The following is a 1,153,433-nucleotide window of genomic DNA, read 5'->3' on the forward strand; positions in this document are numbered from 1 at the left end:
GTGATATTAGTTATAAAGTGTCTAGGTGTAGAAGAACTTTACAATTTGTTGTCTCCTGCGAACTCCAGCAGCCATGTTTTGTTATTCCCCCTCCACCTGTGCTGCACCATTGTCATCCTCCTCCTCATTGAGGACACCTAACAGTTCATCCCAGGGGAAATTTGTTTGTATACATATGTTATGCAAGATTGCACATTTTTCATACCAGGGGTGGTGCATACAATATGTTTCTTCTTGTCAGGGCCAGGCACCTATACCTTGACTTCAGGAGCCCAAATGTCCTCTCCACCACATTTCGTGTCCTTCTGTGCCCTTCATTGTATGCCCACTCTTCCACAGGTGTTGGGTTGCCAAAAGGAATCATCACCCATGGCTGGATGCCATAACCTTAGTCGGTTGCAAAGGAATAAGAGAACATGTGTCTGTCACGTATATTAGTGGTTTTGTATGTGCCATGGCAGATGTTATTTTTAGGTGGAGTGGTGACTCAAACTTGCATCTGGTATTGTGTGTGTGCCTTGAGTGGTGAATGGCGTTTGCCATTTTACAGCTCGGCGAGGATGGCACTGTGTCAATCCTATGCTTAAAGAATTTGCTGTATAAATGGCAAAGATTTTGACCCTATCTAGCTCGGTGTGGATAGCACTGTGATAATCTTATGCTTAAAAACTTTGCTAGATAAACAGACATTTGAGGTGAGCAAACCTAGAGTGTCTATGTTATATGTATATGCATATGTATATGTACATGTATATGAAGGCAGGCACCTAAGGGATTCTTGGGGACTGGAGGGGGAGAGGGTGTTTGGGTTTAGGCTTGGGGGTTGCTTTGGCCGGTTAGATCTTTTTGGGAGGGGCGGGCTTCTTTTGGTGGGGGAAGGGGCATACGTGCTGGCAGAGGGGTAGGGGAGGCCTTGGAGGTGGAAGGGATGGCTTTGGTGAGAGTCACTGAACATTTAGGGGTGTCTCAGGAAGGAGAACAGTAGGGAAAAGGTCAAGTTCACATAAGAAAAGCTTCTTAGACACATGGGACGGCCATCAGAAGGGGGTTTGGATGTGGAGAGAGAGGGAGTGGTTGTTTGACGTTTAGGTGTGGATGTCTTGGGTGCGTGTTTGTGGGAGGTATGCTAGTGGGTTGTGGGTGTCTGTTTGGTGGGTGAGTGAGGGCATTTATGTGTCTTGGGCTGAGGGTCAGTGGAGGTGCTGGGGGATGCTGTGGTGGGTGGCTGTCTGTTGAGGTGGTGACTGCAGGTATGGTGGAGGTGCTGCATATAGGCGTGTCAATGGTTGTAGTGTCTGCAGGTGTGGTGACTTGGATGTTGAGGTGGATGCATGCCTGTCTGTTTGTGGGCTTTGACTGGGTAGGGAAAGGGGTATTCGGACTGGGAAGAGGAAGGTGGAGGGGGGACGGTAGACAAGGGGTGACTGGCAGCCGTCAGTGTGGAGACCAGAGCCTGGAAAAGATCTCTGTAGGCCAGTCAGTGAACCGTGAATGCCCTCCAGGAACTCATTACTCTGTTGGATTTGAGTTGACAGTCCCTGGATGGCATTCACGATGGTCAACTAACCCACAGAGATTCACCTCAGGAGGCCAATTGCACCTTAACGAGGGCAGCAGGGCTAACATGAGCTGGGGCAGAGGTGCCAGTGGCAAAGGAGACAACCGCACTCTTGCATGGGAGGGGAGTTACAGGGAGGGTAGTGATGGAATGGGGGGTGGTAGACAGAGATGGTATCAGATGGGTCCGCCACCACTAGAGAGTGGCCACTGGAGGAGGAGTCAGAAGAAGATATAGTGGATCCAGACTCTGCCGTGGCACTCCCATCACCCTCTGGGACACTGGGTCGCTCGGTGTTGGTGTTCTCGTGACTGGAGGTCCCGTGGCCAGTAGCTTCCCCACTCTCCTTCGCCTGCCGGTGCTGATGCTGAAAAACAGAAAGTCAGGTATGTTCATCACATTTACAAGATAACACTTCCATCATACAGTAAACATAAGTCTCCTTACATCCCGTTCAACAACATACCAGTAAAGTGCCAACATCATCTCACAATAAAATATGATGTATGTCTCTCAATATAAACAATGTTAGACACTAGCAAACCTAGCTAACTGACACCTATGATACCATGAATCAAGTTGACCAATCACACTGAACATACCATGACAAGGTGATTTTGCCACATGATACAGGTTTCTTATCCACAACAACTTAGGCAAGCACCAATCAAGCGATAGTTTAGGAATGTGGAATTGCTTACCATTAATCAAAAACAAATAGACAACACACACAAATATTTTACTCTGATGTCATGTACCAACCTATGACACATGTTGTAAAACAAAGGCAAGTAAGCCTGGTGTAGACAAGCCATACCTTCTTCATTTCACATACAGTAGTTTCAACCATCCACTATGGACAACTGCAAACCTGTAACAACTCAAATTGCCATACATTTTAATTTTTGGTTAATTAGTTAGAACACCTGACACACACATATCCACCAACAGTGATGTGCCAAGGATTGAAATTACAATGTGGACCAAGTCATCCAGGTCATTGGTCTTCTGAAAACAAACTATATCATTCAAGTAAGGGCCAAGTGAGCTCACACCTATGTCCCACACACAAACGCAAGATGTCACAAAGACTACCTTACAAATGGACTACTACACTGTCTAGAAAAATGACAATCAGACTGTTATAACTAGGTAATATTATTGTACCAGAACTTTGTGATGGAATGTGGTGGGCCTAAGAATGTGGGGTGGATTCTAGTGACGGGGCATTCTGGTATTGGAGACCAAAGGAAGAGGAAGGCATTTGTGTTTATCCTGAATAAAACTACATGTATCTTATTACCTTACCACTGGTGGATTTTAGTTCTTACAGTGGCGACGAGAGTTTGGAAATACTTCAGCTTGACAAACAGTATCTCTAATGCGAACCTTAACGCGTCTGTGAAGTTTTTTTTCTGCATCTGTGTTGTGCGACGGAAACCGAAGACGCCTGGCTCTTAACGTCTTAATTCTACAGCCAGTTACGGACGGACTGTGTGTGGTGACTATAATTTTTATTTGCGTTCTGTTTGGATCACTTTACCGAAACTGGGTAATTCCGATATCTAGTTTCGCTTAGCCGTTGGCACACAGCGACATTCAAAACACGCCGTGCGCACACCATTGTTTACCGCGTGGCAGCATTCGATCACAACGGCAGTGTGGTGCACCGAGGAAACACGTGCTGTGGTGTTCTCCTCGTGCTGCTGGTTCTTATGCGAACCTCTTGGGAAACACGCACTGCAGTGTTCTTCTCGTGCTGATGATTCTTCTGCGAACCTCTTGAGATGTGCTGGCCGCGTGTCGTGTTTGGTATAAATCAAGAGAGTGGCTTACCTTGTTTTGATTGTTCCTAGCAGGTAGAGATTGCTGGTCTTCCGGTCCTCTGCTTGCAGTCATAATGGAAAGAGGACTGTAGGCACTGCAATAAAAGTCGAAGAAATTCTCACACATAGGAATAGTAGTGGGCAACTTGTGTTTGATTTTAATTTAAATACAAATATATTAAAAAAAATACAGAAATAAAACTTTCCAGCACTACTCTATATTTTCAAGATCCAATTTGAACCACCGGCTACATTTTTGCAAACAAAGGGTGATCCACCTATGCCTTGGACCAGATGGAAGGAAGAATTCTTGACCTATATGAAAGCGATGGATGATGAAAACATGTCCCAAGAAAGGGAAAAAAAATATTTTGCTACATTGTTTAGGCTCGGAGGAACAAATGGTGTTCAGAACTCTACCACCTATTGCTATCCAAGGACAAGGCGATGGAGATTTGGATGTGTTTAAAGAAGCATTGATGAGATTGGAAAATAGATTCAAGCCTACACCAAGCATTGCATTGAATAGATTCAAGTTTTACACTAGAATACAGCATCCTGAAGAAACTTTTGATGATTTTTTGATGGCTCTGAGTGGTTTATCTGTACATTGTAATTTTGGAGAAATGACTGATGAAATGATCAGAGATCAAATTATTGTGCATGTGAAAAGTAGGAAAATTCAGGAACATTTGTGGGTTATGGGAGATCCTAGCTACAAGATGTTATTGCAACTGCTAAAGCCCTAGAGCAGTCAGAAAAATGGATGAAAACAATACAAGAGTCTGATAAGGCTGGTAATATGGAATTGGATTTTGTGGGTGCTGTGAGAGGGAATCCTAATAGTAATGTAGGTGCCAGTAACAGTGTTGTAGGGAGAAAAGAAAGGTACGACAAGTTGGATAAATGTCCTTGTTTTCGGTGTGGTAGTTTGAATCTCTTAGCGTCATCATCTCAGTGCCCTGCTATTGGAAAGGAGTGTAAGAAATGTGGTGGAGTGGGGCATTTTGCTAGAGTATGCAGAGATTTAAAAAAAAATAGTAACATGTAGAGAGGAAAAATGGCGTGTGTGAATATTAGGAAATGTGAAGAGGATGGACAGAAGGGTGATGTGAGAGGTGATGAACAAAGTGGCATGGTGTTGTCACTGAAAAGTGGTGATGGCGAAAATGGGAATGTGTCCAAACGACCTATGTGTGAGGTGCTAGTTCCAGGAAGAAAGTTAGAATTTATGGCAGATTCGGGGTCGCCGTGGACAATTGTTGTGCAGGATTATTTTGAACGAACGTTTGAGGGAATTTGGGACATTACTGATTTAAATTAACCTGCATTGTGGCTGAGAGTTTTGAAGGTACAACTATTGATGTTATGGGGTTTGTTGAGACAGAAATTTTGTTTAAGGAAAGGAGAGCTAATATTAAGTTGTATGTGGCGGCAAAAGGTGTGAATGTTTTAGGTTGGAAGGATCGAGGTAAATTGAGCATAATTTTGAACCCCAGGAGCAGGGAACCTGTTTTAGCAGTAGGAAGTTGGATAAACAAGGAGTGGATTATTTCCAAATTTCCACAAGTCTTCACCAATAAGTTAGGTAAATTGGAGAATTACAGCCATAAGATAAAGGTTAAGGCTAATGATAAACCTGTTGTGCAAAAACTCCGGAATGTGCCCATCAGTGTTAGAGAAGAATTAAAACACATTTTGACAGAGATGATAGAAGACAATGTTATAGAACAAATTGAATCCTCTGAATGGGTATCTCCAATTGTGTTGGCCAGTAAACCTGACAAATCTTTGAGGTTATGCGCGGATTGGAGGGTGGTGAATGCGGACATTACTGTGAATTGTCACCCACTGCCTAAAATCAACGAGGTGATTAGTCTGCTAGAGGGGGTGAAAGTTTTCACCACCTTGGACTTAAGATCAGCGTATTATTAAATAGAGTTGACAGAGGACTCAAGACATCTTACTGCTTTTATCACCCCACAGGGCTTGTTCCAATTCAAGAGGATGCCTTTTGGTTTAGCCTCTAAGGCATCAGTTTTTCAAAGAGCAATGTTTCACTTGTTCAATGACATGGATAGATATGTCAAATGCTTTCAAGATGACATCTTAATATTTTCCAGGGATCAAAAAGATCACAAAGAACAGGTGGTAAACGTTTGTACTGTTTTGAGGGAAAATGGGTTGACTCTAAAGGAAAAAAAGTGTACGTTTTTTGCCGAACCTTTTGAATATTTGGGTCATACCATATCTGGTGATGGTGTAGTTCCAAAACAGTCTTTGGCGGATGCTATTGTAAATGCTCCTGCTCCTGATAAAAACGGGAGAAACTACTGTCATTTACTGGATTATGTGAGTACTATAGTAAGTTTATCGAAAACTTTGCCACAAAAATGGAGCCTTTGAGGGAACTCACACGGAAAGGAGTCCAGTACAGGTGGTCGGAGAGGCAAAGTGAAGCCTTTGAGAGAATTAAAAGGGAAATTGTGTGGGCTCCAACTTTGAGACCCTTCAGTGTGGGGGCGCAATGTGTGGTGACGGTGGATGCGAGGATGTATGGAATTGGAGGCGTGTTATCTCAAAGATGTGGTAAGGACAGGTGGAATTTCTCTTTTGCCTCATTGTTTTTGTTTAATTGGAAATTTAGTTTTAATGTTGTATAGAAATTGTTTTGTATACTCTGTTCTTCTTTTATTTGTTTTTGTTGTTTACATTATGTATTACCTGTACATTTGTGACTTATGCAATTTTATTTTTTGTTTTTCTCTCATTTTATTTTGTGCTGTTTTAGGAAGGGAAATGTGTTATAACTAGGTAATATTATTGTACCAGAATGTTGTGATGGAATGTGGTGGGCCTAAGAATGTGGGGTGGATTCTGGTGACAGGGCATTCTGGTATTGGAGACCGAAGGAAGAGGAAGGCATTTGTGGTTATCCTGAATAAAACTACATGTATCTTATTACCTTACCACTGGTGGATTGGAGTTCTTACACAGACCTACCTAATCATGCGATTTGTACATCAATAGGCTATCTGACCATCACTACACACACATCAGACATGGAAAGCCTTATATCGGTCTGTGTAGGGTTGACAGAGCCAAAGCACATGTATTGCTAACGTGACAGGTACACCTACCGTAATGCAGGCTTAGATACACTTACAATACAACTCACATGTGTATGTGAACTATCAAATCTGCACCACGTAGGTGTCATTGCCAATATTAGGTTCCCGAACAGCCAGGACTCATTTGCCACATCCTTCATAGCAACAGCAAGTAGACATAACTATTTCCGATGTTCATTCATTACTGAACCTTTCAAATGGCTCATGATGTTGATACATATCTTTCAGGAATGTAAATGTAAATAGGCTGCCATTCACTATGAGTCATGCCTAGTACAGTATGCCCAAGGACAAAGCTGTGTGGCACTTTCCACTAATGGAAGATTAGCAAGGTAGTAACATTCCTAGCCTCTGATACCAATACATGTGTGCCCATCCAACATGCAGGTTGTCTACTCTGATGGGACTTCACAAATGTCTATGTAGATCTCTCATTTACCAAGGGGGATTACCTTGTAACAGGTGTGAAGATGTTAATCTTGTATGTCGTGTGACATGTCAGATGGACATTACAGCCTCACATGCTGCTGTCATGTATCAGAAAGCATTAGAAAACTAGAGATGTTTTAAAAATGTCTGACTCTATGTTGCACATAGACAGGAATCTTAAGACATTGTAGAGTACAGAAATGAAGGTCCTACATACCTTACCACCGTGACATTAGGAGGATTGACCTGTTGTTAGGTATGTACAATCACCAGTGTAGAAAATGCAGTATAATGTTACACATATGAAACAGTCATATGTGCCAAATAATATGCTATTGTACTGAGGGGACATCATAGTTGAGTAACATGCCTACAAATACATTGGTATGTGCACACTTGAATGCTATAGATGGCTAAAGTACATCAATGTGTACACAGGGGATCTGTGACAATTTGCACTAACACTCTGTTCCCTCACTCAAGGTCTATACTAATTCCCTTGTGACTTCTGTGCTGCCTTCAAATACCCATCCAACTCAGGGTAGCCCACTGCCAAAATGTGAGCCATTAGGGGTGTCAAGGTCTGACTGGCACCCCATCTTCATTGGGAGGACATCCCCAGCTGGACCTCTAGGGTCTTCCGGGCCCAGCGTTTCAGGTCCTCCCACCTCTTCCAACAATAGATGCTCCACTGGCTGTGGACCCCCAGGGTCCGCACCTGCTTGGAAATGGCATGCCAAATCCCCCTCTTCTGATGGGTGCTGACCTGCATGGATGACATAGAAAAATAAAGAATGTCATGTCTACATGTACCATACTAGAACAGGCAGAGTTACTAACTAGTTAGTACAACAAGCCAAATACAGACTGTCTTGTACATCCCCTCCACTGATAGATGGGCATATGCAAGCAGGCCATATGTGAGGTGGACACAGGCAGACAGCATGAATCTCCAGCATCAGCTTTCATGTTATCACATATAACCAGACTGCAAACACACATGCAAATATGGTATTTCAGAGGAGTCTGGTATACCAGCTCCACTAACATTGTGCAACAGTCACAAGGTGGGTCAGGGAACATACATCAGACACTCTCCGCAATGTCTCAGGACTCAATAACTGCCACCAAACATAAGTACATGACCAGGAACTCATCTCATTCTATCACAACTTTGGCATCCTACAGACTTTAAGGACACATCAGAAACATTGCCAATCAGCCTTTGCTTGCTATAACTAAGTATATTTGTGCTAATGACCTATTTGTACACATGGTGCACTTACCTTCTCCTTTGGTGCACCTTAGAGCTGTTCATACAGGGGCAGTACCTCCTCCATCAGCTTCTCAAGCTCCTCGGTGAGAAGGCAGGTGCCTTATTACCTGTAGGATGTGGCGTGATTGCTCACAGTGGCAGGACACAGCAGCTCAAGTCGTTTAGGTCTTGCTGGCAGCAGTGTCAGAAGTCAAGTGAGATGAAGTATGAAATGGCAGTCACATCCGCCACATAAGAGACTGTCAACACCGGCGGACATCTCCATTGGCCCAAAACCGCCAAAGGCAACAATGTATTCCAATGGCAATGCCCATTGCGGTAGTATCCGCCCACCTCCATGATGACGTCCGCTGGTGGATGTAGGTAATTTCCTAATGTCCAGTACAGTAGGTCAGGCAGCTGCCATTTTAATATCCTTAGATGGTCTGAAAAGTTTATTTAAAGATGTGTCACAAGGTCAGAAACTTTCAACGCCAAAGTTTTCTGTGATGGCTTTGAGCAACCATGTATAAAAATCCAAATTCATAGGCTTGCTGTATAATTGATGATATATGAGTAATGTATCACTAGTGGCATAGTCTGCACCCTCATGGCAATTGAATAGATGGTAGTTGTGCATATTATATGTAAAAGATGGTAAGCATGTCATTATCACAGAGATTTTCAGTGACGTGTATCCATTTCCAGGTCATAATTGAGGTATGAGGATGACATTGCAGTGATAACCCATTATTTCCCTAAGTATGTCCTGTGTACCATGGATAAACGTTTGGATGTGGCATGTCCAAGCATAATGTGTGAAATATATATTTTCACCCTTACAGTGGACACAATGACTGATAGACATACCTTCTTATATTCCTTCATCTAGTTGCCCTGGAATGAGAAGGGTCAGACAACCTCCAGTGTACCATCCACTAGCAGACCTGCAGACTATGGAGGATCAACATGTCATCCAGATCTACTGCCTGGATAGGCAGACAGTCATGGATCTCTGTCGTCAGTTGGAGCCAGATCTGATGCCTGCCATTCGTCATCCCAATAGAATTCCACTCATTGTGCAAGTCATGTCAGTGCTGCACTTCCGGGCCACAGGATCGTTTCAAAATACTGTGGCCCTAACTGCAGGGATGTCACAGCCTATGTTCAGTTTGGTCTTGAAGGATGTCCTCTCAGCACTGTTGAAACACCTGGACAGCTACATCCGATTTCCACAGCGTGAAGATTTGGCCCATGTGAAGGCTGATTTCTATTTGTTGGCACACATCCCATATGTGGTGGGAGCCATTGATGATACCCATGTAGCAGTGGTTCCCCCAAATGGCAATGAACAGGTGAATCAGAACAGGAAGAACTTCAACTCCATTAACGTCTAAGTAGTCTGTTTGGCAGACCTCTACATTTCCCAAGTATGTGCATAATTTCCAGGTTCAGTTCATGATGCCTTCATCTTGCGGAACAGCAATTTCCCACTGCTGATGACATGACATGGGTGGTTGGTAAGTCATATATGTGATGTGTGTCAGTATCTTATGTCTGCTGGCAAATGTCCAAGATTAATGTTTGCAGACATGTAGCAATCCCTTAAAGTGGATTCTGGCTACCCGACCCATACATAGTTGTTGACATGAGTGAGGTCCCCAACCACGCCAGGGGAAGTTTGTTCAGTGATGCCCACGGAAGGACAAGGCGTGTCATGGAACGGACATTTGGGCTCCTAAAGGCTACATTTCATTGCATTGATAAGTCTGGTGGAGCCCTTGTCTACTCACCCGCCAAAGTGTGTCAAATCATTGTTGTCTGCTGCATGCTCCACAACCTCTCCCTGAGATGTCAGCTCCCCTATTTACCAGATGAGGGGGATCCAGCTGTTCCAGCGGGTGAAGACATGGAAATGCCAAGTGAGGATGACTGTGATGAGGATGAAGATGGATACATCTGGGCAGATCACATAAATCAGTACTTCAACTGACTTTAGGTATGTGTTGTTCTGTAACAAAAATTAGACTTAGTGATTTATTGGGGGCTTAGAGATGTTTGTTGCTTAGCAGGAAATTTCTCAGGTGTGCATGCAAAATTATACATAGAGTTGTGACTATTGTGATCTTCTTTGTTCATGTTTGTTAACATGCAAAATCAGTGTTACTTTTGTATTTAGGACATGTCTTTATAGGTCTTCATTACCATTACCTGCCTATACCTTTTGTATTACATGTTTATTTTGCATATTTCTTCACAAGGCTATCCTCATGTGGTCAATTCTGAATTGTGTCACAGGCAGGTAGAATTTACAGGTCTGACATGTAAAGCGAACATGGATCGATCCAGATACTAAATGCAATCTTATTGGTTGTGTCTGAATTCCATGCCCAGACTGTCAGGACAGTGGGATGGTAGTGTTCTGTGCCACACAATATACCTGAGTACCATGTTATCTGGGTCCAATGGTGTCATGTGTGTGATCTTGTGTCTCTGACATGTCATCCTGTACCTTCTCATTGGTTTGATGATCATAATATTTGACTGGTATATAGCTGTCACTGTTTTTCCTCATTGCAGGCCACTGTACAAGTGTGTCAGGACTGACACAGGAGAGTAGCATTCCTACAGGTACCTGACTATGGTAAGTGGAACGTTCCACAACTGGGGACAGTTGTACTGACCTCTGTATTATGGGGTATGGTAATTTGGGAGGTATGGTATGGGTACGTGGTAAGGCTTTAAAGGATGACACATACAACCAATCTGTTTTCCTACTTAGACAGACAAAGACTGAAATGTCCCTAACTTAATTAGGCTGTTGCTTGCTTGTAATTCACACCTATGCTGAAGCATTGAATTGTGAAGCTGCACTGCACTGTGTGATCTTTGGCATGTTGTCAACCTATGTATAGGAAGGTGCAATAAATGGGAGTAGGAGTGTGTACATTTGTATCACTATATATTACTCTAACCCAGATTCTACAGCACATGTGAGATGGGACTTAACAGAATTGGTACATATGTGAATATCATCTGTAAGCAACACATTTCAGAGTTAACTGTTCAATATAGCTGAAAGATAATTCAAAACATGAGATGTGGTTTAGTTGTGTTTATTTACAAATGCACAAGTAAAAGTATAGGATTTGGATCAATTCATACATTGCAAACAGTGACGGGTTTAGTTATGGTGGATGAAATCATCAGGTAGCTGCTACAACATTTGGAGTCTTAAGTCCAGTGTCTTTGTATCACTGGAAAATGAAGACTGGTTGTAAAACGGTCAACAAGGTGTATCTGTGACACACAAGGGGAACCAATGAGTAGTGGATCACTTCCTGGCAGTGGCAGAAGTCTTGGCATCTGCACCTCCTTGATGTTATGGTGGACATCCACATTTGCAGGAGGTTTTTCAGCTACAGAGGCTAGGGTGTCTAATGCATGTACTTCCCCTTGCAGAGCCTCCATTCCACTGGCTGCCACAAGCGTGGAAGGGGCTGATGTTAAATGACCAATGGAAGGTGTCCGCTGTTGTGGACATAACGTACTCAGGGTGGTATTATTGTCTCTTAGCATTCCTGTAAGGGAAGCCATGTTGGCATTGTGAGCCTCCCACTTTTGCATGACTTCCTGGTTGTTGTCCCTCTGCAGATGTTTTATCTCCGCCATCATGGCAAGTATCTGACCCATCACATCTTGGGACTGTTGGTAGGCTCCTAAGACTTGGCAGATGGTGTCCTTGCCAATTGTATCACTAGGATCCTCAATCCACTGACCCCCACCATCCCTCCCACGCACCCGAACCCCATTTGCACAGTTTTCCCACTCTCACTGGTGCCAGGTCCTTCATTGTCAGGGTGTTCTAGTGGTGACTCCGGTACCTGTACTGGGGGGCACATGATGGTTGTAGCTGTCCTTGGAACACAGGTTTGGGGGGGCGAATGGTTGTTTGGGATGTAGATGCAACAGCGCTGGGAGGAGTTGGTTTAGGCAGGGTGAGACTGACATTTGTATACTGCCCAGATGTCCCAGATGGCGCAGAGTCGTCCCCAAGATCCTCATATCCAGGGGTGTTCTCATCACTGAGGGCTTCATCCAGGGTGGGAGTGGCTGTCTCATGTGTCCTCCCCACGGTCACAATGGGAGGTGCCCTGTTGAAGAAGTGGGACAGACAGTTACAGATTGTAATTCAACATGTGACAAGTAGGTGCTTTGAGCCATATACAGAGAGGCTTTGCTTGATCCCCTTACATGACAGCGACACCTGCTTTAAAATCTGTAGTACAGCTAACTGGGATACAGAACTTTCCTATACCATACACTTTGTGACAAGATATCAGATTAACTTGGCAGTTAGATGTCTGATGGTAGACTCATATCTTGTCTGCCGTGTAGCTTTATACTGTTCATGTTACCTCCCAGTTAGCAGTAGTTCAATATTGAGTAACCAGCCAGCTGCAGAATGTAAAGTAGAAACTGACCTGTCCATCAGCTTAGGGGTGACCATTCTACCTGGCAATATATCTCAAGTTACACCTAGTACAGTGCACTGCAGATATGTGTATTCTCCCAGGTGAGTATATTTCAATGGGAGAGGGGAGGTAAAAGGGCCATTTTATCAGAGTACAAAGCTGTCACTCTGTTTTTTATGTATTGTACTTGCAGGTGCTCATTGCATGGCCGTCATTGCCCTTAACTGTACAATTGTGGATCATTCAGGTGGGTCTAGTTGATTGTGTAGTTGATATGCAAGGCCAAGTTGATTATGGTACACTGTTCTGGTTTTCTTAATGTTAGAACAGTGCCTGATGAGAGTTGTAGTGTTGTCAGTCCCTGTACTACCCACGCCATTCACAGACACTGTGCCCCCAGGTGAGCTTACTTGACATCTTAAATGTCAAAGATGTTCTGTGAGCATGCAAGACAATACTTTAAGATGACATTTTCAGTGTTGTGACTTACCCAACTCCACTTGCCCAGGTATTTATTTCAAGCCCTCAGGATGCAGGATGTAAAAGACCTTCTCTTTCCATGATTTGAACAGTGGGGAAGGACATGGGGGCCCACCACCAGTATTGAGGGCCGCCAGCTTGTGCCTTGCGGCCATTGAACAAACCTTCCCCTTGAGGTCGTTCCACCAGTTCCTGATGTCCTCCCTTGCGCAGAGATAGCTGCCTACATAATTTACCCTGTCGACTATTCTTTGCTCCATTTCCATTTTCCTGGTGGTGGAGGTTTGTTTGGACTTGGGCTCCAAATAGGTGTGGCTCTACTCTGTTGATTAATATCCACCATGACCCTCAACTCATCGTCTGTGAAGCCGGATGTTTTTGTGAGGACATGGTAGTGTTGGACAACACAAAAATGTTTTTAAAAAACTGGTGATGAGGTGTGGGCGCTGTGTTTTGAGTGAGTGACGGGTTGTGTCTGATGTGTAGAGAACAAATTGTGTGATGTGTATGATGTGCAGGTCTGGGATGAGTGGTATTGTAAATGTGGAGGGATACCTATTCTATGGTTCTGTATTTTTAAATGGTGCTCTGTCTTCTGTGTGAGGTGTTCTTGTTGCAAAGGATTGCGGTGTGTAAAGGGGTGTGTAATTCAAACTATCCAATGTGGTGTAGTGTATTAATGTACTGACCGTCGACCGTCACAGTTTGCCCTGCCATTGGTTTTCCACCATGGGAGAACCGCTATTGTGATTTGTGAGTCGTCATAGGTTCAAACGACCTTGGAGGGCTGGCAGAGCTGGTAGTGGAACTGCCTCTTTCCCGCCCTCCTGAGTCCTGGGGGTGTTAGGATTTTGCCTGGGTTTTGGTGGTCCTGGCTGTGTGACTTGTAATACGGCAGTCTGTATGACCGCCAACATGGTGGTATTTTGATGGCCGCCACCACCACGGTCCTGCCAAAAGACTGCCAAACTCATAATGAGTTCATGAGGCCCTTAATGCCATTAATAAATGAATTAGCAGAGAACACCAAATATAGGGCCATATGTACGAAAGCTTTTTCCCATAGACACAGAATGGGTAAAATCCTTTGGTACATCTGGCCCATAGATCATAGAGGTTTGTAAAATGACTTACCACTTCCATTAGAGAGGAAAACAATACTGTGCCTCTGCATGCACCAGTGAGTGGTCCAGTATTCTGAAGCAATATAGAGGTCGTCAGACCACAGCATGCTGTCCAGAAATTGAGAATATTCTCATGTGAGGTAACAGATAAGGAAGTCTTTGGATGTTAAGAAATGTGGAAAGAAAGCGACATATACAAACCAAGGAAGGTGGGGGATGTCAGCTGTTGACAATCTAAGCAAGGGTAGAAGCCTTACAGCAAATGAAATGTTGACAGACTACTTTTTGCTAGTACTTATTCTCTTTATGGAAAAGCAGAAATAATGTGAGTGTTCTGTCTTTGCTGGGCCTGACATGGAAGTGAGTGTTTCTTGAGTCTTGAATGTGTGGGTGTGTGGATCTGCCCCAGCCAACAAGAGTTGACGTTCCGAATTCTCCAGCCTCCCTTCAGAACATGATAGTTTACCATCTTTTGCTGAACCCATTTTTCTTTATTTATTTTCTCCTGAAAGAAAACCTGACAAACGAAGCCATGAAGCACTGTGGGCCTCTGTGCTGAAATTTGAAATAACTAATTTTTAGCATTTAAGTAACACATCTGATATTAAGTAAGCCAGTTTGATTGGCACAAGCAACACTTACTACTTATGTTTAAAATATTTAGGGGCTTATTTACAATCCCTTTGGTGCAGGGCAGCAAAGCAAATGTCTTTGCTGCGCTGCCCTGCGCCACAGTGAAAGGGCAGAAATGTGCGTATCTACAAGACACAGTGCATTTCTGTCCTCTCCACCTGCCCCGGTGCACATCGGGCAACCATGGTGCAAGGATGCCTGTATCACAGACAGGATTGTTTCTGTGCTGGAAGAGACACCTTCCTGTACAAAAATAATCCATGGAGGCTTTTTCCTCTTTCTATGTGTGCTGCAGAGTAAAGCACACATAGAAGGAGGAAAATACTAGGAGACATAAAGATTTGATGCGGTTCCAGGTTTACAGATTCATGTAAATATGGAAAACCATCAAAACCCATGGGTGTTGCGTAGGAAAAACCCAATGCAATGGCTGCAACTGCCATGGGACCCTTCACTGATGCACTGCACGGCAACACATTGACGTGTGCCTTACAGTGCCTTAAACCACATCTACAAGGCCATGAAAATACACACAAAGTGGCTTTGTGTGGCCTTGTTGATATGGGCCTTCACTGTGCGCCGCCATTGCATCACAAAAGTGACGCACCGGCTTCGAACATGAGCTGAAAGTGCCATTTTCTACCATGCAGTTTCACAGTTTGTAAGTTTCTAAGTATACGCGTGACTGGAAAGTACAAAAAGAACCATGCTTGCAACATGTTACCAATTAAGGAAAATACAATTATTTATGAAGTGATTTTTAATGGACAGATCTCAAATTTATATGTTCAAAGGTTGATAGTTTGATTCCTACATTACTACTGGTTCAAAACATGTTTTTTGAGATCTGTAGCCACTCCTGACTTCCTGTATATCTTATGTTCAGCCAGAACAGGTGTGAAATGACCACAGACCTAAAGCTTCTCTCGTGGTATTAGCCCTCTTGAATCTCAGCCCTCTTTTTGTGGTCCTCCTATCAGCCAGTACAGACGGCCTCTTATGAACAAAAATAAGTGACAGGTTTTCTACACAATATGTTATAGGAGACACTTGAGAGCTTAAGCTGCAAAGGACACTGCTCACAAGGAGGCATCTTGCCTTTTCTGCACTCATCTACAAATCAAATGGAGCTACTCTAGTTGGCACCTTTGAAGTAAGGTGTTCACAAAGACAAAGAAGTTCCTCACTCCGTGGGTGAGACAAAATCAGTGTGCTTCACTTTGATCATGAAAGGGCAGGCAGCTGCAGAGGTGGGGTGGCACTTATCTACAACACTCTCACACTCATTGCTCTCTCAAACAACCTGCTCCCTCATGATAGCTTGAATGTAGCTAGCATTTTACCATGTAATTAGAACCTACCCATAGGAGGCACACTGTTGCACCACCTCTCATGCCAAATCAGACATGGTTCTCTCACACCACTTGTATGTCCGCACAACCAATACAGTGAAACATTATAGCATTCATTGGCACTGCTGTCATTTTCACACATTTACCAAACCGTAAAACAAAATGACCCCTTTTTCAGAGCATCAACACATTGTCAGGTTAAAAAAAAAGTGAGTGCAACTTCAACACTATCAAAAACCTCAAACACATTGTGACTGGTATTGCACACTCTCGCACCGTAGCACACTTTTACCCCCAAAGCCTAGATCTGAACTCCAACCTTGGTAAGGGTGTTTCCTCTACTAGGGTGTTGGGGTGTTGCTCCACTATATATGTTTCTCCCTCTATCTCTCGTAGTGCCCCTTATGGCCCATTTATGAAATGTAACTAAATTTAAAAAAAATGTAACCCAGGCATCTCTTTTCTTTCAGCAGCGGGCCAGATTGCAGCAAAATTAGCATGTTATGAGGTAGTGCAATGGTTTGTCGGCACACACTCACAAAGTGTGCATGTCAGTTTGGCCGGTGGCATTTTGGTGACCTGCCCAGCATGTGCACTAGAGGCCTTTCACCCTGCACAATTAGTGAGCCATCGGGATCGCAGCTGCAGGCACCTGGACTCCTAATGAGTGCTGAGCTCCCCAAACCAAACCAATCCTGGCACTGAGCTTATTTTGAATTGGTAACATTACAACAACTCAGCAGTATCTGGATTGGCTCTGGACACGCAGTTAGGTCTCTTATCTAGTGGTCCTATAAATGACTAAGCGTGGAGTTAGGGAGATTCAGGTTCATGAAACAATGGCCAGTCACTGCATGGCTTTACTATGAAGCCATGCATTGATTAGCCATTCCTTGCTCTCTTCCTACTTTTTTGTGAAATTAGTTTTTGGTAATTGGGTTGATGGTCAGGCATTGTGGGGCTAGCCCGATCTGCTTTTTGACCATATGCACTGCTGCAGGGGGAGTTGCGTTGCGGTCCTCATCAGTGTGTTATGGACGAGCAGGAAAGACAGTGTTTTACCAGCTTCAGGTACTTCTGGGTAACTGCCAGAACTGGCGGACCAGCAGCTATTGGCAAGCTTTTTCTTGCCAGTTCAGGCAGATACAGTTAGGGCATGGCCTGAAGTCGTTTTCTATCTTTATGAAACTATACTGATGTGGTGTGATTTTACTATTGGTGTATGTGTGTGTGTGTATACAACCGGTTTCATTGATCATACTGCGATGAGGTATTATTGGGAATCTTTTGGAACTGGTTTCTAGTTGGATTTCTCTTCCTATTTAAGGGGCAGTTTGTTCTTGGACAGTATATGTGACAATGGTGGGGAAGAGAGCATAGAAGATAAGGCATTTCCTGTCTTCTTTGGATAAGAATGAGCCAATTCCAGCTGGAAAATCAGATCTGGGGATTCTGTTGACCCTCCTGCCTTGATCTCAGCAGCAGATGTCCAGGCTATGATTCAGGTGGCAGTGGCCAGGGCACTGGATGAATGGGCTAAGACCACGCCCAAAGGCAAGGATAATACCAGGGGAATTGATTTTCTCCCTCTGGGGATTGTTTGGCTTCAGAGACTGACCTCCTATCCACGTCCATAGGGAAATGTGCGCTTCGAGAGGCAGTACAGCTATTCTTCAGCACACTCAGGAGAAGTGAGCTATTCCTAGCCTTGGTGTCAGAAAGACTAGAGTTTGTTAAAGCCAGGGAGGGGAGTATTACCCCACCACTATTTTGCTAACCCTCCCTGTGTTCTCTCCAATAGTGGTGGTCAAAAAGAAAAACAAGCAACTAAGACTCAGTTTGCACTTGAGATTTTTCAACAAAAACATTTTGGAAGATTGTTTTTCCCTTCCCAAAATTCAGAAGATGGTAGTGCAGTTGAGGAATGCAAAAATGTTTTCTACCATAGAGGTGCATGCAGGGTATTGTTGAAATGATTTATGTAGAGCATCTAGACATTTGACCACATTCAGCACACCATTCAGTGCCTATAGATTTTTATGAGGAAAAAGGAGAGGTGGTTCTAAAGTTGGCTCTGCCTCTGAGTGGTCAAAGTCTCCAAACATGCCATTATGGTTGAACATGGTAAATGCTGGAGAAAAAGTAGTGCAGAATTAGTTAAACGACCAGCAGATAATAAATATGTAGAAGATCTTTTGCGCACAGAAGTTCAGGATGATGGGACAAGTTGGTGGTTGGAGGAAGAAGGTATGAGTGATGGGAAGGAGTGTGTGCAGATAAACAATTTAGGCTGTAATTCAGGTGGGGAAGGTATAGCTGTTGATGGCTTGCACAGTGGCATTTTCACAAACGTAGGTGGTGGGTCTTCTGGAGAGTCAACCATTAGCAATTCTATCCACTGGTTCTGAGCTAACCGCTGATGACAACAGGAAATTCTGCAGGAGAAATACTATGTTACCTAAATATTTAAGAGACTGCGTGTTATATTAATGTGGGTTATTAAAATGTTTTAATTATCCTGTGAGATAACCAGTGGCTATATGATATGTTTCAAGCTTTGTTACCTATTGCATTGTTAATAACGTTTTAGATTATTCTCTGTTTTCTGATAACAAATCCTGTGTCTCTTTTTATTTTGTTCACCACATTACTTCTCCTTTTGGTTTGTTAAAGACAAATGATGTTATGTTTTGAAATTGAATGTTGTAATAGAACACACATGGCATTCTGGTGTCGCGTTCGGGACATAGCAGTTATGGGATGGGATGACAAGAAGGTTGTGTGCTTTCTTCTTCTCTGTAATAATAAATCCTACAGATCACCAATTGTGTTGTGAATTTGAATATGTATCTCATTATAGTAAGTTTGTATGTTTTTGTCAATGTCTGACTGACATCATGGACTGTAGTGTTCAGCTCAGCTCAAGGCAGAGAGCCCCCAAATACAAAGATGATATGCATAATCATCGTCGGGAAGGCAAGGAAAGCAACTGTCAGTGAGGTGTTGAGCATCTATTCAAAAATTAGCTGGGACTTGCTACAACAACAGTGTGTGCTAAATATCATAGTTTTCAAAACTCTGCGACATACAAACGTGATCAGATAGACTGAATGCCATTTTTGTGGTAAGTGAAACTAGATAGTTAATAACTACTGTAGTTTGTGAGAATGTTAATTTTTTGTGATAATGTGGTTAACTAACTATGGTGGATCGCTTTGACTATGACATGATCCCTGGACTCTGACCCTGAAACTTTCCTGAGTCTCACTCTGAGACCGTGTTTTAACTAAAAGTAAACTGGACCTATTACATTTTTTTGTGCGGGAATGTGATAATATGCTTAAGTGAACTATGATGAAGTGTGTGACATGATCCCTGAAGCTTTCCTGAGTCTGTGTTTAAAAATCAAATGTACACGGTAACCTGACCTATTAACTGCTGCGCCCCACAATTTAGAAAATGGTGTCACTTGGGCTTTCCCAAACACAGAAACACTGCCACCTCACGAAGAGATTAACTTGTTGTTGATAGATACATAGATGTTGTTCCTGAGCCTTGGTATATAGTTGAAACAGGCATGGAGCCTTGTTTCTTTCATTTGCATGCTTCTTAGACTGCTGATGGTGTCCTGGCTGAAGGATTTCAAAAGACACTGGAGATGGTGAGCCTATCCAGAGGATAGGAGGATTGCTGCTTGTCATGGCAGATTTGTTGGCCTACTACTTCATCACAACCAGCTGCATCATTTGCCATGTTTGTAAATAATACAGTTGGTTTTGATGATGCTGTGGGCCAGCAAGGGGGCCTCCTGGAGTTCAATGAGGATGGGGGTGCTATGATATTATTTTTTCATTCCCTGAACCACATGGGAAACCTCTTGGAGGGTGACCTTTAAGGTTTATGTCTTGCTGTCTGCTATCTCATTGCGTCCAGTCTGACAAATCACAATAGCTTATATTTTCTTTGTAGATTTTATATGTAAAGTTGTTTAAATGAAGAAATCAGGGAGCTACTAAGCACTGTTTTCTCAAAGTCCATTATAAAGTTCTCTAGTTACAGAATGGAGCCGCAATGTCAGTATCATTAAATGTCTTTATTGATGTCAAAACAAGATTGTAAGAAGGAAATGTGGGAGAGGTGCAGTGCAGAGAGTAGACAGTAAGCAACTGTGTGTGTAGGTAAGACAATTAAAAACCGTGCTTGTTGCACTGTAAAATTTGCATACTACAGTAGCTAAATAATTAAATTCTATAAAATGTGGAATATTTTTCACGTGTTTAAGTATTACATGTCTACTCTTTAACAGTTGCTTTATAAACCATCTTACTTCATCAAATTCACTTTAAAATGCACAATTTTCCCACTCTTTTTTCAAAGTTTACTTGGGGGGAGAACTTCCCGAGCCCACCATAGGTAAGTCAGTCGAATTGCTTGTTTTGTTCTCCTGCAACGCAACACTCATTCACAACTTTACACCCCACCACTTTAAAAAATCACCAGCTGCTACAGACCTTTAGCACCCTCTCACATGTTGACACTCTTTCAGAAACCAAGCACACATTCAAAACTCACCATTCCCCTACAACATTGCACAGCACAGTTTCCATAGCAACACACTCACTGAAACTCCAGCATTTTCTTACCAAAGCACTTAGGGCCAGATTTGCTAACATTTTGCATTGTGGCACAGCCATGACTCAAAATGCTATTAAATATGTACAAAAACATACAAGGGGTGATTTGAACCACCTTCCTCGGCTTTGTAAAGAAACATTTCACTCTGGGAGGTGGTTCATGAATGGAGCATAGGCATACCCCTGCAACAACCCACTGACTTCACCTGATTCCAGCGCTCAAAAGGTTTTTAAGGCTAGGATTGTGTGAAATCTATAGGCCTCCCATAGATCCAACTGACGAAGAGAAAAAACAAATTTTCTCCTCATTATTTTCTCTTTCACTGTCCCTTCCAACACAAAACCAATTCGCGATGTAACACAGCAACCCTTGCACCACGTTGAAGGATGCCTGCATTCGCGCTAGGCTGCCTGAAGTGCACCAGCGCCAAGAGAGAGCAGAAGTGTGCCATATCTTAGTAGGGATGGCACATTTTTACCCTCTCCCTTTCACTCAATGCATTGCAGCAAACTGCCTTGCTGCACTGTGTTGCATGAGAGGTAAGTAGATCTAGTCCGTTAGGTAATACCTCTTTTTGCATGATCACTCCAAAGTTTTGGACGGATGGGGCAGGTTTTCCAACTCTGACAGTGCACTGAGGCCTGCTAACCAGACCTTTGTGTCAGTGTTCTAACCCGCAACACAATATATGTTGAATTGGCCACCCCAAATAAGCATATGATGAATTATTATTTTTCCATAGTATATGGTACCAATGGTACCCAGGGGAGGCTGCAGCACTGATTGTGCCACCCTGTGTGTGACAAAGTACAAGATGGCTCCCAGCCTGCCTCTGCAGCCTGGAAGAGTGGTTTTAAACTTCTAGTTTGACTTAGCCATTTAAACCAATGGCAAGGCCCCCCTACTTCCTATAACAATATATGTAAGTCTCCCTAAAGAAGGCCAATGGAGCCATAAGTCAGGGAGCTGTATATTATTAAGTAGACATACACTTTTAAAATGTTCTAGCAGCAAAACCTCCACATTGTTGTTTTTGCTGTGGAAAAATTAGTAGGCTCAATGGCTAACACAGAGTTTCCAGGTAACCTCACAGTTCAGCCAGCTTCTTAGTCAGACTACTAAAGTGAGTACTTCAAGGTATCAAAATGATCATGGCATTAAACATGACTTGATGCCCAAGTAAAATTTTTAGAAAGTTGACAATCTGTTGCCCAGTTTCTCCAGTGGCCTTGGACAATTGCTGTCCACACAAGCCCTCTGCCATCCTGTGGAGTTGTGTGAATGACTCCCAGTCACAGGAACAATAGAAGCCTGCTACAAGGAGAGGTGTTACCTCTCCCTTGCAGGAAGTCACTAAGGGTGTTAACCCAAAAGACGATCGTCAAGGGTTAAGGCACTTTTGGTGGGCAAATGGCAATCACTGTCCTAAAGGGTTGCCCCTTTGTTCAGGCAGCCAGGCTGACAGAAGGAACAGAGAGGATGGACCAGTGCTCAAACTAGTTTTCATGTGGGCATGTAGCCCACAGGTAGCTACAACTCTAGAGTGGGCTACCAAGCTCCAAACATTCAAGGAAGGCTTCTGACTTATTGGGGTTGGGCAGAGTAGTGTAATCTGGGATTGTTAGATGCCACACATAGCAGGAAGTTGTCACATTGCTGAAGGAATCCTGGAAGTCTATTGGTTAGTGACTGCATCATTCCCACAGGGCCATTTCTGGGCATCAATATGACACCCTTGGCACTCTGAACCTCACATCACAATGGAGCTAAAGAAATGACTGAAGAAGAATGGCCCTGCTGACCTCTGGACTTGGTGAGAGAGGTTGCACTGACTGCTGGAATGCACCTGCCACACTCTAGACTACCCAAGTGAGGACTGTGCTAGTGGCACCTGGCTCATGGAAAAGTCACTCCGGAAACACAGACCAAAGAAGTGGCTCCAAGGGTCTGTTGGCTAAACCACTGGAACCAGCACCAGGGACATCAAAGCTGAAGAAGCCCATTCCAGCAAGTCAGTAGCCAGTTTCTTCAAATCATCACTGATCACAGCTGGGTGACCCAAGACAACGATTCTCAACAGCCACAAGTTGCCCATGAGTCTTCTCAACCTAGGAGTGTTATCTGAGCCCAGATTGGTCACTATAAAGGGACACTAGCCTTTATCAAAGGATACTGCTGGACTGGCTGTATATGGAGATCGGTAGCCTGCCACAGTTGGCATACTACCAGCTTAAAGAGGACTTTGAGAGACACCGACCCCTGTGACCAAGGTCACCCCACCTTACCTGTGGTCAAAGGAATAGCCACAAGGATGCCTCTGTTGATTGCAGAGCACCCAAAGCATCTTTTAGCATTCTCTGCATACTGCATCCACAGCATCAGAAACACTCCATTAAAGTCCATGGCAGTCTTGATGTTAAGTGTGCAACTTGATTTGAGACTGCTTTGGTGACCAGGTAACTTTCTAAAAACTTCTTAGTGGCCCCTGTGACCTTCTCCCTGTCACATTTGGTCAGCCCATTTGGGCTTGAGTAGCTGAACGCAGCTTTTCAAAATGTTTCAAAAGGTCTGCATTTTACTGTTACCAATGTCTGTTTGGTCTTTGGAGCAAAATGCTGAAATGTAAGTTTTTCTCCAAAATCTATATTTCTGGAACCATCCAGTGGATCTTGCCCATGCCTAAAAATTCATAAAAATATGATCTATTTGTATAAATTGATTTTGGATTTCATTTGTGTTGTGTGATTTCTTATTTCATTGTTTAGTGCTTCTAAATGCTTTATAGACGTTCCGTTGTTAAATCCTTGTAGCTCAAAGCCTCAGATAACCATGGCTGAGTTAAAAGTTTCACCAACGAGCCTGACTAAACCCAAAATAGTTTTTGCAAGTGTATTGCACTGTAAGGTTGCACAAACATACTATAAGATACACCACAATCATACTATGAGCCTTAGTAACTACCTACATTTGTGTAACAGCTGGATAACTAAGAAACATCTCCACCACTCGTGATCTCCCAATCTCTCAAACTTCTATACTGGAGAAGCACACAAATCCAAAACATTATATACTTTCAAGCACTAGCACATCCTTTCCAGTTCCACACCACATTAAACTATCACCTTAGTGGCATGTCCCGTTAAGCAAGTTGTGGCAGCGGCCTTAAATACCCACCTCATGGTGACACCAGATTCCAAGAAATGGTTTAAAAAATTGTGTTTTAATTAGGAAAAAGAAGGTGTTTGTTGGACCTGGAATGCTTGGCATGGTTTCCGTGCAGCTTTTTGCCTTCAATCCTCCTGTTTTTGCTGACTTCATTTTTACTGGTCTTATGACACTGCAAACTTTAACAGTGCTGAAGTGCCAGTAATTGATCCTTCAAACCTGATATTATTGGCTTACACCCAGTTGACACATGTAATTTTACTTATAAGCTCCTAGTAAAGTGGTATTACCTATACCAAGTGTCTGTAAATTAAATACTACTGGTGAGCCTGAAAACTCATTGTGCCACTCGCTCAAGTAATCATTTTAAACATCTCTCAAGTCTGCCATTTCAGCCTGGATGGGAAGTTTTAAACTGCCATTTTGACCATTCAAAAATGTATTTTGCCAGGCCTAAACCTTCCTTTTTAATACATATAAGACACCCTTAAGGTAAGCCTCAAAGAACCCATAGGGCAGGGTGCAGTGGATTTAAAACTTTGGACATGTAGTTTTAACTGTTGCATGTCCTGGTAGTGAAAAGTCCTTACATTCCTTGTTCCTGCACTGCAAGGCCTACCGCTACCCTGGGATAACACTGTGTTTCCTTATTACATTTAATAAGTGATAACTCTTCATTGGGAGGAGGTGGGAGTCTTGGTTTTGGTCTCTAAATAATTGTAATTTAAAACCCTCTTTAATGGAAAAGTAGAATTTTAAGCCACAGTTCAGAAAATGCCACTTTTAGAAAGTCTATCTCACCCATTTGCTGCCTGCAGCATGTATTCTGGGTAACATGACTAGGCACAGCAGGCAGTTGGTCTTTGTGTATTGCTCACAGACAGTGAGACAAAGGGGGAATATGTGTTGGCAGGATGGGCCATATCTGATTTGATAGGGGGCAGAGCTGTCACCTACCATACTTGACTTCACTAGGACTCTGCCTCAGCACACTCACAACGGGGTTCACACTAGTTTTTTGTGCCCCCTCAGAAGAGCTGAGGTCAGGGTGGGAAGTCATGAAATTGCAGACAACTCTATAGTCGGAGGGCGATAGAAGCTACTCCAACTTTAAAGTGGACACAAGGTATAAGTAGTGGACCATGAGGCCCAACTCTTTGAATCACTTCTGGACCTCTGGATATTACCAGGACTCTTCTGCTGCTGTGAGCTTCCTACTGAATACAGCCTGTCTCTGTGGACCTAGAACTCCAGGAAATCTCCAAAGGTCAGTTGTCTGGCCTCCTTTTCGAGGAAAAAGGACATAACAGGCTTCTTTGATGTTGACTCATTTCCATACATCTCGACACAGTGTGACAAAACCCATCATCAACTCTGGCACAGCATGATGCAGCTCACCTTCAATGTTGATGTTTCTCAGCACAAGTCCTCAGACTCACTGTCAGCTTCCATGATGTCAATGCAAACCAATGCCGAAACCAGCCCTGCCTGATACATTTTGCCCCCTTTGCCGACACATCTCAGTCTACGTCTCCACAAGCCCCAAGGGCTTCCTTGCATCACCACTGTTCCTCTACGGTCATCTCAATGCTGGACCTTATATCACAGCTCCTTGTTGACAGTTCCGGCAAGCCAGCCAGAGCCTCTTAATGCAAGGACTTTACACCTCAAAGACCAGGCCACACGGTACTTCTGTCAGCAGACTGAACTCAGTCCTGAATCCTGACTGTGCTCCATCGAGGTTGGCCTAAACTTATAACACGGACCAGGTACCGCAGATGGCGCTTTTTGCTTTTTAGCACTTCATTTTCACAAGACCTTTAAATTTGCATTCTTTTTAGTCTAATAATTGTGTTTTTGTTATTTTATTTTCAAAAAATTTAATCTATTTTACTTTAATTTTGTAAATTGGTGTGTGCTTTTTCTTGTGTTGTGTTTTCACTTTATTACAGTTTGTGGTGCATAAACACTTTACACGTTGACTCTAAATTCAGTCTGACTGCTTTTGTCCCAAGCTACCAGAGTGTTGAGCACAGGCTAATTCGGGGTTTGCTTGTGCTTCGCTCTGGCAAGGATTGTGATTGCTGCTTAAGTAGGGTTTCACTCCCCTCAACCAGTAGCCCAATTTCTTACAGTGTTCCAATGGCAAAATGCTACTTTGCCTGAGAGTTAACATCTAGTGCACAGTCCCTGTCTCTTGCTACCACTTTTTCTCTCTCCGATCTCCCTTTACCCAGAATTCCCTTTTACTTTATCATTCTCAAACCTCCCTCCAACTTACATCCTCAGACCCTCAGCACGCTCATATACTATCATGAGACAGTCCCTGTGAAAGACAGTTCTATCAAACTTGCTAATGGACTTATGGTCAATGCTTGTTCCCAGTGAATAATGAATGTCCTGTGCCATAGAAGGTAGCATCAGGGCCTGCTTTAGCTCTGGTGGCGCCCAGTGCGACAATCATTTTTGGTGCCACCCGCCCCCATGACCTCCTCCTCAGATTCACAGAAAATTCCGTCTGCTAAACTCCTGACAGGGTGGCTGCCGCCTATGCAGTGACCTCCTCCCTGGAGTTATTAAGGGTTTCCCACTAGGTTGGCGGGCAGAAACCTAAGTTTCTGCCCGCTGGCCTAGCGGGAAACAGGCTACAGGATCGTCCCCTGCTCATAATCAAGCCAGTGGCAATGCTGTAGCCAGCAGGGTGCACCGGCACCCTCGCAATGTTCACTGTCTGCAAAGCTGGCCGGGGGGGCCCAGCACTGCCCATACCAAGTCTGTGGGCAGTGCAGGGGCCCCCTGTAGCGCCCTGCACCTGTTCTCCACCAGCCTTTTTATGGCTGTGTTACCACCATGAAAAGGCTGGTGAAGGACAAGGTTGTAAAACCCAGGGCAGTGCTACTTGCAGCACTGTCCTGGCGGATTAGGATCTCCACCACCACCAGACCGACGGTATCCAAGATCCTGGAGAAGCTGGTGGTTCCCTGGCGGTCGGACTGCCAGGGTTGTTACGACCACAACACTCGTAATCGGCCTAACGTATTTTATGCAGTTTCCATGCAGCTCTTTGGTGATAGTTCATTACAATCACTGTTCTGTATTAGGGTTGCATCTTATGAACTGTGGTAACAAAAGATTCTGTATGACAAAAGCAGTAATCCACTCAGCTATCCACATTAAATACAGATTTTTGTTGTGCACGTTCTTTGCAGCAGGCATAATAACCTTCTGCACTCCTTTATGGCGAGTCAAAACTGCCACTAGACAAATCTGATCTATCTTTAGCAGGAACATTAATCACCAGAGTTATCTTGACATTTTTGTTGCTGCCTGAAAGCTGGATGCACAAGAAACTTTGCAGCACCTCTTTTTAAATCATGAGCTCCAGTAAAAGGTTTATAGACCTGAAGGGCAGGGGCTGTTCCTCCTTGAGAGCAGAGGAACATTGCCCCGCTGGAAAAATGCTTCATAGCAGCTGAAAAATAAAATGGTAATAAAGTTTATTTATTACCATTTTATTTTTCAGCAACCCTTCCTGAACTGAGTGTCAGGACAGGGTGGGGCAATTGCTGCTGAGTGGCAGCAGGTAGCTGTGCACTATGTTTAAAGTGTGCATGTCTCTTTAGCCTGCCATCTTGATTTGGCCAGCCTGTCATGCACACTTCAAAGACAGCTGGGTTAGAGAAAGCTAGGTTAGAGAAAGCAAAGGTCTCCAGTGCTCTTGTGAGTGCTGAGAGAGGCCAAAACTTCCAATCCTGACACTTCTCTCATGCTGTTTAACAGCATGAGAGCAGCACCAGAATTGGTTAGTGCAGTTTCCTGGGTCCGGAGCTTCGAAGACAGAAGACACCGCAAGAGGACGTTGTGGCAAGTAGATAAGGTAAGTGCCCTTTTTAAAATTATGCTATTGACGCCCGCCACTTTATATATATGGCAGCAGTCACTGCTAAAAGGAGATATCACGAGAGCCAGGTGCCAGGCACAGTGCATCTAGACCCTTTGTAAACTGTCCTATAATGCAACTTGCGGACAGCTTCTGCAATAACCAACACTAACTGTCACAATTCAAAGTGCGTCACAGCGCATCATCTTTCCGTCTCCGGGCCATTTCAACAATGGCGCACTGGGCAGCTGGCGTGGTCTGCAAAAAGTACTAGATTCTGCCTACTCTAAACGCCAATACACAGAAGAGTGAAAGCCAAACCAGACCTGACCTATATTCCTCCCAGAGGTTTTCGCAGTCGCCCACTTGGAAAGCCAAACCTATACAATACAACAAACACAATCCTTAGTACTATGATACCAGCAAATGTGTTTGTTCACCATACGGTACAATTTGTAATTATTATCCCGTTTGGGTTACTCGATAAATATTATAATATATATCTGATATCAGATTGCTATGACTAGTGTGTATTTCCTACGAGTTACAAAACGGCTGTATACGTTTGCTGTGAAACCAAGCATATGAGGTGATACATAAAAACAGAAATGTAAAAGGAATGTATTCTGAAGAACTGAATTCAAATAAGAACCTCAAATTCGTGTGGCTGCCGTGCCATGCACTCAAGAAGGTTGTTTGATTTTGTCAGCTCACGTCTTTACCTAAGTGCTATTTTGACATGAATGTGTGTACTTACTATAAATATTTATGAACTCGAGACACATTTTAATAGCGGCATTAACAAACCGACAGGATGGCACAATCTGCGTTATCATCCTAAAAGTATGGCTGAGAGCACGCAGAGAAACTCAACAGGCAGAAATTCTTAGCTAGATCCCCTGCTATGAAGTTAAGTGCTTGCTCTCATTTCAAAGACATAAATGATGTGTAAATGGAACATTTAACATGCCAAAGTAATGTACCTGCTCAGCATTATGTGTGTGCTTCCAATAAAGCCGCCATTCAAGTCTGTGTTTAGTTATGCCCCTCTGCTCTTGTGATTAGCTCTAATTGTGTAATAGGCCATGGTTTGTCCCTGACCATGAAGAAAAGACAGACATTAATGCATTGTTGGCTCACAAAACGGAGGTCGTCCTGTAATGAGGTGTAAAAGCTTCATAGAATAGATATGTTGCTGCATGGTCCTCAATGAAAGGAAATACGGCCAAAAGAGTTTTTCAAATGGAGAAAAATTATTCATCAAAAGTACTCATTGTACTTATACTGAATATATGTTCTCAGAGAATAAGCATGGCAGATAGCAGCGAGCTGAACACATTTTCCAATAGAGATAGTGCGCTCGAGCTACTTCAGGTGCCCTGTCATCCACTGGAGGGGCTCAAGTCCGTCCTCGCCACCAAATGCCAGTATATTCACAGACTCTAGCCTGAAGTCAGCGACTTCCTTTTTGAAGGTCGATACCTACACCATTCCTTAGAAAGCAGTCAGGGCTGGACTGGCCATATGGTAGGCAGGAAACCCCATGCAAGGCTGAGGACCAGGAGACTGAAACCAACACTGAATTTACTGGTAAATAAGTATTTAATTTCCCCCCTAAATATTCCAGAAGATGGTCTGACTCATTTGCTGCTCTCAATTGGAACAATATGGTCCTGGTATGAACACATTTTCCAGAAAGCTACTAAATCCTAGTCTGTCACTGAAAGGTGTGCTTGTTGGCATAACTAAAGACATACCCTATACATTGATTACATATCTGTACACTTCTGAAAGAAGACACCATAGATCCAACTCATTAAAATACAAATCCATTACCTCTCATCATATTCCTTGACCCAGCCCTCACGTTGTATGAGACCAAGGCAATTTCCGAAGTCAATGTGGCCTTAGTTGTCTAACTAGCGGACATCACTTAAAAACATTTGTCCAGTATAACAAGGTGTTAGAAACAACACAGTCACTGTTTGTGTCTGTTTTTGCAACAAATGCTGTGGAAATCTGACCTTAACAGTTTTTCTCTTTTCCCTCCTCAACCTCTATGAACTTCTTGATTTTTGTCTCGAATGCTGCTAACTTGTTTGTTTTGCCTTCTGTTTGAAGGGTCAGTTTTTGTTGAACTATTTCAGATGAGGAGCTCAGTTTGTAAGACTGATCCCATTCTGATAACCAGGCCTAGAATTTACAAGAAATAAAACACTCTAAAGAAAAGTGACTAAACCGGAAACCATTAGTACTCATGCTTCCATACTTTCCCAGCTTTGCCCTTGCTGAGTTTCTTTGTGTAGGATAATAGAGGGCATAATTTCAATATCCTATTTTTGTTGGGACAATCATCGTAGCTTTTGAAAAGATATACCTTTTCTCATGACATGGCCATATATAAGCACATATTTCAAGTTTTAGCTCTCCTAAATACACATCTCCTTAACTTAAATGTGTATTGCAAGTTGATAACATGAGCCAATATTTGTGCAGGTGAACAGTAAAAGTCTATGGGGTTTTTTAACAAAAGCCTTTATTAACACAGGAAGTTGTTCTACAGGAGTACCCTTTTAAAAAAATCTTACATTTAATGTGAATCTGACCTAAATAAAATCCAACTCCCAACTTAGTAAAAGTAATAGAGGGCACAGTGTTTCTCATTTTCATTTGTATTAATTGTTTATGACTATTCCTGTACATTCTCAGTTGATTTCCATTCTCAATATTTTTTTGTGGGAAATTCACAAAGGCATGTCAGAGTCCAAAAAAGAGTAATGTAAGACTTCTGTGATACATATTAAAAAATGCCCTTGGCAAAAGGCCCTCATATTGTGGCTTGTCTCCGAATAGGTTTGTGTGATGTAGCAAAGTGGGATCTGTCCATTTAAGTCACCTATTTGTTTACTGTGTGACTACCTTGTTTTAGATTTTCTCTGTGATTGAGTTTCACTAACTGAGTCTCACTCACAGTAAATTCTCTGTCAAGCTCGGCCCATTATCTGCACACAGGAAGCCTGTCACACAAGGGACCCTTCAGGTGCTGGCGCTAGACTGGGGTAGGCCTTAAAATATGAGTGAAAAATTATAGTGTAGATTGCAAATTTTTACTGAAATACTGTGTGCCTACTGCAGTATCCCTTCTACCACTGCAGTTTCACCATACTTAGGCTTGGAGTTATCAGTCATGTATCAATTTTATGTACCTTATTTATTTTATATACACAAGTGCAGATCCACTGTCCCCTTTCTGTACTCCTTATAGCACTTTAACAATGAATCAGTTCCTCTAGCTCAGTCAAACTAAGATTTCAGGTCTTTGTCCCCCCTACTGAGCCAAGTTTATTACTCTGCTGGCTAGCAGGAGGATCAAATACCTCACCACACAATACAGCCATTAACTGTGCTTGGTCCCGTTCCTGGGAAAGGAAGGGGTGGGGAGGAAATCTGCATGTGCTAATTAACTATTTTTACTGGTCTTGGCAAACCCAAGCTCACAAAGAAACAAAGGCCTATTGAGCTAAACAGAGAAGGTAGTCCCTTTTTAAGTTTTGTTAAGAACCAGACAACTATCTTAGTTGTGGGTGGAGCTGAGGCTTCCAGGGAAGCTCTTCCCATAGATAGCTTTGAGTTGGCATCTTTAACGGAGAAGGTGATCCCCTTTTAAGTTTTTTTAGCAAAGAACCATACAACTATGTCAGTTGTGGGCATGGCTGAGGCTTCCAGGGAAGCTTTTCCCATAGATAGCTTTGAGTTGGCATCTTTAAGTGTCCAATAATGATGTGCAGAATGATTGGAGCAGGGATAGTATGATGATCTGACACCCTTTGTTTGGGTAGGAGAGCTCACCTTCTAGAACATTACATCCCTACTTAAAAACTCCTGCAAAAGAAAGAGGCTTGAGAGGACACTGGACTAACCTTCACAATGGCAAAAAATTTACAACTAGATCAAAATGTCATCTGACCCCTTTGAGAAGATAGATTGAAAGACTTTAACGCCAACAGGCACCCAGCACTAGGAAGACTCTCCAGTCTCAATGGTGCTGGACCCCTAGTGTTTCCTAAGGAACAGGAGAAAGAATGGACCTGCTGAGGGATCCTGGAGGGTTTCCCTAGAGCGTTGTGGACTGGCTCTTGACTCACACATTTGCCCTGCAAGTAGCCGTGAGGCTGTGGGACTTGAGGAAGGTGGCATGGAGTGTGGTTTGCTTGTTGCCTTTGAAGGGGCTGTGGAAGGCACCCTCTCAATCAGAAACAGGAATCGGGAGCCCAGGGAAAGGACAGATCTGATAAGGGAGCACAACATCAGCTCTCCAATGTATACCCTTAGAGGCCAGAAGGCCTGAAGGAAATGCTCCTAGGAGCTACACTTGCTCCCCTTGAGCAAAACAAGATCAAGATCAGTGAAATCAGTGCCATAGTGCCGGAGCAATAGGTTTGGAAAGGTCAGTCCGTTAGGAACACTGAGCGAGGAATGGAGCAAGCTTGGCTCTGCGGCAATTTCCAAGGATTCCACTGTGACTTGGGAAATTCTCATTGATTTCTTTTTTATTGGGACAGGACGTACATGAGGATCCCTCCCCAGTGCATACCTTGCCTTTGGGGACTTCATCTCCTGGAGCTAACACAGCACCATCTCCTTGGGACAGAAGAAAAAACCGTGCACCAAGCCAGCACTCACCTCAGCACCTCTCTGCTACTTCTCTCATATCTTACCAGGGAGGGCCAACTCCCTGAGGTGAGTGCTGGGTGGGTGCACCTCCCAGCTCCCCATGTCTGGGGTTAGTGGAAGGCCCTATTACACAGTAGCCCCCTCCGTACAGATTGTGGGATGGGGAGAGTGCAGGATGTCCACATCAGCACACAACAACTGTGACTGCAGCTGTTGTTGGCAGGCTATGGCCTCCCCGCACGCCCCTAGATGATGCAGAGTTGCAAGGATCCCCATCAGGGGAGCAGGAGTATCCAATGTGTTAGAAATTAGAGCACAGCATAAGTCTCTCTATTCACAAAAAAAGAAAAAGGACCTCAAATAACACAACAAAGCTGATAATTAATTGTGCATTACTGACCACTTTGCTTGCCACATAAGACTCATGGTAAGACCCAAAAATGTGCATAATGATCTTTATTGTTCCCCAGTGAGAGAAGGGGTATCAACAACAGTCTTGTAGTGAAATTGAGTGGATGTCAGAAATGCAGCAGTGCTCAAGAAGAAGTAGACACCTCAGTGTCCAAGGGGTTGCATTTTTGCCCCTGGGAGAGACTTTTTTATAACTTGAAAGAAATCTTTGAGGTTGTGCTTTTTGTGTAGAGTTCTAGTAGTAAATCTATGGTGCCATCAATGTAGTGTAGCATGGCTAAAGTGAAAGAAAGGCTTTCACGCCCATTGAATTTTCTTTGGAATGCTTTGTTAATAAATAAAGTATTAGCAATGCAGTGGTACATGCTTTAATACTTTAATCCAGGTCATGAAAACTGTTTTATTGACAAGCAATATTTTAACAGTGAATCGTTACATGTTTTAATGATGGATGTCAACATAATTTGAATTGCTTTTTTGACAACCTCTAGGCTAACAGTTAACAGTTGACCCCTAGGTGAACAGTGGGTCAAGACAAGTCTAAATGAATGTAGTTGTAAGACAGTATCAACCCTATTAATTTCACTGATGACATTTTAGTTTATTATTGTTTCATATTTCTATTCTCATAAATGTGGTGACACCCTGCCAAACTGAGTAGGCCTGATAATGACATCCCTTGTTTTGTATCTAGTAGAGGCGGCTACTGTGGTCATAAGGTCAGGTATTTTATAGGGTACAGTAATGGTGTAACATGTTATAAAGATGTCACCAGAGGTAATCCCATTTGCCTGAATGTACACATTTGTTTATTAATACGTAGTATCTAGTAATGTATGTATATAAAGTACTTTTCCTTTTATAAGAAAAAGCACTGAATGGACAATGGTTCATTAAGTGGTGTCATTGCATACAGGCGGGGGAACTAGCCCACATCCCATCCCTGAGTGGCAAAGCCACCTGTCATGCGATCATCACAGGATCCTCAGGGTCAGCCAGATGATGGCTGCCAACTGATCTTCACTCCAGAATATCAGTCCAGGGGAAGGCATGATATTCATAATCATGGCAACATCTTAAGACTTCATAGAGCAGTTCCATCTCTTAATATGATCATTATTGAAGATATTAAATCTATCAAATTTCTTCTGAAAAGGCAGGGTAATGCACAAGAGCCCACTCTGGTGACCTGGGCATCTGAGCAATTAGCTAAGAGAATCCTACAGGAAAAAGAGTGTTTCCTTAAGTGGTAAACAAGAATTATCAGGATTCATCCAGAAATATATCAAGCCCCATTGGTGCCTCAAAAAAGACTTTTCCCTGAAAACAAACTTGCATGATGAAAACCAAGTATACTCAATCCTCAAAAGCTCAACAGGAAAACCAAGTCCATCATTACCTGTCGTGCAGTCTCAGTGAAGGAAACATTAATAGCTATTTCAACCCAGGGTGGTTAACAGAAGCTTAACACGGTGGCCAGAGAGCCTGACAAATCAACCTGCAGCCCTTCACTTACAACCAACCTCTTCTAGCCACCTAAAAGAGTCTTTGAAATTATGCTCATGGAATAAAAACGGCATGAACACTAACATTTGTAACAACTTTTTGCACACCTTCAGTAGGGATTTTGACTGTGTTATACTACACGAAAAAGGGACAACACAACCATTGGTATATGATGGATTTGTTGGCTCTTTCAGTCCAGCTGAAAAAATAATGAAATCTAGGCATCCATGGGGGAGCCTAGCAACTTTCGTAGTGGCAGGTCTTAAGATAGAAAGTGAACGGTGGCATTAGAGGATAAGTACATCCTGGTGGTAAAGTTAAGGTAATGGCTTGAAGCCACCATGAGCTCTCCTTTATAAATTAATATCTACATCCATCCCAGACACAAGTGCTAGGAAGTCAATGTCTATCAATCTAGTAAATGTGCTACTGGAGATATCGCAAGATGATACCCCTTGTGAAATCATTTTATCTGGTGATTTTAATATGAACTAACTTTGGCCATTTTCTAGTGATGAAAACCTGCTTTATCAAGATTTATTATTGGCCATCCCTAATCAGCTTATTGACCTGGATGGTAACGGTCCAAGAAACTTAAGGGCAGTGGCTCTACTAAATTACCTAGAAGTCCTGGGTCATTGAGTTGTGAACAGAAGATTGAAACAGGAATCCCAGCCTGCAAGGACTTATCAAGCAGCTGGCTCATATTAAAACATTGATTTGACAGTAGTAACCTTAAATCTATTTCAATTAATGTCTGACTTTCAGATTTAAAAAAAAAACAAAAGCGACCATGGGCAACAAATTATTGAGTTTAAAGCCCACTGCACTTTGCATCAAAAGGTGAATGCCTTTCCAGGGGAGATGGTTGCTGTAGGAAGCTGGCCTGGTGTGTGGTGAGCACCAATGGTGTTATCACCTTATACCAGGTCCCGGTATCCCCTATTAGTGAGGAGTAGACAGTGTCTAGGAAGCCAGGGCTCTCCAGAGGTAGCTGTGGATGAGCAGCCAAGACTAATCTAGGAGACATGCAAAGCTTTTGAAATACTACTAGAGCCACACAGCACTTACATACACGAAAGAACCACACAGTGTTACAAATATAAATGTACTTTATTATGGCAACACAATTACTAAAATACTATATAGACAATCCTCCACTATTATATACACATTAGAAGTCTAGAAGTAGCATAGAAAGCAATAGCAAACAGTAAAATAATAGAACATAATGGAGACACTAGGGGGAGACCAAACCATATACTAAGTAAGTGGAATGCGAAAGACGGTCCGCCGCCTAAGGAAGTGGAATCTGTAGAAGGGAGCTAGATGTACTAGGACCCCCAAAAGCTAAGCACCAGGCTGCCCCTTAGCGACAGGAGAGAAGAGGTAAGTACCTGTTTTTTCACCAAACCCACAGGTAAACTTTGGAAAAGGACTGTGCAAGACCCAAGCAAGACTAAAAGAAACCAAAGGTGGATCCTGACAGATGAATACCTGCAAAAGAAGGGGGCCAAGTCAAGTTCGAGTTGGAGTGTCCAGTTAGGGCAGGAGCCACTACCCACCCTTCTGGAGATGCAGGACCAGGTCTACGGTGAAGACAAGGAGTCAGCTATGCAGCCCTGGAGCAGGAGAAGAGTTCCAGAAGTGATGCAGATGATGCCCCATGAAGGAGAGTTGCAGTCAGTCAGTGGTGTTGGAAAACCACCAACAAGCCTTGGCAAAGGCAAAAGTCACAGATGAAGAGTTGAGAAGCTGCCCGGGACCGTCATGGTCGATGGGGACGTAACCCAAGGAGGGGAGTCCCAGGAGACCCTCAGCAGTGAGGATAGTCAGAAGGCGAGGATGCAGCCCCAACAGGCAACTCACAGGCAGCTGGGCACTGGAGTCACAGTGAGGGCCACATCGCTGGAGTAGCAAGCAGGAGACTGCGCTTTGCAGGTGATAAGGGCTGGAGGCCGGGGCTACATGGGGCCTGAAGATCCCTAGGAAGAACAGCCTTGGTAGCTGCAAGAGTCGCAGCAGTTAGACCTGACAGCCTGCGAGTGGTCATCTCCCAACTTTTTGCCTGCCTCCCTCCACTTTTCTGACACTGATTTTGCTGGTTGTAGTACTCTGTGCACTATACCACTGCTAACCGGTGCTAAATTGCATATGCTCTCTTCCTTAAACATGGTAACATTGGTTCATCCCCAACTGGCATATTTGATTTACTTATAAGTCCCTAGTAAAGTGCACTACATGTGCCCAGGGCCTGTATTTTAAATGCTATTTGTGGACCTGCAGCACTGATTGTGTCATCTACATAAGTAGCTCCTTAACCGTGTCTCAGGCCTGCCACTGCAAGGCCTGTATGTGCAGTTTCACTGCCACTTCGACTTGGCATTTAAAAGTACTTGCCAAGCCTTAAACTCCCCTTATTCTACATGTACATCACCCCTAAGGTAGGCGCCAGGTAACCCATAGGGCAGGGTGCTATGTGGGTAAAAGGCAGGACATGTACATATGTGTTTCATATGTCCTGGTAGTAGAAAACTCCTAAGTTAGTTTTCGTCTTCCAGCGTGTCAAGGATTTTCCTCGCATCGTCCCTTGGTGTCAAAATATCCCCGCACTGCAGTGAGGAACCAAGACTGCATGCCGAAAAATGATGCAAAACACTTGCAGCGTGGAAAGAAATAATGCATCATCTGTGCCACATTGGAAAATTCTACGCAACACCCTACTTTTCCACACATCTCCTCCTCTGCGTCATTATCTTTGATGCATGCCAAAGAGACAAGTGTTTATTATTAAGGATTAAGGTGGTCATTACAACCCTGGCGGTCGGTGTTAAAGCGGCGGTAAGACCGCCAACAGGCCAGCAGTAAAAACCACCAACAAAGACAGCCACTTTAACGCTCCGACCGCCACGGCGGTAAAAACAACAGCGTTGCGGCAACGCCAACAGACAGGCGGAGGACAAAGTAACGCCCACAGTATCACAACCTACCAATCAGCCACCTTTTCCAGGGTGGATTCACCACGGATAAAAACACGGCAGAAACAGGACTTCAAAGGGAAAACGCCCACCTCTACACACCCCACGAGGAACGAGGACGCCATGGACTTGGAACTCCACATACTCCCTGCGATTGTCTTCCTGCTCCTCTACCAGAAGCACGAATGACGGCGGCGAAGACCACGGTGAGTACTGCACCTACGACACAAGGGAGGGGGGAGGGAAAAAACAGGGAAACACACACGCAACACGCAACACCCCCACCCCCACCCACTACAACACACACACTAATACAGCATGATACATCCCAGTTACACCCCTCAAACCCCCCAGAAGAATGCAAAGACAATGGAAAATGAGAGTAACCTTTGTAATACATTAAAAGCAAGTAGGCAAAAATATATATATATATACACCATGTACAAAATATATACCAAGCATAGTAGTCCAGGTAGTGCTCCAATTAAGTCCGTGGAACACTGGGCCCACACGGTATGGGCGAGGCCCACACAAGATCCCAGAACAAGACGGAGAGAACACTGCAGGGGCATCAGATAGCAATAAAACAGGCACCTCAGGGGAGGGAAAGGGGGGGCACCTCAGCTGGTTGAGTGCACAACGCCAAATCCATGAGAGGGCCACATGCCCACCGTTCAATCCTGGGGAGTGCAAAGCCACAGTCTCTCAAGTCTCTACAGTGGGTAGGTTGCCCACTGTTCAATCCTGGGGAGTGCAAGCCACAGTCTCTCAAGTCTCTACAGTGGGTTGGTTGGCCACTGTTCAATCCTGGGGAGTGCAAAGCCACAGTCTCTCAAGTCTCTACAGTGGGTGGGTTGCCCACTGTTCAATCCTGGGGAGTGCAAAGCCACAGTCTCTCAAGTGGATGTCAGTCTCCACTGGTTCTGGAGGCGGCATGGTGCCCAGAGTGCTTCATCCTGCTAAGGACAGAGGTAGCTGATGACAGTCTCCACTGGTTCTGGAGGGGGCATGGTGCCCAGAGTGCTTTATCCTGCTAAGGACAGAGGTAGTGGATGACAGTCTCCACTGGTTCTGGAGGGGGCTTTGTCCCCAGAGTGCTTCATTCTGCCGGTGACGGACTCAGTAGCGTCAGTGCCCTTGGCGCTCATGGGCCAGTGTTGCTTGAGATGCCGGTGACCTGCTCAGCTGTGCTTGAGACGGCGGTGCCCTGTTCAGCGGTGCTTGAGACGGCGGTGCCCTGTTCAGCGGTGCTTGAGACGGCGGTGCCCTGCTCAGCGGTGTTTGAGACGGCGGTGCCCTGTTCAGCGGTGCTTGGAGCAGCGGTCTCCTTTGCAGTGACTCAGCTTCTGGCAGTCCTTCATGGACCAGTGGGGCTTGTGCTGGCAGTCCTCTCTGGCCCAGCGGGGCATTTGCTGGCGGTCCTTCATGGCCCAGCAGGGCTTTTGCTGGTGGTCCTCTCTGTCCCAGCGGGGCTTTTGCTGGTGGTCCTTCATGGCCCAGCGGGGCTTTTTCTGGCGGTGGCCTCCTGGGCAGCTGGGCTGGTGCTGTCCTCCTGGGCAGCGGGGATGATGGCAGTGGCCTCCTGGGCAGCGGGGATGATGGTGGTGGCCTCCTGGTCAGCGGGGATGATAGCGGTGGCCTCCTGGGCAGCGGGGATGATGGTGGTCTTCTCCGCCGTGCTGCTCTTCCAAGACTTGCTGACTTTCTTGTGGCCCTTCAACACCTTGGAAGGTGTCGCAGCTGACTACACACTCCCACCTGTACCCCTGGGAGCAGCTTTGGTGGCTGGAGTCTTCCCCCTCTCCCGCCGGGCACTGGCCAACTTCTGATGCTTCACAGGTGGGGGACTGTCTGTGCTGTGGCTCCGTGCCACTCTGGCTGCCCTGGTGGCCGGTGCACTCCAGATTCCGGTGACTACAGGCACCACTGGTCCCGAAGATGTTGTGGCTGAGGTGCTAGTTCGGGCCCTTCGAGACGGACGGGGTGGGGGAGGTGTGGGAAAGAGGTCAAAGTTGGACAGGAAAAGCTTTGTGGAGACACTGGGACGGGCAGCTGGAGGGGGGTTGGGAGTGGAGGAAGAGGTTGTGGTTGTAGGAGGTATCCGTTTGGTGACTATGGGTGAAGGTGCATGCACTGGAGGCTGTCGTGAGGTGGATGGCTGTTGGGTGGGTGTGTGCCTGCATTTGTGTATCTTAGGAGGGGGCGTCACAGACATACTGGGAGAGGACACAGGGGACGTGTGAATGGTAGTGGGGGTGGTGAGTGAACGTGAGCGGGGTGTGGTGGTGGGTGTGCTGGTGATGGTAGTAGTGGCTGTAGAGGTAGTGCATGCAGGTGTGAGTGTAGACGAGACTGGGAGGGAGGAGGGAGACAAGGAGGAGGGGAACACAGTGGAGGCAGTGGATGTTGGTGTGTCTGCATGTGTCTGATGCTTGCGTGAGTGCCTGTGGGATGTGTGGTGCTTATGTTTGCCTGAGCTTCCCTTGTGTGTTGACGTGTGTGCATGCTGGTCTGTAGGTGTGCTTGGGATAGGCTGGGGTACAGGGGATTGGGTCTGGGTGGAGGAAGTTGGAGGGGGGAGGCTAGACACAGGAACAATGGCTGCCATCAGTGCTGAGGCCAGAGTCTGAAAAGCTCGTTGAAGGGCCGCCTGACCAGAATGAATGCCCTCCAGGAATGCATTGGTTTGTTGCAACTGCCTTTCTACACCCTGGATGGCATTCAAAATGGTAGACTTCCCAACAGTGAGGGACCTGAGGAGGTCAATGGCCTCCTCACTGAGGGCCTCAGGGGTGACTGGGGCAGGGCCTGAGGTGCCTGGGGCGAAGGTGATGCCCACCCTCCCGGATGAGTGGGCACGGGGCGAAGGCTGAGGGGTTGCTGGGAGGGCGGTGCTGGAAGGGGGGGTGGCGGCTGCACCTGTAAATGGGGGGGCACAGATGTTGCCGCCATCACAAGGGAGCTCCCATCAGAGGACGAGTCCGTGTCACTGGTCTCAGCTCCTGTCCCCGCTGTGGAGCTCCCCTCGCCCACCGTCCCACTGGTGAAGTCCAGTTCCGTCGTGTGGCCCTCCATGGCCATGTGGGATGCAGCCCCCTCGTACTCTGGTGCCACTGCTCCTCCGCCTGATGATGCCAATGCACACAACAACAGGGAGACCACAAAAAGGTGGGGACGGCAGAAGAAAGACATGTTGAGTGCATGCATTACTGCTATAGTTGGTGGACAAGACAGACACAGAAGCCCCCTGCACTACGCCGCGCTCTTAGGCTCCACTGTTCAATTCCTGAGAAATGGCCTACTAGGCTATGGACGACATCTGCACACATGGATGACACACGGGAATGACTAGGTGTACTTCGCACTCTACAGAGGTGCGGTGGGGTGCCACATGGCCTGCCTTACGGAGGGACCTTGCCTACGAAACTCACCCTGGACTAGGGAAACCCACAGCCCACCTCCCCCACCCAGACCCCTCCACTGCGCACAAAATCAGCAGAATGCGAGTGTACTCACCCCCTTGTGGCTGCTGTGATGCCCTCAAGCGCCCATCCAACTCCGGGTACGCCACTGCCAGGATCCTGAACATCAGGGGGGTCATGGTGCGATGGGCACCCCTCCCACGTTGGGAGGCCATCCCCAGCTGAGCCTCCGCCGTCTTCTTGGTCCAGCGGCGAACGTACTCCCATCTTTTCCGGCAGTGGGTGCTCCGTCTGTGATAGACCCCCAGGGTCCGGACGTCGTTGGCACGTCAAATATGTTTTTTCTGGGGGGCGCTGACCTACATGAATTGTACAGGGGGAAGAGAAAGTTATTACCAACTGCACCGTCAAAGTGATTGGCCCCCAGCCCTACCCTTGGCATGTGGCACATGCACTCACCATCGTTTCATGCACGCTGCATTTTCCCCCCTTCCTTCTTACATCCACCCCTCTCCACACAGGCATAGCCCATACAGCATGCTCCCAGTGTACTTACCGGTTTGTCTGGAGGACCGTAGAGTAGCGTGTACTGGGGGAGGACCCCATCCACGAGTTTCTCCAACTCCTTCGATGTGAAGGCAGGGGCCCTTTCCCCAGACACTCCGGCCATTGTCTCTTCCAGACCGAGGTCACAGCAGCACTTGCAGTGTAGGTCCTCTCCTGTCGAAGATCAGGTATCAAGTGATTGAACAGATAGAAAATGGCGGTCATGTCCACGGCGGTGCGTACCGTCACCACCGGCGTACATCGTCATTGGCTCCTGGGACCCATAGGATCCAATGTTAACCAATGCAGCATTGCGCCGGTGGTCTTCGACCGCCTACCGCAATGGTGTACAACGCCAGCGCAGTTACCTCCATCCCATTGTCCCACTTTACAGGTCAGACAGCTGCCATTTCAGGGGCCCACATGACTACATTTTCAACTGCGTCACACATACCTAGGCCTAGACTCAACACACATATAGGCCACTTTTTTGATTATGAATGGTGTTCTGTGTAAGCTGTGGATACGTACGTCTGAGTTGTTTGACTCTGTGCTCGCTGTTGTCCTTCATAGGCACCGTCCACTGGGACATGTGAGGAGATTGCGGCATCATCCGGTGTACCGACCATTGGTGGACCTGTTGACAATGGAGGAAAGACATGTGATAATCACATACAGGCTTGACCGTGCCACAATCCAGGAACTGTGTACCCAGTTGGAGCCAGACCTGATGTCAGCTATCCGCCATCCCACAGGAATCCCCCCTCAAGTGCTGGTGCTGTCAGTGCTCCATTTCCTTGCAAGTGGGTCATTTCAAACAACAGTGGCCATAGCATCAGGGATGTCCCAGCCTATGTTTTCCCACGTGTTGTCCAGAGTGTTGTCTGCCCTACTGAAACACATGCGGAGCTACATCGTTTTCCCTTAGGTGGAGGATTTGCCTACAGTGAAAGGTGATTTCTATGCCCTGGGACATATCCCCAACATCATAGGTGCCATTGATGGGACCCATGTGGCTTTGGTCCCCCCCACAGGAGTGAACAGGTGTACAGAAACCGGAAGAGTTATCATTCTATGAATGTACAGATGGTGTGTTTAAAAGACCAGTACATCTCCCATATGAATGCCATGTTCCCTGGCTCTGTGCATGAAGCCTACATCCTGCGGAGTAGCAGCATCACTTATGTGATGGGTCAAGTCCAGAGGCACAGTGTGTGGCTATTAGGTGAGCACCTGGAAGCTAGTCAGTGGGAATGGTTGTGTGGGTCTGCGGATATCCCTCCAGGTTTGTGTGTGTCTAACAGTTGTCCCTCACCATTTGCAGGTGACTCTGGTTACCCCAACCTGTCATGGCTAATGACACCAGTGAGGAATCCCAGGACCAGGGCAGAGGAACGCTACAATGAGGCCCATGGGCGAACTAGGAGGGTGATCGAGCGGACCTTCGGCCTCCTGAAGGCCAGGTTCTGGTGCCTCCATATGACAGGTGGATCCCTATTCTACTCACCAAAGAAGGTGTGCCAGATCATCGTGGCCTGCTGTATGCTTCACAACTTGGCTTTGGGACGACAGGTGCCTTTTCTGCAGGAGGATGGTCCAGATGGCAGTGTTGCTGCAGCTGTGGAGCCTGTGGATAGTGAAGACGAGGAAGCAGAGGAAGAAGACATGGACAACAGGGACTCAGTGATCCAGCAATATTTCCAGTGAAACACAGGTAAGAATACAGAGCTGCCTACTACATGTACTTACACACTACTGCCTCTCTACTGCCTGTCATTTTCACCCAGTGTATGGTCACTGAGTTGTCACTTTCCCTTATGATTTCACAGATCTGGGTCCCACAGTTTGTCATCTGCTTTGATTCCTCATGGACTAGAGCTGTGTGACATATGTATGTTGACATTACAAATGAAAGAGCTTTTTGCAACAGTTATTGCTAATACAGTATTCCGAAATCACAGACAGACTCCAGCTTGTTTTGTGCTTTGAGGGTGTTTATTTAAGTGCTCAATATTGGAGTGGATTGTAAACTGGTGAGGGGTGATGGTGGATGAATGTCCATGGCAGAGTCCAGTCTATTAGTCTCACAGGTACATTGCCCAAATGGGCATAGGAAGTGGAGCTGGGGCAGTTTAAGGATGGGCAGGGTGACAAAGTGGGACAGTATGATGACAATCAGGGTGGTCTCATTTCTTGGCGGGGATCTTGGCATCGTTCTCTGTCTTGTTCCTGGATCTCAGGGACCGTTTGCGAGGTGGTTCTCCATCTGCAGGGGGTGGGGTGCTGGTGTGGTGGTCCTGTGGCGGTGCCTCCTGTCCACTAGCGCCGGCGGAGGTGGTGGGCAGTTCATTATCCATGCTAGTATCAGGGGCCCCTTGTTGTGCCACAGTGTCCCTCCTGGTGTTGAGTACTTCCTTCAGCACCCCTACGATGGTGCCCAGGGTGGAATTGATGGTTCTGAATTCCTCCCTGAAGCCCATATACTGTTCTTCCTGCAGGCGCTGGGTCTCCTGAAACTTGGCCAGTACTGTTGCCATCGTCTCCTGGGAGTGGTGGTAGGCTCCCATGATGGAGGAGAGGGCCTCGTGGAGAGTGGGTTCCCTGGGCCTGTCCGCCCCCTGTCGCACAGCAGCCCTCCCAGCTCCCCTGTGTTCGTGGGCCTCCGTCCCCTGGACCGTGTGCCCACTGCCACTGCCCCCAGGTCCCTGTTGTTGTTGTGGTGGTAGGTTAGCCTCTGTTCCCTGTAGTGGTGGACACACTGCTAATTGACGTGTCCTGGGGACGGAGGTATGGGCCCGCTGGGTGGGTGCTGTGCTGGTGTTTCCAGAGGGGGGTAGCTCTGTGGTGGCCTGTGACTGGGTGTGGGGAACCGAATGTCCAGAGGTCCCCGATGGGCCGGGCTGGTCATCTAGATCCAGTTGGAGAGAGTTGCTGTCATCACTGTGGGCCTCTTCTGTTGGTGGTGGGGACATGTGTGGGCCCTCCTGTCCGGTGGCGTTGGGTAGGGGTCCTGCAGGGGTATAAAAGGATGTTTATTACATCTGTGTGTGCTATGGTGTGCAATGGGTGGTTACCCGTGTACCCCAGTGCTTGCATTCCTGTGTGGACCTTGTGTGATGATGGTTTAGTGGGGTGTATGGGTATGTGCAGTGGGCATGCTTTAGTGATGTGTGTCCATGCATTGTTGTTGCATGCAGGGCTTGGTGTTGGGATGGGTGGGTTGTGATATTGGGACATTTGTGAGGAGTTGGAGTGATGGGGGTGAGGGTGAGGTTGGGGGTATGTGCTGGCCTGCAGGTAGGGTGGGGGATGTAATAGTTAAGATTTGACTTACCAGAGTCCATTCCTCCAGTTACTCCTGCGAGGCCCTCAGGATACGGAATCGCCAAGACCTGCTATGTTGTTAGTTTTGGGGGAGGAGGTAAGGGTCCGCCGCCAGTCCTCTGAACCACCAAGTGGTGTCTTGAGACCACGGAACGCACCTTCCCCCGTAGGACGTTCCACCTCTTCCTGATGTCCTCCCAATTTCTTAGGTGCTGTCCCAATGCGTTGACCCTGTCCACTATTCTTCACCATAGCTCCATCTTCCTTGCAATTGAGGTGTGCTGCACCTGTGATCAGAATAGCTGTGGTTCTACCCGGACGATTTCCTCCACCATGACCCTGAGCTCCTCCTCTGAGAACCTGGGGTGTCTTTGCCTTGCCATGGGGTGGTGTAGGTGATGTGTGGGGTGGTGTGTGGGGTGATAAGTGTGCTGATATGTAGTGGTGTGTAGTGTGAGGTGCGTGGAGGTTATGTGGGTGATGGTGTTGTGTGCCTGTGGATGCTAGTATTGTTGATGGTGGTGTCTCTCTCTGGCCTTCGTTCGTGAAATTTGGTCGTAGGGGTTTGTGGGTGATGTGGGTGTGTGCTTTATATCGTAATGGGTGTGTGGGAGTGGTGTGTGTATGTGTATCAGGTGTGTGTATTTGGAATTGTCCAATGGGGCTGTGTTTTGAAGATGCCTGTGTATTTTGAGAGCGGCGGTGTGTACCGCCAGTGGAATACTGCGGTTGAAAGACCGCTGCGTGGATTCGTGTGTCGTGATAGTGTGGGCGTATTTCTGTTGGCGTGATGGTGGAGGTTTTGTTTTTGCCAGTTCATCATTGACCTTTGGTGTGGCAGACTTGTGTGGGTGTCTAAATTTAGGCGGATTCCGTACTGTGGGTCATAATAGCTGTGGCGGTTTTCCGCGGCGGTGTTTTGGTGGTTTTCTGCACGGCGGTAAGCGGCTTTTACCACCAATGTTGTAATGAGGGCCTAAGACTTTTAAGTCTTTTAAAAGTGATGTTTCAACTCCTGCTTATTGCATCTTTGTCATTTTGACCTTATTTTCCACTGTGTTACTGTATGATTTATTGCACAAATACTTTACGCATTGCCTTAAAAGTGAAGTCTGACTGCTCAGTGCCAACCTACCAGAGGGTGGGCACAAGATAATTTGGATTGTGTGTGACTTATTCTGACTTGGATTGGGATCCCTACTTGGACAAGGGTGTATACCTCTGCAAACTAGAGACCCCATTTTTAACAGTGGCACACAGGGGTACTGTCCTGCGAAGAGAGGCAAGGGCTTACCATCTCCCAAGTTGGACAGCTGGGAGAGAGGACCAAGGGGACCCCTCCAGACCACCACCTGTGTTGCTGGATCCAGACAGTTTTGCTGGAGAGAAGATCCATTCAGCCGGATGCCGTTGCAGTTGGTGCCTGCAGATGCAGGTGAGTGACTTCTTTACTCCAAGGGAGATTCCTTCTAGCTTCTTGTGCAGGCTGAAGACAAGTTGCACTCAGAGGATGCCCAGCCAGGGAAATGTTGCAGTTGCTTGAAGGAGCGGGAGAAGCAATGCTGTAAAACACAGTCGTCCCTGGAGTTGCAGATTGTTGGTTCCTGGAGGGTCCAGTTGCACTCCCGATGGTGAGAAGATTAAGTAAACAATGCAGAGGAGTCCTGCTGGAATCTTGCACATCGAATTTGAAGACCCACCCTGGAGGGAGACCCTAAATATCCCAGGAAAGGGGATTGGTCACCTAGCAGGATGACCACCTATCAGGAGGGAGTTGTGACATCACCTGTCTGACCTGTCTACTCAGATGAGCCCAGGTGTCTCTGCCTACTTTGGATTCAAGATTGCAGAATCAAGTGGCCACCTGGAGGAGCTCTGGGCACCATCCCTGGGGTAGTGATGGACGGGAGAGTGGTTACTTCCCTTTCCACTGTCCAGTTTTGTGCCAGAGCCAGGACCGGGAATCCCTGGACTGGTGCTAACCGGTTTATGCAAGGAGGGCACCAAATGTGCCCTTCAAAGCACACCAGTGAGTTGGGGAGGCGACCCCACCCAAGCCATGTAACACCTATTTCCAAAGGGAGAGGGTGTTGCCTCCCTCTTCCAAAGGAAATCCTTTGTTCTGCCTTCCTCTGCTTGAGCTGGTCAAGCAGCAGGAGGTAACCTGTCTGTGGGGCGCAGCACCACGGACTGGTCGGAAAACCCAAGAAGGCTGGTAAGAGCAATGGTGGGGGTCCTCTAAGGAGCCCCCAGAGTGCACGGAATCATACAACGAATACTGGCAACAGTATTGTGGTATGATTCCAACATGTTTGCTACCAAACATGCCCAGGGTTGGAGTTACCATTTGGAGCTACATACAGGTGTCCAGTATTTGTGTAAAATGGCTTCACTGCACTTACGAAGTCCAGGAAAATGGATCTGGAGTTTGCAGGACACCCCTGCTCAGGCAGGGTGCCCTCACACACAGGTACTTGCACCCTGCCCTTTGGGCTAGGAGGGCCTGCTATAGGGGTGACTTACAGTGACCTGGTGCAGTGACCTGTGGTAAAAGGTCACCTTTTCATGCAGGCTGCAATGGAAGGCCTGCAGACACATTTTGCATGGGCTTCCATGAGTGGCACAATACATGCTGCAGCCCATGGGTAACCCCTAGTGTTCCAATGCGCTGGGTTCCTAGGTACCATATACAAGAGACTTACATGGGGGCACCTGTGGGGTGTGCTAAGTCCTAAGCAACCAAATTTAGAGGGGGAGAGCACAGTCACTGGTGTCCTGGTTAGCAGGATCCTAGTAAACACAGTCAAAACACACTGACAGCAGACAAAACATATGGATAACCATGCCAACAAGAGGCTACTTTCCTATATAACCCCCACAAATGAAGGACAATAAGACTAACCTTGTCCAAATGAGTCCTTATTGTCTAAGTGGAAATATCTGGAGAGTTCCTCTGCATTGGAGTTGTTACTCCCAGTATTATTTTCCACTTTATGACCCCTACCCTGTGGGGAGGTGGGCCACCCTATCAGTTTGGTTATTTGTCCTGTGACGTGCCTAAACTGCCTAAACTGTAGGTCCTCTAGTTCCTCAGTTGGAGGTTGTGGACTTAAGGGTAATAGAACAGGGCAGGATGGCTGTCCCTGGGGCTCTACAGTAGGACAGAATTGCTGTCCCTAGTTTTCTGCATTGGAAAAGAGTTGATGCCCCCAAGCTTCCATGGAAGGACAGGCTGGCTGTTTTAAGTTTTCTAAGATAGGGCAGGGCTGTGTTCTTGTTTAGGTTCCTTCCAGAGGGATTCTTTCATCCGTATGAGCTCAGTTGCTATAGCTTTGGGCTCCTGTGGCACTAGTTCCACTCTGGGAGTGGTTTCCTTCCTCGGAGGAGTGGGATCCTCAGGGGCAGTTTGGACAGGAGGTAACTCTGTATCCTGACTGTCTCTGTTGTTGGGACTATCCTGGGCCATTATTCCTAGTTCCAGGGCTCCTTGCTCTCCTTGTTCTTTAGCCTGTGTTGAGTTTAAGGCAAGGAGGTGTTTAGGGTTGCCCAGCATAGCTACATGGGCTTGAAACTCTATTTCAGCCCAAGCAGAGGTCTCCAGGTCATTCCCTAGGAGGCACTCCACAGGTAAGTTAGAAGATGCTACCACCATTTAGGGCCAGTAACCCCGCCCCAGCTAAAATCTACTATAGCTATTGGGAGGCACTGAGTGTAGTTATTCACATCAGTGACTTGGTACCTGCAACCAAGTAGATGTTGTTCAGGTGACACCAGTTTTCAGTTACTTTGGGCACTCTGGCATCTGTGTACCTGTAGGCCTCAGCCTCAACACCATTTATCAAGGGGTGCTGCTTGTACTTATCCATATTAAGGGGACAAGAAGCTTGGGTGGCAAGGCCACTGCCAGCCTTAGAGACAAAAATGTCTCAGGGGTTTCTTTATCTACCCCAGGTCCCACTACAGTCCAAAAGGTGAACCCAACTACACTTTTGGCCTGACTATTGCTACCACTGTTGTTGCTACTGCTAGGCGTACTAGGGGTAAATAGTGGTAGTAGTGGTAGCAGGCTTGGTGCTATTTTTAGGGCAAGTGCTGTCACCTGCTCTGCGGCCTGGTTGCCTACAAATGTAGCACAAAGGTTTCATGTTGGAAGAGGAAGAGGACTTAGATCCACCCCCAGAGGAGTTTTGTGGGCCTGAGGCTGATTATTTCTGTTTGTCTTTGTCTGCACCCTTGTTCTGATACTTACCTGCTTCCTTCTTTTGTGGTCACCCCCAGTATGAATTTTCCTACTCACCCTGATCCGGACGCACTTGTCTGCCTTCTTTCCCAATTCTTGGGGAGAGGTCATATCAGAGTCCATCAGAAACTGCTGCAGCTGATCAGATATACAGTTATTTAAAATGTGCTCTCTTAGAATTAGGCTACACTAGCCCTGATAGTAACTTACTTTGTTCTCATGCAACCAGCCTTCCAGAGCCTTCACAGAACAGTCTACAAAATCTACCCAATCTTGGGAGGACTCTTTCTTGGTCTCTCTGAACTTATACTAATCCTATACTTTATCCTATACAGGACAAGACCAAACCCTTCTAACAGTGCTGCCTTTAATTGTTTGCATCTTTTCTGACAGTGAGGAGTCTATCTCTTCCTTTGTCAGGGAAGACAAGCCACGAAATTGCTTCCCACTGCCTTTGGGGGACCCTCTGTACCTTCAGGTCCCCTCCAAAGCATTGAACCATTTATAGATATCATCTCCCGCCTTGTAAGGTGGGCCAATCCTGTTCACATTTCTAGAGTCTTTAGAGTCCTCCCTCACCCTTGTGTCCCTGAAACTGAAATTGCTGCTACCATGGGGTACTAACCCCAAACCCTACCTTTCTGTCTCCATTACCAGAGCCTCCCTTATTTAGGGCAAGCTGTTGCTACTGCTGCCTCAGCTTAGCCTCCTCCAATTTCAGTTGTTTCAATTCCCTGTCTAGGGAATCCTCTCCTGAATTGGAACAGTGGGTCCCCTCAGATACTGAGGTTAAATGCGAGTTAGCAGAGGAGGGCCTATCCCTCTTGCTGGGGAACCTCTGAATCAAGTCGCTACAACTAAAGGTGGCTCTACCAGTGTGACCCCCCCTTCTCACTACTTACTAGGCTTCTGGCAGTGTATGCCCGATCTTTCCTATCTAAGATTCTAAGATTGGTGGACAGGACTCTGCTTCCCCTTCCTCCTCCTGGCTATTAGCAGTATCATGATCAGCCTGGAGGAGCAAGCCCAGAAGCAGAATCTTGTTGGGATTCCTCCCAATCTTCAGCTTTCTAGAGGCACACATCTCCCTTAACTATTGAAATGTTAGACTCTCATACTGAGAGTCCAGGGCCTGAGAGGCCTTAGAGGTGAGCTCTACTGAAGACATAGGCCCTCATTACAACCCTGGCGATAAATCCCACTTACCGCTGTGCTGACGACCATCAAGATACCGTGGCCGCGGCGGAAAACTGCTACAGGTATTACGACCCACATCTCGTAATCTGGCACAATACAGACACCCACACAAGTGTGACACCTCAAAGGTCAGTGATAAACTGGCAATAGCAAAACCTACACCGTCACACCAACAGGAATAAACCCAGAGTATCACGACCCACAAATCAACGCGCGGTCATTCAAGCGTGGTAATCCATTGGCGGTACAAACCGTCGCACTCAAAAAACACACACATTTACAAAACACAACATTGGACAATTAAAAATACACACACCTGATACGCGTACACACACCCACACACTCACACCACTATAAAACACCCACCCACATTACCCACAACCACTTACAACGACATTTTTGGAAGAAGTAGAGAAAGAGAGAATAGCAAACACAACACCAACATCCACAGGCACACAACACCAACACTCATACAAAATCCACGCACCTCAAAGAACACACACTAACACAACACATCACACAGAACAACAAACATTACCTCACACATCACCCACACCACATTATGACACCTCAAAGACACCACAGGTGTTCTGAGGAGGAGCTCAGGGTCATGGTGGCGGAAATCATCCGGGTAGAGCCACAGCTATTCGGATTACAGGTGCAACAGACGTCCATTGCAAGGAAGATGGAGCTATGGCGGATAATTGTCGACAGGGTCAACGCAGTGGGACAGCATCCAAGAACACATGATGACATCAGGAAGAGGTGGAACGACCTACAGGGGAATGTACGTTCCGTTGGTTGCAAGACACCAGGTAGCCGTACAGAGGACTGGTGGTGGATCCCCACCTCCTCCCCCACAACTAACAACATGGGGGGAGCAAGTCTTGGCGATCATGCATCCTGAGGGCCTCACAGGAATAGCAGGAGGACTGGACTCTGGTAAGTCAAATCTATACTACTATATCCCCCCACACTACCTGCATGCCATAACAAACTCCAACCCCTACCCTCACACTCATCACTCCAACACCCCGCAGATATCCCACTATCACAACCCACACATCCCAAAACCAAGCACCGCATGTAACACCAATGCATGGATACCCGTCACCAAAGCATGTCCAGTAGAGAGACTCACCCAGGCCCCAAAATCACCAATCACAAAAGGGCCAAGCTGATAATGCAAGCACAGGAGTAGAGGGTAACTCACCCATTGCACAAGATGGCACACGCAGATACAATAACTATGCATTTACACCCCAACAGGACCCTTACCCAACATCACTGGACAGGAGGTGCCAGCCATATCCAGTCCCCCCTCAGAAGAGGGCCACTGTGACGACAGCAGCTCTGCATGCCTGGATCAAGATGACCAGCCCGGCCCATCAGGGACTTCTGGACAGTTGTTTCCCCTGCCACAGTCACAAACCACCACTGAACATCCCCCCTCAGGAAACACCACCACAGCACCCACCCAGCGGGCCCATGCCACTGTCCCCAGAACACTTCAATCAGCAGTGTGTCCAACACTACAGGGACCCCAGGCAACCCCACTAACCTAAGACAGTCAGGGACCTGGGGTCAGTGGCATTGGGCACATGGTTCAGGGGACAGAGGCCCAGGATAACATGGAAGCTGGGAGGACTGCTATGCGACAGGGGGAGAACAGGCCCTGGGAACCCATTCTCCATGAGGCACGCTCCAACATCATGGGAGTATACCACCATTCCAAGGAGACCATGGGCACTGTACAGTCCAAGTTTCAGGAGACCCAGTGGCTGCAGGAGGAACAGTACCTAGGGATCAGGGAGGACTTGAAATCCATTAACACCACCCTGGTCACCATTGCAGGGGTGCTGGCAGACATAGCCAACACCATGAGGGACACAGTGGCACACCAACGAGCCCCTGACACTAGCCTGAACGATGAACAGCCCTCCACATCCGCCGGCGCTATTGGACAGGAGGTCCCACCACAGGAACAACAGGCCACCAGCACCCCACCCCCTGCAGAAGGAGAACCACTCTGCAAATGGTCCCTAGGATCCAGGCACAAGACAGAGAACATTGCCAAGACCCCCACCAGGGAATAAGACTCTCCTGATTGTCATCCTTCTGTCCCACTATGTCACCCTGACAAACTTGAACTGCCATTACTCCACTTCCTATGCCCCCTTGGACAATGCACATGTGATACCAATAGAGTGGACTCCACCATGGACATTCCTCCACCATCACCCCAGCCCACTGCACATACCCGTCCACTGAATAGCAGTTAAATAAACACCCTTGAATCACAAAACGATCTGGAGTCAGTCTGTACTTTCACAAGTGTGCTATTACAACCTCTCTGACAAATAGCAATTTCAATGTTCATTTTCACATACCAATGTTCGACAGTTGTTGCTCAGCAGTAAACATAGCAGAAGGCAGAAAGTGGTACCCAGATCTGTGAAATGGAAAGCCAAAATGAACTGTCAGGGTCCATACACAGAGGTAAAAAGGCAGATTCATGCAATGTCCTACAGTAGTATGATATGAGAGGAGCAGTGCCAGTCTCTTACCTGTGTCTCACTGGAAGTATTGCATGATGAACTTGTTTCGGCTGTCTATATCTTCTTCTTCTGCCTCCTCTTCCTCACTGTCCACAGGCTCCACAGCTGCCACAAGACCAACATCAGGCCCATCCTCCTGCAGAAAAGGCACCTGGCGTCACAAAGCCAGATTGTGCAACATGCAGCATGCCACAATTATCTGGCACACCTTCTTCGGTGAGTAGTATAGAGAGCCACCTGTCAGATGGAGGCCCTGTCCACCTTGAGCTGCCATTGCTCCCCTTCCCATGCCCCATTGGACAATGCACCTGTGATACAAAGAGACTGGACTCTAACTGGACATTCCTCCACCATCACCCCAGCCCATTGCTCATCCCCCCCAACCTCTTAGCACTTAAATAAACACCCATGGAACAAATACAATTCTGGAGTCTGTCAATTGATTGAAATATGGATTAGTACAACATTCTGAAAATAATGCAAATCTTATGTACAGTAATTTATACATTGGTATGACCTGTAGTGGGAAGCAGTAAACATAGCAGGTGCCAGAGTGGGGCACAGAGATCTGAAAATAGGGATGCCAAGGGGTACAGTGAGTGGGCATAGACATAAGGAAATCTTGCTGCCATGTACCATTTTCAACAGAAAACTGAAAAGAAAAGTGAAGTAACAGTGTCTTACCTGTGTGTCACTGGAAGTACTGCTCTATGATATTACTTCTGTTGTCCACATCTTCTTCCTCTGCCTCCTCTTCCTCACTGTCCACAGGCTCCACCGCTGCCACAAGACCATCTCCAGGCTCACCCTCCTGCAGAAAAGGCACTTGGCGTCTCAATGCTAGGTTGTGCAACATGCAACGATGAACTGGCACACCTTCTTGGGTGAGTAGCACAGGGATCCACCTGTCAGATGGAGGCACCGGAACCTGGCCCTCAGGAGGCCGAAGGTTCTCTCAATAATCCTCCTAGTTCACCTATGTGCCTCATTGTAGCGTTCCTCTGCTCTTGTCCTGGGATTCCTCACTGGGGTCAGTAGCCATGACAGGTTTGGGTAACTAGAGTCACCTGCAAATATTGAGGGGCAACTGTTAGACACACACCAACCCTTAGGGACTCTCCCTTACCCAGACACCTATTCAAACTGTGTTGGGACCTTGGGTTCACTTATTAGCTACACACGGTGCCTCTGGAGTTCGCCCATCACATAAGGGATGCTGCTATTCCTCAAAATGTAAGCGTCATGCACTGAGCCAGGACACTTGGCATTCACATGGGAGATGTACTGGTCTGCCAAACACACCATCTGCACATTCATGGAATGGTAGCTTTTGCAGTTTCTGTACACCTGTTCATTCCTGCGGGGTGGGACAAATGCGACATTTGTACCATCAATGGCACCAATGATGTTGGGGATATGTCCCAGGGCATAGAAGTCACCTTTCACTGTGGGCAAATCCTCCACCTCAGGGAAAACAATGTAGCTGCGCATGTCTTTCAGCAGGGCAGACAACACTCTGGACAACGCGTTAGGGAACATTGGCTGTGACATCCCTGATGCCATGGCCACTGTTGTTTGAAAGGACCCACTTGCAAGGAAATGGAGTACTGACAGGACCTGCACTAGAGGGGGGATTCCTGTGGGCTGACGGATAGCTGACATCAGGTCTGGCTCCAACTGGGCATACAGTTCCTGGATTGTGGCACGATCAAGTCTGTAGGTGATAATGATGTCTCTGTCTTCCATTGTAGACAGGTCCACCAGGGGTCTGTATACCGGAGAATGATGCCATCTCATCATCTGCCTCAGCGGATGTGCCCTATGGAGGAGAAGGGTGAGCAGAGGGTCATACACCACATAGCATGCACAAGAGTGTTTTGAACAATTGTGATGTAATCGGTGTGTGGCACTGTCCGTCCGTATTCCTGCCCAAAAGTGCTGTGATGCAGTTAGTTGCCCTGCCATGTGGCCCTCTGAAATGGCGGCTGCCTGACCTGTAAGGAGGGACAAGGGAAATGAGGTAACTGCGCTGGCGTTGTGCAGCGTCGCGGTACGCCGGTGGTGACGGTATGCACGGCCATGGACGTTACCACCATTTTCTATCTGTTCACTCACTTGATATGTGACCTTCAACAGGAGAGGACCTACACTGCAAGTGCTGCTGTGACCTCAGTCTGGAAGCGACAATGGCTACAGTGTCTGGGGAAAGGGCCCCTGCCTTCACCGCAGAGGAGTTGGACAACATGGTGGCTGGGGTCTTCCCCCAGTATACGCCACTCTACGGTCCTCTAGATAAACAGGTGAGTACACAGTGAGCATGATGGATGGGACATGAATGTATGGAGTGCGGAGGATGGAAGATACAGGGTGGGCTGAGGCCAGCATGTGATGATGGTCAGTGTATGTGTTTCTGGACCAGGGTGGGAAGTTGTGGCTAATGAGTAAGAAGAACCGGACGGGGAGTAAAATCCATTATTGCTCCACTTTTCCTCTAGGTCAGCGCCCACCAGAAGAAGGGTATTTAGCATGCCATTGCCAAGGAAGTGCGGACCCTGGGGGTCTACCATAGACGGACCACCCACTGCCGCAAAAGATGGGAGGACCTGCACCGCTGGAGCAAGAAGAAGGCGGAGGCCCAGCTGGGGATGGCATCCCAATGTGGAAGGGGTGCCCATCGCACCATGACCCCCCTGATGTACCGGATCCTGGCGGTGGCATATCCTGAGTTGGATAGGCACTTGAGGGTATCACAGCAGCCACAAGGGGTTAAGTACAGTCTCATTCAGCTGACTCTGCGTGCTGTATGAGGTGTCTGGGTGGGGAAAGTGGGCTGTGGGTTCCCCTAGGCCACTGCAAACTTGCTAGGGTAGGTCCCTTGTTAGGCAGGGTCTGTGGCACTCCAACCCCAAAAGTGGTAGTGGCCATCTACACCTAGTCAGGCTCCTGTGAGTTCCAGGTGTGCATCAAATGGGCTTAGGCACAGTCCCCCATTGGCATGTGATTTTCCCAAGTACAGTTAGTGCATGGCCTAGTGCATAGGGCTGCTCCCTGTGTGTTGTGTCCGCCAACTGTGGTGTTGTTGCTGGCATTGACCATGCGTCTCCTCTGTCTTTCCCCCCCTTTTTGTTTTGTCACCCTGTCCTTGTGTGCATTAGCATCATCTGGCAGAGGAGCATTGGCACCGGAGCAGGAGGGAGCTGCAACCCACATGGCGCAGGAGAGTGAATGTATGGAGTCTGAAGGCACCAGTGGGACGGAGGGCGAGGGGAGCTCCACGACAGGGACAGGAGGAGATACCAGCGACAGCGACCCCTCCTCTGATGGGAGCTCCCTTACGGTGGCGGGCACCTCTGTGCCCACCGCAACAACAGGTACAGCCGCCACTCCACTTACCAGCACCGCCCTCCCAGCAGCCCCTCAGCATGTTTCCTGTGTCTGCTTCCCCAGGAGGGTGGGCATCTCCTTCACCCCAGGCACCTCCGGCCCTGCCCCAGTCAGCCCTACTGCCCTCAGTGAGGAGGCTATTGACCTCCTGAAATCCCTCACTGTTGGGAAGTCAACCATTTTGAATGCCAGCCAGGGTGTCAAAAGGCATTTGCAGCAAACAAATGCATACCTGGAGGGCATTCATTCTGGCGTGGCAGCCCAACAGAGAGCATTTCAGGCTCTGGCCTCAGCACGGATTGCAGCCATTTTCCCTGTGTCCAGCCTCCCCCCTCCAACTTAGGCTACCCAGACCCAATCCCCTCTACCTCAGCCTATCCCAAGCGCACCATCAGACCAGCATGCACACTCATCAACACACAAAAGTGGCTCAGGCAAACATAAGCACCACACATCCCACAGGCACTCACACAAACACCATACCCATGCAGACACACCAACATTCACTGCCTCCACTGTGTCCCCCTCCTCGTCCTCCACCTCCCTCCCAGTCTCGTCTCCACTCACACCTGCATGCACAACATCGTCAGCCACTACCTCCATCACCAGCACGCCCATCACCACCCACGTTCAATCACCATTACCATTCACATGTCCTCTGTGTCCTCTCCCAGTGTGTCTGTGAGCACTCCTCTTAAAGTACACAAACGCAGGTACACACCCACTCAACAGCCATCCACCTCACAACAGCCTCCAGCCCATGCACCCTCACCCAAACTCAGCAGACGTACACCTCCTACAACCACTACCTCTTCCTCCACTCCCAAACCCCCTCCATCTTCCCGTCCCAGTGTGTCTAAAAAACTTTTCCTAGCTTCCTTCCTTCCCCTAGGGCCAGGATGTCCAGATCCCAGCCCAGCACCTGAGCCACAAAATTCTCGAGCACTGTGGTCCCTGCAAGTCCAGTAACATCGCGGGCGGCACTCATCAGGGCTGCCAGTGTGCCACCTAGTTAGGCCAAGGATCACCCTAATCCACCACCTGCCAAGGTGAAGAAGGGGCCCACATGCCATAGGGAAAAACCGCACCAACCACCCAGCAAGGCCTCCTCCAAGACACAAGAAGACAGTCCCAAGGTCCCAGCAGCGACTTCCAAGGTGGAGAAGGGAGACAAGGCCAAAGGAAAGTCAGCTCAGGGCACGGAGCCTCCAAGTGAGGAACTGGTGTCACTCCTTCTGCAAGACAGAACAGCAACCTGTACGGCTGTGGTCACCTTTGCAACCACCGCTACCTGCACCACCACCTGCACCGCCACCTGCACCACCACCTGCATGTCTGCTGCCTTTGCTACAGTCCCCAGCATCATCCCCAGTGGGCAGCCATCCGAGGCTGCAGGAGACGTTCTGCTGTCTCCCTCCACAGGTGCTGACACGTGCACCACCGGCAGCATCTCCGCCGCAGACACCGCCGCAGCCACCGCCACCTTCCCCACGACGTGCCCAGCCAGTGCCACCACAGCTGACATCAGCATTATCCCCAGTGGGCAGTCATCCGAAGCTGCAGGAGACGTCCTGGATTCTGCACACACTACAAGAGGCACCACCACCAGCACTGGCAGTACCAGCAGTTGGAAGGCTAAGTCGCCGCAGGTGGAGTCTGTCTCTGCCTCCATAGAGTATAATGCTACCTGTTCCCAGAAAATCTCGTGGCTCAGACACCCAGGTGAGGGAATGGGAACCCCCACAACCCAGGTGCAGTACTCTAGGCACCAAGCCCCCTCCCCCCCAGAACCAGTGGAGAACTGCATCCACTACCCCAGTCCTTGGCAGGATGAAGCACTCTGGGCACAAAGCCCCCTCCAGAACCAGTGGAGAACAGCACCCACTACCCCAGTCCCTGGCAGGATGAAGCTCTCTGGGCACCAAGCCCCCTCCAGAACTAGTGGAGAACAGCATCCACTACCCCCAGTCCTTGGCAAGATGAAGCACTCTGGGCACAAAGCCCCCTCCAGAACCAGTGGAGAACAATCAATCAATCAATCAATCAATATATTTATAGAGCGCACTACATACCCGTTAGGGTTTCAAGGTGCTGAGGGGGGGGGTACGCTGCTACTGGTCGAAGAGCCAGGTGATGAGGAGTCTTCTGAAGGTGAGTAGGTCCTGGGTCCGTCGCAGGTTGGTTGGGAGAGTGTTCCATGTCTTGGCGGCGAGATAGGAGAAGGATCTGCAGCTGGATGTCTTTCGGCGGATGCGGGGGACGGTGGCGAGTGCGAGGTCTGCGGAGCGGAGCTGTCAGGTGGGGGTGTAGAAGCTGAGTCTGCTGTTGAGGTAAGCAGGTCCAGTGTTGTGGAGTGCTTTGTGTGCGTGGGTGAGGAGCTTGAATGTGATCCTATTGTCAACGGGGAGCCAGTGGAGGTCTCTCAGATGGGGTGTGATGTGGTTGCGGCGTGGTACGTTGAGGATTAGTCGGGCAGAGGCATTTTGGATGCATTGGAGGCACTGCAGGTGTTTTGTCGGGATGCCTGTGTAGAGTGCATTGCCATAGCCTGTTGCTAACGAGGACCTGTGTCACTGTTTTTCTTGTGTCTGTTGGAATCCACTTGTAGATCCTGCGGAGCATGCGGAGCGTGTTGTAGCAGGAGGAGGAGACTGCGTTGACCTGTTTAGACATGGAGAGGGAGGAGTCGAGGATGAAGCCCAGATTGCGTGCGTGGTCGGTCGGTGCCAGTGGGGTTCCTAGAGATGTTGGCCACCAGGAGTCGTCCCAGGCGGAGGGGTTGGGTCCGAGGATGAGGACCTCCGTCTTGTCCGAGTTCAGTTTCAGGCGGCTGTTTCTCATCCATTCGGCAACGGCCTGCATTCCCTCGTGGAGGTTGGACTTGGCGGTGTGTGGGTCCTTGGTGAGGGAGAGGATGAGCTGGGTGTCGTCGGCGTAGGAGATGATGTTGAGGTTGTATTGGCGGGCTACTTGAGCGAGGGGTGCCATACAGATGTTGAATAAAGTTGAGCTGAGGGATGAGCCATGGGGTACGCCGCAGATGAGTTTGCTGGCTTCGGAGCGGAAGGGAGGGAGGCAGACTCTCTGGGTTCTGTTGGAAAGGAAGGATGTAGTCCACTTGAGGGCCTTTTCTTGTATTCCGGCTTCGAAGAGGCGGGTTCTCAGAGTGTGATGGCATACCGTGTCGAAGGCGGCTGATAGGTCCAGGAGAATGAGGGCTGATGTTTCACTGTTGTCCATTTGGCGTCTGATGTCGTCTGTGGCGGCGAGGAGTGCGGTCTCGGGGCTGTGGTTTTGTCAGAAGCCGGACTGGGAGGGGTCTAGGATGTTGTTGATTTCGAGGTGGCAAGTCAGTTGTGCGTTGACGATTTTCTCGATGACCTTCGCAGGGAACGGGAGCAGGGAGATGGGTCAGAAGTTCTTAAGGTCCTGGGGGTCTGCTTTGGGCTTCTTTAGGAGGGCGTTGATTTCGGCGTGTTTCCAGCTTTCTGAGAATGTTGCTGTTTCGAAGGAGATGTTGATGACCTTCCGTAGTTGGGGAGCGATGGTTGCGTCTGCTTTGTTGTACACGTGGTGGGGGCATAGGTCTGACAGTGATCCGGAGTGGATGGAGTTCATGATCTTGTGTGTCTCAGTGTCGCCGACGTTGGCCCAAGAGGTTAGGCGTGGAGTTAGCGGGGGTGGTGTCTGGCATGGTGGGGGGGCTGTGCTGTTGAAGCTGTTGTGGATGTTGGTGATCTTTTGGTGGAAGAACGTGGCCATGGAGTCGCAGAGCTCTTGTGAGGGTGAAATGTAGTTGATGTTGGCGCTGGGGTTGGAGAGTTCTTTCCCGATGCTTAAGAGATCCTTGCTGTCTTGTGCATTGTTATCTAGGCGGTCTTTGAAGGAGGATCTTTTGGCTAGTCTGATTAGTTGGTGGTGTTTGCGGGTGACGTCTTTGTGGGACGTGAGGCTGTCAGGTGTGTGTTCGGTGAGCCATTTGTTCTTGAGTTTCTGGCAGTTGCACTACCACTACCTCAGTCCTTGGCAGGATGAAGCACTCTGGGCACAAAGCCCCCTCCAGAACCACTGGAGAACACATCCACTGAAAAGACTGTGGCCTTGCACTCCCCAGGACCATTCAGTGAGCAAACAACCCACTTGAGAGATTGTGGCTTCCTCAGGAACAAGCAGTGGGCAAAGCACCCACTTGAGAGACTTGAGAGATTGTGGCTTTGCACTTCTTAGGACAAAGCAGTGGGCAAAGCACCCACTTGAGAGACTTGAGAGACTTGAGAGACTGTGGCTTTGCACTCCCCAGGACCAAGCAGTGGGCAAAGCACCCACTTGAGAGACTTGAGAGACTGTGGCCTTGCACTCCCTAGGACTAAGCCGTGGGCATGGAGCCCCCTCCTGGAGCAGTGGCGTTGTCACATCATCTGGCTGAGGTGCCCCCCTCCCCTTTCCCCTGAGGTGCCTGTTTTTGTACGACCTGAAGCCCCAGCAGTGTTCTCTGTTTTGAGGCAGGTGTCATGTGTGGGCTTCACCCATGCTTATTGGGACCACTGGCATGTAATGGAACAGTATCCGGACTTGTGTACTTGCTGTAAATATTTATGTATACTGATCTTTTAAAGTTATGTTGGCCTATCTGGATTTTCGATGATTACACTTGTTACAATCATTTCATCTGGTCCTTGCGTTCTTCCAGGTGGTTACGGGTAGTTAATGTAATGTTGCTGCATGTGTTTATGTGTGTGTTGTTGGAGGTGGGGGTGTTGCGTGTGTGTGTCACTCTCTTTTTCCTCCCCCCCTCCCCTGTGTGCTAGGTGCAGTACTCACTGTGGTCGTCGCTGCCGTCTTTGATGTTCCTGGTAGAAGAGGACGTAAACCAACATTAGTAACACCTGTAACTCGGGCTCCATGGCGTCCTGGTTCCTCGTTGGGTGTCAAGAGGTAAGTGGTTTCCGTTCCAAGTACGGTTTCTGACGTGCTTCTGATGGCGTTGGTACCGCCCCGGAAAAGCTGGTGGATTGGTGCCTTGTAATAGTGTGGGCAGTACATTGTCTTCCACGTGTCTGTTGGCGGTGACCGCCGTGGTGTTTGTTGCTACCGCCGTGGCGTTCGGAATGTTAAGGTGGTTGTCTGTGTTGGTGGTTTACGCCATGGTCGTGATTCCATTTTTTTTACCACCGGCCTGTTGGCGGTATTACCGCCACTTTATCATCGACCGCCAGGGTTGTAATGAGGGCCATAATGTCTAGCTACAGTGGTGTAGGAGTCCCTAACAACGCCAGACCCCTAGCTTACCCAAACTCAGGAGACTGGAACCCTAATACTATGTGAAAAGTGCACCAACAGCTAGTAATGGTCTTTCCTGTTGAAAGTACCTAGTGACAGAGTGGTAAAACAATTGCAAGTATCTTATTCCACCGCTGCCACCAATGTAGGAAGCTCACCTGGTGTGTGGTGAACACCTATGGTGTTATCACCTTATACCAGGTCCAAGTATCCCCTATTGATGAGGTGTAGACTGTGTCTAGGAAGCCAGGGCTCTCTAGAGGTACCTGTGTATGAACAGCCAAGACTTATCTAGGAGACATGCAAAGATTTTGCAACACCACTACAATCACACAGCACTTACACACATGAAAGAACCACACAGTGTTACAAAAATAAAGGTACTTTATTATGGTAACACAATTACTAAAATACTGTATAGGCAATACTCCCTTAGGAGGTGAGTGAACACATTATTATTTACACATTAGAAGTCATGGATAAACAGATAGCAATAGCAAACAGTAAAATAGAAAATAATGGAGACCCTTAGAGGAGACCAAACCATATACTAAGTGAGTGGAATGTGAAAGGCGGTCACCCACCCAAGGAAGTGGTATCTGTAGAGGGGAGCATCAGGAACTAGGAACCCCAAAGGGTAAGTACCAGGATGCCCCCCAGTGACCAGGAGAGAAGAGTTAATTTTCCCCAAACCCACAGGTAAACTTTGGAAAAGGACAGTGCAAGACCCAAGCAAGACTAGAAGAAACCAAAGGTAGATCCTGACAGAAGAGGACCAAGTTGGAGTGTCCGTTTAGGGCAGGAGCCCGAAACACAGTGATCCCGGTGAGCACAGTCAAACCACCCAGACAGCTGGCAAAAAGTGGGGTTACCCATGCCAATAGGAGCTACTTTACGGTAACAACACATTTGAGGAAGGGGCATTGGTTGGCAAGTACTATAGGCTTGATTGAGGCCACTACTTCAACTCTTCTAAAGGATTGCTTCTCAGCTGACCCCCTCTACCCTAAAGTGCAGTGGGGACTCTTTACAAGGAAGCTACTGATGGTTTATTCATCTGAAGTCGCAAAAAGATGTGCCAGCCCAGACACCAGTTGCAAGCTTTACATAAGATTAAAACATCGCCATTTCACTGCATTTTAAGGTGGTACCATGATAGAATTTTGTGAATAGCTCGGAGGCCAGGGAACCCCAAGCATCAATTCAAACTGGAGTCCATGAATAAAGCTATTCGGAAAATACTCTGGGATGACAGAACAGCAGCAAAACAAAAATTCAAGAGGTTTTTGGAGAATGATCAACAACTTGAATAGGGCTCCAAGGGCAGTCATGACGTCAACTTGAACAGAAGCAGGCTGGGCCACTTAATTAACAGAACACTTCAACCAACCTTTGGTGGCAACAGCATCTTTTCATCAAAAAACAGGTGGGACAATGTCGCTTGTGCAGACTAACTCAGATGAGCATATGCTCAACTTTTCTGCGGATCAAATATGTAAAGCTATTAAAGCAAATAGACAAAACGGTGCGCCAGGACGAAATAAAATACTACAAGCTTTGTACAAGGTTAATCTGTTTTTTTGGGGGCAGGTATTCTATCTGTAGTTTTAAATATTGTAGTCCAAATGGAAGTCATCCCAGACTCATGCAGGGGTTCTATAATAACACCCATGTCTAAGGAGGGAGACTGGTATTGACTGGAAAATTACGGCCTCTTTACAGTACAAGACACTGAGACAAAACTCTTTGCAGGGCTTTTCATATCAGAACTGTCACTTTGGGCTGCAGAAAAACAATTTTTCTCTCTAAATCAGTCGGGCTTGGTTCAGCGACAAATATAGTAGCACTCTCAGTAATTACTGATAAGTATAAGTTAAATAAGTGTTCAATTTATTTGTGCTTTGTAGACTTCAAGTCAGAGTTCAACTGTGTACAGCGTCATCTTCTCTGGCAAAAATTGGCTTCTGTGGGCATTCTCAACTGCTTCTTGAAAGCAATTCAGCTGCTGTACTCAGATATCTGGGTAAATGTGGAAATAGTCAATGGCTCTTTTATTTCTAGGAAAGTTGAATCCACCCAGAGTTTAAAGCAAGGAAGTGTTCTTTGCCACAGGCGTGGGATGAAGTAAATGCTCATTCTCCCAATATAGATGCCAATCATATCTCAAATGTTTTATACGTTGATGATATTGTTAATGCGTCCTTTTATGTTAATTTATTACAATTTAGGACTCGTTTTAGGCCAATGAATCTTGTGACCCAGTGGAGAGACACCGTAGGACGAGATAACTGATCAATATGTCAAGCAATATATCAATAATGTCATCAATGTTTAACACCACAATGCACTTTACTTTGGATAAAGACATTAATCAATTTGTCGATGCAATCATGACCTTTCAGCCATGAATAACCACACCTTTAATAGAATTTTATGAATTTTATTCCCTATTGGTTACAATCTACAAGCAAAAGAGTTAATCTCAATACCAAGAAGCATAATAGCATAGTCACGATATGGTAACTGTGATAAGATTTCATTAATGGAAGAATCACAAACATCAGAACATAGCACGGCGTAAACGCAGATCAGAATACAGCAAATGTCATATACGTGTCAGTTCAGCATAGCGTAATGTCAGTCATTTGTCTATTTGCGTCAGTCGAAGTGAACTCCTGTCCTAACCACTGATTAGCATTAGCATGTTGGGCTTCATGCAAAAGAATTTAGAACACCAATTTGGAAAACATCTAGCTATGGTCTCTATCAAAATGAGCAGTTGGTACCTAGAAAGGAAAAGCAAACAGACAAATTACAGATTGCATTGTCATAATTACCCTCCAAAGATTAGGTCAGCACACAGGATCAGTCTTCGTCTTCAGGACATCAGTCAAAACACCATCAGTCTAAACTCGACTAAGGGACAGGGGACACTTCCCTCATAAGGAGGAGAAGTGTAAAAAGGGGCAGTCTATGGGTGAGGATGGTTTTAATAAGTCTCAAAGTCACCGAACAGAGTGACAGAGTTTCTGGATAAAATCGATAGCATTCCCTACCTAGTTCTAGCGACCCTTCTGCGACATGGGTTTTTATCCCTTTTTTTTGTAATACCTTCCCCCAAAATTCTATTGGACATTTACTATATCCCACTATCTTTAACCTATCAAATTAAGCATTAGGTAATTCTAATTGTCACCCCACATTTATTCATAATATTTTAATTGGTCTTCATAATTGACGTCTTCGGAGGTGGCACCTTCAGGGTTACTTCATACCTTGGCACGTCTTCTCGGGTCAGCAGTTCCATTGTCCATGGTTTAAACGTCCTTGTACATTACATTAATCTACATTTGTTTCAATTTTGTATACAAAACTTGAACTAAGGCAAATATGCGGTTGGGAACGGAATTACAAAGATACATTCATCTTCCAAGTTGAAGAAAAAGAACATTTGCAGGGTCATGGCCCTTTGCGAGTCAGCACACTGAAAAACAGAAAAATGCTTTTAATATGAGAGCTAGGCAGCTAAAACCCACAGCTAACGCTAACTTAAGGCCTATAAGATTTTCAATATACTGTAAATGCAATATCGTAAATGTTAATATAAACTTGATTAACCATAGCATGAACAATTTTACTGATTAGTATTAGTTCGCGTTTATATTTGTGGCCACACATCGTGGTCATAATTCAAGTGCACGTTTAAGCAAAATCACTATTATTGTCGTTTTCTATGCAGCATAGTTAAGCATTGATATAAGCATTTCATTTTAGTATATGTATTATTTAAACTACGCTCACTCAATATGATTCTTTTAAGTCAAACAAAAATAGGTTTTCATCGTCTTATTGATAAAATATCACACTATTCGGCATTCAATGGCATGGTAATTAATGAGAAGAAAACTAAAGTCATGGAAGTGACCAACGTGATACAGAAAAAACATAAATGGTACCGACAAGGCCATCAATTGGAACAGGTCAAAACCTATAGGTATCTGAACTGCTATTTGATGATAAGGGCTCCTTCCAACAGCATCAACATGTCCTACAGAGGAAAGGTCACACGATACTCCTAACATTTCATACATTACAGAGATCACTAGGGGGTCCAAGCTCTCTACCTTTGCTAAAAATAATATCAGCAACATTTTTACAGAGTACACCCTATGGAAGTGAGACACTGCATGGTAGTGACCCGGTAAGTTTAAATGTGATTCTCTCGAGGATATTTAGAACTCTTTTCCATCTCCCCTGCAATGCCTCGCTTGCCCAGATAAGGCTATAATTAGACCTAGTAGATCAAATTATTGCACGGGAAGAAGCTTATATCAAATTGTGGAAACGAATAAAATTGAACACATCGAATCAACTGTGGCAAGCTCTCTGGCAAGAAATTCAAATGAATAGAAACGCCCCATCACAGCAGTACTTGGATGCGGTGATTGATGACGTGGCTGTTTGTCCATTACAGGAGATGTCACTGCCCTGAGAGCCTTCTAAAAAATTTGTTTTTAAACTATTAATAGCCTGATGAAAGAAATGTCATGGTTAAATGATATAGCGGTCCTCATATGCGGATCACATGCCTGGATGAACATACACGAATATAACATTCTTAAACTGTTGATTTATCTAGAGACTAGTTGGTCTCAGTGTTTAAGGGTTAGTTTCACTAGATTCGGGTTTGGTCTCCTTCCTGGGCTTATTCATGAGGTGCCTTGGGCCTGGGATACAAAAACTACTTGCTGGAGATTGTGCAAAATGGGGAGGAAGACATTATTCATCTGGCCTGTCTATGTCCAGCTCTATTAACAGAGAGGAAGGAGCTGCTAAAAATACCCTTTAATCAGAGGGGAATCCGGCCATGCAGACAAGCCATGATGACAGGTTTTAAGTCATCAGACACTTTTTTGAACTGTAATTTCAAAAAATGTGTATAACTAGTGGGAAAAAATGGCAATCTATGAGAATAACTCGGTTTACCTAAGCTACTAGTAATTCATTTGTGGTATGAAAGCGGTCATGATTATCATCAAACATCACAGTTCAGCTTGTGCATTGTCATAAGTTATTTTATAATTATAGTACCACTTTATTTATTTTAACAAACTAGTTGCTTTTAATTTTAGCTAAGCACTTTTATAGAAAATTAGGACTTAATCTTTGAAGGTTCCTGTTGCTGTCTGCTAATTTGATGCTTGACTGCATTGGTTTTGGTGTTCTAAATCCTGAAAATATGCCATATTGCAGGAACAGTGATATTGTAAGATTTTATTGAATCATACAATAAAGTATTTACTTAATTACCTACATCCCTGATTAGACCAGCGACTATTCTGCTTTGCTATCCTGTGCTACAATGAAGTACTTGGTTCTTACAGGAAAGGGAATATTGCAAACTATTGTTAAGGGCTATCATTCTTTTCACCAAATCATACAATTTCTTTGTGTACTTTCTGAAGTGACCTTTAATATGCCCAAAATATTTTGGACCAAAAACACAGCACACACGTTTTGGATGAACCAGGGAATTTTAACATTCTATACTTTTCAGTATTCAACAGTTCAGTGCTAAAGAAATCCACCAGCCAGCCCACAGAACTCATGCAAAAACATAAAAAGACTTCCACAGTTATGAGTATTATGAGTCACGTTGTAATCCTGGCTCAAGAGCAAACAGAACTTTGCACCAGAATCAACATTACAAATCATTTGGGTAACAATTGTAACTATAGCAATTTTATCAGCCAATGCGAGAAGCAATGTACCCCACCTAACTGGGTTTAAAGTTTATCCATAACTGGGCCACAATTAGTCAAGTTCACTACATCTCAAGGTATCTGAACTTTAATCCCTCAAAATATACCATGGTCTGTGCACCATTTGAATGCATACTCTATCTTAAATGGCTTGAATATACCTGTTCGAGGAAAGTCCTTACTTAGCATGAGTCTCTTAACTTAGGATGCGAGCCACTATGCAAATGGATGTAAAATGGAGTGCCTCCAAGGCACCCACATATGTCTGAGATGGAAAAGACATGTACTGCCAACTTCGATATACGTTGCAGAACATATTTTCACCCAAGACACTTATTTAACATCAATGTATGAATTCACATGACTGTGGTGCAGAGCTTTTTAGGTCTGACTAATCCATATGTCACAAGACTCAAGGCAAAATCTCAGATGGAGTCACATGACAGCCTTACTTCCTTTGTATCAAAGCTAAGAGCCTGGCCATAGTAATCAAGTGAGGACAAAACTATCAAGATAAGATAAAGTTGTGTTTAAGTTCAATTACGGGTTTAAGTATAAAGATGTAAGTCATCATGAGTAAAGCAAAACCATCAAATGTACACAAATCATGCATCCCTCCCAAGATGCAGACAGCAATTTCTAGGTTACTTATAGGAAGAGTAGAGGACAAAGAGCACGTTCAGTCACCATTGCATAGGGGCTTCATTGTGAACAAGTGTGGCAAAGCCAATTGTTGTGGCCTTTCACATAGCTACAATATCTCAAGCAATTACTAGACATCCTTTTTGCATCAGAAGACATACTGCAAAGTCTTTAACACACTGCAGCCCTTCAAAAATGTAATAGATGTCCCTCTTAAGTCAGAAGCAGCAGCTTCCAAGTTTGCCACAAAGCTGCAATAACCTGCATTGCTACTAAGGGGCCAATGAACTTACATTTTATGCAATGCAGGGCAGCAAGCAAATGTTACTAAGGTGTGTTCTGTGAAAGGGAAACAGCAGAATTGTGCCTTATTTACTAAGATATAGGATATTTCTGTTGTCTCCTAGGACTGGTGCAGTGTGTGCAGTCTGGCACCAGGGCAGGCTTCCTTACACCGTGGTGCAAGAGTATCTGCGATGCAGGCAGGAATGTTTTTGTGAAGGAAAGGACGGGTTCTTGCACAAAAACCATCATTGGAGGCATTTTCCTCTTCTGATGTTGCCTGCTTCAGGGATGCTTAGCTTTTTGACACATTCCGAGCTAGCTTTAATAAATCTGTGAATGACTAAAATCCAGGGGCAGGTGCATAGAACCCCCATGCTCCACCCATAGAATGACTTCCCAATGCAAGAAAACACATATGTGGTATGTTACTTTCTATTTACTAAACCACGCAAAGTGTCTTAGCATGGCTTAGTAAATACCAAAAATGATTTTGCATCAGAGCTGTGCCACAAAAGTACACAATCCTGATGCAGAATCTTAGTAAATCTGACCCTAAATGTCCTCCATGAATAAGATGCAACTGCTTCAAATGTCCTTCACAAAGTTGAGGGGAGGTAGCTTCAATATAAAAATGTTCAAATTAATTTATTCTACTCTAATAAGTTGGACTTAATTTCAACAGGACAAATAAGAATGCCAATGCTAGTATATGCAGGTAAATCAACATGGCAATTTACATTAAATGTGTTGATTATTAGGAAACACTTGTAAAGTAAATGTAGCGACTAGCAAGCACTGGTTAAGTCAAGTGCTTTTTAGCATACTGTGAGGAAACTGTTTTTTTCAGTGCTATATTTATGTCCCTCTGGAAGAAGGCTTGTAGCCGAAGCGCATCGACATCCTTTGGTGGAGAGGCACTGTTTTCTTGCTTAATAAATTCAGAGGACTTATACTGTGGTGTCCTGTCGGTATGGAACAAGTGAAGCTCAGAAAGTCATAAAAGACTGTGAGTGTGCGGCACACAATCGGCATGGGTATATATATATATATATTTATATATATGCACATACACCTATATATATATATATATATATATATATATATATATATATATATATATATATATATCCATGCCGATTGTGTGCGTATGTGTGTATATATATATTATATATATATATATATATAGGTGTGTATATATATATATATATAGTTGTGTATATATATATATATATATATGTATGTATATATATATATATATATATATATAAATATATGTACATACACCTATATATATGTATATATACCCATGCCGATTGTGTATGTATATGTGTGTGTGTGTATATATATATATATTTTTATATCAAGAATTAGCAGTGCACTCCATCGAGGGAAAAAGAAAGTTTCTCGTTTTTATTTCTCTTCTCCCTCGAGAGAGTCCGAGAAAGAAAAGTAAACGGGTGCCTTTGGAAGACAGAGCCTGGCATTTGACCTCAGTCTTTGAATGCACAGCAAATCTAATGAGAAACTACGATTACCAGAATGCAATGTAATTAGTAATGAAGTGCCACTATAAATAGGATTCGCCATAGTAACAACATGTGAACTTGAAGAAGACCAGACGGTCGAAACGCGTTGTTCTTTTTGTTTTCAAGTCTTTAAAGGAGAAATAAAAACGAGAAACTTTCTTTTTCCCTCGATGGAGTGCACTGCTAATTCTTGATATAAAATTAACTCACATGGGATCGGCTCGCCCACAGCGGTAGCACCGGTATTGTGAGAGCGCGGTGCCTTTGAATTGGAGTCGCTTTGATTTCGTATATATATATATATATATATATATATATAGGTGTGTGTATATATATATATATAGTTGTGTATATATATATGTGTGTATATATATATATATATATATATATACACACACACACATACACCTATATATATATATATATATATATACACACACACAACTATATATATACACACCTATATATATATATATACATATATATATATATTATATATACATATATATATAAATATATATATACACACACATACGTACACACACACACACATATATATATTTATATATGTATGTATATATATTAAATCATTGAGTCTTTACTAGAGATATTTCTCACATTTAAAACGAAATCTTTAATTCTTACCCAGACCTATAATTTCTCGAGAGCTATCAGATATCACTCGAGTCAGCTGCAAAAGCATTGAAACTCTTTCATGAAACTGCAGTTCCACTAGTAGTTACTAGATGTCCCTCACAAGTCAAATGCAAAAGTATTTATGTTCTTTCAGGAAGCTGCAGTTCCACTAGTCATTATTCAGTATCTCTATCAAGTCAAATGCAAAAGCTTTGCCATTTTTCCATGAAGCTGTAGTTCCACTAGTGGTTACTAGGTTTCCCTCACAAGCCAAATACAGAAGCACTAAAAGTTTTACAAAAGCATTTACATTCTTATACAAAGCTGCACTTCCACTGTCATTTCTAGTTGTCCCTCACACATCAAGTGCAAAAGCATTGAAATTCTTTCATGAAGCTGCAGTTTCACTAGTCATTACTAGGTGTCCCTCACAAGTCAAATGCAAAAATACTGAAGGGCAGTTTAGAAGCCCCTTGTGCCACCTTAGCACCACCAAAGTGTCTTTTTTTATGCTAAGGTTGCGCTAAAGTGGCATTTTCCCCATGACATATTTACAAAGGGGTGCAAAGCATGCATTGCACCACTTAGTCAACGCTTGTGCCACATTATGCCTGTGCCAGGTGTAATATATGAAAGGGGGCATTCCCCTGTTAGGTGGGGTCTGAAAAAATGGCACAAGGAATTCTAAGAGATTTCCCTGCGCCATTTTTATGGGCTCTTTTAATGCCTGCTGAGTAGGCATTAAAAGGGGGCTTCTATTATTTAATACGGCACACACATGATGAAGGTACGGGGCTCAAAGGGGTGCAAGGAAAGTGGTGCAGCACCACTTTTCTTGAATCTGCCCCTGAATTTTTTCCTGAAGCTGCAGTCCCACTAGTTGACGTTAGAAGTCTCTCAAGTAGAATACAAATACATTGATAGTTTATCCTGGAGGTGTAGTTCTAAAAGTGGTGTCCCTCACAAGTAGTCAAATGCAGAACTGTTGACATTCTTACATCATGCTGCAATTATACAAGATGTTGCTAGGTGTCTCTCAAAAGTCAACTGCAAAAGCATTGACTTTTTATGATGCTGCAATTTTACTTGTTGTTAATAGAGGTCCAGTTCAAGTCAGAGACTATTGCTTCAAATACCTGAGTCAAGCTGAAGGGGTGTGGCTTTATTATATAAATGTACACATGCACTTTTCCTGTTTCAATAATTTGTGCTTATTTTCCAAAGGATTGATTATTCACTAAAGCTGGCTCATAATAAAGAGTCAGAATTGCAGAGTTCATTACATTTCTTGATTTTTTTTTAAGTCTGTGATCACATCATGCTATTTATAGGAACTTAATTACTAGTAAGTGGAAGGATGTACCAATAATTTATTGTGGCTGTTTATGTTTTGGTGGGTGTAAAGCTCCAATAAGGGAGATGCAGTTCCACAAATGTTTATTGAAGGGTTCTCTTAAGTCAGATGCAAGTGGTTGAAATATCAGTCACAAACCTGTGGGGGGGGGTTGGATTCAGCCTATAAATATGCATTTACATGTTAGCTACTCTAATGAGTTGTGCTTATTAGGATGAATAAATATATCGAAGCTTGTTTATAGTGAGACATGAGCATTGCAATTTATAATAAATGTCTTGAGATGAAAGCCTTCTCTACATAGTGGCTATCAGTCATTGGTAAGTGCAAGTCTCTGACAATTTCGATTTTTAGGGAACTATTGTTAGGTGGATTTGTACATGGGCAAGGACGACATGCAGTCATTTAAAGTGAAAGCATCCAATGGCTAGAGTGGCTGGTCTGTTGAACTCTACTTTCTGCTGGAGTGGTAGAGTGGTATAACTTGAGTGATATGTCAGAAACCAATGTTGAAAGAGTGTTGATGGGGAGCGCCTATATGCATATTTATTTTTTGTATGACATTTTGGGGAAAATATGAGGCTGACAAGACAGCTAAAACTGTCTTTAGGCCAGGCCCAAAAATAAACTCATCAGAAGTACCTAAGCTAATACAGAACATTACAGTAATGATGTGGTGCATGTTTGCCTATCACAAAATAGTGCATCCAGCCCACTTAGTTTTTCATGACCAACGTTCTTTTTTGACAGTGATACACGCTGGCAAGGATTGTAATCAACTAGACGGGTGAATTTTTTTTCTTTCTACTCTACCTCATGCCTTTATTAATGGATTACATATCAGCGGCAAAGCATTTCATGATCTCTGCTGGTCTGGTTAGGAACAGAGCCTGGCTATCACAGTGATGACTGTAAGAAAAAATAAATTAGTAGTACAAAAAAACATACTGACACCTTATCTATGTCTGAGGAGAAGGAGACAATCTACAGACTCGAATTGCAAAGCTCTTCTAGGAGGAGATTGTTGTGGCACTGAGGTTGGACCAGGTTCATTGTCCGGTAGGCAGGCGAATCATCATTCACTGTCTCTGGGATTCTACTTGAATAGCTAGGATTGGAGGAAATAACGCACACATGTGCTCTTTTCCTCGTTTGCAAGCTACCAATGGAGACTCATCCATTATGTGGCCGAGAAATGGTAGCTACCTCACCCAAGCCGCAGAGCTCAATTAAAAAATAACCAGGAATGTTAAAAATGTCTTAGAAAGCATGGTGGGGTGGATGAAGCCTGCAGAGGACCATGCAGCAAACAGAATTCTGGCACCCTCATCTCCCCACAACCGTCAACTACCAAGTCCCAGAATTCTCTGTGCTTGCTGAATCATCTCTCCAAGGTGAGTGACTGACAGCAGGTATCACAAGGTGAGCAAGAATTGCAGATTCTACTTCTAAGCCCATCCTAGCAAGAATGCTTATTTGCCATCTGAGCTGTAAGCAGCTCAGAATATCGTCCTCTGTTACAAGGAAAGCTTACTATATTTAATTAGGCATTCTCATCTCTTACCACTGAACAAACACATAGCATTATGAGCATACCCATCTGAAAATATGCTTAGTGGAATCGCCAAGCAATTTTCTATTAAATTAAGTGAAAATGGTCCATTTCCATAGCACATTATTCAACTATAATACTGACGAGTAATATATGTCTTGAGCTAGACTACCAATAGCACTCTTGAAAAATTGTCTTGTATTTAGCCAAATGGTACTGTTCATTTAAGTTTACGATACTACACACTGAAAACCAACTTGTTCTGAGCTTAAAGAGGCATGTCAGGTTGCAGCATGTGACATGCAAGAACATTTTAGATATGATCTGTCTCTAAGCCAACCAGCATTTGCAGTAAACAAAAGAATGCACAAGAGAAGCGCGATTACCATGAATACGAACAGTGTTGAAGTTGAGAAAAAGTGCTATCATATATTTTCAGCTTTCATATATATGGCTTTCAAATATTTTCAGCGCTGTAGCATATCACGTCAATTTCCTATTAGGGTACCTTGATTTACTTTGATGTTTAAAAACATTGTTAATGAAATTCTATTATAGTTTCTCAACCATTGATACATTTTCCACGACCCAACGTTTGGGTTTATTAAGAGTTTAATGGATGTGGAGTACCCGCCAACTTTTGGTCCCATTTGCCCTATTTCAACTGAATACAAATGTACACAACTAAGAACAGTGGATGGGGTGTGCTCTCCAACCACTAATTTCTAAATAGCCCCCTTTTTTTTGTAGAGGTTTTTTTTTTTTTTTTTTTTTTTTTAGTATGGGCAAATATGATTTTATATATATATATTTAGGATAGTGATGGGCTACTACCAGAAACGTCTTTGCTTTGAATTTGCAAGAACGAATTTGCTTAACATAGGAATGGGGCACAGCTGCAAAATACGTTTGCCATAAAATTGAAGAAAAAACGTACACTTCGGTAGTTATTTACCTCACTAATGGGCATATTTAAGAGCCTCTAGCACCTCTTTCTGCTACATTAGCATAACTTTTTAATGTTAATGTGGCTCAATGAGGCCAATATCCCCCCCAAGAATAAAAAAAAAAAATTATGCGAGGGGAACATGGTGGCCGCGTGAGTCCCGCGGTCGGGAGCTCACCTGTTTCCGGTCGGCGTGCCAGGATCGATTTGCCAGCACTGTGCCTGAACGCGGTGAGGCTCTGCTGCTGATGAGCCTCTTCCAAGGTCTCAGCCCTCTGCGAGTTGCAGGGCAGGGCGTGGAGGCGAATTGCTGCTCCGAGAAGCTGAGGTTCAGCGTCTCGAGCGTTAAGCCCTGGACAGAAGCTTCTTGTGTCCTTCACTGGGGGAGACGCTGCCTCCCCCTCTGCTGCCTTCAGGGGCCACGCACTGCAGCTTTTCTTTGTGTCTCTCGGGAGGAGGTGGGGAAGGAACCCCAGGCCCACAGTAGGCTGTATTAGGCCATTACGGTAGGAGACAAGATTTTTATGACACCAGTGAAAATGAGGACCCGGGCAACCTGTAGAAGCCCCCCACTGGCGCAGAAACAGCTGCAACATTTCACAGGAGAGGGTAGAGATGCCCCCCCAGAGGTGGTTACTGGGAATTTCACGGCACCGGGTAAGGGGGGAACCTCCAATAAGAGAGGACAAGGGAAGGGGGATAGAAAAATTAATAAAGGAAGTTTTTCGGCACCCCGCAGTCTGATACCAAATTAATAAAGAGGCATAGTAATAAAGCAGGTAACCTCAGTAAAGTTTCTCGCGCCCAAACTCATTTAACAGAAGAGGCCAGGTTAGCATCCCCCTTACGCCTTTTTAAAGAAGATTTACGCAGAGCCCGGAGATGCAGTCCCCACAGATTTCTGAGAACTTTCTCCTCTCCCCAGCCTCTTCCCTCGGAAATGGGAGGCAGGGTAGTGGAATGGAGGCTGCGGAAACTCAACCCGTTGAGTATGGTGGGGTGCAGGGTCCTATATTGATGAAGGCGCCAGAGCCAGGTCCATCCACTCATGCTTCTGCAGTGCAGAACCTTTTGATTTCCCTGTCAGAAGAGATTAGGGGTAAATTTGCGGTTTCTGAATATAACCAAGCAAAAATTAGAGAATCTTGTGCTGCATTGGAAAGTAAACTTAATGTGCTGGCACAGAGGATGAGTAAGCTGGAGATGGCAGTCTCAGAGCAGGAGGCACGAATACTGTCTCATTCCGAAGACATCTCCCAGTTGATACGTAATGACAAGGTGATTCAGGAGAAGCTGGAATCTTTGGAGAATAATTTACGGAGGAACAATATTAGGCTACTGAATGTCCCTGAAGGGTTGGAAGGGAATGACATCAAGGGTTATTTAATAATGTTGCTTAAGAAATGTTTTCCTTCTATTAAACAGTCAAAGTTGGAAGAAGACATTCAGAAAATTCACTGTGACCCGTTTAGAAGGAAGCCCGACAGGAAGACCCCTAAGAAAATCTTGGTTAATTTTGGTACTTACTCTGTAAAAGAGAAAATTCTATCTGAAGCCCTTAAGGTGGGTAGTCTTTCAATGGGCGATTGGTCCTTCCGGATACGTTCAGATCTCTCCAAAGCAACTCTAGATAGGCAGTGGGAACTGGGGAAACATATGCAGGACCTCAGGTCTTTTGGTGCTACGGTTCAGATGAGGTTCCCGACATTTTTAAAGATTATGTGGATTAATACCATGTACAATATCAGGGATCCTGGTGAAGTTTAGGCGTTAATCGAAAAGATGAAAATTTCACGTTGATGTTTTTTTCTTTTTTTTTCTAGAAGTGCCGACCGGAAATTGAGCTAATATGGGTGGTAATAGTTACCCCGTCAAAAGGCAAGGCAGGGTTCCCATGGGTAGTGGTGGGATGGGGTTTATTTGGAATATAGATTGGTGGGCTTTTTTCACTAGGGGGGATTACTGGGAGGGAAATGGGAAAATATGTACATGTTTAAAAATGTCCTCAGTAGTGTGGTTTGCGGTCGAGTAAGGTGTTTTGATCATTTGCCTAGCTCCTGGTCTTTTTTTGATAATTTTGTTTCTTGGGTAATGGCTAGTCAAAAGAGGGTTTTGATGAAATTCTTATCTTGGAATGTTAATGGTCTACGGTTCCCAGGGAGGAGGAGGAGCATTTTTTGAGTTCTTAAAAGGGATAGAAGAGGAGGTAATTATTTTACAGGAAACCCATTTGCTAGAGTCAGAATGGAATAAGTACCTTAAACACTTGAATTGGGTGGGTTTATCTCGTGTACTAATCAATCATGTGCTGTGAAGGGGTGGCAATTCTCATAAAGAAGCAGGTTAGCATGAAGGTGGCAACTGTCAAAAGGGACCCCAGGGGTAGGTGGTTGATTGTGCAGGTAGGATTGTATGGAGTCTGGTTTACGATTGCTGGATATTACGGGCCTAATGTGGACAACTCATCACCTTTTCAAGATCTTTTTAGCAATTTATTGGTTGCCAAGCACCTGATTGTAGTAGGAGGGGATTTCAATGTTTTATTGGACCCAACGTTAGATAAATCCACATCAAGACCAACGGTGAATTCTCCCAAAACTCGGTTGTGGATAAAACAAGGCATGTTAGATCTCGGTTTGATAGACATTTGGCATCAGAAGGGTGGGGAAGGTCTTAGGTTCACAATCAATAACAAAAAGTTTGGTCATCGTTCTAGGATTGATTTTTTTCTAATACAGCATATTTTAAGGGACATGGTGAGATCCGTTAGCCATGCTCTGCTACATCGTTCAGATCATTCAGCAGTAAAAATGCATGTTTCCCTTAATATTCAACCGTCTACTCCTACGTGGACAGCTAACCGTGCTCTCCTTTTGGACAAACTGATTGTGGATGGTTTGAGGAGGGATGCTAAAGAATTTTTCAAATTTAATTATGGATCTACCACAATGCAGATATTGTGGGGTGCTCAGAAAGCATTTATTAGAGGCAGGCTTGTGGGTTTGGCCACCTATAGACACAGGGAGGAAAAAAATCAGTTAAAGCAACTTGAGTTTCAGGTGGCCTCCCTGCAGGAGGCTGTTTCAAATACCTTTTTCGGTGAGGAGAGCAAGTTGGGTGACTTGAATGCTCAGTTAGAATTGGCTAGAACTGAGCTGGGGCTATTTCTTGAGAGGGCAAATAGAAAGTCGTGGGACTGCAGTAGGTTTGCTCACTACAAATATGGGGAAGGGTGTGGGAAGCTTTTAGCTTGAAAAAACAAATCAGATCGTGCCAAGAAATTTATCTCTTCAATTAGATCAGAGATTACCGGATCTTTATCCACAGATGAAACTGAGATAGAGCTTTTGTAGGCTTTTTGCAGAACCTTTACACTGAAGATTTGTGTTTTCTGAAACATTGGCAACAGCTTATTTGGAAGGCCTTCATCTCCCCGGTTAACAGAGATGGATCAGAAACAACTGGCTAGGGAGATAGATTTAGGGGGGGTGAAGGCAGCAATTCAGAACCTAAAGAAAGGGAAGGCCCCAGGGCCAAACGGTCTACCCAACAAGTTATATGCCAATCTTTGCGAGGAGCTAGTGCCAATTGTGACAATATTTTTAATCTCCTCCTACAGAAGGGGGCTGATATGCCTAAATCTTGGGATGAGGCTGGTATTAGCCTCCTTCTAAAACCAGGGAAAGATCCGGCCTTCTGTAGTTCGTAGAGGCCGATATCACTGCTAAATTCAGATTATAAACTTTATACCTATATTCTGTCCAAAAGGCTTCAGGACTTGGTTAGAAACTTGATTCATGTGGATCAGAAGGGGTTTATTAGAGGAAGACAACTCCACGAGTTAACTCACGATTTACTGGGTACTGTAGATTTGGCGATCTTAGAAAAAGTTCCCTTAATGGTTCTTACCTTTGAAGCGGCCAAAGCTTTTGACTGGGTGAATTGGTGTTTTTTACAATGCATTATGGAGGGCTTTAAGTTGGGTTCAAAATTTATTGGGGCAATTCAGGCTATTTATAAAGACCCGACCGCTTGCATTTTGATTAATGATAGAATTTCCTCAAGATTTAAGATTGAGAGAGGGACGCGTCAGGGCTGCCCGCTATCCCCCCTTCTTTTCGATTTATATATTGAGCCTTTAGCTGCAACAATTAGGGCAGACAGTGAGATTCCTCCTTTTAAATGTCTGGGTTGGGAAAAGAAGGTCACCCTATACGCCGATGATCTTATGATTTATACTGGTGATTTGACACATGTTTTCCCCAGAATTTTACAATATTTAAGGGACTTTGGAGGGGTGTCGGGCTACTCTGTTAACCCGGAGAAAACCGAAATCATGTGCTGGAATACTATCTATAATTGCCCTCTGGTCAAGCAACAGATTAGATACCTGGGGATTCAAGTTACTCCTTGCCTCAATGAATTAGCTAGGATTTAGTTTGCCAAGCTTTGTATGGAGACCCGTAATCTTCTTAAAACTTGGTCTGGGCTTCCTTAGTCTTTTATAGGAAGAGTTAATGTTCTTAAGATGATTATTCTACCTAAGTTCACTTTTTTGTTCAATGCTATCCCCCTGGAATTTAAGAAGTGTTGGTTTAAAAAGATGCAAGCAGATTTAACTTTGTTTGTATGATCTTCTAGGGGGATCAGGATTGCCTGGCAAAAACTGTTTAGCCCCAAGGGAAAAGGTGGGGTTGCAGCTCCAGATTTCTCTAAGTACTACCTGGCTTTCCATTTAAAGCATGTGCGGATTTGTTACGTGATAGCTCCGAATACACGTCCTTTTGGGGTGCAATGACTCAAGAGCTTTTAGAGGCTTGCAGGTTCTTTTTGTATACGTTTGGTCATCTTAAATTCTTTAAAAAGATTTGTCTCAAGATTCTTAAGTATGCTGCTAGAGTGTGGTGGTTGTCTCGGCAAGTATTAGGTATTCACTATTATAGTCCTCTGGCCCCGGTTTGGGATTCTCCTGGTAACCCTGAGCTTCTTTCAGATAAACTGGCTCTTCCATTAAAGTGCGTGACAAGGTGGGGACAAATTTTGGAGGATTCCAAGCTGGTGTCCTGGGCAATGCTTGAGGAGTTAACAGATAATAAGCTCTCAAAGTTCAAATATTTTCAGTTAATGAGTTGGGTGGCCTCCCTCCAAGAGAAGGGGGGTGCGATGAACTCTTGGGAAGAGAAATTATCTTCGGCTCTGGTTCATAAAGAAACTTCCGTCTGGTATCAGGCGCTACTTGGTTCTTCGGAGTCAATGTCTTCCCTTCCTGAGAAGAAATGGGGATTGGTTTTGCCAGCCTTAGATGTGGTTCATACTTGGGAATCTTCATGTTCTATGCTCTGGTTGGTAACTAGATCAGCCGCCTTGAAAAATAATCATTTGTTAACATTGCATAGGGTCTATTGGTCACCCCAGAAGTTACCAGCTTAGAAAGTCAGAAAGAAAGTGTCCTCGCTGTGGCGAGTCTGATGCAAATGACATACATATGTTTTGGAGCTGCCCCAATCTTTGCTTCTTTTGGACTTCGGTTAAAAATGTTCTCAAACAGATTATTAGTTCAGAGGTGGAAGTGACCCCTTCTTTAGTGTTTTTTGGGGTATCCCCTGGCTCTAGTCGGGACTTGAAGCTTTCCAGGCCTTATAAGTATATGATGTTTTTATTGATGTTGTCGGCCAGAAGACAAATATGTTTAAAGTGAATTAGGCCGACACCTACGAACGTATTTGATTAGTTGTCATCTATAAATAATTTTTTCTGTCTAGAGCGTATTGGCCCGATGGGTAACAGAAATGAATGGTGGGCCATCTGGGAAAATTTTCAGCAAGATGGTAATATTCTCGGTACATAGTCCAATGATTACTACCCCCCTCTCCCTCCCCTGCCCTCACCCCCCCCGACTTGTTGGGAGGTTAATTTTTTCACAGTTTTTCCTGGTCATTTTTGATGCATGGCGGGATTGGCATGGCCAAGTGCATAAATCCTGACCGGGAGAGGTGAAAAGCTGTGCCTGCTTAGGTTCGAACCGTTCGAATTGGATCACCCCTGCCTGGCACAGGTTGATGACCCTCGTGTGGAGAGGTGGGTTTTCTTATGAGGACAAAAAAAATAAAAAAGAGTAAAAAATGATTTTAAATACACCGCACACATGGTGGCGTTAGGGGGGCGCTAAGAGACGCAAGAAAACTGGTGCTGCACTTTGTGCAGTGCTACTTTTCTTGAAAATGCCACTTTGTATGTGTTGCTGATTTACTTAAATATAACAACCATTATTAGATATGAGACATCCTGAAGGGGATACTTATAGCACCGTTCACTAACTTTTACTATCCTTTTTTTAAATTTCAGTTCACATTTGAAGACGCACATTTCATTGATAACACTTTCACAACATTCTTCCAGTTGGACATGCGCTGTGCACTACTTTCTATCCCTGTGAACAGCGGTATCCTAGCTGAAGATCTCTGCAACGCATTTGTACATTGCCATGCTTCCCAATTTTGGCCAAGGTTAATATTATGCTTATAAGTATGAGCTGTGATCAATGACACCACTGCAATATACTACGCACTCCCATGTTTTGGGGAGCTGATATAGTAATTAAATGAAATGTTCTGTTTTGGGGGCAACTCTGCAATGGTATAATGAAGTATGCTTTTGGAGCACTGTATATAATGTTCTAATATTCTTCACGTTTTTAGGTGAGTTTACACTGCATATTTTCTCACACACAAAAGTTACACTGCTCAACTGACCTCTCTATCATGCTTACGAGCAGTGGCGGAAGGAAAGTTGAGAGGACCCCACTTCAGAAGTACATGGAAGCCCACACCCCCTCTTCTCGGTCCACCACCTACCGCTTTTGTTAAGGGGGCCCCCTCTCAGTACGGGGGCTGAGGGGGACTTATTTTACTCCACTGCCTATAACAGGTTTATATGAAGCAGCTACAGGTCCAGCCTGCCTGTATAGCTAGAGAACAGATAACAGCAGAACAGCACAGACAAAGCACAATCAAATCACTAAAGGCTGAAAACATTATCACCTTTGAATTTTACTATGAGTACTATGGAGTAAGGAGAGAGGTTGTGTGTTAATAAATGTATGACTGGACTGACTTGTTGCTACTTATTCCACATGCATCTGCAGACATTATTTTCGTCTTTCAAGACTAAAATTAATGTTGGCTCGATCAGTCCCGTGGCCAGCTACACTCAGTATGAATTCAAAGAAAATATTGAATCTTTGAAGATACTGAGACTGGTATTATTTTCATTGGGTAAATGAGAACGTGTTGTGTTTTACATTTTAAGAGAACACGGTTGTTTAAAAGGAATACAAAGTTAAGCGACAATATTAGAAGAAACACACACTCAATTTTGCCATCCATTCAGGACAGTTCGGAGGTGACTGGGTGAACTCTCCGACGCCAAACATGTTTGCGCACATTTTTCTTTTTATATCTGCCAGGCGGAACTCAGAGACATAAATGAAGGTTGTTTTTTCCATAACCCTATGGCAAAAAGGGAAAAATATGTTCTGATAAGGAATTTCTGAAAAAGTGATTATAAATATATACATGTGTGATATTACCTGACAGAAGAACCATAGTGGACAAAAATATCCCTTTGCAAGGACCTTTGTTCCAATTGTAGACAACTTATTATCAGGCAGTACAAATTCACTCATTGATTGACCCAGTGCCTGCCGCCCTTACAACTTTTGGCTGGATGAAAGTACGTGTGCTTGACACACTTAAATTGGAAATCCATGTATGAGAAGACACCATCTAGTTCCTGCTGTTGAAGAACTGGTCAATTTGTGTTATTTTATGTCATACTTACTTATATAGCACTGATATGGCCTTGCAGCACCATTTGGTTCTCTACCACGTCACCCAAGTTTTGGGCAGCCCATTGCAGACTAGAGTACGTTTGTGAACTGCAGTAATTAGTACACAATGAAAAGGCATTTTGGTGAGAAGCATGTTTTTAAGACTGGGTGGGTGTAGCAGAAAGTCTGGCAAGGTACTTGACTACTATTTAGACTAAGCATTGGATAGTGGTTTTAGATATGCGTGTGAATTAATTGGCAGTATTCTATGGTGTATGGTATGGTGTTGGGTGGATACATTGTGTTCTGCTTAAATGTTACTGTTGTGCACTGCTATGTGTCAATGATCTGGGTGAATTCTGTTCTAGGTACACGGATATGCACTCTCCTAAGTGTCAGGAAATAACATGCCATAGCCTGTATGCTGACGTTGTTTGTCCTGCAGGCGTGATGTAGATCTATTACTTTGTAACTCACTTGTTACAAAATGTTACAGTGCAATGTACACGTGACATGGGGGAAGGGGATGGTGGAGACTAAGAGAAGATGACTTTTGTGCTGGTTAGTCGGTGCCTGTTGTGTTGGTAAGCAGGATGTGCTCTATGGGTTTTGCTGTGAACATAATACAAGCAAAGGGGAAACATTTAAAGCTACACTAAACTAGCACACGCTCATCATGGAAACATCTATAATCCCCTATTTATGTATGCATTATGTCATGCATTGAGAATAAACTTGAGACTGGGGAAGTTCTAAAAACACTTAGAATCAAAAGAAATCTCCGTAGCACCTAAACAACTGACAACCTTCACAGCACCAAGTGGGTTTTTTAATGGTGCACCACAAGGCCAGATCGCATTGCTGTAACACTAGGTAAGATGTGCAATTGGGGCACAAGTTCATAATTCAGGCTTCAAGAATAGAAGTACAAAATGCCCACAGATCATTTATAGTGAATTTCAGTTTAACTAATTAACTATTCATAATTGGGTATTGATCTTTCAGCATGTACCTAAGAAAGTAGCTTGGATCGTGGTATAAGAAGAGCAAAGGGTGGAAGCTGAACTCCGAATTTCTGTGCAGCATCCAGAATGACGATCTTGGGCTTTCTTCTCACAGCTGAATGATCAACATGCGCTTTTGGAAATGGGCGAAATACAACTTTTTTACTAGCCTTTTTCGTTACGGTGGTGAGTCTTTTAGAGGATGTCTGTATCTCTCATTCCAAGATGTTACAGAGTTTCTTTCTGTGATGGAAGCCAACAGTATGTTCATCCTTTAGCAGAGACTGTACAACCTCATGGACTAGCCTTAGTGTCCTATGCAGATGACACTCCAGTTATCATGGTTACCCCAGATAATAGTAGCGCTGCCTCCCGGCTAACTGCATGTCTTAATTAAATAACTGGATGTCAAGTTTTTATCTCAAACCTAATGGAGGTAAACAGAGGGCATAATGTTTGGAAAGGAAAACCTAGGTGGCTGGCATTTAGGATGTCTAACACAACTCCGAGAGCCTCCAAAGCAATCAAAGGCTTAGGGTTCTGGATAGATGTAAAGTTATGTTTTGAAACTCAATCTAAAAACCTGACAGGCTCTTGATTTGGGATCCTTAGATCTCTCAAGAAGTTTCTGCACATGCTACCAAGTATCACAAGGAGAATCATGGTTCAGGCAAAGGTTACTTCCCACCTGGACTACAGTAGCTCTCTATTTGGGCGCCCTAAATATGTGAAAAAGGGTTTGCAAATAATCCAGAATACAGCAGCAAGAACTGCCCTCAAAATTCTTAAACACCAATCCATGAGTCAAGCTCTGAAAGTTCGACACTGGATGTCGGTGTTAAAAAGGATCTCTTTCAGGGCTATGTGCATTGCCTACCGGGCCTTCCAAGGGACAGGTCTGATAATCATTCAAATCTTCCCATCCACCTATGTTCGAGGGAGATCTCCCAGGTCAAACTCCAAGGGTCAAATGGTAGTACAGACGGTTAAAATGGTGAGAGCTGGGGGTCGGTCTGTCGCATTTCTGGTCCCCAGCTATGGAACTCCCTCCCTGCAGTGATTCGGAAACAGCAGTTGGAGCCTTTTTTGGGAAAACTCCTCAAAACATATGTTTTTGATCTATGAGTCCAGCCAGGGTCCACCTGACATCATGAGATGGGGTGCTCTCCTAGCACTTTGAGGCCCTGTTAGGGTAGCCATGCTCTATGGAAATCAGTTTGAATTTAATTTATTTGGGTTGATGTCAGTTCCTGTTTTAAGCATATTAACAAAGCCAAATCAGAAGATGTGTCACAAAGCATTTAATTGTCGGATGTTTTATAACGATCTTGCCATTTTTATAATTTTTTTATTGGTTTCTTAGTATGAACAAAGAGCAAAACAGTTGCCAGTGTGCCAGACCCACCTTTGTAATAGGTTGTTAATAAAGAAGAAGAGATTCATGTCTACCCAAAACAATTCAGTCAGTTACCCCTTGCTACAGTACTTTAGGTTAGTTTGTAAACTGATTTTTCAGAAGCAGCGAAGCAGTCCCTGCCATGGAATCAGTCTTAGAGGGAAGTAGCTGCTCATTCATCCAGTGTCAGGCAATGTCTTCTTTAGCCACCAGTAAGCCTGTAGCCACAAGATTCCATGCCCTGAGGCGACCATCCCACCATTCCCTGATGCAGGTGAGACCCTGCTTGGGGTCCTGCTCTAGATTATTGCTAAAATGTTTGCTGAGGTATTTTTGTATCTGGGGCAAATAGTGGACAGGCCCAGTTCATTTAGAAATATGCCTTGCGTACTGATTGGTATCCTGTTGCTGTATGCAGTTTAAATCCACCTGGTCCACTTGGAAATGTAGGCATTGTGGGCACTTCCACCTGCCCATGCTCCAAAGTTTAGTTGGATGAAAGTATGTTGCATGGAAATATTTGAATTTTATAAGCCAGAGTAGGTCAGAAATAACTAGGTATCTTGAGGCTACCTTAGGTTTAGACCATTTCTCATCATTGAGGACACGTATTTTCTCTTGCCATTTAGGCCTCAGGATCCTTAGTGGATCTTTGGTGTTAACCACTTGTGATTATAGTGGTGCTGTATGGCTTTTATCCAAAGTTGTTCCATACTGATTTTAAGCTCCAGAGGGTTGAACTCAGGGACCACCGAAAGCAGGTTATTGCGTTGTTGGATGGTGTAATGAATCTGCATGGATAGGCAAAATTGGGATCTGTTTAAGGCAAAGTCTGCAGTCAGTGGCTCATATGAATCCCCAATCTATGAAATTCCTATTATGTGCCACTGCGTAAATTTCTTAAGGGCAGACAGATAGAAGCCAAGTACACCCCCAGACGGGTTCTCACAGGTGGATGGTCTTGAACCTCTTATTGTACCTCAGCACCTGTTGCCAACAGATGAGGGGAACTAAAGTCAATTTGGGTAGTCCATGGGAATGGAAGAGCCATACAGGAGGGCCTGTAGATTCCAGATCTCAAGGACATTGCTCTCCAGCATGCAAGCTGAGTTATGAGGGTTGCTAAAAATCTAGACATTGATGAGGATGAGCTGGGAGGCGCTGTAATAAGAAAGCAGATGTCCAATGTGCCCAACCCTCATCATATGGTGCTTTTATACATTTGTTAAGAAAACCCCGTTACTGAGCACCCACACACAGGAATCTTCCAAGGAGAGAGTTTAAGTCCATGAATAAGGTGGTAGGGTATTGGTAGTTCTGAAGTGTGTAAAAGAAACAAGGGAGTGCAATCATTTAAAACATTTCCCCCCGCTCACTATGGATATTGGCAAAGTCCCTCATGCTCAAATTAGTATTGGTTTTCTCAAAAGAGGGGTGATGTTGAGGAGCTTAAACTGCTCGAGGTCCCTATTCACAGATAGTTGAAGGCTGTTGAAGCACTGCCCGAGCCAAAAGGTTGAGTTGCATTCACCAGTCGGGACACAGAGTGACTCAGACCAGTTGATTCAGAGACCATAAGCATCACCATAAGTTGCAGGATGTCCATCAGTCTCGGAGTTGAACATTAGAATTTCGGTACATAAAGGAGTAAGTCATCAACAAATAGTGATACTCGATCCTCAATGCAAGACCACCCTGTCACGATTTGCTCCATGCGCTGTCATACCCCTCACCAAGGGGCTGAATGATGGGGCTTTCTAATGCTCTAATGGACTTCCAGACCTTCCCCTGCATGGATATCCTCACTTCCAGCCATTTGGACCCTATTTGGAAATTGCCATCCATTCCCAATATGTGCCGAGTTTTGTGGATGCCACTCTGGTCATGCTTGGAATTCAGGTACCTATAATCCCCTGCTACTTGCTCTTCACCACCCATGCAGGCCAAGGATGGGTTGAGGAATTCATCACACCAGTGGCTGGCTGCTGCTAGCCAGCTCACACCTGATACTTGTGATTACTGAGAGCCTTTTTAAGCCTCATCTCCCTTTAGTCCAGCGTTGGTTCCGGTGAGACCCCCCTTGTTTCTTGAGTTTCTGAGCCACAGTTATTCCTTGTTTCTCTTCCAGAGCCTTAGTTATTCCTCCCTTGTTTCCTGAGCTTTTTGCTATTCCTATTTCCTGAGTTCAAGGGCCATAGTTATTCCTTGTTCCTGAGTTGTAGCTTTCCTTGTTCCTGAACTAACTCTCTCTGCATTGCTACCTTGACTCCTGAGTGTTTACAAATCCTTGTAACTGAACTAGCACTTCCTGCAGTGTTACATGACTCATGAACCTCACCTGTTCCTTGTTCTTTGAGCTAGCACTGCCTGCAGTGATACCTTGTTTCCTTTATTCCTGAACCAGCACTTCCCTCTCCTTCTGTATTTACCTTTTCTCCGTCCTTGACTTCCTCCCATTTCCTTGTTCCATTTCCTAATTTGCTTGCTTCCTACTGTCTTGCTTCCAGCTTCCTTGCATGTTTGTTACTTGCTTTCTGCTAAGTGTACCCTTCGTTTTTCCTTCTTTCCTGCTTGCTAGCTTCTTGTCTATCATAGCTGTGAATTTAGTTCTACACCCTAGCTGTTACCACCTTGTGTCTTCCTGTTTGATCACCAGGATCCGTGGGCTCAGCTGACAACCTAGGTGGTGTTTCTTGTCCACTTTGAGTATTGCCTTTAAACAGCTTTTATACATTACCATTGGTGTCAGCTCCACACTCACTGCCCTTGCATGAATATCCAATACATGGGTATTAGCAGTCAGAATCTGTAACAGCAATTGTGGGTGAGGAACTTACTGAGCTTCAGTCCTACCATGTGGAGCTCCCAAGTGCTTTATCCCACATCCCCTTTATTGTTAATGTTGTTATGGATATACATGTCATGCACATTCATGCTGGGGTGTTAGTTAGTCTGAATGTCGCATTGCCTCTTGAATGCCTGTACTTTCTGAGCCTTATCTCTCTTATTCCCTTGAATAGAGCTTCTCTTTGGATCCCCTCTCTCCTCTGACTCTGTGTGATCTTGGGCAACTCTGTACCCAATATTCTGCTTACTTTGTCTTTTCCTGCCACCAGTTCTAGCCATCACCCTCAGCAGTTCCCAACAGAATGACCAACAGACATTTCCAGGATCACTTGTGAAGTTGCTTACATTCAGTTAGTTAGCTTTTTTTCTCTGTTTGAATTGTTGTCTGTTGTTGGAAATTGGGTCTTTGGTTGACAGTCAGGTTAGCCCTGTTCAAGCAAGGACCCTCACTCTAGTCAGGGTAAAAGAGAATCACCCTCAGCTAACTCCTGCTTACCCCCTTGGTAGCTTGGCAGAGCAGTAGGCTTAACTTCAGAGTGCTAGGTGTAAAATATTTGTACCAACACACACAGTAACTTAATGAAAACACTAAAAAATGACACAACACAGGTTTAGAAAAATAGGAAATATTTGTCTAAACAAAACAAGACCAAAACGACAAAAATCCACAATACACAATTCAAGTTATCAATAAAAATGCAAAAAGAGTCTTTAAGTAGTTTTAAACACACATTAGCGCTGCTAACGTGAAGTTGTACCTGGCGTGCGCCAAAAATAACCCCGCACGGGTGGGTGTGCGTCAAAAATAACTCTGCATGGCGATACATGAGTCAGAAATCCAGCCGCACGATGATCCGAAATCCCAGAAGCGCAGGTTGTGATCTCCCAGCCTCCGTCAGCGAAGCTGTGCGTCATTTCTCCTGCTCTGTGCGTCGATTCTTCGGTTGCATTTCCTGCGAGCATCTTTTTCTCAGCTGTGGAGCCGGCAGCGCATCGTTTTTTCAGCCGCAGATCGGAGTTGCGTCAATCTTTTCCCCGCACAACGCTCTGTGTGTGGATTTCCTTGTCTTAGACTGCCAGCTTCTCCTTTCAAGGTCCCAGGAACTGGATGGGCACTACAGGGCAGAGTAAGAGTCTCTCCAGAGACTCCAGGTGCTGTCCCTGAGACTTCAAACAAGAGGAGGCAAGCTCTAGATCAAGCCCTTGGAGATTTCTTCTCAAGATGGAAGGCACACAAAGTCCAGTCTTTGCCCTCTTACTCTGGCAGAAGCAGCAACTGCAGGATAGCTCCACAAAGCACAGTCACAGGCAGGGCAGCTATTCAGCTCTTCTCCAGGCAGAGTTTCCTCTTGGTTCCAGAAGTGTTTCTAAAGTCTGTGGTTTTGGGTGCCCTTCTTATACCCAATTTCTCCTTTGAAGTAGGCCTACTTCAAAGAAAAGTCTCTTTTGGATGTGAAATCCTGCCTTGCCCAGGCCAGGCCCCAGACACTCACCAGGGGGTTGGAGACTGCCTTGTGGGAGGGCAGGCACAGCCCTTTCAGGTGTGAGTGACCACTCCTCCCCTCCCTCCTAGCACAGATGGCTCATCAGGATATGCAGACTACACCCCAGCTCCTTTTGTGTCACTGTCTAGTGTGAGGTGCAACCAGCCCAACTGTCAAACTGACCCAGACAGGGAATCCACAAACAGACAGAGTCACAGAAATGGTATAAGCAAGAAAATGCTCACTTTCTAAAAATGGCATTTTCAAACACACAATCTTAAAATCAACTTTACTTAAAGATGTATTTTTAAATTGTGAGCTCAGAGACCCCAAACGTCACATGTCCATCCACTCCCAAAGGGAATCTACACTTTAATCAGATTTAAAGGTAGCTCCCATGTTAACCTATAAGGGGGACAGGCATTGCAACAGTGAAAAACGAATTTAGCAATATTTCACTGTCAAGGCATATAAAACACATTACTATATGTCCTACCTTAACCATCCACACACTGCACCCTGCCCTTGGGACTACCTAGGGCCTACCTTACGGGTGTCTTACATGTAAGAAAAGGGAAGGTTTTGGCCTGGCAAGTGGGTACACTTGCCAAGTCGAATTTACAGTTAAAACTGCACATAAAGACACTGCAGTGGCAGGTCTGAGACATGATTACAGAGCTACTCATGTGGGTGGCACAACTAGTGCTGCAGGCCCACTAGTAGCATTTGATTTACAGGCCCTGGCACCTCTAGTGCACTTTACTAGGGACATACTAGTAAATGAAATATTCCAATCATGGATAACCCAATTACATTCAATTTTACATAGAGAGCATATGCACTTTAGCACTGGTTAGCAGTGGTAAAGTGCTCAGGGTTCAAAAGCCAACAGCAACAGGTCAGAAAAAATAGGAGGCAGGGGGCAAAAAGATTGGGGATGACTCTGCATAAGCAAAAAAGTCCAACATCTGTGAAATTGTTTTGATTGTGTGTCACAATGCGAGGTCTAAGAAAGAAAACCACCAGTGCTTCATTTATGCTTGTGTAGGGCAGTTCCCCAGTGCCTGACAATGAAAGGCATTTAGGCCCTCATTACGACCCTGGTGGTTAGTTATAAAGTGGCAATAATACCGCCAACAGGCTGGTGGTAAGTACCGCCAAATTATGACCATGGCAGTGATAACTGTCATAGACAGCCAATGTACCACACCAACCGCCCGGGCAACAACACTCAGCACGGCGGTAGCCGTCAACAGCCAGGCGGATGACAAAGGACCACCCACCGGATCATGACACACGAATCCGCCACCTTTTCTGGGCAGTACCAACGCTATCAAAAGCCTAGCAGAAACAGAACTCAGAAATGAAAGAACTCACCATCGGAGACATTGGGAAGAACAACACCACCATGCAACACGAACTGCAAGTCTTCCCGATGATCTTCTACGTTATGCTCCACCTAGAACACAACGCCGAAGAAGACGACAACGGTGAGTACAGCCGCCTAGCACACAAGGGAGGGAGGGAGAAAAACAAGAGTGACACACACACACACACACACACAACTCACACCATTCACACACCATACACACAACCAGCTGCAGATGTAAACCAATGGCATATGATACACAGCAGAATAACACAAGGACCAGAGTACGGATGTGCAGAAAATTTATTAGCATAGCAAAACCCACCACACAAACCAAATATATATATATATATATATATATATATATATATATATATATATATATATATATATATATATATTTTTTAATCTTTTTTTTAATTGTTTCAACCAATAAGAAAGTACAATTGTTTTCGAAGATATACGTAACTACACAGTTATTTTTTTTTGTTGCTCTGATTCTAATTGCAATTGCATATCTTTTACATTCTTGGCTGTCTAATTGCCATTTATACATTCAACCAAAATTATTTAGAAACATTGTGAACATGAAAGAGATGTAATAGAAAGAAGGATAAAGATATGAGGCTAGAAAGAGAGAGGAGGGGACGCGATCGAAGGAGTCGCTCGGGGGGGGGACCCCCCCTCCGCAAGAGTGTAGCGCCAAGGGTGGACGTAGCACACCGATTGCTCACTAAGTGAATTCGGGCGCAGAGCACGCGTAGGTGACGTGCCGGCCATGAAGGAGAAAAGGGAGGGCGCGAAGGGGGGAATCATCAAGGGGGAGAAGAAAAGGAAGCTTTGGCTGATCTCCAGCGTACTGTACGGGTTATTTCCCACCTTAGGTTTGATTTAAGTTGAACTAGTGTAACTGCATGTTGTTGTTCACTGCATCCCACTTCCTTTATATCACTGTTGATTCTACTATTCACTACTACGTTCAATCATTGCCGCGTATACTGGTATAGATTATCGGTGTCAACTTCTACATGTGTGTTCCTTTAAGCTGTTTACTATTGCTTGTTGGACCTATGTACTCAAGGGGGTCGCTTGTCATCTTAACTTTCCAGAGTGGTCACAAAAGACCTCCAGGTTTCTACGCCCTTGACTTGGTCCCCTCTGTCCTGGAGTGACTGCAGTGTGTGTGCTTCTGCTTTTGCCAAGCGTAGCAGCTCTGCTTGCCACTGATGAATGCTGGGAGCATTTGGTGCCTTCCAATGCATTGCTATCAGACTCCTAAATAGCACAAGCATCAGGTCTATGCATCTGTGTGTCTGCTTCTGCCCTTTGGGTCTACCTCTGATTCCTAATAGGCATAGCTCCAGTTTAGGGGACAAGGGAGTATCCATCCGTTCAGCTAACAAAGTTATTATATCATTCCATCAATTCATGATTGGGGAGCATTCCCATGTCATGTGGATAAAGGTGGCTTCAGCGACTCCGCATCTGGGGCACTTCTGCGGCGTCTGGGGAAACATGCATGCGAGTCGGTATGGTGTTAAATATGTTTGGTGTAAATAATTGAACTGTGTGTATCGAAGCCAGGGATTGCGTGACACCGCATAAGTCAATGTCATAGCTTGTGGCCAGATGTAGCAAAGGGTTTTACCCATTCTGTGTCTATGGGGAAATGTGTTCGTACATATGGCCCTTGGTTCCATGCGTGCTGTGATATTGATGTAGCAAGGACCTGGTCCCATCTGTTTTTAGCTTGTTCTTGCCCGTGTTCGGTGCATGCAGTCAGGATTCTATATAGTCCTGACACGTTTATTGGGTTATCTGAGTTATCTAGTAATTCATGCAGGATAGGGGCTGTTTTGGGTTTATCGTTTCCACTTTGCCATGCGGATCGCACTAATTGTCGCAGTGCGGCAAATGCTATAAAGCCCCCCTGTCCCAGGTTATGGGCACTTGGCAATGCCTCATATGTTAGGATATGACTGTCGCCTAATATGCCACCTACTGTTTGTATGCCTTTCTCAGGCCATGTTGTCAGGCCTAGCTTTGTTGCTATCCTTTCAATTTTTGGGATGGCCAACAGTGGAATCTTGGGGGAGTACAGTTCGTTCTTATTCCCCGTGTTGGACCTGGCTTTTTGACAGGGACATCCCCAAACTTTTTGCCTCCTTCCTCCTATTTTTCCTGACCTGTTGTTGTTGGCTTTTGACCTCTGGGCACTTTACCACTGCTAACCAGTGCTAAAGTGCATATGCTCTCTGTGTAAATTGTACTACTGATTGTTTTATCCATGATTGACTATTTAATTTACTTGTAAGTCCCTGGTAGAGTGCACTACATGTGCCTAGGGCAGGTAGATTAAATGCTACTAGTGGGCCTGCAGCACTGGTTGTGCCACCCACCTCAGTAGCCCCTTAACTTTGTCTCAGGTCTGCATTGCAAGGCCTGTGTGTGCAGTTTCACTGCCACTTCGACTTGGCATTTAAAGGTACTTGCCAAGCCTAGAACTCCCCTTTTTCTATACATAAGTCACCCCTAATGTGTGCCCTAGGTAACCCCTAGAGCAGGGTGCTGTGTGGGTAAAAGGCAGAACATTGGGGCTGCTCTCATACATTGTTGAAGTGGCAGCTGCTGATCTGAAAGGAGCAGGAAGGTCATATTTAGTATGGCCAGAATGGTAATATAAAATCCTGCTAACTGGTGAAGTCGGATTTACTATTACTATTCTAGAAATGCCACTTTTAGAAAGTGAGCATTTCTTTGCACTAAAATCTTGTTGTGCCCTTCAATCCACGTCTGGCTAGGTTTAGTTGTCAGCTCCTTGTGCATTCACTCAGACACACCCCAAACACAGGGTACTCAGCTTCACTTGCATACATCTGCATTTTGAATGGGTCTTCCTGGGCTGGGAGGGTGGAGGGCCTGCCCTCACACAAAGGACTGCCACACCCCCTACTGGGACTCTGGCAGACAGGATTGAGCTGAAAGGGGGCTTGGTGCATTTCTTAGAGACTCTTTGAAGTCACCCCCACTTCAAAGGCACAACTTAGTATAAAACAGGGCCTCTGCCCTACCTCATCAGACACTTGCTGGAGAAGAAACCTGAACCAGAAACTACATCCTGCCAAGAAGAACTGCCTGGCTGCTCAAAGGACTCACCTGTCTGCTTTCTACCAAGGACTGCTGCTTTGCTGTTGCCCTGCTGCCTTGCTGAACTCTTGTCTGGCTGTGAAAGTGCTCTCCAAGGGCTTGGATAGAGCTTGCCTCCTGTTCCTTGAAGTCTCAGGACCAAAAAGACTTCTCTCTTCCTCTTGGACGCTTCGTGCGCCGAACTTTTCGACGCACAGCTTGTTCCGCGGCAAGAAAAACGCCGCACACCGACTCTGATCAATGCGACGCCTTCAGGATGACCGAAACTTTGACGCACGGCCTCGCAAGGACAACGCCGCCCGACTTCCCGGGAGAAATCGACGCGACGCCTGCCGTGAGATCAAAACTTTGACGCACGGCCTCGCAAGGACAACGCCGCCCGACTCCGCAGGAGAAATCGACGCGACGCCTGCCGTGAGATCAAAACTTTGACGCACGGCCTCGCAAGGACAACGCCGCCCGACTCCGCAGGAGAAATCGACGCGACGCCTGCCGTGAGATCGAAACTTCAACGCGCAGCCCCGCAGAACGACGCGCAGCCGGAAAACAAGCAGGAAAATCCACGCACAGACCCGGGACATCTGGTAATCTCCGCGACCCACAGAAAGAGACTGTCCACGCGCCGGAAAACGACACCCGACTTCCCCGCGTGGAAAATAACGACGCAAGTCCATGTGTGCTGGGAGAAATCGACGCACACACCCTTTTTCCACGCACCTCTTCCTTTGTGGCCCTCTTAGGAGATTTTCCACCAGAAACCAGGTACATTGTGTTTGAAAGAGACTCTGTTTACTTTCTAAAGACTTAAGACACTTTATATTACTTTTCAGTGATATCTTTACAAATTAATATTGCAACTTTGATCGTTTTGACCTGACGATACACAGATAAATATTATATATTTTTCTAAACACTGTGTGGTGTATTTTTGTGGTGTTATGCTATGGTGTTGTATGATTTATTGCACAAATGCTTTACACATTGCCTTCTAAGTTAAGCCTGACTGCTCGTGCCAAGCTACCGGAGGGTGAGCACAGGCTGATTTTGGATTGTGTATGACTTACCCTGACTAGAGTGAGGGTTCTTGCTTGGAAAGAGGGCAACCTGATGCCAACCAAAAACCCAATTTCTAACATTGGTGATCAGCGGTGAGGATAGGACTTGTGTTTGTGCAGTGACATACAGTAGCTAAGTATTTCACAACCTACCCACAGTTGAAGGTCAACTTGATTTTTCATCTTTTTTTGGCTTTTGGTTCTCTGATGTCCTCCTGGATATACTATTGATATTTTGGACTTTGGATTTTGGTTTTTGCTAGTAAGATCTTATCAGAATGGGATTGCTTACCTACTCATTCTTTGTTCGTACTGACCACCTCACTAAGGCTGACCTAAGGAAGCTTTGCAGACAATGGGGCCTTCCTGTAGCAAGGAGATCTACTAAAGCGGAGATGCTACATGCCTACATAGTCTGGGGGGAGGAAACATGGGCAGAGAGAGAGGCAGCAAGAAACCAAATGACTAAGTACCCCTCAGATGAGGAGGAGGACTACACACATGAGGAGGAAGACTACTCAGATGAGGAGGAAGACTACTCAGAGTTGGACAGTGACCCAGAAATAGATGAATGGCTCCGAGGTCAAAGGCGACAGGAGCAACAATTAGAGGAGTATCTTGCAGAGGTTGAGGCAAAAAGACTCTTAGCCCTGGAAGAAGAAAAGATTGCAGCTCAAGAGCTGAGCTGTAAAGAGCTGAAACTGGAGGCCGGAAGGGCTGAGTCCAGTTTAGATGGTGGCAGCAAAAATCTTGCATCTAGTACTGCTGAAGAAGGGCACAAGCCCAGAGATGTGGTGCCCAACTTAAAGAAGGGAGTTGACACACCCCAGGCGGTTCAAGGGTATGAGGTAGTTCCCGTTATGCACAGGGTCCCTGAGAAGGATTGGGGAACTGGCACAGGGAGTCATATTCCTACTGGGGGGAGGGACACTTTACTGACTCTAGCAGAGAGTGACAGAGAAAAGGGTTCCCCCCTGGAGGACGTCCTGGATATAGAGTGTAGAAACATCCCAGAAGAGTATGGGTTGAGTGTCAGGGACAGACAGATACTGTCTCACCAGTCTCAGGAGGGTGAAGTATCAATCAATCAATCACATTTATAAAGCGCGCTACTCACCCATAAGGGTCTCAAGGCGCTGGGGGGGAGGGGGTCAGTGCTCGAAGAGCCAGGTCTTGAGCTGCCTTCTGAAGGGGAGGTGTTCGGGTATGGCGCGAAGGTGACTGGGCAGGGAGTTCCAGGTCTTCGCTGCCAGAAAAGAGAAGGATTTTCCTCCGGCGGTGGTTTTGCGGATGCGGGGAACGGCTGCCAAGGCCTGACCGGTGGAGCGCAGAGTGCGCGGAGGAGTGTAGAAGGAGACGCGGGAGTTGATGAGTTTGGGTCCGAGGTTGTAGAGGGCTTTGTGTGCGTGGGTGAGGAGTCTGAAGGTGATCCTCTTGTTGACCGGGAGCCAATGGAGTTTTCTCAGGTGTCCGGAGATGTGGTGGTGGCGAGGTATGTCCAGGATGAGTCGTGCTGCGGCGTTCTGGATCCGTTGAAGTTTCCTCTGCAGCTTGGTGGTGATGCCGGCGTACAGAGTGTTCCCGTAGTCCAGGCGGCTGGTGACGAGGACGTGGCTGACGGTCTTCCTGGTGTCGATGGGGATCCAGCGGAAGATCTTGCGGAGCATGCGGAGGGTGTTGAAGCACGCTGAGGTCACCGAGTTGACCTGTCTGGTCATCGAGAGGGAGGAGTCCAGGATGAAGCCGAGGTTGCGTGCGTGGTTGGTCGGTTGGGGAGTGCTGCCTAGGGCGGGGGGCCACCAGGAGTCGTCCCATGCGGAGGGGGTAGGGCCGAGGATGAGGACCTCCGTTTTATCTGTGTTCAGTTTCAGTCGGCTGTCTGTCATCCAGGTCGCTACTTCCTTCATGCCGTCGTGCAGTCTGGTCCTTGCTGATGTGGGGTTGTTGGTGAGGGATAAGATGAGCTGGGTGTCGTCGGCGTAGGATATGATGTCGAGTCCGTGTTTGCGTGCGATGTTTGCCAGGGGGGTCATGTAGACGTTGAATAGGGTGGGGCTGAGGGAGGATCCTTGGGGTACGCCGCAGATGATCTCCGTGGCTGCGGATCTGAAGGGGGGGAGGCGGACTCTCTGGGTCCTTCCGGAGAGGAAGGAGATGACCCATTCCAGGGCCTTGCCTCTGATGCCGGCGCTGCAGAGGCGGTCTATCAGGGTGCGGTGGCAGACCGTGTCGAAGGCTGCAGAGAGATCCAGGAGAATGAGGGCTTTTCCAAGGTTGAGTTACTGGGTGGTTGGGTGAAGGGTACTGTGGTTAATACATGTGAAGGGCAGAGTGATGTAAATGCTGGAGAGCTGGAGAGCATATGTCTGGTCCTTATTTTCCAGAGCTACGCCAACACCAGGTGGAGTGTGAGTTCTCTGACCCCAGGGAACTTACAATGGAGGCAGACTTCTGGGTGAGTACCAGAGAGTCTGAAGAGGCATTTGGGGGTGCTCCTGAAGGGAGTGGTCTAGGTGGTTCCCAACCGAGTGTGGTGGGAAAGGATTGTAGTGTCTCAGGTAGGTCCCAGGTCCTAGAGGGTTCCATGAGGGAACACCAGGAAGGAAGCCTAGCCTGTACCGTAGGGCCACCTTTTGAGGGAAGCCCCGCAGTGTCAGAAGAACTTGGGGGGGTGACTGTAGCCAGCATCCCAACAGTTCTGGTGTCTGGCAGTACTCCTCCTAGTGAGGGGGTGCAGAAGTCCAGACATAGGGTTGAGAAGGGGTTGCAGACCCCAGTGGAGGACCTTGAGAGTCAGGGGACAGCTCTGAGAGCAGAGCCCCCCAGGAATGACCCAGGTGAAACCGTTTCTGGTTTGGGGGAAACCCAGACTCTGCCGGATGGGCAGAGGTCGGGAGACCTGCGCCAACCAGACTCTTGTGTGGCCCTTGGGGACGGTGTGTCCCTGGTGGGGGGTGAGAGTGCTCCCCAGGAAGTCCTGGCATGCCAGGCAAAGATTCAACCTCAGGGTGATGACTCTGGGTTGGATACCCAGGTTCAGAGGTTAAACTCTGACCTGGTGGGAGGTAGATGTGCCCCCCAGAAAGTCCTGGCGTGCCAGGCAATTGTCCAACCTCAGGGTGTTGACCCTGGGTTGGATGACCAGGTTCAGAGGTTAACCTCTGACCTGGTGGGGGGTAGGTGTGCCCCCCAGAAAGTCCTGGCGTGCCAGGCAATTGCCCAACCTCAGGGTGGTGACCCTGGGTTGGGGAACCAGGCTCAGAGGGTAAACTCTGACCTGGTGGGAGGTAGGTGTGCCTCCCTGGAAGTCCTGGCCTGCCAGGCAATGGTTCAACTTCAGGGTGGTGACTCTGGGTTGGCTAACCGGGTTCAGAGGTTAAACTCTGACCTGGTGGGGGGTAGGTGTGTCCCCCAGAAACTCCTGGCGTGCCAGGCAATTGTTCAACCTCAGGGTGGTGACCCTGGGTTGGAGAACCAGGTTCAGAGGTTAACCTCTGACCTGGGGGGAGGTAGGCGTGCCTCCCAGAAAGTCCTGGTGTGCCAGGCAGTTGGCCAACCTCAGGGTGGTGACTCTGGGTTGGATACCCAGGTTCAGAGGTTAAACTCTGACCTGGTGGGAGGTAGGTGTGCCTCCCAAGAAGTCCTGCTGTACCAGGCAATTGTCCAACCTCAGGGTGTTGACTTTGGGTTGGATGACCAGGTCCAGAGGTTAAACTCTGACCTGGTGGGGGGTAGGTGGGCCCCCCAGAAAGTCCTGGCGTGCCAGGCAATTGCCCAACCTCAGGGTGGTGACCCTGAGTTGGGGAACCAGGCTCAGAGGTTAAACTCTGACCTGGTGGGAGGTAGGTGTGCCTCCTAGAAAGTCCTGGTGAGCCAGGCAATTGTTCAACTTCAGGGTGGTGACTCTGAGTTGAATGGCCCAGTTCAGAGGTTAAACTCTGACCTGGTGGAGGGTCAGTGTGCCCTTCAGGAAGTCCTGGCGTGCCAGGCAATTGTTCAACTTCAGGGTGGTGACTCTGAGTTGAATGGTCAGGTGCAGAGGTCACGCTCTGACCTGGTGGGGGGTAGGTGTGCCTCCCAGAAAGTCCTGGTTTGCCAGGCAGTGATCCAGTCTGAGGGTACAGACCCTGGGCTGGAAGACCAGGTTCAGGGTGTCCCCCCGGACCTGGAGGGAGGGGCTACTGATAACAGTGCCCCTACCATGTTGTCTTCTGAGGAGGCCACTCCTAGTTGGAGGGTGCTGGACCCCAGAAGGGAGGGCAGGGGGAGGGAAGCCTCACCCCGGGCCCTAGTCCAACCTGAAGGTACCGGCCCCAGGTTGGAGGGCCAGTTGCAGGTTAACAGCCCTGCACTGGTGGAGGAATGGTACAGGGCGACTTCTGTAAGCACCCTGACCATGTTGGACTCTGGGGGTACCGCTCCAGGAGGGAGGGTACAGAGCCCCAGAGGGGAGGACCAGGTTCAGGCTGTCATCCCTGACCTGGTGGAAGGGAGAGTGGTTAAAGGGTGCCCAGCACCTGGGGCTACCGCCCCCCACTCTCCACAGCCACAGTGGTTGGAGAGCTTTGAGAGGCCTGGGGCCTGGCTCTCATCCCTGGCAGCTGTCAGTAATCACTGTGGCTTGCTGTCCGGGTGGACAGAGTCATCCCTGGGGAGGGGACAAGTGTCACACCCCGGGGGTAGAGTGGGCAACACCACTGTGTTGGTCATGGTGGTACTATCCTGCTCCTGGGATACATCTGTGAGCAAAGTAAAGTTAGGTGCTGCACAGATGGGATCCGCAGGTAAGGAGAAAGGTTCCCCATGGGTTGGCTTTGTGGGCCCTGAGAGTATGGACAGAGTGATCCAATTGGAGTCAGGAAGGCGAAGAACTGGAGCATGCCCCTGCTGTTGTGGGCCTGGGTCCTTGTTCTGTCGCCTCAAACAGGGAAGTACATCAGGATAGTGATCGTTCTCCCCTGGCTTTAGGCTGGCAGGGGGTCATGTTGGACCTGGCTTTTTGACAGGGACATCCCCAAACTTTTTGCCTCCTTCCTCCTATTTTTCCTGACCTGTTGTTGTTGGCTTTTGACCTCTGGGCACTTTACCACTGCTAACCAGTGCTAAAGTGCATATGCTCTCTGTGTAAATTGAACTACTGATTGTTTTTATCCATGATTGACTATTTAATTTACTTGTAAGTCCCTGGTAGAGTGCACTACATGTGCCTAGGGCAGGTAGATTAAATGCTACTAGTGGGCCTGCAGCACTGGTTGTGCCACCCACCTCAGTAGCCCCTTAACCTTGTCTCAGGCCTGCCATTGCAAGGCCTGTGTGTGCAGTTTCACTGCCACTTCGACTTGGCATTTAAAGGTACTTGCCAAGCCTAGAACTCCCCTTTTTCTATACATAAGTCACCCCTAATGTGTGCCCTAGGTAACCCCTAGAGCAGGGTGCTGTGTGGGTAAAAGGCAGGACATGTACTTGTGTGGTTATATGTCCTGGTAGTGTGAAACTCCTAAATTCGTTTTTACACTACTGTGAGGCCTGCTCCCTTCATAGGCTAACATTGGGGCTGCTCTCATACATTGTTGAAGTGGCAGCTGCTGATCTGAAAGGAGCAGGAAGGTCATATTTAGTATGGCCAGAATGGTAATATAAAATCCTGCTAACTGGTGAAGTCGGATTTAATATTACTATTCTAGAAATGCCACTTTTAGAAAGTGAGCATTTCTTTGCACTAAAATCTTGTTGTGCCCTTCAATCCACGTCTGGCTAGGTTTAGTTGTCAGCTCCTTGTGCATTCACTCAGACACACCCCAAACACAGGGTACTCAGCCTCACTTGCATACATCGGCATTTTGAATGGGTCTTCCTGGGCTGGGAGGGTGGAGGGCCTGCCCTCACACAAAGGACTGCCACACCCCCTACTGGGACTCCGGCAGACAGGATTGAGCTGAAAGGGGGCATGGTGCATTTCTTAGAGACTCTTTGAAGTCACCCCCACTTCAAAGGCACAACTTAGTATAAAACAGGGCCTCTGCCCTACCTCATCAGACACTTGCTGGAGAAGAAACCTGAACCAGAAACTACATCCTGCCAAGAAGAACTGCCTGGCTGCTCAAAGGACTCACCTGTCTGCTTTCTACCAAGGACTGCTGCCTTGCTGTTGCCCTGCTGCCTTGCTGAACTCTTGTCTGGCTGTGAAAGTGCTCTCCAAGGGCTTGGATAGAGCTTGCCTCCTGTTCCTTGAAGTCTCAGGACCAAAAAGACTTCTCTCTTCCTCTTGGACGCTCCGTGCGCCGAACTTTTCGACGCACAGATTGTTCCGCGGCAAGAAAAACGCCGCACACCGACGCTGATCAACGCGACGCCTTCGGGACGACCGAAACTTTGACGCGCAGCCCCGCAGAACGACGCGCAGCCGGAAAACAAGCAGGAAAATCCACGCACAGACCCGGGACATCTGGTAATCCCCGCGACCCACAGAAAGAGACTGTCCGCGCGCCGGAAAACGACGCCCGACTTCCCCGCGTGGAAAATAACGACGCAAGTCCGTGTGTGCTGGGGAGAAATCGACGCACACACCCTTTTTCCACGCACCTCTTCCTTTGTGGCCCTCTGAGGAGATTTTCCACTAGAAACCAGGTACTTTGGTGGTGATTCTAACCCTGGCGGTCGGTGTTAAAGCGGCGGCCAACCCGCCAACAGGCTGGCGGTCAAAAAAATGGAATTCTGACCCTGGCGGGAACCGCCAACACAGACAGCCACTTTAACACTCCGACCTCCACGGCGGTACAAACAAACAGCGCGGCGGTCACCGCCAACAGGCAGGCGGCAGACAATGTACCACCCACACTATCACAACTCACCAATCCGCCACCTTTTCTGGGGCGGGAGCACCGCCGATAAAAACACGGCGGAAACAGACTACGGACGGGAAAACGCACACCACTACGCACTCCAGGAGGAAGGAGGACAGCATGGAACCCGAATTAAACATCCTACCTGCTCTCGTCTACCTTCTCATCTACCACGAGTACGAAGTCCGGCGCAGACGACAACGGTGAGTACTGCACCTACGACACACGGGAGGGGGAGGACGAAAGGTTACGGCCACACACATATGCGACCCCCCCCACCCCCAACTATGTACACACCAATGCAGAGCAACAAGTCACAGTGACACCACCCAAACACCCCTGAAAAATGCTATGACATAATCAAATTTGGAATAAATATTTATGTACAAAAAAGCTCCTGAAAATTATCGTACAACCATGAAAGATATTTACAAGAAAACAAATGATATACACATCAGTGTATAACTGAAGTAACAAGTCCTGCACATCCTACAAATTCATCAAGTCCGTGGGCCAAAGTTCTGAGAAACAAGGGCAAAGCCCACACAGGAGACCTGAGTCCTATGGAGAGAACACTGCAGGGGCATCAGATGTAAAAACTACATGCACCTCAGGGGGAAGGGAAGGGGGGGGCACCACAGCCACATGAGTCCACGACGCCAGATCTACGAGGAGCCACCATGCCCATACACACCACTGTACCATCCTGGGGAGTGCAAAGCCACAGTCTCTCAATGTCTCTACAGTGGGTGGGCTGCCCACTGTACCATCCTGGGGAGTGCAAAGCCACAGTCTCTCAATGTCTCTACAGTGGGTGGGCTGCCCACTGTACCATCCTGGGGAGTGCAAAGCCACAGTCTCTCAATGTCTCTACAGTGGGTGGGCTGCCCACTGTACCATCCTGGGGAGTGCAAAGCCACAGTCCATCAGGTGGATGACAGTCTCCACTGGTCAAGGAGGAGGCATGGTGGGCACAGTGAACCATAAACAGTGCTTGAGACGGCGGTGCCCAGCGGAGCGGTGCATGAGAAGAAGGGCCCAGCGGAGCGGTGATTGAGAAGAAGGGCCCAGCGGAGCGGTGCATGAGAAGAAGGGCCCAGCGGAGCGGTGCTTGAGACGGCGGTGCCCAGCGGAGCGGTGCTTGAGAAGAATGGCCCAGCGGAGCGGTGCTTGAGACGGCGGTGCCCAGCGGAGCGGTGCTTGAGAAGAAGGGCCCAGCGGAGCGGTGCTTGAGACGGCGGTGCCCAGCGGAGCGGTACTTGAGAAGAAGGGCCCAGCGGAGCGGTGCATGAGAAGAAGGGCCCAGCGGAGCGGTGCATGAGAAGAAGGGCCCAGCGGAGCGGTGCTTGAGAAGAAGGGCCCAGCGGAGCGGTGCTTGAGAAGAAGGGCCCAGCGGAGCGGTGCTTGAGACGGCGGTGCCCAGCGGAGCGGTGCTTGAGAAGAATGGCCCAGCGGAGCGGTGCTTGAGAAGAAGGGCCCAGCGGAGCGGTGCTTGAGACGGCGGTGCCCAGCGGAGCGGTGCTTGAGAAGAATGTCCCAGCGGAGCGGTGCTTGAGAAGAAGGGCCCAGCGGAGCGGTGCTTGAGACGGCGGTGCCCAGCGGAGCGGTGCTTGAGAAGAAGGGCCCAGCGGAGCGGTGCTTGAGACGGCGGTGCCCAGCGGAGCGGTGCTTGAGAAGAATGGCCCAGCGGAGCGGTGCTTGAGAAGAAGGGCTCAGCGGAGCGGTGCTTGAGAAGAAGGGCCCAGCGGAGCGGTGCTTGAGACGGCGGTGCCCAGCGGAGCGGTGCTTGAGAAGAATGGCCCAGCTGAGCGGTGCTTGAGAAGAAGGGCCCAGCGGAGCGGTGCTTGAGAAGAAGGGCCCAGCGGAGCGGTGCTTGAGAAGAAGGGCCCAGCGGAGCGGTGCATGAGAAGAAGGGCCCAGCGGAGCGGTGCTTGAGAAGAAGGGCCCAGCGGAGCGGTGCATGAGAAGAAGGGCCCAGCGGAGCGGTGCTTGAGATGGCGGTGCCCAGCGGAGCGGTGCTTGAGAAGAATGGCCCAGCGGAGCGGTGCTTGAGACGGCGGTGCCCAGCGGAGCGGTGCTTGAGAAGGAGGGCCCAGCGGAGCGGTGCATGAGAAGAAGGGCCCAGCGGAGCGGTGCATGAGAAGAAGGGCCCAGCGGAGCGGTGCTTGAGAAGAAGGGTCCAGCGGAGCGGTGCTTGAGAAGAAGGGCCCAGCGGAGCGGTGCTTGAGACGGCGGTGCCCAGCGGAGCGGTGCTTGAGAAGAATGGCCCAGCGGAGCGGTGCTTGAGAAGAAGGGCCCAGCGGAGCGGTGCTTGAGACGGCGGTGCCCAGCGGAGCGGTGCTTGAGAAGAATGGCCCAGCGGAGCGGTGCTTGAGAAGAAGGGCCCAGCGGAGCGGTGCTTGAGACGGCGGTGCCCAGCGGAGCAGTACTTGAGAAGAAGGGCCCAGCGGAGCGGTGCTTGAGACGGCGGTGCCCAGCGGAGCGGTGCTTGAGAAGAATGTCCCAGCGGAGCGGTGCTTGAGACGGCGGGGCCCTGTTCAGCGGTGCCTATCTTCACAGCGGGGCCCTGTTCAGCGGTGCTCTTCTGCACGGCGGGCCCTGTTCAGCGGTGCTCTTCTACACGGCGGGCCCTCTTCAGCGGTGCCTATCTTCACGGCGGGGCCCTGTTCAGCGGTGCTCTTCTGCACGGCGGGCCCTCTTCAGCGGTGCCTATTTCACGGCGGGGCCCTGTTCAGCGGTGCTCTTCTGCCCCGCGGGCCCTGTTCAGCGGTGCTCTTCTGCACGGCGGGCCCTGTTCAGCGGTGCCTATCTTCACGCCGGGGCCCTGTTCAGCGGTGTTCTTCTGCACGGCGGGCCCTCTTCAGCGGTGCTCATCCAGCAGGTCAAGGGAGCCAGACCTGTGCTGCACTCCCTGCTCAGTCGCCCTCGGACCGTGACGTTTCTGGACCCTTCGGGGATGGACTCCTGGCCTCTTTAGTGTCCTCCTTCCCAGCTGGGATGTGACATGTGGGGTCCACCTTCTCCGCGCTCCTGCTGCCCTTCCGCTCCTTTGATGGGGCTCTCGGGCCCTTGCCTCCCCTAGATGGTGTGGCTGGTGAAGTGGCCGCACATTGCTCCTTGGGGGCAGCCCTGTCACTCCTCGCACGGTGGCCCTTGTTTTTGCGGGTCCTCTTGCCGGGGGGGGGGGCTGGACGTGTCCTTGCTGCTGATCGATGTGTCACTGCTGGCAAAGGGTGGACTCCAGAACCCATGCACAACAGTGACACTCGAAGCTGGGCTGGTGGTGGCTGCGGTGCTCTTGGGACTCTTTGCAGATGGAGGGGGGAGCTCATCGGAGGGAAAGAGGTTAAGATTAGCCAGGAAAAGCTTTTTAGGTCCAAGGTAAAGGGTAGGAGAAGTGGTGATGGGAGTGGAGGAGGAGGATGTGGTTGTAGGAGAGTCAGGTGTGCTGTCATTGGGTGAAGGTGCTGGTGCTGTAGGCTGACGTGAGGTGGATGGCTGTTGGGTGGGTGGCTGCCTGCGTTTGTGTGTCTTGGAAGAGGGGGTGACAGACACAGTGGGAGAGGACACAGGTGTTGACTGCACGAGTGTGGACTGTACTGGAGGGTGAGGTGGTGATGGAAGCACTGGCTGATATTGGGGTGCATGCAGGTGTGAGTGTAGACGTCACAGGGAGGGAGAAGGGAGACGAGGAGGAGGGGGACACAGAGGTGGTTGTGACTGCTGGAATGTCTGCATCTGTGTGTTGCTTGGGTGAGTGTTTGTGGGATCTGTGGTGCTTGTGTCTGGATGAGCTGCTCTTGGGTGTTGAGGTGTGTGCAGGCTGGTCTGATGGTGTGGATGGGATAGGCTGAGGAACAGGAGACAGAGACAGGCTGGAGGCAGTCAGAAGAGGGAGGCTGGAAACAGGGACAATGGCTGCCATCAGTGCTGAGGCCAGAGGAGTGAACGCTCGTTGATGGGCAGCCTGACCCAAATGAATGCCCTCCAGGTACGCATTGCTCTGTTGCACCTCCCTTTGCACACCCTGGATGGCATTCAAAAGGGTAGTCTGCCCAACAATGAGCGTCCTCACCAGGTCAATGAGCTCTGCACTGAGGGCAGCAGGGGCAACAGGGGCAGGAGCTGAGGTGCCTGGGGCGAAGGAGACGCGCGCCTTCCTGGGCGAGCGGGCACGGAGCGTAGGCTGAGGGGCTGCTGGGAGGGCGGGGCTGGTGCGCTGGGTGGCGGCTGTACCTGTAGAGGCGGGGGGCCCGGATGTTGCCGCCACCACTAGGGAGCACCCATCCGAGGACGTGTCTGAGTCGCTGGTCTCACCACCGGTCCCCGTTGTGGTGCTCCCCTCGCCCTCCGGATCACTGGTGCCCTCGGTATCTGTTCCTGGGCCCACCGGGGCCTTGTGTCCTGCAGCTCCCTCGTGCTCCGATGCCAAATCTCCTCCGCCTGATGATGCTAATGCACACGTGCACAAGAAGATGAAGAGAAAGGGTGGGGGGAGAAAAAAGAAGACCAGGTTGAGTGCATGCAATGTCAACACCGTTGGCGGAGAGGACAGACACAGGAGCCTCATGCACTAAGCCGCGCATTCGGGGTACACTACTCAGTACTACTGACTAGGACAAGAGGCCAAGAGACGTCAAACGCGCACATGGGTGATGCTGGACCATCAATGGCTGTACTTGTCACCCTACAGAGGTGGGGGCTGGGGGCACAGGGCCATGCCTAAGGAAGAGGACTACACTACAGAAAGCGCCCTGGCCTAATGTCACCCACAGCCCTCCTCCCCCACCCAGACGCCTCCACTGCGCAGAAAGATAGGAGAATGTGCTGATACTCACCCCCTTGTGTCTGCTGTGATGTCTTAAAGCGCCCATCCAATTCAGGGTAGGTCACCGCCAGGATCCGGGACATCAGGGGGGTCATGGTGCGACTGGCACCCCTCCTAGGTTGGGAGGCCATCCCCAGCAGTGTTTCTGCGGTCTTCCTTGTTCTGCGGCGGATGTCCTCCCACCTCTTGCGGCAGTGGGTGCCCCGTCTGTTGTGGACCCCCAAGTTCCGGACTTCCTTGGCGATGGCACGCCAAATCTCGATCTTCTGATGGGCGCTGACCTATTTGACATGTACAGGGTGGAAAGGAGGAAATCATCAATGACCTGCATGTTAGATGTGATTGGCCCCCCCCACCAACTTTGCCATATGGCACATGCTCTCATCTGCCCATGTGCACCCGGTGTATTCACTTGTTGGTCTGGAGGACCGTAGAGTAGCGCATACTGGGGGAGGACCCCATCCACGAGCTTCTCCAACTCTTCAGACGTGAAGGCAGGGGCCCTTTCCCCAGTCGCAGCAGCCATTGTCACTTCCAGACCGAGGTCACAGCAGCACTTGCAGTATAGGTCCTCTCCTGTGGATGATCAGGTCTCGAGTGATCAATCAGCTAGGAAATGGCGGTCACGCCCGCAGCGGTGCGTACCGCGGCGGTGCGTACCGCGACCGCTGGCGCACATCGTCATTGGCTCCTGAAACCCATAGGGTTCAATGGTAACCAATGCGGCTTTGCGCCGCGGTCTTCGACCGCCTACCGCCATGGTGTGCCCCGCCAGCGCATTGACCTCACATCCCATTGTCCCACTTCACAGGTCAGGCAGCCGCCATTTCAAGGGCCTACATGGCTTAATTTTGACTGCGACACACAGGCCTAGGCCTTGCATTGCCACACATACACGCCTTTCAACCCATTGCCATTCTTTAACTGTGCAAGCTGTCTGTACATACCTGTGGTTTGCCTGACTCTGTGCTCCATGTTGTCCTTCCTAGGCACCGTCCGCTGGGACTTGCGATGAGAAGGAGGAATCCTCGCGTGTACCGACCGCTGGTGGACCTGTCGACAATGGAAGAACGCCATATAATACTTCGATACAGACTTGACCGTGCCACTATCCATGAACTGTGTGCCCAGCTGGAGCCAGCCCTGATGTCCCCCATCCGCCAACCCACAGGGATTCCTCTGGTGCAGGTTTTGTCAGTCCTCCATTTTTTGGCACGTGGGTCATTCCAGACAACAGTGGCCATGTCATCTGGAATGTCTCAGCCTATGTTTTCAAAGATTTTGAGCAGAGTGTTGTCTGCCCTGATGAAACTCATGCGGAGCTACATCATTTTCCCAGAGGAGGGTGACTTGCCTACAGTGAAGGGTGATTTCTATGCCCTTGGACATATCCCCAACATCATTGGTGCCATTGATGGGACCCATGTGGCTTTGGTATCCCCAAAAGACGATGAGCAGGTGTACAGAAACAGGAAAAATTATCATTCGATGAATGTGCAGGTGGTCTGTTTGGCTGACCAGTACATCTCCCATGTAAATGCCAAGTTCCCAGGGTCAGTGCATGACGCGTATGTTATGCGAAATAGCAGCATCCCCTATGTGATGGAGCAGCTAAGGAGACAACGTGTGTGGCTAATTGATGACTCTGGTTACCCCAACCTGCCTTGGCTACTGACCCCAGTGAGGAATCCCCGGACCAGGGCAGAGGAACGGTACAATGAGGTCCATGGGCGAACTAGGAGGATCATCGAAAGGACCTTTGGCCTCCTGAAGGCCAGGTTTAGGTGCCTGCATATGACAGGGGGATCCCTGATGTACTCATCAAAGAAGGTGTGCCATATCATCGTGGCCTGCTGTATGCTTCACAATCTGGCATTGCGACATCAGGTTCCTTTCCTGCAGGAGGATGGTGCAGATGGTGGTGTTGAAGCAGCTGTGGAGCCTGCGGAGAGTGAAGAGGAGGAAGACTCAGAGGACGACACAGACAACAGGGACAGAGTAATAGAACAGTATTTTCAGTAGCACACAGGTAATAATCACCCATGCCATTTTACATTTCCTGAAAGCCTCCTGCATCTCAACTTTGTCGATTTCCCCCCAGAACTATAAACATGATGTTTGATTTTCCCTTCCCTTTTCTGTGCTGTATGAGCCACTGCGTGACCTCGGCTTGGTTGGCCCATGGACTAATGCTAAGTTACCTCGGTATGTGTAATTCACAATGTTAAAAATACGTAATTGATATGTAATGTGTCATACAGTTGTAAATAAGACAGGCTGAGTCCTGATTGATTTCAGTGCAATGAGTGATTTATTATTTGTGCATAGATATTGGTACATGATAGTGAAACAGTGATGGGTGGGGGTGGAGTAATGTCCATGGCAGAGTCCAGTTCTCAGTCTGACAGGTGCATTGTCCATATGCCTGTGGCAGGATGGAGCAGGGGCAGTTCAAGGTTTGACAGGGTGGCAATGTTGAACAGTGGGAGGACTTCAGGGGGTATGTGATGCTGGCGGGGGTCTTGACATCCTACTCGGTTTTTTTGATCTCAGGCTCCTTTTGCGGGGTGGTTGTTGTTCAGCAGGAGGTGGGGTTCTGGTGGGATGTCGTTGTGGTGGGGCCTCCTGTCCACTAGCGCCGGCGGAGGTGGTAGGCTGTTCCTGTTCCTGGCTAGTGACAGGGGCCCTATGTGATGCCACATGGTCCCGAAACTTGTCCTCTATACGGTTCAGGGCCTGGACTATGCTCCCCATAGCGGTTGAGATGTTGGTGAGTTGGTCGCTGAACCCCATGTAGCGTTGCTCCTGCTGTGCCTGGATCTCCTGGAACCTGGCCAGTACCGTCGCCATCGTCTCTTGTGAGTGGTGGTAGGCTGCCATGATGGTGGTGAGGGCCTCTTGGAGAGTGGGTTCCCTGGGCCTCTCCTCCCCCCCCTGTCGCACAGCAGCCCTCCGAGTTGCCCTGTTTCCCTGGGCCTCTGTCCCCTGGACGGTGTGGCCACTCCCACTGCCCCCAGGTCCCTGTTGTTGTTGGGTTGGTGGGTTACCCTGGGTGCCCTGTAGTGGTAGACACACCGCTGCTTGACCTGTCCTAGAGACAGAGGCATGGGCCCGCTGGGTGGGAGCTGTGCTGTTGTTCCCAGAGGGGGTTGGGTCTGCAGTGGCCTGTGTCTGGGTGAGGGGAACCGACTGCCCTGAGGTCCCCGATGGTCCGGGCTGGTCATCAGGGTCCAGGTCGACAGAGCTGCTGTCATCACTAGGGGCCTGTTCCGGGGGTGGGATGGACATTTCTGGTCCCTCCTGACCGGTGTGTTGTCGTTCGGGTCCTGCATGGGGTAAGAGGGTATGGTTATTGTTTCTGTGTGTGCATTAGCTTGCGTTTTATGGGTGACCTTGTCCCCCAGTGCTGGCATTCCCTTGGGGGAGGATGGGTATGTGCAGTGGTCATGCTTAGGTGATGGGTGTCCATAGTTTGTGGTGGCATGCAGGGGTTGGTGTTGGGTGGGTTGTGCTGGAGCGACATTCTCAGGGAGGATGTGTGCTGGGGGGTTGGGGGTGAGGGTGGGGGTTAGCATGCTGGGGGGGGGTGAAGTGGTTGGGCTTGTACTTACCAGAGTCCATTCCTCCGTGTACTCCAGCGAGGCCATCAGGATGCAGGATGTTTAGTACCTCTTGCTCCCATGCTGTGAATTCGGGTGGAGTGGGTGGAGGTCCCCCGCCAGTCTTCTGCACTGCGATGTTGTGTCGCGAGACCATCGATCGCACCTTCCCCCGTAGGTCGTTCCATCGTTTGCGGATGTCGTCCCTATTTCTGGGATGCTGTCCCACCGCGTTGACCCTGTCCACGATCCGCTGCCAGAGCTCCGCCTTCCTAGCTATCGTGGTGTGCTGCACCTGTGTGCCGAAGAGCTGGGGTTCAACTCTTATAATTTCCTCCACCATGACCCTGAGTTCTTGGTCCGAAAAGCGTGGGTGCCTTTGTGGTGCCATGGGGTGGTGTGTATGATGTGTGTGTTGGTGTGTGGTGCTTTGTGCTTCTATGTGGTGTGTGTGATGTTGTGGTGTGCCTCTGTGTGTCTGGCTCTCTATTCTCTGATGTGTCTCTCTCTCCTTCGTCTCTGGTTTTTGTTGGTAGGGGTTTGTGGGTGATGTGGGTGTGTGTTTTATATGGTATTGGATGTGTGGGAGTGGTGTGTGTATGTGTTTCAGGTGTGTGCCTTTCAAATTGTCCAATGTGGTAGGGGTTTGTAAAGGTGTGTGTATTTTGACCGCGGCGGTGTGTACCGCCAATGGAATACCGCGGTTGAATGACCGCCGTGTGGATATGCGGGTCATAATGGGATGGGCATATTTCTGTTGGCGTGGCGGAGGAGGTTTGGTCTTCTCCAGTTTACCGCTGGCCGCTGATGTGGCGGACTGCAGTGGAGGGCGGATTTTTGGAGGTTTTGCAGTTGTGGGTCAGAATGTCCGTGGCGGCTGACCGCGGCCGCGGCGGTATTGTGGCGGCCTTCTGACCGGCGGTAAGCGGCTTTTACCGCCGAGGTCAGAATGACCCCCTTTGTGTTTGAAAGAGACTCTGTTTACTTTCTAAAGACTTAAGACACTTTGGGGGTGATTCAGACCTTGGCGGACAGGGGAGGCCGTCCGCCAAGGTTCCGCCGCCAAATGACCGCACCGCGGTCAAAAGACCGCGGCGGCCATTCAAACCTTTCCGCTGGGCCGGCGGGCGCTCTCCAAAAGAGCGCCCGCCGGCCCAGCAGAAATGCCCCTGCAACGAGGATGCCGGGTCAGAATTGAGCCGGCGTAGTTGCAGGGGTGCGACGGGTGCAGTTGCACCCGTCGCGTATTTCAGTGTCTGCAAAGCAGACACTGAAATACTTTGCAGGGCCCTCTTACGGGGGCCCCTGCAGTGCCCATGCCATTGGCATGGGCACTGCAGGGGCCCCGCGGCACCCCCTACCGCCATCCTGTTCATGGCGTGTTTCCCGCCATGAACAGGATGGCGGTAGGGGGTGTCTGAATCCCCATGGCGGCGGAGCGCGCTCCGCCGCCATGGAGGATTCAATGGGGCAGCGGTAAACCGGCGGTAGACCGCCGGTTTACCCTTTCTGACCGCGGCTGAACCGCCGCGGTCAGAATGCCCTCGGGAGCACCGCCAGCCTGTTGGCGGTGCTCCCGTGGTCGGTGACCCTGGCGGTCACCGGCCGCCAGGGTCAGAATGACCCCCTTTATATCACTTTTCAGTGATATCTTTACAAATTCATATTGCAACTTTGATCGTTTTGACCTGAAGATACACAGATAAATATTATATATTTTTCTAAACACTGTGTGGTGTATTTCTGTGGTGTTATGCTATGGTGTTGTATGATTTATTGCACAAATGTTTTACACATTGCCTTCTAAGTTAAGCCTGACTGCTCGTGCCAAGCTACCGGAGGGTGAGCACAGGCTGATTTTGGATTGTGTGTGACTTACCCTGACTAGAGTGAGGGTTCTTGCTTGGACAGAGGGCAACCTGATGCCAACCAAAAACCCCATTTCTAACACCCCGGTAATGCGAATCGGTTCCAAACCCAGCGGGCAGTACTAGTAGAATGTTTTGTGTGTGTCGCGGGCCATCATGGGCCAGCAGACAGTGTAGTATGTTAGTATGACCTAAATCAGTGTGCACCATCTGTTCCTCTTCACTAGTAGGGTTACAAAGCCATTTAACCACCCATTGCAATTGAGCGGATGCGTAATACAGTTCAAATCGTGGTGCACCCAGCCCTCCCTGAGTGAGTGGTTGATGTATTTTCGTAAGAGCGACACGTCGGCAACCATTGCTCCATACCAAATCTATCAGTATACTGGTCAGGATCTTGAAAAAGGAGGTAGGAAGCACCAATGGAAGCCCCATAAAGAAGTACAATAGACGCGGTAATACAATCATCTTCGCTATAGCCACTCTTCCCATGGGAGAGAGTGGAAGCGAACACCAGAAAGGCAGAGAGCCCCTAAATGATCTAATCGCCTGTCTGAGGTTGCCCTCTTTGAGGTCTTGGGGATCATGGTATACGTTTATCCCTACATTTTTTAAAGTGGTGTAACACCATTTCAGGTCCCCTGGCATGGGGATCAAACGGTGTATCTCTTGGAACTGCTCACATTGGGAATAGGCAGGATTTTTACCAAATCACTTTTAATCCGGACACTGTCCTGAACTGATCCAACAGCAGGAGCAGGTCAGGGAGGGAATCAGTGTGATTTCGTAGGAAAATTAGTGCATCACCCGCGTACAATGACACAATGTGGTGTGCGCGCCCATCCAAAATGCCCCATTCTGGAGCAAGTGCACGTAGCCGGGCAGCTAATGGTTCAATAGCAAGAGGAGACAGTAATGGGGATAATGGGCAGCCTTGTCTGGTGCCTCTTTCAATAGTAAACTTCTCGGATAGGGTGTCGCCTGTCTTGACCCTTGCTGTCGGCTTAGAATATAAGACCCTGACCCAACTAATATATGTCTTGCCGAATCCCATTTGGTTAAGTGTCTCCATCAAGAAGGGCCATCCTAGCGTATCAAACGCTTTTTCAATATCCAGTGATACTGCAACGTGCTTGTATTCGCCATCTGGGGTGTTTGCCATCAAGCGCAGGAGGTTACGTATGTTGATGAAAGTGTTGCAACCAGGTATATATCCGGACTCGTCCTGGTGCACTAGGTCTGCCAGCAAAGGAAGCAGGCGGTTTGCTAATATTTTGCCGAGCAATTTGCAATCTGAGTTCAGCAATTATAACAGTCGATATGAGCGAACATCCAGTGGATCGCGGCCTGGCTTAGGTAAAACCGCTATCATCGCCTCACCCTGGGATTCTGGCAATTGCTCTTGCTCTAGGGCCTCAGCTAACATTTCTAAGTATGGCCGTAGTGTCAAAAAAGTGCTGTAGTACTCTATAGGAATGCCATCACTACTTGGTGCTTTGCCATGCGCCAATTGCTACAAGGCATGTTGTATCTCTGCTAGGTCTATCGGGTTCTCCAGATCTCCCAGCTGTGTGGCAGTTAGGCAATTTAATTGTGTCTCCCTGAAGAACTCGTTTAACTGTTCTGATGGGGGGAGGCTGAGCCTTGTATAACATGCTATAATATGCTCTAAAAGCATAGTTTATTTCCGCTTGGGTGTTTATTATTATCCCTGTGTCGAGGCGGATGGCCCCTATAGGGGTATTCCGTCGTTAATTTTTTAGTAGCCATGCTAGAAGTCTCCCTCGTCTATCCCCCTCTGCATGTGTGCGAGCCATTGAATGGCAGTAATCGTATTTCCCAAGGCGATGATCTGGCGATGATCTGATTCGTTCCACTGTACTCGTAGTCTAGCAAGCTCCACGACTGCTATTGTGCCTTCTGCCAGTTTGCGTATGTCTTGTTCATACTTGCGGAGCTCTTGAGTCAGTGTTTGTCGTACACCCTCTGCCACAGATATACATGTGCCTCTTATTACCACCTTGTGTGCATCCCATTCATTAGCCCTAGAACTCGTTGTCCTGTTATTTAGTGTGAAATAAGAAGTAATGTGGGTGGCGAGTTCTTTTCTGAATGGGGGATCGTGCATTAAGCTAGGTTGGAGGCGCCATGTTGGGATGCAAGCGCGTGGTCTGCCCCATTTAATGTGCGCTGTGAGTGGACAGTGATCTGAGATTACCCTTGCGGTGTATGCAGCACCTGTGAACCTGTGCATCAAGTCTTGCGAGCTGAGTATTAAATCTATACGGGTATGTAGAAGGTGCACGGGGAGTGGTAAGAATACTCCCTTTCTAGTGGATGTAGGTGCCTCCATATGTCTATAAGGCGGCGTTCTGTTATCCAGGATTGCAATATTTGTGAGTTTTTCCTTACTGGGGCAGCTACTAACGGGGGGTGTGATCTATCCATATCTACCTGTGGAACATAGTTCATGTCCCCTCCCCAGATATTAGGTATAGTTAGGACATTAGAGAGGCCTGGGATAGTATTCTGTAGGAATTCGCCCTGTTTAACATTTGGGGCATATAGCCCATTGATCGCCAGTGGTTCCCCGTCAAGCGAGCCTTCCAGTTGAATAAACCTGCCTTCTTTGTCCGTTATGGTGCACGTCACTGTGTAGGGGACCCCTGGTGCTATCCAAATCAAGACTCCCCTTGCAAAAGTCGATGTCCCAGAGCCGTACACCAGTCCTGGCCATTTCCTTTCTATTGGTTTGATATCTTCTGGGGTGATATGCGTTTCTTGCAGTATTGCTATGTGTATGTGATGGTGTTTTAAATATGCGTATATCCTATTTCGCTTAGTCATACCCAACTTGCCCTTCACATTCCAAGTTCAACATCTCTTCCCCTCCAGTCCTGCACGAGGAACCGGATTTCAGGCCCCCCCTCCACCACCCAAGCCCACCCCCATCGCGCGCTCCCACACACCCCTTTGTCTCACCTCGATCGTTTGTGTAGGATGATAGTGACCAAAGAAGAGCGGAGTGAGCTCCTCCGGTGGAAAGAAGAGGAAAGAAGATCCTCTTAAGATAATAAAAGGGACGTACTGGGCAAGGCCCAACTTTAAACGCTGTGGCACAACTGGTGCCTAAACTAGTGTCTATATTTGTCTGTTCCATTCGGGTACCGTTCAGGTGGCAGGGGGCGTAGGATAGTGGTAGTCGGGCACACACGTGTGACCCACCTCCATGCTGCTTTTACCCTGTGCTGCCATAAATGAAGTTGCGTTAGCCATCGCTATTGTTTCTGTAGTTTCCAGAGTCAGTGTTGAGCCGGTCCACGCCGGGCATATTTGTCCGTTTCTGTGGCCAGGAGGGGTTGCTCACGGTAGTTTGTTCATGGTTTGGTCATGTTCTTATGTGGGCACTTGAGTTTTTTGTTTTTTGTTTATTATTTTTGAATCCTTAACTAGTGTCACGGTCTCAGAGCGTTGTTAGGGGGACCTCATATGTCATCTGCCATACGCGGGGTGAGGTCAGGGCCACCCATCAATGGAGAGAGGGAGGAGCTGGATCCGCTGCGTAGTGAGCTGTTGTCGTTGAGGTCTGCTTCGCTTCTGGTGTCTGATTGCGAGTGTACGAATGTGCTGGCTTCTTTTAAGTTGAGGCTTGCGCCTGGTTGACTGCCATCTGTGATTTTGTTGGACATGCTGATGTGCTTTTCTTTTTCTTTCTGCGGGAGCTGGGTGTAAACCATTCTTCCTGCGCTGTATCTTCTTTGGATGAGTTAACTAGGCCCTTGGCATGTATCCATGTCCATGCGTCTTCTGGAGTTGGGAACATAAGAGTCTTTTCGTTGATTATTATTCAGAGGCGTGCTGGGAACATAAGTGAGTAAGTGATGTTGTTTTCGTGAAGCAACTGCTTGATTTTGACGTACGATGCTCTCTTGCGCTGCACTTACATCGTGTAATCTGGGTAGGCCGCGACATTGGAGTTCTCCAAACTGATTGTTCCTGAAGTTCTGAAGTGTTTCAGGACTTGATCCCTGTCTCTATAATTTAAGAAGCGTGCTATAAGTGGTCGGGGTGGGGCACCAGGACGCGGGGGTCTACCGGGTATTCTGTGTGCTCTTTCAATCACTGGTACTATGGTGGTATCTTCTATTTTCATTGTCTTTCAGCCAGACCTCTAAGAACTCCTCGGCTGTGGTTGACTCTGTTTTTCCCAGAATACCCAGGAATCTGATGTTATTTTGTCTACAGCCGCCCTCAGCGTCTTCGGCCCTGCGCTTCAATTGTGTCATTTCGGTTTCAAGTTGTTGAATCTTGGTTATCATACTTGCAACCTCTGTCTGGATGATTTCCAGTGCCTGTTCTGTGTTAACGACCCTCTCCGTTAGTTCGTGGTGGTCCGCACGGAGTAATGTGACCTCCATGACTGCGGCATCGATTTTTCCTTCGAGTGAGGTCTTACCGCTTGCATGAGTTTATCAAATTGTAGAGAGTGTGTGCGCAGCGTTTCGCTCACTTGAAGAAGTGTTGTGATCTGTGTGTCAGGGTTACTCGTGGTGGGCGGAATTCCACCTTCCATGTGGGTTACCGCTTTGGGCTGTTTTGGTTTAACCAATGTGTCCTTTGACGTTGATTACTATTAAGCTATCCACTGGTTAAGCGTTTTGCCGGAGTTATCTAAAGTACTAGCGCACGTTGGAGGGCACGAGTTTACTGCTACTGACTAAACCCTCAAGTGTGGGCGCTTGGGGTTCCCTTGCGTGCTTCCTTAGCTGAGCCCCTTCCGCTGGCTCCAAGAATCCAATTAAATGTTTCCCAGTGTGTGGCCAGGCAATGGATCTGCTGTTGATACCTTTCATCTGTTGTAACGAAGGAGTAAAATCTTGAGTCACCGGTGGGGGGGAAGGAGGCCGTTTTTACAATTATCTTAGGGGTTCCAGTAGTTCGGTGTCACAGATTATTCCATTTACATGGACCCAGACGTCGTGGATTAATGTATTACATACCTTCAGTTTGTGATTCCAGTGTGTGGTCTTAGAGTGGGCTTCTTGATGTTGAGTTCGCCTGTGTAAAGAATCTGGGCAATGCACAGGTCAACTCTTAATCGTAGAAGGAGTTTCAGTAGGGCATCACTCGTTCTTCCGCACTGTCTTGTGCATGCAAACAGGATAAGTCTGCCTTCTTATGGGTTGTCTATGCAGTTCTTTCATACTATTCAATAGTGGAATGCCGAGGGGACTGGAGCAGCACTTACTGCTTCTTTTTTTTCCCCTTCCTTTAATGAGATCCACTTTTGTTGCTTGTTGTTTTTTGTTGTATTATTTTTTTCTTTTTTTTCTTTTTTTTTACCTCTTTTCTTCCTTTTTTCACTTAGGTTTATTTTTAAGGTTACGCTCGCAGCTCCTGGTGCTGTTGTCACTGCCTACCCATTCTCACATGGGATCTCAGGGGCCTCATTCCATTTTCCAAAGGCTGCGTTTCCGCCCCTCAGGCCTGACGCGATCACGGTGTTTACTCGGGCCTTGAGCAATTCCACCGCGTCGCAGTCTTGCTTGTTGTGGCACTGGGGCCTTGCGCGGCCAACAGGCAAAAAAGTCTTTAAGGCCCATGCCTTATATTCCTCCGGGCTCCACTCACACCCCTCCGGCCTGATGCGGTAGCAGCGTTCATCTGAGCCAACAAGCAATGTCCCCGCGCCACAGTCTCACTTGATGCGGCGCCCGGGCCCCGCCTGCCTGACAGGCACAGAAGCCTTTAAGGCCAACGCTCGGCGGCGACCCCAGTGCTCACCTCGTCCCAGATGTGTGGTTTCTGGCCGGTGGGGGCCAGGGCCGCCCAGGCTTAGGAGGCCGAGCCGTTCTGCCTGAGCCGCGCTCGACTCGGTCTCGGGCTGCACGCTTCACTGCTTATCCGGTCGCCAAAGCCCCCCCTGCCATAGTAGCGGGCTCCACTCGCCAACGTCTTGTCAGCAGGGCCGCGCAGGGGACAGGATATTTGCTGATGGTGGTGGCCCGTGAGCGGAGCGCTTTACTCAAGCATCCACTCCGCCATCTTGGTCACGCTCACACAAACCAAATATAAACAAATGTTCACAAAGGGCTAATGCCCAGTCCAAAGTCATAAGGGCACACAAGGCCACAGGGCACAATCCAAGGCCCAACTTCTATCCTGACATCATCCAAAGAGAACAGTGCAGGGGCATCAGTTTTCAGGTGGGCAGGCACCTCAGGGAGGTGGGGGGTCACCTCAGCCGAATACAGGAACTACCCAGCTGGTTCTGATGGGGCTCCGTGACCATTTATCTTTGCTGGGAAGTGCATGGCCACAGTCTCTCGGGTGGGAAACATGCCCACTGGTTCTGGAGGGGGCTGCATGCCCATATGTCTTTGGTGGGGAGTGCAAGGTCAGTCTCTGAGCTGGGGAACATGCCCACTGGTTCTGGAGAGGGCTCCATGCCCATTTGTCTTTGCTGGGGCGTGCAAGATCACAGTCTCTGAGCTGGGGAAAATGTCCACTGGTTCTGGAGGGGGCCCCTTGTGCAGCAGTCCCTGGAGGGTGGCCTACATGTCCTCTGCTGGTGGTGATAGCTGCACTGCCTCAGCTGGTGGTGAGTGTTGCTCTATGGCAACAGGTGAGGGTCCCTTCTGGCCTGCCTCTGATGGCGGTGATAGATGCACTATGTCAGCTGGTGGTAAGTGCTGCTTTGTGGCAACAGGTGATGGTGCCTCCTGGCCTGCCTCTGTTGTGGGTGATAGCTGCACTGCCTCAGCTGGTGGTGAGGGCTGCTCTGTAGCAACAGGTGATGGTGCCTCCTTGCCTGCCTCTGCTGGTGGTGAGGGCTCCGTGATCACAGGTGGTGGGGGTGGTGGTAGTGGTTTCACCCTCCCAGCCTTTGATATGGTTGAGGGCTTCATACCTTCTATGGCAGGAGGTGCGGGCACCTTCCCCTTCCTGGCTGTAGGTGTTGTGGGCTCCTTCCCCTTCCTGGCTGTAGGTGTTGTGGGTGCCATCCCCTTCCTGGCTGTAGGTGTTGTGGGCTCCTTTCCCTTCCTGGCTGTAGGTGTTGTGGGCTCCTTCCCCTTCTTAGCTGTAGGTGTTATGGGCTCCTTCCCCTTTCTGGGTGTTGGAATGGAATCCCTCACAGTCCTGCCTCCACGACTAGGAGGTGCCTCCACTGTTCCTGTAGACTTATTGGCTGAGGTGCTGGGCTGGCTGGTTGGCACCCTGGTTCTAGGGGCAGGCCAGGGTGGGGGAGGAAAGAGGTCAAGTTGGGCAAGAAAAAGCTTCTTAGGGACATTGGGGCAGGAGGAGGGAGAAGGAATGGGGGTGGAGGGTGAGGGAGGGGTTGTTGGAAGTGTACGTCTGCTGGACTTGGGTGCAGGTGCATGGGCAGTGTGCATGTGTGAGGTGGATGGCTGTTGGGTGTCTGAGTGCTTGCGTTTGTGTCCTTTAGGAGAGGGAGGGACAGACACAGTGGGAGAGGACACAGGGGACAAGTGGATGGATGTTGGTGAGGTGTCTGCTAGTAAGGTGTGTGTGTTGCTTGGTGTGGTGATGCTCGTGGTGGATGTAGAGCCAGTGAATGCAGGTGTGAGTGTGGAGTGCGGTCGTGACTGGGAGGGAGGTGCAGGAGGAGGAAGATGGAGAAACAATGAAGGTAGTGTATGTGGTTCTGTCTGCAACTGAATGTTGTTTGCGTGAGCACTTGTGGGATGAAGTGTGGTGCTGGGTAGGGTTGAGGAGAATGGGACTGGGAAATGGTAGTTGGAGGGGGGGCAGTAGAAACAGGGACAATGGCTGCCATCAGAGAGGAGGCCAGAGCCTGAATCGATCTCTGTTGGGCCAACAATCCACTGTGAATGCTGTCCAGGAATGCATTGCATTGCTGCATCTGGGATGCCAGCCCCTGGATGGTATCCACAATGGTGGATTGCCCTACAGAGATGGATCTGAGGAGGTCTATAGGCTCCTCAATCAGGGCAGCAGGGCTCACTGGGGCAGAGCCTGAGGTGCCTTGGGCGGAGGAGATGCCCACCCTTCTGGGTGAGCAGGCACGGGCAACTGACTCAGTGGCTACTTGGAGGGCAGTGCTGGTACAGGGTGGTTGCTGTACCTGCAGCTGGGGTGGTCACAGAGGTGTCCGCCACCACCAGGGAGCTTCCATCAGAGGAGGTATCTGAGTCTGTGTTGTCTCCTCCAGTCTCCACCGTGGTGCTCCCCTCACCCTCCATCCCACTGATTCCGTCAGCATCGGTGGACTCTGCCTCCTGTGTCCTGTGGGATGCAGCTCCCTCTGTCGTAGGTGCCCCTGCTCCTCCACCAGATGATGCTAATGCATACAAGGACAGGATGATAAAACAAGAAAGAGGGGGGTCAAAGGATACACTGGGTCAGTGACTGCACCAACACCACTATTGGCATGCACATCACTGTCACACACAGGGAACAGGCTTAAGCACTATGCATTGCACTACCAGTGATATGTCTAGTCACTAAGGCAAGCTGAGGACCACAAACATCCAACTGCAGCACTCCTCGAACCCACAATGCCCTGGCTGAAATGGACTGCTAACAAGCTAGGTTACCTGTATTTGGCATGCACCCATTACCCTTCAGTTGACCCAAACTGCAATGTCTGGCCCGGCCATAGGAGCACCCACTAACACACATCCACTACCCGGATACCACCCCACCAGCCAAAATATGTGTTGATACCCACTGTCCTCACCCCCTTGTGGCTGCTGCGATTCCCTCAAGAGCCCATCCAACTCCGGGTAGGCCACCGCCAGTATGCGGGCCATCAGGGAGGCCATCCCCAGCTTAGGCCTCCCTGCTCTTCCGTGCCTAGCGTCCCAGGTCCTCCCACCGTTTCCGACAGTGGGTGCTCCGCCTGCCAAAGACCCCAAGGGTCCGCACATCCTTGGTGATGGCACGCCATATTCCTTTCTTTTAATGGGAGCTGACTTGCAGAGGCAATACAGACAGGAGAAAACCTTTAGACAAACAGTCCAGCCTGTCACACAAATATCCCACCATATCCATTTCCATCACCATTGGCACACACATATAGCCCAACACACAACATGTACACTGCCACTAGACATTCCCTCCACCCCCCCACACACCCCTTACATGATGCTAGCACACATATTTCTATGCATCCTTCCCACATGCATCATCCCCAAAGTGTACTCACCTGTTGGTCTGGAGGCCCATACAGCTGTCCGTACTGGGGTAGGACCCAATCTACCCGTCGCTCCAACTCCTCCGAAGTGAAGGCTGGGGCCCTTACCCCGGTCATATGGGTCAAGGTAGGTTCCAGACACCGGTCACAGCAGCAAATGCAGTGTAGGTGTTCTCCTGTTGAAGGTCAGGAAACAAGTGCGGAATCAGACAGAAAATGGCGGTCACTTCCACGGCGGTGTACACCGGCACCGCCGGCGTAGAGTCCCATTGGCCACTGTACTCCATAGAGCTCCATATTATCCAATGAGGAATTGCAGGGTGGTGCAAGACCACGTTCCGCCAAAACGCCCAAGGTGGGCAGAATTACCTCCCTTCCACCTGTCCCTGCATACAGGACAGGCGGTCACCATTTCAGGGAGGGAAACAGGCCTATCGACAATTACTGCATCATAGATTAGATTGGCACATACTTCGCCATTTACACTGTCCCAGTACATAAGTGCACCATGTGGACTGTAGTTGTGGTCTTGATGTTCCAATTGTGGTACCCTACTCACTGTTGTGTCCCTTAGATACCTACCACTGCGGATGAATAGGAGGTGGAGACATAACCCAGTGTACAGACCTCTGGTGGACTTGGCTACACTGGAGGGCAGGCACATAATACCCACCTATAGACTGGACAGGGCCACAATCACAGAGCTGTGTGCCCAGTTGGAGCCTGACCTGATATCAGCTATCCATCATCCCAATGGGATCCCCCCGTCTTGTGCAAGTTCTATCAGTGCTCCATTTCCTGGCAAATGGATCTTTGCAAGTGACAATGGGCTTGGCAGCAGGAATGTCACAGCCAATGTTTTCTATTGTGCTGGCAAGAGTTTTGTCTGCCCTGGTAAAACACATGTGCAGCTTCTTAGTTTTCCCCCAGGTGGAAGATTTGGCCACTGTGAAGGCCGGATTCTATGCAATGGGACATATCCCCACTATTATTGGTGCGATTGACGGGACACATATTGCGTTTGTCCCCCTCCCACCAGAATGAACAGGTGTTCAGGAATTGTAAGAGTTTCCACTCAATGAATGTACAGATGGTGTGGCTAGCGGAACAGTACATCTACTACATCAATGCTAAGCATCCTGGGGCGGTGCATTATGCTGTTGTTCTGAGGAATGGCAGCATCCCAAATGTGAAGGGCCAACTACAGAGGCACCGGGTGTGGCTAATAGGTGAGCCCATGGTTCCCACCCAGTATATGTTGGGGTATGGTGTTGGCCATAAGGGTTAGTGCTTGGCTAACAGGTATCGCTCGATATTTGTAGGTGACTCTGGTTACCCCAACCTCTCATGGCTGCTGACCCCTGTGAGGAATCCCAGGACAAGGGCAGAGGAACGTTACAATGAGGCACATGGGCGAACAAGAAGAATAAAAGAGAGGACATTCAGCCTCCTGAAGGCCAGGTTTCTTTGCCTTCATCTAACAGGTACTGCTCACCCAAGAAGGTGTGCCAGATCATCGTGGCATGCTGCATGTTGCATAACCTTGCCTTGAGACGCCAGGTGCCTTTTCTGCAGGAGGATGAGGCTGGAGATGGGCAGAGATGGGCGTGTGGCAGTAGTGGACCTTGTGGACAGTGAAGATGAGGAGGCAGAGGATGAGGATGAGGGCAACAGAACAGCCATTATACGACAGTACTTCCATTGACACACAGGTAAGACACTGTAACTTCACTTTGCATTGACAGTTTTGTATTTGACATTGTACATGGCAGGAACATTAACATTCTCCCAATTCTATGGCCCCTTACTGTACCCTTTGGCATCTCTATTTTCAGATATCCGTGCCCCACTGTGGCACCTGGTGTATTTATTCCTGTACAGTTGTATTGCAGTGTTTAAAGCTTGTTAAACAAATACTTTGTTCAATCATTTGACAGACTCCATACTTGTATTTTTTAAATGGTGTTTATTTCACTGCTAAGAAGTAGAGGGGGTAGTCTATTGGTATCACAGGTGCATTGTCCAAGGGGGCATAGTTAGTGGAGCAATGGCAGTTTAAGGTGGACAGGGTAACAGAGTGGGATACCAGGGTGACAATCAGGAGAGTCTTATTTCCTGGCAGGGGTCTTGGCAATGTTTTCTGGCTTCTGCCTGGAGCGCAGGGATCTGCTGCGTGGTGGTTCTCCTTCTGCAGGGGAAGGGGTGCTGGTGGCCCGTTAGTCCTGTGGCGGGGCCTCCTGTCTACTAGTGGCAGCGGAGGTGGAGGGATGTTTATCGGTTTGGCCTGTGTCAGGGGCCCGCTGGTATGCCACTGACTCCCTCATGGTGTTGGCCATGTCTGCCAGCATCCCTGCAATAGTAACCAGGGTGGTGTGGATGTCCTTCAGGTCCTCCCTGATCCCCAGGTACTGTCCCTCCTGCAGCTGCTGAGTCTCCTGCAACATGTCCAGTATTTGGCCCATTGTCTCCTGGAAATCCCAGGATGTTGGTGAGTGCTTCCTGGTGAGTTAGTTCCCTGGGCCTGTCCTCCCCCTGTCGCACAGCAGTCCTCCCAGCTTCCCTGTTGTCCTGTGCTTCTGTCCCCTGAATTGTGTGCCCACTGCCACTGGTCCCTGATGGTCCTGTGTTTGTGGGGTTGCCTGGGGTCCCTGCAGTGGTGGACACACTGCTGATTGATGTTTCTTGGGGACAGAGGTATGGACCCGCTGGGTGGGTACTGTGGAGGTGTTTCCTGAGGGGGGAGGCTCTGTAGTGGTGTGGGACTTTGCCTGGGTAACCAACCAGATGGGCCAGGTTGGTCATCCATATCCAGGCATCCAGACCTGCTGTCATCACTGTGGTCCTCTTCTCTGGGGGGACTGGATGGTACTGGCACCTCCTCTCCAGTGACGTTATGTGGGGGACCTGTGGGGATGTAAATGCAGTGTTATTGTTTCTGCGTTTTAAATCTTCTGCGTGGGTGTGTTGCCCTATATGGCTGTGATTGCCCTGTCAGCTTTGCCTTGTGTGAGTAGTGATTTTGTGGGCTAGGTGATTCTCTCTAAGGTGCATGCTTTAGTGATGGGTGTTCATGCAGGGCTGAGAGTGATGTCCATGCATTGGTGTTGCATGCAGGGCTTGGTATTGGGATGGGTGGGTTGTGATGGTGGGGCTTATATGAGGTGGTTAGGTGACGGGGTGAGGGTAGGGGCGGGGATAGGTGATGGCATGCAGGTAGTGGGGGTTGATAGTAATGGAGATTCGACTTACCAGAGTCCAGTCCTCCTGCTACTCCTGCCAGGCCATTAGGATGCAGTATTGCCAAGACTTGCTCCTCCCATGTTGTTAGTTGTGGGGAAGTCCTCTGCACAGCTATCTGGTGTCTTGCAACCAGGGAACGCACCTTCCCCCGTAGGTCGTCCCACCTCTTCCTGATGTCATCCCTTGTTCTTGGGTGCTGTCCCACGGCGATGTCCCTGTCCACGATTCTTCGCCATAGCTCCATCTTCCTAGCAATGGATGTCTGCTGCACCTGTGATCCAAATAGCTGTGGCTCTACCCGGATGGTTTCCTCCACCATGACCCTTAGCTCCTCTTCAGAGAACCTGGGGTGTCTTTGTGGTGCCATGGGTGTAGTGTGTGTGAGGGTGTGTGGGGTGATGTGTTGGGGTGTGTGCTGAAAGGTGCGTGGATGGTGTATGGGTGATGGTGTTCTGTGGCTCTGGATCCGTGGATGCTCTTGGTGTCTCTCTCAGTCTCTTGTCAATTTATTTGAGTCGTAAAGGGTTGTGGGTAGTATGTGTGTGTGTTTTATAGTGTTGTGGGTGTGTGGGTGTGGTGTGTGTATGTGTGTCAGGTGTGTGTAGTTTGAATTGTCCAATGTAGTGTTGTTTTGTTAGTGTGTCTATTTTGAGTGCAGCGATATGTACTGCCAATGGTTTTCCATGGTTGATTGTCCGCCACAGTGATTCGTGGGTCATAATGCTGTGGGCATAGTTCTGTTAGGGTAACGGTGTGGGTTTTGCTACCGCCAGTTTATCACTGACCTTTGGGCTGGCGGACTTGTGTGTGTGGCTGTATAATGATGGATTGCTATGTGTGTGTCATATTATGGGTAGGGGTAAACCGCCGTGGTGGTGGAATGTTTTAGGCAATCGGCATGGCGGTAAGCAAGACTTCCTGCTAATGTCATAAGGAGGGCCATAATCCCTTATGTGACAATATTGTTCGACTCAGACTATGCTCTTAATCTAACTGCTGCGATGGAAAGCAACCTCACTGAGAAGGAACAAAATCCTGACTCTTAGTTTGATCACTCACTTTCAAGCACAGCACATATTAAAAAGTCAGGAAATGATAGAACTCTATGCTCTAATGTATCTCTATCTCCTTGCAACGCAGAAGAAAATGAAAGGATCTCCCATAACCAAGTAGTCTCTGACTTATTTCCTCTGACACAGAGATGTGAACTACCAAATGGTAAAGGGAGTCTGGTGATCAGAGACTCTAAGATCAGCACTGTTCTATTAATCTACTAATAATTAACTACTATCATTCCCAGAGCTTAAAGTCTGTCAGCCTTGCGCCCTTTTCACCTTCAGCTTGTCTTCTTGCAGGTTTCCAGAGTCCTCAAGCGGCCTGCTTCCTTCAGAGCCAAAGTCCTCAGCCGGCCTGCCACTCTTCAGAACCAGATTCCTCAGCAGGCCTGCCGCCTTCAGAGTCAGGGTCCTCAGCTGGCCTGCCGCCTTAAGAACCAGAGTCCTGAGCCAGTCTGCTGTCTTCAGAGCCAGAGTCCTCAGCTGGCCTGCCACCTTCAGAGCCAGAATCCTCAGCCGGCCTGCTGCCTTCAGAGCTAGAGTCCTCAGCAGGCCTGCCGCGTTCAGTCAGAGTCCTCAGCTGAATATACGTCGGAACAACAAATGCTGGAACCATGCATGCCTAAACAACACGGTTGGAACAATGACCGCGTTGTTACCACTAACACCTTTACCACGAATGCCTTAACAACGATTTTTCTTTGTAAAGGCATTCCTGTGAAAGGCATGCGTGGAATGACATTCATGGTTCCAGCATGTGACCCCCTTCACTCCCCCTAAAACTACCATGACCCCCCACCCCTGCTTCTAAAACCTAAAACTACCCTGACCCCTACCCCCACCCTTAAAACTACCCCAACTGTACCCAGCCCCACTTACCTGACAGTATCCTCTCCAATCCTGAGTCTGTTTTCCTCTGCCTTAACAACGCATGTTCTTTGTTCAGACATGCATGTTTAAGACAGAGGAAAACAGGGTCGTTGTTCAGGAAAGCATTGTTCCGCTTTCGTGGACAACGCCATTCGTTGTTCAGCCGTAGTTGTTTAGGCTGCTTCCCTCCTCAGCCAGCCTGCTGCCTTTAGAGCCAGAGCTCTAGCTTGCCTGTTTTCTGATCCTGTGTTTCCAGTCTGACAGTCTTCAGAGGTGTCAACACATATACTTTTAGAGGCTGAGGGGCAGAGCTTCCTGGCAATGGAGCGCAGCTGGCAAAATATCTGCACTGTATTGCACAAGAAGAAGAGAGCAGGAGAGCACTGCATCTGCAAAGATATGGCTCTTTCCTCCCCTTTCCCCAGCACTGGTGCTGATTTCAGCTGCTGTGCACCACACACACACCTTTGCATCATAGTGCAAGGGTGTGTGCAAAAGTCTAGCATAGATTTTGTACTGGAAGGGTATCCCACATTAGGCTGTCAAAGACTTTCTTGATATCAACAGCCAGAACAGCAGCCATTTCCTTATCATTTGTGGATGCCTTGAGGAGCACCAGCAAATGCCTCATGTTAACAGCAGTGTTCAATGTTTTTTCTGCCAAAACCTAGCTCCTGAAAGTCGGAATTATAGTGCCTTTAGCGCATTAGGCTTGCAGCTGCAGTTTTGTCATTTGTCTCAGGGTTATTTTCAGCCCGTGTAAAATCAATGTCCCCCTCACGCAGGGATGGCAGCCAAAATGTTTCTTTTGCAAAAATGCTTTTGGTGGCCAGGTCCATACAAACAGACCAAGCAATATGTACTTTGTTGTGACATTTGCTAATAATGGAAAGGATCCACCATTAAACGCCCACCACAGACATCCCTCACAATCAAAAACAGATCACTACAATGTGTGTACCTAGACCACTGTGGCCCCTTTGGGTATGGTCACAATTGTTGGCTGATGCTCAAATTGTTATTACAGATTGTATATCCCAGATCTAGATGGTTGTGGAGTGGTGGTTGCACACACACAGATCAACGTGACTGGACGTGTTGCTGTTTTACAGGAGCTACAGCAATTTCAAGATGACAATTCATCTGCCTGTACTGCCACCTTAGGAATAAGTGATTTTGCCAACAACATCCACTGACTGGATTCCTAAAGTTGGGGATCTGGTTTGTGAAAAGATTGCTGTAAAGGAGTGTGGCCCATTTTACAGAGCACCGGTTCCAGTCCTGGGAATACACAGTACCAGAACTGTCATTCTTTCACTGCTGCCTGGTTGCAAAGAGAACAAATTTGTCTCCATTGACAATGTCAAAATACACCATGGAACTGATACTGCAAAGTAGACCAAGAGGTCCCTTGGGTAGTATCCGCTCCCCTCTCACTACCCAACAGGACATACCTCTACAAGCAGCAAACACTGTTTCTGCAACCACTAATGTGTACAACAATGCTACAACTGCCTCCTCGAGCATGGGGAGGGTGGAGAATGAGCTTTTGATGATTCAAGTTACAACTTCACCGACAAGACATGTCCACGATATGGAACTATACTACTCTGAATCAACACAGACAGAAGACATTGGGGGTCATTTTGACCTCGGCGGTCTTTTTTCAAGACCGCAGAGGGACCGCCGTGCGGAAGACCGCCAGTGCTGTAGGTTTGCTGCTCGGCCTATTATGACCGTTGGCAGCTCTCCGTCCTTTTACGGACGGAGAGCCGCCAACAGCCATACTGGCGGGCGGCGGGGAAGTGGTGGTTGCTCCACCTCCACCGCCACGCCAACAGAACCCCGCCCAGCGAATCACGTCCTGTGATTCGGCGTGGCGGTGTTCTGTTGGCGGTGTGGTGTCGGCGGAGCAGCCCCCATGGCTCCCGTCCCCTCCCGGAGAATCATCGGACCAGGTAAGTCGATCGTCCGTGAGGGGAGGGGGGTGTTGTGTGTTGTGTGCGTGCGTGGGGGTGTGCGTGTGTGTATGTAGAGGGAGTGTGTGAGTGCGTGTATGCTTGCAGGGGTGTTGTGTGTATGGGAATGAGTGTGTGTATGTTTGAATGTGGATGTGCGTGTCTGACTGTGTGCGTGGATGTTTGCATGTATGTCGGTGTGTGTGTGTATGTGTGTTGGTGGTGCCTGCATGCGTGTGTGTATGAGTGTTGTTATGTTGGGGGTCGGGGTGGGGAGGGGGGTCCTGCCACCTTTGGGGGGTGGCAGGGGTAGTGGAGGGGTAGGGGAGGGAGTCGGGGAGGGGGCGGGGGGTAGGGGAGACCCCTATCAGTGCCAGGGAAGGAATTCCCTGGCACTGATAGTGCTTACCGCCATGGATTTCATGGCGGTTTCAAACCGCATGAAATCCATGGCGGTAAGCAGGGTCAAAATGTTGGAGGCAGTATATTGACGGCTGCCGGGCTAGAGACCCTGGTCTCCAGCCCGGCAGTGGTCTCCACCCTGGCGGGCGGAACGGAGAACCGGCGGATGACCGTGGCAGTAACCGCCATGGTCATAATACAAAAAAAAAGACCGCCAGCCTGTTGGTGGTCTTACCGCCGCTTCTCCACCTTCCGCCAGGGTCATAATGACCCCCATTGTCTATTATGAACCTTCACAACAAGTGGATTCATCCACTGCCTCTGTACCAACTCCTGTGTTTGCAAAGACTGCTTCTGGCTTTTTCATTAACATTGATGACTTTCCTTCTGACTAATCTGCTTCTGCAACAGAAACTGCATCAAAGACACAAAAGATGTGCAAATGGCTTAAAATAACTACTTGGTTTATGTGTGGTATTACCTGTGGATACTGTTGACATTGCTTGCCTTTCTGCTATGGGTGGGTTTCGTCATTGTTTTCTTTCTTTTGAGAATTGGACATTATCTTCCTGAACACTCTGCCGTTGAGCCGGTGGATGAGGATTTAACACCTTACTTATCTTCCCATGAAGTTCGAAGAGACTTGTCCTTTGTGAACATTTCAGCAGTTCCAGTGCCTGATGGGATTGTTTGGGATAAAGTGTCCTTTGACATATATGGACCTACTGAGGCCATTCAAATTCAACATCTGTTTCATCTATCAATGACTGACATTATCACACCAGGTGTCATTTCCAACGACTGGGATACTAAAACAGTTGATTCAATGCGTGCTGAGCTAGACTACTATACTGTTTTTGAAAGTGAGGATGTGTACATGAACACAGCAAATTATGGGGAAATGTTCTGTTACAACCGTTGGGGACATTACTTTCTGTGCTAAGCTAGTATACCCAGATCAGTTTTTAATTACACACCATGTGAACATTGTCCAACTCCACCGGTGGGGAGCTCCAAACCATGGGGGTCATTACAACCCTGGCGGACGGTGTTAAAGCTGAGGTAATACCGCAAACAGGCTGGCGGTAAAAAAAGGGAATTATGACCGTGGCGGAAACCGCCAACATAGACAGCCACTTTAACACTCCGACCACCACGGCGGTACAGACAAGCAGAGCGGCGGTCACTGCCAACAGACAGGCGGGAGACAAAGTACCGCCCACAGTATTACAACAGGCCAATCAGCCACCTTTTCCGGGGCGGATTCACTGTGGATAAAAACACGGCGGAAACAGCTTTTGCAATGGGAAAACGCTCACCTTAACACACTACACGAGGAAGGAGGGCACCATGGAGCCGGAACTCCAAATACTCCCTGCGCTTGTCTTCCTGCTTCTCTACGAACATCAGCAACGGCGGCGCCGAAGACAACGGTGAGTACTGCACCTACGACATAGGGGAGGGGGAGGCAAAAGTCAGGGACACACACACGCAACACCCCCACCCCCACCCCGACCCTCACCCACTACAACACACACACCAATGCATTTCCAAACATCATAGTAACAACCCCGAACCCCCCCGGAAGAATGCAAAGACAAAAGGAAATCAGTACAACCATTGTAATCTATCAAATTAGAGTATACTCAAATATACATACATATATACACATTCCAAATATATACATCACGATTAGTAGTGCAGGTATGCACAATTCAATGTCTGTGAACCACTGGGCCCAAAATGCATGGGCGAGGCCCACACACGATACCTGTCCAGAAATGGCGAGAACACTGCTGGGGCATCAGATAGAAATACAACAGGCACCTCATGGGGAAGGGAAGGGGGGGGCACCTCAGCCGGATGACAGCACCGTGCCAGATCCATGATGGGGCTCCATGTCCATTGATGTATCCTGGGGAGTGCAAAGCCACAGTCTCTCAAGTCTCTACAGTGGGTGGTTTGCCCACTGTACCATCCTGGGGAGTGCAAAGCCAAAGTCTCTCAAGTCTTTCCAGTGGGTGGTTTGCCCACTGCTTTATCCTGGGGAGTGCAAAGCCACAGTCTCTCAAGTCTCTCCAGTGGGTGGTTTGCCCACTGCTTTATCCTGGGGAGTGCAAAGCCACAGTCTCTCAAGTCTCTACAGTGGGTGGTTTGCCCACTGTACCATCCTGGGGAGTGCAAAGCCGACTGGTTCTGGAGGGGGACTGGTGCCCAGAGTGCGTCACTCACCCCGTGACGGTCCCAGTTCCGTCACTGTCCCAGCCGCACATGGGCTAACAATGCTTGAGTTGGCGGTGCTTGCCCTGTTCAGCGGTGCTTGCCATGGCGGTCTTTGCCCTGTTCAGCGGTCTTTGCCCTGTTCAGCAGTGCTTGCCCTGTTCAGCGGTGCTTGCCAAGGCGGTCTTTGCCCTGTTCAGCGGTCTTTGCTCGGTTCAGCGGTGCTTGCCATGGCGGTCTTTGCCCTGTTCAGCGGTGCTTGCCCTGTTCAACGGTGCTTGCCATGGCGGTCTTTGCCCTGTTCAGCAGTGCTTGCCCTGTTCAGCGGGGCTTGACTTTGCTGTCTCTGACCCGTGCAGCGGTGTGTGGAATGGCGGTCCCTCAGTGCCCAGCGGGGCTGTGGCTGCCGGGGCCCTCCTGGGCACTGACTCTGGTGGTGGTCTCCAGACCAGTGACGATAGAGCTGCCCTCCAGGGCACTGACTCTGGCGGTGGTCTCTGGACCAGTGACAATAGCGCTGCCCTCCAGGGCATCGACTCTGGCGGTGGTCTCCAGACCTGTGACGATGGGGCTGGCGGTGGAGTCATGGTCAGCAGGGAGGATGGCGGCCTTCTCCGCCGTGCTGCTCTTCCCAGACTTTGGAGACTTCTTCTGCTCCTTCCCCACCTTGGGAGGAGTCACAGCTGACTCGACACTCCCCCCGGGACCCTTGTGAGCGGCTTTGCCGGCAGGAGTCTTTCCCCTCTCCCGTCGGGCACTGTCCAACTTCTGGTGCTTTACAGGGGGTGGACTGGCAGTGCTTTGGCTCCGTGTCACACTGGCTGCCCTGGTGCCCGGTGCACTCCACATAACTCTAACAGGCACAACTGGTACCAGACTTTTTTTGGCTGAGGTGCTAGTACGGGACCTATGAATTGGAGGGGGGGTGATGGGACAGAGGTCAAGGTTGCTCAGGAAAAGTTTCTGACGAACACTGGGACGAGTAGCTGGAGGGGGTCTGGGAGTGGAGGAAGAGGAGGTGGTTGTAGGAGGTGTAGCTTTAGATGATTTGGGTGCAGGTGCATGTTCTGGAGGCTGTCGTGAGGTGGATGTATGTTGGGTGTGTGTGTGCCCGCGTTTGTGTACTTTGGGAGGGGGCGTCACAGACACTGTGGGAGAGGACACAGGGGACGTGTAAATGGTAGTGGGGGTGGTGAGTGCAGGTGAGCGGGGTGTGGTGCTGGATGTTCTGGTGCAAGTCCTAGTGGCTGTAGTGGTAGGGCATGCAGGTGAGAGTGTAGACAACACTGGGAGGGAGGAGGGAGACGACGAGGAGGGGGGCACAGTGGAGGCAGTGGATGTTGCTGTGTCTGTATGTGGGTGATGGTTGTGTGAGTGCATGTGGGATGTGTGGTGCCTATGTTTGCCTGAGCTGCCCTTGTGTGTTGAGGTGTGTGCAGGCTGGTCTGATGGTGTGCTTGGGATAGGCTGGGTACAGGGGATTCGGTCTGGGTGGAGGAAGTTGGAGGGGGGAGGCTAGACACAGGGACAATGGCTGCCATCAGTGCTGAGGCCAGAGATTGCAGGGTTCGATGATGGGCAGCCTGACCAGAATGAATGCCCTCCAGGAATGCATTTGTGTGTTGTAACTCCCATTCTACACCCTGGATGGCATTCACAATGGTAGACTGCCCAACAGTGAGTGACCTGAGAAGGTCAATGGCCTCCTCACTGATGGCAGCAGGGGTGACAGGGGCAGGGGCTGAGGTGCCTAGGGCGAAGTTGATGCCCACCCTCCTGGATGAGCGGGCACGGAGCGAAGGCTGAGGGGCTGCTGGGTGGGCGGTGCTGGTAGGGGGGGTGGCGGCTGTACCTGTAGAAGTGGAGGGCACAGATGGTGCAGCCACCACAAGGGAGCTCCCATCGGAGGACGAGTCCGTGTCGCTGGTGGCAGATCCTGTGACCGACGTGAAGCTCCCCTCGCCCTCCGTCCCACTGGTGTATTCTGAGTCTGTGGTGTGGCCCTCCATGGCCATGTGGGATGCAGCCCCCTCGTGCTCCGGTGCCACTGTACCTCCGCCTGATGATGGTGATGCACAAAAGAACAGGGAGAGCACAAAAAGGGGTGGGGAAACAGAAGAAAGACAGGTTGAGTGCATGGCTTACAGCTACAGTTGGCGGACAATACAGAAACAGCAGCCCCCCGCACTGTGCCGTGCTCTTGGCCTCTACAGATGCAGTTCCTGCGATATGGCCTACATGGCTATGAATGTCATCTGCCCACATAGATGATACAGGGGCATGTATACCTGTACTTGGCACTCTGCAGAGGTGGGGTGGAGTGGCACATAGCCTGCATTCCAGAGGGGCCTAGCCTACGGAACTCGCCCTGGCCAAGGGAAACCCACAGCCCTCCTCCCCTACCCAGACCCCTCCACTGTGCGCAAAGTCAGCAGAATGAGAGTGTACTCACCCCCTTGCGTCTGCTGTGATGCCCTCATGCGCCCATCCAACTCAGGGTAGGCCACCGCCAGGATCCGGAACATCAGGTGGGTCATGGTGCGACGGGCACCCCTCCCACGTTGGGAGGCCATCCCCAACTGAGCCTCCGCCGTCTTCTTGCTCCAGCGGCGAATGTCCTCCCATCTTTTACGGCAGTGGGTGCTCCGTCTGTGGTGGACCCCCAGGGTTCGGATGTCCTTGGCGATGGCACGCCAAATATCCTTCTCCTGGTGGGCGCTGACCTACATGACATGTACAGGGGAAGAAGAGAAGTCATTAGCAACTGCACCGTCAAAGTGAGTGGCCCACATCCCTGCCCTTGCCATGTGGCACATGCAATCTTACTCCTTCATGCTCGCAGAACTCTGCCCCCTTCCTACTTACATCCAGCCCTTCCCACCCAGGCATAGCCCATACAACTTGCACCCTATGTACTCACCTGTTGGTCTGGAGGACAGTAGAGTAGCGTGTACTGGGGGAGGACCCCGTCCACGAGCTTTTCCAACTCCTGTGCAGTGAAGGCAGGGGCCCTTTCCCCAGACGCACGTGCCATTGTCTCTTCCAGACCGAGGTCACAGCAGAACTTGCAGTGTAGGTCCTCTCCTGTCGAAGATCAGGTATCGAGTGATTGAACAGATAGAAAATGGCAGTCACGTCCGCAGTGGTCACGTCCGCGGCGGTGCGTATCATCACCGCCTGCGCACTTCGTCATTGGCTCCTGGGACCCACAGGGTCCAATGTTAACCGATGCAACATTGCGCCGCGGTCTACGACCGACTACCGTGACTGTGTACAACGCCAGCGCAGTTTCCTCACATCCCATTGTCCCACTTTACAGGTCAGGCAGCTGCCATTTCAGGGGCCCACATGGCTTCATTTACAACTGTGTCACACATACCTAGGTCTGGACTCAACACACATACGGGAAGAATGTTGTATTTTGTGTCGTGTTCTGGGTAGCTGTGGGTACATACCTCTGAATTGGTTGACTCTGTGGCCCTGTTGTCCTTCCTAGGCACCGTCAGCTGGGACATGTGAGGAGATGGCGGAATCCTCTCAAACAACAGTGGCCATGGCATCAGGGATGTCCCAGCCTATGTTTTCCAACGTGTTGTCCAGAGTGTTGTCTGCCCTGCTGAAACACGTGAGGAGCTACATCGTTTTCCCTCAGATGGAGGATTTGGCTACAGTTAAAGGTGATTTGTATGCCCTGGGACATATCCCTAACATCATAGGTGCCATTGATGGGACCCATGTGGCTTTGATCCCCCCCCACAGGAGTGAACAGGTGTACAGGAACCGGAAGAGTTATAATTCGATGAATGTACAGATGGTATGTTTGGCAGACCAGTACATCTTGCAGGTAAATGCTATGTTCCCTTGCTCAGTGCATGACGCCTACATCCTGTGGAATAGCAGCATCCCTTATGTGATGAGTCAACTCCAGAGGCACCGTGTGTGGCTATTAGGGGACTCTGGTTACCCCAACCTGTCATGGCTATTGACCCCAGTGAGGAATCCCAGGATCAGGGCAGAGGAACGCTACAATGAGGCCCATGGGCGGACTAGGAGGGTGATCGAACGCACATTCGGCCTCCTGAAGGCCAGATTCAGGTGCCTCCATATGACAGGTGGTTCCCTATTCTACTCACCAAGGAAGCTGTGCCAGATCATCATCGCCTGCTCGATGCTTCACAATCTTGCTTTGCAACGCCAGGTGCCTTTTCTGCAGGAGGATGGTCCAGATGACGGTGTTGTGGCAGCCGTGAAAGCCTGTGGACAGTGATGAGGAGGAAGCTGAGGAAGAAGACATTGACAACAGGGACTCTGTCATACAGCAATATTTCCAGTGACACACAGGAGAGAACAATTTGTTTACTGTTACATTTACTTTCACACTTCTAACTCTATCCTGTCTGTCAATTTGAAGTAGTATTTGCTAACTGAGTTGTACATTTCCATTACGGTTTCACAGGTGTGGTTACCAACGTGTGTCATCTGCTTGCATCCTTCATGGGCTTGTGATGTGTAACATAGGTATGTTGACATTACATTTTGGAACGGATTTTGTCATTGTCATAGATAATACACATTTTCAAAATCACAGACTGACTCCAGATTGTTTTGTGGTTCAAGGGTGTTTATTGAAGTGCTAATTATTGGAGGGGGTGGCAAAATGGTGATGGGTGATGGTGGAGGAATGTCCATGGCAGAGTCCAGTCTATTAGTCTCACAGGTGCACTGCCTATATGGGCATAGGAAGTGGAGCTGGGGCAGTTCCAATATGGACAGGGTAACAAAGTGGGACAGTGGGATGACAATCAGGGTGGTTTCATTTCCTGGCGGGGGTCTTGCCATCTTGCTCTGTCCTGTTCCTGGATCTCAGGGACCGCTTGCGGGGTGGTTCTCCATCTGCAGGGGGTGGGGTGCTGGTGTGGTGGTCCTGTGGCGGGGCGTCCTGCCCACTAGCGCGGGCGGAGGTGGTGGGCAGTTCATCGTCCAGGCTAGTGTAAGGGGCCTCTTGGAATGCCACGGTGTCCCTCATGGTCTTCTGTATGTCCTTCAGCACCCCTACGATGGTGCCCAGGGCAGAGCTGATGGTTCTGAGCTCCTCCCTGAACCCCAAATACTGTTCCTCCTGCAGGCCCTGGGTCTCCTGAAACTTCGCCAGGACCGTTGCCATTGTCTCCTGGAAGTGGTGGTATGATCCCATGATGGAGGATAGGGCCTCGTGGAGAGTGGGATCCCTTGGCCTGTCCGCCCCCTGTCGCACAGCAGCCCTCCCAGTTCCCCTGTGTTCCTGTGCCTCCGTTCCCTGGACCGTGTGCCCACTACCACTGCCCCCAGGTCCCTGTTGTTGTTGGGGTGGTGGCTTATCCTGGGTTCCCTGTAGTGGTGGACACACAGCTGATTGACGTGTCCTGGGTACGGAGGTATGGGCCTGCTGGGTGGGTGCTGTGCTGGTGTTACCAGAGGGTGGAAGGTCAGTGTTGGGCTGTGCCTGTGCGAGGGGAACCGACTGTCCCGAGGCCCACGATGGTCCGGGCTGGTCATCTGGATCCAGTTGGCCAGAGCTGCTGTCATCACTGTGGGCCTCTTCTGTGGGTGGGGTAGAGATGTCTGGACCCTCCTGTCTGGTGACGTTACGTAGTGGTCCTGCAGGGGTATAAACGCATGGTTATTGCATCTGTGTGTGTCATGGTGTGCAATGGGTGGGTGAGCGTGTACCCCAGTGCAAGCATTCCTGTGTGGGGGCTTGTGTGATGATGGTTGGGGGGTGTTATGGGTATGTGCAGTGGGCATTCTTTAGTGATGGGTGTCCATGCTTAGTTGTGTCATGCAGGGCTTGGTGTTGTGATGGGTGGTTTGTGTTATTAGTACATTAGTGAGGAGTTGGAGTGATAGGGGAGGGGGTGAGGGTGGGGGTGTGTGATAGCATGCGGGAGGGTGGGGGATATGATAGTTAAGATTTGACTTACCAGTGTCCATTCATCCACCGACTCCTCCGAGACCCTCTGGATGCATGATGGTGAAGACCTGCTCCTCCCATGTTATTAGTTGTGTTGGAGGAGGTGGGGGTCCGCCGCCAGTCCGCTGAATCGCGATGTTGTGTCTGGAGACCATGGAACGCACCTTCCCCCGTAGGTCGTTCCACCTCTTCCTGATGTCCTCCCGATTTCTTGGGTGCTGTCCCACTGCGTTGACCCTGTCGACGATTCTTCGCCATAGCTCCATCTTCCTTGCAATTGAGGTGTGCTGCACCTGTGATCCAAATAGCTGTGGCTCTACCCCTACAATTTCCTCCACCATAACCCTGAGCTCCTCCTCCGAAAACCTGGGGTGTCTTTGGCGTACCATGGGGTGGTGTAGGTGATGTGTGGGGTGGTGTATGTGGTGATGAGTGTGGTGATGTGTAGTGGTGTGGGGTGTTTTGTGCGTGGATATTGTGTGGGTGATGGTGTTGTGTGCCTCTGTGTGGTGGGGTTGTCTATTGCTGTGCTCTCTCTCTGTCACCTTCGTCTCTAATTTCGAGTCGTAGGGGTTTGTGGGTGATGTGGGTGTGTGTTTTATATTGATTTGGGTGTGTGGGAGTGGTGTTTGTATGTGTATCAGGTGTGTATATTTTGAATTGTCCAATGTGGCGGTGTTTTGGAGATGTGTCTGTATTTTGAGCGCAGCGGTGTGTACCGCCAATGGAATACCGCGGTTGAAAGACCGCCGCGTGGATTCGTGGGTTGTAATAGCATGGGCGTGTTTCTGTTGGCGTGACAGTGGAGGATTTGTTTTCGCCAGTTTATCACTGACCTGTGGTGTGGCGGACTTGTGTGGGTGTCTGAATTTCGGCGGATTGCGAGATGTGGGTCATAATAGCTGTGGCGGAATTCCGCGGCCGCGGCTGTGTATTGGCGGTCTTCTGCACGGCGGTAAGCGGCTTTTACCGTCAATGTTGTAATGACCCCCCAAATGTGGACATTTTTGCATATTTACTGGGCATGACACTAGAAATGCTGAGTCATATTATTTTAAATTACCACCTTTCCAGAAAGAGAAAAATATTGCTTACCAACTCAAAATGGATCTACTCAGACCCCTTTGTTTTGCCACTCGCTGTTGAGGGCTATGAGTTTTGGAAGAACAATATTGATGTGAAAAGTGTATGAAGAACTAAAAATTGGCAGATACAGGGTAGGGAAGCTTTGTTTAGAGCATGCTTTATTCCTTCACAAATGATCTTTTTTAAATGAAACAGTTCAACAAACATCATGCTTGGGGTTAGCAAAAATAAAAGAAATTATTTCGCCAGGATCCCCACAGCATCTAAATTTCACTACTGGCAAACTCTTTTAAATGTTACTGAAGATCAACTAACAGCTTAGGTTCAGAATGGTACCTTTAATTCCTCACTTTCAAGTCCCGGTGCCAGGCATGTTTTGTAAATTCCTCAGAGAGTTTCAGTGCAAGCCGGCTAGACACTTCGCTATGTCTTGGGGAACACTTGGTTATCTTCACGACATACAGTGTGCGTAAACTGTGCCACCAATGGTTTGGTTCCTTCACCTTAGCAGCTTTAAAACAACATCTTGGTCTCTTTTCTGAGGAAATAGACTTACAAGATTAGGACCTAGGAAACCACACTCAAAACTTTTCTTGTATGCTGTATATAATGAGCTTTGGCAGCTTTCTCAGATGGGAGCTGCTGCATGTTTAAGGCAGATAGGTAAGGAAAATGTGGAAGAGGCTTTAGCTGTTGTTAATAATGGCATGAACACCCTGTCCAACAGAAAATATACCTGAAATAATATTATGTTATCTGCGATTGACATCATTCAGAATAACGTCCTTTTTACAACATGGGCAGAGTCAACTGTGTTCAATTATGCAGTTAGGTTGGACATTACAACTTTTTTAAAATGGTTACATGCCCAGGAAACACAACAGCAGCGAAGGATTTGATGCTTTTAATGTATCCAGGTAACAACAGACAATGGCTAAGGAAGAAAGTAGCTATATGATGCTTAACAGTGAAAAAGTTAGAAACGTTGCCTTCTACTGCAACAGAAATTTAGCAGTATGTTTGATACATGGAGGTAGAAAGCCTGGAATTTCTTATGTCAATTCGGTTTCTCAAACTGTAACTTGTTGCTGCCCTGGTTTATTCTCCCTCCCCTACACAAGAGATAAAAGTAGCCGAATTACTACCAGAATCACATTGCTACTTTTAATGTGAATTTTGACAAGCTGAACAGACTAGAGGCATTATTGTTTCAAAAACATGTGACCCTGACATTGGTCATGTATTTTATCATAAATTGCAGTCCTTTCAATAAATGTACTGAAAATTGTCCTGCATCTCCTTTCTTGCTTGTGTGTGTGTAAGGGACTTATTGCTAACGAGAGAAAAGGGTAAACCATGTTCCATCATGATTTTTCCCTGGAAAAACCTCAGAGTCCATGCGCTAGGCTGCCAGAAATCACCTTTACGATTTGTGTTTTGGTGAGGTGCTGACAAGAAAGCCGTAAGGGTTGGGCCGACAGCTGCCAACTGGTGTAGGAGTGACTCAGTCACCTGCAATCAGAGGTGTTGCTGCCCCATACCCCAGCAGTCTAATAGAGATACGAAAGTCCTTACGACAGTGTAAGTCATGTAAAGGGGAGAAGGAGTATTCACGATTCTGACGGTTCCTACATCGCCAGGAATCCAAAAGATTCCAGTTCTCTTGCCATTCTGTAAATGTGCGGGCAATGCAATAGGTAGGGAAGTCACTTAGTGGGGGTTGGGAGTGATCAAGAGTGGGGTCAGCAGCACAATTGGAATCTCACCCAACTATGGCAGCACTAATTAAGAATGGGGACAGTCGTGCAGACACGCTGGTCAGGAATCATCTGCGCTGGAGTGCAAACCCCTCCTTGTCTGTTGAGTGCGTCTCTTGAAGATGAGCAGTATGGACACCCCACTTAGCTAAGTATGAAAATACCTTACATCTTTTAGACATAGAGGGGGTCATTCTAACTCTGGCGGGCGGCGGAGGCCGCCCGCCAGAGTTCCCCCCTCCAGAATACCGCACCGCGGTCAGAAGACCGCTGCGGTTATTCTGTGTTTCCCGCTGGGCTGGCGGGCGACCGCCAGAAGGCCGCCCGCCAGCCCAGCGGGAAACCCCCTTCCCACGAGGAAGCTGGCTCCGAATGGAGCCGGCGGAGTGGGAAGGTGTGACGGGTGCAGTTGCACCCGTCGCGAATTTCATTGTCTGCTAAGCAGACACTGAAATTCTTTGTGGGGCCCTCTTACGGGGGCCCCACGACACCCCATACCGCCATCCTGTTCCTGGCGGGCGAACCGCCAGGAACAGGATGGCGGTATGGTGGGGTGTCTGAATCCCCATGGCGGCGCAGCAAGCTGCGCCGCCATGGAGGATTCATGAGGGCAGCAGAAAACCGGCGGGAGACCGCCGGTTTTCCTGTTCTGACCGCGGCCAAACCGCCGCGGTCAGAATGCCCTGCGGGGCACCGCCAGCCTGTTGGCGGTGCTCCCGCCGACCCTGGGCCGCCGGGGTCAGAATCACCCCCAGAATGTATCCCTTCATACATTCCAGGATACTAACGTATAAGCTGCAGTGTTTGCCATGACACCAATGTGTACAGATAAGCTCGATGCTCATCGTGCAGTGGGAGCCATTCCAGCCTAGGAACCACAACTATTTGTTGAGATAAGGGTGGTAAAGTTAATTTCCAACTGAGGGAATCCCGTAATGTGTAGAACACAAATTTAAAAAAGAACAATTCCCAGCGCCACTTCACCAGGACGAGAAGGAGAATCTCTCCAATCCAAACTAATAATCTAATCTAAACACACTGAATACGCTCTGGGAAGTGCAAAACAGCAAACAACCAAGGCTCAGTCGCCCAGGCCTTAATCCTACAAAGGAAGTTAAGATAATTACCACATAATTGGAAAGATCAAAGCATTACATTACACACATAGTGAAAGATAACTAGATATGTAGTGCTAACCCACCCCATCATCAGAGTTTGAAGTAAGACCTCAGTGCTCTATATCAATTTGTCAGCGGTCCTGGAAGTTACTTCTGGTGGTATGACGCTGGGTGTCTCTCATATGGATGAGTCGCAATCAGAACCCAATCCCCTTTCGTCAGGTTCTTGGAGCAGGAAGGACTGCCCAGAGCCAGACCCACTCAAGGATGCCACCCCCTCCATGCCTCTCTGTCATTCTTGTCATGTTGCCATGACCGATGAAGCTGCTGGTTTGTTCAAGGTGTTGTGCCAATGAGAGCAAGGCCTGTGCTTCTCTGGCCTCGGTCAGGGTTCTCTGCTAGGAATGACCCAAGGCTGCTGGTCTATCCAGGACCAGATGTCTTGCAGCAAGTGGAAGAATTTAGTACCATCAGCAGTATCCACTCACAGGTGAGCGGGGAATTGTATCAAGAATGGGATCCCCATCTCCTACAGCTTTTGTTTGCTTCTACAAGCATTGCCTGTTGAATAATCATCACTTTACTGTTCTCTACAGTAAGAGTTCCTCTCTGCTAGGCCTGTTTCAGGTTTTGGTCTCTGTTTTTATAATAGAGTAAACGCACCTCTATTGGTCATGGAGGGGCCTCCGGGAGTATTGATCTAGAGGGCATGCTGTAGGTACATTCCATCGCAAAAAAACTGGAAAGTTCTTTTGGAGTCACTGCAGTGTGAAGCCATCTCTTCAAATTTGTCGTCATGTCAGCTCCCTCGATCTTTTCTGGAAGCCCAACAATGCGGATATTATTTTTGCACACTCTGTTTCCTGTATCTTCTCCTCTGGCTTCCAGGAGTTTCAGTCATGATTCCAAGGTAGTGAGTTGCCCATTTACTGTGTGCAGTGCAGGGGACACGTCAGCAAGGTCCCTTTCAATGGCTGTCACACGTTCAGCAAGGTGCCTATGGTCTTCTCGCAAGAGACCCAAATCTGTACCAAATGTGTCTATTTTAGTTTAAAGTGCCTCTCTCAAGGCAGTGTTGTCTTGTAAAATGTCCTGTAGTGTAGGGATCCCAGCAGGGTTCCTGGGGCTAATGCAATCATCTCCCCCAGTAAGAGTTCCATTCATGATCTGGTCCCTCTAACGAGTGTTGTTACCCATAGCGGTCAAAGATTGTGGTATTCCGGGTACTTGACTGGGGCCCCACAGCCCATGGGGGGTAGGGGCACCCCTGATGTCAAGGGAGTTCAGAGAAATACCCCAAGGGTAGAAAGGTTCTTGTACTTATCTGATGGGCTACCTGCAAGTGTCTTTGGCAATCAATATAGTTATAAGATATTGGGGGAACTATGCAGTGTACTCCTCAGGGGCCCGGTTGTTTCCCCACAGGACCAAGGTGCCAATTCCAGTAGAGTTAAGCCCAGGTAGTGAAGCGTGGTCTCCTATGGACCCCAGGCAGAACCCCTCCTATCCCTTTGTCTATGGAGCTCATACATTCTTTATAGGATGGTTTGCAGTTTGTCGCACTGCAAGAGTTCCAGTAGTAGGTTTCCAACTCTTAGCAGGGCAGAGGTCTGAGGTAGTTACTGTGTAGTTAGATTTCAGGAAGTTGTCGCCAGCCCTCAGTGTTAAACTTAGTGCACAAGCTGGTGGTATGACCCTGTGGTATTTAGAGGTGTCTGGATGCTTGAAGCCCTTGGCTCGAGGGGGAGTAAAGGGGCGATGATGACGGGCCTCCCCCATGTCACCAGCCACGGCCCAATGCTCGCCAACTCAGACTGCAGTGATCAGGGCCCTACGGGTGTGGGGAGGAGAGCTGTCTCATTCTCTTCTGCCCACTACCCATTTGTCATGGTCCACGGACAGTATTGATCCCAGGGGCAGGAGTAGTGGGCACCCTACCACCTATTACAGCCCGTGGGCCTACCACTTCTGTTATGGGGGACCCCCTAGATGTAGTCAGCAGGGTGAGCAGACCATCCTCCACCTGCTATGTGTTTTCAGGTGCCTCAATCCCTGGCAGAGCCCCCTGAGTCACAGCAACTATGTTGGGTCTCCGCAGCGGTCACCCCACTTCTGACTGTGGTCCAAGGCCCTCCTCCACTAGGAGCTGTCTTAGGTCTGCCATTCTCAGGAGGAAAGGCTAGGATAGGCCCTGCACCAGTAGGTCCCCTACAATTGCAGGGTCCTCGGAGAGCAGTACGTGTCAGGCTAGTGAAGAGGTCAGGCCCCTGAATGTCTTGCCAGAGTTTCTCTTGTTGGCAGGGCCTGCCTTGCGTGCTGCATGTGCCTCACCTCATAGAGCCCAATGGGCCCTGGCATTCATCTGCACAGTTTTTTCCCTCCAGTCAACCCACAGCTGTTCGATGGTGTGTGGACCCCCAGAGAAAACAGCGGGGAAGGTGAACAACACAGGGGAGGCAGACTGTCAGATCCTACCTAAATGATCACTGCGAACCAGGGGATAGATTTGTCATTCAAAACAGTCTGGGGAGCACACCATCCAGAGGACCGTCCAGTGGCATGGTTGCAGCTGTCATGTTGGGTGAGTTACCGACCCAGGCCTGTTCACATCTCAGTCTCGGATCGTGGTGTGGGGGCCCAATCATACCCATGTGGGGCACCCCTGATTTAGGGGAGGTCGGGGCATTTATGGCCATGCTGTGGGGGGCTACGTTTTCAGCTAGGATTGGGTCTGATGGGGCCTGGCACTCCACAGTGTTCGGAGATGCCTCTTACTCCATGCACTGTTGGCCGTGCCTCCCTACATTGCCTTCATTATTGATTATTAATGTTGCTATAGTTATATTTGTCTTGCATCCTGGTGTTTTAGTAAGGCTTTGTCTTTTGAATGCCTATTCTTTCTGAGCCTTATCTAGTATTCCCTTGAATAGGGCTTCTATTTTGGATCCACACTCTCCTCTCAATCTCTGTGTGATCATGGGCAACTCTGAACCCAGGATTCTGCCTACTTTGTCTTCCCTGTCACCAGTCCTAGTCTACACCCTGACAGTTCCCAACACATCTTTTGAATCCCCTCACCTGAGCATCATGGTTGACCCACTTTAGAAATGTCTCGACTACCAGAGAGAAAATAAGTGTGGAGCAGGGACATTCTTGGGGTGAGCCACACCATATCAGAAATGGAGCTGACAGCACCCTGTAATCCCTTACTTAGGCCCAGGGATCTATATATAGGATCAGTCCTTATCTAAGGAACAATGATCTGTAGTTCATTTATTGTAGGATCTGGAATGTGAATGGCAGTGCATTGAGTTGAATGCCTTCTCAAAATTGATAAGAATTAAAATTGCAGTCCTGGACAACTGATTTGCTTTGGCTAGCAGCAAATGTAAACAGTGGATGTAATGACAGATGCCACGGCCCAGCATAAAGCTGATTTGGATGCACAAACTTTCATTCACACAACCCTAAGCATCCTATTGGCCAGAATTTATGTGAGGATTTTGTTTTCCATTTTGATCACTGAAAATGGTTGGTAGGAGGAAAACTCACTTAGGTGCCTGCCAGGCTTGGGAATTACCACTATTGCAGCACCACACAAGGTATGCAGCAATACCCCAGACTAACATGCCTCTTCAAAAACATCAATAAATGTTGGGAGACCAGTGAGTATTTAAAAAAAAACTCTGTAGAGAACCCATTGGCGCCAGAAGTCTTCCCTGTGGGCATGGAGGAGATTACCTCTTGAATCTAATCAATTGAGATTGGGGCATCATTTTCATCTCTATGTACAGGGTCCAAAGCATGTGTGACCAAGCAAGCCACTATCAGGTGGGATTCCTCCTGCTGTAGAGGGTTGTAAGGCACATAGAGCTGGCCATAATAGGTTACAAAGGAGTCAGCAAACCATTTCGCCATCAATGCAGCAGATGTGAGCACTTATTCTAGCTTTGAGCTCATGGGCTGACAGCAGAAACAGCAGTTTTGCGACCTAGCCCATAAATCCAATGTTAGGAGATGATCCATTGTTGGCAGTCAGGTTACCCCCTGTCCAAGCAAGGACCCTTACTCTAGTCAGGGTAAAAGAGAATCACCCTCAGCTAACCCCTGCTTACTCCCTTGGTAGCTTGGCACAAGCAGTAGGCTTAACTTCAGAGTGCTAGGTGTAAGGTATTCATACCAACACAAACAGTAACTCAATGAAAACACTACAAAATGACACAACACAGGTTTAGAAAAATAGATAATATTTATCTAAACAAAACAAGACCAAAATGACAAAAATCCACAATACACAAGTCAAGTTATCAATTAAAAACCAAAAAGAGCCTTCATGTAATTTTAAACACAACACTAACGCTATTAGCATGAAAATGTTCCTTGGGTGCGCCAAAAATAACCCCGCACGGGCGAGTGTGGATCAAAAAGGGCTTGCGATGCATCGATATAACTCACAAGCGAGACCTTGCCTCGTTTCCCCTTTAGTTGGGTTGGCGTGCGCCATTTCTTCTCTCTGCAGGAAAGCGATGCATCCATCCGATCAGCACTTTCGGGTCCAGACAGGCCTTGCGTCGTTTTTACATAACAAGATATGTTTGCGTCAGAAATCCAGCTGTACGATGATCTGAAAACCATGCAGCGCGGGTTGCGATCTCACAGGTCTCTGTCAGCTATGTTACGCGTCATTTCTCCAGCCAGGGGCGTCAATCTTCTGGTCGCGTTGCAGGCAAGCATCGATTTTCAGCCGCAAAGCCTGTGGCACTTTGATTTTTCAGCTGCAGATCGGAGTCGCGTCGATCTTTTCCCCACATGACGGTCGGTGTGTGGAATTCTCACTCTTGGGCTGCGAGCTTCTCCTTTCAGGGTCCCAGGAACTGGATTGGTACCACTTGGCAGAGTAGGAGTCTCAGCGGAGGCTCCAGGTGCTGGCAGAGAGAAGTCTTTGCTGTCCCTGAGACTTCAAACAGCAGGAGGCAAGCTCTAAATCAAGCCCTTGGAGAGTTCTTCTCAAGAAGGAAAGCAACACAAAGTCCAGTCTTTGTCTTCTAGCACTGGCAGATGCAGCAACTGAAGGATAGCTCCACAAAGTACAGTCACGAGCAGGGCAGCTCTTCTTCCTCAGCTCTTCAGCTCTTCTCCAGGCAGAGGTTCCTCTTGGTTTCCAGAAGTATTTTAAAGTCTGAGGTTTCGGGTGCCCTTTTTATACCCATTTTGCCCTTTTACGTAGGCCTACTTCAAAGAAAAGGGTCTCTTGTTTGTTAAATCCTGCCTTGCCCAGGCCAGACCCCAGACACACACCAGCTGGTTGGAGACTGCATTGTGGGAGGGCAGGCACAGCCCTTTCAGGTGTGAGTGACCACTCCTCCCCTCCCTCCTATCACAGATGGCTCATCAGGAAATGCAGACTACACCCCAGCTCCCTTTGTGTCACTGTCTAGTGAGAGGTGCAACCAGCCCAACTGTCAAACTGACCCAGACAGAGAATCCACAAACAGGCAGGGTCACAGAAATGGTTTAAGCAAGAAAAATGCTCACTTTTTAAAAGTGGCATTTTCAAACACACAATCTTAAAAACAACTTTACTAAAAGATGTATTTTTAAATTGTGAGCTCGGAGACCCCATACTCTACATGTCTATCCGCTCCCAAAAGGAATCTACACTTTAATCATATTTAAAGGAACCCCTAATGTTAACCTATGAGAGGGACAGGCCTTGCAACAGTGAAAAACTAATTTAGCGGAATTTCACTGTCAGGACATATAAAGCACATTACTATTTGTCCTACCTTAACCATACGTTGCACCCTGCCCTTGGGGCTACCTAGGGCCTACCTTAGGGGTGTCTTATATGTAAGAAAGGGAGGGTTTAGGCCTGGCAAGTGGGTACACTTGCCAAGTCGAATTTACAGTTAAAAACTGCACACACAGACACTTCAGTGGCAGGTCTGGACATGATTACATAGCTACTTAGGTGGGTGGCACAGCCAGTGCTGCAGGTGCACTAGTAACATTTGATTTACATGCCCTGGGAACCTCTACTGCACTGTACTAGGGACTTACTAGTAAATCAAATATGCCAATCATGGATGAACCAATTAAATACACATTTTGTATAGGAACACTTGCACTTTAGCACTGGTTAGCACTGATTAGCAGTGGTAAAGTGCCCTGAGTAATAAAAACAGTAAAAACAGAGTCCAGCATACATCAACAACCTGGGAAACAGATGCAAAAAGTTAAGGGAGACCATGCCAAGGATGAAAAGTCTAACACGTGTCCCCCAGCTGAAAGTGGGGAGCAATTACCCAACCTCATGGGAGTTCTCATCACTAACGCGGAAGAATCTGGAGAGACCATCAGCATTGGAGTGTTCTGTACCAGGGCGGTGTTCCACAGTAAAGTCCATCCCCTGTAGGGAAATGGACCACCTCAACAGTTTTGGATTCTCACTCCTCATCTGCATTAACCATCTGAGGGGCCTATGGCCTGTCTGAACCTGGAAGTGAGTCCCAAACAAGTAGAGCTTTAGCTTCTTCAGTGCCCAGACCACAGCAAACGCTTCATGTTCTAAGGCACTCCACCTATGTTCCCTGGGAAGTAACCTCCTGCTAATGAAGGCTACGGGTTGATCTAGGCCCCCTTCATTAAGCTGTGAGAGTACTGCTCCAATACCATGCTCTGAGGCATCTGTTTGCACAACAAACTCCTTGGAGTAATCAGGTGCCTTCAGCACGGGTGCTGTGCACATGGCAGCCTTCAGGGCATCAAAAGTGGTCTGGCAAGCCTCTGTCCAGATCACGTTTTTGAGTTGCTTCTTAGAAGTCAACTCAGTCAAGGGGGTAACAATGGTACCATATCCCTTGACAAACCTCCTGTAGTAGCTAGTGAGACCTAAAATGGCTCTCACCTCAGTCTGGGTTTTGGGAGGCTCCCAAGCCAGAATGGTGTCAATATTTGGCTGTAAGGGTGCCACCTGGCCACTCCCTACCTGGTGTCTCAAGTACACCACAGAATCCTGCCCTATTTGGCACCTGCTTGCCTTCATAGTGCTTGCCTTCATAGCCATCTGCAGGGCCTCTAACACTCTCCAGAAGTGTTGCAGATGTTCCGCCCATGTGGAACTAAACAAACCAATGTCATGCAGGTAGGCGGCACTGAACTCATCCAGCCCAGCCAACATCTGGTTGACCAACTTCTGAAAGGTGGCAGGGGCACTCTTCATCCCAAATGGCATCACTTTAAATTGAAAGTGTTCATCTGCTGATCTCTCCTTGGCCCCCTCAGTTAAGGCAATCTGCCAGTACCCAAACGTTAAGTTAAACGTACTGAGGTACTGGGCAGCTCCCAACCAGTCAATGAGCTCTTCAGCTAGGGGGATGAGGTATGCGTCAGTCTTGCTTACCGCTTTGAGTCCCCAGAGGTCCACACAGAACTGAGTTCTGGAGTGGCACCAGGTGCTGCAGCCTTTGGGACCAATACCACTGGGCTGGCCCAATTACTGCTGGAATGCTCAATAACCCCTAGACTTAAGATCTTGGATACTTCATCTTTAATGCAAGCCCTGACCCTGTCAGTCACCCTGTAAACTTTCTGTTTAATGGGTGTACTGTCCCCAGTGCCCACATCATGTGTGCACAAATGTGTAACTCCTGGGATCGAGGAAAACAGTGAGGCGAACTGTCCCAACACGTGGCGACAGCCACTCTGCTGCTCTTCAGTCAGGGAGGGGGAGAGGATCACTCCCTCCACTGACCCATCTTTTTCTCCTGCAGACAGTAGGTCACGAAGAGACCCACTCTCCTCCTCCACCCTATCATCTGTTGCAAGGACAGTTCAGTCCGCTCAAAGTGTGGCTTGAGGTGGTTGACATTCAGGACCCTTAAAGGATTCCTTGGAGATTGCAAGTCCACCAGGTAGGTGGCTTCACTCTTGTGCTCCACCACCTCAAATGGCCCAGTCCACTTATCCTGGAGCACCCTAGGCTCCACTGGTGCCATCACCCACACTTTCTGACCAGGTTGAAACTCGACCAGAGTGGCATTCCGGTCATACCACCATTTCATATCCTCCTGGCTTGCTTCCAGGTTCTCCTGTGCGAGACTCCTGAAGCGGGCAGTCTGGTTTCTCAAAGCCAGTATGTAGCTATATACATCATGGGGGGGGGATGTACTAGGAGCTTTTTCCAAAGCCTTCTTCACCAGACTCAAAGGTCCCCTCCCAGGGTGGCCATAGATGAGCTCAAAAGGACTAAATCCAAGTTCCTTTTGAGGCACATCCCTGTGAGCGAACAGAAGGCATGGCAGGACAACATCCCACTTCCACCTCAAGGGCTCTGACAGACCCATGATCATGCCTTTCAAGGTGCGGTTGAATCTCTCAACCAGACCATTACTTTGGCACAGAGACTTCATATGCGTGGATATGAAGTTGGTACCCCTATCAGATACCACTTCCTTGGGAACCCCATGCGGGTAAAAACCCCCTCAAAGCATGACCCACCAGAGGAATGGCTTCTGGGTACTGGGTTGCATGGTCCACCAAGACCAGGATGAACCTGTTGCCCATAGCTGTCTTGGGATCCAGAGGCTCCGCAATGTCAATACCTACCCTCTCAAAGGGAGTACTAACAACAGGTAAAGGTGAAAGGCAAAAAGTTTAGGGAGACCACGCCAAGGATGAAAAGTCTAACACCCATGAAAATTTGTCTGTGCTCAAAAATCATTAGTGCAGCTCCAGCTTAGCCACAGGCATCCTCCTGAGAGTCTAATAGCCTCAGCTGGGATGCTCTTTCTCCAGGACTGAGACTTTAGTCTTCAATCTTTAAAACCTCAAGCTCACAACTTCCATCTCACTTTTTCCCTGGGACTTAGCCTGTCTAAGCATGAGTGGCTTAAGCACCTCGCAGGTTATAGCCGCTGGCTTTACCAAGCCCATATTTACTTCAAAATATGCAACAATCTCCTTTCCTACTGTGGTCACAAGGCTGTCATCTGTCAGCAACCAGATACTAAGGCGGCACTCACCCTGCAGCCTCATAGACCTTGTGGGAGCAACCTCACTTGTTGAAACCCAGCCATGCTTGAAGCAGACATGACAAATATTCTGTACATAAGAAAGAGGAGTGAGTGCCGCTTGCTATTTTTGTCCCTGATGTTTGCTTTAAGCAAGATGAAGTGTTTCCCTTTTGGAATTTTCCTTTAGCATTTGTTTTTCCTCCAAACTGTGACCCTCTAAATGTGACACTGGACACCTTTTACATACATTACATTATGCTGTGCAAGTTGGCACTGTGGCTACTGAGAGGAGTCAGTCTTTCCTAACACAATCTAGAAGAGCATCTGAGAGATCTTCTCAGGTTCCAATCCTTGAAAAAGATGTGTTTTGGAAAGAGGACAATCCTTCAACTAAGTTAGCAAGACTCTTGTCTCAGTTCATCTAGCATCTGACAGTGAAAGTGCAGCCAAGAGAAGTATGCAAGCCAAGGATGAATGAGGTCATTTGGCAACCATCTTTAGTTGAAGAAGGGAGCACTGGAAACATCTGGTCTTTGGTGACATATCAGGGAGGTCTGGAAAAATGATGATTCATTTCAATATTAAAGGGAAAAATTTGGACAGCTAGATTTTTTTATCTTTAATAAAAGACACATAAATTGAAGAGGACATTATCAATAAAGTTAAGATAGTCTTTCTCGAAGGAAGTACACAAATGAGTGAATTCAGATGCAGTTTTGAAGATTTCATTGTGATGACTTGGAACACAAAATATTAGTATAGGCATTTGAAGGCATGTTGCTAGTGTGTCATGAATAGAGCATATGCAGAGCATGACACACAGACATTGTACGATCAACATGTTACATCTCACTCATTCACAAATCTTTCAAAACTTGCACTTCTGTGGTTTGTGCTGTTTGGCATTAAAAGTGCTGAAAAAATGGTGCAAGGAAATTTCTTAGATTTCCTAGTGCAATTTTATTTGGCTCAACTAATGGGGGAACGCCCCCTTTGCAACATTCTGGGCGCAAAGGGTTACAAAGTGGCGCAAAGCATGCATTGCGCCACTTTGTAAATATGGTGCTGTGATTTTTAATCTCGCTGGGCCACATTTACGTAAAAACATTAACGTAAATGTGGAGCAAGGAGGCGCAAGGAGGCGCTAGGGACACTCAAATATGCCCCTCAATCTTCTCACTTGACCAGCTCAAAGAAATGTGCTCATTGATTGACACTTTCCTTTTTTGGCTGCCATATTTTATTTTTGACAACTAGGCTCATTTTTCAGTGTTCCTGTATTATGTGTCTTTTACTTAAATAACTATCAATCTGTGGGGCTTATTATTAGTAGTATTAGTGGTAGTAGCAGTAATAGTAATAGGGATATCATCATTATTATAAGTAGTAGTAGCAGTGATAGAGTAATAATGATAATGATAATGATACTAATAATAATTATCATTGCCGTTGTCGTTATTATTATTATTATTGTTATTATTATTATTATTATAAATATTATTATTAATATTATTATTATTATTGACATATTTCCCCGTTACTTTCTGTAATGTCATGTTTGTTGGTGATTACTATACTACATTTGCTGCCGACAGTTCAATGGCGTCAATTTGAAATGTGACACCACTTCATGTGATGTCGTCACCGGCCCGGGGGCTGGCAGGAATATTGTAACATGGCTTCCGACTTAAACTGATAGGTCACGCCCTGACATACTTGTTATTACGTTCTACCTCCGAAAACACAGCACATGCCTTTGAATTTCATCATGTCATTCTCATTATCTGCAGGTGAAGCTCGCAGGAAGAAATGTAACCGCACTGTGTCCTAGTACGATTTAAAATTAGTAACAAAGTTAGTCAGTAAAGCGAGAAGAACAATAGCAATTATCAAAGGGGGTCAAAACTGCAGTTTGAAAAGGGCATGAAGTGTTAGTGTGGGCAGGAACAGTGACAATTTATATGTGCCTAATAGCTTCTATCTGCCAACAAATTCTATGCTCCTTTGAAGCATACAAATGTTGGAGGTTTTCACTTTTCACAGAAGTTGTTTCCACTCTACCATGAGCCAAAAATGTACATTAGTGCTAATGATATCACATTAAAAGCATAGATAAACATCTAACTGTGGCAGCACTGGTCAAAATGCCAAGTGGAAGAATACAAATGTCACTGCCTGCAAAAGTAAATATAAATGTTACTGAACACAATTTAGGAAACAGATCACTACATAATAATAATTTAGCTAGTTACAAATTGTTGGCACAAACTTGCCAGCTTTTTAATATCCCCATAAATATGTGTTGTTAAAAATCCTAAAGATGCTCTCAGAGAAACTGCAATACAATAAATAACCCTTTTGATGCTGGAGCACAGCCAAGAACCCAGCAAATGACGCTTCCCATACCTATGCCAGTCAAGTACCGAGGGCTTTGAATCCAGAGATAAAACCTTAGATAAAATTAGTTTTATTTAGTTTCAGATCTGTAAAGGAAGGACCAGATTAAAGGGCATAGGCATACATCTCCGTGAGGTGTGTAGTGAGTGAGCAATCCACCTGACATTAACCCGTTAGCTGCTGGGCTTTCCCCCACCCCAGTGCTGACCCCTTTTTTGGCTATTTGGGGTAGTTCGCCCTTAAGCCCCTATAAATTACTGTCCACATAAGCTATCCATGCCTAATTTGGGTCCTTTTTCCAACATTCTAGGGATTGTAAAGCTACCCAGTAGAAGTTAGTGGACTTCCCTTGGGAATACCAAGAAATTACCCAAAATACAGCTAAAATGTTTGTGTTTTATTCTGGAAAATGGGAAAAAAGTGCAGCAGAAGAAATCATCTGTTTTTATTCCTGCAAATGGCATCAAGAAAGGGTTTGCAGTGATAAAATCACCATCTTCCCAACTTTCAGGAACAGACAGACTTGATTCAGAAAACACATTTTTCAACACAGTTTTGGCATTTTACTGGGCCATACCCCAATTGTACTATTTTTGTGCTTTCAGCCTCCTTCCAGTAAGTGACAGAAATGGGTCTGAAACCAATGGTGGATCCTGGACAGCTAAACATTTCTGAAAAGTAGACAAAATTCTGTATTCAGCAAGGAGTCATTTGTGAGGATCCTTCAAGATATTCCTACAGAAACTAACAGTTGAAATAAACAAATATTGAAATTGAGTTGAAAAAAACCAGCCATTTCTGTCTACGGTTTCTTCCAGAACTGTTTCCAGTACTTTTTAAAAGCAATATACTGTTATGTCTGTTGGGCCTTTCTGGTTGTGGGGATATATTGGTCTTGTAGGTTCCCAAGGTAACCAAAGCCAATAAACCTGCTGCACATTGTAATGTTTTTTCATCGTATATTGGGTACACAGCAATTCATTTGGTAAAATATAAAGAGTGAAAAATAGGTATCAAGGAAACCCAAGTATTTCCAAAACGGGCACAAGGTAACTAGTTTAGAAGCAGTAGTTATTTGCACATCCCTGAATTCGGGCTCCCCAGACTAGCATGTGAATTATTGGGCATTTCTCAAAATGACTTCTTTCTTACACACTGTCTTCCAATTGGAAGGCAAAAATGTAGAGAAAGACAATTGGCAATAACACGCGTTCTTCTATTCTGTGTTCCCCCAAGTCTCCTGATAAAAATTGTACCTCACTTGAGTGAATAGGCCTAGTGCCTTCAGCTGGAAATGCCCCAAAATGCAACATTGACATATCACATTTTTCCATTGAAAACTGACATGTTTTTTGTAAAGTGCCTAGGTGTGGATTTTGGGCTGTAGCTCAGCCGGTACCAAGGCAAACCTAGCAAACCTGTACATTTCTTTAAAGTACACACCTAGAGGAATCCAGAATGGGGTCACTTGTGAGGCTCTTACTGGGTTCTGTCACCCAGAATCCTTTGCAAACCTGAAAATCTGGCAAAAAAACTTTTTTTCTCATATTTCAGTGTGGCAAAGTTCAGGGATCTGAGGGGAGCCACGATATTCCATTCTCCCAGCATTCCCCAAAGTCTCACAATAAAAGTGTTACCTCACTTGTGTGGTTAGGCCTAGTGCCTGCAACAGGTAATGCCCCAAAACACAACGTGGACACATCACATGTTTTCCAATGAAATCAGAAGTGTTTTATGCAAAGTGCCTAGCTGTGGATTTTGACCTCCAGCTCAGCCGGCACCCAAGGAAATCTACCTAACCTGCACATTTTTAGAAAGTAGACACCTAGGGGAATCCAGGATGGGATAACTTGTGGAGCTCTCACAAGGTTCTGTCACCCAGAATACTTTGCAAACCTGAAAACCTCAAAATTGGTCTAAAAATGCACATTTTCCTCACATTTCTGTGCTGCAAAGTTCTGGAATATGAGGGGAGCCACATACTTCCTTTTACCCAGCATTTCCATAAGTCTCCTGATAAAAATGATACCTTACTTGTGTGGGTAGGCCTAGTGCCCATGATAGGAATTGCCCAAAACCTACTGTGGCGATAATGATGACTGAGGTGTTTGTACTAATTAGTGCTGGGTTGTGAAACCATTTAGGGAAACCTACCAAACCCAGACATTTCTAAAACATAGACACACAGCGGAGACCATGGAGGTGTGGCTTGCTTGAATTCCCCAAATATTTGTTTACCTAGAATACCGTGCAAAGGTGAAACGTTTAATAAAAACTGTATTTTTCCTTGAATTTCTGTGAAGTAAACTACCAGAATTTGCATGGATCGACAAACATCTTACCACCTAGCATTCCCCAACTTGTCCCGATAAAAACGCTACCCTACTGGTGTGCCTGGCCCATGTGCCCGTGACAGGAATGGATCACTCAAGGGTCAATGGTAGTCCTTGCGTGAGGGCTACTGTTGACTCGGGAGTGATCCATTCCTGACGTGGGCACTAGGCACAGGCACACAAGTGGGGTTGTATTTTTATCAGGACAAGTGAGGAAACACTGGGTGGTAGGAATTTTGTGGATCCCTGCACATTTCTGTAGTATACCTGATGGAAAAGCAAGGAAAAATAGTGGTTTTAATCAATGTTTCACCTTTGCAGGGTATTCTGGGGAAGAAAACTTTGTAGAATCCACACACGCCACAGCTACATGGACTGCCCCAGGTATCTAGTCTTCAGAAATGTCTCATTTTAGTAGGTTTAGCTATATGGCCGCCAAGCCCATGACTAAAGACACAGGCGATCCTCTTACAAAACAAGGCTGTTTTGTGATAGTTAATTCTGATGTCTCCACAATACATTTTGGGCATTTCCCTGTTGAGATCACTTGTCCACCCACACAAGTTTGGCAATGTTTGTTTCTGGAGACATGGGGGAACGCTGAGTAGTAGAACATTTGTGGCTGTCTGCAGATTCCAGGACTTTCCCTCATAGAAATGCACAGATAATGGCCCTCATTTTAACCTCAGCAGTCTTTTTGCAAGACCGCTGAGGTATCGCTGTGCTGAAGACTGCCAGTGCAGGCGGTTTTCCGCACAGCGTATTATGACTGCTGGCAGCCCTCCATCCTTTTTCAGACAGAGAGCTGCCAGCAGCCATACTGGCGGTCGGCGGGGAAGTGGAGGCTGCTCCACCTCCACTGCGACGTCATAAGAACACCGCCCACCGAATCACGTTCCATGATTCGGTGTGGCGGTGTTCTGGTGACGGGAAGCTGGTGGCGGAGCAGCCCCCATGGATCCCGTTCCCTCCCGGAGGATCACCGGACCAGGTAATGTGATTGTCCGTTAGGGGAGGGGGGTGTTGTGTGTTGTGTGCGTGCATGGGGGTGTGCGTGTGAGTGTGTAGAGGGGGTGTGTGAGTGCGTGTATGCATGTGGGGTGTGTGGAAAATATGTGCATGTCTATTTGTATGTCTGTGTGTATGTCTGTTGGAATGTCTGTATGTGTGCTGGTATGTGAGGTTGTAATGCATGTGTGCATGTAGGGGGGTGTGTCAATGTTGGAGGGGTGGGCAGGGGGTCCTGCCAACCTTTGGAGGTGGTAGGGGGTTCGGGCGTGAGGGGAGGACTCCTTGGTGGGGGAAGGGGGTGGGAGAGACCCCTATCAGTGCCATGGATTTTGTGGTGGTACAGAACCCCACGAAATCCATGGTGGTATGCGGGGTCGTGATACCGCCGGCGGTGTAGTGACAGCTGCTGGTCTGGAGACCAAAGACTCCAGCCCAGCGGATGTTACCACCCTGGCGGTCAGAGTGGAGAAGTGGCGGTTTAGCATGGCGGTCACCGCCATGCTTGTAATGCCATTTTCTTTTCCGCCGGCCTTTGGCGGTATTACTGCCATTTCTCCACCGACCGCCAGGGTTGTAATGAGGGCCAATGTGTTTTTAAGCAAAATTTGTGATGTCAAGGGGATTCTGAGTGAAGGAAAACTGATGAGAGCCACTCTTGAACTCCCCTGGCACCAGTATGCTAAAGTTAATCCACCACTCACATTGGTAGGTTTTAGCACCTCTGGAAAATATGGTTTCAAAGCATGAACACTTATCAAAGTATCTGAATATTGAAACCAAGCCTTCTGAAGGTGAGACATAAAGCCACTTCACTGCACCAACTGCTTTATGATATATTCACACGCCATTCACCCACAACACAAAAGACTTTCATACCATTGGCCACGGTCTCAATCCAACCAATCACTGCACTCACATCAACTTACTGCTGCCAGACAAGGGCCCATCACATTCATATGCCATAAGGACAGAATAAGGTTGACTGCATTTTACCACCTGTCAATTAACCGCCTCCTTCTTCCTGAACATTACTGAAGGCACGCGTAATGAACCTTTACTAGTGACTACCATGACAGCCACCTGATGCTCAGAAAGACATGTTTTTCATGCACTTTTAGTGCGCTCACTGTGCTAAATCCAACTCCTTCCAGTTTGAGGATGCAAGCAGGGGGTGTCTGAAAAATGCCATGGAACTGAAGGAGCATATCTACCACTGAAACTAAAGCAGGCATGATGGGGAATTTTCGTGAAGTTTCCTAAAGAGAACCTCATAAACTATGAAGAAGGGTAATGTTTGGCACGCATGGTAGTCCATGAGAATGTAGCGTATGTCCGAGCCACCGTTATGTACAGTTTTGTGACTGTAATGCACTCATCATACAGCAAATTAAACATCTACTAAGTTCTGACAGAGGTAAAAAATGGCAAGCAGGTTAAATACTGACCCATACGTGTCATTGTCCTTCAATGCCAGCGTGGTACCAATGGGTTTGAATCCATAAGTGTAGATGTTGTACATCTGTTCTACCTTTACTATATGCCTTTTACCTGTGAAATATCGCTGAGAAAGCACACCTACCATAAGCTTTTCTTACCCGTTCATGTCTCTGTCCTCATCAGAGTCCTGGCTAATCCTGTGTAATTGCCATGTGAACCTATACTAATGCCTTCTGCCATTAGCTACTTGAAGCTCAAGAAAACAAGTCTTTCATGCACCATCAGCGCACTTACTGTGCTAAATCCAACTCCTTCCAGTTTGTGATTGCAGCTTGGGAGTGTCCGCGTATGCCTTGGGAGGCCTATTCCTCAAACTGAGCGAGTATATCTACAGTTGAAACTAAGGCAGACATGATGGTGAATACTACAAAAGGTTTCTAAGGTAAAAAGTCAAACAAATATCTTGTGGAACTCATTCATCAACACTTCTACTTTTGCTTTGAAAGTGAAGCAACAAATTCAGGTTGCGCACTTTCAAACAAGTAGAAATGTTAGTGAATATGTCCCACAGGACACTTGTTTGACATAGTACGCTTACTCTGGTTCTCGTTGGCAGTCATGGCGGCATGGTGGTCCTTCTGTAGCATGCATAAGTTCCTTAACAAGCACTTCAAAATTCAGTCACACCTTTAACATTGTGTCACACAGGGTACTCTGTGACTATGTGGCATATGTTCTGTTCACTAGTAGTGCAGTGTGGGGACTATAATGCATGTTAATCAAACAGAACACCTACCACATTCTGACGGTGGATGAAGGTGTTGAGCAGGCAATGTTAATCCATGATTTCCTGAAGTAGATGAAGGGAAATTCTGTGGCTGTTTGCCCAATAAAGCAGTGGCCCATGGACGTTCGGTATCCATGCACAGCCACCGAAAGGGTTACCAAACTGCAGCTCCACCTCCGTTGATTTCCCAAAACTTTGCTTTAGTATGATACAATGTAAAGCAAGTATTGACGCAGAGGCCTGACTAAGAAGGGCACTGGGTACATTACTAGTGACTCTCCTGCCACTGTCCATGCTTCAAGCACACTTTACAGTGACGACATGGATGATCCTTTTTGGGTGTTTTAGGAATGTGATCGGCAAAGTTTTGCCACATTCTCCAGAACTTATGAAGTGGAGACTGCTGCTTGCGTAACAGCAGTGAAGCTTTCAATTACTGACAACTTGAAGTCAAGGAAAATCATGAGTCCTCCTGTGGTTGTCTAACGATAAACAACATATGCATTGTGTTCTGCCATCTGGATCGGGTGGGTAAACAGTTTCTTGTACAAAGTGTGGGTTTTACGACTTGCACTGCACAGTTGAAGAACCTCGTTGTTCTTGTTCACATCCGCTCATGTACTTATTGTGATTAAATATACAGGTGAGCTTGTGGACTTCTACCGTCTGTTCCCAAACCATGATGGGGGGAGTGCTCTCATCATGAATTGTGGTGAACATGTACACATCATGCCTATCTAAGAACTTGACTGTGAGCAGTTTGTTGGAAGGCAACACAGTACTCTGGGATTATTGGAGCTTCTTGCAAACAAGCTCCTGCGGGAATCCTTTTTAGTGACAACAAACTGTACCACAGGCCACAGTGCCAGCTTTGTAGACTTCCCTGAACAGCTCTATTCTTGTATGGAAATTGTCCACATATAACCTTTGTGAAGGAGTGGCTGGACAAGCTCCCATACAATCTGTCCTAGCTTGGGAGGGTAGCCTACAGGGTATAGTGTGGAATCCCTCTCTGTACACAGTCTTACACAGCATGAACAGCTTGATGTCATAGCAAGCTCTTTTGTTCGCAGTGTGCTACCTGAACAGCAGCCGCCCTTTGTACAGGATCAAGGACTCATCAACTTCTTTTCAGAAGTATAGATCTCTGGAAACCTGGCAGACAAATGTTCCACAAGAGGCCAGATTTTGAGCAACCTGTCATGGTCGGGATGGTCACGGGGTAAGGCAGCAGAATTGTCACTGAAATGTAGCCTGCACAGCAATGGCAAAAAACAATGTCTGCTCATGTACAGTACAAACATGGGGGTTACCCAAACCGTGCGAGTCGTCCAGAAGGACTGCAAGGTGGGTTTCTGCACTAACTTCATTTTGAGCATAAGGCCCAAAAATATCTTCACCTGCGAGTCCACTGTCGTGCCCTGGAACGGGGCCCTAGAGTGCCTCCATACTCCCTCATAAATTGTTATGCATGCAATTTGTTTGCTGCACAATTTGCTGAAGGAAGTCAACATCCAAAAAGAGATCAATTTTTGTAAAGCACAGCTACTCACCATGAGGGTCTCAAGGTGCTTGGGGGGAGGGGACCTCATCCGAAGAGCCACGGCTTGAGGTTCTTCCTGTTGATGGTGAGCAATGAGCTTTGTCTGAGTTGCAGGGTGAGGGTGTTTCAGATCTTTACTGCAATGTAGGTGAAGGATCGTCCTCTGCCGGTGGTTTTCCGAATGCGGGGGATGGTAGACAGGGCCAGCTAGGCAGAGCAGAGGAATCTGGCGGGGGTGTGGAAGTAGATGGAGTGGTTCAGGTAGGTTAGTCCTGCGTTATGTATGGCCTTGTACGTGTGGGTGAGTAGATTAAGGGTGATTTGTTTCCTGACCGTGAGCCGGTGGAGGGTCTTCAGAGATATTTTCTCGGCGTGGGAGGTCCAGGATGAGCCTGGCAGAGGCGTCCTAGTTAAGTTGTAGTTTTTTAATGTTTCTAATCGAGCTGCCGGCGTAGAGGCCATTGCCGTAGTCGAGCTTGCTTGACATTAAGACATGGGTGACTGTCCTGAGGCAGTCTGCTGGGATCCATCTGAAGATTTTCCAAAGTTTGCAGAGTGTGTACCAGCAGGAGGAAGCGTCTGAGTTTACCTGGTAGGTAATGGATAGGGAGGAGTTGTGGATGATGTCTAGGTTGTAGGTGTGCTCGGTGCAGGGTGGGGCACTGAGGGATGTGGGCCACCATAAGACATCCCAAGCTTAGGTGAAGTTTCCGAAGATGATGATCTCAGTCTTGTCGGAGTTGAGCTTGAGGCAGCTTTCACTCATCCAGGTGGCGATGGCTTCCATTCCTGAGTGGAAGCTCCTTTTGGCCATGTCTGGGTCTTCGGTGAGGGAAATTATGAGCTGTGTGTCATCGGCATATAACACGATGGTCATTCGGTGGTTTCTGACTATGGCTGCGAGAGGGGCCATATTTACATTAAATAGTGTGGGACTCAGTGATGATCAATGGGGGACTCCGCAGTTGACTCCTGTGGGTCTGGATGTGTAGGGCAGGGTTCTGACCCTCAGAGTTCTCCCAGAGAGGAAGGAGTGGATCCATTCCAGGGCTCATCCACAGATTCCTATGTTGTGGAGTCTGGTGCGTAGAGTGCTGTGGGAGACCGTGTCGAAGGCTGCTGTGAGGTCAAGGAGTATGAACACTGTGATGTGGCCGCAGTCTAGGAGTGATTGTATGTCATCAGTGGCTGCCAGGAGGGATGTCTCCGTGCTGTGGTTCCTGCGGACACCAGAGTAGGGGCTGTCCAGGGAGTTCTTGGCCTTGATGAAATTACGTAGTTGTGCATTGATTGCTTTCTCCAGTACTTTGGCGGGGTAGGGTAGCAGAAAGAGGGGCCAGAAATTCCTTAGTTCTAATGGGTCGGCTGAGGGTATCTTCATGAAAGGGTGTATGTCAGTGTGCTTCCAGTCCTCAAGGAAGGTGCCAGTGTTGATGGAGCAGTTCATCGTGTTTTGGAGCTCAGGGGCGAAGGATGTGCTGGCTCTGATGTATATGTGGTGTGGGCAGGGGTCTTTTGGGGATCCAGAGTGGGTGCTGTTCATGATGCTGACTGTTTCCTCCTTGGTGAGCATGAACCAGCTGTGGATAGTCTGGGTGGGTTGAGGGGGGTGGTTGGTCGCAGGTTCTTGTGCCAGGTTTTTCTGGGAGGAAGCTGAGGTAGATGTCCTGGAACTTGCTGTGTAAAAAAGTGGCGAGTTTGTCACAGAGGTCCTGTGGTGGAGGGATGTTGGTGGCTTCGGAGGGGAGATTTCTGAACTTGTTGAAGACTAAGAAGAGTTCCTTAGAGTTGTGTGTGGAGGAGTTGATGTGATCTCAGAGTGCGTCCTTCCTTGCATTCTTGATGTTTTGGTGGTGGGTGGCGGTTGCGACTCTGAAGGAGGCAAAGTCTTCACTGGTTTGGCTGTTCCTCCATTTTTTTTCTAAGAGTCTGCGGGTGTGCTTTGATTCTTGGACTTCGGTGGGGAACCAGCTGGCTTTCTTAGGTATCCATTTGACCAATGTCAGCCGGAGGGGGGCTAGAGTGTAGGCGCATTCGATGATCCATACGTTGAGATTGCACACTCCTGTGTTGGCATCATCAGAGGGAGGGATTTGGCGAGAGTTGAGGTGAGTTGCTATTGGTGATTTCGTTCCATTTCCTGTGGGGGTCCTGGTGGTGTGGGTGCTGCTATGGGTGCGGTGATTGTGAAATGTATGCAGCGGTGGTTGGTCCAGTTTGGGGTAGAGATGGTCTCAATGGTGGTCTAGTTGCTTGAGGTTCAGATGGGGTCCAGTGTGTGTCCTGCGATATTTGTGGGTGTGGAGTTGCCTGGCAAAAAGTTGGCCTTATCAACTTTACATCAATCGTCACCAGTAAAAGGTGGAATTTTGCACTGAACTAAATTGGGAGGCTGCCAAGAGAACACTCTTTCTCTGTGTGCCGCCGTACACACCTGCTCTCTGGGTTGGACAAACCCACTGTTGTCTTGCTGCACAGACTGTGTTTACAAAGGGACAGCATGACTGTCCTCCTCATCTTCCCCAGAATGACTGGAAGAGCTGTCGTCAGATGGGACTCCACCACCTGAAAAATCAATCCCAGATTCTGCTTGTTTGTCTTCTCAATGATACACCATTTCTACTACTTGCTAAACTGTCACATTAAAGCACTGGCCTACTTAGAAGGCAGATAGGGTCATAAAACTGCTTGTGTGTGATGTGTGCAACAGTAAATGCCAGTCTTCTCTGAATCAGCAGATTCTCTGAAGACACCAAAAAAAATACACACACTACTACTTCACCTTACCACATCCCCATCATCACAGCCTTTAGCGCTGGTGGCACCCTGTGCGACAATGATTTTAAGTGCTCCCTTTCCCATGACCTCCTCCTTGAATTCCCTCACTGTCACCCAACAAACGAGACCCTCACCTCTCCATAGTGCCCCTCCCACATACATTTCATTTGTTTTTTAAGCGCAGGTAGCATCTGGCTTTACTAATACACTCAGCTAAATACACATCTATTCTTTGCAGCAGGCATATAAACCATCTGCGTCACTTTATGGCACCAAAACTGCCACTAGACAAAATTCGAAAGTCATATCTCTTTCTACATAGAGCCCTCTTCATAGTGCCCCTCCCACATACATTTCATTTGTTTTTTAAGCACAGGTAGCACCTGGCTTTACTAATACACTCAGCTAAATACATATCTCTTCTTTGCAGCAGGCATATAAACCATCTGCGTCACTTTATGGCACCAAAACTGCCACTAGACAAAATTCGAAAGTCATATCTCTTTCTACATAGAGAGAATCTATCTATAGAAAAATAGGATATATATATATATATATGTATATATATATATATATATATATATATATAAAACCACTTTTTAAAAAAAATATGTGTGGTTTCCCTGGGAGTTGATTGCAGCTCCCGGAAAACAACACATGCCCAAAATTGATTTATATATATATATATATATATATATATATATATATATATATATATAGAGAGAGAGAGAGAGATAATTTCTCTACATATATAGAGATATATATCGAGAGAGAGCGAGAGAGAGAGAGAGAGAGAGAATCTTTCTTTATATCATCTATTTGTACTGTATACATGTGTGTTTTCATTGGGGTCTATCGCAACCCAAAGGCAAACCACGCATGTGTAAAAAATAAATATGCCCCATAGGGGGTTGGCCTGTGTCAGGAGGGCTGACCCCAACAGTTTCATTTTTTTTTTAAATATCCCCTGTGGGGGTGCAATCACCCCCCCCCCAGGGGAAACCAATCTTTTTAAAATAAAATTATACCCCCATAGGGATTCGGCAAATGTCAGAAGGGCCAACACCTGCATTTTTTTTATTGCCTGGTGTGGGCACCATCGCCCCCAGGGAAAAAAAATGTGTTTTTTTTTGCTAAAGAATGTTATTGATTTTGCAGAAACAATTGAGTACACAACATAAAACAAAAAAGAAGGCAAAAACAAAAACAAAACCAGGTCATCTCCCTTGCCTCTAAGCAGGCCTCTACATGGTTCTTCACATCGGATATGCATTTTTGCACCAACACATTCTAAAAGACCATCAGTTCTTGGTATACCAGGGGTCCCCCATGACCGGTCAGACCCAGTCCATATGAGAATTAGGTACATCATGTGGCTTCCCACTTCCCCCACACCTTCTTGTATTTGTCCGGGCACCCCCTTGCTTCATAAATATAATGGGGAGTAATAACAGGGGACTAATGGCGCTCAGGATACTAATTGGCCAAGTAAATGATTAAGGGTTGCCTACACAAGGGAAAACACCCATCCCTCGAAGGTTTAAGATAAACCCAACAATACTTTACACAATGCGAGGCCCCCTTCTCCCAAAGTTGCCTATTTCACAAATCAAGTGAGTCAAAACTCAAGTGAGTAATGTTCAAGAGAACGCAATCTATAAATTTAACGCCAATTGCTGTAATGTCCAGTCCAATCCAGAAGTTTATTGAATCACATCTTCAAATTTTACAGCATCATCCATGGAAATATACTCCGAGCCAACACGTGTTTCGTCATGGGAAAGTCCTCTAATCCCCAACAACTTCTTCAGGGCTCTTATATACTCCAAATTCGGGGGGCGTGGCCAAGATGGCGTTCGGAGCGGCAGCATAAACTGCAGCTCCGTCACCCATCCCGCACAATTATCCTGCTGTTGAGCCCCCAACCCCTCCCCCCGTTGCAGGGTGGGGTAACCGCTTGGGGGGCCCCAGAGGACTGTATCGTCGACCGCGACTGCGACTTCGCAGCCGCCGTATTCCCGGAGGAAAACCCGTGCTCGCTTTCAAGACCGCGCGGCCCAGCAGATCGAAGCCGCATGCTCGGTGAACCGGAGCTGCCGCCCAGTCCCCGTCGCTGCCACAAAGGTAGGAGCTCGCCGCTGCGCCTCCGCCACGCGCGCCGGGGCTGATCGTTGGCCCGCGGAGGGCTCCCTGGCGTGCGCAGGGCCGGCCGAGTCCCCCCGTACACGGTCTTGCTCAATCTCGTGCCTCGCTGGAGCGCATCTGCTCGTGCCGCTCCTTCCCTTGCCCAGGCACCCATCGGACGCCCGCGCGTCCTGTAGACTTGTCCCATACCTGGGACCAATTTAAATTAAGCACCGCTGCCGGCCTGAAGAACGGGGGAAGAAAAAAAGAAGAAACAAAAAAAAAAAAAAGAATGACTTAATCGGACGTCCGCATAATCGGAGGCCGCCATTTTGGGCGTTTCAAAACTTTGTGGGGCCGGGATCCTATGGCTCAGAAGTGCCGAACCCATCGACAAAGGAAACCACACTGCTTAAACATCCCCCACAGACGTTTTGTCTCATATCTGGGATTAATTTAAGCCAAGCAATGCTGCCGTCCTGGAAAATTGCTCGCGAAAGGATCCCATAATCGGTGGCCGCCACTTTGGGTGCTTTAACAATTTGTGGGGCCGTGATCCTTCGGCCCAGAAATGACGAACTCGTCAGCAAAGAGCATCACACTGCTTCAGCACCCTCCCCACAAACGCTATGCACGCCTGGTGCACTGTTTGACCATATTTGTGCGATAACATCACCCCAAGCCCCACCGTGACCTCCTACGACACCAAGAAAAACAGAACCAGTAAAGTTGAATCACCCTACACAGGCAGTCCGAGCCCACACCAATTTTACCGCACTCCACTCCTTAGTAGTGAAGGGGTAGCTGCAGAACAAACTGCGTACAGATACCCGTGGCACAAGGGGCGCAGCCAATAACGCAAGGTGAGCCTCTTGGCGACACCCCTCAGATCAAAACTTCATAATACATCAAATATTCCTTTCAAAAACTCAAAAGATCAGGCACAGACACTGCTCCTATCTAGTCTAAAAGCGCCGAATCCACGCCTCTTCAACAGTGCGGTACCTGGCTGGCACCACTAACTGCGTCCTCCTTAAGCTGTTAGCCAACGCTTCTGGCTGACCCTCCCCAAGTTATTCGTCGGACGTGTGCCCAGATCGGCTGGCTTGCCTCAACATCTGACCAAGCGGCTTTCACTGCAGGGTCTCCAAACCCAATACTAACTCACGGACACTGCTGCAGCCCTCAAATGGTGAAACGAAAGACCACCAGAGCACCTCTCACCAAAATGGATCACACTATAACACCCCCTCCAGAAGCCCACATCACTGCGCAATCAACGTTACAGAAGCTGGAACTAACTTTACAATCACACACTTCACAATTCGAAAAAATCTTGCAAGCCATTCTAGACACTAAGGTGGTCATTCTGACCTCGGCGGTAAAAGGCGCCTACCGCCGGTCAGAAATCCTCCATAATTCCGCCGCGGTCGCGGTAACCCGCCACGGTCATTCTGACCCGCAGCAGCCAAACCTCCGAAAATCCGACAGCCACAACAGACCGCCAGACCAGCGGTCGGCGGAAAAGTGGAGGTGACCAAACCTCCACCGTCACGCCAACAGAAATACGCCCATGCCATTACGACCCACGAATCCACGTGGCGGTCTTTCAAACGCGGTTTTCCATTGGCGGTACACACCGCCGCGGTCAGAATACACACAAACGAACAAAACTCAGCCACATTGGCCGATTTGAATTCCACACACCTGATACACATACACACACCACTCCCACACACACAATACAATATAAAACACACACCCACATCACCCACAAACCCCTACGACCAAAAATTCAGAAAGAAGCACTGAGAGACACAGCAGCGATCACAGAATACCATCACACAGAGGCACACTACACCATCACCCACACAATATCCACACACAAAACAACACACACCACCACACTCAACACACTTAACTACACATACTCCACCCCACACATCATACACACCACTCCATGGCACCCCAAAGACACCCCCGCTTCTCAGACGAAGAACTCAGGGTCATGGTGGAGGAAATCGTTCGGGTAGAGCCCCAGCTATTCGGCACACAGGTCCAATACACCAGCATTGCCCGGAGGACGGAGCTATGGCAGAGGATTGTCGACAGGGTCAACGCTGTGGGACAGCACCCCAGAAATCGGGAAGACATCAGGAAGCGATGGAACGACCTACGGGGGAAGGTGCGTTCCATGGTATCCAGGCACAACATCGCCGTGCAGAAGACTGGCGGAGGACCCCCACCTCAACCCCCACAATTTACAACATGGGAGGAGGAAGTCTTGAACATCCTGCATCCTGACGGCCTCGCAGGAGTCGGCGGAGGAATGGATACTGGTAAGTTGAAGCTTCACTACTGCTTCCCCCCCACCTGCATGCCAAATCATACCCCAACCCTCACCCCCATCCTCGAAGCCCACCCTCACCCCCACCACCATCCTCACCCCCACCCTCACCCCCACCACCATCCTCACCCCACCACCATCCTCACCCCCACCCCCAGCACACCTATTCCCTGCCAATGTCTCACCATCACAACCCACACATCCCAAAACCTAGGCCTGCATGCGTCCACTAAGCATGGACACCCATCACCAAAGCATGCCCAATGCATATACACATCTCCCCCACAAGCCACCCTCACCAAAGCCCCCACACACGAATGCCAGCACTTGGGGACACGGGAACCCACAGATACACCCATATGCCACACATTGAAACTATAACCATACCTCTATACCCCTGCAGGACCCGACCGTCAACACACCGCCACGGAGGGCCCAGAATTCTCCACACCCCCCACCCAAGAGGCCGTCAGCGATGACAGCAGCTCTGTCGACCTGGACACTGATGACCAGCCCGGACCATCGGGGACCTCTGGACAGTCGGTTCCCCTCACACAGGCACAGGCCACTACAGACCCAAACCCCTCTGGGAACACCAGCACAGCTCCCACCCAGCGGGCCCATGCCTCTGTCTCCAGGGCGCGTCAATCTGCGTTGTGTCTACCACTACAGGGCACCCAGGATAACCCACCACCCCAACAACAACAGGGACCTGGGGGCAGTGGTAGTGGGCACACCGGCCAGGGGGCAGAGGCCCAGGGAAACAGGGCAACTCGGAGGGCAGCTGTGCGACAGGGGGGGGACGGGCCCAGGGAACCCACTCTCCACGAGGCCCTCACCACCATCATGGGAGCATACAACCGCTCCCAGGAGACGATGGCGACGGTACTGGCCCGGTTCCAGGAGATCCAGGTACTGCAGGAGGAACACTATCGGGGGTACAGGGAGGACATCAGAGCCCTCACCTCCACCCTGGTTACCATGGTAGGGCTGCTGCAGGACCTCATCAACACCAGGACGGACACTCAACAACAACAAAGGGCCCCTGCCACTAGCCTGGACCAAGAACAGCCAACCACCTCCGCCGGCGCTAGTGGACAGGAGGCCCCCGCACAACAGCAGCCCACTAGACCCCCACCTCCTGCAGGAGAAGAACCACCCCGCAAGAGGGCCCTGAGATCTCGCAAGAAGACAGAGTAGGATGTCAAGACCCCCGCCAGCAAAGGATACCACCTGATGTCATCCCACTGTCCCACATTGTCACCCTGTCCATCCTTGAACTGCCCATGCTCCATCTCTCCACAGGCCTCTGGACAATGCACCTGTGTGACTGTTACTCTGGACTCTGCCATGGACATTCCTTCACCATAGCCCCCACCCACTTGAAACCACCCATCCCATTTTGAGCACTGAAATAAACACCCATTTTGCACAAAACTATCTGGAGTCTGGCTGTGATTTCAAAATATTGTAATTGACATGACAGTGCAAATATGTCCTTGTACATAGTGAAGTCAACAAACAGCTGCCACAAAGCTGTAGTCCATGGGGAAACGAAGCACAGGACTCGTAGTGGGGACCCCAGATCTGAAATAGGGAGGGAAAAGCCACAACTCAGTCATCATACACTGGGGCAAATAGACAGGCAGCAGAGATGCAGGAGAGTAGTTCACATTTACTAAATTATGTTTGAATTGTTACCTGTGTCCTATTGGAAGTACTGTTCAATGATTCTGTCCCTGTTGTCTGTTTCAGCCCCGTCGTCTTCCTCCTCGTCACTCTCCACAGGTTCCACAGCTGCCACTACACCACCGTCTCGACCATCCTCCTGCAGGAAAGGCACCTGGCGGCACAAAGCCAGGTTGTGAAGCATGCAGCAGGCCACGATGATGTGACACACCTTCTTAGGTGAGTACATTAGGGATCCACCTGTCATATGCAGGCACCTAAACCTGGCCTTTAGGAGGCCAAAGGTGCGTTCGATCACCCTCCTAGTACGCCCATGGGCCTCATTGTACCGTTCCTCTGCCCTGGTCCGGGGATTCCTTACTGGGGTCAGTAGCCACGACAGGTTGGGGTACCCAGAGTCCCCCAATAGCCATACACGGTGTCTCTCTAGCTGTTCCATCACGTAAGGGATGCTGCTATTCCTCAGGATGTAGGCGTCATGCACTGACCCAGGGAACTTGGCATTTACATGCGAGATGTACTGGTCAGCCAAACACACCACCTGGATGTTCATGGAATGGTAACTTTTTCTGTTCCTGTACACCTGCTCCCTGTCTCTTGGGGGAACCAAAGCCACATGGGTCCCATCAATGGCACCAATGACGTTGGGAATATGTCCAAGGGCGTAGAAATCACCCTTCACTGTAGCCAATTCGCCCACCTCAGGGAAAATGATGTAGCTCCTCACGTATTTCATCAAGGCAGACAACACTCTGGATAACACCTTCGAAAACATGGGCTGAGACATCCCAGAAGCAATTCCCACTGTTGTCTGAAATGACCCACTTGCCAAGAAATGGAGTACTGACAGGACCTGCACCAGAGGGGGAATCCCTGTGGGTTGGCGGATGGGGGACATCAGGTCGGGCTCCAGCTGGGCACACAGTTCATGTATAGTGGCACGGTCAAGCCGGTAGGTCAGGATAATGTGGCGTTCTTCCATTGTCGACAGGTCCACCAGCGGTCGGTACACGCGAGGATTCATCCGTCTCCTCGCCAAACCCAGCGGACGGTGCCTAGGAAGGACAACATGGAGCACAGAGTCAAGCAACCCACAGGTACGTACTCACAGCTGGCACAGTAAACGATTCTCTATGCAGTGAATGGCGTGTCTGAGTGGCTATGCAAGGCCTAGGCCTGTGTGACGCAGTTGAAATTGAGCCATGTGGACCCTCGAAATGGCAGCTGCCTGACCTGTGAAGTGTGACAATGGGATGTGAGGTCAATGCGCTGGCGTGGCACACCGCGGCGGTCGGCGGTCGAAGACCGCGGCGCGAAGCCGCATTGGTTAACATTGAAGCCTATGGGTTTCAGGAGCCAATGGCGAAGGGCGCCGGCGGTGGCGGTACGCACCGCCGCGGTACGCACCGCCGCGGGCGTGACCGCCATTTTCTATCTACTTATCCACTTGCGACTTGAACTTTCACAGGAGAGGACCTATACTGCAAGTGTTGCTGTGACCTCGGTCTGGAAGGGACAATGGCTGCTGCGACTGGGGAAAGGGCCCCTGCCTTCACTGGAGAGGAGTTGGAGAAACTTGTGGATGGGGTCCTCCCCCAGTATGCGCTACTCTACGGTCCTCCAGACCAACAAGTGAGTTTAATTCAATATGGATTTGGGGCCACTGGCTGGCTTGGGGGCATGGCGGGGGGCCTGGCGGGGATGGGGGGCATGTTGGGCCTGGCGGGGGGCATGGCGGGGGGCCTGGCGGGGATGGGGGGTATGTTGGGCCTTGCGGGGGGCATGGCGGGGGGCCTGGCGGGGATGGGGGGCATGTTGGGCCTGGCGGGGGGCATGGCGGGGGGCCTGGCGGGGGATGGGGGGCATGTTGGGCCTGGCGGGGGGCATGGCGGGGGGCCTGGCGGGGATAGGGGGCATGTTGGGCCTGGCGGGGGGCATGGCGGGGGGCCTGGCGGGGATGGGGGGCATGTTGGGCCTGGCGGGGGCCATGGCGGGGGGCCTGGCGGGGATGGGGGGCATGTTGGGCCTGGCGGGGGGCATGGCGGGGGGCCTGGCGGGGATGGGGGGCATGTTGGGCCTGGCGGGGGGCCTGGCGGGGGGCCTGGCGGGGATGGGGGCATGTTGGGCCTGGCGGGGATGGTGGGCGTTGGGCCACTGGCAACAAAAATGCATACAAACTTGAACGTGGTATTTCTCCCTCCTTGTACGTGTCACATAGGTCCGCGCCCATGAGAAGATCGGGATTTGGCGTGCCATCGCCAAGGAAGTCCGGACCCTGGGGGTCCACCATCGACGGGGCACCCACTGCCGCAAGAGGTGGGAGGACATCCGGCGCGGGACCAAGAAGACCGCCGAGTCTCTGCTGGGGATGGCCTCCCAACGTAGGTGGGGTGCCTGCCGTCAACTGACCCCCCTGATGTTCCGGATCCTGGCGGTGGCCTACCCTGATTTGGATGGGCGCGTGAGGGCAGCACAGCAGACACAAGGGGGTAAGTACAAGCATTATCTACTCTGTTGTCGCGCAGTGGAGGTGTCTGGGTGGGGGAGGAGGGCTGTGGGTCCCCCTAGGCCAGGGCGATATCTGTAGGCTGGGCACCCCCGTAAGCCCCTGTGTCCCCAGCCACCACCCTCAGTAGTGTGTCAGTACAGCCATCCCTGGGCCGTGTCATCCATGGGTGCAGTTGTCAACTCTAGGCGTGTAGGGCATGTTCCACGGAATGCGTAGCGGACCCCAAGTGCGCAACTTAGTGCAGGGGGCATCTGTGTCTGTCATGTCCGCTAACTGTACCGGTGATCCATGTACTCAAAATCTCTTTATTTCTCTCTCCCCCCCCCTTTTTGTTTGTCTTTCTGTGCTTGTGTGCATCAGCATCATCACGCGGAGGAGAAGTGGCATCGGGGCAGGAGGGAGCTGCATCTCACATGGCCCAGGAGGGCCATGCCACAGAGTCTGACTGGACCAGTGAGACGGAGGGCGAGGGGAGCTCCACAACGGGGACGACTGGAGCCTGCAGCGACACGGACACGTCCTCGGAAGGGAGCTCCCTTGCGGGGGTGGCACCATCCGTGCCCCCCGCCATTACAGGTACAGCCGCCACCCAGCGCACCATCTCCGCCCTCCCAGCAGCCCCTCAGCGTTCGCCCCGTGCCCGCTCTGCCAGGAAGCCGGGCATCTCCTTCGCCCCAGGCACCTCAGGCCCTGCCCCTGTTACCCCCGCTGTCATCAGTGAGGAGGTCATTGACCTCCTCCGAACGCTCATTGTTGGGCAGACTACCCTTTTGAATGCCATCCAGGGGGTGGAGAAGGAGGTTCATCGCAGCAATGCGTACCTGGAGGGCATTCATTCGGGTCAGGCTGCCCATCAGCGATCGTTCCAGGCTCTGGCCTCAGCACTGACGGCAGCCATTGTCCCTGTCTCCTGCCTCCCTCTACTAGCTCCCTCCTCCCAGTCTCCTGTTCCTCTGCCTGTCCCACCCACACCATCAGACCAGCCTGCACACACCTCAACACCCAAGAGCAGCTCATCCAAACACAAGCACCACAGATCACGCAGACATTCAGACAAGCAACATTCCGATGCAGACATGCCAACAGTCACTACCACCTCTGTGACCCCCACCTCCTCGTCTCCCTCCTCCCTGCCTGTGACGTCTACACTCACACCTTCATTCACCTCACCATCAGCCAGTGTTTCCATCACCAGCACACCCTCCAGTACAGTCCGCACACGTGCAGTCACCACCCCCACTGCCATTTACACGTCCCCTGTGTCCTCTCCCACTGTGTCTGTCACCCCCTCTTCCACACCACACAAACGCAGCCACCCACCCACCCAACAGCCATCCACCTCACGACAGCCTCCCGCTCCTGCATGTGCACCCAAAGACAGCAAACTTGTCTCGCCTACATCCTCTCCCTCCACTCCCATACCCACTGTACCTACCACTCTCCATTGTCCCAAGAAAATCTATCTTTCTACTGCTACCTTCTTTCCTGACCCTGAGCCCCCCCCTCCTTCTCGTCGGGGTAAAAAGAGCACCTCAGCCACCACCAGCCCTGCAGCCCCCTTGACAAGGGTGCAGGGGTATTGGAGCCCACCAGCCCGCAGGTCTGGATCTTCGCCCAGCAGCAAGGGGACAGCCAGCCCACCCCCTGGGAAGAGGAGCAGAAGGCGGAAGGGCCGCCGCCGGAGCCCGGATTCGATATCCCCCCAGGACACTAGCCAGCCACCGTCAACAGCCACAGCTCCAAAGGGAGGAAAGGGTCACAGACTCCCGACTAAGGAGGGCAAGGGCAGCAAGGCGGAGAAGTCAGGCAGCAGGCCTGCTGCCCATGGAGGACCCGTCACAGCTGCCCAGGAGGAGCCCGCAACCCCCATAGCCGCTGCCCCGGGAGGAACAGGCACAGCTGCCCCGGGAGAGCCCACCACCCCCATAGCCGCTGCCCAGGGAGGACCCAGCCCAGCTGGCCAGGAGGGCCCCACCACCCACAGCCCAGGTGGGCATTGAAGGAGCACCATCCCCGCTGCCCAGGAGGGCACCACCAGGCAATGAGCAGTTGGCCATAGAATGTCCGCCGTTTCCAGCACCGCTCCGCTGGGGACCGCCGTCTCAAGAACCACTGAACTGGGCCCTTCAAGGCAAGAACCGCTGAACTGGGCCCTTCAAGGCAAGGACCGCTGAACTGGGCCCCGCCGTCTCCAGCACCGCTCCGCTGGGGACCGCCGTCTCAAGAACCGCTGAACTGGGCCCTTCAAGGCAAGAACCGCTGAACTGGGCCCTTCAAGGCAAGGACCGCTGAACTGGGCCCCGCGGTCTCCAGCACCGCTCCGCTGGGGACCGCCGTCTCAAGAACCGCTGAACTGGGCCCTTCAAGGCAAGAACCGCTGAACTGGGCCCTTCAAGGCAAGAACCGCTGAACTGGGCCCTTCAAGGCAAGGACCGCTGAACTGGGCCCGCCGTCTCCAGCACAGCTACGCTGGGGACCGCCGTCTCAAGAACCGCTGAACTGGGCCCTTCAAGGCAAGAACCGCTGAACTGGGCCCTTCAAGGCAAGGACCGCTGAACTGGGACCCGCCGTCTCCAGCACCGCTCCGCTGGGGACCGCCGTCTCAAGAACCGCTGAACTGGGCCCTTCAAGGCAAGAACCGCTGAACTGGGCCCTTCAAGGCAAGAACCGCTGAACTGGGCCCTTCAAGGCAAGAACCGCTGAACTGGGCCCTTCAAGGCAAGGACCGCTGAACTGGTCCCTTCCAGGCAGGAACCGCTGGCCCTTTGGCAGACGTGGCAGGGCAGGATCTGTCTCGGGCAGGGCTGCAGGATGTCCTCTGGCATCATGCCTCCTCCAGTGGCAGTGGAGTCTGTTATGGACTGTATGGACTGTGGCTTTGCTCTCCCCAGGATGGCCCAGTGGGCAGGCCACCCACTGTATGGACTGTATGGACTGTGGCTTTGCTCTCCCCAGGATGGCCCAGTGGGCAGGCCACCCACTGTATGGACTGTATGGACTGTGGCTTTGCTCTCCCCAGGATGGCCCAGTGGTCATGGAGTCCCCTCGTGGATCTGGCGTCGTGTACTCAAGTGGCTGAGGTGCCCCCCCTTCCCTTCCCCCTGAGGTGCCTGTCCTTTTTTCTTTCTGATGCCCCTGCAGTGTTCTCTCCGTGGAGTTCTTGTCGTGGGACTGGGCCTTGCCCCTTTGCTCAGGACCCCTGTGGTCCACGGACAGTGGTTGGACTACATTTAGTAGCTGTATATATTTTGTACATAGTTTATTTATTTATTGGGATTACTGCTGTCCATATTTCAATATATCTGCCCGTTTAAGTTCTCTTCTTTTGGTCTTTGCATTATTTCGGAGGGGGGGGGGTTTGTGGGTTGTGACAGTGATCTGTGGGAATGCATTGATGTGTGTGTTGTAGAGGGTGTGGGTGGGTGGGTGTGTGCCGGTAATCTTTTCCCTCCCCTGTGTCGTAGGTGCAGTACTCACCGATGTCTTCCGCGCCGCCGGGCGTGCTCCTGGTACAGGAGCAGGTATAGGAGTGCGGGGATGACCTGCAACTCGGGTTCCACACTGCCGGAATCTCGCGTGGAGTATGTGGAGGTGAGCGTTTTCCCGTTCGTAGTCTGTTTCCGCCGTGTTTTTATCGGCGGTGCTCCCGCCCCGGAAAAGGTGGCGGATTGGTGGGTCGTGATAGGGTGGGTGGTACATTGTCTGCCGCCTGGCTGTTGGCGGGGACAGCCGCGCTGTTTGTTTGTTCCGCCGTGGCGGGCGGAGTGTTAATGCGGCGGGCTGTGTTGGCGGTTCCCGCCAGGGTCAGAATTGCATATTTCGGACCGCCGGCCTGTTGGCGGGTTGGCCGCCGCTTTATCACCGACCGCCAGGGTCAGAATGAGGGCCTAAGACCACCTTGGAAGCCAAAATAGGCTCTGTAACAGAAGATCTCAACATCCTTCGCACGGACCAACATGCTTTGGCCGATAGAGTATCCGAACTTGAAAAAGACACGGCGTCCTTACCTGGCTCCATGAAAGACCTGCAAACACAGCTAACGCAGCTGTCAACAGAAGTTGATCTCCTGAAGCGCAGAACGGAAGATGCAGAAGGCAGGTCCCGCCGCAACAACATACGCCTGGTCGGATTCCCCGAACGCACAGAGGGCTTAAGCGCTGAACTGTTCATTGAACAATGGCTCATAGACACAATCTTTAAAAACAATATCCCGAAGTTCTTCTCGGTTGAAAGAGCACTTAGGATCCCAGGCAGACCTCCAGCACCCGGCTCACAGCCACGTCCTCTTATAATAAGACTCCTCAACTACTGAGACAGAGACCTTATCCTCCAACTATTTCGGAAATTAGGTCCAGTGTGCTACGAAAATGCAATGATAACAGCCTACCCGGACTTTACAGCAGAAGTGCAAAAAAAAACGCAACTCCTTCTATCGTGTTAAAACATGCCTCCGCAAACACGATATCAAATATTCACTGATGTTCCCAGCCAGACTTCGAGTACAGGATGACTCTCGCACTTTCTTTTTTACTACCCCAGAAGATGCCTGGACTTGGCTGCATGCTAAAGGCCTGGCGGACCCGCTGGATGCAAGTACTCAGGATGACACTAGATCTCTCTCTACTCTGAACCGTAAACAACGCAAGAAACAAAGAGCCGGACCCTCACCTGAGCAGGCAAAATCCGAGCGCTCTCAGCTCCTCCGGGCAACATCTAATTTTGTCAATGCTTCTACCGGTGTACTACCTTTGCAAACGGAAATCGAACTGGAACAGGATACAAACTCTGACTCAACCGAGTCCACACGAGGTCCTCTCCTTACTCCACGCACGGCGGATGATATCTGCTGAATGGTCGGACTTGCTTACTTAACGTCTAAAAGTTTTCACCACAGCTTCTTCAATGCTCTTGCGCGCAGTCTTGCAGCCAACGGGTGCCCCCCCCCCGACTGGTGCGCTTTGCTTTCTAAACCACAGGAAACCCGGGCAGGGTAAGACCGTACTCTTGCACCAACGCTAATTGCCACCCCCCTGCTCCATATGGACAAGTATCTCACACTGGATTTTTCCGGTATCGTTTTCTATATGTTAATGGTTTATTTGTTGTATGTTGTTTTAGTGTGCACCTCTATATTAGGAGTATGGATTTACAGTAGGCGGGTTAAACATAAAAAAAGCGGCAAACACATAAGGAACGCTTACTGTAGTAACAAATGTACAGCTGACAGCTTGTTACTTACTGGTCAGCCAATCACAGTGACTGGGTCCCATAACAATGTCAAGATCGGGTTGACAGATAATTATAATTCAGATTATATAATATACAAAAAACAACTATGGCTACTCACAAGCACCAAGGGACCCTGAAATACAAAATACTCACACGGAATGTTAAGGGTATGGCTAATCCTCGAAAACGCCAAAGAATTCATGCTTTTCTTACAAGATATCAAATACACATAGCTCTGCTGCAAGAGACACATTTCACCAAATCCATCCTGGACACTGCACGTTCAAAATGGAAGGGTCAATTATACGGCACCACTTCTTCGTCCTTTGCTCGCGGAGTAGCCATCTGGATAGCACCTAGTGTCCCGTTTGTACTCTCTCGCACACAATGTGATCCAAATGGTAGATATGTAATACTTGAAGGCGCCTTAGACGGGTCCCCATTAGCTCTGGTCGCACTATACTCCCCAAACGCGAACCAACGTGACTTCTTCTCCACGCTCACTACTGGCAACCTTAGCGACCCCACACTGGAATGCATATGGGGGGGTGATTTCAATAGTGTCCTGGATACTCAAATGGATCGCTCATTTCCCCCACTCATTGCAGCCCCTGCTAATCGCGCCTCAGAGACTTTGGCGCAGTGGGCATCAAACAATGGACTAAGAGATATATGGAGGGTGCACCACCCCACTCACCGTGAATATTCTTACTTCTCCCCAGTACATAAACTGCATACTAGGATAGATATATTCTTTGTATCCACCACTATTAATCATAAAATTTGCTTATCTGAATATTTGGCACGCACAATATCAGACCACAACCCATTATGCCTAACATTGACATGGGGACACATGCACACTCGGATACCAACATGGCGTCTGCAACCAGAAGCCCTCCTAGATCCTCCTTTTCAACAAGATATCACCAAAAGTTTAACTGATTACTTTCTATCAAATAAAAACACAACCTCATCCCGTGCCACAGAATGGGACGCTCATAAAGTGGTGATAAGGGGTCATTGCCTTTCGGCTACGGTAGGGGTCAGGAAGGTACTCATTAAGGAATTACAAGACTTAGAAACAAAGCTCCGAAGCGCAGAGAATGCAAACGATAACACCGTACCCGCACTGGCAACACTACACCTGCTTAGGTCTACTCACAAGGAGACAGACAATAGATTGAGTAAACATGATTATAGACACTATATGACCAGACAACACGCTGAAGGTGACAGATATGGTAGATTATTAGCTTGGCTGACTCGGCAGCCATCACAATCAACACCCATTGGCGCAATACGCGTAAACTCTGACACCATCGTTAATACCCAAGCAGGCATAAACGACGCCTTCTTCACATATTATTGCACCCTCTATACACCCCCTCCACAACCTCCAGAGCAACATCTTATTAACACACTATACCTGGTCCCCCAAAATCAACTTATCCTTGACAACACCGCCACCCTAGACGGCCCTATCACTATTGAAGAACTGCGGCTTGCACTATCACAAATGGCACGTAATAAAACACCCGGGTCAGATGGCCTACCGATAGAATATTACAATTCCCACGCCGCCCTCTTACTACACCCACTTACAGAAGTACTCAATGAAGCACATCGTAAATTACAACTACCGGACTCAATGTGCGAAGCATTGATAGTGGTTCTTCCAAAAATGGGTCGTGACCCTCTAGATGTCAAATCATACAGGCCGCTCTCTTTGCTAAACATAGACTGCAAATTATTAGGAAAAGCACTCGCAAACAGGCTCCTCCCCTACTTACCGTCTTTAATACACCATGATCAATCTGGCTTCATTCCTGGCAGAAGCACTTTCCTGAACATTAGGAGACTCTTACATATAATACACAGCAATGCAAACTCGGAAGCAGTGGCTCTTTCCCTAGATATAGAAAAAGCATTTGATACACTCAGCTGGAATTATCTTTTACACACACTCAAAGCATTTGGTTTCGGCACTGGTTTTATTAACTGGATCAAAACGCTTTACTCCAGGCCCACTGCCCGTGTAAAAAATGGACGAGTCATCTCTGAAGCATTCCCCATAGGCAGGGGCACTAGACAAGGCTGCCCATTATCCCCATTGCTGTTCGCTATTGCCATGGAGCCACTTGCGATTAAACTACGGAGCTACGCACATATATGGGGCATCCCGGAGTCTAATACCCACCACATCGTATCTTTGTATGCAGATGATGCCTTAATATATCTGCGTGACCATTCGGCCCACATGACGGAGGTATTGCAGTTGCTAGACTCCTTCGCCATCGCCTCTGAACTGCACGTCAACTGGTCCAAATCAAGCATATTCCCCATTTCGCCATCCCCGGTAGCTCACCATACGACACTACCGCAATATAAATTACCCTGGTCGTATATAACCTTTAAATATCTGGGAGTGCAGATCTATCACTCCATTATAGATCTAAAAGAAGGAAACATAGATAGGGTCCTTGCCTCTGTTCGCGGCTCAATATCCTTCTGGAGCTCACTCCCTCTGTCACCAATGGGCCGGGTGGCGATAGCCAAGATGCTCATCCTTCCAAGGTTTTTGTATTACTTTACAGCCCTCCCGCTGTGCTTGCCACGTTCCTTTTTTAATAAGCTACAATCAATGCTAACTGATTTACTCTGGGGTAAGGATAGACGCAGAGTGGCGTTGTTAATAACACAACACCCGCAGGAGATGGGTGGACTGGGAATGCCTAACTTCGAAAGATATTACGCAGCCGCTCAATTATCTTGGCTGTCCACATTGTTATGTGACACCCCGTCGGTTGAAAGCAAGATGTTACAGACACATACAGCACCACAGGGGCTGCTGCTCTCGATACTAACTAACGCTCCTCACACGCTTCCCAGACTAATATTACTAGAGGCAGCCCGATTCTGCTGGCGCAGATATGTCCAAAATAAGACCACATCTCTCCCCTATTCGCCCCTGTTGCCACTGCTTCAATTGCCGGGTACCCAAACCCTGTCACTACACCACGATACACGAGAAATGAATAGGCTCCAAATAGGTGATTTATACTCTAGCTCCGCGATGCATACGTTCGCGGAACTGGTGACTGCAGGCATTATGCAAAATGGGGCCTTTCTAACATTTAATGCTATAAAGTTACTGCTCAACAACATCTGGGGCGTAGGAGACTCGGAAACTCCCGAATCCTCACTGCTCACCATTATCCTAACTATTGGCAGCTCAAAGGGCATTATTACCACACTATATAAAGCATTGCTTGAGGCAATATGCACAACACTGCCACATGCGAAAGCGCGTTGGGACTCTGTCCTTTCTACCCCATTACCACAGAAGACCTGGGTTACTGCCCTTGCAACAATCAAATCAATATCCCGTAACCCTCGCCTACATTACACCCAATTTAATTATCTTCACCAATCATATCTATCACCAGCTCGCATCCAAAAAATCTACCCCAATACAACACCAACGTGTCCCAGATGCGCTACACCAGCAGCTGACTTCTATCATATGGTTTGGAGTTGCCATCCCATAAACTCGGCCTGGCAACGAGTGACGGAGATCACAGCAGAGATCTCATCTCACACCCTGGTACCCACGCCTGACTCCTGTTTACTCGGCATACGTCATCGTGTCAAAAAAGATAAACATACGCACAGGTTTATAGACCTGGCATTTGTGGTGTATAAACGTTTGATAGCAACACATTGGAAAGCCCCACATACCCTCTCCCACGCGACATGGCTACAGGAGTTACATAGCCGATCTCAAGCTGAAGCCCAGACGCTGCACTTGCTACAGCACAGAGGTCTCATTCTTTCGGGCCCGGAGGTTTGGGACACGTTTGTGGTGGCAATAGAGGCCAGAGATGACATGTACCCCCCGTGAACAGGATACAACATACAAACAACACAGCTTGAGCTGACGCCGTTAATACTTTAGCCACACGGTACCAGTTCTGATTGTCCTTAACTGCACTCATTGCTAATATTCTCCTTCTCTCTCAAATGACACTTCCCAGCTGCACCCATCCACACCCCACGCGCTAACATATGCATGTAACATACATTTACAACATGTAAAATATTCTTGCCCTTGTATCTGTCAATACCACAGACACTTTTTACACCCTTGAGATGTAATTCACCTCAATTACGGATGTCGTCAGAGTTTGGCCAGACCCCCTTAAGCCGCAATCATTCCCCATAATAGCTCTCACGCTAAATGCCACTGTACCCTCCTTTCACTCCGCCCTTAATTTTCTCGCACTCTTAGGATTGGTTATAAATGTTCTCCCTTTCAGTTATTTTCGTTTCCCTCTTTCTATCCCCCCTTCCCCTCTTCTCTCTTTGACATCTTACGGTGTAGCAATGCTGTGTAAAATTATACAATTGTACAAACGTATTGCAAAATGACGAACAGCTATTGTATTGTTGTGTGAAGATTGTGTTTAATAAACAGATAAAAAAAAAAATATATACTCCAAATTCCAAATAATTTTAAGTTCCTTCCAATGGTAGGTATTGTTCCCGATATATCCGCTCAGTGTAAATAAAACATACATCAAATTCCTTGATTATTGCATGCTCAATATTTGAAAGCCGTTCCCATTCAAAGCTACAAAACAAATAGACATATAGAATCTCGTGTAATACAACCGATCAAGATACGGCGTTCAACTGCTTAGAAACGCCATGTTGCGAGTACGCACTCCCTTGCTTTATATACTAGTTTTTCACGCTGGGCGCACCAGTCCACTCACGTTGCCACTTGGCCAATGTCGGTGCTGCCCTTGCCTTCCAGCCCGCCACTATGTCTCTCCTGGCCACCAAACAGGCTAGTCCCAGGAAAGTCCGGTCAGCCCGTCTAGATCTCACCCCCCCATGACCCCAAGCAAGAACAGCAATGGGGCGCCTCCACCCCCTCCTGCAGAACCCCGGAAATCTCAGATGTCACCACTCTCCAATAGGTCGCAATGACTGGACAAGACAACACCATGTGATAGAAGTCGGCATTCGGGCCCGAGCATCGAGGACAGTCTGCTTGGGGTCAGAGGCCTGCCCTGTGTAACCTTCGAGGCGTGAGGTAGGCTATGTGCACGTAGTATGTCTGTAGCACCCGAAAGCGAGTGGCTATGGCTAGGGCCCGAGGGGCCATCAGTGCCTCCCTCCAGTCCTCCTCCTCCATGGGACCCAACCACTCCTCCCACCTCTGACGAAGCCCATCCAGCGGTCGAGCGGTGTTGGTGACCAGGGAGCGGTAAATCTGCGAGACCCCCCCTTGCCCAAGCTCCCCATCATTGCCTTCACCCATGGGACTGAACTCAGGGATAGTTTCTTCAGCCCGGATGTACACCTGCAGCGCGTGACAAAGATGCAGGTACCTGTGGAACTGGGTTTTATTGAGTGAAAAGAGTCGCTGGAGTTCCTCAAAGGATCGCGTGCCTGGCCCCTCCCAAACATCACCCAACAAGGAGATTCCTATACTGTCCCATCTTTGGAATCCCTCCAAAGCCGAGACCTCTGCCAGCCACCCGCCATGCCATAAAGGAGTCTGCTGAGTGAGGCGGCCCCACCAACCTGTCACCTTCTAAGCCTCACGCCAGCCCAACAACACAGCTCTAGTCACCCCAGGAGCCACACAGGGATGGGGCGTCCATAGAGCATCTCAAGTACCCTGGGGTAACTCATCACCTGGACTTCCAACTGGTATGCTGGATCAGTCCAATCCCCTCCCATCCAGTTGTTTATTATCAGAAGGTACATTGCGAGATAGTGGTGGTGAATGTTGGACATCCCCAATTCCCCTCGTAAACGTCCCTTTGGCAGAAGTCAAGGGCCAGCCTGGGTCGGGTATAGCACCATAGGAACCGACTTGCCACCGCGTCCATCTCCTTGAACCATTTCCATGGAATAGGGTGCAGAAAGTTCTGCAGCAGATAAAGGAACCTAGGAAGGATGATCATTTTATAGAGTGCTATTCTGCCTAGCAGATTTAGAGGCAAGGTCTGCCATCGCTGAAGGTCTTTCTTGATCTGCCGAGAGAGCGGGGAGATGTTAAGCGCCCAGGCCAGTTCTGGCAACAAGGCCACTTGTACACCTAGATATTTAAAGCTATTATGTAGGATAGAGATGTCTTGCTGCCAGTCTGCACAATCCCTAGAGGGATGCAGGGGGGCCAGTAGAGACTTGCTAGGGTTAAGAGTCAAACCAGAGGCCTCAGAGAATAAGCCCAGGAGTTGCAGAATACGAGGTCTGCCATGGGCAGGATTGGCCAAATATACAAGTACGTCATTGGCATAACGCGCCACTCGGTCCTCCCTTCCCACAGGCCAAGACCAACGTCTATTAGGGGGTCTTCTCTCAGCAACTTCGCCAGAGGCTCAATCGCTAGTGTGAAGAGCAACGGGGACAGCGGACACCCCTGACGGGTGCCCCAGCAAATAGGGAACGGGTCCGAGATCACCCCGTTCACTTGAACTCGGGCGGTTGGGTTAGAGTAGAGGAGCTTCACTAGACCGTGAAATTTAGGACCAAGGCTGTTGCTCAACAATACGCGGTCCAGGTAGGTCCAGTCCACAGTATCGAAGGCTTTCTCGAAGTCCAGCAAGGGAAGAGCCAGGGAGGATGAGGCCAGAGTGTCACAGTGAACCAGTGCAACGTGCAGGCGCCTGATACAGTGCCTTGTGCTCTGTGCAGGCATGAATCTGCACTGATCTGGGCGTATCAACGAAGGGAGCACCCCCTTCAGTCTGGTAGCAAGGATCGTGGATAATACCTTAATCTCGGTGTTTAGGAGGGAGATGGGGCAATAGGCGGAGCAATGTTGCAATGGGGGTTGAGTCTTAGGAATCACCACTATAGTGGCTTGATCAATGCCTGGGGGAAAGCAGACTGTTTTTTCGGCTTCTTCGTACATGGCCATCAAGTGGGGGCCCAAAATATCACCACATTTACTATATAATTCTGCTGGGAAGCCATCCGGGCCTGGCGTCTTACCCGGGGATAGCATTGCAATCATATCCTTGATTTCATCAAGGGTAATGGCCTTGTCCAGACTGCACCTAGTCGTGTGTGAAATCTTCAGGAAGACGACATCTCCCAAGAGGGGGGCCTCTCTCTCTGATTGCGGCTGGGACCGCTCTGCGTACAGTCACAGATAGTAGGCAGTGAAGCTCTGTGCAATATCCTGCGGCGTCCTGGAAACTGCTCCTGACTCATCCGCTATTTCTGAGATAATTCTATCCGCCAATGACCGAGTCGCTAGCCAATACAGGAGCTTCCCATTCTTGTCCCTCCAGCCGTATACCGGGGCTGCAGAAGCTAGTCAGAGATGCTTCGCTGTTTCAAGTACCAGGTGCCTAATCTCTTCCCTGACCGAGGCGGCGAACTGGCACTCAAGTCGCAATGCCTTGGCCTCTAGATCGGACACCTTTATGTTGTGTGCACGCTCCCGTATACGCAAGAGATGCTTGGCGTGTCCTCTGAGGGTGGCTTTACAGGTGGCCCAGACCGTACCCGGTGACTGCACTGACCCCAAATTGTGTTCAAAGTATTGAGTGAGGTGATCTTTTACCACATGAGTATACTCTTTGTCCTGGCATTCAGGCGCCACATTGGGCTCTGAACAGGATCTGTACCTTCCAACCTGATTCGCAATGGTGCGTGGTCGGAGACCCCGTGTGGCAGAATCTCTGCCCCGGAGATACTAGCGGCATCTAGTCCCAGTGTAAAAATGAGGTTAATCCTGGCCTGCATATTGTGAGCTGCAGAGATATGGGTGTACTGTCGAGATCTGGGGTGCCAGATCCGCCAAATCTCACACAAACCAAGGCTCTCGGCCCAACCGCGTAGCTCCGACGCCCGGTAGGAGCGGCTTGCGGACGCAGGACCCGAGACATCAAGCCTGGGGTCCACAACGGAATTGAAGTCGCTGCCTATCAGGGTGAACCCCGCTGGGAGCCCTGACAGCACATCGCGGAAGGCAAGCAGGAAACCAGCAAATGCATTCGGAGGGGTGTAGGTACACACAACATTAATCGGTGACCCATGGAGTGTACCAGTCACCACAACAAACCGCCCCTGCGGGTCTGACTGAGTGGCGGTTATCACAATGGGCGAGGAATGATGCAGTAGAATGGCCACCCCCCTGGAGCCACTTGAGAATCCCACATGGTAGACTTTGTCGTAACCTCCCCGCATGAGCATGGGGCATTTGGTACCGAGTAAATGAGTCTCTTGCAGCAGAACCAAGGATGGCTCATACCTGCGGAGTGTGTTAAACACTGCAGATCCCTTGATTTTATCTAGGAGTCCATTCACGTTCCATGAAAGGACCTGGGATAATGAAAGCCACGCGTGGGGTATAGTAGTGTGATAATGTGTCGTATGTCGGCCGGTGAGCCCAGGAGTGACCATAAAACAGCACAACTTAACATTTCAAATAACACCCTACCCCCAAACACCCCCACCCCAAACTTCTGCCACTGAAGCATCTGTCACCAAAAAGCCCAACCAAAACTTAACAGCCAAATGGTCTGTCATTGGTGTGGAGTGGTGGACCCCTCCATTCAGCCAGATCGTCTGCAATCAATAAGCAAGCCCTCCGCTCTGGTCTGTATCCACCAGCGCCAGTTGGGGTGCACACCCCTGCGAGCATAACACACAGAGCCACACCAGCCCTCTTTAGACTAGCGCAGGGGTCTGACTCAGGCGGTCCTCCTCCACCTCACGCACGGAGCTCCAAGACTGCGAGTCTGCAATTGGGCAACCTTAGTCCTGAGATCTGCTAGGTCGTCCTCTGTTTGGGAGACGCGGCCCTCCACTTCGGTGATCCAACCCACTGCATTCCGGAGGTCCTGCCGCAGTAGGCCCATATCCTCCCACACTTCTCCGATCCTGGTTTCCACAGCGTACTGCGAGGACTGGATGGCTTGGAGGATTGCGGTCACCCCCTCTGGTGGGGGTCCCCCCAATGCCGTGTCCTCAACACCCTGGGGGGTGCCGGAGGGGTGAATTGATCAATCCTCTGTTGGGACGCCGGGGGCTGCCTGCTAGCCTATTCCTTACCCATGTTGCCTGGGAGGGTCAGGCTAGCACCTCCGCACTGTAGTGCACCGCACCCCCCGAGGCCGTTCACTGCGCAGGGTCTACCTTCTTCTTACTACTATTTCGAGGGGGGGGGTGTCTTGGGGCAGAACCGACACAGCCAAGCAGTCCCCTTGCGACCCCCTGGTCCGCGGACCCAAGGTTTCCATCCACGGGGGCCACAAGGCTCATCATACCGCTCGTTGGAAGCCTCCGTTGCCTAGCAGATCATCAAGGCTACCTAACAATGTCCTCAGGCCTGGGGGGGCCCCAGGTGGGATGCCCCCTGCACATCTCCACCTACCACATGTCAAGCTCTCTTGGGGCCTGCTGCCACGTAGAGTCCACTGAGTTCGTATATGCTTTGTAAGGGGGCTATCCCTGGGGGGCGGGGTCCGCCCGGTCACAACAATCCCTGCCATGACTGTCTAGTTCACGGACCCAAGCCAACGGGTCCTCGCCCCTCTGGGCGGTCACGAGACACGCCCCTCAGTGGTTCCAGGACGCCACTCCTCCGCCAGGCACATGGCGCCTCAGGTGCTCCCAGGCAGCAGCTGGGCCTCGTTCCCCCCAGTCCACAGGGGCCGGCCCAGGACCCTCCATCGCTCAGCTGCGCTCCGCCGCTGCACGGGGTCCGTCTGTCCTCAAGGCACCGCTCACCGTCACCGGCCCGGCCTCCATCTTCTGGGCCCACTGCTGCACCCCAGGGGACCAGCTGGCTGCCCAGGATCAGGTTGGCCACTGCCACCCCGAGGGGTCACAAATACTGGCTTTTCCGACCTGGGGCTGTCACCTCGTCCCCCCGGACCTGCCGCCGCTACACCTCTGCGCACGGGGCCGCGGGCTCATCCTCCTGTTACCCACAGGGTCAGTCTCATCCCCGCTAGGGCCTCCACTCTCTACATGCCGCTTGAACCCCGGATCGCCAAGCATGTTTCCAGGGAACCACCAGGCTGGGCCTCGCCCACGGGGCGCTCCCGGATCTTCGCACTGCTCTCGGGGGAGATTGAGCCTCTCACAATTGGGCAGTGCCACGCCCATGCGCCCTCCGCTGCAATTTCCCAGGTCACCATTCTGGGACGGTCTGCTTGCAGCACCGCTGCCACTCCTTCGCGGTTCTCACTTGGCCGATGTCGTCACTGCCAACCAGTGATCAGGCAGGGGTCATTAGGAGTAGGACCTGGAGCAGGATGGCAGAGGCTTGAACAGGCGGATGACGGAGGGGTCTGAAGCACTCTTGGGGTGCGACTGCCATCTTGACGCCCAAAGCCAAAACTGTGTTTTTTAAAAACAAAATAATCCCCCCATGTGGTGGGGGGCTGCCCACTTACACGGGTGCCAACACCTCCCCAAACAAGATCCTTGGGACTTAGGGACAAGTCCTGGCCATGGATCACAGCCAGGCTGCGATCCATGACCAGGAAACAGTGCCAGGAAGACAATGATGGAAAAGGGAGACTCTCCCCTTTCTATTGCTGCCACACTGGCATCTGGGGAGGCCATTTCGGCCTTTTTCCCCCCCTGAGAGGGGAGAGGTCACTTACCTTGTCTACTCTGCTGCTCCAGTTTGTCACTCTCTTTAGGTAAACTGGGCTTCTACCTTAGTAAATGTTGTCTGTGTTTTATAGAACTCCTAACTGGAGTCTTGGTCTTGTATTTAATGAGAAGCAGTGAAGTGTTTCCAAACCTCTTTTTATGCAGTCAAATACATGCAGGTTAAAACATATTCTGGCCCCTTGTTTTTTGAAACCTTGAAGCCAGTCAAGGAATTGCAATATGGGCTCAATATAAATGATGTTACAGTTGAATAAGAAGGGCACCACAAGGACTCTTGTCATCTAGTTGAATGAATGACTGAGGATAGAGAGAGCTAGGCACTCAGTTGGTTGCTCCAACTGGGAATTCTGAAAATAGTGGGGCCAGATGGTACTTTTTAAAGATTAATTGTAAATGATTTTGATCAATTGTCCTGCCCTCCATCCTTCCTTTGTTCTCTTATTAACCATTTTTAATTCACCCACCATATCTTCAGCCCATCCATCTGTCTCCATTTACCCATGTATTTCTGAATCCATTCATCTCTCCTTTGTTTCTACCATCTATATTTCTCTAATTTTTTTCTATACACCATCACTTCATCCTTCTCTCCATCTATTGATCTTACTTCCCTGTCAATCCATTATTCCATCCACATGTTTGGTTAATTTATCCATACTTCATCAATCTTTCAGCCCTTCTATTTGTCCATGCACTCCTCTCTCCATTATCCAACTTTCCATCCATTCATACATTTACCCACCAATTGATCGATTCATCCGTCCATCATCCAACCACGCATCCTTCCTTTCACCCATCCTTCCTTTCACCCATCCTTCTTTCAGTCCTAAGTTACAGCCATGGTTCAGTCTTATATCCCCTCCATTTCTTCTTTCCTTTGATGTTGTTTCATTTGTTCCCTCAACCCACAGCACCACTATTAAAATCTCCTTGCTGTGACATTTAGGAGCAGTGTCTGACCAAAGTCAAAAGAGAGAAAAGAGGTTATATATTATGCAAAAAGCCTTATACAGTAGAACTATCTCCTGCTCAACCTGCTAAAATGGGAAGTTGATGGCACCCCTGAATGAATAGATATGTATAAAGTACAAGCCTTACAGCTGGAGCTTCATTCGAGTTAGGAACAGAAACTTTATAGTCAGTGAGACTCTGCAAAACATCTGGGTTTTCAGTGTTTTTAAACATGCGCCATGAAACTCAATTTAATGCAGATATAGGAGAAGAGTATTGCAGATGGAGGATGCAACCACTGAAACAACACAACAGCCTTGTAAATATTTTTTAAAACAAGGGCCCGTATTTATACTCCGTTTGCGCCGAATTAGCGTCGTTTTTTTCGACGCAAATTTGGCGCAAAACTAACGCCATATTTATACTTTGGCGTTAGACGCGTCTAGCACCAAAGTATGGGCAAATAGCGTCATTTTTTTGCGTGAACGCCTTCCTTGCGTTAATGAGATGCAAGGAAGGCGTTCCCGTCTAAAAAAATGACGGCGACGCAAATGCGTCGTATTTATACTCCCGGGCAAAAATCACGCCCGGGAGTTGGCGGGTCAAAAAACCCCGCATTTGCGCCACTATTTAACGCCTGGGTCAGGGTAGGCGTTAAGGGGCCTGTGGGCTCAAAATGAGCCCACAGGTGCCCTCCCCTGCCCCCAGGGACCACCCCTGCCACCCCTGCCCACCCGAGGAGGACACCCAAGGATGGAGGGACCCACCCCAGGGACATTCAGGTAAGTTCAGGTAAGTATAATTTTCTATATTTTTAAATTTTTTTTGGTGGCATAGGGGGGCCTTATTTGTGCCCCCCTACATGCCACTATGCCCAATGGCCATGCCCAGGGGACATAAGTCCCCTGGGCATGGCCATTGGGCAAGGGGGCATGACTCCTGTCTTTACTAAGACAGGAGTCATTTAAATGGCGTCTGGGCGTCGAAAAAAATGGCGCAAATCGGGTTGAGGCGATTTTTTTGCCTCAACCTGACTTGCCCCATTTTAAGACGCCCTAACGCCATTTTCCCCTACGCCGGCGCTGCCTGGTCTACGTGGTTTTTTTCCACGCACACCAGGCAGCGCCGGTCTGCTAGCGCCGGCTAACGCCATTCCATAAATACGGCGCCCGCATGGCGCTTCAGAATGGCGTTAGACGGCGCTAAATATTTTGACGCTAAACTGCGTTAGCGCAGTTTAGCGTCAAAAAGTATAAATATGGGCCAAGGTATCTTCAATAGAGGTAATGTTTCTGAGCATTGGGGGAAGTTAGGAGCATGTCTGGCCCCCAACTCAAGTTCAAAGGCACAACAAATCGGGTTATTGATTGAGTGGGGTAAAAACCCTACTCAAGCAACAACCAAATCCATGTCAGGGGGAACTAATACCTAAATGTTCACATCCAAGCCCTCAGCACCTCCAACCCTGCTACCGTCACCAAGCTTGAATAGAAAGTGAAAAACGTCAACTCCTGGATCACCAATTGCGGCCAACAGCACCATCTCCATCAAGAGCATCAACCAGAGAAAATCCTCTAAAAAGGCCAGCTGGTACACCCAATAATTCAGAACAGCAAAACCACACAGCAGACAGTTGGAGAGGAAATGGTGAGTCAGCAAGGATGTCTCTAACTGAGCAACTTTTACAACCTCCCTCATCCTCTACCAATGCCTACTGAGGGCAACAAAGAAGACAGCCCTTGCTGCACACTTCGAACCTAGTGTCAACGACTCCAAGGAATGTTTCAACATTGTTAGGAAATTCTTCAACCCGGCTGCCAGTGAAAACAACATCACATCCTCATAGGAGCTGTGAGACAACCTCACTCACTTCTTCCACTAGATCGCAACCATATACAGAAACTTCGAACCCCAACCCACCCCTACAGATTTCCTAGACAGATACGCCACCACCGTAACTGACATGAACCATACACTGACCACCTGCAACATCCTCTCCACCCAAAACATCACCATGAAATCCATCCACTCTGGAGCTCCTACAGACCCATGCCCGCATCACATCTTCAACCTTGGAAACCAAAGGATTGGCTAGGAACTCACCACCATTCCTAGCACCTTTATCTCCACTGCAACATTTCCAGATGCCAAGAAACACGCTGAAGTCAGACCACTACTCAAAAAACCCTCCACTGACTCCAGTTAACCAAAAAACTACTGGGCAATCTCCCTACTCCCATTCTGACTGAAGGTACTGGAAAAGATCAACAGCAAGCAACTCATGACATACCTGGATCAGAAGCATCTACTCAATGCCTTCCAAACCAGCTTCTTCAGCAATCACAGCACCCAAACAGCCACTGATGACATCTGACCCCTCCTTGACTGAGGAGAAACAGCAGCTTTGATCCTCCTCAAACTCCCGGCAGCCTTCACACCATAAGCCACCAAATGTTGATCAAAAAACTCCCCCACAACGGCATCCAAGGGGATACGCTAAGATAGATCTCCTCCTTCCTTACCAGGAGAATCCAGAAGATCCACCTACCACCGTTCACCTCTGAACCCAAGGAGATCACTTGCAGTGTCCCTCAGGCCTCAGCCCCATGCTCTTCAACACATATATGGCCCCGCTGGCCATCCCTCAGCCTCAACATAATTTCCTACTGAGACAACACCCAACTCATCCTCTCACTCACTGACCACCCCTCTGCTACCAGAACCATCTTCCACAGATGCATGACAAGCGTTGCTGACTCAATAAAGAACAACTGCCTGAAGCTGAACACAGACAATACGGAAGTATTGATCTTTGGCAATAGCAGTAACACATGGAATGACTCTTGGTGGCCATCAGACTTTGACCCACACTCATGCCCTCTAAACATGCCAGAAACCTCTGAATCATCATTGACAACAAACTTACCATGAAATCACAGATCAATGCCATCTCCTCCACCTCCTTCCTCACTTTGTGCATGCTAAGTGGCTACTCTTATACACGAGACACACAGTGACACATGCCTTCATCACCAGCATACTGCAGTAGAGCAACTCCCTCTACATAGGAATCACTGCACATCTCCTACAGAGACTTCAGATAATACAGAACACTACAGTTATACTCATCCTCCCCCTTCCCCACAGCACACCCTACCTCAGGGACCCATTCCCCTTTGTGAATGTGGGTGCAAACATTTATTAGGAGCAGGCAGTGGTCCCACAGACCCACAGACCCACAGACCACTGACTACTCTTAAAAACTGAAAAGAAAATGCTTCAGATTTCTTTTTGAAATGCATCCATTTTAAGGAAAACATACATTTAAAAAAATTGCTTTATTTAAAAGCAATCACAGACATGGTGGTCTGCTCAGCCCCGCAGGCCACTATCCCTTTGATTTTTGTCCATTCCCAACAGGTCACAAATTGTGATCTTCCTCATGAATATTGATGAAGTAGGTCCCTTTGCAACCAACTGTGAATTGCTAAATGTACCTGAGACACATTAGTACATCAGTGGTTGTGATTTCCTAATTGTGAATAGCAAAGATTCGCAATTAGGCAATCGCAAACAGATTTCTTCGTACATGTGACTCTTAGTACCCTATTGTTTACTGTTTGAGTGCAATACACATTTCTAATGTTGATTTGATATTTTGTCATTGTGGGCAAATCATTTAAAATATTCTGCAAGCACTTTTACCAAATTATGTCATGGAAACATGTTCATTGACGGTAACCCCATACCTAACATCCTGCAGAACTTTGAATTGGACCACAAGACCATTCATGTTCAAAGTATCTTTCTGGAAAGTCTCATTATGGGGAATTAATATCAGCTTCTTTTTATGGGTTATTTACTGTCATGGGTTATTCTTTGGTCATCAGATGCCATGACCCTTTGCTGATTCATATTATTAGACCTCTCAACCTTAGGGAGGTCTTCTCCCAAAATGTTTGCCTTACTTCTCCTTTTTTGCTGATCTAGTTTTTGCTAGCCCTCAGATACTGTGCACTTTACCACAGCTAACTAGGGCTAAAGTGCTTGTGTTTTCTCCCTTTAACATGGTAGAATTAGCTTACACCCAATTGGCACATTTAGTTTACTTGTAAATCCCTGGTAAAGTGGTCCTACATGTACCCAGGTCCTGTAAATTAAATACTAGCAGTGACCAGCAGCACTTATTGTGACACACACTTAAGCAGACCTTTTAAAAATGTCATAGGCCTGCCATAGCAGCCTGCGTGTGCAGTTTAAACTGCAATGTCAACCCAGCAAAATAAACCTTTTGCAAGGCCTAAACTTTATTTTTGTAAAACATACAGGGAACCCCTAGATTAGACACTGAAATGACACCACTGCGACTCATCTCCTTAGCTGCTTTAGAACTACCACAACACGGTGCATTGGTGATGCCTGAACATCAAATCGCAGCCTGTAGTTTCCTCAGAACCAACCAAGTGCAATTCATCCTTGATGCTCGCCTCCGCATCTCAACGCCCTCATCAATTGCATCCTTGTTGATGATGAAGGACTGTGAATTGCAGCTCCGCAGCTCCTTCAGAACAGCTGATGTTTGACACATCTTCAACGCAAGACCCTGCATCACAATCCTCTTGTCTACAGCATCCACTGTGATGACACAGGACTCTGTGTTGCAGCCCCACATTTCCTTGGATCTGCTGCTGCACGATGCATTCTCAAAGATGGATCTCGTAACACTCTGCAAACCTGAATTTAAGGTACATTTTTAATAGGCATAACATGATCCCTGTAATCTGCCCATGCATTGATGTTTGAAGTCCTGCATAAATACTTTACAAATTGCCTCTAAGTTAAGCCTGACTGCTTTTGTGCCAATCTACCATATGGTTAAGCACGTGTCAATTTGTGGTTTGCTTATGTTTCACCCAGACAGAGATTGGGTTGCTGCTTGAATAGTGTTTTACCCCACTCAACCAGTATTCCAATTTCCAACACATAGCATCAAGATATGATATTAAGTGGGCTTATCACTGGCACCTGTATGACAAAACATTGTTTTTTCATTCATAGTTCGTAGTAGTGGGCACGTGACTATGCCAACAGTGTGGGCCTACATTTATCAAGAATTTCAGTGCTGCAAAGTAACATAAGTGACAAAAACAGGTGCTGTCTTGATTTATTTAGTTTGCAGCACAAAACGTTATTTGTGCTGGAAAATTGCCTACCGCAAGAAGGCCGGCGGAAAAAAAAGGGAATTTTGACCGTGGCGGAAACCGCCAACATAGACAGCCACTTTAACACTCCGACCGCCACGGCGGTACAGACAAGCAGCGCAGCGGTCACCGCCAACAGACAGGCGGAAGACAAAGTACCGCCCACAGTATTACAACACACCAATCGCCACCTTTTCCGGGGCGGATTCACCGTGGATAAAAACATGGTGGAAACAGCTTTTGCAATGGGAAAACGCTCACCTGAACACACTCCACGAGGAAGGAGGCCACCATGGAGCCCGAACTCCAAATACTCCCTGCGCTTGTGTTCCTTCTCCTCTACGAACACCAGCAACGGCGGCGCCGAAGACAACGGTGAGTACTGCACCTACGACATAGGGGAGGGGGGAGGCAAAAGTCAGGGGGACACACATGCAACACCCCCACCCTCAACCCGACCCTCGCACACTACAACACACACACCAATGCATTTCCAAACATCACAGGAACAACCCACAACCCCCCTGGAAGAATGCAATGAAAAAAACAAATTACTTGAACCATTGTAATGTATCCAAATACAGTAAGCTCATATATACAGAAATATATACACATTCAAAATATATACATCACGATTAGTAGTGCAGGTATGCACATTTCAATGTCTGTGGACCACTGGGCCCACAATGCATGGGCGAGACCCACACTAGATACCTGTCCACAAACGGAGAGAACACTGCAGGGGCATCAGATAGAAATACAACAGGCACCTCAGGGGGAAGGGAAGGGGGCACCTCAGCCGGATGACAGCACCACGCCAGATCCACGACAGCGCTCCATGCCCATTGATGTATCCTGGGGAGTGCAAAGCCACAGTCCCTCAAGTCTCTACAGTGGTTGGTTTTCCCACTGCATTATCCTGGGGAGTGCAAAGCCACAGTCTCTCAAGTCTCTACAGTGGGTGGTTTGCCCACTGTACCATCCTGGGGAGTGCAAAGCCACAGTCTCTCAAGTCTCTACAGTGGTTGGTTTGCCCACTGTACCATCCTGGGGAGTGCAAAGCCACAGTCTCTAAAGTCTCTACAGTGGTTGGTTTGCCCACTGTACCATCCTGGGGAGTGCAAAGCCACAGTCTCTCAAGTCTCTACAGTGGTTGGTTTGCCCACTGTACCATCCTGGGGAGTGCAAAGCCACAGTCTCCCAAGTCTCTACAGTGGGTGGTTTGCCCACGTGTACCATCCTGGGGAGTGCAAAGCCACAGTCTCTCAAGTGGATAACAGTCTCCACTGGTTCTGGAGGGGGACTGGTGCCCAGAGTGCATCACGCTCCCCGTGACGGTCCCAGTTCCGTCACTGTCCCAGCTGCACATGGGCTAACTATGCTTGCCATTGCGGTCTTTGTCCTGTTCAGCGGTGCTTGACTTTGCAGTTTCCGACCTGTTCAGCGGTGCTTTTTCATGGCGGTCTTTGCCCTGTTCAGCAATGCTTTGCCATGGCGGTCTTTGCCCTGTTCAGCGGTGCTTGACTTTGCTGTCTCTGACCTGTTCAGCGGTGCTTTGCCATGGCGGTCTTTGCCCTGTTCAGTGGTGCTTGACTTTGCTGTCTGACCTGTGCAGCGGTGTGTGGCATGATGGTCCCTCAGTGCCCATTGGGGCTGTGGCTGCCGGGGCCCTCCTGGGCACTGACTCTGGCGGTGGTCTCCTGACCAGTGACGATAGTGCTGCCCTCCTGGGCAGTGACTTTGGCGGTGGTCTCCAGACCAGTGACGATTGTGCTGCCCTCCTGGGCACTGACTCTGGCAGTGGTCTCCGGACCAGTGACGATTGTGCTGCCCTCCTGAGCACTGACTATGGCGGTGGTCTCCGGACCAGTGACGATTGTGCTGTCCTCCTGGGCACTGACTCTGGCAGTGGTCTCCGGACCAGTGACGATAGTGCTGCACTCCTGGGCAGTGACTCTGGCGGTGGTCTCCGGACCAGTGACGATTGTGCTGCCCTCCTGGGCACTGACTCTGGCGGTGGTCTCCTGACCAGTGACAATAGTGCTGCCCTCCTGGGCAGTGACTCTGGTGGTGGTCTCCGGACCAGTGACGATTGTGCTGCCCTCCTGGGCACTGACTCTGGCGGTGGTCTCCTGACCAGTGACGATAGTGCTGCCCTCCTGGGCACTGACTCTGGCGGTGGTCTCCGGACCAGTGACAATAGTGCTGGCGGTGGCGTCCTGGCCAGCGGGGAGGATGGCGGCCTTCTCCGCCGTGCTGCTGTTCCCAGACTTTGGAGACTTCTTCTGCCCCTTCACCACCTTGTGAGGAGTCACAGCTGACTCGACACTCCCCCCGGGACCCTTGTGAGCGGCTTTGCCGGCAGGAGTCTTCACCCTCTCCCGTCGGGCACAGTCCAACTTCTGGTGCTTTACAGGGGGGGGGGAATGGCAGTGCTTTGGCTCCGTGTCACACTGGCTGCCCTGGTGCCCGGTGCACTCCATATACCTCTAACACGCACCACTGGAACCGGACTTTTTTTGGCTGAGGTGCTAGTACGGGACCTATGAATTGGAGGGGAGGAGGGTGGGAAAGAGGTTAACGTTGCTCAGAAAAAGTTTCTGACGAACACTGGGATGGGTAGCTGGAGGGGGTCTGGGAGTGGAGGAAGAGGATGTGGTTGTAGGAGGTGTAACTTTAGATGATTTGGGTGCAGGTGCATGTTCTGGAGGCTGTCGTGAGGTGGATGGATGTTGGGTGTGTGGGTGCCCGCGTTTGTGTACTTTGGGAGGGGGTGTCACAGACACACTGGGAGAGGACACAGGGGACGTGTAAATGGTAGTGGGGGTGGTGAGTGCAGGTGAGCGGGGTGTGGTGCTGGGTGTTCTGGTGCGAGTCCTAGTGTCTGTAGATGTAGTGCATGCAGGTGAGAGTGTAGACGAGACTGGGAGGCAGGAGTGAGACAACGAGGAGGGGGACACAGTGGAGGCAGTGGATGTTGCTGTGTCTGTATGTGGGTGATGCTTGTGTGAGTGCCTGTGGGATGTGTGGTGCCTATGTTTGCCAGAGCCACTTTTGTGTGTTGAGGTGTGTGCAGGCTGGTCTGATGGTGTGCTTGGGATAGGCTGGGGTACAGGGGATTGGGTCTAGGTGGAGGAAGTTGGAGGGGAAGGCTAGACACAGGGACAATGGCTGCCATCAGTGCTGAGGCCAGAGATTGCAGGGTTCGATGAAGGGCAGCCTGACCAGAATGAATGCCCTCCCGGAATGCATTACTGTGTTGCAACTCCCTTTCTACACCCTGGATGGCATTCACAATGGTAGACTGCCCAACAGTGAGTGACCTGAGGATGTCAATGGCCTCCTCACTGAGGGCAGCAGGGGTGACAGGGGCAGGGGCTGAGGTGCCTGGGGCGAAGGTGATGCCCACCCTCCTGGGTGAGCGGGCACAGAGCGAAGGCTGAGGGGCTGCTGGGAGGGCGGTGCTGGTAAGGGGGGTGGCGGCTGTACCTGTTGAAGTGGGGGGCAGAGATGGTGCCGCCACCACAAGGGAGCTCCCATCGGAGGAGGAGTCCGTGTCGCTGTCTGCTGATCCGGTGACCGACGTGAAGCTCCTCTCGCCCTCTGTCCCACTGGTGTATTCGGAGTCTGTGGTGTGGCCCTCCATGGCCATGTGGGATGCAGCTCCCTCGTGCTCCGGTGCCACTGTACCTCCGCCTGATGATGCTGATGCACAAAAGAACAGGGAGAGCACAAAAAGGGGGGAGGGAAACAGAAGAAAGACAGGTTGAGTGCATGGCTTACCGGTACAGTTGGCAGACAATACAGACACAGCAGCCCCCTGCACTACGCCGTGCTCTTGGCCTCTACAGATGCAGTTCCTGGGATATGGCCTACATGGCTATGAGTGTCATCTGTCCACATAGATGACACAGGGGCATGTATACCTGTACTTGGCACTCTACAGAGGTGGGGTGGAGTGGCACATAGCCTGCATTACGGAGGGGCCTAGCCTACGGAACTCGCCCTGGCCTAGGGAAACCCACAGCCCTCCCCTCCCACCCAGACCCCTACACCGTGCGCAAAGTCATGAGAACTTGAGTGTACTCACCCCCTTGTGTCTGCTGTGATGCCCTCAAGCGCCCATCCAACTCAGGGTAGGCCACCGCCAGGATCCAGAACATCAGGGGGGTCATGGTGCGACGGGCACCCCTCCCACGTTGGGAGGCCATCCCCAGCTGAGACTCTGCCGTCTTCTTGCTCCAGCGGCGAATGTCCTCCCATCTTTTACGGCAGTGGGTGCTCCGTGTCTGGTGGACCCCCAGGGTCCGGACTTCCTTGGCGATGGCACGCCAAATATCCTTCTTCTGGTGGGCGCTGACCTACATGACATGTACAGGGGAAGAAGAGAAGTCATTAGCAACAGCACCGTCGAAGTGAGTGGCCACATCCCTACCCTTGCCATGTGGCGCATGCATTCACACTCCTTCATGCTCGCATAACTCTGCCCCCTTCCTCCTTACATCCAGCCCTCTCCACACAGGCATAGCCCATACAACTTGCACCCTATGTACTCACCTGTTGGTCTGGAGGACCATAGAGAAGCGTGTACTGGGGGAGGACCCCGTCCACAAGCTTCTCCAACTCCTGTGCAGTGAAGGCAGGGGCCCTTTCCCCAGATGCACGTGCCATTGTCTCTTCCAGAACCGAGGTCACAGCAGCACTTGCAGTGTAGGTCCTCTCCTGTGGAAGATCAGGTATCGAGTGATTGAACAGCTAGAAAATGGCAGTCACGTCCGCGGCGGTGACGTCCGCGGCAGTGCGTATCATCACCGCCGGCGCACTTCGTCATTGGCTCCTGGGACCCATAGGGTCCAATGTTAACCAATGAAGCATTGCGCCGTGGTCTTCGACCGCCTACTGTGACGATGTTCAACGCCAGCGCAGTTACCTCACATCCAATTGTCCCAGTTTAGAGGTCAGGCAGCCGCCATTTCAGGGGCCCACATGGCTTCATTTACAACTGCATCACACATAACTAGGCCTGTACTCAACAAACTTACAGACAACTTTTTGGATTATGTTTTGTGTACTGTGTAGCTGTGGTTACATACCTCTGAGTTGCTTGACTCTGTGGTCGCTGTTGTCCTTCCTAGGCACCGTCAGCTGGGACATGTGAGGAGATGGTGGAATCCTCTGGTGTACCGACCACTGGTGGACCTGTTGACAACGGAGGAGCGACATTTAATCATCACCTACAGGTTTGACCGTGCCACAATCCAGGAACTGTGTACCCAGTTGGAGACAGATCTGATATCACCAATCCGCCATCCCACAGGAATCCCCCCTCAAGTGCAGGTGCTGTCAGTACTCCATTTCCTTGCAAGTGGGTCATTTCAAACAACAGTGGCCATGGCATCAGGGATGTCCCAGCCTATGTTTTCCAACGTGTTGTCCAGAGTGTTGTGTGCCCTGCTGAAACACGTGAGGAGCTACATTGTTTTCCCTCAGGTGGAGGATTTGGCTCAAGTTAAAGGTGACTTCTATGCCCTGGGACATATCCCTAACATCATATGTGCCATTGATGGGACCCATGTGGCTTTGGTCCCCCCCCACAGGAGTGAACAGGTGTACAGGAACCGGAAGAGTTATCATTCGATGAATGTACAGATGGTATGTTTGGCAGACCAGTACATCTCGCAGGTAAATGCTATGTTCCCTGGATCAGTGCATGACGCCTACAGCCTGCGGAATAGCAGCATCCCGTATGTGATGGGTCAACTCCAGAGGCACCGTGTGTGGCTATTAGGGGACTCTGGTTACTCCAACCTGTCATGGCTATTGACCCCAGTGAGGAATCCCAGGACCAGGGCAGAGGAACGCTAGAATGAGGCCCATGGGCGGACTAGGAGGGTGATTGAATGCACCTTCGGCCTCCTGAAGTCCAGGTTCAGGTGCCTGCATATGACAGGTGGTTCCCTATTCTACTCACCAAGGAAGGTGTGCCAGATCATCATCGCCTGCTGTATGCTTCACAATCTTGCTTTGCGACACCAGGTGCCTTTTCTGCAGGAGGATGGTCCAGATGACGGTGTTGTGGCACCTGTGGAGCCTGTGGACATTGATGAGGAGGAAGCAGAGGAAGAATAGATTAATAACAGGGACTCTGTCATACAGCAATATTTCCAGTGACACACAGGTGAGAACACATTTTTTACTATTACATTTACTTTCACACTTCTACCTCTATCCTGTCTGTCAATTTGAAGCAGTATTTGGTAACTGAGTGGTACATTTCCATTACGTTTTCACAGGTGTAGTTACCAACGTGTGTCATCTGCTTGCATCCTTCATGGGCTTGTGATGTGTGACAGAGGTATGTTGACTTTACATTTTCGAACTGATTTTGTCATTGTCATTGCTAATACACATTTTCTAAATCACAGACTGACTCTAGATTGTTTTGTGGTTCAAGGGTGTTTATTGAAGTTCTAATTATTGGAGAGGGTGGCAAAATGGTGATGGGTGATGGTGGAGGAATGTCCATGGCAGAGTCCAGTCTATTAGTCTCAGAGGTGCACTGCCCATATGGGCATAGGAAGTGGAGCTGGAACAGTTCCAATCTGGACAGGGTGACAAAGTGGGACAGTGGGATGACAATCAGGGTGGTCTCATTTCATGGCGGGGGTCTTGCCATCTTGCTCTGTCCTGTTCCTGGATCTCAGGGACCGCTTGCAGGGTGGTTCTCCGTCTGCAGGGGGTGGGGTGCTGGTGTGGTGGTCCTGTGGCGGGGCATCCTGTCTACGAGTGCCGGCGGAGGTGGTGGGCAGTTCATCGTCCAGGCTAGTGTCAGGGGCCCCTTGGAGTGCCACGGTGTCCCTCATGGTCTTCTGTATATCCTTCAGCACCCCTACTATGGTGCCGAGGACGGAGCTGATGGTTCTGAGCTCCACCCTGAACCCCAAATACAGTTCGTCCTGCATGCACTGGGTCTCCTAAAACTTTGCCAGGACCGTCGCCATCGTCTCCTGGGAGTGGTGGTATGCTCCCATGATGGAGGAGAGGGCCTCGTGGAGAGTGGGTTCCCTTGGCCGGTCCGCCCCCTGTCTCACAGCAGCCCTCCCAGTTCCCTTGTGTTCCTGTGCCTCCGTCCCCTGGACCGAGTGCCCACTACCACTGCCTCCAGGACCCTGTTGTTGTTGGGGTGGTGGGTTATCCTGGGTTCCCTGTAGTGGTGGACACACAGCTGACTGACGTGTCCTAGGAACGGAACGGAGGTATGGGCCCGCTGGGTGGGTGCTGTGCTGGTGTTACCAGAGAGTGGAAGGTCTGTGTTGGGCTCTGCCTGTGGGAGGGGAACCGACTGTCCCGAGGCCCACGATGGTCCGGGCTGGTCATCTTGATCCAGTTGGCCAGAGCTGCTGTCATCACTGTGGGCCTCTTCTGGGGGTGGGGTAGAGATATCTGGACCCTCCTGTCTGGTGACGTTAGGTAGTGGTCCTGCTGGGCTATAAAAGCATGATTATTGCATGTGTGTGTGTCATGGTGTGCAATGGGTGGGTGAGCGTGTACCCCTGTGCTAGCTTTCCTGTGTAGGGGCTTGTGTGATGATGGTTAGGGGTTGTTATGGGTATGTGCAGTGGGCATGTTTTAGTGAGGGGTGTCCATGCTTTGTTGTGTCACGCAGGGCTTGGTGTTGGTATGGGTGTTTGTGTTATTAGTACATTAGTGAGGAGTTGGAGTGATAGGGGAGGGGATGTGGGTGGGGGTGTGTGATAGCATGCAGGTAGGGTGGGGGATATGATAGTTAAGATTTGACTTACCAGTGTCCATTCCTCCGCTGACTCCTCCGAGGCCCTCTGGATGCATAATGGTCAAGACTTGCTCCTCCCATGTTGTTAGTTGTGGGAGAGGAGGTGGGGGTCCGCCGCCAGTCCGCTGAATCGCAATGTTGTGCCTGGAGACCAAGGAACGCACCTTCCCCAGTAGGTCGTTCCACCTCTTCCTGATGTCCTCCCGATTTCTTGGGTGCTGTCCCACTGCGTTGACCCTGTCGACGATTCTTCGCCATAGCTCCATCTTCCTAGCTATAGAGGTGTGCTGCACCTGTGATCCAAATAGCTGTGGCTCTACCCGTACCATTTCCTCCACCATAACCCTGAGCTCCTCCTCTGAAAACCTGGGGTGTCTTTGGCGTGCCATGGGGTGGTGTAGTTGATGTGTGGGGTGGTGTATGTGTTGATTAGTGTGGTGATGTGTAGTGGTGTGTGGTGTTTTGTGCGTGGATGTTGTATGGGTGATGGTGTTGTGTGCCTTTGTGTGGTGGGGTTGTCTATTGCTGTGCTCTCTCTATGTCGCCTTCGTCTCTATTTTTTGGTCGTAGGGGTTTGTGGGTGATGTGGGTGTGTGTTTTACATTGTAATGGGTGTGTGGGAGTGTTGTTTGTATGTGTCTCAGGTGTGTGTATTTGGAATTGTCCAATGTGGCAGTGTTTTGGAGATGTGTGTGTATTTTGAGCGCCTGTGTACCGCCAATGGAATACCGCTGTTGAAAGACCGCCGCGTGGATTCGTGTGTCGTAATAGCATGGGCGTGTTTCTGTTGGCGTGACGGTGGAGGATTTGTTTTCGCCAGTTTATCACTGACGTTTGGTGTGGCGGACTTCTGTGGGTGTCTGTATTTCGGCGGATTCCGAGATGTGGGTCATAATAGCTGTGGAGGAATTCCGCAGCCGCGGCAGTGTATTGGCGGTCTTCTGCACGGCGGTAAGCAGCTTTTACTGCCGATGTTGTAATGACTCCCATAATATCCTCATCCTGACCTTGAACACGGGAGAAGAATTTATGATGCTCAAATACAGTGTTTAGTTTAGGAGTGAAATGTTTCTCTAACATCAGCAATGACATTTCATATACATTTGTAGGTTGACCATCACCGGTACCTAAAGGTATTTCAGGTAGGTCATCATAAATTCTTCTCCCTTCTGCTCCAAGATGATGGAGCAATATTGCTTGTTTTCTTGTAGGGGTATACCTGTCACCTGCGATGGCTAACAAATACGTCGAAAATATATTCCTCCATCGCTTCCAGGATATGGAAGGTTCACCGGGTACGGGCTAAAAACATGGCGGAGAAGATTTATTTTGTTCTGCCATTCTGTAAGAAGGAAAATAATACACTACAATAATATACTAAAATAATAAATTAAAGTAAGAAATTAAAACAACAATCTAAAATAACAATTTAAAAAAACAATTGTCCATTTTAAGATAATGTCTCTCTTTGTGATTATAGTTTTTCCTCCTGTCTGTGTATGTACTTCATACAACTACTGTCATCTCCATAGTCTTTCTCTCACTCAGTAGTCCTTTTGTTGTTTTTACCACTTCTTTTTTTTTTTCTTCCAGTAACATTCAGTAGTCCTTCTACTGTTTTCACACTTTAAGGAGGGGCTGAAGTTAGGAGCAAGAGGTCGACGATCGGCAGATTGGTAGGAGAAGCAGCCGGAGGAAGAATATTTGAAGAATATCTGTTCTGTGAGTATACTTCTACTTCCTTTCCTCAGTTAATTGGATTAATTCCTCGTGGCGCGCAGGCGAAGCATGTGCAGCTTTATAATCAGAGCGTATAGCTCGTGTGATTTGATGTGCGTGTGGCGACACACGCGGTGGCCTCCGCATACACAGACGTGCGTGCTGGCCTCCGAAAACACAGAGCGCATCAGAATGAGTTGCAGGCTTTGATTATATTCAAAGCCTCCGCGCGGTGCAGCGGTAACGTTTCTGAGGTTTGAGTACTTTCAAATATTTGCACGCGTATAACAGCAGTTAAAGGATTTAGATTAATTTAGCAATAAATCATTTCATTTTAAACACACAAGATTAAGTGCGTATTTAAACAGTTTTCTTGTTGTTAGAAAACTTCCACTTGCAGATTTCGAATCCGTATCTTTAAATTTCACTGCGCTTCATCAATATTAAATATAACTTACTTGCAGATCGAAGGTACTTGCCGCATTTCCTTGTGAAGGTCAATTTTCTTTTTGATCTCCACCACGGAGACCTTTTACCTTTGGGTTCAGCCTTGCTGTTAATATCCAGGGGTTGGGGGTGATCAGTAATTTCTGCCCCCTGCGCAGAATACTCCTTGTCACCAGTTTACATAGCAGTCACACGATGATCCTTAGTCCAGGTTCTTAATCCTTTATTTCTTAGAAGACAGCATACAATTCATATAACCCCGAGCAACACTTCAAGCCACCACCTTCTCTCTGCCTCTCTCTGCTTCTCTCCTTCCCTTGGAATCCTAGCTTCCCAGATTCCACTCTCACAAAATTCCATCATTCCAGTGGGTATGATCCTACACCTTTCTTGGTCTAGCTAGGTGTAGGAGGCTGGCCTGGTTTGTAGTGGGTATTAATGGTACTTACACCTTATACCAGATCCAGTTATCCCTTATTAGTAGAGTGTAGTAGTGTTCTAGCAGCTTAGGCTGATAGGGGTAGCTATAGCAGAGCAGCCAAGGCTGAACTTGGAGACATGCAATGCTCCTGCCATACTACTATATCACTTAGGTACCATATCATAAGAAAGACAATACTCATAGTTACTAAAAATAAAGATACTTTATTTTAGTGACAATGTGCCAAAAATATCTCAGTGGATATACTCCCTTAGGAGGTAAGTAACATACCCAAAATATACACAAATAACCAAATCAGGTAATTAAAACACTGAAAGTAGAGCAAACACTGTAAAACACGATAGGATGCATTAGGCCTAGGGGCAACACAAACCATATACTAAGCAAGTGGAATGCGAACCACGAATGCACCCCTAGGCAAGTGTAGTGTGTAGAGGGTTGCTGGGAGTGTAAGAAAAAACTAAGGGTGTAAAAGAGACCCCATGCCAGGACCCAGGAAAGCTGGAGTAAAGTACTACTATTTCCCCCAAAACACACTAGTCGTGATAAAGGATTTTGCAAGGACCACACCAAACTGCAAAGCACTGAAGATGGATTCCTGGACCTGAAGACCTGTAAAGGAAGGGGACCAAGTCCAAGAGTCACTAAAGTGTCCAGGGGGCAGGAGCCCACTAAACCCCGGATGAAGGTGGAAAACGACTGCCTCGAGTTGGAAGAAGATGCTGGTTTTGCACCAACAAAATGAGGTAGGAGATTCTGCTTTGTGCAGAAGATGTCCCACGGTGTGCTGCTGGATGTAGAGTGATTTTCTTGGGAAAATACCACAAACAAGCCTTGCTGCCTGCAAGAGTTGTGTTTGAAGAAACAGGGTGCTGTCGGGACCAGGAAGGACCTAGATGTGGCCACTCAGGAGTGGAGACAGAGGGGGCCCTCAGCAATGAAGAGAGCCCACTGGAAGGAGGGAAGCACCCGCAGGAGTCCCTAAACACGAGTTCAAGAAGACTGAACACAGCGGTCATCTCAACCCTGCAAAAAGAGGTCCCACGACACTGCAGGTCAACTCAGGGAGATGAGCATCGCAGAACGGAGTGTTGGGGAACTAGGCTCAGCTGTACATGCATGATTTCTTGGAAATGTGCATAGAAGCCCTTGTAACTGCAGATCATATGATGCACAGTATTACTGTCTGGGGAGGGGAGGCAAGGACTTCCCTCCTCCAAATTTGGACAGTTTGATCACTGGGCAGTCGGGTCACTTGGGTCCACCACTTGTGTTCCAGGGGCCATGCTCGTCAGGATGAGAGGGGACCCAGAGTACCGGTGAAGCTGTAGCTTGGTGCCAGCTGAAGCAGGGCGAAGACTCTGTTAACCCACGGGAGATTTCTTTGTGGCTTCCAGTGCAGGGTGAAGGCAGGCAGCCCCAAGAGCATGCACCATCAGGAAACAGTTGGGAAAGCCGGCAGGATTAGGCACTACAATGTCGCTGGTAGTTTTCTGGCTACTTTGTTGCAGTTTTGCAGGCGTCCTGGAGCAGTCAGCGGTCGATCCTTGGCAGAAGTCGAAGAGAGAAGTTCAGAGGAGTCCTGGTGGATTCTTGCAAGTCGTAATCTGAAGAGAAACCCACAGGAGAGACCCTAAATGGCCCTGAGAGGAGGATTGGCTACCTACCCAGGTATGCACCTATCAGGAGGGGTCTCTGACATCACCTTTTGGCACTGGCCACTCAGAGGCCTCCAGAGTGTCCCCAAACCTCTGAAAACAAGATGGCAGAGGTCTGAGACACACTGGGGGAGCTCTAGGCACCACCCCTGGGGTGGTGATGGACGGGGAGTGGTCACTCTCATTTCCTTTGTCCAGTTTCACGCCAGAGGAGGGACTGGGGTTCCCTAAACTGGTGTAGACTGGCTTATGCAAGGAGAGCACCATCTGTGCCCTTCAAAGCATTTCCAGAGGCTGGGGGAGGCTACCCCTCCCCAGCCTGCAACACCTATTTCCAAAGGGAGAGGGTGTAACACCCTGCTCTCAGAGGAAATGTTTGTTCCGCCTTCCTGGGACTGGGCTACCCAGACCCCAGGAGGGCAGAACCCTGTCTGTGAGGTGGCAGCAGCTGCAGTGCAAGCCTCAGAGAGCTGGTTTGACAGTATGGGGGGTCTATAGTGGAGCCCCCAGGATGCATGGAATTGGCTCCCCAATACCAGGTTTGGAATGAGGGGACAATTTCATGATCTTAGACATGTTAGTTGGCCATATTCAGAGTTACCATTGTGAAGCTACATATAGGTATTTACCTATATGTAGTGCACATGTGTAATGGTGTCCCCACACTCATAAAGTCCGGGGAAATGGCCCTGAAATATGTAGGGGCACCATTGCTAGTACAAGGGTTCCCTCACACTTAGTAACTTTGCACCTAACCTTCAGCAAGTGAAGGTTAGACATATAGGTGACTTATAAGTTACTTAAGTGCAGTGAAAATGGCTGTGAAATAATGTGTGCGTTATTTCACGCAGGCAGCAATGGTAGTCCTGTGTAAGGGTTTGTCTGAGCTCCCATTGGCTTGCAAAAGAAATTCTGCAGCCCATATGGATCGCATGGAACCCCAATGCCCTGGGTACCTAGGTACCATATGCTAGGGACTTATAAGGGGGGTCCAGTGTGCCAATTAGAATTGGTAAATGTAGTCACCAGCCTATAGTGACAAATTTAAAGGCAGAGAGAGCATGAGAGGTTTGGCTTAGCAGAGCCTCAGTGACACAGTTAGGCACTACACAGGCATACACATTTGGGCCATAAACTATGAGCACTGGGCTCCTGGCTGGCAGGATCCCAGTGAGACAGGCAAAAACATACTGACATACATGTAAAATTGGGGGTAACATGCCAAGAAAGATGGTACTTTCCTACACTAGGTTTAATCAATGATGTATAGCTTGAGTTCTGTGGCACGGGAAGCACAGGACCCACTTCTTGGCATACCTAGTTTCCTTAGTTGTTGCACTGAAGAAACCACAAAAGTGATGGGTAAAATACTTGCAAGTTTCCAACCATCTCAGCCCAATGTTTTACACCCACTATGCCACATCAGAGTCCAGCCACATGCAGTCTCTCTGTTTGTTGTCCAAAAAGCATTTGGCAATGTAAACCAAACCTATCTTTCAGTTATATTTCAGATGCCTTTCAGATACGGAAACATATGGGCTTTTTCAAAGATTTTAAAAATGTGTAAAGGTTTTATATACTACTTCAACCATAAAAATGTATGGCTACTAAATTATTATCAAAAGAGTTGGCCTTGGCAAAATCTGTATTTCAGATTACAGTTATTATTCAATATTCCCGAAATCACACCATTATGCCACTTTGCATTGTTGTGTAGCCATTTTAGTTATAGCTCCATGCACGTAATTTTAGCACACTATGCCCCCACTGTGCACTTTACCCTAGATATATTTTATTCAGCTTCACTTATTATTTTAATAATAACCACATTTGCGGTCTGGTTTTATTTCTCTCTATCTAGCTGTTATTTTCCTAGGCCAGCACTGCATTCTTAATCAAGACATTTTGGCCCGTATTTATACTTTTTGACACTAAACTGCGCTAACGCAGTTTAGCGTCAAAAAATGTTGCGCTGGCTAACGCCATTCTGAAGCGCCATGCGGGCGCCGTATTTATTGAATGGCGTTAGCCGGCGCAAGCAGACCGGCGCTGCCTGGTGTGCGTGGAAAAAAACCACGTACACCAGGCAGCGCCGGCGTAGGGAAAAATGGCATTAGGGCGTCTTAAAAATGGCGCAAGTCAGGTTGACGCTAAAAAATCGTCTTAACCCGATTTGCGCCATTTTAAACGACGCCCAGACGCCATTTACATGACTCCTGTCTTAGTAAAGACAGGAGTCATGCCCCCTTGCCCAATGGCCATGCCCAGGGGACTTATGTCCCCTGGGCATGGTCATTGGGCATTGTGGCATGTAGGGGGGCACAAATCAGGCCCCCCTATGCCAAAAAAAAATATAATAAAAAAAAAAATTATACTTACCTGAACTTACCTGAATGTCCCTGGGGTGGGTCCCTCCATCCTTGGGTGTCCTCCTGGGGTGGGCAAGGGTGGCAGGGGGGTCCCTGGTGGCATGGGAGGGCAGCTGTGGGCTCATTTTGAGCCCACAGGTCCCTTAACGCCTGCCCTGACCCAGGCGTTAAAAAGTGGCGCAAATGCGGGGTTTTTTGACCCGACCACTCCCGTGCGTGATTTTTGCCCGGGAGTATAAATACGACGCATTTGCGTAGCCGTCATTTTTTTAGACGGGAACGCCTTCCTTGCATCTCATTAACGCAAGGAAGGCGTTCACGCTAAAAAATGACGCTATTTGCCCATACTTTGGCGCTAGACGCATCTAAAGCCAAAGAATAAATATGGCGTTAGTTTTGCGCCGAATTTGCGTCGAAAAAAACGACGCTAATTCGGCGCAAACGGAGTATAAATATGCCCCTTTGTTCCCTCTATCCTTCTCTCAAAGCTGCAGTAAGATAGGTTGCCAGTAAATGTGGTAACGTGTTGTCTCTGGTATTAATAGAAAGATACACATCCTTACATAGGGACATTTCCTCAGAACATCAGATATATTATTAATAAATCACTTCACATACACGTTAGAGGGAGATTCTAGCCAGATGACCACAACTGTATGCTGATTGCTGAATGCTTCACTACAGCTGCCTTCAGGCCTCTTGCTCAGGTATAAGGGAAGATGTCTTCCCGGAGGAACTTGAAAGACAGAACTAGAGCTTAAGATGCTATGCTCTACTATATCCTACGTAGGAATTAGTCTATTGACTCTATTGACAATATGATATTGTTATTTCTATGCTTCACTCTCCTTGTAACAATTTTAATTCTGTCGTGCTTTATCATCCTGGTTATTGCAGTACATACTTTACTAGCTATGATGCAGTTGCTTAATTAAAACCTTATTGAAACATATAGTTCCTCTGCTTGTCCTTGTACATGTGAGACTAATGTAACTGAGAGAAAAGGATGCAATCTGGGTGACCACGATTTCCTTGAGGAGTCAATTGTGCCATACGCTCGGCTGCCCAATCATCCCTGCTCCTGGATAGAGATGAGGCACTGCTAGTTAGCTGGAGCAAAACCCAGATTGGGGCAACAGGTGTCACCTGCAGTGGATTAGACTCAGTCTCCCACACTGCAGTCAATTCTGCCGCTCAAATCCAGTAGTCTCATTAGAATAACAAGAGCCTACGAGACAGCATAGCATTTACTGCAAACACACTGAAATTACAATGCAAGTTGCTGTAGTTTGCAGTAGTTTTCTTTAAATGCAACCTTGCACCAAAAAACAAGCAAGGACACATTTCACAGTAAAATATAGTATGAAATGAAATGTTTGCATTTTAATTAGTTGTAATTTTGCATAAGTTGACAGGAAATTTAAAGAACTTAAGTGAAAGCAAATGATGCAAATTTCGCAAGCCCCCAGAAAGTGGAGAAAGTTAAAATTGTTACTGAACGAAGGTGACCTTCATATTGTCATTTTCTCAGCACGCACATTCAGATACAATTGCCTCATTAGGACATTGATCAATCTGTAACAATAATCAGCAAGTAGGATTCTAGAAGGTTCAGGCAGTTATATATTTATTTGTTAATAGGTCTTTTCTGAAGAGCACTACCACTGCCATGGAGTCTCTTAGCATTTTAACTATTACCTAAAAGAGAAGATGGATCAAAGTGGATGTAAAGGAATGTAACGTAACAGCAGTTAGTCTTGGAATATCCACATTTTTATTGTTTACTTAAAGTTTAGCAAAAGCACAGGTTCCCATAGAGATGGAGTTCCATGGGAAAGGCTTTGCCCGCATATTTAGCCAATTTAGTAGATGGAACAATTAGAATTTGTTTCTTATGTTTGTACGATAGAACCACGCTTGACAGAACAATGCATGCCTTAACAACGCGGTCAGCACCATAACCACGTCATTTCCACACAAGCCCTCACCACGCATGCCTTTACAATTAAGTTTGTTGTAAAAGAGTGTGTGGAAACGGCATGCCAAATGGCATGTGTGGTTCTGTCATGGAACCTTCCCTGAGGCCCAAAACTACCCCACCCCTAATACCTAAACTACCCAACCCCCTGACCTTCCCTGAGCCCTAAAAACAATTATCTCAACCCCCATCCTACCCCTAAAAACTATAGTACCCTGACCTACCACCCACCCTGAATCCTAAAAGATGAATACCCTAACTCCCCTCCAATGCCCCATAATACTAAACCACCCTTACACCCCATCCGACCTGAGCCCTAAAAATAAAAAAAACTACCCCCAGCCCTCACCCCACCCCTAAAAACTAAACTGCCCTGACCTCCCACCCACCGTAAGTCCTAAACAAACTACCCTGACCCCCTCCCTGAACCCTAAAACCTTCCCCCTAATAAGTAAACTACCCCGACCCCCCACCCACACCCAGCCCTAAAAAACAACTATCCTGATCCCTCCACACCTGCCCCTAAAAACTAAATTACCCCGACCCCCACTTGCCCTGAGCCCTAAACCTTCCCCCTAATAAGTAAACTACCCGACCCCCCACCTACCCTAAGCCCTAAATAAAAGCTATCCCGACCACTCCACCTCTGCCCCTTAAAAAGTAACTTACCCCAACCCCCTCACCTGCCCTCAGCCCTCAAAAAATACTACCCCGACCTCCCCACCCCTGCCCCTAAAAACGTAAGTACCCCGACACCCGCACCCACCCTAAGCCCTAAATCCACCCCACCTCTGAAAAGTACCCACCAACCCTGCCCCAACCCCACTTATCTAACCATGTCCTCTCCCGATCCTTCCTCCTCTTCTCTCCTCCCTTCTCACGCCCTTCCTTAAATCTTTCCCACACCTTTATAAATAAACTATCCCGCCCCCCACCCTAAGCTCTAAATGAAAAAAAAAAATACTCAAACCCCCACTCCCGCCCCTAAAAAAAAACAAAAAATAGCCCGCCCACCCATTCTAAGCCCTAAACAAGAATACCCAAAAATACATTCTTTTATGAAGAACGTTCGGATGGACCCATAGTAGGTTTTAATATGATGCAGGGAACATTTAAACCGAATATGATTTCGAACTGGATGGCAATTGAGTTGTTTTAAGTATGGGTTATCATTCTGCAGATTTATTATTAGCAGATTTATCATCTGCATATAAATGACATTCGGCTTTAAGTTTATTTAGCAGGTTTTAAGGGGGAGTATGGATTAAATTTTAGAATTGAAAGTGAATAGCTTTGGGGTACACTAAGAGCAAAATATTAGGGATCGAGGAGCCTATTATCACTGCTAGGCACCCATGGGAAATGAAGGAAGCCCCCAATCCCAGGCTTCCTCCTTGATATAGAGATGTTACGGGAATTGAAGAAAGATATTGTGAGTGACTATACTGAACAGTGAAGAAAGGTCCAGGAGTAAAACTACTTATGAATGACCCCTGGCAACTAGCATTCGAAGATCATTGATAGCTGAGATGATGAAAGTCTCATTAGAACAACCTTGTCTAGCGGTCACTACATTTTCTAGACATTTTCTTAAGTTTGAGGGGTTGGCAGAAATTCAGAGTGTGTTATTTTAAAAGTGGTCTATTACTATCCATTTTCTTTTTATATTGGTGATGAATTGATGATAATAACTAACATAAGGGAAATGGTTGAACTAAAGGATTTCAGGTAGGATGCAGGGCAGATGTCCAGTAGTGATCCAGAGAGTTTTCTGGAAATAATACGCCTGAGGTTCCTGTGTTCAGAAATAAAATGAATTTTGTCAGAGAACGGTTATTCTCATTTGCTTTATTATATTTGCCTTACGAAATCACTTGAAAATGAGGCTCTGATTCATCCTCTTTCCCCAACCTTTCACCCGGATACACAATGGGTTCTCTGTTTTCTAGCCATTTTAAATATTAGGTCTCGACTCAATTGTCTGGCAATGACAGGGCATGGTGGAGCATCTGGTGATGGTCTGTGAGGCAGGTATCTATGAGTTTGTTCCACAGCAGAGCAGTGGGACAAGTATCCCTGCCAAAGAACTTAGAGAGCAGCAGGTTGATAAAAGGTTCAGCTTTCTTGAACAAAGTGGATTACCCAATTTCCATAATATGGTCATTGTTAAAATATTTTAAGATCTTTACATGTGGGGTTGGAGACCAAGAATTACTTTTCTAAGTCACCAAATGGGTCTTTGTAAGTCAAAGACACAATATCCAGATAGAATAGTTGAAGTTCTGCGTCATCAAGTCTGGACAGTTTTAGATCCCTCCTTTCTTTCATCAAGGTGCTGTGTCATGAAGTCAATGTTGTGATCAATAGTCTTCAGGTTATATTTCAGGTCAAGGACAATCCTTTTAATTTCTTTCCCCCTATGATGCACCCATCAATTCCTTAGAGTTCCAGACAAGTGGACCAATTCTAGTGTAAATAGAAGAGGGACTAAGCAGAATGTTTGCTCTATTGTGGGTTATTATTGATACCGATTTATGTATGCCCAGTGTACTGTCTACAGTCACTCACAAAGAGGAACAAGTGGTGGAGCTATAGACATGTGAAGTAACACTTACTATACTCTGAGCCCCTGTGCAGAATGAACACGGGCCTGAATGGGATATGACTGGTATAGCTTCTTACATATTACAAACTCAAATAATGTTCAATGTACTTGCTCCTACTACTGTAAAGATTTCCCACCACCTCACTGGCTAACAACATAGCATGTCATTCTGCTTTATGTACCAACTGGTTGTAGTAGGTCATTCATGGTATCTGGCTAATCGAGCTGCCCTAATGTCTTCTCTGTTAGTTGGTTAGCAGATATATATCAATTAAGCTGATGCAGATGAGGAGTATCAGCTCAGTCAGTTATCATGTCCAGTAGCTGGCCACGCCCCCAGAGGTAAGACACAGATGAATATTACATCTTAGTCATTTATTCTGTAACAAATGCACACAGTTGTAAGTATTGCCAAAGAATGAAGAGCTTAAAACCTTGAGTTTTAACTTTTCTTCCATTTCAAGTAGATCCACATGATTGCTCATATAGATTCATCATTTTTCCGACAGCTAAAATATCAGTAATGTAATCACTTTTGCACATTTTGACATAATCTTTCCTGAGGCTAGTCAAAATGTACTCTAGGACTGAGACAAATTAGATGTGAGGACCAGAAAATCATAAAGGATATCTATTATATTGCATTAATTTGATAGATAATGTATACATGTTTCATCAGTGCCTCAAGCTTCCTGTTTCTAGTTTGATGGAAAACCCAGTACTATTTGTGTACAATTTTGCATTGTATACATCTAATTGATTTGTTTTTCACCAAATTCAATCTAGTTGTTGACATTAGAAATGATTCAGGTCCATTGGAGGTCTGAGTAGTGACCTCTCACAGATTCTCTGACCTGGATTTCACGCATTCCAATGTATTATCAGAAACCTCTTCTTCTAACAGAGTATCATAAAGCACAGTAAGCAGGCCTCTATAGTTACCCCAAAAAACTATGTCAGTGACAATTGTGAAAGATACCACTGGGTTGCCAAGTTGTTTAATGGCTTTCCCTAATCATCCCTTAATTCTTCAAAGGACAGATTGAAAATCCCTCATTTCTAAACTCCCTCTCCAACCAGTATTTCCAGTGTGTAGATATCTGTAAATTTTAATTGTAATATTATTCAATTTTGACATTACTGACAGTAAATAGGGACCTATCCAAATAATTTTATTAACTCTACCCTAAGGTAAGTAAATTACGGAAGATATTAGATGAGTTGAAGCTATTTGGGTGTTATGTTCCATGGTGGAGCGTGTTTGCTCACTGACAAGGGTGGCATTGATTTCTGTCTATTCCAATGGGTTGCTGTGATAATTGCTTAGCCTAAAAGTAAATTTCCATGTCACATAGCCAAATACCTCCTAAGCTATGGTACATGGAGAATGTAATTATCATTAGATGTGTTTGTGCTTTAACTCAGAATCTTTTGTCATACTTGGGATCATTAATCCAGCATGACACTATCATTTCACGCAGTCTTGACCCTACCCCACAGAAATAGGTCAACTATTGCCCTTCTATTAAATTCTAAGACAATTTGATAAAAATAAGCTGTTTATCTTGTTTCTCAAAAGTAAATCTACAACTTTCTTAGACACAATTCCATGTATGTCTGGTCACTTTCCCCTGACTTCCATTGCCTGATTCATATCTCTAGTTAGACATTTACATTAGTGTTTGTTTGAGTTGGTCTGCCAGTACTTGCTCCACCTGTCATCATTTGAAGGAATGGTGTGATGGTAACATGATGGTGTCCAAAGTCTTGCGTTGAGTGTTCTCAGAATTAAATCTGTTTGATAAAGACTTTACTCTGATTAATTAATTGTTCCCAACATACATGCTAGCTCTAGGATGCAAAACATAATTCCTCAAGTCCACATCTCATATCATAACAAGACATTGCACCATGATATGCATAGCCTTTTTTGACTTTGCCTTTTTTGATTAAATCAATTAGCTTGATGTGATTTACTTTCTTTACTCATTACCCACATATTTACCTCTTCATATCTGCATCACAGTTTAATTAATTAATTATTGAAGAATTAATTAGGTAAAACATTTAGACAAAACTATGTTTTTACCTAACATGAGTTTCTCCCAGGCTCCATATGATGTTACCAAGTCATTAAGTTACTTTTACCTTTTTTTATCATTTTACTCTTGTTAGGACTACCAGTATTCTGTTTGTACATGTATCATTGCTGAAATAACAATTGCTTTAAACATTCTAATTCATCGGAAATAGACCACGGATTCAGCCTACTGCATTCATCCACTAGGGCTTCTTCATACTACGTGAACTCAGTCCCATAATAAATGTTACTGTTCTGCCTTAGATGAGTCTAAGAATCCAATCAGTATGTAGGAATACACTGTATCACCATAAAATAGGCATGGTAATTTTTTTTCCCATTATCAATTGCTTTTGGATTTGCACCACAGCTTTTCTGATTCTGTAATTACTCACTTTGAGGTGAGACTGTTACCCTGTTAATAATTTGCAATATGCTGATTCAAATTGACATGACATGTCTGGACCACCATATAATAACTAAGGGAAGAAAGCCACAGGTGGCCCTTCACCACTGCCAGGCTTCCGCCGACAGGCAGCCTGACAATGGCGGATTTCTGTATGCCAAAGGGCAGTGCTGCAAGCAGCGCCGCCCTCCGGATAGAGAACCCTTGTTTCTCCAGCCTTTCCCTGGTGGTTTCCCCTGCCACGGAAAAGCTGGCAGAAGGGGTGCTCTGGGGCCCCCGTGCACAGCAGCCACGCCTCGTCACAGGGCCGTGGCATGGGCAGTGCAGGGGCCCCCATGCAATGCCATGTCGCGCAGGTCACTGCCTGATTTACGGGCAGTGATATGAATGACAGGTGCTTCTGCACCCGCCGCACTGCAGCATTGGCAACGGCTCCATGTGGAGCCGTCGGCAATATCCTGGCCCAGCATTCTGCACGGCTGGCTGGTGGAAACACTGTTTCCGCCCGCTGGCCCAGTGGAATGTGAATTATAGGGCCGGCGGGGTCTTCTACTGGCTGGCAGACTATCTTTAGGCCGCCAGCATGAACACGGCGGGGGAGCCTGCCTTGTTCATAATGAGCCCCATAGTCCGTCTCCAATGAAAGCCCAAAAGTTCACTGGCCATTCTGCAAACGGAAACATCTTTTATAATGTTTTTGGAAGAGAACACACACATTGCCATAGCATGAAATGACATAGAAGGGTTCAATTAAACATGTTCCATTCAATACAACCAATCATTCTATTAATTGTTACAACAACTCTAGTAACTCCTATTACCTAATGCAGCCTATTGGTTAGAGCTGTACATATTTAATTAAGGAGATGAAATAATACATTATGAACACAGGAACATGTTAGCTTGTTTATCTACTGCAGAGCTAGGCTAAGTAACCTTGAACTTGTAAAAGGAAGAACATCCTTACCTCCAAAGAGGAGAGCAAGTTACTATTTATTTGCATTAGGAAAGACCATGGCTTGCATTGGTGTTGATTTTCAGAAACAAAGAAAGTCACACACATGTGGAACAATCATATATCTAAAATAAACATGTACTTTTCTGCAGCATTCACCTAATGATGTGAAGCCTACTTATTATAAGTAAAATATGTCTAAATTAATTATTATTTTGTAGCAAAACTCATACTGGATCAAAACATCAATGTGATTTGCTTGTCTGGACAGTTATTGTAGAAATGATGAAACCCACAGGCCCTTCAAAATGATGAAGAGGTGCAAGTTACAATTTTGGAGTAAATTCACCCTCTGATTTTTTGAATAACACACAAGTAGTAAACTTACTCAAAAGTGAAAATAATTCAAAAGTGTAGAGTTACCTTTGTAAATCAGGCCCATTGACCTTAGGACAGCATCCAGCCACTTTAAAGCTGTCGCATTCATGTGTGTTGTAGAATATTCTTACAGGGGATGGAGCTCAGAATTTCATTTTTTCCTGCACATTTTACAATATTGCTCTTGTCATTTTACCGGGATCCTGTGGATCTCCCTATACACTACAACATAATTAGCATACATCTATGTCACATCCAGTCTTATGCAGGTAATAAAGTACTTTGTGATCCGATCCCTGACAGTCAATAGAAGTAATGTTTGACAGCTATTTATTGAATTGTTCTCAATAATAATTGGAAAGAAAATGTACTCTTTCAACTAGCACTTTGTACACTCTATTGTCCAACTATATCACCACTGCCCTTATTTTTGTGCTTTGAGCTCTGCTGATAGATTTTCAGAGAGTTATATGATGCACTGATTATGGTTCCAATCTTTTGTCTGTGTCCCAAAACAGAGAACATCATGGTTGATCAATTCAGGATTACAAGACACAAATCTAATTAGGTAAACAATCAGTGATGAAGAACATATAAAAGTCTCTTACAGTGCTTTAAGAATGCTTGTTTGCTTTTTTCAAAACAATTATTCAAATTGAAAGCAGCTCAATCAATCACAATCTTTAGATACATCTTTGCCAATTTCACTAACAGTTTCCATCTTTCCTCTCTTTTCCACTAACTAGCACATAGAAGTTGACCAACTGAAAATTACATAGACAGTCAAAGCGGATGCACAAACTGTGGTAAATAGGATTTCATAATGTTTTATACCCTTTAGTATGTTGTTTTGTTTTAATGTGAAATACTTCAATTAAAAAATGTTTAATAAATGACAATCCATTTGCCAAATGTGTAAATGGCTTTATCAGCAATAAAAACAAAAGCACATCTAACTTGTTTTTACTACTGATAATAAATACAGGTTTACTTGAGTCACCATTAAGACTCAATGCCTCTGGAACAATCAATATACCTGTATGAAAAAACATGAAATATTATTTTCAACACATTCTATGTTTGGTAAAAGACACAATTGAGTTTGTTTGAAATAGAAGTTTCAGTTGAAAACATTATTCACTAGTGTCATAAACAACGTAGGTGGTACTGAACCACATCTTGAAGCTGTTGAAGCAGAGCAAGAACATAATTAAAGCATCAGAATGCAAAAGCAAATGAGATATTTTTGATTACATTAAGAAAATTGTTTCTTAAACATTATAGCAAATTATCTTTAACAACAATTAGCATATGAATTGTAAACAATATAGTGCCAGGGTCTTCTTCCATTACTATGCACAAATTTGAACAGTGTCATATTTTGATGAAAGCAAGATGAAGGCTAGGGTCTAAAACATGATATGAATTAAAAAATTATGCCTTCGGAATCTAAAACGGCACAACAATAGAACTTCAAGACGTATGCAAGAGTTCTTGATGAATTGTCATTTTTCAAATAAATTTACACTAACAAAAGATAAACCAAATGCCAGAAAAGTGGCAACAAACATTTAATTATAAGCCACAGATATAAAGAAGACATTTTCACCCCAGACCAATGAAATAATATCTACCATTTAGCCAAGTACTTAGATAAAAAAGAATAGTGACAGATATTGAACAATATAAATTAAAGGAAAATTAATTGGGATTGAAGTTAACACAACAGGGTTACCCAACAACACGTTTTGAAATGGTAAGAAACAGAGCAGATCATTTTAAAAACAAAGTATACTTAAAAGGATAGAAAAAAGAAGAGTAGAAACATGACAATGTAGTTAGGAGACTAGCAGTAAGAATAGTAAGCATAACTAATAGACACCGAAACAGGCAGCGAAGTGGTTCACATTTAAAATTCAGTTATTGAAAACCACGGATGCTGGTGTATATCGGGTAAAAGAATCCTAGCTAATGATTGATTCCAGCTGAGAGCATGATAAACTACATAGATTTAATGAAAAATGGGAAAGTATCCTTGTTAGCCGTACAAGAAATATAAAAGTATTTGAAAAGAGGCATGATTAACATTGTTCCAAAGAGGAAGAGAAAATTAAGACATTATGCTGTGTCTAACAACAAAGGAGATGAAATGAAAGGCCTTTGCAGACCAAGGGTCTCATTTAGTGTTTGGTGGGCAGTTACTCCGTCACAAACATGCCAGCTATCCTGTCCACCATATTACAAGTGCGATTGGAGATAATGAACTTGCAATATTGTGGACAAGATGTCCTTCACATTTGTGCCCCCTAACCTCTAAATCACACCCTAACTTATGTGGGCCAGGCATCTTAGAAATTAAGATTTGGGGCCTGATTTAGGTCCTGGGAGGGAATACTCCATCACAAATGTGAAGGATATTTCATCCATCATATTACTATCCCCATAGAATAGAATGGGATGGAAATAAGGCAGATGGGACATCTATCACGTTTATGACGGAGTATTCCCCTCCGCCAAGACCTAAATCAGGCCCTTAGCACATAGGTCAAGTATACGAAATCATGATCAACATTCAAGTTATGAAAAGCATTTTTGATAAGCAAACAGCATTGCATAACTTTGATTGGGGATGCGCTAAAACCTTATGCCTCCCGAGGGGAGGTGCAACAAGGAGAAATATGTGTATTTCTCTTTGTTTTTCCTCTTTCGATGTTTGCTGCCTTCTGTGTGCTGTGGCATCACAGTGGGAAAAGACAGGAATGCCCTGTATGCCATCGATCTGGCACTTTCCTTCCCCTTCCCTTTGATGCAGGGCAGGGCATGTCTGTACAATGCAGATAAGTGGATAGATCCATCCATTGCTCCCTTGCCCACGTTGTTGTGCTGTGGCTGCTTTCCTCCATTGCCCAGTTGTTTTGCTACTATTATTAGTACTTAGGAAGACAAACCTTATTAAAGCATTCAGCAGTGTAGAGATACAACTCCTGCCACTAGAAATATGTATGCAAGAGTATGTGTGTGTGTGTGTGTGTGTGTATGTGTGTGTGTATATATATATATATATATATATATATTTATATATTCAAATTGATTCCTGTCTTTCTTCCTGTTCTTGCCAGCCAGAATCAGTGCACGCTATGGGCGCAGGACCCGTAATTATATTACATACGTTGCAGAATTTAAGAAAATGCCAGCTCTCCAGACAGCTCCAATCGTACTTTTATTGGCTTACATCAATGGCAATGCGTTTCAACCATTGAGGTCTTTTTTCCAGCCAAATTCTTTTACAGAGGCCCCACCTCAATAGAAAATATATGTTTAGTTTACTAGACATAAAAGAAATATAACTAACAACGAGATACTGCACTAATCCATCATGTTTGTCTTCTTTTTTCAAACATTTTTCTCAAATTTTTTATTTTCAATTCTTAAATGTTTACATTTTTAGAAAACAAATAAATCAATGTGTCATTTCCAGAAGTGTATCACAGCCATATCATATCAATCAGCTATAACATTTAATTTTTGAATATATCCATTGGTAACATAATGTAAATTTTTGAAACTAAAATATTACATCATTAACGTATTAAAGCAAATCTGTGATTTGTAAAAGAAACAAAAACATGTCCTGTGGGGGCCCTTGGAGGTTGGGGAGGTGAGGGGTCCCTACCACCTTTGAGGGGTGGTATGGGGGTCATGGCTGTTAGGGGTAGACTATGGGGAGGGGGAGACCCCTATCAGTGCCAGGGAATTCCCTGGCACTGATAGTGCCTACCGCCATGGTTTTCGCTGCAGATCAAAAACCTCGAAAACCATGGCGTATTGCGGGGTCATTATCCCACAGGCGGACTAGTGATGGCCACTGGGCTGGAGACCATTGTCTCCATCCTGGCGGTCGTTACTGGCTTGGCGGACGGTGTGGTACATTGGCCGTTTAGCATGTGCCAAACCGCCAATGTCATAATTGCTGCCAGCCTGTTTGCAGTACTATCGCCAACTTAACACCGTCTGCCAGGGTTGTAATGAGGGCCTAAATCCTCTATTGTAGCTAAGTCCTTGAAGAGGTTTGCCCAGTTTTATGGCGGCAGGGCAATTGGCCCAACTATTAGTGTTTTAAATGCCAACTTATTCCAGTCCTGTCCAATGCTGCACTAGTTTAAAAGGAGAAGCAAATTGACAAACTTAAAACCATCTTTATACAAAGAGCCTAATCATTTTTTAATCTTCGACCACTATGCTATGAGCTATTCTGAAGTAAATCTTCCTTCCATCATGTACACTTATCTATCTTAAAATGTTTTATTATGTTTGTAATTGTGCTAATTCTAGCAAAGGCTCTATGAGGAGTCTGATTTATCAAGAACTGACATGCAACCCTGTGCCAGCCATCTTTCTCTTGGGGAAAACCAACACTGGTCTGCTAAGCGGACACAATCTACCTCCTATTGCAGATGTGTTGAATTTGTCAAAACTAACCTGTAAAAATACCATTAGAAAATGACTGCAGGAGTCATAGGACAACTGACCTGTTCAGGGTGTTAAGATACCAACACACAGAAGACTTGATTGAATCTTATTTTTCACCCACGCACTACTACATTGATTCCTACCTGGAGACGGCAACAAAACAAAAAAAATACCTAAGGTTACGACTCCTCTATAACCCCCTTAAGCAGTGCAAGGGTTCTTGAAATATCTGCCATTCCAGCCCTTCCTGCTGGTTGTGCCACAGTTATAAAATAAAGCACATTCTATGTATCAGCCTCAGTTTAAGAATTACCAACTTTTAGAGAGTACTTTCTACAAACAATAGGAGAAGTAACCAGGAAAGAGATTCATGTTACAATCAAACGCCCAATTGGGAAACTGATTAAATATCTGGACACCGCATATAACAGACTTAAAAGTGCAGAGAAACTCAGTTAGAAGGCTACTGCAGGGACAAATTAGATTTTTAAAATAGTCATTTCTTTTAAGCACTTTTATCGATTATGTTGGTGATCTCTTAGTTCATCTTAGGTTGCCTTACACAAAAGAACCTTTTTACTATCCTGGTGTAAAGATCTAACTATGGGAAAGAATAGGAAAAAGTTTATTATTCTTTGAGAAATTATTGTAAATATTTTGATGTGAACTATGAATGCAAAATAGTTAAAATATTTAATATTAACATTGAACTATTTAAATAAAAAGTTGTAGACATGAAATGTTTATTGAAAACACATTTTAATATATTTGGGCCCATATTTATACTTTTTTAGTGCCACGTTTGTGCCACTTTTTGACGCAAAAACGGCGCAAACTTACAAAATACAATTGTATTTTGCAAGTTTGCGCAGCTTTTGCGTCAAAAAATTACGCAAATGTGGCGCAAAAAAAGTATAAATATGGGCCTTAATTTATAAATATTTCTTAAAGACTCATAAAAAAATCCCAAACATACTGACATCTTTATTTAATGTTTTAAAGGTTTAAAGTTCTGTGTTGAATTAACTGAAATTAAGTTTAATGTTTTACAAATTAATACATGTTTAAAATGTTAATTTAATTGTATTGTATTGAATATATACATAGATATATATTTATACCATGGGTCAGCGGATCCTAGATATCTCAAAATTAGTTCTAATTGGCTGTCATCAATTTAACCAGGAAATAGCTTGAGACTTGGACTCATCTGAGTCCCATGAAATTTTTTACAAAACAGAAGAGCTTAGGGTATTAACAGGAATACCCTACCCCGCTAGCGTCCAGGACCAAAGAACATTTTGCAAAGTTATGCTTCAAATTCACAGAGGATCCACAGAATATTTTTAAAAAACCAAACACTGTCTCTTGCGCTTATTTTTAATATTGTCCCCCAGGTGGGCCAAGTCCTGGGGGAAATATCATTTTATTATATAGGGGAGGGGAGCACATGCGACACCGCTCCTTCCCAGGCTGATTATGGCCCTGGGGACCACTAACCCCTGAGATGTGGCAGAAAGCAAACAATTTGATGAGGGATGCACAGCTCTCCTCCTGGGCCAATTTCACCCTTGCATCCCCATCCCTCGGGCCCAGCTGAATGTAACAAGGTGGGGGACGATGGGGTCCCATGTGCTGAAATTGGCTCCCCTTTCAGTAATTGGCTTGCCCTAGGGGATGGGATCTCTAAGGCCAAATTGGCCAGGGGAGGAGGCCACACACCCCCCCTCCTCCTCTTTTTTGATGGCTGGGCCCTGGAAGATGGGGTCCCTGGGGCCAAAATCAGATTGGATATGGGAGCTATGCACCCACCTCCCCATTTATCATATGATTGGACTCTGGGGGAATTTAAATACACAGACAGCTTCAAGCACCATCTCCTGGGGTGATTCCGGCCTCATGCCCAATCCCCCATGGGCCAGATGAATGTGAGAAAGGGATGGGAGATGGGGTCCTTGGGTCTGAAATTGGCCTGGGATCAGGGGCTGGGTGCCCCCCTTCCCTTTCAGTAATTAACTGGGGATGGGAACCCTGGGGCCAAATTGGTCAGGGGAGGGGGGCCACATGTCATCCTCCCCAACGTTTTTGATGGCTGGGCCCAGGAGGATGGGATCCCCAGTGGCCAAATCAACTTAAGTAGGAGGGCTGTACGCCCCTCTCTCTATTTACTATATGAATGAGCCCCACAAGAATTGGTCTCCAGGGCCGTAATTGACCCTGGGAGGGGTGGTGTTTGCCGCTTCTCAGATTGCTTGCATGTTGGGGGTTCAGTACAGGGCCCGGCTGCAGGCCAAGCATGCGGCTGACCCCCTGCAGAGCATAACCAAAGGCTGTGTGTGGCCTGGAAGTCTGCTGGGGGGGTTGGCGGCAGGGCCTGGCTGCTGGTCAGGCCCTAGGCAAACCTCTCACCTTGCAAGCCGTGGGCTGTATGTGGTGCACTGTTATTACCTGTAGATGGTTGGCTGCATGGCCTGGCCGAGCCCCCGCTGTGATCAGCCAAAGGCTGCAGGTTTGGGTGCCTTCTGTGGGTTGGCTATGGGTGGCAGGAGTTGGATTAACGTAAGTAAATCTTACGTAGCTATGAAAAAAAACTAGAAATTAAAAAAAATAAAGTTACAGGGCTGTTATAGTTAGGAAATAGAATTAAAACACAGTATAAATTCAGTAAAAACAACAAAGATTACAGGGACGTTACAGTCAGACTCAGATTTTACATTCACAAAACCATAACTATAACGAGGTCTTTTGCCATGCACTGCTAATTACCCCACATGTTACATCACTGATGACATCTTCTATGAAATACTCAATATTATCACTGCAACATTTGCAGTAAAATTATTGATGAGAAAAATGTGCATGATGAAGCACGAGGTACAGTTACCTTAGGACACAAGTTTACAAATATAAATATAATCATAACTGTTGAATTTTCATGGTTTTGTGCATGCAATATCTGAACTATAACATGCCTCCTGTAACTTTGGTTTTTAGTGAATTTCCAAGGTTTCTTTAATTCTATTTCCTAACTATAACATCCCTGTAACCTTTAGTTTAAATAAACATATATATATATATATATATATATATATATATATATATATATATTTTTTTTTTTTTTTTTCACAGCAATGTTGTAGCCTGTGCGCTTTGACTGCTAGTGTCAATGCGGGCGTTGTGGCCAAGCCTCTCATATTATTTAAACAAAAAGCAAGAAGCGTTGCACTCCAGGAACCAGTTCTTCAGCTATATTTTATTTAGCCAAACACAAGTGCCCCCACCACCGACGCATTTTGACCACTACGGTCTTGATGATGGATTAGGCAGTCACTTCTCAATTTCCATTATATAGTTCATATCTTGTCTATTAACTTACAACATAGAGATTGTCATGCTATTATATATATATATCCAAACAAAAATAATGGCTTAGTGCCATACTATCAACCAAACCTCCTATTTCACAAGATTACTTCTAACAATTAATGTTCTCATTTATCAAGGAATTGTGACAATATAGCTTACATGCAAGACAACTAAATTGCCCCTGGTAGATTACATTGATGGCTCAGTGCTACTCCAGTCTATTCCTAAACAGTTGATAAAAACATAGGAAACTTTTATTATTACTCAAGTTAATAAGGTAAAAGTAACTTCATGCCATATGGTAAAACTTACCGCTCTTTTACTTGTGGACCAGGTATCCTATTTACGTTCATCTCATTATTTGGCAATAGTCATATGCTTCAAGATAAGGTCAAGATGGTGTTTCTATCTACTTTATAACTAGAATTCTAGCTTAGTGCTAAAACTGATTGACCATCAGTCTTCCTCTCATGTTCACAGTGTTTACATTCATGAATGTCTCCTTGAAGACATCTTCACACCCCAAGTGGTGGGGCATGCCAATATGCAAGACCAACCCAATGTGAACTTAAAACCAATTCAACTCCAAAATAGGACAGTTAGTTATAATTATAATTATATTTTCTTCAAATGTCTTAGCTGTGCTATTTTCACTCTAATGGAAAAATCTTAGAGGTGTATCTGGAGTTCTTTATTGGTGTTGAGACCATATGGAAAGTTGGTCCTCAGGTCCTCAGTTTCACTATACAGCTGGACTCCAACTGGCAAATTTTTAAAATTCTGTTTCCACCCCTTTTACTCATTGGTACATGGGCTATCCCAAAAGTAACGCAATGTTTTCCATTCATTACTGTGATATTGTGTGTAGTGTTTTGCCTTTACATAGCTCTGGTCCTTATTACAAATTGCCCTTATATGTTACAATATACGGTTTCGTCATATGCATGTGGTGCTCCCCACATATTTCAACCCACATTCACATTTTAGAACACACACAACATGCTTCTTTTCAAATGTGATTTTTTAAATTAATTTTGTACATTCGTCCCAAGGTGTGTTTGACTTCTTTTCTATTCTCTCCCATGTGACATGCTTTGCATTTCAAACATCTCACAAAGCCCTTGTCCTCATTATCCAACCAGGTTCTATTGTTCCCACCAGAGAATTGACTCTTTTCCAATTTATCTTTGATTGAGGGGGCTTTTCTGTAGGTGATGCTAGACTTTGTTCCTGTTAAAAGACCTTAAATCTGGATTTCCTTTTAAAAGGTTCCAATGTTTGTCAGAGATTTTCCAGATTTCCTTATGTTCTCTGTTATATGTCATTTTTATCATTCTTTCCTTGGTTTAATCAAGCTCAACTTTTCTTCTTGGTATCAGTGTTTCAATCCTTGAAAGCTGTTATTGCCCATTGTTCAATATGCCCTTCTTTTTAAATCTTTGTTGTACATCCTTAAACTGCTCCCTCAGATCATTGTCATTTGAGCAGTTTCCTCTCATCTTATGAATTCACCATAAGGTATGCCCTTAATCAGACTTTGTGGGTGAAAGCTGCTCCCATGTAAGATACTGTTTGTTGAGGTTGGTTTCTAAAACATGGTAGTTTCCAAAGCATCCTCTCATGCATAGACTTTATTATCTAAACTAAAAATTCTAATTCAGTTTTACTAGTTTTATGTGTGAACTGGAGACCAATCTCATTATTGTTCAGAATGGTAAGAAAGTTTTGAAATTCCAATTCTGTTCCATGCCAAACAATAAACAGATCTTCTATGTACCTGAGCCACAATACCACTTTATTCATATACTTGTCGTTCTCCTCTCTCCAAGCCACTTCCTTCTCCCACCAACCCATGGTGAGATTGGCATAGCTTGGAGAGAAGGAAACTCCCATTGCTGTCCCCTGTGCCTGTAGGAACAACTTATGATTGAACAAAAATATGTTATTTGTTAGTTGTGTCCTAATCATAGATAATAACATTCTTGAGTGTTGTAATTCTTGTGTGTTGCAACAGTATATAGATAAAGTAGTATTTTGGCTCAGGTATTTAGATTATCTGTTTATTTATCTGGCATGGAACGGAATTGGACCCAAGTGTCAAGTAACTATAACTCATGCCCCGAGGTAACCATTACTCGCACCCCAGCCACATACAGCTTTTTTGTCAAAAATGTTACTGCAAATAATACATTAATATTCTCAATGATATTATCAAGATGTCATGAGCACGTTAATTTGTGGGGTAATTAGCAGTGCATGGCAAGGGTGCGAGTTATAGTTATCTAAGGGCATGAGTTATAGTTACTTGAGATAGCTCTAACGATAGATGGTGAAAACCATCTATGGTTTTGTACATTTAAAATGTGAGCCTAACTATAACGTCCCTGTAACCTTTGTTTTTTTTAAGTGAATTTCTATGTTTTTTTTAAATTCTATTTCCTAACTATGACGTCTCAGTAACCTTTGTTTTTTTCAGTGAATTTCTATGTTTTCTTAACGTAAAGTAATTTTCATTACTATACATTAATCCAACCACCGCTGCACACAGCCTTTACCCGTGTGCAGCGGTGGTTGGCCGCAGGACCTGGCCAACCCCTATAACAGCCATGTGCAGCAGGAGTTGGCAGCAGGTCCAGAGCAGGCTAACCTCTATACCCACTCAAACTTGGCCTAGGTGTGTCAGTGTCTCAGTGGGTCTGTGAGTGGGTGTGTCAGGGTCTAACTGGGCCTGTGAGTGGGTGCATCAGTGTCTGAGTGGGTCTGTGAGTGTGTGCGTCAGTGTCTGAGTGGGTCTGTGAGTGGGTACATGAAAGTCTGAATTGGTTTGTGAATGGGTGCATGAGTGTCTGAGTGGGTCTGAAAGAGTGTGTGTCAGTCTATGAGTGGGTCTGAGTGGGAGTGTGAGTGAGCGCATGAGTCTCTGAGTGCAGTAAATGAATTAGTGTAAGAGTGAGTTTGTGAATTTTTAAAAATGCTTTTTGCTTCTTAGTGATTAATCTTGATTAATCACAAATAATCTTGATTAATCCCGTTTATTTACAAATATTGCTCATGGAGAAGAGAAATCATTTAAAAACCCATAATTTGACCCTTTAGCACTCCTATATCACACTCATGGGGTCAGAGTACCTCCACCCTGACCCCTTATGCTACTTTTCATTTTGTTTTTCAGCCCCAAGGACCATGTCCCGGGACCTTAAAATGGCAGTCACAACTTCCTGTTCATGTTGCGCCAGCCAATTACAGTGCTTCTATTTGTGTGCACATTCCTGAAAATTTGTGAATATTCGCAAATTATTCATACCCTCAAATATTCAAATTTGGATTTTCTTTAATTTCTCGTAAATTACTCCACGGATTTACATCACATATGCAAAAACATGATCTGCCTACTGAAACCTACCTTTCTACCAAATTCCGTGTCATTCCATCCAGGAGTTCAGGCTGTATTCGTGTCTAAAGGTCCTATGGGAATTAACATGGGAAGCACAACATTTTGGACCACCCTTTTTTCTCTGCCCCTCCTTGATGGATCACCAGGAAACTTCCAATGTGCAACACCGGCACACTTTAAAAAATGTTTTTAATGAGGATTCGTCAAACTGTGACAAAGATATATGCAAGTCTTTTTCTATGGAAACATGGTCCTAATTATAACTACTTACTGGCGACCAATTTAGATAGATAAATAGATAGATAGATAGATAGATATATAGATAGATAGATAGATAGATAGATAGATAGATAGATAGATTTGTTTGGTTTTGGCTTGCTTAGAACCCTAATGATGTTTGATGAATCTTGTTTGCAGTGTCCACAAAAGTTTGCAAAAAAAAATTCTCATCATTTCAGCATTTTCCTGTGAAGTTTCAGGGTCACCCATCAAGCGGGGGCTGATAGAAAGGGGGTGGGGCTCCTAACCACTTAAAACTGCTAGACAGAATTACACCAAATTTGGCAGAAAGCTTACCCATAAAGCCCACAAGTTCTGATTTGGTGTAAAACTGTTCAGTAGGTTTGGAGACAATAAGCTTCAGATTATATATATATATTTTGACAGAGGGCTGAAATTCAAAAATTTACATTGTCTGATTGTCTGAAGGGGCTTTTTTGAAGAAAGTGCTCTGATTGGCTGACCCAAACATGAACAGGAATGTTGCAGGATGTTAGGATGTAAGGCACGAATTATGTTAAAATATGCATTATAGATGGAGTGTGTTGGGATGAGGGATACAATATCCTGGATGAGTAAAGCTATATGGATGTGGCAATGCAATAAGTAAATTTACAAGCCTATGTTGTACACATCAGCAGGAGTTAAAAGAAAAGAAGAAGATTTGGACATTCCTAGAATCAATATTGTGAGTTACTGTAATTATGAACTGTAACTCTGAATTCAAGGAAGTATATGAAAAGATTTGTGATGAGTAAATACTGTGCTGAGCATCGGTGATTGGATTCATATAGACCTCTTGATCATGGATTTAGGCAAAATGCACCAGGGATGCAAACAGTGGAGACGTACTTACAATATTTAGTGGTGTACCTTTATAATTCACTGTTATTTTTTCACTGTTGATCAATTGGCCACCTTTTCTTTTGTTGGCTCTTAAATGGTTTTGTTCACCCCAGTGGAACATACTGTGATTAAGACTCCAACTGGTAGTCAAACCGTGTCTGGTTGTTTTCGTGCATGAACACAAGAATATATGAATAAAGAACTTTATATTTGAAAATCGCCACAGCTGAGCGCATTTTTGCTGCAGGTGGTGGCTGACTTGAAAAGTATAAACTGAATTCCTTACCGGCCAATTTATTTTTACCTCACGTAGGGCTAAGGCAGAATGCGAAAGAAGTACCAACACAATATATATATATATATATATATATATATATGTGTGTGTCTGTGTGTTTAAATACACTGCCTTTTGGCTTCAAGCACCATTGTGGACCCCACAGTGACAGTACGGACACAAATAGGTGGGGAAGCTGTATAAATATTCAAATTATGACATTCAAAAGAAGGACCAAGTACCTTGGAGTTGCCTTAGTGGTGCCTGACTTAATTCAATGATGAGTTGGAGTACATTTACTACTGTTTTGCACCTTTAGAGTTATATTAACTTTAGAAGTGTAATTTGTGAAAAGTAATGTGATTCCTCTTTGTGGGTAGGAGTTTGTAGTAGCCTGACCCACTCTAAACGCCTCATACTTTTTCCTAACTCCCTCCCATTTTGTATTTTTTATATATTCCCCATTCTCTACCACACCCCTGGTCCTTCCCACATTTACAATTATGGCTCTCGTTATGAGTGACCTTGTGTAATATTTATGTTTATCATACCTCATAAAATAACATTTTGCTGAGGTGGAATTTATAGGGTAAGATAAATGCCACCCAATTAGAATTGTTTTAGGAATAACATACAGATTTTGGTGCTTACTGCACCACGTATGCATTGTCTAGTCAAAATCAGGCATTTTTTTCACTGATAAATATCGGCATGCTTGGTATGCAATATTTAAGTCAAAACTCCTAATTGTGATTTGCGTGGTAAAATGATTTCCCAAACATATCCCAATTAACCAGGCTGCTTGTAATGAGAACTTTAATAGTAAAGTTACAGGTTTGAGGTAAAGATTTCCATTGATTCGTTTATGAACCACATTTTATATTACATCAGCAGTACTACGGTAGTAATACTTTATTTACTTTAAAATGCAGAAAGTCCGAACTCTGTCATTCAATAATAAATAACCAGCGAGGCACATTTCAATGTATGTACATAATTCTCTCAGAGCCTAAAAGGTAAGTAATATAGAAATAAATTGTGTTTCAAAACATACAAAACATCTCAAATTCAATCAGCAGTTTCTGACCTTTTCAAATATTCTGAATGCTCGTAGATTCCTTTCATACTGTGTTTTTCATTGAAATATTTTCACATGCTTCTAGCTGCAATGTCTAATTCGAGTATTGCCTCTGTTTAAACCGTTTCAAATAGCCTAAATTCCTTGTGCTAAATGAAACTACCCGAAATACATGTAATTGGGCAGTTGACAAACGAAAGCATTAAGGTAACAAATACTTTATTTTACACAAATGCTATACTCTCCCTGCGCACATTAGATTTCCCGCAGGCATAGAGAAACAGTAATGTGCTTGTGAGCTCATGGGGTGGAAAAGGATAGATGTGCCTGTCCCTTGATTTTCCATCAAGGACACTGCCTCTTTGAAATTGCCTTTTGTTTGCTGTAACGTCATCTGAATCACTCAGAGTACTTTCTCTCCACACAGTTCATAACAAAAGCCAAAATCAATTAATCAATCAGCTTTTAGATCTCTGGCTTGAACTTAAGTATTTCAGTGCCAAAAGGTTTGCCTGTGTCTCAAAGCAACACTAACTCCCCCAAAGAATGTAATATCGAAATACTGTTTGCATGTGGTTGATGGGAACAGAATTATTGATGTGACCCATGCAGTATGTATTTACATATTGAGCAATGGGTTTACTGTAAAATATATTTTTATTATAAATGGTCAGTATCACAACCAGTGGTCATCATTGTGTTAAAGAGGGGATCCGTGCACTGTGCTGCATCCTACTGCACTGTGAGGGATCTCTGCACTGCATCTTACTGCACTGTGAGGGAGCAATACCACTGACCTGGTCAGTTTATTGCTCTGCCTCCCTTGGCTTCAGCATCTAAGTAGATGGCTCCTCTGAACTCCTGACCCTTGCCAGGAATTTGAGGCCCTCCTCCACCCGCAGGCTTCTTACTGCACCTCATCCCTGGTGTCTAGTGGGAGAGCTCTGCTTTCCTACTAGGCTACTTTCTGCCTCTCTCCTCCTTTTGCTTTGCTTTGCTCTGCTCTCTGCTCCACTACTGTCCCTTAGTGCTCCTTTTCCTTGTTTCTCTCTCACTTCGCTCTCTCTCTCACTTTCACTCTCCCCCTTTCTCTCTCCCCACTGCTGCTGCCCCTGCGTCCCCGCCCCCTTGTCAGTCCCGCCCCTTTTCTGCGCCATTTTTCGTCCCCCTTCCCGTCTCTCACCTGTCCTCTCCTCCCCCCACTTCCCTACTTAATGGCGGCCGTTGCGTGGCCACGCCACTGGTGTATCGAAGGCGTTCCAAAGGCAAGCCCATCTCTGCCCATCCATGCCATCACCGCGCCCAGCACCAGAACCCCTGACTTCCGCCCCCCCCACCACCACCACTAATGTCTTCACTATGACGCCGCCATCCTCAGCGCCCTCAACACCGGCTGCTCTCCTTCCTGCCTTCAAGCCTCTTCGCAGACCACCCGTGGACCCTTCTCCTGCTGGAACTGTACCTTCACCAGCCTCCACGCCAACGACACACCCACCAAGGCAGGACGCAACCATCTCAGATGTATGCTCCTCAACACCCGCTCCGTCCACAAGCACGTAGTAGAGCTATGGAATCTATTCGACTCAGTCTCCCCAGACGTCGCATTCCTGACCGAGACCTGGATGAACCCCTCCTCAGCATCTGACATTGCCATAGCTATCACGGACATCTACACAATCACCCACAGGGACCGCTCCAACAAACCAGGAGGAGGCATCACCATCATCCACAAGAACAATCTCAGGATCACGGCCAATACCGAAGGCACCCTAAGCACCGCCGAACTCCATCACTTCCAAATCCACACTGACCAAAAACACCACCCTTTAATTGACCCTTGTCTACAGGCTCCCCAGCCCACAACAGCAGTTCAGTGACTCCATTACTGACATTAGCACGCACACTCTCACATCCTCTGACTACATATTCCTCGGAGACTTAAACTTCCACCTCAAGAACACTAACAGCAACAACACCGCCACCCTGCTCAACAACCTCTCCAACCTCGGCCTCAAACAGCTCATGAGGACACCAACACACTCCTCAGGACACACACTGGACCCTATTTTCTCTCCGCTAGCAATCATGTCTCTTTCAGCCGCATCACCAACCTCCACTGGACAGACCACCGCTGCATCCACTTCTCCTTCAAGAACCCACACCACCACCCACAACGGTTCCCCCACCGCAGTTGGATCAAGGTCACCGAAGACCCCACTTATCGCAACCCTCTTCCTGAACCCACCCATCGACACCACCGACACTGATGCAGCTGTCCGCAACTTCAGGCAATGGGTCAACACCTGTGCCAATACTCTCGCCCCAATCAAGAATCCCTACAGTAGATGCACAGACAGAAGGCCTTCTGGTTTACCGCTGACCTCCACAAATCTAAGCAAAGCTGCTGAAGACTCGAAAGAAACTGGCGCCAAGATCAGACTCTGGACAACCACACAGTCTTCAAAAACGCCATCCGCAGACACCACCAACTCATCCAAGCCGCCAAAAGAACAGCCCTCAAAGACCGAATCCACAACAATGCACACATACACAAGAGCTCCTCAACATCGTGAATGAACTCTCCAACCTCAGTTCCAGCGTCAACGGCATCCCGCCATCCCAAGACCTCTGCAATTCCCTAGCCTCCTACCTTCACCACATGATTCAGACATCCACGACAGCTTCAGCACCCAGACCCCCTTGGCTACCACCAACACCACAGATTCACCTCTGACCAACCTCCTGCTCTCCTGGACCCCCATCAATGACAACGACACAATGGAAATCATGAACACCATCCACTCCGGCTCTCCAACTGACCCCTGCCCTCATCACATCCTCAACAAAACAAGCTCTAACACCACACCCCAGCTACGGAAGATCATCAACAGCTCCTTCAAGTCCATCACCTTCCCAGAGAGCTGGAAACATGCTGAGATCAACGTCCTCCTCAAAAAACCCAAGGCAGACCCAAAGGACCTCAAGAACCTACGGCCTATCTCCCTTCTCCCCTTTCTTGCAAAAGTCATTGAGAAGGCCATCAACAGACAACTAACCTGCTTCCTAGAGGAGACCCGCAGCCTGGGCCCTTCCCAATCCGGATTCCCAGCAACCACAGCACCAAAACTGCCCTCATCGCTGCACCGACGACATCAGAACCATAGTGGACAGCGACAAAAACCGCGGCCCTCATCCTCCTGGACTTTTCCGCTGCATCTCAGCAATGCTGGAATCCATGACAGAGCCCTGGACTGGGTCACCTCCTTTCTCACCGGCAGAACCCAGAAAGTCCACCTCCCCCCAGTCCGTACAGAGGCCACTGAAATCAGCTGCAGCGTACCCCAGGGTTTGTCCCTCAGCCTGACCCTCTTCAATGTCTACATGGTCCCACTCGCTAACATTGCCCGATCCCACAACCGCAACATCATCTCACACGCTGACAACACCCAGATGATCCTTTCCCTCACCAAGGACTCCGCCAAGACCTACCTCCATGAAGGAATGAAGGCCATCGCTGAATGGATGAAGAGCAGCTGCCTCAAACTCAATTCGGACAAGACGGAAGTCCTTATCTTCGGCTCCACCCCCTCTGCATGGGATGACTCCTGATGACCTGCCACTCTCGGAACAGCTCTGACTCCCAGCGACCATGCACGCAACCTAGGATTCGTCTTGGACCCCTCACTATCCATAACCCAGCAAGTCAATGCCATCTCCTCCCCCTGCTTCAACTACCTCTGCATGCTCTGAAAGATCTACAAATGGATTCCCACCGAAACCAGGAGAACAGTCATCCAAGCCCTCGTAATCAGCAAACTGGATTACGGCAATGCCCTCTACGCAGGAACCAAGGCCAAACTCCAGAAGAGGCTGCAGCACATCCAGAACGCCTCCGCACGCCTCATCCAGGACACCCCCCGCCACTGCCACATCACAGACCACCTGAAAAACCTGCACTGGCTCCCAGTCAACAAGAGAATCACCTTCAAACTCCTCACCCACGCTCATAAAGCACTGTACAACACAGGACCAGAATACTTCAACAGACGACTCTCCTTCCACACCCCAACCAGGCATCTCCGCTCTGCTGACCTCACCCTTGCAACAGTCCCACACAAACGTAGAACTACAACTGGTGGTAGACCATTTTCACACCTCGCCGCCAAACTGTGGAACACTCTCTCCACCCACCTGCGCCGACCAAAGACCTCTTTACTTTCAGGAAACTTCTCAAGACCTGGCTGTTCCAGCAGTAGCAGCACATTTCTCCCCCGCCACCTTCTCTCTCTCCCCTCCTCAGTGCATCGAGACACTCACAGGTGAGTAGTGCACTTTACAAATCCCTGATTGACTGATTGATTCCCAAAGGGAAATCTATGAGCAGAGTTCTCAGCAAGGATATATTTCTGCCTACTTCTAGACTGAGATCTCTGCTCAGAAAGTATCATCAATTCCAGGTGGAAATTCCCAATACTAATATTTATGAATCTCCACCACCCTGCACAAAGGATGAAGATTATTTCAAAAGAAATTTCAACAACAAGATTTCAAATCTACACCTAGAGACAAAGATCTCCACAGCAGAGGTGGAGATTGTTGCCATGAATAATTCAGAATGGAAAGCAGTAGGGAAACAGTTTTCAACTGACTTCATACACATTGCCAACATTTACACTGAACATACCTAAATACAGCCAAGCCCTGGGCTTTGCAGTCTTTTCTTTGGACTACATGACCCTGCGAGCACCAGGAATATGATCCAGCCTCAAGTGTGCAAAGGACTATAGTAAAGAGTAAGAGGAACTTCACAGAGGAGGAGCCAGACCTTATTGTTCACTTTATTATAGAGCACTACAGGGAACTACATTGTCTGCCTCCACCTTCAGTAAAATGGAGAAGATGGCTATGTGGAAGGAGGTGACAGACTCTGTCAATACATTGGGGTGGCGGTACACTCCTTGGGGGACCCTAAAATGAATTGTCAGGTCGAGAGGAGGTAGTGAAAGAGAAGATTCCCAGGATTTAAGTTGCCAAGGCTGTTCGTAGATGTAGACCTGAAACACTGCTCTGTTTAATCGTCCCCCTTAAGGCCAGATCCCCTCCACTATACACCTATCTATATATGCCTGGCAGTCCTAGAAAATCCAAACAAAAGGACAAGTAGGAAACTAAACCCCTCTCTTTATCATACCACTGCATTTCTACTCCACAATCATGGCACACTACTACCATAGATAGGAACACTTCTCACACTTCCTACTCACACACATACCCACCTTCCATCTTTTCGGAGATTATAACAATTAGAATTACCTTAATGCACTTTTTTAAAATACCATCCTGGTTTCAAGTGCTGTACTTTCTACAATGGCAGAGTGACAACATGACACGCATTAATGTGTATCCCAACCACACAATACATGTATGCTATACAGATTTCTATGATCCTACCACACTCTAGAGAGTCTTTTCATACCACAACATCAATATGAATGTATATTTATTGTATTTGTTTATATAACATGTCCTTAAGCACTATTTGATGTAAGTTCTGTGGGTTGTCTACCCATCCTCCAACTGCCACCACCTTCACTTTTCCTTCAACTAGTGCCCCCACATGTGGACTGGACACACACAGCAGATGTAAAAAAATAGTAAGTCTACAGCACGATTGTGGGCAATATATAATTATAGTTCTCTCTCTTCTCAAGTTTGTAGATATGATTTTTTACTAGCAGTAGTGTTTTGCATGTAATAAATGAATAACGTAATCTGTTTAATGATGTGTCTAATCTTGCTTTACTTATATCACTAAACCTATCCTCACATTATTCTGATTTATTGTGAAGTATATTTCTGTGTTCCTTTATCACCCACTTTGAATATCCATACACCCATTGCATACATTTGGTGAATATTTTTGATGTCATATTACCCTATAATCTCAGACATTATGTCAGTAGATTTCAACTAGTAATAAGCTCATCACTCTAGCTTTGATCCAGAAGATCTTTATGCTCTTCCTCATGTAATACTTATGGCACACATCTATACTTAGAGAATATTTATATATTCAGAATATTTTTTATGTATGTATATCTATGCAGCTTCAGTGATCCTACAAACCGTGGTGTCACCATCACAGTTAAACCATCAGATATCAGGGGATATTCTGCAAGCAGCCATTCAGACCTCTTCAATCAACCTTTGATGTAAGTCTGTGACAGCAATACATTTACTATCAACAGTCATCATTTTTAAGTAGACAACACACAACCTATCTTTACCATTTCTCATTTCTAATAAGTTTCAGACTGCTACCCAGTTTATGAAAATGTAATAAATCTGTATGAAGTTTGAGAATATTAGCAAAAATATCCCAATAAACCTCAGTTACACTGATACATCTGTGTTTTTTTATTTTCTTTTTAAAGCAGCTGCTGGGTCTAGAGTCATATGTCTGCCAGGGCTATCTATGTCCCCTGTTCAGCAATGGACAACTAAGGATCTATCCAAAAAGCATGTATGATATTATCTGAAATCATCTCTTTGGCCCAAAAAACACTAACAGAAGTTAATATTGTGATATATCATTCATATACTGTAAATGCAGTTGTATTGTATAGCGTTTAATACCCCTGACAAGGTGTTGAAGGGCTCTGCGGTTAGTAGCGTGCTAATCCCAGTTCCCAAATATTAGATAGGGGTGGTCTAGTATTTTAATAGTTTACCCTTCTTTTACTATGTGTTTTGGTTGCTGTTTAGGTAACAGTAGCATTGAAAATGGAGCATAGAAATATTGTGCGGTAAGAATATTGCAGACAAAATATCGAGTAACAATATATTGAAATGTAAATGCCTGTAGGAAAGTTTAGATTTACTATTTTTACTACCACATCTGCATAGCTTGAAGATATATATATTGTCATGGAACATATATAGATTTAGGTTTAGAAAATCTATTCTTACATTACAATTTTTCAGTTTCAGTATTTTGCCCTAACTATTACCAGATTTCATGCTTTGAGGGTGAGTAGATCCGTTTATGTGCATTGAGATGTGTTTAGGTCAGTGCTTAATTTGTAAATGAAAAGGTGCCGGTGCCCAATGCCCTCCTCTTAAACATGCTACTGCTGCAATTAAATGTGCGAGCACAGGATGCTGAGGCGGCATAATCCTGAAGCCATCTCGGGCCTCTTCAATCCATATAAAGTCACTCCCTGCCCTTTCAGCTCACTCTTGCAGCTTTCTGCATTCTCTCTGTGTGACTCTTTTTCATTTTTATCTTCCTCCGTCTTTCCCATATGTGTCTTTTGCTTGCAGCAAATGGTTAAGGCATAAGAATAGGCCCAGGTGCTCACAAATAAGTGCCTGTGCTCAGCACCTGAAACAACAAGCACAAATTAAGTACTGGTTTAGGTTGGAGGGGATGTATATGGTACTATGGTTACATTAATGGAATATTAACTGGAAAGTAAGAGATATTAGATAGTCATTTTCATTTTGTTCCCAAGATAAGGGAGTTTAAAAAGAAGGATTGGAGAAAAAAGGTGAAAATTTTAGGCCAGAAAAGGGTGTACATGCAAATGGGCATGTTGTAAGGAAGAGTGCTGCGGAAGAGGAGGACATGCAAGAGTTTTATTCCTTTGTGTTCTTCTTTCTCCCGGAAGGGATTTTGTGACTTGTCCATGTTAGCCTTGTTGGCTTATATTTAATAAAGTGACATCTATTGACCTCAAATAATGTTTAATTATTCTGTTTTAAGAATAACCTAATGTAAAAGTTACTAACTAAAACCTTAACTGCTGAGGACAAAAAGTCAGATGGTGATGCATTGTAATTCATAAGTGGAGGATGGCATGCAGTCCTGGAGGAAGCCCTTCTGGAGGAACTGTCATGCCTGTAGCCTCTATAGCACAGGGAAAAGAAGGGGAGGTGTTTGGTCCCACACTTGATAACATTTTAAAGATGACCATAAGGTTGTCTCCTATAAAACTGCTAGTGATTGTAAGGACCCAGTGAGCATCTACAAAGCCATGCATGTTTGTTCTAGCTACCCATGAACCTACTTCTTAGCTTCTAGATAAACCAGTTGACTTCCTGTCCACTCTACAAAGCAGGTGTAACTCTTCTTTACATCTTCTGAGGGAGGAAAGAGAACCGTGTTGAGAAGATCCTCTTTCTATTCAACAAGCACATTCCCAATGGACAACCTGCTGGGGTTGGCAGCCATTCATGCTGGGGGTTAGAATGGGCGAATCCCATCCTACAGCAACAAATTGCATCCTTTACTTCAACTGGCCCAGTATTATGTAATCAGACATGTACAAATCAAAGGCATAAACAACAGCCACCTGAAAAGCCACCCTAATTCAAAAACCCATCCTACAATTCTTATTGTATAATAGTAACACTTCGTAAAACATTTTGAGAATGTCAGGGGAGCAGTCTATATATAAAGTCAAATGGGGATAGTATTAAAAAGAATTAAGTGCCAGATGCACTAAGAATGGATTAGGTAAAAGTGATTGCAGTTTGTGCACAGACGTTTATCATATTTACTCAATTTTTGCAAAAGGGCCTATGTACTATTAGGTAATTTATCAAACACCTGCTTCGTATTGGATCACAATTCAAACTGTGTCATGAATATTAATGAGGTAAGCTACAAAAAGTGAAAAGTCCACATTAAATTTAAACTCAATCTCCAACTCAGATGGAGTGTCTGAAGAAATGTCCCGTGTTGAGGGACAAAATTCCAGGACCTCATCCTCAGGCCAGCCTTTTCAGAACAGGTCCAGACATGACCTGAGTATTAGTTAACACTAGGCCAGGTTTAGGGACAGAGGGGGAAAACATACTAAGGTACAGAAGGAGGTGAGGGTTGAACATACTAGAGATTGTAATGACTAAATGTCAGGGATGCAGAGGAGCTGTCTGTGTTTTGGTCAGTCTGTACCACTTGATGTGCCCTCACCTCTACAGCCACTTCTTCAAGGCCCAAAAAGTATTCCTGCAGTTTAGCAAGTACCTATTTTATGACCTCCTGGAAAGCAGCCATGGTCACATATTCAGGAAGTGGGGTGAAATATGTGAGGGTTAGGGATGTCTGTGGTAAGTCTCACACCTGGCTGCTGTTGGTGGAAATTTACAGGGAGAGGAGGGATAACAGAGGGTCCAGCTTTAAATCCATTACTGTGGGCCCTGCTGACTGGTGCACAGGTGGCTTCAGTCCGATGATTGAATGGTATGCTACTGGGACACCATTGATATTGCTTCTTGTTAGCCAGGAGGATCCCACTGCCTTCTTCTGGTGTGTGGTGCCCAAATATGCCACCCCTTTGGGTCTTCTTTGTCTCCTCCTGGAGTCTCTTTTATTGAGATTTTGTGAATCTCTGAATCGGTGCACACACCCTGCTCATGGACGCTTCCTCCTCCTCCTCCTCCTCTGTGGTGGTGACAGAATCTTCATATTGTGCCCAGCTAGCGACTGCTGTTGAAAACTTGCTCCTTGGCTGAATATTGAAAATGAAAGGATAAATGACATTCATGAGTGCATATGGCCACTACGTCATGTAAATGAGAAAACAACTTTAATGAAAATGGAAGAAAGTGTGACAATACATGACAATGTGATATAGGTAAATCCATGGGTTCTGAAATCTTAGTAAATCATATGTGACAGCAAGCCATAGTAAGACACCATCAAATTAGCATATTGTTTTGATGTCACAAAGAAACATAAGCATGATTTGATTATCATAATTTGATGTATGAGGGTACCAACAGAAGAGACCTTAAATCTTTATTTAATCATATTGAATACATAGGTATATCAATTACATACATTTCATTAATCCAAGTGCTCATTTTACTTGACAACATAAAATACAACACTGATTTAAGTCAGCAAAAAACCAAAAAAAAAACCCATCATGTATGGGACTACAAACCTTTGTTCTTTGTCCCATTCCAGGAACCTGGATGGTAAGTAGCTTAGGGGTGAAATTTACATATCAGCCTTATTGCATTTATATGTTGTGCAAGCAACAGCAGGCTACAATAAACTTACACACTAATTCGAAAAAGTACTGGAGCACCCTCCTCCCGCGTATAGTGTATACATTTGAAGAAGTACTTGAACAAACAAAAAGTACATTCAACAATACTGTGTATTGTCGATGATAGATATTGTAATAGGAGCTGATTATATGACAATATCAAGTCAAATGAGATGTAACAAGAGCAGTAGGGCAGGTGGGGAGTGTTGGGGATCGGTATCGTTATTCTTTGTTTGCAACCATACTATCAGCAACTGTCTGATTTTCTTTAGACTATTAATTTTGCAAATATAAGATATGCCGATTGACTGTTGTGCTACGATGTATAAAACAATAAAAATGAATATAAAAAATATTTAAAAAATAATACAATAGATAATTTAATGTATTTTATAAACATATCCTAAATGATATTATAGGATAACTGAAAAATCAATATTAATGTGAAGCAATGATAATAAAAAAGAAATTCTTACCTGTGATAAAATATCCCACAATATAAATGACATCACAAGGTTATAGCACCAATACTAAAGACTGATAATATTTTTGAGATGATATTAATGTAAAACACATCTTCTTACACCAAGTCAATCTATTCACATAGAAAAAGATTCCCCAGACTGCTTAAACTAGCCTTCCATATTCTAGTGGCCCACCCCATCCTCAACATGGACTAGACGTTTTAGGTATGTAAAAAACAGAGCTCTCTTGCTTGGTCACATAAGCAAATCACTGTACATCATATTGACAGCAGTTCACTCAGGAATATGTACAAGACATATGGGTTGTTAATAATTAGCACATGTATAATTAATAATCTGCCAAGCGTATGGCATTGCAGTTCCCTTCGATAGCCTGGTGTCTGATTGCCCGAAGGGCTGCAGTGAGAGGCACTTACTATGGAACTGATGTAATTATTCTGACATGGTTTCCAAACATGTCTGCTGCATAAGTTATTTGGCTGATCTCTTACGGTCAAATCCTTCTTCCTTGACAATGGCAATATCCTTTTTGTTACTAGAATACCTGCTGGCCAAGTCTTGGAAATCAGATCTAAAGCAACATAGCACATAATTTCTTTCCTTAACTGTTGTTAGTAATTATGTGAAAAGTATTTATTATTTGTTCAAGCAGATGATCCTTCAACAGTCCTAAAACCCACACCTGTGTCCCAGAGAATGTACTTACAAATTTCCATAACAGCCTCAGCCTGTCAAATATCTCAAATGTTCTGAAAAGATTTCACTGGTCCTGGAAGACAAACGTGGTGCAATGCTCATTATTGGAAATGATTGGTTGATTATCTCCATTCCACCAATAGTCCTCTGGGTATACAATTACTTTTCACGAATTACAACTCAGAAGTAAATTATTTTAAAATGTCATGGCTCAATGATTATCTAAAATATATTACAAAGGGTTAAGTCACCTCAATAAACATTGAGAAAGTAAGGAGTACAAAGCATAATGACTTTGTCAGTTTATAGGTCAGGCCTGCTAATATCTTTCCATCTATGAAGACAGAACTCATCTACCTTGCATCTTTTTCCAATGAGTTTTGCATTGATCTGGCATTTGCACATATTTGGAAAAATTTACCAATTCATTATATGTGGTTTCTTAAGTTTCCACTTTTTCACGTTACAATTAGAGCTTTGCTAATCCCTAGTTAGCAGATGTGAAAACCTATAAAATGCTGACTCTATGTCTGAAGAACTTTCAAGTTTTAAAGTCAACATTCTATCAATGTATTGGTAAACATAGGTATAGTTTGCAATGGTGGTCTCTTTCATGCATGTATCAATCTTTAAGGAAAATACATTTCTAAAGATCATCTTGTCAGAAAGATGGCTTTCAGATCAAACTGAACATTTCTTTAATCCGAGTTTCCTTTCTTCCTACATAAACTCTATGGATCTGAGTCAAAACAATGAACCCTTATTTCTCTTTCAACAAACATGTATCTGTATTGGTGAAAGATTTCACATGCATAATAGGGATTCTCTAAAAGCATCTCTGAGTGGCATTGTAATGGCCAAAGCTGTGAGTATTCACTGTCATGCACATTTGTGCATAAAATGTGCATTCTTTTGGTGAGGTTCTACATTAATTCTGAAACAGGCGTGGGAATCTCGAGAACTAGCTCCTTCAAAACCCAGCTAATGAGTACTTCTCCAAGCACCATGAATTAGAGAGACTTACTTTCCTGGGCCAGATTTAATAACATTTGGAGCAACTTACTGTGCCACATCAAATGGAGAGGGCAGGAATGAGCCACATTCACTTACATATGGGGCATCAATGCTCTCTCTCTCTCTATGCAGGTGCCAACACAGGAAACCTTGTGCCATGGTGCAAGGGTGCCTGTGTTCCAGGTACAATTGTTTTTAAGCAGCAAGTGGACCATACTACACAAAAACAATCCTATGGCAGTTCCCTCTTGCTACATGTGCTGCACAATACAGTACATGTAGAAAGTAAAAAAGGAGAGAAATTAACATATTTATCCTTGTTGGACCTCATCTGGGAAGGCATAACATTTGAACACATCCCCAGGTTTACTAGCGTGAGTAAATATAGGAATGCCCCAAAAAACATGGGTGGGTGCATGGGAACACCCATGCTGCACCCATGGAACATATTTCCAGTGCAAAGTAATATAAGGCAGGAAATTATGGTGCCTTGCTTTACTCCATATTTACTATGCCATGCAAGGTGGCTCTACAGTAAATCGAACTTAAAAGCTTGCATTCCATTGCATCACCTTCCTTGTGTTAGCGCGTCTGACCTTACTTACAAGGGGCCGCGAATAGGTCGATGAACCTTTTGACTCACATTTAAGATGTTCCCACTGTGTATCCTGTACGTTCAGATCAATAATAAATAACCAATCAATAATCAATGATAATCAATAGCATTAGTAATCAATTTGAATCAGTAATTATCACACACCATGAACTTTCTGTTATGATTAACCACACCTTTTAGTAAAAGTTAACATTTTTATTTCCCTATATTAACAATGCTAATGTCACGTAAGATAATCTCGATATCAAATGATAGACATATAGAAACATCACTGGCTGTACAATGCGGCAAAAGAAACCCAATCTAATCAAAGCTTGAGCCACTACACATTCTAAAGTTACAGTGAAAGTTAATAACAAGAACATTTGTGCAAACGATATCACATACATTTATTCAGCAAAGGAAAGATATTGATGTTACTCCATATAGCGAACTTTCATTTATGAGGATCCTTCTCTAACTCCAGATAAGCATTACAATTTTGTGAACACAAATTTAGAAAACATCTAACTATGGTTCTATCAAAATACCTAGAAAGATAAAAACAAATAGGCATAGCAAAACACATGCATAACAGTATACTTCTCCTCCAATGGATCAGCAATCTAAGATAGTCTTCATCATCAGGACATCAGTTCAGTCAGCAAGGCATCAGGATTCAGCATAAAAGTTCAGGAAACGCTAAGTCTTTAAGCAATTCAAAAGAATAGAGGTAAACCCTCAAGAAGAATGGGGAGAATGGTGCATCCCCTCTTGGTGCAGTCCAGCTAAGTTTGATTTCCTAAAACTACTTCCCAAGCCCTTATTGTTCAAGGGATCACATCTTCACACGTTATCCAATAAACCTAAAACTTCAAATCAAAAGTGTCTACTAGTACACAGTTCACATGTCGGTGATTGGCTTCTCTTGCAATGTTCTCATCATCTGGCTCGTCAGATAACAATATTGTTGCAGCTTATACTCCAGTCAGTGTCTCTATTGTTCTCCTCATGAGAAAGTCAGTCTTACACACATTACACTTATAATGTTACATTTCACAAGAACAGCATCTTCTAGCAAGCGGTTCTTATGAGACAGACTTTTAGCTACAAGCACATTTGGTTAGCACAGTGAAATATCACAATTTTATTCTCTAAGCAAACATTTCATTAATCGGTTCAGAAGTACAGCTTGACATGAGACCATGCAACTAGGCCAAGACCTCCGTTAAGTTAAGGCCTACAATTAATAAAGCTAATACATAATGCTTATTTTTTAATATGACATATTACTACATTAATCAAATATAAGCTCCATATTTCATAATAATAAGCCATTAATAAGTACACTTCGTGAACATTGGCAGCCACTCACGTTGATACATTTTCAAATGCGTGCATTATTTTTCTCTATATTAATACATTTTCTACCCACATCCACTACTCTGTAAAGATTTGTTAATATTTTTATTAGAAGTGCTCTAGCACTTGACACATGGCCATGCATGCCCTTAGTAAATCTGAGCCCTAGTTTCTACATGGATGTGACTAGCCTAATAAATACATGCATACTGGGCAATACATACATGAATGACAGACATGTGTCGAACACTTACATGTTAATGGAGGATCTGGCTGGATAGCGTCTTCACACAACATGCAGATCCAATATACAAATATGAAACCTACAATGCGTGCATATTTATACAGTGCATTTTATAATAGCCAAATGGCTCGATTATAGTAGTGTGTTTTTTCGCAGTGTCTCACATTCAGAGTCCTACAAACGTTCCATTGTGTTCCTAGACAGCTCTTTAAGTCCTCTCATAGTCCATCTCTTGTGGTCATTGTAAAAGACAACTTTGCATGTCAGCATTAGTAGGATCATAAAAAGTTTTCAGGCAGTCAATGTTTAAATTTCTCTTCACTGACAATAAGGAAAAGTAAACTTGCAGAAATGCATATACATTACATTTATTTAAAAAATAACATTGCACTTATTCTACAACCCATTTGTTATCCGTATTGTCACATGAGCTATAATGTTAGTAGTAAAAATATGGTAGCCATCTTCACAATATATGTTGGACTTTTTTGCTTATGCAGGGTCATCCCCAATCTTTTTTCCTCCTGACCCCTATTTTTTCTGACCTGTTGCTGTTGGCTTTTGAACTCTGATCACTTTACCACTGCTAACCAGTGCTAAAGTGCATATGCTCTCTGTGTAAATTGTATTGTTGATTGGTTTATCCATGATTGGCATATTTGATTTACTAATAAGTCCCTAGTAAAGCGCACTAGAGGTGCCCAGGGCCTGTAAATCAAATGCTACTAGTGGGCCTGCAGCACTGGCTGTGCCACCCACATAAGTAGCTCTGTAATCATGTCTCAGACCTGCCACTGCAGTGTATGTGTGTGCAATTTTAACTGTAAATTCGACTTGGCAAGTGTACCCACTTACCAGGCCTAAACCTTCCCTTTTCTTACATGTCAGACACCCCTAAGGTAGGCCCTAGGTAGCCCCAAGGGCAGGGTGCACTGTATGGTTAAATTAGGACATATAGTAATGGTTCTTTTATGTCCTGAAAGTGAAATATTGCTAAATTCATTTTTCACTGTTGCAAGGCCTGTCCCTCTCATTGGTTAACATGGGGGATACCTTAAAATCTGATTAAAGTGTGGATTCCCTTTGGGAGCGGATGGATATGTGGAGTTTGGGGTCTCTGAGCTCACACTTTAAAAATACATCTTTTAGTAAAGTTGATTTTAAGGTTGTGTGTTTGAAAATGCCACTTTACAAAGTGAGCATTTTCTTGCTTATATCATTTCTGTGACTCCCTGTTTGTAGATTCCCTGTCTGGGTCAGTTTGAGAGTTGAGCTGGTTGCACCTCACACTAGACAGTGACACAAAGGTTGCTGGGGTGTAGCCTGCATATCCTGATGAGCCATCTGTGCTAGGAGGGAGGGAAGGAGTGGTCACTCACACCTGAATGGGCTGTGTCTGCCCTCACATAAAGCAGTCTCCAACCCCCTGGTGAGTGCCTTGGGCCTGGCCTGGGCAAGGCAGGATTTCACATTCAAAATATACTTTACTTTGCAGTAGGTCTACTTCATAGGAGAAATTGGATATAAGAAGGGCACCCAAAACCACAGACTTTAAGAAACCCTTCTGGAAACAAGTGGAACCTCTACCTGGAGAAGAGCTGAAGAAGAACAGCTTCCCTGCCTGTGACTGTGCTTTGTGGAGCTATCCTGCAGTTGCTGCTTCTGCCAGATTAAGAGGGCAAAGAACTCACCAAGGGCTTGATTTAGAGCTTGCCTCCTGTTGTTCGAAGTCTCAGGGACAGCAAAGGCTTCTCTCGGCCAGCCCCTGGAGTCTCTGGAGAGACTCCTACTCTGCCCTGTGGTGGCCATCTAGTTTCTGGGACCCTGAAAGGAAAAGCTGACAGCCTAAAGACATGTCAATCCATGCACACAGCGCCATACGGGGAAAAGATTGACGCGACTCCGATCTGTGGCTGAAGAAACAACGTGCCGCAGGCTCTGCAGCTGAGAAACACTGCTAGCAGGAAACGCGACTGAAGAATTGACGCATGAAGCAGGAGAAACGACGTGCATCATCGCTGACGGAGGCTGGGAGATCACAACCCGCGCTGCAGGGTTTTTCGGATCATCGTGCAGTGGGATTTCCAATTCAAGTACTGCTGGGAATGGAAAAACAGCGCAAGGCCTGCCCGGACCGAGAGTGCTGACTGGATCAACGCATCGCTCTCCTGCGGAGAGAAGAAATGATGCGCCAGACCCGGCGAAAGGAGAAACAACGCAAGGTCCCGCTCGTGAGTGGAATCAACGCATCGCAAGCCCTTTTTGATGTGCACTTGCCCATGCAGGGTTATTTTTGACACACCCAAGTTCCTTTTCCAGACTAACAGCGTTAGTGTGTGTTTGAAACTACTTAAAGACTCTTTTTGCATTTTATTTAATAACTTGACTTGTGTATTGTGGATTTTTGTCGTTTTGGTCTTGTTTTGTTTAGATAAATATTTCCTATTTTCCTAAACCTATGTTGTGTCATTTTGTAGTGTTTTCATTAAGTTAGGGTGTGTGTTGGTACACATACTTTACACCTAGCACTCTAAAGTTAAGCCTATTGCCCTGCCAAGCTACCAAGGGGGTGAGCAGGGGTTAGCTGAGGGTGATTCTCTGTTCCCCTGACTAGAGTGAGGGTCCTTGCTTGAACTGCGTGAACAGGGGGTAACTTGACTGTCAACTAAAGACCCCATTTCTAACATTGATGATCAACGGTTGGGATTTGGACTTGTATTGGTACTTTACATACAGTGATTAAGTGTACATTACTATTTTGAGTGCAGACCACTACGTGACCACATACTACTTGTTTGGTGATCTTTTATTTCTCTCTTTGGGACTTATTTTTATTCTGCTTCCATGATTTTGCTCATACCTTGACTGATTCTTTTTACTTCATTGAGAACTTGTTTTCTGCCTTTGGAACTTTTCACTTGTTACTGTCATGTCTCAATCTGGAGATGCAACAGCTGGAGCTGTGTTTGAATTAGGGAAACTGAAGAGGTACTCAGTTGCTCAATTGAAACAGTTCTGTGAAGATCTTGCCTGTCCCGTTAAGAGCTCTGCCAGGAAGGGGGAGCTGCAAAAGGCACTGAGGGCCTGGGTGACATTCAAGAAGGCTGGGGGACATACAGAGGATGAGGAAGTTCAGAGTCTACACAGTGGTGTAGTAGACATACCTGTTACACCTGGGGGGCTCCAGGAGAGGTAGCAGTAGGTCTCCTAAGGGTCTGACTCCTGAAGAGTTGCAAGACAGACAGGCAGAAAGGGCTCGCCGGTTGCAGTCAGAAACGTTGAGGATGCAACGGGAGTTTGACGAGTGGAAAAGGGACTCAGAGATAAAAGAGATGATTTTGGATTATGAGCTAAAGCTGAAAAAGCTGGAGGTCAGGAAAGCTAAGTCCAGTTGGAATGGTGGTAGCAACAATTTTATATCCAGTGCTGCTGAAGAAGTGCACATGCCCAGAGATGCGGTGCCCTACTTGAAGGAGGGAGTTAACACACACCAGGAAGTTCAGGGGTATGAGGTAGCTCAAGTGGTGTACAGGGTCCCTGAGGTAGATTGGGGAACTGGCATAGGGAGTCCTATTCCTAGTAATGGGAGGGACACTTTACTGGCTCTAGGTGAGAGTGACAGGGAGAGGGGTTCCCCCCAGGTAGAAGTCCTGGTCATTAAGTGTGAAGACATCCCAGAAGAGTGTGGATTGAGTGTCAGGGACAGTCAGGTACTGTCTCACCAGTCTCAGGAGGGTGATGTGGGGTGATTTTTCAAGGCTGAGTCACTGGATGGTTGGGTGAAGGGTACTTTGGTTAATTTATGTGAGGGGATGAGTGATGTAATTGCTGGAGAGCATGTGTCTAGTCCTTATTTTCCAGAGCTACGCAAACACCAGGTGTAGTGTGAATTCTCTGACCCCAGGGAACTTACATTGGATGCAGACCTTTGGGTGGGTACCAGAGAGTCCGAAGAGGCATTTGGGGATGCTCCTGAGAGGAGTGGCCAAGGCATTTACCAACCAGGTGAGGTAGGGAAGGATTGTAGTGTCCCAGGTAGATCCCAGTGTAGTGGGATGGGTGAGGGACCCCATGTCCAGTCTCAGAGGAGAAGGAATGGGGATGGACTGAGGCCCAAGGTGCCCGAGATCCGGTCCCAGGTCCTGGAGGGTTCTATGAGGGAACACCAGGAGGGGAGCCTAGCCTGGACTGTAGGGCCATCTGTTGAGGGAGACCTGCAGTGTGAGGAGAACTTGGGGGTGGGGGGCGGCTGTAGCCAGCCTCCCACCAGTTCTGGTGTCTGGCAGTACCACTCCTAGTGAGGGGGTGCAGAAGTCCAGACAGAGGGTTGAGAGGGGGTTGCGGACCCCAGTGGAGAACCTGGAGGGTCAGGGGGCAGCTATGAGAGCAGAGCCCCCCAGGAATGACCTTGTTGAGACAATTTCTGGGTTGGGAGGGAATCCAGACTCTGTCAGATGGGTAGAGGTCAAAGACCTGCACCAGCCAGAATCTTGTGTGGCCCTTGGGGACGGTGTGTCCCTTGAGGGGTGTAAGTGTGCCCCCTTGGAAGTCCTGGTGTGCCAGGCAACGGTTCAACTGCAGGGTGGTGACTCTGGGTTGATTGTTCCAGTTCAGGGGGTAAACTCTGACCTGATGGGGGGAAGGTGTGCTCCCAAGAAAGTTCTGGTGCACCAGGCAGTGGTTCAACCGAAGGGTGGCGACTCTGGGTTGGATGACCAGGTTCAGTGGGTAAACTCCAGGTGGTGGTCCAGTCTGTGGGTACTGACCCTGGACTAGAGGAACAGGTGCAGGGGGTAAACCCTGACCTGAAGAGAAGTGCGGTTTGCCGAATCACCTCCCCTGGTGTGATTTCAAGGGGTACGCTCCCTGAGGGGGGGTGAAGAACCCTGAAAGTAGGGGCACGGGAGAGAGAGACTCAGCCCTGACCGCAGTGCAATCTAAGGGTACAGACCCTGGGTTGGAAGTTCAGGTTCAGGGTGTCCCCCCTCATCCTGGAGGAAGGGGCTACTGCTAACAGTGCCCCTACCATGTTGTCTTCGGGGGGCACTCCTAGTTGGGGGGTACAGACCCTAGGTTGCAGGACCAGTTGCAGGTTAACATCTCTGCACTGGTGGAAGAATTGTGCAGGACTGTTTCTACAAGCACCCTGTCAATTTTTGACTCTGGGGGTGCCGCTCCTGGATGGAGGGTACTGAGCCCCAGAGGGGTGGACCAGGGTCACGTTGTGATCCCTGACCTGGTGAAAGACAGAGTGATCAAAAGGTGCCAGGCACCTGGGTCTACCCCCCCACTTTCCACAGTCACAGTGGTTGGAGAGGCCTGTGGTTGGGCTCTCATCCCTGATAGTTGTTGGGGTCACTGTGGCTTGCTGTCCTGGTGGACAGAGTTGCCCCTGGGTGGGGGACGAGAGTCACACCCGAGGGTTGAGTGGGCAAAACCACTGTGTTGGCCCTGGTTGCACTATCTGCCAAGTGGGATGCTTCTGTGAGCAAAGTAAAGTTAGGTGCGGGCCAGATGGTATCTGCAGATGTGGAGAAGGGTTCCCCATGGGTTAGCTTAGTGGGCCCTGAGAGTATGGACAGAGGGATCCAACTGCAGTCAGGGAGGCATAGAACTGGAACATGCCCCTGCTGTTGTGGGCCTGGGTCCTTGTTCTATTGCCCCAATCAGGGAAGAAAATCAAGGTATTGATTGTTCTCCCCTAGCTTTAGGCTGGTAGGGGGTTGTGTTGGACTTTTTTGCTCATGCAGGGTCATCCCCAATCTTTTTGCCTCCTGCCTCCTATTTTTTCTGACCTGTTGCTGTTGGATTTTGAACTCTGAGCACCTTACCACTGCTAACCAGTGCTAAAGTGCATATGTTCTCTGTGTAAATTGCATTGCTGATTGGTTTATCCATGATTGGCATATTTGATTTACTAGTAAGTCACTAGTAATGTGCACTAGGGGTGCCCAGGGCCTGTAAATCAAATGCTACAAGTGGGCTTGCAGCACTGGTTGCGCCACCCACATAAGTAGCTCTGTAATCATGTCTCAGACCTGCCACTGCAGTGTCTGTGTGTGCAGTTTTAACTGTAAATTCGACTTGGCAAGTGTACCCACTTGCCAGGCCTAAACCCTCCCTTTTCTTACATGTCAGACACCCCTAAGGTAGGCCCTAGGTTGCCCCAGGGCAGGGTGCAGTGTATGGCTAAGGTAGGACATATAGTAATGGGTTTTATATGTCCTGACAGTGAAATATTAGTAAATTCATTTGTCACTGTTGCAAGGTCTGTCCCTCCCAAAGGTTACCATGGGGGCTACCTTTAAATCTGATTAAAGTGTAGGTTCCTTTGGGAGCGGACGGACATGTGGAGTTTGGGGTCTCTGAGCTCACAATTTAAAAATACATCTTTTAGTAAAGTTGATTTTAAGATTGTGTGTTTGAAAATGCCACTTTTACAAAGTGAGCATTTTCTTGCTTATACCATTTCTGTGACTCTGCCTGTTTGTGGATTCCCTGTCTGGGTTAGTTTGACAGTTGGGCTGGTTGCACTTCACACTAGACAGTGACACAAAGGGAGCTGGGGTGTAGCCTGTATATCCTGATGATCCATCTGTGCTAGGAGGGAGGGGAAGAGTGGTCACTCATACCTGAAGGGGGTGTGCCTGCCCTCACACACTGCAGTCTCCAACCCCCTGGTGAATGGCTGGGGCCTGGCCTGGGCAAGGCAGGATTTCACATTCAAAAGAGACTTTACTTTGAAGTAGGCCTACTTCAAAGGAGAAATTGGGTATAAAAAGGGCACCCAAAACCACAGACTTTAAGAAACACTTCTGGAACCAAGAGGAACCTCTGCCTGGAGAAAAGCAGAAGAGCTGAGGAAGAACAGCTGCCCTGCCTTCCATCTTGAGAAGAACTCTCCAAGAACTCTCCAAGGGCTTGCCTCCTGTTATTTGAAGTCTCAGGGATAGCAAAGACCTCTCTCTGCCAGCACCTGGAGTCTCTGGAGAGACTCCTACTCTTCCCTGTGGTGCCCATCCAGTTCCTGGGACCCTGAGAGGAAAAGCTGGCAGCCTAAAGACAAGGAAATCCACGCACCGATTGACACAACTCCGATCTGTGGCTGAAGAAATGATGGGCCGCCGGCTCCACAGCTGAGAAACGACACTCGCAGGAAACGCGACCGAAAAATCGATGCACGGAGCAGGAGAAAAGATGCGCAGCATCGCTGACAGAAGCTGGGAGATCACAACCCAAGCTGCGGGGTTTTCAGATCATCGTGCAGCGGGATTTCCGACTCGAGTACTGCTGGGCGTGGAAAAACAATGCAAGTCCTGCCCGGAACCGAGAGTGCTGACCGGGTCGACGCATCACTCTCCTGAAAAGAGAAGAAACGACACACCCCGACCCGGCGAAATGAGAAATGACGCAAGGCCCCGCTCGTGAGTAGAATCAACACATCGCAAGCCCTTTTTGATGCGCACTGGCTCGTGCGGGGTTATTTTTGACGCACCCAACGTACTTTTTCATAACTTGACTTGTGTATTGTGGATTTTTGTCATTTTGGTCTTGTTTTGTTTAGATAAATATTTCCTATTTTTCTAAAACTGTGTTGTCTCATTTTGTAGTGTTTTCATTAAGTTACTGTGTGTGTTGGTACAAATACTTTACACCTAACACTCTGAAGTTAAGCCTACTGCTCTGCCAAGCTACCAAGGGGGTAAGCAGGGGTTAGCTGAGGGTGATTCTCTTTTACCCCGACTAGAGTGAGGGTCCTTGCTTGAACAGGGGGCAACCTGACTGTCAACCAAAGACCCCATTTCTAACAGTGTAATTTTTCTTTGAGAAGCATATGCTTCAATGTTTGCTTTTTTTTTTACATTTCTTTATTAAGCACAAGAACAGAAGGGAAATAAGGACATTCTGAGAGTGTGTAGAGTCTCCATGCCTTTTGGCCATCAGCACAATAGAAATTGTGGAATACTAACACACTGCTATCTTTGCTGTCTTAAGTGACTAGCGCATGCAGAGGGTCTCCAAATCACTACCCCTGCAACTTAGGGTACAATTCAGGGAGATACCTGTAACATGCAGCAGACTATCCATCCGCCCCTTAATGGGTGTGTCTTGAGTCATCATTATTGTCAGTGGGTCATGAAAATACGTGGTTCTGTCGAGTCTATGATGGTGTTGTATCATCTTTTGCCTTCAGCACCCTCGCTTTCATTTTGTGCATGTATATTTTCATAGCTTAATCACCTGGTCTGTCCCACCGTTATGCTGGGCCTCTGTGAGTGCTGTTGATTCGGCCTTCACCCATCTCAGCATATTGTGAAGCCATGGCATTTTGCCTGGCCTGGCTGGCAACTTCCATGCCATTGAGATTTGGTGCTTTTATAGTATGAGCGCCAGATCAACGAATTTGTGGAGATACTTATCACCCTTGGTTCTAGGCCAAGTACCCAGTAATCAGGACTCAGAGGTAGGTCAGGCATAGTCCTCGCCGTTTCTTCCCAGGTCCACGGTACCCCTGGGCAGTCCCATATCATTTGGAGAAATCCTGCGATTATGACCCCACAACTTGGATAGCCTGGGTTAGTCATGGGTAGCATGTGTGTAATGTCTTGGGGTGTAAGGTATGTCTAGTGCAAGGAACTGAATTGGGTAAATCAGAAGCATGAGTTCCAAGAGACATCTTTAACATATCACATGTCCATTGCTTGCCCGTCAATGGTAGGTGAAGGTCTGCTGTTCAGCATTCCCGAGCCCTGGCGCCTGACTCCTGTCTCTGTTCCAGTAAAGCTGGATATAATGCTGTGATAATCCTGCATGTACCCTCATATGTCACCATGGTGTGGAGTGCATATGTGGTCTAAGGTTCCATAAGTTTGTGTCCTTATGTGGAAGTCAGCACGTGGCTGACAGCTCCATAGGTCAGGATCTACCCAGCTGGTATATGGGACATTTCCCTTAGTTCTGAGAAAGGGCGTAGCGCATTGCTTGTGTATGGATCCCCTGGTGGAATCACTCTTGCTTCCTTCCAACTATTCCTGTCATGGACCCAAATAAAATCTTGTAGAGCTGGCAACTTCCACAGCAGATCCTTTTGTGAGATTGGGGGGCATTACTGCATCACTGAATGTATTTCTGCTAGCAGCATCTAGCTACTGTTATCTGAGGTGAGTCTTCTGGCAACCCAGTGTTAGGGAATAAAAGCAAGGTATCTATGCAGGTAGATTGAATGATGTCTTGTCTTTCAGCACATAGAGCTGCCCCCAGCCATCACAGGAGCCACTGCAACTGGGCAGCTGTGCGTCTCTTCGTCAACACCTTGCATGTGCAACCAACAAGCTGGAGGATCCATAGCCAGCGCAGAGAGATGGGGGAGAAATGGACATCCCTGCTGAGTAGTCATATTTACTGGAGATATATTGACCCCTACTAACTCTTGCACAAGAATGCCCAGAGAGGGGTTTTGAAAGCGAGACCGGATCCTTGGGGTTTGCGACTGTTCCCAATAAGTCCACCTCTTGGCAGCTCCAAACTCTACTAGCCGTTGTAGCACAGAGTTAAAGAATGGCCAAGGAGGGGGTGGGGTTTAAGTTGGGAACAGCGGGGAAGGAGACCTGTGGAAACAAGAGTTAAAAAAACAATAGCAAAGTCATTCACATTAATCTTCATGAACTTTGTTATAAATATCTATACTCTGATAACATGAGAGATCAAGAGTTTTTCAATATCATGACCTTTTAGTTCTGGATACCTGGAAGTAAAAGAAGGATTACGCAAACTTTCATATAAGCATTTCCAGAATAACATATTATGCACTGAACATGGAAGTCTCTCAAGTTAGTTCTTGGAATAGCATCTACGGCATGACAAGAATCAATTAACACATTAATTCCCAAAACATGAACTGCGACAAACTCATGAATGATATTGTAAAGTCACACTCTATTTTGATTTGAGTTTCAGGATTGAATTGCCCAAAAATTACTATGCATCTTATCGGCAAACTGTACATCAAGATTCCAATATAGGAAATGATCGCGTAACTCTGCTGATCCAAACTGCAAGGGTTAATTGCCAAGCATGATATCGCGCACACTGCTGCCGATTCAACCATCAAGATTCAAATGCCAGGAAGTGATCGCACACTCTGCCGATCTTGAAATGCAAGGGTTAATTGCCAAGAATGAACGACGCACACTGCTGCCGATTCAACCATCAAGATTCAAATGCCAGGAAATGATCGCGGACTCTGTCGATCTGAATTGCAAGGGTTAATTGCCAAGAAACAACCATGCACACTGCTGCCGATTCAACCACCAAGATTCAAATGCCAGGAAATGATCGTGCACTCTGCCGATCTGAAATGCCAGGGTTAATTGCCAAGAATGAATCGCATGCACTGCTGCCGATTCAACCATCAAGATTCAAATGCCAGGAAATTATTGCACACTCTGGCAATCTTGAAATGCAAGGGTTAATTGCCAAGAATGAACCACGCACACTGCTGCCGATTCAACCATCAAGATTCAAATGCCAGGAAATGATTGCGCACTCTGTTGATCTGAAATGCAAGGGTTAATTGCCAAGAAACAACCGCGCACACTGCTGCCGATTCAACCATCAAGATTTAAATGCCAGGAAATGATTGTGTACTCTGCTGATCTGAAATGCAAGGGTTAATTGCCAAGAATGAATCTCGCACACTGCTGCTGATTCAACCATCAAGATTCAAATGCCAGGAAATGATTGTGCACTCTGCCAATCTCAAATGCATGGGTGAATTGCAAGAAACAATTGCACACGCAATTTTACCAATAGACCAAAACTCAAAAATCTCTTGAAACGGAACTTACCGCCCTGCTTGAGGATCACCAAGGTAAGGAGGACAGGGCCTGGAAATGTCCAAGTAGGCTTCCGGAACAGGAGCCCTGGAAAATGCTGCTGCTCTGCACCAGGACCTCTGAATAGTGAGCACGTGAAGCTGGGCTGGCTTCCTTAAATAGAGCAAAGCCCCACCCACCTGCCACACCCAGCCACACCCAGCCAGGCTGCAGGAAGGGCTTGGAAATAACCAATACATTGCAAACAGTATTATTACAAATGGTATTAATGACATTTCAAGATAAATACCTGCAATGCAAAAAGTTAATATGCAATATCAGCACACAATGCATGAATTATTACATTGCATTATGTTTCTCATCTTGCATTATGTTGCCGGTACAACGCGCACTATCCTGGTGTTGACAGTACTCCCCCCTCCCGAACGCGCTCTAGGGCCTGGCTTGTCTGGGTTTAAGCGGTGAAAACACTGCACTAGCCGTGGAGCATGAACGTCAGATGATGAGACCCATGAGTCATTCCCTGGACCGTACCCTTTCCAAGATATTAGATACCAGAGAGTACGACCTCTAAATTTTGAATCCAAAACCTGGTTTACTTTGTATTCTAGTTCTCCTTGAGCTAGTACTGGAGCTGGTCGAGACCGAGTTTTCTGGAAAGCTCTTTTCAGGAGAGAAGTATGAAACACTGGATGAATACGGAGTGATTTTGGTAACTGTAGTTTGTAGGATACTGGATTGATCTGTTGAAGGACTGTGTAAGGACCTATATATTTGGGATTAAACAGATATATTTTCTTGAAGTCAATGTGATGTGTTGAAAGCCACACTCTATCTCCTGGCTCATATTGTGGTCCCTCACAATGTTTTTTGTCATAATTATGTTATACTTTTGTTTTGCTTTATTCAGATGCTGTTGGATTTGTTTCTGGGTTTGATGGAGTTGTTGTGTTGTTTCTGACACTGCTGGTGTAAGTGAACTTTCCTGTGGAATTGTGATTGGCAAAGTATCTGGATGATAACCAAATAGACCAAAAAAGGGCGTCGCTCCAATAGATGTATGATACGAGTTATTGTAGGCCAGTTCAGCTAACCAAAGCATTGATACCGAGGAATGAAGTGCTTTTTCAGCGTAAGCACGCAAATATTGTTTCAATATTTGATTGAGTCTTTCTGTTGCGCCGTGAGCCGCTGCAGCACAACCAAGCCGACCCCCGGGGGAAACCGCGGCGGCCCGTGAGCAGGCCACGGGGGAAGCCCCGGTCCGAGTCAAGGGTCGCGGCACCCGCAGTGGCCCTTTTCTCCGGCCGCGCGCTGTAATTAGAGCGCAGCAGGGCCGGAGACCGAGAATTGGGTCGCGGTCCTCGCTGCGCTCGCGCACGAGGTTAATCTTGTTTAAGGGTGCCTGGGCCCCCCTCCATAACACCACTCACCTGCCACACGCTTTGAGACCTTCCTCAGTATACATGCTTAGTTTTAAAGCATGCTTTCTCCTTCCCAGCATGCTGTGCACTTCCCTTCTTCCCTACATGCATTTGTTCATCTTACACAGGGGCATGTTTTCTATCTTTAGTTATGGATTCTTCCCAAACCAAGATGGTGGTGTTACTTCTTCCTGTTTATCACTTCCTGTCTAGGGGTATAGAAGGGGAACCTATTCTTCTTCTCATTGCGTTGCAACACTTCAGCGGTGGTGGTCACGCTCCGGCTGGTTTTCATTTGAGACGCCAGTCGTTCTTGTTCTGTCTTCAGTCTTCCAGATTTCCAGGATCTTGAGTTCTAATCCTTGTGTCCTCCATCTGTTTCAGGGAGTTCCTGTTGGAGGTTTTTTCCCCCTTGGGGATTTTCCTCTGGGACTCCTTCTGGAGGGCACGGACTGTAGTGGCTTACTATTGTCAACAGCACCGTGGCTACCAGAAGGGGTCGCCCCTACCTCGGCCAGAGCAGGACTTGCAGGAAACGGGGCCGCTCACCATCCCTCTCCAGTATCGACGGTAAGCCCAGGGTGAATCGTGACACTTTCAGTTTTACCATCTGTTTGAGGATGGTGACTGATAATGTAGAGGTAACTTGTAGCGTTTTCCTCCATGTTTTCAGAAGTCAGAGGCAAATTGTGATCCTCGATCGGAAATAATTATTTTGGTAATCCATGATAACGGACCACTCTATTTAAATGTATTGTTGCCAATTCACTGGAGGTAGGCAATTTCCTGCAAGCAATAAAATGTGCATATTTTGTGAGACTATCTACCACTACAAGGATTACTGAGTGATGTTGAACAACTGCAGTCCTGTGAAAAAGTCTATTGATATGTGTTCCCAAGGTCGGAGGGGAGTTGGGAGAGGATGTAACAATCCTTTTGGTTATGAATGACTTGTCTTGGTACGGGCACAAACTTCACAGTTAGTTACCATTTGCTTGACGTCTTTTGTCAAAGTAGGCCACCAAAAATATCATTGGATTAGTTCAAGTGTTTTATGAATACCTGGATGACGTAACGTATGTATAACGCGCAACCAATGAAACACTAATTTGTGCAACTTGGTAGTAGGAACAAATAAACATGCATCATGAAAAGGCAGGACTTGTTTGATTGATCTTTTGGGTTTGCTTGAGTCAATTTCTGCCATTTTTCGATGGTGAATGAATTACGAATATTTTAAAAAAAATCTTAAGTTTTAAGGATGCAAAGGATTTTGTCTGGAGCAATGATAGCTTGTGGGGGTTGGACTGTGGGTAACATGGTAGAGTCTTGTCTGGACAAGGCATCCGCTTTGCGATTATCTTTGGCGGGCGAAAGGTTACCACAAAATCAAACTCGGCAAAAAACAACATGCATCGTAATTGTCGAGGAGTCAAAAGTGTAGCTGAACTCATGAACTGGAGATTACGATGATCTGTGTATACTGTAATAGTGTATCTGGCGCCTAGCAAATAGTGTCTCCACTCTTTAAAGGCATCATGGATTGCTAGAAGCTCTTTCTCAGCAATGACATAATTTTGTTCCGCTTCGTTTAGTTTTCAGAACATGTAAGCTACAGGGTGTAGCTGACCGGTATCTTGGTTGCCTTGTGATAACACTGCACCAATTGCCACATCTGAAACATTTTCTTCTACTATGAATGGACATTCAGTATCTGGGTGAGTCAAGACTGAAGCGGTGGAGAAGGCTTCCTTTAAGATTAAAAAAGCCTTGTCAGCTTCTGGAGCCCATACGAATGTTTTTTTCTCTCATAGTAACTTGGTGATTGGTGCCACTATCTGTGAAAAGTGGTCTATGAACCTACGATAGAAATTTGCAAAACCAAGGAAGCACTGAATGCCTCAAACGGTTTTGGGGATTGGCCAATCGGATACTGCTTGCACTTTTCTTTCTGCCATGACCATGCCTTGAGGGAAAAGGATGACCCCTAAAAAACGGTTGTAACATGAAATTCACATTTACTAAATTTGCAATATAAATGATGTTTCCGAAGGGCTGTGAGAATCTTTTGAACATGTTGTACATGTTCGACTTCGTTATCAGAATAGATTAGAATATCATTACTACAGACTATTGCAAATAGATCTAGATATTCTCTAAGGACATCATTCAGAAAGAATTGGAATGCTGCTGGAGCATTACAAAGTCCAAAGGGCATGACTGTGTATTCAAATAGACCATATCTAGTTTAAAAGGCGGTTTTCCACTCATCGCCTTCTCTCATCCTGACTAGGTGGTAAGCTCCTCTTAGGTCTAACTTTGTGTAGATTTTGGCATTTTTAACTTGACCCAACAGGACAGGGATCAAGGGTAATGGGTATGTATTCTTTATTGTGATCTTATTTAACCCTCTATAATCTATACAAGCCCTAAGATCCTCATTAGCATTGGAAACAAAAAAAAGAGGAGATGCTGCAGGAGACTTGGAAGGATGACTAAATCCATTAGACAGAATTGATCTAAATAATTCCTTAGATATTGATTTTCGTGTTCAGACAGGGCATACACACGAAAACTAGGGAGTATAGCACCAGTAGTCAGATCAATTTGATAGTCATAAGGTCTGTGCGGTGGCAAGGTTCCTGCTTTGTTTTCATCAAAAACATCAAGGAAGGATGAATACTGCAAAGGCAACGTTACATCTTTTCAGCAGCTGTGGCTTTGTGGGATTTGGGGGAATCTGTGACACTTGATGTTTGGAGTCATTTTTCTTTACACCTAAAAGAAGAAAACTTGATTTTCCTTTCTTGCCAGTTTATTAAAGGATTATGATAACTTAACCACGGCATTCCTATAATAATTTCATACTGCGGAGCATAGATTACATCAAATATCATTTTCTCTACATGTTTGGTGTCTTGATTTCCCCCTTCTTTCCCACTCTGTCTTGTAACTGATCTGCCCTTTCTGCTAGATTGGTTGCTATGTTTTTAGGCTCCTCGGGGGTTGCGCCTGTTCCCAATATGTCCACCTCTTGGCAGCTCCAAACTCTACTAGCCGTTATAGCACAGAGTTAAAGACTGGCCAAGCGGGGGATGGGGTTTAGGTTGGAAACAGCGGGGAAGGAGACCTGTGGAAACAAGAGTTGAGAACACAATAGGAAAGTCATTCATATTAATCTTCATGAACTTTGTTATAAATATCTATACTCTGATAACATGAGAAATCAATAGTTTTTCAATAGCATGAACTTTATTGCTGGATACCTGGAAGTAAATGAAGGATTATGCAAACTTTCATATAAGCGTTTCCAGAATAACATTTTATGCACTGAACATGGAACTCTCTCAAGTTACTTCTTAGAATAGTACCTATGGCATGGCAAGAATCAATTAACACATTAATTCCCAAAATATGAACTGTGACAAACTCATGAATGATATTGTAAAGTCACACTCTATTTTGATTTGAGTTCCAGGATTCAATTGCCCAAAAATTACTATGCATCTTATTGCCAAACAGTAAATCAAGTTTCCATTATCGGAAATGATTGCGCAACTCTGTCGATCCGAACTGCAAGGGTTAATTGCCAAGAATGAACCGCACACACTGCTGTTGATTCAACCATCAAGATTCAAATGCCAGGAAATGATCACACACTCTGCCGATCTCAACTGCAAGGGATAATTGCCAAGAATGAACCGCACACACTTCTGCTGATTCAACCATCAAGATTCAAATTCCAGGAGATGATCACACGCTCTGCAGATCTGAAATGCAAGGGTTAATTGCCAAGAATGAATCGCGCACACTGCTGCAGATTCAAGCATCAAGATTCAAATGCCAGGAAATGATCGCGCACTCTGCCGATCTGAAATGCAAGGGTTAATTGGCAAGAATGAATTGCGCACACTGCTGCCGATTCAACCATCAAGATTCAAATGCCAGGCAATGATTGCGCACTCTGCTGATCTGAAATGCAAGGGTTAATTGCCAAGAAACAATTGCACACGCGATTTAATCAAAAGACCAAAACTCGAAAATCTCTTGAAACAGAGTCGGGGGGCCTACTCAGACCTCTGCCTTGCTGCCCTACTGCCCTGCTTGAGGATCACCAAGGTAATGAGGACAGGGCCTAGAAATGTCCAAGTAGGCCTCGGGAACAGGAGCACTGGAAAATGCTGCTGCTCTGCACCGGGACCTCTGAATAGTGAGCACGTGGAGCTGGGCTGGTTTCCTTAAATAGACCCAAGCCCCGCCCACCTGCCACACCCAGCCAGGCTGCAGGAAAGGCTTGGAAATAACAAATACATTGCAAACAGTATTAATGCAAACAGTTTTAATGACATTTCAAGATAAATACCTGCAATGCAAAAAGTTAATATGCAAAATCAGCACACAATGCATGAATTATTACATAAGTTAATATGCAAAATCAGCACACAATGCATGAATTATTACATAATGTTTGTCATCTTGCATTGTGTTGCCCGTAGAGTGTGCACTGTCCTGATGTTGACAATTAAGCCACTTGAGAAAGCCAGTTCCCATTTGCATTGCCTCAAGTGTTGTGAGCATGTCACGCCACCCAAACGCTTTCTCATGTCAAGCGACATTGCCACTGGAACACTGGTGACATGTGGGTCCACCCGCAGTAGTTGCAGTAGATGTTGAGGAAGGTACTGCAACCTGGTAGAAAACCTGTTTGGTTGTTGTGCACTAAAGTGCTAAGCAGAGGGACAAACCTGAGATGGGCCCGGTACCATTGTGTAAAAGGAACTAAAATAAATTACAAAAGTCACATTGATGTCAGCATGTGTGTTAAGAATCCTGTATTCATACCTCGAATCACACCAAATGGTATGGACAAACAGTAATCTTGCAGGAGCCACACCGGCATCCTACCTGCATGGACCCTTTCCTGTGTAGCCTGGTAATGTAATGATTGTAGTTGAGCTGTCCCAGTCTCTGCATTAGATCCCTGTGTTCCTGTCACAATTGTTGGAGGAAGTTTAGTCTGGGACAGGATTGACATTGGGTCATTCCCAAACTATGCATGTCTTGTTCCTTGGACAGTATGGGCCTGATTTAAATCCTGGCACAGGGGTTAGTCTGTCACAAACATGACGGATATCCTGTCTGCCACATTACAATCCTAATAGTCTATAATGGGATCGTAATACGGTAGACAGGAAATATGTCACATTTGTGACAGAGTATTCCCTCTGATGACTTCTAAACCAGGCCCACTGTCTCTACGCAGTGACTGCCAGACCTCCCAGGTGGTGAAATGCAGTCCCCCTCTTCATGACCTTTCAGTCTTCCCATTCCCCTGGTCAGAAGCCAAGGCAGCATTAAACTCAAAATGTTCCTTTCTCTGTTTGACTAGGCCTTCTTGAAAGGGAGCATCGAGGAGTGAGTCGACCTTCAACCTCCACGTTAGAATGCAGAGGTGAGGCCAGCCCCATCTTAGTGTAAGTAGGAGTAGGCATTGATCAGAAACCGTGCATGACATTAACCGCTTCGCTGCCAGGCCTTTTCCCCTCCTGTGCCGAGCCTCTTTTTGGCTATTTGGGGCAGTTCGCACTTAGCCCCTCATAACTTTTTGTTCACATAATCTACCCATGCCAAATTTGTGTCCTTTTTTTCAGCATACTAGGGATTCTAGAGGTACCCAGGCTTTGTGGGTTCCCCTGAAGGAGACCAAGAAATTAGCCAAAATACAGTGAAATTATTATTATTATTTTTTTTTTTTAAATGTGAAAAAAGGGCTGCAGAAGGCGGCTTGTGGTTTTTTCCCTGAAAATGGCATCAACAAAGGGTTTGTAGTGACAAGATCACCATCTTCCCAGCTTTCAGGAACAGGCAGACTTGAATTAAAAAACCCCATTTTTCAGTACAATTTTGACATTTTACTGGGACATTCCCCATTTTTACTATTGTTTGTGCTTTCAGCCTCCTTCCAGTTAGTGACCAAAATGGGTGAGAAACCAATGCTGGATCCCAGAAAGCTAAACATGTCGGAAAAGTAGACATAAATCTGAATTCAGCAAGGGGTCATTTGTGTAGATCCTACAAGTGTTTTCTACAGAAAATAACAGCTGAAATAAAAAAATATTGAAATTGAGGTGAAAAAAACAGCCATTTTTCTCCATGTTTAACTCTGTAACTTTTTCCTTCGATGTCAAATTTTTGAAAGCAATATACCGTTACGTCAGCTGGTCTCTTCTGGTTGCGGGGATATATAGGGCTTGTAGGTTCATCAAGAACCCTAGGTACCCAGAGCCAATAAATGAGCTGCACCTTGCAATGGGTTTTTATTCTATACCGGGTATACAGCAATTCATTTGCTGAAATATAAAAAGTGAAAAATAGGTACCAAGAAACCTTTGTATATCCAAAATGGCCACAAGATAAGGTGTTGAGAAGCAGTGCTGGGGTGCCCATACTAGCATGTGAATTACAGGGCATTTCTCAAATAGACGTCTTTTTTACACACTGTCTTACACTTGGAATTTTTTTTTAGAGAAAGACAAGGGGCAATAACACTTGTTTTGCTATTCTGTGTTCCCCCACATCTCCTGATAAAAATGGTACCTCACTTGTGTTGATAGGCCTAGCACCCACAACAGGAAATGCCCCAAAACACAACGTGGACACATCACATTTTCACAAAGAAAACAGAGCTGTTTTTTGCAAAGTGCCTAGCTGTGGATTTTGGCCTCTGGCTCAGCCGGCACCTAGGAAAACCTAGCAAACCTGCACAGTTTTGAAAACTAGATACCTAGGGGAATCCAAAATGGGGTGACTTGTAGGGCTCTGACCAGGTTCTGTTATCCAGAATCCTTTGCAAACCGCAAATTTTGGCCAAACAAACACTTTTCCCTCTCATTGCGGTGACAGAAAGTTCTGGAATCTGAAAGGAGCCACAAATTTTTTTCTCCCAGCATTCCCCCAAGTCTCCCGATAAAAATGGTACCTCACTTGTGTGGATAGGCTTAGCGCACCAAAAAGGAAGTGTCCCAAAACACAATGTGGACACATCACATTTTCCCACAGAAAACAGAGGTGTTTTTTACAAAGTGCCTACCTGTGGATTTTGGCCTCTAGCTCAGCTGGCACCTGGGGAAACCTAGCAAACCAGCGCATTTTTTAAAACTAGACACCTAGGGGAATCTAAAATGGGGTGACTTGTAGGGCTCTCACCAGGTTATGTTACCCAGCACCCTTTGCAAACCTCAAAATTTGGCCCAAAAAACACTTTTTCCTCTCATTTCGGTGACAGAAAGTTCTGGAATCAGAGAGGAGCCACAAAATTCCTTCCACCCAGCGTTCCCCCAAGTCTCCCGATAAAAATGGTACCTCACTTTTGTGGGTGGGCCTCCTGCCCGCGAGAGGAAATGCCCCAAAACACTATCTGGACACATCAAAATTATCAAATACAAACCTACTTGTTTTCGTGGGGGCACTTGTGTTTTTGGTCCTGGGCTCAGCAGCCTTCTAGGGAAATCTACCAAACCCAGACATTTCTGAAAACTAGACACCCGAGAGAATCCAGTGAGGTGTGACTTGCGTGGATCCCCAAATGTTTTTTACCCAGAATCTTCAGCAAACCTCAAATGTAGCAAAAAAATCACATTTTCCCACATTTCTGTGTGCGATCACCGCACTGGGACACATTTCATACCACCCAATGTTCCCCTCAGACTCCCGGTAAAAATGATACCTCATTTGTGTAGGTGGGCCATATGCTTGTGAAAGGGAAGAGCCAAAAACATGTTGATATTGAGGGGGAACAAAGGGGGTCCAAAAGGGCAGTTTGCAAAAAAACATTTTTAGGCTGACAAGTGCAGCAGAATTTTTATCAGTATGGATGAGACAATGCTGGGTGGTAGGAATTTTGTGGATTCCTGCAGATTCCGGAAGGTTCCATCACAAAAACATGGGAAAAATGTGTGATGTCCAGCAAAGTTGGAGGTTTGCAGTGGATTGTGGGTACAAAAATGGTGCAGGTGCATGTGAAACACTCCACCCTGGAATCACCCAGATGTTTAGTTTTCAGGTGTGTCTAGGTCTTGTGGATTTTTCTACATGGCAGCGTCCCAAAGTCCATAAAGTGCAGCCCTCACATTTCCAAGTGGGACGATTTTGAGAGTAAGCCAAGCTCATATGGCCCAAATGTAACACTAAAACCCAAAATAATCAAATGTCTTCTTGCTTGCTGTGGGATAAGATGTTTTGGAGTGCGGGGGACAGCTGAAAGACTGTTACTCCCTTCAGTTGATGTCGGGGTGTAACCAGGCCCATACTGGTTGGTAGCCACCACACCAATATTTTTTGTTTTCCCTGACATCTAGTAAACTTTCTGCCCCCCGGGGTGTTGATCAGGGGTAATTACCCCATCTGACCACTAGTGGGCAGAACAAATTTGGCCCCATTTATTTGGGGTGGGGGTATAGCCATACCCCCACCCTCTTATTTAAAAAAAAAATGCCTAAAAGAATTGCCTAACAAAAATCGGCTGATCTCCCCCCAAGGAGGGAAAAAAAGGCCTAAAGTAAATTTGTCCACCCCTCCCCCGGGGAGCGACCCTTGCCTAAAGGGTCGCTCCCCACCTAAGGGGTTGCTACCCACCTCTAAAAAACAAAAAAAAAACTATTTTTTTTACCCCTGGGTAGCGACCCTTGCCTATGGGGTCGCTCCTCTTGCGTGACCTTGGTGCAAAAAAAAAAAAGATCCCTGGTGCCTAGTGGTTTCTGCCCCCCTTGGGGCAGATTGACCTAAAATCGGCTGATCTGCCACCAAGGGGGCAGAAATGGTCTATACAATTTGCCCCCCAGGGGGGCGACCCTTGCCTAATGGGCTGCTCCCCATCTCCAAAAAAACAAACAAACAATAAAAAACACAAATAAAAAATTAGCACTGGCACCTAGAAGTTTCTGTCCCCCCCGGGGGCAGAAATGACCTAAAATAAATTTGCCCACTGCCCCCACTGAACCCCCACTCCCCCCCCTGGGGAGCAACCCTTGCCTACGGGGTTGCTTCACTTCCGTGACATTGGCGAAAAAAAAAGATCCCCGTGCCTAGTGGTTTCTGCCCCCCTTGGGGGCAGATTGACCTAAAATCGCCTGATCTGCCCCCAAGGGGGCCAGAAATGGTCTAAATACAATTTGCCCCCAGGGGAGCAACCCTTGCCTAATAGTTCGCTCCCCATCTCTAAAAAAAAAAAAAAAAAAAAAAAAAAAAGACAAAAAAAATTAGCCCTGGCGCCTAGAGGTTTCTGCTCCCCTTGGGGGCAGATTGACCTACAATCGGCCGATATTTGCCCCTCCAGGGAGCGACCGTTGCCTAAGAGGTCGCTCCCCATCTGTAAAACAACAACAAAAAGAAAAATCCCCGGTGCCTAGTGGTTGGATCTGCCTAGTTAAAATAGGCTGATCTGCCCCCCAGGGGGGCGGTAATGGCCTAAAATAAATTTGCCCCAAACGGGAGCGACCCTCGTCTAAGGGGTCACTCCCCTTGAGTGAAATTCATAAAAAATAACTGCCTGGTGTCTAGTGGTTTCTGGGCCCCTTGCGGGAGGATTGGCCTCATAAAAATAGGCTAATATCCCCCCAAGGGGGGCAGAAATGGCCTAAATATAATTTGCCCCCTAGGGGAACGACCCTTGCCTAAGGGGTCGCTCCCCACCTCTAAAAAAAAACTAAAAAAAAAAAAAGATCCCTGATGCCTAGAGGTTTCTGCCCCCCCTGGAAGCTGATCGGCCTAATAATAGGCCGATCGGCCCCCGGGGGGGCAGAAAAGGCCTTAAAAAAAAATGCCCCCTCGGGGAGCGACCCTTGCCCAAGGGGTCGCTCCCCTTATGCCAATTACAACAAAAAATAAATCCCTGGTGTCTAGTGGCCATTTTAGCAGCCAGATTGCTTTGCACTAACTCTCCCTCTTGGCTCTGTGCCTAGGACGGAATGGTTATGTCCTGGGCACACGAGCACTGTGCCGCAGGACGTAACCATTACGTCTGCGGCACAGAAGGGGTTAAAGAGATCAGGGGTGTACTACAAAGAAACTGGTCTCTATGAGTGTGAACACTGTGTATAGGTGAATAAAAAGAGTACTAATGATCCCCCTGGATGTTAAAGAAACCACAGGCCACATGTTCTATGTTGGGTCAGCCAGTCCCCAAGATGCTTAGCAAGTCTGCGACAAGTCGCTCTTCTAAGGGGGGATCGTTTGGCCATTGTCCATGTCAAGGACACAGTTGAGATCACCCCCCAACACACAACAGGAATGGGGATTGCACACTAGCTTCTGGGTGGGTTTTTCCAGGAAGGCCGGGAGGCCTACGTTAGGCACATGCAGTGCCACTATAGTCAGGGGTCTGCCATCCAGTCGCCCTTCAACCACAACATATTTACCATCTGAGTCAATCCTGTGAGTGTCTTAGAGTAAGGAAACCCCCATGGCAACTTAGATAAGGACCCCTTTAGCATAGGGGTATACTTGGCCCCTCCACTTTAAACATGGTGTGAGGTGCATCTTTTGAAGGTATGCAACATGGATATGCTGTCATTTGAGATAAGAGTGTATGTGGTGGCACTTAGCTCGTGTGGCTTTGCCAATGAGGAGTCCGATGCACCCTCAGACCTCAAGACTTCAAAAGTTACCTAGTGTACCACCTAAGCCCAATCCTCAGTATCTCCTGCTCTGCCTGAGCCTGTTCTTGGGCTGCCTGTTCCGATGATGGAATAGATCGGATCTTCTGACGGTGATTCCACAATCTCTGCAGAGTGAGCCATTTCAGGGAGCCAGGAGGTGGCACTTGTCTTTCTGCCAGGCCTTTGGAATGCAACCATGTCCAAGCATTTTCTAGGGTTGAGAAGAAATTAGTGTGGTGTCCATCCATGACTCTGAGTTTTGTGAGAAACAAGACAGCATATTTATATCCCAGCATTTGTAGTTGGGTTTTCACAACCCTTTAGGCGGCATGCTACCACTGTACCTCTGTAGTGTAGCCTGGGTATGCTATGATTTTGCTGTTGTCCTAGCACCATAGGGCTTTAGCCCGGAAGAACTGGAGAATCAAGTGGAGGTCAACCTTGTAGGCAGCAGGGTTCTTCAATAGTGAAGAATTTCGGTGTTCTGCCTCCAGCACTGTCACTGACAGCCACTGTTCAATGAAGAGTTCCATATTGGTGCCTTCAGCGTGTTCTGAGAAACCAACGAAGCACATGTTGTTATGGCAAAATCAGCCCTCTGCGTCCTTTGCTCAACATTGCATAGATAGTGTATAGGTTCTCAACTGCTTTACCTGGGCCTGAGGATCCTGCACTGTGGGACGCAAAGTTATTAGTGTGGATTCTGCATTGTCCACTTGATCTGCTACTTCGCAATGGTCAGCCCAGAGCAGTCCGGCATCTAAAGAGGCAGTGTTGATCATAGATTCTAGGATTGTTTTAGTGTCAAGTATGGCCTGTAGGATGCACTTGAATTGGGTGGAGTGGTGGTTAAGGGTAGCTTTGAGGCTGTGCAGAGGTCCTTCATAGACCATATTGTTTGGGTGGGTCAGGATCTGCCCCCCCCCCCCATGAACCAAGGAGATTGTGGAACTCGGGCACCAAGAGATCGAAATACAGAGAGGGCTGCCATATACACCTCCATGGGGCAAGTGGGTAGTGACAAGTACGGCCACCAGGGCATGAATTTGAGTAGCACCCAGCTCAGAGAAGTTCACAGGCAGCAGATGGGGACCATTTGGTAATGCCACCTCCAAAAGCCACAGTCCATTTGGATGAAGAGCCCACTTTCATGGACTCAGGTCGCATGACTCCAGAGAGAAAGGAGCTCAGGCCGTCTCCTTCCTATCCTTCAAGGTAATGGTGACCAGGAGCCTACCTGGATCCCCTTGGGGCTCCTCATTGGGTGTGTTAGGCTGACTTGCTAGGGTACGATCTCGTCCACATGGGGGACACAAGTTGTTGTTAGGGTTGGAAGAACTGCCCCCAGTCTCACTCAAGGGGCTCACTGAGGGGCCAGAGCTGCAAAAGGAGATGTGGCCAGGGGCCCCTATAGGGGGACATACTTAATCTAATAATGGGGCCTTTTTGTGGGCATGCTGCTGTTAATGTACAGTCTCTTCCCAGGGGCCTGGCTGTAGTGTCAATAGACCTTTACAGTTCCTCCTCTATAGTGCTAGGTGTCGACTCCACCCCAGCCTGCTTCATTGGCACTAGGCAGTCGAAGTTGGGGCCTCGGTTGTGGTCGCTCACAGCAGTGTCTGTCCACTCCTGCTTATTGGGCCTCTGGCACATCAATACAGTGTTGGGGTCCTTCCACTCCTCAGGGACTCCAGATGTACTGGAAAGACCGACCCGCTGTCCAGGGGGTGTCACAGGTAGGTGCCCATATGCGATATCGGAGCCTGATGGGTGGCCGCTCTCTGCGGATCCTGATGTGGCAGGAGGACGCAATCAGCTGCTGTACATCCTTTGGCTCTGCTCTTCACGTTATTGCACCATTGATGGCCGTGAGTTGGATATAGGCTTTGCGGTTGCACATAGTGGTCGCCGCAGGCTGGTCTTCTCTCTGCCAACGCCGATGGCAGCAGGTGACCCCAGACACCCCTTGTTTTCTTTGGGGTATCTGGGGGTCACTCATTAAGTCTCCATCACAACAGTGTGGCTTGGTGAGGTCTTTACTGCAGCAAATTTCTTCACCGTGGACTGGTTTTTACTCCAAGTGGGGCACAGAGGGCTGTAAATGTTCCCTAATATGATGGGTAGAATTGGGGTGTCCCTTGCCATTGTTGGGATGTGTGGAGGACTCAGAAGTGTGTCAGATGATGTGATGCTGTGTCGGAGCTCAGGCAAGAACATCCTCTTTGGCACCCTCTTAGCTATGTCCCCTCATGTTTGCTAATTTAATTTCCTATAGTTTCCATATTTTTCTAACTCTGGAAATATACTCAACCCAATGTATGTGGATATGGAGTTCTTTCACATAAACGGGTCATGGTGACATTTGTAATTTTGTTTTTCGGACAAGGGGCCTGGTTAAAACCTGCCCTTTTATGCTCAGGAAAATTAATGAAATCGAAACTTTCACAAACCACAGCCCTAACAACCCCCTGTCAGACTAAGTACACCCTTGACAGTTTCATATTAGTTCAGGAACTGGGAACATTCAGAGGCTGTAATTGTTCTTCAATTCCTAGTAGTTGCTGAAAAGAATCTATTGCAGCTAGTCTTTCCCCTTTAGAAGTACCAATATGAAGGCATGTTGGATAAGAAGACTAAGCAGAAAAATGCAATATTAAGAAGATGAAACGAAAAACATTGTACTATACAAATACAGCCATCAGTAACAAACTAATGGTAACACATATCTATTGTGCATTATCATGTTGTAATATATGTATTCCTTCCAACATGTTGACCTTCTACCTAATAAGAAAAAAATTGACTCTAGTCAAATGTATAACGTCTGTTGTGGCCTGAAACACAAGGGGGCATATTTATGAAAAGTGGCACTGCACTGAGTGCAGCGCCACTTTTCTTGCACCCCTTAGCACCCCCCTAATGCCACATTTTTGCTGTGCTTATAATACACCATGTCGGTAGTTAGGGTGACTAGTGTCATAATTTGTGACGCTAGTCCGGCCCTTTGCAGGACTAGCATAAAAGATTATGGCGCCAACCCTGCAAAGGACCCAGAGGCTTATTGTAATAAATGGGAGAATCTTTTTAACGCCTGCACCTAGCAGGTGTTAAAAAATGGCAATAAAAATGACACAAAGGAATTTTACAGATACCTTTGCGACATTTTTCCGGCCCCCCCAAGCGCCGGAACGCCCCGTTTGCACACATGATGACTGGCTCAGGCGTAATGTGGCGCAAGGGGTTACAAAGTGGCGCAATGCATGCATTACACCACTTTGTAAATATGGTGCAGCGTTTTAACCCTTCCAACGCCACATAAGTGTAAAAAACATGATGCTAATTTGACGCAAAGTGGCACTGGAGCCCTCAGAAATATGGTCCAAAGTGTTTTTGTGGTCATAAAGTCAGTAATTTTTAAAACTATCGTGCGTCATGTTTATAAAGATTTACCAGTCGTTACTTTTCACAATCACTCTCTCCTATGGTGATTCAATCTGATTTATCAATGATTTTTCCACTGTTGTTCATGAACTAAAATGCATGCATTATCACTGGGAGTTCTGATCTTAGGTAGTTGGCAGAGAACTGTGAAACTTAAAAAACACCATATAAATAACAGAATGATAAAAAACAAATCTCACCTGATGTGAAGCACAATGCTTATTGTAATAATAACACCAGATAACACACTGTTCCTGTGCACGGTTGCCAAAAGGTTTTAGGTGGGCTTTGCAAGCACTAAGGATGCAATGCAGCGATAGAAGGAAGGAATAGGTCTTGATAAAATCCAAACCACCTTTTCTTTCCCCGGTGAGATTGTACTGTAGTCTGGAAATGAAAGTATGAGTTTATAAGAATCTTCTCTAGGCAATTTTCTTCAGTACTTCTATTCATACCTAGGTGGATTGTAAGTTCGATATGATGAGATCGAATTTGAAAGCCTTTTAAATTGTACAACAAATAACATTTGTATGCTCCTCTGGGTGAAGATGTTATTTGTATCCACGGTGAAGCTTATTTTATTGAGTTGTAAAAGTAAATATTTTGCACAATGTGATTGCTTGTTTTTTTCTTTCCTAGGTTGTGCTTAGCAGTAGAGGAGCTCTAAATAAAAGTATACCAGTTAGATTCTTATTTAATTCCTATGCAGTGTTTTAGTGCTCTGAACGTGTTGCCTGCCGGCTACGTCAAAGTGGGTTTCAAACATAATAAGCACAGCATGATCCTAATTATGTGTGTGTGGGGTATATAAATTATATTTAGACGTCAGCATGGCTACCTATATTAACAAGTTTAATCATTCTTTTTCTGCTCCTTAGAGACAGATAGCTAATGGGGATAGGGAGGAAGTTGTTTAGTATTTGGGAGGTGAATAGATGCTGATTGTTTGTTATCAGCTGCCGGAAGTCAGCACCCAAGCCTGATGTGAAACGGAGAAATAACTTGCAAACATGAAGTATAAAAACAGAATCTCTAGCACAAAACTAAACACTTCAAAAACGCTGTTAAATGTTAAATACTTGTTCCAAAGAGATATTAGAAGAAATTTAGTACGTTAGTTAATTTTGTATAGGTGCAGGTGAAACAAGCAGAACGATTTTAACTTTTCTATAATTACTGAAGGAATGCAAAAATAATAATGGTGACATAATATAAATATCTAGACCGTGCAACGTTGTCTGCTCATAGCAATGAAATCCGCATGTCCCTGTCCCACATATTTCACATTTATTGTGGCACTTAGCGTTTAAGATACGGCGCACCATGGCGGTAGTTAGAGAACTAGCGTCAACATTTTTTACACTAGTTTGGAGCTTTGCAGGATTAGTGTAAAAAAAAATTATGACATTTTTGCAAGGCACATTGAGGCCCATTATAAATAATGGTGTGCCTCATTTTAACACCTACTCTGTGCAGGTGTTAAAAATGGTGCAAAAAATCTTTTAGATTTCTCTGCACAATTTTTTCGGCACTCCTAAAGGGAGAACACCCCCCCTTGCATACAATATGCGTGGCGCAGGCATAATGTGGTGCAGGGGGTTATCAAGTGGCATAATGCATGCATTGTGCCACTTTGTAAATATGGCACATATGGCAAAGCCTTTTTGGCATGTGTTAGAAATGGGGTTTTTGGTTGGCAGTCAGGTTGCCCTCTGTCCAAGCAAGAACCCTCACTCTAGTCAGGGTAAGTCACACACAATCCAAAATCAGCCTGTGCCCACCCTCTGGTAGCTTGGCACGAGCAGTCAGGCTTAACTTAGAAGGCAATGTGTAAAGCATTTGTGCAATAAATCATACAACACCATAATATAACACCACAAAAATACACCACACAGTGTTTAGAAAAATATATAATATTTATCTGGGTATTTTCAGGTCAAAACGATCAAAGTTGCAATATGAATTTGTAAAGATATCACTGAAAAGTGATATAAAGTGTCTTAAGTCTTTAAAAAGCAAACAAAGTCTCTTTCAAGCACAAAGTACCTGGTTTCTGGTGGAAAATCTCCTCAGAGGGCCACAGGAGAAGAGATACGTGGAAAACTGGTGTGTGCGTCTATTTCTCCTCAGCACACACGGACTTGCGTCGTTATTTTCCACACGGGGAGTCGTGTGTCGTTTTCCGGCGCGGACAGTCTCTTTCTGTGGTTCGCGGGGAGTACCAGATGTCCCGGGTTTGTGCGTGGATTTTCCTGCTTGTTTTCCGGCTACGCATCGTTCTGCAGGGCTGGGCGTCGAAGTTTCGATCTCACGGCAGGCGTCGCGTCGATTTCTCCTGGGGAGTCGGGCAGCGTTGTCCTTGCGAGGCCGTGCGTCAAAGTTTTGATCTTACGGCAGGCGTCGCGTCGATGTCTCCTGGGAAGTCGGGTGGCGTTGTCCTTGCGAGGCCGTGCGTCAAAGTTTCAATCTCACGGCAGGCGTCGCGTCGATTTCTCCTGGGAACTCGGGCGGCGTTGTCCTTGCGAGGCCTTGCGTCAAAGTTTCGGTCGCCCCGAAGGCGTCGATCAGCGTCGGTGTGCGGCGTTTTTCTTGCCGCGGAACAAGCTGTGCGTCGAAAATTTCAGCGCACGGAGCGTCCAAGTGGAAGAGAGAAGTCTTTTTGGTCCTGAGACTTCAGGGAACAGGAGGCAAGCTCTATCCAAGCCCTTGGAGAGCACTTTTACAGCCAGACAAGAGTTCAGCAAGGCAGCAGGCCAACAGCAAGGCAGCAGTTCTTTGTAGAAAAGCAGACAGGTGAGTCCTTTGAGCAGCCAGGCAGTTCTTCTTGGCAGGATGTAGTTTCTGGTTCAGGTTTCTTCTCCAGCAAGTGTCTGATGAGGTAGGGCAGAGGCCCTGTTTTATACTAAGTTGTGCCTTTGAAGTGGGGGTGACTTCAAAGAGTGTCTAAGAAATGCACCAAGCCCCCTTTCAGTTCAATCCTGTCTGCCAGAGTCCCAGTAGGGGGTGTGGCAGTCCTTTGTGTGAGGGCAGGCCCTCCACCCTCCCAGCCCAGGAAGACCCATTCAAAATGCAGATGTATGCAAGTGAGGCTGAGTACCCTGTGTTTGGGGTGTGTCTGAGTGAATGCACAAGGAGCTGTCACCTAAACCTAGCCAGACGTGGATTGAAGGACACAACAAGATTTTAGTGCAAAGAAATGCTCACTTTCTAAAAGTGGCATTTCTAGAATAGTAATATTAAATCCGACTTCACCAGTCAGCAGGACTTTATATTACCATTCTGGCCATACTAAATATGACCTTCCTGCTCCTTTCAGATCAGCAGCTGCCACTTCAACAGTGTATGAGGGCAGCCCCAATGTTAGCCTATGAAGGAAGCAGGCCTCACAGTAGTGTAAAAACAAATTTAGGAGTTTTACACTACCAGGACATATAACTACACAGGTACATGTCCTGCCTTTTACCTACACAGCACCCTGCTCTAGGGGTTACCTAGGGCACACATTAGGGATGACTTATATGTAGAAAAAGGGGAGTTCTAGGCTTGGCAAGTACTTTTAAATGCCAAGTCGAAGTGGCAGTGAAACTGCACACACAGGCCTTGCAATGTCAGGCCTGAGTCAGGGTTAAGGGGCTACTGAAGTGGGTGGCACAACCAGTGCTGCAGGCCCACTAGCAGCATTTAATCTACAGGCCCTAGGCACATATAGTGCACTCTACTAGGGACTTATAAGTAAATTAAATAGCCAATCATGGATAAACCAATCAATAGTACCATTTACACAGAGAGCATATGCACTTTAGCACTGGTTAGCAGTGGTAAAGTGCCCAGAGGTCAAAAGCCAACAACAACAGGTCAGAAAAAATAGGAGGAAGGAGGCAAAAAGTTTGGGGATGACCCTGTCAAAAAGCCAGGTCCAACAGCATGATATTGCCACATTAGGGTAAAAAAAAAATGATGCTAATGTGGCGATATATGGTTCAAGGGGCTCTTAATTCTGCCCATAGGCTTTACCCAATTAAATTCCAGCAGGTTTCGCCAGCTGTGGACAATGTAAAAACACTTGGCTTACAATAAACAATGCGCCTAGGCCACTTGGTCATATATTCATGTGTGGGACATGAAAAAAATGTCAAACTGTTTTCATCATTTTTAGACCTAACAATCTTAGGGGGGTCTCCCCCCCAATTTTGATGATTGAATTTTTCTTGGCCTTGGGATTCTGTGCACTTTACCAGTGCTAACCAGTGCTAAAACATGGTATGATTGGCATATACCTAATTAACAGATTTAATTTACATGTAAGTCCCTAGTAAAGTGCAGTACATCTGTCCAAGGCCTGTAAATTAAATGCTAGTAGTGGACCTGCATCACTACTTGTGCAACCCACTTAAGTAGCACTTTAAAGCATGTGCCAGGCCTGCCATTGCAGACTGAATGCAGCGTTGCACTGCTGACTTGGTCCTTAAAACCCCTTGCCAGGATTTAAGCTCCCCGTTTATTACATATACGATAGGCCATAGTTAGCCCACAGGGCAGGATGGTATGTAAATAAAAGGCAGGACATAATACGTTTAATTTTTTAATGTCCTGGTAGTGAATAAACCTTAAAATTGTATTTCACAACTGTGAGGCCTACCCCTCTCACGTGATAACTCTAGGGATTCCTTATTACTTTTAATAAGCTTGAATTCCTCATTCAGAAGGGGTAGATCTGTTATGTTTAGTTGCTATAAAATTGTAATGATAAGTCATCTTTAATGGTTAAGCCGGATTTATGGTTACAACCAGGAGCTTGGCATGTTCGTGCTCTTAGCAGCCTGTCTCCAATACATGTTTGGAGTGGGGTGACAGCTGGGCTTTGTGCATTCCATCTGGACAGCCACACACAAAGGGAGCTTACGTGTGACTGATGGGCCATCAACATCCTGATGGGCCTTCCTAGGAAGGATGGGAGGAAGGAGCTCGGCACAACCTCACACCTACACCTCAATAGTCTGTGCCCTGTCCCCACACAAAGGACTGCTTAACTCCTTGTAGTGCGTCTTGAGCCATGGCAGAAAGGTAGGGCCTCTGTGTACTTTTAAAGCCATTCAAAGCCTTCCCCACTTCAAAGGCACTACCGGGTATAAGAACTGGACATCTAACCCTACCAGCTCAGTACACTTCTGAACCTGTGGATACTCTGTCAGGAAGAAGGACTGCTGTGCTGCTACAAAGAGTGCTTCTGTGCTGGACTGCTGCCCTTGAAGAACTGGTTTCTTGCTGTGCTGACCTGCTGCCTGCTGCATTCCTTGCCTAGGTGAGAAGGACTAGAGCAACATCACTTTAACCCAGAACTAGAGTGACTCCAAGTGTTTGTTGGCTTGCCATCTGTTTTCTGAATTCTCAGTTACCCAAAATACTTCTAACCCCTCACCTACAGCACCTAGACTCTTACATCTGTGCTTTGTGCCCTGTCAAATGGTACCAATATAGTCCTGAGCCCTTGGAAGTAAGTATAAAGTGCTGCTCCAGAATCTGCATCTAGAGTCCAAGCATCACTGCTGTTGTGCTGCTCAGAATTGGCGTATCTCCACTGATGCTGACACTTCACTGCTGCTGCAAGGGTCAAGTTGAATGCATCGCTGACTGCATGGTGCATCAACCCCATTTCCAACAAATCTCCAAATTTGCACTGTTCAGAAGCGACACATCACCTCCATCAAGGATCAATGACGACTCATCGCCTCCTCTGCTCATCGCATCTCCTTGATGACCTGAACAAGGTACTTTTTAAGCAGACTAAGACTGGTCCTTGTGTCCGACCCAGGCTCCATAGCGGTCAGCCTGGCTTTTCACATTTGACCCAGTCTAACATGACCAGATAGCCCCAGTTAGCGCTTTATTCTTTTAAGCACTGCATTTCAGTTTATTCTTTAAAAATTAATATCTCAAGTTCTACTTATTGGATTTTGTTGTTTTGGTATAGTTTTGTTCATTAAATTAGGCTCTATTTTTCTAACCAGGTGTGGTATCTTTGTGTGTGGTGTTTCTACCATTTTACTGTTTGAACTGTTGCACACATACTTAACACATTGCCTCTTAATTTAATCCTGATTGGTCTGTGCCAAGCTACCAGGGGGTGAGCACAGGTTAATTTAGAGCGTGTTGATGACTTACTCTGACTAGGATTGGGGTTTCTGCTTGGATAGGATGCATACCTCTGCTAACCAGAAATCCAATTTCTAACAATCATGAAAATAAGTGACCTAGTATAATAGATAGACTGATCATTGAGCAATGATTGAGTATATTGACCAAAGATGCCACAGCTCTTAATACAGCAGCTTCCTCAATGATTATATAACATTTATCAGCTTATCATTTGATTTTAAAACTGTAATGGTATTGAACGGAGGTCAGGTCTTATTTAAGGAATTTTTTACAGTGTTGTAAATTGGATTTATACCTTCAGGCATCATTTATCTTCACATTCAATTCAATATGTGTTCTTGTTTTTAGAGGCATATGATTTCAATGTATGACAAGCATTTGGTTTTGCTATAGAAGACATTGATTTTCAGTGAGGCTAGGTGATTGAATCTTTTAGAAATGGGGTTTCTGGTTGACTAGGATATGCGCCTAAGCCAGGTAGAACCCATTACTCTGATCATGGTGAGTAAGTTATACACTCAAGATAACCTGTGTTCACCCCTGGTAGCTTGGCACAAAGGAGTCAGACTTATCTCCAGAGGTCTTGTGTAAAGTGTTTGCGCAACACTAGTGACATAATAAATACACAACAAATGATACCTCACACAGGATTATGTAGAACTATGTGCCATATATTGTAAATATATAATTAGGTCACAAAACCTCACAGGTCATAAATATGATGCAGTTTGTGCAGTTACTAAACAGTTCCTAATATCCAAAATGAAACATACTATATCGTGAAATACAGTCAGATATAGTAATAGAAGACACATAATATCATCTCAATAGTGAACACCAGTAAATCCTTGCAGCATGACAAACACGTTACACAAATCATTGCAAGACGGTGAGTAATACAACCTGGGTAAGGATGATAACCATGGGGAATGGTGTGTCTGGGCTCTCATGCAACTCTATACAGTACTTAGTAAGCTCCATGTCGAATGCGGGACAATTGCATCCAATACATGGTCTATGCGCGCCCACTGTCTTCATGGCATGTAGAGCCCCACCTCCTGCAAGGCAAGGTTCTGAGACAATGGATGACTGGAGTCCCCAGACTGAATCCCTTTCAATATGAGGGCGGCAAAGCCTTGAGTTATCCCCGGGGTCGCACCAACTCAGAATGCCCCCAAGGTCTGTAGGTTACTGCTGTTGCCCGGGTGTGCATGAGATGCAACTATTGAAGCAAGCTAAGTCTTCCCCTTTTCCCCTTTTTTCCCTTTTACCCGCAACCAAGGCCAGGTCACCCGCAAAGAAGGGTATAGTTTCACCTGGCGTGCCGTTCCTACACAAGTGTGGCCATCTCCTAATATTTCTGCTGGGGCCGCACTTACTTTGAAGGCTCTTTACCTGGCAGAAGCGAGGGATGGATGCAAGGTTTTCCAAAGACCCCCAGGGTTCAGACACAACACTGCGCTCGGTCTCTCTGAGCTGGCGAGCACAAGGCGATGCTGGTCTCCTCCTCTCTGCAGGAGAAGTGGGGTCCACGGCTGCGAAGGTTTTCCTGGGACTTCCTGGCTCCAGACCCAAAGCTGCACTCGGTCTGCTGTATAGAAATTTTAGCTATGTTTTAGAAATGTTACTGTAGCAACTAGGACTGCTGTTTGTGTACTTTAGCCCAGTTTCATTTTTATTCAGCTTCATTTTATTATTTTAGTACATCCCACATATCCGGTGCTGTTTTATTTTCTTTATCTAGTTGTTCTATGTTTCTAGCAAGACACTTTGTGCTTTCCTCAAGGCTGCAGTGGGATAGAGTTGCCGGCAAAGTGGTACGCTGTGTCTCCAACATTCACAAAAACATACACATCATTACATGGGGACATTTTCTCAGAACGTCAGCTGTTTCATTATAATTACACTTCTCTGTCCAGTACAGGTTAGAGGGAGATTCCAGTTAGATGGCCACAAATGCATGCTGATTGCTGATTGTCTTCACTAAAGCTGCTTTCTTAGGCTACCAGATCCCTGTCCTCTGTGGGAATGGTGTCTTTCTAGACAACAGGCTTCCTTGCGGAGGTATGGGGGACGATGTCTTCTCCGGTGGAGGGGGGGAGCTGAAGGGCGGATTAGGGCTTATCATACTGTGCTCTAACATAGCTTAGGTAGGAACCACATATAGTATACATTTTGAAAGTATGGTGGGCTTTTTTCTGTGTTTCGCTCTTCTTGTCACCATTTTGCTTCTGGCATGTTTTCATCATCCTAGTTATTGCAACTCATGCAATTTTTATCTAATATGCAGTTAATTCAATAAACCTTATTGAACCAATATTTGCCTCTGTTTGTCTTTGTATATGTGAGACTAATGTAACTGAGAGAAAAGGATGAGGTCCGATCGACCACAATTCCCCTGAGGAGTAATTTCTGTTATGCACCCAGTTGCGACAATCATCGCTGTTCTTGGGCAGAGATGAGGTGCTGCTAGTTAGCCGGAAAACCTGAATTAGGGTGACAGTTGTCTCATGGTGTGGGATTGGACTTAGTTCCCCACAACTCAGATAATTCCGCCGCCCAAATCCTGTAGCCTCATTAGGATAATGAGAGCCCACGCAACAGGTCCAGCTGAGCTGGCAAGCACAAAATGACGTTGGTCTCTTCAGGGGAAGTGGGGCCCGATTAGAGAGGTTCCACATGAACGATGTCTCTGATTCCCTTCAGACGTGTGGGTGCTATGGCCAAGAATTCTTTCTTAAACTCTGGGTACAGTGCATGGAGCTTTCGGTCCAGTTGGTGCTGAAGTGGTTTGGACTCGTTTGGCTGCACCAGAACACTCCCTACATGCTAGGCTTCCTCTTTAGTCTCTGACGGCCAGGAGCATGGGGAAATCACAGGGAGTGCTGTGCATACATTCTCACCCAGAGCGATCATCATGGTCTGGAATTGTTGCATAGAAAAGAGCTTCCCACATGCTCAAACATGACACGCTCACCACATGCAATTTGTGGAAAGATTGGGGGCAGTAGACAGCACTTCCCATGCACTGGGAGAAAGGAAAGCACTCACAGCATCCTTAGTGATGAAAAGGAGCATAACAGTGCAAAGCGCTCTCCGAGGCTAGTATGATGCAAACAAGGAGCTAAGATTAGGGCTCACTCCATGCCAGGGCCCCATGGGGAACATGTAGGCACACAGTGGGGAAGGCCAGCCCGTGGTGTAGATACAGAGTGGCAATCCTTCTAGAAACCAAATGGGTACCAGGGCAGCACAACATGGCAAGTAACTCTTATGACAGTTCTTCCTGGCAGTCCTGCAGTGCCTGGTGGGGTCAGAGAACAGCTGGCAGCTGGGAAACAAGCAGAAAAGCAATCCAGTGAGTCCTTTGTGCCACCTAGCAGCAGCTGGTAGCAGGACAGCAGCAGAAAAGTAGTACAGATGAGTCTCTTTGCAGCTCAGCAGTTCTCCTGACAGAAGTTAAGTCTCAGTGTCAAAAGTTCTCCACAAATCATGTGATGAGAGTCCCTTTAATTATACTAAAAAATGCCTATGTTCAGGGGATGTCTTCAAAGGAACCCTTTCAATTGAAGCACAACACCCTTTCAATCTAGCCCTGTCTCCAGTCATCAGTAGGGTGTAATCAGCCCATTCAGTGAAGGCAGGACACAGTCTATTGATATGTAAGGTGTGAACATCCCTCCCTCTCCCAAACCCAGGATGATTATCAGTATGCAGATGCCTCTTCTTTTACACCCAGCCCCTCCTGTGTGATGGCTGTCTGGTAAGTATGCACTAAGTGTAGATGTCACTCTGCCCCAGAATTGGATTGGAGTCAGGCTACAAAGCACTAGAGTTATAAGCACAGAGAAATGCCCACTTTCTAAAAGTGACATTTCTAAAATAGTAAAGTAACATCCACCCACACCAGTAAGCAGGATTTCTCACTACCATTCCAAACATAAAAAACATGCCCACGCTACTCCTCATGGATCAGAAATTATGCCTAGACATATCAAAGGGAATTCTCAATGCAAACCTATGAGAGGAGCAGCACTTACAGTAATGCAAATTGAAACAGGCTGTTTCACTACTAGGACATGTAACACATAAACGTATATAGCCTACCTTCTACATATACAGCACCTTGCCCATATGGCTATCTAGGGCCTACCTTAGAGGTGACATAGGTGTCATAAAAGGGGAGTTTAGGCCCTAGCAATTAGTGTGAATTGCCAATGTGGCAGTAAACTACTCTGCACACAGGCACTGCAGTGGCAGGCCTGAGGCAAGTTTGGAAGGCTACTTCTCTGGGTGGCACAACCTGCGCTGCAGGCCTACTAGTAACATTTAATTTACAGGCCCTGTGAATATGTTATACCACATTACAAAGGACTTACAGGCAAATTTATTATGCCATACAGGTGTAAGCCAATTATATCAAGTTTTAGGGGAGAGAACACATTCACTTTAGCACTGATTAGCAGTGGTAAAGTGTCCATAGTTCTAAAACCAATGAAAAGAGGGCCAGAAAAGTATGAGGAGAAAGGCAGGGAGTTTAGAGATAACCCTGCAGAAAGGGTGATTGCCAACAGAACCCATCTGCATTTCAGGGAAGAATATCAGCACAGTTGATCTTGATTATGTATTAGTTTCAGAAAATTGAAGATTGCCAAGTGTTTTCAGAGCAGGGCAAAACACTATGTAGGGCTTTAAGAAAGAGACCATGTAATTGGCAAAGTCAATTGGCCTCACCTGTGTGAAATCTATTGGCTTTCTCAATGTTTTTTTTTTGCCAATTTGTGTAGCAGCGAAGCTTCTGTAGAGCATGGCTGCAACAAAAAAAAAAAGTGTGTGTCGAGGTCAACACTGACCTAATGTTAATTATGAAGCAATCACATAAAAGAAATTATAGAAGTGGTTTATTTTTTCTAGGTGAGGTGCCTGCTAGCTGGCATGGTTTTTATATTAGAAGTTATCCTGGTCATCTGTTCCTTCAGATGCTTCTTGCACTGTTTACTGTATGCTTTGTGACCGTACCAGACAGAAGATTGGAATATTAGTTAAGGGGCATTGGAGACCCACCCCAGATAATCCACAATGCTTTTCATGGTGAACCACAAAAGTCACTAAATAAACCTGTGCTTAACCCTCTGGTAGTTTGTCACAAACAATCAGGCTTAACTTAAAAGCAATGTATAAAGTATTTATGCAGTACTCAAACGTAATAAAGTGAAAACAAAACACAAGAGAAATCCATGACCAATTTTGAAAATACAATACTTTTTAATAAATATGATGACACCGATAGGACAAAGATCCAATGAGTAAACCAGAAGATATGATTTTTAAAAAGTTTTAAATAAAATGTAGGCAGGTTTCTAAAGAACCAAGGGCCATATGTACGAACACATTTTCCCATAGACATAGAATGGGTAAAACCCTTTGCTACATTTGCAACGTTACATAGTGCAACGTTCCCGAATTCCACCCTCTGGCGTGCAGCAGAGTTCTTTGTTTCTGTTCACGCATGTGAGATTTGTCTTTGATGCGAGCAAGCAACATGATATTCTCAGGCTGCTAGCAAGCGTGCAATAGGTTTTGCGCCCACTCGCATGGCTTTTAGCCGCAACTGTGCTAATATAGTGTGGCTTGCGACTGCAACTCGAGAAAATGTTCTACCCAAGAAGCAGCTAAATCTACTCAAAAACTCCTTTTTGAGTAGATTTTCTCCTCCAATGGACTGTTCAAGTTGTTCTCTAGTATGAGAAGCCCTTTTTAAAACTTTTTTTTGCAACTGGAAGGAAGTTCCCCAGGGAATCCACCTGTTGGAAGAAATCCATCTTCCTGTTCCTGTCCAGCAGGCTCCTCCCAGTGCTTCTTCTATCTCTTGCTCACTTTACACTTGGAGTTCGAGTTGGAAGGATCACTCTCTTTGTCTGCTGGATTTATACCTTTGGAAATAAGGACTTTGGGCCTGATTACTAGTTTGGCAGCCCCATGACCGCCATGTTGCCGTGGTGGTCTGATTGGCAACAGGCTGGCGGAGCGGAGTGGACCGCCATATTATGAGATTGGTGGTGGAGGCAACAGAAGTCCGCCAGCGGTGTGCCAGCACTGCCAGCCAGCCCAGACCACCACAGTCTGTCAGAGCCACAAACAGGCAAGCAAAGATCATGTTTCTACTGGACCCATCACAGGGTAGCACACCACCAATGTGACCACCTCAATCCAACCACCACGGATCAGGAGGTGGAAACGAACAGTACAAAGGGAGACACTCACCTCCAGGAAGCCATACACATCCGGAGCCATGAATCAACATCTAGCCATAATCCTGCTGCTCCTGCTTGCTGAAATCTACGTTGACGTCAACAACTGAAAGTAAACACACACTCACCTCTGTCAACAGTGAAATGTCCAAAATTGACATGTAACAAACCGAAACATTGGGAGGGGAGTGTGAGGGGCTGCACCCACATCCCACAGCACATCAACACACACTCACATACAGCATCAAGGAATACCACACATGCACAACACACACACCTCAGCCCACACACACGTGTTACACATCAATACCATGCATTTAAGCACAACAACTCAACACAGGCTCGCACATCCACACACAACATACAAACTCACAACAACAACACAACTACCCATACATACAAATACAATTCACACACTCACACTCAACACGGGCCACAGACTGGACAAACATGCAACACACATTTACATCCATGTGACATCATTGACACAAACATCAAACCACAGAACAATCAGCACACACATCACATACACAGCACATCGGTTCAACTAGGCCATGCACAATACACACACACACACACACAAATATACCATAAATGCAAAGCGACACACCACAACAAGACCAGAACAGCGGTAAAGACAGCAGCAAGACCACACATGAAAGGAGCCAGTACTGATACAGATGTCATTCACAACAAGGTCCAGACAGACACATTCACATTATCTGCTCACATTCACAACTCAGAGACAAGCATTACCAATAACAAAGGTACTGCACAGGCATATATACTTGTGAAGGGAAAGTACACAAAGCATACACCACTCCAAATACCATACAATACACCAGAAAACCCTGAGGGACACACACCTAAATAGTCACATGCACACAAAGGCAAAGCAAAAAGCACAACTCAATACACTCCATGTCTGCAATGACAAAACTCTACAGCACACACCACATGTACACAATAGACACATCAGGGTACAAGCCATACACCAAACATGTCCACATTGCACATAATCACATCAAACAAATACCACCACCAACAACACAATCCCACGACAACAACATTTATGATACACATACAAATTTAACACACCCTTCACTTGGGGGACCAAAGCACTACACACAAACCCACAGACATCAAACCAGCACACATGGATCATCAAGCAACACACACATACACAAATGGTGACACTCAAGCAACGTCAGCCACCAGAAACAACACACACTTAGGGAATCAAATGCAGAACAAAGATGTAACCAAATAACTAGGATCTGGTTGGATTTAGGGCCAAATTTATACTTTTTGACGCATAACTGTGCTAATGCAATTTTGTATCAAAATATATAGCCCTGTCTAGTGCCATTTCTTAATGCCACCTGTGCGTCACATTTATACTATGAAGCAGGGTGGCGCTAAGAATAGGTTACAGTCATTTTTCCTGACTCTTACCATGGCGCCTTGTCATAAGGCAAAATTATGTTAACACAGGAAAAATGACTCTAAAACGGTTTACGACATGTAAACACATGACAAAACAGAAATGCACCATTTTTGCCTGCAAAAGCATCAAAACGCAACGCAAATGGAGTAAGCAGTGCAAAGGAGAGGCAAGAGACCCCAGGGAGACCCCTAGACAACCAGGAACCAGCCAGGAGGACATTGACAAGACCCAGGGGAGAGACAAGAAAAAGAGGGAGTGTTGCTTCAGCACAGAGAAGCATGAAATACTGTGAGAGAGGTGACGGAGCACCAGCATCAACTCTTCATCACCTCTAAATTGCCAATTGGAAGGAGAGAGGCAATTTGGCAGCAGAGTGTGGACAAGATCAACAGTGTGGCAGAGGTCATGAGAACTGTCCGGAGGTGGGAGTCCAGCACCACAAGAGAACCTGGATGAGATGGAGGAGATGGTTGCAACCGTCATCCCGGAGGAAATCGTCACTGGTATCACAGGACAGCTCAGACTACCAGGAAACAACACATATGCAGTGGGAGTTGCATGGGGGGCAAACATGCCAAAATGTCAAGTGCAAGAAGGGGGAGGCACATAGCTACTACACAATGCTTGTCAGCCCTGCAAATCAGGCAGTGGAAAGGACAAAGATGCAGGGCATGGGACTCCCTGCACTGCCCATGCCAGGTGCATGGGCTGAGCAGGGGCATCCAGGGGCACCAACAACCTTTGCATGGGGATACACCACCATGCCAAGGCTGGTGGAAATGCTGAAGCAGACCAGGAGGGTAGGGTAGGGTAGAATGTAAAACTGGTCTGGTCTCACAGGACAGCTGGTATTGTCAGAATGTAAACTATAGGACAATGCCCAACCTCAGACCATTGCCTCAAGCGGCATTCCCCATTGACAACATTTGCCACAACTACCTGTTCTGTTTGTGCTGGTCAATTAGGAAATGGCAGTTAGGTGCCCATGGAACAAACACACTTGAAATAAGGGTTCAGTATGACTACGTGATCAATCCTTATCAAGCTCCATCCAAATGCAACTCCTGTCAACTGGTCATGTCCATAGACTCAATAACCATCAGGCGTTGTCACATACATAATGATGTACACAACAGTAATCTCACACCCATGCTGACCATCTGTGGTTTTACCCCTGTCCCTCTGTCACAATGGCTGCAATGCATTCATGTAACATCTCAGGTATCATAGTGCAAAGGCAACAGCATTGAGGGGGAGGACATATGTGTGTAGGAAGGCGAACACCCCCACACAGTCACAAGAGGAAACGGAACTCTGCCAGGTCCATCAGTGCAATGCAATGTAGCACACATACGCAAACATCAACATGAGAAACTACCAATATTAACACATGCATTGGCTCATGGAAATGCCATGCATAGTGCAGTGCTAGGTCTCAGCACCGCATAGGTGTATGTGAAAAATGAAAGACTGGGACAAGGCCATATTGTCATGTGTGGTGCTGTGGCATCAGCACACAAACATTCATTGCAAGGCCTCACAATGCAAACAGAAGAAGAGGGAGGGTTGATGAGGGCAAGAAGGTGGCAATCCACAATTTGGTTGAAACACACACCTAGAAGATGTGACGCAGACAACTACTCAAACTGCCCTTCACTACATGTGACATGCAGGTGTGGCATAGGGCTGAGAGACTGCAAAAATTAATGACAGCAGCAATATGGGAACCAAGATGACAATGTACTACCAATACGAAGTCAGTGATGTCACATTACAACTGCCACAACACAGACACACTAATTGTACAATATCTCATTGCAGAGGACGATGGCTCTCCTGTGGATCTGCCTGTCCTCGACTATCCTGATTACCTGGATGACCAGCTGACAACCATCAGCCCGGAAACCCTCCAAGATGTCCTGGAAACCCTCCAGACACCACCTTCAGTCGCAAGTAGGAGCATCTATGTAGCAGCCATCCCAGAGGACCCACCTACCACTCCAATAGTACGACCTGCCAGCTCAAACACAGCTGAGGACTCTGATGACAAAGGGACCACCTTTGAGAGGACAGAAGTGGGAGTACAGCGGGAGCTGGCCAAGGAGATGCGAGTGAGGATGCAAACTATGGCAGCCAGCCTTGAGAGGATCCGCATGTGCGTGATAACGTCCGCTGAACAGACAGCAGCCAAACAAGCTAAACAATCCCCATTGCATGGAGTCCAACAGTGTGTGAGGGACCTAACCACTGCTGTGAGGGAGTCGCCACAAAACCTGACCTCCCAATCATGCTGCTGCATGCATGACAACAAGCAGGACTCCATGCACCAGAACTGGCCTCCCTCAGGGCAGACATGGCTGCCTACCCCAGGGATGTTGATGTCATATTCAATAATCAGCAGCTCCTCCTTGCTGCAGTGATGCCATATGTAGTTCCACAGATGGCAGCTGCTGGGAACTTGTCCACTTCTCCAACCACTGAAGTATGTGTGACCCCCTCAAACCCACCAGCACCACCATCAAGGGAAGAGGAGACAGCACACACATTAGAGGATGAAGATGTGGAACAGATCATCTTCACCCATAGGAAAACCTGGTAGCACCAGCCTATGCCACATGCCAGTGCTGCTACAGTTGGTGACATGCATTCTTCACCAACACACTGTTAACCTTTCCACTATAGACTGCAATAGTCTCTCACTACTCCAATGGTAATTCAGAATTCCCTGCACTGAATGACACTTCACCTCAGCATGTCCAATGAAATGTCCCTCAACCTTGCACTTGTGTTGTGTCACAATAGAATGGTCTATACTAATGGGGCCACAGACCTGGACAATGTAAATATTGCACTACAGCACTTCAAAATAAACAGCACCTACACAACTTTGTCTCTGTATAATGTGACACATCTACTTTACTGAAGATTTGTGATGCGTGTAACGTGTCTATGGTCACTGAGTGTCAATACAAGAGTGCAGAAATAATCTGGGCAGATATCTATGCACAAGGTATCTACATGATGAACATCAATACTGGTCACATCCCCTACAAGCATGTCACTGTGTATGTGACATTTGTTTGAAAACATACATGCCTCACCTCCTACATACAGCAGGAATGGCTGTGTAAGAGTGCTCAGCCAATGATGTCAGCTGGGAGTAGAAGTGAAACACATTGGTGTGAAATTTTTATACTTGACCTCATCTGAAATTGGCACTACTCAATTTAGCAGTGTTGACATGGACTTCAGGCTTCAAGCACACATCCCACAGTGCCCAACATCCCGACACAGGATCCAAACAATTACAGCTTAAAAAGCACACCTACCTGTCCAATACATGGGAACCATAATTACATTGAGTGGTGGGTACTATGGATGTCAGGTGCATTGAAATTTAGATTTGTTGCAGCTGCCAATGTGACAGCTCAGTTGGAAGTGGGAATTAACATGTCAAGAGAGGAATGTGGATGCAGGATGGAATCCCAAGGCCAACAGACAATTGGCAGTGTACACTCATGCATAGACTCTGAGCCCCAAGCATATGACATATGCAGTAAGGGAGTACCCAATTTTTTTATCACTGTATGGAACTGAACATAAAAATATGTAAAACACCTATACTAACCCTATGCTAAGCTTACTTACCACATTTAACAACACACTCTAAACATTTGCCCCCCACCCCCCTGTTATGATGAGACACATGGAGGACAACATATACTAACCTATATATATATATATATATATATATATATATATATATATATATATATATATATATTTGTTTATGATTAGATATATGTTTAGGTTAGTATATGTTGTCCTCCATGTGTCTCATCATAAAAGGGGGGTGGGGGGCAAATGTTTAGAGTGTGTGTTTAGAATATAGGCATTTTTCTTTATTATATTTCTTGTTATTGTTTTTTTTTTTATATATACACAAAAGCCCTCAACATTAACCCCCACCCACCTACAAACTAACATGTAATAATATGAAAAAAACACCTCCCAAACCTACCTATCCTATCTAAACAACTACCCTACTTTAACCTATCACTAAACCCCTTAAACACACTACAAAACATGATGAGGAATGAGGAGGGAGGGGACTGAACTAGGGTTGAGGGGAGGCAAGAGTTCAGAGGTAGGCCCTCCTGAGTGTCTTCTTGATGTCCTTAAGTCTCTTTGTATTCTTGTCAACATCCTTCTTTATGCTGTCCAGCTTTTTCATGACTCTCTGGAGATCCCTTATTGCTGACATGACCATTGCAGCAGGCGTGGTGGGCTGTTTTGCTGATGTTGATGGTGCAGCAGGTGGGGAAGATGTGACATGGCGGCTGTGGTCCCCTGTGTAGGTGTGGTGCTGGCTACACTCTTTGTGGCCAATGCGGGTCCCCCTTGGCTGAATGCCCGCCATTCCCCTGTGGCTCGCTCTCTTTGATAGCATTGTGTCATCTTGAGGTACCCAGACTCAACATCCAATATGTGAAGATATCGCACTACACGCTTATGGAATGCCCTGAGTTCCACAACATCCATGTTGGCAGCTGTAAAAATGAGACAGGCAACCATCAGTGTCATCATTGTGTGATGCATGTATAGATGATAATCTAACCCGCCGCCTCGATTTACACATGAAGTCTAAATCACAGTCCAGATAATACAATATCCCTGATGAATGTAATGGCAACGCTGCCTACCATTCAGGTCATTTACACTAAAGCAAAGCACAGCAATAGTTAGACCAAATAAAGTGCATTGATTTAGTGCAATGTGCCACAATGCAAGGGCAGCAACTACTTCACTTGGGCCTGGCCCACTAATCTTTATCATCTGAGTCAACTTCAAAGCACACAAGACCAGTGACTAGGAGATGTAATTGGCAGGATGGTATGCAGTTGGTAATCATAAGGGGTCAGTGTTGTTTGGGACACATGCACGCTTGAATGAGACGACTGTCATCTACACTGTGACCATCACATCTACCTGCATATATGTTGTTCCCCTACCCCTGTGCCTCAGGGGTGATGGGCATGCAATACATCATCACAGCTGTCAAGGACAACTACGAAGGTATGTCCACTTATACATGGATTTATTGAGTGGAACACATGTGAGGAGGGCTGCCACCTAGGAATAAGGCATCCATAGTTCATTCATATCTATATTCATGTGTTCAGTTGTGTCAACACCTGATCTGCCAACACAATTCCCAAAACACCCACATTTATGCCAGCACACGTCTGACCTAGACCTGCATAGATGCCTATAATATACCACATAAGTGTCACGTAAATGGAGTGCAACTTATGGGGCTACATGCTGGGGGACAGTTACCCATGCAGTCCTACATGTACATTACAGTACAGGGATGCACCAATTTGTCTAGATAACTGATGCATCACTGTGTTGTGAGAATGACGGTATGACCCAGTGACACTGGTGCACTTCGAAGTCACGTGTGGGCCTACATGTGGCTACTAATCACCTTGTTCACACGCTGCTGCCTATTGCGCAGCACAAGACTCCCAAGATATGACTACTGTGAATGGGTAACCCTTGCACAGAACACTATTTCCCTCATTACAACCCTGGCGGTCAGTGTTAAAGCAGCGGTAATACCACCAACAGGCCAGTGGAAAAAAATGGAATCACGATCATGGCGGAAACTGCCAACATAGACAGCCACTTTAACATTCCGACCGCCACGGTGGTAGAACCAAACACCACGGCAGTAACCGTCAACAGGCAGGTGGAACACAAGGTTCTGCCCACTGTATTACAACACGCCTATCCACCACCTTTTCCGGGGCGGTACCAAAGCCATCAAAATCACGGTGGAAACAGTACTTGGAATGGAAACCACTCACCTTTGGACACTTTACTAACAACCAGGATGCCATGGAGCCCGAGGTACAGGTCCTGCCCCTGCTGGTCTACCTCTTCTTGTATCAGGAACAGCAAAGACGCCGGCGATGACCGCTGTGAGTACTGCACCTAGCACACAGGGGAGGGGGGAGGGAAAAGAGAGGGACACACACACACGCAACACCCCCACCCACACCCTCACCCACAACACCATACATTACACACAAATACATGCAGCAGCATTACATATACCCACTGTCACCCCCTGGAAGAATGCAAGGACAAAAGGAAATGATGGTAACAAGTGAAATCATTGAAATATCAGATATACAAATATGTACACCAACTACACAACTCCGGTTAGTAATGAAATCATTGTCCATGGATCAGTGTCTCAAAATGCATGGGCGAAGCCCACACAAGATACCTGACTCGAAACTGAGAGAACATGCAGGGGCATCAGATGGAAAATAAACAGGCACCTGAGGGGGAGGGGGGGCACCTCAGCAGGATGAATGGCTGATTCCACTGCTCCGCGAGGGGGCTCCATGCCCACTGATTGGTCATGGGGAGTACAAAGCCACAGTCTCTCAAGTCTCTCCAGTGGGTGGTGTGCCCACTGATTGGTCCTGGGGAGTGCAAAGCCATAGTCTCTCAAGTCTCTCCAGTGGGTGGTTTGCCCACTGCTTTATCCTGGGGAGTGCACAGACACAGTCTCTCAAGTGGATAACAGTCTCCACTGGTTCTTGAGGGGGCTTTGTGCTCAGAGTGCTTCATCCTTTTAAGAACTGAGGTAGTGGATGTGAATCTCCACTGGTTCTGGAGGGGGCTTTGTGCCCAGAGTGCTTAATCTGCCAAGGACTGAGGTAGTGGATGTGAATCTCCACTGGTTCTGGAGGGGGCTTTGTGCCCAGAGTGGTGCATCCTGCCAAGGACTGAGATAGTGGATGCCTTTCTCCACTGGTTCTGGAGAGGGCTTTGTGCCCAGAGTGCTTCATCCTGACAAGGACTGAGGTAGTGGATGTGAATCTCCACTGGCTCTGGAGGGGGCCTTGTGCCCAGAGTGCTTCACATGCAGTGTGGCAGGACCCATTCCCTCACCTGGATGTGTGTGCCACGAGATTGTCTGGGAACAGGTAGCATGATACTCCATGGAAGCAGAGACACACTCCACCCTGCTGCGACTTCGCCTGCCACCTGCAGGTTCAAATAGTGCTGGGAGTCATGCCTCATGCACGCTGGGCAGGGTCCAGGATTTCCCCTGCAGCCTCGGACAGCTGGCCACTGGGGATGATTGCCATGTTAACTGTGGAGGCACTGTCTGAGCACGTCGCGGGGTTGGTGGCGGTGGTTGTAGCGGTGTCTGTGGCGGAGGTTCTGGGAGTTGTGCATGTGTCTGCACCTGTTGAGGGACACAGCAGGATGTCTCCTGTAGCCTCGGACAGCTGCCCACTGGGGATGATGCTGGGGACTGTTGCTGAGGCAGCAGACGTGCAGGTGGTGGTGCAGGTGGCGGTGCCGGTGGGGGTGTCTACCACCATACAGGTTGATGTTATGGTTGACAGAAGGGGTGACTGTGGTCCCTCAGCCGGAGCCTCTGTGCCCTGTCCTGACCTGCTCTTCGGCTTGTGTCCCTTCCTCACCTTTGATGTCACTGCTGGTGCCTTGCCACTGTCCCCTTTTGGCATGAAGGAGCCCTTGCATGCTGGTAGGTGCAGCTTCTCCCTCTGGCATGTGGACACCTTCTTCACCTTGGCAGGTGGCGGAATGGCCTGCTCCTTGGCCTCGCTAGGTGTCACACTGGCAGCCCTGATGGTTGCCACCCGCGATGTGACCCGACTTGCTGAGACCACTGTGCTGGATGATTTGGTGGCTGAGGTGCTCGGCTGGGATCTGGGAAGCCTGGCCCTAGGGGAAGAACGGGGGAGGTGCAGCGAAGGGGTCAAAGTTTGTGAGGAAGAGTTTCTTAGACACACTGGGATGGGAAGATGGAAGGGGTTTGGGAGTGGAGGAAGAGGTAGTGGTTGTAGGAGGTGTACATCTGATGAATTTTGGTGAAGGTACATGGGCCGGAGGCTGTTGTGAGGTGGATGGCTGTTGGGTGGGTGTGTGCCTGCATTTGTGTAGTTTGGGAGGAGGGCTCACAGACACACTGGAAAAAGACACAGGGGACGTGTGAATGGTAGTGGGGGTGGTGAGTGCATGTGAGTGGTGTGTGGTGATGGGCGTGCTGGGGATTGAGGAAGTGGATGAAGATGTAGTGCAGGCAGGTGTGGGCGGAGATGAGATAGGGAGGGAGGAGGAGGACGTGGAGGAGGGGGACACAGTGGAGGCAGTGGATGTTGGTGCGTCTGCATGGGGATGGTGCTTGTGTGAGCGCCTGTGGGATGTGTGGTGCTTATATTTGCCTTGTCCACTCTTGTGTTTTGATGAGTGTGCATGCTGGTCTGAAGGTGTGCTTGGGATAGGCTGAGGTACAGGGGATTGGGTCTCGGTAGAGGAAGCTGGAGGGGGGAGGCTGGACACACAGACAATGGCTGACATCAGTGCTGAGGCCAGAGCCTGAAATGCTCCCTGCTGGGCTGCCACACCAGATTGAATACCCTCCAGGTATGCATTTGTTTGCTGCAAATGCCTCTCAACACCCTGGATGGCATTCAAAATGCTTGATTGCCCAACAGTGAGGGATCTCAAGAGGTCAATAGCCTTCTCACTGAGGGCAGCAGGGCTGACTGGGGCAGGGGCTGAGGTGCCTGGGGCGAAGGAGATGCCCACCCTCCTGGGTGAGCGGGCACAGGAAACTCGATGAGAGGCTGCTGGGGTGGCAGTGCTGGTAGGGGGGGTGGCGGCTGTACCTGTTGATGCGGTGGGCACAGAGGTGTCTGCCACCACAAGGGAGCTCCATCAGAGGAGGTGTCTGCTCCTGTTCCCATCGTGGAGCTCCCCTCGCCCTCTGTCCCACTGATGCCTTTGGACTCTGTTACTTCACCCTCCAGGCCCATGTGGCATGCTGCTCCCTCCTGCTCCGGTGCCACTGCTCCTCCGCCAGATGATGCTAATGCACACAAGGACAGGGTGACAAAACAAAAAAGGGGGGAAGACAGAAGAGACACATGGTCAATGCCTGCAACACCACTACCGTTGGCGGACACAACACACAGAAAGCAGCCCTATGCAGTAAGCCATGCACTGCCAGGGCAAGGGAAAAGCACATGCCCATAGGGGACTCTGTCGAGAACCATTTTATGCACAGCTGGAAGCCATAGGAGCCTGACTAGGTGTAGAGGGCAAATACCACCTTTGGGGTTTGTCTAGGAATGAGGCTGCAAATCAATGGATCTACCTTTGTGTGTCTGCCCTGGCCTAGGGGAACCCACAGACCACCTCCCCCACCTAGACACCTGGTCAAGTGCGTGGAGTCAGCTGAATAAAAGTGTACTCACCCCCTTGTGGCTGCTGTGATGCCCTCAAGCGCCCATCCAACTCCAGATATGCCACCACCAGGATCTGGTACATCAGGGGGGTCATGGTGCGACAGGCACCCCTTCCGTGTTGTGAGGCCATCCCCAGCTGGGCCTCTGCCAACTTTTTGGTCCAGCGGCGCAGGTCCTGCCATCTTTTCCGGCAGTGGGTGCTCCGTCTATGGTAGACCCCCAGGGTCCGCACTCCCTTGGCGATGGCACGCCAAATACCCTTTTTCTTATGAGCGCTGGCCTAGAAGAAAAGTGACGTAAAAGTGGATGTTACTCCACCGTACATTTCTTCTCAAACCTTGGCCGCAAACCTCTCACCCTGGCCCAGAAATACATACACACACCATCCTCACATGCTGGCCTGTCACCCATCCTTGTCTCTTCCATCCACAACACTTCATACAATCATGTGCCATCCACCATGCACACAGTTGACTCACCTGTTTGTCTGGAGGACCGTACGGTTGCGTGTACTGGGGGAGGACCCCATCCACTAGTCTGTCCAACTCCTCCGAAGTGAAGGAAGTGGCCCTTTCCACATACCCTGTAGCCATTGTCACTTCCAGACAGAGGTCACAGCAGCACTTGCAGTGTAGGTCCTCTCCTGTTGAAGGTCAGGTATCAAGTGAGTGAATAGATAGAAAATGGCAGTGACAATCGCCGGCGTACATCGTCATTGGCCCCTGGAAAACATAGGGCCCAATGATAACCAATGCTGAATAGCGCCGCGGTCTTCGACCGCCTACCATGACGGCGTACAATGCCAGCGCGGTTACCTCATTTTCCCTTGTCCCACCTTACAGGTCAGGCATCCGCCATTTCAGGGGGCCAAATGGCAGGCCAACTAACTGCGTCACAGCTATTTAGGCCAGGAATATGGACAGACAAAGGCACATTGAGAAAATGTAATGTTTATGCTAGACACATTATTATCACTTACAGACTTGATCGTGCAACAATCCAGGAACTGTGTGCCCAGTTGGAGCCAGATCTGATGTTACTTATCCGCCATCCCACAGGAATACCCTCTCTTGTGCAGGTCATGTCAGTACTCCATTTCCTGGCCTTTTCAAACAACATTAGCAATAGCATCAGGGATGTCACAGCCAATGTTCTCTAACATGTTGTCCAGAGTGTTATCTACCCTGCTTAAACACATGCGAAGAAACATCGTTTTCCCTCAGGTGGAGGATCTGCCCACAGTGAAAGGTGACTTTTATGGCCTAGGACATATCCCCGACATCATTGGTGCCATTGATTGGACACATGTGGCATTTGTCCCCCCTCGCATGAATGAACAGGTGTACAGAAACCGCAAAAGCTACCATTCTATGAATGTGCAGATGGTTTGTTTGGCAGACCAGTACATCTCCCATGTGAATGCCAAGAATCCTGGCTCAGTGCATGACGCTTACATTTTGAGAAATAGCAGCATCCCTTATGTGATGGGGCAACTCCAGAGGCACCGTGTGTGGCTAATAGGTGAGCCTAAAGTCCTCACACAGTTTTATTTGCTGGGTATGGGAGATTCCCTAATGTTTGGAGTATGTCTAACAGTTGTCCCTCGATATTTGCAGGTGACTCTGGTTACCCAAACCTGTCATGGCTACTGACCCCAGTGAGGAATCCCAGGACAATGGCAGAGGAACGCTACAATGAGGCACATGGGTGAACTAGGAGGATAATAGAGTGCACCTTCGGCCTGCTGAAGGGCAGATTCTGGTGCCTCCAACTGACAGGTTGATCCCTATACTACTCACCGGAGAAGGTGTGCCAGATCATCGGGCATGCTGTATGTTGCACAACCTGGCTTTGCGACGCCAGGTGCCTTTTCTGCAGGAGGATGGGCCTGATGGTGGTCTTGTGGCAGCTGTGGAGCCTGTGGACAGTGAAGAAGAGGAGGCAGAAGAAGAAGATGTAGACAACTGAAACACCATCATCATGCAATACTTCCAGTGAGACACAGGTAAGAGGATGGAACTGCTTCCCACATCTCATACTAATGTAGGACCTAGCATAAATCTGCCTTTTGACCTCTGTGTATGGACCCTGACTTGTCACTTTGGCTTTCCATTTCACAGATCTGGGTCCCACTTTGTGCCCTCTGCTATATTTACTGCTGGACTACAACTGTGTAACATTGGTATGTGAACAAGTACATTGACATTGCTATATTTCAGAGATGTTGCAATTACACATTTGTGAAAGCACAGACTGACTCCAGATTGTTTTGTGATTCAATTGTGTTTATTTCTGTGCTAATAAGTGGAGGGGGTGTGCAATGGGCTGGGGTGATGGTGGAGGAATGTCCATGGCAGAGTCCAGTCTCTTGGTCTTACAGGTGCATTGTCCACTGGGGTATAGGAAGGGGAGCAATGGTAGTTTAAGGTGGAAAGGGTGACAAAGTGGGACAGAAGGGTGACATTCAGGAGGGTCTTATTTCTTGGCGGGGGTCTTGGCAATGTTCTCTGTCTTGTTCCTGGATCTCAGGGACCGGGGGTGGAGTGCTGGTGGCCTGTTGTTCCTGTGGCAGTGCCTCCTGTCCACTAGCGGCGGTGGAGGTGGAGGGCTGTTCATCGTCCAGGCTAGTGTCAGGGGCCCGTATGTGTGCCACTGTGTCCCTCATGGTGTTGACAAGGTCTGTCAGCACCCCTGCAATGGTGACTAGGGTGTTGTTGATGGACTTCAAGTTCTCCCTGATCTCAAGGTAGTGTTTCTCCTGCAGCCGCTGAGTCACCTGAAACTTGGCTAGTACTGTGCCCATGGTCTCCTGGGAATGGTGGTATGCTTCCATGATGTTGGAGAGTGCCTCGTGGAGTGTCGGTTCCCTGGCCTGTCCTCCCCCTGTCGCACAGCAGTCCTCCCAGCTTCCCTGTTATCCTGGGCCTCTGTCCCCTGAACCGTGTGCCCACTGCCACTGACCTCAGGTCCCTGATTTTCTTGGGTTGGTGGGTTTGCCTGGGTTCCCTGTAATGGTGGACACACTGCTGATTGACGTGTCCTGGGGACAGAGGGATAGGCCCACTGGGTGGGTGCTGTGGTGGTGTTACCTGAGGGGGGAGGGTCTGTGGTGGCTTGTGACAGTGGCAGGGAAACCGACTGTCCAGAGGTCCCTGATGGTCCGGGCTGGTCATCTTGATCCAGGCGTGCAGAGCTGCTGTCATCACTGTGGGCCTCTTCTGTGGGAGGACTGGATATGTCTGGCACCTCCTGTCCGTTGACGTTGGGTATGGGTCCTGTTGGGGTGTAAATGCATAGTTGTAGTGTCTGTGTGTCCCATCTTTTGCATTGGGTGAGGTACCCTCTACTCCTGTGCTTGCATGATTGTGTTTGCCCTTTTGTGATAGTTGGTTTGGGGTCTGTGTGGGTATCTGTACTGGACATGCTTTGGTGATGGTGAACCATACATAGGTGTTGCATGCAGGGCCTTGGTATTGGGATGTGTTGGTTGTGATAGTGGGACATATGTGAGATGATGGAGTGATGGCATGCAGGTGGGGTGCGGGATATAGTAGTAAAAATATGACTCACCAGAGTCCAGTTCTCCTGCTACTCCTGCGAGGCCCTCATGATGCAGTATTACCAAGACTTGCTCCTCCTATGTTGTTAGTTGTGGGGGAGGAGGTGGGGATCCACTGCCAGTTCTCTGAGCAGCAATCTGGTGTCTGGATACCACTGAACACACCTTCCCCTGTGTTCTTGGATGCTGTCCCACTGCGTTGACCATGTCAACGATTCTCCGCCATAGCTCCATCTTTCTAGCAATATAGGTGTGCTGCACCTGTGATCTGAAAAGCTGTGGCTCTACCTGGATGATTTCCTCCACCATGACCCTGAGGTTCTCCTCTGAAAACCTGGGGTGTCTTTGAGGTGCCATGATGTGGTGTGGGTGATGTGTGAGGTGCTGTCTGTTGTGATGTGTGGGGGGATGTGCTGGTGTGTGTTGTTTGAGGTGCGTGGATGTTGTATTAGTGATGGTGTTGTGTGCCTGTGGATGCCGGTGTTGTGTTTGCTAATCTCTCTCTCTGGGCTTCTTCCAAAATTGTTCGTTGTAAGGGGTTCTGGGTAATGTGGGTGTGTGTTTTATAGTGTTGTGGGTGTGGTGTGTGTATGTGTGTCAGGTGTGGGTATTTTGATTTGTCCAATGTGGTTGTCTTTGGTAAATGAGTGTGTATTTTGAGCGCGGCGGTGTGTAACGCCAATGGATTACCGCAGTTGTGAGACCTCCGCGTTGATTCGTGGTTTGTGATAGTGTGGGCGTATTCTTGTTGGCGGGACGGTGTAGGATTTGGTATCGCCAGTTTATCACTGACCTTTGGTGTGACGGACTTGTGTGGGTGTCTGTACTGTGGCGGATTCCGAGATGTGGGTCGTAATACCTGTAGCGGAATTCGGCCGCAGCAATGGTATGTTGGCGGTCTTCAGCACAGCGGGAAGCGGGATTTACCGCCAGGGTTGTAATGAGGGCCTATGTCACCATCCAGCCTAGTAAGATATCAGATCACGTGCCAGCTCATCATATCTTGCAATGAGTGAAACACACAAGAGTCACTCACACAACAACCACAATCACTGCACGGGACAGACATTATCACACTTACTGGAAACACCTTGGTCCTGAATTCTTGCCACTTCCCTGATGTTATAGGGGGCAGGTCCACTTGTAAGACATAGAAAGGAAATGTATGCTCAATGTCATATCACTGTACACAAGTATGGAAAACATATCACAGTGTGTAACATTTTACATGAGTGAGCTAGTGACCTTGCATGAGGACAGTACAACAGACATACCACTGCAAACTCACATTGACACTGACACTCCGGGGAGTGATAGCCACTCATCTGCACATATGCACTGGGCCTAACAATCATGCGGTGCTAAACCCTACTACAACCATATGTGGCTAATCCATTTCAGATGGTACTTCATGGCTTGATTTGTAGTTAGATGAAAATGTCAATGGCACTTCCCTTGTGCACTGCAATACAAGTGACTCAGGTATTGTGGCTTGTCCATGAAGGTACACTGAGTTACTGTGTGATGGACATGTGGCTCAGTTTTCAATCTGCAATTATCATGCGTTCAGTGGTCCATGACAGATGTGGCACAGTTTTATGTAGGTAACAAATGCCCATTTGGCAGTATCCCCTAAGCTGGGTATGCCTACTTTGCCAACATAATGGTAAGGATCCTGTGTGTGTAATGATGACAATGTACCGCTAAACATGGATTGGCCACTTTGCTGTCTGGATCCAGTGAAATGTGATATGCTGACAGTTTCTTACCTGATCATCACTGACAGAATGCATGGGCACAGGTGTTGCCATAGCACCTGAAATATGTGACTAAGGGCCACACGTACGAAGATCAGGTTTTGTGAGTCCAAATTGCGTGACTTAGCAACTCGCAATTTGCGAGAGGGATAATCTGATGTACAACACTGTCAATGACACTGTTTGCAATTCACAAATGGGGTATCAAATGACCTACCTCATGAATGTTCATGAGATAGGTCTCAATTTGCAAACCCACTGGGAATAGTGGGTCACTCAGGAGCATTCTACTGTACACATTTGTCAATGTGATACTCACCAATAGGGCCACCGATCACCACACCCAGGTGGTTCAGCAGATCCTGCTCTCTGGCCATCAGGTCAGCACAGCGATGCTTCAGCTGGTGCTCATTCTGGCTGGTATGGTACACCTTCTTGAGGTGGTAGAGCACCTTGCCTCAACACAGACACCTCACCTCTGTGTGATACCCCTATATCACCCGCCCACCCATCTCCAGCATCATGGGAAGGAAATGGCACATCAGCCACACAAAGTCCCCAAGCTCAAATCCTCCCCCAGGATTGTACTTACATACACAAGACTAGCCCTTATGGGTCCAGCTGGAGACATAGTAGCAATTGCTGGAAAACAGCAATAGCACACTGTCACTGTTAGGCAGTAAAGACTACATGCAACACTAGACATGGATGGGGGCTGAATTTGACACAATAACCGAAGAGGAAACAGAAGGAACAAACTGGGAGGCAAAGCCAGGAACAGGCTCAGGCTGATGCAAAGGCAGGACAGGGCTGGGAAACAGAGAGCAGGTTCTAACTGGAACAAGCAAGAACAGGGCTGGGAAACAGAAAGCAGACTGGCTAAAACAAACAGGAACAAGGTTAGGAAACAGGGAGCGGACTCTGACTGGAACAAGCAGGAAGAGGACTGGGAAAACAGAGAGCAGGTTTAGGTTGAATCAGGACTGGAACACAATCCAGCAAAGGGTCTGGAACACAAAGGAATTGTACTCCAATGCACAATGAGAAGCTTCATCCAATGCCAGCTTATAAGCAGTTCCAAGCAGCAGCAAGCCCAGGGCAGAGTCACATGGCTGGGCTACACAAGAGAGGTCAGAGGTGTGTGCAGCTTCAGTCTCTCACAAGTCCTGGAGGAGAGAATCCAGTATAAAGGAACAACCAGACTTTTCCCATAGGAAGCAATGGACAGAAGATTACAGGTCTTACTGACTACCAGGCAGTGCATTATGGGACCTGAAGTCCATGGGAGCTAAAGTAGTTCTTTTATAGCATGCCAAATTGAAAAGGGAAGCAAACAAGAGTCAGAAATGGACTCTGGGTGAGTGTTAATGATGATTCCCAGGCTACAGATAGTCCATTTACAGCGCCCCCTAGAGATGGGATGGCAGAGGCGTAACACATGGCAGTGGCAGGACTGATTTCTAGGGATGGACTGCGCAGGGTATGTGTTGTGAATATTGCTTGTCATACCTGGGTCACTCATGCTATCCATTATCACAAATTATGCCTCCCTTGTCACACAAGCTCCTTTCAGAGATTGCCTGTGTCACAGTTAGTAATGTCAGGGGTCTGTTCATACATTCCTGTACTTCTGATATTTTACATCCACTGCCTCATGTATGGGGTGCTTATTTACCTTATGATTGGAGATGTCATAATTGTGTGTCATGTGCCTCAGAAGACTATGGGGGTCATTATAACCCGGGCGGTCGGTGTTAAAGCGGCGGTAATACCGCCAACAGGCCGGCGGTAAAATATTTGCAATTACGACCGTGGCGGAAAAACCTCCAACAAAGACAGCCACTTTAACACTCCGACCGCCACGGTGGTACAAACAAACAGCTTGGCGGTCACCACCAACAGACAGGCGGGAGACAATGTACCACCCACACTATTATGACAGGCCAATCTGCCACCTTTTCATGGGCGGATTCACTATGGATAAAAACACGGCGGAAACAGGAATCCCGAAGGAAAAACGCTCACCTCTACACACCCCAGGAGGTACGAGGACACCATGGATCTGGAATTCCAAATTCTATCTGCAATAGTCTTCCTGCTCCTCTTCCAGGAGCACGAACGCCGGCGGTGAAGACCACAGTGAGTACTGCACCTATGACACAGGGGAGGGGGGAGGCAAAAAACAGGGACACACACACGCAACACCCCCACCCTCACCCACTACAACACACACACTAATGCATATCAATACATCACAGTTACACCCCCCCAAACTCCCCGGAAGAATGCAAAGACAATAGAAAAGGAGTGTAACCATTGTAATATATTAAAAGCAAGTAGGCAGAAATAAATATATACATCATGTACATAATATATACCAAGCATAGTAGTCCAGGTAGTGCACTAAGAAAGTCCATGGAACACTGGGACCACACGGTATGGGCGAGGCCCACACAAGATCCCCGACCATGACGGAGAGAACACTGCAGGGGCATCAGAGAGCAACTAAACAGGCACCTCAGGGGGAGGGAAAGGGGGGGCACCTCAGCTGCTTGAGTGCACAACGCCAAATCCACGAGGGGGCCACATGCCTACTGTTCCATCCTGGGGAGTGCTAAGCCACAGTTTCTCAAGTCTCTACAGTGGGTGGGTTTCCCACTGTTCAATCTTGGGGAGTGCAAAGTCACAGTCTCTCAAGTCTCTACAGTGGGTGGGTTTCCCACTGTTCAATCCGGGGGAGTGCAAGCCACATTCTCCCAAGTCTCTACAGTGGGTGGGTTGCCCACTGTTCAATCCTGGGGAGTGCAAAGCCACAGTCTTTAAAGTATCTAAAGTGGGTGGCTTGCCCACTGTTCAATCCTGGGGAGTGCAAAGCCACAGTCTCACAAGTGGATGACAGTCTCCACTGGTTCTGGAGGGGGCATGGTGCCCAGAGTGCTTCATCCTGCTAAGGACAGAGGTAGTGGATGACAATCTCCACTGGTTCTGGAGGGGGCTTTGTGCCCAGAGTGCTTCATCCTGCTAATGACAGAGGTAGTGGATGGATCTTTCCACTGGTTCTGGAGGGGGCATGGTGCCCAGAGTGCTCCATCCTGCTAAGGACAGAGTTAGTGGATGGATCGCTCCACTGGTTCTGGAGGGGGCATGGTGCCCAGAGTGCTTCATCCTGCTAAGGACAGAGGTAGTGGATGGATCTCTCCACTGGTTCTGGAGGGTGCATGGTGCCCAGAGTGCATTATTCACCCCGTGACGGACTCAGTGCACCTGCCGCTCATGGGCTAGTGGTGCTTGAGACGGTGGTGCCCTGTTCAGCGGTGCTTGAGATGGCGGTGCCCTGTTCAGCGGTGCTTGAGACGGCGGTGCCCTGTTCAGTGGTGCTTGAGACGGCGGTGCCCTGTTCAGCTGTGCTTGAGACGGCGGTGCCCTGTTCAGCGGTGCTTGAGATGGCGGTGCCCTGTTCAGCGGTGCTTAAGATGGCGGTCTCCATTGCAGGGTCTCAGCTGCTGGCGGTCCTTCATGGCCCAGCGGGGCTTTTGCTAGCGGTCCTTCATGGCCCAGCGGGGCTTTTGCTGGCGGTCCTTCAAGGCCCAGCAGGGCTTTTGCTGGAGGTCCTTCATGGGCCAGTGGGGCTGGTGCTGTCGGTGGCCTCCTGGGCAGCTGGGCTGGTGCTGGCGGTGGCCTCCTGGCCAGGTGGGCTGGTGCTGGCTGTGGCTGTCAGAGTCACCAGATCCTTGGGGGTCTGTGCATGTTCCCAACACGTCCACCACTAAACAGCTCCAAGACTCTTATAGATAAATCACAGAGACTGAGAGAGTTCAAGAGGGGAAGAGGGGATTGGGAAGGGAACAGCTGGGAAGGAGACTATGATACTAAGCCTAGTCACTCTGAAAACATGAACAATCTAAGAGTTAAGTTTAAAATGACTAAGTTTCAAGATGGCCAGATACCTGTAGGGGAATCAAGATGAATTAAATTAAAACTTTCTTATTCAAGTACTTTCCTTTACATGAGAATCAGAAAAAACATTCTGACTCGATTTTAAACCAGTCTTATAAATCCTGTTTTGAGAATGTATACTAGGACCATACAATATTGCATCTAGAAACTCTGGCTTTCTGTGTACTCTTAAAATGTTTCAACACAAATTGCTCATATTGCTGATATATATATATATATATATATATATAGTAAATACCATAAAAGGATTGTGCACCATGAATAACACAATATGGATTCAGGAAACAAATCACAAAACTTGTCAACTCGAATATTACATAATAAATACCTTAGAAAAGTGGCATACAATAAACAACATGAATTAAACTTGAGGAGAGAATCGTGCGTCTTGCCGATTCGAGTATCACCATGTAAAATACCAAGAACTGGTAGCATGCCATGAATATCAAAGTCAAATCATCATTAATCGAATTGCGCGTCTTGCCGATTCATAAAATACAATGTAAATGTCAAGAAATAACAGTTTAGAATGAATATCAAGATCAAAGTGTAATGAAACGAATTGCGCTTCTTTTGCCGATTCTTAAACCACCATGTAAATGTTAAGAAATGGTAGCGCGCAATGAACAACAAAGTTAAATCCTCATGAATCGAGTTGTGTGTCTTGCCAATTCATAAAACATCATGTAAATGTCAAGAAATAGGAACGCGCAATGGACAACAATGTTTAAACACCATAAGACGTAATGCGCGTCTTGCCGATTCTTAAGCCACCATGCCAATGTCAAGAAATTGCAGCACGCAATGAATAACAAAGTCAAACCTTTATGAAATAAATCGCGCGTCTTGCTTATTTGTAAACTACCATGTAAATGTCAAGAAATGGTAGCGTGCAAATATTCTGTTACTCATTTAAGAATTAAACCAAGAATATGAAAATTCTCAATAACGGTGTCGGGACAGTCCAACCACCGTGTTACCGCCTGGAACGATGATCACCAATGAAGGATGAAGGGCAGAAGTCTGGAAGATCCAAATAGGCCGCAGGGACAGGACCTCAAGAAGAAGCTGCTGCTCTGCACCGGGACCTCTGAATAGTGAGCACTGGGAGTTGGGCTGGCTCTCTTTTATAGAGTCTTGGCCCAGCCCAGAACCACACCCAGGCATGTTGCAGGGAAAATCTCTGGAAGGCCCTGGAAAGGGGCCACACCCTAACACTCTGAAAATCTGCAGCAATACATTGCAAAGGAACAGTATTTGTAAGCATATTAAAAATAAGTTTTCATGATTGAACTCTGCAATGCAAAAGGTTAAACCACAACATATCAGCACAATGCATAAATTACTTTGTTTTGAGAGTGCTGGGTTTTTGCATTTTTGTCACCAATAGAGCGCGTACTGCTCTGGTGTTGACAGTGGCCTCCTGGGCAGCTGGGCTGGTGCTGGCTGTGGCCTCCTGGGCGGCTGGACTGGTGGTGGCGGTGGCCTCCTGGGCAACTGGGCTGGTGCTGGCGGTGGCCTCCTGGGCAGCGAGGATGATGGCGGTCTTCTCCGGCGTGCTGCTCTTCCCAGACTTGCCAGGTTTCTTGTGGCCCTTCCCCACCTTGGAAGGTGTCACAGCTGACTCAACACTCCCATCTGAACCCCTGGGAGCAGCTTTGGTGCCTGGATTCTTCCCCCCTCTCCCGCCGGGCACTGGCCAACTTCTGATACTTCAAAGGTGGGGGACTGTCTGTGCTGTGGCTCCGTGCCACACTGTCTGCCCTGGTGGCCGGTGCACTCCAGATTCCGGTGACTACAGGCACCACTGGTCCCGGAGATGTTGTGGCTGAGGTGCTAGTTCGGGACCTATGAGATAGACGGGTTTGGGGAGGTGTGGGAAAGAGGTCAAGGTTGGACAGGAAAAGTTTTTTGGACACACTGGGACGGGTAGCTGGAGGGGGTTTGGGAGTGGAGGAAGAGGTGATGGTTGTAGGAGGTGTACGTTTGGTGACTTTGGGTGAAGGTGCATGAGCTGGAGGCTGTCGTGAGGTGGATGACTGTTGGGTGGGTGGGTGCCTGCGTTTGTGTATCTTGGGAGGGGGCGTCACAGACACACTGGGAGAGGACACAGGGGACGTGTGAATGGTAGTGGGGGTGGTGACTGCACGTGAGCGGGTGTGGTGGTGGGTGTGCTGGTGAGGGACGTAGTAGCTGTAGAGGTAGTGCATGCAGGTGTGAGTGTAGACGAGACTGTGAGGGAGGAGGGAGATGAGGAGGAGGGGGACACAGTGGAGGCAGTGGATGTTGGTGTGTCTGCATGTGTGTGATGCTTGCGTGAGTGCCTGTGGGATGTGTGGTGCTTATGTTTGCCTGAACTTCCCTTGGGTGTTGAGATGTGTGCATGTTGGTCTGTAGGTGTGCTTGGGATAGGCTGAGGTACAGGGGATTGGGTCGGGTGGAGGAAGTTGGAGGGGGGAGGCTAGAGACGGGGACAATGGCTGCCATCAGTGCTGAGGCCAGAGTCTAAAAAGCTCGCTGAAGGGCCGCCTGACCAGAATGAATGCCCTCCAGGAATGCATTGGTTAGTTGCAACTGCCTCTCTACACCCTGGATGGCATTCAAAATGGTGGACTGCCCAACAGTGAGGGACCTGAGGAGGTCAACGGCTTCCTCACTGAGGGCAGCAGGGGTGACTGGGGCAGGGCCTGAGGTGCCTGGGGCAAAGGTGTTGCCCACCCTCCTGGGTGAGCGGGCACGGGGTAAAGGCTGAGGGGCTGTTGGGAGGGCGGTGCTGGTAGGAGGGGTGGCGGCTGTACCTGTAGATGCAGGAGGCACAGATGTTGCCGCCACCACAAGGGAGCTCCCATCAGAGGACGAGTCTGTGTCGCTGGTGTCAGCTCCTGTCCCCGCCATGGAGCTCCCCTCGCCCTCTGTCCCACTGGTGATTTCAGACTCTGTAGTGTCGCCCTCCAGGGCCATGTGGGATGCAGCTCCCTCGTGCTCCGGTGCCACTGCTCCTCCGCCTGATGGTGCTAATGCACACAAGAACAGGGAGACCACAAGAAAGGGGGAAGACAGAAGAAAGACATGTTGAGTGCATGCATTACCGCTACATTTGGCGGACACAACAGACACAGAAGCCCCTGCACTACGCCGCGCTCTTGGGCTCCACTGTTCCATTCCTGGGAAATGGTCTACAAGGCTATGGACGACATCTGCACACATAGATGACACAGGGGTATGATTAGGTGTACTTGGCACTCTACAGATGTGGGCTGGGGTGCCACATGGCCTGCCTTACGGAGGGGCCTTGCCTACGGAACTCACCCTTACCTAGGGAAACCCACAGCCCACCTCCCCCACCCAGACCCCTCCACTACACGCAAAGTCAGCAGAATGAGAGTGTACTCACCACCTTGTGGCTGCGGTGCTGCCCTCAAACGCCCATCCAACTCCGGGTAGGCCACCGCCAGGATCCTGAACATCAGGGGGGTCATGGTGCGACGGGCACCCCTCCCACGTTGGGAGGCCATCCCCAGCTGAGCCTCCGCCATCTTCTTGCTCCAGCGGCAAATGTCCTCCCATCTTTTCCGGCAGTGTGTGCTCCGTCTGTGGTAGACCCCCAGGGTCCGGACATCCTTGCCGATGGCACGCAAAATATCTTTTTTCTGGTGGGTGCTGACCTACATGAAATGTACAGGGGAAAAAGAGAAGTTATTACCAACTGCACTTTCAAAGTGATTGGCCCCCTTCCCTACCCTTGCCATGTGGCACATGCACTCACCGTAGTTTCATGCACGCCGCACTCTCCCCCTTCCTTCTTACATCCAGCCCTCTCCACACAGGCATAGCCCATACAACATGCTCCCTGTGTACTTACCTGTTTGTCTGGAGGACCGTAGAGTAGCGTGTACTGGGGGAAGACCCCATCCACAAGCTTCTCCAACTCCTCTGATGTGAAGGCAGGGGCCCTTTCCCCAGACACTCGAGCCATTGTCTCTTCCAGACCGAGGTCACAGCAGCACTTGCAGTGTAGGTCCTCTCCTGTCGAAGATCAGGTATCGAGTGATTGAACAGATAGAAAATGGCGGTCACGTCCGCGGAGGTGCGTACGGTCACCGCCGGCGTACATTGTCATTGGCTCCTGGGACCCCTAAGGTCCAATGTTAACCAATGCAGCATTGCGCCGCGGTCTTCGAGCACCTACCGCAACAGTGTACAATGCCAGCGCAGTTATCTCACATCCCATTGTCCCACTTTAGAGGTCAGACAGCTGCCATTTCAGGGCCACACATGGCTTCATTTCCAACTGCGTCACACATACCTAGGCCTAGTCTCAACACACATACAGGCCACCTTCTGTGTATGATTGGTGTTCTGGGTAAACTGTGGGTACATACCTCTGAGTTGTTTGACTCTGTGATCGCTGTTGTCCTTTATAGGCACCGTCCGCTGGGACAGGTGAGGAGATGGCGGCATCCTCCGGTGTACCGACCGTTGGTGGACCTGTCGACAATGGAGAAGCGACATTTGATTATCACATACAGGCTTGACCGTGCCACAATCCAGGAACTGCGTACCCAGTTGGAGCCAGTCCTGATGTCAGCAATCCGCCATCCCACAGGAATCCCCCCTCAAGTGCAGGTGCTGTCAGTGCTCTTTTCAAACAACAGTGGCCATAGCATCAGGGATGTCCCAGCCTATGTTTTCCAACATATTGTCCAGAGTGTTGTCTGCCCTTCTGAAACACATGCAGAGCTACATCGTTTTCCCTCAAGTGGAGGATTTGCCTACAGTGAAAGGTGATTTCTATGCCCTGGGACACATCCCCAACACCATAGGTGCCCTTGATGGGACCCATGTGGCTTTGGTCCCCCCCACAGGAGTGAACAGGTGTACAGAAACCGGAAGAGTTATCATTCTATGAATGTACAGATGGTATGTTTGTCAGACCAGTACATCTCCCATGTGAATGCCAGGTTCCCTGGCTCAGTGCATGACCCCTACATCCTGCGGAATAGCAGCATCCCTTATGTGATGGGTCAACTCCAGAGGCACAGTGTGTGGCTATTAGGTGAGCACCTGGAGGCAAGTCAGTGGGAATGGTTGTCTGGGTCTGGGGATATCCCTCCAGGTTAGTGCGTGTCTAACAGTTGTCCCTCACAATTTGCAGGTGACTCTGGCTACCGCAACCTTTCATGGCTACTGACCCCAGTGAGGAATCCCAGGACAAGGGCAGAGGAATGCTACAATGAGGCCCATGGGCGAACTAGGAGGGTGATCGAGCGGACCTTCGGCCTCCTGAAGGCGAGGTTGATGTGCCTCCATATGACAGGTGGATCCCTCTTCTACTCACGAAAGAAGGTGTGCCAGATCATCGTGGCCTGCTGCATGCTTCATAACTTGGCTTTGGGACGACAGGTGCCTTTTCTGCAGGAGGATAGTCCAGATGGCAGTGTTGTTGCAGCTGTGGAGCCTGTGGACAGTGAAGACGAGGAAGCAGAGGAAGAAGACATGAACAACAGGTACTCAGTGATCCAGCAATATTTCCAGTGAGACACAGGTAAGAATACAGACCTCCCTACTACATGTACTTTAACACAACTACCTCTTTACTGAGTGTCGTTTTCACCCAGTGTATGGTCACTGAGTTGTCACTTTCCCTTACGATTTCACAGATGTGGTCCCACTGTGTGACATCTGCTTAGATTCCTCACAGACTAGAGCTGTGTGACATAGGTATGTTGACATTACAATTGAAGGAGCATTTTGTCACTGTAATTGCTAATACACTATTTCGAAATCACACAGACTCTAGATTGTTTTGTGCTTAAAGTGTGTTTATTTAAGTGCTCAATATTGGAGGGAGTAATGAAATGGTGAGGGGTGATGGCGGAGGAATGTCCATGGCAGAGTCCAGTCTATTAGTCTCACAGATGCATTTCCCAAATGGGCATAGGAAGCGGAGCTGGGGCAGTTAAAGTATGGACAGGGTGACAAAGTGGGACAGTAGGATGACAATCAGGGTGGTCTCATTTCTTGGCGGGGGTCTTGGCATCGTGCTCTCTCTTTGTCCTTGATCTCAGGGACCGTTTGCGGGGTGGTTCTCCCTCTGCAGGGGTTGGGGTGCTGGTGTGGTGGCCCTGTGGCAGGACGTCCTGTCCACTAGCGTCGGCGGAGGTGGTGGGCAGTTCATCGTCCATGCTAGTGTCAGGGGCCCCTTGGGTGCCACAGTGTCCCTCCTGGTGTTGAGTACTTCCTTCAGCACCCCTACGATGGTGCCCAGGGTGGAGCTGATGGTTCTGAGTTCCTCCCTGAAACCTATATACTATTCCTCTTGCAGGCGCTGGGTCTCCTGAAACTTGGCCAGTACCGTTGCCATTGTTTCCTGGGAGTAGTGGTATGCTCCCATGATGGAGGAGAGGGCCTCGTGGAGAGTGGGTTCCCTTGGCCTGTCCGCCCCCTGTCGCACAGCAGCCCTCCAAGTTCCCCTGTGTTCCTGGGCCTCCGTCCCCTGGACCGTGTGCCCACTACCACTGCCCCTAGGTCCCTGTTGTTGTTGGGGTGGTGGGTTATCCTGGGTTCCCTGTAGTGGTGGACACACTGCTGATTGACGTGTCCTGGGGACGGAGGTATGGGCCCGCTGGGTGGGTGCTGTGCTGGTGTTCCCAGAGGGTCGAAGGTCTGTGGTGGCCTGTGACTGGGTGAGGGGAACCGACTGTCCCGAGGTCCCCGATGGGCTGGGCTGGTCATCTAGATCCAGTTGGACCGAGCTGCTGTCATCACTGTGGGCCTCTTCTGTTGGTGGTGGGGACATGTGTGGACCCTCCTGTCTGGTGACGTTGGGTAGGGGTCCTGCAGGGGTATAAAAGGATGGTAATTACATCTGTGTGTGTCATGGTGTGCAATGGGTGGGTGACCGTGTACCCCAGTGCTTGCAGTCCTGTGTGAGACCTTGTGTGAGGATGGTAGGGGGTTGTATGGGTATGTGCAGCGGGCATGCTTTAGTGATGGGTGTCCATGCTTTGTTGTTGTATGCAGGGCTTGGTGTTGGGATGGGTGGTTTGTGATGTTGGAACATATGTGAGGAGTTGGGGTGCGGGGTGAGGGTGAGGGTGGGGGTATGAGATGGCATGCAGGTAGGGTGGGGGATGTAATAATTAAGATTTGTCTTACCAGAGTCCATTCCACCACCTACTCCTGTGAGGCCCTCAGGATCTAGAATCGCCAAGACCTGCTCCTCCCATGTTGTTAGTTGTGTGTGAGGAGGTGGGGGTCCGCCGCCAGTCCGCTGAACCGCCTGGTGGTGTCTTGAGACCACGGAACGCACCTTCCCCCGTAGGTCGTTCCACCTCTTCCTGATGTCCTCCCGATTTCTTGGGTGCTGTCCCACTCCGTTGACCCTGTCCACTATTCTTCGCCATAGCTCCATCTTCCTTGCTATTGAGGTGTGCTGCACCTGTGCTCTACCCGAACGATTTCCTCCACCATGACCCTGAGCTCCTCCTCCGAGAACCTGGGGTGTCTTTGCCATGCCATGGGGTGGTGTAGGTGATGTGTGGATGGAGTGTGTGGTGTTAAGTGTGCTGATATGTAGTGGTGTGTTGTGTGAGGTGCATGGAAGTTCTGTGGGTGATGGTGTTGTGTGCCTGTGGATGCTGTTGTTCTTGCTGGTCCTATCTCTCTCCGGCCTTCTTTCGGAATTTTTGGTCGTGGGTTTTTTTGGGTGATGTGGGTGTGTGTTTTATATTGTAACGGGTGTGTGGGAGTGGTGTGTGTATGTGTATCAGGTGTGTGTATTTGGAATTGTCCAATGTGGCTGTGTTTTGTAAGAGTGTGTGTATTTTGAGCGCGGCAGTGTGTACTGCCAATGGAATACCGCGGTTGAAAGACCGCCGCGTGGATTCGTGTGTCGTGATAGTGTGGGCGTATTTCTGTTGGAGTGACGGTGGAGGTTTTGTTTTCGCCAGTTTATCACTTACCTTTGGTGTGGCGGACTTGTGTGGGTGTCTGAATTGTGGCGGATTCCGAAATGTGGGTCATAATAGCTGTGGCGGAATTCCGCGTGCGCTGCGGTGTGTTGGCGGTCTTCTGCACGGTGGTAAGCGGCTTTTACCGCCAATGTTGTAATGACCGCCAGAGTATAAAGCATTCAAATATCACAAAACAGTAATTAAATAAAACACAGGAAACAGTTTAAAAATCCAAAACCAATTTATAAAAATAGATTATATTTTTATCTTTAAAATGACATCAAAATGAATAAAATCGGATAAGGGTAACCGGAGATATGAATTTTTCAAGAATTATTGTTTTTTTAGTGCCTCGAAACAAAAAGTGCCAATGAGGTCATCTGGTTGCACCTCGACCGGGGCAAAGTCAAAGTTTAAGGCCGACCGTGATGGAGCCCTGCTCGGCTACAGCTCGCGGGAGGCCTCGGTCAAAAGTTTACCTTCGGACTTAGGGGGTCATTTCGACCTCGGCGGTCTTTTCACAAGACCGCTGAGGGACCGCCGTGCTGAAGACCTCCAGTGGTGGCGGTTTTCCGCTCGGCGTATTATGACTCCTGGCAGCCCTCTGTCCTTTTACGGATGGAGAGCCGCCAGCAGCCATACTGGCGGGCGGCGGGGAAGTGGAGGTTGCCCCACCTCCACCGCCCCGTCAACAGAACACCGCCCACTGAATCACCTTCTGTGATTCGTGTGGCGGTGTTCTGTTGACGGGGTGCTGGCGCCGGAGCAGCCCCCATGGATCCCGTCCCCTCCCGGAAGATCAACGGACAAGGTAAGTTGATCGTCCGTTAGGGGAGGGGGGTGGAGGGTGTTGTGTGATGTGCGCGTGCATAGGGGTGTGCATGTGAGTATGTAGAGGGGGTGTGTGAATGCGTGTATGCTTGCGGGGGTGTAGTGTGAATGGAAATGTGTGCTTTTCTTACTGTATATATGTCTATATGGATGTGTGCATGTATGTCTGAATGAGGGTGTGTGTGTATGACTGTGGGTGTGTCTATTGGCATGTTTGTTCGTGTGTGTGTGGGAATGTGTGTTGGTGGTGTCTGCATGCGTGTCGGGTGTGTGTCTGTGTTGGGATGTCGGGGGTAGGGGTGGGGAGGGGGGTCCTGCCACCTTTGAGGTGCAGGGGGTGAGGGGTGTCAGGGACGGACTCGGGGGAGGAGGTGGGGGGTGGCGGAGACCCCTATTAGTGCCAGGGAAGGAATTTCCTTGCACTGATAGTGCTTACCGCCATGGATTTCATGGCGGTTCCAAACCCCATGAAATCCATGGCGGTAAGCAAGGTCATGATACCGCCGGCGGTCTTGTGACGGCCGCTGGGCTGGAGATCCAAGTCTTCACCGCAATGGTCGTCTCCGCCATGGCGGTCTGATCAGAGAAGTGGCGGATGACTATGGCGGTAACCGCCATCGTCATAATTCAAAATGTTTTACCGCCAGCCTGTTGCCAGTAAAAACCACCACTTCTCCATCAACCGCCAGGGTCATAATGACCCCCGTAGTCTCTTTTCTGAAGATTTTCTTCAGCTGGACGAACATGCCAGTCCAATCCGACCTCCTGGAACTCTTCTCCGGATTCACGTTGCGGGAATCCTCGGTGGAGATTTTTACCTTGGGACTTAGTTGTTTTTTCGAGGTGAAAATCCTTCGACCGGGGTAAACCTGGATCTTGATCCGACGTCCTTGGAGCCCTCCTCGGATACGCTGGCTGGGAGTTCCCGGTCAACTTTTTACGTTCTGACTTAGTCTCTTTTTTGGAGATTTTCTTCACCGGGATGAACCAGCAGATGAGGCTGGGTCGCGGTTGAGGCAAGGTGGCTAGAATTGCCGCGGCGGGTCAGTCCCTCTATGGAACTTTTTTCAAACTTCTCTAAACTTCTGGGGCGTCTTCCAGATGTTCTTTTAAGGTTCCTTTGGGGTCCACAGCTCACCCCAAGGGTCCAGAAGCTCTGAGGTGATCCTTGGGGGTGTGGACTACAACTCCCAGAATGCACTTGGCGCAAACTCCTTTTTGGCCACTGGGCAGTGGTCAGCTGGTTGATTTCTTCAGGAGTTGGTGCAAGGGACTCTGGTTAACAATGTTCCACCTGTAGTAAACAGGGAGTCCCTCCTTGAACCAGTTGAAGCCAGGCAAAGTCCTTCTTGTGGTGAAGCCCAAGTGTGCAGCTGGTGCAGTCTTCTGAGTGCAGGTTCGAGGTGCAGGCCAGGGGTCCAGCAGGGCAGTCCTTCTTCTCCTTTGGTGCTTCCTTGTTGGAATCTGATGGGGATCTGGTAGGGAACTGAGGTGTGGGTGCAGGTCTGCCAGTTTTATCCTTGGTCCTGGGTGAAAAACAGGGGGGTCCTGATTTTCCAATCAGGTGCAGGGTCCTTCCCCCTGTGATGACCACTTCCTGGGAAGTGTGGCAAAAATCAATCCCAGGAGGCAACATTCTTCAAAAATCCATCATGGCTGAATCCGATTTTTGGAGGTTACATCTGGCTGAGCCCACCCACTGGTGTGGCTAAAAATCATAAACACACCCCCCTCCTGCCCTCTCCTAATCTAATCAAGGGGGCACCTAGTTGTCTGGGGTTGCAGGATGTGGGGGTGTTGCTGGGGTGCTCCAAAAGTCCTTCTCTGCCTTTGAAGACCAGTTTGGCAGCCCTCCCCCTTCCTGCCTCACCATCTGCTGAGGGGAAATTTCCTCCCACAGGCACATCTCTTTGTGTGAAGCCAGGCCACATCACACCTCATCAAGCAACCTGGCCAGACTGCTAGAGGCGGGCCAATCAGGGCACAGCAGCAAAAACAATGCAGGGCTGAAATTGGCAACCTTTCAGGTAAAGTTTAAAACTCTTTACCTGAACAAGTTATGTTAAATCCCACAACTGCAAGTTGTGGGATTTATTGTAACAATTAATTTGATACCAAACTCTTGGTATCCATTATTTAAGGAGACTTTAAAAATTAAAATAAAGTCTCCCCATTCTAGCATATGAAGGCCATCCACTACAATGAAGGAAAAACAAATGTGGCTGTTTTTACCTCACCAGGGTTTATAAAACTACTTTTATAAGTTCCCTGCTTATAGCTACATTGCACCCAGCCCTAGGGGCACATAGGGCACACCTCAGGGGGTGACTTATATGTAAAAATAAGGTAGTTTAAGACTTTGGAACTACTTTTAATTCCAAAGTTGAATTTGCATATAACTAAAGGCCTGCCTTTAAAATGACACTGGGCACTCAGCAGTGCACCTATGGGTGCACTACTTATGCTGTCGTCCCTAAACCTACATGCCCTACCATATACTAGGGACTTATAGGTAGGTTAACTTAGCCAATTATAATTAGCCTAATTTGCATATTGATTTTGCACAGAGCACAGGCCCTGGGACTGGTTAGCAGTACCCAGGGCACCATCAGAGTCAGAAAAACACCAGCAAAAAGTGGAAAATGGAAAATGGGGGCAAAAAGTTAGGGGGCCTCTGCAATCAGCCCTGTTTTCTCACATGGGGGATCACCAATGGGTCCGGTACCACTAGGTGGTCACCACTCAAGGAGGATTCCGAAGATGAAATGGAAGATCTGGTCTCCCCCGTGGCACTCTCCTCGCTCTCCAGGCCACTGGCTTCCTTGCTGTCTGTGGTGTCTTGACTAGAGGTACCATAGCAAGTAGCTTCCCACTCCCCTGTGACCCATTTGTCTGCCTGCCAGTGCTGATGCTGAAAACAGATAGTGAAGTGGGGTCAGGGCATAAACATACAAACACTTCCATCATAAGGCAGATTTATAAAACATATCGTAAGGACAACTGACCCCTGTAGGAAGTGCCTATAAAAAGGCCAACATCATGGAACAACACAAAACAATGCATGTGTATCACTATGGAAACACAGCACCGGAGCTACCTATTTGAAAATCACATTAGCACAGATTACCTAGAACAACCACACAAACTAAACTATACCTAGGTGACCTATCTTCCAATAATGGGTGTCATATACTGCAATAAAAAAGAAGCAGTAGACATGCAATAGATTGCCATTGCCAAGGTAGCTAAAGATAGATACAGACCCAATGCCATCCTCACTAAGGCCTTGCCCTGGAATCATTAAGCAAACCATTACATAGTTTTTCAAGTAAAGGCAGGCAACTCTGGTACAAGCAAGCCATACCTACATCAAGTGACAATGGATAATCTAAATCATCATGAACACATGTCATTAATTGTCATATCAATATGTATCACCTGCCCAATGCATTGAGAATAGTATCCTTGATCTAACCGAGGCTTGCTATATCAGAAAGATGGACATGGTTGGAACACAATCCATGATGGTAAGCCACACTCAGTGGACACATCCTAAACTATACACAGCTTATTACAACCAGCACGACAGCCCTAATGATGTCAACATTGAAACATAACATAGCCAAAAAGGCTGACTTCAAGTGTTAGATATTTCATAGGTAGAGCAGGGACTTATTACCAAATGCAATCAGTGAGGTGTGATCGTTGAAAGCACTATACTCATGATGTTGACACAAGACTGTCTTGTTCATTGCTGTGATTGGACATCCATTGCCTAAGTTCAGTTCCTACTTTGTGTCAGAAGGATGCCATTGTCAGAAATATCATGCATGAGGACATCATCATGGCTGTTGCATGCTTTCATCTTATCCAAAATACCTTGTCATAGTGGAAAAACAGCTCAAGCACACAGGCATTCGACATGCATTAGTGCAATTGTGGTGTAACATTACACATGGCTATGTACATAACTCACTCACCAAGGGAAACAACCCTGCAACAGCTGACAAGAGTTAATCTCTTCGAATCATGGGACATGTATGATGGACACAAATGCATCACATAAAGCTGTGACACATCAGTGAGCAACATGCAATCGAGATGGCTTGACCATTTCTGCATCTCAAAGTCACATAGACATATCCTTTGATACATATTAGTGGACAGTGCTTACAATCTATCCACCTTTCTATGGTAACAATAGGAATATTCTACCTGTTTGTGTGACGTTACACCCACGTGGGGAGTTACAGCTGATCATACTACAACAATACAATCTCAAATGTTAGCCATGCTGTAGTATAGGATTGAGGGGAATTCATGGTAAATACCAGGTCCAGAGCCCAAATGCATGAGGACACATCTTGCCAATACATGATTCAAGTAAGCCAATGTGGGCACAGAACAACTGTGATACATGACACTTCCCACACACTCAGATGTAGCATTCAGTCCCTCACTCATTCACCTGAAAGTGGTCAAACATGAGTTAGGAATGTACTTACCCCATTGTGGCTGCTTTGCTCCCTTCAGATAACCATCCAACTCAGGGTAGGCCACTGTAAATTTGTGGGCCTTTAAGTGGGTCATGGTCCGATGGGCACCCCTTCCTCATTGGGAGGACAGCCCCAGGTAGACTTCTGCAATCTTCCGGGCCCAGCGCTCAAGTCTTCTCACCTCCTACGACAGTGGGCGCTCCCAAGGTCCACACCTTCTTGGTGATGGCATGCCAAATCCCCTTCTTCTGAAGGGTGTTGACCTGCAGGGATGCAGAAGACAAGGTAAGAAATCATGTTACCAATCCCACACAAGTACAGCCAGTGACATATACAACTAATGTAAACAAGTTAATGAGAACCTGTCCAGAAACTCCTGTCTATCTGTAGCACATAGAAGTCATTGGATAGAGGGAAAGCGCTGCACATACTTACCATAAAGGTGCCCATCAGACACCTTAGTTACACATGTATAATTTCCATGGTGGGGCACAGAACACTCATTGTACACTTCACTTGTTGTTTCTGGACTCCAAACCTGTCATCTCATGTGGTTACATGCCCAGTAACCCTACCATGTAGTCACACTGCTAGCACCCACAGGGATTAAATGACACAATCTAACTTTTAACCCACACTATAGCAGATCTGCACATGGTGCTCTTATCTGCTCTTCTGGTGTATCATAGAGCTATCCATACAGGGGAAGGAAATTCATCTTGTGATACAAACTTACCACCTGGATAGGCAGAAAATCAAGGATCTCTGTTGTCAGTTGGAACCAGATCTCATGCCTGCCATCAGGCATCCAAATTGCATACCATCCACTGTGCAAGTCATGTCTGTGCTGTATTTCCTGGCTTCAGGTTCTTTCGAAAATACAGTGGCCCTATCTGCTGTGATGTCCCAGCCTATGTTCAGCCTTGGCTTGAAGGATGTACTATCTGCATTGTTAAAACACCTGGACAGCTACATCAGTTTTCCTGAAAGTGAGGATTTTTGCCATGTGAAGGCAGAGTTATGTGGTTTGGCGCAAATCCAAAATGTAGCGGAATCCATAGATGGTACCCACGTAGCCCTGGTTGCACCATATGGCAATGAACACATCTACTGGAACAGGAAATACCTCCATCCCATAAATATTCAGCTAGTCTGTTTGGCAGACCTCTACATATTCCAAGTGAGTGCCCGGTACTGTGGGTCAGTCAATGATACCTTCATCATGCGGAGTAGTGCTATTCCCCTGCTGATGACACAACTGTACGTAGAGAGGGCCTGGCTGGTTGGTGAGTCACATATGTCATGTGGGTTAGTATGGTATGTCTGCTGCCACATGTGATGATCCCCTGAACTTATGTTGTACCCATGTTGCAGTCCCTTACAGGGGACTCTGTATATCTAAAGCATCCCTGGTTGTTGACGCCAGTGAGGAACCCAACCACACCAGGGGAAGTCCGCTTCAACAAGGCTCATGGAAGGACAAGGCATGTTGTGGAGTGGGCTTTTGGGCTCCTGAAAGGAAAATTTCACTGCATTGATAAGTCTGGTGGAGCCCTCCTCTACCCACCTGCTAAAATGTGTCAAATCATAGTGGTCTGCTGCATGCTCCACAACCTTGACCTGAGGTGACAGATACCATACATCCCAGATGAGGGGGAGCTAGCAGCCTCCAGGTGAGATTGATGACATGACAAGTGAGGATGACAGTGATGTGGATGAAGGTGGAGACATGTGGGCTGATCTCATCAACCAGTACTTCATCTGAGTATAAGTAGAAAATGATCTGTGATTTAACTGATTCATGGTTGTATGTGAAGGGTCTCTGTGTGACCATCTGACAGATCATTTCATACTATGCAGTATGCAGCAGAAGTTTTCTAGGTTTCACTGACTTGCAATTGAGACTTTCTTGAGAAACACCTTAATTTGGGGATTGCAAAGCACAGTGTAAGTTACCAAACAGCTTATCATGGAAACATGTAAGTCATATAAGCCTTCACCTGGCTAATATTATGGTGTTACACATTATCCTTTTAGGTCTCCTCACTTTGCCCTCCTCATATGGACATATTTGAGTTGTGTCATTGGAAGATAGATGGAAATGGTCCGACATGTGAAGTGGACATAGGTTGATGCAGGTACTGTGTTCTAACAAATTAGGGTTTATGAGTCCCATGCCCAGCCAACAGGGAGAGGGTAGACACCTGTGCTACACAATGGACGTATTTGCCATGGTAAGTGGGTACAATTGGGTTACTTTTTGTGATTTTGTGTCCCTGTCACATGTAATTCAGTACAAACCATTCCCTCTACTTTCACATTGTATTGAAAATGTTCCTGCATGACAGGTATGTAGGCCACAGTGCCTGGAGCACAACACTGACATAGGTGTGTCATATGCCCACAGATGTCTGGTCAGTGTAAGTGGAACGGCCTCTGACTAGGGACTGCAGTACAGTTCTCTGTCTGTATGATGGGCCATGTAGTTTTGCTAGGCATGGTGCAGATATGTCAAAAGGGTGAAGCTGATGACAGTTCCCATCATTCTGTTGCCCTGTTCAGTCGGTCACAGCCTGACATGTCCATGAATTCAGTGACCAGTGAGATGGTACTGACAGATACCTGAGCAAAGGTATACATTACTTGGAAAGACTTGACTATGACAGGCCTGGCAATTGTGTTGCCTGTGTGCTGCACAATGTAATGAAGATGGTTTAAAAAGTTTTCAACTGCGGTATTTGTGTTGTTAGGGATCCTCAGCATGGCATTACCTGTGACATGCCCCTCCTGACATCACCTACTTATGTTTAAATCAGGAGCATGTAACACATTTTAGTTGGTGAAAAATGCTCTCAAAACATAAATGGTGTTTTAGTACTGTTTATTTTTTGTGGACAAGACATTGGGCTGATTGTGTGTGAAACTAAAAAGTCAAACAGTGAAGGAATTAGTCATGTGGATGTGATCATCAGAGTAGCAGCCACAACATTTGTAGTCCCAAGTCCAGTGCCCCACTATCATGGAAAATGAAAAGTTGTTTAAGAAATATCAACAGGTTGCATCTGTGGCAGACAAAGGGGTTTTATCAGTCAGAGGTTACTTCCTGGCAGTGGTTGGTGTCTTGGCATCTGTACATCCTGGTTGTCCTGGTGGATAGCCACGCTTGCGGGGGGTCTCCAGTTGCAGAGGTGTCTGAGGCAGATCTTTCCCCTGGCAGAGCCTCCCATCTCCTGGTTACTACAGAGGTAGTAGGGGCTGGTGTTACTTTGTCAATCGGAGGGGTGTGATGTTGTTGTCTACCCCTGCTCTGGGTGTTGTTCATGTCTCTCAGCAACCCTGTGAGGAAGGCCATGTGACCTTTGAGGGCCAACCACTTTTGCATGAGCTCCTGGTAGTTGTCCCTCTCCATCTGTTTGATCTCCCCCAGCATGGCAAGTACCTGGCCCATCACGCCTTGGGATTGTTGGTAAGCTCCCAAAACTTGGGAGATTGTGGTCTGGCTAGAACTGTCCCTAGCAGCCTCATGGTGCTGATCCAAAACATCCCTCCCACGCCCTTTACCCCCACGTGCCTGTACACTTGGCACAGTTTGGCTACTGCCACTAGTGCCTGGTCCATCGTTGTAAGGGATTTGGAGTCGTGACTGGGGAGCACAAGATGGTGGCAACTGTTCTCTGGACACAGGGTTCGGTGCACCTGGTTGCCTGTGATGTTGATACAACAGGGCTGGTGGGAGTTGGTGAGGGCAGGGTGAGGCTGAGAGCTGTCATTTGACCAGGTTCCCCAGATGGTCTAGATTTGTCCTCACTGCCAGGAGTGGTGTCCTCACTGAGGTCTTCATCCAGGGGATGAGTGGCAGTCTCAGGAGTGGATTGAATGGTCCCAGAGGCAGGTAGGCCTTTTGAAGATGCAAAACAGACTGTTACTGGTTGTATTGTGACATGTACCATCCTTTCCTAACGGGTAGTTATGCTTTGGGAAATGTACTGATTGGCCTTGATTGATGCCTTTATGTGACAGGGACCTCATCTTTTAATATCATGGTGCTGCCCTTTGGGGTTTCAGAGGATTTTATTTCAGGTCACCCTGCTACAGGATATCTGGGTATCTTGGCACTTGTATGTCTGTTCATAGACCCTTATCTTGGCAGCAGTGGAGCATCATCGGTTGAATGCTACTTCCCATTTGGATAAACAAAATGTTTAAGTTTATAGACAGCTGTACATTGTCATGTGGACAATGATGTGTACATCAGATTTGGATTGACTATTCTACCTAGCTGCATGAGACAGGTTACACCAAGTACAACACACTGCATAAATATGTGCGATTTCCCCAGGTGCATATAGTTCTATGGATGATGGGAGTTAGAAGGGCCAGAGTAACAGTGGACACAGTTGTAGCAGTGTGTAAGTAGTACCCCAGTGGCAGTTGTCCTTAGCATTGCTGTCATTAGGTTCCTATGTCCACAGACTATACAATTATCAGCTCCCCTGGTGAGTACAATTCTATGGGTGATAAGAATTAGAAGGGACAGAGTAGCAGAGGACACAGCTGTAGCAGTGTGTGAGTGTAAGTGGATTTGTATAGGCAGCTGTCAATTGCATTGTTGTCACTGCCTGTTCTATACCCATAGTGTATACTTTTATGCACCATTCATTTGACTATTCTCCATTGCTAGGTTCTTGAGCATGGCTATTCCAAATCTGTTCACAGTTGTGATTTTGGTTCCAATGACACAGGTCCTGCTGGGAATTGTAGTGCTATCAGTCCTTGCAATACCCTCACCATACCCAGATACTGTGCCCTCAGGTGAAGTCTCTCCACTTGTGAGATGATAGACAGGGGTTTTTTGACAGTTGTACACAGGGGAGGTGAGTCATGTGACAGTGAAGTTGGCACATGGTGATCAGTGAGCATGCATGCAAATACATTTAGAGGGCATTGTTGGTGTATGGACTTACCCAACTCCATTCCCCCAGATCTTCCTGTCAGTCCCTCAGGATGCAGGATGCCCAAGACCTTCTCCTCCCATGATGTGAAATGTGGAGGAGGAGGTGGGGACCACCACCAGTTTTGTGTACCGCCAGCTGGTGCATGGCGGCCATGGAGCATACCTTCTCCCTGAGGCCATTCCACCCCTTCCTGATGTCCTCCCTTGTGCGTGGGTAGCTGATTACAGAATTGACCTTGTAAACTATCCATTGCCACATTGCCATTTTCCTAGCTATAGTGGTCTGCTGAATTTCTGCTCCAAAGAGTTGTGGCCCAACTCTGATTATTTCATTCACCATGACTCTTAACTTGCAATCTATGAAATGGGGATGTTTTCTTGGTGACATGGTGGTGGTATACAAATGTAAAGAGATGGGGTGCAGGTGCTGTGTGGTGAGGGGCTAATGACTATGGTGTGTATGGTGTGTGTATTGTGCAGGTGTGGGATATGTGGTTGAGAAAGTTGGAGGGGTGCCTAATCTTTGTTTTGGGTATGGTTTCTTGTCTCTGTCTGTCTGTGTGTGACGTAGTAGTTGCAAAGGATTGTCGTTTGTGAAGGAGTGCGTTTTATAGTCTAGTTTGTAGGTGTGTCGGGTCTGTATGTGTGATGGCTTTGTGGTTTTCTACTCCATACAATGTAGTATTGTGTTATGGGAATGACCGCGGACTGCCCTGTTTTGGACTGCCATTGGAGGATCGCTATGGAATAACCCCCATTGTGATTTGTGACTTGTAGTAACTTCAGTGGTGGGTTGACAGGCTTGCAGTGTTGGTGGTTAGCCTGCCTCTTTCCCACTCTCCCGAGTTCTGGTGGTGTCAGTTTTTTGGCTGGATTTTGGTGGTCCTGGCTGGATGACACGTAATACAGCGGTCTGTGTGCCCACCACATGGTGGTCCCTTGGCAGCTGCCACCGCAGCTGTGTTGCAGTCAGACCACCAAACTCGTAATGAGGCCCTTTGTTTTTGTGATAGCATACATTTTAGTTAAAAAAAATATAGTATAAGGGTGTTGTTTGTTTGATAGGGCATGCACCAGTATTTCTTTGTACGTTTATTTTATTTTTTAATGTCTTTGTGGAGGATGGCCTGGAGTTAAAATATGAGCCTAGTTATTTTTAGCAATTAATTTTTCGCCTTTTGTAAAGGGAAAATGTTGCACAGTTCAGTACGTTTCCTCCATGTTTGTTACATTTGCAATATTCATTTATTTTACGAAGTGGCCTAGTCTTCCAACAAGCCATCTAACCTGAAGGCCCAGTACTAGTCATCAGTGAATGAAAGAAATCTTTTTATGGTACGTGTTTTTAAAGCATCATTTAGGGCAGAGATGACATTGGATTAAATTAAAAATGTTGGCTATTTTTTTTAATTTCATGTGTTTTTTTCAGCACAAAGTGCATCAGTGGGGTAATGTTTATTGCCATTGACAGATGTGTGTTGCTGTAAGACGTTTATAGCTCAGTTTATTTTTGTGTTTTGCATTGCTGAATTAATGGTAGTCTTTTCTTCAGTAATACTGTTGTGTAGCCATTTTAGTTATAGCTCCATTCACATAATTTTAGCACACTAGGCCTGCCGCTGTGCACTTTACCCTAGATATATTTTATTTAGCATTGCTTATTATTTTAACAATAACCACATTTGTGGTCTTGCTTTATTTCTCTCTAGCTAGCTGTTCTTTGCCTAGGCCAGCACTGCATTCTTAAACAAGACATTTTATTCACTCTGTGCTTCTCTTAAGGCTGCAGTAAGATAGGTTGTAGGTAAACGTGGTAACGCTTTGTCTCCTGTATTCAAAGAAACATTCACATCCTTACGTAGGGACATTTTCTTAGAACATCAGCTGTTTTATTATAAAAACCCTTTCTTGTCCCATACACGTTAGAGGGAGATTCCAGCCAGATGACCACGACTGTATGCTGATTGCTGAACGCTTCGCTACAGCTGCTTATGCAGACTTCAGGCCTCTTGCTCAGGTATGAGGGAAGATGTCATCCCAGGGGATCCTGAAAAGCAGAACTAGAGCTTAACATGCTATGCTCTAATATATCCTAGGTAGGAATTAGTCTTTTGACTCTAGTGACAATATGGTAGCGTTATTTCTATGCTTCACTCTCCTTGTCACAATTTTAATCCTGTCGTACACTATCGTCCTGGTTATTACAGTACATGTTTTACTAGCTAAGATGAAGTTGCTTCATTAAAACCTTATTGAAACATATACTGCCTTTGCTTGTCCATGCACATGTGAGACTAATGTAACTGAGAGAAACAGATGCAATCTGAGTAACCACGATTTCCCTGAGGAGGCAATTGTTTCATGCGCTCGGCTGCCCAATCATCCCTGCTCTTCGGCAGAGATGAGGCACTGCTAGTTAGCTGGAACAAAACCCAGATTGGGGTGACAGGTGTCACCTGTAGTGGATTAGTCTCAGTCTCCCACACCGCAGGCAATTCTGCCGCTTAAATCCAGTAGTCTTATTAGAATAATGAGAGCCTATGCGACATGGCGCTGCCAACGTTTGATCAGGCTCTAATTTTTGGGCAATCCTGAGTATTTCTGTCTCACTACATACAAACATACCTCAGTACTATATTTGGAGACGTCCGTGGTATTGATGATTTCCTCCTCAGCTTAGTAGGGAGTACCTAACTAATGCTGTAGGTTGTTCAAGCTTGAATCATTAAAAGGATAATCCCCATTTGGTGTGCTTATCTCTGAACAAAATTGACCATTTATTATGGCGAATCCACAGCAGGTAGCAATTGCAGTCAATATGCAAACGTCCCTTACTGCACATTTACTAGTACATGGCCTAACGGCCCAGGGGGGTCCAGTCACATTTGTTGTTGAGGCTCATGCAGCCTATAAAACATAACCTTTTTATTCTTGGGTCATATTTCCAGCAGTTGATGGGAACACCAATACATTTCATCACTATACACCTGCAAATGTGCCTGCACAATACAGAGCATATGCATATCCTGAAATACCCCTTATCAAGAACATAATAATTGGCTTAATGGCACCCTATCCCACACAATTTTACACCTTAGGTTAGGTCCTCTAAGTAATGATGGTCCTAACTGGCCTTTATTGCCCACTTATACACCTCACCCTGCTGCAGTAGCTGAAGTCTGTTGCTTATATGCTGATCTGACGGCAATATACAGATGATTAGTACAGTTTGTAATGCAAACATTAAACACAAACCCAGCACATGCTGCACCAGTGCAACCACATGCAGTAACACAAGGTAATAATCCTACAACTGTACATTCCATCATGGGTAAAGTACCCGCCAAAAGAGAAGAAATACTGTTTTGGTTAGCTCAAAAAATAAACGCGCTGGAAGCAGTATTGACCCATATGGGACCTCAGGATAAACACAGGATATTACTATGTGCTTGCCATTTGGGATGTTTCCCACTATGGACAACTGTAATACATGGTATTTGCCACACTCCATACTACTGCTCACAGTACGCCGACACTTGCCAATTTACTGGAAGTGTTGAAACAAATTCAAGATGAATACGGGGCTACCCCGGCACTGGACTTGTTGATGCAATTAATGGTCAACTTTGTCACAGTATCCTCAATTATATTAATTAACCTTAAAGGGGAAGCAGTCACACTAACAGTGTGCATGCGGCTCCAGGATGTACCTCCACAGGATCAAGAACCTGAGCTGCCAAAGATTATCAATGAGACCTACCCTAGTATTGATCGAGATACTCTGGGAGCCAGACCAACAAAACCACAATTCCAAGGTAAATCTAATAAAAATTCTACCAAGCAAGCTCCTGAGGGTACTAAGAAATGCTGGGATAAAATACAACAATCACCAAAGAAAGAAAGGAGAGAATCTCCGCATCCGGAGACCCCACAGAATTGATATCATCTCAGAAGTAGTGATAACATACAAATGCCTGACAGATATCGATATACTGATACACGCTAATCTCGTTCCTTTCAGGACTCACTCGAAAAACACAGTGAGAGAGGTGGGTGGTCACAGCGAAGAACTGAGTACGTGAAACCGATAGAGGAATCACAAAAAAATTGGCAGCAGTTGCAGTTCGACATCCCACTCAAGAAGAGGGCTCTATTGAAAAACGAGAGGTGGGCATTAGCTCTATTAGACACTGCGACAGAGGTCACAATAGTTCGCCGGAATCTTCTAGAGCATCTGGAGGTGACTTCCTACAAGTAGAAACTGCAGATATGCGTGTCTCCAAGCCTGTTAGGATGTACAAAGTAACACTATAGTTAGAAGAGACACTGAGAGTACAATCAATGCAATCTTTTGGGACCGCGTCGGAAACATCTATGATATTTTATTGCCTGAAAGGGATTGGGGACCTGAATTTCTCCATATCTGCCCATATGGGGAAGATGTTATCAAACCGTCTTTCTCGCTTTTTGTTCCAGAGGAGCTCGCAGAATCCTACGCCATTGACTGGGCATTGACGTAAGCACCCGCGTTATGTCACAACCACGTAGGATGGGATAAAGATCCCCCCTATCATGTAATCCCTATTAAAAATCAACCCCAACCACAACCCCAATATCCAATAAAACATGACGCTAAAGCACCCTTGACTGAAATCCTCACACAACTTGAGTACTAGGGCTTAATCGAACCCTGCATCTCACCTATGAATAATCCATTATTCAGAGTAGCTAAACCAGACCATCCGCACAGAATAGTCTTAGACTACAGACATTTGAACAGTCATACACGCACATATGCTATACAAAACTCACATAGCACAGCACTCATGAACAACATAGTACGTAAAAAATACAAAACAACACTGGACATTTGCAATGGTTTCTTCTGCCAAAATATATCACCTGAGAGTAGAGAATTAACAAGTTTCAGCGCACTAGGCTTCCAGAAACAATTCCGTCATTTACCCCAGGGGTACAAGAACAGTCCAGGATTGTTCAACGGCTCATGTGACCTCAATATTGCATGAAATTGACCCTGAAGCATTGTCCTATGTAGATGATATTTATCTCATGGATGATGAATTGCTGCAACGTTTAAGATGGGTAGCCCGAATGATTGTGGGATTTGCAGAGTTCGGCTACAAATTCAATTTAAAAAAAACAAAGATAGCCTTCCTTAGCATCCTGTTTCTGGGATATGAGCTATCAAGTGAAGGAAAGAGCCTAGCGCCACAATTCTTGGAAAAATGCCTTGAGGCGGTGTTCTGTTGACGGGGTGCTGGCGCCGGAGCAGCCCCCATGCATCCCGTCCCCTCCCGGAAGATCAACGGACAAGGTAAGTTGATCGTCCGTTAGGGGAGGGGGGTGGGGGGTGCTGTGTGATGTTCACGTGCATGGGGGTGTGCATGTGAGTATGTAGAGGGGGTGTGTGAGTGCGTGTATGCTTGCGGGGGTGTAGTGTGAATGGAAATGTGTGCTTTTCTTACTGTATATATGTCTATATGGATGTGTGCATGTATGTCTGAATGAGGGTGTGTGTGTATGACTGTGGGTGTGTCTGTTGGCATGTTTGTTCATGTGTGTGTGGGAATGTGTGTTGGTGGTGTCTGCATGCGTGTCGGGTGTGTGTCTGTGTTGGGATGTCGGGGGTAGGGGTGGGGAGGGGGGTCCTGCCACCTTTGAGGTGCAGGGGGGTGAGGGGTGTCAGGGACGGACTTGGGGGAGGAGGTGGGGGGTGGCGGAGACCCCTATTAGTGCCAGGGAAGGAATTTCCTTGCACTGATAGTGCTTACCGCCATGGATTTCATGGCGGTTCCAAACCCCATGAAATCCATGGCGGTAAGCAAGGTCATGATACCGCCGGCGGTCTTGTGACGGCCGCTGGGCTGGAGATCCAATTCTCCGCAGCAATGGTTGTCTCCGCCATGGCGGTCTGATCAGAGAAGTGGCGGATGACTATGGCGGTAACCGCCATGGTCATAATTCAACATTTTTTACCGCCAGCCTGTTGGCGGTAAAAACCACCACTTCTCCATCAACCGCCAGGGTCATAATGACCCCCGTAGCCTCTTTTCTGAAGATTTTCTTCAACTGGACTAACATGCCAGTCCAATCCGACCTCCTGAAACTCTTCTCCGGATTCACGTTGCGGGAATCCTCGGTGGAGATTTTTACCTTGGGACTTAGTTGTTTTTTCGAGGTGAAAATCCTTCGACCGGGGTAAACCTGGATCTTGATCCGACGTCCTTGGAGCCCTCCTCGGATACGCTGGCTGGGAGTTCCCGGTCAACTTTTTACATTCTGACTTAGTCTCTTTTTTGGAGATTTTCTTCACCGGGATGAACCAGCAGATGAGGCTGGGTCGCAGTTGAGGCAAGGTGGCTAGAATTGCCACGGCGGGTCAGTCCCTCTATGGAACTTTTTTCAAACTTCTCTAAACTTCTGGGGTGTCTTCCAGATGTTCTTTTAAGGTTCCTTTGGGGTCCACAGCTCACCCCAAGGGTCCAGAAGCTCTGAGGTGATCCTTGGGGGTGTGGACTACAACTCCCAGAATGCACTTGGCGCAAACTCCTTTTTGGCCACTGGGCAGTGGTCAGCTGGTTGATTTCTTCAGGAGTTGGTGCAGGGGACTCTGGTTAACAATGTTCCACCTGTAGCAAACAGGGAGTCCCTCCTTGAACCAGTTGAAGCCAGGCAAAGTCCTTCTTGTGGTGAAGCCCAAGTGTGCAGCTGGTGCAGTCCTTCTGAGTGCAGGTTCGAGGTGCAGGCCAGGGGTCCAGCAGGGCAGTCCTTCTTCTCCTTTGGTGCTTCCTTGTTGGAATCTGATGGGGATCTGGTAGGGAACTGAGGTGTGGGTGCAGGTCTGCCAGTGTTATCCTTGGTCCTGTGTGAAAAACAGGGGGGTCCTGATTTTCCAATCAGGTGCAGGGTCCTTCCCCCTGTGATGACCACTTCCTGGGAAGTGTGGCAAAAATCAATCCCAGGAGGCAACATTCTTCAAAATCCATCATGGCTGAATCTGATTTTTGGAGGTTACATCTGGCTGAGCCCACCCACTGGTGTGGCTAAAAATCATAAACACCCCCCCCCTCCTACCCTCTCCTAATCTAATCAAGGGGGCACCTAGTTGTCTGGGGTTGCAGGATGTGGGGATGTTGCTGGGGTGCTCCAAATGCCCTTCTCTGCCTTTGAAGACCAGTTTGGCAGCCCTCCCCCTTCCTGCCTCACCATCTGCTGAGGGGAAATTTCCTCCCACAGGCACATCTCTTTGTGTGAAGCCAGGCCACATCACACCTCATCAAGGCAGCCTGGCCAGACTGCCAGAGGCGGGCCAATCAGGGCACAGCAGCAAAAACAATGCAGGGCTGAAATTGGCAACTTTTCAGGTAAAGTTTAAAACTCTTTACCTGAACAAGTTATGTTAAATCCCACAACTGCAAGTTGTGGGATTTATTGTAACAATTAATTTGATACCAAACTCTTGGTATCCATTATTTAAGGGGACTTTAAAAATTAAAATAAAGTCTCCCCATTCTAGCATATAAAGGCCATCCACTACAATGAAGGAAAAACAAATGTGGCTGTTTTTACCTCACCAGGGCTTATAAAACTACTTTTATAAGTTCCCTGCTTATAGTTACATTGCACCCAGCCCTAGGGGCACATAGGGCACACCTTAGGGGGTGACTTATATGTAAAAATAAGGTAGTTTAAGACTTTGGAACTACTTTTAATTCCAAAGTTGAATTTGCATATAACTAAAGGCCTGCCTTTAAAATGACACTGGGCACTCAGCAGTGCACCTATGGGTGCACTACTTATGCTGTCATCCCTAAACCTACATGCCCTACCATATACTAGGGACTTATAGGTAGGTTAACTTAGCCAATTATAATTAGCCTAATTTGCATATTGATTTTGCACAGAGCACAGGCCCTGGGACTGGTTAGCAGTACCCAGGGCACCATCAGAGTCAGGAAAACACCAGCAAAAAGTGGAAAATGGAAAATGGGGGCAAAAAGTTAGGGGGCCTCTGCAATCAGCCCTGTTTTCTCACATGGGGGATCACCAATGGGTCCGGTACCACTAGGTGGTCACCACTCAAGGAGGATTCCGAAGATGAAAAGGAAGATCTGGTCTCCCCCGTGGCACTCTCCTCGCTCTCCAGGCCACTGGCTTTCTTGCTGTCTGTGGTGTCTTGACTAGAGGTACCATAGCAAGTAGCTTCCCACTCCCCTGTGCCCCATTTGTCTGCCTGCCAGTGCTGATGCTGAAAACAGATTGTGAAGTGGGGTCAGGGCATAAACATACAAACACTTCCATCATAAGGCAGATTTACAAAACATATCCTAAGGACAACTGACCCCTGTAGGAAGTGCCTATAAAAAGGCCAACATCATGGAACAACACAAAACAATGCATGTGTATCACTATGGAAACACAGCACCGGAGCTACCTATTTGAAAATCACATTAGCACAGATTACCTAGAACAACCACACAAACTAAACCATACCTAGGTGACCTATCTTCCAATAATGGGTGTCATATACTGCAATAAAAAAGAAGCAGTAGACATGCAATGGATTGCCATTGCCAAGGTAGCTAAAGATTGATACAGACCCAATGCCATCCTCACTAAGGCCTTGCCCTGGAATCATTAAGCAAACCATTACATAGTTTTTCAAGTAAAGGCAGGCAACTCTGGTACTAGCAAGCCATACCTACATCAAGTGACAATGGATAATCTACATCATCATGAACACATGTCATTAATTGTCATATCAATATGTATCACCTGCCCAGTGCATTGAGAATAGTATCCTTGATCTAAACGAGGCTTGCCACATCAGAAAGATGGACATGGTTGGAACACAATCCATGATGGTAAGCCACACTCAGTGGACACATCCTAAACTATACACAGCTTATTACAACCAGCACGACAGCCCTAATGATGTCAACATTGAAACATAACATAGCCAAAAAGGCTGACTTCAAGTGTTAGATATTTCATAGGTAGAGCAGGGACTTATTACCAAATGCAATCAGTGAGGTGTGATCGTTGAAAGCACTATACTCATGATGTTGACACAAGACTGTCTTGTTCATTGCTGTGATTGGACATCCATTGCCTAAGTTCAGTTCCTACTTTGTGTCAGAAGGATGCCATTGTCAGAAATATCATGCATGAGGACATCATCATGGCTGTTGCATGCTTTCATCTTATCCAAAATACCTTGTCATAGTGGAAAAACAGCTCAAGCACACAGGCATTCGACATGCATTAGTGCAATTGTGGTGTAACATTACATATGGCTATGTACATAACTCACTCACCAAGGGAAACAACCCTGCAACAGCTGACAAGAGTTAATCTCTTCGAATCATGGGACATGTATGATGGACACAAATGAATCACATAAAGCTGTGACACATCAGTGAGCAACATGCAATCGAGATGGCTTGACCATTTCTGCATCTCAAAGTCACATAGACATATCCTTTGATACATATTAGTGGACAGTGCTTACAACCTATCCACCTTTCTATGTTAACAATAGGAATATTCTACCTGTTTGTGTGACGTTACACCCACGTGGGGAGTTACAGCTGATCATACTCCAACAATACAATTTCAAATGTTAGCCATGCTGTAGTATAGGATTGAGGGGAATTCATGGTAAGTACCAGGTCCAGAGCCCAAATGCATGAGGACACATCTTGCCAATACATGATTCAAGTAAGCCAATGTGAGCACAGAACAACTGTGATACATGACACTTCCCACACACTCAGATGTAGCATTCAGTCCCTCACTCATTCACCTGAAAGTGGTCAAACATGAGTTAGGAATGTACTTACCCCATTGTGGCTGCTTTGCTCCCTTTAGATACCCATCCAACTCAGGGTAGACCACTGCCAATTTGTGGGCCTTTAAGTGGGTCATGGTCCGACGGGCACCCCCTCCTCATTGGGAGGACAGCCCCAGGTAGACTTCGGCAATCTTCCGGGCCCAGCGCTCAAGTCTTCTCACCTCCTACGACAGTGGGCGCTCCCAAGGTCCACACCTTCTTGGTGATGGCATGCCAAATCCCCTTCTTCTGAAGGGTGTTGACCTGCAGGGATGCAGAAGACAAGGTAAGAAATCATGTTACCAATCCCACACAAGTACAGCCAGTGACATATACAACTAATGTAAACAAGTCAATGAGAACCTGTCCAGAAACTCCTGTCTATCTGTAGCACATAGAAGTCATTGGATAGAGGGAAAGCACTGCACATACTTACCATAAAGGTGCCCATCAGACACCTTAGTTAAACATGTGTATAATTTCCATGGTGGGGCACAGAACACTCATTGTACACTTCACTTGTTGTTTCTGGACTCCAAACCTGTCATCTCATGTGGTTACATGCTCAGTAACCCTACCATGTAGTCACACTGTTAGCACCCACAGGGATTAAATGACACAATCTAACTTTTAACCCACACTATAGCAGATCATGGTGCTCTTATCTGCTCTTCTGGTGTATCATAGAGCTATCCATACAGGGGAAGGAAATTCATCTTGTAATACAAACTTACCACCTGGATAGGCAGACAATCAAGGATCTCTGTTGTCAGTTGGAACCAGATCTCATGCCTGCCATCAGGCATCCACATTGCTTACCATCCACTGTGCAAGTCATGTCTGTGCTGTATTTCCAGGCTTCAGGTTCTTACGAAAATACAGTGGCCCTATCTGCTGTGATGTCCCAGCCTATGTTCAGCCTTCGCTTGAAGGATGTACTATCTGCATTGTTAAAACACCTGGACAGCTACATCAGTTTTCCTGAAAGTGAGGATTTTTCCCATGTGAAGGCAGAGTTCTGTGGTTTGGCGCAAATCCAACATGTAGTGAAATCCATAGATGGTACCCACGTAGCCCTGGTTGCACCACATGGCAATGAACACGTCTACTGGAACAGGAAATACCTCCATCCCATAAATATTCAGCTAGTCTGTTTGGCAGACCTCTACATATTCCAAGTGAGTGCCCGGTACTGTGGGTCAGTCAATGATATCTTCATCATGCGGAGTAGCGCTATTCCCCTGCTGATGACACAACTGTACGTAGAGAGGGCCTGGCTGGTTGGTGAGTCACATATGTCATGTGGGTTAGTATGGTATGTCTGCTGCCACATGTGATGATCCCCTGAACTTATAGTTGTACCCATGTTGCAGTCCCTTACAGGGGACTCTGTATATCCAAACCATCCCTGGTTGTTGACGCCAGTGAGGAACCCAACCACGCCAGGGGAAGTCCGCTTCAACGAGGCTCATGGAAGGACAAGGCATGTTGTGGAGTGGGCTTTTGGGCTCCTGAAAGCAAAATTTCACTGCATTGATAAGTCTGGTTGAGCCCTCCTCTACCCACCTGCTAAAATGTGTCAAATCATAGTGGTCTGCTGCATGCTCCACAACCTTGACCTGAGGTGACAGATACCATACATCCCAGATGAGGGGGAGCTAGCAGCCTACAGGTGAGATTGATGACATGACAAGTGAGGATGACAGTGATGTGGATGAAGGTGGAGACAAGTGGGCTGATCTCATCAACCAGTACGTCATCTGAGTATAAGTAGAAAATGATCTGTGATTTAACTGATTCATGGTTGTATGTGAAGGGTCTCTGTGTGACCATCTGACAGATCATTTTATACTATGCAGTATGCAGCAGAAGTTTTCTAGGTTTCACTGACTTGCACTTGAGACTTTCTTGAGGAACACCTTAATTTGGGGATTGCAAAGCACAGTCTAAGTTAGCAAACAGCTTATCATGGAAACGTTTAAGTCATATAAGCCTTCACCTGGCTAATATTATGGTGTTACACATTATCCTTTTAGGTCTCCTCACTTTGCCCATCCTCATATGGACATATTTGAGTTGTGTCATTGGAAGATAGATGGAAATGGTCTGACATGTGAAGTGGACATAGATTGATGCAGGTACTGTGTTCTAACAAAGTAGGGTTTATGAGTCCCATGTCCAGCCAACAGGGGGAGGGTAGACACCTGTGCTACACAATGGACTTGTTTGCCATGGTAAGTGGGTACAATTGGGTTACTTTATGTGATTTTGTGTCCCTGTCACATGTAATTCAGTGCAAACCATTCCCTCTACTTTCACATTGTATTGAAAATGTTCCTGCATGACAGGTATGTAGCTGTTACTGTGTTCCCTCCCTCATTCCAGGCCACAGTGCCTGGAGCACAACACTGACATAGGTGTGTCATATGCCCACAGATGTCTGGTCAGTGTAAGTGGAACGGCCTCTGACTAGGGACTGCAGTACAGTTCTCTGTCTGTATAATGGGCCATGTAGTTTTGCTAGGCATGGTGCAGATATGTCAAAAGGGTGAAGCTGATGACAATTCCCATCATTCTGTTGCCCTGTTCAGTCGGTCACAGCCTGACATGTCCATGAATTCAGTGACCAGTGGGATGGTACTGACAGATACCTGAGCAAAGGTATACATTACTTGGAAAGACTTGACTATGACAGGCCTGGCAATTGTGTTGCCTGTGTGCTGCACAATGTAATGAAGATGGTTGAAAAAGTTTTCAACTTCGGTATTTGTGTTGTTAGGGATCCTCAGCATGGCATTACCTGTGACATGCCCCTCCTGACATTACCTACTTATGTTTGAATCAGGAGCATGTAACACATTTCAGTTGGTGAAAAATGCTCTCAAAACATAGATGGTGTTTTAGTACTGTTTATTTTTTGTGGACAAGACATTGGGCTGATTGTGTGTGAAACTAAAAAGTCAAACAGTGAAGGGATTAGTCATGTGGATGTGATCATCAGAGTAGCAGCCACAACATTTGTAGTCCCAAGTCCAGTGCCCCACTATCATGGAAAATGGAAAGTTGTTTAAGAAATATCAACAGGTTTCATCTGTGGCAGACAAAGGGGTTTTATCAGTCAGAGGTTACTTCCTGGCAGTGGTTGGTGTCTTGGCATCTGTACATCCTGGTTGTCCTGGTGGATAGCCACGCTTGCGGGGGGTCTCCAGTTGCAGAGGTGTCTGAGGCAGATCTTTCCCCTGGCAGAGCCTCCCATCTCCTGGTTACTACAGAGGTAGTAGGGGCTGGTGTTACTTTGTCAATCGGAGGGGTGTGATGTTGTTGTCTACCCCTGCTATGGGTGTTGTTCATGTCTCTCAGCAACCCTGTGAGGAAGGCCATGTGACCTTTGAGGGCCAACCACTTTTGCATGACCTCCTGGTAGTTGTCCCTCACCATCTGTTTGATCTCCCCCAGCATGGCAAGTACCTGGCCCATCACGCCTTGGGATTGTTGGTAAGCTCCCAAAACTTGGGAGATTGTGTTCTGGCTAGAACTGTCCCTAGCAGCCTCATGGTGCTGATCCAAAACATCCCTCCCACGCCCTTTACCCCCACGTGCCTGTACACTTGGCACAGTTTGGCTACTGCCACTAGTTCCTGGTCCATCGTTGTAAGGGATTTGGAGTCGTGACTGGGGAGCACAAGATGGTGGCAACTGTTCTCTGGACACAGGTTTCAGTGCACCTGGTTGCCTGTGATGTTGATACAACAGGGCTGGTGGGAGTTGGTGAGGGCAGGGCGAGGCTGAGAGCTGTCATTTGACCAGGTTCCCCAGATGGTCTAGATTTGTCCTCACAGCCAGGAGTGGTGTCCTCACTGAGGTCTTCATCCAGGGGAGGAGTGGCAGTCTCAGGAGTGGATTGAATGGTCCCAGAGGCAGGTAGGCCTTTTGAAGATGCAAAACAGACTGTTACTGGTTGTATTGTGACATGTACCATCCTTTCCTAACAGGTAGTTATGCTTTGGGAAATGTACTGATTGGCCTTGATTGATGCCTTTATGTGACAGGGACCTCATCTTTTAATATCATGGTGCTGCCCTTTGGGGTTTCAGAGGATTTTATTTCAGGTCACCCTGCTACAGGATATCTGGGTATCTTGGCACTTGTATGTCTGTTCATAGACCCATATCTTGGCAGCATTGGAGCATCATCGGTTGAATGCTACTTCCCAGTTGGATAAACAACATGTTTAAGTCTATAGACAGCTGTACATTGTCATGTGGACAATGATGTGTACATCAGATTTGGATTGACCATTCTACCTAGCTGCATGAGACAGGTTACACCAAGTACAACACACTGCATAAATATGTGCGATTTCCCCAGGTGCATATAGTTCTATGGATGATGGGAGTTAGAAGGGCCAGAGTAACAGTGGACACAGTTGTAGCAGTGTGTAAGTAGTACCCCAGTGGCAGCTGTCCTTAGCATTGCTGTCATTAGGTTCCTATGTCCACATACTATACAATTATCAGCTCCCCTGGTGAGTACAATTCTATGGGTGATAAGAATTAGAAAGGACAGAGTAGCAGAGGACACAGCTGTAGCAGTGTGTGAGTGTAAGTGGCTTTGTATAGGCAGCTGTCAATTGCATTGTTGTCACTGCCTGTTCTATACCCATAGTGTATACTTTTATGCACCATTCATTTGACTATTCTCCATTGCTAGGTTCTTGAGCATGGCTATTCCAAATCTGTACACAGTTGTGATTTTGGTTCCGATGACACAGGTCCTGCTGGGAATTGTAGTGCTGTCAGTCCTTGCAATACCCACACCATACCCAGATACTGTGCCCTCAGGTGAAGTCTCTCCACTTGTGAGATGATAGACAGTGGTTTTTTGACAGTTGTACACAGGGGAGGTGAGTCATGTGACAGTGAAGTTGGCACATGGTGATCAGTGAGCATGCATGCAAATACATTTAGAGGGCATTGTTGGTGTATGGACTTACCCAACTCCATTCCCCCAGATCTTCCTGTCAGTCCCTCAGGATGCAGGATGCCCAAGACCTTCTCCTCCCATGATGTGAAATGTGGAGGAGGAGGTGGGGACCACCACCAGTTTTGTGTACCGCCAGCTGGTGCATGGCGGCCATGGAGTATACCTTCTCCCTGAGGCCATTCCACCCCTTCCTGATGTCCTCCCTTGTGCGTGGGTAGCTGATTACAGAATTGACCTTGTAAACTATCCATTGCCACATTGCCATTTTCCTAGCTATAGTGGTCTGCTGAATTAGTGCTCCAAAGAGTTGTGGCCCAACTCTGATTATTTCATTCACCATGACTCTTAACTTGCAATCTATGAAATGGGGATGTTTTCTTGGTGACATGGTGGTGGTATACAAATGTAAAGAGATGGGGTGCAGGTGCTGTGTGGTGAGGGGCTAATGACTATGGTGTGTATGGTGTGTGTATTGTGCAGGTGTGGGATGTGTGTTTGAGAAAGTTGGAGGGGTGCCTAATCTTTGTTTTGGGTATGGTTTCTTGTCTCTGTCTGTTGTGTGTGACGTAGTAGTTGCAAAGGATTGTGGTTTGTGAAGGAGTGTGTTTTATAGTCTAGTATGTAGGTGTGTCGGGTGTGTATGTGTGATGGCTTTGTTGTTTTCTACTCCATACAATGTAGTATTGTGTTATGGGAATGACCGCGGACTGCCCTGTTTTGGACTGCCATTGGAGGATCGCTATGGAATAACCCCGATCGTGATTTGTGACTTGTAGTAACTTCAGTGGTAGGTTGACAGGCTTGCAGTGTTGGTGGTTAGCCTGCCTCTTTCCCACTCTCCCGAGTTCTGGTGGTGTCAGTTTTTCGGCTGGATTTTGGTGGTCCTGGCTGGATGACTCGTAATACAGCGGTCTGTGTGCCCACCACATGGTGGTCCTTTGGCAGCTGCCACCGCAGCTATGTTGCAGTCAGACCACCAAACTCGTAATGAGGCCCTTTGTTTTTGTGATAGCATACATTTTAGTTAAAAAAATATAGTATAAGGGTGTTGTTTGTTTGATAGGGCATGCACCAGTATTTCTTTGTACTTTTATTTGATTTTTAAATGTCTTTGTGGAGGATGGCCTGGAGTTAAAGTATGAGCCTAGTTATTTTTAGCAATTAATTTTTCGCCTTTTGTAAAGGGAAAATGTTGCACAGTTCAGTATGTTTCCTCCATGTTTGTTACATTTGCAATAATTATTTATTTTACGAAGTGGCCTAGTCTTCCAACAAGCCATCTAACCTGAAGGCCCAGTACTAGTCATCAGTGAATGAAAGAAATCTTTTTATGGTACATGTTTTTAAAGCATCATTTAGGGCAGAGATGACATTGGATTAAATTAAAAATGTTGGCTATTTTTTTTAATTTCATGTGTCTTTTTCAGCACAAAGTGCATTAGTGGGGTAATGTTTATTGCCATGGACAGATGTGTGTTGCTGTAAGAAGTTTATAGCTCAGTTTATTTTTGTGTTTTGCATTGCTGAATTAATGGTAGTGTTTTCTTCAGTAATACTGTTGTGTAGCCATTTTAGTTATAGCTCCATTCACATAATTTTAGCACACTAGGCCTGCCGCTGTGCACTTTACCCTAGATATATTTTATTTAGCATTGCTTATTATTTTAACAATAACCACATTTGTGGTCTTGCTTTATTTCTCTCTAGCTAGCTGTTCTTTGCCTAGGCCAGCACTGCATTCTTAAACAAGACATTTTATTCACTCTGTGCTTCTCTTAAGGCTGCAGTAAGATAGGTTGCAGGTAAACGTGGTAACGCTTTGTCTCCTGTATTCAAAGAAACATTCACATCCTTACGTAGGGACATTTTCTTAGAACATCAGCTGTTTTATTATAAAAACCCTTTCTTGTCCCATACACGTTAGAGGGAGATTCCAGCCAGATGACCACGACTGTATGCTGATTGCTGAACGCTTCGCTACAGCTGCTTATGCAGACTTCAGGCCTCTTGCTCAGGTATGAGGGAAGATGTCGTCCCAGGGGAACCTGAAAAGCAGAACTAGAGCTTAACATGCTATGCTCTAATATATCCTAGGTAGGAATTAGTCTTTTGACTCTAGTGACAATATGGTAGCATTATTTCTATGCTTCACTCTCCTTGTCACAATTTTAATCCTGTCATGCACTATCGTCCTGGTTATTACAGTACATGTTTTACTAGCTAAGATGAAGTTGCTTCATTAAAACCTTATTGAAACATATACTGCCTTTGCTTGTCCATGCACATGTGAGACTAATGTAACTGAGAGAAACGGATGCAATCTGAGTGACCACGATTTCCCTGAGGAGGCAATTGTTTAATGCGCTCGGCTGCCCAATCATCCCTGCTCTTGGGCAGAGATGAGGCACTGCTAGTTAGCCGGAACAAAACCCAGATTGGGGTGACAGGTGTCACCTGTAGTGGATTAGTCTCAGTCTCCCACACCACAGGCAATTCTGCCACTTTAATCCAGTAGTCTCATTAGAATAATGAGAGCATATGTGACATGGCGCTGCCAACGTTTGATCAGGCTCTAATTTTTGGGCAATCCTGAGTATTTCTGTCTCACTACATCCAAACATACCTCAGTACTATATTTGGAAACGTCCGTGGTATTGATGATTTCCTCCTCAGCTTAGTAGGGAGTACCTAACTAATGCTGTAGGTTGTTCAAGCTTGAATCATTAAAAGGATAATCCCCATTTGGTGTGCTTATCTCTGAACAAAATTTACCATTTATTATGGCGAATCCACAGCAGGTAGCAATTGCAGTCAATATGCAACCGTCCCTTACTGCACATTTACTAGTACATGGCCTAACGGCCTAGGGTGGTCCAGTCACATTTGTTGTTGAGGCTCATGCAGCCTATAGAACATAACCTTTGTATTCTTGGGTCATATTTCCAGCAGTTGATGGGAACACCAATACATTTCATCACTATACACCTGCAAATGTGCCTGCACAATACAGAGCATATGCATATCCTGAAATACCCCTTATCAAGAACATAATAATTGGCTTAATGGCACCTTATCCCACACAATTTTACACCTTAGGTTAGGTCCTCTAAGTAATGATGGTCCTACCTGGCCTTTATTGGCCACTTATACACCTCAACCTGCTGCAGTAGCTGAAGTCTGTTGCTTATATGCTGATCTGACGGCAATATACAGATGATTAGTACATTTGTAATGCAAACATTAAACACACACCCAGCACATGCTGCACCAGTGCAACCACATGCAGTAACACAAGGTAGTAATCCTACAACTGTACATTCCATCATGGGTAAAGTACCCGCCAAAAGAGAAGAAATACTGTTTTGGTTAGATCAAAAAATAAACGCGCTGGAAGCAGTATTGACCCATATGGGATCTCAGGATAAACACAGGATATTACTATGTGCTTGCCATGTGCGATGTTTCCCACTATGGACAACTGTAATACATGGTATTTGCCACACTCCATACTACTGCTCACAGTACGCCGACACTTGCCAATTTACTGGAAGTGTTGAAACAAATTCAAGATGAATACGGGGCTACCCCGGCACTGGACTTGTTGATGCAATTAATGGTCAACTTTGTCACAGTATCCTCAATTATATTAATTAACCTTAAAGGGGAAGCAGTCACACTAACAGTGTCCATGCGGCTCCAGGATATTCCTCCACAGGATCAAGAACCTGAGCTGCCAAAGATTATCAATGAGACCTACCCTAGTATTGATCGAGATACTCTGGGAGCCAGACCAACAAAACCACAATTCCAAGGTAAATCTAATAAAAATTCTACCAAGCAAGCTCCTGAGGGTACTAAGAAATGCTGGGATAAAATACAACAATCACCAAAGAAAGAAAGGGGAGAATCTCCGCATCCGGAGACCCCACAGAATTGATATAATCTCAGAAGTAGTGATAACATAAAAATGCCTGACAGATATCGATATACTGATACACACTAATCTCGTTCCTTTCAGGACTCACTCGAAAAACACAGTGAGAGAGGTGGTTGGTCACAGCGAAGAACTGAGTACGTGAAACCGATAGAGGAATCACAAAAAAATTGGCAGCAGTTGCAGTTCGACATCCCACTCAAGAAGAGGGCTCTATTAAAAAACGAGAAGTGGGCATTAGCTCTATTAGACAGTGCGGCAGAGGTCACAATAGTTCGCCGGAATCTTCTAGAGCATCTGGCGGTGACTTCCTACAAGTAGAAACTGCAGACATGCGTGTCTCCAAGCCTGATAGGATGTACAAAGTAACACTATAGTTAGAAGGAGACACTGAGCGTACAATCAATGCAATCTTTTGGGACCGCGTCGTAAACATCTATGATATTTTATTGCCTGAAAGGGATTGGGGACCTGAATTTCTCCATATCTGCCCATATGGGGAAGATGTTATCAAACCGTCTTTCTCGCTTTTTGTTCCAGAAGAGCTCGCAGAATCCTACGCCATTGACTGGGCATTGACGTAAGCACCCGCGTTATGTCACAACCACGTAGGATGGGATAAAGATCCCCCCTATCATGTAATCCCTATTAAAAATCAACCCCAACCACAACCCCAATATCCAATAAAACATGACGCTAAAGCACCCTTGACTGAAATCCTCACACAACTTGAGTACTAGGGCTTAATCGAACCCTGCATCTCACCTATGAATAATCCATTATTCAGAGTAGCTAAACCAGACCATCCGCACAGAATAGTCTTAGACTACAGACATTTGAACAGTCATACACGCACATATGCTATACAAAACTCACATAGCACAGCACTCATGAACAACATAGTACGTAAAAAATACAAAACAACACTGGACATTTGCAATGGTTTCTTCTGCCAAAATATAGCGCCTGAGAGTAGAGAATTAACAAGTTTCAGCGCACTAGGCTTCCAGAAACAATTCCGTCATTTACCCCAGGGGTACAAGAACAGTCCAGGATTGTTCAACGGCTCATGTGACCTCAATATTGCATGAAATTGACCCTGAAGCATTGTCCTATGTAGATGATATTTATCTCATGGATAATGAATTGCTGCAACGTTTAAGATGGGTAGCCCGAATTATTGTGGGATTTGCGGAGTTCGGCTACAAATTCAATTTAAAAAAAACAAAGATAGCCTTCCTTAGCATTCTGTTTCTGGGATATGAGCTATCAAGTGAAGGAAAGAGCCTAGCGCCACAATTCTTGGAAAAATGCGCAGTTACAACCTCCAAATACAATTAAAAAATGCCAACCCTATTGGGTTTCCTAAATTTTGGCAGAACTTACATTCCTGATTATGCATCACACATAAAACCTTTATATTACTTAATACATCCTGAGTTTTCAAGTAAATTTTGGACAGTCGAACACACACACATTCTCAGAGCTTTGCAAACAGACATTCTTGCAGCACAACTTTTACATACAAGGGACAACAAAAAACATCTGGTCATCAGCGTAGTTGCTGGTGCCATTGGTTTCACCTATGTAACTTTCAATGAGGGTGAGACAGTCCTGATTGCATAAAAATCACATTTGTATTCAGCAGCAGACCAACGTTTTGCTCCCACTGAGAAAATTCTCACTGCTGTTCAGGTGGCTGTCATTAAGGAAAGACCTCCAGCCTCAGGCAAACTCATTATTGTTGTCTCTCGAATCCCAGCCCTTGAAGCTGTTACCACAGCCAGCATTCCTAACGCCAACGCATTACATCCACATTGGATTCAATGGGCAATGTCTTTGACAGCCACTGATGTAGACTACATGTTCAACCCAAAATTACAAACTCAAGAATTTTTGCAATATGAACTAGAATACCCAGTTCCAGCAAATACACTGCCTATTGATTAATATCAAAGAGTCATGTATACTGATGGCTCAGCACCACCTGCATTTGACACAAAACATCAATACTCCGCTGCACAGTCGTAAGCAGCTTTATGGAGGATAATACATTTTCTCTGCAACATACATTCACGCAAACCCTAGGGGATCGCACAGCACAATTAGCAGAGCTGAAGGCTCTGGTGATAGCACTGGAACATAAAGATCCTGCATAGCTAACACTGATTGTTTGTAATTCATACAACCATGTCCAGTCCTTCAAAGAATACCTGCATTACTGGTGCCAGAATGGGTTCAGAGATTCTAAAGGCAACACCATCAAACACAGACTACTGTGGGGGAATGTAGTGGATCTGAAACAAACGCTAACAAATGGGCATGTTGTACATACACTTGGACACCAGTGCATTGGAATACACGTTGCTGGAATACACTTACTGATGAAGCCGCAAAATCAGCAGTAGCTATGGCTGCTTTTGCTGCAGTACCCGTTCAGGAATAAAACCGGATAATGACATATGGGCTGCTGTGAAAGCCACGGCTGAAGGCACGCCCTATCTAAAAGCATTTCCTGATAAATATTCGTAATGAATGGGAGGCTGCCTAGACGCCAAAGTAAACAAACCAGGTGTGGGGGTTTGAGTAATTCCCAATAAAGACATAAGATCAGAGTTGATTAAAGCAGCCCATGACGGGGTAGCATCTGCCCATGCTGGTGTGGCAGCTACAATATAATTATTTCAAACACGTTATTGATGGTCAGATCTATACAAACAGGTCAAGCAGTATGTCCTTTGTTTTGACATCTACCAACAAATTAAGGGTTTCACCGTCAAACGCCCACCGCACACACCCCTCCTAATTTCCAATAAACCATTACAATGGGTGTACTTGGGCCATTGATGTCCTCTAACACAGGATAGTGCATACAAATACTTTCTAGTCGCTGTTGACTCCTCCTCCAGATTTCTATGGGTGTGGCCACAATGCTCAGCTGATGCTTGGACTGTTATTAAAGATTTCCGAGTCTTTATCGGGACATATGAAGTTGAGGATTTCCACTTGGACCAGGGCCCTGCTTTTGCCTCAAGGGTATTCAAGGACGCCATTGCTTCGCTAAGGGTCCAACTCCATTACTCGTCTCTATTTCATCCCGAGGAAAGTAGTGTCATTGAGCAACAAAACCATGATTTAAAGCAGTCCTTAATGGCCAGAGTCTTAGGTACGGGTCATAGTTGGCTTAACCACCTGTATGGAGTCCAGAGAGCACTTAACAATCCGCCTAGAAGGTCCCTTGGGGGGTTGTACTTCATACGAGTACCTATTCGGAACTCAAATCTATGTTCCAGATCTTGATGGTCCTGGCATGGAGGCGGCAGAAACACCTTTTGACATAAACAATCGTGTCACTGTCTTCCAGAAGTTACAACAGTTCTGTGACGACAATGCTTCTGCCAATGCTGCCTCCACAGGAATTAAGGATGTACCAATAACACTCACCGGCTGGATTCCTAAGGTTGGGGATCTAGTATGTGAAAAGGTTGCTGTGAAAAAGGAGTTTGGTACTTCTTATCGTGCACTGGGCCCAGTCTTGGTAATACACGGTACCAGAACTGTCATTTTAGCACCATTGGCTGGTGCTAAAGAAAACCACTTTTTATCTCTAGACAATGTCAAGTTACACCATGCGGCCGATCCTGCACAGCAGACCAAGAGAAAGAGCCAGTAGTTACCGAATCCCTCTCACTACTGGTCAAGAAGTCCCTCTACACGTTTTAGGCAGTGATGCTGACACCTCACCGAGCTTGGGGAGGGTGGAAAATGATCTTGCATTAGTTCCACTAACATCTGCTACAACAAACAATACTGAAAGTACTGATCGATTTGCCACAACTTCAACACAGACGGATGGCGTCATTTACTATGAACCACCGCGGGAGACCCCTACTGTTCTCCTACAAACACAGCTCCAGCTTTTGCACTGGCTGCTTCTGGATACTTCACCGACATCAACAACACCTTCTCGGACTCATTTGCCTCTTCTACGTCTGAACTGTCAAAATCACGTAGCTGATAAACTAGCTTTAAACAAATTACTTTATTTTCCCATGGAATTATCTGTGGCTTTCCATGACTGTATTAGCTATCCTCCTTTGGATTGGCTTTGTCATAACATTCTTTTTATTAATACATGGTCATTTTCTTCCTGAAAGATCAACAGTTGAACTGGTGGATGAGGTCCTAAAACCTAATTTTTCTTCTCACAAGGTCCGCAGAGACTTGTCTTTTGTGAACAATTCTGCTATACCAATTCCTGATGGGATTGTTTGGGATAGAGTCACATTTGAGATATACTACCCCACCATGGTCATTCAAACACCATATGTGTTTAAACTTTCAATGAATGATATAATAATACCCCGAGTTGTTTCTGATGACTGGGATGTGAAAACTGTTGATTCCATGATGACTGAATTGCAGTATTATACTTGATTTGAAAGTGAATATGTTTATCAATCTAAAGAGAACTCTGGCGATAAGTTTTGCTAAAATTATCATGGGCACAATTTCATTCACAGAGCAAGTACCCCAAAGACTATTTTTAATTACACAAAATGGGAACATTGTCCAACTCCACCACAAGGGAGTTCTAAAAGGTATTCTGAAAAGTTTGCATATTCTTCTGGGCACAATGTTAAAAATGCTGAGTCATATTATTTTAAATTGCCATCAATGGAAAATGTACACATATTATTAACAGATACGAAATTCACTTATTCGGATTCCTTTGTTTCCCGGTTGGCTATAGAAGGCTATGAATATTGGCTGAAATCGATTGATCTAAAAAGTGTGTGGGGAACTAGAAATTGGCAAATAAAGGGTAAGGAAGCTTTATTCAGAGCATGCCTGATACCTGTTCAAATGATATTTTTGAATGAAACTTTACAACAAACTAGTTGTTTAGGCTTGGTAAAGATTAAGGGCTTGAATGCGCCCAGTATTCCTCCCCCTGCAAAATTTTACAAAAGACAAAAATATATAAATGTAACAGAAGATCAGCTCGATGAATGGGTCCAGAATGGCACGTTTAATGCTTCACTGTCACGTCCTGGCGGGTGGTTATTGTGGCCAATAGATAACAACATTTTATAAACTCAACGGGGTTTTAGAACTAGTAGGCAGGACCCTCGCTATGTGTCATCCGAACATGTAGGTATAGCAACAACATACAGTGTAAGGAAACTATGCCAGCAATGGTTGAAGTGTTCCTTACTAGATGCTGTTAGAGAACACCTCAGTCTCCTGTCTAATAACACTGATTTACAGGACTTCTTGTTAAAAAGCGCTTCTTCTACACAGTCTACAATGAAATTTGGAAGCTTTCCCAACAAGAAGCTGCTGCCCAGTTAAGGCAAATAGATCAGGAAAACTTAAGGAAAGCTGTTGTAGCTAATGGGATGAATACCCTGTCTGACTGGATATACACCTTAAACAACATAATTTCTTCTACAATAGACATAACACAAAGTGATATGTCTTCTCTACACCATGGACAGAGTCATCTAAGGTCCATCATGCAGTTGGGCTGGACACTTCAAACACTAAAAGGTGGGTTGCGTTCCCTGGCAACACGTTAGCACAGGGGGCACATTTTCTACATTTAATTTAACGCGACAACAATAACTAATGGCTAAGAAAGAGGTGACTTATGTCATGTTAAATATTGAAAAGTTAGACAAGTTGCCTTTTACTGTGGCTGAAATACCATCTGCTGAATGGTTAATACAAGGGGTAATTAATCTGCCTTTTCCAACACTCCAATTCACGTCCTATTTAAAACACATTCCAGTAGGCAGAGATGAAAGGCTGGGAGATAGTTACATCCATGAGGTGTGGGAGCTGCCCTTCTCGTACAAATGTCTCAGTGGGATGAAAGAGGTCTTCCTTAGCGGTAGTGAATGCAAGACTTCTGTCAGACATTCAATGGTTTGAACAGCTGTCCTTGCACGGGGCGTTTAACGCTTCACCAGCAAACTTGACTGAAAGGAGTTCTGGTCCCCTTAATTAAACCTCCGTTCCAGGTGCTTTTAAATGGCAGCTATGTTCTCCTCAATAGAGAAAACTGTTGTGGGATGCAAGCTGGAATAGTTTTAGTTGTTTGGGTCTCTAGATTGTTACATGCTGCGGGAACGCAGTTTTTCCTCTCACAAGGGAAAGAGAAGTATCTGAGATTTGGCCCCATATTGCTACTTCTAATGAGAATATTGACAAGTTGAGCAGACTCAAGGCTTTATTGTTCCAAGAACATGTCGTTCTCACATCTGCATGTGAGCTCTATGCACTTCAGGTGGCAAGATCATCAGCAGAGATACAGTCCCTTTTAAGTACCAAATTTCCGAGACACGTTGGTGAGCTTGTGGGATGAATATTTAATGCATCCAGTACTACTGGAATCGCACATTTCTTTAAGGCTGTTGGTTCTGGTTTCATTCACACTTTCTCCTCTATATTTGGTTTAATACCAACTGCCATCCACTCAATATTCTCCAGTATTTTGGGAGGATTTCCAATAACTTTGGATGTAATAGGTGCCATTTTGCTTTTGCTACTTTTTCTGCACAATGGCTGTCCCATCTCAAAAAGGAGGAATGAAAGCACTCCTAGCACTGCAGCTGTGTCGTGAACGCATGATGCAGTACTTTGGAGCAACACTCCTGGAGCAATTGGAGTGTGATTGGTCTTTATCTTTCAGACTGGTTTTGCATTGTGTGCAGCCCGTGTTCGATGGTGCTTGTTCGAACATGCACTGAAAGTCTGTCTTTCTACGCAGCGCTTGCTTTCATTGGATGCTCATCTGCTGATGTTCTTGCTGAGGGTTCAATACTGGACATGCGCGTTGAGGGTGAGTTTGCTGAGGGAAGCTGCTTATGAGTTGCCCTTCATGGAGGATGCAGCTCTGAACTCATTATTGGGCACAGCATGGAATGCTGCTGCCTTGGCTGGCACTCAGGCTTTGGAACATGAATGCTCCTTAGTTCTTCTTGGCGATGAGTTTCCTACTTTACCACCTGCCGAAGTGAAAGATTTCCTGTCTTCAATTGTCCTGGATTCTATTGGCAATTTCTAAAATGACTCTGACTCTTGAAATTCACAAGTTAACATTTTAACATTTTCCTTTTAAATATGCTCAAGTGTCTTCTTTAACTTGTCATTATTGACATTTTTTATATATCTTAGGTTGAATTTTTGTAGCTTTTATTTATATTAGGCTTTCAGCAACCTTTAAACTGGCAAGGGGATGGTGTTGTGTAGCCATTTTAGTTATAGCTCCATGCATGTAATTTTAGCACACTAGGCCTACCACTGTGCACTTTACCCTAGATATATTTTATTCAGCTTTGCTTATTATTTTAACAATAACTACATTTGCGGTCTTGTTTTATTTCTCTCTATCTAGCTGTTCTTTGCCTAGGCAAGTATTGCGTTCTTGAACAAGACATTTTGTTCACTCTGTGCTTCTCTCAAGGCTGCAGTAAGATAGGTTGCTAGTAAACGTGATAACGCTTTGTCTCTGGTATTCATAGAAACATACACATCCTTACGAAGGGACATTTTCTTAGAACATCAGCTGTTTTATTATGAAAACACTTTCTTGTCCCATACACGTGAGAGGGAGATTCCAGCCAGATGTCTACGACTGTGTGTTTATTGCTGAACACTTCGCTACAGCTGCTTATACAGACTTCAGGCCTCTTGCTCAGGTATGAGGGAAGATGTCATCCCTGGGGAACCTGAAGGGCAGAACTAGAGCTTAACATGTTGTGCTCTATTATAGCCTAGGTAGGAATTAGTCTATTGACTGTAGTGATAATATGTTAGCGTTATTTCTATACTTCACTTGTCACAATTTGAATCCAGTCATGCTTTCTCATCCTGGTTATTGGAGCACATGCTTTACTATCTAAGATACAATTGCATCATTAAAACCTTATTGAAACATATATTACCTCTGCTTGTCCTTGTACATGTGAGAGTAATGTAACTGAGAGAAACGGATGCGATCTGAGTGACCACAATTTCCCTGGGCAGTCAATTGTGTCAAGCGCTTGGTTGCCCAATCATCCCTGCTCTTGGGAAGAGATGAGGCACTGCTAGTTAGCTGGAACAAAACCCGGATTGAGGTGATAGGTGTCACTTGTAGTGGATTCGATTCCATCTCCCACACTGCAGACGATTCTGCCACTCAAATCCAGTAGCCTCATGAGAATAATGAGAGCCTTCATGATAATACCACCATGCTTCCTTTGTCTGACCAGTGTTTTTGTGCGTGTTTGTCATAGGCTGCCATTTGTATTTTTTCTCCATCACTTTGTGTAATCTGTGTCCATTGGCCTGAATGTGTTCTTTGTTCTCCATGCTTCCTTGCTCATTGTTGTTGTTTGGTCTTTTGGCTGGTATGCATTTTTTACATCCGGCCTGTGTCCTTGTGCCATAGGCTTGCATGTGTTCTTTGTTACCCATACTTCCCTGCTTGCTGTTGTTGTTTGACCATTTTGTGCATTCAGCCAGTGTGTTTTTGCTGTAGGCTTGTATGTGTTCTTAGTTCCCTCTGCCTTCTTTCTCACTTTTCTTTGACCATGTGGCTGGCAGACGTTTTGTGCATTCTTTTGCTATATGCTTGCATTTGTTCTTTGTTCCCCAGGCCTCCTTGCTTATGGCTGTTGTTTGACCATGTGGCTGGTTGCCATTTTGTGTATCCTTTTGCTATATGGTTTTGTATGTTCTTTGTTCCCCATGCCCCCTTGCTCGATGTTGTTGTTTGACCATGTGGCTGACAGCCATTTTGTGCATCCAGCCAGGGCACCTTTGCCATAAGCTTGCATGAATGGAAGTGATATCAGTTTAATAATATGTGTGAGGATCATTGCAGTATATGTATATATTATGAATATAGTTTTGAGGAACAGTGCTTATATGTATTTTTTTTGCATTTCTTATTTTCACCTCCTTGCCTCACAACAAACTTTGTCTCATACTCCCATAAAACATTGGCAAGTATTTATCATTTTTATTGTAATTTTTTGATTTATTTTGTTTTCATTTTCATTTTTTTAATTTGTATTTTAGATATTTTAATGAATTTATTTTTTTAATTTTCATTTATAGTTATTTATTTATTTTTGGCATATTGCCTTGATCCATCCATCCACTATAGCAGCATAGAGCACAGCTGCACACAGCATTCATTTTTTTAGGTATAATTTCATTTCCTCCTGGACACCCTGAGCATCATTCACTTTTTTAATGATTATTTCCCCTGAACCACCTTGTTTGCCACAGGCCTTCATTCTATTCTTATTTTTCTCAGGATTATACAATTTACCCCTGCACCTCCCTGACTACAACAGGTTCAGAAGAGATGCACATAACTCAAAGAGCTATAGCTGTATGTTGTGTTATCCTTCCTGGAAATACAATTGTATGATACAGTGGTGTGGTTTGACTTAAAAGTGGTTGATTTATTATTATTATTACGAAACCAGCTGCAATCATATTGCCTATGCCTGTGCTCATTCAAACTGCAACAATGCTACATTTCACGTTGCACTAAATGTTTTTCATGCTTGTTTGCTGTTAGCTGAATAACACAACAGAAGAACACAAGAGAAGAAAAAATATCTCTTGCAGTATTACCAAACAGCAGGTCTGTACAGTAACATCAGTCCTCTGATCTCTTCTGCTTGTGGAGCTTAGTGCCACTGCCACATGAGAGCTTTAAGATGGCCCTAAAGAATGTTGCCCCCAAGAAAGTGGTCAGTGAGAAGAAGAAGCTTTCAACCAGTGGTGTGATGATGACAACCTTTTCGGGAGAGGTGTGCCTGCCGCACTGGCCTCCGGAGAGGAACCTGGGAGCAGCACTACTGCATCAACAGCACCACCCAACATGCGCCCAAGACCATGTCTGTCAGTGAGGTAGCCACAGCAATTATGAGCACACCGATAAGCAGTGACGTTGAATTGGATTTGTTCCTTTTTCAAACTAGTACCCAATCGTTTCAGGAAACAAAGCAAAGTATAGAGCAGCCAGCAACAGTAGATCTTCCTAAAGCTGGAACAGAAGATAAGGTCAAGCTTCTTGCAGGGTTGGCTCACATAATATTGAAACCCAAAATATCTTGTACCAAAATATTGTAAACAATATTGCTCACAAAAATATAGTTTTTCGATACAGATAGAAAGGGAAACATACAAATATTGAAAAAAGACAATGTTTTACTCAAATATTGAAAAATATATACAAAAATGTATTAGAAATATTGTATTTTATTACAGTAATATAATGTTATTTGAATAGGTCCAAATAATATTTAAATATACAATTAAACATATACCTATTTAAACACACACACACACACACACACACACATAATTGTGCGTGTATGTTTATGTACACATATATAATATAAAACTATAATTCAAAATCATCCTGGCAACCAGCATGAATGGGGTGTGTACGAAGAAGGAACGGCTTTCCCTAGTAGCCTTCTCCCATTGCAAGCAGTCTCTGCTTTCCAGCATGTCCGTCTCACAAGTGCTCTCCTTGGTATGTACAGCTCTCCATGGCACCTAGTGCTTCTCACAGTGTGCTGTGTATTGTAACCAGGCAGATACATGATATAGCAAACTAAAAATTTATTTTTTGGGTTCCCATGTCCACCAAAACAAATGCAACAGTCAAGTAAAATGATGGAAGTGTAAGCAAAGTATTTTGCACACCTGAGATAGAGGCTTTCTGTTTTTTGCTGTCACTTTGATTTTTCTGTTTGGTTCTGTAGTGGCAAAGTTGATTGGCTTCTGGCTCATTTTTTGCCCTCGCTGTTGATTTTAATGTATTCATATTTTTTTTTACATCTATGTCCAAAGATCTTATTTTAAACTGTTCTCTCCACTACCGTAGCTCTGTTATCTTTGGGTAACTTCATTGCCAAGGGAAGGGTTGGCAGCGGACATCGCTCCCCCCAAACGCTAATACAATGCTACCCTCCCTTCTTACCAATTACCAATTATAAAATTAGAATTTGGGCCCTTTTGACTATTCCCAGTGTCACTTGATATTTACGACTCAGTATTTTGTCCAAATACCTCCCGCAGGGCAAGAACCTCCTCTTTTAGAATCATTGGTTCCCAGATGCAAAGCATGGTACTCCCCTGTCTTCTCCAAGCACCACTTCTGATGATGATGATGAGGATGGGGATATGGAGTGGACCCCGGTAGAGTCCAAGAGGCCCCAGGAAGGGCACTGGAAAAGAAAAGTTCCAAAAAGCCTTATATTTGTTATGGAAGGGGATAATAAGGAGGATGATGGCGATGAGTCAGTCGTTGTGGAAACTGACACATAGCAGTCCAACATTACTCCTCCTATTCAACTTGCTTCAAGTGAGGTGGCACAGGTAGCACTACCAGCTCCCACATTTGCAAGGCCCTAGCTGAGACCTGCACCAACCCTTACTTCAGTAGACTTATGCACTGCAGAGAAGCAATTAATGATGCACCCACCTACCTCTAGTGCTTCTTCGGGCATTGGAAGTGGCCCACAATGAAAGTACTTCTCCCCAGTTTGAGCCTTTTTCACACTTGGCAAACATGAGGAGAACATTGCAATATGCTTCATTTGCCACATGTGTTTGTCAAGCTAAGTCTGGTTCACATTTTGGTATTGGAGGCCAAATGACCCACATGAAAATACATCACACAATCCGGTGGGAGGAGCAATTAAAGAAATTGCTGAATGTGGTTATGGTGGTGAAGGTTAGGAGAGCCAGGAAACATCATCTACAAGTCCAAACACAGTGGGAGGTCATGATGAGGAAGAAGAAGTGACATCCTCACACAAAACAGCACTGTCCTCGGAAGTGAGCCCGAATCACCAGCCTAAGGAACATCACAATGGCACATGAAAACTTAGAGTCAGATGGAAACACCACGGCATACAGTGACTGCCCCACAACAGACATTGAGTCTGCCACCACTGATGTCTCTAAAGTTGGCTGCATCAGTGGCCACAGAAAGTATGAAAATCCAGGCTACTATTATGGGCATGTTTAGGCAGACGGGGCCCTACAACTGCAAATACTGAACAGCAAGTTTATACAATGGGAAGCTGGCAAAATGTCAGCGCTGGATCTCTTCCCTTTTTCTTCTGTAGGAGTGGGATTCTTAGAATTTGTGATAGCAATCTGCCCAAAATGGAAGGCTCCAAGTATTCACACTATTCACCTGTGGACCAGTTGTTAGGCGACTGATTTCTTGTGCATCACTGCAAACTAGATCAGTTTTGACGAGTAAGGCAGCAGCTATCTAAAGGTCTTGGCCCTGAAGAAATTGTAGGAGTTTCTGCTTCATGCAGCAGTAGCCATGTTTGTCATGGAGAAATCACATACAGCTGCAAACATCTTGGACGCATTTAACAGAAAAGAGTCTGGATGGCTATGACCTTAGGTCTCAGAATTGGACTTGTTGCCATAGACAATGGCATTAACATAGTCAAGGCCATGACAGACTGTGGCTATTTCAAGGTCCTGTGTTTGATGCTTTGTATCAACCTGTTTGTGCGAGAGTTTCTAAAAAATGAAGACATAGGGGGTTATTACAACTTTGGAGGAGGTGTTAATCCGTTCCAAATGTGACGGATATACCACCATTCCATAGGATATAATGGACTCGTAATACGGCTGGTGGTATATCCATCACTTTACCGTCACTTTTGGGACGATTAACACCTCCTCCAAAGTTGTAATAACCCCCATAGTCAGCAACATATTGACCAAGTGCAGAAGAGTCTGCACTCGTTTCAGCCATTCCTTTGAAGCCTGGAAGAAGTGGCAGATTATTCAGCATGCTAATAGAGTACTAGTTAAAGCTTTGGTACAGGAGGAGGTAACGCGTTGGAACTTGACCTATTACATGTTCTAACATCTGTTTGAGGAGTACAGACAGATCAGTGACTGTGGAGGTGATCTAATAGAGAAAGCTATGACACTGGATGCAGACAAATGGGGCTTATTCAGATGCTACTCCCTTCTGAGGTTTTCACATGGGAAGTTAGCCATTGTGGCATCTGCTATAAGACCAGCTAAAGAAGGTGTCCGAAAGGTTGGCACTCACAAGTGCGACGGAAAACCCTGAAGCGCATGCCTTGGTTGGGAGCTTAATCTTTCGCTTGGCATGTAATGCACAATGCCATCATCTTGTCCAAACACTACATCTGTGCCACACTACTTGATCCAAGGTCAAAAAATTCTGCCCACTTTCATTCCTTTTTCTGAAATGAATGTTTAAAAAAAAACAATAGGTAGATTTTTGATCTAGCTGGACACCATGAAGAAGAACGGCTGCAACTTAGAGTCCTAATGTACAGTTCTGAGGTGCAGCCTTCACCTTCCAGAGAGGGATGCATTTTCTCATCACAGCAGCCAACACCAGAAGCAAGGACACTGGAAGCAAGAGCAACAAAAGATCTCTGACCCAATGTCAACATTGGTTTGGTTTCAAGTGGCAGGTCTTAAGTCCAGTGGTGATTTGAAGGCAGAAGAGGTTAAGCAAGTGACAGCACCAGTGACCATTCAAAAGATGTTCTAAGAGTATTTAGATGACCCATAAGAAGCATATATAAATCAAAACCAATTGGTGTTTTGGTATTGGAAGATGCACCAATGGCCAGAGCTCGACATGTTGGCAATATTAGTCTCTCACCTCAAAACATGGAAAGATTATGATTAAACGAACCAACATTTCACCACACAATTATACCATTTCTGAAACAGCACAGGAGAAGAATGATTGGTCAAATCAAGTGTGTTTGCTGACCATCTTCTGGGTGAACCAAATGAGTTTAAGGATACACTCCATTTCTCTGACTGAATAAGACAGTGTCACCATAGACCTTTTTAATGATTTCTCATTGAACGTCTTTCTTTGCAAAACAAAACAAAAAAGTAGCTAGTGGAACATTATGTTTGTGTCTGATTTATGCTGCCCCACCATATCTTAGTCACATTACTTTTATGGCTGAATTGAAGTTGGTCCAGAGTGCAGTGAAAAAGCCTTCACAATTCCTTCTTGACATTGAAGACATTGCCTACCTCTCTCACATGCCTATCCTTTATTGCATACCTAGCATGGCTGCCTTAGAAGATTATTGATTTATAATAGTGCCAATACCAAATTCAAATGCCCTGCCTATGTCAAAGATATAATTGTGTTCCTAACCATGCTTGGATTAGAAGATGTAACAACACCTATTACACCAATGAGTCCTTGATTATGTGTGATGATTGATGGTTTATGTGGTGACAGACAGTGAGGGAAGGTGTTCAATTAATGGTAAGTTATGATGCTTGTTGCCTGATGGTTGATAATGTTTCCTTAAGATGGGTGACCTTTACAAAATTACTTAACCAAAATGTACCTGTAGGATCCACTCCTTTTTTTTCTGGTTCTTCAGAGCCCACACCAGTCACTTTAGTTAATAAACACAAATATATGCAAATACTGCAATTCTGTTTCTCTACTTGTTCTTCAACAGCAGTGCACTACAGGTCTTTCTTGCTTGGGTTGGTACTGGGACAGATTTACTCAGAGTCAGGAGGAGGATGGAAAGACTTAGGATGGGACTACCTTAACAGGAAGAAGAAGGAAGCTATCAACTTCAAAGGTGAACCATGTTTCTGAGGCCTAGTTCTCAGCTATGTAGAATAGATAGAGGAACATTGATTTGGGAAATGCTGCTGAGTGTGTGTATTGCACTGGTGGCAAGCGTGAAACTCCTCTTGTTTCTTGCCTCTAAGTTTTTTTGCTACATTCCTCATGAAGTTTACCTTCCTTGTATCCTTTTCCTTGACTGTATAATACAGTTTCTGTTTTACAATCTTCAGGCCTTCTCCTCTCCTGCACGAACAAAAGGCAACAGCTGAGCTCAACACTGCTTATTTACTGGATGGGTTCACACAGGCACTCAAGAGTGATGGGCATTCCCGAGGAGAATGCAGATGCACTGCCCAGTTTGGCAATACAGTATAATTGTTCCTATAATAATCATTTTTAGAACTGGATAGGTTCAATCCACTCCTCCATAATTTTAGTTTTTTAATCCTAGAATACAGAACATTTAGATATCTAATAATTTTGGTCTCGGATCTCTGGTGCAGAAGGGCTATTTGTAAGGTGTCATATTCATTTCCTAATTTCTTTAAAAAAAAGATTGATAATGGTGATTTGCTGATTATTGCCCTGATGAATATTGTTCTTGTGTTTCTCTGTCGTTGTCACATCCTTCCTCAAATCCCCTTTTCCAACCATTCATCAAAACCCTAATGCTCTTCCACTGTGCTGTGTGATTTTGTTGAGGTGTGTCATAATTTAAACCAAATAGATCACAGACTTGTTGGGACTGATGTGGGTTAATGTGACACCAACTTACTGTGGGATCTTACCTGAGCAATAGCCCACACCAGCCTCACTTACACAACGACACATAAGTAAAAACTGAGAGTATCATTCCTCTACATTATCATTCAGGTCTTTGTTATGCATAAGGAAAAACTTAAGCTTGTTGACTACAGATTACAGACTTTGGGTACATTTTTCCTGGCTTGAGGATTTCATAACTTTGGTTTTCAAATTCCATGCTTGCAATTGATAAGAATAATTCACTATTGCTAGTCTGTTCTCAGTCTTTCTAAAGCTAAAATATAAATGTATATGTATAACCTACTAACTCTCGGTTTTTCTGTCAATTTAGTTGCCTGTGATGGATCCTTTTGATTAACCCTACAGTTGGAAATCTACTAGGTGGGAGTGGGACCTCACTAGTTGTGATGTCTCCAGTGTTAGCACACCACCAGACACTACTACAAAGAAGATACATTCAGAAGCCCTCCAGTAAGGTGTTGGAACATTGAGAGAGAGATCAGCTGCCAGCCATCACTTTATCTATTCAGGTATGAGAACTGTGGGATGAAGTGAACTAATTTAGTTAGTATATAACTAACTTCTACTACATATGAGCTAAGTAATTGTTTATCTAGGTTTCTGTATGCATTATAAGGAATGGCAGCATATCCTCCTAACTAGCACACATCACGAAAAGGAGGTTAAAAAGACAGACAGCCTGAAAAGGCATCAGTGCAAAGTTAAAGTAAAAGATAAAAATAATTATTAAGACATATTATAATTTAGAAAGATTTTCCCTTTACTAACAGTAGAGGGCATTCTCGATGAGGGTCCTTAAGTGCTGGATCTGGACCTTGAGGCATGCCATCCTACGGCCCAAATGCGCTGGCTTGTGCAGCACTCAGCGATAGTGTAGCAGGTCTAAAAGGGTGATAGCAATGTTGGTACAGGGATGGGCTGCTCCAAGCTTCTGGCAGCACTGGTGTTGTGCAACCTGTAGGCACAGGCGATTGTCTGGCAGACTAGGCCCTGGAGCAGGGGCATGAGCCTGGCACTCCTCATCCAGCAACCTCTAATAGTTGGTCCTGGTGGCCTCCTGCCTCTGCCACCGGAGCCAGACTGCTATCTCCTGTTGGGTTAGTGGTGGTGTAAGACCAGCAGGACTAGCTAAACCAGGAAAGGAAAAAAAGAAAAAGATCAATAGTAAAGAATGCTCTGTGCAAACACTTGTTGTTAAAATTATATAGCCCTAGGGCCATTTGAATTTTTTATTTGATAAGGAAAGTCACAAGGACAGGATTGTACCAACATATGCTGCACTTTAAAGCACTGACTGGCTAAAAGGAGGCAGCATAAGATTAAAAAACAGAGTGGTATTATTCTCTCAAAGGAGTTCCTAAAGAAAATAAATCACCCAGACACCTTGTGTGTAAAAAAAGCAAAATAACTCTGATTAATGAGTAAGGCATCATCCACTATGGAGTACAAGATTTCTATTTTTGTTGTGCTAAATGACTGGACACATACTAGCTATTACATTGGGCACACATGTTCTACTCTCTTCAGCCTGCAGCTGGGTAGTTACAATGGACAAAAAATTACTTTGATACTAATGGCCCTGCTCTTCTCCCAGTGCCATTCAGTTCCACCCTGACTCCAAAGAAGCAGATGATTAATATGTCAGACTTGTCATGTCTAACATGTGGATAACAGATTTCATGCCTACCATAAGTAAACAGGGGGAAAAATGTAATGCAGTACATGAGAAGGAACAGGATATACATATTTTATCGGGCCTGTTCATCACAGGGTATTTCATCCACAAAACATGAAATCACAGATGCTGAATCCCACCTTGCTTCCTGGCTTCACCCTCAAACATAAATTATTTCAAACAAACACATTTGCTTCGCAGTAAGGGAAGGAAACTTGACTTAGGGCCTGATTTAGAGTTTGGTAGACGAGTTACTCCATTACTAAATCAGGCCCTTAGTCTACTGCAGCAAAGTAGGATACAGGGAAAAGGCCAGGTAGGCAAGTTAGAGGTTTTGCTATAGAATAGTGGTGGTGGGTCACTGATGAGCTGGTTAAACTTAGGCTTAGCCAGTTACTGCAGTTGAAAATTAAAGTTGATGAATGTCAAAAGGGAAAAATGTGACCAGCCGTAGATTAATTATGGAAGCCATATACACCACCTGTCCCTTAAAATGTGGCCCATGCCAAAAATGTTTTTGGTAGTCTGGGACAGAACTTTGGAATGAATAAAGGAATGCAGTACTAGGACACCCTCTTTTTTTAACAAAATACAACCACAATACATGACACACTTCAGTTAGCAGTATCTTCTCTCTCATCTAAAACATATCACTTTGGCCATTTTGTTGGTTGACAATGTTTGAAAAGCCAGTAGTCAAGCCAACCAAAAACCTTTCACAATGGAGGGGCAAAGATATGATGATGACTGTGAGTCATTTGAAAAGCAATGAAGGAGTAGGATAAATTGGTCAATGAAGAACATATGTTTTTTGTTTAACAAATGCGATGGACCATCTTCAAACTATCTTTCTGGCATGCTGCACTGTCACCTGAATGCTGGGATACTGAATAATAATACATATAATACAGCATTAGAGGGTTCACCATAATTGTTGAGACGGGCCATTCACCTGAAAAGCAGGATGTCTGCAGGGGCGATGGTATGCCCCCCGGACCTCCTGGAACACCTCTCGGCACTTCCTGGTGGACACAGAATCCCCGGCAGGTGTCCTAAAAGGAAAGGGGGAATGGAAGAGAAAGAGACAAAACACAGCCACATCTTGCCTGTTCAGTCAGGCACCCTGTATCTTCGGGGGGGGCAGGTCATTGTTGACAGAGTGGTAGTAGAGTTAGTGCACTCAACTTCCTTGAAACTGAATCTCTCTTTCTGATATGGGCACAGGAGCGGTAGAAGAACACCGGGATGCTCCAGCACTTTTCTTGAATAATAATAACTGTTGGTACAATTACTAACACTGCATTACAAAAAAAAAAAAAACTGAGTACCATAACAATAAGTACTGCAACACTAGAGCTGGCTTCACAGAGATTTACTGTTTCACACTACAATTAGAACTGTGGCTGCACTTATCATGCACAAGAAAGACAAACAAGGGCATTAATTATATCACATATAACTTTCCTGCATGCATAGGGTTAAACTAAAAGGAACAAGAAAAATCCAAGAAATACAAATGTCCACTCTGGGTTTAAACAGTTAGGGTGGCACAGTTTGGTTTGGTTTCACTGTGTATGTGAAAAACCCTTCAAAAGCAAATGCCTCAAACCTGAAACACAAGCATGAATGACACAATTCAAATCCAAGAGTTATGCTATTAGAGAAAGAAAAGTCACATAAATGCTCTTTTAAAATTGCACTGCCACTTTTTGTAGTACTTGAGCTCAAGCAGATTCCTGAAGCACATTTAGGCAAGTAACTACAATAATAATGTAGAATGTTCAGAAATGCATGTGTCTCTTCAAGATAAGCACTCTGCCAAAATACGAGGTCTGAAATACACCAGCTTTTCTAGGAAAGTGCATCGCTCAAAGAACAAACTCCCTGGAGAATACTGGTCACTTAGCTGCAGTCTTTTCCAGAGTGCTGGAGGAATGCCTGGTGTCAGTTGGTACAGGAACGAAGAAAATAATTGCCTCAAAAGTCTTGAATACGAGGATGACAGCAGGGGCTGGACTGCCAAATCAGATGCTACGATCAGGAAGCAAAACAAAGCCAAGCAGGGAGGCATGCTTCACTCCGCTATTTATAGCCAATCATGAAAGCAGTTGAGTTTCCACATGTGGATGAGTCACCACACCCTATTAGCAGCACATGTCTACACCACACACATGCCTACTCTTACTCACATTAGCAAACAAGCATTGGTAAAACAAGCATTGGTTCAGAGTCACCCGATCCTCGAGGTCTGCACACGTTCCCAACATGTCCACCACAAGACAACTCCAATACTCTGATTAGAATGTCACAGAGTCTAAGAGAGTCCAAGTTGGGAAAAGGAGATTAGGCAGGGAACAGCTGGGAAGGAGACCTGTAGGAAGCAAAAGGTTAAACAACACAACATCAGAATAAAATCACATTTAGGTTCATAAAAACTCTCTGTTGAATCTAGGATTCAATGATACTCAGAACATGGAATAACATTCAGTTGAGTCTAGAGTTCAATGATATTCGGAACATAAAATAACACTCTGTTGAGTCTAGAGTTCTATGATACTCGGAACATGAAATAACACTCTGTTGAGTCTAGAGTTCAATGATACTCGGAACATGAAATAACACTCTGTTGAGTCTAGAGTTCTATGATACCCAAAACATGAAATAACACTCTGTTGAGTCTAGAGTTCAATGATACTCGGAACATGGAATAACACTGAGTCTAGAGTTCAATGATACTCGGAACATGAAATAACACTTAGACTGACGAAACATGAATGGCCTAGAACAGGACTCTAATTAGGTCTCAAGAAAATCTAGGTACCTGAAAAAGAATCAAGAATGGTTAGTACAATGTTTCATATGGATTTTTCATGAGTTGTAACATACTGTCTAGGAATACAAGAATCTTCTAGAATAATATCCCAGAACAAACTCTGCCTCATTACATGAGGACAAAAGGCAATCCAAAAATTCCCTGGAAAACAATAGGGGTTGTATTAAGGGACTTATTATGCACATATAATGTAACATCTAGAATTTTAACACTTAGTTTTAAATGCAGAAACATGAATTGCGCACATTTCTGATTTAAAAAAGAATATGCAAATGCCATGAAATGATCGCGCACACTGCAAGCGATCTGAAACATCATTTCGAATGTCACCTTGTAAATGCCAAGAAATGGTTGCGCACAATGAGTATCAAGAGTTAAACACAAGGAATGAATTGCGTGTCTTACCGATTCAAATGTCACCATGTAAATGCCAAGAAATGCTTGCGCACAATAAGTATCAAGAGTTACATGCAAGGAAAATGAATTGCGCGTCTTGCCGATTCGAACGCCACCATTTAAATGCCAAGAAATGGTTGCGCACCATGAGTATAAAGCGTTAAACACAAGGAATGAATCGCGTGTCTTGCCGATTTGAATGCCACCACGTAACTGCCAAGAAATGGTAGTGCACAATGAATATCAAGAGTTAAACACGAGGAATGAATTGCACGACTTGCTGATTCGAATGCCACTATGTAACTGCCAAGAAATGGGAGTGCACAATAAATATCAAGAGTTAAACACGAGGAATGAATCGCGCGTCTTGCCGATTCGAATATCAACATGTAAATGCCAGAAAAACCAATTCACACGCACGAGGTAAAATCTCTCAACAGGAAAATTAGGCCCAAGAACTCGAATGCCTTCTAAAACGCGATTGGGGGCCCAGCCCGACCTCCGTCTTACCGCCCTGATCAAGGATCACCAATGTAATGAAGGGCAAAGGCCTGGAAGATCAAAGTAGGCCTCCAGAACAGGAGCTCAGGAAGTGGCTGCTTCTCTGGACCAGGACCTCTGAATAGTGAGCACGTGGAGCTGGACTGGCTCCCTTATATAGAGTCTGGCCCAGCCCACAAACCACACCCAGTCATGCTGCAGAGAAAGCTTCTAGAAAGTCCTGGAAAGGGACCTCATCCTGACAAACTCTGAAAGCCTGCAGCAATACATTGCAAATTAACAGTATTTATAAGCACCTTGAATATAAGTCTTCAGGATTAAACTCTGCAATGCAAAAGGTTAAACAACAGGATATCAGCATAATGCGTGAATTACGTTATCTCATAAGTGTTGTTTTTTTGCATTCCAGTCGCCCGTAGAGCGCGCACTGCCCTGATGTTGACACATTGATAAATCCAATTGTGTAACACAGCACATTATGTTTACTTAGAAACATGAAGGTTTAACCAAGGACAGAGATATGATTTAACCCTAATCCCTGGGGATGCTGACAGATAACGCAGGAGGCACCTTGGGGATTCCTGACAATAACCATGGCCACTCTTTCATCATTTGACCATTTGCGAGAAATAGAAAGCCTTCTCAACAAACAAGTGCAGAATACCTTGATTGGGTCTGCAAACTCTGCAATCTTTACAGTAGACTACCTAATCTACTGTCCTAGACTCATAGTCCCAGTCCACAGGGTATAAAAGTTAGGGAAGAGGGACAGATTTTTTACCACGCAGAAGAAAGTTTACGCTGCGGATTATTACAGACAGAAGAAAGTCAGCTACAGAAACAAGAAATATAGAAAAAGGGATAATGCATGGAGGGATAATAAGATTAAACATTTAATAGAACGAGGAAGATTTGAAAAAAAAGTCAGAGTATAAGAGAAAGGAGGAAAATGTATTGAAATGGGAAGCAGTGAAAGTTAGAGAAATAAATAATTATAATGAGGACTTTCTGGGGCCAGCAGAGCCATCAGCCATGGCCAAGGTGCTGGTGGTGGTGGTGGAACTTCTATCCATGGCGGCAATGGTGGTAGCACCCTCCTCTGCCAGACCATCTGACACCCTCTTCTTGCCCTTGGGTGCTGATGTAAGAAAGAATATAACAAAAGTAGATTAATGGTAGAGTTAATCTCCTATAAAATATTTTGACAGACAAAGGCAAGCGCAGTAACATACTGACATTGTACTTTTCTAAATCAGATTGCCTATATTATTTAGTTGACCTATTCCTAATTTCCGAAGCCTTACCTAAATTCTATTTCAAATTTTCCTAAACTACATCTGGGAATACTAATGTAATGCAATGAATGATCGTTGCTTTGCAAATAACAATCCTCTTTGATGGGCCAACTCAGTTAGTTTTCCTTTTCAATGCATAGATGCATACACATCACTGGGATATTGATTGGGACCGTACAAACTACATAAAAAGAAAGACACATAGAACGCTAACCCACTTATGTTATATTGCTACTACTAGTACCAGAGTACCACTATCTTAGTGACAGGAGGACAGAGGAGTCAGCATAACGTCTTAAATAATGAGACCAAGCAAACGGCTACATCAATGCGCAGAACTAGGTAGTACCAAGCACCTGGATCATGTAATATTTGTAAAATTACATGGCTTAACTTACCTCTATGTGTAAATAACATGTTATTTGAACTACAAATTATCATTGTAGGACAGAACTCAATTAGTAATAATTATTAGTACTCACCAAGCCCCACAACCAGAACACTCAGCAGGTCGAGCAGGTCTCACTCCTGGTCCAGAATATTGGCCCAGCAGTGCATCAGCTGTTGCTTGGTGTACTGAAAGCCAGTACATCTGTAAAAGCAACATCACACCCTCCATCACAGCAGCCGATGCTCCGACTGGCGGTACCCACTCCCGGGTCTGCTGCCAGCATGGAGGGGAAGTGGCACTGCACATAAAAATGCTGTCACCTCATTCTCACTACAAAATGGTTTAAGGTTGAACCAGTGACCACGATGTGTGCAGTTCACTGCACACCCTGCACTGGTGCTGCATGTCCGAGGCTCTGCAGAAGAGCTACGTGGGGAAACAAAAGACAAGGGTAGATAAGGTATAGAGAGGAAGAAATTAGGAAGTTAGGGTGAAACAAAAAAGACAGAAAGTCATAGAAAATAAAACATTTTGAGGTAAAAACGTAAAATACACAACTGTGTAAAACAGGGGAGGATAAGTAGGATAAACTAAGGATGACAAAGATATAGTATAGATTGAAAAGTAGGTCTAGCAGCACACACAGAATAGGTAAAACATGATGCCTGCGCATGCCGGTGACCGAGTTGTGCCATTTGCAACGCAGAGTGCACTACTCCCACCAATCAACATGAACAGACGGCTGAGCACAACACCCCCCGGTTAGTGGAGGAAGGCAGAGTTTGCTGTGTGTTTTGGCACTCCAAGGAATTCTGCAGAGGGGAACTTTATGAACTTCCTCCACCCCTATCGGGAAAGCCCTGAGCAGGCAAAGTCCAAAGGATGTGCCCAGGATGGCCTTAACATCAACAGGTTGTTGCTCATCATTGGTCCCAATGAAGCTCTCTATTTTCTGACTTTTCTGGTAGACAGCTCTTCTATAGAAGGCAAACCAGCAAGCTGAGGTTGAATAGTGATTCAACATCAATGACTGCTTTTTTAATTATGAACTGGGTCTCTGTCTGTTACAAAGGCAGTCAGTTGGCAAAAAGATTCTAAGTCTCAGCTTTTGCAGTGTGGACAATAGCAGTCTGCTCAAACACTAGCCAAGGGTCAAGGATCTGGGGGGCATGGGTGGGCACCACTTGGAAGTTTGCACTCACTCAAGCCGAAGCAAGCACTGGGTTGTAGGGCAGGTCCATTAGAAACTTTTCAACTTGACAGTTGTAGGGAGAGAGGTCCCTGGAAGCCTGTTTTGTCCCTGTAGTTCAACTGGCGGTCGATCAACTGACCCTTAGAGGCATTTCTGGTATCCTTAGGTTAAGACATTTAGGTCTAGTCTTCCTTCAGGTTCTTTAGACAGCAGGTCAATTTTTGTTCTGATTCTACACAGGCCCAATGATGTTTCGAGCTACTAGGGAGGCTACATTCATACTCAGTGAGCCTGTGGGTGGTGGAAACTCCTAGCCACACCAAAACCAATGGGATAAAAGTTACCAAGAGTGCTACTACCCACTTTTGAGGCACATTCCTTCTTGGCTAGAGCTCCCTGTGTCCTCCTGGAGGTTGTGGCTATGATAATGATCAAACCCTCTATTGTGGCCACTCCAAACCAGTTCTGAGCCAGCTTCCCCCTCCAATAGGGTTTGAAGTCAAGCTGACTAGGAAGACAAATTGAGGCAGTTATAGGTGTGAGCTACCTCTGCCAGTGACAGGCTAGCTGCCCCTTGAAGCTCAGGAAGGGGCTATGCACAGCTCCCAAGTCATCCCGGTCAAGGAAGAAAAACACATCCCCACTCTTTTTCCCACTGTCTGGAGCAATCCACATCTCACCACAAGGTAGCCATCAGCAGTCAGGTGACACTGGACACTGCGAAGAGGGCCTTTTGGCTTAGGCAGGAAAATGACAACTTTCTAACATAGTTTTTTTATAAAATAGTATGAGCTAAACTACAACTAAAATGAGACCTTGAATAATGTTTCTATTTACTCCCAAACTGGAGTCAGGGCTTTTTTAAGTGTAATAGTGTTAGCCTATGGGAGAGACAGCCTTGTCACAGTGAAAAATGCCATTGGAAGATTTTCAGTGCTAGGGCATGTAAAACATTATATATGCATGCCCTACTTTTCAGATACCATTCACCATTTCCTGTGGGAATTTAGAGCCTACTTTAGAGGTGACTTATTATTAGGTATTGTAAAGGAAGGTTTGGGCCTGGCAAAGGTTTATTTTTTAAAATGTATTTGAAGACTGCACTCTCAGGCTGCAGTGGTAGGCCCGCAGACATGTTTACAGTGCTGTGTCAGTGCGTGGCACAATGCGTGTTGCAGCCCAAAGGTAGCATTTAATGTACAGGCCTTGAGTGCATGTTATACCATATAATAGGGACTTAAAAATAAATTAATAGTGTCAATCAGGGTTTTCTAATTATAATATATTTGGAAGGGAAAGAACAAGCAATTTACCACTGATTATCAGTATCCTATGGCCCGCAAAAACATGTTCAGGTGGCGAAAACGTGAGGGAATACAATGCAAAGGATGATCAACTCCAATAATAGATCTGTGTTATACAGTATGTGCATTTGTCAGTTATATTTAAACAGGTTCCTATCACCAGTGTTTTAATTAGTCAGATTTAAATATTGATGACAATATTTAAAATTGTTAATTTGATGTATAAAACGTAATGATAACTATGTAATATGTGAACATCAAGTCTGAGCAATTAACTGCAAAATTGTATACCACATTGACTATTTCTGTATTCAGAATACTGCCTATGGAAAACTGTTTACACAATGTCAGCCTGGGTTTATTCTGTGTCACAGGGTTCAATTTAATCTGCAACTATGAGGGAGACATGCTGGTAGGTATTTAAAGAGATACATGGTCATTAAACTAGGAAAACATAATTTAGAGCTTGGACAAACATGTGGAGAAAAAGGAAACACATTTTGTAAGAGAAGTACATGCTAGACAAGAAGAAACTGTCCATGAAAGATTCAAGTTGCTTTGCACAATGGACGCAGTATCTAAATATTAGGGTATATACATAATCATGTATATGTAGAGTAGTTTTTCCTTTTCTAGGTCTAAAAATAACAACTTATTACCCAGGTTTTGGTCCTTAACTTTCTGATCTTGGGAAGACAAAAGTATTTGAATAGATCCTAATCATTAGATCACAGTGTTTCTCACCAGAATTTTTTTTTAACTTGCTGAGCCACCCAGCCTCCATCTTAAATGCTGCCCACTTCTATACTTCTACAGAACAACAACACAATGCGAGAAGCGGTTAGCGGTGATGTGGCAAACATCAAAACGTGGGTGGGGCTGGGAGGGATGTGGCAACAGTAACAACATGGTAGGGGAAACCAACAATGGGGAAAGCAAAGATAAATGTGCAAACAACAACAAAGAAGTGAGCAATGGCAACAAAATGAAAAGAACCATTCATTGGTAAGCAGTAGGGGAACTTTAAGGGCCTCATTTATGAGGAAGTGGAATTGGCAGTGCCACACTGCGTCACTTCAGAAATGTAGGGATGCACTGTATTCACAAAAACACAGCACACACCTTTGTTTTCCCTAGTGCTGATGGTAAATTTAGCTGCTTGCACTAATGCAGGCACCCTTGCACAATAGTGCAATGGAGCTTGACCATCATGGAATGATTGTTTATATGAAGGAAGTAGTCCCGTTTTGCACATAAATAATTAATAATGGTGATTTGCTAGTTGTATGTGTGTTGCAGTACAAATAGAAGTAGCAAATCATCATTATGTATTGATTGTTTATGTGTAGGAAGGGTCACCTTCCTGCACATAAACAATCATTCATGGTATTTTGCTCTTTCTATGTATGCTGCTAATTGCAGCACACAGAGAAAAAGCAAAATGGAGGTGAACTAAAAGTATTTGTCCTCATTGCTCCATTCTAGCCCCGCCCATGGGGTACTGAGATATTTAGCAGTTTATTTTACTTATATTTTTCGAATGTTGAAAATAATGGCAAAGGACATTAGAATTTGCAGGTTTTAAAAATAGTGCAGGATGAGGGTAGGGGACATCTTTTACAGGAGAGAGTTTTAGAACAAGCATGGGTGGGGTTAAAAGACCTAAGAGGGTATAGGTAGAAGGCATGGCAGTGGCAATAATTGCTTGTGCATCACTGATATATAAATCTAAGAAGTTCAAACAAAAGTGTGTGTCTAGTCGAAAAGTGCGCACATTGTCGGGGCACGAGGACGTTTCATTAAGTGAACCTGTGCAGTGCTGCTTCAGAGCCGCTTGGGGCCGGTGAGGGAGATACGCATGTGCATAACAATGCACACCTCATCAGGAAAAGCGCACAACAAGCCCTACTCCCTACAGAGGCAACAGTGGAGCACATAAGAGACGTGCTAGTGGAAATGCCATGGAGGGACAAGATGGCGGCACCCATGTCGAATGAACAAGAGATTATTATGGTGGTGTCGGATGACAAATGTGATCAACAAACAGCCTCAGTAAGGCTGGATTCCGGCATTCAAATGAAGAAAAAGCCCCTAATTATTCAAGAAGGCAAAATGCTCCAAATAATTCCTAGGATGGTGAGTCCCATGTTACATAAAGTGCATGAATGGGATGTAAATAACCAGATGCTTTTTGAAACAGGGCATCATATTGAAATTAATGAAAAAGGTGGTACCGTAATGAGAGGTATGTTATATGGGGAGTCTGATGTTGGGGGCAAGGCAGGTATGGCACAGGTCAGATTAGATTTTTGGCTGCAAGGATCAACTGTTTCACAGGCTGGGTGTGATGGTTTTTCTGCACTGGGTGTGTCAGAAGAGCAGGCTTCATCGTTGGGGCTTGGGCAGTCAGCAGAAAAACAGCAGATGCCGATGGGGGTTCTGGCCCCCTAAGTACATCGGCCTGAAGTGCTGGTGAGATCCGGAGCGACTCGCTTGACTTCAAGGGAATCATTTGGACCAGAAATTCAGGCACAACAGCTGATGTTTTTATTTGAGGCGCCGTCTACCAGCCAGGGCGGTGAGAGCTTCTTTCATAGGTATGGTTTTGAGGATGAGGTTTTGGATTATGACGAAGGGGATGAAGTGGAAGAGGGAGAGATTGTGCAACAGAGGGACAGGAAGGAGATATTGGGGGACAGGATGGCATTTAATGGAGGCAAGAGCATTGATGTTTTCAGGAAAGGACGGAGAATACGGTCCAGAGTGATCGTAGAGGCAGACAAGGAGGGAGGACAATCGCTTCAGCACACATACCTAGAGGTGAGAAGAGAGGGGACTTGTTGGAAAGGACGGAGGTTCCTCAATGTGTTTCAATTGCAGTTGGTAACAGTCTGGTGGGTAAAACTATTTTGGGTTTAAAATCCCAGGGAAAGGACATGGGTATTCAGACTGATGTGGAAGGTGATGAAAATGTTGAAAATGACGTCACAAAGCCTGAGGTGGTAGATACGGTTAAAGTTTTGGGTACATCAGTCTCTGAACCAAGTAGTCAAACTCAGGTTAAAGCTGGTAACTCGATAAGCGAGGTAACTGGGGGAAGTCTCAGGAAGACAAAACACCATGCAGGGGAGTGTTGATGCCTTGGGGGGCGCATCCCACTCAAAATATGAAAGAAAAGATTTGGAAAGATGATTTTGTAGACATATTTAAACTATTTCACAGGGAGATGCAGGCCAATGAAGGTTCAAAAGAGGAAGAGTGGAAGTTAGTGCGTAGACCCAAAGTTCCTACCGCCATCGAAAATTTTACTTCAGTTTTTCTGATGTATGCAAGCGTTTACTGTGAACGTTATCCTGATAGGTGTGTGGCGATGTTTAAATACATGGACATTGTTCATCGAGCTCAAATGGACAATGGGGGGGGGTTTGGTTGGTTTCGTTATGATGAGGAGTTTCAGGCAAGTTTGACTATTTTTCCAGAAAAGGCGCGGGAGAGATTGACAATGAATTGTGGATGCAATGGCTTCATACAGCTAAGAACGCGTCAGTAATGCATACATCTAGTGGGGTCCCTCTAAAAAATAAGCCCTTTCAGGGCCACTCCACCCATTACGGGGTGGAAAATGTTCCAAAAAGACAATTGCCTCAGAATGAAGCATGCTGGTCATTTAATAGTGGATCGTGCACAAGGCAGAAATGCAAATTCAGGCATGACAGCTCAAGTTGTTGGGAAAGGCATCCTGTTTTCCAATGTTTTGGGGGGATGCAATGGAAATGGCAAGGCAATCTAGGCAGAGGCGAAGATAGGGGTGAAAGCCACATGCACCACATGGCAGGTAAAGGGCCCTACTTGGAGATTCTGAAATATTGATTGCGTTTTTATCCATGGAAGACTGAGGCAAAAGTTTTGTACTGGGGTTTTTATGAAGGTTTTCGTTTGTGTTATAAGGTCCCTAAAATTCGGAGATGGGTAAAGAATTCAATATCTGCAATGGAGCAATTAGAAGTGGTTCAAGCTAAACTAAAAAAAAAACTGGAGTTGGGGAGAATTGCTGGCCCATTTGATTATTGGCCAATTCAAAACTTAACCATTTCACCACTGAGTGTGGTGCCAAAAAAGCAACAAGGCACGTTTAGGTTGATTCATCATTTGTCTTGGCCTTTAGGGGCATCCATTAATGACTTTATTGCTCAGGAGGACTCCATGCTCCATTATGCATCAGTTGATGAAGCAATTGCACTGGCAAGAAGTTATGGCGTTGGTTCTGAAATGGTAAAATCTGACATCCAGTCAAAATCTGACAACCTGGCAGCTTTTAGGTTCACCCTGAGGAATTTTCTTTGTTGGGGTTAGTTTGAGCAGGCCATTTCTGTGGATAGAATGTTGCCTATGGGATGCTCAGTTTCATGTTCAATGTTTATTTCTGGTGTTATCAATCACTGAGTGGTTGTAAGTATGTGACACATTATTTGGATGATTTCCTTTTGGTGGGTCTCATCAGCTCAGGTGAATGCCAAAGAGCTTTGGATTCTTTTCTAGCCATGGACTTTATTGGTGTTCCGTTAGCTCAGGAGAAAATGGAAAGGTCTGCTACTTGTATACATTTTTTGGGTATTGAGTTAGGCTTGAATAAAATGGAAGTGTGTTTGCCAAAGGAAAAAGTGAGGATGATCACTGCATTGTGGGAAGAGGCAGTCAAGAAACCTAAGATGGAATTGAGGCAAGTACAGATTTTGCTTGGTCATTTGAATTTTGGCTGTAGGGTGGTGAGAGTAGGAAGGGTTCTTTGTAGAAGATTAGGTTATGTACTTAGCAGGCGGTAATACCTCATCATCACTTGAGGCTATGGGCTAGTGTAAGGGCAGATTTTAAAATGTGGATTTCTTTTTTGCAAGATTTCAATAGGGTGACTAGGTATTTTGTTGAGGATGACTGTTTTTGGCAAGTTCAATTCTTTTCTGATGCTTCCGGTGCACATGGCTTTAGTTTAGCCCTGTCTACTCGTAAAATTTATGATCAGTCTTGGTCAGAATTTATACACTCAGGTGCAGTTAGACAAGTGGTTGGTCCATTGGTTGGCATAGAAAGGCAGGAGGATGCTGTTCCCTTCATTATGAGGCAGATTGAGGCTGTTTTTTCTGCAGTAACTATATGAGGTAAGTTGTCCTGTATTTCTTTTTACGGTAAGCATTTTTGGGGTTATGATCCGATAGAAGGTGAGATTTGCAAAAGAATTGTGGTCGGCATGGTTAGGTGAAGGGGGTGCTAGGTTTGATCGGAGATGAATGGTTCATCAAGACATTTTGGGCATCAATTGGGATTGGATGGGGCCAGAATAAAGATTTGCTGGGTGCGAAAAAGTGGTATGAAACAGTTGTGAAACAGTTACACTGGCAACTCCGTTTCTTATGCCAATAGGAGCACAATCCTTTAATGTGCAAGCACTGAGGAGGACAATGTTTTCTCAACGATGTGCATTGCATGAGGTCTCTGCATGTCAGAACGGTGTTTCTTTTTTCTTTTTTCAGAACCAAACCCACATAATGGGGTTTATTTCTGAAAAACAAAAACTCATGCCTAATGGGCCATAAATGAGGTAACTTTACAGAAAGATTGCCCACTTCACATGAGTTTGGCGGTTGGAAAAACCTGACCGCCAAACTCCCGATGAGGAGACTACCACTGTGCTGGCGGTCTCCCCACTGGTCCCATTACGAGTTTTCTGCTGGGTTGACTGGCGGTCAGACCATTGGTAAATGTGCAGCAGCATTGGACACAGCTCCACATCATTGGAGCAAAGTCCAATGATGTTGCACAGGGGACCACCTAGGGTGGGAGTCCCGAGCATTTGTTCTCTGCCAGCCTTTTCCTGGTGTTTGAACCACCATGAAATGGCTGGCGGAGAACATGGTTGTAATCAGCACTGTGGCGCTGACTTCAGCACTGCCGTGGCTGATTACAATGATTACCTCCATCTTCCAGTCGGGATCAAAGAGCCTGGCGGAGATGGTGGTCTTTTGGCTGTCACACCACCAGGGTCATAATGTGGTGATAGGACTGCCACAACTCCTGTGGTCTGGCCGCTACCACAGGTGTGGCAGTCTTCGGACCACCAGACTTGTGATAGGGCCCTAAGACAGCATCGACAAGGATGAAGTAAGCAAAGTAGGGGGATTTGAATAAAAGATTTATAAACATCTTCCTACAAATACAAAATTAAAAATCACAAGAAATACCAAAATACATTAGGTATTAAATAATGATTTGGAGAACCGCTATAATACTCAGAAACGTTATGTTAAAAAGACCCTCTCCAATGTGCATCAAATAAATAACAAAAAAAGAAAAAAAAGAAAAATCTGATCTCAAATTTGAGGAAAACTTCAGAATCATGTACAATGCACATGCTGGCAAATTATTTAAAAATAAAAGCATGACGAGCCACATCTTCCATATGCACCGTGGTCACACAGACAAATTCATTAGTCATGCAAACCTGCTCCTGAAATTTGCGGCCCAGGAAGCACAAAAGCTCTCTTCTTCAGCTTAAGTTTAAAATTCATGTCTATTTTGGCTGTAATGACATAAAAGCTTTCAAACAATTTATACAACACAAAACAAATGATCACAGTTCATCTTTCTTTACTGGTAATAAACTTATAGTTACAACAGAAGTCATTGTGGCCCAAAATGCGATGCTTTGTCACTCTGGGTTCTGGGTTCAAGAGATGCAGGTCCAGTCCTTCTCACCAAGGCCGGAGGGCATCAGGTCAACATAGCAAAGCAGGAGTCCCACGGAGTGGCAGTCCTTCAGCAGCACAGCTGTCCTTCCTCTTGGCAGAGTATACACAAGTCCAGAAGTGTACTGAAGTGGTATTGTCTGAGGTCTATCTTCATAATCTGGTGCTGTTGTTCTGGAAGGTGGAAGAAACTTTTAGACAGTAGCTTTGAAGAGCAAGGAATTCCCTGCTTTCCCTGCCCTGGATCCAAGCTGGTTAGAATGACAATGCATGATTGTTAGGCCCTTTGTTTGTGGAGAACCTATTCAGGTGTAAGTGAGTCTGTGTCCAGCTCCTCTTTCTCATCCTGCCCAAGATGGCCCATCAGGTCACACTAAAGCTCCCAATGTGTGTGGCATTCTAAGAAGAATTCACAAGGTCCAACTATCAACTACACACAGTCATGTGACTAGCCAAGCCACAGGCACCAAATGGCTAAGGCAAGAAAATGCCAACTTTCTAAAAGCAGCATTTTCATAATTGCAATTTAAAATCTGTCTTCACCATAATTTAAGACGTTACATTGTGATTCCAGAGACAAAAAACTTTAACTACTCATCTCTTAAGATTTGGAAATTCCATTTATAAAATGTAATAAGGCAACTCCAATGATATCCTAAGGGAGAGATAGGCCTTGCAGTAGTGAACAGTGACTTTATCAGGTTTTCACTACTAGGACATATAAAACTTAAGAGTATGTGTCATACCTTTTAAATTCATTGCGTCCTCTCCTCTGGGCTGTCCAGGGTTTAACCTAGGGTGACCTATATGTATTAAAAAAGGAAGGCTTGGGCCGGACAAAAGGCTCATTTTGCTACACACACAAGGTCTGCACTGACAGGTCTGAGACATGTTTAAAGGCTACTTAGGTGGGTGGCACAACCAGTACTGCAAGCTTACTAGTAGAATTTAATTTACAGGCCCTGGGCACATGGTGTTCTACTTTACTAAGAACTTATAAGTAAATATAAATACATTTGATATGCCAATTGGGGATAAGACAGTATTACTAAGTTTAGAAGAGCGAGCACAAGTACTTTAGCACTGGTTAGCAGTGGTACAGGGAACAGAGTCATAATGTTGGAAAAACTGGGGTCTGAAAAAGTGGAGGAGGAAGGCATATAGTTGGGGGTAAGGCCACCCAAGGCTGACAGGTCTAACTATAATTCCTAACTGAGCACTTGATATTATTTCCACATACAACCATCCACTCTGGGATCTAATTTGTTTCCATGAAGACTTTAGTATGGCTTGCAGGATCAGAGCCTGCTTTTCATTTCAAGATTGTAAACTCTAAGATAGCAAAATGCGGACAAATAGTTATAAACATTATTATCCCTAAGTAATTCCAAATGTGGCGTTTTTTTCATTCATTATACTCTTTCAGGCAAGCCTCCTTAAATGCTTGGGTAAGTCATCCAGGTGAATAATTAACATTGTAAATGAAATAATTTCTCTTGAAATGTTGTTATACTTACCCTCCATAATTTTCAAACATTGAGCACAGAGTTTACCTTGCTGATGATTTTCAGGTTCTCCTATTAAATTAATACATTAGCTTTTTGCCAGGAAATCTGAGGAATGCAAACCAAGTTCCTGTCTAACCACTTGCACCATGAGCAAATTTAGAGAAGTAAAGCACATTTTATCACTATACCCTCAAGTCAAACTAACTCCTGTACAAGGTGATTATTTCTACGTTTGCCCTTAGCACCTTTCTTAAGAGATCACAGAGCCATAGAGATGAAACTCCTACAGGAATACCGAGAAAGTTGGGTTGAGGTCTTTCACATCAAGCAGACAAAGTAAGCAATTTATGATATGGAATTCCCAAGTATCTGAATGAATAAAATTGCTCCGCCTTTCTTTCCACAGAAAGCCGTTATTAAGACTCTATCACTTTCCTTCCAGAGACATAAATCTTTGTTTTATCACATTTATCATTGAATTTTAAAACACTGCAATAATATCGAAGTACATCCATTTTCCTATTTGATGCCTGAAGTGTATGATCTAAAATATTTAGCTCATCTGCACAGAACATGCTGTCCACATGTCTGTTTGCTATCTTGAGAGAGTAATCTTGATTGCTCATTCACTTTCCGCAAGTCAGCTAGGATAAAGTAAAAAAAGCTGGGATCCGAAACACAACCTGTTTTAGGTTATTGATAGTTTTCATCATATCAGTTAGACTGCCTTCTTCCTTTCATTAACATTGCCCATGTATTGATAAGCAAAAGTTGATGTATTAATGGAAACCACTTCTGTGACTGCTTAGTATCTGGTTCTTAACAGATCTATAAGTTCTTTGAACAGTCCTCCCTTGAGCTGCATTTTCACTTCTTGTTTATTCATTATTGAAGTTGCATGTAATTTTTGTCTGGCACTGCAAATTTCTGTCCTGAGGCAAAACGTAAGTAAGGAAGTGCTCTTTATGGAACTGATTGGCAGCCCCTTTTTAGTCATCCGGACCTGATTGACTGTATCAGAAATCATGTGTTTTTGAACTTTGTGTGATTTAATCTTCAATGCCAGCTTTTTATTCGCAGAGATTCTTTTCTTCTATAAGTGCATCTAACATGATTTCTCCCTTGCAGTTCACCAGCATATGATCATACCAACCACCACATCACCAATTTAAGCTATTTTACCACATGTTGCAATTAAAGAATATGTGAACATTGTTACCTTTTTTTTCACGGTTTATGGGTTATTCCCAATTCCCAGATAATAAACAATTTGTGAGACTTTCAATTAAAGTTAATAACTTTCAGTGGCGTATCTTGGTCAGTAAAACCGGGGGCTTCACATTTCCCAACATTCATGCTAATTGAAATACATTATGTGAGAAGCAGGGCAGGAGTAGGGCTCAAGGAGCAGAAGGCAGGAAGAGGAGTGTGGATTGTGAGGGTTGCATATAACTCAATAGTTTGTCAAATAACCAATTTTAAGACCGTTAAAGCAAAGATGAGACTGTGTGTATATGTGAGTCTTTTTATCTGCACATGCATGTAAAACCCCAAGGGAATCCCAAGGGCAATCTGAGAAATACCTCACTATACTCAACTTAAAGCACCTGTGCCCATCTATTTACTACAGAATACGTTTATTTATAACACTTCAAATGCCCCCTCCAAAGTTACACACCGGCTAATCATCTTTTGATTTACCTCATTTCCATCTGAATAGATTGTATATTACTTTAAAAATAACCTCAAGCATCTTTTATATTAGAATTAAATTCACCATAGATGTACTTGAGATCACTTCAAATGTCATATATGAGTTTTTAGAAATGGCCCTTTCTGGTGGGTCATCACCAGACTTTTTGCCTTCCTCTTCCTCATTTTCTGACCTTGTTTTCATTGGCTTAAGGACCCTGGGAATTTTACCACTGCTAACCTGTGCTAAAGTGCATGTGCTCTCTGCTTAAAAATTGGTAACATTGTTGTCTACACAATTGGCATATTTAATTTACCCCCAGCTCACCGTAGCAACCAGGGACTCCCTTTGGGATGGAGGGCCTCATGACCACTTTGGTGGTCTTCACAGAAGACCGCCAAAGCTGCCAAAGCCAGCATACCACAAGTTCTGGCGGTATGCTCGCCGCCCTGTTTGGAGTCTTCCACTGGGCAAGCGGGAAAAAATTGGGCAGACGGCAATGCTGTGGTGCGTCAGGTGCAACAGCACCTGCCCCGCATTTCACTGCTCGTAATTCCAAGAACATGGGCAGTGCAGGGGCCCCCAATGCCCCCTTTCCGCCAGCCTTTGCATGGTGGTCCGACTGCCATGCAAAGGCTGGCGGAAAGGGGACTGGTGATCCCCCGGGCAGCACTGCCCTGGTGGATTGCAACCGCCGAGACCAACAGGCTGTCAAAAGGTGGCAACCTGGTGGTGCTGATGATCTGACCATGGCGATTTCGCCACGATTGTAATGTTACAGCCAGACCCTGTCTAAATGAGGCCCAGAGTGTTGGCAGAAACTGCACTTAGGAGAGAGGGGTGTGAGAAGTACTTGTTGTCACAATTTGATTTGTACAAATATTTATCTTTATTATAATTCAGGAACACAGGAGAACATGGAGCTCCTTTAAAAGCCTCCGAGTAACTCTTGTTACAGAACTCTCAGCTGGTAGAAGTTATTCATTGGAATTCTCAGCATGCGAAGCATGGAGAGAAAGCCACAAGTACAACATATCCGTCCCCTTTATAAAGTAAGTAAATGTTATCCAGAATAGAATAATGAACATATAACGAATGATACATAGAATTGATATGTCTATAACTAAATTAAAACAAAATAAAAATACAATAAAACATTTTCCAAACATTATACTAACCACAGCAACGCACATGTATAAGAAAACCTCAGAAGGTAACCTCCTAGAGCACATTACGTCACATATATGTGTAGATATTTTGGAGGCCTCCAACACTTTGGATTTATCTCTCTTAATTGAATTACATGACCAACACTCTGTGTCTGACCACTGTCCTCTCCAATCACATAATTTTTATCCAACAAATCTTCATTATTCTTGAGTAAGAAAGTACTACATTAGTCATGGTTGCATTCAATTTCCACTCCAATGCTATCTCTACTGTATACAAATACCCTCCTTTTGTTCTTCCTTTCACCATTTTCTAACACAACATGAAAGTCATGCACTTCTTTAACTTTGTATGTTCCACTGTTTTTCAGAAGACCTCTGTAAATGGGTTCGTTATCGGAATGATGTAAGATATTGGAAGAATGCGACTGGCACCACTATTTGAGGGAATAATAACTGTTTTATTTAAAGTTGGCCAATTCTCTCTTGTTTCTTTCCACAAGATTAGCCCTATTTTCTATTTCCCCAAAACCCTGCTTGGGTTTTACAGTCTCTGGTGGTGTCTTGGTTCCGTCTTGAGGCGGTCTGGTTTTTCCGTCCTCCGATCTCCCGTATTCCCAAAAGAAAAAGAAAAATAAAAGTAATCAGGTACGTGAATAAAGTAGGGGTAAGACAAGGGTTCAAACAGGGTTAGTAGGGTGGTGTGGACTAGGTAGGGCTGGTGCTGGTGGTGGGTATCACTCTGTGGTATTGTGCCCTTATTTCCTTTTTACTCCAAAAAAACCCCTTTCTCTTCCTTTTCTTAGGGTTTCTCGGGTGGTGTCCCTGTCCGTGGGTTAAAGCAGTTTAGGTCCCCCTCTCCTTTTCTGGTAAGTCCCCTTCTTTCACGAGGTCTTCCCGTCCTCCCTTTCTCCCCCCCCCCCCCCCCCTTTCCTCTTTTCCCTGTCAGCCAGCCTGACAGAGTCTGCCAGGCAGGGTATAGACGTACCTGGGAGGGCCACGTCCCTCCCGGGGCGCGGCCGGCACGTGGGTGATCTCCCGATTTCTCTTCGTCTGGGCCGGGAGTTGCCCAGTGGTTCCTCCTTCCTTCGAGGCGTCCTGACTTCTGGGTCTCTTCCTCCGTCCTGGGCACTCGGATGGCGGTGCTTCCCCTCGCTGCAACCGACTCTCCGACCTCGACGGTGTCCTTCTCTTCCTCCGGCCCCCTGGTGATGGCGGTTTCCCTTTCCGTTGTCGGCTCTCCGGTCACGGCGGTCTCTTTCTCTTCTTCCGATGCTCCGATGGCGATCTCCTCACTCCGGCTTCCCCGCGTTCTCGGCTCCTCCTTCTTTTCTCCCGATCTCCTTCGTCCGTCTTCTCTTCTGATGTTTATGACGCCCTCAGCGTCATACGTCATGGCAGGGAGGTTTCCTCTCGTGCCCCCGGGCCATTGTGTTCCTCCCCCGACAGGTGTTTGGGAGCTGCGTTCGGCGGCACTCCCGTTACACATCCCCTCCCTTGGATGGGGCTGTTCGAGCCCCCCAGGTCCCGGAAATCGAGACAAATAGTCTGCTTGTCCCATAAGGTCTCCAGGGAGATGGCAAACCTGGAAGGAGAAAGGTTGTAGCTCCATAAACCATCTTAAAATGCGAACGTTGGTGTCCTTATACCTCGAGAGCCAGGTAAGAGGGGCGTGGTCGGTATATAAAAGGAAGGACCTCCCTAGGAGATAATATTGAAGGCTTTCAACAGCCCATTTAATGGCCAGGCACTCACGCTCTATTATGGGATAGTTCTGTTCCCGAGGAAATAGCTTACGACTAATGAAGACCACCGGATGGCTTATCTCATTTTCATCTTTTTGGAACAGTACTGCACCCAGGCCTACGTCCGAGGCATCCGTTTGGAGATGGAAGGGACGACTGAATTCAGGGCATTTTAATACGGGTTGCGTGGTTAGGCACCGTTGCAAGGTACGGTAGCTATGTGATTGTGGAATGGTTAGACTTGTGATGTTCTTGGGTTGCCCCTTCCTCAAGAGGTCAGTGAGGGGGGCGGCCACTGTAGAGTAGTGAGGTATGAATCTTCGATAATACCCCACTAGTCCGAGGAAGGATCGGATCTCTTTCTTTGTGGTGGGTGCGCTTATACGTAAAATGGCTTCTATTTTACTCATTTGGGGCCTGATATTCCCCTTCCCAATATGATAACCCAGATAGGGAATTTCATTGAAAGCCAGTCGGCTCTTGGAAGGATTGGCGGTCAATCCGGCCGCCGACAGTGCTTTAAAGATCTGTCCTACATGGTTTAAATGGTCTTCCCAGGTTTCGCTATGAATAACGATGTCATCCAGATAGGCGGCCGCGTATCTGGTATGTGGTCGTAATATAGTATCGATGAGTCTCTGAAAAGTGGCGGGGGCTCCATGCAGTCCAAAAGGGAGTACCTTAAAGTGATATAGACCGGAAGAGGTGGAGAACGCCGTTTTTTCTTTATCGGCTTTAGCTAAAGGAATCTGCCAGTATCCTTTTGTTAGGTCTAGGGTAGACATGTATTTGGCTTTACCGAGCCGTTCTATAAGTTCGTCTACCCTGGGAAGAGGATACGTATCAAATTGGGACACGGCATTGATTTGTCTAAAGTCGATACAAAAGCGTATGGATCCGTCCGGTTTTGGCACTAACACCACCGGGGAGCACCAGGGGCTTTGGGACGGCTCTATAATATCCAAATCTAACATCCTTTTTACCTCCTCTTCAACTATGACCTTCCTCGCTTCGGGAATGCGATAGGGACGTAACCGGATTATTTTACCCGGTTGGGTTATAATCTGGTGGTGGATTAGCTCTGTTTTACCTGGAACAGGGGAAAACACGTGGGGGTGCGCATTAAGGAGTTGGTTTAGTTGTTGGTTCTGTTGCGCTGTTAACTCCGCATTTCGGAGGGGTATATCGCCCTTTGAGGGGGGGTCTGTGGGGCACCACCCTATTTCTAGCTCTTTTACTGTGTTAACTAAACAGTTTATATTTTGGTCTACTTGAGATTCCTCCCATCTTTTTAGTAAGTTAACATGAAAGATTTGAAATCGGTTGGGATTAGTCGCGAGTTGTAGTTTATAGGTAACCGGAGTTACTGCTTTTATTATTTTATATGGGCCTTGCCATTTTGCCAAAAGTTTATTGTCTGAACTGGGTAAAAGCACTAATACTTGGTCTCCCTCTACAAAAGATCTCATTTGAGTGTTCCTATCGTAATAACGCTTTTGTTTCTCCTGAGCTTTTTCCATGTGCCCTCTCACATCTTCCCATATCGTTTGTAGTCGGGACTTTAACTCACTGGTGTACTCTAGGAGAGGTTTTTCCCCGCTTTCGTCTTCCTCCCATAACTCGGCTGCCATGTCTAATAGGGTCCTAGGCTGTCGCCCAAACAGCAGTTCGAATGGACTATGTCCTGTAGATGCTTGTTCATGGGTTCTGACGGCATATAACACTAGGGGAAGTTTCTTGTCCCAATCTTTACCTGACTCGGAGATCGCTTTCCTCAGAAGGGTTTTCAGGGTGCGATTATACCTTTCTACTAGTCCGTCTGTCTGGGGATGATAAACCGCTGTCCTTATCTGCCGTATCCCTAATAATTGACAAATCTGAGCCATCAAGTTGGACATAAACTGGGTCCCTTGGTCCGTCAATATTTCTCGGGGAAACCCTATTCGTGAGAAGAAACCTATCATGGCGTTGGCGACACTTTTAGTGCTAATACTAGTTAGGGGGATAGCTTCCGGATACCTAGAGGCGTAATCGACCAATACTAGAATGTAGCGGTATCCCTTGGAAGACGGTAGGAGGGGCCCGACTAGATCCATTCCTACTCTAGAGAACGGTACGTCAATAATGGGAAGAGGATGTAGGGGTGCTTTTTTCCTGGGTCCGGGATCTATCAACTGACATCTAGGACATTGCTGACAAAACTTTCTGATATGGGAAAAAACCCCAGGCCAGTAGAATTTCCTTAATAGGTATTCCTCTGTTTTTTCTCTCCCGTAATGACCCCCCCCCGGCTGATTATGGGCTAGATGCAACACCTGCTGCCTATAGGGTTCGGGAATCAGTAACTGTTTCTTTTCCCCTCTCTCGTTACTGGTGATTCGATATAACAGATTTTTATTGATCACAAAGGAGGGACCCTTATCATCTATGGTTCGAGGTTTGGCACTTCTCCAGGCGTGGATCAAACTGGGATCGTCCCTTTGACTACATCGGAAGGGCGGAAGACCAACGAGGGCGAATACCTGTGCGTTATCTCTGTCGTGGTTTGTGTCCTCTCTTCTATAGGACTTCCTGGCTTCTCGTTTTTCTCTTTTAGTGGGTTTATAGCGGGTCACCGGGGCTGTTATAGGTAATTCAGAAAAAGGGGCGCTTCCCAACCAGGCATCCAGGTCTCTCTGTGTGCTGTCCAAAAGGATCGGAAAGTCTTTAAAGTCTGTTCCTATGATGGCCTCTTCCACCAACTGTTCAACTACCCCCAGCCTTATGGGGGTATTTGTTCCTTCCCAAAAAAGGGTAGTCCATATTAGGGGATATTCTCTTGTTTCCCCGTGAATACAACATATGGATACTGTGAAACCTGGGTCAAGTGTATGCTCGGCAATCAGATCCGCTCTGATTACGGACTGACTACATCCGGAGTCGATGAGCGCTAGTGTGTCCCTCCCGTTAATGGACAGTATCTTTTTGTATTGGGTATCTTTCCCCCCCGTGTAGAAAACCCGGCCTCTCGTAACCCCTATTTCCATGGGTTCGGGTTTGCCGGACTTCAGCGGGCAAAATCGGGCAATGTGTCCCCATTCCCCACAACTAAAACACTGGGGCTGCTGTCCAGAGGGCTTCTCTATCCCTCGTAACCTTCCCGGTTCCTCTATCGGCCTTTTCCCCGAGGCTGCGGATTGTCCCGTGTTTTGCCTAACTGGTTGAGGTAACAACCGCGGAAGGGGTGTTTTGAATTCGAGGGAGCGGTGGAAAGCACAGGCCAGCTCAATGGTAGTATTCGTGTCGGGGTTCGGGTGTTGCTTGATCCAATGGCGAGTATTGGCGGGTAGGGCGTCTAGATATTGTTCTAGGAGAACGGCCTCAATAACATCTTCCCTATTCGTCCCTATGGGTCCAAGCCACTTGAGACCTAAATCTTTGACCCTAAAATATAAAGCTCGAGGGTTCTCAGAGGGGCCCCACCTGGCCTTCCTGAAGCGAACCCGATAGTGTTCTGTATCAAAGCCGACCCTTTCTAGGATGCTCTTCTTGATGTCCGGATAGGGTGTTGTCCCACCCGGGTTAACCGCTTGATATGCTGCTTGGAGGGTCCCGGTTAATAAGGGAGCGATATATTGACCCCATCTGTCCTGCGGCCAGGTGGCTGAAATGGCGACGCGTTCAAAGTTAGTAAAGAAGGCGTCGGGGTCTTCGCCTTCCTGATATCTCTGCAAAACGGAACTAGGTACATTTGGATGTACCCGAGTTGCTGCAATGGTATCCGTCAAAGTCTTTATCGCGTTGTCATGTACCAACTGATTGTTGGCCATGATAGTAGCCTGACTTTTAAGCGCGTTTTGCAGGGCCTCCCTTTCCACCTTGGCTGCCTTCTGTTGCTCCTCCCATACAATTTGCAGATGGCGTTGCCCCTCAGCTAGTTGCTGCATCATATCCGCCATTGTGGGCACCCCCTCCATTTTCTAGGGTTCTCCTGTCGCCTGTTCCAATATCCCACTTCTGACACCACTGTAAATGGGTTCGTTATCGGAATGATGTAAGATATTGGAAGAATGCGACTGGCACCACTATTTGAGGGAATAATAACTGTTTTATTTAAAGTTGGCCAATTCTCTCTTGTTTCTTTCCACAAGATTAGCCCTATTTTCTATTTCCCCAAAACCCTGCTTGGGTTTTACAGTCTCTGGTGGTGTCTTGGTTCCGTCTTGAGGCGGTCTGGTTTTTCCGTCCTCCGATCTCCCGTATTCCCAAAAGAAAAAGAAAAATAAAAGTAATCAGGTACGTGAATAAAGTAGGGGTAAGACAAGGGTTCAAACAGGGTTAGTAGGGTGGTGTGGACTAGGTAGGGCTGGTGCTGGTGGTGGGTATCACTCTGTGGTATTGTGCCCTTATTTCCTTTTTACTCCAAAAAAACCCCTTTCTCTTCCTTTTCTTAGGGTTTCTCGGGTGGTGTCCCTGTCCGTGGGTTAAAGCAGTTTAGGTCCCCCTCTCCTTTTCTGGTAAGTCCCCTTCTTTCACGAGGTCTTCCCGTCCTCCCTTTCTCCCCCCCCCCCCTTTCCTCTTTTCCCTGTCAGCCAGCCTGACAGAGTCTGCCAGGCAGGGTATAGACGTACCTGGGAGGGCCACGTCCCTCCCGGGGCGCGGCCGGCACGTGGGTGATCTCCCGATTTCTCTTCGTCTGGGCCGGGAGTTGCCCAGTGGTTCCTCCTTCCTTCGAGGCGTCCTGACTTCTGGGTCTCTTCCTCCGTCCTGGGCACTCGGATGGCGGTGCTTCCCCTCGCTGCAACCGACTCTCCGACCTCGACGGTGTCCTTCTCTTCCTCCGGCCCCCTGGTGATGGCGGTTTCCCTTTCCGTTGTCGGCTCTCCGGTCACGGCGGTCTCTTTCTCTTCTTCCGATGCTCCGATGGCGATCTCCTCACTCCGGCTTCCCCGCGTTCTCGGCTCCTCCTTCTTTTCTCCCGATCTCCTTCGTCCGTCTTCTCTTCTGATGTTTATGACGCCCTCAGCGTCATACGTCATGGCAGGGAGGTTTCCTCTCGTGCCCCCGGGCCATTGTGTTCCTCCCCCGACAGGTGTTTGGGAGCTGCGTTCGGCGGCACTCCCGTTACAACCTCTTTCCACTCGTCCAGTTCTTATCGTCACCAAATCTCCTTCTTTATGCCAGCCTCCAAATTTTAATTCTTGAGAGATGTTTCAACCTCACTTTAACTATCAAACAATAAAGACATCCAAGAAGGAGTAATTTATGTGCCCGCTTTTCTTCTTCTCTTCATTTCAAAAGGTATTTTGTCTGTCACGCCATTCGTTGTAGTACCATAGGCCCATACTAAATCATTCACCATTGTGCGCACATTCTTTCCACTGTTAAGCACTATTTGGATGGCACCTTTCACCAAGGGATCATACCTCTCAACTATTCCATTTGCCTGTGGGTTATATAAAGAGGTGTGAGAGTGACATATTCCACAAGATTTTAAAAAAATGTTCATTTCAACAGACACCAATTGTGTCCCTTTATCTGTAATCAGCCTTGTAGGAAAACCTTCTTCCCTAAAGATTTTTCTGCAATGTATTTATTGTGTTTTCAGTAGTGATTTCCCTCAAGAACTTAACAGTCAACCATTTTGATTGGACATCTACCATCACTAGTGCTCACCTCAAATCTGTTCCAACCCCTCCTAACGGGCCAAAAGAATCCATGCATACAATAAGCCTCGCAGGACTGATATTTCTCCTAATACGGCTTGTTTCCCCACCTTCAAATGTTTTTCACCTTCTTACAATCTGCACTCCTTTCAACCTAACCTAACATCTCTATCCATACCAGGCCACCAAAAATGTTCTCTTGATCTTTTTTTTGTTTCAACTAAGTGCCCCTTGTGCGCCAGCTTAAACAATTCATCCCTTAAACTTTCAGGAGGGATGCATGTATCTCCTCTCATGACAATATCCTTTGCAACAAGTGACAATCCTTCGAAAATCTTTACAAATGGTCTATCATAAACACTCACCACACTTTCCCTTCTCCCTCCTATTATGATAAAAAATAATTACTTCATTCAAAACTATGTCATCCTCCATGCACCTGCATCATTCTTCCTGTGACACCGTGCCTTTTGATACACTCCATTACATCATCAACACTTGCTACTGCACGCTCATTTTCACACTTCTGTCTATCTCCTGCCAATCTTGTGGTACTTGAGAGAAACAATCTACTTGGACATTGCACCAACCTGGAATATATTAAACTGAAACATGGCATTCATTTAGTCATGCAGCCAGCCTGGCTAAACATGCTGACCCTTTGCCTGCACCACCTGGCAATAACACCCTTAGCAAAGGCTTATAGTCAGTGCAAAGTATAATCTTGTGACCCCAGACATAGGTCCTAAAATACTCAACACTCCATGCTGCTGCTAGTGTCTCTTATTCAGTTATAGAATCATTTATTTTGTCAATGATTGTGAAGCAAATGCTACTGTTTTTTCACTATCACCTTGGATGTTTGATAAAATCACCTCCAACCCAACAGTTTTTTAATTTACATAAAATGATCTTGCCACTCTAGGTGGGTTTCCGCTCTAAAACTACACAGTGGGGCAAGTTTTTAGATTGGCACTCCTTTATTGGAAATATGTAACCCTTGCTAAACAAAATTTATATGTAGTTTTTGTGAATCTTCAGTCTGCTTTGCTTTTGATATGATACCTAGAGAGGAATAGTGGGGTGTTTTATACAACATAGGCACTCCTGGGAATATAATTCATCCTTTACAGCGACTATACAAGGGTACAAATGTTCAGGTGAGATGGGGTAATCAGAGGGAATTAACAGATCATATTGCCATTCGGAGGGGTTTGCCAAGGCTGTGTTCTGGCACCAACACTATTCACTCTATATATAAATGAGGTGGTTCAAGCTGCGTCTCACTGCCAGAGCGATGCTCCCTCCCTAAATGCTCAAAAAATCCCTATACTACTCTTTGCGGATGACTCCCTCCTCATCTCTAAGACCCCAATGGGGCTCCACACACTGGTTAATAAGTTTACAGCATTTTGTGCAGATCGTGGGTTGGAACTGAATGACAGCAAAACCAAACTAGTGGTGTTTAGCCCAGGACCAGCCACGAGATGCAGTATCAACATAGCTGGTGTTCCTTTGAATAAAGTTAACTTGAAAGACTACTTGGGTGTGAGGATCTCCAATAATCTACATTGGGAAGATCAGATCAGTAAAAGTGTGTCTCTTCTCCAACACAGATCAGGTGCCATCTTACACCTATATAAAAGTACTGCCATGAAAGCCGTTTCTCCGGCTATTAAGATCTATTTGGCAAAAGCACAAAATGCTGCTATCTACGGTGCTGAGATGTGGGGATTTTGCAAAGCTTTCGAATTATCTGTGAGTCAAAATAGCTTTGCCAGAGCACTACTTGCGTGCCCAGGCAGTACTCCTCTGATTCCCATCTTTCTGGATCTTGGTCTTAAACGTATTTCAAAATCGATAGCATTGAGACCGTTACTCTTTTGGTTAAGGATTTGGACCACTCCAGAGATCACTATTTACAGGGACTAACTTATTGATCCTTTAAAAAGACCCAATGTAGCTTCCATCCCATGGTTTAGGTATTTGTCAAACTGGTTCCGCACCTTGTGTCTTGGGGGCTATTGGGAGAACCCACAAGACTTAGGGAAGGCCCAGAAACAAACACTGAAAATAGCCTACTGGTCTTATGTCAGGAATAACTATCTCCTTGGCACATCCTATGACCTTGACTTCAAATGGTACCCCCAGTACCAACCTTTTTTAGATCTTATCCCTGATTCTTTAGAAAAGAGCCTGTATGCCCGTTTTCACTGTGGGTGTTTAACGTTAATGTCTTTTACTAGCAGTTGGAAGGGACAGTCAGTATCCAACCTATGTCCAGGCTTCAACGATGCCCTAGAATCAGTTCAACACTTTTTGTTCTTTTGCACAGCACATGCTTTTCCACGACATAAGTGGATTCTCCCAGTTTGCCAGAATTTAGGCATTAGACAATATGTTACTACCCTCAGGAATTTAAGGAGCAACACTTCCATTGCACGGATGCATGCAGTTAGCAAGTTCCTTGTGGCTGCATGGCATTTCCGCACTTGCTTTTTAAGTGATATGTAAATATGTATGCTATAGGGCAAGGACTGAGAGATTTCATTAATTTTTATTCTTAACATTGTATGATGTTTTTTTAATTGTTTTCATTTATCTTTTTAACCCAATTTTCTATTTATAGGGTGCACTGTGGTTAATTGCTTTGATGGTTTTTATGACCGAATAAAGCTTGTGTTTAAATGATATCAATACTTTTGCTTCACACATTTCTTTTTTTATATTCTGAAATTCCATTTTTTGTTCTGTTTCCCAATGGAAACTCTGCCCTTTACCTAATTACATCCTGAGACATTCTGTTTTGTCTGCAAAATTCTTGATTATTTTGATTAGTATTTTATGAGTCCCAGGAATGACCACAACTCGTCCTGGTCTTGGGGAAAAGGAGCTTTTCTGATGACTTCTAGCAGTTTTGTAAACAAAGATACCTTCCTGCATGTAGGAAATCAGGTAGCCAGTTGTGTAGCTTATAAGATGAAGGTTTATTGTTTAAGATGTCTTAGTTACAATTAATGAGTACAATGGTAAATGTAAGATGGTAAATGCAGGAAGGTAAATGCTACACCAGGAGCAGTATCCTTGCTGCTCAACCCACTCCCTCCAGGCACACATAAACATTCCAGTGATATCACACAGACACAGACTGCTATCATGGAAACTAGGGAGAGAGAATACCTCAAACCTAAATCAGGATGTAACACATTTCCTCCCTTAGAAAATAATAAAATACACAGTGAGTATCTTTCAATCCTTGTGGAAGAATTAAAGAAGGGGTCCCTTTCAACCCAACAGAATCTTGTGCTTAATAAAAGAGTATCTTTTAACCCGCACTGCAGTAGACAAAGTAAAGGTATCTTTCAACCTACACCCATCACTGAAACCTAGGGCTTCTTGGGACTATAGAAAAGAGTCTCTTTCACCCCACACTCATCCCCGAAACACAGGACATCTTGTGACCATATAAAAGGGACTATTTCACTCCACTCTCATGTCCGAAGCACCAGGTATCTTGTGACCATAGGGCATCTTGTGCACTCAGGTAGCAATTCATAAAAAATTCTCTTTCAACCAGGTGCCCATTCCTAAAAGGGTCTTTTCCAACTATACTCACTCATAACAATAGTAGAGGGAATCTTCCAACCCTCACTCATCCATGCACCACATGATACTACATAAAATTAGAACCAAACCACAATCTCTAATACAAAACGGGTATCTTATCCATCCTCACTCACATACTACACCCCCACAAGCACTGAGGGCCAAAATTACCCCCACCCCTAAACCTAAAACAAAACTATGCAACCCCCCACCCCTGCCCCATAAAAGTAAACTACCCCGACACCCCCACCCTCCCTAAGCTGTAAAAAAAACTATCCCAACTCTCCCACCCCTGAAAAGTAACCTATCTGACCTCTCACATGCCCTGAGCCCTAAAAAAACCTACCCTGACCCCCACCCCTGAAAACTAAACTACCCCAACATCCCCCACCTGCCCTGAACCCCAAAACATTCCCCCAATAAGTAAACTACCCAGAACCTGCACCCACCGAAAACTCTAAAAATAAATAATCTTGACTCCCCCACCCCAACCCTTAAAAACTAACTTACCCTGTGAGCCATAAAACCCTCAACCCTCTGCCCCTAAAAACTAAAGCTGAAGTACCCCGACAACCCCTACCCACCCAGCCCTAAATCCAACCCCACCGCTAAAAACTAAACACCAACCCTGCCCCAACCCCACTTACCTTACTGCATCCTCTTTCGATCCTTCCTCCTCTTCTCTCCTCCCTCCCTTCCTTAAACCTTCCCCCACCCCTTTAAGAATAAATTACCCCACCAACCACCCTAAAAAAAAACTATACCCATACCCCCACTCCTGCCCCTAACAACAAAAATAGCCCAACCCCCATCCTAAACCCTTAAAAAAAATACCCAACCCCCCACATTGCCACTTAAAAAAAGTAGACCGTGCCTAGCCTCCCACCCACCCTAATCCCTTAATCCACCCCCCACCCCTGCCCCACCTCCACTTACTACACCGCGTCCATCCTCCCCCTAAGAAAAAAAAGAAATAGCCCAACCACCCACCTTAAGCCTTAAACAAAAATACCGGGTCACCCCACCCCGAAAAAAAAAAATAGCCCAACACCTCCACCCTAAGCCCTTAAAAAAATACCCAAACCCCTGTGCTTAAAATAAAAATAGCCCACTCCCAGACCCCCACCCATCCTAATTCCTTAATCCACCTCTACCCCTGCCCCAGCCCCACTTACCACACCACGTCCTCCACATCTATCTCATCCTTTTTCTGAGCCTTAAGCATAGTTCAACACATGTGTAGTTAAGGCACAGAAACAGCCACACGTTAGTTAGGCAAGAGTGGTTACGCTTGTGTGGGAAATATCCGTGTTGTTTACAATGCATGGTTGAGGACTTTTCCCCTACAGACCCTTACTGCTATCCATTACTGTTACTCACAGTGTACCATAAAGTTGCAGTTTATCACTTCGAATGGCTGAAGCTACTCATTGCTGGTTCACTCATGATCATGAATGCTGCATACTATGGGGCATATTTAAAAGAAAGTGGAGCGCCATTTGTCTTGCGTCACCCTTGCCTAACCTAATAACACCATGGTTGCATCATATTTACAATACGGCACAACATGATGGTCGTTAGGACAATATAGAACATTCTTTATGCTATTGTGGTGCTTTGCTACACTAGCGTCAAACATGTTGACGCTAGTGCGGCAAAGCACATGGAGGCCCATTGATTAAAATGGGAGCTTCATTTTAACACCTGCTCTGAGTAGGCATTAAAAATGACAGAAAAAATGGTACAATTCAATATTGTAGATTTCACTGTGCTGTTGTTTTGGGCCTCCCTGCATCAGAACGCCCACCTTGCATACATTATGCCTGACACATGCAAAATGTGGCTCAAGGGGTGACAAAGTGGCACAACGCAAGCATTGTGCCACTTTGTAAATACGGTGTGGGGGAAAAGCCACCTTGGGGCCACCTTAGCATTTTAAATAAAATGCTGCTATGGTAGTGGAAGGTGGCGCTAAGGGCTTGTAAATATGCCTCTTTGTTCTTCTGCAAACTGTTAAGTAAATCACTCTCACAATCCTCAGGCAGTCTAATGGTTTGAGACATTGGTGGGGCTCACCGTGCCCACTTATCCTCTTTAGGTGTCCTTGTTTTTCTCTATAATTTTAATTCCTCTTCACTCTCCTTCAATGTGTAGGCTAGTCTCCAACTCGTTGCCATTGTTACAATCAAAGATTGATCCTTGGAAAGCAGGTAACGCAGGTTATATGATGTAGTTTATTTGAACAATAAAGTCTTAATTACAGGTTATAGGTGTTATCTCAAAGCCATATTGTAGTTTGGTTCTAATTGTATGTAATATCCTGTGGTGCAAGGATGAGTAAAGTTTGAGAGAAACCTTTTTCTTTCTTTTTGAGTGAGGGTTAGTGGAAGACACCTGTCAAGTTCAATTTTATGCAGTATCCTGTTGTTTGGGATGAGTGAGGGTTGAAGTCACCCTTTGCCTACTTTTTTTTATACGTGAGGGAGAGTGGTAAGATACCCATTTTGTATTTTTATTTTTTTCTAAGGAGGGGAAATGTGTTACATCCTGATGTAGATATAATGCATTATTTCTCCCTTGTTTCCATGATACCTGCTGCTCAGCCTTTGTGTGTGATGTCATAGAATGTTTATGTATGCGTGGAGAGATGCGTTGGAGAGAGTCGGCAAGGATGCTGCTTCTGGTGGGGCATTTATTATCTAGCATTTATAATCTTGCATTTACCATCTTACTTATTATCTGTATTGCACATCTTTATATAACCTATAAGCAAACAGAATGGTTGAGAGATGTAATTGCATGGTGAAATGTGCCATCCAAATGGAGCTAAACAGTGGAAAGAATGTGCGCACAATGGTGAATGATTTAGTATAGGGCCATTGTATTACAAAGAGGGGAGTGACAGACAAAATACCTTTTGAAGTGATGAGAGGAAAATGTTAAGAAGTACGAGCTGTCATAATTCGTGCTGTATAAATATTGATATTCATTGTAATTCAGGAACACAGGAAAACATGGAGCTTCTCCAGCAGCCTCTGAGAAACTCACATTATAGAACTCTCAGCTGGTAGAACCTGTTTTTTGGAATTCTCAGCATGCATCGCATGCTGAGAATTTCACAAGTACAACATGGGGCCAACTGAGAGTGAGATCGCTGCATCGGGACTCTGCGTTTCACTTGGGCCACAGTGCCTGTCTGCCTTCAGTCCACAAGTGTGTCAGGCTGTCTCTCAGCCTGAAGAGATTGCCGTGGGGGCCTGCCAGGCTGCAGTAGACTGACACTCTCTACTCCAGTGGGAGTTCAAATACTGTGGGAATGTCTGGTTCTTGCTGACATTCTGCATGTCACGCGCAGCCGGGAGGGCCTTTGAAACACCTTTTGTCTTTGTTGCAATTTCCCCACTGGGACAGTCTCACTTCCTCTGACTGATACTGATGTACTTGGACTAGAATTACTGTAATAAATCTAAGAGAAGCACATGTGTTCAAAAGCACTATGATTGTGTACATGCTTAAATTAAATATCACTTGAGAAATATGGATTGGATTTTAGTCATTTTGAGTCTATTCTATCCAGTTAAAGATACTTTAGGTTATTACACTAGTGTGGAGTCTTTTTTTGTTTTTTTCACTGAACCCCTTGAATTAAGTGTTGCAAAAATACTTCACGCATTGCTTCTTAAGTTAAGACTGACTGCTCGGTGCCAAGCTACCAGAGGGTGAGTACAGATTAATTTAGGGCATGTAGCTGACTTACCCCGACTAGGATTGTGGTCCCTACTTGGACATGGTTCACACCTCTGCCGTCTAGAGACCCAATTTCAAACAGAATTCATTAAGAATTCTTTGCTAACATGTAACTTGTCCTACAACAATATTGACCAGGAAGACTTGTGCATATTGTTACTAAATGACCCAGTCTGTATTTCAGTTCAAAGAAGGATGTATCACTTACTACAAGATTAACAGGTTGACATTTGAGAGTGAATCATTGGAGAGGATGAAAAGAGATCCAGGTAAATCCATGGCGTTAAACCTCCTTTGAGTACCTCAATTCTGTTGAGATTAATTTTCAAGTCAAATTATGAAAGGAGGAAAATAAATCTATAGCAGGCCTTTACATAAGAAATGTCTGCTTTGGCCAATGTAAGAAAGTACTCACACTCCTTCTAGTCTTCAATGCATTACTTATAAATGGCTTAGTTAGTTACTACAAACAGACCCATGAACAGATTAAAAAGCCTTTCAATAACATGGGAATTTTGCAGCGTTTGGCCTACAGCAATTTCAAGACCAAAATACTAATCCTGAAGCCATGCTTTAAAGTCACTTATCTGGGTGGTGCTGACTCACACAGTAGCCCATGTGTTATATGTATCTGACGTTAATGACAAACTTGCATTTTGCAGTGTCTGTGCTACCGTAATGTGGTCTTAACTAGAAGCCAGACACACCAAGTGGGATTAGTAATTTACTTATCAAGTTTAGAGGGGTCTAGGACATGCACTGTGACAGGCCTAGCAGTGTTGCGGCTGCTCATGGAGCAGATGATCACCCCGAAATAGGTGGAGCAGCCAAGGAAGGGAATGCTGTGTAATCTTATGCATTTTCTGCACAGGTCCGGTCCTCTGGAAGCCCGTGCTGACAGTGGTCGGGCGCTCTTAAGTACAGCTGTATAAAAAAGCACTTCAGGGACCAGCGGTGCCTGTAAGTGAGATTAAAAACAAGATAAACACCTTTTCTCTCAACAACAATCTCATTACTACTTTTTCTGACAACTGCTGTGTTGGATTTCAGACTTCCTTCTGTAGCTGCTCCTTGTATCTTTGGGCTGCCCGGTGATTTTTCTACTTCTGTTCTGCCTACACTGTGGAACCTGTGGATACATAAAAGGTGATAAATGTTTATTAAGAGCTGACTGCTCTTTTAGTTGGTCAGGTGCATGTATACAAAAACTGTTGGGTATATATACTCACTGTACCGTGATGTAAATCTATGAACTTTGTGGCAGGTGAGATTCATATTCTACTAGAGAAGGAAAATACTATTATTTGTTGTTAATCCATTAGGAATAGTGATTGAGAGTTAAAAGCCTATTCGTTTTCTAAAGACACTGAAGAAATATGTAATTCCATTTCTGATCATCTTTTTATTATTTTGACTTTTATTCTTTAGTTAACTCTCAGCTGCCCTAGGGGTGTTTTAGTAGCAGCGATATTCTGGTGCTTTATTACTTAGTCATCAGTATTTGTTTCATTCTTTCATGATTTTCACTGCATTCTCAGTGATTCTAGCTGCTAGAATTAAAGTGGGAAAGTGGGAGGTATTAGGTAAGAGCATATGCGTACCAGTTATGTTTTCTAAATATCCTTCTTCATACTTAAAGGTCTTGAATCCTCAGTATATGCTTGTAGATGTACCACGACACTTGAAAACCAAAAGAATCAGCAGTGCATAGAATTGGTTCAGTCACCTTGAAGGGACCCTAAAATGCCTTCTCTGTTTTTTTCCACAGTTCCTCTTCTGCTCCTGGGGGCTGTTCTTGACTGCACTTATGTCATATCTTGGATGTTAGCAGGACTTTGATGGCAAAGTGAATCGGCTTCTGATATTTTAATCTCGCTCCCACAAGATAGCACAGCATAGGCGGAATTATTGATGTCCAGATGTTACAAGAAGTCCTATAGTGCCATAGTGAAAACAACACAAAAAATTGTAACATATTTGACTACCATACAATGTTGTTTTTTGTAGCAAGCAATTCTTTTTCTTACTCGAGGCTTAGGTGACAGACAGTAATGATCCATGTCAACAAGAGATAAGGATGAATTTGAATAGTTCACCAAATTGCATTTCAGACCTTGTTGTCTTTTTATAAATGTTATAAGTTTTCAACTCCTTACTACAGTATAATCCAATCTTTTCAAAAGCAATCACTTGCCTAATTCATCAAGCTACTTTGTTGTCACATACAGATCACACCACATAACAAAACCTTTGCTGAAACACTCTGTGACTTCAGTATCACCATCCATAGCAACCATCTTAAGATGACCATCTTTTACATGTTAAAACCTGATTCAACAAATCTGGTCTTGTCTCAAATAAAACTTTATTCTTCTACATTAAGTGCTGCAGCAACTTATCAATCCACGTAAGCTAAGTAACAAACACACCCAACTTAAATGTTGCCAACAATCAGATAGTAAATGTTCACACCAGTCATTTTGCAAATCATGTTTTCAGCTCAGCTGTCCAATAATAGTCACGCTCAGTGACTCAAGATCTCACAAATGTACTGTACTGGAAAGGTTTGGCAGTCAATTTAACTAAAGCCACATAAGAATATGTAGAAAGAAAATGAAAAAAGCCAAGAAGTGGATTTTCTAATCTGGTGTATGCATCATGCCTGTCCAAGGGAATCTTCAGCTCATTCAAAAATACACAAAACCGCAGCTTGCTCCTGAAAAAAACATTATTTTTCAATGGCTCTGTTAGTCCCTGGATAACAGTTTTGAGCAAAACATCCCACAAAAGCATACCTGTCTCTCTGCAGGATTGTTTTAATCGGTGCACCTTCTTCCTCTTCCAGCTTCATTATCATCTTTTTTCTCACATATGCCACACTGGACGCCATCAACACTCACACCTTCTGGAATCCTAGATCTCATTCTGAAAGCTTCAATCTACCCAAAAAACTTCCTAAGGGCACACAGTCTTTGAAGCAGCAATTTATCTTACCACTACTGATGCTCCAGTTCAAACCAACCCCATTATATCAATTTCGGCCCCCTCAAACAAGAGATGTCAAGTGATGTCCCATGGACAAGACAATTGAAAAACATTAGATTAAGCTCAGCTAATGTGCCGTTTGTGGATAAAATTCACACTCTAGAGTTACTCTATCTTGCCACATGGATAGGTGACCCTAACTGGGTGTTCATGTTGTTAGACGTTCCTGCAGTGCTGTCTCCCACTTTCCACTGACAAACTGCAAAAACAAAAACAATGGTCAAAATATATAATACTGTGGAAATAATATCTCATTTAATCTAGAGTTATGCCTTTCCGCATGACCAGCTTACCAATATCTCACACTTTAGGCATGCACACCTGTAAAAAAAGGTACTCTTTATTGGATAATCACACAATACACACTTATTTAGAATGTTTCGCAAAATGTGCCATCAAAGGAAAGTGGTGCAAAATTCAGTAAATCTCCAAAAATAAATCCGCACATCTTATACAGTGCATTCCACAGACAAAATACTCCACTACGTTTACTGTTCATGTTTCCATTAGCACTGCCATCCACAAAACTAATGTTTTCCTAGATCAGACCTACAAAAGCCATGTTTAATTATGTTATGTAACTAGCTTTTGTATATTGTACACAAAGCTCTCACAAGTAGGTAGACTGTGCATTATGCCCCAGTATTCACATATTCCAGGCCCCTACTCCAGTGGAGAAAAATTTATTTGTAGAATTTTAATTGAAAAAAGCCTCTCATCTTCATTATTAATGAGGCATATGAGGTCCATACTACTGGATGGAGTATAGAAATAATGGAAGAAGTATCTGGACGTCCCAGCCTCAAATTTTACCCCAGGTCCAGCAAAACCATCTGAAAAGCCATTTGCCATTGAAATGGCCTTGTAGTGCTGTTGACCATGTGGACTGAGTGGTTTGATATGTCTGGAGATTTTTAAATATGGGAGCAAGGGTTACAGGGGCTTTTGAATGTCTAAGTTATGTTTGTACCTCTGGCAAACGTCAGTGGAAAACCTTTCAGCTTAGCACATTTTGAGTAGTTTCTGATATGTGTGAAAAAATGTGATATCTACAATAATGTATTTTACATATACTCTTATCTAATTTTAATAAAATGGTATACAGAATATATACTTTTTCAAAAAAGACTTGGGCCCTTATTGTACAAAAGGGCTATTCCTGTTTCAGGTGCAAACTCCCAGTAGCCCGAAACAGAATTCTTAGTCGTGCCGTATTTACCTATGCAGTAAATGCACGTGTGCAACAGGCGCATTCACAAATTGCATACACTGCTCTATTTGCCGACAGGCTAACACCAGATAAAACGTGGCCCCCATCTTGATGTCAATTAGTACAGAATTCAACCCTGAGCACACTGGAACATGTCTCTAGGTGCACAAACCATACACTGCCTGAACAAGCTTTGAAGACAGTAATGTAAATATTGATACATGGGTTTCTGCAATCCTTGTCTGAATGCGTGTCTCTAATATCTTTATAATCGGCGACTAATGTTCACCGACTATGAAGGAACGGCGTCAGAACTCAACTATCATCACTTATTACAGTCGAGTTCTGACGTCAGAATGTTTGCTTTCTTTTCTTTCTTCTGTTCTATTTTATTAGTTGACAATGACAAGCAGAGAGAATATGTTTATTTTTTTGCACTATTTAGACAGAGAAAAACTAGAATATTTCTGCATGTTTTCTACAGATTCCGAGCTACTGCATTTTTTTTAAAGCTGGCTTGTATTGAACAGTTTCTAATATCTGTTTGCAACAAATTTCTAATAAGTTTGTGATGTGTTTAATTTTGCACTATAGGCTTTCATTTTATTCTTCATGTTTGCAAACATGCTCACTCTTTCATAGGAAAGAGCTATGCACCAAGGTTTCAAGTGGTTTGCGGCCAAGGTGATGATGTAACCATGTGTTATATAGGATAAAGCCCCCCCGGCAAAGTTCCCCGTTCAGCCTCACTCCTCTATATCATTACGGAACTCCTTGATGACTGCAAAATCCTTATAATGCAAGGCAGGTGACACTTTTTCCCTTAATAAATATTCAGCACCATGGTTTGATAGTGTTTGTTGCCATTGAGTCATCGTAGATGGTATGTTTTGAGTGGTGACTTTATAAAAGATTTACCTTTTTCAGCTGAACACAAAAGTATTAGTAGTGCATCCTTGTTATATTGTCACATCATTGTAGCACTTTAACTCTGGCAAATGTAAAAAAAGATAATTGCTGTAGTTAAAAAAAACTTCTTCGAACTTTGTGGGATTGAGTGCGCCCAATTCATGTTTGAAAAAGCTGTAAAAGGGACCCGATCCTTTCCCTACTGTTTGTGCAGTATAATAACTGGACAGGTCTGTGTTAGGCTATACCTCTCTCTTCTATAAAAAAATGCCTACCTGTACAGTGTCCTACACCTGGTAAATGTCTAGAATCATTTAGAAGAAATGGGCAAAGGATTAATTGTAGGCAAGTTCTATAAAACAGAAAATAAAGTGAATTGCAAGATAAGAGAGGCAATAATATGTAACAGTAGCTCTTTGCAGCAGGTGTTTATAAAAATGAAGAAACATTTTGATAGGATGGTGATCTATTTGATCTTTGTATATTTTTGCAGACTTGTCCCAGCCAGAAATGTCTATTTATGGATGTCTGTTGGCAAATAAACCAGGATGATTGTTTTCATATTTGGTCTTACTAAGATAACCAAAATGAAAAGAGGCTCTTTAAGATGATTTTGCCAGAAATCACTTTTTAATTTATGTGAATTTTATGCATATGTTCTCCCTGTTGTGTGGACATTACAAATGTATTTATTTGCAAAAGCTTTCACATCAGTATCTAGTTCCATTATCTTTGCACAGTACCGTGTGACTGTTTGACTGTCCCTAAACCAGGGTGAAAACCAAACTGGAGCTCCAAGAGCACATTGTGCTCACTTGCCCAGATTTGCAAATGCCCCAGCAAGAGTCACCACGTTATCTTGGCAGTTGAGTTAATCAATGATACAGGGCGGTAGCACTGCAGGTTTTGCATGAAGCCTTTTTAAAAAATAAGAATGATGGTTGCATGGGGCCAGGCCTCTGGTGGACCCATGGCTGTTATGTTCTGAAAGATGTTTGTCAGAAGGGGAGCCCATAATGGTACGTTAGCCTTGAAAAGATCAGTCGGTATTCCATCCAGCCCAGGAGCTTTCTCCATAGGGCAACTAACTATTGCTGATGTTACCTCAACTCAATCTACAGTCCAGGAGATGGGGAAGCCAAGAGCCGAGCAGAAAAAGCAAGACCTGGGGATGCTCGAGTTGGGGTTGGATCAGTGTCTGCTGGGGTAAGACCCTCCCTAGAGACAGGGTCAGAGTAAAGGCGGGTGAAATGAGCTACCCAGTATTAAGGCATGAGTCCTGGGTAGTCTCAAAGTAATTAAGATTCACTGTCATCCTGAAAGGTTTACTGTCCTTTAGCTCCCTGGCCTGCACTAGGGAGTGATAGGCTTCCTCAATAATGATTTTCTTCCGGGCCCTTAGAATATTCTTATACATGGTTCTGCAACTACGCACTATCTCCAGATAACTAGGAACTTCTTTAAGGTCTGCCAACAGCTGATTATTTGCCTTTGTACAGCTGGCATGAAACCATTTGACTTGCTTCCCATTAAAGGGTTTATTTGAGACTGTGAGTGGTTGGGTGCTGTATTATATATTCTATCAAAGCTATTAAGTAACTCAGACCCTCCCCCATTGTTGCAATTTTCATCTAAACATATCAAGAAGTCAGGAAGTGTTGAGCTCAACAGAGTAGACAAAAAGAAGTCATTATCCACCTTTGACCAGTTCATGATCTCCCCTCTAGTCTTAGAGAATGACAATGGTAGGGGATTGGTTTTTATGTGCCTCTTGGCAAAAAAAGACTCACAGATTGTTAGAGCCAAGAGCCTATGATTGCTAAAGGGAGAATCAGCTAGAGTTTAGTCCACTGCTCAATCTCTCAGATTTTCCAAAAATAAAATATAATCAATTTTTCTGTGACTATTCCTCCCAGTAAAAGTGGGGGAAAAGACAAATACTACATTGCATTTCATCAGTACCAGATTGAACACGTCACCAATTGGGCTATGGGTGAAATGGGTAATAGATTCCCCAGCACCATCCACCAGCCCACTAGACCTGGTTGAAGAGAGTTGGTTGTGCCTAATGTTGAAGTCCTCCCAAAACACAACAACGTAGCCATCTCTTATGTTTCTAACACAACTATCACTGTCCTTTTACAGTAATCTAGCCATTTCCATATAAACTGAGTCAAAAACATTATTGAAAATGTTTATTAGTAGCATCTGCTGAATCAGACACTGCTATATGTTATAGAGCCATACATCTACATGCCTATGTTACTAGCATTCTAACTATTAGTAGATTTGTGTAATAGGAAAACGTCCATGCACTTTCTGAAGAGAAGATGTATGAACAATAAATCTAACTTCCTTCCACCATGTTTATAGCTGAAATAGGCGGATAGGGAATGAGTAAAAAATGTGTTTAGCAGAACATCCTTTTCGGAACCTATCACTTATTTTGATGCAGGGGGTTGCGGGCAATTACTGATATGGACTTGCAGGACAGGTGTGGGATTTTGTACTACTGTTATTAATTTTTGATGAATGGGAATGAAGCTTTAAAATCTCCATATGGAGAATAGGCGAACCTCAAACGTTCCTGGATAAAAGTCCAACGGCTTAACTGGTATGAAAGAAAAAATGAAAACTGAGATGGACAAAATAGCGTCTCTCTTTTACTTGTGATTTCTAAGCATGAATGTGAACCGAATGCCCTCCACAGCCAGTTCAAACTCAAGGACGTGGACCCTTGCCATTTGCACACCCCAACAGCCAGCTAACTTCACCTACATATGGCCTTTATTTGCTATATGTGTGCAGTGTCTTGTCTATGACTAGTCCCAAAACCCAAACACAGTGGATGGCCAATCCAGCATGCATATGGCCTTTGGATGTGCGTAGCAAGGGTTGGCCAGAGGCCTAGGACTTCAGCAGTTGGCCAACTCGTACTGCACAAGACCTTAAGTCAGGAACAGAAGGGGGTGGCTGCAGGGCCTGGAACAACACCCAAACTCCATATGGACAAATCCTGTGACACAGTACATTTTTTCAGATTTTTTTTCAAGGAGGTCCTTCTGAACCCTTATGGGTTGCTTTCTTTTTTTTTTTACAGATTATGAAGATCAAAACTTGTAATGGGGTGCAACGAAGATTTTTTAAATGTCAATTATAGCCAATTATAGCTTTTGGGTCTGCAGACCAAAATTTCCATCTGCAGACCTGCAATGGATGACAGACAAAATCCTTCCTTGGCAGTAAATTCAGATTTATGAAGAGGCTGGGAATTAATAGTCAAGTTATCTCTAAAATGTAACCATTTTGAAATGTGTCATCATTTTGTAAATCTACTTTTTAAACCCTACATAACCTCTGAGTAAAGTTTAGTTTCATGCCAAGTTTGTTATAATTCCATTCAGCACTTTTTACAGTAGCAGCTAGTTTTTCTGTGGGAGCTGAAATAGGAAACACATATATGTTTACCTCATTGATTTCTATCTCTAAGGATGGTCTGCATCCTTAAAGAAACAGATGCAATTACAAACGAAAACAATTTCAGAGATGAGATTACGTACCTCATTACCTTTACCACTTAGAAAGAGGGAAAGAGATACATGTATAAACCTTGTTTAAGAAAGTTAAAACATTTAGGCCCATATTTATACTTTTTGGTGCAAAACTGCCCTAACGCAGTTTTGCATCAAAAGTTTACAGCCGGCTTGCATCATTCCAAACCACCAGCCGGGCACCAAATTTATGGAATGCTGGAAGCTGGCACTACGCTTGGGCTAGCGTCGGAAAAAACAACGTTAGCTGGGTGGGTGTGGTGGTAGAAGAGATGGAGGTTGAGCGTCAAAAAATGACACTAGGCTGGTTAGAGGCAAAACAAATGCCACTAACCAGTCTAGCGTCATTTCCTGACGCAAACCATCCATAACACATGACTCCTTTCTCATAAAAGACAGGAGTCATGCCCACCACCCCAATGGCCAGCACAGGGGCCCAGTGTCCTGTGGGGATGCCCATTGCACACAATGCCAAATACTTACCTAAACATACCCCACTTACCTGGGATGGGGTCCCCATCATCTGGTGTCCCTCTGATATGGGTGTAGGTGTTCCTGGGGCTTGTTATGGGCACTTGTGGGCCTATTCCATGGCATTTAGACATGGAAATGGGTCCACAGGTCCCCTCAACCCTGGTCTAAGCCAGGCGTTAAATAATGACACTAAGGCCCTCATTCCAACCCTGGTGGTCTATGACCACCAGGGTGGATGTCACCGGAAGCACCGCCAACAGGCTGGCGGTGCTTCATTTGGCATTCCGACCGGGGCTGTAAAGCCGCGGTCGCCCAGCCGGGTCCGGCGGTTTCCCGCCAGATTACCCCCGGCTGGGAGAATCCTCCATGGCGGCGCATTCCGACCCCCTTCCCGCCAGCCTGTTTCTGGTGGTTTTCACCGCCAGAAACAGGATGGCAGGAACGGGTGTCGTGGGGCCCCTGCACTGCCCATGCCACTGGCATGGGCAGTGCAGGGACCCCTAACAGGGCCCCAGCATGATTTTCACTGTCTGCATAGCAGACAGTGAAAATCGCGACAGGTGCAACTGCACCCGTCGCACCCCTGCAACACCGCCGGCTCCATTCGGAGCCGGCTTCTATGTTGCAGGGACTTTCCCGCTGGGCCGGCGTGCGCTCCCTTGGCGGGCGCCCGCCGGGCCAGCTGGAAAGTCAGAATGGCCTCCGCGGTCTTCTGACCACGGAGCGGTCATTTGACGGGGTAAGTTTGGCGGGCGGCGGCGAATGACCCCCAAAGCATGCTCAGTGCCATTATTTGGGTCCGCCTCCCACCCATGCGTGATTTTAGCACGGGGGATAGCATCATTTTTTGGATGGGAATGCCTACCTTGCACCTCATTGATGCAAGGAGGGTTCACGCATCCAAGAAAGGGTGTAAACTGCATTATTTTGACACTAGACATGTCTAGTGTCAATGTATAAATATGGAGTTAAGTTTGTGCCGCATTTTTGTATAAAAAATTACGCAAATGCTGTGCAAACAAAGTATTATTAAGCCCCCTATTGTGTTTGGGAGCACAAATTCTGTAAAAGGAGCCTACAGCTGTATTTCACTAATGGGGCTAGCCGTCACTTTGTGCAAGAATAAAGGAAATCACACTGGCAATGGTGCAACTGCCTTCTAATGGGAAAGGAAACATTTTCAGAATGTACCCATGTAAAACATGGGAGACATCCTCAATGTTGAAAAATCCTCTTGATAACCCATATTTTATATATGTGAGAAGTACAATAGGAATACGATCCTTGAATAAGGGTTGTGTTTTTTTGTACACAGGTAGAAAAAATTAGTTTGGAAGTAGTGCAACTGGTTCTTTTTCATGGAAAAAGGCACATTCTCAAAAGTACCCATGGTAACTACAAGAATCTTTAAAACATTGACGGTTTTGTTGTTTGAAGTCTCAATCTTGTACATGAGTTTAGAAACTGAGTTCCTGAACTTAGCTGGAATTCTCATTGTGAAAGACGAGAAAGTCAAGTTGCCTGACGCATAGCTGTCTTTTTCATGGAAACAAATACCTCAAAATATGCCTACTTTAATTATAGGATTCTTTCACAATGTTAATTTATTTTTGGAGCTAAAATGTTGTATGTCAATGTATGTGAGATGTACAACTGAGCTTTCTAAAGGGCTGGTGAAACCTTTGATCATGAACGTAGGAAGACAGTTAGATAGTCATGCAACAGGCTTCAATGTGGGTACATAAGCTTAAATGCACCCATTAAAGATATTAGTCCTTCACAAAGTTGAAAAACACATTCTTATTAGCGGGCATTTTGTACACAGAGAATTAAACACTATTTGCTGACTTTGGCTTGTGGTCCCTTTGTGCCAGAGTAAAGAAAATCACTAACAATTATTTAACTACATTTTCATGGGAATAGGGGCATTCTCCAAAATGGCACATGTTAAATATGGCGGTACTTAAAAAAGTTAAATATTGGCTTTGTTTAGGAGTGCACATTTTGTAGATGGGGCATGCACAAAGCTTTCTTGAATGACTCTAGGTTTCCCTTAATGTAAAAGTACAGAAAAACACATTGAGAGTAACACAATGGCTTTTTCATGGCCAAGGCCCCTCATTGAAATGCCCCTGTATCAGTTATAATGATATTTTGCAAAGTAAAAAAAAAATATTTTTGGTAGCCAAAAGTTTGTGCGTGTGGTATATAACTGGAATTCATCAAGAGGGCTGGTGGTTTCTTTGGTCAGGAGTAGAGAAAATTACTTTTGACAATAGTGAAAGATCTTTTTTAAAGGAAAGATACTTTCTCAAAATGTTACTATGTCAAACATACAGCTACTTCACAAATCGTTTTGGACACGTACAGTCGGAAACTATGAAAGGGGCTGATGGTCGATTTTTGCCAGATTAGAGAAAGTCACTGTGATCCTTCTGCAACTGCCTTTTTTGTAGACATCTGCAAATTTTTTAAGAGCACAGGTTTTGTACTTGGGGCATGCATATGATTTCGAAAATGGTGCTGGGAATAATTTTGTGCAAAGTTAGAGAAAGTCACGTTGACAGTTTTGCAACAGCCATGTTCATAAGAGAAAACATATTCCTAAAATGTAGCCATATTATAATAGGAGTCTTTCACAAAGTTGAAAGACCTATGGTTTTTGGGTTACAACAGATTTTCTACATAGCACATACACCTTGATTGTTTGATTGATGGAGGTAACCCCTTGTGCCACAATAGAGCCAGTTTTCTTGGCAGTTGAGAAACTGCCCTTTATGTTGGGAAATCCACATTTTCAAAATGGACCTATGTTTAACATAATCTCCTTTCACAAAGTTGAAAAAAACACCTGCGATCCCCAACTTTGCATCTAGGCTATAGAGCAGGATCTCCTGAACGGGGATAGTGTTTCCTTTATGCTTGAGTAGGTTAGGCAGTGGTGCAACAACTTTTTTGTGGGAAATGGCACACTTTTCCTATCAGCTCTTTCTATCAGCTCAAATGGAGTGGACCTTTTGGAATTGTTTTTTGTGGTTCCAAACTCCCATATTCACGTATGCTTTGTTCACTCTGTATTTATAATTACAACAAAGAGGAACCCCACACCCTAATAGGGACAATACAACACAGTTACAGTTCAAGGGGAAGATCTGCAAAGGGGTCTACTGCTAGACATTTCTATGTTCTGAATTTACTTTAAACTTAAAATCTCAACTAACAGAAAAATACACTTAGGAGATTGATTTAAGCTTAGAACACTCTTTACTTTATTAACATGGCGCTGGTTTTCTTGAGAGAAAATTCTACTGGTGGCCTGAGAGAGAAGTCCCAATCTTTATTTTGAAATAAACTCAGCATGTACATCTGTCCCACTATGGTGTCACCACAGTAGATTGAATGCTATCATATACTCTTAAACGTGGCCTAATGGACTTTTTGTTAACTTCAATGATTGTCTCACTGTAGGGGTGCAACATGGAGCCATTGTCTCTGCACATTGGTGATTACTCTTTGATTACTACATTCAGCCTTTGAAACAGGTGTATATTTTTCTTAACATTACTGCGAGTTGGGTATTTCTGCTGTAACTGGGTTAAATATATACAATCAGGAAACAAAGTATCACACTTACATAGGATTTTTTTTTTATAGTGCTTTCAATAGAAACATTTTTATGCAATTGTATAACTAGCTCTCACCAGCTACTCGTTTCATTTACCTTAGATGGATGAAAAGCTCTCAAAAGCAGATCTGTTGCAAATCTTTAATCTGCAAACCTTTGTTGAAATACAGTGTTACAGTCTTAAGTATAATTCATTAAGAAGCTTAATGACACCAGTGTTGATAAGGTAAATATTTAAATAAAATCTGGTTAATACTCTGACTTTAAAAAAGCCCACACATATTTTTTGTGAGCACTGAGAGATTGCAATGTAAATTCCTTTTTTGCTAACCAAGATTTTACAATTCTCCCCCTCCTCTACAGACCTTTCCCTTAGATTTTATGCCTGCCCTATCTTTACACTCTGTTTTCCTCATTTTATTAATCTGTGAGCTTGTTTTAACCAAGGAATATTGTAAACATATTACCACAGGCTCTGCTCTTCATCACCACTGATATCAGCATTAAGTTGACACCTAGGTAACCCATGGAAAAACAAAATAGGGTCTTATCATTAATTAACAATGGGTCTCCTATGTAGCATTCTGTGTGAAAATCAAGGTTGTGTGGTAGTCACCAGGTCTCAAGTGTGTCTGAGTCCAGTGCCTTGCATCTGCATCTATCCTCAAATACTTTAGGGTATGGTTTATGGCTGATACCCGGAATCTCGCCTAAATGAACCAGCACCAGTAGAGGTTGATTAAGAATAAGGTTCTCTGTTTTCCATTTTTACTGATTTCTACAGATACATACAGACAGAAAACAATGTGTTTCCGGTTTGTATTTATTTTTAAAAGCAGAAAAATACTGAAAATTGTGCTTCTAATGAGTGACTTACCATGCTATCTGTTGTGAATTCCAAGACAACAGATGAGCAGATGGACCACACAGGGAGGTAAAAAAAATAGGTCAAGATAGCTTTAAATAGAGGCATTTGTTAAAATATATTTGTAGTAAATGGCTAGTATTTAACTGTGGGTTTAGTGTCTTGCTATATTTGGCTGCCGAATTTACTAAAAGTATGAGTGCATGTCTATCAGTGAAATAAATGTGGGAATGAACCATTCTTGACTCTACTTATTCGCAAACCATAAAATAAATATGGAAAAATACTTATAGGATGCTAAAAAATAAATATAGATAAATACAGGCCATAAAATCAGGAGCACTAATTATGAAACAGCAAAGACAAGGTTCTTTGGCAGCCCAGAAAGGAGAGTGGGAGCGGGACTTGGGTATACCTGTAACATAGTAGCAATGCTGGTGGAACATGCATGAAACATCAGTAGGTGTTTGTAGTCTGTTTCTCTTGGTCCATGGAGCTTCAGAGAGAAAACAGATCTCCCTGTTCTCATTTGATAGGCGTCATGGGAACTGCCCAAGTATGGAGAAACTGCGGTGGGTCGATGTTAGTGGATAGTGGCTTTGCCAGTAGAAATTATGGCACACTGAAAACTGTGAGGATTACCTTCTTTGAGGACTTAACCTCTAAAATGTATCCTAAAGAATTTAGTGTGATCCTCTGAGGCTCACTAAAGCTGCACAAAGCAAGTGTTGGATCTAATTTTAATAATGAAGTGTAGTAAAGAGGTGACCACTAGTGGCAATCAAAGAGTGTGCAAAGTGCACCAAGTGACATCAGCAACTATCTGGGGCTGTAGATAACAAACTGAATTAACAGAATACCTCCTCATACTTCTGGGTTCACAACTGCTGCTAAACTCAAACAGGAACAGACTAGGAGATCTTTTGATAAGGCTAAACCACACACGTAGAGTTGGCAAAATGGTTGTAAAAATCTACTAGATATCCTTACAAGAGTGCACAAATTTGATAGGAAAGAAGTGATATTGTCCATCAGTTAGTCTAAAGATGAGACTACGTTCACATCAACAATCTTCAAATGTTCCAAGAGCTTCAACAACAACCTTGAGAAGGCAAAGAATGTTTTTACCCATCACGGACCTCCTATGCAAATATGAATCCTCTTATCAGTTGTGCCACCCCTTCAAATTGATTTCCAAACTGAATAGGAAAAGTTAATGATGTTCTCTCTTCAGGTGGCCAAAGACATTTTGAAATTCAATGATGGCACAAATAAGATGGAGGTAGTGAAACCATAGCAGGAGAAGAGAAAGAAATAACACATGACATGCAGAACTATCAAGTATCAATGAAGGAGGAGGAAACAATAGTCCATCGATGCTAACCGAGTAGAGAGGGGTGCACCAGGTTATGTGGACACAGAATAGGAACTCTCAGGAAACATGAAGAGAGTACAAGTGAAACGTTTGAGTGGTTAACTTTTTTTTCAACAGAAATGAGCTTGGTCTCAAGGAGATTGAAGTGGTGGAGTAAGGTGTACAATAATATGAGACAGTACCTTAGTAATGTTGAGCAGTGACTCTAGGGGAATTGAGTGCAGGTACTAGTTTATATAGTCCTGAAATTTGACTTACGTTTGATTTTTCAACTTTGGTTGCTATGGTATTCTGGTTCATTAATGATGAGAGGAGGAAGGTTAAGTCTCTTTTGTGTCACAGTGGGTTTGCTTTGGTTAATTTGGGTAGGAATGGTGGGATTATCAGTCTGTTGGGTGGTTCTTCCAGGTGGCTCTCTCGTGTTTTTTCCTGATCCTACCTTACATTTGGTGAAGATGATCATCTTTAATTTTAGGGGTCTTAATGCTTGTGCAAAAAAAATAGTAATATGGATGTCTGTTTAATTCACCTGATGATAAAGGATTGGTTTAGGATGGAGTACGTGTGTTTCCACTGACGTTTGTACATCTGGCCCATCCAAGTCAAGTAGTTTGACTATACTTTGCTTATGAAAATTCAGTTCACAGAGAGGGGAAATGGCAGCAGATGATGAGGGTTGATACCCAAGTCTGATTGTCACTCTGGCACTTTTACAATCTCCTAAGTATATATCCCTAACGCTGAGCAAGAACATTTAATTTAGACCTTATTACTGAGATTTTCCAACATGCTGATGTTAAACGTATTGTGAGAAGAAGATTCAATATAGTAATGTATTACATCAGAGATAGAACCCAGGATAGGCCATGAGCCACTGGGGCATTTCAAAGGGGATGCTACAAATTGCTGACATTTGTGGGGTTGGTGGACGTTCCGTACTATTCCTCTACAGTACACTAGACCATGTATTTTATTTTGACACACACAAATAATCAAATTGGACATATCTGAATGTACAGATAACGTAAATTTGGTAACGCCTTATCTGGTAGAGACATATTTAAGTTTCAGATTTCTTACCTTAGAATTTACCCAGGTGTCAGTCTGGATCCAGAGATTTTTCTCGAGCAGTACCCATGCCCGCTGTCACATGGTGCTTGTTGGCTCCGAATCGGTCACTGGTGTCGTGCACGCCGGATTTGGCATATTGTAGTTGCAGATTCTTTACCTTAGAATTTGATCAGTCAGGATCAGGAGATTTTTCTTGAGCAGTATCCTTGCACGCTGTCAGGTGGTGCCGGTTGGCTCTGCATCCATCATCAGTGTTGTGCACGCCAGATATAACATTGCGGATCCTATATATGCGTAACCCTGAAGTGCTGACGTCAGTTTCTTTTCATTACTTTCCATGCCACAAGTGTGGAGCTATGAAGAACAGTGAACACTGGTGTGTCAAATCTAGGGCCATAAAGGGAAGTCTCTGTCCCTAGAAATCAGTTTGGAGGGCAGGGAGGATGGTTGGGTCAGTAAGGAATCTGCAACTAGAATATGTGTCTACCAGAAGGTAAGTAACTTGTTCATCTGATAGAGAATTCCAGTTGCAAATTCCTTACCTTAGAATAGATACCCAAGCAATATCAGCCCCAGAGGTGGGTCTGTGATCCAAGATTATACTAGGAAGTCCTTCAGGACCGAACCGAAAAAGTACCCGTCCCTATGGACCTCACTGCCCACGCAGTAGTGTTTGGTGAATGTGTGCAGAGATGCCCACTTTGCTGCCTGACACATGTCCAGGACTGAAACTCTGCATGCTAGCACAGTTGTTGCAGCTGCCGCTCTGGTAGAAAGTGCACACAAACCCCCTGGGGTTGCTTTTTAGCCAAGGCGTAGCACATTTTAATTCAGAGAACAACCCATCTGGAGACGGTTCTCTTCTGCCCTGTCCAACTTTTCTTTGCTCCCACATAACCAACAAAGAGTTGATCATCTATCCGGAACTCTTTGGTATGATCGAGGTAGAATGCCAATGCCCTTTTTGGGTCAAGATGGTCAAGTCTTTCCTCTTCCTTAGAATGGTGTGGGGGTGCGTAAAAGGTAGGCAAGGTGAGGGATTGCCCTACTTGAAAGGGCATAACCACCGTGGGGAGAAAAGAAGCCAAAGTGCGCAGAAGCACTTTGTCAAGCTAGATGGAAAGATAGAGTGGCTGAGATGATAATGCCTGCAGCTCACTCACCCTGCGGGCAGAGGTATTGGCAACATGGAAGGCTGTTTTGAGAGTCGGAAGCCTAATAGGACCATTGTGGAGTGGCTCAAATGTAGCACACATGAGGAAAGTCAGCACCAAATTCAAATCCCATTGAGACATGATGAATGAGGGAGGAAAAGTGTGGGTAAGGCCCTTAAGGAACTGGCTAACAATACAAGACATTAACAAGGAGGGTTCATCAGGTAATCTAAAAAATGCTGAGATAGCAGATATATAGCCTGTAAGGGTGTCCAAAGCAGAGCCCTGCTGGGCCAAAGAAAGTAGGAACAAGAGGACCACTCAAAGAGGGGCTCAGCAGACTTCAATGTACAGCATGCTACAAATTTGTTCCAATGAAAGGTGAATACCATTTTGGTGGAGGGATGCCTCCTGGGCAAGATAACATCACAGACTTAGGGCAGATAGTCAAAAGCTATCAACTGCCAACACTCAATCTCCACGCAGGAATGCAAAGACTGGACAGGTTCGGGTGGAGAACTCTCCCCTGCTGCTGCGACAGAAGATCCTCCTGAACGGGCAGTCTAAATAGAGGATCAATGGTAATGCTCAATAGCTTGGGATACCTGAACCTTCAAGCCCAGTCAGGAGCCACAAGGAACAATTGGGCCCGGTCACTCTTGATCTTCTGAGAACTCTGGCAAAAGAGGTATGGGCGCAAAGGCCTGAGCTCCACTCAAGACCGAAAGCGTCACTGAGCGAGCGCCGGCTTGGAAACTCCAAAGTGCAATATTGTTGGAATTGCACATTTTCTCCAGAGATGAACAAATATAACCAAGGCTCTCCCCACTGTTGAAAGAGACCTTGAGCCACCTCTAGATGGAGACTTCATTTATGATCGACCAAGCATTGATGGCTGAGTTTGTCCGCTCTGGTGTTCAGAGAGCCTGCAAGGTGTTGAACCAAAAGGGAAATGTCCTCTTGTTCCTGCCATGTCCAGAGGTGCAGAACCACCTGACAAAGTGTCCATGACCCATCCCACCCTGCTTGTGTCCATGCCACATGGTGGTGGTGTTGTCTGTGAACACCTGCACTGCTTTCTCTTTGAGAGAGGGAAGAAATGCTTTAGAAGCCAGTCTGATCGCCCGGAGCTTCAAAAGTTTGATATGGAGTACAGACTCTGCCAGAAATCAGTTGCCTCTGATTTTCACCCCTCCCAGGTGGCCACCCCATCCCAGGAGTGATTCATCTGTCACTACTGTCAGATCTGGTTGTGAAAGGAAGAGGGATCTGCCTCTGACCGCGGTTTGTTAGCCACCACTGCAGATCTTGCAATGTTCCCTCCAAGATCTGGACCTTGTCGTAGAGATTCACCTGATGCTGCACCTACTGAAACTTCAGGTCCCACTGCATAGCTCACATCTTGCATGATTCACCAGCAGGAAGCAGAATGCAGAAGGCCATGAGGCCCAACAGCCTCAGAGTTGTTCTCGCTGAAATCCAGGAAAGAGGCTGAAACATCAGAATCATGGCCTAAATATCCTGGACTCGCCACACAGGAGGATGAGTCTGAAAGTCTAGAACAGCCCAATGAAAGGGCACATCTGAGAGGGAGTTAGGTGTGACTTTGTCACGTTGATAGTGAAAACCAGGGAATGCATGAGTTCCGTCTTAGTCTGGAGGTGTTATATGAAATCCTGTGGCCAGCCCGCCTTCAACAACTAGTTGTTGAGGTAGGGAAAGACTGAAACCCCTGATCTGCACAGATGAGCTGTGACCACCAACATCCCCTTGGTGAACACTGGAGGGGCACTGGTGAGGCCAAAGGGGAGCATGGTAAACTGAAAGTGATCATGGCCTCCCATTAACTCAAAGTGACGTCAGTGGGCAGGCAGGATGGGGATGTAAAAATAAGCGTATTGCAAGTCCACTTCATGCCATTGAGTCTTCTGGTTCCAGGGTAGATAAAACTTGAGGCAGAGTGACCATTTTGAACTTCTTTTTGAGGAAGAGATTCAGGGACCGAAGGTCTAGGCAGGTCTAGGATAGGGTGCAGGCCCTTGTCCTTTTTGGGCACCAAAAAGTAGATGGAATAAAACACACAACCTACTTCTGGCACAGGGACCCTCTCTATGATTCCCCTGGCCAAAAGAGACATAACTTCCTCACGGAGAAGTGCCAGGTGATCCTCCATCATCTGATATTAGGATGGTGGCATAAATGGGGGGTTAGTCATAAAGCAAAGGGATAATCCCCTTTGCACTATTTGCAAAATCCCCCTATCTGACTTGATTGTCTGACAGCGGAGCAGGGGATAGCAAATCCTTTCTCTGACTGGTCCCTGGTGGGGAAGCATCACACAAGAAGGTTTGAAGGTCGTTGCAGAGTGGGGGAGTGCATTGGCTGGACAGCTGCTTCCTTGATCCATGAAGATGGTGGATTTCACATTTCTGGCCACATAGAGGCTGGGCAGCATGCGCAGCATAGTGGCTGGAGTGGAACGGACGTGATGGGATGGCTCTTCCACAAAAGGGGCAAAAAGCAGACTGAAGGGGGCTTGGGGCAGCTACGAGGCCCAAGGACCTGGCCGTAGCCCTAGAAACCTTGACGCGCAATACCACAGATTCTGCTTTGTTTGCAAAGACACGAGTGCCATTAAAGGGCATGTTTATAAGGGTAGATTGGATATGGCCCAAAAAGCCAGACATTCTCAACCAGGTGTGGCTCCTTAATGTCACCGTCGATTTAACGGTTCTGCCAAGTCTGCCATAGCCAGCCCACATCTGATTGTGAGCTTCACTGCATCAGTCCTGTCAGCAACGGCTTAGGAGAGAATGGCCCTGGCCTCCTCCGGGACCTGTGGCAGCACTTGTACAACCATGTCCAATAAAGTATGGGTTTAACGGCCCAAAAGGCATGCAGTGTTAATGTAGAGACTTGCCAGGCTGGATGAAGAGAACTTTTTCATCCCAAGTTGGTCCAGCCTCTTGGATTCCGTATCCAGGGGTGTGCAGAAGGTAATGCACCCTGGGATGTAGAAGCTTGGATAATGAAGCTCACAGGGATGGGTTGTTGCATCAGGAACATTGAGCCATTAAGAGCAGGTCTATGTCTTTTTCAAAGAAGCCCCTGTGCTGGGTTTGGACTAGGTATGCAGCAGGACATCAGTAAGGGCTTCATTAAAGGGCAAAAAGGGTTCAGAGGAGAAATGTCCCAGGTTGAAGCACCTCTTTCAGGAGATTTAGCCCTGACCGCCACCATAGGTAGACGAAGTGTTATGACCACTGGCCTCACCCAGGTCCATCCGCCAGTCAGTCGGGTCTTGTAGCTGGGATTGTAAAGGGTTCAGTGACCCTGCCCATCCCTTACCGTACCCCAACTCATAAGAGTAAGGATCAGGATCTGATATAGGGGGCACGCAAATTCAATCTAGCTCTGCATAGGCAATAAGGATGGGATTGATGCCACCTGGAGGCACAGGCAGCATCAGGAGCATCAATATCGGAACCAGAACTTGGGAATGTCGAGGTTGTATAACTGATGAGAATTTGGTTCCAGGAGTTGATCCATTGGTGCCTCCTGCAGCCGAGGGTGAAGCTGTCGATGCAGGACTGAAGCGAGACCCTACCAACTCTGCAGAGCCCGAAAGTCAGACTGCCCAAATATGCGTCCCATGGCCTCATAAAATTCCCTCAGTTGGGTAGTGTCGCTCCACCTCCCAGAAACTCAGGGAAGCTCAAAGCCAACCCAGATGCAGATTCCGAGGATGGAGACCTAGAACGACCAAGTTCCCTGTCCCTCGTCTTGTCAGCCGACTGACAGGGTAAAGTTGAAGAACGCTTGCTCTTCTTCAACTTCTTCTTGTGCCTTTAACCCAATTGTCCTCAGGACTTTGAGTGGGATGAAAATGAATGGGAGCTCTGCGACCGTTCTCAGGATCTGCTTCTCGACCAAGATCCTTAGCGATGCAGAGCTATAGGGACTGCTCCCTTAAAGCTTTAGCATTCATGGCCCGACACTCAGAGCATGTCTTCGGGTTTTAGTCAAACTCCAAACATCACAAGCACACGAGGTGCAGATTCATCATGGACATTGCCCGATGACAGGATCTACAGGGCTTGAACCCAGTCTTACGTGACACCATCCTAGACGCACCAAGAGTGTAGATACACAAAAAAGCTTTGCCAAAAAGTTGAAAAAGACCAGTCAAAAAGTGACAGAAGGGCAGCTCTACTTCAGATCAGCACTTGCTGGTGCAGCAAGAAAAGAACTGACATCAGTGCACCAGGGTGGTGCCGATATATGACCCGTGATAATGACAGATGCAGAGCCGACCAACGCCACCTGACAGTGCGCAGGGGTACTGCTTTAGAAAAATCCCCAGATCCAGACTGACACCTGGGGAAATTCTATGGTAAGATTTTGACCTTGAAGGCTCAGGTCAAAACTCTACATATGGATAAAGCTAAACCACATCTTATAGTGAAACAAAAGTACCATAATAGCAGTCATAATTCTGACTATCTGTTAGCAGGGAAGCTGAGGGTAAAATCAAAAGGTCACGAGGGATTCAACAGGAAAACTAATGCATGATGATAAGTAAAACCTTTAACTCCTTTTATCATGAGCCAGTAGATGAGAATCTCCAAACCAGCAGTGTCTTTCCAAGGTACAAACCACAAACCTTCATAAAAAATGAGCCACAGTTCTCTTGTTATGCTAACTGACCTTTTCTTGTGCGTGATCGTGCATTTACAAATCCGTGAGTGGCCATCTTGAGGTAGTGGCCTTGATATTGGTCCCCCTTCTGTTAATAATGCTCCTGAATAGTTTGGAATTTTTAGTACAATATGGTTCATTTATACATGTCTTTTACTGGCTTTGAAATAGGAAGAAGAACATATATTGTAAGATTTAATGCAATTTATTTGATGTTTTCCCATGGCATGGTTTAAATTCCTGGCCTTCCCTATTTAGAAAATCATGTACGGTTATACAACTTCATAATTTTTGTCTGTGACAATATTGTTCAGGCTATTTAAGTTTTGTGTAAAATTAAACATTATTATTATAAGTAGCAGGCAGCCTTTTCATGTTTATATTGTTAACCACTCGTTGAATAACATGCACACAAACCAAATTGCTTTCAAGCTATTACACATCACCCAGTAGCTAAACAACAAGCTAGCAACCTACCAAGGTGTGTTTGTCCTAGTGGAAAGTTAACACCCATAACATAAAATGAACTATAAATTCACTATTTCTCAAAGTAAACAAGCATTCACAGAGCCAATATTTGTAGCATGAGTGGAGTGATAAGTATTTATTTGCATGCACAGATACGTTTGACAAAGAAGGATGTTGAAAAAACACAGAGTGAGAGAGAAGATTTGGAAGAAGTAGGACAAGGCGCAGCAAGAAATATAGACCTGAAAATAGACGTATTGGCTATTTCTAGGTGCAGCCATTCAACAGAAAAGGGAACTGAGGCACAGGAAGACAACATGATTTTCCTTGACTGTGTGAGAATATGACCTCTATTAATAATTGCACTGGATTCAAGCTAGCCTGGCTGATGAGGGGTGAAACCTTGAAACCTGCCCCAGGATGCTTGTTTCCGGTCCAGTGAGGACCTGGCTTGGCAGTTCGGGCTGGACTGTTCCCATGAGGAATAGGGTCAAGACTGATTTGCATATGGCTGGGTCCAAACTGGGGTGGCATGGTGAGCAAAAGAACAATGGATTATACCCAGATCTGTGACTGGGGATGAGTGTTTGCATTGTTCAGCACTCCATCCATCATCCTTTTGTGTTGCTCTATTAATAATTGAGCAGAACATTCAGTGGTAGTTCCCCAATGTAATGAGCCTGCTACAGCAACTATACATTAACATCAATAATGTTAAGGAGAAGAAACATAACAGAGAAATCAGCCTAATGACCCTGGGTAGTTAATCTTCTTTTTGATGGAATGAAATCAGTAGACATAAGTTCTCAAAGCATTTAGGAACATCCAATAAACAAACACTGGAAAAGGGGGTGGGCGTAACAGAGGGGATGTAGACATATACTAAGGATGCAAGCACAAGAAGAGCTACAAGGTGAAGGCAGACCAAGAGGCATAGGAAGGCATATAGGGCCATATGTACGAACACTTTTTCCCATAGACACAGAATGGGTAAAAACCTTTGCTACATCTGGCCCATAGTCACTTGGATGTAGTTAGGGGTAGAGGTAATATGGTGTGTGTAGGGGTAGATATACTAGGGTATAGGTAGGACTGGCCCACCAGGGTAGTGTCAGGGTTAAAGACACTGGGGTATTGGCAGATTTGAATGTAAAGGCAGGAGTAGAAGCAGCAAGGTTTAAGCAGGATAGAAGTACTATGGTTTGAGTAGACATACCAAGTTATAAAGAATGGTAGTGACATTTGGATATAGGGAGGATAGGAGCTGTAGAGCAAAGGTAAGGGTAGCAATACTGGAGGGAAAGGATAAGCCTCCTATTAGCAAGAAAGCAGTACCAAAGTTGAGTAAGGGGTAATGCAAGGAAGCTATAGATAGAGGTATAGACATGATTGATTTACCAGGGGGTTGGCAGAGATACAGGTACTTTAATTTGGTTACTAGGCTATTGATTTGGTTATAGGTGCTGGAGTATAGGCCAGAGTAGAGGTACTAATGTATTAGTAGTGGTAGCTGCACCTACATACAGTTAGGAGTACTCGTGATATGGTATAGGTACAGTAATATTATAAGGGTATCAGAATGAGTAGGTTTACTAGAGTATATCTAAGAGGTGCAGTACTTTAGGAAGGTGTACATGCCCTACAGAATAGTTAGATTTATATTCAATCGTATTGTATTGTTGTAATTATACAGTGCTTTATACCCTGATGCAGGCAGCCAAAGAGCATTTCCAGACAGGTAGCACTCTATATCACGGGGTAGTGCATGTTAGCCAAGTGTTATATTTGTTGTGATCATATATGGGAAGTTATTTTGTGTTATGTTGATGAGACCACAGAGGTACTCTCCTCTAATTTTGGTGCACATTGCTTAGCAGTGTGATGGAAGAGGAGGTGTAACACAAAGGTGCACAAATTCTAATTGTAATTAGGTCTAAACCTGTTTGCGTTCTGTAGCAAACCACAATCTACATCACTGCTAATTTTCAAATAAATCCTCCACTCTATGGTATTCTATTATATGTCACTCTACTGTACTCCACTCCACTTCACGCCACGCACTCAATGACATACCACTGTATGCCACTCCACAATATGGTACTCCACTTTAAGCCTCATCATTTTATGGCTCTCCAATATACAAGACTCCAGTCTCTACCACTCCACTCTACACTATTAAGTGTATGCAACTCCACTGTACAACAACAAACTTTACTTGGTAAATCATACCATAAAAGTACACATAATTCTTCATACTAACACACAGTATAAAAGCATTGCTTACAAATAATTAAATCATTAAAAAACTATTAAAATCAATAATTACCCAATAAAACAATTTCAGCTTTAAATAACCATATTTCATTAATACCACATCTTGACAATCAGAAATTTCCTATTCATATACCCTCTTTTGAAATTCTGATATTGTCCAAGGACTTAAATATTCACATTTATTTGAATCTAAAATCTCGGCTCGCTTGTGCCAGGGACTAAGAAGTAATTGATTCACTGAATACACTATGGGCTCTGCTGTATTTGTTCTAAATAAATGCAGCACCACCTGATAATTTGTGACCCCTAGAGATGAGCAGATAGGCCGAAGCCATCAGCGTCTTATTTCCAATCTCCTGGGCACAAAATAATAATATGATCCACTGACTCAGGAGCTGATTCACATACAGGGCATGATATAGGTGCCTGTCTATCATACCATAAGCTGTGAATAGTATTCAGTGGCAGGCAACCATACCTAAATCTTAAGTAAAGGCTTAAGGCTGGAGGATGAGTTACTGGGTCCGGAAAGTACTCAACATCAGGGCACTTTTAAACTCAAGAAACCTTTCTGTTAAATGACCTGAATTGACCCTGGAAATTTGATGCTGTAAATGTAGCACCAAAATGCTGAATTTACAACAAGCCTGACTGTCTTGCAGATCCAGTCAGGATTATCCCAAAGTACATCTAGCTTTAGTCTCTTGCATCAGGTGAATATGAACCTCAGCCAAGGTGCTTTTAAGGCATGATCAAATCTCAAGTCACTTAGACAATCTCTAGACACAATCAGGTGCTGCCCAAATATGCACCCAATAAAGGAGAGGTTTGATTTGAATGAGATCCAACGCACCATTAATCCCTAAATAATACTGCAGTGGGATAAGTGGCATACTGGCAGTGACGGCCACTAAAGCACTAATAAAATTAATTTCAGAGACTGCTAGTTGATGTGCATTGGTATATCCCCAAATTTTGTCTCTATATATAGCAGCTTTCAAGGCCTTGGCACGATAGGCCTTGAGGGCGGGTGAAATTGATCGAGTAAAGGTCACTTTCTGAAAACGTAAAATTGCTTTAGACTTATGTCACAATATGAGTGAACTGTTATTAATTTGAGGATCCCACTTAAATGTATCTGACAGGGTAATTCCCAAATAGTCAAAACAAGATACCCTGTCGAGATTTTCAGTACCGACCTTTACACAATTCCAGAAAAACTCTTGCCAAGGACCATATATTTAGTTTTCAAGCAATTTATCTGTAGGTCCCTATTTTCACAGAATGCCATAAACTTGGTCAATACATTTTGGAGGGCCATAGGTGATTTAGAGATTACAATGAATCATCATCAAAGAGAAGGATCGGGATTTTTTCCCCATTCAGGGAGGATGAATTGTTAACACAATGCCTGAAGGTCTCAATTACATCATTTATGTAAAGGGTAAATAGAGTAGGAGCGAGTACACAACCTTGTCGGACTACACAGAGAAAGAGAATCCAGGACATCAGCTCCCTCTACTCCCCCACCAAACTTTAAAATAGTTTCCATCATGTAGTCTAACCAAAATATTCACAAGCTCGCTAGGGACACCCATATTCCTCAACACCCTCCAAAGATTATCACAGGTAATCAGGTTAAAGGCAATTTGAAGATCAACAAAAGCTACGTAGAGCTCTGTTTACACAAAAGGACCTGCTTGCAGTATGTAAAGGAGAACGTGATTACCTGATCAATGGTACTAGTTTTTGCCTGGACCTCTGCCTGAAGGGGTGAAAGAATCTCCTCACTTGGGGCCAGATGTACGAAAAAAGCAATTTGCGACTTGCAAATTGCGAGTCCCTGCGACTCGCAATTTGCAAGTCGCAAATTGCTATGCAGTACGGTGTCTCAGACACCGACTGCGACTCGCAATGGGGTCGCAATGACCCACCTCATGAATATTCATGAGGTGGGTCGCAAATTGCGGCCCCATTGCGAGTATAGGCACTCGCAAACATGGAGGCCTGCTGTCGTCAGCAGACCTCCATGTTTGCGACCTGCTTTTCAATAAAGCAGTTTTTTTTTTTTTAAGTGTAGCCCGTTTCCTAACAGGAAAACGAGCTGCACTTCAAAAAAAACGAAACCTTTTGTTTCGGTTTTTTTTCAGGGCAGGCAGTGGTCCCTTGGACCACTACCTGCCCTGAAAAAATAATTTGGGGTCCAGTCACAAAGGGGAAGGGGTCCCGTGGGGACCCCTTCCCTTTTGCGAGTGGGTTACCATCCAATTCAAGTGGATGGTAACTGCGACTCCATTTGCGACCGCATACGCGGTCGCAAATGGAGTTGCATACCACTGCGACTCGCAAATAGGAAGGGAACACCCCTTCCTATTTGAGACTCTGAAATGCATTTTGCGAGTTGGTTCCGACTCGCAAAATGCATTTCTGCATAGCAAACTCAGGTTTGCGACTCGCAAACGGCGATTTTCGCCGTTTGCGACTCGCAAACTGTTTGCTACATCTGGCCCTAGGTGCCCAAGCAGATAATTTGTCTAGTATTTGCCACGCAAAGATTTTCTGGAGGTTGTCCAATAAACTAACAGGCTGGTCGTTAATAGAACAACCTGCATCCCCTTTTTTAAAAACTGGCATGATTTTAGCCCCTTTCCAGGTATCTGGCATTTTACCCCCAATTTCTATCGCATTTGACAAAGTGTTCACACACCATGCCCATAACTGGGGTTCCAACTTGTATAGATCCTGCGGTATACGGTTTGGGCCAGGGCCTTTAGGGGTTTCAGAATATCTATTGCTGTAAGGGTCTCCTCCAGGTGAAAAAAGAGTAGCTCAAATGAAGAATGAATGGGGATTGAATTGTTATTGCATGACTCTGTCTGCCACTGAATTAAGGTATTCTTGTGAATTCCACTCATGGAGTATAATTTGCTAAAGTGATCCTCCCATTTATCAGGTGAAATGTGAAAACACATTGGATTCCCCTGCTCTCTGGTCACATTCACAACTAATGACCAAAGAGAGCGATTATCTTTAACTTTAAGAGCTTGCAACAGGTCTTGCCATTTTCTCTTTGCTGCTTTGAGTACGGTTTTATACCTAAGGCGTGCATGCCAAATTTTTTATTGATTACACTCCCTCACAGCTTCTCTTAACAATAGTTGGATTTGGATACCTAACATTATCCACAGAGATTCCTTCAAAAACTGACATGCAACAGACGAAAAGTTGATAGATCTTGGCATGCAGTTCCTGATTCGCCATGACTCTAGGCCACGTTACTCTACGATAGTTGTTAGCCATGATGGGTTGAGAAAATGCAACACAATCATAACAGATTAACCTTAGAAATTGTTCCCCCAAGAAGGGGGTAATCAGGGGATTGTAGTCACTATCAGTAGCCCTCATCACCTTCATGCCACTGAGGTCCGGCCACAGCTGGACATACAACAGCAGGAAATCAATAACATTCTTTTGGGAATCGCTCCTAAAAGTGGGTGTTCTATTTAAATCTGAACAAATTCTCCCAATACAAATACTCACACTGTTCAGCTTCTTGTAAAGCAGTGTTAGAATAACAATGTTGTGGATTACCTATCAGACTGAGGAGCCCCTAAAACTCGTCCTCTTCCTCCGTTATCAAGTTCATCACAGGTGAGGGCTCAAAGGAAGTATTAAAATCACTAGGCACTATTACTTTAGCATCTTTTTGGTGAATCCTACCAAGATTATCTAGCATGCTTAGAACATGTGAATCACGCTTTGCTGACATAGAACAAGCATGATCATTCAGTAAAATTAATGACAGGCTCCTTAGCGAGAACTTCAGTTTGATGCCTATTTGATCTGGTCAGTCTATTAGCAAAGGCTTGTGCAAGCAAGCAATATTATTATTCACCAAAATCATAACCCCCAATCGCCTGCCTTTTTCTTATTGGGGGAATTGCCTCTACATTATAAGTGGGGAATCCACTAACAAAAACCTTAGTTACGCCCAAGTTTCTTGAAACAAACAAACATCGTACTTCCTGATAAAAGAAAGCCAGTTCTTATCATCCAACTCAGAGTTAATCCCAGCCACTTTTCACAAAATTAAAACAAGTCTAACTTATACCCATCATTTGATAGCAAAGGGTAATTGGTTCACCATTGTAAGCAGTAATATAGGCTCTAGAACTGGTGCATCATTAACGGCCAACGTTGTTTCCGCTACAGGTGTTGCCTCAGGGTTTCTGACCAACCAATTAAGTCTGAGGAAAAATTATTCCTTTAATTAACTAATTAACGTAGTTGATCCAGCTGATCTAAATAGGCAAATGCTGAAAATCTATTAAAGGTGGGAACAGCAAATTTAGAAGAGCTATCAACTGATTCTTGCACTGAACCCTCATGTGCAAGCTGTCTTGCAGCTGAAGCTGGTTCCAACCCAAATGGGGAGTAAAAGAAGCCTAAAGGAAGGGCTCTAATGCCCTCCTACCAGGGCAGAACTGGCTAAGTGAATGTAACTGAGACCAAACAAGACTTGCCACTTTAAAATTCATGTTGATACAGTTGCCCTGCAAAGCATTCTATGTATGAGCAACTCAGGATACCCCAGGAGTAGAAATAATGTCTGCAGTGAAATCGTGAACCCAACTAGAGTGTTCTTACAGCCAAAAAGAGTCTTTATTTAAAAGAGGTTCATATGTCTCCTGCTTGACCATGGGGATAGATGAAGTATTTTCGAAGGTAATTATATAAAGGGTACACTCTGGTGGAATATGTGGTCTAATGCCAGTTTGTTCAAGCCTAATGGCCATATTCTCTGATCCTGCCTTCCTGCTTACAGGGGCTTTTTTAAAACCCTGTCAATGGCATTGAGGAGTAATTAGATATTTGTTGATAAGAGTCCACATTAGTTCCAATATTAGCTCAATCAATCAATCAATAAATCAATCACTGGATTTATAAAGCGCTCTACGTACCTGTAAGGGTTTCAAGGCATGGAGGGAGGGGGATACTGTTACCGATCGAAGAGCCAGGTCTTGAGGAGTCTTCTGAAGGTGAGTAGGTCTTGGGTCTGTCGTAGGTTGGTGGGGAGAGTGTTCCAAGTTTTGGCGGTGAGGTATGAGAAGGATTTGCCGCCGGAGGTCTTTCTTCGGATGTGGGGAACGGCGGCGAGGTTAGTGGAGCGGAGCTGACGAGTGGGGGTGTAGAAGGTGAGCCTGTTGTTCAGGTAGGCTGGTCCGGTGTCGTGGAGTGCTTTGTGAGCGTGGGTAAGAAGCTTGAAAGTGATCCTCTTGTCCACAGGGAGCCAGTGAAGGTTTCTTAGGTGGTGGGAGATGTGGCTGTGGCGGGGTACATCAAGGATCAGCCTGGCGGAGGTGTTTTGGATGCGTTTGAGGCGTAGTAGGTCTTTTGCTGGGATGCTTGTGTAGAGTTCGTTGCCGTAGTCCAGTCTGCTGCTGACGAGGGCCTGTATCACAGTTCTTCAGGTTTCTGACGGGATCCTACGGAGCATACGGAGTGTGTTGTAGCAGGAGGAGTAAACTGCGTTGATCTGTTTAGACAAGGTGAGAGAGGAGTCGAGGATGAAGCCCAGTTTGCGAGCGTGGTCAGTCGGTGTTGGTGGGGTTCCTAGTGCGGTGGGCCACCAGGAGTCGTCCCAGGTGGAGGGGGTGGGTCCGAGGATGAGGACCTCCGTCTTGTACGAGTTTAGTTTCAGACGGCTGCTTCTCATCCATTCGGCAAAGATAACTACCATTCCCTTCCAACTGAGAATGCCCAGGGGGCTGGTATACAGTGCTGTTCTGACATACTGACTGTACCTCAGTAGCTACCTTCTGCACTAAATTTGAGAATCTAATCATTGTCACAAGACCAGAGGAAGGTAAACCATAAGCTTGCAAGTTGTCACACCTCATATCTCCGAACTTCTTGAGTGCAGATTCAATTAGTCCCAGACGCTCAACCAGTTGTTTCAGTTTCAGGTCAAAGGCAGTATTTACCACATCTTTTAGCAAGTCTATCAGAGTATCCTGGGGAGTCACAGGCAGTGTCTCATCTCCCTTGGGTAGCGCCTTCTGCCTTATAGACAGAGTGTGTTGACCTTTTGTCATTTTGAAGACTTAACAGGCTCCTGCCTCTTCCTTTCCCTCATAAATTCTTCACAGTTTCTGGAGTTAAAGGCAACAATGGCAACTTCCGACTCCAGAGAAACACGGACCTGTGGAGGCACTAACATACCCCAGTTGTCCTCCAAATGAACAGCATCAACTAGGGGGGAGTGTAGTACCCTATCAGATTGCAAGTGGGCACAGTAATAATCAGACTAGAAAGTACATCCTCTGAAGCTTTTGAGGGGGGTAAAGCTGAAATGCAACTGAGAGACGTCGCTCAGCCAGCTCGATCCATTTGTTAGTAATGCTAAATGCCTGCGATAAAATGTTTCACAGACTGGTTCTCTGAAGACCTGGCGTGGCACCAAGGGTATCCTTCCTTTTGCCAGTATGGGCCTTCAGTATGTTGCAAAAACAATAAGATCACACTAAGAACACAAGACAACACAAGAAAAACGTCTCAATACCTCTTCGTAGCTAACAAACCAAAATGGCACACAGCCAAGAGGCATGGCTCAGCCCAGCCTCTTCCGGTCGCGGACAGGCACAGACGGGCCAGGTCTTGGCACTTTACTCCTGCTGCACCAGATTCGCAAGGGCGCAGCAGTAGGAAAGTGCTGCTTAAGTGAGCCTCTGGGTGTCAGTTGCCTTCAGGGCCAACCTCATGCTGTAATGGATGCTGATAAGAGCAGTTCAGGCTCCCCCTGGGCTCCAAACAATGACCCACGCAGCATGAATAAGGCGCTGCTTAAACACACCTCTGGGCGCAAGCTGACTTCAGGGCCAACCTCCTGCCGTGATGGATGCTGGCAACAGCAGTTCAGGTTTCGCCTGGTCTCCAAACAACGTGCCATACAGGGGGAGCAAAGCGCTGCTTAAATGTGCCTCCGGGTGCAAGCAGACTCCAATCTATAACACTACAGTTTGTCCCACTCCATTCTACATTGTACCACTGTCCAATACTCTCCTCCACTCCATAAAACTCCACTCTATAAAAGTCTACTACACTTTATGGCACTCTATGACACTCTACTCCACTCTACTACTGTACATTCCACTATCCAACTCTGTACTCCAATACATGCCCAGACACTGCTTTGTACAACACTTTGGTCCACTATACAACACCTCTCTATACTCTAAGGCACAGCACTCCACTCTTCTGTACAAAACCCCACTCCAGTTTATGACAGTTTACTACATAAACTAAGGAACTAAGGCACTACACTCCACTTAATTCTACAACTCTCCAATGCATTCTATTATAGATTACTCCATACTACGTAACAGCTCTCTACTCGAGTCTACTCCACTGCACAAGATTTTACTTCACTCTACACTACTGTATAACAGTCTACTCTATGTGGGTCCACTGTTTGACACACCACTGTACTCTATGCAGCTCAATTAACGCCACTCTATGCCAATGTACTCAATAACATTTTTTGTTGATTCACTCTACCACACTTTACAACACCCTATTGCACTGTACACCACTCCACTCTACAAAACTGTACTACACTATATGCCACTCTACTCTACTGGTATCTACAACACATTCCAATACTGTACAAAATGCCATTACAATCTACTGTACAACATTTAGTCAATATTGTCTGGTTAGCCAGCTTATAAATGTGTATGGAGGTGTGATACTTATAACCTTTTGAAGGTGGTGGATGAATTGTAAATGAGTTGTAACTATAACTTCAGAATTTCCAATGTTTGCGCACTTTAAGTTTGGCTCATATAGGAAAAAACTGTTCCCCTTTCTATAACAATGTTGTAACCTTTGTTTATTGAATACACACATACACTTTGTGAGATTGGTTTAACATTAATTCCATTGAGCATAGTTTAGAATTTAGCTCATGAAATCACTGAACGTGTTGTTGAAAGGGAGACTGAAGGAGATAGCCACCCAGAAGCTGAATGAATTGCAGAGTTTATGCCCAAGAAATCTGGGCTCAAATCACACCTTCCTCACTTGACTGAATCGTTTGTTCCAAGTCAAGTATGGTTACTTCAGCGGCCTCGTTGTTATTCAACAACCAATTTGAGAGTACTATGATGTATTCCTGAGAAGGGTATATGCTACAAAATTACTTTACAATGTAATACTCAATAATGTTGTTTCATAAATAACAGTATTGGCTATATATGCCATAGATGCTTCCCATAGCCTTTTGGTTCTTTCCTGGAATTTAGGAGAATATAAGAAACATTTAAAATGAGATACACTTAAAGAGATGTTGGAAAAGTATGATATTGTGTGTTTCCAGGAAACTTGGCTGTGCGAAGAACCTGAACCAGTTGATGGCTTCCTAAGACTCTTTAAGGATACTGCGCATTTAGGCACAGGACGACCTTTGGGTGGCCTAATCACTTTGACCTCGACTAGAATAGCTAACAGATTCATAAAGATAAAAACAAAAAGTCATTGGCTATTAGCTGGTCGGTTCGACCTCTATAATGATATTGGAGGGTCGAGACAGCTCACTGTAATTAATGTATATCCAGCCAGGGATGACAGCAGATCATGATACCCCACTGGGTCTGTTAAGGAAGATCTGGAGGCAATATGTATGAATAAAGTATAGTAGCAGGTGTTGATCTTCAAAGATTTAAATCATACCTAGATGCAACAATCTGGACAAATCAAATAACAATTTGTTGGCCGCTGCACATGTGGCACAAGCTATTTTTCCTGAATCAGAGATTATGCCACGTGATACGGCCTTAGTAAGAATTTTAGACTCAAAGCAGATCCTCTGACTAGGTAACGTGGCTTGCCCAATCGATTATGCCTTCATAAATGTTTCACATTTTAAAGAGGTGATGGGATTTGGAGTCTTGCACTTAAAGGGTAGTGATCACTGGCCCTACAGTTAATGTTTAGGGCATGGAATAAAGATCTAAGAGAAGGAGTGATTGCACTGCAGGTAGAATTCCTGTGTTGGATAACCACCTGTATCACAGAGAATAGCTTACAAGCACCCAATGACCTCATGATAAATTATAGAGGTCCCAGCTTGGCAGAAGATCCGAATTATGTGTTTGTGGGATATGAAAGAGTAATTGAACAAGTGGTTGATTGTCTGAAAGTAAAATCAAAAATAATGCATGCGAATAAAGATCATCAACAAGCTAAAAAGGATTATAAAAATACCTGGTTTAATCATGAGTGGAGGATCAAGAAGTTGAAGCTACGGAATTTGGAAAGGGAATTTAGGAAAAGGTGCACTAAGGGATCTGAACAGAAGCTTTGTATAGCCAAACAAGATCATAAAAATATCTTGAGAAAAAGGAAAAAAGAGTACATAAATATGAATTGGAAAGTTATGTTAGATGTGAGAGAAACCTACAGTATTAGGAGGTTTTAGCAGATGGTGAGGGAAGGGAAGGCCCCTGGGAATATGCAGTGTCTAGTAAGAGAAGACAATTGGAATAAGCATTTGGGCAAGCTATATGGGGGTAAAGGATGTTGGGTTTGATCTGGAGAATAAAGTTGAGATAGGTGGTGACATAAGGTAATTTTTTCCCCTTCTTAAGATAAAATAAATAATTGCGCTCCTAAGTTAACTAAAGCAGCTGGCCCAGATAACCTTCCAGCGGCAATAATAAAAAATAATGTTGACTGTTGGACAAGACTCTTTTATGATAACTTTCATAAAAATTTTGATTGTGGCTGTATCCTTTAAAGTTTAAAGTTGGAATGGTGTAACAATTAGGCCAATTCATAAGAAGGATGAGGCAACACAACTGAAGAATTATCATCTAATTAGCCTATTGGACGTCGGACAAAAAGTATTTGCTAAAATATTGCTAGGCCTAATGAAGTCCTGGGTAAAGTTAGATCTCTTGATTCCAGTAGAGGAAGGTGGCTTCAAGGAAGGTCCTTCCACAATAGACCACTGTTTTAGTTGGTGGGCACTGGCAAAAAAGTCAAAAGAGGTACGAGGTCGTCTATTTTGTTGCTTTGTTGGATATTTTGGAGCCGCTTTTGATTTGATAGATCAGAGCTTGTTGTGAGATATATTGAGGCGGCTCAGGATCAACACTGAACTACTTTTTCTGTTCCAGGGACTAAATATGCAAAATTGGGCACAAGTGATTTCAGATTCCTATGGGTGGTTATCAAAGAAGATCCCAGTAAAGAACGGGTTGCAACAAGGCTGTGCCTTGGCCCCCCTATTGTTTGCCATATTTTTGTCTGATTTGCCAAACGTATTATATGATGATAGGGTTTTATGCCTAAAAATGAATGGGACCCATATCTCTTGTTTATTATATGCTGATGACCTAGAGATAGTTGACATGAAAGAGTTGGGACTGCAATTAATATTAGATGTCTTTCATAACTACTGTTAAAGTAAAATGCTTACAGTTAACCTGGATAAGATTAAAATAATGGTGTTGGGAAAAAAGAATGAGGCATTTTCCTGAAAAAGTAGAAATGGTTGATAAGTATAAATATCTGGGTATGTGGTTTGACTCTGAATTAAGATGGCGAGAACATATTGAGTCACTTAAATCCACGGCATTAACATTGTTTGGGGATTAAAGCAGTTTAGTCAGAAGTATGGAGAGCTGTCCCTTCGTCCTGTACTCTCCACCTTTAATGTCATGGTGTGACCTCAATTTCAATATAGGGTGGAAGTTTTAACTCTTGCTGGGAAGTTGAGTTGGGATGCAGAAGAGGGCAAATGTGTGAAACTACTTATTGTGCTTCCCCCCTCAAGTGTGATCTAGGCTATGGGGGCTGAATGCCAAATGACGGTGTGGAGTTACTTGGGAAGGCAAGCTGCATTTAAATTTTGGTTGAGTCTGTGTGAAGAGGATATCCTTAAAATTGTATCCATATGTAAAAGGGAAATAAGGATAAGTGATTTGAATTGGGCCTCCCAAGTGAGAGGTCGGCTAGAGAAGATCTGTGATACTGTGCACCATGGTAAATAGAAATGTGCCAGAGAAGAGGATTTATGTTATTTGGAGGGTAAAATATCTACCCAGTTCATGGTGTGTGGGTGGAGAAATGAGGATATGTTTCCCTATATAGAGACTTTGGGGGTCATTCCGACCCCTGCGGGTGGCGGGCGCCGCCCGCCAGGCTGAAACCACCCAAACACCGCCCGCGGTCAGATGACCACGGGGGGCATTCTGACTTTCCCGCTGGGCCGGCGGGCGATCTGCAAAAGATCGCCCGCCGGCCCAGCGGGAAAGCCCCAGCAAAGATGAAGCCGGCTCCGAATGGAGCCGGCGGATTTGCTGCGGTGCGACGGGTGCAGTGGCACCCGTCGCGATTTTCAGTGTCTGCCAAGCAGACACTGAAAATCTTTATGGGGCCCTGTTAGGGGGCCCCTGCAGGCTGGCAGGAAGGGGGTCGGAATCCCCATAGTGGCGCTGCTTGCAGCGCCGCCATGGAGGATTCCTTTGGCCAGGGGAAAACCGGTGGGAAAACGCCGGTTTCCCTTTTCTGACCGCGGCTTTACCGCCGCGGTCAGAATTGGCCAGGAAGCACCGCCAGCCTGTTGGCGGTGCTTCCGTGGTCGTTGGCCCTGGTGGTCGATGACCGCCAGGGTCAGAATGACCCCCTTTGTCTAATCCTATGTTAAGGAACGAAGTGTTAAAATTCAGGGTTGGGATAAACCCATGCTAAATGGATTTGAAAACAAGAGCCACAATGAGGGATGATCTGGGCCTATGTACATGTGGTCTCAAAGTAAAATGTAGTGCCCAACATATTTTATTGGATTGCTTGTGGTTCTTCAATGAACAGAAAAAGTTTTTAAAGCCAGTTTTTAAGGAATATAATGTTATTAATCAGGATCAAGCTATCATCCTGTTGTTAGAAATGGGATTCAGCTTGGGTACAATGCATATTGGCCTGGCATTGTGAAAGGTTGTGTTTTCTTTAGTTCTTGGAGTTACAGCCCCTAGGTTTGAATGTTTTATGCATGCACCTTTCCTGCTTACACAGGCTGTTTATAGCTCAAGTGAGTAATTTAGTGGCTAGCTTGAGATGTCTCATGGGCCATGTACTCCTTGACTTAGAGTTTATACAGCTCTCTGGTGGGCAAGATTTACATTTAGCTCAAACTGATTGTTTGGCTGTAGATCAGTCCCTAACCTTGAACAGAGGGGACTAGCAAACTATGCAAGATAAGGGTTCATGGCCCAGAGATTCACGGTGATCACCACTTGCAGAGTCACCACTACTGGAATGTTCACGATGGATAAGTCATGGGCTGTGAGAGTCAAATGTATTGCTTCCGCTTGTGTATAAACAATATTAAACCTTTCTGTGCACTTTTGATATGGATATTTAATTTAAAGTTTAAAATTATTTTAGTTGGTACAATATCCAGCTGATGTTACATAATTGGCCTTTTGGGTTTTTGTCTGGGTCCACACTTAGGTCCAGGAATATTTAGTGATGTAATTCTACTTGTTGTGGAAGAACATCTTGTTGTTGTTTGTATTATACAGAATTGCTCATGCTTGGTGGCATTATCCAATATGAGTTACTTATTTTCCTTATTTTTGGGGGTCTGGAAAGAGTGGTTGGTGGTCTTGGAACAAGTGCTTATCTCCCTAGTTTTATTATGAGTTACATTCAGAGGAGTGTGATACCACACATTTTTAGGAAGGATGGTCTTCTGTGATTGTTACCACTGGTGGGATGTTGTACTCATGCATCCATTCATTTACAGGTAATGCTTTTCAAGGTTCCAAGAAATAAAAATATTTAAAACACCAAATGTGACTAATGTTAAAGCTTAGTTTGGAAGAGTGGAGAAATCAGAACATAAAGAAACTATGATTCAAAAATATTTTGAATAAATGATTGAATGCTGAATGTTAAAAGTTCCCTCATGCTTGCCACTAAGGTTTATGTTAATGATGTAGCCTTCCAATGGAATGGCATGATATTAATTCTTGTGGATGTTTCATTTGAAACGATAAAGATTTTTACAGCTGAAGGTACCTCTAGATGAAGGTTCCATAAGTCTCTCAAAAAGAAGGTATGATAATAAACAGTAATTTTAGACAATTGACAACCTGATTCCTAACAACCATGTTAGTGGCTGGCTGCCTCCACCACCTACGACACCAGAGCTTCCACTACCACTGAGGATCATATTGCCAAGCTTTTTTTTGATGCTCTGCAGCTCAGTCTCACCCTTTTCAGTCTTTTAGGCCTTTTCCATAAATTACAGGTGCCTCATTCACCTGTTTCTAAGTAAAAGTAATAACATAGAATGGTAAAAGAAAACATGACATCTGTGCCATCTCATAGTACAGTCACATAAACTGCTCATTAATAATAAAGATGGCAGGGTTGCTTAAAAGTAAACATCTATAATACATTCTGGTGAAAAAGCACAGGGTCCTAGCAAGTTTGGGGTCTGGAGCATAATGTTCTATGTGCTCCTCCTTTTGTGATGGTGTTAGGAAAATGGTGTAATATATGGTGTGGTTGTGCTACCTCACCATGTAACACATTCACAATAACAACTTGTGTTCAGTCAGGCTCATTTGGTAAACCTTTGCTCAACCATGGGTAGCTGTGGCGTTGAACAGTCAGGCATAAACAAAGGAACAAGTGTAAAGCATTTAAAAGCAGTAAAACAAAAAAATAAGAAAGTGACTCAACAAAAAATAAATTCAACTTCAATTTAGATATAAATACTTTATACAATTATAAGATATTATTTTTATGAACTTTTAAACACTAAAATGAGGAAAAACACCCAGAGGGTTCCGGAGAGAGGTATAGTTGTAACTAAATTGTGAAGCACTACTTTGTTTGTAAAATTCCAACAAAGATTGGTAAGCAAAATGTTTGGAAAATTCATAAAACTTTTACAGAGTTATCTATGGCTATTCTTTGGCAGGGAGGAGTTTAACGGGGGCTGTAAGGAGCGGTAATATAGTCACCAAAGCATTCTCAAGTCCATGTTCAGGTTCTATGGATGAACTGCTAGGGACTTCAATGTACTGGTCCTGATACAAGAGATAGAAGATGCTGGAGATGATTTAAGATGTTGAGGATGCAGTGGTCTATGTGGGGGGGGGTTGTTTCTTGTGGTTATTCTTTGGTCCACAGTCCAGGTGGGGTGACTTTTGGCCATTGTCTCCTGATATCCTTGTGGGTTCACCAAAAGTCCAGTTGTCCCTGGGGTATTGGTCTCCAGTCACAGTGAAACCAGCAGGTCTCTATGGTGAAAGCTAGTGTCCATCTTGGGCAAGCAAAATGCACTCCGATGACTCCCCCAAGAAAAACAGACTTGGATGCAACTTTTGAGCATCAGGACTTGGTCTCCTCAACTGCACGTCAGCAGTCATTAGAGATCAGGTGATTGTGGCCACTGAATATCCAGGATGGCTTCTTCAACATTTGTGGCCATGGTGTTGTAACAGGAAGTCAGTCAATTGATTCTTGGAGTTTACCTCTACCATCTGGAGTGAGACGCGAATTTTGCACCAAGTCCAACTCCTCACTTAGCTAGCCCAAGGATAAGCATGTGCTGTCCAACGGTTGGTGAAGCCTCTCTTGCCAGACCCAGGGAATAGCAGGGCATTCCTTGTTTGGCCATTTCTCCTTTGCAGATGTGACCTGGCATCTGGGTGCCAGGAGTGCTTTATTTATACCCAAAAAGTGTCTACAGAAGATGAACTGGTTACTAGTCAATGAGTTACAAGACCGCCAGGGCTGTAATGACGGAAGCACCGCCAACAGGCTGGCGGTGCTTCTCAGGTCATTACGACCGTGGTGGAAGCGCCGCACCCGCACCGCCGGGGCCGGCGGTTTCCTGCCACAATGGCCCGGCGGTAATAATCCGCCAGGGCAGCGCTGCTAGCAGCGCTGCCCAGGGGATTACGAGTCCCCCTACCGCCAGCCTTTTCCTGGCGGTTTGAACCGCCAGGAAAAGGCTGGCGGTACGGGGAGTCGCGCTGCCCCTGGGGGCCCCTGCACTGCCCATGCCTCAGGCATGGGCATTTCAGGGGCCCCCTGACAGGGCCCCATGCAGCTTTTCACTGTCAGCATAGCAGACAGTGAAAAGCGCGAAGCGTGCAACTGCACCCGTCGCACGGCCGCAACACCGTCGGCTCCATTTGGAGCCGGCTCCTGTGTTGCAGCCGAGATCCCCACTGGGCTGGCGGGCGGAAACGAGGTTTCCGCAACGCCGGCCCAGCGGGGATCTCCAAATAGCTGCAGCGGGGTGCGGCTGTATTTGCGGCCGCCCGGCGGTCCGATCTTGGCAGGCGGCCTCAGCCGCCCACCAAGGTCGTAATGAGGGCCAAAGTGTTAAGCCTTAATGCCATAAAGATGTACCAATGTAGCTGCTGAATTGCACATTGAGAAACTGGAACATCTAGGATCAATCCCAGCTTCCCTGCTTAACCAAATTATGTGATCCTCAGCAATGGCTTTATTTCACCAACCTTCATTTTGTTCATTATCATACATCAGAGCACATTCAAATATGTGCAGTCAAGGTGTGTGCTGCACAACACACCTCCAGTTTGATTTTCATAGACTATAAGTTTGCTGCATGTTTAATAAGAATGTGGCCCACATAGAGGATGCATGTGAACCCTGATACACCTTTTAGTCAGTCACTTTGATTTTGCAGTCACTGTATTTTCCGCATAATTATGGATTTGCTGCATTTGCCACATAAGCCATCTGCTGCATAACCTAAAGCTTTGAACAAAAATAATTTAGTTTCTAGCTCAAATGGATCAAACGTTACTAAAAAGGCAGCAGCACTTGCTGCTGCACAGTGGAAGCCCTTAGCAAAGTTTAACTAGTCAGCTTTCTGTTGCTGATTGTTGTATTTGGGTGAAGGAAGAAATATTGAGGTCATACTATCATAAATTATGCTGCTTTATGCCACATAATTTGCTTTTTCTTGCTGAATAAGTTAGTAAACCCTGCCACCTAGGCCCATATTTATACTTTTTGAAGCAAAACTCCGGCGGTGCAGTTTTGCGTCAAAAATATTACCGCCGGCTAATGCAATTTTGGTGCGCCGTGCAGGCGTCAAATTTATACTTTGCTGCACGGCGGTGCAAACCACAGGTGTGAGTCATTATTTTTGACGCACACCGCAGCGTCAAGTTGTAAAGCAAAACGACGTTAACGTGGTGGAAATGACTGTGGGTCGATTTACGACCCCGCAAACCGGATATGCGCAGTTTTTTGACGCAATAGCATAAAAAAAACTTGCAAACACTGCCATTTCACCAGAGGAGAGCCAAAATGGATCCCAGATGCCATTACAGACCCCAGGAAGATGACAACAGACCAGGAACCAGACAGGAGGACCCACACAAGAACCAGGACACTTATAAGAAGAAAATAAAGTGTTGCTTCAGTGCAGAGAAGCAGGAAATTCTGGTTAAAGAGGTGACGGAACACCAGCACCAAATGTTTGTCACCTCAAAGTTGCCAATTAGTAGGAGAGAGGCTATATGGCAACAAATTGTCGACAAGATTAACAGTGTGGCAGAAGTACGCAGAACAGTCATCGAGTGTAAGAAACACTGGCATGACTGCAAGCGCAGGACCAAGGAAAAGATGGACAGGAACAGGAAGGCAGCACTGCAGACAGGAGTCCCTGGACCACATGGAGGAGATGGTTGCAGCCGTCATCCCTGAGGAGATTGTCACAGGGATTCGAGGACAGGACAGCGCAGACTGCCAGGAGACAACGCACATGCAAGGTAAGTCGCCTTTGGAATTAAAATGCAATAATGTCAACTGTGAGCAGGGGGGGATACCTACTACACATTGCATGTAAGTCATCATATACATGGAGTGGCATGGGTAAAGGGGCACGGCATCGGGGCATGGCCTGCACAGACAGAAGCTAGGGCTCCCCATTACACTACACCAACAACAGTCCCATGGGGGCATGCTGTCATGCCAACGATGGAGCAAAGGGAAAGCCACGCCAGGAGGGAAGGCCACAACGTCAAACTGACATCCCGGCACACGTCAGCCACCATACCCCCTACATTAACTAGGGCCTTCTTAACAACCTCTAGCCATACCGACAACTGGAATGCAACTGCGACAACAGTTGCCACTACCACCTCCGCTCTGTGCGCAGCTCAAGTAGCCAATGGCAGTAACCTCCCACTGGATCATACACACCTAAATTAGGGGATGAGGATGACAACTTCAACAATCCCCAGAAACAAGACAAAGACCCCAGTACTGTCAAATGTCAATGCCCATAGTTGTCGCAAACATCAGCCAATGTCATCAACAGTAGGAGCTACACAGCACTAAGGACACACCCATGCTGCATATGTCAGGCTCCATCTTGTGCCTGGGTAACAATGCAACATCCCAAATGTCATACTGCTCAGACAACAGCATTGAGGGGGGGACACATGTAACTGGTCACTGAAATACACCTGCACAGTCAGAGGAGGAAATAGGACACTGATACGATTATCAGGGCAATCCAATGTAACACACATTCCCCAACATCAGCTGTACACATTACCAATGCCAACATCCATATCGTGTCATAACATTGCTATGCATAGGATATGCCACATGTCAAATACATTTAAGTGGATGTGAAAGATCAGAGATTGGGGCAGGTCCAGATTGTTAAGTGTGCTGCCAGGACCATCAGAACACCCACAGCCAGTGAAAGGTCTCACCATGAGAATGGATGTAGACAGAGGCTTGAGTAGGACAAGAAGGTGGCAATTCTCTATTTGGCCTAAACCAACACCTACAGGCAATGATGCCGACAAGTCTAATAACTCAATAACATACATGTGACATGCAGGTGGGCCATAGGCCTGGAAGAATGCCCATCTGAAGGACTGGAGCAATGAACACGAAACAAGATCACAATTTGAATTCATCACAAGGCAGGCTGTCACATCAAAAATGCCACAACACAGAAACACTAATTGTACCCTGTTTCATTGCGGAGGAAGATGGATCTCCTGTGGATATGCCTGTCCCAGATTCCCCTGATGACATGGATGACGAGCTGATAAACATTCCCCAGGAGACTATCCAAAAGTTCCTTGAAACCCTCCAGACCCCACCTTCAGTCACAAGGATGAGCACAGAACAAGCATCCATCGCACAGGATCCACCCACCACCCCAATTGTAAGACCTGCCAGCTCCAATACAGCTGAGGACTCAGACGACACTGGAACCAGCTTTGAGAGAACTGTAGTTGGAGTACAGCGGGAGCTGGCCAAGGAGGTGCGGTTGGGGATGCAAACTATGGCAGCCAGCCTAGAGGGGGTGCGTTTGTGCATGATGTCATCTGCAGATCAGGCAGAAGCTATGCAAGCCCTAACATCTATCTTGCAGGAACTGCAAAAAAACCAGAAGGAAATCAGCACAGCTGTAACACAGTTGACCCAACACCTACAACAGCAATCCTGTCAACGCGTGCATTAATGCAACATTGAAACCCTAAGGGCCGACCTGGCTGCCTACCATCGTGATGTGGCTGCTATTCTCAAGAACCAGCAGATACTCCTTGCTGCAGTACTGCCCTTAAGCCCTTCACAGGGAGAAGCGACCGGGATGTCTGACTCCACGTCTTCTAACACTGAGTTGTGTGCTGCCCCTTCTCAACCAACAACAACAAGGACAGAGGAGGCAACACACACATCAGAAGAAGAAGACAGATCACATTCCCAAGGAAAAGTACCGGGAAGCAATAGTCCCTGCCACATGGCCAACTATTACTAAGGTCCTGCGCTTTCAAACTTGCCAGTCTTGCAAGAACTGTACTCAAGCACTGTTCTGCAAACCACTGTATATCTTGCCACCCAGCCCAGTGATTGTCTCTCTCCTACTCATTGGCAAATTATGTCCCTCTGCACTGTCTGAAACATCAACCCCAGCATGTCAAAAGCATTTCGGTAAACCCTTGTGTAGGATCCTCAATGTAAGATGTCACTATAATGGACTCACAATCATGGACAATGTACAGATAGCACTACAGCACTTTTCAATAAATAGCACTTACACAACAAATCTGTCTCTGGGTAATGTGACATATCAACTGTGCAGTAAATAACTGAAATGTGCCTACTGTCAAATTACGTAGCTTGTCAATACAACTGTCCTGATACTATGTAGTCAGATAAATCAGCACAATGCCCATGATTGCATCATACTCTGCCCTTCCTGAGGGTAAGATCTGATGAAGTGAGAAACCGTACACCATCATGCTGTGTTGGACAGAAGAATGCTTCCTCAAGGGATATCTAAGTCATCAAATAGTGGCTGCAAAATGTTGTCACCAGGCAATAATAACACATATAACAGTGCACACTAATCTAAGCAAACACTACAAAAACTGCATAAATGAAGGTATCTGAGTTTACATCCAAATAGGTAATCATGCTGAACTGTGTCACAAATGACGTATGAGAGTCATGAAGACAAGAATACAAGAGTGCCAATGAGAACTCATCTTATAAGGGTGTCCTTGATCATCACACTGCACTCAGACCTAAAACTGTTCCCCCAATACCAAGTCTGGAAGCACTGTTTGTGACTTTGAAAACACACTTATCAACAGAAACACATTGTCATCCATATTAACTGTAATTGGTGGTTGCAACGAAGGGTGGACACTTTGCAAGGTAGCTCTGGGCTAGCTGCCATTTGGACAGCTCAGTTGGGATTTGTTTGTAGCATAGGACACAAATGTAATAGTACACAATTCATGTACACTGAATCCAAACCCAGGATCAAGTACAATTTAACACATACTGTTAAGGGTTAACCAAATATTTGTTAAATGATAATCACAGAAGAGGAAACTGAGGGAAAGATCTTAACTACCCTAATCTACCCTGACTACTCATTACCCACAACTTTCCCTAACTAACCTAAGCTACACATACTTATCACATGTAACGAAACGTTCTAAACATCCATCCCTCATCCCCTTTATGAGACGGGACACATGGAGGACAACACATACTAACCTAAACACATATTATACTATCCTAAACAAATATATATATATTTGTATTTTTTTTTTTTTTTTTTTTTTTTTTTGGTATTTTTTCTTTTTTTTAACACACAAGAACCCCAACATAGCCGATCACACACATAATAAGTAAAAATAGAAAGAATCAGGACCCCCACCCACTAACACTAACTAAACTAACAGCCTATAATAACCTAACACTAACCCCACTAAGCCCACTAACTATAAGAACAAGGAAAGACGAGGGAGGAGAGGGAATCATTTCCATTTCAAATACAGTCTAGAGGTTGGCCCTGCGGAGGGTCCTCTTGATTGACTTAACACGCCAGTTAATGTGGCGCACATCCCGGCTCAGGTGGCTTAACTTGCACAGCACACGGTCCATCTTCCGTTCCATGTTGTGGAAGGCTGCAGGGTCAACAGATGGAGCTGTGGCAGTCTGGGTACCGTTGGAGGAGGTCAGTGTGTGTGTGGAGCCAGGCCCAGTGGGCTGTCCTGCACCTGGAGCAATGCTGGAGCCTGGAAGTCCAGCAGATTTAGGCACAACAGTCCCAGCTGTGGGTGGGGCCACCTGGCTTGAAGTGGAGGTTGTGCTGGTGGTGGCTGTGGTGGGCAAAGTAGGCCCACCCTGTGGGAAGGCTCTCCATGCCCCAGAGGCCCGTTCATGGCAATATCGCCGGGCCATCCTCCTGAACCCAGACTCCACCAGCAGGATGTGCTGGTATCTCATGGCCCGGTGCTGGAATTCACGGACCTGGTCTGGAGTCATGTTTGCAGCTGTGAAGACAAATGCAAATATTCTGCATTAGTAACTGGATTGTGTGAAATGGCACAAGAAGTTAATCAGACAATACATCTACAGTACTTGTAACAGCTCATATCACAATACAGATCATTGAATATCCCTGAGGAAGTACATGGCAGGCCAGCCTACAAAGGTCACATCACACATAGCACATCCATAACCTACAAGATGGGTAACAACTGGCTTTGACTTGCCATCTGAGTTCTGCCAGTTATCAGCTAAGGATCATGCTGCATATCCTCCGCCAAGACCTGGGCTACAAATGTCAGTGTACGGAATGCAAAACTAAAGCCACATGGTCTGCAAGTTGTAACTGGACTAGCCAGTATAGTACCAAGTGCCATTCCTGAGTGTGTATACTAGGTTCCGACCAAACAGTCACTTATTCACATGTATGTGTAACATACTGGTAGCATCAGTACTAGGTACCCCATTCACAAACCCATGCCTGTGTTTGAGGGTGGGGGGGGGGGTGGATAAACAACTATCAATTTCCAACAACATGTACACCGAGGAGTGTATAGAAAACTCCACATGTGTTTGGCTCTACACACACACCACAGGTAAGGTCTATCAACAATTAGGAGTCAGCAAACCCTAGACCAATCATAGGGCCACACATGTCAGGAAATGCAGAACTTGGTACACAACATATACTTCCAGTAAGGCCTGACTGACATCAGACACAGAGTTGCAAGAACACCCATGATCATGATTTGCATGCACACCTAGGCCATTGCACTCAAGTTCCACATACTTGTAGCACTACATGCGGAAGTACATGCTGCTAGGAGGTTCTACCTACAGTTTCATAAGTACCTTGGTAAATAGGGAAGCAGAAGTCTATTAGAAAGCAATTTGCTGTACTAATCTTGGAGAATGTGGGTCTGACAGGCTGACTAAATGTGAGCTGACTTCCAGTGCGACTCTTGTTGATACAAGTGTCATCCACATGACTAACCCCAGTACTCACAGTGGGGCCTACAGGAATGGCCTACAGTCCCTAGATAATACCATTGGATACGCATTGGCCAACTCAAAACATGTAAGAAACTGAAATCCCACTCATGGAACAAGAGAAATGATTGCCCAACGCATCACACCTTGCTATGCGTTCAACACACACGAGTCCATAAACAGCAAACACAGCACATAACAGACATATCAACACTTACTGGAGTGGTCGGGGTCCTCAAATGTCGCCACCTCTCCCACAGTGTAGGGTGCCGGTCCACCTGTAAGGCATGGAAGGAATAAATGTGCTCAAAATCTGTGCACTGAGCAACAATTTCATTAACATATACAATGTGTAGGCTGAATAAGGAAATGGCAGCCATTCAGACATGATGATACTGCATCTGATATATCACTGCCAACTTGTACATAGCATGGGTCTCCTGTGACAGTTACACACATATCTGCACACAAACATTGGCCCTAACTATCATGTGGTTGCAAACATGCCCCGTAATTGGTGACCAGAAAAAAAATATGGAGTGTAATCGTCTCATCATGTGCATCCAAGAAAGACATCCAAAGCCTGGTTACTTGAGGACTGCGTTACCAGTCAAACATGCCTTGTGGCCATGACCCATTTATTACACATAGGTACAATGTACAGAGGGAGGGGCAGGGACTTTTGTAAGCCCTCCTGCTGTTACATTTGATTCAACTGATGTGGCCCAGCTATGGTGATTTGCACCAACCATGGAGATGTGAAGCCATGTGCATACCTTTGGACTGCCATCCATATTTGGAATGTGGCACAACTAATTCCAACAAACATTCTAAGATGTTAGCTGAGGGCACCTTACACCTTTTCACAATATTTTCAAATCCAAATCTGACATGTATCCAAAAAGATAAAGGAACATAATAATCCCAAACATTCATAGTACTTCCGTGAACGCTTTCCTTCCACACTCACCAGACTCACATGAGACATATGTCTGAGTCACTTTGCTATTATCAATTGACGTGAAGGCAGCACTTATGTTCTGCATCATATAGTGATTCTAAAGTCAGTCTAGCTATTGCGTCAACTAAGTTAGCCAATATGTTGGTACATCTTTACTTCTCTGTCAATAGTACCCTATATAGACATGATTGGCTCCTATTTTGTTTGTTTGTCTGACACGAAGGCCACACCAATTTACTTCATGGAAAAGTATCCTGTAAGTTTGCTGAGCACGTGCTACCAGACAGCTAGCAATTGTGATCCTTACCAGAGTGCATCAATTATCCCTGTATGTTTCCCCAGCATTACACACAGTCAGCAGGTTAGCTGGCCGACATAGCACAAATCCTCTTATGTCACTACAGAGCATTTAATCGTGCCCATTTACATAATTAGTACTCACCAACAGTGCCACCAATCATGATTCCCAGGTGGTCCAAGAGATCCTGCTCCCTGGTGATGAGGTCAGCCCACCGGTGCTTCAGCTGGTGGTCACTCCTCTGGCTGGCATACACACGCTGCAGGTGATGCAGCACCTTTACCCACCGGATTCTGCGTGCCTCTGTTGGATACCCCTATATCACCCTGCCCCCTGCCTCGATCATGAGTGGCAAGAAATGGCACACAAGCCATATGAACCCCACCAACTCCTCTTCACCCATCCTGCCAAGATGTGGCCTACCAGACATAGTGGAAATGTGAAAGGAAACAAGGGTAAAAGAAATAGAAAGGGGAAAAGGTGGAAAGTAGGGGTACAAATACAGATGAAAAGTAAACTTAACCACTAAAAGAGCCCAACTATCCGCAAACTACCACTACCCACAACAGACTCCCATAAAACAACAAAAACACTAGGTAAATGGACAAATGTACACAAAACACAGTAGGACAGTATACACCACCAATATTTAATTCACAAATGGACAATACAGATAGCACACAGGACAAAAAAGCACAAAATCTCAGGACACCACTCTGTACACAGCCACACAGTCTAGAAGAATCATAGACTGCAAAGTGAAAGTAAAAGTACACCCACTGTACATGATCTGTAAACAGGATATCCTATTACATCACTTCCTCTATGAAATGTCTGCCCTTTTTCGCGTTATGTGTAATTTTTTGTCCACCAATACTGTATTTGTGTCATTTTTTTTTGACGCACAGGAGTGAAAATTAGCCAGCATCCAAATAATAGTACATTGCCTGTACAAATATCTGGATGTGGCCTAATGTTCACTCCTGTGCGTCAAAAAAAATTACGCATATACAGTATTGGTGGGCAAAAAATGAAGCATAACGCTAGGAACGTCAACATTTCAGTGCATTAACTGGTTTTGGGCAATTTTTCTGTTTTTTTGTTATGTTACATTTGGGACACATCGGAGACAGGCTGATTGAACACACTATGGTGCTAATGGTGTATGTTCACATGTGTGACATCATACTGCAGCGAACCATGATCCTCTACTCCCTTCACAGTATTTTTACGGTTGGCTGACGCAATAGATGGTCACAAGTGTGGCCTACATATGTGTGTTGCACTAATTGGGCATGTTTGGCATAAGGAGAGGATAGCAATGTGACGCACATATGTGCAATACCTAAATACCTTTAGCTCAAAGTGTGTGCTTTGGCAACTAATGTATTTGTTGACCAAGTGTGTGTGTATCACATGAAGCATTATTGCACATATGCTTGTATGAATGTGACGTCCATGTGTCCAATCCTTAGATGCAAGTCATTGTGGAACTGAGAGAGGGCATGTGTTAGTCATACATGTAGCAACATCCGTAATGTGGACTTCCAAGATTTAGGGTAACGTAGACACCACATGTGACAAAGCATGCACCAGATAGATGGCAGATGCTTGTTCATGTCAATGGTCCACATTTTCAACATCCTATGTCCTAGAGTTTTGGTAACAGCTTCCTAGGCACTAGTTGGTGAATCCCATAGTGAGTCATACACATGCATTGAGGAAGAGGGTACCATGTTGTTTGCACAGACAGACAAGGGTGAATCTCAAATGTATGATGACACCACAGTTGAGGCCATAGAAGTGAGCCACAACTATGAAGTGGCTGTGGTGGACCAGCATACAAGACAGCATGTGTCCACATATTTCCAGTGATCAATTGCACATAGGTGTCTTGTTCATGTGTGTGGTCCAATGATGATCCTGTATATAGTTTGGGGTGTAATTTGTCACAGTTCGGTCCAGGACTCATCATGAGTCAGTGGCAGCTATTCCTGTATCTACTGAGTATCCTTGGTTGATCAATGTGAGTAAAGTGGATGAGGACATGTGCACCTACATGGGGATGGTCCCACCCTGTCACTAAAGACGTGTAATGAGACAGTCAACAGGGCAGCCTTGGTGTGCTGAGTGAGATAATGTCTCAGGTGTCATGTTCCAGCAGGTGTCATTACAACATTTGTACACAGGTTAGCCTCTGCAATTCCCACTGCATCTGGGAACATCATAGTCTCTGTGCTGATTATTCTCGCAGCTATTAACCACACGGCCCATCAATATGTTGTGTGCACTGTGATTCTGTGTGTGAACTGTCATGGTCCTGACATGTGTGGATTTTTCATGGACATTATCAGAGGTTGCTGGTTCTGCTGAAGGCCCCGTACCCAATCCCTGCATATGGCCCTGGGACACTGTCACACTTTGCCATTCATACATAAATGAGACCCATACAAGGGATGGGCCATGAATTTTGCTCAAATGGTACAGTTAAAAGGCAGATGATGCTATACAATGTATTTGGGTATGCATTGAAGAAGCACATGCCCAAATACCCTCTGATGAATGAGAGGTTTGCTAACGCAAGTGTGGTACATAGGTAGCCACAGGGATTCTTTAGGGTGACGCACAGACAGATGCCAGTCAGGCTGACAGAATGCAGGGTGATTCAGGATACAGCAATTTCACAAGTTACATAATCAGGCATCTGACTTAGACTATTTGGAGGACGAACTAGACAGTTGACATGTTAAACTGTGTATGTCCTGTGTTTTTGAAGGTGACAAATGAACCCAAGTGCTGTGTTACACGGCTTAATTAGTATCAATGCTTAACGGTGTATTTGACAAAATGGCAACTCCTATGCTGTTCCAGGCATCAGCAGGGGCAGTGCTTGTTGAAATGGGTGGTGTGCATGGAGGTGATCACAGGTGTGGGCTGCATCTGTTTCTCACCAGTCCTGTAGGTGAGATTTGCATTCTAAGTGCCAACATACTTTTTCACACGGGAAACAATCTACAGGTGCTTACAGGGCTTTGAAACTAGAAGACAGTGTATAAATTAACCTGACGCCAATGCAGTCAAATGTTCTATGACAAAGGCATACCATAGGAAAGGGTGTAGCACACTGGATTGCTATTGTTAGTCTGTGTGTGAGGAGGAGGTAATATCAGGGTACCCATCTTAGTATTCCAGGGACCTCTTCAGACAGGTGGGTTGTGACCAGGTGCATGGGTGTGTCAGAAGTTAGGAAATGGGCTGACATGTACATAGAATGTTATGTGTGCAATGCTGCTCATATGAGTGGCACTTGTGCTGTCTATGTTCTGTTTCTATGGAACTCTAGTCACAGATAGTCCTTGCAAATATTGGATGCAGTTGGACTTACTGCTGTCAAGGGTCTGATCAGACATTCCTGTAACTGATGCAAAAGCACATCGACTGCCTCATGTATGAGGCTTGTTTATAGAGTGATGGTGTCTTAGTTGTGTGCCATATGCTGCGTTGGACCTTGATTTCAACATGTATGTGTGAAATAGGTGTGGTCCTCTGCTATTGGCCTTCAAAGGAGAAATGTACATGATAGATGTCATTTACAGTGTGTGTGTATGTGACCATTGTATGTTAGGCATCACATTAGCTCTGGGATTTTCATTGTCCTAATCAGTATCTCAGGAATGCTCCATGAGGCAACACTCTTATTCTGATAAGTAGAGATGAAGGTGTGCAAAAATGATTAGCCAGACCATGATATGGTGATTATTATAGGTGTTTATTTAAATTAGTTAACTAAAGTGGTGAAGGTGATTATATTTAAAAGAAATTGTTGACAATATGTTGCCGCCTGCATATACCAGCGGCCGTGTTCTGTAGTTCCCCCTCATGTTGCAGGCCAGCATCCTCCTCTTCCTCCTCTTCAGGCATGGGTGGCTCTGGTTCCAGGAAGGGAATGATCCTTTTGATGCAAATGTTGTGCAATATTGCACATGTTAGGATGATCTTACAGACCATCTCTGGGGAATATAGGAGGCTACCACCAGTGATGTCGAGGCACCGGAACCTTGACTTGAAGATGCCGAAGGTCCTCTCGACTATGCTGCGTGTCCTCCTATGTGTGTCATTGTAGGCACGCTCTGCAGCAGTACTTGGGTTGCCAATAGGTGTCATTAGCCATGGCTGGATGCCATACCCCTGATCAGCTGCAAGAGAAAATGAATGGGATCATGTTGATGTAGCTGTCCCTATTGAAATGACCTTGCATGGCAGTAGTTGTCTTGTGTTGTCTGTGACTCTTTTGTATTATAGTGTTCCTTCTTAGGCTTGTAGGATATACCATCTGCATTGTGTTGTTTCCTTGGCTGAACGAGTGTTTGCCTGCTGACTGTTTGTCAGCAGTATGTTTTGGGATTTGCAGTACAGTGTGCACTCCCTAGCATTGTGACTTGTGATACAGGTGTCCCTGTGTCTTCACTGGGGGTGAGATGATAGTTCCATACACAGGTTAAAATTGACAGTGTTGTTAACACGTTCAAATCAATGTACCCTGGACATCCCATACCTTTAGACTTATGCAATGGATTTATGTAAACGTCATTGGGACACTTACATTTTGCAAGGTGACATTTAGGCAACCCACTCCACACGTTGTGATCTTTGACGTCTTAACATTAGGCTGTAAAGTAATTTCAGATGTGTGACAGGTTCACTGCAGGCATAAGAAACATGGCTAGCGATGTCACGACCTCTGTGTGTTCCTGTTCACATGTTGCTGTTGTGGTGTATGTGTTGTGTGTCCTAGAGGGTTGCTGTTCAGAGTGTATATAAGTAGGTTTCTGTACTTACCAACAAGTAGTCCATTGCCATACCGTCCAACCTGGAAGTGTTCATTGATGGTGCAGTGACGGAAGATGAAGGAGTCATGGACACTCCCAGGATATTTAGCCACGATGTTGGTGATCAATCCCTGGTGATCGACAATGGCCTGCACGTTGATGGAATGTGTGTGCTTCCTGTTGTGGTAGAGGTGTTCAGTTGCAGCAGGTGGCACAAGGCGTACATGTGTGCAGTTGATTGCACCAAGGACATGTGGGAAGCCACTGATGAGGTAGAACCCCTGTTTTGTTTCCTGCTGCTTCTGCAGTGTGTTAGGGAAGCAGATGTGGTGGGGTGTAAGTCCAATGATGGCATCCAGTACTTTGGGCAAAAAGGCGGAGAATGATGGTTGTGATATTTCGGCAACCAGGGCACCAGTTGTTTGAAAAGAGCCACTTGCCAGCATGTGAAGTACGGCAAGCAGCTTGGTTTCTGTTGGGATGGTGCACGGTGTCAGCAAAGTGGGTGCCAACTGCGGTTCAATGTTGTGCAGCAGCTGCTGAACGCCTGCCAGTTCAACCTGTACCTCTGGATGATGTTGTCTTCCCTGAGGCCATGAAGGGTTGTTCTGGGGCGGAATATCCTCTCCTGCCTTCTGCGCTGCCTTTGGGGTCCCTGCTGGTGTTGTTGTAGCTGCTGTTGTTGCTGCTGGGCTCTGCGTCTGAGTGCACACTGGATTAGAATCACCTCCATGTCTCCCTGTTGCTGCTCTGCTGTTGCTTCTGTGTGTTCTGATTAAATACGGGTGTGTTTGCCCCATTTTAACGCCTGCTCTGACCCAGGCGTTAATTTTTTACGCAAATCAGGCTGTGTGTCATTTTCTGGCTCTGCCTCCCGGCCGTGCATCATTTTTGCCCAAAAGCATAAATATGACGCACGGCCGTTTAAGTCATTTTTTGGACGGGAACGCCTACCATGCATATGATTAACGCAAGGCGGGTTGCTGCATCCAAAAAATGACGCACACGGCGAAATCGTCCGCGGGCGTCAAAGTTTAAATACGGGGCAACGTTTGCGCTGAATGTGCGTCAACATTTTGGACACACATTCACCACAGACGGAGTAGAAATGTGCCCCCTAATGTTTTCTTTTCTTGCTAGTGATTACAATTGCCCTGCTCTTAGTTCACTAATACCAATATCATGAGGGCACAAGCAGCAATGTTTTGCAGTTCATGTTTAAAAACTTTAATTTTTACCAAATACATCTCAATGCAGTGGTATAATCCCTTGTATAAGGGCAAAACACTTCTGTACATTAGAGAGACATTTGTTTGAGCTCAAGCCTGTAAATGCATGCACTAGCCATGTGTCTCCCTTGTGAGAACTGCTGTTTACAAAATTGACTTGGACCCTTCTGATTGCTTACTATTTGTGCACTTCAACGTCACTCTGCTTTGTAACATCCGTAATTGGCTAGTCCAGCCAAAATGTCACTTCCAAAGCTTGCTGTGGAGGACAGACCAAGCTCCGATTGATTCAACATAATAAAGGTCCGTCTGCTGCTCCCAACATAATCGAGGTACTATTTCATCCTCCCTCCTGTTCCTGCTGGTCCCTCTGCAACAGTTGTGTTTTTGATTGTAAGTATAATACAAAAGTAAACTAAAAATAGCTTATATCCAATCTTCCACATTCCGTGCTCAGAGTGCCATCTCAGCAGTGCCATATTTAAATGTATCAACTTAGGAGGGTTACACCAACTTTGCCTGCTTCCTTTGAAGGCATATTGTCCAATCCAAGTTGTCTGTTGTGTTCTCAATACAGCTGACATAGCAGTACTGACTGCTTAAACTTCGATGCAGTAAGTGAATGGGACATAAATTAAATGACGAATTGTGCCATCCAAAAGGGCCTCTTTTTCTTAACAAGGGAGACATAGGGTCTTTACACTGGGTGTGACATTAGGTTCAGTCAGTATTCATGACATGATCAACCCTTCGGTGTGAGGTGTCCAAGAGACTCAAATGCCCCATCACAAAATGTAGAGTAGATATATTAGGTGTATGCATAAGCTCCCAAGATGACTTAAATCACCTGAGACGTTCGACTTTCATTTAATAACTTTCCGTGTTTTGGGAGTTGTAGTTCTATGCCATTTGGACAGAATTTCAGATTACTGTATATGGAATAAAAGATAGCTGTGATACAGAAGACTGTCCAGAGGTGTGAACAGTAACTGGCTCTGTAGCAGAAGAGTGAAAGGGTTTTAAAAGAAAGAGTGATTGCATTAAGCCACTCTGGTTTGGTTGGGTGCATGCCATCTCATGAATCAAAGGTCACAAACTTTAAGGGTACCTGGTCAAAAAACATTTGAGAACTGATTTTGGCATAGATTTCATTTTGCTAACCTGACATCCAAATTACAGCTAAATAACAAGATGGATATGCAGCAAGCAATTGACAGAAGCTTGAGCTGATGAATAATGATGCAAATGGTGGATCCTGTAACCTACTATTCATCAGTGACCCTTCAGCTCCATACATTTATGTCTAACTACCAATTATATGAGATTTTCATATTTAACCAGGAAGCAGTAGTGGAATCTCTACTAATTGGTCAGGAGCATTTAAGTTTTACACAGTGTCGGTGTCATCGATGTCAGTTTAACAGCCCAGTAGTCAAGCAGAGGCCAATGATCTATAGTCCCAAGTAAGGCGAACACTTAAAGTAGGTGAAATCACTTTCAATTAAAGGCTTTTCCAGCCACATAGTACTGTATCTTTATTTGCACAGTGGTATTATTTTAAATGTGTTAACTGTAAAGATTAACTACAATGGGCATTTTATGTGATGATTTATTTACACCCCTCACTTGGAAAAGGATGTAGCATTACATCCAGGGTCACTGAACGGGAACGGGAAACTAGGCTTGAATCTTGGTATGATAAAAGACTTTTGTAAATATATAAACTGTAGATTTTACTATGGGTATTCATTTTACTCATGGACGCAAAGCTTTCAAATGCACAAACCTTGTAAGAAAACATTTTTTTAAGAATTATGCTATAAACAAGGGGGCTTGAAGAGAAGCAAGGACCATTTTACGTGAACCGGGTTGTTATCATGGCATTGTCCGAAACCCTCAAAATCAGTAGTATGTTGATCATGTATGAGAGCACAAGGATCTTGACTTTTAGAAAACTAAAGTAAACATAACATGTTACATTTGTTGAATTTTGATGGTGTCTGTTTCCTTTTCATCTATCCTAGGTGATGGGGTACGATTCTTTGTCGTGAGCTTTGCAGGAAACCCTGCTTTTCATTCATGCGCAGGGGCAGCATTCACTTCTCACCTAAGGGCACTTGAGGCAGATACAGGATTAGATTTCTGAAACCTTTTCAACTCATGGCTGCAAGGATATGGGGAGGGGGCCACCTCCCTTGAGCCATGCAGCGCTGCACCACTGCTGCTTCCTGGGCCTTAACACTGAAGCTTTTAAAATACAGTGCGGGGCACCTTAGTTGTCAGCAGGAGCAGGGCCCTGGGCTGCTGCCCACACTGCCCATGCTTAGGCTGGCCCTTTCTGGGGGAGTCCAGGGTGGTGTGCTTTGCATGCACCTTACACCATGTTCTTACCCACAATGCCCTGCAAGCCTACAACTTTGCTTGAAGTCACACATTTTCTCTACATTTCTGTGATTGAAACTTCAGGAATCCAAAGGCATTCACAAACCTTCTACCACCTAGCATTCCCTCACCTATGCTGATAAAAACTCTTCCCCACTTGTGGGGCTGGGCTTAGCACCAGTGACTGGAACAGATCCAATCAATGTCAATAGGAGTCTCCAATAAAGGGCTCCTATTGTCCTTTGTTTGCCCATTCCTGTTGTGGCAGTCGGCTGAGCCACACATGTAGAGCAGCGTTTTTTGTTGTCATAGGTGGGGTAATACTGAGTGGCAGGAATTTGTGGATTCCGGCAAATTCCAGAACTTTCTATCACAGAAATCTAAGGAAAATGTTCAGGCAGTGTTTAAGGTTTGCAGGGCCCGGTGGGTAAAAAACCCTAATGGAAGCTATGTAAGTCATAACTCCCTGGATTATCCTACGTGTCTGTTTTTCAATAATGTACATGTTGGCTAGGTTTCCTTATGTGCTGGCTGAGCTAGGGTCCAAAATCTTGAGCTACCCACATCAAGGAAAGTCAGTTTGTGGTGGAATAATGTGCTGCATCCATGTTGCATTTTAGGATGTTTCCTGTCACGGTCACTGGGTCTACTCACACAAGTGAGGTACCATTTTTATAAGGGGTTTTGGGGGAATGCAACTTGCAAGGATGTTTGTGGCTTCCTACAGACACCAGAACTTTTCATCACAGAAATGTGAGGAAAACTTGTTTTCTTAGTCAATGTTTGAGGTTTGCAGGGGATTCTGGGTAGAAAAATGTGGTGAATGACACTCATATCAGCCCACCATGGATATTCCTACGTGTCTAGTTTTAATAAATGTACAGGTTGACTAGGTTTCCTATAGGAAAGTACCTTCTTTCTTGGCATGTATACCCCCTTTTTCTGCCTGTCAGTGTCTTTGACTGTGTTCACTGGGATCTTGCTAACCAGGACACCAGTGATTATGCTCTCTCTCCCAAAACACTGTTTTCATCCCACAATTGGCATACTTGTGCTCCCCATGTAAACCCCTAGTATATGATACCTAGGTACACAGGGCATTGGGGTTCCAGTGGATCTCTATGGGCTGCAGCAGTTATTCACTATAGGTCACTGTACCAGGACACTATAAGTCACCCCTATGGTATACCCTCTCAGCCCAGAAGGCAGGGTGCATGTACCTGTGTGTTAGGGCACCCCTGCACTAAAAGAGGTGCCCCTACAAACTCCAGACCCATTTTCATGGACTTTGTGAGTGTAGGGATGCCATTTTACTTGTGTACTGGACATAGGTCACTACCCATGTCCAGTTACATAATGGCAACTCCAAACCTAGGTATATTTGGTATCATACATGTTGGAATCATACCCCAATACTTTTGGAAGTATTGGTTGTATGATTCCATGCAGAGGACCCCCAGCATTGCTTCAACATCCCTCTGAGGTTTTCCAGGCAGCCCCAGCTGCTGCCACCTCACAGACAGGTTTCTGCCCTCCTGTTGCTTGAGAAGCTCAAGCTCAGGAAGGCAGAACAAATGGTTTCCTTTGGGAGAGAGTTGTTACACCCTCTTCCTTTGGAAATAGGTGCTACATGGCATGGGAGGAGTAGCCTCCCCAAGCCACTGGTATGCTTTGAAGGGCACATTTCACCTCCAGTCCCTGCTCTGGCGTGAAACCGGACAATGGAAAGGGGAGTGACCACTCCCCTGTCCATCACCACCCCAGGGGTGGTGCCCAGACCTCTTCCAGATGGTCTCTGGGTTTTGCCATCTTGGATCCAAGGTTGGCAGGGAACTCTGGGAGCATCTGAGTGGCCAGGTCAGGCACGTGATGTCAAAGCCCCCTCCTAATAGGTGGTCACCCAGCTAGGTGACCAATCCCCCTTTCAGGGCTATTTAGGGGCTTTTGAGTGGTTCCTCAGATTCGGCATCTGGACTCTCCAGGACCTACAATCTACAACAAAGATGAAGATTTCACCTGCAACATTTTTTATCCGGCTCGTTCCAGCTTCTGCAACATTTCTCCAGTCGTGCATCCCAGTCGTACAGCCCATCTTCAGTCTGCACAGGAAAGAATAAGGAATCTCCCAGAGAGTGAAGGAGTCACTCCCCTGTAACTGCAGGCACCAACAGCAATGACGACTGGCTCCATGGATCCCGCAACACGGGTCGTGGTCAGAAGTGGTCCAGACAGTCCTCTCTACCAGCTGTCCAACCTGGGTGGAGGTAGGCCTTTGCCTTCCCACGCAGGACCGTACCTCTGTGCACCATGTCTTTTGCAGCTACCAACACCGGTTGGCACTTCTTCCGAGGAATCTTCATCCTTCTTGTAGCTACAGCCCCCAGCACTCTTTCCTGTGATGTACAGCTCCCTGAGTTACTCTCCTGCAGCCTGGGACTCCTTTTTGTAGTGCTGCATGTGCTCCGTTTGCACCTTCTGTGTCACATCCTATGGGACTCCTGTGTGTGCTGCCTGTGCTTCCGTGGGCTCTCTGCAATGCTGAGGGCCCCCTCTGACTGCCCCTCCTGGGTTGTGTCCTCCTGAGCCTTGCTGGTCCCCGCAGCACCACTTTCTGCCAACTGCAACTTTTGCCTCTGCCAAGGGTTGTTGGTAAAATCCGGACACGCAAACCCAACTGCAATCTTCCTTCTGGCATGGGACATCACCTGCATCCTCCAGGAACTCAACTCCGACCCCCAGTGCTGCAGTACTGACTTTCCTTCTTCACCATCGACCAACTCCTGCAATCCTCAGCTTGGTGGGTAGGGTCTCCTGCCCCCACTGTACTCTGCTATTTCTTCTGGACTTGGTCCCCTCTTTCCACAGGCCTTCCTCTTCAGGAATCCACCTTTGGTTTGTTGCAGTCATCTCTGGATTTTGCAATTCTCTTATTTTCTTCTAAGGGGTGTTCTGGGGAAATTCTAGTAACTTACTCCTGCTTTCCTGGTTGTTAGGTAGTGTTGTGGTACTTACCTTTGTGCTTTCCTAGTACCCCCAGCGACCCTCAACTCACTCCACTTATCTGGGTGGGGGTGACTCTTTTGCATTCCATTTTTTTAGTATATGGTTTGTGCACCCTCTAGGTCCACGATTCTCTATAGTGTTTTACACTATTTGCACTGTTTCCTAACTATTCCTATGCTTATTTCTGACAACTCGTGTATATAATTTGTGTATTACTTACCTCCTAAGGAGTTTTGCCACCTCTATGGTAATTTTGGTGTTGTGTTACCATATTAAAGTACCTTTATTGTTGTAACAATGAGTGCATTCTTTCATGTGTGTAAGTGCTGTGTTACTACAGTGGAACTGCATGAGCTTTTCATATCTCCTAGATAAGCCTTGGCTGCTCATCCACAGCTATCTCTAGAGAGCCTGGATTCTAGACACTGCCTACATTTCACTACTAGGGGATACCTGGACCTGGTATAAGGTGTAAGCACCTTATATCCTCACTACACACCAAGCCAGCTTCCAACATTCCCCTAGCTGCAGGCTGAGCTGGTGTACAAAATATAGAGCTACACACTTCAGAAAATTAGGGCCGTTTTTTTGTGGAAAAAGGTGCTGTGTCCATGTTGCATTTTAGGCTGTTTCCTGTTGGGGGCATTAGACCTATACACACAAGTGAGGTACTATTTTTTATTGGTAGAATTAGGAGAATGCTGGGTGAAAGGAAATGTGTGATTCTGTGCAGGTTCCAGAACTTTCCATCAAAGAAATGTGAGGATTGTTTTTGATGCAAAGTTTGGGGTTTGCAAGGGATTCTGGGTGAACAAATGTGGTGAGAGCCACACACGTGAGCTCACCCTGGATACCCTAGCAGTCTATTTTTTAAAAATGTAGAGGTTGGCTATGTTCCCATAGGTGCCGCCTAAGCCAGGGTCCAAAATCTAGAGCTACACACATTAGAAAAAGAAGGTCAGATTTTGGTGGAGAAATGCAATGACTCCTTGTTGCATTTTGGCCCATTTCTTGTCGCAAGAACTAGGCCTACCCACACAAGTGATTTACCATTATTACCGGGACACTTGTAGGAGCATAGAATAGAATAAGATTCATTATTACCAATTGGATTTCATTGTGTTTTTGCCTTACAAATGTAGGCCAGTGTAAAAGAAAGATGACATTTTGAAAAATATCTTCCAAATGGTATGCTATTACGAGTACCCACAAATTCAGAGGTGTAAAAATAACTACTGCTTCTAAAATCTATATATTGTGCCCAATCATAAATACATACATTTCATTGATTCCTATGTTTTACTCTGCTTATTTCACTATAAGAATTGGTCAGTACCTGGTACTGAATGAAAACCTATCATAAGGTGAAACACAGTTGTGTGCTCTGTGTACCTTGTGTTCCTAGAGAACCTACAAACCCTGTATATCCTTGCAACCAGAAGGGTCTAGCGGGCATAATGGTATATTGCCTTTGTGTTGGAAAATGGGTTATTGGTAAGGGCAGGTAGGTACCTACACTTAGCAATAGGCCACTAACCTCCACTAAGGTCCAGTTAGGTCTCAGTAAATTAAACCCAGCTCAACCCTTGGTAGCTTGGCAACGAGCGTCAAGGCTTAACTTAGAAGACAGAGTGTAAAGCATTAAAATATCACAAAACAGTAATCAAATAAAACGCAGGAAACAGTTTAAAAATCCAAAACCAATTTATAAAAATAGATTTGTATCTTTAAAATGACACCAAAACTAATAAAATCGGATAAGGGGAACCGGAGATAGGAATTTTTAAAGAATTATTATTTTTTAGCACCTAGAAACAAAAGGCGCCAATCGGGTCATCTGGTTGCACCTCGACCGGGGCAAAGTCAAAGTTTAAGGCCGACCGCGATGGAGCCCTCATCGGCTACAGGCCACGGGAGGCCTCGGTTAAAAGTTTACTTTCACACTTAGGGCCTGATTCAGACCTTGGCGGGCGGCCGAGGCCGCCCGCCGAGGTCCCGCCGACAAATGACCGCACCGCGGTCAAAAGACCGCGGCGGCCATTCATACATTTCCACTGGGCCGGCGGGCGCTCTCCAAAAGAGTGCCCGCTGGCCCAGCGGAAATGCCCCTGCAACGAGGATGCCGGCTCCGAATGGAGCCGGCGGAGTTGCAGGGGTGCGACGGGTGCAGTGGCACCCGTCGCGTATTTCAGTGTCTGCATAGCAGACACTGAAATACTTTGTGGGGCCCTCTTACGGGGGCCCCTGCAGTGCCCATGCCATTGGCATGGGCACTGCAGGGGCCCCCAGGGGCCCCGCGGCACCCCCTACCGCCATCCTGTTCCTGGCGGGAGTCCCGCCAGGAACAGGATGGCGGTAGGGGGTGTCAGAATCCCCATGGCGGCGGAGCGCGCTGCGCCGCCATGGAGGATTCTGCAGGGCAGCGGTCAGACCGCCGGTTTCCCGCATCTGACCGCGGGCGAACCGACCCTGGCCCCGGTGGTCTCAGACCGCCGGGGTCAGAATGACCCCCTTAGTCTCTTTTTCGAAGATTTTTCTTCAGCGGGACGAACCTGCCAGTCCAATCCGACCTCCTGGAGCCCTTCTCTGGATAAGCGATGCGGGAATCCTCGGTGGAGATTTTTACCTTCGACCGGGATAAACCTGGATCTTGATCTGACATCCATGGAGCCCTCCTCGGGTACGCTGGCTGGGAGGTCCCGGTCAACTTTTTACCTTCAGACTTAGTCTCTTTTTCTGAGATTTTCTTTACCGGGACGAACAAGCAAATCAGGTCGGGTCGCGGCTGAGGCAAGCCGGCTAGAGTTGCCGCGGTGGGTCGGTCCCTTAATGGAGCTTTATTTACAAAAGTTGTCCAAACTTCTCCAAACCTCTGGGGCTTCTCCCAGATGTCCTTTTACGGTTCTTTTGGGGTCCACAGCTCACCCCAAGGGTCCAGAAGTTCTGAGATGGTCCTTGGAGGGTGTGGACTACAACTCCCAGAATGCACCTGGCGCATACTCCTTTTTGGCCACTGGACAGTGGTCAGCTGGTCGCTTTCTTCAGGAGTTGGTGCAGGGGACTCTGGTTAGCAATATTTCACCTGTAGCAAACAGGGAGTCCCTCCTTCAACCAGTTGAAGCCAGGCAAAGTCCTTCTTGTGGTGAAGCCCAAGTGTGCAGCTGGTGCAGTCCTTCTAAGTGCAGGTTCCAGGTGCAGGCCAGGGGTCCAACAGGGCAGTCCTTCTTCTGTAGTTCTTCCTTGTTGGATGTGGTAGGGAACTGAGGTGTGGATGCAGGTCTGCCAGTTTTATCCTTGCTCCTGGGTGAAAATCAGGGGGGTCCTGGTTCTCCAATCAGGTGCATGGTCCTTCCCCCTGTGATGACCACTTCCTGGGAAGTGTGGCAAAAATCAATCCCAGGAGGCAACATTCTCTAAAAATCCATCATGGCTGAATCTGATTTTTGGAGGTTACATCTGCATCTGGCTGAGCCCACCCACTGGTGTGGCTAAAAATCATAAACACACCCCTCTCCTGCCCTCTCCTAATCTAATCAAGGGGGCACCTAGTTGTCTGGGGTTGCAGGATGTGGGGGTGTGGCTGGTTGCTCCAAATGTCCTTCTCTGCCTTTGAAGACCAGTTTGGCAGCCCTCCCCCTTCCTGCCTCACCATCTGCTGAGGGGAGATTCCCTCCCAGAGGCACATTCCTTTGTGTGAAGCCAGGCCACTTCACACTTCATCAAGGCAGCTTGGCCAAGCTGCTAAAGGCTGGCCAATCAGAGCACAGCAGCAACAACAATGCAGGGCTGAAATTGGCAACTTTTTAGGTAAAGTTTAGAACTCTTTACCTCAACAAGTTATATTAAATCCCACAACTGGAAGTTGTGGGATTTATTACAACAATTAATTTGATACCAAACTCTTGGTATGCATCATTTAATGAGACTTTAAAAATCAAAATAAAGTCTCCCCTATGAAGGCCATTTACTACAATGAGGGAAAAACAAATGTGGCTGTTTTTACCTCACCAGGGCTTATAAAACGATTTTTATAAGGTCCCTGCTTATAGTTACATGGCACCCAGCCCTAAGGGCACACAGGGCACACCTTAGGGGTGACTTATATGTAAAAATAAGGTAGTTTAAGACTTTGGAACTACTTTTAATTCCAAAGTCGAATTTGCATATAACTTTAATTTAAAAGCAGCCAGCAAGGCAGGCCTGCCTTTAAAATTACACTGGGCTCCTCAGCAGTGCACCTATGCGTGCACTACCTATGCTGTGGTCCCTAAACCAACATGCCCTACCATATACTAGGGACTTATGGGTAGGTTAACTTAGCCAATTATAATTAGCCTAATTTACATATCCATTTTACACAGAGCACAGGCCCTGGGACTGGTTAGCAGTACCCAGGGCACTATCAGAGTCAGGAAAACACCAGCAAAAAGTGGAAAATGGGGGCAAAAAGTTAGGGGGCCTCTGCAATCAGCCCTGTTTTCTCACACTTTGTCAATCTGTCATTGAGGCAAAAAGTTACAGATGAAAATGTTGTCACACATGCCCATTTTTACTAATCATTTTCAAAATGCCTTTAATCCTACAGGCCATTTCCTTGGAAAAACCTTGAGGGATCTACATATATGACTCCTTGCTGAATTCAGAATGTTGTCTACTTTTCAGAAATCCATAGCTTTTCCGGCTCACCCATAGGTTTCACACTGGTTTCCACCACAAACTAGTAGGAGGTTGAGAGCACACAAAAAATAGGGAAATTATGTTACCTCTCAGAAAACTGCTAATACTGTGGTACAAAATGTGTTTTTTTATTCAGCTCTGCGTGTTCCTGAAGGATAGTGACTTTAGCACAGCCAATCATTCGTGGATGCCATTTGTAGAGAAAAAAACAGACACTTTCATTGTGAGCAATTCTCCCCTTTTTTAATATTTTGCCTATTTTTCCCCAGTATGTTGGAAAAAAGCACATAACGTTGGCGTGGATAGCTTATATGCACACAAAACTATGGAGGCCTAAGTGCGAACTACCCTAAATCGCCAAAAGAGGGCTCAGTACTGGGGGAGAAAACTAGCAGTGAAAGGGTTAATATTGTTCAGTTGAGCAAAGAAAAATCAGTGTGGTCCTATCTCAAATAGACTCAGGCCCATATTTATACTTTTTGCCGCACAACTGCGCCAACGCAGTTCTGCGTCAAACATTTTACCGCCGGCTAACGCCATTCGAACGCACCATGTGGGCGCCTTATTAATGGAATGACTTTAGCCGGCGCTGCGGACTGGTGTGCGTAAAAAAAAATTACTCACATCAGGCAGTGCCGGCGTATGGGAAAATGGGGGTTGTGCGTCAAAAAACGGTGCAAGTCAGGTCTGAGGCAAAATTCAGGCCTCAAACCGGATTTGCGCCATTTTTTTTGACGCCCAACCTCCACTGACATGACTCCTGTCTTAGCAAAGACAGGAGTCATGCCCCCTTGCCCAATGGCCATGCCCAGGGGACTTTTGTCCCCTGGGCATGGTCATTGGGCATAGTGACATGTAGGGGGGCCCAAATCAGGCCCCTCTATGCCACAAAAAAATTCGGAAAAAAATACTTACCCGAACTTACCTTTCCTTCCCTGGGATGGGTCCCTCCATCCTTGGGTGTCCTCCTGGGGGGCAAGGGTGGCAGGGGGGTCCCTAGGGCAGGGGAGGGCACCTCTGGGCTCCTTCCGAGCCCACAGGTCCCTTAGCGCCTGCCCTGACCTAGGCGTTAAAAAACGGCGCCCATCAGGCTGTGCGCCATTTTTTAAGGCCTGCCCCCTCCTGTGCGTCAAAATGACGTCAGAGTATAAATAAGGGGCACAGGCCTTAAAGTCATTTTTTGGAAGGGAATGCCTACCTTGCATATAATTAACGCAAGGCTGGTTCCCCCTTCCAAAAAATTACGCACATGGTGGAATTTTGACGCCCATGGGGTCGGACGTCAAAGTATAAATATGGGGCAGGGTTTGCGCCGATTGTGCGTCAAAAATTTTGACGCACATTCGGTGCAAACAGAGTATAAATATGCCCCCCAATCTTTTGCGAGACTGTGAGAAAACAGAGCGAACAGGCATAACAGCATTCGTAGACCCACAGGGTACAAGAGGCCTTCGCCATCTGGCATTTCCTTTCGCAGCAACGTGGTGGTACCCAGTTTATGGAAAACAGGCAACCTGAACGTGTTCTTCCCGTCCTCTCCAGGATCCACTGCCGCCTCGGAAGTGAAAGCTCCAAAAGTCAAGTCAAACAGAAACAGAACAGGACATCACATGTTAAATGACTAATTTTAATAGTCGACTAACCAATGACTAATGTACGTTTGGGATACGTTTATTAAAACTCAAGGATGAATTTTAGAACATTTTGTAGCAGTGTTAGAATTAACTTTATCGCCCACTTAGGACCCATAACAGTGCTATTTACCACTGTTAACATAAAACATGTATCCCTTGTAAAATATGTATTTTACTGCTGCTTTTCATTCACCTTCATTTAATGTTTATGTTCTTTGAAGGCTGAAATATTACGGGATATAAAGGCTGTCATGGAGCCATTCAAAAAGAATTTTCCAGTCGGCTTTGTTATGCCACAATTAACACTGACAATCCAATAGTGTACCTCAGAGCAATTAGTTCTGTAAAAAGTTGGAAACATTTTGAAAGATCGTTCAGGCATAACGAGCCATTGTAATCAAAGTAAATTACGGTTTCCAATGAACTTTCATCTTTTTGCTCGGATTATTCTGATCATTAAACAACCGCACTCCTTTTAGTAAAAATGACTAGATAGTGTGTTTTTTTCTTTAAAACCAGCTACCTGTCTAAACCTTTAAACAATTTGCACTATGATGCATTAATGGCAAGAAAGTCACACGACGTATTTCGACTGGCCGTTTCCAGAATGTGATCTCGTATTTAGTCTCATTACTGTAGTACAAAGTACAACAATTAAACAAGATAAATGCATCAGCCTTCCATTCTCAATGCTGTAGCCCTATGACCTATTAATTATATTAAACTTCCTCGTTTGGCAGTGCGGCAACGTTCAATATTAAGTACCTATTGTACTGTAATGCGTCTGCAGAGCCTAGAGTGGCATTATCCACATAATTATAATTTTACTAGACTTGTCATGCAATCAAACAGCTGCTGAATGATTTGGAGGTTTTATGTAGTTTTTTTTAGCTCGAACTAATAAAAAGTCATTAAAAAAATCATATGAGGTGGTGCACTGTGTAAGAAAGGTAAAGTGTTAACATAGGCCGGACTTTGGATGCACTCACTTAATGGCACAATGTTACGGCTGTGTAACAACTTCACTCTCACCTATTATGCAGAGGTGGAGTGGCCCCCCCACCAGCACAACCAATGCAAATCCTTTAACAACAAAAGGGTAATAAACTAAGGGCCATATTTATACTTTTTGACGCAAAACTGCGGTGTGTGTTGCCCCTTCACAACCATCACCACCAAGGGCAGAGGAGACAACACACACATCAGAAGATGACGCCATGGAAGTATGTGACATTGAAAACGTACAACAAAAATTAAGCACACTTTGGGATCCATAGTAACCGTGAGTGGTGGGTGCAATGGATGGCAGAATCTTAGCAAAGTAGCTTTGGTGTAGCTGCCAATGTAACAGCTCAGTTGGGATTTGGTTGCAGCATGGGACACAAAAGCTAATACAAAAGAGACACTATTCACTCATGCCAAGGCCCTGATCTCCAAGCATGTGACACATACTGTAAAGGGTTACCTAAATATTTATTAAACAGTAAAAACAGAAGCTAAAACCAGGGGAAACACCTTACCTAACCTAACCTATCCTAACTGCACATTACCCACAACTGGCCCTAACTAACCTAAGCTAAACTTACTTATCACATTTAACGAAACAATCTAAACATCAACCCCCCACCCCTCTTATAAGACGGGACACATGGAGGACAACATATACTAACCTAAACACATACTATCTTATACTAAACAAATATATATTTTGTTGTAATTTGTTTCATATTTTTTGTTTGTTTTTGAAAAACCCCAAAACCCCAACATCATCCACCACCCACCCACCCACACACATAATAAAAACAGATATTAAAAGTATCATAAACTCCCAACCCACCCACCCACTACTACTAACTAAGCTAACAGCCTATACTAACCTAACACTAAGCCCCCTGAACCCACTAATGAAAAGAACCAGGAAAGAGGAGGGAGGGAGGGAATCATGGCTGAGGGTATATTGTCTACAGGGTCTTTTTTTATGGCACGCACCCTCTGATTTACCTGTGCCACCTCCTGCTGCAGCTTGGTCATTTTCTGCAACATACGGTCCAAGTTCTGTTGCATCTGTTGAAAAGCTGACTGCAGCAGGGGTGGTCTGGGTGCCAGTTGAGGAAGTATATGCCCTTGTCGGTGCCATGTCTGTAGGAGGAGGTGCAGGTGGTGCTGTGACAGGTCCTGGAGCAGTGGAGGTTGACGGTCCAGCAAAGGTGCCAGCTAAGGTTGGTGCCACCTGGGTGGTAGTGGTGATGCTGGTGGTGGTGGCCATGGTGGACACGGAAAGGCCCCCTTGGGCAAATGCCCTCCACACTCCGGAGGCTCTTTCATGGCGATAACGCCTTGCCATGTTGAGGAACCCCGACTCCACATCCAGAATGTGGTGGTAACGCATCGCCCTGCACTGAAACTCCCGATTCTGGATGGGATTCATATTGGCAGCTGTTAAAAGAAATAGAAAACCAAACATTAGGTACTTCATTGAGTGATATGGGTCCAGAGGTAAATCAGACAATACATCTAATGTACCAGAAACAGGCCATACATCATACAGATCACTGATTGTCCCTGTGGAAGTACATGCCAATGCAGCCTACACATGTCCTATTAAACAGCACAGCAATACTCTAAAAGATGTGTAACAAATTTAATGACTTATGCATCATTGTTCAGCCATTTGTCAGGTAAAAAAAAATGCTGTAAGTCCTCCACCACTGACAGGCCAACTAATGACTATATTCTTGATGGCAATCAAGGGCCACAAGATCTGCGAGTTGGAAGTGGAATTGCCAGGATAGAATGCAGTTGCTAATCATGAGATGGTATCCTGGGTTTGGACAAGTCACTTACAGATTTACAAGTCTGTGAACTGAACTTGGATCATCAGTCGTAGATACAATTTTCACAACCCTACGCCTGTGCCTGAGGTGGGGGGGCAGGTAACAAATACTTTCAAACAACAAGGACACCCAGGAAGCTTTGTACAGCTGTACATGGGTTTGGGCAGCCCACCACAGGTAAGGAGTATGTCCAACTAGGATAGAGCCAAACCTTGGACAATCCCATCCACACTTATGTTTGGAAATGCAGATAATTGTCAACATCATTTCCTACCAGTAACACATGACTTACAACAAGCAGATAGATGCAAGCACACATCTGCCCATGAGCAGCATGTACACCTAGGCCATTGTACTCAAGTGCCTCATACTCGTAGCACAACATGTGGAGCTACATGCTGCTAGGAAGTCAAACATACAGTCAAACATGTTCATTAGTGAATAGGGAAGCTGAAGTCTGTGGGTAAGACTTTGGCATTCCTATTCTGTGAGAATCAGGGTCTGACTTGCTGACTAAATCACAAATATGATCCTCTTCTATACTTTCTGATTTTAAGTTTTATCCACAAAACTCATCCCTATTCACATGGCCGTGCCTACAGGATTTACCTACAATCCCAAATTATGACAATACGCTAATGATTGGCCAACTCAAAGATGGGGAAAAAATGATACTTCATTCAAGGAACATATCCTATCATTGACCAGCACATCACACCTTGCTATGTGTCCAAGACACAGGAGTCAATCACACAACATCAGCAAACACAACACAGAAGAGAAATATCAACACTTACTGGAGATGTCTGGGTCCGCAAATCGTGCCACCTCTCCGATAGTGTATGGGGCAGGTCCACCTGTAAGGCATGGAAGGGAGAAATGTGCTCAATGTCTGTGCACTGTACAACACTTCCAAATACAAATACTATGAGTAATGTTAAATCAGAAAGTCAAGCCTCTCAGACATGATGAAACTACATCGGCATACCACTGCTAATGTGTACAGACCCGGGGACTCGAGGGAGTGATACACATATATCTGCACACATGCAGTGGACCTAACTATCATGTGGTGGCAAACATGCTCCATTATTAGTTAGCAGACTAATTCATGGAGTGTATTCCTCTCATCATGTGTATCCATGAGAGACATGCAAAGCCACTTTCCTGGAGGACTGTAATACCAGTCACCCATCTATTGTGACTAAGACCAATTTAAAACACACAGTTACAATGTACAGAGGGCCAGGGACAGTTGTTAGCCCTCAATTTGTATCATCTTTTTCATTTTATGTGCCACAGCTATGGTAAGTTGCACCAACCACAGAGATATGAACCTGTGTGCATAACATTTGGCATCCATCCCTAATTTAATTGTGGCACTACAAAGTCCAAATATCAGTCTAAGATATTACCTGAGGTCAGTTATAACTTGTTACGTATGTGTCAGAATCCAGTTCAGAAATGTATCCGAAAAAATTGAGGAACACAATATTTCTTGTAAAAATCTGGATTTAAAACATGTGTTTCCTGGTACACTCACAGACCATGCATGAAACATATGTTAGAGCCACATTTGCATCATCTATTGACGTGAAGGCAACACTAATTTACAGGCTCCTGTTGTGTTTTGTAAGTTAGTCTAGCTGTTGCTTCAACAAATGACGGTAATGTGTAGGAATTATTGTATATCTCACAGGCAACTGTGGCCCATATTTATACTTTTTTAGCGCCACATTTGCGCCACTCTTTGACGCAAAAGCGGCGCTAACTTACAAAATACAAATGTATTTTGTAAGTTTGCGCTGCTTTTGCTTAAAAAAATGACGCAAATGCAGTGCTAATAAAGTATAAACATGGGCCTTTATGTTTAACTTGCATTCCACATGTTCAAAAACATTGCCTGCAGCATATGAACAAATCAGCGTCTGTCACTACAGAGCATTTAAATGTGCACATTACTCTGATTTGTACTCACCAACAGGGCCACCAATCACAATCCCCAGGTGGTCCAGCAGGTCTTGCTCCCGGGCAACCAGGTCAGCCCAACGGTGTTTCAGCTGGTGGTCGTTGCGTGGTGCGTAGTAGATTCGCTGTAGATTGTACAGGACCTTTGCCCACCGGAGCCTCCTTGCCTCTGTGTGATGCCCCTGTATCACACGCCCACCCGCTTCGATCATTAAGGGTAGGAAGTAGCACACCAGCCAAATAAAGCCACCCAGCTCCTTCTCTCCCATCCTGCCAAGACGAGGCCTACCCAACATGCTTGCACCAAAAAAGGGAATAAAGAGGTACAGAGGAGAATGGAGGGAAAGTAGGAGAGGGAAATGGAAAAAAAATAACAGAACACAGCTCAACTATCCCCAAACTAACACTACTCACAACAGACTCCCAACAGTACAAAGACAAATTTAGACACCAGAAATGACCAAAAAAAACACTAACACAGGATACCACAGACATTTGGGAAACACAAAAAGACAATTTAAAGAGCACACTGGAGACAAATTCATAAAATGCACAGAGAAACAATTCAAAATGCAGTGACACAGTCAGGAAATATCACAGACTGCAAAGTGAAAGTGAAAGTACACCCACTGTACCAATTCTGTAAACAGGATATCCTATTACACCACTTCCTGCCTTAAATGTGGTGCGTTTTTAATCTTATGGGTAAAAATATTATAATGCTTACAGTCTGTGTGTCATTTTTTTGTTACGCACATGCTTTGAAATAACCCTGCATCCATATTTTGAAATATGATTCATACTTAACCAATTTCAGGGGGTACAGTGTGGGAATTACCGCTCAGGGCCAAAGGATGTTTCTTGGCAATGAGCATCATAGTTCGACGCATATGCGTCATTTTTTGATGCATGTGCATCTTTTTTTACGCATATGCGTCAAATTGCTGTCTTTGACTGGGTTTGGGTAATTTCTCATTTGTAATAGTACATGACAGGTGTGACAATATAGAGATAGGCTGATTGCACCAACATTGTGCATTCGGGTGTATGGGCACATGTGACAGATCATACTACTGCGGACCATGATCCTGTACTTGTTGTAACAGATTTGCACTCTTCACTGATGCAATAGATGGCCAAACGTGTGGAATACAATTAGGTATTACCAGTGCTTGAAATGGAAAAATTAAAGTGCCGGTACTCTATATCAGAATACCTGCTTGTTTCTAAGAAGTGCCGGTACTCTCCAATTGAAAGTATTACGTTTTTCTTGAGATGTGCCGGTACTCTCCCTCACAAAATTAAAAAGTGCCGGTACTCAGTACCGGACAGTACCGGCCCATTTAAAGCACTGGGTATTACCCAGTTAGGGCATGTTTTGCGTCAAGAGAGGATAGCAAGGCGACACAACTCAATACAGTAACTCAATGCCTATGGGTCAATGTGTGTGATTTGGCTCTTACTATTGTAGTTGTCCCATTGTGTGAACATCACAAGACGCATTTTTGCAAATCTGCTTGTATGCATGTGGAGTCAACGTGTCCAACCATCAAATGCTATTCAATGGTGGAAATGAGAGAGGAAATGTGTTTGTCATACATGTAGCAACAAATGCTGTGTGCATTTCCTAGGTTTTTTGGAACATAAGCACCACCAATGACAAAGCATGCACAGGATAGATAGCAGACGGTTGATCATGGCAATGATCCAAAACTAAGCCATCACATGTCCTTTAATACAATCCACAAATGTCATGTCACGCCACAGTTGGAGTCCTATAAATGAGCCATGTCTCTCCTGTAGCAGTGTTGACATTTCATGCACATTATCTGACGTTGTTTGTTGTGCTGGAGGCACCATACCCAATCCATGCATACAGCCATGCTACACTGTCACTATTTGTCACTCATGCATACATGAAACCCAGACAAGGGATGGGCAATGATTAGGCTATTTGGAGACAAGTTCCACCTCATGGTACGATATGTAAACTGATTATGCTATACAATGTATTTGAGTATTCATTGTAGACCCACTTGACACAATACCCCAGGAGGAAAGCAACCCCCAGTCTCCTCTGCACTATTCGAGGCCCCAAATTGGGCATGGGGCCTCGTTTCTTGTTAGCGCGGCGCACCTGCAAACACAAATAACCTCTCCCCCACTCACCTGCTATTTTTGTCCTTCTTTCCTGTCGCCCTCGTTTGTTCTTCCCTTTATGTTTTTTCCTTTTTCCCATTATTCCCCTCTCTTCCCAGCATGCATTGGTTCCCTACTCACTATGATCCCTTTTCCATTACTTTCTATGTATCTTTCCCTATCCAATATGGTGTCCTCACATCTCCTGCTGGTCGCTTCCTTTTTTATGGGTATTTAAGGGCTGTGATTCTTGTTCTCCTTGCGCTGCAACACTTTCTGTTTGGATGGTGTCTTCGCTCCTTCTCCCTTGTGTCAGATACTGGTTACGCCTTTTTTCCAGTGTTTTTTTGTTGTTTATTTTTGGTCTGGTATCGTACGTATTGATTTTAGCTTTTGTTCCAGGAATTTCCTTTTTGAGTTTTTTTCCCCTTTTTAGGGGTTTGTTCCCTCTGGCACTACTTTAAAGGACACGGACTGTCCTTGGCTTTCCTATCGCCTGCAGCACCGTGGCTGCTAGAAAGAGTCGCCCCTACCTGGGCCAAGGCAGAACGTTTAAGAACAAGACCCTTGTCACTCGTTCAGCGGACTCCAGGCTTAGGCAATGCTTAAGTCGTGACAGGGTATGTGTAGAGGAGGGTTTATCTGGGTACAAATATTCCCTTTCCAGGGACCTCTAAAGAAGGGTGGGGTGAGGCAGGGAACATGGGTGTGGCATGAGTTCAAACCTGGGCTGCCATGTGCAGGGGATGTCTTGTGAGCAATGCTAGTCATACCTGGGGCACTTGTGCTATCCATTTGCTCCTTTTATGGAATTCTTGTCACACATAGTCCTTGCAAAGATAGCTGATGTAACACTTACTGCTGTCAGGGGTCTGGTCATACCTTCTTGTCACCAATGCAATAGCATGTCCACTGCTTCATGTATGAGGCATTTTTTTCACTTATTGACTGATGGTGTCTTAGTTGTGTGCCATATGCTGCGATGAACCATGTTGCCAACATGTATGTGTGAAATAGCTGTGGTCCTCTGCTATTGCCCTTCAAATGTGAAATGTACAGGATATATGTCATTTACAGTGTGTGTGAATTTGGCTGTACATTCATACGCATCAATTTTTATGTGGATTTTTCTGTATCCTAATCTGTATTTCTGCAATGCTCCATGAGGCTACACTCTGATTCTGATAGTTAGGGATAATGTTATGCAAAAATGATTGTTCAGACCATGATATAGTGATTAGAATAGGTGTCTATTTACATATGGTGAGACAGCGGTGATGGATGAGTAGAGTTAAAAGAAATTTTGGACAATATTTTGTCTCCAACGCAATCCTGCAGCTGTGTTTGGATGGTCCCACTCATGTTGATGGACAGCATCCTCCCCTTCCTCCTCTTCAGGTATTTGTGGGTCGGGTTCATATAGGGGAATGTTCCTTCTTACACATATGTTGTGCAGGATGGCACAGGTCAAAATGATTCTGCACACCATTTCAGGTGAGTATAGGAGGCTGCCTCTGGTGATGTCGAGACACCTGAATCTTGACTTCAGGATGCCAAAGGTCCTCTCGACTATGGTGCGTGTCCTCCGATGTGCCTCGTTATATATAACAGGTTGATGTCGCTTGCACCATGATTATCACTTTGCATGGCAGTTTTTCTCTTGTGTTGTCTGCTGACTCATCGGTGTTTGTGTTATTGTGTGGAATCCTAGGTTTCTAGGATGTACCATCAGCATTGGGTTGTTTCCTTATCTGCACCGGTGTTTGGCTGATGGACCGGATGTCAGCAGTTTCTTTTGTAGAGTTGCAGTACATTGTGTATTCCCTTGCATTATGTCATGTGAAAGAGGTGTCCATGTGTCTTAACTGGGGGTGACATGATACCGCCATACACAGATACAATTCCACAGTGGTGATAACACGGTTACATCTATATACCCTGGACATCCCATCCAATTTCACATATGCAATATAATTATTTAAACATCAGTGAGACCCTTAGATTTGGCAAGGTGACAATGTACAACAACAACTGACGTGTTGACATTTGACTATGCACAGATATTCCATGTGTGACAAGTTCTCTGCAGACCTATTTCTCTGCCCTTGCCAAGTCGACTCAGGTTGTAACGTGTACCTTAACTACTGAACATGTTCTAGTTCAGCTGGATACGTTGGTTGTGAGGTTGTCATTTTGAGTGTCGGAAGGTCCGTATGCCTGTACATCTGTTGTGTGTGTGTGAAATTGTCTCAATCCGTATGTGTAGGAATGTGCAATTTCAATATTGTCACATCAATATGTGTTCTTCGCACAGTCCACTTGCTTATTGGTAGTGGGCAATGTGAGAGCAGGAGTGATGTGAGATATTGGTGCAGCCTCAATGATTCCATGTCACCTTCATTGTAGTCATCATCATGCTATGTGTGTCATGGTGTTTGATCTGCAGTATAACACATAACACACCCCTTACACAGTACGTATTGGTTGGAAGGGTGTTTGATTGAGTGTTATTGATGTGATATTGAAAGATTAATCTTCCAAGTTGTACTGCCAGTTGAGGCCATGTCATTGTCATTGTGTTGTTTTAAATTGTTCCCTTGTGTCTGTGGAGTGGCATCCGTTGTTATTTGGTACTGTCATTTGTCCATAGGTGTATATCCAAATGGGTCACGATATCACGCATGCCTAGCAGAGTCACAAACTCATTCTCTTCCTGGCCACGTGTCGATGTTGTGGTGTATGTGTTGTGTGTCCTTCAGGGTTGCTGTGCTGTGTATATATAAGTAGGTTTCTGTACTTCCCAACAAGTAGGCCATTTTCATATCGTCCATCTGGAAGTGTTGGTTGATGGTGCAGTGACGGAAGATGAATGAATCATGTACACTCCCAGGATACTTTACCATGATGTTGGTGATCAAACCCCGGTGATCGACAATGGCCTGCACATTGATGGAGTGTGTGTGCTTCCTGTTGCGGTATAGATGCTCGGTTGCAGCGGGTGGCACAATGTGTACATGTGTGCAGTCAATGGCACAAAGGATGTGTGGGAAGCTGTTGATTTGGTAGAAGCCCTGTTTGGTCTCCTGCTGCTTCTGCTGTGTGTTGGGGAAGCTGATGTGGCGGGATGTGAGGGAGATGATGGCATCCAATACCTTGGGTAGGAAGGCAGAGAATGAGGGCTGTGAGATCCCGGCAAACAGGGCACCAGTGGTTTGGAAGGAGCCACTTGCCAACATGTGGAGTACAGCTAGCAGCTTGGGTCTGGTGGAAATGGTGCAGGGTGTCTGCAAGCTGGGTGCCAACTGTGGCTCAATGGTGCGCAGCAGCTGCTGAATGGCTTGCCAGTTGAGCCTGTACCTCTGGATTATGTCTTGTTGGCGGAGTCCCAGAAGGGTTATCCTGGTGCGGAATATCCTCTCCTGCCTTCTGCGTTGCCTTTGGGGTCCCTGCTGGTGTTGTGGAAGCTGCTGTTGTTGGTCCTGTGCTCTGCGTCTGCGTGCATGCTAGATGAAAAGTACCTCCATGTCTTCCTTTTGGAGCTCTGCTGTTGCTTCTGTGTGTTTCATTAGGTACTAGTGTGTTTGCCCCATATTAACACCTGCCCTGACCCAGGCATTATTTTTTGACGCGGGTGTGGCGGCCGTGCAGGATTTTTGCGCGATTGGATAGATAAGGCACACAGGTGTTTAATCATTTTTTGGATGGGAACGCCTACCTTGCATGTCATTAACGCAAGGCGGTTTACCACATCCAGAAAATGACGCACATGGTGGAATTTTGGTGTTCGCGGGCATCCAAGTTTAAATATGGTGCACGGTTTGCCCCGAATTTGCGTCAAGTTTTTTGTTGCACATTCAGCGCAAACAGAGTATATATATATATGCCCCTAAATTTGTTATCCTTTCATTGTTAAAGTGGCGTGGTATTGGTTATGATGGGGACGAGGGGAGTGCACTGTGCAATTCCCTCAGTGCGCATGTGTGTTTGGCCAGCTGTCTCGGGCTGGCCAAACACACATGCACACTGTGCTCTCTCCAATCTGGCACTGGGAGTGCCCTGGCTGACTTTAGTTGAGATTTGTTTTTACTGGAGATACCGCCACCTCTTAGTTGTCTTGTAATGGCCTACCTCTCAACACTAAGACCTTCAGTGCACAAAATCTGTACTGTGATTATCTGCAGGGGCCATAACACTCCTTCCCTATCCAATGAGATAAGCAACAGGCACAGAACACTGAACCAATCACTGTAAACTTGGAAAGCAGGAAAAAAGTCCACATCGAAGGCTACATACATGTGACCCCTCACCCTTGAATTGACCCCCATCCTCATAGTCACATTGGCAGAGCTCTGCTTGTTCACACTTTAAGTCATTCATCCTAGCAGCCCGGTTGTTCATTTCTGCTGCTGTCTACTGCCATCAGGTAATCCGCTACACAATTTAGAAGCATGTCTCTTGTTAATTCATTATGTTGTTCCCTACATCCTCTATCTAGGAGTAAGCTGAAAAGCTACTGCTGAGATATGAAGATTCTGTACTGTATGAATAACAAACCAACTACAATTAGGAAAATGAACTAAATGCTCTCATTCGATCGCCAATTGCAAAGCATCCCACAGGACTTGTCATCTGTCACAATTGCAATCCCTAAATGCAGACCTTCTAAAGCCAAATTAATTTCTGAGAAAGGAGAGGATGTAATTTTGAGTTCCTTAGAAATCACCAGTTATGGCTCCAGAACAGCCTTCAGGGTAACCTGCATTCAGATTGTGAGTTCCATTATCAACATTTCAGAACCTGAACAAACGATATTATGTAAGTCAAATGAACAATCAGATGCCCTAACTAGAGTCCACTTCATAAATGCATCACATTTAGGTTAATTTGTAGTAAATTCGTATTTGTTGTGTCTATCTGTAAATGAATACCACACAGCAAGAGAAATTATGTAGAGTTAACTCCGGTGAAAAGGGAACACTAGCACACAACTCTATATCAACATTTGTGTTTAGGAGCCAAAAGAGGGTAACTAAGGACCGAATAAACCAAAGAATATAGTGAAAAGCCCAGTATGCAAATGTTAAGGTTTTACAGTCCCGCAAAGTTAGGATACACATTGTATACATTTGTCTGGATCATTAAGCAAACCCACCAGAAGTGTATTTGCAGAGTTAATTGTACCATTGGTTTACTTTGGGAGTGCACCTCCTTCTGCTGGCACTTGTATTCCTTTTCCCCTCTATATCATTAATGACATTCTATGCTCTTCCCTTTCCTTTCAGGTTATGAGTCCCTATAGAAGGAGAAAGAATATTCCTTTCTTTGTGTCTCAAATTGGCTTAAAGCATCTCATTGATAGTTCCGAAATATTCTAGCCTTTCCTTTAGTGTCATATAGCTGATTTCTCAGACTCCTTATCCAACCTGTTGATCTGATTGTTCAATCTGAAATGTACATGTTTTCCTCCATTCCATTTTTTGTCGAGTCTGCTTTGTGTCCACTTTCTCAACTTCAATCACCTATTATTGGCATATTGAAGCAAGAGAAACAGAAATGTAGCAGTAGCCTGCGCTTAAAGTAAAGGATACTTCCTGCCTCACCCAGAAGACATGTCCTTGACAACTTTACATTGCATTTGGTATCTACTGGAGGTGCTAGACTATGCAACCTAAATAGCGTCTACAATTATTAGGATTTGGACCAACCGATTACACAATGAATGATAGGTAAAGCCCATATGGTGTTTGACAGCCAAGGTAAGAAACTGATCTGTATTACCAAAATGGAGATCGTTGTACAGTAACTCTAAATCATTCCAAATCATACAATAATATTTTACATTTTGTGACAACTTAATAATAACAATGATGGATGTGCTCTTGAAATAGAAGACAAATCATTACCAATACACCAAGAACTACATCAACGTGATGAATGAAAAATGTACCTGCTATACAGGGAACGGCATATTTCAAATAGTTATAGTGACTCAGGTTCCCAGTGGAATAAAAGGTTAACATATATTGTATACCTATCTGTTTAATAATCATCTAAGTAAACAAATTTAAAATCATTCTCACACCATCAGCCATAAGGGTTAAAGTATGTTTATGATATTTCCAGGTTTAATTGTTTCATTTAACATTTTAGGAACATGCATAACACCCATAAATCAAGTCAGTACAATAGTAGTGAAAATGATACTCTAAGAAGAGAACATAAAAGATAAATATCTGACTCCTAATATATTTTTAAAACATTACTGTGTTATTGTAATAGCGAATATGACACTCAATAAATTAAACAACCATTACAATGTAAAACACATGATTGCAGGAGCAGCACATGAAGATAATGTAATGTAAGAGCTTGATTATGTTAGATAATGTTAGATGATAAGAGAATAATTTTTAAGGTAGCTGGGTTAGCATTGATGACTTCAAGATGACTTTAAAAGTATTCCAGTTTGACTGAGTAAGTTATGTGTAACATTGCTTATAGCTAAACACAATGCATCACAGCAACTCCTTTCCACCTACATGTGATAGGAAAATAGTTTAACTGCTGCCTACTAGAATGGCTCAGTTTGTACTCCATAAAGCATCTGTAGTCTGTAACTTCTTCTACCATTACAGTTCGTTTACAGTCTTCAACTTATTGGTGGTATTGCAAAATGTTGTAATCTGTTTCTAGAAAACGTGCTGAATAACAAACTTAAAGGATATGGATCGTTTTTCATGCACCTGTTTACTAAATTAAACATCTGAGGCATTCTAAGAGTAGGGAGAAGCCATGATGAAATTTGAGCTTGAACGACGTCAGAAAGATAATTGAAGTTAAGCTATAATATTTATTACTGTTTAGGGCATTAAATCATTCACCTTCATTCCATCTCATTTTCTCTTTAACTAACAAAGTACACTGTTTGAAGTTGGTTTGGGGACAGGTTGCAAATGTCTTTTGTATTCTCCATAGAGCAGAAATGTATTTATATGGCATTCTGCCGGGAGAGATTTTTAAATATGCGCCGACAGAATGACAGCATGTTGACACCAGATGTGTGTGCTTTAGCAGGTGCGGTACAGAAATATATCATTTATCTTGCTGAAAACTATTGAACTTGCAGTAAGTTTATTTTAGCCAGTATTTGTGGGCAGTCAAAGCAACCTCTACCTAAAAGGTCGCTCAATAGAAATTGTTTTAATTAAAAAAAAAAAATGCTCCTTTGCGAAAAAGGCATCCACAAGCTGCTGATTACATATAGAATGCTAAATGGGTATGGTAGTTCCAGCCCATGCACCTGATAATACTGTTGCCTCCGGTGGCTATGTCTCAGAACCCTAGAATACCTTGTTTTTACTGAATTGTCAAGTGCATTACGGCACTCAGGGACTCATTTACAAGGATTTTGCACCAACTTAGTGTCATTTTTTTCCCCGCTAAGGTGGTGAAAAGTAGTCCCCCACCCCAGACCATATTTACAAACTGGTGCAATGTCACCATTACGCCCGTTTGTAAAGCCTTGTGCCCCATTATGCCTGCACCAGGTATAATGCATGCAAGGTAGGTGTTCCTGGGAAAAAAGCCATGCAGAATTGATGCAGTGATATCGAAGAGATTTCCCTGTGCCATGCTGCGCCAGCATAATGTCATTTTTTAAAGCCTTCTCAGGGCAGGCGTTAAAGGTAATCCTGTGCTGTTGTCTATGGGCTCCCTCAACATTGCTGGACCAGTGTCCACATTTTTACACTAATCCAGCAATGTTAAAGGTTAGCGCCACAACAGCATCAGAATTTCTGACGCTCTTGTTGACACTTTGCACCATGGAGCACTGTATTGTAAGTACAGTGCTCCCATGGCATCGTTATGGGGGCACAGGGTGGTGAGGGGTTAAAAGACATGTTTCTATTCAGAGCTTTCAGGATTTAGATCCTCTCACCTTCTGTAGTGCAAATTCCAGAGTGAGGAGGGTTTTGCAAAGAATGCAATCATTTCCTTTTTATTTGTCCTTGCTCATATATGTTATGATGCTAGTAGGTGTTCCAAGCTGCCATCTGCAATAGATGTCTCAGTATCTATTTGTTAGACCTAACAGCCTTAGGGTGGTCTTCCCCCAACTTTTTCCTACCTCCTCAAATTATTTATCTCGTTTTTGCTGACTTTAGCACTCTGAGCACCTTAATACTGCTGACCAGTGCTAAACTGCATGTGCTTTCCCCCTATAATATGGTAACATTGGTCCATACCCAATTGACACATTTAATTTACTCATACGTCCCTAGTAAAGTGCACTATATGTGCCCAGGGCCTATAAATTGAACACTACTAGTGGGCCTCCAGCACTGATTGTGCCACCCACATGCGTAGCCCCTTTACCATGTCTGTTAGACCTGACAGCCATAGGGTGGTCACCTCTAACTTTTTGCCTGCCTCCCTCCACTGTTTAGATAATGTGTTTTCTGGTTTTTAGACTCTGCGCACTGTACCACTGCTAACCAGTGCTAAAGTGCTTATGCTCTCACCCTTTAAACATGGTAACATTGGATCATACCCGATTTCACTATTTAATTTACTTATAAGTCCCTAGTAGAGTGCACTATGTGTGCCCATGGCCTGTAGAATAAATGCTACTAGTGGGCCTGCAGCACTGATTGTGCCACCCACTTAAGTAGCCCCTTAACCTTGTCTCAGGCCAGCTATTGCAAGGCCTGTGTGTGCAGTTTCACTTCCAATTCGACTTGGCATTTAAAAGTACTTGTCAAGCCTAAAACTCCCCCTTTTCTACATATAAGACACCCCTAAGCTATGCCCTGAGTAACCCACAGGGCCGGGTGCTGTGTAGGAAAAAGGCAGGACATGTCCTGGTAGTGTAAGACTCCTAAATTCGTTTTTACACTGCTGTGAGGCCTGCTCCCTTTATAGGCTAACATTGGGGCTGCCCTCATACATAGCTGCTGATCTGAAAGGAGTAGGAAGGTCATATTTAGTATGGCCAGAATGGTGATATAAAGTCCTGCTGACTGGTGAAGATGGATTTAATATTACTATGTTGAAAATGCCACTTTTATAAAGTGAGCATTTCTCTGCACTTAAATCTTTCTGTGCCTTAAAATCCATGTCTGGCTGGGTTTAGTTGACAGCTCCTTGTGCATTCACTCAGACACACCCCAAACACAGGATACTCAGCCTCACTTGCATACATCTGCATTTTGAATGGTTCTTCCTGGGCTGGGAGGGTGGAGGGCCTGCTCTCACACAAAGGACTGCCACACCCCCTACTGGGACACTGGCAGACAAGATTGAACTGAAAGTGGACCTGGTGCACTTCTAAGCCACTCTTGAAAGTCTCCCTCACGTCAAATACACTTCTTGGGGTAGACACTCTACCTCACAGATAGTCTTGGACAAGAAACCTGCTGGTGAAGAATCCCTGAACCAGAGCTTGCAAGAGGAACTAGCTGGCTGCCCAAAGGACTCACTGGGACTGCTTTTCTGACAAGGACTGCTGCTTTGCTGTTGCCCTGCTGCCTTGCTGCTCTCTGGCTGTGCTGAGAAGTGCTCTCCAAGGGCTTGGATAGAGCTTGCCTCCTTTTCCCTAAAGTCTCAGTACCAAAAACACTTCACGCCTGCAACTGGACTCCTTGTGCAGTGAAAATTCAACGCACAGCCTTCTAAAAACGACACACAGCCTGCAGTGAGAAATTCACCACACGCCGAACCGGGACGACGCAGAGTGACTTTGCAAAGAGAAGATCGATGCAGTGCGACTGGAACTTTGAAGCACGGCCCACCAGATTGATTCACAGCCAACCCAGGACGACGCAGCCCGACTTCCAGAGAGGAATCAACGCAGCACGTGCCATACAGGAGAAATTTCCACGCAACGTCCACTGGATTGACGCAGAGCTTGTAACTTCACTCCCCAAGCCCAGGATTCAATGCACCTTCCCCAGGGCACCAGAAACCCCTGCAACCCAAAGAGGAACCAAATCCGCGTGATGGAAATCTTCTGCGTGGAAAATAACTGCAAAAGTCCTGTGCAAAGGAGCAAAACTGACGCATACCTCCCTGTTTTTCACGCATTGCCTCCACTGCGGTCCCTTGCGGAGACTTTGAATGCAAACCAGGTGCTTTGTGCTTACAAGAGATTTTCATTGTTTTTTAAGAGACATTTACTTGTTTTGCAAAGACTTAAGACACTTTATATCACTTTTACAGTGATATCTCAACATCTACTTATTGCATTTTAATAGTTTTGGCCTGGATCTTATCAGATAAACATTATATATTTTTCTAAACACTGGTGTTGCATTTTTGTGGTGCAATATGGTCTTATTCTATGCTTTATTGCACAAATACTTTACACATTGCCTTCTAAGTTAAGCCTGACTGCTCAGTGACAAGCTACCAGAGGGTGGGCTTAGGAGAATTTGGATTGTGTGTGACTTACCCTGGCTAGAGTGAGGGTCCTTGCTTGGACAGAGGGTAACATGACTGCCAACCAAAGACCCAATTTCTAACAATGAGGCCCTTAGTCCCGAGTCCTATAATGGCTTTAAGGAACATTTTTCTCATGTTGCTGGCAACCAATCAGAGCGCTTGCTCCCATGGGAGTCTGACTTCCACAGAAGGAATTGGGTCAAGAGAAATAAAGATCCCTGAACAAATCAGAACACTCTTTTTGTAAATGTGTGCTGTCATGAGACTTTCTCAATCCTCTCATGGACTCAAATGTCCAGAAATATAATGATTTGTTACCCCTAATTTCTCAAAAACTACAGATCAAATGTACACCAAATCACAAAAACCACAATCTGCATACCAAGATCATGCTTCCTGCCAAATTTGGGATATTTCCATTCAGGAGATTTTGCTGTAGACCCTCTTAAAGAAGTTTATGAAAATGCATGGGGATATCATGTTTGGGACCTCCTTTTTTCCTTTTTTTCTCAACCCCTGCTTGATGGATCAGCCCAAAACTTTCCATGGACTAGTTAAAAACGAGCACCCTTTAGGAATGTTTCATAGAGATTTGCCAATCGGTCAAATGGTGCCAAAGTTTTTAGCAACCCAAAAAAAGCTTTTTCTATGACCGCTGACCCCATCATAACTAATCGGTAACATATATATATATATATATATATATATATATATATATATATATATATATATATATGTATATAAGGGGGCCCAACTCCATCATCTAATTTTGCCCTGAGGAGGTGGGGACCCTTAATTTTTTTATTTTCAGCCACTGGGGGTCCCCAGAGTGTGGGGAGGGGTGACGTGCGCCCCCCCATATATGGCTTGAATTGCCCTGGGGAAGTTGCTGTCCCCAGGGCGTGGGGGGTATGCAGCCTGTACATTCATTATATAAATTGCCCTAGGGAGGTGTCAGTCCCTGGGGTGTGGGTGGGTCCAGCTGACCTGTCTGCATACATATTATTGAGTGCTCTGGGGAGATGGTGGTGTATGGGGCAGTGGGGGCTGCGTGGCCCCCGCGATCATTTTATATTTAGCCCAGGGAAGGTGGCGATCCCCAGGGCTACGGGGGAGGCCGTGCAGGTCCCACCCCACATTAATAGTAAATGTTCTGCCCAGGGACATGACGATCCCTGGGGCTCTGGGTGGGGCACATAGACCCCTGCATTTAATTAGCATCATCTGCCCCAGGAAGGTGGTGGTCCAAGGGTATGAGTGGACCCAGTTGGCCCACCTGCATATATAATATAGAGTGTCCCAGGGAGGTGCAGGGGGTCCGCACATGCCCCCCACAATAATTTCACAACTTTGCCCCCTGCATATTTAAAAAGCAGTGCCTCAGGGAGGTGGCGGTCCCCAGGGCTTCAGCAAGCCATTTTATTAACCCCTAATGCTCCTAATGCCCCAGGGACTTGCCCCACCTGGGCCAAAATAAAAGAAAAGCAAGGTTTCCATTTTTTTTTAAATCTCTGAAAAATCTGTGGATCCATCTTCAGATTTTTCTGATATATTTTTTTAAAAAATGCTTCTTTGCCATGAACAGGTTCCTGGTGGACCCCTACACTAAGGCTAGGGGCTCAGTGTATCCCTCACTGGCCCCCTTTTTTTTTTATATTTTCAATGTTGCTTTAAGGTTTGACTGTAGCCATGATATTATAAAGCACTGTTATAAATGTGTCATTTTGTGCATACATAATATATCATATTTATAATTGGTCCAAGCTCTGGTCTACGTGTTCTGCAGCAGTGTATGAAACCTTTACCAAGTTTAACTATTACCGGATGTCATGCTCTCGAGTGAGGCAATTTTGTTATCCATAGCAGACCTATGTCACTTCAAACCACACCAATTGAAAAAATAGACAATATAGTACTAAGGTATAACTCTACAAACTAATTAACTGTGTCCTCATGTCGTGCAACCTCCAATGATTCTGCAACAAAATTTGAGTAGTAGCAGCTTGTCTGTCGCTGCTTGGTTGGTAGCCCCATGTTTTATCTGGGAGGCCCCAGCAACCTCTGATGGACCATTGTGGCATTAATGAGATGTGCTATAGGTTGGCGTCGGAACCCCTGTGATTCCTCTCTCCTTAAAGACCTCTCCTCCACCCCTGCCCAGCATGTGACTGCGTGTACCCATGTTGTAAGTTGGGGTCCCTCCTGGCGTTTTCCAGGTTATCGCTATCCTAAGCCATGCCAGCACTAGAGACAGATCTATGAACCTGTTCCGCACTTTTTTAGGAGGTTTCCTGACGAGGAGGCCCAATAGGCAGACCTCTAGGGTCAAAGGTATGGACCTATCTAGGGCGAGGTTAAGACGCGCCACCACCCCAGAGCAATAGACTCCCAGGGTAGGGCACCCCCATACCATGTGCCTGAAGTCTGTGTCCCGAGCCCGGAATCTAGAGCATGCCCAGGGTTCCCCAAAATAGATGGACTGGAACCTATGTGGGGTAAGATATGTCCTGTGTATGAGATTGAACTGAATTAGCTAGGCGAGTGTTCTGTGAGATGCAGATGCAAGTACTTGTCTCCACTCAATCTCCGTCAGTTCCCTGTCCGCATCTGCCTCCTATTGTGCCTTCAGAGAATGTGGTGGCCTACCCACCATTCCAGTTAGTGCCCTTTACAGCCAGGTCACCAAGTGGTGTCCTCCACCCATCTGGAATATCATCTGCAGCACTGCATGTTTGGGTGGCTCCTCTGTACCCTGCCCCCATAAGTATCGGACAACTCGGGTCACTGCCTCATACCTCAAGAACTGACCCCTCGGAAGTTCTGTCCAGTCCAGTAGTTCCACAAAAAATGGCCATGCACCCCAGGCATAACAGTCGCCTACGGTAACCAGACCAGCCTCTGTCCAGGGGAACATCTGTTTCTCTGTAAAGCAATGTGGGGGTTCACCAAGTGGAACACCCACCAATGGGATCTCAGGCACGGCGGGTGTCCGGGCCCCAGTATGCCTAAGTGCTGTACGCCAGGCCCTATAGGCCGCAGTCATAAGAACCTCATCTTGCCGGGACAGGAGTCTTGGCCGGAATAATCCAGCCATTAGTTTGTCTGCACACTGTCCGGCCCCATCCCAATACCATCCCAATACACCTTGGACAACCCATGGGCATATAGCCACCGTGCCAGCCACTGCAGCTGTGCCGCCACACAGTGGAGTTCAAAGTCTGGGACCCCCGCTTCCGGCGTAGGCGGAGGGTGGTCAATGGAACCCTTTGGCATCCTCAATTCCATGTTAGGTCTCTGAGGAGGGTGTCTAAAACAGTGTAGCGGAACAGTTACCGGCAGGTTAACAAAGAAATAAAGAAGATGGGGAGCATAATTATCTTGGACAATGAGATGCGCTCCATTAAGGGCAAGTTGAGGGAGCGCCAAAATCAAACCCCACATCTAAGGGGTCGTATTGCTTTGCCTAAATTGCCCTCCCGCAAATCGACTATATCATGGTAGATTTGAATCCAATTTAACATCTGTCAGGCAAGTGGGGGGGCGGGGCACTGCCAGCAACTACCAGACACACACATGTCTTCCCTCTGTTAAGGCATAACCCTGAGTAGGTACCAAATCTTTCCAGTGTCTCAAACTCCCAGGGCAAATTTCTCTCTCCAGCTCTCAGGTACATCAACAAGTCATCAGTGTACAGCGATATGATATGTCCTGCTCCTCCCTGACATATCCCTCTACCATGCCCCTCCCATCTGAACCACAGCCAAAGTGAAGAGCAATGGGGAGAGCGGACACCCCTGCCTGGTACTTCTATGGATGTCATATTCATCCCAGAGCAGCCGCCCGTTTCTGACTCTTGCAGTTGAGGAACCATATAACAGCCGAAACCATTTAAGCCGTGCTTCTCCCAATCCCAACCGTCACATTGTAACTTCAAGGCAGTCTCATCTCACTGTGTCGAAAGCTTTTTCCAGGTCTACTGACACTACCACTGCGTCTGAGTCCATCAGGTGATGATAGAAAGCAGAGAGCGGAAATGGTCTTTTCAAAGCCCACGAGTAATATGATAATCCCTCAAGCACATGAACAATTGAAAACTAACACATATAGGTGGTCATCACAACCCTGGCGGACGGTGTTAAAGCGGCGGTAAGACCGCCAACAGGCCGGCGGTAAAATAATTGCAATTACGACCATGGCAGAAAGCGCCAACAAAGACAGCCACTTTAACACTCTGACCGCCACGGCGGTACAAACAACTAGCACGGCGGTCACCGCCAACAGACAGGCGGGAGACAATGTACCGCCCACACTATTATGACAGGCCAATCCGCCACCTTTTCCTGGGCGGATTCACCGCGGATAAAAACACAGCGGAAACAGGAATTTCGAAAGGAAAACGCTTACCTCTACACACTCCACGAGGAATGAGGACACCATGGAGCCGGAACTCCAAATCCTACCTGCGATAGTCTTCCTGCTCCTCTACCAGGAGCACGAATGCCGGCGGCGAAGACCACGGTGAGTACTGCACCTACGACACAGGGGAGGCAACAAACAGGGACACACACACGCAACACCCCCACCCTCACCCACTACAACACACACACTAATGCATATCAATACATCACAGTTACACCCCCCAAACCCCCTGGAAGAATGCAAAGTCCAAAGAAAATGAGTGTAACCATCGGAATATATTACAAACAAGTAGGCAGAAATATATATATATATATACACCATGTACAAAATATATACCAGGCATAGTAGTCCAGGTACTGCAGAAAGAAAGTCCATGGAACACTGGGACCACACGGTATAGGTGAGGCCCATACAAGATCCCCGACCATGACGGAGAGAACATTGCAGGGGCAACAGACAGCAAGAAAACAGGCACCTCAGGGGGAGGGAAAGGGGGGGGCACCTCAGCCGCTTGAGTGCACAATGCTGAATCCACGAGGGGGCCACATGCCCACTGTTCCATCCTGGGGAGTGCAAAGCCACAGTCTCTCAAGTCTCACAAGTGGGTGGGTTGCCCACTGTTACATCCTGGGGAGTGCAAAGCCACAGTCTCTCAAGTCTCTACAGTGGGTGGTTTGCCCACTGTTCAATCCTGGGGAGTGCAAAGCCACAGTCTCTCAAGTGGATAACAGTCTCCACTGGTTCTGGAGGGGGACTGATGCCCAGAGTGCATCATCCTGTGAAGGACAGAGATAGTGGATGGATGTCTCCACTGGTTCTGGAGGGGGACTGGTGCCCAGAGTGCTTTATCCTGTGAAGGACAGAGGTAGTGGATGGATGTCTCCACTGGTTCTGGAGGGGGGACTGGTGGCCAGAGTGCTTCATCCTGTGAAGGACAGAGGTAGTGGATGGATCTCTCCACTGGTTCTGAAGGGGGACTGGTGCCCAGAGTGCTTAATTCTGTGAAGGACAGAGTTGTGGATGGATCTCTCCACTGGTTCTGGAGGGGGACTGGTGCCCAGAGTGCTTCATCCTGCGAAGGACAGAGGTAGTGGATCGATCTCTCTACTGGTTCTGGAGGGGGACTGGTGCCCAGAGTGCATCACTCACCCTGTGACGGACCCAGTTGCGTCAGTGCCCCTGCCGCTCATGGGCTAGCAGTGCTTGAGTTGGCGGTGTCCTGTTCAGCGGTGCTTGAGTTGGCGGTGCCCTGTTCAGCAGGGCTTGAGTTGGCGGTGCCCTGTTCAGCGGTGCATGAGTTGGCAGTGCCCTGTTCAGCGGTGCTTCAGTTTGCGGTGCCCTGTTAAGTGGTGCTTGAGTTGGCGGTGCCCTGTTCAGCGGCGCTAGTGCTGGCGGTCCTTCATGGCCCAACGGGGCTATTGCTGGCGGTCCTTCATGGCCCAGCGGAGCTTTTGCTGGTGGTCCTTCATGGCCCAGCTGGGCTTTTGCTGGTGGTCCTTCATGGCCCAGCGGGGCTTTTGCTGGCGGTCCTTCATGGCCCAGCAGGGCTGGTGCTGGCGGTGGCCTCCTGGGCAGCTGGGCTGGGGCTGGCGGTGGCTTCCTGGGCAGCTGGGCTGGGGCTGGCGGTGGCCTCCTGGGCAGCTGGGCTGGGGCCAGCGGTGGCCTCCTGGGCAGCTGGGCTGGGGCTGGCGGTGGCCTCCTGGGCAGCAGTGCTGGGGCTGGCGGTGGCCTCCTGGGCAGCTGGGCTGGGGCTGGCAGTGGCCTCCTGGGCAGCTGGGCTGGGGCTGGCGGTGGCCTCCTGGGCAGCAGTGCTGGGGCTGGCGGTGGCCTCCTGGGCAGCTGGGCTGGGGCTGGCAGTGACCTCCTGGGCAGCTGTGCTGGGGCTGGCGGTGGCCTCCTGGGCAGCTGGGCTGGGGGTGGCGGGGGCCTCCTGGGCAGCTGGGCTGGGGGTGGCCTCCTGGGCAGCGGGGATGATGGCGGCCTTCTCCGCCGTGCAGCTCTTCCCAGACTTGCCGGGTTTCTTGTGGCCCTTCCCCACCTTGGAAGGTGTCACTGCTGACTCCACACTCCCAACGGGACCCCTGGGAGCGGCTTTGGTGGCTGGAGTCTTCCCCCTCTCCCGCCGGGCACTTGCCAACTTCTGATGCTTCACAGGTGGGGGACTGTCTGCTGTGGCTCCGTGCCACACTGGCTGTCCTGGTGGCCAGTGCACTCCACATACCGGTGACTACAGGCACCACTGGTCTCGGAGATGTTTTGGGCTGAGGTGCTACTTCGGGACCTATGAGATGAACGGGGTGGGGGAGGTGTGGGAAAAAGGTCAAGGGTGGACAGGAAACATTTTTAGGACACACTGGGACGGGTAGCTGGAGGGGGTTTGGGAGTGGAGGAAGAGGTGGTGGTAGTAGGAGGTGTACGTTTGGTGACTTTGGGTGAAGGTGCATGCGCTGGAGGCTGTCGTGAGGTGGATGGCTGTTGGGTGGGTGTGTGCCTGCGTTTGTGTATCTTGGGAGGGGGTGTCACAGACACACTGGGAGAGGACACAGGGGATGTGTGAATGGTAGTGGGGGTGGTGAATGAACGTGAGCGGGGTGTGCTGGTGAGGGACATAGTGGCTGTAGAGGTAGTGCATGCAGGTGTGAGTGTAGACGAGACTGGGAGGAAGGAGGGAGACGTCGAGGAGGGGGACACAGTGGAGGCAGTGGATGTTGGTGTGTCTGCATGTGTGTGTTGCTTGCGTGAGTGCCTGTGGGATGTGTGGTGCTTATGTTTGCCTGAGCTTCCCTTGTGTGTTGAGGTGTGTGCAGGCTGGTCTGATGGTGTGCTTGGGATAGGCAGAGGTACAGGGGATTGGGTCTGGGTTGAGGAAGTTCGAGGGGGGAGGCTAGAGACGGGGACAATGGCTGCCATCAGTGCTGAGGCCAGAGTTTGAAAAGCTTGGTGAAGAGCCGCCTGACCAGAATGAATGCCCTCCAGGAATGCATTAGTTTGTTGCAACTGCCTTTCTACACCCTGGATGGCATTCAAAATGGTAGACTGCCCAACAGCGAGGGACCTGAGGAGGTCAATGGCCTCCTCACTGAGGGCAGCAGGGGTGAGTGGGGCAGGGCCTGAGGTGCCTGGGGCGAAAGTGATGCCCACCCTCCTGGGTGAGCGGGCACGGGGCGAAGGCTGAGGGGCTGCTGGGAGGGCGGTGCTGGTAGGCGGGGTTGCAGCTGTACCTGTAGATGCGAGGGGCACAGATGTTGCCACCAGCACAAGGGAGCTCCCATCAGAGGACGAGTCTGTGTCGCTGGTGTCAGCTCCTGTCCCCGCCGTGGATCTCCCCTCGCCCTCTGTCCCACTGGTGAATTCCGAGTCCGTAGTCTCGCCCTCCAGGGCCATGTGGGATGCAGCTCCCTCCTGCTCCGGTGCCACTGCTCCTCCGCCTGATGATGCTAATGCACACAAGAACAGGGAGACCACAAAAAGGGGGGGGAGGACAGAAGAAAGACATGTTGAGTGCATGGATTACCGCTTCCGTTGGCGGACACGACAGACACAGAAGCCCCCTGCACTACGCCGCGCTCATGGGCTCCACTGTTCAATTCCTGGGAAATAGCCTACAAGGCTATGGACGACATCTGCACACATAGATGACACAGGGGCATGAATAGCTGTACTTGGCACTCTACAGAGGTGGGCTGGGGTGCCACATGGCCTGACATACGGAGGGGCCTTGCCTACGGAACTCGCCCTGGCCTAGGGAAACCCACAGCCCTCCTCCCCCACCCAGATAACACCACTGCGCGCAAAGTCAGCAGAATGCGAGTGTACTCACCCCCTTGTGTCTGCTGTGATGCCCTCAAGCGCCTATCCAACTCCGGGTAGGCCACCGCCAGGATCCAGAACATCAGGGGGGTCATGGTGCGACGGGCACCCCTCCCACGTTGGGTATGCCATCCCCATCTGAGCCTCCGCCATCTTCTTGCTCCAGCAGCGAATGTCCTCCCATCTTTTCCGGCAGTGGGTGCTCTGTCTGTGGTAGACCCCCAGGGTCCGGACGTCCTTGGCGATGGCACGCCAAATATCTTTCTTCTGGTGGGCGCTGACCTACAAGAAATGTACAGGGGAAGAAGAGAAGTCATTACCAACTGCACCGTCAAAGTGATTGGCCCCCATCCCTACCCTTGCCATGTGGCACATGCATTCACCGTCTTTCATGCACGCAGCACTCTGCCCCCTTCCTTCTTACATCCAGCCCTCTCCACACAGGTATAGCCCATACAACATGCTCCCTGTTTGTCTGGAGGACCGTAGAGTAGCGTGTACTGGGGGAGGACCCCATCGACGAGCTTCTCCAACTCCTCTGATGTGAAGGCAGGGGCCCTTTCCCCAGATGCACGAACCATTGTCTCTTCCAGACCGAGGTCACAGCAGCACTTGCAGTGTAGGTCCTCTCCTGTCGAAGATCAGGTATCGAGTGATTGAACAGATAGAAAATGGCGGTCAAGTCTGCGGCGGTGCGTACCGCAACCGCCGGCGTACATCGTGATTGGCTCCTGGGACCCATAGGGTCCAGTGTTAACCAATGCAGCATTGCGCAGCGGTCTTCGACCGCCTACCGCAACGGTGTACAATGCCAGTCTAGTTACCTCACATCCCATTGTCTCACTTTAGAGGTCAGGCAGCCACTATTTCAGGGGCCCACATGGCTTCTTTTTCAACTGCGTCACACATACCTAGGCCTAGACTCAACACACATACAGGCCAACTTTTGTGTATGATTGTTGTTCTGGGTAAACTGTGGGTACGTACCTCTGAGTTGTTTGACTCTGTGCTCGCTGTTGTCCTTCATAGGCACCGTCCGCTGGGACATGTGAGGAGATGGTGGCATCCTCCGGTGTACCGACCATGGGGTGGTGTAGGTGATGTGTGGGGTGGAGTGTGTGGTGATAAGTGTGGTGATATGTAGTGGTATGTTGTGTGAGGTACGTGGAAGTTGTGTGGGTGATGGTGTTGTGTGCCTGTGGATGCTGTTGTTCTTGCTGGTGCTGTCTCTCTCTGGCCTTCTTTCTGAATTTTTGGTCGTAGGGGTTTGTGGGTGATGTGGGTGTGTGTTTTATAGTGGTGTGTGGGAGTGGTGTGTGTATGTGTATCAGGTGTGTGTATTTTGAATTGTCCAATGTGGCTGTGTTTTGTAAATGTGTGTGTATTTTGAGCGCTGCTGTGTGTACCGTCAATGGAATACCGTGGTTGAAAGACTGCCTTTGGATTCGTGTGGCGTGATAGTGTGGGTGTATTTCTGTTGGCGTGACGGTGGAGGTTTTGTTTTTGCCAGTTTATCACTGACCTTTGGCGTGGCGGACTTGTGTGGGTGTCTGACTTTTGGTGGATTCCGAGATGTGGGTCATAATAGCTGTGGCGGAATTCCATGGCCGCGGCGGTGTGTTGGCGGTCTTCTGCACGGCGGTAAGTGCCTTTTGCCGCCAATGTTGTAATGACCGCCATATTCATGGTTTATTCAGAGATTTTGGAGAGACTCAAGAAAAGAGAATTAAATAAATGGTGGTAGTGTGAATCCTTACAAAGATATTTGGATGCAGAAAGAGTCCCTAGAGGACTAAGAATTCTTGTGGCGTTAGATGTATAGAATAGATTAAGATAAGATAAGTTAATTGTAGGAATAAGTTAGTATAAGATAGTGAAGGTAACGTTAGTGTATGTAGGTTAGTTCTTTTAGGGATTTTAATTAAATTGTCATTTCCTACTGTATGGTCTCCATCATTATTTACTGTCTTGCTGGTAGCATGTCTGCACAGGTCATGTTAGGTACATTTCTTGGCAAGCAGTAGTCAGTTACATGTGTGACTATGAGTATCTCCTATGGTCAAATACCTGTTGGGTTGGCAAAGGTATCACATCAGCAAATCCTGACAATATTCAGCAATGTACGTAACACTCTGGATGTGCAATGATACACATCCCAAAGAAGGTATTCATTCAGCATTTCTCTGTGCTGTGAAGTAATGTGACTTCCATTGTCATTACGATGTTGTCATTGCACTCACTCAAAATCTGGATTTTGTTATTGAGACACTCATGGTTGCCTCTCACAGTCTTACACATCAATCATTTATTTGTCACATTAATGTTGTACTGTTGCTACCATCCTTGCTTGGCCCAGCCACTTGTGTAGTGGTTGGTGTCAGCTATCACAACACATGCATGCTAACTGTCACATGCCATGCTTGGGAGCCTCAGGTAATACTCGCTAGTCCACATAGCTGTAACACCGCGCTCTGACGCAGCGTCTCTTTCTGTCCTCGCGGGTGGAACGCGCTACTGATATTCGGAGTGCCGTTCCCCGCATTTTTTGACTATGCTTTCTGGGAAGCATATATTTCTCTCTCGGTCGCGCTACACTTACTTGTAGCCCTTTTTTCTTCTTTTGTTGTTGGTGGTGGGTTTTTGTTGGTCCTTTTGCCTGTCTCTATCCATGTTGTGTCCATCTTGTCTTCTTCGCGTTTTTGTCCCAGCATGCTCTGTTTTTCTTTTATACTACTTTCTTTTTCCTATACTGGTCTATGGGCTTTTCCCAATCCAAGATGGTGTTACTTCATTTTCCTGTGATGTCACTTCCCTTTTCTCAGTATATAAGTCAATCAGTCTTGTTCCTCCTTGCATTGCAAACACTTCCTTCTGGTTGTGCTGTTCGCTCCTGTTCTTTGTTCCTGCTTTTTTGCCTTGGGATTTTTTGCCTGTTCCTTTTTTCCTGCCTTTTACCCTGGATATTGCCTATTTTTGTTTCCTGTTGTCAAGTCCTGTTTTTTCTTGTTTTCCTTCAGGAGTTCCTGTTAGAGGTTTTTTCCCCAGTGTTGTTTTTTTTTCCCTCGTAACAGATTGCAACGCCAAAAGATTCTGCGTTGCGAGAGCGCCATGGAAGATCCACAAGGAGAGGCCTCAGAAAATGCTCAAGCCATGTTACAGACTGTCCAACAACAAGCCCAAGAGTTACAACAGTTACGGGCAGAGAACACAGCGCTACGACAGGTCTTGTCTTCCCGATCAATGGACATATCACCTGTATCTGCTACTATTCCTCGATATTCCGGAGATCCTTTAAAGATGAAGGAATTTCTTCGACGCCCTGACGGTTTTCTTTGCCTTTTGTCCACTCCAGTTCTCTTCGGATAAGGCTAAGGTGGGCTATCGATCAGCGCCTTGTCTGGTCCAGCGCTTGCTTGGGGGACTTCTCTGGTTTCTGCAGATGACCCAGTCCTGGCTAACTATTCCGCTTTCCTGACTGTTTTCAAACAAATGTTTGAGAGACCTGGGGTAGAAGCAGCAGCTGAAGAAGCCTTATGTGACAATCAGCAGGGTAATCAGGATGTACGGCAGTATATAACCCGCTTCAAACAGCTCGCAGCTGAAACCTCCTGGGTAAAACGCACCTTCGTAATCCTTTTCCGCTGAGGCCTGCGTGAAGAAATTAAAGATGAGCTTGTACAATCTTCTCCAGCTTGTTCTTTGAAAGAATTAATGGATCAATCTATGAACATCGAGTATAGACTTCGAGAGCGCAAGATGGAAAGATGTAAAACTAGAGCTCCATACCAGTCCGGTACCTTCCGTGCTAGCAGTCGGCGAACAGAAGATAGTCCATCTGAAGCCTCTCCACCTCCCCATGAAGAACCCATGCAGATAGATCTGGTTCGTGGGCCATTGACGGAGTCAGAAAGGGAGGAACGACGATGAAGGGGACTTTGCCTATACTGTGGTAAGGCTGGCCACCTGATCCGTAGTTGTCCGGTACGTCCCTCAAGGCCTGCGGGAAACGCCAGCTCCCGTCCCCTGTAAGGAGGAAGGAGATGGGAGAAGCTGAAGTACCATCAATATGTTCCTCCAAAGAAAGCATGTCCACCCTGTTTATCCTCTCGTTCAAGTGACAAAGTTCACAAGATCAAGAAGAACATCTTCTGGCTCTCCTTGATTGTGGAGCCAGTGGACTCTATCTGGATGAGACCTGGGCTACGAGTAAAGGAATTCCCCGCATTCCTAAAGAAACTCTTGAGCAGGTTCACACGGTGGATGGCTCTCCGTTAACCTCAGGACCTGTGGTGGCCTCTACTCCTACTCTTTGTTTGACATTTGGGGGGCATCAAGAACACATTGCCTTTGATCTCATAGCCTCACCAAATCACATCATGATTTTGGGAATTCCCTGGTTAGCCCGACACAACCTCTATATCAATTGGGAAACACAAACTATATCCCTAACGTCTTCATTTTGTCAACAGAATTGTTATTCCACTACTTCTTATTGGACTCCAAAAAGGTCCTGTCAGTCAACTAAGGATAACACTAACTCTATCAATATTATCCAGGGGGTTCCAGATTGTTATCAGGAATATTTTAGGATTTTTCAGAAACCTAGTAATCCTATTTTGCCACCTCATCGCAGTTATGACTGTGCTATTCCTTTAATTCCTGATGAAGTCGTCCCCTTCGGTCAAATGTATTCTCTGACAGACCAAGAAAAGAAGGTGCTAAGGGAATATTTAGACGACAACTTACACAACAGTTTGATTGCTCCTTCCACGTCCCCCGCTGGGGCTCCTCTCTTCTTCGTCCCAAAGAAGTCTAAGGATCTGCGTCCTTGTGTGGACTTTCGTGAACTCACCAGAATAACGATTAAGGATCGATATCCACTGCCTTTAATCAGAGATATATTGGATGCCATTCAAGGAGCCAAGATATTTACCAAATTAGACTTACGGGGTGCCTATCATCTCCTTCGGATCAAGGAAGGAGAAGAATTGAAGACAGCTTTCCGTACCCCTTTTGGGCACTATGAGTACCGTGTTATGCCCTTTGGACTGACCAACGCCCCTTCTGTTTTTCAACGATTTATGGATTCAGTGTTCTCTGATGTACTCAATCAATATGTAGTCATTTATTTGGATGATATCTTTATATATTCCCGTGATCCAGAGCACCATGTAGATCATGTCCTGCAAGTCCTGGAAAGACTCAAGAAAAACCAATTGTTTTGTAAACCTGAGAAGTGTGAGTTCCATAAATCTGAAGTAAGATATCTCGGGTTTTGTATTAATCAACACGGAATATCCATGGATCCTGACAAGGTCAGTGCCATATTAGATTGGCCTTCTCCAACGTCCATTAAAGAAATGCAATGTTTTCTTGGTTTATCAAACTTTTATCGTCAGTTTATTCAGAACGTTGCCCACCTATAAAGTTTCATAACACAAACCATTAAGAAAGAGAACCTGAAGAAGGGTTTCATTTGGACCAAGGAGGCTGAATGCGCGTTTCAAGAATTAAAGACAGCCTTTACCCAAGCACCCGTGTTGCGTCATCCTGACAATACCAAGAAATTTATCGTCGTGACTGATGCCTCAGACAGAGCTATTGGAGCAGTTCTGCTGCAGAATCAAGACAATGATGGATTGGAACATCCTATATTTTATCTGTCTCATATCCTATCAGAGGCTGAACACAATTTTTCTGTACTGGAACAAGAACTACTCGCTCTCAAAGTAGCTTGTAAGGAATGGAGGCATTTCCTGATGGGTTCCAGAGAACATTTTGAAGCTAGGACTGATCACCGTAATCTCCAGTGTCTTCGGAGCTTTCAGTGTCGCAACAGTCATCAGGCTTGATGGGCTTTCTTCTTTAGCCAGTACGATTTCGTGATCACGTACATACCTGGTTCCCAGAATTTTGTGGCAGATGCCTTATCCCGCAGATATCCTGACACAGCCCAGAACTCCTCTCCACATCTTATTGAGTCTAGCAGAATCATCGGAGCTACTCAATCTTTTCAAGAACGCATTCAATCCGAGTACCAGTTTCTGTCTGCTTCAGAATGGGATAGAGTGACTCCTTTTTTACAGAAGAAGGACAACTACTTCTATCATCAACATGCTCTTTTCCTACCTACCAAGAAAGTGCAGACAGTCATCGAGGTATCAGGAAGACCCATGAGCTGCTTCAGCAATCTTTTTGGTGGCCTTCGCTAAAGTCAGACACTGAAATCTATTCGTCAGCATGCCCAGTCTGTGCCCAGACTAGGACACCCCGAACTAAGGTGGCAGGTTTATTAAGACCTTTACTGGTTCCTTATGCTCCTTGGTGTACTCTATCCACGGGTTTCATATGCTCTCTACCTACCTCCTCTGGTAACCAAGTAATCATGGTGACCGTAGATTCATTCACCAAGATGGCCCATTTTTCAGCCTTGAAGAAACTACCAATGGCCCCAGAAATGAGTCGCATTTTTCTACGGGATATTTTTTGCCTCCATGGTCTTCCTCAAGAGGTCATTTCGGACAGAGAGCCTCAATATGTATCACGTTTCTGGAGAGCCTTTTGTGCCTTCTTTAACATTGAGATTTCTTTATCCTCGGGTTTCCATCCACAAATGAATGGGCAAACTGAACGAATGAATCAAGAACTTCAGCAGTATCTGAGATGTTACTCTAATGCCACACAAAGCAATTGGTCGGAATATCTTGCTCTTGCCGAGTTCTCCTATAACAACACAATTCATAGTACGACCAAGACCAAACCCTTTTATTGTACTTATGGATTTCATCAGAGGACTTTCACTACTGTTTCTCGAACATCCTCTTCTGTGCCTGCAGTCACTTCTTTTTCACGACAGATCCGTTGAATCCAGGGCCTACTTCACACAACTCTCCTAGCTTCGAAACAAGCTATGAAGCGAAAGGCGGATTGTTATCGGCAAGCCGCACCTTTGTATCAAGTGGGCCACAAGGTATGGCTTTCTTCCAGATTTCTACCATCCCGGTTTTCCACCAATAAGTTCAAACCGTGTTTTTATGGACCCTTTCGAATTTCGCACATCCTGAATCCTGTAGTTGTGTGTCTCCGCTTACCTCATACCTGGAGGGTTCATCCTGTTTTCCATGTGTCCCAGTTAAAACACTTTGTTCCTGATCCTTACCATCGCCAGTTCCAACGTCCACCTCCTCTTTCTGTCAACGGACAGCCTGAGTATGAAGTCCAGGAGATCTGTGATTCCAGAATTTTTCGACGCAAACTACAGTTTTTGGTCCATTGGAAAGGATACCCCCTCAGTGACTGTTCTTAGGAGGATGCTTCCTCCATCCATGCTCCCCGTTTGGTTCGCCTGTTTTTTGACAATCATCCTGACAAACCTGGTGCCTTGGGGAGGGGACCTACTGTAACGCCGCGCTCTGACGCAGCGTCTCTTTCTGTCCTCGCGGGTGCAACACGCTACCGATATTCGGAGCACCGTTCCCCGCGTTTTTTGACTATGCTTTCTGGGAAGCATATATTTAGCTCCTGGTCGCGCTACACTTACTTGTAGCCCTTTTTTCTTCTTTTGTTGTTGGTGGTGGGTTTTTGTTGGCCCTTTTGCCTGTCTCTATCCATGTTGTGTCCATCTTGTCTTCTTCGTGTTTTTGTCCCAGCATGCTCTGTTTTTCTTTTATACTACTTTCTTTTTCCTATACTGGTCTATGGGCTTTTCCCAATCCAGGATGGTGTTACTTCCTTTTCCTGTGATGTCACTTCCCTTTTCTCAGTATATAAGTCAGTCAGTCTTGTTCCTCCTTGCGTTGGAAACACTTCCTTCTGGTTGTGCTGTTCGCTCCTGTTCTTTGTTCCTGCTTTTTTGCCTTGGGAGATTTTTACCTGTTCTTTGTTCCTGCTTTTGCCTTGGGAGATTTTTGCCTGTTCCTTTTTTCCTGCCTTTTACCCTGGATATTGCCTATTTTTGTTTCCTGTTGTCAAGTCCTGTTTTTTCTTGTTTTCCTTCGGGAGTTCCTGTTAGAGGTTTTTTCCCCAGTGTTGGGGTTTTTTCCCTCTGGGACTCCTTCTGGAGGGTACGGTCTGCTTTGGCGTAGCCTGTCAAGCGGCACTGTGGCTACTAGAAGGGGTCGCCCTTATCTGGAAGTATCCAGGACCTGTAGAAGACTTGGTGTATTCGCCAATCCGAAATCCAGAGGTGAGAAGTCCAGCGCAGTACGTAACAATAGCTATCAGTCACCTCATTAATGTTGAAGTCAGTGTGTGTGGCTTTGTGTCTGTCACTAATGGTTATATGTCGGAACCACGGGTGCCTAAACCACCCGTGGCTCAACAACGAGGTCGGAACAACGATCTCGTTCGAAGCACTAATGTCTTTAACACAAATTCGTTTACAACGATTTTACCATTGTAAACGCATTCCTGGTAAAGGCATTACCAATCAGCATGCTTCCACCCCAGCCCCCCACCCCACCCCTTAAACCTAAACCCTGACCCCCCAAACTCTAATCACCCCAGCCCCCACCCCAAAAACTAAAAATACCCAGAGTCCCCACCCCCGCCCCTAAAACCTAAACCCTGCCCCCCCCAAACCCTAATCACCCCCAGGCCCCCACCCCCCTGCCCCCCAAAACAGCCCCAGTCCCAGCCCAACTTACCTCTTCCTTCACCGCGTCCACTCCGACTCCCTTCCGTACCTTAACCACTCATGTACGTTGTTCAGACATGCGTGGTTAAGGTACCGAAACCAGGGAGTCGTGGAAAACGAAAGTGTTGTTTTGCTTTCGTTTTTCACAACCTCGTGGTTCCGGACTCGTTTTTCCGGGTGTTTCCCATCTTTAATCCACACATTCCTTAGGCAGGTACTTAGATGCATATTGACAAGCCCTTAGCGCCACCAGAGTGTCTCTTTTCTGGGATGCTACAGTGGCACTGTACTCTTTCATTAATGGACAAAGTTGCATTAAGCCACTTTATGTGGCTTAATGCCACATTGTAAATATGGACCCCCGATGCAGATTTCTGCAGCAGAGGGGCATGCAATGGGTGTTGTTGTGGGCATACCCACACAACACCCATTACTTTTGGTGCTGCATCAGATTTACAATGAAATGTAAACCTGAGGCAGTGCCAAAACACTGATGCCATCCGAGAGATGGGGTTGGCATGGAAAATAGGGAGAAGTACTATTATTTCTCCTTGTTTTTTTTTTTTTATGTGAACCATAATTGATTGTTTATGTGCAGGAAGGGACACGGTCCTGCACATAAACAACCATTCCCTGCAACGCAGGCACCCTTGCACTATAGTGAAAGGTTTCCTGCATTGGTACTAGGCAGCTGATTCAGCACCAGCGCTATGGAAAACAGATTGGTGTGCAGTGTTCTTTTACATACGGCACAATCCTGTGTTTTGGAAATTGCGCAGCTCAGCGCAGCAATATTTCTTGCGGCACTGTGCTACATTATTTCCTTGTAAATAGGCCCCTCAGTGTTTTAACTTCACACAATGCATGAAGTTCACAAAGTTACTGCTTCAGACACAGATTCAACACAATTAATGTATTGAGTGAATTTATTCACATGTGCAATAATGAAATATGTAGTACTGTACAGTACACAGGAGAATGACCCCATAAGAGATCCCAAGCCATTTAATGTCCAGACAGAGTTCGGGGGCGACATGTCATGAGACATTTGTAGGAGAGGAGTGCATCAGTGAGGAGGTGATCACATTGCCATCAGGTAAGGTTGGCCACAATGAGAGTCCACATGTGTGATTGGTCAACAATGCAAGAGTGAAGAGGGGAAGTTGATAGTTGTTGCATCACTGACATGACCTTAGGCACAGAGCAAAAGAGAAACTGTCCATGTGCCACAGACTGAAGCTACTGGGCAGTTTTGTGGGTGAAAGATGTTCCTTCCACATCTTCATCCTCTGACGTGTGTAGTGCCTCCCATGCCAGGGGTGGTGCTGGTGTTGAAGTGGAGGGAAGCACACACATCAGAGGCTTAAGATGTGGATTAAAAGGTCCCTGTAGCTGTCATCTGTAAAAAGATGAAAGGTATCACTGCAGCAAGGAGGTACTGCTGGTTTTGCAACACAGCAACAACGTCATGGTGGTAGGCAGCCAGGTTGTCAATGAGGGAGTCCTGATTCCACTCCATGGACTCTAGAAGAGTTTGGATATACCCCAGCCTGTTAGCAACCTCACTCGTGTCACTTTGGCAGGGCATTTGTTCGTGCGTCTGCCTCATGACACCAGCAATGTTGGGCCAGTGACTGCTGGAGTCCACAAAGTGGAGAGTAGGTGCCTTTGATGGCAGCAGAGTTGTCCTTATTCGGACTGAGGCACCTACGGACTCCTGCTATGCTGCCTGCCAGGGTCTCCATATCAACCCACACCTTCTGTGCCAGCTCCCACTGGACTCCTACCTCCATGGATTGAAATATTATGTCTAGGTCCTTAGAGTCCAGGGCTCTGGGTGAGCTGGCAGGTGGTGTATAATCTCTGTTGTGTGGGTCAGCTGGACACCCCACAATACTGTGTGCCCTGAGATGGTGTCTGGATGGCACCCAGGATCTGTGTTGGGATTGATGCTTTGCAGCTGGTCATTGCAATCATCGGAGAAGTCCAGGACAAGTATCTGGCCAGGAGGTATGGCATCATCCTCTGCAATGAGATAGACATATGTCCTTGTTGAGCTGTACTAGCTGTTCACATGAGTCATCAGATTGATAATCATGGTGCCTTATTTACATGGTGCAGAGCCATGCATCAAGTCCCTCATTTATGGGCCCCTAGCTGAGCACTGAGGCCACAAAGACGTCAATTTTTGGAACGCTCTGTTGACACATTATGCCAGTCCACATTTGTAAGTCCAATCAAAGCCATATTGCATGGCTTTTTATGGACTTTTGCTTTTAGACCCCTTTCATGCATTACACTACGTGCATGGCAGTTGCGTGCCATGGGTGTTGCTTGGGGTGTTCCCACACAACACCCATGGAAGCATACGGAATCTGTTGCATTGCCAGATCTACAATTTGGGGTATGTGTCACATTTCTTTGCCAGCCCATATGTGCTGTAAGACTGGTGCAAGAGGGAGGACTGTCCATATTCCTGCTCCTTGACACCTCTTGTTATTTGTGCTGTATCCTGCACCACCCATAGTAAGATGCAAGCAACTCTTGTATTTGTGTTTGTGAATGAAGGTGATCCTTCCTATACAACATCACCCATCCCCGCAACACAGCCCTCCTTGCAGCATGGGTGCAAGGGTGCCTGCACTGCAGACGTGAGTGCTGTTGTGCTTGAAGGCACACCTTCCCATAAGAGCACATACACAAGAGTTTGTTACATTTTACTCTTAGTTGTGCATGATTCAGCACACATTACAAGAGGTGACAAAGAGGATGCATGTGGACAGTTCTCCCCCTTGCATCACTCTTACAACACATGTGGTTTGGCATAAGGACCTGACACATTCCCAAACTTGTCAAAGTGTGCATGCATCAGGTTGCTACACCGCTTCAGGAGTGGAATTGTAGTGGTGCTACATATGACTAACATTGTTGTGAGCCTATTTTTGCATCTTTCAATGTGTGTTGCAATCAGCAACATACACTGGAAGTGGTAGGCAGCATTCCTGAATGTTGATGTTGCAGTATGTGTCCCTTCCCGCACATGTGCAAACAGACCTGGAACACATGCACCCCTACACCGCTCGATGTGTGCCTCTGTAGGTGTTAGGCAGCAGTTTGTGTCCCATCACCAAGGGTAATACAGGGATGCATTGCATGTTAGTGACAACTACATATCCCTGCACACTCAAGATGATGCAGCTACAGCATGCTGGGCTCATACATGGTTAACAATGGACCACATTTCCCAGACACTGACAGCACACAGCCCCGCCAGAGCATACATTTTACATTACACTGAAGGGAGGAAGTGTGCCAGGCCCTTTTCACCAGGCCAAAGAAGCCATCTTGTGTCTCTTTTCATGGCCTGGTAATTACGTGTTCCTTTCAGATCTCACACTGCATGTGGGTGGCATTCCATGCATGCATCTGGGCACACAACACACACATAACCCACCCAACTTCTGAAGCCCTCCCAGATTTTCATGTCTTGGAATGCTGCAATTTCATACACCACCTCAAGTGTGGCATAGGAGTGACAAGAGGGTGAGTGACATCTTTGTTTTTCCTAGTAACTTCATGTTTCTATAAGTGATTCATTGTGAAGGTGTTCCTTTGTGCACAACAGCAATAATACCCAAAACACAGGCACCCTTGCAGCATGATGCAGGTGTGCCTGCATAGGCACATGGCAGCAAATTGTGCACCAGCACAGATGGCAATGACGGAAATGCCCTGTATGTTGTGTGTACGCTACATTTGTGCCCTTTCCCAGTGGTGCAGGGAGGCGTATCACAGCCCTTGCTGCCCCACCCTGTGCAACAGGCCTGGTACATGATGCCCAATCAGAGTTAAACACGGCCAAATGTTACAGTTAATACAGTAAAGGGAGTGATGTGAGGGTTATGAAGTGGTCTGTGCATATAGTGGGAGAGTCAGTGCACATTACATGTGTTTGGTGTTTAGCCATTATTGTGCCCCTATGCAACCTTTTCACATGCATACAGTGCCTCCTATGTGCCTCCCCCTTATGTTAGTTACAACATTGCCCCCTGCTGCAGCTTACCCTGTGTTTGTTATTGGTCATCATATGCCTCAGTGTCCTGTCCCTGGACTCTTGCTCCCAACTCCTCAGGGATGACAGCTGCCGCCACCCTTTTCCAGCTCATCCAGCTGCTCCTTGGGGTCTGCAGTGCTGCATTTTGGTTACTGGCTAGTTTCTTTTTTATTCTGCACTTGCAATCATGCCAGCGCTTCTTACAGTCCTTCACAGTCATCTTCACCTCTTCCACACTGTTGACTTTATCAGCTGTGGACTGCCATATGGCCTTCTTCCTCACTCTTGGCAATTTAGAGGTGACAAAGATTTGTTGTTGATGCTCTGTCACCTTGTGATCAAGATGTTCTTCCCCTCCTCAAGGAACCTACACTTCCTCTTCCTTTTCCCCTTCTCCTGGGAGTCTGTCTGATCATCCAGGCTTGTACTGGGCTCACTTCGGTCTCTCTGGAGTCTCTTTGTCCTGCATTCTACATTGTGGCACCTCATGGCTTCTGTTTGGTGTTTTTGCAGGCTTTTTTTGCAGGCTTTTCCACCCAGAAATATGCTAGCATGACTAACATGAGGCTAATCAGGCTAACGCCACTTTTGTGGCATTCGCGTCATTTATTTTGCAACATGTCGCAAAGTTGAGCATCATTTTTTTTATGCTATGCCTTTTCGTATCTCGCCGGTGTGCCATTTTGTAAATATGGAGCACACATGGTAGTAAGAAATGACTTGGTACAGCATTAAACATTTTGACACACAACTGTGCTAGTGCACTTGTGCTTTATATCTTGTAACTACGGCCCTAAGTTTCTTATCTGATCACTGAAACTGCACTCCTTCATCTTTGACTGCAGCGATCCACTGACTGATGAAGGAAAGGCATTAAAAGAAAACCTCTTAAAAAATGGTGGCTGTAAAATCAGAAAAATGACTATTCCAGATGAATGAATGGAACTATTTGAATCTTGTCACATTTGCTGTGGATTCAGAGACAGAGATCAATTATCAGACTGTCTTCTGACAAATTTCAGCTTATTCTTTTAATATGTAGATTGGTGTTTACTTTTTTTTCTTTGACTGTAAAGTTAAAGGATTTTTTTGAAAGTGAACTATTTGAAAACATTCTGCTGTATTGAATTGTGAAGGGAAAGGCTCTGGAATATCACTTTTTTAACATGAACTGTACTGATATTTGAAAACTTATCAGCAGTTGGGACAGCACAAACAGAATTTATGTAATTCTAAGGTAAGATTGAAACAAATATTTTGATAGGGTGAAAACAATCAAGACATGTTACTTGGTGAAATGCAGATGATGACTATTTGCGAAAACCTGATTTCTACACATTATTTTATGTATGCTATACAGTTTTATCAGTAAAACTTTATATCAGTGGAAATTGTGTTGCCATTTCGGTCGCAAATGCGATGTCTGTAAATGACAGTGTTTGACCAGTCCATGCTTTAATAATATATTTCTGACATTGTGTTCCAAAATGCATCGGCTACATGCTGCACCCTTACCACCCTCCTGCTGAATGGACATGGTTCATATGCTATACTTCCTCTTTGATAGCCCTTCGATTTTTCACGATGTCTCATTGATGGCAGCACCCCAACCCTGAAAATTGCTCCAGCACTACTGCAGCTGGCATTACTTTCACTACTGAAAGGGCGACCAGAACACCTGTAAGCTGTTCTGCAAGCACCATGACAGCTGTCATCTCAGCAAGCAACTTTGCACAACTCCCAACCTGCCCATTACTTTCCCTGTTACCAGGGGGCAGTAAAAAACAGATGCATGAGTGTCATTGTACACTGCGCTGGTTTCAAAATACTATGTCCACATCCTTAACAGCATCTGCTGCCACTGAGTTTCCATCAAAATTCACATCTACTGTCACCAGACCTGTTGTGACTGTTTCCCTCCCATCTTCACAGCCTATTAAATCTAATGGACAATGGAGCCTGCAAGAAAGGTGTGTGTGTGTGACCTCCTAAATTAGGCTTAGGTGACATGTAATAGGGCAGTGACATCAACTCACATCTTTATACTTAGATAGCAGTAACAATATCATCAAACCAAACAATAGAAACGAATATCAATAGATAACAACAATATGCAATAAGGAGTCAGTAAATTTACACACCATGACCTTTGTGGCCATGAATCACCACATCAATTTTGTAAAGTGTAAACATTTATTGCCCTAATATTCAAAACCAGATGATAGCAATACAGAAACAGGACAGACTGTCCAAAACATCTGAAGAATATTAGTCTAACAAGAGCAATCACCATTAAACACTCCAAAAGAAGTATACGGAACAACAACAGAATTATTTATACAGTTGAATCAGTCATAATCAGTTAATAAACAAACATTTAATGATTGGGTCTGACATCCTTGCTACCAAATTCTAATTCGAAAAGCATGTGTGGGGCTGGGATTTATCACATGCAAAAAATCTAAAATATGGCAAAAATTAATTTGGAAAACATCTAACTATTATGCTAACAAAAATGTGGTTGGATTTTTAAGGGGAGAACCTGCAAGGGAAAAATAAATACACATTGGTTATACCTCTCCCAAGAGTGACAGCAGTTAGCAGAGTCTTCATCAGCAGAGCACAGGAACAGCAGGTCTTCACCGATCAGCATCAGGAACTTGGAAGGGGCCACAGATCAGTAAAGTTGGGCCTAAAATACCTGAACTCCATTTTCCTCAAGATAGGCCTGCCTTGATATTCTTCTCTAGAATAATAACATTGTAGAAAACAGGACAGAACATGACATTTTTACTAACATTACTTCCTATCAGAAACTAAGGCCCATTGCTAAAGCTTTCAATAGTTAAAGAATTTCAATGAAGTCAGCATGACATCTCAACACTGTACTCGTCGAAAAATAATAAAGCTTCAATTTAAACCTTTTGACTAATGCTAATACATGAAGAATAAAGCACTTTCAAAAGTCAAACCATAATAACTCTCTGAATTAGTATTTATGACTCTTAATTAATATCACATATTTCAAAACATATTTAGTACATTATTTAATCAGTCAATAATCATTTCAAATCATTCGTTTTCTACATCAATATTAATTACATTTTGCCAGTACAATTTGGTTATGATTCATCAAAATATGTTTTCAAAATTATTTGTTATTTCTCATGGAACTCAAAAGGACGGACACCATGTCAACCACATAGTCAAACATGCAGGTTTTACATTTCTAGTACAATGTTCTCTAATTAATCCTCTTAGTACATGTTACTTATATGATTGGTCTACTCATGTTTTACTAATAATGTTTGCTGTCTAACAAGGGGAGGAAGATGTGGAGGATTGGGAGGAGACAGAGAAAGAGGAGAAGGACCAAGCAGAGGTGAAAAAGGCTGTTTCAATGACAGATGAAGAGTTTGAGACCTGGGGCTGTAATGTTGCGGATAAGACATAGGAGAATGCTGCACCTCCAATAAAAGGCAACACCAAAAACATTTCTTAGAACTTGCTGAAAATGGAACAAAGAAATTCTGCCTTGGCGTCAAGTCACTCATCCATTGTAGTGGTTGGGGAACATCTTGGATCGTTATCTAACACCTCTGAGCAGGTTTGAATCTGGCGTCCAAAGTGCTGGTGTGCACTGAAGTCCAGAAGCCAGTAGCACTGGGATAGAACATCTAACCTTACATTTTGTGTTACACCTGGTGGAGGAGCTGGTGAAGAGGACTATTCACTATGGCCCTCATTCCAACCAAGTGGGCAATAAAGCGGCGGTAATACCGCCAACAGGCTGGCGGTAAATACAGCCAAATTATGACCATGGCAGAAACAGCTCAGACAGAAAGCCACTTTACCACACTGACCCCCAGGGCGGAATCAACAGGCACTACGGCGGTAGCAGCCTACAGCCAGATGGAAGCCAATGTTTCGCCCTCCAAATTATGAGACAGGAAACCACCACCTTTTTTGGGGTGGTACCAATGACATCAAAAGCATGGGGGAATCAGAAGGGAAACAACTCACCTGTGGAGACTCAAGGAAGAACGACGCCACCATGGAGCCGAAACTACACATATTCCCAATGCTGTTCTATGTCCTGCTCCACCACGAACACCAAAGACGGCGAAGATGACTATGGTGAGTAAAGCCATCTAGCACACAGGGGAGGGTTGGAGGAAAAAGAGAATGACACACACACATGCAGCATGCAACACCCCCACCCCCAACACCATACGCACAAGCAGATGCAGTAACATGACATATTGACCCTGTACGCCTCAGGAGTAATGCAAGGACACCAATAGATCAAAGTGAGTGTAATAAGATAAATATAGTAGTAATATGTGCATCCAAATCAAAAAGTATATACATATGTACAAATCAAGGGACACTGCCCAGTCCTCAATGTTTGTGGGCCACAGGACCACATTACAAAGTCCAAGACCCCACTTGACTCCTGCAACAACACGGAGAGAACACTGCAGGGGCATCAGTTAGAAAATAGGCAGGCACATCATGGGGACGGGGAATGGGGGGCACCTCAGCCGGCAGATGGAACAACACCACTGGTCCAGGAGGGGGCAACTTGCCCATTACTCTGTCCTGGGGAGTGCAAGGCTACAGTCTCTCAAGTGGGAGATTTTCCCACATGCTGTGGAGGGGCAACATTCCCTGTGCTTGGTCCTGGGGAGTGCAAGGCCACAGTCTCTCAAGTGGGTGATATGCCCACATGCTCTGGAGGGGGAAACATGCCCTGTGCTTAGTCCTGGGGAGTGATAGGCCACAGTCTCTCAAGTGGGTGATTTTCCCATTTGCTCTGGAGGGGGCAACATGCCTTGGGTGTTGGTCATGGGGAGTGTAAAGCCACAGTCTCTCATGTGGGTGATTTGCCCATATGCTCTGGAGGGGCAACATGCCTTGGGTGTTGGTCCTGGGGAGTGCAAGGCCACAGTCTCTCAAGTGGGTGACTCGCCCACTTGCTCTGGAGGGGGCAATGTGCCCAGTGATCTTCATCCTGGGGAGGATGGGGTGAGTGGATGGCTTCTCCACTGGTTCTGGAGGGGGATCTTCATCCTGGGGGATCTTCATCCTCTTGTGTGTTGTCCTGTGTGCATGCTTGTCTGCCTGTGTGCTTGGGATAGGTTGGGGTTAATGGGAATGCGATTGGGAAGAGGAATTTGGAGGGGGGGTTGGTGGTACTGGTGGCGGTGCTGCTGGCAGAGCTGGTGGTGGTGGTGGGAGGAGGCTCCAGACCCTCCTCTGCAGCCTCGGACTGCTGCCCACTGGTGCAGCTGCTGCTAGTGCTGGTGGCAGTGCTGCTGGCAGAGCTGGTGGTGATGGTGGGGGAGGCTCCAGCCCATCCCCTGTAGCCTCTGATGGCTGCCCACTGGTGGTGCTGCTGCCGGTGGTGGTGCTGCTGGCGGAGCTAGTGGTGGTGGTGGTGGAGGCTCCAGCCCATCCCCTGCAGCCTTGGATGGCTGCCCATTGGTGCTGCTGCTGCTTTTGGTGGTACTGGTGGCGGTGCTGCTGGCAGAGCTGGTAGTGGTGGTGGGAGGAGGCTCCAGACCCTCCTCTGCAGCCTTGGATGGCTGCACCACCATGGTTGGTGGTGTGGGCTCCGACTGAGTCCCAGCACCAGGCCCCTTGTCTGCTGGTGCGGGCCCCTTGCCCTTCCTGGAAGCAGCTGGGGATTGCTCCATTCACTTCCTGGTAGCAGCTGGGGATTGCACCTTGCCCTTCCTTTCACCAGCTGGGGACTTCTCCTTGCCCTTCCTTTTAGCAGCTGGGGGGGTACCTTGCCCTTCCTTTCAGCAGCTGGGGGTGGCACCTTGCCTTTCCTTGCAGCAGCTGGGGGTGGCTCCTTGCTGTTCCTGGCAGCACTTGGGGCAGGCACCCTTTCATTGTGGCTGTCTGGTGTCCAGGATAGGTTCCCACCAGGAGTTGCTGTGGACACTACTGGGCCCATGGAGTGGGTGGCTGAGGTGCTTGCCTGGGTTTTACCCACCCTAGCCAGATGTGAAGGACAGGGGGGAGGAGAGGTAGGGAAGAGGTCAACGGTGGAGAGGAGAAGCTTCTTAGGGACATTGGGGCGGGAAGGGGGAGAAGGTTTGGGAGTGGAGGAAGAGGGAGTGGTTGTAGGACGTGACTGTCTGCTGTGTTTGGGTGTAGGTGCATGGGCTGGATGGTGTTGTGGGGTGGCTGGCTGTTGGGTGTTTGAGTTCTTGCGTTTGTGTACTTTTGGGAGGAGGGGGCACAGACACAGAGGGAGAGGACACAGGGGACATGTGCATGGATGTGGGGGTGGTGACTGCCAGTGAGGTGTGTGCTCTGATAGGTGTGCTGATGATGGTGGTAGTGGATGAGAATGTAGTGCATACAGGTGTGACTGTAGATGCAACTGGGAGGGAGGTGGAGGACGAGAAGGAGGGGGACAAAGTGGAGGCAGTGGATGTTGGTATGTCTGCATTTGGATGGTGTTTGTGTGAGTGCTTGTGGGATGAAGTGTGGTGCTTGTGTTTGGTGTACCACTCTTGTGTGTTGTCCTGTGTGCATGTTTGTCTGCCTGTGTGCTTGGGATAGGTTGGGGTTAATGGGAATGCGATTGGGAAGAGGAATTTGGAGGGGGGGTTGAAACAGAGACAATGGCTACCATCAGAGAGGAGGCCAGAGCCTGGATTGATCTCTTTTGGGCCACCAAGCCAGTGTGAATGCCCTCCAGGAATGCATTTGTCTGTTGCATTTGGGCTGCCAGCCCCTGGATGGCATTCACAATGGTTGACTGCCCAACAGAGATGGATCGCAGGAGGTCAACAGCCTCCTCACTCAGGTCAGCAGGGTTAACTGTGGCAGGGCCTGAGGTGCCTGGGGCGAAGGAGATGCCCTCCCTCCTGGGTGAGTGGGCATGGGCAACTTGCTGAGGGGCTGCTGGGAGGGCAGTGCTGGTACGGGGTGGCGGCTGTACCTGTAGCTGGGGTGGGCACAGAGGTGTCTGCCACCACCAGGGAGCTTCCATCGGAGGAGATATCTGTGTCCGAACTGTCCCCTCCAGTCTCTGCTATGGTGCTCCCCTCGCCCTCTGTCCCACTGGTGCCCTCACCGTCGGTGGACTCTGCCTCCTGGGTCCTGTGGGATGCAGCTCTTTCTGTCACCTCTGCCTGTGCTCCTCCACTAGATGATGCTAATGCACATAAGGACAGGATGACAAAACAAGAAAGGGGAGAGAGAGACAAAGGATACACTGGGTCAATGACTGCATCAACACAACCGTTGGCGTACACAGCACACTCACACACAGGGAACAGCCCTACGCACTATGCAATGCACTACCGGTATTAATGCTAGCCACCAGGACATGGGAAGGGGCACAGACCCGCAACTGCAGCACACTTGGGACCCACACAGCCCTGACCAGTAGTGGATGCCTACAAGCTGAGTAGCAGGATTATCACTTCAGAACCCTTGCCAACATGGGACCTACTCTGCAATGTCAGGCCTGGCCTGGCCTAGGGGCAACCACTGACACACAACCCCCACCAGGGTACCACCCCACCAGGAGCTAGTAGTAATGATGGGAACTGTACTCACTCCCTTGTGGCTGATGTGATGCCCTTAAGCGACCCATCCAGCTCCGGATAGGCCACCACCAGTATGCAGGCCATCAGGAGGGTCAGGGTTTGACGGGCACACCTTCCTCGTTGGGAGGCCATCCCCAGCTGGGCCTCCGCTGTCTTCCATGCCCAGCATCTCAGGTCCTCCCACCGTTTCCGACAGTGGGGGCACGCCATATACCCTTCTTTTGATGGGTGAACACCTGCAGAGAAATGCACACAGGAAAAGGTATCAGTCAGACTGTCCTGCCTCTTACATTTATGGCCCACCATACCCCTTCACATCGCCATTTGCACACAAAGGGCCCAGCACACAAGCTGCACGCCACCAAGGGACAACCACCAACACCCCCACTACAAAAGGCCTTCACACACACCACTCCATGCATTCATACCCAATGCTTCATGCTCACAGTATACTCACCTGTTGGTCTGGAGGCCCATACAGCAGTGAGTACTGGGGTAGGACCCCATCCACCAGTCGCTCCAACTCTGCCGAGGTGAAGGCAGGGGCCCTTTCCCCAGTCACACGTGCCATGTTAGGTTCCAGACACAGGTCACAGCAGCACATACAGTGTAGGTCCTCTCCTCTTGAAGGTCAGGTAGCAAGTGAGTGATCAGATAGAAAATGACAGTCACGTCTGCGGCGGTGCACACCGTCACCGCCGGCGTACATCACCATTGGCCACTCTACCCCAGAGGGCGCAATAATAACCAATGAGGAGTTGCATGGCGGTTCCCGACCCCCTCCCGCAACTGCAGCAATATCTGCAGAATTACCTCACTTCTGCCTGTCGCACCACACAGGACAGGGGGAAGCCAATGTTCTCAATAGTACTGACCAGGGTGTTGTCTGCCCTGATTAAACACATGTGCAGCTACATTGTTTTCCCCCAGGTGGAGGATTTGGCCACTGTGAAAGCTGACTTCTCTGCAATGGGACATATCCCCAACATCATTGGGGCAATTGATGGAACACATATTGCATGTGTTCCCACCCCACAGCAAAAAGAACAGATGTTCAAAAATCAAAAGAGTTTTCACTCCATTAATCTGCAGATGGTGTGCTTGGCGGACCAGTACATCTCCCATGTCAATGCTAAGTATCCTGGGTCGGTGCATGGTGCCTTTATCCTGAGGAATAGCAGTATCCCAAATGTGATGGGCCAACTACAGAAGCACAGGGTGTGGCTAGTGGCTAGTAGGTGAACCATGGCTCCCAACCAGTAGATGTTGTGAATGGGTATGGTGTGGGCCATATGGGATAGTGTGTGGCTATATGTTGTCCCTCAATATTTGCAGGTGACTCAAGTTACCCCAACCTATCATGGCTACTGACCCCTGTGAAGAATCCCAGGACAAGGGCAGAGGAGTGTTACAATGAGGCACATGGGCGAACAAGAAGGATTATCAAACCTACCTTTGGCCTCCTGAAGGCCAGGTTCAGGTGCCTTCATCTAACAGGTGAATCCCTATGCTACTCACCAAAGAAGTCTTTACCTACGATTAAGCTTGAAGGTTGTCATAATGCTTATGGTGTTTCAGTTTACACGCGTTTAAACTAGAAAATGATTTTAGGAGATATTTGGAGGTCTCTCATTTATTAATTATTATTGTTCTACGAGGTGTGTAGACCACTATAAGGGGAATGTTTTGGACTTGCATTCATTTTTGTTTGTTCTCTTACTAGATCTGAGGCCTAATATAGGTTGCTGCACCTGACTAATATCGCTACCTGTACTGAGGGGTGAAACTGTTCATTGGAGCATACAAGCCATGTGACAATAGGTAATTCTATATATAGAGTCTCATAAACTTACTGACATTTTGAACATTTCCTGAACAAGGAGATACAAATGATGTTATTCTTTGTTTTCCAAGATCACTATTTACTTGCCGATTGGCATCGAATGGATATTGATTAGTGACGGTTGAAGTTGGTTAATATTTTGGAAATAAGGAGGTATGACTTTCACATTTTGTTGTTGCATGTCAATTAACACAGTGGTGTTTTTTCAGTTGAATATTGGAGCTTGTGGCTAGTGCATGTTTGGGCATATAGTTTGTTCTTGAGCTTCATATATTTACTTGATGTACTTAAGGGTAGTCTTTAATCATTCGTGTTTCTTTGGTTCTCATTCCACCCTTCGTTATTTGGGACATTTGCACAAGACATGAGACACTATGCGGTTATCACTTCGGCCATTTTGTCTAAACTACAATTTGAATTTCTACCAATACCTTGTCCTTTTGTTGACAAATTTGAAGACTTAGTTTTAGTATTTTGGTCATTAACTCAATAATTTATTTACAATTTTAGCCCTGAAGAAGTCATTTGGGATTGGATTAAAGTTTTTCCCAAGACGAAACACGTGTTGGCTTGAATTGTACTACTATGGAGGTGTTGTTAAACACAGCTTGATTTGCATCGCTACTGAGAAATGCATACACTTATGAAGAAAAAGTATTCAATTTGCTGAATAAGAATGGACTCTTTCAAATATGTATTAAAAATTGATGTTGGACTTTGTTCTTTTTGATTATTTACATATAAGCTCACAATAAGTTTCTGTTGGGTGTGCCGTACCTTATATCATTATTTGTTGGATTGTTTAAATCCATAAGGGTTGGGGGTGTTCCCTTGTGCAGGCACCCTTGTTTCCTTGGGTTTTTGGTTTACTTGACCCGATTTTATGCTACTTACGATCCTGAGCGCCTGTTTAGCCCCAAAAATCTTTCACCCCACTAGTAAAGTTTATTTTACTCACCCAAGAAGGTATATCAGATAATCTTGGCATACTGCATGTTGCACAACCTTGCCTTGAGACGCCATGTGCCCTTTCTAAAGGAGGAGGAGGCTGGAGATGGTCGTGTGGCAGCCAGTGGACCCTGTGGACAGTGAGGATGAGGAAGCAGAGGATGAGGACAACAGAACTGCAGTGATTTGACAATACTTCCAATGACACACAGGTATGACAGTGTTACTTCACATTTCATTCTCATTTTTTGGTTTATCTTTGTCACTGGCATGCTGTTATTTCCCACTTATATGCCCAATCACTGTACCCTTTGGCAACTCATTTTGCAGATGTTGGTGCCCCGCTATCACTCCTGATGTGATCACTGCAGCCAACTACAGATCTTTCCTATGTGAACATTACTGTATAGTTGAATTGTAATGTATGAATACATACTTAAAACACTTGACATACTCCATACTTGTATTTTTTAAAGAGGTGTTTATTGAGGTGGTAAGAAGAAGAGAGGCAAGTGTATTGGGATGGGGTGATGATGTAGGAAACCCAGGGTATTGTTCCAGTCTATTTGTAGCACAGGTGCATTGTCCAAGGGGACATAGGAAGGGGAGCAATAGCAGTTCATGGTGGACAGGGTGCCTGTGTGGGACACAAGGTTGACAATCAGGAGAGTCTAATTTCCTGGTGGTTGTCTTAGCAATAGTCTCTGGCTTCTGCCTGGGTCGAAGGGAACGTTTGAGGGGTGGTTCTCCTTCTGCAGGGGGAGGGGTGCTGGTGTCCTGTTGGTCCTGTGACGGGTACTCCTGTCCACTAGTGGCAGCAGAGGTGGAAGGCAGTTCAGATGTCTGGCTAGTGGCAGGGGCCCGCTGTTGAAGGACTCCCTCCCTCATAATGTTGACCATGTCTGCCAGCACCACTGCAATGGAGACCAGGGTGGTGTTAATGGCCTGCAAGTCCTCCCTGATCCCCTGGTACTGTCCCTCCTGCAGCCGCCTGTTCTCCTGCATGTTGGCCAGGATCTGGCCCAGTGTATCCTGGAATGTTGGTAGGCTCCCAGGATCTTGGTCAGTGCCTCCTGGAGAGTCGGTTCCCTGGGCCCGTACTCCCCCTGGTGCACAGCAGTCCTCCCAGTGTCCCTGGTGGCCTGTGGCTCTGTCCCCTGAACCGTGTGCCCACTGCCACTGACCCCAGGTCCCTGATTGTCTTGAGAATGAGGTGTGGCCTGAGGTCCCTGTAGTGGTGGACACACTGCTGATTGACGTGTCCTGAGGACAGAGGTATGGGTACACTGAGTGGATGCTATGGCGGTGTTTCCAGATGGGGGAGGCTCTGTGGTGGTGTGTGACTGTGACTAGGTAAACGACTGTCCAGAGGTCCCTGATGGGCCAGGTTGGTCATCCAGATCCAGACGACCAGAGTTGCTGACATCACTGTGGGCCTCTTCTGTGGGGGACTGGATGTTTCTGGCACCTCCTGTCCGCTAACATTGGCTGAGGGGATGTAAAATGCAGTGTTATTATTTCTGTGTGTGAAATATTGTGCATCAGTGGGTTGCCCTATTTGGATGTATTTTCCCTGGCAGCTTTCATATGTGTATGTTGGTGTATGGTGGGATGATTAGTTCTCTCTAGTGTGCATGCTTTGGTGATGGGTGTCCATGCAGGTCTGTGAGTGGTGTCCATGCATTCGTATGGCATGCAGGGCTTGGCATTGGGATGAGTGGGATGTGATGGTGGGGTGTGTGGGAAGTGGTGGAGTGATGGGAGTGAGGGTGGGGGTATTTGATGGCATGCAGGCAGTGGGGTGATATTAGTAAAGAGTTGACTTACCAGAGTCCAGTCCTCCTGCTACTCCGGCAAGGCCCTCAGAATGCATGATTGCCAAGACTTGCTCCTCCCATGTTGTTAGTTGTGGATAGGAGGTGGGGGTCCACCGCCAGTCCTTTGTACAGTGAGTTGGTGCCTTGTTGCAATGAAACGTACCTAGTTCTTGGGTACTGTCCCGCGGCATTGACCCTGTCGACGATCCTCCACCATAGTTCCATCTTCCTAGCAATGGATATCTGCTGCTGCTGTGCTCCAAATAGCTGTGGCTCTACCATGATGATTTCCTCCTCCATGACCCATAGCTCCTCCTCTGAGAATCGGGTGTGCTGGTGGCGCCATGGGTGTTGTATGAGTTGTGTGGGTGGGGGTGTGTAGGGTGATGTGTTGGTGTGTGTGATGTGGTGTGCGTGGGTGGTGTATAGGTGATGGTGGTGTGTGGCTCTGGTCTTGTCTGTGGTCGTAGTGTCTGTCTCGTGCCAATGGTTTGAATTCATAAGCGGTTGTAGGTAGTGTGGGTGTGTGTTTTATAGTGATGTGGGTGTGGTGTGTGTATGGGTGTCAGGTGTGTGTTGTTTGAATTGTCCAATGTGGTGTTGGTTTGTTCGTGTGTGAGTATTTTGAGCTTGGCGGTACGTACTGCCAATGGTTTATCCCCATTTAATGTCCCCCGTGGTGATTCGTGGGTCATAATGCGATGGGCATCGTTCTGTTGGCGTAACGGTGTGGGTTTTCCTACCACCAGTTTATCACTGACCTTTGATAGTGACGGATTGGTGAATGTTTGTCATAATATGCCAAACGGATATCCGCCGTGGCGGCGGTATGTTGGCGGCAGTCAGCGTGGCGGTAAGTGGGATTTACCGCCAATGTCATAATGATGGCCTTTATTTGGGGCATGTACCAAGGTACCACTTGTGAAATTAGGTGCTATATCATTGTGCATCCTGATGCGTGCATGGCTGCAGGATTTTCTGACACACTGCTTGGATTATACAGGGGTGTCATCAGCCAGGGTCACCTAAAGGATGCAGCAGAAAGTGAGACTTTGTGGTACCAATAATGTGAAGAACATTCAGATGATGAGGTACCTGCATTTATCAGAGGTTTGATATATTTTTCATCTTAGGATCATAGAGTTACTTTGGAGTTACTTATGTCTATTCAATGACATTAAATCGTTACACATTACATCCCAATGGTCATTTTAGGAATGCTCCCCTTGTTCATGTGATTGACTAAATCTATCATTTGATATTTGGATGTTGCACACACAGAGTGCCTGTTTAGTGTCAGTACACATCACATATAAGGCATTTTATAAATAAATCACTGTAGCTTAAGATATGTGATCTAAATATCAGGATAGATTCAGTTATAAACCTGAGTTATTCACATAAAATGTAGATTTGAAGTTGTTTGGGGTAGGTGAAGAAGATTAGTACATTTCTGAGACCCAGAGATCTCTGCAGATCACATTTTTTTCATATACATTCTGCAGTGTGGAATCAGGAGTACTGTTTGGACAGCGTATTGCTGACTGTGTGTTTATGTTTAGACTACTTCTACATTATACATTCATGCTGCACATGGTTCTGAGTTATCATTCACTAAACCTGTGTCTTTCCAGGCACACCTTTACCAAGAAGATATTTGAAATGATATAATCCTGATGTGAATAAATCACGCCTATTCCCCCGATACCTCATTGTAATTTCAGTTGAACTGTATGCCAACAGCCTACTCAGCTTTTATTTTCAACCACTTGTCAACTCACAAAAGAAGAGAATGTAGGAGGATAACTACATCTTCCGTAATGTATTGACATCACTGCAGGTACTGAACCTGCCTGAGAAATATTGTAATTTTCACTGTACACACAATAACTCAATGCACTGGATTCTGGTCTTGTGCTCCTTTTAGCTGGAGCAAGGAGGATTTAATGCAGTCACCCAGTAGCCAGGTTCTGAGAAGGGGGTGGTGTGTTTCCATGTTATTCAGAATCTGGCTGTTCCTCAGAAATGCCACTGGTCTATAACTGGGCATTTGTGGCATGTTGTGTTTCTTGTAGATTTCTTCAATGGCTGGTGGACGGCCAATGGCTTCTGGGAGCAATCAAATGTCCCAGGTACCTTTGAAAAAAAAAAAAACAGTATGAAACTTAGCCTTAGACCGTGCGTCTGAGCGTCAGCTCAAAAAACATGTATTAGTGCAGTAAGGGAAGGAGTGCAACCACTATCTGCCTCAATTAAGGTAGTGCAAGTTATTGTTCATGTCAAGCACATATGCTGTGATTGTGTAGGCAGGTGGCATATTCAGGGGGTTTGGGCAAGTCTTTACAAGTCCGGTTGTTCTCCTAAATCTGGGGTCTGTCTCAGACGTTTGATGCTTGGCTGCTTCCTGTCCTTGCATCTAATGTAAAACCAGCTGGTTCATAGGTTTCCTTCAAGTAGCTGGTAAAAGTAAGCCATATGTGCTTGTGTGAGCGCGTCTAGCCTTATTTGGTCTTTAGTCATTTATTTATAAGTCGATGCGTTAGAGGTTCAATGGACCTTTTGACTATGCTTAGAGTGATTCCACCATGGATCATAACTTCAAATCAGAAGTACAACGACATAATCAAGAACACCTTCTTAATTATTTAGCAGTCAATAATCTCTACTCACTATGACCAATGCGGCCATGGATAACCACATCTTTATGCTAGTGTCACGTAAATTAATCTCAACACCAAATGATAACCCTACAGGCTGACCAAAGCAGCAGAAGAACCTCAATTTAACCAAAGCATTAATCATTAGACATTCAAGGGTTACAGTGCAGTATTAATAAAATGAATTACTGGACAACAGAGATGGCATACATTTACACTCAACAGGTGAACAAAATCAATTATTTCTTAATAATATTTATTAGCGCAAAGCACACTAAGTAACCCTCCAATTCCAATGGCATGTTTGGACTTCATGCAAAAATAGTTTTAGTCAAAGTTAATTTGGAAAACATCTAACTAAGGCTTTATCAAAATAGCGGTTGGTAGATAAAAGAAAAAAACAAAAGCTATAACAGAAACAATAGCATCTTGTTATACCTCTCCTGAATGGATCGGCGAGCTGTGATTTCTTCGTCAGTTGGACATTTGTCTGGTCAGCATCGACATGGGGCAGTGAAGGCGATTGGCTCAGCCACGAAATGACTCTAAGTTAACTCAACCAACTGAGAAAGGGCATCAAACTATGCAAAACAGCATTAATAGCATTTGCAATCAACAATAGAAATGTAAGCGATGAGACTAAGGAAAAGGAAGAAAAGACATCTGGAACTGCTTTGCTCCTCGAACTGGACCAGTAAAGGACAGGGAATGAACTAGAACTCCTAAGTGCAGTCAGGCTAAGTTAAAACTCCATCAAGTATCTTCTCACATCGTCATTGGTCAGAATATCATGTGTTCACAGTAGAACCAATAAACCTTAATTCTCAAATCTATGATATAGTAAGACAGTCTTTCACACGTAGATAATTGGCTCCTCTTCTCCCGTTCCCTTCATCAGCTTCGTCAGGTAGCTTTATAGTTGCAATCATAATTCCAGTCAGTGTGGCCGTTGTCCAGGCCTGGGAACATTCGCTTCTCACTCATCAAGGATACTAATGTGTCCTTGGTAGTGTTCTACATTTAAGCAGACAGTTCTCACAAGAAAGTTTAAGACATTTACAAATCACTTGGTCAGCGCTGTGTGAACAATGGACACATACTAATTCTCTGCTTTCACAAAACATTTATGAACATTTATCTATTACATGAAACTTAACTTGATGCTTTGTCGACTAGGCCCAAACCTCATAATTAATCGATTCCTTAATATATTCAAGCAAATACATTGGACTAATAGTATGATCCACTAATACATTTCTTTCTACATGTGCACATTATTTGAACTAAAAGTTAAATTCTTTATTAATGCTGTACATGTCAGGGTGGCCACATCAGGGGGCACATTTTCCAAGACACACACTTTTCTCTATGTTAGCCTAATTCATAGAAATTCTTAGCTAATAATCAATGCTAAAATTATTAGCAATTAATTCATATTTCACATTTGTTTCATGGTTCTGGCTTCAAGTGAAAAGTGAGGACATGTGTTGGGACTATTTTAACAGGTCATGAGAATAATTGCAGTCACCTGTGCCTTTAGGTGTTATCATTGGTGCTGTTGGCCCATGATGAATGTTGTCATGTTACATTAAATATAAAATCTTCTAATCTTATAAAGTACATGGTTTGCTATTTTTCTATTGATTTTGTGATTTGGTAACTTGTTGTAAAAAGGATTGTGAAACATATTTTTAATTTAATTTTCATGTTTACCAATAAATACCACCTGCTCTCAGCTGGAAAAGGAATGTGGAGATAATTTCCTATTTGCTGCAAGTATCAAATTGTCTTGTAATTGCTGCTTTCACGTTAACTCAAGTAATACTAACACCTGGTGTAATTCCGCAGGTGAAGATTTTGCAAGTATTAATGGTGCCTGAAATATCACTTGGGCTTATAAAATTACATTTTACATTAGAATACTTCACCAGTGAAAACACAAATTACCATATTTATACTTGCTTTGCACCATTTTTACGTCATTTATTTTCACGCTAAAATGGTGCAAAGCTAACTCCATATTTATATTTTGACCCGTCTAGCGTCAAAATATAGGGCTTAGCACCATATTGTGGATGCAGCAAACTACCTTGCGCTGATTAGATGCAAGGTAGGCGTTACTGTCCACAATATCATGCTAACCTCCTATCTATACTCCAGCGTAAAAATGACGCACATGGAGTAGACGGACCCAAATTATGGTGCTATGCCTGGTTAGCACCATTATGTAACACCTGGGTCTGACCAGGAGTTAGGGGACCTGTGGACCCATTTCCATGGCTAAACACCATGGAATGGGCCCACAGGTGCCCACCCTAAGCCCCAAGAACTCCCACACCCACACCAGAGGGACGCCATAGGATGGGGACCCATCTTGAGTAAGTAGAGGCAAGTATATTTTTATGTTTTTTATCATTGCCACTGGGGGCTCCTTACATGGGGCCCCCTGCCTGGCACTGGGTGTGGTGGGCATGACTTCTGTCTTTACTTAGACAGCAGTCATGTTTGGGTGGTAGTGTGCCAGGAAATAACGCTAGGCTGGTTAGCGGCATAATTATTGCCGCTAACCAGCCTATCGTCATTCCTGGCCCACTAACGTCTTTTCCCCTTCCGCCACCCCCCCACCGGCTAGCGTCTTTTCTCTAGATTCTAGCCTGTCCTTTATGTCACCATGCATCATTCCGTTAATATGGCGCCCAGCTGGCGCTCGGGAATGGCACTAGCAGTCACTATGGATTTTGACGCTAACGCAGTTTTGTGTCAAAATACATAGATATGGGATGAAATTTGGGGAGAGCAGCATTAGCGCCAAAAATGGATTGTTACCTCATTCCATGACTAGGAAACATATGCCCTAATTATAACATTGGTGGTACATACCGCCTACCACCACAGTGACGGCCGCCAAAATACCACCACTGCTGCTACCATCCGTCTGCCATATTATGAGCACTGCTTGACTTCCGCCACAATAAGGGTGGAAATCCGGTAGTGCTCATGCTGGTGGACAGTGGGAAGCTGTTGCTGCTACCACCAGCACTGCCACGCCAGTACTATGCCGCCAGAAGTATTATGACCAGTAATACAGTCTGGCGGTGTTCTGCTGGCAGGGCGCTGCTAACAGTAGCAGTGCCCCTTCCAGTTCCCTGCCGGAAGACCTCCTTATCCAAGGTATGTTGGGCTTCCAACAGGGAAGGGGGTTGGGAAGGTGGGGGGGTGTTGTGTGTGTGTCTGAGTGGGTGCATGAATGTGTGTGTGAATGCGTCTTTGTGTGTTGTGATGTTTACGTGGGTGTATTCATGTGAGTGATTGCGTGTAAGAATGGTGAAATGAGTGTGTGTCTGCATGTCAGTGTGATTGTGTGTAAGAATGTGTTTGAGTATTTCTGGAAGTATGCATGAATGAATGCATGTATGTCAGTGTGTGAATGAATGCGTGTATGTCAGTGTGTGAATGAATGCGTGTTTGTCAGTGTAAGTGAATGGGTGTGTGTGTGGTGCATGTGGATGTCTGTATATGTGGGGAGGGGGGTGTGTGGTGAGAGATCCTGTACTATAGTGGGATTGGGGGGAGGGGGGTGATGTGTGCACATATGGCTGTGGGGGTTGGGGTCAGTTGTGTGGTGTGTGCATGTATGGGGTCAGTGAGTGGATCGGAGGGATGTGGGGGGTTAGCTTGTGTATCGGGTGGGTAGGGGGGAGTTTGACTAGAGGGGGCATCAGGTGAGTGTTGGGGGGTGGGGGAACTGCCTACTGGTGACAGGGAAGGAGTTCCCTGTCACCTGTAGAGCCTACCACCATGGTTTTCGTGGCTTTGCTAACGCCTCAAAATCCATGGTGGTAGGCTGGCTCATAATGCCATGGGTGGCACAATGTCAGCCGCCAGGCTACAGCCAACCCGCCAATCTCATAATGTGGCAGTATGTACCGCCAGCCCGTTGGACGTTATACCGCCACATTATCAGGACATAATGACCCCCATAATGTTTTAGCAATTTTTTCCTGTAGTTAAATGTACTTGTAACTTCCCGAATTTCACTGGATGAAATCCCAATACCCCAGTTGTGCGATTGGCAGAATGGAATCCAAAGTACCCAATTTAGGTGCTCCTTTGAGTGTCCCTACAATTTCAGTGATGCAGGTAACAGATGTTACCCGCCTCCTAGTAATTATGAAATCCACGCTGTCACAAAGCAACTAGTGTAGAAATACTGTGGTAAATGAATGAGTGGCATTGGTAGTTGTTAGATTAACCAGTTTCAATATTTCCAATTTACCCCATACAACCTTATTTCCCATGGTACTCTTAGGCTCTGTAAACCTCAGAAATGCTGCCCCTTGAAGTGACCGATGCCCTCAGTCTCAGAAGCACTTGCTAAGAGAAAACATTGGGCATGATGATGAGGCATTCATAATGAGCTCTAAATAGACTGCAAATGTTTCTTTAATATATTTTAACAAGGGGCATGTCAAAAAACATGTGCATCAAACACCAACACAGAATCCCATGCTCAACCGATTCACGCATGGATCAAACAATGTAAAATATACAATATAAATTTTGAATAATTAAAAATATATAAATATAGATTTACACTTTGCGTCCGTTGTAAGAAATTGGCTTAATGGTTGAAGAAGTGAAACCCTACTCAAGCATGAACTACAGTTCTCTGTTAGAGTGAAGTCACAAGTAATCTCTAAATTGACCTGTGCTCAATAAACCCTCTGATAACAAAGTGAAACACAATGTAAGAAAAGTCCAACACAGACTTAGAAAAATAGAGTCATTTTATTAAATAATTTAAGATCAAAATAACAAAAATCAGTAGAACCGGAGATGTGCATTCTTAAAGATTTAATTGAAAATAGCCCCAAAAACCGCAAAGTGCCAACTGTGGTATCTAATCATGCCATGCAGGATAAAGTTCAATCCGACCTTGATGGTGTGTGGCCTGCATACAGAGACCAACTTAGGCCCACTGAACAAATCTACCTTAAATCCTGGTTGCGGAGCGTTGCAAGGTCCCACATCATAAATGCGTTGTGCAGCCAAAGCAAGGTGGGGTTCTGGTGTGTGGGTGCATCATGCAGCGGCAGTTGCAAGGTCCTGCATTGTCGTCGAGGATGCAGATGATGTGGGGCTTGCGATGCAAAGTACGGCATCCAGGATGCATCGCGCAATGGCTGGTTCCAGAGGAGTTGCATGGGTTGCGATGTGAACTCCTTTACTGTTGTCAAGGATGCCATCAATAAGGGGATTGTGATGCGAAGCCCTGCGACAAGGATGCATCCCACTGTGGCAGTTTTGAGGAGGCTGCAGGTTGTTCAGAGCTTACTCTAGGGGTGATTTATATGTATTACAAAGTAAGGTTTGAGGGTGGCTGTTGGACCTGGCTTTTTGACAGGGACATCCCCAAACTTTTTGCCTCCTTCCTCCTATTTTTTCTGACCTGTTGTTGTTGGCTTTTGACCTCTGGGCACTTTACCACTGCTAACCAGTGCTAAAGTGCATATGCTCTCTGGGTAAATTGTACTACTGATTGGTTTATCCATGATTGACTATTTAATTTACTTGTAAGTCCCTGGTAGAGTGCACTACATGTGCCTAGGGCAGGTAGATTAAATGCTACTAGTGGGCCTGCAGCACTGGTTGTGCCACCCACCTCAGTAGCCCCTTAACCCTGTCTCAGGCCTGCCATTGCAAGGCCTGTGTGTGCAGTTTCACTGCCACTTCGACTTGGCATTTAAAAGTACTTGCCAAGCCTAGAACTCCCCTTTTACTACACATAAGTCATCCCTAATGTGTGCCCTAGGTAACCCCTAGAGCAGGGTGCTGTGTAGGTAAAAGGCAGGACATGTACCTGTGTAGTTATATGTCCTGGTAGTGTGAAACTCCTAAATTCGTTTTTACACTACTGTGAGGCCTGCTCCTTTCATAGGCTAACATTGGGGCTGCCCTCATACACTGTTGAAGTGGCAGCTGCTGATCTGAAAGGAGCAGGAATGTCATATTTAGTATGGCCAGAATGGTAATACAAAATCCTGCTGACTGGTGAAGTCGGATTTAATATTACTATTCTAGAAATGCCACTTTTAGAAAGTGAGCATTTCTTTGCACTAAAATCTTGTTGTGCCCTTCAATCCACGTCTGGCTAGGTTTAGTTGACAGCTCCTTGTGCATTCACTCAGACACACCCCAAACACAGGGTACTCAGCCTCACTTGCATACATCTGCATTTTGAATGGGTCTTCCTGGGCTGGGAGGGTGGAGGGCCTGCCCTCACACAAAGGACTGCCACACCCCCTACTGGGACTCTGGCAGACAGGATTGAGCTGAAAGGGAACTTGGTGCATTTCTTAGAGACTCTGTGAAGTCACCCCCACTTCAAAGGCACAACTTAGTATAAAACAGGGCCTCTGCCCTACCTCATCAGACACTTGCTGGAGAAGAAACCTGAACCAGAAACTACATCCTGCCAAGAAGAACTGCCTGGCTGCTCAAAGGACTCACCTGTCTGCTTTCTACAAAGGACTGCTGCCTTGCTGTTGCCCTGCTGCCTGGCTGAACTCTTGTCTGGCTGTGAAAGTGCTCTCCAAGGGCTTGGATAGAGCTTGCCTCCTGTTCCTTGAAGTCTCAGGGCCAAAAAGACTTCTCTCTTTTACTTGGACGCTCCGTGCGCCGAAAATTTCGACGCACAGCTTGTTCGGCGGTGAGAAAAATGCCGCACACCGACGCTGATCGACGCGACGCTCTTGGGACGATCGAAAATCCGACGCACGGCCTCGCAAGGACAACGCCGCCCGACCTCTAGAGGAGAAATCGACGCGACGCCTGCCGTGAGATCGTAATTTCAACGCGCAGCCCCGCAGATCGACATCCGGAGGAGAAATCGACGCGACGCATGCCGTGAGATCGTAATTTCAACGCGCAGCCCCGCAGATCGACATCTAGAGGAGAAATCGACGCGACGCCTGCTGTGAGATCGTAATTTCGACGCGCAGCCCCGCAGACCGACGCGCAGCCGGAGAACAAGCAGGAAAATCCACGCACAGACCCGGGACATCTGGTAATCCCCGCGATCCACAGAAAGAGACAGTCCGCGCGCCGGAAAACGACGCCGGCCTCCCCGCGTGGAAAATAACGACGCAAGTCCGTGTGTGCTGGGGAGAAATCGACGCACACACCCTTTTTCCGTGCACCTCTTCTCTTGTGGCCCTCTGAGGAGATTTTTCCACGCTAAACCAGGTACTTGTGCTTGAAAGAGACTTTGTTAATATTCTAAAGACTTAAGACACTTTGGCCCTCATCCTGACCTTGGCGGGCGGCGGATGCCGCCCGCCAAAGTCCCGCCGTCAGGTTACCGTTCCGCGGTCGAAAGACCACGGCGGTAATTCTGACATTCCCGCTGGGCTGGCGGGCGGCCGCCTTGAGGCCGCCCGCCAGCCCAGCGGGAAAGAGGCTTCCACGATGAAGCCGGCTCGGAATCGAGCCGGCGGAGTGGAAGCTGTGCGACGGGTGCAGTTGCACCCATCGCGTATTTCACTGTCTGCGCAGCAGACAGTGAAATACATTTAGGGGCCCTCTTACGGGGGCCCCTGCAGTGCCCATGCCCCGCAACCCCCCCTACCGCCATCCGGTTCCCGGAGGATTCCAAGGGGCAGCGGAAAACCGGCGGGAGACCGCCGGTTTTCCTGCACTGACCGCGGCCAAAGCGCCGCGGTCAGAATGCCCTGCAGGGCACCGCCGGTCTGTCGGCGGTGCTCCCGCCGACCCTGGCCCCGGCGGTCTAAGACCGCCGGGGTTAGAATCACCCCCTTTATATCACTTTTCAGTGATATCTTTACAAATTCGTATTGCAACTTTGATCATTTTGACCTGAAGATACCCAGATAAATATTATATATTTTTCTAAATACTGTGTGGTGTATTTTTAGGGTGTTATGCTATGGTGTTGTATGATTTATTGCACAAATGCTTTACACATTGCCTTCTAAGTTAAGCCTGACTGCTCGTGCCAAGCTACCGGAGGGTGAGCACAGGCTGATTTTGGATTGTGTGTGACTTACCCTGACTAGAGTGAGGGTTCTTGCTTGGACAGAGGGCAACCTGATGCCAACCAAAAACCCAATTTCTAACAGTGGCAAAAACATTTTTTAGCATGGTCGAAATGGCAGCTAAAACAGCACGAACAGGCTGCTATAACAGGCATGAGACATGTTTTAAAGGGCTACTTAAGTGGGTGGCACAATCAGTGCTGCAGGTCCAGTAGTAGCAATTAATGTATGGGCCCGGGGTACATGTTTGACTCCTCCTTTATCATTGCTCCTCTGCCTGGGTTAATTGATGTTATTGCCCACTGAAGGGCTGCTGAGTCTCTACCAGATCATGACATCTATGGGCCTCACAGTAGTGCCATTGACCATAAAAATAATTCTTTAAACACAATCACCACTAAATTAGAGAGACACTGCACTTGCTTGGTAATACAGCCAGCCCGTGTTGCTCATGGCAGAAGGGCCAGACCCTGCATCCAGCCTCTTGTACAGGCATACAGCCAACCTCTACTGTCCAAAGACTGTGGCTCAGTGCTATGTGCAGGCAGCAGGGTTTGGCCACAAACGTGGTTGGGAGCAGGATGAGTGCAGGGTCTGGCTGAAAGTTGTGAATACCAAGGGTTGGTTGCATGTAAGGGTAAATGCAGGGCCAGGTTAAAAGCCAGGTTCTGGTGCCAGCCCACACTACACACAGCTGAAGGGTGTCACAAGTCACGGGTTACTGTGCAGGAGGCTAGCTACAAGCATTGTGGCTAATCCTTAGAGAACACAGTTGCCGACCATCCACAGAGATGTTGGCCCTAAGGAACCTTGAGCACAGGGTCTGATATCCATTGGTTGGCTGCACATGAGGTCGGCTAAAGGGTTGTGCTGGAGACTAGGAACTCATTGAAGAAAAGAGAAGGTTACTTTGTAATTCAGCGAGTTTTAGAGGAGCTGCAACTTTTTTTCATTGTTGCACCATGTTAATTAGATACATTCAGAACCTTGGTTCTGGTACCACTTCTGCACTATTGAAATAACTCACAATAGGAAAAGCTCCTATGGTCAGGAGGCTAATGTTTTGTTCTTTTGATACCATGGGAGGTACCATCTGCCTGGACAACTTGGAGTGTTTATCCCTTCATGCCCAGCCCAAGCTTAAACAATAGTTTCTAAAAAATTACTGAACGGATCAAAAAGCAGGATATCTGAGTATTGTTCTTACTTTCCACCAAATCTAATGTAATTCCATTTGACCATTTTTATTTCCCCTCAATTCAATGTGTCATCTTGTTTATCGTCCTATTGTCTTTCTCTCTATTATTTACAAGCATAATGAAAGTAATTGATTATGGAGATTAATTCTGAAATGGATTTAAAAAAAAAAAGATTGTAGCTTTAATGTTGTGTCTTGTATGTTTATACTTTCACATTTTGAAAAATACTGTGGCACAATATGGCATCTATCCCTGCAGCTAACCCCTGAATGCATCCAACCCCATGCTGTCCATGGCCTTAGGCCATGTTCAGCAAGAGGATGGGAGCAGGGCTGGGCCTCTGGCCAGGCCCTGCACCAAACCCCCATGTGTTGCCAACCCCCTACATTTGTGGCCGAAGGCCATGCGTGGCCGTGTCTGGCAGCAGGGCCTGCGGCCAACCCCTTAAAGACATCCATCCATGTGCCATGCACTGCCTTCAAACGTTCATGGCAGGGGTTGGCCAAGGACCTGGCCGCACAGCCCATAGGCATCCAAACCCTGTACCACACAGGGCCTTCGGCCAAATGGATGGGTTTTCTAGGTAATTTTACACATTTGCATACTTGTAGTTGCTAAAAGGGAGACTGACGTGCTCCGTTCTCAACAGAAGATGACAGGAAAAAGCCCACTCGTCTGAGTCACATCAGAAGATATTGTGCTACAAAAGAGCACCAATATATTCAGCTCCATCAAGGATTTCAAATAATTTTCCAGGATGCCCTGCAGACAAAACACACTTGTTCTGACAGAAGGTAGGATGATTTCTACTTTGTGGAAACAGAGCTCAAATTGGGACACCTGCTTCATTTATATTTGTAAGTGCTTCCGATTGAGGTTTGATTTCTGTGAAATGAGTGCCACTGAAGAATGGATCGTGACCTAGTTTAAAAAGGCCACAGTTTTGTGCAAAAAGTCTACTCAATGGGAGTAATTTCTATTTGCTCATTAGTAAGTGCTACCTTGTTGGGTAAACTGTTAGAGCATATTCTACACTACATCTGCATCAAGAACCCAGTGGTAAGGTCTCCAGTGAGCTAGTATGTCTGTAATTTTGGCAATGTGATTGTTCCTCAAGTGTCTTCATACTGATCACTTGAAATCCTTTGTGGGGAACATGACAAGACTACAAAGAGTTCAATCTCCACCAAACAAGCGAACTTCTGGCAATTGTGAGTGTCTTCATACACAAATCTGTGATAACATTAGCCCTTGTGTGGAGAAGCATGCGTCTTTGATATCAGCCACAGGGGAAGCCTCAATGCCCTTGTGGAACCTGCTGGCTATCCACCTCCAGCGGGAGCTGACATCTCTCCCACAAGCAGGAAGCAGCAAAACGTGCTGCCCCATGCATGCTGGAACAATATTTTCATTCTGCTCGCTTCACAGCAAGCACAGAAACATGTGAAAAATCTGCTCCCAACGATCAGGAGCAGTTTTCCTACTCCTGCCCGCTAGGAGCAGAGTTACTGTTTGCTCTCACTTGGCAGGAGCTGACAAAGCTCCAACCATGTGAAAACAAACTGCTATCTCCTGAGGGTGGGGCACCTCAGGAGATAGAGAGTTTAACCTGGGGGTTGGTGGTCCCCAGGTCCATTAACCTCTTAAGTGCGGGCGTCGGCCACTGGCCGACGCCCACACACCCTCCCTGGTGCGGGTCACGACCAGTGGCCGACACCAGGAAGGGCATTAATAAATCCTCGGGTGCGTCGCACCCGAGGATTTTTTTTTTATTTTTTTTTCCCCCCCGGGAGACACGGAAGCTACCGTGTCTCCCCCCGCCCCCCACCCGCCCCTTTGTGACGTCAGCGCGCCGCGAGGCGCGCTGACGTTGCAAAGGTGTTTTCCCCATGAAAGCAGGAAGCAACCTTGCGGCCGCTTCCTGCTTTCATGGGGAAAACGGCCTTTTACACGTTCGGGAAGGCCTCGTAAGAAAGGGGAGACACTCCCCTTTCTTACGAGGCCTTCCTGAAAGTGTTTCCTGGCCCCCGGTCGCAGCTGTGCTGCGATCGGGGGCCAGGAAACACTTTCAGGTTTCCTGGCTCCCCCGATCGCAGCGGGGGGTCAGGAAACATTTTGAAAAGGCCTCGTAAGAAAGGGGAGACTCTCCCCTTTCTTACGAGGCCTTCTGAAACTGTTTCTGGCCCCCGATCGCAGCTGTGCTGCGATCGGGGGCCAGAAACAGTTTCAGAAGGCCTCGTAAGAAAGGGGAGAGTCTCCCCTTTCTTATGAGGCCTTCTGAAACGGTTTCCTGGCCCCCGATCGCAGCACAGCTGCGATCGGGGGCCAGGAAACCCCACTAGACACCAGGGATTTCACTTTTGGGGGGCGGCCCCCCCCGGAAAACGGGCCGCCCCCCCCTGGCATAATTTTCTTTAAAAAAAAAAAAGGTAGGTGCCCCCTGGGGGGGAGGGGGGGCGCGATCGCGCCCCCCCCCCAGGGGATTATTTTTTTTTTCAAAAAAAAAAATACAAAAAAAAAATGAAATGACAGGGGGTCGCCCGTGGGCAGGGTGACCCCCTGTGGGGGCAATTTTTTTTTATAGATGTTGTAGGGTTTCCCTGGGGGCCATTTTGGCCCCCAAGGAAACCATACAACAACTAAAAAAAAATATATGTATATATCTATGTAGATAGATATATCTAGGTACATGGATATATCTATAGATATATCTATGTAGATATATATTTATATATATATATATATATAGGTAGATCTGTATCAAAGAGATTTATAAAGCGCGCTACTCACCTGTGAGGGTCTCAAGGCGCTACGGGGGGGAGGGAAAGGGGCTAGGAGGATCACTGTTCAAAAAGCCAGGTTTTGAGGCCCTTCCTGAAAAGAAGTAGGTTTTGGGTCTTGCGAATGTGGGTTGTGAGTGCGTTCCATGTTTTGGGTGCAATGTAGGAGAAGGATCTGCCCCCGGTGGTGGTGTGTTTGATGCGGGGGTCAGAGGCGAGAGAGAGGTCAGCTGAACGGACGTTTCGTGTGGGGGTGTGGAAGGTGACTCTCGTTGAGGTAGGCAGGGCCTGTGTTGTGGAGTGATTTGTGTGTGAGGATGAGGATCTTGAAGGTGATCCTTTTGTCAATGGGGAGCCAGTGGAGGGATTTGAGGTGTGGAGAGATGTATTCGTGTCGGTGGAGGTCGAGGATGAGTCGTGCTGCTGAGTTCTGGATGCGTGTAGTTTGCACTTGAGTTTTAGAGTGGTGCCGGCGTAGAGGGCGTTTCTGTAATCAAGCCTGCTGCTGATGAGTGCGTGAGTGACAGTTTTTCTGGTCTCTGTGGGGATCCATTTGAATGTTTTTCAGTATACGGAGTTTGTTGAAGCATGAGGAGGTAAGAGCGTTGATTTGTTGGGTCATAGAGAGGGAGGAGTCTAGGATGATGCTGAGGTTGCGTGCGTAGTTGGCGGGGGTGGGTGCAGGGCCTAGCGTGGTGGGCCACCATGGGGGGTCCCAGGTTTTTTTGGTGAGGGCCAAAGAGGATTATTTCAGTTTTGCTTGAGTTGAGTTTCAGGTGGTTGGCTGTCATATATACATCACTTTTGTCAATATGTGTGTGGTTTCCCTGGGGGGAAAAGGGTCCGACTTGTCTAGTGGCAGTTTTAGTGCCATAAAGAAGCGCCGAAGGTTTATATGCCTACTGCAAAGAGCACATCTGTATTTTATGTAAATAGCTGAGTACATTAGTAAAGTCTATGGAGAGATGAAGGGCACTTTTGCTGGGTGGTAATGAGGGAATCCGAGGAGGAGGGAGTGGGAGCACCAATAATGATTGTTGGACTGGGCGCAGGAGGTGCTAAAGACTGTGACGAATGGTATGTGACAAGGTGTTTTTTGAGTGTCTTGAAAGTACGTGCTGATTGAGGGAAGAAGCGCAGGTAAGGTGGCCTCTACTGTTGCACGTATCTCACACACACCATCGATTTTGTGACTGTCTACGTAGGCTAGTGTTTTAGAGCAACAGTTTAGCCAATAGCAGAGATGGCATCTTGATGGATGACTGCTGCCTGCACTCGGGTTATAGAGGACCGCTCTGACATAGGATCAGAGACTGAGACATCAGATACTGAGACAGCATCTGAGGGATAGGACAATAGCGCAGACTTTGGGAGTGATTTTTCAGTCAGAGGAGTCCCATTCGAAAACTCCTCTTCCAGTACATTATGAGGGAGGTGATGAGGACAGTCCTGCTGTCCCTTCGCAAGCTGTTCGTGCAACTGGGTAATAGTGGGTTAGGCCAACCCAGAGAGCAGGTGAATGCGGCGGCAAGCAGAGAGAGAGTGCTCTCTTGGGAGCTCACCAATTTAGTTCAGCCCCAAATTCCACCACCCAAATCATATTGTGGAGACATCAAAATTGTCTATGGCAAAACAAACTGGTTTTGTAAGGCAGGCACCTGTGTTTTTGGTCCTGGATTCGGCGGCCATATAGAGAAACACACTAAACCCAAACATTTCTGGAAACTAGACATTCGGGGGAGTCCACAGAGGTGTGACTTGTGTGGATTCCCCAAAGTTTTCTTACCCAGAATACCCTGCAAAGCTGAAATGTTGAAAAAAAACTCTATTTTTCTCGCATTTCTGTCACACAAACTACAGGAATATGCTGGGATCCACAACATTCCTACCACCCAGTGACTCCTCACCTGTCCTGATAAAAACACTACCCCACTTGAGTGCCTACACCTAGTGCCTGTGTCAGGAATGGATCACCCCAGGGTCAACAGCTGCCTCACGTAAGGACCAACATTGACCGTTGTGTGATCTATTCCTGTCGCAGGCACCAGGCCTAACCACACAAGTGAGGTATCATATTTATCGGGAGACTTGGGGGAACGCTGGGTGGAAGGAAATTTGTGGCTCCCCTCAGATTCCAGAACTTTCTGTCACCGAAATGTGTGGAAAACGTGGTATTTTAGCCACATTTTGAGGTTTGCAAAGGATTCTGGGTAACAGAACCTGGTCCGAGCCCAACAAGTCACCTCATCTTGGATTCCCCTGGGTTTCTAGTTTTCAAAAATGTGCTGGTTTGCTAGGTTTCCCCAGGTGCCGGCTGAGCTAGAGGCCAAAATCCACAGGTAGGCACTGTTTTCTATGAAAAAATTTGATGTGTCCACGTTCTGTTTTGGGGCATTTCCTGTCGCGGGCGCTAGGCCTACCCACACAAGTGAGGTATCATTTTTATCGGGAGACTTAGGGGAACGCCGGGTGAAAGGAAATTTGTGGCTCCTCTCAGATTCCAGAACTTTCTGTCACCGAAATGTGAGGAAAACTTGTTTTTTTGGCCACTTTTTGAGGTTTGCAAAGGATTCTGGGTAACAGAACCTGGTCCGAGCCCCGCAAGTCACCCCTCCTTGGATTCCCCTAGGTCTCTAGTTTTCAGAAATGCACAGGTTTGGTAGGTTTCCCTAGGTGCCGGCTGAGCTAGAGGCCAAAATCTACAGGTAGGCACTTCTCAAAAAACACCTCTGTTTTCTTCCAAAAATTTTGATGTGTCCACGTTGCGCTTTGGGGCGTTTCCTGTCGCGGGCGCTAGGCCTACCCACACAAGTGAGGTATCATTTTTATCGGGAGACTTGGGGGAACGCCGGGTGGAAGGAAATTTGTGGCTCCTCTCAGATTCCAGAACTTTCTGTCACCGAAATGTGAGGAAAACTTGTTTTTTTAGCCACTTTTTGAGGTTTGCAAAGGATTCTGGGTAACAGAACCTGGTCCGAGCCCCGCGAGTCACCCCTCCTTGGATTGCCCTAGGTCTCTAGTTTTCAGAAATGCACAGGTTTGTTAGGTTTCCCTAGGTGCCGACTGAGCTAGAGGCCAAAATCTACAGGTAGGCACTTCTCAAAAAACACCTCTGTTTTCTTCCAAAAATTTTGATGTGTCCACGTTGCGCTTTGGGGCGTTTCCTGTCGCGGGCGCTAGGCCTACCCACACAAGTAAGGTATCATTTTTATCGGGAGACTTGGGGGAACGCCGGGTGGAAGGAAATTTGTGGCTCCTCTCAGATTCCAGAACTTTCTGTCACCGAAATGTGAGGAAAACTTGTTTTTTTAGCCACTTTTTGAGGTTTGCAAAGGATTCTGGGTAACAGAACCTGGTCCGAGCCCCGCGAGTCACCCCTCCTTGGATTGCCCTAGGTCTCTAGTTTTCAGAAATGCACAGGTTTGGTAGGTTTCCCTAGGTGCCGGCTGAGCTAGAGGCCAAAATCTACAGGTAGGCACTTCTCAAAAAACACCTCTGTTTTCTTTAAAAAATTTTGATGTGTCCACGTTGCGCTTTGGGGCGTTTCCTGTCGCGGGCGCTAGGCCTACCCACAAAAGTGAGGTATCATTTTTATCGGGAGACTTGGGGGAACGCTGGGTGGAAGGAAATTTGTGGCTCCTCTCAGATTCCAGAACTTTCTGGCACCGAAATGTGAGGAAAACTTGTTTTTTTAGCCACTTTTTGAGGTTTGCAAAGGATTCTGGGTAACAGAACCTGGTCCGAGCCCCGCGAGTCACCCCTCCTTGGATTGCCCTAGGTCTCTAGTTTTCAGAAATGCACAGGTTTGGTAGGTTTCCCTAGGTGCCGGCTGAGCTAGAGGCCAAAATCTACAGGTAGGCACTTCTCAAAAAACACCTCTGTTTTCTTCCAAAAATTTTGATGTGTCCACGTTCCGCTTTGGGGCGTTTCCTGTCGCGGGCGCTAGGCCTACCCACACAAGTGAGGTATAATTTTTATCGGGAGACTTGGGGGAACGCCAGGTGGAAGGAAATTTGTGGCTCCTCTCAGATTCCAGAACTTTCTGTCACCAAAATGTGAGGAAAACTTGTTTTTTTAGCCACTTTTTGAGGTTTGCAAAGGATTCTGGGTAACAGAACCTGGTCCGAGCCCCGCAAGTCACCCCTCCTTGGATTCCCCTAGGTCTCTAGTTTTCAGAAATGCACAGGTTTGGTAGGTTTCCCTAAGTGCCGGCTGAGCTAGAGGCCAAAATCTACAGGTAGGCACTTTGGAAAAAACAGCTGTGTTTTCTATAAAAAAAAATAGGATGTGTCCATGTTGTGTTTTGGGGCATTTCCTGTCGCGGGCACTAGGCCTACCCACACAAGTGAGGTATCATTTTTATCGGGAGACTTTGGGGAACACAGAATAGCAAAACAAGTGTTATTGCCCCTTATCTTTCTCTACATTTTTTCCTTCCAAATATAAGAGAGTGTGTAAAAAAGACGTCTATTTGAGAAATGCCCTGCAATTCACATGCTAGTATGGGCACCTCGGAATTCAGCGATGTGCAAATAACCACTGCTCCTCAAAACCTTATCTTGATCCCATTTTGGAAATGCAAAGGTTTTCTTGATACCTCTTTTTCACTCTTCATATTTCAGCAAATGAATTGCTGTATACCCAGTATAGAATGAAAACCAACTGCAGGGTGCAGCTCATTTATTGGCTCTGGGTACCTAGGGTTCTTGATGAACCTACAAGCCCTTTATATCCCCGCAACCAGAAGAGTCCAGCAGACAAAATGGTATATTGCTTTCAGAAATCTGACATCGCAGGAAAAAGTTACAGAGTAAAACATAAAGAAAAATGGCTGTTGTTTTCAGCTCAATTTCAATATTTTTTTATTTCAGCTGTTATTTTCTGTAGGAAAACCTTGTAGGATCTACACAAATGACCCCTTGCTGAATTCAGAATTTTGTCTAGTTTTCAGAAATGTTTAGCATTCCGGGATCCAGCATTGGTTTCACACCCATTCCTGTCACTAACTGGAAGGAGGCTGAAAGCACCAAATATAGTAGAAATGGGGTATGTCCCAGTAAAATGCCAAATTTGTGTTGAAAAATTTGGTTTTCTGATTCAAGTCTGTCCGTTCCTGAAAGGTGGGAAGATAGTGATTTCAGCACCAGAAACCCTTTGTTGATGGCATTTTCAGGGAAAAAACCACAAGCCTTCTTCGGCAGCCCTTTTTTCCCATTTTTTGGGAAAAAACTAAATTTTCACTGTATTTTGGCTATTTTCTTGGTCTCCTCCAGGGGAAACCACCAACTCTGGGTACCATTAGAATCCCTAGGATGTTGGAAAAAAAGGACGCAAATTTGGCGTGGTTAGCTTATGTGGACAAAAAGTTATGAGGCCCTAAGCGCGAACTACCCCAAATAGCCAAAAAAGGGCTCAGCACTGGGGGGGGAAAGGCCCAGCAGCTAAGGGGTTAATGGCTCCAGGAGGGGGGGGTCCCCTTTCCTTTTGAACTACATAGCTTTGACCTGGGGAGGTGGGTCTGCTCCCCCCTCTAATTTTTTAATTAAGTACTGTGAAGGTGGTGGTCTTAAGGGCTCTTATGTGTCCCCTGTTAGAAATGGTGTCTCTGGTTGGCATTCAGTTTGCACTCTGTCCAAGCAGGGACCCTCATTCTAGTCAGGGCAATGGAGATACAGCTCCCACCAAGCCTAAGGAAACAGTTACCACCCGATGGTGGGTGCCTCTGAAGGCAGCAGGAGCCAGACTTGAGGGGTAACGGTCCCCAGGGCCATCATTGGCTCCATGAGAGAGGCTGCATGACTCATCCACGATCGTTTAATTTTGCCCTGGGGAGTCAGTGGTCCCTGGGGCCACGGGTCTGTGAAGGGCCTGCTTAATTATTTTATTGCAGCCTGGGGAGATGGCACTCCCTGAGGTGCAGGGGGCCACGCAGCCCCCCATATATGGTTTGAATTGGCCGTTGGGAGGTGGGGGACCCCAGGACATGAGGGGCCACACGGCCAATGCATTAATTTTATGTATAGCCCTCGGTAGATGGCATCCCTGGGGCTGCAGGGGAGGCCATAGAGCCCCCCTGCATTAATAGTAAATGTTTTGCCCCAAGGAGGTGGCGGTCCCGAAGCTGCAGTTGGACCTTGTGGGACCCCGCATTATTTTTGCATGATTTGCCCTCGGGAGGTTGCAGTTCCCTGGTTGCGGGCGGGCCCAGCGGGCTCACTCACATACATATTATTGACTTGCCCTGGGGAAGTGGTTGTCCCTGGAGCTGCAGCTGGGGGGGGGGGGCTGCACAGGCCCCTCTTTATTAATTTATATACTTTAGCCTCGGCTTTGTGGTGGTCCCAGGGGTGTGGGGGTGCTGCACTGGGACCCCGGCATACTTAATCAGTGATGCCTCAGGAAGTTGTAAGTCCTCAGGGCTTTCATAAGCCCTTGGAAGAGGGCCCTCTCTGCCCCTCCTATTTTACAGAAATGCCCCTGGGACCTGGCCCACCTTCGGGCAAAAATAAAAGCAAGCAAAGGAGACAGCACTTTCTTTTCTTTTAAAACAATCACAGTGAAATTTGTGGATAAGTTGTGATTTCTGTTGCGATTTACAGGGGTAGGGTAACAATACCTTACATTCCTTTTCAGTTTTTCTTTAGATTTGGCTAAAGCAGAGTCTCAAAATGGTTCTCAACCCTTCCTGATTAAAGGGCTGGCAGCCAATCAGATCTTTGCATGAGATCGGGCTTATTCGCAAAGCCTTCATGACTCCAGATTTAAGAATTGTTTTTTCCATATTTCAAAAACCTCTGAACAAATTTACACCAGATGTCAGACTAGCATCTTTCTGGATTAAAAGTTACCTTTTTGTCAAATTTGGTGTGATTCCTTACAGCCGTTCAGGCTGTAGTTGTGTTCAAAATCCCTATGTGAATTAGTATTGGAAATGCACTTTTTTTTACCCCCTTTTTGTCTCAGGACCCACTTGAAGTATCAACCTAAAACCTTCCATGTACACCAAGATTCTCAGGAACACTTTTTTGGAAAGACTCATCAAAAGGCGCCAAAGATATTGCAAATTCAAAAAATGCAATTTCTATGGAAACTAGGACCTAACTACAACTACCTACGGGTGACCGCCAGTAGGTAACTACCCAGTGCCAGACGCTACTGGGTAGTTATAGTTAGGTCAGTGTTTCCATAGGCAATGCATTTTTTATGTTGCTAATAACTTTGGCCCTCCTTGATAAATCTCCATGAACCTTACTAAAGAGGTCTCCTTTTTGACAAGTTTGTGCATGGGAAGTTTTGGGGTAATTTTTCCAAGCAGGGCCAAGAAAAAAGGTTGGTCTCAAAATGCAAAATCCCCATGCATTTTACCTAGACTTCTTTAAGAAATGCAACCATAAAAACTGTTTTAATAGAATTACACCAAATGTGTCAGAAAGCTAGATCTTGATCAGCAGATTGCGCTTTATGTGATTTGGTGTAAATCTGTTCATGAGTTTTTTAGAAGTTAGGGGTCAAAAATATTTTCATATTTGGACACTTGGGTCCGAGAGAGTCTATATGGCAAAAAAATGCAATCTTTGACGAGCTTCTGTTGGACTCCAGTGGGGCTCAAAAACAAAAATAAAGAAAATGGCAGCCTGCACTGTTTAATTAAGAGGAGGGGAATGCTCTGCCTCCCTCCCTGAGGCGTTTTTGTCCCCAGGGGCCCCATCGCCAGGGCTAAATTTTTGAATATGGCTGTAGCTCCCCTTTCAGTTCTGGGGTGATTATTCCCCATGACCCAAACTAGTGATAAAGCTTTTAAAAGGCACTGGGAATCCCATTCCCTAGGGCCATCAGTTTTAAAAATATGAAGGGGGCCCCCCTCCCTGAGCCTTTAATGGCTCTGGGGACCCCATCCGTCACTGGTGTAGGCAGGAACACTTGTGCTTAGTCCTGTCTGGCTTTACAAATGTTTCCACTAGCTTCTGCTCCTGCCTGGAGGAAGCAGCATAAGTAGCTGCTGCATCTGGGCAGGAGAAATGCTGGCTCCCACAAAATGCACAGAGATGGCTGGGGTTGTGGGGGTCAGGGGCTCTACCAGCAGCCACCAACATGTTTTTCATGGGTGCTCCAGGGACCCCCCAGGAAATCCACCTATATTTAAGTGAGGCCCCAAGGGATGGGGCGCCGGTACAATAGACACTCAGGGAGGGGTGCCACTCCATCCCCTCTCCCCTTTAAAAAAAGAGGCCCTGGGGATAGCGTCCCCAGGGCATTATGAGGCTCATGGAATGGGGGCACATGGCTCCCCTCCCCTTTAAAATGACATAGGTGATTAAATCAATGATCACATCTCTAATAACATCATCCAAGTCATTGCTCCTAAGCTAGAACCAGTGTAATACTCAAGTAAGTCTCATTCAATATGGGAAAAGTTATGTAGTGCATGCATTAGTGACCACTGAAGATTTAAGAGTAAGCAGTACTTGATTAAAACAAGGTAGAGAATGAAAATAACCAGTTTAAGGTGCAACCATATGCTTCAAATATGTTGTATCTTAATTAAAAGACTCTTTTACCAAAACCCTGAGAAAAACTAACACTTCTCCTTACAATACATACTTCACCAGTGTACCAGCTGATGTTAAAGAGTTATTATGTACTGTTATTGAAATGTTCTATTAAAACAGGAGATTTATAAAGTATGGATATTTGTATCTAAACGTTCAGTGGAAACCTTCAAACATTCTACAGTTTTGTGGAATGTATAAATAGGTGGGTAACTCACATGCAGATGGTTCAAGTGGATTTATGATTGTAGACATTAGTAAAGTGGCACTCCCCATTTTGCTAATTTCAGGAATATGTTCAGAGTAGTTTAGCAGAAAACAAAGAGTTGTCAATGGGTCTATTTATCGCATGACATAATTTGATAATGTACAGAAGTAAAGCAGCTCTCTTAAAATTCTGTCTATGAGGTATTTAAGAGGCACATCTCAATAAGGTAGATAATTATCAAGCACTGTTTTTGCACAGAATTCAAGTTTTAATAAGTTGATGAACTCATACTGCTACAAATAGTATAATATCTGCTGAAGGTTGGTGATTTCACAGATATACTTCATATTCTGTTTGTTCTGCTTGTTGTGAAAGAATATGCCATTAATACTTAAGATGTTATGGAAAAGTGGGTGTACATATACATTCCTGAATACCTTCCAGTATGAAAAGCCTATAGTGAACTCTCATATTTGTTAGATTATGTCAACAGTGATGTGATTAGTGATGTCAATAATGATGCCATTTGAGATAATATCAGTGATGTCATCAATTATGTCATTTAACACATATATATATTCACTGAAAATCACAAAGGTTAAAGTAATGTTATTTGAGATGTTATCAGTGGTGTCATAAATGATGTCATAAAACATGTCATGACTGATGTAAAATGTGAGGTCATAAGCGGTGCATGCTGAGGGTGGAAGGAATAGCCAGCTCTGATAACTATGACTGGTGAATTTCTGTGTATTTTTTAGTTCAATATGTTAATCTTGTCACTGATATATTCATCTATCTATGAAGTCACTTTAACCTTATTTTTCTTTTCAGTGAACTCATCCCCCAGGGACTTTCTCAAATTTTCTCAATAGGCCCTGGGGACCCGATCCCCCAGGGTCCTATGTGTTTTAAAAGTGAGGAGGGCCATATGACCCCCCCAGCCTTATTACCCCCTGGTGACCCATCCCACAGTGTTTTTTTTTTAAAGGGGAGATGACCATGGGGCCCCCCTCTCCAAGATATTACAGGTCCAGGACAGCACACCCAAAGAGCTGAAACTTGCAAAAAAGAGGTAGGGCCATACAGCCCCTCTTGCAAAGCCTTCTAAAGGCCCAGGGGACCACATCCTTCAGGGCTGTGTATTTTTTAAAGGGAAGGTAGGACACACAGCCCCCCTCCCTGGGGCTATTTTGCCCCCCAGGACCTCTTCCCATTTCTCATTATAATAGGTGGGTGCCCCATGTGCCATACCCACATTGGGGGTCACAGGAAGAGCATGCTGTGGGAGCCGGCATTGCTCCTGAAAGCAGGAAGAACTTATTTATGCTTCTGTCTCTGTATAAGAACAATATCTTGATCTGTTTTTCAGCCTGCATCAGTGAGGGTAGGGAAAAAGATCTAAGGTCTGCTCCCAGATAGAAGGAGCATTTCTAAAGCACTTGTCGGCTGATGGATGACTTAGGGCCTGATTTAAAGTTTGGAGGACAGGTTATTCTGTCACAAACGTGACAGATATCCCATCTGCCTTATTACAATTTCCATATGATATTATGGAATTGTAATATAGTGGTCGGGTTATCCGTCACGTTTGTGATGGAGTAACCCCCGTCATCAAATGCTACATCAGGCCCTTGGTGTTTTCTCCTGTTTGGCAGAAGATTTAAAAATGTTCCCACCAAGCACAGACTAAGAAGTTGCTGTGTCCTGGGGGTGGTCTCCTCTGGACACAGCAAGTAAGCCGGCCCGACAATGGGGCCCCAATGCCAATAAAGGCACAAAGGAGGAAACGCAGCCCCCTCTCTTTTTTAAAACTGGTGGCCCTAGAGGATGGGGTTCCACAGGGTCTTTAAAAAGCTCTGGGGAAGTGCGTGACCCTCTCCCCTTTTTTGTAAGTTTTGGCCTGAGGGTGGGCTTCCTAAGTCCTATACTAGCTCAGGAGTGGCGTCTAACTGCCCTCTCCCCTTCAATTGAATGAGTACTCATGGAAGATAGGGTTCCCAGAGGCTTTCAAGGCTAGGAGAGGTGAGCCGAATGTCCCCATCACCTTCTGCGCACATTACTACCCTGGAGGTGGGCTCATCTCCTTATGAAATTTGTCCATGGGCTGCCATTTCTTTTTTCTTTTACATCCCTGTGGAGCCCTGCTGGATCATAGCAAAAATTGCCCTTTTCTCCTATTTTGATTCCAGGGGGTTCCCTCTGGGTCCTCTCCCTGGGACATAGGGGATCGTGGTATCTCTACCCTCCCCCTTATGTTATTTTTTTCAAACTTCAGGGCAGGGGACTAAGTCCCGAGTCCTGTAATGGTTGGCCAGCACAAAATGTTCTAATGTTGCTGACAGCCAATCAGAGCACTCGCTCCTGCGGGAGGCTGACTCCCACGAAAGCCAGATGGTCAAAAGGAGAAAAATCTCCCTGGGCCAATCAGAACAACCTATTTTTTAATTGGCGCCCCTGCAAAAGTCTATCAAGTTTCTCGTGGACCCAACCATCCAAAACTGCTGAACAGATTTACAACAATTCACAGAAAACAGGATCTGTGGGATAAGATCTAGCTTTCTGCCAAATTTGGTGTAACGTTCAGAGGTTTTTGCTGTAGCCCTATGTACAAAAGTCTATTGAAACTGCATGGTGTTTTAGGACCTCCCTTTTTTCTTGGGTTCCTCTAGAAAGATCACCCCAAAACTTTCTATGCACAAACTTGCAACTTTTTGTGAAAGTTCTGTGGAGGTTTGTCAAAAGTGGTCAAAGTTATAAGCAACACAAGAAACAATTGTTCCTGTGGAACAGCTGACCTATCTATAAATAATCACTAGTGACCACCATATATTGTTGTGAGGTTATTTTAGTTTTAATGTAGACACATTTATTTTAGCTCAGGTCTGAGGCCTATGCCCTTTCAAATAGTCACTTGGCATTTTATTCCTTTAATTATTTCAACAAGGCTTCATTTAGTGGTGATGTACTATTTTAATCAGTTGCCCTTCCACGCAGAATCTGTTATTCTCTGCACAACATCTCATACTTTGCTCACTTCAAGGCAGCACACGATAACTTACTATGTATTGCTGGTCCAGAGAGTACAGTGTCTACCTTACACAGAAAGTATAAGGATTGGGCTTCCTTCCCCAGACTAGATGGGTGGATTAGGACCACCACTGCTATTTGCTCTCATGTAGAAACTTAATAGTGCAGATAGGGATATTAGATACACCCTGGTGCCAATATGGTGGGACTCTTCTGTGTTTCACTTTCCTGGTCACTGCTGTAATAGTGTTGTGTTTCGTTATCTTCATAATCACAAATCATGCCTTTTTACATCAAAAATAGTTGCTTCAATAAAACCTATTATTGAACCAAGATCCGGCTTCTGTTTGTCTTTGAAATTATGAGACTTGTATAAGTGAGAGAAAGGGGTACGATCTGTTCTACCATGACTTCCCTGCTGACCCACAGTGTCATGCAATATGCTGCCACAAATGACTTTTACCTGTGGTACTGGTGAGGTGCTGCCAGCCAGCCAAAAAGTTTAGGCTGACAGCTGTCACATGATGTGGGATCAGACTCAGCCCCTGGTGGAGTGGATTCCTAAAATCCAGCAGTCTCATTACTACAGCGGTAGTCTCATGGCACCGCCAATGTTGATTAAGCACTGACTATATGGATCTCCTATGTATCTCTGTCTCATTTCAGAAAAAAAGGCACCCTAATTACCTTAAACGGAGACATCTGTATTAGGAGAATATCCTCCTCCGCTAAATAGGTACCACTTACTTGAACCTTTAGGTTTTTCAAGCTTAAACCTTTAAAAGGAACTCCCCGGGGGCGTGGTCTGGCCACGCGACGACATGGATGCCTAGACAGGCAGCTCTGTCGTCGGCAGGCCCCGGATCGGGCAGGATGGCGTCCTGACAACCGATGCCCTCTCGCAGCGGAGTCATGAAGGACCTGTGAGGTCCCGAGGCAGCCGGGAGTTCACTCGTTCGGGGCTGCGAGAGCCCCACCCCCATCCTCTCCTCACACGGGGCCGGAGCAGATGGTGAGGCCTGCACACAGAGGAGAAGCCGCGGCCTCTGGTAAAATACTCAGGCTGGGAGGCTGAAACAGAAACAGCCAGGAGAGAAGGCGGTGAGCGGGAAGGGGGGGCGGCAGAGACACTGACTATTACAGAGGACCGACACAGGAAAGACCCGACCTAGAGGCCACTTTCAAGGAGGGAAAAAAAAAAAGAAGAAACAGAAAAAGCAAATAACACAAAAAAAACTAAATAAAATAAGGCCATAAAAAGCTCTATTGATCTACGGAAGCCCCCCACAAGCCTCTCTCCCCATGAGGACATAAACATCCCAAGAGGCACCAATTATCCAACAGGAGATCATCTACCCCCGCCTGAGCCACGAAGAGACCAGCGGGAAGTACAAGGCCACCTGGACCCAACTAAGGAGCAGACAAAAGCTCCCATTAACCCCTGAGAGACCACCGCATAGCAGAGCCCCCATTGTACACTGCGAACACCGCTCCATGTGGGGATTGAACTGTGGGCACAACAGCCACACAGAGCTGCAGAACAGCAACATGGGGAACAGACATTTACGAACGCGCAAGCTGCTCACTGAAGGACCTCACGTCACCCTTGGCTAGGTCACTATATCCTGGCCCTCTACGATACCCCCTCCTCTCCTCCCAATCAAGAGGACCCCTCTCGCATGACGTGAGGAGGGGAACCTCTGCAGACGTTCTCTGACTGCAAACGGTCACCCCTACTACAAAAAGGGAGAAACGGTAGCCATAGTAAGTCAACTAACGCCACGATACTACACCGCGGAGAGAGGAACCACATACTTTGGACACTAACCTGCATCTGCTGCCCTCCTTATCCCGCTCCCCATTTAGTCCCACTGCAAGGGGCCCGAGCACATTTGCCGCCACACTCTCGGACATGCGGATTGAGACTCAGGGAAGTCCGCGGCGACCACGGCAGTGACCCCTCTGACGTCTTAAGGAACATCCACCCATCGACCACGCGACCAGGTTACCTCTCATGATAAGCCCACGCTCCGACAGCATGCTCACCCCCCTGGAACCCAATATCTGGTGATGCCAGGGAACAAACCTTCAAACAAACACCTGGGTAAACCAGCGAGACAGTTGCTCTTCTTGGAAGCCCTGAGACAGAACAGAGCCCCGCCTTCGACACCTCAGGTACATATGACTCACCAACCTAGTGACATGGCGGACGCCCCACAGGGTGCAACAATGGACAGCATCCTGCAGGAGATTTCGGCAGTGGGCCGCAGGCTCGAGGGAATGGGTAGCAGGATGATCTCGTTAATGGAGGAGACAAAGTCAATGCGCCTAGACATCGCGGGCTTCCAGACCAGAGTGGCCACACTGGAGCAACGGGTAACGGCAGTGGAGACGCAAGCCACGCTCACTGAGGACAGGGACCAGGGAATCTTATACCTTCGCAGCAAGGTCATCGATCTTGAAGACAGAAGCTGCAGAGAGAATGTCCGCTTCATTGGCTTCCCAGAAGAGATTGAAGAGGTGGACACGCAGTCTTTCCTAAAGAACATCTTACCTCAACTCACTGGCCTCGCCTTCGACCTTCCCTTGGAGTTCCAAAGAGCACACATACTGGGCCCTAAACGCCGGGAGGGTGCCAACCACCCACAACCCATCATTGCCTGCTTCCTACGACACACACAGGCATGCCAGCTTTTACAAAAAGCACGAGTGCAGGGCCCTTTCCGCATGAACGACCTCCAGATTCAAATGACGGCCGACTTCTCCAAAGAGACCAATGACCGCAGAAAGGCATTCCTAGTCCTTCGCCCCCGCCTGCGACAAGTAGAGATCAAGTTCGGCCTCTTTGAACCATCAAGAATGTGGATCACGAAAGATAACGTATGCAAGGACTTCTATGATCCAACAGACCTGAGTCTCTACCTGGACAGCATCTCAGACCGCTCGATGGACATGTCCAGCCGGACCCTACCACAGGCCCAGATCACACAAGCACGGGACCCACCATCGATGGAAACGACTCCCGAACGTCTGGACCACGACCCCTCGGAAATCTCCATCAGAGGCAGAGACCTTGACAGACTCTCTAAGAACTATGACGACAGGGGCCAAATATTGCATGCAGTGGTTAAACACACCCAGGGGACAGACAGGGACAAATCCCGCTTTCCCTTAAAGACCCCCCCCAGCCCCCACCTGAGATGGAAAGACCAGAACAGGACACATACCTTGCGGGCTGGGAAAGGAAAAGACATCCTTCTTCCAACTCCGTACCTACCCACCTGTTCTGAACCTACAGCCACGACGAATGGCAGATAAGTGTTGTGTGAAGTTTTACCACTGTGCACTGTTATCCTTGTTTATTTTGTTCTGACTGTTGGGTATATTTCTACTGGGCTACATGCTAGCCACTGATTCAGCTTTGGCGCTCTGACCCCTCGCTCTTTCGCTTACATCCCTGCGCTCCCCCTTGCTATCCCGCGCCACGCTCAGACCGGCCCCACATATATCTATATATATCCATCTACCCATCCGCTCTTTCTCCTTGCAGCCCCCTCTACCGGGAGAACAGCTGGTGGTTTCTTAGCCACGGCGAAAGACAAGGGCCCCCCCCCTTGACAGGACTATTTTTGGTTTCTAGGAAACGCAACCCCCCATGCTCTCCCCCCCTCCATGCCACCACATTGATCTGTCACTCAAGACATGACTCCCCTCTTCATGTCCTCCTCCACTCCCTATTTTCTAGAACTGAAGAAAGGACATCGCTCACTGTAAAAGGGACACTAGGGCTTCCACTGTGGGACACCGCCGTCGAAGACAGGGTAATAGAACAAAGGGGTTACAACATCCTTGCTACTCCAAGGGCGCCTGCCATTCCTGGTCGTGGGGCCCGCTGGCTGGGACGGGGCTTCCCAATCTGGGTCTAGACCTGCAGACCACAGACTCCGAAGAGCGGGGCTATAGCGCCCCCTCCTCAGCTCCTTTCATCCCTCCCCTTCCCCTCTATATCTCTCTTTTCTTTCTTTTTCTCCCTTTTCCCCTACCCCCTGCCAGCTACCACTAGCTTGTATATCCATCTGTACAACCCGCACCTTCTTTCCCCAGCTCTTCACCCCCCTTCCCCCCTTTCCCTTCTTCCCCTCCTACTTTCCTTTACTACTGTTCTCTCTACTCCTCTCTCTCTCTCTGCCTATTTTCTCCCCAGGTCGCCCCCCCTTGATCCTGCTCTCTGATCGTCGTAGCTTGACATCATCCCTGCTTCGTCCTCTCCACCACCCGTGACTCGTCCAACCTTTGCATTCTCCACTCATCTCTTCCCCCCTGCTCCTTGTCCTTGTCCTTCATCCCATCTACCCTCTTAGACTAGCGTAAAAACTCACTCCTGCTCCCCCTCCACAGCTTATATATATCCCCCCTCAGACCCTTTAAACACCCTTAAACTTCTCCATCCCTCTCCTGTAAACAGCTACTATCCCCCACCGATACCCAGACAAGCTCCACACAACAGCCCGCATATGGCAGGACCCGCCCGCATACTCCCATCCCTCTACAGATTATCTCATGGAACGACAACGGCCTGACCCACTTCATCAAGCGAAAAAAAATACTCCCATACCTCCAATCAAAACAAGTAGACATTGCCCTCCTACAAGATACCCACTTAAACAAGGAGGAATCGGCCCAACTGCACCGGATTGGGTGGGAACAGCATTATACAGCTGCAGCCCTCCTTCTGGAGATAGAGATGAGGGTCCCCCACGCAACTGTGGTGTAGCCATACTGATACTGAAAAATATTGCTTGCTCGGTCTCCAAAACATGGATAGACACAGAGGGCTGGTATGTGTTTGTTAAGCTCAAGTTTGGAGACGCCTCCTCATGTGTGGGATCCGTCTATACCCCCACAGGCCCCAAGCGTCTGTTCTTTCTGCGACTCAACCGTCTACTGTCAGAAATAGGAACTACCAGAACCATAATAGGGAGAGACTGGAACCTAGCCAGAGATGCAGTGCTAGACAGAACGGGCCCCTTAGATGTGACCAACAACGGAGACAGAGCTCTACAATTAGATGTGATGCACGACAATGGTATGGTAGATTACTGGAGAATGGCAAACCCGATCGACAAGGAATATACCTTCTTATCATCAGTACATGGTACCCAGTCCCACCTAGATTACTTTCTTATCTCACATGGCCTAGCGGCGCAGGTCACAGATGCCCGGATACTGGAGAGTGGTTTATCAGACCACTCCAGAGTGCAAATCGCGATCCATCTGGGCCAAACGTCCCCCAGTCATAAACCTTGGCACGATTACAAGACCACATGTCCACATATCCCCAGAACAATCAAGGCTCCACTGACTCGTGAAGGGTCATGTGGGCGGCGGCAAAGGCGACTGTGAGGGGACAGATGATGAGGGACACAGCGCTGGCACCGGGACAGGAAAATACAACAAGCGAACTTGGAAGAATCGGTCCGTCAATTGACAAGGCAATACACAGACCACCCCTCTCTCCCCGTGCGCAGGCGCCGGGAGGCCACCTGCATGGCACTCAGCGACCTGCACACCAGATGAGCCGAATACACTCTCCAACGTATACAGGGCAGGCACTACGAGCAGGGGGAAAAGCAGGGAGAGTATTAGTGGCCCAACTTCGTCAGCGAACAGCAGCAATGGCCATACCAGTGCTGACAGCCCGTTCCAGAACAACGCTCACACGCCCGCAAGACATAGACAATGAGTTTGCATCTTACTATAGTCACCTCTATACCCCTGAGTCGCCAACTACACCTGAATGCATTGAAACCTTCCTAAATGGTATAGAACTACCCTCCCTCTCTGCGGAAGGACATTCCCTACTAGAGGGAGACATTAGCCGGCTGGAAATATCACAGGTTATCTCCGACCTCCCCTACCACAATTCGCCAGGTGAAGACGGTTTCCCAGCAGAATTTTACAAATGGGCAGGGGATGAAGCGCGCGATATCCTACACGGAGCACTAGACGAAGCCTGTCAGACGGGCTCCCTAGGTACGATCTCTAATACTGCCACAATAGCTGTAATACCGAAACTTGGATGCGATCCTTTGCTCTGTAGCAGTTATGGGCCAATCCCCCTCCTAAACAGAGACATCAAGATCCTAGCCAGCGTTTTAGCGAACTGACTGCGCAAGGTCATCCCCTCACTCATACATCAATCCCAGGTGGGCTTTGTGCTGGGCCGTACCTCTAGGAACCATTTGCGTACCCTCTGCCACTCCCTATGGTCATCTAGAAACATGCTGGAAGCCGCCCTAGCTCTGTCCCTGGATGCGGAGAAGGCGTTCGATCGCATTGAATGGCCATACCTCTTTGCGACCTTGAAAAGATTTGGCCTCGGAGATCAGTTCATTTCCAAAGTTCGCCTCCTGTACGATAACCCAACAGCGCGGGTCAACTGTGGGGGGCTTTCTCTCTGATCCCTTCCCCATTCGAAGAGGAACCCGTCAGGGATGCCCACTTTACCCTCTCTTATTCCTACTAGCTATGGAGCCACTAGCGACTACTATTCGCACCTCCCCTTCGATAACGGGACTCACCATACCCGGCGGCATCTCCAAATTTACCTATATGCCGATGACACCCTACTCACCATAGCAGACCTCGGGTGCTCCCTTCCTGTGCTACTGGAGACCATTGAGACCTTTGCCCCCATCTCAGGCTACCGAGTGAACTGGGAAAAAAGTGAGGCCCTCCCCCTCTCTCGCATGACAATGAAAGCTGGCATACACGGACATCCATTTAGATGGACTCCAAAACATCTTAAATATCTGGGAATTCTGGTTAATAGAGGACTGGACCACATGGTGATGGATAACCTTACCCCTCTGATCACATGCATGAGGCTAGACTTCGACAAGTGGTCCCATCTGGGCCTCTCCATGTGGGGCAGAGTACAAGCGGTGAGAATGGTCAGCGTACTGCGCTTTACCTACGTTCTTGGCCTCCTTCCTCTCCAGATACCCCTCCCGCTACTCCGTCAGTAGACGCAGAGATCAGAGCCTTCGTATGGGGCTCCATGCGATCACGCTTGTCTCCTCCAAACTTCTGGTACGCCGTTCCTGTGGAGGCCTGGGCCTCCCCTCAGTTGAATTCTACACCCTAGCCTTACACCTGTCGCCCTTAGCCACATTAGCATCGAACATGAAAGAACCACCCCAATGGGTGGCAATTGAGAAAGCCCTGCTCCCCCATGGAGGCAGCATAGAGAGTCTATACTGCACTGACACAGCCTCCCTTAAACTCGCGAATCCGATACTAAGAGCGACGCAAATGGCATGGAGAAGGGCCCACTCCTTGGTTGGAGTCCACCCCTCGTTGCACACCCAGGCACCCCTGTGGAACAATGACGGATTGCGCATAGGAGGGAGAGTCTTCACTTGGCTATCCTGGAGAGAGGCAGGTATAGTACATCTAGGCCAGATTCTGCAGGACGGAGCGATTAGGAATTTCACCCCACTGAACGAGAGCTTCGGTCTCCATCCAAACCAAGAATGGCGGTACATGCAACTCCAACACTGCCTGCAACATAATACAAATATCTCCCACCAAGGTTCAAAATCATCAACAGTGATGCAGTACATCCGAACATGGGGGAACTATAAGGTTGTTATGGCAGGCCTATACAAGGTCCTTACACAGCATAAATTCTCTCAACCCCTTTCAGAATCTCTATGTTCACAATGGCAAACCCGACTACAGAGATCCTTTGACACGGAAGACTGGGTGGACCTGCTAGAGGCATTGGACAGAGGGGTTCGGGAGGTTTGCCTGAAATTCTGCCTCTTCAAGATCATACATAACTGTTATTGGACCACTCTGCGACTCCATAGAGCAGGCCTCCTCCCGCACGCGACCTGCTGGTGCTGCTCGGAAACTCAATGTGATTTACTCCATATTTTGGTCGGCTGCCCATCGGTCCGCCCTCTATGGGAAGCCGTCAGCCTCACCCTTTCCGCTTCAATCCTGCTCCCAGAGCGACTACCCCCCTCTCTCATCATCTTACACAACATGGCCACCCTCCCGGTATTACTGTGTCCCTTACAGAGATTGCTGCATACCGCACTCGCAAAGGCAAAGATATGTATCCTTCGCCATTGGCGCTCAACGGACCCCCACACACCGGGAGAATGGATAACGGCAATGACCCAGATAGCTGCATACGAGAAGATCATTTACAACCTCCAAGACCAGGCGGACATGTTCCTTAGAGTATGGGCCCCGTTCCTTACCGACCCTCTGCCGCCGCAACCACTATAAACACTGCAGACACTGCTCTGTCAATATTAACCCCGCAACAGTGATTACTTGTCGCCTGACCCCACAACAACACTGCTCGCAGCTCAGAACCCATTCTCGCCCATAATACCTCCCCCTCTCCCTTCCACTTGCACTATTATCAGGACCTATCCATGCATACATCCTATCGCCCTTATTCACTCATCCTGTAGGTCTCCATAGCTGTTCCCCACCCCTCCACCCCCCTCCCTGCACATTATGACTCACATCCTCCCTTTTAATTCTTCACTCTCCCCACTATCCCCTTCTCCCGCCACCCCCTTCCTGTCCCCCCCCACCCATAACACGATTTAAGTCAGGTACTTCATCCCCAGTAGACACCCACATGCTCCCGTGTGACCCACTCTCTCTATCTCCCTCTCTCTCTTTCTGCCTCTTCTCTTTCTTTATTCTCCCTCCCTCCCCCTTCTTCTCCCCATCTCTCTGCTTCCTTCCCTCTCTCCTCCCCTCCCCACCTCCTTCTCTATCTCCCCTACTTCACTCCCCTGCTCTCTCTTCCCTCCCCTCACCTCTCCCCACTCTCCCCCCTACCTTTCTCTTTCTCCCTAGTGATCCATGACCCCCCTCTGACCTCTCATGGATTGATCCCTCTATTTCCCTCTCCTCCCCCTCCCTCTGCACTTTCCTTCAGAACCCACCCCCTCATAGTCTATGGTATAACCGTATACATACCAAAATGACACACTCTGTATAGCACACCCCTTCGTTCCCTTCGTACAACTTTACCAACATCGAGACGGCCAGCCTGTAAGCAAATACGTTCTACAATGCTTTGTGACACGACCTCCATGTTTCCCCAACCTGCCCCGGTTTCATCCCTCCCTACCTTCCCCCCCCTCTGACCACTACTCCCTCGACTTTCCTCAGACTTGTTACCTCCTGAGAACACGATGGATGGTGTGTTACTGAGACCATAGTCAACACCAGTTGCGTTATTCTTCTAATGCATAGATATAAGAGTTAAGTATATATATAAATAAATATACTCCATCTCCTTCTCTGTACAAAATGTTGAATAAGCCTGCAAAGGATGACTCGTACTCATCCCCCTTTCTGTATTGTTCTCTATCTTTCGTGGATAATATAATAAAATAATTACAACACAAAAAAGGAACTCCCCAAATGGTGTTTCTATCTCTGAACTGTTCAATTCCATTTTAAACAATGGCGGACCAAAACAGGGTTGTAATTTTGGCACATATGAGACTCCCTCTCATGACACTTATTAAATAATGACCTCACGGAAGAAGGAGGAGATGTTACACTTGTCATTGAAGCTCACAACGCATACAGAACAGAAAGGTTTAATCTTGGGTCACTTTTCCAGCAGCAGATGGGAACACACATACATTTCATCACTACACCCCAGCAAATCCACACACAAAATACAGACCACATGTGTATTTGTAAATAACACTATCTTATCAAGAACACCATAATTTGTTTGCTATTGCCCTACCACACGTTCCACAGAATGCCAGACTAGGTCCTTTAATTAATGACGGACGTATATGGCCAGAAAAGGCAAACTATACAATACCCTAACATGGGTACAGTGGCAGTGGCAGACTTACGCCGCCTATACACTAATTTAGGGGAAATATATGGATGATTATTACAATTTGTAGCGCAAACCTGGAACAACGCTTAGGCAAGGACTGCTCCAGCACAACAAATTGTGGCCACAACGGGCATTAATTCTGCTGCTGTGCACTAAATTATTGGTAAAGTACCCACCAAACATGAAAGGATTCTGTTTTGGTTAGCACAAACAATTAGTAGTTTGGAAGCAGTGTTTCCTTATACAGGACCCTAGGTTAAACAAATAATTCTCACAATGTGCTTGCTATTTGAGATGGTTCCTCCATGGACAACTGCGCCACTTGGCATGAAGTGTTTGCTGCACTCTACACTACCGCACATCGTATACCGACACTTACAAATCTTCAGAAAGCGTTCAAATTGAGGATGAATATGGTGCTACCCTGGCTCCAGACCGGGAAATGCAATTAATGGGGAATTTTGTCACAGTATCTTTGATAAAATGAAGCAACCTTAAAGGGGAAGCATTAGCATTGGCAGTATGCCAGCAGCTCTGGGATGTTCCAATGTAGGATCAAGAAAGTGAACTGCCTAAGATTATCACCAAAACTTATAGAAGTATAGGCCTGGATAGTCTGGGAGCAAGAGCAGGTAAACCACAATAACAAGGAAAACCCAGTAAGCATTCTACAAAGCAACCAGCTAAGGGTTCTAAAGTTCTAAAAATGAAGGGAATAAACAAATGCAAAATAAAGATAATGTAAAACAAAGAGGAGAATCTCTACAATCAGAGACCTCAGAGAAATGTTACAATCTAAGAAATAGAGATACTTTAAAAACTCCTGATAGATATCAATAAATTGTTACATACCAATCTTGTTCCTTTCAGGACTTACCAGATAAACACTGTGAGAGAGGCAGGCAGTCCGAACAATGAAACAAGTGCATGAAACCAAGAAAAGATTCACAATGCTCATCGGACCCCTCCATAAAAAAGGAAGAGAAACATCTCTAACAGAAACCACAGTTTAGAAAGAAAAAAGTGGCACAATTGTCACTAGAAATGCCACACATAATGAGACAGCATGGTGGAGGTCACAATAGTTCCCCTGAATCTGCAAGAGCTTCTGGTTGTGACAGCAACAAGTGTTTTAGAAGTCAAAACTGTGGACATGCACATCTCTCACCCCAGATAGGGTTTATAAAGTGAAAATACAGATTGAGGACATGATTAAAGTTATATTCTGGGAAATAATTAACTTCATGCTATGACATCCAGTTGGCAGGAAAAGATTGGCCACCAGATTTTGACCCTCATTACAACCCTGGCGGTTGGTGTTAAAGCGGCGGTAATACCGCCAACAGGCCGGCGGTAAAAATAATGGGATCACGACCACGGCGGGAACCGCCAAAACATACAGCCACTTTAACACTCCAACTGCCACGACGGTAACAACAAACACCGTGGCGGTAACTGCCAACAGCCAGGCGAAAGACAATGTACCGCCCACCCCATCACAACACGCCCATCAGCTAGCTTCTCCGGTGCGGTACCGACGCCATCAAAATCACAGTCGAAACAGTACCCAGAAGGGAAGCCACTGACCCCTTGACACTCAACGAAGAACCAGGATGACATGGAGCCCGAGCTGCAGGTCTTCCCCATGCTGGTCCACCTCCTCATATACCAGGAGTACCAAAGGCAGCGGTGACAACCACGGCGGGTACTGCACGTAGTACACAGGGGAGTGGGGGAGGAAAAAGAGAGTGACACACACACGCAACACGCCACACCCCCAACCCCACCCTCACCCACAGCACCATACACACAAACACATACATCAACATTACATTTACACCCGTAACCCCCTGGAAGAACACAAGGACAAAAGGAATACAGTCACATTAGTGATATATTAGCAATAGTCAGATATACGTAAGAATTTCAAAAACAGTATTTACAAATATACAATATGTACATAAGGCGGTACATTGTCCACTCAAAATGTCTGTGGGCCACTGGGCCAAAACTCATAGGCCAAGCCCACACTTGACTCCTGCCTCAATATGGAGAGAACACTGCAGGGGCATCAGGTCGAAAACACACAGGCACCTCAGGGGGAGGGTGAAGGGGGTGCACCTCAGCCGAAAGATGGTAAAACTCCAATGTTCCTGGAGGGGGCTCCATGACCACAGCGATGTCCTGGGGAGTGCAAGGCCACAGTCTCTCAAGTGGGTGGTCTGCCCACTGCTTGGTCTTGGGGAGTGCAAAGACACAGTCTCTCAAGTGGGTGGTTTGCCCACTTCTTGGTCCGGGGGAGTGCAAAGCCACAGTCTCTCAAGTGGGTGGCCTGCCCATTGCTTGGTCCTGGGGAATGCAAGGCCACAGTCTCTCGAGTGGATGCCTTCTTCCACTGGTTCTGGAGGGGGCTTTGTGCCCAGTGTGCTTCATCTTGCCAAGGATAGGATGAGTGGATGCATTCTTACACTGGTTCTGGAGGGGACTTTCTGCCCAGTGTGCTTCATCCTGTCAAGGATTAGGTGAGTGGATGCATATCTCCACTGGTTCTGGAGGGTGCTTTGTGCCCAGTGTGCTTTATCCTGCCAAGGATTGGGTGAGTGGATCCCTTCTTCCACTGGTTCTGGAGGGGGCTTTCTGCCCAGTCTGCTTCATCCTTCCAAGGATAGGGTGAGTGGCTGCCTTCTCCACTGGTTCTGGAGGGGGCTTTGTGCCCAGTGTGCTTCATCCTGTCATGGATAGGGTGAGCGGATGCATATCTCCACTGGTTCTGGAGGGGGCTTTGTGCCCAGTGATGCAACACTTGGGGTGTGGCAGTTCACAGTTCCTCACCAGGGTGTCTGAGGCACGAGATTTGCAGGGACCAGGTTGCATGATAGTCCATGGAGGTAAGGCTAGACTCCATCCGTCGGCGGCTATGGCTGCAAACTGGTAGTAGTGCTGGTGCCTGTGGGGGTGCTGCCAGTGGTGGAGGTAGGCTCCACCCCTTCTCATGCAGCCTTGGACAGCTGCCCACTGGGACTCCTGCTGCTGGTAGTGGTGCTACTGTCAGCGGTGCAGGTGGCGGTGTTTGCAGCGGTGCCTGTGGCGGTGCTAGCGGCGGTGCAGGTGCTGGTGCTGCCAGTGGTGGAGGGAGGCTCCAGCCCTTTTCCTGCAGCCTCGGACGGCTGCTCACTGGGGCTGCTGACAGTGGTGGTGCTTGGGGCGGTGCAGGTGGTGGTGCAAGTGGCGGAGCTTGCAACTGTGCTAGCGGCGGGACTGCTGGAGGTGCTGGCCACGGTGCAGGTGGCAGTGCTGGAGCTTTTGCTGGTGGCCACCAGGTCCTTCACCTGCAGCCTTGGAAGGCTTAAGTGCCTTGCCTGGTGTTTTCTGCTCCTTCCTCACCTTGGCAGATGGTGGTGTGACCTTGGGTCTGGCAGCTGGAGTCTTTGAGGTGGCCTTGCTGAGTGGTTGTGGCTCCTTCCCCTTGCTGGATCCTGTCCCTTGCCAGGTGGAGGAATGGTTTTGGCCTTGGCAGGGGTTGGTGGCACACTGGCTGGGCTGACGGGTGCCCCCTTTGATAGCTGCAGGAACCACAGTGTACGTCGACTTGGTGGCTGAGGTGCTGAGGTGCTGGGCTGGGTTATGGCCACCCTGGCCTGAGGGGAAGGACAGGGGGAGGGGTAGGGAAGAGGTCAATGTTTGCCAGGAAAAGCTTGTTAGGGACACTGGGGCGGGAAGAGGGAGAGGGCGAGGTGGCAGAATGGTTTTGGCCTTGGTAAGGGTTGGTGGCACACTGGCTGGGCTGACGGGTGCCCCCTTTGAGCCTTTGATAGCTGCAGGAACCACAGCGGATGTTGACTTGGTGGCTGACATGCTGGGCTGGGTTCTGGCCACCCTGGCCTGAGGGAAAGGACGGGGGAGGGTTAGGGAAGAGGTCAATGTTTGCCAGGAAAAGATTCTTAGGGACACTGGGGCGGTAAGAGGGAGAGGGTTTGGGTGTGAAGGAAGAGGGAGTGGTTGTAGGAGGTGCCTGTCTGCTGAGTCTGGGTACAGGTGCATGGGCTGGATGCTGTTGTGGAGTGGATGGCTGTTGGGTGGGTGAGTGCTTGCATTTGTGTACTTTGAGAGGAGGGGTCACTGACACACTGGGAGAGCACACAGGGGACGTGTGCATGGATGTGGGGGTGGTGACTGCCAGTGAGGGGTGAGTTGTGATGGGCGTGCTGGAGGGGGACACAGCGGAGGCAATGGATGTTGGTGTGTCTGCATGGTGATGGTGCTTGTGTGAGTGCCTGTGAGATGAAGTGTGGTGCTTGTGTTTGCTTGAGCCACTTTTGTGTGTTGATTTGGGTGAATGCAGATCTGAAGGTGTGCTTGGGATAGGCTGGGGTTGAGGGGATTGGGACTGGGTAGAGGAAGTTGGAGGGGGAGATGGGAGACAGGGACAATGGCTGGCATCAGTGCGGATGCCAGAGCCTGAAATGCTCTCTGTTGGGCCACCACGCCATAATGAATGCCCTCCAGGTATACATTTGTTTGTTGCAAATGCCTCTCGACACCCTGGATGGCATTCAGAATAGTTGACTGCCCAACAGTGAGGGATCTCAGGAGGTTAATAGCCTCCTCACTGATGGCAGCAGGGCTGACTGGGGCAGGTCTGAGGTGCCTGGGGCGAAGGAGAGGCCCACCCTCCTGGGTGAGCGGTCACAGGAAACACGCTGAGGGGCTGCTGGGAGGGTGGTGCTGGAAGGAGGAGTGGCAGCTGTACCTATTGTTGGGGTGGGCACAGAGGTGTCCGCCACCGCCATGGAGCTTCCATCAGAGGAGGAGTCGCTGTCTGTGGTGTCCCCTACTGTCCCTGTCGTGGTGCTCCCCTTGCCCTCCGTCCCACTGGTGCCCTCACCGTTGGTGGATTCAGCCTCCTGGCCCATGTGGGATGCAGCTCTCTCCATCGTCGGTGCCTCTGCTCCTCCGCCAGATTATGCTAATGCACACAAGGACAGGGTGACAAAACAAAACAGGGGGGAGAGACAGTGGATACACTTGGTCAATGCCAGCAACACCACTATAGTTGGCATACACAACACACAGGGAGCAGCCCTATGCACTATGCCATGCACTACCAGTTACTAAGATAGCCACCAACCCATGGGGTACAATGCCTAACGCCATTAGCTACACACCTGAAACCCACTGGACCCTGCCCAGTAGTAGCTGTCCATTAACACTATTGGGGTTGGACTGCTTCAGAGCCTGCCCAACAAGAGACCTCCCCTGGCCTGTTCGCCCTGGCCTAGGGGCACCCAGAGCCCACATCCCCCACACAGGTAAACCTTAACGCGCGCACAGTCATGATTCTGAATCTGTACTCACCTCCTTGTGGCTGCTGTGATGTCTTCAAGCGCCCATCCAACTCCGGATAGGCCACCGCCAAGATGTGGAACATCAGACGGGTCAGGGTACGACAGGCACCCCTCCTCGTTGGGAGGCCAGCCCCAGCTGGGCCTCCACCGTCTTCCTTGCCCAGCGACGCAGGTCCTCCCACTGTTTGCGGCAGTGGGTGCTCTGCCTGTCAAAGTCTCCCAGGGTCCGCACCTCCTCGGCGATGGCACCCCAAATACCCATTTTCTGGTGGGAGCTGACCTGCATGGAAAAGATAGCAAAAAACAGAGTTAGTTAACTGTCAAGACAGTCACACTCATGGCCCACCAGATCCCTCCCATCCCCTGACGCACATACATTAACCACTATACACGCAGCACTCTGGCCAGGACGACTCAGCACCCCCTACATGTGCCTTACACACACAGCAATCCATACATTCATGGCCCATGCATCATTCTCACAGTGTACTCACCTGTTTGTCTGGAGGACCGTAGAGTAACGTGTACTGGGGTAGGACCCTATCCACCAGTTTCTCCAACATCTCCGCAGTGAAGGCAGGGGCCCTTTCCCCAGACACATGAGCCATTGTTGCTTCCAGACACACAGGTCACAGCAGCACTTGCAGTGTAGGTCCTATCCTGTGGAAGATCAGGTAGCAAGTGAGTGAATAGATAGAAAATGGTGGTCACGTCCGTGGGGGAGCGTACCGTCACCGCCGGCGTACATCGCCATTGGCTCCTGGAGCCCATAGGGCCCAATGATAACCAATGCGAAGTTGTGTGGCGGTTGTCGACCGCATGCCGCAACGACGCACAACGCCAGTGGAATTACCACTTGTCCTTCCTCACAGGTCAGACAGCCGCCATTTCAGAGGGGCACAGGCCATGGCACCTAACTGCGTCACAGCAGACATTGGCACAGCAACTGACTCTCGGATTCATATACAGGTTCTGTAAAGGAAAAGATGCATCATTATTTCAATTGATGTGTGAATTCGACCCTCTGCTCACCGTTTTCCTCCATAGGCTTTCACCGCTGAGGATGAATATGAGATGCCGACATTCTCTGGTGTACAGATCCCTGGTGGACCTTGCGACAATGGAGGACAGACACATTATACTAACATACAGACTTGATCGGGCCACAATCCAAGAACAGTGTGCCCAATTGGAGCCAGACCTGATGTCAGCTATCCACCAGCCCACAGGTATCCCCCTCTAGTGCAGGTTCTGTCAGTGCTCCATTTCCTGGCAAGTGGTTCCTTCCAAACAACAGTGGCCACGGCATCAGGGATGTCTCAGCCAATGTTCTCCAATGTGTTGACCAAAGTGTTGTCACTCCTGCTGAAACACATGCACAGCTAGATCGTATTCCTCCAGGTGGAGCATTTGGCCACAGTGAAAGCTGAATTTTATGCTCTGGGACATATCCCCAACATCATTGGTGCCATTGATGGCATGTACACATGTGGCATTTATCCCCCCCAGGAGAAATGAACAAGTGTTGAGGAATAGAAAAAGTTATCACTCTATGAATGTGTAGATGGTGTGTTTGGCGGACCAGTACATATCCCATGTGAATGCCAAGTATCCTGGCTCTGTGCACGACACATTTATCTTGAGGAATAGCAGCATCCCCTATGTGATGGGCCAACTCCAGAGGCACTGGGTGTGGCTAATAGGTGAGCCCAAAGTCCCCACCCAGTATAAGTTGGTGTCTGGGTATGGGGTTGTCCGTAAGGGTGAGTGTGTGTCTAACAGGTATCCCTCGATATTTGCAGGTGACTCTGGTTACCCCAACCTCTCATGGCTACTGACCCCAGTGAGGAATGCCAGGACAAGGGCAGAGGAATGTACAATGAGGCACATGGGCGAACAAGGAGGATAACTGAAAGAACCTTTGGCCTCCTGAAGGCCAGGTTCCGGTGCCTCCATCTGACAGGTGGATCCCTGTACTACGCACCCAATAAGGTGTTTCAGACCATCGTTGCATGTTGCACAAACTGGCCTTGAGACGCCAGGTTCCTTTTCTGCAGGAGAATGAGCCTGGAGATGGTCTTGTGGCAGCGGTGGAGCCTGTGGACAGTGAGGGAGAGGAGGCAGAGGAAGAAGATGTGGACAACAGAAGTCATATAATACAGCAGTACTTCCAGTGACACACAGGTAAAACACTGTAACTTCACTTTACATTTCAGTTTTCTGTTGGAGTACATGGCAGGTTGATTTACCTATGTCTATGGCCACTTTCTGGGCCCTTTGGCATCTCTATTTTCAGATCTCTGTGGCCCACTCTGGCTCCTGGTATGTTTACTGCTGCCCACTAAATAACAGACCAATGTATATATAACTCTACATATGACTTGCTATGTTTTCAGAATGTTGTACTAATACATATTGTTGGACTTTTTTGCTTATGCAGGGTCATCCCCAATCTTTTTGCATCCTGCCTCCTATTTTTTCTGACCTGTTGCTGTTGGCTTTTGAACTCTGAGCACTTTACCACTGCTAACCAGTGCTAAAGTGTATATGCTCTCAGTGTAAATTGTATTGTTGATTGGTTTATCCATGATTGGCATATTTGATGTACTAGTAAGTCCCTAGTAAAGTGCACTAGAGGTGCCCAGGGCCTGTAAATCAAATGCTACTAGTGGGCCTGCAGCACTGGTTGTGCCACCCACATAAGTAGCTCTGTAATCATGTCTGAGACCTGCCACTGCAGTGTCTGTGTGTGCAGTTTTCAACTGTAAATTCAACTTAGCAAGAGTACCCATTTGCCAGACCTAAACCTTCCCTTTTCTTACGTGTCAGACACCTCTAAGGTAGGCCACTAGGTAGTCCTAAGGGCGGGGTGCAGTGTATGGTTAAGGTAGGACATATTATGATGTGTTTTATATGTCCTGACAGTGAAATATTGCTAACTTTGTTTTTCACTGTTGCAAGGCCTCTCCCTCTCATAGGTTAACATGGGTTCTACCTTTAACTCTGATTAAAGTGTAGATTTACTTTGGGAGTGGATGGACATGTGGAGTTTGGGGTCTCTGAGCTCACAATTTAACAATACATCTTTTAGTAAAGTTGATTTTAATATTGTGTTTTTGAAAATGCCACTTTTAGAAAGTGGGCATTTTCTTGACTATACCATTTCTGTGACTCTACCTGTTTTTGGATTCCCTGTCTGGGTCAGTTTGACAGTTGGGTTGGTTGTACCTCACACTAGACAGTGACACAAAGGGAGCTGGGGTATAGCCTGCATATCCTGATGATCCATCTGTGCTAGGGGGGAGGGGAGGAGTGGTCACCCACACCTGAAAGGGCTATTCCTGCCCTCACACAATGCAGTCTCCAACCCCCTGGTGAGTGTCTGGGGCCTGGCCTGGGCAAGGCAGGATTTCACATTCAAAAGAGACTTTACTTTGAAGTAGGCCTACTTCAAAGGAGAAATTGGGTTTAAGAAGGGCACCCAAAACCACAGACTTTAGAAACCCACCTGGAAACAAGAGGAACTTCTGCCTGGAGAAGAGGTGAAGAGCTGACAAAGAAGAGCTGCCCTGCCTGTGACTGTGGTTTGTGGAGCTATCCTGTAGTTGCTGCTTCTGCCAGAGTAAGAAGCAAAGAATGGACTTTGTGTGCCTCCCATCTTGAGAAGAAATCTACAAGGGCTTGATCTAGAGCTTGCCTCCTGTTGTTTGAAGTCTCAGGGACAGCAAAGACTTCTCTCTGCCAGCACCTGGAGTCTCTGGAGAGACTCCTACTCTGCCCTGTGCTGCCTATCCAGTTCCTGGGACTCTGAAAAGAGATGCTGGCCGCCTAAGGACAAGGAAATCCACGCATGGAGCACTGTGCGGGGAAAAGATCAACGCAACTCCGATCTGCAGCTGAAGAAACATCGCGCCGCCGGCTCCGTAGCTGAGAAACGAGGCTCGCAGGAAACAAGCATGGAGCAGGAGAAAGGACACGCAGCATCGCTGACGGAGGCTGGGAGATCACAACCCGCGCTGCTGAGTTTTCAGATCATCGTGTGGCTGGATTTCTGACTCAAGTACCGCTGTGCATGGAAAAACAACGCAAGGCCTGCCCGGACCCGAGAGTGCTGACCGGATCGACGCATCGCTCTCCTGCGGAGAGAAGAAACAACGCGCCCGACCCGGCGAAAGGAGAAACGACGTACGCTCCCGCTTGTTAGTGGAATCAACACATCTCAAGCCCTTTTTGATACGCACTCGCCTGTGCGGGGTTACTTTTGATGCGCCCAAGGTACTTTTTCACACTGATAGCGTTAGTGTGTGTTTAAAACTACTTAAAGGCTCTTTTTGCATTTTTATTGATAACTTGACTTGTGTATTGTGGATTTTTGTCGTTTTGGTCTTGTTTTGTTTAGATAAATATTTCCTATTTTTCTAAACTGGTATTGTGTCATTTCGTAGTGTTTTCCTTAAGTTACTGTGTGTATTGTACAAATACTTTACACCTAGCACTCTGCCAAGCTACCAAGGGGGTAAGCAGGGGTTAGCTGAGGGTGGTTCTCTTTTACCCTGACTAGAGTGAGGGTCCTTGCTTGAACAGGGGGTAACCTGACTGTCAACCAAAGAACCCATTTCTAACACATAGTTAAATAATTTGACAGACTCAAGATTTGTATTTTTTCCATGGGTGTTTATTTAAGAGCTCATACCTAAAGGGGGATGTGCAATGGGGTGGGGTGATGGTGGAGGAATGTCCAGTTAGAGTCCAGTCTCTTGGTATCACAGCTGCATTGTCCAATGGGGCATAGAAAGGGGAGTAATAGCAGTCCAAGGTGGACAGGGTGACAGAGTGGGACAGACGGGTGACAATCAGGAGAGTCCTATGTCCTGGCGGGGGTCTTGGAAATTTTCTCTGGCTTCTGCCTGGATGGCAGGGACTGTTCGCGTGGTGGTTCTCCTTCTGCAGGGAGAGGGGTGCTGGTGGCCTGTTGGTCCTGGGGCAGGGCCTCCTGTCCACTAGCGCCGGCGGAGCTGGAGGGATTCTCTTCGGTGTGGCAAGTGTCAGGGGCCCGTTGTTGTGTCACTGCCTCTCTCATGGTGTTGCCCATGTCAGCCAGCACCCCTGCAATGGTGACCAGGATGGTGTAGATGTTTTTGAGGTCCTCCCTGATCCGCAGGTACTGTCCCTCCTTCAACCGCTGGGTCTCCTGCAACTTGTACAGTATCTGGCCCATGGTGTCCTGGGAATGGTGGTATGCTCCCAGGGAGTTGGTGAGTGCCTCCTGGAGAGTCGGTTCCCTGGGCCTGTCCTCCCCCGTCAAACAGCAGTCCTCCCAGTTTCCCTGTTGTCCTGTGCCTCTGTCACCTGAACCGTGTGCCCACTGCCCCCAGGTCCCTGATCGTCCTGTGTTTGTGGGGTTGCCTGGGGTCCCTGTAGTGGTGGACACACTGCTGATTGACGTGTCCTGGGGACAGTGGCATGTGCCCGCTGGGTGGGTGCTGTGCTGGTGTTTCCTGAGGGGGGTCTGTGGTGGATTGGGACTGTGGCAGATTAACCGACTGTTCAGAGGTCCCTGATGGGCCAGATTGGTCATCATGATCCAGGCGTGCAGAGCTGCTGTCATCACTGTGGGTCTCGTCTGGGGGGGAGTGGATGTTGCTAGCAACTCCTCTCTGGTGACACTGAGTAGGGGTCCTGTGGGGTTGAAAATGCAGTGTTATTGTATCTGCGTGTGCCATTTTGTGCATGGGTGTGTTTCCCTGTATGGTTGTGATTGCCCTGTCAGCTTTGCCTTGTGTGCGTGGTGATTTTGTGGGCTAGTTGATTCTCTCTAATGGGCATGCTGTGGTGATGGGTGTCCATGCAGGTCTGTGATGGGGGTCCATGGATTGGTGTTACATGCAGGGCTTGGTTTTGGGATGGGTGGGTTGTGATAGTGGGGTATATGTGAGGTGGTGGAGTGATGGGGGTGAGGGTAGGGGTAGGAGTTTGTGATGGCATGCAGGTAGGGTGGGGGATTTAGTAGTAAAGACATGACTTACCAGAGTCCAGTCCTCCTGCTACTCCTGCGAGGCCCTCAGGATGCATTATTGCCAAGCATTGCTCCTCCCATGTTGTTAGTTGTGAGGACTGCCAGTCCTCTGTACAGCTACCTGGTGTCTTGCAACCACAGAACGCACCTTGCCCCGTAGGTCGTTCTACCTCTTCCTTATGTCATCCCTTGTTCTGGGGTGCTGTCCCACGGCGTTGACCCTGTCCATGATTCTCCGCCATAGCTCCATCCTCCTAGCAATGGACGTCTGCTGCACCTGTGATCCCAATAGCTGTGGCTCTACTCTGTTGATTTCCTCCACCCTGACCCTTAGCTCCTCCTCTGAAAACCTGTGGTGTCTTTGGGGTACCATGGATGTGGTGTGAGTGATATGTGTGAGGATGTGTGCGGTGATGTGTGGGGTGATGTGTTGGGGTGTGTGCTGTGAGGTGCGTGGATTGTGTATGGGTGATGGTGTTCTGTGGCTCAGATTGAGTGGGTGCTCCTGGCTTGCGTCTCTCTCTGCTGGCAATCTTTTTTTTCATTGAAAGGGTTGTGGGTAATGTGGGTGGGTGTTTTATAGTGGCCTGAGTGTGTGGGTGTGGTGTGTGTATGTGTGTCAGGTGTGTGTAGTTTGAATTGTCCAATGTGGGGTAGTTTTGTAAGTGTGTGTGTATTTTTAATGCATACCGCCAATGGTTTACCACGGTGATTCGTGGGTCCTGATACTGTGAGCGTATTCCTGTTGGCGTAACGGTGTGGGTTTTGCTACAGCCAATGTATCACTGACCTTTGGTCTGGGGGACTTGTGTGGGTGTCTGTATAGTGGTGGATTTCTCAGTGTGGGTCATAATACCCATAGCGGAATACTGCCTCTGTCACGGTATGTTGGCGGCTGTTACCGCCAGGGTTGTAATGAGGGCCTAAGTGTACCCAGTAGTCCATTACCAGCTAAATTCAACAAATGAGAACAGCTCAACTGGTGGGTCCAAAATGGAGCATTTAACTCTACACTTTCAGTTCCAAAAGGGTGGTTATTGTGGCCAGTACACACAAATGATTGCCATTCGTGTTTTGTAAACTCCACAGGGGGTTTTAGTATAAGTAGCTCTGACTATTGTTACATCTCAAAATAACACTTTGGTACCATTGTCACATACAGTGTGGGTAAACTATGTCAACAAGGGTTGAAATGTTCCACACAAGCAGCAGCTAACCCCTTTGGTGTGTGTTGGCCAATGGTGCGTGTCATGTCCATTGGCCGACACCAGGTCGGGGTTTAAAAAATGCTCCGGTGCTTTGCACCAGAGGATTTTCTTTTACAAAAAGCCCTGGGGAGACACGGACAAGCTTCTGTGTCTCCCCCACACCTGTCCATCTGTGACATCAGCACATCTCGAGACACGCTTTAGTCACAATTGTTTTCTCGACCTGAGCAGAGAAGCAGCAGATAAGGCTGCTCACTACTTTGGTGGGGAAAACAGGCCCTAAAGGGTCTCCCCAGGTTTCAGAGAGGCCTTGTTTGAAAGGCAGACAGAGTGTTCTCTTGGTAGTCCCCCAATTTAGTTCAACTCCAAATTCTACCTTTTACTGGTGGCGCTGGATGTAAAGTCGATATGGCCTACTTTTTGCCAATTGACTACGTCCATCTCTTTTTAGATTTTGGTTTCCTTCAGCAAATTGTGCAGCAAACAAATTTGTTTGCCGAACAATTTCTGAGGAAGAATAGAGGCACCCTGCTCTAGGGCACACCAATGACTCTCACTTTTCTGACAAAGTTGAAGATATTTTTAGGTCCTATACTCAATATAGGATTAGAGCAGAAACCCACCTTGCAGTCCTACTGGACGACTCGCACAGTTTGGGTAACCCCATCTTCGCACCATATCTGGGTAGAGATAGGTTTTTGGTATTGCATCACATGCTGCATTTGAATGACAATTCTGCTGCATTGTCCCAGGACCATCCAGACCATGACAGGTTGTTCAAAATTTGGCATGTCATTGAACATTTGTCTGCCAGGTTTCTAGAGATCTATACTCCTGAAAAGAATATAGCAGTTGATGAGTCCTTGATCTTGTACAAATGGTGGCTGCTGTTCAGGCAGTACACTGCGCGCAAAAGAGCTCGCTATGACATCAAGCTGTACATGCTGTCTGAGAGCTCTTCTGGCTATATGTACAGCTTGAAAGTGTATACAGGGAAGTACTCCATGCTAAACCCTTAGTTTGCCCTCCCATGCTAGGAGTCATAGGACAGATTGTGTGAGAGCTTGTCCAGCCACTCCTTCACAAAGGACTTCCTTATGGCCTGCTTGACATCTTTATTCGCTGTCAGAAAGTGGTATGTGCCATGTTTGATGGTTAATGTGCATTATAGTCCCCACACTGCACATACTAGTGGACAGAACATATGCCACTGTGTCACAGGGTTCCCTGTGTATCAAAATGTTAAAGGAGTGACTGAATTTTGAAGTGCTTGTTACAGAACTTATGTATGCTACACAAGGACCACCTTGATTGCCAACAAGAACTAGAGTAAGTATAATAAGTCAAACAAATCTCCTGTGGGACATTTTCACCAACATTTCTACTTATGTGAAATTGCGCAAACTAAATTTTTAGCTTCACTTTCAAAGTGAAAGTTGAAGTGTTGGTGAATGAGTCCCACAGGATATTTGGCTTTTTACTTTAGAGACCTTAGGTAGTATGCACCATCATGTCTGCCTTAGTTTAAATGGTAGATATGCTTGCTCAGTTTGAGGAATAGGTCTCACAGGCATACTCGGACAGCCCCAACTTGCCTCCACAAACTGGAAGGAATTGGATTTAGCACAGTAAGTCCTTTGATGGCCCATGAAAGACATGTTTTCTTTAGCTTCAAGTAGCTAGGGATGGAAGGCATTAGCATAGGTTCACTTGGCAATTACACAGGATTAGTCAGGACTCTGGTGAGGACAGTGACATGAACAAGTAAGAAAGGCTTACAGTAGGTGTGCTTTCTCAGGGATATTTGCATAGATAGAAGGCAGATAGTGAAGGAAGTACAGATACACTTAATCTACACCTATGGATTCAAACCCATGCTCAAACTGAATTACTATGACATGTATGGGTCAGTATATGGGTCAGTGTGTTACCTGCTTGCCATGTTCATGCTCCGTCAAAACTTAGTAAATGTTCGATTTGCTGTATGATAAGTGCATTACAGCCACAGCACTGCACATAACGGTGGCTGGAACATATGCTACATTTTCACAGACTACCCTGTGTGCCAAACACTACTCTTCTTCATAGTTTATGGCTTTCTCTTTAGGGAACTTTGTGAAAAATCCTCAGCATGTCTGCCTTAGTTTCAAATATCGATATGCTCACTCAGTTCGATCCACAAGCTGGGTGGAGCAGAATTTAGCATGGTAAGTGTGCTAAAAGCGCATGAAAGACATGTCTTCCTGAGCCTCATGTGGCTATTATGGGAGCAATTAGTAGAGGTTCCTTATGCATGTGTTCGTTAATGTTCAGGAACAAGGAGGGGGTTACTTGACAGGTGGTAAAATGTAGTCAAAATTATTCCATCCTGTGGCTTATGAATGTGATATGCCCTTGTCTGGTGGCGATTGCAATGATCGGTTTTATTGCACCAGTGGTCAGCTGTATGAAAGTGTTGTGTGTTGTGCGTGAATTGCATGTAAATGGACCATAAAGTGGTTGGTGCCATGAAGAGGCTTTATGGCTCACCTTCAGAAGGCTTGGTTTCAATATTCAGATACTTTCATAAATATTTATGCTTTGAAATCAGAATTTCTGGTGGTGCTAAAACCAACTAAGTGTGAGTGGTGGATTACCGTTACCAGGGGAGTAAAAGAATGCAGGCTTTCATCTTTTTTTCTTCAAGCAGAATCCCCAGCAAATCACAAACTTTGCTTAAAAAACACATTTTCCTTGCATTGCCATGAGGTAAAGTCCTGTAATCTGCAGACAGCCACAAATGTCCTACCACCTATTGTTCCCTTATGTCTCCCGTGAAATATGTTGCCTCACTTGTGTGGATGGGCACATGGCCACAACAGGAAAGGACATAAAATGTAGACATCAAAATGATATATCTCAAAAGAACCTGGGTTTGTAAGGTGGGCACCTACGTTTTTTGTCCTGGGCTTGGTGGCTTTTAGACCTGGCATCCTTGGCATGGTCACCCCTGTCTTTTTTTGCCTCTGCTTCCCATGTTTGACTGTGTGGTGGACTCTGTTTTTGGATACTCTTGGCACTTTAACACTGCTGACCGTGGTAAGGTGCAAGTGCCCTCTGTAAATTGTATGTGTAATTGGCTTTTCCATGATTGGTATATTTGATTTACTAGTAAGTCCCTAGTAAAGTGCACTAGAGGTGCCAAGGGCCTGTAAATCAAATGCTACTAGTGAGTCTGTATCACTGGTTGTGCCACCCACATGAGTAGCCCAGTAAACATGTCTCAGACCTGCCACTGCAGTGTCTGTGTGTGCAGACTTGCACTGCCAATTCGACCTGGCAAGTGTACCCACTTGTCAGGTCCAAACCTTCCCCTTTTATACATGTAAGGCACCCCTACGTTAAGCCCTAGGTAGCCCCATGGGCAGGGTGCAGAGTATGTTAAAGGTGGGACATGTACTGGTGTGTTTTACCTGTGTTAATAGTGAAATACTCCCAAATTAGTTTTTCACTGTTGCAAGGCCTATCTCTCTCATAGGCTAACATGGGGCCTGCCTTTAAATATCCTTAAAGTTCAGTTTACTTTTGAGAGCAGATGGAAATATGGAGTTTGGGGTCTCTGACCTCACAATTTAAAAATACATCTGTTAGTGAAGTTGGTTTTTAGATTGTTAGGCCCATAGTTATACTTTTTGATGCTGAACTGCACTAACACAGTTCAGCGTCACAGCGTTTAATGCCAGCAAGGGTCACACCGGCCAGGCGCCATATTTATGGTATGATGCTAGCTGACAGTAAGGCCCTGCTAGCATCATAGAAAAGTATGCTAGCCAGGTGGGGAAGGTGTAGGGGAACAGGGGGTTTAGCGTCAGAGCATGACACTAGTACAGGCTGTCAGAGTCACCAGATCCTCGGGGTCTGTGCACGTTCCCAACACGTCCACCACTGAACAGCTCCAAGACTCTGATAGATAAATCACAGAGACTAAGAAGGGTTCAAGAGGGGAAGAGGGGATTAGGAAGGGAACAGCTGGGAAGGAGACATGTAGTAAGAAAAAGGTTAGAACATACAATATGAAAATAATATCTCCTGAAATCAATACTAAACTATGATTCTAAGCCTAGTCACTCTAAAAACATGAACAATCTAAGAGTTAAGTTTAAAATGACTAAGTTTCAAGATGGCCGGATACCTGTAGGGGAATCAAGATGAATTAAATGAAAACTTTCTTATTCAAGTACTTTCCTTTACATGAGAATCAGAAAAAACATTCTGACTAAATTTTAAACCAGTCATATAAATCCTGTTTTGAGAATGTATACTAGGACCATACAATATTGCATCTAGAAACTCTGGCCTTCTGTGTACTCTTAAAATGTTTCAACACAAATTGCGCATATTGCAGATATGTATATATATATATATACATATATATAGTAAACACCATAAAAGGATTGTGCACCATGAATAACACAATATGGATTCATGAAACAAATCACATATCTTGTCAACTCAAATATTACATAATAAATATCTTAGAATAGAAGCATACAATAAACAACATGAATTAAACTCGAGGAGAGAATCGTGCGTCTTGCCAATTCGAGTGTTACCATGTAAAATACCAAGAAATGGTAGCACGCAATGAATATCAAAGCCAAATAATCATTAATCGAATAGAGGGTCTTGATGATTCGTAAAACACGATGTAAATGTCAAGGAATAACAGCTCACAATAAATAACAAGATCAAAGTACAATTAAACGAATCACGCTTCTTTTGCCGATTCTTAAGCCACCATGTAAAATGTCAAGAAATGGTAGTGCGCAATGAACAACAAAGTTAAATGCTCATGAAACGAGTTGTGCGTCTTTCCAATTCGTAAAACATCATGTAAATGTCAAGAAATAGTGGCGCGCAATGGACAACAATGTTTAAACACCATAAAACGAATCGTGCGTCTTGCCGATTCTTAAGCCACCATGTGAATGTCAAGAAATGGTAGCGCGCAATGAATAACAAAGTCAAACCTTTATGAAATAAATCGCGCGTCTTGCCTATTTGTAAATTACCATTTAAATGTCAAGAAATGGTAGTGCACAAGTAATCTGTTACTCATTTAAGAATTTAAACCCAGAATATGAAAATTATAAATAACGGTGTCGGGACAGTCCAACCACTGTCTTACCACCTGGAACAATGATCACCAATGAAGGATTAGGGCAGAAGACTGGAAGATCCAAATAGGTCGCCGGTACAGGAGCTTAGGAAGAAGCTGCTGCTCTGCACCGGGACCTCTGAATAGTGAGCACTGGGAGTTAGGCTGGCTCTCTTTTATAGAGTCTTGGCCCAGCCCAGAACCACGCCCAGGCATGTTGCAGGGAAAGTCTCTGGAAGGCCCTGGAAAGGGGCTACACCCTAACACACTCTGAAAACCTGCAGCAATACATTGCAAAGGAACAGTATTTGTAAGCATATTAAGAATACGTTTTCAGGATTGAACTCTGCAATGCAAAAGGTTAAACCACAACATATCAGCACAATGCATAAATTACTTTGTTTTGAGAGTGCTGGGTTTTTGCATTTTTGTCGCCAATAGAGCGCGTACTGCTCTGGTGTTGACAGTACTCCCCTCTCCCAGACACGCTCTAGGGCCTGGTTTGCTTGGATTAAGATGATGAAAGCGTCTCACAAGTACTTGAGCATGAACATCAGATGCGGAAATCCATGAGTTACTTTCAGGACCATAACCTTTCCATGCGATTAAGTACCATAGATTACGCCCTCTCAGTTTAGAATCCAACACTTTCTTGACTTCGTATTCTTCTTCCCCTTGTACTAGAACAGGAGCTGGATGAGGGTGGACCTTTTGGACTGCCTTATTCAAGAGGGAAGTGTGGAACACTGGATGAATCCATAAGGATCTGGGCAATTGTAGTTTATAGGTCACCGGATTGATTTGCTGAAGGACAGTATTAGGACCTATGAATTTAGGGTTAAACATGTGCTTCTTCTTGAAGTCTATATGTTTTGTGGAAAGCCACACTTTGTCACCTGGTTGATATTGCGGTCCCTCACAATGTTTCTTGTCATAATGCCTTTTATATTTTTGTTTGGCTTTTTCTAAATGCTGTTGAATCAGTTTATGGGTTTGATGTAAATGCTGAATGGTTTCTGACACAGCTGGAGTAAGAGAACTTTCTTGAAGAATTGTGATGGGCAAGGTGTCAGGATGATAGCCAAATAAACCAAAAAAGGGTGTAACGCCAATAGAAGTGTGGAATGAGTTATTGTAAGCTAACTCAGCTAACCAGAGCATAGATGTCCAAGAATGAAGTGCCTTTTCAGCGTAGGCACGTAGGTATTGTTTCAAAGTCTGATTTAGTCTCTCCGTTTGACCATCTGTTTGAGGATGGTGACTAGTAGATAGCGTAGATGTCACTTGGAGTGTTTTACACCATGTCTTCCAGAAATTGGAGGAAAATTGTGACCCCCAATCGGAGAGGATAACCTTTGGCAGTCCATGATAACGAACCACTCTGTTCAGTAAAATAGTTGCCAATTCACTAGAAGTGGGCAATTTTTTACAGGTGATGAAATGTCCATATTTTGTGAGACTATCTACTACCACCAGAATTACTGAATGCTGTTGAACCACTGGCAGACCGGTAATAAAGTCTAAAGAAATGTGCTCCCATAGACGACTTGGGGTTGGAAGTGAATGTAACAACCCTTTTGGCTTTGAATGACTTGTTTTAATGCGAGCACAAACTTCACAGTTGTTTACCATTGCTTTTACATCTTTTGTTAGGGTAGGCCACAAAATAGCGTTGGATCAGTTCAATAGTTTTAGGAGTACCTGGGTGACCTGCCGCAGGTATAACATGCAACCAATGAAACACTATCTTGCGAAGTTTGGTAGTGGGTACAAACAAACTAGCATCATGAAAGGGTAAACCTTGCTTGATTGACCTTTTGTGATCTGCTTGGGCCCATGTTTGCCATTTTTCAACAGTGAAAGAGTTGCAAATTTCTTCAAAGAAATCTTCAGTTTTTATGATACATAGAACCTTGTCAGGTGCAATGATAGCTCTGGAGGCTTGAAATGTAGGCAACGTGGTAGACTCTTGACGGGACAAGGCGTCAGCCTTGCGATTCTCTTTACCAGGCCGGAAGGTTACTACAAAATCAAATTCGGCAAAAAAAGCATCCAGCGTAATTGCCGAGGGGTCAAAAGTCTGGCAGAACTCATGAATTGAAGATTACGATGATCAGTATATACTGTAACAGTGTATTTGGCACCCAACAAATGATGTCTCCATTCTTTAAAGGCGTCACGAATCGCCAGAAGCTCTTTTTCAGCAATTACATAGTTCTGTTCGGCTTCGTTCAACTTCCGAGACATGTAAGCTAAAGGATGAAGTTGACCAGTGTCTTTATTTCGTTGTGATAAGACGGCTCCTATTGCTACATCTGAAGCATCAGCTTCCACTATGAAAGGTTGATTCGCATCAGGATGAGTCAAGACTGGGGCATTGGAGAAAGCTTCCTTCAAAGTCGAGAAGGCTTGATCAGCTTCTGGGGACCATACAAACTTTTCTTTCTTTCTTAGTAGCTTAGTGATTGGAGCCACTGTCTGGGAGAAATGATTTATGAACCTCCGGTAAAAATGTGCAAACCCCAGGAAACATTGCACATCACAAACAGTCTTTGGGGTGGGCCAATCAGATACGGCTTTTACTTTCTTTTCTGCCATCACCATACCTTAAGGGGTAAGAATAACCCCTAAAAACTCAACTGTGGTAACATGAAACTCACACTTGGTTAGTTTGCAATATAAATGGTGTTTTCGAAGGGCTGCAAGAATTTTCTTGACATGTTGGACATGTTCATTTTCATTGTCTCAGTAGATCAAAATGTCATCGATGTAGACTATGGCAAATATGTTGAGGTACTCTCAAAGAACGTCATTCAAGAAAAATTGAAATGCTGCTGGAGCATTACACAGACCAAAAGGCATGACAGTGTATTCAAAAAGGCCATATCTTGTCTTGAACGCTGTTTTCCATTCGTCACCCTCTCTCATTCTGACCAAATGATAAGCACCTCGAAGGTCAAGCTTCGTGTAGATTTTTGCTTTCTTTACTTGTTCCAATAAGACCAGAATTAGTGGCAAAGGATATTTATTCTTGATGGTGACTTTGTTCAAACCCCTATAGTGGATGCAAGCTCGAAGTTCTCCATTAGCTTTTGAAACAAAAAACAAAGGCGAAGCTGCAGGAGACTTAGAGGGGCGAATGAAGCCATTCTCCAAAAATTGATCTAGGTATTTTCGTAAATGTTGATTTTCATGTTCTGACAGGGCATATACACGACAGTTGGGAAGTATCGCACCTGGGGCTAGATCAATTTGACAGTCATAAGATCTATGAGGAGGTAGAGTCTCTGCTCCTTTCTCATCAAATACATCTTTGTAAGATGAATACTGTTTGGGCAGCTGAATTTATTTCTCCGCTGCAGTAGCTATGTAAGAGTTGCAAACTTTTGGTACTTTAATCTTTTGGAGACATTGTTCATTACATAGCGCAGATGAGAACACGATTTTTCGTTCTGCCCAATTGATTTCCGGATTGTGATGAGTTAACCATGGCAAGCTGAGAATATTCCCATATTGGGGAGCATGGATCACGTCAAAGATGGTTTTCTCTTTATGTTTCTTTCTTTGAATCTTATCTTCACAAATCATCGACAAGGGGATAGTCTGAAGAGTTACCGGACCTCCAGTCAAGAGTTTTCCATCGACTGCCCGGATGATTTCTGGGGTCTTCTTTTCAATACATGGGATCCCCCTTGCACAAACCAATTGGACATCAACAAAATTTCCAGTAGCCCCAGAATCGACTAGAGCTTTTTTGAAATAGATCTTTTTCTTGACCTGAACTTCCAATTTAAGATGTCTAGATTGTGAAGGGTCCACGGTGACACCCAAGAGCAACCCTTCACTGCATCTTGGGTGTTTTAGTTTTCCAACTCGACTGGTGCATTGGCTGCGACCTTCTGGACTGGACCTTGCTTGTTCTTTGGTTTGATTGGACAATCTTTGGCAAAATGACCTTTTCGCCCACAATAAAGACATTGTCAATTTTTTCTGCATAGGTCCTTTTCATCTTTGGTCAAAGGTCTTCTGATGGTTCCAATTTCCATCGGTTCCGGCGTTCTTTCTTTCGAAGTTCTTGAGTCTCTGTTATCATGAACGCACCATGAATATTTTTCCATCTTTTTGCAAGTTTCTTTTCGTTCTGCTCAACGATGATCAAGTCTCAAGACAAGATTTATTCATTCTTGACTGTCTGTAGGTTGTTGGTCGATTTGCGCTAAGATATCTTTTAGTTCCTCTTTGAGTCCCTTTTAAACAAGACCGCTTGTTTTTCTTCAGGCCAGGATGTTTTGGCAACCAGCCGGTTAAAGTTGGCTAAATACGACACTAGGTCTTGATTCCCTTGGCGTAAGTCTAATAATTCACGATCTGCTGACTGTGTTACAGTTCTACGATCAAAAACTCTCTCAAATTCACAAACAAAATTTCTCCAGTTGTACAACAAGGGACTATTTTTACGCACAAGAGGAATTGCCCAAGTAGCTGCATCCCCAGACAGATATGATAACAAGAAAGCTACTTTGGACTGGGCATCGGGGAAAGTATTTGGTCTGCAGGTGAAGTGTAGTTCCACTTGAACCAGGAAAGATTGCGCTTTCAAAGGGTCACCTGAGAAACGTTCTGGGGTAGCTAAAGGAATTGCAGAAGGAACATTTAGGGAAAATAGGATTACTTCCAGAAGTCTGACAAGAAGTACCTGGCCAAGACACACCTGTGAGACTTTGTTCCTTCTTCTCTACCTTATCTTGCAACTGACTCACTCTCTCTGCTAAGTTAGTTGTCAATTCTTTGGATGATACCACCTCTCCTTGGAGCTGGGTGATAGCCTTGACTAACTCGTCTAGCGTGGCCATGCTGAGAACATACACAAGCCAGGAGGATAATAATTTGTGGGCTCACTATTCTGTCAGAGTCACCAGATCCTCGGGGTCTGTGCACGTTCCCAACACGTCCACCACTGAACAGCTCCAAGACTCTGATAGATAAATCACAGAGACTGAGAGAGTTCAAGAGGGGAAGAGGGGATTAGGAAGGGAACAGCTGGGAAGGAGACCTGTAGTAAGAAAAAGGTTAGAACATACAATATGAAAATTATATCTCCTGAAATCAATACTAGACTATGATTCTAAGCCTAGTCACTCTAAAAACATGAACAATCTAAGAGTTAAGTTTAAAATGACTAAGTTTCAAGATGGCCGGCTACCTGTAGGGGAATCAAGATGAATTAAATGAAAACTTTCTTTTTCAAGTACTTTCCTTTACATGAGAATCAGAAAAAACATTCTGACTAAATTTTAAACCAGTCATATAAATCCTGTTTTGAGAATGTATACTAGGACCATACAATATTACATCTAGAAACTCTGGCCTTCTGTGTACTCTTAAAATGTTTCAACACAAGTTGCGCATATTGCAGATATATATATATATATATAGTAAACACCATAAAAAGACTGTGCACCATGAATAACACAATATGGATTCAGGAAACAAATCACATACCTTGTCAATTCGAATATTACATAATAATTATCTTAGAATAGTAGCATACAATAAACAACATGAATTAAACTCGAGGAGAGAATCGTGCGTCTTGCCAATTCGAGTGTTACCATGTAAAATACCAAGAAATAGTAGCACGCAATGAATATCAAAGTCAAATCATCATTAATCGAATCGAGCGTCTTGCCGATTCGTAAAACACGATGTAAATGTCAAGGAATAACAGCTCACAATAAATAACAATATCAAAGTACAATGAAACGAATCGCGCTTCTTTTGCCGATTCTTAAGACACCATTAAAATGTCAAGAAATGGTAGCGCGCAATGAACAACAAAGTTAAATGCTCATGAAACGAGTTGTGCGTCTTGCCAATTTGTAAAACATCATGTAAATGTCAAGAAATAGTAGCGCGCAATGGACAACAATGTTTAAACATCATAAAACAACTAACGAGTCTTGCTGATTCTTAAGCCACCATGTGAATGTCAAGAAATGGTAGCGCACGATGAATAACAAAGTCAAACCTTTATGAAATAAATCGCGTGTCTTGCCTATTTGTAAATTACCATATAAATGTCAAGAAATGGTAGCGCGCAAGTAATCTGTTACTCAATTAAGAATGTAAACCAAGAATATGAAAATTCTAAATAACGGTGTCGGGACAGTCCAACCACCGTCTTACCGCCTGGAACAATGATCACCAATGAAAGATTAGGGCAGAAGACTGGAAGATCCAAATAGGCCGCCGGGACAGGAACTCAGGAAGAAGCTGCTGCTCTGCACCGGGACCTCTGAATAGTGAGCACTGGGAGTTGGGCTGGCTCTCTTTCATAGAGTCTTGGCCCAGCCCAGAACCACGCCCAGGCATGTTGCAGGGAAAGTCTCTGGAAGGTCCTGGAAAGGGGCCACACCCTAACACACTCTGAAAACCTGCAGCAATACATTGCAAAGGAACAGTATTTGTAAGCATATTAAAAATAAGTTTTTAGGATTGAACTCTGCAATGCAAAAGGTTAAACCACAACATATCAGTACAATGCATAAATTACTTTGTTTTGAGAGTGCTGGGTTTTTGCATTTTTGTCGCCAATAGAGCGCGTACTGCTCTGGTGTTGACAGAGGCAGAGGCAAAAAAATGCCTCTGCCCAGACTAGAGTCATTTTCTGAAGTTAGAACCCCATGGACATGACTCCTGTCTCAGTTAAGACAGGAGTCATGCCCTCCAGCCCAATGGGCATGCCCAGGGGACTTATGTCCCCTGGCCCTGGCCATTGCACCCAGTGTCATGTAGGGGGGCCCAAGTTGGGCCCCCCATGGCACTTCGATAAAAGAAAAAACTTACTCATACCTACCTCTATCTACCTGGGATGGGGTCCCCCCATCCTTAGGTGTTTTCCTGGTGTGGGTGGGGTGGGTGAGGGTGTCCCTGCGGCCAGGGAAGGTCATACCTGTGGGCTCTTTCCATGGTCTCTGGCCATGGAAAAGGCCCAGAGGTCCACTAACTCCTGCCCTGACCCACGCGTTTAATAATGGCGCCAAGCAAGCTTAGCACCATTATATAAAGTCCCAGTGCTGGATTTTAGCACAGGGCATAAATATGGCGCAAAGGCCATTACGTTGTTTTCTGCACAGGAACGCCTACCTTGCATCTCACTCTCTCACTACCTGATGCAAGGTAGGTTTCCACGTCCAGAATGTGACTTAAACTCCATTTCTTTGGCACTAGACGTGTCTAGCGCCAAAGTATAAATATGGAGTTAAGTTTAAGCTGAATTAGTGTAAAAAAATGACTCTAATTCAGCGCAAACCAAGTACAAATATGGGCCTCAGTTTGAAAATGCCACTTCGAAAAAAGAAAGAACTTTTAGAAAATGGGCATTTTCTTGCTTTAACCATTCTGTGCCTCTGCATGTTTGTGGATTCCCTGTCTGGGTTAGACTGACAGTTGGGCTGTTTGTGAATCTCCTTTTGACAGTATCACAAAGGGTGCTGGGGTGTAGCCTGCATAATCTGATGAGCCATCTGGTCTGGAGTGGAGGGAGGAGTGGTCACTTAGACCTGAATGAGCTGTGCCTGCCCTCACACAATGCAGTCTCCAACCCCCTGGCGTGTGTCTGGAGCCTGGCCTGGGCAAGGCAGGATCCTGTAAACAACAGAGACTTTCCTTTGAGGTTTGCCCACTTCTAAGGCAGAAAGAAGTATCAGTTTTGGACCCAAAACCCCAGACTTAATATCACTTCTGGATTCAAGAGGAAGCCCTGCCAAGGAGAAGAAAAAAGAGCTGAGGAGAAGTTCTACCCCTGCCTGTGACTGTGCTTTGTTGGGCTATCCTGCAGTTGCTGCTCCTGCCTGTGAAAGAGAACAAAGACTGGACTTTGTTGTGCATTCCTGCTTGAGAAGAATCTCCCAGGGCTTGGACTGACCTTGCCTTTTGTTTTGAATTTTCAGCGCCATCAAAGACTTCCTCTGCCAGCACTTGGACTCCCTGCTGAGACTCCTGCCAAGTGGTGCCCCATCCAGTCCCTGGACCCTTGAAAGGTGAAGTTGGCAGAACCAAGACTGAAATCCACGCACAGAACACCATGAGGGGAAATTTTTGATGCACCACCTGCAACACAGCTGATAAACGACACGCCATCTGCTATGCGGCTAAAATCGACGCTCCACTTACTTCGCAGCTGGGAGATTGATGCATCGTGGCTAGAGAAACGACGCAACACCAGATTCCAGAAACTTCCATTACCAAAATGTGAGGCAAAAGTATTTCTTTAGCCACTTTTTGAGGTTTTCAAAGGGTTCTGGGTGACAGTGCCTGGTGAGAGCCCAAAAAGTCACCAAATCCTAGATTCTCCTATGTGTATAGTTTTAAAAACATTTACATGTTTTCTAGGTTTCCCTAAGTTCCGGCTGAGCTATAGCCCAAAATCCAAAGGTAGGCACTTTGCAAAATACACATCAGTTTTCAGTGTAAAAATGTTTTCTTCTGCAGCACTTTTTCAATTTTTCCCAAAAATCCAAAATTTGGCTAATTTCTCAGTCCCTACCAGGGGAATTGACAAACCCTGGGTACCTTTAGAATCCCCAGGATGTTGAAAACCAAGGACCAAAATTTGGAATGGATAGATTATGTGAAAAAATGTTATGGAGCCCTAAGCGTGCACTACCCCAAATAGCCAAAAAAGAGTTTTTTTTATTTTATTGAGTTCATTCGGTCTAGAGATCTAGGCCATTTTGAGTAACAAAGATAACAATCATACATGATAAAATAGTATTTGTTAAAAAAAACAAGATAACAATAAAAAAAAAACAGTAATAATCAGGACAGTATAACAATAAGAACAACAGGACTAAGTATTTGATTATAGATAAAAATTACAATAAATAAGACATGGCTAAAATATTAAGAATAAAAAGATAAAAGATAAAATATAAAATTCTGTCTGACAAACCAATGTGTGCAATTGTTTCCCCGTAAGAACTGGCCCTTGTCAATCCTCATATAGAGGCAAAAAAAGAACAGTTGAGACTCCTTCTGTCGACTAATGACAGGATGGCTCACATGCCCTTTGAAACAATAAGCCTACGCCGGATGTACCAGGCCTCCGCAAAAAATTTGGTAACTGTAATAGCTACCACGGAGGATGAGTCGTATGTACAGATTCTGGTGGCATTTGCTCTATCATGTAATGACATATTTTTGCAGAGGGGAATGATCCACCTCCCTCTGGGACTTTTATACAGAGGGCAGAAAAATAGTATATGCTCTATTGTTTCTTTACAATTTTGGCAAGAGATACATCTATCATTTGAAGCGATGTTAGATGACCAGTGAGCCGTAAAACCATTAATAGGCAGTGTACCATATCTAAGTTGGAGATATAAAGCACGGGCGTACGGAGGCATGGGAAGGTTCAAGAAGTTCTCAGGCCAGGGCTCGTGCTTGAATTGGAGAAATTCCATTGTTAGCCTGCCCGCCCCTTTTTGGTGCAAGGAGTCTTCGTTAACTTTCTCCCAATATCTTTTTGTGACAAGTTTCTTTGCATTATCGGGGATTTGATCCGGATAGTTCCAGTAGGAAGGAAAACCTATTTTGACCCAGGCAGATTTCATTTCCTTCAGCCATGGGATTTTCTCCAGTGCCTGGGGGGTGGCTATGAGCTCTCTTATAGACAACCTATATGGTTCGAGTTCAACAGATTTCCATAAGCGGATCCAATAGGAGAGAGGCCTTAGGGCTGCTGTGGTTTTGATACTGTTTAGACCTAGGTCAAGCCTTAGAGGGGTCATTGGTGAGCCCATACCTAGCCGGGCAATCTGTCTAAGGAAATGGTTTTCCTTGGTTTGCAGAGTATCAAGGTTTTTGTGGGACCCCCAAAGTTCCGCTCCATAGAGGGCCGCTGCTCTGATTTGGACATTGTAGATCTCTGCAAGTATGTTCAAGGGGGGACTCGGAGCCTTTCTCGATCTACGGACAAGGGCCCCACCTCTCTGGCTTATAATGAGAGCCCCTTTGTCAATGGCTGCCGTCCATTTGCCTGTGGTCGATAGTCTGAAACCCAAGTAGTCGAACTCTTCTACTTTCTCCAGTGGAATCGAGTTCATTTCTATGCTAACGCGCGAGCGTTTCTTGGAGGTACTATATATCATGAGTTTTGTTTTCTTAATGTTTACATCCAGACCATAGTCACTACAAAAAACACAGAATTGGTTGATCAGGTTTTGGATTCCCATTGGCGATTTAGATATCAAAATTGTGTCATCTGCATATAGCAGACACGGGATTTTTTTCCCAACCAATTTAGGTGAATCATTTATACAGTTCTCTAAGTAGTGGATGCAATTATTGATATATAGCAAAAAAAGAGTGGGTGCCAGAACACATCCCTGTCTAACTCCTTTTTTTATAACTACGGGGTCAGTCAACTCACCCCCCTGGCCACATCTAATTTGAGCAAAAGTATTTTCATGCAGTTGAGCAATGAGTTTCAGGAGACCAGATGGCACTCCCATGTTTGATAATGTTGACCACAGCAGGTTCCGGGGGATCAAATCAAATGCGGCTCTGAGATCTATGAAGACCACATAGAGATTACCCCTCCCCAGGTCAACATTCTTCCATTTTATTGACATGAATCTTAGGGCTTGGTCAATTGTACTCACTGCAGGTCTAAAGCCTGCTTGTAGGTCAGAAAGAGCTTCGGACTCCATAATCCATTCCTCAAGATGGAGCAAAAGATGCTTTGCATAGATTTTTTGGGAGTTATCAAGGAGACTAATGGGACGATAATTGGCAGGTATGTTCGGATTTCCTTTTTTAAAAATGGGTACTATTTCGGCCCCTTTCCAAGTGGGAGGAGCGGGGGCCCCTGCTGCAATAGCATTGCAGATAAGGTTGAGATATGGTGCCCATATATCTGGTCTTGATTTGTATAGATCGCCTGGGATCTTGTCTGGGCCAGGGGCTTTTCCCCATTTCAATGAGTCTATTGCTGCTCTTGTTTCGGTTAGAGAGAATGTGATCGGGGTAGTCTCATGGTTTATTGGGGCATCAGGGGCCCACAAAGATGTTTCAGAAGGCCCTTCATATAGTTGCCCAAAGTGCTCTACCCATGATGCTGAGAGGATTGATGAGCCAGGTGCGGCAGGGGAGTTGCTACAGTCATCAGTTATTATTTTCCAGAACCTAGATGTGTCATTAGATTTGGCAGTCTCCAAAATAATAACCCATCTGGCCTCTTCCCAACTTCTGCGTGCCTTAGAACATTCCTTCTTATAAACTTTTCTGGCTGTTCTTAACAGCCCAACATGGCCATCTTTTATTGCTTCCAGGAGAGACAGTTGGGCTTCTCTGCAACAGTTATCAAACCAAGGAGCGCAGTGCTTTTTGTTAGATTTATTGAGAAACTTTTTTGTGAAAAGATGCTTTAAAGATTGGAACAAGTCAGTGTGGGCTGCTAAGACTCTGTCACCCTCCCCGTTCTCATTTAGGCGGATCATACACTCCATCTGGTTGGCAAGCAGGTTGTAAATGGATGCCAGGTGATTAGGGGAAGAATTGACAGATTCCCATTTTAGGTTGCGTCTGTTATTTGTTAGAGCCATCTGGGAGGCATGGCTCTTGGAGTAGGGCACAGTAAACAAAGGAAAAAGTCATCTGGTTGATAAAATCAACGGGTCATGATCACTCTCAATTTGCTTTTGAACCCTCATATCAAACATGTGGCTCCACAGTCGGATGTCAAGAAGTATATAATCGATACGACTGCTGAGCCCTCCGCGCCTAAAGGTAGCTTGTAGATTTACATCCGAGCGTGAGCGACCATTGCAGGCTCGGAGGCCATGGGCTAGTGTGATGTCGGCCAGTAAGCGCGCAGATTTATTCAGCCTTGGTCTTTTGTTGGAGACTAGCTGAGGGATGCCCCAATGGGCATCCTCTTCTTTACATATTCCTTGGACTAGAGGATTAGGTTCAAAAGTGACATTAAAATCCCCTCCAATCAAAACAAAGAAGGAAGGATTGTTTTTAAGAAAACTGTCCAAAATGGACAGGACATCAGAATCGGTGTGGGAGCTCACATTCCTGTTATAGATATTAATTAAAAGTAACGGTCTCTCTTCAGAAATCATTATTAATAGGACTTGCAAGTCAGGGCAACCCGTATCTATTTCTTCTATCTTGCACCTAAGAGAAGTGTTGATCCACGCAAGCAGCCCTCCCGATGGTCTCCCAGAAGAGGACTTGCGTGCTGGAACCCAATAGCTTTTAAAGCCTAGTCTATATTTGGGTTCTAATGCCCACGTTTCTTGGAAGAGGCAGATCAGGTGATCATCAATAAGACTGCCCCATCCTGGACTTTGTAATTTGCTTTCCAACCCTGCTATATTCCAGCTGAGTACCTTATCGAGATCCTCTGTTTTTATGGACCCTGCTTTATTCTGAGGATATTTCCTACAGGGGGAGGAACTGCTAGGAACCATACTAATTCCCTCGGGTATATTAGGACCAGTGGCTTTCTCGCTATGTGCCATGGGAACCGCGCTGGATGTGACCCCAGCTATATATGAATTAGGTAGGTTGGACATGCGGGTGGACCCCAGAATGTGTGGAACAATTGACAGGTACGGAATACATTCCTCGCTGGCTTGGCTCGTGGTGCTTGTGGGTGGTCCCTGGTTAACAGGATCTGCCAAGGTCGAAGGGGCAACAGAGTTAGAGATGCTGAGGGCAGTAGGGTGAATGTCCTCAGCCTCACCATTGCTCGGAGCCACTTCCGAAAGGTCATCTCCTAGTCAGTCTGTCTCAGAGAGAGATGACGAAGGGCATCTGGGGCCAAGTAGAGGGATAGACTGTGTGTGGGTAGCCGGGGGAGCCCCGTATAACGTTGGCAGTTGTCTACTCCAAGCTGGCGTGGGAGGTGGATAAAAGACTTGTAACCTGCAAAGGGAGGCTTTTCCAGTTATAGGATAAGGTCTATTAGCGTTTATAAAGAGCCGTTGGACAAGGTCTGGAGAATTAAAGTTGATAACTATGCAGTCCCCTGAACCGATCTTCGCTAGGGAACCCACCCACCCTACCCTTCTCACCATCAGTATTGAGGGTGTCATGGAAAAAGCAAACCCTGCGTTCACATGCAACCAATGAATAACCTTGTTTTTAAGTTCGGTAAAAGATTCAGTGGAGTGAGGTTTAATTCAGGAACATTCGATATAATGAGTACATAATGACATGATTCTGGTGGCAAATGGAGCACTTTTGGATCTGACAGGCCCCTGAACTTGTCGCTCTTCTGGTGTTCTGTAAGCCGGTGATCCCAAGTGGGGTTGCCATCTTCCGGATTAGTTACAGGGTTATTCCATGTGGCGGTTCCTTTTAAAAGGGGAACTGGAACCATATGGGGCTTATTCATTGAAATACTAGCTGTTTTGACGGAGCTGGACCAATCTTGGTTTAAAGAGGAAAAAGGGATTTTTGCTATTTGGCCAGTAGGTCTGTTGGCAGTGATGGGGTCATGGTTGGCAAGGGGATGGGATTGAATTTCTACGGATGGAGCAATTTTGGGTGGCTGGCTATTGATAAGGCTTTCCAATTTGTCCTCAATCGATTGGAGGCGGGTTAAAATTGGAAGAAAAAGTTTGGAAAGCTCATATCTTATGAAATCCCTGGTGTACTCATTTGTATGACACTCGTTTGTGTTGTGTAAGGGGATTGATACCGTATCCTTATTAAAAGGTTGGGCCATGTTAGAGGGGCTCAAAGTCCTAGATCGTTTGTTTTTAAAAGCGGGTTCCCTTCGTTTCCTTTTTCCTTTGGTATTGGAACCTGCTAAGGTGAGGGGGCCTTCATTTGGGGGACTCTGGGCCAGCGGAATAGGTGCAGCACGGGTGGTAATTACAATTGGGGTTTCGTCCTGATCCTCCTGGGAATTTTTGGAGGGTGAAGGGAAAGGGGTAGTCAGTACAGACTGTAATTCTGGTCGCGGGGAGGGCTGTGGGCTGAGCTAACATGAACTAGGCTGTTATTTGAAGAAGGGGGGGCAGCTAAGCGTCGCTGCACTAACTCTATTTCTTTTTCAAGTTCCCCAACAGCCTTTTGCAGAAAACCATCTAAGGTTCTGTTAGAGTGCTGTTTACCTTCCAACCCACCCCCACGTCGACGGCCCATTATTCTTTAAATCAGGGGCCTTTAGTGGGCCCCCGGCTTATAGGGGTGTGTAGGCCTTTGGGACCCAGCCACTGACACTATAGTGTGATTAATAAGCTTCTCAGACCCTGCTGTTAACAATTCCCAAAGACAAGACCACAGTAAGACGCCCAAACGTAGATATATAAAGCCTGGCCCAACCACTTATCGGGCACAGAAAGGCGTAGAGCGGGTAATGGATTATGGGCTCCTGCCCTTGGGGGAAGAAGAATGGTGCCGCCTCCTTCCACCCTCCAAGAAACGGAATTCAATAAGCAGTTATATGATGAACTGAGATAAATTCAGCTGAGTACGTGGATACACCTGCAAGTATCCGGTTTGGCATAATAGTTTTTCACGTGCTTGGTGGGGCCTGGGGCTCTGTGGAAGAACTACCCACGCACCGAGCAGAGGAACTTGGAGTCTCCTTCAGGCAGCCATAGACAAGTTTGCTGTATGGACCACGTCTTTGGGTAGATGTCAGGGGGGTGGCCCTGCCCTGCCTCTTCCTGGCAATGACGGGCAAGGACGGGCCCGCCCTTGGCCCGGGCTTTGCCCGGGCGCCGCCCGCGCGCGTCCTGCGACGGCGGGAGCGCGAATTCAGTTTAAAGGGCTCCTGCCCCTTGACAAGCCTCCCGGCACCAATCAGCGCGTCCCACGACGGCGGGAGCGCAAATTCAGTTTAAAGGGCTCCTGCCCCTTGACAAGCCTCCCGGCACCAATCAGTGCGTCCCGCGACGGCGGGAGCGCGAATTCAGTTTAAAGGGCTCCTGCCCCTTGACAAGCCTCCCGGCACCAATCAGCGCGTCCCGCGACGGCGGGAGCGCGAGTACGGTTTAAAGGGCTCCTGCCCCTTGTCCTTCCTCCCGGCAGCAATCAGCACGTCCCGCGACGGCGGGAGCGCGAATTCAGTTTAAAGGGCTCCTGCCCCTTGACAAGCCTCCCGGCACCAATCAGCGCGACCCGCGACGGCGGGAGCGCGAATTAAGTTTAAAGGGCTCCTGCCCCTTGACAAGCCTCCCGGCACCAATCAGCGCGTCCCGCGATGGCGGGAGCGCGAGTACGGTTTAAAGGGCTCCTGCCCCTTGTCCTTCCTCCCGGCACCAATCAGCGCGTCCCGCGACGGCGGGAGCGCAAATTCAGTTTAAAGGGCTCCTGCCCCTTGACAAGCCTCCCGGCACCAATCAGCGCGAAAAAAAAGAGGTTCAGCACTGGGGGAGACAAGGCCCAGCAGCTAATGGGTTGAAGACCACCTTAGTCTCCTGTCAGAAGACACAGACTTATAAGATTTCTTGCTAGGTCCTAGAAGCCACCATGCACAAAGGGCTTCTTGCATTCAATACAGAACAAAATTTGGAAATGTTCACAAAAAGTAGCTGTAGCCCGGTTGAGATGAATAGATCAGGAAAACCTCCAGAAAGCATTCGCCTTTGTAGATAATGGTATGAACACTTTGTCCAACTGCGTTTACACCCTAAACAATATTGTTTCCTCTGAAATTGGCATCATAAAAAATTATATATCATTCTTACACCACAGACAGTGTCAACTTAGGTCCATTATACAGATAGGTTGGACGTTACAAGCTCTGAAAAATGATCGCGTACCCTGGCAACATGTCACCTCCTGGGACCTGTTTTCTACATTCAAGTTGATGTGAAAGCAACAAATAAAGGCTAAGAAAGAATCAACTTATATTATTTTAAACATCAAAATGTTAGAAAAGCTGCCTTTCACTGTGGTGGAAATATCACCAGCAGTTTGGTTAATACACAGGGTTATTAATCTGCTCATTACAATGCTTCAGTTTACCTTGTGTTGAAAGCACATTCCTGTAGGCAGATTTTAGGAACTGGGAGATATTTACATCCATGAGATGTGGGAGATACCTTTTATGTACAAATGTTTCAATGGCATGAAAATGGTATTTCTTAGTGGCATCGAATGTGACACTTCTGTAAGCTATTTAATGATTTGTAAACAGCTGTCCTTGCATGGACCATTTAATGCTTCAGCTGCAAACCTATGCTGTTATCTGAATCGTGTTCCTGTCCCTTTGATTCATCCTGCATTCCAGGCGCTCTTGAATCGGAGTTATTTGATGTTTGATGCAGAACGGAGAAAGCTGTTGTGGAATGCATAATTGTCTATGTAGTTTCGGTCTCCCAAATTATAACTTGTTGCTGAATGGTGCTTTTTCCCCCTATGGGAGAGAGAAAAGCAGCAGAAATATGGCCTCATATTGCTACTTCAAATGTAAATTTTGGCAAGCTGAGCAGACTGAAAACTCTTTTGTTTAAAAAACGAGTGGTGCTTACATCTGCCCACAAAACCTATGCTTTCCAAGTGTGAGATCATCTGCAGTGATACAGGCCCTTTTAAACACCAGGGCCCATATTTATACTTTTTGACACAAAACTGCGTGAACGCAGTTTTGCATCAAAAAGTATTGCGGCGGCTTGCGTCATTCCAAAGTGCCCGCCGGGCGCCAAATTTATGGAATCCTGCAAGATGGTGCAAAGGGTGGGCTAACATCTGGAAAAATTACGTTAGCTGGGTAGGGGTGGCGCTATTGGGGTCTTGCACCCAAAAATTACGTTAGGCTGGTTAGAGGCAAAAAAAATGCCTCTAACCAGCCTAGCATCATTTCTTGACACAAAACCATTCATACCACATGACTCCTGTCTTACAAAAGACAGGAGTCATGTCCACCATCCCAATGGCCAGCACAGGGGACAATGGTTCCCGGGGCATTGCAATTGCACCCAGTGCCATGTAGGGGGAGCCATTTGAGGGCCCTCAATGGCACTTTACTTATTTTTTAAAATACTTACCTCTACTTACCCTGCTTACCTGGGATGGGCAACCACCATCTTCTGGTGTCCATCTAGTGTGGGTGGGGGTTTTCTAGGGCTTGGAGTGGGCACCTGTGGGCTTTTTCTAAGGTGTTTGACCATGGAAAAGGGTCCACAGGTCCCCTAATGCCTGCCCTGACCCAGGCTTAGCACCATTATTTAGGCCCACCTCCCTCCCGTGTACCATTTTTGCACAGGAGGATAAATAAGGCGCTAGAACCTTAGAGTCATTTTTTGGACGGGAACGCCTATATTGCATCTCATTGTTGCAAGGTGGTTTCACGCATCCATAAAATTACTTTAACTCCAATATTTTGGTGCTAGATGGGTCTAGCATCAAAATATAAATACGGAGTTAATTTTGCACTGAATTAGCACACAAAAAATACGCGAATTCAGCGAAGAGAATAAATATAGGCCCAACTTTCCAAAACATTTTGGGAACTAATATGCCGCATTTTCAACGTGTCTAACTGGGATTGTACATTACTTTAAGGCTGTTGGTTCCAGTTTTGTCAGCACCTTCCAATCTGCATTTGCCAAAATACCGTCAGCCACACACTCAATATTTTCAAGTGTTTTAGGGAGATTCCCTATAATGTTGGCACTAATTGGCAGTATCTTGCTCTTGCTTGTCTTTCCTCAAAATGGCTGCCCCCTCTCAACAAGGAGGACTGATGGCACTTACACCAGCTCAACTGTGCTGTGAACGCATGATGCCAAATGTGAAGCACCACTCCTGGATGAACTGGAGTCCAGCTGGTCTTTGTCATTCATACCAGTTCTGAATTGCGTGCAGCCTGTCTTTCGATGATTGTGGTGCCCATTTGAACATGTACAGGAAGTGTGTCTTGCTATGCAGCGTGACCTTTCTTTGGACGTAGGACTGTTGATGTTCACAATGCAACTTGCAAACTGAGATTGCAGTTGCTACATGAGGCTTCCCATTAGCGACCCTTTGTGGATCATGTGGCTCCTGGTGCTACATCACCTGGCACTGCACGGAATGCTGCCACATCGTCCAGAGTGGTGACTGAAGCAGAAGAACAATTATTTGTCAATGGCCTGATTAATTTGTCACCTGCTGAAGTGGAATCTTTCCTGAATTCAATTTCAATTGATGACATTGGCAATTTTTAAAAATATCTTGATATCTTGATTATTGCTGACATTTGACCTTAGTTTGACGGAATGTTTCTTAGCAAAATTCTAAATTAACAGTTTAAATTTGGCTTGCTCTTGGTCTGTCCTGCTTGTCAATATGGATACTTCTATTTCCTTTTATGTACATTTATTTTAGCTTGCTTTTAATAAGATTTGTTGCAGACATATTGATTTTAGCAGTAGGTTAAAATTGTATAGACCTTGGCACTGTTGTACAGACAATGGGGAGGGTGTTGTGAGATTATTTTAGCATGTATGTGGGCACATTTATTTTAGCTTGGATCTGAGGCTTGTGCCCTCTCGCCTAGTCACTTGTCATTTTATTCCTCTTGTTATCTTAGCAAGGCTTAATTTTAGTGGCAATGTTTTATTATTTTTATGAGTTGCCCCTCCATACAGAATTTGTTATTCATTTCTCTGCACAGCATTTCATCCTGTGCTCGCACCAAGGCTGCACATAATAGCTTATCGGATATTGCCTGTCCATAGACTGCAATGTCTACCTTACACAGAAAAGATGCATTACCATGTGAGGGCAGCTCTCTGAGCAACAACATGTTTTATTATAAAACAGCATGCTGCCCAAACTAAGTCCGAAGGGACATTCCAGCCAGCCTACCCTCTTATGCTGCACATTGTTGCAGTTTCTGCTGAAACTCTGTGCTTCCTCTTTGTGGGAGAACTCCCAGCAGACTAACAGTCCTCTTCTTCAACTCTGAACACAAGTATAGGGATTGCAATTACTTACCGGGAGTAGATGGACAGATTTGGGCTATTGCTCTCATGCACAAACTTAGTAGTGTAGGTAGGAATATTAGATACACTATGGTGCCAATATGGCGGGACTCTTCCTGTGTTTCACTTTCCTGGTCATTGCTGTCATAGCATTGCGTTTCATTATCCTCATAATTGCAATTCATGCCTTTTTACATAGAACGCAGTTGTTTCTATAAATCCTATATGTTGGACCTGGCTTTTTGACAGGGACATCCCCAAACTTTTTGCCTCCTTCCTCCTATTTTTTCTGACCTGTGGTTGTTGGCTTTTGACCTCTGGGCACTTTACCACTGCTAACCAGTGCTGAAGTGCATATGCTCTCTGTGTAAATTGTACTACTGATTGGTTTATCCATGATTGACTATTTAATTTACTTGTAAGTCCCTGGTAGAGTGCACTACATGTGCCTAGGGCAGGTAGATTACATGCTACTAGTGGGCCTGCAGCACTGGTTGTGCCACCCACCTCAGGAGCCCCTTAACCCTTTCTCAGGCCTGCCATTGCAAGGCCTGTGTGTGGAGTTTCACTGCCACTTCGACTTGGCATTTAAAAGTACTTGCCAAGCCTAGAACTCCCCTTTTACTACATATAAGTCATCCCTAATGTGTGCCCTAGGTAACCCCTAGAGCAGGGTGCTGTGTAGGTAAAAGGCAGGACATGTACCTGTGTAGTTATATGTTCTGGTAGTGTAAAACTCCTAAATTTGTTTTTACACTACTGTGAGGCCTGCTTCTTTCATAGGCTAACATTGGGGCTGCCCTCATACACTGTTGAAGTGGCAGCTGCTGATCTGAAAGGAGCAGGAAGGTCATATTTAGTATGGCCAGAATGGTAATACAAAATCCTGCTGACTGGTGAAGTCGGATTTAATATTACTATTCTAGAAATGCCACTTTTAGAAAGTGAGCATTTCTTTGCACTAAAATCTTGTGCCCTTCAATCCACGTCTGGCTAGGTTTATTTGACAGCTCCTTGTGCATTCACTCAGACACACCCCAAACACAGGGTACTCAGCCTCACTTGCATATAGATATATGCATTTTGAATGGGTCTTCCTGGGCTGGGAGGGTGGAGGGCCTGCCCTCACACAAAGGACTGCCACACCCCCTACTGGGACTCTGGCAGACAGGATTGAACTGAAAGGGGGCTTGGTGCATTTCTTAGAGACTCTTTGAAGTCACCCCCACTTCAAAGGCACAACTTAGTATAAAACAGGGCCTCTGCCCTACCTCATTAGACACTTGCTGGAGAAGAAACCTGAACCAGAAACTACATCCTGCCAAGAAGAACTTCCTGGCTGCTCAAAGGACTCACCTGTCTGCTTTTCTACAAAGGACTGCTGCCTTGCTGTTGGCCTGCTGCCTTGCTGAACTCTTGTCTGGCTGTAAAAGTGCTCTCCAGGGGCTTGGATAGAGCTTGCCTCCTGTTCCCTGAAGTCTCAGGACCAAAAAGACTTCTCTCTTCCTCTTGGACGCTCCGTGCGCCGAACTTTTCGACGCACAGCTTGTTCCGCGGCAAGAAAAACGCCGCACACCGACGCTGATCAATGCGACGTCTTCGGGACGACCGAAACTTTGACGCACGGCCTCGCAAGGACAACGCCGCCCGACTTCCCGGGAGAAATCGACGCAACGCCTGCCGGGAGATCAAAACTTTGACGCACGGCCTCGCAAGGACAACGCCGCCCGACTTCCCGGGAGAAATCGACGCAACGCCTGCCGTGAGATCGAAACTTTGACGCACGGCCCCGCAGAACGACGCGCAGCCGGAAAACAAGCAGGAAAATCCACGCACAGACCCGGGACATCTGGTACTCCCCGCAAACCACAGTAAGAGACTGTCCGCGCACCGGAAGACGACGCCCGACGCCCCGCGTGGAAAATAACGACGCAAGTCCAGGAGGAGAAATCGAGGCACACACCAGTTTTCCACGCACCTTTTCTCCTGTGGCCCTCTGAGGAGATTTTCCACCAGAAACCAGGTACTTTGTGTTTGAAAGAGACTTTGTTTACTTTCTAAAGACTTAAGACACTCTCTATCACTTTTCAGTGATATCTTTACAAATTCGTATTGCAACTTTGATCGTTTTGACCTGAAGATACCCAGATAAATATTATGTATTTTTCAAAACACTGTGTGGTGTATTTTTGTGGTGTTATGCTATGGTGTTGTATGATTTATTGCACAAATGCTTTACACATTGCCTTCTAAGTTAAGCTTGACTGCTCGTGCCAAGCTACCGGAGGGTGAGCAAAGGCTGATTTTGGATTGTGTGTGACTTACCCTGACTAGAGTGAGGGTTCTTGCTTGGACAGAGGGCAACCTGACTGCCAACCAAAAACCCCATTTCTAACATTGGTGATCAGCGGTGAGGATAGGACTTGTGTTTGTGCAGTGACATACAGTAGCTAAGTATTTCACTACCTACCCACAGTTGAAGGTCAACTTGATTTTTCATCTTTTTTTGGCTTTGGATTCTCTGATGTCCTCCTGGATATACTATTGATATTTTGGACTTTGAATTTTGGTTTTTGCTGAGAAGATCTTATCAGAATGGGATTGTGTACCTACTCATTCTTTGTTCGTACTGACCACCTCACTAAGGCTGACCTAAGGAAGCTTTGCAGAAAATGGGGCCTTCCTGTAGCAAGGAGATCTACTAAGGCGGAGATGCTCCATCACTACATAGTCTGGGGGGAGGAAAGATGGGCAGAGAGAGAGGCAGCAAGAAACCAAATGACTAAGTACCCCTCAGATGAGGAGGAGGACTACGCACAGGAGGAGGAAGACTGCTCACATGAGGAGGAAGACTACTCAGAGTTGGACAGTGACCCAGAAATAGATGAATGGCTCCGAGGTCAAAGGCGACAGGAGCAACAATTAGAGGAGTATCTTGCAGAGGTTGAGGCAAAAAGACTCTTAGCCCTGGAAGAAGAAAAGATTGCAGCTCAAGAGCTGAGCTGTGAAGAGCTGAAACTGGAGGCCGGAAGGGCTGAGTCCAGTTCAGATGGTGGCAGCACAAATCTTGCATCTAGTACTGCTGAAGAAGGGCACAAGCCCAGAGATGTGGTGCCTAACTTGAAGAAGGGATTTGACACACCCCAGGCGGTTCAAGGGTATGAGGTAGTTCCCGTTATGCACAGGGTCCCTGAGAAGGATTGGGGAACTGGCACAGGGAGTCATATTCCTACTGGGGGGAGGGTCACTTTACTGACTCTAGCAGAGAGTGACAGGGAAAAGGGTTCCCCCTGGTGGACGTCCTGGATATAGAGTGTAGAGACATCCCAGAAGAGTATGGGTTGAGTGTCAGGGACAGACAGATACTGTCTCACCAGTCTCAGGAGGGTGAAGTAGAGTGCTTTTCCAAGGTTGAGTTACTGGGTGGTTGGGTGAAGGGTACTGTGGTTAATACATGTGAAGGGCAGAGTGATGTAATTGCTGGAGAGCATATGTCTGGTCCTTATTTTCCAGAGCTACGCCAACACCAGGTGGAGTGTGAGTTCTCTGACCCCAGGGAACTTACAATGGAGGCAGACTTCTGGGTGAGTACCAGAGAGTCTGAAGAGGCATTTGGGGGTGCTCCTGAAGGGAGTGGTCTAGGTGGTTCCCAACCGAGTGAGGTGGGAAAGGATTGTAGTGTCCCAGGTAGGTCCCAGGTCCTAGAGGGTTCCTTGAGGGAACACAATGAGGGAAGCCTAGCCTGGACCGTAGGGCCACCTTTTGAGGGAAGCCCCGCAGTGTCAGAAGAACTTGGGGGGGTGACTGTAGCCAGCATCCCAACAGTTCTGGTGTCTGGCAGTACACCTCCTAGTGAGGGGGTGTGGAAGTCCAGACATAGGGTTGAGAGGGGGTTGCAGACCCCAGTGGAGGACCTTGAGAGTCAGGGGACAGCTCTGAGAGCAGAGCCCCCCAGGAATGACCCAGGTGAAACCGTTTCTGGTTTGGGGGAAACCCAGACTCTGCCGGATGGGCAGAGGTTGGGAGACCTGCGCCAACCAGACTCTTGTGTGGCCCTTGGGGACGGTGTGTCCCTTGTGGGGGGTGAGAGTGCCCCCCAGGAAGTCCTGGCATGCCAGGCAAAGATTCAACCTCAGGGTGGTGACTCTGGGTTGGATACCCAGGTTCAGAGGTTAAACTCTGACCTGGTGGGCGGTAGATGTGCCTCCCAAGAAGTCCTGCTGTGCCAGGCAATTGTCCAACCTCAGGGTGTTGACTCTGGGTTGGATGACCAGGTTCAGAGGTTAAACTCTGACCTGGTGGGGGGTAGGTGTGCCCCACAGAAAGTCCTGGCGTGCCAGGCAATTGCCCAACCTCAGGGTGGTGACCCTGGGTTAGGGAACCAGGCTCAGAGGTTAAACTCTGACCTGGTGGGAGGTAGGTGTGCCTCCCTGGAAGTCCTGGCTTGCCAGGCAATGGTTCAACCTCAGGGTGGTGACTCTGGGTTGGCTAACCAGGTTCAGGGGATAAGCTCTGACCTGTTGGGGGGTAGGCGTGCCCCCCAGAAAGTCCTGGTGTACCAGGCAGTTGTCCAACCTCAGGGTGCTGACTCTGGGTTGGATAACCGGGTTCAGAGGTTAAACTCTGACCTGATGGGGGATAGGTGTGCCCCCAGGAAGTCCTGGCGTGCCAGGCAATTGTTCAACCTCAGGGTGGTGACTCTGGGTTGGATGACCAGGTTCAGAGGTTAAACTCTGACCTGGTGGGGGGTAGGTGTGCCCCCCAGAAAGTCCTGGCGTGCCAGGCAATTGCCCAACCTCAGGGTGGTGACCCTGGGTTGGGGCACCAGGCTCAGGGGTTAAACTCTGACCTGGTGGGAGGTAGGTGTGCTTCCCTGGAAGTCCTGGTGTACCAGGCAGTTGTCCAACCTCAGGGTGCTGACTCTGGGTTGGATAACCGGGTTCAGAGGTTAAACTCTGACCTGGTGGGGGGTAGGTGTGCCCCCCAGAAAGTCCTGGCGTGCCAGGCAATTGTTCAACCTCAGAGTGGTGACCCTAGGTTGGAGAACCAGGTTCAGAGGTTAACCTCCGACCTGGTGGGAGGTAGGTGTGCCTCCCAGGAAGTCCTGGAGTGCCAGGCAATTGTTCAACTTCAGGGTGGTGACTCTGATTTGAATGGCTAAGTTCAGAGGTTAAACTCTGACCTGGTGGAGGGTCAGTGTGCCCTCCAGGAAGTCCTGGCGTGCCAGGCAATTGTTCAACTTCAGGGTGGTGACTCTGAGTTGAATGGTCAAGTGCAGAGGTTAAACTCTGACCTGGTGGGGGGTGGGTGTGCCTCCCAGGAAGTCCTGGTTTGCCAGGCAGTGATCCAGTCTGAGGGTACAGACGCTGGGCTGGAAGACCAGGTTCAGGGTGTCCCCCCGGACCTGGAGGGAGGGGCTACTGATAACAGTACCCCTACCATGTTGTCTTCTGAGGAGGCCACTCCTAGTTGGAGGGTGCTGGACCCCAGAAGGGAGGGCAGGGGGAGGGAAGCCTCACCCCGGGCCCTAGTCCAACCTGAAGGTACAGGCCCCAGGTTGGAGGGTCAGTTGCAGGTTAACAGCCCTGCACTGGCGGAGGAATGGTACAGGGCGACTTCTGTAAGCACCCTGACCATGGTGGACTCTGGGGGTACCGCTCCAGGAGGGAGGGTACAGAGCCCCAGAGGGGAGGACCAGGTTCAGGCTGTCATCCCTGACCTGGTGGAAGGGAGAGTGGTTAAAGGGTGCCCAGCACCTGGGGCTACCGCCCCCCACTCTCCACAGCCACAGTGGTTGGAGAGCTTTGAGAGGCCTGGGGCCTGGCTCTCATCCCTGGCAGCTGTCAGTAATCACTGTGGCTTCCTGTCCGGGTGGACAGAGTTATCCCTGGGGAGGGGACAAGTGTCACACCCCGGGGGTAGAGTGGGCAACACCACTGTGTTGGTCATGGTGGTACTATCCTGCGCCTGGGATACATCTGTGAGCAAAGTAAGGTTAGGGGCTGCACAGATGGGATCCGCAGGTAAGGAGAAAGGTTCCCCATGGGTCGGCTTAGTGGGCCCTGAGAGTATGGACAGAGTGATCCAATTGGAGTCAGGAAGGTGAAGAACTGGAGCATGTCCCTGCTGTTGTGGGCCTGGGTCCTTGTTCTGTCGCCTCAAACAGGGAAGTACATCAGGATAGTGATTGTTCTCCCCTGGCTTTAGGCTGGTAGGGGGTCATGTTGGACCTGGCTTTTTGACGGGGACATCCCCAAACTTTTTGCCTCCTTCCTCCTATTTTTTCTGACCTGTGGTTGTTGGCTTTTGACCTCTGGGCACTTTACCACTGCTAACCAGTGCTGAAGTGCATATGCTCTCTGTGTAAATTGTACTACTGATTGGTTTATCCATGATTGACTATTTAATTTACTTGTAAGTCCCTGGTAGAGTGCACTACATGTGCCTAGGGCAGGTAGATTAAATGCTACTAGTGGGCCTGCAGCACTGGTTGTGCCACCCACCTCAGTAGCCCCTTAACCCTGTCTCAGGCCTGCCATTGCAAGGCCTGTGTGTGCAGTTTCACTGCCACTTCGACTTGGCATTTAAAAGTACTTGCCAAGCCTAGAACTCCCCTTTTACTACATATAAGTCATCCCTAATGAGTGCCCTAGGTAACCCCTAGAGCAGGGTGCTGTGTAGGTAAAAGGCAGGACATGTACCTGTGTAGTTATATGTCCTGGTCGTGTAAAACTCCTAAATTCGTTTTTACACTACTGTGAGGCCTGCTCCTTTCATAGGCTAACATTGGGGCTGCCCTCATACACTGTTGAAGTGGCAGCTGCTGATCTGAAAGGAGCAGGAAGGTCATATTTAGTATGGCCAGAATGGTAATACAAAATCCTGCTGACTGGTGAAGTCGGATTTAATATTACTATTCTAGAAATGCCACTTTTAGAAAGTGAGCATTTCTTTGCACTAAAATCTTGATGTGCCCTTCAATCCACGTCTGGCTAGGTTTAGTTGACAGCTCCTTATGCATTCACTCAGACACACCCCAAACACAGGGTACTCAGCCTCACTTGCATATATCTACATTTTGAATGGGTCTTCCTGGGCTGGGAGGGTGGAGGGCCTGCCCTCACACAAAGGACTGCCACACCCCCTACTGGGACTCTGGCAGACAGGATTGAACTGAAAGGGGGCTTGGTGCATTTCTTAGAGACTCTTTGAAGTCACCCCCACTTCAAAGGCACAACTTAGTATAAAACAGGGCCTCTGCCCTACCTCATTAGACACTTGCTGGAGAAGAAACCTGAACCAGAAACTACATCCTGCCAAGAAGAACTGCCTGGCTGCTCAAAGGACTCACCTGTCTGATTTTCTACAAAGGACTGCTGCCTTGCTGTTGGCCTGCTGCCTTGCTGAACTCTTGTCTGGTTGTAAAAGTGTTCTCCAAGGGCTTGGATAGAGCTTGCCTCCTGTTCCCTGAAGTCTCAGGACCAAAAAGACTTCTCTCTTCCTCTTGGATGCTCCGTGCGCCGAACTTTTCGAAGCACAGCTTGTTCCGCGGCAAGAAAAACGGCGCACACCGACGCTGATCAACGCGACGTCTTCGGGACGACCGAAACTTTGACGCACGGCCTCGCAAGGACAACGCTGCCCGACTTCCCGGGGAGAAATCGACGCGACGCCTGCCGGGAGATCAAAACTTTGACGCACGGCCTCGCAAGGACAACGCCGCCCGCGCCGCAGGAGAAAGCGACGCGACGTCTGCCGTGAGATCGAAACTTTGACGCACGGCCTCGCAAGGACAACGCCGCCCGACTCCGCCGGAGAAATCGACGCGACGCCTGCCGTGAGATCGAAACTTCGACGCACAGCCCCGCAGAACGACGCGCAGCCGGAAAACAAGCAGGAAAATCCACGCACAGACCCGGGACATCTGGTACTCCCCGCAAACCACAGTAAGAGACTGTCCGCGCGCCGGAAGACGACGCCCGACGCCCCGCGTGGAAAATAACAACGCAAGTCCGTGTGTGCTGAGGAGAAATCGACGCACACACCAGTTTTCCACACACCTCTTCTCCTGTGGCCCTCTGAGGAGATTTTCCACCAGAAACCAGGTACTTTGTGTTTGAAAGAGACTTTGTTTACTTTCTAAAGACTTAAGACACTCTCTATCACTTTTCAGTGAAGATACCCAGATAAATATTATATATTTTTCAAACACTGTGTGGTGTATTTTTGTGGTGTTATGCTATGGTGTTGTATGATTTATTGCACAAATGCTTTACACATTGCCTTCTAAGTTAAGCCTGACTGCTCGTGCCAAGCTACCGGAGGTTGAGCACAGGCTGATTTTGGATTGTGTGTGACTTACCCTGACTAGAGTGAGGGTTCTTGCTTGGACAGAGGGCAACCTGACTGCCAACCAAAAACCCCATTTCTAACACTATACAACCAAGATCTTGCTTCTGTTTGTATTTGCATGCATAAGACTTGTATGACTGAGAGAAAGGGGTACGATCTGTTCTACCATGACTTCACTGCTGAGTCGCAGTGTCATGCAATAGGCTGCCACAAATCATGTTTACCTCTGGTACAGGTGAAGTGCTGCTAGCTAGCCAGAAGGGTTAGGCTGACAGCTGTCATACGGTGTGGGATCAGACTCAGTCTCCCATATTCGGTGATGCTGCTGCCCAAAATCTAGCAGTCTTGTTACTACAATGACAATTTATATACCGAACCATCAAGGAGGAAAAAATAAATAAGGAGCTTATTAATAAATGTATCTTCACAAAGACAAACACTCTGGTACAGTATGCCCCAAGAGTCTAAAGGGCATATTTACAAGCCCCTAAAGCCCCCTTGTGCAGCCATAGGGTCATTTTTGTTATGCTGAGGCCTTTCTGCTGCTTCATATTTACAAAGTTGCACAATGCTTTCATAATGTATGTAAGGGGGGGCGGTTCCGGTGTAGAGAGGCCCGAAATTATGGTGCAATGAAATTTACAACATTTTAGTAAGCCATTTTCCATCATTTTTTTATGCCTGCTCAGAGCTGGCATCAAAACAACGCCCCCATTTTAATCAATGGCCCTCAATGTGCTGTGCTAGCGTCAACATATTTTACGATAGTGCAGCAAAGCACCACAAAAGCGTAAAAAATGACGATACTATTGTCTTAACAACCACCATGGTGTGCCATATTGTAAATACGACACATACAAAAGTGGGGCACCGTGATCCGCTGTGCCACTTACTTGTAAATATGCTCCTAAGAATATTTTGGGTTTATAGATGGGATAAATGAAGTTCCAACAGTATTTTCCAGAACCAATGTCAGACTATTTCCAAATAAAGCTAAATTGTATTGATCCTACGTGAAATGGTGCATTTCTAGTGAAAAGATGAATTGGCCAACAACGGTGCCATTAACTTGAAAGAGAGCCGCTCTTTTGATCATCTTTTGCGCTGGACTGTTGTGCAGCAGCTAATCAAAGCTCAATCCAAGAAGGATTACGGTATGGGAACAACGCACAACATGTGAGATACAAGAAACATGTTTGGCTGGTTTAAAAAATGCAGGTACTCGGTCTGTCATCCCAGAAATACACACTAAACAAGGTTCCCCGTTTCGAGAGGTTATTTGCTTCGAAGAACCTAGGGCCAGATGTAGGTACAAAAAAATTAGCGACTCGCAATTTGCGAGCATGTGCGACTCGCAAATTGCGTGTCGCTAATAGGAATGCAGGTACAATTTCAGTGGACAAATTGCGTCTCGCACCCGGAGTCGCAACGCAGATAGCGAGTCCGCTGTCTGCGAGGTCGCTGTTTGCGACCGCGCAAAAAACGGACTCGCAATTTGCGAGTGGGTGTCGCAACTTGCGAGTACCATGTAAATTGATTGCAGGTGCTGCAGAACACTCCAGAAACCACTCCAGAACACTCTGGAAACACTTCCTGGCACATGATGATGACATCACAGCCAGGAAGTTTACTAATATACCTGGGAGGAGGGAGGACCACACCCATTTTAAACTGCTGAACAGCCAACAGGAGGAACAGCAGCTACAATGGCAGAAACACCCAGAAAGAGGAAATTAACATTTTCTGAGAAGGAGCTGGAGGTGCTGACAGAAGAATGCTGTCAGCACAATGATGATCTTTTTGGGAAGGCAGCCCTCAATGTGCCAGACTCAACAAAAAAACAACTCTGGCTGGAAATTCAGGAAAAAGTGAACTCCCTGGGGGTCAGCCACAGGAGTGTGGATGAAATCAAGAAGAGGTGGTATGACCGCCGCTCCCGGACCAAGGAGAGGGTGGCAGAAAGGCTCCGGGAGATGAGAGGCACAGGAGGGGGACTATCATCCGTACCACCACCCACACCCCTGGAGGAAAGGGTGGAGGAGACCCTGGAGCAGGAGGCAGTTACAGGATTCGGAGATCTGGACACCTCTGAGCCCACAACATCAACCGGTGAGTACCATGTGATATGCCTGTACCCCCATCAATGCCATACCCCCACCCAACATGTACACAGGGGCATGCACAACCAAGATAGCTCCATTTCAGGGTAGCAAACACCAGAATGATGCATTATGGGCAATGTAGTCAAGTAGGCAGTCAATAGGCAAATGTGTATTAGGAAGTGTGCAACAGATAGTAGACACTGACAGTCTGTTCCCCATGTCCCAAAGGTCTCCCACAAGACACCACCACAAGCCACAGCAGCCAGGTGCCAACAGTCAGCCAGCCCCATGAGGAAAGCACAGGAGCTGCCACCACTCCCACCTGCACCACCAACACCATCCCCTTGATGACTACACCTGCTGCAACAGTGGTTCCGGAGGCTGCGCCAGCAACAGCCAGGAGTGCCACGGTACAGCTCATAGGGCATCCACTGCTGCGCAGGCGACGCAGGTTGAGGAGAGCAGGGCTGCAGGCTGAGTCCGGCGTCCATCGACCACCATGACCGAGGCACAACTGCTACGTGGTCAGCGCCTGCAGAACCAAATGTTAGGGAGAATTAGTGGGATTCTGCACCGCTTTGTAAGGAGCAATGAGACCAGCATGCAGCAGCTCCATGCACAATTGGACGTCATAGGCACAAACACTGGGGACCTAGCCCTGTCCATGTGGGAACTGGTGGCTGGACTACTGTCACAGAGCGAGGGTGGGCGGCGCAGGGACCGCCAGCTGCTCCAGAGGCTGGACAGGATGGCCTCATCAATTGGCAGACTGGCAGTCAACACCACTGGGCTGTCAAGAAGGACAGTCGGCCTCCAAGTGGAAATGGGCCACTTTGCAGGGGATGTGGCAAGAGGCCTGGGCCGGATCACCCATGTGATAGATCTAATGGAGGCACGGCATGTGTCCAGGGGTACAGGGGACACCCCCCAGGACAGCGAAGAGGGCTCCACTGTGAGCAGTGTCTCTGCTGGTGACACTAGGGTGCTCCGGAGTGGGAGTACCAGGCAGAGCACTGCAGAACAACCTGGGACCAGCCAGGCTGGCAGAGGCCGCCGTAGGTCATAGACTAAACCCTGTCCCTGATGTTGGGGCACATGACGGCAATGTGCCCCATGCATGGTTGGCTTTTTGAAGTCCCTGAACAGTTTGTCATTGTAAATAGTTCAATTTCTGCACATATTAAATAGTTTTTTTGTTCCACTTAACAAATGGAGTTTTTGGTCAGTAGGTGAGTATGGTTGAAGTTGACACGTACCTTCCAAAGTATTGTGTTGCGATGTGTTCCCGTCTCAGTCTGCCTTGATTTGCGATGCTCCTATCCCCATGATGGCGATGTGGTTGCTCCTGCTCTTCATCCTCGGAATCTGGGTCTGCAGGGGTGAGAGGTAGCCCACGTCGGGTGGCAATATTGTGCAGGATGGTGCATGCGACAACAATTTTGAATGCTGTAATGGGGGTATACTGGAAGGCACCTCCACTGCGGTGGAGGCATCTGAACCTTGCTTTCAGCAATCCGGAGGTGCGTTCAATCAGGTTCCTGGTCCTCTTATGTGCACTGTTGTATCGCCTCTCGCATTCATTGCTGGGTGTTAAGAACGGAGTCATTATCCATGGCCGTAGTGCATATGCACTGTCACCTGTTGGGCACAAACAGTACACTGTTAGAAAGTCCTGGTTGGTGTGCACATTGATCTGTGTGTATGTCTACAAGGTGTATGCAGCTCTACCTAGGAGGTATCCGTCTCCAAACTCGCCACGTTCCAGGCGTTGGTGTATCCCACTGTGCCTAAAAATGTAGGAGTCATGGGTACTGCCTGGAAATTTTGCGACAATGTCAGTGATGACATAATGGGCGTCACAAACAACCTGAATATTGAGTGAGTGGGTACACTTTCTGTTGCGGAAAAGATATTCCAGGTTTGCAGGAGGGCATATTTGAATATGTGTCCCATCTACACACCCTATGACATGGGGAAAGTTGGCAATCCGGTAAAAGTCCAACTTGGTGCTGTTAATTTCTGCCTCATTCCTGGGTAGGTATATGAAGTGAGACATGTGTGTGTGAGTAAGGCATCTAGGAATGCCCTGAGGAACCTTGATAGTGCACTTTGAGATACCCCACCTGCCACAGCAATGACCCCCTGATAGCTCCCCGAGGCCAAGAGGTGCAGTGAGCATAGCACTTGCACATGCGTAGGGATTGTGCAGCCGCGCAGAGTCTGGCGTTTTAGCTGTGGTTTGAGTAATTCAATTAATTCAAGTATAGCTGCGCTGCTAAGTCGGTATTTGTCGTAGATTTCCTCCTCAGTTTGCTGAAAAAGAGTCTGCCTTGTTCTGTAAATCTTCTCCTGTGTCTGGCTCCTCCTCCTCCTCTGCTGGGCTGCGTGGGCTCTCCTCCTCACTGCTATCAGGTATATCTCCGCCATCTTGAGTAACCCAGATGCCTTCTGGGTCTCCTTTTATACTTTGGTAATGATTACCACCTGCTCTGAGTTAGTGGTAAATGGGACATACAAACTGGGCATTTTGCGACTAGTCGCAATTTGCGAGTTGCAATTGCATATGGTTTGCGACTCGCAAATTGCGACTTCCTATTTGCGGGTAGCAAAATGGGGTCGCACATTTTGCGAGTCGGTAACGGCTCGCATCTCTTTTTGCGAGCCGGAAATGGGATTTTTGCATCCCATTTCCGATTTTGCGCAGTCGCAAATAGCGATTCGGGCCATTTGCGACTCGCAAACCTTTGCTACATCTGGCCCTTAGTGCGCGGTTATTTCTTATCTGCCGAATTAATGGGACAGTCACACAGTATCATTAGCTCTGGTATGGACGTTCTTAATGGATTGAACCTGCCACCTGAAATCAAAGGCAAAGATGTTTTTCGGCCCTTAGTGAAACATTAAAATACACTTTGATCATAAAAATATCACTAGCAGGATGATTATCCATATTTCTATACCACCCCCTCCTAATAGCCTTCCATTTGCTAACAGTGGGGCTAATTAAAGAGCATTTCAGTGTATAATAAGAATGGCTCAGTTCTGACAATTGGTCACATATATTTAGCACCATATGTAGCATACATGATCACGGGATGATTGCATATTCACCAAAGCGTCATCTCTTTCTGGTCTGAGTGTGATATTCATTTTGATTTGAAGCCCTAATGTGGAAGCAAGTGCAATTAAAAACAGCTGCGCAATCACATTCTTTTTCAATTTCCTACCGCAACTCAGTTTTGTAAAACATTTATTTCACTAATTTGAATTAATTTTATAGCGGTACTAATTAATACCCTTAACATATTGCTCATGAATCTGAAGTGCTTCGACAAGGCACCGCCGGCGCGCCTGCCTGTTTTCGGTGACTCTCGACAGGCCTTTCTCGAAGGCTTACTGCTAGCAAGAATACATAAAACAGATTCCACTTCCGTGTCGAGAGTTAATTTGCGGCCGCTGTCCAGCTGTAGGTACTGTAATTCAATTGGAATGATGTTTTTATGTTGGATCTCCGGTATGACATCACATTATGAGCCAATCCTTCTGTTGTTTACAGCTACACATTTTTGTGGAATGTAACGTTTGTCCAAAGTTGCATATAAGGAATGCAAAACATGGTGCCACAGATTCTACGCACATCTCCCCGGAGCAATTGAAGAAAAAAAAAAAACACAAAGGGGAATATAGGAGGAAGAGAAAGAGGGGAAAAAACATCCCAAAGGGAGAAGGCAAAAACCTGCAATATAATGAGGTAGAGAGTGTCTGGGTGGATTAAAGAGTCCTGAGGTGAATTCAAGACAACAGTCTGGATATTCGGAGAGCCGACATTTAATAGTGCTGGGCTTTGGGTAACATACCCATTGTGATTACGAATGGTGTGAGTTCTGAGAGCAGGTGTAGGGCAGTGATTGAAAGTGATGACATGCTTCAAGAAATGAGTAAGCGTCTTAATAGTGAATAGAGGAGGAAGAATGATGGGAGTGTGGAAGGTGAAAAGTTTTGGAGTGTGAAGGATGATGTGCATATCCACTGTGCTATGCACATAGGGCAGTGAGGAGTATGCTAATTGTATAAAATCTGTGCTACCTTTAAGAAACCACAATTGTGGACCTTGGTAATGAGTGGGGAAATAGGAAACTGCAGTTTAACTTCAATATAATTTGCATTATTCACATTTTATTCTCAGGAGTCAATTATGAGAGTTGGAGTTACATTTTGAAAAATGTATTGTTCATTAGTTCTCAGATTGTTTCCTTTATTAATATTAATTAACCATAAATTACAGAGCATAGATTAAGGTGTGTCCCATAAATCTGATCTGTAAACTATATTTTTAAGACAAGAAAAGCATTTAAATCAAGCAACTCTTCAAGAATTTTCTTGTAAAGAACAATCAAATCTCACTGACAGAGATTAATCTGATCCAGAAAGTATCACATATAAAATAGCAAAAAGGAACAAGCATCTGAGAGTCTGTCTAGGCTCTAGAGCTATGAGAACTCATAAAGAAAAAAGTGTCAGCCTCTGAAGAAAGAGAGATAGAGAATAGTCTGAGGCTTTACAGAGTGATGTAAAGCACATTCTCCCCCAAGTCCTCTAATTTGTAGTGTGTGAGTGAATGATTGAGTAAGAAACCCCTTTTCCCAATTAATTTCCTGTGAAGAAATTGAATAAAACGTACAATGATACAAACGTTTAACAATTCTTCGGATAAAATGATGAAAATCCAATAGGAAAGCGAGAATATCATAAGAAAGGAACCGTTTCCATTGAGAAGATAAGTTCTAGCAAAGAGTGCTATAATGCACAATACATTTTATAGAAATTTCAACTACAGCTATTATATTGCACTACTTCCCCAGCCTCATGGGTTTTTGAAAGAAAGATCAATCATGTAAGTTTTAGGTAGGATCAAATGAAGTCATCTCCTTTCTCATACATCTTCACACTAGAAGCCTATTCACAGGGAAGCACGTTTTCAGATTAGTTTAGCAAGTTTCCAGATTCCAATGCAGGTCACGAGGTTCAGAATGAACAAGAAAATACAACTTTCTTTGTTAGCATCGGAAGATTGTGTCATGAGAAGTCATGCAAACGTCACAAAAGAAACATTTTTGCTGATCAACATCGGTTTTGATTTTTTTAATGTTACCAAATCAAGCAAGTGCAGGTCATGAAGAGTTTATGAAGGAAAGTGTACATTTAAAATGCAACATTTATTTAGGCCTACAAGTCACTCTTACAGATTTTTATTTAAATGGATGTTGTTATTATTAAAATCTCTAACAACTTTCCCCTTCTTATGGTTTGAAAGCACCACAAAAATGCATACACAAATGTACATCAGAATTCACTTGTATCCTCCTGTGTAGCTCGTCTTTTTCATTTCAAATGTTCTCTTTCTTTCAATCTCTTATATTCTTCATTCACTGTCATTCAATTCTTAATCTTTCTCATTCTCCTGTGTAAATATGTTGATCTTTTCTTTATTAATAACATTTTTTATTGTGTTATATGCTACTAATCTAGAAAGAAAGAAAGCTGTTGTTATTATTTCAGAAACTACTACAGTTTTAAGGATTTCTCCTCCTGTTGCCTCACACCTCTTAGCTATTCAAGAATATCCTTTAGCAAAGCTTTGAACTATTCTTGTAGTTTCTAAAGATTAAAGATCAAGCTTTAGATCAGAAATAATTTTGCATAATCTACAACCTTCCTACTCACATCAGGAATATAAGTGTAACAATTTTCAATCTCCACAATCTTGCAAACTCTGCTTTCCCTGTGAGTAGAGTATCTAAGGCCTATTAATTTTGCAAAGCCATAGATCTAATTTCCACAATAAGCTCCTAATAAAGCTCCAGAAGTACTATTTGCTAATCTAACTACTACTGTTGAAAGCTTACTATTCTTCTCATCATCTAACACCACTCCTACAGCAGGTCTAATTGCTGCAAATATATCTCCCTCTAATTGTGTTCCCTCATTAACGCTGCATGTACATCTATGTGCAGGTGTCAGTGTTAATGCATGTAAGCTCTGTATATGGTACATTTGTGGGAAGAAAAAAAAAACTGAGCAGCAAACACCCTCCCAATCAGTTGGTAATCTAAAATAAGCATTCTCTTCACATATGAAATATACTCCAGGCATTTTTGGATCGTCTTCTTGGAATTTTTGCCATGATCCTCCAGACAATTCAGACATGTGATCACAATTACTATTTCCCACTGGTATCTTTCTTCCACTAATTCTTCTCTTGAGCACACACACTTTTCCCTTGTGCCTTTTATCTCATTTAAGCTTAGGGGCAGACATCTTTCTTCTAAACTCATCTTCTTTTCTTTTGAATATTTTCCTTCTTATATGCACTTTTTGCAAATTGTTCATTTCTCTCCAATAGCATCAAAACAAAAGATTTTTCTTTTGAGGTCATTAGGCATGTTAAATTTCCCTCATATGCCTTAACAGTGTTAACAGGAAGAAACGATCTAAAGTAATGCCGTGCAATTTCCATCTTTCTAGCTTGTTGGTGTAAATTCATGTTCTTCATTAGTGGAATGTTTGAAAGAACTTTGTCAAAGTTAGAATAATAGTATTCAAAATGTGTTTACCTATATACTCAACTAAGAACTATACTACATGAAATCTTATAGGAAAATGGAATGTGGTAATATGAAACCTGTTCTTTTGCTGAAAAGGCATTTGTACTCAAACATGCAGTCCTTGACATCAACAGCTTTAGAGTATTCTTGTATTAATCTAGGATAAACATTCATTGAGTAGTCGTCATTCATGCAAACTACAAATGATGTCTGCAACTCATCTTCATTTATATTCAGCTTAGATGTTGCATTCATAAACTCTAGTACAGATTTTTCTATGTCAGGAGTGAAGTGTATAACTGAAACTATTGCTACTCCTACTAAAATTATAAGTGTAAATAAGATCCCTAAGAATACTTTGGATCTATTTCTATTAACAGTACACGTTTCCAGTGGCATGGCTTGACAGTCCATGCTGTAGGACAGTGGTTTGCAAACCGTGCACTGCGGCACCTTGGTGCGCTGTCAAAACTAGCCAGGCACACTAAACACATACTTTAGGAGCCACTGGAACTTTAAATACGAATTCAAACCATGAACAGCAGTACTGATTAACAGGCTGTCTAAACGCCATGCAAACAACACCTATAATGGTCCTACTGTCAGCAGGCTTGGCAGCAAGATTGCAATATTTTCCGATGTTCAATGTCCTTCTAGCAGTCTGCTACGTCTGACATGCCCCCGCCCTACGTAAAGTATTAGCGTTGCTGCTAAGTGGGGTCTCCCATGGTGGAGACTCATAGAAGCAGCAGTGCTACAACCTGGATCCTAGCCAACAAGACAAACCCAGGAAAGGAGGAACTCACACGTTAGAAGGTGAGTTTTAATATCTTCCAACCCCAAATGCCTCTGGTCTAAAATCCTCACTTACCGCACCTAGCCTCCCCTCTTCTTATGGGACTTATCTCCTTGCGAGCTATCACATCCTTCACTTGTCACTTGAAAGTGGTACACTTTAGACAGGGGACCTTCCAAGCCCCACTGGCGCAGCTCTGAGCCAGGAGGGGCACTGTAGGAAAGTCCTTTTTTTTGCCTGATCACCCCCACTCTTTCTGGATGGGTACTGGTGGTTACTGACTCTTGGCTGTGCCCTGGGTACTGCTTATCAGTCCCAGGGCCAGTGCTCTGTGTAAAATGGATATGCAAATTAGGCTAATTATAATTGGCTAAGTTAACCTACCTATAAGTCCCTAGTATATGGTAGGGCATGTAGGTTTAGGGACCACAGCATAGGTGGTGCACACCTAGGTGCATTGCTGAGGTGCCCAGTGTCATTTTAAAAGCAAGCCTGCCTTGCTGGCTGCTTTTAAATTAAAGTTATATGCAAATTCGACTTTGGAATTAAAGGTACTTCCAAAGTTTTAAACTACCTTATTTTTACATATAAGTCACCCCTAAGGTGTGCCCTATGTGCCCCTAGGGCTGGGTGCCATGTAACTATAAGCAGGGACTTTATAAAAATAGATTTATAAGCCCTGGTGAGGTAAAAACAGCCAAATTCGTTTTTCCCTCATTGAAGTAAATGGCCTTCATAGGCTAGAATGGGCAGACTTTATTTTAAATTTTAAAGTCTCCTTAAATGTTACATACCAAGAATTTGGTATCAAATTGATTGTTATAATAAATCCCACAACTTCCATTTGTTGGATTTAATATAACTAGTGCAGGTAAAAAGTTTAGACTTTACCTAAAAAGTTGCCAATTTCAGCTCTGCATTGTTTTTGCTGCTGTGCTCTGATTGGCCAGCCTGCAGCAGCTTCTGCCAGGCCACTTTTATGAGGTGTGAAGTGGCCTGGCTTTACACAAAGGAATGTGCTTGGGGGAGAGAATCTCCCCTCAGCAGATGGGGAAGCAGGAAGGGGGAGGGCTGCCAAACTGGTCTTCAAAGGCAGAGAAGGACATCTGGAGCACCCAGCAACACCCCCACATCCTGCAACCCCAGACAGCTAGGTGCCCCCTTGATTAGATTAGGAGAGGGCAGGAGAGGGGTGTGTTTATGGTTTTTAGCCACACCAGTGGGTGGGCTCAGCCAGATCTCTCCTCCAAAAATCAGATTCATCCATTTTGGGTTTTTAGAGACTATTGCCTTCTGGGATGGATTTTTGCCACACTTCCCAGGAAGTGGTCATCACAGGGGGACGACCCTGTCCCTGATTGGAGGACCAGGGCCCCCCTGCTTTTCACCCAGGAGCAAGGATAAAACTGGCAGACCTGCACCCACGCCTCAGATCCCCACCAAATTTCAAGAAGAAAGAACTACAAGGAGAAGAAGGACTGCCCTGCTGGACCCCTGGCCTGCACCTGGACCCTGCACTCAGAAAGACTGCACCAGCTGCACACTTGGGCTTCACCACAAGAAGGACTTTGCCTGGCTTCCACTGGTTCAAGGAGGGACTCCCTGTTTGCTACAGGTGAAAAATTGCTAACCAGAGTCCCCTGCACCAACTCCTGAAAAAGTGACCAGCTGACCACTGCCCAGTGGCCAAAAAGGAGTTTGCGCCAGGTGCACTCTGGGAGTTGAAGTCCGCACTTCCCAAGGACCATCACAGAACTTCTGGACCCTTGGGGTGAGCTGTGGACCCCAAAAGAACCTTAAAAGAACATCTGGGTGAAGCCCCAGAAGTTTGGAAAAGATTGGAGAAATTTTAGAAAAAAGCTCCATAAAGTGACCGACTCGACGCGGAAATTCTAGCCGGCTTGCCTCAACCGCGACCCGGCCTGACTTCGTGGTTCGTCCCGGTCAAGAAAAACATCCGAAAAAAAGACTAAGTCCGAACGTAAAAAGTTGACCGGGACCTTCCAGCCATCGTATCCGAGAAGGGCTCCACGGACGTCGGATCAAGATCCAGGTTTACCCCGGTCGAAGGATTTTCATCTCGAAAAAACGACTAAGTCCGAAGGTAAAAATCACCACCGAGGAAACCGACTTCGCGTATCCGGACAAGGGCTCCAGGAGGTCGGATTCAACTGGCAGGTTCGTCCCGGGGAAGAAAAACATCAAAAAAGAGACTAAGTCAGAAGGTAACTTTTTAACCGAGGCCTCCCGCGACTTGTAGCCGAGCAGGGCTCCATCGCGGTCGGCCTGAAAGTTTGACTTTGCCCCGGTCCTGGTGCAACCAGATGACCCGATTGGCGCTTTTTGTTTCTATGCGCTAGAAAATAATAATACTTTAAAAATTCATATCTCCGGTTCCCCTGAACCGATTTTAATCGTTTTTGTGTCATTTTAAAGATAAAAATATAAGCTATTTTTATAAATTGGTTTTGGATTTTTAAACTGTATCCTGTGTTTTATTTAATTACTGTTGTGTGATATTTGAATGCTTTACACTTTGTCTCCTAAGTTAAGCCTTGACGCTCGATGCCAAGCTACCAAGGGTAGAGCTGGGATTAATTTACTGAGACCTAACTGTACTTTTGTGGAGGTTTGTGGCTTGTTGCTAGGTGTAGGTACCTACCTGCCCTACCAAAAACCCATTTTCCAACATAATTGGAAGCAGCGACGGGATCCTGTACTTGTGTTCAATATCACGTTACAGTTTTAGATAAAACAAATTAAAAATCCTTTAAATTGTCCTAGTGCAAAAATTGTTTTTAATTTTTAATTTTTAATTTTTTTTAAATTAATTTGGATTAATTTCAATTATTGAATTTTTGTAATTTTTCTAAATTCCTGTTACCAATTTTTGCAAAAAGTTTTTGTTGACACAAAACTAGGGAACCATGGAGCTTGATCTGGCTAGCCTACCCACACTGACAGTAGTCCAGTTTAGGGGGTTGTGTATTGAGAGGGGGTTGCCTGCAACCACTAATCTCAGGAAGGAAATCCTGATTAAATCCCTGACAGCATGGGCTGAGGCCCAAGAGGTAGAGACAGAGGAAGCTCCAGAGGAGGAACCAAAAGAAGATGATGCTAACTCTAACCACTCAGGGGAGGAAAGGCATCAGACCCCAAGTGAGGAAGAGGAGGAACGGTCCTCACTGGACACAGTCACTAGGGGCAGACCCAAAGCTAGTGGTAGGAAGAGGGTCCTTTCAGGAGGAGAGAACCCATCCATCAGGGAGAGAGAGCTGGAAGCCCAGCTAGCCTACATAGCTTTGGAGGCAGATAAGCTTGCCCTAGAAAAAAAGAAGTGGGCAAGCAAAGAAAAAAAAGATGGAAGCAGCGAGAAAAAACTGAGGTGTCCCTGGGTGGGGGTTTTGCCCCCAGATTACCCAAAGGGGTGGTTCCTGCCTATGTAGAGGGGGATGACATCGATAAGTGGCTGGGGGCCTTTGAGAGGGCCCTCCAGATGAGGAAAGTCAAGCCTCAGTACTGGGGTTCACTCCTTTGGGAGTTAGTTCCCAACTCTGGGAGGGATAGGCTCCTAACCATGAGTGGGGAGGATGCAGACTCATACCCCAGTATGAAGAGATGCTTGACTAAAAAGTTTGGTCTAACCCCAGAGCAGTATAGGCTTAAGTTTAGGGACACCCAAAAGACAAGCACCCAGTCCTGGGTGGACTTTGTGGACATTTCAGTGAAAGCACTGGAGGGCTGGATACAGGGCAACAGGGTAAGTACCTTTGAGGGGCTGTACAATTTGATTATGAGGGAGCACCTTCTAACTAATTGTGTCCAAGAGAGGCTCCGCCAGTATCTAGTGGACTCTAGGTTGACCAACCCCAGAGAGCTGGGGGAGGCAGCAGATGACTGGTTCAGAACTAGAGTTAACCAGAGACCCCCAGGGGGTGATCAGAAAAAGGGAGGACATGGTTCTTCTCAGGGGAAGAACCAAGGGAAAGATGACAAAAAACCCAAAGAGTCCTCACAAGAGTCCCCAAAAACTTCTCAGGGAGGGGGAGCCCCGAGCCAATTCACTTCTAAAGGGAAAGGGTATCAGGGAAAGAATTTTGATCCTGCTAAAGCAGGAAGGTTTCAGGAGCTTGCTAAGGCCGGCAAGTGTTTTGACTGTTATCAGCCAGGACATAAAAGAGGAGATGCTATCTGCACCAAGAAGCCCCCCACTGGTGGGCAATCCCAGGGGATTGCTAGTGTAGGGTTGGGGGTGGAAGTTGGCCCAGGGGTGGAATCAGGGTACACTGAAGTCACCTTAGTATCCGTGGGTGGGGTGGACATTGCAACTATGGCCACCTTACCTCCCATCATGCAGAGGTATAGGCAGAGGCCTAAAGTCAATGGGACTGAAGTGGAAGCTCTGAGAGATACAGGAGCCAGTGTGACAATGGTCACAGAAAAGCTGGTTTCTCCAGAGCAGGTCTTACCTGGTGTCTTCCACCAGGTGACTTATGCAGATAGCAGAACCAAACTCCATCCCATGGCTATGGTGAGTCTGGAATGGGGAGGTGTGACTGGCCCTAAAAAAGTAGCTGTAGCTCCTGCCCTCCCAGTAGAGTGTCTGCTGGGAAATGATCTTGAAGCATCTGAATGGTCAGAAGTGGAGAGAAGGGTCCATGCAAAGATGCTGGATCTCCCTGAATGGGTGTGTGCTGTGACCAGGTCACAGGCAGCACAACAGGGAAATGCTGGACACTTGGACCCTGGAACAATGGGCCAAGCCTCCAAGAAGAAGAGAAAGGGCACTGGGACTGGCTTACCAGCCCCAACAAGTACAGAGGGTCAGGAAGAATCCAACCCTGAGGGGGAGGATCTGAACTCTGAGGGAGGGACACCTTCCCTGCAAACTCGGCCTGACTTGGCAGAACTGCAAGGGGCAGGTGGGCCCACCAGAGAAGATTTGTGCCAGGGACAAAGAGAGTGTCCCACTCTTGAGGGCCTGAGGCAGACTGCTGCCAGGCAAGAACAAGGGGATACCAGTGGTACCCACAAGGTTTATTGGGAGGATGGAGTTCTCTACACTGAGGCTAGGACCCTCAAAGAAGGGGCTACTAGGAGAGTAGTGGTCCCCCAAAAGTATAGAGAATTCCTCCTTACCTTAAGCCATGATATCCCCTTAGCTGGTCATTTGGGACAGACCAAGACCTGGAACAGGCTGGTCAACCATTTTTTTTGGCCAGAAATGTCAGAAAAAGTCAGGGAGTTTTGCAGCTCCTGTGTCACCTGTCAAGCCAGTGGCAAGACAGGGGGCAAGCCAAAGGCTCCCTTAATTCCACTGCCAGTGGTTGGGACTCCCTTTGAGAGGGTGGGGATTGACATTGTTGGTCCCCTAGACCCACCAACTGCTTCAGGTAACAGGTACATTGTGGTGGTAGTGGACCATGCCACCAGGTACCCTGAGGCAATACCCCTCCGGACAATCACTGCACCCACAGTGGCTAGGGCCCTACTTGGTGTGTTCACCAGAGTGGGATTCCCAAAGGAGGTGGTCTCAGATAGGGGCACAAACTTTATGTCAGCCTATCTGAAAGCCATGTGGGAGGAGTGTGGTGTTACTTATAAGTTCAGCACACCCTACCATCCACAGACCAATGGTCTAGTGGAAAGATTCAATAAGACCCTGAAGGGCATGATCATGGGTTTGTCTGACAAACTCAGGAGGAGATGGGATGTCCTCCTCCCATGCCTGCTGTTTGCCTACAGGGAGGTGCCACAGAAGGGGGTTGGATTCAGCCCCTTTGAGTTACTGTTTGGGCACCCTGTAAGAGGCCCATTGTGCTTGGTGAGAGAGTCTTGGGAAAAGCCTCTCAAGGAAGCCAAGGAGAATGTGCTGGATTATGTACTAGGCCTGCGGTCTCGCATGGCTGAGTATATGAAGAAGGCAAGCAGGAACCTGGAGGCCAGTCAGGAGCTCATGAAGCTCTGGCATGATCAAAAGGCTACCATGCCTGAGTATCACCCAGGACAGCTGGTGTGGGTTTTGGAGCCCATGGCTCCTAGGGCACTACAGGCCAAATGGACTGGGCCCTATCCAATCCTAGAGAAAAAAGGTGAGGTCACCTACTTGGTGGACCTTGGCACCCCCAGGAATCCTCACAGGATCCTGCATGTTAATAGGATGAAACCCCACCAGGACAGGGCAGACATGACCATGCTGATGGTCACTGATGAAGGGAAGGAGGAGGAGGGTGAACCTCTGCCAGACCTCCTGTCCTCAAAGGAAAAAGATGGGTCAGTGGAGGGAGTGGTACTCTCTCCCAAACTGACAGATCAGCAACAACAAGACTGTAAGCAAGTCTTGGGACAGTTTGCTAGTCTGTTCTCCCTGACCCCTGGACTCACCAATTGGTGTGTCCATGATGTTGACACTGGTGACAGCTTGCCTGTCAAGAACAAGCTGTACAGGCTGTCTGACCAGGTCAAGGCCAACATCAAAGCTGAAGTGGCTAAGATGTTGGATCTGAAGGTAATTGAGCACTCTGATAGTCCTTGGTCCAGTCCAGTGGTACTGGTGCCCAAAGCTAGTCCCCAAGGTGGGAAGAAAGAATTAAGATTCTGTGTGGACTACAGAGGTCTAAATGCAGTCACTAGGACTGATGCTCACCCCATACCTAGAGCTGATGAGCTCATTGACAGGTTGGGGGCTGCCAAATTCCTGAGCACATTTGATCTGACCTCAGGATATTGGCAGATTGCCTTAAGTCCAAGAGCTAAGGAGAGGTCAGCATTTTCCACACCAGAGGGCCACTTTCAGTTCAAGGTGATGCCCTTTGGGATGAAAAATGCTCCTGCCACCTTCCAACGGTTGGTGAATAGAGTCCTATCTGGGTTGGAATCTTTTAGTGCAGCTTATCTGGATGATATAGCTGTATTCAGTTCCACCTGGAGGGACCACCTGGTCCACCTGAAGGAAGTGCTTCAGGCCCTGCTTCAAGCAGGCCTGACTATCAAGGCAAGCAAATGCCAGATAGGGCAAAGTTCTGTTGTGTACCTGGGCCACCTTGTTGGTGGAGGCCATGTACAACCTCTCCAGCCCAAGATCCAGACTATCCTGGATTGGGAGGCTCCAAAAACCCAGACTCAGGTCAGGGCCTTTCTTGGCCTGACTGGGTATTACAGGAGGTTTGTTCAGAATTTTGGGACCATAGTGGCCCCTTTGACTGAGCTTACCTCCAAGAAACAACCCAAGAAGGTCATTTGGACCCCAGAGTGTCAAAAAGCTTTTGACACCCTAAAACAGGCTATGTGTTCAGCACCAGTGTTACTGGCCCCTGACTATAGCAAGGAGTTTGTAGTGCAAACAGATGCTTCAGAGGAAGGGATTGGGGCAGTGTTAGCACAAGTTAATGAAGAGGGCCATGATCACCCAGTTGCCTTCATCAGCAGGCGACTACTCCCCAGAGAGAAAAAATGGAGTGCCATTGAGAGGGAGGCCTTTGCTGTGGTTTGGTCCCTGAAGAAGTTGAGGCCTTACTTGTTTGGCACTCACTTCCGTGTACAAACTGACCACAGACCTCTCAGATGGTTGATGCAGATGAGGGGGGAGAACCCAAAACTGTTAAGGTGGTCCATTTCCCTACAGGGATGGACTTCACAGTGGAGCACAGACCTGGGACTGCTCATGCCAATGCAGATGGCCTTTCCAGGTTTTTCCACTTAGCTGATGAGGACTACCAGGGTGTAGGTTAGTACCCATCACCTTTCATCTGGGGGGGGGCAGTGTAGGAAAGTCCTTTTTTTTGCCTGATCACCCCCACTCTTTCTGGATGGGTACTGGTGGTTACTGACTCTTGGCTGTGCCCTGGGTACTGCTTATCAGTCCCAGGGCCAGTGCTCTGTGTAAAATGGATATGCAAATTAGGCTAATTATAATTGGCTAAGTTAACCTACCTATAAGTCCCTAGTATATGGTAGGGCATGTAGGTTTAGGGACCACAGCATAGGTGGTGCACACCTAGGTGCATTGCTGAGGTGCCCAGTGTCATTTTAAAAGCAAGCCTGCCTTGCTGGCTGCTTTTAAATTAAAGTTATATGCAAATTCGACTTTGGAATTAAAGGTACTTCCAAAGTTTTAAACTACCTTATTTTTACATATAAGTCACCCCTAAGGTGTGCCCTATGTGCCCCTAGGGCTGGGTGCCATGTTACTATAAGCAGGGACTTTATAAAAATAGATTTATAAGCCCTGGTGAGGTAAAAACAGCCAAATTCGTTTTTCCCTCATTGAAGTAAATGGCCTTCATAGGCTAGAATGGGCAGACTTTATTTTAAATTTTAAAGTCTCCTTAAATGTTACATACCAAGAATTTGGTATCAAATTGATTGTTATAATAAATCCCACAACTTCCAGTTGTTGGATTTAATATAACTAGTGCAGGTAAAAAGTTTAGACTTTACCTAAAAAGTTGCCAATTTCAGCTCTGCATTGTTTTTGCTGCTGTGCTCTGATTGGCCAGCCTGCAGCAGCTTCTGCCAGGCCACTTTTATGAGGTGTGAAGTGGCCTGGCTTTACACAAAGGAATGTGCTTGGGGGAGAGAATCTCCCCTCAGCAGATGGGGAAGCAGGAAGGGGGAGGGCTGCCAAACTGGTCTTCAAAGGCAGAGAAGGACATCTGGAGCACCCAGCAACACCCCCACATCCTGCAACCCCAGACAGCTAGGTGCCCCCTTGATTAGATTAGGAGAGGGCAGGAGAGGGGTGTGTTTATGATTTTTAGCCACACCAGTGGGTGGGCTCAGCCAGATCTCTCCTCCAAAAATCAGATTCATCCATTTTGGATTTTTAGAGACTATTGCCTTCTGGGATGGATTTTTGCCACACTTCCCAGGAAGTGGTCATCACAGGGGGACGACCCTGTCCCTGATTGGAGGACCAGGGCCCCCCTGCTTTTCACCCAGGAGCAAGGATAAAACTGGCAGACCTGCACCCACGCCTCAGATCCCCACCAAATTTCAAGAAGAAAGAACTACAAGGAGAAGAAGGACTGCCCTGCTGGACCCCTGGCCTGCACCTGGACCCTGCACTCAGAAAGACTGCACCAGCTGCACACTTGGGCTTCACCACAAGAAGGACTTTGCCTGGCTTCCACTGGTTCAAGGAGGGACCCCCTGTTTGCTACAGGTGAAAAATTGCTAACCAGAGTCCCCTGCACCAACTCCTGAAAAAGTGACCAGCTGACCACTGCCCAGTGGCCAAAAAGGAGTTTGCGCCAGGTGCACTCTGGGAGTTGAAGTCCGCACTTCCCAAGGACCATCACAGAACTTCTGGACCCTTGGGGTGAGCTGTGGACCCCAAAAGAACCTTAAAAGAACATCTGGGTGAAGCCCCAGAAGTTTGGAAAAGATTGGAGAAATTTTAGAAAAAAGCTCCATAAAGTGACCGACTCGACGCGGAAATTCTAGCCGGCTTGCCTCAACCGCGACCCGGCCTGACTTCGTGGTTCGTCCCGGTCAAGAAAAACATCCGAAAAAAAGACTAAGTCCGAACGTAAAAAGTTGACCGGGACCTTCCAGCCATCGTATCCGAGAAGGGCTCCACGGACGTCGGATCAAGATCCAGGTTTACCCCGGTCGAAGGATTTTCATCTCGAAAAAACGACTAAGTCCGAAGGTAAAAATCACCACCGAGGAAACCGACTTCGCGTATCCGGACAAGGGCTCCAGGAGGTCGGATTCAACTGGCAGGTTCGTCCCGGGGAAGAAAAACATCAAAAAAGAGACTAAGTCAGAAGGTAACTTTTTAACCGAGGCCTCCCGCGACTTGTAGCCGAGCAGGGCTCCATCGCGGTCGGCCTGAAAGTTTGACTTTTTGACTTAATGACCCGATTGGCGCTTTTTGTTTCTATGCGCTAGAAAATAATAATACTTTAAAAATTCATATCTCCGGTTCCCCTGAACCGATTTTAATCGTTTTTGTGTCATTTTAAAGATAAAAATATAAGCTATTTTTATAAATTGGTTTTGGATTTTTAAACTGTATCCTGTGTTTTATTTAATTACTGTTGTGTGATATTTGAATGCTTTACACTTTGTCTCCTAAGTTAAGCCTTGACGCTCGATGCCAAGCTACCAAGGGTAGAGCTGGGATTAATTTACTGAGACCTAACTGTACTTTTGTGGAGGTTTGTGGCTTGTTGCTAGGTGTAGGTACCTACCTGCCCTACCAAAAACCCATTTTCCAACAGGCACCCTTTAAAGCAGCCTTGTTTTTTTCTCCGGAGGAACTGACATACCTAAGCTTCAGGGAGACAGGCAAAAATGGAACACACTTTCAAGAGGAGAAGGCATGATGCTTTATGGACTGCCACTCTAAGTAAGGGAGCTGGAGTAAAGTTTTTTTTTGTAATTATTATTCATGGTCATCATGTGTCCACGTAGAGATGGGCAGTTTGAGAAATTCCTGAACTGGGGATAAGACAGTAGCAATGCGCGGAAGACCGTTCAGTGTCCTCACTCACAGAGCCCTATCTGAAACAGATTTGTGTTTTCATTACTTAAGTCGGTATTAAATGACCCGCTTTCTCTATTATGTTCTTTGAAAGCATCAGTATTTTTAACTATAGCAACGCTATGAGTAGCACGGTTTTATTTAACCGTGTTTGAGGTAGCATTTTTGGAGATTAGCTGACTATGCTGCAAGAATTTTGACCTTTTGTTCGCTCAACAAATGCAAGACCATAGGACACCCTGTGCCACTGCTACCAGCAGTTCTGAAAATATTATTCTTCCTAAATGTAAAATCATAAACCTAGCCCACTTCCTAATCTAATTTCATTGTATTTACTAATCCCACAGTTGGCAGGGTGGCACTTATAAAACTCTTCTTATTGCAGCATACTGTCCTCTAAGGCTGTGCATGTGCTTGTATTATTGTTTTAAAATGTGAAGCTTTCTATGATTATAATACCTTCATTGGCTCCATCCTAATTATTTTCAGGGAGAAAAATAGAAGTACTCCGATGCTGGGCTTACATTTCCCTACCCGACCAAAAAAGTAATGAGGAGCCATGGCCAACATCAAATGGGTCAAGGGAGCCACCGGTCAAAAATCGTTGGGAAACACTGCTGTAGGACATAGGCTCTCATTATGACATTGGCGGTAAATGCTGCTTACTGCCACGGTGACTGCCGCCAACATACTGCCGTTGTGGCGAATATCCATTCTCCATATTATGACACACACACACACTAAACCGACACAATACTGCCACATACACAAATCTGCCAGCACAAGGGTCAGTGCTAAAGTGGTGGTATGAACACCAATACCGTTACACCAACAAAACAACACCCACCAATCACCACAGCAGACAATCAATGGCAGTAAACCATGGGCGATACACACCAGCACACTCAGGATGGCCACCCAAATACAAAACAACACAACATTGGCTAATAATAGAAACACACTCTTGACACTCATACACATACCACACCCACACACTAACAGCACTATAAAACACACACCCACATTACACACCACAAATACCAAAAAGCGCCACAAAACGAACACGAAGACCACTGAGACAACTACACACCACACATACCCATCCATCCATCACACAACCCACACCCCACACCCTACCACATCACTTAAAACCCTCTGCACAACATACACCACACAACACCCATGTCCTCACAAAGGCACCCTTGTTTCACTGATGAGAAGTTGCGGGTCATGGTCAAGGAAAAAGTCAGGGTAGAGCCACAGCTGTTTGGAGCACAGGTATAGCAACTGGCCATTGCCAGAAAGCTGGAGCTATGGCGGAGAATCGTGGACAGGGTTAACGCCGTGGGACAGCATCCAAGAACAAGGGACGACATCAGGAAGTGGTGGAACGAACTACGGGGGAAGGTACATTCCGTGGCAGCAGAGCACCAGCTCGCCATCCACAGGACAGGCAGTGGACCCCCACCTTCACCCCCACAGCTCACAGCATGGGAGGAGCAGGTTTTGGAAATACTCCATCCTGAGGGACTCACTGGAGTTGCCAGAGGACTGGACACTGGTGAGTTAAGATTTATGACCTATCACACCTCATACCTGCATGCCATCACACCCCCTTACCCTCACTCACATCACTTCACTCCATCCCACACACTGCACCTACACATCTGTCTAACTCCAATGCCAATCCCTGCATGCTATACCAATGCATGGACAGCCCTCCCAGTCCTGTATGAACACCCATCACCAAAGCATGCACAGCATGGAGAACTATAAGCCCGCCATACATCATCATACACAAACAAAGGTGTCAGGGCAACAGCAACAATAGAGGGGAAGCAAAGGATGTACAATATGTCACAGACATGAAGTATAATCCATCACTTACATCCCCACAGGGGCCCCAGCCAATCTCAACGGCAAGGAGGTGCCATGACTAACTAGTCCCCCAACAGAAGATGCCTCCAGTGATGACAGTAACTCTGGATTTCAGGATCTGGTTGAAATACCTGGCCCATCATAGACCACTGGTCATTGGGCCACCCCAGCCCACTCACCGTCCACCACAGAGCCTCCCACATCAGTATCCAACACCGCAGCACCCACCCAAATGTCCCCACACCTCTGTCCCCAGGACACGTCAATCAGCAGTGTGCCCACTTGTACAGGGACCCCAGTCCACACCTCAACCCCAAGACAATCAGGGATATTAGGTCAGTGGCAGTGGGCACACCATTCATGGGACAGAGGCACAGGAGAACAGGGACACTGGGAGTTCCACTGTGATCCAGAGGGAGGACAGGGCCAGGGATCTGACTTTCCAGGAGGCACTCACTAATGTCCTGGGGGCTTACCAACAATCCCAGGACAAGATGGGCCAGATCCTTACCAACATTCAGGAGAACAAGCGGCTGCAGGAGGGAGTCAAGCTCACCAATTAGCCACACCTGTGCCTCTGTAGTTGAGCCATTACTTTTGGGATGCTGCTATTCGGCGTCATGCACTGACCCAGGATACTTGGCAGTGACATGGAAGATGTACTAATCAGCCAGGCACATCATTTGCAGATGGAGTGAGTGGAAATTCTCCCGATTCCTGAACACTTGTTTATTATGGCGGGGGTGACAAACGCAACATGTGTACCGTCAATCGCCCCAATAATGTTAGGTATATGTCCCATTGTAAAGAATCCAACCTTCACAGTGGCTAAATCTCCCACTTGGGGGAAAGCAGTGTAGCTGCACATGTGCTTCACCAGAGCAGACAAAACCCTTGCCAGCGCGATTGAGAACATTGGCTGTGACATTCCTGCTGCCAAGCCCACTGTCACTTGGAAAGAGCCAGATGCCAGGAAATGGAGCACAGATAGAACCTGCACAAGAGGGGGGATCCCAGTGGGATGACAGATAGCAGATATCAGATCAGGCTCCGACTGAGCACACAGCTCTGTGATTGTGGCCCTATCCAATCTATATGTGAGTATTATATGATTGTCTTCCAGTGTATCCAAGTCCACAAGGGGTCTGTACATGGGGTCTTGCCTCCTCCTCCAATTCCTCCACAGTGGTAGGTATCTAAGGTACACAAGAGTGAGTAGGCTGTCACAATTTGAACAATGGATCCACCACCTCAGTGTTCATAGAGCAGTAACGTGATGGGACAATGGTAATGGCAATGTATGTGAAAATTATAGATATGACACAGTTCTCAATTATCTGAATATTGCCCACCACCATAAAATGGTGACCGCCTGGCCTGCATGTAGGGATGCTGGAAGTGAGCTAACTCCGCCGGCGTTGCGCATCATGGCAGAAGGTGGTCTTGCACCGCCATGCTATTCCTCATTGGATAACATGGGGCTTTATGGCTAATGGGGATCACCGGTGGTGTTGACAGTGTATACCGCCACGTACGTGACTGCCATTTTCTGCCTATAACCTCACTTGTTTCCTGTCTTTCCACAGGACAACACCTACACTGCTTGTGCTGCTGTGACCTGTGTCTGGATCCTGCCATGGCCTGTGTGACCGGGGAAAGGGCCCTTGCCTTCACTTCAGAGGAGTTGAAGCACTTGGTGGATAGGGTCCTACCCCAGTATGGGCTGCTGTATGGGCCTCCAGACCAACAAGTGAGTACACCTTGGGCACGAGGCATGTGACAAGGTTGCATGGGCATGCATGTGCAAGCATTGTATTATTTGGGGGATCGTATGTCTGGTGATGGTGTACATGGTGGGTGCTGGGTGATGTGTGTGCCAATGGGAATGGAAGGAGATTTGTGGGCCATATGTGGCTGGATTGTCTGGTTAATGGTGTCCTCCTGTCTGTGTTTCCTCTGCAGGGCAGAAGAAGGGATTGTGGCGTGCCATTGCAAAGGATGTGCAGACCCTGGGGGTCTACAGCAGGCAGAGCACCCACTGTAGGAAGAGGTGGGAGGACCTGAGACGCTGGGCACAGAAGATCTCGGAGGCCCAGCTGCGGATGGCCTCCCAATGAGGGCTGGGTGCCTGTCGGAACTTGACCCCTCTGATGGCCCCCATACTGGCGGTGGCCTACCCAGAGCTGGATGGGCACTTAAGGGCATAACAGCAGCTACAAGGGAGTGAGTACAGTGTGCCTTACAACTATGATTGCTAGGTGGCATTGGAATCTGGTGGTGGGTGTCAGTTAGTGGGTGCCCCTTAATGCCAGCTCAGAGAACGCAGTGTGATCCAGTTCAAGGGTAATGGTTGTATTGCTAAATCTGGTGACCTAGCTAGGTTGCATTCCATGTCAGACAGGGCTTAGTGACCCCCAGGATTGTTGCAATTGGTGGTATTTTTCTCTCATCTTGCTGTGGTGCATAGCAAATGTAATGCCAGTGCGATGCATGGTGCTCAATCCTGATCCCTGTGTGTGACGGTAATGTGTATGACATACGTGGTGTTGGTGCTGTAATTGACCCAGTGCTCCATTTCTCTCTTCCCCCCATTTTTCTTCTGTCATCCTGCTATGTGTCCATTAGCATCATCTGACGGAGGAGCAGGGTTACCAGCAACAGAGGGAGCTGCATCCCACAGGTCCCAGGAGGCAGAGTCCACCGACACCTAGGGGACCAGTGGGACAGAGGGTAAGGGGAGCGCCACGGCGGAGACAGGAGGTGACAACAGTAACTCAGATACCTCTGCCGATAGAATCTTCCTGGTGGTGGAGGACACCTCTAGAACCACCCCAGCTATAGGTATAGCCACCACCCCTGCACCAGCACCGCCCTCCCAGTAGCCCCTCACTGAGTTGCCCGTGCCTGCTCACCCAGGAGGGTGGTCATCTCCTTCGCCCCAGGCACCTCAGGCCCTGCCCCAGTCAGCCCTGTGGCCCTGAGTGAGGAGGTTATTGACCTCATGAGATCCATCTCTGTAGGGCCTGTCAACCATTGTGAATGCCATCCAGGGGCTGGCATCCCAGATGCATAAATACAATGCATTCCTGGAGGGCATTCACAGTGTATTAGCGGCCCAACAGAGATCGTTCATTCCAGGCTCTGGCCTCCTCTCTGATGGCAGCCATGTCCCTTTTCCTACCGTCCCCCTCCAACTACCACTTCGCAGTCCCAATCTCCTCACCCCCAACCTATCCCATGCACACATTCAGGCAAGCATGCACATAAAACATCACGCAAGAGTGGAACAGACAAACACAGGCCGCACACTTCCAGCCACAAGCACTCACACAAACAACATACAGTTGCACACACAACAACATCCACTGCCTCCACTGTCTTCTCCTCCTCCTCCCTCACCATCACATCAGCACTCACACCTGCATGCACTGCATCAACAGCCACTACCACCATCACCACACCGAGTAGCACACACACCTCACTTGCAGACACCTCCACAACATCCATCCATGTGTCCCCTGTGTCCTCTCCCACCCTGTCTGCCCCCCTCCCAAGAGACACAAATGCACACATTCAGACACCCAACAGCCATCCCCATCACATCAGCACACTGCAAAAGCACCCAAAGTCAGCAGACATACACCTCCAACAACCACTCCCTCAATCTCTACTCCCATCCCTCCTCCTTCATCCCGCCCCACCGTCCCTAATAAGCTTTCCCTTCCCTAACTTGACCTCTTCCCTCCCCTCCCGTCCTGTACGTAAGAGTAGGGTCATAATGAGAAAGCCCAGCACCTGAGCCAAGCAAGCTCCCCAACTTAGAGACTGCAACCTTGAACTCACCACCTAATTGTAAGGGGCATGGAGCCCCCTCCAGGACCAGTGGGCAAGTCCCCCACTTCAGCTGAGGTGCCCCCTGCCCATCTTTCGCTTGAGGTGCCTGGCCATTCACAACACAATGCCTCTGTACAGTATCGTGGGGATTACGCCAGGGAACGAGTTGGGCCTTGGGCTGTGCCTTGTGGACATGTGGGCCTTTTGTACTTTGGACTAGCCATTGGCCCTTTCAGAACAGTGAATCAAGTATTTTTTTGTCATATGGACAATATGGTGGCTGTTTGCATACAAGTACAATATCAGTGCTGCCTAACTGTTGTCCTTGAATTATTATGACGTGGGTCCTGTGACATCGTTTTTCCTCAGCAGCTGGATGTTTGTATGGTGTGTGTTTGAATGGTGTGTGTTGTGCGAGTGTGTCATTCTCCTTTTCCTCCCTCTCTACCTTGTGTGCTAGGTGGTTGTACTCATCGTCGTCGTCTTTGTCAGCATTGATGTTCCAGGTGGGACATGGCATAGGAGAGCAACAGGAAGACTTGAAGTTCCAGTTCCATGGCGGTGTTGATCTTCTCTGTGTCTCTGATGGTGAGTCTTTCGTCTTCTGTGCTCTGTTTCCGCCAGGCCTTTGATGGCGTTGGTACTGCCTCAGAAATCGTGGCAGTTTGCAACATCTTAATATGGTGAGCGATACGTTGTCTTCCGCCTGGCTGTTGATAGCTACTACCCTGGCGGTTGGTGTGGTACATTGGCTGTCTATAGGAGTTATCACCGACATGGTCATAATTTGGCGGTAATTACCCCAGCCTGTTGGCGGTATTATCGCCACTTTAACAGTCACTGCCAACGTTATAATGACCACCATAGTCTTTAGAGCTCCCGGGCTACTCAGAAACATGAGGACTTATTATCCTGACAAAAGTAGCCTTGAGACCTTGAACGCAGAGGCTTGTGACCCCTGAGATAAGAAGAGCTGCAACAGAGAATGGACCACACCAGAGGTTGTCTGAAGATGCTGGGAAAAGGAGGTGAACATCGCCGCTGCCACAACCTTCAAGGTTCCCATTAAAAAATAAGACTATGGAGGAGGAGAGACACCCTGCCACAACACCTGAACAGCTGCAAAATTGTACTCCCAAGATAGAGGGGAACCGTGGAGGCAGATCGCACCACCAGGCAGAACTGATGCACCGCTGGCACAGCGACGACTAAGGTGAGGGCCTTCTGTTTGAGCTGCACTAAGAAAGCAGCCCTCAGCACCCACAGAGACATGGTGGGGTAATCTCCTGCTGCCTACCAAGAACTTGTTGCCCTTGTGGGCCTGGAATGGAGTGGCTCTGACAGGGCAGTTTCACCAGGAGAGACTGCCCCCTGGCAGAAAAATCCTATACTAAAGGGTGGACATCCTTGGCCCTTTTTCCATACTGAAGTGACCCCAGGCACCACTCCTTGTTCAACCATCTCATGGATGCTTTCAGCAGGGATGAGCCACATAAGAAGCACACCATAGGGGCTTGTTCTTCACAAAGAGCAATTTCAGCCTATGTACTTCTGGCCAATCCGATGTTTACTGACGTTTCAGCTGCCAAGCCTGTGCTTAAGTGACTAAGACTGTGGGTTTGGAACATGAATGCATTAATTGTAAGGATCTGAGATTCCAGGTATATGTGACTGAGGTACGATCACAGAGTGTGGGAGGACACAGAGGCAGAGGAGTGGTGAGAGGAATATGTGCCATGCTGAGACCGAACAACGGCACCTACATCACCAAGATAATGCCCTAATTCATTGAAGCCACACCACTGAAGTGGTTTAAAACAATACTGCACATTGCTGGATGGCAAGTGAGAGTGGCATTGGGAAAGACTGATGGGGACATGCTCCAGGCTCCAGCCCATCTAGTTACGTCCCCATACTACCACACTGCTGCAGGGGACAAGGATCGAATAATAAATGAAGAAATACCACGATCAAAGAGCAGGACAGCTGAAAAAAGTTCTGGTCTACAAGATCGCATGTCCCCTCACCGTAAAGGGAATCCCCCAGTGTAGGAGGCTGGACTGGCTTGTAGTGAGTACCAAGGGGTACTTGCACCTTGCACCAGGCCCAGTTATCCCTTATTAGTGTATAGGGTGTCTAGCAGCATAGGCTGATAGATAATGGTAGCTTAGCAGAGCAGCTTAGGCTGAACTAGGAGACGAGTGAAGCTCCTACAGTACCACTTAGTGTCATATGCACAATATCATAAGAAAACACAATACACAGTTATACTAAAAATAAAGGTACTTTATTTTTATGACAATATGCCAAAGTATCTCAGAGTGTACCCTCAGTGAGAGGATAGGAAATATACACAAGATATATATACACAATACCAAAATATGCAGTAATAGTCTTAGAAAACAGTGCAAACAATGTATAGTTACAATAGGATGCAATGGGGACACATAGGGATAGGGGCAACACAAACCATATACTCCAAAAGTGGAATGCGAACCACGAATGGACCCCAAACCTATGTGACCTTGTAGAGGGTCGCTGGGACTATTAGAAAATAGTGAGGGTTAGAAAAATAGCCCACCCCAAGACCCTGAAAAGTGAGTGCAAAGTGCACTAAAGTTCCCCAAAGGACAAAGAAGTCGTGATAGCGGAATAATGCAGGAAAGACACAAACCAACAATGCAACAACAATGGATTTCCAATCTAGGGTACCTGTGGAACAAGGGGACCAAGTCCAAAAGTCACAAGCAAGTCGGAGATGGGCAGATGCCCAGGAAATGCCAGCTGTGGGTGCAAAGAAGCTTCTACTGGACAGAAGAAGCTGACGTTTCTGCAGGAACGAAAAGGGTAGAGACTTCCCCTTTGGTGGACGGATCCCTCTCGCCGTGGAGAGTCATGCAGAAGTGTTTTCCCGCCGAAAGACCGCCAACAAGCCTTGCTAGCTGCAAATCGTGCGGTACGCATTTTTGGATGCTGCTGTGGCCCAGGAAGGACCAGGATGTCGCAAATTGCGTCAGGAGAGAGAGGGGACGTCGAGCAAGACAAGGAGCCCTCTCAGCAGCAGGTAGCACCCGGAGAAGTGCCAGAAACAGGCACTACAAGGATGCGTGAAACAGTGCTCACCCGAAGTCGCACAAAGAAGTCCCACGTCGCCGGAGAACAACTTAGGAGGTCGTGCAATGCAGGTTTGAGTGCTGTGGACCCAGGCTGGACTGTGCACAAAGGATTTCCGCCGGAAGTGCATGGAGGCCGGAGTAGCTGCAAAAGTCGCGGTTCCCAGCAATGCAGTCTGGCTTGGGACTTACCTCCACCAAACTTGGACTGAAGAGTCACTGGACTGTGGGAGTCACTTGGACAGAGTTGCTGGATTCAAGGGACCTCGCTCGTCGTGCTGAGAGGAGACCCAAGGTACCGGTGATGCAGTTCTTTGGTGCCTGCGGTTGCAGGGGGAAGATTCCGTCGACCCACGGGAGATTTCTTCAGAGCTTCTAGTGCAGAGAGGAGGCAGACTACCCCCACAGCATGCACCACCAGGAAACAGTCGAGAAGGCGGCAGGATCAGCGTTACAGAGTTGCAGTAGTCGTCTTTGCTACTATGTTGCAGTTTTGCAGGCTTCCAGCATGGTCAGCAGTCGATTCCTTGGCAGAAGGTGAAGAGAGAGATGCAGAGGAACTCGGATGAGCTCTTGCATTCGTTATCTAAAGTTTCCCCAGAGACAGAGACCCTAAATAGCCAGAAAAGAGGGTTTGGCTACTTAGGAGAGAGGATAGGCTAGCAACACCTGAAGGAGCCTATCAGAAGGAGTCTCTGACGTCACCTGGTGGCACTGGCCACTCAGAGCAGTCCAGTGTGCCAGCAGCACCTCTGTTTCCAAGATGGCAGAGGTCTGGAGCACACTGGAGGAGCTCTGGACACCTCCCAGGGGAGGTGCAGGTCAGGGGAGTGGTCACTCCCCTTTCCTTTGTCCAGTTTCGCACCAGAGCAGGGCTAAGGGGTCCCCTGAACCGGTGTAGACTGGCTTATGCAGAATTGGGCACATCTGTGCCCAAGAAAGCATTTCCAGAGGCTGGGGGAGGCTACTCCTCCCCTGCCTTCACACCATTTTCCAAAGGGAGAGGGTGTAACACCCTCTCTCAGAGGAAGTTCTTTGTTCTGCCATCCTGGGCCAGGCCTGGCTGGACCCCAGGAGGGCAAATGCCTGTCTGAGGGGTTGGCAGCAGCAGCAGCTGCATTGAAACCCCGGGAAAGGCAGTTTGGCAGTACCAGGGTCTGTGCTACAGACCACTGGGATCATGGGATTGTGCCAACTATGCCAGAATGGCATAGAGGGGGCAATTCCATGATCATAGACATGTTACATGGCCATATTCGGAGTTACCATTGTGAAGCTACATATAGGTAGTGACCTATATGTAGTGCACGCGTGTAATGGTGTCCCCGCACTCACAAAGTCCGGGGAATCGGCCCTGAACAATGTGGGGGCACCTTGGCTAGTGCCAGGGTGCCCTCACACTAAGTAACTTTGCACCTAACCTTTACCAGGTAAAGGTTAGACATATAGGTGACTTATAAGTTACTTAAGTGCAGTGTAAAATGGCTGTGAAATAACGTGGACGTTATTTCACTCAGGCTGCAGTGGCAGGCCTGTGTAAGAATTGTCAGAGCTCCCTATGGGTGGCAAAAGAAATGCTGCAGCCCATAGGGATCTCCTGGAACCCCAATACCCTGGGTACCTCAGTACCATATACTAGGGAATTATAAGGGTGTTCCAGTAAGCCAATGTAAATTGTTAAAATTGGTCACTAGCCTGTTAGTGACAATTTGGAAAGAAATGAGAGAGCATAACCACTGAGGTTCTGGTTAGCAGAGCCTCAGTGAGACAGTTAGTCACTACACAGGTAACACATTCAGGCACACTTATGAGCACTGGGGCCCTGGATGCCAGGGTCCCAGTGACACATACAACTAAAACAACATATATACAGTGAAAAATGGGGGTAACATGCCAGGCAAGATGGTACTTTCCTACACCCAGGCAGAAGGATTCGTGGATAAGAAACAGATAGCATGGGGAAAAACAACAATGACAAATCTTTGGCGACACATACAGTGACCATTTTACAGGCGATCAAAGACACTAAGGGCGTCATTCTGACCCTGGCGGTCTTCGACCACCAGTGCAAGAATGAGGGAAGCACCGCCAACAGGCTGGCGGGGCTTCAAACCCCATTCCGACCGCGGCGGTAAAGCCGCGGTCGCACCACCGGGGACGGCGGTGTCCCGCCGATTTTCCCCCGGCGGTGATAATCCGCCAGGGCAGCGCTGCCCTGGGGATTATTACTCCCTTACCGCCAGCCTGTTTCTGAAGGTGTACACCGCCAGGAAGAGGCTGGCGGTAACTGGTGTCCAGGGGCCCCCTAACAGGGCCCGACCTGCTTTTCACTGTCTGCATGGCAGACAGTGAAAAGCGCGACGGGTGCAACTGCACCCGTCGCACAGCCGCAACACCGCCAGCTCCATTAGGAGCCGGCTCCTGTGTTGCGGCCTCATTCCCGCTGGGCCGGCGGGCGCTAACATTGTTAGCGCCAGCCGGCCCAGCGGGAATGTCGGAATGTGGGCCGCGGTAAAGTGGCCGCATGGCGGCCACTTGGCGGTTCCCGCCTGGCGGGTGGCGGTAGTCGCCCGCCAAGGTTGGAATGAGGGCCTAAGTCATACCTAAAGATCCAAATAGCGGGAGTGGGAAATAAATTGTCATTGCAAGAGATGACCTCAAGAAACTGATAGTTCAAGTAAAGGAGTCAGAAGACCACATAGGCGTACATCTGCAGCAAGTGAAAGAACATACACATTTTTTTACAAACTTAGAAAAAGGAAATGAAACAATCGATGAGCAGACTGAAGGACGCTGAGGGTAGGTCTTGTTGATACAAAGTATGAATAGTAGGGGTAGTGGAAAAATCAGAAGGACTCAATATTGAAGTCTTTGTGGGAGAATGGCTGGATAAAACCATCCTGCAGGATAAATCATCCTGATTCTTTTTGGTGGAACGGACACACATAATTCCAGCCTATGCACCGCAACCAGGGGCCAACCCACCGCCAATTATAGGGAGGCTGCGGAACATCAGGGATAGAGAAGCAATTTTCCAGGTGGCCAGGAAACATTCGCCTGTGGTTTATCGATGGACACAAAGTACTTTTGTATCCAAATTATACAAACCTGGTCAAATGTCATTTTGGGCTTTAGTACCTCTTAAAAAAGTACTAAGACAACTGGACCTCTGATACTCGCTCCTCTACCCAACAAGTTGAGGGTAGAACTAGAGGGGAAAGCCAATTTCTAGCTCTGAGTGCCTGGTTAGAAAATCGTGGTTTGTTGTTGGGTCCCCCTCTGAGGGAGGCAAGAGATGATGGGTGGAATCCAGCGCCCTTGCGATGATGGTCTAACAAAGGGAAAACCAGTGCCTCTTCTCCTACCAAGGAACAGATGAAGGCATTGCAGGAACAGGCTGTCCAAGAGTTGCAACATCGCACGGATATACGGGACAATAACATGTGGCCTTCTCGCCCTTCAGAGGGAGATGGCAGCGGCACAGAGCAAATGGACAAGGAACACGAAACAGAATGACCAGATGCCTTTGGTAATACTCATGGCAGCCCATCGATTGGGGTAAGGAGCATAGAGAACATAGATCTGGTCATGCAAGGTTGGAAATGGCCTTGGGGACAAAGAACTCGGGTAGCTGCCAGAACTTCAGGACATAATCTGGAGACTAACTACAGTGAGATCTAAAATAAGACAATACAAGTACAGAGTAACAGCAGTTGTTCCCTCATCACAATTGCATAAATTTGTTGCTAATGATTTTGTTGGACCTGGCCCTTTTACAGGGTCATTCCTAAGACTTTTTGCTTTGTTCCTCCTTATTTTTCTGACCTTTGTTGGCTGGCGTTTTGACTCTGAGCACTTTTTCACTGCTAACCAGTGCTAAAGTGCATGTGCTCTCCCTTTCAAAATTGGTATGATTGGCTTATACCTAATTTGCATATTTAATTTACCTATAAGTCACTTGTAAAGTGGTATCCCTATATCCAGGGCCTATAAATTAAATGCTAATAGTGGGCCTGCAGTGCTGCTTGTACCACCCACTGAAGTAGCCTGTGAAACCTATCTCAGCCCTGTGTGCGCAGTTTTCTGCCACAGGGATCTGGCATCTAAATTTACTTACCAGGCCCAAAACTTCACTTTTACTATATGTAAGTCACCCCTATGGTACGCCCTATCTAGCCCTGTGGGCAGGGTGCCATGTATGTAGAAGGCAGGACATGTGCCAGGTTGCATGGCCTGTCCTGGTAGTGACAAACAGCCTAACTTGGTGTCTCACTGCTGTGAGTGCGGCCTTCTCATAGGATTGCATTGGCAATGCCCTGCCTTATGTGTAAGGCGTATTGTCTGATTTATGAGGGGTAGCGTAGGCATGTTTGGTATGGTTGTGATAGTGATGAGAAATGCTGCTTACTGGTCTAGGTGTATTTTTTATTACTATTACAGAAATGCCACGTCTAGAAAGTGCACATTTATCTGTGCTTATGACTCTGGTGTTTTTGAAGCTTTCCTCCAATCCACGTCTGGGAAGACTGACAGTTTGGGCTTTGTGCATACTTTTCAGACAGCCTGTACACAGGGAGGGTGGAGGTGTCACAGAGGTGCATCTACATATTGTATACCCTTCCTGGGCTGAGAGAAGGGAGAGGCGGGGCACACCTGCATTTGTAAAGGCTGTGCCCTGGCCTCGCACAATAGGGTCGTTTACCTCCCACTGATGTTTGGAGCCTGTGCTGGAGCAGAGAAATGGCACTCCCAGAACCAGTTGTAACTGGTTTGAACACCCTCTCCTCCCCATTGTAAAACACAGTGTAACCTTAGTATAAGTACAAGGGAATTTTCCCCACAATTTAGACATTCTTTGGACATTCTTGGGGCTCCAGAAACCTAACCTGGAGCTGGACAGGACGCTGTTGAGAGGACTCACCACAACCACCTTGGACTGCTGCTGCTGTGGTCATCTGTGACCTGCTTGGTCACTAGGGGAAACTGTCACTGCTGACATCCCCTTGTGTGCTGGCCTGTAGCTGGGTTTGCCAACCCTGTGCCCCTTCTCCACTTTTTGTCTCCAGAGGCAGTGTTCTGGGCCCAACCTCAGTAAACTGATTTCAGCACAAAGAGTGGTGCTTTGCTGAAGTAGTCATGGGAAAGCGCTCCTGGATGCCCTGCATGCTGTTTTTAAGCACCCTTTGTGCCCAAAATCACCAGCGCAGCCCGGGATCACCTTGGTGCCTTTCGCGCTGTTTGGGGTGCTCTTTGTGGCCAAAAATCACTGCCCCAGCCCGGTCGCCCTATAATCACCAAGCACGAGGATCGTGCACCTCCTAGTGCCCCCGGGGCACGGGCAAAAGGTAAACAGAGCAAGTGTGCTCCTATTGGTCCCCCGGGGCACGGTCCGCTTCTTGGAAGCGGCCCCAAGGAACCAGCCGCCCGCCACTTCTGCTACAATTACCGCGGTGACCCGGGAAACAAGAGATACACTCGCGCACCACATCGGGTGAGGGCGAGTGTGTCTTCACGGGCCCCAGGAAGGGTCCAATCTCCGGATTTGAGTAGCAGGACTCAGGGGAAGGCGATGGGAATGCCCCCTTACCCCCAGTCTCTGCCGTAGGAGCAGGACGCCCCTTTGCAAACTGGCCAGCATTTATTTTTTTACCAAAAATGGAGAAGGGAGACCTCGAAGGAGGCCCCCTTCCTCTCGCCCCCATAACTGCTTGTTGGGCCTTGCCTGGCCCCCAACCTGTGCAAAGGGGCATGCGGAGGCCGAGGGAGGATCCTAGAGAAATCGCGGGCCCCAGGAGGGGCTCGTTTCCCATATTGAAGAGGGTGCAGACCGCCCCTCTCCACCAGGAGCCCCGCTTGGCCCCCGTTGTGTGCATAGGAGCGCCGGGGGACCCCCATGCCCCTCTTCTAGGCACGAGGAGTGCCTCTTCATCAAAGAATCAGGTACTTTTTAGGAAATATTGGCTCAATGAGCCTAGTATGAACCTTGGGGGGTTTATATGTTCCTACCTGCTTTCATGACATTACATATAAGTTCTGATGTTCCTTTAAGGGCATGACATGCTGATGTGTATTTTTTATGACTTGTGATATATTCTCTAATGTTCTTTTCATGGGTATTTACGAGGTAGTCATGACAAGTGCAAAGAATTCTTACTGTAATTCCTGACTACTGCTTATGTTGCAGAATCCTGAGAACTTACGTGTTCTAATGTGACAACTGCGTATTCTTGCAGAGTATTAGTAACTTGTGTAACATTCTGACAACTGCTAAGGTAGCAGGGTATTACTAACGTGTAATGTTGGTCTAATTATGTTTTGTGCAATACAGTATATTTTTACATACCTCAGTGTTGTGTTTACTTTTGTGGTGTACATCTTGCGTCACATGTGTTGTACAAACGTTTTACACATTGCCTCCGGGTTAGGCCTGACTGCTCATGCCAAGTTGCCAAGGGGGTGAGCAGGGGTTATCTTGGATGTGTAACTCCCTTGCCCTGACTAGAGTGTGTGGGTTCTGCCTGGCTTAGGTACATATCCTAGCCAACCAGAAACCCCATTTCTAACAGATTTTGTTTGGGGTCTGTACATACCGTACGTTCGAGGGGTGGTTAGTTTGGAAATCACCACACAGCAAGGTAGGAAGGGGGTGAGCTCAGGGGTCCCTCACAACACCAAGATACACCAACGGTCTAGACACATCCCTATCATGATACAAGGGGGTCTCAGACCCAGTTAGGCATACTCCAATCACAGCGACCACGACTCTACCACAATCAATAATTATATTATCATGAAACGCCAATGGCCTTGGCAAAAAGATAAACAGTGGTCTAATACAAAGAGCACTTCATAGACTCAAACCAGATGTTGTGTCCTTACAAGAGACACATTTTATGGACAGGCAGAACCATAGTACTCTTCAGGCTCAGGGGGGTAATGACTCTGATCAGGACATGGACTGATGCAGATGGGTGCTACATCACAATCTTACGTGAACATGAGGGGGAGGAGATGTTATTGGTTAATGTGTACGCCCTGTCCCAGGGCTTCACACAGTAACACTAAGGAATGAGAGTACTGTACTGTTGGAGGTCCCGCTGGCATTGGTAGTGTTAGGTGGAAATTTAAATTTAATTTAACCTGGTGCTGAACACAACAAAGGATAGGATGAGCCACAGGATAGAGGTTGAGGCAGCTAGAAGAAAGCTGGAATGTTTCACACAATTGATATGACTTTGCAACATATGGAAATTCACTCTAAAGATAGAGGATATTAATTTTATTCCGGAGCTTATAACATGCACTCTAGACAGGACTATTGTTTCACCATGGGTGACTCACTCACAAGGTTTATGGTGAAGACTTACTTGGCCAGGGGTCTTAGTGACCACTCCCCACTACAAGGGACATTAAAGCTCTTAAAATGCAGAAACCCAGACAGACATGGAGGATGGAGACATGGTGTCTGACTAATAAGCAAGAAGTTAAGCACTTAGACATAGCATCTAAAAAAGTTTTAATGGAAAACAAAAATACAGTACATATCCCAGTAACACTGTGAGAAACTAACAAAGCTGTGATTAGAGGGGTAATTATTTCCGGAGAGATATGGAATAGATGGGAAAAGCGTGCGCAGTTGGCCACCCTAGAGGGGCAATTGATGCAGTGAGAAAAGGACCATGTAGACACACACACAAACCCAGGTAAAACTGCCCTTATTTGAACAGGACAGAATACCATGAGATCCTAAAACTTGAGGCAAGGATATCATATTTAGCAAAGCAGCAATGGATTTATGAAGGGGAAAATAAGACAGGCAAACTAGTTGCACAGGTGGGAAGTAAAGAGAAAGATCAAATGACAGGGAACTAAAGACAGATACTACAAGTATGGTAAGAGGAAGTGGTGAAATAGTGGACATGCTTAGAACATTTTTATGACATGCTTAAAACATTTTTATGATTCCCACATGACAACCCGGAACACAAGGTACTGGATTTTGGTAAGGACCACCCCATAGGTAGGTTAAGGGAAAGCTGAATGACAGAACTAGAAGCTGATATCAGGGTAGAAGGGGTGTCATCTGCAATGTGCCAAAAACAAGCTGGTAAAGCCCTGGAACCAAATGGATTCCAGGTTGAACTATTCACAAGGCTGCTGAAGTAATCAGTCGCTCCACTAAATGCAGAATATATTAGAGCATTCTAGGAGTGGAAACTTCCAGACGACATGCGTCCCGCAATTGGTGGTTGTTAGACCTGACAGCCTTAGGGTGGTCACCCCTAACTTTTTGCCTGCCTCCCTCCACTTTTTGGACACTGTTTTGCTGGTTTTTAGACTCTGCGCACTTTACCACTGCTAACCAGTGCTAAAGTGCATATGCTCTCTCCCTTTAAACATGGTAACCTTGGATCACACCAAATTGGACTATTTGATTTACTTATAAGTCCCTGGTAGAGTGTAGTATATGTGCCCAGGGCCTGTAGATTAAATGCTACAAGTAGGCCTGCAGCACTGGTTGTGCCACCCACTTTAGTAGTCCCTTTACCTTGTCTCAGGCCTGCCATTGCAAGGCCTGTGTGTACAGTGTCACTGTCACTTCAACTTGGCATTTAAAAGTACTTGCCAAGCGTAAAACTCCCCTTTTTCTACATATGTCACCCCTAAGGTGTGTCCTAGGTAACCCCTAGAGCAGGGTGCTGTGTGGGTAAAAGGCAGGACATGTACCTGTGTAGTTTACATGTCCTGGTAGTGTAAAACTCTTAAATTTGTTTTTCCACTACTGTGAGGCCTGCTCCCTTCATAGGCTAGCATTGGGGTGGCTGCCCTTATACATTATTGAAGTGGTAGCTGCTGATCTGAAAGGAGTAGGAAGGTCATATTTAGTATGGTCAGAATGGTAATACAAAATCCAGCTGACTGGTGAAGTTGGATTTAATAATACTATTTTAGAAATGGCATTTTTAGAAAGTGAGCATTTCTCTGCACTTAAGTCTTTCTGTGCCTTACAATCCACGTCTGGCTGGGTTTAGTTGACAGCTCCTTGTGCATTCACTCAGACACACCCCAAACACAGGGTACTCTGCCTCACTTGCATACATCTGCATTTTGAATGGGTAATCCTGCACTGGGAGGGTGGAGGACCTGCTCTCACACAAAGGACTGCCACCCCCGACTGGGACCCTGGCAGACAGGATTGAACTGAAAGGGGACCTGGTGCACTTCTAAGCCACTCTTTGAAGTCTCCCCCACTTCAAAGGCACATTTGGGTGTAAAACAGGGCCTCTGCCCTACCACCTCAGACACTTCCAGGAGAAGAAACCTGAACCAGAGCCTGCACCCTGACAAGAAGCACTGCCTGGCTGCCTGAAGGACTTACCTGACTGCTTTCTACAGAAGACTGCTGCCTTGCTGTTGCACTGCTGTATTGCTGCTCTCTTGCTTTGCTGCAGAAGTGCTCCCCAAGGACTTTTCTCTTGCAACTGGACTCCTTGTGCGGCGAAAAACTCGACGCACAGCTTGTGCCGCGGTGAAAAATTCACCGCTCGCCGAACCGGAATGAGGCCGCTCGTCCTCGCTAGGAAAAGACCGATGCGGCGCCTGCAGTGCGACCGGAACTTCAACGCATTGCCCACCTGGACAATGGACAGTGCCTGCCGTGAGGGAGAAATTTCCCTGCATCGCCCACCGGAACGACGCAGAGCTGGTCAATAAGCCCAGGATTCCACGCACAGACCCCGGGGCGTTTGAAAACCCAGCGACCCGGAGAGGAGACCCGTCCGCGCGCCGTAAATCGATGCACCATCTTCCCCGCGTGGAAAATAACGACGCAAGTCCGTGTGTGAAGGGGAGAAACCGACGCACACACCATTTTCCATGCATCTCCTCCTCTGCGGTCTTTGCAGAGATTTTTCACTCCAACCAGGTACTTTGTGCTTGAAAGAGACTTTGTTTGGTTTTAAAAAGACTTAAGACACTTTGGCCCTCATCCTGACCTTGGCGGGCGGCGGAGGCCGCCCGTCAAAGTCCCGCCGTCAGGTTACCGTTCCGCGGTCGAAAGACCGCGGCGGTAATTCTGACATTCCCGCTGGGCTGGCGGGCGGCCGCCTTCAGGCCGCCCGCCAGCCCAGCGGGAAAGAGGCTTCCACGATGAAGCCGGCTCGGAATCGAGCCGGCGGAGTGGAAGCTGTGCGACGGGTGCAGTTGCACCCGTCGCGTATTTCACTGTCTGCGCAGCAGACAGTGAAATACATTTAGGGGCCCTTTTACGGGGGCCCCTGCAGTGCCCATGCCAGTGGCATGGGCACTGCAGGGGCCCCCAGGGGCCCCGCGACCCCCCCTACCGCCATCCGGTTCCCGGCGGGCGGACCGCCGGGAACTGGATGGCGGTAGGGGGGGTCGGAATCCCCTCGGAGGATTCCAAGGGGCAGCGGAAAACCGGCGGGAGACCGCTGGTTTTCCTGCACTGACCGCGGCCAAAGCGCCGCGGTCAGAATGCCCTGCGGGGCACCGCCGGTCTGTCGGCGGTGCTCCCGCCGACCCTGGCCCCGGCGGTCTAAGACCGCCGGGGTTAGAATCACCCCCTTTATATCACTTTCCAGTGATATCTTTACATCTTCTTATTGCATCTTTTATCGTTTTGACCTGCAAATATCCAATTAAATATTATATATTTTTCTAAACGCTGTGTGGTGTATTTTTGTGGTGCTATATTGTGTTATTGTATGGTTTATTGCACAAATATTTTACACATTGCCTTCTAAGTTAAGCCTGCCTGCTCAGTGCCAAGCTACCAGAGGGTGGGCACAGGATAATTTGGATTGTGTGTGACTTACCCTGACTAGAGTGACGGTCCTTGCTTGGACAGGGGGTAACCTGACTGCCAACCAAAGACCTAATTTCTAACAGTGGTAACGATACCAAAGACAGAGAAACGTCCGTACAGCTGTGATTCATCCAGGCCTATATTGCTCCGAATGGCAATGTTAAAGTGTTGGCAAAGTTCTTAGCGAACAGGCCCTGGACAGTGGTGGTAACAGATCTAGTACACCAGGATCAGAATGGATTCATGCCAGGTAGTTCAACCAGGCTGAATCTAGGGTGCCTCCATAATAATTAAGAGTATGGCGGAAGCTCACCGCAAGGAAGGTAATTGCTTCCCTAGATGTGAATAAGGCCTTTGACTCCATTTAGTGGACCGATCCTTTTGGGGTCCTGTCAAAGATGGGTTTTAGTCCTAGATACATTGAATGGATTTGTCTTTTATATGACTGCCTCAAGGCATGAGTGGATGTCAACTGTCATAACTTACAGGTGTTCTGCATCTGCAGGAATACACGGCAAGGATGCCACCAATGTTATTTGCTTTAGCACTCGAGGATTGCATGGGTGTGCGTAGATGCCCAGGTGTGTTGCTGGCCCAGGGCCCCGGGTGGACTAGAGCAGAAGAGTGCATCTCATTATATGTAGATGATATACTTCTTTACTTAATCAATGTGACCCAGTTGCTAGAAAGACTTCGGAGATTTTCAAAATATTTGGCTAACATTCTGGTTTCACCACAAACTGGGATAAATCACTACAGTTCCCTGTGGGGGATAATATCTCAGGGGAAAGTCTCACTCTGCCTCTTCAGATAGAAGAGACAAAGTTTAAGTACCTGGAGAAATGGATAACTCCTCATCCAGATTCTTATTGTAAGGCCAACTCAGAACCTCTTATGTACCGATTAAAGCAAGAAGTGAGCCACTGACAATCATTGCCGCCGTCTTTCTTAGGGAAGGCGGCCTTGTTCAAGATGGCAGCACTTCCTAGATTCCTCTATGTGCACCAGAACTCCCCATACATGATACATGATAACCTACTACAGACTCTGCTAGGGGTGGGAGGGCAACCTCAAATATCTATGAAAGACCTCTAAAGATCAAAGTGCAAAGGAGGTATTGCCCTACTGAATATACTTAAATATTATGAGGTGGCAAAGGTGAGCGTGATAAATGAGTGGGCACATACAGACACTAATAACCCTGCTCATACAGAAAGAGAATGGGCATGGGAGGAAAAAGCTACCTAAACTGGTAATATGGGGGAAAATTATCCCCCAAAACATGTCCAGCAACGAGGACGGAAGTGGACACCTGGAAAAGACTGACAAGGGAAATGGGATGGGAAAAAAGACTAACCACTGAAACACCACTCGGGGAGGGGACTTAACTGTGAGCAGTAGTGGAACTGAAGGGTTTTGGGGGCTGGGATGCCATAGGTCTGTCTATACTGGCAGATGTCTAGGATGCCAATGGGGTGGTGCCCTTTTCCTACTTACAACAAGAATATAGGATGCCAGATGCACAGTGGATAAAGTATGGTTGGCTATCTCACTCGCTCAGGGGAAGTGTAGCATTAGAAGAGACAACTCAGGAAGAATCCCCATTGAAACCAGTTTACTAGATGGGTGGGTAGAGAAGAAATTGGTTTCACTGAAATATAGTACAGTGATGAGAAATACACAGAACTCTCTGCTGAAGTTACAAGATAGATGGGCGCAGGACCTAGGGGTGTTAAGTGAGGAAGACTGGAGAGACTCGCTAGAGTTCCCTATGAAGATGACTATAAAAGTGATTTTTAGACTGATTCAGCTGAAGGTATTACATAGGGTATATTACACGCAAACCCTAGAATTGGCTGGACGAAGGATGCATGCTGCCTTTGGGGCTGTGGTTTGGAAGGTACTTTTGTCCACTTATTGTGGAGCTGCCCCTCTACATGACAGTTCTGGGAAATGGTGGGTAAATCATTAGAGGCAGCAACGCGAGTGCCTAATCATCTAACATCCAGATTGGCTCTACTGGGTATCTTCAGATGGAAATCTCTAATCCCACTCTGTGTTCTTCTAAACAAATGTATCCCTACTCTTCTATTGCACCCTCGGACCTGGGTATGCTTCTTATTTTCTTTTAATATTTTGTTAGTCTTTTTATTTTCAATCAATCTTGTCATTTTCACAATTGCACTCCAATAGTTTGCTGCAGTCAAAAATGTTCATTTTGACTTTTTCAGGGGGTTTCAGGTAATTCTTTGCTCTAGTCAAGCAAATCTGAAATTGAAATGTTCAAAATTTGACTGAATAGTATGTCCATTAAAGTGATAATTATCTTTGAAAAGGTACGCTAGATCTTCTGGATCTCCTGAGTGTGTTTTGTTCTTCTTCTGTGCCTTGACTCTGATTCCTCTTGGATTCTCAGTGGTATAGATTCAGCTAACACACCTGATTTTAATTTCTTTCAACTGTAAGCTTTAAGCCACTGGCATTCTTTTTGGATCACTTCATGTCTCTACTCCAGAACTCATCCCTTCTCCCAGATCTTCAAGATTTTTTATTAGTTCTTGGATTGATCCAGAAGTTACTTCTTCAACTTGGTTTTGTAGTTCTTCTCCAGTGCCAAGAATTCTAATGCCACTTTGGGAAATGTCCAGCAATTGGACCTCTTCACCTGTCAGAGATTCTTCACCCCTTACTTCTTCTGGTTGTCTCTGATCAGTCATGTTTTCTCTGAGTCTGATTTTGTATGACTTGTGGTGGTACGTTCACAAGTGTTCTTAGTTCTTGTGCATAAAACACTATTTCTTGATATGGATCTTTTGTTCTCTGAGTATGTGAACCATGTAGCCAGTATGGAATTCCATCACATTTCACTGCTGGATTTGTGATCAGAATTACTTGATAGTGGCCTTTCCTGTTTTTTTATTATTTTATTTTGACACTGAAATGGGGAACACAAAAAAGGAAAATCAATACATAAACAAGAAAAGAGTATCCATCATCTGCATGAACTAAACAGACCTAAACAATGATATAGGTGTACAGGATCACCCTAATGGGCATGCCGGAGCCAGTGAAGTAACCAATATGCAGGGCCATGAAAAGGTCAGCTCCTCCAACCAAGGGGAATGCATGCTCCTTATCCGCCTCCCACTCTACATTCCAACACCCACAATTTTCCAGATAAATCACTCTCCCACCCAGCTGTTAAAGTGGATCAAGCCAATCAGCACACCCTAGGGAGCCGGTCAACCACTTGGTCATGTGAGACAGATCTTCCTACCCCTCACTTTGTCCCTTCAGCCCATACAATTGTATATCAATCTTTGAACATTATATATCCCCATGAGTCATCCTAACAAGGCAACCAGGCACCAAAAGTAGAAAGCTCTGGATTTTTCCAAGCTGTGGTGATTATCAATATCTATATATATCTATATATATCTATATATATATATATATATATATATATATATATATATATAAAGCCTGGTTCTTTCTATAGGTAATACAATCATCATGCCTAAAGTACACCATCAGCGGGTTGATACGAACACCTACCTCAAACAGCTTATCCCAAGAAGCATCAAGACCCGCCTTCAATGAGGATTACTTTGCACAACCATGAAACATATGTACCATATCCACTGGACCCATGCCACACCGGCAGCACCTGCCATCTGCCCTTTCACCCCAACCAAAAAGCTTCGCTGGGGTGTAATATAAGTTGAAAATTGTTTTATAGTCCTGTGCTCTCAAGATTAGCGAGAGGAAAACGTTCATTTCTAACTCAATGGACATATATAAATTTAAATCCCCCTCACCTAGTCGTCTAACCCACGTGGCTTCCATGTTCTCCATATTGGTGGCCATTGTATCTCTAAAAAACTTATATATGTGCCTGATCCTACACTCTGGATGATTTATTACTTCCAACAGTATAGGTTTCCAAAATGGAAATTTTACCAGGGCTGACCTGTCTCATGAAAGCCCGAACCTGGTGAAGCTTAAAAAAAGACCTAGAATCGATCCTACACTCTAACTGTAGCACTCTGGAAGAATATATATGGTCTGTGTCAAAGAGGTCCAACCATTCCCAGCCTCTCCTCATTTTATCATAAAAATTAGTCAGGAAGAGGACCGTATGCCACAAAAGTGTACATCTGTTATATGGCTTGATCTTCAACCCTGTTCCAGACCTTCCAGGCTGATCTCATGCTCTTGAACCAAACCTTCCTATAACAGCTTGTCTCTATTTGTCAGAGAAGGCAGCCATGCCCTGTGTTTCTGAGCACAGGTTCATATATGGTTGAACTTGCTACTCCAGTCATAGGGTTTGCCCCTTCGCTACTACTGACCGACAACAATATTCCCATCTGTTGCAGAAGAGCAGCCTTATGGTAGAGTAAAAAACTAGGTGCAGCCCAGCCCCCTCCTCTTGTGGAAGGATTGAATATTTAAGGGATCGCCTGACCCTCTGATATTGCCATATAAAGTTAGTACAAAAGGCATCTAACTTCCTGAGTAAAGACCCTTTGACCACTAAAGAAATAGCACTAAACAGATAAACTGGTCAGGGTAAGATAATCTTTATTTTTTCCTGGTTCTGTAAATAAAACAGGACATTCCCATATTCTGCCGCCAAACACTCAGCCTCAGCGATTGACTTCCCTGGGCTCGATGTCATCTGCATAAGCAAGTACCTTTAATCAAATCAGTTTATTCAAACAGGTATCATCATTCTGCATAAATTGCTCTATGAATGGGTCAAAATAGATGGTGAATAAAAATGGGAAGCAGTGACATCCCTGTCTTGCATCCCTGGCTATCACTATCCTCCCAGATTCTGCTCCCATAATCTGCAATGTGGCAAATGGGGTATTTTACATTGCCCTAAAAGCCGCAATAAAGCATGCCCGAAGTCCCTTCTGGCTCATCACATGTCATACATACCACCACAACACTCTATTGAAGGCATTTCCTGTGTCGAAGAGGATCGTGGTCATTTGCCTCTCAATACTTTCCATTATGTCAAAAATAGAAATAACATGTCTTATATGGTTGGTGGTGCCCTGGTCAGGAATAAACTGATGTTGCCAGGGCGACACCGCCCGAATAATAACCCTACCCAACCATATTGTTAGAATTTTAGAGTACAGTTTGGCATCAGCATTAATCAGAGAGATGGGCCTATATGACGCAGGATTTTAGGAAAAATAACTATGTCAGTGCCCTGCCATGATGGAGGAGGCTTCCCATCCTGCTGTACACATAAGAATAAATCTAGAAGGAGCAGGGGCAGCTTGATACGTAAGGCCTTATAGAAATCTAGGGGTTTTTGGCAGGTCCAGCCAAGGATGCTGGAGCATCCAAGACTTCTTCCAAAGTGATGCCTGCCTCTAGGTCCCTATTTAACTCAGATGCCATGCTACCTCATACAGGTTCCATCCTCCCACTATTCTACCCAAATCAAAATGAGAGGGATCTTCATGATAGAGTGCTTGGTAAAAACCATTGAGGATCTCCTTAGTATCTGGAGCATATGACCTGTCCAGCTTTTTAATTTTCTCAATCCCCTTTCTTACTTCTTTTTGTCTAGTCCGTAATGAAAGCTGTCTCCTTACCGCATCCCTGTACTCATAGCTCTCATTTCTGTACACCTGAAACCTTTCTGTTATAGAAACTGTTAATCTCAGCCTTAACTGCCATAATTTGAACTGGAATCTGCTCATCCTATAAACCACTCTTAATCCTTTCGATGTGGCTCTCTTCCAACCTCACAAGTTTGTCTAAAGTCCTCTTACCTCTTCTAACTCATTTCCTACTAAAGGTGGTAAACTAATAACTTCTCCTTGTAATCTGGCTTCAAAATAGTCCCAGACCATTCCCCTTGAGGTACCATACCTGTTGTGATAAAAGAATTCAGCCACCCATTTTCTCATGTGCTCTAGTTTTCCTTTGTTTAGTAGCAGTGTTCTGTCAAATGACCCCTTCCGTGGGGATTTGAAATTAACATGGCCAGTGATTTCCAAAATTAGAGGGTTGTGGTCTGAGAGAAGACTTGGCAATTTCTAAATGGCTATCTTGCTGATCAAACTTGTTTAGACCATAAAATAATCTAATCTAATCTGACAATTGTCTTTTGCAGAGCAGAGAAGTACATATAGCCCGGGGCAGGGGTTTTCCTTCCCTCCCAGACATCCAGCACACCATGGCTCTCCTTGAGTGATTCCAAAGCACAGTATATGCGGGGCTTCCTCCAACTGTATTTAACCCTAGGCAGACTCCCCACCCCAAAGTGTATACTAAAGTCTCCCCATATTACCAACGGAGTCGGCCAACCTGCTAGTTCTACCTCAAGATCTTCAAATATTTTGGGGTCATCCTGATTAGACCCATAAATGGAGCAGACCACCACCCCATCCCAATTCTGCTATTGCCCACCTTGCCCATTTATCAACTCTTATCTGTTTAACCTGCCCCATGCTATTCTTTTTTTAAATTGCAACACCCCTGATTGCAGTACTGTGAGTTGTGTAAGCCACTAAAGTGTAGCCCCAGATAGACAATAGGTCCTTCTTGCCCCATGGAACATGTGTTTCCTGTAGACATATTACATTGGCACCAAGGGAACCAAAAATTGCTGCCACTCTCTGGCATTTGGCTTTATTGTTCAGGCCCCCTACATTAAGAGAACAAATCACTAGTCTACCCATTTGGTATTCGCTTCACTGACCTCAGTCTTATACCCACATCTTCCAATTTGGATACCATAAAAACCACAATACAATATCTAACACCTTTAATTCTGCTATTGCCCTTTGGGATTTTTCCCTTATATCCCCCCTCCAGCCCCACTACTGCCCCACATCCCCTGCCCATTGCTCCTTTTCCCCCACCCCTCTGACCTTAATCACCCCACACCTCCCTGAACCCTCCTTCCACTCTTGAGAAGCAATCAGACCAACCATTGGGCTAAGGTAATGTGAGTGTTTCCTTTGTCCCATACCCTTTAAACCCACAATAAAATAGCCCAAAAGAGACCCAAGACCCAAGGGCAAGATCCCAATGGGGGGAGCAACACCCTCCCAGAGTAAAGAGTTATAGCAGTGGACAGATGTTCCACCCCTGCTTAAGCCGAAACACCAATTATTACATTATTCAAAGCAAATAATTTCTTGCTTTGAACTCAGATTTGAAAACATGAGTGTGCTCCCCCAACATTACTTTCAGCCGAGCCAGGTTCAGTAGGAAAGCCTGATCACCTTTTTCCTGAAAAGGCTTAATAAGCTGTTGCAACCACCAGTGCCTTTAAACAGTTATGCGACATAAATCTGGCCTTACAAAGAAAGCACAGGCCCCCTCAGTGTGTTTTACCTCTGGCCTAGCCTTTTCAAACATAGCCTGGCTCAGAAAAAATTCTCCATGTAAACCAAAAGGGCCCGAGATTTCCCACTGTCCCTTGCCATCTGCTCTGTACCATTGGTATTTGTTATGCCTTTTGAACTTTCTGAGCCCAGTACCAAACTGCCAGATCAGGGAAAGCCTGACAGAATAAGTCCACCATGTAGGACCGTACATCTGTACCTTCCTTTTCTTCCAGAATCCCGAGCACCCGCAGATTGTTACGCCTTTGCTGGTTTCCTGATCTTCCAACTTTCACTGTATATCAGCTAACTGAGATTCCTGGGCTTTAAGCTGGACAATAGCCACTGCGGTATCCACTTCAAGTCTTGCCTCCAAATCAGTGATGCGTTCCACAATGGCATTGCAGGATTCAGCAAAGTTAGGGACCACCCCCTGCAATTTGCATATTGCTACCTGTGATTGACGGCCGTCTCCTCAAGTCTGCCATGATACTTTGGAAGATAGTCTCTAGCATGGGGGGGCATGGATTGGAAATATTGGGAGGTCCATATATCTATTCTGCTATTCACCAGTTGCTTGGAGGGAGAAAAGTCAAATTTTAAGTCCTTACTAGCTGTAGGTAATAGCCCTTCTTGTTTATCCACCTTTTTTGCAGGGAGTAGGATGACACACCAGTTTGGTCCTCTGGTAAACTATCACTATCGCTGGCTCCAGGCCCCATTAGAGGCTTCTGACCCTCCAGCTGGCCCTTCACTATTCTCTGACAGGGATAGGAAATAATCATTTGTTTCAGGGTCAGAGCTAGTGAGGAGGGCCAGGTTACAGATGTTCTCATCCTCCCGAGACTGTCTGTCAGATCTGCCGGAACTGCTGGTTCTGACTTTGAGGGGGTTCCTGCTTTGCTAGGGCATGCTTGTGACCTTGTTCCCACTCCTTTCCATGTGGGCTACTATCCCCCACCTCAGTCACCATTGCCTGCCATTATCTAAAAACCAGCTTCTCCTTTCTGTCGCCGCCTACTTCTACCATAGAGCCCACAAGATGTTGATCCTGGAGTACTGATAGTCTGGAGGTCATAGTTTGTGCAGCCCCCCACTGGTTCTCCTGGCTCTCCTGGTGGGGTAAAGGTAGCGATAACTGCCAAATTCACAGCCTCTGACTAGCCATCTACCGAAGGCCCCTCAACACTAGTATTAGTGTTAGTGCTCTCCTGAAGTAGCGTTTTGCGCAACAGATTAGCCGATTTATCCTTCCAGTAACCACATTCTCCATGGATTTAAGTATCTCAACTGGCATTGGGCCTCCCTGAGGCACAGGTCCTGATGCAGATTTAGAGCCTCTTGCAATAGCCCTGGTGCCTGGAAGGAACCCAGAACAGTCCCAGCAGGACTCTGGGATGGCACCCCTCCGCCCTTGCCTTTCTTTTTCTTGACTGCTGGGAGATGCTTCCACCATGCCATAGGATGCTACTAGGGCATGAGCCGATTCTGCTACCTGTCAGAGTCATCTGAGAGGAGGCTGCTGGGGCAGCTTTCAGCTTCAAAGACACCAATCCGCCATTGGCTGCTTTTGGGTGCATTCTCCCTCGAATCCTACGTTTGCCACAATTACACTGGTTACGCAGAGCCACCAATGACAGCCAGTTGCCGGACGACAAAACCTTCCTCTGAAACAATGTTTCAACCCATGGCCTGCCTCGTAGTATCAGCAACAATGTAACCACCTGGAGAAGTATTGCAACGGCTGCAGGAAGCATAATCCTCTGGATCTCTTCCCTTGCCACTGATCAACGCCTGGCCAGTCAGAGGGACGCTAACTGGCAGCCATATTGTTTCTATAAGCCCACCGCTGGATCATACTAAGGTGCATTGGGAGAGGATAGCAGCCTTTCCAATGTGGCTCTAGACAGGACTTTCTTACATGTTTCTTGACTAAGACCCTGTCTCCAGGACTAAGGTTGTGCCAGTGCACTTAATGTGGAATCGCAGTGACAGCTTCAACTTGTTGAGAGACAGAATATACATCATAGGCCAATCCATTACAGTTATCGAGTACCATGTCATCTGTACTATTCACAAGTGCAGGTAATTTCATTGCTCTGCCCATCAATATTTTATGTGGTGAGAAACCAGTCTTTCTTTCAGGTGTACTCTATAGACTCATCAACACTAGAGGCAAAGTATCAGGCCATTTCAGTAAAGTGGAAGTTCAAACTTTTGCCAATCTTGATTTAATCATCCCATTGAGCTGTTCCACCATACATGAAGTCTGTCATTGATAATTGTAATGTAGCCTCTGTTTAACTTGTATCGCTTCACACAACATTTTTGTAATATCACTATTAAACCGAGTACCTCGATCTGACTCTAGGAAAACCAGTATACTGTACCTGGGCACTAACTCCCTCAACAGTAACTTTGCTACACTGAGACTATCCTTTCTCCTCTGTGGGTAGGCTTTCACCCATCTGAAGAAAATGCAAAAAATCACCAGGACAAATCTCATCCCCTCTAAATAGGCATTTCAGCAAAGTCATCTATATCCAGTTGAAAGGCGCACCTGATGTCCCTATACGACTCAATGTGTCTTGTCTTTGTTTGCCTACATTCATCTGTTGATATTTTACACATCAGTAACATAATTCTTCTGCTTGGGCTTTAAATGTGGGATTGAACCAATGTTGCTGAAAAGTTTGTACCTTGGCATCCCTTCCTAAATGAGTCAGTTCGTGGAAATGTCTTTTCATTGGAGATATCAAACTATTAGGCAGTAGTGGTCTTCGGTCTATTGATACACAAACCTCATATTCTTGTTTACCACATATTGCTTTGGTGCATCCCTGTATCTGGTGCATTCTCTTGCATTCATCTCACTTCATCTGAAAGGTCAGCAACTTTCATCATCATGGAAAAGGCATTTTCTTTCTGAGATTTGTTTGTTAATGCTTTATTAAACGTACAGTCCACAATTGCACAATAGGGGGCCACTTCATCAGCACACCTGATGCTAACGGTGACATAACTATTGTTGCTCCTGTGTGCTGCACATTTCACTACAGAAAATTAAATTGGGAGGTGTAGAGCTTCCAATAAGTTCTTTATGTGTTCCCCATTTTGAATGGGTGAACCCGATGAGGTCATGAAACTTCGCTGTGACCACAACTGCCCAAAGTCATGGACAACACCAAACACATACTATCTTTAAATATAGTCATTTTCATGTAGGATTTCAAGCTGCAAGCTCAGGTAAGAGCAATCAATTCTGCAACTTGTGCTGAGGAAATTCCTTGAAGCTTCTATTATATCTTGTATTATGCAGACTGCATAGGCTGCTCTCAAAGAACCTTCATTTGTTCTCAAGCATGAATCATCAACTAATATGACATAATAGGGAATTATTAATGACGTATTTTTTATGTCTGGTCTGGATTTGGTGCATAAGTCCGTAACATCAAAGCAATGATGTTCAAAGCTTTCAGATTCTTCTGAATCAGGAATGGGTAACTCTTAGACCTTTCATCTTTTGGTCTGTTTCCCCCTGTCTTTTTGCTTTCTGGCCTCCTGTTTTTATGGTATGCTGGACTTTGTTTTTGCTGGTTTATTGTCCCTGTGCACTTTACCACTGCAGATCAGTGCTCCCTATGTAAATTGTATTGGTGATTGGTTTATCCATAATTGGCATATTACTGCCCCTTTGCTGTGTGTGCTTTGCTAGGTTGGCCTGCAGTTGCTGCTTCTGCTGTGGAAAGGACCAAGACTGGACTTTGCTGTGTATCCTGCTTGTGAAGTTTCTCCAAGGGCTTAAAGTAGAGCTTGCCTCCTGTTGGAAGTCTCAGGGAATTCAAAGACTTCAAGGCAACGCGTGTGACTACAAGGGCCCGACGACCCCTGCACCAACTCCTGCAACTGACGCCTCCCAATGCCTGCCAACCCTTGCGATGCCGCACTCAGGATCTCATCACAGAGATCATGAAGCCCTACATTTCCTAGGTACTGTTTCTGGGTCTTCCCGAACCATAGCTTGCCCGCGACCCTAGGGTTGGCCTGAACTGTGTAGATTTGTTGATCATGACGCTGTGATAGCCCCAGATGAAGCTATTGATTTAAAGGAACTGTATTTTTAAGTAATTCTTGAAAAATCATTATCTTTATTACTGTATGTTGGATTTTTTTGACTTTGGTCTTGTTTTATAAAGATTATTATTGGCTGTTTTTCTAAAACTGGTCTGGTGTCCTTTTATAGTGTTTTCACTGTATTACTGTGTGTTATGTGAAAATGCTTTACACATTGCATCTGCGATAATCCACATTGCTCATGCCAAGCTGCAAAAGGGGTGAGCAGGGGTTATCTGAGCTGGTTATCTCCCTTGCCCTAACTAGAGTGAGGGTCCCTACTTGGACAGGGTGTAAGCTGACTGCCAACTAAAGACCCTATTTCTAACACTAACAATGTGCTGGGATTCAGAATTTAACATATTTTCAGCATGTTACTTCCTGCAAGAATCTGCTGCTCATATTTTATTATTCTTGTATTGGTTAAGTGCTTAATCTTGGTCCTTGTAAGCAAAACTTCAACCGAGTGAGGAACCATGACTGTGAATGGATGTCCCTTCACTATGTTTTCACACCTCTCAAGACTCAAACTTACTGCAGTTACTTCTTCAAGAAAACCAGACAAAGCAGTAGCTACAGGAACAAGGGTCACAGAAAAACATGTAACCAGTTTCTTGGCATCGCAATGTATTTGTCTCAGCACTCGGGGGTGTACCCCTTACTCTCAATGCAAAACAGTATGGAATCTTTAGAATAATATGGCATTCCCAGTGTTGTGGAATGACAGAGACTGTCTTTTAGCTCCAGGAATTCTTTCATGCATTCATTGTCCCATGGGATTAGATCTGGTACATCTTTATGCATCGAACTCAGTAAAGGTTTTGCCACCAAGACAAAGTTGGGTAACCGCTGTCTACAGTAGCAAACCATTCCCAAGAGCATCCTGGCTTCTCTCTGCATTTTAGGATAATTAATTTTCACTATGGCTTCAACTCTCTCTCTTGACACCTTCCTCATTCCCTTTTCAATGATGTGTTCCAAATATTGGCCCTCTTTTTGACAATACATTAGTTTGTTTAGAAACACTTTATGCCCATTCTCTGCCAAATGATTCAATAGTACAATAAGGTCAATTTTATAAGATTCTTTTGTCTCCGATGCTACCAAAAGGGTATCTATGCACTGCAGTAAGACTGAGCTGCAGGGCATTATCGATGATTACAGATTCTTTTTCAAAATCTGGTTGAAGATGGAAGGACTAACAGTAGAGCCTAGTGGGATGTGCCACTATGCTAATACTGTCTCTTGGAACACGAAGATGAACAGGTACCAACTGTCTTCGTGTAATGGAATTGAGAAGAAAGTCAATGACAGTAAACCATTCAGATGTACATGAAATATGATAAAGTATGGTGGCAGGATTCTGTACCACAGAAAAATATGGGAATATAATATCAGTCACCTTTCTCAAGTCTTTGAGTATCCTGAATTTCCTATTTGGCTTTCGCAATCCCATAATTGGTAAATTGAATGGACTCCGAATAATGTTCCTCAAAATGCCATTTTCCAGCATATCATATATTATCGGTGTTATTCCTCCTATCACTTCAGGTGTCAAGTGATAAGGTGTTTTTTTTTAGAAAGACTACATTTGTTTTATGTTCATTTTGACTGGTTCTACTACTTTGATTTGTCTGATCTCCTTCCTTGTGAAATCCCACACTTCCGGATTTACAGTCTCCTTTAAATCTGAAGTTAATCTTTTGTTGTTAGCATTGGATAGATCCATATTGTCTCTAGTTGAGAATTTTTCAAATCCACATCCTCATCAAGTGTCTACAGTTCTACTCTTTGCTACATACAATAGATGGTGCAATTTAACTTCCACAACAAATCTCTCCCTAAACTTTGATAGTACTGGAATGACAAACAGCAAATTTATGTTTTTTTCTTCAAATTAACCTACTTTTACAGGAACCTCTGGGTTTGTAAACTGTCTGTTGGCAACTCCTACAACATGGATCTCTTTTTCCGATAGGGGTAGGTCTGGTCCTTCTGCTGTTCTCACAGTTAAACGAGTAGCTCTGCTGTCATTAAGAAATGACACTTGGTGGGCATTCACTTCACCTTCCACAAATGGTCTATTCTGATCTACCTGTAAAACTGTACCGAACAGGCAATCTACCACCCATCTCATGCGCTGTTGTTGTGAAATGCCTGAGTCTGACACTTCATTGTTATAAAAAAAAAGGAAATTGATGAATTGCATTCTGATTTTGCATCTGCATCACATTTAATTAAATGTTTGTTCTAAGTATTGACAGGAGTCATTACCACTACCCTGATGCCCACCAAAGATGACCAGTGTCACCCAGGCAAGCCCTACATACCCAATGACAGGCAGGGGGGCCCACGCAAAGGACCCCCAATGGCACAACACACACATACACAAACACTGACCTGCAACTTACCGGGGATGGGCTTCCTCCTCCTGTAGTGTCCATGTGATGTGGGTGGTGGTGTTGCTTGGGTTTGGGGTGGGTATCTTTGTGCCCATTCCATGTGTTTACCCATGGGAATTGGCCTCCCTGCACTTTAACGCCTGGTCTGACCAGGCTTTAACTAATGGCCTTAAGAGAACTTAGCGCCATTATTTAGGCCCACCTGCACATCGTTTCGGTGCCAGAGAGTTAAATAAAGGTGCTGGGGGGCTAGCGTCAGTTTTAGGACGGTACTGCCTACCTTGCATCTCATTGATGCAAGGTGGGTTGGCGCATCCTAAAAATGGCGCTAAATCCAATATTTTTACGCTAGACAGGTTTAGCATCAAAATGTAAATATGGAGTTAAGTTAGCACCTCTTTAGCACCAAATTGCTAAGGCGATGCTAAGCTTCTATAAATAGGGGACTAAGGGCCTGATTCTAACTTTGGAGGACGGTGTTAAACCGTCCCAAAAGTGGCGGATATACCACCTACCGTATTACGAGTCCATTATATCCTATGGAACTCGTAATACGGTAGGTGGTATATCCGCCACTTTTGGGACGGTTTAACACCGTCCTCCAAAGTTAGAATCAGGCCCTAAGTGCTTCAATTTCTGTAAGTTTAAGAAGTGGCTTCATTTCATGAAGTTTTTCTTGTAATTTGTAATTTATCAAGAATACTTAAATTAAATGTATCCCATTTAGGAAAACCTAATGCACCTTATTTTTCAGTGATCTTGCACATTGACGAAGCCAAATACTGTGGGGGTCATTCTGACCTTGGCGGTCTTTTCGCAAGACCGCCGAGTTACCGCCGCGGTGAAGACCGCCGACCGCGGCGGTATGCCGCTGTGCGCATTCTGACCGCTGGGAGCGTTCCGCCGGAAAACCGCCAGCAGCCACACTGGCGGTCGGCGGGAAAGTGGAGACTGGTCAACCTCCACCGCCACGCCAGCAGAACACCGCCCACAGAATTACGACCCACATTTCTGTGTGGCGGTCTTCTGTTGGCGGTCTTCTGTTGGCGGTCACCTCCCCATGGCTCCTGTCACCTCCCGGAGGACCAACGCACAAGGTAAGTTGATCGTCCGTGAGGGGAGGGGGTGTGGGGGTGTTGTGTGATGTGTGCGTGCATGGGGGTGTGAGTGTGTAGAGGGGGTGTGTGAGTGCGTGCATGCGGGCGGGGAGTGCTGCTGTGCCTATGGGCAATGTGTGTAGTTCGGCGGGTGCGCATGTCGGCATGTATGTGTGCGGGTATGTGTCCCCGTTGTGTATGTGTGTGTGTAGGGGGTGTGTATATGTGCATGTTGGGGGTGTGTGCATGTCGGGGTGCGTGTATGTGCATGTCGGGGTGGGGGTGGGGAGGGGGTTCGTACCACCTCTGGGGGGTGGCAGGGGGGTGGAGGGTGTGGGGGGAGGACTCGGGGGGGCAGTGGGGGGTGGGGGAGACCCCTATCAGTGCCAGGGAAGGAATTCCCTGGCCCCGATAGTGCCTACCGCCATGGTTCGCATGGCGGTTCCCGAACGCCAGAAACCGCGGCAGTAAGCAGGGACATGATACCGTTGGCGGTCTTGGGTCGACCGCCGGACCGGAGTGCGCAGACTCCAGCCCGTCGGTCATGACCGCCGTGGCTGTCGGAGTGGGGAAGTGGCGGTCGGTCGCGGCGGTGACCGCCGCGGTCAGAATGCCATTTTTAATACCGCCGGTCTGTTCGCGGTCCGACCGCCGCCTCTCCGCCGACCGCCAAGGTCAGAATGAGGGCCTGTATGTGTATAGCCCTTCATCAATCATCACATGATATGCTGGCGTACCCTTTGGAGGTGCTTCCCCACCCTGCCTTATTGAAAATATTACATCTCCAATCAGTAGACTCCTAAAAGCTTTGATACATTTAATGATTTGAAAGTTATTTCAATAGAATTGACAATCAATATTATAGTCTTAACTGTTTTGAGATTGTTCTGTGCATGTCAAACTTCAGAACCCTTTTATCAAATTAGAATACAGTTCTGTAATTCAATCAACCAATGAGTTTGCAACCTTTACTGTAATTCAGCTGGTCACAGTGTTAGACCTGGCATCCTTGGCATGGTTTCCCACGTCTTTTTGCCTCTGCATCCTGTATTTTTGACTGTGTGCTGGATTTCGCTTTTGCAGGTTTTGGTACTGTGGGCACTTTACCACTGCTGACCAGTGCTAAAGTGCAACCGCTCTCTATCTAAATTGTGATTATGACTGGTTACCTCTGATTGGCGTATTTGATTTACTAGTAATTCCCTAGTACAGTACATCAGAGCTGCCCAGGGCCTCAAATGCTACTAGTGGGCCTGCAGCACTGATTGTGTCACCCACATGAGTAGCCCTGAGAACATGTCTCAGACCTGCCACTGCAGTGGCTGTGTGGGCAGTTTGGAAATGCCAGTTTGACTTATTTAGTGCACCAACTTGCCAGGTAAGACATGTATTGGTGTATTTTACATGTCCTGGTAGTGAAATACTGCCAAATTTGTTTTTCACTATTGCAAGACTGATCTCTCCCATAGGTTAACATGGGGATTACCTTTAAATACCTTGTAAAGTGTAATTTCCCAGGGAGATACACAGATGGGGGTCTCTGAACTCACAATTTAAAAATACATCTTTTGGTGAAGTTGTTTTTTAGATTGTGAGTTTGAAAATGCCACTTTTAGAAAGGGGGCATTTTGTGAATTCATTCTAGACAGTAACACAAAGTGATCTGAGGTGTGTCCTGCATATCCTGATAGATGAATGTTTTTACCTCACAAGCTTAGCTTCAGGGAGCTGGATCAAAGGAGCAAGTCCAGCACAGATGGTGGCAGCAGTACCAGAGTGCAATCTGAAAGGAAGGTACAGATTCACAAAGAACTGGCGGAGGATTATAAGAGGGAGGATGACATATACTTGTGGTTCAAGGGGTATGAATCAGCTCTCCACACAAACATGGTCCCTGTGGTACACTAGGGGGCAGGTCTGGAGAAGCACTTTGATGTAGATGGCAGGGACACCTTGGCAGCCCTAGGGGATCCTCAGGGGCTCACCTACTCTACCATGAAGGACGTCCTACTCACAAGGTATAGTCTCACTCCAAAGCAGTACACGGAAAACTCTGGTTCGTACAAGAAGTGGGATTCTCAAACTTGGTTGGAATGTGCTGTTTCTTTTTGCAGAGTACTGGATGGGTGGGTGAAGGGCAGCAAGGTAACATCCTATGAGGGCTGTACAATTTGGTTGTATGGGAGCACTTGTATAGTCTTTGTTTTCCAGGACTGAGCCAGCACCTGATTGACAGCAAGCTGGCTGACCCCAGGAAGCTTGTCCAGGAGGTGGACCGTTGGAAGAGTACCAGGGTCCAAAGGAGGTATGAGGGAGACTCCGCTAAGGGTGGGCAGGGTCCCCATCAGAAGAAGTGGGGGGTGTTCTCTAAAAGAACCCAACCTTGGTCCCAGTTAAGGATTTCCATCCCCAAGGTGAAAATAAGTCTTGTATCTCTACAGGAAACATTCAGAGAAGGGTCCCTGCAAGTTTTATGCATGTGAACAGGAGGGTCACATAATGGAGGACCCTAAGTGTCCCATTGGGACATCGGCACCCACTGGTGTACAGTGATGGGAGTTGGCCAGTGTAGGTCTTGGGAGCAGTTGGCTCCAGAGTAAGGGTGGGAGCCAGCTGTGTTGACACTTGTCTCACTAGGGGATAGTGAGATGTTCCAGAGGCCCCTTGTACTTGAGAAAACTAGGAAGTAAAGGCAGTGGATGACTATCAATGGATAGAGGGTAGAGGCTGTGAGAGACAGAGGAGCCAGTGTGACTGATGTCAGGTGTCATCTGGTGTCTGAGGAACAGGTGGTCCCCAATGCGATGTGTATCAGCTTCATCCTGGTCTTGGTAGACCATGCCACCTGGTACCCAGAGGCCATCCCTCTGAGGTCAGTGACAGCTCCCATGGTGGGTCGGGCATCAATGGGTATTTTTACCCACATTGGGTTCTCCAAGGAGGTGGTATCTGTCCGGGGTACCAAATTCATATCTACATATATGAAGTCTCTGAGGGCTGAAGGCAGCCCCAAGGGCAGGGTGCAGTGTATTTGAAAAGTAGGACATGTACTGGTGTGTTTTACGTGTCCTGGTAGTGAAATATTTCTACATTTGTTTTTCAGTATTGAAAGCCTATCTATTCCATAGGTTAACATGGGGATTGCTTTTAAATACCTTTTTAAGTGTAATTTCCTAGGGGGAGCAGATAGAAATAAGGAGTTTGGGGTCTCTGAACTAACAGTAAAAAATACATATTTTGGTAAAGTTGGTTTCTATATTGTGAGTTTAAAAGAGAGCCACTTTTAGAAAGTGGGGATTTTCCTGCTTATCCATTCTGTTCCTCTGCTTGGCTGCAGAATCCATGTCTGGGTCAGACTGATAACTGGGCTGTTTGTGAATTCACTCTAGTCAGTCACACAAAGGGAGCTGAGGTGTGTCCTGCATATCCTGATGGGTGTTCTTGGGCTAGAGGAGAGAGGAGCTGAAATCTGCACTTAAAGGGGCTGTGCCTGACCTAACACAATACAGTCTCTAATCCCCTAGAGTATGACTGTGGCAAGGCTAGGAAGAGACAGGGTCTTGTGCAGTACAAGGACTTGCCTTTGAAGTTTGTCCATTTCAATGGCAGAAATGAGCATAAATAGTGGACTGCTGGCCCCACAATATTTGAAGACGTCTGGATCAAGAGGATCCTCTGCCAAGGAAAAGAAGTGTGAGGAGGAGTACTGCTCCTTTGCTGTGAGTGCTTTGCTGATGTGGCCTGTTGATGCTGTTTCTGCCTTAGAGAAGACAAAGACTGGACTTTGCTGTGTATCATGCTTGTGAAGTTTCTCCAAGGGCTTGGACTGAGCTTGCTTCCTGTTAAGAAGTTTCAGGAACATCAAAGACTTTACCTGACAGCACCTGGGCTCTCTTGCTGAGACCCCTTACTTGCCAAGTTGTGCCACATCCAGTTACTGGGCCCTTTGAAGGAGAAGCTGGTAAAACCTGGGTGCAAATCAACACACCAGAACTGAGCAGAAGAAAAATAGACACAGCACCTACCTCGTGTCTGACACAGCATCTGCTTTACTGCTGCAGAAATTGACATATCAGCAGCTCAGCGTGACTTCATCGTTATTGTGTGTCCAGATTTTCCACACATCAAAGCTGGAAGCCAAAACCTCAACATCACCGCACCGACCCGAGGCTGCCTGCCTGGAAATCGACGCATCCCTTCCCTGGGAGGAAAGAATTGACACATCGCTTACCCAGCTGGGAAAAGAATGGACTCATTTGCGAGTAAGGAATCAATGCATCTCTTACTTTTCTGATGCATCCTCTCTGCCAAAGCTTTATTTTTAATACATACCAGGTACTTTGTGCTAAAGCAACAAATCCAATGATTCTTGTGAATTAAGACTTTTTTTTTAAACTTTAAAACACAATAACTCACAATAACTCTACTTGTGTATGTTGGATGTTTGTCATTTTGGTCCCGTTTGATTTAGATAGACATTGGCTATTTTTCTAAACTGGTGTGGAGTTCTTTTTACACATTGCCTCTAGGATAAGCCTGACTTCTGTACCAAACTACCAAGAGGGTGAGGAGGGGTTATCTTAGGTGTGTGACTCCTTTACCCTGACGAGCGTGAGGGTCTCTACTAGGACAGGGTGTAAACTGAATGCCAACTAGAGACCCCATTTCTAACATACAGTATTGCTTTATACCATCCGACCAATACCAGCGCACACAATGTGATGCAACAACGGGCTCCTCGTAGCAGCTTTCCCTCCTTTACAATTTCTCTGCAGAAAGGAAAAGAGAAAACAAATAACTAAGCCAAAATAAAAACATAAATTTTTGTCTGCTTCTTCTGAAGAAAACCTGATAGTAGACCCAACAATCAGAATGTGGTTTTATACTGTTTGATTTCCAATCAAACAATAGTTTTCACTCATAATGATGAATTCTCAACCTCCCAAAAAAAAAAAAATCTAATTAGTGTTGTATCACCTTTGGGCATCAGGTTTCCAATAAAAGTTAGCACAATCACAACAATTCATTATGCTCCTATCTATTTGTGTAGTCGAGGATGTCTCACAACTTACACGTCTCTTAGCGGACAAGAATATCTCACCTCTGTCTCTATTTATCTTTATTTATTTTCCCTACTTCTTAGTCCACTCACCTTTTATCTTCTTCGACTAAGCACATATAACATGTAAACTATAGCAATGCAATTCAAAACAACACTAGAAAATTTCCAATCTACTTAATTCGGCTAAATCATCACAATTTTGATAATCACACCTGTCTATTGATACTCACCTGTTTTTCAACTGCAATGTGCAACTGCTTCAGAAACTGCAGAACGGTACTGGGCAAATGGGCTTTATCTAATTCGGGTACTTTTTAATTCAGCAGTTTCTTTCCCTTGTCTTAAAACCTTATGTCTGCTGCAAACTTTTTCGGCAGCGCAGAGTATTCTACATTTATAAAATCTCAGTTGCCTTTAAGAAACCGCAATTGTGGACCTTAGTAATGAGCGGGGAAGTAAGAAACTGCATTCCAGCTTCAATCTTTTTTGCATTAATCACATTTTATTCTCATGAGTCAATAATGAGAGTTCTAGTAAAATTAGGAAAGTTTTATAAATCATTAGGTCTCATATTTTTTTTATTACTATCAATTAAGCATAAGTTACAGAACATGGCATACAACATGTCTCATTAATCTGATGCCTATTCTATATTTCTAAGACAAGAAAAAGATTTAAATCAAGCAATTCTTTAAGAGTTTTCTTGTAAAGAGCAAAGTCTCAGTGACAGAGATTCATCTGAGCCAGAGAGTATCAAATAATAAACTGCAAAATGGAACAAGGATTTGAGAGAATGTCTAGCCACTAAAGCTGTTAGAATTTATAAAGAGAAAAAAGTATCAGCCTCTAAAGCAAGAGAGACAGAGAATGGTCTGAGTCTTCGAAGAGCTGTGTAAAGCGCATTACCCCCAAAGTCCTCTAATCTGTAGTGTGTGAGTGAGTGATCTAATAAGAGACCTCTCTTCCTTATTCTTTCTCTGGGGATTTTTTTTTATATAGGATACAGTGCTAAAAAGGTTTAACAGTTCTTCAGATAACATGTATAAACATCTAATAGGAACGCAAGAGCATCGTGAGACAGTAACAGTTTCTGTCGAGATGGTAGTTTCCAACAAAGACTACTCTAAGTACACAATACATTTTGTAGAAATCTCAATGGCAGCAGTATATTTCCCTACTTTCACAGCAACCTGGGCTTCTGAAAGAAAGAACAATCATACAAGTTTTAGGTATAATCACATTAAGTTATCTCCTTTCTCACACATCTTCACACTAGAAGCCTATTCATAAAGAAGCAAGTTTTAAGATTAGTTTAGTATGTTTTGAGAATCCAATGCAGGTCACGCAGTTAGTAATGAATAGGTAACTATAACTTTCTTTGTTGGCAAAGGAAGTTTGAATCATGAGAAGTCATGCAACAGTCACAAAAGAAACATTTCAGCTGAACAAAAGCAGTTTGGGACATGTCAACGTTAGCAAGTCGAGCATGCCAGGCAAGGGCGGGTCATGCAGAGTTTAGAAAGGAAAATGCAGGTTTAAGATGCAGCATTTAGCTGGACCTACAATTCACTAATAGAGGGTATTATTTAATTATTTTATTCTTATTAAAATCTTTAGTACATGCGTGGGTTTGTATCCCAACTATCGTCACCAGCTCTGTTTCATCGGAAGTGAAGAAGGATGAACAGGTTTTCTGTTTTCAACAAGTTTATTAAGCTAGAAGACTCATCTCAGCCAACCGCCACTCTGCTACCTCAAACCTCTTTTCAAATCACAACATTTCCTTCCAGAACAGCTTCTCCCAACAAATTCTGAAGGCATCACTCTATTCCAATAGAAGACATCCATCACTTTTGTGACCGAGTAACTCCTCCACCAAGTTCTAAGTCAGGCCCTTAGTTACCACGCATTGTAAAATGATATGGTTAGGAGATATTCATTTCTTTCCTTCACGCACAAAAAGTCTTTTAAGTAAATGAATGAGCATTTTCTACTCTTTGCTAACATAGTACGCTCTTGTCAAATGTGCATTTAAGAACTTTGGATAAAACCAGGAGTGTAAAACAGGGCCAAAGAGCCTCTGCAGTCCCTTCAATTGGGCACCATTCAGCCCAAGGACAATTTATTAGACATGGGAGAGTTCACAGGCCCCTCGTCACATCCTGTAGTACTCACCATAATTTTGTGTTGCACTACTGGATGAACGACAAATGGCAGCAAATGTAAATTCAATTGTGTGCTTTGATAAATCTGGCCATGAGTTTTTAAGTTTGTGATACCTAATATTGAGTCATGAATATTGTTAATACAAAAATATAGTGTTACAGAACAGTGTGGTCAAGAATAGTGTTTACGGTATATAATATTGTATTTAAATTATATTGTTATATTTAATATTGTTTGTGTGAATATAGTTGTGAAAAGGTGGCTGGTGGGTGCCCAGCTCACTGATACGGCCTCTGAGCACGGCCCCTGGACGCTGCGGCAAGTCTTGCACCTCTTTCACCCACTTACGCTGGTACCGGCCCCACGCCAGGTGGTCCTTAGGGTGGCGCACAGATGTTTTCACAGATCTCTCCGCCTTACTGGGCAGGTGGTCCCGTTTGCGCCTGCCGTGGCGCTACTGGGTACACCACGGGGTCCTAAGATTACGTCGGGATCAGAGCTACGCACGTGGCATGAAGCAGAACTATGCACACTGGGCGATCTCTATGAAGATGGGCAACTGCTTTCGTTCACTCGGCTTCAAGAGATGCGGCTGCCACCCGGGCAGTTCCTTCTTCACAGCTCTCTGCTGGGAGCCCTGAGATCCAAATGGGGAGATGTGTCGACGGCCTCTCCTACCCATTTGCTGCTTCAGTACTTACACGTGATGGTCAGGGTAGGCGTTTGATCGGCTGCTTTGCAGACGCGTTCAGAGCGCATGCCTCTCTGGAGTGTGATGCGTTGCGCATGGCCTGGGAAGAAGACGCGGGCAGCTTAATTTTGGAAGCAAGGTGGAGGTCAGCCCTTTCCAGTCACCGAGATGTACACCGTAATTCTAGATTCCGCTTGATTCAGTACTACATTGTCCATAGGGCCTACCTCACCCCGGCTCGAGTGAATAAATATTTTGCGCGCCAGGATGTGGCCTGTCCCCGCTGTTGTGCGGTGGGTGCGGACTTACTACATATGTTGTGGTCTTGCCCTTCTTTGTGCGCTTATTGGACGGCGGTGGTCGCCTGTCTGTTGAATTGTACGGCCCGACGGGTCCCTTTTACTTGGGAGGCGTGTATGTTGGGATTGTTTCCCAGGGGCAAGGAGCACAGAGCTGAGCTGCGTTTCACGGATCTGGGGTTAATCACGGCAAAGAGATTGGTGACCCGCAGGTGGAAGTCAGTTGATCCCCCATCAATACAGGCTTGGCAATGCTCCTTTGAGGTGTGGGCCGGGGCTGAAGGAGCGGCGCTGAAAAGGGAAGAGGTGTTGGGGCTGCGTCAGTTTCCTCTATCAGCTAGTTGGGGGGAGTTAATGTAAAGGCTGCGAAGCATGAGTGGATCTCCGGAGGCGGAGGGTTTGGCCCAGAATGAATGAGTGTTCGCTCAACACGCGATGCATTTGCCCGGAACGCTGTGTGTGCTTGTTGACAGAATCTGTCAAAGTGTGGGAGTTTGGCGTTGTGCAGTTGACAGAAAGGGACGGTGGACTCCCTCCCTCCCCCCGCCGGCGCGTCGGACTGCGGTGGATTGGCGCCCGGCCCACCCAAGGAGTGCTCATACAATAACTTGTCGTAAATATGAGTAATGCCCAGCGCTTGTTCTTTCTTGTTTGTATTGCTTGTTTGCATCTGTTTACAACATTAGTTTGCCAACCAACTGCATTCACGCTACAGTGAGAAAGGAGAACGATTTATCTTGTTATGCAATGCCTTTAATCAATACTTTGACGCCGATGCCCCCTATTTGGGGACAAGCGTGCAAGTACTCTCATTTGTATTAATGTAGCTACCACAACAATAACTCTCAGATCTAACTTAGTCTGCACGTGGGCTAACGGAACAGCTAGAGACTAAATAATGGTTTTGTCGCGCAGCCTGAAATTTCTATCTTGCTTGTTGTGTCCTGATCGGTAATTCAGGGGTAATGGAAATGCATAATCTCGTTTTCTTCTATGCAAGTAATCTGTGTTCAGTTGTTATGATAAAGTAAAATGCAATAAACAGATTTATGAAAAAAAACAATATATAAATGAATATAATAGTAAATTTGTTATTATGTTTTTTAAAGTATAGTTGTCAATTTAAAATGTGTAATTTTAATTTTGATAAGTAAATTAATTATAATTCAGTATTGGGTTATTTGTTTTGTAGGCGAATACAGTTGGAAGTAAATTAAGTTATAATTTTCCTCATGCCAACTTGTGTGTCAGTCCTGACAGTTGCATCTAATCATAATTTCAAACATCATTGACAAATATCAAGCTATGTTGCAAATCAATACGTAGTAATCCCTCAGTGGGCTGTGTTTCTGAAACGGAGATGTGGTTGCTCTAAGTCTGAAGCTTGGTGAAGGTGTGAAGTGAAATAAACCCCCAGCGGGCATCAAATCCAGTAGAAAATGACAATTTAAAAGACGGAAGACATGTGTAGTGAAATAAAATATTAAATTTAAAGGTAAACCAATCACTACCAAATGGTATACTCATGGATGCCCTAAAAACATGAAGTGAAAAAGTGGATGTCTTAGCTACAGCAGATTCTCCAAAATCCCAGGTGAAAGTCAAAAGAAAAGGGTAAGGGGCTCCTTTCTTAATTCTTCACCCTGTCTCACACCTTCATTTCCTCCTAAAGTAAAACAAAACATATATAGACTTCAAAGTGTACTAGGAGTCCTATTCCTCAGATCTTTAAGGTATGCTTTTCCATTGCAGTTTCTTTTTGTCCTCAGCAGCTCCCCAAAGTGAATACTACATTTAAAGGTCTCTGAGTGACTGCTGAGGGCTTGCAGGAGACTCTTGCCTGCAATTGGTTTCCTGAACATGCTGGTAAGGTTTTTGTTGTTTTTAATGCCAGTAAGAGCATCCAAGAATGCAATTCTGTCTTTGCTGCTGGTCGATGTAAAATCAATATAGAGAGTTTTCACCCTGAGTTTTTCGACAAAATCTCTTGCTGGCTTTTCAGTGCTCTTTCAAATAATGCGCAGATTATCAATATACCATATTTATAAAATACCCAGAAGCAGTTAACATTGAGTAGTTACTGTTAGGACTAGATTTGATAAGAAACTGATTTTTGGTTTGCTTTTAAAAGCTACTACCATTTCAGAAATCGTTTCCAAAATAATAACAAGTTTATCAACGTCAGTTCCATACAGGAAAGCTTCAGGGTAACTCATCTAGCTGGGGCTGAGAAAAGGGGAAGTCCCCAAAATACTTTTTCAACATGCAATTTCACATTGGAAAATTAGACATAACTACAGCCAAAATGGCTTAAGAGAATTACTCTAAATTGGGCAGAAAGCTAGATTTTGGTACAGAAAGAATTAATTTTGTGATTTGGTACAAATCTGTGCTGCAGTTTTTGAGAAATTGAGGTTCAAAATCTAAGTACATATCATACAGCACAGGATCTGTGGAGATAACAGATCTAAAGATAAGATCTGATTGGCTCTCACCACATCAACAAAGATATGGTGGAAGCCATTTTAGGAATTGGGGGCTCAGTGCTCTGTCCTGGAAAAAAATGTAAAAAATATAGGGGTAGAGTAGGGATACCCTGCCCCTTAGACCTGGTTGAGGAGGGGCCCTGAGGAACCCTCTTTTGGGCTATAACCTATTTTTATGTTAGCAGTACCATGGATCTGCAGAGGATCCATAGATCAGCAGTAATACTAATAAAAGGCATGCTCCCTGCTTTTTTAAAATAAGCCCCCTGGGGTGGGCCAAGGCCTGGGTGATTCAACAAATTACAAATTTTTGGGAAGGGGCATCTGGCCCCATTTTTCAAGCCTTTACAAGATCCTGGGTGACCCATTCCCCAGGGCCTGCATTGGTATTTGGGGGAAGGTGGTATGGACCCCCTTTCCTGGGCCAGGCATGCCCCTTTCCCTGTGACTTAGAGAAGCCCAAAGAACACAACCTCTGGGCTGACTTTTAAAATTAGGAGAGGGTATCTTTGCCTCTCATTCTAGAGACTTAGGGCCAGATGTAGGAAAATCCAATTTTGCGACTTGCAAATTGCGAGTCTGACCGACTCGCAATTTGCAAGTCGCAAAATTGGATGCAGAATGGTGTCTCAGACACCTTCTGTGACTCGCTTTGGGGTCGCAAAGACCCACCTCATCAATATTCATGAGGTGGGTCGCATTTTGCGACCCCATAGCGAGTCCCTGCACTCACTGGGATGGTGGCCTGCTGTAGTCAGCAGACCTCCATGTCTGTGACTGCTTTATAAATAAAGCAGTTTTTTTTTTTCATTTTGCAGTCCATTTTCCTTAAAGGAAAACGAGTTGCAAAATGAAAAATAAACCGAAACCATTTGGTTTCGTTTTTTTCAGAGTAGGCAATGGTCCTTAGGACCACTGCCTGCTCTGAAAAAATATTTTTGCCGACATTCACAAAGGGGAAGGGGTCCCCATGGGATTCAAAAACTCATTTTGCGAATGAGTTACCACCAGTGTGACACTGGTGGTAACTGCAAGTTGGTTTGCGACCGCATTCGCGGTCACAAAGCAACTCTGAATTGCGATGCAAGTCGCAAATAGGAAGGGAACACCCCTTCCTATCTGCGAGTCGCATTCCCAAATTGCGAGTCGGTACTGACTCGCAATTTGGGAATGAGCATTGCGTTCGGCCGTTTGCATGGCGCAAACTGCGATTTTTGCAGTTTGCGACATGCAAATGGCTTACTACATCTGGCCCTTAGATACTCCCTAGGGACCTCAGCCTCTGGGAACTACTTTTAAATTTAGGGGAGGAGCGTTGGACTCCCCTCTCCAAGCCCTAACCCAGTCCCAGAGACCCAACCCCCTGGGTCCAATAACAGCAGTTTCTCAGGGACCCACCCACTGGCACACTGCTGTTGCATACCTGGGAGAGTGTAGGCAGGGAAAACAAAATTACTCCTGCCCTGCAGGAGCTCACAAAAAATGTGTTAGGTGCTGACTGGGAAGCTGGTAGGTGCAGTGGGAGCCACAGAGCCCCTTGTGCGGCCTCCAGCTTGAAAAAACTCTGTGGGTATAATAATGTCATGAGTGATGTTATCAGTTTTGTCATGAGTGATGCCACTGATCATGTCATGAGTGATGTAATAAGTGAGATCATAAGCAGTGCATTGCCGAGGTGTAAGTAGGTCAGGTAGATATAACTGCTGAGTTGCTAGGGTTTTGTGTGTGTGTGTGTAAAATCTGTAGATAACTGTAACATCCCTATAACTTTGGGTTTTCAGTAGAATTCTAAGGTTTTTAAAATTCTGTTTTGCAACTCCAACGTCCCTGTAACGTTTGTCATTTTCAGTGAATTTCTACTCTTTTAATGGTATTTCTTAACTGTAATGTCCCTGTTACCTTTGTTTTTTTCTGTGAATTCCTATGGTATTTTAATGGCATTTCCTAAGTGTTGTTGCTCTAACCTTTGTTTTCTTCAGTTTTTTTATTTTTACAAAAAATGCATGTATTAAACATACCGAACTCTAACATTAACTTTAACTTTAGGTCTTTTAAGTGATTTTAATCTAGAAATGTTTAGGTAAAAAATAACTTTACAAAAATATTAAATACATACTTAATTTCAAAACCTTGACCTGGGAGAATGTTGGAAAGATCTCCGAGGTAACAAGACGAAGAAAGAATAAATAAATATATATATATATATATATATATATATATATATATATATACACATATATATACACACACACACACACACACATATATATATACCCACACTATATACACATAAATATATATATATATATATATATATATATATATATATATATATATATATATATATATATATATATGCCACTGAGTGGGTGTGTGGGTTGGTATTGTAGTGGTTCTGTGGATCGGTTACTGGATGTGGAATGTGTGAATGTGTGATTGGGTGTGTGATTGGCTTTGTGAGTAGGTGCAATAGTAGTTATGTGGGTCTGTGAGTGGGTGCCTGTGAGTGGGCGTGAATGTGTGAATGGGTGTGTGAGTAGGTGTGTGATTGTGTCAATAGGTATGAGTAGGTGTGTGAATGTGTGAATTGGTGTGTGAGTGGGTGTGTGAGTGTATGAATGGGTATGTGAGTAGATGTGTGGGTATGTCAATAGGTGTGTGAGTGTGACAATGGGTTTGTGACTGGGTGTGTGAGTGGGTGAATGGGTATGTAAGTGACTGTGTGAGCATGTAAATGACTGTGTGACTGTATGGGTGTATGAGTCTCTGAGTAGGCAGGTGCAACTGTAAATGGGTGTGTATTTGTACAGGTGTGTGAGTGGAGGTGTGTGGCTGTGTGTGTGGGTGCATCAATAGGTGTGTCAGTGACTGCATTAGTGTGTTAGTGGAGATATAAATGTTTGGATGGGTATGTGAGTGTGTGAGTGGCTGTGAAGGTATGTGAAGGGATGTAGGAGTGGCTCCAATGGTGTGTCAGTAGCTGTGTGAGTGACTCTATGGGTATGTTAAGGGTGATTTAAATGTCTGTGCGGGTGAACAAGTGTGTGTGTGTATGTCAGTGTGTGAGCAGATGTGTGTAAGTGGATATGTATGTCTGCAACTGTGAGAGTGGCTGTATGGGTGTGCGAGTGGGTGCAAGTGGCTACGTGAGTTGGTATGTAAGTGTCTGTATGGGCATGTTAATGAGTGTGTACATGAGTTTGTAGGCCTGTGAGTAGCTGTGTGAGTACCAGTATGGGTATACACATGGGTCTTTGAATGACTGTGTGGGTATGTGAGAAGTGAGTGCCTGTATAGGTGTGTGAGTGGGTATACAAGTAGCTTTATGGGCCTATAAATTGGAGGCTGGTTGTATAAGTGGGTGTATGTTTTTATAAATGTATCCTGGAACATCCTCACAATGTAATCTAATGCAACAACACTGGACAAACAAATTTGTACTCCAATAGACTGCACCATTCATCTGTATAAAAAAGAAAAAAAGAAATATGAATTAGTATAACATTCATAGAAGTATAAATGAAACGTACAAAATTGCATACATTTATAATAGCAATAAATCACAACACATTTCCCATGCTCTAATGCTTTGCTATAATAAAAATCAACATTTCATTTTCCCTTTTTTGCTGTTTTCAGATTTTCTGTTAATACAACATAAATGATGTACTGTATAATCATTCTTCAAATTTGTGGAAAAAAACATTTTATAGACTGTATCAAAAAATCCCACAACTGCACAGTATGTCACTGCAAATAAACAACACAGTGCACTGAACACACTGCAATTCTTTAAATGATCATTTTATCTGTATTTGCAGTACTAATCCAAGGAAAATGTATGCTGAAAATTAAAACATCATCATGAGAAGTACTTGCTACAGTAGCAGTACTAGATATATAAAGCACACCAGCTTAGGCAAAGCCTCATAAAGACATTACTCCTGGAAGGTCACATGATGTAATTACAATAATCCTGAGAATGCATCTAAAATAACTATACTATTCTGCTTTTGCAACTGTCACCTTCTTTAGAACTTTGGTTCTAAATACAAAAGATATGAATTTGGTAACTCCCAAGGCAATAGTTGCCTGAATTAGAGATTCCTGTCATTACAGTCTGCCCATCCACTTCTACTTTTCAGATAGTGTAATGACCAGATGTAAATCTAATTACTTCATGAAAAAATCATAGCAACAGTAGTGTATGTTTTAATGGAAATAGATATGTGTCCTGCTTTAAAGTTAGTAATATCAGGATCTTATTTACTGCCATCTACTCTGCATCATTGTAACATTAAAATAACATTCTTGCCAGTTCCTGCTACATGCATAGAGATTGGAATATGCCTGTCACATTTGACCCATCCACCAAACTCTAAATCAGAGCCTAAGTCCAAATAACTCATTCACAGGTATCTCCTTTTCATCTAAAACACCAAACATCACCATTAGAAATTCCTGTGCATCCTCTAAAATGTTTTGAGTGAAGTGTTCATCTTCACTACATATATCTACAGTGTCTCAAATTACTTATGGAGAGTGTCCCTTAGTTCTCTCAATTTTCAGCAGGTTCAACAAAACACACAATGCAGAGCAAAATACCCTTTGTTTCTCTTGAATTGCATCTACAACACGAGATAACACAAACAATACGTTTGCTACAACAATAGCAGAGCAGTTCACAACAGAGAGGTTTGACAATTGGTACCCAACAACATCATCCTAATTTTCAATTTGGTGTTTCTTCACAACGTCCTTCTTCTCTTTAATTTCCTTCCTTGCAACAGCATCACTACACTGCTTTGAAAATTTCTACTTGGGACAGATGGAACATTTCTCATAAACTGGATACTGTTCTAAATGAGGAGTGTAGGAAGTTGGCTCTGTATGCACTATTTCAAAGTAAGGAATAGTATGCACAGAGTCCAAGGGTTCCCCTTAGAGGTAAGATAGTGGCAAAAAGAGATAATACTAATGCTCTATTTTGTGGTAGTGTGGTCGAGCAGTAGGCTTATCAAAGGAGTAGTGTTAAGCATTTGTTGTACATACACACAGGCAATAAATGAGGAACACACACTCAGAGACAAATCCAGCCAATAGGTTTTGTTATCGAAAAATATATTTTCTTAGTTTATTTTAAGAACCACAGGTTCAAATTCTACATGTAATATCTCATTTGAAAGGTATTGCAGGTAAGTACTTTAGGAACTTTGAATAATCACAGTAGCATATATACTTTTTACATAAAACACAATAAGCTGTTTTAAAAGTGGACACAGTGCAATTTTCACAGTTCCTGGGAGAGGTAAAGTATTGTTATTTTTAGCAGGTAAGTAAATCACTTACAGGTCTCAGTTTTGGGTCCAAGGTAGCCCACCGTTGGGGGTTCAGAGCAACCTCAAAGTTACCACACCAGCAGCTCAGGGCCGGTCAGGTGCAGAGGTCAAAGAGGTGCCCAAAACACATAGGCTTCAATGGAGAGAAGGGGGTGCCCCGGTCCCAGTCTGCCAGCAGGTAAGTACCCGCGTCTTCGGAGGGCAGACCAGGGGGGTTTTGTAGGGCACCGGGGGACACACAAGTCCACACAGAAAGTACACCCTCAGCAGCGCGGGGGCGGCCGGGTGCAGTGTGCAAACAAGCGTTGGGTTCTCTGTAGATTTCAATGGGAGACGAAGGGGTCTCTTCAGCGGTGCAGGCAGGCAAGGGGGGGGCTCCTCGGGGTAGCCACCACCTGGGCAAGGGAGAGGGCCTCCTGGGAGTCACTCCTGCACAGAAGTTCCGATCCTTCTGGTGCTGGGGGCTGCGGGTGCAGGGTCTTTTCCAGCCGTCGGGAAATTAGAGTTCAGGCAGTCGCGGTCAGGGGGAGCCTCGGGATTCCCTCTGCAAGCGTCGCTGTGGGGGCTCAGGGGGGACAACTTTGGTTACTCACGGTCTTGGAGTCGCCGGAGGGTCCTCCCTGAGGTGTTGGTTCTCCGCCAGTCGAGTCGGGGTCGCCGGGTGCAGTGTTGCAAGTCTCACGGGGAGTTGCAGGGGTCTTTAAATCTGCTCCTTTGAAACAAAGTTGCAGTTCTTTTGAAGCAGTGCCGCTGTCCTCGGGAGTTTCTTGTCTTTCTTGAAGCAGGGCAGTCCTCTGAGGGTTCAGAGGTTGCTGGTCCTTTGGAAAGCGTCGCTGGAGCAGGTTTCTTTGGAAGGCAGGAGACAGGCCGGTAAGACTGGGGCCAAAGCAGTTGGTGTCTTTTGTTCTTCTTCTGCAGGGGTTTTTCAGCTCAGCAGTCCTCTTCTTCTTGTAGTTTCAGGAATCTAAATTCTTAGGTTCAGGGAAGCCCTTAAATACTAAATTTAAGGGCGTGTTTAGGTCTGGGGGGTTAGTAGCCAATGGCTACTAGCCCTGAGGGTGGGTACACCCTCTTTGTGCCTCCTCCCAAGGGGAGGGGGTCACATTCCTATCCCTATTGGGGGAATCCTCCTTCTACAAGATGGAGGATTTCTAAAAGTCAGAGTCACCTCAGCTCAGGACACCTTAGGGGCTGCCTGACTGGCCAGTGACTCCTCCTTGTTTTTCTCATTATCTCTCCTGGACTTGCCGCCAAAAGTGGGGGCTGGGTCCAGGAGGCAGGCATTTCCACTAGTGGAGTGCCCTGGGGCATTGTAACACAAAGCTTGAGCCGTTGAAGCTCACTGCTAGGTGTTACAGTTCCTGCAGGGGGGAGGTGTGAAGCACCTCCACCCAGAGCAGGCTTTGTTTCTGTCCTCAGAGAGCACAAAGGCTCTCACCGCATGGGGTCAGAAACTCGTCTCTCAGTAGCAGGCTGGCAGAGACCAGTCAGTCCTGCACTGAACAATTGGGTAAAATACAGGGGGCATCTCTAAGGTGCCCTCTGTGTGCATTTTTTAATAAATCCAACACTGGCATCAGTGTGGGTTTATTATTCTGAGAAGTTTGATACCAAACTTCACAGTTTTCAGTGTAGCCATTGTGGAGCTGTGGAGTTTGTTTTTGACAGACTCCCAGCCCATATACTCTTATGGCTACCCTGCACTTACAATGTCTAAGGTTTGCTTAGACACTGTAGGGGCATAGTGCTCATGCACCTATGCCCTCACCTGTGTTATAGTGCACCCTGCCTTAGGGCTGTAAGGCCTACTAGAGGGGTGACTTACCTATGCCACAGGCAGTGTGAGGTTGGCATGGCACCCTGAGGGAAGTGCCATGTCGACTTAGTCATTTTATCCCCACTAGCACACACAAGCTGGCAAGCAGTGTGTCTGTGCTGAGTGAGGGGTCCCCAGGGTGGCATACGATATGCTGCAGCCCTTAGAGACCTTCCCTGGCATCAGGGCCCTTGGTACCAGGGGTACCAGTTACAAGGGACTTACCTGGGTGCCAGGGTTGTGCCAATTGTGGAGACAATGGTACATTTTAGGTGAAAGAACACTGGTGCTGGGGCCTGGTTAGCAGGGTCCCAGCACATTTCTCAGTCAAGTCAGCATCAGTATCAGGCAAAAAGTGGGGGGTAACTGCAACAGGGAGCCATTTCTTTACAAGGAGCATATAGACTTCTTAATTGGTTGAATATTTTATCACAACGTGAATCTGCATTTACTCTGCTCTCATCAAATTTACCTAGAAACAAACAAGACAATGTCCTAACTTGAAACAAAGTTACATATGACATACATTCTTTAAACACTGAACTATCAATAATGATAAAGGCTGCATCTAAACATAAACCTTGTGATTTATGAATAGTAATAGCATATGCTAGACACGCTGGAAACTGTTTCTGATGAACATATCAATCTTTCACAAGCACAAAGTGTGTAGTACATTGTCAAATGAGCTTTGAGTTGTCAATCTTATCAAACTTAATTCCAAGTTATTCCACTCCTTTCATATGAGGAAAATTCTAAACCAAAAACTTTACCCATTACACCATTTACCAGAACTTTTTCAACATTCAAATTTCAGTGCAAAATCATCCGACAGTTTTTACATAGACTTAAACATTTCTTCAAACTTGTAGTTCGTGAAACAGAGTGTTCTAATTAATCCAGTTTTGCTTGTAACTTTTCATTTAGCAATACTGTGATACTGTGCCATTACATTTTATCTATTACTTTAATTTGCAAAATGTCTTCTTTCTTTAATTCCAGCAATTCATTATTGAAACATGCACACTCCTTCAGTGTAAGCATTAGGCACACAATATGCTTACCAATTTGTAAAGAACATTAGCTCTGCCTGCTGTCTTCATTGTTGGATAAAGGTTTTTGAGACGACAACTATGAAAAATATACCTTCCCTCTTTTGAAAGAATACCTACTCTATTATCTTCCAAAATATTACCATATTAAACATCAGATGCTTGTTGCATGTTCCTGAATAATTCTTTGTATTGGCGCTGGTTTGCATCAAAAATCTTACTGCCGGCTAACGCCTTATTTAAGGACTGACATTAGCCGGCGCTGTGGGCTGGTCAGAGTAAAAACAAATGACTCAAACCAGGCAACGCTGGCGTAGGGGAAAATGGGGGTTGTGCATCAAAAAATAGTGCATGTCAGGTTTGAGTAAAAAATCATAGCTCAAACCCCCTTGAAATGACTCCTGTCTAAGCAAAGAATGAAGTCATGCCCCCTTGCCCAATGGCCATGCCCAGGGGACTTCTGTCCCCTGGGCATGCCCATTGGGCACAGTGGCATGTAGGGGGGCCCAAAGTAGGTCCCCATACCACTTTAAAAAATAAAAAAATAACAGTTACCTCAACTTACCTGTACTTACCTGGGATGGGTCCCCCCATCCATGGGTGTCCTCCTGGGGTGGGCGAGGGTGGCGGGGGTGTCCCTGGGGGCAAGGAAGGGCACCTCTGGACTGCTTCAATGTTCTGAGACCATGGAAGTGAGCCCACAGGTCACTTAACGCCTGCCCTCACCTAGGCGTTAAAAAACGGCGCACATCAGGTTGGGTACCATTTTTTAAGGCCCACCCCCTCCTGTGGGTCAAAATGACGTAGAAGAATAAATTAGGCGCACAGGCCTTAAAGTCATTTTTTGGATGGGAACGCCTACCTTGCATGTCATTAACGCAAGGCGGTTTCCCGCATCCAAAAAATTACGCACACAGAGGTTTTTTGACGTTAGCGGTGTCGAGCGTGATAGTTTAAATATGGGGCAAGGTTTGCGCCGAATGTGCGTCAACATTTTTGATACATATTCGGCGCAAACTGAATATAAATATGCCCCTGAATCTTTCCCTGCAACACTGAGGGGGCAGCCAGTGAGGAAGTAACGTGCTACATAAAAGCACAGTTTGTCCTGTTAACAAGTGAACTCAAATGGTAGGCAATTGAGCAGCTAAGACAGTAAGTGCACTTACTTTGAGCAGTATCAATTCATGTGGTACAAGTGATTGCACTTAAACACAGCCTGTTATGTGAGATCACTGCACTTAATAAAAAGACAGGCTCTTGGAGCCCATTGTGGTTGTTCCCTATCAGTTTAGTTCACTTAGATGGAAAACCATGCTGGTGCTCGAGAGAAACATCACAATTAAAGTGGTTTTACAAGAGTGTCTGCCCATCATGTGAAGCATTGTTGGTGAGGGGGCCTTCCTAGAGGATGAACTATATTCTGTGTGATTACATATTACATTGTATAACTGAGACGATGTTACGTACAGGGATTTCCGAGGTGTGATGGCATAAATCTGGAAAAAAGATTCATATTCCATGTGGTTTTCAGCATCTTCACCTTATTTCAATGCTGAAGCCTGTACCTTTTTTTATGAAAGATTGGAGATTGGCCATCTAGTATTTTTTTATTTTTCTATTGGGGTACTTCGAAAACATGAAGATAACTATAAACAGCAGCAGAGCATTGCATGTATGTAACTAACTAGAATATGAGGGTAGAGACTATAGAGACTTGCAGATGCAGTCATTAATGAAAATAATTGGTTTTCACTCGCCAGGCGAAATCTCGGTAAGCTGGATATTGCTCCACAAAAAGAAGTGAAAGGCACAATCCACTATGTTGAACTTCATGACGAAGGGGTTGCCGACATCACTGCAGTTTCCACTGGACTTCTGACAACCTGCTGCACTGCCAACACACAGGAGGTTGCTTTAAAAAACTCAACACAGTGTCCAGGGTGCAATCTAAGCACAGCAAATACACATGGAGTCTGTCAAATAATAGTTATCCAGTGGGCAGAGGCTCAGAAAGCCAGCTGAGGCTCCACGAGAAACGTCAGTGAATGAGAAGGGTCCATAAGAAAGAAGGCTCTTGGGCCATGATTGCTGCTGCTGGAAAAGGAACAAGGGCTGTGGAGAGCTGCTGCTACCGTGGGGCTTGGCATCCTCCGGCGATACACACCTCTAGTGCTGGAAAGGTGCCCTAGCTGCACATGGGGACCCCATTTATGGCAAGGCAGTTCCAGCCTTCCTCCTGGACAGGGAGACATTTCCCACCAATGGTGGTGTGATCAGTGTACTGGAAAAAGGGGTTATGAAAGTCTGGACAGCACCTGGTTCACCAGCAGCTAGAAAGCAGGCAGCACAGCACTGACTGTGGTGGTGTGGCTGCTGTTAGAGCAGTGTTGCAAGTTGTGACTCGAGGCCCGGAGCATATAAGAAGCTCCTTTCCTCTGAAAACAGGACCAAACCCACACAAAGAAATGAGAAGACAACATAATTGGTTGGATTCGACAAAAAACTATTCATTGGACATTACATGGATGCCAGTAAACTCCACCACATGGCAGATGGCGGAATGTTTGCAGAACTCCCTGCTCCAAGAAGAGCACAGAGTTGCAAAACTCAGTGACCTCCGTCAGTAGACCGGAGTTTACTCCCCACCCTTACTTCTATCCACTTTTTCACAACTGGCCACTTGAAGACAACACTTCTTTCTCCATGCAAGTTCCAAGTTTGACAACATCTACATCATTATAGAACACATTATTCTCTTTAAGGTATAATGTAGCTTTCTTCGCCTAATTTACATCCACTAGTCCCTGCCAGATTTGTTTTGTTTTTTGTGGGCACACCATTTACACCTACAGTATCACAATTGTGTTAAAAATCTAAAGGTAAATACACAACTCTACCTTTAAGCTCTATTCTGACGCTCAGTGGGTGGTGCTTTCCCAGTCTTTGTTTCTATACCAACTATTGCTTGAAAAGGGTGTATAGATTGTATGAATATTCTTTCATAAACATTCAGATGTCAAAGTTCCCCTGGGATTTAAACCACCTCTAACTTATTGTGTGTTACTCTGGCAGGCATTTTGTTGTCCTGTAATTTGTCATAGAAATACTTGCACATGATCTGGGGTAGCAGCAAATCAAGACGTTTCTCCACAAGGAAATACACTGCAAATTCTAATCACTTTTCTCTGTTTTCTTCTTCAGTTTTTAAACACACGTCTGTATTTCCAATTTGGAAGTCTGTGTGCAGACAACAAATACAAACATAGTTTGGTTTCTCTGCAAAAACTGCAATAAACTGTTTTAGTTCTCATCTAAAGTTATCAGTACTAATAACTGTGCTTTGTTCCTCTCCAGTTGAACATACCAACTCCTCATTTTGGCCAGACTGCACTTCAGGACCAAGAAACATAAATGAATATCTTCATAAACATTTTCAACATGTGATACTGTACCAAATACAATGCAGGACTTTATACAAGGGCAGGTCTTCTAACTAAATTTTTCATTTTTGAATGATGGACAGTCAACATTCTAATTTTTTTTTGTAACACTGCAATTTTCCCATTCTCATTTTTATATAGAAGTTGACATAGAAAAGTTCTTGATGTATCTATTGATTCCTGGCGAACACTGCAAATACTACTGCACTCTTGTATATGCACAGAGGGTTTCTACACCTTCCTTCTACCTCTTCACCTATTTCTTCCTCTGCATTTCTAGAAACCATCTTCTATTTCACAATGGGGGTACCAACTTTTACCTTAGAGCATCTACCACTTATTTCAACCGCATGCACTAATGTGTTCTGTTGTAAATAGCTTTCTCCATTAAAGAAAGGCTCAATAATAGACACATGCTTCTGTTATTTGAAAATTTCGCAAAAACGACTTTTATTAATAAGCCTTTTTGGCTTCTTTTCTTCACAGGTATCATTGATTTATCCACTGTTCTAATTCTGATTAATATCCAGATAAATAGTTTGAACTTTAGGGTAAACACTTTATCAACCAAACTCCCAATGTATAGTTTTAGTTTCAGTGCTGTCCTTCTACTCTTATACTGCTTTATGTTTTGTACTAAATACAGTGTTACCCTGCATCTAAACATTCACAGTCATATTTCTTTATATCTTTCACTTTTGATCTGAGTTACTACTTCTACGTTGTGAGTCAATTGTGAACCTTGCTTTTTAAAAACTTTTTTCTAAATTTTGCATTTTACTATAGACTGTTTTAATAAACACCTTGGTTAACTTACTAGCAGCTCTTTTTTTCCAGCATGTACTCCACATCATGTCCTTTTTTACTCGTACTTTTGAGCAGATAGTGCTCTTACATCTGTTTGTTTCTCCTTTCTGTTTTTCTCACCATTGTAAATCCTCCTTTTTAAATACAAGTAGATATCTGAAAAACAAATATAGAATACATTTAACTTTACATTCCATACTATTAAATGACACACTGTAAGCAAGTGAGTAGTTACATAAATGGTTATATCAGTGTGTAAGAGGCTGTGCAACTGTCTTAGTGTAGGTGTATATAAATGCATATATGAGTGGGTATATGGGTGTGTGAGTGGTTGAGTGCATGTGTGAGTGAGTGTATCAGTGCCTCTGTGGGTGTGTCATTGGATGTGTAAGTAGCTGTGTGGGTGTGTGACTGGGTGTATTAGTGCTGTATGGGTAAACAAATGGATAAGTATAAGTGACTGTACGTATTGTGACTGACTGTGTCAATGGTAGTTTGGGTGTGTAACTGAACACGTGGCTCTGTTAGTGATGGATACATAAGCGTTGTGTGGGTGTGTGAGTTGATATTTAAGTACCTCTATCACTGTCTGACTTGGTGTGTGAGTGGCTCTAAGGTTTTATAAATGGGTTTGTGAATGGCTGAATGGATGGGTGACTGGGTGTAATACTGTGTGTATAGGTTTGTATGTTCATGTGTAACTGGCTGTCTGAGTGCTAGGTGCATAAATTGCTGCATAGGTATTTGATTAGGTGTGACAGTGCCAGTATGGGTGTGTAATTGACCATGTAAGTGGATGTAGAGGTGAGTAAATGATAAGTAAATGTTTCATGGGTGTGTGACTGAAAGTGGCAGTCACTCTCTGGCTATATGAGTGGTGGGTACATAAGTGTTTTTGTGGGAGTATATCTGAGCATGTAAGTGTCAGCTTCACTGTGTGAGAGGGTGCAGATTGCATACTATTAAATTACATACTATAACAAACACACTAATTTATACTGCCTTAATAAGACAACTATATTATCAGTATACCATTTCCTCTTCCTCCTTTGTAGCTCACTATGGGGGTCATTACAACAGTGGCGGTAAAAGCCACGTACCGCTGTTTAGAAGACCACCAACCACCGCCGCTGCCGCAGAATTCCGCCACGGTCATTATGACCCACAGCTCGGAATCCGCCAAAATTTAGACACCCACACAAGTCCGCCACACCAAAGGTCAGTGATAAACTGGTGAAAACAAAACCTCCACCATCACACCAACAGGAATACGCCCATACTATCACGACACACGAATCCACGTGGTGGTCTTTCAACAGTGGTATTCCATTGGCGGTACACACCGCCGCGCTCAAAATACACACACATGTACAAAACACATCCACAGTGGACAATTCGAAATACACACACCTGATACACATACACACACCACTCCCACACACCCAATACAATATAAAACACACACCCACATCACCCACAAACCCCTATTACCAAAAATTCTGAAAGAAGGCCAGAGAGAGACACCACAATCTACAAACAAGCATTCAAAGGCACTCTACACCATCACCCACATAACATCCACGCACCTCACACAACACACCACTAAATATCACCCCACACATCACAACACACACCACCCCACACATCACCCACACACCCCATGGCACTGCAAAGACACCTATTTCATTAAACAAAAATAATTGACAACGGAAAACCCTGCAGAGAGGCCGCACTTTCCTTTGATATAGAGTGTAGACAAAGGTGCTCAATACATCCTAAACATGCCCGTTGTCAAACATGTATTGCAGGGCAAGGAACTTGCACCAACAGACTATAGTGAAAAAGAAGAATGGAGCACACTAGTAATAATTTACTTCAAATAATAGTTGAAACCCTGGATCCTTTAGTTCTATTTAAACTTCAATAGACAACCATAGTACAGTTCAAGTGAATAACAGTTCTGTATACTGGCTCCAAGACTACACTATTTGAAATTCACATTTAATACAAACAAAAATACACATATATATATACAGATAAAACTAATAATCAAAATAGCAACAAAAGATTAAAGACATGAATATCACAAATTTGACACAACTCGTCTGGAAAGTACATCTCATTGAACTCCAGAGACTCAAAGTCAAAAACACCCAAGTCCAAATAGTCTGTGGCACGGGTGTATACTGTCCAATATGTTGACTTGAGGCAATGCAGGTTCTCAGTATCCAATATGAAACAATTTGCTGCAGAATCCGAACCAAATTCAGCCGACACGTGTTTCGTCCCCGAAGGGACTTTTTCAAGGCTGACAAAATAAATTGTAAAGGTCCTTAATGCAACTTAATGTCCCATTCAAATACCAATCATTGCCTGAAAACATGCTATCAGACAAAGCTTCGTAAAAATCACCACAAGCGTGTCAAAATTCTAAAAACTATGAACCTTGTGAACACAGAGCCACTACACCAAGATCTCACAAACATCAAATACAATCTGTGTAGCCTAAGTAAATGTGGAAACCAGCCTATTGTTTCTAACCCAGTGATATCTCTAATATTAACCTTTGAGGGAAATGAATGTAATTTAGGTTACCATGCAAATGAACAACACACATCAGTTGATTTCATGCGGGTTAGTAATAGTTATATCACCAAAATGGAGTGGGGATGCATAAGCCCATAAATGTTGGGATAGTCAAAGTATTTGTTAGTACCATCTGTGATCATATTCTATTTATTACCCCATTGTGGGGAAGATATTCCAAACTTCTGTACCTCGTCCCTTTGTATTTGGTATGAACTGTTCAGGTTCTATTTATCCAGTAGGGTGCAGGGGTACTACACATCAGTAAAATAACAGAGGCAGTGTCCCATAACTTATCAAAGCACCCGCAATGTCTAATTACGAATATCCACATATAAATTTAACCAACCTGTGCTTATTTTTTTCCCAGTGGGGAAATTCCCGATGAAACGCAATTTATTAACATGGCAAAACTGACATACAGTTTAAAGAGGTCGCTCTGTAATCCAGACACTATTTGATCTGTAACAAATTAAGAAATGAAGAGGGGTTTGATAATCTTTATAGCACCAAATTAATGCATTGCCATGAATGAAACAGATAACCTCTAGAGAAAGAGCCTACTAGTTCCAAATATCTATGCTTGTCCCAATTGACCAATATGTTTAATATGTCATGGACTCCTCCATGCAGTAAAACTTTGCATAATTTTGACCGCTATACGGTCGAATCCTACCTTGCTACAGGCAATCCCATCGTAGAAAAACGTCTTATCGTACCGATACCGCAAAAACAAATGCCTCCGATGTTCGCACTAATAAAGTATGTAAGCAAAGGGAAAAGAGATGTAGGACTCGTTCCTTTGACACTCAGTTCCTGTCTCGTGACTCCTCCAAAGTATTAATTCACCGTGGCGTTGACGCTGTCCTCCATCTTTGAATTGTATGTTATCCCGATCGAAAATGCCGATTACGAGAAAACCCAAAGCCACATGGCCAAATTAACGCTATGTAGCGTCCCAAAGAAAACTCGATCTTTCCATTGATAGTATTATTTTATATATATTTTGTAATTAGGAAACAAATGCCTCCGAAGTTCACATTAATAAAGTCTGTAAGCCAAGGGAAAAGAAATGTAAGACTCATCCCTCGACACTCATTTTCTGTCTCGTGACTCCTCCGAAGTATTAATTCACCGTGGCGTTGACGCTGTCCGCCATCTTTTAATTTCATGTTATCTCGATCGAAAATGCCGATTACGAGAAAACCCAAAGCCACATGGCCTAATTAACGCTATGTTGTATCCTAAAGAAGACTCGATCTTTCCATTGTTAGCATTATTTTATATATACTTGATAATCAGAAAATAATTTAACATTGGAATTCGTATCCACGTTCATAAATACAAGTTATCTGTGGTTCCAGGCGTTTTATTGTTGGAACCCAAAGTGTATTCAGACATACACTGAGCATTCAGAATTCAACGAAGAACAACCTTCCCTAGTTACAAAAACATCTAATGTAATAAATCTAATTTTGAATGGATGACAGACTGTTAAACCACATTCAAATCAGATTGATTTATCCAAACATATGTGATGTCTCGAGCACCATTTTGAGATGGTTATCTACTCGATTAAAGAAGCCAAAAACTGGTATGTAAAGGCCTATTATTGGATATGCAAGTCTGTACCATATGACACAAGATAAAGACTACCAAGGTCAATTAAGGCATCATCCTCTCCCTAAATCGTCAAGTGATGTTCACGTTGTCCAAATCCCCACCTGGTGTATCCAGATGGTATTTGTTATGGTGGATAACTAAGAATGCTTAACTATTCATGTTTAATACATCTTCTAGGCTTAATCTTAGGACAAAAAAAACACCTTATCACCACTAAACTTAATATGAAGTGCTGTTAGTACCTAGAATATTTGAGTAACAAGTGTATTGCTTGGTGAATACGAGCATGTGTCATGCAAGCCATTGGTGTACCATGCTTTATCATGTGATTAATTCCCTCAGATTCCTACTCAGCTAAAATAGTGATAACATTAAGTACCAATGCAGAGTATTGACATTTCTTAATAACATGACTTGTTAAGGGAGCAGGTGGAGTCATAAAAAGTAGTGCATTTCGTGATCTAAATTTATGCCCAGTTGTATACTTTTCAATCTTAGTATCCATTTTGACTCATTTCTTCTGAGCTCTAACTCACGATTGCCCCCTCTCGGATGTGCTCTTGTCTGGCTGATGCCCATATATTTTAACATCGGGACCTCCGTTGTCGAATGTTCCTTTATCATATGACGTACTACTGGAGAAAATGAATCATTATTTCTCAAGGCCCGTACATGTTCCTGGATCCTTTCCTTTAATGGCCGGATAGTGCTCCCCACATAGATCTTGGTACATTCACATATCAACACATAAACCACATATCTAGTATTGCAGTTAATGAAATCTTGGATCTTATATACTTTGCTGCCATTGAAATGGAAAGAAAAGGTCTTGTGTAACGCCAATTGGCATATATTACATCTGCTGCAATTAAAGAAGCCCCTAGGTTTTTTGGGTAACCAAGTTAGTAGTTTCTCCTTTAATGGTGGTAAGAAGCTTTTACATACTAAATCCTTAATGGTGGTACCTTTTTTGTGTACCATGTGAGGCTTGGTAGGTAACGTGTTTTAAAGTGTTATCGGTATGTAGGACATTCCAGTGTTTGAACAAAATCTTATAAATGTCCTGGCTGTTTTGACTAAAAGAGGTACAAAATGATAACGGTCTTCTGGATAAGGTATTCTTTTTTCCCTTATTTATCAAAAGTGATGATCTTGACAACTTATTTAATTTTTTTCTTGCACTCTTCAAGATTTGGCTGGAGTAGCCTCTCTGAATAAATCTATTTTCTAGTTTGTCCAATTCTACCTCACAGAGCCTACAGTTTCTCTTCACTCGAACCATTTCCCCAAAAGGAATGGCATTCATTTGTGTAGTGGGGTGGGAACTATTGGCATGTAGCAAGGCATTACAAGCAGTTGATTTCCGATGTAAATTAGAATGTACGCAATTATTCTCTACAAATATTTCCAAATCTAGGAAATTGATTCGATCCTTACTGTATTCATGTGTCATTTGGATATTGAAATCATTGTTGTTAATATGATGAATGAGTCTCATCAATTGTGGTTCATCACCAGTCCAGATCATGAGTACATCATCAATGTACCTTCCCCAAAAGAATATATGCTCCGTCAAGTCCGATGGACCATTCAACCACAGATGTATTTTTTCGAAAAGTCCCATGTATAGGTTTGCATAGGAGGGCGAGAAACGTGAGCCCATCGCCACCCCCTGTGCCTGCCTATACCATTTCCCTTCATGAATGAACACATTATTTTCGAGTATGAACCGAATCATGTCCACTATCATATTGGCGTGTTCCAAATAAGAGGCCGATCTATTTGCCAAAAAATGACAAATAGCTTCCAGGCCCCTATTTTTCGGTATACAGGTATAGAGGGAACTAACATCCAAGGTTACCAAAGACATTTCTGGAGACCATGTGATGTCTTCCAATTTAGCCAGAACATTGCGTGTGTCCTGCAGATATGAAGGGAGATTCTTGACAAATGGTTGTAAAAAGCTGTCAATGTACTTGGATAATGTCTCAGTAGGCGAACCTAAACCAGATATGATGGGTCTTCCTTGTGGTGCCGTCTTGTGTTTATGAATTTTAGGAAGTATGTATATGCAAGGTGCCTTTGGATAAGCATTAAAGATGTATTTATATTCTGCATCAGAAATTAGGCATTGTTCTAACCAGTTGTGTAGTAGAGTCTCTAAATCCTGCACAATGTTAGACAAGGGATTGTCCTTCAGTTCTATATATGAAGACTTGTCAGTCAGTTGTCGATTAATTTCGTTAATATAGTCCATTCTATTAAGAATGACTATATTACCTCCCTTGTCTGCTTCCTTCACTATTATATCCTGGTTATCACTTAGATTTTTCAAGGCCATTTTCTCATTTTTACTTATGTTGAAGGAGACATGTGATCCACCCCCATCAATCTTTTTTTCGAGTTTGTTCAAATCCTCCACAACCAACCTTTGGAAGATGTCAATGGCATTGTCACTAGCCAACACAGGTGTAAAGGTAGATTTTGGTTTGAACCCACTATTCAGTGTCAAATCTTGTGTATGTTTAGATCACTTAAGACTTGTTGTGTGTCCCTAGTCTCATTATCCATGTTGTTGAGTGAGAGTAAAATTTGAATATCCTCAATGTCCTTTATAGTGTATATGCTAGGTGATGTCTCTGATCCTCCTTGATATACATTCTTGTCTTTTTCTGCGAAATACTTTTTCAGCTTCAACTGCCTGGAAAATTTATATAAATCAATCTGTACTTGGGTCATATTGCAATGACTGGCCAGACAAAATCCTAGACCTTTGCTTAGTACTTTTATTTGCTCACTGGATAGAACATAGTTGGACAAATTAACAATTGAAATGTCACCATTGTATGCACTGTTAGCCTCAACATATCCATCTTGAGAGTATAATTGGTCTAAGTTTTTGGGTGTCTGTTCTTGGAAGCTCTGGTTTGCATTCCCATTCCCTTGTTGAACCCTACTGCTCCTCTTTCTTTTTCCTCTTCGAGTTCTTTTGAATTTAATTGTACCGTTGGGGAAAATTTTCTCCTGTTGCCTAGTCTGTACCTCTTGGCCTCCTGTAAAAAAACAGACGGGACACTGATACTAGTATCTGAGGTTAGACTGGAACTATCACTTGGTATTTCCCTTTCCTGATCTGTAGATGTTATTCAAACCTCAGACTCACTCTCTGAGACTTGTCTATTCAAATTTGTCTCATTTGTTATTGATTTAATTGAGATACTATCAAATCTCCTAGCAAAAGTATAAATGCGTCCTTCCTTGTAGTCTCTCTCATCTCTTTTTATTTTGGTCATCTTTCTATCCCTAATGTATGCTTGATGTTTGTCTAGGACCTCTTTTAATATCTTATCATTCTTTTCCTTTACTTCGGAAAGATTCAAATTGCTTATCTCTACTTCCAAATCTTGTATTTCCTTCAATAAATTTTCCCTTCTTGTTCGGCATGTTGAATCAATATATTCATCATGCCTTTTGATGCTTCAAATTGCAATTGTTCCCATACCTGTAGATGTTGAGGTGATAGATCATCGAAGGAAGGAAAGATGACAATTCTCAGCCCTCGTGGAACTTTTTTGTCTTTGATGTATTTTTTTAAAACTGTAGCGTCCCACCACCGGGATAATTCCTGTTTTCAAAGTTTTTCTAACCTGATATATTTCTTTTTCATTCCTTCTGATTGTTTATTTCTATTTTCTATATTCGAGACTGGTTCCGTCTGTCCTGAAAACATTGTAGAGAAAATCTGTTCTCTATCATCCTTGAACTGATCCATTTTTCAAAATTATACTGTTTACCGTAAACGAACCTCCAATTGGTAAATACTTTAGCCTCTATTTAGGAAGTGCTGGCCGGTTTATGAAACCTATTTCATTAAACAAAAATAATTGACAACGGAAAACCCTGCAGAGAGGCCGCACTTTCCTTTGATATAGAGTGTAGACAATACTCTGCATTGGTACTTAATGTTATCACTATTTTAGCTGAGTAGGATTCTAAGGGAATTAATCACATGATAAAGCATGGTACACCAATGGCTTGCATGACACATGCTCGTACTCACCAAGCAATACACTTGTTACTCAAATATTCTAGGTACTAACAGCACTTCATATTAAGTTTAGTGGTGATAAGGTGTTTTTTTTGTCCTAAGATTAAGCCTAGAAGATGCATTAAACATGAATAGTTAAGCATTCTTAGGTATCCACCATAACAAAATACCATCTGGATACACCAGGTGGGGATTTAGACAACGTGAACATCACTTGACGATTTAGGGAGAGGATGATGCCTTAATTGACCTTGGTAGTCTTTATCTTGTGTCATATGGTACAGACTTGCATATCCAATAATAGGCCTTTACAAACCAGTTTTAGGCTTCTTTAATCGGGTAGATAACCATCTCAAAATGGTGCTCGAGACATCACATATGTTTGGATAAATCAATCTGATTTGAATGTGGTTTAACAGTCTGTCATCCATTCAAAATTAGATTTATTACATTACTGTAGATGTTTTTGTAACTAGGGAAGGTTGTTCTTTGTTGAATTCTGAATGCTCAGTGTATGTCTGAATACACTTTGGGTTCCAACAATAAAACGCCTGGAACCACAGATAACTTGTATTTATGAACGTGGATACGAATTGCAACGTTAAATTATTTTCTGATTACCAAGTATATATAAAATAATGCTATCAATGAAAAGATCGAGTCTTCTTTAGGATACACCATAGCGTTAATTAGGCCATGTGGCTTTGGGTTTTCTCGTAATCAGCATTTTAGATCGAGATAACATGAAATTCAAAGATGGCGGACAGCGTCAACGCAACGGTGAATTAATACTTCGGAGGAGTCACGAGACAGAAAATGAGTGTCGAGGGATGAGTCTTACATTTCTTTTCCCTTGGCTTACAGACTTTATTAATGTGAACATCGGAGGTATTTATTTCCTAATTATAAAATATATATAAAATAATACTATCAATGGAAAGATCGAGTTTTCTTTGGGACGCTACCTAGCGTTAATTTGGCCATGTGGCTTTGGGTTTTCTCGTAATCGGCATTTTCGATTGGGATAACAAACAATTCAAAGATGGCGGACAGCGTCAACGCCACGGTGACTTAATACTTCGGAGGAGTCACGAGACAGGGACTGAGTGTCGAGGGATGAGTCCTACATCTCTTTTCCCTTGGCTTACATACTTTATTAGTGCGAACATCAGAGGCATTTGTTTTTGCGGTATCGGTACGATAAGACGTTTTTCTACGATGGGATTGCCTGTAGCAAGGTAGGATTCGACCGTATAGCAGTCAAAATGATGCGAAGTTTCACTGCATGGAGGAGTCCATGACATATTAAACACATTGGTCAATTGGGACAAGCATAGATATTTGGAACTAGTAGGCTCTTTCTCTAGAGGTTATCTGTTTCATTCATGGCAATGCATTAACTTGGTTCTATAAAGATTATCAAACCCCTCTTCATTTCTTAATTTGTTACAGATCAAATAGTGTCTGGATTACAGAGCGACCTCTTTAAACTGTATGTCAGTTTTGCCATGCTAATAAATTGCGTTTCATCGGGAATTTCCCCACTGGGAAGAAAATAAGCACAGGTTGGTTAAATTTATATGTGGGTATTCGTAATTAGACATTGCGGGTGCTTTGATAAGTTATGGGACACTGCCTCTGTTATTTTACAGATGTGTAGTACCCCTGCACCCTATTGGATAAATAGAACCTGAACAGTTCATACCAAATACAAAGGGACGAGGTACAGAAGTTTGGAATATCTTCCCCACAATGGAGTAATAAATGGAATATGATCACAGATGGTACTAACAAATACTTTGACTATCCCAACATTTATGGGCTTATGCATCCTCACTCCATTTTGGTGATATAACTATTACTAACCCGCATGAAATCAACTGATGTGTGTTGTTCATTTGCATGATAACCTAAATTACATTCATTTCCCTCAAAGGTTAATATTAGAGATATCACTGCGTTAGAAACAAAAGGCTGGTTTCCACATTTACTTAGGCTACACAGATTGTAGTTGATGTTTGTAAGATCTTGGTGTAGTGGCTCTGTGTTCACAAGGTTCATAGTTGTTAGAATTTTGACACGCTTGCGGTGATTTTTACGAAGCTCTGTCTGATAGCATGTTTTCAGGCAATGATTGGTATTTGAATGGGACATTAAGTTGCATTAAGGACCTTTACAATTTATTTTGTCAGCCTTGAGAAAGTCCCTTCGGGGACGAAGCACGTGTCGGCTGAATTTGGTTTGGATTCTGCAGCGAATTGTTTCGTATTGGATACTAAGAACTTGCACTGCCTCAAGTCAACATATTGGACAGTATACACCCGTGCCACCGTCTATTTGGACTTGGGTGTTTTTGACTTTGAGTCTCTGGAGTTCACTGCAAAGACACCCCAGGATTTCTGAGGAGGAGCTCAGGGTCACGGTGGAGGAAATCATCCGGGTAGAGCCACAGCTATTAGGAGCAAAGGTGCAGCACACCTCCAAAGCTAAGAAGATGGAGCTATGGCGAAGAATAGTGGACAGGGTCAATGCAGTGGGACAGCCCCCAAGAAATAGGGGTGACATCAGGAAGAGGTGGAACGACCTAAGGGGGAAGGTGCGTTCCGTGGTCTACAGACACCAGATCGCGGTACAGAGGACTGGCGGCGGACCACCACCTCCTCCCCCACAACTAACAAGATGGGAGGCGCAAGTCTTGGCTATTCTGCATCCTGAGGGCCTCGCAGGAGTAGCTGGAGGAATAGACTCTGGTAAGTCAAATCTTTACTATTACATCCCCCACCCTACCTGCATGCCATCACATACCCCCACCCTCGCCCTCACCCCCTTCACTCCAACTCCTCACAAATGTCCCAATATCACAAACCACCCATCCCAACACCAAGCCCTGCATGCAGCACCAAAGCATGGACACCCATCACCAAAGCATGGCCACTGCACATACCCATACACCCCCTTAAACCATCATCACACAAGGTCCCACACAGGAATGCAAGCACTGGGGTACACGGTCATCCACCCATTGCACACCATGGCACACACAGATGCAATAATCATGCTTTTACACTCCTGCAGGACCCCTACCCAACGTCTCCGGACAGGAGGGTCCAGACATGTCCACACCACCAACAGAAGAGGCCCACAGTAATGACAGCAGCTCTGTCCAACTGGATCTAGACGACCAGCACAGAGCTTCTCCCCTCTGGAAACACCAGCACAGCACCCACCCAGCAGGCCCATACCTCTGTCCCCAGGACACGTCAAGCAGCAGTGTGTCCACCACTACAGGGAACCCAGGCTAACCCACCACCCCAACAACAACAGGGACCTGGGGGCAGTGGCAGTGGGCACACCATTCAGGGGACAGAAGCCCAGGGAAACAGGGGAACTGGGAGGGCTGCTGTGCGACAGGGGGAGGACAGGTCCAGGGAACCCACTCTCCATGAGGCCCTCTCCAACATCATGGAAGCCTACCACCATTCCCAGGAGATGATGGCAATGGTACTGGCCAAGTTTCAGGAGACCCAGCGGCTGTAGGAGGAACAGTATTTGGGGTTCAGGGAGGAACTCAGATCCATCAATTCTACCCTGGGCACCATCGTAGGGGTGCTGAAGGAAGTCCTCAACACCAGGAGGGACACTGTGGCACAACAAGGGGCCCCTGACACTAGCCTGGACGTTGAACTGCCCACCACCTCTGCCGGCACTAGCGGACAGGAAGCACCGCCACAGGACCACCACACCAACACCCCACCCCCTGCAGATGGAGAACCACCCCGCAAACGGTCCCTGAGATCCAGGACAAAGACAGAGAACGATGCCAAGACCCCCGCCAAGAAATGAGACCACCCTGATTGTCATCCTTTTGTCCCACCTTGTCACCCTGTATATCCTCAAACTGCTCCAGCTCAACTTCCTATGCCCCTTTGGACAATGTACCTGTGAGACTAATAGCTTGGACTCTGCCATGGACATTCCTCCACCTTCACCCCTCACCATTTTACAACCCCTTCCAATATTGAGCACTTAAATAAACACCCTTAAAGCACAAAACAGTCTGGAGTCTGTCTGTGATTTCGAATTAGTGTATTGGCAATCACAGTGACAAAAATCTCTTTCAAATGTACTGTCAACATACCTTTGTCACACAGCTCTAGTCCATGAGGAAACAAAGCAGATGTCACACAGTGGAACCCACATTTGTGAAATCGTAAGGGAAAGTGAAAACTCAGTGACCATACACTGGGTGAAAAGGACAGACAGTAGAGAGGTAGTAGTGTTAAAGTACATGTAGCAGGCAGGTTTGTCTTCTTACCTGTGTCTCACTGGAAGTATTGCAGGATCACTGAGTTCCTATTGTTGATGTCCTCTTCTTCTGCTTCCTCGTCTTCACTGTCCACAGGCTCCACAGCTGCCACAACACCTCCATCTGGACCATCCTCCTGCAGAAAAGGCACCTGTCGTCGCAAAGCCAAGTTGTGAAGCATACAGCAGGCCACAATGATCTGGCACACCTTCTTTGGTGAGTAGAATAGGGAACCACCTGTCATATGTAGGCACCGGAACCTGGCCTTCAGGAGGCCAAAGGTCCTCTCTATAATCCTCCTAGTTCGCCCATGGGCCTCAATGTAGCGTTCCTCTGCCCTTGTCCTGGGATTCCTCACTGGGGTCAGTAGCCATGACAGGTTGGGGTAACCAGAGTCACCTGCAAATTGCGAGGGACAACTGTTAGACACACACTAACTCTTAGGGACATCCCCTATTCACACTGTATAGGGTCCATGTCCTCACCTAATAGCCACACACGCTGCCTCTGGAGTTGTCCCATCACATAAGCGAGGCTGCTATTCCGCAGGATGTAAGCGTCATGCACTGAGCCAGGGAATTTGGCATTAACATGGGAGATGTACTGGTCTGACAAACACACCATCTGCACATTTATCGAATGGTAACTCTTCCGGTTTCTGTACACCTGTTCACTCCTGCGGGGGGTACCAAGGCCACATGTGTCCATCAATCGCACCTATGATGTTGGGGATATTTCCCAGGGCATAGAAATCACCTTTCACTGCAGGCAAATCCTCCACCTGAGTGAAAATGATGTAGCTCTGCATGTGTTTCAGCAGGGCAGACAACACTCTGGACAACACGTTGGAAAACATAGGCTGGGACATCCCTGATGCTATGGCCACTGTTGTTTGAAATGACCCACTTGCTAGGAAATGGAGTACTGACAGCACCTGCACTTGAGGGGGGATTCCTGTGGGATGGCGGATAGCTGACATAAGGTCTGGCTCCAACTGGGCACACAGTTCCAGGATTTGTGGCACGTTTAAGCCTGTAGGTGATGATCACATGTCTTTACTCCATTGTCGACAGGTCCACCAGCGGTCTGTACACCGGAGGATGCTGCCATCTCCTCACATGCCCCAGCGGACGGTGCCTATTGAGGAGAACAGCGAGCACAGAGTCAAACAACTCTGAGGTACGTAAACACAGCTTACTCAGATTACTATTCATAAAACGAAGTTTGCCTGTATGAGTGTTGAGCCAAGGCCTAGGTATGTGTGACACAGTTAAAATGGTCGAACACAGAGACGCAATTCTTTAATGGTTAACATTGGACCCTATGGGTCCGAGGAGCCAATAACGATGTACGCCAGCGGTGACGGTACGCACCGCTGCGGACGTGACCGCCATTTTCTATATGTTCAATCACTCGATACGTGATCTTCGACAGGAGAGGACCTACACTGCAAGTGCTGCTTTGACCTCAGTCTGGAAGAGACAATGGCTCGTGTGTCTGGGGAAAGGGCCCCTGCCTTCAGCACGGAGGAGTTGGAGAAACTCGTGGATGGGGTCCTCCATGCTACTATACGGTCCTCCAGACAAACAGGTAAGTACACTGGGAGCATGCTGGATGGGCAATGCCTGTGTGGAGTGGGTTGGATGAAAGATAGGGGGGGAGAGTGAGGCATGCATGAAACGACGGTGAGTGCATGTGCCACATGACAAGGGTGGGGATGCGGGCCAATGACTGTGACAGTGCAGTTGGTAATAACTTCTCTTTTCCCCTGTACAATTCCTGTAGGTCAGCACCCACCAGAAGATGGATATTTGGCGTGCCATCGCCAAGGACGTCCAGACCCTGGGGTCTACCACAGACGGAGCACCCACTGCGGTAAAAGATGGGAGGACATTCGCCGCTGGAGCAAGAAGACGGCGGAGGCCCAGCTGGGGATGGTCTCCCAACGTGGGAGGGGTGCCCGTCGCACCATGACCCCCCTGATGTTCAGGATCCTGGCGGTGGCATACCCTGAGTTGGATGAGCGCTTGAGGGCATCACAGCAGCAACAAGGGGGTGAGTACACTCTCATTCAGCTGATTCAGCGCGCATTGTAGGTGTCTGGGTGGGGGAGGTGGGCTGTGGGTTCCCCTAGGCCAGGGCGAGTTTGCTAGTTAAGTCCCCTTTTTCAGGCAAACCCTGTGACACCCCACCCCACCTGGGTACAGTGCCAACTACACCTAGACAGGCTCCTGTGACATCCATGTGTGCAGAAATCGGCCATAGCCTTGTGAGTCATGTCACAGGGATTGAATAGTGGACCCCAAGTGTGCGGCGTAGTGCAGGGGGCTTCTGTGTCTGTCGTGTCTGCCAACAGTAGCGGTATTGCATGCACTCAACATGTCTTTCTTCTGTCTCCCCCCCCTTTTTGTGGTCTCCCTGTACTTGTGTGCATTAGCATCATCAGGCGGAGGAGCAGTGGCACCGGAGCAGGAGGGAGCTGCATCCCACATGGCCCTGGAGGGTGAGACCACGGACTCTGGATTCACCAGTGGGACGGAGGGCGAGGGGAGCTCCACGGCAGGGACAGGACCTGACACCAGTGATACGGAATCCTCCTCTGATGGGAACTCCCTTTCGGTGGCGGGCCCACCTGTGACCCCCGCATCTACAGGTACAGCCACCGCCCCCCCTCCAGCACCGCCCTCCCAGCAGCCCCTCAGCCTTTGCCCCATGCCCGCTCACCCATTAGGGTGGGCATCACCTTCGCCCCAGGCACCTCAGCCCCTGCCCCTGTCACCCCTGCTGCCCTCAGTGAGGAGGCCATTGACCTCCTCAGGTCCCTCACTGTTGGGCAGTCTACAATTTTGAATGCCATCCAGGGTGTAGAGAGGCAGTTGCAATAAACCAATGCATTCCTGGAGGGCATTCATTCTGGTCAGGCAGCCCTTCAGTGACCTTTTCAGACTCTGGCCTCAGCACTGATGGCAGCCATTGTCCCTGTCACTAGCCTCCCCCTCCAACTTCCTCCACCCAGACCCACACCCCTGTACCTCAGCCTATACCAAGCACATCATCAGACCAGCATGCACACACCTCAACACACAAAGGAAGCTCTGGCAAACATAAGCACCACACATCCCACAGGCACTCATGCAAGCATCAGACACATGCAGACATACCAACATCCACTGTGTCCCCCTTCTCCTCGTCTCCCTCATCCCTCCCTGTCTCGTCTCCACTCACTCCTGCATGCACTACATCTTCAGCCACTACGTCCATCACCAGCACACCCACCACCACACCCCACTCACGTGCAGTCACCACCCCCACTACCATTCACCCATCCCCTGTGTCCTCTCCCAGTGTGTCTGTGAGGCTACCTCAAAAGGTACACAAACGCAGCCACACACCCACCCAACAGCCATCCACCTCACGACAGCCTCCAGCCCAGGCACCTTCACCCAAAGTCACCAAACGTACACCTCCTACAACCACTACCTCTTCCTCCACTCCCAAACCCTATCCATCTACTCGTCCCAGTGTTCCTAAGAAACTTTTCCTGTCCACCCTTGACCTCTTTCCCTCACCTCCCCCACCCCGTCAGTCTCCTAGGGCCTGACTCTCCAGGTCCCAACCTAGCACCTCAGCCACAACATTGGCGGGACCAGTGATGCCAGTAGTCACCGGATTATGGAGTGCACCAGGAAGCAGGGCAGGCAGTGTGGCAAGAAGCCACAGCACGGACAGTCCCCCACCTGTCAAACATCAAAAGTTGGCCAGTGCCCGGCAGGAGAGGGGGAAGACACCAGCCACCAAAGCCGCTCACAAGGGTACAGTTGGGATTGTGGAGTCAGCTGCAACACCCTCCAAGGTGGGGAAGGGGCACAAGAAAACCAGCAAGTCTGGGAAGATCAGCACGGCGGAGAAGACCGCCACCAGCCCCGCTGCCCAAGAGGCGACTGCTTGCAGTCCCACTGCCCAGGAGAAGACCGCCATCAGCAGCCCCATTGCCCAGGAGGTGACCGTCAGAAGCCACACTGCCCCAGACAGCACCGCCAGCAGCCCCCTCTGCCCAGGAGGCGACCGCCAGCAGCACCACTGCCCAGGAGAAGACCGCCATCAGCAGCCCCGTTGCCAAGAAGGCGACCGCCAGCAGTCCCATTGCCCAGGAGAAGACCACCATCAGCAGCCCCGTTGCCCAGGAGGCGACCGCCAGCAGCCACGCTGCCCCAGACAGGACCGCCAGCAGCAGCCCTGTTGCCCAGGAGGTGACTGCCAGCAGCAACACTGCCCCAGACAGGACCGCCAGCAGCAGCCCCGTTGCCCAGGAGGCGACCGCCAGCAGCCACACTGCGCCAGACAGGACCGCCAGCAGCAGCCCCGTTGCCCAGGAGGCGACCGCCAGCAGCCCCACTGCCCCAGACAGAACCGCCAGCAGTAGCCCCGTTGCCCAGGAGGCGACCGCCAGCAGCCCCACTGCCACAGACAGGACCGCCAGCAGCTGAACCGCTGTCAAAGACACCGCTGCCACCAGCACCGCTGCCAAAGACACTGCCACCACAAGCATGGCGGCCAAGGCCACCACCGCCACAAGCACCGCTGCCAAAGACACTGCCGCCACAAGCACTGCTGCCAAAGACACCGCCGCGACAAGCACCCCTGCCAAGGACACTGCCGCCACAAGCACCGCTGCCAAAGACACAAGCACCGCTGCCAAAGACACCGCCACCACAAGCACCGCTGCCAAGGACACCGCCGCCACAAGCACCGCTGCCAAGGACTCCGCCACCACAAGCACTGCGGGCCCATGAGCGCCAAAAGCTCTTACGCTACTGAGGCCGCCACGAGCAGGATGAAGCACTCTGGGCACAAAGCCCCCTCCAGAACCAGTGGAGAGATACATCCACTACCTCTGTCCTTGGCAGGATGAAGCACTCTGGGCACAAGGCCCCCTCCAGAACCAGTGGAGAAAGATATCCACTACCTCTGTCCTTGGCAGGATGAAGCACTCTGGGCACAAGGCCCCCTCCAGAACCAGTGGAGAGATACATCCACTACCTCTGTCCTTGCAGGATGAAGCACTCTGGGCACAAGGCCCCCTAAAGAGCCAGTGGAGAAAGACATCTACTACCTCTGTCCTTGGCAGGATGAAGCACTCTGGGCACAAGGCCCCCTCCAGAACCAGTGGAGATTGACATCCACTTGAGAGACTGTGGCTTTGCACTCCCCAGGATAAAGCAGTGGGCAAACCACCCACTGTAGAGACTTGAGAGACTGTGACTTTGCACTCCCCAGGATGAAGCAGTGGACAAACCACCCACTGTAGAGACTTGAGAGACTGTGGCTTTGCACTCCCCAGGATATAGCAGTGGGCAACCCACCCACTGTAGAGACTTGAGAGACTGTGGCTTTTCACTCCCCAGGATTGAACAGTGGGCAACCCACCCACTGTAGAGACTTGAGAGACTGTGGCTTTGCACTCCCCAAGATATGGTAGTGGGCAAACCAACCACTGTAGAGACTTGAGAGACTGTGGCTTTGCACTCCCCAGGATTGAACAGTGGGCATGGGACGCCCTCATGGATTTGGCATCGTGCACTCAACCGGCTGAGGTGCCCACCCTTTCCCTTCCCCCTGAGGTGCCTGTTTTATTTCTACCTGATGCCCCTGCAGTGTTCTCTCCTTCTTGTTCGGGTATCTTGTGTGGGCCTAGCCCATGTCTTTTGGGCCCAGTGATCCACGGACTATGATGGTGAACTCCCTTGGACTTGTGTTCCTGGTGTATTTAATTGTATATAGTATAAATGTATATATTTGTAAATATTTTTGATGTATGTAATTGAATATATCACAATTTTTCGACTCATTTCCTTTTGTCCTTGCATTCTTCCAGGGGGATTGGGGGGTTTAACTGTGATGTATCATGATGTATTAGCCTGTGTGTTGTAGTGGGTAGGAGTGGGGGTGTTGCATATTGCGTGTTGCGTGTGTGTGTCACTGTTTCTTCCCTCCCCTGTGTTGTAGGTGCAGTACTCACTGTGGTCTTCGCCACCGGTGTTCGTGCTCCTGGTAGAGGAGCAGGAAGATAAAGGCTGGAAAAATTTGGAGCTCTGGTTCCATGGCGTCCTGGTTTCTCGTGGGGTGTGTAGAGGTGAGCGTTTTCCCTTAGAAGTCCTGTTTCCCCGTGTTTTTGTTCGCGGTGAAATCACCCCGGAAAAGGTGGCGGATTGGTGGGTTGTAATTCTGTGGGTGGTACATTGTCCTCCGCTTGTCTGTTGGTGGTGACCGCCGCTGTGTTTGCTTGTACCGCCGTGGCGGTCGGAGTGTTAAAGTGGCTGTCTATGTTGGCGGTTTCTGCCACGGTTGTAATTCAATTTTGTTTCCCGCCGGCCTGTTGGCGGTCTTACCGCCGCTTTAACACCGACCACCAGGGTTGTAATGACCACCTATATGTTTTGTCAATGTTCTGATCTAAGTTCCCCTCTATGTTTCCTTTTATTATAGTGTTTAGAAGCTACACATTTTCTTTCAGCTTATGTACAGTCATAGTTTTTAATGCACTTTTTTATAGTGCAACCTAATTGATATACCTGTAAAATTGCTGCTGTTGTCCCGCTTTTATTTTAATATCTTTTAATATCTGTTTTGCACTTTGAATCTCAAGTCAGAAAAATCTCCAATCTCAGTACAAAAGTAACAGTAATGGCTACACTTCCCACTGTGCTCTCACACATGCTCCCATACTTAGCAAATCACAGGGTTGCTTTCAGTTTTTACTTTTTTTATACCACTTCTTAATGGTCACTATTTGTAACCCTTTCTGCGTTTTCCTTTAGGTAATTTTTGTGGGGTAGATCCACCACAATGCTCAGTGCGGCCCCTAAGTAAATCTGCAGGACATCTGTGGATCTATACAAAAGCCCTCAAAAGCATTTAACTGCTGTTATTGGTTTCCATTTATAGTTTTTTCTCAAATATTGCCAATTATAAGATATACACTCCCTATTGAAACATTTATGTACACCACTCTAATTTTCAGTTTCACACTGTCATCTCTTTTGTTCCCTTCTCTCACACTCTTTTAGCTCTGTTTTCATAATAACCATGTTTATAATAGTCTCTGCCTACCAGTAGGTGAAAAGTTCACAATACTTTCTCACAACAGCACACTAGCTTCACATTAACTAGAGCAGGTATAGTTGACTGTTTGCAATGTCGAGCATATCCCCAAACAATATAATTCTTGTTTTAATTTTTCCAAAGCCAATCACAGAGATTACATTTTTTCTTAAAGTCACTACCTAATTTTAGTTCCGTTCACATCGCTACCATCCATTCAAATATGTTCTTTCACATTTTACTTGCTATCCTCCATTGTAACTGCCTTCCAACTTCAAAACTGCCTCATTCTGCTGCATTCTTTCACTGCATGTTATTCCTGCTAGTCTCCAAAATGGTCAATGTTTGGATTGTGGACTATAGGTTTGTGTTTTGGGCTAGAGAGAGTTCAACAAAAAGTGGCATTGACAGGGACTTAGGTTTACCTAATGATTACCTTACTTGGGTTGGCCAGAGAGGCTTCGAGTGGTATCTGTTGCTGCCTTTGGTTGAATGTATTGCAGATGGCCAGCATCCAGACCTAATGATTGTGCACTGTGATAGCAATGACCGAGGCACAATTACTGGGGTAGGAGTGGAAATCCAAATGAAGGATACCTTTGGTGAATTGATGACACTTTTCCCCAAGCACTTTCTTTGTGTTCTCCAACATTTGCCAAAGACAGAAGTGGCAGTGGTCAAATTAATTTTGCCACGCATAAGGAAAGTCAGGAAACATGTCAATAAAACTGTTTCTGCATTCCCCTGAGGCCACAATATGTCCTCTACATACCATAACAACTGACGTCTTTATAAGGATGGAATATATCAGAAAAACTGAGTCTATTTCACAGACAGAGGCAGCAGGGTGTTCCTCAACAACTTAGAATAGTGCATCCTGTTCTATACATAATTATTATCTACACATTATAAACAACACAAAGACTCTTTTCAGAACCAACCCTTTTCTGAAACACTGGTTATGTTTTTGTTTTCAAATCCTTTTTTTTTTTCTCACTGTGATCCATTGATCAACCGTGGATCCCTGGCCAAATAAGAGGTCTGCTGGCTGTAATACAGGCAGATTCAGGACAGCTTCTCAGATCTGTTCCCAAGCAAAAGCTCACATTCAATACAAAACAACAACAATTTAATATAGTGGGTGTGTGAGTGACTGTATGAGTGTGTGAGAGTGTCTGAGTGGCTGTGGAGGTCTGTGGATGGGTCTGTGAGTGGTTTTTGTGGGTCAGTGAGTGGGTGTGGCTCTATGGGTGTGTGAGTGGATGTGTGGATCTCTGAGTAGGTGTGAGTGTGCGAATGGATATGTGAGTGGATGTGAGAGTATGTGAATGTATGTGTAAATGGGTGTGAATGGGTATTTGAATGGAACTGTGAGTGTCTGAATGGGTGTGTGAGTGGGTGAGTGAGTGGCTTTGTGGGTCTTGGAGTGGGTGTGTAAGTTTGTCTGGGACTGTGAGGGTATGCGTGAGGGGTTGTGTGGGTATGTGAGTTGGTGTGTGAGCAAATGTGTGGGTAAGTGAGTGGCTTTATAGTTGTGTGAGTGTGTGTGTGTGTGTGAATAGATGTGTGAGTGATTGTGTGAATGGGTGAGTGAGTTGGTGAGTGGCTGTGAGGTTCTGTGAGTAGCTGTTGTAGTGGTTTTGTGGGTCTATGAGTGGGTGTGTGAGCGTGTGAATGGGTGTGTCAGTTGTTGTTTGAGTGGCTACATAGGTGTGTGAGGGGACATGTCAGTGGTTTTCTTTGTCTCTTAGTGGGTGTGTAAGTGGTTGAGTAGGTGTGAAAGTACCATGTGAATGTGTGGTGGGTCGGTTTATGAATACATGTATAAGTGACAGTTAGGGTCTCTGAGTGGTGTGCCAGTCAGTGCATGAGTAAGTGAGGGCTTCTGTGGGTCTGTAAGTGGGTGTGTCAGTGGTTCTCTGGGTCTCTGAGTAGATGTATCAGGGACTCTACAAGTGAGTAAGTAGATGTGTGAGTGGCTGTATGGGTGTGTGACTCAGTGTGTGAGTGCCTGCATGGGCCTGTGAGTGGGTATATGGGTGTGTAAGTGGACATGTGTATGTGTGGTGAGTGAGTGTATGAGTAGGGGTGTGACTGCCTGTGTAGGTCTGTAAGTGGGTGTGTGAGTGGTTCTAAGGGTCTCTGAATGAATATGTATGTGACTGTATGGGTGTGTGAGTGGCTGAATGGATGCATGTATAAGTGGGTAAGTTAGTGACTGTGTGGCTGTGTGAGTGAGTGTGAGAGTGGGTCTGTGAGTAGGGTTATGTGATTTTTAATTTGGATCTGAATCCACAGATCCATTGCAGATTTACTCGGAGGGACCTACTGAGGACAGTGGAGGATCCCTGCATACCTGTGCATCTAAAAAAAAAGTTAGTTTTTGGGCAATGTTTTCCCCATGATGGGACCCTCATAGACTCCTATCACTCCCATAGGGTCAGCGTACCTCTACCCTGACTCCTTTTATAAATTTTAGCTATTATCCTCCCCACCAGGACCAAATCCCAATATACAAAATGACAGTCACAACTTTAATTTCAGCCAATCATGGCATTGCTGTTAGCATATGGATCCAATGTGGTTGCCATCTTTGATTACAGCTAATTCAAATTCACATCTGGGCAAATATGACATTATGAACCAGAATGGTAATTATTAACCATTGAAAAATCCTAATCATAAACAATCACACACAAACTAGTCAAATCAGTCCAGCCAGTACAGCTCATCAATGGGTGGCCCGGACTGAAACTAGAATATAAGATGGCATACTCCTGAGCCTAAGAAATAGCTCCTAGATGGTTCTGATAACCAATCAGCATTGGGGGTCAAGCGCGTTCATCAAGAGATGAGCAGAAAAAAGAGGGTCAACTCTCTCACTAAAAGGCCAAAGGCTTGTAAGAATGAAACAGAACAGCATACTCTCCAAAAGATTGAGAAGAATGGTGGCATGTAGGCCATTCATGAAACAAACATGGCTAAAGAGGGTTTTCATCAAATAATAGAAAGAGGCGCTGGCGTTAAGATGACAATTTTGTTTTTATTATAGAAAATGATGTAACTCACAACTTGAATTGAGCTCCTGATCCACAGCTCTTAACTTGAATATCCATTTAGCTTCTAGCTGATAGAGTGTAGCGTCCTATCACCTCCCCTGGGATCTAGTAGCCCTAAGTGTATGCATGAAACGTAAAATTGTCTCTACTAGCAGTCTCAACACATATATGCATCACCAGTGGGTAAGTGACATCAAAGTTTAGACATGCTCTATGGTGTTACTGTATCTGGGACCGTAGCTGACATGTTGTGATTTCCATATTAATCACAAGGCATGTATGACAACTGATGAAATGTTTGATAGTGTAGTTCACTGTTGTATTAATTGCCACCAAAAAAAATGGAAGGTCCTTTTAACCAATTTGCCCTACTGTTAGCATGGGGCAGTGTGTAGCTAGGGTAAAACATTTCCATAATGGTTTGGCTATGTCTCATGCAATCAGTCAATCAATCAATCAATCAATCAAAGATTTGTAAAGTGCAGCTAATCACCCATAGGGTCTCAAGGTGCTAAAAGAAAGCATGCTGCTCAGACAAACAGTCAGGTCTTGAGATCCTTCCTGAACTGCTTCAGTGGTGCAGTCTGCCTGAGCTTGAGGTCAAGTGTGTTCCATGTCTGGGCTGCAAACTAGGAGAAGGATCTTTCTCCTGCTGTACTTTTCCGTATCTTGGGGAAAGCTGCAAGGGCGAGCTGGCAGTAACGGAGACTTTTGTTGGGTACATGGAAGACGAGGTGGTGGTTGAGGTATGCTGGTCCTATGTTGTGCAGTACCTTGAAGGTGTGGATCAGGAATTTGTATGTGATGTGCTTGTTGACTGTGAGCCAGTATAGGTCTCTGAGGTGGGAGATTTGGCTGTGTCGGGGGGGGATGTCCAGGACGAGTCTGGCTGATGCATTCTCGACTTGTTGTAATCTTGATTGAAGTTTCTTGGTAATGCCGGCATAGAGTACGTTGCTGTAGTCCAGTTTGCTGGAGTTGAGTGCATGGGTGACTGTCTTCCTCGAGTCGGGGGAATCCATTTGAAAATCATTGGCAGGAGATGGAGGGTGTGGAAGCTTGATAAAGAGATGGTGTTCACTTGGTGGGTCATCGATATAGTGGCCTCCAGGATGATGCCAGGTTGCACGCATGGCCAGTGGGGGCGGGGGCGTTACCCAGAGAGGTGGGTCACCAGGAGTCATTCCAGGCTGAAAGGGTGGCGCCAATCACTAGGATCTCTGTCTTGTCTGATTTGTCTGGAGGCAGCTGGTCTCCATCCTGGCGGCGACTGCTCTCATCCTGTTGTGGAAATTCCTCTTGGCTTGCCCAGAGTACTCTTACAGGGAGAGGATCAGTTGGGTGTCATCGGCATAGTAGACTATGTTTAGCTGGTGTTGTTTGGTGATCTTAGTGACCATGTAGACATTGAAAAGCGTTGGGCTGAAGGAAAATCCTTGGGGCACACTGCAGCAAGTATCTGTAGATTCTGATGTGAACGGTGGTAGTCTGACCCTCTGTGTTCTTCCAGTTAGGAAGGACCTGGTCCAGTTCAGGGCTCTTTCTCAGATGCTGGCATCGTGCAGTCTGTCACAGAGGTTGGAATGGGAGACGGTGTCAAATGCAGCAGAGAGGTTGAGGAGGATGAGTGCAGCAGTGCCTCCGTGGTCCAGTATGATGCGTCTGTCATTGGTGGCTGCTAAGAGTGTGGTTTCGGTTGTGTGGTTGCTTCTGAAATGGACCGGGAAGGGTCTAAGATACGGTGTGTCTCGAGGAACTTGGTGATTTGATGGTTGATGGCTTTCTCCATTACCTTGTCTGGGAAAGGGAGCAGAGAGATAGGTCTGTAGTTCTTCAGTTCCCTAAAGTTGGCGGAGGGTTTCTTGAGTAGCGGGCTGAATTCAGTGTGTTTCCAGTCTGAGGGGAATGAGTGGTCTTGAAAGAGAGGTTGATGGTTCGGCAGAGTTCTGGTTCTATGGAGGCTCTGGCCAAGTTGAGGATGTGATGAGGGCATGGATCTGAGGATGCTCCCGAGTGGATGGAGTTCATTATTCTTTGGGTGTCTTCTTGGTGATGGAGGTCCAGAAGTTCAGTATCTGGTGGGGTGCAAGGCCCATGGTGGTGAGCGCTGCTTGTGGGCTTTGGTTTCTGAGACCTTTGTAGATGTCCTGGATCTTATGGGGAAAGAAGGTGGCAAGGTCGTTGCAGAGGTCTTGGCAGGGGGGAGGGATGGATGAGGTGCCACATGGCTCATGAACTCTGACAATGGCGAAGAGCTCTTTGCTGTTGTGAGTACTGAGACATGCTTGAAAGGTAGCTTTTTTGGCATCTCTGATGTCCTGGTGGTGCATGGTGACTACTATTATGGAGGCTGTGTGGTCTTCAGTGGATTTTGCTGAGCCTCAATTTACGTTCCAGGCACGTTTGGATTCCTGTAGGTCTGACATAAAACACTTGGGTGTTTTGCTCTGTCGATTCCCTGCTGATTTCCTTAGGGCGGCTACATTGTTGGTGCAATTTGAGAGCCAGCGGTGACTTTGCCCCAGCATTGGCCGGGGGGACTGGGGTGTAATGGCATGTGATGTACATTGTGTAGGTAAAGTGGATGCACTTGTGGTCTGTCCAATGGTGTTTGGAGGTGTAAGAGATGGTGATATTGTCCCCTGCTGAGAAGACGAAGTTGAAAATTTGTTTGACTCTGTGGGTGGTGATGTTGATGAGTTGTTTGAAGCCGAGAGTTGTGAGGTTGTCCAGGAGGTTTGAGGTGTTGGGGTCATTAAGGGTATCAGGGTGGGAAATGGGGTCGCCGAGTAGGATGTAGGCTTGGGGGGACAAGGTCGGCAATGTCTTTGCAGGACTGGGGTCAGGGCCTGGGTGGCCCATGGATAAAGGTGCCATGTAGGGAGGTGTTACAGTTGGTCTGGATCTGGAAATGTAGGTGCTCGTGCGTGGACTGAGACTGCAATTCGATGGTGGTAGTCAGGCTGAGGTTGTTCTTGCAGATTATGGCAATGCCTTCTCCAGGCCGGTTGGCTCTGTCCATGTGGATGATTTTGTAGTTGTTCGGGATGGCTGTGGCAATGCCTGGGGCAGCTATGGGGGTGATCCAAGTCTCCATGAAGAAGGAAACGTCCTGTTGAGTCGAGGAGGTCCCAGACTTCTACTGCATGTTTGACGAGGGAGCATGTGTTGAGGAGTATGCACTTGAGGTGGCTGTCCGTGCTTGGTGGGGGAATATGGGGTGGTCCTTAGAGGGTGCTGAGGAGGCCCAGCAAGAAAAAGTTAAATGGTTGTTTCTGGGCTTGGTGGCAAGCTGATGATCTTCCCAGGTTGAGGGCGCGTAGATTGCTGGCATTGAACTAGTGGGTGGGTGAGAACCAGGGTCTGTGGCGCTGGGCACGGTCCAGGTGCAGAGGAGACAGGCTTGCCTCTGGTGTGCCCGCTGAGCACAACCGCATTAAGAAGGCAAGGGAGGCAGGGGGTCTGGTCAGCTGGAAGGCGGGAGGGTAGGAAAAGCGTTTTATGGGGGAGGGAGCGGGGCCACAGGGGCAGCAGCAGCATGGGGAGAACGTGGGAGGGAGAGGAGGCAAGAGGGTAAAAAACAAAAAGAGACAGAATAATAAAACAAAATAAAACAAAAGGAAAATGCAGGAGTAAAGACAGACAGAAGATACTTTCTAGCAGATGGCAATTAGACCACCAGGAATGAGGCGGAGGCAGGAACCTGCAGGTGGAGAACCTCAAACTGAGAGTCAGGCAGGCTCTCAGTTCGTTCCAAAGGCAGCAGCAGGAGGAGTTGGGGAGGGCAACAGATGCTGACCAGGAGGTCAGGAATATCTTTTGGTTATTTTTAGAATATGTAGAGACATAGGAAAACTACTTTTTGTTTACATTCCTATCTTTGGGTACAAGGGTGATGTTAAGAGTAACCATTCTGGCTATTTTATGCTGCCCTCTGTAACCCTTGTTCCATATAGCCTCTCACTTTTAATCTGGACATGGTCTGTGTTATGTTCTGTTCGAACAAGGTGTCTTCACTGCAATTTCTTCTCATCCTAATCATTTTCCCATACAGGATGACTCTTGGCACAGAGAGGGTGTGTACTGTGCACTTCCATGGTGCAACAGAATATTGACCTCTATACCTTTTCAAAAAGTAGTGCTGTGAAGCTTGTTACCAGATACATACAGCTTAATGTCAAAAAATGGTATTATAACTTGTGACATATTCCGTGTTAACTTCACATTGTATGGATTTATAATAAGGTATTCAAAGTGCCTTGTATCTCTATTTCTTACTCTTCAGTTTTTTGTTTTGCACACTGAATTGTCTTTTCCTCACTTGACTCAGTCACATCGAGTCTAATTGGCATGGTGTTTACCTTTTAATTTCTTTTGACACATGACTTTTGGTCTCTCTGGTATTGAGTTTCTCTGTTGTCTATTAGTGATTTAATTGATATTTGGACTGTTTGTAGTAAGATGTAGAAAACAACATTTCCACTTATTTGCTGTGTTTATGCATTTCTTGTCTATTTGACACCGTTTTTGTGATGCATGGATAGTTGATGCCTTGTTTATGTTCACCTTATTAGTTCTGACAAACTTATTGTGAAATGGCTTGTTTAAAAGATTTACAGTAAGATATGGTGTAATGATTTGTGGGTGATTACTATTGGTGTTCTTGTACAGGGGACCTCCAACTACACTATCCAGTTATATGATACTCTTTGTTTACTTTCTTTTTTGATTTTCCTTTTTTTGCTAACCCTATTTTCTCCTACTTTACTACAATATTATTCCCTTGACAGGCTTAGAATAATTTCTATTTCTTGTTTAATACAACTAGTTTCTCGGATGTACATACTGTGGACCTCATTACTATTTTGTTAGAAGGTTTAAGCCGTCTGCCAAAATTCCGACAGAGGGTGTTGTCGGCAATGTGGTTACCGCCCCACTGTGCCCGTTATAAGTTTCCTGCTAGGTCAGGTTCTACTGGGAGGCACCACCACCAGCGGGAAACACCCTACAGCTTGTAGATAAGCCGGCGACAGTGCTGTAGAGCGCAGGGTGCACAAGCACTTTGCAATGTTCACTGTTCACTGTTTTCAAAACAGACAGTGAACATTGTGACAGTGTTGGCTAGGGGGGCCACTGTACTCCCCATGCCAAGTGCATGGGCAGAGCAGGGGCCCTCCTGCACCCGTTCTCCGCCAGCCTTTTCATGGCAGTGCTACCAACATGAAATTGCTGGTGGAGAACGAAGTTGTAATCCCCAGCGCTGCCCTGGCGGATTTGAACCGACATGACCGCCACACCACTGGGATGACTAATCCTGGCAGTGCTGGCGGTCTGACCGCGGCAGGACTGTCATGGTCATAACCGCCATCAGAGAACCTGGTGGTCATAAGAATGCCAGGTTTGTAATGAAGGCCATAGTCTGGCTTGGTGATCGGAAGCATGTCCTTTTTCATTACAAGCACTATAATGTCCTAAATTGCCCAATACACTGTAGTGTTGTATCTAGTTAGACCATCTTCAGGATATGAGTTTGTGGTATATGTACTAGGATGTGAGCTTTACAGAGTATTCTGATATTACTTGTATTTCATATGTTCTTCTTTTGCAAATCTAATTGGATGTTTTGAATCAAGAGATTTGTACGGGCTAGCCGGTACATTTATTCACAGTGTCCGCTAAATCACAAATGAGGGTTTCTTTCCATTGTGTTATTGTTGGTTGTTATGTGTAGTGACACAGTTTTTTGAGTATTATTGTTGTTTTGTATCTCTGTTTGTATGCAATTGGGTTTAGCAGTTTTCAATTCAAGAGAAAGAAGCCTTTAGTATTTTTGTATGTTGCAGTCCTGATGAAGCTAAGTTTTGGGCAAAATGCGTTGGCTGCACTCTTATTTGTATATGAACATGAATACAGAAAAAAACAAAATAAGTTTCTTGGATCAACTTTTGTTTTGCAATTCTTCATTGAGCATAAAATAAAAATAAAAATACACCAGTTTGAGGGCGGGAACAAACATGGGTACAGAAGAAAACGAGGGTGATGATGGGACATTGATACCCAATGAAGGCCCGTGTGAGAGGCTGGCTGTGTTGGGGGACAGGGAGGATGACGATTTAGATAAGGAAGGAAGACAGGGTTTGGAGATATGACCCCAATGTGGCGAAAGGTAGGATGGGGTCATTGGGAAAATGTCCCGACAGAGAGGGTGTGTTAACATTTCTCCATGGGACAGAGTAGTTGCTCAGTAAGCCATCGGGCCGGGAGAAAGAGGACATGAAAAATTAAGGGTGAGGCGCATCTGTGAGGCTACAGAGGGCCATATACATCATAGTAGTGGTAGGGAGGGGGCCAATGAGGACCCTAGAGGAGTAGAGTTGTTCCACAGAAGATTAGCATAGAGGGACCTGGAGAAGGAGTGTGTGGGTGCGTGGGGGTGAGTGTGAGATCCGGATGGCGAAGTACAATCCGGGGATATGGGGCATGGACAGCATGTGGAGGAAACGTGACAGGGAGCATATGAGGCAAAGGGTGAGGGAGAGAGAGAGGGGTGGTGAAGCAGGGAGGAACTGTTGGGAAGGTATCAAGGAAAGGGTGGTGACCGGGTGGGAAGGAACGGGTTGGGACAGGTGTGGAGTGTGCAGGTGTGAGTGGAGAGATAAGGGTTGGATGGCCATATTCAGACTCATCTGGAGGAAGGGGGTCCAATTTTGTAGGAAGACATCCACTTTGTCTTGCAGGTTGTAAATGGTGTGTTCATAGGTTGCCAACTGACACATCGCTGTGAGCCATTCATCGCGGGTGGGAGGAGTTGGAGAGCGCCAGTGACTGAGTATACAGAGTTTGGCTGTGGCGAGTGCTGTGTAAAGTATGCAGGTTTGCCAGCAGGTCATGGCAGGGGTGTTCACTCACTCATGCAGGAAAATCAGGGAGTGTGACAGGGGAGTTCGGAGGGGAAGAATTTCACAGTGTCCTCCCCACTGCCTCCCAGTAGAACATGACACAAGGGCAGTCACAGATAATATATACCAGATTACAGTGGGCATTAGGGCAATGCCAGCACTTTGCATGAGATTAAAGACCCGCTGTATTCAGCTAAACAGGCATCCAGTACCAATCATGGAGCATTTTAAACAGGCAGAATTTAATCTGTGCTTCCTTTGCTTCCAGATCACGAGCCTCTATGAGTTCTGTCCAGTTTTCCGTGTTGAATTCTGTTTGTAGTTTCAATTCCCAGGAGATGCAAAGCTTGTTCAAGAGGGGTAGGGAGAAGAGGTGACAAACCAGTAGGGCGTGAATGCCTGACGTCACCCAAAGGATTGATCCCAGGTTCTAAGATAGAGGAGCACAGCAAAAGAGGGTAAGGACCATGGGCGAAGCCCCATGCATTGGGTAAGGCAGTGTTGCAGTTGTATGTGTTCCAGACTTGGTGTGGGGGAGGCCACATTTGTTGATAGTGTGGCAAAGGGCTCAAGTGTCCCTGAGCTGGCCCAAATGGGTGATGCCTCCGTCACACCATTCTTTCCATTCCAGCGTTTGGTCACCGATTGGAAGTCTAGTATTGCCCCATATCGGTGCATGTTCATGTAGGTCCGCGTGCACTCCAAGCAGGCGGTGAGCGTGTTGCCCAGACTTCACCATGGCTTGCAACATAGGGTAAGCAGCTCAGACTCCAGTGTCCCCATCACATAGAGAAGGTCCAATCCCTGCAGGCCTTGCAAGAATGTGCATTCTATTTGGACCCATTGCGGCAGATCAGTCGTCCCTAGGAGCATATAAGTAGGTTGTGAGAGATGTAGTGCATGGTGCTCCACAGAGGAGAGGCGTATGCCTCCACAGGGACGATGAGTTATCAATTTGGCGCAGGACAGGTAGGGGTGTGCCGATCCCCAGACAAAAGAGAGGATGCTTCTATCAATGACTCGTAAAATGGGGAGTGGGAAGAGCAGGAGTAGCATGCTGAGGACATAGATTTATCGAGGTAGTGTCACCATTCGCACAGCTGGCACTCTATCCCAGAAGGCCTAGTTGCGACCATTTAGCAAAGTCCTGTTTTGTTTGTGCAAGAAAAGGATTCAGGTTATCTGCCGCAATGCAGTCCATACCCCTTTTTATATATATACCCAGGTATTTGAGATGTGACGGTGTCTAACGGATGGGAAAAGTCGTAATTGCCAACTTGGTGGTTAATTGGGATATGCGCCGCACCTCACTTTTGTCCCAGTTCACCTTGTAGCCCAACAGTGCTGCAAAGTCAGTGAGCAGGTCCCGGAGCTTTAGTAGGGAATGCAATAGACCCGTTGGAGTGAGCAGGATGTCATCAGCTTAAAGGTAAACTGTGGACTTGCTACTCAGAATGGGACGCCTGAGATGCATAGATCTTAACAGATGGCAACTGCCAATGGCTCCATAGCGAGGAGTAATTGGAGTGGTGAAATGGGGCACCCCTGGCGGTTTCCACTTCTGATGAGGATAGGGTCAGATAGAAAACTCCCACAATTCACCTGCGCTGTAGGTGAATTGTACAACCAACGGACTTTGGTTATGAAGTCATCACCCAGGCCAAAGTGTTGTTAGACCTGGAAAAGGTACCACCAATCTATCCTATTGAATGTTTTTTCTGCATCCAGAGATAGGGCTAGAGCTTTATTGTTCAGATCCCTGACTGACCAGAGCATGTGAGCCAGTGTGAGGAAGTGATTTCTGGAGAAGCGGCCAGGCGCAAACCCCATTTCTATGTGGTGTATAAGGGACAGGATAACTTTCCGCAGTCGGGCGCCAGCACTCCAGACAGAATTTTAATATCTCCATTCAAGAGGGAGATGGGCCTGTAACTTCTGCATAGTAAGTGATCCCTACCGTGTTTAGGGAGAACAGCTATGGTCACACTGTTCGAAATGGGACCGAGGCTACCAGCCGTGGCCATGTCCTGAAATGCCTCGTACAATGAATCTACCACATCCGCCCCTGCCCATTTGTAGAATTCCGCTAGTATTCCATCTTCACCTTGCGCTTTGTGGTATGGGAGTCTAGTTATTGCCTGGGCGATTTTGTTCTTGCTGATCTGACCCTCCAGTAAGCACCTGCCTTCATCAGTGAGTTTGGGTAGGCATCTGCTTTCCAGGAATGCAGAGAGACATGAGAGATCTTCAGAAGTTTTGGGGGTATAGAGGGACCATTAAAAGTCTTGTGAACAATATGTTGGCGACGGGTGAGGATGGCACATTTGGAGGAGTGGATGGCTGGAATGGCAAGAGCTCCTTCATGCAGACGCCTTCTCCCCATGTTCGTAATGATGCCCCTTCATTCTTTGGAGAGCGTTTTCAGCTTTGGAGGTCAAGAGGGTATTCAGGTCCATCTTAGCCCATTTCAGCTTACAGCGATTGATGGGAAAGGGGTATGTGTTATAGAGACATATGAGGTTCATTACTTGCATCTCCAGATCACTTTGTTGGAAGCTTTGGTGCATATTGGCAAGAGTTGCATTCCTCATCAATTGACCCTGTATTGTTGCTTTTGCAGCTGCTCACATTGTTCTGTGGGACGAGATTGAGCCCTTGTTGTCAAGATAGGTGGAGACGTGGGAGAGAAGCTGAGCTTTGCTGTGAGGCGTACGGTATTGTGAGATATTCAATCGCCATGTCTTGCGTCCTAGGGAGGTAAGTCCCAGGCCAGGGTGAGGAGGACGGGGGAGTGGTCTGAAAGTACGACTGCAAGGAGTTGGGAGACCTGGAGTCATGTTACCGTCTTCTCAGAGGCCAAGAAATAACCTATCCTGAATTGGGTGCCATGAACCGAGGAGATGAAGGTATATTCCCTGTCCCTCAGGAATAGACCAAGCCATAGTTGGACAGGACATTGCTCAGTAGGGCTCTGTTGGCTTGGTTGTAATGATCAAGAGGATGGCAACTCCACATTTCCTAGTCAGGCCTGTGGCCAGTGTTGGAGCTGTCGGGCAACTGGTGTGTATTTTCCTGCCCACCCAGATGCGGCACAATTAGTTGCATTCGATTTGGAACAAATGTGTTTCTTGCAGTAGGGCAATATCTGTCCATTGGGATTGTAGGTAAGCCAGTATTTTCTTCCATTTGATATAGGGGATGAGGCCATGAATATTCCTTGAGATGACATTTAGGGTAGGGGGTTGTCGTGCAGAGCTAGCATGGGACATCAGGACATCTGCCAAAGTAGGAGTTAATGAGGGGGAGTTCTGGGGTAATAGGCTGGGTCGGGAGGTTAGGATAGAGGAAAGGGAGGGCAAGTAAAGGGTGTGCCTAGGTCAATGGGGCGGAGGGTGAAGTCAGTTGCCTCTGGCGGTGTAGGTCAGGACAAGGGATCAATGGGGTATGGTGAGGGTGGAGTGGTAGGTAGGCTGGGTGGAAAGAGGTGTTGGATGAACTAAAATTATATGTAGGGGTGAGAAGGGGAAGGAGATAGCACTAAGGTAGTTCCGGAGTGTGGGATAAACACTGGTATGGACTAGAAGCTTCTAACAGTGGGCCTAAACTTACGTGGCCCACGCTCCATAGGTCCCCAACATGGGGAAGGGCAAACACTATCAGTATGTCAAGGGACCTGGAGAGGGTTGCAGGAGGATGAGGGTGGTCTGGGGGGTCAACTGGTACCTTGCTCATTGTATGGGGAAAAATTCATATTCCCATCATGGTATTAGGAGGCCACCAATACTGTCCAGGGTAGCAGGGTACCACCTTGCTCATTGTATGGGGAAAAACTCATAGTCCCATCATGGTACGAGGAGGCCACCAATACTGTCCAGGGTAGCAGGTGATGAGGGTCCGCTGTCCCTTCAGACAGGGGATCCATGGAGGGAGGTTGTGCCCCCCGCTGTCACGCATTTATGTTGTGATATCTGCTTTGAAAAGAGGACGAAGAAGGATGTGGAAGGGAGCGCAGAGATGCCCAGTAGCAACTGGGGCCGTAGACAAGCAGTTCGAGGCACAGTCGGTACACAGGCTGCAGGGGGTTCTGCAGAAATGACAGGCACATGCAGAGGTGACTTCGCATGATGCAGGATCCCATATGAGGCCCAGTGGTTGCAGGGGCAAGGGGGTATGACCTGGGTGGCAACTAAGTTTGAGGGGGTAGCGTAGAAAAACTTTTTAAAACTAATTGACTGAGTTCAACACTCTGTGTGCTGCCTCTCTGATGTAATATAAATTGCTTTAACCCCTTTAGTGCAGGCGTCGGCCACTACCTCCCTGGGGCGGGTCACGACCAGACCCCACCCGCCCCTTTGTGACATCTGACGTCACAGTGTTGACTTCCCCATTAGAGCAGGAAGTCGTCGTAGGGCGTAAGGCCACTTCCTGCTCGGATGGGGAAAACGGCCCCAAACGGCCTTCCCCACGTTTGTGAAGGCCTCGTATGAAAAGGGAGATGCTCCCCTTTCATACGAGGCCTTCCGGAATGCGTTTCCTGGCCCTCGATCGCAGCCCAGTTGCGATCGAGGGCCAGGAAACACCATTAGACACCAGGGATTTCACTTGGGGGCGTCGGCCCCCCTCGGAAAATGGGCCACACCCCCCCCCGGGGCAATATTTTTTAATTTCAAGGCTGGGGCCCCTGATCGCACAACCCCCAGGGGCAATTTTTTTTTTTTAAATAAAGAAAATTACAGGGGGTTGCCGGTGGGCAGGGCGACCCCCTGTGGGGGCAATCTTTTTTTTAGTAGTTGTAGGGTTTCCCTGGGGGCCATTTTGGCCCCCAAGGAAACTCTACAACTACCCAAAAAAATACATATATATATATATATATATATATATATATATAGATCTATATATATATGTATGTGTGTGTATTGCCGGTGGGCAGGGCCCCCCTGTGGGAGCAATCTTTTTTTGGCCCCCAAGGAAACTCTATAACTACCCAAAAAAAAACATATATATATATATATATATATATATATATATATATAGATCTATATATATATGTATGTGTGTGTGTATATATATATATATAGATATATATATATATATATATATGTATTTTTTTGGGTAGTTGTAGGGTTTCCTTGGGGGCCAAAATATATATATATATATATATATAAAGATCTATATATATATGTATGTGTATGTATATATATATATATATATATATATATATATATATATATATATATACATATATATAGATCTTTCTGTAGTTATATCCATGTAGATAGATATATCTATATAGAGATCTATATTATATCACTTTTGTCAGTGAATGTGTGGTTTCCCTGGGGGCTGCAATCGGCCCCCAGGAAAACCAGACCCTCATATAAAAGTGATATAAAAGTGATCTATCTATATATATATATATATATATATATATATATATATATATATGATATATGTGTATATATATATATATATGTTTGCCACCAGTTGTCTTGCAGTTGCAGCTTGCGTCTTCCAAACAGTGCACATACTTCAACTGACGCATTTCAACTGTAGCTTTTAGGCAGCAATAAAAAAGTCAAGTAAGTCTTGTGATTATGTTTCTGCTACAAAAGGATCAGACTTTTGTCTAGTGGCAGTTTTAGTGTCATAAAGAAGCGCAGAAGGTTTGTATGACTACTGCAAAGAGCAAATCTGTATTTTATGTAAATAGCTGAGTACATTAGTGAAGTCAGCCACTACCTGCGCTATAATACAAATGAAATGTATGTGCGGGGTGGGAGTGGCTATGGAGAGATGAAGAGCATGTTTGCTGGGTGGGAATGAGGGAATCTGAGGAGGAGGACATGGGAGTGGGAGCACCAATAATGATTGTTGGACTGGGAGCAGGAGTTGCTAAAGACTGTGACGAATGGTATGTGACAAGGTGTTTGAGTGTCTTGAAAGAACGTGCTGATTGAGGGAAGAAGCGCAGGTAAGGTGGCCTCTACTGTTGCACGTATCACACACACACCCCAGCAATTTTATGACTGTCTATGTAGGCTAGTGTTTTAGAGCAACAGTTTAGCCAATAGCAGAGATGGCATCTTGATGGAGGACTGCTGCTGTGTCACTCGGGTTATAGAGGACAGTTCTGACATAGGATCAGAGACTGAGACAGCAGATACTGAGACAGCTTCTGAGGGATAGGACAATGGCGCAGACACTGGGAGTGATTTTTCAGTTGGAGGAGACCCATTGGATAACTCCTTTCAGTAAATTGTGAGGGAGGTGATGAGGGCAGTCCTGTTGTCCCTTCGCAAGCACAGTCTGTGCAACAGGGCAATAGTAGATTAGCCCAACCCAGAGAGCAGGTGAATGCGGGGGCAAGCAAAGAGAGGGTGCTCTCTTGGGAGCTCCCCAATTTAGTTCAGCCCCAAATTCCACTGCCCAAATTGTATTGTGGAGACATCAAAATTATCTATCACAAAACAAGCTGGTTTTGTAAGGCAGGCACCTGAGTTTTTGGTCCTGGGTTCGGCGGCTATATAGGGAAACATACTAAACCGAAACATTTCTGGAAACTAGACATCCGGGGGACGCCACAGAGGTGTGACTTGTGTGAATTCCCCAAAGATTTCTTACCCAGAATACCCTGCAAAGCTGAAATGTTGAATAAAAACTTTATTTTTCTTGCATTTCTGTCACACAAACTACAGGAATATGCTGCAGCTGAAATGTTGAATAAAAACTCTATTTTTCTTGGATTTCTGTCACACAAACTACAGGAATATGCTGCAATCCACAAAATTCCTACCACCCAGTGATTCCTCACCTGTCCTGATAAAAACACTACCCCACTTGAGTGCCTATACCTAGTGCCTGCGTAAGGAATGGATCACCCCAGGGTCAACAGTTGCCTCATGTAAGTACCAACATTGACCATTGTGTGATCTATTCCTGTCACGGGCACTAGGCCTACCCACACAAGTGAGGTACCATTTTTATCGGAAGACTAGGGGGAACGCTAGGTGGAAGGAAATTTGTGGCTCCTCTCAGATTCCAGAACATTCTGTCACCGAAATGTGAGGAAAGAGTGTTTCTTTGGCCACATTTTGAGGTTTGCAAAGGATTATGAGTAACGGAACCTGATTAGAGCTCCACAAGTCACCCCATCTTGGATTCCCCTAGGTGTCTAGTTTTCAAAACTGTGCAGGTTTGATAGGTTTCCCTAGGTGCCAGCTGAGCTAGAGGCCAAAATCCACAGCTAGACACTTTGCAAAAAACAGCTGTTTTCTTTGTGAAAATGTGATATGTCCACGTCGTGTTTTGGGGCATTTCCTGTCATGGGCACTAGGCCTACCTCCACAAGTGAGGTATCATTTTTATCGGGAGACTTGGGGGAATGCTGGTTGGAAGGAAATTTGTGGCTCCTCTGAGATGGCAGGACTTTCTGTCACCGAAAAATGAGGAAAAAGTGTTTTTTCTGCCACATTTTGAGGTTTGCAAAGGATTCTGGGTAACAGAACCTGATCAGAGCCCCACAAGTCAGCCCAATCCTGGATTCCCCTAGGTGTCTAGTTTTAAAAAATGTGCAGGTTTGGTAGGTTGCCCTAGGTGCCGGCTGAGCTAGAGGCCAAAATCCACAGCTAGGCACTTTGCAAAAAACAGCTCTGTTTTCTTTGTGAAAATGTGATATGTCCACGTTGTGTTTTGGGGCATTTCCTGTCGCGGGCACTAGGCCTACCCACACAAGTGAGGTATAATTTTTATTGGGAGGCTTGCGGGAACGCTGGGTGGAAGGAAATGTGTGGCTTCTCTCAGATTCCAGAACTTTCTGTCACCGAAATGTGAGGAAAAATTGTTTTTTTGGGAATATTTTGAGGTTTGCAAAGGATTCTGGGTAACAGAACCTGATCAGAGCCCCACAAGTCAGCCCATCCTGGACTCCCCTAGGTGTCTAGTTTGCAAAAATGTGCAGGTTTGGTAGGTTTCCCTAGGTGCCGGCTGAGCTGGAGGCCAAAATCCACAGCTAGACACTTTGCAAAAAACACAGCAGATTTCAATGTAAAAATGTGATGTGTCCATGTTGCCTTTCCTGTCGCGAGCATAAGGCTACCCATGCAAGTGAGGTACCATTTTTATCGGGAGACTTGGGGGAACACAGAATAGCACAACAAGTGTTATTACCCCTTGTCTTTCTCTACATTTTTTCCTTCCAAATGGAGGACAGTGTATAAAAAAGACGCCTATTTGAGAAATGGCCTGTAATTCACATGTTAGTATGGGCACCCTGGAATTCAGAGATGGGCAAATAACCACTGCTGCTCAATACCTTATCTTATGCCCATTTTGGAAATACAAAGGTTTTCTTGACACCTATTTTTCACTCTTTATATTTCAGCAAAGTAATTGCTGTATACCCGGTGAAGAATGAAAACCCATTGCAAGGTGCAGCTCATTTAATGGCTTTGCGTACCTAGGGATCTTGATGAACCTACAAGCCCTATATATCCCTGCAACCAGAAGAGTCCAGCACACGTAACGGTATATTGCTTTAAAAAATCTGACATTGCAGGAAAAAGTTACAGAGTAAAACGCTGAGAAAAATGGCTGTTTTTTTCAGCTCAATTTCAATATTTTTTTTTGCTATTATTTTCTGTAGGAAAACCTTGTAGGATCTACACAAATGACCCCTTGCTGAATTCTGAATTTTGTCTACTTTTCAGAAGCTAATTAGCTTTCCGGAATCCAGTGTAGGTTTCACACCCATTCCTGTCACTAACTGGAAGGAGGATCAAAGCACCAAAAATAGTAAAAATGAAGTATGTCCCAGTAAAATGCCAAAATTGTGTTGAAAAATGTGGTTTTCTGATTCAATTCTGCCTGTTCCTGAAAGCTTGGAAGATGGTGATTTTAGCACTGCAAACCCTTTGTTAATGCAGTTTTCAGGATAAAAACCACAAGCCTTCTTCGGCAGACCATTTTTTTGAAAAAAACTAAATTTTAGGTGTATTTTGGCTAATTTCTTGGTCTCCTCCAGGGGAACCCAGAAACTCTGGGTACCTTTAGAATTCCTAGGATGTTGGAAAAAAAGGACGCAAATTTGGCGTGAATAGCTTATGTGGACAAAAAGTTATGAAGGCCTAAGCGCAAACTACCCCAAATAGCCAAAAAAGGGCTCTGCACTAGAGGGGGAAAGGCCCAGCAGCTAGGAGGTTAATGTTGGGTTATTTGGTAGATAACCTACAGAGGTGGCACCAAGTAGGTGTATTTAGAAGGACTCACTGGTTGTGTGGTACATTAGCTCGTAGCTACTTTTATCTCCTTTGTAAATAACTCCAAAACTACTGAACACGTGTATACCAAATTACAAAAGAGATGTTTCCGGACCAAGATCAAGACTTCTGACAAATTTGATGCAATAACATTCAATGGTCTGGGCTGTAGTCATGTCTAAATCCACTACAGGAAATTGAATGGGGAATATGCATTTTGGGACACCCCCTATTTCTCAGCCCCCTCTTGTCAAATCACTCTGAAACTTTTCAGACAGCAGCTAAATTGACTTGCGGACCAGTTTTGAAAAAATTGTGAAGATTCATCAAACAGCACCAAAGTAATCAGCAAAACAAAAACCTTTTTTCCTATTGAAACTGGGACCTAGCCATAACTACGTACTGCCGACCTACACATACTTTAAAAATTCTTAAGCTATTTTTACAAGTTTCATTTACAATTTATCCACCACTTTCAAATTAGTATAAGCAGTGGACCTTGTTACACACTCTTTTCAACTCGCTAACCAGACAACTCTAACTATAACTCACTACTCTACCACACATTGTGTTGTGACAAATAATGTAATTCGAGAAGTTGTGTTGTTATGAATGGTAAGATTCCATCATGCTATAAATTATGTGGTGTGCAAGGGTGTAAACAGTGCATGGAAAAGGCATGAGCTATAGTTAATGTAGTGTGGTGTGTGAGGTGACAAAACTGTGCAAGGAGGTGCTCGACTTATGGTAATTTAAAGTTTGTGCATGAATTATAAATTGAAGTTATAATTATGACTACCATTTTTAATGTTTGTGTTCTTTAAGTTGGGTTTATAAAGAAAGAATAGATTATGTTTTTCTTACTGTAAATTATTCTCAATTTTTGATTTTTTCATAATGTGTTATTGATTTTTATTTTTTAGTAAATGTGTTTTGAATTGTTGCAGTGTGGAGTGCCATTGATTGGAGTGTCATAAAGTGGAGTGGAGTACAGTACAGTGAAGGAGAGTGTTGTATAGTCTAGTGTCATAGAGTGGAGTACTGCAGAGTGGACTAGAGTGGAGTAGAGTAGAGTAGAGTGGGGTGACATAACAGACAGTGGAGTAAAGAGTCAAACAGTGGAGTAGTATGGTGTGTCATATAGTGAAGTGGAATAATGTAGAGTGGAGCAGCATGTTGTACAGTGTAGTGGCGTGTCAAACAGTAGTTTTATGACATGGAGTGTGGTGGAACGGAGTTCAATGAGTAGAGTGTCATAGAGTGGTGCCAAGAGTAGCATAGTGTTTGTTAGAAATGGGGTCTATGGTTGGGAGTGAGGTTACCCCCTGTCCAAGCAAGGAACCTCACTCTAGTCAGGGTAAGTCACACACAATCCAAATTATCCTGTGTCCACTCTCTGGTAGCTTGGCACTAAGCAGTCAATCTTAACTTTGAAGGCAATGTCTAAAGTATTTGTGCAATAACTCATGCAATAACACAGTATAAACACAATAAAAATACACCCCACAGGTTTAGAAATATATAGAATATTTATCTGATTAAAATACGGTTAAAATGATAAAGATGCACTAAGTACAAGTTGAAATATGAATTTCAAGAGTTGAAAAATAATTCTTTAGATAAAAAATAAACAGATAATGCTTGGGTTTTCAAAGTACCTGGAGTGTGTCAAAAATTACACACAGGGGGACTGCAGAGGAGGAGGTTGTGTGGAAAAAGATAGGATGTGAGTCGGATTTTCTGGCACCCACAGGCAATGTGTTGTTTATTTTCCTGCAACACAGGACTTGGGTCGTTTCTTTGATGTGCGGTCCGGGTTCTTCACAGCGGTGCGGGGATCTTCATTGCCCCCAGGGACGACGCGTGGGAATCCTGGGTGTACGGGGCGAAGTCACAGACTTGCATTGTTCCAGTAGCACGTTGTGTCCGGTTTTCTGTTGCACGTCAGGCCCTTTATTGATTCTCCATCGGAGAGTCGTGCTGCATCGTTCCAGCTCGGCTGTGCATCGATCCAGTGGGTTGTGCGGCGAATTTCTGGTCGCAACGCAGGCACTGCGCCGATCTTCACTCGGAAGTCGGTCTGGCTGAGCGGTGATTTTCTCGTCGTGGGGCAGGCTGTACATTGTTTCCAGCAGGCTGTGCGTTGAATTTTCGGCACACAAGGAATTCTTTGCAGAAAGTGAAGTCTTTTTGGCCCTGAGACTTTAGCAACAGGGTACAAGCTCTATCCAAGTCCAGTACAGGCAGAGGCCAGCAAGGCAGCAGGGCAACAGCAGGCAGCAGTCCTTTACAGAAAAGCAGTCCAGCTGAGTCCTTTGGGCAGCCAGGCAGCTTCTCTTGGCAGGTTGCAGGTTCTGGTTCAGAGTTTCTTTCCCAGGAGGTAACTTGTCAAGAAGTGTCTGCAGAAGTGTCTGTAGAAGTGTCTGAGTTGGTAGGGTCAATGACCCAGGTTAAATGTGCCTTTGAAGTGGGGAAGACTTCAAAGAGTGGCTTTGAAGTGCAAAAGGTCCCCTTTCAGTTCCATCCTGTCTGCCAGGGTCCCAGTAGGGGTTTTGGCCGTCCATTGTGTGAGCGCAGGCTACTGTCCTTTCAAATGTAAGTGTCAGGCCCTCCACCCTCCCAGCCCAAGAAGACCCATTCAGTATGCAGATGTGTGCAGGTATGACTGAGCCTCCTGTGTTTGGGGTTGTTGGAGTGAAATGCACAAGGGAGCTGTCAACTAACCTAGCCAGACGTGGATTGTAAGGTACAGAAGGATTTAAGTGCAGCCTATGTTAGCCTATGAAAAAAGTAGGCCTCACAGCAGTGTAAAACGAATTTAGGAGTTTACACTACCAGGACATGTAGAACACACATGTTCATGTCCTGCCTTTTACCTACATAGCACCCTGACCTATGAGCTACCTAGGGACTACCTTAAGGGTGACATATGTAGAAAAAGGGGAGTTTAAGGCTTGGCAATTACTTTTAAATGCCAAGTCGAAGTGGCAGTGAAACTGCACACACAGGCCTTGCAATGGCAGGCCTGAGACATGGTTAAGGGGCTACTTATGTGGGTGGCACAATCCGTGAGGCAGGCCCACTAGTAGCATTTAATCTACGGGCCCTGGGCACATGTAGTGCCCTTTACTAGGGATGTACAGTATAAGTTCATTAAATAAGCCTATTGGGTATGAGCCAATGTCACTATGTTTTACGGGAGAGAGCATATACACTTTAGCACTGGTTAGCAGTGGTAAAGTGTGCAGAGTCCTAAAACCAGCAAAAAAAGTGTCAAAAAGTGGAGGAAGGCAGGCAAAAAGTTGAGGCTGTCAGGTCTAACAGTGTTGTAGAGAGTAGTAGCCTAGAATATAGAATAGAGTTCAGTGGAGCAGTGTGCTGTAACGTTCAGTGTTGTTGAGTGTAGTGTCATCCAGCAGAGTGGCAGGAAGTCTCATATAGTATAATATTGTACAATGCAGTATCATTATTTGTGACAACACAATGCATGATAGAGAGGTGAATTATAGTTAGTGTGGCCTGTATAGCAAGCTGAAAAGAGTGTGTGGCAAGGTCCGCTACCTATACCAATTTGAAGGTGGTAGATAAATTGTAAATTACATTTATAACTATAACTTTAGAATTTTTAAAGTGTGTAGTTTAAGCTTGGTTTGTATAGGAACAAAACATTTTCCTAACTATAACTAAGCTTTAAACTTTGTTTTTTCCATTGACTTTAAATGTTTTTTAAATTTTTAACAGAAATATCTTTCAATAGTCCTGTAACACAAATGAAAAGTTGTTATGTGGAGTACAGTACAGTAGAGGCGAGTTTTGTGAAGTCTATTGTCATAGACTAAAATATTATAGATTGGAATCAAGTGGTGCAGATTGGACTGTAGTAGTGTATCGTACAGTGTACTAAAGTTTTCTGTATTGTAGTGGAGTCATGTACCTTAGACTGGAGCAGCAAGCTGTACAGTGGAGTGGTGTGTTGTACAGTATACTGGTATGGAGTGCAATAGAGTGGAGCGGTGAGCATACAGTCGAGTAAATTGTCATGAATTGGACTACCATGTTGTACAGTAGAATGTAGTGGGGAGTAGTACAGTATTGGAATGTGATGTAGGCCACAGGAGAGTAGAGTGGAATACATTACAATTGATGTTGGTAGAGTGGAGTTGTATACAGTACAGTAATGTAGAGTGTGGTACGGTGGATTGGCATACAGTGTTACGGAGTACAATGGCGTTGATTGGCGTAGAGTGGAGTGGTGAACAGCAGAGAAGTGGAGTAGAGCAGAATACTGTGTAAGAATAGAGTGGAGTAAAGTGAGGTACAGTGGCATACAAAGAGTTGAGTAAAATGTTGTATAGTGGACTAGAGTATTGTAGAGTAGAGTGTTCTACAATGGTATACAGTACAGTACAGTCTTGCACAGTGGAGTGAGGGGTTACAGACAGGAGTAAAGTGTTGGAGAGTGGCAAACAATGCAGTAGACTGTTGTAGAGTGGCGTTGCATGGAATACAGCAATGTGTGAAACAATTGTGCTGCGTAGACTGGATGACTGTATACAATAGTAGTGTAGAAGGAGGTAATGGCTTGTACAGTGAACTTGAGTTGAGTGGAGTCAAGTAACCTAGTGAGGAGTGAACTACAATAGAGTGCATTGGTGTGTCTTAGAGTAGAGTGGCACGGAGTGGAGAGTACTGCTGTAGCATAGGTAGGAAACTGTTATAAATTGGAGGGGGGCTCCTACAGAAGAGTGGAGTGCCTTGTCATATGGAAAAGTCTTGCATAGTGGAAAAGAGTGTTGTATATTGGCGTGTACAGGCATAGAGTGGAGTATAAAGTTGGACAGTGGAGTGCACAAAGATAGAGTACAGTAGAATATTGTAGAGTTCCATAAAGCATGGTAGACTTCTATAGAGAGGTGTTTTGTAGTGTGAAGGAGAGTGTCATACAATGGAGCAGTGTAGAATGGAGTGGTGTACATTGTAGTGGAGTAAAGTGGATTGCCATTAAGTGGAGTAGCATACAGTCAAATTACCTACAGTGGAATACTTTACAGTAGAGTGTAGAAGAGTAGAGTGGCATAGAGTAGAATAGCGTAGAGTGGAGTGGTGTACAGTGAGGTGGCATATATTGGAGAAGGGTACAGTGGATTAATGTAGAGTGGGATGGAATATATTCAAGTGGCATAGCATAGAGTTGAAAAAACTATTATAAATTGGAGTGACATCTCATACAGTAGAGTGGAGTGCTGTGTTGGAAACTGTTGTACAGTAGAGTAGAGTATTGCAGAATAGAGTGGATTAGAGTGTTATACAATAGAGTCTATGGGCATAGAGTTGAGGGCAAATTTGGACAGTTGAGTGTGCGGGGATAGAGTGGAGTAGAGTCTAGTAGAGTGGCATAGAAAGATTTGTAAAGTGGAGTTATATAGAGTGAAGGAGTGCATTGTGTGGAGTAGTGCACAGGGAGTGGCATAAAGTCAAACAGCAAAGAGTGGAGTAGCGTAGACTGGAGTGCGCTGGAGTGTAATAGCATATAGTGTAGTAGTGTACAATAGGGTGGTGTAAACCTTAATATTGTATAGTATAGCAGCATACAGTGGAGTGGCATACAGTGAAGTGGTTTCAATTAGAGTGGTATATTGTGGGGTGTGATAGAGTGTTATAGTTGCAGTGGAGGTGCATACAGTGGAGTCATGTAGAGTAGAATACCACACTTTAGAGGGGAAAAGACTGCAGTTCTATACAGTCTAATAGCATAGAATGCAGTGGTATACAATGGAATAGCATAGAATGGAGTACAGTGGAGTGGCATAGAGTAAAATAGCATAAAGCGGAATAAGGTAAAGTAGAATAGCTTAGAGTGGAGTGGCATACAGTGAAGTGGTGTAGACTGGAGTAAAGTACAGTGAGTGGGGTGGAGGGAAATAGCATATAGTGGAGTGGCATAGAGTGGAGTGGCATCCAAAGGACTAGTATAGAACAGAGTGATGCAGCGTGGATAGGTATTCACTGAAGACTCATAGAGTGGAGTAGCATACAGTGGAGTGGCATAGAGTGGAGTGGCATCCAGTGGACTAGTATAGAGTGGGGTGATGTACACTGAAATGTCATAGAGTGGAGAAGTATATAGTGGAGTGGGATACAGTGTATTAGTGTAGACTGGAGTGGTGTACATTAGAGTAGCGTATACTGAAATAGCATATAGTGGAGTACTGTACACTGCAGTGGCAAACAGTGAAATATTGTAGATTGGAGTGGCATAGCATAATAACATAGAGTGGAGTTGTGTACAGTATAACAGAGTAGAGTGTAGTGGCATAGAGTGGAGTGTTTTACAGTGGTTTGGTGTAGAGTATACTACTCAATGGTGAAGTAGCACATGTGGAGTGGTATATAATGGAGGGGTGTACAGTGACATTGGGTAGAGTGTAATAACATACAGGCCCTCATTACAACCATGGATGTCAGTGATAAAGTGGCGGTAATACCACCAACAGGCTGGTGATAACTACCACCAAATTATGACAATGGCGGTGAGAACTCAGATAGACAGCCACTTTACCACACCGACCACCAGGGTGGAAACAACAGGCACCACGGCGGTAGCCTCCTACAGCCAGGCAGAAGCCAATGTTCCGCCCACCAGCCTGGCAGAAACTGAGCTCAGAAGTGAAAGGACTCACCATTGGAGACACAGGGAAAAACCACGCCGCCATGGAACCCACACTTCAGATATTCCCTATGATTTTCTAGGCCCTGCCCACCACGAACACCAACGGCGGCAAAGACGACCACTGTGAGTACAGCTGCCTAGCACACAGGGGAGGGAGGGATGAAAAAGTGAGTGACACACACACATGCAACAGGCAACACCCCCAACACCATACACACAATCAAATGTAGTAATAAAACATATTTACCCCATACCTTTCATGAATAATGCAAGGACTACAAGAATGTGGTAAAGTGATTGTAATAATATAAATACAGTTGAAATAAGAAAATGTAATCAAATGGTATATACATTTGTACAGTTCAAGGGACACTGCCCAGTCCTCTTTGTGAGGGGCCACAGGTTCACAGGCCAAAGTCCAAGGCCCCACTTGTCATCTGAGGCAACACAAAGAGAACACTTCACAGTCATCAGTTGGAAAATAGGCAGGCACCTCAGGGGACAGGGAACGGGGGGCACCTCAGCTGGCAGATGGAACAACACCACTGGTCCTGGGGGTGGGCAACATGCCCTGTGCTTGCTCCTGAGGAGTGCAAGGCCACAGTCTCTCAAGTGAGTGACTTGCTCACATGCTCCAGAGGGGGCAACATGCCCTGTGCTTAATCCTGGGGAGTGCAAGGCCACAGTCTCTCAAGTGGGTGACTTGACCACTAGCTCTGGATGGGGCATTGTGCCCTGTGCTCTTCATCCTGGGGAGGCTGGGGTTGGTGGATGTCTTACCCACTGGTTCTGGAGGGGGCATCGTGCCCTGTGCTCTTCATCCTGGGGAGGCTGTGGTTGGTGGGTGTCCTACCCACTGGTTCTGGAGGGGGCGTCATGCCCAGTGCTTCAGTTCCTGGGGAGTGCAAAGTCACAGACTCTCAGGTGGGTGTCATACCCACAGGATTTGCAGGGGGAAGGCCGCACAGCAGCCCATGGAGGCAGGACTACATACCATCCGCCGGCAGTGATGGCTGCTTAGTGGTGCTGCTGGCGGTGGGGGGAGGCTCCTGCCCATCCCCTGCAGCCTCAGACAGCTGCCTACTGCTTGTGGTGGTGGTGCTGCTGCTGGTGGTGGGGGGATGCTCCAGCCCATCCCCTGCATCCTCGGACGGCTGCCCACTGATGGTGGTGGTGGTGCTGATGCTGCTGGTGGTGGGGGGAGGCCCAAACCCATCCCTTGCAGCCTCGGACCACTGCAGAACCATGGTTGGTGGTGGGGCTCCATTTGCCCCTTGTACTTGCTGCCTGCTAGTGGAGGCCCCTTGCACTTCCTGGCAGCAGGTGGAGCACATTCCTTGCCCTTCCTGGCAGCACTAGGAGCAGGCTGTAATGATGTAACATGGCTCCATGCCAGAACACTGGGCATGGAACCAGCTTGTTCTGAGGTTCTGTGATGCAGGGTTCTCTGCATGACAGTTGATATGCTGGCTGTTGGTTGAGGCTGTAATAAATACCTCCTACCACATATCTTCATCTGGTGTGGATTCACTTTATTACACTGGCGACGAAGGTGGGATGAGAAAGGAACCCAGAGGAAGGGACAGCCTCAACAACAACAAAGAAGGAAGAGCTTGGATTATTTAAGAGAAAAACGGAGATAACTTACAGAGACGTGCTGGGAGAGGATCGAGCGTCTTGCAGCATGTTCTAACGGAGAAAAGTGTGAAATTGCGGTTGTAGGGGCTTTGTGGAAAGCTGTTTGAGCATTTACTAAGGATCAAAGTGGTCTCTGTATGCTTCACGACGTCAGAAGGTCAGTGAGCAATTGAAAAAGGACTGTAAGCTGGGGGAATTGTTGGCAGCCATCTTGAGTGTGGTGAAAGGAGAAAAACAAGCCAGATTGACTGAAGAAAATAGACTGGATGTTTGGTTGCGGCCATTTTGAGTGAGGAAAACGATCCGAGATTGCTCAAAGAGAAAGCAAGCCCAACTGCCTGAAGAAAACGGACTAAATGTTTCGTGGCGGCCATCTTAGATGAGGAAGAAGGAATTTTTTTTTATTTGTAAAAAAACATTTTTTTACAGCGCAATTGTTGGAGGACATCGAAGAAGAACACCGACGGTCTATTGGAAGTTGAAACTTAGACGGAGACTGGATAAGGATCACTATATTGGTTTGTGGTCACGGGAATATAAATTTATTTGGAAACTTTATTGCACTTGTGGAATACAAGTATTGGGCGTTGTAAAATGAATTAAACTGAAAAGGTCGTCTCTGCGGTGACAAACACACCTGAAGACCCGTGTTTGATATAGCGGCATTGTGCTGGGACATACGGTGACTGGCACACCTTTTGGACTTTAAGTACTTTTAGCAACTAGTAGGGTTTGGAATATATTGTGGGGAAGAAGTGTTTTACACCTCTTGTGAGTATGCAGAATGTTACGGCGCCGCAGTTTTTCTTGTCAGATCCAGGAGAACCGGTTATTAAGTGGAAGAAATGGAAAAAGATTTTTGAGAATTATGCCAGGGTGTGTGGTACGAATTTGAGTGGTGAAAGGAAGCAGCCACTTTTGTTACATTGTTTAGGGGGTGAAGGACAGGAGGTGTTGGAAAATCTACCTCCATTGTCGCAAGCTGATCAGAGGGGGTTGAATGAATATGAAATATGTGCAAGACAACTAGATTTACATTACTTGCCAAAGATTAGTACTATTATGGAAAGGTACCATTTTGGTTTGCGGGAGCAAGGGAAAGAGGAGAGTGTTGAAGAATATATTACAGCTTTACGGAAGTTGGCTTCAAGTTGTAAATTTGGGGCGTTGGTAGAAGAAAGGATTAGAGATCAGTTTGTGCTGAGGTGTTGCAGTGATAAAGTGAGGGAAGAACTCTGGCTAAAGGACGAGCCACCGTTGGATGAGGTTGTTAGTATTGCAAAAAGGGTAGAGCATATGTTAAAGTGTGTTGGAGAACTAAGTAAAGCACATAAAGAAGACAAGGTCAGTGTAAAAGCACAAGAAGTGGAGTGTCAAGTCATACAAAAAGATGAGAAGGAAAAAAAGTATGAGGGTGTCCGTGAGAAAGGTGTTGTAATAGAAAATAGCGCAGAAAAGACACAAGGGAATAGGTTTGCAACACCTTTTCAAGGAAATTGCTACAGATGTGGAAGATTTGGACACATGGCTAATGCAAGTGAGTGTCCTGCTAATAGGATTACTTGTAATGTTTGCGGAAAAAGAGGACATTTTGCGAAAAATTGTAGGATGAGGAATAGGAGAGATTCTAGATCAGAAATAAAGGAAGTCAGTTTTCAAGTTAGTGAGAGTGAGGTGGAACATCCCTCTGAATGGGTTTTGGTGGGGAATGTTAGAGTCAAAATGAAATTTGATTCGTGCTCTCACATCACGTTTCTCTCAAAGGATCTTTTTATGAAGAATTTTCAAGGAAGGAAGAAACTGTTCAAACCTAATATTAAACCTACGGGTTATGGTGGGTTGCCAATTAAGTTATTAGGTTATTTTGATGACTGCATTGAGTAAAATGGTAGGTTCACTGATGCTAGGATTTATGTTGCTGAGAGGGGTGATAATTTGTTGAGCTGGAGTCATCAAGCACGTTTGGGTGTCATTCTCAATCCTAATGCGCATCCATCTGTTCAGGTACAATCTATTGAGGGTGACGAAAACAAGTTTGTGAGAGCTTTTGGTGAATTGTTCAGTGACACCTTGGGGTGTTTAAAGGGGTACAATCACCATATTAAGTTGAAACAGGGCGCAGTACCAGTTGTGGCAAAAGTTAGACGCATTCCCATTTGTGTCCAAGACGCTGTACAAAAAGAGATAGATAAATTGTTGTCCACTGGTGTTATACAGCCTGTAGAGGCAACGGAGTGGTTAGCTCCCATTGTTGTGGCACGTAAACCAAATAATGAAATCCGTCTATGTGTGGATCTTCGTGCCTTAAATAAAGAAGTGGTGGTTGACAAGTTCCCACTTCCCAATATTGAGGAATTAGTATCATCGTTGGAGGGTGCTTGTTATTTTACCACTCTGGATATGGCATCAGCATACCATCAGGTTCCGTTGAGTAAAGAGTGTCAAGAATTAACGGCTTTTATTACGCCAATGGGGGCCTTCAAGTTTTTGCGTATGCCGTTTGGGCTGGTTTCTGCGGCCTCAGTATTCCAGAGGATTATGGAAGATCTTTTTAAAGGCATTTCAGGCGTAAAGTGCTACCAGGACGATGTATTAATATGTGGGAGAGACGTGAGAGAACATGATGAGAGGGTGCATGCTGTGCTTAAAAGGATGCTTGATGCTGGGTTATCTCTTAGGCGAAGCAAATGTAAATTTGGAGTCACTGAACTGGACTATTTGGGTCATCATATTTCACGGCAGGGGGTGAGTCCTAAAAAGGATTTGGTGGACACTATCGAAATGTTAAAAGAACCGTGTACAAAAGATGAGGTTTCTTCATTCTTAGGTATGGCAGAATTTTATAACAAATTTATACGAAATTTTGCAGATAAGACAGTAAATCTAAGGAAGTTGATGTGTAAGAATGCAGAGTTTTTTTGGACGGAAGAGTGTGGTACAGAATTTAAACAAGTAAAAAATGATCTCAGGAATGCACCAAACTTACAAGCTTTTGTACCTGGGAATCCCACTTTCATTGTTACTGATGCGAGTATAAAGGGGCTGGGTGCTCTTCTTTTTCAGATCAGGAAGGGCCAAGAGGTGCTAATAGCTTGTGCTTCAAGATGCTTGAAAGGGGCAGAGATAGGGTATTCTGTTATAGAGAAGGAAGCGTTGGCAATTTTCTGGGCCATAAACAAGTTCAGAAAATTTGTGTGGGGATCTTCTTTCGTAGTCAGGTCTGATCATAAACCCCTGAAAGAAATTTTTGAGAAGAAGGGTTTGGACTCAATTTCCTCGAGGATCAGGAGATGGGTCATTTCCTTACAGGAGTATAACTTCATGTTTGAATACATTCCGGGAAAGACAAATGTAACGGCAGACTGTCTGTCGAGATTGGTGGAGGTGGTAGAGAATGATAAATCTCAGGATGAAAATGATCAATGTGATGCTGAGTGTGGCATAAGAGTTTGTGATGTTACGCTGGGGGCTGTAAAGGAAGATGAATGGAGGGATGAGTTGCAAAAGGATAGTGAATTGTGTTCTGTGATGTCTCTTTTGGAACAGAATAAGTCTCGAAGTCTGGTTAAACCTTGGTCATTAGTTGCGAATGAGTTAGCCGTTGTTGATGGTGTTCTAATGAGGGGCACAAGAATGATTCCCCCATTGAGTTTGAGAGAAGTCATCGTGAACATGGCTCATGAAGGGCATATGGGCATTTCTAAAACCAAAGAGCGCATCCGTCAGGATTTCTGGTGGCCTGGATTAGATTTGATGGTGGAACGTACTGTTAGGGAGTGTACACCTTGTCAAGCTAGTGATAAGGTGCTCAAACCAAGATGTTCACCTATGGTTTGTAGAAGTTTACCAAAAAGTCCATGGGATGAATTAGCTATCGATATTGTGGGGCCATTGCATGGAGAACATCAGACTCCTTACCTGTTGGTGTTGCTGGATTTGTATTCACGATGGGTGGAGGTGAGTTTGGTGAGAGAGATCACTTCTCAATCTGTGATCAGTTTTTTAGAATCTGTGTTCAAACGCGAGAGTTTTCCTAACTCTATTCTTTCTGACAATGGTCCGCAGTTCTGTTCTGCTCAGATGGAGGAGTATTTTGTAAAATGTGGAATTGTACATAAAAAAATGGCGTTATATCATCCAGAGGCGAATGGTGCTTTGGAGAGATTTAACAGGACTTTAAAAGAGAGTATACAATTAGCAAAGGTAAACTGTTTAGATTGGAGAAAAGAACTGCAGGGTCGTATAACAGCTTACAGGTACACTCCTCATGCATCAACGGGGAAGACTCCTTTTGAACTGCTTAGGGGAAGGTCTCCAAATACTTGTTTGTGTCCTGGCTGGATGGTTGCTGGGAAGGGTTTGAAAAACAATGGTATTGGGGAATGGAGAGACAAAGAAGTGTCTCTGCAAAGCAAAAGGAAGATTTATGTTGATAAAAGGAATAATGCGAAAGTTACAAATTTTGAGGTTGGAGATAAAGTAAAGGTCAAAGTGCCTGTTGGGTGTCAAAATTGGTCAAAATATACCTCTCCAAAAACTATCATTAAGCTGTTTAAAAATGCTGTCAAGACGGATGATGGTCGCATCTGGAATCATAGTCGTGTAGCACATTTTGGGGGGTGTGGTGTGGCCGACAGGAGAGATGATACTTCTTATCGTTTTCCCTCTGACATTGATTTAAGGTCTGATAATACTCGTAGGAGTGTCAGAACACGCAGGTTTCCTTTACATTTGAGTGATTTTGTGTAGTTCTTTCTACCCTCTTTTTCTTTCTGTTCAAATGTGTTTTTTGTTCTCATGTTACTTTTGTTCTAATGTAAAGAGGAAGAAGTGTAATGATGTAACATGGCTCCATGCCAGAACACTGGGCATGGAACCAGCTTGTTCTGAGGTTCTGAGATGCAGGGTTCTCTGCATGACAGTTGATATGCTGGCTGTTGGTTGAGGCTGTAATAAATACCTCCTACCACATATCTTCATCTGGTGTGGATTCACTTTATTACACAGGCTTCTTTTCCTTCCTGGCAGCAGCCAGTGATGGCTCCTTGCCCTTCCTGCTAGCACTTGGGGCAGGCTCCTTACCCTTCCTGGCAGCACCAGGGGCAGGCACCTTTTTCTTGAGGCTGCCTGGTGCCCTAGATCCTTTCCCACCATGAGTGGGTGTGGAGACTACTGGTCCCGTGGACTGGGTGGCTGAGGTGCTTGCCTGGGTTTTTGCCACCCTGGCCAGGCATGAAGGGTGGGGTGAGGGATAGGGAAGAGGTCATTGGTGGAGAGGAAAAACATCTTAGGGACATTGGGGCAGGAAGAGGGAGAAGGTTTGGGAGTGGATGAAGAGGGAGTGGTTGTAGGAGGTGTCTGTCTGCTGTGTTTGGGTGCAGGTGCATTGGCTGGATGCTGTTGTGAGGTGGATGGCTGTTGGGTGTCTGAGTGCTTGCGTTTGTGTACCTTGGGAGAGGGGTGGACAGACACAGTGAGAGAGGACACAGGGGACGTATGCATGGCTGTTGTGGAGGTGTCTGCCAGTGAGGTGTGTGTTCTGCTAGGTGTGGTGGTGACTCCAGTAGTGGACGAGGATATAGTGCATGCAGGTGTGAGTGGAGACACAACTTGGAGGGAGGTGGAGGAGGAGGAGGAGGGTACACAGTGGAGGCAGTGGATGTTGGTATGTCTGAGAGCCTGTGGGATTGTGGTGCTTGTGTTTGCCTGTGTTACTCTTGTGTTTTGTCCTGTGTGCATGCTCGTCTGCCTGTGTGCTTGGGATAGGTTGGAAAATGGGACTGGAAAGAGGAAGTTGGAGGGGGATTGTGGAAACTGGGACAATGGCTGCCATCAGAATAGGCCAGAGCCTGGATTGATCTCTGTTGGGCTGCCAAACCAGTGTGAATGCCCTCCAGGAATTCATTTGTCTGTTGCATTTGGGCTGCCAGCCCCTGGATGGCATTCAAAATAGTTGACTGCCCTACAGATATGGATCTCAGGAGGTCAATAGCCTCCTCATTCAGGGTAGCAGGGCTCACTGGGGCAGGGCCTGAGGTACCTGGGGCGAAGGAGATTCCCACCCTCCTGGGTGAGCGGGCACGGGCAACTCGCTGAGGGGCTGCTGGGAGGACGGTGCTGGTACGGGGGGTGCTGCAGAAGTGACCGCCACCACTAGGGAGCTTCCATCGGAGGAGGTACCTGTGTCCGAACTGTCCCCTCCAGTCTCTGCTGTGGTGCTCCCCTCACCCTCTGTCCCACTGGTGCCCTATCCGTCGGTGGACTCTGCCTCCTGGGACCTGTGGGATGCAGCTCCCTCCATAGCTGGTGCCTCTGCTCCTCCTCCAGATGATGCTAATGCACATAAGGACAGGGTGACAAAACAAAAAGGGGAGAAGAGGCAAAGGACTCACTTGGTCTATGTCTGCACCAACACCACCGTTGGCGTATACACCACCCGTCACACACAAGGAACAGTCCTAGTCACTATGCAATGCACTACTAGTAATAATGCTAGCCACCAGGGCGTGGGGAGGAACATATACCGCCAACTGCAGCACAGCTGGGACCCACACAGCTCTGACCAGTTGTGGATGCCTACAAGCTAGGTAGCAGGATTATCCCTTCAGAACCGTACCCAACATGGGACCTACTCTGCAATGTCAGGCCTGGTCTAGGGGCACCCACTGACACACTTCACCCACCCGGGTCCCCCCCTACCATGCGTAAGTTGTGATGATGGGAAATGTACTCACCCCCTTGTGGCTGCTGTGATGCCCTCAAGCGCCCATCCAGCTCTGGATAGGCCACCGCCAGTATGCGGGCCATCAGGGGGGTCAGGGTTCGATGGGCACCCCTTCCTCGTTGGAATGCCATCCCCAGCTGGGACTTGGCTGTCTTCCGTGCCCAGTGTCTCAGGTTCTCTCCCTGTTTTCTGACAGTGGGTGCTCCGCCTGCCGTAGACCCCTAGGATCTGCACATCCTTGGTGATGGCACGCCATATACCCTTCTTTTGATGGGCGCTGACCTGCAGAGAAATACACACAGGAAATGGTATCAGTCAGACCATCCTGCCTGTTACACTTATGGTCCACCATACCCCTTCAAATCGCCATTTGTACACACTGGGCCCAGCACACAAGCTGTACGCAGCCCAGAGGACATCCACCAACCCCCGTACATGAGGCCTTCACACACAGCACTCCATGTATTCATGTCCCATGCATCGTGCTCACACTGTACTCGCCTGTTGGTCTGGAGGCCCATACAGCAGTCCGTACTCAGTAGGACCCCATCCACCAGTCGCTCTAACTCCGCTGAGGTGAAGGCAGGGGCCCTTTCTCCAGTCATACGAGCCATGGTAGGTTCGAGAAACAGTTCACAGCAGCACATGCAGTGTAGGTCCTCTCCTGTTGAAGGTCAGGTAGCAAATGAGAGATCAGATAGAAAATGGCGGTCATGTCTACAGCGGTGCATACCGTCACTGCCGGCATACATCACCATTGACCACTGTACCCTATAGGGCCCTATGTTAACCAATGAGGAGTTGCACGGTGTTTCCCGACCGCCTCCCCGCAATGGCAGCAATGGCAGCAGAATTACCTCACTTCCATCTGTCCCTCCATACAGGACAGGCGGGCACCATTTCAGGGGTGGGGGGCAGGCCCTGGATAATAACTGTGTCACAGTTCAAAATTTGACATACAGGACAAACACCACATTAAAAATTAACATCATGCATTGTAGTGTTGTGGCTACGATGTTCAGTTTGTGACCGGTTCCTCACTCTTTTGTCCCTTAGACTGCAACCGCTGCGAATGAATAGGAGGTGGAGACATACCCCGTGTACATTCCCCTGGTGGACTTGGCAACAATGGAGGACAGGCATATTATCCTCACCTATAGACTTGACAGGGCCACAATCACGGACCTGTGTGCCCAACTGGAGCCTGACCTAATATATGCTTTCCTTCACCCCACTGGGATACCCCCTCTTGTGCAAGTCCTATCTGTGCTCCATTTCTTAGCAACTGGTTCTTTCCAAGTGACAGTGGGCTTGGCAGCAGGAATGCCACAGCCAATGTTCTCATTAGTGCTGACAAGAGTGTTTTCTGCCCTGATTAAACACATGTGCAGCTACATTTGACCACAGTGAAGGCTGATTTCTATGCAATGGGACATATCCCCAACATAATTGGTGCAACTGATGGAACACATATTGCATTTCCCCCTCCTCCCGGGAAAATGAACAGGTGTTCAGAAATCGAAAGAGTTTTCACTCCATGAATGCCCATATGGTGTGCTTGGCGGACTAGTGCATCTCCCACGTAAATGATAAGTATCCTGGGTCGGTGCATGATGCCTTTATCCTGAGGAATAGCAGCATCCCAAATGTGATGGGCCAAGTACAGAGGCACAGGGTGTGGCTTATAGGTGAGCCCGGGTACGCACCCAGTAGATTTGGTGTATGTGTATGGTGTTGGCCATATAAGACAGTGTGTGGCTAAATGTTGTCCCTCGATATTTGCAGGTGACTCTGGTTACCCAAATCATGGCTACTGACCCCTGTGAGGAATCCCAGGACAAGGGCAGAAGAACATTACAATGAGGCAAATGGGCAAATAAGAAGGATTATCAAACTTACCTTTGGCCTCCTAAAGGCCAGGTTCCGGTGCCTCCATCTAACTGCGGGATCCATGTGCTAATCACCCAAGAAGGTCTGCCAGATAATCGTGGCATGCTTCATGTTACACAACCTTACCTTGAGACGCCAAGTGCCTTTTGTGCAGGAGGAGGAGGATGGAGATGCCTGTGTGGAAGCAGCGGACACTGTGGACAGTGAGGATGAGGAGGCAGAGGATTAGGATGAGAACAACAGAACTACAGTGATTCGACAGTACTTCCAATGACACACAGGTAAGACAGTTACCCCACATTTCTTTGTCATTTTTTGGTTTCTCTTTGTCACTGGCATGCTGTAATTTCCCACTTCTATGCCCACTCACTGTACCCTTTGACAACTCATTTTGTAGATGTTGGTGCCCCACTATCGCTCCTGGTGTGATCACTGCAGCCAACTACAGGTCTTTCCTATGAGAACATTACTGTACAGTTCAATTGCAATGTTTAAACATGGTTAAACGAATACATACTTAAAACATTTGACATACTTGTATTTATTCAAAGGGTGTTTATTGATGTGCTAAGAAGGAGAGGGGCAAGTGGATTGTGATGGGTTGATGATGGAGGAAAGTCCAGGGTATTGTTCCACTCTGTTTGTAGCACAGGTGCATTGTCCAAGGGGACATAGGAAGGGGAGCAATGGCAGTTCAAGGTGGACAGGGTGACTGAGTGGGACACAAGGGTGACAATCAGGAGAGTCTCCTTTCCTGGTGGGGGCTTGGCAATAGTCTTTGGCTTCTGCCTGGATTGCAGGGAACATTTGCTGGTTGGTTCACCTTCTGCAGGGGAAGGGGTGCTGGTGGTCTGTTGGTCCTGTGGCGGGGCCTCCTGTCCACTAGCAAAGGTGGAAGGCAGTTCAGATGTCTGGCTAGTGACAGGGATCAGCTGTTGTGAGACTGCCTCCCTCATGATGTTGGCCATGTCTGCCAGCAGCCCTGCTATGGAGACCAGGGTGATGTTGATGGCCTGCAAGTCCTCCCTGATGCCCTGGTACTGTCCCTCCTGCAGCCGCCTGTTCTCCTGCACGTTGTCCAAGATCTGGCCCAGCGTATTCTGGGAATGTTGGTATGCTCCCAGGATCTCGGTGAGAGCCACCTGGAGAGTCAGTTCCCTGGGCCTGTCCTCCCCCTGGCACACAGAAGTCCTACCAGTTTCCCTGTTGGCCTGTTCCTCTGTCGTCTGAACCATGTGCTCAATGCCACTGACCCCAGGTCCCTGATTGTCTTGGGTATGAGTTGTGCCCTGGGGTCCCTGTAGTGGTGGACACACTTCTGATTAAAGTGTCCTGGGGACAGAGGAATGGGTACGCTGGGTGGGTGCTGTGGTGGTTTTTCCAGATGGGGGAAGCTCTGTGGTGGTGTGTGACTGGGCCTGGGTAACCGACTCTCCAGGGGTCCCTGCTCTGCCAGGTTGGTCATCCAGATCCAGGTGACCAGAGTTGCTGTCATCACTGTGGGCCTCTTCAGTTGGGGGACTGGATAGTCCTGGCAGCTCTTCGCTGCTGACATTGGCTGGGGTAGCTGTGGGGATGTAAATGCAGTGTTATTGTTTCAGTGTGTGACATATTGTGCATCGGTGGCTTGACCTCTTTGGTTGTATTTGCCCTGGCAGCTTTCACTTGTGTATGTTGGTATATGGTGGGATGAATAATTCTCTCTAGTGTGCATGCTTTAGTGATAGGTGACCATGCAGGTCTGTGAGTGGTGTCCATGCATTGGTATGGCACTTAGGGCTTAGCATTAAGATGAGTGGGATGTGACGGTGGGGTGTGTGGGTGGTGGTGGAGTGATGGGAGTGAGGGTGAGGGCAGGGCATTCAGGTAATGGGGTGATAGTAACAGAGAGTTTACTTCCCGGAGTCCAGTCCCCCTGCTACTCCGGCCAGGCCCTTAGGATGGATGATTGCCAAGACTTGCTCCTCCCATGCTGTTAGTTGTGGGGGAGGAGATGGGAGTCCACCTCCAGTCCTCTGTACAGCGAGTTGGTGTCTTGCTGCAATGGAATGTACCTTCCCCGTAGGTCATCCCACCTCTCTTTGATGTCATTCCTGGTTCTTGGTTGCTGTCCCACGGTGTTGACCCTGTTCAGGATCCTCCGCCATAGCTCCATCTTCCTAGCAATGGATATCTGTTGCACCTGTGCTACAAATAGCTGTGACTCTACCCTGATGATTTCCTCCACCAGGACCTTTAGATCCTCCTCTGAGAATCTGGGGTGTCTTTGAGGTGCCATGGGTGTTGTGTGAGTTGTGTGGGTGAAGGTGTGTAGGGTGATGTGTTGGGGTGTGTGATGTGGGGTGCGTGGGTGGTGTATAGATGTAGGTGGTGTGTGGCTCTGGTTTTGTCTGTAGTTGTGGTGTCTGTCTCGTGCCAATGGTTTGTAATGGTAACAGGTTGTGGGTAATGTGGGTGTGTGTTTTATAGTGGTGTGAGTGGGTGTGTGTGGTGTGTGTATGGGTGTCAGGTATGTGTTACTTAAATTGACCAATGTGATGATGTTTTGTATGTGTGTGTATTTTGAGTGTGGTGGTATGTACCGCCAATGGTTTATCGCCATTAAATGTCGGCTGTGGTGATTCGTGGGTCATAATGTGGTGGGCGTTGTTCTGTTGGCGTAACGGTGTGGATTTTGCTACTGCCAGTTTATCACTGACCTTTGGTGTGGCGGACTTGTGTCTGTGGCTGAATAGTGACAGATTGGTGTGTTTGTGTCATAATATGGTGAACGGATATCCACTGCGGCGGTGGTATGTTGGTGGTAGTCAGCATGGCGGTAAGTGGGATTTACTGCCAATGTCATAATGAGGGCCACAGTGTAGTGCAGTGCCATATATTGGAGTGGGGAAGAGTGGAGTAGCGTAGAGTGGAATGGCATACAGTGGAATAGCGTGCAGTGTAGTGTTGTAGCGTGGAATTGCATACAGTGGAATAGAGTACAGTGAAGTAGTGTACAGTAGAATGGTATAGAGTGGAATAGTGTATAGTGGAATAGCATCCAGTGGAGTGGTGTACGGTGGAGTGATATAGACTGAAGTGGCATACAGTATAATTGCATACAGTGTAAAAGATTTGACTGGAGTGGTGTAGATTGGAGTCATGTACAGTGGAGAGGCATAGAATGGTGTGGTGTAGAGTAGAATAACATATAGTAAAGTGGCTACAGTGGTGTAGCATATGAATGTATGTGACATTTAGCAGTAATGTAGATTATGGTGCACAAAGAAATGCAAAACAGCAAATTGAGCTTCCTTGTGTTTTTCCAGATTCAACAATCAAAGGAGGGCCACACATGGGTGCCTTGTCTTCCTTTGTAAATCAGACTAAATATTGTGTTGCCCATGCAACACCATGAATGTTGGAAGGGTACTGCAATTCAATAATACAGCTATGCCTTAGTTATATTTTGGGCCATAGTACACTACTATAACTTTGCAGTATACTGTGGTAAATGGTGACAATAAGCCAGAATATAATTGAGCAAATGGCTGTTTTTTTAAAAATGAAAATGCAGCCATATTGTTTTCACTACACTTTGGCTGTGTTCAGTTTTAGGGCCATAGATATTTGTAAATAGCAGATTCCTACCTAGAACCACTTTTTTAAAGTGGTAATAGGTAGGGAAATACATTTTTGTGTATGTTTTTAAAACGTTTAGGGCCATGTTCCTCAGAAGTGTCACAAAATTTAGTGAAATTCAATAAATGTACCACGTAACAGATGTCACTATGGTTAAATGCCTTATAACTTAAGAAATGTTTACCCTACTAAACTGCAGTACTCAAAAAGCATTATCCCTGCACCATAAAGTATGATCCTGCCAAATCTGATGTAAATCCATTCAGCCCTTTTTGCGCTACATCAAATACAATAGTCTATGGAAAATGCAACAGTAGAAAAATGCATTTTGGGCCCCCATCAATGTTTCTTTTAGTTGCTCATGTAGTAATTCTGACACTTTGCATGGTCTAGTTTATTTTTTGGGCTTCCTTGCTACTTTTAGTAGGATTGTGCTACATTTGAAGCGCAAAGTGAATGAAAGCCAATCGTTGTTATTCTAAAGATTAAGATTATTATTTTTTTCCCAATGTCTAATTATCATGTCCTCTAGTAGTTTATGTAGCTCACTGCTAGGTCACTTTTCCATTTTATTGCACAGGAGTACATAAGGGAGAAGGTTTTTGTTTGGCTTGCTGGGCATAGTTTTATTTTGTGAGCCAGAGAGCATGCAAAGAAAATAGATGAAATTAAGATGTATTCTATTTGTTATATATTTGTTTATAGGTTTTCATTACCATGTGACCATAAATGGGTTGTTCATGTCATAAATCCGAAACTCCATGTATGCAATCTTGTTTATTATTTGTGCTTCCTTGCTACTTTTAGTACGATTGTGCACCATATGAAGGCCAATGTGTATTTCAATCCATTTACATTCCATCTGCATTCAATGACTACTTATGCATGGTTTCTAATAAAAAAATAGTCTTTTTCTAACACTAAAATGCAGTACAATATGAAAATCAGATGTAGGCATGCCCAGCAATAGAGACACAAGACCACTTGTTAGTTAACCCCTTGGGTGCCCCGGATGAGCTGGTCTCGCCCTCGGCACTGGTTGCCCGATACCAAGGACGAGACCAGCTCGTCCTGCTATGGGCCCCCGGGGGCACCCCACTCCCCCGGGCAGAGATGGAAGGAGAATCGCTTCCCCTTCCACCCCCGTGGCGTCTGATGACATCAGCACGCTTTTGCGCGCTGACCTCATCAGAGGCCTTCCCTCCGGCGCCCGATCGAAGGAGAAATGCAAAAGCATTTCTCCTCTGATCACGTGGAGGGGGCAGAGAGGCATGAAAGGAGAGGAAAAGCCTTTCCTTTACATTCATGTCTCTCTGAGCATTTCTGCTGCCCGATCGCGATGCGATCGGGCAGCAGAAATGCCCACTAGACACCAGGGAATTCTTTTTTTTTGTTATTTCCCATAAGGGGAGCGGCCCCTTGGGCAAGGGCCACTCCTCGGGGCAATTTATTTATTGGCTATTTCTGCCCCTCCTGGGGGCAGATCGGCCTAATATTAGTAGGCCGATCTGCCCCCGGGGGGGCAGAAATACAGTAGACACCTGGGAAAACTTTATTTATTGTTTTTTTGTTTTTTTAATGTTTGGGGAGCGACCTCTTGGGCAAGGGTCGCTCCCTGGGGGGGGGGGGGGGAATTATTATTAGGCCATTTCCACTAGACACCGGGAACATTTTTTGTGTGGGCTATTTCAAGTATGGGGAGCGGCCCCTTGGGCAAGGGCCGCTCCTCGGGGGCAAATTATTTCTAGGCCATTTCTGCCCCCCTGGGGGCAGATCAGCTTAATATTATTATCATATATATATAGGTGGGGCAGAAATCCCTAGACACCAGGGATAATTTTATTTATATATTTTTTTATTTTTGTTTGTTTGGGGAGCGACCCTTTGGACAAGGCTCGTTCCCGAGGGGGGGCAAATTATTATTAGGCCATTTATGCCCCCCTGGCGGTAGACCGGCCTTGCGATCTGCCCCCAGGGGGGGCAGAAACCACTAGACACATGTGATTTTTTTTTTTCTCGTATATGCACATAAGGGGAGCGGCCCATAAGCAAGGGCCGCTCCCCAGGGGGGGCAAATTATTTTTAGGCCATTTCTGCCCCCCATAGGGGCATCTCGGCCTAAAATTAGACACCAGGGATTTTTTTTTTGTATTTACTTTATGTTTTTATGTATGGGGAGCGACCCCTTAGACAAGGGTCGCTCAACTGGTGGGCAAATTGTATGTAGGCCATTTCTGCCTCCCTTGGGGGCAGATTAGCCTATTTTTGTTAGGCCAATCTCCCCCCAAAGGGGGCAGAAACCTCTAGACACCATGGATTGGTGTGTGTGTGTGTTTTGTTTAGGGGGGGCAGCCCCTTGGGCAAGGGTCGCTCCCCATGGGGGCACATTACTGTTGGCCATAACTGCCCCCCTTGGGGACAGATTGGCCTATTTTGGAAAGGAAACTTTTTTTTCCAAAATAAGAGGTTGTGGGTATGGCCATACTCCCACCCCAAATAAATGGGGCCAAAGTTGTTCTGCCCACCAGTGGGCAGATTGGGCATTTACCCCCGATCCACACCCCGGGGGGGACAGAAAGTCTACTAGCTGCCAGGGAATAACAAAAATAAAAGCAAGTAGTGGGGTGCTGGCTACCAACCAGTACGGGCCTGGATTTGCCCCCACCCGAACTGAAGGGGCTAACAGTCTTTCAGCTCTCCCCTGCACACTAAAACATATTATCCCATGGCAAGCAAGAGGACATTTGATTATTTTTGGTTTTTGTTTTACATTTGGGCCATGAGAGCTTGGTAACTCTCAAAATCGTCCCACTTGGAATGGTGAGGGTTGCACTTTTTTTTACTTTGGGACACTGCCATGTAGAAAAATGCACAAGACCTAGACACATCTGAAAACTAAACATCTAGTTGATTCCAGGGTGGTGTCCTTCACATGCACCCTGCACCATTTCCTTACCCACAATGCCCTACAAACCTGCAACTTTGCTGGAAAGCACACACTTTTCCCACATTTTTGTGATGGAACCTTCCGGAATCTGCAGGAATCCACAAAATTCCTACCACCCAGCATTGTCTCATCTATACCGATAACATTTCTGCTGCACTTGTCAGCCTAAAAATGTTTTTTTTCAAACTGCCCTTTCAAACCCACTTTGGTTCCCCCTCAATTTTGACGTGTTTTTGGCTCTTCCCTGTCACAAACACTTGGCCCACCTACACAAGTGAGGTATCATTTTTACTGGGAGACTGAGGGGAACGTTGGGTGGTAGGAAATTCGTCCTGGTGCAGTGATCCCACACGGAAATGTGGGAATTGTTTTATTTTTGTAGCTAAATTTGAGGTGTACTGAGGATTCTGGGTAAGAAAACATTGGGGGATCCACGCAAGTCACACCTCCCTTGACTCCCTCGGGTGTCTAGTTTTCAGAAATGCCTGGGCTTGGCAGGTTTCCCTAGATGGCTGCTGAGCCCAGGACCAAAAACGCAAGTGCCCCCCGCAAAAACAGCTAGTTCTCTATTTGATAATTTTGATGTGTCCAGATAGTGTTTTGGGGAATTTCCTGTTGCGAGTACAAGTCCTATCCACACAAGTGAGGTACCATTATTATCGGGAGACTTGGGGGAACGCTGGGTGGAAGGAAATTTGTGTCTCCTGTCAGATTCCAGAACTTTCTGTCACCGTAATGTGAGGAAAAAGTGTTTTTTTAGCCAAATATTTAGGTTGGCAAAGGATTCTGGGTAACGGAACCTGGTGAGAGCCCCACAAGTCACCCCATCTTGGATTCCCCTAGGTCTCTAGTTTTCAAAAATGCACAGGTTTGGTAGGTTTCCATAGGTGCTGGCTGAGCTAGAGGCCAAAATCTACAGGTAGGCACTTTGCAAAAAACACCTCTGTTTTCTTTAAAAAAATGTGATGTCTCCACGTTGCGTTTTGGGGCATTTCGTGTCGCGGGCGCTTGGCCTACCCACACAAGTGAGGTATCATTTTTATCAGGAGACTTGGGGGAACACTGGGTGGAAGGAAATTTGTGGCTCCTCTCTGATTCCAGAACTTTCTGTCATCAAATTTGAGGAAAATGCGTTTTTTTAGCCAAATTTTGAGGTTTGCAAAGGATTCTGGGTAACAGAACCTGGTCAGAGCCACACAAGTCACCCCATCTTGGATTCCCCTAGGTCTCTAGTTTTCAAAAATGCACAGGTTTGGTAGGTTTCCATAGGTGCAGACTGAGCTAGAGGCCAAAATCAACAGGTAGGCACCTTGCAAAAAACACCTCTGTTTTCTTTAAAAAAATTTGATGTGTCCACGTTGTGTTTTGGGGTGTTTTCTGTCGCGGGCGCTAGGCCTACCCACACAAGTGAGGTATCATTTTTATCAGGAGACTTAGGGTAACATAGATTAGCAAAACAAGTGTTATTGCCCCTTGTCCTTCTCTACATTTTTTCCTTCCAAATATAAGAGAGTGTGTAAAAAAGACATCTATTTGAGAAATTCCCTGTAATTCACATGCTAGTATGGTCACCCCGGAATTCAGAGATGTGCAAATAACCACTGCTCCTCAACACCTTATCTTGTGCCCATTTTGGAAATACAAAGGTTTTCTTGATAGCTATTTTTCACTCTTTATATTTCAGCAAATGAATTGCTGTATACCCGGTATAGAATGAAAACGCACTGCAGGGTGCAGCTCATTTATTGGCTCTGGGTACCTAGGGTTCTTGATGAACCTACAAGCCCTATATATCCCCGCAACCAGAGGAGTCCAGCAGACGTAATGGTATATTGCTTTCGAAAATCTGACATTGGAGGAAAAAGTTACAGAGTAAAACGTAGAGAAAAATTGCTGTTTTTTCACCTCAATTTCAATATTTTTCTTTTTCAGTTGTTATTTTCTGTAGGAAACCCTTGTAGGATCTACACAAATGACCCCTTTCTGAATTCAAAATGTTGTCTACTTTTCAGAAATGTCTAGGTTTCTGGGATCCAGCATTGGTTTCACACCCATTTCTGTCACTGACTGGAAGGAGGCTGAAAGCACAAAACATTGTAAAAATGGGGTATGTCCCAGTAAAATGGCAAATTTGTGTTGAAAAATTGGGTTTTCTGATTCAAGTCTGCCTGTTCCTGAAAGCTGGGAAGCTGGTGATTTTAGCACAGCAAACCCTTTGTTGATGCCATTTTCAGGAAAAAAACCACAAGCCTTCTTCTGCAGCCACTTTTTCATTTTTTTTTAAAAAAAACAAAATTTTCACTGTATGTTGGTTAATTTCTTGGCCTCCTTCAGGGGAACCCACAAAATCTGGGTACCTCTAGAATCCATAGGATGTTGGAAAAAAAGGACGCAAATCTGGCTTGGCTAGCTTATGTGGACAAAAAGTTATGAGGGCCTAAGCGCAAACTGCCCCAAATAGTCAAAAAAAGGCTCGGCACAGGAGCGGGAAAAGGCCTGGCAGCGAAGGGGTTAAGCCTGATTTGCATATTTAATTTGCTTATACGTCTCTGGTAGCATGGTATACCATATACCCAGTGCCTGTAAAGTAAGTGCAACTAGTGGGCCTGCAGCACTTATTGTGTCACCCATTCAAGAAGCCCCTTAAAGCATGTACCAGGCCTAACATTGCAGCCTGAATGCAGTTTTAAGCTGCCAGTTTGACTTGGCAATATAACCCCCCTTGCCAAGCCTTGAACTCCGCTTTTTCCATATGTCACCTCTAAGGTAAGTCCTAGATAGCCCAGACAACAATGTGTATTTTAATTAAAAGGATGGACACACACATTTAAGTTTTTCTTGTCCTGGTAGTGAAAATCTCCTAAATTCATTTTTCACTACTGTGAGGTCTACATCTCTCATTCGATAACATTGGGCTGCCTTAATAGATTTAATAAGTACTAGCTTTTGATTGGGACCAGGTAAACATTTCATGTTTGGTGTCTGAGAAATTGTAATTTAAAACCCTCTTTATTGGTGAAGTTGGATTTTACAATGGAGGGGGTTGGGAGCACACTGCCTCACATCTCAGCACAGTTCACCCTTGGCATCCTGGTAAATGCAGTTCACTTACTTAAAATTAGCGGTAGATTTTCACCAAAGTTGTGCAGACATTGAGGTATATCTCTAGACACGTATTTCTGGGTTTAGCCCTTCATCAATAGAGAGAAGAAGTAGTAGAGAGCAAAGAAAAGTCATCTGAGTTTGCTGAAAATGCTGCCAAATTCCTCTCAGATCACAGTACCACTCATAGACACACATATGCATCTCCAAAGCTCATGAGCTTGCTGGCTCAAAGGAGCCTTTTAAACAGGAGGGGGGATAGGAACAAACTGACTCACATCCCAACACAGTTCGTCCCTTTGCATCCTGTAAATGCAGTTCACAGTTAATGCTTACTTCAAAATTTGTTGTCGTTTTTCACCAAAGTTGGTGCAGACATTGCTGTATATCTCTAGACACGTGTTTCTTGGTTTAGCCCTTGATCAGTAGAGAGCAGAAGTAGTAGAGAGCAAAGAAAATTCATCTGGGGTTGCTGAAAATGCTGCCAAATTCCTCTCAGGTCACAGTACCACTCACAGGCACACAGATGCACCTCCAATGCTCGTCAGGTTGCTGGCTCAAGGGAGCCTTTCAGACAGGAGGGGGGTTGGTAGCACACTGCCTCACATCTCAGCACAGTTTTCCCCTTTGCATCCTGGTAACTGCAAATTAATGTTAGTGCTTATTTCACAATTAGCTGTAATTTTTCACTAAAGTTGGTGTAGACATTTCTGTATATAGCTATACATGTGTTTCTGGGTTTAGTCTTTCATCAATAGGGAGCAGGAGTAGTACAATGCAAAGGAAATTCATCTGGGGTTGCTAAAAATGCCGCCAAATTCCTCTCTGGTCACAGTACAACTCACAGGCACACACGTGCACCTCCAATGTTCGTCAGCTTGCTGGCTCAAAGGAGCCTTTTAAACAGGAGTGGGGATAGGAGCAAACTGACTCACATCCCAACAAAGTTCGTACCTTTGCATCCTGGTAAATGCAGTTCACAAATAATGCTTACTTCAAAATTATTTGTAGTTTTTCTCCAAAGTTGGTGCAGACATGGCTGTATATCTCTAGGCACGTGTATCTGGGTTTAGCCCTTTATCAGTAGAGAGCAGAATTAGTAGAGAGCAAGGAAAATTCACCTGGGGTAGCTGAAAATGCTGCCAAATTCCACTCAGGTCACAGTACCAATCACAGGCACACAGATGCATCTCCAAAGCTCATCAGCTTGCTGGCTCAACTGAGCCTTTTAGACAGGAGGGGGGTTGGTAGCACACTGCCTCACATCCCAGCACAGTTCACCCCTTTGCATCCTGGTAAATGCAGTTTACAGTTAGCGCTTACTACAAAATAAGCTTTAGTTTTTCACCAATGTTGGTGCAGACATTGCTGTATATCTCTATACATGTGTTTCTGGGTTTAGCCCTTCGTCAGCAGAAGTAGTAGTGAGCAACGAAAATCCTTCTGGGGTTGCTGAACATGCTGCCAAATTTCTCTCAGGTCACAGTACCACTCAAAGTGACATCTTTAAAGCTTGTCAGCTTGCTGGCTCAAGAGAGCCTTTTAAATAGGAGGGGGTTGGGAGCACACTGCCTCACATCCAGCACAGTTTGCCCCTTTGTGTCCTGGTAAATGCAGTTCACAGTTAGTGCTTATTTTAAAAATTAGCTGTAGTGTTTTACCACAGGGACCGTATTTTACGTGGCAATTTTGAAAGTGGCACTTTTAGAAACTTGGCATTTTCCTGTCCTAAAGATTTGGGCCCATATTTATACTTTTTGATCGCCTCATTTGCGTCATTTTTTGACGCAAAAGCAGCTCAAACTTACAAAATACAATTCTATTTTGTAATTTGCGCCGATTTTGGTCAAAAAGCGGCGCGAATGCGGCGCTAAAAAAAGTATAAATATGGGCCTTGGTGTCTGCCACCTGTTCCTGGGTCACATGACTGTGTGTAACTGACAGTTGAGCTTTGTCTATTTATCCAAGACAAGGTTAGGTATGCCAGGATGAGCCACCCCTGGCAATATGGTGGAGAGAACTGGGCATAGCCCCACTTGCAAATGAATAGGCTGTGCTCGCCCTTCACACAAAGAACTTGACACCCCTTCATTGTTCATGCAAACAGCTTGCAGCCAGGGCAAGGGAAGCGGGGAGTTTCAATCACTTCAAAGGGAATTCTCTGGAAACATCTCCTACTTCAAGAAAGACGCAAGGTATAACATTAGGACCCTCAAACCCATACTTTAGCTCACTTTCTGCACCTGCACCTGCAGAAGAACTCTCATCCGGCTGCCTGCTGCTGTGGCCTATTGTGTACTGCACAAGACTGCTTCGATGTACCTGGAAGGACTGCTTCACTGCTTTGCTGCTTAGAGGTTGCCTTTTATTCTCAGAGGCATGCCCTGCTGCTTGAAGTTTATTCCACTGCTTGAACACAGGGCTACCAGAGTGACTCCATTGGCTAGTCGGCTGGCCTCCTAATCAGGGCCTCAGGGACAGAAAATGCTCCAACTATTTGACAACATCACAAAACAACATAACCTGATGGACGGAGTGTTGAAACTTTTCAAACACTCATCCCCAGTCACATATCTGGGTTTCATCCATCGTTATTTTGCTCGTCACGTCACCCCAGATTGGACACAACCATATGCCAATCAGTCTTGACCCTGTTCTCCATGGGAACAGTTCACCACGAACTGCCAGGCCAGGTCCTTCCTGGACAGGAAACAAGCACCCTGGGACCGGTTTCAGGGTATCACCCTTCATCAGCCAGGTTAGCTTGAATCCAGTGGTGCAGCAAGCAAGTGACCCACATCTGGGCTTAGCCTAGCCACTTAGGGTGTACAAGGCAACATCACAAAACAAAATAAAATGATAGACAGAGTGTTGAAACTTTTTAAACACTCACCTCCAGTCACAGATCTAGATTTAATTCATCGTTATTTTGCTCTCCACATCACCCCTGTTTGTACCCAGTCATATGTAAACCAGTCTTGACCCTGTTCCCCATAGGAATAATCCAGCCTGAACTGCTAGGCCAGGTCCTCCCAGGACAGGAAACAAGCATCCTGGGACCAGTTTCAATGTATCACCATTCATCAGCCAGGCTAGCTTGAATCCAGTGGCGCAGCAAGCAAGTGACCCATATCTGGGCATACCCTAGCCACTTACAGCGCCCAAGGCAGCATCACAAAACAAAATAAAATGATGGACGGAGTGTTCAAACGTTTCAAACACTCACCCCAAGTCACAGATCTGGGTTAATCCATTATTATTTTGATTGTCACGTCACCACAGTTTGGACTCCAGCCTTAACTGTCAGGCCGGGTCCCCTGATAAATTAGGCGGTTCACTGCTCTCCAATCACAACACTTCACTCATGAACAAAAAGCAACAAATTAGCCTGTTTATAAAGAAGGAACAAGTTACTTAATAAAACATTTCCAACTCAAGCACGTGCCTGTTCCTGTGAATTCCCATAGAGCTGACAATACAGGACTTCCTTGGTGAGGAGTTCTAATTCTCAGGAGAGGACGGCAGTAGACCTGTCACCTGTTTTGCCTGGCTTCCTGGCTCTCAGAGGTCTGCAACAGCAGCAACAGCTGAGGAAGTGTTGCTGACTGCTGTACTAAGAGGCAAAAGAGTTTTTTTTTAGATGCAACATAAAAGTACACAGCATACACGATCTTTGATGAAGACGGACACAGCAATTGACATTTGTGCATAGCCGCCACACATGTTAGCCCATTACTTTGTCTGTCAGAGAGTGTTACACCCACCACGTGTCAACTTCCGCAGACATCCATCAGATAGCCAATGTCCTGACAAGAAGGTCCGGCGGCTGCCATTTTAGGATGGGAAGTTGTTTATTTTTAAATTGTTTGTGCTACACCACCAGTCAAAATGGGGGCTAGTTTGTTTACCAATGTCAGACACATACAACACAACTTTTGCAACACATAAAAAATGAACAAATATTGTGTTTAACATCAATAGTGCTGGACTGGTTGTCATACTACCATTGACATTTTATGTTTAAAACAAACTAAAATACATAATGTGCAAATAATACATTTCAAATACACATTATTTGTTTAAAATGTCAGCCATGTAAAGAAATTGGGATTTCAAGTTGCAACATTATGCAGAAATTATTTGTACATATATAACACAATAAGATTACTGATTTTACTAAGACATAAGGGGGCATGTCAGCTATGAGAGTACTTCGGGTAGCCATGCGCTATATAAATCTACATAACATAACATATTTAAGAAAAGTGGTGCTGAACATGGTGTCCTTTACCACCCCCCCACCGCCACTATGTGTGCGCCATAATTAAAATATGGCTCACAATGGCGCAGGGAAGGGGGCAATAGCGTCCTTTTTTATGACTCTATTAATGTACTTTGCAGGAGTAGCATTGGCGCTACTCCTGCAGAGTACATAGGGGCCCATTGTAAACAATGCTCTGAGCAGGCGTTAAAAGTGCCGAAAAAATGAAGCAAGGAAATCTGTTAGATTTCCTTGCACCATTTTTTCACCCCCCCAATGGGGGAACGCCCCCTATGCATACATTAAGCCTGGCGCGGCATAATGTAGAGCAAAGGAATACAAAGTGGCGCTGTGTATGCATTAGGCCACTTTGTAAATATGGCGCTGGGATTTTGGCCATCTAACAAAATATTTGCGTTAAAATAATGACGCTAATATGCTAGTTTGTTTTCCTTAAATGAAGACATATGAACTCAGGAGGGTTAGAAGATGACAGCCTCAAGTCTTCAGCCCTTTTCCAGAACTTGCCACCGTGGAGGAAAGGGACATCATAAAAAATTCAGATTAAATAGGCAAACCATACTGGATTTATGTCAGCAGCTGGAGGCTGATTTTATGCATCACAATAGGAATACAGCAGCAATAACACAATACTGAAATTCACGGCACTACTTCATTTTGTGGCCACAGGTTCCTTCCACTACACAGGGGCAGTATATGGAGGCATGTCACAACCAACTTTCAGTGGTGTGCTACAAGAAGTCCTTTCTTCAATGATGGGACACATCAACAGCTTCATCCAGTTTCCACAACATTAGATTTGGCCAAAGCGAAGGAACATTTTTATGCTTTGGGTGGCCTACCTCATGTGGTTGGAGCAATTGATGGCACACATATTGCCTAGGTGCCACTTCACACCAGGGCACCGGTCTACTGCAATCAAAAGAACTTCCATTCAATCAATGTGCAAGTTGTCTGCTTACCTGATTTCTCCATCTCAAGTGTGTGTGCCTGTTTTTGGAAGCCAGCCCATGATTCATTTTTACTACAGAACAGCACCATACTGCACCTGAGAGGGCTTGGCTTGTTGGTAAGTACAATATGGCATGAGGATAATTTGCTTTATTCACAGTTTAGTAATGTTCAATTGGATGAAATAATTTTGTTCAATATAGTTTTTACTTTCATGGAGGAGACTCAGTTTATCCTAACCCACCATGGTTGTTAGCACTAATGTGAAATCCAACAATGCCAGGTGAAGTACGCTTCAATAAGGGCCCATGAAAGAACACAGAGGACACTGGAGCTGGCGTTTGGGCTCCTGAAGGCCATACACAGGTGTCTAGGTAAGATCTGTGAAGACCGCCTCTACTCACCTGATAAGGTTTGCCACATCATGGTTGCCAGCTGCATTATGCACGACATAACCCCGCGATGGAACATCGAAATCAACACAGAAGATGGAGACCATGAAGAGCCACTGGGTGAGGATGTTTAAATGCCAAATGAAGATGACAGTGGTGAAGAGGAAAGAATTGATATACGTCACTATGTTATTGACCACTTCTTCACCTGAATGTAAGTTTACCTTTACATATTGTAACATCAAATGTCGGAACAACATGTAACATAGTCAACATATCAGTCTGTGATGGTAGTTTCTTAGAAATGGTTCGTTCAGGAAAGTCCAGGGCTAAGCATATGTCTCCTCCTCAGTTATAATGTGAGTTAATTCTCTCCTGTGAAATCATTCATTTTCTCCGGGTTATTCTGTTTTGTGTTCCTTCTCCATCTCATCTCCATTGGGACATTTCAAAGTTATGACATTTGCAGTGATATGTTGCTGTTGGAAATTACAAAAGAAACATGGGTTGATCCTGGGACAGACACAGACTTTGGATGTACAGATCATGAACAGAGACAACTTGCATTGTGCTTCAGTAGAGGGTCTTCAGATTGAATTAAACTTTTATTCTTTTTGATGGTGCCACCAAGGAAAGTGGTGTGTTGCTTTCCCTTCACATTGGCTAAATATTCATTTTGTGTTAATTATATAAAGCTATTGATGTGTCTCATCATTGTAGAAAGACCCTTTCGTAGCACACCACTGAAAATTGTTTGTGATGTCTCCAGATACTGCCACAGTGTATTGAAATGATCCTGTGGCCACAAAATGTAGTAGTGCAATGATTTTGACTATAGGTGTAATTGATGTAGAATTCCTATTGTGAGGCAGGATGTCTGGCTCTAGCTGATGACATAAATCAATAATAGTTTGCCTACTTATTTGATTATTTGGATGATTTCCCCTTGTTCCATAGTGTCAAGGTCTGGGAGTGTCAGATTCTAAACGGCACAGACTATTTAGGTTATGCATGGGTTGCAAACATTACAGAAAATTTGGAAAAGGAATTGTTACTTACAAATGCATGACACCAATACATTGAGATTTCATTGTTTTAATGTGTGTAAGAAATGGGAAACACATAACCTAATTGTTACATCTTATTTTTCTTTGCAACTTATTGATTAATGTTTTTTTTAAATGATGCTAGAAAGAAGATATAAAAAGGGAATGCCACAATAAATATTACACAAGTCTTTGACCTTGTGCTATGTGAAATGATTTTATTAACACAAATTTACCAAAAATAGTTTGAGACATAAAATCAAATAAAAAGAAAGACAATATAAAGTCCATCATGGTGGATGAAACTATTTAAGATGGGCTTAAATTGTTAGAAGTCAAATGTACAAAATACTACAGTCCATAAAAAACTAAATGTGTCCATGAAATAGTTCACAGATTGAATGGTAGACACACACTGGAGGAAATTAGGTTCATTGTCTCTTGGAGGTGGTGGTAGAGGTCTTGCCATCCTCTCCTGATGGTCCAGATGAATGTCCCCTCTTTGGATGAGTGGTCCACAGTTGGAAGGACTGGGGGGATTGGAGTAGTTTCCGGTTATGGCAGGTTCTCCTCCCTGTTTGTGGCTGAGGAAGGGGCATTTTGTCCTGATGCTGAAGGACCACAAAGAGGGGTAGATGGTACAGGAAACATCCTGCACATATGATGATAAATGCCAAACATCACCTCAGTCAGAGAGCACAAATTGGAGTTGTGGTTCTGCATCTCTACATTGATGCTCCCTCAGCATCTGCTTTGTGTCCTGGAGCTCTGTAAGGACCTAGGCCATCACGTCTTGGGACTGCTGTGATGCTCCCAAGAATCGGTGACAGTTATCCCAGTGACGTCAATTTGCTGGCCCACTGATTGCCTCCCACAACCCCTACCCCCACTACCCTTTGCTCTTAAGGCAGTGTGCCCCATCCCACTGAGTCCTGGCAGAACTGGAGGTGGTGTTAGCTCAACAGCAGCTAGGACTGGGGGCCACAAGATTTGTGTGATGTTCCTTTGGACACAGGAAGTGGAGGTATCTTGAGGCTGAGATTTTGTGCAGCTGGATTGGAAGGTGTAGTTGTGGGTTGAGTGAAACTCACTGTAGCTGTCTGCCCAGAGAGACCAGATGGTCCAGACAGCTCCACATCCTCTGGACTTGCAGAAGTGGAGTCTTCACTGAAGGCTTGATTTCTGGTCTGGAGTGGACGTGTCTTCAGTTGCAGACAGTGGTCGATTGGCCATGAGCATTAGACCTAAAATTAATTTTCAATAATATGAAATTAAAATTGGGGATTGTACCTCAAATGTGTCTTCAGCTACAAAGGAAGCAACCTAAAAGTAGAATTAATTGATGGAGTGATTAGGGCTTTGTGTGATTTTCATTATTTTACACATGCAGGTTAATTTACACAGATGCAAACTTCAGTAATAATGTTGAATAGTTGTCCTGAAATTATAAATGGTGTTTACAAAGTGTACATTACATGTACTAGACACAGTAGTGAGAAGAACTCAGAATTAAACCAAGCAGGCAAAAGAAAATATACTGTAGTACAACCTATTGGAATTAATGGCATAGGCCATAAAATGGACATGGCAAAGTAAATTATGGAACAATACTACTTATGTTCAGCAGCAGGATAACGCTTGTGTAACAGAGTACACTCCGTTGACGTGGACAGAGGTTGAACTGCCATATATCTAAATGCAGTGGTTGGCACTCCATCAGCTTGATGGAGTATTCGGGACAGCTGCTGCAACAGGGCGGTGGTAGTCCCACCAATGTCTAAATTAGTGGCCAAAGAGTTTTCCTCACATCTCATCACAGAAGCTTGCCTGGCCCAGGGATTACTTTGAAATCCTGAGTTGTGCAGTAGAAAAATAAAAATGTCACTAATGTTCCCTGTATCGCTGCTTGGGCAAGTGTAGAGTAATTGATATAGTTAGAGAGTTATCTTTACATACCTTTCTCACTGTGCATGGGAGCTGCACAGGATGGCCTGGCCAAAAGATACAAATGGTTTTTAAATGAGCCATCTGATCAAGCTTTGAAGAAAATAGGAAATTCTCTTCGGGGCAAGATTTGAATGATTATCTGAAACTACGAATAACTTGTTCTTATTACAAATAGCTTATCTTCACATCGAACCCAGGAGACCTGATTCACAAACTGCGTTTTAGTTTATGCCACTTAGTACTAAAGAAATACAGTAGTATTATTCATGTATTACAAAATGCAACTCACAAACCTATGGCTGAGACCTCAACCTCTCCTAACTATACTGTTGAGAGATCACTACACAAGCATCAATACAAATTAGTAGCAAATGTGAGAACAAGGAGGGGGAATAGTGAGAAAGTGAGGAATAATTACTACAAGATGGAAGATGTTTAGTTAAATGTATGCAGGGGTTTTGGAGCAACATGCTAATACAAAATACAAACTTAAAAAATAGAAAACCCATTGCGGTTCACAAGTACACTTTGAAAGTTACTAGAGCCCTAAAGGTGTCAAAAAGGCTCAAATCATGGATACTGCAACACATTAATATTGAAAGTAATGGAGACAAGACTTAAAATAACATCATGTAAGAACAAATGTTAATGAATTCAATTAGATCAGCATGTAAAATAAATGTATGCGTGATAAACAATAATAAAATTGCTGATTACTTTTTAATTTGTTTTTAAAATGTAGTAATAAATGTAATTAAAAGATAATTTAAAAATGTCCACTTAAAAAATATGTAAAAAAATAGGTTCACTTATTTTTAAGTAAGTAATATTTTTTGTATATAAATCTCAGCTTAACCAGCTCTGGAAATTATATCTCACTGTGCAGATGTCCCTCTAATGTCTTGTATCTGCTGTTGAGATGCCTATGTTTTTGTTTTTTTAAGAGGACTATGTACACTCTGCCCTCATTTTCTTTTTCCCACTATGCACCTCCTCCTGCCCACATGCCCTACCCACATCGTGACCTACTTAATGGTGGTCGCAGTGCGACCGGGCAGTGGGTCTCCAAAGGTGCGCCTATGGCAAACCTGTCTGCAACCATCGGCAACAGGACAGTGCCCAGCACCAGAACCAAACCATTTCAAGGCCTAGCAGGGAAAATAAAATATAGTGTAGTACAACTTATTGGAATTAATGGCATAGGTCATTATATGGACACAGCAACGTAAATTATGTATCAATACTACTTATGTTTAACAGCAGGGTAACGCTTGTGCAACAGAGTACACTCTGTCGACGTGAACAGAGGTTGAACTGCCATAGAGCTAAATGCAGTGATTGGAACTCCATCAGCTTGATGGAGTTTTTGGGACAGCTGCTGCAACAGGGCGGTGGAAGTCCCACCGATGTCTAAATAAGTGGCCAAAGAGTTTTCCTCACATCTCATCACAGAAGCTTGCCTGGCCGGGATTACTTTGAAATCCTGAGTTGTGCAGTAGAGAAATAAAAATGTCACTAATGTTCCCTGTATCGCTGATTGGGCAAGTGTAGAGTAGCTGGTGATGTTAGAGAGTTATCTTTACATACCTTTCTCACTGTACATGGGAGCTGCACAGGATGGCCTGGCCAAAAGATACAAATAGTTTTCAAATGAGCCATCTGATCATGCTCTCAAGAAAATAGGAAATTCTCTTCTGGACCAGATCTGAATGATTATCTGAAACTGCAAGTAACTTGTCCTTATTACAAAGAGCTTATCTTCACATAGAACCCAGGAGACCTGATTCACAAACTGCATTTTGGTTTATGCAACCTAGTAATAAAGAAATACAATAGTACTATTCATGTATTACAAAATGCAACTCACAAACCTATGGCCTCAACCTCAACCTCTCCTAACCATACTGTGGAGAGATCACTACACAAGTATGAATACAAATTAGTAGCAAATGTGAGAACAAGGAGGGGGAATAGTGCGAAAGAGGGGGAATATTTACTACAAGATGGAAGCCGTTTAGTTAAATGTATGCAGAGGTCTTGGAGCAACATGCTAATACAAAATACAAACTTAAAAAATAGAAATACCATTGCTGTTCACAAGTACACTTTGAAATTTACTAGAGCCCTAAAGGTGTCAAAAAGGCTCAAATCATGGATACTGCAACACACTCATATTGAAAGTAATGGAGGCAAGACTTAAAATAACATCACGTAAGAACAAATGTTAATGAATTCAATTAGTTCAGCATGTAAAATAAATTTGTATGTGATAAACAATAATAAAATTGCTGATTAGTTTTTAATGTGTTTTTAAAATGTAATAATAAATTTAATTAAAAGATCATTTAAAAATGTACACTTCAAAAATATGTAAAAAAATAAGTTCACTTACTTTTAAGTAAGTAATATTTTTTGTATATAAATCTCGGCTTAACCAGCTCTGGAAATGATATCTCACTGTGCAGATGTCCCTCTAATGTCTTGGATTTGCTGTTGAGATGCCTATGTTTTTGTTTTTTTAAGAGGACTATGTACACTCTACCCTCATTTTCTTTTTCTCACTCTGCACCTCCTGCTGCCCACATGCCCTACCCACTCCGTGACCTAATTAATGGCGGTTGCAGTGCGACCGGGCAGAGGGTCACCAAAGGTGCGCCAAAGGCAAGCCTGTCTGCAACCATCTGCACCATGGCAGTGCCCAGCGCCAAGCCCCTGGTTCTCCCACCATCCGCCACTGATGAGCTTCTGGTCCTCAACACCGGACACCAAGATTCCCGTTGCTGCACGTCCTCCTGGCACACCACTGAATAACCTTTCACCTGCTGACACTGCCACTTCTTCTCCGACTACAACCTACATGCACAGGACCCAACTCAACTGCCTCTCAGAAGACCACCATCAACCCGAACCGCTACAATGTATCCTGCTCAACGTCCTGTCCCTCAGCAAACATGCACAGAAATCTGGGACAACATCACCACCGCCACCCCTGACGGATACAATATGATGCACCGGGACCCCCCCAACAAGCATGGTGAAGAAATCACCATACTATTCACGGAAACCATCCAATGCTCCACCTTGAAAAATGACTCAACACCTGTCATGGAGCATTTTAACTTCCTACTTCATATTGATGCCAAGACAACCATAAGAGGCACCCTCGCATATAGACCACCACGACCCCACCCAGCTTCCTGCAATGCCATCAGCAATATCATCGCTCCCCTCAACATCGACTCCTTCCACTACATGCTGCTCTATGACCTCAACTTCCACATCAAGGACCCCAAGATCACCAGCTCCACATCCCTACTGGAGAACCTTAACAACATCAAACTCACCCACTCAGTCTCCAAACCCACCCACAGAGCCAGACACACCCTCAACACCATCTTCTTTTCCAATGACAGGTTCAAACTCACCCTCACCACAGAATTCTCCTGGACCGACCACACAACCATCCACTTCACCATCTCCAAGACCCAGCACACCATCACCAAGCACCAAAGTGCCACCCACCATAACTGGGGAAATGTAACCAAGAGCCAATGGATGCAGGCTCTCAGCACCACACGACCCAAAACATCAACCATCCTCAACCAGGCTAGCCACAATTTTTCCACCTGAATCAGCAAATGCACCAACAAAGGTGCCCCTCTGAAACAGGCATTAGCCAACAGAACATCAAGACAATCCAGCTGGTACACTCCAGAGCTAAGCACCACCAAGCACAACCGTCTTCTACTCAAGAAGTGATGGCACATCTCCAAGGAACCCTCGGACAGTGCTGCGTACAAAATATTACTCAACGACTACCACCGGTGCATCAAGAAAGCCAAAAGAACAGCCATCACGGACCGCTTCAATGTCACATCCAAACACACCAAGGAACTCTTCGAGATCATCAATGAATTCTCCAACCTGACTGCTACAGAAAACCGAGTACACCCCTCCCAATGACTCTGTGACTGATTATCTGACTGCTTGCACAGCAAGATTGCCTAACATCTACAGCAACTTTAACCATCAATTCACTTTACTCAGCCTTAACAGCCTCTTCCAACCAGCGAATCCTAGTCCAGCCATAACCACCTGGTCCCCACTCAACATCCAGACCACTTCTACCATCATGTCCTCCATCCAATCGGGGTACCCACCGAGACCTGTCCACACCATCTCTTCAACCATGGATCCAACATAATCAGCACTGAACTAACAAACCTCCTCAATGCTTCCATCTCCACAGCATCCTTCCCAGGCAGATGGAAGCACACTTACATCAGAACCCTCCTAAAGAAGCCCTTAGCCAACCCCAGTGATGCCAAGAACTACCGGCCAATCTCCATGCTCGCATACCCAGCTAAAGTACTCAATAAGGCCATCAACCAACACCTCACCAACTACCTAGAAAATAACCACCTACTCAAAGCATCACAGTCAGGTTTCTTGGCCAACCGTAGCACCAAGACCACTCTTCTCACCGCAACAGACAACATCAGAACCCTCCTCGACCAAGGAGAAACAGTGGCTCTGATTCTTCTTGATCTGTCTGCAGCATTCAACACCATTGGCCACCACATCATCAACATACTTCAAACATCTGCATTCAGCAACATGCCCTCAAGTGGATCACCCATCTGAGCTCACTACTGCTGCATCTCTCGGGGTCTTATAAGATCCACCTCTCCTGCCCACTGTGCCAACTGTGGTTGAAATCAGCAGACTAATGACATGGGACATCAGTGGTGGATTCTCCCCTTGCCGTCGCCATCTCAAATGATGTCAATCAAAATGCATTTTGCACACAAAGTAAATTAAGCTGTGGTGGCACTGCTGATGCCCCATTGCTTTTGCAGTATCTAGGTGGTGAGGAAGGAAGCATTTAAACTTACAGAAGACAAGTGGTGGGTGGTGGCAAAAAGTGAACTTTGCTTTGATGAAGTTTTGCCTTGGCTGCAACAATTTTCAAACTGGCAGCCTTGAACGCATTGGTACCTGTGGTGGATGTTAGAGGTACTTTATCACCCCCGGCATGTGCAAATCAGCCTGCAACCACCAAGGACTGCTGGATGCTCGACAGACAGCTGGCCTACAGTCTTGCACCCATCACAGGACTTTGTTAAGAGAGTTTGGTTGTTCACAAAAATTCAGACCCATGAATAAATTGTTGGGTGAGTAGATGTGTTCTGTATTTGGCCCACATACCTGTGTGATGGCCCTGATCTGCTGCAACTCCATGTCAGAGGGTAGGAATTGTAAAGGTAGCTTTTTTAGCCACCTAGATGTGCCCCTAGTAGAGATACATGTAGATGAAGTGGCCTAAGTAGGGGTGCACATACACCCCCCTGACACTATGCACTACAATTTTACACAATGAACAAAATCCATTGCATCTGCAGAGAAGCCAGTGAAAGGGAAGTTAGATGGACTTCCTAGCAAAGAATGGGTGTGTAGCAGGAGCAGAGTAGTATAGAGCAGTGATTTTAAGAGTTGAAGCACTATTCAAATATGGCTGACTTTGTGGTCAAAGGCTTGTTGGCTTTAAAGAATATGGTGACAGAAGGAATCCTTAAACTGCATACAAGGAGAGGGCAACTTGAGAATACACAGAGGGAATTCCTTTCTTAGGGTCCTGGAAGTTCCAGTGAATACACCAATAGAGGAAATATGTAAAGTATTGCTTCTCCTCTGGATTAAGAGGACAGTATGTAAAAGGCAGTGCTGTCAACATATTGTCCTTAGTCCAATTCTCATATAGAAAATGCTGAGTCAGGCAGAGTGGTAATGCTTGCCTTGTGTTTGTCTGGATAGAGAGCAATTACACAAAATGCAACAAACAAAAATAAATTGGAGCACTTGGGCAGTCTCTGGGTGATATCTTTGCCTGATTTAAAGCCCAAACTATTAATAGAAAAGGGAACTCAGTAGACAGCCAATGGTGTATACTGAGTGTCCATGGCATACCCAAGCAGATAATTTTCCTCATCAAGAGCTTTTCTGCAATGTGGGAGACAATAAGTATTCCTTCCAAGTTAAGACCGGTTTGAGACACAGGGATGCCTGATATCAGTGTTGCTCTTCAATCCAGTCATTGACAGGATGATGTGGTGCACAATAGAAGACCAAGCCTCAGGCATTAGATGGACCTTTTTCTTTACACTAATTGACCTTGACTATACAGATGACCTAGCATTAGTCACTGATACACAGCAGCAAGTGAAGGAAAAGATGTCTGGCTCAACGCCTCTGCAGAGCAAGTGGGCCTGAAGATAAACATAAAGAAATCAGAAATCATTCCACTCAGCATAACCAAACCCTCTCCCAATCGAGGGGAATGGAGAGGACCTAACCATGACTGAAGAGTTAACCTACCTAGGCAATGCTGAGGCTTTATCAGAGGTGCACACTACCGGATCAGAATGCTGGGAGATGATGAAGAGCGACATCACCCAAAATGTCAGCCTTCCACACCAATAACCTGAGTAGCATCTTGCACATTTTCTGGCCATAAATCATCTTCAACCAGTAACTGCTCATTAGATGCAAGCAAGAGAGTATGGATCTCATCATTATGATAAAACGATGGAGATGGATATGATACACCATCAGAAGTGAATAAGACTGAACCACAAGAACAGCTCTACTGGACCTCACAAGGCAAATAAAAGAGATGCAGGCCTAGGAACATCTGGAGGCAATCTGTGGAAACAGAAAGGAAGACCCTGAACCACAGCTATGGCACTGTACAGAAATGTGTCCAAGTCAGACAGACGCTGAGGTCCTTCACTGCTGCCCTACATACCAGCCAGCATAATGGGCAGTAAAAAAGGAGCTGATATCAAGAAAAAGTAGCAAAAGGTGTAGAGGTCCTTGTTGACTTTCCAGCTTGCCCGAGAGTGTAATTCAAGGGGAAGCAATGAAGACTGACAAATCTTTCCTTCATAACATATCTGTAGGAACTGATCATTGATGTGTTCTATTTTATTTTAATAGGTTGAACAGAGGATAATCTTGGAGATGGTTGGGAGTGGGATACATGTTGAGGTAGATTTTTCCCTTCTAGTGTCTGCATTGGACCTGCAGGATTAAACAATTAAAATGATAAGCAGAGAAAGATTAAAGATTTGTAAAATCTTTTTTATATATGCTGTGTTTATGATTGGTAGGTGCTTTGCTACTCTTTTTGGTTGCCATGGCTGGTTGACATAGCCAACTGCTGTAAATTACCACCTAAAAACAATATCCTCTGCAGTCTATACACCTTGAGATGCTCTTGTGGCTGTGTCTAAAATCACATTCTCAAACAATTATAGTTTTGAACTTCTCAGTTTGATCCCAAACGTTATTTCAGGTTGCATATTCATAAATTCGCCATCATTACAGATGTGTGGTCAACTGTGAGTTGCTGTCTGCCAGCCACATGTGGCGTGTCACATTTAGCGTGTCCAACCAGCTCTAGTTATTTTTTTCTTCTTTGATGAAAAAACACATATGGCCTGTCTGCCATACCTTGGTGGAAATGGCGGACTTGCCACACATTGTTTCATTATCTGAAGACAGATTAACTGTGTTTACTTTGAAAGATCAAAAAATATATTTCCTGGTGTTGTGGGAGTTGCTTGCCACCTAGAGGGTGGGGAATATTTTGGTTCTTTGCCTATAGAGACCCACATGTTGTGCATGCCATCCATGAACAGGAAATAAATGGCAGCCATAAATTTGATGGCTACTCTGAAACCATAGACAATGGCAGATACACAAGAGAAAGCTTTCACACTGAAGCAGGCAGTGCCTCCATTGTCAGAAAAACTATCACTTGGCCTTTAAACAAAATGGGGGATGTGAGAGCTGGACAGGTGGGACAGTTCTTAGTTTTTGGCAACTTTTTGAGGCCTGCATGCTAATAGGTCCATCACAATACACAACTGAGTGCCATACATGTGTACATGCGGATAGTCTGTGATATGTGGGTATTTAATGAAGGGTTTCTGATACACGTTTGTGGATAAGACATTGTGCAAAATACAGATTTAGTTAGCTTTTAACATTAAACTCTGTATTATTACATAAAAACAAGTGTACAGTAAAAGCCTTGCATGTGGCAGATCAGCATTTGCATTTAATACAGCAGATACAAAGCCCCACTTGCCAAATCCTTGTCCATTAAGGTTGTAGGGGCACAGATCGCAAACACTTGAGGGTGTGATTAATTGGACTAAGAAAACAATAAGACTGATAGGAAAGCCTTCACCAACCAACAGGAGTGCTATAGAAATTAAAACAAAATGCACTCTGATAAAAATAAAAAAATATCTGGGTGGAATTTATCACTTTGTTCTACTCCTGGATCTTTTTTCTTTAGGTTGATCACATAAGGTTAGGGGACAGCTGAGCTGGCAAGCCAGACCTAAAAACATTTACTGACCTCATTGGAGAGACTTTTTCCAAACTGACCAACTTCACACACAGAGATTTTTCCTTTCTCCTCCCCTAAATTTACCTGCTATCCTGCCTGGCAACCATAAGGATGTTCCACAACCACTTCAAAGTTAGCACAACAGTAAACACCTGGCTGTCTCCAAACTCATCTCTGGATGATATAAGTAGGAAGAAGATGATTCATATCTAAAAGCATAGCTTGATCTATCATATACCTCTCTGTGTCACCTTATCTTAATCTAATGTGCTGCCTCTAATCCCCTGCAGACCTGGATCTCACTGTGGGAGTCCTCGCACTTTAACTCTGCTCGTATTGGCTCTATTGTCTAAGAGCACTGCCCATCACAGTACTGTTCTTTATAGCTTAAAGCAGCAAGCTGCCTTGTGGAATGTTACTTGTACCATTATAGTAGTGCATGGTGACGCACACTCTGCAACATTCCTTGCCTTTCAACGTACTTGTGTTTCCAATTCCTACTATCTACAAGTGACCGTAGAGCTAAGGCAACAAGCTGCAATTGCATCTGCATTTAAACTGTTTGGGACTCCTGGTAAATACCCTGTCAGCACAAATGCGGCTGAAAAAGAAACAAAGACAGGCCTGATCCCAGATTCTCCAATCAAAGGGAAAATGGAGATCACCAATACTATGTACATGACGCTGAAGAAATTCTGAACTGCCTGACCTAGCTAAATCCACCAAGTCTAATACAGTCATGATGCAAATAGAACTTTGAACAATAGGGTCGGACATCAATGCCATCAACAACAAAGCAGCATGCAGATCAGCATGGTGGAAGACATAATAGCTAACTTGAATAAAGACATTCAGAAACTACATGTTTCTTCCAAGGCCATCCAAAGAGACATGGCAGAAATGGAAGACAGAAACCATAGAGCGAACCTTCACATTTTCAGAATGCCTGAGTGTGCAGAGGACCCAGCAGATTCCTCCCTAGAAAACTGGATTCCACAACCAATGGGGCTAGACTTAAAAAAATATCCGGAATTGGAACAGGTGCATCGAGTACCCTCTTAAAAAGCCAACAATAAATCCATAACATGTCAGAAAGTCTGTTGACCTCTACACTGTTAACACTGATTCTGAACTATATGCATAAAAACAACCATATTATATGGAATCGTCACAAAATATTCATATCACAGGACTTCTCAAAGTTTATTATTTATGATTTGGAACTCATAGGGGGTCCACATTAAAATAGGACAATTTATCAAAAAACAACAAAAAAGCCAGATCCAAAAAGAGAGATGAAATTTTGAACAAACCAAAATTTGAGAGGGACAATAAAGACTCCACTATAAGGATGATAATGACACACAGAAAAGAAAATCATCTGATCCTGAAGATACTCAACAAGTACTGGGAGATTTTAAGGAAAGATCCTGATATTGGAAAACTCATTGAGAAAGGCCCATGGTAACATATAGGAAGTCACTATCCATACATGATCTTTTGATGAACAGGCACTTTCAGCTAACTAAACCTTTGAAATGGTTACAGACCCAGACAAGAGGCTTCACCTGTTGTGGTAAATGCAAGGCCTGTCGGATAGGTGAAATACAAGAGAATATCCAGATTCGAGAGGAAGATCAATAAGAATTACAAAGAGAATCACATGTGAAACTACCCATGTAGTATACATAATTGAATGTGACTGTGGTCTTCGTTACATAGGGAGTACAATCTGTCCTTTAAAAAAACGCATACTTTAACATATCAGTGCTGTCCAAAATAAGGATGTAAATTATGCTCTGGCTAAACATTTACTTACACATGAAGGAAAGAACTGGATGAACATGAGGTTCTTTGGGATTGTGACCATTGAACATAATGGAAGAGGAGGGAATCGTGAGCTTAGGCTTAGACGCTTGGAGTCTAGATTGATAATACAACTCAAAACAAAGACTCCGAGAGGACTCAATGGCGACGAAGAACTTCACTATCATTTATGAGAGTACAAGCTACATTCATGGGGGTATGGTCTGTGATTATAAAAGGAATCAGCGTAATTAGAGGCCATTAAATGAGGTGATAGTATTAAAGGCCAACAAGTATCTAATGGTTGTGAGGTAATAGACACTAGGTCAATCTATTGGAGAGAAGAGGTTAAAGGTATAGAGATTGTATACATCCGCATGTATTATGATGAGTATTTTGTTTACATAAGTCCTTAGGGATACAGAGGATGTTAAATATATATCAAATAATATATAAAATAATGTGGTTTTGAATTTTATATAAAACATAGACAGCAGAATGTGAGATGAAAGGAAACAATTGTACTGGTAATCTGGAGAACATCATTATTCTCACAATGCAAATACTCTCCAAGAACATACCAATGTACTAGTTACAATTATCAGTCCATTATCCCTCATGTATGATAGGTATGATAACAGCTATCCCACACATATCATCCGGCTCAATATGTATAGATATGTAAAATATGTGCATGTATATTATTATTCTGTCTTGGCTTTATATATATATTTACATCTTTAATGATTTATTTACAATTAGAATGTCTAATAATTATAGGTAAATTTTGGGTTTTATCATGCTTTGATTGTTATTAGATATTTGTAGGGGACAACGTGTCCCAGAATGCACTTGGGTGGTGGTAGGAAAATGCACTATAAATAGAGACTCATGGGAAGGTTTTCTTTTGAAACTGTGATCAAGACTGAGAGGTTGAAACGCGTTGGTGGTGTCTTTTTATACTTCTTTGGATAGAAGCAATAAAACTCTCCTGGAGGGCAACAAATCAATTGTTTGACAATTGTTGGTTTTGGAGATTGCAGAGCAATGGTCCTTTCCTCACTTTTGCACCCGTAAAATTTGCGCGCCACAAGCTGGACATTTGGATGGTGTAAATATATGTATATATATATATATATATATATATATATATATATATATATATATAAAAATCTATATATGTATATATTTTACTTTTTTTTTTTTTTTTTTTTTTTAATACACATATACCCCAACATGACCCTCCCAACACCCAACAATAAAATGATGTAGAAAAGCCCACTTCCCACTATACCTAACCTAATCTATGACTACCCTACACTACCCTAACACTACTTATCTAACTACCCTATATCAAACAATACAAAATTGTAAAAGGGAGGAGTAAGACCTGGGAGGTTGCAGGATGCTACAGTAGTTCACTTGTGGGTTTATTCATTTTCTTCTTTTCGTAGCGCAACATCTTGTGTTTCACTGCCACATCCTCCTCCAATTTAGTTAGTCTTGAAAATATTAGGCCAATGTCCCGACTCATGCCCATCTCAGATTTACTTTGACCTACATCTGCAGGTGGCTGCACTGGTGGTTGTGTTAATAGTGGTGCAGCTGACTTCAATGGCCCTGGTCCAGCTATGGCCCCCTGCACCCCTGATAGCTAGTTGCCAGTGTCCTGCTGCAGCTGTCTTTGAGGTCCCCCATGTGGAAAGGCATGCCATTCCCCTGATGTTTTTTCCTTTCGGAACTTTTTGCCCATTTGGCTGTAGGTATCATCAACTTCCACTATGTGCTGGTACTGTTTAGCCATCTTGTGGAAGTCTTGCCTCGGTGACTCAGTCATGTTGGCAGCTGAAACATGAGAAGCAAGGATCAGTAACAGCACTGGGTGGGGATTGTACAGATATTTTATGTACACTGCAGATAACACGTACAGTCCAACACACATTCCTCCAAGATGACTTCCTCCTCAATCATGACTATTTCCTACCAGTCATCACCAGTATCATGTACATGTCACTGGGATGAAGGAAATGTTTGGAACTCTAGAAGGTGCTGCAACAGAAATGAGTGGACAAAACGGTCCAAGATCAACATTTGTGTTGTCTACCTTGTGAGGCTCACCTGCCCTAACAAGTATAGATTTACTGTGTCCCTGTACAATAAGGGAGCTGTGCATGCAATTCATCACTTTAACACACCTGGTGGAACATCATGGTTTGCCCAGTCAGCAAGGAGGCAAGGTGTGGGCCATATGATGGGGGTCAGGTAACTTCACACCTGCCATTTTAAGGTTAGGTAAATCAACCTTATTGTGTCCTGTTTTAAGACCTGCTCTGAGCGTATGTGTCATGCCATTGCCCACATGTGCCATTGATTGAAACTTCCCAGCAAGTTAGGCTTGAAGCCTGAGCTGCACATCAGAGTTGTCAACACATAACTGAAGCCCCCTACCCTGTGCCATGTAGTGCTACATGTGTTTAATGGCACACACATGGTGGCTGTATGGGTGCCCATAGGCCCACGGTGAATTTGGCACTGCAGTGGGTGCTGCAACAGTATCCAGAAACAACTTACATCATTTGCAAATGCATGTAAGATGGAATCAAAGTACCAGGTACACACACACAATTCACATAATATGCACATGTGATGTGACAAACATCACTCACAAATAGCATAGTGGCAGGACCATGGTGTGAAAACTGCCTGAGAGATGGTGTGGGAAGAATTATGGACTTTTCACACAACCATCTAGAGGTTAGTTCGACCAAATGTGTACACTGCTGATTGTTGTACAGCACAACATGGATCCTTGCAGTGTTACAGACACATGGGCCCATATTGATTGGAAAATGACGGAGTGCAATGCTGCACCAAAATAGGCAGTGCTGTGCTCCGTCATGATCACAACAAAGGGGTGGCCCATATTCTATTGAATACGGAACACCCCAGTGTTGTCCCCTGCGCTGGTGCTAAATTCAGCTGCCAGCACCAATGCACCCATCCTTGCCCCATTGTGCAAGGCTGTTTGAATTTAGGTGGGTGATTGTGTATGGGTGGGAAGGTGTCCCTTCCTGCACATAAACAATCACTCATGATGATTTGGCACCTCTGTGTGGGCTGCTGAATGCAGCAGACACAGAAGTGCCAAAGGGTTTTTTACAAATGATTGTTTATGTACAGAAAGGGACAACTTCCCACACATAAACAATCATTTCTGGCATTTTGCTCTTTCCATGCGTGCTGCAGAATGCAGCACACATAGAAAAAGCAAACAACGAAGAGGAATAAAGGTGTACCCCCTCGTTGCATATATCTGAGGCAGAGTCGAGCTGCAATGGGTCTACCTGTGGCACACCCACAGCAACACCCATTGCAGGCCCCTTCCACACAAAGGGCTGCTTGTGAAGGGATTATATTTACAAGGGGGCATTAAGCCACAAATAGTGGTTTAACGCCACCTTGCAAATATGGCACAGGGCATAGCGCCACCAAAGTGTCAAGAAAAGTGACGTTCCAGTGGCGCTACAGGCTCATAGATATACCCCATGATATCTGAAGGATACTGAGGCACCTGTGGTGTATGTGTCTCCTACATAAGCCCCCTAGAGACCTCTGCAGATGTTACCCACATCTGTACCATCTTGTCAGTAAGTGTTAGTTGTGTGGCACACTGTGCTGACAATGGTGCTGTGACAAAGTCTTTGTAAACATGAAAAGTCACAAAAAACGCATTAGGAACAATGTGGACGTTCCCCACGCAGGCGTAACCACACTTGCCAGAACAACGACTGCCTTTTTCTGTGCCTTAACCACGCATGAGCTGACCTACACAAATGCCTGTTGAAGGCACAGACAAAGGCAGAGTGGATCGGGAGTGGACGCGGGGAGGTAAGTGGGGCAGGGTTGGGGGTTAGTTTTTAGGGGTGGGGTGGATTAAGGGCTTGGGTTGGGTGGGGGATTGGGCATATTAGGGTGGGGGGGTTGCACTATAATTGGTTTAGGTTTCATGGGTGGAGGGTGGAGTAAGGTGGGGGGGTTGGCCTGAATGTTATTTTTTAGTGCCGGGGTGGGTTGGCCTTCGCTATTTCATGGTATGAGAGTGCGTTATGGTATTTTTCTTAAGTTTGAGGGGTGAGGTGGAATGAGGGCTTGGGGTGGTTGGGGGAGTGGTATAATAGAACAACAAATGCTGTTCCCACACAGGCCTTCACTAGCCATGCTTTTGCAATGTACAATCATTGTAAATTGCATACATGGTAAAGGCATGCATAGTAACAATGTGGTCGTTGTCCCGACCAGGTTGCTAAGGCATGAGTGGTTCCAGCATGCATTGTTCCACCATGCATTCTTTGTGAAAATGCATGCGATGTACATGAACAGCTGCCTAGAGACCTATTAAAGTAGACACAAATGAGTTACTGGCCACCCATATCAATTCCCTGTCACACAATTCCATGCCAGCACACATTGCCCCTTGAACTACATGAAAGCCATTCTCATTGCACAACATTCCAACATACATGAAGTCACCATCCATTCTCCAATGCTATAAGGTCATTGGTCAGGCAAAACCATCTTACATTGCATTCCACACTTAAGACTGACTCACACCAAACCTTGGATTAGCACCCATAATGCTCAAGATGACACTTACTAGATACATCAGGGTATTCAAATTGGGCAACTTCCCCAACGGTGTAGGGTGCAGGTCCACCTGCAAAACATGGATTGAAAACATTGGTTAGTGTAATTTGTACATTTCTGTTAATGGATGACATTGTATACTGTTAACTTGTTAGGCTGAGTGAGCATGTCATCCTATTGGTAGAGCAGTGCAACTAACAAACACCTGTGATCAGTCATTCACACATACTCTCAGATAATGTAGACCTACACACCTACAAACCATCACTGTCCCTGACACTCCTGTAGTGCTTCTCACTGCTCCATTACTACATGGCATTGTCATGCAGGTGTCTGTTATCTCAACACCTCCATGACCATATGGGACTGCTTGAAACTGTATATTGCACCTGAGGGGCATTCAATGGTTGTTGCAGTGGTTGTCCCATTGTGACACCAATAGCATTTGCGCCTGCCTCAGGTGTTATTGTCATCTACCTCATTGTCACAGCACACTGACAAACTACTACTACATGTGGGCATGTCAAGATGTTGAGGAGTGACATCATACTGTCGCGTAGGTTCTCATTATTCTAATGAGACTTCTGGATTCGGCCAACAGAATCACTTGTACTGCGGGGGACTAAGTCTGATCCCACACCTTGTGACACCTGTTGGCCTAACCCGGGTTTGTTCCGCTAACTAGCAGTGCCTCATCTCCACCCAAGAGCAGGGATGATTAGGGAAACCAGGCGCTTGACATACATGACTCCTCAGGGGAATCGTGGTCACTCATATTGCATCCGTTTCTCTCAGTTACATTAGTCTCACATAAGCAAGGACAATCAGAGGCAGTGTATGGGTTAATAAGGTTTTATTGAAGTAACTGCATCTTAGATAATAAAGCATGTATTGCAGTAACTAGGACGATGAAGCACAATAAGATTGAAATTGTGACAAGGAGAGTAAAACACAAGAATAACGCTACCATACTGCCACTAAGATTTGTAGGTATAGTTCCTACCTAAGTTATTTTAGAGCACAGCATGTTAAGCTTCAATTCTGCCTTTCAGGTTTCCCCTGTAAAGATATAATCTTTCATACCTGAGCAACAGGCCTGTAGTTTACATAAGCAGCTGCAGTGAAGCAATCAGCATACAGTTGTGGTCATCTGGCTGGAGTCTCCCTCTAATGTACATGGGTCAAAGTAGTGTTTTTATAATAAAACATCTGATGTTCCAAGGAAGGATCCCCACGTAAGAGTGTGTATGTTTCTGTGAACATTGGAGACAAAGCGTACCACTTTTGCCGGCAACCTATTGTACTGCAGCCTTAAGAAAAGCACAGAGTGAAAGAAATGTCTTGTTTAAGAATGCAGTGCTGACCTAGGCGAAGAACAGCTAGATAGAGAAAATAAAACAAAACTGCAAATGTGGCCAAAGTTAAAATGAAGCTATAATAAAATATATCTAGGTTAAAGTGCACAGCGACAGGCCTAGTTTGCTAAAATAACATGTATAAAGCTATAGATAAAAATGGCTGCACAACAATACATCCATCAGTGACGTGAGTAATGCGTGTGTGCCATAACAAGGCACACACATGAGCAGTAATGCAATGGGAGGATACTAATGTGAAGATAGTTCTACCTACCTTCACATTGACTGATTGTATTCTTGGATGTATTGCCAATAGCGCGTGGCCAGCCATTGTTGCCATGGTATAACATCATGTGTCCAGGAAGGGATCAGAACATGGGCATTGTAAATGCCTCAACAGTGAAACACTTGCTCTGTGGTCCAATGATGCATTTGTTGGAGGAGGTAACTGATTGATGTGCCAGTGAAGAAGCAGATGCAAGAAGCCTCATACTGTCAGTGAGAAGCAGCAGGCCTATAGAACTGACTCGGCACATATGTGTGGTAATAGACATAGTATAGGATGTATGTGATATGTGAGGAATTTGAACAGGGAAGTGCTATTAGCCTGGGCCCAGTGCATGGTCACGCTCCCTTACTTGGCCTTGGCCAATGGTACAAAGGGGCCAATAGAACAACAGGGGTGCTACTGCAATTGCATCAATACAGTCCCTGTGGCCCCCAGTACAACCTTACCCCTGCCATGTGTGCACTGAATGAGAATTTGGGCACAGCATAATGCAGGTAGGGCCCAAATGCATCTATTTATGCCTAGCTAAATGATGTACTCAGCAGGAGTTGCAACGGATCCTCACAACTACTGCTGAGTACATTGGGGGCCCATTTTCATCCCCCTAGATCACACAGGGGTGCGGGTAATATTGCCCTAAGGGATTTCTCAGCGGCTCCAACATATGCCACCCATACAGGTTTTGGGACCTCCTTTCATACATAATGCATGGTGCAGGACTCATTTGTTGCTGCTCATTACCGAGGTGCCCTATGCATGCATCACAAAAGTTTCTAATGGCTCTTCTGAGAAACTGGTACATCTGCCCAGCATGAGCTACATTATTGTCCACCTGACTTGCAGGCCTAAGGTGGCTCCGGCACTCATCATACAGGTGGCATATGACATGTCCATATCCACAAACTGTAAACTTCGTACTTGTATAGCGCACTACTCACCCGTTAGGTTCTCAAGGCGCTGTACGCATACCGCTGTGGAACCCCTCCTGGCTTTTCCCTGTGAGGTGCCCACTCCTGGGCAACCTCCACGGTGAAGCCAGGCATGCCATCGCTGTTGGGGCCGTAGTGGACATCAAGCAAGCTATTCCCCAGAGTTACAGAGTGGGACCCATGAATTAGATTAGGCACGGATGCGAGAATGATCAGGTCCGAGGATATTGAGCCCAAGACCCGCCAAAGCGGGAATTGAACCCTGGTCCCGGGCCAGATTTCTGCATCAGGGCCTGACGCTCTAACCACTGAGCCACACTTCTCCACGTTGAGATAAGCATTACATGCAGCACTCAACCATATTTGCAACTGTCATGCAAAAGCAAAACTAAGGAATTTACATTGTAATGTGAAACTTACCAACTACTCCACGAATCAGAATTCTCAGATGAATCAGCAGATCCTGATCCCTTGTCACCCGATCTGCCCATTGGTATTTCAGTTGGTGTTCATTTCTTCCACTGATGCAGATTCTGGTGAGATGGTGGAGCATCTTGGTCCAACGCAGCCGCCATGCATCTGTGAAGTAGCCAAAGATCAAATGGCCACCCAGTTCCAGCATCAATGGGAGGTAGTATTGCACCAATCAGAATGACCCCCCCACCATCTCATCTGCAGACATACAGGGCATCCTCCCTTTTCCACTCATACTGCAAATGCAGTTCACCCAATTAACTAAATGCAATACACCTAATCCCAATCCAACTACCCCAAATACCCCAACAACTATTCTTCCCCAGACAAACACCCCACAATGTAGAGACAAAAACTATGCAATAACACTACAAAAGACAAGTTTAAAGACAAGCAAGGACAAAAGCTGCAAGATACAGCACAAAAAACATTACTAACACTCCAAAAATCACTAATTGAACCACCACACCAGCACCACACACCCTCCTACAGTCACAGAAAAATAGACTGTAAAGTGAACGTAAAAGTAAACTCACTGTACACTGTTTGGAGACAGGATGTCCTGTTACACTACTTCCTGGACCTGTGCGTCACTTTTCTAGTCATGCGTTGTTCTTTTGACGCCTTACGGTCATGCTTCATATTTTCTCACCATTACCGTGAATAGACCTGTGGACATGCGATAGACGCACAGGGGGTACGCGCCTATTAGCTTAGGGGTATTATATGGCGTATGTGTGAAAAATGTTCATGCATGACGACATTGTGAGGATTTTTGCATTGTGTGCCTTGAGTGAACCCTGATTGACTTCACATGTTACATGGGCTGTGCAACAATGGTGTATATGTGGTACTGGAACATGTGGGTGAGTGTCCAGAACTGTTATTACGGTGACAATGGTATGGTGAGCCTATGGCTTTGCTTGTGAGTCTCTTCTGCATGCGATTAAGCATACCTTATGGACAAGTGCATGTGTACCTACACTGTGTTCACGTACATGTTGGTACTTGTGTGCTGTGTGTATATATCTGTATGTAAACTAAGTTGGGGAAGGACTGCATTGTTATGTCTGAGATACAGATGTACACATTCCTACAACAACAAACATGTTTGGTGGCCTATGTCCAACACATGGTAAAGCATGGAAAAGCATGTCAGTTTATCCACACAGTGCTCAGTGGACTTGGACTGCATTGACATCACGTCAGCCCTGCCAATTTGCTTGTGTATGTGTGTCCACTCTGTGATGTGTTGTTGGATTTTCCTTCATGTTGCTCTGCTGCACACGTGCTATTTGTGCCCCCATGTACCTAAGTTGCAGGAGATGTCATGTACACAAGTGCTGGTGAAGCTTGGTATCTGCTGTGTGTGTGTCTAGATATGTATTTTGTCATTTCTGCCATATATGACGACAGTGGTGTTTTCATGGGATGTGAAACCTCACATCACTATCTTCCTGCATTGACACATGTTGGCTTTTGACAAATGCATGTGTTGTCACATCAGTGCCACCTATGTTTCAGTATGTCGGTACACATGTGAAGCTCATTTCAGACAGTCACTGATCTTGTGATACCTGTGCCCTTACTATTGTGCTATGTTACCTTTTGCTCTTAATCACTACACATTTCCATGCCTGAGCCAATACAGAGGTATATGTGTGCTAATATATGTGTCATATTGGTGCATGCCATCAACTAGGCACCCATATTTGTCCACATCATGTTTGTATTGACTGTCACAAACAAAGGCATACCACTTTTGTAGCCTGGCATAGCTGCCAACCTACTCGTCATCACAACAGTGTAAGTTTCTATAGCAACACAAACCCATGGTTGCATGTGAAGGGTTAAGTCAATGGAGCCCCAGTTTAATCAGCCCTCTGTGCACATGCATTAGGCCCCAGACAATGTGATATGTTCATGTAGCTAGAGAAGTGGTGTGTGGGTTCATCGAGCGGGGACCTGGCCTCTTCATGATTGCTACTCAGCAGAACTATGCACACTCCCCAGCAGACAGACACATGCACAATTGTAGTCATACAGTCTAGCATCTCACAGTTACCACTGCAGTACTGTTAGAAGTGGGGTCTTTGGTTGGAAGTCAGGTTACCCCTGTCAAAGCAAGGACACTCACTCTAGTTAGGGTAATGGAGAATAACCCTCAGTTAATCCCCGCTCACCCCCTTGGTAGCTTGGCACAAGCAGGCAGGCTGAACTTCAGAGTCTAGGTGTAAAGTATTTGTAACAACACACACAGTAACTCAGTGAAAACACTACAAAATGACACAGCACAGGTTTAGAACAATAGGAAATATTTATCTAAACAACACAAGACCAAAATGACAAAAATCCAACATACACAAGTCAAGTTAATAATTTTAAAAGCAAAAAGAGTCTTAAATCCTTGAGAAAACAGTAAAAACACTGTTAGCATTGAAAAGTAAATGGGTAGCGTCAAAATAACACGCACGGGTGAGTGTGCGCCAGAAAAGGTTAGCGATGCATCGATTTCTCACCTTCAAACAAGACCGTGCGTCATTTCTCCTCCTACGGTCGGGTCGGCATGTGTAATTTTTCCTCTCTGCAGGAGAGCAATGCACAGATCCGGGCCGGCACTCGGGTCCGGCCAGGTGTTGTGTAATTTTACCTCGCCCAGCAAGGTTTGCATTGAAAATTCTGCCGCATGGTGTCAACAAAACTGCGCTGTGTGGGTTGCGATGTTACCAGTCTCTGTTAGCGGTGTAGTGTTTCGTTTCTCCAGTCGTGCGTTGATCTTCCAGCCGTGCTGCAGGCGAAGTGTCGATTTCAGCCGCGAAGTTGGCAGCGCTTTATTTCTTCAGCCGTGTCTCGGAGGTTGCGTCGGAAATTTCCCCACACGGGGATCTATGCGTGGATTTTCGATCTTGGTCTGCCAGATTCACCTGTCAAGGCCTCAGGAACTGGATAGGGCACCACTTGGCAGGGCAGAAGTCTCAGAAGAGCATCCAGGTGCTGGCAGGGGAAGTCTTTGATGCCCCTGAGACTTCAACAACAGGAGGCAAGCTCAGGGCAAGGCCTTGGAGATTTCTTCACAAGCAGGAATGCACAACAAAGTCCAGTCTTTGTCCCCTTTCACCAGGCTGAAGCAGCAACTGCAGGATAGCTCCACAAATCACAGTCACAGGCAGGGCAGCACTTCTCCTCAGCTCTTCTCCAGGCAGAGGTTCCTCTTGATTTTCAGAAGTGATCTAAAGTCTGTTGTTTTGGGGGGCTCTCTTATACCCATTTTGGCCTTTGAAGTAGGCTTACTTCAAAGGAAAGTCACTCTTGTTTGTGAAATCCTGCCTTGCCCAGGCCAGGCCCCAGACACACACCAGGGGGTTGGAGAGTGCATTGTGTGAGGGCAGGCACAGCCCTTTCAGGTATGAGTGACCACTCCTCCCCTGCCTCCTTGCACAGATGACTCATCAGGATATATAGGCTACTCCCCACCTTTGTGTTAATGTCTAGAGAGAGGTGCAAACAGCCCAACTGTCAAACTGACCCAAACTGGGAACCCCAAAACAGGCAGAGTCACAGAATGGTTTAAGCAAGAAAAGGCCCACTTTCTGAAAGTGGCATTTTCAAACACACAATCTTAAAATCAACTTTACTAAAAGATGTATTTTTAAATTGTGAGCTCAGAGATCCCAAACTCCACATGTCTATCCACCCCCAAAGGGAATCTACACCTAAAACATATTCAAAGGCAGCCCACATGTTAACCTATGAGAGGGGTAGGCCTTGCATTAGTGAAAACCGAATTTGACAGTATTTCACTGTTAGGACATATAAAACACATTAGTTTATGTCCTATCTTAAACATACACTGCACCCTGCCCATGTGGCTACCTAGGGCCTGCCTTAGGGGTGTCTTACATGTACAAAAAGGGAAGGTTTAGGCCTGGCAAGTGAGTACACTTGCCAAGTTGAATTGGCAGTTTAAAACTGCACACGCAGACACTGCAGTGGCAGGCCTGAACCATGTTTACAGGGCTACTAATGTGGATGACACAACCAGTGCTGCAGGCCCACCAGTTGTGTTTGATTTACAGGCTCTGCGCACCTCTAGTGCACTTTACTAGGGACTTACCAGAAAATCAAATATGCCAATCATGAAAATCCAATTCCATACACATTTTATATAGAAGCACTTGCACTTTAGCACTGGATAGCAGTGGCAAAGTGCCCCGAACAACAAAAACAGCAAAAACAGCAAAAACAGTGTCCATCACACATCAACAACCTGGGAAACAGAGGCAAAAGGTTAGGGGAGACCATGCCAAGGATGCCAAGTCTAACAAGTACTTGATGTCAGCTCTCCCCTCTCATGTACAATACTTGAACCTTTCACATTTGGAACATGTGACATGTTTTGATGTCCTTAGTTGTTACTTGGGCAGCTTGTTGGGCTTGTATCTCTGTTGTGACTTCAATATTGAAAACATGCCAGGGTACAGATGGTGTTGTCTGTCACATCCTCCTGCCATGGTGGCATGTGATGGGCAAACAACACGGTATGCAAGTAGCCAACATGACTGGGTTACGTACTGACCTGGCCATCCTCTCCGTGAATATGTAAAATGTTGTCATGTAGACATTGATGTGTTGTACAGTCAGTGTTGGCCTGTATGCATCTCTTCTCCATGCATTCCTGCACTACTGGTGGGGCATGTATTGTCACCTACATTGCTCGCATTCTTTAGGTTGTTGGCACTTTGTACACATCTTGTACTGTAACACTGTCTTTTCATACATGGAAATGATGCAGCATGTGACATGTGCACATGGAAGACGTACACATCTGCTTCTCCTTCCTAATTGATAGGTACGGTTCCCTTGATGGTATTTGTGAGTTGTTATGAGTTTCACACACACACACATGATGTCACTCCTGCCACAGCACTGATGTTGTCTCCATCTCACCAACTGAGTTGTATTTGCAAGTATCTGTTGCTGTCTGGAAGCAGTCCATCCAGAACGTCCATTGTACATGGGTTTGCATTTCTTCCAGCATGGCGCAACCTAGGCAACTCTTACCATGACTGACTGATATTGAGGTGTAACATCATCTCAGTGTTGTATAATTCATTTTCCAATTACAACACATATGGGTAGGTCTACTCCCACTCAGCTTGGCACTGTGTCTCAGACATATTTCAACAATGCTGAACATAGCAGCACACCCCACACCTGATTGCGATGTTGGAGACCACAACATTAATGGGACTATTTGTTAATGTTGCTATCATGCACATGTTCTGTCATGTGAGTGACAATGAGTGGGGTGTATTTCTTTGTGCTGTGTGAGGTAGTTGTACACAGCATACTAGATATACACACTGAGACATCAAGCCTTGTTGTTCCTGACAAACCCGTTGCTATCTAGGACATATACCCATACATCAATCTGCACATGTTTGCCAGGATTTCCATTAGCCATTCGTCAAGACAGCAGATTTGTGTGACGAGTGTTCACCTTATGTACATAGTGAATATTTGCAACTCTGCCTACATTCAACCTCCTTGAATATGTGGTGCATTGTCCCAATAAATCCATGGATCGTGACTATGGGTCATGTGTTTGGATAGCGATTCTGCACCCATAGCTGGTTATGCAGTCAAGGCAACACAATGTGCACTCCACAGCCAACGTGTGTGTGTCATATATGAGGTACAGTCCAACATGTGCCAGGGTTGTGCACATTGGCAGGGCCAGGACACAATCCCGTGGATACACTGTGCAGGCTCAGCATCGGACATTGGTTACAATCCCTGGACATTTACTGAGGGACCATAGTTCACAATGATGTTCCACCCTTGTCACACATGTATCACGTAGGCAATGCCACTGTCACAATGAGTTGTGACAGTGTTCTGTTCCTTCATAACTTGATATCCGTTTGTTCACAGCCTCTATCTCATGTGTGCCTCCCTTGCATATATCCTGCTATGCATGGTGTTGTTGTGGTGAATGGGCTATGCATTAGCACCTTGGCCACTTGACAGGACAATATATGTAGTGGTGCGTGGATCTAGACCTTAAGGAGTTACAAGCCCACAATATTTGATATGGTGGCAGTAGACCCACTTATGTTGCAACCATTGTTGCTACCCTACTTGTCACCTTTGTTTTACTTACCTGCTCACTGAGGTGTGGTTCATATTTCATTGGTGTAGGTAGTGGAGAATGAGCAGACTAAAGAGAATCATGTGCAAAGTCATTTATTTTTAAATTGACCATGTGATCTTCATAGTATTGTGATTACATGTAGAAATTCTCAACAATGTGATGTCTTCTACGAACTCCTGCAGCAGTGTTCTGTTCTTCCCCCTCCACATTATCTGCTCCATCATCATCATCCCCCTCATTGGGGACATCAACCTGTTCATCCCAGGGGATATTTCTTGTGACACAGATGTTTTGCAGGATTGCACATGTCAAAATGATCTTCCAGACAAGTGGTGGAGCATACAAAAGGCTTTCTCCTGTTAGAGCCAGGCACCTGAACTTAGATTTTAGGAGCCCAAATGACCTCTCCACCACATTGTGAGTTTTCCTGTGTCCCTCTTTGTAGGCCAGCTGTTCCACCGTTGTGGGATTGGCAAATGGTGTCATCCCCCACGAATGTATGGCGTAACCTTGATCAACTGCAAAGAATGGAGATGAAACATATTGGTAAGTGTTGATAGTAGTTAGAAACATCCCATGGCAGTTGCACTTTTTAGTTGGAGTGGTGACACAGACTTGCTTGTGGTGTAGTATATGTTCCTGTTCTTGTGAAATAGTTTCTTTGGACTGTGTTGATGGACATGACAAACTTGGGTAGTTGTTCAAGGGCCTGGGAACTTTTTATGTTGATCCCAAAAGTGATGGTTATGATTTAGGTACATGTGTTGTGTATTCCATATTTGAAGCAGTGTTCTATTCTTATCTGGCACATACCACTTCCTAGCAGCACAATGATGTCAGATATTGATATAGCATAGTTGTCCCAAAAAGCCAGACTGTGCCGTCCATATTACTATGTGGCACTATGCATGCAGTGTGACACTTTGTGACCCTTTGTGGCAGATGATTGTTGTGCCAGCCATCAAGCGTACGAAAGTGTGTATCCCACATCGGTAGGATGATGTCATTTGGTGCAGTAGTATCTCCTAGCTTCTATTACATGATTTCTGACAGACACCTTTTACACATGCACAGTGCAGGCCTTGGGAGGGGGAACAGCTAATTTTCACATGGGTCCCTTAGTACGGTGCATGTAAGGTCAGGTATCTCCTCTATACTCCTACCACATCCTACTATGACATCCGTGAATGTTAGTGTTTTTTCACAAACCCAACACCATGGTGGACCATTTCTGGTAGTTGCAACAGACATGGTGTTGTTAGGAGGCACTAGGGCCACATGTGAGATGGCACTAGAGTAGGTGCTGCTCCATTTCTCATGATTCAGCCCGATGGTCTTCAATGGAAGATATTTTGTATACATATGTGTGGGACACAATGCGGCAGAAAGGTGTATGTGCACACTATAGGTCTGTCAGGTATGTGTAGCTGATATATACTTTGTTATGGCACCGCTTGGGTGCCATTGGATTTAAGTTCTGCCAAAGGCTTACACACCATGGTTTGCGTGGGACTGTGCCTATTTGTGACTTCCTCAACATGACCATAGCCCATGCCATTGATATGCCTGTGCGCTTCTTTGTTTGGTGTAATGTGTGTGTGTGTGGGACCTGTATTTAGTTGTCAACCTGTTGACAATTGTAGAGGTTTGTGAGCAGCTTCGTGTGCAAAAGGGACTTGGCTCCACCTGTCCACACATGGTTTGCCAGTCAGGGTGTTGCTATGTTGTGTAGATTTGGGTGAATGTGTTTGTGGCATGTAATGAGTGCAGTGTAGTGTGACATGTTGCATATGCATAATTTCCTGTACATCTCTGTGGACCTGCACATGTGTATTTATTGTGTTGTTAGTCTTGTTTGTCCTCAATGGTTGGTGTGTTATGTGGTATGATTGGTATAGTGGCTTAACTATAACTAGCCCATTGCCATATTGGCCATCCTGGAACCCCTTGTTGATGGTGCAATGGCGAAAGATGTATGCATCATGGACGCTGCTGAGATATTTTGCAAGGATGTTGGTGAAGAGCCCATGATGGTCCACGATGGTCTGCATGTTGATAAACTGTGTGTGCTTGAGGTTCCTATATAGGTGCTCTGTTGCTGCAGGTGGCACCATTTGGACATGGGTACAGTCCATTCCACCCAGCACATATGGAATCTCAGCAATTTGCTAGAAACCTTGCTTGATCTCCTGCTGCAGCTGCTGGGTGTTTGGGAAGCACATGTGTTGGTGTATAAGGCATAGGATTGTGTCTAGGACCTTTGGTAGGCAGACAGAGAAGGATGACTGGGAGATACCAGCACAAGTGAACTCGTTGTCTGGAATGATCCTGATGCCATCCTGTGGAGGACAGTGAGGAGTTTTGTCATAAGTGAAATGTTATGGGGAGTGTGCAGACTTGCCGGGATGTGTGGACTCCTGGGTAAGTCTGTACATCTGGACCACATCTTGTTCCCTCATTCCAAAGATGGTTGTGCGCTGTCTGAAGATCCTCTCACTCCTTCTGCGCTGCCTTTGTGGCTGTTGTGGTGTTATTTGAGGTTGCTGCGGTGGTGGTGGATGGATCTGCTATCTTCGCAGTCATCTGCGGCGAGTACCAAGCTGGAGCAATACCACTGTCATGTTGTCCTGGCAGTTTCCAAGGATCCTTCTGTGTTTTTTCCTTGAGTGGTGGTGTGTGAGCCTCTTTTTAATGCCTGGTCTGGCCACCTGTTAAAATTTGGCACTAATCTGACTTAGTGCCATTTTTTAGTCCGCTTCCTTACATTGCGCTGTTTTTGCATCAGGAGATAAACATGGTGCTAGAGGGTTAGCGTTGTGTTTAGGACGGGAACGCCTACCATGCATCTCATTGATGCAAGGTGGTTTCGTACATCCTAAACATGGTGCTAACTCTGCTCTAGCATCAAAATATAAATATTGAGTTGGGTTAGCGCTGTTTTAACGTCAAAATGAATGGCGCTAAAACAGTGCAAGTCATGTATAAATATGCACCCAAGCATTTTAAAATTTGCCTTCAGTTCTAACGAAGAAACCCCAATCGACTACATTTGTTAGTTCGTCCACATATAACAAAGTGGTGGAGATCTTCGCTTGGTAGATTGCGAGAAGGTGAGGAAAATGACTCCTAACTACAGCCTTGTAGAAAGTACCTAACCCACTCACTCGAGATCGAGCCTTACCCACATTATTTGATATGTGCTCAGAATCACTAAGGAAGCTCATCATATTTTCCCCAAAAAGAAATAGGATTTTATGCACTCTAACTTCTGGGATCCCACAAACCACGAAACGTTTATCTTTTTAGTGTTTTCCACCAAAAAGCACACTACTTGAGATTTTGAGGCATTTAGCTTCAGGTAATGTTGATCAACATAGCTTTTAAGGGCTCTCAGACGATTATTTAACCCTTTTGGAGTGAGCTTAAAGACTACAATGTTGTCAGCATACAATAAACAAATTAACAAACGCCCTCCAATTCTCGGCTCAAAACCATTACTTTTCGATAAGACATTAGGCAGATCATAGATATACAGCAAGAATAATAACAGGAATTCTCAAAATCAATGGAGGATGTAAGAAAAGGCTTTTTGGTACTTAGACGGAAACTAAAGACCTCGAACCTCCAATTCTCCTTTATTTGTCCTGCAAAGTTCAGAGTTTCCGGAAACACCGCATCATCACCAATCATAAAGACGTGCATTCTTTCTTGTATGACAGAGATGGCGTTTCTATGGATTCTCAACATACACCCGTCACCAAAAAGAAAACTTGAGACTTCTCACAAACTTTAGATGTCAACTATAATCGTTTTGGCAAATATCCACTGTATTGGCTTTCCTCCACAGTTTTAGAGATCTCTCTAATTTTAATGCAGATAAGTGTCTGAATGTACATCTCACATTCAATGTTGTATGAATATGGTGATATAGCTTGATATCCTTTTACTTAGCAAATTAGCTCTATCAGAGGGGAGTCCCAGTACCATAAATCAAAACTATTCCTTGCATAATGCCCTTGTACTAGCACAGCACAGTGAAAAAGACCCTACACCCAACTCCAGACATCACGTCATTTCTCACCTTGACAACCCAGAAATTACCTCAGCGTGGCAGTGTTACAGGCCATTATGCTATGAACTAGATCTGGTGCTCCACACAATACACAACAGTATGCCTTATTTGTGTTCACCCACCTCAATTTATTACACACAGCCATATTACACTGACACCTTTTGATACGCCGTACCCTAAGTGCTTTTGCACTCAAGCTTACATACAAGTCGATCAAGCAATACACAAATAAAATTGAAATTTTCTATCACTGTTGACCTGCTGAATCTGAGGCACCTCATATTTCCAGATTGTTAGTTGTTTTAAGAGTTTAGTTATATATATTAGCCTATAGGACAAATTCATGTGGTCGACTTATGTTCGAAATTATAGATACTTTCACTCATGATGGCCCCCATTATGCAGATATAGGAATACCTCCAACTCCCCTCTTGCTCTCTGTCTATTTCAAAAGACATCGCATCCCCCTACATGTTAGCTGTCAATGATCACCTTATATGCTTCGTATCACCTGTTGATCACAATGTCTGTTATTCGTGTGCTGTAGGGGCAAGACCACTGCAGTACGATCATGCCAGATATGGTTATGTAATTTACTGATCTTGCTTCTCTGTTTTACTTTTTGTTTTCATGATTTACCTTAAAGCCTCTTTTGCAATTTTCATAGAAGAATAAATACATTAGGAAGTCTGCTTGCAACATTCCGTAATGTGTACGGCTGTATCATGATTGTCTTTTTCTTTACTAAAAAGGAATAAATAATGTGGACATTTATAAAACAATGCAACTGAGGCATCCCTCCCAAGCATCACTCAGGACTACAGGTTTTTTTCAAGCAGGCAGCACAATTAACCCACTTACTACCAGTTATGTACACATAAAAGGGTAACATCCTACCAAACCACCCAGAAAGCACTATGGGGGCTCACAGTGGTGTGAAGCATCGTACAAATGGTACAATAGAATACAATCACACTTTCCTTACAAAGACAAATGAATCAATGTTTTATAATAACAAAATGGTGGTCTTGTTATAGAACTTTTAGCCACAGCACTTCATGTATTTATGAATGCAGCTAGTATCCAAAGAACCTGGTGCTAGCAGCAGTTCATTTTATTTGCCTTGCAACATTGAAAAGCGAAGCTTATCAGTCAGGTTTTGAAACTCATAACTTCAGACTCACTAATAGTTGGGTCTCTGTAGTGAGTACATAAATCGATGAACTTTTCTAACTGTTAGAGCAAAGCTCTCTATGTTTATAGCTGTGTTAACATAATATTATCTAGGCAACGTGCTAGAATGAATATTAAAGGGAATATTCCGAATTTTAGATTGTCATAGATGGTAAACTAGACCAGTTCTCCTTAAATACAGGTTTGATAGGGTTGTGCTTTCACTTGACATTATTACACATCGTCAATGCAAGTCAGTCCCCTATCTATGTTTTTAGGACTTGTGTCCTGGTTTTCAGTTGGGCAACTCATGATGCCCAATCACAAAATATTTTTTACTGGCACAATCACTTGTGTTGATGCCATGTAAGACAGTGCTTGCTGCACCGAAATAGTCAAAGATGAAAGTTACACAATAACAGTAGAACAACCCAAGACATCTATCTTGCAATAACACAGCACAAATACAGAGCAGCCTAAAAAACAACATAATATATCACCCCACAACAATATGTCACAAAACTAATATGCACAAAATGCACACAGTACCACCTCCAGAAGCCTGATATGATTAGGGGTGTTCAAAGTTCATGCAATTCATATTTGAAAACTACCTGAAATTATGCATAATTACCCACATTGCAAATCCATCATTTAGTGCTATATTCTAGCATGAAATACAGCCTTGCATCGATTTAATGCATTTAAAAAAGCATGGAAAAGACACTTGCATTCTGATGGTTGACGTTGCTCCTGTTCTCTCATATCTTTGCCTCAAACAATGTTCTGACAATGGAATGTGGCATACTGGGGTAACTTCATAAATTTCACAACAAGCATAATTAGGAATTGCCAAAATTAATCAAATTACGCCAGTTGAATTTAAATTTCACCTGCACCTAATTTTCATATTACAGTGGTGAAAGCTTTTTGGAACAAGCGCTGCCTTAACTAACCGCCAATGACATGTAACAGCATCAGTGAAAAATGGTTTGTGATTCAGCCACTGTCGTAAATGAGAACTTTCTGTACCTACTTTATTTAAGGCGGGCAATGATGTTTTGGTTTCTATTTTTAATCTTTAGACATGTTGGAGGGAAAAGTCAAGAGAAGAAAATAAGTATGTCAGCATACTGTGACTGAACTGACTTTTTATTTATGTTTAATGGCCATCTGTTTCTTTCAAGTTATGTCTCCTTGATTGATATTCCGTGGATGCTTGAAGATAGTTTACATTTTCACAGTAGTTCACAAGATTATAGAGTGAAAGATCTACCCTAGGGAGTAGTAAATCCCAGTTGGTAAACTGCTTTCCGGTTGGTTCTCTAAAATATATTGCTTTGAAGGGAACCAGGCCAGAAGTGCATTGAAATGCAATGCAATGCTCTTTTATGAGAATTGCTTCGAGGGTGAAACGGACCTCACCCCCATTTTTTCAAGCGTATCTGATTATGCTTAGTGTACTATGCCTGAACATGTTTTCCTATCATTTTGACCCATAAAATATTTAAAGATTTTATCTTTAATTATAAGACTTATAAGACTTGAAACACTAAGCCAAAAATTATAGCACCAAGTGACCAATTGACTGCATAGTTTTTTCCCAAAATAACCACTTCCTTGGGAGTAGTAGCAGTGACGTTAACACTGAAGGAAGTGGGCTTTGCCCACCCTGGTAGTGAGTGGTCCAATGCTGGAAGTGCATGGTACCAGCAGTGGCAGAGGCTGGTGGCCTCTGAAATAAAAAGTGGGACCAGGCATTTATATGTTTTACAGACTAAAACCTGACAGTAACTTTTGCCTTAGTTAAACGAAAGAAATGCATAACAGCACCTTTTCTGGTCTATTTTATGACGGTTCCAACACACTTCCTCTATGTTTTGAGTCAGTGCTTCATTTGAGCCAGTAGTTGTAAGTAGAGCTCACAGCACTCATTTTTATGGACCGGGACCTATTTTTCATTCATGGAACTTTAATCCAGAACAAGAAAAAAGAAAGGCAAAAAAGGGGAGGCGAAGAGAATGACAGAAAAACTGTGAAAAAAGGAAGAGGATGTGCCATTATGGCCAGAGCCGTCAAATTTGGAACCCGGAAACCAGGTTTGAGTGTTGGCTTCTGCTCAGCTTCTAGTGACTCTGGGCAAATCACTTAGGCTCCCAGTATGACCCTGGTGGTCTCTAGACCACCAGGGTCACGGTCGCAGAACAGCACTGCCCTGGGGATTTTGACCCCTCTCTCTGCCGGCGTTTACTTGGCGGTTTCACTTCCAGGTAAAGACAGGCGGAGATGAGGTGCCGGTGGCCCGGGGGGAGGGGTGGCTCTTGGCCGCACTGCTCATGCACTTGGCATGGGCAGTGTCGGGAACCTCCTGGCCAGCCCCATTGCGCAAATCACTGTCTGCTTTGTAGACAGTGATTTGTGTGACGGGTGCTGGTGCACCCATGCACAACAGTATTGCTGCTGGCTTTATTATGAGCCGCTGTCAACATTGTGCGTTTCCCGCTGGGCCAGTGGGCGGAAACTTTATTTCTGCCCGCTGACCCAGCAGGAAACTCATAAGAGGGCCGGAGGGAAGGAGACTGCACTGGAGGTCTCCTGACCGCAGGAGTTTGGCGGGCGGCCTTTTCCACCGGCCAAACACGTAATTAGGGCCTTAATATCCCAGTGCCTAAAAAATTTTAGTGACCTTACGTAATTTAACTGGTGGTCATGTTAAGCACTCCACTGCATTTGGGTTGAGTTCGCACTACCTAAAAGTACAAAAAAGGAGGGGGTGAGAAATAGCCTGCAGGAGTGGGATAAGTGGCAGGGGAATGTAGGGTGGCCACTTATCCCGCTTATTAATGCCACTTATCCCACTTATTATGAAATCAAGTCTAGCCAGATGTGGTATTCTGCAACACAGTCATTCAGCACAGTGGGCTTCAAGCTGTTGAGAAAAACTTTGGTATAGGAAAGTACCCTCTGTTTGCTGTGGTTACCCCCATTTTCTGCCTGATGTCAGTGTGCTTGACTGTGTTCATTGGGATCCTGCTAACTAGGACCCCAGTGATTATACTCTCTCTCCTCTAAATGTTGTCACTGCATTCTTGTAACTTTGTATTTCACCGACAATTGGCATACTGGTGCCCCCTTATAATTCCCTAGTATATGGTACCTAGGTACCCAGGGCATTGGGGTTCCAGGGGATGCCTATGGATGGCCTGCAGCATTTCTTTTGGTACCCATAGGGAGCCCATGCAAAGGCTTCTGCAGGACTGGTATTGCAGCACGGGTGAGAAAATGCATGCACCCTTTCACTGTCATTTACACTGCACCAGGTCACTTATAAGTCAACCCTACTGGAGGCCCTCCAACCCTCAGCGCAGAGTTCAGAGTACCTGTGTGTGAGGGAACCCCTGCACTAGCAGATGTGTCCCCATGACCTCCAGGACCATTTTCCCAGGCTTTGTGAGTGCAGGGACGCCATTTTACACATGTACTGGACATAGGTCACTACCTATGCAAAGCTACATAACGGTAACTCTGAACATACCCCAATGCTTTTGCACCATTGGTTGTATGATTCCATGCACTCTGGGTGCTCCTTAGAGGACCCCCAATATGGCCATTCCAGCCTTCTGAGGTTTTCCAGTCAACCCTAGCTGCTGCTACCTCTGAGACAGGTTTCTGCCCTCCTGTTGCTTGATAAGCTCAAGCCCAGGAAGGCAGAACAATGGATTTCCTTTGGGAGAGGTGAGTTACACCCTCTCCCTTTGGAAATAGGTGTTACAGGCTTGGGAGGGGTAGCCTCCCCAAGCCACTGGAAATGCTATGAAGGGCACATTTGGTGCCTTCCTTGCATAATCCAGTCTACACTAGTTCAAGGACCCCCAGTCCCTGCTCTGGCACGAAACTGGACAAAGGAAAGGGGAGTGACCACTTTCCTGTCCATCACCACCTTATGGGTGGTGCTCAGAGCTCCTCCAGAGGGTCCCTGGGTTTTGTCATATTGGATTCCAAGTTGGCAGGGAACTCTTGGAGCATCTCAGTGGCCAGCGCCTGCGGGTGAAGTCAGAGCCCTCCCCTGATCGGTGCTTACCTGTTTAGCTGGTCAATTCCGCTTTCAGGGCTATTTAGGGTCTCTCTCTTGGGTGGTTCTTCAGATTCAGATTGCAAGACTCCAGCAGGTATCCTCTGCATCCTTTACTTCACCTTCTTACAGAAGAAACTGCATCTGGACCCTCCAGGAACTCTACAAACTGCAACAAAGAAGCAAAGACGGCGTCTGCTACATTGTATCTTCAGCTCCTGCCAGCAACTGCAACTGTGTCCCTGTAATGCATCCTCAGAGGACTACCTGCCTTTAGTCTGCACCAGAAGAACAAAGGAATCTCCTTTGGATTGAAGGAGTCACTCCCCTGCTTCAGCAGGCACCTCTCTGCATCGACGACTAGCTGTGTGGGTCCCCTCTCCTGATGAGTTGCGTGGATCCTGCATCATTGGTGGTGGACGGAAGTGGTCTAGATGGTCCTGACATCCAACTATCCAACTTTAGTGGAGGTAAGAGCTTGCCTCCCTACGCAAGACAGTACCCCCATGCACCATGTATTTTGAAGTTGGTAAGGCTGGGTTGCATCCTTTCTCAACGTTTTTTGTGCACCATGCAGCTCCAGCCCCCAGCATTCCTTCCTGCGATGCACAGCTTCCTGTGTCGTTCTCTGGTGGCGTGAGACCCTTTGTTGTAGTGTCGCATTGGCCTCCTTTTGCACCTTCTTTGTCCCCATGCTGTCGGACTCCTGTGTGTGCTGCCTGGTCTTTTGAGGGCTCTCTGAGCTGCTGAGTGTCCCCTGTAACTTCCCTTCCTGGGTAGAGCCCACCAGATCCCTCCTAGTCCCGGGCAGTGTCATTTTCCACTAACTATGAGCTTTGCATGTGCCAAGGCTTGTTGGTGGAATCCAGTGATAGAAACCACACTGCAATCATCCATCTGGCGTGGGATATCATCTGCACCAACCAGGAACCTGCATCTATCTTCTTGGGTGCAGTTCTTCTTTTGCACCTACATCCGGGTTAACAGGGGCTCCTGTTCTCCCTGGACTCTTCTGTGCTTCTTGTACTTGGTCCCCTTCTTCCACAGGTCTTCAGGACCAGGAATCCATCATTGGTGTCTTGCAGTCTCTTCTGGTTCTTGCATAATCTTGTTTCTTGTGTTCTTGAGTGTTCTAGGAATGTTACTGTGAGTTACTCCTGCTTTCCTGGGCTCTGGGGTGGGTTCTATTACTTACCTTTGGTGTTTTCTAATAGTCCCATTGCTCCCCTATACATTACACTTGCCTAGGTGGGAAACCGACATTTGCATTCCACTTTCTTAGTATATGGTTTGTGTTCCCCCTAGGCCCATTTCTAACTATTGTGATTTTAACTATTTGCACTGTTTTCTAACTGTTTTTACAACTATTTCTGCATACTAGTGTATATAATTTATGTATTACTTACCTCCTAAAGGAGTATAGGCTCTATAGTATTTTTGACATTTGTGTCATCAAAATAAAGTATCTTTATTTTTGTAACACTATTTTCTTTCATGTGTGTGAGTACTGTACAGTGGTATTGCATGAGCTTTGCATGACTCCTAGATAAGCCTTTGCTGCTCAGCTACAGCCACCCCTAGAGAGCCTGGATTCTAGACACTGCTTACATTTCACTAATAAGGGATAACTGGGCCTGCTATGAGGTGTAAGGCCCATATTTATACTTTTTGACGCAAAACTGCGCCAACGCAGTTTTGCGTCAAAAATATTACTGCCGGCTAACCCCATTTCTTTGCACCGTGCGGGCGTCAAATTTATACTTTGACGCACATTCGGCACAGACGGAGTATAAATATGCCCCTAAGTACCTTAGGTACCCACTACAAACCAGGCCAGGGACCTACATTTGGCACCTATTATTTTACAAATTTAGCGCTGTTTTGACTGCCTCTGGGAGCTTTGAAGATTGTAATAATAGGAGCTATATTCACAACTAGTCTTTTAGTTTACGAAGCTGCAAAAATAGTCACTTTAATGTTATTCGTGATCCACTTAATATTTGTTGTTCTCCAGAGCCAAAATAAGGTCATAGGATGTAACATGAACAAATACAGGACCGTACCTATGCGGGTAAACACACCTGTTTAATACTTGGACATAATTAATCTAATTGGTTCTGGGACTACGGCAGATTTTCCACGTAAGGGTGTGCTCGGCACGTACACGGGGCCAAAAGAGAGATCTGTGTAACACACAATGAACATGCTTGAAATGTCTCCCTTGTCATTCCTTAATTAGTTAGTTTCTGGGTCGGGTAATAAAACGTCACTCCGTGGGGAAAGGGAAAAAAGTAGAATTTAATAAATACAAATCTAGTTAAACTAAAGCACGGAACACATCAATCTTTAGCGATTAAATTACCTTCGTTTATTGCTGAAATAAGATAGGTTATCATTTAACAAAACAATTTTCTATTATCGTTAAAATTACTTTGTTTGTATTAAGAAAAAACAAAAAGGTTCAATTTACGATAAACATGACCAGTAGACTTTTAAATGAAACTGAAAAACCTTACCTTGCCTGACAAATTAATGCACCAAAGTAAAACTGCAGTCTTAATAGACTGCAGGCTTATTTCTGAATAGTTGTATCCAAGCAGAACAGACCAATGTAATACATTATTCAGTTGTAACAGTGTCTCTTAAGCCTGACAAAGAATCACTTAGCTTCATTATTATTTATTTATTTCCTATTGTGATTTGTTGAGTGGTCAACAAACGAAAATGGTGAATCGGACCTTTTTAACAAAAATAAAATTTCGACTACTCGCGTCATCCGACAACACTCCAGAGGCGACAGTAAGATAGCATTTATCCATTAAAGGGCCTGCTATGTAAACTGTACTTACATTATTTTGAAGCGTAAGCACATTTTTTTTTTTAATGTGCAACAAGTTACACAGGTAATCTATCAGTTCTTTTTTGTCCACAGTACCAGGACCAGACAGGTAAAGTTTGTCACACCAGCCCCACACGGTCCATAGTGAGTGCAATGAGAAAACTTGACCACTACTAAGAGGGTTGGGGTGGGGAGTTCTTCCCCAAAAGAAAGTTTGTCATTATACATTTAATTATATTCGTTTTTAAAGCATAGTAAATGATGCTCTTATAGTGCACCAGGATACAACAATGTTTATAGGGAGTCTTCAATGACTCCCTTACTATCACCATTTAAAAGTGCCCCTCATCTCTCTCACATGTATTTTATGTGTTTTATAGCACCTCTCGTACCAGCGTCGGTGTCGGAGCACTTTACATCACACAGATACAGTGACAATGAATCATACGTGTGTAAATCAGGTGATAAAAAGTGTTACGGAAGGCAAAGGGGACTATAAGGTGTAGAAATCACATGCCATCCATACTGTTAGACATTTTATTAAGAGTACTTGGTCTGCAGAAGCACAAACACAGGATTCAGAACATACCACAGTATTCAGGATTGGCTTTACCAATAAAAATGTATTTCTACCCAAACAAACCCTTTTTAGCAACATTAGGGTAATAGACTCAGAAAAACATACAATTCTAACCTGCACAATGTCTTTGCATGCTACTCTTTGATGACACTTCATAGGGTACTGCTAGATTATGATTGTAGATTATGAAATTTTATTGTCGCCTGAAAGCTACTCCATATACAAGTTACTCTGCAGTGCTTTCAGAACTTCTGCACTACTACAAAAACACCCCCAGTAACAAAATCAGCCCCCACCGTTCCAGCCTCCCGGGGAAATGCCCGATGCCCTGGTTCGACCAGTCTGGCCTTACACAGTACAGCTCTAGGCAACAGGCAATCTAAATGGTTTGCTTTTATCTGATGCTGAACAGCATTACCAAAAAAAAGAAGAAATGTGAGATGACGTGACAGCTGTCGTTGGTTGCATCATTCTGTAGTTGCACGCATGTGTTGACATACATGCTCGCTCCAGCAGGATGACACGTGCTAGTTCCTTTTTGTACATTGATCCAAGGCTGCAGATGCCACTAGCATCTGTTCAAACAATATCTATTTTTTTACTGTGAAAGCGCAAAATAAGAAAGAAGAGCATGATGGTGGACAATAGTGGAGTTGGGGAAGCAGGTTGGGAGAGGAGGAAAGACATTTTAGGGGAGAAGCACAGGAGAAAGAGCAGCACACAAGGGAGACAGCAATAATGGGGTATGGAGATGGTACTTGGCAGGAGAGAAACATCTGACGAAGATAGCTAAAAAACACATGCACTCTCATGAAGTACTTTACCTTAAAGTAATTCCTTAAAAGTGGGTAATGGAGGGATACAAGTCAGCCAGCCAAAGGAATAGGAAAGAAGGTATGCTTCAGGGTAGGGACACATGCAAGAAGAATAAGGCAAGCCATTGCATAAGCAGGAAATAAGAGGGGTATTTTAACGCCAACTAATAGTATAATATGTGTGGGCTGTAAGTCCACTGCAGGACTGAGGGTCTTTCACAACCAGACAGCTTCACTATCTGGCAGGAAAGACCTAAAAAGTAGCATCTATTGAGGTTTTTCTCTATACCAATTTGAGTGATTGCTAGGGGCAAGGTGAAATCATCAGTTGCATAGACAATGTCAGAGTTCAATAGAATCGGATGTAACCTCGGTAATAACTAGGTACCAATATCAAAGTCAGTAAAAGTATTCATTTGTAAATATAGTGGATTTAGGAGCCAGTGAGCTTGGGCATCGAGTCAGTTCTAAGGCACCTTGTATCAAATAAACGGGCGATATCTATATATCCTTGGTGACCGAACACAAAAAGTTTGAATAGTCCATGTATTTGCATTACAGCTGGCAAGAAACACACCAGAACAAACTCGTTTTTGTTTACTTATTTTTGACTGAAGAAACTATTTGCTGGTCAATTTTGATGGTATGATTGAAAAATAGAAGCCAAACTGCTGCAAGTGTTCCCATATCGACAGATTGTATCAGTAGAGAAAATGAAGTAAAATGATGAAAATCTGTGGCACTTAGGTGCCTCCATGAGCTAAGAGGACTTAACATTTCACTCCATAGGCTTAGTTAGCAGCCCAACGAAATGGTGCATGTACAAAGATACCATATCTTGTTATTATTAGAGGATGTACCCAAATGTAGTACGGACAACAGCTTTAAAGAGAAGATTTGGACCTACGTACTACATGTAGAAGAAAACGTTTTGTGCGGAGGTATAGCTCTACAGCCAAAATAAAAATGTCCATGTATTTAATGGTGGAACATTAAGACAGAAATGCTGCCATTTAAAATAATAAACGTGTCCTACAACAAGAAGAAATAACCAGTTTGAACTATATACCTTGTTGATTTGAAGGTGCCTTGGTATTGACCATGATCTAAATAGATACAGATGTTTCCCAATTTTCCATAACTAGGCAGTTACTTTAGTTTGAACTGTTGTTCCATATTTTGACCTGCTTCATATTGAAATAACCCAAGTATAGCTGGTCAACATTTAAATTGGTTGGCTTAAATATACACCTCACATTGCGCTAAGCCTGAGAGAGGCTCGAGGTGGATTCCATGAGAAAACATGACAATGTAAAAAAACGAGCCAAATGATGTATGTTACAGCATAGTTAGGTATACATTGACAAAAAATCCAGAGGTTTTGAGAGAGATTTAATAAAATAGTTGCACAATTTTGGGCTAAGGCTGGCAAATCTTACCATCCCTAAAAAATGTTTGAGGCGTTGTGGCAAAACAGTTGATTTCTCAGCACCTAAAATTGGCTAAAAACTATTAATAATACAAGCAGTTAGTTGAAAGAAACCCATTATGCAATTAGGAATGGACTGTAATTTTGCAAGATAAACACTCCTTGGCCTCTTTTACCATACTGTCCCTCTGAAGATAAATCTAATGTCTAAGAATCGACTTGAAAGGTACAGGCTTGCAAAATCTAAAGCTAGTCCAATCTCACAACAGTTAGTCATATATAGTGGAACTAAGTCCGATAGACTAATATAGCAATGATACATCTCGATTGCATAGCGCATACAGGATCAGCCTGGAGGCTGGCTACAACAGTATTATAATGCTCAATCCACAGACAGCCGTGGTCATACCATAGAACGTGTAATCAATATAAATGCTGATGTGCCTACAGAAGCCATGAAATAACAAACATAGCACGAAGAGTCCCATGATACTAATTAATCAAAACGACACCATCGAATTCAGCATGAATTACCCCACATTAATGACCATTCTGAAACATCTGCTTTACAGCATCTGAAAATGCAAACATTGGAACTCGAAAAACGGGCATTTCGTCTTTCATGTTTAAGCCTATTTCGCCGAGACAAGTCTGTCATTTTCATAAAAGGCAGTGGTTTTGGTCTTGATTGCAATTGTTAGATAATAAAAAATAAATAACAAACACAGTCAAAGTAAATGGGTCTGGCCTTGGCCAGCTGGTGCAATGGTCATTGTTTTAAAATTCGTTGTTACAACGTCCCACAGAATAATAAGAAAACAAGAAAACACGCTGTATAAAAGTAATAATCGTATACATGCAATTACATTAACATTTTAAATATAAAATAACCATGTAATGTTAATAGAACATTAAAGGAGTCTCCTAGAAGGCAGATGTACTTTGGACAGGTACCGAAATTGAAAAACAACAAACAATGGTAAAGCACATAGGGCTGGCCTTGGCTGTCTGCTACAATGGTCAATGTTTTAAAGTTCATTGTTACAACGTGCCCCATAAATATTAGGTAGAAAAGAAAACATGCTGTATAAACGTAATAGTCGTATTCATGCAATTAACAATTTAAATTAAAAAAGTAGCCATCTAATGTAAATGGAACATTAAAGGTACATCCTAGCAGGCAGGTACCTAAACTCGTTTTTTAATTTTAATAAATACTACAGACAAAAAAAGACTCTTGCATGCACAAGAAGAAAGCTCTAGCGGACTCATATTAGTGCACCATAAAGGCACAGTCCTCACAAGGTTGTTTAGGAGGGAGGAAGTAACAAAATGAAAAGACCAATGGATGAAACACACTGATTCAAAACCCCTATATCTAAGCATATATGCATTTATTTTAATTGATGATATTTTGGGAGGTGAGCCTGACATATACAAAATCTGATTCTCAAACAACTCTAAACATGGTTGAGGTTTGTACAAATTCATCTAGGATACAAAGAATTGGACGTGACAATTGTTGTCATTGACTGCATTTTTACTCCTGGTACACATAAATAAAATATTGTTAAACTGAAATTGTGTGTTTGTTTTTAAAACTAATATATCATTTATTTACACATTTATAATTTTATCATGTGTGCTAAGATTTTGTAGAGTCAATAAACTCCACTTTTCCTTTGTATTGGACTTGGCCCTTTCTGCTGGGTCATCCCCAAATCTTTAGCCTTCACCTTTCTGGTTTCTGGACCTGTGTCTGTCGGTTTATTTAAGACTCTGCACACTTTACCGCTGCTAAACAGTGCTAAAGTGCTTGTGCTCTGTCCTTTAAACATGGTAGAACCTGCTTACATGCAATCGCCCTATTTCATTTACTTTTAAGTCCCTAGGGAAGTGGTTCTACACTCAGGGCCTGGAAATTTAATGCTACCATTGAGTCTGCAGCACTTATTGTGCGACCCACCTAAGTAGCCCTTCAAACGTGTCTCAGGCCTTCCATTTCAGCATGTGTGTCTAGTTTTAAACTACCATGTTAACCTTGCAAAAAACACTATTGCCAGGTCCAGACATTCCTTTCTGATACATATGTCACCCCTGGGCAGGCCCTGAGCAGCCCAGTGGGCAGGGTGCAGTGCATTTAAAAAGGTGAACATGTACAGTTTTCACTACTGCAAGGCTTCCTCTCTCATAGGATACTTTTGGTGTTACATTATTACATTTAATAAGCTATAACTTTCAATTGGGACCAGGTAGACGGATTGGGTTTGGTGTTTAAAGAAATGTAATTAAAAGCCCACTTTATTGATAAATTCAGATTTTTAGCCACAATTTTGATAATGCCACTTTTAGAAAATTTGCATTTGCTTGTCCTAACCCTTTGATGCCCTCAGCCTGTTCCTGGGATACGTGACTAGGTAGAGCTAGCTGTTGATCCTTGTGTACTGCTCTCAGACAGTGAGTCAAAGGCAACCTATGTGTTGCCAGTATGGGCCACTCCAAGTTAACAAGGGGGAAGAGCTGTCACCTATCACACCTGCACATCACAGAGGTGCTGCCTGAGCACAAAGGGTTTTGTCACTAGTCTTTTGTGACCCCATAGAAGCTGGGCCCAAGACAGGGAGGATGGGATACATTTCCCCTCAGAGGGGCGAAAACCTCTAAAGGTTTCCGCCACTTCAAAGTGGGCACCAGGTAAAATAGTGGACCCTTAGACCCAACTCTTCAGTACATTTTTGGACCTGTGAACTCAGCCAGGAAGAAGGACTGCTGTGCTGCTGAAAGGACTGCTACTCTGTTAGACTGCTGCCCTGAAGGACTGCTGTCCTGATTTGCTGACCTGTTGCTCTGCTGCCCTCCTGCATGGGTGAGAAGGAGCGGACCTGCATTTCCAAACTCAGGACCTCAGAGTAGTTTCAAGTGCTAGTTGGCTGGCATCCTGATCAGAAGCATCAGGGACAGAATAGGCACCAACAACCATAAACTAAGATAGGGACTCTGCCATCCATGAGCCCTGCCCTACCAGGTGGTGTCACCCTGTTTTCGGACTCTTGGAAATTGGCCTGATGGTGCTTTGCCATCGCATACATAGATTTAGCAGAACCAATGTATCTCATCCATGGTGCGGCACATCTCCCACAGCGTCACCTCTGCTTCTCGACCCATCACCCTCGGAACCAATGCATCATCTCTGCTGCGTGGACTTTTCCGATGTGAGGATTTCCCATTGCTCTTCTGAATGCATCTATGCAATGCATCTTCGCATAAGGAAATTGCCTCACCCAACACCGCCCATTGGATCCCCTGCTGCACAATGCATCTCCATGCATAGACATTACATCCAACTTCACAGGTACCCGAACCACCACTGCATGATGCATCTACTTGCATGGACCTTGTATCATCTCTTCCTTGTGGTGCAGCCTCAACACGAGAGTCCACATGTCTTCGCAATCAGGATGAAAAGTACTGTGTTTAGTTGGCCTAAGTGGGTCCCTGTATCCCTGTAAGAGGCCTGCACTCCATGGCGGTCAGCCTGAACTTGTGGCTTTGTCCTGGTCCAGCATGACCAGATAATCACACAGTTGGCGTTTTGCGCTTTTTTGTGCTATATTCACTGAACTCTTCAAACTTGCATATCTCCGGTTCTACTGATTAGATATTTGTTGTTTTGATCTTGACGTACTTAATAAATGTTAATCTATTCTCTATTTTTCTAATTGTGCATGGGATTCTACTTGTCTTGTGTTTTCTCTTTTTTACTGTTTGAATTGATGCACACATACTTTAAACATTGCCCCCAATTTAAGCCTCACTGCTTTGTGCCAAGCTGTCTTCATCCTGAGAAGAATTGTGGTTGCTGCTACATGAGGGTTTCACCCTCTCACCCAGTAACATAATTTATTTCACATAGCTTTTCCTATGCTATGTACACTGTGATTTGTTTCAGGGCCCTTGTTTACCTTTTCTATCATTTGGTAGGCCTTTAAATGAAATGTTCCCACTCTCTCTCAACCATTTTAGGAAAGCCTAACATAAAGCAGCTGTTTGTACGACTCTCTTTTACAGGACACCCATTTGCACACTGCAAAGGCTGAATCTATCAACTAATATAAATCAAAAGTGAAATCTGTCTAATTGTTGCATGTTAGTTAACTCCTTTAATAATGAGAAGCTGTTGGAAAGGGAAAACATCTACTTCTCAGGAATATGTGATGCTTTTATATATGCATGTAGGTAATGAAAAGATTAATAACTGACACACCAGAATTATAAACCGAGGCTGCAACTTTGAATCGCCCTGTTATAATGAGGAAAATTCATTATAAGGAATGCTTATGTGAAGATATGAATGCTGGAAGTAGCAGGCTCCTTTTAAGTTACACTTTTATTACACATTTTCCTTCTTTGCACTAGGGCCCATGAAACACTGGCTGCACCACTGGACTTAATTAAAGAGTGGAAGGGAAAACAGCAAGGGAAAATGGAAGGGACAAAGACAGGGTTTGCATGCATGATGTAAGTTTTACCCTCTGAGTTCACAAAGCCTTCTGTAGATGGTATGAGTTTTTGAAGCTCCTCTGTAGTTATAAAAAAAGGCAGTGGCTCAGGAGAAAATAAAAAGGCATTGAACCTGGCCCTTTCTGCGGGGTCCTCCTGAAACATTTTGCCTTCACCCCTCCTGTTTGCTAAATATTATTTTTGCTGGCATTAGGACTCTCTGCACTTTACCAATGCTAAAAAGAGCTAAAGTGCTTTTTTTCCCCATTTAAACATTGGCCTAAGCCTGATTCAATCAATCAATCAATCAAGGATTTATAGAGTGCACTAATCACCCGTTAGGGTCTCAAGGCGCTGGGGGGGGAGCTACTGGTCGTAGAGCCATGTCTTGAGGCATTTCCTGAATGTCAAGAGGTCTTGAGTCTGGCAAAGGTGGAGTGGTAGAGAGTTCCAAGTCTTGGCAGCTAAGTGAGAGAAGGATCTTCCTCCGGCGGTGGTGCGGCGGATGCGGGGGATGGAGGCGAGGCTGGCGGAGCGAAGATTGCGGGTGGGGGTGTGGAAGGTGAGTCTGTCGTTGAGGTAGGCTGGGCCTGTGTTGTGGAGGGCTTTGTTTGCGTGGATGAGGAGTTTGAAGGTGGTCCTCTTTTATACTGGTAGCCAGTGAAGGTCTCTGAGGTGGGGGAAAATGTGGTCACAGCGTGGGATGTTCAGAATAAGGCGGGCGGATGCTTTCTGGATTCTTTGCAGTTTTGTTAGGAGTTGGGCCACCAGGAGTCATTCCAAGTTGAGGGGTTGGTGCCAAAGAGGATTTCTGTCTTGTCTGTGTTTAACTTGAGGTGGCTTGATTCCATCCACCTGGCGATGGCGTGAAGTCCGTTGTGGAGGTTGTTCTTTGCAGTTGTAGGGTCTTTCGTGAGGGAGAGGATGAGCTGAGTGTCGTCTGCGTAGGAAACTATGTTGATGTGGTGGGTTCGTGCGATGTTGGCCGGGGGGCCATGTAAACGTTGAAGAGCGTGGGGCTGAGCGAAGATCCTTGGGGAACACCACAGATGATTCTGGAAGCTTCTGACAGGAACGGTGGGAGGCGGACTCTCAGGGTTCTGCCTGAGAGAAATGATGAGATCCAGTCGAGTGCCTTGTCGTGGATTCCAGCGTTGACATACTGTGTTGAAGGCTGCGGAGAGGTCCAGGAGGATGAGTGCTGCTGTTTCTCCTTCATCGAGCATGGTCCTAATGTCATCTGTGGCAGCAATGAGTGCAGTCTCAGTGCTGTGGTTTCTGCGGAATCCGGATTGGCAGGTGTCGAGTACCTTGCTGTCTTTCAGGAACCGGGATAGTTGGCTGTTTACAATTTCTTCGATGACCTTGGCTGGGAAGGGGAGGAGGGAGACCGGCCGGTAGTTCTTGGGGTCGCCTGGGTCTGCCTTTGGTTTCTTTAGCAGGGCGTTGATTTCTGCGTGCTTCCATCTTTCTGGGAAGGTGGCTGACTCGAAGGAGCTGTTGATGGTTTTGCAGAGATGGGGGGCGATGATGATGTTTGCCTTATTGAAGATATGGTGTGGGCAGGGGTCCGATGGTAATCCGGAGTGGATGGAGGCCATGGTGGTGGCGGTGTCCTCTATGTTGACGGGGGTCCAGGTGTGGATGAGGTGGGTGTTGCTTGGAGTGTTGGGTTCTTGGGTGTTTGTAGTCAGCTGGTGGGTCTGGGGTTTGAAGCTATTGTGGATTTCTTCTATCTTTCGACGGAAGTGGGTTGCCAGTGAGTTGCAGAACTCCTGTGATGGCAGGGGTTCGTTGGAGCAGGTCCTGGGGGTGGAGAGCTCATTGACGATGCTGAAGAGCTCTTTACTGTTGTGATCGTTGGCGTTGATGCGGGTTTTGAAGTGGGTCCTTTTGGTGGTGCGGATCAGTTGGTGATGTTTGTGTAGGGCATCCTTGAAAGCGATGTGGTTGGACTTGGCAGGGTCAAGGTGCCAGGTTTTTTCCATTCTGCGACATAGCCGTTTGGATTCCTGTAGTTCTGGGGTGAACCAGCTGGCCTTGATTCTGTGGGAAATGTTTTTTTATTTTATTTTTGAGGTGCAAGTGTGTTGGCGCAATCTTCTATCCAGCGATGCAGGCTGGTGGTGGCTATGTTGGGGTCTGGGGTCCCAGGGGGTGGGGCCCAGATGAGAGTGGAGATCAGTTGATCTATTGATATTTTGCTCCAGTTGTGTTGTGGGGGGTTGTGTGCGGTGGTGGTGAGTGACTGGTTTTTGGTAGGAGAAGTGGATGCAGCGGTGTTCTGTCCAACTGAGTTTGGTGGTGTGGCTGAAAGAGACATGGTTGCTGGCTGAGGAGATGGGGTCGAGTGTGTGGCCTGCGGAGTGGGTGTAGTGATGAGTTGCTTGAGGCCGAAGTTGGCGAGGTTGTCGATAAGGTTGGTGGTGTTGATATTGTTGTTATTTTCTAGGTGGAAGTTTAGGTCACCAAGGATGATGTAGTCTGTTGAGGCGAGGGCTTGGGAGCTGATGGCGTCAGCGATGTCATCACAGAACTGCAGTCTGGGTCCAGGGGGTCTGTAGACCAGTGTTCCTTTGAGTGTGTTGTTGGTGTTGATGTGGATTTTGAAGTGGAGGTGCTCGGCGGAGTTGATGGTGTTGTGGGAGTTGGTGGAGACTCTTATGGTGTTTTTGTGGACTAAGGTGATTCCTCCTCCTGGTCTGTTGATTCAGTCTCTTCTGGTGATCTTTTAGTTTTCTGGTATGGCTATGGCTACGTCTGGTTCTGAGGCCGAATTCATCCAGGTTTCGGTGAGGAATGCGATGTCGGGCGAGTATGTGGTCAGGAGGTCCCAGAGTTCAATTGCATATTTGTGGACGGAGTGGGTGTTAAGTAGGATGCATCTTAGGTGGTTGTCTGTTTTGATTTGGAGTTTGGAGGTTAGGTTGCAGGTGAAATTGCAGGCTTTGCAGGAGAAGGCTCCTTTGATGCGCGTTGGTGTGGACTGGAAGCAGATGGAGGAGCGTCCTGGATTAAGGGCGTGGAGTTCGTTGGCAGTGTAAAGGTGTTTGGTGGCGCGGGAGGCGTGTTGGCCAAGGGGTCTGGCGCTGTGTGCGGTCTTGGTATGGACGGGCGCAGACGGGCTTGCCTTTGGCGCTGCAACCGGCATTAGTGGGGAGGTGAGAGGGAGTGGCAGCTGGGAGGAGGGAGGGAAACCTCCAATGGGAGTGAAGGGGTGGGGGCAGCAGGAGTCAGGAGCGGGAAGAGCTCCAAGAAGGAGGGAGGGGGCGGGGCTTTCCGGGCGAAGAGAAGCCAAGAAGCCCAAACAAGCCCAGACAAGCCCAGACAAGCCCAAACAAGCCCAAACAAGCCCAAAACAATGGCAGCACTTACAGGAACAGTGGTGAGGAGGAAGCGACCTGCCTGCTAGGATGCAGGGTTAGAGGTCGTTTCCTCCTCACCTAGCACATTTAATTTACTTATGAGTCCCCAGTAAAATGCTACTACCTGTACTCAGGCCCTGTAAATTAAATTTGTCTAGTGGGCCTACTTGTGTCACCCTCTTGAGTAGCCCTGTAAAATGCATCAGTCCTGCCATTGCAGCCTGTGTGCAGTTCACACGTGCAATTTGACCTACACCTCTGTTTTTAATACATATGTAACCCCTAAGCTAGGCCCTATACGACCCATAGGGCAGGGTGCAGTGCATAACTTTTGTTTGGGAACTGGTAGAAAAGTCATGTTTGGTCTCAAAAGAATTGTAAAATAAAATCATCTTTAATTGTAAAGTTGTATTTTAGATCACAATTCTTAAAATACCTATATTAGAAAGTTGCCATTTTCTTATCCTAACTATTTAGGACAAGAAACTATCTGCAGCTTGTATTTCCTGGGTCACATGAGAGTGATTAGTTGGCAGCTCCCCTTTGTGTATTCCTCCCAGACAGTATGGCAAAAGGAAACTAGATGTTGTCAGGAAGGGCCATCCTGCCAGTGTTGGAGGAGCATAGCTGTTCCCTCACACACTACATTTCAAAGTGTCTGCCTCCAGTACGCTCACAAAGAACTTGACACAGCTATGTTTTTTGCACCCTAGACACTTTGGACCCTGGACAGGGAGGAAGGAAATTCCAGAACTAGATATGAGGGAAAGTGTAGAAGTTTTTTCCACTTCAAAGTCTGCCTCCGTGTATAATATATTGGACCCTCAGATGAGTGCATTCCTAGATCTGTTGAAAAATTGAGAAGGACCCTGCTGCTTGAGGCTTGCCTTGTTTCTCAGAGGACTGTCCTGCTGCTTTCAGATGTCTGTCCTGCTACTTGAGGCCTGTCTTGCTGCTTGAAGAAGAGAGGGCCATCCTTTTTCACAGGAAGACATGAGTGACTTCAAGGGTCAGTTCACTGACCTCCTGTTCTGGGCTTTAGGGACACAACAAGCTCCAGAGGCCTCCCGGCAGCTGCCCAGATGACCTGCTGCAACTGAACCTGTCTGAGCCCTGCTGGCATCTGCTAGAGTGAGTCCTTGATCCCCAGGAGGTGTCCCTCCAGGTACTGGACCCTTGGTGTGCCTTCAGAGTGCACTCTTCTGCAAATATTGGTGAAATCATTAAGTATTGGTCTCATTGTATGGGTCTGTTTATGCCAAGAATCTGCAGCCCAGCATAATTACCAATGTGAAGCTCTGGTGACCATGACTCTTGGCGCAACAGCAATTGCCAGTAAGGACCAACAGTAAGAGAGTTGCATTCTGTGCTACAGCAGCAACAGCCCGCTGTGACCCCAGTGCAAAGATCCAGAAATGACAACCTGGAACAGCTGACTGGATCTTTGCGCTACAACAATGACCATTCACAATACCAGGGCTGCTCTTCACGCGACCACAATGACGATCTACAATGCTTTCATCGCTCCTCGCGGCCTCCTCCCCTGCAAACTGGGCTCTTCATGCCAGGTTGTGAGAAGATAACTTTTTCAGATGGACTAACCTGGCCCCTGTATACGGTCCACACTCCATTGTTGTCAGCCTGAACTGGTTATCTGGTCTAACATGCCCAGATGACTTGTGAGTGTCACTTTATGCTTTTAGGTGTTATACCTCCCTAAATATTTGAAAGTGCATATTTCTGTTCCTACTGGATTTGTGACATTTTAGTCATACATTATTTAATACAATATTCTCTATTTTTCTAAATTCATGTGCAATTTTTCTTGTGTTGTTTTTGTACTTCATTGCTGGTTGTGTGCTGCATAAGTACCTAACAAAGTGCCTCTAAGCTATGCCTGATTGTTTTTGTGCCATGGTACCAGAGGGTTCAGCACAGATTAATCACAGCGCAGTAATTAAGGTGGGTGAGCCCACAAATTAACAGGGAGCCCATTGGAGCCCTTTCAAAAGCTGATCCCATGAAACGATTTGCCATGTAAGGCATGCTGCAAGCATCATGTAAATTATCATAAAGTGTCTTCAAAGCTTGCAGATGTGTATTTCTTTGACATACAGCAGTGTTTCGACATTAGCATATAGGATTACATTACTGCTTTGAGAAGTATTTATTAAAAATTTGACTTTTTGAACATGACCTGGGAAACATTTCTGCCCCTGTCCTGATGACAATGCTATTTGTGAATGAAGAGGCAAGCCAGTTGTCATGTGTACCCATATGTGGCCTCAGTTCTTATCATAGATGGATTTACATGGTACGCTAATAAATCAACACAAAAGAGAGGTTATTGTACAACCTATAGCCTGACTTCACATAGTTGATGATACTTTCAGATGTGATTATACATAAAAACCATTGGCAATGCCAATAGGCCTGGCTTTAAAGGAAAGCTGTATGGTAATGAGATGCATTACAAGTGGATAGCATGGAAATAGATATGCATTTGTGTGGAAGCAAATAACTGTGAAATAATATTGGATAAAAGGTCAGGTGACAATTGCACTGCCAAGTCACTAAAATCCAAGTAGTTTAATGATTACTTTTCTCCCATCTGTGCTGCTGCCAGGGAAAGAGCACCATATATTTTCTAGTTATCTAAGACATTTTAGTTGCATTACAATTTCATGATTGGGCCCCTGAAAGTTCAAGCCTTTGAAGATACATAAATAAACAAAATTATCACAGTTGTGTCGTGAGCAGGCAATGTTTTTGCGGAAGCACACAATTTCTGCCCAATCGAACCATGTACTCCCAGCTCCCAACATTTAAGTGGAGTCAATGCACCTCTTCTGGCGATTATTGCATAACTGTCTAGCAACAGCTGCACTGTTGAGCCAGACCATAAAAAGGTGGCTTGGTGAAAAGATGTATTTAGCTAGGATCACATATTTTGGTCAACCACAAAAGCCGGGATTACTCCTAGAGTTTATAGTTTCACAATGTGCATTTCAGTCACTAGATGGGTGTTGGAAATTGCCCTTTTTGCAGGGCTATACTCAAACTTTTTGCATTTTTGCTCTTATTTTTTCTGATTTGTTTTTGCTGGCTTTGGGTCTCTGGGCACTTTACCAATGTAGGTCGGTGCTAAAGTGTAAGTTCTCCCCGTGCAGATTCAGATACTGATTGGGTTTCCATGATTGGCATATTTGATTTACCAGTAAGTCCCTAATATAGTGCACCATGTGCGCCCAAGGCCTATAAATCAAATGCTACTAATGGTCCTACAGCACCGATTGTGCCACCCACAAAAATAGCCCTGTAAATATGTATCATACCTGCCATTACAGTGTCTGTGTGCAGTTTTAAACTTCCATGTCAACCTGGAAAGTACACCCTCTTACCCAGGCCAAACCTTTTCCTTTTTGTATTGTAAGGCACCCCTAAGGTGGGCCCAAGTCAGCCCCATGGGCAGAGTGCAGTGCATTTAAAATGTGGGGCATGTGTTAGTTGGTTTTACATGTCCTGATAGTGAAATACTGCCCAATTCATTTTTCACTACTGCAAGACCTATCCCTCCCATAGGTTAATATAGGGATTGCGTTTAAATTCCTCTTAATTGAAATTGTCCATTGGGAGCAGATTGAGATCTGTAGTTTAGTGTCTCTGAACTCACAATTTAAAAATACATCTTTTAGTGAAATTGTTTTTTATAATGTCAGTCCGAAAAATGGCACTTTTAGAAAGTGGGCATTTTCTTGCTTAACCATTCTGTGCCTCTGCTTGGCTGCGGAATCCATGCCTGGGTCAGACTGACAGTTAGGCTGGTTGTGAATTCACTCTAGACAGTGACACAAAGGGAGCTGAGGTGTGTCGTGCATGTCCTGATGGGTCTTTCTGGGCTAGAGTGGGAGGGAGGAGCTGACACCTGCAACTGAAAGGGCTGTACCTATCCGCACACAATGCAGTCTCCGACCTCTTGGAGTGTGTCCAGAGACAGGCCTGGGCAACGCAGGACCTTGTGAAAAACAGAGACTTACCTTTGAAGTTTGCCTACTTCAAAGGTAGGAATGAGTATAAGTAGTGGACTCAAAAACAAAGACTTCCAGAACTCTTCTTGATCAAGAGGAACCTCTGTAAAGGAGAAGAGCTGAAGAGCTGTGATGAGAAGTATTGCTGCTTTGTTGTGTGTGCTTTGCTGGTTTAGCCTGCAGTTGCTGCTTCTGCTGTGGAGAGGACAAAAAATTGACTTTGTTTTGTATCCTTCTTATGAAGTTTCTCCAAGGGTTTGAAGTAGAGCCTGCCTCCTGTTGGAAGTCTTAGGGATATCAAAGACTTCAAATGTATCTTCCTACAGAACTGGGAACTGTGTGTTTTGTGCTGCAACAGAAGAAAAACCACCACGATACCATCAACAGTTCCGCTGCCTGCACTGTGACCTGACAGCACTGCACGGAGTCTTGCCCCTCTTCACACCTCAACCCTGGTCCACTGACACTAACGTCATCAACTACAGCATGGTCAACAGACACCCCTTCCTGCACTGTGATCCATGGGCGCTGCATGGAGCCCACCACGTGTCGTACTGTAGCCTTGGGCCTACTGCCGACAGTGCTTCAGTGACAGCGATGGCGCTGCCTGCACCACAACCTGAAGACACCCCATGTCTTATCGACCCACTTCACACTGCAGCCCTGGTTTCACCTACGCCGCAGGATGCCCTCAAAGAGCTGCAGCCTGTACCGTGACCATGGGCACCACACGTTGTGTTGCCCCGCTTTGCTCTGCAGTCCCGACGCCATCAACACCAGCGCCCCTGACTTCATCATCAGAACAGAGTTCGATCTGCACCATGTGTGATGTCAAGGGCCCAACGACCCTGTACCAACCTCCAGAACCAATGCCTGGTGACACCAGCGAAGCCTTACTTGAGATCTCATCGCAAAGACCGCAACACCCTGCATTTCCAAGGTGCTGTTTGTGGGTCTTCCCAACACCGTATTCTGCCTTTGACCCTGCAGTCGCCTGAACTGTTGGATTAATTGTTTCACTATGCCATAATAGCCCCGGATGGAGCTATCGACGTCAAGGAACTATACTTATAAATAATTCTTGCAAAATTCATATAATTTTTACTGTATGTTATTTTTTTCTCGTTTTGGTCTTGATTAACACAGATAAATATTGGCTAGTTTTTTTAAACCGTTGTGGTATCCTTTTGTAGTGTTTTCATTTATGTGCAAATGCTTTACACATTGCCTCTCAGATAATCCTGATTGCCTGTGCCAAGCTACCAAGGGATGTGAGCAGGGGTTATCTTAGGTGTGTGACTCCCTTATCCTGACTAGGAAGAAGAGTCCCTACTTGGGCAGGGTGCAAACCATTGCCAGCTAGAGACTCCCATATCTAACATTGGTTGTCAGCTGTGAGGATAGGACTTACATTTGCACTTGACCTGCAGCAATTGGTGTAAACTACTACCATATCACGGACTACTACCTACCACATACTGGCTTTTTGTTTCCAATTTTTCCTTTGATCTATTTTTGTTCTTGAGTTCAAGATGAACTTCCTACTACCTCATGTCTCAGTCAAAAGCATCATCAGTTACGTCCCTGGATTTAGTTTTTGAGGATGATAGGTTGGACACCTACATCATGAAGGAACTGAAGTCTGTTTGCAAAAGCCTCAAAGTCTAAGTTAGAGGCCTCACTATGATGGAGGAGCTACAAAAGGCACTGAGGGCCTGGGTAGCAGCCAAAAATGCCAGTGGGCATTCTGAGGATCCAATTGGGGAGACCATGGAGCTAAATACAAGGGAAGATGTGCTGAGGATGCAGGAGCAGCTGGGGGGAGGTACCCTCTGGGTCAGGCATCAGTGGTGTTTCCAAAGGTTTGACCCCAGAAGAGCTGGAGGACAGAAGGGGAACTAGGAGACAACAGATAGAGTTGGAGAGATTAAAAATGGAGGACCAAAGGGAAAAGCCATGGAAGAAAGGAAGATGCTTTTAGATCATGAGCTCAGAGTAAAGGAGCTGGATAAAAGAAGTAGATCCAGCGTTGATGGTGGCAGCAATATCTCAGTGCACTCAGATAGCATAGCACACATTCCCAAGAATGTAGGAAGGAAGCACAAGAAGGGAAATTACATTTGGACGTGGATTCAGGGATGTGAGGCACTAATCCACTTGAATGGAGTCTCTGAGAAGAATTGGGGAGCAAGATTGTGGAACCACTTCACAACGGAGGGGAGGGACAAATTGTTAGCTTTGGGTAAAGGGTACAACCCCACCTATTCTGACATGAAGGAGGCCCTTCTCATTAGGTATGGCCTCCCTTCTGACAAGTACAGCGATCAGTTTAGAGGAAGTAAGAAAATTCTTTTTGCAGATCACTGGATGTTTGGGTGAGTGGCAGTAATGTCACAGATTTTCAGGCGCTATACATCTTATTAGAGCCAGAGCACTTGTCTAGTCTGTGTTTTGCAGAGTTGCACCAGCACTTGACCATTGGATGAGTACCAGGGTCAACAAGAAGTTGTATGTGGGCAACTCAGCCAAGGGTGGGCGGGCTTCCCAACAGAAGAAGGAGGGGGAGGTCAAGGAAGACACAGACAGGTCCCAGGTTAAGGGGGGAGAAAAAGGGCGTTTCTTGTGGGCGGTGTTCCAGGGCACCCAATTTTCAACCCTAGTGCTTTCAGTGTTCCCAGTTAGGACACAAGAAATGGGACTCTGTCTGTCCTAAGAAAACACCCACTGGTGGTCCCTCTACAGTTTGGCCTCAGTGGCCTTAGGGGAGATAATCCCAAGGGGCAGGTCATAGACCATAGTGTAATCTCCCTTATTTGAGAGGTGAACTCAAAGGGGGAGTTGGTGATCACTGAGAGTGGGAGTCCTCATTTCCACCAGGTGAATTGGGTCCCAGTCACTGCTCTCAGGGACAGTGGGGCTAGCCTTACTATGATGGTGGAAAGATGTTGCCCCAGAGCAGTACACTGACCAGGTGTGTAGGGTGACACCAGCACATGAACAGGACTTCTGCCTTTTGGCCCTGGTATCCATGGAATGTGGTGGGAAAATGACCCAGAAGAGGGTCATAGTTAGTCCTCAGATTCCCATTGACTGCATTTTGGGGAATGTGTAGCCCCCAGTGTCAGGGGAACGGGGAAGGGCAGCCACCAAAGGCACTCTAACAGTTCCGTTTTCTGGGGGTACCACTGCAAGTCAGAAGGTACAGGGCCCCAGCAAGAGAAGCAGGAGAATAAAGAGCCCACCCCTATCCTCTGCTCATCCTGAGGGTACAGACCCTAAGTTAAGTAACCCTGCTTAGGATACCACCCCTGAACAAGTGGGAGGTGAAGTGGAAGAAGAGTGCAAAACTCCTGGAGTTACTGCTCCCCACTTTTCAAAAACAATCAATCAGTCAAACCTTTTCAGAGTGCGCTACCCACCCATAGGGTCTCAAGGCATTGGGGGTATGTCCTCAGGGTTCAGTCAAAGAGCCAGGTCTTGAGGTCCTTCCTGAACTGAGGTTGCGATGGGGACTGTCTGAAGTGGATAGGTCCGCAAGGTTGCTGAATGATCTCCCCCCAGCCAAGGACCTCTTTATACGGAGTACGGTGGCGAGCGACTGCTGGGAGGAGCGGAGAGGTCTGGCAGGGGAGTAAAAGGTGATGTAGCTGTTCAGGTAGCTGGGCCCAAGGTTGTGGGGGTCTCTGTAGGCGTGTACAAGGAGCTTGAAGTTGATCCTCTTCTCGACAGGGGGCCAGTGTAGATCTCTCAGGTGTCCTGTGATGTGTTCTCAACGGGGGATGTGGAGGACGAATCTGGGAGAGGCGTTCTGGATTAGTTGCAGTTTGTGCAGGTTCTTCTTGATGGTTCCAGCATAGAGGGTGTTGCCTAGTCAAGTTTACTTGTAATCAGGAGATCTTCCTTAGGAGTTGAAGTGTTGCATGCGTGGTCTATAGGGGTGGGGGCTTCCAAGTGTTGAGGGCCACCAAGAGTCATCCCAGGCTGAGGAGAAGGGCCCCAGGAGGAGGATCTTGGTCTTGTCAGAGCTTAGCCCTCCTTCATCCAGGCTGCGTCTGCTTCCATCTTGTCTTGTAAGTTCTTCTTGGCCGTTGTGGGGTTTTCAGTCAGGGAGGTGATCAGCAAGACTGATGTCATCAGCATAGGAGACAATGTTCAGTTCGTAGCTCATGACGTTTAGGGTGAATAGGGCCATGTAGATATTGAACAGTGTGGGACTCAATGGCTGATCTCTGTAGGATCTGACAGATGTGGCGGGAGTCTGACTCTCTGTATTCTGCCCGGTAGGAGTGTATCCACTGAAGGGCTTTGCTTTGTATGCCTGCTGTGTACATAGGCTGTGGTGAGATACTAAATCGAAGGTGTAGTAGGAAGTGGGCTGCTGTTTGGCTGCTGTCGAGAGAGCGGATGTCATCTGTGACAGTGATCAAGGCGGTCTCGGTGCTGTGATTAGTTCTGAATCCTGATTGGGAGATGTCCAGGATGATGCTGTCCTTGATGTGTTGGCAGAGCTGGGCATTGATTGCTTTTTAGGCAACCTTGGCTGGGAAAGGCCGCAGCAAGATGGGTGGTCATTCTTGAGATCCGTTGGGTCGGCTGCGGGTTTCTTCAAGAGTGGGCAGATCTCGGCATGCTTCCAGCCCTCGAGAAATTAGCCATCTCTAGGGAGCAGTTGATGGTCTTGCGGAGCTCGGGTGCAATTGAGGCACTGGCCTTGTTGGAGATGTAGTGGGTGCAAGGGTAAGTGGGGGTTTTGGAGTGAATGCTACTCATGATGGCTCGAATCTCATCCATCATGAGGGGGGTCCAGGCATGCAGGAACAGTGAGTGTTCTGTGGTTCCAATTTGGGGTATTGTTGGTGAGTTAGGAGAGTCTTGGGATCCGAAGATGTCATAAATATTCTTGATTTTCTGAGAAAAGAAGGCAGCTAGTCTGTCACAGAGGTCCTGGGATGGAGGGATAATAGTGGCCTCAGCATGTTGTTTGATGAATTCCTTGATGACGGCGAAAAGTTATTTTGTGTTGGAAGTGATGGCGTTGATGCAGTCCTGCAGAGTGTTTTTTCAGGTGGATCTGATGAGACCACTGTGGGATCTTGTGCCGGCTTTGAAGGCTGCAAGGTCCTCCGGGGATTTGCTGTTTCTCCATTTTTTCTCCAGTTTCCTGCAGAAGTGCTTCGATTCCTGAAGTGCGGGGGAAACCAGCTGGCTTTTTTTATGGTGTGTTTCACTGTGGTCATTCGGAGAGGAGCTACGGTGTTGGCGCGATTGGCTATCCATTGCAGAGGTTGCATGCCGAGATGTTGACATCTGGTGGGTCGGGGTGGAGAGTTGCTAAGGGTGCTGATGAGTTGCTCTTCAGTGGACTGGTTCCATTTTCTGTGGGGGACGGGCTGTGTAGGTGTGAGCTCTATGTGTGGTGATGGAAAAATGGATGCAGTAGTGGTCCATTGTTGCTGTGTTGAGTCATCGATGGTGACATTGCTGCTGGCAGAAAAGATGGGGCGAGTGTGTGTCTGGCGATGTGTGTTGGTAAGGTGACCAACTGCTTGAGACTGATTGTGTCAAGGTTCTTGAGTAGCGATGAGGTGTTGTCGTCATTGAGGTCATCGATGTGGAAGTTGAGGTTTATGAGGAGGAGGTAGTTTCTGAAGGCAAGTGTGTGGGGGCTATGATGTCAACAATGGAGTTACTGAAGGCTGGGCATGGGCGGGGTGGTCTGATGATGAGGATCCCACGGATGGTGGTCTTCCGGGCGCTGTGCACTTGGAAGTGGAGGTTCTCCATGAGGGGGAGTGTTCCTGTGTGTTGATTGATAGGCAGAGGGTGGTCTTGTAGGTGATGGCTAGTCTGCTGCCGGTCTTGAAGGTCAGTCCTTACAGAGCAGTTTGTAGTCACTGGGGATGGCGATGGTGATGTCAAGTTCATGTGTTTGTCCATGTCTCGGTGTGGAAGGTGATGTCCGGGCGGGTGGAGTCTGTCAGGTCCCAAAGTTCCATGGCATGCTTGTGCAAGGAAGGGATGTTGAGGAGGGAGCATTTGAAGTGGCCTCAAGGTATTTTTTTAATGGTTCTGCGGATGGGGGGGTTTGGCTAGGTGGCAGGCTGTCGAATGCATGGAGGCTTTCGTGTCATATTGGTGGATGGGGTGAGAACCAGGGTCTGTGGTGCTGGGTGCGTATGGGTGCAGACAGGTTTGCCTGCGGCATGCCTTTGACACACTGGTGGCACACCTGCTGCATGGCAGTGCAGCAACCACCCTTAAGAAAGGAAGGGAGGGTGGAAGGATTGGTCAGCTGGAAGGCGGCTGGGCAGAAAAGTGCTTTAAGGGTGGGGCCGCGGGGCAGCAGCAGTGGAAAGAGAGCACAAAATGGGTGAAAAATGCAAAACAGAAAAAAAGTAAACAAATGAAAAAAAGAGGAAATAATTAAAACAAACCAACACAGATGGCCACTAGGCCTCCAGGGATGAGACGCAGGTGGTGCCTGCGGGTGGAGGCAGGCCTCAAACACAGAGCAGTAGGCTCTGTTAGACATGAACAGCAGCAGCAGTCACCACGCAGGAGGTAGCGACAGACACTGGCCAGAAGGTCAGTGGAGTTGCCCCTCACTGGGCAGCAGCCACCCCTAGGAAGGGGAGGGAGGAATTGGTCAGCTGGCAAAAGTGCTTCATGGGTGGGGCCATATGGGCAGTAGTGGCATGAAGAGAAGCGCGGGAGCAGTAAGTTCAGAGTGCAAAATGGGTGAAAAATTTAACACAGGTAAACAGAAAAGGAGTAAAAAAAACAGGAAAAGAGGAAAAAGAAGAAAGTCAGAAAACAGACTGACACAAATAGCCACTAGGCCACCAGGGATGAGGCACAGGCGGGTGGGTACCTGCGGGTGGAGACGGGCCTTGAACACAGACCCGGTAGGCTTTGTTAGACACTGACAGAAGCAACCACAGCATTTGCCACGCAGGAGGGAGCGACAGACGCTGGCCACATAGGCTAGAGACCCTAGTATGGCCTGGGGATTGGCTCTTGTTACTGACAGCTGTCACTAGCATCTATTGGATGTTGTCCTTGTGGCCAGAGTATTCCCTGGGGTCGAGTGGTGACCGAAGTCACACTCAAGGTGTGCGAGGGGCCGCATCACTCTGCTGGCCATGGTATTACTGTCTGCCTACTGGGATGCATCTGTGCCCAAGGTAAGGTTAGGTGCTGCACAGATGGAGTCCTCAGATGAGGAGGTGGGTTCCCTCTGGGTTACTTCAAGTGGGCTTTGAAGAGTATTGACTGAGGGATTGACCTGGGTTCAGAGAGATGTGGGATTGGCAAGAGCTCATGCAGTAGTGGGCCATTGTCCAGGTTCTATCATCCTCAGCAGGGAAGTCTAGCAAGGTATTGGTTGGAATACCCTGGCTTTAGGCTGGGAGGGGTTGTGTTGGAAATGGCCCTTTTTGCAGGGTTATCCCTAAACATTTTGCCTTCTTCCTCCTATTTATTCTGATCAGTTTTTACTGGTTTAAGGAATCTGTGTACTTTACCACTGCAGGTCAGAGCTGAAGTGCAAGTGCTCACTGTGTAAATTGGGATAGTGATTAGTTTCCCATGATTGGCATATTTGGTTTACCAGTAAGTCCCTAGTGTAGTGCACGTGTGTGCTCAGGGCATATAAATCAAATGCTACTAGTGGGCCTGCTGCAGCACTGATTGAGCCACCCACAGAGGTAGCCCTGTAAAGTTTTAAACAGCCATGTTGACCTGGCAACTGTGCCCACTTGCCTGGTCCAACCCCTCCATTTTTGTACATGTAATGCACCCCAAGGTGGGCCCAAGGCAGCCCCGTGGGCGCAGGGTGCAGTGGATTTAAAAGGTAGGACATGTGTTAATAGGTTTTACATGCCCTGATATTGAAATACTGCCAAATATGTTTTCACTATTGCAAGGCATACCTCTCCCAAAGGTTAACATGGGAATAGCATTTAAATTAAACGTTATTTCTCTTTGGGAGCAGAGAAAGATGTGGTGTTTGGTGTCTCTGCCACAAAGCCATGATCTCACCGATTTTAATCATTTGTGTTTCTAAGCTCTATACTGAAGCATAATGTCTTAAAATTCATAACTTTGCTTGTGTACGTTGGATTTTTGTTGTTTTGGTCTTGTTTTGTTCAGACAACTATGGGCTATTTTTCTAACATGGTGGTGAGTTATTTCGTAATGTTTTCACTGTATTACTGTGTGTGTTGGTGCAAATAATTTACACATTGTTTCTGGGTTCAGCCTTTCTGCTCGAGCCAAGCTAGCAAGGGGGGTGAGCGGGATTAACTGGGTGTGTTTCTCCTTTGCCCTGACTAGAGTGAGGGTACTTGCTTGGACAGGGGGCATCCTGACTGCCAACCAAAGACCTAATTTCTAACATTGGTGATCAGCGGTGAAGACTGAACTTGTATTTGTACTTGATATACTGTGATTAAGTGCACACTACTATTTTCATTGCAGACCATTACGTGACCACATATCACTTGTTTTTGTGCTTTTGCTTTTTCCTCTTCTTGGACTTCATCTGCTTCCATTTTTTGACTTTTTGAACTTCTCTTTGGGAACTCTTTGTTCTGCCTTGGAACTTTGCACTTTTGACTTGCCATAATGTCTCAAATTGGAGATGCACCAGCTGAAACTGTTTTTGAGTTGGAAAAGCTGGAGAGTTATACTGTTTCTCAGCTGAAACAGTTCAGTAAGAATCTTCCCTGTCCCATTAGGAGTGCCACCAGGAAGGAGGAGCAGTAAAAGGCCTGTGTTGCAGCCAAGAAGGCTGGGGGGCACACATAGGAGGAGATTGAGGGTGAGGAGGTGCACCACAGCCATGTGGGTGTAGTAGAGATGCCTGAACTGCCTGGGGGAGTGTCTCGGGGGCGAGTAGCAGAGTGTCCTCTAAGGGTCTGACTCCTGAACAGTTGCAGGACAGACAGGCAGAGCCGGTGCACAAATTTGAGTTGGAGATGCTCACAATGTTGATAGAGGAGAGGAGGCTGACCAGTGAGGAGAAGAAGATACTTCTGGCTCATTAGCTTAGCTTAAGTGAACCAGATCAGAGGAGGCAGTCTAGTAGAGATGGTAGCAACAGTACTGCAGTGCAGCATGAGAAGAGGGTGCACATTCCTAAAGACCTGGTGAAGGATTAAAAGAGGGAGGATAATATATACTTGTGATTTAATGGGTATGAGTCTTCTCTCCACATAAACATGGTCCCTAAAACACATTGGAGGGCGGGTCTGTAGAAGCACTTCGAGGTAGAAGGGAGAGACACCTTAAAACCCTTAGGGGATCCTCAGGGACTCACCTACACTATCATGAAGGATGCCCTACTCACAAGGTATGGTTTCGCCCCTATACGGACAAGTTTAGGTCCTACAAGAAGAAGGAATCCCAAACATGGTTAGAATGTGTTGACTCTTTCTGTAGGTCACTGGATGGTTAGGTAAAGAGCAGTAAGGTAACAACGTATGAGGGGCTTCACAACCTAATTGCTTGGGAGCACTTGTACAGTCTTTGATTTCCAGAGCTGCACCAGCACTTGATTGAAGGCAAGCTGACTGACCCCAGGAAGCTTGAGTACGAAGCGGACTGCTGGGAGAACACCGGGGTTCAAAATAGGTATGGGGGAGACCACGCTGCGGTGGGCAGGTTCCCTCTCAGAAGAAGTGGGGAAGTAAGTCTAAACAGGGGGAGTTCTTGAAAGGGATGCAAACTAGTTCCCAGGGTAAGGATTCCCAGCCCCCATTGAAAAGAAGCCATTGGTCTCTACCAGGAAACCTGCAGAGAGGGGTCCCCACAAGTGTTATGCATGTGACCAGTTAGGTCATGTGAGGGGGGATCCTAAATATCCCAAGAGGACACCGGAACCCACTGGTGCTCAATCACAAGGTTTGTTGAGTGTAGCGCTTGGGGAGGAGTTGGCTCCAGGTGTTTGGGAGCCAGCTGCGATGACCCTAGTCTCCCTAGGGGACAGTGAGATGGTCCAGAGAACCCTTGTGCCTGAGAGCACAAAAACGTACAAGCAGTGGGTAACCATCAATGGACAGAGGGTAGAGGCTCTGAGAGACACAGGAGCCAGTGTGACTACTGTGAGAAGTCACTTGGTGTCTGAAGAGCAGGTAGATCCCCACGTACTTCACCAAGTAGTAGTGTAGACAACTCAGAGAGTCTGTGCAGAGTAACGCAGGTTCCCTTTGAATGGAGGGGTCTCAGGTGCCTTGATAGTAGCTGTGAGTCCAACATGCCTGTAGATTGTCTGCTTGGCAATGACCTGGAGGATTCCTCTTGGAAGGAGGTGAAACACAGGTCTCACTTGAAGATGTTGGGTGTGCTTGGGTGGATGTGTGTGTCCACCCGGTCGATGGCGGCCGTCAGGGTGATCATGAGGCCCTGGAGCCTGAAAGAGTGGCCCAGGTGCCTGCCAGAAGGAGGAAGGCAGGGGGGCGTAGAAACCTGCCACAGAAGTTCCCACAGTCTGGGAGGAGACTGAACCTGAGGGGGACATCCCAGAGCATACAGGGGAACAGGTAGCTGAAATGGGGGAGTTTCCGAGCTGACTAAGTGGCAGCAGGAAGGGGAACCCACCAGGGAAGCATTCAGTGAAGCACAGAAGGTATGCCCTACTCCAGAGGGTTTGCAGCAGCAGGCTGCAGACCAAGCATCTGTCAAGGAGTCTGGATCACACTTCATGAATTGGGAGGATGGCCTCCTATATAGTGAGCCTAAGGTTGCTGAGCCTGGGCCAGCCCATGTGCTGGTGGTACCCCAGTGCTTCAGAGCCTTCCTACTGTGTCTGGCTCATGATGTGCCTATAGCTGGACATTTGGGGCAGTACAAGGCATTTGAATGGCTTATCACCCATTTTTACTGACCCCAAATGCGAAGGCATTCTGATGCGCACTATAGGTCTTGGCAAACCTGTCAGGCAAGTGGCAAGAGTGGGGGGGAAATGTAAGGCCCCTTTCCAACCTTTTCCTGTGGTTAGCACCCCCTTTGAAAGGGCTGGTATTGACATTGTGGTGCCTCTGGACCACAAGACAGCCACAGGCAATAGGTTCATCCCCCCCATGGGCGGGATACAGGGTATGTTAGAGGTAGAACTTGTAGCAATGTGTTTTACGTGTCCTGACAGTGAAATAATACCAAATTCAGGTTTTACTGTTGCAAGGCCTATCTCTCTCATAGGTTTACATGAGGGCTGCCTTTAAAAATCCTTAAAGTGCAGTATCCATTTGAGAGCAGATAGAAATATGGAGTTTGGAATCTCTGAACTCACAATTTAAAATACATCTTTTAGTGAAGTTGGTTTTTAGATTGTTATTTTAAAAATGCCACTTTTAGAAAGTAGGCATATTCTTGCTTAAACAATTCTGTGACTCTCCCTGTTTGTGGATTCCTTTTCTCGGTCAGACTGACAGTTGGACTGTTTGTGAATCTCCTCTAGACAGTGACACAAAGGGTGCTGGGGTGTAACCTGCATATCCTGATGGGCATCTGGGCTAGGCTGGAGGGAGGAGTGGTCATTTACACCTGAAAGGGCTGTGCTTGCCCTCACACAAATCAGTCTCTAACCCTCTGTCGTGCGTCTGAAGCCAGGCCTGGGCAAGGTAGGATTCTGTAAACAACAGAGACTTTTCTTTGAAGTTGGGCAACTTCAAAGGCAGAAAGGGGTATAAGTATTGGTCACAAAATCCCAGACTTTAGATCTCTTCACGGATTCAAGAGGAACCTCTGCCAGAAGAAGAGCTGAAGTAGAAGTGTTGCCCCTGCCTCTGACAGTGCTTTGTTGGGCTATCCTGCAGGCGCTGCTTCTGCCTGAGAAAGGGGACAAAGACTGGACTTTGTGATATATTCCTGCTTGGCTTGAGCAGTATCTCCAAGGACTTGGACTGAGCTTGTCCCCTGCGCTGAAGTCTCAGGGCTATCAAATACTTCCTCTGCCAGCACCTGGATTCTCTGCTGAGACTCCTGCCCTGCCATGTGGTTCCCTATCCCATCCCTGGGCCCTTGAAAGGAGAAGCTGGTGGAAAATCAAGCAAAAACCAAGATCACTGACTTCAGATGACTCTGGACTGAAGCCACTGTGGATTTCGCGACGCCGGCTACAATTAAAGCCGTAGTCCTTGCTGAAGTGTGATGACCCCTCAGGCCCGATGCTGCAGCAACCTCGCCAGAAGTCCACGACTCTGTGAATCCTGATGTGCCGTGTCACTGATGTCTGTGACTCCTAACTTCGCTGCACCACACTGTGACCATCGGATATTGACCCCGCCGGGAGTGCGAGGATTCAGCCCTTTGCACCGATGCCGCCTCACCTCCATCGCTCCACAGCAAAGACCCAATGCTTCTTTGTGATACCTCCGCTCCTTCACCCCACAGCACCAGAACCAACGCCACACTGGATCCAGCAATGCCTTGGTCCTTAACTCCATAGACCGGCTTGTTACCTAATTTTCACAAGGTACTGTACCTGGAGGTCCATGTGACTCTGTGATCGGCGTCACTAGAGTCGGATTGTTAGGTACGACTCCGTCACAATGCCATGATATCACCAATTCGAAGCATTTGTGATTCTAGGCGCTATGCTGAAGTTTAATCTTTTAAAATTCATAACGTTGTTTGTATATGTTGGATTTTTGCGGTTTTGGTATTGGGTTGTACAGATAAGTATTGGCTATTTTTCTAACCTGGTGATGAGTTATTTTGTAGTGTTTTCATTGTATTACTGTGTGTGTTGATACAAATACTTTACACGTTTTCTCTAGGTTAAGAGCTAAGCTCGAAAGGGGGGTGAGCTGGGGTTAACCAGATGTGTTTCTCCTTTGCCCTGACTGGAGTGAGGGTCCTTGCTTGGACAAGAGGCAACCTGACTGCCAACCAAAGACCCCATTTCTAACACAATGTAGTCCTCTTTTTTCATTCCGACTAACCTGCTATGATTTCTTTTCTAGGAGGCCCATGTGACAAGTGTCTTGACAAGTGCTCTACATGATTTTAGTCTTCTGCTCAGCAAGAGAATAGTAGACTCTGCTGCTGAGTTTCTGAAAATACTACTGATTTTGACATTGTTTCTTATAACTGCCATTGCATTGAATGTAGTGCTATTCATTGCTGCTTTCTCCCTAAGTCACTTCATATTCCCTTTTGCTTATTTTCATATTCCCCCAGATCCTGGAATTAATTGTAAGCCAATTATAACTGTCTGGTTACAGGAGGAGGAAGAATCTGTTGTTACAAGGTCTGGATACATTGCATCCTAAAGCTACATTGTTGGGCCTGTAGAAGATCTTGAAAATTATTGTGAGAATACAGATGCAAAGACATAGCTTGGTAAGTGACTATCCTTATAAAAATACACTAAGAAGCAATGAACCCCTGAGCTAAAAAGGCTAGTCAGAGTTGGAAAAATGTAAGCACTGGAGTAGTACCTTCATTATAAAATGGGGGTTCAACTTAATGGAAAGTAGATGTGTTTGAAGCCTAATTCCTATAAAGGAGACCAAACCAGGATAGAACGATAGGCCACTGCAAACGTTGGCAATTGTTACACTATCTAAATAGAACACAATCACTGTAATAATCATGTCTGCCTATTGGTTTGTTCAGTGTACTGTGCATTAAGTCAATACTTTGAGGCACGTTTTTGCTACCACTTGCCCATACTTTGATTTGACTTCCATCCTCTGCTCCTATAGGAATTACACGTACAGCTTCATTTATTTTGTATTTATGTATTTATTTATTTATTTATTTGTTTATTTATTCATTCATTCATTCATCTATCTAGACATTTATCAGTTTATATTGTTTTTTCTATACAACAGTCATATTTCAAAGGGTTGTCAGAGGAGTGATCCACAGTGCTAGATACCCTATAGAGTTCTAACAAACGTATGATCACACATTATGAGGAAGATGGACTTGGTATTTCAATGTCATAAACATTTGGACAAGCCAAAAAACTGTGCAAAGAATCGCAGTAGACATTAGGGGCAAGAGCAGAGGCTTCTTCGAACATATCCTCTTATAAGCGTGTTCTGAAGATATATTTGAGCAGGAGGTGGTTAAATGATCAGAGGGGAGAAAGGGAAGATGACAAACTTGTTCGCCCTCATTTTTCAGTCATAAGTAAGTACAGGAGCAGGGCTGAGACATCTATCTTTTTATGTATTCATTTATTTCAGTTTTTATGAGGCGCCAATGTAATTTAGGTGAATTTCAGAGAACATTGGATGGCTGGAGAAGATAAAAAAAATTAGACAGGTGATGTTGAAATGAATTATAAAGCAATGTACATAGATGGAGACAACGTATATACTACAAAAATTTCAAATCGAGCAGAGTGACATTGCGTAATTTACCAACGTATCCGTCTTAGTTTCCACGCACAGATTCCCCCTGCCGAAAGCAAGAGGAATCTGTGTGTGAAAAGAAAGACAAAATCCGGACAAAACATGCAGGGAAGGCCACGTAATTATTGATCGTGTAAGTTATTTCCTCATTCTGGCCATCCAAATTTGGAATTGAACTAAACAGCCCAGGAATACTGGCTGGAAACTGTCATTCCAGCCTTGGTATTCCCATGTTCCTTAGGGTGACCACCCGTCCGTAAATTTCACGGACTGTCCGTAATTTCGCCCTGCTGGCCGTTGTCCGTGATGAAAGCTTTAACGGACGGCATTTGTCCGTAATTTTAGCTTTCACCTAAAGGGCAACGGAGGCAGGGCGAAATTACGGGCAGAGGAGTTTCTCCAGCTGGGCTGGAAGGCAGGGGGTCTCCTGTGCTCTGAGGGAGGGAGGGGCAGACAGATAAGAATAGGCCTTCTTGACAGGGGGTCTCCTTCCCTAAACACCTGCAAATGTGGGCAACTGGTAAATCTGCAAATACAAAGGGGCTTGAAAACCTGCATTGACTTTACTAAAAGGAGTCACTTGAAGTTTTCTGGTGGCAAAGATATTTTTTTCAGAGAGGTATTGTAATGGTGTTCCAAGGTGAGCTGTGGAGTGTGTGGTTTTAATGGAGTGTTATAATGTTTTTTAGCACTAGGTATAAACTGTATATTATTCAAATCTGTATTTGAGAAGCACTTTTTATTTATTTAACCGAAATGTATTTCCGCATTTTGTAGCAGCTTTTATTATGATGTAATTGTATTATTCACAGTTCTTTCAGGTACCACAGTACCTCATAGTACTAACAAACATTGGCAAAGCCAATAGGTCTCATCTACGAAAGAGTTAATGGCTTTGCTAATGTGTTTTAGCCATTACCCATGTTATACACCAGAGTAGCTGCTGTTCAGCATGGCTTAAAGCTAGTGGCCTAGTGGTGTGGAGTGGAGTAGACTAGCATAGGAGCAGTGGCGTAGAGCCCAGTGGTGCAAAGTACAGTGCAGTAGGGTACAGTGCAGTTGTTTAGAGTGCATTATTGTAGAGTGCAGTGGTTTAGAGTGCAGTGGCAATGGACAGAGTAGAGTGGCATAGAGTGCAGTGGAGTAGAGTGGCATACAACAGAGTAGCAGAGAGAGCAGTAGTGTAGAGTGGTGCAGTGGCATAGATTGCAGAGTAGACTCACATTGCAGGGAGTGCAGTGGTGTAGTGTAGAGTGGTGCAGAGTAGGGCAAAGTGCTGTAGAGTGGAGTGATGCAGAGTAGAATGGCATAGAGTCCAGTGGCATAGAATGCAGTAGTACATAGTACATTGGTGTATAGTATGGTGGTGGAGAGTGCAACACTGCAGAGTAGAGTGTCAGTGCAGTGATGTAGAGTGGCACAGAGCAGTGGCGTAGAGTACAGTGGTACAGAGTAGAGGGCAGTGGCGTACAGTGCAGTTGTTTAGAGTGCATTGGCGCAGAGTGCAGTGGCATAGAGTGGCATGGGGTAGAGTTACATAGAGTGCAGTGGAGTAGAGTGGCATACAATAGAGTAGCAGAGAGCGCAGTAATGCAGAGTGGTGTCAGAGTGCAGAGTAGACTCATGTGGCATAGAGTGTAGTGGTGTAGAGTGGTGCAGAGTAGAGTGGTGTAGAGTATAGTGCCTAGAGTGCAGTGGCATAGAGTAGAGTGGTGTAGAGTGCAGAGTTGCAGAGTAGAGTGTCAGTGCAGTGGTGTAGAGTGGTACAGAGAACAGTGGCATAGAGTACAGTGGTGTAGAGTAAAGGGCAGTGGAGTGCAGTAGCATAGAGTGGCATTGGGCAGAGTAGAGTGGCATAGAATGCAGTGGAATAGAGTATATTGGTGCAAAATGCAGTAGTACAGGGCAGAGTGGTGTAGAGTATAGTGGCGACCAGAGCAGTGTTGCAGAGAGTCAGCTTGCAGTGGTGTAGAGTGCATTGAACTAGAGTGCAGTGGTCAGAGTGGTATAGAGTACAGTGGCGAAGAATAGATTGTTTCAGAGTAGAGTGCAGTTGCATAGAGTGGAGAGGTGCAGGGTAGAGTGCAGTGGCACAGAGTGCAGTGGCATAAAGTAGATTATTTCACAGTAGAGTGAGGTGGCTTAGAGTGGAGAAGTGCAGGTTAGAGTGGAGTTGCATAAAGTGGCATAGAGTGTGATGGCATAGAGTAAAGTAGTGTAGAGTGCCGTGGCATAGAGTGCAGAGGTGCAGAGTAGATTAGAATGATGTACAGTGTATTGATGTAGAGTGCAGGGGCATAGAGTTGAGTGTTACAGAGTAAAGTGTATTAGCTTAGAGTGCAGTGGCGTACAGTGCAGCGTTGCAGAGTGGCAGAGAGTGGAGTTGTGCGGATTATATTGGTGTTGCCTAGACTAGAGTGGTATGGCTTGCAGACGAGCAGAGCGCAGTGGTGTAGAGAGGCGCAAAGTGCAGTGGCTTAGAGTAGAGTAGTACAGAGTAGAGTAGAGAGGCATAGTGTGAAGTAGCATAGAGAGCAGTGACATAATGTAGAGTGGTTCCGAATGGAGAAGAGAACAGTGGCATGGAGTGGCATAAAGTGGAGTGATACAGAGTAGGGTGCAATTCTGATATATTCTGAAGTCTATTTAAATGTTGTCATGTGATAGAAAAAACTCTTTCCTAACCCCAGTATCCAGCAAGATTGTTGCATAAATCCTCTCACTGTGAAGTCAGAGAAAGGAAAGTAAACACTAAGTTCCCACCGAAGACAGAGCCTGACATTTGACTTTGTTCTTTGAATGCACAGCAAATATGATGAGATAAGAACAAGATTTACAGGCCTGTTTACAGAAAGGGAGCACTCGGCAGGATACTGTAAATAAGGTTTTGGCAAGGGAAGGGACAAATTCAAGCTGCATGGCCTAAAACAAATAAAGCCAGCAAATTGAAAGCAACAAATTGTGAGTTACAAACAACAAGGCCAATGGCAAGCAACGGGCAGAATGCATTCACAAGGAAGCACTATGAATTTACTTAAAGTGACAGCTGTGGGATACTTTGTGGGGAAAGTCCAGTATTTTAGACCATATCTTGCAGAGGTTTGGCTACATCAATCACCCAGGTAGTATGACAAGAAGACCTGGAGTGGTTTCCATGTTGCAGGATAGGTCTGTACACCCATTCTATCAGTGTGCCACCATTTCCTATGGTACAGAGCTTCTGGCACACCTCTTGTAGGGTTAGTGCTAGGTAGCAGACATGAAATAGGGCATTTCATGATTATTTAAGGTGGTTGTAAGTAAGGAGTTGACCGGGGTGAAGATGGTAGTCTGCCACAAGGGTTTGGAAATTTAGTAGCTCACTGTTCAGAAACAAAGTCCCCAATTTTAGGACACCTGCAACATGCCACTGATAGAGTTGCTCTGAGCACAGCCATCCTGTGCGAGTGGGAAGGCTTAGCAAAGGTAGTGCAGGAGCATAGGGTTTCTTCGTGTCAGTGAGTTTACAGGTTCTGGCAAGGCAAGAGAAAGCCATGCATGATAACCCCGGATGGTGATCCATAGAATGGTCAGTAGGAAACGATGAGCAGTGCATTAAGCCTTCCTTAAAAGTCTTTACTGGTAAACCCCATCTCATGCAGGGAGGTGGGCAGAAAGCCAGTGAGCCACCCATTGGACATCTGCAGGTGAATAAAAGCATTCTAAGTCCAGAAGATCTAATCCACCGCAGTCACAGTTAGCTTTAGAGTGGAAAGAGCTCCTGATGGCGCTGCAGCGACCAAATCAGATGTGTGGCCTGTCTGAAGAAGGAATGAAGGACGAGCAGGGGAAGGTTTGCAAAATAATACTATCATTGGGGTAGCACACCATCTTCGCTAGTGCCACATGGCCTCTACAGAAAGCAGAAGAGAAGACCAAAAAGCAAACTGGGCTTGGAGGGACCGTTCGCTCTGCCGAGATTTTCATCCTGGAAATCAGTGAAAGAATGGTAGATATTAATCACTAGGTATCAAAAGGTAACTTGTTCCCAGTTCAATCTGAGGTCTAATTGTGTATGAAGGCGAAAACAGTGCCATATGTTAATGAAACACTAATTAAATTTTAAAATTTGTAAATTATGTTTGTGCAATTTACATCCCAAATATTTTGAAGATTGTATGTGTACTTGACACTTAGGGATAACCCAGATCTCTAGTTTGGCTTTTGCTCAATTTCAAAACCATATAAAGACATGGACTAAGCGGGCAATTGCCTTGCACAACCTTGCAAGGGGTCTGGCCCCTGCTCACCCTTCACAATCACTAACAGCGAACCATTGCACCAGAAGAGTTTGCCAAGGTGGATGGGTGTTGATTATTCAACCACTTGACAGTGCCCCTTCTGTTTCGCCCCTGTGTGCAGGCAACTCCCCAGGTACCCAATACCTTCAAATAGTCTTGGTGGACCCATCTTGTCTGATTTTAGGAATTGTCCCACCTTGTTCTTCTCTTCTTTATTTATCCAGTTGTTAGCAACAACCCTTTGAATTACTTGCCGTGGATCTCCCGTTTGATCTCGATTTCATCCTACTCTTTTATTATCTTTGATTGGTAGTCCGGGCTCCCATTTCTGAGATAAATGTAGAGTCCCAAACATACACTCTAGTGCAGTGAGACTACAGACAAGTTATGGGTACATCACATCCTGTCATTTGGTGTGAGACTGTCACCCACACCATCTGCCCTGCCTCTTTAAAAAAAAATAGGTTGAAAGTCCATGGGCGGTTGCGGTAAGCCAGATGTTTTTGTTCAATTTGTTTAAACTAGCATAAGGTTAATTACCTTAATGTTTCCCAAACTGTTTGCCATGGGTTTTGAAATGTTCAGAAACATAACCAAAATGTTGCTGTTACTTTCTCTTCAGGAAAGATCGGGTAGATTTGGGTAGGGGTGATGGCCTTGCCGTGAAGGGCATTAATTTACTACTGAACAAGGACGTAATGTGACACCTGTCTGTAGCACACCAGGAGGCAATCACAAAAGGTCCACAGTGAATAAATAGTGCTATGTTGAAAAAGAGTACATAAATGCACTGACAACATAGTGAGGCATGGCCTCTCTTGCGTGTGTCTGTAAAACTGACGTTTGTTTTTGAATTTTTGTCCTGAATTTTGACCCTGTGTCCTGAATTTTTGTCCTGAATTTTGACCCTTTGTCCTGAATTTTTTACAGTCCTGTCCAGAATTTGCCTCAATGCCAGGTGGTCACCCTAATGTTCCTATGAGTGCAGCTGGGAAACAGGACCATACCAGCTAAATAACTCGTTAGAGTGCTAGGCATCAACAGAGAAAGACCGTTTAGAGGAGATACCCAGCACCGGTTTTCAGTGGGAAGAACCCATTAATGCTTTGACCCTAGCTCAGAAGAAAATTGGGCGTTAAATAGATAACTGACTTCAGTGCAACCTAGGGGATTAGGTTAACTACCCATGGACACCAGGGAATTATGTTTCAAAGGTAGTGCATTCCATGCAGGATTTTGCAGCGCTGTGGAGGTGCTATGAAGTATTTTCGAAAAAAATAGAGGGTGGGTAAAAAGAGTAGGTCCTCCTGGAATGGAAAGAATGAGTTTGCATCTGGCAATGAGGAAACAGAGAGTAGGACAAGGGGATGAGATGACTGGAACATAACATTGCAAGGAATGAAGACACGGAAATACAAAGGCCAAATCTGTCCTAGTTACATGGTAATGGAGCCTAATGTGTGGTACAGATCCACCCATCTAAGATGTTTCAGGAACAAAGAGCGTTTTATTTTAATCAGTGTCAAAGGCAGGTACAAAATCTCGGATCCTACAGATTGAGCTGAGAGGAACACATACCTCTCTCGGTCTTGGGTCAAAAGTGGAAGGCTGACCCTTCCCGAGCTGTACTTCTCTTAACAGCTGTAGCCAACATACAGGTCTCTCTCCATTGCCTGGAATTAACTCTGAATGCATTAGGTGTGACAGTGAAAACAGTTGAATATTAAAAAGTGGATTCATGCGATTTCATAAGATAAGACCTGGTATGATCTTGATATCGCATTGGAAACTGCATTGGGCAGTTGTCACCAAGTTAGTGACCTTACCGACTGCATGCTGAGTTCTCTTAAGGACCAACAGTTTGAGTATTTTATTTGCACAATTAATACAAATCATCTCAATTGCCTGTTAAAAGAACTTTGTCGTCAAGAAGCACCATAGAACAGCCAGATACGCAGGACCCACAGCAAACCCTGTGCGTGTGTATAGGATTGAGAGAGAAAGCGCCTTTGTCCGAGATTGCCTGTGTCTACAAGAGAGATGGGTTGTCCTAAATTCCTGGGCAAAAATGTAAAATAGATCGTTGCCATTTTTTTTTTTTTTTTTGGATGGAGGCAGTCGCTCTATATAGTCGACCTCCGTGTAGAGTGAAATTCTGTCGAAATGAACCCAAACTACTTCTTGCTCATTGGTAAATACTCAAGGGTATAGCATGCTGCCAGTTCATTCTATAGTTAATGAGCCAGCTGTTCTATTCCATATTGTGTTGTATAGTCTCATTACGCAACCCGCTCAGGGAGCACATTAACAACAAGTATAATTTCATGCGGAAGAGGGATCATTCCAAAACAAAACATTACGTTTAGTGAAAAGGAAAACTTGTCTCTGGTATCTTAGAGTCGCAACTCATAAATACTTTACGAAATCATGAACTGGCTCATTACTCGCTTCGTGTTTACTGTGGCATTCCATGATTACACTTGGAAGCTCCTCGGAGAAGGTAATACTTCTGAAATCCAGTTAAAATGTCTGTGTCACGTTTACGATCAGGAATGCATAACATTTTATTATTGTGATGCGCTATAATTTTTCACTCAGGGGAAACATACTATTTTAACTATGTTTGTACATAAAATACCACTGTCAGAAGAGGCAATATAGGCGAACGAGAGGGAAGACAGTTTTCATTACACCACAATTCCCAACAGTGACTTGAATTTTGAAGGTGAAATATTATCTATATTAAATACCTGTTAAAGATGTGATAGGAACCTAAAGCTGGTGTGCAGACAATACACTGCATATGTAATGCATATTTAATACATTATACTTGGAAGATGAAAGCTACATCCAATGTAAACTTTTTGATCGCACATTCCAATCTCTAGGTCTGACTTGGCAGCATAGAAAAAGGTGCTTCTCCAAAGTATGGCTTTGGTTTCACCCACTTTCTGGCAACCCCGAGAACAACATGTGAGTGGCCAGAACTTGCATGCATCTACAGAAAAAGAGTGTTTCTGGTACTCTTTTTAGCTCTTGAGAAGTAATCCGCCCCTAATATGGCATCAGTGTTCGAATTTAATGACGAAACAGCTCGTATTGCTGTTCAATTGGCTGCAGATGTGTTTTCCTCCCCTAGCATTGCTGCTGCGTTCCAATTGTATCTCATACGGCCTATGTATGTTTATAGATTTGTTCCCACCATCGGGAGCTGGGGCGCTGCCTATTTGAACCTCCCAGTGAAGCCACTGAGCTGTGTTGAGAGGCCTTAGCATATGGGGAATAGGGGTACAAGGCAGCAATCTCCCTACACTCTATTCACCTGAGGGTGAGAACGGGAGCCTTGTGTCTTTCCTGCCTCTAGAGATGTGCCAGGCTGATTGGGAAACTAAAGACCACACTGTTCAGGATCCTGCTGTGTAGCCCAGTGATGCTGCAGGCGAGTGCAGAGGTGGACAAGGATACTCATGCAAGATCCCCACCAGCCAGCAGACATTGCAAACATGTTTTTTTTTAAGTAACAGGGAAAGGATCCAGTCCCTGGATGAAGCAGAGATCACTGTGGGCTCTAGGCATGCCCCACAGGGTGGTGGCCTCAAAATTAGCAAATTGTATTTTTAAGTAACCTAAAAGTGCTTGTGCACCACCACTTGTGTATTTCTAGTGGCCGCCAGAAAGAATGGTGAACCTCCACAAGAGATCTTATTCTTTCCAGGTCAATAAATTCATGACCCTGAGAAGAGTTTTGACTGTGCAAAACACTTTAATGCTTGAGCTTTACTTTTGGTTCCATTGTAGTTGCTAGTACGCTTTGCAAATGTCATAAAGAGTTCTACAGAACTGACATGATAATGGAGAATCTTTCATTTAGTATTTTTTTTTTTTTACTGTTATTGATAGTCATCAGTGTACTATTAGATTGTGTAATGACGCCCTTGGTAAAGCCAGTAGACCTAACCTAACTTATTATTATTGTATATCAGATGCTTGATTTAGGTACATATGTAGGTATTATGATTTTAGGAGTCAAAGATTGATGGTGCACAAACCGTTGAAGGGGATTCAACCATTGAAGGTCTAGATACCTTTCAGGGGGTTACTTTTCCTTTGTGACGTCAGTTTTGCATGTCTCCTGTAATATGTGAGGACCTTTAGAGGGTGTCCCACTTCGAATATCCACCTTCTGGACTGTACATAATTGTAGTTTTTGGACGTATTGCATTTAAAAGAAAAGGAAATAGACTCAGCACCTCCCTGAGCAAGTATCGGACTGCTAAAAGTGGTAATTGATTCCCACTACAGAAGTCTATAGTACGGGGACCTAAGGACTCTAAAAGTGAAAGATCCTGGTTGTCATAATTGGTGTCCAACAATTCTATTTGCGATGTAACTCACTGACCTGGAGGTTTAATGCAGTTTAATACATGTAATGTGACTCTGTGAGTTCCAGTGAGAGGTGTGCTGCATGAGTGCAGTGAGAGGTATTCTTGTGCATTAGAAGGTTGAGAAATAAGCATGAGCGAGAGCAGCATCTTGTCAGTGTGAGTGCAAGTTGAGAGATGTGTCTGTGCGCATGGAGAGACAAATCTACCTGTGTGCATGGAATGTTAAAGGTGTGCCTCTATGAGTGCTGGGAGAGTGAACTGCATGTATGAGTGCGGGGTGTAGTACACTACAACCAGACCTATTGGCTTTGATAATGCTTTTTTGTTTGCTGGGGTACAGTGATATCTGCTGTCAGCTTCTTTTAACCAATATCATTTGAACGTGTTTCCTCAAGTAATTGTGTCCAGCTTAATGCAATCAGGCAAAAGCAATAGTATTACATAAGGATCAAATTTAGAGTCTGGGAGAATGTAAACAAAATATTGTAAAACAACTAAAGTTACTTCACCTGTTGCATGTACCATAAAAAAAATCAACATTTCCATTGCAAATGCTGTAAAAATATGCTGAATCAAAATGTTAATTTTGGCACAAAATCTGGATGTTGACATAAAGAAGGTTGTTTCTATCTTACTTTTTTGAAGAAGTGGGTGGCTCCATCTCCCGTGTGTCATCAGTAATGTAATGAGGCCAGAAGGACAGAAGGGAATTGCTGAGAAAAAGCATGACAAAAAAACAGGGGGAAATTAGGGAGATGGAGGGCCTCTCCTGTTGTACGATGAAAGCTCCACAAATCTGAGGGAGAAGCCATACAATCACAACCCAGTGCATGCAGGTAAAAATGGAGGTGGTGCGAAGAGATTAGCAAACAGGTTTTGTGCTGTTGAGCCAGTGACCCACTTTTCTACACTGAAAATAATTTTTGGAGATGGATTGCTATAAACTAGAGTTGTATGACTGTGCACTTCGTAAAGGCAAGGCTGTAGCACATGTGAGGCGAAGAGTAATGACCAGTTTCAGACACTTGTCTGGAGGTAATAGGGGGATTCAATGAACTGTCTACTTATGCAATTGTGCACAGCTTGCTGGGACCAGAAAAGCATGCTTATTCATATAAGAGGCATTATGGAAATTATTACTGGGTGAATACATCACATAAAGAGGAGGGTTGTGAAATGCAGGGTAAGAGGATACACAAGGAGAATAGAGGGCAGCTTATGGGAGTACATTATGGTTAATAAAAATAAACAGAGTTGTGTAAAACTAAAGTATTTCTAATGCCTAGCCCCTGAGTACAGTCTAAGGACCTCATTACAACTTTGGCAGTCTGACAACACCAAGACTGAGGTGGCGTTCAGACCTCCGCACTCCTGGTGGTCTGAACGCCAGATTACGACTCTGGCGGTCGGACCGCCTGGGACCACTGCCAGGATCATGGGTCCCAGCGGGATGGCGGTGGTCAGAGTCATGATCAGCAAAGGTGGTGCTGAGTTCAGCACCACCGTGCTGATCACAAGGTCCCTTTCCACGATCCTTTTCATGGCTGGACCCCTGCCATGAAAGGCCTGGTGGAAAGGCAGTGCTCAGGGTTCTTCCCACGACCATGTCGTGGTCAAATCAGGGCCCCCCCTGCCCAGCACCCTCAGAATGTGCACTATCTGCTACGGCAGACATTGCACATTCTGAGGGTGCTTGGGTACCCTTCTGTGTAAAGGTATGATCAGCAGGAACCTCATAATTTTGATATTTCCACCAGTCGGTCTGGTTGAAACATCGTAACTGGACCGGGGGAGACTGCCAGGTCTGCGGAGGTCTCCTCCCCTCAGGGCTGGCGGACTGGCGGTCGGCCCCCAGCCTCATAATGTGGCCCGAGTCTGTTCAAAAAGTAAAATCTTGATGAGTAAATGCTGTGGGTTGAGTAGATTTTCATTACAGCTGCTGATTCAAGAATATACAAGCCAAGATCCCCTAAAAGCCTTAAAAGCAACCACAAACTCTATTCCATATATCATTCCTGATATCAAAGTTGCAAGGCTAAACTATAAACATGCACTCTAGCAAAGGAAAGATAATATCAGGAGGAGTGCTTGGAAGGGCCTTTCTAATGCAGCCCAGCTGAAAGGCCCTAGATTATTCTCAGACCCTAGATTATATATTTTTTTCAGATAATCAATCTGTACAGGCGATCTGCCATATTGCTGCACAACAATGGGTCAATCTTTTCTCCTCTGTTTTTAATCTGGATAGTAGGGAGTGCACACACGGCATAGAAAACAGGCCTGTCCTATGTCCCATTGAGGAAGCTTGAATAGCAAACCTTATAGATTTATCATCATTAACAGAAGCTATTGTGAGTGCTACAAATGGAAAGGCCCCTGGGGCTGATGGGGCTCCAGTGATTTGTGCAAAACTAAAATAGTGTTTTGGGCCCACCCTGCGTACTAATGTGTTGAGGGAGTCAGTGAAGGGAGGCCTGATTGCCTCGTGAAGAGAATCCCTAATAGTTCTCATTTATAAAAAGGGCAACCAGAACTCCCCTGGGTTCTATCCACCAATCTATTGATTCAACAGCAAAGATTTTAAGCCATGTCATCCTGGGCAAACTAGAATATTGGGCAGAGGCCAACTCTTTTTTTTTAGCCCTGTTCAATGTGGTTTCATCCAGGTTTCGGGACAGTAGAGCAGGCATTAAATCTCACTCAATTTAGGCAAATATGTCAAAGCCAGGAGAAGGGTTATTCACATGGCCTTTATGGACCTCTCCTGTGCTTTTGACTTAGTGGACAGCGCAATGCAATTGGAGCTGATGAGACAGGCTGGTCCTGAGACCCCATTATTGGATTTAATCAGGCGGCTTTATTGGAACTTTTCAACAAGGGTGCGTTGCTCTCGACTTGGCAAATGCACAGTACCATTAAGGGTGTCCAAGGGGGTTAGACAGGGATGTATACTAGCTCCCTTCCTCTTTTAAGTTTATACACATTCACTGGATACTACCTAAAAAACTTGTAGCGAAGATGTGCCCAGATTTGGCACCCAGGCTGTCCCAGTGTTGCTGTACGCAGACAATGTGGTTCTTATGGCGCATACATCAAACAGTTTACAAAAGCTCTTAAATGGCTTTAACAGCTTTATGTCTGGTCTTAAATTAGAGGTGAACCAGCAAAAATCTGTTAGTATGTCATACAGTCCCAAAAGTACTAAATCAAAAACTTTTTTTACTGAAGGGACACCTATTGCTAAAGTATCTACCTTTAATTATTTAGGTATTTTATTAGGCACAAATGGGCACTGGGATAAGTTATTGACATATAGGGTGCAAAAGATGGAGGCAGATGGCAATGCCATTGTCATATTTGCTAAAAGTCTGGGTCAAAAGCTAGTATGGGAGATGGTTCAGCTTTATAAAAGTGCGGTGCAAATTTAAGAAAGGCCTAGCACCAACTTTCACCACATTAGCGTCATTTTTTTTACACTAATGTGGCGATAGTGTGATAAAAATGTATTTACTAAGTGCACACATTGCGCCACTTTGTAAACCCATGTGCCACATTATGCCTGCGGGAGGCACAATGTATGCAAGAGGAGCATTACCCCGTTAGGGGGACTGCAAAAATGGCACACTGGAATCTATAGGATTCCACTGCACCATTTTTAGCGACGTTTTTAATGCCTGCATAGTGTAGGCATTAAAAGGAGGCAAACCATTATTTTTAATGGGCCTCTATGTACTTTCCAGGATTAGCTCCAAAATCTTTGGTGTTAATCCTACAAAGTACAACAATAGAGTAAAAATTGATGACGCTAATGTCCCTAACCTATGTTAAATACGGCACACACATGGTGGTGTTAGAGGGGCACAATGGGCCACAAGAAAAAGTAGTTCTTCAGGACATGAAGTGCCACTTTTCTTAAATCTAGGCCTAAATATTTAGCAGTGGGCACGTATGAAGGAGGAACCTGGGGTTAAGCGGCTACAAGGAAACTTCAGGCAGCAGAAAAAGGGTTTTTTATGCAGGCTTTTGGCAATCCCCAGAGCCACTGAGACTTTCATTGGACTCATGGAATTAGGATTGAAATATATATATATATATATATATATATATATATATATATATATATATATATATATATATATATATGTATATATATATATATATATATGTATATATATATATATATATATATATATATATATATATATATATATTTAATCAACCTGACACCAATCCTCTTATGGTTAAAAATATGGAATACATCAAATGCTAACCTCTCAAGGCAGGTGCTCGTGGCTCCTGTAATAGTAACAAGACTGCTGGATTTTGGATGGCAGCACCACCGAGTATGGGGGACTGAGTCTGATTCCACACCATGTCACAGCTGTCTGTCTAACCAAAGGTAAGAGTGATTTGTTGCAGCCTATTGCATGACACAGACTCCTCAGGGAAGTGATGGTAGAACAGATCATACCCTTTTCTCTCAGTTTTAAAAATCTCATACATTCAAAGACAAACAGAAGCAGGATCTTGGTTCAATATATATTTTGTTGAAGCAACTGTGTTCTATGTAAAAAGGCATGAATTGCAATTATGAGTATAATGAAACACAGCGTTATAACAGCAGTGACCAAGAAAGTGAAACACAAGAGTCCCATCATATTGTCACAATATTGTCACTAATATCCCTACCTACGCTACTAAGTTTCCAGGGGCGGCTCCTCTTCTAGGGCACTGAGGCATTGCTCTCCCTCCACTAGGAGATGACACAGGTGCATACTTTAAAAATCCCTGCTGGGGCTGCTCCATTGTTTCGTCAGATGGTGCGGTAATGCAAAGTGGAACAATCATATCTGGCAATGACAGCAAGGCTGGAGCTCAGTGCTCATGTTAGGCTGGACAGGTCTTTGCCTGTGGCCAACTCAGCATGCATACTTCAGGCGTTAAACCATGGTCTGTTAGGTAACCAGGGGAAATACAGCAAAGCTCCTCCAGTCTCCTTTGAAGTGCAAAAGTTCACCCGCTCCAGCCGATTCTTGCTTTGTTCTCATGCAGCTGTATTGGTTCTGAATCAGGTTGGCCTGTCTCTGGGACCTTGCCCTTACTAAGCAGCAAAGAGGCAGGATAATTACAGGGCATGGCCAATCACTGTAATTGGCCATGTTTCTTTAAGTGTGATGCAAAGGCAATTTGTTTTCCTCTCATGCACAGTGCCTGGCAGTGACAGCTTTATGCACGAGGAAAGCAATGGAAGATGGCATCACTTTCTTGTTGAACGTTCGTACTGCCGGCCCCAGTATCAGTCAGAGCACATGCTTACAGGCTTGGTGATTGTTTTCTCATGTTCAGGCCTGCACTTTTGTATTCTGAACCCCAACGGCAAGAACACCAACAGTACACTGGTGTTAGACCTGACAGCCTGAGGGTGGTCTCCCCTAACTTTTTGCCTGCCTCCCTCCACTTTTGAGATACTGTTTTTGCTGGTTTTTAGACTCTGCACACTTTACCACTGCTAATCAGTGCGAAAGTGCATATGCTCTCTCCCTTTAAACATGGTAACATTGGATCACACCCAATTGGGCTATTTAAATTTACTTATACGTCCCTAGTAGAGTGCACTATTTGTGCCCAGGGCCTGTAGATTAAAAGCTACTAGTGGGCCTGCAGCACTGATTGTGCCACCCACCTCAGTAGCCCCTTAACCTGTCTCAGGCCTGTCATTTCAAGGCCTGTGTGTGCAGTTTCACTGCCAGTTCAACTTGGCATTTAAAAGTACTTGCCAAGCCTAAAACTCCCCTTTTTTCTACATATAAGTTGTACCTAAGGTGTGCCCTGGGTAACCCCTAGGGCAGGGTGCTGTGTAGGTAAAAGGCAGAACATGTACCTGTGTAGTTTACATGTCCTGGTGGTGTAAACCTCCTAAATTCGTTTTTACACTACTGCAAGGCCGGCTCCCTTCATAGGCTGACATTGGGGCTGCCCTCATACATTGTTTGAGTGGTAACTGCTGATCTGAAAGGCGTATGAAGGTCATATTTAGTATGGCCAGAATGGTAATACAAAATCCTGCTGACTGGTGAAGTTGGATTTAATATTACTATTTTAGAAATGCCACTTTTAGAAAGTGAGTATTTCTCTGCACTTAAAATCTTTCCGTGCCTTACAATCCGCGTCTGGCTGGGTTTAGTTGACCGCTCCTTGTGCATTCACTCAGACAGACCCCAAACACAGGATACTCAGCCTCACTTTCATACATCTGCATTTTGAATGGGTCTTCCTGGGCTGGGAGGGTGGAAGGCCTGCTCTCACACAAAGGACTGCCACACCCCCTTCTGGGACCCTGGCAGACAGGATTGAACTGAAAGGGGACCTGGTGCACTTCTAAGCCACTCTTTGAAGTCTCCCCCACTTCAAAGGCAGATTTGGGTATAAAAGCAGGGCCTCTGCCCTACCACCTCAGACACTTCCTGGAGAAGATACCTGAACCAGAACCTGCACCCTGACAGGAAGAACTGCCTGGCTGCCCAAAGGACTCACCTGACTGCTTTCTGGAGAGGACTGCTGCCTTGCTGTTGCCCTGCTGTCCTGCTGCTCTCTTGCTTTGCTGCAGAAGTGCTCTCCAAGGGCTTGGATAGAACTTGCCTCCTGTTCCATGAAGTCTTAGGACCAAAAAGACTTCTCTCTTGCAGCTGAAATCCCTGTGCAGCGAACATCTGACGCACCACCTGCCAAGAACGATGCACAGCCTGCTCGCAGTGAAAATTTCACTGCAGGCCGAGTCCCGAACCATGCAGACCGACTTTGCGACAGAAGATCGACGCAGCGCCAGTGACGCGACTGGAACTTCAACGCATAGCCCTACTGAATCGGCGCAAGCTGACTCAGAACGAAGCCACCCGACTTCCTGAGAGGAATCGACACCGCGCCTGCCGTGCACAAGAAAATTCCACACATCGCCTACCGGGATCGACGCAGCCGCTGTAACTTCGCTCCGCAAGCCCAGGATTCCACGCATCGTCCCCGGGGCATCTGAAAACCCCGCCACCCAAAGAGGATCCAAGTCCGCACGCCGGGAATCGACGCGTCTTCCCCACGTGGAAAATAACAAAGCAAGTCTGTGTCCGAAAGGGCGAAACCGACGCACACTCACTGTTTTCCACGCATCTCCTCCTCTGCGGTCCCGTGTGAGGATTTATCAACGCAAACCAGGTACTTTGCCCTGCAAGAGACACTTGTTGTTTCTAGGAAAACTTAAGACACTTTTATTTGCTTTTACAGTAATATTTCAACTCTAAGATACTTTATATCACTTTCAGTGATATTCCTACATTTGACTATTTCATCTTTAATTGTTTGACCTGCATTTATCCAGATAAATATTATATATTTTTCTAAACACTGTGTGGTGTATTTTTGTGGTGTTATATTGTGGTATTGAATTATTTATTGCACAAATACTTTACACATTGCCTTCTAAGTTAAGCCTGACTGCTTAGTGCCAAGCTACCAGAGGGTGGGCACAAGATAATTTGGATTGTGTGTGACTTACCCTGACTAGAGTGAGGGTCCTTGCTTGGACAGAGGTTAACCTGACTGCCAACCAAAGACCCCATTTCTAACAACTGGTAAATATAATTTTATTTCTGCTAATGTGCCATTTCGATTTCCGATGGGTTCATAGCAGCTCGTAAAAAGGCAATCTAACCACCATGCTAGGATCGAAGTGAGCTCATTGTTATTTCTCTTTTTCTTGGTTTGCAATAACGACCGGTCTGAAGGGCTCTTATGTCTATGTGCGAAGTTCATGCTTTGCAAAACTGGCAAGAAATAAAACAAAGATTCTGCCTGTCACCGATGCTTTAACCTCCCATTACAACAATTAGAAACAAAACATGAACCTTTGATGTGAGAAAGAAATGCTACTCTACTGGCTGTATTGCACTGAGATCAATCCCGGCTTTTTTGCTTGGGTAAATACTGAGATCCTAGGTAAATTATTTATTTAAATAAGCCTCCATTTAGATAATCATCACACACGAGAGTTCCTTCAAAGCCATGCGTTCAAGATAGGTGCTAAAATCTCGTGTTTGATTGGATTGTCATTTTGCACAAGGCCATATAAAGAGTACACTTCATAACCGACTTGCCACGTGGTTCATCAATAGTGATCAGAGTAGTTTCTCCGTTCATGCTTAAAACTAGAGCAGCCGCCCCTGAAACGTGACCGAACTTCCCTCAGTGAAATGTATTCCCTAGTTCTCCGGACAGAGCAGCAGTCCCTGATTTACAACCGGCGCTGATCTGAAGACATCATAGGAACTGCATTCATGTGGTCCAGGGACTCCGCTTGCCCCTGCCCAGCCTACTGCTCTGCTGTGCTGACCTCTTTCCAGGTACACCTCTGATATTTCGCTTACTGCCCTCTGATGTTATTTATTATCTAAAAACGAATGCTAGCGGTACTAGTTAGGAAATATCATTTTTTAAGTTGTCAGTTAAGATTGCTAATATAGCCTGTGGGACGAAGGATTATGTGTTTGCGGACTAGGTTTGACAGAAGATTCCAATCTGAGTTATTTCGCTAAAGGATTTGTGGAGCTGCCACAGGAGACTTTGAAAACTGCAACTTAAAAAAGACATGTTACATTCAAAGTGAGATATTTCAGTAGATCTCTTGCAGAGATCTATTTGCAGCTAAGACATTCCAACCCCAAGAAGCTGGCTAAAGTGGTTAATGCAACTGGCGAGATCTGTCTAAAGCCTTCACCGTCACAGGTGCCGGTCTAGGTAGACAGCTAAGCAGGTTAACATAGTAGTAGTTGAGTTCTTTGAGTAACTGGCAGGGTACAAGTTAACAAACCCATAAATAAGTTGACTGAATGTACTTGCTGCATTGATTGACCATCAGGCTACAGGCTCAGTCCCAGCAAGAATGTTCTGGTGGTAAATGCGCCTACTGGTGAGGTGTGTTTGCAGTTTGAAGCTCACAGGTTCAAATCTCTTGGCTTAGTCTTCAATCTTTGTGTGGTTGTTAAATTGGTACTCCAAAGAAAGCGCTGCTGTGTTTTTTGCTCTCTCTATACCATGGTGCTTGTCTAGTGCTTACTGTTGCACATGTGTTGAGGCACTATAAATAACAGGTATAATTGTTGCCAAACTTAACTACAAACATCTAGCCAATTGCTCCAAAAATCTGAAGGGAGCACGAAAAAATAAAGGGGCAATACAGAGCATTAAAATAGACGAGCGAGAAGCATGTCTGGGGCAGAGAGTTCATAGATGATGCAATTTCAATCAATGTTCTCTACAGACGGTGAATAGACTTGTTGAGGCAGGAGGGGACCATCAGGCGAGGTAAAGGTGCACTGTGCCCCGAGCTCCGGTCTCTAATTTCTCTAGGCTAATGCCCATACTCCTATTCCCTGGACCCATCCTTTTACCTACCTTCGTACATCCTGATCCAGGCACTTTCCCCTTCTAGCATTCTCGATCTCAGGCCACGTTTCCTGTACTCTGTGCTCCTCCTGTATCTCCGTGTACACGATTTGCTCTTTCTATGGATGCACCTCTGCTAACGTTTCCTTCTTTAAGGAATTTCTCATACTTTAGCCGCTCCTGCGCTGTGCCCTCCTGTCCTAGATGCCTGTGCCATGTCTGCTCCCTCTCTGGTTGCTCTTTGTCTGTGCTCTCTTGGTTTGGGTGGGCTGCCACGTGGGCTCTCACTATAGTTTCTGTTAATCTGCTCTCTCCTGTCCCAGTTGTCCATGCTGTATGCCCGCATGTCCCGGGGACAACTCTTGTTGGTAGCCTCCCCTTTTAATTTTGCATCCTTAAAGTGCATGCTATTTCATAAATATACTCCCTGTTCCTAAAACCCTGATTGAAAATTGTAATTAAAACTGCACTTTTTCCTTTGAACGACCCTCTCCTTACCTTCTTTCTTTTGCATGCCTTCTCTCTCTGACAGCAGCCCATTCCAAGTTACGTGCATGTTTGCCTTAATCTATATTTCTTTATTTCTGCAAAGTGCCCATACCTCATCTCAAAAATCACCCCCCTCCTTCCTTCAAAGTCATAACCTGCAACCTAACAATACTTGATTCCCTCTTCTCTTTTACTAAACCCACATAAAATGAGCATGAACTCATACACTGCCTGCGCACTAATAAACACAACAAACTTCAAATAATTTGATCTGTCAAAAAGACACTGGAGTACATTATGGAATGGTGCCCTTCAGAACACTAAAGTAGTCATATTAATCAACAAAAACACTGAGTAAAATAAAAATTCAAACTGTATAGTGGGGAAGATGAATAATTTAGATCTTTTCTGTTTTTGTGCTCCACCTCCCTCTCTGCAGCGTACAGTCTCTATACCAAAGTTTATGTTTAAAAGCTCACACACAGACTGCCTTTTAAAATGTTATGGATTAGAGTGCCGTCAGCACATATTTAATGCAATTAGATATGGGGCACTTAAATGTTTTTAAATATTTCAAGACTACATGTTCCGAGCTGCTTTACAGACCACCTTATTTTCTCACAAAATTAATGCAGTCACTACATAGTTAGACAGGTGGAAGCGCCATCAGTCCTCCATGTTGAGATGGGGCAAGCATTGTCAGTGAAAAGTAGCAATAGCGAAATGCCACCAATTAACGCCAAAGTAACAAGGAATCCCCCAAAGACACTTGAAAAAATAGGGTGTATGGCTGAAGGTATTATGCCAAATATAGAGGAGAAGGTACTTACAAAACCAAAACCAACAGCCTTAAAGAAGTGTACAATCTTTAAAGAAGTGTAAATGTGATTTATGAGCACACCGAAAGGTCTTGCAAAATTCGTATTTAACTCCCTGGGTGACTGGGGCTAGCTGGTCTCATCCTGGTACACGGTTCCTGTGTGCCCGGGACGAGACCAGCTCATCGGGCCCCCATGGGCCTACCACCTCACCCAGTTCAGGGATGGAAGGGGAATCACTTCCCCTTCCACCTCCTCCATCCCCCCAGTGACGTCTGATGACATCAGCATGCAAATAGCGCGCTGACCTCATCAGAGGTCATCACCGATCATGCTGGAAGCATGGTTTCAGCACGATCCGGAAGATAAATGCAAAAGCATTACTGATCTTGAGGTGGGGCGGGTGAGGCATGAAAGGAAATGAAAGACCTTTTCTTTCCATTCATGTCTCTCTCAGCATTTCTGCTGCCCAATCGCATTTTTTAAAATATATTTGAATAAGGGGAGTGGCCCCATGGGCAAGCGTTGCTCCCTAGGGGGCCATATTATTTTTAGGCCATTTCTGCCCCCCCGGTGGCAGATCGGCCTAATATAATTAATATAAAACACTAGACACCAGGGATATATCTTTTTGTTTATTTATTTTTTACATGTGGGGAGTGACCCTCTAGGCAAGGGTCGCTCCCCATGGGACCAAATTATTTTTAGGCCATTTCTTCCCCCCCGGGGGGCAGAAACCACTAGACACCAGGTTTTTATTGTTGTTGTTCTTACGCATAAAGGGAGCGGCCCCTTGGGCAAGGGCTGCTCCCCATGGGGGGCAAAATATTTTTAGCTCATTTCTGCCCACCCGGGGGCAGAAACCCCCTAGACACAAGGGATAATTAGTTTTTTGTTTTTTTTTATATGTGGGGAGCGACCCATTAGGCAAGGGTCACTTCCCGGGGGCCAAATTATTTTTAGGCCATTTCTGCCCCCCTCTAGACACCAGGGATATATATGTATATTTTTATTTACTTTATGTTTTTATGTATGGGGAACAATCCCTCAGGCAAGGATCACTCTCCCGGGGGGCAAATTATGTTTAGGCCATTTTTGCCCTGCTTGGAGGCAGATCAGCCTATTTTTTTTAAGCCAATCTGGCCCCAAGGGGGGCAGAAACCACTAGACACCAGGGATCTTTTTTTTGTATACTTGCGCATAAGGGGAGCAGCCCCTTGGCAAGGGCCGCTCACCAGGGTGGCAAAATATTTTTAGGCCTTTTCTGCCCCCCGGGGGCAGATCGGCCTATTATAATTGGGCCGGTCTGCCCCCGGGGGGGCAGAAACCTCTAGACACCAGGGATATATATTTTTTATTTACTTTATGTTTTTATGTATGGGGAGCGACCCCTTAAATCAAGAGTCGTTCCCCTTGGGGGAAAATTGTATTTAAGCCATTTCTGCTCCACTTGGGGGCAGATCAGCCTATTTTTGTTAGGCCAAACTGCCCCCAAGGGGGGCAGAAACCTCTAGACACCAGGGATTGTAATTTTTTTTCGTCAATTTCACGCAAGGGGAGCGACCCCTTAGGCAAGGGTCGTTCCTCTGGGGAAGAATTTATTTTAGGCCATTTCTGACCGGCCTATTTTTATTAGACTGGTCTGCCCCCAAGGGGGCAGAAACCACTAGACACCGGGGATTTTGTTTTTTGTGCCAATATCACGCAAGGGAAGCGATCCCTTAGGCAAGGGTCGCTCCCCTGGAGGGGCAAATTTATTTTAGGCCATTTCTGATCCCCTTGGGCCAGATCGGCCTATTTCTATTAGGCCGATCTGTCCCTGGGGGGGCAGAAACCACTTTGGCACCAGGGATTGGTGTGTGTGTGTATGTGTGTGTTTTGTTTGGGGGGCAAGGGTCGCTCCCCATGGGCTACATTACTGTTGGCCATATATGTCCCCCTTGGGGGCAGATCGGACTATTTTTTAAAGGCCCATCTGCCCCCAAGGGGGGCAGAAAGCCCACCAGTAACCAGGGAAGATTTTTTTTTCAAAATAAGAAGTGGGGGTATGGCCATACCATCACCCAATAAATGGGGCCAAAGTTGTTCTGCCCACCAGTGGGCAGATGGGGCAATTACCCCCAATCCACATCCCGAGGGAAGGGCAGAAAGCCTCCTAGATGCCAGGGAATAAAAAAAAAAATAGTGGGGTGGTGGCTACCAACCAGTATGGGCCTGGTTATGCCCCCACCCCAACTGAAGGGAGTAACAGTCTTTCAGCTCTCACCCCGCACACTAAAACATCTTATCCCACGGCAAGCAAGAGGACATTTGATTATTTTGGGATTTCGTTTTACAGTTGGGCCATGAGAGCTTGGCTAACTCTCAAAATCGTCACACTTGGAATGGTGAGGGCTGCACTTTTTGTACTTTGGGACGCTGCCATGTAGAAAAATCCACAAGACCTATACACATCTGAAAACTAAACATCTGGGTGATTCCAGGGTGGTGTGCTTCACATGCACCCTGCACCCTTTTCTTACCCACAATGCCCTGCAAACCTAGCAGGAAATCACATATTTTTCCCACATTTTTGTGAGGAAACCTTCCGGAACCTGCAGGAATCCACAAAATTCCTACCACCCAGCATTGTCTCATCTAAACCGATAAAAATTGTGCTGCACTTGTCAGCCTAAAACTGTTTTTTTTCAAACTGCCCTTTTGGACCCGCTTTGGTTCTCCCACAGTTTCAACATGTTTTTGGCTCTTCCCTGTCACAGGCACTTGGCCCACCTACACACGTGAGGTATCATTTTTACCGGGAGACTGAGGGGAATGTTTGGTGGTAGGAAATTTGTCCCGGTGCGGTGATCCCAAACAGAGATGTGAGAAAAATTTGATTATTTAGGTAAATTTGAGGTTTGCTGAGGATTCTGGGTAAGAAAACATTGGGGATCAATGCAAGTCCCACCTCCCTGGACTCCCTCGGGTGTTTAGTTTTTAGAAATGTCTTGGTTTGGTAGGTTTCCCTGGATGGCAGCTGAGACCAGGACCAAAAACGCAGATGCCCTCCCCCGCAAAAACAGGTAGTTTTGTATTTGATAATTTTGATGTGTCCAGATAGTGTTTTGGGGCATTTCCTTTTGCCAGCACTAGGCCTACTCCCACAAGTGAGGTACCATTTTTATCAGGAAACTTGGGGGAATGCTGTTGCTCCTCTTACGTTCCAGAACTTTCTGTCACCGAAATGTGAGGGTAAGGTGTTTTGTTGGCCATATTTTGAGGTTTGCAAATGATTCTGGGTAACAGAACCTGGTGAGAGCCCCACAAGTCACCCTATCTTGGATTCCCCTAGGTGTCTAGTTTTTAAAAATGCGCAGGTTTGGTAGGTTTCCGGAGGTGCCGGCTTAGCTAGAGGCCAAAATCCACAGCTAGGCACTTTGTAAAAAACAGCTCTGTTTTCTTAGGGAAAATGTGATGTGTCCATGTTGTGTTTTGGGGCATTTCCTGTCACGGGCGCTAGGCCTACCCAGACAACTGAGGTACCATTTTTATCGGGAGACTTGGGGGAACACTGTGGCTCTTCTCAGACTCCAGGAATTTCTGTCACTGAAATGTGAGGAAAAAGTGTTTTTTGGCCACATTTTGAGGTTTGCAAAGGATTCTGGGTAATAGAACCTGGTGAGAGCCCCACAAGTCACCCCATCTTGGATTCCCCTAGGTGTCTAGTTTTAAAAAAATGTGCAGGTTTGGTAGGTTTCCCTAGAGGTTGAGCTAGAGGCCAAACTCCACATCTCGGCACTTCGCAAAAAACAGGTATTTTTTCTTTGGGAAAATGTGATGTGTTCATGTTGTGTTTAGGGGCATTTCCTGTCGTGGGTACCAGACAAGCGAGGTACCATTTTTATTGGGAGACTTCGGGAAACGCTGGGTGGAAAGAAATTTGTGGCTCCTCTCAGATTCCAGAACTTTCTGTCACCGAAATGTGAGGAAAAAGTGTTTTTTTGGACAACTTTTGAGGTTTGCAAAGGATTCTGGGTAACAGAACCTGGCGAGAGCCCCACATGTCACCCCATCTTGGATTCCCCTAAGTGTATACTTTTTAAAAAATGCACAGGTTTGGTAGGTTTCCCTAGGTGCCGGCTGAGCTAGAGGCCAAAATCTACAGCTAGGTACTTTGCAGAAAACACGTCAGATTTCAATGTAAAAATGTGATGTGTTCATGTTGCGTTTCCTGTCACGAGCATTAGTCCTACCCACGCAAGTGAGGTACCATTTTTATCAGGAGACTTGGGGTAACACAGAATAGCAAAATAAGTGTTATTGCCCCTTGTCTTTCTCTGCATTTTTCCCTTCTAAATGTAAAACGGTGTGTAAAAAAAACGTCTATTTGAGAAATTCCCTGTAATTCACATGCTAGGTTGGGTACCCTGGATTTCAGAAATGTGAAAATAACTGCTGCTTCTCAACACCTTATCTTGTGCCCATTTTGGAAATATAAAGTTTCCTTGATACCTATTTTTCAGTCTTTATATTTCACCAAATGAATTGTTGTATGACCGGTATAGAATGAAAACCCATTGCAAGGTGCAGCTCATTTATTGGCTCAGGGTACCTAGGGTTCTGGATGAACCTACAAGCCCTATATATACCCCATAACCAAAAGAGTCCAGCAGACATATTGGTATATTGTTTTAAATAATCTGACATCACAGGAAAAAGTTACAGAGCAAGACATTGAGAAAAATGGCTGTTGTTTTCACCCCAATTTCAATATTGTTTTATTTCAGCTGTTATTAGGAAAACCTTGTAGGATCTACACAAATGACCCCTTGCTGAATTTAGATTTTCATATACTTTTTAGAAATGTTTAGCTGCCTGGGATCCAGCATTAGTTTCACACCCATTTCTGTCACTAAGTGGAAGGAGGCTGAAAGCACAAAAAAAAGTAAAAATGGAGTATGTCCCTATAAAATGCCAAAATGTGTTAAAAAAAGGGGTTTTCAGATTCAAGTCTGCCTGTTCCTGAAAGTTGGGAAGCAGGTGATTTTAGCACCGCAAACCCTTTGTTGATGCCATTTTCAGGGAAAAAAACATCAGCTTTCTTCTGCAGCCTTTTTTCCACATTTGTTTGAAAACAAACAAAAATGTGGTTGTATTTTGGCTAATTTCTTGGTCTCCTTCAGGGGAACCCACAAACTCTGGCCACCTCTACAATCCCTAGGATGTTGAAAAAAAAGGACGCAAATTTGGCTTTGGTAGCTTATGTGGTAGTTATGAGGGCCTAAGCGCGAACTGCCTAAAATAGCCAAAAAATGCCTGGTACCTGAGGGGGGAAAAGGCCTGGCAGCGAAGGGGTTAAAAGGGACTGTATCTCTGTGAATGACTTCACCACTTAGAGAGTATAGGTCTCATCGGCAGATGTAAGCGCCACATGTTTTCTAAACAAAAGTGTCTTTCGTCTGCTCAGCTTGTCAAAATCTACAACTGAAGTAGTGATGTATGGGCAAATTTCTGTTACTTTTATCTCTCAGCTGGGGAGGAAAAAGCACATTTCCGCAACATGTAATAATTTGGGAAACCAAAATTACATTGGCAATTCCTGCTCGCATACCACAGCAATCGATTTTGTTCAGCATCACATAAATCCTTTCTAGGCCACCTGGATTGCTGGACGAATCAAAGGGACAGGGACCCCCTTATGATAGGCTAAATGTGCAGCTAAAGCATTACGTGCTCCATGCAAGGACAGCTGTTTACACATCATCGAATGACTTACAGAAGTCTCACAATCGCTTCCGCTAAGAAAGACCACCTTCATACCATTGAAACATTTGTACATAAAGGGTAGCTCCCACACCTCATGGATGCAACTATCTTCTGGGTTTTCAAATCTGCCAACAGGAATGTGCGTCAAACGCGAAGTGAAGTGTTGAAATTGGCAGATTATTAACCTTTAGAACTAACCAAACTGCAGATGGTATTTCTGCCACAGTGAAAGGCAACTTTTCTAACTTTTCAATGTTTAACAAAATATATGTTCTGTCTTTCTTGGCCATTATTTGTTGCTGCAGTGTCAGGTTAAACGAGGCAAACAATTCCCTGGAGTTGACATGTTGCCAGGGCATGCAACCACTTTTCAGGACTTGTAACATCCAACCTAACTGCATAACAAACCTAAGCTGACTGTCCATGTTGTCAAAATTACATGTCATTTTGAATGATGTCCATTGAAGATAAATCAATGTTATTTACAGTGCAAATTTGATTAGATAAAGTGTTCATATCATTATCTACAACAGCTAGAACTTTCTGTAAGTTTTCCTGATCTGTTTGCCTTAACCGGGCGAGGCTTCTTTTTGTGAAAGTTTCCATATTTTGGTATTATATTACATATAAGAAGCACTTTGTGCGTGGTTTTCTTGGACCTAACAAGAAATATTGTAAGTCTGTGTTTCCTGACAGGATACTAGGTGTTCTTTATGGCTTTTAATGTGGAAGATTTCAACCACTTTTGACATAATTTGTTGACGCTATGTGTGGTGATGATATCGGAATGTTGTGATGATGTGCAACAAGGGTTAGGTCAGCTCGCTCTAAAAACCCCTGTGGAGTTTACAAAACACACATGACAACCATTTGTATCCACTGCCCACAATAAGCACATGTTTGGATCTAAAAGTGTTGAGTTAAATGTTCCATTTTGGACCCACCCATCAAGCTGTTCTTCAGTAACATTTAAAATCTTTCACCATTTGTCAAATTTTGCTGGTGACAGAATACTGAGTGCATTCAATTCCTCAATTTTTGCAAAACCTAAACAACTTGTTTGTTGTACAGTTTATTTTAAGAATATAATTTGCAACGGATTAAGGCATGCCCCAAACAAAGTTTCCAACCCCTGTTATTGCCAATTTCTAGTTTCCCACACACTCTTTAAGTCAATCGACTTCAGCCAATATTCATAGCCTTTAATAGCCAACTGGGAAACAAAGGAATCAGAATATATTAATTTGATATCTGTTAACAGGACACTCTGCTATTTCATAGGAGGCAATTAAAAGAATTAAGACTCAGCATTTGCAACATCATACCCAGAAAAATAAGCAACCTTTTCTACATACGTATTAGAAATCCCCACTGGTGGAGTTGGACAATGTTCCTATTGTGTATAATTGTAGACATTTTCTTGGGGTGCTGGCTTTATGTATAAAATGACATCCAAAATGATGGCAACAGAACATTTCCCCATAATTTGCTGCTGTTTGGTAAAGATCTCCACTTTCAAATACAGTATAATATTCAAGCTCAGAAAGCATAGAAACAACATTTTTCACATCCCAACCATCAGAAACCACCCCAAGTGTTATATAATTCATAGAAACTTTGAATACATATGGAATTTGAATCATTTATGTTGGTCCGAATCTATCAAATGATACTTTATCTTGAACAATCCTGAACAGTCCCATCAGGAATCGGTATAGCTGAAATGTTCACTAGGGACAAGTCTCTGCGGACCTTGTGTGAGGACAGGTGAGGCTTTAAAACTTCATCCACCAGTTCAACAGCAAAGCGTTCAGGAAGATAATGACCATGTATCAGCAGAAAGAAAACAATGACAAAACCAATCCAAAGAAGGAAGGCAAGCACACTTAACAATACCCTTAGATATTTCCATGTATGAATCAGATAGTTATTTTTAAGCTAATCGAATAGCTTATGTGCTCTTGATACCGGTGCAGTTGAAGATGCTGAAGAGTTTGAAAAAGAATTGTTGATGTCCATCAAATATCCAGAAGCAGTTCATGCAAACACTGAAGCCAGTGTTGGAGAAGGAGAACTGGCAGATGTAACCATTGGTGGTTCGTAGTAAACAAGTCTATCTGTGTTGAATTTGGGTAATATTGCTTAGAGAGCTGGACATTTCTTGTCATAAATGTAGAGACAGGTACTAATGAAAGGTCTTTTTCTGCTCTCCCCAAGGTTGGGGAAGTGTCTTCAATGGAGACGCACATTCTGATTAATATAGAGAGGGGTTTGGGAACTGCTCAGGGGTCCTCGTGGTCTTCTATATAGGACCAGCCACATGATGTAACTTGAAATTGTCAATTAAAACAAAACGGTTTTCTTAGGAACAAGGCAGCTGTGGTAGAATGACAGTTCGGGTACTGTGTATTCCGAGGACTGGAACCGGTGCTTGATATGATGAGCCAAATTGCTTCTTCACAGCAATCTTTTCAAACACTAGGTCCCCAAATTTTGGAATCCAGCTGGTAGACTGTGTTGGTGAATCCTTCATTCCCATGGTGGCACCACAAGCAGATGCCATGGTTTCCCTGAATGCCCTGGGGACAAAGGCAGAGCCCTGTTCAAAATGGAAAGCCACAACTACATATCTTCTGATAAAGACATGCAAATATTTAATAATAGTTTGAGAGCCAGCTGATTGTTATAGTCATATCTATGTAAATCTGCAGCAAGAATCAACAGGGACTAAGATGTATTTGTATGCACCATCATGTTTTAGGGGACCACAATGGTCCAGGTACATACATTGTAGTGGTTTATAGGAAATTAGGAGGGATGTCTGGGGTGGGTGTTTAACTGTGGACTCTTATTTGCTGGCAGATGTCACAACAAAGGTTTGATCTGTTTGTACACACCTGGCCACCAATAACATTCCTGCAATAATGGAATTGTAGCCAGCATACCTGCTTGGGAAGAAGCAACCCCTTCATGTGCTGCTTTTATAAGATCTAATCCTTCGTCTTGGTTGGGGATCACACGATCACCCACCCCTGTTGTGTGCATGAATGCAACATTTTGGACACTTAAATAGTAAGAGTATTTGGTGGGATAAGCCTTTGGCAAGGGCTTGCTGTCAGACAAAGCTTTCACAGCAGCCAGTATTTCATCATCCCACCTCCTCTAGGAATGAGTAATTGTAGCAACAGAAGTCGTAGCTATGGATGACTTGGTTGGTTCATCAGCCAAAGTGTTTGCTGTAATGTGTATTCTTACATGTTGATGACCCATTGTATGTACTACATGGGTATTTGGTAGCATCTCTTTTAGATCTGCTACCTTCCCCTACAGAAGTCTGTGTTTGATGATGGTTCATTTTGAATCTCTGAATCCATCCTGGTGCCTCTAATGCAGATATTCATTAACAGATTGGACACAATAATACACATCACACACAAGCAATGTTTAGGAGATGAGGATCCATGTGTTTCAGTGCCAATATTAGAGGCTTATGCTCTGCCTTCTGTGCAGTGCAGCCCCCTAAGGTTTGTGTTTATGTGTTTTGGGGGTGGAACTTGCGATCTCTCATGAATCCGCTCACAGCTGTGCAAGCGGTAGAGTATTGTTGTTTTGTGCCTACTGCTGGTTGCGTTGAACCATCAGTGTATATAATCATTTGATATTGACCAAGAGGAAAAATGTTTGTAGGTGTTGAGTATTCAAGTTCATATTGAAGGAACGCTTGTGTCTGAAGATTTGAATCAAAAATACAATCAACATCAGTGGCAGTCAAAGAGGTGGCCCATTGTACCCAATAAGGATGTAATGGTTTTGCATTTGGAATGCTGACTTTTGTCACAGCCTCTAAGGCCAGTAATGTGGCCATGACAACAATTTGTTTCCCCTAGGTTAGAGGTCTCTCTTTTATGACAGCCACCTGAACAAAGTGTTGTCCAGTGTAATTTGTATGGTATAGGGACAGTATCACCTTCATTGATTGTTACATAGGTGAACCCAAGGACAAGTGCCATTAATCTGATGACCACGTTTGTTTTGTTGTAATGCTCTAAGAATGTGTATGTTCAACTGTCCAATATTTGGTTGAAACATCTGAATGTATCAACTCATAAAGTGGTTGTGCATAATCTGGAATGTATATTCTGCCACAGTTGAAAAAGTCTAATACTGATTGTAGCTTTATGATGCTGTTTGGTGGTTGTAAATGTGCACACTATTCTCGAATGTGAGATGGCAGGCTCTCTCCTTCATCTGATAACTCCTATCCCAAAAATAGAACACTAAGAAAGGCAATTTTTGTTTTCTAAAAATTAAATTTGTAGCCTACTTCAGCGAAACCCACCAAGGCGGTCAACCAATCTTAGGTGTGTGACCAGGTTGTCATCTGTTAGGTAGATGTCATCTACACAGGACAACGCCTCAGTGTCAATGTTGTGTACTATTGATGTTGCACATGCTAAGAGCAATCCAGGACTGTTCTTATACCCTTGTGGGAGTCAATAAAATTTCCGCTGCAAGCCTAATGTGTTGAAGGCAGTCAAATCCCTGCTTTCAGGTGCTATTTTTTGACAGGAAAAAATGTTGTAAATATCCAAGGTTGTTTTGTATCTTTTGTGCACTAAATTGTTGATGAGTGCTGTGATGTGTACATTGTGTGTAGCAAAGGTGCATGTGTGACTGTTTAATTGTCTCTAGTCTAAGACTATTCTATATGAATAGCCCAGCTTAGCTATGGGGGACAAAGGGTTGTTCATTGGTGATATGCAGGGTTCTCTCACACCCTGGTACTCTAGTTGTGTGAGTTTTTCCCTTACTGGTGCTTTAGCCCTATATTTAATGGGATATTGTGGCTGTGGTAATGATGTCTATCTTTCTGGTATTATGTGGTAGGGGAAGTCTTTGTCGCACCTTGGTTGCAAAGACGAATTAAATAATTTGCAATATCTCTCTTCCATTGAAATATGTATTGTTGTTCTCAACTTTATTGTTGCCGCCATTAACCTAAGAAATACTTATGCATTTTAATTATTTTTATGGTTATATGTTCAAATGTTACATTGCTTAAAACTGTCCTTTTCTTGAGTTTGATTTTGAGCAATGGTTCTAATTTGAATTGTCTTAAAGATATTTTTGATGTTTATTTGTACTTTTGATATTTATTGTGAAGTTATCTTTCTACCCGCCAAATAAAGATTTTTGACTGATTGACTAAATAGAGCTGCAATATGTAACAATGACAATTGAGAGGTGACATGTTGAAACTGCCCTGTAAGTAGAATAATCAACAGTTGATGCCAATGGTGGTGAAATTATTTTAGGAGAAAGATGGTAGGTTCCAAAATTCAACTGAGATCAGAGAGTTGGAGTTCAAAAGGTCTAGCAGTATGAAAATGTTGTGCAGGTCTAGCAGTCGAAGGAAGAGAAGATAATTTTACAAACCATATGAGAAATTATTTCAGATCTGAGAAGGGTTTGCTCAGGGATGGATTATTGAGGATATGATGTCGGAATTGAAAGCAGGAATTATAACATTTCCATCCATCCTCATTCTCACCAGACAACTTTTTAAAGAATGGGGCGCTTTTCAGAGGTATCATGGGCCTGATTATGATTCTGGCAGATGGAATACTGCGTCACAAATGTGACGAATAATCTGTCCACTGTATTACAATTTCCATAGGATATAACGGTATCGTAATTGGCAGACAATACATCAGTCACATTTGTGAAGGAGTAACCCTGTCCACCATAAACATAATCAGGTCCTATGTCTTTACATTTAATAGTGATTTATTAACAATTGAAATGAGTCTTTCAAAGTGAATTTGAAGAGGGAATACGACTGCTGGAGTGAATTTTCCTCATTTTATAATCAAAAAGTAATTTAAAAAGAAAGTGCAAAAGTCTATGCAGGAATAACACAAGTATGATAAACACAAATTTGTAATAGGTAATCATCCTTAGCTGTTGCAAGCATAAACATAATGTACTGACTTAAGTTAGAATAACTGCTGATTCCATATTAATATTGACTTATACATTAGTATTGAAAGTCCTGTTTTCACACTGAATTGTTGAGATTTCCAGAAGCCTTCTGTTAGTTAGTGAATAGGCATGTGTTATCTATTAGGCAACTGATAGTGAAGTTCTCACTGGGAGGAGAGGAAATGGCAGGAAGCATGATTTATGAGAAGAACTCTCTGAACTGCAAGATGTGGATGAAGTATCTTTTCAAGGACATGTTTCTGTTGTCTATTTTGAAGATGTGAGAAACCAGGGAGTTTACCTCCTCCCAGGATTTATTGGCATTTTATTGAATGCAGAGAATGTGTCAATTGTTTCAACTTGTGTTCTTACACATTGATATTAGTGACATTCTCTTGCACTGTCTATAGATACTCTGTTTCTTTGCACTCAGGCTTCTAGCATCTAAGAGCAATCTGGACTCTTATCTAAGGACCGTAATTTTACATCTCTTCAGGAGAAATTCCGTCTTTAGTCCTTTACCTTTCAAAAGACGTTGGGTGGTTTACAGAGGAGAATAGTTTCCATCTTAAAATTTCCTTTGCTTAAATGGGAAAGCTTTATGGTCATGAATCTTATTCTCTCATCAGAACTCTTTATTAGGATTCCGAACTGACGCCTTTAGTCCAGCTTAAATTGCCATTTTGATCCTTAATTTCGATCTGAGAAATTTCTTTATGGAACACTCTTGTTTCATTATCTATATATTATTTGCAATCTTTACTTATTTGGTATTTTAACGTGTATTGAACTACCGACTAATCAATTATTTGAATTTTTAATAATGATGTATAAAGGCTAATATTTATTGAATAAAACAATTTAAACATACTAGAACTGTTAATAGAACACTCTAAAACACACCAATTCTCTTTATTGACCACAATAAATGCCAAATTGATTTTATTGTCATGAAGGCATATTATGGTGGGCGTTATTTAATGATTACACTTGAATATTGAGATACCAGGGTCCCCACACTGTCCCTTCATATAACCGGGGAATTTCTATCACACATTTAGCACTTAGTTAGACAAAATCTTTTGTCCAAATAAAAATTGAATGTGCATTAAAATGCAATAGTTACACAAACTGGTACTTAAGGATACATGCAATTAGATATTCACATAAAGTAAAAAGTATAACATTTGATGTACTGCTTGAAGAATACTGTGCATTGGTTACACAGTGTGAGGCATGTTGAAGGGGCCATAGGGCAGGCAGGATCAACTTGGCCACAACTGTGGGGACTTTTGTCTCTACTGTCATGGGGACCATCTTAATGTGGAGCTGCAAAAAGGGTCAAGTATTCTTCGTGTTGGAATTGACTCACAGGGTAGTGAGGTGAAAGTGCCTAAAGAGTCTCCTGGAGGTGGTGTGGCAGGAGGTAAAGAATCAGAACCCAAAGAACCAAATAATAGTCACAATAACAATGTCTAGCTGATACTTTTCTGATTTTTTAATCACACCATAGCTCTATACTAATAAGAAATATGCAGCTTTAAAAGGAATGTATTCTACAGAGACTACAAGGGTCACTTCACAGAAAGACAAGCTTTAGTCTTACTTACAGGTGTTGGCTCACAACAGTCATAAGGAGCAGCTCACCTAATTTCTATCAACTGTGGGTCAGTATGTCTGCCTTTATTAGGCTGTTCTCTTAAGTGGGTTGCAATATTCTCAACAAAGCTTGACCAAAATCTGTTAGGCAAGTTCTTAGTCAATGTTCTGTTCAGGCATTCACGTTACCTGAGATGAAGTGTACTTAGGATCTGATGATGCAAAATTATGTTGTTTATTTGTGCGTGAATAATATGTTAACCTGTAACATGCATACGTTTAGATTACATTATTTAATTATTATTATTCAGTATGTGCTTTAATTAAGTTACTTAATAGTCTCACAACATTCACATTTAGATTTAGCAAAGTGCCTTATATTCACATACATTTGATTAACTTTAACTAGGTAATGTGCACTTAAAGTTAGCAGCATAGGTGGTTCACACCATTTTGCAATAAAGGGTATATTTTTGACTGCTGTGCATACTGTTTTCTGTTTTAGGTACCAAGTTACCCCATGCTGATTAAAATGTTATTCTTGCTTGCTTACATTTTGAAGGTTGTAGCCTAGTGATTAGTGGGTTGGGTGGAGTGAAATCTGCTTAACTGTCAATGAGATGCTAGTGATTTCACATTTTAAGCAGGGCGAGACAAAAACTCCTATGGGAATTAATAGGGGTTTTCAAGGTTGCTCTGAAGTTAGTGATTTGTCAGAACCCTATTTTTGTCTTATCAATCTTGCTATCAGTTATCCAAGCATAGGTGTGCAGTAGTCAACTGCACGGTGTGAGCAAACACTCTCACAGGCTTAGGTGGCTTGTTTGGGCTACCTTGTCTCATTTTCTTTTTATCAGACTGATGAAATCTGCTGAAGCATGATAAACGGACTCCAATTGTTTGGGTCCAGCACTCATGGCTTGTAGATTCCTTCCTCCAGTGTTTAGTGCAGGATTGATGTCCTGAGTATGCAGCAAAGGCAGAATATCCTCTGATCTACCTCTGTGGTGGTCACTGCAGCAGGCACACAGGTGAGTGACATGTCCATGTAGACTTACCTTGAGCATGCGGAAAAGCTTGGAGATTCATGATCCCCACAGTAGTCTGGTCTCTTGGGCTGCTCCTTTCTTCAGATTCAGAGGTGAAGTTTCTTATCCTTTGGCAGGCAGCTTCTGCAGGACATATCATTCCACCTCACCTCTCAGGAGGCAGACAGACTTACAGGTCAAAATCTGACCCACAGCTCTCCCATATGATGCACAAACTGGGGGCAATGTCCCCTCACTCTTTGAAACAGACACAATCCCATCCCTGAATCACAGTGTCTCCCCCAGTACCTTTTGAGTAGCCCTAATGATAGTTAGTGAAGAAGCCTGAAATCTGGACAAAGTATAAACATTTGGAATCCATTTTTATGTATGATTTGCAAACATTGTTTAAAGTCCAGGAAGAATCCAAAATGTATCAAACTGACTTCAGAATTCATAAACTTGCAGACAACATAAAGTTGTCCTACCTTTGACCATATAAATACATACACTCACTACACATGCATTGATATCAGTGCAGGGTCTGGGCATGGAATGTAAATTCAATTGTACATCAAGTTCTTGTTTGAACAGGTAAAAATGCTGAACCATTGTCATGGCTTTCAAAGTATTATACGCCATCACTACTCACAGTACAGGTCCTAATGTCCCAAACCAATAGCAGTTTTGTGTCCAATAGAGAGGCAGTCCATCTCAATACTTAGCAAACCAATATTAATCTGACAAAGAAAAATCACCAGAGATGTCCCATAGGCGTATGAGTTTGACAAAATCTCAGTAGTATGATCTGATTTCCATGACCTACTTGAAAACTTTTATCTTCTTTATACTTTTTATACTTCCTCATCTTCACCCACTACATCATATCATCTCAATCTAACATCACTATATGGGAATCGCATGCTCTTTCTGGAGGTTTGAGGCCACCATTTCATCAGTGAAAGGCCTAACAAGAAGGCCAGATTCCATGCACACTAAGATCCAAACCACCTCAAATATCCCAACCAAAGCAACTCATATGAGATCAAATAACTTAAAGGCTATAACAAAAGATACATTGTGAACATTATAAGAGAAACTACAAATACCGGACGTGAGTCCAGGAACACCTTTATAACGTATGATGAGCAGTTATCAAACTGTCCCTAATCCCACCTCTGAATTTATGTACTGATCCTTCAGCCATTGCTGTATTATCTCACTAGTCTTCCAAAATGATACTTCCCTTTTTGTATACCCTACTAGTTTGTTTGACCCTCAGTCTGTTATGTGCTTGAATAAATAAGATTCCCATCAACCTTACTTCTTCTTCCAGGTTCTTCTTTATTACTTTAACCTGCTGCTGTTTCCATGTGAAGAATCATGATGAATGGCAAGAGGTTGATCTGCATTTGATATTTTCTTGGCATGGGTTGTAGATTATTGCCACCAGGTTTATTGTCCACTGTAGCACGACTGGAGTTTTTTCTCAGAACAGTTGTCCCTTATACTTTGAAAAGCAGTTCTTGTAAACATTACTCCGCCTCCTGGATATTCTGCTTCAGGTACAAAAAATTCATTCAGGTCATTTACACTTCTCTAGAATTCTACAACCCAGGGAGTTAGGTGCATCATGAATAGATTTTGGAACAGTGTCTATCTGTCATTGTCTGTCCATTCCTAATACCGTTTTTCAGGCAGACTTTTGATCTGTGTATTGCAACCCGTTTGTATTTAACATTTTGCTCTCAGTATGCCACATGTTCCTCTAGCTGGTGAAGATAGTCCTGAACCATATCAGTAATTTGATGTAAAAGGTCAATTCCATTCTGTTGTCCAGGTTTAATACATACCTCTGTCTTTCTGTTATGCCTTTGATAACCTTTGATCTAAGAACTCCTAATTCTATCACGCCATTAGTCAAAGCTGGGAGAAATTCTTCTCTTCAGTCTTTGTATAATCTGCTTCCTTTTTGCTTTATTGGGTTATTTAAGAACCTAGAATGCTGACTGTTGCTGTGGTTGAGTGCTGTGTTGTCTCTTATCTTCTACGGCTTGGAAGACATTTACCATTGCTAGACCCACTGCACCTTTATCAGCTTTCGTTTGCACCCTCTATCTTCAGATGAGCAATATAAGAGATAGTACACAAACACAGCTCCTTCTCCACTAAATGCCATTGCCATGGCTTCACTTGCATCTGGATGTATGTTCATGAGTGTTGCTGTGAGTGTATAAGAATGTATGCATGTGTGGGTGAATGTGCGTATGCGTGTGTGTATGGGTGTGTATGTATGTGCGTGTATGTGTGTATATGTGGGGGGGTGGGAGGGGGAGGGGGAGGGAGAACTCTGGGGAGGGGGGCGGGGGAGAACTCTGGGAGGGGGTGAGGGGAGACCCCTATCAGTTGCAGGGAAGGAATTCCCTGGCACTGATAGTGCCTACCGTCATGGTTTCTGTGGTGGTACAGAAACCACGGACACCATGGTGGTGGGCGGGGTTAAAATGCCATGGGCGGCCTAGTGACGGCCGCCGGGCTGGAGACTGAAGTCTCCAGCCCGGCAGTCATCACCGGCGCGGTGGTCCATGTGTTAACTTGGCGGTTAGGCTTTGGCCAAACCGCCAATGTCATAATAGTGGAGGTAGATACCACCAGCCAGTTGGCGGTAATAAGTCCCCAAGTCCCTTAATGGTATATGAATGTCTCCTCTAAGGCAGGCCTATAAAGCACTAAGGTAAGGAGCTGTATATTATTAAGCAGGACGTTTCGGCCCATATTTATACTTTTTTAGCGCCGTATTTGCATCGTTTTTTGACGCAAAATTGGTGCAAACTTACAAAATACAATTGTATTTTGTAAGTTTGCGCTGCTTTTGCGTCAAAAAATGACGCAAATGCGGCACCAAAAAAAGTATAAATATGGGCCTTAGTTTCATATATGTCTTAGCAGCAAAATCTTGAACATTGTCATTTTGCTGAGGAAAGTTAGTAGCCCCACTGTGTAAAACATTGTTACCAGCTGGCCTCCCAAACTGGCTAACTTCTAAATGGGACTAACTTACTGGGTATCAAAATAATTGCTTCATTAAATACAACTTAATGGTCGTGTCAACATTTATGTTACTTTGAAAGTTAAGCAACTTTTAAAAAGTTGCCTCTCTTTCCCCCTGCTAGTCCAGTGACCACACAAAGGCCCTGTCACAGAGACAGCTTTCTGATCTCCTGGGGATATGGGTGAATGACTTTCAGGCTCAGAAACAAAAGCAGTTGCCTCTTTCTCTACGATGGCCTATCAGAGTGTTACCCCAGAAGGCAAGCTTTCAAGGGGAAGCTTCCTTTGAAAAGCCATTGGTGATAATACTCCTGAACAGGCTGCCTTTTGTTCTTTAAAACAGGTTAGAGTCAGAAACAGAGAGGGAAAACCAGTGTCAGAACCGGTTTTCCAGTGGTTGTGTGGCCCACACCTCTGGGATGGGTTGCCATGCTCCTGGGGACCAAGAAAATTTTGTGCTATCTTGGAAGGGGCAAGAATGTTGCACTCTGGCATCTTTTGCCTAAATCCCTCAGTGTTAGACCTGGCAGCTTTTTGGCATGTCTCCCCTGTCTTTTTGCCTTCTGACCTGTTTTTTGATATACTGGGCTCTGTTCTTTCTGGTTTATGTCTCTGCACACTTTACCACTGCTAATCAGTGCTAAAGTGCAAGTGCTCCCTGTGTAAATGGCATTGGTGATTAGGTTATCTGTGATCAGCATATTTGATTTACTGGTAAGTCCCTAGTAAAGTACACAAAGGCTGCCCAGGGCCTGTAAATCAAATGCTACTGGTGGGCCTGCAGCACTGATTGTGCCATACACGAGTATACCTGTGAAAATGTCTCAGACCTGCCACTGCAGTGTCTGTGTGCAGTTTTAAACTGCCAGTTTGACCTGGCAAGTCTACCCACTTGCCAGACCTAAGCCTTCCCTTTTACTATAGGTAAGGTACCCCTAAGGTAGGCCCCAGATAGCCCCATGGGCAGGGTGCAGTATATTGAGAAGGCAGGACATGTACTGGTATGTTTTACATGTCCGAACAGTGAAATACTGCCAAATTTAGATTTCACTGTTTCAAGTCCTATCTCTCTCACAGGTTAAGATAGGGGCTGCCTTTAAATAACCTTAAAGTGCTGTTTCCCTTTGAGAGCACATGGAAATCTGGAGTTTGGGGTCTTTGAACATAATTTAAAAATACACACTTTAGTGAAGTTGGTTTTTAGAATGTTAGCTTGAAAATGCCACTTTTAGAAAGTGGACATTTTCTTGCTTACACTATCCTGTGCCTCTGCCTGCTTGTGTATTTCACATCTGGGTCAGACTGACAGTTGGGCTGTTGTGAATTCCCTCTAGACAATAACACAAAGGCAGCTGGGGTGTAGCCTACATATCCTGTTGAGTCATCTGAGCTAGAGTGGAGGGAGGAGAGGAGTGGTCACTTCAACCTAAAAGGACTGTGCCTGCCCTTACACAAAGCAGTCTCCAACCCCCGGGTATGTGTCTGGGGCCTGGCCTGGGCAAGGCAGAATCTTGTCAACAACAGAGACTTTCCTTTAAAGTTGTGCAAATTTAAAGGCAGAAATGGGTATAAGTAGTGCACTCAAAACCCCCGACTTTTAGAATCTTTATGGAATCAAGAGGAACCTCTGCCAAGGAGAAGAGCTGAAGAGATGAAGGAGGAGGTCTGCCCCTTTGCTGTGCTGCTTTGCTGGGTTGGCCTGCAGTTGCTGTTTCTGCCTTAAAAGAGAGCAAAGGGTAAACATTGCTGTGTATCCTGCTTGAGAAAGCAGCAATGATCTGGAACTGAGAAAGGATCATCACCATGTATTTAATGTCTCTGAAGAGTTTTTGCTTACTTCATCAAAATTACTTCACAGTTCTTGCACCATGAGCGTAAAATCCAGGAAAATGCAGGGAGACATATGTTATTATTTGATATGGTCTTGTAAATGGGTAGCCTGTAGGATAGCATCTCTGTTCCGGTGATTAAAATTCCTTGATATCATTGGTGTTGGTTGTGCTCCAGGCCATGGTGGGAGGGCTGGGATCCTATGTGCCCTCTCAATTGAAAAGTATTTGGAGATACCCTTTGCCTTTAGGGTATTACAGATGAAGTGCTCCAAGAAGAGCTCACTGCTGAGTCCCTCTGCTCTTTCAGGAACACCCACCACTCTAATATTGTTCCTCTCTGATCCTCCTTCGTAGTCTATAAAACTTGTCATTATGTGATTGTTTTCCCTTCGGAGATGGTTCACTGGCCTACATATAGGCGGTCATTCCAACCTTGGCGGTCGGAGTTAAAGCGGCGGCTAAACCGGCAACAGTCTGGCGGTAAAAAAAATGGAATTCCGACCCTGGCGGAAACCGCCAACAGAGACCGCCACTTCAACACACCGCCCGCCACGGCGGGACAAACAAACAGCGCGGCGGTCACCGCCAACAGACAGGCGAGAGTCAATGTACCGCCCACCCCATCACAACCTACCAATCCGCCACCTTTTCCGGGGCGGTAGCCCCGCCGATAAAAACACAGCCGAAACAGCCATTTCTAATGGAAAACGCTCACCTCCATACACCCCACGAGGAATCTGGACAGCATGGAACCCGAACTCCACATCCTCCCAGCGATTGTCTTCCTGCTCCTCTACCAGGAGCACGAACGCCGGCGCAGAAGACAACGGTGAGTACTGCACCTACGACACAGGGGAGGGGGGAGGGAAAAAATTACGGGGACACACATACGCGACACACCCACCCCCACCCTCACCCACTACAACACACACATCAATGCATAGCAACAACTCAGAGTTACACCCCCCAAACCCCCCGGAAGAATGCAAAGACAAAAGGAAATGATTCTAAACATTGGAATATATTGTATCACTGCCTTTAAAATATATCACACATCTAAAACCTTTATATACATACATTTTAAAGTCCGATCATTGTAGCAGGCATTGTTCGTGGACCACTGGGCCCAAATCACATGGGCAAAGCCCACACAGGATACCTGACTCCAACGGAGAGAACACTGCAGGGGCATCAGATAGCAAAACTACAGGCACCTCAGGGGGAAGGGAAGGGGGGGCACCTCAGCCAGATGAGTCCACAACGCCAGATCCACGAGGGGCCTCCATGGCCACTGTTCCATCCTGGGGAGTGCAAAGCCACAGTCTCTCAAGTCTCTCCAGTGGGTGGTTTGCCCACTGTTACATCCTGGGGAGTGCAAAGCCACAGTCTCTCAAGTCTCTCCAGTGGGTGGTTTGCCCACTGTTACATCCTGGGGAGTGCAAAGCCACAGTCTCTCAAGTCTCTACAGTGGGTGGGTTGCCCACTGTTACATCCTGGGGAGTGCAAAGCCACAGTCTCTCAAGTCTCTCCAGTGGGTGGTTTGCCCACTGTTACATCCTGGGGAGTGCAAAGCCACAGACTCTCAAGTCTCTCCAGTGGGTGGGTTGCCCACTGTTACATCCTGGGGAGTGCAAAGCCACAGTCTCACAAGTGGATAACAGTCTCCACTGGTTCTGGAGGGGGACTGGTGCCCAGAGTGCTTTGTGCAGCCCTGCCCGACACAGAGGCGGGCCTGCACCTTCCGCCAATGGGCCAGCGGTGCTTGAGACGGCGGTGCCCTGTTCAGCGGTGCTTGAGACGGCGGTGCCCAGTTCAGCGGTGCTTGAGACGGCGGTGCCCAGTTCAGCGGTGCTTGAGACGGCGGTGCCCAGTTCAGCGGTGCTTGAGACGGCGGTGCCCAGTTCAGCGGTGCTTGAGATGAAGGGCCCAGTCCAGCGGTGCTTGAGACGGCGGTGTCCAGTTCAGCGGTGCTTGAGACGGCGGTGCCCAGTTCAGCGGTGCTTGAGACGGCGGTGCCCAGTTCAGCGGTGCTTGAGACGGCGGTGCCCAGTTCAGCGGTGCTTGAGACGGCGGTGCCCTGTTAAGCGGTGCTTGAGACGGCGGTGCCCAATTCAGCGGTGCTTGAGACGGCGGTGCCCTGTTCAGCGGTGCTTGAGACGGCGGTGCCCAGTTCAGCGGTGCTTGAGATGAAGGGCCCAGTCCAGCGGTGCTTGAGACGGCGGTGCCCAGTTCAGCGGTGCTTGAGACGGCGGTGCCCTGTTCAGCGGTGCTTGAGACGGCGGGGCCCAGTTCAGCGGTGCTTGAGACGGCGGTGCCCTGTTCAGCGGTGCTTGAGACGGCGGTGCCCTGTTCAGCGGTGCTTGAGACGGCGGTGCCCAGTTCAGCGGTGCTTGAGATGACGGTGCCCTGTTCAGCGGTGCTTGAGACGGCGGTGCCCTGTTCAGCGGTGCTTGAAACGGCGGTGCCCAGTTCAGTGGTGCTTGAGATGAAGGGCACAGTCCAGCGGTGCTTGAGACAGCGGTGCCCAGTTCACCGGTGCTTGAGACGGCGGTGCTCTGTTCAGCGGTGCTTGAGACGGCGGTGCCCTGTTCAGCGGTGCTTGAGACGGCGGTGCCCAGTTCAGCGGTGCTTGAGACGGCGGTGCCCTGTTCAGCGGTGCTTGAGGCGGCGGTGCCCAGTTCAGCGGTGCTTGAGACGGCGGTGCCCAGTTCAGCGGTGCTTGAGACGGCGGTGCCCTGTTCAGCGGTGCTTGAGACGGCGGTGCCCAGTTCAGCGGTGCTTGAGATGAAGGGCCCAGTCCAGCGGTGCTTGAGACGGCGGTGCCCAGTTCAGCGGTGCTTGAGACGGCGGTGCCCTGTTCAGCGGTGCTTGAGACGGCGGTGCCCTGTTCAGCAGTGCTTGAGACGGCTTTGCCCAGTTCAGCGGTGCTTGAGATGAAGGGCCCAGACCAGCAGTGCTTGAGACGGCGTGCCTAGTTCAGCTTTGCTTGAGACGGCGGGGCCCTGTTCAGCAGTGCTTGAGACGGCGGTGCCCTGTTCAGCGGTGCTTGAGACGGCGGTGCCCAGTTCAGCGGTGCTTGAGATGGCGGTGCCCTGTTCAGCGGTGCTTGAGACGGCAATGCCCAGTTCAGCGGTGCTTGAGATGGAGGGCCCAGTCCAGCGGTGCTTGAGACGGCGGTGCCCAGTTCAGCGGTGCTTGAGACGGCGGTGCCCTGTTCAGCGGTGCTTGAGACGGCGGTGCCCTGTTCAGCGGTGTTTGAGACAGCAGTGCCCTGTTCAGCGGTGCTTGAGACGGCGGTGCCCAGTTCAGCGGTACTTGAGATGAAGGGCCCAGTCCAGCGGTGCATCGGATGAGTGTCCAGCTCAGCGGATCCGGCCATGGCATGGAGGTCATTCGCCACCTGACCTGTGGCTGGCGGTGCCTTCCTGCCAATCTGTCGTGTGGCTGGTGGGGTCCTCCTGGGCTGCAGTACCGGGCCTGTGGGTGTCCTCCTGCCCTCCTGGGATGGGGCTTGCGGGGCCCTCCTGGGCTGCAGTACCGGGCCTGTGGGTGTCCTCCTGCCCACCTGGGATGGGGCTGGCGGGGCCCTCCTGGCCATGCTGGGCTGCTGGCGGACTTGTCGGGCGTGCTGCCCTTCCCAGCCTTCCCTGTTCGCCTGTGGCCCTTCCCCACCTTTGGCGGTGTTCCAGGTGGCACCACACTTCCTGCCGGAGCCATGGTAGGGATTTTGGTCCCTGGTGTCTTCGGCCTCTCGCGCCGGCCACTGACAATCTTCGGATGTTTTACCGGGGGTGGGCTGGCCGTGCCTTGGCTCCTTACTGAACTGGCTGCCTTTGAGGGTGGGGGACTCCACAGTCCATGGCACACTGTCATTACAGGTCCCGCTTTTGTGGTGGCTGAGGTGCTGACTGGAGTCCTATGAGATGGACGGGGTGGGGGAGTTGTTGGAAAGAGGTCAAGTTTGGAAAGGAAAAGCAATTTAGGAACAGAGGGACGGGTAGGTGTAGTGGGTATGGGAGTGGAGGAAGAGGTTGTGGTTGTAGGAGTCTTCAGTCTGGTGTCTTTGGGTGCAGGTGCTTGGGCTGGATGCTGTCGTGAGGTGGATGGCTGTTGGGTGGGTGGCTGCCTGCGTTTGTGTAGCTTGGAAGAGGGGGTCACAGACACAGTGGGAGAGGACACAGGGGAGGTGTAAATGGTAGTGGGGGTGGTGACTGCACGTGTGCGGGGGGTTCTGGTGGGTGTGCTGGTGATGTACGTAGTGGCTGAAGATGTTGTGCATGCAGGTGTGAGTGGAGACGTGACAGGGAGGGAGGAGGGAGACGAGGAGGAGGGGGACACAGTGGAGGCAGTGGGTGTTGGTATGTCTGTATGTGGATGTTGCTTGTGTGAATGCTTGTGTGATGTGTGGTGCTTATGTCTGGATGAGCTTCCCTTGGGTGTTGAGGTGTGTGCAGGCTGGTCTGATGGTGTGTCTGGGATAGGCAGAGGTACAGTTGATAGGGTATGGGTGGAGGAAGTTGGAGGGGGGAGGCTAGAGACAGGGACAATAGCTGCCATCAGTGCTGAGGCCAGAGTGTTGAACGATCACTGATGGGCAGCCTGACCAGAATGAATGCCCTCCAGGTATGCATTACTCTGGTGCACCTCCCTTTCTACACCCTGGATGGCATTCAAAAGGGTAGACTGCCCAACAATGAGCGTCCTCACTGAGGGCAGCAGGGGTGACAGGGGCAGGGCCTGAGGTGCCTGGGGTGAAGGAGATGCCCACCTTCCACGGGCCAAACGCTGAGGGGCTGCTGGGAGGGCGGTGCTGGTGCGATGGGTGGCGGCTGTACCTGTTGGTGCGGGGGGCACGGATGTTGCCGCCACCACAAGGGAGCTCCCTTCAGAGGACGAGTCCGTGTCACTAATGTCTGCATGAGTCCCCGCTGTGGAGCTCCCCTCGCCCTCCGTCCCACTGGTGTATTCGGAATCCGTTGCATGGCCCTCCAGGGCCATGTGGGATGCAGCTCCCTCGTGCTCCGATGCCACTTCTCCTCCGCCAGATGATGCTAATGCACACATGAACAGGAAGACCACAAAAAAGGGAGGGGGAATAAAGACATGTTGAGTGCATGCATTGGCGACACCGTTGGCGAAGAGGACAGACACAGAAGCCCCCTGCACTACGCCGCACACTTGGGGTCCACTACTCAATCCGTGGGACATGGCCTACAAGTCTATGGACGACAACTGCACACATAGATGACACAGGGTCATGGATAACAGTACTTGGCACCCTACAGAGGTGGGGGGGCGGGGGCACAGGGCCATGCCTTACGGAGGGGCCTAGCCTACAGAAATCGCCCTGGCCTAGGGATACCCACAGCCCTCCTCCCCCACCCAGACACCTCCACTGCACGCAAAGTCAGCAGAATGAGGTTGTACTCACCCCCTTGTGTCTGCTGTGATGTCCTCACGTGCCCATCCAAATCGGGGTAGGCCACCCGCCAGGATCCGGGACATCAGGGGGGTCAAAGTACGACTGGCACCCCTCCCACGTTGGGAGGCCATCCCCAGCTGAGCCTCCGCCGTCTTCCTGCTCCAGCATCGGATGTCCTACCATCTCTTCCGGCAGTGGGTGCCCCGTCTGTGGTGGACCCCCAGGGCCCGGACGTCTTTGGCGATGGCACGCCAAATGTCTATCTTCTGGTGGGCGCTGACCTATGTGAAATGTACAGGGGGAGAAAAAGAGTCATCACCTTCTGCACCCTCAATGTGAGTGCCCCCCCATCCCTACCCTTGCCATGTGGCACATCCTGTCATCCGTCGTCTGATGCATGCCTCATTCGCTCCCCTCCCCACCATCTTTCATCCACCCGACTCAACACAGGCATTGGCCACAAAGCATGGTCCCAGAGTACTTACCTGTTGGTCTGGAGGACCGTAGAGTAGCGCATACTGGGGGAGGACCCCATCCACGAGTTTCTCCAATTCCTGAGCAGTGAAGGCAGGGGCCCTTTCCCCAGTCACATGAGCCATTGTCTCTTCCAGACCGAGGTCACAGCAGCACTTGCAGTGTAGGTCCTCTCCTGTCGGAGATCAGGTATCGAGTGATTAAGCAGATAGAAAATGGCAGTCACGCCCGCGGCGGTGTGTACCGCGGCGGTGCGTACCGTGACCGCCGGCGCACATCGTCATTGGCTCCTGAGACCCATAGGGTTCAATGTTAACCAATACTGCTTTGCGCCGCGGTCTTCGACCGCCTACCGCCACGCCAGCGCATTGACCTCACATCCCATTGTCACACTTCACAGGTCAGACAGCAGCCATTTCAAGGGCCCACATGGCTTACTTTTAACTGCATCAACACTCCTACAAAACATTCAATGCATTGGGAATTGTGTTTTGTGCAAACTGTGGTTACGTACCTGTGGGCTGATTGACTCTGTGCTCGCTGTTGTCCTACATAGGCACCGTCCGCTGGGACATGCGAGGAGATGGAGGAATCTTCCCGTGTACAGACCACTGGTAGACCTGTCGACAATGGAGGAAAGACATGTCATACTGACATACAGGCTTGACCGAGCCACTATTCAGGAACTGTGTGCCCAGCTGGAGCCAGACCTGATGTCACCCATCTGCCAACCCACAGGGATCCCACCTCTAGTGCAGGTGCTGTCAGTACTCCATTTCTTTGCAAGTGGGTCATTTCAAACAACAGTGGCCATATCATCAGGGATGTCCCAGCCTATGTTTTCCAAGGTGTTGTCCAGAGTGTTGTCTGCCCTTTTGAAATACATGCGGAGCTACATTGTTTTCCCTGAGGTGGAGGATTTGCCTACAGTGAAAGGTGATTTCTATGCCCTTGGACATATCCCCAACATCATAGGTGCCATTGATGGGACACATGTGGATTTAGTACCCCCCAGCAGGAGTGAACAAGTGTACAGAAACAGAAAGAGTTATCATTCGATGAATGTACAGATGGTGTGTTTGGCAGACCAGTACATCTCCCATGTTAATGCCAAGTTCCATGGCTCTGTGCATGACGCCTACATCATGCGGAATAGCAGCATCCCTTACGTGATGGGTCAACTCCAGAGGCACCGTGTGTGGCTAATTGGTGACTCTGGTTACCCCAACCTGTCCTGGCTACTGACCCCAGTGAGGAATCCCTGGACAAGGGCAGAGGAACGGTACAATGTGGCCCATGGGAGAACTAGGAGGGTGATCGAGCGGACCTTCGGCCTTCTGAAGGCCAGGTTCCGCTGCCTCCATATGACAGGTGGATCCCTATTGTACTCACCAAAGAAGGTGTGCCAGATCATCGTGGCCTGCTGTATGCTTCACAACCTGGCTTTGCAACGCCAGGTGCCTTTTCTGCAGGAGGATGGTCCAGATGGTGGTGTTGTAGCAGCTGCGGAGCCTGTGGAGAGTGAAGAAGAGGAAGCCGAAGAGGTCGACATAGACAACAGGAACACAGTAATACAGCAGTATTTTCAATGACACACAGGTAAGAGTCCAACCCTTCATATTACATATACTTAACCCCTACTACCTCTCTACTGTCTGACCTTTTCCCCCTGTGTATGGTAACTGAGTTGTGACTTTCCCTTCCAATTTCAGAGATGTGGACCATACTGCGTGACATGTGCTTTATTTCCCCATGGACTACAGATGTGTGACAGTGGTATGTTGGCATCACAATGTAAATATGCATTTTGGAACGAAAATCACAGCCAGACTCCTGATTGTTTTGTCGAATAACTGTTTATTTCAGTGTCCTATATTGGTGGGTGGTTGCAAGTCGGTGAGGGGTAATGGTGGAGGATTGTCCATGGCAGAGTCCAGACTATTAGTCTCACAGGTGCAATGTCCAAATGCCTGTGGAAAGTGGAGCATGGGCAGTATAAGAATGGACAGGGTGTCAATGGGGGACAGTGGGATGACAATCAGGGAGGTATCCTTTCCTGGCGGGGGTCTTGGCATCTTACTCTGTCTTCTTCCTGGATCTCAGGGCCCGCTTGCAGGTGGTTCTCCTTCTGCAGGGGGTGGGGTGCTGGTGGCCTGTTGGTCCTGTGGCGGGGCCTCCTGTCCACTAGCGCCGGCGGAGGTGGTAGGCAGTTCTTGGTCCATGCTAGTGTCAGGGGCCCTTTGTCATGCCACAATCTCCCGCAATGTGGTGACTACCTGATTCAGAGCCCCTACAATGGTGGCCAGGGCGGAACTGATGGTTCGTAGTTCCTCCCTGAACCCCAAATACTGTTCCTCCTGCAGAAGCTGGATCTCCTGAAACCTGGCCAGGACCGTCGCCATCGTCTCCTGGGAGTGGTGGTAGGCTCCCATGATGGAGGAGAGGGCCTCGTGGAGAGTGGGTTCCCTGGGCCCATCCCCCCCCTGTCGCACAGCAGCCCTCCCAGTTCCCCTGTTTCCCTGGGCCTCTGTCCCCTGGACCGTGTGCCCACTACCACTGCCCCCAGGTCCCTGTTGTTGTTGGGATGGGGGGTTAACCTGGGTGCCCTGTAGTGGTGGACACACCACTGATTGACGTGTCCTGGGGACTGAGGGATGGGCCGGCTGGGTGGGTGCTGTGCTGGTGTTGCCAGAGGGGGAAGGTCTGCTATGGGCTGTGGCTGTCTGAGGGGAACCGACTGTCCTGAGGTCCCCGATGGGCCGGGCTGGTCATCTAGATCCAGGTCGACAGAGGTGCTGTCCTCACTGTGGGCCTCTTCTAGGGGTGGAGTGGACATTTGTGGACCCTCCTGCGCGGTGACGTGGCGTTCGGGTCCTGCAGGGGTATAAAAGTATGGTTATTGCATTTGTGTGTGCCATAGCGTGTAATGGGTGGGTGCCCTTGTACCCCAGTGCTGGCATTCCCGTGTGGGGGCTTTTGTGACAGTGATTTGGTGGGGGATGGGTATGTGCAGTGGTAATGCTTTGGTGATGGGTGTCCATGCTTTGTGGTCGCATGCAGGGCTTGGTTTTGGGATGGGTGGGCTGTGATGTGGAGACATTTGCAAGGAGCAGGATGTGATGGGGGTGAGGGTGAGGGTGGGGGTATGAGTTGGCATGCTGGTGGGGTGGGGGGATGAAGTAGTGAAGATGAGACTTACCAGAGTCCATTCCTCCGCCTACTCCTGCGAGGCCCTCAGGATGCAGGATCACCAAGACTTGCTCCTCCCATGTTGTAAATTCTGGGGGAGGAGGTGGTGGTCCGCCGCCAGTCCGCTGCACCGCGATGTTGTGCCTGGATACCATTGAACGCACCTTCCCCTGTAGGTCGTTCCACCGCTTCCTGATGTCGTCCCTATTTCTTGGGTGCTGTCCCACAGCGTTGACCCTATCGACTATTCTGCTCCATAGCTCCATCTTCCTTGCAATGGTGGTGTGCTGCACCTGTGTCCCGAAGAGCTGTGGCTCTACCCGTACAATTTCCTCCACCATGACCCTGAATTCATCCTTGGAGAACCTGGGGTGTCTTTGCGGTGCCATGGGGTGGTGTGGGTGATGTGTGGGGTGGATTGTGTGGTGATGTGTATTGGTGTGTTGTGTGAAGTGCGTGGAAATATTGCTGGGTGAAAGTAAAATGCGCGTCTGGGTGCTCAGTTCTCTTTTTCTCAGTGCGTGGTCCCGATTCTGTAGAAGTGGGGGTTTGTGGGTGTGTGTTTTATATTGTGTTGGGTGTGTGGGAGTGGTGTGTGTATGTGTATCAGGTGTGTGTTTTTTGATTTGTCCAATGTGGATGTGTTTTGTAAATGTGTGTGTATTTTGAGCGCGGCGGTGTGTACCGCCAATGGATTACCGCGGTTGAAAGACCGCCACGTGGATTCGTGGGTCGTGATAGTGTGGGCGTATTTCTGTTGGCGTGACGGTGGAGGTTTGGTCATCGCCAGTTTCTCGCTGGCCTTTGGTGTGGTGGACTTTTGTGGATGTCTGCATTTTGGCGGTTTGCCTGTTGTGGGTCAGAATGACCGTGGCGGTTTACCGCGGCCACGGCGGTACGTTGGCGGTCTTCTGACAGCGGTAAGCGGCTTTTACAGCCAAGGTTGGAATGACCCCCATAGTCTGTTAAGGCATTCACTGTCATCTCTGTCTCCATCACCCTGTGACCCATTATTCAGATATCTGCTTTCAGGAGGTTGGATTCTACTGTCACCAAGTCAAACGTCAGGTCCAGTGTATGTTTAAGGTCATGTATGGCTTTCATAACATCTGCTAGGGAGGGCTCTGATTTATCTTGACTCTTACTGTTGCTGCTTGCTAGAGAGCAATGCTTAGCTACGGCATTGCCTCAGCTAGTGGTTTCTGCACTTCATCTTGTCCATTTTATTCCGTTATCCCCGTTTTCTGGCTCCATCACACACCATGTCCAGCTGGGAGTTGTGATGGCCTGCACCCGCTGCTGCTGTTAAGCAGGACACAGACACTTCTTTGCCAAGGTGCTACTCACCGCCACCTGCCAAGGGTAGTCAGCCTCCTTGCCAGATTGTATCTTGAATCACCCTTCAGCCCCTCATCCTGCAGCTTATCAGCTTACAGTGACCACCCAAAGTCCTCTCTGGCAGGGTGTGTGTGGTTAGCTTTTAGTTGCCCAGGAGTATGGAGCAAATGATTAATCAGCTGCCTTTTGCCGTAGGCCAAGAGGCACTCAGCAGTTCAATCCTTTTCTTGGCCCAGAGAGGGTAAGACCTTCTTACTTGCTCCATCCTGCTATGCTCACTGAGGTCATCTATCAATGTGTCAGTTCAGCTTCTGTGTGTTACCTGAACCCTCTGCACATGTGGTGGGGCTGCTGGTCTTTCCTCATCCTCCTCCACTCACCTTTGTCCACAAAATGCAGGCTGCACTACCTCACTTTCAATGTCACCTCAGGTTTCAGATATTGACCTCGGGGATCCCAGGCTGTGCTTGCTTGTTCACTTTCTGCAACAAATGAGTCCCACAGAGCCTACTCTCTCAGGTGTCCACTTTGCCTTTACTTTCTGGCCCTTCGTATTCTCTGCCTGTCGGCCTGATTATTTGACAAATATTGGGGTATCTCTCTGGTACGGGATGGCCTAGGCCATGCCCACTCATGTAACTGCAGTAATGTGTTGTAGCAACTATTCTTACTAAAGTATTGAGAATGTACAATATAATCCCATCTGTTAGAAATGGGTTTTTTGGTTGGCAGTCAGGTTGCCCTCTGTCCAAGCAAGAACCCTCACTCTAGTCAGGGTAAGTCACACACAATCCAAAATCAGCCTGTGCTCACCCTCCGGTAGCTTGGCACGAGCAGTCAGGCTTAACTTAGAAGGCAATGTGTAAAGCATTTGTGCAATAAATCATACAACACCATAGCATAACACCACAAAAATACACCACACAGTGTTTAGAAAAATATATAATATTTATCTGGGTATCTTCAGGTCAAAACGATCAAAGTTGCAATATGAATTTGTAAAGATATCACTGAAAAGTGATATAAAGCGTCTTAAGTCTTTAGAAAGTAAACAGGGTCTCTTTCAAACACAAAGTACCTGGTTTCTGGTGGAAAATCTCCTCAGAGGGCCACAAAGGAAGAGGTGCGTGGAAAAAGGGTGTGTGCGTCGATTTCTCCCCAGTACACACGGACTTGCGTCGTTATTTTCCACGCGGGGAAGTCGGTGTCGTTTTCCGGCGCGCGGACAGTCTCTTTCTGTGGATCGCGGGGATTACCAGATGTCCCGGGTCTGTGCGTGGATTTTCCTGCTTGTTCTCCGGCTGCGCGTCGGTCTGCGGGGCTGTGCGTTGAAATTACGATCTCACGGCAGGCGTCGCGTCAATTTCTCCTCTAGACTTCGATCTGCGGGGCTGCGCGTTGAAATTACGATCTCACGGCAGGCGTCGCGTCGATTTCTACTCCAGAGGTCGGACGGCGTTGTCCTTGCGAGGCCATGTGTCGGATCTTCGATCGTCCCAAGAGCGTCGCGTCGATCAGCATCGGAGTGCGCGTTTTTCTCGCCGCGAAACAAGCTGTGCGTCGAAATTTTCGGCGCACGGAGCGTCCAAGTAAAAGAGAGAAGTCTTTTTGGTCCTGAGACTTCAAGGAACAGGAGGCAAGCTCTATCCAAGCCCTTGGAGAGCACTTTCACAGCCAGACAAGAGTTCAGCAAGGAAGCAGGGCAACAGCAAGGCAGCAGTCCTTTGTAGAAAGCAGACAGGTGAGTCCTTTGAGCAGCCAGGCAGTTCTTCTTGGCAGGATGTAGTTTCTGGTTCAGGTTTCTTCTCCAGCAAGTGTCTGATGAGGTAGGGCAGAGGCCCTGTTTTATACTAAGTTGTGCCTTTGAAGTGGGGGTGACTTCAAAGAGTCTCTAAGAAATGCACCAAGCCCCCTTTCAGTTCAATCCTGTCTGCCAGAGTCCCAGTAGGGGGTGTGGCAGTCCTTTGTGTGAGGGCAGGCCCTCCACCCTCCCAGCCCAGGAAGACCCATTCAAAATGCAGATGTATGCAAGTGAGGCTGAGTACCCTGTGTTTGGGGTGTGTCTGAGTGAATGCACAAGGAGCTGCAACTAAACCTAGCCAGACGTGGATTGAAGGGCACAACAAGATTTTAGTGCAAAGAAATGCTCATTTTCTAAAAGTGGCATTTCTAGAATAGTAATATTAAATCCGACTTCACAAGTCAGCAGGATTTTGTATTACCATTCTGGCCATACTAAATATGACCTTCCTGCTCCTCACAGTAGTGTAAAAACGAATTTAGGAGTTTTACACTACTAGGACATATAACTACCCAGGTACATGTCCTGCCTTTTACCTACACAGCACCCTGATCTAGGAGTTACCTAGGGCACACATTAGGGATGACTTACATGTAGTAAAAGGGGAGTTCTAGGCTTGGCAAGTACTTTTAAATGCCAAGTCGAAGTGGCAGTGAAACTGCACACACAGGCCTTGCAATGGCAGGCCTGAGACAGGGTTAAGGGGCTACTGAGGTGGGTGGCACAACCAGTGCTGCAGGCCCACTAGTAGCATTTAATCTACCTGCCCTAGGCACATGTAGTGCACTCTACCAGGGACTTACAAGTAAATTAAATAGTCAATCATGGATAAACCAATCAGTAGTACAATTTACCCAGAGAGCATATGCACTTTAGCACTGGTTAGCAGTGGTAAAGTGCCCAGAGGTCAAAAGCCAACAACAACAGGTCAGAAAAAATAGGAGGAAGGAGGCAAAAAGTTTGGGGATGTCCCTGTCAAAAAGCCAGGTCCAACACCATCATAATTTGTTTTTGTTTTCTTATAAAAGCGGAGCATGAATAATAATGATGCCCAGGCTTTATGGGTGTGTGTGGGTATCTCTTACATCAAGTTTTGAATGCTCAAGACATAACAGAATAAATGTTATGTCCTACGTGAGCGTAGGATGGGAAGATGATAAATTTCACTACTCCAGGAGAAATGGTAGGTAGGGAGAATTACAAAAGGGAATCTCATTACAGCTCATTACAGCTGCTTTGGTGGAAGAAATTGCTGTTGGACCAGATTACTGCTTGGCATTGTGTTTTGTATTAGGGGTCTAGTTCTTGAGGAGCAGTCAAATAAATGCTAACTAATTTGCATAAACACAGGGAGTGAAAAATAGTGGGTGTGCAATTTGCACACTTCAGAATGAGAAATAACATATTAGTAGTACATTATTCTCTTAACAAAGGTGTATGAGTAATGCATATGCACTATAGGCTTCTGCAGTTTTTGCTCACATTATAAACCCATTGTGCGTGCCACAGAATCTTGTGCCCAAAATGGGATATCCTGCTCCATCTTGATCGGGCCTTACTATTTAAGTGGTCAAGAGTACAACTTGTAAGAAATTGGGTTATTGTTTGAGGGGGTAGAAGTCCCACTCAGGCAACAAACCACAATCTTGTCAGGGTTAACCACAAAAAGTAACTGAATTACCCAGAGAGGGCTTAACTCTCGGGTAACTTGCCACAAAGAAATCAGTTTTAAACCAGCAATAAATAAAAAAAACAACCCGAGAAAACCCCCAAAACTATTTGGAAAAAATAGAGCAATCTTTAATAAAAGAAATGATACCAGAAAAACACAAATCCTATCAGTAGAACCAGCGATAATATATTTTGAAGTCTTAAGTGAAAGTACCACCAGAAGCAGAAAGCACAAGCTTCAGTAATCTGGTCACACTAGACTGGGACAAAGTCACAAGTTAGAGCTAATGATGTTGTAAATGCATAACTGGACTTTTTGCCAGATTAACTGGTCAACCATGATGCATTACTTGGCCCTCTCTGCAACATACTTCCAGTGGCCCTGCACATAACTAAAGCAGTTTCATTTATGCAGAGTCTTGCCCTGACAACCTTCAACATCTCTTAAATTGTTATTAGTACCATTTTCTAGTAATTTATTTTTGATGTGGGTCATGTGTGAGGGTCTGTTACTGTCATTTTCAGAGAAATGTGTTTGTTTCATGCAGTGAGAGGGAGAGAGTGTGGACGCGTTTTTGCCTATATGTAAAAGTTCCTGGTGGAATCCGACAGGCACCGCACCATACCCAACTAAAAGCACCTTTACATGCCACAAAGGATGACATGGTATACATTTTAAAGTGACTTCAAGCTCAGCATCTATGTGAATTCTTGGTGCTGGACGACTTATGGCTTAAAATCTTCTCCAAAATCACAGCAGTTATTTTTCAGTTTTATATAGCGCATACTCAACTAGCAGGCATCAAAGTGCTTTACCAATTAAATTACACAAGTGCAGATTAATTTTTTGGGGGGCACATGGAGATTAAGGCCCTTATTATGACTCCGGTGGTCGGCGTTAATATGGAGGAAAGTACTGCCAACAGGCTGGTGGTACTTTTCTCCATATTATGACATTGGTGGCTAAAGCCAAACCGCCAATGTCCACACCGACTACTATGGCGGTAACAAAAGCCAGGCTGGAGACTTCACTCTCCAGCCTGGAGGCCGTCACTTGCCCGCCTGTGGGATTATGACCCCACCTACCGCCATGGTTTTTGTGGCATCCTAACTGCCATGAAAACCATGGCGGTAGGCACTATCAGTGACATGGAATCCTTTCACACACCCATACATGCACACACATACAACACGCAACACACACCCGCATACACACACGCATGCACAGACATTCACACCCCCCCCCCCACACACACACAACATCCCCCACCCCCCTCCCTTGTCAGAGCACCTGACTTACTTTTAGTCAGGGGCCCTCCGGCAGGAGAAGGGACTGGGCGCTGCTGCCAGCAGCAGCGTCCGCCAGCAGAACACCGCCAGGCAGTATCATGTGTCATGATATAGCTGGCGGCTGTCTACTTGCCTGGCGCTACTGGCGCCACCTTACTGCCATCCTCTGGCTTGGCCACAGTCGGATTTACACCATCCTTCTGGCCGAAATCTGGCTGTGTTTATAATCCGGCAGATGGCTGGTAGCCACAGCAATGGTCTTGTGGTGGCCATCGCCACAGCAGTAGGCGGTTTTTACTGCGGGGGTCATAATGACCCCCTAAGTGAATTGCCCAGAATCATGGGATGATAAACTAACCCTGATACTCAAATCTTGTTTACCAGTTACAAAGGGAGCAGCTTTGGTGTTATGCCACATTTGAGACATCTGTTGATGGAGAACGTTAATTACAGTTAAAAAACTTTGGATAGCATGGACCAAAAAACAAGATTAAGTAAAGCATGTGAAATGTAATTGATAGGGCATGGTTACGCTAACACTTTTACACTATAATATGCTGGCTGAAAAAAACCTGCAACATCTACCATTCTAATGGGAACGAAGCAGGAAAAGGGTGCAGTACCACAGGCTGCTCTTAGGTGTCCCTTGGGACTTCTTTTGGATGCATAAGGTACTGCACCCTGCAATCTTGAATTAAACAAATCCTCAATGACTTTTGGGCGCTGTGCTGAAAAATTAAGTGTGGCACCCATTTTGTGAAAAGTTTTTTGCTGTGCATTCAGATTATGAAGGAGGGGAGACAAGAGTCATATGGTGTTTGAACATAAAAATAAGTATGACATTGAGTTGAATGTAACTTCATGTAGTGCTCTTCCTATCAAGTTTGCACTATACCTGTAGTTATGTAAAGTGTTCTTCTGATTGAGTCCACGCAATAAGAAACTTTGGCCCTCATTATGACCCTGGCGGTGTTGCACCGCCAGGGCCAACGGGGGCGGGAGCACCGCCAACAGGCCGGCGGTGCTCCCTTGGGCATTCTGACCGCGGCGCTTTGGCCGCGGTCAGAAATGGAAAACCGGCGGTCTCCCGCCGGTTTTCCGTTGCCCATTTGAATCCCCCATGGCGGCGCAGCTCGCTGCGCCGCCATGGGGGATTCTGACACCCCCTACCGCCATCCTGTTCCTGGCGGTTCGCCCGCCAGGAACAGGATGGCGGTAGGGGGTGTCGCGGGGCCCCTGGGGGCCCCTGCAGTGCCCATGCCAATGGCATGGGCACTGCAGGGGCCCCCGTAAGAGGGCCCCGCTAGTATTCCACTGTCTGCATAGCAGACAGTGAAATACGCGACGGGTGCAGTAGCACCCGTCGCACCTTCCCACTCCGCTGGCTCGATTACGAGCCGGCTTCATGGTGGGAAGGTCGTTTTCCCCTGGGCTGGCGGGCGGCCTTTCGGCGGCCGCCCGCCAGCCCAGGGGAAAAGTCAAAATACCCGCCGCGGTCTTGCGACCGCGGTACGGTATTTTGACGGCGGGACTTTGGCGGGCGGCCTTCGCCACCCGCCAAGGTCCGAATGAGGGCCTTTATGTCCTTATGTAAAGCGCTCAGACAGGTTTAGGCCTGGTAACAGCTTTATTTTGCCAGGTCCAGAGACAGTTTAAAACTGCACTGCAGGATGCAGCTGCAGACTGTAGCTTCAGGCCTGATGCATTTTTTAAAAGGCCACCTTATTGGGTGTTAGAATGAGTGCTGCAGTCCCACTAATAGCATTTAATATACAGGCATTTGGTATAGGTAGCACTATTTACTAGCGACTTACAAGTAAATTAAAACCCATATTTATACTTTTTTAGCACTGCATTTGCGCCGCTTTTTGACGCAAAAACGCGCAAACTTGCAAAATACAATTGGATTTTGCAAGTTTGCGCCGTTTTTGCATCAAAAAGTGGCGCAAATGCGGCACTAAAAAAGTATAAATATGGGCCTAAGTGTGTCAATTTGGTGTGGGTCAATTTAACCATGTTTATAGGAGACAGCACAAGCACTTTAGCACTGGTTAGCACTGGTAAAGAGCACGGAGTCCAAAAGCCAACAAAAACAAGTTTAGGAAACAGAAGGGGTGAAAGCAAAAAGTTTGGGATAAAATACAGCACAAATACAGAACAAAGGATGTTGATGTAAAACACTTTACCTTACTGAGGAGAGGTCATGTGGTGTTTATCACTCAATCTACTTGAGGCTTCTGCATTTTTTCACACTTCACAATAACTTCTAAACAGGTTTCATTAAGCCAATCATGTTTCTTGCCTACCATAAATGGCCTTATCCCGGTCATTTTCTTACCTCCCTGTGCGATAGCTGAAACCCTTCAAGTGATTTTACAGACCCAGTGTATGATTTTGTCAAAAAAAACTCTTTAGACATATGAAATAAGCTTTGCTTTGCCATGCGTCTCTTGTATTTTCAGTGAAACTAAAGAATGCACGACTAATAAAATCAAACTAGCTAAGCAGAACAAATTGGGGCAAAGAAAAAAATGAAAAGAGATGGAAAAAAGCGAAAAGAAGCAGAAGTCTTCTGACAAAAAGTGACACACACTTGAAAAGAGTGCAAAGAATGAAGGTTAAATAATGAAAACGTGAAACAAATGAAAGAAATAAAGAGTCTGCATGGTGTATGTCAGAATGTGGGAGAGAAGCCACAATAAATTGCAGTGCTCAATTCAAATTCTCTGTGTTATCTGTAGAACAGCCCTCTGGGCATGGGGTCAATTTTTCGTAGAGTCATTCATCACTCCATCTTCTAGCGAGGAGGAGCCTGGGAGGGCAATGTCTTTTTTAACATGGGCCATCACAGCATGTTGGATTTGGAGAAAGCATAAGGCCTCAAAATCTGGCTTGTCATATTCTTTTTGAAGGTCCTTAAATTGGATAAAGTCATCTTTCACCCAGAGATCCAGAGTCTAACTCAATTGTACCTCTCCTTTTCCTTTTGAAAGGGGTTTTATGTCCAAAGAGTGCATCCAGTACTTCAAGACAAAAAAAACCTTTCAGAGGGGAAAGTGGAGAGGTAAATGTCAAAACTTAAATGGCAAAGATAACACTTAGCCCCTTTCTTTAAAATAACTCAGTTTACAAAATAGTTTTTTCTTATTTTCTTTGTAGTTCAACACCTGTATCAGTCTACAAACCAGTCTTGGCCCTGAAGATAAGCCATAATAAGGGGAATTTGAAACACGATAACTGTGTTGCGCAAGGGAGTTGGTGACAATTAATAACCATACAAAGGCGATCCAAAAGGGAACATTGCATGCCCTGCTGCATCCAAAGAAAATGGTGGTACAACTCCTCTAAGTGTGTTTAAATAAGGAGTTTGCTTAAAACTATGGCAGAGTAGGACACCTCCATTAATGTCTTGAATTGATGACTGGTATAATGTAAATATGTTTATAGTACTGATAATTATTAGTTTAATGTTTGATACATGATTTATGTCCTTTGTTTTTTGAGTTTGTGGGCTTAAAATATTGTCAAAAGTGCCATGTTTGTCTAAAAAATATGGAAAGTGTATAAATATGTTTTTTTTAACATAAAAAGGTTTAGCTAAATAACTATGAGGTCAAGAAAATTAAAACTTGATCACTTTCAAAAACTGTGTGGACATAATAATTATCAACGTAGGTATGTAATGTTGGTTGATTTTTAAGTGGCCCAACATGTCTGAGTAAATTGGCTCAACCTCCCAATTTATTTTCTAAAAGGTGCATTTCTAAAATAGTAATGTAAAATCCAACTACACCTGTAAGCAGGATTTTTAACTACCATTCAAAATGTACTGAACATGCCTACGCTACTCCTTTTAGATCAGACATTACCACTGAAAAATATATAAGGGAACTCCCAAAGCTAAACTATGAGAGGAGTAGCCCTCATAGTGGTGAGAAGCAAAATAGGCTTTTAGTCACTACTAGGACATGTGAAACATAAAAGTACATGCCCTACCTTTTACATACACAGCACCCTGCCCACAGGGCTACCTAGGGTCAACCATAGGGGTGACTTAGGTGTAGTAAAAGGAAAGTATAGGCCAAACAGATGTAAGACAAACATAGCATGCTTTAGGAGAGAGAGGACATGCACTTCAGAAATGATTAGCAGTGGTAAAGTGCCCAGAATCCTAAAGCCAACAAAAATAGGGTCAGAAAAAATAGGAGGAGGAAAGCAGAAGGTTTGGGGATAGCCCTACAGAACGAGCCATTTGCAACACAGAGCACAATTATTTTGAAAGGTCCCATTTAGGAAAAGAAAAGAAGACCAATGCTTTTTTTGTAGACATTCTTACTTCATTCCATTCTATAAGCTGTACTGACATTTACTGGGGATTGACAAGTACACTTCATAAAACCTTCCCTTTCAACCGCCATACCAGTAGTTTCAGATGAGATATAAAGGCTTCTGTAAATGGAGGGTGACACACATGGCCTGGCATAATTGGTATCATTCATTCTGTTGTTATACTCATTTATTTTAGAAAGATTGAAGTTAAATTTCTGCTCATGATAGAATCTGAAATGTTAAGTGGTTTGGACATCTTCATTCCATTTCAATTGACAACTCAGGACTTTATAGTTGTGTGGTTCAACTGAACTGTCAAATTGGATACCTGTATAGTATGTGCAAATCCCTGATTAATTTCTCATACTGCCCTCAAATCTCCTCATTTGGAGGATTGGGTTTGTGACTTATTGACCAGAGCCCTGAACCAAGAGGACCCCCAACATGGCTCACCAACTCTTCATCCTGGCACTGAGGTCATAATATTGGAGTTTGGAGAGACAGGAGAATCATTGCAGGCAGATGGTTTAGAATTAACCACCACTGCAGAAAGCAGAAAATAACTTTGTTATAGGAATAATCTAATTGCAATCCTTTAAGGCTGGATCCCAAACATGTAGCACATGTTTCACCAATGCGCCCATAGAATAACAAATACACATGCTATCCAAAAGGAAACATAAACAACAAAGGAAATCCTATATCAGTAACAGACTAACATAGCCTCTTACACTCAAAGCTATTGCCTTATGTGGCACGTTCCATCTGGAGCAAGTGAGATAATCTTTGTTCAACATTGTTCTCTGTGCTCAGAGGGAGAAATACTATGTCCAAAACCATGTAAAACCATTCAGAGCCATGCAAAACCAAGCACCTATGTACTCCAGAATGTTTATGAGTTGCAATTGTGACTTAATTTGATTGATTAGGAAACTAAATTGCTTAAGTCCTTTAACTGTCTGGGACATGTCCTTGTATGCTTGTTCCATTGACAAAGAATAAAGAAGTAGTTCACCTGAGTATGGATACCCCTGAAGCTCTTCTTTACTAAACGCTATCAGAGGAGCTGTTTCATGAAAACTCTTGGGGATGTTTTCAGTTGAAAAAGAAGAATTTGAAATTTCCTTTGCATGTTTCCAATACTAAACCATGGGTACTTTTGAAGACAGCGCCTTATTAGAACATAATGTACCACCTTCAAATAATTCAAGGGTTCACATCTACTACTGGTCTGCATTTGCTTGATCTATTGGTGACCAGCAACATGATTTAATAACACTCCTTTCCTTCCTTTTGAAACAATATTGGTTTTATGACTTTCTTCCTGATCAACATGCATATGTTCTCCTTCAAAGACAATAATTTGTATTTTTGTCAGGGCCATGGGAGTTCTTATTATACCTGAATGTGGTAGAGTTGAATGGAAGTCTATGGTGTAATGCCTTGACACAACTGTCAGTACCAAATTGTCAATTTTGAAATTTGCCATATTTCTTAAAAAGGGGGATATCGTTCTCTTTGCTTACCTGTAGCCCAAAGAATATCAGCCTAGTCAGGAATGGTTTTCTGATCACCCCTCTTAAGTTTTGCATTTGACCTGAAGGAAGTTTTGTTCCCCCTTGGATGCAAACAAGATTGGTTTTGCAAATTTATCAAATTTTCTAATATGAGTTTCTGTCTTCTCACAAACCTTAAAGTAATACTTGGAAGGGTTGAGCATTTTTTTGCTTTTGTAATGATTTATGGAGAATTGCTGCCTTGTGTTCATCTCAAAGCAGCTTTGTACATAAAAAGGCATTTTCAATAGGCATGCTTTCTGAGAAGCGTCAACTGTCCTAGCACTTATCTATGAAGGTGATGAAACTGCAAACCAAATCCTCCACCGAGGAAACTGTAGAATTATGAAGAAAACCAGTGGATGTCTGAAGATAATTTCAGGCATCAGAACTGGATTGTGACAAATATTGTATATGGACTTAGATAACAGGGGAGGAGATAAATGACCCATTTCCTCTTTCTTTACTTTATTCCTCCTCTCCCTGGTAAAATAAGGAGAAGTATGCTTCTTCATGATGAATCAGCAATGACACCACTATCCTCTCCCCTGACCCTCACATACAACAAAAGAAGACAAACAATAGGAGACCACAATGTATTCGTTAAGAAAAATGTATATAAAATCAGGAGATTATCCCTCGTGATTTCATTTTTTATATTTTTAAATAGGCATTGTTAGATCTGGCATCCTTGGTGTGGTCCCCCCTAATTTTCTGCCCTCTGACCTTCTGTTTTTCTGACCTATTTTTGCTGGCCTTTAGGGATCTGTGCACTTTACCACTTCTCACCAGTGCTAAAGTGCAGGTGCTTTGTCCACTAAAACATGTTAACATTGGCTTTTCCACAATTGACATATTTAATTTACTTGTACGTCCCTAGTAAAGTGCTCAGGGCCTGGAAATTAAATGTCACTGGTGGGCCTGTAGCACTGATTGTCCCACCCACTACAGTAGCCTCTCAAACATGTCCCAGGCCTGCCACTGCAGAGCCTGTGTGTGCAGTTTTGAAGTGCCAGACCTATCAAATGTACCCACTTACCAGGCTTCAACCTTCTGTTTTATTACATCTAGGTCATGCCCAAGGTAGGCCCTGGTTAGCACCAAGGGCAGGGGCAGTGTATTTGAAAAGCTGGACATGTACTTTTAGTTTAACATGTCCAGGTAGTGAAAAACTGCTGAGGTCATTTTTGACTGTTGCAAGGCCTATCACTCCCATGTAATAGCATTGAGGTTGCCTTAAAACATATTTTAAGTGTAACTTCTAAATGGGGCGAGATAGAAATATGGAGTTTGGTGTCCCTGGGCTCACAATTTAAAATCACAAGTTATGGTGAAGATGGATTTTAAATTGCATGTCTGAAAAAGCCACTTTTAGAAAGTTGGCATTTTGTTACCTTAGTTATTCTGTACCTGTGCCTGTCTCTGAATACATATCCGGGTAGATGTCAGCTGGGCTCTGTACATTCCCATTAGACAGTCACACTCAAAGGGAGTTTGGGTGTGGCATCAGCATATTGATGGCCCATCACCGTGCAGATGGGTCTTCCTAGATTGGTGGGAGGGTGGAGCTGACAATCACTTCTGAATAGGGCTGTGCTTCTCCTCACACAAAGGGATGCACACCCCCTGTGTAGTGTCTGGAGCCAGGGAGGGCGAATAGGGGACTCTGGGGACATCAAAGGAAGATCTGAAAGTTTCCCCAACCTTCCAGAACCTGGGCAACAAGGTATAAATGCTGGACCCCAAACCTCACCAGTCAGTTCACTTCAGCCTGCTAGGGAGACTCTGCCGCTGTGAGGAGCTGTGCTGCAAGGACAGACCACCACTGGACCACTTGCTTTGCTGGGCTGGCCTGCTACAAACTGCCTACTGTGCTGCCAGGAGGGACTACCATTTAGCTTTTGCTCTGCTGTGTTGGCTTGCTGCACTCAACTTGTGCTGCCAGGTGGGACTGCCACTTAGCTTCTGCTTTGCTGTGTTAGCCTTCTGCACTGCACTTGTGCTACCAGGAGGGACTGCCCCATTGCCAGGTGCCCGGTGTGTTGCCCTACTGTCTGTTACCTCTGGGGCGAGGGGAAAATGACACTGGCCCGCTACAATCTTTGACCCTGAAGACCACCGAGAATCCACCTTCACGATCTTGCCATAGTGTGGATCTAAGATCATTCACCTTTGAGTCACAAAGTGCTGTGGGCCCACCACCACAAAATGTTGCAGTACAGACCAAAAGGATCATCACATTACCTAGTAACTGCTGCCACAATCCCACTGAGTTTATACTGCCAATTACCACAAAGTGCTGTAGTGTGAACCAAAAGGACTACCTCACCACCCAGCGACCACTGCCTGGGGCCGCTGGGTGTATACTGCCAAACTGCACTGCAGCCTAAGCCCCCTTGAAGACGCCATGCCAACTTATGAACTCTTGGTGAGCTAAAACTGCTACAGCCTTCCGTGTGACAGGGCTGGGACAAATAGTCCTGACACTGTGGGTCCCCGTGTGCCAGAGCCTCTTGTCAGACCCAGCGTGACTGCTCTTATCCTGGAGGGGGGAGGGCTAGAGGAAGCTCACACCGCTCTTGCCTTTGGGGAAGCCCGGGCGCCTCAGAGGAACCCACGACTTCGCTCCACACACCTCCAGAAAGGCACTACCGTAGTACCTGTAATTGGAGCACCCTCACATCTTCACTTTCATCTCAGGTCTCCTGTTGAGCGTGATTACAGATGCCATACCTCACACTGGCTTTATGGATTAAAGCAATTTTTAATTTGCTTTTGATGGGAGATTCTCCTCTGGTATCGAGCAGAGTAGTGACAGCAAAGCACATCTGCATTATTGGATCAATCCTTAGCAAGCAGTCTGATCCTGCCCACTAATTTAATTTATTCACCCCTGCATAACGTTTTATTGGCTTATTGGATTTTTGTTGTTTCGGTCTCATTTGCAACAGATAAATACTCTCTATTTTTTGGAGTCCTCTTTGTGGTGTCTTTCACTGTGTTACTGTAAATACATACTGCACAAATACTTTACACATTGCCTTCTAAGTTAAGCCTGCCTACTCTGTGCCAAGTTACCAGGGGGTGAGAACAGGTTAATTTAGGTTGTGTTTCTGACTTACACTGACTAGAATTGTGGTCCCTACTTGGACAGCTACAGACTCAGTTTCTAACAGGCATCTTCATCAAACGTCAGCCCACAAAAAGATTAAACTAAACTAAAAATATTTAATTTGACTTTTTTAAACAAGGATCACTCCGCACAATAACTATACCTGGCATACATTAAAGCTTCATATCAGCTCCAAAGCATCCTTTTGTTTCGCAGACAATGATTTCTCTCTCTATGCCTACATTAAAACCCAACCATATTAAAACAAGGAAGAGCCCTGCACAACCACCTAATCACCTATATTTTTTAAAGTATTACCGGAATCACCGAGGCTCATACAACCTCAATAATTAGGAAAGAACCCCTTCTGTTAGCCTAAGCACCAATAACAAGTCACAATCTTTTGGTGTGTGCGCTCCCATGAACAACCAACATCATTTGCATTTAAAGTAAGCAGCTCTAGCACTGCTAGGAAACACAGGTTTTAGTTGACCATTCTAAAATGAATGCCCACCATACCAAAACATATTTGCAGATGATAGGCCGATGCACCGTCAATATTTTGAAATTAAAGGTTTGCATTATGTAAGTTGCGCCCCAGCAGTGCTTCCACGCTTGAACAAAACTGAAAATGAAATTACGATGAGCACAAAAAGAATAGGATGTGTGGAATGATGGGGAAACATTTATGGAGAGGTGGGAGTTTTGTAAGAGAACCATAGAGAGGAAGATAAAACATTGAAAAGGGGAGAGCACACCGCTGAGACAGAGATGTTATGTAAGGAATGGAATGAGGAAGGAGATGATGAGTTAATAGATGTGAGACAGTGGTGTAGTGGGAATATTGAGGACATCTATGTAATTTAGGGGTCGCCAGGGAACTTAGCACTGACCCCTGGCTTGCCCCTTAGGACTCCTGGCACTGTCTTTGCGAGCCCTGGTGTAGGAGGAGGCACAATCAGTGCCAGGAATATAAGGGCTACTCCACCTTCCTTATCTGCAGCCCGTTTTTCTTTATAACAATAGTGAATTATATTTTATTATCCACTATTAGTGTAATTAAAATGGAGCACACTCAGCTGTAACGGGACTTTTAGTGGCGGCTGTAAAATTTGAAAATGTTTTTAAATGTATATTGTGTGCATGTTTATGGATGATTGTGCTTATGTGACAGAGTGCATGTGCATGTGTGAACATGTGTCTGTATGTGGGAGCATGTGTGTGTGAGTGAAAGTGAATGAGAGTCAATGATAAGTAGTGAGTGAGACTGAGGCCTAGATTTATTATTCTTTGATTAAAAGCAACATTGCACCAAAGATGCTGCACTGCCTTGAGTCAAAGGGAGAGAGGAAACATAAGGTGCATTGTTTCTCTGCCAGTGTGCTGGTGCACTTTTGGCAGGTATGTGCCAAAGCACACACCCATACCATAGTGCACGGGTGTGTGCGTTCTCTGAATCAGGTTTTGTACTAGAAGGGGCTCCACTGCAAAAACTATGATGGTAGGATTTTCTCACTTTGTGTGCTGAACAATGCAGCACACATTAAAAGCTGGAAAACTGAGGAGAAATGAAAACATTTCTCCTCGTCATGCCTGCCTCAAGGAGCCTTAATATTTTGGTGCAAATTGCTCTCCAATTACCAATGTTTGTAAATGTGGATTTGAGTCAAAACCCATGAGTCATTACATGAGAACGCACATACACCCATGGAACACCCACGTGATGCAAAATAACATAAAGTAATACACAGCACATTTTGGTGTTACTTTGGGATACTATCCAACTCAAATCAGGATTTGAGTTGGATAGTAAATTCTACCCTAACACTTTGCACAGTACGGTGTCAGTGAGTATGACTGAGATTAAGAGTGAATGCTCGTGAGTGAGGATGGATAAGAATGATAGGGGGTGTGAGAAAATGTGAGTGTGAGGCTAGTGTCATGTAACAGGCCTTCCTGGAAAAAATCAGTGTCAAGGGTCATATGATGTCACTTCAGCTACCCATGGCATCGCCATCGATGAACAAATGTAAATGCTTTATCCCTATCTTCTCACTATACATCTATCTCAATATCCCAAACCTTCAAAGAGAACAGAGGAATTATAAATTGAGATTATATAGAGTCAGGAAATAGAATGAACTTTAGAGGAAAGGTTAAGAGTTTAATACATAGGCCAACAGATAAAGGTATTAACTTCCTCAAAGCAGACATGTGAAAGTGGAATCTTTCTCAGTAAAGTGTTAAACTCAAAAAGGCTTCTCTGTCACCTCCAAACAACTTTAATCGTTGCATCCCATCACTGCCTGCTTGAATAGCCAGCAATAATTTCGCATTTCATACTTTGACCAATGACACGCTGATCCATGCAAGAAGTCCCTAGCACCAACCTGCTCTGCCATAGCATCATTTTTTTAAATGCTATGGTGGCTTTCCCCCCCACACCTTATTACCAAAGTGGTGCAATGCTTGCATTGCACCACTTCATAAACCCTTGCGCCACATTATGCCTGCACCAGGCATAATGTTTGCAAGGAGGGAATTCCGAAGCAGGGAGGCCCGAAAAAATGCTGCAGTAAAATTTACATTTCACTGCACCATTTTTTCCATCATTTTTATTGCCTGCTTAGAGCAGGCATTAAAATGACACACATAGTTTAATCAATGGGCCACTTTGTGCCCTAGTGTAAAAAATATTGTCGCTAGTGCAGCAAAACGCCACAGTAGAATCAAAAATGTTGATGCCATTGTCCTAACGACCCCTGTGGTGCACTGTATTGTAAATAGGGCACAACCATGGTGTCATTAGGTGGGGCAGGGGTGACGCAAGAAAAGTGGCGCATCAGGACCAATGAGCTACTTTCTTGTAAATATGTCCTTAAGAGTTTAGTCTGCACCAATAACAGTGACAGAGCCTTGCAGCCTGACATAATGCCGGACAACGGCTTGGTGGACTTCTGGAGACTGACACACCCGACTGGACTATTTTCTTATCTCACATAGCCTTGTGGCACACACACAGGACTCTCGTATACTGGGTGGTGGCTTGTCGGACCACTCCCTGACTCTTTTAGTCATACAGTTGGGCCTGGTGTCCCCGGGACACAAGCCATGGCAATTTGCGGTCCACCGCTCTGAAACTCCACTAGGGAAGGCACAGCTGCAGGCACACGTATCCACCTACAACCGGGACAACCTTGGGTCAGTGGCATCCAGGAGGATTACCTGGGCTGCGGATAAGGCAACAATACGGGGCCACATGATGCATGACGCTGCGCTGGCGAATAAGGATAGGGCAGCGCGCAAGCAACCTTAGAGATTGACATTGAGCGCTTGACGCAACACTATACAGTCCGCCCCTCCCTCCCCACTCGTAGGGAGCTAGAGAGAGCCCGCATGGCTTTGAACGAGCTCTTTACTTCTCAGGCTGAAAATGCGCTGCAACTCCTGCAAGGGTGGCATTATGAACATGGGGAGAAGGCTGGCCGCACAACTTCGTCAGAGAGCGGAGGCCCTAGCTATACTGGCCATTAAAGCCCAAATGGGGAGACTCTCACGCATCCGCAAGAGATAGTGGGTGAATTTGCGACCTTTTACCGCCACCTTTACGCCACAGAATCGCAGTCCTCTCCTGCCCAGATAGAGGCTTTCCTCAATAATGTTACCTTGTCGTTGCTTTCTGACGAGGGCCGAGAATTGCTGGGGGGGGGACATTACCCATCAGGAAATCCTGCAGGTTGTCTCCGGTCTCCCATATCACAAGTCGCCTGGAGAAGATGGATTCCCAGCGGAATTTAAGAAGTGGGCGGGGGAGGAAACGCTAGATGTCCTACATGGGGCACTGGACGAAGCGTGTCAGACAAACTCTCTGGGTGCGATCTCCAACGCCGCCGTAATTGCTGTTATACCAAAGCCTGGTCGGGATCCTCTGCTTTGCAGCAGTTACCGACCCATATCCCTTCTGAATGGCAATATTAAGATATTGGCCAGTGTCCTGGCGAATTGCCTGCGCAAGGTCATACCGTCTCTCATATACCAGTCGCAGGTCGGTTTTGTGCCGGGCCGCAACTCAAGGAATCATCTCCGTACCTTATGTCATGCCATTTGGGGGGTTCGGGCCATCCCGGAGGCCACCCTAGCAATGTCCCTTGATGCCAAAAAAGCATTTGACCGTATAGAATGGCCGTACCTCTTTGCAACACTGACAAAATACGGCCTGGGTGACCAATTCTTTTCCAAAGTCCGTCTGCTATACGATCATCCTAAGGCGCGGGTCAACTGTGGGGGCTTCCTTTCAGATCCTTTTCCTATCTGTAAAGGAACACAGCAGGGATGCCCTCTTTCCCCTCTGCTGTTCCTGCTGGCATTGGATACGCCATTCGAGCATCCCCCGGGATAGCGGGCCTTCCTTTGCCGGGTGGTACCATCTCTAAACTTTACTTGTATGCTGACGACATCCTGCTTACCCTAACCGACCTTGACCACTCACTGCCTGCCCTTATGGAGATTATCAATGGCTTTGCTCCTCCCCTTGACTATTGGGTAAAGTGGGTCAAGAGCAAGGCCCTCCCCCTGTCACGAGGGACAACAAAATCAGCGCTCCTGGGCTTCCCATTCCGCTGGAACCCGAAGCACTTTAAATATCTGGGTTTCCTCGTTAACCGCGGCCTGGAACGAATGACGGCGGACAACCTAGATCCACGTATGAGACTTGACTTTGACAAATGGGCCCAACTAGGCCTTTCCATGTGGGGCAGGCTGCAGGCGGTGCGGATGGTCACGGTATCGCTCTTCACATACTTATGGGGCCTTCTCCCCCTCCAGATACCCCTCTCCATGTTGAGACTGGTGGATGCTGCAATTAGGTCCTTTGTGTGGGGGTCTATGCGCCCCCCGTCCAGCGTCGGCCAAGTTAATAGCACGTAGGTCACATGACGGAATGGGACTCTCCTCAGTGGAACATTATGCTCTAGCCCTCCACCTGTCATCATTGGCTGGCGCACTGTCTGACCCGGCAGAATCGCCACAATGGATGTCAGTGGAGAGAGAGTTGCTCTCCCACAGGGGAGGCCTTAACGGACTCTACCGCACGACTTCCGCGCCCTCTGGCAACCCGAATCCGATTCTGAAGGTGACCGGTGTGGCTTGGCAGAGGGCCCACTGTCTTCTGGGGGTCCACTGCTTCCTCCACGCCCAGGCTCCATTGTGGCACAATGATAGCATACACATAAGGGGAACGGCTCTTAACTGGCTGCAATGGAAGGATGCCAGTATTACTCGTCTAGATCAGGTACTGGAGACTGGCAGGCTCAAACCCTTCGCCATCCTGACGGAGGAATTCCACCTCCATTCTGGACAGGAGTGGAAATTGTTCCAACTCCAGCATTGCATGCGACAAAACCCCGATATTGTCCGTCGGGACTACAGCCCTCACCTATAATATCCTACCTGGTGACATGGGGGAAGCACAAGGGTGTTATGGCTGGCCTATACGAAGTCCTTATAAGTCATCTATTCTCACGACCGGTCCTGGATAAGCTGCGTCTGCAATGGCAAACCCGCCTCCAGCAGACCTTTGAAGAGGAGGACTGGGCAGACACGGTGGAAGCGTAAGACAGAGGTACGCGCGAGGCTCGCTTAAAGTTCTGCCTATTCAAGATACTCCACAAATGGTACTGGACCCCGGTGAAGCTACATAGGACTGGCCTTCTTCCACATGCGTCGTGTTGGTGCTGCGCAGATCCGCACTGTGATCTGCTCCACGTACTCCGTAGATGTCCGTCGGTACAACCTCTATGGAGAGCGGTTGAACATGTCCTGGCGGAATCCATGTTGCTTCCAACTCCCTTACCCCCTTCATTGCTCATGCTGCACGATACGGCCTCCCTCCCGGCTCTATCGCGACCGTAAAAAAGGCTTCTGCATACAGCCTTGGCAACTGCGAAAAATGTATCCTACGGCACTGGAGATCTGCAACTCCCCCTGCGCCCGAGGAATGGATTGTGGCGATGACTAGCATAGCTACACATGATAGAGTCATTTATACCCTCCAGGACCAGGCCGCCATTTTTGCACAGGTGTGGGCTCCCTTCCTTACTGACGTCTAGACTGTACCACCATTGCCACTGCCGTCCCCCAGCTGACCCCAAACACCTTCCTTTTTTTTTTCCTTTCTCCCTCCCCTCTCCCCTCTCCTCCACCCATGCCCCACCCTCTATCCTTCTCCCTCTCCACACTCTCCCTCTCTTTGCTATCCTAACCCTAGGACCACTACACTTGTCCGTCTGGTCTCGCTCTCCTATCCCACCCCTCCCCCACCCATCCCCTCCCACCTATATTTATTCTTACTTTCATGTTCTCCTTCTTTTCTTTCTCTTTTTTTTTTTACACCAGTTCCCTCCCCTTCCTCCCTTCTGTCTCCCCCCTTTTTTTCCTGTTTCTCCCCGTTGCCTCTGTCTTCCTTCCCTTCCCCCTCTTCCCTTGCCCCCTGCTTTTTTCTCCTTCCATACATCTCCCGATTAACCCTGCAAGACCTGGACATCCTACCTTTCTCCCACACATACTTTCATAACTCTTGCTTTCAAATTGCCCAACTACCACGACGCTGCTACCCTTGTCCTGCATATACCCTGTCCAATAGCTTCTGCTACAGGACGGATCCTGTTTGCGGCAGTTGCACTGCATATTTGCACACATCAATCCTTGATGAAGGAGGAGATGATACACAGAGCTCCAGGGACCATAGGAGGCGTCTACACCTCGGAATGCTGCACAATTATGTTGGCTGACTCCCCCCTTTGCCAGCAGACTTCTGCGCGGCTTGCATTCCCCGCTTCCCCCCTTCCCCCTTGTACCCCTTCGCCCCTCCTCTTTGTATTGATCGCCCCGTTCCTTGTCATTGGTCGCCCCCATCCCTGTTGTTTTCTCCTGCTATTCTTTTCTTTCTCTTTTCTTGCCAACGTTTGATTATATTGATGATTATGCATATGTCATGTCTTGGTAGTTTCATCTCAGGCGATATTCTTGCGTTCTCTGGACCATACTGAGCAAGCACTGTTGTCCGTTAGCCTTGCTCTTATGGCTTATATACCTGCCTCTTGATGCCATGTTACACTGTATCTTAATTGTTATTCTACGTAATAAAAAATTGCCACACAATAAAAAAAAAGTTTAGTCTGCTGAGTGTCAACACCAGGACAGCCTTTTTAAACATATTCTGAAGTATGCCAACCCTGGTACAGTGTCTCTATGCTGCACGAAAGGAGTTGGTGCAGAAAAAAGAAAAAGTCCCATTCAATAAACTTCCCTCATCATTCTGTATTAAATTTTTCATTTCATTTTTTCACTCACTCTGAATTACTTATTTGACAATGGCTGGGAGCGTCTTGTCAAAAAGCTAACATATATTACAATTGGTTTGTTACCTACTCCCATTCTAGGTTGTTTCTACTGAACAGCAGAGTAACTGCTGATATGAAAGGTACTTACAGCTAACATCCCAACTGTATGTTGTGCATGTGTGTTCATGTGATGACCCATGTAGTATATGCATATTCAGTGCAAGAACAAGGGAAGCAGAGTAATTGAGGCCTGAATTTTCTGAGCTTAGTTGATGCATGCACAGCTACACAATGATGGGTAGCTAGAAATGGTGGAGTGTTGCACAGTCCAGCAGGAAAGGTGGTGATTAGTATAAATGTTCATATAGGGAGTCCAAAGAACACTGGGAATTTACTCTGCAACACAGATTTACAGAATTTACTCTGCAACACAGATTGGAACACCACTAGGCAGTCCAGTCATAAAGGGCAAGCAAACTGGCATTGAGGCCAGGCCAGATGTGCATATAACACACCTCTACTTATGTGCATATAACACACCTCTACTAGTTGTCTGCTACTCTGCAGTCTTGCAGCATCTATGAAACAGAGGAAGCCTGGTGGAAAGAACAGAGGATGAGCACAGGAGTGAGCCAAAAACTACATTTGAAATAAAAGATGGCTATTGGGGCTCCACATGTACCAAAACGAGATAATTGAGGTGAGCATCAACACTGGATATAGGATTAGGGTGGGATTTCCACAGCTGGGTTGTGTGCTGCATAGAATATTGGACAATACCAGGGATGACAAAATGATCATTTACTACATTTTTTTTTTTTAAGCAAATCTTAAAATTCCTTCTCAAACATGTTTTTGTCAGTAAAATGTTGTGCTCCTCAGAGCTTCTCTTTGTCGCTTCCAAAATATTTGACTCTGTATTATGTCCCCCATAGCTGCCAATAGTTTCATATTTCATACTTAAGACCCATAAACCCTGATCCATGCACGATTAGAGGGGATAGGGTGTTGTGTTCTATCTTGTGCTTTTGGTAACTGGGATTTGGACAAACGCCTAATTGTAATTAATATTTGTTATCAGGGACTGAGGTATGAACAGTACTCTCGTGTTGTAGGCATTGGTCCTGATTTTATATTAACAGTACAAAGTCACAAAACACCAAACTGTTTTTACTGCTTGTTTATTCTACCTTGTGTTTCTGAAAAGGATTATCTCATCAAGCCCTTCCTCTCACAGAACGATTTTCATGATAATTCACATACTTTCATGCTTAACTGTGGGAAGACCTGTACTTCAATGTTCTGGCTTACCTTGCTCTCCAACTACGGGGCAATCGGACCTCAGCTGCAAGAGTAGCTGATGTATCTAGATGTTATTTCATTTGTTTTGTAGTGCCAAATAGCCACTGTGGTAGTCAACTTTTGTCCTTCAAATCTATAGAAAATACCATTTTAAAACCAAAAGTGGATAGCAGACCAGAAGTTAACTAAAGCCAGGCGAAGGACCAACGACCCTGGAACGTAAAAAAAAGCTGTTTGACTGCTGCAGTGTGTATGAAAAAGTGAGGCAAATGCAAGCTACCTCGAATCTCAAGATGTGCAAATGAATCTTAAAGGGACAACCCAGTATAGGGAAACAATATTCTCTTAGTCCTGCTTTTTAACATGCACTCACTAAAAACAAGCATTTTAGAATCTTGCCTTGTTTGAGTAAATCAGCTGGGATTTTGAGAGTCACAATTGACTGGATGAACCCTTTAACTGAAGCTGTAATGGCTAATGAACCCTTGCTACATTGCACAAGGTGAATGAGACTCATGCAATCCCAACTTCCTAAATGGAGGTTTGGAGAGGTTATCTCTCTAAGAATGTTGTTTCAAGCGTGCCAAAAAATTCTGAAGTTCTGAAGGATGGCAAAATAATGCTCACAAAGGGAACAGAAAGAAACACTTGCCAGTTTGCGTTACAGATTCCTTAAAGATGGGACAATATACCTGTGTCGCTAATTGTTTGTAAAGTATGAGGATTTCAAACACAGAAGACTGAAAGATGCTAAATGATTCACAGAAAAATCCAGGGGTAGTATATTTGACTATGGACTGCATGGGCGCTAGTAAGGACCTGCGCTATTTTGTGCTGCAACAGTCGTCTTTTATAAAGGTAAGTGAAGGGATCCAGTGCTTTGCATCTACCTCTGCTTCTTACAATTGATTTGCTCCATGTGCAAATCCTTAGTAAACCCTCCAGGTTTGGAAGAAACATTGGGGCATATTTAGTGGTTGAAATGGAAAAAAAGAAGTGCAGGTACTCTGTATCAGAGTATCTGCTTGTTTCTGAGAAGTGCCGGTACTCTCCAATGAAGAGCAGTACGTTTTTCTTCAGAAGTGCAGGTACTATCCCTCTAAAAAAAAAAAAGTTCCGGTACTCGGTACCGGACAGTACTGGCCCATTTAAAGAACTGGTCATATTTACACGCTTCTTACCCCTCCTTGCGCCACACTAGCGAAAATCATTTTACGTCAGTGTGGCGCTAGGGAGACTATTTCCCCATGCTATATATACATTTTTACAAAGTGGCGCAATGCATGCAATGCATCCGCTTTGGAAGCCCTTGTGCCACATTATGCCTGCGCCAGGCATATTGTATGCAAGGGGTCATTCTTACACAGGGAGTCCAGTAAAAATGGTGCAGTGAAATTTAGAAGCTTTCACTGCGCCATTTTCAGCGTAATTTTTATTGCCTGCCTGAGGTAGTCATTAAAGTGATGCGGCCATTGTTTTCAATGTGCCTCCCTTCTGTTTGCAGGATTAGCACTAGAATTTTTGGCACTAATCCTGCAAAGCTCCACAATAACGTCAAAATGTTTGACGCTATTGACGTAACGTGTCATGATGCACCTTATTGTAAATTCTGCACACATGGTGTCGTTAGGTGGGGTGCAGGGCGACACAAGAAAAGTGAAGCATCAGAAATAATGTGCCACTTTCTTGTACGTATGCCCCATTGAATTTAAAACTTAATATTAGGGGACATGTTCTGAGAAATGTGGATTCATATATGCAAATGTAGAAATCCAGATGAAAATAATGTACCAGTTTGTTGGAAAGGTCATTCAAGGAATAAAGGAGCACATAAGTAGAGGGCGCCTGGCTGTCATGGAAGGCTTTTCTGCAAAAGAAACAGAAAATAAGAACCCTGGAAACATGTTATTTCGCAGCCATTCTGCGTGATTACAGATTTTCTGTACTTACCACCTAAACCATCGTCTGTTGCATAATGTGCAGTTTTCAACAAGAAATATTTTTATTTCCAGCTCAAAGGTCTATTAGGATAAGTTGCCCAGAATGAAAAATAATGCCTGACAACTTGCAAAAATGAACTGGTCACCTTTCAGCTGGAGAGGGCTCTTTTCGACCATTGAAGATCAGCAGATTTTTCCCACAATTATCCTGATTACGAGTGGCCTCTTGCGATGAGGTCAGTAACAGTAGCTACGAGTCCCTTATGAATGATGAGATCTATGGGCACATTGTGGATCTGTATACTATCTATTATCTGTTGATTTCAACCTCTTGAGGGAGCCAAAAGAGTTATGTGAAAATCTTTTGGACTGCTGATCCCCCAGGTAATTTCTCACGATTATTGGAGACTTTAAGGGCACCACTTATAAACTCTTAATAATTTGGGCCTGCAAGAGTTACAGTAATGATACTTTAAAGGTGCAGACATTTACAGGGGTCTTAATGGGTCACATGTAATAATGGCCAACATGTTTATAACCCCATTCGACAGACTGGTGAATGAATTTTGTCTGCAGCTGGAGAGAAACGTCTTACAATATTTTAAAGTAATTCAAACTTGATCACTACCTTTTCGTGAAAGTTATTTGTTTCTCTGTTCATGCAAGTGTATGTACAGTTGTGACACATGGTCAAATGTACTATTTACTGGTTGCAAAAGAACTGGTCACATTTTGTGCCCAGTATTTTTTTTGAAGATCAGTAAATAAGTTTTAAAACGGTTCTATGTACGAATAGAACAGCTCGTAAAACTCAGGGTCGGAGAGGGACGTAATCCAGCTTACTTTATGAATATTAATGAGGTAGGTCAGTTCACTTCGAGTGGAGGCCAATGCAGACATGGCAGCATGATGTGGTCAGCATACCACCATGTCTGTGATTGCCTTTCAATAGAGTAAACTAGGTTGCATTAAAAAAAGTTTGACTTTTTTGAGTTTGTTTGAGAGTTGGCAATGGTGCCCTGGATCACAGCCTGCTCCAATCAAACTTTTTTTTTAACATTCTGAAATGCAAATGGGGTACCGCTCCAACTTTGGAGCCAGTAACTTTAAGGCCCATATTTATACTTTTTGACGCACAACTGCGGCAACGCAGTTGTGCGTCAAAAACTTTACCCCCGGCTAACGCCATTCCAACGCGCCATGCGGGCGCCTTATTTATGGAATGACGTTAGCCGGCGCTGCGGACTGGTGTGCGTCAAAAAAAATGACTCACACCAGGCAACGCCGGCGTATGGGAAAATGTGGGTTGTGCGTCAAAAAATGGGGCAAGTCAGGTCTGAGGCAAAATTCAGGCCTCAAACCGGATTTACGCCATTTTTTTTTTACGCCCAACCTCCATTGACATGACTCCTGTCTTAGCAAAGACAGGAGTCATGCCCCCTTGCCCAATGGCCATGCCCAGGGTACTTATGTCCCCTGGGCATGGTCACTGGGCATAGTGGCATGTAGGGGGCCCCAAATCAGGCCCCCCTATGACACAAAAAAAATCTGAAAAAAATACTTACCCGAACTTACCTTTACTTCCCTGGGATGGGTCCCTCCATCCTTGGGTGTCCTCCTGGGGTGGGCAAGGGTGGCAGGGGGTGTCCCTGGGGGCATTAAAAAACGGCGCCCATCAGGCTGTGCGTCGTTTTTTAAGGCCCACCCCCTCCTGTGCGTCAAAATGACGTCAGAGTATAAATATGGGGCACAGGCCTTAAAGTCATTTTTTGGAAGGGAACGCCTACCTTGCATATAATTAACGCAAGGCTGGTTCCCCCTTCCAAAAAATGACGCACATGGTGGAATTTTGACGCCCACGGGGTCGGACGTCAAAGTATAAATATGGGGCAGGGTTTGCGCGGATTGTGCGTCAAAATTTTTGACGCACATTCGGCACAAACAGAGTATAAATATGCCCCTAAGTGTTTTGCGACTGTATTTTGGTCGCAAAACATTGATACTTTGCATACCATGGATCATGCTCCTTTCAAACAGCAATTTGGTATGGGCCTGTAATCCCATTTCATGAGTCGCTGAAAGTGTACGGACCCCTCTAATTAAATAAACATCTTGGATTATAATAAAAATCCTGGATTAGAACAGCACCTTCCGCATGGATCTGGGGGGCAGCTTTTGACTGCTGTGGACACTGCTTTTGGGTCTGGAACCCTCTGGCCTGTATTGCTCACATCTGGCGGAGACCGCCATTGCCCTCTTACCATCAAGGACATAGGCACAAATAAGGATGAGCCACTGCAGACCATTGCAGCCATTGGGGACTGCAAATCCCATATTCCCTCCAATGCACCTGTGCCTGATTTCAACATTATAATAGGAGCACTATGGTCCACGCGGTTTTTGACTGCTGTGGATACTGCTATTGGGGCTGGGGCCCTCTGGTTCATATTGCTGACATCTAAAGGAGACCAGCCCTGCCTTCTTACCATCAAGGGCACTAGCATGAACAGGAGTGAGCCACTGCGGACGCCACCGCTGAGGACTGCAGTCACATAATTCCCCTTTCCAACACACCTGCGCCTGATTTTACTGCTATAAAAGGCATGCTACAGTCCCACAGTGAGGAATGCTTGCAATCCTGCAACCGTCAGCACCAGGAGGAGCCGGGCCGGGCCAACCCCCTTGGATTTGCAGTCTCAGATTGAGCTACACTCCCTGGTAAGACCTTTTGTTGCTTTATATTTTGTAAACCTACATTTTTCTGTGGGGCCTTCACCTGTGGTTTGTCCCAAATCCTCTCCTGCTGGAACCGGTTTATATCCTTCTTTCCAGCTCGCTTTCACTGATGTGTTGTGCATCTAGAGGCTGCTCTCAGGAGTGGGGAGGGTCCCTCCTCTCTTTTTTCCCCTTTCTCTTCAATGGCAAAGCATAAGTTGAGTTCAAGTATGGAGGGGACTACAGCCACCAAAAGAGAAGGCACACTGGATGGCTATTTTGAGAAGGCTCTGGGAACACTGGACAAGGACATTTTTTGAATAGAATAGCACCTATCCTCTGTTTTGACACAAGGTGACCTACCTGCCCTTGACAGGTCTAATAGGGGGCGTGGGCAGAGAGTCCTCCTTGCCTCAACTCCACCCTCACCTTCCAACATGTTTCCCCCATCCTTTGCAATCACAGGAGAATAGGAAAATACCTGCCTGCTACGAACAAATGCCAAATTATCCAGGAACCCAAGAAATCCTTCTAACGATGCTCTGTAACAGCCAAAATGAACCCCTCACTGCTGTAAAGAGGCCAGGGAGTTCTCCCTAAGCAACCTGTAGGAAATATTATGTAAATTATTGACGCTAAAACGAAGGGGGATATCGACAAACTGGAGCGAATTCAGCATAAACTGTCCACTATAGCTTATCGGGGAGTGTTGCAGGGCAATTGGGAGTGGGAGGTTAGTGGGAGCAAATATTAGCCCTAATATCAGCCTGAATTGTCCAAGATCTCCCAGCCCTACCACTACTGAAGCTGCAGTCACTTTTCAATTGTTTATTCCACCCAGGAAGAGAGGGTTCAGTCTTTATCTGAAACATCCAGTTGCCCCCTCCCCGAAGATTTAATTGCAGCGACAGTAGTGGACAAACATGGTCAGAGTGTGCCCACCCAAGGTCCTCACTCAAGTGAAAAACCTTCAGGCACAAAGAGGAAAGTTTGTCCTCCCCAGGCTGGACCTTCCAGATGTGACCTTCCCCTGGCTGCCTGCCCTTACTTGGCCATTTCAGCAGATGTCCCCAGACTGCCCTAAAATGTGAAAATGACCACCTTGGAATTGATTAACAAGGTGACCCACTGGCTCAGTGTAAACACCATCATGCAAGGTAGTCAACTGTCAGATATCCTAATGGCCAGGAGAGTGGGCTGCTTTGGAAAAATGCACAAGGAACTGGAGGGGGATTGCATAATTATCACTTTTAGGAACCCCAGGTTGGCCAGGCAACTGTTGGGGTACCTAGGCCATCCCAATCTTACATTGGGCAAGATCAAGATTTTACTCCTGGGATTTTTTATAGGAATTTTTCTGGAAATTATTCTTCGTTGCTTGCAGCATCTTCTTATTTTGTTGGGCCTATTTTCAACCATTTTATCCCTTCAGAATGCCTACCTGACATTGATTGACTTAGTATTCTTAATGCTCTAGTCCCTCCCCTTTTTGTGAACCCAAACCCCCTAAAACTCTTTATTTTCAATTACCCCTTTCCACTTATTACCCAGGGGATCACAGATGGTTAGTGTATTTACCCCCATGGACCCCCGGAATCGACAAACTGGTGTAAATCTTCTTTTTTTGCCACATAGTGGGTTGGGCCAGTGAACAGGGTTGTAAAGACTGGAAAAATTATACACAGGAACATTACATAATATTATTTCAGGAGACCTGGGCAATCGAGGAAATTGTACAAATGGCTATCAGTTATACTCTGTCACCGCAGTCTGTTCTGCTGCAGGCCGAGCTAAAGCCATGCTGACAACTTAGTTTAAAATCACACTAGACTGCTCAATATATGTGATTCCTGTAGTTAGGCTCCTTATTCTAGCCTTTCTAAGAGGCCAAATGGCATGCTCATTATTTTAATCAAAATGTATAACATTTATTTTTAGACAGACCATGCCACAAAGATCTGAGGGCTCCAGGATTTTATTTCAAGCATGGAAGAACCTCTGGCCCACTTTTGCCACCATTTTAATATTATTTTAGAGGGGATTTTAATGTCAAATTGGGGCCTATTCAAATGAAGCACCCACTCAATATATTTGAAACCCCCTCTCTAGCTGCTCAAGCAATTCCACAAATAAGGGGTTTGTGGGGTAGGCCCTATTTCATCTCATTAAACTATTCGATCTCATCAACATAGTGAAGGTTTTGATCCCCTATACTCATCCAAAGTAACTTTGGGAGAGGAGTGAGCTCTTCAGTAATAGACTACATTTTGGTTGAGCATGAGATATGTTCTTATGTCTTGGAGTCCAAAATTGAGTACAGCCTGCATAGAGACCATAGGCCCTTGTGCCTGGAATTGGGCATCTAGAGGAGAGGGAAGCAGACCAGCTATAATGCCCCCATAATCCCCATACAAAAACACAGGGACAATGTCTGGTTTGGAGAAGTGTAGATATTGCTTTCTTCTTAGGGAAATTGTGTTCAAACTCCTCCCCCTGATTCTTGCATGCTTAAGGCCATCAGAATGCCATCATGATGTTGCCTTCTATTTTGCTGACCTTGGTCAGGCAGTAAGGGATTAGTTAATAAAGCTCGGTAAATCAAGGCCTGACATCCCCTCTTGATTTGACCCCCCTTCTAAAAAACCCTCTAGAGACCTGCCCGAGGCCATGAAGAATGTCCCAAGGAATTAGTTGAGGGTGCTTCAGTGCAAGCTGGTCTAAAGGGACAAATGTAGGGCGAGGCAGAGACAATTGCAAGCTGAGCTTTGGGGGTTTGTGGAGCGGGCCTGCAGGCTGGAGTATGCTAGAGCTTTTTGGGCTGTAGTTAGGAACATCAAGTCTGTGGGGATCCAATTGAATACTGTGATTGTAACTATCAACCAAGAGTCATGGGTTGATCACTTTAAATCAGTTTATGGATCTCCAGGTAATGTGGGGTAGGGGCAGAGAAGGAGGTGGTGTTTCCTCTGATCTTGGAATTTTCTGTGGAGGAGGTTAAGGAGGCCACCTATAGTAGTCAATGTAAGAAGGCGCCTGACACAGACAATGTGCCTATGGACCTCTACAAAACCTCACTGGACCTTTGGGCCTCTTTACTCTGCAAAAACAGCTTAAACACCCCACTTAAGTCTGGATTACCCCAATCCAGGTGCTCTGCTATCATTGTTCCTGTTTTTAAGAAAGGCAACCCGTAATCACCGGCGTGTTATGGCCCAATCTCACTGTTGGACTCGGCTGTACAAATAGTGGAAAGGGTGGTTTGGGGTCAAATCATAGAGTAGGTGAGGGACACTGGTGTGCTGTCAGAGGTGTATTATGGTTTCCGTGAGGGGCTCAGCACATTTGATCAATGTTTAAACCTGCACTTGCTGATAAGCAAGTATACCATCATCAGACAGGGCTCCGTATGCCTGGCCTTCATTAACCTATTCTGCATCTTGTAGGAGGCTGGACTGGCTTGTAGTGAGTACCAAGGGGTACTTACACCTTGCACCAGGCCCAGGTATCCCTTATTAGTGTATAGGGTGTTTTGTAGCAGCTTAGGCTGATAGATAATGGTAGCTTAGCAGAGCAGCTTAGGCTGAACTAGGAGACGAGTGAAGCTCCTACAGTACCACTAGTGTCATATGCACAATATCATAAGAAAACACAATACACAGATATACTAAAAATAAAGGTACTTTATTTTTATGACAATATGCTAAAAGTATCTCAGTGAGTACCCTCAGTATGAGGATAGCAAATATACACAAGATATATGTACACAATACCAAAAATATGCCGTATAGTATTAGAAAACAGTGCAAACTATGTATAGTTACAATAGGATGCAATGGGGACACATAGGGATAGGGGCAACACAAACCATATACTCCAAAAGTGGAATGTGAACCACGAATGGACCCCAAACCTATGTGACCTTGTAGAGGGTCGCTGGGACTGTAAGAAAACAGTGAGGGTTAGAAAAATAGCCCACCCCAAGACCCTGAAAAGTGAGTGCAAAGTGCACTAAAGTTCCCCAAAGAGCACAGAAGTCGTGATAGGGGAATTCTGCAGCAAAGACCAAAACCAGCAATGCAACAACAATGGATTTCCAGACGAGGGTACCTGTGGAACAAGGGGACCAAGTCCAAAAGTCACGATCAAGTCGAGAGTGGGTAGATGCCCAGGAAATGCCAGCTGTGGGTGCAAAGAAGCTGCTACTGGACAGTAGAAGCTGAGGATTCTGCAAGAACGACAAGGGCTAGGAACTTCTTCTTTGGAGGATAGATGTCCCACGCCATGGAGAGTCGTGCAGAAGTGCTTTCCTGAAGAAAGACCGCAAACAAGCCTTGCTAGCGGCAAAGCTCGCGGTTAGGGTTTTTGGATGCTGCTGTGGCCCAGGAGGGACCAGGATGTCACCAATTGCGTCAGGGGACAGAGGGGGCGCCCAACAAGACAAGCAGCCTCTCAAAAGCAGGCAGCACCCGCAGAAGTGCCGGAACAGGCACTACAAAGTGGAGTGAAATGGTGCTCACCCGACATTGCACAAAGGAGTCCCACGCCGCCGGAGGACAACTCAGGAGGTCGTGCAATGCAGGTTAGAGTGCTGTGGACCCAGGCTTGGCTGTGCACAAAGGATTCCCTCGGAAAGTGCACAGGAGCCGGAGTAGCTGCAAAACACGCGGTTCCCAGCAATGCAGTGTGGCGTGGGGAGGCAAGGACTTACCTCCACCAAACTTGGACTGAAGAGTCACTGGACTGTGGGAGTCACTTGGACAGAGTTGCTGGATTCAAGGGACCTCGCTCGTTGTGCTGAGAGGAGACCCAGAGGACCGGTGATGCAGTTCTTTGGTGCCTGCGGTTGCAGGGGGACGATTCCGTCGACCCACAGGAGATTTCTTCGGAGCTTCTAGTGCAGAGAGGAGGCAGGCTACCCCCACAGCATGCACCACCAGGAAAACAGTCGAGAAGGTGGCAGGATCAGCGTTACAGAGTTGCAGTAGTCGTCTTTGCTACTTTGTTGCAGTTTTGCAGGCTTCCAGCACGATCAGCAGTCGATTCCTTGGCAGAAGGTGAAGAGAGAGATGCAGAGGAACTCGGATGAGCTCTTGCATTCGTTATCTAAAAAAATCCCCAAAGCAGAGACCCTAAATAGCCAGAAAAGAGGGTTTGGCTACTTAGGAGAGAAGATAGGCTAGCAACACCTGAAGGAGCCTATCAGAAGGAGTCTCTGACGTCACCTGCTGGCCCTGGCCACTCAGAGCAGTCCAGTGTGCCAGCAGCACCTCTGTTTCCAAGATGGCAGAGGTCTGGAGCACACTGGAGGAGCTCTGGGCACCTCCCAGGGGAGGTGCAGGTCAGGGGAGTGGTCACTCCCCTTTCCTTTGTCCAGTTTCGCGCCAGAGCAGGGCTGGGGGATCCCTGAACCGGTGTAGACTGGCTTATGCAGAAATGGGCACCATGTGTGCCCATGAAAGCATTTCCAGAGGCTGGGGGAGGCTACTCCTCCCCTGCCTTAACACCATTTTCCAAAGGGAGAGGGTGTAACACCCTCTCTCTGAGGAAGTCCTTTGTTCTGCCTTCCTGGGCCAAGCCTGGCTGGACCCCAGGAGGGCAGAAACCTGTCTGAGGGGTTGGCAGCAGCAGCAGCTGCAGTGAAACCCCTGAAAAGGCAGTTTGGCAGTACCCGGGTCTGTGCTAGAGACCCGTGGGATCATGGGATTGTGCCAACAATGCCAGGATGGCATAGAGGGGGCAATTCCATGATCTTAGACATGTTACATGGCCATATTCGGAGCTACCATTGTGAAGCTACACATAGGTAGTGACCTATATGTAGTGCACGCGTGTAATGGTGTCCCCGCACTCACAAAGTCCTGGGAATTGGCCCTGAACAATGTGGGGACACCTTGGCTAGTGCCAGGGTGCCCACACACTAAGTAACTTAGCACCCAACCTTTACCAGGTAAAGGTTAGACATATAGGTGACTTATAAGTTACTTAAGTGCAGTGGTAAATGGCTGTGAAATAACGTGGACGTTATTTCACTCAGGCTGCAGTGGCAGGCCTGTGTAAGAATTGTCAGAGCTCCCTATGGGTGGCAAAAGAAATGCTGCAGCCCATAGGGATCTCCTGGAACCTCAATACCCTGGGTACCTCAGTACCATATACTAGGGAATTATAAGGGTGTTCCAGTATGCCAATGTAAATTGGTGAAATTGGTCACTAGCCTGTTATTGACAATTTGGAAAGAAATGAGAGAGCATAACCACTGAGGTTCTGATTAGCAGAGCCTCAGTGAGACAGTTAGTCATAACACAGGTAACACATACAGGGCACACTTATGAGCACTGGGGCCCTGGCTTGCAGGGTCCCAGTGACACATACAACTAAAACAACATATATACAGTGAAATATAGGGGTAACATGCCAGGCAAGATGGTACTTTCCTACACACCTTCAACAGCATGGTGAGGTCTAATCTCTGGGAGTTACTGATCGAGCAGGGGTTAGATAGTGACCCTTTCTTGTTCCTGAGACCCCTCCACAAAGACCTCTCTGCCTCAGTCAGGTATGGCCCCTTCGGGGAAAGGATGGAGGAATTTCAGATAGGATGTACGGTGCAGCAGAGGTGCATTTTAGCCCCAGTGCTATTCTTGTTATATATTTAAAGCCTCTTGGGGGTTCCACCAGTGTGTGCCACATATATAACCCATTGCGAGCTTGGGGTGGGTTATGTAGAGATTGCCATTAAATTAGCCCCCTGTTACTGTGGCGCTCTGTAAAACCAGCATGCCAGCTTCAACAGGGAAATAATGCAGGACTGCCTGAAACGTGACAGGGCAATGTCAATTTCCTGGCTGCAGTATGTGAAGCATGGGCTATGTGAACTGCGGAAGCCCCACCTCTTTTTCCAGGCTGAGAGGATTTTAAAACAAGATCTGGACAAGGTTAAGATCAAACAAAATAGACTAAGGTGCTGATTACGAATTTGATGGTTGGACTGCCAGAGTGGCAGCTGTCAAAAGACTGTCATGTTGGCGGTCTTTTAGACACCCATATTACGAGTTACACAGGCAGGACCAGCAAAACCAAGCCAAAACACCCACACAGCCAGTACCATTGTGGGAGGGAAATAGGCGGTCTAACCAACTGCTGAACATATTACAAGTCAAAAGTCACAGTGATGGAAACCCATGACAGTCCTCCAATGGTGGCCTGAACCACAGCGGAATGCGGTCACCAGAGTAATACAAAACACCACATTGGAAGGATTTGAAAACTACACAGCTGACATACATTGGCACACCGGATACACCTGCAAAGCACACCATAAAATGCACCCCTTCACTAACCGCAATCCTTTGCATTTACAACACCAAACACCCAAGCCAGAGCACATAAAAAAATCACCAAACCATAGATTAGGAAGCCCCACAACTTTACCTCAGCATATTTCCCACATAACAGCACACTCCTATTTCCAGTCACATCTATTTGCACTTCCCAACCCCATTAACTCACTGTCACCTGTTTATTTCCCACCCCACCACTTATTTTTTAATCCCCACCATGTCATTACAGAAAAATCTCAGTTTCACTGAAGATGAGTTAAGAGTCATGTAGAGCCACATTTATTTGGAACCCAAGTGCAGCACACTACTATCACCAGGAAAATGGAAATGTGGCAAAGGAAAGTCAGCAGAGTGAATTCTGTAGGCCCCATCCCACGCACAAGGAACTGGATCAGGAAGAAGTGGAATGACCGCAACGAGAAGGTCCATTCCATGGCTTCTAGGCACAAACTGCATGTCCAGAAGACTGGTCGTGGCCCCCTCTCCTCCCTTACAACTCACATCCTGGGAGGAGAAGGTCTTGGATATCCTGCATCATGAGGGCTTGACAGGAATTCCTGGGGGAGTTGAGTCTGGTAAGTCAGAACACCAAAATATCACCAAAATGTATTGTCATGCATGTTCACTGATCACCTTTTCCACCTTCACTCTTACCCCCCTCACCAGCCCAGTGTCCATCTGTTCATACACCCCAGTCTGGCATCCCAAATATGAATTAGACTCCCCTGGGGAAACAGCATCGTTGCATACTATGGCCCTCATTCGACCCTGGCGGTCGGTGATAAAGTGGCGAAAATACCGCCAACAGGCTGGCAGTAACTACTGCCAAATTATGACCATAGCGGTTAGATCTCCAAAAGACAGCCAATGTACCACACCAACCGCAAGGGCGGAAACAACAGGCACCACGGCGGTAGCCGCCTACAGCAAGATGGAAGTCAAAGTTCTGCCCACCATAGTATGATAAGACAATCCGCCACCTTTTCCGGGGTGGTGCCAACAACATCAAAATCCTGGCAGGAACAGAGCTCAGAAGTGAAATGACTCACCATTGGAGACACAGGGAAGAACCATGCCACCATGGAACCAGAACTGCATGTATTTCCGATTATATTCTACCTTCTGCTCCACCACGTACACCAATGCTGGTGAAGACGGCGACGGTGAGTACAGCCGCATCCCACACAAGGGAGGGGAGGAAGGAAAACGACAGTGACACACACACATGCACAACCACACCCCATAGACACACACCATACACACAACCAGATTCACAAGAAAACAAGTGAATCCACCTAAATTGGCTGAATAATGCAAGGACAAAACAAATTTTCTAAAGTGAATGTAAGAAGATAAACACAGTATAAAAATAATTTTGCCAATGTTACATATATCTACAAATGTACAGAAAAAGGGACACTGCCCAGTCCTCAGTTTGCGTGAGCCACAAAGCCACAGGCCAAAGACTAAAGCCCCACTTGTCACCTGCATCAAAACGGAGAGAACACTGTCAGGGAGACCAGATCCTCGGGCCTGCGCACATTCCCAACATGTCCACCACTAGACAGCTCCAAAGCTCCGATACAAATATCACAGAGCCTGCGAGAGTCCAAGTGGGGGAAAAGGGGATTAGGTTGGGAACAGCTGGGAAGGAGACCTGTAGGAAGCAAAAGGTTAAAAAACACAATATCAAGATATAATCACATTGACTTTCAATAGACTATGGTTCTAAGAGTTCTCATACTGTAACCATGGATAACCTAAGAAGTGACTATAACTAGACCTCAAGAAATCTGGGTACCTGGAAAAAATCAAGAATGGGTTAATACAACGTTTCATATGAGCTTTTCATGAAATTTCACATACTGTCTAGAAATACAAGAACCTTATAGAATAATGTTTCAGAACAAACATTGCTTTTTTACATGAGGACAAAAGGCTATCTGAAACGTTCCCTGGAATTGTACTCGGGACTTAATATGCACAAAGAATGTCACATTTTGAATTTAGCATCTTCACAGAAAATGCAAAAGCTCAGGATTAATGTGTGCACTTCAACAAACACAACACACCAAAGTTTTAATTGCCATGAAATGATCGCACACACTGTTGCCGATCTGAACGTCAAGTTTTACATGCTGGAAATGAATCGTGCACACTGCCAATTCGAACAAGAATATGCAAATGCCATGAAATGATCGTGCACACTGTTGCTGATCTGAACATCAAGTTTTACATGTTGGAAATGAATCGCACACACTGCTGATTCAAACAAGAATATGCAAATGCCATGAAATGATCGCACACACTGTTTCCGATCTGAACATCAAGTTTTACATGCTGGAAATGAATCGCGCACACTGCCGATTCGAACAGGAATATGCCAATGCCATGAAATGATCGCGCACACTGTTGCTGATCTGACCATCAAGTTTTACATGCTGGAAATGAATCACGCACACTGCTGATTCGAACAAGAATATGCCAATGCCATGAAATGATTGCGCACACTTTTGCCGATCTGGACATCAAGTTTTACATGATGGAAAGGAATCGCGCACACTGCCGATTCAAACAAGAATATGCAAATGCCAGCAAATGATCGCGCAAGCTGTTGCCGGTCTGGACATCAAGTTTTACATGCTGGAAATGAATCGTGCACACTGCCGATTCGAATAAAGAATATGCAAATGCCATGAAATGATCGCGCAAGCTGTTGCCGTTCTGAACATCAAGTTTTACATGCTGGAAATGAATTGCGCACACTGCCGATTCAAACAAGATTATGCAAATGCCATGAAATGATCACGCAAGCTGTTGCTGGTCTGAACATCAAGTTTTACGTGCTGGGAATGAATCGTGCACACTGCCGATTTGAACAAGAATATACAAATGCCATGAAATGATCACGCAAACTGTTGCCGATCTGAATGCCAAGGTGACATGAGAGCAATGAATTGCGCACTCTGAAAGTTTTACAAGTAGGCCCAAAACTCAAGAGTCTTTGAGAACAGGGTTAGGGGGCCCAGACCGACCTCTGCCTTACCGCCCTGCTCAAGGATCACCAATATAATGTGGGGCAGGTCTGGAACATCAAGGTAGGCCTCTGGAACAGGAGCCCAGGAAGTTGCTGCTGCTCTGCAACGGGACCTCTGAATAGTGAGCAGGTGGAGCTGGGCTGGCTCCCTTATATAGAGTCTGGCCCAGCCCACAAACCACACCCAGTCATGCTGCAGGGAAAGCTTCTAGAAGGTCCTAGAAAGGGACCACACCCTAACATACTCAGTAAGCCTGCAGCAATATCTTGCAAATGAACAGTGTTTGCAAACATCATTAATAGTGTTTTTCAAGGTTAAACTCTGCAATGCAAAAGGTTAACATACTGCATATAAACACAATGCATGAATTATGCTCTTGCATAAAGGCTTGGTTTTTGCATTTTTGTCGCCCGTAGAGCACGCACTGTCCTGATGTTGACAAACACTGGCAAAAAGGCAGGCACATCAGGGGAAGGGGAGCACCTCAGCCGGGAGCAGAAACAAGCCCACTGGTTCTGGAGAGGGCAACATGCCCTGTGCTTGGTCATGGGGAGTGCAAGTCCCCATCTTTCGAGTGAGTGTCTTGCCCACTGGTTCTGGAGGGGGCAACATGCCCTGTGCTCTTGGTCCTGGGGAGTGCAAGGCCACAGTCTCTCGATTGGGTGTCTTGCCCACTGGTTCTGGAGGGGGCACCATGCCCTGTGTTCTTGGTCCTCGGGAGTGCAATGCCACAGTCTCTCGAGTGGGTGTCTTGCCCACTGGTTCTGGAGGGGGCAACATGCCTGTACTTGGTCCTGGGGAGCGCAAGGCCACAGTCTCTCGAGTGGGTGTCTTGCCCACTGGTTCTGGAGATGACAACATGCCCTGTACTCTTGGTTGTGGGGAGTGCAAAGTGACAGTCTCTCGAGTGGGTGTCTTGCCCACTGGTTCTGGAGTGGACATGCCACACAGCAGCCCATGGAGGCAGGCTCACATTGTGTCCACCGGCGGTGACAGCTGCACTGTGGAGGCGTTGGTGGTGGTGGTGAGATGCTCCTGCACAGCCCCTGCACCCTCGGATGGCTGCACTGTGGTGGTGCTGGTTGTGGTGGTGGGAGGCTCCTGCACAGCCCCTGCACCCTCGGATGGCTGCATACCCATGGTTGGTGGTGGGGGCTCCGTGACAGCTGCTGGTGCAGGCTCCTTGCCCCAGTTGCCAGCTGGTGCAGGCTCCTTCCCCTTCTTGCCTGCTGTTGCAGGGTCCTTGCCCTTCTTGATTGCTGGTGCAGGCTCCTTCTCCTTTCGGATGGTAGGTGCAGGCTCCTTCCCCTTTCAGCTGGCTGGTGCAGGCTCCTTCCCCTTCAGTATAAGTGGCCTGGAATCCTTTCCACCACGAGTAGGTGCGGTTTGAACTGGGCCCGGGGACTGTGTGGCTGAGGTGCTTGGCTGGGTTTGTGATACCCTGGCAATAAGTGCAGGACAGAGGGGAAGGGTAGGGAAGAGGTCAATGGTGGAAAGGAAAAGTTTCATAGGGACATGGGGGTGAGAAGAGGGAGAAGGAATGGGAGTGGAGGATGAGGGAGAGGTCGTTTGAGGTGTCTGTTGGATTTGGGTGCAGGTGCATGGGCTGTATGCTGTTGTGAGGTGGATGGCTGTTGGGTGTCTGATTGCTTAAATTAGTGTACTTTAGGAGGGGGAGAGACACAGTGGGAGAGGACACAGGAGACATGTCCATGGATGTTGTGGAGGTGTCTGCCAGTGAGTTGTGTGTTCTGCTTGGTGTTGTGATGATGCAGGTAGGGGATGATGATGTAGTGCATGCAGGTGTGAGTGTGGACGTAATTGGGTGGGAGGTGGAGGAGGAGGAAGGGGACACAGTGGAAATAGTGGATATTGTTGTGTCTGCAACTGGATGGTGTTTGTGTGAGTGCCTGTGGGATGAAGTGTGGTGCTTGTGTTTGCCTGTGACACTCTTGAGTGTTGTCCTGTGTGCATGCTAGTCTGGCTGTGTGCTTTAGATGGGTTGGGGTTTTAGGAGAATGGGACTGGGAAGTGGTAGTTGGAGGGGGAGGGTAGAAACAGGGACAATGTCTGCCATCAGAAAGGAGGCCAGAGCCCGGATCGATCTCTGTTGGGCCGCCAATCCAGTGTGATTGCCCTCCAGGAATGCATTAGATTGTTGCATCTGGGCTGCCAGCCCCTGGATGGCATTTACAATGGTTGATTGCCCTGCAGAGATGGATCTCAGGAGGTCAATAGCCTCCTCACTCAGCGCAGCAGGGCTCACTGGGGCAGGGCCTGAGGTTCCTGGGGCAAAGGCGATGCCTACTCTCCTGGGTGAGCAGGAACGGGCAACTCGCTGAGGGGCTGCTCAGAGGGCGATGCTGGTACGGGGGTGGCGGCTGTACCTGTAGTTGGGGTGGTACCAAAAGTGTCCGCCACCACCAGGGAACTTCCATCGGAGGAGGTATCTGTGTCTGCCTTGTCCCCTCCAGTCTCTGCTGTGGTGCTCCCCTCGCCCTCCGTCCCACTGGTGCCCTCAGCGTCAGTGGACTCTGCCTCCTTGGTCCTGTGGGATGCAGCTCCCTCCATCACCGGTGCCTCTGCTCCTCCGCAAGATTATGCTAATGCACATAAGGACAGGATGACAAAACAAGAAAGGGAGGAGAGAGACAAAGGATACACTGGGTCAATGGCTGCACCAACACCACCGTTGGTGTACTCAGCGCCCACACACACAGGGAACAGGTCTACGCACTATGCATTGCACCACCACTGATATTGCTAGCCACCAAGGCATAAGGAGGGGCACACACTGCCAACTGAAGCACACCTGGGACCCACGCAGCCCTGACCAGTAGTGGACGCTTGCAAGCTAGGTGGGCAGGATTATCCCTTCAGAGCCCTAGCCACCAGAGGACCTACACTGCTATGTCAGCCCTGGCCTAGGGGCACCCACTAACACACATCTACCACCCGGATACCACCCCACCCGCCGTAGGTTGTGATGATAGCCACTGTACTCACCCCCTTGTGGCTGCTGTGATGCCATCAAGCACCCATCCAGCTCAGGATAGGCCACCACCAGTATGTGGACCATCAGGGGGGTCAGGGTTCAACGGGCACCCCTTCCTCATTGGGAGGCCATCCCCAGCTTGGCCTCCACCGTTTCCGTGCCCAGCGTCTCAGGTCCTCCCACTGTTTGCAACAGTGGGTGCTCTGCCTGCATAGACCAGCAGGGTCTGCAAGTCCTTGGCAATGGCACACCATACACCCTTCTTTTGGTCGACGCTGATCTGCAGAGGCAATACACACAGGAAAACACCATTAGACAAAAAGTCCAGCCAGTTACACATATAACCTACCATACCTGTTTCCATCACCATTGGCACACACAGAGACCAGCACACAATGGGTAAACCACAAAGAGGATATCAACCCACCCCTCTTACACGAGGCCTTCACACTCACAACTCCATCCATTCATGCCACATGCATCCTGCCCACAGTGAACTCACGTGTTGGTCTAGAGGCCAATACAGCAGTCCGTATTGGGGTAGGACCTCATCCACCAGTCGCTCCAACTCCTCCGAAGTGAAGGCTGGGCCCCTTTCCCCGATCACACATGCCATGGTAGGTTCCAGGCACAGGTCATAGCAGCACATGCAGTGCAGGTCCTCTCCTATGGAAGTTCAGGTGGCAAGTGAGGTATCAGATAGAAAATGGCGGTCACGTCCGTGGCAGTGCATACCGTCACCGCCGGCGTACATCACCACTGGCCACTGTAACCCAAAGGGCCCAATATTAACCAATGAGGAATTGCACAGTGGTTCCCGACCACCTCCCGACACGGCACACAACGTCAGCAGAATTTCCTCACTTCCACCTGTCCCTCCACACAGAACAGGCAGATGCTATTTCAGGGGGGGGGCACCCTATGGATTCATACAGCATCACAGGAGAAATAGCATATACTGCACAATTCACACTGATCCATTACAAGTTTACAGAATGCAAACGCCTGTTGTGGCTTCTATTTTCAGTTTGTGACAGCCTCCTCACTCTTGTGTCCCTTAGATACCTACCACTGCAGATGAATAGGAGATGGAGACATACCCCTGTGTACAGACCCCTGGTGGACTTGGCTACACTGGAGGACAGGCACATTATACTCACCTATAGACTGGACAGGTCCACAATCACAGGGCTGTGTGCCCAATTGGAGCCTGACCTGACATCTGTTATCCGTCACCCCACTGGCAACTTGTTCTTCCTATGTGACAGTGGGCTTGGCAGCAGGAATGTCACAGCCAGTGATCTCAATAGTGCTGACAAGAGTGTTGTCTGCCCTGAAGAAACACATGTGCAGCTACATTGTTTTCCCCCATGATTTGGCCACAGTGAAGGCTGAGTTTTATGCAATGGGACATATCCCCAACATAATTGTGGCGATTGATGGTACACATATTACATTTGCCCCCCCCGCCAGAATGAACAGGTGTTCAGGAATCATAAAAGTTTCCACTTTATGAATGTTCAGATGGTGTGCTTGGCGGACCAGTACATCTTCCACATCAATGCTAAGTATCCTGGGTCGGTGCATGATGCCGTTGTCCTGAGGAATAGCAGCATCCCTAATGTGATGGCCCAACTTCAGAGGCACAAGGTGTGCCTAATAGGAGAGCCTTGGTCCCCGCCCAGCGTATGTTAGTGTATGCCTCTGGTGTTAACCTCAGAGGATAGTGTGTGGCTAAATGTTGTCCCTCAATGTTTGCAGGTGACTCTGGTTACCCAAACCTATCATGGCTGCTGACCCCCGTGAGGATTGCCAGGACAAGGGCAGAAGAATGTTATAATGAGGTTCATGGGCGAACCAGAAGGGTAATTGAAAGGACCTTTGGCCTCCTGAGGGCCAGGTTCCAGTGCCTCCATCTAACAGGTGGATCCCTGTGCTACTCTCCCAAGAAGAACTGCCAGATAGTAGTGGCATGCTGCATGTTGCACAACTTGGCCCTCAGATGCCATGTCCCTTTTCAGCAGGAGGAGGAGACAGGAGATACCCCTGTGGTAGCAGTAGACCCTGTGGACAGTGAGGGTGAGGAGGCTGAGGATGAGGACAACGGAACATCAGTTAGAAGACAGTATTTCCAATGACACACAGGTAGGACAGTGTAACTTTACATTTCAATGACTTTTGTTTTAATCTGTGTGGCAATAGCATGCTGATATTTCCCAATTCTATGCCCACTTACTGTTCCCTCTGGCAATTCATTTTGCAGATGTTGTTGATTTGACAGATACTCTTGGTGTGATCACTACAACCAGCTACAGGTCCTTAATCTATGCTCATTGTACATGTACAGTTTAATAGTAATGTTTGTACCTGTTTCAAAGAATACATTTTTGATATACATGATATACTCCAAATAGATTTCTTTCAAAGGGTGTTTAAGGAAGTGCTAACGTATAGGGGGAAAGTGCAATGGGATGGGGTGATGATGGAGGAAAGTCCAGGGTATTTTTCAAGTCTGTTTGTAGCACAGGTTCATTGTCCAAGGGGACACAGGAAGGGGAGCAATGGCAGTTGAAGGTGGACAGGGTGAGTGAGTGGGACACAAGGGTGACAATCAGGAGAGTCTCATTTCCTGGCGGAGGTCTTGCCAAGTGTTTCTGGCTTCTTTCTGGATCATAGGGAACATGTGCTTGGTGGTTCACCTTCTGCAGGGGGAATGGTGCTGGTGGCCTGTGAGTGCTGTGGTGGGGCCTCCTGGCCACTAGCGGCAGCGGAAGTGGAAGGCTATTCAGATGTTGATTTGACAAGTGGCAGGGGCCCGCTGTTGTGAGACTGCCCCCTCATAATGTTGGTCATGTCTGCCAGCACCCCTGCTGTGGAGATCAGGATTTTGCTGATGGCCTGTAAGTCCTCCCTGATCCCCTGGTACTCTCCCTCCTGCAGCCGCCTGTTCTCCTGCATGTTGTCCAGGATCTGGCCCATTGTGTCCTAGGAATGTTGATAGACTCCCAGGATCTCGGGGGGTGCCTCCTGGAGAGTCGGTTCCCTGGGCCTGTTCTTATCCTGGTGTACAGCAGTCCTCCCAGTGTCCCTGTTGGCCTACGCCTCTGTCCCCTGAACCGTGTTCACTGACCCCAGGTCCCTGATAGTCTTGCGTGTGAGGTGTGGCCTGGGGTCCCTGTAGATGTGGACACACTGCTGATTGACGTGTCCTGGGGACAGAGGTGTGGGTACGCTGGGTGGGTGCTGTGGTGGTGTTTCCAGAAGGGGAAGGGGAAGGCTCAGTGGTGGTGTGTGACTGGGCTTGGGTAACCGCCTGTCCAGTGGTCCCTGATTGGCCAGGTAGCTCACCCAGATCCTGAAGATCAGAGTTACTGTCATCACTGTGGGCCTCTTCAGTTGAGGGACTGGATAGTGCTGGCACCTCCTCTCCGCTGACATTGACTGGGGTACCTGTGGGGCTGTAAATGATGTGTTATGGTTTATGTGTATGACATATTGTACATCCATGGCTTCCCCTCTATGGTTGGATTTGCCTGGCCAGCTTTCACTTAGGTATGTTAGTGTATGGTGGGATTGTTAGTTCTCTATGGTGTGCATGCTTTAGTGATGAGTGTCCATGCGGGGCCGTGGGGGGTGTCCATGCATTGGTACAGCATGCAGGGCTTGGTATTGGGATGAGTGAGATGTGATGGTGGAGTGTGTGGGATGGAGTGGAGTGATGGGAGTGAGCGTATGTGATGGCATGCAGGTAGGGGGGTGATAGTAGTTGAGAGTTGATTTACCAGAGTCCAGTCCTCCTGCGACTCCAGTCAGGCCCTCAGGGTGCAGTATTGCCAGGACTTGCTCCTCCCATGTTGTGAGTTGTGGGGGAGGAGGTAGGGGGTCCACCGCCAGTCCTCTGGATAGCCAGCTGGTGTCTTGCTGCTATGGAACATACCTTCCCCCATAGGTTGTTCCACCTCTTCCTGATGTCATCCCTAGCTCTAGGCTGCCTTCCCACCGTGTTGACCCTGTCCACGATTCTCTGCCACAGCTCCATCTTCTTGGCTATTGATATCTGCTGCACCTGTGCTCCAAATAATTGTGGCGCTACCCTGACAATTTCCTCCACCATGACCCTTAGCTCCTCCTCCTTGAAACGGGGTGTCTTTGTGGTGCCATGGGTGTTATGTGTGGTGTGTTGGTGAGAGTGTGTTGGGTAATGTGTTGGGTTGTGTGATGTGGAGTGCCTGAGTGGTGTGTAGGGGTGAGTAGCGTGTGGCTCTAGTTGTGGCAGTTGTCTTGGTGTCTCTCTGTTGGCAATGCTTTGTAATCATAATGGGTTGTGGGTAATGTGGGTGTGTGTTTTGTAGTAGTGTGGTGTGTGTATGGGTGTCAGATGAATTGTACAATGTGGTGTTGTTTCGTAGGTGGGTGTCCATTGTAAGCGCGGCGGTATGTACCACCAAAGGTTTACGGCTTTTGAAGGTCCGTTGTGGTGATTCGTGCAACAAAATGTGATGGGCGTTGTTCTGTTGGCATACTGTCACTTTATCACTGACCTTTGGTCTGGCAGATTTGTGTATGTGGCAGTATTCTGTCGGATTGGTGTGTGTGTGTCATAATATGGTAAATGGATATCCGCAGCCACAGGGGTAAGTTGGCAGCCGTCAGCATGGCGATAAGTGGGATTGACCACCATTGTCATAATGAGGCCCTACGTGTAATGCAGGGATTGACTCCACCACAATTACCAGCAGGCACTGTTCTGCAATTACAAAAACCAGGACATTGTATCCTACTCAAAATGAGCTTGTATGCCAACTCCACGTTGGAGTGTACCCACCTGAGAAGATGACATCTGTGTAGAGTGTGTACTGCAGGCACTGACAGGAAGGAGAAGGACTGCTACTATTTCTCTGCTCCGTCAACACAGTGTCCTCTGCACCGAAGACCCTTGTCCCTGAGCTCCTCAATGAAGGGTGCTTACCTGGAAGGACAACAAATGTACAGTGTGTGTGTGTGTGTGCATGTGACTGATAAGGCTGAGAGGCACTGCTACTCCTAGTCCACTCCCTGAACTCCCCAGCAAAGGGTACACACCTGGGAGGATGACAATTGTACAGTTTGTGTTTATACAGACACTGATAAGTCTGAGAAGGACAGGAGGCACTGCTACTATCATTCCACTCAGTCAACACAGTGTTCCCTGCTCCAGTGACCCTTGTCCCTGAACTCACCATTGAAGTGTACTCACCAGGAGGACAAGATATTTGTATAGTGTGCGTGTGTAGTACAGGCACTGACAGGACTGCAATTTCCAAGAGGCACTGTTACTGTCACTTCCCTCAACACATCAGTATTCCAAATCTCTAATAATGTGCACTCACTGGGGGAGTTGGCATCTGTCAGGTATTGTGAAGCAGTGGGAGTGATAGGACTGCAACTTATAGCAGGCAATGCTCCCCTAACTACTATCAACAATACTGTGTCCTCCGTCAAAATACACCTATGTACCAAATCATCACTGAAGTGTACTCACCTGGGAGGAAACCATCAGTATATTGTAAGTAATACAGGGAGTTACATGGCTGCAAGTCACAGGAGGCTCCGTTACTGTCACTCCGTACACCAGTCCAGTGTACACTTGGTAATATACCCTTATTTGGAACATCACAGATGACGTGTACACACCAGGAGGGATGACATATACAAAGTGCATGAAGTACACTGAGTAACATGACCGCTAAGGCCAGGAGTCTCTGTTTCTCTAACTTCAAACACAAGCCCAGTGTTCACATGCCCAAATACCCATGTCTGTTAACTCTCAATTGAAGTGTACTTACCTGAGAGGATGACCTATGTATATTGGGTGTAGTACTTGGAGTAACATGACTATATTTTCCAGGAGGGTCTGCCCCTCTAACTTCAATACCCAGGCCAGTGTCCATATGACATTGTGCATCTGTCAGTGAACTCACAAATTAAGTATGCCCAGCTGGGAAGGACCAAGTTACATATCATGGTACACTCTGTGATTTGGATAAACACATAGATCCATATTGAGCAGCTAAGCCAAGGTAAAAATACTGTGGACAAAGAAGGACAGCTCAGCCTGTGTGCAACAAAATAATGACAAAATCAAAGGCCACAAGATGCATCATCTGAATTATATTGGCAGCAGACACATTTACACTGCAGTGACTACATGTTGGAAACACAACAAACTTCTATGTCTGCCTCCATAATAGTCAACTAGGCCAAAAGACGATCTAAAGCACAGTCTGCCCAGCCACTGTTTTTCCTGCACTGCAGGCATGATGTAGGTTTATGACCATCCTTCCAAATGATAATGAACTCATACATTATGCAGCTGGTTGACTGAAAAGGAATTGGTATGTTATTCAAACTCCAGGTCTATACAATCAATAGCATGTGTACCTGTCATATAAGGTAAACCTGCAAATCCATTGTGTACTTGCCCTTTGCTAAATTTCACTGTACACTGTTGGAGGTAGATGTCACAATACAACCTGTAACATTGTATCTCTCACACCAACATGACTAGCTGCCACTGGGAACACCAACACCACTCAAGAGACTTCCACTACCCATATGGATGATGCCCTCAGCTCCTGGACATTGAAGATGTTTCTGGCCCATCAGGGCAACCTGGTTAGATGACACCAGTGAGCCTCACCATGACCACATTGAGTCACCCCAGCCCAGTTGCATCTACATCACAGGTAGCCATTCACCCCCCCAACCAGTGTCTCATGGACTGTGACAACCATCTTGTGCACCCCGGTCAGGTCTCCTGTGTCACAGTAACACCTCCAACAATATTGGTCCTGGAACAAGTGGTAGGGGGCAAGCTGTGCAAAAGGCACAGGCATGTGGGGGTAGGGTGCATTGGAGGGATGTTGTGGTTCGGTGGCATGAGGCTACTGTGGATGGTACTGGCCAGAACCCCATCACCCAAGTCTTGGGAGCCTATCAGGAATCCAAAGGCATGATGGGCCAGGTACTTACCGAAGTCAGGGAGATCAAGCAGTTGCAGTGCGACTTCCATCGTGAGTCACTGGAAATGTGAGAGGCCACCAACACCATTGTGGCCTCCTTATCAGGGGTATTCCGGGAGAGCTGCAGTTTTCTGATCAGGGACCATGCGCAACACCACAACCCTTCCCTTGGCTAAGCAACACCAGTCATCAACATCTGTGACAGCCACTGGAAGGAAGGCCCTGTCAGGGGAAGAACCTGCCTCAGAGACATTCCTGCCTCTGTAGAAGCAGACCCCTCCCAAGTGAGAACGTCCAGCCTAGGATCCAGGAGGTGCGGATGGCAAGACATACTGGATCATTGGCTACACAATGTGATGGGAGAATGCATACATTGTACTTGATGAAAACATATTTCAAGGTCATGTGACCACACACATGAGACAATTGGACCAACACACCACATCATATCAGTGTATTCTGCAGTTCAGAATTTCAAGCACCCACTGTCCAACCTGCATTGGAACAGGACTCATACACCTAAATCTGTGACCAAAATGACCTGGATCAATCGATAGCTACTTCCTATGTCAGAACAGAAATAGATACCTGCCAATGTCACGACTCTGAGATGCCCACATGAGGATGCCATGGTGAAGGTGCCTGGTTAAAAACAATACAAGGAGTTTAGGCAATAAAGTTGATACCTATGACCAAAACCTCATATCAAACATCAGTATGTCCACCTACATTGCAATGAGTCTGATGCAAACAAAGCAGATAATCAAGGTAGTGAAATGTTCAAGTCTGACTTAGCAAATAAATCTCGGCTGCATATACTGCAAAGCATAACATCCCCTGTCTTTTGGTTAAAGACCCTACTCAACACTTCCTGACAAATACAGTTCCTCATACATTCACAGTAATCACATAACATAACATACTTACACTCAAGTAAAGTAGTTATTGATGAGACTCGCCTGCAAGTCTTCACCTTCCTCTTCAACACTGTCATCCTCAGTTGGCTTTTTGGGGTTTTTCACCCGATGGCATTGGTAGCTCCCCCTCATCTGGAATATATGAGCTAGCCCTCTGCAGGGCAATGCTGTAGAGCATGCATCAGACCACAATGATCTGACAAACATTTTTTGGGTGAGTAGATAAGGGCTCCACTTATTTTCTCCGGACACCTAAATCTGGCCTTCAGGAGCCCAAAAGCCCACTCCACGGCACATCCTATTCTTTCATTGGCATAGTTGAAGCGGAATTCCCCTGGCGTAGTTGGGTGCCTCACCGGCATCTACAACCATGGACAGTTTGGATATGTAGGGTCCCATGTTATGGAATGGGACATATGTGCAACGGTGAGTCTCTCTCATCCCACTTTTTGCAACAGACATTGCACATTTACAAACAGGACAGTTGTAACTTACCATTCCAGCCAGGCCCTCTCTGGGTACAGTTGTGACATCAGCTGGGGGATCCCTCTGTTCCGCATAATGAAGGCATCATGGACTGAACCCAGATAACGAGCACATACCTGTGAAATGTAGAGGTCCACTAAACAAACAACTTGGACATTGATGGAATAGGAGCTCTTCCTGTTGCAATACACTCATTCATTGCCATGCGGTGAGACCAAGGCAACATGTGTATGATTAATGGCTTCCACCACATGTAGGATGTGTGCCAAACCATTAAACTCAGCCTTCACCTGGGTGAAATCCTCACGCCGAAGAAACAGGATGAAGCTCTCTAGGTGTTTCAACATTGCTGAGAGTACATCCTTCAAAACAAGACTGAACAGAGGCTGAGACATCCCAGCAGGTAGGGCCACTGTATTTTGGAACGACCCTGTGGTCAGGAAGTACAACACTGACATGGCTTGTGCAATGGGTGATATGCTATTTGGAGGATGAATAGAAGAAATCTGTCTCCAACTGACGACATAGATCCATGAGTGTTTGCCGATTCAGATGGTAAATCTGGATAATGTGGCTTTCTTCCATAGTCTGAAGGTTTGGCAGTGGATGATAGACAGGAGGTTGTCTGATCCTCCTCATCCCTGGATACCTATCTATGACAAGAAAAGATTTTGGCATGGGTCAATGTGCCCCTTGCAACAAACATGATACATGTCATTGATAAACTGTGGCAAGGCATGTTGTAAGTGGAAGACATGATACAGAGTGCACATCACAACTGTAAATCACACAGAAGTAACATGTTACCCCCTTTCTGTGCAGCACGTGTGTATACATCATCTATCTGGTCATCAACAATTTGTGCATTAAACTTGCCACTCTGTCTGTTACTACATGTCCCAAGCTGTAAAATGAGTTTTGTCAGGGTGGACTGTTCTCAAAAACAAATTGCAATATGTGCCCAACAATGTACAAAAATTAAGTTCGAGTAGTAGGACCTACATGTCAGGACAAGACAAGAACTCATCACTACAAAAAAAAATATTGGGGAGTTATGATGCATTTTTCTGAGCATTTAACATATTTTAGGCCTCTAAAATGGTGGTTGCCTGACCTACTCCATTGGACATTAGGAACTGCCGGCAGAAGTCGTCATGGCTGTAGTTAGTTGAAATCACGGGGGAAACAGCCATAGGCTAACATTGTTGCCAGTGGTGGTCGCAGGCCAATGGCTTTGTTCGCCGGCGGTGACAACCGTGTATGTGGTGGATGTGACCACCATGTTCTGCAAAATCCCTCACTTGACCCTGACACTGCTGCCAGCAAGACCTCCACTACCTGAGCTGCTGTATACCGCAAATATGGCAATTTGCTTTGTGAGGTGTGTGTGTAAACTGAGCTCTGTGTATGTAGCCACTGGGATTTAAATCCACATCTGGCCTTGCTAAACTGTTGTTTTGAAAGCATATACTGACTCACTATGCCCTTCAGTTTGCCACACACACCACATGCCAAATTGCTGTTGGCTACATTATGTACTATCATGCATGGAAGTGATGGGAATGGAGTGTCATAGACGTTCTGTCTCCTCAGCCTGCAGAGACCAGGGACGGTCAATCTATCTCCAAGTATGGATCCAAGTCTAGGCTGGTTTTGAGTCAGTTTTGCCATGCAACTGTGACACTGTTCCCACTCCCTGTATCCCCATTGCTCCTTTTATGTGGCCAAACCGAGGCTCTGTGCCAATTTGCAGCTTGTTGAGGCTCTTTCCCTGATTAGTATGAAAATGGTTTTAGGGGAGCTTTAATGATCTGTGACCAATCTACACTTGGCATCATTGTCAATGTGTGTATCTGACCCCAGACAGGGCCTTTACTCACACAGCCCTGTTGTCACCTTCACACAGGTCAAATTAGTCATGTGAAGGCTTATTTGAAAATTGATAGTCCCACAGTGCAGACAGTGTATTGCTTCCTGGGAGGCCATGAAATGTGATTCAATTGCTTGGTCACATGGCTGTAAATGGACAATGCATACCTGGATGTGTACAGTGCTCATTCATGTACTGTTTGATGTTGTAGTAGGTGTAATTTCTAACCTACAGATCACCACCCCTAAATGATTCAGGCTAAAGGTAAATAGTTATAGTTCACTGTCCTCTACCATGTGTATAGGTATCTGTGTATGTAGACTTCTGCCAACCAGGAGCTAGTTATCCTCAGTAGATGATGGGTGCTGATGCCTCACTGCAGTCTGTGATGTGTAGGTCTCCATAACAGATGTGACATACCTTACATGGCTAATTGTTTGCGGTTGTAGCAAACTACTTTCCCTTTGCAAGTGAGAAGGTTCATTGACATGAGTTGTGTCCCATGACTGTAGCCACCATTCTTTGTGCCTACATGTGTCCTTTTATTTTGATCTGAAATTTCATGCATGTTCTACCTATGTTGATGGGATGATGCCTGTATTCCCTCACATATATGTGCATGGAAAACTGTTTGTGGAATTTTACAGAATGACAGTGGTACATTTCATGCTGTGCCACAGACAGGAGTGTGTCACCATTGTTTATTGTCTGACATATACCTTCATGCGTCATAGTATGTTATTTGGCATGTAGAACTGCAGTAGCAATGAGGGACATGATAGTTAGGCCCAGATTGTGGGACCACTCTGTGTTTATCTATGTCTTTGATGTGGATTCATGTGTAAAACTGAACTGCACATGTGTAACAGTTGAAGATTGTGCCCTGACTGTTGGAATGCATTATGGAGTGACTTGCTGTGTTGTTGACATCACGTGTGTTTGGGTACATTCATTCATCCACAGACAGACACCTGGGTTGTCATGTCCAAGATGTGGATAGTGATGTTGCTTCTCTTTGGACAACAAGCTGACGTCCTTAGATTAGCCATTGGAACTTCTGTGTCTCCCCAATAATGAAAGGTCATGTGGTTACTACAGAAACACTCAGAGAATGTCATTGTAGTGGGTGTCAGACATTAGTGATGACAATACAGGTGCTTACTGTTTTATTGTTTTGGGTATTCTGGAGATATCATTCCCTGACATATTGAACCTGACGCCAAAGGTGTTCCTATCAATGAGACATGTGTGGCATATCTGAGTAACATGGATGCTACCTCCTTGATTCTACTGGGACAGGTGTCACTTGTTGAAGTGTCCATTGTTGAAACCTTTCCAGTGTGACATGGGTATTTCCATGTCAGCTTCTACAGAATACTGCACCGTTATAATCAACATTGCAGTATTTAATGGCATCATTCCTAATTGTTGGTATGTTATGTATGGGCTGAATAGATGTGTGCAAGACCTTGTGTGTGGTATGTGGGAATGGACTTTAGGATGGGAAACATTATTTGCCAAAATTTAACTTAGGTCTGCTGCATGTGTCACAGCTTTGAGGATAGAAAGGTCTTCTGCTATTTCAGTGGTAACTGTGATTGCATAACTTCAGCAATGCATATGTAGTATTTGTTGTTGCATGTATGTGCCACTTGTGTGTAAATTTGTGCTAGGGCCTACTTGACATGTTGGTGTTGTATGTCAATTGGCGTTGTGATTGAAATTTTATAGTGGACATGTTATAACCCTATTTCTCTTTGTATTAGCAGCCTCAGCACAAGCAAGTGAAGGAGACTGGGTTGCGCCAAGTGGCGAATCATCTGGCCATGGGACCTCAGATCAAGACACCATCGACACCGAGAGACCCAGTGGCTCAGAGGTTGAGGGGAGTGCCACAGGGAGGACCGGGACATTGTTATCACCTTTGGATTCCTCCTTCAGTGGCCACTCCCTAGTGGTGGCAGACCCATCAGGACATTCCCCAGTACCATCGTTTTCTACCACACCCCCTTCTATCACCACCTTCCCTGTTTCTCTCTACCCAGTTGGCCGTGCCTGCTCACCCACGTGGGTAGGCATCTTCTTTGCCACAGGCACCTCTGCTCCAGCACTTGTTACCCCTGCTGCCCTCAGCGGGGAGGCTATAGACCTCTCTGTGGATCAGACAGCCATTGTGAAAGCCAGCCAGGGATTGGCAAATCAGCTCCGATACACTAATGCATTCCTGGAAGGAATTCATGGTACCATGGCTGACTTACAGAGATCTTTCAGGTTCTGGCCTCCACACTGGACCCCCACCTTCTGTCCCCCCTCCACCTCCCTCTACCCGGTCCAAATCCCCCTTTCTCCTACCTACCCAAGCATACAAACAGATCTACAGACATCCACCTCAACAGACAAACAGAGTGCACACAAACACAAGCGCCACAAGACACACCAGCGTGCACACAACCAACATCCACCCACAGACACAGCAATGCTCACAACTCCCCCTGACGCCCCAAGCACCCCAGACTCACACACACATCAAGCATACCTACAGACACCACCACAACAGTCATTGGCACAGCCACCACACCCATCCTACCTGCAGACACCACCCCAGCAGATCTGCAGACATCTACCGCAAGCACCACACCTGCAGACACCACAACTACAGGCAGACATACATCCACCACATCCACCACACCTGCAGTCACCACCCCAACAGACTCGCACCCACAAACCTTGGCATCACCAGCACCTCCACCCCTCTAAGCCCACAACACATAAATACTCTTAATCACCCATCCAATAGGCACCCACCACACACAAGCATACCTTCCATAAGCACACACCCATGACATCCATCCCTACACATCAGACAATCACTCCCTCAACCTCCAAATCCTGAACCCTTCCGATAACCATCCCAGTGTATCCAAAAAATGAGTGGGAAATCATCTGTCCATGGGGACATCAGGTCATGATTCAACTGACACAGAGGGACCCAGTGGCCTGGAGGATGGGGGGAGTGCCACAAGGGAGACCAGACCAGCCTCTACATCCTTGGAGTCCTTTCCCAGTGGCCACTCCCTACTGATGGTGGAATACTGGTGATGGACCCATCAATGAACCCCGAACACCATCTTTGTCTGCCACCCCACATTCTATATCCTCCTTTCCTGTTGCTAACCACCCAGTTGGCCGTGCCTGCTCACCCTAGAGGGTGGGTAACTCCTTTGCCACAGGCACCTCCACCTCAGCCCCTGTTACCCTCAATGAGGAGGCTATTGACCCCCTGAGAAACATCTCTGTGGGCAGTCTGCCATTGTGACTGCCATCCAGGGACTGTCAATCCAACTCCAATACACAAACATGTTCCTGGAGGGCATTCACAGTGCAATGGCTGGCCTACAAAGATCTTTTCAGGCTCTGGTCTCCACACTGATGACAACCACTCTCCCCTTGTCTTCTGTCCCCCACCACCTTCCTCTTTCCAGTCCAAATCCCCCTTCTCTGACCTACCCAAAGCACACAGACATATTTCCATGCATCTACCATCCCAAACTTCCACCCGCAGACACAGCAACAGTCAATACTTTCCCTGACACCCCCCTACTCCAGCATCACACAAACGACATCTGGCATATGTACAGACACGACCACAACAGTCACTGACACAGCCACCACACCCATCCTACCCACAGACACCACCCAGCAGACCCTCAGACATCTACCCTTATCACCACACCTGCAGACACCACAACTACAGATACACCTACATGCACCACATCCAGCATACCTGCAGTCACCATGCCAACAGACAACCATGGTATCCCCTAGCACTACCACCCTCCCCCAAGACACATAAACACCCTCACTCACCTACCCACCGGACATCCACCCCACATAAGCATACTTCCCACAAGGATGCACCCAAGACATCCACTACTACACGTCAGACAACCACTCCCTCAACCTCCAAATCCCAAGCCTCTTTTGATGACCATCCCCGTGTGTCTAAAAAAACGTTTCTTTTGTGAGCAAGACTTTACCCCTGTCCTCCCCTGTACCACACCCAAAAGGTCTACATTCCTCCCTAAGGCCATCCCTTTCACTTTCAAGGCCCCTACCCCTTCAAAGACACCCATCTGTCCCAAAAAAGAGCCCCCACTCCGAAGCACAAACCCAAACCTCCCCCTCCAAAAAACGCCCCCCCTCCCACCCCTGGGTAATCCTGAGGTGCCTGACTGCCCCCTTGATGCCCCTTACTGTGGAGGTTACATGGCAGTTAGGAGTCAAGTTTGGGCAAAACACAGAGTCATTATTTGGGCAACACATGGACTGGCCTAGGGACTTGGACTTACAGCCCTTTATTTAATAAACCCAACTAGTTGTTGGTTTGTTGGGTACACCTTTGTCCTGCAATGAAATTCCTAGCTTTCTGTTGTTCCTGTGTGACTTTGGTTGTGTGGCTGTAGTTGTGTGTGTTTGTGCTCCATGTGGTGTTGTTTGCAGTATGTAAGTTTGTGTTCTGTACTGTCATCCCCCAAGAGAAGGATATCTGTTCTGTGATGGGTCTGTGTGTATAGATGCAATGTTGGTGTCATGCAATTTTGTGGTGTTTGCAATGGTAAGCATTTTTTTTTGTGTTGTGCAATGTGGGCATGTATGGGGTTGGACTTGTCCCCCTGATATGACATTTGTATACATGTGATGTGTGTCTTCTTGGGCTTTGTTATTGCAGACATGGAGTGTGATCAGTTTTGCTAGGTTGCGTTTTCATTTGAGTGTGCATGTGTCTATTTCGGTGTATGTCCCTTGCATCTAGTTCGTGTATAGGTATGTCCCATGGTGAAGCAGTTTTATGTGCTTTACAGACTTGCTGTTCCCCATTGTGTAGCTATGCATGACAATTGGTTTTGGTATTGTTTGTACCTGGGATCCATGTAGGGCCATTTCCTTTGCTCATGTGGTTTGGGGCCCTGTTCAACGTGATATGTGTCCCAGTGCAGCCTCTTTCCCTGTATGCTCCTGATTCTCCAATCCCAACTGTGTAGGTACTGTTGTTCGGATGCTATTTGTCTCTTTCGTCTAATTGTCTCTCTGTGTTTTGTGCATGCTATTGTGCTTCTATTGTGCTACGTGTGTGTGATGTGTTGATTCATGGTGGTGTTGTATGTGTTCCATGCCACATCGATGGATATGTGTGTTGAATGGGTGGACAGTTCCTGGCCATTGTTGGGTGTGAGTGTGTGAGTTGTATTTGTATATGTGCAGTAGTTGCATTGTTGTTGCTGTGTGGGAGAATGTTGTGGTGCCTTTACTGTCCCTGTGCCTGAGCTGTTTGGCCTTGTGGATTTGTGTAGTGTTGCAGTGCAGTGTGTGTGTGCTGACCAAAGTGTGTATTGTGAGTGTGTGGGTGCCACTGTTGATGTGTACTTGTGAACGTGTGTTATGTGTAACGTGTAGCTGCTGCCCGTGGGGTACCCCCGTTAAGTGTTTCCTGGCCCTATGTGCTGTTTTTATAGGTTAATGATACAGGTAGGTGTGTGTTTACTTACAGTTGCTGTCGTACACAGCAGTATTGATTTCATTGTCTTTGGATGAGTAGCAGCATGATGTTGGCCATGGTGGCTCCAGATGTATGAGGCTGCCTGCAGGTGAGTGTCTCCCTTTATACTGTCCATTTTTGCCAGCTTGTCCCTCGCAGTTTGACAGGCATGGTCACATTGGCAGTGTGCAACCTCGAGATGGGTCTGGCAGAAACACAGGCTCCGCTGGCTTGCTTGTGCTTCCAGGTGACTGTGATGGTCTGTACTGCCTGGCAGTGGAGGCAGACCACTGGAGGTCTTCTGTTTCTACAACCACCAAACTCATAATACAGCAGTCCTCTCCAGCAGACAATTGGTGGTCGGACCGCCAACATGGTTGTCCTTAGACAGCCAAACTCCTAATCAGGCCCTTAGTCAGGATAATTAACTTGTACGCATCCCATGGTAACTTGGCACAGAGCAGTCAGGATTAATCTAAAAGGCAATGTGTGAAGTATTTGTGCAACATTTCAAGCAGTAAAACAGTGAAAACACCACAAAAAGATAGCACACCCAGTTAGAAAAGTAGAGCTTAATTTAACGAACACAGCAAAACAAAACCAACAAAAATCCAATAAGTAGAAGCTGAAATATGAATTTTAAAAGAATAAACCTAGTTGTGATGCTTAAAAGCATAAAGCGCCAAACCGGAGCTATCTAGTCGCGCCACACCAAGTCAAATATGAAAAGTCAGACTGAACACAATGGAGCGTGAGTCAGATATAGGCACCAGCTGCAGCCCGCTCAAACAGTACCTTGATGCAGATTTGCGTCAACATTGAGAACAAGGTGCAGGGAGCAAGGGAAGCAATATGCTGGCATTGATCCTGAGGATGTAGGTGATGCGCCAGCTCGTAGTTGCTCAAAGTTTGCGATGCATTGAGAATGGGGACGATGCACCATGCAGTTGCCAATGCAATGCTCCCGATCCTCACAGCAGCTGCAAACCACAGCCGACCACAGGGATGTGGTATCCCCAAACCCCACAGCAGGGTGGTGCATTAACATCAATGGAGTTGCGCTGTTATAATGCAATGGCATTGATGGGCAGATTCTGGCAGTTGCAACACTTTATACCCAGGATCCCAGGACTGGATTGCCAGCACTTGCCAGAGCAGGAATTGCAGCATGCAAAGTCCAAGTGCTGTTGCAGGATGAAGAGAAGTCTTGATGTCCCTGAGACTTGAGAAGAACGGGACACAAGCCATTAAGCCCTTGGATTCACTTTAGTTCTGGGTTAGAGAGATTTAGGTCCAGTCGTTCTCATTACCAGGCAAGGAGTACAGCAGGTCAGCACAGCAGAGCAGGAGTCCAGGGGAGTCCTTCCAGCAGCACAGCAGCCCTTCTTAGATTTTACATGTCCTTGTGTTGAAAAACTCTTTATTCATTTTTCACTACTAGCAGACCTGTCTATCCCAAAAGATAATATCGGGAGAACCTTATTACATTTTAGTGTAATTTCCAATTGGGAAGAGATGGGTCCCCCAAAGTTGGTGTCTCTGGAATCACAATTTAAAATCACAACTTATTGTGTAGTCAGATTTTAAAAATGAAATTCTGAAAATGCCACTTTTAGAAAGTTGGCATTTTCTTACTTTAACCATTTGGTGCCTTCTGTTTGTCTCTTGTGCATTCCCTCTCGACAGCCACACACAAAGGGAGATTAGGTATGACTGATGGGCCTTCCAGAGCATGATAGGCCATCCTGGACAGAATGGGAGGGAGGAGCTGACACTTAAATGTGAATAGGCTGTGTCCTGATCCCACGCAATGGACTTCATACCCCTCTGTAGTGAGTCTGGAGCCAGAGCAAGAAGGACAGGACCTCTGTGGACTTCAAAGGCCTGTCTTTGAAGTCTCCCTCTACTTTAAATGCCAAATTGGGTGTAAGTATTGGACCTCTTACACCTCCAACTCAAGACACTCTTCACCTCTGAATTCTTTGCCAGGAAGAAGAACTGCTGTGCTGCTGAAGGACTGCCACTCTACTGGACAGATGCTTTCCTCGACCCATGCATTACTGTGCTACCCTGCTGCCTACTGTTCCCCTGTCTAGGTAATAAGGACTGCAACTGCATCAATTCAACCCACGGAGACTCCAAGGGCTTGTTGGCTGACTCCTGATCTGGCATCTCAGATACCTACCAGACTTTCAAACACCCTGCTCCTGCACCTGGGCTCTGCCATCCATGAGTCTGTCCTTCCAAGCGGTGCCACCCAGACCTGGATCCTTGGAAGTAGACCAAAGGTGTTTGCCTAAGTGACCGGGTGCATCCTCTGTTATGAGCCAGAATCAATGCATCTCTGCCATAGGGTGCGCAGAATCGACACATCACCACTTTTGCATAGAACAGAAACAGTGTATCACCTTTGGAACTGACACTGCAGAACTTTCTTGTGCAAAGTCCCCACATCCCCATCAAAAATGCCTCGATGATGATGAAACATTAAGCATGGCAGCCTCGGTGCTCTTCGGACTTGAGATATCGCCTCAATGTTGACACACGTGGGAAACCTGCACCTGAACTCCACCACATCGCTACACCAACGCATCACCATCACTGTGTGGGGAACATTGATACATCTCCTAGACTGCAAGGTCCGGGACAACGCAATGCTTGGTAACCAGGATTTAAGGTACTTTTGTTCAGGGGCCCAACCGGGTCCCATTAGCATCCGGCGCTCCCTTGTGGTAAGCCTAAATGTTTGAGTTTATCTCTGTCTGGGGAGCCCATATATCCCCATTTGGCTCTTTGTGCTTCTAAGCACTATTTTACAGTTTAATCTTTAAAAAATCACTAGTTCACTGTTAGAAGTTTTGCACAAATACTTTACACACAGCCTCTAAGATAAACCTGACTGCTCTGTGCCAAGCTACTGTAGGCTGAGCAAAGGTTAATTTAGGGTTTGCCTGACACTTACCCTGACTAGGATTGTGGTTGCTGTTTGGCTAAGGTTTACACCCTGCCAACCAAGAGCCAATTTGTAAAACTATCTGTCTGTCTATCTATCTATCTATCTATCTATCTATCTATCTATCTATCTATCTATCTATCTATCTATCTATCTATCTATCTATCTATCTATCTATCTATCTATCTATCTATCTATCCATCTGTCCATCTATCTATCTATCTATCTATCTATCTATCTATCTATCTATCTATCTATCTATCTATCTATCTATCTATCTATCTATCTATCTATCTACCTATCCATCTAAGCAAAGTTTATGGTGACATTATTATTAGGTGTTGAAATAACACCAGAACTCACATTAAGCAAAAACGTGAGATATATTAAATGATATATGCACATCATCATCATTCATGGCGGTTTTAAAATTGAAGTTCTGGTTTTATTCCAATAGCTAAAGAATACCAAGATATTTGCATTGTACCTAATTATGACTTAATTTGAGCCTTTGGGGTTGATTTTGAGTTTGATGGCCCAAAGGCTGCCATGTTGGCAGTCTGAATTCCAACAGTCTGGTAGAGCGGATCACCATGTTATGAGTTTGGCGGTTGAATAAACAGAAGACCGTCTGCGGTCTGCTGCCACCACCAGGCAGCACAGACCATCACAGTCAAACTGGAAGTACAAGCAGGCCAGCAGAGCCCATGTTCCTGCTGGACCCATTACGAGGTTACACACCGCCAATGTGACCATGTCGGTCCAGGCACCACATACAAGCTGGCAGGAATGGACACAATAAAGGGAGACACTCACCTGCAGACAGCTTAACACCGGCCGCCATGCATCCCTTCCCAAACATCATGCCGCTGCTCCTGACTGCCATGAGTACACACACCTACCTGAACCATTAACCCTTTAAAAACAGTATTCTGTGCCAGCAAAGACATCATGAGAGGGGTGCGCCATGGGCAGCAGCTACACATTTCATACAACACACACTCACTAACATACATTAACATGGACACCTACCCACACAACATGCACACTTCAGCATCAACAAGGCAACTACCGCACCTATACAAATAACATACACACACTCACACCCAACACTGGCCAGAGAATGTCCAGACATACAACACACATATCCATTGATGTGCCATGGCACACATACAACACCACCATGAAACGGCCCTGCAAAGCACACACACACACATTATACCACAATGAAAGCACAATGGTATGCACAATACACTGAGAGACAAATAGACAAAATAGACAATCCATACCACAACACCAAAACATGCACAGCTGGGATAGGAGCCATACATGGAAAGAGGGTGCACTGGGACTCATAGCACGTTGAACAGGGCCCTCAAACCACATGCGCACAGGAAATGGCCCTACATGGATCTCAGGGATGAACAATACCAAAAGCAATTGTCATGCACAGCTACACAATGGGGAAGGCAAGTCAATAAAGAACACACAACTCCTACTCCAGGGCATACCACTACACAAACTATCTGCAAGGGGCACACCCCTAAATGGACACATGCATACTCAAATGCGATGCAACATAGCACAACTAAATACACTCTGTGTCTGCACTGACAAAGCCCAAGAAGACACACATCACATGTATACAATAGCCATTCAGGGGGACAAGTCCAACACCATGCATGTCCATATCGCATAACACAAAAAAATACTTACCATTATAAACACGACACAATGCCATGACACTAACATTGCTTCTACACACACACATGCCCATCACACAACAGAAGTCCTTCTCATGGGGGACAACAGCACTGCACACAAACTCAGATACTGAAAACAACACCACATGGAGCAGCAAGCAGGCACAAACATATACAACTACAGGCACACAGCCAGTCACTCAGAAACAACAGAATGCTAGGAAAGAAATAGCAGGACAGAGATGTACCCAACAAACCAACATCTGATTGGGTGGGCTACCAAAAGAAAGAAGAATAGGTTCACAACATGGACATGAAAACTCTTCAATCACATCTCTGAGAGACAAACCATACCACTGTGTAAAGTAGCCCCTGCAAAAAGTGCCAGCTAAGTGACACAATCATGGACCAATACAACACCATGGGTGACACCTGAAATTACAAAAGTAACACATGAGCAATTCAGGCTCTCAGACAGCTACAATAGCAGGGATGAAATCTAGCAACCACACTAACCATACCACAACTAGGTGACAACTCCACCGTCAAATCTGTGCCACATGCAGCAGACTACAGTGAACCAGTAGCAAACAATTAGAACCCATTGTAAGGTACTGTACCAATTACAGACACAAGCCTATGCACACATCTAGTTTGCACTGTTGTAATGTACTGACAATAACAGATGTTGCTAAGAAAATGCAGACAACACTGGTACAAACGTGCTTTAAACAGGGGGAGCTGACATAGAAATATCCATATCACCATGGGCTCATCACAACAATGTACAGCTCCACAAGTGACACCTACCCAAAACTGGTCAAGGATGTAGTAGCAAGGTCACTCAGATGTGCCCCACATGTGGCATTGCAAGGAACAACAATAAAGTCATGTCCTAAATCTCATGGAGAGATGTCTCCAGAATACACACAACAATGAATATGTAAGGCACAGGATAGCCACCACCAATGTCTGACACCTGTCACAATGACATCATCTGAGTTTGTTTGGAGTACCATGTAGGAAGGAGAGACACATACCTTGCAATCACTAGCAGAAGGATCCCCACGTGTTGTCCAATGAGAAGTAACATCAGTACCCACATCTCAGATATGGCAAGCATGGCATTTGTCTGTGGATAAATCTCTGACCCCAAACACATGTGATGCAAACATCACTACAAGTCAATCCATGATGCATTCCAACAGTCACAGCATCATGCCCAATCATTAAACAGTTGCAGTGCACCTCCAAACATGATTCCATGTCAAGGGTACATATGAACATGAAGTTGATCCACACTGTCATGTCCCTCATAGCTAATGCAGTTCTACTTGACTGATGACGTACTATGAGGCATGAATTTACCTGTCAGATGACATTTGATGGTAACACAATCCTGCCTGTGGCACCACAAGAAATGGAAAACCATTGTAGATGTACCATTACAGCATCAGTACTCCATGCACATATATGTCCATGGCTAGCACATGCCTAAAACAAGTGCATAGATATGTATCCTAAGAGGAATAGAACACAAGCAGATATGTAGGCAAAATGAATGAATGAAGGCTACAGTGATGACACATCATTCATGACAATGCACATTCCCCACTTACCAAGGGAAAGTAGTTTGCTACATCTGCCAACAATTAGCCATGTACGTCATGTCACATGTATGATAGACACATATGCATCACAGACTGCAGTGAGGTACTAGCACCCATCATGCATGTGAGAAAACGTGCACCTATATGGCAGATGTCAACCTACACATATCCTAAGACATATGGCAGAATATCATGACCCACCATCCTACTTACTTTTTGACTGTAACATTTGGGAGGAGTGATCTGTTGCTGAAAACTAACAACCACCAGAGGCGGTAATACAGAATATTTGTACATTAAACACAGCCATATGTGCTCTCTGCTGAGCAAATGGACTGAGGATTCCTCACAGTTTTGTCCTAGGTCCAAAAGGCAGAGCACACTAGTTGGAAACACATGCCCGTCTACACAAAGTGGTCTGTGCCACATGAAACATCCCTCATTTTCAGGGAAAGCAGTCAGTCCCTCACGCAATCACCTGGTAAAGGGTCAAGCAGGAATTTGACTTGTACTCACCCCCTTGTGGCTTCTCTGCTGCCCTCAAATGCCCATCCAACTCCGGGTGGGCATCTGCCAAAATGAGGGCCATTAGGGGGTCACTGTCCAACGGGCACCCTATCCACTTTGTGAGGACAGTCCCAGCCATGATTCTGCAATTTTCGGACCCAGCATCTCAGGTCCTCCCACCTCTTCCAACAGTGGCCGCTCCGCTGGCTGTGGACCCACAGTGTCCCCACCTTCTTGGCAATGGCTGTCCCTGTCTTCTGATAGGTGTTGATCTGCATGAATGCAAAAGACAAGACGGGAAATTATGTCCACTTGTCCTGTACAATATGGCTGAATCACATACATGTCAATGTGCCAAGCTAAGACATTCCTGTCTTTACCATCCTACACATCAGTGGCATATAGCAGTCATTGGTCACAGGCACAGTCCTTACAGGCCAAATCCAGCCTACAAATTGCCCCATCTCACTTGGCTCACAATGAAGGGAGTGACATGTCCCACAGACCACTGCCTACTCTTAAAAAATGAAAAGAAAACTTTTCATTTTTCTTTTTTAAACACATCCTGTTTTCCTTTAAGGAAAAAAGATTGCTTTATCTGAAAGCAATCACAGACATGGTGGTCTGCTGAGGCTAGCAGGCCACCACCCCTGTGATAGTAGGCATTCACAATGGGTCGCAAATTATGACCTACCTCATGAATAATAATGAGGTAAGTCAATTCACGAGCTATTGGGAATTACTAAATGAAACTCCTGGAGTTTCACACATTAAAATAATGATTACCTAATTGTGATTCTCAAAAAATCGCAATCAGGTAATCACTATTGGGAAAATTTACATATCTGGTCCATAGTGAGTTTTTACCTGGCTTCCAAACAACAGTCCAAAAGGCCAGCTGTGGCCTGAGATTACTTTGCCAACATAGACAAAGCTTAAATTACAAACAACCAACACATACAACATGCATTTACCCCTCCTGTTGTCAATCAATCACGTGTCCACTCAATTATAACATCTTCCGGCAAGAGTTGCCTGGCAATGGCTGTTATGACACCTCACCCACTCATGTGCTTCCAACACAAGTTGGGTCAGGAAACACTCAATTTCACACTCAGGACATTGTCTCAGGACTCAATAACTGTCATTTGATGCAGAAACTGGCTCACTGACTCACCCATTGATGCCCACGGACAGCACTTACAGGGCTTTGACTCCACAATCTGACAAACTGGGCCACACTCTAGGCTATCTAAAGGTAAGATATGTCGAAGTACTAAGAAAAGTTGCACATGAGGCACTTACCTGCTCTTCTGGTGCACCACAGAGCTGTCTATACAAGGGTAGGACCTCCATACACTTCTCCTGTCTACTATCACCTGTTAGATGCTACATGATTTCTCCCAGAGGTGGTACACAGCTGCTCAAGTAGTTGAGGTCTTGCTGGCAGCAGTGTCAAGAGTCAAGTGAGGGATTCAGCAGAAGATGGCAGTCAGGTCCACCACAAATGCAGCCATCAGTGCCAGCAGACACAGACATTGGCCCAAGACTGCCACAGGCAGTAATGTTGACCAACGGCCATGTCCACAGTGGTAGCATCCGCTTACCGCCATGACAACTTCTGCCAGCGTTCTCAGGCAGTTCCTAATGTCCAGTGGATTAGATCAGGCACCTGCCATTTTTAGAGGCATGCAATGCTATTAATTGCAATTTTTCATGCATCACAATTCCAAATATGTTGTTCAGGTGATTCGTGAGTACTGGCCTTTTCCTGTCATGTAGGTCAAATGATTTTGTTATGACATTGGTATGATGTCAAGCACATAATTAGGGGTACAGCCCCCGCCCACTCCCCCACGGGCAATTTAGGAGTTGGAACACTGAATCACAGTACGAGTGGCAAGTTCCATGCACATATTGTTGCTGTCCAAATAGATGATATGTACACATATGTGGAAAAGCAAGAGGAACCATGTCACTAATGTGTAGTTGTGAGTGGTGATGTATACTGTGTATCATGTCTTCTAATATTCACATGCCATGTCACTGTTCTTAAATGACATGTATTGTGTATCTTGCAAGGCACACACTGAATGATGTCTATAGTCTCCTTTTGTCCCACATAGTTACCCTGGGAGGGGAAGGATCAGTCACCCTCCTGTGTACTGTGCACTAGCAGATCTTCAGGCCATGGAGGACAGACATATCATCCAGATCTATCGCCTGGATAGGCAGACCATGATGTGGTCAGTTGGAGCCATATCTGATGCCAGCCATCAGTCATCCAAATATCATACCACCTATCACTCAAGTCATGGCAGCGTTGTACTTCCTGGCCATAGGGTCCTTCCAAAATACAGTGGCCCTATCTGCTGAGATATCCCAGCCCATGTTTAGTCCAGTCTTGAATGATGTACGCTCAGCAATGTTGAAACACCTGGACTGTTATAACCGGTTTCCTCAACGTGATGATTTTAGAGGCTAACTTCTATGGTTTGGCACACATCACACATGTGTGGGAGCCATTGATGGTACATTTGCAGCCTTAGTTCCACTGCATGGCAATGAACAAGTCTATAGGAACAGGAAGAAATTCCATGCCTTCAATGTCCAAGTTGTTTGTTTGGCAGAACTCCCCATTTCCCAGGTCTGTGCCCATTGTCCGGGTTTAGTCCATGATGCCTTCATCATGAGGAACAGCTCTGTTCCACAGCTGATGACACACCTGTACCAAGAGAGAGCCTGGCTGGTTGGTAAGTTACATATGTCATGTGTGTTTGTATGCTGTGTCTGCTGCTAGTAAGATGATGCTTGGGACTCATGGTTGCGCATATGCCACATTCCATTACAGGGGACTCTGCACACCAAATCCGCCCATGACATCAGTGAGGAACCCTACTATAACTCAACTATGCCAGTGGAAGTCCACTTCAACAAAGCTCATGGAAGAGCATGGGGTTTCGTAAAGCAGGCTTTTGGGCTCTTGAAAGCCAGATTTCATTGCATTGACAAGAGTGGTGGAGCCCCTTCTACTCACCCAGAAAGGTGTGGAAGACCATTGTGGCCTGCTGCATGATCCACAGCATTGCCCTGAGGAGAAATATATTCTTGATGAGGAGGAGGTCGCGGTGCTTCTGGGTGAGCCTCTGAAAATGCCAAGTGTGTCATGATCTGCACGTCTCTTATCACCTTTGAACTTGAAGGGACACCCGGCCTTCTACTGGTTCTGGACTGGCCAAAATAGGGGCGACCCTTTCTAGTAGCCACAGTGCTGCTGACTGGAAAAGACGCCAAGGCAGACCATACCTTCCAAACTGATTCCCAGCTGAAAAACCCAAAGTTGGGGAAAAACCTCTATCACAGGAACTCCTGAAAAAGAAGAAACAATGAAACACAGAAAAATAAAATAACTCTTGCAGGAAAAAACAGGAATGTGGAAAACACAGAAAAAACAGGACCGAGGATCACCACAAAGCGTAAGTGTTTGCAACGCAGGGAAGAGAAGAACTGAAGTGCTTATATACCAGAAAACAGAAAGTGACACAACAGGAAGAAAGTGCAACACCATCTTGGATAGGGAAAGACCATATACAAAAGAATAGGAAAAAATACCAAGTAGAAAAGATAAAGGAAAAAGACATGCTGGTAAGAAGAATACAAAGAGGAAGACAACATGGACATCAAGAAAAAAAAAGAAACAAAGATGGAGGAAAAAAAGATGGAAAAGGAGGAAAGAAAAAGGAAAAAACCCAAGGAGGTAAGTATATGGGAATTCAGGGAGGGTGGAAGGGGCTGTGGCGCGGCCAAGAGCACAAAATGTGCCTCCTGGGTCGCACTGTGAAAACAGGTAGGCAAACCAACAGGCTGCGGCGGTGCCGGCATCCTGAAACTCGGACCTTCGGCCCGACCACGTTTCGAGAAAGAGTCGCAGCTGTAGTGCGCAGCGACACAAAGTGAGGATGACAGTGATGAGGATGAAGGTAGAGACATGTGGACAGATCCCATCACTCACTACGTTACTTGAGTGTAAATATGTGAGGCTATGGGATTACTGTGACTGTATAGGAAGCTGTAGAGGTCAGGATGTGTTGAGAAGGGTATCTCTGTTTTCAAGAGACAGGGCGTCTCATGTTATGCATCATACGGACAAGGTTTTCTGGCTAAGTCAGACTTGAAAATGTGACTCTCTTGTGATCTGCTTTATTTGGGCCAGTCACATTGCACTGTCAGTGGATCAACTGAAGATTTAAATTAGGTTTGGGTCTTATGTATGCCTTTACTTGCGTAAACTCCTTGTATATCGTTCTTTCTTCCAGTTGCCTTCACCATGCCATCCTCATGTGGACATTTCAGAGTTGTGTCATTGGCAGGTGGATGTTGTTGGTCTGATATGTGAAGTGAACATGATTTAATCCGGGTAATGTTGGTCACAGATTCTGGGTGCATGAGTCCTATGCCCAAGCTGTCTGGGCAGTAGGTGTGCAGGAATCTAAGATACACAGTAGAGCTGTTAGCTGTGGCATGTTGGTCCAATGGCCTAATCTGGGAGATGATGTGCTCTTGTGATATGTAAACCTGTGCAATCCATTCCTTCTACCTTCCCATTTAGTTGCCATTGATCCTGTATGATCTGTCAGTGACTGACAATGTGTTTCCTCATTGCAGGCCAGTGCCCCACCCCGACACAGGTTTGTGACATTCCACCAGACGCTTGTTCATTGTAATGGGAAGGACCTGGGCTCAGGGTATGTTGTACTGCCCTTTGTCTGTGCCATGGGGTATGTTAAGTTGGCAGACCTGGTTTTGGTATGTGATAAAGGTCAAACTGGTGACAAAACCCATATTCTGTTAGCTTAATCAATGGGATAAAGTCTGACAAAGCCCTTTCTGATCCAGTCTGGGGGACCCTATATGTGGTATATCTGGCCTGACTCAAAATGGCTAAGACGTTCTTGGCTATGACTGTCCAGAAATTTTCTAACAGCCTATGTGCAATACAGTACAATAAAACATTTGTTGTGACCATACACTGGTGACACTGTGTTGATAGCCATCCTCAGCATGACACTACCTGAGACATCTCCCTCTAACCATTACCTTCTTTTGTCTTACTCATGAGCTTCACATGTCACTAGAATTCAACATTTCAGACAATTGAAAAAAAGACATAGTAGGCAGTGTTTAAGTAATGGGTGTGTTAATATTAGTACATAAAAGGGAAAGTGGTTATGGAACACTCAACAGAGTGAATCTGTGGCACACAAAGGAGGGGGATCAGGAAGTGGTCACTTGGGCGGATCAACCTAAGATGGCGGCCGGGACGGGAGCTTAGTTTTCGAGCTCCGGCCCGTGCCTACCACAAAACATCCTGAGGGCGCCCCCACGGGCCGCCTAGTGGGGCGCGGAGGAGACGGCGGTCTGTCTGGGCACCCGGTGCCCACCTGGGGCCTCGGGGCTGCCGCAATCGCCGCGGCTGTGAGTCCCAGCGGGCGGGGACGAATGGGCAGCCGCGACCACGCGGCACGCCCGGCACGGAGCCGCAAGATCAGGGGGCCGCTACTACAGAGGCGGCGTGCCCCCAAGTGCAGCACAGACCGGAGCGGGGAGAGGGAGCGAGGGGGTGCTGATCCCCCCTCCCCCCTAGAAGAGAGAAAAGGAGCGAGCGCTGCTCTGTGTGAGGGCCGCCCCTCCCCCACAGCGACTGGATTGATTGCAGCAGGAACACGAGGGGACCAGCGGGCCCAACGATGAGGTCAGTGGAGAGAGAGTGAGCTGCAAAAGGCTGCAGAGTGAGTCCCCTGTTTGCGGACCCCCCGTCTGTGTGGAGGTGGGGGGGCTGGTGAAGGCAGCCTGCTTGAGGGGTGATACGTCCTGCGGGGTGCGCTTGGCATTGGACTGGGGGGTGGTGTCTCCGTTCCCCCCGCGCTGACAACATTGGATTATCGCGACTCCCCTGTACCCCCCACCCGTACCCACTGGGGGCGAGGGCGCGGAACGCAGCGGCACTGGAGGCGCCGAGTGGAACAGAGGGGGCATCCCAGAGGGCCACCAACAGCTGCCAAACTCAGGACCCAGAGTGGCGCGGAACGCTCAATCTCCTGTGTGCAAACAGCAGCGACCAACTGGAGGAGGAGTGGGGCATCCGACAAAAGAACCGAGCAGTAGGCTTGGCCGCAGTCGCTGGAAGAGGGGGAGCAAACGGAGCCCAACCCCCGTGCGAGCGGCGGGAGAGGGGAGTCTGCGTGCTACCTAGAGCGGGAGCTACTGGCCGCCCCTCCCCACTTGACGTGCGTGGAGGACCTAGCGGGCAGCATCGCGGGGGACGACCGCCCAGCTGATCACAATGGCCACGCCGGAACCCTGCACTAAATAGCAGCTGCACAAATATCCGACCCCGCTCATGGCGAGCCTCTTGCCAGCCACCCATCATGGCCGCTAGAAACAAATCCACGAAGAACCAGGACCGGCACACACAGGGGCAGTCAACGGGGGATCAACAGATAGCCCCAACCCTGCAAGCTCTGGAATCCACCCTGCAAACCCACTCAACCCAGTTTGAAAAAAGTACTGCATGCAATTATGGACACTAAAGCTTCTCTGGAGAACAGGATTGATTCAGTGTCACAAGATCTAAATCTGCTAAGAGTGGACCACCGCAACCTAACGGAAAGGGTAAAGTCGGCGGAGGCGGAAATAAAGGAAATGAACCCCTTGGTTCTGGCCAACCAAAAACAAATACAGCGACTGGATGCAGAGGTAAAAGCACCCTGGCGCCGTGCCGAAGAGGCGGAAGGCAGATCACGGAGAAACAGCATGCGCTTTATAGGATTTCCTGAAAAATTAGCAGAGCAGAGCACAGAAAAAACCATGGAGCAATAGCTGATCAAGGAGGTGCTGAATGGGTCTTCGTCAAAATTCTTCTCAGTAGAAAGAGTACATAGGATACCGGGGAGACCCCCAGTCCCGGGCCAGACACTGAGACCCCTGATAGCGAGATTTTTAAACTACAGGGACCGCAATCTAATTCTGCATCTATTCTGCAGCAAAGGCCCATTCAGACACGAAGACTCAGAAATCAAGGCTTACCCAGACTTCACACAGGAAGTACAAAAACAGCGCAATTCATTTGTGAGTGTCAAACAGCGCCTCCGAGAGCACAACATCAAATATTCACTGCTATTCCCTGCTAAGCTACGAGTCACAACGGATGAACTCGTCCACATGGTCACATCCCCGGAGGATGCCTGGACGTGGTTATACGCGAAGGGCCTGGCGCGACCCCAGTCCGGAACGGAGGACAGAGAGGAATGGCTTACTGCCCCACTGCGAAAGCGTTCCAAAAGGAGGCCAAGAGGCCAGCCCACAGAGGAGCAGGCGGCCGAGGGAAGGGCAAGAGTATTGAAGGCCACTCCACTGCACACGCAAAATACTTATGCAGCATTGAGGGAGACCCCGGCGGATAGCCCGGACTCTGATTCGCTCAGCTCGACATCCGGCCTCGCGGAATCGCCAGCGGGCCCGAAGCTCACCCCCAAGCGGCAGACGAACTGTAAACATGGACGGCCTCCCGCTCTTCTCTTCCCCCCTCCTCTTCTCCATCCACGTTCCTCCCTTTGGGATCCCCTCCCCCGCCCTTTCTCTCTCCCCCCCTTTCTCCTCCCCCCCTTCCTTCCTGCCCCCCGGCTGCGGAAGGTAACAACCTGGTCAAGGTGCCCGTGCCGAATCCACACCTATACACGAGTAGGCTAATGCTGCTGCGGGCCCCGAACGGCCTAGACTGTGTCATGGACGGTATTGTTTGGTCACGGCGGTTGGGGGGGCGGCTGGGGGGGGGCTCAGCAGGGGGGATCCGGGGGGGCCAGTACTATAGGCAGCCAGCGGCTGCGGAAGGGTGTGGGCCACATACACAGGCCACACCTGGTTGTTAATATGGACACCCCATGGGAGTTCGAATGGACACCAAGTTTGTTGTTCGAGTGCGAGATTAGTAGTTTGTTATTAGTTAAAAGTTTTACATTGATTGTGAGTGGTGGGTGTGCAGAGGGGTCCGTAGTTATGCTGATTTCAAAAGGTCAACACAAAACACAGGAAATATTATTAGTGCAAACACACAGTTGGGCAAAAGTGACTGGGCAGGAGGGGACTCGTGCGGATATGGATGGGCTGGAGGGAGGGGAGGCAACCACACATAATGTAAAATGGCGCTAAGTGCAAACCCATCCACACACCAATATAATATACTCACGTGGAATGTAAGAGGGTTGGGGGCTACAGGCAAAAGGAACAGGGTTCACAACCCCCTTAAAAGACAGGGCACGCATATAGCCATCCTGCAGGAGACACACTGTCTGGAAGCTGACCTTTGTGCGCTGCGCAGAAGATGGGGCGGTCAACTGGTGGGTACTATATATTCAGCATACGCCAGGGGAGTGCTGATCTGGATAGCAAGTGGGGTTCCCTTTGTCATAACACACCAGACGATTGACAAAGGGGGCAGATATGTGGCACTAGAGGGGGCCCTCGATGGCAGACAGTTAACAATAGTTGGAGTCTATGCCCCTCACAGTGCTACAGCTAAATTCCTGGGCACTCTCACCCCAGCTTTATTGGATAACCCCGAATCTCCAGCCATATGGGGAGGCGACTTCAACAGCATCCCAAACATAGAGTTAGATAGGTCCACCAGGCCTTTAAAAACAAACCTAAATAAAACAGTCAGAAGCCCCCTACTTGAATGGGCAGCGGATGTGAGAATACTTGATCTATGGCGCATGAAACACCCCCGACGGAGAGAATATTCCTTCTACTCCATACCACATAAGGTATGCACAAGAATAGACACCATGTGGGGGACCCGGGATATCTGCGCCCTGATAAATAAAGCAGAATACTTGGCCAAAACATTGTCCGATCATTCCCCACTAAAAATAACGCTGAACTGGGGCAGGAGAAGCTTGCAGATCCCCACATGGAGTATGCAGGGAGAGGCCCTACAGGACCAAGCATTTAGAGAGGGATTGAATGTAGAGGTGAAACAATACTGGGAAATAAACAAGGAATCAACCACCTCCAGAGCACTGGAATGGGAGGCACATGAGGTCGTAGTAAGAGAGTACTGCATCTCAACTAGCTGGGGAGTCAGGCGCGCGCTGCACTCGGAAATAAATAAATTAGAGAAGGAAATGGGACTATTGGAAAAAGCGGTGGCAAATAAAGCGGTTCCCTATTCAACACTGAAAGAGGCTTGTACAAAATACAATGAAGCAGACGACCGCCTCCGAAAACACGATCATAAATAACGCTTAATGCGACTCCATGCAGAAGGAGACAGGTCTGTCAGGATGCTAGCGTGGCTTCTCCGCGAGAACCGGCAACACACTCCGATTGGGTCCATTAAAGGGCACGCAGGTAAAATGCTCACCTCGCAGGACGAAATTAATGGGGCTTTTGGGGAGTACTACACTAAGTTATACACCAAACGTACCACGTGCACTATTCAGCAACTGAGGTCCTTCTTGGAGGACTCTCCAATGACACAAATATCGTTAGCAGACAGGCAGCAACTAGATGCCCCACTTACAATGGAGGAAATAGATAGAGCAGTATCGCAGATGCCCAGGAATAAAGCCCCAGGCACAGATGGACTCCCAATAGAATACTACTCCACATGCTTGTCGCATCTGAAAACACACTTGAAAAGGGTGTTTGAAGAGGCATGGGCCAGCACAATTCTACCACCCACACTGAGGGAGGCTATGGTGGTGGTTCTCCCTAAGGAGGGACGTGACCCCACCGATGTTAAATCCTACAGAGCGTTATCACTCCTAAACCTAGACTGTAAAATATTAGGCAAGATCCTCGCTAACAGGCTCGTCCCGCTAATGCATACTGTGATACACGAAGACCAAAACGGCTTCATCCCAAAGCGCAATACCTTCTTAAATATCCGCAGACTCCTTGGAGTACTGGGGGACACCCCCCTTGAGGCTCATGTCGAGGTGGCACTATCACTTGACATCGAGAAGGCATTTGATACTCTGGAGTGGGACTTCCTGTTTGCCACAATGCAATGCATGGGAATAGGGCCGAATTTTATACAGTGGGTGCAGACACTGTATACCGAACCACATGCCAGGGTGAAAACAGGCGGGGTCATATCAGATAGCTTCCCAATCACAAGGGGCACAAGACAGGGTTGCCCATTGTCCTCCCTGCTGTTTGCCATGGCAATGGAGCCGCTGGCCACTCGCATACGGGCTGCACAGAAGAACTGGGGGGTAGTCAGGAGCGATGATGCGTTAATATACGTGCGAAAAGGGCCTGAGACGATCCCCTCGGTAATATCTTTGCTAACCAAATTCGGGGAAATATCGGGGCTGGTCGTAAACTGGGACAAATCATGTATATTTCCATTAACTAAATGGTCCCCGGCAAGACAAGAGAATGCTACGGCTGGCCGTCTGAAGTGGTGCTTCGACACATTCAAATACTTGGGAGTACATATATTCCATAAAAAAGAAGACCTCAGATATCGGAACCTAGGGAGGGCACTGAACTCCATGAAGGGGTCACTGAGTTTCTGGACTAAACTCCCACTGTCACCCCTGGGCAGGGTAGCGGTGGCGAATATGCTGCTGCTGCCTAGGTTACTATACTACTTCGCGGCTTTGCATATCTGGGTCCCCAGGAGCTTCTTCAAAGGCCCGAACACAGTATTACTGCAACTGATATGGGGAAGCAGTAGGACAAGGGTTGCACTCGCCACCCTGCAATGCCCGCTTGATGCGGGCAGACTGGGAGCCCCTAACTTCGAACTGTATTATGCAGCTGCACAACTACAATGGATTTTGAACTGGTTGCACAGGCCTACACAGGCGGAGTCCAAATGGCTTCTAGTGTGGCTGGAAGGGGCGCGGCTGACCACATGGTTAATGAATAAGACACCAAGGGGGACCCCCGGCAATCCGCTTACATAGGTAGCGCAACTATGCTGGCAAAGATACATACAAAAAGACCACAAAACACTCCCATACTCACCACTCTTAGCACTAGAATCGATCCCAGGCTGCGGTGATATGGTGGGTTCACGTACGCTCAAGATCTGGACAGAGGCCGGGATAACGTCGGTGGGGGATTGCTTTGAAGATGGGAAACTGGTGACATTTGAAGCCATTCAGGCCTTAACGGCAGTGAACCCCGGACAATTTCTATCTTATTATTGTACTGCCATTTGATGGAGTTTGTTTTGACCAATGACTTTGTGTTTCACCACTGCGCATATTAGTTGCTCAATGTTCACCAGTAGCACATGGTATGTTTTGTTCAGTTGAGCCGCCTATGGGCTTTGACATTGCATTAGCCATTACATTCTGTATTCTGCCTATTGGCTTTGACATGCTGTATCCAGTCTAGCCGCCTATTGGCTTTGACATTGCATTCCTATTGGCTTTGACATGATGTATTCAATTTAGCTGCCTATTGACTTTGACATGCTATTAGATATTCTGCCTATGGGCTTTGACATGATATTATATATTGCATTTTGTATTCAGCTTAACTGCCTATTGGCTTTGACATGATATTCAGCTCCGCTGCCTATTGGCTTTGACATGATATTATACATTGCATTTTATATTCAGCTCAGCTGCCTATTGGCTTTGACATGATATTATACATTGCATTTTGTATTCAGCTCAGCTGCCTATGGGCTTTGACATGATATAAGACATTGCATTTTGTATTCAGCTTAGATGCTTATTGGCTTTGACATGACACTAGACATTGCATTTGATATTTAGGTTAGCTGCCTATTGCCTTTAACATGACATTGCATTTGATATTTAGGTTAGCTGCCCATTGCCTTTAACGTGGAGTTAGACATTGCAGTTGAGAATCCAAGCTGTATTTTTCCAAGCTGTGTTTTTGCACCAGAGAACCAAGATGTTTTTCTCACAGTGGACTAGACATGATAAGAGAGAGTACATGAGTGTTGTTTTTTCTTCGCTTGAGCTTGGGAACAGGAGTAGTCTTGGAGACCTGGCCAGTCTCCAAAAGGCTTGCTCAGTTTCCCAGGTCTGAGAGGAGGGGGCACACCTTTGTAACGAATGTAACAGGCTGCAGAGAGTCAGATTCGAATCTGCCGGACCTCGTGCTGGAGCTAGGCGCCAGCTGCCAGCAATCCCGTGTGGGTAGATGAATCTCTTTCTCGCGGCTGACAGGGGTCATCAGCTTGCAGACCTTAGAAAGATGAAGCTGTAGATAGTTCCCACACGGTGAAGTATTTGTTTTGCTTTGCATTCAATATCTTATAAATATAACCTGCTTTGTATATTGCAAACTGATATATTTTGTTTGATTAACGCGGACTTGAAAGCTACTAATTCGTCATACATAAAAATTGGGGTTGGGGAAGAATTAACAACAATAAAAGTCTTCTTTGACCTCAGAAGTGCATTTCTGTTGTGTTATGTTAGTGCTTAGAAACTAAATAAGAGGAAAGCACTACAATTATACAATAACCCACCTGATACAAAAGACGTGGGACTCGGGGGACGCGGAACCTAAGTGCTCTCCTGCAATTCACCATATTTTGCAACACGATAACCAAACAAAAATAGTGTCGAAATTGTATAAAGCTTTGAGCAAGCCCCCGAGATCACCCAAGAGAGGCCAAGGGTCAGGTGGAACGCAGTCCTCAATGACCAGATCTCGCAAGGGGAGTGGCCGAAAGCCCTTTATCACATAAGGGGGGTGTCCAGAAACTCCGGGTTTCACTACACACATTTCAACTATGTGCACCAAACATACCTAACCCCAGCCAAGATATGCCGCATGTTCCCCGGGTCGACATCGAACTGCCCGCGGTGCGGCGCTTCAGGAGCGCATTTCTACCACATGGTATGGGAGTGCGCCCACATACACAGGGAATGGAGGGGCTTGACATTAGAGGTAGCGGAAATAACAGGCTTGTCACTTGCAGCAGACCCCAAATCTTGCCTGCTGGGACTGAGAACCAGAGAAAAGAAACACTGACACTTACATAAATTTGCAGACCTAGCATTCGTGCTATACAAAAGGCTAGTAGCAATGAACTGGAAGGCCCCCAGGGCCCCTGATCTGAAGGCCTGGCGCTCCCTCACGCTGTGCTGGACCAGGACGGAGGCCCTGGTGCTTGGTAAACTGGCATGCGCGGGACAAAACCACACGGGGGAGGAAACCTGGAAAACACTGATCACCCGACTAGCTGCCAAAAATGATGAAAGACCGCCATGACACAGACAGGGAGGATGGGTGGGCAAGGAACCACCAAACACTCTTGGAGTACCACACTGAGCAACCAAACCAGGAGCACAACACATGGCAGAGTTGAAACCCACTCACCCCCACCCCCTCAGTGAAACCAACATAGGAAATAACAAGGGTCTGGCGCGGAATGCACACATGCGCCAGCTACAGGCAAACAATGCTCACCACTGAGCCACACACAAGCCCTGAAATAAACACGGTCCCCCCTCCTCTCAGCACAGTCAACAACTACTATCAGAGTTAGACCCATTAGCGCCAATAAACACGCTTATCCAAGTTACGTGGCTATTAAATAGGACAGATTGGAGTAAGAATTGACCCAAGTTTGTTATGTGTAAGGTGGAGGGATTACAGTGTGTCAATGCAGTTGCGTGAGTACTGTTTGATCAATTATTGATTATCCTGTCATGACTGCCCCTCCTCGGAAGCAGAGGAGAGGCGGCTCAACAATGTGACTGTATAACGCTAATTGTGTAAACATCTAAAACTCAATAAATATATTAGAAAAAAAAAAAAGGAAGTGGTCACTTGCTGGCAGTGGTTGGTGTGTTGCCATCTGCACCTCCTGATTGCTTGGGTTAACTACAGAGACAGGGGTGTCTGAGGCAGGTGCTTCCCCCTTACAGGCCCTCCCTCCCAGGGGCTGGCACAGATGAAGGGCCTGGTGTAGATGCATCAAAGGAAGGGGTGGGATGTTGTTGTCAATCCCTTCTCAGGGTAGTGCTGAGATCCCTGAGCACCCCTGTTAGGGAGTCCATATTAGTATTGTGGGCCTCCCACTGTTCACACATTTCCTGATGGAAATTCCACTGTAGCTCCTTGATTTCCTTAAGTTCAATTAGTAGCTGGTCCATTAGGCCTTGGGAATGTTGGTAGGCCCCTAGGACCTGGCTGATGGTATCCTGGCAAGGGGCATTACCAGCAGCCTCTTGCCATTGGCCACACCATCCCTCCCATGCACCCTACCCCCACATACCTAACCCCTTGGTGCAGCCTGCCCTCTTCTATTGGTTCCAGGTCCTTCATTGTCAGAGTTGTCCGGCTGTGACTCAGGACCCTGGACAAGATGTTGGTGACTGTCCTCAGGACACAGATTTGGGGCATCCGGCTGACCGCGATGTAGAGGCCACGGGGATGGGAGGAGTCTATGTGATCAGGCTGAGGCTGACCACTGTCATCTGACCAGGTTGCCCAGATAGCCAGAACTGTCTTCAATGTCCAATGGTCCAGGAGTGGTGCCTTCACTGCGGCTTAATCCACGGGGATAGTGGCAGTCTCCTCACTGGTGTCGGTAGTTGCAGTGGCAGCTCGACCTGCTGATGTGAGAGAGACAATATTAGTGGTTGTAATAAAACATCTACCTCCAATAGTTGACACTGACATTGGGCTGGGGCCATGTTTACATTAGATCTGATGATTTCCCTTATGTGACAGCTATACATCTTATCATTTGTAATAACCTGACATTGCTGTCACATACCAATTCCAGTCAAGTGACCTAGCCTCAGGTTGTCTGGAATTATTAGCTGTTGGAGGGATGGTAATGGACAGCAGTGCAGGCAGAACAGAGTATTGGAAGGACGTTGTTTGAGTCATATGGAAACCCAGTTGTCAGTCATGTGGGCATTGGCAGAACCTTGGATAAAAAGTGATAGCTGTCATCTTGTGGTCAGTTCATTGTGGATGTGACTAGTGCCAATGCCTTACAGATGATACATCTTGCGGCCTTAGATCTGTCTTAGATGCTCTTTCCAGACACAGTGAGCTGTCTTTCCTGTCTATACTAACGTCATCTTGGCATAGCATCTCAAGATGGATCTGGGTGTGTGGCCACATCAAAGGGTATACCATGACCTGTATCCTTGTCCCTCCCAGGTGTGTTAAGTTCATTAGTGGGTTTACGGACAGTGGCACAAGGTCACATGGACACTAGCCTGGTGTTTGGGGTTGCATGGCCTGGCCCATCTGGGATTTATAGTGATGTTACTCACATCACAACTCATAGTTCAGATTGTCTGTCCTCTGAGGTGAGTAGACTTCCATAGTATGTATAACAACTAGTATATTTGAACACATGCAGAGTGGATTGGGTCATTGGATTGGGTAGTCAGATCCTCCTGGCCTTAGCAGTCATGCGACTCCCTGTACTATATGCAGTCGTTCAATGTGACTCACCCTGGTGTGTGCCCTTCAAGTGTGTATTCTGAGGAAAAGGTATTTTGGCAGTTGTATAGTGGACTGTTGCCAAAAGTAAGAGATCCTCCTATGAGTTCTAGCCATTTCTCTCCCTGTATTACACACACTGTATAGTTGTCCTCCTCTCAGGTGAGTACAGTTCAATGGGTGAGTAGAGGGAGAACGGTGTTTTGTATCAGGGTACACTGTAATGGCTGAGGGTGTTGACATTAGTACTGCCCCTTGGCCTTAGAGTTCCCATCAGTGCCTGACCTAGTCCCAGATACTGTAGAGTTGTCCTTCTGTCAGGTGAGTACAATCCAATGGGCGACGAAAGGGAGATGGGTGTTTTGTTTCACACTACACTATGTTGGCTGGCAGGGGGTTACACTAATATTGCCCTCTGGCCTTGGCATTCCTGTCAGTGCCGGACCTACTCCCAGACACTGTAGAGTTGTCCTCCTGTCATATGAGTACAGTTCAATGGGTGAGTGGAGGGAGATGGGTGTTTTGTCTCTGAGTATACTGTATTGGCTGGGGTGGAGCTACTAGCATTGCCCCTCTGGTCTTTGCCTTCCTGTCAGTAACTGACCCACTCTCAGACACTGTAGAGTTGTCTTCCTGTCAGGCGAGCACAGTTCAATGGGTGAGTAGAGGGAGAAGGGTATTTTGTATCAGGGTGCACTGTTTTGGCCAGCTGGGTGGTAACACTAGTTTTGGTCCCTGGCCTTGGCATTCCTGTTAGTGCCTGACCTTCTTCCACACACTCTAAAGTTGTCCTACTTTCAGGTGAGTACCATTCATGCAGGAATTGCAGGACAAGGTAATTTTGAGTGTGGTACATGTTCTGATTTTTGTAATGGTAGAACAGTGCCTGCTGAACACATTGGTGCTGTCATTTCCCTGTGCCACTCACAGTATACAGAGATATGATACCCACAGGTAAGTCTAGTTACCATGTGAGATGGAAGACCGAGGGCTTTCAACAGGTGGTGACTGGGCTGGTGAGTGGGTTGACAGTGGAGGCGGGCAAAGGTGAGTATTGAGCATGCATGATAATACATTTGTGTGCCAATTTTATTGTTGTGATTTACCTGACTCCACTCCCCCAGATATTCTTTTCAAACCCTCATGATGCAGGATGGCCAAGACCTTCTCTTCTCATGAATTGAGCTGTAGGGGAGGAGGTGGAGGACCACCGCCAGTCTTTAGGACAGCAAGCTGGTGCCTGGATGCCATGGAACAGACCTTCCCCCTCAGGTCATTCCACTTCCTCCTGATGTCACCCCTTGTGTGAGGGAAGCTGCCTACAGAATTCACTCTGTTGATGATCCTTTCCTACATTTCCATTTTTCAATCAATAGTAGTTTTCTGGGCTTGGGCTCTGAATAATTGTGACTCTTATTTAATGATTTCATCCATCATGACTCTTAACTCGTCATCTGTGAAATGGGAATTTTTCTGGGGGTGACATGGTGGTAAGGGAAAAAAAAACAGGTGGGTGCTGAGTGCTAAAAAGGCGACAGGGAGTAATAAGAGTAAAGAGGTGCAACTGGATGTGATGGGTGTTTGTTTAGGATGTGGGATATGTGGTTTTGTTAGTTGGAGGGGTGCCTAATCTATGGCTCAAAATATCTCTTTTTATGCTGTCTTGTTGGGTCTTGTTGTGGGAAATGAAAACGACTGTGGTGTGTAAAGAGGTGTGTTTTATAGTGTGGTTTGGTGGTGTGTCGTTGTGTGGATTTGTGTCAGCTCTGTTGTTTTCAGATGCATCCAATGTGGTGTAATGTATTACTGTGATGACCATGTACCGCCGCAGTTCAGACCTCCTTTGGCAGACCACTATGGTAGGACTGCCACTGTGATTTTTGACTTGTAATACAGTCGGTGGTTAGTTGACAGGCTGGCAATGCTGATGGTTGGACCTCCTATTTCCTACTCTCTAGTGTCCTGGCGGGGTCATTTTTTTGACTGGGTTTTGGCGGTCCCATCTGTGTAGCTAGTAATACAGTGATCTGTAAGACTGCCAACATGGTAGTCTTTTGGCAGCTGCCACTATGGCGGTCCAACTGCAAAACTCATAATTCGGCCCTTTGTGTATGTTCGGTGAAATACAGGGCCCCTGAAACACGGCGATAGCGTGCATTGCTCACAGATGCTTCCACATCTAACGTGTACTCATTAAGTACTCGCCAGATTGGTGTCTGAGCAGGTGTTCGGCAAAATATTGTTTTAAATAGATTGAGATGCAGAAATATTCAGTTTTAAATATTGTGACACAGAAATATCCTGAGCAAAAATATTAACAAAAATATTGATGTTTTAAGGTAAGAAATATTGCTTTTAAAGTTTCTTTATGTGTTTAAATTATATTTTAATTGCCTATCTTGTAAATTGTTTGTATGATTGTTGTTAATGTTTTTTTAAATATAGTTTATAATTTTAAGTTATTTATACTTTTGATTTAATTGTAAAATAACAATTTATAGTGTTGTAGTGGATTGTAGGGTTGGTAGGGGTACATGGTGGGAAGTTAGTTAAGAATAATTAAGTAATGTATTTTTTTAATTAACCTTAATTATTTATTTGATTATTAAGTATGTAAATTGTTCAAATAATATTTGAAGGTTTTTTTTAACTGTGGTTTGTTGGGCTTTTAGGGGTATAAGGTGGAAAGTGAATTAAATAATAACTTATTTATAAATTTGTAATTAATTCATCATTAATTAATTATGTAAATGTGTGTAATTGTTATGATTTTTTTAACTTACATTTTAGGTGTGTGTTGTTGGATTTGTAGCAATATAGGGTGGGAAGTTAAATAGTAATTGATTAATTATAAATTATTTATTTATAATTACTTAATTGTTAATAAATTATGTAAATTGTGTAATTATTATAATATTTAAATGTAGTTATATGTTTAATGTGCTACTGTAGTGTGGGCATTTAAAGAAATAATCACTAAAAACATGTTTTTCTTATATTAATTATTTTTAAAAATTGATAAGCGTTTTAATTGTTTAATTGTTTTTATGTATTTATTTAAATTTATGTTAATAGTTTTATAATTTTGTGAAATTAATACTTGTATAAAAATAAGGTATGCCTTGCTGTTGCACAGACCGGAGTGGGAATAGTACATTTTACTCCACCTGAGTCCAGCTCTTTTCCTACTGGTACGCCAACTGGAGTGAGAATACTAAACTTTACCCCTCTTGAGTTTAACGCATTCCTTTCTGCTGCACTGACTGGAGTGCTTAAGTAAATTTTACCCCTCCTGAATCCAACCCTTTTCCTACTGCTGCACAGACTGGAGTGGAAATAGTAAACTTTACCCTTCCTGAGTCCAATGATTTCTCTTCTGTTGCACCGACTGGAGTGGGAATAGTAAATTTTACCTCTCCTGAGTCCAACACTTTTTCTACTATTGCACCAACTGGAGAGGGAATAGTCAATTTTAGCCCTCCAGAGTCCAACATTTTCCTTACTGTTGCACCAATTGGTGTGGGAATAATACATTGTACCCCTACTGAGTCTAACACTTTCCCTACTGTTGCACAGAGTGGAGTGGAAATAGTTAATTTTATGCCTCCAGAGTCTAACGCTTTTCCTACAATTGTACAAACTGAAGTGGGAATAGTAAATGTTACCACTCCTGCGTCCAATGCTTTGCATATATATATATATATATATATATATATATATATATATATATATATATATATATATATATAGATTACCTACTGGCGGTAGTTATAGTTAGGACCATGTTTCCATAGAAAAAGTTTTTTTTGACTTGCATAGGTCTTTGGCACCAGTTGACGAATCTTCACAATTGTTTCCAAAAAAAGTTCCCAGTGACTCTTGTTGCATATGGAAAGTTTCGGGGAAACTCTTCAAGCAGGGGCCGAGTAAAAGGAGGAGGTCAGAAAAGTTGTGTTTTCCATGATAATTACCTTAGGACCTTTGAACACGATTACAGCCCGCACCACTGGACAGAATTACACCAAATTAGGCAGGATGTGCTTTTGATTATTTGGTGGAAATCTCTTCAGTAGTTCAGGCAAAATTAAGGAAAATCCAATTTGTATATCTCTGTTCACAAATAAAATGCAAAGAGATTGCGTGGGACGTTTTGGGCGCTATAACTGGCTGGCTTAAAATAGAAATGATAAGTGGTATAAGGGGTCAGGGTGGAGGTAGCCTGACCCCAGGGGTGTGATTTATGGGTGCTTTAAGGTCAAATTATGGGTTTACAAAAAAAATTTCTTCACCATGCCCGTAATTCTTGAATATTCTCAAATATCCTCCAATATTCCAGGATATTCTAGCATATTTGAGAATATTTGAGGATATTCTACAATACTCAACAATATGAAAAAAAAAATGAAAAAAAACATTCACACACATTCATACACTAATTCATTCACTCATACATACATACATACACTCAGAGACTCATGCTCCTACTCACACACCCTCTCAGGCACTCATTCACCGACTCAGACCCACTCATAGACTCACACACCTACTTTCAGACCCACTTTCAAAATCCAACCTACATTCTTAATGTACTTCTTGCTCCTGCCTGACCTACCACTGGAATTACGCACATGATATTCATCTGGCTAAGGTGCATGTGGCCCTCTCCTCCAGTTCTCCAAAATACAGGAGTGAATCCTGATACTTCTTTGGCTCTTTACCTGCATTTGCCTTGCAATACTTGGTAAATATGACACTGAATTATCCTGAATGAGTGGTCTTAGCTATTTAGCCATTCTAATAATGTTGGTTTAGCTGAAAAGTATGATTTGCATGTTGTAATAGGAGCTTTTGATTCCTGACCTGACAAGACTTATCTGTAAACTCATGCCTGCCTGAGAAATCTTTTCTCAGTCTTTCAGTTCCATACTCCATTTTCCTTAATAGAGAGCAGTGGCTTCCAAATCAGATTCCAAACCTGTTGTTGCATAAATTTTTTGGCATGAAGCCTTGAGAGATATTACAAGCGCCCACAACCTGTTTCCTGTAAACTTGAAAGCTCCTCACACTTGCATGAGTCTCTCTGTACTGGAGACCATGGCTTGTGTAAAAGCACATTTGTAAGAGGAGGAGCCGGGTAAATAGGATGGTGAAACCAATTGAGTAGGGTGGTTCCATGTAGGTCATGCAGTACCACTAAAATCTTATACCTCAAAGGCCTGCCCACTGCTTGGGTGGATAGGGGCTGTGTTAAACTTAATTTTATGAGGCAATGCATCTCTAAGATAAGGTACAGATCAACATACAAAAAATACAGTCAAGGGTGGCGTGACCAAGCTGGGAATGGAGTAGGGTGGGGACTCCAGATTCTTTCCTTAACAGCCCTTAACACTTCAGCTGCACCCCTTCTCAGGTTCCCTGTGCCTCCCAGAATCCAGAATATGCAGCTGAAATTCCCGGGACCCCACCAGTGCCAATTGTGATACTGTGGCTACCTCTCCATAAGAGTCTCAGTGTTTGCAGCCATCCATCCTACAACTCAGCGGTTGCCGTTCTGTGATGCCTGCTGCACCCAAACACCTGCTGCAGCCGGTTCTGGCCAACTGTGATGAAAACTCCCCAATAACGAAATAAGGTGAGGAGAAGTGGCCCCATCACAATCCCAGCTTAGACTCCTCGCACTGCATACCGTGACATATCAACTGCTTAAATCCCTATCTGGCTGCGTGACCCAAACTGTACCACTTCCTCACTGGGACCATCTTACTTTCCCAACCACTGCACTATCCTGCATCAAAAACAAGAGCAGCCTCACCAACTGCACCCACGCTGCTCCATCTAGGGGACAACCTCACACATTTGATCTTCCCTTCATCCTCCTACCCACCCACTACCCCCTTCTAGGCACCAACCATGGTGAAGGGCAAGCTTCAGAGGGAGAGTTCCATGGTGGATTTGTGGAGAAGACCATCAGTGAAGGCTATGAGCAGATAACACACAAACCCACTCAAACTAATGGGATGTTGTCACTCTTCATAACCCAAGATTACTGGGAACGCTTCCTGAGAAAATATGCTTGGAAATAGCCTTTCTTAATTCTGACCTAAATTTTGTGTACAAGAACTGTGCAAAGGCATTGCAGATCAAGGGAAAAGGATGGGCAACCTGGAACATTCATCAGACTCCTGTGTGGAGGACTAGAAGATGGCATGGAGCAGGGTGAAGGCACTGGAGGGACAGCAAGCAGACCTACAGTTTAAGCAGGAATACCTGGAAAATTGATGGTGATGCAACAACATTTGCATCTGTGGAATCCCTTGGGGTTCCAAAGTAGACAACATAATGACCTTCAATAGAGATCTTCTCCAGGTGATTAGGGGTGATCCCAATGAAACGCTTTTGCAACTAGACCACACCTACAGACGTTTGTCCATTGCGACCCAGGTAGACTATGCTCTGGATGTCCTCACAGGAGTGCACTTCTTCAGGGACAAGGATGATATCATGAAAATGGCCGGAGTGGAGGCTGACTTGATTTTCAAAGGCTCAATCAAACAGCTGTTTCATGGTCTCTCCCTTATCAGTCTGAAAAAGCACAGAGACTTTTACTGCATCATGGACTTCCTACATTAACACAAAGTGCCCTATCAATGGGGCCACTCATTTTGTCCCATCTTCAATTGGAAGGGTAAACAACATTCTCTGGGATTCATGGCCATCACAAAACCCATACTAGGTATAAACATAGACATGAAGGATGGAGTCCCCTTTCACTCCCAAACAACTTACTGGCAGGATCTGCACCTTCAGTGACACACAATTGGGCTCAGACTCCAAATATGCAAAACTGTGGACAGACCTTCAGCTGGGGCTAAAGCACAGGTGATCCTCCACCTCCAAAACAAGAAAAACAAACAGCCCCAACAGGACAACCTGGGCTCAGAGAGCTACAAGACCATGGGCCTGTAGATGCTGGCACTTAGAATGACACCTTGAGGAGATCTTTTGGGAAGGGCCCAAAGGGAAGCTCTGCCACCACTCCTTCCCACATCTGCTAGTGAACTATGCAGTCAAACATTGGACTACTGTTTCCCTTTTGATATCTTTGTGACTTGATCCCCTTATTTCCTTTCATCCCTACTAGGAGACAGTCACACCTCTTTTTGGGACAATGTACTTTTTTTCTACTAAAAATGCTAGGAGATGCATAGTTTGACCCAGTTAGCCTTTTGGTGTTTCTTCTGGTGAGGACTTTGTTTCTCTTTCTTACGCCAGGGATCGATGTGGGGAATGAGCCCCTCTACTTCCAAATCCTGCACTCCACAGACTGCTTACCGTCCTTTGTTGTGTGCCTTACGTCACACCTCCATGGGAGGTTCTAACACTTTGACTTTCTTGTCTTTAAATGTGTAAGGGCTTAACTTGCCCAACAAGTCCCATCAGATCTGAAGAAATGTGCTGTAGTATACTTTAGACATTTGTTCTTGCACGAGATGCAATTGTTGACACAAGATCACTCCTGCATGAGGTATTTCTCTTTTCTACACCAGGACTGGGCTTCTGCCTCAAACAAACCCACTAGAGGTTGCCATACTATGAAACCCCAAATTGTTTTAAAACCATTATCGGTAACTAAAGACATAGGAGATCAGTACTTGACAATCTCCCTCCAACGGGCTTGCTCAACACTGACAGTCTTGATTCTTACATTCCACAAACATCATACAATATTTCTTTCTCTGACAGGTGTTGAGAGAACAACTAGGGAAGATGAAAGGGGACATAATAGTGAGAGAGAATTTCAACTTGCTGTGGGACCCCAACATAGACAGGAGAAAAACCTCTTATCAGGGATGGACTTGATGTCAGCTCTACAAAAGAAAGAGATCTTGGAGCTGGTGTTGGTGAATGTGTGGTACTTTCTGTACTTAAAATACTACTACCACATTCAAGCATTGCACTCCTTTATCGACTACCACTTTGTCACTCACACACTTTTGGGCTCAATAAATTCCATCTCCATTTTCAATATTTCCATCTCAGGTCATGAACATACTGCTCTTACCTGGTGAAAGGGATCACGTTCCCTTGGGAAACCCCTACACTGGTGCTTGCCTCCTGATATGTTTAAGGACCTAGTAGACAGGCACACTATATCAAAGGCAGTCATAGAATGCTTCAAATGTAACTCTCTTCCTGACACCACCCCCTCATATCCTTTGGGATGTATTCAAAGCTTCCACATGAGTTACGATCTCCACTATGGCATTGCCAGGTGAGGGAAGTGCGGGTCTTCAAACAATCACTAGCCTCTGAAATCTGAGCATTGGAACGGATGGATATGATAAACCCCCCTCAAACTGCTGCTATAGACAACTAGCATCCTGAGAGGCCAACTCAGGGTGCATAGAAAAAAAACAAGTGGAATATTCCTCCTTAGCCCCAAGTAGTATTATTATGACAAGGGTGACAAGGTGGGCTCACTCCTTTGTTTCCCAAGAGCTATATTCCATAAAGAACAAGTCTAAACTAGCCAAACCACATGGGCAATCTCTGAGAAAGACAAGTAATCGACCTTCCATGCCTTTGGATGATAAAAACCCTACCAGTTATTCAAGCCTATCTTTGGGACTGTGACTGGACACTAAGCACCATCAGGACATCTTAGAACGAACCGCTGATGCCAACAAACTACATGGGGCTTTAATGGCCGTGCTATTTGGCAAATCAGGGCTGAATGCTCTCTCAGTGACTTTTTATAGTATTTTTCTCCTTCTTTTACAAGACCATTTGTTAGCTTTTATCAACTCCTTTAAGCATCATACTAACCTCACTCCCTACAATGTACCAGGAAAAGATCTCTCTTATTGCTAAGCCTGGACCTCATTTTGTGCCATAGTCCTTTTAAACACAGATGTGAAACCCTATCTCAAAATACTGGACCTTAAATTAGGTACCTTCATCCCTGGAATGGTCAACCCTTACCAGGTTGGGTTTATACAACATTGACAGGGTGCAAACAATATCAGGCACCTATCCCATCTAGGCCATAAAGAACAGAGAAGGCATGTCTGCCGTGGTCCTCTCACTGGAGACCAAGAGGCATTAAGTTGAATGAGATGGGCAGTCCTTGGGGCAGTACTGGGGAGGATCCATCTTGGTCGGAAGAAGAGAAACAAAATTATTGTAGGTTATTCCACTCCATCTGTGTCCATTGGGTCTAATGGCCAAGCCACCATCCTATCACCTTTGCTCTTTGACCGTGTAGTAGAAACACTTGCTATTAAGATATTACAATCCAAACTGATCAGTGGTGTCGCCTTTGGAGGGTGATCTAATAAGATAAACCTGTTTGATTATAATCTCCTCCTCAACCTTGTCTAACCCCACAGTCTCGATATTGACAGTAGTGAAAGCCTTAGATGATTTTCTTGGGCTTTAAAGTGAGCATAAAGAAATCGCACACATTCAATCTGATTCTACCCTCTCTGCAAGTCCTTCCAATGAAGGCTTCCACTGGTCCCTTTATACCGTTCAACATCTGGGACTTAGCATATCTTCCAAACTCGATGATTCGACCAAAGCCTATAGGCCTGAATACCATAAACAGATACTCGAAGATGTCAAGAGATGGAGTCCTCTCTGCAACTCATGAATGGGACGAATTAATGTAGTTAAGATGTGCAGCCTGCCGAGGCTCCAATACCTTTTTAATTACTGTCCACTCCTATTCCCATATTTGACATTCAATTGTTCCAGGCCAAATTTACATTTTCATATCGGGAGGCATGAGGCTGCACATCTCTGCAAAACTCCTGCTCCTCAGAAATAAAGGTGGTCTGGCATGTTCCTACTTGATGGACTACTATAAGAGCACCCACTTGGGATTTCTCTCAGAATGGGTAGTCAAGAAGAGTGAAAAATCTGGGTTCTACATGGACTAAGCTGTGGCATGTCGCCCCCTGTGGGACCTTGCCTAGCTTCCCCAACACCACCATCCCAAAGACCATACATTGCCACCCCGATCACAGTCTTCATTATTTGGAACCAAATAGCCATTAACTCCTTCTGTGCCGCTGTGGCCAGGACGTAACCATTACGTCCTGGGCACCCAGCCCAGAGGGAGCCCCCCCAAGTCAGGGATGGAAGGGGAAGCCCTTCCCCTACCACCCCTGACCTCCTCACCCCCCTGTGACGTCAAAGCATTTCTCTTCCGATCACGGGGAGGAGGCAGAGAGGCTTCAAAGGGAAGGAAATGTATTTGAAGTCTCTCTCTGCGTTTTGGCAGCCAGATTGTAAAGCAATCCGGCTGTCAAAACGCCCACTAGACACCAGGGATGTCTTTTTTATTTCTGAAACTGACAAAAGGGAGCGACCCCTTGGGCAAGGGTCGCTCCCAGGGGGGCATTTTTTTAAAGGCCTTTTCTGCCCCCGGGGGAGCAGAAACCTCTAGGCACCAGGGATAAATTATTATTATTATTTTTTTTTGTTTAGTTTTTGTTTTTTGAGGTGGGGAGCAATCCCCTTAGGCAAGGGTCGCTCCCCTAGGAGGAAAATTATATTTAGGCCATTTCTGCCCCCCTTGGGGGCAGACTGGCCTGTTTTTATGAGGCCAATCTGCCCCCAAGGGGGGCAGAAACCACTAGACACCAGGGAGTTTTTTTTGTTTGTTTGTTTTTCCACGTAAGGGGAGCGACCCCTTAGGCAAGGGTCGTTCCCCTGGGGGGCAAATTTATTTTAGGCCATTTCTGCCCCCCATGGGGGCAGATCAGCCTATTTTTATTAGGCCGATCTGCCCCCACGGGGGCAGAAACCACTAGGCATCAGGAATGTAGGGGTTTCTGGGATCCAGCATTGGTTTCATGCCCATTTCTGTCACTGACTGGAAGGAGGCTGAAAGCACAAAAATCATAAAAATGGGGTATGTCACAGTAAAATGCCAAAATTGTGTTGAAAAATTGGGTTTTCTGATTCAAGTCTGCCTGTTCCTGAAAGTTGGGAAGCTGGTGATTTTAGCACCGCAAACCCTTTGTTGAAGCCATTTTCAGGGAAAAAACCACAAGCCTTCTTCTGCAGCCCCTTTTTCCCATTTTTTTAAAAAAAAACGAAATTTTCACTGTATTTTGGCTAATTTCTTGGCCTCCTTCTGGGGAACCCACAAAGTCTGGGTACCTCTAGAATCCCTAGGATGTTGGAAAAAAAGGACTCAAATTTGGCGTAGGTAGCTTATGTGAACAAAAAGTTATGAGGGCCTAAGCGCGAACTGCACCAAATAGCCAAAAAAAGGCTCGGCACGGGAGGGGGAAAAGGCCTGGCAGCGAATGGGAAAAGAGAGGTCCCACCTTCTTTCCCTTGCCCAACACCCTTATTTTCTCAGAACCCTGACTTTGCAACTGAAATGACTCTGTCTTCGCTTCCCGAATGGAAACAGGATATCTGTAGGACACTCAGTGATCTCTTTATGGAGGGCACTACTAAATAATTTGAGCACTGCAAATTAGAATTTAAAATCTCAGAAACCTCTCTCCTTCGGTATCTCCAGATATGCCAATGGACTGAACACCCCTCCAACTCCTTTGCCACCACACAAAACCTCACCCTGTTTGAAAAAAGGATGTGTTCACATAGTGGCACAAAAACTTAATTTCCAACACGTATCGATTGCTTCAAGACTGCAAACCACCCACAACATACCAGTGTCATACACAATGAGAGGCAGATTTGGGAACTCTCATATCAGGCAAACAGTCAGAGGGCTTATGGAGGGATTCTCCTTAAACCTTCAAAAGCATCCCACATAGTGAAAACGCCTGTAAAGTTCTGTACTAACGGTACCTGACAGCTCTCAGGCTTACTAAAATGTATCCAACAGTCTGTACGCTGTGCTGGGGATGCAACTTGGCTATGGGGGATTTCATCCATATATGGTGGTCTTGCATAGTGATTCAAACACTCTGAAAGAAAATCTTAGGCCACATTAGCAAAACACTTGGTTACCCCAACCCACACAGCTGCTGGGACTGCAACCTACACAGTTATAGGGCACAACATGCTCTCACTAGACAGTCCTAAAACATATGACAGGTGCAGCAAAACATATCATGACTTTATTCTGGTAGAAAAAAGAGGCCAAAACAACCACGTAGTGTTTTAATAGACTCTGGTACACAGTGAAGAGGGAGCATATTTCCCATACGCTAATACTAACCAAAAGAAAATTCTTGGCAATAATATGGGACCCTCTTATTGACTACATGTCTAGACTGAAATTCGTATACTTCTGACCACCCCAATTGCGAGCTTTGCACCTCTTTGAGTGACAGTGAGGGGCATAGCTAAAAAGATTCCTTTCTCCCGACAATCACTTCTTTCACAACTCTCATAACTCGGTGCAAACATGGGAATTTGAGTGTAGATTATTTGTTCAGCACACTATCAATAATACACATTCTTCATTATTTTACAGAAAGTTCCTCACACCACCTGAAGCACCAAAACCAATGCAAATGATTAGACTGAACTAAAACTGCAAAGACCTTGACAAACACTGAGAATCAGAGGGCACAGACATAGAAAAAATATTGGTTTAGGCTAAAATGGGAAGTGAGCCCTGACACCAGTAGAAGATACTGCCTGCACTAAATGTCAGAGAAATCACATGGGTCCAATACAAAAGGGAAGCTACTGTGGAAGTGGGGTCTGTTTCACCATGACAAGAGTTCCCTCAAACATCAGCATTACGCCATAACCATTACTAGCTACAAACTAGGAATTACATACAATGCCCAAGGTGTATGATCAGCATCACAGAGACTCTCTTTCTCATTCTTACCTGACACTTTTCATAGTGTGTTATATGTGCAAAGCACCATGTGTCTCGGGTCTGTTCTTATGTACACAGTTGAGGATCTGTAAGTCATCAGTCACTCATGCAATATTTTTAGAAGGGGTTGTTTAGTGGTTTTTAAGTGCAGTATGCACACTTGCTATGCTAAAGTTGGAAAGTCAACGCTTTTGAATCACCATGCTTTGCTGTGTGGATTTGTATTTGTGAAAGCTGATTTGTATGTCTGTTCTGCTTTATGATGTGTTTCCCAAACTTCACTAAGGTGATCTTTTACAGCACCTGAAGAAGCTGGCCGGCACTGACTCTCTTGCTTCGACCAAAAAGGTCTTCAGCCTAATTAGCAATGCACAACCCTTGTGTAGTAGTATAGTTCTGTTGATTCTTAGGCCCGTATTTATACTTTTTTAGCACCACATTTGGGTCATTTTTTGAAGTAAAATCAGTGCAAACGTACAAAATACAATTGTATTTTGTAAGTTTGCGCCAATTTTGCACAAAAAATTACGCAAATGCGGCGCTAAAAAAGTATAAATACAGGCCTTAGTGTGCACTGGGTAAGTGCAGTACATCCCAATTTGAATAAAAGTTTATCACCTGTGGAGACCACAATGGGTAAGCCATCCAGAATGTCTTCGGGATTGTGTTCGGGTCTTTCAAAGACAGCAAACATGTTTCTTTACACAAGTGTACACAAAACTTGATATTTTCATACATTTAAATCCTCCCTCCCAGAGATCATGTTCACATGTATTGAAATTGATTTTTTTGCAGTTTTATTGTATTGTATTGTAATTGAATTTATATAGCACTTACTACCCCTGACAAGGCGTTGAAACACTTTTTAACAAGTAGCATGTTACTCCAGAACCTGAAAGGATTAGTGGTGGATTAGTATAGGTTGGATTAATATAGGGAAATTTGAGTACAGAATTAGTATTCATATAGGGAGGTTAGAGTTAATTTGAGCAGAGGACATGTGAGTTTGTTAGTTGGTTTGAATAGAATTATGGGGGGATAGAGGCGGAAGAATCCAGAAGTGTTAATTGGGAGATCATACTAGTAAGATGAGGTTTGGTATGAGTAAAGGAGAGGTGGAGGATCAAAAAGTCTGTAGAAAGGGATTAGGGAGATCATAGTAGGTAAATGGGGTTGGAATGAGTCAGTGGAGAGATAAATGAGGGAGAATTTAGTAGGGTTGTTTGGGAGATCATAGGAGTGTAGTGAGCCAGGATGTGTAGACTTCTGATGATATATATATATATATATATATATATATATATATATATAAACACACACACACACACACACACATATATACAGTATATATATTGGAGAAGTGTGGCACAATGGAGTGGCAGACCATGATGCAGAGATCTGGCATGGGACCAGATTTCAATTCTCCCGCCTCAGCTGGTCTTGGACTCAATTCCCTTGGACTAGATAATTCTCACCTCGGTGCCTAATCTAATTAATGGATCCCACTCTGGGCAATAGCTTGCTTAATCTCCACAACAGCCCTGACAGCGCTTGGATGCCTGGCTTCCCTGGGTTCACCCTGTAGGTTGCCCAGGAGTGGGTGCCTCACAGGAAAAAGTCAGGAGGGGTTCCACAGCTGTATGCGTACAGCGCCTTGAGACCCTAACGGGTGAGTAGTGTGCTATAAAAGTGCGAAGTTTAAGTTTATATACGCACATTCACCTACACATATATATTATGTATATGAGTAAGTAGAGGATAGAGCTGGTGTCTTGTATGAACAGGGAGAGTATGTCTGGATGCATAAAACATTTGTATAATGTGGTTTTGTGTTGTGTTTGTAATGTGTGGATGTGTTAGTGGTATAGGACAGAGTTGTGTTTTGTGTGAGAAAGAAGGTGCCATAGTGTTTGTAGTTGGAGTAGTATGGTGTACAAGTGTGGTTTGCGTGGTTTTGTAGTGGTTGTTGAGACATTGAAATCTGTATGTTTGTTTGTGGAGTATTAGTGGAATGCTTTTGTGATATTGTGTCTGGATATTGGAGGGTGTGGAGGGATCAAGGTCCTTTCTGGAAAATTGGAAATTGAGTAGCATCTTTGGTCCTATACCTCACCAGTCCCGAACAGGCCCAACCAGACAACTTCCCTTGTCCTCTCAGCAATTAGCCCAGACACTCAGACTGATACGCCCTAAGCCCTTGCTTTAAATAGCCTTATTGACCAATAGAATCCTACCCTAACCAATCAGAATTCAGACCCTAAACCCAACAACCACTGGGAGACCCAGCCCTATTAACCAACCACAGCCCTACCCGAACAGTCAATCTAACCCACAGCCCTAATCCTAGGTCTAAGAGGAATCCTAGCCCTAGTACCAATCAGAAAGCAAAGCCTGGACTATCACTCCAGTAGGAAAACCCTAGCCCTAGAGCCAATCAGAACAGAAACCCTAAGCCCTTAAGCCAATAGAAATACTAGCCCTAGCAACCAATCACATCAACAGATGCAACAACCAATATAAACGTTTATATGGGGCAAGTTAGCTTAAACTCAGGCTCCTGTGGCAGGGAAGAGGGTGTTGATCCTCTATTCAGAATATCCTTGGATACAGACAGGCGCAATCCACACTTCAAAGCTAGCAGATTCAACTTTTAAGGTAAGCAGCAATTTTGAAACCACTGAAATACTTCTTGTTGCACACTCATATAGATCACTTTTTCAAGCCAAAAAAAAATGGTGTATACCCTTTAAAAACACAGTGTAAAACACAGAGCAGATTAGGCAGTCTCCTAAACACACTCTGGTCAGCCACTAAGCTGTATTTAGCCTTTTGTAAGCCGGGGGAGGCGTATCTTAATGCAGTCTTTGTGATAGGCTAAGAATGAAAATTCAGTCACGGGTAGAGAAAACAGCAGTTTAAAGGCACCGAGTTTGCAGAAGAACAGGGAGCCAAATGTAAAAAGACACAGGTAGGGAGAAAAACACTTTGTTAAAAAATAACAAGAATACACAGAAAGTCTGTGACCTTACCACTTTCTTTGACTCTTAAACACTGGGCTGTTTAGGGAGCAGAGAAGCTGGGTTAACAAAATAGAGGTGACAGTCTTGGGGTTCCTTCCACAAACTTAAAGGGCCAGTGCAGGTGTGAGAGGAGAGCTCAGGTTGCCTGGGAGCTAGAGAGCCAATCAACAAGTCCAGGTTCCTGTGGCAGGGAGGCGGGAGGTGCTCCTCTTGTCAGAATCTCCATGGATACAGACAGGCACAATCCACACTTCCAAGCTAGCATATTCAACTTTCCAAGGGGCAATTTAAAACCAATGAAATACTGCTTGTTGCACACCCAGATGTATCATTTTTTTAGGCCAAAAATAAATGGTGCTTAACCTTTCCAAACATAGTTTGAACCACAGAGCAGATTAAGCAGTCTCTTAAACACACTCTGGTTAGTTACTGAGGTGTATTTAGCCTTTTGTAACCTGGGGGGGATTAATGCAGTCTTTGTGAAAAATATATAGCAGATGCTAGACCAGAAGATACTGGAGTACTTGTACATTCACATCAGTTACGTTATTCAAGGTCATATTGATGTTTTAAGGCAAGGGGTAAGTAATTTGCCCAGAATCACAGGATGTTGAGCCAATTTTGATGCACCTGGAGGTTCCCAATTGCTGATGTATATAAGATAGAGATCTTGTGAACTATGTAATCTCATGTAACCTTGTAACTAAATTAAAAAAACAATGTTCGTCACAGATCTTGACTGACTGACACCCCTTATGTATAGTCCTTAATTTGAGCCAGCATTTGCAGGTAGGGCCTACGGGCATTTATGTTTTTGGAGACCAGCACTTATTTTTCCTCAAAACGCTTTGATCCAGAGCAAGAGAGGGAAACACCTGAAAGAGGGAAAAAGAGAAAGACGGACAAACAGTGACAAAGGAAGAAAGTATGGATGAAAAAGAATGGGGAAGACTGAGATAAGGAGGCATGGACTGCATGGTGGTGGATTAAAAAGGTATGATGTGCAATCAAGACTAGACAGCCCTGGTATAACTCACCCTAACTTTTCATAGCGACAGTCACAGGTTTCTGAATAATGCTTTGAGCCCTAGCACTAAACTTTTACAAATTAAGCACTTTTAGAGTGTGTATGCAGTCTATAAATATGTCTTTGTACCTGTCAAAAAACAATGTGAAGATTTAACAAAATGGAATATATATTACACCTATGTTTTACATAAAAGTGATATTATATGAAATGGTAAATGTATTTCTTTTTAAACTGATTAACAAATGTTACATTGCACATTGATTTCTGAGTTATGTCTTTGTTGAGTGTGTTTTTCTATTTTATTTGCTCCTAAAAAGGGAACATTGTCACTGCCACATATGGTAGTGGAATATGGGTTTTCAGTAACTCATTGATTATCATAAAAGTGGAAAATAAATTTATGTACTTAGACTCTATCACAACTATCTTTCTTTTTCTCATTTTATCACTAGTGTGTACGTGACTGTGTTTCGGCAGTGATGTGTTAGTTCTCTAATATTATAGGTGCCAATTTTGGATGTTTAAAGCTCATATATCACATACAGCTTACTAAGAGATACCTGTGCCTTAAGGGCATTCATTACAACATCATAGATTAAATATATTTTAATTAACTTGTGCCAGATTGGAGAGATGAGCTGTATTTCTTCCTGACAGACAGAATATGTACAACTGCTGAATCCACAGTATGCTGCCTATGCTGCTATTAAATGCTTGGTCGGCTCCATGCTGCAGCTTAAGTAGATAAATAACATCTAAGGGGGTATTTTGGAGAATTGCAGGTGGCCCACTAGGTCAGCTGAGGCTTTAGCCTCTATTGCCCTGGAAGAGGAGCACCCACCATAGTTAGAGATTCTGCTCGCCTGACAAGGATCTTCAAATCTTTAGTGCAGCTGCCGGTGTGATTGTTGTACTGATGGCAGACAATTTTGCAGGGTGGTAGCCATGTTTGTTTCAGCCACTCTTCAAAGTGTTTTGTTTCTCAATCACAAATTCCTAGAGCATGTGTTTGTTATTAACAGATTAAAGATCAACATCCTTGATGCTCGTGGAGTTTACTCTCAGTGCTCTGTGGTAGTTTTTGTTGTTTTCTGTTCAGAAGCAGCAGGACAGTTTAAAGCATAGGGTGCCACTCAGCCATTATGCTCTACTATACAGTGCATTGTAGCTCCACAACCCAATGGCCGAGTGCGGCCAGAGGAGATAAATAGAGGGCAGAGTTGTTGCTCGCTGTCACTGTGAGAGATGTACCAGATTACATGTATGTAAGAGCCTCCTTTACATGTAGTGGGGCAGCTGAGGCCTAGGTGACATGAAGGCAGCAATGCCAAACTGGCAGTGAGGACAATGGTAGCCCATGTGCGCTGGGTCCACTGTGTACTGGTGAGCTGCATGACATATGGTGCTGTGGTCATGCTGGTCACATCGTCTGCACGTAAGGAGCTGGCGAGCCATGTAGATTGACTGGCGGGTATAGAGCCCCACCTCATTGAGGGAGCTGCGTCACCGGCTGGCTGTGTGGACCCCTTTGAGGTGAGTCATGCCTGTGGTGCCCTGCTCTACTGCAGAACACAGCAGAGATTGTTTGCTAGTATAGGAGCACAACCTTCATGTGTGTGCTGCTCAGCACTGCAACTGGAAGCTGCACCAGTGCCACCCAGCACTGCAAGAGGGCTCCACACCCTGTTCAGTGGCTGGCGTCGTGAGATTGAGGTGAGAGGTTGTGCAGCCTAGGAGCATAAAGCTGGTGGAGAGATGTGCAATCTATGCACAGGCACAGCATGCACTGGAGGGTGCCAGGAAATGGCAGTCATAATTAAAATGCTTCTAATCAAACTGTGAATAAATAGGAAAGACATACTGAAGTGCATGCAGCTATTTGCTAGGAGTCAGTCACATGATAAACTATGTTGGAAAAGGGCTATGGCATACAGGAAACATAAAAACAAATATACAACTAAAAGTGAGTCTGAAAATCCTCCAACACTCATGGAATGAGGTGTTGAGAGGCAGACACACGTGGGGAGAGTGTGTGACCTGAGAGAATTTCTGAGCGTGGCCCTTATAGACTGCACATACACGAACCCCAGGCACCCTACCAGTATGAGGCAAAGAAAGGAGCCACATTAACACTAGAAATCACACCCAATGTGCTGTATAAAGGAGAGGCGAGTGTCACGCGCACTGTCACAACAAAAGCAAAACCCTGTACAGCGCACACTCCTCAGTCAAGGTGGTGTCACCTTTCAGCCAACTGGTAGACCTGGCCATGGCCACACCACGCCAGCACACATGGATTGGATACCTGCAGCATTATTTAGGCACCACACATAAAAAGGCTGGGGCAGTAAAGCGGTCGCTGATGCTTCACTTTGGAGGTGCAGAACTATATGACCTGTTTGAACCCATATCAAACACAGGCGGGGAAGATGACTTGATACTGTGGTGGCAGCGTTGAATTGCCATTTTGATCCCCAACTCAACCCTGACTATGAAAGATTAAAAATAAGACTGATGAATCAGTGGATGTATTCTATGTAAAGCTCAGAAAACTATCGAGCACCTCCATAGACAACAACCAGCCTGATAAAATCTGGACCCAACTAATAAAGGGATGCCATTTGATGGTCCTATGGAAACTCATACTATGCCAGCCAGGTTTTCACTGGACAGCAACTTCGCCATGGCATAGTGGCATGAGCTGGTAGATAGCAGCTCTGGTGGTGAAGGTAAAATAGGAGCAGGTTAATGCCACCCAAAGATGGCCTGCATAATTTTGTGTGGGAAACACACCCAAACTGACCAAAACGTACTGTGGTAACTGTGGTCTGATGCATCAAATACCCAATGTATGCCAGGCACAGGCAAAAGAATGTTCACGATGTGGGCATACAAATCATTTTGCCATGGTATGTCAGAGGAGTGATCAGAATACAGGGGCAGGATACAAAGGAAAGAGAAGAGCAACCCTTTGTCAGCTGTCACTAGAAGAGGATGAAGCTGAGTGCTCAGCAAATCCAGCTGACCCTATTGATCACCCAGAGGATGATGACAATGAGGAAGTATTCACCATCTCATTCGCAGACAAGGAAAGTAACCATAAGCAACCCCCACTGATGTGCACTGTTGACACCAAAGGTACCCAGATCAAGGTGCTAACTGACACCAGTGTTTCTCCCAATGCGATGGACTCAGCTCAATTCAGCAAAATCATGACACATCCCTAACACTGACTAAAGCAAGAATCTATACATTTGGGGGCACCAAGCCACTGTTGTTAATAGGAGACATAAAGGCTGCGCTGATGAGCAGAGGGAAATCTACACAAGCCGCATTTTCTGTAACCAAAGGTAACACTGGCACACTCCTTGGATGCCACACAGCTGAAGATGTGGGACGCATCTCCATGGCATGACAAATATATGAGACTCATGCAGCTAACATCCTTCAAGAGTTTCCCTAGCTATTCAAGGGGGTAGGGTGGCTATAGGGCCGCAAAGTAAAGTTGCATATTTACAACACTGTGAGAATCATGGCACTCCAACACCAGACAGTGTCATTTTATCTGCGGCTGCTGGTGGAGAAGGAACTGGATCATCTAGAGAGACAAGGAGTGATAGAGAAGGTCACTGGGCCCACTCCCTGCATCTTTCCTCTGGTTATAGCGTCCAAGCCCAAACAAACTACTACCATCAGACTGTGTGTAGATATATGGCTCTCGCAAGGAGCTTAACATAGCATCTACAGTAGCCTACATAGTGGTGGACCTAAACGATGGGCAGAGGTTTTCGAAATTAGACCTCAATGTGGGCTACCATGAGCTAGAACTTCTCTAGGAACACCATGTGCAACTGAGAGAAACACTAAAGCAGCTAGCACACTGTGGGTTGACCCTACACAAACAGAAGTGTTTGTTTTATGCCAATTTCATTGAATTCTTTGGTAACTCATTCTCCAGAATGGATTACAGGTAGGCCTGAAGAAAGTGGATCCCATCAGGAATGCAGCCATCACACAGAACTTATCAGAGCTGAGGATTGTCCTCAGCCGATTGTGGATGTATTATCCCAAACCTGGACACCCTCTCTGAACTCTTGCAGACCCTGACAAAAACAATACCCCATGGAAGTGGGATTCGCACTCTGACTTGGCATTCTGAAGAGTGAAGGAGGCATTATTGGCAGGCACCACCATGACGTAATTTAACTCCAGATGTAGGACAGAGCTGGGGATGGACACAAGCTCTGTGGGTCTGGGTGAAGTTCTCTTACAGGAAAAAATGGGTCATGGGCCCCCATCGCATATGCAAGCAGAGTTCTGGCAGATAATGAGACAAGATACATGCAGATTGAAAGTGAGGCGCTTGCATTCCTGTGGGCATGCCACTAAATATCCTAATTCGTACCTCTGTGGACAGCAGTTCCAGGTCATAATGGACCACAAGCTGCTAATCCCACTATTTAAAGGCACAACTCGGAATGCTCCCCCTCACATTGAAAGGTCAGCAGTACAGCTTCAGCCATACATGTTTGACATTGTATATCTCCTGGGTGTGAACAACCCAGCGGGCTATCTGCCGAGACACTAGTAAAAACTGATTGGCTCTGAGGAAACAGAGGAAGACGAAGGGGTTGAAGAGATGGTGACGATGATGATACCTAATGCCTATCCCTGGGTGCTATCAAATTATGTGATCCAGGAGGCTACAGAGCTAGACACTAGCCTATAAAAAGTGAAAGAAGTGCTACATAAAAGACAGTGTTGCAATTTCTGGATGGCACCAAAGTGTTGACTACCATGACAATTGGAGATTCAGAGATGAGCTAAGGACCAGTGGAGAAGATCTGATTCGGCAAGGAAGGCAGATTGCAATACCCAAAAGCATTTGAGCTTGAGTGATCGATCTGGCCCAACAACACAACCAAGGCATGGTGAAAAAAAAAGCAAGGTTGAGGGATAAAGCAGCAGCTGCCACTCATGCACAATAATGAGTAGTGAGCCCACACCCGCTCTGGTAATCATGAAAGCACTGTGTCTGACACTGTGGTCCTTTGTCAGTAGCAACGTTGGCAGATTTCCAGATAGCCACCTCACGACTGTTCTGATTAACAACCACTCTAAGGCCCTCATTACAACCCTGGCGGTAAATCCCGCTTTCCGCCGTGCAGAAGACTGGCAACACACCGCTGCGGCTGCGGAATTCCGCTCCAGGTATTTCGACCCACAGCTCGGAATCTGCCACAATACAGACACCCACACAAGTCCGCCACACCAAAGGTCAGTGATAAACTGGCGATAGCAAAATTGACACCGTCACGCCGACAGGAATACGCCCACTCTATCACGACCCACGAATCAACGCAGCGGTTATTCAACCGCAGTAATCCATTGGTGGTTACACATCACCGCGCTCAAAATACACACACACTCAAAAAACACAACCACATTGGAAAATTCTAAATACATACACCTGATACACATACACACACCACACCCACACACCCAATCCAATATAAAGCACACACCCACATCACCCACAAACCCTTACTACCAAAATTTTGAAAGAAGGCCAGAGAGAGAGACTCCCTAAAACAACACCAGCATCCACAGACACACAACACCATCACTTACACAACATCCACGCACCTCAAACAACACACGGCAACACATCCCCTCACAGATCACAACAGACACCACCTCACACATCACCCACACCACATCATGGCACCCCAAAGACACCCCAGGTTCTCTGAGGAGGAGCTCAGGGTCATGGTGGAGGTAATCGTCCAGGTAGAGCCACACCTATTCGGATCACAGGTGCAGCAGACATCCATTGCAAAAAAGATGGAGCTATGGCGCAGAATTGTCGACAGGGTTAACGCAGTGGGACAGTATAGGAGGCTGGACTGGCTTGTAGTGAGTACCTAGGGGTACTTGCACCTTGCACCAGGCCCAGTTATCCCTTATTAGTGTATAGGGTGTCTAGCAGCATAGGCTGATAGATAATGGTAGCTTAGCAGAGCAGCTTAGGCTGAACTAGGAGACGAGTGAAGCTCCTACAGTACCACTTAGTGTCATATGCACAATATCATAAGAAAACACAATACACAGTTATACTAAAAATAAAGGTACTTTATTTTTATGACAATATGCCGAAGTATCTCAGAGTGTGAGAGGATAGGAAATATACACCAGATATATTTACACAATAGCAAAAAATATGCAGTATAGTCTTAGAAAACAGTGCAAACAATGTATAGTTACAATAGGATGCAATGGGGACACATAGGGATAGGGGCAACACAAACCATATACTCCAAAAGTGGAATGCGAACCACGAATGGACCCCAAACCTATGTGACCTTGTAGAGGGTCGCTGGGACTATTAGAAAATAGTGAGAGTTAGAAAAATAACCCTCCCCAAGACCCTGAAAAGTGAGTGCAAAGTGCACTAAAGTTCCCCTAAGGACAAAGAAGTCGATTTAGAGGAATAATGCAGGAAAGACACAAACCAACAATGCAACAACGATGGATTTCCAATCTTGGGTACCTGTGGAACAAGAGGACCAAGTCCAAAAGTCACAAGCAAGTCGGAGATGGGCAGATGCCCAGGAAATGCCAGCTGTGGGTGCAAAGAAGCTTCTACTGGACAGAAGAAGCTGAGGTTTCTGCAGGAACGAAAAGGGCTAGAGACTTTCCCTTTGGTGGACGGATCCCTCTCGCAGTGGAGAGTTGTGCAAAAGTGTTTTCCTGCTGAAAGAATGCCAACAAGCCTTGCTAGCTGCAAATTGTGCGGTTAGCGTTTTTGGATGCTGCTGTGGCCCAGGAGGGACCAGGAGGTCACAAATCAGACCAGGAGGTAGAGGGGACGTCGAGCAAGACAAGTAGCCCTCTTAGCAGCACTTAGCACCCGGAGAAGTGCCAGAAACAGGCACTACAAGGATGCGTTAAACAGTGCTCACCCGAAGTCGCACAAAGAAGTCCCACGTCGCCGGAGAACAACTTAGGAGGTCGTGCAATGGAGGTTAGAGTGCCGTGGATCCAGGCTGGACTATGCACAAAGGATTTCCACCGGAAGTGCACAGAGGCCGGAGTAGCTGCAAAAGTCGCGGTTCCCAGCAATGCAGTCTAGCGAGGTGAGGCAAGAACTTACCTCCACCAAACTTGGACTGAAGAGTCACTGGACTGTGGGGGTCACTTGGACAGAGTTGCTGGATTCGAGGGACCTCGCTCGTCGTGCTGAGAGGAGACCCAAGGGACTGGTAATGCAGCTTTTTTGGTGCCTGCAGTTGCAGGGGGAAGATTCCGTCGACCCACGGGAGATTTCTTCGGAGCTTCTAGTGCAGAGAGGAGGCAGACTACCCCCACAGCATGCACCACCAGGAAAACAGTCGAGAAGGCGGCAGGATCAGCGTTACAGAGTTGCAGTAGTCGTCTTTGCTACTATGTTGCAGTTTTGCAGGCTTCCAGCGCGGTCAGCAGTCGATTCCTTGGCAGAAGGTGGAGAGAGAGATGCAGAGGAACTCGGATGAGCTCTTGCATTCGTTATCTAAAGTTTCCCCAGAGACCCTAAATAGCCAGAAAAGAGGGTTTGGCTACCTAGGAGAGATGATAGGCTACTAACACCTGAAGGAGCCTATCAGAAGGAGTCTCTGACGTCACCTGGTGGCACTGGCCACTCAGAGCAGTCCAGTGTGCCAGCAGCACCTCTGTTTCCAAGATGGCAGAGGTCTGGAGCACACTGGAGGAGCTCTCCCCTTTCCTTTGTCCAGTTTCGCGCCAGAGCAGGGCTAAGGGGTCCCCTGAACCGGTGTAGACTGGCTTATGCAGAATCTGTGCCCAAGAAAGCATTTCCAGAGGCTGGGGGAGGCTACTCCTCCCCTGCCTTCACACCATTTTCCAAAGGGAGAGGGTGTAACACCCTCTCTCAGAGGAAGTTCTTTGTTCTGCCATCCTAGGCCAGGCCTGACTGGACCCCAGGAGGGCAGATGCCTGTCTGAGGGGTTGGCAGCAGCAGCAGCTGCAGTGAAACCCCAGGAAAGGTAGTTTGGCAGTACCAGGGTCTGTGCTACAGACCACTGGGATCATGGGATTGTGCCAACTATGCCAGGATGGTATAGAGGGGGCAATTCCATGATCATAGACATGTTAAATGGCCATATTCGGAGTTACCATTGTGAAGCTACATATAGGTAGTGACCTATATGTAGTGCACGCGTGTAATGGTGTCCCCGCACTCACAAAGTCCGGGGAATTGGCCCTGAACAATGTGGGGGCACCTTGGCTAGTGCCAGGGTGCCCTCACACTAAGTAACTTTGCACCTAACCTTTACCAGGTAAAGGTTAGACATATAGGTGACTTATCAGTTACTTAAGTGCAGTGTAAAATGGCTGTGAAATAACGTGGACGTTATTTCACTCAGGCTGCAGTGGCAGGCCTGTGTAAGAATTGTCAGAGCTCCCTATGGGTGGCAAAAGAAATGCTGCAGCCCATAGGGATCTCCTGGAACCCCAATACCCTGGGTACCTCAGTACCATATACTAGGGAATTATAAGGGTGTTCCAGTAAGCCAATGTAAATTGGTAAAATTGGTCACTAGCCTGTTAGTGACAATTTGAAAGAAATGAGAGAGCATAACCACTGAGGTTCTGGTTAGCAGAGCCTCAGTGAGACAGTTAGGCACCACACAGGGAACACATACATATAGGCCACAAACTTATGAGCACTGGGGTCCTGACTAGCAGGGTCCCAGTGACACATAACAAACATACTGAAAACATAGGGTTTTCACTATGAGCACCGGGCCCTGGCTAGCAGGATCCCAGTGAGACAGTGAAAACACCCTGACATACACTCACAAACAGGCCAAAAGTAGGGGTAACAAGGCTAGAAAGAGGCTGCTTTCTCACAGACAGCATCCATGAACACGGGATGACATCAGGAAGAGGTGGAACGACCTACGGGGGAAGGTGCGTTCCGTGGTATCCAGACACCAGATTGTTGTACAGAGGACTGGCGGTGGACCCCCACCTCCTCCCCACAACTAACAACATGGGAGGAGAAAGTCTTGGCAATTATGCATCCTGAGGGCCTCGCAGGAGTAGCAGGAGAACTGGACTCTGGTAAGACATATCTTTAATACTTTATCCCCCACACCCCAACAGCATGCCATCACATACCGCCTCCCTTACCCTCACACCCATCACCCCAACAACCCGCAGTTACCCCACTAACACAACCCACACATCCCAAAACCAAGACCTGCATGTAACACCAATGCATGGACACCCATCACCAAAGCATGTTCAATACAGAGACTCACTCATGCCTCAAAATACAAGGACCAAGCCAATAATGCAAGCACAGGAGTACAGGGTCACTCACCCATTGCACAAGATGGCACACACAGATACAATAACTATGCATTTACACCCCAAAAGGACCCCTACCCAACGTAACCGGACAGGAGGTGCTAGACATATCCAGTCCCCCCACAGAAGAGACCCAACGTGATGACAGCAGCTCTGCACACGTGGGTCAAGATGACCAGCCGGGCCCATCAGGGACCTCGGGACAGTCAGTTCCCCTGACACAGTCACAAACCACCACAGAGCCTCCCCCTCAGGAAACACCAGCACAGCACCCAACCAGCGGGCCCATCCCTCTCTCCCCAGGACACCTCAATCAGCAGTGTGTCCACTACTACAGGGAATCCAGGCAACCCCACTAACACAGGATGATCAGGGAGCTGGGGGCAGTGGCATTGGGCACACGGTTCAGGGGACAGAGGCACAGGATAACAGGGAAGCTGGGAGGACTGCTGTGCGACAGGGGGAGGACAGACCCAGGGAACCCACTCTCCACGAGGCACTCTCCAACATCATGTGAGCTTACCACCATTCCCAGGAGACCATGGGCACGGTACTGGCCAAGTTTCAGGAGACCCAGCGGCTGCAGGAGGAACACTACCTGGGGATCAGGGAGGACTTGAAGTCCATCAACACCACCATGGTCACCATTGCAGGGGTGCTGGCAGACCATGAGGGACACAGTGGCACACCAATGGGCCCCTGAAACTAGCCTGGATGATGAACAACCCTCCACCTCCGCCGGCGCTAGTGGACAGGAGGCACAGCCACAGGAATAACAGGCCACCAGCACCCCACCGGTGCAAAAACAACAAGTGATGGACGGAATGCTGAACATTGTCAAACATTCACCCCCAGTCACAGATCTGGGTTTAATCCATCGTTTTTTTGCTGCCCATGCCATTCCAGTTTGGACCCAGCCATATGCAAATCAGTCTTGACCCTGTTCCCCATGGGAACAGTCCAGCCCGAACTGTTAGGCCAGGTCTTCCTCCAGCACCCCACCCCCTGCAGATGGAGAACCACCCCGCAAACGGTCCCTGAGATCCAGGAACAAGACAGAGAGCATTGCCAAGATCCTGCCAGGAAATAAGAGCCCCCTGAATGTCACCCTTCTGTCCCACTATGTCACCCTGTCCATCCTTAAACTGCCATTGCTCCACTTCCTATGCCCCTTTGGACAATGCACCTGTGAAACAAATAGACTGGACTCTACCATGGACATACCTCCACCATCACCCCAGCCCATTTCACAACCCCCTCCACTTACTTGCACAGAAATAAACACAATTCAATCACAAAACAATCTGGAGTCAGTCTGTGCTTTCACAAATGTGTAATTACAATATCTATGGAATATAGCAATGCCAATTTACTTGTTCACATACCAAGGTAACAGAGCTGTAGGCCAGGAGTAAACATAGCAGAGGGCACAAAGTGGGACTCAGATCTGTGACATGGAAAGTCAAAGTGACAAGTCAGGGTCCATACACTGAGTGAAAATGACAGACTTATGCTAGCTCCAACAATAGTATGAGATGTGGGATGCAGTGACATCTTCTTACCTGTGTCTCACTGGAAGTATTGCATGATGATGTTGTTTCGGTTGTCGATATCCTCTTCTTCTGCCTCCTCTTCTTCACTGTCCACAGGCTCCACAGCTGCCACAAGACCACCATCTGGCCCATCCTCCTGCAGAAAAGGCACCTGGCGTCGCAAAGCCAGGTTGTGCAGCATACAGCAGGCCACGATGATCTGGCACACCTTCTTCGGTGAGTAGTATAGGGAACCACCTGTCAGATGAAGGCACCAAAATATGACCTTCAGGAGGCAGAAGGTGTGTTCTATTATCCTCCTAGTTCGCCCATGTGCCTCATTGTAGCGTTCCTCTGCCCTTGTCCTGGGATTCCTCACTGGGGTCACTAGCCATGACAGGTTGGGGTAACCAGAGTCACTTGCAAATGTTGAGGGACAACTGTTAGACATCCTCCAAACATTAGGGAATCTCCCACACCCAGACACCAAATGGAACTGTGTGGGGACTTTAGGCTCACCTATTAGCCACACACGGTGCCTCTGGAGTTGCCCCATCACATAAGGGATGCTGCTATTTCTCAAAATGTAAGCGTCATGCACTGAGCCAGGATACTTGGCGTTCACATGGGAGATGTACTGGTCTGCCAAACCCACCATCTGCACATTCATCTAATGATAGCTTCTCCGGTTTCTATACACCTGTTCATTCCTGCGAGGAGCACAAATGCCACATGTGTACCATCAATGGCACCAATGATGTTGGAGATATGTCCCAGGGCATAGAAGTCACCTTTCACTGTGGGTAAATCCTCCACCTGAGGGAAAACGATGTACCTGCGCATGTGTTTCAGCAGGGCAGATAACACTCTGGACAACACGTTAGAGAACATTGGCTGGGACATCCCTGATGCCATGGCCACTGTTGTTTGAAAAGACCCACTGGCCAGGAAATAGAGTACAGACAGGACCTGCACTAGAGGGGGTATCCCTATGGGATGGCGGATAGCTGACATCAGGTCTGGCTCCAACTGGGCACACAGTTCATGGATTGTTGCACGATCAAGTCTGTATGTGATTATGATGTGTCTCTCTTCCATTGTCGACAGGTCAACCTGGGGTCTGTACACCAGAGGATGCCGCCATCTCATCACCTGACGCAGCAGACGTGCCCTATGGAGGAGAACAGCGAGCAGAGAGTCATCCAACACTGAGGTATCACAATGTGTTATTTGCAGAAACGTTATTAATCTGCAATGTGCAGGTATCTGTCTGTATTCCCGGCCTAGAAAGGTGTGACGCAGTTTTTATCCATCCCATGTGGCCCCCTAAAATGGCGGCTGCCTGTCCTGTAAGGTGGGACAAGGGGATATGAGGTAACTGCGCTGACGTTGTACACCATCGCGGTGGGCGGTCGAAGACCGCAGCGCAATTCTGCATTGGATAACATTGGGCCCTATGGGTCCCAGGAGCCAAAGACGATGTACACCGGCGGTTACGGTACGCACCAGCACGGACGTGACCGCCATTTTCTGTCTGTTCACTCACTTGATACCTGACCTTCAACAGGAGAGGACCTACACTACAAGAGCTGCTGTGACCTGTGCCTGGAAGCGACAATGGCTACAGTGTCTGGGAAAAGGGCCTCTGCCTTCACTTCGGAGGAGTTGGAGAAACTAGTGGATGGGGTCCTCCCCCAGTACACGCTACTTTACGGTCCTCCAGACAGACAGGTGAGTACACTGTGAGCATGCTGCATGGGCAATGCCTGCTTTGAGTGGTGAGGATGGAAGATACTTGGGTGGGGGCTGAGGCCTGCATGTGCGGATGGTGAGTGTATGTGCGTCAGGGCATGGGTGGGAACTGGTGGGCAATGAGTATGATGGGTGAGTAATTTCCTATCCCCCTGTACCATTCCTCTAGGTCAGCGCACACCAGAAGAAGGGTATTTGGCGTGCCATCGCCAAGGACGTCCGGACCCTCAGGGTCTGCCACAGATGGAGCACCCACTGACATAAAAGATGGGAAGACCTGCTCCGCTGGAGGAAGAAGAAGGTGGAGGACCAGCTGGGTATGGCCTCCCAACGTGGAAGTGGTGGCCGTCGTACCATGAACCCCCTGATGCCCTGGATCCTGGTGGTGGCCTATCCAGAGTTAGATGGGCACTTGAGGGAATCACAGCAGCCACAAGGGGGTGAGCACACTCTCATTCAGCCTACTCTGCGTGCATTATGAGGTATCAGGGTGGGGGAGGTGGGCAGTGGATTCCCCTAGGCCAGGGCGAACTTGGTAGGCAAGGTACCTTGTGAGGCAGGCTCTGTGGCACCCCAAACCCACTCGTGGTAATAGCCATCTACACCTAGTCAGTCTCCTGTGACTTCCAGGTGTGCAGAAATTGGGCGTAGGCCTCCTACCCCATGGTCATGTGAATTTTCTAGGAACTGTTAGTACATGGCGTAGTCCTGAGGGCTGCTCCCTGTGTGTTGTGTCCGCAAACAGTAATAGTGTTGCATGCACTGAACATGTTTTTCTTCTGTCTTTCCACCCTTTTTGTGGTCTCCCTATTCTTGTGTGCAATAGCATCATCAGGAGGAGGAACATTGGCACCGGAGCAGGAGGGAGCTGCAACCCACTTGGCCCTGGAGGGTGAAGCAATGGAGTCTGAAGCCACCAGTGGGATGGAGGGCGAGGGGAGCTCCACGGCGGGGACAGGAGCAGACAGCAGTGACAGTGACTCCTCCTCTGATGGGAGCTCCATTGCGGCGGCGGGCACCTCTGTGCCCACCGCATAAATAGTTACAGCTGCCACTCTCCCTACCAGCACCGCCCTCCCAGTAGCCCCTCAGCGCATGTCCCATGCCCACTCATCCCAGAGGGTGGGCATCTCCTTTGCCCCAGGCACCTCAGGCCCTGCCCCAGCCAGCCCTGCTGCCCTCAGTGAAGAGGCTATTGACCTCCTGAGATCCATCACTGTTGGGCAATCTACCATTTTGAATGCCATCCAGGAGGCATTTGCAACAAACAAATGAATACCTGGAGGGCATTCATTCTGGGCAGGCGGCCCAACAGAGAGCATTTCAGGCTCTGGCCTCAGCACTGATGGCAGCCAATGTCCCTGTTTCCAGCCTCCCCCCTCCACCCAGACCCAATCCCCTGTACCTCAGCCTATCCCAAGCACACCATCATACCAGCATGCACACACATCAGCACACAAGAGTGGGCATGACAAACATAAGCACCACACATCCCACAGGCACTCACACAAGCACCATCCCCATGCAGACACAGCAACCTCCACTGCCTCCACTGTGTCCCCCTCCTCCACGTCGTCCTCCTCCCTCCCTGTCTCGTCTCCACTCACATCTGCATGCACTACATCCTCAGCCACTACCTCCATCACCAGCACGCCCATCACCACACACCTCTCACGTGCAATCACCACGCCCACTACCATTCACACATCCCCTGTGTCCTCTCCAAGTGTGTCTGTGAGCCCTCTTCCCAAAGTACACAAACGCAGGTACACACCCACCCAACAGCCATCCACCTCACAACAGCCTCCGGCCCATGCATATTCACCTAAATTCAGCAAACGTACACCTTCTACAACCACTACCTCTTCCTCCACTCCCAAACCCCCTCCATCTTCCCATCCTAGTGTGTCTAAAAAACTTTTCCTAGCAACCCTTGACCTCTTCCCTTCACCTCCCCCCGTCCTTCCCCTAGGGCCAGACTTTCAAGGTCCCAGCCCAGCACCTCAGCCACCAAATCCCCAGGCACAGTGGTGCCAGCAAATGTGGGCTCATTGAGTGCGCCACCCATCGGGGCTGCCAGTGTGCCACGTAGCGAGGCCAAGGACATTCCGCCACCTGCCAAGGTGAAAAAGGTGCCCACATCCCAGAGGGAGAAGCCAAAACTACCAGCCACCAAGGGCTCAGCAAAAACAAAAGGGGATAGTGGCAAGACAACTGGGGCACCATCAAAGGTGGGGAAGGTACAAAAGCAGAAGAGCAGGTCAGGAGAGGGCACGGTGGCACCGCCTGAGGGACCAGTGTCACCCTTTCTGTCCAAGACCACACCAACCTGTACGGCGGCGAACACCGCTAGCTGCCCCGCCACCACAACTGCCACCTGCACCGCCACCTGCACAGCCACCGGCATGTCTACAGCCTCAGCGACAGTCCCCAGCCTCTTCCCCAGTGGGCAGCTGTCTGAGGCTGCAGGAGATGTCCTGCTGTGTTCCTCACCAGGTGCTGACCCATGCACCACCAAAAGCACTGCCGCCACAGACACCGCCGCAAGCACCGCCAGCGGCCCTGCGACGTGCTCGGACAGTGGCACCACCGCTGACATGGCTGCCATCCGCATTGGTCAGTCGTCAGAGGCTGGAGGAGAGTTCCTGGAACCTGGGCAGCTTCCATGAGGCATGACTTCCATCACTGTTTGCACTTGCAGGTGGAAGACGAAGCTGCAGCAGTGTGGGGTATGTCTCTGCCTCCATGGCGTATCATGCTACCTGTACTTTGGCAATCTCGTGGCACACACTTCCAGGTGAGGCAATTGTACCGGCCACACTGCACGTGGTGCACTCTGGGCACCAAGCCCCCTCCAGAACCAGTGGAGAGATACATCCACTACCTCAGTCCTTGGCAGGATGAAGCACTCTGGGCACCATGCCCCCTCCAGAACCAGTGGAGAGATACATCCACTACCTCAGTCCTTGGCAGGATTAAGCACTCTGGGCACCAGGCCCCCTCCAGAACCAGTAGAGAGATACATCCACTACCTCAGTCCTTGGCAGGATGAAGTACTCTGGGCACCAGGCCCCCTCCAGAACCAGTGGAGAGATACATCCACTACCTCAGTCCTTGGCAGGATGAAGCACTCTGGGAACCATTCCCCCTCCAGAACCAGTGGAGAGATACATCCACTACCTCAGTCCTTGCAGGATGAAGCACTCTGGGCACCATGCCCCCTCCAGAACCAGGGGAGAGATACATCCACTTGAAAGTCTGTGGCTTTGCACTTCCCAGGATAAAGCAGTGGGCAAACCACCCACTGGAGAGACTTGGTAGACTGTGGCTTTGCACTCCCCAGGATACAGCAGTGGGCAAACCACCCACTGGAGAGACTTGAGAGACTGTGCTTTGCACTCCCCACGATACAGCAATGGGCACGGAGCCCCCTCGTGCAGCCGTGGTGTTGTGCATTCATCTGGCTGAGGTGCCCCCTCTCCCCCTCCCCCTGAGGTGCCCGTATATTTTCAACCTGATGCCACAGCAGTGTTCTCTCCGTTTCCAGTCAGGTATCTAGTGTGGGCTTCGCCCATGCATTTTGGGCCCAGTGGTCCACGGACAATGATTGGTACACTATCTGGACTTGTGTAGTTGGTGTACATATTTGTATATTATGATTTTTGAAATTTCACTATCTGATTATTCATGATTACAATCGTTACAATCATTTCCTTTTGTCCTTGCGTTCTTCCAGGGGGTCGGGGGGGTGTATATGTAATGTTGCTGCATGTGTTTGTGTGTATGGTGTTGTGGGTGAGGGTGGGGGTATTGCGTGATGCATGTATGTGTCACTCTCTTTTCCCTCCCCTTCCCCTGTGTTGTAGGTGCAGTACTCCCCGTGGTCGTTGACGGCGTCTGTCCTGCTCCTGATAGAGCAGGAAGAAGAGCAGCATTGGTAACACCTGTAGTTCGGGTTCCATGGCGTCCTGGTTCCTTGTTGGGTGTCGAGAGGTGAGTGTTTCCCCTTCTGTGTACTGTTTCCACAGTGCTTTTGATAGCATTGGTTCCATCCTGGAAAAGGTGGCGGATAGACGTGTTGTAATACAGTGGGCAGTACTTTGTCTTCCGTCTGTCTGTTGGCGGTGACCGCTGCGGTGTTTGTTTCTACCGCCATGGCAGTCTGAGTGTTAAAGTGTCTGTCTGTGTTGGCGGTTTCCGCCATGGTCGTGATTAAAAAAAAAAATCCGCCGGCCTGTTGGTGGTATTGTCGCCGCTTTAACACCAACCGCCAGGGTTGTAATGAGGGCCTAAGTATCCAGTCATGGAGCTGGCCCTCCACAGCATTTTTGAAGGTGGAGATGGCACTAGAAAATATCTTACACTACTGGGGATGTCAGAAGAAATAAAAACTGATAATGGACCCTCATTTCAAAGGCAGGACTTCAATTCTCAACATCAAACATCAGAAAGTGACCCCACAATGGCCGCAGGCTAACGAGGAGGTGGAACACTTTATGTGCAGGCTGAACAGGGCTCTAGCGATCGAAGAGGAGCAAGGGGAAGATGTGGAGTGTTCCCTACACCAGTTCTTATGCGTTTACTGGCAAACACTGCACAGCACAACAAAGTGTTTCCCAAGTAATCTGTTGATGTGATGTTTCACCTGGGAGATCATTACGGCTGGACATAGCTGGAGCCCCACTAACTTTGACGTACAAGCCACCCATGAGAGGAGCAGGTCCACAAATGAAAAAGCAAGCTGGGACCTCAAAGCAGTAATTCCAAATTTGGTGATGTAAGACAAGATGATCATGCGAGAAGGGCACCCAGGGTGGGAGTTCCACATTTTTTAAAAGGAGGTGTGGGAGATTTTCAGTTTCCAAGGAAAAACAATCACAGTTCAGTTAGGTCAATCCACAGTCACCAGGAATGACTTCTGGTTCAAGATAGTTGAGTCCCTGGAAGGATACCAAGATGAGTGTCAAGGCGAGATGGACAAAGTGCAAGGGATGAACACCACAATGCCCAGCCCTCGGCAAGGCCTGACACAAGTGGAACAGGAGCATGCTGGGACAACACCAAGAGCAGCAAGTCTCAGGAGTACCACCATCCTGTTAAGCAAGGACACTGATACTCGAGCAACTAGCTCGAACAGTGGAACTCCTCCAAGAAGGGAGTCAGCCAACCCTCTGCCAAGCCGGAGGCTGAAAGACGATGGGGGATGTTGGACTTTTTCCCTTATGCAGGGTCATCCCCAATCTCTATGCCTCCTGCGTCCTATTTTTTTCTGACCTGTTGTTGATGGCTTTAGAACTCTGAGCACTTTAGCACTTCTAACCAGTGCTAAAGTGCATATGCTCTCTGTGTAAATTGTATGGTTTATCCATGATTGGCATATTTGATTTACTGGTGAGTACAATGCACTAGAGGTGCCCAGGGCCTGTAAATCAAATTCTACTAGTGGGCCTACAGCACTGGTTCTGCCATCTACATTAGTAGCCCTGTAAACATGGATCAAACCTGCCACTGCAGTGTCTGTGTGTGCAAATTTTAACTGCCAATTCGAATTGGCCAGTATACCCACCTAGAATCTGAAGTTAAGCCTGCCTGCTCATGTCAAGCAACCAAGGGGGGGAGCAAGGGTTAGCTGAGGGTGATTCTCCTTTACCCTGACTAGAGTGAGGGTCCTTTCTTGGACAGGGGGTACCCTGATTGCCAACCAAAGACCCCATTTCTAACATTAGTGATCAGCGGTTGGGACTGGACTTGTATTTGTACTTGACATACAGTGATTAAGTGGACACTACTGTTTTCAGTGCTGACCATTACATTGCCACATGCACTCTTTTTCTTTTTGTTCTCTGGTGTCCTCCTGGATATATTACTGATATTTTTGGACTCTGGCTTTTGGTTGTGAGGCCTTGGCAGAATGGAAGTCAACTTCTGGCACCTGGAGTACTACACGTTGAGGGAGCTAAAAGTTTTCTGCAAGGAATGGGGGCTGGCTGTGAAGAGAAGGTCCCTGAGGTGGGTCTTTGAGACAGCCCTGCTTCAGTATGAGATGAAATGCTGGGAAGCAGCCATACCAGATCATTCTGAGGAGGAGGACTACTCTGAGGCGGAGGAGGGCAGTGGCCCTGAGTGGAGAACAGAAAGATATGATGGGCTCCTAGCTCAAAAGTGGTGGCTGAGAAGTTGGATGAAGAGCTTGAGAGGGCTGAGGTGGAGAGAGCCTTAGCTCTGGAAAAATAAAGGGTTGCAGCTCAAGAGCTGAGCTGTGAAGAGCTGAAGCTGGTAGCCATGAGTGCCGAGTCCAGTTCAGATGGTGGCAGCAAACATTCTATACTCAGTGCAGATGAAGAAGTGCGTAATTCCAGAGACTTGGTGCCCGACTTGAAGGAGGGAGTTGACACACACCAGGAGGTTCTGGGGTATGAGGTAACTCCAGAGATGCAAAGGGCCCCTGAGCTGGATTGGGGAACTGGCATGGGAAGTCATATTCCTACTGGTGGGAGGGACACTCTACTGGCTCTAGGTGACAGTGACAGGGAGAGGGGTTCCCCCTAGGTGGAGGTCCTGGTTATGGAGTGTGGAGAAATCCCAGAAGAGTGTGGGTTGAGCATCAGGGACAATCTGGTACTGTCCCACCAGTCTCAGGAGGGTGGTGGGGGGTACTTTTTTAAGGCTGAGTCACTGGATGGTTGGGTGAAGGGTAGTTTGGTTAATTCATGTGAGGGGCTGAGTGATGTAATTGCTGGAGAGCATATGTCTAGTCCCTATTTTCCAGAGCTAAGCCAACACCAGGTGGAGTGTGAGTTCTCTGACCCCAGGGAACATACACTGGAGGCAAACCTCTGGGTGAATACCAGAGAGTCTGAAGAGGCATTTAGGGGTGCTCCTGAGGGGAGTGGTCTAGGTATTTCCCAACCAGGTGAGGTAGGATTGCAGGGTCCCAGGTAGGTCCTAGTGTAGTGGGATGAGTGAGGGATCCCATGTACAGTCTCAGAGGAGAAGGAATGGGGATAGGCTGAGGCCCAGGGTGCCCATGATCCAGTCCCAGGTCCTGGGGGGTTCCTTGAGGGAACACCAGGAGGGGAGCCTAGCCTGTCAGTAGGGCTATCTGCTCAGGGAGACCCCACAGTGTCAGGAGAATTTGCGAGTGTCCCACCAGTTCTGGTGTCTGGCAGTACCACTCCTAGTGAGGGGGTGCAGAAGTCCAGACAGAGGGTTGAGAGGGTGTTGCGGAGCCCAGTAGAGAACCTGGAGGGTCATGGGTTAGCTCTGAGGTCAGAGAGCCCCCCAGGCATGACCTTGGTGAGACCATTTCTGGGTTGGGAGGAATCCAGACTTTGCCAGATGGGCAGGGGTCAGGAGACCTGCGCCAGCCAAACTCTTGTGTGGCCCTTGGGGAAGGTGTTTCCCTTGTGGGGGGTAGATGTGCCCCCAAGGAAGTCCTGGTATGCCAGGTAATGGTTCAACAGCAGGGTGGTGATTCTGGTTTGAATGATTAGGTTCAGGGGGTAAACTCTGACCTGATGGGAGTAGGTGTGCTCCCAAGTAATTCCTGGTGTGCCAGGCAGTGGTTCAACTGCAGGGTGGTGACTCTGTGTTGAATGGTCAGATTAATGGTCAGATTCAGGGGTTAAACTCTGACTTGGTGGGGGGTAGGTGTGCCCCCCAGGAAGTCCTGAGTTGCCAGGCAGTGCTCCAGTCTGAGGGTACAGACCCTAGACTGGAGGATCAAGTGCAGGGGGTAAACCCTGCCCTGAAGGGGGGGCAGTTTGCCCAATCACCCCCCGGTGTGACTTCTAAGGGTATTCTCCATGGTGGGGGGGGGGGTTGCAGAACCATGAGAGTAGGGGCAGGGAAGAGAGAGACTCACCCCTGATCCCAGTTCAATCTAAGGGTACAAACCCTGGATTGAAAGGCCAGGTTCAGGGTGTCCCCCCTGACCTGGAGGTAGGGGCTACTTCTAACAGTGCCCCTACCATGTTGTCTTCTGGGTGGGTGCACTCCTACTTGGTGGGTGCAGAACCCCAGAAGGAAGGGCAGGGGGAGGTAAGCCTTGCCCCTGGCCCTGGTCCAACCTGAAGGTACAGAACCCAGGTTGGGAAACCAGTTGCAGGTTAACATCCCTGCACTGGTAGGTAAATTGTGCAGCACTGCTCCTACAAGCACCCTGACAATTCTGGACTCTGGGGGGCCCGCTCCTAGAGGGAGGGTACAGAGCCCCAGAGGGGAGGACCATTGTCAGGGTGTCATCCCTGACCTGGTGGAAGAGAGAGTGGTCAAAGGGTGCCAGGCACCTGGGGCTACTGCCCCCCACTCTCCACAGTCACAGTGGTTGAAGAGCGTTGAGAGGCCTGGGGCATGGCTCTCATCCCTGACAGCTCTCAGTGGCCACTGTGGCTTGCTGTCCTGGTGGACAGAGTTGCACCTGGGGGGGGGGGTACAAGAGTCACACTACAGGGGTGGAGTGGGCCACACCACTGTGTTGGCCCTGGTGTTACTATTTACCCCCTGGGATACCTCTGTGAGCAAAGTAAAGTTTGGTGCTGCACAGATGGCATCTGCAGATGAGGAGTAAGGTTCCCCATGGGTTAGCTTAGTGGGCCCTGAGAGTATGGACAGAGGGATCCGACTGGAGTCAGGAAGACGTAGAACTGGAACATTCCCCTGCTGTTGTGGGCCTGGGTCCCTGTTCTATCGCCCCAATCAGGGAAGTCTGTCAAGGTATTGATTGGTCTCCCCTCACTTTAGGTTGATAGGGGTCATGTTGGACTTTTTCCCTTATGCAGGGTCAACCCCAATCTTTTTGCCTCCTGCCTCCTATTTTTTCTGACCTGCTGATGTTGGCTATAGAACTCTGAGCACTTTACCACTGCTAACCAGTGCTAGAGTGCATATGCTCTCTGGCATATTTGATTTACTGGTAAGTCCCTACTACAATGCACTAGAGGTGCCCAGGGCCTGTAAATCAAATGCTACTAGTGGGCCTACAGCACTAGTTGTGCCACCCACATTAGTAGCCCTGTAACCATGGCTCAGACCGGCCACTGCAGTGTCTGTGTGCAGACTTTAACTGCCAATTTGACTTGGCAAGTGTACCCACTTGCCAGGCCTAAACCTCCCCTTTTCTTACATGTAAGACACCTCTAAGGTAGGCTCTAGGTAGCCCCATGGTCAGGGTGCAGTGTATGTTTAAGGTAGTACATATACACTTGTGCTTCATATGTCCTGACAGTGAAATACTGCCAAATTCGTTTTTCACTGTTGAAAGGCCTATCTCTCTGATAGGTTAGCATGGGGGCTGCCTTTAACTATGATTAAAGCATAATTCCCTTTGAGAGCATATAGACATGTGGAGTTTGGGGTCTCTGGGCTCACAATTTAAAAATATATCTTTTAGTAAAGTTGGTTTTGAGATGTTGTGTTTGAAAATGTCACTTTTAGAAAGTGTAAAGGACGATGAGGCAAATACCCTTATGACCAGGGTAGTAAATGTGGATAGGTTAATGGTCAATGCAAGGAGGAAGTAACCTAGACTTCCACGGTAATCAAGTGGCTAAAGTAATTCTATGCGTACAACCAATGTAACATCAATAGACATTTATTGCATTATATATTTCTTTGCACTTGGTATTCCAGACATTAAACGTATATTTCGTTAAACATGTCATTCTGAACGTAAAGTTTGCATTCGTCTGAATAGGTGCTCCTAGTAAAAACAGTGAAAGTAGTGCAAAAGTGCAGGTAAGTGAAGGTGATATACACAGCATGTACAAAGGTGGCTTTAAGAAAATTATGAACTTCTAGTGGCTCCTTCAGTCCAGAAAGCCCGGAAGTCTCATAAGGCTTCTTTATGTTTATATATTCCACTCTCATAGGTATGTCGACGTTTCGACCACGTTGTAAAGAAGAATCAAACGGGGGTCATCATCAGGACAGTAAAATTCAGCCGGTTGCACCTATGGGTAGTATAAATATCTAGATTACTAAAGGTCCGGTGTTGGACATGGCTTTTGACACGGTCATCCCCAAACTTTTTGCCTCCTTCCGCCTATTTTTCTGACCTGTTGTTGTTGGCTTTTGACCTCTGGGCACTTTACCTCTGCTAACCAGTGCTAAAGGTCATATGCTCTCTGTGTAAATTGTACTATTGATTGGTTTATCCATGATTGGCTATTTGATTTACTTGTAAGACCCTAGTAGAATGCACTATATGTGCCTAGGGCCTGTAGATTAAATGCTACTAGTGGGCCTGCAGCACTGGTTGTGCCACCCACGTCAGTAGACCCTTAACCTTGTCTCAGGCCTGCCATTGCAAGGCCTGTGTGTGCAGTTTCACTGCCACTTTGACTTGGCATTTAAAAGTACTTGCCAAGCCTAAAACTCCCCTTTTTCTACATATAAGTCACCCCTAATGTGTGCCCTAGGTAACCCCTAGAGCAGGGTGCTGGGTGGGTAAAAGGCAGGACATGTACCTGTGTAGTTTATATGTCCTGGTAGTGTAAAACTCCTAAATTCGTTTTTACACTACTGTGAGGCCTGCTCCCTTCATAGGCTAACATTGGGGCTGCCCTCACACATTGTTGAAGTGACAGCTGCTGATCTGAAAGGAGCAGGTAGGTCATATTTAGTATGGCCAGAATGGTAATAAAAAAATTCTGCTGACTGGTGAAGTCGGATTTAATATTACTATTCTAGAAATGCCACTTTTAGAAAGTGAGCATTTCTTGCACTTAAATCTTTCTGTGCCTTTCAATCCATGTCTGGCTAGGTTTAGTTGACAGCTCCTTGTGCATTCACTCAGACACACCCCAAACACAGGGCACTCAGCCTCACTTGCATACATCTGCATTTTGAATGGGTCTTCCTGGACTGGGAGGGTGGAGGGCCTGCCCTCACACAAAGGACTGCCACACCCCCTACTGGGACCCTGGAAGACAGGATTGAACTGAAAGGGGACCTGGTGCATTTCTTAGCCACTCTTTGAAGTTACGCCCACTTCAACAGCACAATTTAGTATAAAACAGGGCCTCTGCCCTACCTCATGAGACACTTGCTGGAGAAGAAACCTGAACCAGAACCTGCATCCTGCCAAGAAGAACTGCCTGGCTGCCTAAAGGACTCACCTGTCTGCTTTCTACAAAGGACTGCTGCCTTGCTGTTGCCCTGCTGCCTTGCTGAACTCTTGTCTGGCTGTAAAAGTGCTCTCCAAGGGCTTGGATAGAGCTTGCCTCCTGTTCCCTGAAGTCTCAGCACCAAAAAGACTTCTCTTTTTCATTTGGACTCTTCGTGCGCCGAAAATTTTGACGCACAGCTTGCTCCGCGGCGAGAAAAACACCGCACACCAACGCTGATCGACGCGACGCCTTCAGGGCGACCGGAACTTCGACGCACGGCCTCGCAAGGACAACGCCGCCTGACTTCCAGAAGGGAAGTCGACGCGACGCCTGCCGTGAGAGCGAAACTTTGACGCACAGCCCCGTGGAACGACGCGCAGCCGGAAAACAAGCAGGAGAATCCACGCACAGACCCCCGGACATCTGGTAATCCCGCGACCCACAGAAAGAGACTGTCCGCACGCCGGAAAATGACGCACGACTTCCCCGCATGAAAAATAACGACGCACGTCCGTTTGTGCTGGGGAGAAATCGACACACACACCATTTTTCCACGTATCTCTTCTTCTGCGGCCCTTTGCAGAGATTTTCCACTACAAACCAGGTATTTTGTGCTTGAAAGAGACTTTGTTTGATTTTTAAAGACTTAAGACACTTTGGGCCTCATTACAACATTGGCGGGTGGCAATTCCCGCGGTGGCCATTTTGACATCCCCGCCGGCCCAGCGGGGATGTGGGCCGCAACATGGGAGCCAGCTCCAAATGGAGCCGGCGGTGTTGCGGCCGTGCGACGGGTGCAGTTGCACCCGTCGCACTTTTCACTGTCTGCAGAGCAGACAGTGAAAAGCCGCATGGGGCCCTGTCAGGGGGCCCCTGTACTGCCCATGCCTAAACTCCAGTGTAGCAAGGCAATCTGGTGGTCAGGGACATCTTCCTGGTAGGAAAATGGCATTAGTCTGGTGATCTGTTTATGTGCTAGTTGTATAGATTGTAATCACAGAGTGATCCATAAACACTTACAGGTAATGGGAAGTACCCAATGTCTGGGGCAACAATTATCCAGTGGATGGTGTGTGGTCTAGGTACCACAGAGAGCCGATCAACTATGTTATCCGGGGCTCAGGTTATCTAAAAAACACAAGGTTGGTGTGTACTAATCATTGTATAATTAGTGTTAATCAAAGGGGAAATACTAAAAATAATAATAGGTGTGTGAGCACTCAATGATCAGAAAATTCTGATGGTATCATGTTCATCAAGCCAGGGCAATCATCAGCAAGCTCCTGGAGACGTGTCACGATATATTGTGTCTTATTTGCGTGTAGTGAGATGAAGCCGCACGTAATGGACGCGTACCGGCTTAAGAATGCTGCGCTTCCATTTTGGAGCGAGCATTCGATTCAGTGATTGGTCCATGGGACTGCCAACCACAGTGTACAGTCTCCAACCCCCTGGTGTGTGTCTGGGGCCTGGCCTGGGCAAAGCAGGATATCACAAACAAGAGAGACTTTTCTTTGAGGAAAGGCCAAAATGGGTATAAGAAGAGCACTCAAAACCACAGACTTTAGATCACTTCTGGAAATCGAGAAGAGCTGAAGAGCTTAGGAGAAGTGCTGCCATGACTGTGCTTTGTGGAGCTATCCTACAGTTGCTGCTTCTGCCTGGTGAAATGGGACAAAGACTGGACTTTGTATGCATTCCTGCTTGTGAAGAAATCTCCCAGGCCTTGTCCTGAGCTTGGCTCCTGTTGTTGAAGTCTCAGGGCCATCAAAGACTTCCCCTGCCAGCACCTGGACTCTCTGCTGAGAACCCTGCCCTGCCAAGTGGTACCCTATACAGTTCCTGGGTCCTTAACAGGTGAAGCTGGCAGACCAAGATTGAAAATCCACACACAGACTGCACAAAATTTCCAAAGCAACCTCTGAGACGCGCCTGAAAAAATTATGCGCAGCTGGATTCGCGGCTGAAATCGATGCTCCACTTGCAGTGGAGCTGGAAGATCAACACACACAGCTGGAGAAACGACACACGACACCGCTAACTGAGGCTGGTAACATCGCAACCCACACAGCGCGGTTTTGCTGATACTGTGCGGCAGGATTTTCGAAGCAAACCTTGCTGGGCACAGAAAAATGACATAACGCCTGCCCAGACCTGAGTGCTTGCCGGGATCGGCGCATCGCTCTCCTGCGGAGAGGAAAAACGATGCATGCCGACCCGACCGAAGAAGGAGAAACGATGCACAGTCTCGCTTGCAGTTGAGAAATCGATGCATCGCTAACCCTTTTCGACGCACACTAGCCGGTGTGTGTTATTTTGATGCTACCCAGGTACTTTTCAAAGCTAACAGTGTTTTTACTGTTTACAAAAGGATTTAAGACTCTTTTGCTTCTAAAATTAATAACTTTACTTGTGTATCTTGGATTTTTGTCGTTTTGGTCTTGTTTTGTTTAGATAAATATTTCCTATTTTTCTAAACCTGTGTTGTGTCATATTGTAGTGTTTTTACTATGTTACTGTGTGTGTTGGTACAAATGCTTTACACCTAGACTCTGAAGTTAAGCCTGCCTGCTCGTGCCAAGCTACCAAGGGGGTGAGTGGGGGTTGGCCCAGATGTATGTCAATAAATAATGATAAGGACAGATTACATATCAGTAACTACAATTATAAAAGGCCTGAGGCTAACCCCAAAACTGAAAGAGCAACATGCATAGCTGGCCTGTTAGACTGCCCCAACCTGACTCCTCACAGCTAAATTACCTCCACAGATAGGAGGATAAAGGGAGCAGGCTGCTCCTCAGGGATTGGGGTGTGGAGGTGGGAGTTTAGCCTAAATTTGGGAGGGGGGTCTTTGGGCTTGGGCTTGGGAGGTAGAGCCTTCGGACGTGGCTTAGGGGAGGGCTGGAAACTCTTTGGAGGGGTCGACTTCTTGATGGGGAGGGGCATGGGGACTTGCAGGGGACAGGGGAGGACTTGAAGGTGGTAGGGCTGGACTTGGAGAGGGAAACAGATCTTTTGGGGGTCACATAGGGTGGGAGAGGAGTAGGAAAAAGCTTCAACTCTAATGAGGAAAAATCTTTACAGACACACAGGACGGTCATAGCAAAAGGGTTGGCGAGTGGAGGACGAGAGAGTGATTGTAGGAGGTGTCTTGGTGGATGTTTTGGGTGCAGGTGTGAAGAAGGAATTCTTGTGTGTGCTGGGTGTCTGTTGGGTGGGTGAGTGTGGGCGTTTACGTGTCTTGGTAGGAGGGGGTAGAAAAGATGTCATGCTGGATGGGTAATTGTCTCTTGCGGTTGTGACTGCAGGTATGGTGGATGTGCTTCATGTTGGTGTGCCTGTGGTTGTGGTGGCTGCGGATGTGATGACTGGGGTGGATGTCTGGGGGTCTGCTATTGTGCTGACTGTGGGGAGGATTGAAGTTGTGGCTGGATCTGTGAATGTTGGTGTGGTGTCTGCTGGTGTGTCAGGTGTAGTGTATGTGAGGGTGGAGTGGTGAGGGTGTCTGTGCGAGTAGTGTATGTTGGTGCGTCTGCAGGTGGGTGTTGTCTGTGTCCATCCTGATGGTGGGTCTTGTCGTGCTTGTGTTTGACTGTGGTATCCTTTTCTTCTGAGGTGGATACATGCTTGTCTCTCTGTGTGCTCTGGCTAGGATGGGGAATAGAGGTGTGGGATTAGGTAGAGGAAGATGGAGGGGGGACGGAAGACAAAGGCTGACTGGCTGCCGTCAGTGCAGAGGCCAGAGGCTGATAGGATCTCTATAGGCCAGCCAGTGCACAGTGAATGCCCTGCAGGAATGTATTGCTCTGTTGGACTTGGAGGTCAATAGCCTCCTCACTGAGGGCAGCAGGGCTGACTGGGGCAGAGGTGCCAGTGGCGATGGAGACACCCAACCTCCTGGATGAGTGGGCACGGATAACTGGGTGGGGAGCTACAGGAAGGGCGGTGGCAGGCAAAGATGGTGCTGGGGTGGTCCCAGACAGGTCCTCCACTGCCTGGGAGTGTCCACTGGAGGAGGAATCTGAAGATAATTGTGGAAGAACCAGTCTCCCCCATGGCACGCCCCTCACACTCCAGGCCACTGGGTCCCTCGCTGTCGCTGGTTGCAGCACTCCATGCATATCCTACATCATGTCATATTATGCTACTACTATTAACCCCTTCATGTCATCCCTCACACCCACATCACATTTTGAGTAAGTTAGCATGATTGGACTAATCCACCTGTACACCTGTAAAGTCATGTCATCATGCTACTCATGCCCTTGCAGAAGTTGCTATATCATGCATATTCCAGATCCTATCTCTCATACTCTTATCACCTATTGGAAGAGCAAGTGACTGATCCTAACACATCATGCATGTTCTGAAATCACACCTGACCAGTCCATCTCAATTACTAATGTCTCTGGAAAGTGTGGACTACCCAATTCACATTCCACACAGCACATGCCATGCATATCATTCCTCCTATACATTTATGGCAACAGGGGTACCTGAACTGATGAACCAAAACAAGTGGTGATCTCATACAGGTGACAACTGATGTGTAGAATACATGTCTGGAGAACAGCCAAGGCATGAAATTCACACAATCACAGAGGGAAATCTGTACACACCAAACACAGACACACCACATCACTTCATTATTGCATGGGCAGCTACAATGGCCAACATAGCACCCATAAAACATCCATAAGCAATCACTGAGTGCAGTGTCACACCAACTACACTACAGGCAGCCACTATAGACATCATAGGCCACCTACCATTCCACCTGACATGCTATTGACTCCTCCCCTAGCACTTTATCTATTGAGGATGTTCAGGATACAGCAGTCTTTTTATCTTTAGCCAAACGAGATGAAGACCCTGATATTACTGCGAGAATTCTAAACGATCTAGATGTTGTCTCAAACAGAAGTGTGTCAAGTGGTTTGAAAATGAAATCCAGGTGGACTCCAAGATCTTTAGGTTTTAATTCCTTAGAAAAGTTTTTTGATGTGGTATGTCAAGATTTTGATAACTATCTAGCTAAGAATAAATCTTGACAATTACCTATGAATCTCAACACAGAGGAACTAGCTGCTTTACAACAATTGAAACTTAATAAATACATTGTTATTAGACAAGCAGATAAAGGTGGAAACGTGGTTATTATGAATAAGGTGGATTATGATAAGGAGATTATGTCACAACTCAATGATTTATCTTGTTATGAGAAGATTGTATACAATCCCATCCCACACCTTACACTCATGATTAACAAGAGGTTAATGGTATGGCAACAGCAGGGGTTATTAAACAAAGATGAATATCTATACCTGATGGTGCACCATCCTCAGTATCCGTGTATATATACTTTACCTAAAATACATAAGGGGTTACCTTTCCCACCGGGAAGACCTATTGTATCGGGTATACTTGGTCCCACGGAAAAGCTGTCAGAATTTGTGGACTGTTTCCTGCAACCATTTGTGCACAATCTTCCTTCTTTTATTCGAGATACCACACATATTCTTAGTATTTTAAATGATGTTGAGTGGGATAGTAACATGCTCTTGGTAACTTTAGATGTTGTATCACTTTATACTTGTATCAAACATGATCTTGGCTTAGAAGCCTTGAAATATTTCCTAAATAAGAGATCAGCTAGTTTGTGGGATCATACTAAAATGATATTGGATATGATCAACATGATTACTAAGAACAATTTCTTTCTGTTCAACAATGAGTGGTTCCGACAGAAACAAGGTGTAGCTATGGGCTCCAAGTTCTCTCCATCCTATGCGAACTTATTCATGGGGTGGTTTGAACACATATGGATTTGGGGCCCTAGTGCTGTTGCTTGGCAAACATTTATTCTATTCTGGGGCCGCTACATAGACGATTGCTTAATGATTTGGACTGGTGGTAAAGAAAAACTTGTTGAATTTTGAATTTTTTTTTATTCCAAACACATGAATGTCAGATTTACATATCAATTTAGTGCTGTCAAGATTGAATTTTTAGATGTTGAACTCTTTATTATTGATGATAAAATTCATAACAGACTATTTCGGAAAACAACTGCTTGTAATTCTATTTTACATGCCAAAAGTGCTCATCCCAGACATCAGGTGGCATCAATTCCTTTTGGTGAATTCCTGAGGGCACAACGTAACTGTAGCATAGATGATGAATTTGTTGCCCAAATGAATGACATGGAAAGGAGATTTGCAACCCGTGGCTATTCAAACAAGACTTTAAAGAAAGCTCGATACAAAGCTAGATATTTAGATAGAAATGAAACTTTGAAACTGAAAGCACGGATTGAGACTAAGGTGGCATCTAACGTGGTAAGGTTCATACCTGATCATAATGATGCATCCCTGATTTTGAAAACATTTATCACCAAACACTGGAATTTACTTGTACAAGGTACATCACTCAAGGAAGTGGTATCTGATACAGTAGTCACATCATTTCGTAGAGGTAAAACCCGTAGAACTTTATTAAGTCCTAGCTATACTACCATCTCCCCCAAGAGAACATGGTTATCCCAAAGAGGTGTCGGTTTTTTTAAATGTGGTTCTTGTGGAGTGTGTCGCTGGGCTTGTCATAAGATAAAAGAATGCTCCCATGAGGGCAAATCATATGCAATCTGTTCTACTATGGATTGCAATTCTAATTTTGTGGTATATATAATACGCTGCAAATGTTCTGGTATTTATGTTGGAAGTACTATACGACCACTCAAAATGATAATAGGAGAACATATGAGGGCACTCAAGAATATGGATGTAAGACACCCCTTGGTAGCACACATGGTTTCTTGTGATGCACAACCAACTCACAAAAGTTTTGAATTCATTGGACTTGAACATATCACCTGTGACCCTAGGGGTGGGAACAGGGAATTACGCTTACGCAGACAAGAAGCACTATGGATAATGAGATTAAGAGCAGTCGAATCAGGTTTAAATTCTGATAGAGAATTGGAATTTTTTCTGGGTGACTAATTTTAGACTTCATATATGTTAATATGTTTGCATTACTCACACTGATTGTGTCAATTCTATTTTTGTGCTTTAACATGTTTTGTTTGGGTGCATTGCTGTACAGTTATTGGCAAAAATTTTTACAAAAATATTTGTTTTGACGAGTGCAGTGCCAAGATTCTCAAACGTCAATAATGCAATGTACTGGGGAATGTCCCCCTTTTTGTTCAAATCTATTTACCTTTCATTATCTACAATTTCCTCTTCTTGTTCTGTACAGTCTGACAGCTTGGAGATAATTTGAGTGTGTCCAACGTAATTATAGCTATGGATGTTCCATTAATTGACATTAGCGATTTTATTTACAACCAGTCTGACAATTTTAGCTGTTATGGCGCTCTCCTCGATCTATTATGTTTTTGATAACAGGCATGCCATTCAAGCATTTTATTTGTTCCATTATCTTCCAATCCTCTGGGTACAGCGGAGCACTTGTGATTTATACAATACTTTTGCCCACGATTGACACCTTTCTATTTTTCTGTGCTGGGTGCGATGCGGGGCAATTATTGAACTAGCGGATTTCTATAGCATAGGTGTATTTACTTTTCGGGCTGATCGGCAGTCCGTCATTTATTTTTATTGTCCTGCGACTCAAATGAACGAACCCGGAAGTGTATTTAACTTCCGAGTTCATGTACGCATGGCTAGCGTACTCGCTGGACGTCCTGTTACTTAGACGCCGAAATTAGGATTATGGAGTTAAGAGTTAGGTACATTATGGTGAGTGTGATTACTGATTCGATAAGGTGTGAATAATGATTTTGATTCAATAATTTAAACAATCGTTGTTTTGTGGTATATGTAACCACGATGGTGAATTCTAGAATTTATTAAAGTCTTTGTTACGAGATTACCAGGCACTAATCTTGGATGATTTATTACTGATTTCCTGATGACATTTATTATCACTTGCTACTCTATGTTAGGGTAAACATGTGTTAACTTTATCTCTCTGAGACGGTTCTGTTTTTCTTTTGACAGTGTATTTAACTTTTATTCAGAGAATTGTTACATGCAACATATCGTTTTTGGATTAACTGACACTTATGTCTAGTGCTTTAGTGATATTGGATTTTGAAGGTATTGTTTTATGGTAGTTTTACATTGTGGTGGTTGCTTAGCACCATGGGTTGCATGGTTTTGGTTTTAATTAAGATTTGTCACATATATATAATATTTCTACTGATATAGTGGTTGTGGGTAGTTGTTTTCTTGATCTACGAGGGTGTTTGAATTTGCAATATATTATCTTTTTACACTGTGTGGGTGCTTGACTATTTTTCACTATTCACCTCCCTTTGGGTTCTGATATATATTTGGAACTAAATTGACAGTTGAGCATAGTGGTCTTAACTCGTGTGTGCTTGTGATTTCTAGCCCTGAAGAAGTCGCAAGGGATATTAATTATTCCCAAAGACGAAACACGTGTTGGCTGGAAAGCTGGAAGTACAAATTTCTATGGATTGCTGAATATGAGATCAGATCTTCAATAAATTCTGGACTGATTAATTTACTCTAATAGTCGACTTCAATGAACTATAAGATGCATCATGGACTGTTGTGTGTAACTATATATATGTGAACTATATATTTCATGATTTTTGTATAATTTAGGGGCACCTCATTGTGTTAAAAACCACCTGACATGCTGTTACAGTTCCAGGACTTGACAACATGAGTACACCAACATCACTCACACCATACCTGACATGTGATTACTGTACCTAACTCAAGACTATACAAATGTGACATGGAAATGACATGTACACATGATATACACATGGCCCTGCATGACTTCCAGTGCATTAAAAACATCGTCCATTACAACACATACCTGCTTTCGTCACAGTGGTACAACCAGACCATCACTTCATGACCACATAAGTGATGCAATACATATTCTTCACCTGACTGGACATATCAGCAAGCCCAAGGGTAGCATAGGTTGTCTTATTCCACAGGGGGTGCTAGAATTAACCATTGAGACATAATGTAGGCAGCATATTACCAAGGTTTCAAAGGAATTGGTAGGGCATTTCTACATATACCATTGACATTGCATATTGTATAAGGCTGGCTCTGCCAAGGCACTTAAATTCTCAATAGCTCACCCATTGGGACAGAGATGAAATGCCCAGATGTCAATCACATGGAAAAGCATTAGGATTTAGAATACACAAATCACACCCCCAAAGTAGAATGTCCCTTCGTTGCTAAGTTCACAAACCCCATTAAATGGAGATGAACAGACAGTGGGGTTACAACGAGAAATACAGATATGTACTGGCCTAGACAGGCCATATCTGTGTTGTACATGAGATGGCATCCTCACATGGAGTCCAGACCTGTACCTGTAAAAGTTATGTTTGGAGCCTGTACCAAATAAGTGACTCAACCTGTTGCAACAACAGGTGATCAGCACAGATGGGAGTGGTCAGACAACTTACAGCCTCTGACGCACATATGCAGAGGGATGGACTTGGATAAGGTATAAGGGTATCGTGAAACACCAGCTCACATGCGTAGGAATGTCACGATGTGCAACACATGTGTCATCGACATTAGGGCATCTCCACATGCAGTCATAATGATGTCTTGATACATGATTCCAAAACTTACATATAGCAAACCATGATGGCAGCTCCACATCTCATACACTGGGAAGGTGGTATCAACTGATTACCACCAGTCTGGAAACATTCGTCAGCTACTGCATCATCACTGAAGGTACAGTGAGACAGCAAACAGCATACAACCAGAGCCAAGAACCAAGTAACAGTCAGTACTTATGTCCATGTGGCTTCTGTGCCGCCCTCAAATGCCCATCAACCTCAGGGTAGGGCACTGCCAAAATGCGGGCCATTAAGGGGGTCACTGTTTCGACGGGCACCCCTCCCTTGTTGAGTGGACATCCCCAGCTGGGCTTCCACTGTCTCCGGCCTCAGTGTCTCAGGTGCTCCCGCCACTTGCAACAATGGGTGCTCGCTGCCTATTGGACCCCTACGGTCCGCACTTGCTTGACAATGGCACACCAGATCCTTTTCTTCTGCCAGGCATTCACCTGCATGGATTACACAGATAAAAGGAGAAAGTCATGTACCCATGCACCATATCAACAGTAGTTGACACAACAAAACTGTGACATCCAGTGAGCACATATACCCATCCTCCCTGCCCACATGCCTGTACGGCATGCCACATGCATGCATCTACACCATCAACAGTTCACTTGGCCAACTCACCGTCACACACAACACCAATCACACATGGCTGGGGCATTGGACTTACGTGTTACTCTGGTACCCCATATAGCTGTTCATGTAGGGGTAGGACCTCCTATACCAGCTTCTCCAGCTGTCCTTGTGTGAAGGCAGGGGCCCTTTCACGTGCAGGACATGGCATGATGGCTCCCAGAGGCAGTACACAGCAGCTCACATAGTGGCGGTCTTGCTAGCAGTAGTGCCAAGAGTCAAGTGAGCAAGACTGCAAAACATGGCTGTCACGTCTGCTACGAACATGACCATCACTGCCAGCGGTCATCGCCATTGGCCCAAGTGTACCATAGGCAGCAATGTCAACCTATGATTAGTTAAACAGTGGTTGCGACCGCCTATAGCCATGATGACTTAGGTCACTTCCAACTGTCCAGAACAGTAGGTCAGGGACCTACCATTTTCGGGACATGTACTTGATGCACGTGCTTAAATAAGTGCGTCAGTCACCTGATCGACCAGAAATCTATGTCAACCAATGTTGTGACTTCATTATTGTGCTACATAATGGGACAACCATGAGAAAATGACGTGTTGAGCCTGTATATATGTGGATAGTTATGTGTAGCTACTCTGAGGACATAGTTGTCTGATAAATATAGGCTCATTTAGTTACATGTGTGTCATCAGTGCAGGACTGCACAGTCACCCTCACATTTTCACATACATATGTGTCATATGTCCTGTCCGACTGACATTCCAGCCAATGTGCTGCAATGACGGTGTATGATATACATTCCTATGGACTGGTCCGCATGCCCTACACATGTGTAGGTATCTGGAACCATGTGCTGCTGATGTGAGGCAGCTGCATGACTTATTGTACATTTTCTTCTCTCAAATTAGATATCCTGCCATGAGGGAAATGAGACAACCGCCAGTGTACCGTTCACTGGTAGACCGAGGAAAGGAATGTCATCCAGACCTACCGTCTGAATCCCCAGATCATCAATGATCTATGTAGAAAGTAGGATCCAGATCTGATGCCAGACAATCACAATCCCTATTCCATACCTCCCATCGTTCAAGTCTTGTCAGTGTTACACTTGCTGGTCACAGGCTTATTCCTGCATACTTGTGCCTTAACAGCAGGGATGTTCAGTCAGGTTTTGAGGGATGTAATGTGTGCTTTCTTGCAACACCTGGACAGCAACATCAGGTTTTCGCCAAAGAGGGGATTTAACCAATGTGAATGGTGACTTTTATCAGATGGGACTGATCCCTCATGTGATGGGGGCCACTGATGGCACCCAATGCATCACTGTTCCCTCCCACTGTCAATTAACAGGTGTATAGGAACAGGAAAAACTACCACTCCATCAGCGTTCAGGTGGTGTGTCTTGCAGACCAGTATATCTCCCAAGTGACTGCAAAGTTCCCTGGATCAGTGCATGATGCCTACATTATGTCCCTTTCGGCTTCCTAAAGGCAATATTCAGGTGCCTGGACCTATCTGGAGGTGTCCTCCTCTATTCGCCCTATAAGGTTTGCAAAATCATTCTTGCCTGCTGCATGCCCCACAATCTAGCCCTGAGGTGTTGGATACCATTGCTAGCTGATGAGGGTGAGAGAGCTGTATCTGTAACTGCAAATGGTGATATGGAAAGTGATGAAGAGCCAGGGGAAGAAGAATCAGCTGACTGTAGGACTGAGCTCATCAATCAGTACTTCCAGTGAAATACAGGTATGTGAGGTGGACCATTTTATTTCAGCGCACAATCAGAAGTGGATAGCTGACATTACACCGCCTGACCTTTAGCAAATATGATGGTATAATGATGTCCACTGCCTGTATGTGAGTTGTGGTAGCAGACAGAGGGAGTGTAAGGTGTACAGTATTAGTGGTTCTGCCCTAACATGTGTTGTAGCAACTGATTCCAACATTCAATTCTCTCATGGACTGACCAGTTTAGAGCTGGACTTCATGCATTCTTCTAATGCCAGCTCCTTCTACCCACAGGGTGTGGATATCATCTGTGGGTCTGCTACCTAGGACTTGGGGTATACATTGTCAGTAGTTAGTGGCTAAAGAGTGCAGTTTTGAGAGGTGTTCAAGGCAGATACCCTGTTAAAATGATATTAGGAAGGTCCTGAGCCTTCTGCTATATAGGTCCTATTTGGGTGGCCATTAATTGGAGTTGGTAATGCTGAAACTATACTAATGAATATTCATGTATTTTGAATGCTGAATCTGCATAGAAAATGAATTAATATAGAGAAATAATACACAAGTTTGAAAATGTGCCTACTTGAGTGACCATCAGTAATCACAAAGTGTTCTTATTAACTGCCTATTGATGTAAAATGTTGTGCTCATGTTTGGATTAATATAGTAGTATTTCAAATTAATGATCATGTATTATGTATTTGCTTTATTAAACCAACGACGAGAACATGTGCAGAAGAGCCAATCATCGACATGTGAAAGACAGTTTAGTTATATCTTAGATTTGAGGTTATACTTTCTTTGGACTAAATGTAAACGTGTGATTCTTTGACAAATAGCAAAGTGGGAAGAATTTTTAGGGAATGTAACTTAGCCAGACTGTATAGAGATGAGACACACACTTTTTCCTAACCGTCCCGAGAGGAGACGTGCTCCCTTTTTCCAAAATCTTTACTGAGAAGTACTTGTCTTGCTGACCAAACAGATGTCCAATTGACGAAGACTGTCGCAGCTTGCTGAACCGTACTGAGGCACAGTATTAGACTATGTTACTGATTGCCATGTCTATTTGATTTTGCTTTTAGGTACAACTGCTAATTTTCATAGAGCCATAGTTAGATGTTTTTCCTAATTTGTGTTGACTAAATTGTTTTGCATGAAGCCCAAACATACCATTTTAATCAGAAGGTTAGTTAGGAGACTTACCAAAGATACTTGCTAATTATTAACAACAGTTGATGTCTTTTCTTTGCTGAATCTAAATGTATGCTATTTCTATTGCGCAGTTATTCTTGCTATTTAATTTGTACTGTAACTCTGGAATGTGTAGTGATCCAAGCATTGATCAAATTGAAATTCTTTAGAAGATTTGGTCACCAGTATTGTTTCTGTATGTGTATCATTTGATTTTGAGACTAAGGCCCTCATTATGAACAAAGCGGTGTTAACCGGCGTGTTCAGGCCTGCGGTCATTTCATTGACCGCCAGCCCCCCTGGGATCCCGCAGGCCGCATAATAAACATTTTGCTGGGCTAGCGGGCGGAAATATTGTTCCTGGCCAGGACATTGCTGGCGCAATGCCTCTGTGCGGCGGGTGCACGGTGGATAAATCGTGCAGTGACCTGCTTGATGGGGCACTGCACAGGGGGCCCCTGCATTACCCATGCCAAGTGCATGGGAAGTGCAGGGGCCTCAGGAGGGCCCCAAATCACCCCAAGATACCCATTCTGCCAGCCTTTCCCTGGTTGTGTGAATGGCTGGGAAAAGGCTGGCGCAATGGGTATCATTATCCGGAGGGCAGCGCTGCCCTATCGGATTGGAATACACCGCCCCGCCAGTGTTTCTGCTGGTGGTGGAGGGTATTCCGCCGTGGGGTTTAGGGCGGTACATTATATGGCGGTCTGGGCCGCAATGCCGGATGGCGGTATTTACCGCCACCACCGGCATGGCAGCCCAGACCGCCAGGATCATAATGAGGACCTAAGTTACATGATAGTAGCATTGTTAATATAGGGAAATAAACATTCTAACTATTACATAAAGGTATGGTTATTCATGGACAAGCAGGTCATGGTGCATGGAAATTACTGACTCCCAAGATTATTGATCCTCTTGATTGGTAATGTTATTGGTTGTTATTGAAACCGAGTTTTATGGTGGGAACTACTCTAAGCGCAATCAAAAGGTCCATCGAACCTCTAACATGTCTCCTTATAAATAAATGAAAAGAAACCAAATAAGGTCAGATATGCTAACAGTGATGGCAGCAGAGGATGGTTAGTCATCGTAAAGGCCCATTATAAAGGTTTGGTACATAGTTAGTCTCCTTAAGACCCCATCATAAAGCATTTTGTCCCTAGAGAAATTAAGTGAGAATTAGCAGGTACCCAGAGGTTGTAGTGGAATAATGGTTAATCCCCTAAAGAGGAAATAATTTATAGATTGGGTAGGAGAAATTGGTGAATATTTGGATTTTCAGATTTGATGAGACAAAGTGGAGAGAAAATATGTCCCTAAGAATTTAGAACGACTTTCCCAGAACCTTGGAGTTTGCCAATGATTGTTTGAAGGTGTTCTCGGCATTCTAGTGACAGTGTGAATGTAATAGGTTTTGCACTTGCACAGCTTATGCAAATCGCAGATAAAGTGTGATGTTTGTGAGGGTTTAGGGAGTTGGCATACTCCAAAAGAAGTTGTTGAAAGAGTTTGCGTATTCCGAATGAAGTAGTTGCAGGAGTTTTCGCACTCTCAAGTATTAGAGTAGGGAAGTCATCGAACTTCACATTTGTGTGGCGCTGTGTGCTCAAAAATTGTCCACGTGGTTGTTGTTATGCGGACCCTGTGAGGTCTAAGACTCCAGAGTATATTGAAAAGTGTATGAGACACTTCTTTTTTGTTGTAATTTGTCTGGTTTAATAGGTTGATCGGGCATGGTCGACGAGTCAGAGTGTGAGTCAAAGTGAGCAAAATAATTCTTCGACTGAGATCTGGTGAGTCCTATGTGCACCAGGACAAACCCACTGATCAGTTGAGAGTAAAATTTCCAGGTCGAATTTGGCTTGCGAATCAGGGAAACTGAGAAAGTAAGCGTAGCTGTTAAAGCGAAAGGATGTCAGTGAAAAATCCATAAGATTTCTGAAGCAATTGTGTTACCCTACCTGTAGTAAACAGACAAATTGGGTTTTGGTTTTGTTTAGTGCTTGCAATAATTTTGCATTAGTTTAGTGTGAATCTGAGTTTAGGAGGACAAGCCTCAAGACTTTGTCAGCTGCTGTACGTGTGAGTGTGACATAATTAAAGCCGTGCTGGGATAGGTTGGTTAGTGAGAAGGGTCACGCATGGATTGGCGGGCAACCGTGAAGTGAAATTGCTTGAGAAGGTCGGTGAAAAGGATTCTGGGATTGAAAGTCACTTCCTGATTTGATTGAAAGTAGCATAAAAGTCAGAGAAATTACATTTTTCAAAGCTCTAAAGAGTGCGCTAAGAGGAGAAGAGTATATTGCAGCCCCCGAGGGGAAGCTACTCCTCCAGAAGGTACTTCTGCATATGTAGTAGTTGAGGAGCAGGGTGCCGTGCCATGCCTTTGGTTAAAACAGTGGTGCAGAGTGACAGAGAAAGATGGGAGCTTTGCATTTCCTATTCATGTACCTTTAATTTGAAGATTCTAGAGAACCTGAGGAGAGTGATGTATGACTTAAAACCCCTCCCGGGACCAGCTCAGTTTGAGGCATTAGCAATCTGGGAGCTAAGAGACAGACAGCAACAGCAACAGCAACTGAAATTCAAAAGAAAAAATGAAAAAGGCAGAAAAGACACTAGATGGGACAGTGATCAGAAGTTTTGGAGATTAGACACTTTACAGGAAATTAAGCTGTTTTCTGCAATTACACAGGACAGCGAGAGAGAAGAAAGGAAAGCTACCAGAAAGAAAAAATGAGGTCCCTCTGGGAGTAGGGAGTGGAAATCAAAAGAGTCTAGGAGATCTTTAACACTTGATGAAGGGTCAGATGATGATAAATTCATTTTACGGTTACTGAGAAATCGTCCCCCACCATATGAAGCGCAAGAGAGTGATCCGAGAACTAGTGTAAACCCTTCAGCACAGACACCGGTTAATATGACAACAAATTCAGTACAGATAAATCCTAATTTGACACAGAGCAGTCCTAATCTGCCTACTACATTGACAGCTCAAAATCCAATGCCACAAATGAATGTCCCGAGAATTTACCCTGATGTGCAGAAAACTTAATTGTGCCAACAGGACAGGTGTCCTGAAACCAACATTGGTTCAGACAGAGCTAACTCCACTCTTATAAAGTGTTGACATAAACAAAGCCAAAGTACACTCCTATAACAGGAACAGAAACGGAGATGTCCGTAGTCAGAATACGGGAATCATGCACTGACAAAACCCAAATGTTAGACAAAGCCCTGATGCAGTGTATGTACCCATCACCATTGGTCCAGTCATACCACTGTTTGCTCAGGGAAATAATAGCACAAATGGACACGGAGTCCTGAGCCAGAATTCAAAGTAGCCTCTCCTGTGGGACAGACCTTTGATGGAACAGAATCATTGTTAAACCTTAGTCCCTTCAGAGTCCCTCTGCTACTGGAATAGAGTCAAACATCAAACCTAGCCTGAAGTTACTGACACCTCAGTCTCCAAAATTAACTGTACAACCGCTGCCTAATACTCAGCCCAACAACATTTCACTGCAAGGTTTGACCGCCAAACAATTGACTGAATGGTTAGATAAGCTGAATACCCCACAAAGTGGTTCTAGGGGAGAAGAGTACTTGAACTATACTAGACTTCAGATGGAAGCGGGTGAACTTATTGAAGGAACTATGGGTGTGAACAGACTTGAATCCTAAACTGAAGTAGAATTGAGATACCTGTGCCCAAAAATTACAAAGGAAGCGAGTGAGGTACATCAAATGTTGGCAGACTTAGCAGAGAAATATGGCATGGAAATTGAGAAAACAAGACACTTGAAGAGGAGTTGCAGATTAGATTTTGACTCAAAAAAATTGAACACATGAGATCCGCATGAATTTTGTCCATGTCCCTTGGAGCAGAAGTGTCATTCTGTCATTTACAAATGATTATCCCAGGTTGAGGGAGAAGCCAGTAGAATGGTACCAGCAGACCAACAGGTTTGTGAAACTCGCAAAATGCCCGTGGGAAGACTTGAACACCCTGTTAGAGATAGTAGCTCCTGTAGATTTATGGATTGAATTCAAGGGGAGCATAGCTTGTCCAACAAAGGAACCAGAGAGAAACCCAATTACAGGTGCACCATCTCCCAAAATGATGAAATATTACTATGAAGTGATTCTGTTTTTAAAAACGTGAATTTTATCCAATAACATTGACTGGCAGAGAATAGACAGGACAGCCCAGGAAGCTAAGGATTCTATACATGCTTACTATGAGAGATTGTTGCAGGCGTTTAAACATTACAGTGGTACAGAAACAAATAAGTCAAAAGACATGATTCATTTTGTATCCCGATTTGTGGAAGGACTGAGACCTGAAATTAGCCAAATGATTAAGAGTCATTTGATTTGCTGGCAAGCAAAGCCAATAGACGAAGTATTGCAGTATGCAAAGTACAGTAGTGACGAGATTGAGTTCAAACAGAGAAAGTTGAAAGAGAAGGCAATGGTGATGCAGATTAAAGTGGCACAAACAGGGATGCAGAGAAATTTTCTGCAGCAGCAACAACCGCACCAGCAGGGAAATGTGGTATTTCAAAATCAGGCGAGAGGTAGAGGTCGTGGAGGAATGGGAAACGGAAACAGTAGTCCTGATTTAGTTACTGTAGTGGTTAAGAATGATGTGCAGGGAATGAAGAGATTGTTGCCATGTCACGTTTGCAGAGAGATCGGACATTGGAAGCAGGAGTGTCCGATGTTGGTAACCGAAGGTGTCCTTCAACGAACAAGTGACATCAATTCTTTCTGAAACATTAGAGGAACGAGAATGAGAGGTCATAATGAGAGGTCACAATCCAAATTTGCAAAGCAATGTGAATCAGATGCAAAACTTTCAACCCATGCAACAGGTGCAAACGCCACATATGCAGATGACTCAAATGGTACATAGACAGCACATCCAAATACCTCAAGCACAAATGGAGCAGCAGCAGGTGATGTTTCCTCAACAGGTCACTGGTCAAAGGTTTAACCAGAGTAATAACTCTGGTATAGAATTCCTCAAAGGTTTTCAGAATCACCTTCCATTTTCAACCAGGTCTTGAAAAAGAACCTGGATTCATTGGAAATGCCTTTCCAATTGACCTTGGTACAGTACATTGGTGATTTGTTAATTGTGTCCAAAACAAAAGAAAAGTGCAAATATGACACGATTGTCTTACTGAATCATTTAGGAAAGAATCGTCATAAACTTTCCCCAGCTAAATTACAATACTGTCAGGAAGAAGTGAAATATTTGACTGCAGCCAGGCCCTTCAGGCCAACCCCCTGCAGTGCAAGACCAAAGGTCATGTACGGCGGCAGTTGGATTGACATATAGTAATTAAATATTACTTTAGGTCATAAAAACCCTAGAAATTCACAGAAAAAAACAAAGGTTACAGGGACGTTATAGTTAGGAAATGGAATTCAAAAAATCTTAGAAATTCACAAAAAAATCAAATGTTAGAGTTAGGTTCAGATTTTACACACACAAAAGCATACAACTTCATCTGTTATACTTATAGTTATCTCAAACACTGCTAATTACCCCCAAATACAACATCACTCATTACTTCTTCTATGACATCATTGATAGCATCACTGCAGCATTTGCAGTATAATTATTGATGAGAAAACTGTGACTGGCGTGGGCACAAGTTATGATTGCCTTAGGGCATGAGTACTTGAGTTTCAATTGTTTTCTGTATGTAAACTCTGAACCTAACTATAACATTCCTGTAACCTGTTTTTTTAAGTGAATTTCTAAGTTTTTATTTCTCTATAATCTTTAATTTCTTCCTATATATATATATATATATATATATATATATATATATATACATATTTATATATATATGTATATATATACATATATATATATATATATATATAGAGAGAGAGAGAGAGAGAGAGAGATGAGCTACAGACCAGGGAGAGACAGAGAGAAACAGAGAAACGAAAGAGAGAGAAAGAGCAAGAGAGTACACTGTGGTAAAGTGTAAATCAAAAACGATTAGTCAGAATTCATAGATTCTAACAGGCTTTTTCCTTTACAATGTTTCACACATTGAGGAGGATTCATTTGTGGATATATGTGTCAAGGATGGGCCTGCAAAGGTGAGCTTGTCAAGTGAGCTAATCAGGTATGCTAATTAAATATTCTAAGAATAGTTCTGTCACTGTGAAAGTGTTTTTACCAGCACTGAAAAAGACAGCCCAATCAGTAATGACCATTCACCACAACAGAGAAATAGAAGAAATATTTTAATATAATCATGGGTGCGACTGTGACAGAATTCTTTGCATAATTCAATACAGGACTCTAGATCAGCTGAAGATTATTTTTCTTTGTTTTTTGTATTTTGTCACATGTTTGGAATAAAAAATATGAAAATTACTTAATCTTTCTACTGTCATGCGAAGGACTTATATATTGGCTTTCACAATGTTTGTTTCTTATACTCTAACTCTGTCTTCGCAAATAATTTGGCTTTGAAAACCAAGCGCACGTCTTTTAACATTTAAGCACGTTTTTTAATCAGAAAAATGTATTTGGTGAGTGCATCTGGCAATTACTGTTTTTTCTAAATTACTCTTTTTCTGATCAGTGCTTCCCTGTGGAGAAGTCAGCAATTTCGAGTCTGGTTTTGCAAATATCAGATGTTTCAGGAAATTTGTTTTCAACTCCTGGGGTGGACTTAGTTGTACCTCTGTCAATTTTAGCACATAAAAGGTGAGAAGAGGAAAAACAGTGGAGCTCTCTGAAGACTCGAAAAGTGTGGTATCACGAGGGGAGGCTGGTACTAGAACCCAAATGCTCGCTATTGTGTGCATTGGGCACTAGGATGGATATTGCTTCATGGTTTTCTCCAACCCAACTACACCATCCTGACCTCTTATTCACATTGATTCAGTTCAATCTATCATAGCTATACAAACACCCCTATTAAGAGCGATCTGCTCCAATCACACTGCCACTAGTTATGTATTATGGGGCATTATTTCAGATGTGTCTAGTTGTTTTTGAGGGACTTTTGGGCTAACAATGGCTTCACGCAAGTGCTTGCAAAAACATTACCAGCAGTTGTTTGGCATTCTAAAACTGCAGCCCTTAGCAATTCACATCACTTCACAGGTCTGGCGTCAGCCAGGATCTATTAATTTTACTAAAATGATAACTATAAAATATTATCTTAAATTGACTTTCAGCCAGCTCTTTTCATCCATTGGTTGCTGTTTTGTCATTCACATTTTGCTGCCACTGGCAGTATTCTTGTTTGACTTTATTACTTTATTGTTGCCTTTGTGTTTACGGACCACTTATCAGTTCCTGTCTCGTAACAGAGGTATAAAATGCTTTTGGCGTGCCTGTTGTTTATCTGACTACTGCTATTTCACAGTGTAATGGATTTTGCCCATGTAAAACTGTTCTGAATGAAGTTGTTCTTTCTTTCTCTCATCTTTTCTTCATTCATTCTTTCATCCTTTTTTCTTTTTGTCTTCTTTCTTACTCTCAATCTTTCTTCTTTTGTGCTTTTTTCTTTCATGCCTTCTTTCTCAAAGGCTGGAGGCTAGATCAATTGGAGTTTTAGGTCTGTGTTAGCCACTACCGTTAGTTTTCACAAAAAGTGTATATATAACATAGGGCCAGATGTAGCAACCAGTTTGCGACTCCATTGTGAATGGACCCCAAAATAATTTTTCAGGGCAGGTAGTGGTCCAAGGGACCACTACCTGCCCTGAAAAAATTCAGAAACAAAAGGTTTCAGATTTTTTTTTAAGTGCAGCTCGTTTTCCTTTAAGTGAAACGGGCTACACTTAAAAAAAAAAAACTGCTTTATTAACAAGCAGTCACGGACATGGAGGTCTGCTGACTACAGCAGGCCTCCATGTCAGTGAGTGCCCATAGTCGCTATGGGGCCGCAATTTGCGACCCACCTCATTAATATTAATGAGGTGGGTCTTTGCAACCCCATAGCGACTCGCAGACGGTGTCTGAGACACCGTTCTGCATAGCAAATTGCGAGTTGCAATTTGCGAGTCGGAAGGACTCGCAAATTGCAACTCGCAATTTGCCTTCTTGCTACATCTGGCCCACAGTTACTTACAGAGATTTTCAGCCAGACTTCATCCATTAGTCTTTGGTTGTCCCATTCAGATTTGTCAAGGGCAATACGTCAGGCCACTTTAGCCATTCCCTGATTCTCACTAAGAGTTACAGCATGCTACCTTTTCAAAAGGAGCACATCCTTACACAAAGTAGCTTCCTTCAGTGCGAGGTAGTTCTCTGGTAATGTGGGATTTTTTTTTAGACCAAAAACATTTTTGCCTATAGCCAATGCTTTATTTTATATTGATGAAGGGCCAGCAGCTTCTGGAACAATAAAGTGTTGCAAATAATTGCAAAATGTGGCAAAAGGCTGGCTGCCAATGCAAGACTTATTGGCTTTGCCAATGCTCAATCAATCAATCAATCAATCATAGTATTTATAAAGCGCGCTATGTACCCGTCAGGGTTTCGAGGCGCTGAGGGGGGGGGGGGAGGGGAGCGCTGCTGGTTTATCGGTCGAAGAGCCAGGTCTTGAGGAGCCTTCTGAATGCGAGGAGGTCCTGGGTCTGGCGAAGGGATGTGGGGAGAGAGTTCCAGGTCTTGGCGGCGAGGAAGGAGAAGGATCTGCCGCCGGATGTCTTGCGCTGGATTCGGGGTACGATGGCGAGGGCGAGGTTGGCGGATCGGAGTTGACGTGTTGGGGTGTAGAAGTGAAGTCTGGTGTTGAGGTAGGAGGGTCCGGTGTTGTGAAGTGCCTTGTGAGCGTGGGTCAGGAGTTTGAAGGTGATCCTCTTGTCTACCGGGAGCCAGTGGAGTTCCTTTAGGTGAGGGGAGATGTGACTTCGGCGGGGTATGTTGAGGATCAGTCGGGCGGAGGCATTTTGGATACGTTGGAGGCGTTTGATGTCTTTGGTTGGGATGCCTGTGTAGAGTGCGTTGCCGTAGTCAAGTCTGCTGCTGACGAGGGCCTGGGTCACCGTCTTTCTGGTTTCTGTTGGAATCCACTTGAAAATTCTGCGGAGCATTCGGAAGGTGTTGAAACAGGAGGAGGAGACGGCGCTGACCTGTTTGGACATGGTGAGGGCGGAGTCCAGGATGAAGCCGAGGTTTCTTGCGTGGCTGGCAGGGGTGGGTGGGGGTCCGAGGACGGAGGGCCACCATGAGTCGTTCCAGGCCGAGGGAGTGCGTCCGAGGATGAGGACTTCCGTCTTGTCGGAGTTGAGTTTCAGGCGACTGTTGTTCATCCAATCGGCGATAGATTTTAGTCCCTCGTGGAGGTTTGTTTTGGCGGTGAGCGGGTCTTTGGTCAGGGAGAGGACGAGCTGGGTATCGTCGGCGTAGGAGATGATGCTGAGATGATGTTGGCGGGCCAGTTGAGCGAGGGGGTCCATGTAGACGTTGAACAACGTGGGGCTGAGGGAGGATCCTTGGGGGACGCCGCAGATGAGGTTGGTGGCTTTGGAGCGGAAAGGGGAGAGACGGACTCTCTGCTTTCTGTCGGAGAGGAAGGATGAGATCCAGTGGAGGGCTTTATCTTGGATGCCGGCTTCCTGGAGGCGGGTCAGTAGGGTGCGGTGGCAGACGGTGTCAAAAGCGGCTGATAGGTCGAGGAGGATGAGGGCTGAGGTTTCGCCGTTGTCCATTTGATGTCTGATGTCATCTGCGGCGGCGAGGAGGGCGGTCTCAGTGCTGTGGTTTCGTCTGAATCCGGATTGTGAGGGGTCCAGGATGGAATTGTCTTCGAGGAAGTGGGTGAGCTGAGTGTTGACGATCTTCTCGATGACTTTCGCTGGAAAAGGGAGGAGAGAGATCGGACGGAAGTTTTTGAGGTCGTTGGGGTCAGCCTTGCTGAGTTGAAAACATGGTGGGGGCAGGGGTCCGTGGGGGAGCCTGAGTGGATGGTGTTCATGGTTGCTATGGTTACTGCCTCGTCCACGTGGGTCCAGGCGGTGAGGCGGCAGTCGCGGGAGGAGACGTCGGGGGTGGGGTCTGGCGGTGGACCGGTGATGAAGCTGTCGTGGATGGTGGTGATTTTCTGGTGGAAGAAGGTGGAGAGGTCGTCGCAGAGTTTCTGGGAGGGCGGGATGTCGTTGGAGTTGGCTTTCGGATTGGAGAGTTCCTTCACGATGCCGAATAGTTCTTTTGGGTGCTTGTTTCTTGTGTGCCGTATTGCTAAGATGTGTGTTAACTGGATTTCGAACTGTCATTCATTCTGCTTAGTCTTATAGAATTTAATTAATCAACATAAGTTGGTGTGAGAGAGCAGGGCTGATTGCAGAGGCCCCCTAACTTTTTGCCACCATTTTCCACTTTTTGCTGGTGATTTCCTGACTCTGATGGGGCCCTGGGTACTGCTAACCAGTCCCAGGGCCAGTGCTCTGTGTAAAATCAGTATGCATATTAGGCTAATTATAGTTGGCTAAGTCAATCTACCTATAAGTCCCTAGTATATGGTAGGACATGTGGGTTTAGGGACCCCAACATAGGTAGTGCACCCATAGGTGCACTGCTGAGGTGCACAGTGTCATTTTAAAGGAAGACCTGCCTTGCTGGCTGCTTTTAAATTAAAGTTATTTGCAAATTCGACTTTGGAATTAAAATTACTTCCAAAGTCTTAAACTGCCTTATTTTTACATATAAGTCACCCCTAGGGTGTGCCCTATGCGCCCCTAGGGCTGGGTACCATGTAACTATAAGCAGGGACCTTATAACAATAGTTTTATAAGCCCTGGTGAGGTAAAACAGACAAATTAGTTTTTCCCTCATTGTAGTGAATGGCCTCCATAGGCTAAAATGGGGAGACTTTATTTTAATTTTCAAGGTCCACTTAAGTAACAGAAACCAAGAGTTTGGCATCAAATTAATTGTTATAATAAATTCCACAACTTCCAGTTGTTGGATTTAATATAACTTGTTAAGGTAAAGAGTTTTAAACTTTACCTGAAAAGTTGCCAACTTCAGTGTTTTTGCTGCTGTGCTCTGATTGGCCAGCCTCTGGCAGCCTGACCAGGCTGCTTGATGAGGTGTGAAGTGGCCTGGCTTCACACAAAGAGATGTGCCTGTGGGAGGAGATCTCCCCTCAGCAGATGGTGAGGCAGGAAGAGGGAGGGCTGCCAAACTGGTCTTCAAAGGCAGAGAAGGACATTTGGAGCAACCCAGCAACACCCAAATCCTGCAAACCCAGACAATTAGGTGCCCCCTTGATTAGATTAGGAGAGGACAGAAGAGGGGTGTGTTTAGAATTTTTAGCCACACCAGTGGGTGGGCTCAGCCAGATGTAACCTCCAAAAATCACTTTCAGCCATGATGGATTTTTGAGGAATGTTGCTCCCTGGGATTGATTTTTGCCACACTTCCCAGGAAGTGGTCATCACAGGGGGAAGGACCCTGCACCTGATTGGAGAACCAGGACCCCACTGTTTTTCACCCAGGAGCAAGGATGAAACCTTAGTTCCCCACCAGATCCCTACCGGGAGGAACTACAGAAGAAGAAGGACTGCCCTGCTGGACCCCTGGCCTGCACCTGGACCCTGCACTCTGAAGGACTGCACCACCTGCACACTTGGGCTTCACCACAAGTAGGACTTTGCCTGGCTTCAACTGGTTCAAGGAGGGACTCCCTGCTTGCTGCAGGTGAAAAATTGCTAACCAGAGTCCCCTGCACCAACTCCTGAAGAAACCAACCAGCTGACCACTGCCCAGTGGCCAAAAAGGAGTTTGCGCCAGGTGCATTCTGGGAGTTGTAGTCCACACCCCCAAGGATCATCTCAGAGCTTCTGGAACCTTGGGGTGAGCTGTGGACCCCAAAAGAACCTTAAAGGAACATCTCGAAGAAGATCCAGAAGTTTGGAGAAGTTTGGAGAACTTTTGAAAAAAAACTCCATGGAGGGAGCGACCCGCGCGGCAACTCTAACCGGCTTGCCTCAACCGCGACCCAGCCTGACTTGCAGGTTCGTCCCGGTGAAGAAAATCTCCAAAAAAGAGACTACGTTTGAAAGTAGGAAGTTGACCGGGACCTCCCTGCCAGCGTATCCGAGGAGGGCTCCAAGGACGTCGGATCAAGATCCAGGTTTGCCCCAGTCGAAGGATTTTCACCTCGAAAAAATGACTAAGTCCGAAGGTAAAAATCTCCTCTGAGGGCTCCTGCGACGTGTATCTGAAGAAGAGTTCCAGGAGGTCGGATTGGACTGGCAGGTTGGTCCTGCTGCAGAAAATCTTCAGAAAAACGACTAAGTCCTAAGGTAAACTTTTGACCGAGGCCTCCCGCAAGCTGTAGCCGAGCTGGGCTCCATCACGGCCGGCCTTAAACTTTGACTTTGCCCCGGTTGAGGTGCGACCAGATGACCAGATTGGTGCTTTTTGTTTCTAGGCACTAGAAAACAATAATTCATACCTCTGGTTCCCCTTATCTGATTTTATTCATTTTTGTGTCACTTTAAAGATAACAATATAATCTATTTTTATACATTGGTTTTGGATTTTTAAACTGTTTCCTGTGTTTTATTTAATTACTGTTTTGTGATATTTGAATGCTTTACCCTCTGTCTCCTAAGTTAAGCCTTGTCTCTCATTGCCAAGCTACCAGGGGTTGAGCTGGGTTAATTTACTGAGACCTAACTGGACCTAAGTGGAGGTTAGTGGCCTATTGCTAAGTGTAGGTACTTACCTGCCCTTACCAATAACCCATTTTCCAACAGTCGGAAACCTTGTTAGAAGAATTTTTTGCATGAGCACCAGTACAACCCAAAGCTAGTGGCACAGGAGCAGCAGGTACATTATACAAAGACACATTCTTATTTGTTTTACACCCCATGGTGATTAAGTGAGTCGCACAGAACCACAAGATGTTGAGCTGATGCCAAGACTCGAAGTTAGAGGCAAATTTATCAAGGGTTTGCTTCGGCCTTGCACCACGTAGAATGATGCAAGGCCCATGCAACCAGTAAGTTAAACTTATCATTCAAGAGCCCAAATGCATTGTTGTGCGGCAAATGCATGGTGCAACTGCTGGGTTGAATCTTAATGAGTTATGCAGGAATAAATGTATGCAATGTAGGAATTCCTGTGAAAATTTCAATGCAAACGTAATGCAGTGGTATTTATCATAATATATCTGCATCATGCATCATGGTGTGGTGTAATGTAGTCTTAGAAATGCATCTGACTGTTGCGCATTGCCAATGCAGCCGTATGCAGATGACACACTGGGTGTATTATAAAAATCTCAACCTCACAGAAGACTTTGGCAAGCTCATCTACGCCATGTTGTCATCATACTGCAATTGGGAGTAGGCAGGAGACAAATGTGTTGGCAGCAAAGGAGGAAGCAAAGTGTTTTACATTAGCTCATATCCCTCATTGACCTCAGGGAGCAGGATGTAATCCACTTATACAGACTACGTGCGGAGCCCCTTATGGAATTGTTGAAGAAGGTAACACCCAGCCAGCAACTCCAAGGACCAACGCCATCCCACCACACATGAAATTGATGTCTGTGCTCCACTTATTGCCCTCAGGTTCTTTTCAAATCACATCACCAAGACTGACTGACATTTTCAGGGTGCATTTTCATCCTTTCTACCATCTATGTTGGATTCCATCATACAACTTAAACTCTAGTCCCTTCTCTTTCTAAAAACAAACCAACAACAAATAGATCCTAAGCAAGGGTTCAACAATGTTGCTGGCTTTCCTCGTGTGCTTGGTGCCTCTGACTCCACACATGTGCATTTTGTCCCACCTGCAGCCACTTCACATCTTTACAGAAACTGCAAACACAATTACTCAATCAATGTCCAGACAATATTGGATCATAATGGACTCTTCATCAATGGCCTTGCTAAGTATCCTGGAAGTGCCCCTGATGCATACATATTTTGCCCTAGTACCATCAATGAGAGGTTTGAGGATGGCACATATGGGAATGGCCTACTCTTTTGGAAGGAAATCAGATTATTCAATATATCAACTAAATTGAAAAGTAAGACTTAGGGGGTCATTCTGACCCTGGCGGCCATGGACCGCCAGGGCCAACGACTGCGGAAGCACCGCCAACAGGCTGGCGGTGCTTCTGGGGCCATTCTGACCGCGGCGGTAAAGCCGCGGTCAGAAAAAAGAAACCGGCGGTTTCCCCCCGGTTTCCCGCTGGCCCAGGGAATCCTCCACGGCGGCGCTCCAAGCAGCGCCGCCATGGGGATTCTGACCCCCTTCCCGCCATCCTGTTTCTGGCGGTTTTCACCGCCAGAAACAGGATGGCGGGAACGGGTGTCGTGGGGCCCCCTAACAGGGCCCCATTAAGATTTTCAGTGTCTGCTTGGCAGACACTGAAAATCGCGACGGGTGCAACTGCACCCGTCGCACACCAGCAACTCCGCCGGCTCCATTCGGAGCTGGCTTCATCGTTGCTGGTGCTTTCCCGCTGGGCGGGCGGGCGGCCTTTTGGCGGTCGCCCGCCAGCCCTGCGGGAAAGTCAGAATGACCGCCGCGGTCTTTTGACCGCGGTACGGTCTTCTGGCGGTTCCCGCCAGACGGGCGGCTTCCGCCACCGGCGGGGGTCAGAATGACCCCCTTAGTCATCTCTATGTTTGTGTTTGAATCTTGGGTCAAGTGCACATAGTGGTAGTATTTCAATCAGACACATGGCCAATGATGTACCATAGTGGGAATACCTCAATGATAACACAATGAAAGTTGAAAAATGCACACAGTTAGAAGTATGATGCCATGTCACACTGTTTGAGCTGACAGAGTCACAATATCTGCAACGTCATAGACATCAACTGACAATGTATTTGTTTCTAAGAACAAAGGATACATCATATAAATGTGTGAAACTTGTTTGTGCAATGCTGTGGCATGACAGTAATAGTAGGAACGTTCAGAAAAACAATAATGTGGTTAAACAAATCCTGTTATCCTAAGCATATGTAGTACACATGGCAGTATAGATGTAGGCGGATCAAAGTGTTATAAGAACAAATGGAAAATGCACATCAAATATCAACATATGTCATGCACTGAAAGTGTATTATCAAACCTTGAAATTAATTTGTACTTTGGGTACATATGCAATACCAAAGGAGGAAAGGGCAGCAAATCTCCATGTATTACAACATTCAAAGTCAAAATATACAAATAGATTAAAAGCCACATTAACATAGTTAATTCATGGTAACAAACGTCTTGCCTCAAGTTGCCTACATTTGCTGCTTCTAAGATTATCAAATAGTGAAATAATGTATATATAGGTTTGCAAAGATGTGAAACTGTAGGAAATAACCTAGGTAACAATTTAAATAAGGTTAGGTGTCACAATGTTTTTACATAAAAAATAAGAACCTTCTCATGATGAAGAAATGGTGTAAGTACATATTAAGAAACAAGGAAAAATCGCATACATACAAGTATATACAGAAGGTGTTGTTGACATGTCTGCAGACCATGTTACTAAATTCAACATCATTTGGCCCCATTATAAAAAAGGCTACATTGTAATACCTATGTATCATTCTAAGGTAATGAAGACAACTAGTCGGCCATTCAGCGGCTGCCATTTTGGTTAGCGCTCTAGCTGCTACCTGACTCACTCTTCAGGTTTTCCCGGATGGGGGATTTAAAGCCTGCGGTTTGCCGGCCGCGCAGCGGATGGGCCGCTGGCGAGCCAGAGGCAAGCCCGTCTGCGCCCGTCCACGTCCTGACAAGCCCAGAGCCCAGAAATGCTGCTCCATTGGAATGCAAGATGTCTACTCATCCCCCTCTATCTCCTCCGCCCTTTAAATCCCACAGGACTGGTAACTGTCCTTTTAATGCTTCAAGTGTTAGTAACACTTCATCATGTTTTATTTGTCCGGGGAAGACTCTTAATTCCCTCTCCCTTACAAATTGATCTCAGTCTGTTAATTCCCAAACTTCCATGAACCTCTCTTAGCCACTGGGCAAAATGTTTCTACTTAACTGCCATTCTCTTCCAGCACATTCTTTACATATTTACACATTAGTAACAGACCTCCAACCGGATGTGCTGTTCCTTACTGAAACATGGCTCACTGATCAGTCATCTGGTAATATCTGTCGTCCCTTACCATCTTCCTATTCCATAAGACATGTGGACAGGCCCCTGATAAGGGGGGGGGTGGTATCGCTATCATTTATAAGACGACAATTAAATGTGCTACCTCACCATTGGACATCTTAGGTTGTGAAAGTATGACTTTTTCCTTATATTTATCGCCTACTTTCACCTTTTCAGGCATTCTTCTTAACCGGCCCCCTGGTTCTTGTGTTAATTTTTTTAGAATCCCTGCCCGATGTTGCAGCCAGTCTTATCTGTAAATTGTCTAACCTGACCATTCTATGGGAATTTAATATTCACTCCAAAAATGGTGATTGTCCGGCCGCCAAATCTCTGTTAGCCTATCTAACAGCCTTAAATTTGATACAATATTCCACAGCCCCTACTCATTCCAAAGGGCATACTATTAATCTTAGTTTTAGTAATGTACCTGTCTTCAGGATTATTTCCACTTTGCCCCTTATTTGGACAGACCATCATCTTATGTCTTTCTCTCTTTCCAGTAATTATACTTTGGAGCCTCCTACTAAGACTAAAATATCCGGACGTTCTTGGTCCAAGTTAGCCCCTAAAGATCATCAGGAAGCGCTCAATACCTTATCTTATGCTTCTCTGACCACTGTCGACTCATTTAACAACTGGATCTCTACTTCTCTGGACTCTATCCTACCCACTAAGACTAGATTAAAAAGGTCTACCCATAAATCTAACCCAATGGTTCTCACCCTGTATGTTACAACTTAAAAAAAGACTACAAAAAGCTTGAAAGAATCTGGAGAAAGGTCCATCCTCTAAAGTAGCCTACAGGCAAGCCATTAGATTTTATCATCAGAATATTAAAGGAGCCCAGACGACATACTGCAGCATGAAAATAGAAGAATCCTCCAATTCGCATAAAGCGATTTTCCAGATCTTTAAGGAATTAACATTAGCCCCTCAAAGTGACTCCCCTATAGAAGCCTCCATTAAACAGAACAATTCTTTTGCCACCCATTTTCAGGATAAAATTATCACAATTTACTCTTCATTTTTCTCGCCTGTTCTGTCAAAACCCATGGACCTTCAGTTAACCGATGTAGTCCCCCCAGGTATTACTCTAAATGGCTTTCAACCCTTACTGATACCTTTTTCTTTGCAATATTAAGTCTGGTTCCCCTCTTGATCCGGCCCCTTCTTCCATTCTGCTACTAGCCTCAGATATTATTGCTCCCCCTTTGACAACATTTTTAAACCACTCTCTGTCTTCAGGCTTCTTGCCTTTATCGCTTAAACAGGCTACCATTAAACCCCTTCTCAAGAAAGCAAATTTGGACCCCGGCTTGTTAGATAACTATAGGCCAATTGCTCTTCTCCCCATTCTATCTAAAGTCCTTGAAAAACATGTTAACCTTCAGCTGACAAATTACCTGGAGAACCAGAAACTTTTGGATCCTTCTCAGATGGGTTTTAGAGCTCAGCATAGTACTGAGTCTGCTCATTTAGCAGTCACTGAATCTTCCAGGCACCTTCTGGATCAAGGTGGCCATGACGCTATTATATTACTTGATCTTAGCGCAGCATTTGACACTGTCGATCACAACCTTCTCTCCCACAGACTCTCCAAGATGGGGATAGGAGGCACCGCCCTGTCATGGCTCTTTTCTTTTCTTACAGAAAGCTCTTTTCAAGTCTCAGACCGCTCTTTTTTGTCTGATATTTATCCTTTAACTTGTGGAGTTCCTCAGGGTTCCTCTCTGAGTCCAACGCTATTTAATGTCTACCCATCCTCTTTGGCTGAGGTAATCTCCCCATATAATCTTTCTGTGGTTACCTATGCCGATGATACTCAGTTAGTTGTATCCCTTTCCAGCATTAAGCAGTCCCCCTCCTCCAGTCTCTCGGGCTGTCTTGCAGATATTGCTAATTGTATGAACTCATCTAAACTGAAATTTAATGATGGGAAATCCGAAGTTAGGATTTTAGGGAACCGTCCCCCTGCATTTCCTTTAACCTCTTATTCAGAGTCTTTTGACAACCTTCCTTCTCCAAAGACTCACATCAAGAGCCTTGGCTTCTGGCTCGAGCCCCGACTTATGATGGATACCCAGTCCAAAAAACTCTCATCTATGTGTTTTGGCCTTCTGAGATCCCTCAGGAAGATTTTGATTCTTCTTCCACGTAGGGCAAAAAGGATCCTTGTTCAGGCATTGATTTTGTCCCGCCTTGATTATGGCAACTCCCTGTACCTTAGCTCACCAGACTACGTTATAAAGAAACTTCAAGTGGTGCAGAATGCCTCAGCTATACTGCTCACAAATTTAACTAGGAAGATCTCTGCTAAGCCAGCACTTGTAAAGCTACATTGGCTGCCCATAAAACAACATATCCAATTTAAAGCATTAAGGGGGTCATTACAACATTGGCGATAAAAGGCGCTTACCGCCGTGCAGAAGACCGCCAAAACACCGCTGCGTCTGCGGAATTCCGCCACAGCTATTATGACCCACATCTCGGAATCCGCTGAAATTCAGACACCCACACAAGACCGCCACACCAAAGGTCAGTGATAAACTGGCGAAAACAAAACCTCCACCGTCACGCCAACAGAAACACGCCCATGCTATCACGACCCGCGAATCCACGCAGCGGTCTTTCAACCGCGGTATTCTATTGGCGGTACACACTGACGCGCTCAAAATACACACACATCTCCAAAACACTGCTACATTGGACAATGACAAATACACACACCTGATACACATACAACCACCAATCTCACACACCCAATACAATATAAAACACACACCCACATCACCCACAAACCCCTACGACCAAAAATCAGAGACGAAGACCGGAGAGACAGAGAGCACAGCAACTGAGAACCCCACCACACAGAGGCACACAACACCATCACCCATACAACATTACACGCACAATACACCACACACCACTACACATCAACACACACATCAACATTTACACCACCCCACACATCACCCACACCACCTCATGTCACGCCAAAGACACCCCCGGTTTTCCGAGGAAGAGCTCAGGGTCATGGTGGAGGAAATCCTATGGGTAGAGCCACAGCTATTTGGCTCACAGGTGCAGCACACATCCATAGCCAGGAAGATGGAGCTATGGCAAAGAATCGTGGACAGGGTCAACGCTGTGGGACAGCATCCAAGAAATCGGGAGGACATCAGGAAGAGGTGGAATGACCTACGGGGGAAGTTGCGTTCTGTGGTATCCAGGCACAACATCGCAGTTCAGCGGACTGGCGGCGGACCCCCACCTCCTCCCCCACAACTAACAACATGGGAGGAGCAAGTCTTGACCATCATGCATCCAGAGGGCCTCAGAGGAGCGGTGGAGGAATGGACACTGGTAAGTCAAATCTCAACTATTATATCCCCCACCCTACCTGCATGCCATCACACCCTCCCACCCTCACCCCCTCCCCTATCACTCCACATCCTCACTAATGTACTCATAACACAAACCACACATCCCAACACCAAGCCCCGCATGCAAAAACAAAGCATGGTCAGCCTTCACCAAAGCATGCTCACTGCACATACCCATAACAACCCCCTAACCATCATCACACAAACCCACACACAGGAATGCTTGCACTGGGGTACACAAACACCCACCCATTGCACACCATTACTCACACACATGCTCTAATCATGCTCTTATAGCCCTGCAGGACCACTACGGAACGTTACCACACCGGAGGGTCCAGACAAGTCCCCTCCACCCACAGAAGAGGCCCACAGTGACGACAGCAGCTCTGTCCTACTGGATCCTGATGACCAGCCCGGACCATCATGGGCCTCGGGACAGTCGGTTCCTCTTGCACAGGCACAGCCCAACACCGACCTTCCACCCTCTGGTAACACCAGCACAGCACCCACCCAGCGGGCCCATACCTCCGTACCCAGGACACGTCAATCAGCTGTGTGTCCACCACTACAGGGAACCCAGGATAACCCACCACCCCAACAACAACAGGGACCTGGGGGCAGTGGTAGTGGGCACACGGTCCAGGGGATGGAGGCACAGGAACATAGGGGAACTGGGAGGGCTACTGTGCGACAGGGGGCGGACAGGCCAAGGGAACCCACTCTCCACGAGGCCCTCTCCTCCATCATGGGAGCATACCACCACTCCCAGGAGACGATGGCCACGGTACTGGCCAAGTTTCAGGAGACCCAGCGCATGCAGGAAGAACTGTATTTGGGGTTCAGGGAGGAGCTCAGAACCATCAGCTCCGCCCTGGGCACCATTGTAGGGGTGCTGAAGGACATACAAAAGACCATGAGGGACACCGTGGCACTCCAAGGGGCACCTGACACTAGCATGGACGATGAACTGCCCACCACCTCCGCCGGCGCTAGTGGACAGGACGCCCCGCCACAGGACCACCACACCAGCACCCCACCCCTGCAGACAGACAACCACCCCGCAAGCGGTCCCTGAGATCCAGGAAAAGGACAGAGCAAGATGGCAAGACCCCCGCCAGGAAATGAGACCACCCTGATTGTCCTCCCACTGTCCCACTTTGTTACCCTGTCCACATTGGAACTGCCCCATCTCCACTCCCTATGCCCATATGGGCAGTGCACCTGTGTGACTAATGGACTGGACTCTGCCATGGACATTCCTCCACCGTCCCCCATCACCATATCACTACCCCCCTCCATTTATGAGCACTGAAATAAACACCCTTGAACCACAAAACAATCTGGAGTCAGTCTGTGAATTGGTAAATATGTATTATCAATGACAGTGTCAAAATGCTTTCCAAATTTATAGCCCACATACCTATGTCACACATCACAAGTCCTTGAAGGATGCAAGCAGATGACACACGTTGCTAACCACACCTGTGAAACCGTAATGGAAAGGTACAACTCACTGACCAAATACTGCTATGAACTGACAGACAGGATACAGTAGAGGTAGAAGTGTGAGTAAATTATGGAAAAAAGAGATGTCCTCACAAAACCTGTCCTGATATGATGTATGTTTTTCTCCCTAGCTCACATGTATCACATGTATGCAAATATGTCCACAATGGTAGCCTTACGAAGGAGTATGTCCACATTAAAAAATAGTCCATGGCTTCTGTAAGATGGGGCACGCATATGATAGGGAAAGAGCAGCAGGCACATGAGCTACCTCAACAAGACTAAACAGACACCCCTGCCAACTACACATAGTCTTGTTGACTCAGGTGGCAAACAACACACCCCACCCCTGGTATCTCACATGTACATCAGTCTACAACAACAGTAATCAGGAAAAAAGGAATTGCTGCATCCTATATTTGCCAAAAAATGGAAACAACAATGCTTCAAATGGACAGGCGGCTGGCCAAGATGTCTAAAGAAAATAAGAAGCAAACAAAGAAAATGTTGAACTTGCAGGAGGACTCTCTCTCATTACATACCCTTCCCTGTTTATTGTACCGGTTTTAAAGTATTTTGTGTTCATAGTGTTTAGTGTAGGTTTAAGCATAAAATTGTTTAGATATATACAGGTAAGATGTTTTTAGGTATGTTTTATTGTTAGTTTTTTATAATGTTTAAGGATTTTAGTGTGTGGGGTGAATGTTTTGTGTAAAAAAACTAAAATATTAAAATATTTTAAAATGTATTTGTTTAGGCTTATATATGTATGTAGTACATGTTTGTTAAGATAGATTAGAGTGTAGATAAGGTAGGATACGATCGTTTTAATGATAGGTAGTGTAGGTTAGATAGTTGTATTATATAATATATTTTCTATTTAAATAATTTGTTCATTGTCCTTCAAGTGAATAGTATTTTTTGCTTTAAGTGCCTACTACTGAGATAGGTGAGTGCATAATGGTCAAATAGTCCTGAATATATAGTACCAAAATGTTGCATTGTCAGACTTCTCTTGACCACAGTAGTTCGTCCTCACATTAGCTATGAATGCACCTTCATCCATACTTTAAGCCCTAGAAATGGGGCTCAGTTTTCAATTTGACACAGAGCACAACACAGCTGTTCTCCTTGCTGAGGCACGTTGCATGAAAAGGAGAGGGCAGGAATGTTTTTTACATGATACAACAGATTGATGCCCTGTGCCTGCGCAGGCAGACAAACTGCTGCCTAAGCTAACACAAATAATCTTGCACGATAGTGCTAGTGGGCCTGCATTGTTGCCTGGTGTAATTTTTGGGCAGGAAATGACACTCGCCTGGCCAAAACCAATACTAATAGGCATTTACTTCTTGCTGCATAATGCAGCTTCCTTTGAATGATGACACAATGAGTTGATTTCACCATATATCTCTTCAGTAACCCTCCCCTGGGGAGGTACATCATTGTTCCAGGTTCCTTGGTCTACCAAAAGGCTGTGTGTGGTAATAAATTAATGTGTGGATGTGTGTATGCACACACACTCAATGCATGTAACACTTCTTTAGGGCAGAGTAAAGTAAGGCTGCTATTTTTCCCTGTGTAACATTGCTCCACATTTACCAAAACACACAGGTCCATGCAAGGTGGCCTTGCATGGCTTGGTAACTGTCATTCAAGGTATTGGCATGCCCTTGTGGCCCTGTGTGCGGCGCATGTGAAATGCAAATCTAGAGGTGTATGGGCATTAGTATCTGGATAGTATTGGTACAACCATCCGGGCTCAATAACTAGAACTAGCTCTCTAAGGTAACTATGACTCGCTCCCCCATCATTCACAGTTTTCTCATCAATAATTTGACTGCTAATGTTTCATTTATATTTTTAATGACCTTATAGGAGTTGTTATGAGTGCTGTAATATCTGTGGTAATTAGCAGTGCATGGTGAGGCCGCAGGTTATAGTTACCTTGGGCCCGAGTTATAGTTGCTTGAAATAACTCTAGCTATGACTGCTGAATTTCTATGGTTTTGTGCAAGTAAATTCAGAACCTAACTATAATGTCCCTATAACCTTTGTATTTTTCTGTGATTTCTATGGTTTTTTAACATAAAGTAATTTTAATTACTATACGTTAATCCAATCACCGCCACACTCAGACTTAAGTTGTGTATGGCGGGGTTAGCTGAAGGGCCAGGTTGGGGGCCAGGCCCTGTGTACAACGCCCTATAACACCAAAACCCCTGATAGCTCCTGTAACTACCCAATCCTGTACCATGCACGGCCAAGGACCGTACGCACTGGGGGCTAGCCACAGAGCCTGGCCTGTGGCCAGGCGTTGCAGCCAGTCCCCTATAACCACCCAGAGAGTTTATCTAGACTTTGATGAATGATATACTTAGAATGAGATAATGTAGGACAAAATTTAAAAAAAATGTATTTGCCAAATGAAAATAGTCTGAATACATTTTGGTATGTATCTTAAATATTTGAATTTGAAAAGTAATTAAAGCAGAAATGTGACTATTGACACCCCTAGACTGGCACCCTCAACCTTCAGGGTGAGGGCCTGAGGCCTTGACTTGTAGGCCACAGGTGACTCTTTGGTATGTAGTTTCCAAACATACATCTGACATTCAACCCAAAGATTATTATGCAAAAAAATTACTATAAATATATAAATATAAAAAAATGTTCCATCACTATGAATGTTTGACAGTCAAAACACTAGTAAATGAACAGACACACTGCATGAGATACCAGGATCTGAACCTTCAACCTACTGAGTGGCAGTGCAATAGCTGTACCAGAAGGAAAGAAGTGACTCTGTGTTTTTTTTTAATGTTCAGAACGTAACTGTAACATGTGAACCAAACATCTTGCTAGTGTGACACTTTGAAGTTATTGTATGGAGAGACCATTGCAATAACAATCTCTCTCTCTCTATTATTAGATCGAAGAGAGAGCAAGAGAAATTGCCAGGACCACAGGGGGTAGTCTGAAGGCTCCCGCAGTCCTAGCCTAGCTTGAAATAGCTGTTCCCTGCTTGTGGGAGAAATGTTTCCATCTTTGCCCTGCACGCAATATGCCTACTGGGCAACAATGAAAACTCCACTTTCTGATAGCAGGAGCTGTTTGACAGATCCCACTTGCAGAAAGGGGAGTTATGTTTGCTTTTGCTTGGTGGGAGCGGTTAGCACCATCCCAAAAACAGCTACATCCTGAGGGTGGGCACCTCTGGAGGTAGCTGGAGCTGGCCCTGGGGGTAACAGTCCCCTGGGCCATCTGTGGCTCCACAAGTTCCAACGTAGTACTTAGCCCTGGTGAAGTGGTAGTCCCTGGGGCCCGCAATGGACCCCCTTCATTAATTTATTTTAGCTCCAGGGAGGTGGTAGCCCCTGGGGATGCAGGGGGACTGTGTGTGCCCCCCACATTAATTTTATGTTTAGCCCTGGGGAGGTGGCAGTCTCAAGGGCTGCAAGAGGGCCGCACAGGCCCCCTTTTTCAATTTACCACAATTTGCCCCAGGGAGGTTCCAATCCCTGGGGTTGGGGGATTTGGCACTCCCGCATAATTAAAAAGAAGTGCTTTAATTATGCGATTTTCTCTGTGATTTTTAAGAAAAATACTTTTAAGCATTGGGGTGTCCCTTAGTGACCCCTGCACCAAGGCTAGATGGGTAGGGTAACAGTTACCTACCCCCTTTTCTTTTTCTTTTTTTACAATTTGTTTTGAGAGTCAGCTGAAGCAAAGTCTTCAAATGGATGTCAACACATCCTGGTTGAAGTGTTGACAGACAATCATATCTCTGCATGAGATCTGGAGAATTCAATCCTCCAGATAAAAAAAATTGATTTTCTCTTAATATTTCAAAAACTACCAAACAGAGTTACCCCAAATAACAAAAAAGCAGTCTTTCTGACCCGAGAGCTACCTTTCTGTCAAATTTGGTGTAAGCAGTTTGTTCTGTAGAGAAATGCACTTTTTTTGTTGACCCCCCCTTTTTCTCTCCCCCACCTGATGGATCACCCCCAAACTTCCCATGTACACCAAGATTCTCTGGGTCACTTTTTTTTGGAAACAGTTTGTGAAGAATTATCAAACGACACATAGGCAAGTCATCAAACGCTTTTTCTATGGAAACTAGTTCCTGATATATAACATATATATACATGTATATGAAAAAAACAAAGTTTACAAGGACATTATAGTTAGGTTCTGAATTTACTCCTACAAAACCATAGAAATTCAGCAGTTATAGTTCGAGTTATTTCAAGTGACTATAACTCACGCCCTAAGGTAACTATAACTTGTGCCCTGCCCATGTACAATTTTCTCAGCAATGATTTTACTGCAAATGTTGCAGGGATAATATCAAAGATGCCAAAGAAGGTGTCATCAGTGATATGATATGTGAAGTAATTAACTGTGCATGGCAAAGGTGCGAGTTATAGTTACTTGAGTTAACCATAACTATAACTGCTGAATTTCTATGGTTGTGTCTGAGTAAATTCAGAACCTAACTATGACATCCCTGTAAGCTTTGTTTTTTTCAGGGAATTTCTATAGTTTTTTTTTAAAACTTAAAGTAACTTTAATTACTATACATTAATCCAACCACCTACGCTCTCGGCCTTCATCCATGCACAGTGGGGGTGGACTGCAGGGTCTGGCCTGTCGCAAGGCTCTTAGCCGCAGGGTCTGTCTCTGTCAATGGATCTGTGAGTGGATGTCTGAGGGGGTCTGCAAGTGGATGTGTGAGTCTATGATTGGATCTGTGTGGGTGCATGAGTGTCTGAGTGGGTGTGTGAGTGGGCGCATGAGTCTTTGGATGTATGTTTGAGTGAATAAATCAGTGTAGCCACTGGGTAGTTATAGTTAGGTCCTAGCTTCTAAAGAAAACATGTTTTATTTTGCTAATAACTTTGGCGTTGTTTGATGACTTTTCATGAAATGTTCGAAAAAACATTAGTGGTCACTTCAGATGCTGTCTGAAATGGTTCAGGGTGATCCATCAAGTTGGGACCTGAGAACAAGGGGGGTTTCGAAAATGCATTTTCCTCATTCATTTTTCCATAAGGATGTTGAACAGCAATAGCGCTGTAACCACTGGACTGAATTACATCAAACTTGGCAGAAAGGTAGTTCTTGGTCCCAAAAGAGTCATTTTTGTTATTTGGTGTAAATACATTCAGTAGTTTCCTAGTTATAAATTGAAACCAAAATTGTATATATAGGGCCACGGATCCTCCTCAGATCCTCCATGGATTTGGAGGAAAAGCAAGGCCCTGATTGGCTTGCCGAAACCTGACAGAAAAGTTGAACCCCCCATTTTGTTTCTCGCATTGCCGGGGGGGGGGGACAGTGTAAAAACATATAAGGGGTCAGGATACAGGTATCCTGGCCCCACAGGACACATGGAGGGGCCCCCTAGGCACCCCCCATGGGCACAAAATTGCCCATTGTTGTTCTTGGCCAATCTGCAGATTATAGGATCCTCCTCTGATCCTCCTCGAATCCTGGGGAAAAGCAAGGCCCTGATTACTTGCCGCAAACTGGCACAATGCTTTAACATGTGCATATAAAAAACATAAAACTTAAACTTAGCTGAAGAAACTATAACCTATGCTAGAAAGTAACTTTATGAATTATGGTTTCTTAACATAATTATAACTATAAGTATAACTGCTGAATTTCTGTGGTTTTGTATGGGTAAAACGTTAATCTAACTATAGCATACCTCTAAGCTTTGTTTCTTTCAATGAATATATATATATATATATATATATATATATATATATATATATATATATATAAATATATATATATATATATATATATTTATATATATATATATATAACCTAGTGGCGGTCACCAGCAGGTATATTTATTATGTAGTTTCTATAGAAAAAGTGTTTTTACTTGCCTATATCTCTGGCGCCGGCTGAAGGATCTTTGGAAAATGTTCCAAAAAAATGTAACGCTCACTTCAACTGTGGTCTGGAAAGCTTTGGGGAAATTCGTGAAGTAGGGGACGAGAAAAAGAGAGGTCCCAAAACATATCTTCCCCATGTTAATTCACATAGGGTTTTTAGGGATGCAGCCAGAGCTGCTTGACAGAACTACTCCAAATTTAGCAGAAAGGTAGCTCTTGGTCCAGAAAGCACCTTTTTTTTATTTGGCGTAAATCTTTTCAATAGTTTTTTTAAATATAAAAAAAAAATCTAAATTTGTATATCTATGGGTAAGAAGATTCTGCAAGTGTTGGCAGCCATCTTGGGACTCGGCTTCAGCCACCTCCCCGGGGGCTGAAATTATATGATAAAGGGGATCTGTTGTGGACCCCTGGGGACCACCACCTCCTCTGGGCTAATTAAAGTTTGGAGGGGGGCCACATGCCCCCCCCCCGGAGCTAATAATGGCCCCAGCGACTGTCACACCGTAGAGCTTTGACAGCTTCCACCAAGTCAGTGCAAACACTCTGCTTCCAGTGGGTGAGAGCTGTAAAAGTGCTTTCGCCTGCTGGAAGCAGAGGTTTCATCTCTTTCCCTGCCCACATAGATGCGGGCAGGGAAAGAGATGAAATGATTGCTTTTGCAGACAGAGAGCTGCATGCTTAGCAGCTCCCTATGTGCAAAAGCAAGATGGCTCCCGCAGGAGATGGGGAGCCAACTTGGACTGTGGGGGCCTTCAGGCTCCTATACGGTTCCCAACTGTGGTGACTTGGTGTCTTGGGGGGCATTTAAGTGACATGCCCATGCATTGGGCAGTGAGGTCCCCGGGGCTCAGATCAGACGGGGGAGTGGAGCTGCACGCCCCCCTCCTCAAAACAAAAAAAATAAAATATATTTACAAGCTGGACCTTGGGGATGGGTTCCCTGGGGCCAAGATTGGCCAGAGGAGGGGGGCTGATTGGCCTTCCTCTCCAATAAAAAAAGGATGCATTTTAAGGGTGGGGGACGGGATCCATGGTTCTCCCTTTAAATTGCTATAAGTGTGCAAATGTGCAAATCAAATGAAAGCTGCACTCCCTTGGCCCCTCCCTGTCTACCTTAGTAGTATGCGAAGGTCTTCCTGCATTTTGCCACAACGATGGACAGCTTACCAAAGGGCCCCTCAGTGAGTTTGCAACCAATTTTGGTGGTGGGTTCTTGATGCTGAGGAATATGAGGACATCTCCACAAAACAAAAAAGCACTTACCCCGTATAGATAAAAGGAAGGACCCTGGTTTGGTTGAGATTTACATGTTTGTAGTCTTGCTGGGCTCTCTATAGGAGGATTCATGTTATCACAGAATCCTGGAGAAAGACGCACAATGAACAATCACATTGCCAAACGCACACAAGGGCACTGGTGACATTTCCTTGTCCTCCATTATGCAGTTGTATTGTAAAATACGTACTGGACACTTACTCAAGGAGGCAAAAAAACTCCACCTGGGTAGAAATTTTGTGCAAAGCTGTGGACTGTAGTTGGATATAAGGGCATGCGAGGTTCCTTTGTGACTAAGTCACTCACACATGCACTGACACACCCACAGATGCAGTCAGACACTCACTCAGACACTCATGCACCCACTCACAGACCCACTCTGAGACTTATGTACTCACTCACAAACCCACTCAGACACTCAGGCTTCTCTCATAGACCCACTTAGACAGGCATACAACCACCCACAGACCCACTCAGACAATCATGCACCCACTCAAAACCCACTTTGGCTCATGCACACACTCACAGACCCACTCAGAGACTAATGCACTCACTCACAGACCCACTCAGAAACGTATGCTCTACTCACCGACACACTGAGAGACTCATCTACCCACTCACAATTTCATAATCATAATTACAATTACTTTATGTTAAAAAAACATATTAATTCAGTACAAAAACACAAAGGTTACCTGGACATTATAGTTAGGAAATAGAAAAAAAAAATACATTTGTTGCAATGACAGTCGTTATTCCGACATACATTCACCCAAAACCAATTTTACTCCTTCCAAGAGTTCAACATGTGAGCTCCTCAAACAGTATCTGGAGGCTGCTCAGTGATTAAATTAACTTCTTATGTAGATATTTCCATATATCTGGAAGCTTACATTACAATTTATAGATAGATTGACCTTTTTCTTATTGAGGAGGTTTGAGAAGTTATTCTGGAAGAATTGCTGTTTCAACTTCACATCCACTAACTCCACTGGACTCTACGAGCGAGGTGTGCTCAAAGCTCTGACAAAAACAGTGGTCTAGTGTGGATAAATCATACATGGACTATTTTGTACAGCTAACCCATTTGAATTTGACAATACAGCTTTCATGTCACTCGGAAAAAAAACCTTTTCTGAGCAGGGGGTTGCAACCTTTGAAGATGTCTTTCACTTTTAAATGCAATTCGATCTGACCTCCAACTAAGTATGTTGATGAGTAAAAAACTGAAAAATAAATATACAAATATCTGTTGTGTTCACAACATAAGTATAATATTACTGAAGAGTCATGATTAAACAAGCAGCGGCAAAGCCGATAGGTCTGGCTTTGACATGTTGATGTTATGATTTTTTTATTAAAAGCATTTGCAAAAGAATTAAAAAAAACAATAAAACAGGCAACGGCATGGTATGACTAACTAAGTATGTTGATGAATAAAAAACTGAAAAATAAATATACAAATATCTGTTGTGTTCACAACATAAATATAATATTACTGACGAGTCATGATTAAACAAGCAGCGGCAAAGCCGATAGGTCTGGCTTTGAAATGTTGATGTTATGATTTTTTATTGCAAGCAATAAAACAAGAAACGGCATGGTATGACTAAAAATGTTCTATTTAAAAATCATCCAGTTGTGCCATACACTTTATGATTATATTTGGTAAAGTTTTATAAAAACTTTAAGATAGTGAACACTTTATAGCAGTAACTTTAAAAAGGAGAGAGGAAATAAATCACCATTTAAGTGGGCACCCGAAGTAAAGGCAAAGTAAACAGCTGGGCCAGTCTCAGTCAGAGGCATATCTGCCATATCTCAATTTACAGGATTTGCTATACCTTTTAGCACACATTACTATATTCACACTGCCAACAGGGGCATTTCCCTAGCTTAAGGTGATGGGGGTACCAAGCAGTTTCTCCAATCATAAATCGATTACAAGAATCAAACTATATTTCGGCATTTTATTATAATATGTGCACCTGTGGCAAAGCAGCTGGATGACACGTAGGCATATAACGTGTGGTTTCCACAAGTCCTCAAAGCCTTGCAAGTTCAGCAAACAGGTCCACCTGTCTGTGGATGCTTTGCAAATTCTCTCCATACAGTGTGACAGAACGGTAATGAAAATAAAATGATAATATTGAAAATTAAAATAAAAAAACACTTTGAAAGAGCTTTCTCATTGAAGATAAATGAAATAGTTGTATAGAGATGTAAACAAGCTTTATTCAGTCACTCAAAGAGTAGGGAGCCATTGATTAAGGTGAGCAGACTCATTGCCTCATGCCCTAAGTTGTCGTGGGTGGAAGCAAATTGTAAATGACTATTCAATAGGACAATGGATGAAGCCTTCTTACCAAAAGCCTCTTTATATTTGTATAGTATCAATTGTTTTGAAAACAGTCTAGCAAGCTAAGGCCATGTCAAAGGCAAAAAGTGATTGAGCTATTCAAAATTTGCCTTATTTAAAATTAATATAAACTTATTGAACTTTGTCATGTGTCAGATTGTCTGTTGTATTTTAGTATTTCTTTTATTGTTGTATGATGGCAGTAAGGCACTTCATTATGGCCGTTTTATTGGAAGGACATATTTACTCTTTCAGGTCTCTGATGCCACACAGAGTGGCAGGTTACAAAGGATACAGAAATGAGATATAAGCTATAGGACTGCGAAGTGAGGCAGGGATTTGAAAGGCGGGGTTGGTTTAAAACGACGAAGCACAAGAAGATTTTTGAGGAGGAAGAAAGGTGCTTTGTGCAGAGAGGCTTTTATCCTATTAGGCGCAGTATGTCCTCAATTTAGCCCTCCATCCCTCTTTGTTACCTCCATAACAGCAACTAAGGTGAATGGCTAGCCTTTTCATCAATGACCTGTTCTTCCCGACTGTTCTGTAGGATGATCAGGGCTCACTTTATTGGTGAGACAGATGCTTCTCAAAGGGAATGACATCACACGTAGACCCCAATTTGACTTGCTGAATCCTCTCAATGTCCCTCAATGAGCACTGGTCCCCTAGGGTTCCTTCAAGGTAGCTTGAATAGCACATACAGGTACTTTCCGTTCTACTCACACAGACACCTCGAGTATCATTAATGCTTTCGTCCCGCGATTCACTCACACAGGCAACCAGTTGCCATCTCACAGATACCCTAGAAACCCCCTGGAAACTCTCCCCATTTCAGTGAAAGCCACTTGAATTCAAGGTCTAAATTCCTACTTGCTGGCAAGATTACTCTGTGAGTTAAGTGGTTGCTGCTGACAACTCAGGAGGTTGTTAAATTGAGTATTATTGATGTAGGTAAGCACAAACAAACAGCCCAAAAATGTGGTGTTAATCTCTGTATAAAAGGCTAATTTATTATGATAGTTTTCGAACATTTTTCCATCTAGAACCTAGTCTGTCTTTTATTAACACAACTTGGACCCCAGAACATTTTGTGGGTGACTTTACTTGAGTGAATGTCTGACAACTGCTGAAGAAAGTATGATTTAATTAATTGGATTATGTTTATTGCCATTCTATATCCATGCTACCTGTTGCAGTAAAGGTCCTGAAAAATGTGACGGCTTCCCAGTGTCGAAATTACCTGAGCGAGAGTTGTAATTTGGATGATTCCAGTCTGGTTATCATCCCTTTTAAAAGCACTTTGAGGACGATTTTTCGAGACAGGGCTAAGAAAAAGAGGGGAAGGGTTCCAAAAACGTTTTCCCCAAGCAATTTCCATAGGGAATTTTATACAGTGCTACCGAAATGGCTGTACAGTAGGAATTAAACCAAATTTGTCAGAATCCTAGATCTTTACACAGAAAGCATGCTTTATGTGATCTGGTGTAAATCTGTTAAATAGTTTTGGAGAAAATAAGGCTCAAAATCTACAAAAATGTTGATGAGTACAAATTAAAACGATTGAGTAGTCTGATTGCTCCTGATTTGTTGAGGAGGCTTTTTTCCTCATTGGCCTCCTGTTTCTAAGGGAACGAGATTGTCCTACAGGAACTTGTGCTCTGATTTGCTGGTTGTTACAGTTTTAGGAAAGTTGCGGATGCCATTACAGGACACCGGGCCTCAGCCCCAATATCCCGAAAGTAAAAAAAAAAGTATGTAGAAGTGGCCAGAATAGGGGTATCTGGAACTGCTGGGCATGTAGGGGGCTCTTAGTGCGACCCCCTTTTTATTAAATTTAAAACAAAATGGGTTGCCACATTCCTGCAGGGCCCAGGAGAGACCCTAACTAAAAATTAAAAACACAGTCTTCACCCTGTGCATAGCTGTGTATGACAAGTGCACCCTCACCAGACTATGAAATCCCATTAGATGGGCAAGCCCTACTACACACAATCTGATGTTAGTGTGTTAAGTGCACATAGACTCCACTCCCTCCAGAGACCTAAGCCCCATTAGGCGGGCAAGCTTCTACTACACAGTGCTCTTTTCACAGTTCTTCGAAGAGGGCTCACTCACTCCATATTCTCAAGCCTCCTTATTTAGCCAAGGACCTACTATGTACAGTGAGGTATAGCAGTAATATTTTTGTTTTCAAAACCCTAGAAATTCACAGAAAAAACAAAGGTTGCAGTGATGTTACAGTTAGGGGTGGTAGTAATTTGTTACTTTATGTTTAAAAAACCTAGAAATCCACTGAAAACACAGAGATTACAGTGATGGTATGGTTAGATTGTAGTAATATTTTACTTTATGCTGACAAAATATAGAAATTCACTGAAAAAAGCAAAGGTTAAACTGAGGTTATAATTCGGTGAAAATGTCAGTTACAATAGTATTTTAAACTAATAAAACAATGAAATTCACTTTTTAAACTTTACTGAGCAATCTTTACTTCACAACCTAGTAGAACCTTTGAAATAAGTAAATAAGTACTAAGTGACGCAGTACTCCTCTCCCTCTAAACACACAAGCCCTATTAGTTGGCCAAGCCAATACTACACACATCCTTCACAATCTGTACAAATTTTGACGGAGAGTCTACTACCTCTGGACACCCAAGCCCCATTGTGTGCCCAAGTCCCTACAACACAGAACCTTCACCCTGGGCAAATCTGTTCACAGAGAGGCCAATTCTCCAGATACCCATGTCCTATTAGGTGATCATACTTCTACTATACTCAACCTTCGCCCTGGCCAGAGCTCTTTACGGAGAGCCCACACCCGCCAGGCACCCAAGCACCATCAGGTGGCCAACTTCCTATTATGAATTGCCTTCTGCCTATGTACAGCTCTTCTTGGAGTACTCACTCCTTCAAGACAATAAAGACCCATTAAGGTACCAATTCCCTACTATGCACAGCTGTCACTCTGTGCACAACAATTAACTAAGAGCCCACTGCCTACACACTTTCAAACCCTGTTAAGTGGTGAAGGCCCTACTACTGACAGCCTTTGTCCTGTGGACAACTCTTTAGGGAGAGCCTACACCCTCCACACACACAAGACCCCTTATAGGGCCAAGCAGTGTGCAAAAACATCACTCATTGGCATTATAGAACCTAAAGAAAATGTCCTTTCGATGTCAGAACCATATAGCAAACTGTCACACTCAATGGATGATGCCATCAGTGATGTCATCAATTATATTATTTGAGATGTCATCAGTGATGTGATCAATTATGTTACTGAACACCTCCTGAGTGATGGAATATGTGAGGTTATAAGCAGTGCATGGAGGGGGCATAAATCATAGTTAACACAGCAAAGTATGACTGGTGAATGTTATTAGTTTTTTAGTTTAAAATGGTGTTTTTTAAGTGAAACTTCCAGCTAACGGTACTATAGAACTCTGGGATAACCAGATGGCAAACATCACAGAAGCTGCATCACTATGTAGGGAGGACCGAGTAGCCCATGAGCTAGTGACAGTGTGGTTCCCTCAGGGACCTTTCCTGGGATAACTATGGCACCCCTTGCACTCTGCCCCTCAGATAATGCTAGAATCAGGGAAAGAATTAAGAAGGACTGCCCACCTGTCCTTTAACCCACACAAGAGGAAGCACGCTTAGAAGGATTTCACCTGATGCACTTAGTGTTAACAAAATTTGGACTTGCCTACAGCTCCTGGCTCAGGGAAAAGTTGATGCATGACATCCAACAACAGTAGTGACTACAAAGATGATCTCCTGGAACCAGCTCCTGGGACACTGAAGTCGCCGTTCAGACTGACCAATAGCCCAGGATCACCTTGCATGCTTCTGTAACATAGAGGACGTCCAGGTACCCCAATCTCTGTGGGCAAATTTGCCTCACTTTATCCATGGACCAAGGAACATCGACAAAGACACCTCCTTCGACCGCACCACAACAGGAGCATCCTTTGAACATCTTTTGCCTGCATCCTTCAGCATCAGGACAAACCTATTGCTGTCTATGGCAGTTGTTCTGTAAAGTTTGGATTTTGCTTCAAAGAGCTCTGGTGGCCAGGTAACTGTCCAAAATGTTTTGTATGGTTCCCTAGATCTCTGTTCTGCTGAAATTGGTCCCCCAACCCGGGCAGACCAAGAGCGTTTTATTGTTGTGTTATTTATTTCTGGATTGCTAAAATTCAGATTCTGGAAGTTTACTTTGCTATGAACGTTCTTTAAAGGTGCTGCAGGAGTTGCAACTAAAAGGTTAATGTATGATGGTGGCCTCCGGTCTTGTAATGAACTACACATTCTTGTAGAAAAAGAAAGCACAGACTGGCACTTACAAAAAAACATATACAAAGCACTCGTGCTCTATTGTGCACAAATGCATGCATGCAACTTTTCCAATATGTGAATGATTGGGCCAGTGGAGAGGGGGATGGCTTAGATCCCACTGAGTCTGTTGGGACAGGTTAGCCCAACAAAAGGGCATATTTATATGCCCCAAGCGCTGCCAGAGCGTCACTTTTAGTGAACTGAGCCATATTTACAAGGCGGCGCTAAGCCATTTTTTGTGGCTTAACGCCGCCTTGTAAATAAGGGCCCCTCCAAAGCAGATTCAGTGAAGGAGGGGCATGCAATGGGTGTTGGTGTGGGCATTTCACTGCAACACCCATTGCTTTTGACGCTGGCCCAGATTAACAAGTGGAGAAGTGTGGCTCAATGGTTAGAGCGGCAGACCCTGAAGCAGAGATCTGGCTCAAGACCAGGGTTCAAGTCCCGCTTTGGCAGGTCTTGGGCTCAATTCCCCTTGACCAGATAATTCTCGCCTCGGTGCCTAATCTAATTCATGGGTCCCACTCTGCAACTCTGGGCAATAGCTTGCTTAATCTCCACAACGGCCCCAACAGCGCTTGGATGCCTGGCTTCACCCTGGGGGTGCTCAGGAGTGGGCGCCTCACAGGGAAAAGCCAGGAGGGGTTCCATAGCGGTATGAGTACAGCGCCTTGAGACCCTAACGGGTGAGTAGTGCGCTATACAAGTGCTAATTTACATTTTACAAGGAATGGTAAATCTTAGGCAGCGCCCAAAACTAACTAGCATGGCGCAACAAGGAGAACTACTTGTATTTCTCCTTATTTTTGCTTTTTCTATGTGTGCTGCATTTTGCAGAAGGAGCAAAAGGCCATTTATTGATTGTTTATGTGCAGGAAGGTGTCCCTTCTTGCACATGAACAAACATCCAGTAATCATTCCTTCAACACTAGTGCAAGGATGCCTGCATTGGGGCTGGGAGCTAAATTTAGCCCCAATGCTAGGGGAAACACAGGGGTGCACCGTATTTCTATAATTACAGTGCATACCTGCATTTCAGAACTAACACAGCATGGCATTGCCAATTTTGGGGCATTGTCGCACTGTGCCAGTTCGATGTGATATGCTGCTGTTTCAATCTTTTCAAAAATTTCCAAAGTTTTTGTTGCCTATTTGTGGATGCGATTAAAAGTATTACTATCTTCTCAAATCTGTATCTCCGGAACCCTCCAGTGGATGTTGTTCATCAAGGTCTCTAAAAAGCCATACAAATCTAATCTATTGTTATAAATTGGTGTCTTCTTTCTTCCATGTGCCATTGCCTTCTTATTTTGTTGTTTGGTGTTGTTCAATGTTTTAGAATGTTTTTCTTTTGCTAAGTCATGCTGCTCGCAAACACAACTCCCCATGGTTGTCCTTGAGGGTACTTCAACATACCTGACTGAACCCCAGATGGTTTTTGAGAGTGTATTGCACAATAAGGCCCCACAACCATATCATATAGTACTCCCAAATCCTAACATATACCTAACTATAACCTTTGTTTTTTAGTACATTTCTCAGGTTTATTTAATGTAGAGTAAGATATTGTTACCAGACCTAACTCTGTCACTTTAATCTTTGTTAACAGAATATATATAGATAGATAGAAGACAGATAGATAGATAGATAGATAGATAGATAGATAGATAGATAGATAGATAGATAGATAGAAATTCAATGAAAAATAAAGGTTACAGGGACATTGTAGTTAGGAAATAGAATTAAAAAAACATAGAAACTCACTTAAAAAACTGAAGGTGACAGGGATGTTTTAGTTAGGCTCACATTGTAAACATACAGAACCATAGAAATTCAGCTATTATAGAGTTATTTCAAGTAACTATAACTTGTGCCCTAAGGTAAGTATAACTTGCACCCTCACCGTGCACAGCTTTCTCATCAATAATTTTACTGCAAATGTCACAGTGATATTGTCAATGATGTCATAAAAGATGTCATGAGTGATGTAATATCTAGGGTCATTAGCAGTGCATGATGAAGGTGTGAAAAAGGGAATGAAAAGGGATGAAAACTCTGCTTCCAGCAGGCCGGAGCAGTTTTAGTGCTGTGGCTTGCTGGGAGCGGAGTTATGTTTGCTTTTGCTTGGGAGGAGCTGTCACAGCTCCCCCCAAGCAAAAGCAATCAGCTACCTCTTGGGGGTGGGTACCTCAGGAGGTATCAGGAGCCGGCCCTGGTGGGTGGCGATCCCCAGGGCCATATATAGGTTCATGGGGGGGCCACTCAGAACCCCTCCTCGCTTTTGCACAGGGTCAACCCCTGGTAGGTGGTGGTAACCGGGCAGTATATGGCCTGGGAGGGGGGCCTGCAACCCTTCTCCTTTAAAAAGTGAATTGGCACCATGGAGGTGGTGGACCCTGGTTCCTGGGGGCCCCCGCATCATTTTCTATTATAACCTCAAGGAGGTGGTGGCCCTCGGGGGGCATGGCAATATTGTATAATTTTATTATTGCAGCCCCAGAGAGGTGGCGTTCCCTGGGTCCCAGGTGGTCCATGCGGCACCCCCTCATTACATAAATTGTTGTTGCCCCAGGGAGGTGGTGGTCCCTGGAACTTTTAAAAGCCCTAGGAACAACCCCCTCCTCAACAATTTAAAAAAGCATGGGCCTTGGACCTGGCCCTCCCGGGTGTAAAATTAAAAGAAGGTGCAGGAGAAATTCATGAACATTTGTGAATTTCACCGTGAATTAAAAAAACAATGTTTTTTTGCCTTGAGGGACCAAGGCTAGTGTCTCAGGGTATTAGTATCCTGACCCCTTACCTTTTTCTAATCTTTTTTTTGGGACTCGGCTGAAGTCGAGTCCTAAAATGGCTGCTAATGCTTCCTGGTTGAAATGTTGGCAGCCATCAGATCTCTGCACAAGATTGGGAGGAGTCGCAAAGGTTCACCCCTGTAGATATACACATATCTTTTAATATTTTAAAAACTGCCAAATGGATTTACACCAAATTGAAAAAAGGCGCATTCTGGAATAAGAGCTACCTTTTTGCCAAATTTAGTGTAATTCCGTCCAGCAGTTCGGGCTGTAGTTGTGTCTAAAATCTCTGTAGGAATTAACATGGACCTTCCCTTTTTCTCAGCCCCCGCTTAAAGGATCACTCTCCCAAACTCCACATGCACACCAAGATCCAACTTGGCGCTTTTTTTTCAAAATTTGGTGAAGATTCGTCAAACAGTGCCAAAGATATAGACAAGTCAAAAAAAGCATTTTCTATAAAAACTAGGTTCTAACTATAAATACCAACTGGTGAACGCTCTTCTACTGAAAGCAAACCTCATTACTACTAGGTACTTTCAATATTTCATTTTCTTAGCCCCCCGATGCATATGCTCATCTCTTCATGAGCTCTTTGGTGGAGCACAGCACACAGCCCAACTGAAGTAGTGTTCAGGGACAGATAAAAGGACCTTTCATAACACAGCTGTTAGTTCCACCCTTCACCCCTACCATCCACCAAAAGGCAGTACTAAGGAAGACTAATCAGCAGACCTCTCTTAACCTAAAGGCCTCACATAATTCCTAAATGAAGCCATGCTTTCATTAGCCCTGTGCAATAAACTCTGCTCTGTTTGCAGAGTTTTAAGCAGACTGCATTATGTATGTAACATGGAGTTTTGGCCAAATTCCAACACCCACCACATGGCAGAGTTTTTTCTTGTGCATCGATCACCAACAGTAAGTTTTCTGGTGCTAAGAGTGCACCTGGGGCGATTTTCCCATTTCGGGCAGTTAGCGGCTGTTATGACCATTTGCATTGGGCGAGCTGCCACTCGAGTACCAAATTTACTCGAGCAGCAGAAAAAACTGTTTGAATGGCAGCACCCTCTGGTGCACCTCAGAGTTCTGTTTACACTGATTTCTCAGCACGGAATGAGTTCCCAACACTGAAAATCATCACAACATGCAGATTTCCACCCACTCACAGTATTCTGTGGAATCCTGCACAGTTTTCATGTAAGTCCACAGAATTCTGCAGAGTAAAACTCCATGAGTTCCACTCAGGCCTGCTTTTCATCCTCCTATCTTCAGTAGCTGAGTTTCCTTCCTCCACCTACAGGAATGCAGACAGTACACTTCCACTTCCTGGGATTATTCATCATGGGCTAGGCCAGGCTGGCTCATTCACAGACCATGCAAGTGTTACAATCTCTACACATGCACACACTCTTGACTCCCGAAAGGATGCCAGTGCATGGGCCTGGGCATACACCTAAGTATTATTTAGATGGACCACTAGGCTTCAACCAACCCCAGTGGCACATTTAAAAGTGTCTGGTCCTACCACTGATTTTTCTTACTAACAGTATGCTACCACTGCCGCTGTATGTGCTATACTCATAACAAGAGAAGTAGTCCTCTGTCAGCAATTAGAGCATGATTGCTGCACCCCTTCCATGTCACAGAACAGGTCCCGTCACTCAAATTGTCATGGGCAGGCCTAGGAGCATGCCTAGGACTCAGCACACACGCTTAGATAAGCATCACTCCATGGACAAAATAAACATCAGCACACCAGATAAACATCCAGTTGTACAAACAAAACAGGGGAATGTCCCAGCAGGCACAGAGGAATCTAAGCCAGCCCCCTCTCCACTGGTCCAACTCTTCAGTTATTGAAAAAGTTGTCTGTGTTGGCAAGTCTGTGTAATACATGTATGCATGTGTGCACACTGGTGCACGTGTGATTTTGTATATGTTTTCTGTAAGTGCCAAACTGTGCCAACCTTTTAATTGCCACCTCTGCAGAACCTTTAAAGAACATTCAGAACAAAGTAAACTTCAAGAATCAGAATTTCAGCTATCCATAAATAACACAGCAATAGAACAATCGTTCTCTTTTAAATGTTTCTCCTGTTCAGATAAGCGCCTTAATATCTAACTTAAGTGTAAGATGAAACTGGTTAAGTGTTGTCTGTTTTAACAGAAACAACCTTCTAATTTTCAGAAGCAGAGTGTATATTTGAATGAATTCCATATTTGATTATTTTAAATCTTGATTTGTATGTGTGACGGGCTGGATCCTGATCGCCCGCACATGGCCCTGGCTTGTGCTGACTCTGCCTCTGGCGGCCTCGACCTTGCCAGCCTCCCGCCCCGTGATTGGTGAGACGATCAATGGTGGCGGGCCGCCGGGAGGTTAAAACTGCCACAGGCAGAACATGCAGGTGTCGGAGGTTTGGAAGCAGTGGACAAGTGACCAAAGGAGGAAGAAGACGAACGAACACGTGAGGAGGAAGACGAACGAACACTGGAGGAGGAAGACGAACGAACACAGGAGGAGGAAGACGAATGGCCACAGGAGAAAGGAAACGGAGACAGCGAATCCAGTCTTTCACGCGGGAAGACTTCCGAAGGCGCCAGGCGAAGACAACAAAGGCAGGCAACCGGGAGGACGGAACGATCTAGCCCGCCACGCTTCCGGAGAAGCGTGGCTATTCCAGGTGCGTGGGACCACGGCCCTGTGAAGTACGAGTGAGAGAGTGAGAGAGAGCAGGGAGAGAAAAGGGGAAGAGGGGGTTGAGAGAAGGGCACGGACACCGAGAGAAGGGGGGAAGGGAGAAAACGAGAAAAACACCATTAATCACAAGAATGCACAATATTGAGCGTATGTCACACCAAAGGCACAAGAGCAATAAGGGTAACAGAAGGGAGAGAGGCACGAAGCAATAGCCCAAGGCCAAACGAAGTACGAGAGGACCGCGCCTAGACAAAAATTAAACAGAGAAGGGACAGATACCGAACTTTGAGAGAGAAGAAAGGAGAAGAGACAGGAAGAGAGATATAGTAAGACTAAACCAAAAGAAACCCAGACCACTTACCCTATGTATTTTGTTCTCTCCACATGAGCTTCCCGGGGATACCTGTGAGACAAGGAGGCAAAAGGGAGAAAAGAGTGAAGAACAGAACACAAGAGGATACAGCAATCCCGCCCACCGTATCTGGAAACAAGATTAAAAACTTACCTATACTTAATCTTACCAGTTGCCAAACAACTTAATAATTTAACACTTGTATATAGAACAAGCGAATACTGAGTGATCTCTCCGGGCCAACCCGGTTACAGTATGTTAATAATTTTGTTCAGTAAAGGACCATGGGGAAGTAAAAAAAAAATTTATTTCAGGTACACTTGTTGACAACTTCTCTTGAGTAGAGAGTAGGTTTTGTGTTTCGAACACGATTGGCCCGCTTGACTTTGAAATGCAATTCGCACATGGGGAGGAGGCTTTGCTTTTTACAGTTTTTCATTGTGAGAGTGAGGAATACAATGTTATGCGCTTGTGCATGGCTTAAGTGAAATCTTTTCAATTTATTATCGAGTATGTGTCAGTGAATCACCCCAATTTATAACCGACACTGCAAATGAACTTTGTATGAAGAAATTAATTAAAAGTATTGGAGGGTGTTAGCGTGTCTTCCCTTATTTTCCTTCTTATTGTTAGATTATAAGAGGACGCGTGAAAGGTTTGACAGACATTTTAACTGTGCTTAGAGTAGTTCCCACCATAAGACCCAGTTCCAGAACAAATCAATAGCAATATCAATCAATAACATCAATAATCTTAGGAGACAATAATTTCCATGCACCATAACCCCTTGGCCATGAATAACCACACCTTTATGTGTAAGTTAGAATGTTTATTTCTCTATATTAACAATGCTAATATCATGTAACTTAGTCTTAAAACCAAGTGATAAACATACATAAACAATACTGGTTGACCAAATCCCCTAAAGAACCACAATTTAATCAAAGCTTGGACCCCTACACATTCTAAAGTTTCAGTACAAATAAATAGCAAGAACAACTGTGCAAACGAAATGTCATACACTTAGATTCAGCAAAGAAAATATATCAACTGTTGTTAATATTTAGCAAGCATCATCAGTGAGTATCCTCACTAACCCTCTGATTAGAATAGCATGTTTGGGTTTCATGCAAAACAATTTAGTCAACACAAATTTGAAAAACATCTAACTATGGCTCTATCAAAATTAGCGGTTTGTACTGTTGTGTAGGCTCTCATTATTCTAATGAGACTACTGGATTATCTTTAAATCTAATTGTATCTATTGATGTAATGTATTATTAAAATTGCGACACAGATCATAGAGGGTCTCGTATAAAATAATGAGATAATGACATATAAATCGGGGGCAAAAGGTAGTTATAAGTTAAAATAACTCAACGATAATAATATGGTTAATCTTAGGATGTTTTCAGTATAATACTTGTGAAATAAGATGGTAGCTCCTAATCGCAGGAGCGATATGGAATCTTGATATTTACCTAAAATAACATGAACTCGCCGAGTACGGGAGTCCTTCGTTCATTTCTACTAATGAGAAACATACAAACGCCTTTATGCTGTAGTCCGTTATTTATTTTGACATCCGATTGATGTATTTAATGCCGGCAGCCGAGGCGCCGCGGCTGCTAGATACGAGAAGCCGGTCGGAATAGCGTACTCGCGCGACGACGCAAATAAACGAAAATAGCGGTAAGCAAACAAGTATAGCTGAACCTCAAAGATATTTCATGTTATATTAACAAGTAGAATACATGAGAAAGTATCTTAAATTGTATTTTATTTTATTAGAGGATCAATAACATTAAATAGATGACAAGGGATACTTCATCAATTTGACGAGTGGAACAATTAGTTAAAGGTATGAACACAGCATGGACTAAGCTAATATGATTGGTATAAGTGGTATTGTTGAATAGTAGGAGGGAAATGGTCACGGATGCACAGCACCATAAAATATGCTTGATCACAGGAGTGGTTATAGTCACATACAATAGTATGCTCACCTAAAAAAAAAAATTTGATAATCATTAAGGACACGCAGCATGGAATTTGAAGAAATTTTAATGGTAATAATTGGGCTCTCACAATACACCTATATAGATATGAATGCTAATAATTTAATATGATTAAAACAGTACAAGACCATATATGTAATACTGTTGTAGGAGGTCCTGAAGAAATCCATGGGCACTCCCAGGATGAAACACGTGTTGACAACGGGACGATGGGATGGAAACTTTCGTACGGATAATCTTTGAATTGGATTGTACTTATTTTGGAATTTGATGAACTTTTGGGATTCAATTTGTTCAACCGTTAAGCAAGAACATTTCAATTTGGAAGCAATATTATTTCAACGTGGAAATCAGGATAATTGGATGAAAATAATTCTATAACTTTACATGTATAACATCGGTTTGATGAAATTTTCTTCAGTGTTAAATATTTTTTTGCTATATTAAATTTCATTTGGAGTGTGTAAAAATTTGTAATTAATTAGTATGATATTTACTGGTCATTATATAATTTTCTTTATATCATTGCATGTGTGCTAATACCGTTTATTTGACTATAGGTGACATTGTGTTACTTTGTTTTGGGGAGGTTGGAGGGTGTAACCCCAGTATTTGGCACCGTGCACTATAATAGAATTGTTGCTATATTTAAAGAGGCAGGAGCGCCTTATCACTCATAATTCACCCTCATATTTAGAACCACTGAGTCAGTCACATTACAGACCATCACATACTTACACTCAGGTAATGTAATGATTGATGAGATCTGCACGCATGTCTCCACCTTCATCCTCATCATTGTCATTGTCACTTGGCATTGCTGCATTCCCACCCAGTTGAACTGCTTGCTCTCCCTCATCTGGGATGTATGGGGTCTGACGCTTCAAGGCGAGGTTTGTGGAACATGCAGCAGGCCACATATCTGACACACTTTGGCAGGTGAGTAGAGGAAGGCTCCATCAGACTTACCAATGCTACGGAATCTTACCTTCAGTTGCTCAAAAGTCTGCTCCACAACACACGGTGTCCTTCCATGGGCCTCGTTGAAGCACACTTCCCTTGACATTGTTGGGTACTTCACTGGTGTCAACAACATGGGTCAGATTGGATAGCCGAAGACCCCTGTAAGTAATCGTCACATGTGCAACCATTACTGTAGGTCATCATTACGTTGGGCAGCAGATGTAGCATACTAACATAAATGACATATTTGACGTACCAAGCAGCCAGGCCCTCTCCCTGTACAGTTGTGTCATCAGCTGTGGGATAGTCCTGTTCCACATGATGAAGGCATCATGGACTGAACCTGGGTACAGTGCACATACTGTAATGTGGAGGTCTGCCAAACAGACTACTTGGACATTTATGGAGTAGAAGTTCTTCTGGTACCTGTTCATTGCCATGTGAGGCAACCAAGGCTTCATGGGTACCAACAATGGCTCCAACTACATGTGGGATGTATGCCAAACCATAAAAATCAGCCTTCACATGGGCCAAATCCTCACGTTGTGGAAATCGGATGTAGCTGTCCAGGTGTTTTAACAATGCAGACAGTGCAGCCTTCAAGATCAGACTGAACATAGGCTGGGACACTCCTGTAGTTAGGGTCACTGTATTTTGGAAGGAGCCTGTGCCCAGGAAGTGCAGCACTGATATGACTTGTACAATGGGTGGTATGCCATTAGGATGATGAATGGAAGGCATCAGATCTGGCTCCAACTGATGACAGAGATCCATGACTGTCTGCCTATCAGGTGGTACATCTGAATCACATGTGGATCCTCCATGGTAAGCTGGTCTGCCAGTAGATTGTAGACTGGAGGTTGTCTGACGCTTCTCATTCCAGAGTAACTATGAAAGAGAAAATAAGGAGGTATGCCAATCACTAGTGTCCATTGTAAGTGTTAATACATATGTCTCATATAATGATGTGACATGCCATATGATACAGTTGAAACATGGTACACAGCACATACTAATGGTAATAATTGAATATCATTGATATGTCATCCCCTTGCTTGAATTATGACATGGAAATTAAAAGGGATGCCTCAGCAAGTTGCTGTGATACTGACATCTAACTAGGCATTTCATGACGAAGTCACAAAAATGATCTTGCCCCGTACCAAGAGGGTGCTGACTGTGCCACCAAAGATTCCTGATTTTTAGCTAGACAACATAACAACATGTCCCTTCATTGTGGACATTCATACATGTTTGGTCAAAGCCAGCACTGAATATAATGTGGTAGATATGTTTCCCAACTTGTGACGCATCATGATATTAACTTTTCTGAAAATGTAAGGGCTTTGAAATGGCAACTGCCTGACCTACCATACTGAACAATGGGAACCACCTGTGACCGCCGGCAGGAGTCGCCATGTCAGTAGGCACATGCTACAGTGGCAAACATTGCCATTAGAACACATTGCTGCCAGTGGCGGTCTCCACGGAATGTCAGGATCCACGGGCTGTGATGGTAGTGTATGTGGTGGATGTGACCACCATCTCCTGATGAATCTCTCTCTTGACTCCTGACACTGCTGCCAGAAAGACCACCACAACTTGAGCTTCTGTGTACTGCCTTTGGGAGCAATCATGCCACATTCTACAGGTGACAGGGTCCCTGCCTTCTCACCAGAAGAGCTGAAGAAGCTTGTGGAGTATGTCATACCCCTTTATGGACAGCTCTATGGTGCACCACAAGAGCAGGTGGGAGCACCATGTGCACATATGTTTCCCATTGTTAACCCTCACTAATAATAAACACACTGATCTAGAGCTAATTTTAATATACCCCCTCCAGCTTCTCACTTCTCCTCGTAGTTTGGAATCTACTCCTACGTTTAACTACAGCACGCATCTAAAAAGATCTCTGGTAAAGAGCCCCACAGAGGGGCCCGTCAGACATTGCAGCACCAGCCCGACGAGGAGCAGGCCCTATGATGAAGCATAACACCCATTGGGTGTGTGAGGGCCCTGACTTCTACTTTTAGTAGTGCCTCTCCGATCTGTGGTCATCCCTTTGGAACAGTGTACCTTATTTATTTGTATTCGAACATTGGGAGGATGTGCACTGGACCATTTTGAAATCTCCCTATCACTCCATTGTACCTGAGACTTGTCATTAACTCTGCCTGTTTTTGTGTGTTACTTGCAAACTTTATTTTCTTTCTTGTCTATGTCATCCATGCAGGTCAATGCCCATCAGAAGAAGGGGATTTGTCATGTCATCGCCAGGAAGGTGCAGACCTTGGGGGTGCACAGCCGGCAGAGTGCCCACTCTCGGAAGAGGTGGGAGAACCTGAGATGAAAGGCCCAGAAAAATGCAGAAGCCCAGCTGGGGATATCCTCCCAACAAGGACGGGGTGCCCCTCGGACCATGACCCCCCCCCTTGGCCTGCGTTTTGGTAGCAGGCTACCATCAGTTGGATGGGCGTTTGAAGGCAGCAGAGCAGCCGCAAGGGGCTAAGTACATATCAAAGACATGTTTGACCCTTTAACAGGAGATTGAGTGAGGGACAGGATGTTAGCTCTGACAATGTGGTAAGTATAATGTGTCACAGATCTTCTGTGATCACATTGATGTACTCAAGTCATGTATTGGAAACAGGTGTGCACATCCATTTTGTTTTGAGACATGGTATTTAACTATGGGGGGCCCTCAGTCCTATAGCACAGAAAGGAGAACATGTGACAGTGTTTTTTGGATTCCAGTGAAATGCTTTAACTACCATGATGGTATCCAATTCCCACCAACAGATCACTCCTCCCTAATGTCATGGTAGAAAGGTAGGTTGGTTCTTGCTCTCTGTCCTCTGCTATGTATCATGTGGGGTGTCTATGTGTGAATGGATGTCAGGTAGGGGCAGGTCATCTCCAGTGTCTAATGGTGTCTGATGTGTCACAGCACTATGTGATACAGTGGTGTCCATCTGACATGTCACATGACATACACAGCTAACATCTTCACACCTGTTGCTAACTACGTCCCCTTGGTAAGTGAGGAATGTACTATAACATATGTGATATTCCATCAGAGTTGACAATATGCATGTTGGTTACTAGTGTGCAAATGCTATATTTCCCCAGGGACACATATGTTGGTAACAGATATAAGAATGTGATTGCCATGCTCATGTTCTGATAGCAGACACTTGACATATTTCTTGTCCATGGTGCACTGGAAAAAGTGCATTCATGCTACCACCTGTGGAGCGTCTTGCAAGCTAACTGGAGCCAAACCATCAACATCACACCAATTTTTTTTTACAGAAATACCTTCTGTTATGTTTTTCAAGATAGCTGACGAGGTGTTCTCATTCTAATCTGGAGTCGGCTGATTTATTGATTGACATTACAAATATCAGTTTTAGAGGCTGCAGGTAAAATCGGTTCTGTAATGGTCAGACAAACTGGTTTATTGGCTGCCGAGATATCCTTGACGAAAAAGTTTGTTGAAATGGCGTATCTTTAGACACTCTGGTCTATTATACTGGTTACTGATTCTGCAGTTCTTAATTTTGAGGCTACTTGGATTGACCATGGCCGGACTGGCCATAGCTGTTACTGGGGACCGGTTTTGCAAAGATGCTACACTTACAAAAGCAACAACCCAGCATAATCCACTCATTCTCGCTTTCAGCCTCCGTGCAGGGACTGGTCTGACAAAATTGCCAGGGCTGCTTGGTCCCCCGTCCGGCCCTGCCATTAGCTAGTGAACTGAAGACTAAAACATCCTTCAAGAAGGAGTTTGATTTTAATTGAATCTGTCTTCATGAGATGCTTGACACGACGGTAGGGAAAATGAATTATGAAAACTTTGTTCTGCGAAAAAGGGAAATATTTTTGTTTTTATCATTTGTTCAATGGCTTACTATTGTTTACATTTACCTTTTTGTTTAATCCTCTTTTACTCCTATATGGTTGAAAAAATCTGTTTACGCTACTAGTTTTGGATTATCAGTAGTAGCTACTAAATTCGAAATAGTTATTTCAGGAGCTAAGAATCTGGCAATGCACGGAGAGGGAGAGCCTTCTTCAGACACTTCGGTTGTCAGTTCCAAATGATCCTCGCTGTCCCTTCCATTTGACTGTACCAGGAACAGAACCGCCTCTGCTATTACTATCCAAGTGTTGATCAAGGACTAAAGAGATAGCTTTGTTGACAATCTGGAGACCCCTTTTGATTCTGTTTGATATTCACGTTTAAAGAAACAGCGACTGGGAGCTGACTGGGAAACAGCACAAAAACAGATATGATGTACAAGATCAAGCATATACTAAATCTTCCTGATACACAGAATAAATTCCCGTAGGCCCCAGATGTTTCACGCCTTAGCTCTCTACTAGCAATTCCTAAATCAGTAGGATCACTATAAGGAAAATCCACTGCCTTTCGATGCCACCAACTGCATATTTACTAATAAGTGAGTCTTGACTAACAGGACACTTGATTACACTGCCTCTACTACTCCACCATTGACACCACCCTATCCTTCTTTAAAGGTGCAGGCTTTAGGTCTGCCTGGTAGTGCAAAAATGTGATACAGACAAAAGGGTATATGGCTTGTAACTGAATTTTATTACAAACACGGAGGCTCTTATTATGCTGTCTTCTCTTGCTTTAATTCCAATAGCAGCCAAGAAAAACTGCAACTCCCAGCAAACCTGGCTGGGAAACTACCCAATACATGTCATAAAGAAACAACCAATCAGGATAACATGTGAGTATAAACATCTTGACTGAGAGCAACAAGTCCTCTTTTCTTGCTGCTTGCAGTAAAGATAAGTACTATCTTCACTATTCACGTTATTATATAAATTTAGTGTGCTCTTATTTCTGTTTTAATTGTATTTTACTTGTATTTAATCGTTATTATATTGTGCCTTATTGTTTTATGGACTTCGCGCTCTTGTTTATGCCCTTCGGTCAACATTTTTCCAATCCCTAACATTCCAAACCGAGCGCCCTAGCGCGCGCTGTGCAACGGTCGCGTTCGATAGTTGACGCTTACCGGCACAGCGCTTGAGGGAATCAGCTGTTCCTTTCAGCTGTTCCTCCTTCTCGGTCATGCTTCGGCCTTCAGAGCTCTTTTTCCAGCCTCTTCAGAGCTCTGTGTTTATTCTGTCACGCTTCATTAAGCGCAACTGCTTCAGGCTTTTCTAAGCCTTTACGAATTACTGGGCTTCCGTCAGCTGTTCTCCCCTACCAGTTTCATCACGCTGGGGAAAGCCCTCGTTTGTTCTTTGCTCCGGCCACACCTCTGTTTATTTTTTACTGTGTTTTTCTACGGACAGCCACTTCCTGGTTCTGCCTCGACTAGATTTTAACCCCTTCCTCTCTGGATACTTTTTTCTGGTTTTGTTCCTGCTTTTGTTTGACTAATATTTAATAATAACAAATAATACTGATAATTAATTTGTTCACTCGTTTTTTGTATTACTCATAATGGAGATTTTTTCTGAGGATGAAGAGGCCCAGCATTTTAAGGATGATTTGGATTCCTTCATTAAGGATTCAGTTCAGAAAGCTGTTTGTAACTCAATTTCTGACTTTTCAAAGACATTTGAAGCCTCTGTCTAAAGGCAGACAATACCGCCTCTAATTCAGACTCTCCGTTAAAAAATACTTCTAATCAACCGTCCACTTCCTCTAACGTAACCTTTCCCATCAAAATTGCCAGCCTGTGAGTTACAGACGATGACATGGATGATACGGACACGGATAAGGATGACCAAGACATAGGGGGTCATTCTGACTCCCGCCGGGCGCGGTCACCGCGCGCCCGGCGGGAGCTGCCAAAATACCGTACCGCGGTCCAAAAGGCCGCCCGCCAGCCCAGGGGAAACCGTCCTTCCCACGATGAAGCCGGCTCGTAATCGAGCCGGCGGAGTGGGAAGGTGCGACGGGTGCTGTTGCACCCGTCGCGTATTTCACTGTCTGCCAAGCAGACAGTGAAATACTCGTAGGGGCCCTCTTACGGGGGCCCCTGCAGTGCCCATGCCAGTGGCATGGGCACTGCAGGGGCCCCCAGGGGCCCCGCGACCCCCCCTACCGCCATCCGGTTCCCGGCGGGCGGACCGCCGGGAACTGGATGGCGGTAGGGGGGGTCGGAATCCCCTCGGCGGCGCAGCTAGCTGCGCCGCCTTGGAGGATTCATAAGGGCGGCGGTACACTGGCGGGAGACAGCCAGTGTTGTCGGTCTGACCGCGGCTTTACCGCCGCGGTCAGAATGCCCTGCGGGGCACCGCCGGCCTGTCGGCGGTGCTCCCGCCGACCCTGGCCCCGGCGGTCTAAGACCGCCGGGGTCAGAATGACCCCCATAATGATTTGGTAAGGGCCTGTGGAGAAGAGGCGTAAAACTTCTCTAAATTTATTGGGAGAGTCATCCAAATCAAATGACAGCAATAACTCCTTATTGGATTTTGCGGGTCAACCGATGTTTGATCCGACACTTATCCGTCACCCTAACTCCACCAAATGGACTCCCTGTGACCATGTGGCGGCATATGTCTCAAAAAATCTACGACAACCTTTGGATAAATCAGTGCGCAACAGATTAAAGTCGGAATGCCCCAGACCTTCCCTCCCTAACAATATAACTGCCACTCCCATTATTGATCCAAATATGTTGATGTTTTTTACAAAGTTTGGGAAAGACCCCCAGAAAGGGGTAGACAGGGCCTGGACCAATTGCCAGGACAGACTGTTGGATCTCTCGGGTCCTCTTACGAAAATTCTGGATTTGGCTGAGGAAGCCAGGATGGAGGGCAAAAAAGTTGACCCGGTTATACTCTCCAACTGGGCCCAAAGGGCGATTTGCCTCCTTGGCAATACAAATGCCTCAATGGCACAAGAAAGATGGAAGAGTCTTTTGTTAAAGATTGATCCAAAATTAAACAACCTTGCCTCCAAGGAGATGGGACCTAAGGCCAATGTACTTCTTTTTGGGGACTCCTTTATCAAGGAGCTTAGTAAAGACGTGGCCACTTTTACGTCTATTGACAAAGCACAGTCATAAATGCAAAAATGTTTTCACTTGCAGGTTTTTGGAAGAGCCGGCAAAAGCAGGAGCCGCTTTGCCGGCCGATTCACCCACAGGGGTTCGGTCAATCAGACCAGAGGCTCCACTTCCTATCAACAGGAGTTCAAGCCACAATTCTACCCCCAGAGAAATTGTTCCTTCAGACGTGGCTTCAGATCCAGAGGCTCACAAAACTCAGGTAAGAGTTCTACTTCTGCTCCATTGTTGGTGGGGGGACGGACAGCATTGTTTCTAACAAATTGGCAGATGTTAACAACAGATCCATGGGTACTGCAGACTGTTTCAGGTTATTGTATAGAGCTCTATTCCACTCCAATCCAACAGTGTCTTCCAAAGCCCTTAATGTTTTCAAAAGAACAAGACAAATTGCTCTCTCAAGAGATTCACTCCCTCATCCTCAAACAAGCAATAGAGCCATGCTCCCCTCATCCCTCGGGCTTTACCAGTACTCTATTTCTGGTTCAGAAAAAGAACAAGAAATTTCGTCCAGTTATAAACCTAAAGTTTTTCAACAGTTCAGTGGTTTATCATCACTTCAAGATGGAAACTATTCTCCATCTTCGGGACTCGTTATTGGAAAACGACTGGATGGTTCGTTTAGATCTGCAAGATGCTTATCTTTCCATCCCAATTCATCAGTCCTTCAGGAAATTTCTTCAATTTCAATAGAAGGACCATTTTTTTTGCTTCACATGCCTTCCTTTTGGTCTTTCTTCAGCCCCATGGTGTTTCACCAAGGTACTAAAACCAGCGGTGACACACATGAGAGCTCAGGGTGTCAGGATCTTGGTCTACCTAGACGATTTTCTCATCTTACACCAGGACAGATCCATCCTGATGGAACACTTAGACAAATTTGTTTCTCTTCTTCAGGACCTAGGTTTTCTCATCAACCGAGAAAAATCCAGTCTTATTCCATCTCGTCAGCTGGAGTTTCTGGGGTTTCTTATAGATTCTGTCAAAGCTACCCTTCACCTTCCACCTCAAAAGATTTCCCATATAAAGAAGGAAATAGTGTTGGTTCTGAACAAATCACAACTTACGATCAAAGGTTTAGCTCGTATAATCGGTCACCTTGTCTCGTCAATTTAGGCCATATTTCCAGGCCCTCTTCATTACAGAGCGCTCCAGAGGTTGAAAATTCGACACCTTCGCGAAGGTTTCGAATACGAAGATTTAGTGTCACTAGATCACGATTCTCGGGTTGAACTTCAATGGTGGCTCGATCACCTAGACGCATGGAATGGCCGGGCAATTTTCCCTACAGCCACAGATCTTGTCTTAGAATCCGATGCAAGTCGGACTGGTTGGGGCGCGAGATGCGCTCAGTTCTCGACTGGAGATCTATGGTCAAGAGAGGAGTCATCTCTGCATATAAATTGTTTAGAGTTTCTTGCAGGTTCCTTTACGATCCAAACCTTCGCCAAAGACAAGGTAAGTTGTTCTAGTCTCGGCGCTTCAATATATAAATCATCTAGGAGGTACGCGGTCAAAACCTCTCGCCGAGTTAGTAAAAAGTCTGTGGGAATTTTGCCTTCAGAATCAAATCTCTCTGCGAGTGGAGTATCTTCCGGGAAACTTGAACACAATCGCAGATTGGTGCTCCAGATATCTTCAAGACTCCAGCGATTGGCAGCTTCACCCTTCTGTCTTCAATCACCTTTCTTCCAGATTTGGTCCCTTCTCCATCGACCGCTTTGCCTCTCGTTTGAATTCTCAGCTTCCTCAATTCTACAGTTGGCGTCCGGATCCTCAATCGTTGGTTTTCAACACTTTTCAACAGGACTGGTCCAACCAAATGAATTACGCTTTCCCTCCCTTTATTATGATCGCAGAGTCCTGGCTCAGATCCGCCTCCAGTCCACCAGAATTTTACCAATCACCCCCTTTTGGCAGGAACAACCCTGGTTCCCTTCAGTTCTCGAATTACTGATAGACCTTCCTCTTCTCCTTCCTCTCTTTCCCTCTCTTTTGTTGAATCCCAAGGGTCAACCTCACGAATTGGTACTCAATCACTCCCTTCAACTAGTCGCATGGATGGTTTCGGGTCTTCCTGGAGAACCCCAGGAATTTCGCAAGAAGCTGCTAGCTTCATCCGTGAGGCCTGGGCTCCCGGCACAACCAAGGCGTACAAATCAGCCTGGTCAACCTGGAATAATTGGTGTCTGATCAGGGGTGCCGATCCCTTTTCAGCAGATGTAGTTCTTATCGTTAATTTCTTAGCCTTCTTGTCAGCCCAGGGTAAAGCATACAGAATGGTGAATATGTACAGGTCCGCGATTTCCGCAGAATATTTTCGAATCAATAACAAGCCAATTGGTGAACATCCTCTGATCTGCCGACTGTAAAAGGGAGTACATTTTGCCAAACCTCCTTTACCTAAGTATAATTTTATGTGGGATGTCAATGTGGTTTCACAGTTCCTTTTGTCTCAACAACCTAATTCTCTCCTATCCTTGAAATTCCTGTCTGCCAAACTTACCATTCTCCTCTGTCTGATTTCCCTCAAACGTATTTCTGACGTTAGAGCTTTGGATGTAACTTCTGTAGAATATACCCCTGCAGGTGTTTTCTTTCAGGTTCGAAGAAGGACAAAGACTAACCTAGTGTCAGTTTTTTATCCGTATTTCCCTGGTCATGCTGAATTATGCATGGGTAGTTGTTTGAGAGAGTGGATGTCAAGAACAAAAGATTTGAGAAGGCCTTCCGAAACTCAACTCCTCGTCTCCTTCAGGTCCCCTCACAATCCTGTCTAGTCCACTACCTCAGCCCGTTGGGTAAAATGGATCATGAACCTTGCTGGTATTGACATCTCTACCTTTGGGGCTGATTCCACTAGAGGAGCTATGGCTTCCAAAGCTTTTTGGGCAGGATTGAGTTTGGTTGACATTCTCAAATCGGCAGATTGGTCAAATGTCCCAACTTTTAGATCGTTCTATTGCAAGCCTGTCTCTCATGTTGCCAGCTCAGTAATTTCTATGCTTTTAACTAGCAAAATAAGAGCCTCCGTGTTTGTAATAAAATGGAGATTTTCTTAGCCTCAGTGAAAGAAAGTCTTGATTTTATTAAACACACGGAAGCGAGTATTATCCCACCACTTTGTTCTCCTTTTAACCCTTCCTTTGTTTCATCAGGTCCATCTACCTCTACCAACCAGACGTCTTAGAGGTTTTCTTCCACCACAACCCGATGTTCCGACTGGCCTACCTACCTTTGTGCAGAAGAGTTCTTTACTTCAAGACTTCCAGCACTCCATGCTTCATCCAGACTTTGATGAAAATACTTTTAATATCATATATCGTTTTGAAGCCTTGTTTTCGCTTCTGTTGTCATGCATTATTTTACTTTTGATTGTTCCTTTATTCAGAGTGGATTAACTGCTCTGCAAGAAAAGAGGACTTGTTGCTCTCATTCAAGATGTTTATACTCACCTGTTTTCCTAATTGATTGATTCTTTATGACATGTATTGGGTAATGTGCCAGCCGGGTTTGCTGGGAGTTGTAGTTTTTCTTGGCTGCTATTGGAATTAAAGCAAGAGAAGATAGCATAATACTCGCCTCCGTGTGTTTAATAAAATCAAGGCTTTCTTTCACTGAGGCTAAGAAAATCTCCATTAAAGGCATGTGTGCCCAATTCCCATTTATTAATAGAGTCACCAGACTGGTAACTGTTGTAGATGGATGGGCGTGGGGATGTGTAGGGATAGCGCTTTGGGAGGTGGGCTGCAGTTGCATGTCCTCAGGGCACTAAATGTGTCCCAAAAAACAAAAGAAATAACGTGTTTAACAACAAGCAAGACAGGACATCACTGTGAGTCCATTGTATCAGCATCAATCAGCAGGACAAGGGTGAACAGTTGGACAGATGATGTTGACTGCAACAGGACATTGCTGCTCAAGTTCATTATTTTAACATGAACCTAGGCATACTACCTACTCATAAATGGAGCACTTAGAGGCAGATGGGTCATAGTCAAGGCACACTGAAAACTGGACTAAGATGGAGATGGGGTGAGCTGATTGTCACTTGACTGTTGCTTTGAAGTGTCATGAATACTTCTCAGCCTTTGGTGTGATGGTGATGGTTTGACTCCAGTCAGGATGTAAGAGGCTCCACAGGTGGTAGTGTAAATGCACTTTTTCAATTAGTGGCAGGATTGTGTTGCCAGTTGGGTGAAACTTTATATTGACTGTTGACGGCTTGCTCAGGGGTTCACTGAGGTTCTTCTCTGGTGCCTTGAAGGTTAGTGATAGTTATCAGATAGGTTTATCACCTTAGTGCTGTAAATAAAGTTTAACATTTGAAAAGGCAGAACAGTGGAGGATGGGTCCAATCCAAGGCAGAGCCTTTTTCTTGTGTTGGACCTGTCAGGATGACTACCTGGGTTGCACTCCCCCTCCAACATGGAAATGATTCATCCACCTCAAGATGAAATATGTGGACATTTTGATGAACATCTGTGGGCTTGAGGTCATTGTATCAAGTACACAGTGGTCACCAATAAGTGTTGTAACAAAACTTGAGAGGGCCCCGCTGCAAAGTACATGGAGCCTTCCCCTCACAGACTCAGCCAGAAGCTCTCATGCCAGGGAACTGCGCTGAGGGGGCCCCCTGGAGATCGCCCCCCCTGAATCTCAAGGGCTGTGGGGACTGATGCCATGCCACTGTCACCAATGTTGTGCTGTGGGCCTTTAAACCAGTAGTGCAAAAAGTGACACAGGCACAAGGTGACAGCTGGTATTGCAGTGAGGACACATGTTCCCAGATTCATTTCATTAACAGGGCCGTCTGACTGGTGGTGACTGTGGGAGCATGGGTGTGGGGACATTGGCATTTTTCAGCCCTTTGGAAGGAAGACTGTAGTAATTTGTCCTCAAGATACTACTCCGATGGCCTCAGATTTTTTGCCTGGCCACCTCAAGATATGTTTCAAAAAGCCTTACACACAATACTTAAATAAGTACCAATCTCCACCCTTGGGCATTGCAGAGTTGTTAGGCTCTTATGACACAAGGTAATGAATGCTGCCTGTGATCTTTGTCTTAGACATATAAAAAAACAGCACAGCTTAACTGATATGTGCAGAATTGCTGCTCCTTAAAACCTATGCATTAGTCCTGGCAGGGACAACACTTACCTTACCAAAAACGTTGCTTCTCAGAGGTTCTGCAAAAGTGGGCACTGAGACAGCCACGAGACCCTCAGGGTGCCATACACAAACCATTTTATTCGAAGAGATGCAAAAAATCTACATGAAGACAGTATATACCCATTGCAGCCTTTCAGTCACCAGGGTTCGCATATGATGACAGAGGTAGCGCTTGTCACAATGATCTACCATGAAAACGTTGTTCATCAATCAGTAGGAGGTAGAAGGTCGGCCGAAGAACCACAATAACAGACCAGCAAGAGTAACACGCGCTGAATGATTCCAATCTCATCTGAAACTGAGTTACACTGTCTTTAATAACTAATAGCTAATAAAAACAAGTAGCATTAGTCGCAGTAAACTGGAAAGTGGTAATTGCATGAAGTAGCATCTGAAGGTAGAAAGAAAAAAGGAAATCAACTGTGAAAGTAAACTATGGAACTAAAACGGTTAGTGTGTTACTTTATGTAGTGCAGCTTCCTTGCTACTTGGAAATTATTTTATCATCACCGAGGCTCACGCATGCGCTGTGATGCTTTTGCACACATGCAGTGTTCGGTGCATTATGGAGAATGAGCAACAATGCATCATAAAGTGTCCACGTGCATTAGTCATAAGGCAGCCATTTTTAATGTACTGTTCCTACACGGCAGAAAAAAACTTAAAATGAACTGTAAATTAAAATAAAAAATAAGTGTGCACAAAACATACAAAAAATGAAGTAAGCAGTCTGGCTCCTTTGAAATTGCCAGGCCTATATGAAATAAATAAATACATTAGTAACTAAATAACTATGAAAACAATACATAACATAGAGAGTGGAATAGGGAGTGGAGCAGGAGCACTGCAGAGAGACGTTGGTGCAAACAACTATGCACAAAGCCAGTAATCTGGTAGCACTAAAGACAGTGCATCAGTACAGTTTCCCAGAAGCATCAGAGTTTGGTGGCAAATTGGTTGCATGTGGATTAGGGACATAAAGACGGGTTAATGTGGCACTTCCACATTGGAGTATCAGCCATTCTTCTGTCTGTGCCCTCAGCTCATCCAGTGTTTCTGTACCATTCCCCTTAACTTACTGCTATCCTCAGTTATTTCTCACTGCACTTTCTCACGTATTCCAAGTACTGCAAAGCACTGGCGCCATCTCTAGAGCCAGACCTTCCATCCTCTCTCACTTGGCGACACTGATAAATTCCAGCCAGCCTCTGGGCTCAGAGCAGACCTCCAAGAGCATTGCTTCGAAAGACTTCAAGGGAGCTCCTGGATTTTCAAGGCAGTCTCCTTCATGCATGCCCCAGATCTAGATGTGAACCTAGCTGTGCCGCCTCCCTTGCACGGACAAACCCTCCACGTTGCCAATCAGTCCTTATGATCAGCCCCTCAATTCATTAATGGGACCAACAAGGGAAATACCCGGAGAACATCACACCATGCTTTGCACAATGTATTAAAACCATAAAATGGAACAAATCGAACATATAAAAATATAACAGCAACAGCTCTACTTGTTTAGTTCCCTTCCTCATCCAACACAGAGCCTTTATTTCAGTAACAATAAGACAAATTGTGAACATAAGACTGTCTTATTTTCATGAATGATGTGATATGTGACATAAGCATGGCATGACTGAGATGCAAATTACAGTTTGCTCAGAAAAATTTAACTGATGAATTTCAGGGTTTTTTGGTGTTTTTTGGTGTTTAAAACATTTTCACATAACAATAACAAGTTTATTCTTTGATTTTCTCAATAGAAGTGCACAAGGAGATAGACAGCGTGGGCATGTTGGGATTTACACAGAGCACGAATGGGGGGCGTATATTAAGAAAAATGGGTATAATGGGGAGGCACAGGAATGGGACAAAGAGTGAGGGGGAGCTGACAGGGAAGCAGCACTTAGGGAGAGATCACAAAACATGTTCTGCTATGGAGTCATGAAAGAAAAATAATTCCGTGAACCAAAGCAGTGTCATCAGTGGAAGGATACATCTCATCCACTCAGAGCATTGTGAGACTGACACGCTCCTGAGGGAGGCAAATTAAAGGAAAGGAGTGAAATCAAAAGCATTAAACTGAGATAGGCAACCCCATCCAATCATAAGCAATGAGTTGACTCAGAGCCCATCTTTTATTTATGTGCACTGTAGTCAGTTAAAGCCGTCTATAGTCGATACTTCTAAAGAGAATGTGCAGTCATTCCCAGGTCATTCCGTTGTGGGACCAGGCTCATGGACACCTGTGTCCGCAAGGCCTGCACATGGCACCGGACCTTGATGGAGCTATCAATGAGTCCTGGTCTCCAGCAATAGCATTGTGAATCTGACCTACCTAGTCAAAGTTAAAGGAAATAAAACCTATTGCACATCTACATACTTTGTTTTCGACGTGCGGCGAAGTGGCATACATTTTCTTGTTTGATGAATAGGCTCTGTCTTAACACACGCTAGAAAGACATGGCGTTGCTCTAGCTATTTAAGAGTAGGCTTCTCTTGTGTCCCAGAATTCACAAGTTGTTATTCAGGACATGTAATTTTATGTTTACCAGAATTTTTATGTGTATTCAAAATAGCTATACAGTTCAAGCTTGGTGAATTAAATTTGCTTATATTAACATAAATCAAGAAATACTACAGAGTTCAAACTGCTTGGCTTTCTTTCTGTTAGCTAGGGTGTATGTAGAAGGTGGGTCTATTGAAAGAATAAAGGCTGTCACCTGATGTTCAAGGCAAATGGCATCGTCACTGTTAAAAGAAGATAGTGAAATATAAAAGCATTTTTATCTGGCGAGTCGTGTCTAATCTCTGATGATGGGGGACACTTTTTCCGTTTTATAGAAACAGTTTTCCGGACTACTCTGTCAATATTCTCAAAACGCTCCCACTGGGTTTCAAAATCGTCCTTTAAATCAGGGAGAGAAAATGGAGTTGGGATTGCATATTTCTACGAGTTGCGTTGCACAGGTATCCAAAACTCAAGGGCTTTTCCCCCATTGGTAAACTTAGTTTACTACTGGAAATTAAAAATTACCTTTCCTCAAGCTGGTAGTCGGGCACAACAATTTACAGGTAAAGTTGTGTGCGCTGAGAGAATATAATCATATCTAGGCTGTTCTCTTATACCATATGTGAGATTACTGAAAGTCATGCACCTTCTAAGGTCGCTACCTGGCAGTTTTTCACCGTATGACCAGCATTTTAATGTCCAAACTGGCCCAAAAGTTAAGAAAATCACCAAAAGACGGTGTTTAGTCCCTTTATCGGTACTGCTAGCGCAGGTGTTTCAATAAAAATTATTGATGAGTGTTCATGTATTCTGACTAATGGATTTGTGTAGAAAATATAATGACAGAAAAATAATGCACGCATTTGCAAATGTGATTACGATGAGTGGCCGCCAATATTCACAAAGTGTACTTATTGATATTCTAATACCGTGAAATGTTGAATATATGTTTTGACTAATGTAGTAATATGTCATATTAAAGGTTATGAATTATGTATTAGCTTTATAAATAGTAGGCCTGAACTTAGCAAAGGCCTGTTGGCCTACTTGCCAGGCCTCATGTCAAAGCTGTATTTCTTAACATTTAATAAATGGCTGTCCTAGAGAGTTAAACTGTGATTTTCCATTTGCATTGTTTAAACAGGGAGTGCAGAATTATTAGGCAAATGAGTATTTTGACCACATCATCCTCTTTATGCATGTTGTCTTACTCCAAGCTGTATAGGCTCGAAAGCCTACTACCAATTAAGCATATTAGGTGATGTGCATCTCTGTAATGAGAAGGGGTGTGGTCTAATGACATCAACACCCTATATCAGGTGTGCATAATTATTAGGCAACTTCCTTTCCTTTGGCAAAATGGGTCAAAAGAAGGACTTGACAGGCTCAGAAAAGTCAAAAATAGTGAGATATCTTGCAGAGGGATTACAGCACTCTTAAAATTGCAAAGCTTCTGAAGCGTGATCATCGAACAATCAAGCGTTTCATTAAAAATAGTCAACAGGGTCGCAAGAAGCGTGTGGAAAAACCAAGGTGCAAAATAACTGCCCATGAACTGAGAAAAGTCAAGCGTGCAGCTGCCACGATGCCACTTGCCACCAGTTTGGCCATATTTCAGAGCTGCAACATCACTGGAGTGCCCAAAAGCACAAGGTGTGCAATACTCAGAGACATGGCCAAGGTAAGAAAGGCTGAAAGACGACCACCACTGAACAAGACACACAAGCTGAAACGTCAAGACTGGGCCAAGAAATATCTCAAGACTGATTTTTCTAAGGTTTTATGGACTGATGAAATGAGAGTGAGTCTTGATGGGCCAGATGGATGGGCCCGTGGCTGGATTGGTAAAGGGCAGAGAGCTCCAGTCCGACTCAGACGCCAGCAAGGTGGAGGTGGAGTACTGGTTTGGGCTGGTATCATCAAAGATGAGCTTGTGGGGCCTTTTCGGGTTGAGGATGGAGTCAAGCTCAACTCCCAGTCCTACTGCCAGTTCCTGGAAGACACCTTCTTCAAGCAGTGGTACAGGAAGAAGTCTGCATCCTTCAAGAAAAACATGATTTTCATGCAGGACAATGCTCCATCACACGCGTCCAAGTACTCCACAGCGTGGCTGGCAAGAAAGGGTATAAAAGAAGGAAATCTAATGACATGGCCTCCTTGTTCACCTGATCTGAACCCCATTGAGAACCTGTGGTCCATCATCAAATGTGAGATTTACAAGGAGGGAAAACAGTACACCTCTCTGAACAGTGTCTGGGAGGCTGTGGTTGCTGCTGCACGCAATGTTGATGGTGAACATATCAAAACACTGACAGAATCCATGGATGGCAGGCTTTTGAGTGTCCTTGCAAAGAAAGGTGGCTATATTGGTCACTGATTTGTTTTTGTTTTGTTTTTGAATGTCAGAAATGTATATTTGTGAATGTTGAGATGTTATATTTGTTTCACTGGTAATAATAAATAATTGAAATGGGTATATATATTTTTTTGTTAAGTTGCCTAATAATTATGCACAGTGATAGTCACCTGCACACACAGATATCCCCCTAACATAGCTAAAACTAAAAACAAACTAAAAACTACTTCCAAAAATATTCAGCTTTGATATTAATGAGTTTTTTGGGTTCATTGAGAACATGGTTGTTGTTCAATAATAAAATTAATCCTCAAAAATACAACTTGCCTAATAATTCTGCACTCCCTGAATGTGCTCATAGCTGAAAAGTTTTCTCATGAGAACAGCCTGCTAGAAGATGCTGTTCTTGCTAATGTAACATTTTGTGTGTAATGTGTGTGAGACTGACTTTCTCAGGAGGAGAACAATGAAGACACTGACTGGAGTAGAAGCTGCAACAACATTGTTACCTGGTGAGCCGGGCGATGAGGACATTGCAGGACAACCAATCAATGACATGTGAGCGGAGAAATAGTAGAATTCATAGATTTTGGAGTCTTAGTTTTATTGGACAAAATGTGAACATACGATTGCTTAATTTGAGACATAGTTTTAGTAGTTTTAATTTAACAAGACTGCACTAAGAAGCAACCAACATTTGTCATAGGTTCATTGCCTATTTCCTTCAGGCCGAAAAGGTCAATATTTTCTTGTGCGTCTTGACAAAGACGTGCTTAACTTTCTTGCTCAGAAACTTTGCATTTTCTGAACTTTGATGCTGAATCCTGATGCCTTGCTGATCGACTGATGTCCTGAGGACGAAGACTGGGTCTGCCTGCTGATCCACACTGAGGATAGGTATTAATAATTAGAATATTGATTATCATGTATATTTGTTCTTTTTTCTAGGTACCACCCACACTGTTTTGATAGAGCCATAGTTAGATGTTTTTGCAAATTCATGTTACTAAATTGTTTTGCATGAAGGCTAACATGCTGATGCTAATCTGATGTTAGTTAAGGATCCTCACTAAGGAAATTCTGCTAATAGGGAATAATGCTGGATGAATTTCTCTGCTGAACTCGAATGGATGTAATCACTCTGACACAGTTGACTTTGTTATTAATTTGCACCATAACCTTAGAGTGTGTTGTAGTTCAAGCTTTGAATAAAAAACATTTCTTCTTCCGCCCTGGACAGCTAGTATTGTTTCTGTATGTGTTTCATTTGATATTGAGAATAATCTACATGACCTTAGCATTGTTAACCCCTTCTGTGCCGAGGACATAATGGTTACATCCTGCGGCACAGTGCTGCTGTGCCCAGGACGTAACCATTACGTCCTGGGCACCCAGCCCAGAGGGAGCGCTAGCGCTCCCTCTGTGGGGTTCCCCCCCAACCCCCCTAGTCAGGGATGGAAGGGAAAGCCCTTCCCCTTCCACCCCCGACCCCCCACCCCCTCTGTGACGTCAGCTCGCGCGCTGATAATCACAATGCTTCTTCCTTTGCGTCGGAAGCTCAGCTTCCAGCGCGATGATCAGAAGAGAAATGCTTTCCATTTCTGTTCCGATCACCGGGAGGAGGCAGAGAGGCTTCAAAGGGAAGGAAATGTATTTCCTTCCCTTTGAAGTCTCTCTCTGCGTTTTGGCAGCCGGATTGTAAAGCATTCCGGCTGTAAAAACGCCCACTAGACACCAGGAAAGTCTTTTTTGATGTATGTAACTGACAAAAGGGAGCGACCCCTTGGGCAAGGGTCGCTCCCAGGGGGGGCATTTTTTTTAAGGCCTTTTCTGCCCCCCCCCCCGGAGGCAGCTCGGCCTATTATTAGGCCGATCTGCCCCCGGGGGGGCAGAAACCTCTAGGCACCAGGGATAACTTTTTAGTTTTTTTGTTTAGGTTTTGTTTTTTGAGGTGGGGAGCGACCCCTTAGGCAAGGGTCGCTCCCCTAGGGGGAAAATTATATTTAGGCCATTTCTGCCCCCCTTGGGGGCAGATTGGCCTATTTTTATGAGGCCAATCTGCCCCCAAGAGGGGCAGAAACCACTAGACACCAGGGAGTTTTTTTTGTTTGTTTGTTTTTCACGTAAGGGGAGCGACTCCTTAAGCAAGGGTCGTTCCCCTGGGGGGAAAATTTATTTTAGGCCATTTCTGCCCCCCCCCATGGGGGCAGATCAGCCTATTTGCCACGGGGGGCAGAAACCACTAGGCACCAGGGATCTTTTTTTTGTGCCGTCACGCAAGGGGAGCGACCTTGTAGGCAAGGGTCGCTCCCCGGAGGTGGTGGGGGGGGCAAATTTATTTTAGACCATTTCTGCCCCCCCCCCGGGGCAGATCGGCCTATTGGTATTAGGCCGATCTGCCCCCGGGGGGGGCAGAAACCTCTAGGCGCCAGGGCAAATTGTTTTTTTGTGGGTTTCTTTTTGTTTGTTTGTTTTTTTAGAGATGGGGAGCGACCCATTAGGCAAGGGTCGCTCCCCTGGGGGGCAAATTGTTTTAAGACCATTTCTGCCCCCCTTGGAGGCAGATTGGCCGATTGTAGGTCAATCTGCCCCCAAGGGGGGCAGAAACCACTAGGCACCAGGGATCTTTTTTTTTGCGCCGTCACGCAAGGGGAGCGAACTTGTAGGCAAGGGAAGCTCTCCGGAGGGGGTGGGGGGGGGCAAATTTATTTTAGGCCGTTTCTGCCCCCCCTGGGGGCAGATTGGCCTATTGGTATTAGGCCGATCTGCCCCCAGGGGGGGCAGAAACCTCTAGGCACCAGGGCAAATTGTTTTTTTGTTTGTTTGTTTTTTTAGAGATGGGGAGCGACCCATTAGGCAAGGGTCGCTCCCCTGGGGGCCAAATTGTATTTAGACCATTTTTGCCCCCCTTGGGGGCAGAAACCACTAGGCACCAGGGATCTTTTTTTTGCGCCATCAAGCAAGTGTAGCGACCTTGTAGGCAAGGGTCGCTCCCCAGGGGGGGTGGGGGGTCAAATTTATTTTAGGCCATTTCTGCCCCCCCTGGGGGCAGATCGGCCTATTGGTATTAGGCCGATCTGCCCCCAGGAAGGGCAGAAACCTCTAGGCGCCAGGGCAAATAGTTTTTTTGTGTTTTTTTTGTGTTTGTTTGTTTTTTTAGAGATGGGGAGTGACCCATTAGGCAAGGGTTGCTCCTCTGGGGGGAAAATGGTATTTAGATCATTTCTGCCCCTCTTGGGGGCTGATTGGCCGATTTTAGGTCAATCTACCCCCAAGGGGGCAGAAACCACTAAGCACCAGGGATTTTTTTTTTGGCGCCAATGTCACGCAGGGGGAGCGACCCCATAGGCAAGGGTCGCTACCGGGGGGGATTACGGGGGGGGGGTGGGGGGATGGGGGACAAATTTAGTTTAGGCCATTTCTGGCCGCCCTGGGGCCGGCTGAGCTAGAGGCCAAAATCCACAGGTAGGCACTGTTTTCTATGAAAAAATGTGATGTGTCCACGTTGTGTTTTGGGCCATTTCCTGTCCCGGGCGCTAGGCCTACCCACACAAGTGAGGTATCATTTTTATCGGGAGACTTGGGGGAACGCTGGGTGGAAGGAAATTTGTGGCTGCTCTCAGATTCCAGAACTTTCTGTCACCAAAATGTGAGGAAAACATGTTTTTTTAGCCAAATTTTGACGTTTGCAAAGGATTCTGGGTAACAGAACCTGGTCAGAGCCCCACAAGTCACCCCATCTTGGGTTCCCCTGGGTTTCTACTTTTCAAAAATGCGCTGGTTTGGTAGGTTTCCCCAGGTGCCGACTGAGCTAGAGGCCAAAATCCACAGGTAGGCACTGTTTTTTATGAAAAAATGTGATGTGTCCACGTTGTGTTTTGGGCCATTTCCTGTCCCGGGCGCTAGGCCTACCCACACAAGTGAGGTATAATTTTTATCGGCAGACTTGGGGGAAGGCTGGGTAGAAGGAAATTTGTGGCTCCTCTCAGACTCCAGAACTTTTTGTCACCGAAATGTGAGGAAAATTTGGTTTTTTTTAGCCAAATTTTGAGGTTTGCAAAGGATTCTGGGTAACAGAACCTGGTCAGAGCCCCACAAGTCACCCCATCTTGGATTCCCCTAGGTCTCTAGTTTTCAAAAATGCACAGGTTCGGTAGGTTTCCCTAGGTGCCGGCTGAGCTAGAGGCCAAAATCTACACGTAGGCACTTTTAAAAAAACACCTCTGTTTTCTTTAAAAAAATGTGATGTGTCCACGTTGTGTTTTGGGGCGTTTCTTGTCACGGGCGCTAGGCCTACCCACACAAGTGAGGTATCATTTTTATTGGGAGACTTGGGGGAACGCTGGGTGAAAGGAAATTTGTGGCTCCTCTCAGATTCCAGAACTTTCTGTCACCGAAATGTGAGGAAAATATGTTTTTTTAGCCAAATTTTGAGGTTTGCAAAGGATTCTGGGTAACAGAACCTGGTCAGAGCCCCACAAGTCACCCCATCTTGGATTCCCCTAGGTCTCTAGTTTTAAAAAATGCACAGGTTTGGTAGGTTTCCCTAGGTGCCGGCTGAGCTAGAGGCCAAAATCTACAGGTAGGCACTTTGCAAAAAACACCTCTGTTTTCTTTCAAAAAATGTGATGTGTCCACGTTGCGTTTTGGGGCATTTTCTGTTGCGGGTGCTAGGCCTACCCACACAAGTGAGGTATCATTTTTATCGGGAGACTTGGGGGAACGCTGGGTAGAAAGAAATTTGTGGCTCCTCTCTGATTCCAGAACTTTCTGTAACCAAAATTTGAGGAAAATGTGTTTTTTAGCCAAATTTTGAGGTTTGCAGAGGATTCTGGGTAACAGAACCTGGTCAGAGCCCCACAAGTCACCCCATCTTGGATTCCCCTAGGTCTCTAGTTTTCAAAAATGCACAGGTTTGGTAGGTTTCCCTAGGTGTCGGCTGAGCTAGAGGCCAAAATCTACAGGTAGGCACTTTGCAAAAAACACCTCTGTTTTCTTTAAAAAAAATGTGATGTGTCCACGTTGCGTTTTGGGGCATTTCCTGTCCCGGGCGCTAGGCCTACCCACACAAGTGAGGTATCATTTTTATCAGGAGACTTGGGGGAACGCTGGGTGGAAGGAAATTTGTGGCTCCTCTCTGATTCCAGAACTTTCTGTCACCAAAATTTGAGGAAAATGTGTTTTTTTTAGCCAAAGTTTGAGGTTTGCAAAGGATTCTGGGTAACAGAACCTGGTCGGAGCCCCACAAGTCACCCCATCTTGGATTCCCCTAGGTCTCTAGTTTTCAAAAATGCACAGGTTTGGTAGGTTTCCCTAGGTGCCGGCTGAGCTAGAGGCCAAAATCTACAGGTAGGCACTTTGCAAAAAACACCTCTGTTTTCTTTAAAAAAATGTGATGTGTCCACGTTGCGTTTTGGGGCGTTTTCTGTCGCGGGCGCTAGGCCTACCCACACAAGTGAGGTATTATTTTTATCGGGAGACTTGAGGGAACATAGATTAGCAAAACAAGTGTTATTGCCCCTTGTCTTTCTCTACATTTTTTCCTTCCAAATATAAGAGAATGTGTAAAAAATACATCTATTTGAGAAATGCCCTGTAATTCACATGCTAGTATGGTCTCCCCAGAATTCAGAGATGTGCACATAACCACTGCTGCTCAACACCTTATCTTGTGCCCTTTCTGGAAATACAAAGGTTTTCTTGATAGCTATTTTTCACTCTTTATATTTCAGCAAATGAATTGCTGTATACCCGGTATAGAATGAAAACGTACTGCAGGGTGCAGTTCATTTATTGGCTCTGGGTACCTAGGGTTCTTGATGAACCTACAAGCCCTATATATCCCCGCAACCAGAGGAGTCCAGCAGACGTAACGGCATATTGCATTTGAAAATTTGACATTGCAGGAAAAAGTTACAGAGTAAAACGTAGAGAAAGATTTATGTTTTTTTCACGTCAATTTCAATATTTTTCTTTTTCAGTTGTTATTTTCTGTAGGAAACTCTTGTAGGATCTCCACAAATTACCCCTTGCTGAATTCAGAGTCTTGTCTACTTTTCAGAAATGTTGCGGTTTCTGGGAGCCAGCATTGGTTTCATGCCCATTTCTGTCACTGACTGGAAGGAGGCTGAAAGCACAAAAAATCATAAAAATGGGGTATGTCCCAGTAAAATGCCAAAAGTGTGTTGAAAAATTGGGTTTTCTGATTCAAGTCTGCCTGTATTTTGGATAATTTCTTGGCCTCCTTCTGGGGAACCCATAAAGTCTGGGTACCTCTAGAATCCCTAGGACGTTGGAAAAAAAAGGACACAAATTTGGCGTGGGTAGCTTATGTGAACAAAAAGTTATGAGGGCCTAAGCTCGAACTGCACCAAATAGCCAAAAAAAGGCTCGGCACAGGAGGGGGAAAAGGCCTGGCAGCGAAGGGGTTAATATAGGAAAATAAATATTCTAACTTTATTAAAAGGTGTGGGTATTCATGACTTAAAGGTCATGGTGTGTGACAATTACCGACTCTATTGATTACTGATGCTATTGATTATTGGTGATTATTGATATTGTGTATTGGTTATTGATCATTGATTTGCATGTACCGGAGTCATGATGGGAACATCTTAATTGCAAGTCAAAAAGTTCATTGACCTATTTGCACCCCCTTGTACGTTTACTTCTTAAGGTCAGATGCGCTAACAGAGATGGTAGCAGAGGTAATGGTTCGTCTCCCTAAGAGCTTATTATAGACGGCCAGTACAGAGTAACGGGTGGAGAGAAAATGTTTCCCTAAAGTCCAGAAATGACTTTCCCAGAATCTCAGATCTTGCCAATGGTTGTTTGAGGATGTTCTAGGCGTTCTAGTGACTAGTGTGAATGAAGTAGGTTGCACCTGCACAGCTTATGCAAATCGCAGGTGAATTGTGAGGTTTGTGAGGGTTTAGGGAGTTTTCATACTCCAAATGAAGTTGTAGAAGGAGTGTGCGTACTCCGCAGTGTGAGAGTAGGGAAGTTGTTGAACTTCATATGTGTGTGGCGCTTTGTGCTAAAAAAAATCCATGTGGTTGTTGATGTACAGACCCTGCGTGGTTTAAGACTCCGGAGTATATTGAAAAGTGTATGAGACACGTGGGTTTTATGTCTGGTTTAGTAGGTGGATCGGACGTGGTTGACAAGTCAGAGTGTGAGTCAAAGTGAGTGAAAGAAAATTTCGACTGAGTCCTATGCGCACCAGGTCAGACCCACTGATCAGTTGAGAGTAAAATTTGCTGGTTGAATTTTGCTTGCGAATCTGGGAGCCCGAGAAAGAAGGAGTAGCTGTTAGATCGAGAGCCATCAGTGAAAAATCTGTAAATTTTCTGAAGTGATTGTGTTACCTTTCCTGTAGTGAACCAGTAGATTTGGGTTTTGGTTTTTGATTTGTGCTCGCAATTTTTGCATTAGTTTGAGTGAATCGACGTTTGGGAGGACAAGCAACAAGACTTTGTCAGCCGCAGTACGTGTGAGTGTGACATCATTGGAGCCGCGCTGGGATAGGTCGGTTAGTGAATAGGGTTGCATGTGGATTGGCAGCCATCCGTGAGAGGCAATTGGCTGAGAGAGTAGGTGAAAGGAATTCTAGGATTAAAAGTCACTTCCTGATTTGATTTTGAATAACAAAAAGGTCGAAAAAGGTCGAAAATATGACATTTTTCAAAGCTTTAAAAAGTGCCTTAAGGGGGATACGTATATTACAACAAGTATAGATGAGGCTACACCACCAGAAGGTACACCAGCTTACATTGTAATGGGAGAAAAGGGTGTTGCGCCATGTCTTTGACTAAAGCAATGGTGTAAAGTGACAGAGAAGGATGGGAACTTAGCATTTCCTATGAACAGGATGTTCAATTTGAAGGTTTTGGAGCATTTAAGGATGGTGCTATATGAATCGAAGCCCCTTCCGAGACCAGCACAGTTTGAGGCATTAGCGATTTGGGAGCTAGTATCGAGACAACAACAGCAATAGAAGTTCAAGAGCAGGATGAGAAAGGCAGAGGCTAGGTGGGACAGTGATCAGAGAGTTGGAGGATGGAGACTTTGCAGGGAATTAAGTTGTTTCTGGCAATTATGCAGGACAATGAGAAGGAAGGAAGGAAAGCTACTAGGAAGACTAACAGAAGTCCGTCCGAAAGTAAGGAGGCTAGAAAGTCTTCAACAGTGGAGGAAAAATCGCACAATGATGAGTTTATTGCACAGTTATTAAGAAATCGCTCACCACCATATATAGCACATGACCGTGGTCTAAGTACCCGTGCTGATCCTACAGCTCCGACACAGGTTAATGGGACAATGAGTCAGATACAGGTTAATGCTAGCCTGCCACAGAATGCAATGCAGAGTGGTCTTAATGTGCCTACTACTACTCCTGTAGTGCAAAATCAGATGAAACGGCCACAGATTCAGAGAATTTATCCTGATGTGCCCATTATGGAAACGACTTCCAACTTAATGGTGCCTATGGAACAGGTTTACCCAAGACCGATGTCGGTTCAGACGGAACCATCTCTACTTTTACTGCCACAGGTGCAGCCGCAGGTAATGCCAAGATTTACTCCAGTAACAGGGACACAGTCAAATATGTCTTCAATGATGAATCATAACATGGGAGTTACTCTCCCACAGAGCGTAAGAGCCAGACCAACCGCAAATGCTTTATCGCTACCTGTTACTGTTGGTCCAGCCGTACCCTTATTTGCACAGAAGAAACCTACCGCAAGTAAACAGGGAGCAATGTCCCAGAGTATAAAGAGGGGAGGTCATAATGAAAATGCTCGAGTAGTCTCTCCTGTGGGACAGACTTTTGGCGGGTCAGGATCATTGTGAGACCTTAGCCCATTTGTAGCACTTCCAGATACTGTGGCAGGGTCAAACGTTAGCCAGAGTATGAAATTGTTGACACCGCAGACCCCGAATGCAGTTGCGTGCCACCAGTCCAAGCAAGTAATATTTTCTTGCAAGGATTGACAGCTCAGCAGTTGACTGAATGGTTAGACAAGCTGAATACCCCACAGAGTGCTCCTAAGGGTCAGAGTGTTTGAATTATGCTAGGCTAAGCATACAAGCGGGTGAACTCTTTGAGGGAACTATGGGTGTGAACAGGTTAGAATCCTACACAGAGGCAGAATTGAGATATTTATGCCCTAAGATTACAGGGGAAGTGAGCAATGTGCATCAGAAACTAGCAGACCTGGCAGAGAAGTATGGCATAGAAATAGAGAAAGCGAAGCATTTGAAAAGGAGTTACAGATTAGTTTTTAAGGCTTAGGATTTTGAACACATGAGATCTGACGGAAAGCAGGCACACCTTAAGGAATTGTTTCAAAGTGTCCAGACCTTGGGAGCATTAGACAAATGGGAAGGCAGATGGGTAAAAAAAAGAGACACGAGGAAAAGGAATTCTGTGGCGCTGGCTGCAAATGTGTAGGAGGATAAAGATCCAGTGAAGATTTTATCTATGAGAAAGATTCCAGGAGGGAACCTTGTTCATGTCCCTTGGAGAAGAAGTGACATTCTATTGTTTACAAATGATTATCCAAGATTGAGAAAGAAGCCAGTAGAGTGGTATCAGAAGACAGACAGGTTTGTGAAACTTGTGAGGTGCCTGTGGGAGGACTTGAGCACATTACTAGAGACAGTGGTTCCAACTGATCTGTGGATTGAGTGTGAGAGGAGTGTAGATTGGCCAACAAGCGAACCAGAGAGAGACAAGAATACAGAGTCATCTCCTGAGGTAACAAAATATTCCTATAATGTGATTGAATTCTTGAAAACGAGAATTTTGCCCAAGAATATTGATTGGCAGAGGATTGACAGGACAGCTCAGGAAGCAAAGGAGTCAATACAAGCGAATTATGAGAGATTGTTGCAGGCGTTCAAGCATTACAGTGGTACAGAGACAATTGAGGCGAGAGACATGATTCATTTTGTGTTCAGATTTGTGGAAGGATTGAGACCTGAAATTAGCCAGATGATTAAGAGTCATTTGATTTGCTGGCCACCAAAGCCGATTGATGAAGTGTTGCAGTACGCAAAATACTGTAGTTATGAGACTGAGGTGAAGCAGAAAAAGTTGAAAGAAAAGGTGATGGTGATGCAGATTAAAGCAACTCAGATTGGAATGCATGGGAATTTTCCACAACTGTTATCACAGCAGCAGCAGAGAAACATGATGTTTCAGTCCCAAATGAGAGGTAGAGGTCGTGCAATTAATGTGAATTGTGGTCCAGATTTGTGTACTGTAGAGGTTCAAAATTATGTGCAGGGAATGAAGAAATTATTGCCATGTCAAGTTTGCAGAGCCATTGGACATTGGAAACGGGAATGTCCGATGATGGTGCAGGAAGGTGTTGTTCAGCAAAGTAAATACATCAATTCATTCCAGAACATGAGAGGGCCGAGCCTGAGAGGTCCTAATCCGAATTTTCAAAATAATGTGAATCAAACGCAGAATTTTGAGCCCATGCAGCAGGTGCAAATGCCACGTGTACAAATGACACAGTCGCAGCCAGTGTAACAGCAGGTTCCCATGGTACCTAGACAACAAATTCAAATACCTTAATCCCCAATGGAACAGCATCATATGATGCTTTCTCAACAGGTCACAGGTCAGAGGCTTATCCAAAGTAATAACACATTGCACCAATTCCTGTTTCACAGTGAGAATGGAACAAATGATGATTGGATGTGTGACAGTTCAGATGAGGAGCCATGTGTGCTTGTAACTTCCTTAGACGTATATCAAAGAGGTCCCTATGTGAAGAGAAAGGTTATGGGTCTCAGAGTTTCATTCTTGGTTGACACGGGAGCTACACTCTCTACAGTGAGAAGTTAAGTTCCAATTTTTTTTCCTTTCAGGTAGAACAGTTCAGATTGTAGGAGTGGCTAGTCAATATTTGACCAACCCCATTATAAAACCAGTTCAGGTTAAAATTGGCAACTTTCAGGGATTGCACAAATTTGTAGTCTGCGATTCAGGTACGGTTTTCCTACTGGGAAGAGACTTGCAGTGTAAAAAGAAATATTTGATTACTTGTTCAAATGATGGATTTGAGATACAGATGAATAGTGATGATGAAGATGACCAAGCCCCGGAGTTAGAAAGTGAAACTAGAAATGAGGAGTACCCTCTGATTAAATTTTTCCCGATGTTCACTGTGAAAGAGCTTCATCCTGATTTGCAGGGAACAGTTAAGGAGAAAGTGTGGGATTTGACTGGAAAAGAAGTAGATCTGATAAAAGGAGTTGAGCCAGTTAAAGTTACTGCAAGGCCAAATGCAGTTTTTCCTCAACTTCCACAGTACCACATGCCGCAAGATGTCATTATGAAGGTTGCCCAGGTAATTGCAGACTTTTTAAAGAAAGGTGTTTTGAAGGAAGTATTGAGCAGTCCATGTCATTCACCGATAATGGGTTTGCAAAAGCCCTGTGGGAAAGTTTGAATTGTCCAGGATTTGAGAAAAATAAATGAGATTGTGGTCAAATGTTGTCCCGTGGTGCCACGTCCAGCTGTGATAATGTTTCAGATTCCACGTGATGCCGAGTGGTTCACTGTCATTGATTTGTCGCAAGCCTTCTTTTCTGTGCCTCTTGATGAGGAAAGCCAATTTCTCTTTTGTTTAAAATTTCTGGATCAAGTTTATTTTTGGTGCAGAATTCCTCAAGGGTTTTCAGAGTCACCTTCCATATTCAACCAGACCTTGAAGAAAAATTTGGAGTCGTTGGAATTGCCTTTCCAATCAGCTTTGGTGTAGTACATTGATGACTTGCTGATTGCATCCAAAACAAGGGACGAGTGCAAGTGTGATTCGATTGCTTTACTGAACCATTTGGGAAAGAACGGTCACAAAGTGTCTCCGCTTAAATTGCAATACTGTCAGAAAGTCGTGAAATGCTTGGGTCACCAGATTGAGAAGGGTTCAAGAAAGATATCTAGAGAAAGGATTACAGCTATATTGCAGATAAATCCCTCAACCACAAAGAGAGATGGCAGTTTATTTTAGGGATGGTAGGCTACTGTCACCCATGGATTCCAAAATTTTCAGTCATTTAGAGACCACTGTAGAAGCTGACTCATAAGGAAATTACTGATCCCATAGTGTTAGACCAGCCTGAAATTAAAGCGTTCACTGAATTGAGAGAGAGAGTGTGTGCAAGGCTTCAGCGCTGGATATGTCTGACTACACGAAACCCTTTACATTGTTTTGTCATGAGCGTGATGCATGTTCTTTGTCTGTCTTGACACAGGTCCATGGAGGTGTAAACGCCAAATAGCAGATTTTTCAGCTACTTTGGAACCAGTTGCAGCAGCCTTACCAGGTTGTTTGCGTGCAGTTGCAGCGGTTGGGCAAAGCCTTACACAGTGTGAAGGCATTGTGATGGGACATCCCCTGACTGTAATGGTCCCTTTTTTTATTGAGATTCTACTTACAAGTACGAAAACTCAATATTTGGCTGGTACGAGGTTGACCAGATATCAAACGAGTATTCTAGGGTCACCAAATGTGTCATTGAAACGATGTACAGTGCTGAACCTGGCAACCTTACTCCCAAATGAAAATGCTGAAATTGAAAAGATGGAAGATGTTGAGCATGATTGTCTTGAAGTAACTGATTTGTGCACAAAACCGAGACCTGACATTAGAGACACTCGATTGGAAGAAAATGACCAAATTATCTTTGTTGAATGTTCCTGTGTGAGAGACAATACAGGGACACTGAGAGAAGGATATGCTGTATGCACAATTACCACTGGGATTTTGGAAGCTTCTTGGCTTCGAGGAGTGTATTTTGCCCAAGTAGCAGAACTGGTAGCCCTTACTAGAGCGTGCCATGTTTCTGCTCAGCTGAAAGTTACAATCTATACGGATAGCCGGTATGGATTTGGAATAGTCCATTTTTTTGACCAGTTGTGGTCATAGAGAGGTTTCATGACCTCTTCTTGTTCACCAGTGAGAAATGGTGAAAGGATTAAAGAACTTTTACATGCTATTCAAATGCCTGAAAAGATTGCCGTGGTAAAATGCAGTGCCATCTGAAGTTGCAGAACTTTGTATCATTGGGAAATGGATATGAGGATCAAGTCGCAAGGTTTTGCACATTGAACTGTATATTATGCAAAGATAAATGGGAACTGTTACCTGAAGAAGACAGAACATGTCCAAGTTTTGCATTGAAAGTAATTGACACTTTGGAGGAATTCAAAATGTTGCAGAATAATGTTGGCGGGGAAGAAAAACGTTCATGGAGAAAAATGAAATGTGTGCAAAGACAAGATGAATGGTGGGTTTCAGAAGAGGGTCAATTGGTTTTGCCAAATAGTCTGTTGTCTTAAATGGCTAGGTACTATCATGGTGAAGCACATATTGGGAGGGACTTAATGATTCGGTTGTTCAAACATGACTGGTTCAACCCAAGGTTTAGACAGGTTGCTGAAGCAGTTTGCCATTGTTGTGTCATTTGCTAACAACTGAACGCGGGGAAAGGGACTATGGTTAATTTGAGCCACATTGGAAGAGCGGGCGGTCCATTCAGCAGAATGCAGATGGATTTTATTGAAATGGCTGTGTGTGGAGGTTTGAAAAATGTGTTGGTGATTGTTTGCATTTTTAGTCACTGGATTGAAGCTTACCCTACATGAAGAAATGATAGTCTCACAGTAGCTAAACTACTGCTTAACGAACTGATACCGCATTTCAGGTTTCCGATCTCTTTAGAATCAGATAGGGGAAGTCACTTCAACAATGAAGTAATTAAATTACTGTGTGTAGCATTGAACATTGAGCAGAAGTTGCATTGTAGTTACTGCCCTGAATCATCGGGACTAGTGGAACAGATGAATTATACCTTGAAGTTAGGAGTTGCAAAGATGTGTGCATCCATGAATTTGAAATGGCCTGACGCATTGCCTTTAGTTTTGATATCAATGAGAAACACAACCGAGAGGAAGGCAGGGTTGTCGCTGCATGAGATCCTCATGGGCTGAGCCATGAGGTTGCCAGCAGTGCCTGCAAATGCACTTGTCAACATTATAGATGACATGGTGTCGGACTACTGCCTAGGTCTGGCTAATGTGGTTCGCTCTTTCTCTCAGCAGGTGGAATCCACCACACTGCCACCAATCCATGACCCAGGGCACAACCTGAGAACTGGAGACTGGTTTGTGGTCCGGAAACACGTGAGGAAAATGTGTTTGGAGCCTCTTTGGAAAGGACCTTTCCAGGTAGTTCTACCACAGCTGTTAAGTGTGTTGGAATTCTGAATTGGATCCATGCCAGTTACACAAAGAATGTGACACGTCTACTGGATCATGAAGAAGAAGAGTTGTTGAGAATACCAACAACAGCGAAACAAGTCTCAGGGCCAGAAAGAGAACAAAGAGGAACTGAGACCGGATCTGAGCTCATTGAGGACGGTTCAGTCACTCCTATGAGAGACAAAGGCGAAGATTTCCGGGAGGGTGACGGACAGCCTATCTCAATTGTGGCAGCATGAGAGCCAAGTCAGTGGAGGGCTTTCTCAGAAGCAGATGATCTTGAGAGACAAACAGAGCAATTTCCAGACCAAGAGGGGAAAGGAGTTGAGGTGGATCAAAATCAATGTGATCTGACTCCTCCTGAACTGATTGCAGGTCTGTCAAGAGAAAACACCGCAGAACAAGGAGAAGGTTCAAGTTCGACTCTGAAGAGTACACTGAAAAAAGGTCCACTGAAAGGAGATAAGTGGCCGGAGTTGCAAGTAGAAGGAGAAAAAGAATTGGTTGTTGAGGCAACAATTGAGGAAGAACTAGATACAACAAGGAGAGAAGATCTAAGTGAAGGAGAATTGCATGGAGATATAAAGTTGAAAAGAAATAGAATAGCAAGTCAAAGATATGCTGGTCGCGAGTGGGCGTATACTACTACAAGTGAATGGCAGAAATAATTTTTGTCTTTTTGTTTTGATAGAGACAATCCGGGTCAGCATTTTAGCAGTTGAAGGAAACTGATGAACTGAACTGTTGAAACAATTTGAGAATATGTTTTGAAAAAGAGACTGTTGAAAATAACTGGAAGAGACATTGATAACCTGATTTGACTTTTTTGAACCTGATTTTGACAAGCTGCTTACCGATTTTGACAAGGGATCCTGGAAGTGAGACTGGAAGCTGTAAATAACTGCTGAAAAATGAGTAACATTAGCCAGCAGGGTAGGGATACTAGGCGCTGTAAATATATGAGTATTGGTTTGGTGATTATGTGTGAAATATTGTATGTGGTGTTGATTGTTGGTATATCTGCTCTTGGAACGAGTGAAGCCAATAATATTTCTACTTTTGAGGCAACTACTGCACTAACAGCAATAGAGAGGTTTAGGTTAGATGAGAAGTATTTGCACGAGGATACTAATGCTCAAGGAGAACTTTCTTCTAATGTTTCCTATCACTTATTGAGTGAGTATGTTGAGACAATGGATGCGAGGAATTGTTATGTGTGTACGCAGATTCCTTCATCAGTTGAGGAAGGAATAACATATCTTAGCTCGCCCTTAACATATGGAATACGTTGTAGTCTGCTACTAACAGTATTTTATAACCAGGAATACATTCAGTACTTTTATTCAATTTTTGACATGGTGTTTTTGTTTTTCACTATAATTAGGTATTGGAGTTGGGTAGCCAGGGATAATGACATAGAAATAGTTAGAGGTTTCTTGGAACCAACATTGACGTTTGGCACAGTTTATGCACACAGGAATAATCTGACATGCTTGCTTACACCTTTAGAGAAAAGCTTTTTAAATCACACCGATGACAGGAGAAAGGCATTGAAGGAGAAGTTAGAAAAAGGCTTAGAGAAAAGGGCTTACAGGAATGATTATGCTTATAGTGTGTTTAAAACGCAAAGGAAATTAGCTCTAGATTTGCAACACGTAGGGAAACTTTGTATATATAGGCCTAAATCACATACTGACACTTTATTTGTGGGAACAAGTGAATGTAAGCATGTGTTTTTGTTTCAGAGTAAATGGATGTTTATGTTGAATGGACAGGACCCGGCGGTTCCCGGAATTTATTACATCTGTAGTCTTAATGCTTATTATCGTCTTCCAAGAGGATGGTATGGGGCATGTTATTTGGGGATAGTTTTCCCAAATATTTATCAAATGGATAATTTGAAGAAGTTTCCGAAAGTGACTGAAATTTATCATATGAGACAGAGGAGGGAGGTCTCTTCTGGTATAGTGGGAGATATATTTGGAGCAATGATTCCTTCAGTGGGAATCATTCTGAACTCAATAAAGATTTGAAAGTTGTCTACAATTGTGAATAACATGCTGGCAAATGTTTCAGGAGCCATGCTCCTGATAGATACTGAATTAGCAGCTGACAGAGGTATGACTCTTCAGAATCGTCTTGCTTCAGACATTATTTTAGCAAAGGATGGCAGAGTCTGTAGAATGATTAATTCTAGGCATTGTTGTTTGTATATTCCTAATACTAGTGAAAGAAATTAGAAGCTTAATTACTAATCTGGCTAATGAAAGTGCTGATTGAAAAGAATTAAAAGAACCAGATGTTTGGGAAAAGATTGGCAAAGGTTTTGTTTCAGTGGGAAATTGGCTCAGCATCATTTAGAATGGGATTCTAATAAAAATCTTGCAGGGGATATCAATTATTGTGGTTGGCCTAAGTGGAATATGGGGATTGTATAAATTATGCAAAAGAGTTAGATTGAAAAGGTCGAAGAATAATCAGAGAAGGGAAGAAAAGAAAAGGGAACAATTGTACAGAGAAAATTCAAAAAGGGAACAAAGGTATGAAGGAATTGAATTGACAGAATTTTAGCAAAAATTTGTGGGTGGTAGTTTTCATGCTGGTGGTCATTTAACTGACCGCCAGCCCCCCTGTGACCCCACCGGCCACAGAAAGAACATTCTGCAGGGCTGGCAGGTGGAAACATTGTTTCCACCCACCAGCACAGCAGAATGCATGGCCGGGACATTGTCGTCAATGCCTCTGTGTGGCGGGTGCAGCTGCACCCGTCACTCAGATCACTGCCCGTAAATCAGACACTGACCTGCACGATGGGGCTTTGCACAGGGGCCCTTGCACTGCCCATGCCAAGTGCACGGGCACCCAGGGGGGCCTCGGAGCACCCATTCCGGTGGCAGAAGGGATCATTATCCGAGGGGCAGCAGCGCCGCCCTGTCGGATAATGATTCCCTCCACCGTCAGGCTGCCTGTTGGAGGCAGCCTGGCGGTGGAGGAGGGCCACCTATGGTGGCCCTCCCTGTGTTCTTTATATGGCGGTTCAGACCACCATGCTGGTGGTGGTCTTTTCACCCGCCGCCCGCATGGTCGGCTGAACCGCCGGGGATCATAATGACCCCTTTAGTCATCAGAGGAGGGATTGCTAGCACAGTTGTTTCAATAAAAATTATTAATGAGTGTTCATGTATTCTGACTAATGGATTTGTGTAGAAAATATAATAATGTAGAAAAATAATGCACACATTTGAAAATGTGATTACGATGAGTGGCTGCCAATGTTCACAAAGTGTACTTATTGATATTCTAATACCGTGAAATTAATATAAGTTTTGACTAATGTAGTAATATGTCATATTAAAGGTTATGAATTATGTATTATCTTTATTAATAGTAGGCCTTAACTTAGCGAAGGTCTTGGCCTTCTTGCCAGGCCTCATGTCAAAGCTGTATTTCTTAACGTTTAATAAATGTCTCTCCTAGAGAGTTAAACTGTGATTTTCCATTTGCATTGTTTAAATGTGCTCATAGCTGAAAAGTTTTCTCATGAGAACAGACTGCTAGAAGATGCTGTTCTTGCTAATGTAACATTTTGTGTGCAATGTGTGTGAGACTGACTTCCTCAGGGGGAGAACAATGAAGACACTGAGTGGAAGCTGCAACAATATTGTTACCTGATGAGCCGGACGATGAGGATATTGCAGGACAATCAATCAACGACATGTGAACAAAGTTATAGTAGAGTTCATAGATTTGGAGTTTTAGTTTATTGGACAAAGTGTGAACATATGATTCCTTGAACAATAGGGATTTGGGACATCGTTTTAGTAGTTTTAATTTAACGAGACCACACTGAGAAGGAACCAGAATTTGCCATAGGGTCATTGCCCATTTTCTTGCAGGCTGAAAAGGTCAGTATTTTCCTGTGCGTCTTGACAAGAGAAGTGCTTAACTTTATTGCTTTGAAACTTTGTGTTTTCTGAACTTTGATGCTGAATCCTGATGCCCTGCTGATCGACTGATGTCCTGAGGACGAAGACTGACTCTCCTTGCTGATCCACACTGAGCATAGGTATTATGAATTAGAATATTGATTATCATGCATATTTGTTTTTTTTCTAGGTACCAACCTTTTTTGATAAAGGCATAGTTAGATGTTTTTCCAAATTTGTGTTACTAAATTGTTTTGCATGAAGCCCAACATTCTGATGCTAATCTGATCTTAGTTAAGTACCCTTACTAATGAAATTCTGGTAGTAGGGAATAATGCTGAATGAATTTCTCTGCTGAAATCAAATGTATGTAATCACTCTGACGCAGTTGATTTTGTTATTAATTTGCACCATGACTTTAGAATGTGTTGTCGTTCAAGCGTTGATTAGATTACATTTCTTCTTCCGCTTTGGACAGCCAGTATTGTTTCTGTATGTGTTTAATTTGATATTGAGATTAATCTACATGATCTTAGCATTGTTAATATAGGACAATAAATATTCAAACTTTATTAAAATGTGTGGTTATTCATGACTGAAAGATCATGGTGTGTGACAATTACTAAGTCTATTGATTACTGATGTTATTGATAATTGGTGATTATTGATATTGTGTATTGGCTATTGATCATTGATTTGCATGTACCGGAGTCATGATGGGAACATCTTAATTGCGAGTCAAAAGGTTCATCGACCTAGTCACGCCCCCTTGTAAGTTTACTTATTAAGGTAGGATGCGCTAACAGTACACACTTTAAACAGTGAATATAAAAGAAGAAATACTTTAAAATGTGTTTTAGCGGTGCCTTAATGATCTCTGGCTGATAATAGAAGCAAAGAAAGACAGAAAGGCCCTGGTAAAAATGAAGAAAGATGATTTTATTTAAAGTTTTTTGTAAGTATCATGGCCGACCCTTTGTGAACTCTCAACCCGCGAACAAATGACTGGTGAATTTCTCTAGGAAAGGTGGCAACTCTAGCGTCTTTATATTTTCTTGCTAGATGAGACACATCATGCTTCCCTAATACTACATCTGCAATCATCTACCTAAAAAAATCCTGTTATGGACCGACCATTTACTGATTACACTCCTACTCTCAAAAGGGAATTACTCTCCATGCTGCTGGTATGAAACTAGGTATTATCCAGTCCACTTGGTTCATAATTGGAAAGTAAGCAAGATTAATTTTCAAAATGCAAACAAATAAATAGGAAATTATCAGTCTGAAGCACTGACGGAACTAACTTCATCTCAACATAATCAACACCTTGAAAGTGAGTAATCCTGCTGGAAAAGAAAACCAAACAAAGCCCAACATCACATCTATCAATAAATGTTATCACATAAGGCTTGCTAACCCTAAAACAACTGGTTGAAATTTGGGGCCATAATGACCAATAGCCAAAGAGTCTGCAATTCCCCACTTTAGGGAGGGAAAGCACGATAAGTGAAGTGAAACACAACAAAGGGATCAAAAGTAAGTATAACAGGAATAAGATCTTGACTTAAGACCTTATTTACAGTTTGGCAAACAGGATTATGGGATCGTAATGTGGTAGATGGGATATCCTTCACATTTGTGACAGAGTACCCCCATCAGCCAGACTCTAAATCAGGCTCATAGACTTTTTAGATTGCAGGTAGACTGCAACTATCCAGGAAGCATACCTGAAATCAAGCTAAATAATTGAAGTACAAAGGAAGAATGCTGCAGCAACAGGAGGAAGTCTGGGAGAAGAGAGACAAAACTAATAAAGGATAACAGTAACACATAGGAATAAGAAGGTGTAGGGACTCCAAAATGCTATACTTTGGCTAGATACGGTTTCTAACTGGGAAAGATTATTGTTGGAAGTTACTTATATGGGATATCAGCCTGGGGCTCTTTTAATGAGGGGAAAAAACTTGCCTACCTCCCTTCCGCATCTGATTGGAATTATGGGGAGGATATGGAAGAGCAGGATTCATAGGGTGATCGGACATACTCCCTATGTCCTGGAGCTGGACCTCTGGATCATTCGCCCTTTCAAAACGAATGGCCCACACAATGGCGACTGACAGATGGCAAGAAGGGGGATGTCTGTCACTCTCAGACCTATACCCAGGGGGTAGATGCATCACAATACAAGACGACATGGAGACATCTGCACTAGGACCTAGACAGTTTCTCAAATATACCAAAATTTCTGCTTTAGCCTGCCAGCTCTGGCCCACATTCCCGGAGGAACCTGCACACACACAATCACTGGTGACAATGCTCTCAATGGCGGGAGGTCATAAACTTATAACGCATCTTTAACGTGCTCTGAGAGCAGATAGACGATATGCCCCCCTTCCAAATGAAGACACGTGGCAACGGGTGTATGAGCAACCAGTTTCAACAAAGAACTGACACAAAATACATTTGAGAGTACGCACTGTGGATTTGTGTGCGAGGTTTAAACTTACTCATTATTATATGATACACATGGTATATCTTTCACCAAAGCAACTTCATACTGTATATCCTGATAGGTCCCAGGTTTGCACCTGCTACCAGGCTCCAACAGGAGACACACATATAGTCTGGCAATGCCCAATTATAAGAGACTACTGGGTTGATATTTTAGACCTTATTGAACACTCACCAGGTTAGGTCATTTCACATACAATTAAACAATGCATCCTAGGTCTTCTCCCGGCTAATCCTAAAAAGAAGCCAAGCAGATGCTTTGCCCTCCCATGGCTAGTGGTGGCCAAATGCAGAATCCTAAATCCTCCACATTAGCAAACTGGAGAAAGGACATATTGGAGGTGGCTGGTGCCGAGGGGGCACATATGCAGAGGTCTAGGAGAAACGAAAAGGTAGCTGACGACCTGATGGTCTGAGGTGCTAGGACACAGGCCCTGATGCAAGACGAAGAAGGAGAACACATTGCCTTGGAATCACAGTTCTCTCACATAGAAAAGAGGTGGGGTGGCGCAGAAATGTGAAAAGATGGAAACCCCCACCTACATGTGGCTGTATCTTATCCCCAAGCTGGGGGCCCCTGACACATGGTACTTTTTATGATAATTGTTAACCCACATCAGTCTGCTAATGTACAGATAGTTCCAGTGAAAACTGAAAGTATTCCAGGGGAAGGGTTTCGGAAGGGGAGTTTATAAACTGAGTTAGTGAAGTTGTTGTGTTGTAGGCACAAAAGACAAAAAAAAGAAGAAATGAAACCACATGACTATCAACAGATGTTTATGTTTTTGTCTAGGCACAAAAGTTAATAAAAGCATGTTTAAAAAAAAAAAAAGATGATGTAGAGAACCCATGGGAACTGAGAATGGGAATAACAACAAAGTAGGGTGGCTGAGCAGTCCGAGTGTAAACTGCAGTATCAGTGAAATAGTTATAACAACCACTGTTGCCAGACACATTTCTTCTGCACATAGTAAGCCTTTTATTACTGACCACCTGAAAGTGCTACTTCTAAGTCATAATGTGGCTGATGCAGAGTACCAGATCTTTCTGATTCAGGAAGTATTTGCCATTTCTATCCGTGTCTGTATTTTCTATTGGCTGTTTTTCACATGCTCCAAATTTGAAGCTTGCACAGTCTTTTCAGAGCCCCTTATCTGGTGACCTGACTGTTCTCTCCTTTGCAGATTCCTCGGTCTGCTTTTCTGTTGAGGGCTCCTGTTAGCCTTCACTTGCCCACAGTCCTCCCAACAAGGAACCCTCCTCACTGTTATCCAGTGTCATCATACGGATTTTGAGAGGCCTGGGCAAGAAATGTTTTTGGGGTCCTTGTTCAAAACAGCTTTTAATTTTACTACCTATTTTCTGCTCCAACAAACCCCTTGATGATAAACAATATTGAATGGCATGTTAAAGATTGAGATAGAAAAGTAGACAGAAGGTAGAGAAAAAATCCACTTTTGCAGGGGCCGTTGGATGGTGGGGGCCTTTGGAAATTGCTCACTTTGCCTATGCTATCAAATCTGTCTATGGTTCTTAAATGTAGGCCCAAGCAGGGAGGTGGTCCATGTCTGCCACTCACTTATGTTGGCTCCTCAGCCAACCTAGCACTTTGTGCTGCTACCCCAGGCTTTTTAATCTACAACTTGTCTCTTGCCTCAGGTTTGGGTCAGCTCTGTCCGCTCAATGCACCAAGTCCAGAAGACTGGGTGACTCCATCCTTCACTGTCCAAACTTACTGAATTGCAGTGCCAAATTAATATGCTCTTCTCTTCTTTTTCTTAGGCCATGGTGATTGAGTGAGAAGTTCTACATTTGCCAACACCCATTGTTAGTGCTTTCTGACTAATTTGTCCTCTACTTGGGTTCCTTTATTTTTTCTACTTGGAACATCTTAGTGTTCCAGGTCTACCCAGGTCATATATAACCCTCCTCCAGTTATGCCACGCAGGATCCGCTTTGTTCTGTAGACCTACAGTACTGTGTCCACTCCGCCTATCTTCTTGTCTCTGCCGGGTCCCACTGTGATTTATATGACATGGAGCAAGCTTCTGAGTTTCCCCTTTGCATTTACTTCTCAGTGTTGGTTCACTTGCATGGGTGGCAGGGTCCAGCTGCCCCATGTCCCTCAGCTTCCTGGGTGGCCTCTCTCTAGTTGTGCTTCTGTAGTTCCAGAGGGCACTGCAAGCCCAGACGCTAGATAGATCTGGTTTCTTTCTTTAGTTCAATGTGGTGTTGACCTGGGCCCTTGAGCTGCTGAGGTCACTGGACCACATGTTTTGCCTCACCAGTGGGGCCTATTCACCCCCAGGCCTTTTAGTACTTTGTCACCTGAGAGGCGACAAAGTATATAAGGGCCTTCTAGTTACTCACCTACAGGGTGGTTAATAGTACTAGTGCTACAGACTCACTATGATTAAAAAACATCCATTCATGTGCACATCGTAGCACTATAGCAGTGTTTTCAGCTGTGGCTTCTCTGTTATGGCGGAGAAGAGTTGCCCCACTGCTGAGAGCCAGCAGATGAAAAACAAAAGGGTAATAAAACAATTTTATTATCCTTTTATTTTTCAATGACTGAAAATGTCTGGGCGGAGCCGAGGGCAGGGCCATCCTATACAGACAGAAGCATGGAGGAGGAATGGTGGGCACTGCAACTGCATATGCCTGTTTGGCTGGCTGGTCAAACCGACATGCACACTCAGATTTCTCCAACCTGATCTGTGTTGTACAGCCGGGTAGAGAAGAGGCACAGGATCTGTGCCCCTGAGTGAGCATCAAACCAGCCCACTCAGAAAAATTCTGGCACTTCTCTCATGCTGGGTAATAGCACTAACAGCATGACAGTAGCGTCTGAAAAAGGTGGGGGATCTGGGAACCTGTGCAATGCGACCCATACACTGCAGGAAGCAGAGGAGCACTGAGGCGGTGGTCAGTGGCGGCAGGTATGTACTTAATTATTATTCTTTTTTTTCCTCGGCATTGCCCAACCACTTTTTAATGACAGCAGCCGTCATTGATTGTTTTATAGGTCAAGTCAGTCCCCTGACGTGAAAGACCAATGGGCTGGGGTTATATTCTCTGACAAGTCAGTTTCTCCATATAAAACAGTAGGCCAGTTTGCTAACATTCGCAATCTTGATTGCATCTATGAATAAGATACCTTCAGTTAGCTCATAGGTGGGATTTGCAGATACAGAAGGTGGCCTTCAAAAATAGTGTTAGTGCAGGGGTGTTGGTAAATCTGGGAGAATACAGAAAAGACACGTGCCACTGCAGAGTCAGAGTATTGCTTTGTATAATGAGTCAGTGACATTCAAGCCATGCATGTGCTCTCTCTACAAAACATTATGTAAATATATTTACAGTCACTTAATTTATTTAACTTTCTGGTAAGTTCATGGTAAGTTGATACAGCAAATGCTAATTGTCACATGTGGTCTGCAGTGTATATTTACACCACCCAGATTTGCAACAAAAATTTAAGGCCCAAGGGAACATCATTGTGTCCTTGTTGGCTGAACTTTTAAACCACTGAAGTAACACATTTTAGAGAAAGTTACTCTTCCTTGTAGGAAAACCTACTTTTACATTAGGGTATTCACTCCTAATGCATCCTCTAAGCCTGATTGGTTGGTTGGGTGCTTGGTTTATAAATATGGGACATGCTAAATTTTAGAGAACATTATGTCCCCGCACTGCAGAGTTGCCAAAAGGCACTGTGGAGGTTGAGTTTTGAATAAAAGTCTACTGCGATAATTTTACTGGTGAAAATGATACAAATGATCTACAAATTTCAAACATAAAGTTCACTGTTAGAGATCTCTAATGTTAGGCTACATGTTCTCTAATGCTCTTTGCCAATTCTTAAGTTAACCAATCTGATAGCCATATAGGTTTTTGACTTTAAATCTTTGACTTAGGATCATGCAACTCATTTATTCCTGTATATAAACTTCCAAGTTTATATATTGCTACCTTATATTCAATCCCCAAACCATTCTTTCTGACCTTGCTCAAATGATTGGCAGTCTATTGTTGCCTATTCAGTACTTACCTTACCGGGGTTGCACATGGCATCCACATACAGCCACCAATAAATGCTTATGTATGCGAGGGTTTTTAGGTAGAAGAAGCAGTAAAACAGCATGTGCGGCACCATATACTCCAACTGGGGAAGCATGTTGAACTTTAAATAAATGATGAAAGAAACTGTCATGACCATCAGTAAATTAGTATTTAGGGTACACTACCATAACATAGAAAAACAAATATTCATAAAGACATTGTTAAAAACCTTTAGAAAAAGTAGGCAGTTTAAATAAAACATGTAGTATAGCTGAATCAGTTGGACATGGTCAATTTTTACTGGTCTCAGTGTTTGAATGCTGTTGCCCATTCAGCCCTTTGCAGGCTGGCATGTGCTAAGGCTGTGAGCGTCAGGTGAAGCCATGCCTCCAGACACACCCACAACTATGTGTGGCTTCAACGTGCTCTTACATGGTCCCCCAGATTGGCAGTTCTATGGTCATGTGAGGAGTAGATGAGATGTCTCAGCAGCCATTTTAGGGTGCTACACTTCACATGAGAATGGATTTGCCTCCCGAATTATCAGCATCACATTTGTCGTCTGACTTCCTAAGTCCTTTATTTCTACAGTTCCTGTTTTATGTTTTTTCCTGCACCACAGCAAGGACCAGTCTGGGGCTCTGAGCCTTATTCTGCAAATAAAGGACCAAAAACTAAGTAGATTATAATCAGCAAGCGTTGGGGGCATCTGTCAGCAGCATACAACATTCTAAAAGTCTTGCATGTAAAGAGCTTTTTGAAGACTTTGTGCTTCAAAGGTAGCGCTTGGGAAATTCTTCATTTTACCACTTAGCTCTGCTTTTGGGATTGTTACCTGCACGGTTGTGGTTGTGTGAGTCCAAGAGCCTTATTACCAAGAGCCTTAAGGCCATGTTATACCAAGCAGTTCATCGTTATTCCTTGTGACTTTGCACTCCCCTTCCTTTTTTGATGTGTGTGCAGTAGGATGTGTATGGAATGGGCTATGGTGTGATTCAAAGAGAGTTTCGCCCGCCAACCCTGAATTGCATTTACCTTGTACTGGTCTGTGACTCAAGAGTTACAAACTCCATCTTACACCCTGATTCCAGGAGCTACTGATGCATTCTGAGTTCTTCATACCTGTCAATGACCCCGAGTTGTTTGTGTCAGTTCTTGAATTCCAGTATAAGTCATTACAAACCAGTACATCCCATTACTCTCCTGAACACTGGTTAATTCATACAGTTCCCGGCATAGGCGCACTTGTTTATAGGCCACTATATAGTACTTCATTAGTAGTATAATGTATGTTCTTACACTTTTATCTTTTCCATGATCACATGAGTCCCAGGGGTTTGATCCTTTCATTTGGTATATGACACACCAGTGGTAGAATCAGAGTGGACACTCGAGTGGTTTTCTCATCCCCCACTTTCCTTATTTTCTTCCCCCGTTCCCCTTGGCACTTCCTACTGGTGGAATGTTTTTCACTCATCAGGGTGAGTGCAGGGGGTAGCAGAGGATGGCACTTCAGAACATCGCTCCTGCTGGGTATGACACATACAGGTCAGTGCTGTCTGCATAGCGCTAAGCTGTCTGACAACCAGAGTATTCTCTATAAATTAATAAATTGTAAGTAAAATTCTTTGTGCAAGATGTACAGGTTAATGCACCATATATTGAAAGTAAAAGTGGCTCATGAGATATGAGGTTCAATCTAATGATCCAAACAAGATATATATATATATATATATATATATATATATATATATATATATATATGAAGTTAGGACCACGTTTCGATAGGAAAAGCACGTTTTGGTTTGCTAACAATTTTGACGTTCTGTGACAAATCTTTACAAACCACTCCCCCCCCCCCCAAAAAAGAAAAACAGTTCATCTCTCTCAGGTTCTTCCTGGAAAGTTGTGGGATGATGCATCAAGCAGGGGCTTAATAAATGGTGGATGGGTCCCAAAATGTGTTTCCCCATGCAGTTTTCCATGTGGAAAAACAGCTTAACAAAATTACCCCAAAGTTGTCAGAAAGCTAGATCTTGGTCATTAAAGGGCACTTTTTCAGATGTGAGGTGAATCCATCCATAAATTCAAAGGAATTAAGCTTCAAAATATTTGTATATTTCATGTAATGGAGGATCCACAAAGCTGACATAAGGTCTGAAGATAAGATGTGATAGGCTGCCACCACATCAACAAAGATATGTTGGCAGGCATTGTAGCACTCAGTGACTCTGAGATCAAACCTTTTCTACTAGAGCAGAATGTAAAGGAACTATTTCATGCCTCTATAATTCCCAGATTAGCCTACGGGATGCATCGTCTCTGGTATTCCTAAATTTCACAACCTCTCTCTCAGTATCCATCCTGCAGTATATCTGATTCTAGGGAATGAATTTTTGATGAAATGCCTTCTGTTTTGAGCAAGCTCATTCTTGTAAATTGGGTCTCTAGTTGCAGAGGTTTGCACTCTATCCAAAAATGGACCACAATCCTAGTCAGGGCAAGTAAGATGCACACAAAAAGTTTAGCTTTGCTCACACTCTTAGCTTGGCACAAAGAAATCAGGCTAAACTAAAGAGGCAATGTGTAAAGTATTTGTGCACACTAACAGTAACACAGCGAAAATACCACAAAAGGACTCCTCATCAGTTTAGAAAAAAAGCCAATACTTATCTGAGTCAAACAAGACTAAAATGGCAAAAATTCAGCATACACAAACCAGTCTATTGATTTTCAAGGATTAAATCAAAATACAGTGCTCAGAAGTCAATAGCTCCCACCCCAGACTTTTTGGCTGCACAGGACCAAGGCAAATCCAAAAGTTCAGTCCGACCATGATGGAGTGTGGGCTGGGTATAGGAGTCATGCAGACCCACTGTCAGTACCTTGGTTGTGTCGAGCCGCAGTGAGGATGCATTGATCCAAGGAGGGGATACGTTATGCTTGCAAGTAATGCATTGTTTCATGACTGGGCAACATTAGTGATGTGTCGAGGTCCAGTAGTGATGAGTACTGGTTCTGATTCATCAGTGCTGCCTCGGCCAAGTTGGGGCTGAGTTATAAGTCGGGGTCATTGCCTTGCGCAGTCCATAAGCTGTGTCCACAAGTTTGGTCCAGCAGTGGCAAAACTGGCATTTGTTGAGAGGGATGTATCGGTTCCAAGTCACCCACTGATGTTTTTGTGTCATTTCCTGTGTTGCAGCACCACACTCATCTCTAGGGCCCCAGGAATGGATCTGGCACCATGTGGCAGAGCAAGAATTACAGCAAAGGAGTCCAGGTGCTGGCAGCAAGATGCAGGTAAAGTCTTTGATGTCCCTGACACTTCAGAAACAGGAGGCAAGCTCAGTTAGGCCCTTGGAGAAACTTTAGATTGCAGGATGTAGAGAGTTAAATCTAGTCCTCTTGCAAGCAAGAAGTAGAGGCAGCAGGCCTACCCAATAGAGCAAACAGCACAGTGACCTTTCTTCTTGGTAGAATATCCTCAGTCCAGAAGTGTACCCAGTATATGGTGTCAGGAGCCCAGTACTTATACCCAAATTTGCTTTGAACTTGAGGAGACATCAAAGAGTGGTTTTGAAGCACCCCAGTTTCCTTGCAGCCCAGTCCTTGGTGCCAGGAGGCCTGTGTGGGGGGGTATCAGTCCTTTGTGTGGTGTCAGGCTCCTACACCTTTGAAGTGTAGGTGAGAACCCATCAATCCTTCCTGTCCAGGAAGACCCATCGGGAGGCAGATGGAATGCAGGGGCAGTTGAGTGTCCCATATTTATGGCTGTCTGAATGGAATGCACAAAGTTAGCTATCACCTAACCTGACACAGACCAGATGTGGATTGGAGGCAGGCTAAGGCACAGGATGGTTTAAGTAAGAAAATTCCAACTTTCTAAAAGTGTCATTTTTAGACCTGCAATTTAAAAGCCACATTTAGCAAAAGATGTATTTTTAAATTGTCAGTCCAGATACACCAAACTCCATTTTTCTATATTTTCCCCATTGGAAATTACACTTAAAAGATGTTTTAAGGCAAAAAACGAAATTAAGAGTTTTTCACTACCTCGACATGTTGAACTTAAAAGTGCATGTCCAACTTTCTAAAGACACCAGATCCTGCCCTTGGGGCTAACTTAGAGGTGTTTTACATATAACAAATAGGAAGGTTGGGGCCTGGCAAGTGGGCGCACTTACCAGGTCGAAATAGCAGTTTAAATTGCACATACATGCTCTACAAGCCTGAGGCATGTTTGAAAGGCGGCATTAGTGGGTGGCACAACTAGTACTGTAGGCCCACTAGTAGCATTCGACTTACTGGCCCTGGACACACATCGTACACTTTACTAGGGACTTGCTAGTACATAAAATATGCCAATCATGGAGAAGCCAATGTTCCTATGTTTTAGATACAGGGCACATGCACTTTAGCACTGAATAGCAGTGGTAAAGTGCACAGAGTCATAAAGCCAGCAAAAACGAAGTCCAGCATGCAGTAAAAATAGGTCAGAAAGCAAAAAGTCATGGGAAACCACGCCAAAAGATACCAGTTCTAACACGCATTATTGAGGGCTGATCTACCTATAAACTAGTGGCCAAGAAACAGAAGGTTTTAGGAGACATGTCTTAATTTTTCAGCTTTGGAACTCTTTTACCTGAAATATCAGTCTTCAGCAAAAACACACTTTTAAAGAGCCTTTCTCTGGATGGGACCCGGAACTAGTTAACATAAGTATTCTTGAGTATATAAGTTAATAACAAACATCACAAAATGTATGCAGATATTTAGTACAAGATATTGCTATAATTTACCGATTTACAGATTAAAATAAAATATGGTGTTAAAAACTGTAGTTGGTTAAATCATAATTTAACAGTTCAATAAAAATTATCCAAGAAGTGTTCCTTAAATCATAATCTTCCTTGTTGATCCATAATCCTGTTAGTTGCCAAAAGAGTTAGGGCCTGATTTAGAGTTTGGAGGATAGGTCCAGACTACATAATGGCACTGTATTACGGGAGATTGGATATCCGTCACGTTTGAGATGGAGTAACCCCACTTGCCAAGCTTTAAATCAGACCCTTATTCCCTACTTCATTAATGTACTTTGTTTTTCCAGATTAAAAGTGGACATTCCTGAGATCCTCAGGTTGTTTTTGTTGACTCTTTCTCATATCTTTCAAGGGGTCTAGTTTTGGTGTCAATTCAACATCCAGTCATTGGCTTGTCAATGTGCAAAGGCAGGTGTAATACATTTAACATTGATACTTTACTGAGAATATCATGCTGAGCGTCACTTTTGTAGTAAGGCAAAAAGATGAATGTGCTACCTGGCCAAAAATTTGTGAAGATTTTTTAAAGTACTGATTTTCCTTTTCTGTGGTTCCTAACTTGATTTTTAAGTGGCCTCTTTCGGATGTGCTGAACGTAATATTATGGAGACTGTTGTCTGTGCTTTGGAGAGGTGTACCAGACTTAGTTGTAGTATCCACCATGTGTTTTATATATTCTATTAAACACGTTCTTATGGTTTGATGTGGTTGTTCTCCATTGGTTATGAAATGCTCATCCTGTTCCTTTCTTTCTGAGCTTGTATTAGGGAACTGGGCTTGCAGTACAATAACTGTCCATTTTAGTGTTTATTAGACAGGTGTTTCCCCTAGGAGCATGGAGTGCTTGATCTGTACACCTGCTCAAAATGCTGGGTTGCTCAGAGTTTGATGATCCTTCTTTTCTGTCCTGTTGCTTGAAGAGTGAGCTAAAAGAGTAACCAGTTGTGACTGTTAATGTTCATGTTAAGTTTAGTGTTTGTTTCTCCTGCTTGCTCTTGTCTTCTGAGTTTCTATTATCTACCACTGCCAAAGCTCTGTGTGGTGCTGTTGAAATACTGAGATGGTTTCTTCTGTTTATAAGCTTTCAGTTTCTTCTTTTTTTCCTTGAGAGAACTTGCTCAAACAGCTCTTCACAATGAGTAGATGTACAGGTAGATTTACTTTCCTGTATTTCGGTTATAGAAGAGGGAACCATTGAGGTCTGAGGGGCCTTGTAGAATATCAGTAACCAGTAGCATATCTTGTAGCACAATATTGCCTATTTTGACTGTGTTGAGACTTCCATGACGTCTAACAGGGCCTATTGTGTTTTCTAGCATGCTTCAATTATTCTGTGCAATATGATTGATACTTGTCCCACGGTGTATTTTTCACCAGCGTTATGAGGTTAATTACTGTTATTTTTCTTGCCTAGCATTGCTTGGATTGAATTCCTCCCCTTTATATTCTTCACGTTTAAACTCTACGTTGAAAGTTCTTTGGCATACTGCTGGATTCAGCCCTTTTCCCAATAAAAATATTTAGTTCTTTAATTCTTCATTCGCATAACTGACTTTTAACCGCTTCGCTGCCTGGCCTTTTCCCCCTCAGGTGCCAGGCCTTTTCTCGGCTATTTGGGGCAGGGTGCGCTTAGGCCCTCATAACCTTTTGTCCACATAAGCTACCCAAGCCAAATTTGCATCCTTTTTTTCCAATATCTTAGGGATTCTAGAAGGTACCCAGACTTTGTGGGTTCCCCTGAAGGAGGACAAGAAATTAGCTAAAATACAGTGAACATTTTGTTTTAAAAAAATAAATGGGGAAAAAGGGCTGCAGAAGAAGGCTTGTGTTTTTTTCTCTGAAAATGACATCAACAAAGGGTTTGTGGTGCTAAAATCACCAGCTTCCCAAATTTGAAGAACAGGCAGACTTGAATCAGAAAACCCAATTTTTCAACACAATTTTGGCATTTTACTGGGACATACCCCATTTTTATGATTTTTTGTGCTTTTAGCCTCCTTCCAGTCAGTGACAGAAATGGGTGTGAAACTAATGCTGGATCCCAGAAACCTAAACATTTCTGAAAAGTAGACAAAATTCTAAATTCAGCAATGGATAATTTGTGTAGATCCTACAAGGGTTTCCTACAGAAAATAACAACTGAATAAAAAAATATTTACATTTAGATGAAAACAACTGCCATTCTTCTCTACGTTTTACTCTGTAACTTTTTCCTGCAATGTCAGATTTTTGAAAGCAATATACCGTTACGTCTGCTGGACTCTTCTGGTTCCGAGGATATATAGGGCTTGTAGGTTCATCAAGAACCCTAGGTAACCAGAGCCAATAAATGAGCTGCACCTTGCAATGGGTTTTCATTCCATACCGGGTACACAGCAATTCATTTGCTGAAATGTAAAGAGTGAAAAATAGGTATCAAGAAAATGGGCACAAGATAAGGTGTTGAGGAACAGTGGTTATTTGCACATCTCTGAATTCTGGGGTGCCCATACTAGAATGTGAATAACAGGGCATTTCTCAAATAGACGTCTTTTTTACACACTCTCTTACATTTGGAAGGAAAAAAATTAGAGAAAGACAAGAGGCAATAACACTTGTTTTGCTATTCTATGTTCCCCCAGGTCTCCCGATAAAAATGGTACCTCACTTGTGTGGGTAGGCCTAGTGCCCGTGACAGGAAATGCACCAAAACACAACGTGGACACATCACATTTTTCCACAGAAAACAGAGGTTTTTTTTGCAAAGTGCCTACCTGTGGATTTTGGCCTGTAGCTCAGCCGGCACCTAGGGAAACCTACCAAACCTGTGCATTTCTGAAAACTAGAGACCTAGGGGAATCCAAGATGGGGTGACTTGTGGGGCTCTCACCAGGTTCTGTTACCCAGAATCCTTTGCAAACCTCTAAATTTGGCAACAAAACACTTTTTCCTCACATTTCGGTGACAGAAAGTTCTGGAATCTGAGAGGATTCACAAATATTCTTCCACCCAGCGTTCCCCCAAGTCTCTCAATAAAAATGATACCTCACTTGTGTGGGTAGGCCTAGTGCCCGCCACAGGAAATGCCCCAAAACACAACGTTGACACATCATTTTTTTTCACAGAAAACAGAGGTGTTTTTTGCACAGTGTCTACCTATTGATTTTGTCCTGTAGCTCAGCCGGCGCCTAGGGAAACCTACCAAACCTGTGCCTTTTTTAAAACTAGCGACCTAGGGGAATCCAAGATGGGGTGACTTTTGGGGCTCTCACCAGGTTCTGTTACCCAGAATCCTTTGCAAATCTCTAAATTTGGCTAAAAACACTTTTTCCTCATATTTCGGTGGCAGAAAGTTCTGGAATCTGAGAGGAGCCACGAATATCCTTCCACCCAGTGTTCCCCCAGGTTTCCTGATAAAATTATACCTCACTTGTGTGGGTAGGCCTAGTGCCCGCAACAGGAAATGCCCCAAAACACAACGTGGACACATCACATTTTCCACAGAAAACAGAGCTGTTTTGTTGAAAGTGCCTACTTCTGGATTTTGGCCTGTAGCTCAGCTAGCACCTAGGGAAACCTACCAAACCTGTGCATTTGGGAAAAGTAGAGACCTAGGGGAATCCAAGATGGGGTGACTTGTGGGGCTCTCACCAGGTTCTGTTACCCAGAATCCTTTGCAAACCTCTAAATTTGGCTACAAAAACATTTTTTTTCACATTTCGGTGACAGAAAGTTCTGGAATCTGAGAGGAGCCACAAATTTCCTTCCACCCAGCGTTCCCCCAAGTCTCCTGATAAAAATTATACCTCACTTGTGTGGGTAGGTTTAGTGCCCGAGACAGGAAATGCCCCAAAACACAATGTGGACACATCACATTTTTCCACAGAAAACAGAGAAGTTTTTTGCAAAGTGCCTACCTGTGGATTTTGGCCTGTAGCTCAGCCGGCACCTATGGAAACCTACCAAACCAGTGCATTTTTAAAACGTAGAGACCTAGGGGAATCCAAGATGGGGTGACTTGTGGGGCTCTCACCAGGTTCTGTTACCCAGAATCCTTTGCAAACCTCTAAATTTGGCTACAAAAACATTTTTTCCTCACATTTAGGTGACAGAAAGTTCTGGAATATGAGAGGAGCCTCAAATTTCCTTCAACCCAGCATTCCCCCAAGTCTGCCGATAAAAATGATACCTCACTTGTGTGAGTGGGCCAGGTGCCTGCAACAGAAAAAGGCCAAAAACTTATAGAGATTGAGGGGATAGCACAGTGAGTTGATAAGCATGTATTCTTCTTTTATACATCTTGAGGCTCACTCTGCTTTGGGGACCCACACAAGTGAGGTGTCATTTTACTTGTGAGACTGAGGGGAACGCTGGGGAGTAGGAATTTTGTGCTGGAACGGTGATCCTACTAATAAAAGTCAGGAAAATATGCTTTTTTAAGAAAATATTGAGGTTTGCAGAGGAGTCTGGGTAAGAAAATGTTGGTGGATCCATGCAAGGCAAACTTCCCTGGACTCCTTGGGGTGTCCTGTTTAAAAAAATGTCTGGGTTTGGTAGGTTTCCCTAGATGAAGGCCGCACCCAGGGCCAAAAACATAGGTGCCCCGCCCCCCCAAACACAGGTAGTTTTGTAATATATCATTTTGATGTGTCCACATATGTCTGTGATGTGCCAAACACTAAAATTGTGAAAGGAAACGCACTTAGGTTATGTGAAACAGACCCCTCACTCACCAACCAAGTTGGCGGTATACTTCATCATCGGGGTCCCACCTGAGACACCTAGCGTGTCGCAAGTGTGCTGCGATGCCTGATTACAGCGGGAGCAGGTTTTGTCATTTTTACCACACATACTGGTTGGATTTGGCACGAGGGTGAGTGATGGTTCAGTAGATCAAATTTTATTAACAAGAGATTTCACAAAAGTGAAATGCACTGTTAATGACTGAAAGGCCAAAAAACTGAACCAATGACTCACAACTCGTGAGCTGTAAAGCCGTGTCAAGGCATCAACCGTTTTACAGTCCATTCACACATCTTTCATACATGAGATGCAGAAGACCATTCACGCCGCCAGCCACGGGCCCAGCACATTATAGCACTCGTATCGACAGACAGCACCACTCAAGGGCCCATCACTTACATACGCCCACATGCCTGATACAGCAGTCACACTAGCTGATGGGAGTGTGTGGACTGACATTTGGCTGGCACTGCCAGCCAAGCTCCACCCCACGCACACCGCCAGCCAAGTGCCACCCCACGCACACCACCAGCCAAGCGCCACCCCTAGCACACCGCCAGCCAAGTGCCACCTCACGCACACCACCAGCCAAGGGCCACCCCACGCACACCACAAGCCAAGCGCCACCCCACGCACACCGCCATCACTTTTTTAAAAATAAACAACAAAGAAACTACTAAGTAATTATAAAATAAGTACAAAAGTACAAACCTAAAAGCTCTAACTAAATACGTGACAGTAATGCCAACCGTGAAACTGAACATATGAAAATATCAAATGGCAGTTTACGCTTACTGTACTTCCCAATAATTTTTTGGGGTGTGGTAACTTCTAAAACAGCCGACCACACACAGCCCAGGCTTTGAAGTGCAATCAGGGCAGTACATCCGGCTCTCCCGCCGGATACCTCTTCAGGCACATACTCTAAATTTCTTAGTGGGCAAGTCACAGTGAAAGATGCTGTTAGGAGATGGGAGAGCGTCATGGATGGTTTTTGCTGTAGCAGGAAGAGGGGGCCAGGCGATGCGGATGGTCATCTCTGTAGCATGAAGATTCTGTTGGGTGTTGCAGATGGTTGTTGCTGAAGATTCATGTTGATGGTCATGATGAGCTGTAGGTGCTGTAGTGTGAAGTGCAGATTTTGCATTGCAGGTGGTTGCGCTGACAGTTGACATGGTCAACAAGATCTTGGCATGTACTAGCTCATTCGCCATCATAAATAGCTCAAAACTGCAGGATTTCTTCTTTACTTTCAGGAGGAGCTCAACTGATGCCACATCTCTTGTGGGATCAGGGACTCAGCACAGTAGAGATCAGTAGGGATACACAAAGGCTAACTCCCAACTACAACTAGTCATGTGAACCAGGAAACAGGCTGCAGACACCAAATGGTTAGGACAATAAAATGGCAACTTTCTAAAAGTGGCATTTTCAGAATTCTGAGTTAAAATTCAATTTACCATTAAAGAGGGTTTTACATTACCTGTCAGATACCAAACATGACCTTCCTACCTACTCCCAGTCAAATGTTATCCATTGCAATAAAGTTACCTAGTGTGATCCTATGGGACCGGTGGGCCTCACAGTAGCGAAAAATGCATTTGTGCGTTTTCACTATCAGGACATGTAAAACCCAAAGGTGCCTGACTAACTTTTTCCTTACAATACACCTTGCCCTATGTGCTGGCTAGGACCTTCTTTAAGAGTGACATATATGTAATAAAAATGGAGTTTTAGGCTTGGCAAAGCGGTTGCTTTGCCAAGTCCATTTAACAGCACAAAACTGCCCATAGGCTACAGTGGCAGAACGAGACATGTTCAAAAAGGCTACTTAAGTAGGAGTCAGAATAAGTGCTGCAGGTCAACTAGTAGCATTTAATTTACTGGCCCTGGGTCTATGTAGTTCCACCCTACTAGGAACTTATAAATAAATTAAATGTGCTATTTGGGTGTAAGCCAATTTTACCATGTTCAAAGAAGTGATCACATGCACTTACCTGATATGCTGTTTCACAGAAGCCCAAATCTCCTCTGACACTTCAAGGAATGTTCAAAAGATAGTTCTGTCAACTTTGTCATGTACTTTTAATTCATATGACTTGCAAATAACTTTGTTGTTTTGTCCCCATTATCTGTTTTCCCTCGGTCTACTGAGGTTTAACACAAAGCTTCTCTATGAAATTGCTAGTTGTTTTTGTTGTTATGCAACTGGGGGTCACCGAGTTGATTTGTCCTCTTTTGTGGGAGGTGTGTTCCCAGTGAAAGTATTCTATACCTGACTTGTCCTTAATTATTGTTGTTTGTTGAGTGGGATGTTTTAAAAACCATTCTAGACTCTCCCTGCTCCAGGTTGAAAACCTAACAAAAAATTTGCATTTTATGTATCTTTGTTGTTAGGTGAGTTTGTTACATCTTGAGTCATAGAAAGACTTCTGGAAATGTACCCTCAATTACGCTCGCACTACACAAAATTATGTTGTAAATTATGTTAGTGTTATTAATAATGTATGCACTGTTGTAATAGTACATGATGTGGTGGCCTGATAATGTCTGGAAAGAGTTCAAGAATCCATACTGTATTCTTATTGATGTTAAATCTCTTCCCAGTTTATTGTCAAAAAGCTGACTTTAAGCATGTGGTGGAGAATAATCTTGGTGGTGCTGACTCAGCCCCTTGTTTCCTTGCTTTGTATCAGTGTGCTGAATCTAGTTCCTAGGCCTCAGTCCTATGTCCCCATGGTCACTCCCTAAATGGGCCTCTCAGTAGCAGAGCACTGCTGGTAATATGAACTATTGGGTGGCCTGTCCCTGTCTCAGGTTTTCATTTACCTTTCTCTTTGAATTTTGTGTTACTCGTTTGTTTCTTGCTGGCTTTTTGTTACTATGATAGTATTCTCCTACTGTGTGCTGCACTGCATACTACATTATTTATTATGTTGTATCCTAAACATTTTACTTTTTGGCTTATATCATTACCTGTCCCTCCCCCTACACTTCTGGTGAGAATACCCTCTGACTCCGCCAGGGAGTGGGACTTCTCCACCACTCTTAGTTGGAGAGCAGAATGATCCAAGCGTATTGCTTTAGTTGCTTAAACCAACCAAAAGCACCAGGCCAATGAAGACAGTAAACCTGCCACATGAATGGCAGACTGGTTGCTTATGTTGGTGGAGAAAGTAAAAAAACACTTATTCCACCTCAACGTTGTGCCACAAGACTGTACTGGATAAAACTGCACTCAAAGGCACAGGCACTTACACACAACTGTACCACAATCACAATCATGCATGCTGCATCCGGCCCAAGTCCCAGCAGGTCCAGAAAGTCTACCATGTACCTGTCACTAATGGTAAAAAGAGATAGCTCCAGTGCCAAAACGGTGTAGGCATTGAAGAAAGGCAGAACAAGAAGCAGGAAGATGCAGTGGATTGAAGCAGCAACTGGCAACAAAGCTGAACAGTTACTGCAGGTTTTGATGCCAGGAACAAGGGGCACGACCATGCTGGAGCAAGGTCAGGAGTATAGTTTACATGCTTACTAGCGTGGCTACAGTCTCTAGCTACTATCAAAACAAAGATGCCATTTCTGCAGATGTTGATGGAAACACTTGGCAATCATAATAGGAAAGCTTTTTAGGAACAAAATAGCAAAACCAAGAGTAGAGCTAAATGCCCCTCAAGTTGAATCCTTGTGGTGTACAAGGTGACTGGTAGTGCACCTAACTGCCTAAAATCTAATTTAGAGACAAAGGGCATGATTCTGAATACAGTAGTCCTGGGACCGCTATACACGCAGTAGAGGAGCGACCACCGTATCCTCGGCGGTCTGACCAGCAGATTACAAGGATGGCAGTTGGATTGCCACAAGACTGCCACAACCACCAGGATCTTGGATCCCGCAGCAGTAAGGAAAGATGTTGTCAATCGCGGCTGTGCCAATGCCGGCACCACCGTGCAGATTATGACCTGCCATTCTGCTGAGCTTTTCACGGTGGAGACCCTGCCATGAAAAGCTCAGCAGAAAGGCAGGGAAAGGGCCCCAAACAGGGCCCCAGGTTTTGCCCATTTGGGAAGTGTGGCTGGGGAACCATGTTTGCCCTCTATGCCTGCAATGTCAGTGCACTCAGTTGCCAAGGACAACATTGTGCATGGAAACAGTGTGCCCAAGGTGCAAGTGGCACTGCACTTCAGCGGCAGGTGCTTAAGGCTCACTTTCTGACCTGAAGCATGCCGCTGCAGTAACACCACTTCAGACACTACCGCCAGCCCAGCAGTAATGTCGTAATGGGGCAGTCAGGAGGCTGCCAGCTTTGTGGCTTTCTCCCAACGGACACAACGGTGGTCCAGTGGTCAGACCACCAAAGTCGTGATCAAAGCCAAAGTTCTGTTTGGTTGTCTTCTTGTAAATCATATAGTTTTATTATTTTTATCCTTATCAAATTTTAACCAAAAAAACTATATTTAGGTATTAATGGTAAGCACCAATTCATGCTGTCAAAAGCCACAACCCTATTACTAGTATGTAGTATGTAGAGGCAGAATGTGTGGGAGAGCGCTTTACACATGTATGAAAGGATACCAACACAGGCCATCTGTGAAGGCAGCATGAAATATATTCCACCTGCTACATACATTATTCCCTCTTTACTAGCTTTCGAAAAGGACAACAACAATTCCTTCATTATTAACAACTTGTGCTTGACTCCTCCACCTACTTGCCAACTTTTGTTCATAGTTTGAGATTTTTTTCAAACATTGCCTTTGGAATATTCATGTCATCTCATCTCTTCCATTCCCATTGTACAGTCTAAGTTATATCTACTGTTCCCTTTATTAGCAGCCCCAAAATACAATTTGGCAACAATATTGAGGTGAAAATATTGTCACTATAAAAATATTGTGGACAAAAAAATATTAAAGATAAGTATACTTTTTAAAACATTTTTACAACAATAAATTTAAAATGTAGTTAACTATAACATAGTTTCAAATTATCTAGTATTATTGTAAAATGCATTTTATTTATTTTTTAATAATATTATAGTAATGTATATTTTAACGGGTTGGTCAGATTATTGGGGGATTGGGTGGGTAGTGTTCTTTATTAGTCATTAAATAATGTAATATTTTTTTAATTAATATTAAGTGGTCACCCCCCCACTTTTTTCTAGATTTTAGAGCTAGTGTATGGACTCTGAAAACTGGGCTTCTGCCGCCAAATACCCAATGTGTTGGAAAATGGGTTATTGGTAAGGGAAGGTAAGTACTTACACTTAGCAATAGGCCACTAACCTCCAGTTAGGTCTCAGTAAATTAAACCCAGCTCAACCCTTGGTAGCTTGGCAACGAGCGACAAGGCTTAACTTAGGAGACAGAGTGCAAAGCATTCAAATTTCACAAGACAGTAATTAAATAAAACACAGGAAATAGTTTAAAAATCCAAAACCAATTTATAAAAATAGATTACATTTGTATCTTTAGAATGACATAAAAGCGAATAAAATTGGATAAGGGGAACCGGGGATATGGATGTTTAAATAATTATTGTTTTCTATCTCTTAGAAACAAAAAAGCGCCAATCTGGTCGCACCTCGACCGGGGCAAAGTCAAAGTTTAAGGCCGACCGCGATGAAGCCCAGCTCGGCTACAGCCCGCGGGAGGCCTCGGTCAAAAGTTTACCTTCAGACTTAGTTGTTTATTTGAAGATTTTCTTCAGCGGGACGAACCTGCCAGTCCAATTCGACCTCCTGGAACTCTTCTCCGGATATGCTTCGCGGGAGCCCTCGGTGGAGGTTTTTACCTTCGGACTTAGTTGTTTTTTCTAGGTGAAAATCCTTCAACCGGGGCAAACCTGGATCTTGATCCGACGTCCTTGGGGCCCTCCTCAAATACGCTGGCTAGGAGGTCCCGGTCAACTTCCTACATTCGGACTTAGTCTCTTTTTTGGAGATTTTCGGCACCGGGGCGAACCTGCAAGTCAGGCCGGGTCGCAGTTGAGGCAAGAGTTGCCGCTGCGGGTCGGTCCCTCTATGGAGCATTTTTTTTAAAGTTCTTCAAACTTCTCCAAATTTCTAGATCTTCTTCCAGATGTTCCTTTAAGGTTCTTTTGGGGTCCACAGCTCACCCCAAGGTTCCAGAAGCTCTGAGATGATCCTTGGGGGTGTGGACTACAACTCCCAGAATGCACCTGGTGCAAACTCCTTTTTGGCCACTGGACAGTGGTCAGCTGTTTGGTTTCTTCAGGAGTTGGTGCAGGGGACTCTGGTTAGCAGTTTTTCACCTGTATCAAACAGGGAGTCCCTCCTTGAACCGGTTGAAGCCAGGCAAAGTCCTTCTTGTGGTGAAGCCCAAGTGTGCAGTTGGTGCAGTCCTTCAGAGTGCATGGTCCAGGTGCAGGCCAGGGGTCCAAAAGGGCAGACCATCTTCTCCTGTAGTTCCTCCTTGCTGGAATCTGATGGGGATCTGAGGTGTGGGTGCAGGTCTGCCAGTTTTATCCCTGCTCCTAGGTGAAAAAGAGGGGGGTCCTGGTTCTCCAATCAGGTGCAGGGTCCTTCCCCCTGTGATGACCACTTCCTGGGAAGTGTGGCAAAAATCAATCCCAGGGAGCAACATTCCTCAAAAATCCATCATGGCTGAAAGTGATTTTTGTAGTTTAAATCTGGCTGAGCCCTCCCAATGGTGTGGCTAAAAATCCTAAACACACCCCTCTCCTGCCCTCTCCTAATGTAATCAAGGGGGCACCTAACTGTCTGGGTTTGCAGGATGTGGGAGTGTTGCTGGGTTGCTCCAAATGTCCTTCTCTGCCTTTGAAGACAAGTTTGGCAGCCCTCCCCCTTCCTGCCTCACCATCTGCTGAAGGGAGATCTCCTCCCACAGGAACATCTCTTTGTGTGAAGCCAGGCCACTTCACACTTCATCAAGGCAGCCTGGCCAGGCTGACAGAGGCTGGCCAATCGGAGCACAGCAGCAAAGACACTGCAGGGCTGAAGTTGGCAACTTTTCAGGTAAAGTTTAAAAAACTTTACCTGAACAAGTTATATTAATTCCAACAACTGGAAGTTGTGGGATTTATTATAACAATTAATTTGATACCAAACTCTTTGTATCTGTTGCTTAAGGGGACTTTTAAAGCCTATGGAGGCCATTCACTACAATGAGGGAAAAACAAATTTGGCTGTTTTTCCCTCACCAGGGCTTATAAAACTATTTTTATAAGGTCCCTCCTTATAGATAAATGGCACCCTGCCCTAGGGGCACATAGGCCACACCTTAGGGGTGACTTATATGTACAAATAAGGTAGTTTAAGACTTTGGAACTACTTTTAATTCCAAAGTCGAATTTGCATGTAACTTTAATTTAAAAGCAGCCAGCAAGGCAGGCTTGCATTTAAAATGACACTTGGCACCTCAGCAGTGCACCTATGGAGGCACTACCTATGCTGGGGTCCCTAAACCTCCATGCCCTACCATATACTAGGGACTTATAGGTAGGTTAACTTTGCCAATTATAATTAGCCTAATTTGCATATCCACTTTACACAGAACACTGGCCCTGGGACTTGTAAGCAGTACCCAGGGCATAGCCAAGAGTCACTAATGACCAGTACCTGCCCAAAAAGTGTGGGGGTGACCAGGGCAAAAAGGAGGACTTTCCTACACAGTGCATATGCTCTCACCCCTAAAATGTATTCAGTTGGCTAATCCCTGATTTGCATATTTCACTTACCTTTATATGGTCCCTTGTGTACCCAGGGCCTGAAAAGGTGAATACCACTAGTGGACTACAGCAATTTTTGAGCCACCACTAAAGTGACCATGTAAAACATGACCCTAGCCCTACTAGAGCAGCCTAACATTTCAGTTTTACAATTGTCTTTTTGACCTGTTAAAATCACCCTCTTAACATGCCTAAACCTTCCCTTTTAAAACATATATGTTATCCCTAAGTTAGTCCCTAAATGCCCATGGGGCTGAATGCATAATGTTTAAAAGGTAGGACATGCGTTCTTAAGTTTTACATGCCCTGGCAGTGAAAACATCTCCTGAGTCATTTTTCATTGCAGCAAGGCTTATTCTCCCACAGAAAAGTACTGGCATGCCTTATAACACTTTGTAATACATAACTTCAGTTCGGAAATATCTAGAGCCATGGTTCAAGAACTCAAATAATAAGAATTTAAAAACAAATCTGATGATAAAGTCAGATTTTAAATTACTATTTTTAATGCAACCTTTAGAAGGTTGGTATAGTCCTGCCTAAAGCCTCTATTAGCCTTTTTAGAGTGAATCCCCAACTGTCATCTGGCAGCCTGCTCGGAGCTATGATCAAAAGGGCCTTGGTTGGGAAGGAGTGTGACCTTCTCCTAGGCAATGGAGCTAGAGGTTATCATCAGACTGCCAAAGAGCCACAGCCACTGCATCGCATTGCCAGTTGGACTCAACTTGCTGGGTTAGCCCACTGAAAGGGTCCAGAGTTCCAAAAAAATTTCTAATTCAGAAGGTAGAAATCATCACCGGGATAATGTGCCGAAAGTATTTGGCTGGCACAGGGTCTTCTTTGGCCACAAATTTAAAGTTTTTCCCATTGTAAGCTTTCCTTCTGAAAGCCAATATCTTCACTGGGACTTCATCAGACAGCTATTCGGTCTCATGAATCCCACCTTGGGCGTAGCCTGTTGCCTTGCCTGGCTGAGAATTATCTATTCCTATTTCAACAACTAAGACAAAAGGTAAAACATTCCACAGCACCAAACCTGGCTTCTTGTATTCAACCCATGCTCTACTGTGATTAGCCTTAACTTTTGACTTCAACCTGGTGCAGTGTGCCCTTACAGCAGCAGTTGATGCTTTGCTCTTTTTGATGCTAGAAACATCTAAAACTTTGAGAAATCATATTTCTGGGTTCCTAAGTTCGATTTTTGTCATTTTGGTCAAATTGGAATGGGATTTTTATTGTGTTAAATTTTTCTACTTTTTAACTTTTTGGGTCCTGATAAATGCTTTGAACATTTCTCCTAAATTACGTCAGTCTGATCTGTGCTATAGCTACCTAGGGTTGAGCTCAGGTTTAAATTATTGAAGCCTAAATGGACTTATTAAAAAACAGTCCCACTATTACTTCAAGATGACTGTTCTTCACTTCAGCTAATGATTCACTTTTTCACAATGTTTATTTACTTTTTTTTAAATTATTTAATGCATTTTAATTTCAGGTTGTAGGATTTATTGAGAGATTGAATTGATGGTAAGATATATTTAAACATCTGATAACTGCCAATGGTATTAATTATGCAAGTTTTTTATTTTATATTTTTTACATTTATGTTTAAATATTTTTAATTTATAAATATGTTTTTATATATGTACAAGTATATTTATGTGTTTGTAATATTGTGTATTGTTTTAATATTGTATATCATGCGTATTAGGGTTTGGTTGGTATTTTTAGGTATAAAGTGTAACTTAATTCCTAGTACATGTTTCATATTTTACATTTTATTTAATTCTTTGATATTTTATTTTTTTATTATAATATATATGTTATGTGGTGAATTATGGGTTTAGTGGATATTGGTTATATTTAACTGCAATTCAAATTCTAAAATAACTGTTGTTGCTTTTCTATTATATATTGCGACCCTCTCAGCAGGCTGGAGTTACAATAATAAATATGAACTTTACATAATATTGTTGCCTTGCCTGGTGTTTGTTAGATTGGAGTTAGAGTGGTAGATTTGTCACCCCAGCGTATGCTCTTTCCCCAGTGGTTGATAGATTGGAGTTAGATATCCCCGTGCTTGCATATTCTCTTATATTTAGAGGGTTAAAAAGCATTATATATCTTCAACAAGCAAACATATTAAAATTTGATAACAATAATGTAAGCACGTTTCAACATGAAGAGTTATTTCAATAAAGCCTTTTATTAAATATTTCAAAATAAAAAGGGAAGGAAGGGAAATATGGAAGAAAACAAGGAAATATTTCTATATACATATGCATATGTCAATACTCAGACAGGTCCTCACTTATTTTAACATAAAATATAAGCATTTATATATTTAGAAAAGAAGCAATACTGAATAAGCCTTACATCCAAAGGTGTACCAAAACTGCAATTTAAGAATTAAGGAGAGAGAGAGATACACATTCATGGCGGTTGAAAATTATGGGAAAGTGTTTTAGAAATAGGAGCAACCTGATCAACTTTCTTTTGAAGAAAGGTGGTTAATGGTAACTATAAGGATTCTCTATTATGTGTATTTGTGCAGGAAGATGTGAATATATATCATCTAATTTGTGCTGATCACAAATAGATTCCCACTATATCTTATAAGATATTTTAGCTGAGCTCTTCCAATTTATAACTATTTGTTGGAAAGCAATTGCTAAAATATATCTATCAGTTTGCATTTAGGGTATAGGGGAACAAACTGATTAGCTAAGAAACCTAAGAACACATTTAGGATATTAAAAGGTTGGGGAAAATGAAAAACCTGCTTAATTTGGGCCCAAATCCTATGACAATGTATTCCTGCAACAGAATAACAAATGCACAAGATCACTCTTGGGATAATCACATGACCAGCACTTAGGTGATTTATATATGTAATATTTAGCACTGCTAGATGGAGTAATGTAAAGTTTATTATAAATAAAAAATAATGATTGTGTTATATTAGCTGCACATGATATTTTCTGAATACGAAGCCAAGTCTTATTCCAAAAGGAGATATCCCAGGAGATACCTAAATCATGTCTCAAAAGCAACTCAATTTTACATTTAAGAAATTTTGGATTGGGAGGAGAAAGAAACAGTAGCAGAATTAATTGGTAGAGTAAAGAAAATGTCCAAGACAGCATTAATCCATAACGAGAGATGATACTGGAAATATTGTGGAATATGAAATTTATGTTTAAAGTAAGGAAAGCATCTTATCTTCTTCAAATTGTGATATCCACATAATGCCTTTACTATTCCAAGATTTCAAAAAAATAGGCCTATTATGAATTCTTACAAGTTTATTATACCATATAGGCATGGACAAGAAGGTGGATCTGGAAAGACTAATAAAAGGATTTAGTGATTGAAGTAGAGATGAAGTGTCTAAACAGGGGTAGACTTTCTTGTGGGGTAAAAGAAGAAAGTAATTTATTTTCAATATCCAAACGTAGCAAATGATATAATGACTGAACTTTAGATAGTTTGGATATTGCTGTTCCAATAATTAAATTGACTTTAACAAATGCTTATTGTTCGACTTTTCATCCTTGGAGTGGTCTCCCTTAACTTTTTGCCTCTGTTCCCCAGGTTGTGATGTGTGCTGAACTCTGATTTTACTGTGTTTGTTACTCCGGGAACTTTACCACTGCTAACCAGTGCTAAAGTGCAAGTGTTCCTTTACAAAATGTGTATGTAATTGACTTATCCATGACTGGCATATTTGATTTACTAGTAATCCCTAGTAAAGTGCACTGGAGATGCCAGGGCCTGTAACTCAAATGCTACTAGTGAGCCTGCAGCATGGTTGTGCCACCCACCTAAGTAGCTCTGTAATCATGTCTCAGACCTGCCACTGCATTTTCTTTGTGTGCAGTTTTAACTGTAAATTTGACTTGGCAAGTGTACCCACTTGCCAGGCCTAAACCTTCCCTTTTCTTACATGTCAGACGCCCCTAAGGTAGGCCCTAGGTAACCACAAGGGCAGGGTGCAGTGTATGGTTAAGGGAGGACATATAGCAATGTGTTTTATATGTCCTGACAGTGAAATATTGCTACATTTGTTTTTCACTGTTGCAAGGCATGTCCCTCTCGTAGGTTAACATGGGGGCTAACTTTAAATCTGATTAGAGTGTAGATTCCCTTTGGGAGCGGATGGACATGTGGAGTTTGGGGTCTCTGAGCTCACAATTTAAAAATACATCTTTTAGTAAAGTTGATTTTAAGATTGTGTGTTTGAAAATGCCACTTTTAGAAAGTGAACATTTTCTTGCTTATACCATTTCTGTGACTCTGCCTGTTTGTGGATTCCCTGTCTGGGTCAGTTTGACAGTTGGGCTGGTTGCACCTCACACTAGGCTGTGACACAAAGGGAGCTAGGGTATAATCTGCATTTCCTGATGAGCCCTCTGTGCTAGGAGGGAGGTGAGGAGTGGTCACTCACACCTGAAAGGGTTGTACCTCCCCTCACACAATGCAGTCTCCAATCCCCTGGTGAGTGTCTGGGGCCTTGCCTGATCAAGGCAGGATTTCACATTCAAAAGAGATCTTACTTTGAAGTAGGCCTACTTCAAAGGAGAAATTGGGTATAAGAAGGACACCCAAAACCACAGACTTTAGAAACCCATCTGGAAACAAGACGAACCTCTGCCTGGAGAAGAGCTGAAGAGCTTAGGAAGAAGAGCTGCCCTGCCTGTTACTGTGCTTTGTGGAGCTATCCTGCAGTTGCTGCTTCTGCCAGAGTAAGAGGGCAAAGACTGGACTTTGTGTGCCTTTCAGCTTGAGAAGAACTCACCAAGGGCTTGATTTAGAGCTTGCCTCTTGTTGTTTGAAGTCTCAGGGACAGCAAAGACTTCTCTCTGCCAGCACCTGGAGTCTCTGGAGAGACTCCTACTCTGCCCTGTGGTGCCTATCCAGTTCCTGGGACCCTGAAAGGAGAAGCTGGCAGCCTAAAGAAAAGGAAATCCATGCACAGAGCGCCGTGGGGGAAAAGATTGCCGCTCCGCGGCTGAAAATCAACGCTCGCCGGAAACGCAACCGAAGAATCGACGCATGGACCAGAAGAAACGATCCGCAGCATCGCTGACGGAGGCTGGGAGATCACAACCAGCGATGCGTGGTTTTCGGCTCATTGTGCAGCTGGATTTCCGATGCAGGTACCGCTTGGTGTGTAAAAACAACGCAAGGCCTGCACGGACCCGAGAGTGCTGACCGGATCGATGCATCCCTCTCCTGCGAGGAGAAGGAACCCAACGAAAGGAGAAATGATGCAAGGTCCCGCTCGTGAGTGGAATCGACACACCGCAAGCCCTTTTTGATGCACTCTCGCCCGTGCAGGGTTATTTTTGAAGCACCTAAGGTACTTTTTCACGCTAACAGTGTTAGTATGTGTTTAAAACTAATTACAGACCCTTTTTGCATTTTTATTGATAACTTGACTTGTATTGTGAATTTTTTTCGTTTTGGTCTTGTTTTGTTTATATAAATATTTCCTATTTTTCATATAAGTTACTGTGTGTGTTGGTTCAAATACACCTAGTACTCTGAAGTTAAGCCAACTGCTCTGACAAGCTACCAAGGGGGTATGCAGGTGTTAGCTGAGGGTGAATCTCTTTTACCCTGACTAGAGTAAGGGTCCTTGCTTGAACAGGGGGTAACCTGATTGTCAACCAAAGACCCCATTTCTAACATTGGTGATCAGAGGGTGGGATTTGGACTTATATTTGTACTTGACATACAGTGATTAAGTGTACACTACTGTTTTGAGTGCAGAGCACTAAGGGCCAGATGTAGGTAGACAGCAAATTGCGACTTGCAATTTGTGAGTCAGAGCGACTCGCAAATTGCAACTCACAATTTGCTATGCAGAAAGGTGTCTCAGACACCTTCTGCGACTCGCTATGGGGTTGCAAAGACCCACCTCATTAATATTAATGAGGTGGGTCGCAGTTTGCGACCCCATAGCGAGTCTGGGCACTCACGGGGATGGTGGCCTGCTGGAGACAACAGACCACCATGTCCTTAACTGCTTTTCAATAAAGCAGTTTTTTTTTCTATCTGCAGCCCGTTTTCCTTAAAGGAAAACGAGCTGCACTTAGAGAAAAATACTGAAACCTTCTGTTTCGTTTTTTTCAGAGTAGGCAGTGGTCCATAGGACCACTGCCTGCTCTGAAAAAATACTTTTGTGATCATTCACAAAGGGGAAGGGGTCCCATGGGGACCCCTTCCCGTTTGCGAATGAGTTACCATCCACTTCAAGTGGATGGTAACTGCGAGTTGATTTGCGACCGCTTTCGCGGTCGCAAATCAACTTACATTGCGGTGCGAGTCGCATATAGGAAGGGAACACCCCTTCCTATTTGCGAGTCGGAAACACATTTTGCGAGTCGGTTCCGACTCGCAAAATGTGTTTCTGCATCCCGTGAGGGCTTTTGCACCTCGCAAACGGCGTTTTTCGCCGTTTGCGAGGCGCAAAAGCCTACCTACATCTGGCCCTAAGTGACCACATACTACTTGTTTGGTGATCTTTGATTTTTCTTTTTTTGCTTGGATTTTTCCCTACATCTATTTTTGTGGTAATATTTGATTGACATCTGAACTTCTTTTGGGAACTTTTCTGCTTTTTGGAACTTTGCACTTTTGTTGACTTTTCATCATGTCCCAATCTGGAGATGCATCAGTTAGAGCTACTTTCGACCTGTAGAAATTGGATAGCTATACCAAGGCCCAGTTAAAAGCATTCTGTGAAAGCTTTGACTGTCCCATTAAGAGCTCATCCAAGAAGGAGGAGCTGCAAAAGGCGCTGAGGGCCTGGGTGACAGCCAAGAGCACTGGAGGGCACACAGAGGTGAGGAAGATGAGGAGGAGGAAGTGCAGTCCATACACAATGGTATTGTGGGTGGGCCTTTTTTGTCCAGGGAGAGGGTCCCCAGGGCACGTAGCAGTGTCTCATCTAAGGGTCTAACCCCTGAAGAATTACAGGACAGACAGGCAGAGAGGGAGCACCAAAGGGAGTTGGAGAAAATGAGGATGGCCATTGAAGAGAGAAAGTGGCTGTTGGCTCATGAGCTCAGCTTGAGGGAGCTGGATCAGAGGAGCCAGTCTAGTAGGGATGGTGGAAGACACATCACAGTGCAGCCTGAAAGAAGGGTGCACATTCCTAAAGATCTGGTGAAGGATTACAAGAGGGAGGATGACATATACTTCTGGTTCAAGGGGTATGAGTCTGCCCTCTACATGAATCTGGTCCCTGAAGCTCATTGGGGGTGGGTCTGTGGAAGCACTCTGCGGTAGAAGGGAGGGATATACTGACAACCTTGGGGGTTGCATAAAATCTCACCTACTCTAGCATGAAGGATGCCTTGCTTACAAGGTATGGTCTTACCCCTGAGCAGTACAAGGATAAGTTTAGGTCCTACAAGAAGAAGGAATCCCAAACATGGTTGGAATGTGTTGATTCTTATTGCAGGTCAGTGGATGGTTGGGTGAAGGGCAGTAAGGTGAATACGTATGAGGGACTTTACAGTCTGATTGCTTGGGATCACTTGTACAGTTTATGTTTTCCGGAGCTGCGCCAGCACCTGATTGACAGCAAGCTGACTGATCCCAGGAAGCTTGTGCAGGAAGTGGACCCCTGGGAGAGCACCAGGTTCCAAAGGAGGTATGGGGGAGACCACGCCAAGGGTGGGCAGGGTCCCTCTTAGAAGAAAGGGGGGTAAGGGTAAACAGGGGGAGTTCTCTAAAGGGCCCCAAACTGATTCCCAGTGCAAGGATTCCCAACCCCCCAGTGAAAAGAAGCCATGGTTCTCCAAAGGGAAGCCAGTAGCAGGTGGTCCCCCACATAAGTGCTGTGCATGTGACTAGGTGGGTCATGTGAGGGGGGACCCAAAATGCCCCAAAAGTACACCGGCACCCACTGGTGCGCCGTCCCAGGGTTTGGCCAGTGTAGCGCTTGGGGAGTGTTGGTTTCAGGTGGGTGGGAACCAGCTGAGATGACCCTTGTCTCACTAGGGGGCAGTGAGATGGTCCAGAGAGCCCTATTTCCTGCTACAGTTAAGCCTACTGCTCTGCCAAGCTACGAAGGGGGTAAGCAGGAGTTAGCTGAAGGTGATTCTCTTTTACCCTGACTAGAGTGAGGGTCCTTGCTTGACCAGGGGGTAACCTGACTTTCAACCAAAGACCCCATTTCTAACACTTATGTTGTTCGGTCCGCTTTTTTTTTCTTTGAAACATTACCAATAATAAATCCTCTAGCTGGAGTTTCAAAAGTGTTCCACAAAAGTGAGGGCGAGGTTCCTGGAGAAACATTAAGTGAAAAGAATTTGGAAGCAAATGATGTGAAGGATATAGAAACTTGTGGGCCTTCTAATAGAGAATTATTGAAATGCCAATAGAGTAAAGAAGATGTTAGTGGAAATCAAAATCTGTAACTACCATAGCATGATCAGAAAGCAGGACAGGACTAATGTTTGATTGTATAATATTTTGGGAGGGAGATTGAGAATAAAAGTATGATCTAATCTAGTCACTGAGCCATGTGTATTAGAGGAAAAAGTATAGTTTCATGAGGTAGGGTTACAGAATCTCCAGGAGTCAATTAAAGCAGTTTGTGAAATAACTGCACAGAACTGTTTATGCATTTTATTTGTAAGAAACCTAACCAAAGATTGTCTGTCCAAAAAAGGATCCATAATCTGGTTACAATCACCTCCTAAAATAAAACAAGTATCTTTATATTGGAGATAATTTTGCAGTACATTGGGCCAACATTGATAATCCATTTGGGTGGGAGCATAAAGATTAAAGATCGTTATGGGATTTTTTCTGATTAATAATTTAACTATAATCCGTCTACCATCAACATCAATCTCTTGCGAAATAACTTTAAGATCTAAGGGCCAGATGTATCATCACGGCCCTTTGCGATTCGGAAATAGCAATTTTTAAGAAAACCATATTTCTGACTCGCAAAGTCCCATGTATCACATTTGCGATTCGGAAATAGCAATTTCTTAAAAATCGAAAATGCTATTACCGAATCGCAAATTGTGATACCGGCCCCATTTACAGCTATGGGCCTGTTGGCCCATATCTGCAAATTTTTTGCATTTCCAAAATTGCGATTTCTGAACCAGAAATCGCAATTTTGGAAATACAAAACCCCAGGGTGCTGGGGGGCTAAGGCCCCCTTTGCTGCATCCCCCCAAAAAATTGGGGGACATGTAAGGTGCACACATGCCAAAAGGGCATGTGTGCTTTCCATGTACAATTTAAAAATGCATTTTAAATGCATTTTTAAATTTTGCACATGGTTACCACTAAGTTCAACCTGGTGGTAATTAGCAATTCCTAAATGCCAAAATCGCATTTAGGAATTGCTTCATACTTGTGCTAAAAAAATCGCAAATAAGGAATCCTAATTTGCGATTTCTAATTTAGAGAAACGCAATTTGCGACTCTCTAAATAGGGTCGCAATTTTAAGGAATCGCTATTTTAGCGATTCCTTAAGATTGCGTTCAGAATGTATTTCATACATTCTGAACTGGCATTTTGCATTCGGGCAAACGGGCATTCGCACCGTTTGCGAATGCAAAATGCTTTCATACATCTGGCCCTAAATTTTTCTTAAATAAAATCACAACTCCATTTTTTTCGGTTGCGGGGGATACCAACACTGAGCCCACAGAGCATTGTTTAAGTTTTAAAGCTTCAGTTTCATTCAAGTGAGTTTCCTGCAACAAAATTTTATCTGGATTAACCTTAGCTAGATTAGATAATATGCTCTGTCTCTTTATAGGATTATTGATACATTCTATGTTCCATGAAATTATTCTGAATGTGACATTTTAACAATAAATGCATTAAGCTTAGTAGGACAACTTGAAGCATTATGTAAGCGCAAAGTGTAAACCTCAAAATAACAGAAATGAAAAATAATACATTTAGTAAAGTACATATAAAGGAAAGATTAGAACATGGGTAAGAAAGGGAGAGGAACAAAGGGGTAGGGAACAAAAAGAAGGACAAGGAAAGACAATACATGTCAAAAACTGACAACTGTAAACACATACCTGGATTAAATGTAAGGAGAAAACATGGGTGGTGACAACACTAATGAAGATGGCACATCCCACAAGGTCCAGACCAACAACGGTACTATATGCAGAAAAGGAGATGGGGAACTTCTCAAAATCGAGAATTACCTATTAGGAAAGAAAAAGTTAGTTAGTGAATAGAACATCTCTTTAATGAACTACAGTAATATGCACTAAAGTTAAGGGAACACTCATAGAAGAACAATAATAAACATGTTCTCTTATATTTAGAGGAATATATGTAGACTAACGTATTTCAGTCACTCATTTGTTTATTTTTTAATACTTTTGGATTGGAGTTTGATTACTACATATTACAATAGCCTGGATTATTTTAAAATGATATAGAGAGTCTGACAGTCGTGACAGAATGTTGGCCTAAATTCGAGAGAGATTTTCTGTCTATGGAAAACACATTACGTGACAGCACCCTATATTTCCCAGCAATCCACAAACTCTCACATAGCTTGGAGATGTAGTTGTCATCTTGGATATCTGGGTATAGCCTCTCCTGAGTTCTTTTATAGTTAATCATATTGCAATGCTGCTAAAGCTATGACCTTGCTACACAGATCTACGATCTCCTTTGTAAATAACATTTGCTTTCTTTGGGGTAGTTTGACAGACAGTGGGAATACAGAGAGCTATCTTGGAGTGGTGTTCTGAAAACAAAATGTGAACTCTTGGGAATTTAAACTTTTCTAGAAAATGTAGATTCTACAGCTTTAAAGAGTTAGTACACTAATCAGGGGACATTAACATTTGGAAATTACCTTACAGTGATACATGAGTTAGGTAGGACTATATTTAATTCATATTCTACAGAGTGCATACTGAAACAGCTTGAGACAGTCATCCTTCTAGTAGTGAGAAGTGCTGAGAAGCATATTTTAAAGATACCTTTACTTATCTCATGCACATTTACTTTTCAGAATAACTAGTTCGACCTCAATCTATAGAGAGTTGTTTACTCACAGATATTGCTAAGTTATATTTATAAAAGGGTATAGTTAGTTGCAGGACTTTCATTGCAGGTTACTAGAGATATCTCCTAACACCTTTAGACACCCACTAAGTCCTTCAGACACAGTGCTGAGTAGAAGTGGAAGTGATGAGTGAAAGTGTGGTGAAGTGTCTCTGTTTTCCCTCTTATCTGATTCCTTCTCCCCCTTTCTACCACTGGTCCTCATATTCTTGTGTAAGTGGGTATTGGTGGAGACAGTCGGAGACAGAATAGTACATCATTCCTGCTGTATTCAGTGTTTAAGGTTACTGGCTTCTGACAATCAACTGCTCACTGTTAATACAACATTGTAAACATAATTTTGTTTTGTATCTGGGTCTTGGAATACTGAGCGTCTCATGTTATCACCCATGTAGTTATGATCATTTTCCTGTTCTATACAAAGAGCTCTGATGCTCTTAAGCCTTGCAGAGCTATATAAAACACTTAACACATATATAAATACATTTACCTGTACCTATTAAAAAAACTAAAGTTAATTTAAAAAACAAATATGCTAAAACTTAATAGAGACACATTAAAGAGGGACTAGAAGGACTATAAGAGGAAGGTGCTTGCCTCTTAACCAGCGTTCCTCACTGCTAAAGTTGTGGATGATGGGAATTCAGCTAAGGAAATGTTTGAGATGGTTCTGAATGTCTCATCCCCTAAATGGGCAGGAAACAAAATTGTGAACTCTCAGGAGCTGGCAGATAGAATGTGAAATTATTAGGAAGAGAAGGCTTCCATCATCCTAAAATCTTTGTCCCCTTCTGTGGACCTCTGTGACCTAGGGTCAGGAGAGAAATGCCTATGCCCTGGTGGGGTAGGGAGGAAGGCTAGCTGATGTTTTTTGAGTAAGAGAGTAATGTTCTCAGTATCTGTTTGGAAAACCGGGAGCTTTTTACTCTAGATACATTTATGACCATCAACGCTGCTTTAAAATCAGGATATCTATTGGATCTTCTGCCTCCCTCACATTGGAAGGTTGCTTTAAAGTTATTGGCCCTCTATTGGAGACCTGTAATAAATTATTATACAGTTGACAGGTTTCCCTGGTAGTGCCTTCATTGAACAAAAGTAATGTCAATCTTGCCACTCTGACAAATGTCTTACCAATCTCCCTGTTGCCGTTTGCTGTGATAGTGTAGAAACGTGTTTACCAACTCCTGTCTGAATGGCTGGCTAACAAACAAATTCAGTTAAGTCACGATTCTGTACAATACACAGCACAAAGTCTAACCTGTTAGTTGTTGTGGATGATATCTGAATGCTGACACACAAGGCAGAATACCCTGCCCTGGTATTATTCGATCTGTTAGAAGCATTCAATAAGGTGTCTCACTCTATTCTTTAGACCAGGCAACAGGAGATAGGTATACTAGGCAAGGAACTGTATAGGTGTAGATATTATATAAATGATAGGTCCCAGGAAGTATTCTTACTTCTGTTTAAGTTTTAGTATAAGACCTTGAGTTCCTTGGATTTCAGCACCTAGCCCCAATGCTCTTTAATATTTACAGTCTCCTGCTGTGAAACATAACATTTTTAGTCTTCAGTGCATGAACCATGAAGATGATACTTAGTCCATCATCAAACTGTGCGGAATTGGGGGTGCTAAACCTCTAGAACCTTTCCATCCCTCTGTGGCAGTGGTTTAAAAAAGTGTTTCCAGACTAGTTCACTCAAATTAAACTTGGACAAGACGGAGGTACTGAGGATAAAACATTCTTGTATCCCAGACTCGCTGCCAGTGAATGTTTGGCCTAGCATTTGGTCGACCTTGCAGGCCTGAGCTAAGTTTGTAAACTACGGCCATCCACCATGTGGTGATCCAGCTGACCATAGGAAGTCACCACGACTACTGCAACTATCTGATTCTTCGGCTGGGTGGAGGTCTTCCAAAGAAGCTGCAGAGGGTACAAAATGCTGTAGCCATGCTCTGGGGCTTCTCCTCCACATCTGAGACCCTGAAACTCTTACATAAATACAGAACAGGTGTTAAAAACTAGTAGTGCAAAAATAAGACAATAATACGTATCTTTACACTATTTTTAACAAAAGTAATTGGTATATACATTTACAATAAATCTTCAGCTGGCTATTATTTCTAATAAGGGGCTAAAATCCAGTAAAATATAATAACTCATAACCAGATATATCTACCGCTTATAACTTATTCAGACATATTTAGCTGATTAGAGTTCCACAACCTTATAAAGGAACTCTGCCTTCAGCCTCGTTCCTCTATATTGTTATGGAACTCTTATGTGACTTACAATATCCTTCAAATTTCTGTTTGGGTGTGCTTTATCCCTTTTTGTGCAGGAAGGAAGGCCTTCTTGCACAAAAACAATCCTGAGAGGCTTTTTCCTCTTTTTATGTGTGCTGCAGAATGCAGAACATCTGGAAAGAGGAAAACATGCATCTCCTGGGGCGGTGTATCGTTTTGGCACATTCCCAGGTGTACAAGTTATTGTAAATCTGGGTATGCATCAAAATTCATGGCTGTTGCATGAGAATACTCAGGCAACACCCATAGAAATGCCATTCTGGTGCAGATAATGTAACACAGTGATTTGCTTTGTATTACATTACTCATGGGTTAGAAGCCACGCAGTGCCACACAAAGTGGCCTTGTGTGGCTTCATTAATATCACTTAGGTTTGCATTGCTCTTGCAGCTCATTGTGTCATTCAAGAGCGACACAAACCAGGTCATAAATATGACAAATATAAAGCAAATATTATTATTGATAACAAGATTAGGTAAGCATGAAATATAAATAGGGGCTGTTTCGCTGACATCTGTTACCTCAAGGATTCTTACAGTCATTATTCAGAATTTGGACTTTGTTTTTGCCTTGAAACAAAAGGACATACATATAAGGGCCTGTAGGGATCGATCTGTTACAAAGCCAGATTTTATTTACTGCCAAGCTTGAGACCTAGCAGGCCCCCTCTCACTTAAAGCCTTTCTTACAAGAAAGGAGTTGACAGATAAAATGAGTGGTTAAGCCTGCTATGGGTCACTTTCTATCTTATAGCAGTATTCTGCTCTGTTCTGCTCTTGTCTCTGATACCTGTCAGCTCCACTGTCTGCCAGTGGTACACTGTGCCCTTACAAAGTGTCAGAACAATGTTGTGGATGTCAGACTGTGCAACGAGATAGCAGGGCAGGGGCCTGTGACCTGCTTGCAACTGGATGGAGAAGAAGAGAATTGCTGGTTGCCATGTGGTTGAGTGGCGCCTCCAGCAGTGCTCTGCTTGTGAAGAGCACAAAGGTCTCATAGACCACCATGCTAACCAATGGTCTGTTGAGCAGTGAAACTCTTTGACAGGTAGAGGTGTTTGCTACTGCTGCAACATTTGCTGGCCTGGTCAATATTTCTTGCTGATCTACTTGCTGGCCAGAATGTAAGCACAGGATGTTGCTAAGGTGAATGAGGAGCAGTAAGAGAGTAACTGGAAAAACAACACAGTAATTCATGGAATGCTTGAACTAATCTCAGCCACTGGCAATCACTCGCGACTGCATCCCAATCCATTTTTTTGCCCACAATGCCACCCCAGTTTGGACCAAACCATATGCAAATCAGACCTGTGCTTGTTATGCCACTGGATTCAAGCTAGCCTTCTGATGATGGTTGTTACCCCAAAACGGGTTAGAGGATGCTTTTTTCCAAGCTCAGGGAGGACCTAGCTTGGAAATTTAGGCTGGACTGATTCCATGGGGTGCAATGTCAAGAATGATTTGCATATGGCTGAGTTCAAACTGGAATTGCATAGCTAGCAAACGCACAACAGATTTAGGCCCAGATCTGTGACTGGGAGTAAAGGTTTGATATTGTTCAGCATTCCGTCCATCGTCTGTTCTTTTTGCATTTGTCACCCTAGGTGAGAAGGGTATGCCCAGGCGTGGGTCTAGTGCTCGCTATGCCAATGGATTCAAGCTTCCCTGGCTGATGAGGGGTGATACCCCGAACCTGGTCCCAGGATGCTTGTTTTCAGTCCAGGGAAGATCTGGCCTGGCAGTTTTGGCTGGGCTGTTCCAGCTCTGCTGGGCATGAGCTGTGGTCAGGACTGATTTCCACATGTTGGGTCCAAACTAGAGTGGCATGGGGAGTAAGAAAATAATGGATTTAGGCCCAGATCTGTGACTGGGAGTTAATGTTTGACAATGTTCACCATTCCATCCATCATCTGTTCTTTTTACAGAATATTTTGAGTAATGCACAGCTGAGGTTGAGAGAGGCAGCTCCTGTCATGATTGATGACTAACCTTTCTCACACAGCTCAGGAAAGATAAAACAGATACTTTCTTAAACTTAGACAGATTGAGGATCAGGACTACTACTCGATGGAGGGACTTAAGGATATCCCATCGGCTGTAATATGATTCCATTAAATCCTACGGAAATTGTAATACAGCGGGGAATAACCATCACGTTTGTGACAGATGAACTCATCTACCAGGATCTCTATCGGGCCCAAAGTACTGTTCAGGGTGTAATGAAGTGCAATTGAATCACAGCTAAATAAAGAATGGTATTAGTTTAAAAGTATCTTTCACTGAATTCTGCTGGGGCTCGGATGGAAAGAACCTTACTATGATGCAGCCCTCATCTGCAATTTCTCTTCTTTTTGTCTTCCAGTAGTGTCTTCATGATAGCTCTGTATGCAGTGACTGATGCACTCCTCTGTCATACTACCGTTTAGCCGCTGACTTGCTGTCAAGATAAATGTTCCCTCAGATCAATGAAAGCGTATTAGTGCCATGACAAAGCATGAACCAGGGAACCCGTGGAGGCAGTACCAAAGTGCACAGCAACCTGTATATATGTTTCCACCCTCAAGGTTTGTTTTCTGTCTTCGTCTGAAGTTAAGAATCAGTCTTCAATGACCATCCCTGGCCCCTTCAGTCTTTCTCTAATAGCGGTCATCACTTCCACAACAGATATCCAAGATCACCTCATTCTCACTCAAGAGCTTGTGAACCTGTAATTGGATTGAATTGCTCCACTGCTACTGTTACTCCTACTGCCAGCACTAAGGCTTTACTAGCAGTTGATGTGTTCCCTCCGAAGGTTCCATTGGCAGGATTCACTGTGATCAATGCTGCTGCTATCACAGTGCATGTCATACAGTTTGCATGCAATTGCCCTTTACTTTTCACCGACGAATAGTTGTTGTCAGATGCTTATTTGTTATAAAATTGTTACCTATAAATATTTTGAATGCTCTCGAAATGGACATATTTGATCAAATTTCCTAAAGGTCTTACAGCGCCCAGTTATTTAGAACCTGTACTTGTATGCTTTCATAGTGCTCCTTCTTTTCAGACAAACTATAATTTTGTGATTGGTCCTACATCATGGCACCATCCTTTTTACATGGTAACTATAAGAAAAGTGGACCACACTCAAGTGGCTCTGGTCTATATCTATGTATCTAGTAACTCAAATTCATAGTATCTATTTTGTTTCTTCTAGGAAGGAACCTCTGCAACTTTAGAATCCTATGATGATGATGGAGTATCGGGAAACATAAACCAGGAAGTGCCTGACGCATTTGGCCAATCACAGCTCCCCAGCCACTCCACAGCATCCTCCGTGCTGCTGACAGCCCTGCCCACATTCCTAAGCCTGCTTGACACAGCTCCACCTGCCTTCTTGAACCTCATTGTGACAGCTCAGTCTACATTCCTGAGCCCGATTGCATCTGCTGATGCCCCTGCCAACACTTCCTTCACGCCACTGCCGCTCCCGCCCTCCCGCCTCCGACCCCAGCCCCTCCGACCTCCCAGCTCGGTCTCGGTGAGAAGTGCCTGACCCATTGGGCACTCACAGCTCCCCAGCTGCCCCACAGCCCTTCAGCCTGCCACTGACAGCTCCGCTCACATTCCTGAGCCTGATTGCAACAGCTCCACCCGCATTCCTGAGCCTGATTGTAACTGTTCTGCCCGCATTTCTGAGCCTGATTGTGACAGCTTCACCAATATTCCTGAGCCTGATTGTGACAGCTACATCTGCATCCCTGAGTCTGATTGTGAAAGCTCTGTCGAAATTCCTGAGCCTGATTGCATCTGCTGACACCCCTGCCGACGCCTCCTTCGTGCCAGTGCCACTCTCACCTTCCTGCCTTTCCCCCTCCCATCTCAGCCTCTCCCACCTCCCGGGACACATAATGGAGGCTGAAACGCTGTCTCAGTGAGAAGTGCCGGACCCATTGGGCCAGAAACAGCTTCCCAGCCATACCACTGGCCTCCTGCCGCTGACAGCACCACCCGCATTCCTGAGCCTGATTGCAACAACTCCACCCGCGTTCCTGAGCCTGAATGCAACAGCTCTGCCCGCATTCCTGAGCCTAATTGGGACTGTTTTGCCTGCATTTCTGAGCTTGATTGCGATACCTCTGCCATATGCCTGAGCCTGATTGAGTCTGCTGATGCCCCTGCCAAAGCCTCCTTTATCCTACTGCTGCTCCCACCCTTCCACCTATGGGACTACTAACAACCAAGTATCACTCCAGTGCATCCTCCTAAATTCCCACACCTTATGCAAACATGCCATGGAAATCTGGGGCATCTTCACCGACCCGGATATCACCTTCATCACCAGATAACACCCTCCTGAAATCCTGACATCGCTATGGTGGCCACCCCTGATGGCTGCAAGATGATACATCAGGACCCTACCAACAAACAAGGCAGGGGCATTATCATCTTCAAGGAAACCATCCAATACGCCATCACCGACACAGACCCAATGCCCCTCATGGAGCACTTCAATTTCTGACTCCAGATCGATGCCAATACCACGAAGCGAGGCACCCTCACATACAGACCTCTGGGACCCTGCACAGTCTTCTGTGATTCCATCACCGACCTCAACGCCTCCCCCTCGCTATTGATTCTCTCCATTAGGTTCTACTCTGCAATCTCAATTTCCACCTTGATGACTCCAATGACACCAACTCCACTTCTGTCATAGAGAACCTGAGCAACATCGGCCTCACCCAACTGGTCACCAAACCCACTCACAATGCCAGACAAACACTGGACGATATCTTCACTTTTAGCAACAGAATCAATTACACCCACGTGACTGAACACATTTGGAACAACCACGTCATCATCCACTTCACTATCTCCAATTCCTAGCACACCACCTCCATGCACCTCAGCACCCTCCAAAGGTGTCAGATACCTGGAGTTGATTTCCTCAGGAGCAGAAGATTGGTCCTCTATCCCAACCCAGACTACTCGCAACAAAACTAATCTCCATATTGAGCACCCTGAAAGGGGAAAGGGGAATGGGATTTAGAGAGACTGCCTCAGAGATAATGCTTCATCAAGGCATGGGCTGCTGCCACCTCACTGTTGGTTTAGCTGGTGAAGGGAACCTGAAAGATTATTGTCACAATTAATAAGGACACACTATTATATACTAATTAACTTAACAACTAATCGTTTCAACCCAGCAATACTATAATCACTCACCCTGAGCTCTCTGGGAAATTTTCCTCTCTCTCTGTTTGTCTTACTTGTTGTTATTGAATTGGAAATAAGTTTCTTAGAAAATAAACTCTCTCAGTTCAATAGAAGAATTGTCCACTTCTTAACTGAGATATATAGTTATTTATTATCTTGAATTTAGTCGAAGAGGAATGACCTTTTAGTTAACTGTCTCTTATTAGTTTCCTCGTAAGGTAAATAAGTGTAAATATTGTCTGTATAGCTTTTCTTGTGTTTAGTTGGTTATGTCAAGCATGCTATATTATTTGAGTTGTTAATATATTTATATTCTCTAAATGCTCTTTGAATTGTCGTATATTTTCTTACCACAGAATTTTCATAAACCTTCTATAAAGTCCATTTTCAGAATTTGCTTTCTGCTTCCTGGGTTTTCATTCAATGTGACGCTTAAGTTTTCTTTCTTTATCAAGATAGTTGCAAAGGCGAATTTTCCTCACAGAATGTCTCTTCACAGACTCGCTCTCTCTGCGAACACCTGACTCCTGTCAAAGCGCAGTTGAAGTGCGAAGCTCTCAGGCTTCGCGGGCGTATTCTAGCAACTGGACTAATGCAGTACAAGAGCAGCAACTTCACTGTCTGGCTAAACGGCTGATATCTTTGATTCCTGTTCTCGACCTCCTTTCTGTAAAAGGTGCAACATGACTTGGCAGATCTTCCTCCAGCCTGGACGACGCTGTCTCCACTGAGGATACTTTTTCATCTCCATTCTGATTACTTTTCTGTCACCTTTCGTAGTTATGGCATGACAGGTTTGAAGGGTCTTGACAGTACTCCCCCTCAAGGAACAATTCTCCAATTTTGGTTTGTTTGGATATGTCCTGTGGAAACAATTTATTAACCTTGAAGCATGTATGTAATTGTGAGGCTCCCAAGATTGCTCTTCTGGACCATAACCTTTCCAATCAACTAGATAGTATAATTGGCTTCTTCGTATCTTAGAATCTAAGATCTGATTGACCTCGTACTCTCCTGCGGAGCTAATTTGAACTGGACTGGGAGGAGTGTTTAAACATAAATTTATAGGACTGTTCTTTAGCAATGAGACATGAAAACCTGGATGTATCTTTAAATAAGTTGGTAATTGCAATATAACTGCCACAGGGTTGATCATTCTGTCTACTTTAAATGGACCTATGAAACGTGGCTGAAATTTTCAATTTCCTTTGAGATGTAAATGTCATGTGGATAACCAAACTCTGTCCCCCCTTTTATAAACTGGGCCTTCTCTTCTTTTCTTATCTGCTCGAGCCTTATATGACTCTTTTGCTTGAATGATGTTTTTTCTAGCACAAGCTAAGGTAGTCTGTAATCTCTTCATCATCTCTTCTACTGCAGGCACTTTGTCATCTTCTTTACCTAAGATTACATTAGGATATCTACATTGAGTGAGGTAGAAGGGAGTGAATCCTGTAGTCGAATGCACAGCACTATTATACGCAAACTCAGCTGCCCAAACTAACTCTGGACTTTCTTTTTCTTGATCAAACAGATAGAGTCTTAAATATTGCTCTAACTCTTGATTCACTCTCTCTGTTTGTCCATCAGTTTTGGGATGATAACTGGTAGAGAAACAGGACTCTATTCCTAGTCGCTTAGTAAAGGCCTTCCAAAAATGAGAAACAAACTGAGACCCCCAATCAGAAACTAGAATTTTTGGAATTCCATGAGCACGTACCACATGTTGTGTAAACAACTGAGCAATCTGTGGGGCTCGGGGAATTCCTTTTAAAGGAATGAAATGTGCCATTTTAGTAAAAGTGTCCACAAAAACTAAGATGGCATTAAACCCTTGACTACTGGAGAGATCTACTATGAGGTCCATGGTAACTGTATGCCAAGGATGGAAGGGGCTTAACAATAGGACCTGGGGCAAGGTAACTGAGACCCTATGGGCACAGGCCCTAGGCACCACACAACCCTAGCCCACGGCAGACCTTGACCTCATCCAGGCCATCCAAACTTCACCACCAGGATTACCAAATCCGCCAAAATAATCAGCCCACTGAAACCAGCTAAAATCAACAACACCTCCAAGCCAGCAAGATGGTACATTCTGAAGCTCAGAATCTCCCAATGTGACTGCCACTGACTCTAGAAACAATGGCAAGTTACCAAGGAGACCTCCGACAGAGCTGTCTACAAGGCAGCCCTCAACAACTACCACCACCACATCAAGGCAGCAAAAAAGGGCAGCAATCACTGGCCACATCGACACCGCAGCCAACCACACAAAAGAAAGACATGTTGAGTGCATGCATTGGCGACACCGTTGGCGGAGAGGACAGACACAGAAGCCCCCTGCACTACGCTGCGCACTCGGGGTACACTACTCAATTTTTGTGACTCGGCCTACAAGTCTATGGACGACAAATGCACACATAGGTGAGCCCGGGCCATGGATAGCTGTACTTAGCACCCTACAGCGGTGGGGGGCGGGGGCACAGGGCCATGCCTTATGGAGGGGCCTAGCCTACAGAAACCGCCCTGGCCTAGAGATACCCACAGCCCTCCTCCTCCACCCAGACACCTCCACTGTGCGTTAATATAGCAGAATGTGCTGGTACTCACCCCCTTGTGTCTGCTGTGATGTCCTCACGCGCCCATCCAAATTGGGATAGGCCACCGCCAGGATCCGGGACATCAGGGGGGTCAATTGACGGGAGCCACCCCTCCTATGTTGGGAGGCCATCCCCAGCAGAGCCTCCGGGGTCTTCCTGCTCCCGCGGCGGATGTCCTCCCACCTCTTGCGGCAGTGGGTGCCCCGTCTGTTGTGGACCCCCAGGGTCCGGACGTCCTTGGCGATGGCACGCCAAATGTCGATCTTCTGATGGGCGCTGACCTATGTGACATGGACAGGGTGGGAAAATAAATGACATCATTTTCTGCATGTGAGTGGCCCCCCCTCCCCAACCTTGCCATTTGGCACATGCTCTCATCTGTCGTGCGATGCATGCCTCATTCGCTCCCATCCCCACCATCTTTCATCCACCCCACTCAACGCAGGCATAGCCCATACAACGTGCTCCCTGTGTACTTACCTGTTGGTCTGGAGGACCGTAGAGTAGCGCATACTGGGGGAGGACCCCATCAACAAGTTTCTCCAATTCCTCAGATGTGAAGGCAGGGGCCCTTTCCCCAGTCGCAGCAGCCATTGTCTCTTCCAGACCGAGGTCACAGCAGCACTTGCAGTATAGGTCCTCTCCTGTGGATGATCAGGTCTCGAGTGATTAAGCAGATAGAAAATGGCTATCACGCCCGCGGCGGTGCGTACAGCGGCGGTGCGTACCGCGACTGCCGGCGCACATCGTCATTGGCTCATCAGACCCATAGGGTTCAATGTTAACCAATGCTGCTTTGCGCCGCGGTCTTCGACCGCCTACCGCCACGGTGTGCCACGCCAGCGTATTGACCTCACATCCCATTGTCACACTTCACAGGTCAGGCAGCCGCCATTTCAAGGGCCCACATGGCTTAATTTCTACTGCGTCACACAGGCCTAGGCCTTGCATTGCCAATCATACAAGCCATTCAATGCATAGCGAATTGTGCACTGTGCAAGCTGTGGTTACGTACCTGTGGGTTGCTTGACTCTGTGCTCCATGTTGTCCTTCCTAGGCACCGTCCGCTGGGACTTGCGAGGAGATGGAGGAATCCTCCTGTGTACAGACCGCTGGTGGACCTGTCGACAATGGAAGAAAGACATGTCATACTGACATACAGACTTGACCGAGCCACTATACAGGAACTGTGTGCCCAGCTGGAGCCAGACCTGATGTCCCCCATTCGCCAACCCACAGGGATTCCCCCTCTGGTGCAAGTTCTGTCAGTACTCCATTTTTTGGCAAGTGGATCATTCCAAACAACAGTGGCCATATCATCAGGGATGTCTAAGTCTATGTTTTCTAAGGTTTTGTCCAGAGTGTTGTCTGCCCTGATGAAATACATGCAGAGCTACATTGTTTTCCCTGAGGTGGGCGATTTGGCTACAGTAAAGGGTGATTTCTATGCCCTTGGCCATATCCCCAACATCATTGGTGCCATTGATGGGACTCATGTGGCTTTGGTTCCCCCCAGTGAAAGTGAGCAGGTGTACAGGAACAGAAAAAGTTATCATTCGATGAATGTCCAGGTGGTCTGTTTGGCTGATCAGTACATCTCCCTTATGTGATGGAACAGCTACAGAGACACCGTGTGTGGCTAATAGGTGACTCTGGTTACCCCAACCTGTTGTGGCTACTTACCCCAGTGAGGAATCCCAGGACAAGGGCAGAGGAATGCTACAATGAGGCCCATGGGCGAACTAGGAGGATTATAGAAAGAACCTTCGTCCTCCTGAAGGCCAGGTTTAGGTGCCTGCATATGACAGGTGGATCCCTAATGTACTCACCAAAGAAGGTGTGCCATATCATCGTGGCCTGCTGTATGCTTCACAACCTGGCTTTGCGACGCCAGGTGCCTTTCCTGCAGGAGGATGGTCCAGATGGTGGTGTTGTAGCAGCTGTGGAGCCTGTGGAGAGTGAGGAGGAGGAAGACGACGGGGACGACACAGACAACAGGGACACAGTGATACAACAGTATTTTCAGTTTCACACAGGTACAAATCAACCATGCCATTTTACATTTACTTAAAGTCTCCTGCCTCTCTACTGTCTGAGTTTCCCCCCAGTTCCTGTTAACTGAGTTGTGACTTTCCCTTCCGTTTTCAGAGCTGTGGGCCCCACTGCGTGACCTCTGCTTTGTTTGCCCATGGACTACAGCTGTGTGACAGTGGTATGTTGTCATCACAATGTAACTGAACATTTTGGCACCGTTATGTCTAATACCTTTGTTCAAAATACAAGCAGACTCCAGATTTTGTAAGTGCAATAAGTGATTTTTTTAAAGTGCTAAATTTAGGAACATGATTGTAAAACGGTGATGGGTTATGGTGGAGTAATGTCCATGGCAGAGTACAGTTTTCAGTCTCACAGGTGCATTGTCCATATGCCTGTGGAAGGATGGAGCAGGGGCAGTTTAAGTTTGGACAGGGTGACAATGTGGGACAGTGGGATGACATCAGGGGTATCCTTTGCTGGCGGGGCTCTTGGCATCCTACTCTGTCTTCTTCTGAGATCTCAGGGACCGCTTGCGGGGTGGTTCTTCTTCTGCAGGAGGTGGGGTTCTGGTGGCCTGTCGTTGTGTGGGGGCCTCCTGTCCACTAGCGCCGGCGGAGGTGGTAGCCTGTTCCTGGTCCATGCTAGTGACAGGGGCCCTTTGTGGTGCCACATGGTCCCGCAATGTGGTGACTATCTGGTTGAGGGCCACGACGATGGTCCCCATTGCGGAACTAATGTTTTGCAGTTCCTCTCTGAACCCATAAACCGTTCCTCCTGCAGTACCTGGATCTCCTGGAACCTGGCCAGTACCGTAGCCATCGTCTCCTGGGAGCGGTGGTATGCTCCCATGATGGAGGAGAGGGCCTCTTGGAGAGTCGGTTCCCTGGGCCTGTCCCCCCCCTGTCGCACAGCAGCCCTCCCAGTTCCCCTGTTTCCCTGGGCCTCTGTCCCCTGGACCGTGTGCCCACTACCACTGCCCCCAGGTCCCTGTTGTTGTTGGGGTGGTGGGTCAACCTGGGTGCCCTGTAGTGGTGAACACACCGCTGATTGACGTGTCCTGGAGACAGAGGCATGGGCCCGCTGGGTGGGAGCTGTGCTGGTGTTCCCAGAGGGGGTTAGATCTGCTGTAGCCTGTGGCTGTCTGTGGGGAACCGACTGTCCCGAGGTCCCCGATGGGCCGGGCTGGTCATCTGGGTCCAGGGAGACAGAGCTGCTGTCATCACTGGGGGCCTCTTCTGGGGGTAGGATGGACATCTCTGGACCCTCTGTGGCGGTGTGGTGGCGTTCGGGTCCTGCAGGGGTATAAGAGTATGGTTATTGCTTCTGTGTGTGCCATTTCGTGTAATGGGTGGGTGGCCGTGTACCCCAGCGCTGGCATTCCCTTGTGGGGGCTTTTGTGACGGTGGCTTGTGGGGGTGATGGGTGTGTGCAGTGGGCATGCTTTGGTGATGGGTGTCCATGCTTTGGGGACGCATGCAGGGCTAGGTTTTGGGATGGGTGGGTTGTGATGGTGAGCCATTTGCAAGGAGTTGGTGTGATGGGGGTGGGGGTGAGGGTGGGGGTATGGTTTGTCATGCAGGTGGGGTGGGGGAATGAAGTAGTGAAGAATTGACTTACCAGAGTCCATTCCTCTGCCTACTCCTGCGAGGCCCTCAGGATGCAGGATGTGCAAGACTTCCTCCTCCCATGCTGTGAATTCTGGGGGAGTAGGTGGGGGTCCGCCGCCAGTCTTCTGCACCGCAATGTTGTGCCTTGATACCATGGAACGCACCTTCCCCCGTAGGTCGTTCCACCGCTTCCTGATGTCGTCCCGATTTCGTGGATGCTGTCCTACAGCGTTGACCCTGTCCACTATTCTTTGCCATAGCTCCATCTTCCTGGCAATGCTGGTTTGCTGCACCTGTGTCCCGAAGAGCTGGGGCTCTACCCGAACTATTTCCTCCACCATGACCCTGAGTTCTGCGTCAGTGAACCTGGGGTGTCTTTGGGGTGCCATGGGGTGGTGTGGATGAGGTGAGGGGTGGTGTATGTGTTGTAGAGTGTGGTGAGTGTGGTGGTGTATGGTGTTTTGTGCATGGATATTGTGTAGGTGATGTTGTGATTTGCCTCTGTGTGATGGTGTACTCTATTCTGTGCTGTCTCTCTCTGTCCTTCAGTCGCAATTGTGGTTGTAGGGGTTTATGGGTGATGTGGGTGTGTGTTTTATATTTAATTGGGTGTGTGGGAGTGGTGTGTGTATGTGTCTCAGGTGTGTGTATTTTGATTTATCCAATGTGGATGTGTTTTGTAAAGGTGTGTGTATTTTGAGCGCGGCGGTGTGTACCGCCAATGGAATACCGCGGTTGAAAGACCGCTGCGGGGATTTGTGTGTCGGAATGGTATGGGCGTATTTCTGTTGGCGTGACGGTGGAGGTTTGGTCATCGCCAGTTTCCCGCTGACCTTTGGTGTGGCGGACTTTTGTTGATGTCGGGTTTTTGGCGGTTTGCCAGTTGCGGGTCAGAATGACTGTGGCGGTTTACCGCGACCGCGGCGGTGTTATGGCGGTCTTCTGACCGGTGGTAAGTGCCTTTTACCGCCGAGGTCAGAATGACCCCCATAGTCTGCTACGCCGATGACACTCATCTACTCCTCTCTCTCACTGAAGACCCCCACAATGCCAAAGCCATCTTCCGCAACGTCATGACCAACGTAGCAACATGGATGAAAAACAGCAGCCTCTAACTAAACACCGACATGAGTAAGTCTTCATCTTCAGGAAGAGCACCTCCGTATGGGACCACAGCTGGTGCCCAGCAGAACATGAACCAACACCCTCTCCATCAGACTATACACAAAACCTTGGCATTATTCTAGACTGCCAACTATCAATGAATAGACAAGTAAACTCAGTCGCCTCCTCTTGCTTCTACATTCTCCGTAGGCTCCCCTGAATCTTCAGATTAATCCCTACTGACACCAGAACGACAGTCAAGCAAGCCATGGTCACCAGCTGCCTTGATTATGGCAATGCTCTCTATACCGGAGTGTCCTCCCAGCTACTTAAGTCTCTAAACTCTACAGAACACCGCAGCCAGACTCATCCCCTTCCCAAGCACTCAAGCATCACCCCACACCTCAGGAACCTCCACTGGTTCCCTGTCCAGAAGAGATGCCAATTAAAAATCCTCACACTCGCATACAAGGCTCTCCACAACCTGTGGCCGTCCTACATCAACCATTGACTGAGCTTCTATGTCTCAGCAAGACAACTGTGCTCTGCCTTGCTAAACCTCACACACACACAAACCCCACATCCATCTAGCTGCAGTGGAGGCTGCTCCTTCTCCTACACAGCAGCCAAGTCCTGAAACAGTCTGCCCCTCCACCTCCACACAGCTCTCTCCCTGGCAGACTTCAGAAAGAGACTCAAGATGTGGCTTTTCGATGGACACCAGCACCCTCAGTACCTAGATACCCTTAGGGGTGATAGTGCTGCACTTTACAAATACTATGATTGATTGAATGATTGATGAATGCTCTTAATTCCTCTACCATGACTCACTCAGAACTGAGTGAGTGAAGACCAAAAATTAAATATTACAGGTTTCCATATCCATTATGAGCAACTGAGGAGAAGACCTGCTTAGACAGACCTGATAAGCAAAAGCTTAATTGCTTAAGAATGAAGTAGGATGTTCAGGATGAATAAAATAATTGAAACACTTGAAAACCAGGAAGACCATGACTATGAACCGTTTTTGCTGATCCGACTAAAACGTTTGTTATACAGTACACCCTTACATTTCTTTTTTGCCCATTGCTTTCAAAGATGACCGCACTAAAGGAGACTAATACATTCGAACAGTGGGATATCAGCTGCAGGGAAGCCAGCATGAGACAATACCATTCTTTTCTGTTATACAGCCATTCATAAGTATCTGCCAATATGCTGCAGACTTCCTACTGCTTTTTATAAGACCATGTCATGTGTCAGCCACTTCTGTAATAAAGAAATGAAAAAATTAGGGGCGTGTGAAATTCATGTGATATGCTTTTGCATAGTTATCTGAAAATTTGGAAAAGTCACGTAAAATGACTCATAATTATGCACATTGCTAAAGTGGCAGTTGATGCAACATTATAGGGCAAAGTGTACCCTCGCGTCCATTTAGGGCACATGAACATGTTTTATGCCAGACACAAACACAAGCACCACCAACAACATCCACTCACGTGTTGGTCGTTTCTATTGTTCCTTTATAGTTGTGCTAAATTATTGCTGTCAATGGTAAAAAAATTCCCAACATCACATAATAGCTTATTTTCAATAATTTGGGTAATTTGACATTATAAGCATAATGCAAAATTATGTGAAATGACGCCCGCATAATAGACATTTGCCCCAGTCGAGGGAAAGCAAGGCACAAGAAGCCCCTCTCCAAAGAGTGTGAGAAGGACCAATTAACATTTTGGAACTCTTAGTACTGCAGAGCATTAAAGCAAGTGAAAGTAGAGGCGCACAGAGGATTACGGACTGTCAACCTTACTTTTCCTTATCTTCACTTAGACAAGTAGCTGCATTTGATGGGACGTCTCATTTGTCTCATCAGCCTCTTTCCTAATGTAGGTACATACAATAGTCATAAATACATGTGTTGTAGCAAGTGTCTGCCTAACTCCAGCATAGATGTCTTCGCTCTCCTTCGTGATTTAGATTAACCCTGAAGCGACAGGACGTTGATGCGCCCTTCCCTTTTGAACACCTCCTTCACAAACTATTTTCAGTAAGTGTATTTCCCCTCCTTTTTTTAGCCTTTTAGGTGGCAAGCCAAACTGTTATTTCATGTGATGTGAGCCCAGGGTATTTTCTATGATTTTATTGTTGGGCCTAAGATCCTGTATTGTAACATTCGTGATGTCAACTTTATGCTAATCATAAGTTTATTAACTTAAAAGGTATACCTTGTTTGGGTCACAGAATGTTTTGCCAAATAAGCACTTGACATTTTGATGTTTAACCGCACAATTTTCAGACAAGACTGGGTCATGGATTAAGAGAATTAAGAGATATACGAGTCCTGACAGAGCAGCTTCCTGTGCAGCTCTCATCGTCTAAGAAGTATCTATTATTCAACAGCTGACAGAACAATGCCAGGAGAAGGGAAGGCATGTCACAGAATTTTTTTGTAGAAACATATATCTTGTCTGCCAGAGCTGGTACAATCATCTGACAAAAAGACAGTGGACTAGAGACCTTACATTCTGTTGAATGTTGCTCACAAGCCATGAAAGCTGCAGAAGTAATTTTCCACCTTGTTGCTACCATTGAATCCTTTGACGAAAAAGGAACACAGCGAGTCAGCACTGACCACAGGAACATCACATATTATAGGCAATTTGGGCCCAGATTTACTATGATTTTGTGTAGGGGTTCCATCAATGTTTTGGCACTGCCCCAATGCACAATCTATTTTAGGGTTCATGTGGCCTTGCATGTTTTTGAAAAAAAACAAGTATATACGCTGCCTTGTGATGCCTTGCATTAGGCAGGCATTACATGCGTGGAGCATGGACGTTCCCATGCATCCACCCATGTATTTCAACCCAAACCCATATTTACAAAGACTTGTAAACATAGGTTTATGCCTAAAGGGTGCCCTTTCCCAAGGCTGGTGTAACCAGGAGACATAGCTTTATCTTGTCTTGTTTTTCCTTCTTTGTATTTGTGTTGCATTCTGCAACACACATGCAAAAAGGAAATAGCCTCAAAAGATATTTTTGTGCAGAAAGTTGAACCTTTCTGCACAAAAACAATCCTGACTGCAGGCACAATTGCAACATTATGCAAGGGCCCCTGCATTGGTGCTAGGTAGCCACAAGTGTGCCACCACTAGGAGAAAACTAAACTGCTCAATATCTTTTTAAATGTTGTGAAGTTCTGCTATCTCCCTTTCCTGCACCACGGTGTAGTAATGCCCCTTGCTGTACTGCACTGCCTGAAATGTTTGTGAACGTAGGACTTAGTACCTTATCTATAGTCCAAACAGATGGTGCTTGTTCTTGTCATAAGTTGGTTCTTTACTCTCATTCAGCAAACAAAGTATAAGTTTTATCCACTACAGAAATCACATTAGAAGCAGCAAGAGGAACATTCATATTGTCTTTAGAGCATTTCTTCTGCCTAACGGTTTTCAATAACACTGTGTACAAGCAAATGGTTACCATAAAATGCGATTGAAAAGGTATTTAAGGAGAAAATCAACATCATCAATAACAAACATGTGATTGCAACCTAACAAACATTGACAAGGCCAATAGGATTGACTTACATTTGTCAATCGTAAGCCATATCTAAAGATCTTACAAATACTCATTAGAAATACATTTGAATTGTCAGATCCACAAGGGATACAAGTTTTGGTTTTGTAATTATATTCTGTTTTAATTGCCAAAGTGTAAGAAGCACAAGTAGTGACGACTGCCACTAGCACAGGGACAGCTCCTCTGCTATGGCAGCAGCAAAACCTTTACAAGAAAATGATAATAAACTATGTTTATTATTGTTTTCTTGTAAAAAGGGGTTGGGCCAAAGCCAATGACAGGGATTGTGCACTCCCCTCAGTGCGCATGTATGTTTGGACGGACATTTCGAGCCAGCCAAACACACATGTGCACTAGGCTCTCTCCTATCCAGCAACGCAGGCACTGCTTTGCTGGGCTGGAAACTGCACGCAAAGACTTCCATTCTGCTTTAGAGCACCCTGGCTGGGCACTTCATCCAATCCTAACTCAGCTTTCATGCTGCAAGCAGCATGAAAGCAGCATTAGGATTGGAGGCAGGGCAGGCTGGGAGCCTGGGGCTGCAGCTGAAGAGAGGAGAGGAGCGACACAGATCGGAGCTGTGCGCAAGGTCAGTTTGATTTTTAAAATTATTGTATATATGTTTATTTTGTTTAACAAGCCCCCCGCCCCTTTTCCTTCCTGCGAGCTGCCACTGCACTAGCATGCATAAGGATATGGTGTTTTCACAGGCTCTGTGCGTCTTTCTTTCAGCCAGCCATGTTCCCCATCACTCTTACACACCTCAACTGTTACTATACTTTTCCTCTCCTTGCGCGTTTTTTGATTATACCTCCTACCCTCTCATGCTCACTCATCCCAACTCCTCTTTCTTCTTCTCTCCCCTGCTTGCTACTTGTCAGCAAGGAAGCCTAATTTACGGAGGGGCTGCTCTCTCCATTTTGGGGATTATAATTCAATTCACAGGAGTACTTCCTTACTCCCTCCTGCTTGTTACCTCACTCCAATTCTTCTGTTACCTATAGTGCTTTGAGGTGGCCTTCCAGTAGCCACAACAAAACACATTTCGTGGACGGTGTATGGGTGACTAATAGTCTAGTGGTCTTTCCCCATGAGTGCCTATTTGTCTGTTGGTTTGTGTGTGCATGGGATTGGTGACTTCATATTCCTCTGTATAGCTCCAAGGATGGCACATCTATTTCAATGTGTAAATGGACATTGTGCTTCTTTCTGCACGTGCACAGGTGCAGCTCATCATTTGATCTTAGTGTTGTTGTCAAAGACTAAGTAATTACATTGACTGCAATGTTTATGGATGCTCGACTTTGTTGTTTAAAGGCTTTTTTTCCTCATTTACTCAAGCCTGTGCGGCCAGTGCAATTCAGGCCCGCGCATACTGGTCTTTTAAAATGGTAATCAAATTGAAGGTAGAAGCTAACTTCACCTTATTACACAAGGGCCATTGCACTAAAGCTAGCCGAAAGCACTGTTCATGAGCAGAGAGGTTAAAAGGCATGGGCAAAGTGGGCTCTGGCTTTTCAGAGGGACCCCTGGTTGTTGAATAATTCTTAAACATGGATTGTTTTAAATACTATTTCGTTTCAGTTTATTTTCAGTACAGGTGATGTATGAGAGAGAGTCTATAACAGACATTTTGCAGACAAATGTTGTGTTTAGGTTTTTCAGTACAATGCAACATCCATAAAGAAAATCATTTTAGGTCAAAACATGGCATCATATATGAGGAATGGCAGCGGGTCCTGCAGATTATTTACGATAATGTTTGTAAACTGCTACTGTATTAATCTATGGAAAACAGACATCACTATCCGTGAATATTGGATGGAAACACGTTAAGAATTTGGACGAGTGGGCTTGTGCAGTGTCAGTGACCTGGCAAAAGAGGGCAAGAAAAAAATGACATTGGATAAAACATTCAAAGCTGTTCCGAACATGGGCCCCCAAAATACCTTTGTCCCAGGGCCCCGACAATTCTTAAGACGTTCCTGTTCATGAGAGAATCTAGACAGGGCATGCAACAATACTTTTGTGCTCGAGTGTGTTTTTATTTTTACCTGGGAACAATACATTGCACCTGATCCAGTTGAAATCCTCCCGATGCTCTCGCTGTTAATGCCCTGAACGAGCGTTCTGCCTTTCAACATACTCTTTTGAAACGAACGCTTTTACCCTAAAGCCTGCGCCTCCCCTGATCCCTGCAGGGCCAGGTAAGCAGATAGCCTGGTGCAGGGTACCATAAAGCAGAGAGTTTCCCTGTTTCTCCCATGACTCACTAAATAATGTATTTCCAGGAGGCGGATATGGGAGATTCTGTGTCAATTAACTGCCACAGGATAGACGTGGTGCATGCTGCGTGTTCGCCGCCTGGAAGTAGATACAATAATTTTCCTTACAGCGCATTCTTTGGTCGAAGAAGAAACATTCACAAGCAGCAATGCCCAGGTAAGGGAGGGCAGTGGAATTATGAGGTGCAGTTTCGATTCTTTGCCAGCAGTTGCTGCTAGGACGTGGCCATGGTTGGTTTTGCAACAAGGAAAAAAAAGGTCAGAGGAGAGAGGGGAATATGTGTGTTGATGTTAGATGTATTTTCTATTTAAGTTTGCTCAAACGCCTGTGGTGAGAGGGTGTTCTGGCCGACCACACTCTGTGGCTGTGTGTGGAAAAGGGTGCCCCATCAATGTACTCTGTTTTTTTACTATTTAGTCATCAAGCACAACATATAAACGCATAATAGAGCTATATTTCAAACAGTCTGTGTATTAGCGTTTAATTGGTGTCTTTTCATTTACATTCTTCGAGTTATATCACACTTGACCATAATGTACAAAGATGCTATTAAAAACAAGCACTGGGTGTCAGCTTTCAGCGTATTTACACGTGTTTTAGTTTGAAGGTGAGCACTTGTTAGTGTTCATTGTTCTACTCTGTGATTTACGATCTGCCAATAAAATTAAAAAGGCAGCTCTGTTCTTGTTTGGTGCATCTTACCCTAAAGGAACATCAAGGTGATTCTCAAAAATTTGCAAAGTTCCAAGAGTGCGTGATAAATTTGACGCTCTTTTTGTCTGCCTTCATAGGGAATGAAGGGTGCTTCAAACTTGTCATGGTGAAAACATGAAATGTTGAAAAGACCATATGGTTGCAGCAGATAAATAAATAGCGAGTTTCCACCTGTAAGTTGTTCACCATCTCAGCGCACAGTTTCCCAGTAAAATGTTTAACTGTCCAATTTCTACAAATAGATCCCATTTTCTGAAGGGAAGCACCAATCCACGTTTTATCACGGTCTACATCCTATTAAATTTTACTCCAGGCTCGTCAGGCAATATCTACCCAGTCTACCAGTATAGATTAGTCCATAATACTGTGGTCGAAATAGCAACGTGTCAATATTAATTCCACCATGTTGACTTCCAGTATATCGTGAAAGTAAGTAGATGGTTGCACTTAACTTGATGATATCGTGATAGCCAATATTGTGTTGTCGGTATATGAGTAGGTCGAAATTCTGACATTCAGCCTACAGGTAGTATATGCCATTAGGTCATATGTGCAGCTACTCTGTATTGCTACAGTCTGCCATTCACGTGGGCAAGTAATTTTCCTTAATGACCAAGTAAACTTGTGGCCCTATGCTGTTTATATACTCTATCGCCTAAACCAATTTAGTGAGTTTTGATATTTATATTCGGTTCCGGGCCAGAGCGACTAAAGTTTGCTGAGTTCTGTAAAACAACTTTTATTTAACTACAGTTAGTGCAATAAATGAGCAAATATAAACATTTGGGTTTTAATACAGCCTCCCGACGCAAGCTCTCAATCTGACCCTATTGATACTGGCAGCATAATTTGTTGCCACCTACAACCAACACAAGCAGAACTGCAGGACCAGCACCCCTAGACAAGATAGTACAGACCCTGAGAAATAAAGCAAAATAAAGAGGGAGGCTAAAGAATGAAACAAGAAGAAAGGGAGATCTGAAAACGGTACTATCCATAAGCTCCGCCATGTAGAGAAGTAAGCCAAGTCGATATTTAAGGCTGGGAACTGAAACCAGGGAGACGCTATGGTAGGGCACAGACTACACAGGAAACCATGAGGTATGAACCTGCCACAACAGGAATCTGCAGAGGAACGACCACATAGAAACATCTGCTAAATGATGAGTTTCATAAAGGGTCTGGGAAATTAAAGTAGATGCACCTTGGACTGAAATCCAGCCAAGCATCAAGCTGGGGGTTGTACCCAATGGGTCGGGAAACCTGAGAAAGACTGTAAACTAGAATACTTGTGGAAGGAAAACAATCATACGTGTCTGTGTTATTGACACTTTTAGGCATTGCTACAGACATCTTTTGGTGACTGGGAGAACCCATGTAACCGATACTCTAAAAAGTACTTTTAGGAAGTAAGGCAGTGATATAGGGCTTGGGTCAGCGCCCTTCAGTCATTGTCTTTCATGGAATTTTCATGGTCAGTTATTGCTTGGATAGGCTGTCCTCAAGGTCATGACATTTTGTGGATGCTTACATTGTCCCATGTATGTTCTTTGGTGTTCATAAAAGGCTCGAGTCATCATTTTGTTAGAGTGCAGAACCAACACTAGGTTTAGCTTGAAATTCATAGTCAGTGTCTAAAAACTGATGTATTTATTTTACTGACATGGTGATACTTATTTTGCTGTTCTGCAGTTTTTTTTGTGTATGAAGTGCATCCTGTTTCTCATTAAGAAGGCTTGGTAATGATAATCCTTGCTCATTGATTTATTTTACTTTTTTTTATTTGTTCACTGATTATCCTTGCTTGTTCATTTGATGACATGGCTTTGGCTTACAGCTTTGTTTGTTAACAAAGTATAAAGATCTGCGTGTACATAGGCTTTCTTGCAGAAGCACCGAAAATACAGGTCCATTGTCAAAAGTATCCACTGCATAATATTTTGTTGTGTAAGCCTTTTCAGTTCACCACTTACAACACAAGGTTAATCTTATTACTCCTTTAATCTTCTTTGAGGACACAGTTTATGTGTCTGTTCAGCAAGGAGGCTGTACTACCTCCTTCCATATTCTTGCAGGTGAGGAAGTTGCTTTCTCATGGTGTCTTCTTTCTATGACAGCTGGGAGCAGCACACAGAAAGTTGCTTAGTATTACCAAATGCTTCGCCAACAAAGACACGGATCTATTGACTTGGCATTGCAGGTTTCGAAAAATTGCCTGTGTCAGTGCTTGTTTACATAGTAATTGTGTGACCTCATTTAGAATCTCTCATGTAGAGGACACCACTACAATTAAGTATGACATGCTTAAGTAAATGTTTTTATCTCCACTCTTTGGTTTGTATATTACTATTAAACCCAGATACTTCACATACATAGTGCAGCTCAACTTTTCACCAAACTATGCTTCTTGTATAGGTTGTTACTCTTAAGTTGATCACTTTTCCCTTATTTGAAATCAGTCATTCTTGTTCTCTGTTATACCCCTCCCATCTTTATACATCATGCTGCAGTAGAGCTATTCTGTACTATATTCAGGGCCATGTGAATTATGTGATTTTCTTTTTTTTCTGAAGCCTGTTTGACATATTTGTGGATTTACCACATTTGTCACACACTTCACTAAATATCTTCCCCAAAAGGATCAAAATTTAGTAAAAAAATATTACCACAAGTGATGTTGCAGTTAAAGTTCTAGATGCTGCTTGCTGTACTCAGGTATTAAACGGTTACTAATTAGGTGTAATTTGTACCCAAATTGCATTGTTGTGCTTTAAAATGACAGCTTAGTAAAATATTACTGCCACAAAATGAGCCGAATGTCACTGCACAAGAAGCCTTTCTTGCCGCATAACATAGTCAACACTAGCATATACTTTGGTCCTCCATCGATTCAGACTGTTTTCAGTAAAATAACTGCTTTCTTTTTCTGCCATGTTTCTAAATATTTTAAATAATATTAGCCTTGTAGCAGATTTTAATTTCACATTTTCCCTGTAATGATGGAAACTGGGTTTGTCGGAGCCCTATCTTTTTTATTTGAGAGGTCTCGCCTTATTCAATACATCACAACCCATTTTTCATTCTAAACTATCTGGTATCCACCATGAGGTGCCATTACTCTACAGAGAATTAAGTGATTTGGCTATCTCACTAAGTGATTTATGACAGACTTTCAGATCGTGATTGCCATAAATTACATTGTGGAAGGGTGCTTCTGCTCTTCTTGCCAGTCTAACATAACATGAATGTAGTAGCTATATTAATACATAAATAACTTTCTCACCAACTCTTGAGATACCACATGCCGACGGGTCAAATTGTAGAATGTTTTTTCTAGCTAATCTGGGCATCCGTGAACAGGGTGCACTGGCCCATTGTCACCAATAGTAGATTTATGCATGTGCTTTGTCATGATTTAAGATTTTAAGATAGCAGTTTTCTTCTATATCTCATGTCCATCTTCCCTATCTAAGATCCAGTATCATGATCTTAAGCACAACAGGGGCACGTTTTCATTACAGAAGAAGGGGTTGCCGAGGCCAGCCTTGTCTGTTTTATAATTCTGATTGCGTGGGCGCACATTTTGCATTTCTTTGATATCAAGTGGTTGCATGGGGCAATGGCTACAACAGATGAGGAAAAAACTTTGGTCCTGTGCCAGTGATGTATTATCAATGAGAGCTCAATAAAAACAGGCTCTCAGGATGTGCATTGACTGTGAGTCACCTAAAAGCAGCACCTAGGTAGTGATCCCTACATGGGTGTCTTTTGCGAGGGGGCATGAGGATGTCGAGCATTTACCCCAAGTGAGTACAGTTACACACTGCTCTTGCCTGGAGCGGGGTTCCCTTCAACTTCTACAAAAACCGGCAAGTCTTCTAGCAAAGGAAGTTGCAGCTATGGATCACAGCTGGCCATGTTCCACTGCAGTGATATTCCTCAGACAGGCTCTGGTTTGTGTCTGCAATGGGACACATTATTTTTTTGAGGAATTCAGCTCATCATTCCACTCTATTTGGCGACCCCAAAGAGCCAACGGCGTAGACTGGAGGAGAGTGACAAATTAATATAATATCACCTCGGTCTCTAAAGCTGAATGATATCTCTAAAATTACTCGCCTCGTTTACGTTGTTTATTGTTTGTGCTTAATTATAACATACCTATAAATAAATTAGGTCTTATAACCCTATCAGCCTTCTGTCTCGACTAGTCTGGAGTTTCCCTTTCTACCTATATCTGCCCTACACTGTCAAGTTTTCATGTAACTTTAATATATAGGAAATAAGCACAGCTTTGCTTAAAATGATACCACGAACAAAAGGTTAACACATTTTAGATTTGAATTTTCATCAACAGTCATGGGACCCAACCCCTACCAATCCCAGTATGTTTTCCAATAAGTAAATAGCTGTTGCATTCCACACAACATTCACCCAGGAATTGATTCAGCTGGACAATTGTATTCAAAGGCCCTAAATTGATTCAGTCCTTCCTTTTGCGTACGGCAGAAGCAGGTTCGGTTTTGACTTTTACTTTTAAATTTATACTGTCACTTGTTAGGTTCCTAGGGCTCTTGGTCGATATAGTGCCACTTGCTGTCAGGGAGAATTCCAGCCTGGAGTGTCCCAAAGTAATTAGACGGTATTGGGTCATAATTGTCAATGGAGTCTTTCACCACTGGTGTCCTGGTGCCTCCCTACCAGTACCACAGTATATCATACTGGGAAACAGGAACTCCTTTTAGTACTTGACACTAAGTGGGCCTGAATGGGTCAATTTGCAAGGTGAAAATTTGATACTTCTTTGTGCATTTGGGGCTTTTCCTCTTGCAGCAACTGGCCTAGTCAAGTATGTGGAGTACTGTGGTTATATGTAGATGTGTGGAAACACAGAAAAGTGGAACATTTATTATTACAAGTTGAGTTTCTCTAATTTGTTTACTTTCAAATGTAAGCCACTGTGCAAGAAAGAACACATTTTGCAAAAAGCCATCTGAATCTCATGATATTATGAGCAAGCACAAATTCGAAAAGGTACAGAAAAATAATATCCCTAATCTCAATAGTCAAATCTTACATATTCTCAATATTCAATTTAATAAATGTACATGTTTTGTTATTATTAATTTTTCAATTTTTGGTTTTTACCATATGAGTTGGTGCATGCTCAGTACTCAATGAAAACTCATTATAAATTGCAGCTCAGTTATTTCTCTAGGTATCACATTGTTTTGGACAATCAACAACCACTATAAATACCTGCGAGTAGAAGTGTTTGACAGATGCCTCAATATATTACTTCTATAAATCAGGTATCACACCTAAATATTACAGATTAAAACATTGTCACTTGTTTATATTTGTATCCTACTTATTCAATTCAATTCAAAGAAGCTTTATTGCGGCTACAAGAGCCAAAAAAGCGCGAGCAGTAATAAATACAAATAAATACACATGATAAAATAAAATTGCAGGTAAATATGGTGATAAAAGGGAATGAAATATAAATAAAAATTAAAATGGAATAAAAATGAGATAGAATAAAATGGAATGAAATTAGAAAAAATGAAATGAAGTGAAATGCACTCTGCAGGATGTTGGGACAGTCTTATTTGGAGTCTTTGTCCAGGAGAGTTTTCCCTCTAATAAGCCAACTAGCTCCGAGGAATTTGGCGATAGCGATCACTAGCGTTGGTCTGGTGTCTGATCTGAGGATTCGCAGAGCTAGCGCAGAGCAGCGTGCTCCCAGTAGTCTGCATGCCGGGGCCAGCCATTTCCTACGGGGGGCAGTATACGCGGGGCATGCAAAAAGGAGGTGAGGGAGATTCTCCACGGGGGCTTTGCAAGCAGGGCATGCGGTGGATTCGTTGTTTGACCAGCTGCTGGTGAAAAGTCTTAATGGGAGTGTTCCAATGCGGAGCTGGAAGTACAGTTTCCTTTCCCTTGGGGCCGTGATTAGGTCCCAAAAAGTTTCGTACTTGCAAGACTCTTTTAGGTTGGCAAAGTCACAAGATAATGTAGTGTGGAGTGCAGCCCGAGTGTCTTCGTTGTTGGCCCTTTGCCAGTAAAGTTTCTTTAGTTCGCTTTTCGAGGGAAAGACTGACGTGGCTGGTGAGTTCCAGAGATCATCGAGCCCGATAGAGTGGAGTAAATCCTTGATGGATCGTAGCCAGGGGATTCTGTGCAGGTGGTCGGCTTTTAGGATGACCTGTAGAGCTTCGGTGAAGATGACAAGTTCCGGAGTGGTCCAGAGACGCCGCCAGTACAGCAGAGGTCGCAGGCGGGCTTTGTGACCAATGCGTTTGATGCCGAGGTCCTTGAAAAGAGGGAACAGTGGGGTGCTTAGCGGAAGGGACACAAGGTTTCTTAAGAAGTTGTTTTCAGCGGTGGTTAGGTCTTGGGTTTTGGTATAACCCCAAAGTTCAGCCCCGTAGAGCGCTGAGGAAACTGCCTGGGCTTCGTATAATTGTAATGCTGGGCGAATTGGTTTTGTGTGTGAGAGGTGGAAGTTTTTTAGTAGAGCCCCAGTTGTTTGTCTTAATTTAAGGGCTTGTTTTCCTATGTGTGGCTTCCAGGACATGTTGTCAGTGAGTGTTATGCCCAGGTAGCTGAAAATGCCCACCTTCTCGAGTGAGGAGCCCTCTAGAGTAAATTTCCCTTTGAAAGATCTGTGGGGATTAAGGGTCATTAGTTTGGTTTTCGTTGTGTTGATTTCGAGTCCCTGGGATGAACAGAAATGCTCGAAGCACGCAAGGAGTTTCCTTAGACCACTAGGGGTCTTAGATATCAAGAGAGTGTCATCGGCAAAGAGTAAGACTGGGATTTTTTGTGTGCCAAGTGAAGGTGCGTCAGCCTGCAGTCTGAGGAGGGAGGGGACAATTTCGTTGATGTACAGGGAAAAGAGGGTCGGGGCAAGTACGCAACCTTGCCGCACACCCCTAGAGACGTGGATTCTATCGGTAAGTTGGCCCTTGTTGCCCCACCTGACTTGTGCGTAGTTGTCCTCGTGGAGTCGTATCAAAATGGCAAGGATGTGTTCCGGGATTCCCATCCGAGAGAGAGTGACCCACAGTTTGTTGCGAGGTACTAGGTCAAAAGCAGATTTGAGATCCACGAAAGCTACATAAAGGCTGCCTTTACCGATGAACACTGTTTTCCAATATAATAATAGGAATCTGAGGGCTTGATCAGTGGTGGAAATCTTCTTTCGGAAACCGGCTTGGAGGGGGCTAAGGATATCGTGGTCAATTATCCATTCTTCTATCTTCCCTAGGAGGCAGTGGCAGAAGACTTTTTGGACACAGTCAATTAGACTAATGGGTCTATAGTTACAGGGAAGAGATCTGTCGCCCTTTTTAAAGATTGGAATAACAATGGCCGCTTTCCAAGAGTCGGGAATTGGCGCCCCAGATGCTATTGCGTTAGCTAGAATGGTGAGATATCTTGACCAGGATGCTAGGTCTGTTGAGAATAGGTCTGCTGGGACGCAGTCTGAACCAGGGGCCCTGCCGCGTTTTAGAGTGCTTAGAGAGTAAGTTATATCACTTTGGGAGAACAACAGGGGTGCTGCGGTGGTTGGTGCTAACGAGTGAAATAGGAGGGGGCCCGTACAAACAGAGGTGGGGCTATCATGGTCAGGGGAGTACAGACTACTAAAGTGGGCTATCCAGTCTCTTGGGGCAATATTGGTTGTGATGTCCAAACCACTGGTTTCTGGGCCTCGCGCTGCCAGGGACCAGAACAGACTATAATTTCTCTCGCGCGCAGCGTCGCTGAGTGATGTCCACCATTTGCTATCTTGATCACGCTTGGCTATGCATATTGCAGATTTATAGGACTTCCTAGCTACGCGGATGGCGATGGGGTCCTTGGATTTAATGGCTTGAACTAGGCGCTTGTTTAGGGACCGGCACGTTTTGTTGAACCAGCGGTGCCTGGCTTTGGGTCGTTTGTCGTCGTGGGCTGGGGGTGCTGAGAAGTGGGTTGCGATATCCCTAAAGCAGGAGGTGTGGATTGAGCTAATTTCCTGGTGGGGTGTTGCAGAACCTGCCTCTAGGTCCCTTAGTGTGGATTTTAGGGTGTTGTTGGCAGCATTGATGAGTGCGGGCCGGGCCACAATATTGACCCATTTTAGGTGTCTTTTGTTGTTGGCCAGGTTAATACCCTCGGGTGCTACTGCTGCGTGGTTAGACGTGGCTGGGAGGTTACCTAGGGCTAATGTGTGGACAGAAAGAGGGTTGTGATCACTTTCGGTCCTTTCGATGATTGTCATATCGATGACTAGAGGCCATAATCTTATATCGAATAGGCAATAATCGATTCTGCTGGTGTGGTTCGTTTTGTTGTATGTGTGACTACCGTTGGTGTCTGAATTAGTTCTGCCATTTAGCGCCCTGAGTCCAAACTCCATGGTCAATGATTTTACCTGAATCGCAACCGACGTCCACCTTTTGATGGGTGCAATGGACAGGGCGGGGATAGACCAGACTTGATCTTCCTCGCGGGTGGACCTGAGATCGTCCCAGTCAAGGGGTTCGAATGTGACGTTGAAGTCCCCAGCCACAATGGTTTTATGATGGCGGGGATAACTTTGTAAGAGGGCTACGAGGGCGCAGAGGGTTTTGGAGACTTGACCCCCCCTGACCCCTCGAGCGTAGATATTAAAGATGTTCACCACAGAGTCAGGCCCAAAGGATAGACGAAGGCCTAACAGGTCGGGAGAGGCGGTAGGTAGCTGTGATATATGGCAGCTAAGTGATGTTTTGATCCAGATGGTCAGACCCCCTGAGGGCCTGCCTCTCGTGCTGGCCGCAGCGGGGATGTGGAAATTTGAGTAGCCTGTTCGGAACAGTGGGTCGAGTGACCATGTTTCCTGTAGGAGACATATGTCATGTTCGTCAATAAATGAGGAGAAGGATGGAAGGGGAAGAATAGGTTTCAGACCTGCCACGTTCCATGAGACAAGTCGTACCCCAGATTGTGACTGAGTTGTCCTACCTAAATGCCCGGGGTTTTTGAGGTTGGCTGTCAGGGGTTGGTTTGGCAGATGTGGCTGGGGGAGCAGGGATGGGTTGATGCCAATGTTTGCCCGTGAGGTTTGTGGTGGTTGGTGATGTTCCTCTGTTGGAACAGGCCTGGTCCTGATCAAGGAGATGCTTGCGGGCCTAGACAGCAGCTCTAGGTTTGGTGGGCAATGTGCCTGCAAGATGGGTGGAGCATCGTTGTTATGATTGCTCGGTGAGCCGGAAATGGTCGCGGTATCATGGGTAGGGGGGTGAATACATGGACAGACAGTGGTGGGGTAAAAGGAGGATCTGGGGGTGATGGATGTTGGAAGGTTGCAAGGTTTGCCTGCATAGATTTTAGGTGGAGCTGTGAGTCAATCATGTTTACCAAGAGGGGATAGGTTTTCTGCCGGGTGGTAACTCGGGCGTTCCTCGTGGAGCGTGGGTGACCTGGGCTGTTTAAACCGGATGCGTGAGTGTGCAGGTGGGCTTGTTCTTGCGTCTAGGGCCACCAGATTGTTCGCCATGGTCCTGTTCTTGAGTGTCAGTTTTAGGATATCAAAGTGAGTTCCCGGATCTGGCCGTCGTACTACGGTAATTAGGTCCTCACGTATTATGGATCGGCAGCCTCTAACATGGCGAATCCAGTGGATTGCCTTGTTTTTGATAGAGTCTACCCCTTCCTTGTGCGCCAATGTGGTTAACTTGGGAACGTTAACCATTAGAACTATATTACCTAAATGGGACTGGTCAGTGGCAGGTTGCGTAGAGTATTTTGAGGCAGTGTTGCTCATGGGTTTGAGGGTATTATGATAGATGTCTAGTGAATTTCCTATGCCTAAATTGTGGAAGAGGGGAGACTGGTGGGAGTTCATGGTCTTTTCTTTGGTAGGGTGAGGGCCAGCGTGGCTAGAAGCAGAGGAGTTGGGCGAGTTTGTTGTGATGCCTGATAGGATTGGATTTTGGGCAAGGTTACTGGTGGTCGTGTTATTTGCATGGGTTAGCTGTTTTACTATTGCAAGTAATGAGTTAACCATATGCTTGAGTTCTGTGACTTCCTTCCTTAGAGCTAGTATGTATTCGATGTGCTGTGGGGTTACATGGGGAGAGTGCGTGTTGGTTGCTGCTGGCCCATCTGCCAGGGTGTCTGGGTTGATGTCGTCGCGTGATTCAGGGAGGTTGGTTAGGGGATTGAAGCGGTTACTGAGCTGGATGGAATCGTTGATGGCAAGTGGTAGGTCTTCTGCTAGGGAGGGGGCCGCATGGGTGATAACGTTCCTACTTTCACCCGCCCCTGTAGTGTCAGTAACTTGTTGCCCATGTTTCATGAAAATCTCAGCGATTTTCATGGAACCTTCCTTCCTACTAGTTGAAGTGGGCCCTTCCCCAGTTGCAATAGAAATGTTTCCCTGGGGGCTAGTTAGTATTCCGTTGCATTCGCCCAGGAGAGAGTCGATTCTATCCATAACGCAATTGCTAGCAGCATGCTTATGCCTTTTTCGCTTGGCTTTTAGTACTGCCCCGGCCCCTGCCTCTATTGCTTTCCTTTTGCCCATCTGGTGTTAGTGTAGGTGCAGGGTTAAATGATAAGGTGTCAGATTAAATGGAGCAGCTGACTGGGGAGACAGAGTAGGAACTAGCAAAAGGGACTGAGTACAATATGGCCTTCTTGGGAGATAGATGTTAGGGGGGTGGCCCAACCCAGCCTCTGTCAGCCGCTGACGGGCGCAGGACGGGCCCGCCCTTGGCCCGGGCTTCGCCCGGGCGGCGCCCGCGCGCGTCCCGCGACGGCGGGAGCGCGAACAAGTTTTAAAGGGCTCCTGCCCCGCCTCCAGAGATCACACAGCGCTTCCCGCGACGGCGGGAGCGCGAACAAGTTTTAAAGGGCTCCTGCCCCGCCTCCAGAGATCACACAGCGCTTCCCGCGACGGCGGGAGCGCGAACAAGTTTTAAAGGGCTCCTGCCCCGCCTCCAGAGATCACACAGCGCTTCCCGCGACGGCGGGAGCGCGAACGAGTTTTAAAGGGCTCCTGCCCCGCCTCCAGAGATCACACAGCGCTTCCCGCGACGGCGGGAGCGCGAACGAGTTTTAAAGGGCTCCTGCCCCGCCTCCAGAGATCACACAGCGCTTCCCCTACTTATTCTCATTATTTTTATTTCAACAACTAGTTTCTTCGGGAAAACCAAGACAATCTACACACATGTTTCCTTACTGAATTGCAAATGTTGTATAATTTTAAGAAATATATAGCTTTCTGGGTTCAGCCCTGGGTTTCACACCTATTTTCACGACCAACTTTGAGAATTTAGAAACCACAAAAGATAGAAAATAGCGACTACTGTTTTAAAAAAAAAAAACTGTGGTAAGATATTTTTACCAGTGGTGCAGTTTCAGCTGGTTCCACTGAAATGGCATTTTTCGATTTGCCTCTAAATTTTGACCCCATGAACAGATTTGCACAAAACTTGGAAATCTACTCACACAGTCAGCTATGCTTCATTATCTCAAGTTTTGCGAAGAGTTTTTTCAAGGAAAAATGTTAGTTCCCTAGTGAATTTTGCAGGAATATAGAGCAACAACTGCTGAACTGAATTACATGGAAATAGGAGAACCTTACCCAGAAAGAGAGCTTTTTAATACGCTGTAAATCTATTCCGTAGTTTTTGAGATATATGGATTTATAAAAAGTGCAATGGGACTTTAGGGGCTGACAAGTCATTTCTGTCAATCACATTTTCAAAGTTATTTTCAAATGTCATCGTCTGGATTGAATGATTATTTCAGCCATCTTGAAACTCACAAGCGGAAGCCCCCCATTTAAAAGTTTATATCTGTCTCCAGTTTCCCTCATCAAGGTGAAACATTAATAAAAATGAGCACTGCCAACCTTGTACAACCATTGCTACTGCACAACCAAAGACCCTGGTGGCACAGTGTGAGCACATACATGTTCACCATATTCAGCTCTTCTTGGGAGGACCAGAGCCCCAGAAGCACCAGCAGAGTGCTCCTGCCAACCCCGTTTATTTTTGGGGACGGCAGTAGTCCTGGGAGCATCAAATACATCCCACTGTTCTGTACAGTTATAATGATTGCAGGGGAAAGATCAGCAGGACTTTTATACATAGTATTTTGAAACATCCAATGCTTATTGATAATGACAAAGTTAAGACTGAATCATTACAATAATTATTGAATATCATCATAAGAAAATACTATCAAGACAGGTTTTATTGTTTGTTGCATTCAGTTTTTGTAATGTGCTGTGTTTTTTATAGTTAGAGCAAAAAAGACATTGGCCCTGATTTGCACACATCCAAAGGCTGGGCAGCCACAGGTAGGTGGGTGCAGGGCCTGGCCAGAGCTCATACCCTATAGGTTACCCCCACTATGTACAACCTGGGATGGGTGGTTATGAAAGTTAGAGCACCAGGTCTTCCAGCCAACTCCCCATGCATGTCTAAAGCCTGTGTGAAGCCAAGGGTGAAAATGAAAATAAAAACAGTCTATGAAATTCACTAAAAATTACATGGTAAGTAAGTTATCTTTCTCGCTCAAATCCGTCAAACCGCGGAGATTTGCCAGTTGCAGTTAGCAAAGCTGGCAGTTATCAGAAAGTGTTTATTACCAAGGAGCTAAGAATACATTTCTGCTGCAATGCGTTGTTAGCCTCTGGGCAATAAACGTTTTCTGATAACCTGTTCGAACATTTTAAAAAAAACAGGTGGTCTCCTGTTCTTTTTGTGAAGGCCCGGGAGGACCAAGTCCATAGGGCATGAGAAAGTTAGGAGGCAGCACAAAGGGCCCCCCTCCTGCACTTGCCACAGCCCCAGGGACTGCCATGTCCCTGGGACTTATATCAAATGTGATGGTGGGGTGGCCTGCAACCTCCCCCCCGCAACCCTGGGGACAACCACCTCCCCAGAGCTAAAATGAAATAATCAAGGTGGTTCATTTCAGAGCCCCCCCACAGCCTTAGTGAGTGACACCCCCAGAACTTAATATTAGTTGATTGTAGGGGGTCACATGGCTCCCCGCAGCCCGAGGAACGACCACCTCCCTGGGGCTTTAAATAAATGTAGTGCAGGGGGTGTGTGGCCTCCACCTCCCTGAGGTCCACCACCCCCAAAGTTCAAGGGCAGCCACGCGGCCCCCTCCTGGAGCCAATGATGACCCGGATGACCACCACATCCAAGGACTGGCTCCTGCTGTGGCCAGAGGTGCCCTCCCCAGGACATAGATGTTTGCTTTTGCTTGGTGGGAACTGACAGCTCCCACCAAGCAAAAGCAAAAAAAGTCCTCTTTCTGCAAGTGAGGGCTGTTGAATAGCTCTCACTTGCAGAAAGCAGAATTTTCATCTGTCTTCCTTGCATGCAAATATGCATGTGAGAAAGATAGATGAAAACATTGCTTCCACAAGAGATGAGCTGCTATTAAAAGCAGCTCGATGCTTGTGAGAACAGTGCCGGCTCCCAGAGGATGTGGGGAGCAGGTTACGACCACCGTGGCCTTCAGGCTACCCCCGTGGTCCTACCACTCTCTCTCTCTTCCATCCCATAATGGGACGGAAGAGAGAGAGAGAGAGATTGCAATTGCAATGGTCTCTCTATGCAATGACTTCAAAGAGTTAAACTAGCAAGATGTTTTGGTCGAATGTTATTGAGCGGAACAGAGTCACTTCAGGCCTAATGGTCACGGTCTTGTGCTGTCACTCAGTAGGCTGAAGGTTCAAATCCTAATCATGCTTGGCAGTTTGTTTGTTTATTTACTGGCGTTTTGACTGTTAAACCTTCCTAGTGATGAAACATTCACATTTCTTTCCAATCACATGCATGAGTTTACTGTTTTCGGCATGTCTGGAAGCATTACAGTCACCTATGGCCTTAATGTTAAGCTCACAGACCCTCACACTGAAAGATGAGGGTTCTACTCCAGGTGTGCCCCTGGTCGTTTTCCTTCTTTAATTTCTTTTAAACTTCAAAAGTTCAAGGTTCATACTGAAAGGTCATCTAACTCTTTTTAATTGACAAATACATTTTTCTTTTCAATGTGTCCAGAAATATCTCATTCTAAGTATATAATTCATCAAAGCCTAAAAAAACTCTCTAACTCTCTCCCTCTCACTCTCTTTCTCTCTCTCTTTTTCAATCTCTTTCTTCCACACATACACTCACTCAGACCCTTATGCACCCACTCACAGACCTACTCAGACAATCACTCACCCACTCACAGTCCCACTCAGACCCTCTTGCACCCACTCACAGACCCACTCAGACTCTCACACACCTACTCACAGACCCAGTAACACCCTCATGCACCCATTCAAAGACTTTGAGACACCCCCTAAGACACTGATGCACGCACTTTCACACACAGACACTCCCAACCCCATATACACCTTCCCACACCTATTATCACACCCAGAGAGACAGGATGAAGCTAACTTCCACCACACACGGCCAAAGGGCCATGGGCAGCATAGGTTTGGATGGTTAGGGGCATTGGCCGTAGGGTCTGGCTAATGGCCAGGCCTCGTGGACAACCCCTGCCACGCATGGGCAAAGGTTAGGTGCTTATAGGGTGTTAGTTGCGGCCAGGCCTGGTGGCCAACCTCCAACTCAGTGGTTGGATTAATGTATAGTAATGAAAATTACCATACATTAAAAAAAAACAAAGCTGACAGGGACATTATAGTTAGGAAACAGAGTTAAAAAAACAATAAAAATGTACTGAAAAAAAACCAAAGGTTACGTGGATGTTATAGTTAGTCTCACATTTTAAATGCACATAGCCATAGAAATTCACCTGTTATAGTTATTTCAAGTAACTGTAACACATGCCCTAAGGTAACTATAACTCATGCCCTCACCATGGACTGCTAATTACCCCACAAATTACAGCATTCATGAGATCTTTGATAATATATATATATATATATATATATATATATATATATGGGGGAGGTGGTGGGGCCACACATATATATATATATATATATATATATATATATATATACTGTGCATAACATAGCAGTGATGTGATGCAGATGAGATATTTTGTTATTGATTCTGTTCTGCCAAGAAGATGGAGAAGATTGTGTGACAGGTATAAAAAGGCAAGAGACCAGATATATCCTTAATCTTGACTCAAAGTTACCTAATGGGCTCAATGCAGATGAGATACTACCCACTTGGCTGTAGTTTGGCAATAAATTGGGTGTAAGAAACTTAGAGTGTGGTTCAGCTATGTTCGTCTCATTTGTAATTTCCATTCAATTTGAATGTATGCAAGAAGTATTATTGGGATGTTTAATACAAAGCTTTCTCTCACAAGGTATGATGAATTTACCAGTACAAAATCATGGGAATGTACAGCGTATAAACGATGAAAGTTTAAGCATGCCCACTTGGGATCAAGTATGTTACATAATCATGCATGCACTAAGTTGTAATGATTTTGATCAGGAGTCCACAATGTGTCAAAAGGATAGTGTTGCTTTCAATGGATATATGTAGTTGAGTGCGCAGGTCATACTTTGCTCATGCAGATCAAGACCTTAATTATGATTGCCCACTTGGGCTTAATTGTGTCTGCAATCATGTTAAAAAATGAATGTCAAAACACTTGTGTATGAGTTGTGTTATGATGATGAAATAGTGTTCAAATTCAAACATGTAAAAATTCTGTTGGGTTTAACTGGCAAACAAAAATTAATTATAGAGCAATAAAGAAAACATTACCAGCTAATTAGTTTTTGAAGGACTTTAGTAATTCACCAATTAATTCTATGTAGTTTTTACATTACTTTTCTCGTTTATTGATGTAATCATAGTGTGGTGTCAAATGGAGTAATGTGTGGGTTTTTCTTCAGTTACCATGATGAAGTATTTAAAAGTATCAAAATGGTGGAGCAACCCCCCTTCATTATTTTATTTTAGCACTGGGGAAGTGACAGCCCCAGCAGCACACGAGGTCTTACTCCCCCCTAATAATTTCCCCAGGGAGGTGGTGGTCCCCAGGGCTGTGGGGGGCACTGCCCCGCATTCATTTATTAACTTTTGTCCCAGGGAGGTGGTCGTCCCCGGGGCGTGCAGGAGGTGGGCAGCCCCCTGCATTTTTTTATATTTTAGCCCCAGGAAGGTGGTGGTCCCCAGGGCTACCATAAGCCCTAGGAGGGGGGGGGTCTTGTACACCCCTCCTTTTCTCAGCCCCCAACGCATCTAGGGTCTGGCCCACCCGGGGCAAAGTAACAAAAACCACAGGGTCGAGAGGTCCTTTAAGTAAGCTGTCCATCTTACTTTTGAAAATGAGGAGAAGATGTTCCATATCACTAATGTTTAATGGGGCAGGGCCTAAAGGGTGGGGCTTGTAGGCCATTTTCCTTACTAGCAGTTTTTTAAAGGGAGAACACAATCTCTGGTCTCAGTATCAGGTGACAAGAAAAAAGCCACTACATGAGATATTTCACTGAAAAAAGCAAGATTGTGAACACTTCCTTCAAAGTTTACCGATAACCTTTTCCTTTGGGAGCCAGCATTCCCCCAGCACTCAGGAAACTGCTGTAAATGCAGCGCTTTGCATGTGGGAACAATACTTCAATCTCTTTCCCATGTCTGCACACAGGGAAAGAGATGAAATCTCCACTTCCAGCAAGTGGAAGCATTTATACAGTTCCCACTTGCTGGAAGGGGAGTGTTTGCTTTGGCTTTGTGGGACCCGGTCCTGGTACCTCCACAGAGTGGGATCCTTGGCAGGTAACAGGACCTGGTCCTGAGGGTGGCAACCCCCAGGGCCATATATGGGCCGGTAGAATGGCCGCGCAGCCCTCTCCTTTGTTTTAAAAATACATTAGCCCAGGGGAGGTGGTGGTCCCTGGGGTCCATGGGGTCCATGTGGCCCCTGCATCATTTTTTCATTATAGCCCCAGGGAGGTGGTGGTCCCTGGGCCCCAGGAGGGTCCACATGGCCGCCCACATCATTTAATTGTTCTAGCCCCAAGGAAGTGCTAGTCCCTGGGGCCCAGGTGGTGTCCTCATGGCCCCCCGGCATAATTTATTTGTTTTATCCCCAGGGAGGTGGTGGTTCCTGGGGCCAGGGGAGGTCCATGTGGCACACAGCATTATTTTATTTTTGTAGCCATGGAAGGTGGTGGTACCCAGGGGCATGTGCGCAGCCCTCTGCATCATTATATTTTTGCAGCCCCATGGAGGTGGTGATCACCAGGACACAGGAGGGTCTGTGTGGCCAGCCACATATTTTATTATTGTAGCTATGGGAAAGTGGTGGTCCCCAGGGCCATGTGCGCAGCCTCCCACATCATTATATTGTTGTAGCGCCAGGGAGGTGGTTGTCCCCGGTGCCCAGAGGGGCCCATGTGGCCCTCCATATCTTTGTTGATTATAGTCCTAAAGGTTGGTGGTCCCCAAGGCCGTATATGGCCCAGTAGATGGGCCGCACAGCCCCCCTCCTTTCTTTTAAAAGTGCATTGGCCCAGGAAAGGTCGTGGTCCCTGGGGCCCGGGGCAGCCATGTGGCTCCCTGCATAATTTTTTCATTGTCGCCCAACGGAGGAGGTGGTCCCTGGGCCCCAGGAGGGTCTGCGCAGCCCCCGCTTTATTTCATTGTTCTAGACCCGAGGAGGTGGTAGTCCCTGGGGCCCAGGCAGTGTCCTCGTGGCCCCCATGCATTACTTATTTGTTTTAGCCCCACGGAGGTGGTGGTTCCCAGGGCCTGGGGGAGGGGTTCATGTGCCCCACCTCATATCTTTATTGATTATAGTCCTGGGGAGGTGGTGGTCCTGGAACTCCTAAAAACTCTAGGAGGGGGGCCAGTGAGCCCCCTCCTTTTTAATTAATTTAGGCATTCCACAGGGACCTGGTCCACCTGGAGGAAAATGACTTAGAAGCACAGGATGCTGTGATCTTTTTAATTCTCAGCAAAATCCATGGATCCAGCCATGGATTTTGTAGAGAATTCAAAAACAAATACTAGCCTCTTTTCTTTTTTTGTGTTTTTTTTGGGACTCCGAGTCCCAACATGGTGGCCAACACTTTCTAGTTGAAGTGTTGGCAGCCAATTAGATCTCTGCATAAAATCGGGGGGATTCCCGAAGTGTTTGCGCCTCTAGATATATGAATTTAGATTTCCTTTAATATCTCCAAAACTAATAAATGGATTTACACTAAATAACAAATAGTGTGCTTTCTGGACCAAAAGCTACTGTTCTGCCAAATTTGGTGTAATTCCGTCCAGCGGTTCCAACTGCAGTCATGTTCGAAATCCCAATGGGATTTAAAATGGGAAACACTTTTTTTGACTCCCTCCAAACTTTTTCGGCCCCCACTTGATGGATCACCCTGATATTTTCCATGTCCAAAAAGGCCCTTGGGCATTATTTCTGTTGAAAATATCATATAGATTCATCATATGGCACCAAAGATATAGCCAAGTCCCCAAAAATGTTTTCAATCGAAATTAGGTCCTAACTATAACTATTTAATGGCGACCGCACAAAACCATAGAAATTCAGCTGTTATATTTGTTGTTATTTCAAGTAACTATATTTCGTGCCCTAAGGCAACTATAACTCGCTGAATTTCTGTGGTATTGTGCGTGTAAAATCGGAACCTAACTATAACCTCCCTGTAACCTTTGTTTTTTAGTGATTTTCTAGGACTTTTATTATTCTGTTTCCTAACTATAATGTCCCTGTAACCTTTGTTTTTTCAGTGAATTTCTAGTTTTTTTAAATTTAAATAAAATGCCCTCTCAGTTCACAGTGGTGGGAGGGAGATTTTGGCATTGTGCTACCCCCACCCAACCTTGCTGCTCCTGCCCCCCTCACCATCCACTGTCCAAGTTCATGCCACTGCTCCCTAATTACAGCCCTGTGTGGCAGTTGTTCTGCCCCTGCCTCTCTTTACCTAAATAGTTAGCTTGCTGTCCTCTTTACCTTCTCCCCTCTGTTGTTCAAGTCCATGCACCAGCCTCCTCCCTCCTGCACTGAATGGTCTGATGTGCTGTCACTGGCCCCTTCCTCCTGCCCTTCATAGTCCATTATGCTGCAACTGTCCCTCCTGTCTGTCTGGTATGGTTAGCTTACTGCCCTTGACTTTTTCCCCTCTGCTCTCTGTTGTCCATGCACATGGCCCTGTCCACTCCCTATTGCTTTCCATTGCCTGTTGTGCTGCAGTGCCATCTCACATGCCCTGTGCGGTGTATTGTGCTGAGGCAACCCCTGACACTCATCATGTAAGGTCAGTTTGGAGCCCCTGCTCATCTCCCTCCTGCCCTCAATTATCCGAGTCCATATCCATACCCCATTCCTCCTTCCCTCCATTATCCACTGTACCATACTTGCCAACATTTTGATTGTGGTAAGAGGGAGATTTTGAAAACAAAAATCTCTGCAGAATTGATTTTCTGCATTTACTTATATGGGAAAGGAAGGGATTTTAGGCAGGAGACAGATAACATAAAGCCCTTTTGGGCCTGAAAACGTAGGGAGTCTACCCCTGAATTGAGTCTGTTGGCATGTATGGATGTACTGCCAGTGCCTCTCCCTTCTGCCCTCAATGGTCTGTTATATTGCCACAGCCACTCTTGCCTGTCATGCATAGTTTGGTTGTTACCTCTGATCTCCTTTCCCCTACCCTCCAAGGTCCGTTGCCCAGTGTGGTCAATTTGTTGCCTCTGCATCCTCCTTCCTGCCCTCAATTATCTGAGTCTGTGACCCTGGCCTCTGCCTCATCACAGTATTTCAATGAGCACCTAGATTGCTAACATTCTATATTTATTACAAAAGTGTGGCACACCTGACGTAATATTCACGTAATCAAAACTGCCATACCTAAAGAATTTCCTTTTAAAATTAAAAAAATAGTGGGTTTTATTCCCATAAAAAATATGCGAATCGCTCTCAAAAAATTAAAATAAGAACATGTTTTCTGAGTTCTCAAATAGTGACAAAGCACTTTTAAATCATTTGCTATCTTTATGTTTTAAGTTATCACACTTAGGGGAGAGAATGTGGCATTACGGCCAGACCTGCAGACTTTGCAACTGGAGAACCAGGTTCGAATTTCAGCATCAGCTCGACATCCTGTGATTCTTGGCAAATACGTGTATCTCCCCATGCCTAAAACCAAAATGAATGTGTCCTTGTATGATGTAAGTGATGCTCATGTATAGCACTCCAATACCTTCAGGTCAAAACAAACTGCAAAAAAAATTAACAATTAAGGGCTTAATTTAGGCCTTGGTGGAGGGAATACGCTGTCCCAAACATGATGGATATCCCCCGCCTTATTACGATCTCCATAGATATCATGAGATCGTAATAAGGTGGATGGGAAATGCGTCATGTTTTTGACAGAGTATTCCTCTCTGACAAGATCAATATCAGGTCGTAAGGGTTTTGAACACTTCTGTCATTGGGCTATACTTGGGCTACATTTGGGTGATATGCATGCTACATTTGGGCTCTTTTTTCTCTGGTGACCATCTTGGGAAACCTATTTGTTAGGAAGTTCCCTAATTTCCTTATTTTACTGTAGTATCATCAATAGAAAATGCTTTAAATTTTCCACTTCGATTCCATCAAGACAGCATTCAGATGTGCCGCATTTTTGGCATAAATTCAGGATGGTAGCTCTCTACTTGCTCTTTAATACACTGTAAGCTGCTGATCACAAGTGAGTTACCTGGCAGTCTGCTGCTGGTGTTGAAAGTGCATGTTTCAGTCCGTACATTTTAATGAAATAGAGGAGAAAGGTATTTGAGAAGTCACTTAAACCATATCCTAATATTTTTTCTATACCACTAACCATAATTTCTATGACAAAATGAACCCCCTTATTGTGTTCTTTTCTAAATTAAATGTTTATCGTTTTACCAGTTTTATTCAATCAAGATGTCTTCAAGTGTGCCACACCTTTGTCATAAGTAAGTTAGTTAGTGCTTTCGTTGTTCTTTAGAACACTCTGGAGGTTGCAGTAGAACACAAAGGAATCAACAGACAGGCTGCCTGTGGGCAACGGACCTTGGAGGGTAGGGGAAAGGACTTGTTTTACTGAGAATGTCAGACTTCAGTCTCATATGGCTGCAAAAGAGTTAATTTACAGAAGATATGCTCTCATTTCAGCTTCTGGAGTACTTTCCATCACCTCTATGGGAACATCTTGAGAAAACAGTTTTCTCTCAAATGTTATTCATGAAATTCCAGCAGAAGGCTTTTTCACAGGGTAAAATCACCTTAGAATACACAGAAGAAGCAGAGTGGAGGGGGATAGAGTGGAGGGGCATAAAGCAGTGTAGAGTGTCATGGAATGTCATAAAGTGTCATAGAGTGGAGTGGCGTAGAGTGTGTAGTGTCAAAATGTTGTTGAACAGAGTAGAGTGGAGTGGCATAGAGTGGAGTAAAATGCATGGACTGGTGTAGAGGGAGTTGCGCAGAGTGGAGTACAGTGTTGTGAACTAAAGTGGTGAAGAGTGGATTAGACTGTCGAAGAGAGGAGTGGCATACAGAGGAGTGGAGTGTCATCGAGTGGAGTTTCATCAAGTGGAGTGTTGTAGAGTGGAGTGGAATAGAGTGTTATAGAGTGGAGCGGAATAGGATGTCGAAGAGTGGATAGAGGGGTAAAGAGTGGCATAGGGTGGAGTGGCTTCTGGTGGTGTAGTGGAGTAGAGTGAAGTAGTGTGTCTTAGAGTAGAGTGACATTAAGTAAAGTTGTGTGGAGTAGCATAGAGGGAGTTGCGTAGAATGTCTTAGAGTAGAGTAGGTTGTCGAAGAGTAGTGTATAGTGTTTTGGAATGGCATAGAGTGGAGTAGAGTGACATAGAATGGAGGGGCATAGAGTGTCATATACTTGGGTAGAGTGTGGTAGAGTGGAGAGGCATAGCATGGAGTAATGTATCATAGAGTGGAGCAGAGAGGAGTGGCGTGGAATGGAGTTGCATAGCATAGCACAGAATGGAGTAGATTGTCATAGAGTGGAGTGGAGCAGAGTGGTATGACGTAAAGTCGAGGTGGGTGTCTTAGTGTGCCATAGAGTGGAGGGGCATGGATTAGCATAGAGTGGAGTGGTCTGTTGTAGAGTACAGTGGAGTGGTGTAGATTGGAATAGCATTACTAGCTGTCTGTAGACCTGGGGTAGCAATGGAGAAAGTGTTAGCAGGTCTTGTGTTCACTTTCCTAATCAAAGGATGAGTGTGAAATATATCAAGTGAGTTGATGAAGAGGTCCTGCATATCTTGAAGTTTGCAGGTATGAACGTTGTTATCACTTGTATTTTGCACAGTCTTGTAGCTCTACCAGTGACTCAAAAGTAGGTTTCATGGTCACTGGCATATTTGGTGTCTCTGAAATGCTAGCAGGGATGGGGCACAATAACTTATATGAAAGAATGGTCTATTAGACTTGACTGACTCAGCTCCAATCCTACTAGCATTTCAGAGATACCAGCACATTGCGCAAAACCTCTGTATTTCCAAAAAGGCCAGTCCATTTGCAGTTATGCTCTGTAATAAAGAAAGCTAGAATTTGCTTAGTGTACACCTCAGTCCTTTGAGCACCAGTACACCCAATGCATTTCTGTGGTTACAGGTCTCCTAGTTCTGATCTATATTACTCATCTCCATTCTTCGTTCACATTCTCCCCTCCCTCATAAGCTTCCACTTTCTCTCCTTCCCACCATCCCTCTTACCCATTCTTATGTTCTTTCACCTTTTTTCCCCTGTCTACCTAACCTCCAAAACTCAGCTTCATTTCTTTCCATTTGCCATCTCCATTCCTGCCTACACTTACTCACTGTTAAAGATTTCCTCTCTCCCTTTCTCCCTAACTTTTTTCAACCTCTGGCTTCCTTTTCTTAATTTGTTTTCTCTTTTCCTCTCTAGTCCTGTCTCATTTTTTTAAATCTCTCATTTCAATATACTTCCGTTTTCATTTTCTTCCCTCTCCCCTTTTTATTTTTCTCTTTGCCCTTCCTATTTATGCATTTCTCTATGTACATTCGAATTTCTACTTTCCATTGTTTTTTCTGTTTCCTATCGATTTCCTCCCTTCGCCTTTCTATCTATTTCCTTTCCATTATTTAAGATCATCCTATGTTTTCTCCATTCTTCTCTCATCCTCTCTGTCATTCATATGTTGTACGTTTCCTTCTCTAAACCAGTTGCTATCTTTCCTTTATGCCATATTTCTATTACTGTCTCTGCTCTTCCTGTATGCTATCTTATTCGTTAACGCCTGCTCCTAGTTTCTAATCCTCTCTATTCCACCCCCCTTTTTATCCCCACCCTTCCTTCTCTATCACCATTCCAGCTACCATTGTCCCTATAGCATTTTGTGATCTCTTTTCTTCTGCATGTATCTACTTCATTCTTTCCTGCCATGCTCCTTTTCTTTCCCATCACTGCTTCCTTTTTCCCTCCTTTATCATCCTCCATACTTTACTTTCTTCTTTCTTCCATACTTTACTTTCTCCTTTCCTTATATAAAACATGTTTTTTTTCAAGTTTAGATACCACTCAGGATCCTTAAATAATCTGTAGTGATTACAAGTTTTAATCATTTCAGAGCACGGAAGGGCGCTGAGTGTTATTTGGCCATGCTATTGTCTTAGACAAAATGCATCCTCACATCCATTTTTAGATGCAAGGATCATTTTGCAGCACAAAAATAGCACCAAATGCCCATCCCCACCCTGTTGTAGAATTTCAGGGAATCTGGGGGAATTTTAATGTAATTCCACATGATTCCGTGGAATAGAACTCAGTTAATTCAGCCCACCTCTACTTACTAGCCCATGTCCCACGGATCCACAGAAGTAAACCTGTCCGCCTGCTCATACATCACTCCTAAAACATGGCAAGACCTCTCACTTCACATAAGAGGCTCCTCCTCTCTTCTTGAATTAGGCAAGAAGCTCTAGATCTGGCTCCCTGCCCTGAGATTAGCCTTACACATCCGTGAAGTGCTTGGATACCCTAACAGAAGACAGTGTGCTATATAAACACATATAACATAACATAATATGGGGTCCATGCCCCAGAGCTAATTTTCCCGTCCTACCTTGTGCCCCCAGCACCACAGCTGCTGAATGTAAAAGTAGATAACACAGAAAAAGTCAACATCGCACCTTGCCACACACATTCATTTATCCCACTACTTTGCATTGAAAAACAGTGTTGTTTGGTTATAATGTTTAAATCTGACTTTGTATGTATGTGTGTATTGATATCTAAATATAGATGTATAGATATATACATATGATGCCAGATTTAAACATTCTAAACAGGCATATACAAGTGTGTGGGAATATCTAGAAATATGCACTAGAGCTGCCTTAACCTCTTCGTTGACACCCTCCCTGGTGCGGGTCACGACCAGTGGGCGACACCAGGAAGGGTATCAATAAATCCTCGGGTGCGATTTATTATTTTTTTTAAACCCCCCCCCGGGAGACACGGAAGCTTCCGTGTCTCCCCCCGCCCCTTTGTGACGTCAGCGCGCCTCGCGGCGCGCTGACGTTGCAAAGGTGTTTTCCCCATCAAAGCAGGAAGCAGCCTTGCGGCCGCTTCCTGCTTTGATGGGGAAAACGGCCTTTTCCACGTTCGGGAAGGCCTCGTAAGAAAGGGGAGTGTCTCCCCTTTCTTACGAGGCCTTCCTGAAAGTGTTTCCTGGCCCCCGGTCGCAGCTGTGCTGCGATCGGGGGCCAGGAAACACTTTCAGGTTTCCTGGCCCCCCGATCGCAGCACAGCTGCGATCGGGGGGCCAGGAAACACTTTGAGAAGGCCTCATAAGAAAGGGGAGAGTCTCCCCTTTCTTACGAGGCCTTCTCAAAGTGTTTCCTGGCCCCCGATCGCAGCACAGCTGCGATCGGGGGCCAGGAAACACCACTAGTCGCCAGGGATTTCACTTTGGGGGGGCGGCCCCCTCGGAAAACGGGCGGCCCCCCCGGGGGCATAATTAATTAAAAAAAAAAAGGTAGGTGCCCCCTGGGGGGGGGGGGGGGGGCGCGATCGCGCCCCCCCCAGGGGATTGTTTTTTTTTCAAAAAAATAAAAATAAAAAATAAATAAAATGACAGGGGGTCGCCCGTGGGCAGGGTGACCCCCTGTGGGGGGATTTTTTTTTTTAGATGTTGTAGGGTTTCCCTGGGGGCCATTTTGGCCCCCAAGGAAACCATACAACAACTAAAAAAAATAGATCTATATATAGATCTATATCTATGTAGATAGATATATCTATGTACATGGATATATCTATAGATATATCTATGTACATAGATATATATATATATATAGAGGTAGATCTATATATACCAAAGAGATTTATAAAGTGTGCTACTCACCTGTGAGGGTCTCAAGGCGCTTGGGGGGGGGGCGGGGGGAGGGAAAGGGGCTGGGAGGTTCACTGTTCGAAAAGCCAGGTTTTGAGGCCCTTCCTGAAAAGAAGTAGGTTTTGGGTCTTGCGAAGGTGGGTTGTGAGGGCGTTCCAGGTTTTGGGTGCAAGGTAGGAGAAGGATCTGCCCCCGGTGGTGGTGTGTTTGATGCGGGGGACAGAGGCGAGAGAGAGGTCAGCTGAGCGGACGTTTCGTGTGGGGGTGTGGAAGGTGACTCTCGTTGAGGTAGGCAGGGCCTGTGTTGTGGAGTGATTTGTGTGCGAGGATGAGGATCTTGAAGGTGATCCTTTTGTCAATGGGGAGCCAGTGGAGGGATTTGAGGTGTGGAGAGATGTGTTCGTGTCGGCGGAGGTCGAGGATGAGTCGTGCTGCTGAGTTCTAGATGCGTGTAGTTTGTGCTTGAGTTTTAGAGTGGTGCCGGCGTAGAGGGCGTTTCCGTAATCAAGCCTGCTGCTGATGTGTGCGTGAGTGACAGTTTTTCTGGTCTCTGTGGGGATCCATTTGAATGTTTTTCAGTATACGGAGTGTGTTGAAGCATGAGGAGGTGAGAGCGTTGATTTGTTGGGTCATTGAGAGGGAGGAGTCTAGGATGATGCTGAGGTTGCGTGCGTGGTTGGCGGGGGTGGGTGCAGGGCCTAGCGTGGTGGGCCACCATGAGGGGTCCCAGGTGTTTTTGTGTGGGCCAAAGAGGATTATTTCGGTTTTGCTTGAGTTGAGTTTCAGGTGATTGGCTGTCATATATATATCACTTTTGTCAATATGTGTGTGGTTTCCCTGGGGGAAAAGGGTCCGACTTGTCTAGTGGCAGTTTTAGTGCCATAAAGAAGCGCAGACGGTTTATATGCCTACTGCAAAGAGCAAATCTGTATTTTATGTAAATAGCTGAGTACATTAGCAAAGTCTATGGAGAGATGAAGGGCACTTTTGCTGGGTGGTAATGAGGGAATCCGAGGAGGAGGGAGTGGGAGCACCAATAATGATTGTTGGACTGGGCGCAGGAGGTGCTAAAGACTGTGACGAATGGTATGTGACAAGGTGTTTTTTGAGTGTCTTGAAAGTACGTGCTGATTGAGGGAAGAAGCGCAGGTAAGGTGGCCTCTACTGTTGCACGTATCTCACACACCATCGATTTTGTGACTGTCTACGTAGGCTAGTGTTTTAGAGCAACAGTTTAGCCAATAGCAGAGATGGCATCTTGATGGATGACTGCTGCCTGCACTCGGGTTATAGAGGACCGCTCTGACATAGGATCAGAGACTGAGACATCAGATACTGAGACAGCATCTGAGGGATAGGACAATGGCGCAGACTCTGGGAGTGATTTTTCAGTCAGAGGAGTCCCATTCGATAACTCCTCTTCCAGTACATTATGAGGGAGGTGATGAGGACAGTCCTGCTGTCCCTTCGCAAGCTGTTTGTGCAACTGGGTAATAGTGGGTTAGGCCAACCCAGAGAGCAGGTGAATGCGGCGGCAAGCAGAGAGAGAGTGCTCTCTTGGGAGCTCCCCAATTTAGTTCAGCCCCAAATTCCACCACCCAAATCATATTGTGGAGACATCAAAATTATCCATGGCAAAACAAACTGGTTTTGTAAGGCAGGCACCTGTGTTTTTGGTCCTGGATTCGGCGGCCATATAGAGAAACACACTAAACCCAAACATTTCTGGAAACTAGACATTCGGGGGAGTCCACAGAGGTGTGACTTGTGTGGCTTCCCCAAAGTTTTCTTACCCAGAATACCCTGCAAAGCTGAAATGTTGAAAAAAAACTCAATTTTTCTCGCATTTCTGTCACACAAACTACAGGAATATGCTGGGATCCACAATATTCCTACCACCCAGTGACTCCTCACCTGTCCTGATAAAAACACTACCCCACTTGAGTGCCTACACCTAGTGTCTGTGACCGTTGTGTGATCTATTCCTGTCGCAGGCACCAGGCCTAACCACACAAGTGAGGTATCATTTTTATCGGGAGGCTTGGGGGAACGCTGGGTGGAAGGAAATTTGTGGCTCCTCTCAGATTCCAGAACTTTCTGTCACCGAAATGTGAGGAAAACTTGTTTTTTTAGCCACTTTTTGAGGTTTGCAAAGGATTCTGGGTAACAGAACCTGGTCCGAGCCCTGCAAGTCACCCCTCCTTGGATTCCCCTAGGTCTCTAGTTTTCAGAAATGCACAGGTTTGGTAGGTTTCCCTAGGTGCCGGCTGAGCTAGAGGCCAAAATCTACAGGTAGGCACTTTGTAAAAAAACAGCTCTGTTTTCTGTGATGTGTTCACGTTGTGTTTTGGGGCATTTCCTGTCGCGGGCGCTAGGCCTACCCACACAAGTGAGGTATCATTTTTATCGGGAGACTTGGGGGGACGCTGGGTGGAAGGAAATTTGAGGCTCCTCTCAGATTCCAGAACTTTCTGTCACCAAAATGTGAGGAAAACTTGTTTTTTTAGCCACTTTTTGAGGTTTGCAAAGGATTCTGGGTAACAGAACCTGGTCAGAGCCCCACGAGTCACCCCATCTTGGATTCCCCTAGGTCTCTAGTTTTCAAAAATGTACAGGTTTGGTAGGTTTCCCTAGGTGCCGGCTGAGCTAGAGGCCAAAATCTACAGGTAGGCACTTTGCAAAAAACAGCTCTGTTTTCTGTGATGTGTCCGCATTGTGTTTTGGGGCATTTCCTGTCGCGGGCGCTAGGCCTACCCACACAAGTGAGGTATCATTTTTATCGGGAGACTTGGGGGGACGCTGGGTGGAAGGAAATTTGAGGCTCCTCTCCGATTCCAGAACTTTCTGTCACCGAAATGTGAGGAAAACTTGTTTTTTTAGCCACTTTTTGAGGTTTGCAAAGGATTCTGGGTAACAGAACCTGGTCAGAGCCCCGCGAGTCACCCCATCTTGGATTCCCCTAGGTCTCTAGTTTTAAAAAATGTACAGGTTTGGTAGGTTTCCCTAGGTGCCGGCTGAGCTAGAGGCCAAAATCTACAGGTAGGCACTTTGCAAAAAACAGCTCTGTTTTCTGTGATGTGTCCACGTTGTGTTTTGGGGCATTTCCTGTCGCGGGCGCTAGGCCTACCCACACAAGTGAGGTATCATTTTTATCGGGAGACTTGGGGGGACACTGGGTGGAAGGAAATTTGAGGCTCCTCTCAGATTCCAGAAATTTCTGTCACCGAAATGTGAGGAAAACTTGTTTTTTTAGCCACTTTTTGAGGTTTGCAAAGGATTCTGGGTAACAGAACCTGGTCAGAGCCCCGCGAGTCACCCCATCTTGGATTCCCCTAGGTCTCTAGTTTTCAAAAATGTACAGGTTTGGTAGGTTTCCCTAGGTGCCGGCTGAGCTAGAGGCCAAAATCTACAGGTAGGCACTTTGCAAAAAACAGCTCTGTTTTCTGTGATGTGTCCACGTTGTGTTTTGGGGCATTTCCTGTCGCGGGCGCTAGGCCTACCCACACAAGTGAGGTATCATTTTTATCGGGAGACTTGGGGGGACGCTGGGTGGAAGGAAATTTGAGGCTCCTCTCCGATTCCAGAACTTTCTGTCACCGAAATGTGAGGAAAACTTGTTTTTTTAGCCACTTTTTGAGGTTTGCAAAGGATTCTGGGTAACAGAACCTGGTCAGAGCCCCGCGAGTCACCCCATCTTGGATTCCCCTAGGTCTCTAGTTTTCAAAAATGTACAGGTTTGGTAGGTTTCCCTAGGTGCCGGCTGAGCTAGAGGCCAAAATCTACAGGTAGGCACTTTGCAAAAAACAGCTCTGTTTTCTGTGATGTGTCCACGTTGTGTTTTGGGGCATTTCCTGTCGCGGGCGGTAGGCCTACCCACACAAGTGAGGTATCATTTTTATCGGGAGACTTGGGGGGACGCTGGGTGGAAGGAAATTTGAGGCTCCTCTCAGATTCCAGAACTTTCTGTCACCGAAATGTGAGGAAAACTTGTTTTTTTAGCCACTTTTTGAGGTTTGCAAAGGATTCTGGGTAACAGAACCTGGTCAGAGCCCCGCGAGTCACCCCATCTTGGATTCCCCTAGGTCTCTAGTTTTCAAAAATGTACAGGTTTGGTAGGTTTCCCTATGGGCCGGCTGAGCTAGAGGCCATAATCTACAGGTAGGCACTTTGCAAAAAAACAGCTCTGTATTTTGTGAAAAAATGGGATGTGTCCACGTTGTGTTTTGGGGCATTTCCTGTCGCGGGCGCTAGGCCTACCCACACAAGTGAGGTATCATTTTTATCGGGAGACTTGGGGGAACATAGAATAGCAAAACAAGTGTTATTGCCCCTTATCTTTCTCTACATTTTTTCCTTCCAAATATAAGAGAGTGTGTAAAAAAGACGTCTATTTGAGAAATGCCCAGCAATTCACATGCTAGTATGGGCACCTCGGAATTCAAAGATGTGCAAATAACCACTGCTCCTCAAAACCTTATCTTGATCCCATTTTGGAAATGCAAAGGTTTTCTTGATACCTCTTTTTCACTCCTCATATTTCAGCAAATGAATTGCTGTATACCCAGTATAGAATGAAAACCAACTGCAGGGTTCACCTCATTTATTGGCTCTGGGTACCTAGGGTTCTTGATGAACCTATAAGCCCTTTATATCCCCGAAACCAGAAGAGTCCAGCAGACAAAACGGTATATTGCTTTCAGAAATCTGACATCGCAGGAAAAAGTTACAGAGTAAAACATAAAGAAAAATGGCTGTTGTTTTCAGCTCAATTTCAATATTTTTTTATTTCAGCTGTTATTTTCTGTAGGAAAACCTTGTAGGATCTACACAAATGACCCCTTGCTGAATTCAGAATTTTGTCTAGTTATCAGAAATGTTTAGCTTTCCGGGATCCAGCATTGGTTTCACACCCATTCCTGTCACTAACTGGAAGGAGGTTGAAATCACCAAAAATAGTAAAAATGGGGTATGTCCCAGTAAAATGCCAAATTTGTGTTGGAAAATGTGGTTTTCTGATTCAAGTCTGTCCGTTCCTGAAAGGTGGGAAGATAGTGATTTCAGCACCAGAAACCCTTTGTTGATGTCATTTTCAGGGAAAAAACCACAAGCCTTCTTCGGCGGCCCTTTTTTCCCATTTTTTTGGAAAAAACTAAATTTTCACTGTATTTTGGCTATTTTCTTGGTCTCCTCCAGGGTAAACCACAAACTGTGGGTACCATTAGAATCACTAGGATGTTGGAAAAAAAGGACGCAAATTTGGCGTGGTTAGCTTATGTGGACAAAAAGTTATGAAGCCCTAAGCGCGAACTACCCCAAATAGCCAAAAAAGGGCTCAGCACTGGGGGGGAAAAGGCCCAGCAGCTAAGGGGTTAATGACCCAACTGATAATTTAAGTAAATAAAGATAGAAAGGCCCTGTTAAAATAAATACAAACAAGGACTCTATAGAACTCTATATCATCATGCAAAAAGAGCTTGCAGCGTCACCAACCTCACAATGCCTAGAAGTGATGTAGGAATGGCTAATTTCCTGACATTACTAAAGGCAATATTTAGCTTTGCATTGCTGTGTCTCTTGACTTCTGCTCTGAGATGTACATTCTGATTGGATGGCACAATATGTGGGACTCAGTGTCTACCACTGATCTGACTGGGTAAACCATACTCGTGATTAGGTAGTCTACGGTGTGGAAGCGCAGCCCTCTCATTGGGTTGATGCAGTGCTACGACAGCAAAGTCTTCTAAGGTTGTGCCCAGAGACACACTTGGCAAAGAGCAGTTGCACCTCTCCACCCATCCAGTTGCCTCTGTCTTACCTAGGACAGAGACATCAATCACTCTCACTTTTGTGCAGATTCCTGAGGCAATGGCAGACTCTGATTTGGCCATTGCAAACATTGCACGTGTGAACACACCAGTCTTGGCTGATGGAATCTAAGGTAGAGGGCTACACTGACAGTATGGGGCACAGACTGCCACAGATCACAAAATGAAACATTGGTGGGGACCATTGATGAACCCCACCTACCTTCACTTCAGCAGCACTAGTGATCAAGTGCAATGCTTTTGCTATTCTATGGATCGACAAAGGGTTCCAACAGTTTGCAGTTGCATTAAGCAAATAATGCAAGACAGCATTAATGGTTCACTAAACATCAAATCTGTTCACAGTGTCTGTACCATTTGGAAAAACACATGCAAAAACAGTTGAGTGGAACAATAGACACAAAAGTCATACTTTTGATTTAAGTGCAACAGACCCCTCAGGTGTGGTGCCTAATTAGGCAATATAAGACATATTTTTTCTTAGAATAAGATAACCAGAACTACGTGCCAGAAAGCAACTAAACTAGTGGATGGAATTAGTGAGCCACTTATGGAACCAGAAAGGCAGGGCCTAAGTGTCACTCATAGGCAAACTAAAAACTGATATATGTCACTCAAATTCATACTGTGAACTTGCCAGCTATGTACACAGTTCTACTTAAATATTATGTCAGAGCCTTTGGAGAATGTTAAAAAGTATAGAGAGGCCTGATGTTTTGCTCCGAGAAAGGTGACTACCTTTCCTACCTCTGTCCCCATTTGTTCTGCGCTGCTTCTTTCTTGCTCAGAGCATCAGTGCCCTATGAAGGACACTCTCTCTGTGGGCAGTCCACCCATTCTTGTAAGGAGCCTGCCATGCTGGGATTGAAAAGAAACAAATTGCTATTTTGTTCTCCACAATTCTGGGTCAGCTCA

The sequence above is a fragment of the Pleurodeles waltl genome, chromosome 3_1 (genome assembly GCF_031143425.1).
Source record: "Pleurodeles waltl isolate 20211129_DDA chromosome 3_1, aPleWal1.hap1.20221129, whole genome shotgun sequence".
NCBI classification, from domain to species: domain Eukaryota; kingdom Metazoa; phylum Chordata; class Amphibia; order Caudata; family Salamandridae; genus Pleurodeles; species Pleurodeles waltl.